At 43.1% G+C, this 1,153,433-nt stretch overlaps 3 protein-coding genes and 1 long non-coding RNA gene across 10 annotated transcripts; 2 read left to right on the top strand and 2 right to left on the bottom strand.

The window, feature by feature from the left end:
- Positions 1-11,281: 11,281 nt before the first annotated feature.
- Positions 11,282-224,953, bottom strand: AOAH (acyloxyacyl hydrolase). Its single transcript, XM_030204112.1, has 21 exons — positions 224,471-224,953; positions 207,879-207,974; positions 201,967-202,033; positions 198,381-198,480; positions 164,229-164,288; positions 156,554-156,624; positions 145,443-145,503; positions 144,337-144,407; positions 124,060-124,108; positions 105,460-105,508; positions 102,597-102,691; positions 83,797-83,888; positions 77,423-77,505; positions 68,863-68,899; positions 65,208-65,282; positions 39,671-39,843; positions 31,103-31,161; positions 30,949-31,008; positions 22,368-22,461; positions 15,483-15,559; positions 11,282-11,981 (listed from the first exon to the last, which is right to left on the bottom strand). Exons 1-21 carry the CDS (start codon positions 224,622-224,624, stop codon positions 11,853-11,855), a joined length of 1,752 nt encoding a protein of 583 aa, XP_030059972.1. The 5' UTR covers positions 224,625-224,953; the 3' UTR covers positions 11,282-11,852.
- Positions 224,954-289,111: 64,158 nt separating this feature from the next.
- On the bottom strand, positions 289,112-972,945 carry ELMO1 (engulfment and cell motility 1). 3 transcript variants are annotated; one of them, XM_030204026.1, is made up of 23 exons: positions 972,857-972,945; positions 845,822-845,922; positions 835,327-835,477; positions 814,619-814,659; positions 805,687-805,759; positions 752,310-752,360; positions 741,399-741,568; positions 738,913-738,948; positions 730,496-730,595; positions 726,150-726,301; positions 718,688-718,766; positions 701,731-701,781; positions 699,435-699,557; positions 694,783-694,914; positions 647,570-647,674; positions 601,604-601,712; positions 491,833-491,969; positions 360,570-360,733; positions 356,617-356,729; positions 334,451-334,558; positions 306,260-306,342; positions 293,607-293,684; positions 289,112-290,266 (listed from the first exon to the last, which is right to left on the bottom strand). In XM_030204026.1, the coding sequence occupies exons 3-23, from the start codon at positions 835,402-835,404 to the stop codon at positions 290,066-290,068; spliced, it is 2,184 nt and encodes a 727-aa protein (XP_030059886.1). In that variant the 5' UTR covers positions 835,405-835,477; positions 845,822-845,922; positions 972,857-972,945; the 3' UTR covers positions 289,112-290,065. The 3 variants fall into 3 exon arrangements, with proteins under 3 accessions (XP_030059886.1, XP_030059877.1, XP_030059895.1); XM_030204017.1 differs by lacking the exon at positions 972,857-972,945 and adding an exon at positions 910,278-910,418; XM_030204035.1 differs by lacking the exons at positions 694,783-694,914; positions 699,435-699,557; positions 701,731-701,781; ... (9 more) ...; positions 845,822-845,922; positions 972,857-972,945 and adding exons at positions 662,289-662,290; positions 665,285-665,291.
- Positions 799,346-810,131, top strand: LOC115470691. The gene is made up of 3 exons (XR_003942228.1): positions 799,346-799,356; positions 807,156-807,161; positions 810,056-810,131. It is a non-coding gene; the product is annotated as an uncharacterized LOC115470691 (long non-coding RNA).
- Positions 972,946-1,108,705: 135,760 nt separating the features above from the next.
- Positions 1,108,706-1,151,775, top strand: GPR141 (G protein-coupled receptor 141). Of its 5 annotated transcripts, XM_030204086.1 has the most exons (4): positions 1,108,706-1,108,792; positions 1,115,554-1,115,673; positions 1,124,360-1,124,440; positions 1,150,592-1,151,775. In XM_030204086.1, exon 4 carries the CDS (start codon positions 1,150,604-1,150,606, stop codon positions 1,151,513-1,151,515), a length of 912 nt encoding a protein of 303 aa, XP_030059946.1. In that variant the 5' UTR covers positions 1,108,706-1,108,792; positions 1,115,554-1,115,673; positions 1,124,360-1,124,440; positions 1,150,592-1,150,603; the 3' UTR covers positions 1,151,516-1,151,775. The 5 variants fall into 5 exon arrangements, with proteins under 5 accessions (XP_030059946.1, XP_030059909.1, XP_030059918.1 ...); XM_030204049.1 differs by lacking the exon at positions 1,124,360-1,124,440; XM_030204058.1 differs by lacking the exons at positions 1,108,706-1,108,792; positions 1,124,360-1,124,440 and adding an exon at positions 1,113,115-1,113,193.
- Positions 1,151,776-1,153,433: the final 1,658 nt, after the last annotated feature.

Here is a 1,153,433-nt window from a genome sequence, read left to right as displayed (position 1 = left end):
TGAGCTGCTGCATTCCTCTCCCCTCTGTTTTACGGGGCTGGATTGAGACTTAAAATTCTGCCGGCACTCCCTCCCGCTTCGTGCGGCTGTAGGGCAGCTTTGTACCCCTCCCGCGTCGGCGGTGTTAGGGTCAGTCAGCTCCTGTTGCGGTTGCAGGATAAGCCAGATCCCCCCGCATTGGCGGGTGTGGTGTCCCTCCCCCGCTCCACGGGGATGAGCTGGACGGATTCCCCTCCCCCACTTGTGTGGGGATGAGCTGGGTTAATTCCCCTCCCCCGTTTCGGCGGTGGTGAACTGGGCAGAGTGTCCCTTCGTGGGTGTAATTCTCTAAGTGCTGAGTCCTGCGGATGGAGCTTTGATATCGACATACTGAGGAGTTTCCGGCAGCACATGACCACATATAGGGAGGCAAAAGTTTGCTCTCTATCTCCACCTGCTGGTAGATGGACACAACCCACCAGTCTATGGATTGATCAGCTATGATTAATGGAAAGAAAATTATCAGGTATGATACATAATTTTACCTTTCTCTGGACGTAGCCAGCTCTGCAGTTGGAAGGGGGGGGGGGGGAGCAACACTTGTCTGTCTCTCTCTCCTCCCTCCCTTCGTGCAGGCACGCTAGGCATACCTTTGCTGGCAGCCAATAAATGGACTGCCACCGCTCCCAATGTCTTCCTCTGAGCAGCATACTGGAACTTCTCACACATGCTCCAGAAATCCTAGCCTGCTGCTCAGAGCTGGAAACAAGGAGCGGGGAGCAGCAGCAGTCTATTTACTTGGCTGGCAGGGCTCAGCATTCCTACCAGCAAAGTAAAAGAGAATTCAGCAGGAGGCCCAAGCCCACATTTTGGGAGCCAGTTGTTATAGTAGCCATGGAGGGCCCTACTTTAACAACCGGCTCCCAAAATTCTTAAAAACTTAACAACCGGCTCTTGAGAGCCTGCTCCAGCACACCACTGACCTGGAGTACCCCCTTGCAAGTCAGGTTTTCAGGATAGCCAACTGAATGTGCATGACCTTGATCTGTGTATAACCGAGGCAGTGTATATATTCATTTTGATGTCCTGAAAAGCTGACTGGCAAGGGAGTGCTCTAGGACTGATTTGGGAAACACTGGTCTACACTATGCATTTACATAATAAAGTACTACATGTGCATTTATACCTGCTATTGACATGACAAGTGGGTGCGCTTAAATGTTAGTGTGTAAATACCTAATTTGTATTTCTTCCTTTATAAATGGACTCGGATTACTGCAGATTTGTGGGTATTTAGTATAATCAAAAAAAGGCTTACTGGTTTGAGTTTCAGGTCTTGCCTCCACACATTGTTATGCAACATTTTATAACATCAAACCTTGAATCTCCCTCCATAATGTTTTCTCAGGTCCTGAGCTCTATTCTTCCTTAATGACGCTTAAGGTATACTTCCACATTAGACAAACCCAGTGGACCTTAGTTTCAGTGGAGTCAAGCCACTGAAGGACTTTAGGATACATATGTCAGATTTTGTCTTGGTGGCTGACCCATGCCAACTTGAATGGGCTGTTGGCATTGCTGTGCAGCAGTCACTGTAATGGCTTAGCAAACATTCTCACAATTAGTTCTGACAACATATTTTCATACATGGATGTGGTGCTCATAGTGGTGGGCTTCATATCTAAACCCCTTCTCCAGCCAGGAAAAAGACCACCTGCTATCAAACAAGTAGGTCCCTGTGTTATACCTGACTAAGCAGGGAGGAACTAGGTAATAATACTTTTGAGAAAGGAGTAAGAATCTGGTACTAACCTTTCCATGCAATGACTTTACAAGCTCCATACCGGACAAGCAAACAATATACTGGCAAATGCTATTCAGGTGGTCCCTGGACAAATTGGGTGAACATCTTCAAGTGGAGAACATTTGACTTTTTTTTATTTGCAGTTTCCTAATTCTGTTTCAAGTGAGATAGATGCTTTATCCAGCTTTTTTTGTATACATACCCTCAGATATTTCTGGTTGTAAAAATTTATCAAACCTAGAGATAAAAGGTGCATGATACTTATGGCCCCTCTAGCAGAGACAGGTATAGATTCTGATCATTAAGGGACTGTTAACTGAGAAACCACTGATTAGGGAATTCCCCTTAAATAATTTAGCATCAGGAGGTGTTTCATTGTCCCAACATTTGGCCCTTGCCCTCATTCCCTGGATACTGAGAAGAACTTTGATCCTTTGGAACAGCAACTTCCCCCCATCACAACCACCACAAAAAAAAAAAAAAGACTCAACCAGAGGAATTAGGGTAAATCTTGGAAAGTAGAGAAAAAAGGCATCTTTCTCTCGCCAAAAAAAAAAATCTCATATCAAGTTTCTCCTATTTGGAAATCTTTATGCAGAGCGAAGGTTCAGATACATGCTGATTCACATTTGTGTGTGTGTGTGTATATCATCATCAACCTAATATCACAATAAAATGCCATATCTGAAAGAAGCCATTTAAGATTATTTTGTGTTAAGACCATTTTTGATTCCACATATCCCAAGTGGGAACTGGAAACCTTGATTTTGTCAAACAGCTGCTTAGAGGAGCCTATGGTGGTTGAAAATAGAACAGCAAGTGCAATCTGAGAGGTTAGAAGGGTCAAAGTTTTTGTTCAGCTGAGGAATTGTCTTAACCTGACTAATTGAGGGCCTCACAAATCAATATTTTTGGGGTAGGGCACAAGGTTGTACTTAGGGTGCTTAATCTTGTACTGCCTTTACACAACTGATCTCTTCCCCTGATGCTTTACTACCTGCTCTCTGTTTATAATCTTTCACCAACTCCCAAACTGGCTATCTTGCTCATCATTATTGTATGGAACAGTGTGAAAAGCTTACTGTGAAAGCAAGATAGGCCACAGTTGCTGCATGCATCCTGGTCACCCTATCAAATAATATAGCTGTTTAGCAAGATATTTCCATTAGGGAACTGAATTTCCATGGCTTAAGTAATTCATTTATTTCCAAGCATTGCACTATGCTTTCCTTCACTAATCTTTCCAGTGTTTTGCCCACAACTCTTATTGGACCAACCAGATCTGTAGTTCTGTATTATCTTTCTCTTACATCTCTAGTCTTGAAGGCTTTCTTGCTTCCTGTGTAAGTCTGAACAGGGCTAGTTTTCACCTCAAATTTTTAATGTAAGAGCATAAGCTAAGCTGTTCTGAGTCAGACCAAGATCAATCAAAGCACAGCATCCTGTCACTGACAGTGGCTAGTCCAGGTCACAAGCACCTGGTAGATCCTAAAATGTAGATCTATGTCTTATAGCTCATTTTGAGGAACAAGCAATGACTTTCCCAAGTCTAGCTGTCTAATGTCAATTTACTTTTCCTCCAGAAACTTGTCCAAACCTCTTTAGAAACCTGCTATGATTTGTGGCTCTGCTCATGGCCTCTGGCAACAGTTTCACCATTTAATTGTGCCCTATGTGAAAAGAAATACCTTGGTTTGTTTTTAATCTGCTAGTGGAGTTTCATGGAGTACCTGAGTTTGTGTTTGAAAACCATTCCCTCTTTAACTATTCCATTCTACTCATGATTTTGAAACCTACCCGTTCTCTTTTACATCTCTTATGAAGAGCTCTAACTTAGAGATGTTAAATCTCCATCCATTAGGAGTGTTGGATGTACACAGGTAACAATCTTTTGGAGTGCTATTGGTGAACCTGACGCTTACTATAGATTACTAAAAGAATGGGACTCTTGCCATATTCCAGCATTAGACAATGTAGTGTCAGAAGCAAATGTTCCCTCTTGTTTCTAAATCTGAACCCACAATGCCCAAATAATAACAGAACTAACTCTGCAACCATGTGTTATAAAAAAATAAGGTACTTGTTTATTTTCAATAGCAGCCAAGATGATGTGCAAAAAAAGGCAAGAAGAAAGATACAGGAAGTCTTGTCATAGAAACAGCTCAGAGTAAATGCACATTATCCTAAACAGAGTTCTAATTCTGTCAACTAATCTAAATCCACAGCACTAGACGAGTACATGGCAAACATACAACCTGATGCTGATGTCCAGCAGCTGGCAGAGTGTTCCTCATGGTCAATCAGATGAAAAGCTGGGTGGCACCTGGGATGGAATGTCAACACAGCAGCCTTTTGTATTGCATATGAGCCCTCTTTTTATACAGTAATCATGAACTATAGCTGGGCTAATGCTGTACTTTCTGGCCTTGAGGGTGACACACATATAACTTTGTTTATCCCCAAATGTTGTGACATTGAGGTCCACAAGATTGTTTCACTGGCACCACACTGAAGGGGTCACCTTATCAAGGAGCTGAGCTTTCATAAACAATGTGCAATTTTGCCAGCCACAATGTCTTAGAAAAGGAATGGAAAACAAAAGTGAGGACATTATGATGCCTTTGTATTGGTCCATGGTGCGACCGCACCTCGAATATTGTATTCATTTCTGGTTGCCGCATCTCAAAAAAGGTATAGTGGAATTAGAAAAGGTACAGTGAAGGGTGACAAAAATTATAAATGGGATTGGACAACTTCCCTATGAGGAAAGGCTGAAGCATCTAGGGCTCTTCAGCTTGGAGAAAAGATGGCTGAGAGGAGATATGATAGAGGTCTATAAAATAATGATTGGAGTGGAACGGGTAGATGTGAATCGTTTGTTTACTCTTTCCAAAAATACTAGGACAAGGGGGCATGCGATAACACTACAAAGTAGTACATTTAATACGAATCGTAGAAAACTTTCTTCACTCAGCGTGTAATTAAACTCTGGAATTCATTGCTAGAGAATGTGGTAAAGGCCAGAAGCCTAAGAAATAAAATGGGAGAGTTAGAATATATTGCACTAGATTAAAAATTAGATATAATAGGCATCTCTGAGGCCTGGTGGAAGGAGGATAACCAGTGGGACACTGTCATACCGGGGTACAAATTATATCTTAATGACAGGGTGGATTGAATTGGTGGGGGGGGGGGGGGGTATTGTATAAGGAGGGCCTTGAATCAAATAGATTGAAAATTCTGCAGGAAATAAAACACATCTTGGAATCCCTATGGATTGAAATTCCATGTGTAAAGGGGAAAAGGATAGTGATAGGAGTGTACTACCGTCCGCCTGGCCAGGATGAACAGACAGATGTAGAAATGTTATCAGAAATTAGGGAGGCTAACAAACTGGGCAACACAATAATAATGGGTAATTTCAATTACCCGATATTGACTGAGTAAATGTAACATCAGGGCAAGCTAGGGAAGTAAAGTTCCTTGACGAAATCAAGGACTGCTTTATGGAGCAGCTGGTACAGGAGCCGACGAGGAGGAAAAATTCTAGACCTAGTCCCTAGTGGAGCGCATGATCTGGTGCGGGAGGTAATGGTGATGGGGCCACTTGATAACAGTGATCATAATATGATCAGATTTGATATTAGCTTTGGAGTAAGTACAAACATGAAATCCAATACATTAGCGTTTAACTTTCAAAAAGGAGACTATGATAAAATGAGAAGAAGGGTGAAAGAAAAAACTTAGAGGAGCGGCTGCAAGGGTCAAAAATACCATCCTGGAAGCCCAGGCCAAATTTATTCCGTGTATTAAAAAAGGAGGGAGGAAGACCAAACGACTGCTGGCATGGTTAAAAAGTGAGGTGAAGGAAGCTATTAGAGCTAAAAGAAAATCCTTCAGAAAATGGAAGAAGGAACCAACTGAAAATAATAAGAAACAGGATAAGGAATGTCAGGTCAAATGCAAAGCGCTGATAAGGAAGGCTAAGAGGGACTTCAAAAAAATATTGCGTTGGAGGCAAAAACACATAGTAAAAATTTTTTTAGGTATATTTAAAGCAAGAAGTCGGCAAAAGAATTGGTTGGACCACTAGAGGACCAAGGGATGAAAGGGGCGATCAGAAAAGACAAAGCCATAGTGGAGAGATTAAATTAATTCTTTGCTTCGGTCTTCACCGAGGAAGATTTGGGAGAGATACCAATGCCAGAAATGGTATTCAATGCTGACGAGTCGGACAAACTGAATGAAATCTCTATAAACCTAGAGGATGTAATGGGGCAATTTGACAAATTGAAGAGTAGCAAATCACCTGGATCGGATGGTATTCATCCCAGAGTACTGATAGAATTGAAAAATGAACTGGCGGAACTATTGTTAGTAATATGTAATTTATCTTTAAAATCAAATGGTGGTACTGGAAGATTGGAGGGCAGCCCATGTAGTGCAGATATTTAAAAAAGGTTACAGAATGGATCCAGGAAATTATAGACCGGTGAGCCTGATCTTGGTGCTGGGTAAAATGGTAGAGACTATTATAAAGAACAAAATTACAGAGCATATTCAAAAGCATGGATTAATGAGACAAAGCCAACATGGATTTAGTGAAGTGAAATGTTGCCTCACCAATCTATTACATTTCTTTGACGGGGTGAACAAACATGTGGATAAAGGTGAGCCGGTTGATATTGTGTATCTGGATTTTCAAAAGGTGTTTGACAATGTACTTCGTGAAAGACTCCAGAATAAATTGGAGAGTCATGGGATAGGAGGTAGTGTCCTATTGTGGATTAAAAACTGGTTAAAAGAAAACAGAGAGCGGGGTTAAATGTATTCTCAATGGAGAAGGGTTGATAGCGGGGTTCCCCAGGGGTCTGTGCAGGGACCGCTGCTTTTTAACATATTTATAAATGATCTAGAGATGGGAGTAACGAGTGAAGTAATTAAATTTGCTGATGACACAAAGTTATTCAAAGATATTAAATTACGAGAGGATTGTGAAAAATTACAAGAAGACCTTACGAGACTAGGAGACTGACCTTTAAATGGCAGATGATGTTTAATGTGAGCAAGTGCAAAGTGACCATTTGCAACTATTGCTACGTAATGCAAGGTACCACATTAGAAGTCACCGTCCAAGAATTGTATCTCGGCATCGTTGTTGATGATACGTTGAAACCCCCTTACCTGCTGCGGCAGGTAAGAAAGCAAATAGAATGTTAGGTGTTATTAGGAAAGGAATGGAAAACAAAAATGAGGATGTTATAATGCCTTTGTATCAGTCCATGGTGCGATTGCACCTCGAATATTGTGTTTAATTCTGGTCACCGCATCTAAAAAAAGATATAGTGGAATTAGAAAAGGTACAGAGAAAGGTGACAAAAATGATAAATGGGATGGGATGACTCCCTATGAGGAGAGGCTGAAGCATCTAGGCAGTGGTGTGCTGGTAAATGTTTAACAGCAGGCTCTCTCCCTGGTCCACCTCTGCACCCCCCCCCCCCCCCGTCAGCCTCTGCGCCCCTCATCCACCTCTGCGCCCTCCCCCCCCCCCCAAATTTCAGAGCTGGCTATAACCAGGGAGCGAGCCTGGGGGTGGGCAATGCATTACTCCAGGAAAAAAAATTAATGATCCCAGGTTCCAAACTAATTCATGTTTAATGTGGGATAAAATACCATAAATAAGTAAATAAATATCAACTTTTAATGTTGAGCACCTGATTCTCAAATTGGACATAATCCAAACACTATAATGAAAATAAAATTATTTTTTCTACCTTTGTTGTCTGGTGACTTTGTTTTTATGATCATGCTGGCCCAGTATCCGATTCTGCTGCTATCTGTCCTCTTAACTCCGTTTCCAGGGCTTCCTTTCCATTTATTTCTTTACTTTCCGCCTTTCTTCTTCATTTTTTGCCCTACATCCGTAAGTAAAAGCTGGGTCCTCCGTAGACTTGACTGTCCATTGGATCCAGCTTCTGCCTATTTTCTTCATCCATGTGCACTTTTTCTCCTCTCTTCCTTTTCCTTCATCTCATCTCCTTCCTCACTCTTCCCTCCATCCATGTCCAGCATTTCTTCTCTCTTCCTTCCCTCTCCTCCATCCATGTCCAGCAACTCTCCTCTCCCCTGCCCCCCTCCAGCCATCCATAGCCACCCAGGGATTCTCTCTTCTCCCCTGCTCCCCCTCCAGCCATCCATACCCACCCAGTGATTCTCTCATCTCCCCTGCCCCCCTCCAGCCATCCATACCCACCCAGCAATTCTCCTCACTCCCCTGCCCCCCCTCCAGCCATCCATACCCACCCAGCGATTCTCTTCGCTCCCCTGCCCCCCCCCCAGCCATCCATACCCACCCAACAATTCTCCTCGCTCCCCTGCCTCCGTCGCAGCAGCCGCAGTGAAAGCCCATCTCTAACCTTCACTTCATTCCCGTCAGTGTCCTGCCCTTGCGGAAAGAGGAAATGACGTCAGAATAAGGCAGGACACTGATGGGAATGAAGTGAAGGCTAGAGATGGGCTTTGACTGCGTCTGATGAGACGGAGCCTACGGAGGTAAATCAACAACCCCCCCCCCGGAGCGGCGGGGGATGAGGTAAGCATGGTTTGTGGAGCCCCCCTGCCATGCTTACCTCACTTACTGCTGGGTTGCGCTGCCCCTGGGAGCCGGCTCGCCTGCAACAACAACTGGCTTGCAAGAACTTTAAAAATTTAACAACCGGCTCTTGCGAGCCGGCTCCAGCACACCACTGCATCTAGGGCTCTTCAGCTTGGAGAAAAGATGCCTGAGGGGAGATATGATAGAGGTCTATAAAATAATGAGTGGAGTGGAACGGGTAAATGTGAATCGTTTGTTTACTCTTTCCAAAAATACTAGGACTAGGGGGCATACGATGAAGCTACAAAGTAGTACATTTAATATGAATCAGAGAAAATTTTTCTTCACTCAGCGTGTAATTAAACTCTGAAATTCATTGCTAGAGAATGTGGTAAAGGCAGTTAGCGTAGCAGAAAAGTCCATATACCATTATTAAATTGACTTTGGGAAAATCCACTACTTATTTCTGGGATAAACTACCAAAATATAAATAGGACAATATATCTTAGAGCACTTGTAAATTGCAACCGAGGTGGAGTCTCATATCACTTGGCACGGTTTCTCATATCACTCCCATGGTGAATCTATACTCGTGCATCAACCTTTAATCATTGACCAAAGCCACCTCCACCCTATTGTTGCAATTACAATTAATTTATCAACCTGTGCTGTCCACTTTATCACATAAAAATATATTCCAAAGACACTTAGCTTAAAGGGCCGATGTGTGAGACACACAATAACTAAATGGTGCGAGAATCCCCTTTGACGAAGCGTGGCGAAACAGTCACCTGTCGGGGTATACACACACACCAGTTTGGAATGCTGAGCACATCGGCCCTTTAAGCTAAGTGTATACTGGCAGGTAAATTAGTATATGCTGCAGAACTTTTGAGTATATATAAATGGCTAATCCTGCTGCACTGACTAGTTCTGTGCACATACCATATTCCATTCCCAGCCTTCAGTGGTCTCTACTTATTTTATGTTCCTTATATTTATGAAATTTTGAAATGATTGTAACTACTCGCAAAGATAAATACATCATGTAGGTGCCCTTTCACAAAGTTGCAATAAGCAGTAATGTGTGCTTACTGCAGCAAAAAATGAGTGACTGTGAGCTGTGCTGAGATGTCCTGCAGTAATTTGGGGATATGCGTGCGCTACCAAGGTGCTAAACAATAAAATGTATTTTTTAATGCTGGGGGGTGGAGAGTGGGCGTATTCTATGTTAATCAGTTAACACAGCCACATTTCCATGCACTAACCGATTAGCACATGCGCCCTTACTTCCCACATGAGTGGCAATAGAGGCCCACATGGTAATGGTAAAATTACCATGTGGCCATTAATTAGAAAATTCAGCCATTTTACTCCAGCAGTAAAAAATGGTCTCAGCACACAGGAAAGACCTGTGTAAGGGCATGCTAAGGCCACTTTACTGCTGTTTGGTAAAACGGCCCCTTAGTATGCAATGTGGCAGTTCTCAAAGTGAACGCGCACAAGTATGCTTATTTTACAACTTGCCATGGATTCATGCATGCATGGCCACTTGCACTTTTTCTAGGGTAGATTTTTACTGGAGTACAACTGGTGAGTGTTTGAAAATGCCATTTATATATGTATACTTTACCTGTTGTACACGTGCCCTTGAATGCCTCTTTTCCATATGGCTAAAAGTCCATGCCTTCTAGAACACTGTGTTCTTTTGGTCACTTACACTTTTCAGATTGCTGCTCAATGTGGTCAAAATACTTTGCCTAAATAGCTTTGAAAATTGTCTTTCCCTGGGCACATGAATACATTAATACTTCAATAGTGATAATAATCGAAACTTGAAACATCCATTTATTTATGAAAAACCCAGCTAATATTGCCATATAGAACTCAAATCAAACAAGAACAGGTGCATAACACCCCCAAAATAGATATGGGACCCAATTTATGGAGCCTATAGAAATCTGACACCTGTAAATTCACTTCTTGTTCTGTTGATTTTTGTTGTCTGTTTATTCCTCAGTTTAGCTACCTGTGATTGAGTCCATACATGCTCCTTCTCCCTTACCTGAATAAGGATGAAAGAGTGATGATGGCCGCCGAGAGTTGAAGTCTTGCGAGGCTGCTTCAACTCTCGGTGGCCATTTTGAAACGCCGAGAGCCGGACTCACCAGGACAGGAGGATGCAGGGCAGCTAGTAGCTCCGGGCAGGAAAGAGGGGGCTCTTTCCTGCCCCGAAGAGGTACCTCTAGACCACCAGGGATTGGGATAGCAGAGTAAGGGGAGGGGGGATAGTCGCGTTTCGCCGGGGGGGGGGGTCACATTGCACCCGGGGGGCGCTACACCCGGGGGGGGCGCATCGGCGATCCGCTCCGGGTGTCAGCCCCCCCTAGGAATGCCACTGCCTGTGCCTACATCAAAAGAAAAAAGATGGCATGTGGGAACTTGCTCCTTTTGCTTTGTGGAATGCAGTGGTATATTATAAAATGCACTTGCCTTTTTTTTTTAATTATTACTATTTCACAGAGAAGGTACTGATTAATGAGGGAAGGGTTTCCTTCATGCAGAATTGTCCAGAGTCAGTCTAAATGTGCCAACATTGCCCATTTCAGCACACTATTAGCATCCAAGTTCATACAAAGTTAATTATGTTCAATGGAAAATAAATCTGTTGGCTCAGGCTGCATGTTATGTGAATATTCAATCACTGTTTCATTATTGCTACCAAGTATTACATATTAAGGGGATTTGTTTTCATTCATTTCCTTACATGCACATGGTTTTGCTTTTTAAACCCAAAGGTTTCCTATGATAGCATTGTGAATATTTGAATTTGTTTTTGAGACAGCACTTTTCCAAGAACAGTACCGTATGCCTGCTGCACTACCCTTTAATGCAGTGGTTTTAACACTGATTTTTCCATCATTCATCTTTCTTCCTGCATTGGAAGTAAGGATTAGCACAGGAAAATGTAAGTGGATTCGCCAACATGATAATTATTGCTCAATAACACTCAGGCTCTGGAATTTGCCTTTATAAAATCAGAATACAGAACACTTCTCTCTTTCTTTCTTTTTTTAAAATCAACATCAAATGTTTATTTTATCTGGAAATAAGTTTGCAAATGTAACAGTGACGGACTTCTAAATGATCAGAGTAAAAACATGATATTGCCACACATGATCTTAGGTGTGCTACAAAGAATCTATACACGGATGTATTAAGTATCTGTAAACATGGCCTTCTAAAGTTGATATCCCAGATCACCGCACTTGTAAACTGCAGCTTACAGAAAGTGCTACAATGCTGCTTGCTCGTATTGGCTTCTTTTCTGTTAGATGACACCAGAAATGTCATCATCTTGTCACTTCGCTGCGTGTACACAGTGACCTTAATGGAATCTGCTGATTTTAAGCTCCTCTCATCCACATTTAGGCTATAGCACACACAGGCCTGTGAAGATGATCAGGGCTGAACTCAGTGTCCCCCTTGGTCTCCAAACACGCGCACAATATCCTTATTGAATGGATTCGGCTTTCCAAGTACATGAGGCCACTTCTGCAGTACTTCCTGCCAGACAAGTTTTGCACCAAGTGCTAAGGCATTCTGTAGAAAATAGAAATAGCACAGAAAATCCACATAAGTTCTTTCTCTCTCTCTCTCCTTTTTTTTTTTTACAGGACACATCTTCATTTTGTGTAAAATAAAATCCAGTTTCTCAATAAAAGGTTATAGTGAGTAGCAGTATATCTTTCTGTTCAGACTGAAGAATTAAGGGTATGCAATGACTGTTTAATGATAGAGATGCCAAGTTACCCAGTTCTAGGCTGCAGACTTTGCGAGCAGTCCTGGTTTTAAATGTATACCTCAGAGTAGCTTAGAATATCAGTAATCATATGTATAAAACATAATTTAAATTATGCATAACTTTTAAATAGTGATGACAAAAAGGCAAGATCATTGTTGGCAGTTCATTTCCTACTGACTTGATAGGACATTAGGATCCTCCGGTTACAATCAGAGCATGAAAATGTGGAAGTAGCTGCTAATACAAGTGAAAGTTTTAAAAAAATGTTAAGCTTTTTGTGAGTGATAAGTCCAGAAATATTTGTCCCTTAATGCCCTGTTCTGTGAAGGACTCAGACAGAAACTGCCATGTGAATGAGGCCCACAAACTGGTCTGGTTTTCAGCAGGGGCCTAGCCAGACACCCAATTTTGGGTGGGCCTGGGCCCAAGATGGGTGGGCAGAAGAACCCTGCCCTGTCCCACAGGTGATTTTGTCTCTCCTCTCACCTGCATGCCATACGGTCTCTCAAACATCCCCCCTCTCCCAAAAACCTTTTAAATAGCAGATTTTCATCAGCAGCAAGCAGCAACTAATACACACTGCTCATGTTGGCCTCACAGCCTTCCCACTTACGCAACTTCCTGTTTCTGCATAGGTGGGAACAGGTCAGAGGGAAGGCTGTGGGGCTGGTGCAAGTAATGTACATTAGTTGCTGCATGCACAGGTGAAGATCTGCTATTTACAAGGTATGCAGGAGGGGCAGTTGTTGGGAGTTTTCAGCTGGTGGGGCTTGGGAATCCCTGCCAGCCACATCATAGGTATGCTGCTACTGGGTGGGCCTGAAACCAAAGTGGGTGGGCCTGGGTCCACCCTTGGCTACACCACTGGTTTTCAGGATATCCACAATGAGTATTCATCAGATGTATTTTTTACAAATATATGGTCAAAGAACAAAGTTAGGGGTCCTTTTACTAAGGTGTGCTGAAAATTGGGCTGCGCTAGTGTAGGCTCGTGTTTTGGGTGTGCACAGATCCATTTTTAAAATTTTTGCTGAAAATGGACGTGCGGCAAAATAAAAATTGTCACGCGCCCATTTTGGGTCTGAGACCTTACCGCTAGCCATTGACCTAGCGGTAAGGTCTCTCGCGTTAACCGTGCTGTAATTGCCTAGGCACATCAAGACAGAGTTACCATCCAATTTTCGCTGCGCGCCAGAAAATAAAAATTATTTTCTGACTCGCATAGTGGAAACACATCAAAAATGAAATTACCGCAAGGGCCACGTGGTAGCTGGGTGGTAACTCCAAATTGATGCATGTTTGGTGCGTGTAGGCGCCTACGAGGCTTAGTAAAAGGTCCCCCTAATTAGGTCTGTTTTTCCGATATACTATCTGTGGGCCTTGAACACCTGGCATTTCCTCCATATCTTCTCACTCGGTTTAATTCCACAGCTTCCTTTCTCACTAACACACTAATTCCACATTAATGCTGATAAATCTTATATTTTTATGCTAATTCTTCCTTATTGCCTATGTACTATTCCTCATGATAACACAACGATCATCATTTCGTTCTAAGCAAACCAGGAGTGTAGCTATGTGGGGCCACGGGGGCATGGGTCCCCGTAAATTTGGCCCTGCCCCCCCGCCGCCAACCCCTTTGACCCCCCTTCCCCCGCCGCCATCAGGTACCTCTGCTGGCGGGGGTCCCCAACCCCCGCCAGCCAAAGTCCTCTTCTCCAGCACGGCCACGTTGCTGATCTGCAAGGGCAGGCTTCTGTTTCTGTGACTCTGACGTCCTGCACGTATGTGCAGGACGTCAGACTCACAGAAACAGAAGCCTGCCCTTGCAGATCAGCAATGCGGCTGTGCAGGCTTCTGTTTCTGTGAGTCTAAGGTACCCGGCAACGGGAAGAGGGGGGTCGAAAGGGTTTGCGCTGGGGGGGGTCAAAGGTGGTGGTGGCGGTGGGGAGGTCAAAAATGGCGGGGGGGGGGGGGGGGTCGGGGGCACCGGGGGGGGGGGGGTGCTAAAATGTGCCCCCTCACCTCGGGCTCTGGACCCCCTCCCGCCGAAGACTGGCTATTCCCCTGAAGCAAACAGAAGAATGCAAGCTGCATCAGAAATGAAATCTGCAGAGAGTATCTGTTCTGTTTAGTCCATGTATTCTGCAGCCTTCAAGCTCGGGGGGGGGGGGGGGGGGGGGGGTGTCCATACCCTTAACTGCCCATATCAGCTGCACTTCTAAACTTACTCTTCTTGCTTCATGCTGCGTCCCATTCCCTGCTGACTGTTTCAGCATTTTCTGTTGACCTGGTTCTAATATGCTGTGACCTGCTTTGAGCATCAGGGCCGGTGCTAGACATGATGGGGCCCAGGGTAGACGCTGGGAGGATTCCCCAAAGCTTGCTTGCAGGTTCTCTTTCAACTTTAGGCAGGTTTGGAGACCCTACTGACATGGGGGCCCAGGGCAACTGCCCTATTTGCCCACCCTAACACCAGCCCTGTTGAGCATGCTTATGGAAAAGTGGGCTGTAAACTAGACCTAATGCCCAATGTCCCTTGCTGGTGGGACAGAAAACAGTAGTGATTGCACCTGCTTAGCAGCTCAGGTGGACCCTGGAGGAGGAGTACAGCACATGTGCTTGCCTTCCTTTCTCCTATCCTTAATTAACCCACTGCAGCAGCCACCTGGATACTGGAGGAGGAGGAGGCAGGGGTTCTGTAGTTAACTTGTAGCTACAATCCATGCTACAGGTATGCTGCCAAGGGGATCCAATATTTGAAGGAGATTTTAAGCTCTGCCCAGCTGTGCCCCACTCCTCCCAACCATGCCCCCAGACCCACTCACTCCACCTCCTGAATCTAACCCCTGACAAACCACAGTCACAGCACCAACAAGCCAGGAGACATCTTAATAAAACATCTCCTACTGCCGCAGGACCAGTCTCACGATAAGAGCTGCGAGTTTGCAGTTATTACGAGACTGGTCCTGCAGCAGGATTAGGTGACATCTTATTAACACATTTCCTGTTGCTGATGGAAGGGCTCAATGGGACTGTGGGAGATGACCTGCAAAAGCGGGAGTCTCCTGCTGAATACGTGAGACTCGGCAGGTCTGAGTAAGTACAGCCATCTAATATGTAGCTCTTGGTCTTATAGAGTGTATTCTGCTGGTGGTACTATGGCATGTTATTAAAAGCTCATTATAATTAGCAGCTACCATAATGCAGCAGAACAGGAAATGTCAACAATACCTGAACACCAATACTCTGAGGGCAGAATTAAAGGAACAAGAGTGAGCCTCAGGTCAGCATTTTACCTGAGAAGGATGGAATCCATCCGTGGGCTCGATCAATTGCCATGGTTTCCCTCCCAATTTGTGCCACTCATCAGCAACTGTAAAATAAACCAGAGGACCACATGCAACCAGTGCTGGGATTAGTTATTTATAACTGAAACTGCTATATAGACGGTTTGTAACAATACACAACAGATTTATTTTCCCCAGTGCAGTATTTAAGCTGTTGATTTTATTGAAAATATTTATGTAGTGGAAGCTCTGTGTTCATAAACAAATATTGTAAACGACATGCCTGCCTTCCAGCAAAGAGAAAGGGATGAGCAGGTCACACTGTAAAATGCTAAATTCTGATTTAAGAGTAGCCATTTCTTGTGATGCATCTTTGGCACAGGTATTTGTGTGTGTAGTTTATATATATCTATATCTGTATCTATATATATCTATATATATGCTTTATTTGCTTTAAAGTGCCCATTCAGCTTTGCTTATTCTTAATGGAAGTACGAGAGTGATGTCTACAGTTACTGCAAATTTTAGAGTTCAGAAGATGAAAGACTGGCAACCTGGATGAAGGAGGTAGGTAATGGAAAAGTGGCCTGTTTGGGTGGTGGGGTGGTAGAGAGCTGGAAGGCCTAGTAGTCTGGAGTGGTAACAGCCTAAAGGGAATAGGGTACAGAAGTGAATGGCTATGGAGGTGTAAAGGCCTGGGGGAACATGTTTAAAAGAGCAGCAGCACTTTGGGGGAGTAAATTGAGGCTGATAAAGCAGTGGGGACATGGGATGGGGAGCAGAAGCTGGATGGTGTGTGCAGCAGATGTAAGCTGCAACAGTAGGGCAGAGTGAAGGAGAATGGCGACGTTTAGCCAGTGTATAGGAATGGAAAATCTGTAAAAAAAATGGCTTCAGTGAGGATGGCACCAGTGAGTGAAGGTGGATGGAAAGCCTAGTAGCCTTTTGAGACAGCAGTTATATTTATCTGTATATGTGTGAGTGTGTGTGTGTGTATGGATATATCTCCTTAAATTAAGAGGGAGGGACAGATATGTCAAGCCTAGTAGCGTGAAAGATTTTGCCTTTGGTACCCCCAACATGCTGTCATTTTTGCTTAGGGGCCCATCTTCAAAAGGGTATTAAGCTCTTAGGCCCCAATGCTCAGAAATGCAGGCGCTAGAGGCCATTAATGTCAGACTAACACCCGCACACTAACACCTGCACTTGCTAACGCAGGATGCTGACAGCCAGTGAGCGTCTGAAAGCTCGCATGCTCCCAGAGCAATAAGCAAGCAAATGCATACTAACAAGCTCATTCCCTAATGCTTAGAGGATGGCGTGCCAAACAAGTGCGCTCCTGCCACTGAAAACCCTACACCAGCTCGGCGCTGGCATTAGGGTTGTGCCAAGCCGTGAGGGTTAGGGGAGGCGGGAGGGGAGGCAGAAGAAAGAAGTCCCATCCGCTGGAAAAATACCCCCAGAATACCTTAACATTCTCGTAAGAAGTCACATTTCTGGTGGCAGAGGTGGATGTGTTAGATCAGAGACCATAGAGCGCAGAGTCAGCACGGAGTAGCTGGGCATTATTTAAGGTACAGTGCTTCATGCTAGCTCAGATTAAAGATACAAGGTACCTGGTAAAGGTGGTCTTCCCTGTTCGCGTGTCAAAATCGGCACTTCTTCTTCCTCCTCCCCGGGCATTCTGGGCATGTGCTCAAGAGCTGTGCTTAACACATAACTCTTCAGCATATGCGCCACTGTCCTCCCGCTGAATTCCCTAATGCTCGATGTTATGAGTGCACCTATATTTGCATCTCATTAGCATTGAGATCAGGGAGTTCTGTGTTGATTTGGTGGTATTTCTCTGGTGCTGTTCAGTACAGTGCCGGACTTTTGAGCATCTGGACGTCAATGCGCTGAAATAGGCTACTACGTGACTGTGTTAAGGGGTTTTGTGGTTGTCTTCTTATTTCCACATGTCAAACTATTTTCTGGCAGGGGTCGTGGCATGGGTGGAGAGTGGCCATGGACACATTAGCCAGCTACAGTGTTATATTTACTGCACACTAACTGGCTAATGCACAGTTAACGTGGGACCACTTACCTAGTTCTTCTGCGTTAACTGTGAGCAGGTACCATGTGCTAATCTGAATGTTAACACAATAAGAAAATAGTGGAAACTCTCCTTCTTGATGCAGCGTTTAAGTTTCGGGCTTGCTGTGCATTAAAATCTCATGTTACAGCGCGCTAAGCACAAATGTTTACACATTTTGATAGCCAATTTTCTTCACAATAGATAAAACGGTTTTGACATTTTTAAGTGTCATGTTTAGCAATAATAGAAGTTCCTGGGCCATGGACAGAAATGGTCTTTCTACAAAATGACTGGAAAACAGAATCTTCACCCTGACAAAATTACATCAGAGCACTAGAAAATATATTGGTCTTTAAAGTACTAAACTCTCTTGTTAAGTCACAGAGCACTAATTGTTCACATATTTAAAGGCTTGAAAATGTTCATAAATGTAAAACAAAACGCAAACTCCCTTCAACCTGAACTCTGCTGTTGTCCCCATCTTTGCTGCCCCTGGTGAAGTACATTGACTGTACATCCTAACTAACAAAACTGCAGGCTGGGGAACAGTCAGCTTTATTGCTCCTATCCAAGCAAGAAGTTGGTCAAGACAGAGCAATTTTGGCAAGCAGGAGCAGGTGGGTCTAACACGCAAGTGAAAACTGGGACCCCATTTTAAGTCGGTAAAAGCCATCATTTTCCTCTCTATTCATCCAGTGCAAGTCAACTGTCAGTTTACTTAATGTCTCTGTTAAGAGTTTTTAAACAGTGCCAAGTTTTGTACAAGCTGTCCAGTGCCACAAATTTGTTCATGATAACCATCTCTGCCATTCCCGAAATGAGGGCGGAGATGGGACAGTGTTAACTTAAGACAACCTGTTTCCTTACAGTTTGAATAATATGTTCTTATGGTTTTATGTGTGTAGATTTTTTATTCTTAGTTTTAGGAGGAAAAGGCTTCAGATGCTCAGCTGATTATTTACTTGTGCATATCGCATTTTTCCCCCAAATATGCCGGGCGGCCTTCCTTATCAGCCTCAAAAACCTCCAGAATGAACCCCTTTACAGGCTTTTTCTTTTTTTATACTATTTGCTTAGTCCTTTTTCCTTTTTTTGTATATTTCTACAATCAACTTTACAAAATCTTAGCAATAATTATCTTAAGGGCATCACAGGACACAGAAGATATTGTTGGGCACAGTTTGTCTCCTGAAGAAGGAATGAAACGAGGCGCTCTGTTGAGCAAACCTCTGCCAACAGCAGATATGAGAAGCTAAGTAGCTGTGATGCCCTTAAGAGAATTATTGATAAGATTTTGTAAAGTTGATTGTAGAAATATACAAAAAAAGAAAAAAGGACTAAGCAAATAGTATAAAAAAAGAAAAAGCCTGTAAAGGGGTTCATTCTGGAGGTTTTTGAGGCTGATGAGGAAGCCCACCCGGCATATTTGGGGAAAAAATGCGATATGCATAAGTAAATAATCAGCCGAGCAATCTGAAGCCTTTTCTTCCTAAAACTAAGAATAAAAAAATCTACACACATAAAACCATAAAAATGCAACTTATTCTTTATAGTTTTGAAAGTAGTTCATTAATAAGGTTGCAGCCATTTATAGAAACAAATTTGAATAATCGCCATTTTGTCCCAAATTGTGAATAGCAGATGTCAAATGTGCAAGATGTGGGCTCACTTCACTCCAATTTGGCAAACATAATGTATAGTTCTGCTGGCTTCTCCTGAGTCATCCCTACTACTTTGCAGACTTCTTGGAATAACCTGAATTTATCCCACACCAACTTCTAGAAGCTAAAATGAATTTGAGCTAATCCAGCCCTTAGATTGTAATCTTTGTTGAAAATAGGTGAATGGATGGGACCAATGAATGGACTCATGGTATCATGGCACTAATTTACATAGGTTCTTCTGACTGAGACTGAAGCACTGAAGAGGAGGAGAAGGAAGCTGCCAGGCTGTTAAAAAAAATGCTGCTTGGATGTTTGGAACATTAAGAACCATTTCTATTAAGGGGCCTTTTTACAAAGGCACTCTGAAAAATGGCCTGTGGTAGTGTAGACGTGTGTTTTGGGTGCGCAGAATCATTTTTCAGCGCACCTGTAAAAAATGCCTTTAAAAAATTTTTGCTGAAAATGGACGTGCAGCAAAATGAAAATTGCCAAATATCCATTTTGGGTCTGAGACCCTACCGCCAGCCACTGTCCTAGCGGTAAGGTCTCAACCGGTAACCGGGCGGTAATGGTCTACAAATGTAAAATTCCAATTACCGCCTGAGCCAGAAAATAAAAATATTTTCCGGTGCATGTAGCAGACACGCGTCAAAAATGAAATTACTGCAAGGGCCACATGGTAGCTGGGCGGTAACTCAAAATTGTTGCACATTGCTCGCACGTAGGCACCCACGCAGCTTAGTAAAAGGGCCTCTTAAGTATCTAAAACCTCTTCTGAATTTTTTTTTGGTTCATCTGTCAAGGACAATGCTTCCTGAGTTTCTCTGTCCAGGATAATGTATTACATTTCTGTGTGACAGATGACCAAGAGGTGTATTTTCAAAGCACTTAGACTTACAACATTACATAGGGGCTCATTTTCGAAAGAGAAAAATGTCCAAAAATTTAATAAACCACCATTTGGACGTTTTTGTTCTCAAAACATCCAAATCAATATTTTCAAAACCTATTTTTCAGAAGTTTTTCTATACTGTTTGTCTGCAGTGTGTCCAAATCTCAAGGGGGTGTGTTGGGGGCTAGTCAGGGGCGTGTTAAGGGCAGGATTTGGGTGTTCCTAAGACTTAGATGTTTTTCAGTCATAATGAAACAAAACAGAACTAAAACTAAGATGTCTTGAGCTAGACCTGTGAAATATTGCAGCTAGAAGGCCTTAGGAAATTGGAAGACTGGGCATCCAAATGGCAGATGAAATTTAATGTGGACAAATGCATGTGAACAAGACCAAAAATACTATAATGCCTTTATTGCTCCATGGTGTGACCGCACCTTGAGTACTGCGTTCAGTTCTGGTCGCCGTATCTCAAAAATGTTATAGTGGAATTAGAAAAGGTTCAAAGAAGAGCGACCAAAATGATAAAAGGGGATGGAACTCCTCTTGTATGAGGAAAGGCTAAAGAGGTTAAGGCTCTTCAGCTTGGAAAAGAGGCAGATGAGGGGAGATATGATAGAGGTCTACAAAATCCTGAGTGGTGTGGAACAAGTAGAGGTAAATCGATTTTTTACTTGTTCCAAAAGTACAAAGACTAGGGGACACTCAAGGAAGTAACATGGAAATACTTTTAAAACAAATAGGAGGAAATATTTTTTAGTCAACGAATAGTTAAGCTCTGGAACTCTTTGCCAGAGGATGTGATAACAGCGGTTAGTGTATCTGGGTTTTTAAAAGGTTTGAACAAGTTCCTGGAGGAAAAGTCCAACATCTGCTATTGAGACAGACATGGGAAAGCTACTGCTTTCCCTGGGATTGGTAGCATGGTATGTTACCACAATTTGGGTTTCTGCCAAGTACTTGTGACCTGGCTTAGCAACTGTTGGAAACAGGATACTGGGCTAGATGGACCATTGGTCTGACCCAGTATGGCTACTCTTATGTTCTTATGATGAATAAGGCGCAAAAAGATGCCCTAAATGACCACTGGAGGAAATCAGGGATGACCCCCAATACCACATACAGTGGTCACTGATCCCCTCCCACCCCCACCACAAGAATGTGATTGAAAATATGACTTACCAGCCTCTATGATAGACCTGGCTATAACATCTGAGGCTATCAGAGCAGCATGCAGGCCCCTGGAGTAGTGTAGTGGTCGGTGCAGTACATTATGGAGTGGCGGACTCAGGTCCCTATCTCCCTCTACCTGTCACACTTGTGGTAGAAACTGTGACCCCTCCCAAAGCAGTGGCATAGCCACAGGTGGACTGGGGTGGGCCAGGGCCCACCCACATAGGGCTCAGGCCCACCCAACAGTAGTACACATTTAGCAGTAGCTGGTGGGGATCCCAATCTCTGCTAGCTGAAGACTTCCCCTTGATGGTAATGAAAATGCTACTCTCCACGGTACCGGCACCTGCACATTCTCAGTTTTCAGCGCCTGCCTGCTACAGACTGCCAAGGTGGAAAAAAACATTTTTGCACCAGCTGAGATATATTTTTTTGGTGGGGTGGAGAACACTTGGTGCCCACCCACTTCTTGCCTAGGCCCACCCAAAATCTGCTGTTTGGCTACGCCCCTGTCCCAAAGTCACCAAAACCCTACTGTACCCACATATAGGTACCCCCTTCACCCATAAGGGCTATTGTAGTGGTGTACAGTGGTGGGCATTGGGTTTTGGAGCGCTCAGGGGACAAGATAAAGGAGCAAAGAAGTGCCCCATTTCTCTCCTGGGATGCTTGGAGACCAGTCTGCTAAAAATGCTGGCTCCTTCTACATCCCAACGGCTTGATTTTCTACGTTTTGTGCTTATTCAGGTTTTTTCCGAAAATGGACAAAATAACAAAACATCCAAAGCACAAAACCTTGTTCGAAACAGTATTAAAAAAAAAAAAGATAGACATCTTTTTTGAAAATGACCTTCTTTCCTGGTCGGATTTTGGACGTTTTGTGCAAAACGTCCAAAGTCGGACTTAGACGTCATATCGAAAAAGCCCCTCATAGTAACGTATGGAACTTTGTAAGTCTAAGTAATTTGAAAATGAGCCCCCAAATGGTTTTGTTAATATTTGCCCCCTGGCTAAACAGTATTGCAACTATAGAATGTGACCACAGTTCAATTATACTTGTGTAGATTTTGTTAACCATAATGTCAACTTACTTGCAGCTATTGAGAAATTCACATATAACATATCAAAACTTGAGAACTTCAGTGTTGCTATTTCTTCCAGGACACTTGAGAGTTGAAAAGCCCTCTATAGAATAAGAAAGAAAAGTATTTAAAATGTTTTAACATCAGACAATAAGATATCAATATTCTCCATTTGTTCAGCCAACAAGATACAATTCAGTGTCTGAAAAGAAAACTGCATATTAAGTGAAGCCTCATGGGCTATGAAACCCTTGGCACCTGCCACCAAAGCAGCAACTGCCAGGAAATGGCTTCCATGTCAATCAGTGATCCCGAAGAACCATCAGATAAACACAGATTTACAATGGGCTTGATTTTTTTTAGCAGTATGTGTTCTAGTGCTTACTTTCTATCAGTCAGATCACCATTAATCTGCTTGTTTAACCCTAGAACGCATGACGTTAAAAATATACATATTAACGTCATGGGGGCCTTTTAGGCCCCCATGCACATAATGTAGAAAAACACACTTAAATAACTTTCACAAGTTTATTTCAAAATTGCTCAATAAAATATGAATAGTGGACAACATTTTAATTATAATTTTTCACAGAAAACACCAAAAAATCTTTTTTTTTCCCAAATTTCACGCAAAGACATGAAAACACACAAAAATGCATAGAAATCTATAGCAAACTAGCTGCAGCTACATTTTTATTCTAACTTTCTTTTCTATTATATTAGTCTTCCAAACAATTCTGACATGTTATTTTTTCAGAAGAGTGTTCTTTGCAAACAGTTTCCTTACAAGTGGAACAATATCGCTCAGTTTTCCTCTCTATGTTTCTTGGACACATGAAACAACGCTTTTGTTTTCTTTCTCCTGGCTCTGGAGTAATCTGAAACTGTACGCCACACCGTTTCATTGCTTCTTTAGTTTTCTTTGGCAAGCATTTCAAGTCGCTTCGCTCTATCATGTGAGGTATTACAAGTTCATGACAAAGGTCCTTCAAGAATAAGCATCTCCTGTCCTTCCTCTGTGCATGAAATTCAGGATGAGTTTCTGTATAAATAATGAATGAATTTAGGGCTGCTACATCAAGCATATTTGAAAATAGTACTACAGGCCATCGTTTTGTTTGCCTCTTACACGAATATTCTCCCACCATCTCATCCATTTTATCTACACCTCCTTTTGTTGCATTGTAATGCAGGATGATTTCTGGTTTCAATTTTTGGTTATTGCTGTCAACACTGCAATCGTGATGCATGGTACTGAGTAAAATTACAGATTTCTCCTTCTTTGCCTTGTAAGATACCAAAGTCGCTTTGTTATTGAATCCAAAGACACTCTCATAAAGTGCTCGCTGACGATTGTGTTTGAGTGCTGCTGGAATTTCTCGTCTGTTTTGCTTTATAGTACCAACAAGTGTAATAGCTTTTGCAAGCAGAAAATTGCCTAGTTGAACATTGGTGAAATAATTGTCCATGGTGATGTTTCTACCTGAATTGAATATTGGAACAGCAAGAGTTTTGACTATTTCAGACCCCAGATCCTTCTGTACTGGTGCACCAACCTCTTTGCCACAGTAGATTACGCCATTTATGCCATAATAATTTGCAGAATCACACATCCAGAAGATTTTTATACCGTACTTGGCTGGCTTGATGGGCATGTATTGTATGAATTTGCAGCGTCCTCTGAACGGTACAAGTTGCTCATCTACAGTAACATTAGTACTAGGATTGTAAAGTTTTGTGCAATTTTTGATAAATATGTTCCAGATATAACTGATAGGGGCTAATTTGTCTGTTTCAAACCTCGCTGCACGAGTTCGCTTATCATCAAAGCAAATGATCCTTCTAATTTCCTCATATCTGCCCACTGACATTGTCGCCTTATAGTGTGGATCAGAAAGTGGGTCCAGAAATAATTCTCGTATTGGGACATCATACGATTTTTGACTCCCTGCCAGCAGGAAAAGTCCAATATATGCATAAAGTTCCTCTTTTGAGATATTTTCCAGGACTTATTTTTTGCTGAAGCGATACGTCTTCCTTCTAGGTTTGAACACAATAGGACCTCTTCTGCAATATTGTCAGAAAAATAAGTACAGAATACATCTTTAGGGGTAAAGTAACTGGGACTTCCCACAGCTCCTTGAGCCTGTCTCACAATATTGTGTATTGGAGTACGTCCGACTAATGTAGGATTACTGTCCCAAAAAACATTCGTTTTGGATGTTCTACTTATCACTTCTTGAGGATCCACTAGATTCACTTCTTCATCATCAGAAGAATCACTGGATGAGGATGTTTGATTAGCTGGTGGCAGATATTCTTCAACAGACAAAGATAGTTCACTTTCATCATCGCTTTGAAACATAATCGCTTCAATCTCTTGGTCAGTCAGACACTTGGAGGAAGACTGTGCCATTGCTGACTAGATGTTAGAAAATGAAACAGATTTCCTCTCAACAGCTTATCTTATCACAGGTCCTTCAGCAATTAGCTCTCAGTGTATACTGTCCTCAGTGTTCAGAGGACCTGAGGTGATGTCATGGCCTTATCACTCCCTCCAAAAATCACATGACATCCTCACATGTTATTATCCACACCCTGGCCCCTCCACCAGCATTACTGAGTACAAATAAAGTAACTTGAGACACAAACACTTCTGAGAACATGATAAAAACAGCGGGGGCCTAAAAGGCCCCCAATTCGTACAGATGTAGTTTTCACCAAACAAGCATTGTTACACCATAATGCCTATGAAAAATAATTATATGAACAACTGGATATTATCAACAATGACATACTTGAGTAATACCTTGAGTTTCAAAATTCTAACTAAAGTAATTTTGCAGATAATAGCAAAAATGTAAGCATGGGGGCCTAAAAGGCCCCCAAAATGCGTTCTAGGTTAATAAGGTATTTATATGTGTGGACTTCAGTCTGGGTGCTAGTGCGTTCAGTAAATTTCAAATGCCACTATAGCTTTCCCAATATTGTCACCGGTCCCTAATATGCTTTTTATTTGTTATTTATATTATCTTTCAAAAGTAATCTGTTGGAACAACGGTAATTTTAATGGTTTTAAATAAGTTACTTAGCTTATGTTTGGTAGAGTCAGCTGCAGAGGGTTCTTCGATCCAATATGTTTCGCCAACAAGTGGCTTTTTCAAGAATAGCCCTCTGCTATTTATTATCTGCTATACTGCTGATATTTAGATCGATACTAGTCGGCAAATATGGCTAAGTAACTTATTTAAAACCATTAAAATGATTGTTGTTCCAACTTAAAGTTAGGTGAATGATAACAGATGACTTGGTGAATGACAACACTCCCTTTTGAAATCTGACATGAAACCTCCTTTTGGAAATTCAAAACTGCCCTTAAAAACTGCTATTTTACACAGGCTTTCCCCTTACACTAACTCCCTAGGCTGGAAGTCATGGTGTTCTCAAGCAATCCCTCCTAATCATAGTCTTGTTCTATTTTCACCACCTTCTTCCTGTCTTGTATGTTAGATTAGTTGCACATAGGCGGTCGGTGGCCCAACTGTTTGGGGAGGCTAAAGGGGGCGGGGTTATGGGGTGGGGCCAGGGGTGGAGCTTAAATCCATAATTGTCTTATAACACACAGAAAAAAAAAAATAAAAGTCACTTTTTTACAATACAGTTTACCATATAGCTGAGGGGCCAAGAGCAGAAATATATAGATGGAGACAAGATGATTATAGTGATACTTCCAAGTCTCATTATCTGCGAAAGAAATTTGCCCTCTCCTGGAGGCTGTACAGCTTTGTCAACGGGCCTACCAAAACGTTCTTAAAATTTAGCAATGAACCATCCATCTCAGGGCTCTTCCCTGATTTTAATGATGTGGAGGGGCATAATCGAACGGAAACGCCTACCTCCATGGGTGTTTATCTCCGAGAATGGGTCTGTGAAGGGGCGGGCCGAACCGTATTTTCGAAAAAAATGGACGTTTTTGAGCTGGGCGTTTGTTTTTTTTTTTGCGATAATGGAAACTAAAAACGCCCAGCCAAAAACGTCCTAATCTGAGCCATTTGGTCGTGGGAGGGGCCACGATTCGTAGTACACTGGCCCCCCTGATATGCCAGGACACCAACTGGGCACCCTAGGTCAGTGCGGTAGACTTCAGAAAAAGCTCCCACATGCATAGCTCCCTTACCACGGGTGCTGAGCTCCCAACCCCCCTCCCCCAAAACCCACTACCCACAAATGTACAACACTACCATAGCTCTTAGGGGGTACCTACATGTGGGTACAGTGGGTTTTGGAGGCCTCCCATTTACCAGCACAAGTGTTACAGGTGGGGGGGGGGGGGGGGGGGAATGGGCCTGGGGCCACCTGGCTAAAGTGCACTGCGGTATCCACTAAAAGTGCTCCAGGGACCTGCATACACGCAGGCCTCTAGGACTTGTTGCTGCTGTATAACATTGGCACACCAGTTGACACCTGAAGACTAATATCTCCGAAAATGTCCTTTATTGGAATAACCGCGTTTACTCACAGTTAACTGCAGATCAGAGGTTGTGCCCCACTGGCAACGAGTCTCCCTGGTACTGAAATGAGCAGTAGGTCAGAGCTGGCAGAATGCTGTACAATGCCCTCTTTCAGCCACATTCAAGGGAAGAACTAAGTTCTGTAACGTGGCTAACACAGGAAAGGGAACTAAAACTGGATTACAAAAATGGCCACTACCGCATGGACTACAACAGGAAACACAACAGGGCACACTCTGACCCAGTAGGCAGGGGGAAAAGCACCATGGGAGAAGAGCCTACCAACTACCAACATCGTGAGACTGTAACACAAGTTAATGAAATCACGGAGCCCAATACCCTACACCCACCACAATGCAATGCTGATGTGACCCTGTAGTGCACCCGAGAGCCACATCTGACCCAGGGAAAGGCTGTGACAGGATCAAACACATTCTGCTGTCAAGGAGGTGGGTACGGCATTTGAGGCTGGCATGCAGGCTGGAAAAAAAGTTTTTAAAGTGGGTTTTTTTTGGTGGGAGCGGGTTAGTGACCACTGGGGGAGTCCGGGGAGGTCATCCCCGATTCCCTCCAGTGGTCATCTGGGCAGTTGGAGTACTTTTTTGGGACTTGTTCGTGAAAAAAAAGGGTCCAAAAAAAGTGACCCAAAATCGCGGTAAAAATGCCTTTTTTTTCCATTATCAGCTAAAGACGCCCATCTCTCCTCGGCTGATAACCACGCCCCAGTTCCGCCTCCACCACACCTCCGACACACCCCCGTCAACTTTATTCGTTTCCGCGATGGAGTGCAGTTGGACACGCCCACAATCGGCTTTCGATTATACCGATTTGGGCGCCTTTGCGAGATAAATGTCTATCTCCCGATTTAGGTCGCACTATAGGCGTTTTTCTCTTTCGAAAATAAGCAGGTTAATGGCCAGGAGTACTTTTCTCTAGGAGATAGGTTTATCTAAACATTCCTGGACCAAATGTGACTTCAAGGGTTCCTGCAATGGTGGGGGACTAAGCCAAATGTTGTTCCTTTTCTTCTAAATCTTTCATGTGTGGTTCACTTTATTCCCCTGCTCAAATTTGTCCTAGCGAGATTGTGAAATTATAGTAAATGTGTCATTCAGGCCAGCAGAGTCTATTTTTTAATCTACCTAAAAGAGATACAAATCCTTCGAGGATTTTTAAGAGCCTTTGCCAGGTAACCAATTCTTCCTAAAGATAAACAGAAACTTCTACTTTAACGGCTGATGATCTCACAAATGCCTTTAATAAAATATATTATCTTTTCAATCTTCCCTGCTTTCTCCAGTCTCACCATGCCATCACCCAACTCCTACTGGCATTAATTTTCTCTTTTTGTCCTTGTAGGCAGAGCAGCTTTTTTAGCTTTGCCAAACCACCTTGAACTGTCTAAAGTGTTATCGGAAGTGAGTTCCTCAGCTGTCCCAATGGATCTACTTACAACTTGTCCGTTGAAGCAATCTTGTGATCCACTACTCCCTTCTTTTTCTAGTTTGTACAAGCTTTGGAAGCAATGGAAAACTGCAGTCATATTTGAAAGACTGGGCAGACCCAGCGGATATAACCAATTATTCAGCCTATCTTTTTCCATTTCTCAACAAACACACTGAGAAGTTGGCAGCTCATCAACTTCACTCCTTCCTTGACAAAACAAATGCTCTATATCCTTGGAAGACTAGCTTTAGGCCTCATGAAAACAGGGCCACCGAGAGGGGCCCTGCCCCCAGGCCCAGCCTCCACCAAGGGGGGCCTGACACTGGCAAGGCTTCTGGAGGCAGGCAGAAGATTCTGCTCCCTCAATCGGTCTCTTTCCTGTTTCTGTGTATCGGGACCCGGGTGACTGTGTTAATACGATAACCCGGGTCCCAGCACAGAAAATGGAGAGTAACAGACCGAGGGAGGAGCAGATGGAGGAAGATAAGGGGGTGGGGGCAGCCCGCTGGGAGAGGCAGCGGTGGCTACTGCCTGAGTGTGTTTGTGTGTGTGGGGGGGAGGGGGGGTGCGGTCCTGCCCCAGGCCCGGCTGTGTCTCTTGGTGCCCCTGCATTCTTCTAGCTCTCACTGATTTTGTTTGAACTAGTCTTACAACTGACAGGAAACATTACTACTTTCCTTAGACCTTTCTGTGGCATTTCTGTGGATTTCAAAGGAACTGAGATGGGGAAATTTCTCAACAGTTAGCGGGATGGGAACAGCTGAAAGATGTAGAACAGCAATGGACAAGACTGAAAGGAGCTATATTAAAGGCAACTAACCTTTATGTTAGAAAATTACATAAAAGTAAGAGGAAAAGAAAGCCTCTCTGGTACTTGAATAAAGTAGCTGAAAAGATAAGGGGAAGGAGGCTAGCCTTTGCAAGTTACAAGACGTCTCAGAAAGATGAGGACAGGAGAGAATACCTAAATAAGTGAAGAGAAGCTGGAAAAGCTATCAGGAAAGTGAAGCGGCAAATGGAAGAAAAGATAGCTAATACGGTAAAATTGGGGGACAAGACCTTTTTCAGATAGGGAAGGGCCATAATAGCACTGTGAGGCTCAAAGCTGAGAGAGAGAAATATGTGGAAGATGATAAGGATAAAGCTGAACTGCTTAACGATTATTTCAGCTCTGTGTTCATGAATGAAAGACCGGGGGTAGGGCTGCAGAAAACAAAGGCTAAAGGCGATGGATCTATGGTAGACAAAGACCTATTTACGGAGGACTGCGTGAGGAGCTCGCCAAACTAAAAGTAGACAGAGCGATGGGGCCTGATGGGATACACCCGAGGGTGCTTAAGGAACTCGGAGAAATTCTGTCGGCTCCGGTGACGGACCTCTTCAATGCTTCCTTAGATACTGGAGTGGTCCCGGCAGACTGGAGAAGGGCGAATGTGGTTCCTCTGCACAAGATTGGAAGTAAGGAGGAGGTTGGGAATTACAGACCTGTCAGTCTGACCTCGGTGGTAAGTAAGCTAATGGAAACGCTTCTAAAGAGGAGGATTGTGAGCTTTCTTGAACTACATGGAATGCGGGACTCGAGGCAGCATGGCTTCACTAGTGGCAGGTCGTTTCAGACGAATCTGACTGTCTTCTTCGACTGGGTGACCAAACAGTTGGATGTGGGGGGGGGGGGGCTTGATGTGGTATACTTGGATTTCAGCAAAGCCTTTGACACGGGCACAGGTGACTGATTATTAAATTGAGTGCCCTTGGTATGGGACCTAGAGTAACGGATTGGGTTAAAAATTGGTTGACTGGTAGGAGACAGAGGGTAGTGGTAAATGGAGCTTGCGCTGAAGAAAAAGGAGTACCACAGGGATCGGTCCTAGGGCCGGCTCTTTTTAACGTCTTTGTGAGCGATATTGCGGAGGGGCTGTCTGGTAAGGTTTGTCTCTTTGCGGATGATACTAAACTCTGCAACAGGGTGGACACCCTGGAGGGTGTGAATGGTATGAGGAAGGACCTAGCGAAGCTAGAGGAATGGACCGATATTTGGCAACTAAGGTTTAATCCCCAAAAATGCAGGGTCAAGCACTTGGGTCACAAAAATCTGAGGGGATGGTACAGTATAGGGGGTGAAGTGCTTCAGTGTGCAAAGGAAGAGCGGGACTTGGGGGTGAGATGATAGAATCTTCACCCATCTAGCAGTCTAAGCACACATGTTTCTCATCTTAACCTGGCCTGGCTTGCGAGCCACTGCCCACTCCCCTAAAATGAGGAGGGTCTCCTCAGTAGACCTCACCAGCTGTTCTACTATATGGTCATAAAATACACCTGGGATGTGTCTGAGGCATAAAAGCGGGCTTCCATTTTGAACCCTCCCCTCACCCCCCAAGGAATTTTTATGTATACATTTGCATTTACAAACGTGTACATAGAGCGGTGCCCCATTCCCATGCGGGCCAATTTTTCAAAGGGAAATCTTACGTGGGTTTCCCTTCTGAAAATGTGCTTGCAGACCCATGGATATAATATACCTGCAGGCCTGTAAGCACTATAAACTATTTAAAAATTGCCTCCTAGTTCCAGCAGATGTCAATACAGGAAACTTGCTTAGCAACCAGAAAAAAAAATGGCTAACATAGTTTTACCTGTGAGGTGAGATTGCGAAGGGTTTCATTTAGAGACATCCACCCGTTGCAGGGATTGAACTGCAGCCAAAGAAAGCTGAATAAATATATTATGATAATTTAAAGAAACGGACTGAGGAAATCTAACACCTTCCACTGAAGTGCACACACTCACCTGGATACAACTTAAGAAAGTGTACAATTGTTCATAAGTGATGTCCTTGTTTAACTGACCTGCAAAATAGGATTACTAAGTTTATTTGCACTCCTTCTTAGTTAAAACCTTTTCTTAACTTTGTACTAGACAATAGTCAAATATATTCAGGTGCAAATATTTTTTTTTTTAATGAAATCATGTTTCATATAACTGGAAGAAAAAATACAAATCTGGAAAAAGAGAACTTGCGTGTCAAGAAAGCAAATGGGAAAAAAAATAACAAGAAAAAACAGTGTATTACAAATCAGGGGCATAGTCAGACCTGGAAGTGGGGGGTTGGCGGGGGAAGAGAGCCCAAAGTGTGTGTGGGGGGGTGCACCTTTTGGCCCACTCCCCTCTGCTTCCCCCCTGCCACAACACCACATACCTTGGCTGGAGGGGGTACCCAACCCCTGTCAGCTGAAGCATTTCTCCAGCATTGCTCTCCTTACATTGCCTGCCCTGCTTCCCCTCATGTTGCACATGCTCGATTTTAATGAAATTAAATAATAAATAATAATAATAATAAAATTATTGCATGCGACGAGAGGGAAGCAGGGCAGGCAATGTAAGAAGAGCGGAACTGGAGAAACGCTGCAGCTGGCGAGGGTTGGAGACCCCCTGCCAGCCAAACCAGGGGTCCTGGATCCATTTTGAGAGGGCCCAGGCCCCCGTGGCCCCCCGTAGCTATGCCACTGTTACAACCAGCCGTGCAACATTAAGGGCCCTCTTACTACAATGTGTTAGGAAATGAGTTTAGCGTGTTTTAATGTGGGACTTTTCTTGTGTGCTAACCCTGTTCCTAATGCAGAAATATCTGTATTATTCAGTTAGCACTAGCTGGATAACGCTTCATACCCATTCCCCACCCCACCCCCTCCTAATAACAGCCCCCTGAAGGCTTACCCTTAAAAGGTTCAAATCGTATTATTTTCTTGAATGCTATCATTCCACTTATCTATACCATTAGTTTAAAAAAACAAAAACAAACAAGCGCTGATCTTCCTACAGATTACAATATAGCAGGCTGTAAAAGCAAAAATTATTTATCACTATTTTGGTTATTAACACCTACTGCTTGGTTTGACGTTCCTAATCCACCAGACCTGCAGCTCGTGCTGTCCTGTAGTTTACTTGCATACTGGGGTCATTCAGATTGAAATAGGCCTGATCAGATTACAATAATTTAATATTACTGGGTTGGAAAGGGTCTGAAGAATCTCCGTCTCCCAGTGGCATAGCCATTTGGGGGTGGGTGGGGGGTGAGAGTCAAAGAGGTCTCCTGTGTGAGTCCCGCTTGTGCTGTCTTAGCAACATTTAAGTCAGCAGGTGCACGTCAGCTATTGATGCTGGCTCTCTCATGCATGCTCAATTCAGTGACTGAACAGAGCATGTGCAAGAGAGCTGGCATCGGCCACTGTAATGTGCTGCTGACTTGAGTGCTGCTCTGGCAACACAGGTGGTACTCACGCAGGAGACCTATTCGGCTGGAGAGGCTTGGCATCCACGCCAACATAGGTATGCCTTAATGTAGCGGCAGAAGCAGCAGCAGCGGGGAGGGATGGGGGAGGGGGAGAGAATACCTGGCCCCCTCAGTCCATCTTTGATCCCCCCCCTTATAACGGACTCCTCCTGGCTATGCCCCTGCTGTCACCAAAGCATATCAGGACTCTTAACTTCACTCCTCCCTTTCTTGTTTAATCCATAGCACTAACACCTGACCCTGCAGATGGGAGAGGGAAATTCATATAGAACAACACACTGCTTCTTTTTCTGGGGGCTGCGGTAACAAAATGGACTCAAGGAATGAAAAACAGTCATTTCTGAAGACAAAGTCTGTGTAGAAGAAAGAGAACATTAAGGTCTCCCCTCATGGCTACGAGAGAAATAACTTTAAGAACAGCCAGAACATTGCCCCTTATTGCGCTGCATCTTGCTCTGTCAATGTCTCTCATTATTTGAATCTGTCCCTCCTTGGCTCTTCTTTCCATCTGGTTAACTAATTGAAACTCATTCTTCTCTCTGTAGTGGTGGCTGATCTCATGCTTTTTCTCCTAATTTGCATGCATTAAGCTTTCAATTCTTGATCAGCTTTTCATCCATTATCTTCCTGTTAAAATCTGATCTAATTCAGGAATGATATAAAATTGGACCTCCCTCTCCTTTTTTTTGCATGCAATGAGGCCAATACACAGCTATGTAAATGAGCTCACAAACTGGATGACATGCACAAAAATGCTTAATAATGCATGTAATTTCATTTGGGGAAAAACGAGTGCTACGTGGTAATTTGTGTACATGCAGTTTTGTTTTGTGAACCTCATACTTTGAACCTGCCATATGGTGGGAAAGTGGGATACAAATGCAATAAATAAATAAATACAAAATCACTAGTGCACTGAGAAACAACACATATCAGCTCACATACATTAACTTTTACATGGAAAAATCACAGAAACTGCCGATTCCTACTATTATTAATCATTTCTATAGTGCTACTAGATATTCGCAGCCGGGGCTTGATTAACACTATATTGGACACTAGCAAACATATTATTTGTGCACCCCCACCGGGCACCCCACCCCCCACCATTATTTCACCTCTCCAGATGTACAGTAGCAGGGAAAGTGCAGAGCCTAGCTGTGGGTATGATAGCAGTAACAGTTTGTGAGTGAGCATGGGAACTATGGAAGCACATGCTTTGAACGAAGAGGCTTAATGGGTAGAGAAGGAGAGCTGCCAAGTTACCCAGTTTCAGGGGGGAAATTCTGAGCCAGTTCTGGATTTCTTCAACCCTATCCTGGTACATTATGGGACCTGAAGTGCTGATTTCAATTGATGATATCAGAGGCTACTAAAAGAACACTGACTTGGAACATAAGTTCAAAAACAGGACTGGCCAAAAAGTCTCCCTCCTGGACTGGGTAACCTGGCAACTCTGCAGCGGTGGGATCAGAACCAGGGAAGCTGGGCAAATCATTTTCACTCTCTGTTACCTCTGATACAAACCAGAGATTCCAAAGGTGGACTGCCCAAAAGAATGAGATTTAAGGGCAAGGGTCCAAGATACAAATTTACAAAGTTTTACATGTGAAAAAAGGTTCACAAATGGAAAAAGCAAAATAAAATATTTTAGTTTTTTTTTTTAATGCTTCTGAAAGAAAATAGTCAGAGTGGAGGCAGTATTAGATCAGTGTTCAAAGGAATTTGCCCGAGTAATTTAATAGTTAACAGGGTAAATTCCCTGGGCTGAAAACTTCCCTTCACTTAGTATATGCACAGGTACATTTGTACCAGTGATCTTCCTCACTCCGGCCCAGACTTTCAAAGGGAAGCATAATTTCTATGAGACAGTGGCGTAGCCAGAAGGCAATTTTTGGATTGGCCAACAGGTTGGATGGGTGGGCATTAAAGTTGCCAACTTTTTGAAAGAGAAATAAAACAGTGACCTAATGCACTCATGCTTTGTCCCTATCCCACCCCATACTCCACCCAGGGGCATAGCTATGTAGGGCCATGGGGGCATGGGCCCCCGTAGATTTGGCCCTGGCCCTCCTGCTGCCAACCCCTTCGACACCCCCTCCCGCCGCCAACCCTCCCCCTCCGTGCAGGACGTCAGACTCACAGAAACAGAAGCCTGCCCTTGCAGATCAGCAACACGGCCGCGCCGGAGAAGAGGACTTCAGCTGGCGGGGGTTGGGGACCCCTACCAGCAAAGGTACATGACGGCGGTGGTGGGGGAGGGTTGGCGGCGGCGGGAAAAGGGGTTTGAAAGGGTTGGCTCCGGGGGGGGGGGGGGGGTCAAAGGTGGTGGTGGCGGCAGGGGGGGTAACAAATGGCAGGGGGGGGGTTGGCGGCGCCGGGGGTGGCTAAAATGTGCCCCCTCACCTCAGGCTCTGGACCCCCCCCTCCTGCTGAAGCCTGGCTATGCCCCTGGCTCCACCTCTACCTCACTCCCAATTACTTCAATGAGGGTAGCAGTATAGGCTTCAGTGGCAAATTGAGAGCTAAGGGAAGTACAAGAGACTACACTCTTCAGCCCCCATTGAGCCACAGTCCTCCAACACACATATGGTTTGGAAGCCAAATACATTCCGCATCCAGAGAACCTTCTGGCCTTCCATCAACAATGGATGCAGAGCAGAACAAGGACATTTCCCCATAAAACTCACCATACAAAGAAATTTTAGTAATCTCATTAAGACATTTTTTTTTGTTACATTTGTACCCTGAGCTTTCCCACTCATGGCAGGATCAATGTGGCTTACATGGGGCAATAGAGGATTAAGTGACTTGCCCAGAGTCACAAGGCCTGTGCCTGAAGTGGGAATCAAACTCAGTTCCTCAGGACCAAAGTCCACCACCCTAACCACTAGGCCACTCCTCCAGTAAAGTAATTTAAAAAAATCTATAAACAAAAAGTCACTCAGAATTTAGAGCAAATCTATCATGCCAGCACTAACTTCCAAAACAAGGATCACACCTATGAAAAGGTAGTGCCCCAAATATTACAGTGGGGCCCTAAAATATCGATACATCTATCGAGAAAACTGAACAAGCCAAATTACTTCAGAATGCTACATAGAAACTTAATGATAACAGAATACTTCTGGGTCACACACATAGAACACAAACGCCAAATACAGAATAAGTGAACACAAACTCTATAAATATAAATTAAACTGAAACCTCAAGAAGCCAGACCCTTGCATCTAGTACAACACTAGAGAAACAAGAAAGAAAGGCATTTCCTCCTGTACAAAATATAAAGATAGCACATGCCAGGGATTATGTTTGGGGGGAGGGGGTGCAACTAGGGCAACTGTGCTTGGCTCTCTGGCCACAGAGAGCCCCAAGCCTGCCAGAAGCTGAAGAAGGCGCAGCCTGGTAATGGGCTTTGGGTTCCTCTCCCAGATTTCTTCCCTGGGCCCCAGTCATGTCTAACACCAGCTCTGGCAAGATGTACATGCCAAATCTGACATATTCTAATCATAAAATAGAAAATAAAAATAATTGTTTGTACCTTTTTGTTGTCTGGTCATTTTATTTTTCAAATCATATTGGTCCCAGTCTCTGGTTTCTGCTTCCCTCTGTCTTTCCTGTACATTTGACATGTCTTCTGTTTCTAAGTCCACCATCCATCGCCCATTTCTGCGTCCCTATATTTCCTTGTCTAGCATCTCCCCTATCCATCATCATTCCTTTGTGCACCCATGAACCCCATGCCTAGCATCTCCCTTCTGTGTTCCTATTTTCCCCCTTGTCTGGTATCTCCCCTCTGTGTCCATTGTATCTCTATTCCCATATCTCCCTCCCCCCTCCCGTGTCCATTGTATCTCTATTCCCATATCTCCTTCCCCACCCCCGTATCAGGCATTGCCCTTCTGTGCCCACATGCCATCCCAATACAGCATCTCACCTGTGTCCCTGTCCCCATGCTCCCACCCAGTGCCCATCATCTCCCTTCTGTTTCTATATACCTCTCTAAGTCACCTTTCTCCCTCCTCCACACCAATGTGTCCTTCTCCTCTCTGACCCCACCCCAACCATCTCCTCTCTTTCTCTCTTCTCTCCCCCTTACGTATCTGGTTCATTCTCCCACTGTGGGTTTAGCATTTGACCCCCTCTTCCTTTATCTCCTTGGTCCAACATCACTCTCCCTTCCCTCTAACCCTAACCCCTTCCATAGGTCCAGCCAGTGGCGTTCCTAGGGCGGCTGACATCTGGGGCGGATCGCCGATGTGCCCCCCCCCGGGTGCAGCGCCCCTCCCCCGGTGATACGACACCTCTCCCCCCCCCCCCCCGGCGAAACGACACCTCCCCCCGGTGAAACGACCCCCCCCCCCCCCGGCTGCATTTTTACCTGCTGGGGGGGGGGGGGGTGCCGCACACCTGTCGGCTTCGTTTGTTCCATGCTCCCTCTGCCCCGGAACAGGAAGTAAACTGTTCCAGGGCAGAGGGAGCATGGAACGAGAGGAGCAGACAGGCGCGCGGCACCCCCCCAGCGGCGTGCACCTGGGGCGGACCGCACCCACCTCCCCCCTAGGAACGCCACTGGGTCCAGCACCTCTCTTCCTTCGTTCCAACCCCCCTTGCAGGTCCACATCGCTCCCCGTTCCTTTGCTCTAGGCATGTGAGTTGGACGATACATGCTTCCACTTCTGCCTGTGTTTCTCGGGGCTATGCTGCTCTTGGTTCCCCTTGCTGAGATCTCTCACTGTCTTTTCTCTTCTGGTCACCACCAGTAAATATGTCAGCCCACTTAGCCATCTATCCCCCCTTCAATCTGTTCAGAACTCTGCTGCACGTCTCATATTCCGCCAGAACCGATATACTCATATCACCCCTCCCCTCAGGTCACTTCACTGGCTTCCGATCAGATACCGCATTCAATTCAAGCTTTTCCTTCTTACCTACAAATGCACTCAGTCTGCTGCCCCTCACTATCTTTCTACCCTCATCTCCCCTTACGTTCCCGCCCGTAACCTTCGTTCACAGGATAAATCCCTCCTCTCAGTACCCTTCTCCACCACCGCCAACTCCAGGCTCCGCTCATTCTGCCTCACCTCACCCTATGCTTGGAACAACCTTCCTGAACCCTTACGCCAAGCCCCCTCCCTGCCCGTCTTCAAGTCTTTGCTTAAAGCCCACCTCTTCAATGCTGCGTTTGGCACCTAACCCTTACCGTTCAGTGAATCCAGACTGCCCCAATTTGACTGCCCCTATCGGACCGACCGTTCACTTGTCTATTAGATTGTAAGCTCTTTGAGCAGGGACTGTCTCTCTTTGTTAAATTGTACAGCGCTGCGTAACCCTAGTAGCGCTCTAGAAATGTTAAGTAGTAGTAGTAGTAGTAGTAGTAGTAGTTTGTACTGGAATATTAATACCCATCTTGCTTGCCAGCCTTTTCCTCTCCAAGTTTAAATGCCGTTTGTTAACCCAGTACAGATGACACTTTACTGAAAAGATCTCCCAAAGAAGCAAAACACTATCATGTGTTTCCGCCACCAAGCTAGGATCTAAGCACTGGCTTCCCCAGTGGCGTACCAAGGGGGGGGGGCCGTCCGCCCCGGGTGCACGCCGCTGAGGGGGGTGCCGCGCGCCGGTCAGCGTCGTTCGTTTCCATGCTCCCTCTGCCCCGGAACAGGAAGTAACTCGGGTGGGGGGGTGTCCCTTCGCCAGGGGGAGGGGTTGCGCTGCCTGGGTGGGGGGGCTGCACCCAGGGGGGCGGGGCGCATCAGCGATCCACCCCGGGTGTCAGCGCCCCTAGGAACGCCACTGGGCTTCCCTAACCATCTTGCACCTGTTTACAGCATGGGTAATATTTCCATAACACTTGTCCTGGCATTCCTATTCTTGCCTGTGTGTCTGCTGAGTCACACAGTTACATGCAATGTCCTATCCCATAACCTTTCAGTGCTGTACAGTGGTGTGCTGGTAAAATTTTAACAACAGGCTCTCTCCCTGGGTATAGTCAGCCCTGCAATTTGGGGAGGGGGCACACAAAGGAGGGGGGAAGGAAATACATTATTCTCTCCAGGAAAAAAAAAGATTTTAAATGCTCCCAAGTTCCAATCTAATTCATGTTTGATGTGGGATAAAATGCCATAAATAAGTAAATAAATAGATAGATAGAAACTCTGAATGTTGAGCACCTGATTCTCATAACATGATGTCTGTTTTAGTGGTCCTTTACCAGGAGAAAAAAAAAAAACAATCTATGCATGAATATAACATGTGCTAGAGTGTCCCTATATAACCAGCCCCTCCAAATGACACACTGATTACAATTTATAACAAATTACTACTCTATTTATGAAATAGAATCCCTGGTGGTCTAGTGGATTCTTCGGGGCAGGAAAGATCTCCAGTCTTTCCTAACCGCTGCCGGTGCTGACCCTCTTGCTTCCACATCTTCTTTAAAATGGCTGCCGAGACTTACAACAGCGGCCTCGCAAGACTTCAGTGAAAGTCTCGCAAGGCTACCACTGGAAGTCTCGGCAGCCATTTTTAGAGTGATGTGGCTGCAGGAGGGTCAGCGCCGGCAGCGGGCAGGAGAGACTGGGGATCTTTCCTGCCCAGAGGAATCCACTAGACCACTAGGGTGGCTGCCTTTAGGTATGTGCCGGGACCCTGAGGCTTGCGGGAAGGAGAGCCCTGCCTGAACAACCGGCTCGCAAAATGTTAAAAAATTTAACAACCAGCTCTTGCGAGCCGGTGTGAGCCGGCTCCAATACACCACTGGCTGTATACCTAGCTGTCAAAATTCCCTAAAATCATCAGCATGTTTTATCTCTGTAATAACTCTGTCTATTCTAGCCGGTGCACTGCTTGCTATGACAGGTAAAAGTCACACTAAATAAGAGTAAACCCCAGTTCCAGGGGAAGTACAATATTTTTTTGGTTGAAGGGGTGAAATAAACCAATCCCCTCCCTCTCCTGCCAAGCTTTCTACTTGCTTATGCTGTGTTGGGCAAAAATTGCAGAGCCATGGCCCAAGTGGCCCCACCCTATTCCGCTGCCTATGCCCGGTTCCACAAACTTACCAAGGGGATGATATCTGTTGTGTAAGTGATCCCATAAAAAGCGCCCATCTGCCAAGCCCTGCAAAATCACATGGCTTCCGTCTGGAAGACGAGAGTTTAGATACTTGAGAACTTTCATGACGTCATCATGCAAATCCTTTGGTGAAGTCATGTGAGCCAGCGTGTCTGTATACCTACAATAAAAACAAAAGGAAGAAAGAAATAGGATGAGAAAAATATTCTCAAATAATTCTTTTCTGGGTTTGATAAATAACAGGACAGTTATTAATGAGGGCGAGGGAGTGATCTCTTAAACATATGTCTGTATCTTAAGATCAGCAAAAGTTCAGTTCTATGCTGTCTCTGGTAAGAAAACTGCACTGAAATTCAGAGTAAGGCTTGTTCGTGCATTACCCCCGCTTCACGAATCCTTCTTGCATTAATATATGCTTTGAAAGTCATTGTCTGGCCCTCAGATAACAAAGATCTGGCCCTTTACTCAAGCCTTTGAAAGTTACTTCTGTTTAAATTTTAGGCTTCTGATAACTGAGATACTCAACTGTGGCCTTTAGCTTTATTTTACAACAGAACTATGAGAATCTGCTTTTAGAGACTTTTGAAAATATGATTCCATGCATGTGAATAATATAACTTTTACAATTTTTAACCTTTTGGGGCATTGTTTTTATTACATATGAATTTTATAACTTGGGGGTATGAGGGAAGAGCAAAGCAATACAAAGTATAAAATGAAAATCCATATGAATTAAAAAGAAAATTTTAAAAAGCCCCAAAATTAATATGCAAATGTATTATCTGCCAGTTTTCTGTTTTATAAGTGTAACTTGTAAATGAAAAAATTTTTAAGAAAAAAAAAGCCCCAAATAGGCCCTAAGCAAAACAAAAAATACATTAAAAAATAGTTATGGGGGAGGGGGATGTTTTCATGACCCCTTAAAACCTTTTTCTGATTGGAGAAAAGATGGCTGAGGGGAGATATGATAGAGGTCTATAAAATAATGAGTGGAGTGGAACGGGTAGACATGAATCGCTTGTTTACTCTTTGCAAAAATACTAGGACTAGGGGCACACAATGAAGCTACAAAGTAGTAAATTTAAAACAAATCGGAGAAAATATTTCTTCACTCTGGAATTCGTTGCCAGAAAATGTGGCAGTTAGCTTAGTGGGTTTTAAAATAGGTTTGGAAAGAAAAGTCCATAAGCTATTATTAAGATGGACGTGGGAAAAATCCACTGCTTTTTTCTAGGCCCAATACATGACAGCAGAGGAGGGATGTGATTTATACTTAAAGTACAATACAATCTCAAATTTTCAAATTTGCCCAGAAAAATTGCAGAGGACTATGTGCTATTTCTTGCCTGGTCCATATGAAACAGTATTGCTAAGCTTGTAAAGGCCAGCCAAGGATACAACTTTGCCTGTCACATTAGGATTTGTATTCTTTTTACAGCTCAACACCAAGAGAAAGTTTTACACCGTATCCATTTCATACAGAACACTGAAGACTGAAGATAAACGATAATTGGATTAGACTGAGTTTAAAGCTTGCCATTAGCTGTTCTGAGTCTGAACAGTATGCTTAATCAAAGGTCAGATTTAACATTAAATGAGAGAATTACCGAAAGGCTCATGAAAACATTTTTCTGTTATGCATGTATGTTGCAAACTTTAACACTAATGTATTTAAGAAGGAACTCTAATCTTTCTGATGTAGTTTTATCATTTACTGGTGGTGGCAGCCCTCCCAGATAAAACCGAGGGACCATATTATCAGCTGTAGCTTGACACGGAGGTTCACCAAAAGGTTTTAACGAAGTCCTGATGGATTCTTGCAATAAAAAGACTGGAAAAGAACTGATTCATACCTGAAAATTATAGTAACAGTAAGAGGCATTGTCTTACTTGTTTTCTGTGCTATGCCTAAGTATTCACTGGTTGACTGACCCTGACTGGCTGAAATCAATTTGAGTCATGAACTATTTCATTATATTTCCTAGTCTTTTGTCTGTGCTGAATGCAGTTGTAGAAAGAAATCTCTGTTATGAGATTCTGTTGTAATCAGCTGGAATGATAAGCCCTGAATGTCTTTTTGCAGGTAGTAGAGAATTTTGTTTTGCTAATGTTGTTAGTGAAAGGAGATGCTTATTAGACTTATGTAAAGATGCTGCTTGATAGAAATATATGTGTGTCATGTACCCCAGGTAAATGAGATTCCAGAGAAATAGCCCTCCAGGAACAATGTATTTTGATGAGTTTTTAAATTATGAAGTGATTAAGATCTATTATGTGTACTTTACTGATTACTTGGTGCCCTAATATTATTTGTTTTGCAAGACATCTTTATGAATATCATTTCCTTTGTGTTAGGAATTTTAAAAAGGGCAAAATAGCCTTTGAATAGCAACAATGTAGATTAGTGGAATATTTCTGAGATAACAGATAGTTTTGCAAGGATTAAGTTGCTATACCTGAATGATATTTTACTAGATATTCCAAGTTTGTCACATTCAGAATTGGTGAACATTTTAATTGACATATCCCCCCCGGAATTTTAGGGTTCTCTTTTTTTAATGTTCCACTATAATGGAGTGTCAGGTAGATCAACTAAGCTGGGAAAATGATCTTATAGCAAATCGATGAGGGCATTCCATTTTTAGGTAAAGAAAGAGTAAAGTGTTCCTTTCACCCAACTGCTGTGGGAGGAAGGAAAAGAGAAGGGGATTCAGCCCTTCGATTGAAATATGTAATGGCACAACGTTAGACTCAACCTATAATTTGTTCAAAAACCTGTACTATTTATTACAAGTTAAGTCTTCCTTATGTGTGTAAGAGATGATATTTCTTCAACAAGGCCTACAAAGAGAACATATAGCCTCAATAATCCACATCACCAACCCACCCAGTTATGAAAGTCCACCTTCTACACTTACCAGATTCACTTCCTTCTTTCTACCCTTACTTAATCCCTGCACATTACTAATTGTATCTGATATCCTGAAATGATAATGTCATAACAAAACTATGTAAGCCACATTGAGCCTGCAAATAGGTGGGAAAATGTGGGATACAAATGCAATAAATAAATATTAACTTATTTATTTATTTATTGCATTTGCATCCCACATTCCCCCACCTATTTGCAGGCTCAATGTGGCTTACATAGATTTGTTAATATTGTCATTTAGGATATCAGATACAGTTAATAATGTGTAGCTATTAAAGAAGGGAAAAAGAAGAAGGAAGAGATTGGTTAGGGTAGATATAGGGGTTGGTTGTTAATAATTGAGTGGGTTGGCGAGGTGACTTAGTGAAGCTGTAAGTTCTCATTGTAGGCTTTGTTGAAGAGAAATGACTTCAGAGATCTTCGAAAGATAGTTGTTTCGTTGATTGCTCTCAGGTCTGTAGGTAATGCATTCCATAACTGCGTGCTCATGTAAGAGAAGGTAGTGGCATGCTATAGCTTGTATTTAAGTCCTTTGCAGCTGGGGTAGTGCAGGTTGAGAAATTTGCGGGATGATCTTGTGGCATTTCTGGGAGGTAGGTCTACGAGGTTTAGCATGTAGATTGGGGTGTCTACGTGAATGATTTTGTGTACAATCATGCAGATCTTGAAAGCAATGCTTTCCTTAAGTGGGAGCCAGTGCAGTTTCTCTCTTAGGGGTTTTGCACTTTCATATTTAGTTTTTCCAAAAATGAGTCTGGCAGCCCTATTCTGGGCAGTTTGGAGTTTTTTGATTGTCTGTTCTTTGCACCCGGCGTACAGTGCATTGCAGTAGTCCAGATGACTTATTACCATTGACTGTACTAGGGTACGGAAGATGTATCTCGGGAAGAAAGGTTTTACTCTTTTGAGTTTCCACATGGTGTAGAACATCTTTTTCGTCGTGTTTTTCACGTGGGTGTCAAGAGTAAGGTTTCGATCAATGGTGACTCCCAGAATTTTCAAGTTTTGTGAGACAGGAAGGGAACAGCATGGTGTGATTATGGTGGAGATGTTTTTTGTGATATGTTGTGAGGTGAGTACAAGGCATTGTGTTTTTTCTTTATTAAGTTTTAGTTGAAATGCATCTGCCCAAGTGTGCATTATTTGGAGGCTTTGGTTGATTTCGTTGGTGATTTCATTTTGATCATGTATGAATGGGATGTAAATTGTGACGTCATCTGCATAAATGTAGGGGTTGAGGTTTTGATTGGCTAGTAGTTTAGCTAGAGGTATCATCATTAGGTTGAATAATGTTGGTGAGAGTGGGGATCCCTGGGGGACTCCACACTCAGGTATCCATGGGGGTGATCTGTCCGCGTTCGTTGTTACTTGGTATGATCTTGTGGTCAGGAATCCTTTGAACCACTTGAGAACTGTGCCTCCTACTCCAAAGTATTCTAGTATATGTATTAGTATGTCATGATTAACCATGTCAAAGGCGCTGGACATGTCGAATTGCAGGAGGAGGATGTTGTTACCATTCGCAATTGTCTGTTTGAATGAGTTCATTGCGGACACTAGCACAGTTTCAGTGCTGTGACTCGACCGAAATCCTGATTGAGACTCGTGTAGAATTGAGTATTTGTTTAGATATTCAGTAAGTTGTTTCGTTATTATGCCTTCCATGAGTTTGGTCATGAGTGGTATAGATGCTACTGGTCTATAGTTGGTTAAGTCCATTGTGCTTTTTTTAGCATCTTTCGGTAGTGGAGTGAGTAGGATATTTCCTTTATTTGTGGGAAAGAGTCCATTTTGAAGCCTGTAGTTTATGTGTTTCGTGAGGTCTGTTTTGAATTGTTTGGGAGCGGATCTTATTAGACTGTTAGGGCAGATGTCTAGTTTGCATTGCGATTTAGCGTATTTTCCGAGCTGATATGAGATTTAATTTGATGAGAGCGTGTCAAAGTCGGTCCATGATCGATCTGCTGGGCATTCTCCAGGTTTTGGGTCTAGACATTCAAGGATATTTGTTTAGTCCGTTGTGTTGGTGGGTATCATGAGTCGGAGCTTTATGATTTTTTTCATTGAAGTAGTTTGCAAGGTTGGTTACTGATGGGGTGTCTGAGTTGTTGGAGGTGACCTTGGTGGTATTTAGAAGATTCTTTACGAGTGAGAAGAGTTTGTGTGTATCCTTGTAGTTTGGTCCTATTTTGGTTTTGTAGTAGGTCCTTTTAGTTTGTCTGATAGTGTATTTGTATTTTCTTTGTAGTTCTTTCCAGTCTTTGTGTGTGTTTTCGTCTTTTTTCTTGCTCCACGCTCTTTCTAATCTTCTGACCTGTGTTTTTAGTTCTTTCAATTCTTCGTTAAACCATGGTATTGAGTTTTTTCTATGTGAAGTTCTGGTTTGAATTGGTGCTATATTGTCTAGTATTGTTCTGCATCTGTTATCCCATTCTTGGAAACATTGGGGTGAGTCTGTAGGTATTGTCCATTCGTCAGTGTAGAATTCTTGCCAGAATGTTAGTGGGTCTATTTTGCCTCTCGTAGTGTATGATTGTTGTTTTTGTTGTGTCTTTTTTGTTCCCCAGTATTTTTCTTTTAATGTTGTTGTTCTATAACTGAAATGGTATTTTAAATTAACAGTTCAAGGTTGTAGTTTTAAGGTCACAGTTTGTAAATTGTTTTTTTCTGCTTTAGTGATAGGAATAAATAACAGGAGGTTGTTACACTGATATATACTGTAAAGTAAAATACAAAAGATTCTTGTTTAACTTATTCATGGTTTCAAAGATAATTACTAAAGGAGAAAGTAATAAGAAATGTGTTTTCTTAGGGCAAGTGGAGAATTTATAACGTGTTAAAATAGTTTGAAATGATGTAAAGAAAACAATTCATTAAAATTAGCACCATCTTTTAAATAATTTGCACTATTGAAACAGGATGTTCATGTGATTTTATTTTTCTCTTCTTTGTTTTTCCATAAATGAAATGTGCCTATCTAATGATTTTCTTAAGTACAGGCTTGCTTGTAGTAGACCCAGTTATCCAGAAAGCCACAATGATAAAGATTTAAAGTTCTGTTTTGAATTGTATGGAGTAAATGTTACAGAGATGTTCAAGTAAATGAAAAGGTATTTGAAATGAGACAATGTAAAGTTGTTACCTGCTACTGTGCCAGTTGTGTGAACTATTTAACAGTCAATATTTTGAATACCAAAAGACACCAAGAAAAAAAACAAATGACATCACCAACTACCGCCCAGTAGCATCTATCCCATTAGTAGTCAAACTTATGGAAGGACTGGTGACCAAACAACTCAACAATTACATAAACAAATTCACTATACTACATGATTCACAGTCAGGATTCCGACCCCAACATAGCACCGAAACAGTGCTACTCACTCTCCTATCCAAATTCAAGCAGGAGATAGCAATAGGCAAAAGCATTCTCCTCCTTCAATTTAACATGTCCAGTGCATTCGACATGGTTAACCATAACATATTGCTAAGACTCCTAGACTATTTTGGAATTGGTGGTAACACTCTCAACTGGATTAAGGGCTTTCTAACCACCAGAACATAACAAGTGAAATCAAACACCAACATATTGTCACCCTGGAAACCAGATTGCGGTGTACCACAAGGATCACCACTATCACTGATCCTTTTCAACCTCATGATGGTCCCACTAGCCAAAGCCTTATCCATACAAGGCCTTAATCCATTCATTTACGCTGATGACGTCATACTATACATCCCCTACAAGAATGATTTAGCAGAAATCACCAATAAAATCAAACTCAGCTTAAACATCATGAACTCATGGGCAAACGCATTCCAATTAAAACTCAACACAGAAAAAACACACTGTCTCATCATCTCATCCCAATACAACACATACAAACCCACAAACATTAACACCCCAGGATACACCCTCCCTATTTCAGACAGCCTGAAAATTCTCGAGTAACAATCGACCGAAACCTCCAACTAGAGCCCAAGCTAAACTCACCATAAAGAAAATGTTCCTCTCAATGTGGAAACTAAAACATGTGAAACCATTCTTCCCGAGGGAAATATTTCGAAACCTGGTACAGTCAATGGTACTAAGCCACTCAGACTATTGTAACGGAATCTATGCGGGATCCAAAGAACAAATCATAAAGAAACTTCAAACTGCCCAAAACACAGCAGCATGGCTTATACACGGAAAAACACGTTTTGACAGTGCCAAACCACTCCGAGAAAAATTGCACTGGCTTCCAATTAAGGAACGTATCACATTCAAAATCTGCACGACAGTTCACAAAATCATCTTCAGCGAAGCACCAGGATACATGATAGACCTCATCGACCTACCACTCAGAAACACCATAAAATCAGCACGATCATACCTAAACCTCCACTACCCAAACAGCAAAGGACTCAAATACAAATCCACCTACGCATCCAGCTTTTCCTACCTGAGCGCACAATTGTGGAACGCACTACCAAAAGCAATAAAAACCACACTCGACTGCATGAATTTCCGGAAAGCACTAAAAACAGAACTGTTCAGAAGGGCATACCCCATCGACCCAACATAAAAAACCTGGACATTTGCGACACAACGTAACCAAAGATCGTAACGGACATATCCTAACTCTTCCTTTCCCTCACTAAGTTCTCCCCAATTGTCTTTTATCATACATGTATCTCACTCTACCATAATATCACCTTGATATTATTCGCAACTTGTATTTGTTCACAACGGAATTGGTTAACGCCGATTACGGTACTATGTAAGCCACATTGAGCCTGCAAAGTGGGAAAATGTGGGATACAAATGCAACAAATAAATAATAATAATAATAATCACATGACTGCAGAAGGTGACTGCTATTCTAATAGGCAGAATGTATGGAAAGAAAACTGCAAGCATTTGAGTAGGGGTGTTTATGTGAATTGAAATATAACTTAAAACTGTGTAAAGTATAAAGATCTGAGAATAAAATCATTGAGCCAGTGGTGTAGCCAGAAGTCAATTTTTGGGTGGGCCAACAGGTTGGATGGGTGGGCACTAGACAGTGGTTTGCTGGTAAATGTTTAACAACAGGCTCTCTCCCCGGTCCACCTCTGCGCCCCCCCCCCCCCCCACCTCCCCTCAAAATTGCAGAGCTGGCTATAGCCGGGGAGAGAGCCTGGGGGGGGGGGGGGGGGGAGGCAATGCATTACTCTCGCCAGGAAAAATAAAATTAAATGATCCCAGGTTCCAATCTAATTCATGTTTAATGTGGGATAAAATCCCATAAATAAGTAAATAAATATAAACTTTTAATGTTGAGCACCTGATTCTCAAAGTGGACATATTCCAAACACTATAATGAAAATAAAATGATTTTTTCTACCTTTGTTGTCTGGTGACTTTGTTTTTCTTATCATGCTGGCCCAGTATCCGATTCTACTGCTATATGTCCTCTTAACTCCGATTCCCGGGCTTCCTTTCCATTTATTTCTTTACTGTCCTCCTTTCTTCTTCATTTCTTGCTCTACATCCGTAAGTAAAAGCTGGGTCCTCCGCAGACTTGACTGTCCAGTGGATCCAGCTTCTGCCTATTTTCTCCATCCATGTGCAGTTTTTCCTTTCTCTTCCTTTTCCCTCATATCATCTCCTTCCTCTCTCTTCCCTCCCCTCCATCCATGTCAGCATTTCTTCTCTCTCCCTTCCCCTCCATCCATGTGCATCTCCTTCCTCTGTCTTCCCTCCCCTCCATCCATGTCCAGAATTTCTTCTATCTCCTTCCTGTCTTCCCTTCCTTCACCTCCATCCATGTCCAACAATTCTCTCCCTGCCCTCCCCTCCATCCATGTGCATCTCCTTCCTGTCTTCCCTTCCTTCACCTCCATCCATGTCCAACAATTCTCTCCCTCCATCCACCCATGTCCAGCAACCCTCCTCTCTCCACTGCCCTCCCCTCCATGTCCAGCAACTCTCCTCTCCCCTCCATCCACCTATGTCCAGCAACTCTCCTCTCCCCTGCCTTCCCCTCTATCCACCCATGTCCAGCAACTCCCCTGCCCTCCCTCCATCCATCCATCTATCCATCCATATCCAGCAAATCTCCTCTCTCCCCTGCCCTCCCCTCCATGTCCAGCAATTTCTCTTCTCTCCCCCTTGACCATCTCCCTCTCATTCCCTCTCCAGCACTCCTATTCCCCCCTGTCTCTCCCTTACCCAGTCTCCTAAATTCCTCCCCCATCTTTCACCCACTTCATTAGTCCCCCATTCCCCATACTCTGTACTCACCACCCCTCCCAGACCCATCCTTCCCTCTGCTCACCAACGCTCCCAGTCCCATCCTTCCCTCTGCTTACCAACAAGCAAGAATGACAACGTGGATGCAGGCAGCAGCTCGGGTTGCTTGCTGTGTTTTGAGTGAACGGCGACGGCTGCACGGGGGAGTAGAAACAGAGATTTTCTAAATGGCTTCCTTCCTTCTCTACTCGCAGCGGCGAACTGGCGGGCGGCGGCAGTAAAAGCATAAAGCAGTCAGGCTCCTCCACTCCGTCCTTCGCTTCCCTGCTCTGCCCTCTCAGCGTCCCGCCCGCCCGAAAGGAAATGACATCAGAGGAAGGCGGGACGCTGAGAGGGCAGGGCAGGGAAGCGAAGGATGGAGTTGAGGAGCCTGGCTGCTTTATGCTTTTACTGCCGCCGCCGCCAGTTCGCCGCTGCGAGTCTGGAGAGATCATCATCAGCTGAGCCAGAGCGGATGCCGCTTCTGCCCTGGACCCGTGGTCGCTAGGCTGCTGCAGTGTGTGTGTGCTTGGGTGGGCGGGCGGGCCTGAGGTGAAACTGGGTGGGCCTGGGTGCCGTAGCTACGCCCCTGCATTGAGCTAATGGAATTTTTGTCAAGGAATTAGGCTGATATTAAATAGATTGTAAAGCTTGCTGGAACTATGCTGACACTACCTGACTTGGGGCCTAAACAAATATGAGGTCCAAATTGCAATGACTTATTTAACTGATTTATTGTTTTGAGCCATGTTGCAGGGTCAAAGAACTATCATTTAATATTAGTTGAAGCTTTCCAGAGGAAGAATGACTTCTCCCATGTGAAAGATTAACTGTGTGAAAAATGCCAGCACTAGTCTCTATTGCAACTGTGCTTGTAAAAAAACTTCTACATTTGCTACTAAATGGTGGAATTGCAATTTATCGATTGTTAACCATTGTGAAAGAATAAAAAAGGATTACCATATTTTTACACATATATATATATATTTATTTATTTATTACATTTGTATCCTGCACTTTCCCACTCAAGGAAGGCTCAATGTGGCTTACATAGTAAAAGGAATACAGAATATTGCTAGAGAGGGTAAAAGTTAAGTATACCATAATAATAGATGAGATGAGTAGGTAGAAATAGGCAATGGAAAGGGGAGTAAGGTGGGAGATGTAGTCTGGGTCAATGTCGTTATTATGGGGTATGTGTTAGGTAGATGGTTCATAAGATTAATCTGGATAGTTTGGATAGGCTTGCTTGAAGAAATGGGTTTTTAGTGCTTTCTGGAAGGGTAGGTAGTCACAGATTGATCGGATAGATCTGGGGAGAGCATTCCAGAGTTGGCTGCCCAGGAAGGAGAAGTTAGATCCATAGTAGGTCTTATACTTGATTCCTTTGCAGTTGGGGTAATGCAGGTTTAGGTAATTTCGCGAAGATTCAGACATGTTTCTGGTAGGGAGGTCAATCAGATTGAACATATAGTCCGGAGATTCACCGTGGATAATCTTGTGGATTAATGTGTGGACCTTGAAGTTGATTCGTTCTTTGATAGGGAGCCAGTAAAGTTTTGCACGAAGAGAGGTTACGCACTCAAAGCATGATTTGCCAAAAATGAGTCTCGTTGCTGTATTCTGAGCAGTCTGAAATTTTTTCAGGATATGGGCCCTGCAGCTAAGGAAAAGGCTATTACAGTAGTCGACATGGGTAATTACCATGGATTGTACTAAATTCCAGAAAATTTTCAGGGGAAGATAGGGTTTTACGTGTTTCAATATCCACATCATATTGAACATTTTTTTAATAGTGGATATAGCGTGATTTTCAAGTGAAAGGTGGCTGTCTAGGATCACTCCAAGAATTTTCAGATTGTCAGAAATGGGGATTGTGATGTCTGAAGTTTTAAGAATAGATGGGAGGGGCGCAGAGTGTTGAGATGAGAGGATTAGGCTTTGTGTTTTTTCTTTGTTCAATTTCATCCTAAAGGCGTTGGCCCAAGAGGTCAAGATGTTCAAGCCTGTGGATATTTTGTCGGAGATTTCAGTAAGATTAGATTTGAAGGGAATGAATATGATGACGTCATCAGCGTAAATGAAAGGGTTGAGACCATGTCTGAAAAGAGCTTTGGCAAGTGGGATCATCATAAGATTGAACAGTATCAGCGATAAAGGGGATCCTTGAGGTGCACCGCAATCTGGAATCCAGGAAGATGAGATGTTTGATGATGATTTAACTTGGTAAGATCTTGAGAAGATGAAGCCTTCTATCCAATTAATAATATTTCCACCAATTCCAAGTTTATCCACTAGTTTGGTTAGAATGTTATGATTTACCATATCAAATGCACTGGATAAGTCAAATTGTAGAAGGAGGATTCTGTCTCCAAATGAAATTTCTTGTTTGAATTTGGATATTAGAGTGAGTAGGACGGTTTATGTACTGTGGGCTGGGCGGAAACCCGATTGCGACTCATGTAGAATGGAGATTCTCTATATCACACCTAAAAAAGTGGCGCAGAAGCAAAATATGCCTAGGCATATTTTATAGAATAAGCCTAAATTTCAATGGGTTTTATAGAATAAGGCAAGCACCCATCCACGTGACTAAATTTAGTCTTGATGGGGATCATCAGAATCTTTAGCAGCAATCCCTTATGGGCACAATGTCCCTCCTCCTTAGGGTGCCGTATACCTCCTCATTGATCAACCCAATGTTCTTCATTTTTTTCTTTTTTTAATCTTTTTTTGTTTTTTTTGTCTTATCTTTTAAATTCCATAAAATTCTCTCTTAACAGTTAAATAAGTACTGAATCATCTCACTTTTACTTATAAGTAATATAGTACTTAACTTCCTTTTAGCAGCAACAATTTTTGCAAACAAGCCAAACCTCTGCCAACATGGCCAGTTATATGGGAATTAGATTCATATAATTTGTGTAAAAGTGAATGTTTGGGAAATTAGATTACTTTCACATATGGAATAATCCCCACATTTATAAAGTTAGGTCTTTTTAAAATTTAAATTTAGTCTTGGGCAGTTATGCCAAGTAAAACTTTGTGTAAATGCCGACACCTAAATTACGTGTGGATCGGATGTATTCTATAACAACGCATATAGATTTTAGAAATGCCCATGACCAGCCCATTCCATGCCATGGAATAGCAAATGGGCGCTGAGTGTCTAGCAGTGACGCAAGAAAAACAGAAAGCAGACACTGGAGGGCTAAACAGTTCCCTTATTCTTACAGACCCGACGTGGCCACGTTTCGCCAATTAAGGCTGCATCAGGGGTATTAATATAGAACAGCTATTAAAGAAATAAATACAGGATATAAAACCAAATATCAAAACCATAAAAAACTACATTTACATAAAAAAGCCAATTATAAGATATTCCAAAAACATATAAAAAACATCAATAAAGATCTTCAATAAATAAGATCTCAAATAACACATATAAAGCAAAACATCAAAATCTAAAATATTAGGCTCATTGAGCAAACAATAAAAGCCAAAACAAACATACCTAGCCAGGGACAAAAAAAGGCTTAGCTCGGATAGCACAACTGATCATCCAAGATGACTTACTACTACTACTACTACTTAACATTTCTAAAGCGCTACCAGGGTTACGCAGCGCTGTACAATTTAAACATAGAAGGACAGTCCCTGCTCAAGCAGCTTACAATCTAAAAGACAGGTGTACAATCTAGAGAAGTGTACAGTCAAAGACAAGTGTAGAGTCCGTCTGATAGGGCATACTATATTTCACGAAAGGTTAGGTGCCGAAAGCAGCATTGAAGAGGTGAGTTTTAAGCAGAGATTTGAAGATGGGTAGGGAGGGGGCTTGGCGTAGGGGTTGAGGAAGGTTGTTCCAGGCATAGGGCGAGGCAAGGCAGAATGAGCGGAGCCTCGAGTTGGCAGTGGTGGAGAAGGGAACTGAAAGGAGGGATTTGTCCTGGGAGCGGAGGTTACGGGCGGGAACATAGGGGGAGATGAGGGTAGAGAGGTAGTGAGGAGCCGCAGACCGGGTGCATTTGTAGGTAAGGAGGAGAATCTTGAATTGAATGCGGTATCTGATCGGAAGCCAGTGAAGTGACTTGAGGAGAGGGGTGATGTGAGTATATCGGTTCTGGCGTAATATAAGACGTGCGGCAGCGTTCTGGAAGGATTGAAGGGGGGATAGATGGCTAAGTGGGAGGCCGGTGAGGAGCAAGTTGCAGTAGTCAAGGCGAGAGGTAATGAGAGCGTGTTATGATTCTGCCGGTTTGGCTGAGGGGGAGGGGGGACATCTCTTCTGATTGGCTGCCTGGGGTTGTGCTGACGTCAGGGGATAGTACTTTAGCCTGCAGCTGAAGAGTTTCTCTGCTTTTGCGTTACTTACTTGGTGGTAACAGGAAAGCCTGATAGTTTTCTCTCAGAACGTGCTCTAGGTTCTGTCAGGGATCTGTGTTGTATTAGAGTATTCTTTTCCTTCCCTCTGGGTTAGCTGCTGCTGAGTGTGTGTGCGTAGCTCTGTAATCAGGGTCAGCTGCTCGTTTATTTAGTGGGGGCTGGGCATTGCTCAGCCTCCGGGGGCTCTGGGCTGAGTGAGAGCGTTCTCCTTTGTTTGTTTGTTTTAAGAATTTCTCTTCCCAGTGTCCCGGCCTGCTGGCTCAGTGAGTTTAACCCTTTGTGTACTGTGTGCATTGTATTCCTGCCTCTGCCAGTGTGTTTGTTGGATGGGCCCCGCTCCCTCTCGGGAGGGGAAGCGTTCTCTCTACCCTTTGTGTTCTGTGTGCCTCTGTCTACAGTGGGTTTTAGGCAAAGGCTTTCTGCCTTCCTTTTGTGTCTGGTTCCTCTGGCTTCTGCCTGGGGCTCCTACCCTGGTTGGGGGGGGGGTTTGCTGTGTTAGTTCCCCGTCCTGCGCTAGTCCCCTGGGTGGGCGTGGCCCGCTCTGGTCCTTTGTTTCCCCCTCTGCCCTATTGCTGGTGTTCAGCGCGTGTCTGGCATCTTGGGGCCCTCTGGTTTCTTTCACCCCTCCCTGTGTGTGATTGGGTTCCAGTTCAGCCGTGAGGCTCGCACGAGTGGCTCTGTGTGCGTGGGTTCTAGTTCAGCCACAAGGCCCGCCTGTATGCCTATTTCCCTTCTTCCTGAGGGACTGTGGGGAGGGGTAGCTTAGGGGGTATTGTGTAGCTGGGGTGTGCGGTGGTGGGTCGGTCTCCCCTTGGCCTGGGTCGGCACCCTGCTGGCCTCGGCCAGGGCCCAAGGGCTCACGACCAACCCAACGGATTACAGAACGCAAAAGCCATGAGCTCGACCGAACCATCCCCCATGCAGCTGCTCCAGCAATTGCATGCTCAGCTACAACAGGTATCGGGAGTCGTGAACGCACTGTCTCAACGGGTAGACACACTGACTGTCACGGGGGCTGCGGAGGGCCCGCCAGCTTCTACTCCGCCGGGTTCCCACACATGCGGCCGAGGGATTCGGGTGGCTACGTCCCTGAGGTACGAGGGCGACAGTAAGACCTGCGGGGGGTTCCTCAATCAATGCCAAATTGTCTTCGAGTTGCAGGCCCGGGATTTTCCTTCGGATCGGGCGAAGGTGGCTTATATTATCTCTCTACTGGCAGGCCCCACTCTGGCCTGGGCCTAGCCCTTATGGGAGAAGAAGGATCCCCTCCTGGATAATTTGGCAGAGTTCTTGAAACAATTTCGGCTCATCTTTGAGGAACCCGGGAAGCCCTCTTCGGCGGCGACTCAGCTGTTGAACCTACATCAGGGGCAACTCTCTCTGGGTGAGTACACCATCCAGTTTCGGACCTTGGCCGCGGAGCTAGGTTGGGATAACCCAAGCCTGACTGCGGTATTCTGGCATGGGGTCTCGGCCAACATTAAGGACGAATTCATAGGCCGGGAGCTGCCCTCAGATCTGAACGACCTCATCCGTCTCTGCACCCAGGTGGACATCCGGTTCAGGGAGCGGGCCTGTGAATGTCGCGCTGGTCAGCAGGTTGCAGGGGCTAACTCGAGGAGCTCGCACAAGAGCCCTGCTTCCCCGTCGCTGGGTGTGCCCGACGGGTCTGAACCTATGCAGGTTGACCGGGCGGCCCAGGAGAGACAGCGGAGATGCTCTAAGGGGCTGTGCCTGCATTGTGGAGTGAAGGGGCACTTTGTCCGTGAGTGCCCGAAGAGAAAGAAGTCGGGAAACCAGCAGCCCTGATACCGGCTAGGGAGACCGGGTCAGGGCCAAAGTCCGTCTCCCCTTGGATGCAGGTTTTGGTGCCAGTTCTACTGGCGATTAAGGATACCCCTTGTTTTGAGGCGCTAGTTGACTCAGGGGCGGGAGGCAACTTTATCAGCGCGGACCTGGTGCGGGTTCATCAAATTCCTACGACGGAGTTATCTCAGTCCATTACTGTCTCAGTGGCTTGGGGACTGGTTCGGTGAGTTCTCCGCTCCAGGACTGTGCCTATGACCATACGGGTAGGAGTCTTACACAAAGAAGTTATCTCCTTCTACGTCCTTCTGTCGGCCACTGAGGCCATAATCCTGGGATTACCCTGGCTTCGCCTGCATAACCCTTGCATTGATTGGGCCCAGGGTGAATTGACGGCCCGGGCTGCCAGAAGGTCTGTTTGGATAAGGTCTCGCCAGCCCCAGTGACGCTTCCTTTGGATCGAGCCAATGTTATGTTACCGGGGCCCTACAGATCCTTTGGAGATGTTTTTTCCAAACAGCAAGCAGAGATTCTGCCTCCTCATCGCTCCTATGACTGTGCCATAGAGCTACTACCTGGCACTGAACCTCCCCGTGGCCGCATATACCCCCTATCCCGGCCAGAGATGGAAGCCATGTCCCAGTATATTCGAGAGAACCTAGCTCGAGGCTTCATCCGGCCCTCTAAATCGCCAGCGGGGGCTGGATTCTTCTTTGTGGAGAAGAAGGATGGGGGATTGCGCCCCTGTATTGACTACAGGGGACTCAATGCCATCACGTGGAAGGACAAATACCCCCTTCCCTTGATTTCTGAGATGTTTGACCGCCTCCAGGGGACCCAGGTCTTCTCCAAGCTCAATCTCAGGGGGGGCCTACAACCTTGTGCGGATCAAGGAGGGGGATGAGTGGAAGACGGCGTTTAACACCCGCGACGGGCATTATGAATATCTGGTAATGCCGTTTGGACTTGCTAATGCTCCAGCCGTCTTCCAAGCCTTCATGAATGACATCTTCAGGGATCTCCTGTATAAGTTTGTGATGGTCTACTTGGACGACATTTTGATTTTTTCAAGGGCTGAGGAAGAGCACCAGGAGCACGTGAAGACCGTATTGCAGCGGTTGAGGGAGAACCACCTCTATGTGAAATATGTGAATTCCATCGCTCTGAAGTGCTCTTCCTGGGGTACATCATTTCTAACCACGGGTTGCGTATGGACCCCAGTAAGCTGACAGCCATCCTGCACTGGCAGCAACCTATGGGGCGTAAGGCTCTACAGCGCTTCTTAGGTTTTGCAAACTACTATAGGCAGTTTATTTGGAATTACTCGTCCCTGACTGCCCCTCTTACTGCCTTGACTAAGAAGAACGCTGACGCTCGCAACTGGTCGCCTGAGGCGTGTCAGGCCTTTGAGAATCTGAAACAGGCATTTGTTGGAGCTCCAGTGTTGCGCCATCCCAACCCGACAAATAAATTTTTCGTGGAAGTGGACGCATCATCGGTTGGCGTAGGAGCAGTGCTGTCCCAGGACCACCCCAGTGGGAAACTTCTCCCATGTGCATTCTTCTCTAAAAAGTATACCCCTGCCGAGAAGAATTATGCCATCGGGGATCAGGAGCTATTAGCCATTAAATTGGCCCTGGAAGAATGGCATCATCTGCTGGAAGGGGCGCAGGAGCCCTTCACAGTGTTCACGGACCATAAAAACCTGACTTATTTACGAGAAGCGAGAAGGCTGAATCCTCGCCAGGCCCGGTGGGCACTATTCTTCTCCCGCTTTGATTTCATTCTGACTTATCGTCCAGCGGAGAAGAACATCAAGGCAGATGCCCTCTTCAGGTCCATGGAGGCTGACCTGGAGGAAGAACCCCTGCAGTATGTAATTAAACCCGATGTCATTGTGCCCGCGATGACGCTAGCAGTACCTGCAGGTATGACCTTTGTGCCACCCCGACTGAGAGAGAAAAGACACTCCAATGGGGGCATGCCTCTCGAATGGCAGGACATCCCGGGATCCTGGGAACCAAGCATCTCCCAGCAGTATTGGTGGCCTTCACTTGATTGGGATGTGCAGGAGTTCGTGGCTGCGTGTCCTGAGTGCACCCAGCATAAAGCTGACCGTCGGAGACCCCAGGGGTTGCTGATGCCTTTACCGGTACCTGAGAGACCGTGGACCCACATTGCCATGGACTTTGTTACAGATCTGCCCAACTCTGAAGGGCACACAGTTGTCTTGGTAGTGGTGGACCGGTTTTCTAAAATGGCCCACTTCATACCCATGCCTACCCTTCCTTCGGCGGTGAAGCTGGCACAGTATTTCATCAGCGCTATTTTTCGTCTCCATGGTCTGCCAGAATCTATTACCTCTGATCGAGGAGTACAGTTTGTCTCAAAGTTCTGGAGAGCCCTGAATCGGGCCCTTGAATAAAGCTGAACTTTTCGTTGGGATATCACCTACAATCCAATGGCCAAACAGAACGAGTGAACCAATGCTTGAAGCAGTTCCTGCGGATGTATGTCAATGAGCACCACAATGACTGGAGTCAGCTGCTGCCTTGGGCAGAATTCGCTCATAACAACCGAGTGAGCTTGGCCACGGGCGCTTCGCCCTTTTACATCGTATATGGACGACATCCACGGATACCAGCCCCCTTGAAAACCAACTCGGATGTCCCGGCAGCGGCCGATGTGGTGACCTCGCTCCAAGCAATTTGGTCGTCAGTTCAGAAAGCGCTGCGAGTGACCTCCGCTCGTATGAAACGCCAAGCGGATCGGTCTTGCAGAGTGGAACCGCGCTTCCAGCCTGGCGACTTGGTGTGGTTGTCCACGCGTAATCTTCATCTGAAGATTCCCTCCTCCCGCTTTGCACCTCGATTTGTGGGCCCGTATCCCATTGTGAGGCAAGCTAAAGTTACCACCTACATTACGGGTACATAACACCTTTCATGTGTCCTTGCTGAAGCCTGTGATTCTGAGAAAAGGGGTGTTGCCCGCGTTGCCTGCTAGTCCAGCCATCTCAGCCTCCCCCGGGGACATCTCCAGTATCTCATTGCGTGGAAGGGATATGGACCGGCAGACAACTCCTGGGAGGACGCCACTCATGTCCACGCACCAGTCCTAGTCAGACGGTTCCATCGCCTTTTCCCTCACAAACCTAAACCTCGTGGACGGGGTAGGGGGGCCCTTGAAGGGGGGGTGATGCTATGATTCTGCCGATTTGGCTGAGGGGGAGGGGGGACGTCTCTTCTGATTGGCTGCCAGGGGTTGTGCTGACGTCAGGGGATAGTACTTTAGCCTGCAGCTGAAGAGTTTCTCTGCTTTTGCGTTACTTACTTGGTGGTAACAGGAAAGCCTGATAGTTTTCTCTCAGAACGTGCTCTAGGTTCTGTCAGGGATCTGTGTTGTATTAGAGTATTCTTTCCTTCCCTCTGGGTTAGCTGCTGCTGAGTGTGTGTGTGTAGCTCTGTAATCAGGGTCAGCTGCTCGTTTGTTTAGTGGGGGCTGGGCATTGCTCAGCCTCCGGGGGGGGGGGGGGGGGGGGGGCTCTGGGCTGAGTGAGAGCGTTCTCCTTTGTTTGTTTGTTTTAAGGATTTCTCTTCCCAGTGTCCCGGCCTGCTGGCTCAGTGAGTTTAACCCTTTGTGTACTTATTCGAAGTCACTCTACCTTTAAAAAGGCTGTGTGCACGATCTGACAAAAATCGTTTGTAAAAGACTGTAGCTAGAAAATGTGTCTCACTGGAATAATTGCAAACCAGCTTAACGTACGTTAATTATTCCAGTGAGATTGTGTGAACTGGGGCAAATGTGCGAGGAGGGTGTACTCCCCCCATATTCAGAGCTTAGCCGGGTGTATGGGCTTTCTCCATTGCAGGCATTCCAATATTATCAGGTACAAGATTTTATCAAACGCAAAGCAAGAGAGGAATTGGAACTTACTGAGACACAGAAAAGGGAATGACGGGTGGAGGAGGTAGAGGGGGTATTTCCCGAATATATAGAGCCCTCCTGTCCCGACATTCTCCAGTGGAACACTACACGCATAAATGGGAGCTGGCGATGGGGAATGCCTATGATCCTACAATTTGGGCAAGAGCCTTTAAATCATTGCTTAGGGTGTCAGTATCTAGTGCATTAATAGAAAATGGGCATAAAACTTTATATAGCTGGTACTACACCCCTAGCTGTTTAGCTAAGATGTTTGGAACGGGCTCTGCCCAATGCTGAAGGGAATGTGGAAATGAAGGCGACATGTGCCACATATGGTGGTCGTGTGAACATGCACACAGGTACTGGGAACATATTGTAGATTTTATATGTTCAGTGACTACTGTTAAATATCAGATGAAAATGGAATATTGTCTACTACATTTCAAGCCACAGGCAGTTAAGCAACATATACATCAATTTGCCACACAGGTAGGTGTTTGTGGCGGGAAAGCTGGTATTGGCAGCCTCCTGGAAAAAACCCCGGCTGCCGGACATTGCAGTAGTATTGGAAAAACAGGACTACATTAAGCTAATGTCCAAGCTTACAGCATTGAATAAAGGGCGTTTAGCTCAACATCAGAAAATATGGGACCTATATGATACTTGGTCTACATTTATTTATTTATTGTTTGCATTTGTATCCCACATTTTCCCACCTCTTTGCGGGCTCAGTGTGGCTTACAATAAGATAAGAATAATGAAAATACATTTGTTACAACTTGGTTATGGGTTATATTGTACAAGTTATGCGAGATAATTGAATTATCATTAGGAATATCACAATGGGACGTTAACATGAAGCTTAAGGGCAGTGTTAAGACACAAAGGCATGTGGTGTGCATATTTCTGTGAGTAAGTGTATGAGTAGTGTTGAATTATGGGGGATGGGAGATCATAAGTGGATGTATGATGCATTGATGAACAGTGAGTGTGGACTCTATGTGTTTTGGTTCTTTCCGTGAACTTATAAAACCATACGAACTGTATAGGCGAGGGGGGGTGTGAGGAGGGGGGAGGGAGGGGAGGGAGGGAGGGGGGTAGGTGGGGAAGCTTTAGTAGCAAACACTGGACTTCTCTAACAATATGTATTACTTATATAACTAGCCTACCAAGTGTTGGAATTGTGATCTTATCCTGGTTGTACAAGGTTATGGAAAATGCATAAATAAAAAGTTAAAAAAAAAAAAAAGGTATTGGGACATTCACACAGTAATGCTGGAGTAAAGGCAGAAAATAAAAGTAAAAACATTAAAACACCTAGGGATGTGAAAGAAATCCACTTTGTAAAAGACCAATTGTATATAAAAAAATTCTAATGATAAAAAGATATGTGTAAAATGTTTAGAGGAATCAGAATAAAAACATAAAAAAGTGCGTAAAAAATAATAAATGATACAATAAAAGCGTTTAAAAACACATTTGTGTGGTGTACATTACAACCCACTGAGCAGGACTATAACCATCTTTCCAGAGCACACTCCACCATGTCCAGGATCAATTATGTTCTCGTCACTAAAGACCTCTTTACAGAGGTAGAGTCCTTCATTATTGGGCCCACAGAGGCCTCGGATCACGTGTGGGTGGTGGTGACCTTGCGGCTCTCTGTGGGTTCTGGGCACCATTCACAATGACAATTTCCTGTTAAATTATATCATGATGCCCATTTCTTGGATTATTTGGTAACAAAGTGGAAATTATATGAAGAGAGTAGTCAGGAACATTTGAATGATTCTATTTTGTTTTGGGACGCAGCAATAGCTGTTTTGCGAGGAGAAATTTGACCTACTCTAGTTATCAGAAACACGCCTGTCAGCAAGAGTTTTGCATTTGGAACAGAGAGCCACCCATCTGAGGAAACTGTTCAGGCAGCTTCACACTTTGCAGTGCAAAACATTGCTTTTAGAAGCTCAGCAGCCCAGCGGTTAGACACTTATTATAAATAAATATAGTTAATACAAATATGGCAATAAAAGTGGCCGCCTTCTGGCCAATTTAGTGAAGCGGTCTAGGGGGCCTGCAAAGGTCTTGGCTCTGCGCGATGAACAGGGTGCGGCGGCTCATACTGAAGAGGGCATTGCTGTTCTTTTTTGATCTTTTTATGCCCGTTTATTGCAGCTTTATGGATCACCATATTGATAGTGATGTGTACCTGTCCAGTCTGGATCTCCTATGCATTTCCTCTGAGGCCTGGACAAGCTGAATGCTCGTCTTACAGAGGAGGAGGTGGATTGGGTCACCCAGCAAAGCCCTTTCCATAAAGCGCCCAGCCCTGATGGGTATCGTGGAGAATTTTATAAACTCCTTATGGATTATATTGCATCCATTTTAACATCCATTTTTAATACTTTCATTGACAGGGATTCTTTGCCAGACTCTTTATGTTTGGCACAGATCATTATCTTGTTGGAGCTGGGTCAAGATATGGAATATTTAGAATCTTATCTTCCTATCTCGATATTAAATTTTGAAGCGAAGCTGTTTGCTAAGATATTGGCCAATCGTTTGTCCCAAGTATTCCCGTCCTTAATAGCTGAACCCCAGGTGGGTTTTGTCTGTGGAAGGCTGGTCGAACCTCAGGTGGGTTTTGTCTGTGGAAGGCTGGTCTCCAAGGGTGGTCGCAGGGTATCGTGTTCTTGGGGATTCATTTGCGGAACTACAACATAAGTTTTTTTTCCCTTGGTGGACTATTTTGGGTGCCATCAGTTGGCTAGCTATTTTCGTAGTTTGCCTCCTAATACTATGACTCTTCAATTTGCATCAAGATTACATGAATTTCTTGAAGGGGATGCGGTTGGACAAGTGTCCATTTCATGGTTTCATAGGCTATTAACTAAACAACAGGCCTCTCCTTCCTACCTAGCTTTTCAAGAGGCTTGGTCTATAGATTTTGGTCACCTTTTGCGATGTCCCCTGGGTGTCCCACTGTTTAAACCCATCCCGCAGCTGGTGCATCAGGCTGAGTTTCAGGAATGTCATTGCCCAGCGATTCACCATGCATATTTTTTGTAGAGCAGAACTTATTGTGCAGGCTGCACAGATATCCCTTGTTGTACCAAGTGCCATGACCAGGACAACACCTTTTCTCATGACATTTGGGCATGTTGGTTTTTGGGTGGCTCTCGGATCTATTTGCAACGCATTCTTGGCCATTCCCTGCCATTTTCATTGGAGGGGAATGGCCAAGAATGTGTTGCAAACTTAGGGCACGAGCACTTACGCTTGCCAAAACTTGGTGTAAATGCTCACACCCAACTAATGGCAGTTAAGCATGTAAATTCAGCTATTGTATAACACAATGAGGAAATTTTGGGAATGCCTCTGACCTGCACATGCCCCTACTGTGGTCACACCCCCTTTACAGTTGCATGTTATAGGATAGGGCACAGGGCAGATCTGCATGTAACTCCTAATTACTGCCAGTTAAATGCTTGATTATTGATTAATGCCTAATTGATTAATTAGTTCATGTGCAGATCTGGAATCTGCACCCAAATTTGGGCAACAATCTGGGAGACTGTGTGTTGTGCACCTTAATCTGCCCTATATTTTATAGAGTTTCTGTTCTCAGCCTCTGACATATTTCTCCGTCATAAAATAAGCATAAAATATCCCCCATTTGTCACATGAGGAAGATGTTGAGTATCCTAAATTTCAAAACTTTCTTTCCTAGACAAATTCAAGATGCAGATCATTTTTTTGTTTGCATCAATGGAGCTTTTGCAGCATCAAACAAGCCTTAGATCTAGCTTAACCATCAGGCTCATTATAACTTACAACATATTTTTCCCATTTATCCACCATCTCTTGGGCTTTGTGCAAGTCTATGAAAGAATGCAGCAGGGATTATCCTGTCTTCTTGCATAGTGAAGACAGCAGTGTGTCAAATTTTAGGTTTAAACAATCTTGTTATGGTACAATGTAACCTGTATGTTGGATTTAGTTGCATTGAATTCACAGCCACTCTAAATTTACACAGAGTCTGACATACGAAGGGGTCGTATTACTAAGATACAGTAAAATCTGCAGCTATTGCAGAATAGTGTGTGACTTTACCATAAGGTAGCTGGAAATTTAATGTGGCAACCACTGGCAGTGCTCCCAACATTTATTTTGTTACATTTGTACCCCGCACTTTTCCCACTCATGGCAGGCTCAATGTGGCTTACATGGGGCAATGAAGAGTTAAGTGACTTGCCCAGAGTCACAAGGAGCTGCCTGTGCCTGAAGTGGGAATCAAACTCAGTTCCTCAGGACCAAAGTCCACCACCCTAACCACTAGGCCATTCCTTCACCACATTGGCCGTTACAGGTGCACATTAACTTTGCAGATACTGCAGGGTAACTGTACTTGAACTAGAATGGAAGTACTTAATGCTTCCTATTTTTATTTTATTTTATTCAAAACTTGATATACTGCTTTAACTGACAGACAGGGAAAAGCAGTTAAACAAATAATAATAGGAGTGTGAAAAAGGAACTACAAAATTTATAGCAGTGACCCATATACTCAAGAATACACGCAACTAGGACAATTGCTCTCATTCAGGAATTCATACTGCACTATGGCACCACATTTATTTATGCCGCCAGACTAATATTCAGATTGAACAGATATTCTAATGTATCATCTTACCTTACTCAAATACACTGGCTTCCCATATCAGGAAAAATAAGATTTAAAGCTGCCTGCTTAGTTTTTCAAATTAAATCAGAACTGCTAACAAGAGTTGCTTCACTATACCTGGTCCAGTCCAACAGACTAAGGGCCCTGTTTACTAAGGTGCGTGTTTTTAGCGTGCCTACACTTAGTGCGTGCGCTAACCACGTAGGCGCCTGTAGGAATATTGTAGGCAGGTACATGTTGAACGCGCATTAAAAACGTTAACGTGCCTATAACGCTGCTTAGTAAACAGGGCCCTAAGAGATCAAATGATGCTAGCGACACCGTTTCATAAGGCAATCTGATATCAGAAGATCTTCAGCTCTCTATTCCCTGTACTTGGAGTTAAAACATGGAACTCTCTACCTTTGGCCATCAGAATAGATAATAAAAGACTTAGCTTCCGTAAGAGGCTAAAGACCTTTCTTTTCCCAAAAACCGCTTCATAACAAACCATTATTATGTCTGCCTCCTCTTATTTCCGCCAGTCTTTCCGATTTAAGTTCTTTTGACTCATGTATACAATCTAACAGTTTTTAGCATTGTCAAACCCAGAACTGATTTGATTTTGCTTGCATGCCTGTTGGAATAGCCATAGGAGGTGGTAAGTGACCCCATACTAAATGCAGAAGTGCCGATTAGCAAGCATTATTCGCAGCACACTAATAATCACAAAACACCTTCCATGCCCATTCTTCACCCATGACACGCCCCCTAACCAGGGGCGTAGCCAGACTTCGGCGGGAGAGGGTCCAGAGCCCGAGGTGAGGGGGCACATTTTAGCCCCCCCCCTGCCATTTTTTACCTCCCCGCTGCCACCACCACCTTTGACCCCCCCCAGAGCCAAACCTTTTGACCCCCTCTTCCCCCCCCCCCCCCGCCATCGGGTACCTTTGCTGGCGGGGGTCCCCAACCCTCACCAGCCGAAGTCCTCTTCTCCAGTGCGGCCGCGTTGCTGATCTGCAAGGGCAGGCTTCTGTTTCTGTGAGTCTGACGTCCTGCACGACTCACAGAAACAGAAGCCTGCCCTTGCAGATCAGCAACATGGCCGCGCCGGAGAAGAGGACTTCAGCTGGCGGGGGTTGGGGACCCCCGCCAGCAAAGGTACCTGGCGGGGGCGGTGGGGGAGGGTTGGCGGCGGGAGGGGGTGTCGAAGGGGTTGGCGGGGGGGCAGGGCCAAATCTACAGGGGCCCATGCCCCCGTGGCCCCACATAGCTACGCCCTTGACCCTAACACAAAAAGCACTTAACATGCAGTTTACCATACAACCCCCTTAAATTGCGGTTGTGTGTTAGCACTAACACGTGGTAAACTGCCCATTAAGCACTTAACACAGTTTAGTAAAAGGAGTCCCCTAAGTTTTAAATCCTATACAATGGGAAAAAACTGAAGTCCAGCGTGTTAATCTATTTCTCGATTACCTGCCTTCAGGTACACATGCTATTTGTATGATATAAATCAAACTTTTACGTTCATTCTGAAGCATTTCCTTGTTAACTTACTCATTGCAGACATCATTGCCAACCATGGAATATATGACTATAGCTGGTTTATCCAATTTCTTCTTTCTAGCCAAACTAAAAAAAATAAAAATAAAAATGGATAATTAAATAAACAATTGCACTTTCTCTACTTCTGACAGATGTTACTACTCCATCTCCCACCACTTGCTGTCTTTTTTAGTAAGACTCATTGTTCATGTGGTTTTGATATGGTCATGGATTTGATATACTGTCTTCCTCTGGTATGTAAAGGGTCATGAATTTGATATAATGCTTTTCTATGGGTACAACCAAAGCAGTTCACATATATTATATGCAGGTTGCATTTTAAACTGTACATGTGTACAGAATCCATCATTATCCCTACTACTTCTACTACAACTACTTATCATTTCTATAGAGTACGTACAAGCCCTATAAGAACAATCAGGTTTCTGCTTACTAAAGATGGGAGCCTCCATCACCCAACTGTCATAGATTATTACGATTCAACAGATTATAATTTGACATAATTATATGGTAGGCCAAATAGTTAAGTATAATACGAAGAAGAAATTCCAAGAAGTCATATCTGAATATATCACTTATCAGCTGAATTATGAATCAATATGGATGCTGGATTCTTCAGAGGATCAAATAAATTGTGGGCTGGGTTGAATAACCACTGCAGCTCCTTGTGATCTTGGGCAAGTCACTTAGAGGCGTACTTTCCAAGCACGTAGACTTACAAAATTACATAGTAACCTGTGGAACTTTGTAAGTCCAGGCGCCTTGAAAATGAGCCCCATTATGCTCCATTGCTTCAGATACAAACTTAAACTGTGAGCCTTCCAGGAACAGGAAAGTATCCATTGTACCTGAATGTATTATGCTTTGATAGCTTTGGGGCTTGTAGTGGATATATGAAGAATGATAAATAAATAAGGGCTAGATTCTGCCAGGACTGCTGAGAGGGAAGGGCTGGAGTGGGGTGGGGGGGGGGGGGGGCAAGATTCCCCAGGCCCGGCCCAGTGCCAGGGTCTGTCTCTCTCCTGCTCCTGTGTGTCAGGACCTGGGTGATTAAATTAACACGATAACCCAGGTCCTGGCACACAGGAGTAGAGAGAATGACAGACTGAGTGAGGGGGAAGAGAAGATACAGGAAGGGTAAAGGGAGGCGGAGGCTGGCCGAATGGGGAGGGGGCAGGGGGACGACAGCAGACCGAGTGGTGGGGTGGGGCAGGGATCAGTGGCCCTGCTATGGGCCTGGCTCCGTCTTTTGGTGGCCCTAGATCCTGCAAACGGTGTCTAAAATATAGATGTGTCCAAAAAAGGTGCTTAGCACTATTCTATAAACCGTGCCTAAAATAGAATAGTGCATAGGGCCAGGGAATGTGTCTATATTTAGGCACAGCCACTTATGCCACTGAAAACCTGGTATAAATACCTGTCCCTAAATATAGACGCGTTCCTCCAAATTCTATAACAACGTGCATAAATTTGAGGAATGCCCATGACACACCCACACTCCTCCCACGGCCATGCCCCTTTTCAGCTACACATGTTCGAATTTACGTGCCCCTATTTTTAGAATATGCCTAAAAAGATGTGCGCGTAAATTCCAGTTATTGACAATTAGTGCTGATAATTGGTTATTGGCCAATTATCATCACTGATTGGTTCATTACTCAAGGCACATGCATAAATTGGGCGCATGCCCGATTTAGTGTGCATAACTTGCCACGTGTTCTATAGAATCCGAGGGAGTGTGTGTGCCATGGGAGTTAGAGAGCAGTTTTTAGATCACTGTATAAGAAGGATCATGAAGGAGGAGCTGATTTGGCTGCTTATTGTCCTATATACAATCTTCCTGCATTGAAGGAAATGATGGAAAAAATGGTTCTCAGTTAGCTGACTAATTTCCTTGAGAGGTTTAATTTCTCCACCTAGCACATTCTGGGTTCAGAACCAGCCATAGCAGAGAGATGGTTTTGTTAGAGATGGTGGACAGTGTCCAAGGGCATGCAGATTTAGGGTATGATATCTTACGGTGGCTTGGCCTGCTAAAGATTGGTGATAAGGAAAAGGTGTTGGCATGATAGATCATTGGTCCCAATGTCTGTCTTGGCAGGGTCAACTGTCAGGATTCTACCCTGTCTGGTGAAATCTGCCTCAGGGATAATTTGTATCCCTGTATCTATTTAACTTTAATTTGGCACCCTTAAGCCTGAATGCTTATTCAGTTCGACATAGATCTTTAATGCTATACTAATGATATCCAGCTGTTTGTGTACTTTAATGAAGAGGAGGAAGCCTGTATGGCCTATATGAACAGCTGTTTGAATATGGTGGTAGAATGGTTTCCAGAGGAAATGTTCTACATGAATATAAATGAATCTGCTGTGATGTGGATTTCAAGAGCAGGGAATCTATTGTTATATGTACTGTTCTCTAAGGGTCAGTGGCTAAAGAGGCAGGATTCATTGGTTAATTTGGGTGCACACCTTGATATGTTAATGCATATTAGAACTGCTGGGCTGTCATGTTTTTACCAACTTCAATTGATCTGTAAACTCAAAGTGTTTATAGAGTAACAACTTGTGCATGTTGGTTTTGGCTCTGGTAGGAGTAGGTTGGATTATTTCCACTCTTTGTTGCTGGGATGCCCACAGGTTAGTTTTGGAAGCTGATGGTTCAGTATATCAGAGCAAGGCTTCTTCTCAGTAGTACCAGGCAGAAGGCAGAAGTACATAACCCCCATTACTGCAGCAATTACAGTGGTTGCTGGTGTTCAGAGAACAGTTCAAGGTTGTATATATGGTTGATTGGGCTTTGTAGAGGGATCAGCCATCATCCTGCTGGCTGCTAGATTTAAGGTGAATTCTTTGAGACCCTTTCGTTCCCCCAAAGGGGAAGGGAAAGGGAAATGGGACTTGATATATAGCCTTTCTGTGGTATTTTGCAACTACATTCAAAGTGGTTTACATATATACAGGTACTTATTTTGTACCTGGGGCAATGAAGGGTTAAGTGACTCACCCACAGTCACAAGCTGCAGTGGGAATCGAACCCAGTTCCCCAGGATCAAAGTCCACTGCACTAACCACTAGGCTACTCCTACACTCCCTTTCTTCTCTCTATTGTGTACACTTGTCCTCTATTGGAGGGGTTCTTCCAGTTACATGGGTTCTCTGTAGTGGAACACTCTTCCCTGTGGACTTAAGAAGGGACTTATCTATCAGCAATTTTGTATGCATGGCTTTTTCATCTAGACATTTGGAAATGAGACCAGTTAGGGAGAGGTGTTCTGTTTGAACTATAACTTTTGCTGCTGTGGCACAGGGGGTAAGGGTTGCTGGGTTTTATGATAGGGAATATGTTTTTTTAAATTGTTGTACTATATATGTAATCTATTTTGATTGTAAACTGATTGATATCTTTTGATAGATTAATGGTATATCAAGTTAATACATCAAATCAAAAATATAACTTCTAAGAACTGGGGGATGGAGGATGTGTAAACTAGTATAAACTGATGGCTTGGAGGTGTCTGGCAGCTGATTACCAGATATTTCTAGCCTAGGCATTTAAAATGCACTTCTACAAAACAGATTCTTGTGTTGAGCCCCAAACCTACAGTGTTCAGTAAACATACTTAATTAGACAGATAGCATACCTTTCTATAAAACCCATTATATTCTTGGAGGAGCCACCTGGATAATTACACATAAGAAACAAACAAAAAACATGTAAACAGATGAAAATAATTTTCCAGAAATGTGAGAGGCCTATATTCCTTGGCCACCTGCAGCTAGGTATTTTTTTTTTTGCTACATTTGTACCCTGTGCTTTCCCACTCATGGCAGGCTCAATGTGGCTTATACATACAGATACTTATTTGTACCTGGGGCAATGGAGGGTTAAGTGACTTGCCCAGAGTCACAGGGAGCTGCCTGTGCCTGAAGTGGGAATTGAACTCAGTTCCCCATGACCAAAGTCCACCACCCTAACCACTAGGCCACTCCTCCACTCCACTAGTAAAGCTATTACCTTGGCTACAATTTTAAACTACAGTAATGAAAGAATGTGTTGGTCTGGTGGTCCTGATGCTTTTATTGCTCATCTCTTTGTCCGACACACAACAGTATATGTTCACCCAATAACATTTCATGTAAAAAAACAAACAACTTCCATTCACTAACAGCACAAGTAATAAAATATATCCATGTTATCCATGCCTGAACCATTTGTGTCTCAGCTGTTAAACCACAGTTCCATTTGTTTTTAACAAATAAGATTTTCATGCCCTGGAAGTCTGAATTCATTAAGTACCAGAAACACTGAAGCTGGACTTACATAGCGATCAGAAGGGCCAGCTGCCTAAAATGCAACCCTGAAAGTGCACAGGATATGGTAGGTAACCTAGAGCAGTGTCTCCAAAGTCCAGTCCTGGAGTACCCCTTGCCAGTCAGGTTTTCAGGATATCCACAATGAATAGGCATGAACTTGATTTGCATACACTGCCTCCATTATATGCAAATCTCTTTCATGCATATTCAATGTGGATATCCTGAAAACCTGACTGGCAAGGGGTACTCCAGGACCGGACTTGGGGAAACACTAGCCTAGAACAGTGCTTTTCAACGAAGCCTTCGGGGCATGCCCAGCTAGTCAGATTTACAGAATATCCACAATGAATATGCATGAGATAGATTTGCATACCAAGGGAGTACCTGCAAAATCTCTCATGTGTATTCATTGTAGATATCCTGAAAACCTGACTGGCTGGGTGTGGCACAAGGACTGGGTTAAGAAGCACTTAGCTAGTGGTTAGAGCAGCAGGCTGTGAACAAGAGATACCAGGATTCAAATCACATTAACGCTCCTTGTGGCCTGGGGCAAGTCACTTAACTCTCCATTGTCTCAGGTACAAACTTAGGAGTCCTTTTACTAAGGTGTGCTAATGAAGTAGTGGGTGTTAAATGTCATGCAGCCCATAGGAATACAGTGAGCTGTGTGGCATTTAGCACGCACTAACCTGTGCACTAAATCCGTTAGTGCACCTTTGTAAAAGGACCGCTTAGATTGTAAGTCTTCTGGGGACAGGAAAATACCTATTATACTTGAATGCAATTTGCCTTGACCTACCATTGTAAAGGTGTGAGCTAAATACAAAATAAAAAATATAACTATTAAGAAGAGTTGTAAATCAGAGTTTCTTTGCGCGCGTGCACGCACGCATGCACACACACACATACACACACACACTCTCTCTCTCTCTCTCTCTTTGTTGATGGGGCCTACAGGAAGAGCAATTCTATGTATGTTAGAACCTGGGTAGAACCAGTATGTGGTGAATTCAGAGCTCCATGTGTGTGCTGAGCCCTAAGGTTATGGAACAACAGTTTTGTTAAAATAGCTCTTTCACAAAAATCAATCTTTAAGTAGCAGAAGCTCAGACATTAAAGTTCTATCATTTCTCATTAACATGATTATTCCACAGTGTATACCATGAGATATATAGCAAAAAAAGGAAAGGAGGGAAAACTCCTATGAATATATACAACTCTAAAGAACAGGAGGGGGGCAATTATATTCCAGCCAACTACAGAGGTGAGTTACCATGCATAAAATTGTTTATTAGTAAACAAACAAAAAAAATTAATGATGGCAACATTTTTTGTAATCAATAAAATACATAAAAAGATTGCTTGATCCTATGATTGTTTGTTAACTCTTGAGGCGCTTGCTGATTGTTCTGCCCATTTTTGCTGAACACATGCCAATTTATTGAAAATATTTGCCTATACATGAGTCAGACACATTTCTTGGCTAGATTCTATGATTCCTAAGGCAGGCGTTTACCGCTGAAACAAATCTTTGTCGAGTCTGGCAGTATATTTGTGTGTACTGCAAACTCCTTTCTGCATTTAGAGTCTGGCAATATTTTCATGTGTATTGCAAACTCCTTTTTGTATGTAATAGAATCAGGCAATCTTTTTATGTATTTTATTGTTTTTAAAACATTTTACCATCATTGGGGTTTTTTTTGTCTACTAATACACACAATTTTATGCATAGCCATTTGATGGATGAGACAACAAAATCTCAAGTATCCCACACCTGTTTTATTATTATTTTTTTAAAATCTTTTACTCATCTCCCTCCCAACCTATATTTCTAGCTTGTCTTCTCTTTTGCCCTTCTTTGGATTACATCTTTCCTATCCTTTATATGGTGCTTTCTATAGGCTTTCAATGCCCTTTCTGGCATATAGATCTTCCACTTCCCTCCTTTCTGTACTTTTTGACACATCCTTACTACTTTACTGTTTGTATGGTATGCAGAAAAAATGTACTTTAAAAAGATAAACTAATACAAATATATAGCTACAGTAGCTTCTCTCTCTCTCTCTTTCTCTCTGTATATAGATATATGGCTTCTGTTCAAGTGGACACTTAACATCACAAAAACTGAGAAATATTTCACAGAAAAATGTGGGAACAAAACCAAAACCCCTGTGGAAACTAATTGTACTTATACTCAGCTATTCAATGTCTAAACTTCTCACTCTCATTCTTCCATGAATCAAAAAATAACAAAATGTGGAGGAAAATACCTCAGATACCCAAGCAGTCATTCATATGAACACAGTAAAATTGACTTGACTGCCTAAAAATGGGTTGCATACAATCACTGGTCACAAAAACGTCCATATACAGATGAACTTGAATGTCCTGCTTGTGAACATATAGGATCACTACCACCATAAGCTTGGAGAAGGTCCTTGATGCTGTGGCAAGACCTAGGGGCAGCACTCAAAACTGAAAATGCTTGTTCAGAATGCAGAACTGCTGGAAATGCTTGTGTTTAGCCCTGACTGCCATATGGAAGTAGGCCTCCACAAGGTCCAGAGATGTGAGGAGCTCTCTTGGCCTGACAAGATCACTGACCTCAGTGTCTCCATATGATAAGGTGGGACGTGAAGGAGCCAATGACTCCCTTTAAGTCCAGAATGGATTGAAAAGAGCACTCTTTCTTGGGCTCCACAAAATAAATGAAATAATGGGCTCTTCTTTGAACTTGCCTCAGCACAGGCTCTACCACTCTCAATGGAAGAAAATGCTGCACTATGCTCTCTACTAATCTGGTCTTGAGAGAGAAACCAAAGTGGGGCACAATAAAGGCATCTGAGACAAGTATTGCAAACTCTAGGGTTTACTCCTTTAGAACCACCTCCAACAACTGCTGGTTTGAGATGATAAGGGTCCATGCCTCGTGAAACAAAGAGAGATGACCTCCAACCTGCATCTATCTAGAGGGGCACACAGATTCTTAATCTCCTGGCTCCACGACAGGGCAATCTTTTCTGACCGTGAGCCACTGAAGAACTAGCTGAGGCTCTCTTTCTGGACAGAACACAGCCCAATCCTCAGCCATGACCCATGTGATATAGCCTTGCCTGCCATGTGGTAGCTGTTGTGGCCTAGAGTCACCTAAATCTTTAACAAGCTTCTCCAGGTCCTCTTCAATCTACCTTGAAAATTAAGCTTGTTCAACCAAGACATGAAGGCCGAATCTGCTGACCAGTGCTGGAACCAAAACCACCTACATGTGACCATCACAGAGGCCAGTGACCATGAAACATTGTGGACAAGGCATATAGAACATCAGCCAAAAAACCTGCTCCAGACTCCATACAAGCCACCTCCAGTGAAGTGGTCATCTGCTGCATTCATTGCAGGAAGGCCCTCACTACCTAACCATCACAGACTGAAACTTGAACCTTGAGTAAAGACAATCCTTAAGATTTGAGTCACATTCCACCAGAACAGTAGTCTTCTTTGACACTACCTTAGGGAGATGAAAAAACATCCAGATCTTCTCCAAGGGGCCACAGCCTCCTACTCTGAAAGAACCATTTGTGAGAGGGTCTGATGGAATGAAAAGAATTTGGCAGGCCCCCTCTAAGATGGGGCCTCCATCCGTAACCTCTTCCTGAACTGCTGTAGAAATACGAAGAGGCAGTGTCACCTGGTCAATCAATGAAGGCAGCTCTCTGCAAAACAACCTGACTATCAAAGAATCATCATCTTCCTAAGAGAGCTGTCTTTCATTCTGGGATGCACTCCTCAAGAAGGAGCCTTCCTCTGACAAGTCTGCCTCCCCCCAGATATTTTCTACTGAGGACAGATGTGGGATTAGGGCTTGTTTGGTAACCAAGTCCTCACTGAGCAACCTAGCCTACTGGCTTCCACGAGCCCTGGTCCACCAGAACCCATGATCTAGAGTAGTGATAGTTATGAGACTGCATTATAGCAGTGGTTCTCAAACCTGTCTTGGGGAACTACCAGCTAGTCATGTTTTCAGGATATCTCTAATGAATATGCACTGTGCCTCTGCCCCTGCCCCTGAACAAGGACCTAGCCATACAAATCCAACAACACTCTCCTCAAAATTGTCACTGAGGTCCTGATTCACTTGTGGTCCTATATCCACCAAGTGGCCCGCCATGGCTCCTCCCAGGCCCTCCTCTCCAGAGGACGGGGAGTATCACATCAGCAACCAGACCTATTCTCCCCTGCACCACTTGGGCTGCATGGGATTTTGGCACTGTTCCTACCAAAATTGGCTCCACCATGCCTGCTGCAATGGGAATAGAGGCTAGCTCCAAACCCAACTGACAGTGGTTTCCGGGACACCCTGAAGCCTTAAGGCGCTGAAACTACTGATGCCCCATTGCATACAGGACACTATGAGCTGGTAGCACTACTGATACACCGGCTCCTAGATGTCTTGCAGCAACTGCTCATAGGTATATCTTCCCCCTCCAATTATGCCAGAGATAACTGTGGGCCGTCTTTTATCAATAATTCAGAAAATTACCAACAAAGGCTTACAAGAAGGATTCATTACTATCAAAGATAAAAAGTTTTTGGACAAATATGATTCAACAACACCAGTAATGTACTTTCTACCCAAAATTCATAAAAATTTGCAAAAACCTCCCGGTAGACCAATTCTTTCCTCTAAGAATTCAATTTTGGAACCTCTTTCTATGTTCGTTGATCAATTTTTGAGACCTGAAGTATCTAAAAGTAAATCATATATTAAAGATACCACTCATTTTCTGAATAAATTGCAGGAGGTTGAATGGGATGTGAATTACATCATCTAGATGTAAATTCGCTTTATACATCCATCCCACAAGAAGGTGCAATTAATGTTATTAGTGAAACTTTGAACAGCAGACAGAGACTGCATTGTGTACCAACTGAGTTTTTAATTAAACTGGCAAGACTGGCCATTAAAGAGAATTTCTTTCTGTTTAATAATAAATACTACCTGCAAACGAGTGGAGTCGCCATGGGCTCCACATTTGCTCCATCGATTGCAAATCTTTATATGAATAATTTTGAAAAAACATGGATAGAGCACTCTCCATTTTTGAGTAAAATCCACAGATGGTGGAGGTACATAGACGATGTGTTTATGATATGGCATGGATCAGCTAATGATTTAAATATCTTTATTGCCTGGCTAAATAGTTGTGATGATAACATTCAATTTACCTATCAGCAATCAGCTAGGTCTATTCATTATTTAGACGTAGAGATTTTTTTAGAGCAACACACTATTTCAACACGAGTATACGAAAAATTGACAGATAGGAATACTTTTTTGCATAGTGAAAGCTGTCACCCGATCCAACTGAAGAACAGCCTGCCATTTTCGCAGATGTTAAGGATTAAACGTATCTGTTCTAATGATCAGGATTATAAACATCAAGCAAAGAAATTATCAAAGAAATTTGCTGAGAGAGGCTTCAGTAAGCGTGTCATCAAAAAAGCCTATAAAAGAGCCAAATTTAACAATAGAGATCTTTTATTGGCAGGTGCATGTCAAAAAGAGCATCGTGAAGATTTATGCACTATGGTTTTAAAGTACACAGCATCTAGTCCAACAGTTAGTAAGATCATTAGAAATCATTGGGAAACCGTACAGACGCATCCTATGTTTCAAGATGTTGGTTTGCGGATAGCGTTTGTCAGAGGTAGAAATCTTAAAGAGGAACTTTGTCCAGCAGATGTATGTGCTAATAAGAATAAACAGAAAGAAGGAATGATTGGCCATTATAAGTGTGGTACCTGTCAAGTCTGCAGAATCACCTTGGTGACAAAATTTTTTAAGGATGAAATAAATAATCAAACATTCCATTTGTCACAGTTCACTAATTGTAGATCAGAGTTTGTGGTATATGCCATCACATGCCCGTGCAAAAAGATCTATGTGGGCATGACGACAAGGATGTTTAAAGTACGGATGTTAGAACATAGAGCGAATTTAGTGAGACAAAGTATAAAGGAACCTATTGTAGAACACTGTTTACAATTACAACATAAGTTTGAAGATTTGCGCTGTTGCGTTCTTGAGAAAGTAGAAGGAAATCTAAGGGGAGGAAATAGAAAGCTCACGCTGCAACAAAAAGAAGCTAAATGGACATTTAAGCTTAAATCTTTAGAACCTGCGGGTCTTAATAATAATATAGACTGGCACGTATTCTATTGACTGATTTGAATATTGATCTGATTGGATGTTTTCCATGAATCAGCTGATCGAATTGTATTTAAAGGTTCTTCTTGGCGTGTGACGTCACAGCGCCATTTTGTTTCTGATGTGAGCAAACGGAATGTATGTGGACCGGTGTGAAGATCAATCGTTTGTGTTATTGTTATGAGTTTTACAACTGAACATTTTATTTTCACAGAAAACTGGAAAGCTCTATAAATATAATAAGCAAATGAGCACAGAAGTCCCTGAGGAAGCCACTTTATGGTGAAACGGTGGCGCCACTGGACACAAAAGCCAAGTGCTGTATTTATAGCTTCAATAGAGTATATAGATGTTGCTCACATTTGGCGCTTCCAGTATCACTACGGTGAAGAAGTAGTTTAAGTTGTAATTTTGAGGCATTTTATTTGCACATAAAAAAGAAAAGACAAAATTAGTGGAGAATAATTTATAACCCCCATGATAGAAACTATCAACGGCCATTTTTTGGCGTGTTGTAAACCTAGGACGCGTGGTCCGATAGGTTCTGAGGGGTTTTCTCCTATAACATCATTATGTGATTGACTATTTTGACTGGCGTGTTGCTTTTGTTTAGTATAGAATCCCTGTACCTTCCTTACATTTTTTAAAAACTGTACTCTGTAGGAGGGGGCTGGAGGATCAATTAAAAGTACAGGAATAACTCATCCCCGTTGGCGAGGTCCCACAGGATCCCTCCTATGTCTCCGTAAATCAGTCCTCAACTCTTAAAAATGGAAAAAAATTAGATGGTTCCCAAGGACCTATCTCCACACAAAGACTGATAAAATTAGGTCCATCCATTCCAAAGCAGAAATAACAGCACACACAGACATTTTTCCATCTTATAAGCCTCATTGTTCTATCAAACAAATCTAAAAATAGATAATTTGAGGTCAGTAGTCAAAATATTTACCTAGGGCATTACTTATATTTTATAATTTTGTCCTGCCAACTTGTTATCTGGACAATATTTATCTGGTTAAAGAGGAGATGATGTTGGAGGAATTACAGAGACACAGTTAGAGTTCATCCAGGCAGCTCTGATATTATTAAATGCTGGGCAGCTAAACCTAACTGCATAAGTCAAGGCACCATAATAATGGGCTTAAAGTTATCAGAATAACTTTATTTGGATTTAGCTCACATCTTTTCACCAGTAGCTCAAGGCCACCTACATTCACATACAGTAGGTGTTTCCCTGCCCCATGAGGGCTTAGAATCTAAGAGACTCATTTATTAACTTGCATTAACACAGTTTAATTTGAATCAAGTGGATTCAAAGATTCTAAGCAATAATGTTGTTTCTGTTGATTTATTGCGATAGCACAGAATGAAACACCCTTTTGAATGCAAAACTTAAGAGTCTACATACTATGGGGCATAGTTATCAATGTGGGTAATCGTTAAGACAGCTCATTGTACCACTAACTCATGCTATTTTACCAAAGGTCTCATTACTAATAACTAGGGATAATAGTAAAATAATCTGTTTTATTGGTAGCCCTCATTGATAAATGCCAAATATCTTCCCCCAAAAGCCGGTAGTTCCATTATCCCATACATTTGGCTAAAGTCTACAAGCAATGCATGTGATGAATCAAAATTTTATTTAAGTAAGAAATTGCAAAATGAATACATCATACCATTTTTGGAAATGCTCTGGTAGTCTCTGTGGTTGCAGCGGTTTCTGTCACGTAAGTGCAGGTAAATGGATTCTGTCCAGCCTCTGAAACAAGACCATAATACTCTTATCAGCAAAACTGATAACATGGGGTGGAATAAACTCAAGAACTATGGTTCTAGAATTATAAATCTGCTTCTTTTTTTTGTAATCAAAAGCACCCAATGTACAAAATCTAGATTGGTGGTATATTAAATAAAGGATTCGAATTCCGTGGATTCAAAACTGCTCGAGAGTAAAACCGATAGCAACAAAGTGATAGCAACGAGCAGTTTCGAATCCACGGACCCTGAAGAAGGACCTGAAACTCTGGCCACAGTTGGCTGTGGACTGTTGACAACTGCACTATTGCTCAGATAAGTTGAAATATGATATTCGACTCTGTATAGAACAGTTATATCTTTGGCAGCATTAACATTCAGGAGGTTTTTTTTTGCCTATGATGTGAGTGAGTACTCCGTGAACAATTGACAGCAGAGCTTGGAGATACATCACAATACTTAAGGCTTTTTCCTCCAAGAAAGAAAAAAAACATATAAGAACGTATGGTCTTGATCACAACCTTTAAATGCACAAAGGATTCCAACAAATTATTGTATCTTTCATAAAAATCAGTCATCAGTGAAAAAATGAAAAGCAATTCCCCAAATATCCAACATCCGTGCCAAACGTACAAGATAAGAATTAAAAACAATAGGCAAAAGAAGGGAACCCTGAGGCATCCCCCCCCCCCCCCCCCACGTGGACCTCTTTGTAGATGACTCAGAGTTTCCGCAGGCTGAGTGTGCTCCATCAGAAAAGTATGACCGAAACCACTGTAAAATAGTAGATGTCATCCCAATATCGCTAAGACGCTGTAATAGCTTTTGACGAGACACTGTGTTAAAGGCAGCTGTTAAATCCAATCACACCCAAAGGGTGTCAAAACCTTGATCAGCCTTTACAAGTATCTCTGATTATGTCAGAGAAAGCCTGAAAGGCAAGGTAATAAGTTAAGAAGTGGCTAAATGAATATCTTCAGTTCTGCTCTGGTAGCAGCAGGGGAAGACCACTTTGCCCAGATGCCTGGAGTGGTGGGGAAAAAAACTAGTTTCCATCCCCTCAGACCTATAGTATCAGGGAAGGATCATCCAGTCAATATTCAACCTAATGCTAATTCCTAGTGAGCTGGCCACCGGAGCTTAAGTGGGTCCTGTTTGATATTCAGCAGGGAGCTGCTTAAGGGATGCAGGTTCCTCTGCTCCTCCAACTCCCTTGCAATGCCAATCCGTCCTCCTTCCCACCACTGATGTCTCTACAAGATCTCTAATTGCTAAGAAAGCCAGAAATCAGCTGGGATCTATGGCATTGCACCAGAAATTAAACTGGGCACATTAGCCTTAACAGCCATTTACAGAGAGCATCATTATTTTATCAATCTAGAGAAGGGATTCTCAACCTAGTCTTCGGTACAAATCCAATCAGTCAGATTTTCAGGATACCCACAATGAATATGCATGACATACATTTGCATGCACTGCCTCCATTGTATACAAATCTGATTCATGCATATTCACTGTGGATATCTTGAAAACCAGGCCAGTTTGGTGAGTCCCAAGGACTGGGTTGAGAACCCCTGATCTAGAGAAATGACAACAAGAAGGGTGTATTATACCAGTGGTTCTCAAACATGTCCTAGGGGACCACCAGACAATCAGATTTTCAGGATATCCCTAATGAATATGCATATAATACAAATCTGTCTCATGCATATTCATTATAATCCCCCCATTAAGTAACTACACATTATTCTACTATAAATTCTTTATTAGTATCAAAACCTACTTATAAAACCAACAACTGGATTTTGCTAGGTCTTTCTAATCCTCTATCAGGCTTATTTTCATAAGAGAAGGGCGCCCATCTTTCGACACAAATCGGGAGATGGGCGTCCTTCTCCCAGGGCTGCCCAAATCGGCATAATTGAAAGCCGATTTTGGGCATCCCCAACTGCCTTCCGTCGTGGGGACGACCAAAGTTCACGGGGGCGTGTCAGAGGCGTAATGAAGGCGGGACTTGGGCATGCCTAACAGATGGGCATCCTCGACCCATAATGGAAAAAAGAAGGGCGTCCCTGACAAGCACTTGGCCGACTTTACTTGGTCCCTTTTTTCTTATGACCAAGCCTCAAAAAGGTGCCCGAACTGACCAGATGACCACCGGACGGAATCGGGGATGACCTCCCCTTACTCCCCCAATGGTCATTAACCCCCTCCCACCCTCAAAAAACAAATTTAAAAATATTTTGTGCCAGCCTCTATACCAGCCTCAAATGTCATACTCAGGTCCTTCGCAGCAGTATGCAGGTCCCTAGAGCAGTTTTAGTGGTTGCAGTGTACTTCAGGCAGGCGGACCCAGGCCCACCCCCTACCTGTTACACTTGTGGTGGTAAATGTGAGCCCTTCAAAACCCACCAGAAACCCATTGTACCCACATCTAGGTGCCCCCCTTCACCCCTAAGGGCTATGGTGGTGGTGTACAGTTGTGGGGAGTGGGTTTTGGGGGGTGTGTGTGGGGGCTCAGCACACAAGGTAAGGGAGCTACAGTGGTGGAAATAAGTATTTGATCCCTTGCTGATTTTGTAAGTTTGCCCACTGACAAAGACATGAGCAGCCCATAATTGAAGGGTAGGTTATTGGTAACAGTGAGAGATAGCACATCACAAATTAAATCCGGAAAATCACATTGTGGAAAGTATATGAATTTATTTGCATTCTGCAGAGGGAAATAAGTATTTAATCCCTCTGGCAAACAAGACCTAATACTTGGTGGCAAAACCCTTGTTGGCAAGCACAGCGGTCAGACGTCTTCTGTAGTTGATGATGAGGTTTGCACACATGTCAGGAGGAATTTTGGTCCACTCCTCTTTGCAGATCATCTCTAAATCATTAAGAGTTCTGGGCTGTCGCTTGGCAACTCGCAGCTTCAGCTCCCTCCATAAGTTTTCAATGGGATTAAGGTCTGGTGACTGGCTAGGCCACTCCATGACCCTAATGTGCTTCTTCCTGAGCCACTCCTTTGTTGCCTTGGCTGTATGTTTTGGGTCATTGTCGTGCTGGAAGACCCAGCCACGACCCATTTTTAAGGCCCTGGCGGAGGGAAGGAGGTTGTCACTCAGAATTGTACGGTACATGGCCCCATCCATTCTCCCATTGATGCGGTGAAGTAGTCCTGTGCCCTTAGCAGAGAAACACCCCCAAAACATAACATTTCCACCTTCATGCTTGACAGTGGGGACGGTGTTCTTTGGGTCATAGGCAGCATTTCTCTTCCTCCAAACACGGCGAGTTGAGTTCATGCCAAAGAGCTCAATTTTTGTCTCATCTGACCACAGCACCTTCTCCCAATCACTCTCGGCATCATCCAGGTGTTCACTGGCAAACTTCAGACGGGCCGTCACATGTGCCTTCCGGAGCAGGGGGACCTTGCGGGCACTGCAGGATTGCAATCCGTTATGTCGTAATGTGTTACCAATGGTTTTCGTGGTGACAGTGGTCCCAGCTGCCTTGAGATCATTGACAAGTTCCCCCCTTGTAGTTGTAGGCTGATTTCTAACCTTCCTCATGATCAAGGATACCCCACGAGGTGAGATTTTGCGTGGAGCCCCAGATCTTTGTCGATTGACAGTCATTTTGTACTTCTTCCATTTTCTTACTATGGCACCAACAGTTGTCTCCTTCTCGCCCAGCGTCTTACTGATGGTTTTGTAGCCCATTCCAGCCTTGTGCAGGTGTATGATCTTGTCCCTGACATCCTTAGACAGCTCCTTGCTCTTGGCCATTTTGTAGAGGTTAGAGTCTGACTGATTCACTGAGTCTGTGGACAGGTGTCTTTCATACAGGTGACCATTGCCGACAGCTGTCTGTCATGCAGGTAACGAGTTGATTTGGAGCATCTACCTGGTCTGTAGGGGCCAGATCTCTTACTGGTTGGTGGGGGATCAAATACTTATTTCCCTCTGCAGAATGCAAATAAATTCATATACTTTCCACAATGTGATTTTCCGGATTTAATTTGTGATGTGCTATCTCTCACTGTTACCAATAACCTACCCTTCAATTATGGGCTGCTCATGTCTTTGTCAGTGGGCAAACTTACAAAATCAGCAAGGGATCAAATACTTATTTCCACCACTGTATGTACCTGGGAGCTTTTTCTGAAGTCCACTGCAGTGCCCCCTAGGGTGCCTGGTTGGTGTCCTGGCATGTCAGAGGGACCAGTGCACTATGAATGCTGGCTCCTCCTACAACCAAAGGGCTTGCATTTGGTAATTTCTGAGATGGGCATCCTTAGTTTCCATTATCGCCGAAAATCAGAAACAACCAAGTCCAAGGACGACCATCTCTAGGGACGACCTAAATGTCAAGATTTGGGCGTCCCCGAAATGAAAGATGGACGCCCATCTTGTTTCGATAATATGGGTTTCCCTGCCCCTTTGCCGGGACATCCTACGAGGACGTCCTCAGGAAAACTTGGGTGCCTCTTTCGATTATGCCCCTCTTGATCCTATCCCTTCTAAATGGTTATGTGAATCCTCCCTAGGACTTATCCACCTTGTTCTCATGATCATCAATCAGAGCTTGACTTTGGGTGTCACACCAGATTCTCAGAAGCAAGGAGTTGTTTATTCCATCCTGAAAAAGTCTAATCATGATGCTTCGGTGGTCTCCAACCATGAACCTATTTCAAATTTGGCCTACTTGTCTAAGTTGACAGAGAGTGGTTTTCACTCAGTGGATCACACTGAACACTACTATTTTGTACCACTGTTAAGATTCAGTTGGGGCCATAATACTGAGACCAACTTGGCTGCCTTGCTCAGTAAAGTTCACAGTGTTCTAGACAGGGGCAGGGTGGCCTTGGCAATCTCCTGGATTGATAATTAGCTTTTAACTTACTTGCTGCTCACAAGACTCTCAGAAAGTGGACTGGCCAGGACTGTGCTTTAATGGTTTGCTTCCTTTCTATAAGGCTGCTCTTTGATCTTGCAGGTACCCGTTTCCTTTACTTTTAAAATCATTACATGGCTACTGTTATATTAGGGGTTGCTTTGGGGTTCTCTGCTTGGGTAGAGGGGTGCAGATTGGGAACACTGGATGTTATCCTTTCAAGGATGGCCTGGGGTCATAAGAGCCTAGATGCCGGGTCATCTCAGTGTATGTTAAGATATGGGCTAGAGTAGGGTTGGGGGGGAGGGGTGATCTTGTATACAACAGTTAATTTTGAACGGAAACTAGGGTAATGAGGGGGGAGGGTGCGGGAGTCCTCTCACTAAACAAAAATGGGATCATGTGTTATCCAGTTTTTTGCTGTTTTTGCCTATTCTTCTGTTATGTTTGATTGCTGTCATGTAATCGCTTGATGATTTCATCTAGATTTGTTGCTTGTTAGATGTGGGATTTGTTTGATCCTGAATAAATATCATTAAACCTTAAAATGATTACATGGCATTCCTCAGAGGTCTGTGCTTTCTCCCAGTGATCTTTAATATACTCCTTAGTATTTTAGGGGTCAATATTCAAAACAATTTCAATGGCCAGGAGAGGCTCCTGGCTGTTTAAATTGCTTGTGTGGTGCTATCTGGGGATATTCAGAGACACTTAACTGGATAGTGTCACTGAATATCCCATCTAACTGCCTATGCCGAAACCAGCTAGTTTGTGAGTGGTCCATGGGATAGAGTTAGAGTGGAGAGGAAATTTAGGGGCCCTTTCACTAAAGCTTAGTGCATAATGGACAAGTGCCAGGTGGCCGATAGGTATAAAATAGGATGTGCAGCATTTATTTATTTGGATTTTGCTCACACCTTTTTCAGCAGTAGCTCAAGGTGAGTTACATTCAAGCACTCTGGATATTTCTCTGTCCCAGGAGGGCTCACAATTTAAGTTTGTACCTGAGGCAATGGAGGGTTAAGTGACTTGCCCAAGATCACAAGGAGCAGCAGCAGGATTTGAACCAGGGCCACCTCTGGATTGCAAGACCAGTGCTCTAAACTAGGCCACTCCACTTAATACACACTAAGTTTTAATAAAAGGGCCCCTTAGTCAATTAGCAGCAATTTTCAGTCTGCTAACCGGCTAAGTAACCACATAAAGTTAGGGCAGCAAAACAGCTATCCTAACTTTACATGGTGAGTTAACCTGGCACCGGTCGATTCGTGCCTGGTTAGCTTGCAGGTTGACAGACATACCCGGATATGTCATACTGGAAGCTGCGCATGCCCTGGCATTGAATATCCAGGATTAGCTCAGCCTGCAGGAAGAAGTGGCTTACATTGTGTTATTTTTAGAAACTTACCCAATGGTGGAGTTCAGAAATCCAGTGTAACCTGAGAACTGAGGCCAGTCAAATTCATTGAAAATAGTCAGTGGGAGGTTTGAAAATGTTTTCTAAACAAGGCAAATTAGAAGAAAGAATGTAAAGATGTTCATTAATTAGTGCACATTTGGTTCATTAACATGATGCCTTAAATATTTTACTGGCCAAACTTTAAACACTGTGGCCAGCATCTTTTAAAAAATGCTGGCCACATCTAAATCATTCATGTATATTCAATGCCACTATACATATAGTTAACAATATTAAATATATGCTGAGCTATACATATGGCAGCAATATCCAGATGCTTATTTGTACAGCTAAACAATTTTGTTTCAAACAGTCTAACGGTTAGTGCAGCAGACTCAGATTCTGAGGAACTGGGTTCAAGTCCCACTACAACTCCTTGTGAGCCTGGGTAAGTCACTTAACCCTCCACTACCCAGGTACAAAACTTAGATTGTGAGTCCACTAGGGACAGAGAAAGTACCTACATATAATGTGTGCAGTGCTGACCATGTCTAGTAGTGCTACAGAAATGATTATTGGCAGTAGTAATAGTTTCCTGGCCTAAATTAAACCATTTAGCTATACAGTTAATGGCTGAATATCACTAGCTATCTGTATGGCTGGGCAGAGCATTCTCTGGATAGTGCCAAGCTAGCCTATAAGACTTTTTAGCAGGAGTATGGCAGATATGTCACTTATATATTTGGCAGTTAAACTAAACATATAACTGCATGTTAATATTGACCACCTGTATGAACAAAATCAATTTACTGTTAACCTATGAATTAATGCATACAAAAGTGATTTGAATGTTACAAAGCTTTAATGCAAATTTAAAACATGAATTAAAACAAAAGTGTGAAAAAATCCTAAAAGTGCCTGAAAATCAGGCAACCCCCCCTCCAAATAAACCAAAAAGGAACAGATAATTTTTTACCTGTGCACATCCCTATCAAAAACTACACTGGTCTTCATTTTCCCTCTAGTAGGGCTAATAACAAGGCAGCACACCTGTGCACAGACACAAGAAGTCAGAAAGAAACTTGAGATGCATCTATTTTCCTTAAGCTGTATGGCCCTGGTTTTAGCCTGAGTGACGCATGAATAATGCTGCTCCAATCAGCAGAGTAGCCAAACTGCCAGTTTAAAGCAAGATGGCAAAAAATGTTTTCTCCACCTCATCTCTGTCCCCATGGCACCCTCCCAAACTCAAAATATAAATACCTTAGTTGGTGTGGATCCCCCAAACCCTGCCAGCTGAAGACCTCCTCCTTTGGTGGCCAGAACTCCTATCACGCACAGCAGTCAGCGGCAGTGTCCCTGAGGATCTGCCTGCGCCGGCAGCCTGTGCACACCGAGTTTTTGTACATGCACAATTGCTATACTACTGGCTCCTGGCCAGTTAAATCACTTGTGTGAGGCTATCTGCTGATATTATCAGATCATATAGGAGACTTTAATGTGCTTCATTCTGTAGCGGTATATCTTCAGGAGGACAACTCCTAATATATATATCCTGAGGTACTTAGCTGACAGAACACTACTAAATAGCAATTATTCTGGACTCGTGTCTAGGGGAAGCGTATCTCTTTGGCCCTATGGCTAGCTAGCTAGCTGTGATGGAAAAAGGAACAATGCCACAGATGGAATATATATTATTTATTAGGTAAAGAAATCTATATATATAAATAGTTCTGAAGCAAAATGCAAAGCAAAATACGAAATAACTTGCTATAAAAATAGATTAGCACCAAAATATAGATAATGATATATGATTATCCTAATGGACTAACTAAATGAGTGATTACACGACCAATCACAATACTGATATCCTAATGATTACTATGAGAACTTACACACCACGACTTATGCAAAATACACAGTTAGCAGCTAAATTCACAGACCATAAGTCATGACATAAAACCAATCTGTTTCAGACAAAAGCCAAGGTCTTGCAAGGTTCCGCGTTAGGAGTTACGGATCAAGAAAGGGATCTGGGTGTCGTCGTCGATGATATGCTGAAACCTTCTGCTCAGTGTGCTGCTGCGGCTAGGAAAGCGAATAGAATGTTGGGTGTTATTAGGAAGGGTATGGAGTCCAGGTGTGCGGATGTTATAATGCCGTTGTATCGCTCCATGGTGCGACCGCACCTGGAGTATTGTGTTCAGTACTGGTCTCCGTATCTCAAAAAAGATATAGTAGAATTGGAAAAGGTACAGCGAAGGGCGACGAAAATGATAGTGGGGATGGGACGACTTTCCTATGAAGAGAGGCTGAGAAGGCTAGGGCTTTTCAGCTTGGAGAAGAGACGGCTGAGGGGAGATATGATAGAAGTGTATAAAATAATGAGTGGAATGGATCGGGTGGATGTGAAGCGACTGTTCACGCTATCCAAAAATACTAGGACTAGAGGGCATGAGTTGAAGCTACAGTGTGGTAAATTTAAAACGAATCGGAGAAAATTTTTCTTCACCCAACGTGTAATTAGACTCTGGAATTCGTTGCCGGAGAACGTGGTACGGGCGGTTAGCTTGACGGAGTTTAAAAAGGGGTTAGATAGATTCCTAAAGGACAAGTCCATAGACCGCTATTAAATGGACTTGGAAAAATTCCGCATTTTTAGGTATAACTTGTCTGGAATGTTTTTACGTTTGGGGAGCGTGCCAGGTGCCCTTGACCTGGATTGGCCACTGTCGGTGACAGGATGCTGGGCTAGATGGACCTTTGGTCTTTCCCAGTATGGCACTACTTATGTACTTATGTACTTATGACTAGTTATCCCCTAACTCAGGGGTAGGCAACTCCGGTCCTCGAGAGCCGCAGGCAGGTCAGGTTTTCAGGATATCCACAATGAATATGCAGGAGATAGATTTGCATACCATGGAGGCTGTGTATGCAAATCAAGTTCATGCATATTCATTGTGGATATCCTGAAAACCTAACCTGCCTGCGGCTCTCGAGGACTGGAGTTGCCTACCCCTGCCCTAACTAATAGGTAGCCAATCCTGTTATCTCACCCTGCAGTCTGTGGCAGACTTTCAATGGTAAAGAAGCGGATTCCTCCTCTGAGACTCAAGCTGAAGCTTCAGCAAGTCTCTCAGTCCAGGAATAAAGTCAGAGATCTGTATTCTGGATGCAGATGGCACATTCTTTAGGTAAGGCAGTATATTGTAGCTGAGCTAACCTTGTGAGTTTGTTACAAGGTATGCAGTTCACTGGTGTTTAGGAAATCAGTCTCTTGCTCTCTCCCTCAGAGCCTTCTATCCTCCTGCAAGTCTTCTGCTTCTTTTCTTCTTCTGTTTTCCTTCTTCAGTCCAACTTTTGGCATCCATGGGTCAGATGATACCTGTGGACCAATCACAGATGGTGTAATAATGTCCAGCCAGCTTCATGGTGATGAAGAGAGCCTTTGTTGTAGCAATGAAACTGTTATCAATGGAATGCAAACCTCCCTGTCGGATCCCATACTCCTGGAGCTAGCAGTGTCTCTCTCCTCCATTCTTCCCTGGAGATAACTGGGCTAGTTTGCAACAAAGAATATTCCCCTATGAGGAAAGGCTAAAGCGGCTAGGGCTCTTCAGCTTGAAGAAAAGGTGGCTGAGGGGAGATATGATAGAGGTCTATAAAATAATGAGTGGAGTTGAACGGGTAGATATGAAGCGTCTGTTTACGCTTTCCAAAAATACTAAAGACTTGGGGGCATGCGATGAAGCTACAATGTAGTAAATTTAAAACGAATCGGAGAAAGGTTTTCTTCACTCAACATGTAATTAAACTATGGAATTCATTTCCAGAGAATGTGGTAAAGGCGGTTAGCTTAGCGGAGTTTAAAAAATGTTTGGACCGCTTCCTAAAGGAAAAGTCCATAGACCATTATTAAATGGACTTGGGGAAAATCCACTATTTCTGGGATAGGCAGTATAAAATGTTTTGTACTTTTTTGGGATCTTGCCAGGTATTTGTGAATTGGATTGGCCACTGTTGGAAACAGGATGCTGGGCTTGATGGACCTTTGGTCTTTCCTAGTATGGCAATACTTATGGATGAAGTCATCATGGTATGCTCAGCAGTAATTTTCCTTTTGTAGCAAAGCTGGTTTCTGATGGTTACAGATGCATGCAGGCCACAGACAGAAGTATCCATATTGTTATAACAGAATGGTTTGGCTTGTATAGGCCAAGACCAGCAAAGGTAAGCTCGCAGGTAAATACTCCTACAGTTCCTACAGAATGGACTTAGACCAGAGGTGTCCAACCTCGGTCCTCAAAGGCCACAATCCAGTCAGGTTTTTGGGATTTCCCCAATGAATATGCATGAGATCTATTTACATGCACGGCCTCAACTGTATGCAAATAGATCTCATGTATATTCATAGTGGAAATCCTGAAAACGCGACCTGGTGAGGGCCAAGGTTGGACACCCCTGATTTAGACGGTCCCATAGCACAGAGTTATTGTTGATAGATTTAGCATCTGAAATAAAGAATGTACTCAGTAGGGGAGGCCACATGGAGCACTTACAGTTTGACATCTTGGCAGCCTTTGATACAGTTGACCATGATATTTTGATGAGTTAATTATCTGAATTAGGAATTGCCAATAATGTATTTCCTTTGTTTAATGATTTCTTGAGGAATAGGTGTTATCGGATGATTAAGAATAGTGACTTATTTTCTTCATGGCAACCACTCTACGGTGTTCCACAGGACTTTCTCACCTCTTTTATTTAACATCTATATGACCTCCTTAGGTTTGTTAGCTCTTGGGAAAGGTGAATTTTTGTTCTTTTCCCAGATTTGGAATACTCATATCTTAGGATAAAAACGTGTATTGATAGTATCAGAGATTGGTCTTTATCTTGTCTTTTAAAGCTAAATAAAGGTAAGACTAAAATCCTTTGGATTAGTTCTGATCTAAACAAAATTCCAAATATTATTGCAACAGGTAATGGATCATTTTTTTAGTTAAGAAAACCTCAAGAGTTCTGGGTGTGATATTAAAGTCCATCATGTCTATGGAACCTCAAGTCAATAACCTAGTAAAGAAATTTTTTTTTTTAACTTAGACAACTTAGATGGATTCACTCCTATTTCTACAAGAATCATTTTGCTCTGGTGGTACAATCGTCAATTTTGACTGAGATGTACTATCATAATTGATCCATCCATGAAAATTGATCATATATCCCCTTTATTATTCCAACCTCACTGGCTGCCCCTGGAAGCCCAAATTATTTATTTTTAAAGTATCTTGTTTAGTTTACAAAATACTATCTGGGCAATCTTCTAAAAGCTCTACTGTTACTTCCAGGATACTTCCAGTAGGTCAAGCGTGCTGTATAATGAATCGAGGTACAATCAAAATCCAGCACATACAACCATAAATAAACATTAAAATAACCTCCCCTCCTACTATCCACTCCACTACGTGAACCGACTGATCCCCAGGTATCATCAGGCAAGACGTCTTGTTTCTTACAATAATATATGTAAATAAATAAAATGTGGAAACCATACAGATTGGGTCTTGGGTCATGATAGGGAACTAGTTGGACAATGTTCAGTCAGTGATGGACAGCATTTTTGTTGCCCACCACTGGCGCTAAAATCTTAAATTCAGTGTGGGCTTCAGAATTAAATTTCCAGGGTTTTTTAAAGCCTGCTAGCAGATGACTGGTTAATATTCAGATGTAACCTGCCATGGGTTAGCGCATAAAAGAGTCCTTTTACCAAACTGCAGGAAAAGGGGCCCTGCGCTAGCGGCAGGGGCTGTTTTTCCCCCGCGTCAGGGCTGTTTTTTCCACAGCTGGTAAAAGCCAAAAAGAAAATGGCCACGCAGTGAGATAACTCTTACCGTGTGGCCATGTGGTGGGGAGCCCTTACCACAACCCACTGAGATGGCGATAAGGGCTCCCGCACTAACCCAGCAGTAACCGGGCAGCGTGCGGCGATGCCCGGTTACCGCTGGGTTATCGCTGCACAAGTCATTTCTGGGGTTTTTCTTTTCCCCCTTGAAATGGAGCATGCTTGGGGTGGGACTACTGCCGGCGGCCGAGTTGGTCCGGCGGTAGTCCTGGAATAGCGAGTGGTAAGCCCACGTTGAGCTTACCGCAGCTTTCTAAAAGGGCCCCAAAGATAGGACAGCTATTTATGCAATTCTATTTATGCGCTAAACCTGGCCAGTTAGATCTGAATATTGGGATCTAACTGGACTCTGCCCCTGACATAGCCAGCTTTAAGTTCAGCGCTAACTGGTTTCAGTGAGGATGACAGGTTAAGTGCAGCTGAAAATGACCAGATAGTTGCAACCATGTGAGTTAACTGGTTGGTGGCCGCAGCTGGTTAACTCCCTTTGAATATCAGCCGGCAGAAATTCAAGACACAAAATACCCATGGATATTGGCATGTATTTTTACCCTGTTGCTCCCAGATGGGACCAGGGCTAGGATCTGACGTTTTGATCCTTCATTCACAACATGGGGACTTTTTCCTTATTTTATATCTTCTCCCAACACACCTATGGGGCAATTCTGTAACTTGGCACTAAGACATAGATGCCATAATGGGGCATGCTTAGTGCCACTATTATAATGAATTCAGGGTGCGCCTAAGCCGTTATAGAACACAACTGCAAAACCATGCTGGCATGCTGAAATATAGGTGTGCCAACTTATGACAGCTTGGTGGCTAGATGTGTACCATGCAACGCATGTAACTGATAGTATTCTATAAGTTGCGTGCATCACTTGGTGATATGCCCATGGCCCAACCATGTATATGCCCTTGCAGGTATGCACTAAGGGGCCCTTTTGCTAAGCCATGGTAGGGCTACTGCATGGGTAGTACATGCCAACACCACATGGGTAGCCTACCGCTAGGGTAGTGTGGGCGCCCAGCAGTAATTCCAAAGTTTGCGTGTGCAGTTTCCTGCGGTAGAAAATAATTTTCTATTTTCTACCACAGGGGCGTTCCTGGCGGTAATCGGCAGCAGAGCCCCATTGCTGTGCACTGCCTGATTATCACACGAGTAGCGCATGAGCCACCAAAACAAGGCCCACAACACATCCCTTTGAAAAATGTACATTCCCTGGATTTATACATATAAATATTTATATGCTTTGGTCATTTAAACGTGTAAACACTGCTATGTAGATAAGTAAAAGTTGTGCAAGCCTTCTAAAATGACCTCCCTAGTCTAGTTATTACAGTGAAAGTCATGTGCCAGGGGCCATGCACCAGATTTCCTTCTGAAACTGCAATCATAGAATCTGAATCAGCCATCAGGTATCACCCTTAAACAAAAATCACAAAATATCTCCTCCCCTTCCCCCTCTGAACAGTTTCCTAATGCATTAAAAACCTGGAGAATTGATATTCCATCCCCCCACCAATCTGCAGAGCCTGGAAAATTCTTTCATGCAGAAAGATCTATTTTAAGTCAAAGTTGAACAACAAATCTCGATACACCAAAGAGAGCTTCAGCAATAAGATGCCACAGGCATGATGGCCTCTGGGCTCGGGTGCTTCTTCCCACTTAGCTGTCAGTGTTCCTAAGGAGTAGATGGATGCACAACATAGCCAAAGCACAACATCCTTGTCTCTTCTCTTTTATCTCTTAATTTTTATGATTATATCAAGATCCACCATACTATTCCTGCAATAAAGCCTCATAAAGCAAGCAAATGAGATAAATTAAACAGCTCCAGGATCTGTTTAACAGTTCAAATTCTGCCAAACTTCAAAGTCACAAAAAGCTATACCAAAATGTTCATCTGCTAATCTTTGAAAGGTCACATCATGAGACTGGAAATAACTATTTCACACATAAAAATAAGGAACAAGCACAAGAAGCAAACATCTTGGATGAAATTAAATCACAAACCATTCAATCTACTATGATACTGCCAAGTACTGTACCTTAAAGAATAATTTTTAGGTACCAAGTAAATTATTTATTTATTTGGATTTTGCTCACACCTTTTTCAGTAGTAGCTCAAAGTGAGCTACACTCAGGTACACTGGGTGTTTCCCTGTCCCCAGCGGGCTCACAATCAAAGTTTGTACCTAAGGCAATGGAGGGTTAAGTGACTTGCCCAAGATCACAAGGAGCAGCACTGGGATTTAAACCAGGCACCTCTGGATGTCAAGAGCAGTACTGCAACCATTAGGCCACTCCTCCACGCCTTTATGTGCATAAATGGCCCTTTATGTATATAAATGACCTCTTATAGAATGCCAGCTAGCAAAAGAGTGTGTACCATGATTTGATGGCGTGTAGTTGCTGATGGGCACGCATATGAGTACAGCACAGGCGAAGCATGCAAATACACATATAAATGATAACAGTACTATAATTAACATATAGGCATGGACATTTACAGCAGTTGTAGGGCTGGTGTTAAGTGACAGTGCCTTAAATGTAAGCACATTTCTTCAATTTGTACTAGTATTCTATATAGAAAAGTAGGTGATTACATTTTTGTATAGAATAACTTGAAATAGGTGCCTGCTTACCCTCTTATCCTAGGCACCTTGTTATAAAATTACCCTCAACATAATCCCTGTCTTTTCTGCACCATTGCCATGGCATGTACCTAATACTTGGGCGTTTTAAAGCCATAATGGAACAAAATGAAAATGTCTAGGGCTACAACTTCAACATTTTGGTCTAGACCTGTTTTTAGAATGAATAAGGCTCACAAATGTGCCGTAAATGACCACAGGAGGGAATCAGAGATGACCCCCCCATACTCCCCCAATGGTCACTGATCCCCTCCCATCCCCCAAAGATGTGAATAAAAACAGTACATATCAGCCTCTATGACAGTTTCAGATGTTATAGCCAGTTCTGTTAGAGCAGATGTTTCTGGAAGGAGACAGTGAGTAGTAGTAAATGGAGCTTGCTCTGAGGAAAGGGATGTTATCAATGGTGTACTGCAGGGGTCGGTCCTCGGGCCGGCTCTTTTTAACATCTTTGTGAGTGATATTGTGGAAAGGCTGTCTGGTAAGGTTTGTCTCTTTGCTGATGATACCAAACTCTGTAATATGGTGGACACTCTGGAGGGTGTGGATAGCATGAGGAGGATTCTAGCGAAGCTTGAAGAATGGTCCAATAATTGGCAACTAAGATTCAATGCTAAGAAATACAGGGTCAAGCACTTGGGCTACAAGAATCCAAGGGAATGGTATACTATAGGAGGTGAAGTGCTTCTGTGTGTGAAAGAAGAGCAGCACCTGGGGAAATTGTGTCTGATGACCTTAAGGCAGGGGCGTAGCTACGGGTGGGCCTGGGTGGGCCCAGGCCCACCCAATTCCAGCCCAGGCCCGCCCAGCGCCAGCTCCCATTGCCGCGGCGCGCGGCGCTACAAAAAGAAGAAGCGCTCAGCTGACTGAGCTGAGCGCCAACGCGTCGCTAAGAACAAGAAAAAATGTTTTAAAAAAAACGCGGCACCGCAGGCAGCCTCGAAGCATTGGCTGCTGGCTCTGTGCAGGCTCCTCCCGTCTCTTACATCACTGCCCCTGTAGCGAAGCAGGGGCAGTGACGTAAGAGACGGAAGGAGCCTGCAGAGCCAGCAGCCAATGCTTCGAGGCTGCCTGCAGTGCCGTGTTTTTTTTTAAACATTTTTTCTCTTCGGGTTAGTGACGCGTTGGCGCTCAGCTCAGTCAGCTGAGCGCTTCTTCTTTTTGTAGCGCCGGCCCTGCTGCTCATCAGGAAAAGCAGCAGTGGCCGGCAATGGGAGCTGGGGCTGGTGGGCCTGAATGGGAGAGGGAAAATGGATGGCAGGATGGGGGGAGAAAGAGGGAAAATGAAAGGATGGGGAGAGAAAGAGGGAAAACAGATGGGAGGATGGCAGAGAAAGAGGGAAAATGGAAGGATGGGGAGAGAAAGAGGGAAAACAGATGGCAGGATGGGGAGAAAGAGGGAAAATGGAAGGATGGGGAGAGAAAGAGGGAAAACAGATGGGAGGATGGCAGAGAAAGAGGGAAAATGGAAGGATGGGGAGAGAAAGGGAAAACAGATGGCAGGATGGGGAGAAAGAGGGAAAACAGATGGGAGGATGGCAGAGAAAGAGGGAAAACAGATGGGAGGATGGCAGAGAAAGAGGGAAAATGGAAGGATGGGGAGAGAAAGAGGGAAAACAGATGGGAGGATGGCAGAGAAAGAGGGAAAACAGATGGCAGGATGGGGAGAAAGAGGGAAAATGGAAGGATGGGGAGAGAAAGAGGGAAAACAGATGGGAGGATGGCAGAGAAAGAGGGAAAATGGAAGGATGGGGAGAGAAAGGGAAAACAGATGGCAGGATGGGGAGAAAGAGGGAAAACAGATGGGAGGATGGCAGAGAAAGAGGGAAAACAGATGGGAGGATGGCAGAGAAAGAGGGAAAATGGAAGGATGGGGAGAGAAAGAGGGAAAACAGATGGGAGGATGGCAGAGAAAGAGGGAAAACAGATGGCAGGATGGGGAGAAAGAGGGAAAATGGAAGGATGGGGAGAGAGAGGGAAAATGGAAGGATGGGGAGAGAAAGAGGGAAAACAGATGGGAGGATGGCAGAGAAAGAGGGAAAACAGATGGGAGGGTGGCAGAGAAAGAGGGAAAATGGAAGGATGGGGAGAGAAAGAGGGAAACAGATGGGAGGATGGCAGAGAAAGAGGGAAAATGGAAGGATGTGGAGAGAGAGGGAAAACAGATGGCAGGATGACAGAGAAAGAGGGAAAACGGAGGATGGGGAGAGAAAGAGGGAAAACATGGGAGGATGGCAGAGAAAGAGGGGAGATGGATGAAAGGATGCAGAGAAAAAGGGGAGAGTGGAAGGATGTGGAGAGAGAAGGGACACTGAACAGAAAAGGGTAGAGAGATAGACACTGGTTAGAAGGAGGGAGAGAGACATTAGATGGAAGGATCAGGAGAGAGGGTAGATGGGTGGAAGAATGGGGAGAGAAAGAGGGAAGACGCTGGATGGAAGGGTAGGGAGAAAGAGGTGACACTGGATGGAAGGATGCAGAAAGAAAGAGGGGAGACTACTGGAAGGATGGGGAGAGAGAGGGGAGACACTGGAAGGATGGGGAGAGAAAGAGGAGAGCTGCTGCGTGGAAAGGGGGAGTAGTGAAAGATTGGAGAATAAGAGGAAGGGGCATGGGGAGAACAAGGGTGAGAAAAAGATTAAAAGCCATAAGTAGATGAAGGAAATTAAAGAATGGATAGTAAGAATGAATTAAATCTGGACACCGAGAGAGGCAGAAAAATATTGAAGAAAGCAAAGAAAAAGGAGAGAAAAATGACAAATGGCCAGGAAACCCTGGCAGAAGAGTCAAGCGAAAACGAAGGAAAGCAGAATCTAGAGACTGGGAGCAACACAATGAGAAAAAGTAAATGGCCATACAACAAAGGTAAAGAAAATAATTTTATTTTTAATTTAGGATAAAGTAATATGGTGTTAATAAAGTTTCAGAGACCAATACTTCCTTCCTTAGGTCAGGAGAGGATACCGTAACAGCATTATACTGACCTGAGGCAGGAGGTTTTGGCCTCTGAAAGCTCACTGAAAAGGGTGTTAAGGCTATTAAATAAATTGTCTGAAATCTGATGCACTGAAAAGCAGCACTTTACCCTGTGTGACAAATGCATCTGAGTGTGACTACATTTTGCTGGGGGGGGGGGTGGGGGGGGGGTAGAGAGAAAATTTTGTGCCCACCCACTTTGGGTTCAGGCCCACCCAAAATTGGTAGTCTGGCTACGCCACTGCCTTAAGGTCTCCAAACAGGTAGAAAAAGTGACGGTTAAAGCCAAAAGGATGCTTGGGTGCATAAGGAAAGGGATGACCAGCAGGAAAAAAGAGGTGCTAGTGCCCTTGTATAAGTCTCATGTGAGGCCCCATGTAGAATACTGTCTGCGGTTCCGGAGACAGTACTTACAGAAAGATATAAACAGGATGGAGTCAGTCCAGAGGGCAGTTACAAAATTGGTAAGTGGTCTCAGTCATAAACCATATAGTGACAGGCTTATGAACCTCAACATGCATGCTGGAAGAGAGGTGGGGGAGAAGGGGATATGATAGAGACAATTAAATACCTCAGTGGTATTAATGCAAAGGAGGCGAGCCTTTTTCAAATGAAGGAAAACTCTGGAATGAGGGTGCATACGATGAAGTTAAGAGGAAACAGACTTAGGAGGAATATAAGAAAATACTCTTTCATGGAAAGGGTGGTGGATGCGTGGAATGGCTTCCCAGTTTAGGTTGTAGAGATGAGGACTGTGTCAGAATTTAAGAAAGCGTGGGACAAACATGTGGGATCTCTTAAGAAAAAGAATTAGTGGTTACTGAGGATGGGCAGACTTGATGGGCCATTTAGCCCTTATCTGCCATCATGTTTCTATGTTTCTAGCAGCAAGCAGGTCCCTGGAGTAGTGTAGTGGTGGGTGCAGTGCACTGTAAAGAGGAGGACTCAGGCCCATATCCCACTCTACCTGTTACACTTGTGGTGGAAAGTGTGAATCCTCCCACACTGACCAGAAACCTACTGCACCCACATAGAGTTGACCCCTTCACCAATAAGTGCTATTGTAGTGGTGTACAGTTGGGTGCAGTGGGTTTTGGAGGGCTCAGGAGACAAAATAAGGGAGCATCAGTGAGATGTGTACCTGGGAGCTTTTATATAACGTCCAGAACAGTGGCCCCTAGGGTGCCCCATTGCTCTCCTGGGATGTCTGTGTGGTCAGTCTCCTAAGAATACTGGCTCCTCCTACAGCCCAACAGCTTGATTTTGTGTATTTTCACTTTAAAAATTTTTTTTTTAAATTTGACCAAAAAGATAAATGCACAGAAAACAATGGTCTAAGGTTTGGCAATTAAAATTCAATGCGAAGAAATGCAAAGTGATGCACTTAGGGAGTAGAAACCCACGAGAGACTTATGTGTTAGGGGTGAGAGTCTGATATGTACTGAGGGGGAGAGGGATCTTGGGGTGATAGTATCCGAGGATCTGAAGGCGACGAAACAGTGTGACAAGGCGGTGGGCGTAGCCATCTCCGCATCTCCGGAAAAGGTTTCCGCCTGAACCAATATACTCATATCACCCTCTCCTCAGATCGCTTCACTGGCTTCTGATCAGATACCACATACAGTTCAAGCTTCTCCTTCTCACCTACAAATGCACTCAGTCTGCAGCCCCTCATTACCTCTCCATCCTCATCTCCCCCTACGTTCCCGCCCGGAACCTCCGCTCTCAGGACAAATCCCTCCTCTCAGTACCCTTCTCCACCACCACCAACTCCAGGCTCCGCCCATTCTGCCTCGCCTCACCCTATGCGTGGAATCAACTTCCTAAGCCCCTACGCCTAGCCCCCTCCCTACCCATCTTCAAATCCTTGCTCAAAGCCCACCTCTTCAATGTTGCCTTTGGCACCTAACCTTTATACCTTTCAGGAAATCTAGACTGCCCCAATTTGACTGCCCCTACTTGACTGACTGTACATTTGTCCATTAGATTGTAAGCTCTTTGAGCAGGGACTGTCCTTCTATGTTAACTTGTACAGCGCTGCGTAACCCTAGTAGCGCTTTAGAAATGTTAAATAGTAGTAGTAGTAGTAGTAGCGAAAAGATTGCTAGGCTGTATAGAGAGAGGTGTGACCAGCAGAAGAAAGGAAGTGTTGATGCCCCTGTATAAGTTGTTGGTGAGGCCCCACCTAGAGTATTGTGTTCAGTTTTGGAGGCCGTACCTTGCTAAGGATGTAAAAAAAATTGAAGCGGTGCAAAGAAAAGCTACGAGATTGGTATGGGATTTGCGTTCCAAGACGTATGAGGAGAGACTTGCTGACCTGAACATGTATACCCTGGAGGAAAGGAGGAACAGGGGTGATATGATACAGACGTTCAAATATTTGAAAGGTATTAATCCGCAAACGAACCTTTTCCGGAGATGCGAAGGCGGTAGAACGAGAGGACATGAAATAAGATTGAAGGGGGGCAGACTCAAAAAAGATGTCAGGAAGTATTTTTTCACAGAGAGAGTGGTGGATGCTTGGAATGCCCTCCCGCGGGAGGTGGTGGAGATGAAAACAGTAACGGAATTGAAACATGCGTGGGATATACATAAAGGAATCCTGTGCAGAAGGAATGGATCCTCAGGAGCTTAGCCAAAATTGGGTGGCGGAGCCGGTGGGGGGAAGAGGGGTTGGTGGTTGGGAGGCGAGGATAGTAGTGGGCAGACTTATACGGTCTGTGCCAGAGCCAGTGGTGGGAGGCGGGACTGGTGGTTGGGAGGCGGGGAATAGTGCTGGGCAGACTTATACGGTCTGTGCCAGAGCCGGTGGTGGGAGGCGGGGCTGGTGGTTGGGAGGAGGGGATAGTGCTGGGCAGACTTATACGGTCTGTGCCCTGAAAAAGACAGGTACAAATCAAGGTAAGGTATACACATGTGAGTTTATCTTGTTGGGCAGACTGGATGGACCGTGCAGGTCTTTTTCTGCTGTCATCTACTATGTTACTATGCTACTATGTATCTTGCATGTGGCCATTTTTGAACAAAAAAGATAGATGTTTTGCTGTTTCAAAAATGGCTATATTTCCTATTTGGAGCTGCTTAGAAGATTGAATATTAAAAATTTAGTGGAGGAGTGGCCTAGTGGTTAGGGTGGTGGACTTTGGTCCTGAGGAACTGAGTTCAATTCCCACTTCAGGCACAGGCAGCTCCTTGTGACTCTGGGCAAGTCACTTAACCCTCCATTGCCTCCCGCATTGAGCCTGCCATGAGTGGGAAAGTGCAGGGTACAAATGTAACAAAAATAAAATATTCATCTCTGAATACAGTACCTACTAGCCTGCCTTTACAAACATTAAAGGAAAAAAGCCTATCTCCTTATATGATGACAGAGCTTTTTTTTTTTGTTACATTTGTACCCCGCGCTTTCCCACTCATGGCAGGCTCAATGCAGCTTACATGGGGCAATGGAGGGTTAAGTGACTTGCCCAGAGTCACAAGGAGCTGCCTGTGCCAGGAATCAAACTCAGCTCCTCAGTTCCCCAGGATCAAAGTCCACCACCCTAACCACTAGGCCACTCCTATCCTTCTGCAGGATACCTTTCTATCTTTTCCTGAAATAAAAAGATAATTGAAAATTCCTACTTATGCTGTGGTAAAAAGTGGCCTTAGTGCACCTTATACGGGTTTTTCCTGTGCACTAAGGCCATTTTTACCTTAGCCAGAAAACGGACAATTTCCTACTTTTTCTATTAACAGCCATGCACTAATGTTGCCATTAGCGTACAGCCATTAAAAAGAATTACCACGGGAGCACTTATAACACCTATTCTGTAGGTGCTAAAGGCTCATGCGGTAATCTTGTACTAGCCAGTTAGCGCATGGTAATGTGGACGAACTAACTGATTAGCAAAGAATGTCTACTCTCTACCCCAGACACGCCCCCTCCAACAAAAATTTTAAAATATTTTTTTAGTATGCAGGTAAAGTGTGCAGATTTGGAACTTACCACAGGATGACTGAGCGCTTCCTGCAGTAAGCCATTTTAAACTGTGGTAAGCATCTGTTAATGCTTACCACAGCTTAGTTAAAGGACCCTTATGTTCTCTTCCAAACTTTTAAGCTATTTTAACAGTGCAGTGTTTTTTGTAGCTTGTGCTGACTACACTAATATCAACACAATTAAAACCTCAACCTTAAGACCTACCGTCCTCTAGAATGCTCCTCATTCAACCACTCACACAAACTGTTGGTGATCTTTCTTTTCTTTAAATAATATTTTGTTTTAAAGGAAAGAGCCTATACTTCCTGACAGTACTGCTTGGAGTTATTTTAGCCATAAGCATTTTAGGGGGTCTTTTGCAAAGGTGTGTTAGTGTTTTTAGCTTCTGCTAAAAATCGACTGGACCTAAACACTGAGGTGCCCTTAGGAATATAATGGGCATCTCAGCATTCAGTGCCAGATGATTTTTAGCACCTTAGTAAAAGACCGCCTTAACTTCTTACATCTTTTTTATAAGCTTGTCCTCCTTATAGGTTTCTTAGGGCCCCTTTTACCAAGCTGCGGTAAAAGGGGCCCTGCGGTAGTGTCGGTGCATGGACTTGCTACGTGCCAAGGCCCCTTTATCATAGTGGGTAAAAGGCAATGGCTATGTGGTAAGTGCACATTTGCCATGTAGCCATTTCTGTCTGGGGGGTGCCCTTACCATCACCTATTTAGGAGGCGGTAAGGGCTGCCATACTAATCCGGTGGTAACCAGGCAGTGCACGGCGCTGCCCAATCACCGCCCAGGTAGACCCTGGTGCTAAAAACAAAAATTATTTTGGAAATGGTATGCGCTGGGGGCGGCAGTACTGCTGGCTTGTGCGGTAGGCCAGCGGTTGTGCCGGAGTGGCGCACACCAATGCCGCACTAGCCCTACTGTGGCATTGTAAAAGGGCCCCTTAGTCTTCTGCAGTTCCTTAAAACTAACAGTAGCCTAATCAATAGGCAAATTTACCCATTTGAATTTTATTCTGTGACTGTCTCACACAGAACTATTTCTTATTCAGTACAACAGAACAGAAAAACTCTTTCAGACTTACGTCTCTCTTTCAATAAAATATTTCTGAATATTTTTATTTCCAAAGGTTTGCCCTAATATAATTAATCAGTGCAACGAGAAACAGCACCTGAGGTTGGGGGGTGGATTATCAGTATAGTTTACCATTAAGACAGGTTATTTTACCACAAGTTGAAGACTCTCACCACTACCATGTAGAGCCTGGTGGTCTAGGGCAGAGTGGGCAGGAGTGATCCCCAGTTGCTCCTGCCTGTGTCCGCTCTAGATTTGAAATGCAGCCCCATCCTCTATCAGCAGTGTCATTGTACTAATGGTTAGTGAAGCGGACTTTGATTCTGGTGACCTGGGTTTGGTTCCCACTGCAGCTCCTTGTGATCCTGGGTAAGTCACTTAACCCTCCATTGCCCCAGGTACAAGATTGTAAGCCCTCTAGGGACACAGAAAGTATCTGCATATAATGTGTACAGTGATGCATATGTCTAGTAGCACTAAAGAAATGATTAGTAGTGCTAAAGTAAGGCAAAATGTGTAGCTCTAATATTTATCTATGCTACTCATTTTCTACTGCTCTAGGGCTCTAACAATTAAATTGAAACTAAGGGAAAAGAATGTTAGACTATTTAAACAAGCTACTATCTTATGTTTGCTTTAATTAATGCAGTTAAAACAGATTTTTATTAATAATCCTACAAATTCTATTTTATCCCAAGCGTTATTACCAAATCTCCCAGCAAAGTATCATTCACTTATCCAGCAAGGCTTCCTCTTTTCACAGAACTTCCGCTGAAGCATCTACATGTGTAACTTGTACCATTTATATATGTAGATCACATACATATGCCTCTAACAATTTTTTAAAGATGGTATTTGAGTGCATATGACCTACCCAACCCACAAATTGAAAGGGGAGGGGTTGGAAAATGGCAGGCTGTGTTTTGGGCATGCCAAAAAACTAGACATAGCCTTCCCACTGGGAAGCCCATCTGGATTAAAAATATGCACATCACGTTATGCAACTATCCCAAGACATGCACAAAGGGCAGGTGGGAAAGCTGACAGAGCTCTCTCCCCCTCAGAGACCTCTGACACAAACACAGACCCCCTCCACCCCCACTGCCCCCTATGGACCTTACTGGGGGTTTCCCTGGTGGTCTATCGGGGAGCAAGAACAATCCCAAGTCACTCCTGCTCCTTCAAGCACTGGGGTGCAAAATGACACCAATGATCCCAACCAATAGTCTTGTGGTACTAACCAATCTCTAGCACTAGTATCACAAGACTACTGCAAGAGATCATAAGCCCCATTTTCTCCCCAGCACTTGACAGAGCAGGAGCAACTGAGGATCACATCTGATCCCCACTAAAACACCAGGAAAACCTCCAGTAAAGTCTTGGGGGTTGAGTCAGTAGTAGCCATTGTGTTAGAGAGGCATTGAGGGCTTATATTTGTGTCAAGGGGGGTGTCCAAGGGGGGCTTTGATTGTGTCAAGGGAAGTGAGAGGAGGACTTGATTCCCCTCCCCCCCCCCCCTTAACAGATAGCATCCCAGTTTAGGGCATAGCTGAAGCTAGCAACCAGCAATATTCTTAGCTGCAGCAATGGATAAATTGTGAAACTGGGACACCTTTTTTGTACTTGCACTCCTGCACTTCCTTCTATGTGTTTTACAAATGACTCTGGCTTTAACAAAGCCTTTTGTAAAATACTGTGGGGAATCAAGCACATCCCAGCCTTCTCTGTAAGATGGGGCTTCACATACTTCTAAATGATTTTCTTGGGATGTTAGAGAAAACAAAAGTCACACTATCATGTTATCTAACTTCAAAACCAAAGGTCTATCTTTTACCTTTTCTCTTCTGACTTGTCTCCTTCCATAATGTGGTCAAGAAAATATGAACCATATTTAGATGGGCAAAGCTGCTGCACAGGTAATATCAAAACCTCTTGCATTTTTGAAAGCAAAAATCTTTAGCGGCAACACAATCCTCTTCTACCTTAGGGGAGGGGTGAGGGAAGTCCTGTCTGCATAAATGCAATTCTAATTATCTAGATTGCTTTGGTGCTTGAGGTAAATTGTACACAGAAGAGTGACTACTGCATTAGAGTTCCCCTCTTTGACGTTTAGCTTTCAGAATCTCATAATAGCTAACATACAGGGTCTTCGCAACTTCCTTTAACATAGCTTTGACTTGGAGTACACAAGGGCAACCCAAAGTGAACGATCATCTTACCAGAGACATTGTTTCTGCTGTGAGCCATTCGGGGGGAATGTGAAAGTGAGCTCCAGCTGAATCCGCCAGCAGAATGACACCCTTGCTGTCAGTACCTCAAAATGAAAATATTTAGTTTTTCTAGTGAACAGCTATGGACAGAAGTAGACTTTAATACAAAATCTGTATGATAAACAATATTATAGAAGCCACTGATATAAAGTGTTATAATCCATGTCTACAGTGGATCTTATCCCCAAATATCTTACTACTCTTACCATGATATGCAAATCTCATCTAAAAAATGTGAAAGTGGTCTTAGTCCACACTCACACAAATGAAAAAGGTGTGAACTAAAGCCACATGAGGAGTGGCCTAGTGGTTAGAACACCGGTCTTGCAATCCAGAGGTGGCTGGTTCACATCCCACTGCTGCTCCTTGTGATCTTGGGCAAGTCACTTAACTTTCCATTGCCTCAGGTACAAACTTAGATTGTGAGCCCTCCTGGGACAGAGAAATATCCAGAGTACCTGAAAGTAACTCACCTTGAGCTACTACTGAAAAAGGTGTGAGCAAAATCTAAAGATAAGTAAAAAAAAATGCCAATAAAGAACATAAACATTGCCATTCTACGGCTGGGATAAGTGTGGGCAAATAACGGTAGGCATGTTGATACCAGGTTACACTAGTATTCCATAATCGAACCTAAGTGCCTTTGTTCTGTCATAGAATAGAGCAGTTTTAGAATCTCCTCATACTATTCTGACCTCAAAAGGAGATTTTGGCCTTAGAAAGCTAGTCAAAAAATGTATTTTTTTATTTGGATTTAGTTCACACCTTTTTCAGTAGCAGCTCAAGGTGAATTACATTCAGGTACACTATCCAGCTTATAATCGAACGAGAAAAACGCCCAAGTTCCGACCTAAATTGGGAGATGGGCGTTTATCTCACAAAAACGAATAACGCGGTATAATCAAAAGCCGAATTTGGGTCGCTTTCAACTGCACTCCATCGCGGATGCGGACAAAGTGGACGGGGGCGTGTCGAAGGCGTGTCGAAGGCGGAACTGGGGCGTGGTTATCACCCGAACAGAGATGGGCGCCCTTCGCCGATAATGGATGCGTTTGTAGCTAGAATTTAGGGCACTTTTCCTGGACCCTGTTTTTTCACGAATAAGGCCCCAAAAAGTGCCCTAAATGACCAGATTACCCCCAGAGGGAATTGGGGATGACCTCCCCTGACTCCCCCAGTGGTCACTAACCCCCTCCCACCACAAAAAAATGATGTTTCACAACTTTTTATTTTCACCCTCAAATGTCATACCCTCCTCCCAGGCAGCAGTATGCAGGTCCCTGGAGCAGTTGTTAGGGGGTGCAGTGGACGTCAGGCAGGTGGACCCAGGCCCATCCCCCCTACCTGTTACAATTGTGCTGCTTAATGCTTATTAGTCGTCCAACCCCCCCAAACCCACTGTACCCACATGTAGGTGCCCCCCTTCACCCCTTAGGGCTATAGTAATGGTGTAGACTTGTGGGCAGTGGGTTTTGAGGGGGATTTGGGGGGGCTCAACACACAATGGAAGGGTGCTATGCACCTGGGAGCTCTTTTACCTGTTTTTTTGTTTTTGTAAAAGTGCCCCCTAGGGTGCCCGGTTGGTGTCCTGGCATGTGAGGGGGACCAGTGCACTACGAATCCTGGCCCCTCCCACGAACAAATGCCTTGGAGTTATTCGTTTTTGAGCTGGGCGCTTTCATTCTCCGTTATCGCTGAAAAGCAAAAACGCCCAGCTCACACATTGGCGAATAAAACATGGGCGTCTATTTTTTTCGTAAATACAGTTTGGTCCGCCCCTTCACGGACCCGTTCTCGGAGATTAACGCCCATGGAGATAGGCGTTTCTGTTCCATTATGCCCCTCTATGGGGTTCTTTCACAAAGGTGTGCTGAAAAATGGCTTGCGGTAGTGTAGGCATGGGTTTTGGACACGTGCCGATCCATTTTTTAGAACGCCTGTTAAAAAGGCCCTTTTGTTTGCCGAAAATGGAAGTGCGGCAAAATAAAAATTGCCACGCCTCCATTTTGGGTCTGAGACCTTACCACCAGTCATTGACCTAGCGGTAAAGACTCACGCAGTAACCAGGCAGTAATGACCTGCGCGCGTCCGTTACGTGCGTCCTAAAATAAAAAATATTTTTCAGATGCGAATGTTGGATGCGCGCCAAAAATGAAATTACCGCAAGAGCCACACGGTAGTCGGGCGGTAACTCCATTTTGGCGCGTGTAGACACTTACACGGCTTAGTAAAAGGGGCCCTAGGTATTTCCATGTCCCTGGAGAGCTAATAATCTAATTTGTACCTGAGGCAATGGAGGGTTAAGGGACGTGCCCAAAATCACAAGGAGCAGTAGAGGGATATTAACCAGGTTCCCCTGGGTATATAAATCCTTGTGTGCTAACCACTAGGCTAATCCTACACTCCATATTTATTCCAATAAAATGTGTCTTCTGTTTTTTATTATTATTATTTATTAGCACAAAATGTGAAAACACTGCTAAACTTCAAATGTTAGGTAGGCTGGAATAAAGTTAATGAAGACTTAAGGGCAAGCTCAGTTAAAATTAAACATATTTTGCAAAACTTGCAGAATATTAGTTACTTAATTTCAACGTCAAATATAACTTTAGAAAAATGTGTTATGGGACAAGGCATGTAGCTTTCTCATCTTTCATTTTTCTAATAGGACCTATACATTATGTACCTAGAGTCTACTGGGAACTTGTTTTCTGTGCTAAGGTAAATTTGTAAGGTGAATCTGTGTCTATAAAAACATTTTTAAAACAGCATGAAAACACATGGAAATGGTTATTGGAAATCGAGAAAATACCTTCACAGAATTTCTTCTCATAAGGTATTCCATCTTCTGGATCTATACCCTTCAAAGGAAATAAACATAGCAGATGTCTGATGCAGCAGAAACAATACCACATATTATTTATATGCATTTATCACACAAAAGATCAATCAAGGTCTGAATAATCGGTATGGGCACACCAATTACTGTCCAGATGTTTGGGTGTTTTGTTGCTTAGTGGTATCCAACACCCACATCAGGAGGTGTGTGGCCTACTCAGGAAGAGACAGCCCAGTTGAGATTAACCAGTTCATATTGGGCTACCACTGAAAGGCTATTGATCAAAACATAAGATCTGACCAGAAATAAAGAATGTGACAGTAGATAAGGGCATAAAGCACATCTGCTCTGCCCAGTTTCTTTCCTGGTGCAGTGCCAATGGGCGAGATCAGACATACTGGACATTCAAAGTGTGGTTCATGCTCTGTCTGCAGACACTCAACTCTAACTCATTCCACACACTCGGTTACTAATAAGATTATCAGACTGAATCATTCTTCGGCCAGTTATCCATTTCAGGTTATATATGTCATAATTTGCCTTTGTAATATGCTCTACATAAGAAAAACAAAAAGGATGATTAAGACCAGAATGTTAAGACTGGTGTTAAGAAAGAAGGCAAGTATGTATTAACGCCATGTATTGCTAATGAGAAAATTGTAATGTCCATGGCTGTGAAAAAGAAAATAGCTCAAAAATAAAAATAAAGGCAGAACTTGAAATGGTTAAGTGGAAATGGTGCAATAGCGTGTGAAAAGGCTTGAAAAGCAATGATTTTTGTCTTATAACAAATATAATAATAATAATAATAATAATAGTAAAAAGTATGTATTTACTTGCCTTCTTTCTTCCTTGTTTTTCTGAGGATGTTTTTGGCTTTTTTAAAAAAGGGTTTCAAAATTTAAAGGTATGCAGTATTTTGGAGGGCCCTTTTACAAAGCGGCGATAAGCCCACTGCGGGCTTACCACGCGCCAATTTGGAGCCACTGCTGGCCCAACATGGGCACCAGCAGTAGTTCCAGTCCCAGCATGCACCATTTCTGGTGCTAGGGAAAACAGGTCCCTATTTTTTACTGCAGCAGGTTACCGCCGGGTTAGCGCAGAAGCCCTTACTGCAACCTCAATGGGTGGCAGTGCTTCCCCTCCTTCCGCATGCCATGTGGCGCCGCCATTATCAAGGTGGCACCGATGGAAGAGGAGGAAGGCCACCTCCCTCCTCAAACGAAGGTAGGGGGTGGGGAAGGGCCACTAGAACACCAGGTGGGGGGAATTGACCCGCAGCCCACTGGGCCACCAGGGATATCTGAGGGGATGCTGGGAGGGGATGGTTAGGGGGCTGGAGACCCACCGGACCTGCAGCCCCCCCTGCACATTTTGACTGGGCCCCAATCTGAGTTATTAGGCTGCCTAAACTAAGCATCCTAATGGAGTGGAGTAGCCTAGTGGTTAGTGCAGCAGACATTGATCCTGGGTAACTGGGTTTGATTCCCACTGCAACTCCTTGTGACTCTGGGCAAGTCACCTAACCCCCCACTGCCTCAGGTACAAGTAAGTACCTGTATATAATATATAATCCACTTTGAATGTAGTTACAAAAACCACAGAAAAACAGTATATCAAGTCCCATTCCCTTTATTAAAGAATCGTCTCCTATAGAATTTATAAGGTATCCATTTTAAGCTGGGGTGGTCCAGGGGCAAGACTAAAAGTAATTCACAGCCCCTTTTACCAAGCTGCGACAAAAAGGGGTCTGCACTGGCATAAAAGGAAGTCTCTCTTTCCTGCAGGAAATGGCCATGTGGCAAGTAAAGCACTTGCTGAATGGCCATTTCGGGGGGTGGGAGCCCTTACCGCCACCCATTGAGATGGTGGTAAGGGTTCCCATTGTATATGACAGTGCGCTAGGGGTGGGAAGTACTGCCGGGTTGCTGCGGTAGCCCGGCGGTACTTCCTGTTTAGCGAGTGGTAAGCCTGTGTTGGGCTTACTGACACTTATTAAAAGGGGCCTTCAATGAATCATTCAGCTACTCACCAGACAGCTTATCTTTCTTAGTCAGACCACACAAAGAGCAGGTGTAACTTTAAAAGGACAAGTTTTCCATTTATTTATTTATGATATTTATATCCCACATTATCCCAAACATTCTCAGGTTCAATGTGGCTAACAACAAAGAATTTGGACTCCAATATCGAAGGAGAGCATTACTACTTTACTACATGTGTGGAGGAATATATATTGTTGCCACACGTAGCTTCCAATATTTATGCTGAGTTAATCTGCACATTCTTCTTGCTACCATCGTGACCCGCAGGCGCAGTGCGCCGAAACACGGCCCGTGTTGGGTCTTTTTCGAAGACTGTTTTATAAAGGTGTACGATTAAAGAACTGTGTCCCCATTTTTAAGGCCCCTGGTGTTGTTTTTTTGCTGTTTTAACAACAAAGAATAACATACAGCATTAAAAAATAGGATATATATAGTGTAAGATATAGCGTAAGGTGGAATAATCATAATACAGTTACAGTAGATTCTACAAGTAGAGAACAGTTAAATGACCAGTATGATATAAGGAGGATCATTATATTACCGAATTAATACCAGAAATAATTAGTGAATTCATTTTCTGTTAGTTGAAATTTTGTAAAGAGGAAAGCTTTTAAAATTTTACGAAACTTCAAATAATTGTTTTGCCATTTATTATTATTATATTACATTTGTACCCCACATTATCCCACCTTTTTGCAGGCTCAATGTGGCTTACAGAGTAAGGTTATGATAAAGTCAGTACATGATTTAAATTCAGTTGATCATAAGTTGAGGTAAAAGAGGATTTAGATGGGCAGATGTTGGGTGGGTTGTGTGAGAAGTGTTTTAGGTGTGCTTGGGTGGTTTGGGGGATGATTTGTATCATTAAGGGTGACTTTTAGCACTCTGATAAGTGAAATCAGCCAAATGGACTGATTTATACACTGTATTCTTGCAATTTGGGAAGTGAAGTGTTAGGTAGTCCCACTCCCTACTCCCAGGGACAGTATTTTGTGAAGTTCGGAGATGTTGCATATATTCAGGGCTTAAACCCATACAAAATTTGGAAGATTTGAAGGTAACTCTGGCTTTAACTGGACGCCAATGTAATTTAAGTAATAAAAGGTAAAGCTCTTTAAAAATGAGGTACTCTAAAGATAAGTCAGGTTGCTGTGTTTTGGGCAGTTTGAAGTTTTTTTTATATATATGCTCCTTGCACCCTGCATAGATAGCATTACAATAGTCAAATTGTGTCAGAACAAGGGATTACACTAATAGTCTCAAGATCTTCAGTAAGAAGAAGGATCTTATACATTTAAGTTTCCAGACGGTTTTAAAGGATTTGATTGTAACAACTGAAGAATGCAGCTCAAAATGTATAAGTATATTCAGCAGTCTTGCTCAAATAGGATTATTGAATATCCACCCAAAGTTATCCATTTAACTATGAGGTCACTGACTCCAGAATGTACTTTTAACTCACCCTCAAGCCAGAACACCAACAAATCTCCTCCCACTTAACTTTGTTTATTGCAAAGGACAACTGCTGCCTCTTCCAGATATTCTGCAATGTACCCAAATAAAGACTGGTCGTCCTCCAGAGGACTCTGCCTTGGGACTTCTCTTGTAAGAATAGCCACAGGATTTTAGCAAAGGCATGAGTGCTGTACCTGTCTATATTTCTCGCACTTGCTGAGATGCTGCTTTCAGTGGTAGCAGTTATCTGCGTTAAATTACTTAATGGTGTTTTTTTTCCTAACAACTAAATGCCAAGATATATCATAAGCAATTTTTGTGTTGGGAGCAGCATAATGTTAACTTCTTATGATAAATTTGCTTTGTAACTGATTATTTTGGGCAATCAATAAATTCTGTGGTGCATTTGAGCCACAAACAACAACAACAACACATGAGGGATTTTCTTAATATATTTTGAGTAACCTAATATCTTTTCTCTGAAACTAGTTATTTTTATTATCTTGAAATCAATAGATTTTCATTTCTTCCAATTTCCAGATTAGGTGCTGCTTATAAATGAGAGCATTAGAAGAAATAAAGCTATTTTTCTTTTAACAAGCTACTGCACAGAGAACAAATTGATATTGGAAATCCAGACCTGCTCATTTGCAATAAATGGAAGAGGCAATTTCATATGGTCATGTGACCCCAAGCCCATTTTTCAAATTTTTTTTTTATTGATTTTGGTTTCAACGTTAAGACTGAGGCTTAATAAGAACTCAGCGCTTGGGTGCAGGAGACTTGTGTATAGCAGAATGGGCAGGAAGATGCCACAGGTATTGGACAAGAATGGTCCTGAGTGTTCTCTAGGACTAACATACATCGACAGCAATTGTTACTAAGTTGGAAATATACGTGTGGTTACCAATGGGGTGAATGATCTGGTCTGCATGCTCCTGGCAACTAGATTGCATGCACACTTCCAAAGAGGAGAGAGAAAATAGTAATGCTAATAAGAATTACGTAAACAGAAGCAAAGGGTCACAGTTAACGGCAAAGGCATCTCTTGAACATACTCCAAACACCCTAGCAGCGGCCATCAGATTCATGTATTTCACCTTTCACTCCCCAAGCTGCTTGTTCACCAAGATTTTAGGGAGGTACAGAAGCTGTGGAACTCTCCTCTCCTCCTGCAAGACAGTATGATTTCCCATTCTCATGGAGATTTGTGTTGGATTCAATTGGTATTGGGCCCAAAGATGCTGCTGACTCCTGCTCTAGACCATCATGTAGTCAATATACATTGAAATCATGTTTTTCGTATCAAACAAGTTTCATTGAGTTGCATGAAGAAATGATCACAACAACAGACAGACAGAGGTGGATCTCTAGAACCTCAACCCAGTTATTGGCACACACCTAGTCAGTCAGGTTTTCAGCATATCCACAATTAATATGCATGAGAGATTTGCATACAATAGTGGTAGTGCATGCAAATTTAGCTTATGCATATTCATTATAGATATCCTGAAAACCTGATTGGCTAGGTGTCTTAAGTTTTGGGTTGACAACCACTGGCCCAGAGCTTACAATCAAGTAGAGCGGGTTTTGGATCCCCTTATCAAGAGCACTAGTGCAGTCCGATCTTCACGGTAATCAAATATGGAAAGTAAATTGTTCTCAGATGGAATATATGGAAATGGATCTCATGACTATTCAGTTTGGATATCCAGAAAACCAAACCTGCATTTGCGCCAATATATAGGACCGTGCTTGGAGGTATGGAGGGGCATTATTGAAAGAACATCCAAGTCGGAATTGGGTCGTCCTGCTCATGACTTCCAAGAAAACTAAAACATCCATCTCACAGCAATTTTCAAACAGGAAAGATGTCTAGATTGCCTGTTTGAAAATACATGAGAAGGACATCCTTACACTGGAAATGTCCATCCTGAGCAACCATTTTACAAACAGAAACTTTTAAATTATAAACAGGGGAAAACAAGGAATGGGGACGTCTGTCTGGCAGCATTCTTAGTAAAATGGTGTTAGTCTGATCGTGAGCCCTTGAACCTAGGCCGAGGCCTAATATAGCTTTTAGGCCAAGGCCTAGGATAGACCGAACAGACACTACACACGACCCTAGCTACCAAGCCCTGCCCACAGACATGCAACCAACGTGCACTACCAGAAAGGGGAAGATAGGGCATTCAGCCGGGCCTCACGGCCTAACAGGAATCCACTTGCTCAGAATACAGTCATGCGGGCCTCACGGCCTATCAGGAACCGAGTCACACCCAGGGAAGGGAGAAAGGCAACACGAGGGGTCCCCACGGGGACTAGAGCACCAACACACATTAGGTGCTCCCTAAAACACAAGGGAAAGGGAACTAAGAGAGGTAACAATAGGAAACATGTCAGGCTGTACCCCACAGCGTACAAGGGAAAATGAGGGACTGTGGAAATATGGATAACGAAAGCAGAGACCCACAGAAAACAGGGGGAGGCAAGGCAGCAAAACTAGAGTGCAGGGCCTGACCCCGCTCAGAAAGAGCAGTACACAGCAAATAGAGAGGGAAGGGACAGCAAACAGAACTAAAACAGAACACAAGGGAAAAGACTGCTCTGAATACACTGCTGCCAGAAGAAGGAACACTGCAGACAAAGGGTTAACCAGGCTGAGGACTCACAGCTGCAGGAGGCAGTACACTGCAGTCAGGAATTAACATAAGCACAGGGAAAGAACAAACAAACAACCCCCAGGGAAGGGCTTTCTTTCAGTCTCTTCTGAAGTTGTTTAGCTCCTCTTTAGAGCAAGAAAGTGGCTTTACAGAAGGCAATTGGTCTATGATTTAAAGCTGTGCTTTTCTATCAAATCAATGGATTTCTTATATGTTTTTAAAAATGATATTTTATTTTAAGATGTAAACCGTTCTGTTTTGTGAATGCAATTAGAAACGGTATAGTAAATAAATAAATGATAAACAAACGATATATCTGTTGGCTTTATTTGCTCCTCTAACACAATCACCATACAAGACTAGCAAGTAACAGTTAATTTGCTGAAAATTTTTAAAAATACAAGGAGGAAAAAGGACTTCAGTGGCTAAGGTCACGTCTAAAGTATAAGTTGGACTAGTGACCCACCTTACTTCTTCAGCAGTCCTAAAAAACCTCCAAAATGTATTAAAATTATATTTTTCAAATTTTCCTAAATTTTTAAAACAATTTTTTATATTTTCATATGCTTTGTTCATACTTGAACCCTTCTAAGTTCCTTTTCAGATAAGTACCTAGAAGAGTTCAAGGTATGAATGAACCATATGAAAATAGAAGTTAAGGTGGGTCATTAGTCCAAGTTATACTGACCTTAGCCACTGAAGTCCTTTTTCCTCCTTGTATTTTTAAAATTTTTCGGCAAATTAACTGTTACTCACTAGTCCTGTATAGTGTCTGTGATTGAAAGGCAATTGTACAACTATGCCACAGAACACTGTAAGTTACATGTGATCTGTAGCTCTTAGGCCATTAACCTGGCTTAAGTGAGTGAACCTAATACTGTTGGCATTGTTTTGGGCTTAAGTCAATATTCTTTAACGGAATCTGCACAATGGTGCCCAATTAAAGAACTGCCCCCAGTTTCTTCTCAATAATTATTTGACTTTTAATTGTTTGCATTCTTCACAGCCCATACATTAGAATATCACATGAACCTGGCAGTTTGAAGAGTACTTTTTAAATTACGACATCTACAGCAGATAAAACATTACTTTTGCGAAGAGCATTTCAGATTGTTGATTCAGGCATTTGTAACTCAGATTATTATAGATTACTACTACTACTACTACTATTTAGCATTTCTATAGCGCTACAAAGCATACGCAGCGCTGCACAAACATAGAAGAAAGACAGTCCCTGCTCAAAGAGCTTACAATCTAATAGACAAAAAATAAATAGATCCTGTCAGGGCCCTTTTTACTAACCTGCACTAAAAGGTGGCCTGCGCTATGAGTAGCCAGTGGGTTTCCCGCATGTTATGGCCACTTTTAGCACGGATGCACAATAGCCATATTTTCTATTTTTGCAACAATGGCCATGTGCTAATTTTCCCATTAGTGCCTGGCCAATAGCGCATGAGCCCTTAATTACACCTAATTTCTAGGTGGTATGGGTTCAAGTGCTAATCATGTGCTCATCAACAGGGGTGGCCCGACCATTAGGCCACCTGAGGTGGGGGCCTCAGGCGGCACTCTTTCGGGAGTGGCACCTCCTCCTTGCTTCCTCCACCCTGTTCCCCAAGTGTTTACCTTCTTTCTTCATGTTCCAAAAGCTGACAGTGGCAGACATGATTCCCATACGCTGCCCTGCCACTGGCACCTGCCTCTTCTCCTTACTGCGGTCGCCTCTCTCATGTAACTTCCTGTTTCTTCAGAGGCGGATGCAGTAGAGAAGAGGTAGGTGCAGCTTTTTATGAATACATTTATTTATTTAACACATTTATACCCCACATTTTCCCACTTAGTTGCAGGCTCAATGTGGATTACATAATACTGTAGAGGCAGGCTCCGGTTCGGTAAAATACAAAAACACAAAATAGTAGTAAACCTATAAATAACATGAGTATAAGGCAACAAAGATATGATAAAAAGTCCAATATGGTCCATAGTTTTGCTGTAGAAAATTAAGTTGGGTCTGAGGGATAGGCCTTCTTAAACAAGGTGGTTTTCAGTGACTTCCTGAAGTTAAGATGGTTATGAATTGATTTCATGGTTTTAGGCAGTGCGTTCCACAGCTGTGTACTTATGTAAAAGAAGCTGGATACATAAGTTGATTTGTATCTAAGACCATTGCAGTCTGGATAATGTAAATTGAAGTAAGTTCGGAATAGACTGGTACTGTTTCTGGGTGGCAGATTTATTAGGTTCAACATGTATCCAGGAACTACGCCGTAAATAATCCTGTGGACCAGAGTGCAAACCTTGAAGGCAATGCGTTCTTTGATGGGAAGCCAATGCAATTTTTCACGAAGGGGTTTGGCACTTTCACATTTTGATTTTCCAAAGATCAGTCTAGCTGCTGTATTCTGAGCGGTCTGAAGTTTCTTAATTAGTTGATCTTTACAACCTGCATAGATTCCATTGCAGTAATCTAAATGGCTTAATATCATTAATTGTATTAAGTTGCGAAATACATCTCGCGGGAAGAAAGGTTTTATACTTTTAAGTTTCCACATTGAATGGAACATTTTCTTTGTGGTGGAATTTACTTGGCTTTCAAGTGTCAGGTTGCGATCAATTATGACGCCGAGTAGTTTTAGGCTATCTGAAATAGGGAGCGAGTGGTTTGGGATGTTTAAGGTTGTAGGTTTAAACTTATTGTGTTGAGATGAAAGGATGAGGCAATGAGTCTTTTCAGTGTTTAGTTTCAATTGGAATGAGTTTGCCCATGCGTCCATTGTGTTCAGACAGATCTTGATTGTATTGGTGATTTCTGTCAGGTCGTGTCTGAAAGGTATATAAATTGTAACATCATCAGCATAGATAAACGGGTTAAGGCCTAGATTGGATAAGGATTTAGCCAGAGGAATCATCATTATGTTGAAGAGTGTTGGTGATAGTAGTGAACCCTGAGGGACTCCGCAGACTGCTTTCCACAATGATGATATGTTTGAATTCGATTTTACTTGGTATGATCTAGATGATAAGAAACCTTTAATCCATCTAAGTATATTTCCACCAATCCCAAAGTGATCAAGAAGATTTAGTAGAATGTCATGGTTAACCATATCAAATGCGCTAGACATGTCGAATTGGAGGAGAAGTATACTTTTGCCTGCAGCTATTTCTTGCTTACATTTGGCCAGAAGAGTGACTAAGACAGTTTCAGTACTATAGAGGGAACGAAATCCAGATTGCGAATTGTGTAGTATAGAAAACTTGTCCAGGTAGTTCGTAAGTTGTTTAGTCACCATGCTTTCCATTAATTTGACTACCAGTGGGATGGAAGCAACTGGATGGTAGTTGGTAATATCATTGGTCTTTTTCTTGCTGTCCTTTGGTATTGGGGTGAGAAGGATGTTGCCATGATCCTCACGGAAGAAGCCTTGTTGAAGCATGAAATTTAAATGGGATGTGAGATCTAATATGTAGCGAGAAAGGGCGAATTTGAATAAATAGTTGGGGCAAGTGTCCAATTTGCAATAGGAATTGGAGAACCTAAGGACCACCTGGGTAACTGATTCAATGGTGAGAGGAGCAAAGTTTGACCAGATACGATCCACTGCATAGGCTCCAGAGGTGGGCTCAAGAACATTGAAGAAATGTTCAATTAATTCTGCTGGGGGAGTGAATTTCATAATTTTAATATTTTTTCATTGAAGTATTTAGCAAGATTATCAGCGGATGGAATGTCTGTGCTGGTTGTGGTAACTGAGTTAGTGTCAAGAAGTTTATTAACAACATGGAATAGTTTCTTCAGATCTGTGTAATCATGACCTATTTTAGATTTGTAATAAGACCTTCTGGCCTGTCTAATTGCGTATTTATATTTTCTTTGCGCTTGTTTCCATTCTTTGAGTGTGTGTTCGCTATTTCCTTTTTTCCATATACGTTCCAATTTCCTGGTTTGCGTCTTTAGGTTTTTTTTTTTAGTTCTTCGTTAAACCATGGTGTTGAGTTTACTCTTTTTGATGTTTTAGTTTTTATGGGTGCCAATACGTCTAGTACGCTACTGCATCTTGCGTCCCATTCTGAAAGGTAGTGAATAGAATCTGTACATGCTGACCATTCGTTGTCATAAATCTGTAACTAGAACTCCGTTGGATCTATTTGACCTCTTGAGCTAAAATTTGTATGTTCTTGAGTTTGGTGTGATCCCTTTCTCCGCCAGAGTATGGATAAGAAGGTAAACTCAGGGAACGGGGTGGAGGAAGGAAGGGGGAGATTCCAGAACTTGGCCTGGGGTGGGCGGCATCTCAGCTCAAGGGGGGGATCTCAGCCCTACCTCAGGTGGCATCTTGCCTTAGGCTGTCCCTGCTGATCAGTTAGTGTGAGGCGATGTATGCGCATGCCTACTGTCCGCCCCCAAACACTCCCCCAGTGCTTAAAAATAAAAAGTATTTTTTCACAAGCGCAGATGCTAAAACTACCACAGGATGCCTGAGTGCACCCTGCGATAGTGGATTTTAACCCGGGGTAAGCACGCGTTAGTGCTTACTGCAGCTTAGTAAAAGGGCCCCTTTATTGGGGAATTTCTGTTAACTTAAGAGACAAACTACAATTATTTCAAACTTCGGTCTCAATATTTATACTTTGGAAGAAAGGTGGTAAAGGGGAGATAAGATAGAGATATTTAAATATCTTTGTAGCATAAATGCATAGGAGACACAGCTCTTTCAATTAAAAAGACGCTCTGGAGAAGATGGCCGCCGCACATTGAGCTCCGCAAAGTCGCGATCGGGAGCTCCTACAAATCAGCTGTTTTCAACCCCCATCAAGGTCCAGCTTGAGGACGGGTAACGAGGAAGGAAGCGAGAAGGCGATCCGACCTCCTGGGAAGGAAAAAATATAAGCGGCAAACCGCAGCGGCGCGAACTGGCAGTAGCGAGTCCCCCTTCCCCCACACCACGCGGTGAGCGGCTGGCGCCAGAGAGACACCCGAACATAGACCGCCATATGATCGGAGAACAGGAGCAGACCGGGCAACGTTTTCATATGCCGACAAAGTGAGTCCTTACCGAAGCAGAGGGTGCAGGCAAAGGATGGTGGATCTGTGACTGGGAGGATGGACAACGAGAGAGCTGGAACTGCTCACACAGCAACGGAAGAGGGGGAAGGAGAGGGCCTAGCGCAATGTAAGTAGCACAGACTTTAAAAATCATATTCAGCAGAGATAATAGCTGGCACAGCTGCTTCAATGACTACAGTAAAATCAACAGAGGATGATGAAAGCAGGGTAAAGCAGAATTAAGAGAGCAGCCTGGAATTTAAAGAGACAGGAACACCCTTTCTCAACAGCTCTACTTTCAATCTTGGAAAGACTTGTAGGAGGTGAAAAACAACATCAGCTCTCATAGGGCGGCTGAAACAGTAGAGCAGAATTAGTTTTCTATCATACAGAGGACAAAGGAGTGCCTGGGAAGCTATTCGGATTTAAAGACAGAAATTTTAAAAGCACTCATTTATTACATCGTGCATGGCGACCCGAGGGTCCAAAAAAGAGCCGGAAAAATCTAAAGGAGGAGGCTCAAGGATGGCGGAGAAAAACTCCCCATCGTCGCCATCGGTGAGTTCTGCCTGGGCTGCGGAAATAGTGGCGGAAGTTAAACTAGCGGTGGAGGACACTCTAAATCACCAACTTCAACAAATAATAGACAAGTTGGATGGCATGAATCAACGGCTCACTACCTTCACAAAAGACTTCCAGGAGGTCCAGCAGAGACTGGGAGAAGTGGAAACATCAGCACAAGAATCCTCCACGGCTATAGAAGGACTTACAAAAAAGGTAGCAGCCCTGGAGGATAAAGTGGATGATCTGGAGAACCGCTCTCGACGGAATAACCTCAGACTGGTAGGAATACCAGAATCAATAAAAGAGGGGGATCTGAGAGAATATCTGGAATCCTGACTTGCTAAGATGTTGCACAATGAAAATACAACTGGACCCCTAAGAATAGAGCGGGCACATCGTTTAGGACCCAGGAAGATGACCAACGACCGGCCGAGAGTGGTTATCCTGCGTATGCTCCACTAGCAACAAAAAATGGCGTTACTCACTGCTCTTAGGAAAGGAGCAACACTCGAGCTTGAGGGCCATAAAATACTATGCTTTCAAGACTATTCTACTAAAGTCTCTCTTTTGCGCAAACAGTATTCGCAGGTCTGTGGAAGACTGCATAAACTACAAATCCGTTTTGGTCTATTATACCCAGCGAAACTACGCATTCAACATAATGATGTGGTGAAGTTTTATGAAACAGTGGAGGCAGCTCAAGCGTTTGTGGATCAGCTGGAGAAAAACAGACCGAGTTCTTCCACAAACGAGTAGACTTTGTTGGTGAGATGAAAACCTGAGTAATGGTGAACAGGGTGGTCAAAGAGTTGATAATCACTTCTGATGATATTGAGTTAAATTTCTTTGAAATGGTTAATGTTGTTAATGTTGTTATTGAAGTTACACTGCATACAAAGGGGGGGGGGGAGACTGGATACATACTTGCTAAAAGGGGTCCCCGATCGGAGACACGGAGGTTGAGCACCCTAGGTGCCCAGAAGAAGTAGGGGAGGACAGAGGTTGGGTGGGATAGGGGTGGGATTAGGGGAGGATTCTTTGAGGAGCCATAGCTTCATGGGCAGGTTGGAGAAGCAGGGGATAAGCAGTTGGTTAAGAGCCACATTGGGAACTTTACAACATAGAGTGACACAAAAAAGACAGCAAGGGGGGTATTGGCTGGGATGCCCCCATTGCTCAATACGTGCAGGTCTCCATTCGGTGTATAATCTGAACAATGAGTTCACGTAATGGCACTTAAGATGGTGACCTGGAACGTGGGTGGCATCTCCTCGCCGATTAAGAGACAAAAGATACTCCAAGCATTACATAAACAAAAAGTAGAAATAGCTTTTCTTCAAGAGACGCATTTGAATGCTAAAGAACATGAGAAATTACGTAGATGGTGGGTGGGAGATTACTACGAATCCCCGGCGCAAGCCAAAAAAGCAGGAGTTATCATATTAATCAAAAAAGGGATTCAAGTCCATACTCATAAGATTGTAGCAGATGCGGAGGGCAGATATGTACTTGTACACTTAACAATAGAACGACAACCTGTAGTGTTGTGCAATGTATATGCCCCCAATACGTACAATAAAACTTTTTACAAAAAACTCCTGCAACACCTAACAGGCTTCGATGGAATTCCCATGCTAGTAGGGGGAGACTTTAATGCAGTGGTTGATCCTAGGTTGGATAGATCACATGGGGAGACGAAGGGGTCGGGGTCAGATTCGAGAGGCATAAACATGTTAAGTGAGGTCCTAGACTTGGTGGATGTGTGGCGGACTCTGCACCCATTAGAGCGGTATTTTACCCATTTGTCCCGCGCACATGCCACCATGTCACGAATTGACTACATATTTCTTTCACGCAATTTATTTACAAGGCTGCGGGAGGCAGACATAGGTCCCATAAAAATTTCCGATCATGCGATGGTAACTGCAGTACTGGAGCCGCCCGGGCCCGCACCAGGACAATTTCAATGGAGATTCCCTACTCGTCTGTATACTGACAGAACATTTCTAAACTATATAACACAAAAGTATAAGTATTTTCAAGAAACTAACCAGGAGCATAGGGGTAACCCAATTTTATACTGGGATACAGCTAAAGCCGTACTACGGGGAGAGATTATAGCATACACGAGTCATCAAAAAAAGATACGGGAGAAGGAGTTGTTTAGATTAGAAAAAGAAGTAACAAGAGTGCGGAAAGCATATGGGCGACATCATAGTTTGCAGCTTAAAGCCCAACTTTTAGAATTGCAGCAGGCCCTAAATGAAGGGATTCATCAAAAGGCCCAAAAAAACTATGCTTATTACAGATACCAACTATATAAATATGCCAACAAAAATAGTAGGATGCTCGCAAGGTTGGCAAAATCTAGGCAAGGGCCCTCAAAAATAGACACCTTGTACTCTCCTAATGGGGTATTAGAGAATACGGATGTTCAAATCAATAAAATCCTGGTAGATTATTACACGCATTTATACTCGCCCCCTGACCCACCCCCGTTAGATAGCGAGATGTACTTCAGTAGACAAGACAACGTCCGAGTGGACCCGGAAGGTCTGGCTATGTTAAATGCCCCTATAACAACTGACGAAGTAGCGTGGGCAATACAGCAGGGTCCCTTGGGAAAGGCCCCAGGCCCAGATGGATATAGAGGGGAATTCTATAAAATGCTGAGGGAGGAGGTGGCGCCACCGCTCACAGCTATGTTTAATACCATAGTGCAGGATCAACAAATGCCTCCCTCCTTACGGCTAGCACAAATTATAGTAATACCGAAGCCGGGACGTGATACGAGGAAACCAGAATCCTATAGGCCGATTTCGCTCCTCAATTATGAGGCCAAATTATACGCCAAAGTCCTAGCCAACCGATTAGCCCGTATATTGCCGGATATTATTGAGGAGTCACAAGTGGGTTTTGTGCAGGGCAGAAGTATTACTAAGAATGTCAGGAAAATACTTACAACGTTGGAGGTAGTATCTAATCAGGCCATACCATCCGTGTTAGTCAGCTTTGATGCCGAAAAGGCATTTGACAGAGTGGTGTGGGATTTTTTGTTTGGGACGTTAGAAGCATATGGAATAAATGGGTTTTTTCAGGAGGCAATAAGGGCGTTATACTATCTTCCACAGGCCCAAATGTGGGTTAATGGAATACTATCTGCCCCCTTCTCGATATATCGGGGAACTAGACAAGGCTGTCCACTGTCACCTTTGCTGTTCGTATTAACATTAGATCCCTTGATCAGAGATATTCAAGGGACGCCTGACGTGAAGGGAGTGGCGGTGGGCGCAGAAACGTTCAAGATCGCAGCATTTGCAGATGACCTACTAGCTCATCTGACTAATCCAAGTACATCACTGACAGCTTTATTAGAATGTATGGCAGAATATGGGGATTTCTCAGGTTTTAAGTTAAATTTGGAGAAATCAGAAGCATTGCTGGGTGGGGAGAAGCGCGAGGAGAGTTGGCAAGGCCGTGTCCCATTGAGATGGGCAGATGGGTCCTTTCGTTATTTAGGAGTGCAGTTGTCCATGGATACCTCAAAGTTGTATCACCTGAATATAGAGAAACTGCTACAGGATACAAGACGCTCTCTTGAGCAGTGGAGCCATCTGCCCCTATCACTTACTGGGAGAATTAATATGTTTAAAATGTTCATCTTCCCTAGATGGCTCTACATCTTACAAGCCGTGCCAATACACTTATTAAGAAGAGATATACGAAAGTTAAATAGGATTTGTAGGAATTTCCTTTGGGACGGGAAGAAGTCCAAATTACGTTTAGAATATCTTTATGATAATTGGACACAAGGAGGCTTGGGTCTACCCAATATTCAAAGATATAACAAGGCCTGTTTACTGAGACATCTCAGAGACTGGATGCTAGGCACAAGTCAGTATACCCCTATTGGGTGGGAGAGAGCATTGTTTAGGCCTTGGCATATGAATTTTCTTCTGCAGGCTAAATCAACTAGTTTACCGCCTGTAGGTAAGAATAGTATTTTGTTACAACCTTTAAGACAGGTCTGGCGTTTCCTAATGTCAGCTTGGAATCATAATCCAAATGTCAGTGATCAGTTGCCTCTTCAAGGGAATGGGGACTTCCAACCTGGAATGGAAGCAGGGACCATTAAAAACTGGGCAGAAATGGGAATCACTTTAGTGGAACACTTAGTCAATGCGGATGGAAGGTTGTATACATTCCAAGATCTACAGCAGAGGCTATCCCTAACAAACAAGGATCACTACACTTATAGACAATTACACCACTACTGGTATAGCTTAGACCAAGAGGCTCTGGGTACAAAAATGGGTCAAAAGCTTAGAGAATTTTTACAAGGGGATGCGTATGATCAGGTTTCAATATCTAGTTTACACAAAGCACTTCTGTTGCTTTGCCCACCTCGCAATTATGAAGCACTCACTGCAGCCTGGAGTAAAGACTTGGGATATGAATTGAAGGGAGTAAATTTTACAAAATTGATCATAGATATCCCAAAACAGGTGGGAGGGGCGGAGCTGCAGGAGAGTCAATACAGAATAATACACAGGGGATACATGACACAAACACAAGTAGCGAGAGCGGGGTGGACACCCGATGCCCAATGTTCCAAATGCAACAGAGGAAGGAATACCTTTTTGCATGCATTTTGGAGGTGCGATAGAGTAAAAATATTTTGGAAGGCGGTGCATAAATACCTTGAGAGCATCATTGATCAAAAAATACTCCCATCCTGGAGAGGAGCACTTTTAAATAGAAGGACAGCCTACGGGATTTCGGATAGGAATTTGGAACAATTGATATGCAAGGCTTATGCCGTGGGGAAAAAATGTATACTTAGACACTGGATGCAGGTGGTACCACCCTCCTTCTGGCATTGGAGAAATAGGTTTCATGAATTGATGCTATGGGAGGCCAGGGAAGCCCAGGGCACATCCAAGAAAAGAAGGAAGTTTATCACCATCTGGACCAAGTACTTACAAAGTATATCCCATAAAGCGAGAAGTGCAATATTAAATAAATTTTCCACATAGGGGACCATAAAGGAGGGAGAGGATAATGGCAACTAGAGTTCAGTAACACAACATAAGGCAGAGCACCTTAACCAACACCGTAGCACAAGAGTGAATGGGAGATGTAACTGAATGGCTCATGAAGTGAATGTGGAATATTTCATGATAAAGGGGGGAGGGGGGAAGGGGATGAAAGGGAGGGAGATATTAGATAAGGGGTTAACCGCGATACAACTACAAGTTATTATTCTTGGAATGTGCAGATAGCGGGTAATGTTCATTGTTGTTTATTGTTCTATTCTGACACAAGGATTATGTTAAAGACAGTATTAAGGGGGGGGAAGGGGGGAATTGGGAAGGAAATTGTAAATCAAATTTGATGATAATGACCGCGGATGGGTGTACATATGACTGACAAAGTTTAAATTGTTATGTACTTAATCAAATGATTGTGATAATCTGTGGCATCATCAATAAAAACTTTGAAACATAAAAAAAAAAAAAAAGACGCTCTGGAATGAGGGGGCATAGAATGAAAGTGAAAGATAGGCTCAAGAGTAATGTGAGGAAATACTTCTTTACAGAATGCGTGGAACAGCCTCCTAGTGGAGGAGCTTCTGGTGGTCAGCATTTTTTAAAATACTGATCCCTGTAGGCACAATTAGCACTGGATATTCAATGCCAGGCCATGTGTTGGTCCCAGCTGAATATTGTCCTGGACCTGCATAAGGTTAACTGGCCAGGTCCCGATCCCCACTCTCACTACCACCACCCCCCCAAAAAAAACATCAAGAAAACCCTTTCTGATCTCTCCTCCCTCTCACTCTCCAGAACATCAAGAACCTCCCTTTATTTATGAGAAGACTCAGAATTCTTGAACCAAAATCTTCTTTAATGCAGTAATTAGGCCTATGGGGAACCTCAGGATCCCCCTAGGCCTTCCTGCCCAAACCTTGGTGGTCTTGTGGGGAACAGGCAGGAGCGATGCTCATTTGCTCCTGCCCTTTGCAGCTGCCCATCCTGTAGTGGCAGCCTTGCGGTATTACCTTGATGCTCCGGGGGTGGGAGGGAGGATGAGAGGGTTTCTTGATGTTCAGGGGCAGGAAGGAGAGAAAGAGATGGGAAGGGGTGTTTCTTGATGTTTGGGAGTGGGAGGGAGGGGTTTCTTGATGATGTGAGGGGTGGGAGGGAGAGAGGTACTGGAAAGGGGGATCTTGATGCTCTGGGGGGGGGGGGGGGGGAGGATTTTAAGGAGGTGATTTCTTGAAATTCTGGAAGAGGCAGGATCAACACACTTCAGGCCAGTACCTGGAAGTTATGGGGGTGCTGGACGATATTCAGTGCCAGCACCCGCATAGCTAAGTGGGCAAGTTTGGGACTGCTTTTTGTTGCAAACCTATATGCCCAATTAACTATTGGCACCAGCACTGATTACTGCCAATACCTGCATAACTGCCGGCTCCTCCCTGAATCCACCCCCGTGACACTCCTGAATGGCTCGATATCAAAATGGCCATTAGTGCCAATATTCAGGGGCACTGCTTGGTTAAGAACTGCTGAATATGGGCGGCCAGATCAAGCAGCGGGAACCTCTCCTGCCTGCTTAAATCATTTTGAATGTAGGTCCCAGGATCTCTAAGAGAGAGAAAGGGATAGTAGAAGGTATGGATGAGCAGACTGGTCTTTATCTGCCATCGTTTTCCCTGTTTTTAAGTTACTAAATCATGCAATACAAATTTCTTTTGGTTGATTCTGAACAAAAAACACCTCAAAGACTAATTACTTACCCAAATGCCATTACAGTTTGAATCGTGCTGAATATCCCAATTACGGGGGCTATAAAGAAACAATAAGGATAACATTATACAAGTCAAAAGAAATATTTATAATTTCAAAGAAATAATTGCTTTCTTTCTGAAGCAGAATAATGTTAGGTTTTCTCCTCCAATGCACTATGGAGGCGTTTCACCACTAAAACTGCTGAGACAAGGGTACCAGTCAAGAATAAGTTAATTAAGGATAATGACATGCTTAAAAGATTTAATCTGGTGGAGTGCTTTACAGATTATTTAAAGCAGCACTGAATCTCGGATGTTTGAGATACTCCGTTGTTCTCCGACCTAGATGTTAAAATGCATCCTCTACAGCAGAAAGCACAAAGGGGCCCTTTTACTAAGCCGTGTAGGTGCCTATGCGCACCCAACGTGTGTCAAATTGGAGTTACCGCCTGGCTATCGTGTGGCTCTTGCTGTAATTTCAATTTTGGCGCGCGTCCGCTACACGCATCTGAAAGATATTTTTTATTTTCTGATGCGCGGCAGCTACACGCATCAAGTGGAAATTGACACGCATAGACCATTACTGCCCGGTTACTGCGTGAGACCTTACCGCTATGTCAATGGCTTGCAGTAAGGTCTCAGACCCAAAATGGACACGTGGCAATTCGGCAAAATTTTTTTTAAAGGCATTTGTTTTGTAGGTGTGCTAAAAAATGATTCTGCGCGAGCCCAAAACACGCGTCTACACTACCGCAGGTCATTTTGCAGCGCACCTTAGTAAAAGGACCCCAGAGTCATTCTATAAAGGTATGTCCATATTCGACTGCAGTTCCCAATGGTTTGCACTTACTGAAGAGGTGGAACAGCTGCAGAATGAAAAGTGTCACTTATTTCTGCTCTTTCTGAACAGACACCTCCCATCACCTGTAAAGTAAGGTTTGGAAATGAGCCTTTAGGACCATAGGGAGAATCCCTTTAGTTTAGGGCAGAAAAGATTCCACTCACATGGACAGATTCAGAAGATGCTAATGTCTGAGGTTGTTTCTCTTGTCTTACAAGATCATGCACACTACTCCTTTCACTAGTAACTGAATGTAGGAGACACCTGAGCATTGACATACCTGAGTCCAAGGTCATGCACACTTGGACTCAGGTATGTCAATGCTCAGGTGTCTCCTACATTCAGTTACTAGTGAAAGGAGTAGTGTGATCAGCAGGGCTCTCCCGTGAGGAAACAGAAGGACAAGAAATATGATAAATATAACCTTTATTCTTCAGGACCCAACAAAGCACTGTGTTTCGGCGTGAAGCCTACATCAGGGGTCTATAAACAATGGACATACATTAAATATATTTAAATATAAATATATAAAAAATATCTATACAGTGCACTCCATTTAAGTGCACGTCGGATAAGCGCATGCACTGTTTAACTGCATGCCGTACTTCGGTCCCATTTTTGCCACCATCAATTTCTATGGGGACAAACTTCGGTTTAGCGCACCACTGATAAGTGTGAGATTCGCTTATATGCATGGTTCAAGACCGCTTCTCTGCAGGAAAGACTCCGCATAAGCGCGCGCACGGAATATGGAAGCTGATTGGCACGTGACAACCAACAAGATTTCAAATTCACCACCCCTTTAACTGCCACAGGCAGAATAAGCGAAAGAATGTTGTTAGAGCGTACACTGGGGTCGTCGTCGTCACAGCAGAACTTTAAGACTTTAACACTGGCTTAACGAATAGAAGTTCTTAAAAAATTAGAAAACAAAGTCAAGCATCTATTGCTAAAGAATATGGTGTCAATCCCAGTCAAATTTCACATGTCTTGAAGCAGAAAGACCAGTTTCTGGAAGACTGGCAAAACAATACAAATCCACAACGGAAACGAAAATGGGCGGGAAAAGCTGAGGAGGTAGAACATGTTCTTCTTCGGTGGTTTTCTCAAGTCAGGAGCAGACAGTTTCCTGTTAGTGGTCCACTGCTTATGGAGAAAGCTAACCAGCTAGTTGAAAGTCTTGGACTAACTGAATTCAAAGCCACTGTTGGATGGTTGGAAAGATGGAAGGAGAGGAACAGCATAAAATTCAAGAAATAAGACGCTGATGACTTTGGTGCTGAAAATTGGGTTGTTTCAGTTCTTCCTACCATCTTGAACGAGTTTGCACCTTGTGACATTTTCAATGCTGACGAAAATGGTCTCTACTGGCGAGCGATTCCTGAAGGAACACTTGCATTCAAACATGCCGAAACTACTGGAGGTAAAACGTCAAAGGACCGACTGACGATCCTCCTTTGCTGCAATATGGATGGAAGTGAGAAGTTGGAAACCCTCGTCATTGGAAAGAGCAAATAGCCCCATTGCTTCAAGAAAGTTAAGCGACCTCCTATGTCAAACGAGGCTAACGCAAATTAATGGATGACTGGGGAAATTTGGAAGCAGTGGCTAAAGAAGTTAGACACTAGAATGCGGGCACAAAAGTGTCAGATTTTACTGCTTTGTGATAATTGTGCTGCACACAGGGATGATGTCAGGCTGTCTAACATCAAGGTGGTCTTCCTGCCACCAAACACTCACTACCTCTCTGATCCAACCTATGGATCAGGGCATAATAGCCAATTTCAAACAACATTATCGGGCTCTTGTGCTACGTCGTCTGATGAGCGTTGTGGATGACCAGACTGGCAAGGACAAACGTGCTGTTGAACTGGCTTGTAATCTATCTCTGTTGGATTCCCTACATATGCAGAAAGAAGCCTGGAATCATGTTACACAGGCAACCATTGTGAACTGCTACAAGCGGGCAAGCTTTGTTAAGAATGTGGAGAGGGATGAAACAGATGCAGCTGTTGCAAACGTGTCAGATGAACAGGTTATTGACATCCCAGCCAGTGTTGCTGAAGAGGAGTTTCATCGCTACGTAGCTGTTGATTACGATCTACAAACAGCGGATGACAGCACTGATGCCGAGATATGCGCCTACACGAAAGCAACAATGGCTGATGATGAAACAGAGGATGAAATGAGCAGCGAGGCACATGCTGATGAAATTCAACAACCTCCTCCTGTCACTTTTGCAAGAGCGCTGGAGAGTCTCAACACCGTGTGGGCCTATATGGAGGCCACTGGATGTCAGTGCTATGACAGTTTTTACTGTTTGGCAGACGTAGTCTATGGAACTCACAGACCCAATAGTGTACAGAGGACTATAACTGATTACTTCAAGTAAGCCTAACGCCAGTTAACAGAGACTGTATACTGTATGTATAATAATAAACAGTACTGTACATATGTTTATTAGATGTCAAGCTTCTTTGGGTCACAACGGTTAAGTGCACGCTCTGGTTAACTGCATGCATTTCTTTGGTCCCAGACCCTTGCACTTAAGCGGATTGCACTGTGTGTGTGTGTGTGTGTGTGTATATATATATATAAGGGTGAATATAAATTTGTAACCAGCACTCTCCCACTATTGTTGTTTTATTGTCATTGCCATTTTTCTCCTTTTTTTCTCCTCCTACTTCCTCCTGCACGGTTTTGTTTACACTCAAGACACTGCATTTTTTAATATTTATTTTTGGTCGGCTTTTCGTGCTGTTTTATCCAATTTTCACCCATTGTCACTTCCTTTATCCGCACAGCGCTATTTGTTAGCTTGCTACGGACCTCGGTCCTTTCCCTATATGCACATGCTTTTCATACAGTTGTCCGTGTATTGGCCAATCTCCCCTGTTTCTTGCCGGTTTTCTCATGTGTCAGGTGGCCTCTCCTGCGGTCTGCCTTTTTTTTTCACAGTTTTAACCTACATACTGATTCACCTAGGTTCCTTTGGATATGGATTAGGCTTGATCCTTGAACAACGCTTTGAACATCGAGCACATTTCATTATCCCATTTATGCATTGCTTTCACTTTTCACTCACTCTTTGGCACCTTCCCAACATTTTGTGTTTCATGCTCCATATTCACTCTGTACCCTTTTGGACTCACTATTATAAAAAATAAATCAAAAATATCCACATGGAAAGGCACTGCGAATAAGAAGAAACATGCACAGTGAGGAGAACACAATGATGCATCCTCCCTGCTCTGCGAAAAAACAAAGACTGAGGACCCGCGATCATGCGTTGGGCGGGAAGGCACCAGTACATGCGTGGTGGGATGCTACTAGAAACTTCTACAAACTTCTCACTAGTCAGCATCCACACTGGGCTCCGTCAGATGCCATCATCCAGCTGTGAGAATAAACTGGCCTGCTTGTCCTCGGAGAATCACATTTATATGTTCATCTAGTGCTAGTTATACAGGAGCATCTCCTAGGGACAACACTCGTTATTTGTAACCCTTTTTTTTTTTTTTGATCAGTGTATGGCACCAAATATTTGTGCTGCTTTGGCAGTGCTATATATATATATTTTTGCAAAGGCTCTGTTTTCACCAAGCCTCTTCTAGGTTTTTTTTTTTTTTTTTGCAAACACATATCTAAATGTCTGCTTTCTGAACTACATGAGCCATACAATGTTATTATCCTCTAGGACAGTGCATCTCAACCCAGTCCTTGGGGCACACCAAGCCAGTCAGGTTTTCAGGATACCCACAATGAATATGCATGAGATAGACTTGCATGCAGTGCCTCCTTGATATGCAAATCCATCTCATGCATATTCATGTGTAGCTATCCTGAAAACTCCGGCTGGGTGTGCCTCGAGGACTGGGTTCAGAAGCACTGCTCTAGGTCTGTGCTTGTGTAACCCCGGTATTTGTCAACCATGTTTTATTCAAATAAAAAGTAACATCTACAACATTTTGGAAGTTGTTTCTCCAGCATACTAACCTTCACATATGAACAATACACTGGGAGGGAGAGCTTTGTGGTTTCTGTGACTGGAACGTTTCCTCTGTACTTAGAATAATTTGAACCTGGAGGTTTACATTAATGATGGGTCAACCATGAACACTTTGATGAATCTATATACATAGGATTTTTTTCAATTGTATATTTATAGGTTTAACAAATAATCATACAAGCATTAAACTTGAAAAGCAATTCAGAGAGTATCCTTAACAAAATAGGAAAAATACAAATACAAAAGATTTTTTAATGCAAAGTTTGCATATTGCCTTGATACATCTGTTGCTTTATAACTGAAAACTGGTCTTCTGCATCAGAAGAAAGAGGTCTTTACAAAAAGAAGAAAATCAGCATCTTAAATTTGCATTAAACTGATGTTTATTCTTTCAGTGTATGTGTACTTTGGATTATTTCTTCTGCGATTTCATAAACCTTCAGCTTTGTGCTCATCAGCTAACTCACACACCTAAGCAAACACAACCTGATAGAGTCACTAACTGTACAGAAGACTCTGCTCTTCTCATAGACTAGGTACACACAGCAGGAAGACATCATATGAGCTACTGCATCTCAGCTTTATTTCTTAAAGCAGAAACAAGCTGCCAAATCCCCAGAGCAGAATTCACAACATGGCAAATAGCTTAAAACAACCCCACGGAACCAGTTCAGACGTTCTTGGTGCATAACTGAATGGCATAAATGCAGGAGAAGGAAACTTTAATAAATTCAGTAGTACAGGAGCATTTGGATTCTTCTTTTTTCTTTTGTTTTGTGTTTTTCCTGTTTTCCTGTGGAGGGCTCCATGCAAGGATTTTTAAAAGCAACACTGTGGGGCTGATGCAGAAAGCTTCGCAGTAGAGCCGGCTCAGTGTACAGCTCTACTGCAAAACAATCGCTGGAAAGCATCCACCGAATCTATAAGCATAAGTACATAAAGTATTGCCATACTGGGACAGACCAAAGGTCCATCAAGCCCAGCATCCTGTTTCCAACAGTGGCTAATCCAGGTCACAAATACCTGGCAAGATCCCAAAGAAGTACCAATTGTTTTATACTGCTTATCCCAGAAATAGTTGATTTTCCCCAAGTCCAATTTAATAATGGTCAATGGACTTTTCCTTTAGGAAGCCATCCAACCCTTTTTAAAACTCTGCTAAGCTAACCGCCTTTACCACATACTCTGGCAATGAATTCCAGAGTTTAATTACATGTTGAGTGAAGAAATATTTTCTCCAGTTAATTTTAAATTTACTACTTTTTAGATTCATCGCATGTCCCCAAGTCCTAGTATTTTTGGAAAGAATAAACAGACGCTTCACGTCAACCCGTTCAACTCCACTCATTATTTTATAGACCTTTATCATATCTCCCATCAGCAGCCTTTTCTCCAAGCTGAAGAGCCCCAGCCGCTTCAGCCTTTCCTCATAGGGAAGTCGTCTCATCCCCTTTATCATTTTCGTCGCCTTTCTCTGCACCTTTTCTAATTCCACTACATCTTTTTTGAGATGCAGTGACCAGAATTGAACACAATATTCAAGATGCGGTTGCACCATGGAACGATACAAAGGCATTATAACGTCCTCATTTTTGTTTTCCATTCCTTTCCTAATAATACATAACATTCTATTTGCTTTCTTAGCCGCAGCAGCACACTGAGCAGAAGGTTTCAACGTATCATCAACAACGACACCTAGATCCCTTTCTTGGTCTCTGACTCCTAGCGTGGAACCTTGCATGATGCAGCTATAATTCAGGTTCCTCTTTCCCACATGCATCACTTTGCACTTGCTCACATTAAACATCATCTGCCATTTAGACGCCCAGTCTCATAAGGTCCTCTTGTGATTTTTCACAATCCTCCCGCGATTTAACCACTTTGAATAACTTTGTGTCATCAGCAAATTTAATTACCTCTCTAGTTACTCCCATCTCTAGGTCATTTATAAATATGTTAAAAAGCAGCGGTCCCAGCACAGACCCCTGGGGAACCCCACTAACTACCCTTCTCCATTGAGAATACTGACCATGTAACCCTACTCTCTGTTTTCTATCTTTTAACCAGTTTTTAATCCACAATTGGACACTACCTCCTATCCCATGACTCTCTAATTTCCTCTGGAGTCTTTCATGAGGTACTTTGTCAAACACCTTCTGAAAATCCAGATACACAATATCAACCATCTCACCTTTATCCACATTTGTTCACCCCTTCAAAGAAATGTAATAGATCGGTGAGGCAAGATTTCCCTTCAATAAGTCCATGTTGGCTTTGTCTCATTATCCATGCTTTCGAATATGCTCTGTAATTTTGTTCTTTATAATAGTCTCTACCATTTTGCCTGGCACCGACATCAGACTTACCGGTCTATAATTTCCCAGATCTTCTCTGGAACCTTTTTTAAAAATCAGCGATACACTGGCCACCCTCCAATCTTCCGGGACCACGCTCGATTTTAAGGATAAATTACATATTACTAACAATAGCTCCGCAAGTTCATTTTTCAGTTCTGTCAATACGCTGGGATAAATACCATCTGGTCCAGGAGATTTGCTACTCTTCAGTTTGTAGAGCTGCCCCATTACATCCTCCAGGTTTATAGAGAATTTGTTCAGTTTCTCTGACTCGTCAGCTTCGAACACCATTTCTGGCACCTGTATCTCTCCCAAATCTTCCTCGGTGAAGACTGAAGCAAAGAATTAATTTAATCTCTCCGCTATGGCTTTGTCTTCCCTGACTGCCCCTTTTAACCCTCGGTCATCTAGTGATCCAACCGATTCTTTTGCCGGCTTCCTGCCTTTAAAATACCTAAAAAAAAATTTTACTATGTGTTTTTGCCTCCAAAGCAATCTTTTTTTCGAAGTCTTTCTTAGCCTTCCTTATCAGCACTTTGCATTTGACTTGACATTCCTTATGCTGTTTCTTATTATTTTCAGTCGGTACCTTCTTCCATTTTCTGAAGGATTTTCTTTTAGCTCTAATAGCTTCCTTCAGCTCACTTTTTAACCATGCCGGCTGTGGTTTGGTCTTCCATCCTCCTTTTTTAATACGCGGAATATATTTGGCCTGGGCTTTCAGGATGGTATTTTTGAACAGCATCCATGCCTGATGTAAATTTTTGACCCTCGCAGCCGCTTCTCTAAGTTTTTTTTTCACCATTCTTCTCATTTTATCATAGTCTCCTTTTTTTAAAGTTAAACGCTAACATATTTGATTTCCTATGTATACTTACTTCAAAGCTAATATCAAATCCAATCATATTATGATCATTGTTATCAAGTGACCCGAACACCATTACCTCTTGCACCAGATCATGACCTCCACTAAGGATTAGGTGTAGAATATTTCCTTCTCTCGTCGGCTCCTGTACCAGTTGCTCCATAAAGCAGTCCTTGATTTCGTCAAGGAATTTTACCTCCCTAGCTTTATCTGATGTTACATTTACCCAGTCAATATCGGGGTAATTGAATTCACCCATTATTAATGTGTTTCCCAGCTTGTTTGCGTCCCTAATTTCCTTTAACATTTCTGCATCCGTCTGTTCATCCTGGCCAGGCGGACGGTAGTACACTCCTATCACTATCCTTTTCCCTTTTACACATGGAATGTAAATCATTAGTGATTCCAAGATGTGTTTTGTTTCCTACAGAATTTTCAATCTATTTGATTCAAGGCTCTCCTTAATATACAAAGCTACCCCTCCACCAATTCGATCCACCCTATCACAACGATATAATTTGTACCCCGGTATGACAGTGTCCCACTGGTTTTCCTCCTTCCACCAGGTCTCAGAGATGCCTATTATATCTAATTTTTCATTTAGTGCAATATATTCTAACTATCCTATCTTATTTCTTAGGCTCCTGGCATTCGCATATAGACATTTCAAACTATGTTTGTTGTTCCTATTTTCATCATGCTCAGTACTTGACAGTATTAATTTACAATCTTTTGCCTGATTTTTATTTAAGGACACCTGATCTACTATGTTCTCTTTTGCAACCTCACTATCGGGATGGCCTATCTTCCCTGTTTTGGTGATATCTTTGAAAGATACCTTATACCGAACCATGCACTTTTGAGCGACTGTCGGCCTTCCCCCAGTTTCTAGTTTAAAAGCTGCCTTATCTCATTTTTAAACACCGATGCCAGCAGCTTGGTCCCACCCTGGGCAAGGTAGAGCCCATCCTTTCGGAATAGGCTCCCCCTTCCCCAGAATGTTGCCCAGTTCCTAACAAATCTAAAACACTCCTCCCTGCACCATCATCTCATCCACGCATTGAGACTCCGGAGCTCTGCCTGTCTCTTGGGCTTTGCGCGTGGAACGGGTAGAACTTCAGAAAATGCTACCCTAGAGGTTCAGGATTTGAGCGTTCTACCTAAGAGCCTAAATTTGGCTTCCAGAACCTCTCTCCCACATTTTCCTATGTCATTGGTACCCACATGTACCAAGACAGCCGGCTCTTCCCCAGCACTATATAAAATCCTATCTAGGTGATGTGTGAGGTCTGCCACCTTCGCACCAGGCAGGCAAGTCACCAGGCGATCCCCATGTCCACCAGTCACCCAGCTATCTATATGCCTAATGATCTAATCACCAACTACATACAACAGCTGTCCTAACCCTTCCCTCCTGGACAGCACTTGGAGACATATCCTCTGTGCGAGAGGATAGTACATCCCCTGGTGGGCAGGTCCTGGCTACAGGAGTATTTCCTACTTTACCAAGGTGATGCTCACCTTCTAGGAGACCTCCCTCCTCCAAGGTAGCACAGGGGCTACCAGACTGGAGGTGGGACTTCTCTACAACATCCCTGTAGGTCTCCTCTATGTACCTCTCTGTCTCCCTCAGCTCCAACAAATCTGCTACTCTAGCCTCAAGAGAACGGACACGTTCTCTGAGAGCTAGAAGCTCTTTGCATCAGGCACACACATATAACTGCTCACCAACTGGGAGATAATCAAACATTTAGCACTCAATGCAAAAAATTGGATAGCACCCCTCTCACTGCTGGACTGCTGACACCATCTTAGTATTTTTGAGTTTTTCAATAATTTAAAACTTGCTAAAGTATTAAGGATATAAGCCTAATATAAAAATGTCTTTTAATTTATATGGTATATTGTGTGATTTATTTAGTGTTTCCTTCTTAGATGGTAATGAAATGTATTTAAAACTCTGTAAAAGCACTCCTTGCTTGTTACCCTAATTACAATAACTGATTATAAATGAAGAGTTGTCCTAGGGGTGGGCGGGTATTGGGGAGGATGGGTGGGAAGACTAAACTAGATCCTGCAGTGCCTTCTAGAGGCTATCTGTTAATGCTGTGGTACAAAGTTCAAGTTTTTTTTGGTTTTTTTTTATTTTTATTTTTTATTTATAGCCATTTAAATTTTTACAAGCGATAAAACATCTTGCTGGAAATACAGAGAAATGAGCCAGTGACATAAAAAAAAACTTTGCCAGCAGTCATCAGTTCTGATCTTCCTCACCTCTCGCCTGACCCGACTCCCATTCCCCGCAATATATTTTTTAAAAATCCTTGCCCCTCCCCACCAATAGTCTAGCGGCCCTCTCCCTCCCCTCACCTCCTAAAAATTCCCTGGTAGTCTAGTGGCCCCCCCCCCCCCCCCCCCGTTCCCTGATATTAAAAAAAACTTGCCCTGGCAATCTAGTAGCCCCTCCCTCCCTCCCTCCCCCCTCTTCCAAAAACATCCATGGTGTCTAGTGGCATCCACCCACCCCATCCTACAACCCCTTGCCAGGCCCCCAGACTCTTGTACCTTAACTAAGTCAGGCGAGATGCCCACTCGCTCCTGCCTCAGATGCCATCATCTTCAAAATGTCAGCACTCTGCCCCGTGAGGTGCATCCTGGGACGCACTGGGGCAAGGCCAGTCTACCATACAAGGGAGAAATTCCCTTATATGGCTGACTGGCTCTGCCTGGTCATCCCCAGGATGCACCATGCAAAGCAAGGTGCCACAATTTTTCAAGATGGCTGCGCCAGAAACAGGAAAGAATGGGTATCACTCCCGCCTCTCATGTTAAGGTATGGCAAGTGGGCTCAGGCAAGCTTTGGGGAGGGATCGGGGTGGGAGGGTGCCACTAGACTTCAGGGATTTAATTTTTTTTAATCAGGAAAAGGGGGATTTGGGTCAGGGGAGGCTACCAGATTACCAGGGGAAAAAAGTGGTGGATCCCTGGAATGCCCTCCTAGGGGACCTGGTGAAGACAAAAGCGGTGATGGAATTTAAGAATGCATGGGGGATAAACACAGAGGATCCCTATACAGAAAAATGATGTAATCAAAACAAAACTTAAATAATATCAAAACTGTAGAGAGATTTGATGGCAGCTCTAGAGGTTGGCAATTGGGGCCAATGCCAGCCAGATTTCTATGGCCTGGTTCCCATAAATAGTAAAGTCAGATCAGGATCATGGCTGGAGTGTGCTTTAATGGCAGAACCAGAGTTTGCCTGGCTCATGAAGAAGTGGAACCTTCACAGAATGCCAGATACAACTCTGGACACCTTGCTGGGCAGACTGAATGAACCGTACATTTCTTTATCTGCCAACATTTGCTATGTTACTATATAAGTATGGGGGGGGCACTAGAGTACCAGGGAAATATTCTGAGCTGTGAGTTGGGGAGGGGGGTCAGATTGTCAGGTTGGGTGGGTTAGGTCATCGGGGAGGGGGACTACTATACCACCAGAGAGGAGACCTTATGGAGTTTAAGGGGGGTTTGGACAGATTCCTGAAGGAAAAGTCCATTGAACATTATTAATTTTCTTTTGGGGGAGAGGTTGCCAGGTTCTTGAAACCTGGATTGGCCGCTGTCGGAGACAGGATGCTGGGCTTGATGGACCTTTGGTCTTTTCCCAGTATGGCGGTGCTTATGTGCTTATAATATCAGGTATGCAGGGAAGGGTAGTCAGGTTGTGGGGGGAGAGAGGGGTGCCAGTAGATACCCATTCCTCTCAACCAATTCTTCTACACTCCCCGGACTGAATGTCAAAATCTTTTTTTTTTTGCATACTTGGGGATAATAATAATAATAAAACTTTTATTTATAACCTGCTATATCTTTAAAAGTCTAAGCGGGGAATAGCAAAATCACTGCATTTCCATTCATTTCAATACGGTATGTGGTCAGGGTTTCCCTGTGAGTTAACACCCACGCTAAAACCCTTTCTGCATTGCTATCCTATGGTAATACAGTGTTAAACCTGTGGTAACCACATGGGAAGTTTTCTGCACAGGCCCATAGTTATTTCAGCAACTATGGCACAGTTTATATTCGCTTATAGATGGTGGCAGATTTGATCTGGGTCCCTGACAAAGATTGCCTCGAAACCCTGCAGTGTTGGACAATAGACGTCGGACAATAGACGGACTCTGCCAGTTCTTAACTATGTATCGGCATTGAAGAGAGAGTAATGGTGCCTGGACAAACTGTGTCTGTCGAGTGGAGTGCACATACCCGACAGCAGTGAGATAAGTGCGCCTTTATATACATGCATATTTTTCACATATATCCACAGTACTCACCCATGCTGACTACTGTAACAGCATCTTCATTGGTTGCAAAGCACAAATCCTGAAAAAACTCCAAACCACCCAAAACACAGCAGCCAGACTTATCTTTGGTAAATCACGATTTGAAAGTGCAACACCACTCCGTGTAAAACTCCACTGGCTCCCTATCAAAGAACTAATAAACTTCAAAGTCCACACACTGATCCACAGGATCCTCCAAGGAGAATCTCCAAGCTACATGACCAATCTGATCGACCTTCCAGCCAGGAACGGGACCAAATCTTCTCAAACATATCTCAATCTCCACCTTCCCAATTGCAAAGGTCTCAAATACAAAACCTACTACGCATCCAACTTCTCTGTTATAGGCAGCCAACTCTGGAACGCCATACCTAGATACATCCGACCAACCAACGAACACCTCCCCTTCTGAAAGCTGCTGAAAACTTACCTCTTCAAACAAGCATTTCCAAACAACCCAACTTAATACACAAACCTAATCCACACCACAAACATTACCCATACCTCAATCCTTCCCCCTGCATCTCTTCCTCCTGTCCTACTCTATACAACCGTGTTATCTCTGTGATACTTTGTTCCCTACTTTGTAAGCCGCACTGAACCTGCTATCAAGTGGGAAAGAGCGGGGTATAAATGACACAAATAAATAAATAATATTTTCTCTACAATATAAGTATAGGATAAAACTGATGTCAGATTTGTACAGTCATGCGAGTTATTGAGGTCATCGAAGTATTTGAAGCTAATGTGTTTAGTAATTACAGACAGCACTTGTATTTAGTGTTTGTACAAGAGTTAGCATTTAGCTATTAAATTCTTAAGATACAAATTTGATATATGTATGAGAGAATGAGTGAAGAGTATATGGGAGCGTGTATGCATGTATGTGTGAGCATATTTTATATATGAGGACATGGATAGATAGATAGATTCAGTTTGATAATAGAAAACTTGTTAGATATTGATATTTTAATCACCTTTTTGGATTGGGAACACTAAAGTTTGCTCATTTTTGTTTATATTGGCAAATGGGAGATTTTCAATGAAGAGAAACTTATCCACCCTCTAGGAATAGCCTCTAACCTTAGGGTGGCTTTCTGCTTGGGTGAGTCTTTACTCTGAGAATTTCTCCATTTCACATATAAATTGTTTATTAGTTTTCATTGAGTTTTATTGAAACTCTCTACCCATGACCTCTTAGATGGGTCTAGAACCCTGGTTTATGCTATCAATTGATATATTTATGTACCAGTGGTATAGTTGGGAATTATATTACTAATGTTTGGTTTACCACAAAATCCTTGACATTCTTCCTTATTTAAGATTGCAAACCACTTTGGCCGGTTTTTCAGTAATAGCGGTATATCAAGAACTACTAAACATAAACATAAGCACAACGTATGGTCTTATTGTTGTTTTGCTGTTACATTTATAGCCTAATTGGTCAGCGGGATGTTATTGCCTAATAAAGTCAATCCATTAGAAGGAAAAAAAAACATAATTTGCTGTAAGCCACACTCCTTCCCCGGATTTCCAGAGGCAAGCGTGCTTGTATAATGCTTTCACTTCCAGTGTGCAAAACTACCAGAACTGAAATCAAAATAAGTGCCCCACTGCAGTTTTGGTCGGCCTCTAATGTAGATTTGGATTTTCAAAACTACCAGCATCATTTTACCCAGTAAAAGTATCCTTATGAAAAGCAGTCATAAGAAACAACTCTGATCTGGGCAATAATCAAAGGTAAAATTATGTATAATCATACCTGATAATTTTCTTTCCATTAATCATAGCTGATCAATCCATAGACTGGTGGTGGGTTGTGTCCATCTACCAGCAGGTGGAGATAGAGAGCAAACTTTTGCCTCCCTATATGTGGTCATGTGCTGCCGGAAACTCCTCAGTATGTCGATATCAAAGCTCCATCCGCAGGACTCAGCACTTAGAGAATTACACCCACGAAGGGACACTCTGCCCAGCTCACCACCGCCGAAACGGGGGAGGGGAATTAACCCAGCTCATCCCCACACAAGTGGGGGAGGGGAATCCGTCCAGCTCATCCCCGCGGAGCGGGGGAGGGACACCACACCCGCCGATGCGGGGGGATCTGGCTTATCCTGCAACCGCAACCGCGGGAGGAGCTGACTGACCCTAACACCGCCGAAGCGGGAGGGGTACAAAGCTGCCCTACAGCCGCACGAAGCGGGAGGGAGTGCCGGCAGAATTTATGTCTCAATCCAGCCCCGTAAAACGGAGGGGAGAGGAATGCAGCAGCTCACTGTAACACAAAGTCGTCTCAACTCTTGAAGAATCCAAGTGAAAGAAGAACTTGAACACTAAGTCCTCCTGAAGTAACTGAAGGCTAAACTTGAACCTAAAATTCAACCAGAATATAAACAGTACAGATATCTGGGAGGGGCTATGGATTGATCAGCTATGATTAATGGAAAGAAAATTATCAGGTATGATTATACATAATTTTACCTTCCATATCATCAAGCTGATCAATCCATAGACTGGTGGGATGTACCGAAGCAGTACTCACCCAGGGCGGGACATAGAAATCCCTGACCTCAACACTGAAGCTCCAAACCGGGCCTCCGCCCGTGCAGCCACAGTCAAACGGTAATGCTTGGAGAATGTATGAGCCGAAGCCCACGTTGCCGCCTTGCATATCTCTTCCAAGGAGACGGATCCGGCCTCTGCCATCGAGGCCGCCTGAGCTCTCGTGGAGTGAGCCTTCAGCTGGATAGGCGGCACCTTCCCCGCGGCCACATAAGCCGCTGCAATGGCTTCCTGGACCCATCTTGCCACTGTAGGCTTAGCAGCCTGCAGACCCTTACGAGGACCTGCAAACAGGACAAACAGATGATCCGATTTCCGGAAATCATTGGTCACTTCCAAGTATCTGATGATGACTCGTCTCACATCCAGATATTCAAGAGCGGAGTACTCCTCTGGGTAGTCCTCCCTACGAAAGGAAGGGAGACAGAGCTGCTGATTCACATGGAAGCGAGAACCAATCTTGGGCAGGAAGGAAGGCACTGTGCGAATAGTCACTCCTGCCTCAGTGCACTGCAGAAAAGGCTCTCGACATGAGAGCGCCTGGAGCTCGGAAACTCTTCTGTCTGAAGTGATAGCCACCAAAAAGACTGCTTTCAACGTCAGGTCTTTCAGAGATGCCCTCGACAAGGGTTCCAAAGGCGGCTTCTGCAATGCTCTTAGCACCAGGTTGAGATTCCACGCAGGCACCACTGAGTGCAGAGGAGGGCGCAGGTGATTAACTCCCTTGAGAAAGCGCACCACATCTGGCTGCGAAGCCAGGGAAGCACCCTTCAGGCGGCCCCTGAAGCAAGCCAGAGCCGCTACCTGGACTTTAAGGGAACTGAGCGACAGGCCTTTCTCCAGACCTTCTTGCAGGAACGCCAACACTGAAGAAATTGGAGCAGTGAAGGGAGAAAGTGAGCCTGCTTCACACCATGCTGCAAAGATACGCCAAACCCTGGCGTAAGCAGTAGAAGTAGAGCGCTTCCTCGCTCTCAGCATAGTGGCGATGACCTTGTCTGAGAAGCCCTTCTTCCTCAGACGCTGCCGCTCAATAGCCAGGCCGTAAGACCAAAGGGAGAGGGATCCTCCATCACCACGGGACCCTGATGTAACAGGCCCTGCTCCACTGACAGCCGCAGAGGATCGTCGACTGAGAGCCTGAACAAGTCCGCATACCAGGGACGTCTGGGCCAATCCGGACCCACCAGGATTACCCTGCCGGGATGCTTTGCCACCCGGTCTAGCACCCTGCCCAACATGGGCCAGGGCGGGAACACATAGAGGAGCTCTTGTGTCGGCCACTGTTGGAGAAGAGCATCTACTCCCAGGGATCGAGGGTCCCGTCCTCTGCTGAAAAAGCGCGGCACTTGGCCATTGGCCGATGACGCCATCAGATCTAGGCTCGGCTGGCCCCAGCGCTTCGTGATGTCCAAGAACGCCTGAGCAGATAGTTGCCACTCTCCGGGCTCCAAGGTATGACGACTGAGAAAGTCCGCCTTGACATTCATGACTCCGGCAATGTGGGCCGCTGAAAGCTGCTCCAGGTTCGCTTCCGCCCACTGGCAAAGACTCATAGCCTCCTTGGCTAGAGGGGCGCTCTGGTACCTCCCTGGCGGTTGATATAGGCCACAGCCGTGGCATTGTCCGACAGGACCCGTACAGGCTTCAACACGAGTACCGGGATGAACTCCAATAACACCAAGCGAATGGCTCTGAGTTCCAGGAGGTTGATAGACCACTTGCCTCTGCAGGAGACTAGAGCCCCTGCGCTGTCCTTCCCAAGCAGTGGGCTCCCCAGCCCATCAAAGAGGCGTCTGTCGTGACGACAATCCACTCCGGGGTCACCAGAGGCAATCCTGCAGACAACTTGTCTGTCTGCGTCCACCAGCTCAGCGCCTTGCGCACTGCTGGGTCCACGGGAAGGCGCACAGCATAATCCTCCGACATCGGAGTCCAGCGCAGCAGCAGAGATAGCTGTGGTGGTCTCATATGAGCCCTGGCCCAGGGCACTACTTCCATCGTGGCCGTCATAGAGCCCAACAGCTGCACGTAGTCCCAAGCCCGAATAGGAGAGGCTACTAGGAACTAGTCCACCTGAGCCTGAAGCTTGACAATCCGATTGTCTGGCAGGAACACTCTGCCTACTTGGGTGTCGAATCGAACTCCCAGATACACCAGGGACTGAGTCGGGCGCAGCTGGCTCTTCTTCCAGTTGATGATCCATCCCAGGGAGCTCAAAAGAGCAACTACCCGGTCCATAGCTTTGCCGCACTCTGCATAAGAGGGGGCTCGGATCAACCAGTCGTCCAGATAAGGATGGACTTGTACTCCTTCCTTTAGCAGGAAGGCCGCTATGACCCCCATTACTTTGGAAAAGGTCCGCGGAGCAGTAGCCAACCCGGAAGGGAGGGCTCTGAACTGGAAGTGTCGTCTCAGGACTGTAAAACGCAGAAAGCGTTGGAGAGGAGGCCAGATGGGAATATGCAGGTACGCTTCCTTGATGTCCAAGGAAGCCAAGAACTCTCCTGCCTTCACTGCCGCTATAACAGAGCGGAGAGTCTCCATGCGAAAGTGCCTCACTTTCCAGGCCCGATTGACCCCTTTGAGGTCGAGGATAGGCCGGACAGAACCTCCTTTCTTTGGAACCACAAAGTAAATGGAGTAACGTCCCTTGCCAATCTGATTTTTTGGCACCGGAACGACCGCACCCAGGCGGATCAGGTTGTCCAAGGTCTGCTGCACTACCACAGCTTGACCGGAGACTTGCAGGGAGAGAGTACAAACCCGTCTCTTAAGGGTTGGCAGAACTCTAGCTTGTAGCCGTCTCTGATGACTTCCAGCACCCACGCGTCTGAAGTTATAGTGGTCCACTCGCCCAGAAACGAGGACAGCCGTCCTCCAATCTGCACTGGGGCGTGGACCAAGGCCCCGTCATTGGGTACGAGACCCTGGGGGAGGACCGGAGGGAGCACCTCCGGGACGGCGGTCTCTGCGAAAGGAATGCTGCTTGGGGGAGAAATTCCTCTTGAAGGAAGAGGGGGCAGAGGAACCCGACTTGCCCGGGCGGTATGGAGGTATCGGGACGAGTACTAACCCGAGCCCTGACCTCTGGTAATTTCTTGCCCTTAGACGTGCCGAGATCGGTCACGATTTTGTCCAGCTCGACCCCAAAGAGCAGCTTGCCTTTAAAAGGCAATCTAGCCAGGCGGGATTTAGAGGCGTGGTCAGCAGACCAATGTTTCAGCCAAAGCCACCGCCGCGCAGAGACTGTCTGAGCCATGCCTTTAGCTGAGGCTCTCCAGACATCATACAGCAAGTCTACCAAATAGGCTAAGCCCGATTCCAGGGCCGGCCAATCAGCCCTCAAGGAATGATCCGAGGGGGAAGCCCGCTGCACCATAGTCCGGCACGCCCTGGCCACATAGGAGCCGCAAACTGAGGCCTGCAAACTTAAAGCAGCTGCCTCCAAGGACGACCTTAAGGCCACCTCCAATCTTCTGTCTTGGGCGTCCTTTAGGGCCGTGCCACCTTCCACCGGCAACGCCGTTTTCTTAGTCACCGCAGTGATTAAAGAATCCACGGTAGGCCACAGATAGGCCTCACGTTCACTCACAGCCAAAGGATAGAGGCGGGACATAGCCCTAGCCACTTTAAGGCTCGTTTCCGGGACATCCCATTGAGCCGCAATTAAGGTGTGCATGGCATCATGCACGTGGAAGGTTCTAGGCGGGCGCTTCGTCCCCAGCATAATGGCAGAGCCAACAGGGGCTGAGGGAGAGACGTCCTCCGGAGAGGAAATCTTCAAAGTGTCCATGGCCTGTAACAACAGGTTGGGCAAATCCTCTGGGCTAAAAAGCCGCGCTGCAGAGGGGTCATCCGCTCCATCCGAGCGGGGATCTATCTCCTCCAAGGAATCCGCAAAGGATCGTTGGGAGACCTCAGACACGCTGCCCTCATCTACATCGGAGGAGACAAAAGTCCTCCAAGGCCTGGAAATCAACCCGAGGGCGTTTACCTCTGGGAACCTCAACCTCTTTATCAGAAGAGGGAGCAGGGGCAGCGTTTTGCATGAGGAAAGCCTGATGCAGCAGCAAAACAAACTCGGGGGAGAAACCCCCCAGACTGTGCACTTCCGCAGCCTGGGCAACAGCCCTAGACGCACTCTCAACCGGCGCTCGCAATAGCGGGGGAGAGACATGCTGCGCATCCAAAATGGCGTCCGGCGCGAAACTCCGTGAAGGAGCCGCGCGGGAAGAACGGCGCTTAACTTTAGCCGCTTTTGTGCCGTCGCCCAAATTAAGGGCGTTCATGGCATTAATGTCTCCAACCTCAAGGGCGGCCCCGAAGAAGCCGTCCGAGCCGCGTGGCCGGCCAAGATGGCGGAGGCGAGGAGCGGGGGATGGGCGTTTATGGCGGGAAAAAACCGCCACGCCGGAGGAACGACCGGGACATTCATCGGTCACTAAACTATCACCCATCAAGGGCGAATCAGGTTGTAAAACCCCCGCATCCCCTCTAGAAGCGCTCCAGCGATCCGGGGAGCGACCCTTTGCGCCCTCGCCCTCCGACGCCATTGCCACGAGGAGAAGAATCGGGGAACCCCCTGCCCGCTATAAAAGGTAAAATTACCTGCTTGCCGCTCCGAGCTGTAACGAACTGGTGTCCCAGTGAGTAGCTGCAATGAACGTTTAAAGAAACGTCGAATTAAACGCCTTTAAAGACGTTTAAAAATATTTTTTTTTTTTTTTTTTAAACGGAGCCAGCGGGAGGGGGGAGAAAAGGAGGGACCTGGCACCACCAGGTTTGCACTTGCTCAAAAGAGCCCTCAACCCCAGGCCTCAACAAAACCTAAGGATTAGGCTTGGAGGCCTAGCCAGAGCTGCTGCTGTGTGTGACCACCACCTGCTGAGATAGAGAACATACTGAGGAGTTTCCGGCAGCACATGACCACATATAGGGAGGCAAAAGTTTGCTCTCTATCTCCACCTGCTGGTAGATGGACACAACCCACCACCAGTCTATGGATTGATCAGCTTGATGATATGGAAGCACAACTGGGTACATAATTTCATTTTGCTTTATTAATGCAAATCCTGTACATAAAGAGTACCAATATAGGAATATTGTTCACCTCACTATATATGTACAGAAGTGGGGGTATGTGTATCTGTGTATATTTATAAATCCAAATAATTTTTTAAGGTATAGTCTGTATGATCATAAGCTCATGGACTATTATTTTTGACACCCTGAAGATAAGCTGTTCTCCTTTCCCTGTATTGTAAAACTAACAACAAAAATAGTGTACAGGGTACAGTACAATTACCTCCTTCCAGGGTATACAGTATCATTCAAGTCATTGCAGTCTTTTCCTCTCCAGTCATATCCTCTGAAATACTGAAAGCCAAGACAAGCACAGGTCAGGACACAGCTATTTTTATATCTTATCAGTTGTAAACACACAGGAGCTTAGCATTGTTAAGTGTATTCCCAGCTCTCTAAGGAATCTCTGAATGTGCTCCAATGGCAAAGAAAATCCAAGTTTGTCAGACAATTTCTCAGATCCCCTATAAGCTAATGGCAGAACAGTCTATCTCTGTGATCTACATGCATCTGATTCTTCAAAAAGGAGCTCACCACCCCCATCATATGCAACAGTCTGTAAGGCAGGAGTCTCATCCTTTTCTTTTGGCCCACAGACTCATTCCCCACAGAATGAAACTGTTGCTCCCCCCTCCCCCCAAAGCAGAACATTAAGGGCCAGAGTTCCTTTGGTTTCTCCTAATTTTAATTCCTGCATTAAGGGATAATCTTAAACAATATAATGTGTCAAACACAGCAATCCTGTGCACGCACCACAGACTAAGAATTTCAGACTATGTATTCTATGGGATTTACACAAGTGAACAATGCATGGTTAAAATTTGGGCTGCACATTTAACATGTTAATAATGTGATTGACATGTTACAATTTTAACGTGTGTTAATAATTTAATGTAATTAATGATCCTGGGTCTACAACACCCTTTTTTCTCTCTTCTCTACTCCCCAACCATCCAGCATTGCCCATCATCTCTCCTCCCCTCCCCACTAGCACCATCCTGTATTGCCCCATCTGTCTCCCTTTCCTCTTCCTCTTCTTCAGTCACTTGGTTGCTGAGCCTGCTGCTTTTCCCAGTCTGCACAACAGCAATGGCAACAATAGCAAACAGAAAGCAGGCGCAGGGACATTGGCCTGTGTGTGTTGCCATTGGCTCTGCTGGTCCCAGAAACAGGAAGTTACATCAGAACATGATGTAATTTCCTATTTCTGGGACCCAAAGACTGGGTTGAGCATACAAATTCTAATCCCTACCAAAAACAAATTACTGTACAATGTTTTTACAGCAAATGTGTCCCATGGATACCACAAAATAAAATGGATTTACTTACTGATAAATCACTGAAGTTATCTTGATCAAAGTCTTTAAGAGGCACCTTATAATCTATTGTGCTAGGGATTCACACAAAATAAAACATTGAACACAGTTCAATAATCGGTACATAAATTTTCAGCACAGAGTTTTCATTTCCTGTACAAATATCTCACAGTGCAGATAATAATATTACTGATCTTACAAATAAGTTTGCATTTGAACTAACAAAAATTAGGAGTAGCCTTTCATCGTTCCCATACTGCATTTCCCAATGCAATATTTAACAGTTAAATACATCCAGTCCAACATTCACAGAAGAAACTTGATCTCTTAGTTTCCAACTGTTTAATACAAGTAATGTACCACTTAACTGCATACAATGTTGAAATGAGAGCATAGCAGATAGAGTCTGATTATTTTTTTCTGATAACTACACTATCTCCATGGGCGTGAATGCAGGTTTATTCAGAGGTGATGAATATTGGACTGTTGGATGTAGGCCTGGTGAAAAGATAATAATTTTCCAGGGGGTAGGGATAGTGAGGGGAAGAGAATGCTCTTGTGATCAAGGAGGTTTGATGAACAGAAGACAGCGTGATGTCACAAAGCTGAAGCCAGTCCACCCAAGAAGATTTTAATTCTCCCCAGTACAGCCACTGCCATCTGGTACACCCAAAACAATGCAATTGATAGGGCAACAAAAAGGGGGGGGGGGGCTTCAGGCCAGATAGTGGGCCAAGCATGCTCCACAGTCTCCTGTTCGTCAAACCTCCTTGCTTGTGATCTTTCCTTAAGAACTGAGCCAAGATGGAGATTCCCCAGTAAGGGGAGGGTTGCAGAGGGCTACCTATGGGACTTGGGATTCTGGAATTGACCAATCGGTTCAAAGGTTACACCTGTCTGAGGTATGAGCAAAGAGAGAAGAAGTCATGTGCAACATTTAAATTATGAGTGTAAAGGTTACAGGACCAAGCAGGAAAAATCTTACATTAGCTATAGACTGTCGGTATAATACAAATATGCACACATGACAGTGGGAGCAAACCAAGCTAGTTTCACTATTTGATGAGTGGTGAAGGATTATTAGTGTATCAGACAGCTGCTGTAAATAATCCAAGCATGGTTTGATCCTTTTGGACTAAGGGACCCTTTCACTATGAAGCGGTAGGGCTAACGTATGGGTAGCAAGTACCATATCGGCACTACGGCTAGGGTAGCATGCGCCCGGTGGTAGTTCCGAATTTGGCGTTTGCTCTTTCGCATGGTAGAAAACAATTTTCTATCTTCTACTGTGGGGGATATTCCCAGCAGTAATCGGCAGTGTGACCACATTGGCGCTCTTTGCATGATTATCACACGAGTAGCACGAGTCCTTACCGCTAGGTCAACAGGTGGCAGTAAGGGCTCAGGCAGTAAACAGCCGTGTGCTACTTTTAATTTTACCACACGGCCATTTGCTGTCCCCTTAGAAAAATGCCTTTTATCCCAGCGGCGGTAAAAAATAGCCCAGCATGTGCCAATTTCACGTATCCACACTATTGCAGGCCACTTTTTACCACAGCTTAGTAAAAGGGTCCCTAAATTCAATAGTGCTCAAATTTGGGTGCCAAAAAAAATTGTGCTGAGCAGTATTCTATAAGTGGCATTTTTGAGTTGGACATTGATTATAGAACAGTGTGTAGCGCTGGGAGCCACGCCCAACTTTTAGGCACGAAGATTTACACCAACTGAACCCTGATGTAAATCCCTACGCCTAAATTAGCTGCAGGTCCCCCAAATTCTATAATAGTGCGCACATCTTTAGTGAACACCCCAACCTGCCCATGCCCTTCCAGGGCCACGCCCCCTTTTCAGTTGCACACTAAAGGATTTGCACGTGTAAATCCAAACCGTTGCCAATTAATGCCAATAATTGATTGTTAGTGCCCAATTATTGGTGCTAATAGGCTTATTACTCAATTAATTTGCATGCACAGTTTTAAGCACCATTTATAGAATTCTCCTGTTTATGTCCTAACATTAGATCATTGGTCTAAAGCACATATTTATGTGCTGTGCAATACAGCCTTTAAATACAGGAAGTATACCAGGCTATTGCACAGCATACTACAGATATGTTCAGTTTGGTTTTTGTTAATTTTTATTTATTATGACATTTGTATTCTGTATTATCCCAAACAGATTTCAGGTTCAATGTGGCTTCCAATTCATTTTTAAGCAGGCACAATCTCTGTTCCTAGAGGGCTCACACTCTTGGTTTTTGTACTCGAGACAATGGAGGGTTAAGTGGCTTGCCCAGGGTCACAAGGAGGTGCAGTGGGAATTGAACTCAGTATGCTGGGATCAGTCTGCTGCACTAACCATTAGGCCACTCCTCTATATATAGTAACATAGTAGATGACGGCAGAAAAAGACCTGTACTGTCCATCCAGTCTGCCCAAAAAGATAAACTCATATGTGCTACTTTTTGTGTATACCCTACTTTGAGATTTGTACCTGTCCTCTTCAGGGCACAGACCGTATAAGTCTGCCCAGCACTATCCCCACTGCCCAACCACCAGCCCCGCCTCCCACCCACCAGCACTATCCCCGCCTCCCAACCACCAGCCCCGCCTCCCACCACCGGCTCTGGCACAGACCGTATAAGTCTGCCCAGCACTATCCCCGCCTCCCAACCACCGGCTCTGGCACAGACCGTATAAGTCTGCTCAGCACTATCCCCGTCTCCCACCACCGGCTCCGCCACCCAATCTCGGCTAAGCTCCTGAGGATCCATTCCTTCTGAACAGGATTCATTTTTGTTTATCCCACGCATGTTTGAATTCCGTTACCGTTTTCATTTCCACCACTCCATTTAATTGTTTATTTCCATTAAAGTCAATGGGATAAGATGTTTTGTATAGTTGCCTTACCTAGGGGAAGATGCACTAAAAATCGTTAAAGCACTTCCCTTACCGATTCCCTTAGCGAATCGGTAAGGAACGGGCATGCATCAAGGAAAAGGAATGCAAATGAGCTGCTCATTTGCATTCTCTATTCCATCGGTAAACAGTCGGCCAGTTGGCCGGTGGAGCATGCGCAGAGCAGCCAAGCATTATGCCGGCTGCTCTGCGCATGCCAAGGACGTCCTTTATGGACGTCCTTCACTCAAAAAACAACAACAAAAAAAGGACGTCCCTGACGAGCAGGAAACTTGTCAGCAGCCTGAACCTCAGAAGAGAAACAGTGCTGAAAAGAGCCCCAGTTAATTTAAGTGCTACTGCTCTTCCCTTGTGTAACATTTCCATTGTTTACTGCTTTGCATGTTAAAGGCAGGCTTACATCAGGCAATTAGGAAGGACGTCTTCTGTGAAGAAAAAAAACATCCAAGTGCTCATTAGGGACCTCTAACACAGCTGGACGTCTTCCTGCAGCTTTTGTGATGGGCGTCCTTCTTGGACGTGTTTTTCCTACCTGCAATGTTTTCAGCTTGCGCCTCCCCCAAACACACACACAGGATCGGAACGTGCGAGGATGTCCAAATCAAAACTTTTTGGACGTCCCTCCCTCCAGGTCTCTCTCAGCCAATCCCAGTGCTGAACCTACCAGCGCTGAATATAGGATTGGCCGGTTAAATTTAAACCAGCCAAAAAATACCCAGATATTCAATTTAGGTCACTGGAAACAGCCCGGTATTGAATATTCGACCGCAGGATCTCTGCATGTAGCATGTCTAGGACCAGGCGCGTAAAGAACCACAGATCAATATGAGGCGTAAAAATGTGAGCTAACTTTACTCCACCTCTGACTCAGTAGGTAAGTTTCCAGGGTGAAAACAAAACCATGAGTTAAGCTGTGTTAAACAGCTAATGCAGAGATCTCCATTAACAAGCATGAAATGGGGGAGGACAGCACTTCCCAGTCAAGGCAGTGGTCAGTCATTGCTGCATGTTAATCGTTAATGCAACAGGTAACACAGAGCAGTTAACGCCACCTCAAGAGGTGTAGCAAACCGCATCCCATATTTTCTGCACATTTCTGAACTTGGCTCTGTATTAACTGCATAACAGCCCTCCCAAAAGTCCACAACCCCCTCCCCCCACCCCGACAGCTGCCGCAGAGGGTCTACACCTGATGCACCTTAAATTTTGCTGCTAACATGTTAGGTGCAAACTTTTAGCACACTTCAGTAAACACGGGTCTCAATGATTCAGATTTGAATCTCCTCACAGTATTACACATGTTGACAATGCATAGGGAAGATATAAAATGCAGTTCTCAAAGATGAAAAGAAACAGTACTTTTATAAAGAGCAAGTGTGTGTAGAGAACACTGCTTTACATGCATACGGGGGCTCTCACAAAATCGATCAGGGGCACACAGAGCCTACTTTTACGTGATATACCCATAAGCATTCCCAGGAACAGGAAGCAGGCAGAGCAGGGGCGGGACTGGCATGTATGGGTGTACTTTATAAATATTAAAAAAAAAAGACACATTCCCTATGAATAAAAAAAAAAGAAGTAGGGAAGTTCCAGTGGTCATCCACAAAAGGAGCCAAACCCAGAGATAACCACTGCTCCCTAAATGTTCTAGTGCATAACTGTGAAGGGTCTTTCACATGGGCAGGCTATAGGTGCATCCCCAAGTTATAAGTGCAACTTATAGAATACTGTCAGTTGCATGTGCAGGATGCCACATTTAGGCACATGCATTCATGCCTGCTATTGACATGGCGTTAGTGCGCTTACATGTCAGTGCACAACTGCCAGTTTATGGCAAATTTGCCGTTACTGAATACTAGCTTAGCGCTTAGATTTTTGGCACTAACTTTTAGTGCCCTTTACAGAACTGCATCCATAGGGGGTAATTCTATGAACAGTCCAGCCAATATTCAGCGCTATTTAACCAGCCAGGAACAGCTCCTGGTTGGTTAAATAGCCCTTAACTGGCTATCTGTGAATATTCAGCGGGGGACAGCCGGCTATCTCCCGCTGAATATTCGCAGTCAGCGCACAGCGGCTAACCGGCTATATTGTGCGATATAGCTGATTAGCTGCGAATATTCAAAAGCTGGCTAGCTAAGTTTTGTGGCCAAATGGAGCTGCATAAAAAGCAGGCCTATCTTTGGCCACTATGAACTTAGCTAGCCAGCACTGAATATTGACTTAACCAGCCAAGTTTATAGCGGCCAAAAATAAAACAGATATTCAAGGTCAGTCACCAGAAACAGCCCAGCGTTGAATATCCAGGTTCACTGCTGACCGCAGGATTTAGCCCAGCTGCCTCCCACAGGTCTGAATATCGGCCCCATTGTGCCTGCATGTGTGCTTAGGTATAAGAACTTATCCCAGCCATAGAGTTAGCATAAATGTTTGCACCTATGTTCCAGAGATACAGGTGTAACTGACAGTATTCTATAAGTTACACACATAACTTTTTGTCCCTGCCCCTACTCTGCAACAGACTCCGCCCAGTGTATACTCACCTGCAAACTGCAAGCTATTGGAGTTATGTGTATAGTTACAGAATAGCACATCACTGTCCCCTCTAAAATGAATAGGCATCCTCCACCTACAGTCCTGCCAATGGGGGGGTGGGGGTGCTGATTCACTATCACATTTTCAGTAGTGAAGGACAGGCACAAGGCCGCCGAGTGACAGAGCAAGGGCAGGGCCACCACAGCCCCCTGCTCCCCCCCCCCAATTGGGCAGCTGTCGCTCCGTGTCCCCTTAACTTCCTGCATCTGCTCCTCCCTCAGTCTGTCACTCTCCTGCTCCTGTGTGCCAGGCCCTGGGTTATTGTGTTAACCACAATCACCCAGGTCCTGATACACAGGAGCAGGAGAGAGAGCCAGACCAAATCGTTGGACCCCCCCCCCCCCCCCCCCCCCCGGAAGCTGGGCCCGGGGAACCTTGCCCCCCCTGCCCCCTCCCCTCTTGTTGGCCCTGGACAGGCAAGCTCATCAGGATTCCAGGAAACCTGCCTGTCCCTGGTGATTGAATACACAATATTGAAGCACCGCCCCCTACTGGCAGCAATACAGCTGGAGGACTCCCACTCAGCTTAGAGAGAACAGTGGTGCATAACTGGCCTGTATGAGTGTATGTGCACACATACGCGCATATTTGCTAGTATTCTAAATATTTATGCATTTAACTGGCTCATAACTGTTAGCGTGTACTTTACAGAATTAACCCAACAGTGAGAAAAGTGTGAAAACGCTGATCAATTACACTGCTGTGTTTGCGTCTAGCTAAGAATATGACCTTATGGAAAGGTCTGCCTTGGAAGAATTCTTCGTTCACTTAACAAAAGATTATGTTTATGTTTTTTTAACATTTGATATATTGTTTATCCTCAATAGGTCAAAGTGAGCTGATTATACTGAGGTGATTACAGGGCATAAAATGGCAATTAAGAATATTTCAAATGAAAAACATTAACCCCCCCCCCCCCCCCCCCCTTTTACAAAGCTGCATGGCAATGCCAACATAGCCCATTCAAACCTTACCGGCAGCCACTAGTGTGGCTTTGTAAAAGAACTGGGTAAGAACTGTGTGAAAACCTTTTTTTTAAAGAATTAAGCCACAGACTAGAAAAAGTGAAAAACTGCCAGAGGTAGAAGGAGACATTTTTTATATTAATAAGTTATACACATAAGGGTATTAATAAAAAGGCACTAAAAATAAACCACTTCTACACCTTCTGACTTTTATCATCTGCCTGCTCTTTTTAAAAATATTTAAGCATTAATTGATCTTTAATGTTTTCCTATGAAGAAATCCGGAATAATGTGCTTCAACAAAGTCAATGAAGCATAAGGATCTTTTATTACATCCTGTGTGTTATATATTTCATTTCCACTTCATGCACTGATTTGAGCATTTTGCATAAAATGAGCTGATTCATTTGCAGTTGAATTATTGCTGTTTGCACTTCGTTTTTAATGAGCATTGACTTGCTAAATGTTCTGTATTCTATCTAATCCAAGTTCAGCAGTGTTCCTGAGCTGCACAAATGGACGACCGTTTGGCCATATTTGTACTGCAGTATTGGTCAGAGGTACTTTTCCAAAGTGCCAAAAAAAAGTTTTAAAAATAGCATTTCACCACTCTTTTCTAGAGGAGTGTGGTAGCCGTGTTAGTCCACTTTTAAGGTTATCAACAGAAATCAAACAAAATAAAACATGGAAAAGAAAATAAGATGATACCTTTTTTATTGGACATAACTTAATACATTTCTTAATTAGCTTTCAAAGGTTGCCCTTCTTTGTCAGATTGGAAATAAGCAAATGTCCTAGCTGACAGTGTATATAAGTGAAAACATTCAAGCATTACTATGACAGTCTGACAGGGTGGGAGGATGGGGGTGGGTAGGAGAATCCTGAAAGGTAACTTTAAAACCATACAAGAACGTAAGACCTTTGAAGTCAGAATGATTGAATATCCTTCGGTGTGACTTATTTGGGGCTTTCTCAGTTGCAAGTCCTCTGCTGTGGAATAAACTGCCATTAGAGTTATGTGAGATAGGACAGAAGGTGAAATTGTGGAAAGCCTTGAAAACTTGCCTGTTTCCTGTAAGTGTGGGGAGGGGTTGAGTGAAATCCCAGATGTTTTTTTGGTGATGGTAGATATTAAAAGAGATGTTGATTGTCATAGTCTTTTGGGAATTGGTTAGTTAGTGGTTCTATTATATTGAGGATTCTAAAATTCTATTAACATTGATGGGTAGGATGATGGTTTTTTTTTCTGAATGACAGTTGTAAGGGCCGGTGAAGACAGCATGTTTGTTTTTATTGTATATTGCTTTTATAATTTTAAAAGGCTCATGAGCAGTTATTTCTTTACTTTCCTCCTTTCTTCTTCATTTCTTTCCCTACATCCATAAGTAAAAGCTGGGTCCTCTGCAGACTTCACTGGAGGAGGTATAGAGTGGATCCAGCTTTTGCCTATTTTCTCCATCCATGTGCAGTTTTTCTCCTTTCTTCCCTTTCTCTCATCTACATCCATGTGCATCTTCTTCGTTTCTTTCCCCTCTCCTCCATCTATGTCCAGAATTTCTTCTCTCTCCCATCCCTTGAATCCATATCCAGAATTTTCACCTGCCCTCCATCCATGTGCATCTCCTTCCTCTCTCTTCCCTCCCCTCCATTCCTGTCCAACATTTCTCCTCTTTCTCCTCCCCTCCCATCTATGTTCATCTTACTTCTTCTCTTTTTCCTCCCCTCTATCCATGTCCAGCAATTCTTCTCTTTCCCCTCCCCTCCATCCATGTGTATCTCCTTTGCTCTCTTGTCCCTCACCTCCATCCATGTCCAGCATTTCTCCATTCTCCCCTCCATCCATGTGCATCTCCTTCCTCTGTCTTCCCTCTCCTCCATCCATGTCCAGCATTTCTCCTCCCCTCCCCCTCCATCCAGTTCCAGCATTTCTCCTCTCTCCGCTGCTCTCCCCTCCATCCATGTCTAGCTGTTCTCCTTTCTCCTCTGCCCTCCCCTCCATCCATCCATATCTAGCAATTCTCCTCTCTTCCCTGCCCTCCCCTCCTTCCATGTCCAGCGAATCTCCTCTCTCCCCTGCCCTCCTCTCTATCCATCCATATCCAGGAATTCTCCTCTATCCCCTTGTCTCCTCTCCATCCACATCTAGCGATTCTCCTGTCTCCTCTGCCCTCCACTCCATCCACGTCCAGCGATTTTCCTCTCTCCCCTGCCCTTTCCCATCTACGTCCAGTGATTCTCCTCTCTCCCCTGCCCTCCCCTCTCATCCATCTCAAGCAAATCTCCTCTCTCCCCTGCCCTCCCCTCCCATCCATGTCCAGCGATTCTCCTCAGGAGAAGCTGAGTCCCTCTCTCCCCAGGTCCAGGATCGGGACACTCCCTCTTTCTCCCACTAACACTCTTCTCTGGTGCAATTCTGATCCTTTGCGCTGACACTGGAATGACCTTTTGCCAAGGCCCACCCTTGGGGAAGAAGAAAGTGCAATCAGAAGGGGGGCGGGCCATGATATATACGAGTTCTGGCATCAGTGCAGCAGATTGGGTATCAGGCAAGTAAGTGCACTGTGTGGCAGGGGCGTAGCTACATGGGACCATGGGGGCATGGGCCCCCACAGATTACGCCCTGGCAGGGGCAAAGCCACAGGTGGGCCTGGGTGGGCCCAGGCCCACCCATTTCCACACAAGACCCACCTAAAAATAGTCAATCGCAATCGGGCATCATGGTGGCTAAGTTGAAGTTTCTTTTCCCTCCCTCACCCCCACCGCAAAGCGTCTAGTTTCCCTTTGCAACGATCTGAGTGGTGGCCGAGGTGAATCATCTTTTCCCTCCTTCACCCGTGCCTCAAAGCACCTAGTCTAAATTAAGGGTGCCGGCAGCAATTCACAGAGAACCTCTCCGGAGCCTTCCCTCTGCAATGATCCACCCTCTCGGAAACAGGGAGTTGTGACAGAGAGAGCGGATCGCGGCAGAGGGAAGGCCCTGGAATGGGTCTCCGTCTGTGAATCGCTGATGGCTGGTGCCCTTAATTTAAACTAGAAGCAGTGCAGTGAGAATGAGGGAGGAAAACGGGCAGAGTAATGCTGACCTGCGGGGCGGGCTGGGAGTGAGTGGCTGTACCTGCAAGGAGAGGGGCGGGCTGGGAGACAGTGGCTGCACCTGGGGGTGGGCTGGGGGCCGAAGGGAAGGGAATGGAGAGAGGTTCAGGACCCGCAAGGGGGGGAGAAGGCTAACTGGCTGGAGGGAAGAAATAGGGTTTTGGACCTAGTGTGTGTGTGGGGGGGGGGGGGGGGGGGAAGGGGGTGTGTGGCTGGCTGGCTGGAGGGAGGGAAGGAAGAGAGGTTCGGGACCTGCAAAAGGGGGGAGTAGCTGACTGGAGGCAAAAGACAGAGGTGCTGGACTTATTGGGTGGGGGGGGGGGGCTGGAGGCAAGAGATAGAGGTGCTGGACCTGCAATAGTGGGAGGACGATGGAGGGAAGGAAGAGAGGTGTTGGACCTACAAAGGAGAGAGGCTGGGGGCTGGAGGAAAGGAAGGAAGTTGATGGACCTGCAAGGGGGGCAGGCTGGAAGGGAGAGAGGTGCATGTAGCCCTGTGCAGGACGTAAGGCGTCAGAAACAGATGATCACACAACGAAGGCGCCAGAGTCGACCGGCGCTGAAGAAGACTCTTCGACTGGCGGGGATTGGGGACCCCTACCAGCAAACAAGCTACCTGATGCGGCGGCGGGGCAGGAGGGCGGCGGGGGGGGGGGGGGTTGCGGTAGCGGCGGGGGGGGGGGTTGCAGTGACAGCGGTCGAAAGTGGCGGGGGGTGGTTGGCGGCGGGGGGAAGTGGCTAAGCAGTGCCCCCCACCTCGGGTTCTGGCCCCACCCTCCCGCCGAGGTCTGGCTACGCCCCTGCTGTGCGGACTTGGCTTCTTCTTCTTACAGAACTGCACCTGGTTAGCAAGAGAGAGAGGGGGCATCCTGGACCCGTGGAGTATGGAGGGGAGAGAAGGACCACATGGGAGAGGAATACTGAGCCACCCACTGCCTTGGGCACTGCCTGGTTGCCAGAACGGTCAGTCTGGCCCGAGAGGAAATGGGAAGTAAAAACAAGGTGCCGGTATGCTGTACAGTGTGTACCGGCACAAAAAAGCCCTGCACTTATATCTTACCAGAGGCTACTTATGCATGAATAATCCTTCAAAACATTAGCCCCTTAAAGCATAATTTGGCCAGCAATCAGCACAGGGATTCCCAGTGGTGGGATTTACACTTACATGCATATTTTTGAAATAATTCATGTAAATTATAATTTTAATGTCTTAATTGTGTATGTTATCATGCAATAGGCCTAGGATTAGGTGGAATAAAACTAGGCAAATAAATAAATAAATAAATAAAATTTGCACATGACAAAGAGCAGGTGTGAATCTAAATTGCTTTGCTGGGGTGATTTTGAAAACAGAAGCACTCCCGTTGAAATTTAGAAAACCTGTAATCAGAAAAATATGCTTGTATATGCAACAATAAAATTACCCTTTAATGATTCTGTTTGACATAAATGTTAATAAATTACAACCATTCCTCCCCATTAACACCTGCTTTAAGTACCAGAAAAAGGCAATATAGCAAATTCCTAATAAATAATAAACGATATACATACTGCTTAATCTTCTGACATATCTTGTCTAGAAACGGGAGTGAGCAAATACTGGGAAAGGCTGTGAGCTTTCTCTAGAAAAGTAAAGACAAGGTGATTTAGTTTACAAAGAATGGAGATCTGAAGAAGAGTTAGGAGGCACAGGCAGCAAAAATGATAATACACCCATCAAACAGTGCAAATTATCTACTCATTTCACTTATAAATACAGATAACATTTTTATAATATAGATTATACATATTTTACTGTGCAAATTATCTATCTAGATCAAATGAGCAGTTATAGGGCAGAAAACAATAGATATTTGATCAATATTATCCATCATATTAATTCCATGGAGAATTTACAATTCGCTATATTTATTTACAGGTTTAGAGTGATTTGGTTTGGAGATCATTTTCTAAATTGGGTCAAAGCTGTTTATAAAACTCCTTCACAGACAGATGATCAAAAGCCCTGCGCTGTTCCAAACAGCGCTCTAAAATAGCGTTGGAACAGCGTGGGGCTTTACCGCACCAATGATCAGAGATAATTGCATGCAAACTTAAGCACGCAATTATCGCTGATCATGGGGTAGAAGTGCGAGCGAATTGTGCCTGAGCTTGCGCTCAGCACAATCCTCCTGCACTTGTTTGACAGGTCTGGGCTGTCAAAAGCCCAAACTTGTCAAACACAGGGGCTGGAGGTCCATGGGACCACCAGGCCCCGACTACCCCTGCCCTGAGCAACTGGGGCTGGAGGTCCGGCAGACCTCCGGTCCCCGCGATGATCCTCCCCCCCCCAGGTTCAGGGAGGGCTGGAAATCCGGTGGTCTCCAGCCCCCCAACCCCCCCAGCAAATGGTCCCTGGTGGTCCAGTGGATGATGACCAACCCCCCCCCCCCCCCCAGCGACAGGGGTCTGGAGGTCAGCCGGACCGCCGGTCCCCCCCGATGATCCCCCCCCCCGCAGGTTCAGGGAGGGCTGGAGATCTGGTGGGTCTCCAGGCCCCCCCCCCAGCATTGGCTAGGGTCCCTGGTGGTCCAGTGTCAATCCGCCCCCCTCCCTACCCCCCTACCTTGGGTTGGAGGAAGGAGGTAGCCTGCCTCCCTCCTCTTCCTTTGATGATGCAAAATGGCGACGCCCAGCCCTGCCCAGCGCATCCCAGGATGCACTGGGCAGGGCTGGGCGCCGCCATTTTGCAGCGTCGAAGGAAGAGGAGGGAGGCAGGCTACTTCCCTTCTCCAACCCACAAGGTAGGAGGGTAGAGGGGTAGGGAGGGGGTGGATTGACACTTGACCACCAGGGACCCTAGCCAATGCTGGGGGGGGGGGGTTGGGAGGGCTGGAGACCCACCGGACCTCCAGCCCTCCCTGAACCGGGGGGGGGAATCATCGGGGGGGACCGGCGGTCCAGCGGACCTCCAGCCACCCTGTCGCTGGGGGGGGGGGGGGGTTGGGTCGGCACCCACTGGACCACCAGGGACCATTTGCTTGGGGTTTGGGGGGATGGAGATCTCCAGCCCTCCCTGAACCTGAGGGGGATCGTCGGGGGGGACCGGCAGTCCAGCAGACCCCCAGCCCCCCTGTCGCTGGCAGGTTTGCTTGTTGGGTGGAATGGGGTAATACCAGCATTCAAATGCATGCTGGACAGGGCTCACCATTCCTCCCCAATGATCTGCAAACCCTAATGCCAGCTCGGAGCTGGTGTAAGGTTTGCTGCAGCCAGGCTCTCTCCCCGGTCCACCTCTGCTTCCCCTCCCCCCGTCTACCTCTGCGTCCCCCACCCCCCAAAAAAAACTGCAGAGCTGGCTATAGCCAGGGAGAGAGCCTGGGGGGGGGGCAATGCATTACTCTTTCCAGGGAAAAAAAATTAAATGATCCCAGGTTCCAATCTAATTCATGTTTAATGTGGGATAAAATGCCATAAATAAGTAAATAAATATAAACTTTTAACGTTGAGCACCTGATTCTCAAAGTGGACATATTCCAAACACTATAATGAAAACAAAATGATTTTTTCTACCTTTGTTGTCTGATGACTTTGTGCAGGGTCGTGTATTTGGGCTGCAAAAACCTGAGGGAACAGTACAGTTTAGGGGGTGAAGAACTTTTTTGCACAAAAGAGGAGTGGGACTTCGGTGTGATCATATGTGATGATCTTAAGGTAGCAAAACAGGTAGAAAAGGTGACGGAGAAAGCTAGAAGGATTCTTGGGTGCATAGGAAGAGGAATGGCCAGTAGGAAAAGGAGGTGATAATGTCCCTGCATAAGACTCTGGTGAAATCTCATTTAGAATACTGTGTACAATTCTGGAGACTGCACCTTCAAAAAGATATAAACAGGATGGAGTCGGTCCAGAGGGCCGCTATTAAAATAGTCAGTAGTTTTCATCATTAAGTGTATGGGGCCAGACTTAAAGATCTCAATATTGATTAGAATTGGGATGTGTACTTTGGAAGAAAGATGGGAGAGGGGAAATATGATAGAGACATTTAAATACCTACGCAGCATAAATGCACAGAAGGCGAGTCTCTTTCAATTGAAAGGAAGCTCTAGAACAAGGGGGCATAGGATGAAGGTGAAAGGGGATAGACTCAGAAGTAACCTGAGGAAATACTTCTTCATGGAAAGGATGGTGAATTTATGGAATGGCCTCCAGGTGGAAGTGGTGGAGATGAAAACAGTTTCTGAATTCAAGAGAGCATGGGACAAGTACATAGGATTTCTGATGGAGTGACATGGAGAGTAGACTGCATGCATGGGCAGACTAGAAAGGCCATATGAATTTTATCTGGTTACATTTTTCTTTGTTTCTGTTTGAGAATGCTTCTGACGACGCCCTGTCTGCTATCTGCACTGACTTCCTTTCTCTTTCCTTTTGTAACTGGAGCATGTTTTCTGTTATCCTGTTTTATTAGAGATTTGTACACCACCTTAATTTGCTGTAAGGGCAGTGTATTAAATCTGAATAAACATACTTACTCAGATAGGAATGGCTCCTAATTTGCTCAATACTGGCCACTCTATTTTTGTTTTCTCAGCTACAAGATTGCGGAGGAGTTTTTTCCCTTAGTGTAAGGAGAATGTTTACTATTCTTACATCGCAAGGGAAGAAACCTCATATTAATTCTGCCACACTTTAACCCTCAGGGAAATGGGAGTGATAATGATTTATTACTGCAGGTCCTGTCCCATGTCTATAGATTACTGCTGTAGCTCCCATGTGGGTTCAATGGATACAAACTGAATCTCTGCTAGTCTGCCCACTGAGTTGTAAGACTATATATTTACAGATATTACAGTCATGTGACCACATTCATTTGTCCCATGTTAACTGAAATCTGGATGAGAAAATTTAAGCTTATGAAAATGTCATAAGGGTATGGGGGTTCATGTACAATACGGGTTTAAGAATATGGAAAGTGTTAGAGAATAATAAGCCCCTTCATTTTTCAAATTAAAAAAAAAAGAAAGATTTATTTCAGAGCAAGAGAAGACCTTGATACAGCTTGATAGAGCTGGCTGAGGTCCACCTGTGCAGTTCTGAGTTTCATGGATTGGTGTAATGCACAAGAAAAATATTGTTGGTGTATCACTATGCTCTGTGTCCTGAACTTGCCAGTTGCCAGTAGACTGACTCAAATATTAAACAGTAAAGGTGAAAGGACTGAATCCTATGGGACATCACAGGAGTGAACCAGTTATATTGAATGCTGAAAAATTACCCTAAAGGTTCAGTGATAAAAAAAAAAAAGATGAAAAGCAGTCCAAAACACAGCTAGCTATGGCAATGAAAGTCATTTGGTGATGAGAAGCTCATGATCAAAAGAAAGGTATAGCAAAACCAACAAAGTTGCCTTATCAGTGTCAAAGGTGCCTTGGAGTGATGTCAAAATAGTTTCCGTGCTTTAACACAGAACTGGCAGGTCCAATTGGGGCAAGAGTCTAATTCTTCCTGCAACTTTGCATCTCATACAGTGACCTTATCTAAAAATGATAAGGTATCAAAATCATCTGGGAACACAAATCCCAGAAGGGCTAGCATCAAAGAATCAATTCAGCCCAGACTTCTGGAATAAATGGGGAGAGACCAAGTTGAACTGGGTGGCTTGGAGACAAATAGGTTGAAATGATCCAACCAATAACTAGAGTCGAAAAGTTGGAAAGCTGAAAATCTGACTCTGATTCAGACAAGATCAAGTGTATGCCCAGCAGCATGAGCTGGGCCCAAGACAGATTGGTGCAGTGTCAAGTCATTGAGCAAAGAAAGAAAACATTTGTCTTGTGGTCTTTCAGAAAGGTCCACATAAAATTGAATTCATCCAAGCTTAGGCTGACAGAGAGAATTCCACTGAGTACTTCCTGTGCCTGTTTTAATGATGGAGGGCAAGCTTTTTCGGTTTGATAGCGATTGGGATTGAGTTTGCTGCTGGCGGGTTTCTATTTCTTTGGTATTGGAAAATTCTAGAGAAACCCTATTTTATATATATATATATATATATATATATATATATATATATACACCCAGTTTTTGTGTATTTAATAGGAACTTTTCAGCCACCTTAACTCTACATGTGCATTATTTCCCAGCTATTGGGGTGATATGATACAGACGTTCAAATATTTGAAAAGTATTAATCTGCAAACGAACCTTTTCCGGAGATGCGAAGGCGGTAGAACTAGAGGACATGAAATGAGATTGAAGGGGAGCAGAATCAAGAAAAATGTCAGGAAGTATTTTTTCACAGAGAGAGTGGTGGATACTTGGAATGCCCTCCCGTGGGAGGTGGTGGAGATGAAAACGGTAACAGAATTCAAGCACGCGTGGGATAAACATAAAGGAATCCTGTTCAGAAGGAATGGATCCTAAGGAGCTTAGCCGAGATTGGGTGGCAGAGCCGGTGGCGGGAGGCAGGGATAGTGCTGGGCAGACTTATACGGTCTGTGCCAGAACCGGTGGTGGGAAGCAGGGCTGATGGTTTGGAGGCGGGGATAGTGCTGGGCAAGACTTCTACGGTCTGTGCCCTAAAGAGGACAGGTACAAATCAAGGTAAGGTATACACAAAAAGTAGCACATATGAGTTTATCTTGTTGGGCAGACTGGATGGACTATGCAGGTCTTTTTCTGCCGTCATCTACTATGTTACTATGTTACTGACCAAGGATAGTGAAAAATAAAGTACCAACAGATGGAAAATGGGATCTAGGAGCGCTGGTTATGTGTGGCAGCAGTGTCCATTTTAGAACCATAAAAGTCTACCATATAAAGAGGGCCAAAAAGGGCACATAAAACATTTATGCCCTAAAATGTCAACATACAAATTTATGTGGCAAAAACATAAACACTTATTTTTCCTAAACTGTCAAAGAGTCTGATATCTCTTGCCACCTTTGGGAAACATTAACCACTGGGAGATTAGTGGGGCAACTTCTCCTAGTTTCTCTAGTGAAATGCAGCTTACTATGAGGTGTAAATCCCAACTTCAGTCTTTTTAGACATAGACCTACATTCTCCTTCTGGATTTGGGAATGCATATTTATTTTTTGAGCCTGCTCTAGCCCCACCCAAAATACATGCAGATCACACCCCTTGCCATTACACATTTTTTCAGGGTTAGATGTGTATATCCCAGCTTTGTAAAATCAGAATTTAGACATAAATTTGACTGAACTTCAAAGCTCCACTGGTTGCCCATTGAGGCCAGGGTGTTGTTTACATTTTTCTGTGTATTATATAAGATTTTAAATGGAGATTGTCTGGGATACCTGGTGGCCCATTGGGTTTTTACTACTCCTGGTAGATATAGAATGTTACATGACTATCAACCATTTTCATTATCATCCCCTAAGAGTGAAGAGATTTAGGCCCCCTTTTACAAAGCCGCACAGCAATGCCGACACGGCCCATTCAAAGTGAATGGGCTGTGTCGGCATTACCGCGACAGCCGCTAGCATGGCTTTGTAAAGGGGGGGGGGGGGAGATTAATCTTTTTGAAAGCTTGTTGACTTTCCAAGCTCCTTAAGTTTGGAAAAATGTACTGACAGGTTTGGATATGACGACAGATTATTTGCATTTTAGGAAACAACCTAAGACTGTACTTTTTAGAAAATTTGCTTTATTTTATTGCGACTAATGATTCTTATGTGATTTTATATGCCCATGTAATTCCTAAGAGCTATACCTTGGTTTCTTGATTTTGTAAACCACTTAGGACTTGTGGTTTTAAAGGTACAGAAGTATGATATAATAATAATAAATGTCTATTTGCCAGGTTATGCATGTCTAAAATTTATTTATTTATTTAGCACATTTATACCCCACTTTTTCCCACATTGTTGCAGGCTCAAAGTGGCAAACAGCACTTCAAAAGAAGCAGCATAACAAACGATGAAGCATTTTCCTGTTTGTATTTTTTTAATATTCTTTTCTTTATTCGTATTAAAATGTATGAGTTTTCTTATTATGACTAACTATGTTAGGGCCTCTTTTACTAAACCGTGCTAGCGATTCCCAGCATAGCAAATGAGAGGAAGCCCATAGGAATTGAATGGATTTCCTCTTATTCGCTGCACAGGATTCGCTAGTGTGGTTTAGTAAAAGAGATCCTTAGCTTTGATATTTTTTAATGATTTTGTGCTTTCCTTTTTGTGCCTTGTGCTTTACATGCAATCTAGAATGTGTCAAAATGAATTAATTTGCTGTATTGTTAGTTGCCTTCTTTAGGGGTCCTTTTACTAAGCTGCGGGATAAAGGGCCCTGCGGTAGCAGCAGGGTCCGTTTTTCCTGCGCGCCAAGGCTTTTTACCACAGTAAGTAAAAAGCTCCTAAAAAAAATAGCCGTGTGGTAAGATTACTGTTATCTTGTGGCCATGCGGGGTAGAGCACTTACCGCCAACCATTGAGGTGGCAGAAAGGGCTCCCATGGTAACCCAGCAGTAACAGGGCAGTGTGCGGCAATGCCCGATTACCGCCGGGTTAGTGCCACACCGGAAATGGCGCACACTCAAGGCAGAAATACTGCTAAAGGCCGCGTTGGGCCAGCGGTAGTTCCAGCTTAGTGTGTGGTAAGTCCGCATTGGGTTTACCAACGCTTTGTAAAAGGGTCCCTTAGTTAATAAAAATTTGCAAAAAAACAAAACCAAACCAAAAAAAACAACCACAATATACCAAATAAACCTGCTCTCTTTCCCCACAACCATACTCAGATATGCACAGAACTATAGCAGGGTTATCAGATGGCTTCAAGTCATAACAAACATGCTGAGGCAGTCCTGTTTTGACCTAGCAGAAATCTGGGAAATATTCTCAGAGAAAAGGTGGCACGTGGAAGCATGGTACAATCTGTATATGAAAGAACAGAAATAGGAGAAGAACAAAAACATTCTGCAGAAGACAGAACAGCAAAATGCGGAGATGGTCAAGAGGTCATCAATAAATTAGTAACCCAAGTGTGACTCCAGTAACGTCATTATCCCCTTGGCCATCTCTGCTTTTTAGTTGTTTTTTACTGCAATCTGTACATGAGACATGCAGTCTCCTGCAGTTATTTTAGACGACCCACCCAAGGCTATACTGATAGGCAACTTATGAGAGGGTCAGAGTGATATGACCTGTCATGGCTCAACATGCCACAGCAGACACTAAAAGACAGAAACTTGAAGTAGAAGACAATCTAATTGAAAGACCCAGTTGCTTACCAAGAGAACAGAACTCTTGACAATCCTTTGAGCTTTTTTGATTGACATCTCCAGCCCCTCCTACAACAGAGAACAATAAAAGAGAAGCCATTACCGTGTATTTTTCCTTGGAAAAGCGAACTGTACAAATGAATAGAAATAGAAGTGTTCAGGCAGTCTTCCTGAGATACAGTTAATACCTGCAAATTTTGCACTAGTGCAAATACCCTAAAATTACCCCTACTGACAGTAGACCGTTTTAATATGCATCATCTTTCCAGTCCTCTATTCCTCCCTCAGGAAAAGGAATGAAGGGTATAGCAGCAATCATGCCCTTATCTCTATCCAGGAACACAGATGCAAAATGTAATCCATTCTCTGAGCAACAGACTATATAGGGGGAGGCAGTATCCATTGCTCCGAAAGCCATTGTTCCCAATGTTTGTTTTAATGCCTACTTTTCTGTGTTTTATTGGTTTTATAAAATATATGTATATATATATATATATATTTTAATTTCATTATTTTTTAATTACATTTTTATTTTATTTTCCCAGAAATAATCAAAAGTATTTTTCAGCCACTGTCCACTGTTCCCAACACCTGTTGCTCTGGTGTCAATTGCTCCTAGGATGGAGTGGATAATGGCAGATAAAGGACCTTAAGGCTCATCCAGTCTCCCTAGTTTCCTTACATTTAACCTTGGTTTTCCCCTCACTTTTGCAAGTCCTGATCCTCTATGCTCATCCCATATTTTCTTAACTTCTTTTACCCTTTTTGTCTCTACCACTTCTGTATGGAGGCTGTTCCACGCATCCACCCTTCCTTTCTGTAAAGAAATGTTTTCTACTGTTGCCTGGAAGATCATGTAAGGAGGTCAAGGAGCTTGAAGGCACTATACTCTATTACTCAGAGAGAGAACATGGCTAGAAATTTTTATTGTATCTGTTATGCCAAATTCTAAAACCTCAGTAAGGAGCTTCCACTGGTATGATAAACTTCTGTGCTAGTTTTTTTTATTATTTTTGCTGAAGGTAGAAGCATCTACAAAAACTGAGCATGTATATGTATATTTCTGCACATACACACAAGCACATATGGCGACTGTAAAAAAAGGGAACTCCTAGATTTTGAAATTAACTGTGGTTGTATAGTGTAATGTAAGCAAATTTGGGTAATTTCTACCATATGAAACTACAAGTAACACTTTGCATAATTAACCACTACAACGCTCTGCTTACTTTTTCTACCATGCAAAAGTGGCATCAGTATGATGTCATAGTTTACACTAAAAGGGGAAGTTATCAACATAGGCTACCATTAAGACGTTATTTTACTGTTAATCCCAGTTATTAGTATCTAGGTCTTGTTGTATAAAATGGAACCTGTGTGAAAACAGCATGAGTTAGTGGTAAAATAATGTGTCTAAATGGTAACCCACATTGATAACTTCACCCCTAACTGTAGGGGTCTTTTACTAAAGGTTAGCTCAAGTTATCTGCGGCAGGTCACATTTTATTCCCGTGGGCCCTGCTGCACATAACTCGAGCCAATCTTTAGTAAAAGACCCCCTGTGAAAATAGTGTTTACTGAAGAAGATAATTATGAAGTTTTTGCGACAACATTATAATGCAAAATGTATAAAAACACTGCTGCAAAGAGACAAGACATAGAGGGGCATAATTGAACGAAAACGCCTATCTCCATGGGCGTTTATCTCCGAGAACGGGTCAGTGAAGGGGCGGACCGAACCGTATTTTCGAAAAAAATAGACGCCCATGTTTTATTCAACAATGTGTGAGCTGGGCGTTTTTGTTTTTCAGCGATAATAGAAAATGAAAGCGCCCAGCTCAAAAACGAATAAATCCAAGACATTTATTCGTGGGAGGGGCCAGGATTCGTAGTGCACTGGTCCCCCTCACATGCCAGGACATCAACCGGGCACCCTAGGGGGCACTTTTACAAAAACAAAAAAAAAGGTCAAAGAGCTCCCAGGTGCATAGCACCCTTCCCTTGTGTGTTGAGCCCCCCAAATCCCCCTCAAAACCCACTGCCCACAAGTCTACACCATTACTATAGCCCTAAGGGGTGAAGGGGGGCACCTACATGTGGGTACAGTGGGTTTGGGGGGGTTGGACGACTAATAAGCATTAAGCAGCACAATTGTAACAGGTAGGGGGGGATGGGCCTGGGTAGGGGGGGATGGGCCTGGGTCCACCTGCCTGAAGTCCACTGCACCCCCTAACAACTCCTCCAGTGACCTGCATACTGCTGCCAGGGAGCTGGGTATGACATTTGAGGGTGAAAATAAAAATGTATGAAACATCATTTTTTTGTGGTGGGAGGGGGTTAGGTACCACTGGGGGAGTCAGGGGAGGTCATCCCCGATTCCCTCCAGTGGTCATCTGGTCATTTAGGGCACTTTTTGGGGCCTTATTCGTGAAAAAACAGGGTCCAGGAAAAGTGTCCTAAATTCTAGCTAAAAACGCATACTTTCTTCCCATTATCGCTGAAATGCGCCCATCTTTGTTCGGCAGATAACCACGCCCCAGTTCCGCCTTCACCACACCTCTGACACGCCCCCATAAACTTTGTCCGCATCCGCGACGGAGTGCAGTTGAAAACGCCCAAAAATCGGCTTTCGATTATACCGCTTTATTCGTTTTTGTGAGATAAATGTCCATCTCCCGATTTAGGTCGGAACTTGGGCGTTTTTCTCGTTCGATTATAAGCTGGATAGACTCCTACAGACATAAATGCAGATGGACATTTTCCATCTGGTTCATTCTTTGCCTGAACCTTACACTCTATAGCAGCTGCTCTGTAGTATTCTTGGTAGTAAGCTTACTTAGATAAAATACCCTTTAACTCTACAAACCCTTCTAAATCTCTCTCATGCACACATCCTGGCCATAATTTCTTCCAGCTACAGTTCATCGTCCTGGATGTCACTCCCTGCCAAGCCTTATCTATGAGGCTGATGCAGTTGAGAATGTTGAAATTGTTTTTCTAGAACTCTCTTAAGGACAATTCTGTATCTGATGTCACCTCAAAGCACCTTTTTTTTATAATAATATTTTTATTGGCACATCATAATAAAGAACAAGTCATCAAAACCCCAAACCATTCACCAAAATGATTACAGGAACAGTATCCATTCCGCCAGAAAAGTAACAATCATAGTTTTCTCTTAATTTTATGTTCCCCCCTTCCCCCCCTCTACTACTCCCATACTAACCCACCCCACCAATACCCCCCTAAACTTCCCCCCCTCCCCTAACAGTTTAGAATTCTGCTTTTTGCTATAGAAGTGAGTGAGTTCCAAAACGGAGACCAAATCTTGCAAAAGTAATCCCCCCGGTTAGAATCTAAGTCATGAACTCTGTGCTTCTCCACCGAGCAACATTGCATCATGGCCCATCGCCAATGCGACATGCTTGGGGCCTTAAGGGTAAGCCACTGTTGCAAGATGGTTCTTTTCCCCATTAACACAGATCTCTTCAAGAAAGCTTTTAGACCCTCCGGCATAGGCCCCTGTACTGAAAAAACATCAAACAGTTGGCCTGGGGTGGGCTTCTATCGCACTTTCCACATGCCTGACACCCGCTTGCTCATGGCCAACCAAAATGAATGCACCACCGGACAGGTCCAAAACATGTGGCCCAGGGAGGCACCCTCCCCCGCGCACTTGGGGCAATCATCTGTCTCTCTCAAGGTTGCTCTAAAGGCTCTGTGGGGTGAGATGTGCAAGCGCAACAAAAATTTATAATTCAATTCCCACCATGCCGTGTTCTCAGTCACTTTGTGCAGCCATTTCAGACAGAGCTCTAGTTGCGGTGGCTCCAGACGCCAGTTCAGTTCTTGAGTCCACTGGGCACATATGGAGGTGGTGTCAAGGGGCGTTACAGATTCTCGTAGGCAACCATGGTAGTATTTCAGAGGAGTTCTCTGTTGCGCCTCCAGCCCCAACAGTTCGTCCTGGAGCTCCCACACCCCTCTGGACAGTGAACCAGCGGGTAATGATCGGACATTGTGTTTCAACTGTAAATATGCAAATGTATCACCCCTATCCAGACCAAATTCCTCACACAGTGCCTTAAACCGTTTCATAGACCCCTGCTCTGTTACCACTTGGAAAAGGAAGTGGACCCCCCAGGCAGACCACCGTTGCCACAGGGCTGATGACCCTCATTCCGGGAATGCAAAATTACCCCGAATTGGCAACAAGGGCAATATACCTGTCCCATTTGAAAGTTTTACTTAACCATTGCCACGTTTTTCGTAGGGGGCCCAGGATGAACTTGTAGGGACCTAGAGGGGTCAAGTGATCCGTGGGGGCCTGTAGCCAGTACGCAAAGTGAAGGGGTTCCATCAGAGCGGTCTCAATCCCAGTACACGAAAAGTATTCAGTGGATCGAAACCAGTCCGATAGATGTCGCATACAGCTGGCTATCGAGAACAATCTCAAGTCTAATAGTCCCAGGCCTCCCCTCCCCCGAGGCCGTATTAATGTTTTAATCCCGATTCGTGCTCTCTTCCCTTGCCATAAGAACCCATTAAGCTGTTTTTGGAGCCATGCATCCTCTTTATGCCCCAGGGTGAGTGGAAGCATCTGTAGGATATACGTCCTCTTTGGAAATACTATCATGTTGTATAAAACTATGCAGCCCTGCAGCGAAAGTGGTAACCCTCTCCACCCCCGTAATGTAGCTGAAAGGCTATCCCTCAATGGTCCCAGGTTTATCACAGACAATTGCGCCAGGTCAGATGGGATTAACACACCCAAAAAGTGGACTACCTCGTCGGCCCATTGGAAGGGGAAGTCTCCCACCTATTCCTCCCTCACTGCTGACTGGACCGGGAGCGCCACTGATTTTTGTAAGTTGAGAGTGAGTCCAGAAAAGAACCCAAACTCCTCTATGACCTCTAGTAGGTGGGGAACCAAGATGGAAGGCTGTGTAAGTGTCAGGAAAAGATCGTCTGCAAAGGCAAGCACCCGTGTTTCTCTCCCACGACTCGTTACTCCTTTTATGTCTGAATCTTTTAAGACAGTACGCAGGAGGGGTTCAAGGTACAATAAAAACAGTAATGGAGAAAGGGGACATCCCTGTCTGTTGCCCCTCGCCACTATGAAAGCGTCCGAGCGAACCCCATTTACCAACACCCTTGCCGTGGCACCCTGATAGAGAGTCTGTATGACATCCAAGAACCTTCCTCCCACCCCAATGTATTCAAGGAACTGAAATAAGTAGTCCCAGTTGACTTTGTCGAAGGCCTTGGCTGCATCAAGACTCACTAATAGCATAGGTTCTCCAGTGATCTGTCCATGAGCTGTGGCTAACAGTACCTTCCGCACATGGGTGACTGCATGCCGGCCCCGTACAAAACTCACCTGATGTTCCCCCACTAGGGTTGGGATATGGAGTGCCAATCTGTCCGCCATTACCCTAGCCAAAATTTTTATATCTACATTAAGGAGAGATATGGGCCTGTAAGATTCGAACTGGTCTGTTGGCTTGCCTGGTTTGGGAATTAGGGTAATAAGAGCTTCATTTTCTCCCCAAGAGAAAAAGCCCCGATCTATCACTTCATCATAATAAGCTACCAGTGAGCCACAGAGCTGGGGTGCCAAAATTTTAACGTATTCATTGGAAAACACATCTACCACGGGGGCTGAGCCCAACTTCAATTTTTTTATAACTTTTTGCACTTCAGTCCCCTGGATTGGGGCAGACAGAGAATGCTGTGCAGCGGCCCCCAGCTTAGGCATCCCCGCATTGTCTAGGTAATCCCACAGTGTGGGCCCATATTCTCGCTTTCTAGAAGCGTACATGTCCTGAAAAAAGTCCCAGAACCCATCTAAGATAGTTTGCGGGGTAGAAACCCTGGTCCCCTTTTGAGTAATGATCGTGGGAATGAATTGGCGCGGGGCGGACGATCGTGCTACCCTCGCCAATAGTCTACCCGTCTTGTTGCCAAAACACTGAAATTTTAGTCGACCTGCCAATAGGTGTTTCTGAGCCTGATCATGTAGGAGAGAGTTAAGCGCCACCAGGGAGGCATCCATCCTTTCTTTGTTTACTCTAGAGGGATGTGCAATGTACTTTTTCTTTGCACGTTTATACTCCCCTTCTAAGCAAAGCACCCCTGAGGCTAGTCTCTTGACCCTGGCACTTAAGTAAGCGATCACCTCCCCTCTCATGATGGCCTTAGAGGCCTCCCAAAATGTAATTGGTGAGGGGCACGAATCAGCATTGGTATCAACATAGAATTGCCACTTGGCTTTTAGATGTTCTAAGAATTGCATATCCTGGTACAAATATGCGGGAAATCTCCATGACCTTGCCCCATGAGTGCCCACGGCCAGATCTAGTACTACCCAAATCATTGCATGATCCGAGACTGCTATCGGACCCAGCTCAGCTTTCCGAACCTTAAAGAACCAAGCCTGGGAGATCAATATATAGTCAATTCTCAACCAGGTTTGGTGAACCTTAGATTGATGCTTATAATGTCTCGTGATAGGGTTTTGCACCCGCCAAGGGTCAACTAAATGGAGTTGGTGACAAAGCGCCAAGATGCCCTTCCCACTCCCTAGCCCCGGAAAAGCTCTAGGGGCAGATCTATCTAAGGCCGGGTTGAGAACTTGGTTGAAATCCCCCGTCCATATCCAGGGGGCATCTGCATATTGGAGCCCCAGTGTTGTGAGTGCATGAAAGAAACCTGGTCTATAGTCATTGGGGCCATATACCGCGCACAGGTAGAATTTTTGTCCATGGTGGTTCATTTGCAATAAACTATGCGACCCTCCGAGTCTTTATAAACTAATTTAGACTGGCAAGGGAGACCCTTTTTGATTAAAATAGCTACCTCACTTTTCTTCCCCCCTGAGGAGGAGTAAAAACATTCCCCCACCCATTGTTGCTTCAATTTCTGATGTTCTGCGCCTGTTAATTTGGTCTCTTGAAGGCATGCTATAGAGGCGCCCTTACGCCTTAACTGTGTCAGAATTTTATAGCGTTTCACCGGAGATGTAATCCCAGAAATGTTCCAAGAGAAAATTTTTATCTGAGACTGATTAGCCAGTCACTGGGATTACAGTGGTCAATATAGATAGAGTGCTGCATTGATCACCCCCGGGGGCCAGCCCCTCCCCCCGAGGGATCCATCTTCCATACAGAGTAGTGGTATTCCCTAATTCTCCCGGATCCACTAATGTTATCACCCACCTCTTATCCTTGCGCTCATTCACTCCCATTTCTCTGCCACCTTCCCTAAGGTCCCTCCCCCCAACTCTCCCCTCCCTCCCCCTTACCTTAGTCCCCATAACAACCCCCTTCCCATTCCCCCCTCCCTCTCTCCACACCTCTCTCCCTTCCCCTCCCCCCTCCTCCCTACCCCTTAAACCCTCACATATACTGCCCAGTATGATGGGTCCCAGGGGCTTTCCTTGTCTCCCTGTCCCCAACTCAGTAATTCAATTCAAAACAATATAAAAACCTGCAATACTGATAGTTAATCACACTTGCGCAGTCCCAAGTAAATATGCTCTATGCTTAAATGGGTCAAATCAGTCATTACCAGCAGCATCTCGATCCTTCAGCTCCAGTTGTTGCACATATTTCTGAGCTTCTTCAGGGGTTCCTAGAACTCTCCATTGACCATTCTCTTTCACTTTTAATACTGCTGGGTAAGCCAGCATAAATTGAGCATTCAGTTCATGCAGTCTTTTGCAAAGTGGGGTATACAACTTCCTCTTCTCTTGTAAAGCTGCTGAGTAGTCTTGGAATATGAGGATTTGATGTCCATCAAACTTAGTTTCATTTCGCTTCATCCGGTAGCCCCGCAGGATTTCTTCCTTGTGGACATAATTATGTACCTTCAGTATCACAGTTCTTGGATTGCGTCGGCCATCTTGTTGCCTTCCCACACGGTGAGCTCTCTCCAAGCATAAAGGCCCCGCATGATCAGATAAGGCGAATTCTTGTGACAGCCATTTTTCAAGAACCGAAGGCAGCACTGAGGCTCCCACTGATTCCGGTAAGCCCACGATCCTCAAATTTGCTCGACGAGACCTGTTCTCAAGCTCGTCTAATTTCTCTGATAGGGACTCCGTTTTGGCTCCTAGCACTTTTAGCTGTTGCGAGGTGGGAGTTAATGTTTCCTCCACTGCTGCTACCCGCTGCTTCAGTTCCCCAGTCCTCCTCGTCGTATCCATGATGAGTGCTTCCAACGCCTCTAATTGTGCAGATACTTTATCAAGCTTCGGTTCGATCACTGCTCCGACTGCCTCCGCCAATTGCCGTAGCTGTTCAGGTGAGAACACCGCCGGGTCATTTTGCGGGGGGCTATCCCCAGCGCCTCCCGCCACTTTCGGCTTCTCCTTGTCTTTTTTGGAGGTTTTGGGCGCCATTATCTTGTTCGGGGTATTTAGAAACTTTTCCATGCGATTCCCCTTTGCGATTCTAAGAGTTGTAACGGACTTCCTCCGTGGTTTGCAGGGTTTTTAATTTGAAAAATCGAGTCAGGGCTTGGAAGCACCATGTCTACCTTGCTCTAAAGTATCACGTGACCCCCTCCTCAAAGCACCTTTGAAACAATGCTTTTGTGTACAGTTTCTTGAAATTGGAAATGACATTCTGGTCCATGGGCTGGATTAGTGGTGTGGTATTAGGGGGCAAGAACTTCACAGTGATAAAACTGAACTGCTCCAACAATGCATCTTCCAAACCTGGAGGATGTGCAGGAGCATTGTCCATTAACAGGAGGTATTTTTTCGCACTCGGGCCAAACACTTCATTCATCCACTCAATGAAAATTGTCCTCATGACCCATGCTTTCTTGTTTGCCCTCCACATCACACACAATTTACTTTTGATTACATTGTTTCTGCTAAATACTCTAGGAGTTTCTGAATGGTACACCAGTAAGGGCTTCACTTTACAATCACCACTAGCATTACCACACAACAAAAGAGTTAGCCCATCTTTCATAGGCTTATGTCTTGGCAGTGCCTTTTCCTCCTGTGTAATGAACGTTCTCTTTGGCATTTTCTTCCAAAACAGGCCAGTTTCATCACAGTTGAAGACTTGTTGGGGGATGAATCCTTCAGCCTCTAGGTAATCTTTGAATTCAGACACAAAATTTTCGGCACCAGACTTGTCCGAACTCACAGCTTCTCCGTGCCTAGTAACACTGTGTATGCCAGTGCGCCTCTTGAATTTTTTGAACCAGCCTCTGCTGGCCTTAAAATCACTTAGAGGCATATTTTCAAAGCACTTTGGGAGGCTAAGTTCCATAGGTTTCTATGGAACTTTGGGAGGCTAAGTGCTTTGAAAACGAGCCTGTTAGTGAAGTAGCATTCGTCCCAGGCATTTTCTTAATGAGATCGGCATACAACAGTCTGGCCTTTTCACATATGATAGCCTCAGAAACAGAATCGCCATCTAACTGTTTTTGATTGATCCAAATTAATAATAACTGTTCCACATCTTCAATTGTTTGTGATCTCTGTTTTGTTAGTGCATTCACACCTCTTGCTACTTTTGCCTCCTTTATTGCTTCCTTTTTTGCCACGATTGAACTTATTGTGGATGGTGACTTCTCGTACATGCGGCCGATTTCAGCAATCTTAATGCCACTCTTGTATTTTTCAATGATTTCCTTCTTCAACTCAATCGTGTTCCTGTCCTTCTTCTTTGAAGGACTGCTGGCTATAGAAACTTTTTTTGGTCCCATGATGAGAGCAGGCAGTTATGCAGAGGGCTAAATGACAAAATTTTTCTCATTAAAGAGCTGGCAATTTTGTACAGGCACTGAACCAGAAGAAGCAGTGTGATCCCACAACTGGAAACAACGCCCCAGAAGAACGACACGTGAAAATGCAAAATTAGCAGCATGGGCACGCCGACAAAATCCGAGGCGACCGATGAAAACCGAGACAAAAATTTCGTAAAACAAATCAACAATAACCGAAAACGACGAAATCCAAAGTCAATGAAAACTGAGGTTTCACTGTATATTATTATTTTTATTTAAGAAATAGTTAGACCAAAACTATATTCAGATTCTTAAACTAAGAGATTTTAGGAACACATCCCAAGTGACAGGTTGCACAAACTTTTGGATAAGGAGGTAGTTTTCTCTCCAATTTGTTTTGGTTTTAGTAGCAGCCAGTAGGTTCTACTGCAGCTGATCATTCATCACCCTACGCTGAAGGAGAAAAAAAAGAGAAGAAGCAGGGCTCCACTGTTTCCACGCAAGAAGAAAATCCAAGGAAAGCTTGAACCACCAGATAAGTCTTCAGCAACTGCATCTACGACATCCAGAAACTAGATTTAATTTTCTATCCACATTCTCACTGAGACATAAAGAGACACTGACACTCGGCGGGTAATAATAGCAGGGAATAGAATATATTTTTCCTGGTTGATTCATAATCCTGAGAGGAGGTTTACGGGTACCAAAGTAAAATACCTTATTTCCTGCACAACCTCTGATCTGATATTGCAGCAGGGAAATGTATACAACAAAATGTTCTGAGATGTAAAAGGAGTTTCCACGTAGTTTATTGTTAAGTGGGAGGGACAAAAACATTTGAGTTGTAACTTTCCTTTGCATTTATCCCTGCATTTATACGTTGAGGTGTATAGTTTTCTGTCTTGCTCTGCACCCCTGTTGACCAAGATTCTATAGAACTTTTATAGTTTTACTAGTCCTTAAGTAAAACACTTCTTGTGGAATAAACATATTCTGCTAAACTTTCAGTTGGTCATCTTTTCATTATCCTGAATATAATTACTTATAACATTTTCCTTTGGAATGTAACACCTTTTCTTTAGATTTTCACTTATTATTCCTCTCAAGTTTTTTTGGAACTTGAGACAAGGTTAGCTTGTTAATGATGCTTTTTCCCTTGCCTTTACATAAGTACTCTGTCTGCAGTAACGTTGCAGCCCACTGGTGACAAACTTAAATCCTATTCAGGTATGAGTCAGCTCATGGGACTACGGGGCTTACATTAATTTATGCTTCTAGAGTTTGTGGTCACTTATTCTGTATTTGGCATTTGTGTTCTGTGTGTGTGACTGAGGTATTCTGTTAGCATGAATTTCTATGTAGTATTCTGTAGTAATTTGGCTTGTTCAGCTTTCCCAATAAATGAATTGGTATTTTAGGGCTCTACTATAATATTTAAGGCACTGCCTTTTCATAGGTAGGATCCTTGTTTTTGAAGTTAGTGCTGGCATGGTAGATTTGCTCTAGGTTCTGAGTGACTTTTGTTTTATAGATTTTTTAAAATTACTTTATAATATGCCTGTTATTGAGATTACACTAGAAACCAAAATTTCTTTGTATGGTGAGTTTTATGGAGAAATGTCCTTCCTTTGCTCTATATCCATTGTTGGTGGAGGGCCAGGAAGTTCTCTGGATACAGAATGTGTTGGCTTCAATACCATATGTGTGTTGGAGGATCATGGCTCAATGGGGCTGAAGAGTGCAGTCTCTTGTACTTCCATTAGCTCTCAATTGGCCTGCAGCCATTGAAGACTGCACTGCTACCCTCATTGAAGTTATTGGGAGTGAGGTAGAGCTTGAGCATGGAGTGGGGTACGGACAGAGCATGGGTGCATCAGGTTGCTGTTTTTTCTCTTTCAAAAAGTTGGTAACTCTAGTGCCCACCCTTTCAACATGTTGGCCCACCCAAAAATTGTTTTCTGGTTATGCCACTGTTTTGGAGATAGAACTGAGCCTTATGGACCACCACAGGGCAAGGGATGGATGAGGGGGGGAGTGGATATTGCAGTAATGAACTTATAAGAGCAGTAAGAAAGAAAGAAAGAAAGAAAGAAAGAAAGAAAGAAAGAAAGAAAGAAAGAAAGAAAGAAAGAAAGAAAGAAAGAAAGAAAGAAAGAAAGAAAGAAAGAAAGAAGGAGAACCAGGCAAGAACAGGGCCAGTCAGGCCAAGTGATGAGAGGTGAGATAGTAATAATGAATGATTGGACAGATCAAGGCTGCAGAAAGATCGAGTGAAACAGCGAGTACAATGTTATGCTTGTCAAGATGGGAATAAATCTCACTGAGAAGTGCTGCTAGAACTGTTTCATTACTAAAATGTGCTCTAAACCAGATTGTTTAGGGTGAAGAGCAAGTGTTTTTTCAATAAAAGAGGACATTTGGTTATCAACTACTTTTTCTAGAATCTTAGAAAGAAAACAGATTTGATACAGGGCTGGAATTTGAAGATCTAAAGAAGGTTTCTTTAGAATGGGGTGAAATATTGCGGATAGGAGTCAACAACATGAGACAATGTCTGTATTTCTTTACAACTGCACAGGTCGCTATTCACCATTCCCTATTATCTTGAAGTAGGATCTGAAGTGATCCTGTCCTGTGCAGAAGCAGTTGAGCAAGGACCATTGGCAAAGGGGAGATTAAACCCTGGTTGTCAAATAGTAGGGCCATCTACAAGGGTTAAATTGATCACATATGCTGGCTTCCATTCCTCTCTCCACCAAGCTGCCATATCAAAGTGTTCCGTATATATCCATTGTGAATGTTATGAGGTAAGATGGTGTGCTGGTGGCTGTGAGATGTCATGGGTAGAGAATCCACAAACGTGGAGAACTCAACGAAATCCCACGGATAGTCACAATACAACAAAGCAGTGGGCAAAAAACCAGGCGTTCCAGAGTAATAAAGTTTGGTTCATCTTCACTCTGGAACGCCTGGTTTTTTGCCCACTGCTTTGTTGTATTGTGAGATGTCATGGAATAGGCCTGAGTAAGAATGATCATATACCTTCTAAATAAGCCTCGCCATCACAGTCCTTCAATGCAATGCAAGAAGTTCAATGTTGGATACAACAGGAGGCCACTGTAACAGGGTCAGGTGAAAAGTACTAGCGATGAGTCACACCAGCTAAGTTAAAAAAACAAACAAAAACAGAGAGAAACTGATGGGAACCAAGAAGAGGAGGAGAGAGAAAAGAAAGAAAGAAAAATCACCCATCATATATACTTGTATATAAGTTAAGACATTTTGACTCCAAAATGCCTTCAAAAGCAGGATGGGTTAGAGGGAGCATGGTGGAGAAGGCCACCTAGGTGTATTGCTGTGCTGCCGCTGCTCTATAGAAGACAGGTTTGGGTCGAAATATGGGCGTCTTTCTCTTTCGAAAATAAGCTGGATGGTGTATCTGGATTTTCAGAAGGCGTTTGACAAAGTTCCTCATGAAAGACTCCAGAGGAAATTGGAAAGTCATGGGATAGGATGTAGTGTTCTATTGTGGATTAAAATTTGGTTAAAAGATAGAAAACAGAGAGTAGGGTTAAATGGTCAGTATTCTCAATGGAGAAGGGTAGTTAGTGGGGTTCCCCAGGGGTCTGTTCTGGGACCGCTGCTTTTTAACATATTTATAAATGACCTACAGATAGGAGTAACTAGTGAGGTAATTACATTTGCTGATGACACAAACTGGCTCATTTTCAAAGCACTTAGCCTCCCAAAGTTCCATAGAAACCTATGGAACTTAGCCTCCCAAAGTGCTTTGAAAATATGCCTCAAAGTTATTCAAAGTGGTTAAATCGCGGGAGGATTGTGAAAAATTACAAGAGGACCTTACGAGACTGGGAGACTGGGCATCTAAATGGCAGATGGCGTTTAATGTGAGCAAGTGCAAAGTGATGCATGTGGGAAAGAGGAACCCGAATTATAGCTACGTCATGCAAGGTTCCACGTTAGGAGTCACAGACCAAGAAAGGGATCTAGGTGTCGTTGTTGATGATACGTTGAAACCTTCTGCTCCGTGTGCTGCTGCGGCTAAGAAAGCAAATAGAATGTTAGGTATTATTAGGAAAGGAATGGAAAACAAAAATGAGGATGTTATAATGCCTTTGTATCGGTCCATGGTGCAACCGCACCTCGAATATTGTTTTCAATTCTGGTCGCCGCATCTCAAAAAAGATATACTGGAATTAGAAAAGGTGCAGAGAAGGGCGACGAAAATGATAAAGGGGATAGGATGACTTCCCTATGAGGAAAGGCTGAAGCGACTAGGGCTCTTCAGCTTGGAGAAAAGCGGCTGAGGGGAGATATGATACAGGTCTATAAAATAATAAGTGGAGTTGAATGGGTAGATGTGAAGCATGTGTTTATGCTTTCCAAAAATACTAGGACTAGGGGGCATGCGATGAAGCTACAAAGTAGTAAATTTAAAACGAATCAGAGAAAACCTTTCTTCACTCAACGTGTAATTAAACTCTGGAATTCGTTGCCGGAGAATGTGGTAAAGGCGGTTGGCTTAGCAGAGTTTTAAAAAGGTTTGGACGGCTTCCTAAAGGAAAAGTCCATAGACCATTATTAAATTGGACTTTGGGAAAATCAACTATTTCTGGGATAAGCAATATAAAATGTTTAGTACTTTTTGGGGATCTTGACAGGTATTTGTGACCTGGATTGGCCAGTGTTGGAAACAGGATGCTGGGCTTGATGGACCTTTGGTCTGTCCCAGTATGGCAATACGTATGTACTTATGGTTTACATATATATCTTACAGATAAAAGTATGCCCATTCAACAATGCGCAGTTTATTCACATGCCTACTGAAGAGGGGGTCCAGTGGACGGCAGGACCAGGGGAGATGCAAATGGCAAACAGGCCTCTGGGACAGATTTAAACAGAACATTTTTTAAAGAAGGAAAACCCAATGTCAAAGTTCTCAAAAAGCCCACAGTCCTCTCTGCAGATGGAAAAGTCAATAACTCAGTTAAACCCTCTGAATTCAAACTAAAGATTTTGACTTAAAAATCAAAGAACTTTAAAATCAATGTTTACTTATTGTTAGCCAATGAAAATCTCTGTAGATGAGAAAGACGCTATCAAAGTACCCAATCCCAATAATCAATCTAATAGCTGCATATTGCATCAACTGTAGGTATTTTAACTGCTTTACTGAAGCACAAGAATAAAGAATGTAAGTCTATGGCTGGCAAAAAATGGAGTTTATAACAGGCACACAATGAACAATTGTGAAATATAAAGTGACTAAGTGACAAACTGGTGACTTACTTCATTGTGTCACCCAGTCCTCCTTGCTGATTTTTAATTAAATAGATCTGTAGCAAATCTGTTTAACTTTTTTTTTAATGAATAATCCCAAAGCAAAGCTGTAGTTCTGAAGCAGAAAGGCCCCTGACAGGTTGAGGCAGGATGTGGGTGGCTCTCACTTGTCAAAAATAGAAAAATAATTTCCACATTGTACCATGCGTATGTCCCAGTGTTTTCCTGCATGCTAGGCTAGCAAGCTGAAAAGACTATAGATTCCTGAATATGTACCAACTTCTCGTTCTCAGATCACTAGAAAGAAATGCTAGCAAAATGTCTACAGATATTTTCAGAAAAGTCTTTAAGACAATATCCAGCTCATTTTCAAACCAGAAGGGCGCCCATCTTCCAACACAAATCGGGAGATGGGCGTCCTTCTCTCAGGGCCGCCCAAATCGGCATAATTGAAAGCCGATTTTGGGCAGCCCCAACTGCTTTCCGTCGCGGGGACGGCCAAAGTTCAAGGGGGCGTGTCGGCAGTGTACCGAAGGCGGGACGGGGGCATGCTTAAGACATGGCCGTCCTCGGCCGATAATGGAAAAAAGAAGGGCGTCCCGGACGAGCATTTGGCCGACTTTACTTGGTCCCTTTTTGTTCACGACAAGCCTCAAAAAGGTGCCCAAACTGACCAGATGACCACCGGAGGAAATCGGGGATGACCTCCCCTTACTCCCCCAGTGGTCACCAACCCCCTCCCACCCAAAAAAACAAATTAAAAAACATTTTTTTCCAGCCTCAAATGTCATACCCAGTTCCATGACAGCAGTATGCAGGTCCCTGGAGCAGTTTTTAGTGGGTACTGAAGGCACTTCAGGCAGGCGGACCCAGGCCCATCCCACCCCCACCCGTTACACTTGTGGTGGTAAATGGGAGCGCTCCAAAACCCACCTGAAACCCACTGTACCCACATCTAGGTGCCCTCCGTTACCCTTTAAGGGCTAAGGTAGTGTTGTACAGTTGGGGTAGTGGGTTTTGGGAGGCTCAACACCCAATAAGATAGCTATGCACCTGGGAGCAATTTGTGAAGTCCACTGCAGTGCCCCCTAGGGTGCCTGGTTGGTGTCCTGGCATGTGAGAGGGGACCAGTGCACTAGAAATGCTGCTCCTCCCATGACCAAATGGTTTGGATTTGGTCATTTTTGAGATGGCCGTCTTCAGTTTCCATTATAGGTGAAAACCAAGGTCGGCCATCTCTAAGGTCAGCGATCTCAACATTTTGGTCGACCTAAATGTTGAGATTTGGCCATTTCCGACCGTATTATCGAAACGAAAGATGGCCGCCCATCTTGTTTCGATAATACGGGATTCCCCGCCCCCTTCACCAGGGCGCCCTTAAAGATGAGCGCCCAGTTCGATTATGCCCCTCCACATTACCCAATCAAACACCAATATTATATGTCAACATTCAAGTACTGCAGAGAAGTGAGATGAAGGAAATTTAGAGTAGAATGATAGTAGAGCACATTTGTTCTGTCTATTGCTAGTACAGTGCCAAGCATTGTATTAAAATCCAGGAAACAGAGACCCACGCAGACCAAGAACCTGGTGTATGGGGGTGTGAGTACAGCAAAAAGCACCAAGAGCCTTCAGAAACTGGACACGGTTCTTTTTTATTATTCAGAAACAGGACACAGTTAAGTAAAATAAAAAAGAACTATGTCCCGTTTCTGAAGGCTCTTGGTGCTTTTTGCTGTACACTGGACTTTTTTCTGTACTTTGAACCCTCTCTGTGCTGTTGATATGGGGGTGTGAGGTCATATTGTTATCACTCCAAACGTAAAATGAACATTTCACACTTTGTTCCATATGATGAAACATAAAAGGTGATCCTAATAAATAAACACCAGAAGTGAAGATAGGAAGAGGGATGATCATGGACTGGAGGGGGTGAGAAACTGTGATGAGGGTGTGGAGAACATTGAGAGAGTGTCAGCAATGGTGATACAGGAGGGAAAGTGGAGTTGTGATGGGGTACTGGATTGTGTGATAGAAAGCCAGAACCATTTGATTGAATATTCCTGGGAAAATGATATGAGAGTAACTAAGAAAGAGGCAGTGAAGGGAAATAGTTGCTAACAAGCCTTTTTGAGAAATGCAGTAAGCAAATGAAGAAGAAGGAACTGAGCCAGAGAAGGAAGAGGGAGTCCACCAGAGTAATTCTGGATGGGGGGAGGGAGTGAGAATGTCATAACAGGAAGGCAGCGCTGACCTAAATCCAAATCTAAATCATGAAGCTAAGCAACTAGGAAGTGATGCATCAGTCTTTATGTGGTTTGAGCGAAAGCTACATACCTGTAGAAGGTATTCTCAGAGGACAGCAGGCTGATTGTTCTCACATGTGGGTGACGTCCAACAGCAGCCCCAGATCAGAGATCTTCCCTAGCAACAACGTTTGCTAGCCCTCACATGCGCATGCACAACGCGCATGCGCGACCGCCTTCCCGCCCGCAACGAGAGCATGCTCCTCAGTCCAGTAGAATAGCAAGACAAGGGAAGAGACAACTCCAAAGGGGAGGTGGGCGGGTTGGTGAGAACAATCAGCCTGCTGTTCTCGGAGAATACCTTCTACAGGTATGTAGCTTTCGCTTTCTCCGAGGACAAGCAGGCTGCTTGTTCTCACATGTGGGGTACCGGGATCGGAGACCTCACCACGGGTGAGGAGCCAGCCGCCGCCTCTCTCAATGGCACCGGCGGTGCAAGCACCCCCGGTACCGGAGCAGACGGGTGTAGCAGCTCTTCCAGGATCCCTGGAAGGATGGCATGGAGGCTCTCGTTCAAAGTGGCTGTCAAGGAAGGCAGTGGGACCGATACAGGCGATGAGCTGAGAATCTGCCTGGGGCGCGGAGGCGGTACCGGGCTGTCCGGAGCAGAGCGCATCGACACCTCTTGTATGGAGGGCGAGCGTGCCTCCCGGCATCGACACTTAGCGGGTGCCGAATCCTTCAGCGTCCCAGAGCTCTCGGTACCGTGACGGGAAGGCAACCGATGACGATGCTTCTTTGCCTTCGCTCGAAGCACGTCACCGGAAACCTCCCGGTACCGAAGAGGAGGACGTTGAATCCAAACGCCTCCTTGGGGCCGGGTCCGAAACAGGGGGGCCTGTACTGCAGGAGCCTTCGAGGCAGGCGGAGACCTACTCGAGGGCTCACCGCTACCAGCAGGGGAATGGACAGCCCTCACCTGCGCTCCTGATGACGATGCACCTTCTGACGACATCGATACCTCCGATGACCTCGGTACCGCAGGCATCGAAGTACCGGACGAGGCTCCGAACAAAAGGTTCCACTGAGTCAATCTCGCTGCCTGGGTCCTCTTCTTCAACAGAAGACAGAGAGTGCAGGCTTGGGGACGATGACCAGCCCCCAGACACTGAAGACACGAAACGTGCCTATCAGTGAGCGAAATCGTCCAGCCGCACTGCATGCACTTCTTGAAGCTGCTGGCAGGCTTCGATGACATGGGCGGAAAAATCACGCCTGCGAAATCAAAATTTACGATGATGCCAAAAAGAGAGCACCAAAACAGGGAAAAACCCGTACGGGCGGCCAAAAAGGCAGCTTCCAACGAACGAAAGAAAACTTAATGGGACAAAACTAAGAAATACAGGAAAAGCTGTTTTTTTTTAAAAACAAGAACACGATCGGACTACTCCGAACACTTTCCGAAAGGAAAAACAGCAAAAAACGCACGAGAGATCTCCTTGAAGCGCAGAACCACCGTAAACAGCCGCCCTGAGCCGTGGAAAAAAGAAGACTGAGGAGCACGCTCTTGTTGCAGGTGGGAAGGCGGTCGCGCATGCGCATCGTGCATGCGCACGCGAGGGCTAGCAAACGTTGTTGCTAGGGAAGATCTCCGATCTGGGGCTACCGTTGGACATCACCCCACATGTGAGAACAAGCAGCCTGCTTGTCCTCGGAGAAAGAACACTTCATTCAAGGTTCCTCAAACTCGCCAGTATTCTTCTTCCTCTCATAATCCATTCACTCTCCCTTACCTTAGTCACTCATGCCTTTCCAACAACCATACTCCAATCAGTTCCACAAAGTACACAAGAAAATGTCCACTTAACTCTCCTTGGGTCTTTCAGAACCAGATAGTTAACTTAGTCCAAGATGGTATCATGTAGCCGTGCTCGGTCCAGCCTGGTTGCTTGAGGGCGCCCGTTTCCGGCCTCCCTGGACTTTCTGCCACGTGGGCTGCGTGCTGTTAGAGGGGTCACGGCTACGGGTGACCCCTCCCATGCCTGTAAATCTGTACATCCCAGCTCTCTAAGAGCTTTCCACGCTCCTGCAACGGTGTGAACCTTCTTTGCTTGAGAGCCCATTGTAAATTGTAATCCAAAAGGAAATAGCCAGCGGTATCTAGAGCCCACTTTTTGCAGATAACCAGTTACCTCCTGCAGCTCTTTCCTTCTCTGTGTAAGCTCAGTAAAAGAAATTAATAAATACCTGGGGGTTCAGAACAGGAGCTGGCATAAGCTGTGAACAGCTGGACTGGCTGGCTGGCTGTGAGTGAGGGAGAATATATATTGTTTTTTTAGCATTTGGGGAATGAATGGGATAAATGCAGGTGAGCTTTGGGATCTGGCTGAAAGGGGAGTTGGTTTGAGGCTGGATTATAGAAAGGTGCAATTTCGAGGGGGCTGCACATCTTTGAGCAGCTGTTTTAATATTCTAAGAGTTATATTTGATAGAGGGAATTTAGGGGAACTTATTAAGTGATTAATGTGGAATTTTAGTAATGGTTTGGTTGTTGTTAAGCAGGAAAAGGTAGCATTTTCAGGGGGTGACGGATTTTTAAAATCTAAACTTGTGAAGAGGTCTTAAGAGGTGTGTTACAGGAGTGCAGCAAGTGGGGAAGAGGTATCATATTCGGGTGCTAATGTTGCCCTCTTCCCCTGCTCTGAAGGGATGTTTCTTTAGTAAATAAGTGATGACAACCCTCCTTTGTCCGTAGTCGTGCCAGGAGAGTGTTCATCAAGCTCCCGAGCAGGGGGAAGCAGGTCACAAAAAACTAACCTCGTCCCATCACTGAAACAGGGGCGGGAGGAAAAGAAACTAATTACAGGATTATGCTGATCAGGAAGAATCCAATCCAATCTTATAATACAAAGATTAGTTTATTTAAGAAATTAGAAATCAAGAAAAATATTATTATCAAGAATTTCAACAACATCTACTTTTACAGTTGTAATGTCTGGTTTTTACCTTAAATGAACATTTAACTAAATTAACTCTAGTTCTATTGATTTATTAACAGGTCGGACTTGCTCTAGTCAACACAGATAATTATCAGTTAAGTATTTCATGTGATACTTAAAGATCAGACGTTAGAACTTAAGTACTTAATAATTGTCAAGTAAAAGAATTTGATGCTTTGTGTCTATTTCCTCCTCTTTCAGGTTACTGCTCCCTTCCTCTCAAGCTGTCAAGGTAAGTATATTGTTTTTCTTTCTTTTCTCTATTTCCCCAGAATTATTCCTTTAGGGATTTCTGTCACTTAGCTGTTGGTTTGATGTTGAAAGTTGCAACACTTTCTTGCGTTGGGGCCCGGATCATTGAGGTATTTTCTCTTCTTCTTCCGTTCTTCTCCCTACACCTCTCTCTTAAAACTAAAATAACTGGAAGCAAGACCCTCTCTCCCTGAAAATTGCCAGCACCCTTCAAGAGATATTAAACAATGTTGCAATACTGTGGCCAACTTCTCTAATCCAAATAAAATTAAGTAGATATTCTCTTCTAACACCTAAGCTGTACTGCAATTCCCTATTCTGGGTGCTGCGGTGCTTAGCTGTCACTCACTCTGCTCAAGATTCTCTCTCTCTCTTCAATCAGTGAACATTCTTTTCACCTCTCCCTTAATGCTTAGTATGGAGGAAACTCCTACAGCCTCCTTCTTCTCTCCTTTGAAACTAACACTGGGTTTTAACTTTCATTCCCCCTTTATCTGTAGCAGTCCTCTCTTTTTTACTTACACACCCTTCCCCTTTTACTCTTTTCCAATCATTCAACAGCCACTTTACACCAGACAGACTTCCTGTGCACTCTTTCCCTATTACTCCCCTTTCTCTTTCCTCATTCCCACACTTTTACCTTAGCAAACCTACTTTCCCCTTACAAATGCCCTCTAACCCTCAACTCTCTCTCAGAGCTCACTCACAACACACCCTTCTTCAAAGCCACAGGCACCACACAACTGCCACAAACCCCCGTTTCCTAGGAAACCCCTCCTTAGCTTCCCATTCCAAACCCTTCTCAAAATTCCAAGCTACATTGCTGACCGGCGGAATGTTCGCCAGCACAAGTAAATCCCCATTTTACAACTTTGTTTTTTTCTTCTTTCCCTAACCCCATGTTACACTAACATATTGAAGAAAATATCTTATCCCATAAAGTCTATGGGAATTCACATAGGCGCCCCGTATAAGAGGCTTGGGGAGGCTAAGCCTCCACAGCCCAACCAACCGTGAAGTTTTTTCCCCTGCTGCCTCCACCCCGCCAGCTGCACGCTTGCCCGCTCCCCAGCCAGGTCGTCGACCATCTCTCCCATCTGCCCTCAGCTCCCCGATAGGCAGTCCTCGTTTCCTTCCTGCCCCAGCCCCCCCGCCCTACCTTTAAATATTGTATTTTTCCTGCGTGCAGCACCGGCATTGAAGTCAGCAGCAGGCTTATCTCGGCTCCAGAATCCAGCCTTCCTTCGCAAGTCGCATGATGGCTCCGCCCTCGCGGAAACAGGAAATACGTCAGAAGAGGGCGGAGCCATCATGCGACTTGCGAAGGAAGGCTGGATTCTGGAGCCAAGATAAGCCTGCTGCTGACTTCAATGCCGGCGCTGCCCGCAGGAAAAATACAATATTTAAAGGTAGGGCGGGGGGCCGGGGCAGGAAGGAAATGAGGGCTGCCTATTGGGGAGCTGAGGGCAGATGGGAGAGATGATCGATGACCTGGTGAATGGAAGGGGGGGGGGAGAGGAGAGGAGGGTTGCTGCACATGGTGGATGAAGGGGATAGGAGAGGGCAGGGTTGCTGGACATGGGTGGATGGAGGGGACGGGAGGGGAGAGGAGGGTTGCTGCACATGGTGGATGAAGGGGAGAGGAGAGGGCAGGGGAGAGGAGGGTTGCTGGACATGGGTGGATAGAGGGGAGGGGAAAGGAGGGTTGCTGGACATGGGAGAGGGGAAGGCAGGGGAGAGCAGAGTTGCTGGACATGGGTGGATGGAGGGGAGGAGAGAGGAGGGTTGCTGGACATGGGTGGATGGAGGAGAGCGGAGGGTTGCTGGACATGGTGGATGGAGGAGAGAAGAGGGTTGCTGGACATGGGAGAGGACAATTATGGATTTAAGCTCCACCCCTGGCCCCACCCCCTAACCCCGCCCCCTTTAGCCTCCCCAAACAGTTGGGCCACTGACCGCCTATGCATATATATATATTTGGGGGGGGGGGGGTCAATACATTTTTTTCTTCTCTGTTCCTTTGAAAGACATTGCTTTTGAACTACTTAAATAGTTAACTGAGAATGTTTTTTTTTGTAAGGAAAGACTGTGAAACAGAATCTTCTTAAGAATTCTTTTATGAAATTCCTTATCTAGAAGGAGGGTCCTGTAATTAAAAGAAAAGCAACTTTCTGAGAGAGAGGGAGAAATGAACTGTAACACGTGGAGGGGCATAATTGAACGAATTATGGGCGTTTATCTCCGAGAACGGGTCCGTGAAGGGGCGGACCGAACCGTATTTTCGAAAAAAATAGACGTCCATGTTTTATTCGACAATTTGTGAGCTGGGCGTTTTTGTTTTTCAGTGATAATGGAAAATGAAAGCGCCCAGCTCAAAAACGAATAAATACAAGGCATTTGTTCGTGGGAGGGGCCAGGATTCGTAGTGCACTGGTCCCCCTCATATGCCAGGACACCAACCGAGCACCCTAGGGGGCACTTTTACAAAAAAAAAAAAAAAAAGGTAAAGAGCTCCCAGGTGCATAGCACCCTTCCCTTGTGTGTTGAGCCCCCCAAATCCTCCTCAAAACCCACTGCCCACAAGTCTACACCATTACTATAGCCCTATGGGGTGAAGGGGGGCACCTACATGTGGGTACAGTGGGTTTGGGGGGGGGGGTTGGACGACTAAGCATTAAGCAGCACAATTGTAACAGGTAGGGGGGGATGGGCCTGGGTCCACCTGCCTGAAGTCCACTGCACCCCCTAACAACTGCTCCAGGGACCTGCATACTGCTGCCAGGGAGGTGGATATGACATTTGAGGGTGAAAATAAAAAGTTGTGAAACATCATTTTTTTGTGGTGGGAGGGGGTTAGTGACCACTGGGGGAGTCAGGGGAGGTCATCCCCGATTCCCTCTGGTGGTATTCTGGTCATTTAGGGCTCTTTTTGAGGCCTTATTCGTGAAAAAACAGGGTCCAGGAAAAGTGCCCTAAATTCTAGCTACAAACGCATACTTTTTTTCCATTATCGGCGAAAGGCGCCCATCTCTGTTCGGGTGATAACCATGCCCCAGTCCCGCCTTCACCATGCCTCCGACACGCCCCCGTCAACTTTGTACGCTTCCGCGATGGAGTGCAGTTGAAACGTCCAAGTTCGGCTTTCGATTATACCGCGTTATTCGTTTTGGGAGATAAACGCCTATCTCCCAATTTAGGTCGCAATATAGGCGTTTTTGTCTTTCGATTACAAGCTGGATAGTAACATAGTTTTTAGCAACTGAGTGATATAAACACTGTAATGTATTTTAAGGTTAATGTTACAATTGTAAAAAAATACTGCATTTAGAGAATATGATTTCATGAGAGGATATTAACAGGTATTCTAGGTAATTTTGAGAGCTTGACTCTACTTCTAAAGAAAAGCAGCTTCAGAAGTTTTTTCTTATGCCATGGGGCAATAAAGAAGTTTCTTTTAAACGAATATGTGTTTATTTTTCTTAAGGGTTATCATTTTTTCAGTGCTAACACTGTTTTTTTTGTTTTTTGTTTTTTTTTTTACTTCTGAAGCGGTTACGGGTGGATGTATGTCTAATCCAGGGGAGGCTTGCTTACCACCTTCCACTGTGACACTGGTAGCTTTGCTACAGTTGGATGAAGACAGTGCAGAAACTCAGAGGGCGCTACATCTAGAAGGTGGCCCTGGCCAGGTCTTGGTAGCTCTGGATTTTGCAGTTGTTCCACATTACGTCCCCATGGTTCTCGCTCGTCTCCACACCTCCACTTTCACCAAGTAATTATGAAAAACTATGATGTCTCTAGGCAAATTTCCCCTCTGGGGTCCCATACTCCTATGGGCCCTATCCAAGGACACAGGGGTTTGCGTCAGGTCTCCATTTTGAATCTCTCCAGTTTGTAGAACTAGGGCACAAATCTCTTTAACCAGTTTTGTACAGTCTTTATACTGCTCGCCCTCTGAGATGCCCTTAAAACAGAGGTTATTGCGCCAGGACCTATTCTCCAGGTCTTCCATTGCGTTCTGTAGTTCTTCCCCTGCATGGCTCTCTAATTTCAGTTCTTCTTGCAGCCTCAGTAGTTCCTCGGTTTGACTATCCAGTTTCTCTTCCATTTGCTCTATTCGGTGTCCTGGCTCCTGGACCTCTCTCCGCGTTTCTGACACTGCTGTTTGGATATCTCTCTGCCCCCCCAAATCCCCCCCCCCAAAACCCAATACCCACAACTCTACACCACTACCATAGCTCTAAGGGGTGAAGGGGGCACCTACATGTGGGTACAATGGGTTTTTTGGGGGGGTTTGGAGGGCTCACATTTACCACCACAAGTGTAACAGGTGGGGGGGGGGGGGGGGGCCTGGGTCCGCCTGCCTGAAGTGCACTGCACCCACAAAAAACTGCTCCAGGTACCTGCATACTGCTGTCATGGAGCTGGGTATGACATTTGAGGCTGGCATACAGGCTGGCAAAAAAATGTTCAAATATATATTTTTTGGGGGGTAGGAGGGGGTTGGTGACCACTGGGGGAGTAAGGGGAGGTCATCCCTGAATCCCTCCGCTGGTCATCTGGTCAGTTCGGGCACCTTTTTGAGGCTTGGTCGCAAGAAAAAATGGACCAAGTAAAGTTGGCCAAGTGTTCGTCAGGGACACCCTTCTTTTTCCATTATCAGCCGAGGATGCCCATGTGTTAAGCACGCCCCAGTCCCGCCTTCACTATACTTCCGACATGCTCCCGTGAGCTTTGGTCATTCCCGTGACGGAAAGCAGTTGAGGACGCCCAAAATCGGCTTTTGATTATGCCGATTTGGGCAACCCTGGGAGAAGGACGCCCATCTTGCGATTTGTGTCGAAAGGTGGGCACCCTTCTCTTTCGAAAATAAGTCTGTAAGTCAAATAAAAGAAAAAAGAACAAGCCCCAATACAAGCTACCCGCAAGTTCAGAAAAAACCCACAACATCAAAAAAATAAGCCAAATTCGCAGCAAATAAGCTAGGTTGGCAACAATGGAAGAAGGTAGTAGAGGAGGGTCTGAGCAATGAGATACCATAGTAGAGAGGGACAAAAAGAGAAGAACCAGTGAGACTGAAGCTGCACTGCTCATGGGGGGGGGGGGGGGGGGGGTGGAGAGGGGGGAGAAAGGAGCAGAATGGAGCTCAAGGGTGAAAAAAGTACCCTGCCCTGGGGGCCAGATCTGAACTGGGAGCAGAAAAAGAATGAAGAGCCACTGCTCCAAGGGATGCATCCAGTTCACAGGCATTAGTTTGGGGACTTCCAATGTAGAGTATATTTCATTTACCACCTTTCAAGAACTCTAGTTTTCTAAAGCTATGCCAGTATTATTCTTCCATCTTAAAAGTACATTCATCCATCAGAACTCCCTATTATATAAAGCGTTTCTAATAGGTAAAAAATGCATTCTAATCAACTGGGTTGCACAAGCAGCTCCTACACACTGGCAATGGCATAACAGGCTGCACGCGTTATTATTACTAGAATTAAGAGATGTTCATCTTATATTTAAGAGACAAAGAGAGTTCTACCTAATTTGGCAATACTATATATATGCCCTCGCACCACGTGCCCGTAGTACTATTCTTAATCAATTGGGTGACCCCCGTCTACACATAGGAGAGAGGCCGATACCAATGTAGGTGACCGTTGATTCCCTTTAATGAGGAGGAGTGACACTTATGGTGGGAGGGGGGAAAGGGGCGGGAGGTTAGGAAGGGGTGGGTAAGATAATTGAGGTTCTTGTTCTAGGTTTTAGATTAATAACAGCAGGGTATATTGGGGGCTCTAAGAGGGTAATGTTTGATGAAGCAGTGTTATCTCTTTAAACCCTAGTGGTTAGTTGCATAGATGAGAAAGGGGTACTTAATAAGGGAATAGGTATTTTCTGACATGCCAGCTATAAAACATTGTTGAAAGGTAATAGTGGTTGATGTTGAACAGTTTGCCCTTTTTATATGTTTATTAAGTTGAACCTGGTTTTTATTAAGGCTGTAAGCTGGGGGAGGGACCACAAGAACAAGGGTTCCTTCTCCGATGTATTAATTTATACTAAATTACCAGATGCAGCTGGAATGGTTGAGGTGCGGGGAGTCCAGGGGCTTAAACTTTCGAAAAAGGGCCTGTACACAATTATGACATAAAGGACCTCTGACACTATACTTCTCTGCTTTGAAAAATTGGGGGGAATAGTAAGGGTCGGGGGGAGGGCTAAGAAAGGGGGGAGGGGGACATATGAAAAATAGTTGATGGCACATGCTCTCATTTTGAATCTTTTTGTGTATTTATGAATACTAGAGTTTTCTACTACGCTGTACAGTATGGTTTTTGGATATGTATTGTGAGTTGAACCATCAATAAAAATTGTTGAAAAGTAAAAGTACATTCATCCCTCTTAGCTCATCAAGCATTGCCCACATATGTTATACAGACATGTGAAATCCAAGAAAGCCCAGTTTCACACAGGTTCCATTCTTGTGAATGGCTAAATCAACGAATCACAGCTCCATTATTCTTGAGCAACGCATGATACATGCATGAAAACTCTTGATATACTTCCTATACTGTATACCTAAATGCAATTCACATATGCATAAACACACATACATCACATACGAGACATTAATAAACTGGACTGACAGCCAGTTAACTCAAGTGGTTTAAAGCTGAATATACGCAGTTATTGTTGACAGATCAACCAGATATTTTTTCAACCAGACTAAAACTGGTTACCTTTATTTATTTATTTTATTTTTGTTACATTTGTACCCTGCGCTTTCCCACTCATGGCAGGCTCAATGCAGCTTACATATACAGGTACTTATTTGTACCTGGGGCAATGGAGGGTTAAGTGACTTGCCCAGAGTCACCAGGCGCTGCCTGTGCCTGAAGTGGGAATTGAACTCAGTTCCTCAGGACCAAAGTCCACCACCCTAACCACTAGGCCACTCCTACACTATAGAACTAATACCCAGACCTATTCAGTTAAAGAATAACTGTGCCCTTCCTCCCAGCAAGCCTCTCTTCCCTCCCTTCTGTAAGATGCATTCTCTGTGCACGCTGTGCAGAAGTATTCATGAAGCTCCATAGTAACTGCACTCATAAGAACATAAGCATTGCCATACTGGGACAGACTGAAGGTCCTTCAAGCCCAGTAGCCAATCCAGGTCACAAGCACCTGGCAATATTCCAAAAAAGAAAAACAGATTTTATGCTGCTTATCCTAAAAATAAGCTGTGCTAAATCCTACTGAAATAAACACTTGCTGTCCAATAATCAGCACTATTTAACTGGCCAGGAACAGCTTCTGGCCAGTTAAATTGCACTTAACGGCTATCCGCAAACATTCAGCAGGGGATAGCCAGCTGTCTCCCTCTGAATATTCATAGTTAATGCATAGCATCTATCCAGCTAGCCGTGAATATTTAGTACATCGCCACTAAGTTTGGCGCCCAAATTGGGCCACCCAAATAGCAGGCCTATGTTGGGCAGCTATAAAGTTAACTGTCCAGCGCTGAATACTACATAGCCAGTTAAGTTTAATCTGGCCAAAAAAGGCCCTTGGATATTCAATGGTGGTCACCGGAAATGGCCCAGCACTGAAAATCCAGGTTTAGCGCCAGTGTCGGGCGGACAGCGCACTGCCCGGTGCCAGCTGAATATCGGCCGGTTGAACTCTGATTTCATGTTGCTTCTTTTATTATTTGTTATGTTAAAGCTAAATGTCCATTATTCGTTGTCATGACTGATGGTAAGCCCTTGGGTCGCAGCAGGTTGACGCTACCTACCCAACCCTGATGACTGGCTAGGCACCAACTGGTGGTGGCGAGACACCTGGGCAAGGCTGGACTGGAGACAAGGCTGGTGCTTGTAGACAAGGGTTGTGCTGGAACTGGACCCAGGAGTAGAAGCAGGAACTGGACTGGAAGCTGAAGCAGTGCTTGGAACTGAAGCTTGTGCTGAGAGCTACAGCTATGCTGGAGCTGAAATTTGAGCTGTGAGCTTGAACCATGGCTGAAAACTGAAAGACAGGACTGGAGTTTGGAAGCAGAAGCAGGACTGGAGCTTGAAAGCAGAAGCAAAACACAGGTAGTAACAGAAGACAAACAGGAACAAGGCTGCAATACACATTAGAGAACTCTAGGAGACATGTTGCAAAGGCACTGGTTGGGAGGCAGGAACTTCCTTAAATACTACCAAACAGGAAGTAACGACATTAGCCAGCATCCTCTTGAAGAGTTATAAAGGAAGTAAAGGGTTTCCAGGAAGTAAACATTCTTCTTGGCATGAAATGCTGCTGGAGAGCATAGAGAACAAATGAGGGGCATTTGGTATTTGTATTTGGGTGAATAATATCTTTCATTATTTGTTTTCAGCTGAATAGTAAAATTTGTTATTCGGTACAGCTCTATTAAGGAATGTTATCACTCTTCAATGACTCATGCACAGCTGCTAATAGTTGCAGTAGTCCAGTAGTGCTCAGATTGTTCTGTGCTTCCCCTCCCTTTTCCCCATAGCCAGTTGGGTTTGCATGAGATATATCTGTGTGCATATTCATTATAAAAATTCTGAATGCCCAACTGGCAATACTACTTCCAGTAATACTGTGTGTAGGTTTCTACTTGTAATCTCTGATCCTTGCTTGGCCAACACTGAAAATGTCCAAAATGAATGGCCATTTTCCAAAGTGAAACATCCAACCTTTGAATGACAAAAAAAACAGGGATATATCTATCTGGCATAATTTTTTAAATATGGCCACAGAGACATCTCTGCAGAATAGAGGAGTAGCCTAGTGGCTAGTGAAGTGGAATTTAAACCAGGGGACACAGGTTTAAACCAAACTGTAACTATTTTTTTTTCTTTTTGTAAATGTGATCCCTCCAAGACCTGAAAAATACCTACTGTATCTGAATGTACACCACGTTAATAGCCTTCAGGCTTGCAGGTGTTTTAAGTATTTAGGTACAGTCAGTGCTTTTTTTTGTAGGAAAAAAGGTACCGGTACTCATTATGGGCGGGGTCACCATCTATGGTTCCACCCCTATGGTTGCCGCACCCCTCATACCAGCCATGACACATATAAACAGGCATCATTGAAAATACTATACTAGTATAGGAGAAAAAAAACACAATTTTTTTTCATTAGAAATAATTTCGGTAAGCTGTTACAGGTCCAGTGTACCCAGTGCAAAGCAAGACAGCAGAATGGCGCCTGAAGCAGTAATGCGTTTAGAGGCTCTTGAATTTTCGTCTGGAGGAGTTTGTCGCTAAGAGTTTTTCCCCTGTCTGAGGATGGGGAAAAGAAAGGGGAAAACTAAGACACTTACCTCCTCGAGTCTGGCTGGGGTCCCCCCTTCGTGCCAAACAATGGAGAATTTGGGGCTGAAAACGCTGGGAGAGCAGACACTTGCCTCGATGGGTTCCGCATCTTTTGATGTGGACCACAGCTTAGAAGGAGTGTCTCTGAGCCCTCCCTCAATCACAGCTTCTCCGTGACCTGGAAGCAGTACTGGGGTGGCTAGCTCACAACAAACGGGGATGCCCGGAATGGGTCAGCTCTCATTTGTAGAGAGAGGAGGTCCCGCTTGCCCTTCATTCCCGGGGAGAATATCAGCAGAGGAAATGCAGAAGGTTCAGCTTTCCTCTACTCCCGTTCAGGGCTCTGCAACCACGACCGAAGGTTTGATGAGACCAGCTGTGGTAACGGTGGAATCGATCTGGGATGCAATCCAAGGTTTGAACTTAACTCTTTCTACATTATCTTGCTCCCTTAAGGGAGAGATTACAGAACTTAAGCAATTGAATCAGAATCTGTCTGATAATGCTCATGATCAAAGAAAAAAACCTGAGGAATTAGAAAGAGAAGTGGTACAACTGAAAAGTGTTACCTCTACGCTTATTCCATTTTACGAGTCTCTCTCTTTTATATCAGGAAAATCAAGGACTGGAAATAATCTGAGATTTTTGAATTTTCCAAAATCACCTTTAACACCTTTATTAGATATGCTTAAGAAGTACTTTGGGGAAATATTGCGGATTCCAGCTGAGGGCTATCCGCCCATAGTTAGGACCCAATATATAACAGGGATTTCAAGACCTTCTAATGAACAACCACAGGATGATACGAATTTAACTGACTTTCTGGAAAGTTCCTTTGATGTTGTAACGGAAAGAACTACTCTCTTAGTGACTTTTGCCTTAGAGCCGGACAGAAATAGCATTTTGCATTCTTATTTTCGTCACATTAATGAGCTATTTTTGGGGCTAAAATTCGAATTTTTCCTATTTAGCAAGGGATACACAAAAAAGAAGGAGAGAATTCTTGGAATATAAACCAAGAGTCCTCAACTTAGGAGGTTTGTTTGAGTTAAAATTTCCTTGCAGGTGTCTTGTGTCTCTTGAAAATATTAATTATGTTTTCTTTAATCCCCCAAAATTGCTAGAATTTATTACCTCTAAAGAAAGGCAAAGGTTTCCTTGGAAGCATCAACTGGATAATTACGCTGTATTCGGTTGCGGGTTTTAGTCAGCTCCCTACCGCTTCAATGATAATATAAGATTTTTTTTCTTTTTTTCCTAGTACTTGGATCAATATATAGTGGACTAAATTAAGGGGAATTTTCTAGAATAATTTTGAATTATTTTCATGTAAAAGTTTTCATATATTTCTAACATTTATGTTATGATATAAATGTAAAAATTAAAAAAGAGATTAAACATAAGACAGCAGATGTAAATTCTCAAATTGGACATATTCCAAACACTAAAATGAAAATAAAATGATTTTTTCTACCTTTGTTGTCTGGTGACTTTGTTTTTCTGATCATGTTGGTCTCAGTCTCTGATTCTGCTGCTCTCTGTTCTCTTAACTTCGTTTCCAGGGCTTCCTTTCCATTTATTTCTTTACTTTCCTCCTTTCTTCTTTATTTCTTGCCCTACATCCATAAGTAAAAGCTGGGTCCTCCGTGGAATTGACTGGAGGAGGTATAACGTGGATTCAGCTTTTGCCTATTTTCTCCATCCATGTGCAGTTTTTCTCCTCTCTTCCCTGTCCCTCATTTCCATCCACGTGCATCTTCTTTTCTCTTTCCTACCCTCCATTCATGTCCACCAGCATTTGTCCTCTCTCACATCCCTTGTGTCCATGTCCAGCATTTCTCCTCTCTCCTGCCCTCCATCCATATCTAGCATTTCTCCTCTCTCTTCTCTCCCCTGTATCCATATCCAGCAATAATTCTCTCTCCCCCCTCTCCTCCATCCAAGTGTAGAATTTCTCCTCTCTCCCCTGTCAACCCCTCCATCCATCCATGTCCAGGAATTTCCCCTCTCTCCCCTGCTCTCCTTTTTATCCATGTCCAGCAATTCTCCTCTGCTCTCTGTCCTTCCCTCAATCCATGTCCAGTAATTCTCCTTCCCCTCATCCTCTCCTGCCATCCATGTCCAGTGATTCTGTCCTCTGCTATCCATGTCCAGTGATTCTCCTTTCTCCCCTGCCCGCCCCTCTCATCCATGTCCAGCGATTCTCCTCTTCTCCCTGTCCTCTCCTGCTATCCATGTCCAGCAATTCTCCTTCCCTCCCACCCATCCTCCTCCCACTGCCTGCCTGCTTGAGAGTCCAGGGCCCCCGGAATCAGCCAGTACAAGGCCCAGCACAAGAACTAACGAGCCTTCGCACCAATGCCACGAGCTCGGGAAGACCCTGTTAGTTCCACCCTCTCTGAACATCATGTTGCGTCAAAGGGGTGGTACAAACAGGGCCTCCACGAGTGGATAGGTTCGAAGGCTGAGTGTACTGATTGATCGGGGACCCGGACTCTCAAGCGAAGAAAACAGGAGCAGTGAGAGGGGGGACTTGGGAGGTTAAAAAAAGGTGTCGGTACACTGTACCGGCGCATACCGGCACAAACAAGCACTGGGTACAGTTGGTATTTTTCTGTTTCTAGAAGGCTCAGAATATTTAAAAGAATTGCAGAAGAGAGATTTGAACTTGGATTTCTTGGTTCATAATCCACTGTACTAACCACTAGGCTACTTCTTTGATCTGCTTATTACTTGGTTTGGAATGGTCATAATATCTGCAGCTGACATAGAGCCTGGTTCTTTCCAGCTTTGATTTTCAGGGGAAAGGAATGGGGTGGGGGGGGGGGGGGCGGTCAGCAACCACTGGGGATTAAGGAGGGGTCATGCTTTAATCCCTCAGTGGTCAGCTGCTCAATTATAGAAACCTTTTGAAATTTGGACGTGACTGAAGCAGGTCTAGAAGATAAAAACATCCATTTTTAGACATGGACATTTCTTCCCATTTGAAAATCCCTGTTGGATGCCCTACTTTTGGGCCCTCCCTAGTCTTGCCCCAAATACGCCCACAACACCCCCCCCCCCCTTGCTATTTGGACGAACTGCTACTACTACTACTACTATTTAGCATTTCTATAGCGCTACAAGGCGTACGCAGCGCTGCACAAACATAGAAGAAAGACAGTCCCTGCTCAAAGAGCTTACAATCTAATAGACAAAAAATAAATAAAGTAAGCAAATCAAATCAATTAATGTGAACGGGAAGGAAGAGAGGAGGGTAGGTGGAGGCGAGTGGTTACAAGTGGTTACTAGTCAAAAGCAATGTTAAAGAGGTGGGCTTTCAGTCTAGATTTAAAGGTGGCCCAGGATGGGGCAAGACGTAGGGGTTCAGGAAGTTTATTCCAGGCGTAGGGTGCAGCGAGACAGAAGGCGCGAAGTCTGGAGTTGGCAGTAGTGGAGAAGGGAACAGATAAGAAGGATTTATCCATGGAGCGGAGTGCACGGGAAGGGGTGTAGGGAAGGACGAGTGTGGAGAGATACTGGGGCAGCAGCAGAGTGAGTACATTTATAGGTTAGTAGAAGAAGTTTGAACAGGATGCGAAATGGATAGGGAGCCAGTGAAGGGTCTTGAGGAGAGGGGTAGTATGAGTAAAGGGACCCTGGCGGAAGATGAGGACGGGCAGCAGAGTTTTGAACCGACTGGAGAGGGGAGAGGTGACTAAGTGGGAGGCCAGCAAGAAGCAGATTGCAGTAGTCTAAACGAGAGGTGACAAGGGGTGGATGAGGGTTTTGGTAGAGTGCTCGGAAGGAAAGGGGCGGATTTTACGGATGTTGTAAAGAAAGAAACGACAGGTCTTGGCAATCTGCTGGATATGAGCAGAGAAGGAGAGAGAAGAGTCAAAGATGACCCCAAGGTTTCGAGCTGAGGAGACAGGGAGAATGAGAGAGCCATCAACAGAAACAGAAAACGGGGGGAGCGGGGAGGTGGGTTTTGGGGGGGAAATGAGAAGCTCGGTTTTGGTCATATTTAATTTCAGGTGGCGTTGAGAACTGCAGTGTGAAACCTCCAAAATCAGGATTTGGACGTTTTTAGCAGATGGATATTTTTAAAGACATTTTAAGACAGCCATCTGCTTTGAAAATGAGCACCATAGTGCACTACTCTGTTGTGTGCACAGCAGCTGCCTTGCCATTTTGCCTGTTGGGAAAATACATGAAAATTTCAGACATAAATATTTGAATCCAAGCCCTCTAACTATCTGCCAAGCCTACGGTATGATCTGATAAATGAAGGTGGAATCAAAGCTATCTAACCTTTGGAGGAGGATAGAGATGACAGTATGGCAAACCTGGCTGTTTTCTGCATAGGTTGAGAGCATGACACACCACATCTGCATTTGCTTTAGAGGTAAACCTGAGGGGAAACAAAATAATTGAATAAGAAAGTAAACAACCTGGCATAAATAGGAACATAGCAGTTGGCAGGCTCCTACATTCAGTCTCACTGTTTTCTCCTTAAGGTTATCATCGTTCATGTTAAGTCTGACTTTGACAAGATTAATCTAACATAGGTGTCCTTCACTGGGAAAAGGTGACTAAAGTCGCAGATCCAAAATGTTGAGAATGGCTGTTTTTTTAATGTCATGGGTCCATAAGCAGTCTGCAAAAGTTACATGTTTGAACTTCTGTAACTTTTTTAATTTTTTTCACATAAAAGGATGGGCTTTGGACTCTTGTGTTACAAATTGTTTGCTCTAACAGAATTCGTTAAACCTCATTTTTGTTTCTGTAGACTTTAGTCACCTTTTCCAAGAGATGGTCACATACGGTAGAATTTAAGGGGTCCTTTTTCAAAGCCGTGGTAAAAAAACGGCCTGTGGTAGTGTGAGCACGTCTTTTGGGCGCGTGCTGGGCCATTTTTTACTGCGATTGGGGAAAAGGCCATTTTTTAATGGGCCAGGAAATGGAAACTAGAATGCGCCTATTTACGGCCTGAGCCCTTACCACCAGCCACTGACCTAGCGATAATAGTTGACTTGCTACCCGCATGGTAACCATGCAGCGTGCGCCAATGTGGCGGTGCTGATTACCGCCGAGAACATCCCCATGGTAGAAAATAGAAAAATATTTTCTACCGCGGGATTCGGCGCGTGCCAAACTCGAATTACTGCTGGGCGCACGCACTACCCCGGCAGTAATACTGATTTGGTGCACGCTACTCACGCATTAGCCCTCCCGCAGCTTTGTAAAAGGGCGCCTAAGTTTGTTTAGATCACTGTGACCAATTCGCTCAGTTAAATGTAATCAACAAACAGCTGCCCTTTATGTTACCGTACATTTATACTGTAAATAGAAACCTTTATTCTATTTGATATCCTTCACTACATTTTTATATATAAAAAAATGTGACTGCACAGAATGAACTCAAATTGCCCAACATAAGGTAAAGCACTTTCATACTATCATAGCACCACGGGACCTCTGCTCAAACAGTTCTTATTCATTAGATGAGACCTGATAAATTACTCACTGGCTACAACTATAAAGCAAACATTGCAAGCATGGTAAGGATTGTGTATCTCCCCCAAGGGGCCCATTCACTAAGATGCGTAGACGCCTACGTGCGTCCAGCACGTGTCACTTCATAGTTACCGCCCGGCTGTGTGGCCTGGGCGGTAATTTAGATTTTTATGCGCATCTGCTACGTGTGTCGGAAAATAATTGTTATTAAGCGTCATTCTATGTACATAGACCATTACTGCCCAATTAACGCGTGAGACCTTACCGCTAAGTCAATGGGTGGCAGTAAGGTCTCATGCCCAAAATGGACACGTGTCAATTTTTATTTTGCCACATATCCATTTTAGCTCCCCCCCCCCCCCCCCAAAAAAAAAGGCTTTTGCAGGTGCACTGAATAATGGACCTGCATGCATCCAATACACGTCTACACCAGTGCAGGCAATTTTTCAGTGCACCTTAGTAAAAGGACCACTTTGCAGAAGGCAGCAACTCTTATTCCAGTACATCTCAACAGTAAGTCTTGTTTTTGATTAACTGCATTAAAAAAAGAATCAGATCAAGAGTTTGAGTCTATCTGGTGATGTTAAATACAAAGTTTAGCTGCAAGTCATAACACTGTAAGAAACTCAGTTGGTGATACTGACAGTGCTTTTGAGGGAAACAGGGAATTCCACAACGTGGACTGGATTTTGCAGCCTCTTCTGCTGCACAGAATCAACAGAGACCAACATCTATTCACCTCTCCAGTTTTGAAAAGTCTACACTGGTTGCCCGTTAAATGTAGACTTCAGTTTAATATCTTGACCTTTATCTTCAAAGCATTGCATAATGAGCCTCTTCCCTGCCAGCTTATCAACCTACACGCGTTTTGAGGTACGGAGAGAAAAAGTTGTTAGCTGTACCGCCACTCCACCAGGTTAGACAGAATGATTATAGATCTTCGATCATTTAGTTATTCTTTTAAGTATTTTGAAGTTTACTGCAGCTTTTTATGCTCATATTAGTTTCATTTTATTGTCTGTTATTCCCCACCTCTAAGCTTTGTCTTCAATAAGACAACCCATGTGAGTGGAGAGCTGCTGGGATGTCAAATGGTCTTAAATGGCTTCTTCCGTGAGCCTTCACTTGTGAGCTCTGAGAGATCTTTCCCCTTAAAAGCATCTCTTCTTCTTCCAGAGCACCATGAGGCTGGAGAATGGCAATGGATAAATCTGCAAGTGTGCCATTATCAGTGCTGCTGCAGCTGGTCCTCATTTTACAACATTTTATTTACTAGCCTTCCCCAAATCCAGCATCGCTCACTACCTTCCTTCCTGCAGGTCCAAGATCACTGCCACTTCCTTCTCTTTCCCCTGTTGCTGCTGCCGTGCTTGCAGCTTACGTTTTTGGGCCATCCATGATTCACACAGGCACTCCAGGGCCTTCCCAGTCTGCCATGTCCAGCCCTCTCTGATGCAGCTTCCTGTTGTGAGGGCCGGGCGCAGCAGAGGGAAGTCCCTGCAGCGCCTGTGTGAATAGCGGACAGTCTGAAAATGTAAGAAGGTCTGCGGTGGCGGCAGGAGAAGAAACAGGAAGCAGCAGATGCCGGACCTGCGGGAGGGGAAAGTAGGGAGCGATGCGCTATGGCACCCCTGAGAGTTTGGGAACCGCTGCTCTATTTATTACATTTATGTACTGCCTCCTTTCATAAAAACACCAACCTTAAGCTGTTTGAAACATAATTCAGCAAGTTTAAAAAAAAAAAAAAAAAAAGATCTTTAAGAAGCCAAATTATGGGACTCTACAAGGGAGTAACCAAACATAGGACAGACCAGAACATACATACATATATATATGATTACAAGCATGACTGCCCACCATATCTGTCAATCTGATTTCACTGCATTGTCACCTCCATAAGTTTCAACTGCACAGTCACTTAGGGGCCCTTTTATTTAAGGGCGTTAAGTCCTTAAGGTGTAGTAAACACACAGAAACTTGCAATAGTCTTCTGCGCATTACTGCATTTTTCAGATGGTTTCCCTGGCATGGCATAGGTGGAGAGGGGGCGTGGAAGTGATACCATCTAGTGTTTTACACTTACTGTGTGCTAACTGGCTAACACAGAGTTAACACAGGGGGTAAGGGTAAGTGGTCCCACATTGACTGTCAGCAGGTTCCATGCGCCAGTGGGAACATTAATGCACGAGCTGCAATAAAAAGAGTGGGTACACCTCCAAAAGGTGCCACATAAAATTTGCAGCTGCTGAGCAGTAAAATCCTGCACTAAGCCATGGTAACTGTACATTTTACTGCATTTTAGTAAAAAGCCCCTTGAAATGGGAGTAATTCTGCTATTTAAATATTAAGCCTTAGCGGAATTTACTGTTACAGTACTTACAATTTTATTAAATCAGGTCCAAAAAATTCAGCTGCTCCCTGGCAGATCATTTTTAAGTACAGATGTTCTACGTAATGAAAGAGAAAGAAATGATATTAATATTGATGCTAACTCAATGATTTGATTAAATACGAGTCATTTCTGTTTTATCTCTACAATATTTCTAGATCATAAGTTTTTTTTAACAATTTCATACCATGATCATATGGTCTATCAAATTATTGCACATGAGAAAAAAGTATCTACTTTGAAAAAAGAAACGAACAGGCCCAAACCTCTGCTTGTACTTCTTCCTGTGGCAATAACCAAAGCAAAACTGCAAACTCCTTGAGATACAAACCACCCACAGAGCTTGTACCAGTGCAATTATTCCCCCACACTTCTACTCATTTTCTTTACCCTATAGCCAATCACTGGAGCAAGACAGGCCATTTTCTCACATTGTTCATTATTCTTTTTATTTCCTTTGGATTTGTCATAAGGACCCTCATTTATACCTTCTAAAAATTCTCTCTCTATATAAAACGCACCACCAACGTTCTATGAGGCAAACTTACCCAGCATTCCAAGTTAAGTTGTCATGGTCCAGATCAGTTTTCCACTATGAGTGCTTGCCCCGCCCTCGCGTCACAACGTGATGACGTTCTGGGCGGGGCAATGACACTCAACAAATCCCCAGTTCCACCGCCCTCCAAGGCTCCACCCCCCCGACGCACACAGAAAAACAGCGACCTCCGCAGATCCTCCCCCCCCCCCACGGAGTGCCGTCCGAACAGCTGATCCGCCGCGATCAACACGGAGGGTAAGTCCAGCAACAAGGGGAGGGGGATGGTAAGGAAAGCGCCTTGCTAGCGCCCGTTTCATTGGCCTCAGAAATGGGCCTTTCTTACTAGTGATTAATAAGGGATTACTTCCTTTTGCAAAATCCAAGCTGGCTCTTCTTCATTAAGGCATATTTATTTACAGTCCCGCTAATTCTGTCCAAAACAAGTGTTTCTGTCATGTTGCCTGGCATTTGTAGTTTCCAAGACCACCCTAGAGCCCTTCTGTTAGTATTTGTAAAATAAAAATCACTTACGTATTATTATTTCTTCTTCCAGGAACTTATCAAAATCCTTTTGAAACCCAGCTATATTAGCTGCTGTTATTACATCTTCCAGCAACATATTCCAATGTTCAATTGTGCATTGGATGAAAAAAACACTTCCTCCAATTTGCTTTAAAAGTGCTACCTATTAGTTTCGTGCAGTGCCCCATAATCCTGGTACTGTTTGAAACAGTAAACAATATTTAACCATTCCCTATTCACCTGTTCCACCCCAGGAAGTTGCAGCAGCCATTTGACTGAGGATCGTTCCTGCCCTGAGGCCACTAGGGATTGTAAGGTAGGCCCGGGGGGGGGGGGGGGGGGGGAGGTGCTAAAGGTGGGGGCCTGGGAGTGGGGCTCACTTTTGTTCAGGGGAAGAGGAAGAATGGAGCCCACTTTTGGTCAGAGGGAGGGGAAGTTTCAGTTTCAGTTAAAAATACATCAGCATTTTCGACTGAAACAAGGTCGAATTCAAATTTTGGGCTGGTTTTGGCACCAAAACTGAAATTCAGTCAGCCTCTAGCACTGATACCAGGTTACATTAGTATCATATAATGAAATCTGGGCATGTAGGTGCTTGACCGAAACCGAAACAAGGTCGAATTTGAATTTTGGGCTGGTTTTGGCACCAAAACTGAAATTCAGTTGGCCTCTAGCATTGATTCCCTCCCAAAAAGGCAACATTTTACTCACCCCACTACCAAAAGACACCAAGAAAAAATCAAATGTCATCACCAACTACTGTCCAGTAGCATCTATTCCACTAATAGCCAAACCAATGGAAGGTTTAGTTACCAAACAACTTAATGACTACATTGACAAATTCACAATATTACACCAATCACAATCAGGATTCCACCCCCTACACAGTACCAAAACAGTATTGCTCACGCTCTTAGCCAAATTCAAACAGGAAATAGCAACAGGTAAAAGCATACTTCTCCTACAATTTGACATGTCCAGTGCATTTGACATGGTCAACCACAACATACTACTAAGACGCCTAGATTACTTTGGAATCAGCGGAAATACACTCAAATGGATCAAGGGTTTCCTAACCACAAGAACATATCAAGTGGAAGTTAGCACAAACATATCATCACCTTGGAAACCAGGCTGCGGAGTACCACAAGGATCACCACTATCACCAATCCTTTTCAACCTTATGATGGTCCCACTGGCCAAGTCCTTATCCACTCAAGGACTCAACCCATTCATATATGCAGATGACGTCACAATATACATCAAACATATAAACGGCGAGTGACCGTACTCACTCGCAAATGCGCAGTAGATACTTCCCTCTCTGCCCCGCCCCCGCTTCAATATGTGATGATGGGGGCGGGACAGAGAGGGAAGTCTCTACTGGCATGCTGCAGAAGTCAGAACCGCTCCCCCTCCCCCCGGAGTCGCCGCCGCCCCTCCATCTGGCCCGAGCACTGTGAACTTACATCACCACACAGCAGCAGGCACATCAGCAAAGCTGCCGTCGGGCTTCCTTCTCTGCCTTTGTCCCGCCCTCGCCGACGTTACATCACACGAGGGTGGGACATAGGCAGAGAAGGAAGCCCGCCCTGACGGCAGCTTTGCTGATGTGCCTGCTGCTGCGTGCTGATGTAAGTTTACAGTGCTGCTCGGGCCGGGTGGAGGGGCGGCGGCGACTCCGGGGGGAGCCATGCAGACTATTGCAACGGCATCTATGCAGGTTGCAAAGAACAAATCATATTAAAGAAGCTTCAGACCACCCAACACACAGCAGCCAGGCTTATTTGGAAAAACTCGTTTCGAAAGTGCCAAATCCCTTAGAGAAAAACTGCACTGGCTCCCAATCAAAGAACGTATTACCTTCAAAATCTGCACCCTGGTCCACAAAATTATCTACAGAGAAGCCCCGGGATACATGATAAACCTCATAGACCTGCCAACCAGAAACTCAACAAGATCATCACGAACATACTTGAATCTTCACTACCCAAGCATCAAAGGACTCAAATACAAATCAACGTATGCATCCAGCTTTCCCTATATAAGCGCACAACTATGGAACACACTGCCAAAATTAGTAAAAACAACATACGACCACCTGCACTTTCGGAAAGAACTAAAAACAAACCTGTTTAGGAAAGCATATCCTACAGACCCAACATAAAAACCTGAGCACCTGCAACACAACCAAAACAAAGATCGTAATGGACTCACCCCAACTTCTCCCTTCCTTCCTAAGTTCCCCTATATTTCTATCATACATGATCCTTATTATATCACAATAACACCTTGTATTTGTTCATACCGGAACTGGTGATCACCACTATGGTACTATGTAAGCCACACTGAGCCTGCAAATGGGTGGGAAAATGTGGGATACAAATGTAACAAATAATAATAATGCCTGGTTACATTAGTATCCTATAATGAAATCTGGGCATGTATGTGCTGTTACAGCATAGGTTCCCATCAAGCATTCTCAGGGAGCCTAAATGAAGAAGCCCAGTTTTAGAACTGCCCCCATAGTGGACTTGAGGGTGTATAAAAGAAAACCCCAGTCCTCCTAAATAACGTTCCCCACTGGGCCACCTTAACAAAGCCAAAGCAAGGAAACCTAAACAGCAGTATAAGGATAAATTTATGTGAAGGGGAGTTGAACTTCACTGCCCTCTGGATAACTTAGGCCCCGATTCTGCAACACCTCTAGCCCTCCTGATTTTCAATGGACACCAAGTTGTCTATTCAATATTGACATCCATCCAAAATTAGGATGGGCTAGGGGTATCTGTTCAGTGGCGTACCAAGCGGTCCGCCCCGGGTGCACGCCGCTGGGGGGTTGCCGCGTGCCGGTCAGCGTCGTTCGTTTCCATGCTCCCTCTGCCCCGGAACAGGAAGTAACCTGTTCTGGGGCAGAGGGAGCATGGAAACGAACGACACTGACTGGCGCGCGGCACCCCCCCCCCAGCGGCATGCACCCGGGGGGGTTCTTTCACTGGGATGGGGGGGTGTCCTTTCACCAGGGGTGTCAGCCCCTCTAGGAACGCCACTGTATCTGTTCAATATTCATCTGTTTTGTAGCCTGAGAAATTTAAAGAAAAGCATTTATGCAGTCAAAACCTGAAGCTGACTACATAAGTGCTTTTGAATATCAGTCTCCTTCCCCCAAATGTTTAAAGGCAACATGTGCGTTTATCTTGTATTTGAAGCAGTGGTGTAGCTACAGGGGGCCTTGGGGGGCCTGGGCCCCCAAAACTGGATCCAGGGCCCCTAGTTTGGCTGAAACCTTTCTCCAACGCTGTTCTCTGCGCATTGCCTGCCCAGCTTCTCCTCACATTGTGTGCATGCGGTGGGGCAGGTGTTGAGGCAGGGAGGTGGGCCAAACTGTGCCCCCCCACATTGGGCTCTGGACCCCTCCAAATGTTGAAGTCTAGCTACACCCCTGATTTGAAGATGATGGTAGTTTTGTGCATTGTTAAACGTATGCACCGTCCTCTGTGGTTACATGTAACAGTGAATATTGTGACACCTGAAGCTAATCCCCCCTCTCCCCTGCCCCCTGAACAAAGTGTAGTTCCCCCCCTCTCTCACCCCCGCCTAACTCTCCCCTCAAGTTGCAGCAAACCCTCTCGGGCCTACCTTTACATGCCTGGAGGTCTAGTGATCATCAAGGCAGGAGCAAATCCCATTCGCTCCTGCCCCTCATGGCTCCTGATTGAAAATGGTTGTTGCAACCTGTAGCAGTAGTCTCAATGGGGTGCACTCCTGCCCCGATGACCACCAGGCCTGTAAAGATAGGCCCTGGGAGTCTGCTGTGACTTGGAGGAAGGGCAGGCGAGAGGGTGGATCACACTTTGTTCAGGGCGATGGAAGGGGGGAAATGTGGACTTCTCTTATGCGGGTCCCAGATGACATTCAGTTGGAATTGACATAAGTTCCTTCAGCCAGGAGAAGTCCTGCCTGCTGCTTGGACGTGGCCCGGCATTGAATATACAGGTCTAATTTAGCTGACGGTTAGTGTTTAAAAAGCCTCTCACCGCTGCCGGCTGAATATTGACTGGCATGTATTTTAGAACAGGCTCTACATCGGGAAATCCTGTTCTAAAGTACAAGCAGAACCACTGATGTACCATCTTGGACGTCTGTATTCCAAGTTGGACATCCTTTCTAAAAGGCTGTTCCACGTACGTTAAGCAGGTATTTACCTTTATGTGTATAGTCTAACTATTTATGCACTAACCCCCAAATTCTAAATATGGTGCCTTAAGTTGTGCACACTAATTTGGTTGCATGACCAATTGCATGCACAACTTAATTGATTAATAAGCCAGTCAGTGCTGATAATTGGTACTTAACAAACAATTAGCGGCACTAATTGGCTTTAATTAGAATTTGCACGCACAACTTTTTAGATGTATTCTATAACGCAGCATGCGTAAATTCTCATGCGTGCAGTTGAAAAGGGGGCGTGGCCATGGGCATGGAATGGGCAGGTTGTGGGTGTTTCAAAAAACTATGAGCAGTATTATGGAATGCACCTGATCTGCGCCTAACTTAGTTGCAGGTATTTAGGCCTCATTTTAGTTAGACTTAATTGGGTGCGCGAGCATATTCTATAAACTACACGTAACTTTAGGCTTAGTTTATAGAATCACACTAACTGCCTAGTTTTTTTGGTGCTGATTTTTAAGTTGCCATTTGTAGAATTTGGTCCATAATGCACATGTAAATGTGAGCACCTAGGTTACAGAATTACCCTTAAAGAATGGGCAACATTGGTACTAAAGATGCCTTGATTTAAGAAAAACAAACATCACTAGCTGACCGTATCCTCTCTGTTTACCTGGCAGGTAGCTGCAGAGCCTCTCCATTGCTTTCTGAACTGTGGAATTGTGGACCTGAGCAAGCTGTTCAATCACTGACACCAAAAGCACACATCCTACAAGGAGACCAAAGAGACGTTGTTTATTTTACCTTTTCTTCCACGGTGCTGAAATTTCTTTAACTGCTTTTAGAAGTTCACAGTTTTAGTCAGATTTCCATCCAAAACAAAGTGAAAATGTGCTTTAAATTTATGGTACATATACGGATCCTTTGTGTTTCACCCATTATGGAGTGTAGAAACCTCTAGTGGTCCTACTAATTGTAACAGATGACCTTGTAATATTTATTTGGATTTTGCTCACACCTTTTTTCAGTAGTAGATCAAGATGAGTTACAGTCAGGTACACTGGGCATTTCTCTGTTGCTGGAGGGCTCCCAATCCAGTTTTCTACCTGAGGCAATGGAGGGTTAAATGACTTGCCCAAGAGCACAAGGAGCAGCAGTGGGGTTTGAACTAGCCACCTCTGGTTGTCAAGGCTGGTGCTCTAAACACTAGGCTACTCCTTCACTCCACATGTGCCAACCAGGGCTCTCCAGAATTGGGAGGGTTCTCCGTGCCAGCAAGGTAATGGCAGGAGGAGACCTCAAATTTGAGGAAAAGCTGAATAGTATAAATACAGGCCCAAAGGCAGCTTCCTGTGTTTGACTGGCTAAGACAATACTCTATTTCCTAGGTACCTTAAGGAGTCAGGAGCAAGAGGAGCCTTCCGAAAAAAGAATAAAAGGTTCTCACTGATCTTGGAAAGGAAGAGGAGAATTCAGAGGATAACTCCAGGAGCTGAGACAGGGTGGGCCAGGGTTTAAGAAAGAAAGTGTTCCCTGCCACATCTGACTCTGATTGGAGTGGAATCCAGGAGGGCCCAAATTCAAAGGAAGAAGCACCTGTGCCTGTGATCTGCCTCCAAAGAAGAAGTAAAGAGAGGTATAGGTGATAGCTGAATTCCCCTATGCACTGAGGGGAATCCTAGTAAGTGACAAAGAGGAGTGTTTTCCTAACCTATGAAATAGACATTGAGAGAGACAAGACGGCTTCTTACGGAGCTCTATCTTCGACTTGCGGCTGTAATTTTCTTACAGACACGCTGATTTATGAGGAACTTTCCCACTATCTGAGGCATTGGACCTATATATTTTACACACTGCAGTACAGAGACCTTGACCCCTGAAGCAGGTGCTCTTTGCACTGAAACACGGCCCGTGTCGGGTCACTTGTCAATAAATAATCACTATTGACTAAGTCTTGAAGGCCCAGTGTTACTTTTTCTGTTTTATACTCCTATGCACTGAGGGGAATCCTAGTAAGTGACAAAGAGGAGTGTTTTCCTAACCTATGGAAGACAAGAATGTAAATGACATTTACTCTTTGATACTCTGCAGTTTTAGGAATCCTTTAACTTGATCATTTAGGGGTCCTTTTACTAAGCTGTAGCAAAAGGGGGCCTGTGTGGCATCAGAGCATGTTTTTGGTGCGTGCTGAGGCCCCCTTTTACCGCAGCAGGTAAAAGGCTGGGTTTTTTTTAATGAAATGGCCGTGCGGCAAGTGAAGCATTGAGGTGGTGGTAAGGGCTCCCACACTAACCCAACATCAACCAGGCAGCATGCGGCACTGCCTGATTACCGCCGGGTAAACACTGGCACTACACAAATACAACTATTTTTGTAGTGTCGGAAATGGGGATGGGAACTACTGCCGGGCTGCTGCGGTGGTACTTCCAGTTTAGCAAGCGGTAAGCTTACCGCAGCTTCGTTAAAAAAAACCCTTAAAGACTTTCAGTAAGCTCCATCGGGTCAGAATAAAACCTGAACTGGACTCTGACTCTTTGGAGAAACAAGTGGTAGAGTGAATTATTCCAGGAGCCAATAGCTTCCCAATTCTAGGAAACTGTTGGACTACTGGGTTAAGACAATGTTTATATATTTTTATGAACTGTAATTTATAATTTACTAGTAAAAAAAGGCCCGTTTCTGGAGCCAATGAAACGGGCGCTAGCAAGGCTTTCCTGTGGCCCCCCCCCCCACCCGTCGTCGATGTGGGTGAATTGCTCCGCCTCCGCCCTCAACGTCATAACGTTTGACGCGAGGGCGGGGCCCAGAGACTGTGATTTTCGAGGCTTCAGAGCTTTGAACATACGAACCTTGGCTTCAGTGACGTCAGCAGCCAATAGAACGTTGAGGGTGAGTTTTATATATATAGATTATTGCTGTATTTTGTTTTGAAATATTTTATATTTTGTAATTTATTACTGTCTCATTGTCATGAGCCATGTTTTCATTCAGAGAAAAGAAGGGTACAAATCCAAGAGTAGAATAAAATAGAGGTCACAGAAAGCACAGGGCCAGGAACTGAGTTTTGGGAGATGCTAGTGCATAAAGAGAAGGACTGGATGTAGAATGAGCAAAATAGTCAGAATAAGAGGGTACAGTTCAGAGGAGAAATACCATGTCTGAAATATTGGTAAAGGATAATTTGAAAGAAGAGACAAATTTTCTAGCCATTCCTTCAACATACATTTGGTTATTATTTCCTCATGCCTTAAGACAATTCTGTTAGCATTACTGCGTAGTTCACCTATTTCTTTTTTGTGTCTCTGCCCCAACAGCTGTTTACAGTATATTTATCCAATAGTCTTAGGTCAAAGAGCAATGCCAAAGCAAGTGCATTGTGAATTGTATTTTTTTTATGTAACAGAAAGTGAAAATGTACAAGGTTGTGAACACTTTTATAAGCTACTGTAGATACAGTAGGTGAAGTCAACATGAACTTGTATCTTCTATTATGGAACAAATGTATTGAGCATTAATCCAGAAGCATTTCTCTGTCTATGTCCATAGGATTTATTTTCTCTAGAACTTTCCAAGGGTGAATTCCTCTCAGTCTAAGGGCCGTTTACTAAGCCGCGCTGTAGGTGCGCTAGCATTTTTAGCGTGTGCTAAACATTAGCGTGCACTAATGCTAGAGACCCCCATATATTTCCAAGGATGTCTTTAGCTTTAGCACGTACGAAAAACACTAGCGCACCTTAGTAAACAGGACCCTAAGGCAGTGTTACTTCCTTAAGGTTTCATTCTCTTACTATGTATGACGTTCCTGGCTTCTGACATTTTCGAATTTTTAAAGAACGTGTCAAAATATTATTTTAAAGCAGCTCTAGAGAAATAATACATTAATGATTCACTTCATTAGTTGACTTTATAACTGCTTAAATATCTCAAATAATGTTTTATAAATATTTTTCCCAGGAAAGTAAGGAAGTATATGACAGCAAGTAAAATGGGAGAAAACCAGTGGGAAAAATGACTCACCAATTTTAGGAGTTTATGTTGGTGGACAGGAGCTAGGGCAGTAATTACCATCTCTCTCACACCCTCCAGCACAGCACAGTTATCATTTCTCTCCCCCACTCCATCAATGGAAACATAATTGTTTTTTACCTCACTCACTCCCTCCCTCCCTCCCTCCCTCCCTCAGGTTCAATTTTTATCTCTCCCGCTTGGTGTAATCATCTTCTCCCTATCCCCAGAGTAATAATTTCTCTGTTCTCACCATGGCAGAAAACCACCTTCCTCCACCCCCGCCCAACCTTTTGGGCTGCTGGCACAAATTGCTGTTCTCTCCCCCCCCCCCCCCCCCCCCCAATTATTCCCAACTCATATGATACCCTTACCTCATAGCAAAACCCCTATCTGTGTGATTCCCTACAGTGAAAAAGAAGCACCTTCCTATTTTTACCTGCCTCCTCCTCCTCCTCTGAGGGCTTCCTCTGTAGTCGGAACCATGCAGGGCTGATAGCTCTTGTGATCATTTCTCAGTTATTTGTATTTACTGAGATTGCCTTTTTTACAACACAAATCAATGAGACTTACAACACAAAAATTATCAAGAAAGAAACTCCATTAAAATAAAGACAATTCATACATACAATAAGAACCAGCGTGTTTTTTCTAGCAAAAAAGGTGCTGGTACTCAAATGCCAGGCCACCCTTTAGGGGTGGGGTGATTACTGAGGGACCCACCCCACAATAGCCAGGCCTCCTGCAATCAGTCACAGAATCTATGGCAAGGCAGACTTGGTGTGTAGAGCCTGAACTCTTTCATTAAAACTTGGGGTCCATGGGTCAATTTTAGCAGACAATGGAAAAGGTACCCCCAAGTACCCCCTCAAGAAAAGCCCTGATAAGAACACTCAGGTATTATAGCATTGACTGCAGGTTTCCTCCAGTTACATTCTTGAAAGGACTGGATCATTAGGACCTTGCACCCTACAAACCATTAAAGGTCTGAGCAAAAAAAAAAAAAAAGAATATTGAATCCTAATTTTTACACAATTACTCCTGCCTCAGAGCAGATGTAAATATGTGTCTACAATGTGCAGGATGTCAGACTCAGAAATAGAACGAAGGAAGAAGAGGACCTCGGCTGGCGGGGGTTGGGGTCCCCCGCCAGCAAAGGTAGGTGACGGCGGGTTGACGGTGGGAGGGGGGGTCAAGAGGGTCATCGGCAGGGGGGTCCAGGGCCAAATCTACGGGGCCCAGGCCCCTGTAGCCCCACATAGCTACGCCCCTGGCTCACATATGTGACACACTGCATACATGACCCTCACAGACCTTTTGGCCTGACACAGTGTAGCAGTTCTTATAAGTTGGATGTAAGGGGCGATACAAGATGGCGGCGTAACAGTTTGCGCAGAGAGGCGTCTCGGAGTACCGACTTTGGGGAAAAAAAATTTTTCTTTACAAATGCCTCATACCAAACGGAAGGGGTCGACGCTTAGTGCCCCCACCTACCTCGACTCCTTCTTCGTCCCAAATCGGACTTGACCGCTTCTTCTCGCCAATTTCCCAGCTAAACAGAGATGCGGATCCCGTAGCGGGCCTCTCTGGAGAAGCAGAGGACCTGCCGGGAGAGGAAATATCTCTTTCTCCACCTAAGATTACAAGACCTCCCTGCTCAGCGTCGATGACGGGTCCTGGTGTAGAGCAGCGCCCTACCGGAAGTGTGTCGGGTGAGAGCCGCAGTGAGGGACGGGAGGCCTCAGGGAAGATGCTGAGCAATGTGGCAGGAGCCAGGAAGAGAACTACGGAGGTAAATCTAGAGATGATTTGGGCCAAGCTGAATGAGATGGATGTGACTTTACAACAAACGTCAGGTGAAGTCAGTAACTTTAATACAAAATTTCAAGAGCTGAACTCAAAAGTAGACCTGATAAAGGAAGAAGTAACTGGGAAAGTAACTGATATTCAAAAGAATGTAGATTCTCTCCAGGAATTTAAAGTAACTGTGATGAAAGATAATTTGGAAATTCGGAGAAGAATGGAACAAATTGAGAACTTCAATAGAAGGCTAAATTTACGTTTGTTAAACTTCCCCAAGCTCCCTGGGATTCCCCCATTAGATTTATTTAAAAGATATTTAAATGAAGTGTTGAAATTGCCTATGGAAGCTATTCCACCTATCAATAAGCTATATTATATTGCTATCCCTAGAGGAGAGATTGGGAGAAATCAAGAAGCCCAACAAAATAATTTGGATCTTGCAAATATTTCAGCTATACCTGAGCCAACGCTGGATGAGACAACAGAAAGGTCTACTTTGATTGTTTCCTTAATATTTGAGCAGGACTTGAACAATATAATGAAACTTTACTTAAAGAATTTAAGAACCTGTTTTGGTGGTATTAAAGTTCAGATTTTCCCTGATGTTACGAAACCGACTCAACAGAGAAGGAAAGCTCTCTGCTGAGATAGGAGGGACTTTTTCCCTTGCCTATCCATGCAAATGCCTTATTAGATTGGGTCAGGTTAAATATACCTTTTATTCACCTGATAGTCTCAAATCTTTCCTGGATTCTAAAGAACCGTAATAATGCAAATTGGGAATATTACACCTCTTGTTACTTTTTGATGAATTATATTAATATTCTTCTCATACTCTTTTTGCCCCCTCAATAATGGGGTCTAAGGAAGCAAAATATTATGTTTAAATGTATTAGGATTGAATGGTGAAGTAATTATTACCTTTAGAAATTATTTTTCTTAAGAAATATTGTTAATATCCATATATCCATATAAATGTATTATGGCTGTATTTCAAAACAAGTATATTCTTGTTGAATGTTAAAAGTAATAAACAAATTGAAATATAAGTTAGATGTAAACTTACTCTGCACCTACAAAAAACCTGCCTCCCCCCACCCCCAACAACAGGTGCAAATGAAAATTAAGTAATTTCTCCATGGAAGTCACTCAACAACAAAATATTCTGATTCTCATGTCATCTGAGCAATAGGAAAATCAATCTCTCCATTACTAGGCACATTATGAAATAATAGAAAATCTGATAAAAACTCAACATACATGTAGTAAACATGTCATACAACAGTAGCACTCATCTTAAAATTCAAATAGCAAAAACCCTACCTATGAATAGGCAGCACTACAAAGGCTTCATTAGGCCCTAAAACACAAATACACCTACTACAGGTAAAACAGAACAAGTGGGAATGGTAAGATGTCTACACAGAAATACCTTATCTTTGTCTCATGCAAAACAATGAACAAAGGATCACAAATTAGAAATACAAAGGCAAAAATTGAGCTGGGAGCTCCAAGAAGACAAACTCAGAATATACTGCAACAAAGGAGAAATAAAAACAGAAAAACATTTCCTCTTCTTCTGTACATAACATACAAAGACATCCTCAATGTCCATTTCCCAAAATAACATGTTCCAAAATCTAAATAATTCACTTTTTTAAAAACTTTATTGTCTGGATATTTTATTTATCTCCCTCCTCCCCCCAGTCCAACATTTCTCCCTCTCTGTTCCCTCCCTCCCATTGTCCATCATCTCTCCATCCCTCCTCTCTACCTTCCACCCCTGGGTCCAATACCTCTCCATCTCTTCCTACCCCCCCCCCCCAAGCCCATTATCTTTTTCCTTTCTCCACTTCTGGATCCAACTCCTCCCCTTCTCCCTTCCTGCAGGCATTGTCCACTGCCACAGGGTTGACACAGCTTGGGGGGGGGGGGGGAGAGTTCCAAAGAGGATTCTTCAGCTGACAGGGCTTGGGGATCACAACATGCTACACAGACGATGTGTGCTGCTGCTGGGTGGGCCTGAATTGAAAATGGGTGGGCCTCTGCCCAATCGGGCCCACCCGTGGCTACGTCAATATATACCCAAACACACAGAAATACAAAAATACATATGCTTAGACATGAAAACACAAATACTCAGTCACAGTCACAGAAACCCCCTAAAAAGAAATCCATCAGATCTGCCTAAGGATGCTTGGTTTCATTTTGTTGCTTCCAAACCTACCATTTGGGAACTACTCCGTTTACATTACCCCTCCCCCTCTTAGGTCAGGGATTCACACATACACACAGAGGCCATGTAGATATACCTACACACACAAAAGCAAAACAGAGGTGCCCACACATGCTTGTGCATGCACAGATACACAGACACACATATGCATGCAGAGGGGTTGGAAAGAATTTCATGAGCCATGTTCCAAATGTTTTCTCCACTTGTTTCAGTGGTTTTCTATCAGGGTGAAGACACTATGCAAGTGAATCAGTCTGTCTGGGGAGCGCAATAACTTCATAAGACTATAATCAACTTTAAACCTTGAGTGAATATCAACAAGCAACAAAGCCCGTTTCGTGAAAAATGAAACAGGCCCTAGGAAGGCTCTCATCTAAGCGATTTCTCCTCACTCCCCTGTCCTCCCCTCCATGTCCAGCGATTCTCCCCTCTCATCCATGTCCAGCGATTCTCCTCTGGCCTGCCCTCCCCTCCAAGTCCAGCGATTCTCCTCTGCCCTCCCCTCCCATCCATGTCCAGCGATTCTCCTCTGCCCTGCCCTCCCATCCATGTTCAGCGATTCTCCCATCCCATCCATGTCCAGCAATTCTCCTCTGCCCTGCCATCCCATCTATGTCCAGCGATTCTCTCCTCCCCTCCATGGCCAGTGACTCTCCCCTCCCCTCCCATCCATGTCCAGTGATTCTCCCCTCCTCCTTCCTGCCACCCTGCCTTTATGCCATTCATGTTACCTCAGGTTGCAGTGGCGGCAGGCTCGGCTCACGTTGCCTCCAGCCTTCCCTCTCAGTGTCCCGCCCTCCTCTGATGTCATTTCATCTTTCCGCGAGGGCGGGACACTGAGAAGGAAGAGAACGCTGGAGGCAAGCTGACTTCAGCTCATCTGTTACGAACCCAGCCAGCCAGCCATCCAGGGAAGCAGAGTGATTTACACTACTGCAGTGACAGCACAGAGGCAATGATACCAACATAATAAAATAAAATGTTGAAAAGGACCGAAATCCATGCGTATGATTGGTTTGCATTCTTACGTGTCTTGTCTTTTTCTCTCCTTATCCTGCTAGCCTCTTTATTCCCCTCCCTTTCTGTATCTCTTGTGTCTAGGAAGGGAGAAGCTTCATTAACTGTTGCTGTGATTCAAAAGGGCAGTGGATACTTCCCATGCCTTGGTGCCCAGGGCAGTCGCCCTGCTTATGAGCCCCTTGTGAAAGCCCTGAGACCTCATATCTGATAAATCCTACAGTGCTTATCCTTTCTCAAAGGATCATGGTCTCACTCATCTTTGAGCCTTTGACACTCTCTCAGTTTGAAAAGGATCTCTACCACAGATTTACATATGGGTTTGGAGATGGCCTAGGAGTTCCATCCAGCAACTACAATCCTGTTCAGAAGGAAGGGATTCTCAGAAGCTTAGCTGAGATTGGGTGGCAGAGCCGGTTGGGGGAGGCAGGGCTGGTGGTTGGGAAGCGAGGCTAGTGCTAGGCAGACTTCTACGGTCTGTGCCCTGACAATGGCAGATACAAATCAAGGTAAAGTATACACAAAAAGTAGCACATATGAGTTTATCTTGTTGGGCAGACTGGATGAACCATGCAGGTCTTTTTCTGCCGTCATCTACTATGTATGTTACAAATCTACCAGCATTTGCCATTTCCTCCTTCTTTCTCTTTGGTTTCAAGGACAAGGTGTTCCTAGAACAGGCTATATCATCTGATGGAGGAAGTGGCACCACTGAAGTCAGTTGTGACATCTACATCAGTTTCCTGTGATGAGCTTTTAATGTATCTTTGCAGTGTTTCCTTTGTTTAACTCTGTGTGAGATGAGAATGGAGGGCAAGCCATTGTCACTAGGGTTACCTTTTTCAGTAGTAGCTCATTGTGAGTTACATTCAGGTACTCTGGATATTTCTCTGTCCCAGGAGGGCTCACAATCTAATTTTGTAACTGAGGCAATGGAGGGTTAAGTGACTTGCCCAAGATCACAAAGAGCAGCAGCGGGATTTGAACCGGCCACCTCTGGATTGCAAGACTGGTGCTCTAACCACTAGGCCACTCCTCTGGGCTAGTAATAGTTAATACGTGTTAAGGTAGTTCATGCTAACTGCAAGCTGCAGGTGAATTAATATGTGGTAAGTGCCAAGCCAGTGCAATAGCTGTTAGCGCAGCGGTGTGTTAACAGTTACAGCGTACTAATTCATGTGCTAACGGGGTTATTTTATAATGAGGGTGCCAACATGCAGGCACTATGAATGCATGGAACTGATCAGAATATCAGCAGATACGTGCATAAGTGTACACATATGCAGTAAATGTCAATATTCCAGCTCCGGGCTATTCTAGAAAACGGCACTGAAAAGCAATAGTGCACAGTTTGAAGGTGAGCATGCATGTTTTATTTATTAGGATTTATTTACTGCCTTTTTGAAGGAATTCAAAATAAAGGCGATGTAAACTTAAGCAAGAGACAATTACAGCAATAAAAATATTTAAATAACAATAGAAGGAACAGCATAGTGTACTACTTACAATATCAACACAATATGTAATTAAACATTTTAATAGACAGCATAGGGTGTGAGCAAAGAGGAAACATATAGATAGATAAGATAGAATGCAGTCAGGCAAGCATGGGTGGGCACAAAATTACACACAATCTAGCTGTGAGAATTCACACCAGCTGCATGGATGGTGTACGTGGTTGCGCCTAAAATATACACAAAAGAGATATAAAGGAATTGGAGAAGGTGCAGAGAAGGGCGATGAAAATGATAAAAGGGATGGAACGACTTCCTTATGAGGAAAGGCTGAGAAGGTTAGGGCTCTTCAGCTTGGAGAAAAGGCAGCTGAGGGGTGATATGATAGAAGTCTACAAGATAATGAGCGGAGTAGAGCGGACAGATGTAAAGCGTCTGTTTACCCTTTCAAACCACAATAGAACCAGGGGACACAAGATAAAGCTAGAATATGGCAGATTTAAAACAAACAGGAGAAAGTTTTTCTTTACTCAGCGTGTAGTTGGACTCTGGAACTCATTGCCGGAAAATGTAGTGACAGCAGCTGGCCTTACAGAGTTTAAGGGGGGTTTGGACAGATTCCTGAGGGAAAAGTCCATTGAACATTATTAAAAATTATTTTTTTAATGGGTTTTGCCGGGTTCTTGAAGCCTGGATTGGCCACTGTCGGAGGCATGATGCTGGGCTTGATGGACCCTTGATCTTTTCCCAGTATGGCGGTGCTTATGTAGTTGCTATGCTGGGCTAGTTTTCTATAAAGAAATGCCTAAATTCCTTTACAGAACAGGCTCCAAATAGAACATAAGAGTAGCCATACTGGCTCAGACCAATGGTCCATCTAGCACAGTATCCTGTTTCCAACAGTGGTCAATCCAGGTCACAAGTGCCCTGTTGTTACAATCCCCCTCTATATGCTTAACTTAACACACTTTAGTAAAAGGTGCCTTGAAGTACAGGTGGCTTAGTGCACATCTCATACATTCACAGTGTCAAATAAAGATATTGAAATAACCCTGTAACCCCCCCGGTTACTTTTTCTGTGTAAAACAGCACTTACAGCTTTCAAAAGATAAAGCTACACATGTTGCAGCAATTCCTCCTCTAACTCCGCCCTTGGAAAGGCCTCCACTGAGTGTGGGTAAGAGCTTGCCTGTTGTTTCACAATGTACAGGAAGTACCTTGGACTTGTTTTTATGGACCTTGGGTCTCTTTGGACTTATTTTTTTGGGACCTCACTCCTTCTTCTCCGTGATGTTTCACAATGTATGCAACATTTCCACTCAGCAGTTTTGAGTTGCGTGGAAGTCTTCTGCCAGCACTACTGTCCGTCCCTCACAATTCCAAGCGCAATATCATTGCACCTCTCCCCACTGGCAGGAACACCAGAAAACTCCCGCATAGCTCAAAGCTGTTTAGCAAGAACTTTGAATGCATGTGCTTTTATCAGCACACAGGATTAACAATTTTCCAGTAGCTGTTGGCACAATTTTGAAAATCAATCTCCTGAGGAACTTTTACAAATAATGTATGCATCAGGCCTGGCACTGGGAAGTTCCCATACACAACAAGCACAGCAAAGGCGACGGAAAGAAGAGGGAACAATCGATGATATAAAAGCTTGCACTTTATTGAGCATCCAGGGGTTCCTGTTCTTCTGTTCACTGGGAACTTCCCACCAGGGGTGGACTGACAGTGACCTGGGCCCCCAGGCAGTAAAGGTCATTGGGCCCCCCTTGACCACTGCCCACTCACTGCCATCGCTACACTGCCGGAATCCCCCCCACCGCTGAACTGCCGCTGCCCCCTCCCACACACTACAGTCCCCCAAGCCTCAGTGGGCTCTTCTTGGTTCTGCCTTGAAGGGCCCTGGTGGTAAAGTGGATTCTTCAGGGGCAGGAAAAAACCCCACTCTTTCCTGCCCACTACCACTACTCTGCTGGCACCGCCGTGTTTCCAAAATGGGTGCCGAGACTTCCTGCAGTAATCTCATGGGTCTTGACAGTCTCACGAGACTTCCACAGGGAGTCTCAGCAGCCATTTTTAGAACACGGAGATGCCGGGCAGAATAAAGGCAGCGGAAATGAAAGAGTATTGTTCTTTCCTGCCCCCACAGAGGTTACTAATCCACCAGGGCTCTTCAAGGTGAGACCGTGGAGGGCTCACTGAGGCTTGGGGGGGCTGTAGTGTGCAGCAACAACGGTGGCAGCAGTGGGTTGGAGAGAGCCTCTGGGCCCTCGGGCACTGCCCGGCTGCCCAAATGATTCTGCCCTTGGTTCCCACTGTAAGATTCACCTAATGATGAAAAGAAGTTTAACATATCAGTGATCCAGCACTTGCCAAACCAGTCAAGATCTTAGAATATCTACACTGAATACTCATGAGAGAAATCTACATGAATTGGAAACCAAGTGCCCGCAAATTTTTGGCATGAATATCCTATATAATAAAAAGCACCTCCAACATTCTGAAGCTGACTCCGTGGCACTGTGACAGTGCAGAGTTCGTAAGTCTGTAGTTCAGCATTTCATTGGCTCTCACTGTCCCCGCCCTCACGTCAAGGAAACAAAATGCTGCATAGTTGCCAAGCAAACAAACGCGACGTCACAGGAACGAAGAACCAATCAGACAGAACGTAACTTGGAGGAGGGAAGTGGAGTGGATTGAATCTCTAACAAACAATCATATACAGGGAGGTACGAACATCAGTGGAGGCAAGTGCACAGAACGGAAGGGAAGACAAACATTTAATCACTTTGTCACTCACACACATCACACACACACACAGACATCACACACATACACACTCAATCACTCTGTGTATCTCTCTCTTACACTGTCTGTAAAACACACTGTCACTCTCAGTCTCTCACATGGGCAACTGTATGTTGCATTCTCACGAGTAAGGAGCTCTTCTGATGTGATTGTTAAACTGATTGAAGGGCCTGAACAAGGAAAACTTTTACCACATTGTAACACAGTTTACACAAAAAATATTGTATATAAAGAAATCTTACACATGAAAACAACAATTAGATTCAGAATACATCCGTGGAAACATTAATGGCAGGAACTCATTACATTGCCAGCGCCCGTTTCATTGCGTTAAGAAACGGGCCTTTTTTTACTAGTTAATTAGTAATAGGCAGGACAAAAAAGGTTCTAAATGAATAAATAAAATTGTTAATTAGCCTTTTTACTGTCCTAATTTTATCTGGGCAGTTACCTGGTTAGTGGACTAACTGGGTAAATGCCAGCTCCACCCTGGCTGCTCTCCCAGACCACCTCTGCGTTACCTCAATAGTGCTTAAGCAGTCTGTCCAGATTTTCTGTGGCATTTTCCAGATGTCACTGAAAATCCAGGTATGGATCCAGTGAGTGGGACTTATCCAGCTGAGAGCTGTTCCTACCTGGTTAAGTCCTGCTGAATATTGACCCCTCTCTACATTTTAAGTAAATACAATTTTAAGTTGGTTGAAAAACTTTGAAATGACTTTCAGCTAATGCCAATCCATAGCGGCTCACAATAGAACACTAGAAATATTATAAAAAATAAAAAAGACGTGGAGGGGCATAATCGAACGAAAACGTCTATCTCCATGGGCGTTTATCTCCGAGAACGGGTCCGTGAAGGGGTGGACCGAACCGTATTTTCGAAAAAAATAGACGTCCATGTTTTATTTGACAATTTGTGAGCTGGGCATTTTTGCTTTTCAGCGATAATGGAAAATGAAAGCGCCCAGCTCAAAAACGAATAAATCCAAGGCATTTGTTCGTGGGAGGGGACAGGATTCGTAGTGCACTGGTCCCCCTCACATGCCAGGACACCAACCGGGCACCCTAGGGGGCACTTTTACAAAAAAAAAAAAAAAAAAGGTAAAAGAGCTCCCAGGTGCATAGCACCCTTCCCTTGTGTGTTGAGCCCCCCAAATCCCCCTCAAAACCCACTGCCCACAAGTCTACACCATTACTATAGCCCTATGGGGTGAAGGGGGGCACCTACATGTGGGTACAGTGGGTTTGGGGGGGGGTTGGACGACTAAGCATTAAGCAGCACAATTGTAACAGGTAGGGGGGGATGGGCCTGGGTCCACCTGCCTGAAGTCCACTGCACCCCCTAACAACTGCTCCAGGGACCTGCATACCGCTGCCAGGGAGGTGGGTATGACATTTGAGGGTGAAAATAAAAAGTTGTGAAACATCATTTTTTTGTGGTGGGAGGGGGTTAGTGACCACTGGGGGAGTCAGGGGAGGTCATCCCCGATTCCCTCTGGTGGTAATCTGATCATTTAGGGCACTTTTTGGGGCCTTATTCGTGAAAAAACAGGGTCCAGGAAAAGTGCCCTAAATTCTAGCTACAAACGCATAGTTTTTTTCCATTATCGGCGAAAGGCGCCCATCTCTGTTCGGGTGATAACCATGCCCCAGTCCCGCCTTCACCACGCCTCCGACATGCCCCTGTCAACTTTGTACGCTTCTGCGATGGAGTGCAGTTGAAAACGTCCAAGTTTGGCTTTCAATTATACCGTGTTATTCGTTTTTGTGAGATAAACGTCCATCTCCCGATTTAGGTCGGAACTTGGGCGTTTTTCTCGTTCAGTTATAAGCAGGATAATATACTTTCTGATGGAAAGTACTTTGGTTTTGTTTTTTTTTTTAATCTATTGCTTTTATACTTTTAAATTATTATCTTTGTTTTGTATTGTGTTGTTTTTATTGTAATTATTATGTTTTTTTACTCCCCATCTTGAGCTGTGATAAGTACAGGTTATAAATGTTTTAAATTAATACAAATACAATAAACTAAGGGGCCCTTTTACTAAGCTATGCTAAAAGGTGGCCTGCGCTATGACCAGCACATGGGTCTCCTTGAGTGCTTGGGCCACTTTTAATGTGGCTGTAAAATGGCCACATTTCCATTTTTCCTATTAATGGCTATTAGTGCATGAGCCCATACGACACCTATTTAGTAGGCAGAAAGGGCTCACGTGCTAACCATGTGCTAATTGGTTGGTATGCAGCAAACCAAGTAGCGCTTAGCATGCCCCTAGCGCTAAAAAATATAAAGTGTAATCAGAGCACGCCCCGCGGTACTGCATTTTGGCATGCTAAAAATACATGTTAGTTTTTAACCGATGCCTATTAAAAGGATCCCTAAAATATAGCCCCAAATGCCTGCTGGAAAAAAAAATAAAACTACATTCACAGTTTTCCTACATTTCAAAAAGATACAAAATATTCATTATCTGCTCTACAGTGCCAAGCATCATGGGGAATATAACTTTGCCGGTCGCATGTCAATAACGAAGACTACTTTGAACTGCATTTCCCAGGATGCTACTGAAGGGACTCCATACTGCAAATGCCTATACAGTACAGTGACTAAGCAAAATATTCTGTAATAATCAACACAGATCAATTCCACTGCTTGCTAATCTTGATAGTCTCAAAAAAAACACACATGCAGTGAAGAGTGTCTATATATGTTAAAGAGAAAAAGTCTCATCAAACTGCGGTGTGAACACGTTTGTCAATTAAACACAGTGTAAAAAGTAATCATCAACCAAAAAAATACCCTTTCTTTCTTTTTTTGCAATTAAGTTTGAGTTTTTCCATCCAACAAGAACAAAAAAAGAACTTCTTAATCAAACGCCCTTACATGTCAATGTATCAACGTCCTTAAGTATCAGATGAAATTATTGGGACTTATCTTAGCTCCATGTCCAGTTGCATCTAGAATGGTAGGTTCCAGCTTGTATAGTAATTCAAGTGCGGTCCCATTTAGCACTGCTTCTTCAGGGAACCACACCGCAAGGCTTCAAAGTTTAAAGGCGTTCTAAGCGCTGGAGAGCAAGCTTCCTTTTACCAACTCCCACTCAGAAATATTCTGCACAAGTGTCATTCTCGCTCTAGTAACTGCCTTGTAAATATCCCACCTTCACCAGAGCATAAGGGTATTCCCCCAAATTCTATATAGAGTGCCTAGAGATCCTCACCAAAATCTAGGCATATTCCTTAACAACGCATGTACTGTAACTTAATTGGCTTAACAAGCTAATCAGCATTGATAACAACACTTAAGCAATAATGAACACTAATTGGCAATAATTAGAATTTAAGTGCACAACTTTCTAAGCATATGCTGTAATGAACTGCGCCTACATTCTAGTGTATGCAGTTCAAAAGGCGCATGGCAATGGGCAGGAAAATGGCATTTTGTAGGTGTTCCAAAATTTACACACGCAGTTATAGAATATGGCCCTGTGTGTGTGTAAATGTACCTGCAGGGATTTAGGCCATGTTTTCATTGGCCTAAATGGAGGCATGTAGTTTTAGGTGCTAGGATTGTAGCCTAAGCATATTCTATATACCATGTCATAGAATACGCTTAGGCGGAAATCTTTACCAAGCAGATTTTTTATTGCCTAATATAGAATGTGGCCCATTATGTATTATCAGGCAAACTTGGAGGCTGTAGATTCGGCTATTATCAGTCCAATTATGCGTTTTCCCAGAATCATTCTAGGACGGTAGTATTTTTTAGTCTAATTATCCACATCTCAATAGCTAGTTCTCCAGGAAACTGCCCATTGCTGCAGGAAGGGTTAAGCAGCCCACTGATGTGAACTTTTGGAGCTGAAAATGACAGGTGGGAGGGCGCACGTGCTCGCCGCGCGTTCCCGAAAGCGCCTCCTAGCACTGAGCTGTACCTACCCGTACAGGTAACGGCACTGGGCAGCCCTTCTCCCGTATCACCGGCTGCTTTCCGGGTGCCGGTCGTGCGGCCATTAGCGGGGAGGGCTGCAGAGGAGCTGCCTTGCAGGAGGAGCAGCAGCAGCAGCAAGTACCGGGGAGCGGTAGGCACCATCCCTGAGATCGGGGGAGGAGGATCGGAAGGGGGAGTCTGTCGCCGACCCTACCCGTGGTGCAGCCGGTGACTTGTGCGGGCATCTGCCTTTCGGTCTTGCTTTCTTTCTCTTTTACAGCGACGAAAAGCGAAGCTGCCGGAGGAAGTGTGTTTGGTCAGGTGGCTGCTGACTGTACACACAAGGCCGGCGCTGCACGCGGTGCTTTTTATTGTGCAGCGATCAAGCCCTCCCCCCGTCCCAAAATGCAAGGAATGGTGGTGGGGAGGAGGGATCATACAAAACAACCGGACTAATGGGTTATATACACTACTACAGATTCAGAATATATATATTACTTTGATGTTTCTCTTATATATACTATCTGCTAACGCATTTGCTTATTTCCGATGTGACGAAGAAGGACAACCTTCGAAAGCTAATCAAGAAATGTATTAAGTTATGTCCAATAAAAAAGGTATCATCTTATTTTCTTTTCCATGTTTTATTCTGTTTGATTTTATTTATTTATTTATTTATTTATTTTATAGCATTTGTATCCCACATTATCCCACCTTTTTGCAGGCTCAATGTGGCTTACAATTCACCGTGGATGCTGAACATAGAAAATAATTTACATTTGGTTTTACAACAGGTATTGGTGCATGGTGGAGAGATACATGGTAATGGAAGTAGAAAAGAATAGACATATGTGTTAGCAGAGGTTTTGTGTGTATGATGGTGAGATTTCTATTGATAACCTTTAAGAGTGGACTAACAGGGCTACCACACCTCAATACTTAAGTTGAGGGGGGGGGGCAATTTTGGTTGAAACGAATGTGAAAACTCAACTAAAGCCTTCAGCAAAGGGGTGGGGGAACCTCTCCAGTAACAATGTTAGCCTGGAGAGTTCAGCCTGGTTGTACAATGATCGAGCACATCCATAGTGCCTGATGTAAGTAAAACAATCCTCGCCCCCACAACCTCACTTGCACTAAGCCCATTTCCTTCCTCATCACCACCACACATTTTCTCCCCAGCACCTCTTTTAAAATGCACACTCTAGTGGGGAAAAAGTGTGTGTGGGGGGGGGGGGGGGGGGAATGTTATGATGGTTTAAACGTGTTGAACTTGATACCTGTTAATTGGCACATGTGTTGGTGTCCTGTTATGTACCATCAATAAAAATGATCGATATATAAAATGCACACTCTGCTCCAGCCTCATCCCAGCCAATCACTATGCCATTCCCATTATTCACCCTCCCTTATCCCCTCTCACCTGCATTCCCTTCAAACTATCTCTCTTCCAGAGCTGACTTATCTGGTAGGCAAGACTAGATGGTCACCTAGAATGCCTCAGGGGAGGAGGGGAAGTAAAATACAGCTGCATTCAATGCACAGTACAAGGTTCTCAAAGCAAAGACATGGCCAGAAGTCAATTTTTGGGGGCCTAAGGGTAGAGTATGGAGTCCATTCATTTTCTCTTTGCAGCCCCCCCCCCCCCCCATGTTAGAAATGCCTTGGCTTGTAGGGATCCCCAAAGGTCCTCCTGTTGAAGAAGTTCTCTGCAGAGCCCCAGGGCCATCAAAGCAGTGGGGAAGTTAGCGGTCCACTTCTAGCTGCTATCACTGGCACCCCTGAGCTCACTCAGTTCATGCAACATGATGCATACTGCTGCTCAGAAGGTCTGGGGAACTCCGCAGCGGAGGTCTTCAGCTGGTGGGGCTTGGGGATCCCTGGCATCAGTGCCAATGACATGCGCTGCTGCTGGGTCGGCCCTTTCTCTCCCAGGCCTACTCCTGGCTACGTCACAAAAACTCATAGAACCATCAGCCCATTTTTCGACTTACAGGGCCAGTGGGCAGGTTTCCAATAGCTAATGTACCTAGATAAATGACTTTTGGAAACTGCCTTCATTACACAGAAGTACAATCAAAGCAAAGTTTCTGATTTAAAAATGTGTATTTACAGGATTGTTGTGGGAGGGGTTGAGTTGTTGGGATGATCTTTATTGATTTACTGTTTACTCTTTCCAAAAATACTAGGACTAGGGGACAAGCGATGAAGCTACAAAGTAGTAAATTTAATACGAATCGGAGAAAGTTTTTCTTCACTCAATGTGTAATTAAACTCTGGAATTCATTGCCAGAGAATGTGGTAAAGGCGGGGTTTAAAAAAGGTCTGGATGGCTTCCTAAAGGAAAAGGCCATAGACCATTATTAAATTGACTTGGGGTAAATCCACTGCTTATTTCTGGGATAAGCAGCATAAAATGTATTGAACTTTTTTGGGATCTTGCCAGGTATTTGTGACCTGGATTGGCCACTTTTGGAAACAGGATGCTTGGCTTGATGGACCTTTGGTCTGTCCCAGTGTGGCAATACATTACTTATGTACTTACGATGAATTTAATTATCAGAATCTCAGGGGTTAGGAGTAGGGGCCTGTAAGTTAACTGAAGGGGGAGAGTTGGTGACATAAACCTGATGGTTCACCTAGAGAAATTTACACTGGTCCTGCTCTCTCACCATACTTTCTGCAGATATTTTCTGGCAGCACAAACTCTAGAGCAGCTATTTTATCTATTTTACCTCACAGCCAAACAAAGGAAGCACTGCAAAGATACACATAGTTTTTAGTAAGCTTAAACCACACCATTGCCTGAATAGTGTGGGACGTTTATGCAGCAAACAGCTCAAACCCACTCGAAGTTATGCAGGTAGAAAGCAAAATTATTATGGAGGCAGTACCAGCAGCAGATCTCTGGAGAAGGGGTGGGGTGGGGGTGGGGGTACAGTGCATAGGGAGAAGAATCGAGGAGTCATATTTAATATTGAAGGGAGCTCCGCTGAATCATGGGTCTTTACACTGTATAGTATTTATTTATTTATTGCATTTCTATCCCACATTTTCCCACCTCTTTGCGGGCTCAGTGTGGCTTACAATAAGATATGAATAATGGAAATACATTTGTTACAACTTGGTTATAGGTTACATTGTACAAGTTTTGTGAAACCATCAAAGTATCATTAAGAATATGACAATGGGACATCAACATTGAAACGTTGGAAAGAGACAATGGGAAGCTTAAAGGGCAGTGCTAAGACACAGAGATATATGGTGTACATATTCCTGTGAGCAGATGTATGAGTGATGTGGAATTACGGGGGATGAGGGTTAGGAGTGGATGTATGGAGCATTGATGATCAGTGAGTGTGGGCTCTATGTGTTTTGGCTCTTGCCATAAATTGTACTGCTCTGCTGTGCATTTCAGTGTCTGCAAAGCAAAGCAGTCAGTTCTGGATTTTATGTTTCAGCTTTTTTATTGATACTGAAATACTAATAATGCACAATAAAAATTGCAGTATAACAGAACATTTTGTAAAACGTGCGGTGCTTAAACCACCTAACAATTCAACAGCATCAAACTTTATTGTTTATCCCTCCTCCCCCCTCCCATCCATCCCTATTGTCTTTGCAAGTGCTGGAGCATGTTGAGTGTTTGCCAGATGGGCCGTGACTCTGGTCCAATCATATCTCTCCATGTGACTAGAAACCATTCGTCCACACGGCATCTCGACTCTGTCGGGAGGGACGCCTCATTAAACCAGAGATATCAAAACATATCCATCCATCCTTCATCTTTTCAGATCGGAATAAATAGAATTTTTAAGTCAGTTTATAGAAAGAAGGCACTCACAAGTCATACAAACTGAAAAGGGTGTTGCTTTTTTTTTTTTTTTTTTTTTTTGCTAACGCAGTTCTGTACTATGGTATGTGTTGTACTGTACAGTTTTCACACAATGAAATAGGGAAAGTCTGCACACCAGCCTCTCTTTTCACTGACAGGTTGTAGTCTATCTTCCTGGTGTCGACACCCCCCCCCCCCCCCCCCCACCCCCGGAAGCTGTGCAGGGCAGGATAAGACCATTGCCAAATTAAGTAACAGACTAAAAAATCCTTTTTGTAAAGTAAGTGATCAGTAATGTGCGATTGAGCTCTGACTGGCATTGATTGTATAACTGTAGTAGGCCTACTGTTTGAGGACTTACAGTGTGAGCACAGAGAGAACTCTGCAGTGGAGGCTTTTACTGCCAGTAAAAGGTGGTATGAAAGATTTATAAGACTTCATGGTTTTCACAACATCAACATGGGTGTTGAAAGAGTCAGTGTAAATATAGATGCTGAAGAAAGAGGGGAGGGGAAGGACATATCAAGGTCTCAGTGTTGATGAGGCAGTCCTGTCTTCCAAGCAAATGCCAGACAGCCATTTTACTGTGGGGAGAAAGTCTGTGTCAGGTTTTAAAGCTGCCAAAGACAGCTTGTCGCTTTTCCTGGGAGGTGGTGCTGCAAGCAATTTAAAAGTGAAGCATCATTCAAACTCCAAGGGCCACAAAGGCTGTGCAAGGTCACATTTACCAGTAACTTTTGAGATCAAACAGGAAAGCCTGGGCATTTATTTTCATTTTCCAGGAATGGGCTCAACATGTTTGTCTTGCAATGGAATGTTATTGTGCATTGAAAAATCTTGAGGGCAATCTATTGCTCCTGACAGACAATGCCCCATGCCACCCAGTTAACCTAGGGTATCTGAATGATAACGTGGGGGTCATGAACCTCCCCAAAAACACAACAGCCTTGATCCAACCCATGAATCAAGCAACAACATCCACATTCACTCCCAGATTCTAAATACCGTGCCCAGAGATCTATGCCGATCTGTAACAATGTGTGTAATTTAACAAGCAATAATGAGCACTAATTGGCACTGATTAGAATTTAGGCGCACAACTCACTAAGCGTATTCTGTAACGATGTGTGCCAAACTTCTAATGCACACAGGCAAAAAGGGTCATGGTTATAGGGGGCAAATGGGCATTTTGTGGGCGTTACAAAATTTATGTACCTAGTTATAGAATATGGCCCAGTGCACCTAAATCTATGTGTCGGGATTTATGCCATGTTTTCATTGGAATAAATGGATGCGAATAGATTTAGGTGCTGAAATATCAATTAAGCGTATTCTATAATTGGTGCCTAGATCTAGGCAAAAGTACAATCACTTAAAGTACTCCAAAGCTAAATAATATATGTTTTATTTATAGCATTTATTACAGATTTATATGCCCAAATTTCATGAATAACATAGTAGTTTCCTCGGAACTCACTTCTGCTCGCCAATCATGTACTCTCACTCAGGCAACCCACCCATACCATATACATTTGTCTTGCAATAACCATAATTATCGTTATACTCAAAGTCCAATCAGATGTGCTCACTTAGTTCAAATCTTGAGTAAAATACTCTCTGAAGGCTGTAAATCATGTCACACACTTGACGATACTGTTTTCATAGTGCCATATCCAATACTTCGAGTATCCCAAAAGCTGTTATCAAGTGTTGAATAGCACAACATTCAAAATTCACTTCACGGACTGTGTGGCTGTTTGCTTGCGAGGAATCAATGCAAGGCAAGGAAAAGGCTACCGAAGCAACCACCCAAATCAGTTCAGTTCAGCATTTTGCCTTTAAATTGTCCAGGACCTCAATGCAAGACTGCATTTTATAGTTTCCTTCATCAGGAGGAACCATGTAACAGAATCATTGAGACTGCTATCCAGGTCGAGGTTGCGGAACGACGCCCCCCAGGCACCTATTATAGAATACGCTTAGTCGGCACTGATGTCAGCACCGATTTTTTAGGCGCCATATATATAGAATTTCCCCCTCAATGCACATTATCTGTGGAAAACATTTTGCCAGCTTATAAAAGAAACTGCTGGAGAGGATAAGCCAACAATTAGGTGAGACTATAGTACAAGATCATTTATACTATTGACCATATCGCTGAGTCTGAGGAGGAGATCAAAATAACAACTCTGAATGGAATTTGGAAAAAGATCTGACCAGAGTGTGTTCACACTTTCCAGAGTTCATCAGAAATGTGAACCATTCCACAAATATAAGAACATAAGAATTGCTATTCTGGTTCAGATTGAAGGTTCGTCTAGCCCAGTGTCCTACTTCCAACAGTGTCCGATCCAGGCCATAAGAACATGGCATAATCCCAAAGAGTAGCAAGATTCCATGCTGCTTATCCCAGGAACAAGCAGTGTCTTAGTACAGTGGTGTAGCCAAGTGTGGGCCTGGGTGGGCCCAGACCAACCCACTTTGAGCTCAGACCCATCCAGTAGCAGCTCACCTATGATGTGGCTGGCAGGGATCCCCAAGCCACACCAGCCAAGAACTCCCAACAACTGTCCCTCCCTCCTGCATACCTTGTAAATAGCAGATCTTCAACTGCAGCGAGCAGCGACTGATACATACTATTTTGCACCGGCCCCACAGCCTTCCCTCTGATGTCTTCCCGCCTAAGTGGAAACAGGAAGTTGCATCAGAGGGAAGGCTGTGGGGCCAACATGAGCAATGTGTATTAGGTGCTGCTCACTGCCGGTGAAAATCTGCTATTTAAAAGGTATGCAGGCATGGGCGTAGTGAGGGGGGCATTGCCCCCCAAGCGCAGGGCCAGCGCAACGCTGCAGGCAGCTCTCCCGTCCTGCTTTCAGCTCCCCGACCGACAGCCTTCCTCTCCGTTCCTTCCCCCACCCCACGCATGCGTATTTAACCCTTTTATTTTCAATGGCAGTGACGGCAGTAAAGAAGAAAGCACTGTGGGCTTGCCTCCAGCTTCTCCCTTCCCTCAGACAGCGTCCTGCCCTCGCAGAAACAGGAAATACATAATCGCAGAAGGCTGGACACTGTGTGAGGGAAGGGAGAAGCTGGAGGCGAGTCTGCAGTGCTTTCTTCACTGCCATCGCTGCCACTGAAAATAAAAGGGTTAAACATGTGGGGGGGGGGGGTAGAAAGGAATGGAGAGGAGGGCTGTTGGGGAGCTGAGGGAGGGCAGGGAGAATCGCTGGACATGGATGGGAGGGCAGGGGAGAGAAGAGATCACTGGACATGGAGAAGAGGGCAGGGGAGAGAAGAGATAATGACATGGAGAGGAGGGGAGGGCAGGGGGACAGACGAGATCACTGGACATGGAGGGGTGGGTAGGGGGAGAGAAGAGATCACTGGACAGGAGGGGAGGCCAGGGGAGAGGAGAATTGCTGGACATGGCTGGAGGGGGTAGGGGAGAGAGGAAATTTGCTGGATATGGATGGAGGAGAGGGCAGGGAAGAATGGAGAGTTGCTGGACATGGATGGAGGGCAGGGGAGAGAGGAGAATTGCAGGACATGGATGGATGAATGGGGCTTCCTGTGCCATTCTTGCCTCCTCTGAGGTTAACTTCTGGGTCGGCACAGGAAGCAGTAGCGGCAGGCAGAGAGCCACGGTCAGATGCCTCTGCCATGTATGTTTATTAGCGTAGACCAAGCGGGAGAGATATTGTGCTGAAAGGTGGGTGGATTAAAGGGGGAGAAAGAGATGGGATAAGACAGGATAGGAGGGGCAGTGGGGTCCGGGAAAGATTGCAGTTGGGGCTGGGGAGGCTTAGCCTCCCCAAGCCTCTTATACAGGGCGCCTATGGAAAGGGTGAGAGGCAGAAGTCTCTAAAGGTATACAAGCCTGTGCCACAGGGCAAACAAGAATACAGGAAGCCCCAGAAAGAAACACTCTAGGCTTGAACCACACAGCACTCAAGGGAAAAAGGGAACCAACGATAGGACTACACTCTAGGCTAAACCATTCAGCACACAGGGAAAGGGGAAGCCACTCAAAGAATATTCTAAGATGTGCCATGAGGCACTCAAGGAAAAAGGAAACCAACTGTAGGAATCAGTGGCGTAGCCATGGGTGGGCTCAGGCCCACCCAGTAGCAGCACACCTATGAAGTGTCTGGCAGGTATTCCCAAGCCCACCAGCTGAAAATTCCTGTCCTTCCTGCATACCAGCCTTCCCTCTGATGTATTCCCACCTATGCGGAAACAGGAAGTTGCATCAGAGGGAAGGCTGTGGAACCAACATGAGCAGTGTGTATTATTTGCTGCTTGCTGCCAGTGAAAATCTGCTATTTAAAAGGTATGGGGGGAGGGGGATGTTTGAGAGACCATATGGCATGCAGGCGAGAGAGGGAGAGACCAAATCACTTGTGGGACAGGGCGGAGTTCTGCCCACCCACCTTGGGTCCAGGCCCACCCAAAATTGGATGTCTGGCTATGCCCCTGATAGGAATACTCTGTAGGCTGAACTATTCAGCACACAGGGAACTAGGCTATACTTACAGCATACAAAGATACAGGAAGCCCCACAAGGGAACACACTAGGCTGACTATACAGCACACAATGGGAAGAGAGAACTACCTAAGGAATGCACAAAGCTGGCCCCACAACACCCAAGGGAAAAAGGGAACTGCTAAAGGAATAAACAGAACAGTGCTACTCAGCAGACAGGGATAAAGGGGAGTGATGAGCAAACAGGGGAAGCTGCCTTGACACAGACAGACCAGAAAAGGCATTCTGCTCCTCAGAAACAGGAGACATACAGCAAACAAAGAGAACTAAAACAAACAAACAGGAGCAAAATACAAGGACAGGGGGAGGCAGAACCACAGGGAGCAGAGCAGAAGCTCAGCACAACAAAGGGAACAGAGAGAGAGAAAGCTAAACAAACAAACTGAAACGACTCACGGCACAAACTTACCCAAGACAGCACAACGTTAGAGCAGGAGAAAACCAAACCAGGTGTGGGGAAGTGAGGCAATCAGGCTCATGCTGAGAATACCCAGCACACACACACACACACAGAATAAACAAGTACGAGGAGAAAGGCTAAACTCCAATGTGAACACAAGTACCCAAGCGCAGGCTGGCTCCAGCTGAGCAAACAAACAAAGCAATCAATGCTAAAGTAATGATTGCAGGGGAAAGGCAGGCTTAAATGGATCAGGCTTCTGACGTCTGCTGGCTCAGCCCCTGACAAGCCAATCAGGAGTGAGTCCCAAACATTCCCCTGCCTATCCAGCAGAATCATAACAATTTCCTTTGGACTAAATGATACATTCCCATGTACTAAATAATATAGACTACTGTAATACACTGTACAAAGGCCTCAGATAGAAAGCTCTTCACTGCATTCAACTAACTCAAAACACTTCCATTCAGTGGCGTACCAAGGGGGGGGGGTGGTCCGCCCCAGCTGCACGCCGCTGGGGGGTGCCGCACACCGGTCAGCGTTCGTCTCCATGCTCCCTCTGCCCCGGAACAGGAAGTAACCTGTTCCGGGGCAGAGGGAGCATGGAAACGAACGACGCTGACCGGCGCGCGGCAAACCCCCAGCAGCGTGCACCTGGGGGGGGTTCTTTCGCTGGGGTGGGGGGGGTTGCACTGCACCCGGGGGCGGGGCACATCGGCGATCCGCCCCGGGTGTCAGCCCCTCTAGGAACACCACTGCTTCCATTAAATTGCTTAAAGGCTTAAGAAATTCTGACTACGTCACCCCCTTCCTTAAAAATGCACACTGGCTACCCTTCCCTCACAGTATTACTTATAAGATTCTCCTTTTAGTTTTCAAAATCAGGAACTCGGGTCTCTGTTTTCCTAGTGTATCTCCTAATACTGTATACCCCTTCTAGAGCCCCTCATTCATCAAAACAAAACCTTTTAGCTATTCCCTCTTTTCGATAGATAATATATGACTCCAGCTTTTCAGTTGTTGGCCCTACCCTTTGGAACGTGCTCCCCTCTTATCTCCATCACATCGGCTCTCTACAGAGCTTCAAATCCCAATTGAAAATATACCTGTTTGCAGATGCGTAAACTTAGATATGAGGAGTCCCTCCCCTAGGAGTCCTACCAAACACAGTTTCTGTCTCTCTCTCCTCCAGTCTCACTTTTCTTCTCTCTTCTTTTCCTACCATAGGTACTTTGTATGTCTAAGTGCTTTGAAAATAAGCTTCTTCATCTCCCCTCCCTTCTTTCTCTCCTTTTTTCTTCTCCATGTCTCTCTCCTCTATCTATTTATACATCCCCGTTTTAGCATTGTAAACCGCATAGGTGTTTTTCCCGATTTGTGGTATAGTAAGTTCTCAATAAACTTGTAAACCTGGCAGGAATGAGTAGGGTTTGTTCCTGCCCCCAAAAAGGCCACTAGACCACCAGGGCTTCCTAAGGTAGACCTGTTTTAATTCCATTATGCTCCCCACTACATGCAGAAACCGGTATCATTCAAAAGTGTATAAGTTATATAGAAAGATGGATGTCATATTTTACGCTAAAATTAAATACTGAAAAAAATATTTTTCTGTTTGTTACTAACCCTGACCCTAATTTGGCATCTTTTACAATCGACCATCATACATAAGCGCTATCATCTGAACTTAAAATTCTGGGAATACTTACTGATCAATCTTTAAAATTTGTTTCCCTGATTAATAGTTTGGCTAGGAAACCTTTCTGTTTAATAAGAGAACTTAGACAAATACATAAATTTTTTTACAACATATTAATTTACATAATTGGTTCAAGTACTTGTACTGTTGCAGATAGACTATTGTAACATTGTTTACTTGGGCTGTTCGAAGCAATTAAGGCCTCTTTTACCAAACCTCAGTAGCAATTCCTTCCCACTCAGCAATATCAATGAAGCCCATTCAAAGTGAATGGGATTTGTTGGCATGGCCGAGCCAGGATCACTAGCGCGGTTTAGTAAGTATAAGAACATAAGAATAGCCATATTAGGTCAGACTAAGGGTCCATCTAGCCTAGTATCCTATTTCCAACAGTGGCCAATCAAGGTCACAAGTATCCACCACTGAAACCCAATTAGCAACATTCTGTGCTACTAATCCCAGGGCAAGCAGAGGATTCCCCATGTCCATCTCAATAACAGAGTATGGATTTTTCCTCCAGGAACTTGTCCAAACCTTTTTTTAATCCTAGATATGCTAACCGCTGTTACTACATCCTCTGGCAAAGAGTTCCAGAGCTTAACTATTTGTTGAGTGAAAAAATATTTCCTCCTATTTGTTTTAAAAGTATTTCCATGCAACTTCCTTGAGTGTCCCCTAGTGTTTATACTTTTGGAATGAGTAAAAAATCAATTCACTTCTACTCGCTCTACACTACTCAGGATTTTGTAGACCTACTACTACTGCTGCTACTTATCATTTCTATAGCGCTACTAGACATACGCAGCGCAATACACTTGAACGTGAAGAGACAGTCCCTGCTCGACAGATCTTACAATGTAATTAGGACAAACAGGACAAATAAGGGATAAGGGAATTACTAAGGTAGGAATGATAAAACATAGGTACTGAACATGTGAGTGGGATTAGGAGTTAAAAACAGCATCAAAAAGGGGGGATTTTAGCCTAGATTTGAAGATGTCCAGAGGTGGAGCTTGATGTACTGGCTCAGGAAGTCTATTCCAAGCATATGGTCCAGCAAGATAAAAGGAACGGAGTCTGGAGTTAGCAGTGGAGGAGAAGGATGCAGGTAAGAGAGATTTACCCAATAAATGGAGTTCCCAGGGAGGAGTGTAGAGAGTGATAAGAGTGGAGAGGTACTGAGGAGCTGCAGAGTGAAAGCACTTGTCAGTCAATAAGAGGAGTTTAAACTGTATGCAGAAATGGATAGGGAGCCAATGAGGTGACTTGAGGAGAGGGCTAATATGAGCATAGCGACACTGGCAGAATATAAGTCGTGCAGCAGAACTTTGAACAGATTGAAGGGAAGAACGATGGCTTAGTGGGAGACTTGTGAGAAGCAAATTGCAATAGTCTAAGCAAGAGGTGGTAAGTGTGGATAAGGGTTCTGGTAGTGTGCTCAGAAAGGAAAGGATGAATTTTGGTGATATAATAGATAAAGAAATGACAGGTTTTAGCAGTCTGTTGAATATATGCAGAGATTTAGAGAGCTTACGAGCTGATGAGACAGGGAGGATGAGAGTGTTATCCACAGAGAGAAAGACTGGGCAAAGAGGAGAGATTGGTTTAGGGAGAAAGATAAGCTCAGTCTTGGTCATGTTTAGTTTCAGATGGCAGTGAGAAATCCAGTCAGCAATACCAGACAGGGAGGCTGATACTTGGGCCTGGATTCCTTCTGAAATTTCAGGTGTGGAGAATTTAGTCCATAATGCAGTATATATTTGCTGTATAACCTGAGGAGTGAGATTAGAACCTCTGTCTGGGATCCCATATCTACTTACAGATTCCTTCAACATTTAATAATAATAATAATAATAATAATATCTACTATAACACAGGGGTGAGCCTCAACCCACTTTGAGAAGAGGCCCCTCATGAACTGGCAAATATGTGCAAAATTTGTTTCCCTCCAAAAGTGAAAATATCTCAAAAACAGTCAAAACAACTATAATATTAAAAAAAAAAAACAGGAAGGAAAAGCCTCAAAGAGCTCCATGTCTAAATGAACTATGAGTGAGCAGCTTAATGTTTTAGTGCTGTGAAGAGAACCCCAGTTTTTTGGACCCTGATGCAGCAGTGAGAAACGCGATTATGTGAAACGCTGGCCAACATTGGTCCTGGGGGAATTGAGAAGCTGGCTTGCAAGATGTTATCTAAGATAAGTGTGCTTGCTATAAATAAATTACTGAACTTGTAGGGTGTTATTATTTTGGACATTGCATTAAATGGAAGTTTCTTGCCAATAATGAAGAGCAGATCATTAGGTTCGATACAGCTCTATAAGTCGTTTCCTTCCTGTTTTTTTTTTTAATGATATTATAGTTGTTTTGACTATTTTTGAGATATTTTCTCTTTTGAACTGGGATATGTTTTTTGTAGTTTTGGATATTTTATGTTTCCACACCCGTTTTGATTTTTGTACTTGATACAAAATTTGTTTCCCACATTGCATTCTTGACAAATGAGACAGTCGAAATAAGAATAAGGAATGGGGTGCAAAGGCGATGAAACTACAGTGTAGTAAATTTAAAACAAATCAGAGAAAAGTTTTCTTCACCCAACGCGTAATTAAACTCTGGAATTCGTTTCCGGAGAACGTGGTGAAGGCGGTTAGCTTGGCAGAGTTTAAAAAGGGGTTAGATGGTTTCCTAAAGGACAAGTCCATAAACCGCTACTAAATGGACTTGGGAAAAATCCACAATTCCGGGAATAACATGTATAGAATGTTTGTACGTTTGGGAAGCTTGCCAGGTGCCCTTGGCCTGGATTGGCCGCTGTCGTGGACATGATGCTGGGCTCGATGGACCCTTGGTCTTTCCCAGTGTGGCATTACTTATGTACTAACTTAGGTATTTATGAAAGGTCCCAGGGCAAGCTGAATAATAATTTTCCCCACAATTTACTGCACTGCAGATTTGATGACAGTGAATGTACAGCAAATAAATGCATTTCCTATAAACGTTTTCTGCTTAATAAGCATCAGTGGAAATGACATCATTTAACAGCATGAAAATCTCTTTGAACCAGATTTTTTTTTCTCATTGTCCAAATTTATAACCTTCATAAAGAATTTGCATGGCTTTAGTTTACTGCTGATTGCTCAGAAACACGGTTAATGAATAGCTTGGCTAAAAGACAAGAATCATCCTTAATATATCCACCCACTAAATCAAGCACAATGAAATTCCAACTTTTTTGTAGATTCCACTACAAGCAGATTAATTCTAAATATACACAGTGAATACATAATTATGCTGTTTACAAAATGCTAATGTACTCACGATAGACTGGAATTCAGCAGCTAATTGAAACAATTATTCATTTTCATCCCCAAGATGCAACTTGTGTACTGGAGATGGCTGCATGCCCAAAGTTTTTCATGTGAAACCATACGTTTGGGGCCCTTTTACTAAGCAGCAGTAATCTCACCATGGGCTTGCTGCTCGGCAATCCAGAATTACTGCCGGCCCAATGCAAGCACCGATGGTAGTTCCACCCCGGCGCGTGGCATTTCTGGTGCTAGCAGGAATATTTGAAAAATATTTCCACAGGGAGTTACCTGGCGGTAATCAGGCAGCACTGTGCACTGCCCAGTTACCGGCAGGTTAGTGCGGGAGCCCTTACCACCACCTCAATGGGTGGCAGACGGCAGTAAGTGTTTCCCCCGAAATGGCAAGTGTGAACTTGCCATACAGCCATTTCATTTTTAGCCATTTTTACCCACTGCGGTAAAAGGGACCCTAGCGCACAGCAAAAACGGCTGCCGCTGCTAGCACAGGGCCCCTTTTACCACAGCTTAGTACAAGGGCCCCTTTCAGGCTTATTTTCGAAAGAGAAGGACGCCCATCTTTCAACACAAATCGGAAGATGGGCGTCCTCACAGGGTCGCCCAAATCAGCATAATCGAAAGCTGATTTTGGGCGTCCCCAACTGCTTTCCGTCGCGGGGATGACCAAAGTTCCTGGGGGCGTGTCAGAGGCATAGCGAAGGCGGGACTTGGGCGTGCCTAACACATGGGCGTCCTCGACCCATAATAGAAAAAAAGGGCGTCCCTGACGAGCATTTGGACAACTTTACGTGGTCCAATTTTTCTTACGACTAAGGCACAAAAAGGTACCCAAACTGACCAGATGACCACCGGAGGGAATCGTGGATGACCTCCCTTTACTCCCCCAGAGATCACTAACCCCCCCCCTCCCACCCTCAAAAAAGAACTTTAAAAATATTTTGTGCCAGCCTCTATGCCAGCCTCAAATGCTCAGGTCCATCACAGCAGTATGCAGGTCCCTGGAGCAGTTTTAGTGGGTGCAGTGCATTTCAGGCAGGCGGACACAGGCCCATCCCCCCCCTACCTGTTACACTTGTGGTGGTAAATGTGAGCCCTCCAAAACCCACCCGAAACCCACTGTACCCACATCTTGGTGCCCCCCCTTTATCCATAAGGGCTATGGTAGTGGTATACAGTTGTGGGTAGTGGGTTTTGGGGGGCTCAGCACACAAGGTAAGGGAGCTATGTACCTGGGAACTTTTTCTGAAGTCCACTGCAGTGTCCCCTAGGGTGCCCGGTTGGTGTCCTGGCATGTGAGGGGGACCAGTGCACTATGAATGCTGGCTCCTCCCACGACCAAAGGGCTTGCATTTGGTTGTTTCTGAGATGGGTGTCCTTAGTTTCCATTATCACCGAAAATCAGAAACGACCAAGTCTAAGGACGACCATCTCTAGGGACAACCTAAATGCCAAGATTTGGGCGTCCCCGACCGTATTATCGAAACAAAAGATGGACGCTCATCTTGTTTCGATAATACGGGTTTCCCTGCCCCTTTGCCAGGATGTCCTGCGAAGACGTCCTCAGGAAAACCTGGGCGCCCCTTTCGATGATGCCCCTCTTTGTGTCCAGAGGTCTCGCACTCTGAATGTAATCTCTGGAGTTTTCAGGCTGAGGGCAGGAAGCACCATGTGCAGCTGTAGTCCTAGGGCTGTGAAGCCACTGACTGTTGAGCTTCCAAGACTGGTACATGCAAGTGGTAGAGCAGCCCATAGGGATTTTCTGAATGTGGAACTGCTGCTGTCAAGCAATCTGTGAGTTCCAGGAGAAGTTCTACAGGAGATGGGAAGACAGGAATAGTGTCAGGGAAGGGAACACAGATATTCTGGGACTCTAGGAAGGGGAATAAACAATTGAGATGAGAAATCTTCTGAGGAGAGGTGAGAGATAGGTGAGCCTAGTCTGCAGGAGAGGAGCATTGATTAGTGAGGGCTGAGGAGGAATCTTATAGGGAGAGGAACTATTAGGGGACAGAGCAGGTCAGGTCAGGAAGAATTATGGAGCACAGAATTTTAGGATGGATAGTACAGCTGATATGGAGGAAGTTAAACTATGCATAGGGAGTAAAAAGCCAGGGAAAAATCAGATAAGAAAGGAAAATGAGGAAAGAGATTAAGAGGAAAGGGGTTTGAGAAAGAAGTGAGTATGGTCTGGGAGAATAGAAAGTGTAGTGTGCAATTAAATAGGGAAGAAGGACTGACTGGGAGGGGGACATTGTGAGTGGTATGGGTGGGCCAATGGAGTATGGGGTAGATGGACTATAGGGGGCAGAAGAAGACTGAGGTGGGGGTAAACTGTGGTGTGAGGAGGAAGAGTGTCTACTAGGGTTTTCAGCGCTATTCTTTTGGCTATGTGTTCTCTCTGTGTGTGCACCACTTGCTGTGTTCTACATTTACATAAGTCCTGGCCAGTTGTGCCCATGACTCACCCTGCTTGGTTTTTCTTTTTACAGACATGGTAATGTAGACAGAGTAACACCCTCAATCATTTTCAAAAGTTGGCTCGTATGTTAAGGTGGTTAAACCGGTAGATATGGTGACAGTAAAAATCAGAAGATTGGGTGCATAGGGAGATGAATGGCCAGCAGGAAAAAAGAGGTGATAATGCCTCTGTATAAGTCTCTAGTGAGACCTCATTTGAAGTACTGTGTGCATTTCTGGAGACTGCACCTTCGACAGCTATAAACAGGATGGAATTGTTCTAGAGGGTGACTAGTAAAATGAAATGGTCCATGTTTTTGTCGTAAACATATGATCTAAATATGTATAATTCAGCTTAGGAGTGGCAGAGTGTCCCAGGAGTGTAATTTTCCCTCAGTAAAGTGAGTGGGACCAACAAGATGCATCCCATCTCTACCACTGAGAGACCCAGAGCTGATGCAGCCATCTTTACCTGCACTCCTGAAAGCTGCAGCATATCTACAAGCTGCTATTGCCCTCCTCGTGACCCACCAGTGCCAAAGAGACTGTTGACAAGTCCCTGAATTTATTGTTCCCTGCTTTTCTGGAGTGCCTCACTCTGCAAGGCCACTGGCCCCCCTCTGAGGTGCAGTCAGAGGAGGGAGTACAGGATTGTGGCAGCAGGAGATCGCACAAGCTATGTTTCTTGCCGTTCACATAAAAATGTGCACATAAGAAGTATCTGTGAGTGAAGTAATCTGGCATCCAGGTCCTGCTCTTAGGGATTTCCTGATCCTCCTTTTGCTAATTTTTCTGCTTATTTTCAGTCTGACTGCTCTGCACCCTCCCCCGCCCAGATGGAGGTAATCTGTGGGGTGACAGCCAAATTATGCAGCATGCAGCATGCCGTGACAATGTCATGCACTTTGAGGGACTGTGTAGGAGCTTCCCCAAAGATAACAAGCAAAAGGGCCTTTCAGCGACAGCAGTTATTTGATCGTTGGCTCTGCTGTAGCAGTCCTGAGCCTCATTCTGGGGTCCTACAATAGGGGATCATTAGACAGGTTCTCCCAGCAGCCTATCACCAGTACACTCAGAAACTCATCACCTGTATACCGAGGAGCCCACCATCTATGTCACAGCCACACACATAGAGACAGTCAGGCAGTCACACAAGCACAGAAAGTTACCCAGACACAGTGGCATAGCCAAGAGTGGGCCCAGGTGGGCCCAGGCCCACCCACTTTGGGCTCAGGCCCACCCAGTAGCAGCACACCTATGATGTGGCTGGCAGGGATTCTTCCCAAGTCCCACCAGCCGAAAACTCCCAACAACTGTCCCTCCTTCATACCTTGTAAATAGCAGATCTTCGCCTGCAGCAAGCAGTGACTGATACATGCTGTGGGGCCAACATGAGCAGTGTGTATTAGTTGCTGCTTGCTGCCGGTGAAAATCTGCTATTTAAAAGGTATGCGGGGGGGGGGGGGGGGATGTTTGAGAGACCATATGATATGCAGACGAGAGAGGGAAAGATCAAATCACTTGTGGGACAAGGCAGAGTTCTTCTGCCCACCCATCTTGGGCCCAGGCCCACCCAAAATTGGGTGTTTGGCTACGCCCCTGCCCAGACAAGCATACAGACTAACAGACCAACACAGAGCAGGAACTGGCAAATAAAGGGGGAAGTGGTAGAAGGAAGATGGAAAGAAGCAGAGAAATATGAGAGGGGAGAGTAGGAAGGGTCGACACTAGTAAAAGGTTAGAAAAATACAAGGGTACTATAGCAATAGAAAATCAGATATATAATCTTTTTTAGGAAGGATAGAGAGGGCCAAAGGGCTGGTGTAGTGGTGCTATATGTGAAAAACAATATTAAAGTGACTAAAATAAGGGAGCCTGAGGAAAGGAAGAAGCAATATGGATCATCATGGAAAGAGAAGATGGAACCTGTAGCTACACAGGTGTATATAAGAATAGTCATACTGGATCAAGCCAATGGTCCATCTAGCCCAGTATCCTGTTTCCAACAGTGGCCAATCTGGGTCACATGTACCTGGCAGAAACCCAATTAGTAGCAACATTCCATGCTACCAGTCCTGGGACAAGCAGTGGCTTCCCCCATGTCCATCTCAATAATAGACTATGCACTTTTCCTCCAGGAACTTGTCCAAACATTTTTTAAGCCCAGATATGCTAACCACTGTTACTACATCCTCCAGCAATGAGTTCCAGACATCTGACACAAATGGAGAAACTGGACACGTATCTGATTGAAGTTATCCATAAATTGGGAATGAAAGGGGAGGTACTATTGCTGGGGGATTTCAACTTGCTTGATGTGGACTAGAATGTCAAATTAGCAGAATCAGAAAGAAGCAGAGAGATTGTTTATGCCTGCCAAAGTGCTTTGCACAGACAAATAGTGATGGAACCCACGAGGTACAGGGTAGTTCTCACAAATGGAGCATTTCTAACATTTGGGTGGATGCCCACTTAGGCAATAGTGATCATCACATAATATGGTTTGATATAATGGCTGAAGTGGAGTGCAGATGCAGGAAAAAAGTACTGGATTGCAGACATGCTGATTTTAGTAGAATGGGAGAGTACCTGAAGAAAGAGCTGACAGGATGAGCAGACAAAGGAGAAGTTGTTCAAGCTGAAAGCAGCTCTAAAATATGGCAACATATTTTCATAAGGAAAGTAAGCAAAAACAAGAGAAATAGGAAACCAATATGGTTCTCCAAACAAGCGGCTGAAAAAGTAAAGACAAAATAGGCAGAGTTTAAGAAATACAAAAGAACACAACAAGAGAACCACATCAAAGATTATCAGATAAAACTGAAAAAAAGCAAAGAAGGAAATGTGGTTAGCAAATGCATAGATGGAAATAAAAATGGCTAAGGATGTAAAGAGAGGTGACAAAACCTTTTCCAGATATATTTATTTTATTACATTTGTACCCCATGCTTTCCCACTCATGGCAGACTCAATGCAGCAGGCAATGGAGGGTTAAGTGACTTGCCCAGAGTCACAAGGAGCTGCCTGTGCCGGGAATCAAACTCAGTTCCTTAGTTCCCCAGGACCAAAGTCCACCACCCTAACCACTAGGCCACTCCTAGGGGGAAGGCTAGAAATGGAATTGTAAGATTGAAAGATGCTGAGAACCACTGTGTGGCAGCTGATACGGAGAAGGCTTATGGTTAACTGCCAAGGGCTTATCTGGGAATGAAGTGGATATTGCACCATTCACGGAAGAAAAGTGTTTATAGACAACTTAAAAATCTGAAGGTGGATTATGGAACCAGATGGGATATATCCCAGAATACTGAGGGAGCTCAAAGAAATCCTGGCAGGATCTCTTATGGATTTAGTTAATAGATTGTTAGAGACAGAAGAGGTTCCATGGGTTTGGAGATGAGCAGATGTGGTCCCTCTTCAGAATAGCGGGAACAGCGAAGAAATGGAAAACTACAGGCTGGTAAGCCTCACATCGGTGATAGGAAAAATAATAGAGTCACTGCTGAAGGTAAGGATAGTGAACATACTAGAATGCAACAGGTTGCAAGGTCCAAGGCAACATGGTTTTACCAAAGGAAATTCTGCCAAATAAATCTTATTGATTTCTTTGTCTGGGTGACCAGAGAACTGGATAAAGGACATGTGCTAGATGTTTAGTAATCTACTTAGATTTCAGCAAAGCCTTTGATATGGATCCTCACAGGCAGTGCCTTTTTTCTAGTGAAAAAGGTGCCGGTACTCAAATGCCAGGCCACCCTTCAGTTGTGGGGTGATCACTGAGGGACCTACCTCACAATAGCCAGGCCCGCTGCAACCAGTCACAGAATCTATGACAAGGCAGAGTTGCTGTGCAGAGCCTGAGTTCATTAAAACTTGGGGACCAGGGGTCAATTTTAGCAGACAATAGAAAAGGTGCCGGTACTCAATACCCCCCAAGTACCCCCTCAAAAAAAGCTCTGCTCACAGGAGACTCATGAATAAGCTGAGCGGGCTGAATGTAGGACCCAAAGTAGTGAACTGGATTGGAAACTAGTTGACCAACATTTGACAGAAGGTGGTTCTAAATGGAATCCACTCAGTGGAAAGGAAGGTGAGTAGTGAAGTGCCTCAGGGATCAGTACTGGGGCCTATTATATTTAATATACTTGTGAGCAACATTGACACAAAGATCACCAACAGAGTGGACACCCCAGAGGGAGTAGAAAACGTGAGAAAAGATCTCCAAAAATTAGAAGAATGGTCAAAGGTCTGGAAGTTAAAATGTAATACAAAGAAGTGCAGAGGGATGCACTTGGGGTGCAGAAATCCAAAATTGATGTACGAGATAGGAGGCGAGGGATTGATAAGCACATTTCACCTTGGGGTGATGGTGTCTGAGGATCTCAAGGTGGCAAAACAATATGATAAAGCAGTGTCCATAGCCAGAAGGATGCTAGCCTGCATAGAGAAAGGTATAACCAGCAAAAGAAAGGAAGTATCGGTGCCCCTGTACAAGTCATCGCTAAGGCCCCACCTGGAATATTGTGTTCATTTTTGGAGGTTATATGTCGCTAAGGACATAAAAAGACTTGAAGTAGTTCAGAGAAAAGTGACAAAAATGGTATGTGGTTTGCACCACAAGACGTATGAGAAGAGACTTGATGACCTGATTATTTATACCCCAGAGGAAAGGAAGGATAGGGGTGATATGATACAGACATTTAGATATTTTAAAGGTATTAATATACAGACCTTTTCCAGAGACAGAGAAGTGGTAGAGGACATGAACTGAGATTGCAGAGGGTCAACTTAGGAGTAACATCAGGAAGTACATTTCATAGAGAGGGTGGTAGATTCCTGAAATGCTCTCCCATGAGAGGTGGTGAAGATGAAAATGGTAGAATTCAAATGGTAACAGAATTTTAAAATGTGTGGGATAAATACAAAGGATTTCTATATAGAATGAATATGGAATAAAAATAAACTTAGTCGTGCTTAGATGGCAAATCCATTAATTGAGAAATAAGGCCAGACTTATATGGTCTGTGCCCTCCATGTGGAAACTTAAAAGAGTAAAACCTTTCTTCCTGAGATCCATCTTCCGCAACTTGGTACAGTCAATGGTACTAAGTTACCTAGACTATTGCAACGCACTTTATGCCGGCTGTACAGAACAGAACGTCAAGAAACTCCAAACAGCCCAAAATACCGCAGCTAGACTAATATTTGGAAAAACAAAATATGAAAGTGCAAAACCTTTAAGAGAGAAACTACACTGGCTTCCACTTAAAGAACGGACCACATTCAAGATCTGCATGATTGTCCATAAAATCATCTACAGAGATGCCCCAACTTATATGTCAGACCTTGTTGACCTACCTTCCAGAAATGCTAAAAGATCTTCCTGCACACTTCTCAACCTTCACTACCCGAATTGCAAAGGATTAAAATACAGACTAACACACGTGACTAGCGTTTCCTACTTGAGCACGAAAATGTGGAATGCACTACCAACAAATTTGAAAACAATTAATGAAATCTCTAACTTTCGCAAATCTCTGAAAACCTATCTCTTCAACAAAGCCTATAGCGTCATCACAACACCTCACCACTCAACCTAAGCTGAAGACACCTTTCTATAACTGTTTGCTTATCTCTTCTATGTCATCCTTGATCTCATTGTATCACCAAATGTATCTTCTTCCCTGAAATGGCGATGCCATTACAGGTCTTTGTAAGCCACATTGAGCCTGCAAATAGGTGGGAAAATGTGGGATACAAGCGCAATAAATAAATAAATAAATAAATAAATTATGGCTAGACAGATCTGAATGGATTGGAGTGAGGCTCCAATGGCAACTCTGGTAATTGGGGACTAAGGCCAGTGCCAGGCAGACTTCTATGGACTGCGCCCCGATTATGGCCAGACAGATCTGGATGGACTGGAGTGGGCTTCATCAGCAACTCCACTAGTTGGGGAATAAGACCAGTGTTGGGCAGACCTCTATGGTCTATGCCCCAAAAATAGCAAGAACAGATCAAGATCAAGTATGTACCCCACAAGTCTCAAGGTCACAAAGGACAATAGCACATATAGATGCTGGCATTCAAAATTGGTTCCTTCCGAATCAGGGCTTGTAAAATATGTGCTACCCTTATACTCTGCAGAAACGCTCCAAGCCATCGACAATATGTCTCTTCTGTAGACGTATAAAAGCATGTTCTGCAGGCACTTCCATGTGTAAGTCATGCCAGTTTCAAAATTAGCACTAACACAAATAGGAGCATTTATGAATGTACACCTGCTGTCTACATGCTGAAATGCCACATAAGCTTTCTAACATCATCTCCAGAGGGATCAATAATAAATAAAACCCTGCAACTGATGCTGGGATTCAAAGACTCTCTCGATCATGGCATTTGGTAGCTTTTGAGCTGGTGTCAAGGTTCAGATGTGCCAGACGCTTCTACGGACTTAAAATAAAAAAGCACCTTTGGGAAATGTCTGAGTCTGGATGTGTAGGATAATCAGACAGTAGCCAGTTATTCAGTCAGTACTGCAGCCTGGGTCTGGCACTTATCTGATATTGCTACACCTCATTTTCCAGGCACTTAGCAATGTTAATTAATCTCTCACTTTGTGGAACATCATGAACTTTAATAGCTCAGTGTGCAGAAGAGTCTTGCATAAAGCAATAATTTCATATCCTTTTAGCAGAAGTCTCTCATGGATTGATATGTACCTACCGGAGTCTGACTCCTAATCACATGGGTCAGATAAAATGGTGAGAAACTCCGGCAGAGCTGATAATCTCGGCTTTTGTTCCTCATTCTGAATTTACGTTCCTGTCTCTACTTCAGTTCCTTCTTCTGAATATGTGCCCGGAATATTATAACTAGAAATACAGAATGATGTAAAAAATATGCTGCAATCAACTGATCTGGGAAATTCCCAACATGACGAAAGAGAACGGATAAGGAAACTTGTTTTATTGTTCATGTGTAGGCAAAGAAGCAAAGTTGTAAGCAAAACTGGAAAATCTAAGGGGCCCTTTCACAAAGCTGCGGTGAACCCTAGCGCATGCTTACCGCAGCAAAAAATGCCTTACTGCTCAGGGTGCGCTCAGGCGTCCTGCAGTAAGTTTGAGATCAGCACACATTACCCACGTGCTAAACAATAAAATTAATATTTTGGCACTGAGGTGGGTTTAGGGGTGGAAAGTGGGCATGATCCAGGAGTGGACTGACTATTTAGGCAACCGGGCAGTGCCTGAGGGCCTAGAGGCTCTAGGGGGCCCAGAGGCTCTGCCCACTTGCCTGCTGCCGCCACAGCACATTGCAGGTTCTACCTTGAGGGGTCTGGTGGTCAAGTGGCCTCTGTGGGGGCAGGAAAGATTTCCACTCTTTCCTGCCTGCTGCTGCTACTCTGCATGGCAGTGCCGGCGCTGGAGCTGCCATGTTTTAAAAATGGCTGCCGAGACTTCTGCGAGACTGCTGAGACCCACAAGACTACAGCAGTACATCTCGACAGCCATTTTGAAAAACACAGCGGCGGTGACGCCACCGCCATGTAGAGTAACAGCAGCAGGCAGGAAAGAGTGGGATTCTTTCCTGCCCCCAAAGAAGCCACTAGACCACCAGGCCCCTCAGGTTAAGGTTGGGGAGCGCAGTGGCAGTGCAAGAGGGGGGCGGCGGCAGGCTGTGGGCCCAGGGGCCCTCAATGACCTTCACTGCCCGGGGACCCCGATCACTGTCAGTCTGCCCCTGGCATGTTTTACGTCGCTAATCAGCAAATGGGCATCGCCGCACGCTAACTGATTAGTGCAGGTTTAGCATGAACCCCTACTGCCTACAAAATATGTGGCGTTAGGGGCTTACACACACTCCAGACTCCTTTCCTTTTATCTTGCTGCACCATATGCCTGGAATAGACTTCCTGAGCCGGTACGTCAAGCTCCATCTCTGGCCGTCTTCAAATCTAAGCTAAAAGCCCACCTTTTTGATGCTGCTTTTAACTCCTAACCCTTATTCACTTGTTCAGAACCCTTATTTTATCATCCTCAGTTTAATACTCCCTTATCTCTTGTTTGTCCTGTTTGTCTGTCCTAATTAGATTGTAAGCTCTGTTGAGCAGGGACTGTCTCTTCATGTTCAAGTGTACAGTGCTGCGTACATCTAGTAGTGCTATAGAAATGATAAGTAGTAGTAGTAGTAATAGTAATGGGAAAATTTGCACATGTCCACTAATAGGGAAAATAGAAAAATTAGTCATTTTACCCTGGTGGTAAAAATGGTCTTAGTGCTCGGGAATGACCCGCGTAAGGACATGCTTAGTCCACTTTTTACTGTGGTTTGCTAAAACGGTCCCTCAGAATATCATGCAACTTTCCAATTCAACTAGTACGTATTTGCATGTTTGAGGGCAGTTCCATTTTGCTTTCTTCAGGGGTAATTTTAAAAGCCATTATTGTGCATAAAGCAGAGATTTATGTGCAGAGCTAGCTTCTTTTAAAATGATTTGGTCTACAAAGAAAATTACAGGGATTTGAGATAAACAGGGTACGGAGATAGCAGCAGTTTTTTGATCCTTTTTTGACTAATTGTACATTAGAGATGACTCGAATCAGTTAGATAGTACAGCCTACCTAAATAGTATAGAAATACCCCAAACGAAATGAAATCATAACATAGACAAATGCCAGAATCATTGCAGATGACTCAGATTATCATTTTAGAGGAGCCCATGAAGGATCCAGAATAGCACAGACTGATATCATTGTTAAACTCCGCGAGGCAAAATTGTTTGCAAAAGTTTTAGCTAACTGCCTCTCTTTTGCCCTCCCTGAGATAACAGCTGACCCGCAGGTAGGCTTTGTTCCTTGGAAGTGATTGTTCAGTCTCATACGCCTTCTCTGGTCATAAGTTTCGATTTAGAGAAGGAGTTTGACAGAGTTTCTTTGGAGTTTTTGTTCAGGACTTTGGAGGCTTATGGCATACAAGGTCTTTTGCAAGATGCAGTGAGGGCCTTGTGTCATAACCCCAGGCCTGCATTGTGGATTAATTGAATTTTCACAGAACCTTTTGTCATAGGTTGGACTTCTCACTCTCACCTCTGCTTTTTGTGTTGAAAATGGACCCATTGATACAGGATATACAAACCAACCCAGAAATTAGTGGGGTGAGAGTGGGAAGGGATGAATCTGCCATAGCTGCATTTGTAGATAACCCCTTTTGGTTCACCTCACCAATCCCCATTTGGCTGCTCGTTTAGACAGTTTTCAGGAATATGGGGACTTCTCTGGTTTTAAACTACACCAAATTGGAGGCTGTGGCTACAGACCCAACAGTCCAGGCAGCCTGGTAAGGTATATTTACCTTGAACTGGGTGGGAGACTCCTTTAAATACTTAGGTGTAATTATCATCACCAACTAGAGAATGACACAGGGATAAAATTTGTCCCCGTCCCTGTGGGTTCTGTCTCCGTCCCGTGGGCTCTGTTCTCATCTGCAGAAGCCTCGAACACTTATATTTAAATCTTTTTATTAAAGTATAGAAAGGAACAATATGCTGTGTAACTGTTGTGTTTAAATTACAAATAGAAAAAATATTGTTGTCTGCATCAATCAAAAATAAATAACAGTCCAGTCCAGTAACATAAATAACAGTCCAATAACAGGCTTCAAAGTAGAAAGTGACATGGGGACAAAGTGTGTCCCCATCCTCACGGGTTCTGTCCCTATCCCCACCCCATCCCCATGGGATCTGTCCCCGCCCCGTGAGCTCAGTCCCTGTCCCCATCCCTGCAGTTACTGCGGGTCCCCGTCCCCGTGTCATTCTCTATCACCAACATTGGGTAGATATATAGGGTTAATATAGTTAAGCTCCTAGACAGGACTAAAACTCACCTGTCCTGCTAGGGCTTTCTGCCTCTATCATTAACAGGTAGGGTAAGCCTTTATCCAATGGTAATTTGTCCGCACTGGCTTTAAGTGTTTCAGATGCTTCCATTGCAATTTTTGAGGAAGGATTGGCTGCATCTGAAGCAGATGCTGACAAAGTTCTTATGGAATGAGAAGAAACCTAATCTACAGATCAAACTATTGTTGGGGCCATGCAGTGGTTATGGACTACCAGATTTGCTCCAACATCTGGGTGATTATATAAGGAGAAATGACTCCTATACCCTATCCACTTTGAACAAGCATTTTTTTGCCCCGTGGAATTTTTTTTTTTTTTTTTGGGGGGGGGGGGGTTGCTATATGCTGGTCCCGCCGGCTTCTTTCTGCCACATACCACTAGAGAGGAAACAGGAAGTGACACCAGCGAGGGCAGAATACGCAGAGAGAAGGTTGTTGGGTCGGTGCAGAGAGTGACTGTGCGTTGCTCCTGCCATCGGTAAAGGTGCTGAGGTAGAGTGAGGAGGAAGGCAAATGTGAGATCCAGGGGCGGAGGAGAGGGTGAGAGGGGAACAAAGTGGCCCACCCATAACTACCCCACTGCTTGCAATTCCGTTTCTATTTCTCTTGTTTGCTGTGTATACAGAGTCTAATTTATTGAGGTTCCAATTCAGCTTTTTTGCTGTCATATCTCTATTACTGATGTGAGGTCCCTTGTTTCATATTTCTTGAGGGTTTGTCTGTATTTTGTGCTTTTGATCAAGGTGCAGTATTCTGCTAGCATGTAGTTTCTTTGTAGAGATCTGTTGCACTCTTTATTTCTTTTTCTTCACTAGGTGGTCTATTGGAGTTCTAGGGCCTGATGTAATATTTACGGTGCTGTCTTTCATGGATAAGTTTGTTCCTCTTTGAGTCCTGGAAGTTAGTGCTGTTATGAGTGTGCTTTTCCACCAGTTTATGCATACTATTTTGCAATGGAGGGAATGTGTGTTGGTCTTACTGAGGGATTATATTATAATATCAGACAGGGTTTTAGAACATGCTGCAGGATCTGATATGTGTTGAGGTGGTTGTCATAGCAGACTTTTGTCTGATCAGATTTAAATGATAAGACACTGCCTCTTGAGGGTTCATTTTCTTTTTAAGTACAGTTGAATTGTGTGGTTTAGAGCTAGTAAGTGCTTGAAATAATTGTTTAAAATATGTAACACGCCATGATACAGAAATCCATTGTTAGGTTCATGTGACACATTACTTAAGTACATAAGTATTGCCACACTGGGACAGAATAAAGGTCCATCAAGCCTAGCATCCTGTTTCCAACAGTGACCAATCCAGGTCACAAGTACCTGGTAAGATCCCAAAAAAGTACAATACATTTTATGCTGCTTATCCTAGAAATAAGCAGTAGATTTTCCCCAAGTCCATTTTGATAATGGCTTACGGACTTTTTTTTAGGAAGCTATCAAACATTTTTTAAACCCCACTAAGCTAACTGTTTTTACTATATTGTCTGGTAATGAATTCCAGAGTTTAATTACACATTGAGTGAAGAAATATTTTCTATGATTCATTTTAAATTTACTACTTTGTAGCTTCATCGCATGCCCCATAGTCCTAGTAATTTTGGAAAGAGTAAACCATCGATTCATATCTACCCGTTCTATACCACTCATTATTTTATAGACCTCTATCATAGCTCCCCTCAGCTGTCTCTTCTCCAAGTTGAAGAGCCCTAGCCACTTTAGCCTTTCCTTATAAGGAAGTCGTCCCAACCCCTTTATCATTTTCGTCGCCTTTCTCTGTACCATTTCTAATTCCACTATATCTTTTTTAAGATGCGGTGACCAGAACTGCGCACAATATTCGAGGTGTGGTTGCACCATGGAGCGATACAAAGGCATTATAATGTCCTCATTGTTGTTTTCCCTTCCTTTCCTAATAATACCTAACATTCTATTTGCTTTCTTAGCTGCCATAGGACACTGAACAGAGGGTTTCAACATATCATCAACAGGGGCATAGCTGGACTCTGGCGGTAGGGGGGGGCAGAGCCAGAGGGAGGGGGCACATTTTAGCCCCCCCCCCCCATGACCCCCCTGCCACTAACGACTCTCTCCACCCCCTCCCGCCGCCAACCCTCCCCCGCTGCCGTTGCTTACCTTTGCTGGCGGGGGACCCCAACCCCCGCCAGCCGAGGTCCGCTTCCACCTGCCGCTGCCTTTAAAAATATTTCTTCAGCTGGCGGGGGACCCCAACTCCCGCCAGCCGACCCGAGGTCTTTAAAGTTCTTCTTCGTCCTCCGTGGCCGTGCTGCTGTTGAAAGCTGTTGAATCCAGTTCGGAGTCTGACATCGGAGGGGGGGTGGGGGGGAGCAACACTTGCCTCTCTCTCCTCCCTCCCTTCGTGCGGGCATGCTAGGCATACCTTTGTTGGCAGCCAATAAATGGACTGCCACCACTCCCAACATCTTGCTCTGAGCAGCATGCTGGAACTTCTCTCACATGCTCGAGAAGTCCTAGCCTGCTACCCAGAGCTGGAAACAAGGAGCGGGGAGCAGCAGTAGTCTATTTACTTGGCTGGCAGGGCTCAGCATTCCCACCAGCAAAGTAAAAGATAATTCAGCAGGGGGCCCAAGCCCACATTTTGGGAGCCAGTTGTTAAAGTAGCCATGGAGGGCCCTACTTTAACAACCAGCTCCCAAAATTCTTAAAAATGTAACAACCGGCTCTTGCGAGCCTGTGAGAGCCTGCTCCAGCACACTACTGGATACAAATCAAGGTAAGGTATACACAAAAAGTAGCACATATGAGTTTATCTTGTTGGGCAGACTGGATGGACCGTGCAGGTCTTTTTTTGCCATCATCTACTATGTTACTATCCTGCTTATAATCGAACGAGAAAAACGCCCAAGTTCCAACCTAAATCGGGAGATGGACGTTTATCTCACAAAAACGAATAACACGGTATAATTGAAAGCCAAACTTGGACGTTTTCAACTGCACTCCATCGCGGAAGCATACAAAGTTGATGGGGGCGTGTCAGAGGCGTGGTGAAGGCGGGACTGGGGCATGGTTATCACCCGAACAGAGATGGGCGCCTTTCGCCGATAATGGAAAAAAAGTATGCGTTTGTAGCTAGAATTTAGGGCACTTTTCCTGGACCCTGTTTTTTCACGAATAAGGCCCCAAAAAGTGCCCTAAGTGACCAGATTACCCCCAGAGGGAATTGGGGATGACCTCCCCTGACTCCCCCAGTGGTCACTAACCCCCTCCCACCACAAAAAATGATGTTTCACAACTTTTTATTTTCACCCTCAAATGTCATACCCACCTCCATGGCAGCAGTATGCAGGTCCCTGGAGCAGTTGTTAGGGGGTGCAGTGGACTTCAGGCAGGTGGACCCAGGCCCATCCCCCCCTACCTGTTACAATTGTGCTGCTTAATGCTTAGTCGTCCAACCCTCCCCCCAAACCCACTGTACCCACATGTAGGTGCCCCCCTTCACCCCTTAGGGCTATAGTAATGGTGTAGACTTGTGGGCAGTGGGTTTTGAGGGGGATTTGGGGGGCTCAACACACAAGGGAAGGGTGCTATGCACCTGGGAGCTCTTTTACCTTTTTTTTTGTTTTTGTAAAAGTGCTCCCTAGGGTGCCCGGTTGGTGTCCTGGCATGTGAGGGGGACCAGTGCACTACGAATCCTGGCCCCTCCCACGAACAAATGCCTTGGATTTATTCGTTTTTGAGCTGGGCGCTTTCATTTTCCATTATTGCTGAAAAACAAAAACGCCCAGCTCACAAATTGTAGAATAAAACATGGACGTCTATTTTTTTCGAAAATACGGTTCAGTCCGCCCCTTCACGGACCCGTTCTCGGAGATAAACGCCCATGGAGATAGACGTTTTCGTTCGATTATGCCCCTCCATGTTATTGATAATACTGACCATTTATCTCTCTGTTTTCTATCTTTTAACCAATTTTTAATCCACAGTAGTACACTACCTCTTATCCAATGACTCTCCAATTTCCTCTGAAGTCTTTCATGAGATACTTTGTCAAATGCCTTTTGAAAATTCAGATGCACAATATCAACCGGCTCACTTTTATCCACATGTTTGTTCACCCCTTCAAAGAAATGTAGTAGATTGGTGAGGCAAGATTTCCCTTCACTAAATCCATGTTGGCTTTGTCTCATTAATCCATGCTTTTGATTATGCTCTGTAATTTTGTTCTTTATAATTGTCTCTACGATTTTGCCCGGCACTGATGTCAGGCTCACTGGTCTATAATTTCCTGGATCACCTCTGGAACCTTTATTTAAAAATTGGCATTACATTGACCACCCTCCAATCTTCTGGTACCATGCTTGATTTTAAAGATAAATTACATATTGCTAACAATAGTTCCATAAGTTCATTTTTCAATTCTATCAGTGCTCCGGGATGAATACCATCTGGTCCAGGTGATTTGATACTCTTCAATTTGTCAAATTGCACCATTACATCTTCCAGATTTATAGAGATTTCATTTTCTCTGACTCGTCAACTTTGAGTATCTTTTCTGGCACTGGTATCTCTCCAAAATCTTCCTCGGTGAGGACCGAAGCAAAGAATTAATTTAATCTCTCTGCTATGGCTTTGTCTTCCCTGAGTACCAATTTTACCCCTCGTTCATCTAGCAGTCCAACTGATTCCTTTGCCGGATTCTTGCTTTTAAAATATCTAAACAAATTTTTACTATGTGTTTTTGCCTCCAACGCAATATTTTTCTCAAACTCCCTCTTTGCCTTTCTTATCAGCACTTTGTATTTAACTTTCCATTCCTTATACTGTTTCTTATTATTTTTAGTCAGATCCTTCTTCCATTTTCTGAATAATTTTCTATTAGCTCTAATAACTTCCTTCACCTCACTTTTTAACCATGCTAGCAGTCGTTTGGTCTTCCTTCATCCTTTTTTAATACACAGAAATATTTGGCCTGTTTGTCCAGGATGGTATTTTTGAACAGCATCCACACCTGATGTAAATTTTTGACCTTTGCAGCCGCTCTTTAAAGTTTTTTTTTCCACCGTTCTTCTCATTTTATCATAGTCTCCTTTTCCAAAGTTAAATGCTAACGTATTGGATTTCCTGTGTGTATTTACTCCAAAGCCGATATAAAATCTGATCATATTATGATCACTGTTATCAAGGGGCCCCATCACCATTACCACCTGCACCAGATCATGCGCTCCACTAAGGACTAGGTCTAGAATTTTTTCTCCTTTTGTTGGCTCCTGTACCAGCTGCTCCAGTTCTTGATTTTGTGATGGAATTTTACCTCCCTAGCATGCCCTGATGTTACATTTACCCAGTCAATATCGGAGTAATTGAAATCACCCATTATTATTGTATTCCCCAGTTTGGACAGATTCCTGAGGGAAAAGTCCATTGAACATTATTAATTTTGGGGGGGTGGGGGGTGGGATTGCCGGGTTCTTGAAGCCTGGATTGGCCACTGTCGGAGACAGGATGCTGGGCTTGATGGACCCTTGGTCTTTTCCCAGTATGGCGGTGCTTATGTACTTATGCTTATGTACTTATATAAATTTATACCCCAATACACTAGGAGAAAATTTCACTCGTTGGCCTTCGTTCTAACTCTTTGGGATGGACTACCCTTGGCATCTCTGTTCTGTGGTCCAGCCTCATTCCCCCTTGCCTTCTCCTGCTCCAGCTGCTCTCTACTCCCACCCCCCACCAAAGCAGTAATGGTGTGGAGTTGCTATCTAGGATACATGGCTAATGGCTCTGCCGGACTTGCCTTTTCTGATATGAACTTCCTATGTTTAAGGTGCAGAACTAACAGAGTCATTAGCGTGACCTAGACAGCAGCTCTGTGAATTTTATGCTGCATTTGTTTAAGTGGGAAGCAGTTTGGCTGGCAGAGGGCTAAGGAAAATGTGCTGATGGCTCTGGGGAGAGGGCATCTATAAAAGTTTGCCCAGGGCCCCATAGGTGCTTAAAGTGACCCAGATTGTGCATCACCTGACAACTCTGTGGGGATTCAGTACAGTGGACATTCAATTACACCCCAGTGTATACTGTGGAATTATTTCAGAAGAGCCCAGTAAAAAATTGATGTGTGCAGGGAAGAAGGTAGGCAATTATATAGATTCTCTCTCCACCCTCTCTGGACCCAATGAAAACATAAAATCTGTTTATGTAACTTCAGAATTCACCTTAATAAAAAAGGGGGGTTCGCTAGGAATTTCTAACTTTTATGTATGAATATATGTGTATGAATATATATTAAAAAGGGAAATGAGTAAAAATATTTCACCTAATAACACAGTTATATGGTATAGCACTAACTCTCTTGCCAGGATCTCTTTGCTCATTTGGTATTTCTTCTCTCTCCATGTCCACCATTCATCTTTATCTGCCCTGTTCAGTATTTCCTCTGCATCCCTGTTCTTGCCCTGTCCACCATCACCCTTCTGTGTCTGATGCAGGAATTACCACTATTGTTAGCAGAATCTGTGGTACTTCAGGAGTCAAACACCACACACCAGAATGAGAAAGAAGTCTTCTTTATTTGCCAGCAAACAAAGTAGGACATCAGTGCTAGCTCTCTCCTTCTCTTCAGCTCTCTGTGTCTTCTCTCTCTGTGTCCTGCGTCTCCTGTCTCTCTGTCGTCTCTCTGTGTCTTGGCTCTCCTGTCTCTAACGTAAGCTGCTTCTGTTCTCATTTATATATGGTCCTAAACCCCTCTAGCCCCCCTTTCTCACCAGATGGTAAAGAATAGATTGATTACCCTGTCTTGAACTAATTATCTCTACACATTTACTCAAAATATCAGTTACATAGGTTTCAGATATTTCCTAAACTGACCTACGACCTGGGGCCTCTCAAACTAGACAATACGGCACCTATCTCCTGCATTTTATTATTATTAAATTCTCAGATTCCCAGCTAACTTCATAACTTAAACTTCTCGGGGCATTCATTAAGGGGCTAATCTTGCTTAATGGCACACAAACATGGTTTGTTATTACTTTCAGGAGTCCAGTCCTACACTTAGTTATAATCAATCAAGGAGAAGAGTTGACTTTTTCTGACCTCTTTCACCTTTTAGCTTCATACACAGAACTAGCTAGGACTGTGGATAATTCAAACCAGATGATGACCTCTTAAACTGCAGGAAATCTCACTTGAAAAAGTCAAACAAAGATGTATTTTACAGGGAGAAAATAGAACTTATTAATTAAACAGAATAAAACATATTTTAAAATAAGCAGAAATCAGAATTACTTATAAGACAAAATCTAAATTATCAAGAATATTTAAATCTAAACTATCTCCTTCTAAACAGCATTCAGTCTAATCTTTTAAAACTGCCTGCTTGCTGATCCCCTCGAGACTGTCCAGTATGCCTTACTTAGAATGGCATCCAGATGTGGTTTATTTATTATGCCTATGAACTAGCATTAACAATCCATCACTCAAAAAGGGACAAAGAAAGTTTTATTTCTCTCTGACCTTTCTAACCTCTAGTCTAGCAAAAGCTAGACATTTGAGTAATTAAACCCAGATGGCATTCTACCACTTACAGGCCTGAACCAAAGTTAAACAGAATTAGCAAATTAATATGATTTCTCTGTCCAGGCTGCCTCATGTCCATATCCCCCCTCACGTGTCTAACATTGCTCCTCTATGTCCTTATCCCTCCCCATGTCCAGCATCTCTTCCTCTTTCTTCCCTCCTTCCTACCCCAGTCCTCAGGGTCCAGCATCTCTCCCATTCTCTTCCCTTCCTCCTCCTGCCCTTCTCCCTGGGAATTCAGCAAGTATCTCTCTCTCCTGTCCTCCCTCATTGGGTCTAGTATCTCTCCTTCTTCCTTCTTCCTCCTTCCCCCGCAGGTCCCGCCATAATTTCCTCTCATTTCCCCCATCTCTATTGGTCAAGTATCTCTCCCTCTTCCTCCTTCCACTGCAGGTCCCAGAATCATATGGCTTTCTTCCCCTCCCCCGCTGTTCCCAACAGCCCTTCTTGTTCATCACTCTCTGTTAGTCCTTTAAACTTGTTCTAGATCACCAGCGGCAGCAGCAGTACTGAAAACAGTTTGCCTTTCAGTTCTGCCCTGCCACAAGAAAAGGAGGTGGGACTGGCAGAAGGAAGGCCTTGCAGACTAGTCAAAGGTATCGGGGTTTTCAGTGCTGCTGGTGAGCTAGGGCAAGTTTAAAGGAGCCGGAGGGGGTAGAGGAAAGAAACAGAAATGCCATATCCTGAGGATGAGGATGGGACATGGAGCAAGAGCTAATGCTGGAGGGAAGGGTAGTTTGGCACATGAGCTGGAGAAGGGGATCAAATGCGTGTGACTCATATTACTGTGTGTGGCATATCCGAGATCACTGCTGGCCACTTTTCTTCACCTGTCGGTCTTTGGCAGGCAAGACTTAGAGATCCTGGCAAGTCTTGTTGTTTCCAAAGGCAGCCTGCTCCTCATTCTCTTCAGCTACCTGTGCTCCAATTTGCCTTGCTGCTCCAGCTCATTCACACTGCTTCTTCCTATCTCTGATGAGGCAGTCAAAAACAAAACTGTGAACACTTTTTGCATTTTCAAAACATATTAGGGATATAAAACAGCAATCATTTACAAAATCACAACACATTCCCTTTGAGCTCCTGTAGAAGGACAACAACCTCAGTGAGGGCAGTGAAGGGTAAAAACTTCCATCATACATGATCTGACCAATGATTTGCTCCATATCATTGAAACCTAGGCTTGCAACTGTGATGAGCTTTATTTTTCACACCACTCCTTCCCCTCCCCAGGACTTTTCCTTTATCCAGCAGCCAAGATCAGGCACATGGGCTGGGGAAGTTGCTACTATATTATATACTTGTCATATTATCACCGTATTTGACAACTACATAGCATATAAATAGCTCTCCAAAGTTAGGGATATTGTTAGTGTTGTTCTACCTTTGTCACCCATCCAGGGGCGTAGCCAGACTTCGGCGGGAGAGGGGTCCAGAGCCCAAAGTGAGGGGGCACATTTTATGCCCCCTCAGCGGGGGTCCCCAACCCCCACCAGCTGAAGTCCTCTTCAGCTCCGATCTCCGGCGCGGCCGCGTTGCTGATCTGTAGTGCAAGGATTCTGTTTCCGTGCAGGATGTTAGACTCACAGAAACAGAATTCTTGCGAATCCTTGCAGGACGTCAGACTCACAGAAACAGAATCCTTGCACTATAGATCAGCAATGCGGCCACGCCAGAGACTGGCGCTGAAGAGGACTTCGGCTTGCGGGGGTTGGGGACCCCCACCAGCAAAGGTACCCGATGATGGCGGCAGCGGGGGAGGGTTGGCGGTGGCGGGAGGGGGGGTCAAAGGGGTTGGTGGCAGGGGGGCAGGGCCAAATCTACAGGGGCCCATGCCCCCGTGGTCCCACATAGCTATGCCCCTGCACCCATCATACACTTGATCTGATTTCCACCCTAGTGGGTCAAATTGTGATTATTAGCGTGGCATTTCCCAAGAACCTAGGATATTCAGAGGTACTGATGAAGGTTGTCGGCAGTTCCAAGCAGTACAGTCTTCTGTATTTCTTATTATAAATAAAGATTTTTCAGTATCACTGGAAAATTCAAGCTTCACCCAGAAGTTAAAGAATTATCCAGGTTATCTTTGCAAAATACAGCTTGAACCCAGCAAAACTGTTTTTTTGTAAGTCCACTGTTGTCAAATCTGAAATGTCAAGGTTTTATAAATATTTGTCCAGCCTTGGTGTAACAGTAGGGATAGTGGGCTAGATTCTATATACGGCACCTGAAAAGTTCATGCGGAATAAATTTCTGTCTAAGTGTATTCTATAAGCAGCGCCTAGATTTAGGTGCAGTATATAGAATACACTCGGTTGATGTCCCAGCACCTAAAACTATGTGCATCCATTTACACCAAGGAAAACGTGGCATAAATACCAATGCGTAGATTTAGGTGCAGAGGGGCATATTCTATAATAATGCGCATAATTGTTGCAACGTCCATGAATTGCCCATATCCTCACCCATAACCACGCCCCTTTTTGGCTGCATGCATTAGAATTTAGGCACTGTGCATTGCAGAATACGCTTAGTGAGTTGCATGCGTAAATTCTATTTGCCAATTAGTGCTCATTATTGCTTGTTAAGTACATAAGTAATGCCACACTGGGAAAAGACCAAGGGTCCATCGAGCCCAGCATCCTGTCCACGACAGCAGCCAATCCAGGCCAAGGGCACCTGGCGAGGTTCCAAAACACTGATTGACTTGTTAAGCCTATTAAGTTATGCGTGTTGTTATAGAATACACATGGATATATAGAATCCGGCGGGAGATGTTTATTTGACCCAGCAGTTTCGTACTGTTCTTCCAGCTGAAGTAGAAGCAAGGCTGGGATCTGGCGCCATGAGTTTTCACCACTACTACCAGGGGATTTTTTTTTCAGTTCTATTCCAGCTCCCCCACCCTAACCCTTTCTCTCATAGGAGTCCTTTTAATAAGGTACGCTAACGATTAGTGCGTTCTAAATGCTAAGAAGCCCATGGGAATAAAATGGGCTTTTTAGCATTAGCACACTAAATCCATTAGCACACCTTAGTAAAAGTTGCTCTTAGTTTCTTTTGTGCATCTCTGCACAACAGTCAACAAGCTTTCTCCATGTGTCTCGATCATCCACAGTGGCTTCCAGGCTTCCAACTCTCCCCCACCAAACATAGGGGTCCTTTTACAAAGGTGCTCCGAGAAATGGCCTCCGCTGTTGTAGGCGCGTGTATTGGACGTATGCAAGTCCATTTTTCAGTGCACCTGCAAAAAAGGCCTGCTTTTTTGTCCAAAAATGGATGTGCGGCAAAATAAAAATTGGCACGCGTCCATTTTGGGCCTGAGACCTTACCGCCACCCACTGACTTAGCGGTAAGGTCTCATGCGTTAACCAGATGGTAATTGTCAGCATGCATACACCGCCGATTACCACCTGGTTAGCGCCACATGGTAGAAAATTTAAAAAATATTTTCTGCTGCACATATCGGACGCGTGTAAAAAATGGAATTACCACCCAGGGCATGCGGTACCTCCAAACTGATGTGCGTTCATACTTAAACTTACTTACCCACACTTAATTCTACTCACTTTAGTAACAGTCTTCAGGCTGGGATACATGGACCAGAACTTCTGCGTCAGACAGGCACTCACTGATATAAAAAGAATGGAGAGCACTCAACCACTGCTGTGGCTTTTGCACTGGTTGCCAATTCAAGAGAAAATTCATTTTCTGTTCTTGGTTTTAGTGTTCAAGGTGTTACAATTTAATAGTCCAACTCATTGAATTCAGAAATTGGAATGTTATGCTTGAGCTAGACTCATGAAATCTAGTTGTCCCTTTTTGATGAATAATTTGGAAAAAAATATTGGAGATCAAGGGTCTTTTCAGTCATAGTTCCTCAGTTATGGAACAGATTGTCTATACAGTTGAAACAGGAAACAAATCTGGCCTTTAGGAAGAAATTAAAAGCCCTGTTGGTTCCCTGGCACTGATTACGATACTGCATTATTACGGATGGATAGTGGTGGCAATTTGTTCACAGATGTACTGTTTATTTATTTATTTAGATTTTGCTCACACCTTTTTCAGTAGTAGCTCAAGGTGAGTTACATTCAGGTACACTGGATATTTCTCTGTCCCAGGAGGGCTCACAATCTAAGTTTACACCTGAGGCAATGGAGGGTTACCTGACTTGCCCAAGAACACAAGGATTTGAACCTGCCACCTCTGGAATCCAAGACGGGTGCTCTAACCACTAGGCCACTCCTCCACTCTATTACTTATTGATTGTAAGTGATTGTATGTATTCTTATTTGATTGCAAAATTTTCCACCTGCTTTGATAGATTTTTATTCAGAAAAATATAACAATTTTTACAAATAAATAAATAAACCCTGCAATTATGTGCCCTGAATCTGTCCACCAGGTGTCATTCTCGAGCAGCTTCATTTTGTAAGGGCTTCTTTTATAAAGCCATGCGAGTGATTCCTGTGTGGCAAATGAGAGGAAGCTCATAGGAATTGAATGGGCTTCCACTCATTTGCTGAACTGAGAATCAGTAGCACAGCTTTGTAAAAGAGGTCCTAAGTGTCTCCAGTGGAGGAGGGGAGTGAAAAACTAATTCAGGGATCAGACTGGAGACTCAGTGGGGAAAAGTTTGACTTGATCTTGAAACTGACCACTACTCTGTCTTGTTTAGATTAGAAGACTCAAAATCTGCAAAGGAAGAGTAAGCCTCATTTCAGTTGGTTTGTGCTAGATCCGACATGCATTCTTTTCCTAAGGCTTTGGGTGCTTTTACTCTAAATCCAAAAGGTTGCTCCACAGATACTTCAGTAGATATTTACAATGTATTTATTTATTTACTCACTTATTTATAGCATATTTCTAGATTTCTCTCTCTCAAGGTTCAAAGTAGCGTACAGAAAACATATGCATCATAAAACCACAAGACATGGACGATATAAAATAACAGACTTTCATACATTTCCCCACAACTATGAATAAAAAAAAATTGAACAAAATGACATAGCATTAAAATACGATACAATGCCTAAATAATAATACAAACAAAGCAATAGATTCTACTGCCCCCCTCCCCATGGGCAATTTAAGTCTGCTGCATGGTTCTCAGGGGAATTACACATCGCAAATTAATTAGGTCGTAAATGAGAGCGCTGCTGTGGAAATTCTGAGAGAATCCAATAGAGCTTTATGTAAACTGTTTTTGTAGCCTATAATACATTAAGATAATAAAAGCAGAATTATTTTTCTACTGTGATAACAGCTGCCAGTGTTGATTGAGGGAACTGTTTTGTGTTGTTAATTTTCTATTCTGTAAACCTTATTGGTGTGAGAGAGAGAGATTTCTTTAGTTTTCTGTTTTTCAAGTTCAGACTTCAGACTGAATATTCAAACTCATAGGTTCAGCAGGTACCGTAGTCTGTGCTGAACCTGATAAACTCCATCTTTATCTGTGCTGAAATTAATGGGACTTATCACTGTCACATCCGTCGCTCCCTCCGGCTGCTCCTCCGCGGGAAGCAGGAGCCGGTGTCCGCCACGACGAAGGCCGGCTTTCTTGAGGCCACGGCGGGGAGCCGGGGCTCGCCGTGGTGATGGCCGCCCAGTCCGGGGCCGAGGCCGGCGATCGCGGCTGCCGGACTCTCGATAGCCAGCTATGGGGGCTGTGTTTGCGCCAGTAGGGGAAATGGCGCCGAGGCGCGATGGCCGGCATCTCCTTCACTCTCGGGCGCGGGAACCCGAAGCTCCGCCTCAGAGGAGTTAGATTGGGAGGCCAGTACGGTAGTCCCGCCTGGGAGGTCGGACAGAGCCAATCAGAAGGGTTCTGTCGATAACCAGGTTCTGATTGGCTGGCTATGTCTACAGGGGCTGGGCGGTTGAATGCTGAACAGTATTTAAGGAGCGGGCCTGAGATAGGACATTGCTTCAGGTTCTGTTTCCCGAGGCCAGTCTCCGTTTGTTCCTGTGCTCAGTTGGTTCCCTGTGTTTCTGGTTTTGACTTTTTGGACTGTTCCTGGATTACTCTGCTAGCCGCCTGCCTTGACCTCTTGCCTGATTCTGACTACGCTGTTAGCTGCCTGCCCTGAACTGTTGCTTGTTTGGATGTCTCTATTTTCCATCTGCCCTCTTCTCTCCTGGTCCCAGTCCAGGTCAGTTCGTCAACCCCGCGGTTCCTGAAGTCCCGTTGACCGCCTGCAGCTGGGGGCTCAACCCTTGGTGAACGGCGGTCGCCGCGGGTGAAGACTTGGGATTGTACGGCTGTCCTTTGAGGTCCTTCGGGGCCTTGCGGGACCTAAGGGTTCACCTTCCTTGCGGACAAGACAATCACCTATCCTTTTGATCTACGTGCATCATGACTACTAAAATCCTCCTAGGAGGGCCTTGAAGAGTACTTCAAGCTACTAATCAATTTGTCATTAGCCAAAGATTTTGTGCTTGATTTATTGAAGAAAACTGTGGTTTGTTCTTTGCTTAAACATGCCAAAAATGATTCAAATATTTTAGAAAAACATAGGACTGTATCAAATATTACCCTTTTATTCTTTCCAACCCAATGAAAGATGGAAAGAAATATTCAAAACTAGTAAAAAAGGCCAGTTTCTCACACAAATGAAGGTTATCCTCCGAGTACCAGCTTGGCCCCTCTCTCCCCCCTCTCATCCGAGTTCCAGGCCCCCCTCCCTCTCCTCCCCCTCCCCCGAGTTCCTGGCCCCCCTCTCCTCCAAGTCCCAGGCCTCCCTCCCCCTGTCTCGTCTGAGTTCCAGGCCCCAGCCCTCCCTCTCCTCCGAGTTCCAGGCCCCCTCCCTCCCTCCCTCCCTCTCCGAGTGCTAGCCCAACTTGCGCTGGCCACCCTCTTCACCCAGTCCTCCACCTGCCCGTCGCCTTCCTGTGTGCCACCCATAATTTAAAAGTTCTTATCTCATGGTCCGGCAGCAGCAGTGAAAGGCGAGCAGGCTTGGCGCTTCAGCCTGCCTTCCCTTCTCTCTCAGCTCTGCCTCTGGTCCCGCCCTTGCGGAAACAGGAAATTAGGGCAGGACTAGAGGCAGAGCTGAGAGAGAAGGGAAGGCAGGCTGAAGCGCCATGCCTGCTTGCCTTTCACTGCTGCCGCCGGACCCCAAGGTAAGAACTTTTAAATTCTGGGTGGCAGCAGGAAGATGAGGAGCAGGCAAAGGACTGGGAGAAGAGGGCGGGCAGCGCAGGTCAGGCTAGCACTCGGAGGAGAGGGAGGGGGGGGGCCTGGAACTCGGAGGAGAGGGGGGCCTGGAACTCGGGGGGGAGGGCGATTCTCCCACTATTCTCTCCTTCCTTCGATTTGTACCTGAACGTTCTCTGGCTGGCTGGTGCTGGCTTCCCTTTCCTTCCCTCTCACTGTTCCGCCCTCTGATGTCATTACATTTTGATGTGAGGGTGGGGCAATGAGTGGTTATGGATGTTATGAACCCAGGCATCCAGACGTAGAACGTCAGAGGTGCAAATTATTATATAGGATGGGTTGAGAATGTTTGACCATCAGTCTACCTGGGGGCAAAATAACTCTCCAAAAGTTTGACAGAAAAAGAGAAAACTGGGCATGTCAGGAAAACTAGTAAAAAAGACACACCAAGTTTTTTTTTAATGTGCAAAATTGGACTAGGGATTCCAGAGAAATGATTCCCCCCTCCCACCAGAAAAAAAATTGCCCAATGCATTTTTATAGGAGGAGTTCCAACTTCTGTAGCACAGAAATGTATATACTGTGAGACACAACAATTAGAGAATTCCTCCTTTCAAAATGCCTCTTCTCCATTCTCTATGCTCCCAAATCCCAAACTATCTCCACAACAAAAATACCCCCCCTGCACAAACTGCCCTACCTCTAAAGTGCCCTCCACAACTACTGTACCACCTAATATTAACACCCCACAATTGTTCCACCCTTTCACAGACTGCCGCACCTCCAAAACCTTTACTACCCTGAAAGCTTCCCCATCTGCCTAAATTACCTCCCCATAACTGCCTCATCCACAAGAATTAACCCTTCCAATGCCTCGTGGCGCTATAGAAATGATAAGTAGTAGTAGTAGTAGCATCCTGCAAAATGCCCCGTGCCAAAGATACACTTCTGTAACTTCCCAACCACCCCCATAACTATTCCCACTAATGCCACATCACCCTGAAAACTGCCACATCCCCAAAATCTACCCCTCACAACTGCCCCACCACCCTGCTAACTGCCCCACACTCAAAAAATACCCCTCCAATTGCTGACCCACTCCACAAACTGCATCCACAAAAATTACCCTCTCAAAAACTGCCCCAACACCCCACAAAGTACTCCTACCCCAAAAAACTGCCTCCCTCTGGCCTATTATAGGGGATAAAGTCCCTGCCACAATATAACCTGTGTATCACAGAAATTAATTTGACCATATTTGTAGTGCTGTCTTATGTCACATGGATGCTCTTTGCTAAAAGACTTGTGCCCTGTCTTGCACCAGAAAAGGGCAATGACCCTGCTGCAAATGTTTATCTGGTTACTTATTTGCTGCATTCTGGAAGAATACAGATAACCTTGATAAGGATTATTGCTTATGCAGCCCCAGACTACTTGAAGTATTGGGGGATACTCAAAGATGGTGTAAAAGACATGCTTGTAGTTATGCCTAGCCACAACAAAAGGCTACAGGCCAATCACCTTTCATGATAATATCACGCTGTGAAGAACATTGCTGATAAGAAATAATATAAAGATGCATCTGCAAAGGCAGAGGGACATATGCACAACAACAACTTTGACAGATCAATCATAAGAGCATCACCAGCTCCTGCCATTCAGCTGTCACCATGAGGAGACAATTCTACCAAAATACTAAGGTTGTATGATTTAAGTTCTGTGATCACTAGTACAATTGGGTTTACAGGTGGCTTTTGACTCTAGGGAGTGTGTGTTGACATGATCTGACTGTTCATTTTATTATCTTAAGTGTTTGTACTAGCAGATAGAGTAATGGACTAACAGATCTGTCTTAGAGACATAAGAACATAAGAGTAGCCATACTGGGTCAGACCAATGGTCCATTTAGCCCAGTATCCTGTTTCCAACAGTGGCCAATCCAGGTCACAAGTACCTGCCAGAAACCCAAATTGTGGCAGCACGCCATGCTACAAATCCCATTCAATCTTAAGAACTTCTATTCCATGCAGCTTTCTAGTACACAGTTCCAACAGCAGCATAGCACATACCAGGATTCAATACAGGCTTCAGTCTGGGCTCTTTATCCAGTGCACAATAAACAGTAATTCAATTCAAACAGCTCTTTCAGTGCATCATCACAGTTCAGTCACCCAGCAGCATTTTCTACCTTCTATCCTCTTTACCTTCAGGAGAGTTCAATATTTTAGGGACTCCTTCTACCCAAGGGTTTTCCCCTGCATCAGCTTCACAATGAATTAAATACTTTTGGGACATCCTCTCGCCCAAGGAATCTCAGCCTGCTTCAGTACTTTAGGGACCTCCCTGCACAAGGATTTTCAGCCTGCAAATACTCCTCTCCTTCTCTCTCCTGGACTGAACTCCCCTGCCGCTCTCCTTCCCACCTGCCTAATCAATCCCTGGCTTCTGCCTTCACAACCAATCATTCTCCACTCATTAGCTTCTCTACACACCCATACCAGCTGAGTTGAGCATGAGCCTAATGAGGAGCTCCTGCACACAGGGTTTCCTAACTCTCTTTCCGCCTAGTGGCAGCCACTCTACACAACCTGCCAGCTTACACCCATGTCTTCCCTGATTGCAGCTAGGAGTCCAGTCCGGGTTCTTCATCTCCCCCCCTCTGGCTCCTTGCCTGCAATGCCTTCTGGGACTTGTATTTCAGACTGAAACTGCCTTAACCCAACTATCCTGGAGGTAACTTTATCACACTAGCATCCTATTTGCTTTTGTTGGTTGCCACCGCATACTGAGCAGAAGATTGCAGTGTATTGTCTACAATGACACCTAGATCTTTTTCTTGGGTGATGACTCCCAAGGTGGACCCTAGCATCAGGTAACTGTGATTTGGATCATTCTTCCCAATGTGCATCACTTTGCATTTGTCCACATTAAATTTCATCTGCCATTTGGATGCCCAGTCTTCCAGTTTCCTAAGGGATCGTTTTACAAAGGTGCACTAGTGTTTTTAGCGCACACTAAAAATACACATGCTAAACACTAGAGATGATCATATATTCCTATAGATGTCTCTAGCATTTAGTGTGCATTCAAAATGTTACCATGCCTTTGTAAAAGAGCTCCCTAAGGTCTTCCTGCAATTTTTCACAGTCCACTTTGAATAGTTTTGTATCATCTGCAAATTTAGTGGTCTTTTTACTAAGTTGCACTAACAGATTTAGTGCATGCTAAATGATAAGATGCCCATAAGAATATAACGGGCATCTTATCATTTATTTGACACTAATCATTGGCATGCACTAAATCCATTAGCGCACCTTAATAAAAGGACCCCTTAATCACCTCACTTGTCAATCCAATTTGCAGATCATTTAAGTTTAAATCATTTTTATTAAAGCAGCAAACAACATACAGCAGTGCTCTTCCATTTACATAGTAAGAAACAAGAAATAAAGAGAACCCAAAAACAACCCCCCATACAACCCCTCCCCCCTCCCCAGCTGGTGACTCCCTCTTCAAAGCACAAAATGCTTTCTATGGCAGAGTTTCCCAAGTCCAGTCCTGGAATACACTTTGCCACTCAGGTTGTCAGGATATCCTCAATGAATATGCATAAACTTGATTTGCATACATTGTGTCCATTATATGCAAATTTCTTTCATGCATATTCATTGTGGATATCCTGAAAACCTGACCGGCAAAGGGTACTTCAGGACCGGACTTGGGAAACACTATTCTATGGTACTCAAAAGTTCAATAAGTAAATGTAAGCTCTTGAAGAAAAAATTAGCCATAACAGGCTCCCAGGTCTCCTGAAAATGTCTGCCAGGGCGACTGTCAAGTGAAGAAACCCCCTGTCTCTCCAGCCCCATCTGAAACAGAAGGAGAGATCACCATCGTTGACTCCAGCCAGGACAATAGTATCACTTGAATGCCTTGCAGAGAATGCGCTTAAATCCAGGAGGAACAGGATCTGTGCAGATATAATATCCAAAAAGCATAAGGGGAAGGGAAATGGGACTTGATATACCACCTTTCTGTGGGTTTTGCAACTACATTCAAAGCAGTTTACATAGTATATACAGGTACTTATTTGTACTTGAGGCAATGGAGGGTTAAGTGACTTGACAGTCACAAGGAGCTGCAGTGGGAATCAAACCCAGCTGCACTAACCACTAGGCTACTTCTCCACTGGTCCACGGTCACTGTTCAATCCCAATAATCCTCTAAGGCAGCAAGAACCAAGCTCCAAAAGCAGAAAATCACAGAACAGTGCCAAAACATATGTCGCAGTGTCGCTAAAGGCCACTTACACTTAGGACAGGCATCACTGGCAGTTATAGTTGCTTGAAGTGCCTGATGCAGAGAAACATGCAGCAGTAGGGGTGAATTTGTAAAGCATCGCTCTCAGTATGATTGATTCAGACATTTTATGGACCCTCTGGACAAAGTGCTGCAATTGTTCAGCAGATAAAGTACAGCGAAGGTCCGCTGCCCGGAGGGCCGCTAGATTTGCATAATCAAAATCTGGAGTAGTGTAAGAGCCACTTTCTGCTGCGATCCAAGCGTATATGCTTCAGATAATGTTTCCTGAACACCCTTGGTAAGATCTGTCCAAGGTAACGAGGAGATGTAATGACTTAGCTGCAGGTAAGCAAAATAGTGTATGGGAGGCAGGTGGTAATCCTGTTGTAAAGAGGCGAAAGATTTCAACTGACCTTCTTCATTAACTAAATGTGCTAAATATTGGAGGCCTTGGCGTGCCCTTCGAGCAAAAACACTCAAGCCCTGCCCAGGAAGAAAACCTTGATTGTTGCAAAGTGATAAATATGATGTCACAGAAGCTGAAAACTGATGTCTCCTACAAATCCAACATCACACTGCCGTGGAGGTCCTAAGCAGGGAATACTGGGAGAATGTATGAGATGGCACTTTGTTTGAAGTCAGTAGAATGTGACTAAAATAAATCCCAGGAACCAAACTGGTCTCTACAGACGCGAGGGAAGAGTGTTCTGAACCCCTATACCAGTCTTTGATGTGCCACATCCTGTTTGCAGATAATTTATAAATAGGTTAAATAGCACCGGTCCCAGCACAGATCCCTGCAGCAATCCACTATTTGCCCTCCTCCACTGAGAAAATGGCCTTTTAACCCTACCTTCTGGTTTCTGTCCAACAACCAATTCTTAATCTACAACAGAACACTGCCTCCTATCCCATGACTCTTTAATTTTTTCAGGAGTCTCTCATGAGAAACTTTGTCAAAAGCGTTCTGAAAATCTAGATACACTACATCAACTAGCTCACCTTTATTCATGTTTATTCACACCTTCAAAAATGAAGTAGGACTTCCCTTGGCTGAATCCACACTGACTGTCTCATTAAACGATGTTTGTCTATGTGTTCCATAACGTTATTCTTTATAATAGTTTCTATTATTTTGCCCAGCACTGAAGTCAAGCTTACTGGTCTGTAATTTCCCAGATCACGTCCAGAGCCCTTTTTGAAAACCAACATTACATTGGTCACCCTCAAATCTTCAGGTACTACAAATGATTTTTAACGATAGGTTACAGATCACTAACAGCAGATCAGCAATTTCATGTTTGAAATCTTTCAATACCCTGGGGTGTATGCCAACTAGTCCAGGTGATTTGCTACTCTTTAATTTGTCAATTTGGCTCAGAAAATCTCCCAGGTTCATTGAGATTTCTTTCAGTTCCTCCACATCATCACCCTTGAAAGGTAGATCTCTTACATCTTCTTCCTTTGTGAATAAATTGAAGGAAATAATGTATTCAGTCTCTCTGCTATGGCCTTGTCCTCCCTGAATGCCCCTTTTGCTCCTTTATAATCTAACCATCTCATGGATTCCCTCACAGGCTTTCTGCTTCTGGTATACCTGAAAAAGTTGTTACTGTGAGTTTTTGCCTCTGCAGCAAGTTTCTCTTCATATTATCTTTTAGCCTTCTTTATCAATGCGTTGCATCTAACTTGCCAATGTTTATGCTGCTTTTTATTTTCTTCATCAGGTCCTTTTTCCAGTCTTTGAAAGCTGTTCTTTTGGCTCTAATAGCATCTTTCACTTTACCTTTTAACCATGCTAGTTGTTGCTTGCTCTTATTTCTACCTTTGTAAATACGTGGAATACATATGGTCTGGGTTTCCATGATGGTATTTTTAAACAATGCCCATGCCTGATTTAAAGTCCTAACTTTTTCAGTCAATCCTTTTAGCTTCTTTTTAAAACATTTTTCTCACTTTATCATAGTCGCCCTTTAGAAAATTAAATGCTACTATAGTAGATTTGTTTTGTGACTTCACTCCATAATAGCTCAGATTAGATCATGTTATGATCACTGTTTCCGAGCATACCACTCTAACTGTTACACTTGTGGTGGAAAGTGTTAGCCCTCCAAAACCCACCAAAAACCTACTGTATCCACATATAGGTGACACCTGAAGCAATAATAACTATTCTGGTGGTGTACAGTTGGGTACAGTAGGTTTTTGGTGGCTTTTGGAGGGCTCACTGTGCAATATAAGAGAGCAACGGTGAGATGTGTACCTGGGAGCTTTTAGATGAAGTCCACTGCAGTGCCCCTTAGGGTGCCCCTCTGATCTGCTAAGATGTCTGTGTGGCCAGTCTATTAAAAATATGGGCTCCTCCTACATCTCAATGTGTGTTTTTCACTTGGACATTTTTTTTCTGACAATGTACCAAAAAGATAAACACACAGAGCACAAAAACATATAGCAAGTGGCCATTTGGGGGGAAAAATACATTTTGCTGTTTCAAAAATGGCTATATTTGCTATTTGGATTCTGGATGTTTTGAGAAAAACATCCAAAGTCAGACTTAGACGTCACATCGAAAATGCCCCTCCACGTAACTTTGTAAGTCTATGTGCTTTGAAAATGAGCATGTTACTGTACATCCTTGGGATGTTAGTACGTAAGTACATAAGTAATGCCACACTGGGAAAAGAGCAAGGGTCCATCGAGTCCAGCATCCTGTCCATGACAGTGGCCAATCCAGGCCAAGGGCACCTGGCAAGCTTCCCAAACGTACAAACATTCTATACATGTTATTCCTGGAATTGTGGATTTTTCCCAAGGCAATTTAGTAGTGGTTTATGAATGTAGTTGCAAAAACCATAGAAAGGTGGTATATCAAGTCCCATTTCTGATATCAAGCTACACCTAATATGATACAGGTGATGTTTGAAATCTTGCTGCTTTCTTCCAAGAAACACTTTGTAAAATGCTTGGACTCTCAAGAATATCATGGACCATGCTCTGACTGCTTTCCCCATTTGTTAGGGAGAGCAACTGAGCATGTGATGACTGCATAATGCCAGAAATATTTGAAAAAGAATGACTGCGTAGACCGTAATCTGATTTTCATCCTAGTTTCAGGACTGAAACATCTTTAATGATGTTGTGTGAACTTTTCTGAGCAGTTGATAGGTGCAATGCAATTTATTTCTTTTAAATGTTACTACTTGTGTTGGTTTTGTTTCTTCATAGAGCAAAGAACTCAGATGGCTGTTTGAGGGGAAGTTTCTTCTCCATAGTTACTTATTTTTGAAGTGCCCAGGATTCTATTATGTTTCCTATATTATTAAGATTCATATGCTGCCTTTTAGTAAACATTTTTAAAAATGTGGAGTTCAGTACCACATGAAATATATGCTGATGGTCTACAACACTATATTTCAGTGGAAATAGGTTCAGTAGAGCTGACTCAAAACTAAACCAATGTTTAGATGGGGTGGGAAACTGGATGGAAATGATTGAAGCTTAATAATAATAATAATTCCATATTCTCATGGGTGGGGAAGTCTGTGCTCCAAGGCATAACCCTGAACGCTTTTTAAATGGCATGTTCCAGTTACCCTGACCACAATTTTAGTTCAGTATGGCTTGGGTAATTGGAAGGGAAGTGTGTGGGTGGCATACGTACATAGGGAGACCTACCCATATAAAGTTTTAGAAGGTCTGTGAAACAGTTGTAAAATGTTTTTATTATATTGATTCACCAAAATGCTGAACATATGAGCTATTCCAGTTCCTTTGTAGAGCACTGCTAGCTCCTAAGGAAGATCATAATGCTTTCTACTGCTGTTAGAAAGGCCATCTTTAAAGGTATTAAGTGAATACTATAAACTTTATTCTAGTGTTAAGAACATAAGAAAATCAGTACATCCCCAAAAGAAGATCCACATCTAAACTGCAAGTTAAGGACTTTGCAGGGATGCCTATTGACAGAGGCTTCTTTGAAGGAGATATGCTTAACTAGCAAAAAGCTGGAGGGCATTTTAAGTGCACATTTCTGACATTATAAAATAGGTTACCGTTGGAAGCCTGATTGTTGAAGATGACCCAGGTTTTAGGAAACTTTACTCCTTGACTGGATCTAAAGGCCCTCTATGAGTATCTACAAGAAAATTTTAGAAGGGATTCATCAGAGCTTTGATTGTCCCAGCAGGATTCCCCAGTCTTCTATGTGCTAAAGAAAGGTGATTACTGGGGCCTCTGTGCAGTCACTATCCATAATAGTTATCCCTGTCTCTTACTAATGAGCTTCTAGAGAGGCTCTAGTCCACTTCTGCTCATCTAACAGATTCATGAGATACCTCCATCATTGGAATCTCAGTTCATCTGACCTTTCTGCTCTATGCCCAGCTGCTTCATTTGTATTCCACAGAAATCTTGTTCTCCTGTTCATCCAAACCACTTTCCCTGTGAGTACCATATAGCATTGAAGGAAAGTTTCCTGACCTGAGCAAGTAGTTTTGGCTTTTAGTTGCCCTGACATTACTCTTCCTTCATTTTGTGATTGACTCGTCTATACAATACTGGATGTTGCTGACATCAGAATGATTATTCATGTTTGAAAAAGAATAGCAAGGCCTCCTGCATATAGTGTAGCTACATTTGGACAAATAATGCAATCCATGCTGCAAAGAGAGGACTGCCTAAAATCTAACATTATTAGGTCATTATCAGCCTATTAGCCACTATTTGGCTTTCTAAAAAGCCACTGCTCCAGCTCAGGATAGCACACAAGATATTTGACTTAGAGGCATATTTTCAAAGCACTTTGGGAGGCTAAGTTCCATAGGTTTCTATGGAACTTTGGGAGGCTAAGTGCTTTGAAAATATGCCTCCAAACCTCCTTAATAATTGTTGACTGTAGCATCCATGTTGTAATGCAATGATATACGGCTTTTATACTCTATCTACACCACAAAAGAAATGTTAAAGCGGATAACAAAAAGAAAAGCCAGAAAAAGAAAAAGATAATCCATAATGAACATTTTCTAAATAGATGTGTCTTCAAGTTTTTCTGGAATAAATAATAAGAGCCTATGAGGCTAATTTAAAAAACAAAAAAAACATCCCAAAATTGTCATGAGGTGGCAGGAAGACATTTCTCTCAAAAATGTCCAAGTTGTGATTTTTGACACCCCGATTTTAGATGTTTTGCTCCATAGTTCAAGGGGGGTAATGTTTCAGGTAGGACACAGGTGGCACCAAAAAATATACTTTTTTCACAATAACGGAACAAAATGAAAACATCTAGGGCCAAAATTATGATGCTTTTGGCTACACCTGTTTTAATCATGCCTAAGTGACCAAATGGCCACTGGATGGATTAAGGCATAAATCCCCTTACTTCCCCATGGTACAGATCCCCTCCCATCCCTCTAAGATATGACAATGACAGTACATACCAGGCTCTGAAAGCTTCAGATCTGAAGGCCATTCTTATTAGAGCAGCAAGCAGGTCCCAGGAGTAGACTAGTGGTCAGTTCAGTGGACTATAGAGAAGGGGACCCAGGTCCATATCTCACTCTAACTGGTACACTTGTGGTGAAATGTGTGAGCCCTCCAAGAAACACTAAATACCTACTGTATGTACATACAGGTGACACCTGCAAGCTCGAGAGCTATTGTAGTGGTGTATAGTGAGGTACTGTAGATATTTTTCTGCTCCTGAAGGGCTCACCATACAGAACACAAAACAGAGATACAGATAGAGAGGAGATACAATATAAGGAGGTTAGGTAAGATGTGTACCTGGGACTTTTATGTGAAGTCCATTGCAGTGCCCCCTAGGGTGCCCCACTGCTCTGCTAGGATGTCTGTGTGGCCAGTCTGTTAAGAATGATGACCCCCCCAGACATCCCAATAACTGGTTTTTGAGTGCTTTTCTCTTGGACATTTTATTTTCTATAATGGGCCCAAAAGAAAAAAGCAGTGAGCACAAAACATCTAGAAAAAGGTGAATTTTTTTAACCAAAATGATAGACATTTTATCAAATATTTCCCTCTCTATTTCTCAGATCCTTTGGCAGAGAATTCCAAAATTGTACTGCTTGGTAGCAAATTGACCTATCCAAAATGTTCTTGTATTGAACTCCTGAAAAAGATGGAAAATTAAAAAGATGTGGCCCTCCTGATTCTAGATCAAAAATTAGAAGGAAATGAAAAAGAGGCCAAACAAATACTCAGGACTGGAACCATCGAAAACTTGAAACTTTTCAGGAACAGAATTGATAGAATAGTCCAACCATAACAGTTTTGTTTTATCCTTAGTAAACTTAAACCCATATATTGAACTATAATGCTCAATCACTGAGGTACGTTAAGAATCTGGCTGAAGTAATCGATTGGCTATCACTTACTAAAGTAGCATGTTGCCTGTGTAAGACTAAAACTTCACATCCAAAGAAGAAAAAACACAATAAAAAAAAAAGACACATATACATTAAATAATATACGTAGGTGAGACTGGGAACCCTGCAGGATTGCACAAGGAAGGAACCAGCTATCCAACAATATCTCATTAATTTTATTGATATATCCCCTGATATTCAGCTGGTGGCAGTCAGCGCTTTGAGTGCCCGTCACTGATTTTCAATGTTGGGCCGTTTCTGGTGACCGGCATTTAACATCCAAGTTTTTCAACAACAGCTAGTGCATGACCAGTTTCAGACTTAACAAGCTTAGCAGGCAAAGATAGGCCTTCCTTTTATGCAGCCTTATTTGCCTGCTTAGCCTGGCTGGTTAAGTTCCAAATATCAGGACTTAACTAGTCAAGACCCCCGAAACACCCCTAGCATTGCTGGCTTTTTTTTTTTCACTGCTAACCAGTCATTTTTAGTGGCGATAACCGGTTAATACAGCTGCTAAAAATCACCAGTTATCCACCAGAATGAGAGTTAACAGGTTGGGCGGTCGTTCCGGGATACTTCACTCACTGTAATATTGACTGGATATTGTCTATGAAACAGAAATTCATTGAACCAGAACATTCTCCTTGCAGAGACAGTGCTGGGGCAGTTCCAGCTGTGGATTTCTTCAGCTGGCAGGGACTGGGCATCCCCGCCAGTTAGTCAAAGGGTACTCCAGTTGTGGAGGGAGCCAAAGCCAAAAGTGTGTGTGTGTGTGGGGGGGGGGGGGGGGGCTATGCCACTTCCATCCTTCTCTTCTTCCCTTAGTGCTTGCACCCTCCACCATGATCCTCTCTCTCAGAAATCTTTTCTCAGCCTATCATCCCCCTCCTCACTAAGGGGCCCTTTTACAAAGCAATGCTAAAATGTGGCCTCAACATTTCTCATGGGCTACTATTACTACTACTTATCATTTCTATAGTGCTACTAGATGTACACAGCACTATGTACTTGAACATGAAGAGACAGTCCCTGCTCAAAAGATCTTACAATCTAATCAGGACAGACAAATAAGGGATAAGGGAATTACTAAGGTGGGAATGATAAAACAGACATGGTTACTGTACAAGTGAATAGGGGTTAGGAGTTAAAAGCAGCATCAAAAAGGTGGGCTTTTACTACTACTACTTATCATTTCTATAGGGCTACTAGACGTACGTAGCGCTGTACACTTGAACATGAAGAGACAGTCCCTGCTCGACAGAGCTTACAATCTAATTAGGACAGACAAACAGGACAAACAAGAGATAAGGAAATATTAAAGTGAGGATGATAAAATAAGGGTTCTGAACAAGTGAATAAGGGTTAGGAGTTAAAAGCAGCATCAAAAAGGTGGGCTTTTAGCTTAGATTTGAAGAGATGGAGCTTGACGTACCGGCTCAGGAAGTCTATTCCAGGCATATGGTGCAGCAAGATAAAAGGAATGGAGTCTGGAGTTAGCAGTGGAGGAGAAGGGTACAGATAACAGAGATTTACCCAATGAATGGAGTTCCCAGGGAGGAGTGTAGGGAGAGATAAGAGATAAGGGGAGAGAGATTACTTAGTGTGAGTCCTGTGATAAGCAGTTGCAATAGTGTAAGTGAGAGGTGATAAGAGTGTGGATAAGGGTTTTGGTAGTGTGCTCAGAAAGAAAAGGACAAATTTTGGTAATACTATAGAGAGAGAAACAACAGGTTTTAGCAGTCTGTTGGATATGTGCAGAGAAAGAGAGAGAGGAGTCAAAGATAACCCCAAGGTTACAAGCTGATGAGGCAGGGAGGATGAGAGTGTTATCCACAGAGATAGACAATGGGGGAAGAGGAGAGGTGGGTTTATGGAGAAAGATAAGAAGTTCAGTCTTGGTCATGTTTAGTTTCAGATGGCAGTGAGACATCCAGGCGCAATGTCAGATTCCTGGGCCTGGGCCTGGATTCCTGCTGAAATTTCTGGTGTGGAGAGGTAGATCTGGGACTCATCAGCATAAAGCTGATACTGAAAATCATGGGATGAGATCAGAGCACTAAGGGAAGAAGTATAGATGGGCAAAAGAAGAGGTTCCAAGACAGCATCCTGAAGTACACCAGCTGATAGTGGGATAGAAGTGGAGGAGGATCCACCAGAGTATACACAAAGTATGATGGCAGAGATAAGAAGAAAACCTTGAAAGAACAGAGTCTTGAAATTCAAGTGAGGACAGCATATCAAAGAGTAGGCGGTGGTCAACAGTGTCAAAAGCAGCAGATAGATCGAGAAGGATGAAGTGAAGGCACATTGAGTTCAGTGTGGCAAAGCGACGTTGAGGGTTTGAGCCAAGAGAATTTGTCAACTGGATGTAATAGTCCTGTTTGGCAAGTAAAAGAGCAGACTGGAAGGAGGTCAGCAAGAATTTGAAATGTATGAAGTCAGCATGGGCACAAGATTTCAGCCAAAGGTGTTTGTCAGATTGGGCACAGAAATGCAGGTAGCAGATTCTACAGGTCAGTTAAGGCTGGGGTGTGGTACGCCTTACAGAATGGGGAATGGGATGAGCGAGAGTATCCAGAGCAGGGGCGTATCTGGACTCCGGCGGTAGGGGGGGCCAGAGCCAGAGGGAGGGGGCACATTTTAGCCCCCCCCCCGCCGCCGAGCCCCCACCGCCACCAATGACTCTCTCCCCCCCCCTCCCGCCGCCAACCCTCCCCCGCTGCCGTTGCTTACTTTTGCTGGCGGGGGACCCCAACCCCCGCCAGCCGAGGTCTGCTTCCACCTGCCGCTGCCGTAAAAACTTCTTCTTCAGCCGGCGGGGGACCCCAAACCCCCGCCAGCCACCCCGCGGTGTTTAAAATTCATCTTCGGCCTCCGTGGCCGTGCTGCTGTGATAGGCGCTGTTGAAATCCACTTCGGAGTCTGACGTCGTTGTACGTGCTGCGACGTCAGACTCCGAAGTGGATTTCAACAGCGCCTATCACAGCAGCACAGCCACGGAGGCCGAAGATGAATTTTAAACACTGCGGGGCGGCTGGCGGGGGTTTGGGGTCCCCCGCCGGCTGAAGAAGAAGTTTTTAAGGCAGCGGCAGGTGGAAGCAGACCTCGGCTGGCGGGGGTTGGGGTCCCCCGCCAGCAAAAGTAAGTAACGGCAGCGGGGGAGGGTTGATGGCGGTAGGGGGGTCCAGGGCAAAATCTGCGGGGGCCCAGGCCCCTGAGGCCCCACGCAGATACGCCCCTGATCCAGAGCAGAGAAGAGAATAGTATTATAGGAAGAGACAGCCTCATTGACAGACTTGGATAAAATACTGGTGATAAGAGGTTTGGAACACTGGAGGACAGAGTAGAAGAGTCAATAGCCTGAAGATTTCTAAATGTATTGGTGGAGATTGGATGGAACTGGGGGGGGGGGGGGTGCTTAAATGTGAAAGTTATCCGATGATGGTCAGAGAGGGGAAGAGCTGAGGCACAGAAACTGGAGAGTGAGCAGTTGGAGAAGAAGATAAGATCAAGACAATGGCCATTCTGGTGAGTAGGGATAGTGGAGCACAGTAGAAGACTGAAAGAGGATGTTAAAGTGAGAAACTGAGAAGCATGAGTCAGAGGGATCATTAGCATGAATGTTAAAATCCCCAAGAGTGAAGGAAGGAGATGAAGGTTCAAGAAAGAAGGAAAGCTAGGAGTCAAAGTCAGTGAGAAAGGAAGAAAGGAGTGGCCTAGTGGTTAGGGTGGTGGACTTTGGTCCTGGGGAACCGAGTTTGATTCCCGGCACAGGCAGCTCCTTGTGACTCTGGGCAAGTCACTTAACCCTCCATTGCCCCATGTAAGCCGCATTGAGCCTGCCATGAGTGGGAAAGCGCGGGGTACAAATGTAACAAAAAAAAAATCAGGGGGTCGATAAAGACTGCTACTCAGAGAGGTAGAGGAGTGAATGGACTTTGAAGGAAGAAAAGCAGTGAGACTGAGGTGGAAGAAGAGGCTGAATTCTACAAGAGGGTGAGAATAGTAGCCCAACATCACCTCTGTGGCCAACTGGGTGAGGAGTATGGGAGAAAAGGTAACCTCCATAACACAGAGTCGCAGCTGAAGCAGAGTCTTCAGGGCTAAGGCCATTTTTAGCACAGCAGTAAAATGGCTGATTTTAAAATTTTTGTATTAATGGCCATGCACTAAGGTTGCCATTAACAGATGGACATTAAAAAAGATTAGTGTGTGAGCCCTTACTGCCACCTATTTTGCAGCCAGTAACAGCTCACATGCTAATCATACACTAATCAGCACGTGGCAATGTAGCTGCACTAAGTGATTACTGCAGATATGCCCCCTCCAAGGTAGAAATAAAAATCATTTTTTAGTGTACTAACCTGGAACTTACCACAGGACGCCTGAGTGCACCCCATGGTAAGCCCTTTAAAGCTGTGGTAAACATGCACTAGTGCTTACTGCAACTTGGTAAAGGACCCCTAAGTCCAGCAAAATTCCTCTCTCAGTCCTCTTCATCTCTGATGGAGGAACCCATCTATAGAACTGCCCCCATAGCTTATAAATCTAAACAATGATATTCAGCTGCTAAATGTATTTATTATATGGCTAGGTAGCCTGCACAAATTACTGGAGGTAGAACTTGAATCTTTTAACTGACGGTTCAAGTCATATGTGGAAATGTGGCAGGTAGCATATGTATGATATGAAAATATCTAAATTGGACGTTTCAAATTATATGTTGACCCCATTGCTAAATATTGACTTCTGTAAGTTTAATTCTGTGCAGCTAAAGAGAGAATGTTTGCTGAGTGAAATTGGTAGCAAAAGGGTATGTATGGTTGTGCTCTGAAAAGGAGAGCTTTTCCTATCAGTCAGTAATCAGTAATGTTTGATTTTTACTATCCCTCCCCATCTTCCACTTAGCCCAGGTACATTCTTTGATTTATAGACCTTTTACACAATTAAGAGGTTAAGAGGAACATTTTTACATAACAAGAATCAATTAAGGATTTACATCCACAAGTGAGTAACCCTGACTTTAGAAATAGGCTAATAGTTTGTCAGTGACCTGCCAAAGGATACAAACAAAACACACCACATAAATTTAGGGGACTTTAACTCAACTCCCAAACAACCTTAAATAACTTTAATAACTGTAAAACAAGAAACAAAGAGCAGTTCTGAGATGGAGGTTATCCAGTCTTTTGTACTGTGTGCCTTAGGTATGATTATCTACCAGATGGTGAGAGATTGTACTATGTGCAGCTGATGCAAAGATCTCCCAGCCTTCTAGAAAGAGTTCAATCTCTGGGAGCTATAGTGGCAGACTTAGGGCCTGATGCTCAAAGCAAACTGGGCTTGCAACCCCTCAGGTACGGACAGGAAAGTCTGCCACCACAGCCCTTTACCCCCAACTTCAAGCTCTCACCCAACCTTAACAAAATCCCCAGTGGTCCGCAAGACCCACGACCTCCCCAAATTTGAAATCTTCCTGGGGGGGGGGGGGGTTCTGCTGGACCCCATGACCTCCCCCCCCCCCACAAAAATACCCCAGTGTTCTAGCAGGCCCACCGACCTCCCCTCCTAATTTAATACTAGCCCTAGTGGTCTAGTGTAATCTCACCCCCAACCCCCTCGTCATACCTTGTGTAGTCAGAGGAAGGAGAGAAATCTACTCCCTCCTGCCTCTGAGTCCACCTACTGCAAAATGGGATGCACTGGGAGGACCTAAGTACCATATAAGGAAAAAACTCCTTAAATGGTACTTTGGCCCTTCCTAGTGCATCCCAGAAAGCATCAGGCTGGGGCATGGTGTCACCATTTTGTAGTGGGTGGACCCAATGGCAGGAGGTAGTAGACCTCCCTCCTGCCTGTGACTGCACAAGGTATGATGAGAGGGTCGGGGGAAGGGTGTGGGATTATACTAGACCACCAGGGTCCAGTGTTAAATTAGGGAGGGCCCAGAGTATTTTTTTTTGGGGGGGGGGAGGTTAGGAGGGACCACTGGACCCCCGTGAAGTTTTCAAGTTTGGAGGGGGAGATCAGAAGGATCTTGAAGCTAAATTTTGGATTTAATGTAAGAAAATGAAATCCAGAACCTGTGGGGCACCATTCACAGAAATGGAGTCTCAATGCATGAATGAGACGATAGTGCAGAAAGGAAGGCTTTAGATTTGTGGATCTGGGTAACATTTTTGGGAAAGAGGGACTTTTTCCCAAAGAATGGGCGTTACTTTAACCAGGATGGAACCAGGTTGTTATTGGTAACATTTAAGAAGATAGGGCAGCTTTTAAACAGCTTCATGGGAACCTTAATCAGTTTCTCAGGAGAACACGATTCAGATTGAGGTACCTTCAGAGGTACTGTCAGAGGTTGTCCTAAAGGCTGAAATAGCTAAGGAGTATTTAATAAAAAGCAGAGAGAAAAAATTCCACTTTACCACAATCAGCTAGCTGCTAGACAGTTTGAAAAAACAGGCTTTAAATTGTCTGTATATGAATACAGAAGTCTGAATAATAAAAATGGAGACTCAAGACTTGAAACCTTGAGAGCTCTTGAATTTCCTGCACCATCATGCGGCTCAAGCTTACAGAGAGCTGAGTGCAGTGGGGACACAGGGAATGTAGTGTTTTTCTGAAGCACCACCATCACAACAAAAAAAATACTATTGAGGACTCTTCCATGGGCCTGGCCAGTGGGCCATATATTGCACAAGCCTGTTCTAGATCATGGGCTAAAATATGTTTCATCACAAAATTAAATTAAATGTTTTAAGGGAAAAAAAAGGAGGCACGGCAGAGCTAACCTGCATCAAGTGGCAGTTATAACTGTAAGTACCTTCCTGGGCAGACTGAATAGGCCATGTTGGTCTTTATCTACCACCATTTAGTACGTCGCTATGGGTCTTTTACTAAGCTGGGGCAAAAAGTGGCATTTAGCATGCCCTTATGCGAGTCTTTCCTGTATGCTAAGGTCATTTTTACAGCAGCTGGAAAATGGCTGATTTTTCCTATTTTTGAATTAATGGCCATGTGTTAATTTTGCCATTAACGTGTGGTCATTTAAAAAAAAATAGTGGGTGAGTATTCACCGACACAATTAGGATAAGCTCTGTGTCCAGGTTGTGCACCCATCTCATTTTGAGAGAGAGAAGCGTCACTTCCCTACCTTTACCACCCTCCCTTACCCATCTTATTTACCCACATCTAACTGACCACCTCTTTATACACAATATTATAATTGTTATCCATTCTATGTTACTTTGTAAACTTGTTATACTATGTAAGCCGCATTGAACCTGCTAATAAGTGGGGAAGCGCAGGGTATAAGTGTTACAAATAAATAAGTGTATGCATCTGAGAATAGACAACTTTTAAGCTCAGTTTTGAATTTTTGTAGAGCTCTCTGGAGCCTCAGATGTTGCGGGATCATATCCCAAAGTTCAGGTCCCTGTACAGAAAATATTGAGTTGCGTGCAGTGTCTAGGAGAATTATCTCAGAAGAATGGAACAATTCAGTTTTGTTGTGTGGATCTGAGTGCTCTTGAGGTAAAGACTTATGCGCTAATCAGCACGTGGTAATGTAGATACGCTGATTAGTGCAAAAATGCCCCCTCCCAGAAAAGTTTTAAAATATTTTTAGCACATGGTTTGTGTAAGCAGATCTAAAACTTACCATGGGATGCCTGAGCTTACCGCAGCATAGTAAAAGACCTGTATGTTACTATATGGCATGGACACCACCTTAGAAGCCCAGACAAAATTGCATCCCATCATTAAAATAGGTTGATGAAAGACCAAAACACTGCCAGCATGGTTAAATGGGGAGGAAAAAGAGGCTATTAAAGCCAAAAACAGATCCAAATACAGAAAATAGGAAAAAAAAATGTTTTCCCTGATATTTCTAGATGAGCATAGCTTAGGAGGAATACATTTCTTACATTTTGTCTATATGTGGAGGCTAAGGGTCAGTTATGTTTTCTTTGCAGGTGTATACTCTTTTTTTTTAATATTGAACTTATTGGGGTCATTTTCAAAAGAGGACGTCCATCTTTTGACATAAATCGGAAGATGGACACCCTTCTCCCAGGGACGTCCAAATCGGTATAATCGAAAGCCGATTTAGGACATCTCCAACTGCAGTCCATTGCAAGGATGTCCAAAGTTCAAGGGGGCGTGTTGGAGGCGTAGCGAAGGCGGGACTTGGGCGTGCCTAACACTTGGACGTCTTTGACTCATAATCGAAAAAAACAAGGACGTCTCTGACGAACACTTGGACGTGTTCACCTGGACATGTTTTTTTAATGAATAAGGCACAAAAAGGTACCCGAAATGATCAGATGACCACCGTAGAGAATCGGGGATAACCTCCCGTTACTCCCCCAGTGGTCACTAACCCCCTACCACCCTCAAAAAACATCTTCAAAAATGTCATGCCAGCCTCAGATGTCATACTTAGGTCCATGACAGCGCATGCAGGTCCCTGAAGCAGTTTTATTGGGTACTGCAGGGCACTTCAGACACTTGGACCCAGGCCCATATCCCCCCTACCTGTTACATTTGTGGAGGAAACTGCAAGCTCTCCTAAACCCACTGTACCCATATATAGGTGCCCCCTTTCACCCGTAAGGGCTATGGTAGTGGTGTACAGTTGGGGATAGTGGGTTTTGGGGGGGTCTGGGGGGCTCAGCACGCAAGTTAAGGGAGTTATGTTCCTGGGAGCAATTTATGAAGTCCACTGCAGTGCCCCCTAGGGTGCCCGGTTGGTGTCCTGGCATGTCAGGGGGACCAGTGCACTACAAATGCTGGCTCCTCCCACGCCCAAATGGCTTGCATTTGGATGTTTTTGACATGGATGTCTTTGGTTTCAAAAATTGCCGAAAGTCAGAAACATCCATGTCTAGGGACATCCAAATTTAAGGATTTTTTTTGTTACATTTGTACCCCGTGCTTTCCCACTCATGGCAGGCTCAATGCGGCTTACATGGAGCAATGGAGGGTTAAGTGACTTGCCCAGAGTCACAAGGAGCTGCCTGTGCCTGAAGTGGGAATCGAACTCAGTTCCTCAGTTCCCCAGGACCAAAGTCCACCACCCTAACCTCTAGGCCACTCCTCCACTGTCTCTGACAGTATTTTCGAAAAAAAAGATGGACGTCCATCTTGTTTCAAAAATACGGGTTTTCCCGCCCCTGGATTTCACCATTTTGCAAGGATGTCCAAATCGCAACTTGGACGTCCCTTTCGAAAATGCTCCTCTATGTGTATTATATAAGAACAACCATACTGGGTAAGACCAATGGTCAATCTAGCCCAGTATCCTGCTTCCAACAGTGGACAATCCAGGTCACAAGCATAGGCACCGACTCCATGGGTGCTGTGGGTGCTCGAGCACCCCCAATATTGCTGTTGGAAAGAAGTTCCGGTTTCAACCCCAGCCCGACCTGCCTGCCCTCTTCTCCCTCAACAGTCCTCCGTCCTCGCCTTTCTGCCGCCCCGAATTTAAAACTAATTTTACCTCAGGTCGCGGCAGCAGTGAAAGGCGAGCAATGCAGGCTCGCTTTCAACCTTCCCTTCCTTCTTCTCTCTCAGCTCTGGTCTTGTCCTTGCGGAAACAGGAAATGAGGGTGGGACCAGAACTGAGAGAGAAGGAAGGAAGGGAAGGCTGAAAGCGAGCCTGCAATGCTTGCCTTTCACTGTCGCCGCGACCAGAGGTAAAATTAGTTTTAAACTCTGGGCAGCAGGAAGGCGAGGATGGAGGACTGTTGTGGGAGAGGTCGGGCTGGGGTTGGAACTCAGGGGGGGGGGGGGCTGAAAAGGAGCAGGTGGTGTTTGGGGTGTTACTGGACATGGAGGGGAGACAGGAGATATCATTGGACGGGGAGGGGACGGGATGGGGGGAGGGGAGAGAGAATTGCTGTACATGGATGGATGGATGGAGGGGAGGGCAGGGGAGAGAGGAGATTTGCTGGACATGGATCGATGGAGGGGAGGATAGGGGAGAGAGAAGAAATCACTGGACAGGGAGGGGAGGGGATAGAGAAGAAATCGCTGGACATGGATCGATGGAGAGGAGGATAGGGGAGAGAGAAGAAATCACTGGACAGGGAGGGGAGGGGATAGAGAAGAAATCGCTGGACATGGAGTGGAGGGCAGGGGAGAGAGAATTGCTGGATATGGATGGAGGAGAGGACAGGGAGAGGAGAGTTGCTGGACATGGATGGAGGGGAGGGCAGGGGAGAGAGGAGAGTTGCTATACACAGATGGAGAGGAGGGCAGGAGAAATGCTGGACATGTATGGAGGAGAGGAAAAAACAGGAAGGAGATGTACATGGATGGAGGGAAGGAGATGCACATGGATGGAGGGCAGGGGAGAAAGGAGAGATGCTGGACTGGACATGGAGTGGAGGAAAGACAGAGGAAGTAGATGCACATGGAGGGGAGAGGAGAAATGCTTGACATGGATGGAGGGGAGGGAAGACAGAGGAGGAGAGGCACATGAATGGAGAGCAGAGAGGAGAAATGCTGGACATGGATGGAGGGGAGGGAAGACAGAGGAGGAGAGGCACATGAATGGAGAGCAGAGAGGAGAAATGCTGGACATGGATGGAGGGGAGGGAAGAGGGAGGAAGTGAGATGAACATGGATGGATTGGCGGAGAGAGAAGAGAAATGCTGGACATGGATGGAGGGGTAGAGGAAAAATGTTAGACATGGATGGAGGGGTAGAGGAAAAATGTTAGACATGGATGGAGGAGAGGGAAGAGAGAGTAAGGAGATGCATATGGATGGAGGGGAGGGAAGAAAGAGGAAGGAGATGCATACTGACTGAGATGAGGGAAAGGGAAAAGAGGAGAAAAACTACACATGAATGGAGAAAATAGACGCTGGATGGAAAGGGGGAAGAGAGGGGGCAGGTACTGGATGGAAAGGGGAGAGACAGGGGGTAGATGTTGGATGGAAAGGGGGGAGAGTTTACATAAAAGGGGGACCAAGGTGCTCAGCCTCCACCTCAGTCCAGAATTGATCAATAAGGTCCAGCTATTATTCAAATTAGTAGTAAAAGGACCACCCATCCCAAGTGAGTGTTTAAATTCTGTTCATCCATTTTCAAAACTTCTGTTGGAAACCCGCAACCCCCCCTCCCAGTAAGGATAAATCAAAATCCAAAAGCAACAACCCCCTACCCTTCCCATATTTTCAAAAGCACCCTCACACCACTTCCTGCTGTTTTTGCCGGTGAAAAGGGGAAAGATCCACAACTGTATGCTTGGGGTCCCACATCCCCCCACGATATGAAGACAACCTATGAGAAACAGCAGTTATACATAACAGAGATCTCCCCACCAGCACCATCAGCCACTAGTGCTGCTAGAGATATAACCATCAGGGCCTTGGTGTAAAAATAGAAAGGTTTAAATTGATTATGCATAGGTCATACAGAAATATAACAGGAACATTAACCCATATAAAGCATCAGCAGTATAAATTCCCCGCCAATATCATTTACTTCCATGCCTGACAATCACTGAGAATTAGCAAATTGAACAAAAAGGAAATATGCATTTTAATCAAAGCATAGTCAGTGATCAAGTATCCTGTGTCTGAGAGTCACACTGCTGCTCCAAACTTTGCTTTGCCGCTTCTGGGGACTCATAAGTGCGCCAAAGGCCATTAATGAAAACTTTGAGAGTGGCAGAATAAAGCAGCATGAAGCATTGTCCCTTTTCATGCAGACAGGTGTAAATTGCTTATGGTGTTCCTGCAAAGCCAAGAAGTAATCCTGATAAATATATACGCGCTCTCCATCTTCGGACAATGTTTCCTGCTTTTGGCGATAACCTCGAATTATCTCTATTTTATGGGAATAGTGATGCAATTTTATAATGACAGTTCGGGGACGCCTCGCACCATCTTGTGTGTGGCCTAGCTGGTGTGCTCTTTCAATGCTAAATTGCCCTGAGCTATCGGACAGGGCAAATTCTTTTGCCAGCCAAGTCTCTAGAATGAACAAAAGAGAGCGGTCAGCAACGTGTTCTGGGATTCCCACTAATCTCAGGTTACTGTGCCTCGAGCGGTTTTCTAAATCGTCAATTTGAACCTCTTGTCATTTTACCTGCTTTTCTAATGCTGCCACAGATTGCTTCATTGCAGGAGCTATGTCCTCTAAATCCGAAACCCAGCTCTCAAGCTTCCCTAAACAACTAGAGGTGTCAGTCATGAGAGACTCATGCTGACTCAGTTGTTCAGACATCTGTCCAAGTCATGGTTCCACCACCGTGGTAAGTTGATGCAGCTGTGTGTGTCGGTGAAAGCTAAGACATCCGCGGGAGGCACTGCCTTCTTGAAGTCAGCAATCCGGGGGGCGTCAGTCTTTTTGAACCCCCTTAGGAGACATATCTGCTCCCGACTTCTTGATAAATTTGTCCATAAGCTAAGTAGTTACGAGAGGAGTGTTGAATTCCTTACAAATGCATCACATGGTCTCCCATATTCAGCCCTTTAGTTTTGAGAAAGACACAGATTAGAGATTTTCAGATATAATTATACAAATTTAGTGTTCAGCAGTACTGCAGCCATACATTCCAAGGCTGACACTTTTTATTAGGCTTTATTTACTGCTTTTCTGAAAAAATTCACCCAAACATCTGCATCATAAAACTATAGAGTGGAGCAAAGGCTCCCCTGACAGGTGCCAGATTTGACATTTCCTTAGTTTATTTGTGATCCCAAAAGTGATGTTTGTTGTCAAGCAGAATACATAGCCATATGTACCTTAGATTTTCCACATATGCTGCAACACAATATGTCAAGAATCACACAGCTCACATATTCTCTGTTTGAGCATCCATCTGTGCTATTGCATATGGTAGAGTTTGTTGGCCTTGAGCCCTCTACACCTCAACCAGCAGACACAGCGAAAGTACACTATTAAATCACCCAAGTAGCTCAAAAGGAAAACCGACATTCAAGAAAATCAACACAACTCAAATTTTATTCAACAGCAAATGGAAGGAAATGTTATTTTTTCAGAGCAAATGTTCCAAATGAAAATAAAATATATATATATATATATTTTTTTAGAAAAGTACATACATTAAAGTTTTTCCTCCTTCATTAAATATATGTTTGGCAAAAAAAAAAAAAGTAAAACTTTTTTGTACAAAAAAGCGGAAAAAAAGACAAAACAAAATTCTTTTACATAAAATGTGTAATATTGTAACAGTTACAACAGTATAAACCTGGTTGGCTGGTTATTTTTAGGATCCTCACTAACAGGTAAAAAGTAGTAACCATGGCCTTTGGAAATCTACAACCAGGTTCATGGCTGTTATTAGGCTTAATAATTTTACAGAGAAACATAAGACAGACACTCGTTTCAAAGGCTATTCTTTCAGTCACTGTTCTGGAAGAAATTAAGACTTGGACGAGGAAGAGAGAGTACTTTAAGCAAACAATGAGCATTAGAGCCCTGTAGGTTAACTGAAACCAGCCTGTTCATTCTTCCACAGAACTAATGAGGAAAACAATGAATTGTTAATTTACAAAGCCAGAACTGAAAGAGGTACAATCTGAATTGGCCATGGGCCAGCGTTCTGCGGTTTGTTTGTTTTTTAGGTTGTTTCATCAGTGTTGGTGGTGGCAGCGGCAGCAAAAGCAGTAATGTTGCGTTTAGCTGCTCCTGTGATTACAGCTCTTTTCCAGTTAAAGCGGCAGTAGCAGCAGTATATGTCGTCTTCTCACAGGAATCACATCTAGGCAATTATGCCTTCACTGCATTTCCAGCATTAAAAAAGGTGGTTGAGGGACAGGGGAGGAACATTGTCCAAGTGCACACTGTCACATCTCTGTGCCAGGTCCTCGCTGTATTTGTGCCTGTGGCTAAAGCAATGCGGCTACTGACTGGAAGACATATGACAATTATCCTCAGGATGTGGGGGTGCACTTCAAATAATAATAAAACAACAATATCAACAACAATACCACTCAATTGTGTGGGTGTTTTGTGCAGTCGCCTCTGCAGTCATACAACATTCCAGTTTGCACATAGGTTGAACCCAGCAGCTTCAGTTACAGTCGTAAACAAAATCATAGTTGCTGGGTTCCTTGGGGATGGGTGGAGGGGCATCAGGGATCTGAATGTTTTCTAGGTCGAGCAGGCGGAGCTTGATCTCCATGCTGAGCAATGTGTCTAAGTCGTTCCGTGTCAGCTCAGTCATCATATCCTTACCCAGGAGGGCATTCAGCCCATCTGTCCAGATACAGTACTGTGGGAAGATAAAAGAGTTATTATTATAATGGCTAATGCAAACAAGCTATGTCTGAATTCCTGCAGTATCTATCAATCAAATACCACCCTAATGAGCTTCAAAATTAGATAAGTACAACCATCTCTGATGTGAATGGTCTGGGGAGTAACTAGATAACTTAAGTATGCTAGGCTAGAAATATCTTTCAAGAAAGCTTTAAATATTCACCATAGAAACAGCTATAAATTTATTTTCAAATAAGGCAAAGTATTAACACTATGAAAAGTGTATTGTTTCAGCTGATGTCCTAGTAAGCAAAAGAGTTGTGAAACTGAACATATACCATTGGTTATGTAAACAAGAAACAGGTGGCTTGGTTGAGATCTGGCTTGGTGTCATATGGCCTAAATATTCACTAATCCAAGCCACGCAGGCTTTGACTCAAAGTATACTACAATCATTTTTCATGCCCAGCCCAACAGATCAAACTCAAAATATTTCAAATGAAAACACTGTTTCATTAAGTAGGGTCACTGAAACTATTTGCTAGTATAGAACTACATAGGTTAGGAGGAGGAAAGCAGGCTTAAAAATGTCTATGGCATATTAGCAAAATACCAAGATCTAACTCAAGAGCTGCCAGCTTGCCTAGTTGTTGGAGGGACTTTTTGGCTGGTACTAGTTTAGAACTTCAATTTTGAGAGAGAAGGTACCTGTTAGTTCCAGAAGACCTAGAGACGTGGTATCTGGAAGGGATAATCTGCTGTGAGGTGCAATCTAAGGCTGACAAAGGAGGAGAGAGTTGTTGCAGGCTATCAGGTGGTGTAAGATCTGCTCACCTACTGAAGTCATTGACCTGTTCCAGCATCTTATATAAAAATCAAACCCCCTTAGTGGCGAATGGCCAAAAGGGCACAACTTGCTCCTTTGGTACCTTAGATTTTGATATGATCTCTGTTCTGGCTGAAGTATTCATAGAACTTTTTCAGGCTGCTTTTAACATAAGAATAGTCATAATGGATCAGTCTAATGGTCTATGTAGCCCAGTATCCTGTTTTCAACAGTGGCCAAAACAGGTCAGAAACCCAATTAGTAGCAACATTCCATGCTACCAATACCAGGGCAAGCAGTGGGTTCCCCATCAGGTGAATTTTCGAAAGAGAAGGGCACCCATCTTCCGACACAAATTGGGAGATGGGCGTCAGTCTCGCAAGGTCGCCCAAATCGGCATAACTGAAAGCTGATTTTGGGCGCTCTCAACTGCTTTCCGGTGTGGGGATGACCAAAGTTCAAGGGGGCGTGTCAGCGGGACTGGAGCGTGCTTAGGAGATGGGCGTCCTTGGCCGATAATGGAAAAAAGGAAGGCGTCACTGACGAACACTTGGCCGACTTTACTTGGTCCATTTTTTTTCACGACCAAGCATCAAAAAGGTGCCCGAACTGACCAGATGACCACCAGAGGGAATCGGGGATCACCTCCCCTTACTCCCCCAGTGGTCACTAACCCCTCCCACCCTCAAAAAATCTTTAAAAATACTTTTTGCCAGCCTCAAATGCCATACTCCAGTCCATTGCAGCAGTATGCAGGTACCTGGAGCAGTTGTAGTGGGGGCAGTGTACTTCAGGCAGGCGGACCCAGGCCCATCCCCCCTACCTGTTACGCTTGTGCTGGTAAATGTGAGCCCTCCAAAACCCACCAGAAACCCATAAGGGCTATGGTAGTGGTGTACAGTTGTGGGCTTTGGGGGCTCAGCACCCAAGGTAAGGGAGCTATGCACCTGGGACCTTTTTCTGAAGTCCACTGCAGTGCCCCCTAGGGTGCCCGGTTGGTGTCCTGGCATGTCAGGGGTACCAGTGCACTATGAATGCTGGCTCCTCCCATGATCAAATGGCGTGGGTTTGGTCGTTTTTGAGATGGGCGTCCTCGGTTTCCATTATCAACGAAAACCAGGGACGACCATCTCTAAGGTCGACCTGAATGTTGAGATTTGGGCATCCCCGACCATATTATTGAAACGAAAGATGGACACCCATCTTGTTTCGATAATAGCGGTTTCCCCGCCATTTGCCGGGACGTCCTTAGAGATGGGCGCCCTTAGAGATGGTCGTCCCCGTTCGATTATGCCTTCTGTATGTCCCAGTGTTCTAGACCCAAGCACTGAACATACCAGTTATGGGGGTCTGTGCCTAAAAGAGTCCTATTGCATTCAGCACACTTCTTAAAACCATATGGCACCCTCATTGACAGGGAGGGAAAAATGGCTGACGCAAGGTCAAAAGGCTCAATGGCCCGGGGAGCTTGAGTACTTGCATACTCCAAAATGGTCGATGCTTTCCATGAAAAGATGGGCTCAGAGGCCCCAAAGACCAGAAATTGAAAACATGACAAATAATTGAGAAAATGAATAAATTAAAATTGAAAAAAGAAGAATATGAAGAAAAAATATTCCAAAATAGGGAAGGCACCCAAAAGGGAAAAGTTTGATGCGCTTAATACAACCTCTCTGCTCTGTGGAAAATGGTAGAATGCTGGTTCCATGCTCGAGTGTCAGGTGGGAAGGCACCCTCACATGCGCGGTAGGGGAAAATGCACTTGGCAGTTGCTCCGTGAATGATGTGATTCATATATGAGAATATTATGCCTGCTTGTACTCAGAGAAACTGAGGATTTCTGGGGGAGAGGAAGGGAATGTACAGCTGAGCAGTTTGCGTGGATGGGCATACTGGACAGAGTGCATGTATGGTCTTTATCTGCCATTATGTTGCATGTTTTATATAACACTTGATTTTGAGCATGGAGAAGAAAGATGGAGTTTCACAGTACAGAGAAGGGCTAGGTAAATAAGCCTGGACTTTAGCCAAGCACCCTATGCAAACCAAACGCTCACTTTAACACACTGACGTGTAATCCGGGCAGGAGTCGATTCATGCAAAATTTAACCAACACTGAAAAAAACTACAAATGGTATTTCCTAGGGTTGAATGTTTAGCAAGCAAATGAACTGATATTCTATTTCCAAGCACCCTATAATAGTGATACATAAAATATAGGCTGTATTTTTCATTACTGTTATTAATTCTAAGTACAATAAATCTAAGAGAATTAGCTGCCATAAATCTATTTTTTTTTCAAAAGAATTTTTCTTTAATGTAAAGGAAACCAGAGAAAATCTGATAGAGTGCTCTGCTCACTCAAGAACTGGTTTACTTTACAAGAAAGCCATTTTCATAAAACTCTTTCCTTTTAACTTGCCAGTTGTTTATATTATAAAAGCTGCCTATTAATCATCAACGAAACTAAAGCTTTCCTTGGTGCTAATTTGAGACTGAGGGGGAGGTGGGGGAGGAAAGTACTTACTTCATGTTTGTCAGGAGCAATGAAATTCAACTGGCCATTGGAGTCATACAAGATAGAGAAAGCCAGCTCAAGCACCTCCTGGAACAATAAAATAAAACACGGATAAATAAAAACATCTTCATAAATCTTACCCCAAGTACTGTGTACTGAAGCAGCCTGAATTAATGGATTTTCAAGCAGCGTCCAATAAATTGTTGCTTAATAAGAATTCTATATCACCTCCAGCTGAAACAACCATGTCAGCACAGCACTTAGCCAGAGATGTGTGCACTGGCCCATGCAGAACTCTCTTTTCTAATACACTCATTTTACGGTTGTTATGGGTAGGAGGGTATCCTTCTTCCCTCAGACCGTTCCACGCGCATGCTAATTACATGCTATCTGTGCAGCAAACCTACCAACTGACAATATGTCCTTTCATAGGGTGCAAACAATATGTCAGGTTAAGTTGATCACTCTTTAGGAGAACTGATTACCCTTCAAATCAATGCATCTGATCTGCTTCTGTATGTTGCACCTGTTGTCACATGTAGCTGTTTGCTAGGAATTATTAGGAAAGGGATAGAAAATAAGACAAAGAATAATATAATGCCTTATATTGTTCCATGGTATGACCCTCACCTTGAGTACTGTGTGCAATTCTGGTCATCATATCTCATATAGCAGAATTAGAAAAGGTTCAAAGAAGGGTGATCAAAACGATTGAGGGGATGGAACTCCTCTCATATAAGGAAATGCTTAAGAGGTTAGGGCTCTTCAGCTTGGTAAAGAGACAGCTGAGAGGGGATATGATACAGGTGTACAAAATCCTGAGTGGTGTACAACAGGTAAATGTGAATCAATTTTTCACTCTTTCAAAAAGTACAAAGATAGGGGATACTCAATGAGGTTACGTGGTAATACTTTTAAAACAAATAGGTGGAAATATTTTTTCACTCAACCAATAGTTAAGTTATGGAACTCAATGCCAGAGGATGTGGTAACAGCAGTTAGCATATCTGAGTTAAAAAAAAAGGTTTGGACAAGTTTCTGGAGAAAGGTCCATAGTCTGCTATTGAGACTGACCTGAGGAAAGTCACTGCTTGTCCCTGAGATTGGTAGCATGGAATCTTGCTACTATTTGGGATTCTGCCAGGTACTTGTGACCTGGATTGGCCACCGTTGGTAGCAGAATACTGGGCTAGATGGACCCTCACCCTGACCCAGTATAGCTATTATTATGTCTTGGGTGGGGTATTTCATTACTAGTGTGAAATTATCTTTTCAATGTAGTCTACTTGACCTTGGGAAGAAGAGAGAACATGACAAACCCTCTCATTCTATAACTTGGCAAATACATTTAAGTGCCATTTGCATACTTAAATGTATAGATTACTAGCACTTACATGGATAAGTATACACTTGAGTGTAAGTGCTAACTGATTGCTCAGTGCTAAATGCAAGGGGGTGTTCGTAGGGGAGGAGGAGGACTGCTTTAAGTTACATGCAAAAGTGCTGCTACTGACACGGTGTAAGTGGGCATACCTAAATGTAGGCTAGCATTCTATACCACAATCTTGGCACCCAGATTCCATTATAGAATCAGAGCTCAGCTTACTGCACCTAGGGTACCTAAATTGTGGTGCTCAATTATAGAACTGTCCCCACAGTGCATGTGGCAACACTGCTATGGAAGATCTCTAGGTTTCCTTCCAAGAAAAGTAGCCATTTATGGCTACTAAGGTTTTCACAAACATGTTCCATTTTGAAGTAATGCCTGAAGCAAAACCTGCAAGTTAGGCTTGGGGTGAATTAAGTCTGACCTAGGGTTGCTGAGAATTTGTTGACTTCATGGATAACCAACTCAATGTCACTAATCTCCTGTTACTGTTTACCTATGCTTGGTCTTCACCTAATGTTCTTCATCAGATGGATTTGAAACTAGTTTAAAATGGCCTCCAAGTCCCCAACTTTCCATGAATGAAACATTTAATATCATATTCTCCTTTACTACTTGAACAGTTGTATCAGAGATATGAAGAGATCCATTTTCAGCAAGGAGACTTTTGGTCCATTCCAGTTTTAGAACTTGTATATCCTCATGGTGCTGTGTGGTTTGTAATTCTGCTTGTTCCTTGGAAATTGAAACTGTGATAGTAATTTTAGAACAGGGTGTATAGGCAGGGAAGGCACACAGGTGCATATGCTGCATATATTCAATAAAGGCAACATCAAAATTCTATAAAAGTTACTAAAAATTGCATACTCAAATTTGGGTGTGTGCAATGTAATTGAACAAGCCAATTAGAACCAATAAATTGGCGTAACAAGCAATTATTGGTGCTAACTGGATTTAAATAAAATTTATGTATGGGTTCAAAAAGGGGGCATGGCCATGGGAGGGTCATGTATGGATCGGGGGTGTTCCCACAATTTATGCGCATTGTTATAGAATAACAGGAATCTGCACCTACTTTAGGCATGGGGATTTACACCAAGGGTTCACTGGTGTACATGGTCACACCTAAAAGTAGTCACAGTTCCCGGTGCTAAGCACTATTCTATAAACAGTGCTCTTTCAAGCTATATGAGAAGACTGCAGATGCTATTTTGGAGCTCTACCCTGAAGAAGATTGCGAAACCTGGCCATGTTGGCAGAGGCTCCATTCCTTTTCTGAGCTAAGTATCTCTTGAATTTCTGATACAAATTTTTGATATAAAAAAAATTAAAGATAAAATGAGGGTCCAATGAAGAGTATGCAGTGCTACATTAAGAAAGTGATTGTTGATAGCACTTGCATTGTGATACCTGAGGATCCCCTTACTACAGTGTTTGCCAAACCTGGTCCTGGAGGCACCCCAGCCAGTCAGTCAGGTTTTCAGGATATCCACAATGAATATTCATTAGAGAGATTTGCATGCATTGCCTCCACTGCACGCAAATCTCTCTCATGAATATTGATTGTGGATATCCTGAAAACCTGACTGACTGGCTGGGGTGCCTCCAGGACCAGGTTTGGCAAACACCGCCTTACTAAAAAAATGTTTTAGTGTGAATATGAATACACTTGCAAGTTTGATGGTATTTAAAAATTGATAATTTAAGAATGTTTGCTGGGAAAATTGATTTTGTTATGTATTAAATACCCCCCCCCCCCCCCCATCTATACTTGGTCCTGTTTATTGGATACATCTAGGCATGGGCATTTATACCAGCTATAGGACTGTTGGTCACACCTATCCATGTGTTCTCTGCTACGTGCACTAGTATTCTGTAAAGAAATGTAGGTGCTTACTTATAGAACAGACACCATAACCAGTGCCTATAGTATACACCCTGTTATAAATTACCCTCATATTGCATAAAAGTAGGTGCTTACCTTTTCTGATTGCCTACTTCTATACATGTGTACACCAAAACAATTTTATGTCTACTTAAGCACCTAAACTACTGTTCTATATTCTCAACCCCTTTATAAAATTACCACTTGTATGCCTCAAAATGCATGTAGAGTGCCAAACCATACTTCCCTCCTAACCAACCAAAAAAGAGAGCCAGGACTAACCAAAGCAGCCTTATCACAATCTCTGCTGTACCTTTTACACAGTTATCAGGATTTCAGATATACATCCTAACCTGGTAGCAATTATAAATCCTAAGCCAGGATATTTGGAGTATTATCTCTTAAACATACTGCTGCTAATGCTTGCCATAGTACTTGCATTGTGCCAAAGAGAGGTTCCTTCTGCAGTTTATAAGATGTAACCTGTATGGTCATCTATACACACGTGCTTGGAAATTCTTTCTAATCAAGCCTGTGGTACCCAAGATGATGGGAAATATTTCTCTACCTTTTCCGTGGTGTCTTGAGTGCCTTCCTTAGTCTTGAGGATCTTGTCTTTCTCCACTTGATGGAGAGAATAATCATTTGGCACTTGCACCTCCTCTTATCAATGGTGTTCTCGTGTTTTTCTCCTTTACCATGATGTCCAGCTTTCTTGCACTGAACATTTTATTGATTGGGATGGGAATGTCCCAAGTGATTAGAATTTCTTTATGTTATGATACCAATGTTTTTCAGGTACATCTTCTCTTTTTAGGTAGACTCATGGAGCATAGTGCAGCTCACCAGCTTTTCAATTTGTTGAAGGACAGTAACTTTCTTGACTCCTGGCTTCTAAGCAGGTTTCAATGCAGAATCTTTACTTCTGGCACTGACCAATATTAATAATTGTGGATTAGATGGCTATCATGATTGTGCCTTGGTCCTTTATGATCTTTCTGTGTCTTACACACCAAGGACCATTCTGTTCTATTAGATAAGTTGCATTGTATAAGAAGTCAGAGTTGTATAGTAACTAAGTAAATGTAACTAGTTACTGTACTTAAAAGTAAAATTTTTGTTACTTTTACTTTTAAAGAAATACAGGATAATGTGCTATTTTTACTTTCACTGAAGCAATAATTTTGCCAGTTTTTACTAGTTTACTCAGTTACATCTGATGTTTGCAGTTAAAAGTAAAATGTAAAAATGGAAGGGAGATGTAAATGACAATTCCTCAGTAAACCAAATAAAACAGCAAAACTGGGAACAGGATTTTGCTATTATAAATCTTCTCACTCAAACAGTGGAGAACAGAAATTAGCATGATCAACACAACACTTCTAAAAAGCCAAGGAGATGAATAATTAAAAGTAGTTCTTCAATAAAGTATAAGACTCGACATGGTACTATGTTTCGGCAAACAACACCTGCCTCGGGAGTCTGTATGTTATCAATGCCGGTAAACAGAGCTGGAGAAAAACAAGCCAAATCAAGCCTTTAAAAAGACTGTTGATTGGTAAGTGTACAAGGCACATGGGTAAAGGGAGAACAAAACTGTGAGGAAAATCGAATATAGTAAGTGCCCAACAGGAAAATCGCTGTCAGCAAACAGTGGATCATCCCATCTTAAATATTGCTTTTCAGTGAATATAACCTATAAGAACAGTGGAGTTGCCTATATTTGTTGAACTGGTTACTATTCTCCAACCAAACAGAACAGTGATGAATTGGGTCACTTTAAAGTGGAGATGGAAATGAAGCTGAAGCTTGTAGCAATTCTTGGTGAACAGACGTATGTCTCTACCACAAAAGACTGCTCATCATCCCATGGGAAATTTTACATTGGGGTAACTGTCAAATGATTGATAAGAGTCTTTAGGGAGGAAGTCTGCTTGTCTGGTCTCAAGACTGAAGGGTTCCCACACATTTGACGTTCTTGCATTAATTTTCAAAAATATTTAAACAGAGCTTGCCATCTGATGGAAAATTATTTGAACAACAATGATTCCAACTTTGTGAAAGCCCCCCTTGTAATTGGACAGTATGACAATGATAATGATGTTAAAGATGAAGCTGCAAATGATGAAATAGACAGCATTACTTCTAATGTTGATGACAATGATGATGATAAAGTACTCTTTGCTATATGGAAGCCAAAAGTGTGGAGTCTTTTATAGAATAAAGCCTCCTGTTGGACCTACGCCGTCCTCCTGTTTTCTTTGGAAGTGTCGTGTTGGCTACACTACTTCTTTTGCTGGTTTTGTGCCTGTAGTGCTTCACGTTCCTCCACTTCTGTGGATTCCCCTTCAGAGATTCCTTTGATCATAATCTGCAGACCCAGTCAGAAGACATCAGTAATATTGCAACCTGGCCTGATTTGAAGGAACATTTTTTTTTTAATCAGACTGAACAACCACTTTCTGCTAGCGCAGTTGTTGAACCTTTTTAGCTGTGCTGGATTAATGACTCACAAGCACACTCGCATGCATGACAGTCATTTTCAAAAATTTGGTTTTAATAAAAGCAATGTGGATTGAAGTGTAGAACAATAAAGCTGGGATAAAAACATTAACAATAGTTGCACTCATTGTAGTTCCAGTACTTTTACTCAAAAATTATATTAGGCAATAACCTTTTAACTTAATTTTTTAATGTGTTCTTCACTGTACTTTTTATTTAAATATTAAAATGTTTATTTTTTTTACTTTTACTTAAGTACTTTGAACAACACTGTCAGGGTTACAGAACTACACTTTTTTCTTCTTCTTTAACAGTAGTCAGAAACTACAGTTTGAAAGCGTCTCCTCTTTCATCTAGAAATTGCAGTCTTTGCGTGTATGCGCTGGTAGTGATGGTGGATAGGTCACTCAAGTGTTGGTGATCTCTCTCATACTTTTCTTTTTTTTTTTTTATTAATGATAAAATCATACATCCATATACATAGACTTAGAAATAACAGAATTGACTTTAAAGGCAAAAAAGAAAAAACCAATACTTACAACCAGATGATTAAAGTATAACACACTAAATTTACATTTGTCCCCAATAATAGGATCAAGATACTAGGAAATATTTCAATCAACAAAAAAAAAAATTAATAATTAACGGAGGGGGCAGCTCGAATATCTACAGCCAACTTTAACAGCGCTTAAATTAGGGAGGCAAAGCTACAGGTGATCTGTTTCCTTAGATGATATGAATTGTAATAATTTTAAAGGGGAAAAGAATATATAATTGTTTGCTTCGTACGTTATGAAGCATTTACATGGAAACTTTAGCAGGAAAGTTGCACCCAAATTAATCACTCTAGTTTTATAGGATAGAAATTCCTTCCTCCTTTTTTGAGTGCTTCTTGCCAAATTTGGAAAAATTTGAATTTTTCCCCCCCAAAATACATCATTTAAATGACGAAAGTAAAGTCTTAAAATGTTATTTCTATCCAGTTCAAGAGCGAAGGAGACGATCAGCGTAGTTCTCTCTGTGACTATCTCCAGAGAGGTTTCCAGAAACTCAGTAAGATTTAAATCAGGAGGATTCTGTGGTTGATTTTCCCCTCAGTTCCTGAAATGTATTGAGTCCTCGTAATAGGAGGACAAGCCTCCATAGGTATCCCCAATATCTCATTAAAGTATTTTTTTAGGATATCAGTAGCTGAGATTAAGGGAGATTTAGGAAACCTCAAAAACCTGAGATTATTCCTCCTTCCGTTATTCTCCAAGTATTCTATCTTTCTCTCTTGAATTTCTTTATCTTTTATCATAGTCACTGTTAAGTCCTTCAATTGTTTAACTTCTTCTTCAATACCCCCAAGTTTTTGCTTATGTTCCTGAACTTCTGTGGACAAATTTTGGGAAGTCTGCTTTAATTCCTTAATTTCGCCAGTCATAGAAACATTCATCTGTAGTAACGTTTTGTTCACCTGCTGGATTGCGTCCCATAATACTTCCATTGTCACCCGGATTGGTCTTATCAAATCTCCACTCTCTCCAGGAGGTAGTCCTCGGGGAATAGGTACAGCGGCCTGAAACTGACCCTGCATAGTTGCTCCGTTCACCGGGATAGTAACGCTGAGAGATCCTCCATCCACAGGAGACACGCACTCGAGCTGCTGTGGTATCGCCAGCGTCAACTTACTTCCGGGCTGTGGAGGAGGGGTGAAATCAGGAGGACTCAACGTCGCTCCCTCAGCGCTGCGCTCAGGCCACTGCGGGGTCGAGCCCGCCGAAGTAGGAATCCGAGCACCCAGAGTGCTGATTCCGAAGCTCTCAAGAGGTGCCTGCCGCGAGACTGGGGTTGACGTCGAGGCCTTGGAGGTAGGAGCCTGAGTTTTCCCCTTTCTCTTCCCCATCTCTATTAAAAAGAGACGGAGTAAGAGCTTCTGTTGGTACCGCAACTCTCTTTGGACTCAGGAACTCAGCGCTCGCACGACCGTTAACGCCGCCATCTTGATCCCTAATGTGTGGTAGTGGTGGTGGATAGGTCACTCAAGTGTTGGTGATCTCTCTCGTACTTTTCAATGCGTACATGTGTCCATTAAGAAACTTGATTACAAAGTTCTGTATTAATTATTTTGCATATATCAATGATCTGCAGGTTTACGCTGCTTCTGGCTCTAAACTTCCATAGTTCCTGGATAATCAGTATACTTTTGATATACACCATACAAATCATGATAAATAATTTCAATGACTGTCAATGACTACAAACTGAATACAACCTGACAGGTTGAAGTTGAACATTGATAAAATGAAGGTATTTTGCTAAAATAGCCTTATTTCAAAACCTCAGCTCCAGGATTAGTTCTAGAAAATATAGTGCTTGGTGTTAAATGAAAGGTTCAAGTCATAGGAGTAATTTTAGACTCGAAACTTTGAGTGTGGTGATTCACTGTTCTTTTAGTCAACTGCATATTGCTCATTAACAGATAAGGGCTTGGTTACAGTCACAAGCTATTATTCTTTTTTCTTTTTTTAACTTTGAATTTTTATTGAAATAACATCTCAAACATAACAACGAGCCATTGGCTCCAGCACATGACAATGCAACAATTTAATTTTTATTTTAAAATTATGCTTATTTGTGGCCTTTAAAGCATCTAAAAAGGAGATATTTTTCTTTATTTTTGAGGAATTTCTGGGCAAATTAGTTTCTTTAGTTGCTTTTTTCCTGTCAAGTAAATTTACTTGTGATTTTGATTGAAATAACAATAAATAAAAAAAATAAAAAAAATTATGCTTATAACCCTTTTATCACCCCTATTCCCCCCACCCTTCCCCCTCACCCTCCCCCCACTAACCCCTCAACAACTGATTCCCCCAACAGCCCAAATCCCCCTAAACCCCCTCAATATCTGTTAGATGAATCCATTCAGGTGCCTCTGGATTATATCTCCCCTTACACTTATCAGTCAATTTTTCCAACTCTATAATGGTTTTAAATTTCTCAGCCCAATTTCCTATAGTTGGCCCAGCGGACTTTTTCCAATGCATTGCAATAGTGGTTTTTGCAGCGGCTAACCCCATTCTCTTGAATCTCTGTTGCCATCTCTTTCCCCTCTGGTTCCCCCACCCCAGGAGGCACCATTTAGGATCGCATGGAAAAGTACCTTCTAGAACTTTAGACAACCTATCCGTTATATCTTTCCAATAAGGTTGAATCAAACTGCACCCCCACCAAATATGAAAAAAAGTTCCCGTCTGTCTTCCACATCTCCAACAGCTATCAGAAGCCTCAGGGAACATTCTTTTAATTCTATCAGGTGTATAATACCATCTGCTCATCACTTTATACGCATTTTCTTTAATAAGCACACACACCGAGGCTTTCTTGACTTCCAAGCATACCCTCCTACAAGCTCTTATTCTTATCTTACCTTGGCTGAATTACTGTAACTGTTTTGGAGGATTTCAGTCACAGTCCCTTAAGGGCTGCAAACAGGTGAGGTTTTCAGGATATCCCTATCTCTGCTATATGCAACTCTCATACATGTTCATTATGGATAGCCTGAAAACCTGACCTGTTTGTGGCTCTCGAGGACCGAGAGTGAATGCCACTGCTTTATTCTCTGGATTAGTTGGACAATTAAGAAGTCAGTGGAGTAGGGTTGCTTATTATTACCTATGTTCTGTTTTTTATTGATTTAAGTTTCAAGGGTCATGGATTTGATATGCCACCTTTTTGTGGTACAACTGAAGTGGGTTTACATATATTATATACAGGTACTTTCTCTGTCCCTAGTGGGTTCACAATCTATGTTTTTGTACCTGAGGCAATGGAGACTCTGGAATAGTGGGAAGCTAAATAACGTAAAACATATTTAGATGGAATATACACTTCTGGTATAGCATATACAACTGTACTTTTGAGTTAAACCTCCCCCACTTCTCCCCCTATCCTCAAAGAATTCTCAACTGTTCCTGCATCTTAATTATGACTGCCAACATTGTTTCTCCACAGCAGCCATGGTGCGTGTATATATATATATATTTCTATCTATCTATCCATCTATACACATAAAATTCCTGCTTATCATAATAGACCAAAACCTTCCCTTCCCAAAAGTCCCACCATTCTCAAGTGCTAATTTTATAACGGCACAGTTAGGCGTGCCCACTTACAGCATGCCAACAGCTGGCAAGGGGCATGCATACATGTGTGTATAAATGTTTGACCCGCTCCTGCCCTTCCCATGTACACCCCTTACATTTATGCGCTAAGCGAGCTGTGCATTTAAAAGATAGAATACCACTTAGCACTCAGGGGACCTTTTACAAAGGCTTGTAAGGGCCTACGAGCGTCCAGCACTTACCCGGTGGTAAATGGCAATGGACGCACACTGCATGCCTACTGCCCGGGTAGCATGAGACCTTACCGCTGTCAATGGGTGGTGGTAAGGTCTCAGGCTGAAAAATGGACCCGTGCTGATTTTTATTTTGTCACACGTCCGTTTTCCGGCCTCATAAAAAAAAAAAAAAGTCCTTTTTCCAGGATGCAGTAAAAACTGGCCCTGCACGTGTGCAAAAGATGCACTCGCACTGCCGCAGACCACTTTTTACTGCGACTTAGTAAAAGGGCCCATCACTTAGGAGTGTCAGCGCTAGTATTCAGTAAATTTACACGCCAAGTTATAGAATGGGGTCTATGGATGGTGGTGATATTCAGCTGCTATCCAGAAAGCTAACAGCTAACCAGATAACCTCCAGCTCTACCCAAACTCTGACCATGGACCACTCTGATACTTTCCAGATGGCACTGAGGCAGTAGCAGCCCTATCCAATTATTGTTGGTGAATATTCCTTGGAGTCTGATCTGTGTAGGAGCTGTTCCCACTGAGATAAGTGTTCTTAAAATATATTTTAAAAAATATATTATTTATTCAACATGTTTTAAAAATATTTTAAGGTATTTTATAAGGGTGTTTATTGTGTCCCCATGTCTCTCTTGAACACATCTGTGGAAATCACATATGAAAAGCACTGGCAGTCCAAAGTATGAGATGCCTAAATTCAGATCTTCCATGCGGTATTAGCTAACCTTTCTACTGCAATAAAATCAATTTAACTTAAGCTCCACCCTGGGTATCTGTTGAGAAGGGTGAATAAATCAAGTTTTCATGAATAAACAATAAACTGAAAAGAGTACTTCTCTATATTTATTTTTACAGAAGCAAGGAATATATTAGAAAAAGAACTGACAAGCACCAAGGGGATAATTTAGATTTCCAATATTTCTTTAGTTTAGCTGGATTGTGAATAGTGCATTTTCAAATCAGCCAGGTAAATGGAACCTTGCAAGGAGGAAGCACTTTATGCTGACGGCCCATGCTGTGCGTTTATGCTTACATTAAACAGACATGCTGCGACTCATCGCCTTCTTTCATTTCTATTTTTAATATCAGGTCTTTATATTTGGATGTTACTTTGGAGGCCCTTTTCTCAACTCCTTTGCATTCCCCTCTCCAGTGGCCCTTTTGAAGCTAAATGTTGCATGAAACATGACAACATATGGATTAATATTTAAACATTGCGGTAAGCATTTCTTTTTAAAAACACTGGCTGTGGTGTTTAAATAATCTAGAATTTCCATGCCACTTTCTGGATAGGCGGCAGTGTGGAATATATGTCTAAAGTGTTCACTATGGCCACTAAATGGAAGGAGGAGTGGAACGGGCATGGAAAGGGTGGGGACTAAGACTAACAATTAATATGGAGGTAGTGACTACACGTTAACTATCAGTGCAACAGAGAACGGAGTAATTAATGCCACACTGCATTGCACTGTGCCTCTTTATTTTTTAAGTGCCAGAGTTTCAGAGAGCCTGAGAACACAAGCAGAGATCTGGTGGAGGAGTACCCTAATGGTTAGTGCAATGGGCTTGATCCTGGCAACATGGGTTCAATTCCCACTGCAGCTCCTTGTGACCTTCCGCAAGTCACTTAACCTTCCATTGCCCCAGGTACAAAAACTCAGATTGTGAGCCCTCTAGGGACAGAAAAAGTACCTGTATATAATGTGTTCAGCGCTGCATATGTCTAGTACCACTATAGAAATGATTAGTAGTAGTAACTTTAGCGTGTATGCAGGTATGTCTGACGCATGATGATGATGATGTGAGATTCTGGCTGCACTTGCAAAATCCCTGTCACTGGCAAACTATACCTGCCATAATGTTTATAGCTCTTAAATTTGGCCCCGACAACAATGCACTGTTTAATTGTTTACGGCTGAAGCCTTATTTGGCATTTATCATTACTATCAAAAACACACTTTAAGCCTGCATTGAACATATAATATGCATGAAGCTCACATGAATTGAACAAGAGATTCTGCCCCCCTTTCATGCAACATAAAAATTGGTGCCCCCTACCCTTCCAGATCTGTCACCACCACCCAACCTCTGCCTGAGTCAGGAAGAGGAGGAAATCAGAATTGCAAAGGGCCTTAAAGCACTGGCACATCCCCCCTCTGATGACATCCTTTCAGAAAGGGTGATGCAGCAAGGCTTGTGTGCCCCTCCAAACATTGGTGTACCCTGCCACTGTTACCTTGCTTATGGTGGTATCAACCCTGCAAGCTCAGTGCACAATTACACAAACGTATACAGTGATAGACAAATCTGGATTGTGAGCTTTATCAGATGTCATCAAATCACTGTAGAGTAATTTAACTGCTGGAGATGCAACACCCTTTAAAAACATTCTGTCTGCATGCAGATAATGGAGAGGAAGGGGGAAGGGGAAGGAGGACGGCTTTGGAATATAGGCGAAGGGAGAGAGGAGAACAAAATTTGCAAGGGTTATGGTCAATATGGTTGAAGCAAAAACAAGTAGAGTAACTGGAGAACCGAACCTTGTTCTGTTTCAGTGCTCCTTTCTCCTTCATGTGAGGGCAGTCCTTTCCTGTCAGGACTGCTTTTATGTCTGCCACAGGCACTGCAATCAAACACATGAGGTGTGTTAGAAAAACATAACGGATTGATTTTATAAAATGGGTAAGAAAATCTGTCATCACTCATCCGCCTCCACAATACACCGCTCCCTCATCATAATGCACACAGTTATAACGTGAATTTGGTTAGAAAGTGGCAGCGAATATATCTAGTATGACTCTTGGAATCTTTGTACCGTTCCAGCTCACATGGTTGTCATGTAGTCCCAGATCACATAGTTGACGCACCCTTCTCGTTGATTTGCAGTTAGGAAAAGGATTTTATTGGTCCTGTTCTGCATTCATTAAAATGATAAGAGCATACTGGGTCAGACCAATGGTCCATCTAGCCCAGTATCCTGTTTCCACCAGTGGACAATCCAGGTCACAAATACCTGGCAGAATCCCAAACAGTAGCAACATTCCATGCTACCAATCCCAGGGCAAGCAATGGCTTCCCCATGTCTGTCTCAATAGAAGACTATGGATTTTTCTTCCAGGAACTTGTCCAAACCTTTATAACATAACCTGACAAAAAGTCTTGAGGACTGCTAATACCTTGTAGTTCTAAGCGGTTAACAGAACAAGAGGAGCAAGCTCAAATTAAATTCAAAACAATGAATAATATAAACATAAAAGAAAAAAAATGTAATCATATTAGGAGTTGAAATTATACAAAGCCATTCAAAAAGACTAATTACTCAAAATACACGTCGTTACAGTAATCCATTTGGGATAACATCACAACCTGGACTAGAAGTCTAAATTGTTCAACTGAAAAATATTTACAAGTTTGGTGAAGTTTTTGCATCTTCAAAAAAGTCTTAGAAATAAGCTGGATTTGTGGATCAAGAGAAAGGGTACAGTCTATTTGAACACCCAAATTTGAATTTGCTATATCAGCACTCATTTGTGGAATACATTACCTAAATCTGTAAAAACAGTTCAAGATCATCTGACTTTCAGGAAGTCTCTCAAGACCTACTTATTTGGGCAAGCTTACCCTAAAGATCCCGTCCTGCCTCTGTGACTCCTGGACTCCAACTCCTCTAAAGATCTTGTGGACTTAACTACTTTCTCTTAACCCTGTACCTTTCCGTCCCTCAAATCACTTTCCATTTACTGTAATTTCCTGTTTGTTAACTAAATGTTGTAAGCCACATTGAGCCTGCCAGTGGTGGGAAATTGTAGGGTAGAAATGATATAAATAAAATAAATAATAAAAATTTATAATTCACTCTGGGCCCTGTTTACTAAGCTGCACTGTAGGCTTGTAAACTTTTTAATTAGTGTGTACTAACGATAGACACACCCATTGTATTCCTATGGGTGTCTCTAGCATTAGCATGCGCTAAAATATTTGCGTGACTCCAGCGTGTCTTAGAAAACAGGGCCCTGTATTAATAATGATAGAATCTGGAATAGAATGTTTGGATCAGTAAGTAAAAAAATTTGTTTTATCTGTATTTAGTTTTAATTTATACAACTCCGTCCAAAACTCTTAAAAAAAATTTTATATTTATACATTTTCAAAATACAAATCAAGAAAACTTGAGTAACAGAAAAAAAAAATTCCTTATTACAAAACTTCTCCATCACAGTTACAAAAGAAAATCAAACAATAACAAGGAAAAGAAAATCCAAAAATGGGAGGAGGGGATTTGAGAAAATACCAGTTAGCAGGAGATAAAAACTGATAAAGGAAATCAAGGAAATTTCTTACAGCGAGAGCCAGTCAAGGACTTTTCATTTGCCAAACTACTGAAAGGAGTAGAGGCCATAATAGGTCTAGGAGGTTTTTCTTGCATCAAGGACATTTTTAAACTGGTCTGGGTCAAAGAAAACATATGATTTGAATTCTATCAAATATTTACACAGAAATTGAAGGAAAAATGACCCTCCAAGAGACAACAATTCACATTTAAGACAAAAAAGCCTTCCTTTTGAGCTGAGTAGCTCTACAGAAATCAGGAAAACTTTATGTCTCAGAAAATCCTAATTTTTATGTTGAAAATACAATCTGGCTCTAAGGCAAAAGAAGCAATCAGAGTAGCCCTTGTCACTACAGAACAGGGCCCCTCTAGAAACTCAGAGAGGCCAAAACTGTCTGAGGCATCTTCTTTTCTTGTTTCTCTTTGGGTATCCCCTCTCCAATCAACATAGTAAAAACTGGGTAACAGGTGGTAATGACTCCTCAGGCACTTGCAAAGCCTCCATCATATATTTCTTTAACATATCCAATGTGATAAAACCAGAGATTTTGGAAAATTAATGAACCACAGATTTAACCACCGTTCATAATTTTCTAACATCTCTAGCTTCTGATGTGTAGCCATACGATCTTTAATCAAAGTACTCTGAACTTCTTTCATTACCACCAAATCTTTCACCAACCTCTTCAGCTCTTTCTCTACAGTCAAAGTTTTCTTCTCACTTTGAGATATAAATTCCTCAAGGCAGGTTACCTGAGTTTGAAGAGGGTCTCTCCCTTGCCGAATCTATTCTATCTTTTCCAGCAAAACTACTTCCACGCTTCTAACAGCATCCCACAACTCCTCCAGAATGATCTTTCCAGGTTTCTCCTTCTCATAGCACAGAATGCTACTGCTCCTACCTAAGGGTTCTCATCCGTCTCAGCCCACTCCTCCTCACTACCTCCACTCTCCGGAACACATCTGCCGAGACCCCATTTTCAGAGCTCACTCCATCTAGCAGCAACTCCAGCAGCTAATATAGGCTCCGGAGTCAGCGGTATGTTTTCTACTGCAGGTGGGGGAGGTGCCTCAGAGCATTCTGGCCTAAGAGTCACATCTAAGACGCTATGCTCCATTGTCTCCTTCCAGGGGCACCCCTGCACGTTCAAGAAGGCTGGCTGCAGGCACATAAGTACATAAGTATTGCCATACTGGTACAGACCGAAGGTCCATCAAGCCCAGCATCCCATCTTCAATACTGGCCAATCCAGGTCACAAAATTCTGGCAAGATCCCAAAAAAGCACAATAGAGTTTATGCTGCTTATCCCCAACAACATTTTAATAATTGTCTATGGATTTTTCCTTTAGGAAGTCATCTAAACCTTTTATAAACCCCACTAAGCTAACCGCCTTTATCACATTCTCTGGCAACGAATTCCAGAGTTTAATTAAATGTTGAGTGAAGAAACATTTTCTCTGATTCGTTTTACATTTACTACTTTGTAGCTTCATTGCGTGCCCCCTAGTCATAGTTTTTGGAAACAGTAAACAAGTGATTCACGTCTACCCGTTCCACTCCACTCATCATTTTATAGACCTTTATCATATCTCTCCTCAGCCATCTTTGCTGAAGAGCCCTAGCCACTTCAGCCTTTCCTCGTAGGGAAGTCATCTTGTCCCCTTTTCCATTTTCGTCACCCTTCTCTGTACCTTTTCTAATTCCACTATATCTTTTTTGAGATGTGGTGACCAGAATTGAACACAATATTGGAGGTGCAGTCGCACCATGGAACAATACAAAGGCATTATACCATCCTCATTTTTGTTTTCCATTCCTTTCCTAATAATACCTAACATTCTATTTGCTTTCTTAGCCACTGCGCCACACACTAAGCAGAGGGTTTCAACGTATCATCAACAACGATGCCTAGATCCCTTTCCTGGTCAGTGACTCCTAACATGGAACTTTGCATTACGCAGCTATAATTCAGGTTCCTCTTTTGCACAATGATCACTTTGCAGTTGCTCACATTAAACGGCATCTGCCATTTAGATGTCCAGTCCCCCACTTGTAAGGTCCTCTTGTAATTTTTCACAGTCCTATTGTGATTTAACAACTTTGAATAACTTTCTGTCATCAGCAAGCATCTGTAGTTACTTCCATCTCTAGATCATCTATAAATGCTAAAAGCTAGAAATCTTCTACTGCACTAGGACTAAAGAACCCCCGGACTCAGATGGGAAAATCCGGGTCTTCCCTTTGCGCTTCAGCATCGTTGACCCCGCAAGCTCCGGAGCAGAGAAAGAGAGCTTAGCAGAGCGCTGCCTCACTCGACCCCCATCTAGGCTCCTCCTCACCCTGTCCAAGATTCTACCAATTGAATACAGCTATGAATTCCAGGTTTTTCTTCATATAAAACAGAACCCAATGGGAACTTAAGTGCCGTCTATTATGAAAGAACATAACATAACATAGTAAATTAGTAACATAGTAAATGACAACAGATAAAGACCTGAACAGTCCATCCAGTCTGCCCAAATTCATTTTACATGGTAAGTACTATTTAAATGTAAACCCGAGTTTGATTTGTCCCTGCCTTTTTCAGGGCACAGACCTTAAAAGTCTGCCCAGTACTGTTCCTGTACTAAAAGTTCTGAAGCTAACGTCGAAGCCTCTTAAAATTTACACTCCAGTCCATCCATATCTATTCAGCCATGATCATGGCGCAGACCATAGAAGTTCGCTCAGCATTGGTTTTACTCTCCAATTACCGGTGTCACCACCCAATCTCCGCTTCCGTAGATCCATTCCTTCTATACAGGATTCCTTTGTGTTTATCCCACACAAAAAAAAAGGAACAAGTGAGACTTGAACCCCTGATCACCTGCCTTTCAGTAGGTGGATTCTATCTTTGAGCCAGCAGTAGCTCCTAAGAAAATCTTGATCTTCCAGTCAGGTACCTAATGAATGTAGAAATACATTGAAAAGTGTAGGCGATAATGGAGATCCTTGAGGGACATCACTTGGATGGTGCCAGCTGAAAGAGAACATCTCATCTTCTACCTGTAAGATCTAGTAGTTAGAAATCCTTTGAACCAGCATAGCACCTTTTCAGCAATTCCCACATTTTCCATGACCTGGATAAAAATGTTATGGCCCACCAGGTCAAAGGTAAAGGATAGATCAAATTGGAGAACCAAGGACCTCTTCTCTTCATCAAGAAATAATCTGATATGATCGAGTAATGAGTCTATAACTGATTCAGTATTAAATGTTGATCTGAAACCTGACTGGGAATGGTGTAAAATATGATTATCCAAATACTGTCCTAACTGTAATGTGACAAGACCTTCCATCAGTTTCACAAAAAATGGAATTGAAGCTATTGGTCGCTAATTTGATGTATTTAAACTGGATTCCTTCTGTCACAATGTCAGGAATAGCAAGTGAACCCTCGCGCTGGTCCGTGGGCCAGCAGTCAGAAAACACAATGCTTCACCCCCAACCACTGTTCCCCAGGGGATGAGCCCCTGTATTTGGGCGGCCAGCGGGACTTGAAAGAGGGACTGACAGGAGGAGTCAAGAGGCAGCCAGGAGTCGGCAGCAATCCAATAAAGGTCAGGTCCAAGTGGAGGTCAGGGCAGGTGGCGATCCAGCAGAGATCAGGTCCAAGCAGTAGTCAGAGCAGGTGGCAATCCAGCAGAGGTCAGGTCCAAGTAGTAGTCATTAAGGAAGAACAACGATGAGAAAAACACACCAGATACTAAGAAGATAGTAGCTGAGGCAATGAAGTAGGGAGAAGTTCCTGGTTTTAAAGTGAAGGTGTCTGACGTCAGAGTAGGCATGCTAAAGTGTAGGCGCGTCCAAAGTAGAAGTCAGAAGGGAAGTATTACGTTCGTTTGAGGGGAGAAGACTTGACGTTCCAGGTACATGACACCTTCTGATTATTCAATATAGGAGTAATCACAAATTCCCTGAGACTACTAGGAAACATGCACCAAGAAAAAAGAGAGTGAATCCAGAGATATAACTGCTTATGAAATTCTAACGATGAAAACTGTAGTATGTATGGAGGGAATGAATCCAGCATACAATAGGAGTTAATGTATTTTTTAAACAAGCAATTAAAATTGCTCCATTGAACAGGATGAAACAGCATAAGGTATGGTTAGTCAAATGCAAAGCGCTGATAAGGAAAGCAAAGAGGGAACTGGAAAAAAAGATTGCGTTGGAGGCAAACACACATAGTAAAAACATTTTTAGGTATAATAAAAGCAAGAAGCCAGTAAAAGAATCAGTTGGACGGCTAGATGACAGAGGGGTAAAATGGGGCACTCAGGGAAGACAAAGCCACAGTGGAGAGATTAAATGAATTCTTTGCTTCGTTCTTCACAGAGGAAGATTTGGAAGAGACACTGGTGCCAGAAATGGTATTCAAAGCAGATGAGTCAGAGAAACTGAATGAAATCTCTATAAACCTGGAAGATGTAGTGGCGCAATCTGACAAAATGAAGAGTAGCAAATCACCTGGACCGGTGAGCCTGCAAAAAGGTGGGATACAAATGTAATAATAATAATAATAATTTATCGCAGAGTACTGATAGAATTGAAAAATGAACTTGAAGAACTATTGTTGATAATATGTAATTCATCTTTAAAATTAAGAATGGTACTGGAAGATTGGAGGGTGGCCAATGTAATGTCGATTTTTAAAAAAGGTTCCAGAGGTGATCTAGGAAATTATAGACCGATGAGCCTGATGTTGGTGCCGGGCAAAATGGTAGACTATTATAAAGAGCAAAATTACAGATTATATTCAAAAGCATGGATTGATGAGATAAAGCCAACATGGATTTAGTGAAGGGAAATCTTGCCTCACCAATCTACTACATTTCTTTGAAGGGGTGAACAAACATGTGGATAAAGGTGAGCCGGTCAATATTGTGTATCTGGATTTTCAAAAGACATTTGGCAATACAAATGCAATAAATAAATAAATAAATAAATAAATAAATAAATAAATAAATAAATAAATAAATAAAGTACCTCATGAAAGACTCCAGAGAAAATTGGAGAGTTATGGGATAGGTAGTGTTCTATTGTGGATTAAAAACTGGTTAAAAGATAGAAAACAGAGAGTAGGGTTAAATAGTATTCTCAAAGAAGAAGGGTAGATAGTGGGGTTCCTCAGGGGTTTGTGCTGGGACCGCTGCTGTTTTCTATGAGGAAAGGCTAAAGTGGCTAGGGCTCTTTAGCTTGGAGATAAAAGGGCTGAGGGGAGATATGACAGAGGTCTATAAACTAATGAGTGGAGTGGAACAGGTAGACCTGAATCGCTTGTTTACTCTTGCCAAAGATATTAGGACTAGGGGACATGCAATGAAGCTACAAAGCAGTACATTTAAAACAAACTGGAGAAAATATTTCTTCACTCAATGTGCAATTAAACTCAAGTTCATTGCCAGAGAATGTGGTAAAAAGGTAGCTTAGCAGGGTTTTAGAAAGGTTTGGATAGCTTCCTAAAAGAAAACTCCATAAGCCATTATTAAGATGGACTTGGGAAAAATCTACTGCTTATTTCTAGGATAAGCAGCATAAAATGTATTGCACTGTTTTGGAATCTTGCCAGGTACCTGCAACCCAAATTGGACACTGTTGGAAACAGAATGCTGGGCTTGATGGACCTTCAGTCTGTCACAGTATGGCAACACTTATGTACTTATGATCCCAATACCTATCAGCTGGTATCTCCTTTTTTTGTGGTATCCATAACAGGTCCCAAATAGTCCTTGGGACATAGATCTTATAGAGCCAATTTTGTTCTGAAAATATGTTAGCTGTTCAGCCGATGCCATTTTACCTGTATCAGGCTGTAAAAGAGAAGGACTGGATGTTAATGCAGTGGTTCCCAAACCTGGTCCTGGAGGCACCCCAACCAGTCAATTTTTCAGTATACCCACAATAAGTATTCACGAGATAGATTTGCATACAATTGAGGCAGTGTATGCAGATCTCTCTCATGAATATTCATTGTGGATATCCTGAAAACCTGACTGGTTGGGGTGCCTTCAGGACCAGGTTTGGGAACCACTGTGTTAATGAATTCACAATTGAAAACAACTTGCTTACATCTATGTTGTCAGTACCAATCAAACCAGCGTAATACTTTTTCCTACTAATCTTTAAGGCCTGTTTGTACTTATAAATGCTTCCACCCAATACAAAATTACAGAATTACAATAGTATATGGGGAAAAGCCTCAAAGAGCTCCCAGATCCAATATCGATCTATCGGAGCTAAAACAGACCAACTGGTCTTCTCTTCATCATAGGCAAAAACCCCTTTCAAGCAGCCCTAGAGAAATTTCTTCTAGGACCGCAGTAAATTTTTTAGTATTTTGTTTTTTGAAGATAAGAATTTTTTAAAGCATATTATATTGCAATGCACTTAGCTTTTTATTGCTTGATGTTCAGTATTACTACTGCTTCATGCTGCATCTGAAACGCTGCGCAACGTGTTCTAATAATTACCCGAGACCTTGAAGAAGCAGCGAAACGCTGGCCAACGTCAGGGAACAGCGCAGCATGAAGCAGTAGTAATACTGAACATCAAGCAATAAAAAGCTAAGTGCATTGCAATATAATATGCTTTAAAAATTCTTATCTTCAAAAAACAAATACTAAAAAATTTACTGCGGTCCTAGAAGAAATTTCTCTAGGGCTGCTTGAAAGGGGTTTTTGCCTATGATGAAGAGAAGACCAGTTGGTCTGTTTTAGCTCCGATAGATCGATATTGGATCTGGGAGCTCTTTGAGGCTTTTCTCCATATACTATTGTAATTCTGTAATTTTGTATTGGGTGGAAGTTTTTGTATTTAGAATTTGTTCCTATCTCCACACCACCAAACATATTTGCTTAGTTGTACTTATAAATGGCCTTTCTCCAATTTAATTTCTTAAAAGTGGTATTATCCTTCTGCTATTTTCATTCTAATTTCCTACAATGACATTTTAACAAGTAATTCAGAGGTGAATCATTTACAGCTTGAACATAACTATCTCGTTTTTGTACTATAAGGAGCCAATTCATCTAGAATCTCCATACTAATTATTGTCCAGTTTTCTTCAAATTTATGAGGCTCAGTATCAGACCAATGTGACTTAAAAAGCAGTCAGAATTCTGCAGGATCAATCTTCCCCCCTGAAGTAAACCGAATACATTATTTCTGTTTCCTATAAACTGCCTCCAGTTTAAAGTGAATGCACACAGAAAATGATCTGACCATAAAGCGTTCTGCCAGAACACATCTGTAATTGCAATAGTATGCAAAAAGGGATCATTAGCACTATAATGGATTAAGTCTAACTGATGACCCTTAATATGAATAGCCTCAGATGGTGGAAAGTGATAATTGAGGTTAGAAAAAAAACAAAGAAATAATTCTGTGATTTTAAGATCGGAGAGATCTTCCAAGTAAAAGTTAATATCACCTAAAATTAAGTTGTCCTGAGAATGAGTAGAGTTCTTAAGAATGAATTCTAAAAAATGGTCCTTTGCTTGTGATCATTTAGTAAGAGGACAATAAAAAACAACCTGTAGATTAGTGTCTTTCAGCTGACAAGCAAATATTTCTAACTCTGTACTTTTAAAAGATTCCAACAGGCTAACAGAGAAAATAGTCTTATAAGCCAAAGCAAAATCACTTCACCTTTTTAAAAAAAAAAATAAGACTAAGGAGCTCATTTTCAAAGCACTTAGAATTACAAAGTTCCATAGGTTGAAACTGCTGGTGGGCAGCCACAGTGGTCTGATGCATGTGAAGGCTCTTCGCAGCTCCCCCCCCTCATAATAGTGATTTTTTACCCCACTGAGGTTATTTTTTTTCACCGCAGCACTGACCTGGTTGGCGGTGACTCAGATCACAGACCTGTGGGCATCAATGTCGAAACAACTGAAGTCATGTACAGGGCCCTAAATCAAAGAACTATATGCTACCAAGCCGACCCAGCTTTTCAAATATGGCGCAAAGGGAAGAAATACAAGTCCTACTGGGGCCGGCGCCTCATTGCCTCTGCCCAGCTCTACCATCCCAGCTATGCTGGATAAGGATTCTTTGTACAGGCAGCTTCTAAAAGAATTTCGGGAAGCGAAAACAGAGATAGCAGAACTGGTGATCTCTAGGCCTGAGGAGAAAATTTAGGCTATTTAAACCTAGCTTGAGACAGTGGAAACCAAAATCACTGATTCAGAGGAGGAATGGGCTTGGAACAGACAGGACAGATGGCACATCCTGCAGTGACTAGCGGAGCTTCATGACAAAATAGAGGATCAGGAACATAGGCAGCAGAGGTCCAACCTTCGTATACTTGGTTTGCCAGAAGGTTCGAAGTGGCCTAATGTGGTGGGGCCTTTGTTCAAAAGCTGTTGCACATTTGTTTTCTATCCACAGTGGCTAACCTGCCATATGAAATAGAATGGCTCACAGAGAGCTTAGGCCTTAACTGGATGATACTACACCTGAGCTGGTCCTAAAAAAGCCTCAGCAAGAGAAAACCTGTAAATATGGTAATGCAGAACTGCGTATTTTCCTGGACATGAGTCTAGCTACTGTGCGGAAGAGGAAGGAGCTGTGGCCATATGAAAAAGAACTCCCAGACAGAGGGCCTGTCTGTTGGTAACACAAGGGGTAAGAGAACCTTTCTTAATAACCTGAAAGAGGCCAAGGCATTTCTCAAGTCACTTGCTGGGCCTACTACTTTGGCATTGCCACCATGCGAATTGACACCCAGATACCAGAGGGTGGGCTCTGGAAAACAATAGCTGCTACGTTTAGTGCTTAAACATAAAGGGCAGACAAACATTGCGGCATGGGACAGCAAGGAAGCAGCAGCCAGAGGGCGACCTTGGAAGGCCCGGCTCTGAATCCACAGATACTAGTGATCTATCAGCGGAAGATGATGATCGCCCTGAGAGTGGTCAGGTGGCTGTTGGAGAGGACTCAGTGATCACTTAACTTTACCTGTTCTAAAGCTCTTTGGTTTCATGGCTGGTTGCTGAGTATAACTGTGGTAGGGAATAGATAAGAGGGAGGGTAAGACTCATATAACAAAACCTTGGACAATATTTCTGGATGTGCCCAGTATGGATGGATGCATGTGGGTGCAGGGTTCATGGTTTTTTATGTAATCAAAGGTATGTGCAGGTGGGGGAGGGAATGGGGGTTATAATGAACTAATTTTGATGTGGGTGGTTAATGGGAGGGTAGAGCGGAGGTGGGAGGGGGCAGGTTGGGAAGGAAGTGTGGTGAGCTATGGGTAGGATTGGGATTCGGGGTATTGGAAGTTGTCCTTTGTGCAGAGGCGAAGCAAGGATGGCTGCCACCCGGGGCGGTTCACCATTGCACCCCCCCCCCCCGGGTGCAGCACGACACCCCCCTCAGCGCATCAATGGCCCCCACTGACCCAGTGCCTACCCTCCTCAGCTCCCTCCAACCAGCTGAGCACCCTACCTTTAAAGAAATTTCGGAAGCCGTGGAGAGGCGAGGCGCAGCGCCTGCAAGTAAAAGAGGCGAGGATCGTCATCGGGCCTTCCCTCACGCTGTCTGTCCCGCCCTTGCGGAAATAGGAAGTTGCATCAGCGGAGGGCGGGACAGACAGCGTGAGGGAAGGCCCGATGACGATCCTCGCTTCTTTTACTTGCAGGCGCGAGGCGCTGCGCCTCGCCACGGCTTTCAATATTTCTTTAAAGGTAGGGTGCTCAGCTGGTTGGAGGGAGCTGAGGAGGGTAGGCACTGGGTCGGGGGGGGGGGGGTGTCATCGTGCTGCAACCGGGGGGGGGGGAGCTTGCAGGGAGCACCCCCCCTGAGCTGACACCTGAGGTGGACCGCCCCTCCCGCCCCCCTTGCTACGCTACTGCCTTTGGGGATTTGGTGGGATGGTGAGGTCCTGGTTACCTGCACTTGTTATAACAAGCATGGTAGGGGTTATCTGGGAGACAGACTATATTTACTGCAGCTGATGTTGTTGAGGAGGTGCTCATTCAGCCATCGGGATCAGTGGGGGTTGTCTAATTCAAGATTTTTAATTTTTAGGGATATTGGGGGGCAAGGGTCTTAGGGTAACTAACTACTACTACTACTATACTACTACTATAAATCACTTCTATAGCGCTACCTGGAATGTAAGAGGTATCAACAGTTCAATAAAACAAAAGAGGATATTGAAACAGCTACAAGAGATACATATTGGCAATGCCCTTTTGCAAGAAACAAAACTAACAGTGGCAGAAACTCGGAAATTAGTGCATTGCAGTTGGGGCTCCATGTACTGTTCCTTTGGGAGGGGGTTCAAGAGAGGTAGTTATTTTAATACACAAGTCGTTCCTCTTTGTGCTCTATGATAAGGGTAAAAATGAGGAAGGGAGATGGGCCCGGGTGACGGGCAGAATAAATGAGCAAGAGCTGACTATTTTAAACATGTATACACCCACTGGCCATAACATAAATTATTTTGACCCCATATTTGCTTCAGTCATACCTAAAATGGTAGGCACCTTGATTGTAGGAGGACTTGAACTGGAGCCTGGGGCCTTTAGACAGATCCAGTCTGCAGGAGATTTGATACCCTATGAATGTAAAGACTTGGGGGATTGTATGAGCAAATGGAATCTAATGGATTTATGGAGATGTTTTGAACCAGAGTTCAGAAACTATACTTGTTACTCCTTGCGTTTTTAGTCCTACTCTAGAATTGATTACTTGGTTTGAGCACCCAATCCACCGAATGGGTGGACCTCCAGATCTATTCGATCATTATTTCTGACCATGCTATGGTATCTGGAGTCTGCTCAACTACTAATGATGCAGAGCGGGGGAGGGGGTAGAAACACTGGAGGGCCAATAATGCTATGCTGCTCCACCCTGACTCTCAATCATGGCTTCATGACTTGTGGACCCATTTCCTTAATTTTATTGATACGGGGATACTTCTCCAGGATCACTACCAACAAGGTATGCTAAAACAGAAAGGGGCTCAAGAGAAGTCGTAAGACTCTTCTGCGGGAACAATTACTGAAAGACATTAAGATTTTATAAACCCTACATCTTCAATATAATAATGCTTCCACACAAATCAACTCTTAGAAATAAGCGAGAATTAGATTTGTTAGATACTCAAATGATAGAATATAATCTTCAATGCACCCAAGGCCTACTATACGGAGCATTGTAATCAAGAAGGCAAACTGCTGGCTTGACAGCTCAACAAAAAAATGGAGTGATAGGTGGGTAAAGACCTTAAAGGGACCAAAGGGGAGGATTTAGTGTCCTGCTTGGCTATAGCTGAAGAATTTTACAAAACATTTTATATGGCAGAAAGGGGGGGGGGGTCCTCAGAAGCAGAGATGGACAACTACTTGCTGTCTATGCAGCTTCCCTGCTTGACTGAGTTAGAGCAAGCTTGTATTAAGAGGGAAATGATGAACTTGGAGGTGATTGAGAACATTAAAAATAAGGTCTCTGTGAAGGCCCCACAAGAAGATGTTTCTCCTATGGAATTTTATAAGGCTTTCTGGCTCTGACAGCCCCCATTCTCAGAAGAGTACTCAGTGAGGTCCTGCAGGGATGGCCTTTCACAGATTCCATGTTCAAGTAGTAGTCTTACCTAAACTGGGCGAAACCTCCACCTCCTGTTTTAGCTATAGACCCATTGTTTTGCTCAGTGTCGATATGAAACTATTTGCTAAAATCTTAGCCACCAGACTGGAAGTTTTATTACTAAATTGATCCACGATGACCAAATGTGCTTTATCAAAAGATACCTGTTGGGAGATAATGTACGCAGGGCTATTGATATAATAGAGCACTTACAGGGCACCAAGACAGTGGCCATGGGGGTGGCATTGAACACAGAGAAGGCCTTGACCGGGTCAATTGGCCTTTTCTGTTTAAGACCTTGGAGAGGTGGGGCTAGGAGAACTTTGGGTACTGGGTATGGGCCTTATAGTTGAAACCTAGTAGTAGCATATTAATTAGTGTTATCCAACCTGAGCCTTTTACATTACAACCGGGGGGGGGGGGGGGGGGGGGGGGGTTGGCAGAGCTGTCCCATGTCCCCTCTTTTATTTGAATTGGCTATAGAACCCGTGGCAGTAGCAATGTCCATATTTGCCCAGTGCAGGTTGGGAAGGTTCTGTTGTATGCAGATGATGACCTGATTTTTATAGAAAACCCCAAAACATTTGTTCCACCTCTCTCGGAAACACTGGACAGGTTCTCACACAACTCTGGTTTTAAGATTAATGTGGAGAAACTTGCTTTTTAATACCACAAAAGCTTAACTAGGGGTGCCATTTCCTTTCCACTTGGCTTCCCAGGGGGTTCGTTATTTAGGTATTAGGCTCACAGAGTGGGTGGAGGACTTATATAAAAGCAACTATCTGCCCCTGTTGGATAATACTCAAAAGGATCTAGACAGCTGAAGTACTCTTATGCTGTCTTGGTGGGGTAGGGTGGCGGCACTGAAAATGATGGTACTACCTCAATTTCTGTTTTTGTTTGCACAGCTTCCCATTGCCACACCCAAAAATGTTTAGCTGCTGGGATCGTAAGATGATTTCCTTTCTCTGGGCAGGCAGGACAGCAAAACTAGTTGGCGCTGATTAGCGAAATCTAAGGCACAAGGAGGGGTAGGATTGCTTGATAGCAGGTGGTACTATAAAGCTGTTACACTAAATGCATTGAAGGAATTTAATGACAACCCTGAGCAAGCTCACTGGGGATGGATAGAGCATCAGCAACTCTGGCCTCGCTCAATTTCTGAAGCAGAGATGGGGAGTAGAAGCCACTCCACTTCTGTCTTGTCCTCTGAATGGAATGCCCATCTGTTTATTGACCCCTTGGTAGAGCTCTGGCAAAAGACTAGACAGGGGTTGGGTATTCGAGGTAGACTTCACCTACATAGTAAATTGGAGCATTATAGCCCGCAGTCTACCTCATATTTTAAGAGGTTAATACAACTTTTTCATGATGTTGGTCTGATCTATTGCTCAGATCTTTTTTCATGGAGCCATCTCCTCTCCTTGCAAGAGCAACAGGAGTTGACTGCTAATAGGATACCCTTTTACCAATATTTTCAAATAAGGGATTTATTGAAAGCCCAGACATAAAAGGTAACTTACACAGGAAACTATTACCCTTGGAGGGAATATTGTTTAAAGCGGGGGAGGGGGGGGCAATAGCAAGCTCCTATCCAGAGTATATGAGCCATTGGGAGACCCAGAGAAACTAAACCAAGGGGAACATGTTACAGCATGGGAAAATTGGCTGAGTGGCCCTATGGGGAAGAGTTCTGTCTGAGGGCTCATTAATATGCTCACAAATTCTTCCTGGTAGCAGCATACAGGCAGATGCAATATCAGCTTGTAAACTGCCTTTACTGGATGCCATCCAAGCAGGTATGACTGTGGGGGTGGGGTGGGCAGGGACAAGGCCATACTGTTGGTGAAACTGTGGAGCTGTGGGAGATTACAAACATATGTGGTGGATATGTAGCAATGTACAGGTTTTCTGGGATGCAGTCTGGGATCGAATTAATGGATGGACAGAGGTGGACTGGAGAAGCTCACCAGAGAAATGCTTGCTGGGCATATTAGATGCAGATGCCTGTATTACTGACGTGGACTCCTTGACATTGACCCTGTTGCAAAATGACCCTTGCTTGGCACCGGAGAGCCTCATAAGTTCCTGCAATTGGAATATGGACACAGATTTATGCTGAAGAGATATGACAAAATTTCATGTGATTTGAAAGGCAAAGGACAGTAACATGAGGTGGCTTGGGCAGTCATTCCATGGTTCTTTGAGTGGCTCCACAGGGATTATTTCTTTTCATTTCTCCTTATTTTCTCCCTTTACGATACTGTAATGGGATACTGTTTGTGTGTGTGTGTGTGTGTGTGTCTCTCTCTTTATATACAGTGGGGGAAATAAGTATTTGATCCCTTGCTGATTTTGTAAGTTTGCCCACTGACAAAGACATGAGCAGCCCATAATTGAAGGGTAGGTTATTGGTAACAGTGAGAGATAGCACATCACAAATTAAATCCGGAAAATCACATTGTGGAAAGTATATGAATTTATTTGCATTCTGCAGAGGGAAATAAGTATTTGATCCCCCACCAACCAGTAAGAGATCTGGCCCCTACAGACCAGGTAGATGCTCCAAATCAACTCGTTACCTGCATGACAGACAGCTGTCGGCAATGGTCACCTGTATGAAAGACACCTGTCCACAGACTCAGTGAATCAGTCAGACTCTAACCTCTACAAAATGGCCAAGAGCAAGGAGCTGTCTAAGGATGTCAGGGACAAGATCATACACCTGCACAAGGCTGGAATGGGCTACAAAACCATCAGTAAGACGCTGGGCGAGAAGGAGACAACTGTTGGTGCCATAGTAAGAAAATGGAAGAAGTACAAAATGACTGTCAATCGACAAAGATCTGGGGCTCCACGCAAAATCTCACCTCGTGGGGTATCCTTGATCATGAGGAAGGTTAGAAATCAGCCTACAACTACAAGGGGGGAACTTGTCAATGATCTCAAGGCAGCTGGGACCACTGTCACCACGAAAACCATTGGTAACACATTACGACATAACGGATTGCAATCCTGCAGTGCCCGCAAGGTCCCCCTGCTCCGGAAGGCACATGTGACGGCCCGTCTGAAGTTTGCCAGTGAACACCTGGATGATGCCGAGAGTGATTGGGAGAAGGTGCTGTGGTCAGATGAGACAAAAATTGAGCTCTTTGGCATGAACTCAACTCGCCGTGTTTGGAGGAAGAGAAATGCTGCCTATGACCCAAAGAACACCGTCCCCACTGTCAAGCATGGAGGTGGAAATGTTATGTTTTGGGGGTGTTTCTCTGCTAAGGGCACAGGACTACTTCACCGCATCAATGGGAGAATGGATGGGGCCATGTACCGTACAATTCTGAGTGACAACCTCCTTCCCTCCGCCAGGGCCTTAAAAATGGGTCGTGGCTGGGTCTTCCAGCACGACAATGACCCAAAACATACAGCCAAGGCAACAAAGGAGTGGCTCAGGAAGAAGCACATTAGGGTCATGGAGTGGCCTAGCCAGTCACCAGACCTTAATCCCATTGAAAACTTATGGAGGGAGCTGAAGCTGCGAGTTGCCAAGCGACAGCCCAGAACTCTTAATGATTTAGAGATGATCTGCAAAGAGGAGTGGACCAAAATTCCTCCTGACATGTGTGCAAACCTCATCATCAACTACAGAAGACGTCTGACCGCTGTGCTTGCCAACAAGGGTTTTGCCACCAAGTATTAGGTCTTGTTTGCCAGAGGGATTAAATACTTATTTCCCTCTGCAGAATGCAAATAAATTCATATACTTTCCACAATGTGATTTTCCGGATTTAATTTGTGATGTGCTATCTCTCACTGTTACCAATAACCTACCCTTCAATTATGGGCTGCTCATGTCTTTGTCAGTGGGCAAACTTACAAAATCAGCAAGGGATCAAATACTTATTTCCCCCACTGTATATCTACTAGCTGTTGAGCCCGTGTAAACGGGCTAGTTTTGGAATGGGGGGGGGGGGGGTCCGAGGCCCCCCCCTCGAGGTCGCCGCTGCCCCCCCCCCGGCCCGAGCACTGTCTGTTATTGAACTTACATCGCACCACGCAGACACAGCAGGCACATCAGCAAAGCTGCAATCGGGACGGGCTTCCTTCTCTGCCTGTGTCCCGCCCTCGTGTGACGTAACACGGCGAGAGCGGGACACAGGCAGAGAAGGAAGCCCGTCCTGACGGCAGCTTTGCTGATGTGCCTGCTGCGTCTGTGTGGTGCAATGTAAGTTCAATAAGAAAGACAGTGCTCGGGCCGGGTGGAGGGGCGGCGACTCCGGGTGGGGGGAGCGGTAGCAGTGACATCGGAGGGGGGGGAGGGCGGAGTGGTTGCGAGTACGTCTGTGGCATGCGCAGTAGAGACTTCCCGCTCTGTCCCGTCCCCCTCATCACGTATTGATGCAGGGGCGGGGCAGAGAGGGAAGTCTCTACTGCGCATTTGCGAGTGAGTACGACACTCGCCTTTTATATGTTTGATAGGTACAGTTTGCTTTTCTATTGCTATGGCAATGTGCCATGACACTCGAAGGCCGCACCAAGGTGGGAATCTTGAGGGGTTTGGGATGGGGGGGTATAATGTTTGACATGTTTAGCCTAGTTCATGGTGTGTTACTAGATTACATCTAACTATTGTGCTTGTTAAACAGAATTTTGTAAATCTCAATCATATCTCCCTTCAGGCATCTATTTTCCAAACTGACCCTAACCTCTTTAGCCTTTCCTCATATGAGAGGAGCTTCATCCTCTTTATCATTTTGGTCACTCTTCTTTGAACCTTTCCTAATTTCGATATACCTTTTTTTGAAATACAGCAACCAGAACTGAATGCAATACTCAAGGTCAGGTTGCACCATGGAGTGATACAGAGGAATTATAATCTTCTTGGCCTTATTTACCATCCCTTTCCTAATAATTCCTAGAATCATGTTTGCTTTTTTTGGCTGCTGCAGCACTCTAGGCAGAAGATTTCAGCATATTGTCTACAATGACACCTAGATATTTTTCTTGGGTGCTGATTCCCAAGGTGGACCCTAGCATCAGATAACTACGATTTGATTATTCTTCCCAATGTGCATCACTTAGCATTTGTCCACATTAAATTTCATCTGCTATTTGAATGCCCAGTCTTCCAATTTCCTAAGGCCTTCCTGCAATTTTTCAAAGTCCAAATGTGTTTTAACAACTTTAAATAGTTTTGTGACATCTGCAGATTTAATCACCTCACTTGTCACTCCGATTTGCAGATCATTTATAAATATGTTAAATAGCACTGGTCCCAGTACAGATCCATGTGGCACTCCACTATTTACCCTCTCTTTTCTGTTCAATAGCCAATTCCTAATCCACAACAGAGCACTGCTTCCTAGCAAAAGACTATTTTTTTTCAGGAAGCCCTCATGAGTAACTTTGACAAAAGCTTTCTGAAAATCTAGACACACTACATCAACTGGCTCACCTTTATCCACATGTTTATTCATGCCTTCAAAGAAATGAAGCAAATTGATGAGGCAAGACTTCTCTTGGCTAAATCCATGCTGACTCTGACCAATTAAACCATGTTTGTATATATGTGCTATCATTTTATTCTTTATAATAATTTCCATTATTTTGACTGGCATAGAAGTCAATTTCTCGGATCACCTCTGGAACCCATTTAAAAAATCAGCATTACCTTGGCCACCCTCCAATCTTCATGTACTACGGACGATTTTAACAGGCTACAGATCACTAACAGAAGATCAGCAATTTCATGATTGAGCTCTTTCAGCACCCTAGGGTACATGCCATCTGGTCCATGTGCCTTTCTGAAGAAATTCACCCAAAATGGTGTACAGCAAGTATAATTTGGACATAGGCAATAAACAATTACAACAGTAGACATATTCAAACAACAGTACACAATATGACATTGTATGCTACCATGTCAACACAACACATAATGAAACATCTTAATAGACAGCAAAGAGGGTCCCAAGAAAAAGCAAGGGAAACGATCCGCAAACTCCAAGATGGAAAACAGAAAATCAGATCAGTAGTAGATATAAATAAACTTCATTGGTGGTGTAAGAATATTGTCAGACACAGGCCATTTTTCGACCAGAAGGGCTGCGTCAGTGGCTATTGAATGAACTGTATTATAGGATGCCTGTGAAAAAGTTGTAATGTATTCCAACAATTGATGCTTACTTATAACACATGGCACGCCTGTACAAAAACATTATATTTTGGTACAGGCGTGCTGTTTGTTATAAGTAAGCATCAATTGTTGGAATACATTACAACTTTTTCACAAGCATCCTATAATACAGTTCATTCAATAGCCCCTGATGCAGCCCTTCTGGGGGAAACACGGCCTGTGCCGCGCAATATTCTTACACCACCAATAAAGTTTATTTATATCTACATAGACAGCAAAAAGGCAAGCAGAGGTGGAACATACAGACAAATAAACAAACAAAAAAAGTTGAGACAAATGGGAACTACACTCCTCCTCTTTCTGGATTCTGAAAGGGATAATCTCTTTTTGTCCTGTTACATGCATATTGTGAACTTCTCTTAAGTATATTAGGAATTTAAGACTAATGTCTGAATGTTAGCAGGGTTCCTTTCTTTTTCTTTCTGCTTCCTTACCCTTTTGCACACATTGAACCATGCATATTCTGTAGATCCAGTCTGACCTGCATGTATCTGAATCAACTGTGGACATCCAAGTCAGCTGACCAGTTTACAAAATGCAAAAATATACAGTGGGGGAAATAAGTATTTGATCCCTTGCTGATTTTGTAAGTTTGCCCACTGACAAAGACATGAGCAGCCCATAATTGAAGGGTAGGTTATTGGTAACAGTGAGAGATAGCACATCACAAATTAAATCCGGAAAATCACATTGTGGAAAGTATATGAATTTATTTGCATTCTGCAGAGGGAAATAAGTATTTAATCCCTCTGGCAAACAAGACCTAATACTTGGTGGCAAAACCCTTGTTGGCAAGCACAGCGGTCAGACGTCTTCTGTAGTTGATGATGAGGTTTGCACACATGTCAGGAGGAATTTTGGTCCACTCCTCTTTGCAGATCATCTCTAAATCATTAAGAGTTCTGGGCTGTCGCTTGGCAACTCGCAGCTTCAGCTCCCTCCATAAGTTTTCAATGGGATTAAGGTCTGGTGACTGGCTAGGCCACTCCATGACCCTAATGTGCTTCTTCCTGAGCCACTCCTTTGTTGCCTTGGCTGTATGTTTTGGGTCATTGTCGTGCTGGAAGACCCAGCCACGACCCATTTTTAAGGCCCTGGCGGAGGGAAGGAGGTTGTCACTCAGAATTGTACGGTACATGGCCCCATCCATTCTCCCATTGATGCGGTGAAGTAGTCCTGTGCCCTTAGCAGAGAAACACCCCCAAAACATAACATTTCCACCTCCATGCTTGACAGTGGGGACGGTGTTCTTTGGGTCATAGGCAGCATTTCTCTTCCTCCAAACACGGCGAGTTGAGTTCATGCCAAAGAGCTCAATTTTTGTCTCATCTGACCACAGCACCTTCTCCCAATCACTCTCGGCATCATCCAGGTGTTCACTGGCAAACTTCAGACGGGCCGTCACATGTGCCTTCCGGAGCAGGGGGACCTTGCGGGCACTGCAGGATTGCAATCCGTTATGTCGTAATGTGTTACCAATGGTTTTCGTGGTGACAGTGGTCCCAGCTGCCTTGAGATCATTGACAAGTTCCCCCCTTGTAGTTGTAGGCTGATTTCTAACCTTCCTCATGATCAAGGATACCCCACGAGGTGAGATTTTGCGTGGAGCCCCAGATCTTTGTCGATTGACAGTCATTTTGTACTTCTTCCATTTTCTTACTATGGCACCAACAGTTGTCTCCTTCTCGCCCAGCGTCTTACTGATGGTTTTGTAGCCCATTCCAGCCTTGTGCAGGTGTATGATCTTGTCCCTGACATCCTTAGACAGCTCCTTGCTCTTGGCCATTTTGTAGAGGTTAGAGTCTGACTGATTCACTGAGTCTGTGGACAGGTGTCTTTCATACAGGTGACCATTGCCGACAGCTGTCTGTCATGCAGGTAACGAGTTGATTTGGAGCATCTACCTGGTCTGTAGGGGCCAGATCTCTTACTGGTTGGTGGGGGATCAAATACTTATTTCCCTCTGCAGAATGCAAATAAATTCATATACTTTCCACAATGTGATTTTCCGGATTTAATTTGTGATGTGCTATCTCTCACTGTTACCAATAACCTACCCTTCAATTATGGGCTGCTCATGTCTTTGTCAGTGGGCAAACTTACAAAATCAGCAAGGGATCAAATACTTATTTCCCCCACTGTAGAGATGCAACTGAAATCTAAAAGAAAGGGACAAGTGGTTTTAAAATGAAGAATAAACAGAATGAAGTGGGAGATGGAAAGGAACTATATTCTTTGACAGGACAGGTAGGAAAAGGGCAAAAGGAGAGGAAGTTAAGATGCTGTGTTCTACAGGCCAGCCCCCATGAAGTCAAAAGAACATCCAGTTCCCTTGCAGGTCTCTCAGCTCTGCCATGGTAACCAGAGGACACAAAGCAGAGCGGTGGCAGCAGGTTGGGTGTGAAGGGATTTAGCTATGGGAAATCTCACAAGAGATTTTTCAATACTGCAAAAGTTTCATAGAGGTCTGAATTTCTGTTTTGGCAAAAGAATATTAAACATTGTATTGGCTTTCACAGATACATTTTGGATTCCTGATGCAGGCCATTAGGCTTACACAGCCCATATTGTGTCCTTTGTTATTTTAATGAAGAATGATCTTAAATGCTTTTATTGTGCACTTTACTGTGCGAGTGTTGTGACTGCTCTCTACTGTTGTTTTCTTAGACTGTTTTGTGGAGATTTAGTCTTCCTTTCTTTTTTGGGTTGCTCTGTTTTATTGAGACAAATGAAGCTCCATCCTGCATAGAAGCTGTAGGTGTGAAATAGGCTGTCCAGGTTGGGATGTTCACATTTCACCCAGTATTTTACAAAAAGCTCAGCTCAATGCAGAGCCTTTTGCAATCTCTGTATAAGAACGTGCACAAGTGTGTATTTACTTGCTGAACATTCATTTTTAGAAAATTAGTGGCATTGTTCAGGGGCTTTAAACATTTAACCATGGATATGTAGGCACCTATATGTAACTGTCAGTGCTTAAACATACATGTGCCACACTTTAAAAAAAAATCTGCATGTGGACAAGGAGCCAATTAAAGGGAAGAGAGAACTAATGCCTTCTTCTAATTTCTGAGATGGTGGTAGACACTGCACACTTGTCCCTTGAATCATTGATGGTGACCCCAGGTTCAAACAATCAGGTGGCTGGCACTTACATGTGCCATGGAGCAGGTGCAAAGGTTGAAATGGAAATCTATTATATATGCATTCCCAGGGCTTTTTTGCAGGGGGTTCTGAGTAGTGGCATCCTTTTCCATTGCCTGCTAAAATTGATCCATAGTCCTAAAGTATTAATGAAAGAACCCAGGCTCTGCATACCAGTGCTGCCTTTTCATAGATGGATCTCTCAGTGATTATCCCATCCCCAAAGGACAGCCTGGCATTTGAGCACCTGCACCATTTTTGCTAGAAACCCCCCCCCCCCCCCACACTGTGTATTCCTAGTGAAAAATGGAAAATACATGTGCACTTTTTTTGCACATCCACAACACACACCCTTAAAACCTCTACATCCTGACCATCTTTACATCTTCACAGCAGCTTTTTGAAATCACAATTTGCACATGTATGCATTTTACACACATATATGCATAACACATCCAGTTATTTTTATGCTGGCTAACACTAGATTTACACCTGTCTTTTAGATTGTACACTTGTCTCCAGATTGTACACCTGTCTTTTAGATTGTAAACTCCTTGAGCAGGGACTGTCCTTCCATGTTAAATTGTACAGCGCTACGTAACCCTAGTAGCGCTTTAGAAATGTTAAGTAGTAGTAGTAGTAGTAGTAGTTAAGCCGACATTCATCAGTTAAGAGGCCATGGGATACAGCATAAAGAGAGAACAGATTTATGTGATCTCATTTATGCGCTAACTCTGGCCACTGACTTCGCCCCCGGAATGCCCCAAGATAACTGGCTTTGTGTTTAGCACTAACTGTGATATTCAGCACACTTAGCCGGTTAATTGCCGCTTAATATTAGCAGCTTTTCCTGACCAAGCGATTTAACCAGTCAGCATCCGGCTAAATCATTTTGAACATCAGGCAGACAGGTTTATGGTTCTCCGAGTTTGTGTGGTTGTTGGATCTATTTTGCTTAGACTGCAGCTGTTCTATGCTGCCACCCTGGCAATTGCCTAGTTTGCCTAACGATTAAGCTGGCCTCGTCTGCCTCCACCAACACTCAGGGAGCATGTTTCATAACAGTGGTCCTATCACTGAAAAATCTGTAGCCCCCTCGCTCCTAGGGATCTGCAGACTTGATACAAGCAGTGAATTTGTTCCAGCCAATTTCAGCTGTCTTTCTGGGCTATAGCATTCCAACCTCTCCCAGATACTTGTGCTTCCCCTCTTGTACTGCTGGCAGTACATTTCAGAGACTGAGGTCATACTCCATATTCTATGGCTTAGGAGTGAGGTTCATTACCCCTAAAAGATCTGTAGCAGGTGAAATTCAAGATCTGCACTCTTGTTCTTAAGGTGGACTAGCTTCCAATGTAAGGCATCTAGCACCAGAGAGAGATGCAAGGTCCCCCTAGCCCCAGCAATTAATCGAGTTGTTGCATTCTGAACCTTCTGAAGAACTGTTTTGAGTAATCCTAAAGATAAGAGCAATAACAGTTTAGTGAGCCAGATGGAACAAAGCAAAAGATCAGAGGAAGCAGATACTGGACCTGATACAGTCCGTGTTTCGGCAAATGCCTGCGTCAGGGGTCTCCACATATAAAACATAAAAAACAGCATACCAGATGCAAATATATAAAAAAATGATATATTAAAAGGTTCCACATTATGAGTCACCGACCAGGAAAAGGATCTAGAAATCAGCGTTGATACTTTGAAACCCTCTGCTTAGTGTGCTGCAGCGGCAAAGAAAGTAAATAGAACATTAGGTATTATTAGGAAAGGAATGGAAAATAAAAATTAGGGTGCCATAATGCTTTTGTCTCACTCCATGGTGTGATTACACCTTGCATACTGTGTGCAATTCTGGTCACCACATGTCAAAAAAGATATAGTGGAATTAGAAAAGGTACAGAGAAGCGCGACAAAAATGATAAAGGGGATGTGATGACTTCCCTACGAGGAAAGACTGAAATGGCTAGGGCTCTTCAGCTTGGAGAAAAGATGGCTGAGGGGAGATATGATACAGTGGAGTGGAACGGGTAGACATGAGTCGCTTGTTTACTCTTTCCAAAAATACTAGGACAAGGGGCCACTCAATGAAGCTACAAAGTAGTAAATGTAAAACGAATCAGAGAAAATATTTCTCCACTCAATGTATAATTAAACTCTGGAATTCATTGCCAGAGAATGTGGTAAAAGCAGTTAGCTTAGCGGGGTTTTAAAAAAAGGTTTGGCTAGCTTCCTAAAAGAAAAGTGCATAAGTCATTAATAAAATGTACTTGGGAAAATCCACTATTTATTTCTAGGATAAGCAGCATAAAATATATTGTAATGTTTTGGGGTCTTGCCAGGTACTTGTGACCTCGATTGGCCACTGTTGGAAACAGGATAATGGGCTTGGTGGACCTTCGGTCTGTCCTAGTATGGCACCACTTATGTACTTATGCAACTTTATATTAATTGCATCTGGCTTCATCTGTGCATATGTGGCCTACTACACTGTTACAATCCTACAGATAAAGCATTACAATAATCTAGGCCCCCAACCATATATCACTATAGCATTAAGATTTTGTATTTCTCTCTACATTAAGCTTAGGAGGCATCTACAGCATTGTTCTTTTTTTAGGAGTGCAGTCATGCAGTTAATATAAAACAAAGTTAACTGTCTAATATATCTAAATGTAACTTTCTGTGAGTTACCAAGGAAAAGGTGTGAACGAAATATAAGTAAAGAAACATGAACAATGTTTTCTGTTTTTTTTTTTTTAATCCAGCAATTTTCTATTGCTCTTTTGTACTGCTAAGCTCAGTTGGGGCCACAACCTCTGAATCATAGCACAAAGACCCTCCACTTTGCTTTTACCAAGACACATTGTCTTATCTTCCATTCCCAATATACCTAAACACTGTTGTGCTAGCCTGTGATAAACACTGCCATGGATATTCTTTGCTCATTAGTATCCATAGCTTAATCTCATGGGAAAGTTTTTGTGTGTCCATGGCCATAGAACTAAATAAATAAATTTGGAGATTTAATGGGGTTGCTTGACTTGGAATTAGTTCTCTCACCCATATTTGAAAGCTATTCTTGCTGGTTCTCTCTCTCATCTGCCCCCATCCCCTCTGCAGGGCAAAAATGCCTTAGAAGTATTTCTGGTACTGGATTCCTATCTTTCCCCTAGAGATTATCCCATTGTTAGTTGTGTTCCTGATATGGCAGAAACAATGGCATTATTTTGGAGATGGGGGAATTTGGGGAGATAGGACTACTAGTGGGAGGGGGTCAGCGCTACTGGTACACTTAATGTACTTCCCCCTCCTGAGGGTGGGGGACCACCACGGATGCCTCTCAGGGGATGGGTGGGATTGTTCCAGGCCTATGGCCCTAATGTTTTATTCAGTTCATAAGGCTAGGTATACACTAACCAACAAACTGATATTTCTCAGGCCACAAAAACATAACTACACCTTCCTGTGATGTAGTTCTGTTCTATAGAAACAAACATTCATAGCCTTGTTCATGTGTCCATTTTTCATAGCTTTCAATACTAATGAGCTGCTTTGCATTATATCAAACCAGTGTGCATACTGAAAGTTCATTAGAAAGAATATTTTGCAGCTCCTAGTTTGGTCATTGTGGTTACTGTCCTGGGCCAAGGGCTCCTTCCAGTCCCCACAAGCCCTTCCAGAAACCAGCCACTAGATATCATTCCTTAAGCCTGTGGTTCCCAAACCTGTCTTAGGAGATCCCTAGTCAGTCAGGTTTTCTGGATATCCACACTGAATTTGCAAGTGAGAAATTAGCATTTAGTAGCAGTAGTGCATACCAATTTCATGAATATTCACTGTGCAGATATCCAGAAAACCTGACTGGCTGAGGTTGCCCAGGACAGGTTGGGAACCACTGCCTTAAGCATGGCCTTGACTCCTCCCCAGCCCCCCTCCCCCCCCCCCCGGGTGGTGAATGCTGCCTGTGTAGCACCCCCTGCCCCAGATTACCTGGGGGGGGGGGGGGGGGTGGATGAACTGACTCAGGGATCAAACTGGGGACCTGTTGCAATTGTTGGGCAGCAGTACTCTTGAGCTACTTGGCTGACCCAAAAATGATTGTTTTAATTGCTGACTGAATTATCATTATCTTTTCATTTACCGATTTCAATAAAACTACAGCTACAGCAGATGTCAGTGTGTGCTTCTCAGAAAATGAGCACCTGTTTTACATGGTGGCAGCGTTTGTTTATATAAAAAGCTTAATGTGAAGAGGGCAGCTGATGAGAAAACTGTGAAAAAAAATGGAATCTAGCCAGCACAGAAAAACAAGTTTAGGGTTGCTGAGTTTCAAGAGACTATTTTGCTCATGTAGTCCTTAAGAAAGTCACACTGCCACATCTTTTCTGAGAATGGAATACTTAACGATGTTCTCATGAAGCACTGACCCAAGCTCTCTTTGCAGAGGTACTGTGTGATTAAGGTAATGGCACATAATACCCACTGCATTTTCTTTTAGCAAAAAAAAGGTGCCGGTACTCAAATGCCAGGCCACCCTTCAGGAGTGGGATGATCACTGAGGGACCCACCCCACAATAGCCAGGCCCCCTGCAACCAGTCACAGAATCTATGACAAGGCAGAATTGGTGTGTAGAGCCTGAGCTCTTTCATTAAAACTTGGGGTCCATGGGTCAATTTTAGCAGACAATGGAAAAGGTGCCGATACTCAGTACCCCCCAAGTACCCCCTCGGAAAAAAGCCCTGGTAATACCAATCTAATATTCAGACAGCTGTCCTCCTCAAAGCAGAGATGTGCTTTCTCTTTCTTGCTGATGTTTAGAGTTCAGCACTAGCTTAGCAGTTTGTTTCTTTCTGGTCACATGATTCTGAAAACACATACTACAGAAGTATATGAAACATAAAAATATTAAAATAGCATACCACACACAAATATATAAAACATTAGCAATGAAATCCTTTTTAAACACACCAGTCTCGCACACACAGCCAGGCAGGGTGTGAGTATGCTGCTTACAGCTCTTATTTCAATACAGAGCTTTGTCACCCACTGTCCCTGTTACCACAAAGATCTCCAACAGCGTTTTAAGCTCTGCAGCCCTTGTGGGTATAAGGATTTATTTAGAGTAGGGGTTCTCAACTCTGTCCTCAAGATGCACCTAAGCCAGTCAGGTTTTCAGGATACCCACAATGAATATACATGGATAGATTTGCATGGAATGGGGGTAGTGCATGCAAATTTATTTTATGCTTATTCATTGTGATTATCCTGAAAACTTGACTGGTTAGGTGTGTCCGACGACTGGGTTGAGAACCCCTGATTTAGAGTAAATGAACTACAGAAGGTTTCCCTGTGAACTATGCAGATGCTAATGTTCTTTTATCAGCTCTCTCTCTATCCTCATGGTGAATAATCAATGTTTTAATGACTCACATTTATCCTGCAAAGAATCGTGGGGTACCTCTCCTTGGGGACTCTCCTCCAAGTCACCATAGTGCAAGACCTTGTGATTAGGTGACAGCCGACAATACCAAAATTTATCTAGCAGGATTAGAAAAAAAAAAATAGAATAAGAAAGGTTAAGACTCCATCCCTGAATCAGGTGACTATTAACCAAAGATGGTAGTGATATATATATATATATATATATATATAAAACTCACCTCTGGTGATTATACATACTACAGAAATATTCAGCCCCATTGGGGGAGATTCTGTATATGAAGTCTGGAAAAACCACGCAGAAATCATGTTCGCCAAGTGTATTCTATAAGATTTAGGTGCAGTATATAGAATACACTTAGTTGATACCCCAGTGCATAAAGTTACACGCATCCATTTACAACAATGAAAACGTGGCGTAAATTCCTGCACATAGATTAATGCCAACTGGATCATACTCTTTAACAACATGCCTAAATTTGGGAAAGCCCATGAAATGTCCACTGCCACGCCCCTTTTGAACTGTGTGCTTTAGAATTTAGGCACAGTTCATTATAGCATATGCTTAACGAGCTATGTGCATAAATTCTAATTATTGCCAATAGTGCTCATTATTGCTTGTTAAGTGCTGTTACCAATGCCGATTGGCTTGTTAAGGCAATTAAGATATGTGTATTGTTATACCACACGCTTAGATTTAGGCGTGGAACGTTAGGTGCAATATATAGAATCCAGCAGCATATGTATAGTTACGCAGTTGAATTTAATTTTCAGTCCTACAATAAACCACATAATTCTATAAACAGTGGCTATATATTGCCACTAAGTATAAACTGCACCAGCACTACGGAGGTAATTTTATAAGGAAAGTCCCTCCATTTAGGCACCAGATACACATTTATTTCATTAGAATAATGACATATATGCCAAATATGCACCTATGCACTATTCTATAAACGCACCAAAATAGTAAGTCCACCTTCTATCGCTATTTCTTATCAGCAAGTCACAATTTTAGATTTACTATTGGATCCATCAGATACGTATGCTTCAACCACAAGGCTAGTTTCTCTTGAGCATAACTGCCTATGACTAAATTTAACTGGGCAGACCAGTGCTTGGTGTATTCTATATACCGTGTGGAAATTTAGGCTTATTCTATGAAGTACGCCTAAATTAAGGCATACTTTATAGAATACACTTAGGCAAATTTCATTTTGGCGCTGATGTTTTAGGCATGATATATAGAACCTAGTCTCAAATGTCATCTGCCATTTTGGATGCCCAATCTCCCAGTCTCATAAAGTCTGCTTGCAATTTTTCACAAATGGAGTGGAGGAGTGACCTAGTGGTTAGAGCACTGGTCTTGCAATCCAGAGGTGTCCGGTTCAAATCCCGCTGCTGCTCCTTGTGATCTCGGGCAAGTCACTTAACCCTCCATTGCCTCAGGTACAGACTTAGATTGTGAGCCCTCCTGGGACAGAGAAATACCTAGTGTACCTGAATGTAACTCACCTTGAGCTACTACTGAAAAAGGTGTGAGCAAAATCTAAATAAATAATAAATAAATAAATCCTCTTGCAATTTAACAATTTTGAATAACTTTGTGTCATCAGCAAATTGAATTATCTTACACTGACCATTTAATCCTACCGTCTGTTTCCTACCTTTTAATCAGTTCTTAATCCACAATAGGACACTACTTCCTATCTCGTGACTTTCTTATTTCCTCAGGAGTTATTCATGAGGTACTTTGCCAAATGTCTTATGAATATCCAGATACACAATATCAACCGGGTCACCTTTAGCCACATATTTAATCACCCCTTCAAAAAATGTAGCAGATTGATGAGGCAAGAGTTCCCTTGATTAAATCATGTTCGCTTTTTGTCTCATTAATTCATGCCTATTCAATAATATCTATCCAGGCAATCACAATTAGCAATGATTACATTTTGTAATAACCAACCACTAATCATTGATTTCAAATTAAACTCTTAATTGAAATCTTTGTAAATGTTTTAGGGTTATTACATTTGAATAAAAATCATAACCTGCCTGTTCTATCCACTAATTGACTAAGATGTATCAATTATACAACATATCAACTTCACAATACATTTCACATATCTAGCAGCATTTCCTAAAATAGACAATATGATGCTAAACTAGAAGATAGATAGCTCTCAGTTCAAGTCTTTTTAATATTTAATGGCATTCTCCACAGCCTCATAAATTGGAAAATAATTTCATTTTTTTTACACTCATGCCTTTTTCACAGGTGATGTCGCTGCCTTGATAAACTAGAGATTCATTACTTCTTGGTCATATTAATATACCACAACATCCTCTTAATTCAGGTAGTTTTAAGTTTCAGGCATCTCCCACTTGGATCCCAGTTAGTCTCCTAGAGGCAGATGCACTAAAGCTAAATGAGCCTTTAATGACCCTCCAACGAGGAAAATTTGATCCGTTGCATGCATCAAAGGGCTTTTACCGAGGAAGCCAGCAGCTAACGAAAACGGAATGGAGATGAGCAATTAGTGTGAAAACCCCATTGAAACGACATGCACTAACCTTTTCCGATTGCCTTTACGCAGGAAAAAGGCAGGAAATCTAACGAGAGGTCTGGACCTCTCGTTAGGACAGCTCTGTGCCAGGAAAAATCATTAAGTGAAAAAATAAACAAACTTTGAGCCAATCCCAGCGCATTAGCAGAGCTAAAAGCGCTGTGATTGGTCCAAAGGACGTCAGAAAACACATCAAATAAAAAAAATAAAAAAAGGATCGGGAGGGGGCAAGGGCGCTCTTCAGGAGCGTCCTGTATGGACGGCCTTGCCCTCCCCCCCCCCCGCTGCTCCCCACTTTCCGCCGCTCCCCCCGTCAGAAGGAGGCGGGGCCTGGGCCAGGGAAGAAGAGACGTCATGGAGACTCTACAACCAACACAATAGATCTTCCTGCCTGTGCAGCGCTTCTGAAAGAGGTGAGAGGCGCTGCTCGGGTCGTTAATAGGGAGGGGGGTCTCGGTGGAGGGGGGGAGCGGCAGTCGACCTCAGGGGGGGCAGCGGGGGCGGGGCACGGGGCGAAAGAATGACGGGAGGTGGAGTTAGCTCTGCAGAACACAGGAACAGGAAGGGAGGGGGACCGGGGCAGCCAGCTAGCATTTTGCTTTTTCGGGGGGGGGGGGGGGGGGGGGCGGGGGAAAGGGGGGGGCAGCGGGGGGGGGGGGGGGCAAGGCCGTCCATACAGGACGCTCCTGATGAGCGCCCTTGCCCCCTCCCGATCCTTTGTTTTTGGATTTTGCTGACCGGGTAGCCACGTGTATGTGTTGTGGCTTTTTTTTTTTGTTTGTTTTTACGTTTGCAGTATGCGCAGAGCAGCCAGCAAAACGCTTGGCTGCTCTGCGCATGATTTAGGGGCCGATTACCGATGTGTATTGTGATTCTTTGATACATTGTACGTTTGAATACCGATCTGAGCATGTGTGACTTTTTTTTTTGGTGCATTCTTCGTTTTTTAAAAATCGTTAGGGACTTTAACGATTTTGATTTTTTTACGTTTGGTTGCTGCATCTGCCTCCTAGTCTCTAAATGACTGCATGTTTTCCCTTCAAATTGGCATCTTCAGGAGACTCAACTATAATAAAATATACCAAATCCCACTGAAATCACCTCATTGTTCCATATATCCTATACAAATTGAAATAATATATCAAAATGTACCCAACTAGAACATAAAACATCTCGCTCGGCTTACACTGGCTTCAGAAATTCTCCCGGCGGGATACTACTAAACTTGTGGGCACATCCCCTGGTGACTGTGTAACTCGGTGGAAATGACATCAAACTAATTTGTTGTAAGACTACATATCGCAAGTCGTCATAATTATGGTTTGCCATTTGCCAAGGGAGCTTCTTTCCTGTTAACCCAGAGATTAGTCAGATGCTGTGCTATTCTATATTTAATAGTAACGTCAAGCCTAACTCCTATATATATATATATTCCAGAAGTTCACTTTATAAACCAGTTACAGAAGTATTGTTGCATCAGATATGCATGGTTCAACCATTAGGCTATATTATTTGCGCCAAGCACATATATAGGGTGAGCATGTAATCTTCATCGATCCCTCAACTACACATTTCTTAAATCTCTTCTCAGAGGATAATTTGAAAAAAGTACTTATCTTTATTTCTTCTTAAACTTTTCATTTTGTAGTATAGATAAAATCATAATAGAAGACACATAAACTGACAAACTCACGCTTCGCTGATGGCTGTTTCAAGGCCAGCCTCCATATAGGTCCTCATTCGCTTCTATAACTTTTTTTATAAACAAACCTGAAAAAAATGGACAACCTAACCAGCTTTCGCAAATCTTTGAAGACACATCTCTTCAACAAAGCCTACTAAGGACATCCTCACTAACTATTCCCCAAACTACTCAGATGCATCTAAAACACCTCTCACAACACCTTACCTAGCACCTTGCATCTAAATTACCTACCTTAGCTTATTATCGACTGTATTTAAGACCATGTAATGACTGCATCATAACAACACTCTGTAAGCCACGTTGAGCCTGCAAAAAGGTGGGATAATCTGGGGTACAAATGCAATAAATAATAATAATAATAATAATATACATAGGAGTTAGGTTTGATGTTACTGTGAAATTCTTTCCCTCCTCCTTGATTGAAAAGTTGTTTGATGCTGTTAGGTGGATATTTACTTTTATGAACCAAACAATCTATGAGCATTATTCACTCTTTTGAAAGTTTTCTGGATTACTCAGGATGGATATCATCTATGAAGAAATCTTTCCCTCATTTCATTGGCTTGCTGTATTGTTCTGTGAGCAAAACCTTTTAATTCTAAGAAATTGACCTTTAATCTTCTAAGATGGAAACTCCTATAATGTAGCACAGTATTCCTATCTGTGCTTTTGCAATAACTTTATGTCACAAAGCCATCAGCCTCCAACCGAATTTTTATATCCAAAAAGCTACCTTGTGAGTGTCCCATATTCCAAGTGAAAGTTAGATTTGCATCACATTGATTTAGACACGGAAAGAACACTTCAGGAGATTTTCCATCCCTTATCCAAATTAAAATATATCATCTGTGAAGCATGTCCTCATTGCGACTTTAGGGACCCTTTTATAAAGGGTTGCCGGGCAGCAACCCAGAACACCATCAGCCCAACGCGGTCTCCGGCGGTAGTTCTGCCTTGAGCGAGCACCATTTCCAGCGCAATAAAAAATATTTTTGGAATTTTTACCAGCGCTACCACAGGGCCCTTTTTACCGCAGCTTGGTATACAGACTGATACACAAATTTACTCTTAAACTCGACCATACATAAACAAGTCACTGTTGGGGCTACAGTGGCCCCCATTGCCACTCCCTTTGTAAGTAGAATGCATATCTGTATTTTTTTTTGTTATATTTGTACCCCGCTCTTTCCCACTCATGGCAGGCTCAATGTGGCTTACATGGGGCAATGGAGAGTTAAGTGACTTGCCCAGAGTCACAAGGAGCTGCCTGTGGCTGAAGTGGGAATTGAACTCAGTTCCTCAGTTCCCCAGGACCAAAGTCCACCACCCTAACCACTAGGCCACTCCTCCACCATTTTCAGAAAGCTTTTGACAAAGTTCCTCATGAGCGACTCCTGAGAAAATCAAAAAGTCATGGGATAAGAGGCAATGTCCTTCTGTGGATTAGGGATTGGTTATTGGACAGAAAACAGAGGGTAGGATTAAATGGCCATTTTTCTCAATGGAGGAGGGTGAATAGTGGAGTGCTGCAGGGATCTGTACTGGGAACGGTCCTATTTAACATATGTATAAATGATCTGGACAATGGAACGAGTAAGGTGATTAAATCGGCATATGACACAAAACTAAAGTTGTCAAAACGAGAGGACATGAAATGAGATTGAAGGGGGGCAGACTCAAGAAAAATGTCAGGAAATATTTTTTCACTGAGAGAGTAGTGGATCCTTGGAATGCCCTCCCGCGGGAGGTGGTGGAAATGAAAACGGTAACGGAATTCAAACATGCGTGGGATAAGCATAAAGGAATCCTGTACAGAAGGAATGGATCCTCAGGAGCTTAGTCGAGATCGGGAGGCGGGGCTGGTTGTTGGGAGGCGGGGATAGTGCTGGGCAGACTTATATGGTCTGTGCCAGAGCCGGTGGTGGGAGGCGAGACTTGTGGTTGGGAGGCAGGAATAGTGCTGGGCAGACTTATACGGTCTGTGCCAGAGCCGGTGGTGGGAGGCAGGACTTGTGGTTGGGAGGCAGGGATAGTGCTGGGCAGACTTATACAGTCTGTGCCAGAGCCGGTGGTGAGAGGCAGGGATAGTGCTGGGCAGAAATACGGTTTGTGCCAGAGCCGGTGGTGGGAGGCAGGGATAGTGCTGGCCAGACTTATACGGTCTGTGCCCTGAAGAGCACAGGTACAAATCAAAGTAGGGTATACACAAAAAGTAGCACATATGAGTTGTCTTGCTGGGCAGACTGGATGGACTGTACAGGTCTTTTTCTGCCATTATCTACTATGTTACATGCGGATTTTGAAAAATTGCAGGAAGACCTTAGGAAACTGGAAGACTGGGCATCCAATGTGGACAAATGCAAAGTGATGTACATTAGGAAGAGTCAGCACTCAAGAAAAAGATCTAGGTGTCATTGTAGACAATATGCTGAAATTTTCTGCCCAGCGTGCAAAAAAAAATGCAAACAGGATTCTAGGAATTATTAGTAGAGGAGTGTGGTAGACGTGTTAGTCCACTCTTAAGGTTATCAATAGAAATCAAACAAAATAAAACATGGAAAAGAAAATAAGATGATACCTTTTTTATTGGACATAACTTAATACATTTCTTGATTAGCTTTCGAAGGTTGCCCTTCTTCCTCAGATCGGAAATAAGCAAATATGCTAGCTGACAGTGTATATAAGTGAAAACATTCAAGCATTACTATGACAGTCTGACAGGGTGGGAGGAGGGGGGTGGGTAGGAAGTATGCATGGGGACATCAAAGCATATCATTGATATTCTAACAGGATGGGTGTGGATAGGTGAGGGGAGGGTGATCAACAGAGACATACAGCTTTATGGTTTATAATGGGCTAGGAACCCCAGATCCTTGTTAAGTCCTTTCTGTTGGGTGTTAAAATATTCAATCATTCTGACTTCAAAGGTCTTACGTTCTTGTATGGTTTTAAAGTTACCTTTCAGGATTCTCACTGTGAAGTCACTGGTACAGTGTCCTGGTCCTGTAAAATGTTGACCAACAGGCGTGGGAACCCTGCTGGCACCAGTATTGTTCATATGATGTCTATGTAAATTGACAATCTTACCCAACCAGAAAGAGCGGCCATAAGAACCCTACAAACTAACGAACGCATTATCATCAAACCCGCAGACAAAGGAGGCGCAGTGGTAATTATGGACATACAAAAATACATTGAAGAGGGGCACAGACAGCTCTCAGACAATAAATACTACAGGAAACTAACTGAGGACCCCACACAGGATTACACAAAACAGCTGAAAGACCTTATCAAAACATTTCCTACACAAGCGCAACCTCACCTGAAGAAACTCATACCAAATCAACCTTCCGTGGGCACATTCTACATGCTACCCAAGATCCACAAACCGGGAAACCCTGGCAGACCAATCATATCAGGTATTGGCACACTCACGGAAGAAATATCTGGATTCATAGAGGGAATTCTGAAACCTCTCGTACACAAAACTAACAGCTTCATACAAGACACCACAGACTTTCTGAATAAATTGAAAAATATCAAGCAACTACCACCTAACACCCTTCTGGTTCCCACGCCTGTTGGTCAACATTTTACAGGACCAGGACACTGTACCAGTGACTTCACAGTGAGAATCCTCAAAGGTAACTTTAAAACCATACAAGAACGTAAGACCTTTGAAGTCAGAATGATTGAATATTTTAACACCCAACAGAAAGGACTTAACAAGGATCTGGGGTTCCTAGCCCATTATAAACCATAAAGCTGTATGTCTCTGTTGATCACCCTCCCCTCACCTATCCACACCCATCCTGTTAGAATATCAATGATATGCTTTGATGTCCCCATGCATACTTCCTACCCACCCCCCTCTTCCCACCCTGTCAGACTGTCATAGTAATGCATGAATGTTTTCACTTATATACACTCTCAGCTAGCACATTTGCTTATTTCCGATCTGAGGAAGAAGGGCAACCTTCGAAAGCTAATCAAGAAATGTATTAAGTTATGTCCAATAAAAAAGGTATCATCTTATTTTCTTTTCCATGTTTTATTTTGTTTGATTTCTATTGATAACCTTAAGAGTGGACTAACGCGGCTACCACACTCCTCTACTTAAGATGGAAGATACCGCATACAGCCGCATGAAAAAGCAAATGAACAAACTTTTGGAAAAAGAAACAAAAGTGAACAGTCATCTTTACTTTCTGACAATCTGCAAGAAGAATGACATCATTCCCAAAGGACTGAGGATCAAAAATCCTTTGGCTACTACTTACAATTCTGACTATGCAGAGAAACTCTGCAAACGCACTAGTCAGAAACTAAGAAATGAACTTATACATCAACTCTACAAGAAAAAAAGAATAATACAAACCCAAAGGGATGTAACCATGAGGAACATGGAGGAATTACATCCACACCTTGTGAACCAAATTAAAGAGGACCTACATAACATCCAAGGAGAAAAACAATACATTGATATCCGCAAAAAGGAAATAAAGCTATATTCTCTTCTTCAAAATCAAAGAGAGAGAAACTGCTTATCCTTGAATAGCTATAACTCTGCTGAACCAACATCCCCAGACACCTTGGAGACACTTGGATACACAGCTGAGGCATGTGAAAATCAGAGCCCAAACAAACCAGGGAATACTGATCACACCTTTACAGATGCAAACCAAATGGGGATAATAAACCTCTTGAACCATCAATTATCACAGCATGAGGTCTCGGTGCTATCCAAAGGGCTCTCATTCTGCCCGTCCAGGGAACTAGATGTAATCCAACTATACTCAGACCTAGAGTAATTCTTTAGAAAAATGCGCCTTAAAGCACATTTCTATAATAAAGGGACACCAAACAGACCGGAATACAGTCTTAAACAAAAGAACACTTATTTCACCACACAGGAGGGACAAAACTACAAGCTGGATAATTACATAGAAAGTTTCAGACATAGGGTGAAATCCCAACTTTCCAACAAACAAAAGAGAATCCTGTACAATCTTACCCCACCAGAAAGAGCGGCCATAAGAACCCTACAAACTAACGAACGCATTATCATCAAACCCGCAGACAAAGGAGGCGCAGTGGTAATTATGGACATACAAAAATACATTGAAGAGGGGCACAGACAGCTCTCAGACAATAAATACTACAGGAAACTAACTGAGGACCCCACGCAGGATTACACAAAACAGCTGAAAGACCTTATCAAAACATTTCCTACACAAGCGCAACCTCACCTGAAGAAACTCATACCAAATCAACCTTCCGTGGGCACATTCTACATGCTACCCAAGATCCACAAACCGGGAAACCCTGGCAGACCAATCATATCAGGTATTGGCACACTCACGGAAGAAATATCTGGATTCATAGAGGGAATTCTGAAACCTCTCGTACACAAACTAACAGCTTCATACAAGACACCACAGACTTTCTGAATAAATTGAAAAATATCAAGCAACTACCACCTAACACCCTTCTGGTCACGATGGATGTAGAATCACTATACAGCAACATTCCACATGCAGATGGCATAGCTGCATGTGGAAGACTCCTAAAAAAATCCACACTGGACCATCAATACTCACCAGAAACTATTACAAAATTAATCAAATTCATTTTAACTCACAACTACTTCCACTTTAACAATTATATCTATCTGCAAATAATGGCCACTGCGATGGGCACCAGGACAGCACCCCAATATGCCAACCTTTTTATGGCTGAGCTGGAAGAGACATTTCTGAATATACACCAGACCAAACCTCTAAAATACTACCGGTACATCGATGACATTTTTATGATTTGGATGGAGGGTGAAGAAACTCTGAAACAATTTTATTCTGCATTCAATACATACCATCCTACAATCAGATTCAAAATTGACTACTCCCCAGAAAAAGTCAATTTTTTGGACACCACGGTCTCAATCAGTGATGGCTGTATACAAACATCTATATACAAGAAACCCACAGACAGATGCAGCTACCTCCACAACTCCAGCTTCCATCCTTCACATACAAAAAGATCCATCATTTACAGCCAAGCCACAAGATACCACCGTATCTGCTCTGACCCAGGGGACAGAGACAGACACCTTAAAAGCCTGACTGAATCCTTCAAACAGAAAGGCTACAACCCCAAAATAATCTCCAAGAATATTGCCTCCTCCCTCAAAACACCCAGGGAGAATCTGCTACAGTACAAAAAGAAAAAATCCACAGACAGAATCCCGCTTGTAGTGACATACAATCCAGAGCTGGAAAAACTGAGGAAAATCATAAGAGATCTACAACCTATACTCCAGGAGGATGAATTACTGAAAGAGATATTCCCATCCCCACCAGTACTGGCCTTCCGACAGCCACCCAATTTAAAACACAAGCTAATCAGAAGTAAACTTCCATCACAGACTGAAAAGGAACAGAAGGGCACACTTCCCTGTAATTTATCCAGTTGCAAACTATGCCAAAATATTTCACAGGATCCCAAAGTCATCCACAAAGGAAAGATATTCAACATAAAGGGATCTTTCACTTGCTCATCTTCCAATGTGGTATATATCATTCAGTGTAAAAAATGTAACGAAGGATGCTATATTGGAGAAACAGGCCAGATGCTTAAGACAAGATTCAATTTACATAGACATCATATGAAGAATACTGGTGCCAGCAGGGTTCCCACGCCTGTTGGTCAACATTTTACAGGACCAGGACACTGTACCAGTGACTTCACAGTGAGAACCTGAAAGGTAACTTTAAAACCATACAAGAACGTAAGACCTTTGAAGTCAGAATGATTGAATATTTTAACACCCAACAGAAAGGTTTTAACAAGGATCTGGGGTTCCTAGCCCATTATAAACCATAAAGCTGTATGTCTCTGTTGATCACCCTCCCCTCACCTATCCACACCCATCCTGTCAGAATATCAATGATATGCTTTGATGTCCCCATGCATACTTCCTACCCACCCCCCTCCTCCCACCCTGTCAGACTGTCATAGTAATGCTTGAATGTTTTCACTTATATACACTCTCAGCTAGCACATTTGCTTATTTCCGATCTGAGGAAGAAGGGCAACCTTCGAAAGCTAATCAAGAAATGTATTAAGTTATGTCCAATAAAAAAGGTATCATCTTATTTTCTTTTCCATGTTTTATTTTGTTTGATTTCTATTGATAACCTTAGGAATTATTAGGAAAGGGATGCAAAATAAGACCAAGTTTATTATAATATCTCTGTATCGTTCACCTTCACCTTGAGTATAGCATTCAATTCTGGTTGCTGTATCTCAAAAAACATATAGCGGAATTAGAAAAGGTTTAAAGAAGAGCAACCAAAATGATAAAGGGGATGAACTCCTCCCATATGAGGAAAGGCTAAAGAAATTCTAATAAGATTTCGGTTGGGGTGGGAGGGACTGGCTAACCAACTCTAGCTTTGCCTGTATAAATTAGGTGCCAATTACAAAAAGGAGTTCTTAGTTTTCTTTTTTTTTTTCCTGTTTTATCTCTCTATTCTTTTCATATTTTTCTTATTGAATGGTAGTCCCCTCCTTTTAGAAACAGAAAAATGATGGCAGATAAAGGTCAAATGGCCCATCCATTCTGCCCATGTGCACCATCCACCACCTCCTATATCTAAGAAATCCCACTATTCTATATCTTCTACACTGCTTTAACAAAACTTCAAAGCGGTTCACAACATGAAGAAAATATCACAATCAGATATGATGTATACATTATACACTTAAAATGCCTACAATGAGAGAATTTACAAAGAGAACAAATATGCTTTTAAATATTTTCAAAAAAAGACTATGATCAGTTATTAATCTCAAAGTTACTGGTAGTCTATTTCAAATTCTTGGACCTTGAAATGCAAAAGTGTGTTCCCAAACAGACATTAACTTCATCTTCTTTATAGATGGAAGATCACTTAATCCTGGGTATGATATTAAATTTTCCCACCATAACAGTGTTCAAACCATAAATACTCTTATGCATTTGACATACTATCTTAAATTGAATACATATTTCCATTCTTAACCAGTGTAAATTACTCAATAACAGACTAACTTCACTAAGTTTTCCTAAACCAAATATCAGTCGAGCTGCAATATTTTCTATAAGTTGAAGACAACACATCTTTTGTTTAACGCTACAATATAATGAATTATAATAATCAAGTAATGGTAATAGTGTAGTTTGTGTAATTACTGAAATCCCTGAGGGCTTAAAGATGTTCTAATCAACAACAGTTTCCTCAAAAGAAAGAATTTTCTAACTAAAGCGTTAATCTGATCTTCATAAGTCTAGAGTCTAAAATTACTCTAAGCACTTTTGACTTGGAATCAAACTTTACAGAAATACCTGAACAAAGACTTATTACTTCTGTTGCAACTTTTTGATAATCTCCAAACCACACAATGTTGGTCTATTCATTGGGTATTAAGTTTAAGATAATTTGCTAATGCCCAGTCTTCCACTAGCTTTATATAATGTTTAAATAATAAAAAAGTGCTTTCCAAGGTTTCCTGAACTGGGCATAAAACAAATATATCATCAACATAGGATAACAAGAAAATATTTAAAGAATGTATTTAGCTTCCTAAACTACTCTTACAAATGTTGAAAAGCTGAAGAGACAGTGGAGGGACTCCATAACCTGGCAGATACAACTATTAACATAATTGTCAAGGCCGTGCCCCCGCATCCAAACTTGCTTTTTTTTCGGTGGTCAGGCTCCATAGCTTCTCTGGACTGCCTTTTCCCTGCATTGATGCCTCTGCTACAGCCAAGCTCTGTCCCTGGTTCCTGCTACAGCCAAGTTCTGTTCCTGGCAAGCCCTGTTCCTGGTTCCTGCTACAGCCAAGTTCTGTTCCTGGCAAGCCCTGTTCCTGCCTTGTCTTTAGCCTTGCTTCTGTTTGTTCCTGTTGCCCTGACTTGTTTCTGGCCTAGCTCCAGCCCTGCCTTGTGCCTTGTCTTGGTTTGCTCTTTGTCATGTCTGGGATACAGTTCTTGCCTTGCCTAGCTTTGCCTTGTCTGAACCCAGTTCTAGCTTTGTTTCCTTGTCTTGCATTGTTCCTGTCTGGGGCTCAGTTCTACCCCTGTTGCTTTACTCTCTTTGTCTTGTCTGGATCCAGGCTCCTGCCTGCTTTGTCCAGTTGTACCTAGCCTTGCCTTCTCCAGTCCTACCTGGATCCAGTTCTTGCCTTGCCCCTTGTCTTGCCTTTTCTGGACCCAATTTTAACCTAGTTGTGTTCCTTTCCTTCTCTGGACCCAATTTCAACTTAGTTCCGTGTCTTGCTTTGTTCTGCCTGGGTTCAGTTCTTGCCCTTGGCCTTGCTTTCCTTGCCTCATCTAGATCTGGTCCTTGTCTTGTTTGTTGTACCTTGTTATTTCTGTCCTGCCTAGTTTAGCCTTGTCTTGTCTTCACAGTCCTATCTTGGTTCTTGCTCTGACTCCTGCCCTGTGCCAGCCCAGAAGACTTGTCTACCGCAGCTCCAGCTGCATTCCAAGGGTTCACCTATCTTGAATCTGTGACAATAATAATAATAATGTAAAACATATATGACAAACAAATTCCCTACAAGAACTTAAAAAAAATCTAAAGATCAGCTTTGAAATCTATTTAAACTAACATAACTCCCTCCCCTCGCCCCCATCAACCCTTCCTATACTAACAACGTTTCTAAATGTTCCCAGACTGCACAAAATTAGAAATATATAAGAAGTGTAAATTGTTAGGAGAGAAATATTACCGTTAACTCAAGTCTTATTAAAATTTAGAATTTCCTATATAGTGGAAGAAAAGAGCCCAGTCTGAATCAAAAACATGTCACCCCTCTCTCACCTTTTGTGGACCAATAAGCATTAGCAATTGTTTGTGATATATATTTATTGTCATGTTTTTCCCTGTTTCAAGTACGTCTTTTGTTGCTGTGCTATTGTAAAAATGTTCTTGTTGAGAAATGGTAAATTCCACTATAAAAATAAATGATAAAAAAAAAAAAGAGACAGAGAGGCTTCCATCTCTGCTCAACATACAGTGGGGGAAATAAGTATTTGATCCCTTGCTGATTTTGTAAGTTTGCCCACTGACAAAGACATGAGCAGCCCATAATTGAAGGGTAGGTTATTGGTAACAGTGAGAGATAGCACATCACAAATTAAATCCGGAAAATCACATTGTGGAAAGTATATGAATTTATTTGCATTCTGCAGAGGGAAATAAGTATTTGATCCCCCACCAACCAGTAAGAGATCTGGCCCCTACAGACCAGGTAGATGCTCCAAATCAACTCGTTACCTGCATGACAGACAGCTGTCGGCAATGGTCACCTGTATGAAAGACACCTGTCCACAGACTCAGTGAATCAGTCAGACTCTAACCTCTACAAAATGGCCAAGAGCAAGGAGCTGTCTAAGGATGTCAGGGACAAGATCATACACCTGCACAAGGCTGGAATGGGCTACAAAACCATCAGTAAGACGCTGGGCGAGAAGGAGACAACTGTTGGTGCCATAGTAAGAAAATGGAAGAAGTACAAAATGACTGTCAATCGACAAAGATCTGGGGCTCCACGCAAAATCTCACCTCGTGGGGTATCCTTGATCATGAGGAAGGTTAGAAATCAGCCTACAACTACAAGGGGGGAACTTGTCAATGATCTCAAGGCAGCTGGGACCACTGTCACCACGAAAACCATTGGTAACACATTACGACATAACGGATTGCAATCCTGCAGTGCCCGCAAGGTCCCCCTGCTCCGGAAGGCACATGTGACGGCCCGTCTGAAGTTTGCCAGTGAACACCTGGATGATGCCGAGAGTGATTGGGAGAAGGTGCTGTGGTCAGATGAGACAAAAAATTGAGCTCTTTGGCATGAACTCAACTCGCCGTGTTTGGAGGAAGAGAAATGCTGCCTATGACCCAAAGAACACCGTCCCCACTGTCAAGCATGGAGGTGGAAATGTTATGTTTTGGGGGTGTTTCTCTGCTAAGGGCACAGGACTACTTCACCGCATCAATGGGAGAATGGATGGGGCCATGTACCGTACAATTCTGAGTGACAACCTCCTTCCCTCCGCCAGGGCCTTAAAAATGGGTCGTGGCTGGGTCTTCCAGCACGACAATGACCCAAAACATACAGCCAAGGCAACAAAGGAGTGGCTCAGGAAGAAGCACATTAGGGTCATGGAGTGGCCTAGCCAGTCACCAGACCTTAATCCCATTGAAAACTTATGGAGGGAGCTGAAGCTGCGAGTTGCCAAGCGACAGCCCAGAACTCTTAATGATTTAGAGATGATCTGCAAAGAGGAGTGGACCAAAATTCCTCCTGACATGTGTGCAAACCTCATCATCAACTACAGAAGACGTCTGACCGCTGTGCTTGCCAACAAGGGTTTTGCCACCAAGTATTAGGTCTTGTTTGCCAGAGGGATTAAATACTTATTTCCCTCTGCAGAATGCAAATAAATTCTATACTTTCCACAATGTGATTTTCCGGATTTAATTTGTGATGTGCTATCTCTCACTGTTACCAATAACCTACCCTTCAATTATGGGCTGCTCATGTCTTTGTCAGTGGGCAAACTTACAAAATCAGCAAGGGATCAAATACTTATTTCCCCCACTGTATATAACACAGTATATGACTGCATGGTCCATCTAGCCTGCCCAATAAAGATAGCCAGAGCTCCAGCTGCACCACTCTAGGCAGGTTATACTCTATCATGATCAAAATGACATACATTTTATTTAAACATTTTTACATGTTCCAGGTACAATCTGACAGGGAGCAGAGGCCACAGCAAAGCTGACAGCAGTACAGCCTAGGGGAGCAGCAGGGAAGCAAAAGGTTAATGAAGCATGAGATTAAAATGCACTGGATTGGAAAAGATCCCCTCCTGTGACCTTTTTATAATGCTTGTTTAAATTAGCTATGAGATATGGTGAATCAGGATCTCTATCTTTCCACTAGAAATGACATTTTTCTAGTAGGAAGATAACAACCTAATTCACTGTCTAAGGAAGGCAGCTTAGCAGCCTTGAAAGTTTGTGTCTTTAAACATTTATTATCCTTACAAAGGTATCATCTCTCCCCAATTATTTTGTTCATTTTCTTTTAACTAATTTTAATTCAGATGTACCAACACAGGGCACAATAGGTTCTATAACCTAGTCCACAAAATAAAAAACAACAACAAAAAAACCCCCTCAGTTTATAAAACAGCAAGTACAAAAAAGGGATGTGGAATAATTCATGTTTCACAAACATTAAGCACAAGTTTATTAAAGTGCAAATAAATCAAAAGGTGTCTCAAAGGTGCAAAACACACCAAAACAAGCCAGCCATCAATAACAACTGCATTCAATTTGTAACAATAACATAGCTATCTAAAAACAAACAGCAACAAGGAGCTGTACTTTGCTTCTACAGAGCTTCATCAGAATAATACTAAATTGGGGTTCCATGGCCCTTTATGCTTTCGATTCTGTAGTTTATAAAACAATGCCAAAAAATATATAAGGAACAGCAGGACACATTCTCTAGGGAAAGGGATTCTCAACATAGTCTTTGGGACACACCATGCCAATCTGGTTTTCAAGATATCAACAATGAACACGCATGAATAAATCTGTATGCAGTGTCTCTACTATACACAAATTTATCTCATACATATTCATTGCGGGTATTCTTAAAATCTGACTGGCTGGTTGTGTCCCGAGGACTGGGTTGAGATTAGAGTCCCTGTTCTAGTGAGATACTTGCACCTGTCAAATGACTAAAAGCAATCTCCTTTTATCCCTTGTTTCACACAGCAACCTGATCTATAATGTGCCATACTGTGCAACTGTAATGTATTTCAGCATTACTTAAATTATGCTATGATAAGGGATGACTGAATATGAATTAAACAAATGAAATGAAGGAATGGGTTAACTGAGATGGAGAGATAAAGGGCAAAGAAAGTGACACAAGAGAAATGGAGACGGGGTGAGAATAATGTGACAAGGAGAGGAAGAAAAAAACGGGAGAGAAAAACTGCAAAAACAGATTTGCTAGAGCCTGTTACAGTAAAGATTTAAGGCTCATTATAACTTGATTTTACAACATCACAGCTCTTTATATATGGTCAGCAAATATCTTCTAATCAAAGCAGCATACAGAATAGGGAGGGCAATTTCAGTTTCCTCATGGAGCTGGCAGGAACACGAGTACAAAAAAAAAATAATTTTCAAACAGAAAACCCATGTGGAGCTTTTTTTAAAAATACTATTGATTAGTGGAGACTGAGGATACGTAAGTACCTGCAGTGGTGTGAACAGTCTGCTCTGAAGGATACACACAGGGCCTTTATTGTCCATGTGTGTTTTGCTGGGTTGGGCCCAGCTCCTACTTCTTTTCACTGTGGGGGACAGCCCATGTACTTTTTCCCACACTGGGGTAAGATGGGGGAATTTTGAAAGGGTTTTCTTAACTGGTAAGAATCACTTATCCAGAGAAAATCCCTTTGAAAGATGCCCATTTCAATAATTTGCAACATAATCATGATGTTCATGCCATCTGTCTTCAAGTCCTAATTTTCTTTCATTACAAGGAAATGTGCATATTGCTCATCGTTTATAGTAAGATAGGAGATGACAGCAGAGGAGGACTAAAACACTCACCAGCCTTCCGATTAGTATTCCTCTTTGGTCCTCTACCAGTTTGGTGGATAACCGCCTATCACTACAATGAGAGTTCTTATACGACTCAATAGTGACGTCACTTGAACTTCCGGGCAGCCCGGAGGTTCGAGTGACGTCACTATTGAGTCGTATAAGAACGCTCATTGTAGTGATAGGCGGTTATCTTTGGAAGATCCGCCAAAAAGATATAGGAGACAACCTTGATACAGCGCTTGTCGCGAAACATGGAACCATGTCGGCTTTATTGTGTCTCCGCTGCTTGCAATACAGTAAAAGAGTAATTGGATTACATTAAAAAAGCTAAGTAGAAGCTATATACAAGCTGAATATTTAAGTTAAAATTTTGAAAAATATAGAAAAATAGAAAATAGGATTAGAAGATCGATGAGGATTATGTCACTACCTCCGAGACATGCTTGGCTCATTTTAGCCATAATAGAGGTAGATGTGCGGATCTGATGATCTAATTAAAGGGTCTTAATCTACCAGACTAATGAGATATGAAATTTAAGGGGTATATCTGAAGCTGAGCGTTATATGTTATCGATAATATACTTGGGCATAAAATATGCATTTTTTTCAGCCAGAACAATTAAAGAGTTTTCTTGGATTTAAATAAGATTGTCACTTGAAAGGTCCAATATGGATGGTATTGCATGATTTACATTAATAGGAGGGGGGTTTTGTTTTCATGTTAATGCCTTTTCTTTAGTTATTTTCTTTATTTTGAGGTCTAAGAAGGAATGACTGATTTTCCTGATGTTTTCTTATCCTATGTATATGGTTGTATGTTGTTTATTCAGGTATAACTTGCATGCTATTTTCTAAAATTGCAATTAAAAAAAAAGGAAATCTGTGGTCAGGTCTTCTTACTATCAGTTACAGGTGATTCAGCAGTTAAAGCCTCTCTTACGCAAATTTAACTCAGTAAAGGGTATACACGCTTTGATTACCAGTAGATTGGATTACTGTAATTCACTTTTTCAAGATTTAACTCAGGTTAGCCTGAGGAGACTACAGTTGGTTCAAAACACAGTGGCATGTTTAATATCTGGACATAAAAAGATTGATCACATTTCTCCTGTTTTAGCTGAATTAAACTGGTGCCTGTTACAGTGAGAATTACATTTAAAATATTGTGCCTCGAAAAAAAATGTTTGCGCGAATTCAAGATGGCCGCGCTCTTGAGACGCTAGCAGGCTGCATTCTCGCTCCCTGAAAGGAAAATATATCTAATTAAACATGCCGAAAAGACGAGGCCGTCCTGCCTCCAAAGCCCCGCAACGGCAAGTTCTTACCTCTCAAGACATCCGAACATTACTTCAGGCAGCAACTATTCCAACTATTTCGGCGATTCAGATGTCGGAAGGTAGCCCGCTGAGTAGCGCCGGTGCGAGTGGAGGCCCGGAAGCTTCTCCTGGGCTCGAGCTGACGCTCAGCCCCGACTCGAGGGAACCGCCCCCGCAACCTGCGGGGTACAGCACACCAACCGAGGCGTCTCTGGACTTGCTTTCCCGAAGTGGTACGAGTTTACAGGGCCGGGAGGAAATAGATCCGGTTGGAGCTGACTTGAGATCCTGGACACAAACATCTACTCCACTGAATGTGGAAGAAGCTGCTAGTTTGGAACAAATTCACGATAAAGAGGTAATACCCACACAATTCCCTTTTGACTTTAAAAAACCAGCAGAAGTAACGCTGGATTAGTTGTGGACTTTGATAATTACTTTAGGAAAGTCTCTTGTTCCGCAAGTAAATAAATTGAATCAGGATTTTCTGGCCCTTGAGCAAAAAACTAATATTTTGGATACTAAATTTGAAAAACTAGAGAAATTGCATGATGATAAGACTTTGGAGATTAAAAAATTTCAAACTCAACAAGAGATTATGATTAAAGATTTGACTTTCTTGCGGAAAAAAACTGAATTATTGGAAAATTCAGTTAGAAGTAATAATCTTCGTTTGTTAAATTTCCCAAGACAATTATCTAAATCTCCAATGGAAATGTTAAAGAAGTATTTAATGGAAATACTTGAAGTAAAAGAAGAGCTGATTCCACCTTTCTCTAGGATATATTACCTGCCAATACTAAATCAAGAAAATCAGAAACAAGATCTCAATATTTCTGCTATACTTGAATCCTCAGAAAATGATCCAGTCATCCCAACAACATTGATAGTGACTGTAGCATTACCACCAGATAAGGCATGGTTAATGAAATTGTACTTTAGAAATAAGGATAAAGTGTTCTTAGGCCAAAAGATCCAGATATTTCCAGATGTCTCTCGCGAGACACAAAAAAAGCGAAAACAATTTCTATTGATGAAGCCAGCAGTTTTACAGCTGGGAGCAATTTTCTTTCTCAGATTTCCCTGTAAATGTGTGGTAAAATACCAATCCCTTAAATATGTATTCTTTGAACCGTCTCAACTAACAGCTTTTTTAGTGTCCAGACAAACAAGGGATTCTGAAAATGTCATCACCCCCTTGATATGAATAAATGTAACACCGAATATGTAGCCTGTGAATTTCTCAAGTAAATATCTTTAGAAATGTATTCCTGTTAAAATAATTCCACTTTTTCTTTTCATCTTGAATCCCATTTTGTGGACTTGAGTGGGGATTTCAATTTAAAATATGTCTTTTCTCTTTCCTTTTGTATATGATGAAATATACCACTTTTCAAACAAGTTTAATACTTGATTTTATTTGTAAAATTGTTATAAATAAAAATAATAAAAAAAAAATATTGTGCCTCATGTACAAGGTTTTTCGTATGGACTCTCCTAAATATCTTTCAGATGTCATGCTTCAAAAAGTGTCCCAGCGCTCACTATGTTCATCTCAACGTCCTTTTCAACTTCTTCCATTAACTTTGGCTAAACTGACTTCAACTAGAAGATGAGCTTTTTGTTATGCAGGACCTCTCTTGTGAAACTCTACCATCAGAAATCAGTGTTTATATTTATTATAAAAACTTAGTATACCGCCTAGCTAACAAAGATCAAGGCAGTTAACATAACAATAAAATCATAAATTTAAATAGATTAGCTGGTTTTCATAAAGCCTTAAAACGGCTCTTTGTGAATACCTTTGGAAGTTCTTAAAATTATAAAGATTAAAAAAAAACAATTTAATTTTAATAATTGCTATGTTTGTCAGGGCCGTGCCAACACGGTAAGCGAGGTAACCATGGCAGGAGGGCGCCCCGCCGCGCCATGCTTACCTCGCCCTCCCGCGTCCCAACTGCCCGCCCTCTTCTCCCCCCAACAAGATCCCTTTGAAATTTACCTACGTCCGGCAGCGAAGGCGCGCCGCAGCGTCAGTGAAGGAGGCGGTGCTCCTGACGTCTCTACTAGTCTTCCCTTCGCTCAGTGTTCCGCCTTCTTCTGACGTCAAGGAAATGACGTCAGAAGAAGGCGGGACATTGAGCGAAGGGAAGATTAGCAGAGACGTCGGGAGCGCCGCCTCCTTCACTGACGCTGTGGCGCACCTTCGCTGCCGGACGGAAGTAAATTTAAAAGGGATCTTGGGGGGGAGAAGAGGGCAGGCAGTTGGGACATGGGAGCGGGAGGGCAGCGATCATTTTCACATGGGGAGGGGAGGGGGGCGTGCGCGCGCACCAACTGTTCGTCTGCGGGGGGCACCAACTGATCTCCTGCAGGGGGGCGCCACAGACCCTTGGCACGGCCCTGATGTTTGTTGTAAACCGCTTTAAAACTATGGTGAGTTAAGCAATATATCAAGTCAATAAACCAAGTCAAAAATAATAAATTGGTAGATCCAGTTTTGTTACCAGCAGGACTTTTTGTAAAAACATTTTCAGTGAACAAAATGAACAATACAGCAAGAGGATATGCATTTGGCTCTCATGCCTGGCCAACCAAACTGAATAATCGTTATTAAACTACTTCTACACTTTATATTGCTCCCTTATCTGTTTTACAACCAAAAATTAAGCAAAGGCCATGTTAACATCCTCCCTATCCTTCTACTCATCAACTAATTCTGAGCTGCCCCAAAATGCATTGCCAAGCAGACTGACAACTTAGTTTATGGCTCTAGGGTTTTTTTGTTATTTTTTTAGACAGTACAATGTGAAAAATATACAAGGGTGTGAAGATTTTTGGAAGGCACTGTACACAGGAAGTATCTGTAATTCTGCAGTACCTTGCCGTCGCCGGCTATTGAGTTTCCTAAAACAGGTTCCCTCAACAAGACGGTTAAGACGCTGTTGTTTAATCAACTCTAGGATTTCAGGCTGGATTTTCTCCTTTAGTTCCCTGAAGAAAAAGACAAAACAAACAAATAAAATCCTCTTTTAATATCATGAATTCATTTCAGTCACTGTGAGGACAATTTTTCATTGTAACATGCTCCCCAATCATACACACAAAAAAGATCTCCCTTCGATCTATTTTACAACATAGTATTTATACAGTGCTGTCAATGTGCAGAATATATGATAATATAAATCACAAGGTTATAAGGTCCCTGATTACATTCCAAATCTGAGCCACTTAAGTGAGAGTGAAAAGTGAGGTTTTTGCCTTTTCAGATTGTGTGACAAACAAGATTATTACTTTTCACACATCCATAGAAGTATAGTTTAATGGGTTGAAGAATTGTGACAGACAGTGGCAAAAACAGGATTAGAACAAACACAGCACTAATTCCTCCATACTGCTTTTTCCCCTACTCCCTGTTTATATTGCTTTCTTGTGGAAACAATTTAAACAACTGCTGTAGAGTCAGAGGAATTCAGTGCTGGTGCAAGAGCAAGCTCACTACCTCACTTTCACTGGTCAAGTATGAGACATTATTTATTTATTTGGATTTAGCCCACATCTTTTCATTTTGGATCTACCCAGATGCTCCTAGGAAGACACAATTTTTAATTTGAAAGAAAATACTATGAACAGGAAAAAAAATGCATCTTACATTTATTTTATCTTTCAAAACATCTTAGAGACAAATAAACCCAATTTGAAGCTGAAAGGAGTATATAAAAGGTCACAGACAACAAATCAAGACCAGGGGCATAGTTACCATTGAGTGAACCTGGCAAAATGCCCAGGGCTGTCCAACAGTAGGGGCTACCTGAAATTGGAGCCCCCTTCCCCTCTTGCACCCGTGTCTGGTATTCCACCCCATGTGGGTCCGGAATCTGCCTACCTCCATCCCTTCCCACAGTCCTCCAAACACTGGCAAATCGTGGCAGAGGTAGCGCTGAAGGCTGCTCTCTGTCTGCCAGGGCCTTTTCTCTGCTGCGTTCCACCTCTTTGATACAACTTCCTGTGGCTGGAATGTGGCAAAGCAAAGGCCCTTCAGATTGGAGATGAGATGTCTAAGGGGAGATATGCTAGAGCTCTTTAAAATAGCTCTAGCATATCTCCCCTTAGACGTAAGATGCCTGGTTCTAACGAGTTTGGATCCGAATTATTATAAGATCTATGTATAATGACATTGAGGCATTGGGGAGTGGTAGGAGACCTAATGTAGCCCACATAGTGCTTCTACCTCAACCAGGGAAAGATCTTAAGCAGATGGATTTGTATAGGCCCATTTCTCTTGCAAATCTAAATGCAAAGTTGTTAGCGGCCATATTATTGAGACGTCTGAACAGATGCCTGTTTAGCCTCATTCACCCAGATCAGGTGGGTTTTGTCCGTGGATTCTGTGCCTCATTGAATCTGATCAAAGCCTTGGTGGCTATACATGAGCATAAGGGGTGCGTGGGTACCTCTGCCATTGTAAGCTTGGACATAGAAAAGGTAGTCGATAGCATCTCTTGGGAGTACTTGTTCTGGGTGTTAGCGCATTATGGTTTGAAGGGGCAGTTCATGGCTTATGTGCGCACCTCATATATGAGCCCTCAGATCCAACTTCTTGTTAATAGCACCCTTAAGGATAGCTTTGACCTGCAATAAGGAACCTGCCAGTGGTGTCCGTTGTCCCCTTTGTTGTTTTTGCTGGCTATAGAGTCTTTAACGATTAAGATTAGACAGTGGCCAGCACTTCAGGGTATTAAGGTAGGCAGTTATGAATGTAAAATTAGTCTTTTCGTTGACGATATCCACTTTTTTTTGGGATCAGGCTCCTTGCCATTTGGGTATTGCTTTGCACTTGTTCCAGGACTTCAGACAGGTTACTGGGCTCAGGGTCAATTGTGATAAATCTGAGCTTTTACCAGTAGCAAGTTGTAAGATTGAGACTTGGCATGCCACTTTGCTTATTCCTCTAGTGAAAAAGCCCATGAGGCACTTAGGTATCTTTCTTAGTACGAACTCCAAGGTCATGTTGGATTCTCTGGAGAAAATTAAACAGCTCTGTCATATATGAAAAGAACTTTTCCTCTCCTTACTTAGCCATATGGCTTTGAATAAGATGGTTTTACAGTATTCCCTAAGATGCACGTTTGACAGAGCTGTTCAATTTTCTCCAGAGGATTCTGTAAGTTATATTTATACATGATCATGGAGATCATACTAAGAAAATATCCAAGTACCTCATGCGCTTTTTCACTGGAAGAATAAGCAAAGTGGCATGCCGAGGCTCAATCTTACTACTCGCCAGCGGTAAAAGCTCAGATTTATCAGACTATCTTGATATGTCTCGCTGTGAAAAGCGGGTTTTTCAGAGTGTCATTCGATCTTTCATAAGGCACAATAGGGTAGTGAGAATTGCTTTCTCAAAATTGGTACTGGATAAGCCTCAGGGAGGTTTGGAGCTCCCAGACATATGCCTTTATAATGCAGCAGTGCTGATGTGTCTGGCTTCGGAAAGCATCCAGGATCAGACTAAGTTTACACTAGGGGGGGGGGGGGTGGATGGAGAGTTGGAGCATGCCCCTCTCTTTTGTCAACCTCATGCATATGAAACCCTCCAATGGAGCCAGATATGTCTCACAACTGCAATTTCTTAGGCCAGTGAGACTTGCCTTAAATTGGTGGCGGACAAGCCAACAAATGATAGGAGACACCCCCCCCCTTTTGTTATGCCTTGAGGGTAATGTACACTTCCCAGCAGGGTTGGGTGTTTCGCCATTCAGGGAATGGTATCGACAGGATTGTGAGGATTTGGGCTGCCTATGGGATGGATCCTTCCTCTCTTGAGTGCAAGAAGAAGTGGAGCATATCCAATAGCCACTTGCTGCCCTGCTTAGGGACGAGTCACTACTGGCATGCTCTGTATGGGCAATATGGCCCCTCATGGCGGTAAGGTCACTTAGATCCTTTCTTGAAGAAAGTGCTCTTTGGTTTAAATAGACTCTCTACCTGGTACTGGTTACTAAAGACTGTTCTTCCAATGGAAGGTATTGGATCAGTTCTCCAAGAAGTAGAACCAAGATCTGGGGTTGGGTCATGACCGCTCATACTACCTAGATCTGTTTAAAACTCTTTTTTAAATGGTCAAAGCAGTATATCTGCAAGAGACTCAGTTTAAAATTCTTCATAGAGCCTATTTCACTAGAGATCAGGGAGTCTATTTTGGTCTCTGGGATAATACATGTCTATGATGTAAAGCCCACTCGGATACCCTGGTTCATTCCTTCCCAGAATGTCCTAGACTCAGAATCTGATGGCAGGCGCTGGTCACTCTGGGTGAGGTCACTTCCTGCTGGATTGACTGGGACTATGGAGCCTTATTGTTGGGGGGCACAGGATAATTTATTGAGTCAGGGTATTGACTTCCCATACCATAAATTTCTTTACATCTCTCTGCTTCTAATAAAAACGATACTACAATATTGGGCCTCTGAGGAGGCTCCCCCACTAGCTTGTTGGGAGTAAAAGATGCAGGAGGTGGCACATTTGGAGACTGCTACATATCAACACAGTTGTAAACCAGATTATAAACACTATGTAGCGCTATGGAGAACTTATCCTTTGGCAGAGGTCAGTGAGTCTCCATGAAGGGGTGTGGTGGGGGGAGTGGTTGTGACTAGGGTTTGACTGGATGTGATTTGGAATGATGAGTGGTGTATTTGTGAGTGATTACATAAAGGGGTTCCTTAATTTAAAAAAAAAAAAAAAGTGTTGGTTGATAAAGTAAAAAAACAAAACAAAACAACAACAACAACCCACTATTCATAAAAGTAAGGGCTTAATCAGAATACTTACAGAATTGGACGAGACTGAAAGTCTTCCTGGTTCATTCTCTCAGACTGACGGATCTTCAGGATTTCTGTGTAGCTTAGATTTTGAAGTTTACTTTTGAATTGGTCCAGTGAGCTAGGCTTGGTAGTCAATGCTCTCATTATTTGCTCTTTCACCACCTGCATTACCTGTAAATAGAAACAAGATTTACATTTTTAATATTTTTCTTTATATCGCTGTTTTTTTGGACCAGTAGCTTCTTCGATTTCCTTTTGGCTTCCATCTCAATTAGGCCTGGCCCCTACTGGGGCTCTCATGCCATAAGGCAGCAATTGTCCCTCAGGCAATACAACATGAAAAAGAATATTAGTTCTGACATGTGTAGCTTTAAAAATCTGATCCTAATTTCTTTTCATCTTGTAAATCATACTTTCCATATGCCTTCCAATGTGACCAATATCTTTTTGTTTTTCACTTTTCTATTATATTAATAGAGATGTTAAATTATAGATAGATAAAACACTATCATACAAAATGCTCCTAGGAAGAATAATTTTCAGAAGCATTTCTGAGGGTAAAACAGCACTCTACCCAGAAAAATATGGGGTTAAACTTATGCACATACCGCATGCATGCTAGTTTACCTGGACTGAGCAGAGGTGTTCCTGCATTTACATTAACCTAAAAAATCTGTGTATACGAACCCACATGATATTGAGCACATAATTTCAGAATCAGAAGTACATGTATGCATTTTACTTAGCAAATTCTGCAAAGCTCACAGACGATAATATGCATGTACTTTTTGGGAGTAACCTTATAAAGGATTTTTCAAAAGCAAACCCTGTTTTACATGCTTAAAAACCTCTTACAAAATTATCCTAGAGAGTATGAGTGCACAAGTACACTCTATGGTAAGAAAGCCTGTACTCACGTATTGATGTGCATGGAAGCACAGTTTGGGTAGACCATGGGTGGAGTCTTGATGTACACAAATACTTCATAATATAATATTTGCAACTACATGTGTACTTCAACTGCATGTAAACATATGCAGATTTTTAGTTGTGACTGTGCAGCTTTTGCGCTCATATTTTATACAGACACACAAGCACCTGTGTATCTTTATAAAATAGCTCCAAAATTCATGCCTAACTGGCCTCCCAACCTAGGCAATCTGTTATAAAGAGGGGCATAATCGAACGGCGCCGGCCAAATAGATGGCCAGCCATCGATTTTGGCGGTGCCGCAAAGAGCTGTCCGGAACCATATTATCGAAGAAGATGGCCGGCCATCTTTTGTTTCGATAATACGGTTGGGGCCGGCCAAATGCCATAGATTGCCGGGTTTGAGATGGCCGACTTTGTTTTTCAGCGATAATGGAAACTGGAACCGGCCATCTCAAACCTGGCCAAATCCAAGGCATTTAGCTGTGGGAGGGGCCAGCATTCGTAGTGCACTGGTACTTCTGGATATTTAGATCTTGCTGATCAGTTATGTTATGACTTACTTGTTTTGGAGTACTGTATTTTGTGATACTGTTTTGAGAAATGTTCAATAAAGACTTCATACAAATTTAAAAAAGTCCCTGCCGTGCATTTTCCCTTGATGGCCGTCCCTGACCTGCACTTCCCTTAATGGCCGTCGTTCTCTTGATGGCCGTCTTTCTTCCCGAACTTGGCCGTCTTTCTTCCCGAACGGGGAAAATCAAAACTGTTTTTGCTCATAGCTTTTTTAGTAGTAACAGTGGGATTTGAACCGGCCACCTCTGCATTACAAGACCAGTGATGTAACCACTTGGCCACAGCTCCATTTAGTTGGATGTCCCTCCCTTTTGATTATGCCCCTCCAGGTCTCTCTCAGCCACTTTTTGGAATGGGCTATATGTTCTTCTCTTTGTTTTCAGATGTTTTATAGGAAATTTAGAGTTAAATTTGAAAACTCCTCCGTCTCAGTAAACCTCAGCAATGCCTCGGCCTTTGTAGATAACCAAGTTTGGGGAAACTTTTCTGCAGTCTTGTGTCCCCCTCCTGTCCACCTCCTCTTGCCCTCCCCTGTGGGTTTTGACCCATTTCCAACTGCAGTTTCCCGATCTCTCAATTTACTACTCTATCCTGTCCTAGATTTTAGCAAAGCTTTTGACACGGTTCCCCACAGGAGGCTCTTAAATAAACTCGATGGACTGAAGATAGGTCCCGAAGTGGTGAACTGGATTAGGAACCGGTTGACGGACAAACGACAGAGGGTGGTGGTAAATGAAGTTCGCTCGGAGGAGGGAAAGGTGAGTAGTGGAGTGCCTCAGGGATCGGTGCTGGGGCCAATTCTGTTCAATATATTTGTGAGTGACGTTGCCGTAGGGTTAGAAGGTAAAGTTTGCCTATTTGCGGATGATACTAAGATTTGCAACAGAGTGGACACCCGGGAGGGAGTGGAAAGCTAGAAGAATGGTCTAAGGTTTGGCAATTAAAATTCAATGCGAAGATATGCAAAGTGATGCACTTAGGGAGTAGAAACCCAAGAGAGACTTATGTGTTAGGCGGTGAGAGTCTGATAGGTACTGAGGGGGAGAGGGATCTTGGTGTGATAGTATCCAAGGATCTAAAGGTGACGAAACAGCAGAAGAAGGAAGTGTTGATGCCCCTGTACAAGTCATTGGTGAGGCCCCACCTGGAGTATTGTGTTCAGTTTTGGAGAACGTGCCTTGCGAAGGATGTTAAAAAAATGGAAGCGGTGCAAAGAAAAGCTACGAGAATGGTACGGGATTTGCGTTCCAAGACGTATGAGGAGAGACTTGCGGACCTGAACATGTATACCCTGGAGGAAAGGAGGAACAGGGGTGATATGATACAGATGTTCAAATATTTGAAAGGTATTAATCCACAAACAAATCTTTTCTGGAGATGGGAAGGCGGTAGAACGAGAAGACATGAAATGAGATTGAAGGGGGACAGCCTCAGGAAAGATGTCAGGAAGTATTTTTTCACAGAGAGGGTGGTGGATGCTTGGAATGCTCTCCCGCGGGAGGTGGTGGAGATGAAAATGGTAACGGAATTCAAACATGCGTGGGATATACATAAAGGAATCCTTTGCAGAAGGAATGGATCCTCAGAAGCTTAGCCGAAATTGGGTGGCAGAGCAGGTGGGGGGAAGAGGGGTTGGTGGTTGGGAGGCGAGGATAGTGGAGGGCAGACTTATACGGTCTGTGCCAGAGCCGGTGATGGGAGGCGGGACTGGTGGTTGGGAGGCAGGAAGTACTGCTGCGCAGACTTGTACGGTCTGTGCCCTGAATAAAGCAGGTACAAATCACGGTAAGGTTTACACATATGTTTGTCTTGTTGGGCAGAATGGATGGACCGTGCAGGTCTTTTTCTGCCGTCATCTACTATGTTACTATGTCCTGTCATGATGATGCAGTACTTCAGTATAGAAGTCTGTAACTAGATAGAATACTGATTCTCAAGTTATATGTGATTAACAAATATGCATGAGACAGATTTGCATGCCCACTATCTCTACTGTACACAAATCAGTCTCATGCATATTCATTACAGATATCTTGAAAACTGTGCCCGTCTGCGGCCCTGAGGACTGAACTCAGACATGCCTAGTGTAACCAATCACCTCCATATTATTAACATATATACTTAAAGGCAATGAACAATCAAAACAAATTACTACACGAGTCAGAGCTACAGCCACTGATTATTCCACTAAGATTCAATCATTTAACTATTTCTTCATCCAGCTATCATTCATTCCCTTTTTTATTTTATGAAGCAGTTGCTGCCTAGGTAAAGTCTAAATAATGGCAAATGTTTTTTTGTGTGCACATTTTCCTTCCTTCTTCAAAGAAACTAACTAGGTTACTTTGTCAAGATCTGCTTTAATTTGCTTAGCTACATGATCAATAACCTATTTGTGTGAAACTGCAGGATATTTTTTTTCTGAAAGATGTTAAACACACTGCTCTGTGTTTATCAAGTTCAGATTTTATAAGTGGGTGCTGCGTTGGCGCTGGGACAACCTTTTGAAACCACACCTAATCTAATCAATTCTGTAAATACCAGAAATAATGATTTAACAATGATAGCCTTGAATTCCTAAAGCAACATAAGGTAAATTGCATCTGAACCTGGCATTTTGTTTGCATTGATTTTGTGCATGTTTCTTTACCTCTTCTTAAGTCTGACAAATCTCTTTTAAAATGCCAATGCAACACAGCTCCCTTTATTATTGAAAGTGATTTTTTTTTCAGTGAATACTGATGAAGAAACTCATTTTGGATCTTTTTTTTCTCCACAGCTCTTATGTCCATCCATTCCTCAAAAAGGGACTAACAGCATACCTACATACTATTTTGTTACAGTCCTTCTGATTAGTGTTTCTACCTTTTCTAATTCTTTCCACAAATTGTGCTTATTTGAAAATCCTCACTGTGATTGATGTGTGTTTTTTTTTTCTTTTAATCTGGCAGTTTCCTCCTGCCCTTTTGGGCCTCCAGTTCAGTCAGAACCAGTGCTGGGATTCTGATGCCATGTGCCTTCATTTACAACTATCTAGTTTTACAAGCCAATGCCACCACCCTTTCTATCAATCTGCTTAATTTTGGTCAGTTCAGCAATAGTCATCTACCGAAATCAAGCACCAGGGCTCTCGCTAGAACCTTGAAATTGTGGGTCCTGAATCCAGTCACTAGGTATCACTCTTAAAAGATGACTACATCTCCCTCCTTCCCTGGGGCTGTTAATGTATGTTGCATTCCGTGAACGTCCCCCCAAAAACCAACAAAGCAGGCAGACCACAAAATCCAATGCAAAGTACTGATAGCAGACTGATAAGGGTCAATCAGATGTTTATTGGAGTACACCACCACTTGAATTAGTAAAGAACAATGCTTGACGCAGCCATGTTCTGCCCAATGGGCTGCATGAGGGGCAAAAACAACTGTACAAATAAACAAAAACATGCTAGTAAAATAGTACTAAATAAAAAGCTTAAATAAATAAAAACATGCATATCAAATTTTTAAAATCAATCATCATAACTACAACTAAAAGGCACAAAACTACTTAAAAATAGAGACTGTGCTATGGCACGTGTTGCTCATATAAAATATACAAAATAAATAATAATGAACACTGATAATCATTAATAAAAGAATCCATTGGTATATATATTGTCACATAGAAGTGACATAACGAAAGAAGGGATACAAACCATAATACTATGTGGTTTATTACTACAAATAACATTGTGCAATGGTACAAATGGCATAGCTGTTTTGTGATTACTAATTTATTTACTAGTATATACCTCTGTAGCGAAGTCTCTCACACATACACTTGGTATGTATATTCTATGCAATTTGCACCAATGGCAAGAATTACTACTACTTATCATTTCTATAGCGCTACTAGGCATACGCAGCACTGTACACTGGACATGAAGAGACAGTTCCCGCTTGACAGAGCTTACAACCTAATTAGGACAAACAGGACAAATAAGGGATAAGGGAATTATTAAGGTGGGAATGATAAAACATGGGAACCAGGGGCGTATCTGGAATCCGGCGGTAGGGGGGGCCACAGCCAGAGAGGGGGGGCACATTTTTGCCTCCCTCCCCCCCCCCGCCGCCGCCGCCGCCGCCTCTCTCCACCCCCTCCCCGCCGTCAACCCTCCCCCGCTGCTTACTTTTGCTGGCGCCGAGGTCCGACCCGCAATCTCCGTTTTTCGTCTACCTCCGTGGCCATGCTTCCAGGAAGTAACGCTGCAGTGCTGATTCGTTGAATCCAGTTCGACGTCTGACGTCAGAACTGGATTCAACGAATCAGCACTGCAGCGTTACTTCCTGGAAGCATGGCCACGGAGGTAGACGAAAAACGGAGATTGCGGGTCGGACCTCGGCGCCAGCAAAAGTAAGCAGCGGGGGAGGGTTGACGGCGGGGAGGGGGGCCAGGGCGAAATCTGCGGGGGCCCAGGCCCCTGAGGCCCCACGCAGATACGCCCCTGATGGGAACAAGTGAGTGGGGTTAAGAGTTAAAAGCAGCATCAAAAAGGTGAGCTTTTAGCCTAGATTTGAAGATGGCCACAGAAGGAGATTGACGTGCTGATTCGGGAAGTCTATTCCAGGCAAATGGTGCAGCAAAATAAAAGGAAAGGAGTCTGGAGTTAGCAGTGGAGGAGAAGGGTGCAGATAACAGAGATTTACCCAGTGAATGAAGGTCCCGGAGAGGAGTGTAGGGAGAGAGAAGAGTGGAGAGGTACTGAGGAGCTGCAGAGTGAATGCACTTGTAAGTCAATATTGTCTTTTAGCACCCTCCCGTCCTACCAGGCTATATTTTAACTTAATTATTATTTAATTTTTTTATAAACCACTTGGAAACCTGAAAGCTATCAAAGTGGTGTACATTCAGGTACGTATTTTTTGGTTCTGAAAGAGGGCTCACAATCTATGTCATACATTTTGACACCATGGGAAAAGCTTTCCAGTTTGTGGTCCATTGACATGTTACTGTTTTAATACTAGCAGCAAAGGCATTTTCAACTTTGAGCATTTCTCTAGCTTCTTACAGGGAACGCATGATCTTGAGGGGGGCAGAAATGTAAGTGGTTGAAAGGATCTAAAATTTCCCAAATCAAGATTATTTTCTTTTCTTATACCTAATTCACAACAGGAACATTTCACAAGACATTAATGTACTGTACAAGCTAAACTTAAGTTTGGTGCCAAAAAGAAAAGAAGGATTTGTACAAATAGTGTACTGCAGTTAAAGAAGCACATAGCCTCTACTTTTGTTAAGTGTTGAATGGTTCACAACAGGGATTTTTCAAATCATGCTTTAGAAACACTGACTGGAAAAAGCAATGCATTTTTATTGTAACATTTCCTGTCTTAGAAGTGCTTCAGGGCAGAAAAGTTTTTTTTTTTTTTTTTTTTATTTCCAAATCATTCTACAATTCAACTTTGAGTTTAAGCAGAACAAAAATGTTGACATTTTTTCTGTGTAAGTGGCTCTGGCTGGAGAAAGTGCCTTTATAAATGAACATTGGGGAGAAATACATTTAGCATGCATTTGTATGCTACTTGCGCTCAGATTACATGATGGAATTTATCGATCTACCAATAAGAAATGTAACGAGAACAGCAAGAACCTACCTAACCCTTCACTACCCCAATTGCAAAGGTATAAAATACAAATCTTCACATGCTGCCAGCCTCTCGTTTATAGGCACACAACTTTGGAACTCACTACCCAAACACCTGAAACTCACAGAAGACTACCTACAATTCAGAAAAAAGCCTGAAAACACATCTTTTCAAGAAGTCTTTCCCCGCTGGATCTGCCTAATCCCACACCACCATACATCACGAAAAGTTCAGAAATGGAAAACAATAATGTTAACCTCTCTCACAATATGCTAATATATCAACCTAAGCGTTTATTGTACTTCTGTATTATGTAATAGACTTCTACAAATATAAATTTTGTAACCGCCTTTTTAGCAATGTGTAAGCCACATTGAACCTGCCATATGGTGGGAAAATGTGGGATACAAATACAATAAATAAAATAAATTTATAGCCATCAAACATGTTCCTGGCCAGTAGCATTTGATGAGAATAGCCTTTTCAAGTGTCACTGTCTGTTATTCATTCATATAATCATTTCTTTAAAAGGTTAAAGACAAGTATAACAATTCAGAACATACTATTATACTGTATTTGGGTTTGAGGCACAATGGGTTCAGAGAGAATTCTCCTCCATAAGCCGCTGACAGGGCCGTGCCTAAGGTCTCTGGTGCCCCCTGCAGACTATCAGTTTGCGCCCCCCCCCCCCCCCCCCTCCATCTAGCAGAGCAGGAACAGAAGGGAGCAGGCAAGTAAGCTGGACCTCAAGAAAAAATAGCACTGTATGTATCCCTCATTGATAAGTCTGACTCTAAAGTTTAGCAATTTCATTAAAGCAAAATGTATTTTCATAACACTTCAAAGATTTCCAACTCAAAATAGGAATGCTAATTCAAAATGTGAGCAAAGTCCTCTTAGTTTCCAAAGATTCTTTTTCTAATCTCCTTTGCACCAAAGGATATAATTCAGATCAAACATTTATCTCTGATCAACTATCTCAGATCAAATATTTATTTCAGATCAAATATTAAGGTTTCCTTGCTTATAGTCACTTAAATCTACCTAGCCTTTATATAGCTTATAGGATTTAAACACTCTTAAACTGAAATTCACCCTTTTCTATTCTTCACGTAATCCTGAAATATTCAGATCCTTTTCTCACTAGAGAAACTTCAATCTCCACCAACCTCTTTTCATTCATATTTTCTCATTTACCACATAATCAGGCACTCTTTTATAATTTCAGTCAACACACACAGGAACTCACAGCTGCATGTCTCTCTTGGCCAAACCGACGGTCAGTTGCTGTCTCACTCTGTTCCCTTCCCGGCAGATTTCTAACAGAAGCTGATCATCCAATCAGAGAGCTCTATTTGAATGCAGATTAACATACAGACACTCATGGGAATTTTTAGTGAAAAACACTAGATAAACCCTTTGTTTTTGGATCAAACTCCACACTTTTGATCACAGCCATGACCTAACATTAAGGCTGTAAACATTCCATCATTTTTTATCCATAAATATGCAAAAGAGAACCTCCCAAAAACGGACTAATTTGCATATGATTTAAACAAATCTGAGCATATGACAACCAAGTACAGACTCCCAGCACCTAAATTCTGCAATTAGATTTAATGCAAATACTTTTAAAACTTATTTTTAGCACTTTTAAAATTTCAGGTTCTCTTTAATTTGAATGCTGTTCAAGCTCTGAAGCTCACCCTGAGTGAGGAGTTATCCCCAAACCAAAGCATATATAGCAATCTGGTTGCCTTCTCTCAAATAACTTGAAGAGCCTGCCTGCCTCAGTGAATACTGTTGCATTGTTTTCACTTCTGGCTTGCTAAAAGATTTTGCAAGTGAGCGGAAGGCAGGGACGGCAGGGCAGCGGCGCCCCCCTGCCTTGCTTACTCCGCTTACTGCATTGGCACGGCCCTGGCCACTGATCTGAGAACAGTTTTAAGCACTGCAAATTAATCAATGGTACTTTTCATTTTCAACTGTCTCTGGTAAATTAAGCACACTTTTCTGAGATTGTACAAGTTCTTTTGGAGTAAGGTCTCCAAATGGGTTAGTGATGCACATCCTCAAAAAGCATGAAACATGCAGTTTGCTAACAAAATGGCTAACACAAACTATTTGTGAGGGGGAGGGGGGGGAGTGCCACAAACATCTCAACATTTAACAAAACAAGGGCTCAAAGCTCAGAGAGCATCGGTCTGACCAAATGTGTCAGTTTTCCCAAATGAATTCCCAGATATTATCACTGGCTATTTTTCTCCGGTTTTTTGGTGAGCATCGTTTTTCTCCATTTTTGGTTGCTTTCTTTTTTGTGGACCTTCATGATTTACTGAGGCCAATGATAATATCTGGGAATTCCTTTGTGAAAACTGACACACTTGGTCAGACCGGTGCTCTTTGAGCTCTGAAGCCTTGCTTATTTAAATTTTGAGATGTTTGTAGCCTCCCATAGTCTGCGTTAGCCATTTTGTTAGTGATATGCATGCCATGACAGGAATGAACCGTATTCCAATTTATTTATTTATGCAGAACATTTATACCCCGCTTTATACCACTGAAAGTGGCCTCAAAGCGGCTTACAATGAACTGATGAAACAATACAATGACAGTAGAGATGGTAGAAGGAACAGAGGAAGAAGGGAAGGGAAGGGAAAAGAGTCTAAAATGGATTGTGGAAATCCAGACGTTGAGATGTAACAGAGTGGCTGGAACAGCTCCCAACAAGGCACCGTAGTGAGACCCAGCGAGCGCATTCAAAGCGCTAAAGAAGCAGCATGCAGCCTGAAAAGTGGAGGTGGTCACCGGAGGCAGAAGACAGCAGCTGGAGGCGAACAATGCCGGCGGGTCCAATGCTAGTGTATGTTACAGATGCTCTCAAATTCATGGTCAATGCTCGAGTAAACACTAGCATTGCTTCAAAGACAGCTTCCTTTAAGAGTTCATAAGGAGCAATATGTGAGGGGAAGGGAACAGATCAACCTATGCTTGAAATTTTTTAATCAGGCTGGTGATGAAAATTTCTGTGACTATACACTTCATTTTCTTGATTTCCAACTGCAGGAAAACTGAGGTGATGTTGGTGGGGAGGGATGTACAGGTGTTGCCTCCATTGATTTGTAAGGTAGATGGGGCAGTGTTGAGTGTTAAACAGGTGAAATGTCTAGCTGTCATTTTGGATGCACGTTTATCATTGAAGGAGAAAATTGGACAGGTGATTAGGTCTTCCTTCTTTCAAAAGTGATTGCTTAGTACACTGAAACCTATATTAACACCCTATGATTTTCGCATTGCTGTGCAAGTATTGGTTCTAACAAAATTGGACTATTGTAATGCATTTGGGAATTTCCAAGGCATGTTATAAGGCTCTGCAGGTTGTACAAAACTCTACTACGCACATGATTTTGGGCTATGGAAAATTTGTGCATATTACGTTGGAGTTAAAGTGTTTACACCGGCTGTGTGTGGAATATAGGATTGCTTATAAAGTGTTGACGCTTGTATGTAAAAGCAATTTTGTTACCGGTACCTGTATATTTGGCACAGGTTGTTCAGCTTTATAGACCAGCCAGAGCATTGAGGTCAGATATGGGAAGGACTTTTGGTGAGTTCTACTCCTCCTTGTACTGAGATGACAGCCTACCTTTAGAAGAGATAAAGCAATTCTTGGTGGGCTTGCTGATACCGAAGTTGGACGAGCACCAGATAGCAGAACTCAACACACCCTTAGCAACAGAGGAAGTGCAGGGAGTTTTCAAGGGGGCAAGTGCCAGAGTACAATGAGTTTAATACAGTTTTACAAAATAATGTAAGATCTGATGGTTCTCCCCTGGGTAGTGATGTTCCAAGAGGCTGTGGACCAGGACTGGATGGTATACATCCCAGAGTACTGATAGAATTGAAAACTGAACTTGCAGAACTATTGTTAGTAATAAGCAATTTATCTTTAAAATCAAGCATGGTACTGGAAGATTGGAAGGTAGCCAATGTAACGCCGATTTTTAAAAAGGTTTCCAGTGGCGATCCGGGAAATTACAGACCAGTGAGCCCAACATTGATGCCGGGCAAAATGGTAGAGACTATTATAAAGAACAAAATTACAGAGAATATTCAAAAGCATGGATTAATGAGACAAAGCCAACATGGATTTAGTGAAGGGAAATCTTGCCTCACCAATCTATTACGTTTCTGTGAAGGGGTGAACAAACATGTGGATAAAGGTGAGCCGGTTGATATTGTGTATCTGGATTTTCAAAAGGCATTTGACAAAGTATCTCATGAAAGACTTCAGAGGAAATTGGAGAGTCATGGGATAGGAGGTACTGTTCTATTGTGGATTAAAAACTGGTTAAAAGATAGAAAACATACAGTAGGGTTAAATGGTCAGTATTCTCAATGGAGAAGGATAGACAGTTGGGTTCTCAAGGAGTCTGTGTTGGGACCGCTGCTTTTTAACATATTTATAAATGATCTAGAGATGGGAGTAACTAGTGAGATAATTATATTTGCCAATGACACAAAATTATTCAAAGTTGTTAAATCGCAAGAGGATTGTGAAAAATTGCAAGACAACCTTACGAGACTGGGCATCCAAATGGCAGATGATGTTTAATGTGTGCAAGTGCAAAGTGATGCACTTGGGAAAGAGAAACCTGAACTATATGTGATGCAAGGTTCCATGTTAGGAGTCGCTGACCAGGAAAAGGATCTAGAAGTCATCGTTGACGATATATTTGAAACACTCTGCTCAGTGTGCTGCTGCAGCAAAGAGAGCAAATAGAATGTTAGGTATTATTAGGAAAGGAATGGAAAATATAAACGAGGATGTTATAATGTCTTTGTATTGCTCCACGGTGCGACCACACCTTGAATACTGTGTGCAATTCTGGTCGCCGCATCTCAAAAAATATACAGTGGAATTAGAAAAGGTACAGAAAAGGGCGACAAAAATGATAAAGGGGATGGAGTGGAACGGGTAAGAAGTGAATTACTTGTTTACTCTTTCCAAAAATACTAGGACTAGAAGACACGCAATGAACTATAAAGTAGTAAATTTAAAATGAATTGGAGAAAATATTATGTTACTTTGGATTTAAAAACAATACCCATGAATTATATCAAACAGGTAGGGCACATCTGTTTTACCTGTGACAAATTTTGATGGATGATCATCCTACACTATTAATATATATTTAGGTCAATATTTAAACCCTGTGGCCACCGTATTTAATTAGTCTATATGCATTCAGCACTACTATCCAAGGAGGCGGTGGTACTGAATACACATAGACAGCCCCGACCACCACCACTATAAAGAGAGTGGCGACTCAGTCACTACCTGTACATGTAAGTGGTTTGTTAGCTCAGTTTTCTTGCTGCTGTATGTATAGTAAGGAGGTGACTGATGACAGAAGAAAGATGAAGAGCTGTGCTATATTTGAAAGGGTTAGTTAAAAGTAGATGATGGAAGATCCAAAATGGCATCTTAGGGAGAGGACATATTTGCAGTAGCTCCTGCACACAGACGCTGAGCTTAGTCATGTCCTTACCTGTCCGGCGATGGGTAAGAGGCAAGGAAAGGTGCAGAAATTCCCCCAGGCCCCACCTCTATCCCGATGATGAAGCGAGTGATATTGGAGTGGTTTTGGGCTTCTGCTGAACCAAAGTTTTCTTTCCCTTCAGCTGTGCCTATTGTTGAAGCATCAGGCAGCAGTTTGGAAAGGGCTTTGCTGAGCCCTGTGGAATGGGTGGTGCTCCCACATCTTGGAAGCAGCTCCAAAGCGGTTCAGTGCTTACATGATTTGCCCCAGGAGTTGGCAAGGGAGCAGACTGCGGTGAGTTCGGCTCTCATACCACAGGAAGATCTAATGTTGCAAGCTGCATCCAGGATCCTTCAGTAGCCATTGTGACACTAGAGTCACTGTGGGATGCTATACAGGGCATGCAAACTTCTGTGTTGTTTATGAATAAGGATATTAAAGTATTGTCCGAGGCTTTTCTTATTCAGGCTCAGGTCACTGACCAACAATCCTCAAAAGTTTAATCACTAAGACTGAAAGTTCAGGCTTTGGAGAATTTAAAACGTCTCTTTGAAAGACTAGAATTATACTCATCGATGTATGGAGTATCCGGAAAACCAGATTAGAAGACATAATTTGAGACTACTAAATTTCCCCAAATCACCTCTTCTCTGTTGTTGATATGTTTAAAAATTATTTGACTGAGGTTCTGAAAATGCCCGCGGATTCATTGTCCCCTATCACAAAAAACCCAATATATTTTGGGATCTTGAAGCAGATCATCAAGGCCAAAAGGAAGGGAATATGAATCTAATTTCATTTCTGGAATCATCTTTGGAATTTATTACACATAGAACTACACTGATGGTGTCTTTTGCACTTGAGTTGGGCTGCAACATTGCACTGAGACTTTCTTTTAGGCATTTAGAATAGTTGCCTTTGGGATCTAAAATAAGGATTCTTCCAGACTTGGCAAGAGAAAAACAGTTGAGGTGCAAAGAGCATTCCTGGCCCTTTGGTCCAGGGTTCAAGCTTTGGGTGCCAATTTTGTTTTGAGATTTCCTTGTGTATGCTTAATTATGTTTAGGGGTAAACAATTTCAGTTTTTCGATTCTAAACAACTGAAAGATTTTCTCAAGGCTAAGGAAGATGTAAATGTTGTATAATATACCCATATGTTTAGCTGAGGAGTGTGATTTGCGGAGTTTTCCCATTTAGGGTTATTTTATTTCCTATCATGTTGCCTAATTCTTGAATCTGATTTCCAGTGTTGTGGATGAAATTGATAGTATATATTTTCTCTATTTGTTTTTGTATTTTTTTTCATTATTTCCTTTATATCCAAGGTAGATAGTGATATGTTAAGTTTTTTTTTTTAATTCTAAATAAATAATTTTTTATAAACGCAAATGGTGGAGAGCTCTGGAATGAGGGGGCATATGACAAAGTTAAGAGGGAATAGGCTTAGGAGTAACCTAAGGAAGTATTATTTCACAGAAAGGGTGGTGGAGGCATGGAATGGCCTTCCCAGTGGAGGTGGTGGAGTCGAGGACTGTTCCAGAATTTAACAAGGCATGAGATAAGCATGTGGGATCCCTTGGGAACAAGAAGAATTAGGTGTTACAGAGAATGGGCAGACTGGATGGGTCATATGGCCTTTATTCTGCCGTCATGTTTCTATGTTTCTAGACCTACAATTTGTATGTTATACTGCTGCCCTTCAAATCTGACAAAGGCTGCTGGATCTGAAAAAGGCAGCTGGTGGTGGATTAAGAAAGACACTGATATGGATTGCAAATTCTTCTTTGAAGAAGAAAGTGTTACTAGCAACTTTGAAGAGAGCTATAGTAAAACTTGTATAAAAAAAATCAGTCATTGGATCCTGGAGTAGTGGGCAGTTATAGACCATAGTCTAACATTCCATTTTTGAGTGAACTGATTTAGAAAACAGTACAGATACAAATAGGGGATCTTTATGGATGATCAGACTGTGCTTAATGATTTTTGATTGGGTTTTCAAAGATTGTGCAGTATCGAAACTCTGTTGGCAATGTCCACTGAGTCCATGCTACCTTGAAGAGATGGTTGCACCTCTCTCCAATGAAAGAAGAGTTGTCACCAGGCAGAATGGATTCCTAAGCCCTTGGCTCCTTATTGGGTCGGGAAAATCTTTACTCATCCACCAGTTCAGTGACTGATTGCAGGTAGATTTCAAGCTCTCTGGAGGACATATGTATTACTTTACCAAAGATATGAACAGAAAGAAGCTGGCAGACCTACAAGATATTGCATATCAGGTTGGCAACTTATAACTTCGTGGAGCAGAGAACATGGCATCTTCCATTTTGATAGGAGGGCCTGACTTGTCTGCTGAGTCAGTGATACCTTAGGGTGCCAATGCCCTTTCTCCAATGGAAGAAATCAGAGGATGGCTACAGGAAATCAAAAGAGGTAGCTGCAACCTGAGCTGATTTGGCCACCCTCAGCTTTGATTTAAGGATAGACATGGCAGAATTGGGCCTTCATTTAGAGGAATCAGAGCATAAAGTCATGCAGCACTACTCAGATATTAAAGTAGCAGGGAAAATTCCTCCATAAAACTGATGACATTAAAAATAGAAGCAGGAAGAATAACCTGAAATTTCAAGGCCTCCTCGAAAGTCTAGATTTCCAGGACTGCAAAAGCGTAGTTGAAAAAATCTCTGCCCACATATTAGCTCAAGCTGGAGTTATATTCTCTCCAGAGGAGATTATGCGCTGTCTCAATTTTAAAGCAATGGGTAATTCAAAATCTAACCTGCCAAGAGTACTTGTGACCTAGCTTGGCCATTGTTTAGAAATGGGATACTGGGCTAGATGGACCATTGGTCTGACCCAGTATAGCTACTCTTATGTTCTTATGTTAAGAGATATCATTGCTTGTTATCATACGCTAGAAACCCAATCGAAAAATACAACAAGGAAAATGTTCCAATCAATGTGGAAACCAAAACGAATAAAACCTTTCTTCCCGAGGGCAATATTACGCAACTTGGTACAATCAATGGTACTAAGTCACCTAGACTATTGTAATGCAATCTAAGTGGGATGTAAAGAACAAATCATAAAGAAGCTCCAAACCGCTCAAAACACCGCAGCCAGGCTGATTTTTGGAAAAACAAAATACGAACGTGCCAAACCCCTACGCGAAAAACTACATTGGCTCCCGATCAAAGAACGGATTACCTTCAAAATCTGTACTCTCGTGCATAAAATCATCTATGGTGAGACCCCGGGATACATGACAGACTTCATCAACCTTCCAGCCAGAAACACCACAAGATCAACATGCACATACCTAAACCTACACCACCCAAGCTGCAAAAGAATTAAATACAAATCAACCTATGCATCCAGCTTCTCCTTTATAAGCACACAACTATGGAATGCACTACCTAACAAACTTTCGGAAATCAATAAAAACTTACTTATTCAAAAAGGCATACCCTGATGACCTAACTTAAATGCCTCGATCCCACAACACAACAAAACTAAGACTTAAACTGATCACAGCTCAACCCTTCCTCCTTATTCCCTGATGTGTGTATCCTACACGAACTTTCTACATTGTCACTCTGTATCTGCTATACCGGAACTGGCGATCGCAATCACGGTTACTATGTAAGCCACATTGAGCCTGCAAATAGGTGGGAAAAAGCAAATGATACATACCTGTAGCAGGTGTTCTCTGAGGACAGCAGGCTGATTGTTCTCACGACTGGGTTGACGTCCACGGCAGCCCCTCAAACCGGAAGAAAAAATCTTGCGGGAGGTCCCGCACGCGGGGCACGCCCACCGCGCATGCGCGGCCGTCTCCCAGCCCATGCGCAACTGTTCCCGCTCAGTTAAATGACAAGCAAAGAAATGAGGAAAAAAACACAACTCCAAAGGGGAGGAGGGAGGGTAGGTGAGAACAATCAGCCCGCTGTCCTTGGAGAACACCTGCTACAGGTATGTATTATTCGCTTTCTCCGAGGACAAGCAGGCTGCTTGTTCTCATGACTGGGGTATCCCTAGCTCCCAGGCTCACTCAAAACAATAAACATGGTCAATTGGACCTCGCAACGGCGAGGGCATAACAGAAATTGACCTACGAAGAACAACTAGCTGGGAGTACAGCCTGAACAGAATAAAACCGGGTCCAGGAGGGTGGAGTTGGATTCAAACCCCAAACAGATTCTGCAGCACCAACTGCCCGAACCGACTGTCGCGTCGGGTATCCTGCTGAAGGCAGTAATGAGATATGAATGTGTGGACAGATGACCACGTCGCAGCCTTGCAAATCTCTTCAATAGTGGCTGACTTCAAGTGGGCCACTGACGCTGCCATGGCTCTAACACTATGAGCCGTGACATGACCCTCAAGAGCAAGCCCAGCCTGGGCGTAAGTGAAGGAAATGCAATCTGCTAGCCAACTGGAGATGGTGCATTTCCCGACAGTGACCCCCTTCCTATTGGGGTCGAAAGAAACAAACAATTGGGCGGACTGTCTGTGGGGCTGTGTCTGCTCCAGATAGAAGGCAAACACTTGCTTGCAGTCCAATGTGTGCAACTGGTGTTCAGCAGGGTGGGTATGCGGTCTGGGAAAGAATGTTGGCAAGACGATTGACTGGTTAAGATGGAACTCAGACACCACCTTCGGCAGGAACTTAGGGTGAGTGCGGAGGACTACTCTGTTATTTTTTTTTATATCCTTTATTAATCATTTAACAATTCACACAACAATGTGATTATGCAATTCACATTCAAATAACAAGAAAATCTCTTTACATAAAAGTATGAGGAAACAATAAGAACTATTTTCCGTCCACTATAAAAAGAAAAGCGAATCCAAGGAAAGGAAAAAAGCAAAAATATTAAATTATTATTACACAATTGCTACCTCTAAGTTCAGACTCCAGCCTATGTAGGAGGGCATGTAACAGTCACTTCAACTCTAGCTTCTAGGAAATCTTTAAGCTGTTTAGGGTCTACAAATTGAAATTGTTTACCTTCAAGCAATACAGTACATAAACAAGGAAAACGTAACACAAAATTTGCTTTCAAGGCTTCTACTCTGGGACGCAGTTCCAAAAAGGCCCTACGTCTCGCTTGATTCAGCCTGGAAAGATCAGGAAAAATCCTAACCTTGGAGCCCATAAACAGTACATCTAAGTGCCTCAGGGAAAGTCTTAATACAGCGTTCCGATCTGGCTCCAGCACAAAAGTGACTAACATTGTAGTCCTGTGGGTAATCACTTGCAGCGAACTTTCCAGGAAGGAAGTAAGGTTCATTTCTTCACCCATTTCTTGTCTAGGGGAGTCTCCCAATGTCCCCCTAATATTCCGGATGTAATGGGCCCGAGTAATGGGAGGCAATGAACCTTTGTCCATTCCCAGAATATCAATCATATATTTTTTCACCATCTCAATTGGAGGGATTAAGGGAGATTTGGGGAAATTAAGGAACCGAAGGTTGAGTCTCCGAGACTGGTTTTCAAGGTATTCCAAATGTTTGTGCCCAAAGTTATTATCCTTAACCAAAATGGATTCCAAAGACTCCATTTCTTGAATTTTGGTATCCAGTTTTTCAATCTTAGAGGACTGCTGTGCTGTCACCTGTGCCTGTATCAGAACTGCTTCTGAGAGAGTTTTAATATCGTTAATATTTTCTTTTAACATACTTTGCATAGAGGAGTGAGTGTTATATACCATATCCCACAGTGACTCAAGTGTCACAATAGAGGGCTTGCTTATTCCACCAGATGGTAAAAGGAGGTGTGGTGGGGTCTCAGTACGAGACAGCACTGCTTTTGAAATGGCAAGTGAACAATTCTATACATAATATATTCTTTACTAGTAAAAAAGGCCCATTTCTGTTTTAAAGGAAATGGGCGCTAGCAATGTTTTCCTTGGAGTGTGTATGTTTGAGAGAGAGTGTGTGAAAGTGACTGTATGAGAGAGAGTGAATGTGCGAATGTGTGTGTGTGTGTGACAGAGAGAGAGTGAGATTGGGTGCGAGTGTGTGTGTGAGAATGAGAGTATGTGCCAGGGTCCCCCCTCCCTCCCAGTTGCAGGGGGGTCCCCCGTCCCTCCCTTCCTTCCTTCCTCCCTATTCCCCAATTGCAGGGTCCCCCTTCCCTCCCTCCCTTTTTCCCAGTTGCAGGGTCCCCCTCCTTCCCTCCCAGATGCAGGGTCTGTCTGTCTCCCCCCTCCTTTTGTCCTCCATGTTTTAAGGCACTGTCTATCCAGTTGAAATAGCTTTAGACTTGTTTCAGATGGAACAACAATTTAAAAATGACAATGTGGCCGTGCCAACACGGTAAGCGAGGTAAGCACGGCAGGAGGGCACTGTCCTCTGGGGGGCGCCCCACCATGCTTACCTCGCCCTCCTGCATCCCAACTGCCTGCCCTCTTCTCCCCCCACAACAAGATCCCTTTGAAATTTACCTCCATCCGGCAGCGAAGGCGCAGCGTCAGTGAAGGAGGCGGCGCTCCCGACGTCTCTACTAGTCTTCCCTTCGCTCAGTGTTCTGCCTTCTTCTGACGCCAAGGAAATGACGTCAGAAGAAGGCAGGACACTGAGCGAAGGGAAGACTAGTAGAGACGTCGGGAGCGCTGCCTCCTTCACTGACGCTGCGCCTTCGCTGCTGGACGGAGGTAAATTTAAATGGGATCTTGGGGGGGGGGGAGAAGAGGGCGGGCAGTTGGGACATGGGAGCGGGAGGGCAGGGGAGAGAGGAGCGTGGATGGGAGGGCAGCGATCATTTTCACGGGGGGGGGGGAGGGGGCACGCGCACCAACTGTTCGTCTGCGGGGGGGCGCCAACCGATCTCCTGCAGGGATCTCCTGCACGGCCCTGAGCAGCTCCTAGGTTTGCTTGTTTTTGAGTGTATACCAATGACGGCTGCATAGGGGAGTGGAAACAGAGATTAACCAATAGGCTTCCTTGCTTACCTAGACTTGCTTGGCTCACTTCCACTCCTGTCTATTAAATGTCCCGCAGCATCTCATAGGTTTGCTTGCTTTGTTTTGAGTGAACGGGGATGACGGCTGCGCTGGAGTCGGACCTGCTGCTCTTTCCCTCCCCCCTCTTCCGAGTCGCCACTGGACCCTGACCCCCGCCCTGAGCCCTCACCTCCCTCCTCCACATTGGACACTTGCTGCAGCCGCTCGCTCGCCACCCTCCCTCTTCGTCCCCTCCGACAGTCTGAATCCGGACTTGGAGAGGAGAGGGAGGGCGGCGGCGATTTTTTGAGGGCGGTTAGTGTGCGCGGGTGGTTCGGGAGGTTGGCAGCCAGTCTCGAGCGATTTCTAGGCAGGGAGAGGAGTAGGGAAACATGCGAAGCGTGTTTCCCTACTCCTCCCCCTTCCTGGGTCGCTGTTTGCTGCTGGCTGGGTCGCGGTTTGTTGCTGGGCGATGGGCTGGTGACTTCACCCGAGGCGCAGCCAATCAGTGGCACTTCACTGGATTCGATGAGCTGTGTGGGATTCATGTCGTCATTGTTATCTACCGCAGGAAGTAGACCACCTCCGAGGGAGCCACGGTCCCAGGCAGCGTCAGAACGTTGGAGTGAGAATTATTATATAGGATAATGTTTACTTGTAAGCTCTTAATGCGTGCCTTTCTGAGGTCACATCTGACCACACACTGTCCCTTTCAAATCCTCAGCATTACCTGCTAACAGTTCTGATACGTAATGGTATAGTTGACAGTAATGAAATCTATCCTGTATGCTTAGGTGACTGAGCCTTGCTTTATTTACTACGTTAGGACTTATTAACCACCTGTATGAAGTGATTCACCCAAGGCGATGATACTGTCATTGCTTTTGATGTTTATGTGGGCTTGAATGTGAGACAGGATTAGAAAGTTCGTTTCCATCCTTGCCATGCTCAGTGCTTGGTTTGGCAGAAACTATCTAAATGATTTGAGTATATGAGTTCCTTCAGGTTTCTTACTTCAGTAGGTCACTATAGGTTCATAGTTTTGTCACACTCAACATCCACAAATTACTCTGATAACATAAGAAAATATCCAGACTATAAAAAGCAGAACTGTAATAGGATATACCTTATCATGCAGAAAGACCTGCCCAGACTCTGAAACCTTGTCAATCTGAACAGCTCACAAACACTAACAGATGCAGGGGGATTTGCTTAAAGGTGCACACACCCCAAAGGGCACATTGGTTGTAGACTCAGGATAACAGAGAAAGAACTGTTAAGGTGCTTTGTAGTTTCTCTGGATTATTTATTTATTTTATTTATTGGGATTTATTAACCGCCTTTATGAAGAGATTCACCCAAGGCAGTGTACAGCAGGTACAGTTTTTAACCCTTTAGTGTCCAATGTTCCCTTCAATCTGTTCCCACATGGCTTATTACGGGAACATTGGGCACTAAAGGGTTTTAACATAAAACTTAGAATTTTGTTAACAGCATAACAATAGTAAAATAATCATGACTAAACTAAATACAATAAATGAGGTAAACTTGAAAACAGTAAATTGAAACCTGATAATAGAACCACCGTGAAAACAGCATTGGAATTCAAATACCAGAGACATAATACAATGCTAGCATAATACTAACGATATACCTAATAATCATGCATTAGAACATTCAACTAACATAGACATGATGCTAAAGATTTTCTACAATACGGCTTACCATATAGCTATCATTGCTCTAATCAAATTCAGGTTTGAATTAGTGTGTGCTTACTGCAGGGCATGCTAAGGCGTCCCGTGATAATTTCACAATCTGGGTACACAAACAGCGCACTAAAAATGATTTTTTTTAAACAGAGGGGGAGTAGAGTGTGGCGTTTCTGTGCTAATCAGCGCATCTGCATTACTGCACGTTAACCAATCCAAATAGCACGTAAGCCCATACTGCCTACAAAATAGGTGGCAGTAAGGGCTCACATGATAATTTTTGTTAATGGTCGTGCACGTTTGGCAATAAATAGGTGTCTTCTTGGAACCCCTCCCCCCCCTTGTAGAATTACCTCCTATATGTGTGCCTATTTGGAGGTGTAGTCTAATGGTTAATGCAGTGGCCTGACAACCTGGGGAACTGGGCTTGATTTGTGTGTTAAATGCATTTATTCTGTATTAACATATGAATTACTGTGTCTTAAAATTAACACATATTAAAAATTTCTAATGCACATTAAAATGTTTTAAAATAAATGTGGAAACAAACCAAAGAAAGTGTCCAAAAATCAGGAAAAAGACCTGAAAATGACCCTCAATGAAGAAAATGTTATGGTCTCAGTTTACAGACCTGAGTGTTAGTGCAGGCAATCTCTGGTTTTATGTTGATGTCATATGCTATTCTTATTCACTGTCTCAGGAGTGGGCCATTATGAAAATCCCAAGTCATCACTTTCCTAGCAATATAGGGTTCATCCTTGGTTACTAAAGGAAGGCCTGAAATGCCTTAGCCAATAAGCAATTTAACTGGCATTTATAAAAAGGACTGGTACTCAGCAATCCTACGTTTTGTACAAGTAATCAGTCTGCTTTGTAATCATGTACCAACAAATGTCTGAAAGACTTGCCAGGAAACCGCAAACATGCATAATAATAGTGTCTGGAAATTAAATACTCACAGAAATGTGAAATAGATGCCTCCCTCCTGTCCTACACCCCCCCCCCCCTTTATATCAAATGGGCTATTTGTAGAACAGCAAAGAAGAGAAAAGAAAAGGGGTGAAGAGCTCTTGACTATATAAATCAAACCCGCTATATTAACTATGGTTTTGCAGATTTTTCTTTAAGACCTTTTCTTTTGAAGCAAAACAAACATTACTTTTGTCTTGTTGGAATTATTCTTTTCTGTCAGCAGGTGGTAAAGCAATCACTTACAAGATCAATGCCAATACTCTCACAGCTGCCCACTGCACTCAGGATAATACATCAATTCTGCTATTTGTCTCAGCCAAATCACAGTCCTTCCACCCACACCCATTCCCCTTCTCTCTCTCACTTAAAATATTTCTTTTAGTGAAAAGACTATCACAAATCCTTCCTCTCCCTCCCCCCGACTTTGTTAATAAGAACTGTCAGCTTGGGCACAAAAATATATTTTATTAGGATGTGGGAGTCACGATATCCTCAGATACAGTCACTTGCCAAGCAATAAAACACGCATGAAGAAAGATGTAAAACCAGGGCTATATTCCCAGTCATGAACTAAAACAGTGATGAGTCTGCCCACGAGAACAGATTTGCAGTAAAAGAACAAAAGCTTACCAATATCTTTCCTCCAATGTGAATTTTTCAATGCCATGTTAAAATGCAAAAGATAAAGTCATATATTTAATCCTTTTTGCACATTCCAAAAACCTTTCACAAAACAATCATTGCTAAACTACAAGTATATGCAGTGGTGTGCTGGTAAATGTTTAACAGGCTCTCTCCCCCCTTCCCACAAAAAAAAAAGCAATATATATATATATATATATGTAACTTTATTATACATTTTATTGCTACAAAGGTACAATGTAGCAACTAATTTACAAATAATATTACAATATACAATATTCTTTATTGTAAATTCCATATGCAACCCCAAGAACCATTCTCCTCCCTTCCTATAAGCCCACCTGTTTCCACTCAACAAAATAACATAACAGATGTACAGATCAGAAGGACCCAAAGCAGTACAAAACAAGTGAAGTCATAAAACAACATACCAAATTGTTTAACCATCCTTAGATTTTGCCTTTGGGTTTAACAAGCAATACCATGTGCATGTAAGGTCTAGATAAATTAATTTAAACAATCTATGTTTAAGGCATATGCCCTAAATATGTAATACTTGGTAGGAATAATGAAAGAGTGATGGAATATTCACATAGCTGGCAGTCAACATATTTAATTTCCACTGAAAATAATTCACTTTGTATGAACATAAAAGTCTTTCAGTTCCAACTGTTCAACTGTTGCTTTCCCTTAGCCATCATTATTCCCAGGATTCATCTATATACAAACACACAGCTGGGAGACAAAGATTACGCCCCCCCCCCCAAAAAAAAAAAAAAAAAAACATGCCTTTTACAACCAGACTGGAAGAAATAAATTAATAAATATATACCACAGAACTGGAAAATATTGGCACATATAGACTGTCTCTGGACTTCTACATGAAGGTAGCTCTGCCCTCATTATTCAATCTCTCTCTCTCTTTTAAACAGTAGTAATAAACAATATTAAGTGCATTTCTATAATATACCACTGCATTCCAACAAAACAAAAGGAGCAAGTTCCCACAAACCATCTCTCTCAGGCACAGGAAAAAAAGGACTTTAAAAGCTCCCAGGGTCCAACCTAATTCACGTTTAATGGGATATGTCATAAATAAGTAAATAAATAAAATAGATACAAACTCTGAATGTTGAGCACCTGATTCTCATAACATGATGTCTGTTTTAGTGGCCTTTTAGCAGGAGAAAAAAAAAATCTCTGCACGAATATAACAGTGCTAGGCTGTCCCTATAACCAGCCCCTCCAAATGACATAACAAATTACTACTGTATCTATGAAAAGTTATTATACTTCCACTGTGTACATCTGTTTGCTGATCAAGCCAGCATATTTGAAAATATAAATGAGATTAAATAAAAACGCTACCAACAATAAAGAATGACAATTTGGATGCAGCAGCTTATAGGTTTGCTTGCTTTGTTTTGAGTTTATGGCGAAGACAGCTGTGCGGGGAAGGGGAAACAGAGATTAACCTAATCAGCTTCATTTTTTTGACTTCATGCCATCTCCTGTTCTCAATCAAACCTCCTTGCCTAGAGCTAACACAGCATCATCATCTCCCCTGCCCATCCAGCATACCTCTCTCAGATTCCCACCTCAGATGATCCATTCCCCTCACCGGCCATCCTTCAAACCTCACTACTCTTCCAGCAGCTCTAGCGATAACACACTGCCTGTCCAACACGGAGCCTTTTCTCTGCTGTGTCCTGCCCTGCTGATGCAACTTCCTGCTTACATGTGGGTGGGATCTGGAAGAAAAGGCTACGGGTTGGCCAGGCAGCATGTCACCACTAACACTGCTGGAAACGGAAGGATTACCGGTGAAGGGAATGGATCATCTGAGGTGGAAAGTTGAGACAGATATGCAGGACTTGCGAGTGGGCAGGTGGGGGATGAGGGAGAGAGGATGATGCTGTTAGCTAGGGGAGAAGAACTCCCCCCCTCCCCTAGATATTTATGTGCTGGCTGCCTGGCTCCATTCAACAACCAGCTTTCAAATTCAGCAAAATTTAACAACCGGCTCCAGAACACCACTGTGTATATGTGTGCTAATATGCTAAAAACAGAACTGCTTCAGATGTAGCAGACTATACTCAACATTAGAGCAGAATATTACTTTCCTATTTGTGTTGAAACTTTACTTCACCTCTGGTGGTGAAGTAAGTTTTTATGTTCCCACTGGGACATTAAACTATCAGAACCAGCTCAAGTTGGGGACCTATTAAGTTGAGGATCCCAAAATGAGAATTTACAAGGCCCAGAGCACCCCCATTTTCAAGACAGCAGCAAAGGCCAGTAAAAATGACTTTAGATACCAGGTAGACTGCTTTCAAATCTATATACAGTATGCTCTGGATCTGCTCCTTTGATTAAACAGAACTCTGCTCGGTTGCCCCAGAATGAAGCCTTTGTATAGCTGGTTAACTCTGTATGTCTCAATGGAAGGGTCTGAGGCAGACAGGCCTCCACACCATCAAAGGTATGTGCACTATTGCAGATTTTGGTATCATCCTTAAAGAGGCAAGCCCTACCAGACAGCCCTTTGGCAATATCGCTTACAAAAATGTTAAAAATACACAGCCCAAGACCCAAATCTTGCGGCACACCACTGGTAACATCCATTTCTACCACTACACTCTGTCACTTTCCACTTAACCAGTTCCTAACCCAGTCAATCACTTTAGGGCCCATACAGAGAGCACTCACTTTTTAAGTCGTCCATGTGGAACTGTTTCAAAGGCTTTGCTAAAATCTAAGTACAACACATCTAACTTTCTAGAAGGTTACCTAAGTATTATTCTGCAAATAGCTGCTTAATTTAAGAGGGGGTATCTGCAGGGGGGGGGGGGGTGCGTACAAATAGGTGGAGCTCCCACATATGCACGTAACTTATAGATACTGTGAGGTCGATTCTATAAACTGGTGCCTCATTTTGGGAACCACAAAGGGGTGTGATTAGCTCTAGTTCTATAGCAGCTTAAGGGTTGGCTTAAGCCATTATAGAACACTAGCACAATGCCACACGATGCACCAAAAGGTAGGTGCACTCACAACAGGTTTATAATTTCACAACTGACAGAATTCCATAAGTTGCGCATGTCATTTGGCAACAAACCCATGCTCTGCCCCCAGTTGTGCGTTAAGAGATTCAGGTGCACTGTGTATAGAATAGCACCTAGCACTTATGTACATAACTGAAAAATATCGGCGCCAGTCACACACACAGTCGCTACCATGCTAAAAACTAGGTGCATTATTGTCACCTATATTTAAGTACCAACTTACAGAATTGCCTTTCATAAGTTACACGAGTCCCTGATGCATTTAGGAACCTGCACTTATTCCAAAACACGCCCAAAAAACGGCAGCCAGGCTCATATTTGGAAAAACGCGATTCAAAAGTGCCAAACCCCTTCGAGAAAAACTGTACTGGCTCCCAATCAAAGAATGTATTGCTTTCAAAATCCGTACACTGGTTCATAAAATTATCTACGGCGAAGCCCCGGGGTATATGATAGACCTCATAGACCTGCCAACTAGAAACACAACAAAATCAGCACAAACATCCCTGAATCTCCACTACCCAAACTGCTAAGGACTCAAATACAAATCAACTTATGCATCCAGCTTCTCCTACATAAGCACACAACTATGGAACGCATTGCCCAAAGCTGTGAAAATAACGTATGACCACCTAAACTTCCAGAAATTACTAAAAACTAATCTGTTCAAAATGGCATACCCTACCGACCCAACCTAAATACCTAAACCCTGCAACACAAGCGAAACCAAAGAGCATATGGACAAAACATAACTCTCCCTCTCTACGATCCACTATTGTGTCTTGTACACTCGAAACTTTTATACCATCACTTTGTAACTGTTAGACCGGAACTAGCGATCGCCAATACGGTACTATGTAGGCCACATTGAGCCTGCAAATAGGTGGGAAAATGTGGGATACAAATGCAACAAATAAATAAATAAAATAAATTCCAGTTCTGGGGCAGGTATAACTGCAGGCACCTAAATGTTAGGTGTGCTGATATCAGGTTATGCTTGTAATCTATAGCAGAACCTAGGTTCCATTATAGAACAGGTACCTATTGCATGGCCTTGGGGTTCCTAGACTGGTATAACTACTCCCAAAATCTCTAACAGGCAACCAGTGGGCCCCTGTATTTCTACCAAGTAGTACTCAAACCTGTCCTTGAGGCAAATCTAAGCAGTACAATTTTCAGCAGAGATGTAATGAATAAAGATGAAACAAATTTGCATATACTGGAGACGCAGTGAGCATCACAGATGCCCTGAAAACCAGACTAGCTAAGTGTGCCTCCAAGACAAAGCAGAGAACCGCTGCTGTTATGTGTGTACTATCTTGCATTTATCGCTGCCACCAGTACAAGTGCAGAATTCCAGTAAGTCATTCTTGTCCTGGTGTGAACTGGATTAATTTGCAGGTTGTGGTTTTTTTTTTTTTTTTTTTACTGTACCAACACGACAACCATCAATAGCTGGCATGGAACATGAGTTCTGGAAATCATGCAAGTCCCTTCCTCAGATGTGAATTAAAACAAAGTAATAAAAATATAAGGCAAAATACAAGGTTGTTTGTCCTGTTTGTCTGTCCTAATTAGAATGTAAGCTCTATCGAGCAGGGACTGTCTCTTCATGTTCAAGTGTACAGCGCTGCGTACGTCTAGTAGCGCTATAGAAATGATAAGTAGAAGTAGTAGAGTCTGAAAAGCTTTAAAAATAATAATAAAAAAGGAATGCTGCAGGTCAAGCATTAGGCAGATCCACAAGAAACAAACTGGAGAGCAAATAGGTAAAGATAATTATAGAGAATGTATTGTCTTGAAGTAATATCCACTCTTTTGTGTTAGAACCATCGAAATGGTAAGAAGAACAGCTTTAAAGTGTTCTATATTTTACCACCTATCCACAATAAGAAAACAGGAGGCAGATAAACATGCCCTGAAACAATAAGATAATATCAACATCCATTTTATGTAGAAAGCTGCTGCTGTCTGTAAATATTTTGTCTAAAGAAATCTGTAATCTTTCTTTTTCTTCAAACTAGTATTAATAGAGGTCAAAAAATGTCCAGTGTCTGGGAGAATTTCAGAAACCAGACAACGCATACTGGAATGCTAGGTAACCATAAAGCCATCTGTGACTATGTACATAGTGCACAACGAGATTTTCAAATTTTATATTAAAGTAAACACACTCTGTGTTTTGTGTACGAGTTGTCCATGTCTGGCAGATGGAATACATATGGAAAATAATTTTACAAAGGGCACTGAAACTGGTATATAGGTTCATATACTGCACCTATTTCACAAAGGCAACTGGTAACAATAGCTCCCTCCCTACCCCCACAAAGTAGGTCCACAGACATTTACACCTGCTCTGAGGCAAGAACAAATGGTCTGCCTGTTTGTGTGGATGCACGCATATTTTAACTTGTGTACATACCTCACTGTTCCATTTCTCAGAAAAAACATATGATTGCTCTTTTTTATTTTTATTTATAAAGTTTAACACTACTTTCCAAGCAATTCCAATTGTACAGAAAAGTTATACAAAAAGAAATCAAATGAACTTTTTTTTTTCACAAAGGAAATTAAGCAACCACTGAAGTCCACAATATCAGTATCCAAGAGCTAACTAGAGGAAAAAATAAGAACACATTAAAGGCAATAAAATACTCCAGGTACACGGGCTAGATACTAATTAAATGAAGAGCTCATTTTAATCTCCTGTAGTTCTCTTAGTTGCTAGAAAGGCTGACAGGTGAGAGTGTTCAAAGAAAACATATTTAAGAGTTTTTATATCTAATAATACATTTTCATGGATACCTTAAAATAAAAAGGTTCCACCTATTTGAAGAACTCCAGGTTTCAACAACAGAAACTGCTTTTGTCTACGTCGAGTGTCTCTCGATACATCTGGAAAAATTTGAATCTTAAAGCCTAGAAACAATTTTTCTCTATTTTTAAAAAACGTTCTTAACAACCATTGTTTGTCAGGAGATAATGCCACCGAAGCCACCAATGTAGCTGCGTTGGCTACTTCTGAATCTGAGATATTCAATATGGCTGAAACATCTAAGGAAGCTTGTTGCTGCTCCTCTACTTTCCTCACTAGGTAAAGGACACTGTACCAGTGATTTCACAGTGAGAATCCTCAAAGGTAACTTTAAAACCATACAAGAACGTAAGACCTTTGAAGTCAGAATGATTGAATATTTTAACACCCAACAGAAAGGACTTAACAAGGATCTGGGGTTCCTAGCCCATTATAAACCATAAAGCTGTATGTCTCTGTTGATCACCCTCCCCTCACCTATCCACACCCACCCTGTTAGAATATCAATGATATGCTTTGATGTCCCCATGCATACTTCCTACCCACCCCCCTCCTCCCACCCTGTCAAACTGTCATAGTAATGCTTGAATGTTTTCACTTATATACACTGTCAGCTAGCACATTTGCTTATTTCCGATCTGACGAAGAAGGGCAACCTTCGAAAGCTAATCAAGAAATGTATTAAGTTATGTCCAATAAAAAAGGTATCATCTTATTTTCTTTTCCATGTTTTATTTTGTTTGATTTCTATTGATAACCTCACTAGGTAACAAACTTGTGAGAAAGGAGGAAATGTATCCTCCGGTATACCCAAAATTTCCTTCATGTAACGCTTTACTATTTCCAGGTGTGTAACTGTAAAAACCCTTGGAAAATTTAAGAAGCGAAGATTGTTGCTCCTGTTGGTGGAGGTGTACTTTGTACTTATGAAGGCCTAGACCAAGCAGTTTCAGTACTGCTAAATATCCAATATCTAAGAATTAATATACAGATGATGAGAAGTGGAAATTTTCTTTTTTTTCTGTAAATTAGAATGGTATTGAGCAGGCCAGGTGTGCAGCAAGTACCCCCTCCTCCTCCCCATCTTCCTCTGACCAAGCAATTGTAAGACAATGAGTCATTTGCCATTCACTGTTTATGATGAGCTGTTCAATTAGCCTTTGAGAGACTTTTAGGATGCAGAAGGAAGTTCCAGGTGACAAGAGGGCGGGGCTGACAGAGGAGAGGGACAGAAATCCTGCAGTCAGGATGGGATAGGAAAATGCTATTGCAGGAGGGGGGGGGGGGGGGGGTCGTGGGAACTGAGTCCGGAATCCTTTGAAGTGAGATACAGATTGCTTTTATTTGAGGATGTGCTGAAGTTGTAACTTTTAAGGAAATGCAATATACATTTTTATGTGGGCAACTGTAAGAAACATATGACATCCTGCATGACATATGATGTGTTCCTGAGAACCAATTCTTTGTACTTCAGCCTATATAACTGCCTGATCTGGAAGACAAAGGTGGTCGTGGAAACTCTTCCCCAGCCTCTATTAAGGCTCAGGAATATAGGACCATTTCCATGGCTTTTCCCTTTTGTCTATGCTCCCTCACTATCCTGTTTCTTATGTACTGCTCCTAATTTTATTATTTCTTATTTTTTTCCTGTTCTTGGATTAGAATAAAACTTTAATAATGTAAGAAGCTTCTTTGTTTATAGTTGTTTTTTTGGTACTTTCCCAGCCGGTGGTACTAAGAAAATCAGTTGGAGGAATTTGTATGGGAAGGTGTCGGGTTATTGGTTCTGACACCCAACACCCCCAGGCCCAAACACTCCTTGCAAAATTTTCAAGAGTCTCACATTTGTTTCTCAAATTAGATATATCTTTAGGAGCTCCTTATTAATTTGATCCACACGAGAAGACAAATCCTTTGCCTCTGTTTCAACTTTCTCTATTCTAATTCTACTTTGGACAGTTTCTGTGTAAGAACAGCAGTTTGTGAATAAAAAATCTTTCCCAGATCCGAAATCAAAAACCAAATGGAGTTCAATGTTACCTCAGTAGGCTTTTTTTGCAGGAAATCAGGTACAGACACTGTAAATGTAGACTCAAGAAATTTCCCTGTCAGTTCCCGTTCCACAACTCCTCGATCCCCTGTCTCATTCACCGCAAGGCTGTCTTCTTGAGAGGGACCCACCAAACCTTCTCCTCCAACTTCCCCTCGTTGTAATCAAGCCTCACTCGAACTGGTGCATGGTGTAACTCCAACCGACGGCATTATCAACTCAAGGAGTGGGGAGCTTTATCCCTGTGGCTGCGGGGGAGGAATTCTTTGGTCAGGGCTCAACGAGATCTTCAAGCCCAGGGGACGCCATCACTTCCTCTCTCTCTGGCGGCGTCTCCAGCGGGACCGCTCCCGGCGTTACTACTAGACCCAGACCTCTCAAATGTAGATCCATTGGACCAACGATGCGAGACTCCAGCGGCTGGGAGGCTCAGGCAGCTCCCTTACCTCATCGTTTAGGCATTACTTCGGAGGCAAATTCAAGGGGTCAACAGCGCCTCAGATACGTGCAGCCATCTTGGATGCAGCTGGACCATCAGTACTCATATGATTGTTCCACATTAAAAAAATACATGCTATGCATCACTACTATATAATTTTATGCACATATATCCCTGGGAAATCTTATGAGTGCTTACCCACAGAAAAGCGTTACACAATTACCCCTTCTCTCATTTCTCTCTGAACTTATAAAATGCCTATTTCAGCAGTTAAAATAGGCAAATATGAGAGCAGATTGTGAATAAATTCATAACAGAAATTGACAAATAGATCAAATAAAGATTCAGTTCCAAGCAATTCCAAATTGAAAAGCACTTTTCCAAAACTCACTTAGTCCATTTTTTTTGTCAATTTTGAGCTATGCAATTAATTTTGTTCATCAAGGCAAGATTCATTCACTGTAGCTTATTCCTGTGCCAAAACTCACTAAATCCATGAGTTCTGGCACAAGAGTAAGCTACAGTAAATTAATCTTATCTTGATGAATGAAATGAATAACATAGCTCAGAACTGACAAAAAAATGGGCTGAGTGATTTTAGAAAAATGCTTTTCAATTTATGATTCAAAATAGTTGTATTTCCTCAACTACTTTCAAAATACCAAAACAAAAGCTTAATTTTTGTCTAGGATGGCTATCTAAGCCAGAAAAGGGATGTCCAATTTGTAGTCTATTTTACATAAGGCTCACTGAACATGGAGCCTTTTGTAAAATACACAAGGCCATCGTAAAACGCATGTATTATGGCAGCATCTACAGAGAGAAAAAACATTTTGTAAAAACAACAAAAAAAAGAGTATCACCATGCAGGGCTTTGTACATGTTAAGTGTTAGTGCTTATACATGTTAAGCAGTAGATGTGTTAAGTACCAGATTTTGCAAAACCACATCAAAGAAGCAGTAGCGTACCGAGGGTGGGGTGATCCACCCTGCGTGCCGATCATGAAGGTGTGCTGCCATGGGCACCCATGCCCACTCAGACTGGTGCGGTATCATTCACTTTCCTCTCTCCACCTCCCCACCCACTTGCTACAGGCAGTGATATAAGCACTGCCTTCGACCTGCCCACGAAGCTTTCTTTGTACAATGTCCCACCTATGCGAGAACAGGAAGTGGTTGAGCAAAGAAGGTTTCCGGGGCAGGCCGAAGGCAGAACTTACACATCACTGCTTGTGTCAGTGGCCTGGAAGTCTTGGGGCCTGCTCCCGCCCCGGGACTCTGGCTGCTCACGACTCAACTCTCAGGGAGGGAGGCCAGGGCTGTGGGCCATTATATTGCCTCCCTCCTATGCTCAGCTGCGGGCTCTTCTTCATCCTCCTCTCCCCAGCTAAGCTCTGGTGGTAAGTGGCAGTGAGCCCCCCACCTTAGCCCAGGAACAAGGTAAAAAAATGGATTATATGGATTACAAGAGCCAGATGTGCTTAGGGAGGGGATTGAATGTTCGGCACATCTGACGCCTGGGCTTTTTCTTGGGTTTTACCTGGGCTAGATGTCAATGGAAAGGGATTTAGCTAGCTATTTCTACCTTTCTCTTGTGATGTTCAGTATATGAAGTATGTAAATGTGTGCCCGTGCCTATCTCTGTATGAAAATGTGTGACCATGTTTCTGGGTGTGTGTATGAGTTTGGGGCGGGGTCAATATCTCCAAATAGGTTTGTTCTATGCACATGGGGGCAGTAATGACCCTCACTCTTAAGCCAGGTATGTGTAGTATGATCTCAGTTTTCCAAATTTACTGTATGAATGTGTGTGAACATGTGTGCCTATCTGAGTGTCTATTAGTGTGTATCAGTGTGTGTATGTATGAGTCTGTGTGTGTGTATACATGTGTGCATATATATGAGTCTGTGTGTGTTTGTGTGTGCCTGTGACTATGAGTCTGTATCTGTGTATGTGTGCACACCTGTGTCGATGGCCATGTGTTTGGGGGGGGGGGGGGGGAGCAGTTTAATTTCTGTCTAAATATTTCTATTTTTAATTTGTGATTACTTATTCTATACTGGGTGAGGGTGTATCTGTGTTCTGTATTTGTGAAAAAGACATGGTTTTCAGTTGGCAGCATCATCTTTATTAATCTGGCTTGTTAATTTTACAATGGGTGTATTGATGTTCTAGTGCTCACTGCAAAGCGAAGATACTTACCTGTAGCAGGTATTCTCCGAGGACAGCAGGCTGATTGTTCTCACATGTGGTCAACGTTTGCATCAGCCCAGGAATCGGCATTTTGCAAGCAAAATATAAACAAAGTTATGCCAGAGTCTTCTGGTGCGCGTGCAGCGCGCATGAATGGACGACTTCCCACCCAATGCGTGAGCGTGCCTCGTGAACAGCTGGTAAGACTGAATTTTGGCGGCAAGCATAGTGGCCTGATACGTCTTCCTCCCAAAAGAATCAAGAGTTCTAGCTTCTCTGCCTGGGGTCGCCAAAGCAGTCTCTAGTACTCCTGGCTCTCTTGAGGGCATAGTCCACCACCATGTAATTGTGGGGTAACTGGGACCTCATCAATCCAGGTTCACCATGGATCCGATACTGGGATTCAGCTTTCTTCAGGATCGCAGGGCCAGGCAGCGGGGCGGACCAGTTTTGCATAAGGACTTCCTTCAGTACCTTATGCAAAGGAACTGTCACAGCCTTTTTAGGTGGAGAAGAATAATCCAGGACCTTGAGCATCTCAGCCCTGGGCTCATCCTCAACCTCCAGAGGGAAGGGAATAGCCGCAGCCATTTCCCGGCAAAAGAGGAAAAGGACTGAGTCTCCGGTGGAGATAGTCTCCTTTCTGGCGGAGTGGAAGGATCAGAGGGAATCCCAAAGGACTCATCAGAAGAAAAGTACCTGGGATCATCCTCTAACTCCCACTTGCAAAATAAGTAATGCAAGTATACTTTTAAAAGTCCGTCCAATGTATTTTGGGGCACAGATTGTAATGAGCTAATTACTAAAGTAGCAATCTTTTGCCTGTGATATCTTAGATTTTCATAGTTCTTGTATCTCTTTTCTCATTTTTCTCCTACTAACTTCCCTAAGCCACGGTGATTCTTTTAATTATTTTTCCGTAATATCCTTGTCTTATAACTGGTTCCTAATATATAATTTTGTTGGAAAAGTAATGATCTTTAAGAAAAAGTCCACCTAAACCATACCCAGAACAAGCCCCCTTGAAATGTGTGTCTGACACGGATATATCTGAAGTTGTGCCTTTTCTTTAAATTGTTTTACATGGATATGCCCACAATGGTTTGAAGCAGCTTTTTACATGTGTAAATGATGCCTAATCCTTCTAAAATAACCTCCCAAATCTACTTTAGATTCCCTCTGCTCTTCCCTCTTTTTGAAAGACACATCATTTATAAAATTCATTTCTAAGTGAGGGTTATACCACACATTTTAAATTTATTTGTTAAATTTGTATCCCACCTTTTCCCACTTATTAGTAGACTCAAAGTGGCTTACATAGTTCCGGAGAGGTAGTTACAGACTCCGGGTGTGAACAAATACAATATAGTGGTACTATTACAGTGACAAGTACAGTAAAGTATCGGTAAATAGGTTGGGGTGATTCAGACAAAATGTTAGGCTGTGATCATGCGTCGGGGTAGAAAACTGTCTGTTTCCTGATTAAAATGCCATATTTCATTATTCGGTGTTTATGTCAGATACTGTGGGGTATGCCTTCTTGAACAAGTGAGTTTTTAGGTTTTTTCGGAATTCTAGATGATTATTCGTACATTTTAGGCGTTTTGGTAAAGAATTCCAGAGCTGCGTGCATATGTAAGAGAAACTTGACACGTATGTTGATTTATACTTCAGGCTTTTACAACTTGGGAAGTGAAGAGTTAAGTTCGTTCTGGCTGATTCAATTGTGTTTCTAATTGGTAAGTCGATTAGTTCACACATATAGCTCGGAGCTAGACCATGTATTATTCTGTGAACAAAGGTACAAATTTCTTCTCTTCTAAGGTCATTCTCTAGCTGTTTACATTGACCTCATACTTGACATATGCCAAGGTGATGGCTTTGGCCTACCAGATCTAACCAGCTGTTCCTATCTACATATCCCAACAGTCCAATGTGCAAGCATCACCAGATATAGAATATCACTTCTTATTCAAGCTTCTCTCCTTGGTTCTCTATTATTCTATATAGAAGAGCTTATAACCTCCTTGCAGTTAAACCAATTCATAGTTCCCACATCATGTTTTTTTACCCTACCTTTAAACCTATGGTTTAACCACTGCTCTCAATACTTGTTCATCTGTCAGCTGGCATCTACCAATCTCTCAGTAAGAAGTATTTCCTCCCATCCTCAAACTTCGTATCATAAAACCTTTACCTTCAGTTTCTTTTTCTATAGAAAATTGAACTTCCATGATATCTTTCTCTCCCTCCCTCCCAGGAGAACATACTTTAGGCCTTGTATCATTTTAGTAGCACTTTCTTGGACTGTCTCCAATCCTTTCAAGTTAGGCCAGATGTACTACTATAAGCATTTTTCAAGAAGATACAACATAGGAAAATCACTTTAGTACATCAACTGCAATGGCCTGACTGAAGTTGTCTGGAAGCAATTCATATATTTGTTTGGATCCACTACACCTGGAAAGCTTCCTCGTTTCTAAGGAGAGATCTAGTATCCCCCTTACAAAGTTAGAGACAGGTTCTACGTAGTTGAGTTATATGATTTAATTCTTTCCTGCAGAATAATTGCTTTCTTAATTGTTATTTCATGTTAACTTCTGAACTTAGCTAGGCTGGTTGATTCCCCATGATGTGGATTTGTAAGCTTTAATGAGACTATGTTTTTTCTTGTGTATTTTTCCAGCATATTGCTTTGTAATTATTTAAAATTCTTATAAATAATAAAATAAAATTATTGTTGAATTGAGACTAGACTTCTCAGTGAGTTATGCTTTTTTTGACATGGAAAGGACATGTTGTATCCATCCTTCTCAAGGAGAGACCAGTAGTAATACAGAAGTGTTCATTGGCTGAACAGCCTAAAAGACCTTCCCCAGCAGTTGACAGACTGTTTATAGAATGCTTGACTAATGACCTGCAAGGGGGTGAAGAGAGCAGCCCCAGTGGACAGACAGACAGGCTTTCTGCCTTTCCTCTACCACGGATAGGGGGCCAGTTAGTGATAGTAAATGACAGCAGATAAAGACCTGCACAGTCCATCCAATATGCCCAAGTCATATTCATTATGAATTAATGATGAAATCAACAATCCAATAGTATTACTAACAGTATTTTACTCGCTAAGTTCAACTTTAAGATGTCTTCCACTCCCCCACTGAGATATACAGCACCTGCATACGATATGAATGTGGTATAAAAACAGCGGCCAAAAGAACAAGTATTTCATCCCACCCATCCCAGAAATAGTGGATTATTCCTACGTCCATTCAATAACATTCTATGTCCTTTTCCTCCAGGAAGCTGTCTAACCTTTTTTAAAACTCCACTAAGCCAACCTCCCCAACCACCTTATCCGGCAACAAATTCCAGAGTCTAACCACGTGTTGAGTGAAGAAAAACTTCCTCTGATTCATTTTAAATTTACTACACTGCAGCTTCATCGCATGCCCCCTTGTCCTAGTATTTTTGGAAAGCGTAAACAGATGCTCCACATCAACCCGTTCCATTCCACTCATTATCTTATAGACCTCTATCATATCTCCCCTCAGCCGCCTTTTCTCCAAGCTGAAGAGCCCCAGCCTCTTCAGCCTTTCCTCATAGGGAAGTCGTCCCATCCCCTGAATCATCTTTGTCGCCCTTCTCTGCACCTTTTCCCTACTTCTCAACTATTGGGGCTGCCGTCAAAGCCCACTCCAGCCCATCCTGATCTGTCTTGCCTTATATGGGAAACAGACTTTTAGAAGTCTGATATTGGCACTACTTCACACCACTGTTGGAAATGTCATCTAAGAACCAATCCTGCCTGTCATAAATGGGGTACTGGGAAAGGGAATGAAGAGCAGATAGTATGTCAGGGAAAGAAATGAACAGTTGAGACAGAGGCAGAAGACTTATAGGGCTGAAAGAGGGGTGGTGAGAACTGGTGACAGAGAAACCGATAAAGCGGCTAGGAGAAAAGAGAAGCCAACTATAAAGAGGGGTTCTGGCTGGGAAATGTAACATTACTGTGCAGGTATGTGAGAGGGGGAATCCTGGAATGGCTGTGGTAGGAAATGATACAGGCTGCAAGGATGAAAGAGGAAGTCATGGGTTGAGAAAGAAAAAAGGGACCAAGAGAAGCATTATTGCCTGACTGAGGAGGGAACTGCAAGAAGGGATACTAGCTGTGATAGAAGCAGTCACTGAGAGGACTGATGTTAGTTTCATATCTTATTTTTATTTTATTTGTATTATTTTATGTCTTGTTTATGTCAAATATATTTTATTGTCAACACAATCAAGATACAATTAACCAAATGATCACATTACAATTTGCATCAAAAAAATATAACCAGATATAAATAACAATGTTTTCCAAGAAATGTCTCCTCCTCCACCCCATCTTCCCTGCGATAAATCCAGATACTGTATAAATCCACAATGTAATGTCACATTGCATTAATTAAATGGTTAACATATTAAGGAGTGCAGAACGCACTCTAGATGGATAGGCCTGTAAGTATGTGGTCCAAATAATAACAAAACGTTTCTAGCTTTCAACACCACCCTCCTCCAAGCTTAGATGCTCCGTAGTAAGTAGTTCACGCACAAGATTTCAGAAGGCATTTGACAAAGTACCTCATGAAAGACTCCAGAGGAAATTGGAGAGTCGTGGAATAGGAGGTAGTGTTCCATTGTGGATTAAAAACTGGTTAAAAGATAGAAAACAGAGAGTAGGGTTAAATGGTCAGTATTCTCAATGGAGAAGGGTAGTTAGTGGGGTTCCCCAGGGCTCTATGCTGGGACCGCTGCTTTTTAACATATTTATAAATGACCTAGAGATGCGAGTAACTAGTGAGGTAATTAAATTTGCTGATGACACAAAGTTATTCAAAGTCATTAAATCGCGGGAGGATTGTGAAAAATTATAAGCGGACCTTACGAGACTGGGCGTCTAAATGGCAGATGATGTTTAATGTGAGCAAGTGCAAAGTGATGCATGTGGGAAAGAGGAACCCGAATTATAGCTATGTCATGCAAGGTTCCACGTTAGGAGTCACGGACCAAGAACGGGATCTAGATGTCGTCGTTGATGATACGTTGAAACCTTCTGCTCAGTGTGCTGCTGCGGCTAAGAAAGCAAATAGAATGTTAGGTATTATTAGGAAAGGAATGGAAAACAGAAATGAGGATGTTATAATGCCTTTGTATCGCTCCATGGTGCGACCGCACCTCAAATATTGTGTTCAATTCTGGTCACCATATCTAAAAAAGATATAGTGGAATTAGGTGCAGAGAAGGGCGACGAAAATGATAAAGGGGATGGGACGACTTCCTTATGAGGAAAGGCTAAAGCGGCTAGGGCTCTTCAGCTTGGAGAAAAGGCGGCTGAGGGGAGATATGATAGAGGTCTATAAAATAATGAGTGGAGTTGAATGGGAAGATGTGAAGCGTCTGTTCACACTTTCCAAAAATACTAGGACTAGGGGGCATGCGATGAAGCTACAACGTAGTAAATTTAAAACGAATCGGAGAAAATTGTTCTTCACTCAACACGTAATTAAACTCTGGAATTTGTTGCCAGAGAATGTGGTAAAGGCGGTTAGCTTAGCAGAGTTTAAAAAAGGTTTGGACGGCTTCCTAAAGGAAAAGTCCATAGACCGTTATTAAATGGACTTGGGGAAAATCCACTATTTCTGGGATAAGCAGTATAAAATGTTTTGTACATTTTTGGGATCTTGTCGGGTATTTGTGACCTGGATTGGCCACTGTTGGAAACAGGATGCTGGGCTCGATGGACCTTTGGTCTTTTCCCAGTATGACAATACTTCTGTACTTATGTAAGATTCTTCCATTGTATCAATGTAGGTGAAGTTGGATGGATCCACTGCAAAAAGATATAGAACTTAGCCATCAGGGCCTGCTTTATGCAGAAAAAGAACAATTTTATGCATGCTGTCAACACCACTAGTGATATCATCCAAAATACACATTTGTGGTGTAGCTTCACAAAATTGCCAATAATTTGTACTCAAATAGGTCCAGAGACTGGTCCAGAAGTCGTGGATAGATGGGCAATCCCACAAAACATGACGATAGGTGGCATCACAATGTCCACATTTCAAACAGGCTCCCGTCGTAGGCATACTCATGTTTTTGTGCCCTGGATGGGTGTATATGCATATGTAACAGAAACTTATAATGCAGTTCTTAAAGTTGTATACTTCCTGCCATAGGTTATATCTTGTTTAATGTGTTTGAAGAATAATGTGTTATTTGTAAAGATTTTATTATGTATGTAATTTGGAAACAGCCTAGAAGTGTAAGATAGTGCAGTCTATAAAATCTGGAATATCTAGAATTGTAAGATTGTGCGGCCTATAAATATTTTTAAATAAGTAAACAAATAAATATAGGCTGTGATAAAGAGGAAAAGTTGCTGTGAGACACAGGGCAAAGAAAATTAGAGAGAGAGAGAAAGAGAAAGAAAAGCAAAGATGACTCAGAGCAGTTGAGTGAAACAGAGAAGAGGGGGTTTCTAATGTGAGCTGTGTGAGGGTCTGTTCCACCACATCCTTGGGTCATTTAATTTGATATCAAAGGATCAACACTGTACAGTACAAAGTTTGATCATCATATTTGTGGCTAAGATTAAAATTAAGAATAGTTCTTCTTGGCATTCTGAGAGTGAGAACTTGCATAATAATGGGGAGGGGGGGGGGGCTATTAATACCCTACAACCTAACACTGATGATACAAAACTGACCAAATCAAGAGAATTAATCACCACCACCACCATTAAAAAAATGATGTTCAGGCATGCTTTTTGCATACCAATACAAAGGCTGCCTGTTATACAGTTGAATAGCGCTATTCTGATCACATCTCTATTAGCAATTTAATTGAACTGTCTTCAGATGTCACTTAGCAACCCCCCACATCTCCTCAGCAATTACTGAGCTGTGCTGTCTGGCAGTGGAGTAAAAAAAAAAACCTTCAAAATGTAACGGCTCAAACTTAGGGCCCTGTTTACTAAGCCACACTAGAGACGCATTAGTGTTTTTAGTGCACGCTAACCAATTAGCGCGCTGTGTAGGCACCCACAATATTCCTGTGGGCGCCTATACAATTAGTGCATGCTAATTTTGCACATGTGCTAAAAACACTAGCACACCTTTGTAAACAGGGCCCTTAATTTGTATTACATGTCTTAGCATGGGAAGTACCTGGTCAGAACACAAAGCTGAACACTTTAGGGATAATACGTATTAAAAGATTTCTCCCATTTTCTGCCTATGGGGAAAATGCTTAACTCATGTGGCTCTAAATGGTGACTCAGGAAAGTGATGCATGAGACACAGCTACGGGATGAGAAATAGAATACATTAGACATATTTTCAAAGCACTTTGGGAGGCTAAGTTCCATAGGTTTCTATGGAACTTTGGGAGGCTAAGTGCTTTGAAAATGAGCTTGATTGTTTTTCATATTATCAAATAAGCAATAAAGTTTTTATAGAATACATCAAGAAAATGCCTAACCTGTAATGAAGGTGAATGTAAAATAATAACAAACAAGGGAGTGGTCTAATGGCTAGAGCACCAGGCTAAAAACCAGGGTACTCAAAGAATACATTTTTTTCAAAATTAAAGAAGGAAAAAGACCTCATAATACTGTGACAAATCACTGAGTTCGATTCCCACTTCAGGCACAGGCAGCTCCTTGTGACTCTGGGCAAGTCACTTAACCCTCCATTGCCCCAGGTACAAATAAGTACCTGTATACAATATGTAAGCCGCATTGAGCCTGCCATGAGTAGGAAAGCGCAGGGTACAAATGTAACAAAAATAAAAAAATCGGCAGTTATATTTGCACACAGTAAAACATTGTTAATCATGGGTCAAAAAACCTCCTTGACAAAAAACATTAATGCCATACATTAAACAGTCCTCATAAGGAAGCACTTATCAATGGTACTGAAACTTATCTGTAAAGTGCAGTATCTGTACATTCCGTGGTTCAGTCTAGCGGGATAACAGTCAGCAGTGAGGTCTCGACGGACCCGTTTCGCATCAGCTTCCTCTGGAGACAACACTGTGCTTTAATTTCAAGCAAACTGGAAAATAATCACTTCCCTGCTGGAACCCTGAATATTTTATTAATGTATGGCATTAATGTTTTTTGTCAAGGAGGTTTTTTGACCCATGATTAACAATGTTTTACTGTGTGCAAATATAACTGCCGATTTTTTATGGTGATTTGTCACAGTATTATGGGGTCTTTTTCCTCCTTTATTTTTGCAAACAAATGTGAGTGCTTGTTCTAAGATTCACTTGCATGCTTTGAGTTGTGTCATATATTTTTTGGAGTGAAGAGGATCTGTGATTGATTTTGATAAAAACCAGGGAAGTCAGGGTTCAAATCCCACATCTGCTTCTGGTGACTTTGGACAAATCAATTAACTCTCCCTTACGTCTGGTATGAACTTAGATTGTAAGTCTTCTGGGGCCAGAGAAAATGCCTACTGTACTTGAAAGGTAATTTGCCATGAGCTAAATACTAACACAATAATGATAAGCTTAGATTTTCAATATTCTTTGTAGTGCATTTGACTGGAATCAGCATTTTCCTCTCTCCTTGTTAGTAGCAGGAGTAAGATGATATCTAACACAACAAAACGCCAATAACATGCAAAGTGATTATTGCCCATCAAGTGTAAACCAACATATGTTATTCACTTATGGTAACTCTACAACTGAAAACAGAAACCCTAGTACCACTAAGAGAACATCAGGTTCATTTATTTTCTTTATGCATGTGATTCCCATAGGATAAATTGCTGTACAACACAAACTAGGAAACCCCTTTGACACTTCCAGTAGCTGTATTGGGCCTGGAGAAAACATGGCAAATTTGGGATATAATTTAAAGAACCAACAACAAGATTTTTTAGTACATTAGCTTTTCAGACCAGGTTAAGCCCCTTTCTTCACCAAAAACTGGCTTCAGAATGTAATAAGCTTGAATAGTAAATGCACATCTCATAAGTGTACACCAAATATTAACAATTCATTCTTTTGGGCTATGATGATAAAGGCAATCACAACCAGAGTTAGGAAAAAAATCATGGTTTGTCTAAAGATTTTTAGATCAACATGTGGAAAATACCAAAGCCAACATTGGCAATAGCATAAATTTGTCTGCTGGAAATACAGCACAGCAAAGTGATCAAATAGGGATAGTACTCGACATTTCTCTTGTTGAGCTTGCATTTATGTGGTAAATATATTGCACTTGACAAAAACAATGAGGCTCTAGAGGTGATCTGGGAAACCAGCTTGGAGTCAGTACTGGACTATTCTAAAAAATAAAATTGCTGGTGATGTGCACTTCTAAGTGTGCCTTAAAAAACTTAGTGCACAATAAATCAATTAAATTTGTGTTAACATATGAATTAACATTTAAGTGGGATTAGAGATGTTAAGAGGTTTCAAAGCACATTAAAAAATCTAAATTAAAATGAATACGTGAAATGAACTGAAAAATATGCAAAACTTGTGAAAAAAAATCAAATGAACTGAACCTTAATAGACATGGCTCAATGAAATGAGTCAACCTGGATTTTGAGCAGGCAAATTTACCTTACCAATTAATTATTTTTTTGAAGGTATAATCAAGTGCATAAGAGTTAAGTCAATTGATACAATATATTTAGACTAGCCGTTAAGCCCGTTAAAAAACAGGCGAGATTTCCAGCTACCCTCCTCGCCGCCGCTCCCTCCCCCCTCCGTGCCGGGCCCCCTGCACTGACCTGACAGCACCTCTCATCTCCTTGTGAAAGCGCTGCAGGCAGCAGCAGATTGCTCTGCTGCTGCCTGCAGCGCTTCCACACAGAGGTGAGAGGCGCTGTCAGGTCAGTGCAGGGGGCCAGATATGGAAGGGGTGGGAGCGGCGGCGGGGATGGGGGGAGGGTGGAGGTTGGTGCGCGCGATGTTCGTTTCCAGGCTCCAGCGGCAGCGTCCGACTCCGTTTACCTCTCTGTTCCGCCCTCTGACGTCATCACGTCTTGACGCGAGGGCGGGACAGAGAGGGAAGTCTCTACTGCGCATTTGCAGGCAAGTCGGTCACTTGCCATTTATATGTTTGATTTTCAGAAGGCACTTGACAAAGTCCCTCCTGAGAGACTACTTAGGAAATTAAAAAGTCCTTCCCTATTATGGACTGGAAACTGGCTAAAAAAGCAGGAAACAGACTAAAACTGGTTGCAGAATGCCTGACCAATGGACTGCAGGGGTGGGGGGGGGGGGGGGGAGGGACAGAAGATGAACATCAGCAGTGTAGGACAGACAGGCTTTCTGCTTTTCCTCTGGCATGGAGAGGGGTCAGTTGGTGACAGAGGTACTGGGAAACAGAATGAAGAACTGATAGTATGAAAGAGGGTGGTAAGAACTGCTGACAGAGAAACTGAAAAAGGGACTGGGAGAGAAGGGAGACCAGCTGTAAAGGAGTATCTGGCTGGGAGATATAAACTTACTATATGGGTCTGTGAGAGGAACTGAAAGAAGAAATCCTGGCTGAGAGAAAGGAAGAGAAACTGGAAGAGGGTAAATAGTGGAATACCCAGTGCTTTTTTGTGCCGGTATGCACCGGTACGGTGTACCAGCACCTTTTTTGTGAGGTCCAGCTCACCTGCCCGCTCCCTTCCATTCGTGCACCCGTGCTCCCTGCTTTGAAGTTTTTAATTTACCCTAAATCACGGCGAAGCAGCAGTAAAAGCAGCAGGCAGGCACTGGCAGGCAGGCTCACCTCCTTGTCGCTTCCCTTCCCTCTCAGCGTGTCCCACCTTCCTCTGATGTAATTTCCTTTCTGCAAGGGCGGGACGTGCTGAGAGGGAAAGGAAGCAACGAGGAGGCGAGACTGCCTGCTAGTGCCTGCCTGCTGCTTTTACTGCCGGTTCGCTGCGACTTCGGGTAAACTAATAATTTCAAAGCAGGGAGCATGGGTGCACAAACGGAAAGTCATGGGCTGGGGGTTGAATGAATCACTGGACATGGAGGGGAGGGGAGGAGAACTGCTGGACATGGAGGGGAGGGCAGTGGAGAGAGGAGAATCGCTGGACATGGATTTGAGGGGAGGGCAGGGCAGAGGAGACAAGCTAGACATGGATGGGAGGGGAGGGCAGGGGACAGAGGAGAATACCTGGACATGGATGGGAGGGGAGGACAGGGGGAACAGGAGAATCGCAGGATGGGGGGAGGGCAGCGGAGAGAAGAATCGCTGGACATGGATGGCAGGGGAGGACAGGGGGCAGAGGAGAACAGCTGGACATGGATGGGAGGGAGGGCAGGGGAGAGGAGAATCGCTGGACATGGATGGCAGGGGAGGACAGGGGATAGAGGAGAATCACTGGACATGGGAGGGGAGGGCAGGGGAGAGAAGAGACATGCTGGACATGGATGGGAGGGGAGGGCAGGGCAGGGGAGAGAGGAGAAATGCTGGAAATGGATGGAGAGGAGAGCAGGAGATAGAGGAGAATTGCTGGACATGGATGGATGGAGGAGTTGGCGGGGAGAGAGGAGAAATGCTGGACTTGGATGGAAGAGAGGGGAGAGAGAAGTATTGCTTTATATGGATACAGGGGAGAGAAGAGAGAGGAGAAATGCTGGACATGGATGGAGAGGGGGAGAGAGGAGAAATGCTGGACATGGATGGAAGGGGAGGAGAGAGGAGTGCTGGACATGGATGGAGATGAGGAAAGAAAAAAAAAGAAGATGCACATGGATGGAGATCAGGGAAAGGGAAGAGAGGAGAAAAACTGCTCATGGATGGAGAAAATAGGCAAAAGCTGGATCCACGTTATACCTCCTCCAGTCAATTCCACAGAGGAGGACCCAGCTTTTACTTATGGATGTAGGGCAAGAAATGAAGAAAAAAGGAGGAAAGCAAAGAAATAAATGGAAAGGAAGCCCTGGAAACGGAGTTAAGAGAACAGATACAGAGCAGCAGAATCAGAGACTGGGACCAATATGGATAGAAAAACAAAATCACCAGACAACAAAGGTAGAAAAAATCATTTTATTTTCATTTTATTGTTTGGAATATGTCCAATTTGAGAATTTACATCTGCTGTCTTATTTTGCAGTGGGTATACTCGAGCTTACAGAAATTATTTATAATGAAAAAAAATCACGTTATTTTTTTCTCCTATACTAGTATAATATTTTCAATGATGTGTGTTTATATGCGCCATGGCTGGTATAAGGGGAGTGGCTAATGTGGGTGTGGCTATAATATGGGTGGAACAATATGTGGTGACCCCGCCCACAATGAGTACCGGCACCTTTTTTTTTTCTACAAAAAAAAGTACTGGGAATACCACAAAGGTCTGTAACTAGGGCCTGCACAGTTTAACATGTTCATAAAAGATTTGGAAAAGATGCAATAGATAGATCAAATCTGCAGAAGACACAAAATTATATAAAGATGTTAAAATGGCAGAGGAATGTGAGGAACTGAGGAAGGATTTTGTAAGACTACAAAACTGGGCATCTAAATAGCAGGTGCAAAGTGATACACAAAGGGAGAAATTACCCAACTACAGGAAAGAAAATGCTGGGCTGAGAAAAGGAGTCACCACCCATGGAAAAGGTTATGGTAGACAAGGGAATTATGGTGTGCCATGGCTGTAAAAAAGAAAAAAAAATGAAAACAGAATGATAGAGTTTATTTGCAAAAGAGATGAGAATAAAACTGGGAATACCATTATGCCTCTTTATACAACTCTGTTTTGATCACACCTTCAGTGCTGTGTGCAGTTCTGGTGGACCCATTTCAAAAAGGACATATTGGAATTAGAAAAGTTCCAGGTAAGGGATGGAACACCTCCCTTATGAAGAGAAGTTAAATAGGTTAGGACTCCAGCTTGCAAATGAGATGACTGAGAGGGGATCTAAGTTTATAAAATCATGAGTGAGGTGGAACAATTAAATAAGGTTAATGGAAAACCCAAAGGTCAAAACTCAAATACCCGACTTGGCCACATTTTGCCCTTAGGCTGTGTTGGGGTAATACTACAAAATAAAATTAAAACATACATAAAACAACATTATATATAAATCAATTACATATATAAGAACAAATAAAAATTCAAAACGTATCTAGACACTATACAATAAATGCTAAATCATACGATACTTAAACCATATTAAAAATTATTAAAATGATAATAGAATTCCATACAATTCAAACAAAATTTAATTAAAATATAAGAAATCATCATAATATAAACCTAATACAGTTATATAGATCAATAGAAAATATATAATTTAAAAATTAAAAAAATCAAAACATACATAAGGAGAGGTGGAGAGATGGATAAAGTATTGTTAAAAAAATATATATATGTAAGTCAAATGGTCTGGTGTGCAGTTATTCAAGCATGTTTAAATATATATATTTAAATAATATATACATACCCCCAAAAAAGGGGAAGTATTAAAAAAATACACCCCTTAAAAATGTATATTAAAACCTAAAAATGAAAAATACAAATAAAATAAGAATAAGAAATGACTCACATAAAATACTCAATAAAATGACAAAACACTTAACTGAAATAACAATACATGAACTATAAAAATCAAAATGAACTCCAAAAGATTATTGTATGTGTTCTCTTCTATATGTTTCTGTAATAACATGTACATAAAAACTGTTGCAGTTCAACTGTTAGACAATGTTAAAATACTAAATACAAAGTATTGTTAGTCCCACATTAACCTATAAAAATCTTACCACTCTCTGCCTGTTCAACAATTCAAAAACACACTGTGCCTTTATTCCCCACAACCAACATAAATACTCTACCGACTAGCTTGTCTACCTTTTATTACTTACTTCAAAGTCCGATTACATATGTTCATAGCCACAATCTAATATAAACTACATCTTTAGCTACACATCTAAACCAACTTAGACATTAAGCCTATTGAATAACTGACCTAATTATGTCACAGAAAATCCCAACGAGCATTGCCTGAAATAAATTGTAAACGAGTACTCACTGTGCTTATATAATAGCTCAGCATCCAACACTTCTTTTAGCTGTATCACAGCGTTACTGTTTGAATTCCGTTTCGTGCTTTTATGCCTCTCAGTTACGTCTTAGGTCACTAAACATCATTTCTTAAAACCATCATTTTTTAAAACTCTTGCTAAAATAAAAACCCACAGTGTAATTCAAAATATAATCTTATAAAGCTCTTATTCACTGAACATAAACTATAAAAATATCAACTAAAAAACCCAATTTATTAAAACACCAACCTTGTGACATCATGACGTTAATTAAAGCATTGACCAATGAACTTGTCATGTTCTGTTTCAATTAACAGTGACATTCTACCCTTGTTATCAAAGTTAAGAGAAATGGGAATCAGAGCTACCGGAACTGACCGTGATGGTCGAACTGGTATAGCACCACTGAAGGACAAGAAACAATTTACCAAATTGGAAAGAGGGTCATATGACTACACCAGTGATGGTGAAGTCTGCATAGTGAATTGAGCAGACAACAACATTGCTACATGTGCCAGCAATTTCAACACAGTGAATCCAGTCAAAAAGGTTATGAGACAATTAAAAGGTGTTCAGGAGAAAAGCATAGGTGTTACAACCTCTCATGACAGCCAATTATACCTCTGGAATGGGAGGAGTTGATCTCTTGGATCGTCTAATTTTGCCATATCGGCCAAGAATCAAGGGGAAGAAATGGTGGTGGAACCTCTTTGTCAATGCTTCAACATCACAGTAGTTGCTGCTTGGTGCCTGCATTGCCATGTTTCTGAACCATCAACAGCTCTAACACATCTGGAGTTTTGATGGAGAACTACCTAAAGGATAATAAGAAGTTCAGTCCGTGGTCATGTTGGGGGATCAAGTGCTCCCATCCCACCTTTTATTCATTATGAAGGTGTTGGTTGATTTATTTATTTATTGCATTTGTATTCCACATTTTCCCACCTATTTGCAGGCTCAATGTGGCTTACATAATAACCGTGATGGCGATCGCCAGTTCCGGTATAGCAGATACAGAGTGACAATGTAGAAGGTTCGCGTAGGATAGACACATCAGGGAATAAGGAGAAAGGAACGAGTTGTGATCAGTTCGAGCCTTAGTTTCATTGTGTTGCGGGATTGAGGCATTTAGGTCATCAGGGTATACCTTTTTGAATAAATATGTTTTTAGTGATTTCTGAAAGTTTGCTAGGTCGTGTGTTGTTTTCAAGGTGTTTGGTAGTGCGTTTCATAGTTGCGTGCTTATAAAGGAGAATCTGGATGCATAGGTTGATTTGTATTTAATTCTTTTGCAGCTTGGGTGGTGTAGGTTTAGGTATGTGCATGTCGATCTTCTGGTGTTTCTGGCTGGAAGGTCGATGAGGTCTGTCATGTATCCCGGGGTCTCACCATAGATGATTTTATGCACTAGAGTACAGATTTTGAAGGTAATCCGTTCTTTGATCGGGAGCCAATGTAGTTTTTCGCATAGGGGTTTGGCACTTTTGTATTTCGTTTTTCCAAAAATCAGTCTGGCTGCGGTGTTTTGAGCGGTTTGGAGTTTCTTTATGATTTGTTCTTTACATCCCGTGTAGATTGCATTACAATAGTCTAAGTAACTTAGTACCATTGATTGAACCAAGTTGCGGAATATTGCCCTCGGGAAGAAAGGTTTTATTCATTTGAGTTTCCATATTTATTGGAACATTTTCCTTGTTGTATTTTTTGATTGGGTTTCTAGATTACTACTTGCACTCCACAAGTCAAGGAAGATGTGTGTTTTGCTCTGTAACTACCACAAAAGAATGAAGAAATTGTCTGAAAAGAGTCCATATGAAATGCTTTCAAGCTTATCATACTCCAATTTAATCTTTTTAATAATGATTTAATCAAATATACAGTGGCGTTCCTAGGGCAGCTGGCACCCGGCGAAATGACACCTCCCCCCCTGGCGAAACGACACCCCCCCCGGGTGCATTTTTACCTGCTGGAGGGGGGGGGGGGTGCCACGCGCCTGTCGGCTTCGCTTGTTCCATGCTCCCTCTGCCCCAGAACAGGAAGTAACCTGTTCTGGGGCAGAGGGAGCTTGTAACGAGCGGCGCCGATAGGCACGTGGCACCCCCCAGCAGCATGCACCCGGGGCGGACCGCACCCACCGCCCCCCCCTAGGAACGCCACTGCAAATATATAATAAACTGGAAAGCTAATCAAGATGTTCATATTTACTTGTATTGACAATGAATGTTAATGAGAATATCCCAACGTTCCATTATTAGAACAGGCCTACATTTGAACTGGAACTTAAAATTTGACAAAAAATATGTGGCATATATGTCTAAATACATTCTAATTAATAATTAATATCATCTTAAAATTCAAACTCCATGGGAAAATAATATAAGAAAATGTCTTAATGACAAAAACTGAACTATATCTTGCATTAATGTTATCATTGCAAAAAGCTAACTTTAGCCTTAGCAGATTAACACAAAACTTAAATACATATCACAAAGACTATTAAAAGGAGCTATTTAACAGGTGTTAACAGCCGACGTTAACTCAGTTTAGTGCACTGCTTCTATATGTTTGCTGGAAATGACAGTTTTGCTATGCTCACCAATTATGAAATAGTGAAGCCCATCATGCTCACTCACTGCTCAAGACTGCATTAGATTAGTCTTTTTAGTTTGCAGTACACAATGCACTAGTGAAAAAATAATTTCAGGAATTTCTAAATGTAAAGTGTCATGGATATGATATACTGCCTCTCTGTGATACAACCAAAATGGTTTACATATATTACATGCAAGTAACAGTAATAACCACTCAAGTATTTTATTTTTTTAATTTTTTTAAATAGCAAGGTTTATTGGATAGGTTTTATTTCATTTTTATATATACCTGCTAATGTCACAATTGTACCATGCTCCGAGTGATGTGTTAGTCAGGTGTATAAGAAAAGTTAAGCATTAACATTATCTTTTGTGATCCAATTATATTACCTTCTAAGCTTCCAGCTGGAAAATGATTATTCTCTTTCCACCTGAAAAGAGCTTCGCTATGAAACAAATCAATACAGACTTGATGTCAAAGATTAATGGATTGACCTGAACAAATATGATTTTATCAAATGACTGCTGTATGGGTCCCACAGAGATGTAAATTACTTTGTAAAACTGATAATCTGGGGATATGTACAGCTGCTGTATGACCTCTATATCATGCTGTTCCTCTTTGCTACTGCCCCATATAGCTTTCATAGCTGAACGGGTAGCTTCAAGTAAATTATTTTTGAGTGCCACCGATTTCCTTGAAGGCTCAGACCTACAGTACATGGATATTCAGGTGCTATTTGGGCTGAAGAAATTGACAAGTTTGAACATATATAGGGAAAGTGCCATCAAATCCAGTGTGGAATGGAGGACACCTCCTTTATGTAAGGAACACAATTGTTTAGTGAACTATGAAAAACTGAAAATGGAAAATTAATCTTAGGACACACAGAATATGCTATTCTACATTGAGTGCTAAGGCCATTTTCAAACAACTATGAGCAAGTTACTCATGATGATCAGGGCCAGTGAAAGGGTAGGTATCCTAGGCTGTCAGGTTGTTAGCTAAGGAATACTTGAACACATAGAACTGGTTTAAAGTGTGTACGCTTAAGTGCAGCTGGGACACACACCTTACACTATTCTGTAAATTATGCGCATAACTGGGAGCCCCCCCTTTGTTCTGCCCATGTGCTGTTGCTGTTTATACCCCTCTTGCAAATCCACGCTATATAAGTGGGTATTTGAAGAGCAGCACTCAGGCACCATGCCAGTGTTTATGCATGTAGAAGCACACATATGTGCATAAATGTTATTATTCTAAACCGAGCGTGTCTTACCTTGGCTCTAACCAGTCAGATATTCAGGATTTCCACAATGAATATACATGAGTTCTATTTGCATGCAATGGAGGCAGTGCAAGCAAACAGATCTTCACTGTGGTAACCCTTACTGGGTTGCAGCCCTTGAGGACCAAGGTTGGACACCCTTGTTCTAAACAATCACATGTAACCCTAGTCCCGCTCAAACAGTCCTGGATGCTGGCCTAGCTCTTTGGGTTAGGCACCCGGGCCAGGGCATGCAAAAAGTAAGGTCTGATGAGCTGGGCGCAGGCCGGGGCCAAGCTAAATTCCAGTAGGCCAAGGGTTTTGCCACCATCTTTTTTTCAGGTTTTCAACAATTTCAAAAAGAATCCACTCAAACACTGGTGATGCTTTCAATAAACAATTAACTTTAATAACAGAACTCAAACAGGAACTTCCAGCAACAGGTCAGATTAACAGTCAGAACAATTCAAACCAAAATGGGGTAAAGCCCCTGGTACTGATCAGGCCGCAAATTCTCAGTCTCATTACATGGCTCTTCACTCTCGAGCCCATCCCACTCAGCAGGGCAACCCAGGGCTGCAGCTTGCTTGCTCCTTCACCAGACATGTGTCCTCGCTGGGCTTTTCCCAAGTTGCTGAACTAATTCCAGGAGCAGACCTCCCTATCTGTCCTTTCCCTCAGAGGTGCGGTTCCTCTCACCCACCTCTGCACTGAACAGGTCGTTCCCTGATCCTCACCGGGGGGGGGGGGGGGGGGAGAGGGGTAAGGAATATTCTCTCTCTCCCTGAAGCCTCCTCACTGCAACCTCTGCTCCTCAGCAGAAGGCAAATGGATAGCCCCTCAACTCCACGGGTCCTGGCAGGGGTTTGGGCAACCAAAGACCTTGTGCTTAGTATGGCAGGCAGTTTTATTACACACCAGCCCCACCCCCAATTACATCCCACTGTCAATCACTAAAGTATCACTCTCTTTCATATCATGATTACCCCACTAGCCAAATCCTTATCCAACCAAGGCCTTAACCCTTTCATCTATGCAGACGATGCCACAATATACATTCCTTACAAATGTGATCTGACAGAAATCACCAACGAAATCAAGCTCAGCTTGAATATCATGGACTCATGAGCAAACACATTTCAACTAAAACTCAACACAGAAAAAACACACTGTCTCATCCTCTCATCCCAATACAATACGAACAAACTCACGAACATAAACACCCCAGATTATACCCTCCCTATCTCAGAAAGCCTGAAAATTCTCGGCATTACAATCGACCGTAACCTCACACTAGAGAACCAAGTGAAATCTACAACAAAGAAAATGTTCCACAATGTGGAAACTCAAACGCGTGAAACCATTCTTCCCGAAACATTTCGCAACTTGATACAATCAATGATCCTAAGCCATGTAGACTACTGCAACGGAATTTATGCGGGATGCAAAGAACAAATTATAAAGAAACTTCAGACTGCTCAAAATACAGCAGCCAGGCTTATATTTGGAAAAACGCGATTCGAAAGCGCCAAACCCCTCCGAGAAAAACTGCACTGGCTCCCAATCAAAGAACATATTGCTTTCAAAATCTGCACCCTGGTTCATAAAATTATCTACGGCGAAGCCCTGGGATACATGACAGACCTCACAGACATACCAACCAGAAACACAACAGGATCAACACGAACATACCTAAATCTCCACTACCCAAGCTGCAAAGGACTCAAATACAAATCAACCTATGCATCCAGCTTTTCCTACATAAGCACACAACTATGGAACGCATTACCAAAAGCCGTGAAAATAACTTATGATCACCTAAACTTCTGGAAATCATTAAAAACTAACCTGTTCAAAAAGGCATATCCTACCGACCTTTGCCTGAAGCTCGGTGTTGAGACTCCTTGGCGCTGATGAGGACGACGTTGAATCCTCACGTCACTTCTTGTTCAGGTCAGACACTGGTCAGTCCCGGGGGCTGTGTCCAGCAGTCAGCATTGAGACAGGTGGAGACCCACCCGATGCACTACTGCTCCCAGTGTCTATGGGTCTTGAAGCAGCCATATGAGACCGATGCTCCTGATGAAGTTTTCAGCATCGGACCTGGCTACAAAAATCCTCTTATGTTGAGCCTCTCTGGCAACCTGAGTCGTCATCTTCATCCAAAGACAAAGGACACAGTTGGCAGGGTTATGGTCTGGCCCTAAACATTGAAGGCACCAAGAATGGGTATCTTTGCCAGAGATTGTCTGATTGCACCGGGAACAGCGCTTAAAGTCACTGGGAACTTTACTGGACATGGAATGGAAAAACTTCCAAAGCCAAAACAAAAGATGTGCTGGTGCCTGAAAAAAGGGGCAAGGCACCACAAAAAAAAATATCGGAGGCCTGCTTGTCTTTGGAGAAACTCAACAATCATGATCACCTCATTTCCATCCCTCCCAGAAAAACAGCTATCAGTTGAGTGTGGCATTATGGGAGGCATTCTGAGGGGAGGGCTACAAGATGAACTGATAACTAGCATTATCTGCTCATCTTTATGCATTTATGTTGGACTGTATAAATAGATGCTCTGACTTACAAAGATAAATTATCCATGTGACCATATAGCTGGCTCTCCCACTTGAAGAGACATGTTGGTAGAAAATCTATTTAAACATAATCTGATAACGTCTCTAGACATCTTTAAGCAATGATGGTCCCTACTGAACATAACCTCAATATAAATGTGTTTCAGAAATCAAGTCAAAATGACTGATCCTTTTTTTAATGAACAATGACAAAATACATCTGTTCAGTATTTCTGCTTTTTCATGTTTATTCTCCACGCATTTCTCCACAATAGCTCTCAAATTTATGGATCCCATCTTTGCACTTCCTCCTTTCACTAATGTACCTAGAGCCATCGAGCTTAAATGGTTCAGGTATTTTTCCCCTGTGTTTGTGACATGATGGCCAGTACTGATCATTTTGATCTAATAAGCCTGAAGTAAGCCGTCACAAACGTGACATAAGCAGTAATTCTCTTATTAACATGACTCTCACTAATGTCCACGAGAATAATGGAGGAGCTTCCAAAAGAATTCTCATAACGACTTAATTTTTCTATTTATGGTTGGTAATAAAAGGGATTTTCTTCGTTCAGGAAAACTACTAACAAAATCTGTGCTGCTTCTGATAAATTCAGCACTGACAAATGTTCCTCCCATTACCTTATTAGATAGAATCTTCCAATTATCATGATACCATTACAGCTGACATTTTTGTTACAGCTTTACAAGTTACTTCTTTTTTTTTTTTTTTTAATTCTGTACAGGATACTGAGAGTATTACTTTATTCTTCTATATAACAGCATGACACACAGATCAAATGAAATTTCAGAAGAGAACTCCATTGTGTCATGTTTTCCAATATAATGTTCAGCGCACATATCTGAATGAAGATTACCGTGGGAACATGATTTGCAGCTTTTGAGGCAGACATGTTGGGTAACCGCACATCATGAGAAGACTTAAAGGCCAGGACACAACAATTCTACACCCCCGTGCCAGGGATGGTTAACCTGCAGCCTGCCACTGAATTTTATGTGGCCCGCAAGACCATGGCAAATATACACAGAAAACAGCCCATACAAACACCACTAACCAGAGTTTTGTTGTCCGTGGAAACGTTGAAAGGTACAACAAAGGGACAAGACTTGTTTGATAGGACAGAAATATATGGTAATAGACCATTCTGGTAATAATTTATCATTCAGTCATCACAGAGATCTGTTGGCAGTGAATTATAAGTCACATTTATTAATTTTCTGTGTGCAGCATGCTAGGGATAGTATTAACATTCATACGGCCCTCTGTGTATAAAGACTGCCCAATCTTGCCCTATGCCAACCTGCAAATTTCTGTGGCACTCTTATAGTAATGGGTCAGTTCCATTCCTTTTGGAACTCCTAGCTGAGGCTCCGACTCATGATTCCTGGCCAGGGCTGGGAGTGCCAATGCTCAATACTTTGAAGAATGAGCTGCTCTGGTCAAGAATTGGATACAGAATGTCCTTTTGACATCCAACACTGGAAACAGCTCGGGCCACTCCATTTACTTGTTCACAGGTGGTTTTGGATGTCAGAAGACTTCAGAAATACTGGAATCTAGGTATAATGTCTTGCTAATCAGGAGTGAATGTCTAAAGACAGAGAGACCTCATGTGACAGGATTAGCAAAATATTATTTCATAAACTGGGTAGTACTCTCCATAAATGTTTTTCTTGATCTATGAGAGTTGAATGAAAAGTAATGCCACTACCACCATAACTTTTGTTTAAATACAGTAATGAATAAAAAATGTACATAGCTTTAGAATGTGATCAGCTGGTAGCATGACCAGAACATTAACAAAGTACTTAATACATGTTATATGTTTTTGCTAGCTGTCTCAGGCTGTTTTGACAAGATTATCAAAACAAACTTGATAATCTAACGTAATACATCTTTGCATTACCTTCTGAAGACAATACCTTTCTTCAGAGTAAATAAAAAATGTATCAAGTTAGTCCAGTAAAAAGGTATCTTATTTTCTTTTCTTTATTTCTATTTATTACCTTTAAAAGTGGACTAACACAGCTACACCACCACTTCATTCAGATTTGATTAAAATTGCAAAATTTTTGTAAAGGGCAAATTAAGGACTAGGTCTATGAAAGTGTACAACTGCATTAGCACATTCAATGGGACACATCTAATAACTTGTAGTAATGGCATTAGTGTATACTAACATAGCAACGTACTTTGGTTAATCTGTCCAGAAATGGATGTAATGCTTTTTCTCACGTGTGTGAACCCTGTGCTTCGAGCTCTGAGCAAGCTCTCAAGGGAGCATGTCCACCGTGCGATGTGTGAAGCAGTGTGCGACAGAAGCTGCAGTGAGTGAGTTGAGTGAAAGGTAGTGTATTCAGAGGAGAAATGGCTAGAAAAGACTGCCAATCATGTGAAGGCCTGAGCCCCTGGGAGGAGTATAGAACCTTGCCTGAGAGCACTTCTAGTCTCCAAGGGTAATTGGAATAGTAAGCAAAAGGAGACCTTCCTAACACACAAAGGAGAATTTAAGTGTCTCCTACAGTACAGTATATGGTACCTCAAATATGCACTGTATAGCACCTGTTGCATCCTAGGGAATTATATGTCACAAACTTCAAAACTATGCACTGAAAAAAAAATCTGAATTATGCAAAAATGAATACATTTATTCAGTGGCGTACCAAGGGGGGGGGGGGGGGGGGCGGTCTGCCCCAGGTGCACGCCGCTGGGGGGTGCTGCAGCGCGCGCCTGGCTCTGAGTTCGCTATCTTCGCTGCAGCTCCCTCTGCCCCGGAACAGGTTACTTCCTGTTCCGGGGCAGAGGGAGCTGCAGCGAACGAGTGAAGTTAGCGAGCTTTTTGGAGCCGACAGGCGCACGCCGCAGCACCCCCCCCAGCGGTGTGCACCTGGGGGGGTGTCATTTCACCAGGGGGGGGGCACGCGCTGCACCCAGGCGGGGGGGGGGGGGGGGGGGCGCATCGGCGATCCGTCCCAGGTGCCATCCTGGCTAGGAACGCCACTGCATTTATTTCTCATACAAATAGATTAAATAACGGCATGGAATTTGCTTAGATGTGGGTAAATTTGGAAATTATGAGATTATATTCCTGAACTCAGATGCCTCAGCCCATCTAATTGTGTGAATGCATGTGCAGAGTGATTGAGTGTACAGTGTGTTGAGATAGAAAGTGATGTGGTGTGTTTATAAAAGTGTGTGACTGTGTGGGTAGTGAAGGACTGATAGGTATGTTTGAGTTGTGCCCCGAGTGCTAAATTTGATATGTTGAGTGAATGAAATTAGTGGGTAGGGTACATTTAGAAGATATGTAACTGGGTTTTGAATGTATAAGTGGGCATGGTGTTACCATAGGGGCTTGTGTGTGCTTGTCCATGAATAAGTAGGAGCAGGTGCAATGCATGGGTGGAGGATAGGTTGCAGGTAGGGCTTGATGGCAGCCAGGTGGCATTTTCCTAAGAAACTGGCAGATAATTGTCAAAGGGGAAGTGAAATGGTAGAGAATAACAACTTGCTTCTTACTACTTGCCAAACCTTAGGCTGTATATGTCAGGAGCCCAAACAGTGAATCTCCAAATTGACGGAACACAATAATCAAAGTTGAAATAGGAGGAGGAAAAAGACGATATACTGCCGCTTTATTGAAAACTCCAGCTATTTCATTCACAGCTCACAGTCTCATTCATTGGTCAAAAAACCTCCTTGATAGCAAGAAGTGTCCATTCATGACTTTATTGTCCTTATTATGGTCTCTTCACAAAACAAAGTCATTAATGGACATTTCATGTTTTCAAGAAGGTTTTTTGACCAATGAATGAGATTGTGAGCTGTGGATGGAATAGCTGGAGTTTGGCAAGGAGTAAGACGTTATCATTCTCCACCATTTGTCTTTTTTGGTTCTTGTTCCATTTTGCATGGAGTTTTTCTTTTCTTCTCTAGTTTGTATTTACTAAAAGGGAAGTGACACCACAGCAGATCCTAAACTCAACTCTAACATGTTGTAAGCCATTCCCAGAGCACAATCAATAACTATTGTCCTAAGTATAAAAAGTGAACCCCAATCTTTCTGCGCAGAGCCCAGATTAGTGATTGTTGGCTAGTAAAGATTCTATTGTATATGCTAAGGTTCTAAAACTTTTTGCATGTAATGTGTGTGTAAATGTGAGAGCCTAGGTCCCACAACTGCTCCATTAAAGGGCAGTTTTGTAGCCACATTTACATATTCTTGTGAACATTAATTTACAGAATAACAACACTTATGCACGTAAGTGTACAAACCTCACCAGTAGAGCACTTAAGCACTATTCTGTTATGATATGCATAAATGACATGATGCGTAAATGCAAAGGGGGGGGGGGGGCTGTACATAATGCCAGAGCATGGGCAGGACCCCCACTTGTGCATGTGATTTGCAGAATACTGTCAGTTGTGTGCACCCAGGCCGCATTTATACCAGGTCTATGGCTGGTATAACTTCGGGTAACAAGTATGAGGCACACTGATACCAGGTTGAGCTGGTGTGCTATTCAGGAATCTGGCCACCCAGATGCTGTCATAAAATAGGCTCTCAGCACGGGACATCAGGGTGCCTAAATGGAGGCACCCGCTTATAGAATTGCCACTTTAGCGTCTGTGCTAGTCGATCCTTTCCTGTACAAATTGATCTGGAATGCTCCAAAACTGAAGTACCTTGGGGTGCTCCTTGATTTTTCTCTTTCTTTTTCAAATCATACAAGGGGTTTGGTGAGGCGAATTTTCTTTAAATTAAAACCTTTGAGTAGGTTGAGGGTTTTTCTTTCAGAAAACAACTTTAGGTCAGCAATTGTTGCCCTCATTACTCCGCTCTTTGACTACTGTAAGTCCTTTTTGCATCCTCTTCAGATGGCACAAAATCCCTTGGTGAGGATAGTGACTAGAACAGATAAATATGGCCACATCACTCCAGTCCTAATAAAACTACACTGGTTACTGATTAAGTGGCGCTCACAATTTAAGATTTTGCCATTGATATATAAATATCTAAACAATGATACTCCAATTACTTTGGCTACACTGTTGAGATTTTATTGTCCAACAAGGTCTCTCCTCTCAAATAATAAGTTACTGCTGGATATACCATCTGTGAAACATATACAGTCGGCTCTAATTTGGATTTGCACGTTGAGATGGCACTGCATAATTCTATAAAGATCTACTCCCAAATTCTCTTGCATGCAATCCCAACGGGGGCATGGACGGATCTAGAGCGTTCCGAAGAATTTGGGGGAGTGCTACAGAATTTGGGGGCTGTCTGCCCAAGTTGTGCACCAGGATTCATACCTGGTTATTCTTGCGCCCAAAGCTGGGTGCTGGAATACGTGCTAAGCACTAGTCTATAAAGAGAGCTCAGCTCGGACTACCCTTTATAGAACAGCACCGAGTGAAAATATTTCCTGGTGCCTATTTTTCAATGCCATTTACTGAATCTGGTGCCTACTTTCTGGCACCCATTTACAGAATTGCCATGCCAAACATCTAAATGAGATTATATATATATATATATATATATATATATATATATATCAGTGGTTCCCAAATCTGGTCCTGGAGGCATCCCAGCCAGTCAGGATATCCACAATGAATATTCATGTGAGAGATTTGCATACAGTGGAGGCAGTACATGTAAATTCATCGCATGAATATTCAATGTGGGTATCCTGAAAACCTGACTGGCTGGAGTGCCTCCAGGACGCTGGGAACCACTGATCTAGAGTATATGTGTGCGTGTGTGGAGGGGGGGCTGGAATTCAGGGGTCAGGGCTGCAAATACATACGGGGGCATTTCTGTAACTTGGCGTGAAGATGTAGGTACCACAATGGGGCACAGTGAACACCAATCACTATTGTTACAATTAAATTGATTTATAAACTGCTTCAAAGCACCAGTGATGTAGAAGTATATATCAAGTTTCTAGAAATAGTTACGCTGTGAACAAAATTGTAAGATTTATGTTAAACTGTACCTCCTGTACACCACCTTCGATGAATCTCTTCATAAAGGCAGTTAAATCCCAATAAATAAAGACACATTTGATACCCTCTCCCCTTTGATTTCCACATATCAGTGAACAGTAAGAGCACAATCAGCAAAGTTATATATGGCCACGAAAGTAGCCTAACATCAAAGCAGAATTCTGAAAACTGCACAAAAATTAGTTTTTGCTGTTTGTTTTTCTTGATGGGCCACACAACAGAAATATTTGTTCACTGTTAATGAAGCTACAGCCTAAGGCCATTCTATTAATTCTACGAGTGCATGCACTGTCTTTTTTTTTTTAATACAATCCTTTAAAAAATATTATTTCACTTTGCCTGCTTGCTAAGCTTTGTTAGGTTCCGAGGGATTGGAGAACGGCGGAGGTGGTCCCTCTTCACAAAAGTGGTGATAGGGAAGAAGCTGGAAACTACAGGCCGGTAAGCCTCACTTCGATTATTGGAAAAGTAATGGAAGCGATGCTGAAGGAAAGGATAGTGAATTTCCTGGAAGAAAATGAGTTGCAAGATTCGAGACAACATGGTTTTACCAAAGGGAAATCGTGCCAAACGAATCTCATTGAATTCTTTGATTGGGTGACCGGAGAATTGAACCGTGGACGTGCTATAGATGTAATCTACTTAGATTTCAGCAAGGCTTTTGACACGGTTCCCCACAGGAGGCTCTTAAATAAACTGGATGGGCTGATGATAGGACTCAAAGTGGTGAACTGGATTAGGAACTGGTTGACGGACAGGCGCCAGAGGGTGGTGGTGAATGGAGTTCGCTCGGAGGAGGGAAAGGTGAGTAGTGGAGTGCCTCAGGGATCGGTGCTGGGGCCGATTCTGTTCAATATATTTGTGAGTGACATTGCCGAAGGGTTAGAAGGTAAAGTTTGCCTATTTGCGGATGATACTAAGATTTGTAACAGTGGTCACCCCGGAGGGAGTGGAAAACATGAAAAAGGATCTGAAAAAGCTAGAAGAATGGTCTAAGGTTTGGCAATTAAAATTCAATGCGAAGAAATGCAAAGTGATGCACTTAGGGAGTAGAAATCCAAGAGAGGCATATGTGTTAGGCAGTGAGAGTCTGCTAGGTACGGATGGGGAGAGGGATCTTGGGGTGATAGTATCTGAGGATCTGAAGGCGATGAAACAGTGTGACAAGGCGGTGGCCATAGCTAGAAGGTTACTAGGCTGTATAGAGAGAGGTGTGACCAGCAGAAAAAAAGAGGTGTTGATGCCCCTGTACAAGTCGTTGGTGAGGCCCCACCTGGAGTATTGTGTTCAGTTTTGGAGGCCGTATCTTGCCAAGGATGTAAAAAGAATTGAAGCGGTGCAAAGAAAAGCTACGAGGATGGTATGGGATTTGTGTTACAAGACGTATGAGGAGAGACTTGCGGACCTGAACATGTATACCCTGGAGGAAAGGAGGAACAGGGGTGATATGATACAGACGTTCAAATATTTGAAAGGTATTAATCCGCAAACGAACCTTTTCCGGAGATGGGAAGGTGGTAGAACGAGAGGGCATGAAACGAGATTGAAGGGGGGCAGACTCAAGAAGAATGTCAGGAAGTATTTTTTCACGGAGAGGGTGGTGGATGCTTGGAATGCCCTCCCGCGGGAGGTGGTGGAGATGAAAACGGTAACGGAATTCAAACATGCGTGGGATAAACATAAAGGAATCCTCAGGAGCTTAGCCTAGAATGGGTGGCAGAGCTGGTGGTTGGGAGGCGGGGCTAGTGTGGGCAGACATATACGGTCTGTGCTGGGGCTGGTGGTTGGGAGGCGGGACTAGTGCTGGGCAGACTTATACGGTCTGTGCCGGGGCTGGTGGTTGGGCGGCGGGGATAGTGCTGGGCAGACTTATACGGTCTGTGCCAGAGCTGGTGGTTGGGAGGCGGGGTTGGTGGTTGGGAGGCGGGGATAGGGCTGGCCAGACTTATACGGTCTGTGCACTGAAGAGGACAGTACAAATAAAAAAAGTAGCACGTATGAATTTATCTTCTTGGGCAGACTGGATGGACCGTGCAGGTCTTTTTCTGCCGTCATCTACTATGTTACTATGTTAGACAATAAAGGGGTTAGCTATCAATTATGCGTGTTATTTGTCCTTTAACATATGTTAAAAGGCACTAATGCATGCTATATTAATGTAATGCACATTAGTTTAAGTTACTGAGGGTTATATAGTAATAAGATGCAAAACAGGTAAAATGCCTTTTGTCCTTATACAGCACCATCACCCCTGGTGGCAGGACCACAAGACTACCACTAAGGGCTAGATTCAATAAATGGCACCCAAAGTTAGAAACTGGGATGATCCATACTACACTAATATTCTTTAAAGGGTTCTCTGCATGGAGTGTTCTTTATAGCAGTGTTTCCCAAGTCCTGTCCTGGAGTACCCCTTGCCAGTCAGGTTTTCAGGATATCCACGACTATGCATGAACTTGATATGCATACAGTGCCTCCATTAGATGCAAATCTCTTTCATGCATAGTCACTGTGGATATCCTGAAAACCTGACCAGGACTGGACTTGGGAAACACTGCTTTATAGGATGCTAACTTAGCATGCATTTCACACCTAACTTTGGGCTTATGCCTGTCAAAAGCTGGTGTACATTCTGTTTGTCCTGCATTGTGGCTGTGCGTTCAGAGCTGTTTTGTGACAGACTGTATATCGTACATCCAATGCAGTCTGTTACCTTGAAGTGTTTATTCATACGATGCATCAGGTTCAAACGTCACCATATGAACATAGAGTGTTTCTTGAGACCCCTGAGGCAGGTGGCTGTGTCCGCCACAACACGGACCCGTGTCAGATCATTCTACTGGTGCTTTACAAATCAAGAACTTCCTAATCCTCCCAGGCTGGAAGTCAGTTTGTCACCCTCTGCTCCTGTGTTGTTTCTCTTTGACATCTCGTGGAGGGTGTGTCCCACTTCTACTTTCTTACACCTTGGTACATTCTAGTACTCAAGTAATGACAATCAGGAATGCCTAAATTCTGGGAATGCCCTCGACCTGACCATGCCCCCCCCCCCATGGTCATGCCCCTTTGGAGTTGCGTGCTATGAAATTCAGAAACGCATAGGGCCAGGGGTGGCCCAAGGCAAGATGCCACCTGGGGCAGGGCTGAGATGCCGCCCTCCCCTCCCCAAGTTCTGGCACCTCCCCCTTCCTTCCTCCACTCTATTCCCTGAGTTTATCTTCTTTCTTCAGGTTTCAAAAGCCAGCGGCAGCACTGATTCCCTTACGCTGCCCTGCCGCCAGCATCGACCTCTTCTCTACTGCGGCTGCCTCTGAGGAGTTATATCAGAGATGCGGCCGCAATAAAGAGAAGAGGCGGGTGCCGGCGGCAGGGCAGCGTATGGGAATTGTGCCTGCCGTCACTAGCTTTTGGAACATGAAGAAAGAAGGTAAACTTGGGGAATGGGGTGGAGAAAGGAAGGGGAGATGCAACTTCCGAAACAGTGCCACCTGAAGCCCCTGCCTCAGGTGGCTTAATGGTCAGGCCGCCCCTGTGTAGGGCAGATCCGCGCATAACTCCTAATTACTGCCAATTAAGTGGTTAACTTCAATAATTGTTAGTACCTAATTTACTAATTATTTACATGTGGCACCCAAATTTGGCCGACCTACACATAACCCAGGGATAAGCTTCACTGGCACCAATTTGAAACCAGTGCTGGAAGAGGCAGGACTGAGCAGAGGTCTCTCCTGCCTGAACCCACTAGACACCAGGGAAGAGGAAGCTAGTTTAGTGAGGACCTAAGGGAGGGGGTGTGTGTGTGTGTGTGTGGGGGGGGGGGCTGGCCTGCATTTGGGGAGGGCTGGTTCTTTGGGGAGGGGGGGAACAGGTGCTTTGACTGTACTCGTATGGATGGTTTCAAAATAGGGGAAAGTACTTGGGGAGTCTTCTGGATAGTGGCATCTGAACTTAAGTCATCATTTAAATAGAGTGGCCATTTTGTGTTAGGACAGAGAAAGCCTTCTTCATGTAGCTAAGTAATTTAATACTTTTTTGAAAGTGAGTTATATGAAGTTATTAGGAGTCTGTTGGTGCTGTAAATTTTGAGATATTATGTTACTTTATTTTAATAAAACCTGTTTTCCGGACTCTGAGGAAGTAAAGCAAAAAGATCCCCATCATTTGTCCAATTTGGAGATCCACGTTAAGATTTGAGCTCACACATATAGCAACCATTAAGGTAAGTACACATTTAGTAGTTTTGTTTGGCACACTTTGTTTTTTGTGCCTTTTTTTTTGATGGACACTACGTTTTGGATTTTGAAGGGTAAAGGTGGGGAGGGGTTTTTCGCCTATGATAAGAGTATGACTCTAAACGTTGAGGTCAATGTGAGCCAATAGCTCTATAGGGCTGTTTCCCTGGAGCTCTCTGACGTGTTTTCCTTCCTTTCCCTTCATATTTATTCTGGTACTGATATAATTTTGTAATCTGCATTGAACTGGAAAGATGACTGTAGAATATAAGTCTTGATAATTAATATAATTCCTAGCATCCTATTTGCTTTTTTGGCTGCCGCCACACACAAATCAGAAGATTTCAACATATTGTCTACAATGGAACCTAGATATTTTTCTTGGGTGAGAACTCCCAAGGTGGACCTTAGCATCAGGTCTATGATTCGGATTATTTTTCCCAATGTGCATCACTTTGCATTTGTTCACATTAAATTTCATCTTCCATTTGGATGACCTGTTTTCCAACTTCCTAAGGCCTCCCTGCAATTTTTTACAGTGTGCATGTACAATTTTGAATAGTTTTGTGTCATCTGCAAATTTAGAGGGGCATAACTGAACGGGGCGCCCACATTTTCATGAGGGCGTCCTCACAGGACGGCCCCGCGAAGGGGCGGGGAAACCTGTATTATCAAAACAAGATGGGTGTCCATCTTTCGTTTCGATAATACGGTCGTGGACACCCAAATCTCAACATTTAGGTCGACCTTAGAGATGGTCGTCCCCGGTTTTCAGCCATAATGAAAACCGAGGACGCCCATCTCAAAAATGACCAAATTCAAGCCATTTGGTCATGGAGGAGCCAGAATTCGAAGTGCAGTGGTCCCCCTCACATGCCAAGACACCAACCGGGCACCCTAGGGGGCACTGCAGTGGACTTCACAAATTGCTCCCAGGTGCATAGCTCCCTTACCTTCAGTGCTGAGCCCCCCCCCCCCAAAAACCCACTACCCACAACTGTACTCCACTACCATAGCCCCAAGGGGTGAAGGGGGGCACCTACATGTGGGTACAGTGGGTTTTGGAGGGCTCACATTTACCGTCACAAGCGTAACATATGGGGGGATGGGCCTGGGTCCGCCTGCCTGAAGTGCACTGCACCCACTAAAACTGCTCCAGGGACCTGCATACTGCTGTCATGGAGCTGGGTATGACATTTGAGGCTGGCATAGAGGCTGGCACAAAATATTTTTAAAGTTTTTTTTTTAGGATGAGAGGGGGTTGGTGACCACTGGGGAAGTAAGGGGAGGTCATCCCCGATTCCCTCCGGTGGTCATCTGGTCAGTTCGGGCACCTTTTTCAGGCTTGGTCGAAAGAAAAAATGGACCAAGTAAAGTCGGCCAAGTGCTCTTCAGGGACACCCTTCTTTTTTCCATTATCGGCCGAGGACGCCCATCTCTTAATCACGCCCCAGTCCCGCCTTCACTACTGTGCCGACACGCCCCCATGAAGTTTGGTCGTCCCCGTGACGGAAAGCAGTTGAGGACGCCCAAAATCGGCTTTCGATTATGCCAATTTGGGCCACCCTGTGAGAAGGACGCCCATCTTCCGATTTGGGTCGAAAGATGGATGTCCTTCTCTTTCGAAAATAAGCCTGTTAATCACCTAACTTGTCATTCCAATCTCCACCTCAGAACACACCTGTATGAAGTTTATATAGACATATGGGTCTTCTTGACACTGTACCTACTTTTACACGCTTAATGCACGAGGTAATTTCATTTAAGGCAATTTTTTGAATGAAAAAAATTTAGAGAATTATCCCCCGGGGGTGTACAGCTATACAGGGTCCTCTCAAAAATAGCCTGTCTGGCGAAGTTCTCAGGAATCCATTACCCACCACTCTTACTCTTGTTGTCATACTATGAAGGCTTTTCAGAAGTATGGTAAGGGCTGACTTTGTGCACAGGCTACTGTAATGAAAGATGAACTGCGTCCTTCAGGAAATGGTGTTTTCTAATGTTTTACCATATTCTGACTTGCCATACCAGCAGCTGTTCATGCCGGGTACCTTGATAAGCCTTTTCATGTACATGCCTTGCTTCTGTTTCTTTTTCCATTATATCCCACAGAGCCAGACCGAATAAAGTGTTCAACTGAGCACTTTAAAGAGGCAGTGACTCAAAACGTGGGCAAGCTTTTCTGGCTTCTTGCCCTTAGCACACACACAGATTCAATTTATTGAGCATGTTCTTTACACCTCCACTGCCCATTTTCACATACTGCTGGTAAACATAAAAGTTACTTCGCACGTAAAAAAAAAAGAGCTAATTATGTGTGTGCATATGTTAATAAGACAGATAATTCATTCTGTGGCTTGGTGCCAGGTCAGCCCCAAATGCCTCATTAACAGCTTATTCAGCACAATTCAAGCTCCTCAGAACAGAATTTCAACATAAGAGGGTATTTAAAATATTTGCTGGAGCCTCCTGAAACTGTGTGGATTGGCTCCTATGTGACTGCTGTGCCCCAGTCTGAAACTTTACGCTCTGAAAATGCTGAAAGGTCTGTTGATATGCTTCACTCCTTTCTAGAGAATTGTACTAGGCTGTCACTGTCACCGCAGTTTGCACTTGAAGACATGCTTATTTCTGTGGACATGGAGTGGGAAGTTATCATTGATTAATATCGTTTGGTGTTAACTTTGAAACATAAATCTGCTTTCATGTTGAACTTTAACATTATTATATAATGGTAGTCACAGTGGCAGTGCAATTTAATTGCATAGGGGTCCCACAATCGGGCAGAAAATGGAATAAATTTCTTGAAAAAATTAGCCTGCATGTTTCCTGTCTGTGTAACAAAACCCATCTTCATCATAATGCATCAATTCAGTTAATAATGTAGCACTATGCAGCTAACCAAGAAATATATTAGGTCTTCTGTTTTCCTGGTGTATGTATATAGCATTATTATATTTACCACTGTGTACCCTTTGCAGCTAAAAATTCTATTATTTTTGGATGTACCACACGCCCAATGTATTATCTCCCCTCCTTTCTAGTGTCTAACACTGACAAAACAATTGCTTGTGATGAAAAGGTCAATTTTATCTTCAAAAGATTTGCAAACATTACACAGTACCACAACACATCCACAGATAAACATTTTGGCTCCTTGTCCCCCCTCCCTCCTGTGTTTTTGTATGGTCCTGGGAGAATGCTGCATTACATTACATGTTTTCTGACCTAAGAAACTATAATTCCCTTTGTACTACAAAATAATTCTGCTATTCATCAATAAGCTATCTTCTCACACTAGAAAGGGGAGTTGGTAAGTCCCAGCTACTTTGCCAAAGCATTACAGAATCACATAAAACAAACTCGGTAAGGTTCCCTGGTGGTTTTTGTAGTTTGAAGTCAACTGCACTCATTGTGCTAAGATGTGATTCTTATTCACACAGCAAGGACTAATTACCTCAGAAGTAAAAGATCAACCAGGTATTGCATTAAACATTTAATCTCTGGTGGCTGATATGAGAAAAGCACCGACAAAACATACCCAATGAAGCACCTTTCCTTTTCTGCACAGACAGGAAGAGATGAGATAATTTATGTTTAAGAAGAGAGAAAACACTGAATTTAGAAAATACGTATCAGTGAAAATAATCACTGACTCTTTGCACAGGTGAGGAAGAATTTCATATGAATAACAACAGGAGGTGATATAAGCAGTCTGTTTTTCAGGTCTTCATTGGATGTACAGGATTATTAGTATTACATTTATCATTAAAGATGTGATTACTTTCCTCTCGTTGACAGCCATCAAGGCAGGGCACAACAGAATATCAATGAAAATACAGCTAATATGAATCCCCTTAATTTTCTCTTTACCCCCCCCCCCCCCCATAAACCAGCAAGATACAACCTCTAAACTCAGAACTCAAAAGGGCAGCTCAAACCACCATGGCTCTGACGTTCAAAGGCATTTATATTTTCACTGGTGGCTGATGAACATATAACTTTCTTATCCATGGATTTTCATGTGGAGGGTAATCCTGTAGAGGGGTGCCTGTTGCTAGACACCAAGTACACACCTATTTGGAGTCTACTCTGTATAGACAAATAAACACCTACTTTGATTTATGGAACACTAGCTTACTAGGTCAAAAACATTTTTATAGTTTAGGCACCATCGCTTAACAGCCATAGAGCTGGTGTAAATGCTCGTACCTAAATTGTTAACGACCACGCATACATTATAACATTTTATAACGCATGTGTGTAAACATGTGCCCTGCCCAAACTCTACTCATATAATTGATCACCTGCAAGGTATGCACCATTGAATACTGGTATGTACATACAGAATACTGTGCAGCTGGAAAAAGTGTGTGTGTGTTGACATACATGGGTACATGGCTTGTGTACTGGCATTTACGTGCATTGTTGCCACCTAAATCTAGGTGGGTCCTTACAGGATTACTACCTTAAAGGGCAATTCTATATTTCAGAAGCCGCATTTACAAACCATTTAGTAACATAGGAAATGACAGTAGATAAGGACCCGCAAGGTCCATCCAGTCTGCCCAGAGCTGCACCCGCCACTCCATGCAGATTGCAGTAAGTCACGATTAAACACTGGCTGGCAATTTATCATCACACCAACCACATGTAAGCAGTTAAATATGATATAGTCTTTTGAACTATAATATTAATACTGAAATTTAATGTTTAATTTTTCTGTGGTGCCAATGAGGAGGTTTGGTGCTATAATTCTCGTATTGCTTGAAGATTTTAGCTACGAGTTGCACCAATGAGGCATACACAATATAACTTTCACTGCTACAGAGGTTACTGTTATATACCTCTCCTAAACCTGCCATTTATGTACGTACGCTAACTTGGGCATATAAATAAGCATAAACCTTTTTGCTCTATGGCCTACTAGTTCTATACTTGATGCTACGCCTTCATATTTACTGAAGACTCCTAGTATGGGGCCTTCTTCTTGTGAAATTTCTTTGGTCTGAATTAGACTTACAACAGGCCAGACTCCAGCTTGTTGGAAAGAAGCCTGTCTTCATCCATTATTTAAGTTAAATTTAGATCTGAGCATACCTGCTTATTACCAACCTCTGTCTTATTTGCCTTTTATTTCTGGGTCAATTGCTAGATTTTTTTTTTTGAGTGCAATTAATGCTTTAGATCCAAAGCAGTCTGGATTTTGTGCTATGGGGTAGCCACCTAATGGTTAGAGCAGTGGGCTGAGATCCAGGGGAGCTCCATGTGATTTTGGGCAAGTCATTTAACCTTCTCTTGTCTCAGGTACAAACTCTGATTGTGAGCCTTCCAGAGACAGAGAAATACTATTGCACCTGAATATTTACCACTTCAATAGTTTTTGGGTTTGCAGGCAATATATTAAAAAATTAAGGTCAATTCTGGGAGGACTGCTATATTAGTTGTATTAGGTTTGAGCTCTGCATTTGATCTTGTGGATTTTTTTTATAGGGGTGGGCATTTACCCCCTAATTCTATAAAGCCGCTAAAAATTGTGTATGCAAATTTTGGACACGTGCCCAATTAGCAAGTACAATTTAATTGAACAAGCCAATTAGTGCCAATAATTGGCTTAACAAGCAATTATTGGTATTAACTAAATTGGACTTTAAGCATGATTGGAAAAAGGGGCATGGGCACAATGGAGGCGTTCCTAACATCTGCCTGCGTTTTTATAGAATAAGGGGGGATATGCACCTAATTTACCCCCGTTTACAAAGCCTCGCTAGTGGCTGCCGTGCGGCAATGCCGACAAAGCCCACACTTTGATCATGTAACCCCCTTGTTGATAAGCCAACACTGACTACCAGTAGAGTACTGGTGTAAGTTTAAAATGTAATTATTGACACATCATAGAGGTTTATTTTAGAAGCATTATTCACAATTTCCACATGGAAATTCTATATTTACAAGAGGAAATAATGTCCATGCGGAAATGGCAATTTAGAATGGGTTCAATTTCAATTTGGATGTCCATAATATGTAGAGATTTCAAGGGGCTCTGTATGGGCATGGCCTGGGTGGGTCAAAAATCTACACAAGTATTCCCCATTTCATATAGGATCTAAAGTTTTCACACAGTTTTACAGCTGCTCCCTGGTATATGTACATTTTTTTAAGTGCTTGTTTCGGCCAGCCCTCCTTAATCCCTTGCTGTTTATTCTCCCCTCCAGATTGAAAATAAATATTGTGGCCTCTGTATATAAGAAGCAGCATGCATGTGCACAGGTTTGCAAAATGGCTGACATACATGTGTAAGCATCAGTACTTGCAAGTTTGCCAGGTCTCCTCCACTGATTCTTCCCACTTATATATTTGTAAAATGGCTACTCCCACTGCACATGCTGGCAAACACACGTGCACTCCTGCAGGTTGGTATTTTAGAAGAGGCTCTACATTGACAGGTCCTTTTCAAAAATTTCACCAGAAATGAGCACATCCCAACTTTGATCGCTCAATTCCTATCTCTATATTTCTATGTCAAATGGGGCTTAGAGCCTCCCCTGAAGATCCCAAGAATATACTGTAAGCTGTGTTTCTTATAAAAAGCTCTACAAAGCATCATTGTTGAAGTATTGATCTAATAACTGTTATAGCAACTCTATAGCACAAACAGCATTTCTAGTTCTTATAAACAGAAATCAATAACTGGCATTTAAGGTTTTATAAATCACTAACCAAGCTGTTCTTTTTGTGTATGGTGTACAGCGCTGCGTATGCCTTGTAGCTCTATAGAAATGATAAGTAGTAGTATTCTCCATAAAGCAGAAGTTATTGTGAACCTTATCACCACCACTACAATAAAAATTACTAACAGAGATACCTGCATTGTCATTTCTTTTCATAAACCCTATAAAAAAAATTGGTGCAGTTCTAAAATATAAATTTTACACAGCTTCCAATACGGCCACTAGAATTCGGTTCTTCCTACAAGCTATGTGTACCAGGGGCGTAGCCAGACCTTATGGTGGGAGGAGGCCAGAGCCCGAGGTTGGGGAGCACATTTTGAGTGCTGCCCTGCCGCCACCCCCCACCACGCCTCACTTCGTCTCACCTCCCCCCCGCTGCCGCCTCTGTCTCGAGCCTTCTCACACCCCCCCCCTCACCTCGCAAATACCTTTGCTGGCGGGGGTCCCCAACCCTTGCCAGCTGAAGCCTTCCTTCAGCGTCATCTCTGGCGCAGCTGCATGCCTGTCCTGCTCTTCTTGCTCCTCCTGTCCTGTGCACGATGATGCTCCTTTTCAGTTTCACGTAAAGGAGTGTCAGCCAGCCAAATCCAGGGGCCCGGACATAATTTGCGGGGGCCCAGGCCCCCGTAGCTACGCCCCTGATGTGTACATGAATAGAACTAGGACATCTAGGTCTTTGTATAAGGTACTGGGGCTTCTGATTTTAGGTTTTAACTAATAAACACCAAGAAAATACTCCTGGTGCAAAAAAAGTGAAATTGTTTTTTTAGGATAAATACTATCAAAACACCACTTCACCTAGTACTCTTTCACTTCTCCCCTCTGCCGTTTTTTGTGCCTTTTCTACACTGATGACTCCTGAGCATTACAAATGTAATGTATGCATCTGATTCCACCAGAAAAGATATCCAGCAATGGCACCTGCGCCATGAAAACAACAATTAACACAGATTTTTTTTTGTACTCTGAATAGAGCCCTAATTAACTGGAAAATAAACCCCTAAACTTAAAATTGATAAACATGAAATATTAGAAGCCTTAGATATAATAAGGGTCACCAGATTCTAAGACATTCTTGCAGATCTCCCCTTCAGATGGGCACATCAGCTGGTCTGGCTGTGGAATTTAATCTCGATTTTTACACTACTACTCATTTGCTATAATTCTAATGTTTTGGAGAAAGCAGTGACTTAGCAGTTATTAGTTTGGATCCTTCCCACCCACCCCTTGCTCTCTCTTTTTAAGTAGATTGTTTGCAAGGTAAAGATTTAAGCAGCTATTTCATCAGATTGGCTAGGGCGGGCCTCATCTTCAGTTGAACACAACCCACTACACTAGCTCCGAGGCTCTTAAGAGGCCTTACTCTTTGCAAAGACGCTACCCCCACGTGACTTGTCTGTGATACTTGTCTGTCTCTATTAGACTGAAAGATTCAAGAAGCAGGGACTGCACACACTATGTGTGCTTGTGAGGTGCTGCATATACCTGGTATCACTATACAAATGATGATGATGATAATGATATTTAGGGTTACCATATAGCTCCAGAAAAAGGAGGACGGATTGAGCCAGCCGGGTTTTACTTCCATTGCTTTCAATGGAAGTAATTGAGCCAGCCGGGTTTTACTTCCATTGCTTTCAAAGCAATGGAAGTAAAACCCAGCTGGCTCAATCCGTCCTCCTTTATCTGGAGCCATATGGTAACCCTAATGATATTACTCTGGCAAATATTTATAAGGAATCTTTTTGTAACCCTGGGGGCTTAGTGAGCATTAAGGCTGGATACTATCAGAATTCTGGACTAGATTTTTAAAGGCCCTGGCCGAGACTAGCAAAATTAGGAGGCTGGCTGGTACTTTAATCCACACCCTCAGAACACTCTCTGCAGTCAACAAAGCAATCCACACATGGATTTCAGTTCTAGGCTATGAGGGATTAACTCAATTTGGATATTAGTTAACTGGGACAATGCATATGCCAGTAGATTTAAGCAATTTAAATAGTAACACATACAGTCCTCACTAATCCTCTATTTTTGGTTACTAGATTTAAGAGCAAAGCTGGTTCTCCCCAGAGGGATATCTGGTGTTGGGAGGCTTTTCCTTGTTTGACCTTCTGGTACTTTCCTTAGTCTCTGCTTTCTCCTTCTCTGGCTAGAATGTGTAACACCTCTTTTTTTTTGTTTTGTTTCCTTTTTCTGTTACACAATAGGCAATAATGGTAGACCATACCTTTGCTCCCTTGAAACAATCCAGCAGCTTTCCTGGCTCTGAGGCCGATTTCCACTCCTGGCACTTTAGTATGAGAAACCAGGCTAGTCAAAGACCATTTTCTTTTAATAGAAAAGTAGATGCTTCAAGTCAGGGAGGTTAATAGATAAATTCTGTCCCCTTGCATTGGTGTTAAGGTATTGGCCAGGGGCTTAGGGACAAAAACTTGGTCCCCTTGCATGAAAGTGCAATGGGGATCTGGAACCAAAGACAGGACCCCCCCCCCCCCCTTTTGGGCCTACCATGTCAGTCAGTCAGGAAGGAAGACACAGGCCCTGTTATAGAAATTGTGAAGTCAGAAAATGGCAGAGCAACTAAAGATCCTAGCACGCTCAACAGGCAGAACTCTAGCTGTCTCTATACTTATGACTCAGATTCTCGCAATATAAAAAATGTTGAAGTAACACAAGTGATATAATGTTTGACTGGTATAGTTTCTTTTCATTTTAGCAGTATCTCTAAATGCAGCTCAAAATCCCTGTATTCAATGGGCTTAATTCAAAAGCAACCTTCTCTTGTTCTCTGCTTAAGAAAAAAAAATCTTCATTGAATACGATCAAGTGTGTCTTTCCTAAGAAATGGCCCCTTTTGATGGTTAAATATACAGCAGGTGAAGTCATAGGCTCCTATTAGTATACCATCCTAGAATGCAACTGAGTTGAATGGCCTGTGCATTTCAGCCTTTGAGGACATTTTTAACCAAACTAATAGCTCAACTACAGCATCAAAACTATTGAAAAAAACCCAACAAAACAAAACAAAAAAATGCAAAATCATCAAAATAAAATTTACCTTAATGGGCCTCCACCTTTTCTTTTTCAAGGCAAAGGAAGACGTTTTTTGTAGGAGAACCATAATTTCAAATTATTTACACTAGTAGTACTAATGCCAACAAACAAATGATTGTGGAAGACAGAGTGGGAGTGCTTAGATACTACACAGAACTAGCGAATGTGTCTGGACCCTGCAAAATTCCCAGCTAGCACATTTCAAAAACTTCTTTCCCTTAGAAACCTACTGTACTGCTTTGATACTTTGGCACACCTCACACAAGCTAAATGAACCTTCTTGAATTTGCACCAAGGTACTTGAATTGTAACTTGTTAATCTCCGAAATAGGAGGCTAGTAATCACATCTAAAATTTAAATACAAATCCCCTGACTTCAAGACAACCTTCTCTTTGATGGGGAGTGAAAACTGCAGCATGTAAGCATTCCTTTGCTAAATAATTCTAAAAATAAATACCAATTGGTGTATTTAAATTGTAAATGTTTGGAAGATTGAGCTAACAAGAGCAGCACCTCTAGCCAGCTTTATAAGTGAGCATGGAGATTTTCCAAACCCTGGATAAAATGGCTGTCTGAAAACTACATTAAATTCTTCTTTTATATTCCACTTATTCCCTAAAGAGTTTGAAACAGAGTACTTCTCTAAGCAGAGAACTAGGTCATACACCTAGGATAAAACAAATTGCAAAAAATGTGTCATAACGAAAACTGCTAACATTCCTAACATAAAATCATTAAAATTAATACTGTGAGATCCAATATATTCACAAAAACAACAAGGTTTTTATACACCTTTGGAAAGAGACATAATTACTTTCAGAACTTATATTATGTGTAGTAAATTCCAGGCTTTAGCCACTTGATAGGGAAATGAAGAGGCGAGAGCTCTGATAGATTTAACATCTCTTGGGTCAAGGAATACAAGCTTCAACTGGTTTCATATGGAATATTTTTAGACAATATGAACCACTCAAAAAAAAGAAACGTATCTAAAAAAGGAAGGAAAAGCCTCAAAGAGCTCCAAATCCAAATATTTATAGAGCTAAATGTGATCACCAAGATCTACTCGTCATCATTGGCAAAAAGCTTCCATAAAACATTTTTCATATATTTTTTCAATTGTTTATCTTTCATTTTTCTTAAAACATCTGTGTGTACAACAGTGTTTAATTCACTTCATTCATATGTTCAGTAAAAGCAGTCCTCTACCAATCTACTATGTTCAATGTAAAAATAACTCTCGGCTTTACTGATACAAATATTCAATACACTTATCTTAGCCAATAACTACTGAGCCAGCTTCTTAAACTGTTCTCCAATCGCCTGGGATCAACGACGGCCAGCATTTCGTTTAACTTCTTCAGGATCTACACTAACGGGGATATCAGGACAGCATTTCCCCATTAGTGTGGACCCTGAAGCAGCTAAGTGAAACACTGGCCATTGCTGCTCCCGAGCGATTGGAGAACAGTTTAAGAAGTTGAGATCAAGTGCAGAACATTTGTGAATCCATTCTGATTGTTTGGGCTTATATTTTTTAGATGAACGTGTGAAATGAATCAAATCATACATATACAGCAGAGTTGCTCCCTGAATGATCTTAAAAACCACACAATAAAGTTTAAGTAAGATTCTAGCTTCAATAGACAACTAGTGCAGTTAACACACAAAGGAAGGGGATAGATTAGTCTTTTAGAAGTATTTTGTACTGTCTGTAATCTTTTTTGTAAATATTTTGACCAACTCACATAGATGATATTACAATAATAAATTCTGGCTATAACAAAGCCTGTACAATTAATCTAAATTTTTCTTGTGGCAAATATTTTCGGATCCACCTTAGTTTATGTAATATCCAGAAACAATGCTTTATCAACTAATTTACATGGGGTTCCAATGTTTGATTACAATTGAATGTTACTCCAATTATTTCCAAAGTAGTTTCTAGTTTATAATACCTTAGTAGATGATGGAAGATAAAGACCTGCATGGTCTATTCAGTCTGCCCAACAAGATAAACTCATGGCATATGGCACATGCATACTTATCTTGATCTGTACTTGGCATTTTTGAGGCATAGACTATAGAAGTCTGCCCGGCACTGGCCTTATTCTCCATTACTGGAGTTTTTTCTCCAACTATTGGGGTTCCCATTGAAGCCCAATCCAGTCCATTTTACATCTGTTTAGCCATAATCTGGGCACAGATCGTAGAAGTCTGCCCAGCATGGGCCTTGTTCCCCAACTACTTCAGCTGCCAATGAAGCCCCACTCCAGCCCATCCAGATCTGTCTAGTCATAATCAGGGCACAGATCATAGAACTCTGGCCTTAATTTCCAAATACAGGAATTACCATCTAAGCACCTCTAAGTTTGTTTTGCTTCCCACTTTTGCACAACCTTTCCTCATGACCAAAACTAAGTCTTGGAAGGCTCAGAGGCATGGTTACGCAGGGGAAGGCTGCCACACATGTTGTTTTACATGTTCAAATTTTTGTGTTATTTCTACTGAAAAAAATGCCCACAGAAAAAGCAGGAGAAAATCTCTGAATACTTTCTCCATAACTAGTGAAAACCCCTTAGGTAAAAAGTCACTTAACCCTCCATTGGCCCAAGTACAAATAACCTTAAATTGTGAACCTATTAGGGACAGAAAAGTACCTGTAAAAATAGTATATATAAACCTTTGACTGTATCTACAAAAGGTGGTATATTAAGTGTGGAATAAAAAAAACACACATACCTGTGGACTTTGCACCAATATGTTATGAAAAATGACCCAGTAATTAAAAAAAAATAATTAAGAAAAAAAATATATATATTGAGGGCAATATTCAGTGGGACAACAAATGAACAAATTGAACAAAGACAAAACTCAATGCTGAATCCTCTCCTCCCAATATTCCACATTCCATCCGACTACTCTCACCACTCCAGATATCACAATTCCTATATCCGACAATCTGAAAGTCCTTGGAGTTACATTGGACAAATACTTATCCCTTGAAGAGCACGCAACATCCATCACCAAGAAAATGTTCAACATGATGTGGATGTTGAAATGTGTGAAACCTTATCTCCCCTTGAATACCTTCTGCAATTTGGTACAATCCAGGGTGCTCACCCACGCTGATTACTGTAATAGTATCTTCGTTGGATGTAAGGCCCAAATCATGAAGAAACTTCAGACTGCCCAGAACACGGCAGCTAGACTTATTTATGGGAAGCCTAGATTTGAAAGTGCAACACCCCTCTGTATGAAACTTCATTGGCTCCCTATTAGAGAACGAGTCAACTTTAAGGCCATCACACTAATCCACAAGATCATCCATGGAGTATCACCAAATTACATGGTCAATCTATTAGATCTCCCATCCAGAAACAGGTCAACATCTTCAAGAACATACCTTAACCTGCACCTTCCCAATTGCAAAGGACTAAAGTATAAAACATATCATGCATCTAATTTCCCCTACCTGGGATCCCAACTCTGGAATGCTCTACTTAGATACATTTGATCAACTAATGAATACCTTCACTTTAGGAAACTATTGAAAACCCATCTATTCAAACAGATTTACCCGAACAACTTGAACTACCATAGGCAAACCTAAGCAACTGAAAATAATTTACTGGTTCATCTAATCATTAACAATAATGACTCAGAAAGTACCTCCTACCAATCGTCTTACCCTCCTTGCTCTTCCCCTACCTCTTCTTCATCGCTCCACTTCCTTACCTATCCCTATCCTTTCTCTCATACCTCTTTTATCCCATTTACCCCTTGTTCATTTGTCCTACCACATACCTCCAAACCTCCTTTGTTGATTCTGATATTATAGATTGTATTCTCTATTGTTACTATGTAAGACGCATTGAGCCTGCAATGAGCGGGAAAGCGCGGGGTACAAATGTAATAAATAAATAATATACTATACAGATATATCTTTAAGCCTATATTCAGAAAGGATATCTGTAAGCCTGATTGCCGAGTATGCTGTATTAATTCATGCGGTGCTAATTTCATAAAGGTTTTCCCCCATATAAAGCTGGTTTAACATTTGGAAAATTACTGTTGCTCATCTGTAATGGGTGTTTCCTGTAGATCTTAGGATTGATCAGGCACACACGTTGATGGAATGGAACAACTTTCCCAGAGCTCCTAAGTGTAAAGTTCTGAGCCTGAGTGGCCTTTCCCACGTCTAGTGGTCTCCTCAGATCCTCCGTTAGCTCTGTAGCACAAAGATTAATGCAACTTTCAGGTAGATGAGAAGGACTTGTGCCTGATCAATCCTGCTGTCTATGGAAAGCATCTGTTACAGGTGAGCAACAATGCTTATTCCACCACCCAGAAGGATTGGGTCAGGGACACAGGTGGTGACTCCCAAGTTCAGGGCTGCTCATCTACATATGTATTGCCTATTATTCAGGAGCAACCTGCATACTAAAAAAGTGAGAGAGTGTTGCAATATCACAGACATAATGGCCAGCACAGAGAGATTGATCCAAGCAGAAATGTGATGCAAATGTACAAAGCTATAATTATCTGCTTTGCAAATCACACCCCTATGAAGCAGACTTCAGAAGAGCTATAGTGGGAGGAATACCACTTTGATCATAATAGAATTGGATGCATGACACCAGCCAATTTGCTCAACTTCATTTTGCGATTGGAAAGCCAATTCTGTTGGGGGTCAAAGGAGACAAACAGCTGCATCCATTTTCTAATAGATTCTGTTCTTTTATAGCCCAGCCTGTTTATAGTCCACACTGTGAACATTATTTTAGTGAGGATTCTTAGGCAACTCCAGGCAGAAAAAGGGATGTACTATTTATTAATGTAGCAAGGCATTACCACTTTATGCAAAAACTTTGGGTGAGTTTGGAGCACTAACTTGTTATGATGAAACTGAATGTTAGGCAACTATAGCTTGAACCTCACTTAATCTCCTAGTTGAGGCAATTACCACTACAAAAAGGGTATTCCATATGAATACTTAAACAAGGCAGACTCCACGGGCTCAAACAGCAGCTTCATAAGGACATTATGGTCCCAAGGTACAGGATGCTTCTGTAGTGGTGGTTTGAGATGAAGAAGTGAGTGGATACTGGGAAGCCAGTTACCTGTCAATCCAAGTGTGATAGGCCAAAAATGCAATGAGATGCAATGAAGCTACAAAGTAGTAAATTTAAAATGTAATTAAACTCTGGAATTCATTGCCAGAAAATGTAGTAAAAGCAGTTAGTTACGCAGGGTTTAAAAAAGGTTTGGATGGTTCCTAAAGGAAAAGTCCATAGAACATTATTAAAATGGACTTGGGCAAAATCCACTGCTTATTTCTAGAAGCAGCAGCATAAAATGTATTGTACTGTTTTGGGATCTTGCCAGGTACTTGTGACCTGGATTGGCCACTGTCGGAAACAGGATGCTGAGCTTGATGGACCTTCGGTCTGTCCCAGTATGGCAATACTTATGTACTTATAGTGAACTTTCTACAGTCTAATGAATTAATATAATCCAAGGCAATGTGGCTTTACCAAAGGCAAATCATGTCAAACAGATCTGATTGATTACTTTGACTGTGAGACAAAGGAACAGGATTGAGGGCATGTACTGGATGTGATCTACTTTGATTTCAGCAAAGGCTTTCATACTGTTTCTCATAAGAGGCTCATAAATAAACTGAATGGTTTGAGAATGAACATGGTAAACTGGATCAAAAATTGGCTGACTGAGGCAGCAGAGGGTGGGAATTTGCTTGAAAGAAAGAAAGAAAAGTGAGAAGTGGATTGCCTTGGCTATATTTCCATGGGCCAATTCTGTTCAATATATTTGTGAGCAATATTGTCAAAGGGTTAGAAGGAAAAGTGTGCCTATTTATGGATGACATGAAGATTGGCAACCAAGTTGACACTCAAGAGGGAGTGGAATGCATGAGAAGTGATCTCCAAAAATTAGAAGCTTGAGAGGTTAATTACAGATTGAGTGAAGAAATACTTCTCCAGTTTATTTTTGTAAGCTCTGTCGAGCAGGGACGGTCTCATCATGTTCAAGTGTACAGCGCTGCGTACGTCTAGTAGCACTATAGAAATGCTAAGTAGTAGTTGTCAATGCTTGGCAGTTAAGCTTTCAATGTAAAGAAATGTAGGGTGATACATTTGGAGTGCAGAAATCCAAAGGAGCTGTATTTGATAGGAGGTGAGAGGCTGAAGTGCATGAACAAGGAAAGAGACCTTGGGGTGATAGTGTCGAAGGATCTCAAGGTGGTGAAACAATGTGACAAGGCGGTGGCCAAGGTCAGAAGGATGCCTGGCTGCACTGAGGAGCATAGACAGGAAAAAAAAAAAAAGGAGGTAATGCCGCCTCTGTACAGATTTTTAATGAGACCACATTTGGAATACTGTGCTCAGTTTTAGAGGCCATATCTTGGCAAGGATGAAAAGACTTGAAGCTATTCAGAGAAAAGAAACCAAACCATTATGGGGTCTATGATAGAAGATGTTTGAGACGATACAGGTAGACTTGAATATGGATACCCTGTAGGAAAGGAGGGAAGGGGAGATAATTTTCGATAAGTAAACAATACAATTTATCTAAAAATGGAAAGGTAATAAATAGGACATGAAATGAAGTTGCGAGGAGCAAAATTGAAAGGCATCATCAGGAAATATGGGTGGATATCTGGAATTCTCTTCCATAGAAGTGGTGGGGTCAAAAACAGTGATGAATTAAAAAAGGCATGGCATAAACACAGAGGTTCCCTATATAGCATGAAAATGGAATAAAAGTATTGAGCATTTACACTCACAATAAAACTTAACTTTCATTCTCTAAACAAAAAGAAAAGCAAAGACACAGAGCAGGGTGAGGTGTCAGTTACAACCCTAAAGACAAAGGCAGGGAGAGTTTACCACACGGAGTTGCAGGTACAACTCTGGCCACCCCTCTGGACTGACTGGATGGGCCATGTTGGTCTTTAACTGCCATCTTTTAATATATATGTTGAAGAAGCAGAATCTTCAAAAGGTAAGACTTCATTTCCCATGTGCTATGAAATACAGGAAAAGTTCCAGAGATCATATACCTTAAGTTTTAAAAAATGTAGGCTAGCTATATAAGAATGGTATTTTCAGCACGTTTAGCTATCTACAGATGGAGAGTCTAAGGTTTAAAAAAATTATCTTTCCAATTTCCAGTATGCTACACTTGAGACACAGAGAGGCTCATTTTCAAAGCACATAGACTTACACAGTTACATTGGTTACTATGGGGCTCATTTTCAAAAGAGAAAAACATCCAAAAAGTGGCATAAATCTGCATTTGGATGTTTTTTTTCACAAAAACGTACAAATTGGTATTTTTGAAACCAATTTTTAGATGTTTTTCCATCAAGTCCATCAGAAGTGTGTTGCAATCATAAGGGGACGTGTCAGGGGAGTGTTATGGGCAGGATTCTGGACATACCTAACACTTGGATATTTTTCTGCTATAATGGAAAAAACAAAAACATCCAGGACTATAAGTTGGAAGTTTTGTCTAGACCTATTTTATTAATGAATGAGCCACAAAAAAGTGCCCTAAATGACCAGATGACCACTGGATGACCTCTTACTCCCACAGTGGTCACTAACTCCCACCCATCCCCCTAAAATGTGATTAAAAACATTACTTACCAGCCTCTAGATGTTATACTCAGGTCCCTGGAGTAGTCTAGTGCTGGGTGTAATGCACTGCAGACAGGTGGACTCAGGCCCAAACCTCTCCCTACTTGTTACACTTGTGGTGGAAACTGTGATCCCTCCAAAACTCACCAGAAACACATTGTACCCACATGTATGTGCTCCCTTCACCCATAAGGGCTATTTTAGTGGTGTACAGTTAAGTGCATAAGTGTTGCCATACTGGGACAGACCAAAGGTCCATCAAGCTCAGTATCCTGTTTCCAACTGCAGCCAATCCAGGTCACAAGTACCTGGCAAGATCCCAAAACACTACAATACATTTTATGCTGCTTATCCTAGAAATAAGCAGTAGATTTTCCCACATCCATTTTAATAATGGCTTATGGACTTTATCCAAACCTTTTTTAAACCCCGCTAAGCTAACTGCTTTTACCACAGTCTCTAGCAATGAATTCCAGAGTTTAATTACACATTTAACTCCGATTTGTTTTAAATTTACAATTTTGTAGCTTCATTGCATGCAACGTAGTCCTAGTATTTTTGGAAAGAGTAAACAAGCGATTCATGTCTACCTGTTCCACTCCACTCATTATTTTATAGACCTCTATCATATCTTCCTTCAGCCATCTTTTATCCAAGTTAAACAGCCCTAGCCATTTGAGCCTATCATAGGGAAGTCATCCCATCCCTATTATCACTTTTGTCACCATTCTCTGTACTTTTTCTAATTCCACTATATCTTTTTTGAGTAGTGGGCTTTGTGGGGCTCAGCAGACAAGATAAGGGAGCAACGATGAGTGACTAGTCTACTAAGAATGCTGGCTCGTCGTACATCTCAATGGCTTCATTTTGTGTGTTTATTCACTTGGATTTTTTTTTTTTTTTTGCAAATGGACCAAAAAGAAACACACAGAGCATAAAAATATCTAGCAAACAGCCATTTTTGGATAGACATTTTTCTGTTTTGAAAATGGCTACATTCTCCACTTAAATTTTGGACATTTTTCGTAAAACATCCAGTTGGACTTAAGACGTTATATCAGAAATGTCCCTCCACGTAACTTTGTAAGTCTATGGGGCCCTTTTACTAAGGTGTGCTAAAAAATGGGCTGCGGTAGTGTAGGCGCGTGTTATGGACATGCACAGATCCATTTTTCAGTGCACCTGTAAAAAAGGCCTTTTTAAAATTTTTGCCAAAAATGGATGTGCGGCAAAATTAAAATTGGTGCGCGTCCATTTTGGGTCTGAGACCTTACCGCCAGCCATTGACTTAGCGGTAAGGTCTCGCATTAACTGTCCGGTAATCACCTACATGCATCAAGTCAGAGTTACCGCCCGATTTTTGCTGCGCGCCAGAAAATAAAATATATTTTCTGGCGTGTGTAACGGATGCGCATTAAAAATGAAATTACTGCATGGGCCACGCTGTAGCTGGGTGGCAACTCTGAATTGACATGCGATGGGCGTGCGTAGGTGCCTACATGGCTTAGTAAAAGGGCCCCTATGTGATTTAAAAATGAGCACCATAGTGCTATCTTTGTTTTACATTAGCCACTCATCTATTTATCCCAACTGACTCTGTACCACCTATCTTGTCCCCATCTATATATCTGCACTTGGCCCCTTGGCTACACGGTAAGCTATATTGTAGAAAATCATTAGCAACATATATCAGTGTTCTAATGCATGCATATTAGATGTTTCATTAATATTATACTGACATTGCATTATATCTCTGTTATTTGAATTTCGGTGCTGTTAAATGCATATATTTTTGATACTATTTCATGGTAGACCTATTTATAAGGTTTCAATTTGCTGTTCTCAAGTTTACCTCATTTATTGTATTTATGTTTATATTTGGACATTTTTAATATTGCTATGCTGTCAACAAAATTGTAAGTTTTATGTTAAACTACTTGCTGTATACCACCTTGGGTGAATCTCTTCATAAAGCCCCCAAAATAAAATAAAATAAAATATAAATGACTGAACCATTCAATAATCTTCTGGCTAAGGAATCCAGCCAATTTTTTCATGTCCATGTTTTTTTGGAATGTTAAAAAAAAAAAAAAGAGAAAGACTATGTTTATGTTATACCATGTCTATTCTGCCACTACCCTTACAGTTCAGGATAAATTCCATTAATAGAAAACTGGACCAGCATGTCCGGGAACCACAGCAATAATCAATAACAACACAGCCAAAATATAATGCCCTAAAAAATTACAACAGAAACAATATAAAGGATTCTGTTTACTAAGGCACGTTAGCATTTTTAACACGCCTACAATTAGGCGCGTACATAGTTAACGCACGTTGAAGACGCTAATGCACCTATGATGCGGCTTAGGAAACAGGGTCCTTAGTTTGCTTCACAGTTCAAAAGACCAAGAATGCTTTCAGATTTTTCCTAACACACAAGTAGCATCTACAAGATCGTAAAGAAAATGGTAGCGAGTTGCAGATTTCTACCATCTGGTATTGTACAGATAGAAATATTTAACTGATTTTAATTTAGACACTACTGGAAAACACAATAGAAACTGGTTTTGATTGTTGTGTCTTGAAGCAGCACCATGTAATAGTGTTATTAAATTCATTATATATAAAGGAGCATCCCCTGCCATCATTTTAAAATTCATAATACATAATTTAAATTGAACCCTTGCTATGATGGGCACCCAATGCAACCTAGAGTAAAAATGTTTAACTGATTCATACTTATGTAGGCCAAAACTCAGCCGAACTGCTGTATTTTAGATAATCTGCAGCCAGTTGATCAAAGCTTTAGAGCAACATACCAAGATAAGGTTACAGTAATTAAGCTGTGACAATAAAAGCAGCTGAACCAAAACCCTAAATGTGTCAGCAGAGAAATATATTTTTTATAGTCCTCAGCTTCTTAAGGGTAGGAAAAGATTTCTTCACTATCTAATGTACTTCTATTCTTAAATTTTTTGAATATAAATCCAATGAAGAAATGTTACCATCAATGTTAAAATCTTCAATAAACCTAAGATCATTACTGTTTCCCAACCATAAAAACTTTGTTAATTTTAAGACAATGAAACAGAATCTAATTCTCACACTCTCAAATATGTTCCAAAGATTCTGGCTAAGATGGAGAGAAAGGTAAAATAACAGTGATGTTATCTGCATAGATGACGTCTTCAGGACAAACTGGTCTAACAGAATACTAAGGGATTGTATAAGTAGATTGAAAACTACAGGTGAAGAGAGGAAGCCTTATGGGACTCCACAGAACACCTTCCACTTTTCAGAATAGGTTCTATCCTTTTTGATTGCATAACAGTGATTAGCAAAAAAGCCCTGGAACCAGTTCAGTACCTGACCATAAATACCAAACTGATAAAATATACCTGCCATTAGGTCCAAGCCAACCAGATCAAACGCACTGGAAAGATCAAACTGTAGTACTATCACATACTGGCCTTTACACAATAGTTATTTCCCATATGCCACTAGAGAACCTACTATGATTCTTTCTCAATCCTGATTGCATAGAATAAAGAAGATTATGATAAATCAGATAAATCTCCAACTGTTCTGTAACAAATCCCTCCATCACCTAAATAAAGAGGGGAATGGCGTCAACAGGATGATAATGGCTCACTTCTGATAAACTTATCTTTTAATTCTTTGGAATTGGGGTGAGAACAATTGCATCCCCAGAGACAGGAAATATACCTGTGTCCAATTAAATTAAACCAATCAGTTAAAAGTGCTAAAACTTTGGTGAAGCAGCTTTAGATAAATAACATGGATGTACATTTAAGCTGCAAAAGGTTTTTGCATATTTTAAAAACAGGCGTTTGGTATCCAATAAGCTTATCCTATCAAATTGATGCCAGAATATATCTGCTGTGATGTCAATGTATTGCATATCCCCACAAACTGGTAGATCAATCAATAAGTAAAAGTTGTTCTCTAATTATTTGCATTTTACCTTTAAAATACAAGGTCAAATCAGAAGCAGATGGTGAATTAAAATCTGCTATTTTAGTAAAATGATCCGGGTTAGTTAGTTAATCTAACAATGAATGAAAACAACCTTTTATCATCATGATGTTCATGTCCCACAATTTAAGAATAATATTCTTGTTTCTTGCTAGCCAACAATCATTTATAAGTATGAATTTTCTCATGCCAATTAGTTTTATTTTCAATAGAGAGATGATGCCTCCAGATTCTCTCCAACCTTCTACAAGCTTGCTTAAAAGTTAATAACTCCAGGTCAAACCATCTATCCGCTTTTCTCTGAATCCTGCCTTTAGTTTTGAGAGGAGATGATACCATATAAAAGATATCCTTACCAATCTGTTTCAATGTTGATATCAAAAGATAGAATATTGATCAACCTCTGTCCAAAACAGGGCAGGATCAATCCTATATCCCCATATTGACAGATGGTAGTACCAACTGACTTTTTCTTTATTTGTTCTTTCTAGGATAGAGAAAAATCTAACAAAAAATGATCCTACGAAGAGGTACTATAGTTACTATAGCAATTTTACTTTATAACAAGTTGCTTAGGTTGTATGTCAAAGTAGTTGACTAATTTGAGGCTATTTTATAAAGACAAAATAAAAGGGCCCCAGAAGGTGCCTAACAGGCTTATTTTCAAAAGAGAAGGACGCCCATCTTTCGACACAAATCGGAAGATGAGCGTCCTTCTCACAGGGTCGCCCAAATCGGCATAATCGAAAGCCGATTTTGGGCGGCCCCAACTGCTTTCCATCACGGGGACAACCAAAGTTCACGGGGGCATGTCGGAGGCGTAGCAAAGGCGGGACTTGGGCGTGCCTAACACATGGACGTCCTCGACCCATAATGGAAAAAAAAGGGCGTCCCTGACGAGCACTTGGGCGACTTTACCTGGTCCTGTTTTTCTTACGACTAAGCCACAAAAAGGAAACCGAACTGACCAGATGACCACCGGAGAGAATTGGGGATCACCTCCCCTTACTCCCCCAGTGGTCAACTAACCCCCTCCCACCCAGAAAAAAAATCTTTAAAAATATTTTTTGCCACCCTCTATGCCATCCTCAAATGTCATACTCAGGTCCATCACAGCAGTACGCAGGTCCCTGGAGCAGTTTTAGTGGGTGCAGTGCACTTCAGGCAGGCGGACCCAGGCCCATCCCCCCCTACCTGTTACACTTGTGGTGGTAAATGTGCACCCTCCAAACCCCACCACAAACCCACTGTACCCACATCTAGGTGCCCCCCTTCACCCGTAAGGGCTACGGTAGTGGTGTACAGTGGTAGGCAGTGGGTTTTGGGGGGCTCAGCACACAAGGGAGCTATGTTCCTGGGAGCAATTTCTGAAGTCCACTGCAGTGCCCCCTAGGGTGCCCGGTTGGTGTCCTGGCATGTCAGAGGGACCTGTGCACTATGAATGCTGGCTCCTCCAATGACCAAAGGGCTTGCATTTGGTCGTTTCTGAGATGGGCGTCCTTAGTTTCCATTATCGACGAAAATCAGAAACGACCAAGTCTAGGGATGACCATCTCTAAGGACGACCTAAATGTCAAGATTTGGGCGTCCCTGACTGTATTATCGAAACAAAAGATGGACGTCCATCTTGTTTCGATAATACAGGTTTCCCCGCCCCTCCACTGCGACGTATTGAGAGGACGTCCTCAGCAAAACTTGGGCATCCCTTTCGATTATGCCCCTCCATGTGCACTAAGCAGTTAGCATGTGAATTAGCATGTGGTAGCTGTTACTGCATGGTCACAGTGATCATTACCTTGCTGGCATGAGAGTCAGGGTGCACTAATTTATGTGCTATCTGCATACCATGTTATGGGAACAAAGAATGGGATGATTATGAGTGTGAACTGGACACTGCAGATAGTGCACAGTACTTAAAGCTGCACTGTCATTGGTGCAGATAGTGTGGGAGCACTTACCACCTCCAAAAAGGAAAGTGATAAGTGCATGTACACTGTCAATATAGATAATGCATAGTAAGAAAACATTTTTCTGTACAGTAACTGTATGGGAACATACTAGGAATGCCCCCAACAATTAACACACAGGCTTGTATCTACCATACACTAAGTGCAAAATTTTATAGAAGTTTAGTAGAAGGGCCCCTACATGTCTTTAAAAAATAGCATCACAAAATCTAGACTAAAATGTTGCCATTCATGTGCATACAACAGGGTTTACACACAAAAAATGCTTTTAAAATTACCCAGTTAGAGACTAGGTCACACTTGGTGATCTATGGAGTGTCAGTTCCTACTGACTAAATAGTAAGCAAGAAAAGTGTTTAGGTATACAGTGATACACATGTATGGAATAAGAGGGTAGAGGAAAGAGGAATGGGATGAAAAATGGCAGCCTGAGAGTACAATGGAACTGTGAAAGGAAATGTGTGTGTACCGTATATACTCAAATATAAACCCAGTAACATTTTTCACTTAAAAACAAAAAGAGGGGAAATGGCTAACTTGAAGATAAACCAAGGGTAGAAAGTTGAGTACTTAGGAGAAGTCAAACATACTCCCACATGGTGCCCATCAATTTTCTCCTTCCCTTTCAACCCCCTCCCTCCCTTGTGGTGTCCAGCATTTCTCTCCCACCCAGCATCTCTCTTGTCCCTTCTACCTCCCCCTCTCCTGGGTCAGTGACGCTGTGATCAACTAACACCAAAAGCATCGCTGTCAGCTGGTGCAGGGCCTTGAGCATCTGCGCATGCTCAAGGCTTGCCAACTCCCACACCATCTAAAACAGGAAATTTCAGGATGCGGGAGTCAGCAGGCCTTGAGCATGTGCAGATGTTCAAAGCCCGCACCAGATGACCATAATTCTTCTAGTGTTCTGCTGATCATATCATCGCCAACCCAAGAGAAAGAGGTAAGGAAGAAAAAAAACCTCACAGGGAAGACGGAAGGAGTAAGAAAGATGCTAGAGACCGTGGGGGAGGGGGGGAGGAGGAGACGGATGAGAAATGCTGAATACTATGGGGGTACAGTTGAGAGGAAGGGAAGGCTCAAGCATAAACCAACACTTGATTTTGGATGTAAATTTTTAAGAAAAAAATATTGGTTTATATTCAAATATATATATTACTGTGTGTATATCTATCTATACAAACACACACACACACACACACAAAGCGTGCACGTGTGTGTGTGTGTGTTATCTAACAAATATAGTAATTATTATCCAGGTGTCACAAAAATCACTTCAATCACTTTGTTGGATATATGTTACTCTGCAGGTGGAACTGCTGGTTAAAAAAACAATATATACACCTTTCTCAACCCCAGGTAATTTAACTTGTATTTTCTATGTTATGTTTACAAGACCAAACTGTTTTCAAAGAAATCAAATATCTTTTAGTGTGCTTTATTTCTTTTAGCTTCTTTACATTTGAAAAGAGGAGAGTGAACGGCATATTCAGGCACCTAATTGCTACTACTTAATGCACCATAACGCCATCAGTCAGTGTTAAAATCCTGCAAAATCCACTGCATAAAATGGGCTGTGCAGCATTTAGCACATAATAAATGCTGTTATTGCACACTATGCCTTAGTGAATAGGGGATCCAGTTGATTAAAACTGCTAAAAATTGCTTACACTTTGATACTCAACTCACCTCCTAACAGGAAAAATTTCTTGATCAAACATAAAACTGAGCATATATTTGCCTCAGAGTATTTTGTAGACCAGGAACAAAAAGTCACAAAAAGACATGATAATTAAACTCTAGAGTAATGGGCTCACGCAGAGAACAAAAATAAACAAAGGGAAAGAAAAACACTTGTCTATTCAATAACAAAAAGGGGAGTCTTACCTCAGACATTTTATGAAACACATGCTGGAAAATTTATTACAGCTTTTTTTTTTTAAAGGAAAGACCATGCAGATTCTACAGTATGCTTGCCAGTGTTTCTCTTATTTGCCCTGTAAACTACCGTGTGACAGATTGTTGCAGGAACATACCTGAAAAATCACACAAATAACGCATGCACACACCAAGACAACTCACGCTCTATCACTGTATGGACTCTCTTGACATTTTTTTAAAAACCAAATATAAACCCTTATATGTCAAGGCATGAATAGTTTGCAATATATAGGAAGAGAAACCATAGCACTCTCCTTTTCAAGAAAATCATGCATATGCTGCTGTGTGATACACTTTTACTGTAAACAAATGAATCAGATCACAATAGGGAAAAAAAGATTTTAACTGCACTTAACTGGGTATCATTCTGACTCATACCTGGATTTATAATCTAATATTCACATACTGTATCTCTAGGCAGGCAGACACAGCTACTTTTAACTCCAACTGAGATAGTGAGATCTACTTACAGAGATTCTGCCGGTCCATTCTTCTCAACTACAAAAATTCTGTCTCTGTGATAGAAGAGGATAATGACTTAATGGCTTCTGTGAGGTGAACAATACACTGAGATAGCAGATGGTCCTTGATGAAGCTCTTCAATTAAATCTTTTGCAGTTTATACATATGAAGCCAGACCTCCTTTGCACACCTTTGGGCTGGTGCACAATTCAAGTCCAAAGCAATAAGCATTGTATCCTCTCTTATGTTTATATGGCTGATGCCCAGTTGTATTCTGATTGGTAGGAGTCTCAAGCAGAACAGCCAATCACAGTGAGCCCTCACTTCAAGGGAACTCCCGTCTGTTTCTTAAGCATCCTTAGGATCGATTTCCCTAGGAAAGGCTTCTCTTTTCCAGGATCATAACTGAGCAACAATAGCTCCCTATCTGTTTCTATGCCATCTCACCCTTTTTTTTCTCCCTCTTTTTTATTTTTGGAAGCCACACAATTGACATGAGAAACTGAAATGGCTCAAAGGAGAACTCAGATCCATCTCTAGCTTTTACCTTTTAAGTAGAAGAGGAAAGGAGGGAGCTGGGCTTAATAATTACCCGTCCCATCACCATGGAAACAGACTGGAAGCAGTGGGCTAGGTTTGTATGGAGCATCTGCTGCCAGATTCATAATCAACTGCAATCTCATCCTTTCTGTTCCCTTCACTGCCTTTTTCTGATGGCAAGTTAGCTGTACTTCATCCTCTGTAATAACTATGTCTTCGGGTGAACACAAAGGGGCCCTATTTTCCAAAGGGATGAGTAAAGAAAAAAAAATCTGATAAAACTCTAGGCAACTTCTTTGAGATGCACTTTTTTTCCCACACAGCATACTATATGTGTTGATAAAATAAATGTCTTTAAATCATCAACTTCCCTATATTCCAGCTCAGTAGCATTTATTCAGATGTATTTCAAATCAGTTTCTCTAAAAATATTGTTCTATAGCATCATAAGTCTCTTTCAGTTGAAAGGAAGCTCCGGAATGGCATAGTATGAAGGTGAACGGGGATAGACTCAGAAGTAATATAAGGAAATATTTCTTTATGGAAACGATGATGAATTCATAGAATGACCTCCCGGTGGAGGGTGTGGAGACAAAAACTATCTGAATTCAAAAAAGGGGGAGGGGGAAGAATGGGTCTTGATATACCACCTTTCTGTGTTTTTTTGCAACTATATTCAAAGCAGTTTACATATTATATTCAGGTACTTATTTTGTAGCAGAGGCAATGGAGGTTTAGATGACTTGCCCAGAATCACAAGGAGTTGCAGTGGGAATTGAACCCAGTTCCCCAGGATCAAAGTCCACTGCACTAACTACTAGGCTACTCCTCCACTCCTAGAGACAAGTACATCGTATCTCTAAGGGAGTGAAAGGGCGAGTGGATGGCATGTATGGGCAGACTAGATATGCCATATGGTCTTTATCTGCGTTTATTTTTTCTGTTTCTATATTTCTAAAATATTTGATTATCCTCTGAGCTCATTATTCAAAAAAAATCTTTTTTAGAAGGAGTGGCGCTCAGGTGTTCTAATATGGTGGCAGCCATGTTGACAGAATGAACTACGGCTAATGTTATTTCTCTGAAGAAGCCACTGTGATTGGCAAAACAGATGATGAAAACAGTGAGAAAAGGAAAGATACAATTCAGGAGGTCTTTTACTAAAGCTTAGTTCGAGTTACCTGCAGCAGGGCCCATAGGAATAAAATGGGCTCTGCTGCAGATAACTCAAGCTAAGCATAGTACATGACCCCCTCAGTGACATATGGAAGAAAATGTGAACTGGTGAATTTTTAAGATGTGTTTTCTTAGTTGCTATTTGCATGTTACCTTATAAAAATCAATAAAGATTACTGGAACTGAAAAAAAGATAAATGTACGCTGTTTGGAACACTTACATTGAATGGTGTTCCTGTATTTGGTGGTTTGCAAATACAAGAAGGAGGGAGCATTGATAAAAACCTATATAGAATTTCTAAGCAGCAAGAGTTTTGACTCTTGATTGTGGTGTTTTAAATGAACTCTTCTCTTATAAAAAAATATTTTTTTTAAATATTGAACACAGAGGACCCCCTGTAGGCCACCCCTGGCCTACCTTAAGGATGACCTACTCTCTACATAGGAGCATATAAAAGGATCACCCTACTTAAGTACTATCTCACTAAAATCCTATTCCTAATCCGGATCTCTACATATTCGTGTCTACGTGATCTTCTCTGAGACGGAGGAAAAAGCCTCAACAGACTCCTTAATGTAGCTCTATGGCTCTTAATTATCCGGAGTTCTTGCTGTCATCATTGGCAAAAACCTTCCTCTCTACACACACAGTCTCTTTCTTTACGTACTACTGCCTTACTGTTAAATATTAAACCAGCACTTATCTTGCTGTTGTGTTCAATCTGCTGTCGCTCAGTTTCTCCTTGCCACGGCCGACAATGGCCAAGGTTTTGGTGCTTCCTTCACTTCCTGCCTAAGCTCACGTAGACACGAATATGTACAGATCCGGATTAGGAATAGGATTTTAGTGAGATACTACCTTACGGATGCTCTGATAATCTAGGGTAAGGTGGGCATGAGCAATCACCAGTTGCTCCTGCTTGTGCCAGCTCTGGGTTCAAAATGGCAGCTGCAAGCTCCAAAGTTAGTCTCGTGAGACAACCACTTGAGATGATGACTGCCATTTTGGAGCCAGCAAGGACAGGAGTGCCTGGAGATTGCTCTAGGTCACACTACCCTAGACTACCAAGGCATCCTTAAGATAGACCTGGAGGGGGCTACAGAGGGGTGGGAGTGCGGATTTGGGGGGTGGGGGCTTCAGGTGGGGAGTGAGCTCTTTGGGAGAGTCTTCTGGAAGGGGGAGGATGTCCAATTCAGCCTATGGCAGTCAGCAAACGCTGAATATAGGCCCAGGTAGTTAAAACTGTGTTAGTGGTAGTAATTTTAATCACCATTAAATTTTTCATGTTAATTGTGATAGCTAACTGTGATTATTCAATGGCATTAGTAGCAATGTAATACACCTGCATGACATACAGAATACCCTCTTTTCTTTTCAACCTCACAAACTGTCATTCCTCAGATTCTCAGTGCTTATAAAGTCTGTTCTATCCTCTTTATCATATGTTCCAAATGCTCAGCCTCTCTGGACTAGGCTGGAAGAATTTACAGCCAGAGCTTGATCCTACTTCTTATCTCTCATTTCTCTTGCATTTGCAGCACCACCACTCCTGGGCTCCAATTCTTTACAGACAACAAAAATATACAAAATGTAGTGTCAATATGTACAAAAACAAAAATAATGTAATTATATAACAGGGGAAGCTCTCATCATGAATATTTGAGTCATCTATGCAGTCTAATGTATGCTGTATTGGCCGCTTAGACTCTTATAATATATGTAATCACAGAACTGCCTCCTATAATCTTTCACCCACAGTGAATTTTGTATCAAATAGAATGAATGTGGTGAGAAGACTCTCCCAGAAATTGTACTTGCTGGATCTTGGTATGATGACAGTGGTTTCTCTCTTCCATTTGTTGGGTGGGTAGAGTGACTGAGCATCTTTCACAATAACTTTTTTAAAGTTTTCCTTGTTTGTTTAGAAGTTATAAAATAGGATTGTTCCCATCTGTAATATTTTGATACAGCTGTGGTGTAGCCATGGATGGGCACAGACCTACCCAGCAGCGGCACAGCTGTGATGTGGTTGGCGGGGATTTCCAAGCCCTGCTATATGAAGACTTCCCAGAATTTCTCCGTCCCCTCTTCCACAGGTGATTGGGTCTTTCAATTCCACTTCCCCCATACCCTTTAAAGCCTTCAGCATAGGAGAGACCAGGAGTTGCATCAGAGGGAAGGGTCAGGGTCAGGGTCATGGCCAGGGCGAGTAGCGGCTATGAGATGCTGCTCAATGCCAGTGAAGAACTGAAGACTTTAAAAAGGAGTGTGTGTGTGTGTATGTACTGTATGTGGGGGAGGGGGGGTTGGTGGAGTGGAATTGAGAGACACCCGATCGCCTGGGCGGAGGGGAAGGAAAGGGAGAGATACTGGGGGGGGGGGGGGGGGTTGTTGTGCCCACCCACTTTGGGCTCAGGCCCACAAAAAAAAAATGGGTATTTGGTTATGCCCCTGGTTTATCCAAGTTTGTCCCACTGAATGACCTGCTGCTTCTGACCACTTCCTGTGGACATTTCCCCCTGGAAATTTTATTTCATGAAGAACTATAATTTTAATTCTTAATTATACTGGCCATTCGGTTATGCCCCTGGTTTATCCAGGTTTGTCCCATTGAATGACCTGCTGCTTCTGACCACTTCTTGTTGACATTTCCCCATGGAAATTTTATTTTATGTAGAACTATAATTTTAATTCTTAATTATCTTTCTCCTGCTTCGGTGAGGGTCTTTACTGTCTTACAAGGATTATGGCATTCCTTCCTAATTTTTTATTTATTGCAACTTTTACAATAATCCACACAATACACACTTGAATTTAAAGCAAAAAAAAAAGAAGTAAAATAAAGACAATTTTTCAACACAAATAATATTAACAGCGTTAGACCACTAAATATATAAAGCTCAAGAAAAGGAAAAACACACAAAAATATCTGAGAAAACAATAATACATGATGAGACCATGAGGGAAACTACAATAGCCGGAGATGCACTGGTAGGAAACATTCTATACTTGAGCATTTAAGAACTTGTTTGGGATCAAATATAAAAGAGATTTATTCTCCATAATTATAAAACAGCAACAAGGAAATTTTAAAATAAAGGTCACACCTAGGGCCTAGGTTCTGGGTCTCAGAACTAGAAAATCATGTCTCTAGCCAGATCCCATAAACTGCTCTTGCATAAACCTAAAATATAATTCAAGTGCAGTATTCCAGTGTCTGGCTCCAACAAGAAAGTCATCAATAAAGTTGTTCTTCCTATAATTAGCTATAAAGAATTCTCCAGAAACTTAATCTTTATTGTTTATTGTAAAAACTCTTATAGCTCGCATATCTCATAAATCCTTTGTGGATAACAAAATTTACATACAAAATATTCAGCAACATACCAGAAACACAGACAAAATATAACAGATTCAAATTTCCAGCTTGTATATTTGTCTGGACCATCGCTAGGTCCCTGGTCCTCACCAGAAGAGATAGTCAAATATTTTCCTTTGGCTAATGGTGGCAAGTTATCAGCAAGCATTTTCTATAGTTCACAACTTATTTCCTTACCATCTCCAATGGTGAAACCAAAGGAGACGTAGGGAAATTCAGAAAAAGGAGATCATCCCTCCTATTAGTTCTCCAAAGATTCTAGCTTCCGATGGAAAAGTCCACTCTCCTTAACCAGAGACAATTTAAAGTTCTGTAGATCATTAACTTGAGCCTCAAGGCTAGCCAAGTGAGTATGCTGATGAATTACTATGAGTTTCTAGCCATGCAACAGTGAGGTAATAGCATCTAACTTTTGAGAAAATTGTTCTGTCACTTTAAAAGAAGAGTCTAAAGATTGGATTACTTCTCAAAGACTATTTATAGTCACTTTAGCAGGTTTTGATGACTCACCTTTCACTGCCCCAGAGGGGTAATTCAAACTTGTTACCACTCCAGATATTCCAATAGAAGAGATTCCCCCACGCATTTCTCCGCTGGGGAGGAAACAGCTAGCAGGAGCCCCACTGAGATCTAGGTAGTACCCTGAGTCTCTGGCACTCTTCCACCATTTCCATACCTGCTGGAAAATTCTCTTCTGGGAGGGGGGACACCTGCCTGAAGGTCAGGACTTAATGAAGCCTCATCTGTACTCTGCCCCAAGGAAGAAACCCTGGAGCAGCTCAAAGTGTCAGGCTCCACTGGATTTAGACGGATTCCACAGCTCTCCAAAGTAGTCTGGACCATCTAAAGAGGCACTACAGGAGCAGAGAGGAGGCCCTAGGATTTACCTTTCCTCTTCATCCCCACAATATACACAGGGAACACGCAGGGGCAGTAACGTAAGAGACGGGAGGAGCCTGCGAGCTAGCAGCCAATGCCTCAAGGCTGCCTAGACAGTGCCTGCCGGTGCCGCGCTTTTTTTTTTTTTTTTTTAACATTTTTCGACCTTAGCGCCATTAGCGCTTCTTCTTTTTGTAGCGCCGGCCCTGCTGCTCAACAGGAAAAGCAGCAGTGGCCGGCAATGGGGGCTGGCGCTGGCATGCAGGGCGGGCCTCGTCGAGGAAAAGAGGGAAAACATGGAAGGATGGGGAGAAAAAGATGGAAAACAGATGGAAGGATGGGGAGAAAAAAAGGGAAAACAGATGGAAGGATGGCAGAGAATGAGGGAAAACATGGAAGGATGGCAGAGAATGAGGGAAAAAACATGGAAGGATGGCAGAGAATGAGGGAAAACATGGAAGGATGGGGAGAAAAGAGGGAAAACAGATGGAAGGATGGCAGAGAATGAGAGAAAACATGGAAGGATGGCAGAGAATGAGGGAAAAAACATGGAAGGATGGCACAGAATGAGGGAAAACATGGAAGGATGGGGAGAAAAGAGGGAAAACAGATGGAAGGATGGCAGAGAAAGAGGGAAACAGATGGAAGGATGGCAGAGAAAGAGGGAAACAGATGGAAGGATGGCAGAGAAAGAGGGAAAACAGATGGAAGGATGGGGAGAAAGAGGGAAAACAGATGGAAGGATGGGGAGAAAAGATAGAAAACAGATGGAAGGATGGCAGAGAAAAGATAGAAAACAGATGGAAGGATGGCAGAGAAAGAGGGAAAACAGATGGAAGGATGGGGAGAGAAAGAGGGCAAACGGATGGATGGGGAGAGAGACTCTGGATTGAAGGATGGGGAGAGAAAGGGGAGAGACGAAGGATGCAGAGAGAAAGGGGAGAGACTGGAAGGATGTGGAGAGAGAAGGGACACTGAACAGAAAAGGGTAGAGTGATACAGAGACACTGGTTAGAAAGAGGGAGAGAGAGACATTAGATGGAAGGATCAGGAGAGAGGGTAGATGGATGGAAGGATGGGGAGAGAAAGAGGGAAGACGTTGGATGGAAGGGTAGGGAGAAAGAGGTGACACTGGACGGAAGGGTGCAGAAAGAAAGAGGGGAGACTACTGGAAGGATGGGGAGAGAGAGGGGAGACTGGAAGGATGGGGAGAGAAAGAAGAGAGTTGCTGGATGGAAAAGGAGAGTAGTGAAAGACTGGAGAATAAGAGGAAGAGGCATGGGGAGAATAAGGGTGAGAAAAAGATGAAAAGCCATAAGTAGATGAAGGAAATTAAAGAATGGATAGTAAGAATGAATTAAATCAGGACAGACAGAGAGAGAGAGAGAGAGAGAGAGAGAGAGAGAGGCAGAAAAATATTGAAGAAAGCAAAGAAAAAGGAGAGAAAAATGAGAAATGGCCAGGAAACCGTGGCAGAAGAGTTAAGCGAAAACGAAGGAAAGCAGAATCTAGAGACTGGGAGCGACACAATGAGAAAAAGTAAATGGCCATACAACAAAGGTAAAGAAAATAATTTTATTTTTAATTTAGGATAAAGTAATATGGTACCTGTGTTAATGAAGTTTCAGAGACCAATACTTCCTTCCTTAGGTCAGGCGAGGATACCGTAACAGCATTATACTGACCTGAGGCAGGAGGTTTTGGCCTCTGAAAGCTCACTGAAAAGGGTGTTAGGCTATTAAATACATTTTCTGAAATCTGATGCACTGAAAAGCAGCACTTTACCCTGTGTGACAAATGCATCTGATTAGTGTGACTAAATTTTGCTGGGGGAGGGGGGTAGAGAGAAAATTTTGTGCCCACCCACTTTGGGTTCAGGCCCATCCAAAATTGGCAGTCTGGCTACGCCACTGGTTGCAGCTCTTCATGATTATGTTTCAACTCTTAGTCCATATTGATTTTGCTAATGAACTTCTTCGTATCCATTCATTAGTTACTGGATTTTCATTTGTTACTGTCTCTAACTTTGAATCAAGTTTGCTGTATACAGTTTACATCATACTTTCACATACAGTGGGGGAAATAAGTATTTGATCCCTTGCTGATTTTGTAAGTTTGCCCACTGACAAAGACATGAGCAGCCCATAATTGAAGGGTAGGTTATTGGTAACAGTGAGAGATAGCACATCACAAATTAAATCCGGAAAATCACATTGTGGAAAGTATATGAATTTATTTGCATTCTGCAGAGGGAAATAAGTATTTGATCCCTCTGGCAAACAAGACCTAATACTTGGTGGCAAAACCCTTGTTGGCAAGCACAGCGGTCAGACGTCTTCTGTAGTTGATGATGAGGTTTGCACACATGTCAGGAGGAATTTTGGCCCACTCCTCTTTGCAGATCATCTCTAAATCATTAAGAGTTCTGGGCTGTCGCTTGGCAACTCGCAGCTTCAGCTCCCTCCATAAGTTTTCAATGGGATTAAGGTCTGGTGACTGGCTAGGCCACTCCATGACCCTAATGTGCTTCTTCCTGAGCCACTCCTTTGTTGCCTTGGCTGTATGTTTTGGGTCATTGTCGTGCTGGAAGACCCAGCCACGACCCATTTTTAAGGCCCTGGCGGAGGGAAGGAGGTTGTCACTCAGAATTGTACGGTACATGGCCCCATCCATTCTCCCATTGATGCGGTGAAGTAGTCCTGTGCCCTTAGCAGAGAAACACCCCCAAAACATAACATTTCCACCTCCATGCTTGACAGTGGGGACGGTGTTCTTTGGGTCATAGGCAGCATTTCTCTTCCTCCAAACACGGCGAGTTGAGTTCATGCCAAAGAGCTCAATTTTTGTCTCATCTGACCACAGCACCTTCTCCCAATCACTCTCGGCATCATCCAGGTGTTCACTGGCAAACTTCAGACGGGCCGTCACATGTGCCTTCCGGAGCAGGGGGACCTTGCGGGCACTGCAGGATTGCAATCCGTTATGTCGTAATGTGTTACCAATGGTTTTCGTGGTGACAGTGGTCCCAGCTGCCTTGAGATCATTGACAAGTTCCCCCCTTGTAGTTGTAGGCTGATTTCTAACCTTCCTCATGATCAAGGATACCCCACGAGGTGAGATTTTGCGTGGAGCCCCAGATCTTTGTCGATTGACAGTCATTTTGTACTTCTTCCATTTTCTTACTATGGCACCAACAGTTGTCTCCTTCTCGCCCAGCGTCTTACTGATGGTTTTGTAGCCCATTCCAGCCTTGTGCAGGTGTATGATCTTGTCCCTGACATCCTTAGACAGCTCCTTGCTCTTGGCCATTTTGTAGAGGTTAGAGTCTGACTGATTCACTGAGTCTGTGGACAGGTGTCTTTCATACAGGTGACCATTGCCGACAGCTGTCTGTCATGCAGGTAACGAGTTGATTTGGAGCATCTACCTGGTCTGTAGGGGCCAGATCTCTTACTGGTTGGTGGGGGATCAAATACTTATTTCCCTCTGCAGAATGCAAATAAATTCATATACTTTCCACAATGTGATTTTCCGGATTTAATTTGTGATGTGCTATCTCTCACTGTTACCAATAACCTACCCTTCAATTATGGGCTGCTCATGTCTTTGTCAGTGGGCACACTTACAAAATCAGCAAGGGATCAAATACTTATTTCCCCCACTGTATTCTATTTCTCTAATACTTAATCACTATTTTTTTGGTATTATCTCATCCGATGATCTATTTGTCAATTTTTGGATTAACCCTGTTGTATAATGATATCAAGAAAACAACAAGGCAGATGATCTGCAAACTTCAAGATGGAAAGACAACAGATCAGTAGAAGAAAACCATAAATTTATTGAACAAAAAAACAAATATTCAAATCAGCCCGACACAGGCCGTGTTTCACCCAGCAGGGCTGCGTCAGGGCCTACAAGATAAATGACATAACATATAAAACTTTAAATATGACAAACTAAAAATTAAAAAATGTATATAAATACATACATAATTAAAATCCAAAAGTCAGAAAATATATAAATGAAAATATATCATGTATATATACTTAATACAAAATCAGTTAAAAACTTTTTATACAAAAACATATATAGAAAAATAATTAAAAATGAATATGAAGCAATTATTATACGTAGAGACTACCAATACCAAAAGGTAAATAACCCACATTCATTAAAAATAGTTTAAAATATCAAATTAGTAAGTAATATTCCTCTGTTGTATAAAATAAATCATAAACATCTAGTGGTTAGGTCTAAACATAGACATCAATTGTAATCAAGAATTGATTAAATAATTAAAAAATGTTAAATAAAACACCCACCTACACAGTTTTCTTTTATTGTCAGGGTTAATGAGATATGTATACTGATATAAAAACTGAAAAACAATCATAGATCAAAAATATAGTTAAAAACATTATATATTGAATATGAATAAAAATATATATAAAACAATGAAAAATCAAAAAATGGACTCCAATGTAGAGGTCTTCTAAAATGTAATTATAAACAGCTAAATAATCAAAAAAGTGATGACCTAAATAAAAAATGTGGATGAAATTAATTTGTCAATTTAAACTGAATTACATAACCTGTATATAAATGTTATTAACTATAAAAACGCCGAGTTAAGCGGTAACTTTGAAAGAAATTAATAAGAGAACAGCAAATCGACTTGCGAGCAAATCCGTCAGATACACTAGCAACTCTGTAGGCTGAAAAAACCAGTCTTATTGACAAAGGAAGTTAAATACAGGAAGCTGAAGTTCAAATGTCAAAAAACAAATGAAGTTGAATATAGGAAGCTGAAGTTCAAAGGTCAAAAAACAAATGAAGTTATATACAGAAAGCTGAAGTTCAAAAGTCACTGAAGTTCAAAGGTCAAAAAAGGGAGGTTCAAAGGTCAAAGGCTGAAAAGCTTGCTCTTGCTGACAAAGGAAATTGAATACAGGAAGCTGAAGTACAAAGGTAAAAAAACAAATGAAGTTGAATACAGGAAGCTGAAGTACAAAGATAAAAAAACAAATGAAGTTGAATACAGGAAGCTGAAGTTCAAAGGTCAAAAAACAAATGAAGTTGAATACAGGAAGCTGAAGTACAAAGATAAAAAAACAAATGAAGTTGAATACAGGAAGCTGAAGTTCAAAGGTCAAAAAACAAATGAAGTTGAATACAAGAAGCTGAAGTTCAAAGGTCAAAAAATATTTTTTTTTAAGTTTTTTGATTTAAAACACATGCAACTCAGAATACAGACGAAAGATATACATATAGTCAATCGCGTCCAATCAAATTCTCTTTTGTCTGTAATATGTTATTTTAAAAGCCTTATAAAAGATAATGCACTTTGAGTACCAGTAAATGATAACAAAAATATTTTTATGTAAATGAAAAGTGCAAGGCACTCGTAGATATGAATAAAAAATCTAATATATAAATAGAACTAAAAACTATGATTATACCAATAGCACATCTCATCCAAAAACTGAGAAAATTTATAAAATCAAATATGAACAGAAGTCTGCAATCGGGAAACAATAAGAATATGAATATACATTGCTATAACAATCAAATAGAATACATCCGTGGCTGATGGGTATATGGAATTAGTTAACCAAATCTAAAAAGCAAAATAATTGAAAAATGAATTGAAGAATTAAATTTTGAAAAATGAATTTGAAAAAAATCAATTTGAAAAAATAAAAAATATTTTTTAAATATATGCAATATTATAATAATGAAGAATTAATCAAAAAAGGTCTATTTATGGAGTCTCAAAAATAATAATGAAAATTAATTTAAAAAAAATATAAAAATAAAAATGAACATTCCAAAAATTATTAAGATATTAATATGAAAAATATGTGATGAAACATTTTTTTAAAAAAACAATTTTTAAAGGTCAACTGGTTGTCTTCTATGTTTATATATACATATGAAAATGTGAAAATATAAAAATTGTTATTGTAACAAATGAAAAATATGGTTAAAAAACTTAGTACAGGTTGTATGTCCTATACGCTTCAATGAAAAACAGAAATGGCAGATGACGTTTAATGTGAGCAAGTACAAAGTGACGCACATGGGAAACAGGAACCTGAACTATAGCTACCTAATTCAAGGTTCCACGTTAGCAGTCACCGCCCAAGAAAGGGATCTTGGCGTTGTTGTTGATGATACGTTGAAACCCACTGCTCAGTGTGCTGCGGTGGCTAAGAAAGCAAATAGAATGTTAGGTATTATATAATGCCTTTGTATCGGTCCATGGTGCAACCGCACCTCAAATACTGTGTTCAATTCTGGTCGCCACATCTCAAAAAATATATAGTGGAATTAGAAAAGGTACAGAGAAGGGCAACGAAAATGACAGAGGGGATGGGACGACTTCCCTATGAGGTAAGGCTGAAGCATCTAGGGCTCTTCAGTTTTAAGAAAATACGGCTGAGGGGAGATCGGATAGAGCTCTATAAAATAATGAGTGGAGTGGAACGGGTAGACTTGAATCGTTTGTTTACTCTTTCCAAAAATACTAGGACTAGGGGGCATGCGATGAAGCTACAAAGTAGAAAATTTAATATGAATCAGAGAAAATTTTTCTTCACTCAATGTGTAATTAAACTTTGGAATTCATTGCCACAAAATGTGGTAAGGCGGTTAGGTAAGCGGGGTTTAAAAAGGTCTGGACAGCTTCCTAAAGGAAAAGTCCATAGACCATTATTAAATTGACTTGGGGAAAATCCACTGCTATTTCTGGGATAAGCAGCATAAAATGTATTTAACTTTTTCAGGATCTTGCCAGGTATTTGTGACCTGGATTGGCCACTGTTGGAAACAGGATGCTGGCCTTGATGGACCTTTGGTCTGTCCTAGTGTGGCAATACTTATGCACTTATGACTGCGTATTTAAAAGTATAGACACGTGTATGGAAATAACCGGTTATAGCTCTAGAAGGTCAAACTTAACTGGTAAGGAACTATGCCTGGTTAGACAAAAAAAAAAGCAGCTGGGCATGGGACCAGTGCTAGGGTTACCATATGTCCGGATTCCCCCGGACATGTCCTCTTTTTGAGGGCACCGTGGGAAGTCCGGGCGGGTTTCAAAGTTTCCTCGATTTGTCCGGGTTTCTCAGTTCGGGCCATCACATGACCTGTCCTGAGTCTGACCTATCATGAGTATGCGCGGGGCGCGGGCCGACGCCGGCAGGCAGACTGCAGCGTCTGTGCCTGCAGCCTGCCAGAAATCAGCTGATCTAAAAGTCATCGGGGGCAGGTGGTGGCAGGAGCAGTGAAGGCGTGCAGGCTCCCTCTGAGTCTCCCCCCATCTCCTTCGTCCTTCCCCTCCGAATTAAAAAAAGTTATCTCTCTTCTTACCTCGTCCGGGTTACGGCGGCGGCAGGCCGGCAGCAGCAGTGAAAAGTGCTGCATGCATGCTTCAGCTCTTCTTCCCTTCTCTGTCTCTCAGTTCTGGTCCCGCCCTCATTTCCTGTTTCCACAAGGGTGGGACCAGAGCTGAGAGACAGAGAAGGAAAGAAGAGCCGAAGTGTGTACGCAGCTCTTTTCACTGCTGCTGCCAGCCTGCCGCCGCCGTAACCCTGACGATGTAAGAAGAGAGGTGACAAAATTCGGAGGGGAAGGAGGGGGAACCCTGGAACTCGGAAGGACCCTGGAACTTGAAGGGAGGGAGGGAGGGCGAGGGAGGACCTGGAACTTGAAGGAAGGGAGGGAGGGGGCCTGGAACTGGAAGGAAGGAAGGAAGGAAGGGAGGGAGGGGGCCTGGAACTTGAAGGGAGGGAGGGGGCCTGGAACGCAGAGGGAGGGAGGGAGAGGGGGGGCCTGGAACTCAGAGGGAGGGAGAAAGGGAGGGCCAGACCGCTAGGGCAGTAGTAAGGTAAGGGGAGGGGGGTGACTGGGCGGGGGAGTGACAGGGGCAGAGTGAAGGCGTGAAAGGGGGCAGGGTGGGGAGTGAAAGGGGTGGGGCATGTGTCCTCCTTTTTGGGGGACAAAATATGGTAACCCTAACCAGTGCCATACTATAAATTAAAGTTAAGTCTATGATGGAACGAAGAAAATGCACTACAAACATCTCAAAGTAATATAAAAGGAAAAACTACTCACCAAAAGACACTGCATGAAAATGCCTTGGTATCAAAAAAGCCACTGCTATGATACAATGAAAGGAATGAAAGGAAATGAATCATCACAGGAATGTACTTAAATGTAGGCTCATGAATAAAATAAGAGATGGTGATGCGGAGCTGCAGAAGACTGGTCAGAAAAAAAAAAACTAACAAGATAACTGGTTATGACAAAAACCAGTTAAAAAAAATGAGAGAGAGAGAGACCAAAGGCAGAAAACATGTTTTCATAATAAAAGCAGAATATAGTGCACACCACAGATAAATACATAAAAGAGTGAAAAAGTATATAAGGTCTGAAACAGGAGGGCGTACAAAAACCTAAGAGATAATTATTGTATCTAAAGTATAATTAAAATGCATATTAAGAAAACATGTGCCTTAATGCCAATCTCTATTGATGAAATTCCTTAAAAATAAGGACACAATCTTGTAATGCTTAGAAGGAAATTAAGAATGTAAAAATTGATGCCTTAAAGGAGAGGTTTCTGATTCAAATCTGAGTTCAGCCACTGGGTGTTTGAGTCTTAAGATGATAAATAGTTCTCTGTTCTTTCAATAGCACCGTATCAATGTCACCACCTCATAAACGACACCACCTATTCATGAAGTCTTTAGAATCTTATAAACAAAAAAATGTAAATCATCAATGGAGTGGTTGAGCGAATATAAGTGGTCCAATAAGGGCACAGAGACAACATTCCAGCTGATGCAGCTTCTATGTTCAATTAACCGTGTTTTGACTTGGCATTTAGTTTTGCCAACAAAGTAAATCACATGGGTATTTGATCATGCATATCATTTGTGCAGTCTTGCAGTTATAAAAATGACAGATTATGCGCTTTTCCAGTCTGTGGATGAGCGAAAACGTTTTCTACAGTATGTGAACATACGCTGCATCTGCCACTCGCCTTTTCATAACCTCTCCTGTAGAACCTGTCCTTCATGATGATGGACTGACATTCAAAATCCTCTTGTTCTGAACATATTTTGTTAAGACTTGGAAACTGACAATATGGCAGATTCCATTATAATGACAGACTGTAGATTTTCAATATAGTGTAGTACTGAAATTATATTCTCTCTTGTGTATGAGTAGATCAAGAAAGCTGATTTCATGATGGTCGTATTGTAACTTAAAGGAGAGATGTGGATCACATTGATTAAGCCAGGTATAAAATGTTTCTAAGCTTCTGCTGTCACCTCACTAGAGTATAAAAATGTAATCTATATAGCGTTTATATAGGACTACATTGGATCTGAAAGGATGATCTTTTCTAGATGTGTCTTCTCGAAATGCGCCACATACAGATTTGCTATATCTGATGCCATAGTTGCTCCCATTGCTGTACCACAAATCTGAAATTAAAAACTATCTAAAAAATAGAAGTAAGTTTTGGTCAAGGCTATGGCTGCTAATGTCATGATGAACCCATTAGGAATGCGAAGATCTATGATACATTCTTGTAAAGTTGATTCAATAATATAGAGTGCTTCAAGTTGTGGAATGTTAGTATATAAACTATCAACGTCTAGAGTAACTAGAACAACATCAGAAAGATCGCCATCGAATGTGTCCAGTAAGGTTATTATGTGTCCTGAGTCTCTAATGTAGGATTCAATCATGGGCACAAATGAACTGAGAAAATGATCTACAAAACTGATAAAGGTTCAAGCACTGAGCTTTTACCTGATACAATCAGTCTTCTTGGTGGCTGCATGGTAGATTTGTGAATTTTGGGTAGTGTATATATGATTGGGATAACTGGATGTTTCACTACAAAAAATCATTTTCCTTGTAGTGAGAAAACACACAAGCTGAGTAACTTCTTCTATGTCTTTTCATAAGGCTGGGGTGGGGTCAGACACTAAAGGAACATAATACTGTTATTCAATTGCCCCTGGATTTCTGCAACATAGTCTCTCTTCTGTACAACAATACCTCCACCTTTATATGAGGGTTTGATGACTATGGAAAAACTATGGATGATAGTGATCTTACTGCTTCTGTTTTTGATAAATTATATCATCGTTTATTTTTCTTTTCAAGCAGAGCCACTTCTCAAAGGACACATTGATTGAAGGTGTGTATAACAGGTTTTATTGGACCAGGTGGAATCTACGAGGATGGTTTCTTAACCACTGAAGATTCAATGTGGGGTGTTTTACAAGTTTGCAGTGTCTGTAATTTCCTAGTGAATTTGAATAAGTCCACCCTTGAATGAAAAGCATTGCATTTGGTTGTGAGCACAAAGGACAGACCCTTGCGAAGAACATGAATCTGTGTATCTGTCAAGGTGACATCAGATAAATTGAAAACTGTGATATCTATCTCCAGCTGTCATTCCTCTGTGGGGGTGCAGGTAGTGCTGGAAAGACCTGTCTTGAGGGAACCTGTAATTGCCCCTCCCTCTAGACGTAAGTACATGTAGATGGAACTATCTCAAGGGTACCTACTCTCACCTCTGTTATGTGACTACTGCAGCCTTGTTCCAAATCTGGTCTAAAACAAGGGTTGGTCCTATTTGTGACGGAGAAACCAGACTAGTGAGGGGTGAAGTATATGATTCCCCTGAATCACTTCCAATTCATTTCATCCCTCTGTGGGTTGAAGTGGAATCTCCTGCATTGAAAGCAGGAGGTACTTGGGTAGAGGGAGGTGCTTTGTAAACTTTTTCTTGTGCGGCACTCACTTTCTTACTCTTTGTGTATAGTCTAGCTATACAATACAGATAAACTGAATCTTTTTTGTAATCTAACTCATCTCTTTTAAATTTATTGATCTTGATATCTCTAATATCATGTCTAAGAGTCTATGTGTCTATTGATGTCTAACACAATTGGATCATAGTGCTTACTGATGTCCTTTAAAATACGTAAGTTTCTCTTCCACTTGAGGTTTAAGCTCGTCATTTTCTTTAGTGTTTCTGCTAATACCACCATCAGGTCCAATGAACATTTATTTAAAATGACAGTCCATTGATTTAAAAATGCCTGGTTATCTAAAAACATAGTAGGAGCTTTACTAACTCTAAGACCTCTCAATATCATTTTTGCTCTGCAATAGTTAAGTACTATAAAGTGCTGATCATTGCTTACAATGTCCCTTTTTGTAGATATGATCTCAGACCACAGATCTACTAAGCTGTTGGTTATGTGTCAAAACTCTCCTCATCCTGCGGTACTTGAACCTCCAGATGCTATTGTTGTTCTGGTGGGATGCTGAATACGTTCTCCCACGGTTGGAAGCTCATGGTTGATTCTGGCATGAAACCAAAATCAGGAAGAAAACAGAAAATGGCCTCTACGTGAATCCAAAGCAAACTGAAGAGTAGAGGGTAACACACTTACTTATAGAGAGAGGAGTGCCAGCAGAAGAAAGGAGGTTTTAATGCCCCTGTATAAGACGTTGGTGAGGCCCCACCTGGAGTATTGTGTTCAGTTTTGGAGGCCGTATCTTGCGAAGGATGTTAAAAAAATGGAAGCGGTGCAAAGAAAAGCTATGAGGATGGTATGGGATTTATGTTCCAAGACGTATGAAGAGAGGCTTGCTGACCTGAACATGTACACCCTGGAGGAAAGGAGGAACAGGGGTGATATGATACAGACGTTCAAATATTTGAAAGGTATTAATCCGCAAACGAATCTTTTCCGGAGATGGGAAGGCGGTAGAACGAGAGGACATGAAATGAGATTGAAGGGGGGCAGACTCAGTAAAGATGTCAGGAAGTATTTTTTCACGGAGAGGGTGGTAGACGCTTGGAATGCCCTCCCGCGGGAGGTGGTGGAGATGAAAATGGTAACGGAGTTCAAACATGCGTGGGATATGCATAGAGGAATCCTGTGCAGAAGGAATGGATCCTCAGAAGCTTAGCTGAAATTGGGTGGCGGAGCAGGTGGGGGGAAGAGGGGGTGGTGGTTGGGAGGCGAGGATAAGGGAGGGCAGACTTATACGGTCTGTACCAGAGCCGGTGATGCGAGGCGGGACTGGTGGTTGGGAGGCGGGAAATACTGCTGGGCAGACTTATATGGTCTGTGCCCTGAAAAGGACAGGTACAAATTCAAGGTAAGGTATACACATATGAGTTTGTCTTGGGCAGACTGGATGGACCATGCAGGTCTTTTTCTGCCGTCATCTACTATGTTACTATATGTTACTATGTTACTATGTTACTTCTACGTGTGTAGTGTCCAAAAATAAATATTTATTGTGGCACAAACAAAAGACCCGACACGAGGCTGAAGAGTATCTCATTATACTGGCAAGGCAGGGATCTAGAAAGAATGTAGATTTAGCATAATTTCTCAACTTTTTTTTTACTGTACCAATAGTAGTACTTTCAAAATTACTCCAAATCCTATCCACTGTGATATCAAAAACTCTCCCTCAAGATCTGGAATATAACAGAACTACAAATTTGTATCCTTATGGATTCTTCCTGAGCCCCTACGTCTTGCCCCATCCTTGGCCACCTTTAAATCTAGACTGAAAGCCCACCTCTTTAACATTGCTTTTGACTCGTAACCACTTGTAACCACTCGCCTCCACCTACCCTCCTCTCTTCCTTCCCGTTCACATTAATTGATTTGATTTGCTTACTTTATTTATTTTTTGTCTATTAGATTGTAAGCTCTTTGAGCAGGGACTGTCTTTCTTCTATGTTTGTGCAGCGCTGCGTATGCCTTGTAGCGCTATAGAAATGCTAAATAGTAGTAGTAGTAATAGTAATTCTATTTTGTTTCTAAAAAACCGGGCCAAATCCCTCGAGGAAGGAAATGAGGAATTTTTAGACCTAATTAAATTATCTACATTCATTAATGAATTAATTTTAAAAGTTGTTTTCAGGTCCAATCTTTTCATTACCAATTAATTTAGAATAATTTTCTTTTTGATGAAATATTTTTATATTTATGAATTGTTCGTCTCCAACTCCTCTTGTTGATTTCTGTTTGTCACTTTCTCCAAACTCTTGATTTCCTAGTTTCATTTCAGTATCCTTAGCTCTTATCAAATTATTTAACTGATTTCCTTACTCTTACTCTCTTTAGTTTCCAAGGTGCTGTATCATCTACCACATTTTAACTAATCTCATCCCACCTTTGCATAAAATTCACTATATCTAAAATTACAGCAGAAATGAATCCATTAATTTTGTTACAAAAATCAATTTGATTTATCCTTCCCCTATCATTATACATTTGGTAGGAGGTACCATTGCACCTTTTTCCTTCCACGTAATAGTAAAATCAAATAAGAAATGGTCAGACTATCTTGCGACCTTTGAACTTAGGATAAGCAAAACCATACCACTCTAAAATTTAAAAAAAAAATTCTATGGTTTTAGAATCCAAATGCAAATTTATATCACCCAATAGTAAACTGGTATCACATTTCACCATATTTCTAGAACTAAAATCAATAAAACTATCTCTAGATTGAGACCATTTTCCTGGAGGGCAATAAACTAAAATACAACAAAACATACCTTTAAAAGCTTCATCCTTAACTTTACATGCTAACATTTCTAAATCTGTAGAGCTTATTGAATCTTGAAATGTTAAATCTAAAAAAGCTTTATACAGCACAAGTAGTCCACCTCCATATTTAAGCAATCACTACACCCAATTTTTGCTTGTCGATGTAGTAAGCAAATGATTTGCAAACTTGATGCACAGAGAATTTGTACCCTAACCAGGGAGGGCACACCGGATACATGCACACAAGGTATTGGGCTAAGGGCAGCTAGTACTGTGCCCATGTCCAATGAAAATCGGCACATATCTGCAGATGTGCAGGAAATGTTTTCTGAGAGCTGTGTGGAACGCTGCAGCCATTTTTTTCTGAGAAATTGTGGAGGCTGTGTGGAACGCCGCAGCCATTTTTTTCTGAGAAGCGATAGTAAATACGGATATGGTAAAGATTATAATGAATTATGTTAAGTTGGAAATTTGATGGACGTTTTAATTAAAGCACTGTTTTTCGTTACAGCTAGCCTCTTCCCTGAAGAAGTATAGCGAAACCTGGCCATGTTGGCAGAGGTTTGAGCTGGATGAAAAATCGTTGCTGCTAAACTCTTTAAACTAAGCTAAGTAATATTTATATTAAAAAGGTATTTTATAGAAAAAACATATATAAAAAATAAGAAAGAGGGAGAAAAAGTGATTCACGGGTTGATCAATGAGGATGTAAGAAACACTATTAACATTTTGGGACGTAGTTCCCACATGGTGGATACTTTTGAAAAATCTGAAGATCCCCGGACATTTGAAATAATACTTATGAGTCCATCATTAGTAACTATGTTGGAATAAGAGATTGATATATAAATATGAATAATGTGTTTGGGAGATTGATATTATTGGAAAGTAATCCTGAGCATAAAATCAGCATGAGAAGAATTCATGAGCAGACAATTTAATTTTCTGCTCAGACCTGTATGCAGAACTATCACCTCCTCCACTGTGTTTTTTTTAACCCATGCTCTTCATGAAGGCCCCAAAATGTTGCAAGTATCATTATGCTTGCAGCAAAAAAGAAAAAAAGAACTAGACATTAAATCCTCAGAAATACTACTGTAGAAGAATGAGCTAGCCCTGGTATTAATCCGCAAACGAACCTTTTCCGGAGATGCGAAGGCGGTAGAACGAGAGGGCATGAAATGAGATTGAAGGGGGCAGACTCAAGAAAAATGTCTGGGCAGACTTATACGCTCTGTGCCCTGAAGAGGACAGTTACAAATCAAAGTAGGGTATACACAAAAAGTAGCACATATGAGTTTATCTTGTTGGGCAGATTGGATGGACCGTGCAGGTCTTTTTCTGCCGTCATCTACTATGTTACTATGTTCTACACCTCCTCAGACTTGGCGTTCAAGTTCCTGCAGTGTGGAAGACTTTAAAGTCTTCTGCGTTGTTCTCTGCACTGGGATGGAATGCCTTATAGCCTCAGTACCATTGAGTTTAATATGCTGTGTGCCAGTTTCTATTGCAAAGTTTTACTGAAGGTTAGCTTCTGTGCAAAACTCTTTTCTGCATTATATACCCAGAAAATCGTGGGAAGACATCACAACCACCATGAGCTACTGTCTGTGCTAGCTTTCTGCATCAGACCCACAGAGAGAGGAAAGAACTATGGCTGCAAGACCTTTCTTTCCCTCCTCTATCACAGTGCTAATTCCATAGCACTGTGTTAGAGGAGGGAAAGAAAGGTCTTGCAATTACCCAGACTGAGCAAACAGCAGGAGGCATTACACAGCCTTTTTTTTTTAAATGGGAAGCCATAAAAATGTCATAGTGAGATGCATAATTCATCATAACAACCACATTCAAAATGAGATAGAATCTCTGCAACTGCTTTATCTCTTCTGTAATAAGTTTCACTGCGAAAAGGAGCTCTTAGACCAAATCCCCTGCACTTATAACAGGGTGATTCACCAAATGAGAATCTGGCATCATGCTCACTGACATTAACATCAGCAACTACTCAGGCAGCAAATAGTCTCATGCCATTCATTTCACATTTAACTGTGTTACAAAAGTGAAGATTAAGGAGGGGGAGGGGTAGAGGACAGGGAGATATGAAACTAACAACTGCAAAAAGATAGGAGATTCCCTGAACTACATTATCTTTGACTGGGTAAGCACGGAATTACAGAGGATGCATAGCTTGGGCTTTTATAATTGTTTCCAATTAATAACATAATGTGGATCAAACAATTACATTGAATAACCAAATCCAGCAACAAATATTTTACTCAATACACAAGTAGTAAATGTCCAACTTCCATCTGTATGTGTTTAGAATTAATATAAACAGTGTAAAGAAAAAAAAACTTTAAACCCTGTACGATGGTCAGTATTTTATCACAATTTATACAGAAAACATAATTAGATCCTAATCTAAACCTTAAGAAATGAGAAAGACAACCCACTGAATAAATAGCTAAGACAAAAAAAGGATATATTTTATTTATTTCACAAAAATATTCAAGAACTACTGTTCTTGTGTGAAGAAGTTTGTAAGCCCCCTTCATTCAGTAATGGGTGGCACCTCCTTGATCAACAACTTCAAACAAAATGTTTCCTGTTTATCTGCTGATCATAAATCCCTCCCATTGCCCTTCAGGATTTTTGGCCTATTCTACTAAAAAAAGAACTGGGAACTTCTTCCTTACAGAGATAGCTCACTTCAAGTCTTGTCACAACATTTCAGTAAGGTTTAGGCTGGGGACTTTATATAATTTAATGTAAAACATTTATATACCATTCCATCCACAGTTCAGGGTGTTTCACAACAATTCTTTTCATTGAATGATTATCCAGCAAAGTTTGACTAAGGCACACCTTTTCCGAAATACAATAACTAGTCACATTGTATTTCTTGGGATCTTCAACAATCTCTAGGAACATAATATATTGCCCATTAGACAATTTTTCCAATTAAACCACATCTATTCACCCAATTAATTTCATGCTATTTTATGGTGCTACATGAAATTATGATACACTATTAAAAAATTGTTCAAGCTAGCATCAGAATCTCATAATTTGCCAAAAACACAAGCAGACAATATTAATTCACAAATTACCAATAATATTCTATTTGCTCATCATCTTAGCTTTCTTATACCCCAGATTCCCACTAAGATAATCCTATTTCTTATTTTCAATCTATAAGATAAATGCTTGACAGAACAAGTACCCTTTCAAATTGCTTCCTAACCCCTCAAACCAACCAACCTTTGGGCTGATGATCAAAGGTAAATGCGGGCGCTAGAGGCCACTAGTGCCGGACTAGCACCCGATTTTATCAGCACAGTATGAATGGCAAAGAACAAGCGCACCAGGAAATAACGCAGGGAATAACAGTCCTCTGATTGTACAGGCGGAATAGCGCCTTAACTAATCTTCAGTTTGTAGACTGCACTAATCCCAGCAGGAGGTTTAAGGCAGCTAACAAAAGAGTAGCTCAGTGAGTATGAGGAATTACAGAAAACCAAGTCATATCAATGTACAATTAAAATTTACCAAACAGCTCAGAGCAGGCATTAGGGTTAAGGCTCTGCTCCCTGTTCCATCCCCCCCCCCCCCCCCCATCCAAGCCAGGCAACCTGGGCAGTCAATATCCGCCCAGGCTGCTACTGGACCTCCAGACCCCCAATACGTAGCTTAGCGACCCCTCAAGGTCCTGGACATCAACTCATGGGTGGGGGGTGGGGGGGGGGGCTGGAGGTCGAGTGCACTTCCAGCCCCCCAACCACCCAACACAAAAAAAAGGTTCGTGGTGGCCCAGTGGGCAACCCCACCTCCACCTGCCCTCCCAGTCCCACTCTAATGTTCTAGCACCCCCAGAACCCCCCATACCTTGAGAACTCCCTCCTCCATCCAGCGCTGCCTCCAAAATGGTGATGCCCTGTCCATTGCATCCCAGGATGCACTGAGTAGGGCATCGCCATTTTGGAGGCAGTGCTGGATGGAGGAGGGAGTGCTACTCCCTCCTCCTCCATCATCTCAAGGTATAGGTGGGAGGGTCCGGGGGGGGGGGGTCACCCTCTAGCCCTCTCTTCTGTTGGGGGGTTGGAGGGTTTTCTGTCCAGGAGGGATAAGGTCTGAGTTCAGGTCAGGGTTCAGGGGGCACTAGACCACCAGGACCGGGGGAGGGGGGTTGGGTGGGCTAGAGATCCTTCAGACCTCCAGCCCCTTGCATCTGTATGTTTGACATGTCCTGGCCTTTTTTTGACAGCCCAGACCTGTCAAACAATTCTGCAGGATTATTGTGCCTTGGGTGCATGTCAAAGCACAATCCTCCTGCAGAAGTAGCTCGATGATCAAAATTACTAACATGCATAAATTTGCATGCTATTAGTTTTGATCATCAGGGCATTGTGTTTTCCTGAGTTGGTTCAATTCTAATTTTACAGCGATGTTCGGAACAGCACAGGGAAACTGATTGGGACCCTTGTGTCAACTTGCTGCATTGTATGGGACTGGTTACTGAGAAACCTAGATAAAACAGTACCTAATTGATGGAAACCTCTAACAATGGAATATGCAACAACCATGCTCTCTCCTAATGTACCATGGTGTTTCCTCATCCAGGGACCAATAGATCCAAGGTGAATATCCTGAATTGTTTTTGCCATTTTGCAAGCATCTAAATGCAACTCAAGCACAGAGATGTGTTCATTTCATAAAATCTCTTGCTCATCTGCCATTCTTTGGTAGATTTTCTTGAATGTTTAGTTGTCTTGCTGCAAGACTTGCTTTCGGCTCAACTTTAGCTCAAAGACAGATGGACAGATATTCTCCTCTAGATCTTCCTGATATAAAGCAGAGCAAATGCAGCATAGTCCCATATTTTGATACCTTCACCACAGAATGAGGTTCTTACTTCAGAAGGCAATTTCTAGTTTTTGATCAACAAAACATGTTGTTGTTTCTCAGCAGTTCAATTTTTTATTCATCTGTATAGGTCCTATAAATGTTCCTTGGTGAACCTGAAGCAGAAAGCAATGAGCTTTTTAGAGAAGAGTGGTTTCCTTCTCATTATCCTCTTAGGAACACACTCACATTCAGTTTTTTTCCTGATTTTTGACACATGAACCCTCACATCAGCTGCAGCAAGAGAAGCCTGTAGATCTTTAGATGTTAGAGTGGGGTTCTTTATGACTTGGTAGAAGGTTTTCCAGTTTGCTCTTGAGGTAATCTTGGCAGGATGACTGCTTCTGTGTACAGTCATAGTCTTCAACGTTTTGCATTTGTAGATGATGGAAGTAATTTTATAAAGCATTTCATGAATGCAAATCATGTTTTATATGCACAAAATAGCTACGATAAAAATGTATGTGAGAACACACACAAACACGTCAGGAAAGAAAATGCATAATTTTAAGTGGTCCATGCATGAGTGCTTTGGAGAGGGAGGGCGAGGTACATGCACACTTTATAAATTACATGTACACACACATGGAAATAACTTTATAAAGTTATTTTCATGCATATTTGACAGCATACTCTCTGTTTTCTGTCCAATAACCAATTCCTAATCCACACCAGAACTTTGCCTCCTATCCCATTTAATTTTCTCAGGAATCCCTCATAAGGAACTTTATCAAAAGCTTTCTGAAAATGTAGATACACCAGATACAATGAAGTCACTCAGAGCAACCAAATGACTACTAATATGCTTGTAGTGAAACACTTTTCTCAGAGCTCAAAATAGCTCACAGTTGTGTTTTTATGCATTTCATTAGGGATTTATTTATTACATTTATAACCCGCCTATCCAGATATCTAGGCGAGGTACAATAAAACATTCATTAAACCCCCCCCCCCCCCCCACAAACAACACACAATCTTGCAAATTACAAACTCTAAAATCTCAGAACCCTCATCAGCCAAATGCCCTAGGAAGTAGCCAGGTTTTTAGCAATTCCTTGAACTGGGTAACAGATACCAACTGACGTATAACCAATGGTAACGAATTCCATAAACGAGGACCAGCAATAAAAATAAACCTCAACTACAAATTTCCTGTAAATGTACCAGATGAAAAGATGAACGACCAATAAATTCTGGTTTTGAGACCGTAAAACCTGAGAAGGACAATAAGATTACAAACTATGTACTAAGGCCTCAGGAGCAAAACTTTGACTTTTCAAGCAACTGGTTTTCAATAGCAGCACCAGTGAGCATGCAAGGTCCCTGAAGCAGACTCTGAAATGTGGAACCTCATCGATAACCACGCTAAGCTGATCACAAAGAAAATGTTTAATATGATGTGGATCCTGAAGCGAGTGAAATCCTATCTCCCATTCAACACTTTCCGGAACCTGGTTCAATCCACAGTCATCACTCAGGCTGATTATTGCAACAATGTTTTCCTTGGATGTAAATCCCAAGTCCTGAAAAGTCTCCAGACTGCCCAGAACACGGCAGCCAGACTTATATTTGGAAAGTCAAGATTTGAAAGCGTCTCACCCCTTCAAGAAAGGCTTCACTGGCTCCCAATCAAAGAGAGAATATACTTCAAGGTCCATACAATTATCCATAAGATCATATCAGGAGAATCCCCCAGTTATATGAACAACCTGATTGACCTCCCAATTAGAAATAGAACAATGTCATCGCGAACATACCTCAATCTACACCTCCCAAACTGCAAAGGTGTCAAGTACAAAACATACTATGCATCCAGTTTCTCCTTTCTGGGTAGTCAACTTTGGAATGCTCTCCCAAGACCCATCCGAGCTACTAATAACTATTTACCTTTCAGGAAAATGTTAAAGTCCCATTTTTTCAAGCAAGTTTACCCTAATGGACCAGCTTAATTCCACCAGATCACCTACGATACTCCTGCTAAGACGTCGACGCTTACTCTGACCCCAATGTTATACTCAATCCCTCACCTTCTTCCCTCCATCCTTTACCATTTCCCTCCCATTCTCCTTCCCTTTCACCTATCATATCCTTGTCTACCTTCCCTATCCTAGGTTCATTACGTTCTTTTCACATGTCCTTTGTAATGCCTTTCATAATGTAAGTAGTTATGATCATCACAATTTATAATACTGTTCCTACATTTTCTTGTTTTTACTGTATTCTTTACCATGTAAGATGCTTTCTTTTACTATGTAAGCCACACTGGACCTGCTGTATGTGGGAAAGAGCGGGGTACAAATGTAATAACTAAATTTTGAAATCACTTGTTACATTAGATAAGTGCTTAAAAACATTTTAAATTGTTGCAATTATACTTGATAAGGGCACATGTTTTAGGAACACTTCAGTTGGAAACTATAGTTGACATCATTGAGCACGAAGTATTGTTTTTGATTGGCGCTCGATGATGTAATGCTAAAAAGCGCAGCAGGGATCCATTTTGAAAGTATGCTAGTAGTCATTTGGTTGCTCTGAGTAACTTAGTCCCTTGAAGGTCTCCTTTCTTGTTTTGGTGCATTGTGTTGATAGATTAAGGTTAGCATTCCGTTAGTTTGAGATTTTTTATAGAGCAGAGTTTCTCTTGTTCAGTAATAGACTGGTACTGGGGTCTGTGAGCACACACTGGCACACAAGACCCTGCACTGACTGCTTTTGCAGTCTTCATGTTCTGGGTAAGTGGAGGAAGAAGGAAGTAGATGAGAGAGCGGAGATCTATTTTCTTTTTTGCATCATCTGGGGTCATGTGAACTTTTAAGTGTTAAAATGGGGCCATATTGGATAAAAGTTTGGAATGCACTGGTTTAGTGGGATATTCTCCTTGTGAAAACATGTGGTCAAGTCCTTCACTATCCTCTCCTTTAGCCTATTCATTACACTGACCATAATTTTCTGTTTCCTATTTCTATCATTGTGCAACAATACTCCTGGGAAAGGTCACTTCAAGAAAACAGCAATACACTATTACTGTAAAACCTGAGTCATGCAGTGGAAGCCCTGGGTTTATGCACAAGTAGCATAGGCACATGCCTAGGATGCCAAATTTTGACAGTGCTGAATGCCCAAGTTAAAAGAGAAGCCCGCTCTCAAACTTCTTTAGGGACTTATGCATGTACAAGATGTGTCACAGTGGCATACAGGCCTTCCTCTACTTCTCTTCTGGCTCTGCAGTCTCTGGGATTTCTAACACACCTCTCCTCTCAGCTCTAAGGAATATGCTGTCTGGTCTTGCCCACAGGCACTGAAATCTTAAATCCAGCCCTGCTTAGCGGGCTGCATTAACATCCATACTGAAATCAATGAGACACACATCCAGTGACGGTTTGGGATTAAAAAACAGCCTGTTAGCTTTTGAGATGCTTACTATGTATTTGCACCTGAATTCTATACTCTTGCATGTCAAATTTTGAATCCGATATATTTTTAGACTATTGATATAAATAGATAACCTATGCACAAACAGCATGAGATCCCGTTGAGCGAGAAAAGAAACACATTGGTTGGATTCTACATTGAGATGCTTCTCTTTACTGCTGTCAAGTACTCGTTAAGAGATGAAGTGTTACAGAGTTTTTTTCTTTCAACTCACAATGAGTATCTGCCAATAAAAGGAAACAAACATGTCTCAATGCTGATGGTCAAATGAGTTTCCTACTCTTCGGCACTGGTATTGATTGTTCTCTCTCTGTACATCTCTCTAGGCCAGGGGTTCTCAGCACAGTCCTCTGGATACATCCAGCCAGTCAGGTTTTCAGAATACTCACAATGAATACGAATTAGACAGCTATGCATACAATGAAAACAATGCAGGCAAATTTCTCTCATGCATATTCATTGTGGATATCTTGAAAACTAGACTAGCTCAGCGTGTCCAAAGGACTAGATTGAGAACCCCTGATCTAGGCTGAAGGAGTGCTGCTAGTATTCATACTGTACTACGTTCCTCCACTAGCAGAGATGATTGAAAAATAATTACTGCCCTCTATTCATTTTCTCTTGTCAAGAAAAACTTTAAAAATCCTAGAACACTTTGAAAATATCTAATTGCTAATTGATTGCAATCCCCTCTCTCCTTCCCCACAATGTTTTATTATACGCCTGTACAATTATTACAGAATTATAAACCTAAACTAGAACATGGGATTTCACAAAATCCACAGTGAATCTATACACAAGGGACGAAAGGTTTGGCTGCTTAATAACAATCCTCAACTATAAATTTCTATCCCGCCTTCAACAGCAGCTCTAGGTAAGGGCTGGTCAGGCTAGAGCTGGAGATTATGCGCTGCTTAGGTTCAGGAAAGGAGGGAGAGAAGGAAAAAAGATGTTGCTACTATGGTAGTCTGTGCAGCCCAAAAAGCAGTGCTATGGATGCAGTAAATGTATCATGTGCTGCTTGGGCACAGGAAGGAGGAAGGAAAAGGAGGGTCAGCAGAGGGGGAAAAACAACCAGAAAATTCTTTTTACCATTAGCTTTAATCTGCCCTGCTGAGCCTGTTTTTTTTTTTTTTTTTTAATATTCATTCATTCAACTTATTACAAGAAACATCTTGCTTAGGAAAGTATCCAATAATAAAGACAAATATATAATAATCAGAAAAAATAAGAAAATATACATTTTCAAAGATAACTAATACTCAAGTCCATAAATTCGGGATCCAAGATTTAGGACATCTACAGGAGTAAATAACAAAAAGGAAAGTATACAGGATAATGCAAACCTTGCTAAGAGGAGTTAACTTATTCTTTAATGCTTATCCACTTTTACTGAGGCTATGAGTGCCGATACGTGAGCAGGTTCTGTAAATACATATTTCTTCTCCCTAAGCTGAGCCTGTTTTATCATCATGAGTAGTAGAAAGAGAATTAATGCTTGCCTTTTGTCTGAAATTGTCTTCATGGTCCTTTAGAATTTAAAGTGTATATGCTGTTACTATTTTATAACATTTTCTTAAGGGAGAAGGAATAGTAAGGGCTTTAGGTTAGGATTCTGAAATGCTATTATCTATAATCATTTAATTCCAGATCTATTGTTCCATTTATACCAGAGGATAAATCTTTTTTGTTTTAATGAGTTTAATGAGGAAATATCAGAATAATCACTGAAATGTTAAACAAAACCTCTTCTATCAAGAGACTACACACTAGTATTCAAGAATCCTATTAGCAATAGTATGCAAAAAAATGTTTCATTTTAGAATTAGATAAGCATATTCGGTTTTAATAAGTATATCAAAGCCCTTTCAGTTCCTACTAAATCTAGCATTTCCATTCATAGTTTTAGGGATAAAGGTAATCAAATTCAACAGATCTAGTTCTTCAGTTGCAGTACCACATTTTCTGATGTCGATCAACTAAGCAGTTTCCAGTATGTCTAGCATCAGCATGAACAAAAACTCATAAATTTACATAAAACACAGGTAATTGGGATTTTAGATTCCATCAAAGAACCTACAGGTCAGAATTCAAACAGCAGTTATATGTTCAGTGCAGTGTTAAATATATACAGTGGGGGAAATAAGTATTTGATCCCTTGCTGATTTTGTAAGTGTGCCCACTGACAAAGACATGAGCAGCCCATAATTGAAGGGTAGGTTATTGGTAACAGTGAGAGATAGCACATCACAAATTAAATCCGGAAAATCACATTGTGGAAAGTATATGAATTTATTTGCATTCTGCAGAGGGAAATAAGTATTTGATCCCCCACCAACCAGTAAGAGATCTGGCCCCTACAGACCAGGTAGATGCTCCAAATCAACTCGTTACCTGCATGACAGACAGCTGTCGGCAATGGTCACCTGTATGAAAGACACCTGTCCACAGACTCAGTGAATCAGTCAGACTCTAACCTCTACAAAATGGCCAAGAGCAAGGAGCTGTCTAAGGATGTCAGGGACAAGATCATACACCTGCACAAGGCTGGAATGGGCTACAAAACCATCAGTAAGACGCTGGGCGAGAAGGAGACAACTGTTGGTGCCATAGTAAGAAAATGGAAGAAGTACAAAATGACTGTCAATTGACAAAGATCTGGGGCTCCACGCAAAATCTCACCTCGTGGGGTATCCTTGATCATGAGGAAGGTTAGAAATCAGCCTACAACTACAAGGGGGGAACTTGTCAATGATCTCAAGGCAGCTGGGACCACTGTCACCACGAAAACCATTGGTAACACATTACGACATAACGGATTGTAATCCTGCAGTGCCCGCAAGGTCCCCCTGCTCCGGAAGGCACATGTGACGGCCCGTCTGAAGTTTGCCAGTGAACACCTGGATGATGCCGAGAGTGATTGGGAGAAGGTGCTGTGGTCAGATGAGACAAAAATTGAGCTCTTTGGCATGAACTCAACTCGCCGTGTTTGGAGGAAGAGAAATGCTGCCTATGACCCAAAGAACACCGTCCCCACTGTCAAGCATGGAGGTGGAAATGTTATGTTTTGGGGGTGTTTCTCTGCTAAGGGCACAGGACTACTTCACCGCATCAATGGGAGAATGGATGGGGCCATGTACCGTACAATTCTGAGTGACAACCTCCTTCCCTCCGCCAGGGCCTTAAAAATGGGTCGTGGCTGGGTCTTCCAGCACGACAATGACCCAAAACATACAGCCAAGGCAACAAAGGAGTGGCTCAGGAAGAAGCACATTAGGGTCATGGAGTGGCCTAGCCAGTCACCAGACCTTAATCCCATTGAAAACTTATGGAGGGAGCTGAAGCTGCGAGTTGCCAAGCGACAGCCCAGAACTCTTAATGATTTAGAGATGATCTGCAAAGAGGAGTGGACCAAAATTCCTCCTGACATGTGTGCAAACCTCATCATCAACTACAGAAGACGTCTGACCGCTGTGCTTGCCAACAAGGGTTTTGCCACCAAGTATTAGGTCTTGTTTGCCAGAGGGATTAAATACTTATTTCCCTCTGCAGAATGCAAATAAATTCATATACTTTCCACAATGTGATTTTCCGGATTTAATTTGTGATGTGCTATCTCTCACTGTTACCAATAACCTACCCTTCAATTATGGGCTGCTCATGTCTTTGTCAGTGGGCACACTTACAAAATCAGCAAGGGATCAAATACTTATTTCCCCCACTGTAACTGCTTTTCTAAAATAAAATTCAGGGGCATTCTATATAAAGCAACAGAGTTTTCAGATATATGTATGGCGGTTATGTAGAGTGAGAATAAAGGGGTTGGGGAGTTCTGGGTACAAATTCATACAAATTATATGCCTGGGTGACAATATTCAGCCCCCATATATATAGGGCTCAAAACTCAAAGCAATTTAACCATCCAGAAACAGTTCCTGGCCATTTGCCTGTTCATGGCTAATCACTAATTTTCAGTGGCACTTAACTACAGAAAATAACCGGTTAATGCCAGGGCATTCTGGGGGGGGGCGGAGTCAGTATTGGCTGATAAGTGCCGATATTCATCGCTTAACTGGCCAGGTTAACCGTATAAAAGTCAGTCCTATCTTTATGCAGTAATCCATAGCCGGTTAAATGCTGAATATCGCACTTAACCAGTTATGCATTATCCGGCTCCAGAAACCTGGAAATTCAATGCCAGTGCCAGGTCATTGCACAGTGTAGAATTTCTGTGTTTAACATTAGCAGCAGTCAGCAAACATCATAGCCAGCTGAATATAGGGCCCTTAGATTATATGTTTGGCTCAGATGTAGCAAAGCCAGGTATAACTCAGGCTGTCTCAGAAGAACATATTAAGGGCAATTCTATAAACTGGCGTCTAATGTTAGGCACCAAATATGTGTGTAAGTTACAGAATATTAGCACCTACACACACCATTGGTGCCAGACCTGCTAGACCAGACAGTTCAAATAAACTAGTCCCTCCCCATTACCTCCTCTTCTTTCCTATCTAAATTGTAGTTCACTCTTCTTTCCTTTGTCGTGTTTTGTTTCCCCCCCCCCCCCCTATATTTTAGGCTTTAAGCCGCTCAGACATTTTTTTTAATGATGGGTGGGATAGTAAATCCCTAATAAACCTTGTATTTACAGTATGTACATCAAGTGCTAGGTGCTATTCTACAAGTACTGCTATGTGTCAAATTTGTTGAGTGCGTACCTGTAAGGGAAATGTCTATGGGAGTATAGTATGCGAGTGAAGCATGGGTGTGTCACCACACGATGCATGCAATTTGTAAGTAGTATACTATGCCATACTTTGTATTGTTATTTGAATATTTTTACAGCTGTAATTCTCTATTGCTCATGTTTGATTTATTCTTACTATACACCACCCTGAGTGAATTCCTTCAAAAAGGCAGTAAATAAATCCTAATAAATAAATAAAAATAAATGCAACTTACAGAATACTATTGCATGGCGCACTTAGGTGTGCTAATTTACACCAGCCCCTGACCTGCCATAAGAGGGTGCACTGAAGTTTTGGTGCATCAATGAGCCTTTAAATGGGAAACAGTTGCTCTGATTTACTTTAATTGAAGAGAAAATCTCTATTTTTGTATGATTATTCTTGTGTTATTTTTTTATCCTACTAGCTTGGGTTTCATACCAGTTCCAGGTTGGATACTTAAGGCATCAAGTTAGTTGCACAACTAATTAAAGGAAGATGTAATGGTATATGTAATATGCCTTGATAATGCATCTAATAAAAACTAAAGTGAAGGAAAATGACAGAACAGCTAGATCTTCGCCTGTTCCAGACTTAAGATAATCCTGGGCCAGAGCTCCTCACTCTATCTGTGAAATACTTGATCAAACTTGGGTTGGTGTTTTATGGACGCCTCTAGTAGGTTATATATATATATATATATATATATATATATATATATATATATATATATATTCAAATTTGGGAAAGTTCCTAATATTTCAGATATCCCATAGTATTAAAAAAATATCCTGCATTTTATAGGGGGTCTTGTTTTTCTTTCTACTATGGGATTCTGGTATCTAGGTTGGCATTCTTTTTCACCTTTTTTTTTTGGATGCTCTGTGCTGCAGGCATGGAATCTATACTGTGCAGGATTTTGCATTCAGGTTATTTACTGCACATTATAATAAATAAATATGTATGGCCTATATTTATTTATTTAGATTTTGCTCACACCTTTTTCAGTAGCAGCTCAAGGTGAGTTACATTCAGGTACTCTGGATATTTCTCTGTCCCAGGAAGGCTCACAATCTAAGTTTGTACCTGAGGCAATGGAGGCTTAAGTGACTTGCCCAAGATCACAAGGAGCAGCCGTGGGATTTGAACCAGCCACCTCTGGATTGCGAGACAAGTGCTCTAACCACTAAGCCACTCCTCCACTATGTACAATAGGTCATTATCCCTTGGATTCTGTATATGGTGCCATAATTTGCATGCCCAAGATGCACGTATAAGTTAATTAACAAGCCGTTAACTAGCACTAATTGGGTGCTAACAATTATTGCAGTTAATTGGCATTAATCGGGATTTGCATGTGCATGTGTCTGCGTTCTATTCTATAAGGCATGGTGCCTAAATCCCATGGTGCATTATCTGAAAAGGGGGAATGGTCAGGGGATGTCAGGGGCATTCCAAAAAGTTACATGTGCAATTATAGAATACTGCCTGCACCTAACTTGTGCACCAGCATTTACACCTAGTTTCAGCAGGCGTAAGCCTGGCGCCCAAAGTTAGGCGTGAGATTGGTGCTAAAATATGCATGTGCCTTGTATAGAATTGCTCTTAGCTCCGATCTTTTCCCATGCCTATTTTTTTGAGCATCATTTACTGAATCTAGCCTATATTTCTAAGTTCATGTTTGCTTATGGTTATTTAATATGCTACATGCCACCTTTAGTGATATTCTTTCAAAAAGGTCGGCAATAAACTGAACTAAATAAGCAAAGAAGCACAGATGATAAAGTCTGTGCCACATTTAATATTTTCCCTGTTCTTCAGATTTATTTTTCATGGTACTAATCCATTGATGCCCTATATATAATGTGGACGTACAGTGAAGACCAATAAGGAAGAGGTTCATATAAGTAGATTAAGCGCAGATGACCAGGATTAAAAAATATATATACATCAAAGAACACACATTGCCAACCACTACTTTGTAAAGTGGCATAGTCGTAATTAGAATGCTTTAAAGCAATAATTTTCATCATGACAATAAATCTGACAAATGGCAGGCAAGGATGAATATTTGTGGGAACTATAAAACTTGAATGCTGTCCAACATAGAAGTGACCGCTACTAATAGGACTGTTACTGTACATATGATTATACTATAATATTTAAATTTTTACACAAGATATTAGAAATGGTAAGCATGGAAGAAAACTACTTTTAATGTTTATACAATATCTATTAAAGGTTTTCATGACTCAAAATGTTAAAGTATATAGCTCTCTATATATGTAACCTGTACAGAATCTAGTATTATACCTTGGAGAACTTTTGATTTGAATATACAGACTAAAAATGATTACTTGCCATTCCAAATCTGTGATAAATACAGTAGGGTATTTTCCTGGAGTTTATGATCTAAGATTTGTACATAAGGGAATTTAAAGCCAAATTAAGGATGTGTTTTCCCCAGCCCATTATTCTGCTGTGATCTACTTTTCTCTGGGTTGGTATTGTCCCCCCCCCCCCCCCCCCCACTTCTCTATGGTTTCTATTGTTTATGACATCTTGCTGCCTCTGAGTTATTTTTATCTATGTGTACTGACTTTTCTAATCCTAAATTCACTATTCTAATGGGGGGGGGGGGGGGGGGAGGTTACGCTGGAAATGTCATCTGATGATAATATATTGCTATAACTCATTTATTACCATAAAACAGGAACTAGAACAGGAAGAAAGCATGTGTCACAATACCATCTACCTCTTCTTCCAGTCTGACCCTAGTGGCAGTGGTGTCTGAGGCTACCATTTTAACTGAGAGTGTTTGCTAGAGCAGGGACATCCAGAGATTGCTCCTGTCCTATCCTACCACCCACTGGGGAGATCCCCCTATGGAACAGAGGGTACAGGGTGCCTGAATGGGGGCGCTTATTGCAAAAATGATCAGGGGGTGAGGGGTGGGTTCTAGGGGGGGGGGGTCTCTTCTTGGAAAAGCGAGATGGTAGAGGATGAGTTTCAGGGGAGGGTTCTTATTGGAAAAGAGATCAATGATAGAGTAGAGGGTTCTGTGGGCTCTCTTATCGGAAAAGCAATCAGGTGGAGGGGGCTCTTATTGGAAAACAGGCTGTAGTATCTTTGTTTGTTTGTTTTTTTAATCCCTGGCCCTGTAAAAGAAGGCAGGCCTGAATTGGGATCCACTGTCTTTGCGTTGCAGCGATTTGTAATACAGTGGTGGAAATAAGTATTTGATCCCTTGCTGATTTTGTAAGTTTGCCCACTGACAAAGACATGAGCAGCCCATAATTGAAGGGTAGGTTATTGGTAACAGTGAGAGATAGCACATCACAAATTAAATCCGGAAAATCACATTGTGGAAAATATATGAATTTATTTGCATTCTGCAGAGGGAAATAAGTATTTGATCCCCCACCAACCAGTAAGAGATCTGGCCCCTACAGACCAGGTAGATGCTCCAAATCAACTCGTTACCTGCATGACAGACAGCTGTCGGCAATGGTCACCTGTATGAAAGACACCTGTCCACAGACTCAGTGAATCAGTCAGACTCTAACCTCTACAAAATGGCCAAGAGCAAGGAGCTGTCTAAGGATGTCAGGGACAAGATCATACACCTGCACAAGGCTGGAATGGGCTACAAAACCATCAGTAAGACGCTGGGCGAGAAGGAGACAACTGTTGGTGCCATAGTAAGAAAATGGAAGAAGTACAAAATGACTGTCAATCGACAAAGATCTGGGGCTCCACGCAAAATCTCACCTCGTGGGGTATCCTTGATCATGAGGAAGGTTAGAAATCAGCCTACCACTACAAGGGGGGAACTTGTCAATGATCTCAAGGCAGCTGGGACCACTGTCACCACGAAAACCATTGGTAACACATTACGCCATAACGGATTGCAATCCTGCAGTGCCCGCAAGGTCCCCCTGCTCCGGAAGGCACATGTGACGGCCCGTCTGAAGTTTGCCAGTGAACACCTGGATGATGCCGAGAGTGATTGGGAGAAGGTGCTGTGGTCAGATGAGACAAAAATTGAGCTCTTTGGCATGAACTCAACTCGCCGTGTTTGGAGGAAGAGAAATGCTGCCTATGACCCAAAGAACACCGTCCCCACTGTCAAGCATGGAGATGGAAATGTTATGTTTTGGGGGTGTTTCTCTGCTAAGGGCACAGGACTACTTCACCGCATCAATGGGAGAATGGATGGGGCCATGTACCGTACAATTCTGAATGACAACCTCCTTACCTCCGCCAGGGCCTTAAAAATGGGTCGTGGCTGGGTCTTCCAGCACGACAATGACCCAAAACATACAGCCAAGGCAACAAAGGAGTGGCTCAGGAAGAAGCACATTAGGGTCATGGAGTGGCCTAGCCAGTCACCAGACCTTAATCCCATTGAAAACTTATGGAGGGAGCTGAAGCTGCGAGTTGCCAAGCGACAGCCCAGAACTCTTAATGATTTAGAGATGATCTGCAAAGAGGAGTGGACCAAAATTCCTCCTGACATGTGTGCAAACCTCATCATCAACTACAGAAGACGTCTGACCGCTGTGCTTGCCAACAAGGGTTTTGCCACCAAGTATTAGGTCTTGTTTGCCAGAGGGATTAAATACTTATTTCCCTCTGCAGAATGCAAATAAATTCATATACTTTCCACAATGTGATTTTCCGGATTTAATTTGTGATGTGCTATCTCTCACTGTTACCAATAACCTACCCTTCAATTATGGGCTGCTCATGTCTTTGTCAGTGGGCAAACTTACAAAATCAGCAAGGGATCAAATACTTATTTCCACCACTGTATGTGATATTCTTGGTTGCAATAACTGAAAAGTATATTGCTGTAGTACTGCAGGTTAGTGAATTCTGCAGTCAATTTTCATAGTACAACAGTGTGGTTAGTAAATAGGAAACTTCATTTCTCTGCTATTATCTTATTTTCCTTGAGCACTTCTTTTACCCCAGGTTGTCTAGTGGTCCAACTGACTCCCTCATGAGCTTTCTCTTTCAAATGCACTTTTAAAAGTTCTAATATTAGTATTTATCTCTATCACCTACTTCTTTTCAAGTTCTTTCTTGGTCTACCTTATTACTGTTTTATACCTCATTTGACAGTGCTTATGCTCACCACTGTTTTCCTTTTCAGGGTCTGCTTTCATTTTGTGAAAAATGCCATTTTGGTTTTCCCTTCATCATTAAACCACACTGGCAGTCATAGGGCCTTCTTTCAAACTTTTTTTTAATGTATGGAACATAATTTGACTGGGCTTCCAAAATATTTTTTGCCCATGCTTCATGCAAACATTGATCCTAGCAATGGCCCCTTGAAGTTTTGTTTTCCTAACTTCCTTAATTAAATGCTACAGCAATGGTTATTTTTAGTGACATCCTTCCAGTGATGACAAATTTGATCATATTGTTATCGCTATAACCTGGCAGCCCCACAACATTTGCCCTTCACATCAGATCCTATGTACTAGTAAGGACTAGATCTAAAATAGTTTCCCCTCTTGTTGGTCCCAATCTAGCTTCAGGAATTCCCACGGTGGTCTCAATGTGTCATGTATTGTGAGACTAATAAAGGAGCTTCTATACTGCTTAGCTCAAACTTAAAGAGAGCCATGCAGTGCATATGATAGAAAACATCTACCTTTGGTGGCAGCAACTAAAAGGCTGGAAGGGCTGGAGTGTGGAATTTGGCTGGCTGACTGGCTAGCTTGCTAGCTAGGGATAGCAACTGTGCGGAGTGGCTGGCTAGCTGGAAGGGGTAACTAACTGAACTCCTGGGTAGTGAGGACTAGTTAGGGAGGAGACGGCTGGCTGTGTGTGGGAGGATGGTAAAGGTGGTTGGCTAGATGGGTCATTTGAAGAGGGAGATGGGAGGATGGGAGAAGACAAGCATAAGAGAGCAAGAGTGGGTGAGAACATTTCAAACTTGAGATTTACATCATCCTATCATCTTCCTGTTAAAATAGAAAACAGAGATGGCACAAAGGACACTTCTCCACGGGAAATGATCGTTCCTATGGATTTCTATTCCTCAATTTATCCTGCACTTCCTGTTGGTTGTAGGATTAGGTCCAGTGATGAAGCACACTGCATGTGTCTCTCAGAAAGCCAAAAAATAATCTGTTCCCTGATGCAGCTGCCATATCTGTGAGTGAATTAGGGTTACAGTAGAGGAGAAAGGATGTTTACAAGAGTGTATATGGAGCTAATTCAGAAATGGTAGGGGATTTACTTCTGTTTCCAAGAACACTGACACTTGATATTCCATTAGTAAAGAATGCATTTAAAGTCTATATGGGAAGGTTCATTTCCATTTCAGTTAGCTACAATATGGAATAGCCTTCCTGTGAAAATTTGCTCAACTATGCCTTTCAATTCTTTTCAGAAAGTTTTAAAAGCTTATCCTTTTTCTTTTTAGATTACTGATTTACAGCAATAAGTGTTGACAGTTTTTAATTGTATGGATTACTGAGTAATTAGTAAAACATGCTCGTTTCTCACACAAATGAAACGGGCGCTAGCAAAGTTATCCTCCGAGTTCCAGCTTGGCCCCCTCCCTCCCCCCCTCTCATCCGAGTTCCAGGCCCCCCTCCCCTCTGAGTTCCAAACTCCCCACTCCTCCGAGTTCTAGGCCTGCCTCCCTCCCTCTCCTCAGAGTTCCAGGCCTGCCTCCCTCACTCTCCTCCGAGTTCCAGGCCCCCCTCTCCTTCTCCCCTATCCCTCTCCTCCGAGTTCCAGGCCCCCCTCCTCCTCCCCCCTCTCCTCCGAATTCCAGGCCCCCCTCCCTTCCTCCGAATTCCAGGCCCCCCTCCCTCCCTCCGAGTTCCATGCCCCCCTCTCCTCCGAGTTCCAGACCCCCGCGCCTCCCTCCCTTTCTCTCTCCCCTCCGAGTGCAAGCCCAACCTGCGTTGCCTGCCCTCTTCTCCCAGTCCTCCGCCTTCCTGCGTGCTGCCCAGAATTTAGAAGTTCTTACCTCGGGGTCCGGCGGCAGCAGTGAAAGGCGAGCAGGCACGGCGCTTCATCCTGCCTTCCCGTTTCAGCTCTGCCTCTGGTCCCGCCCTCATTTCCTGTTTCCGGAAGGGTGGGACCAGAGGCAGAGCTGAGAGAGAAGAGAAGGCAGGCTGAAGTGCCGTACCTGCTCGCCTTTCACTGCTGCTGCCGGACCCCAGGGTAAGAACTTTTAAATTCTGGGCGACACACAGGAAGGCGAGGGGCAGGCGAGGACTGGGAGAAGAGGGCAGGCAACGCAGGTTGGGCTAGCACTCGGAGGAGAGGGAGGGGGCCTGGAACTGGGAGGACACGGGGGAGGGAGGGGGCAATTATCCCGCGATTCTATCCTCACCTCCAACGTTCTGTGGCTGGCTGGTGCTGGCTTCCATTCCCTCTCACTGATCCGCCTTCTGATGTCATCACGTTTAGACGCGAGGGCGGACCAATGGGAATTGTGTTACGAACCCAGGCATCCAGACGTAGAATGTTGGAGGTGCAAATTATTATATAGGATTGTATATTCTATCTGAATGAGATATTTGTTTAATTTTCTTATCTGCTTTGCATCTTGAGGTTAAAAGCAGAATACAAATCTTGAAATAGAATAGAATAGAATGTTGCACAACTGGTACAGTAATTAAAGCATCTGGATTTTGAAGCAAAATTGTATTTTACAGGGATTAAGATATTATGGGGAGATGGGAAATGTGGGAAATACATAAATAGTATGGTGCTCACATGCTAAAAATTGACCAGTAAAGTTGAAGATAGAGCACCTATTCATTTTTAACTCAGTTCCTAAAATAAGCTGAAAAACTAACCACCATCTCTCACATCCTTTAACTCCTTGAGCCACCTACTGGGAGTTGTTCTAATAAAAAATATTCATGTGTGAAGTTCTCACACTACATTTGGTCCATCATGTATTTTATTAAAAATACAGTTAACTAGAAATGTGAAAATGACATAAGAGAAAAGGAAACACAGGCCATCAAGTTGTTGGGTCTATGCAGCAAGCTAAGCACTCCGCAACTGCATTGCTGCCAGTAGGGGGTGGTGCTTCAAGTTTTCAATCTCTAGAGACAGGCAGGTTCCCTGGAGTCCTGCAGAGTTTGCTTGCCCCTCACTATTGAAAATGTGATAGTGAAACAGCACTGCCTGACGGCAGGATTGTAGGTGGAGGACTCCCGTTCAGCTTAGAGGAAACAGTGGTGGCAGATTAGTATTGGCAGGGTGCTGCCTATAAAGGCTTTGAGCATTTGGGAAAGAGTCAAACAATCTCCCACAATGCGGTGCTGACTCTTGGGGTTAGCTGGTCATATGTTCACACTTATGTCATTGCTTCACCACCTGGGTCATACACATAGAATAAAGGCATTAAGCGCCGAGAGTAGGATTTCGAATAATACTATACACAACTAAAAGTCAATTTTGCAGCTAGAACAATACTTGTACAAAATCCTTTGAATGCTCCTATCTATGGTTTCTAAATATTAGATCAGAGTTACGTAGGCTATTGCCTTTACTTCCTTACCTTGTTGAAATCTTCAGAGGTTGCCCTCATTTCCTTCCAAGTCTTGTTCAACAGCTGGATACAGATGCAGAAGAACTCCTCAAAGGATCTGTCATGAGTGAAGAACATTGGGTGGAAATCGTTGCAGGTTTCACTGGCTGCAAACAAGAGTTGGGAGGAGAACAAAGTATAAACACCAGATACAGACTTGAGCAATATGACACATGGGTCAGAAACGTAAATATTCAGAATACCAGTAATTCTATGCATAGGTGTTAGCAGGACACCTAAGCTCTATTCTGCCAACACCCACTTAACTTACACAGAGAAGGTATCTGCAAGGGGGCAGAATATGTTCAGGGGCAGAATATGTTCAGGACATAGTCATGGCTCTCTCTTATATGCATTACTGACAGAATACTGTAAGTTACATGCATGTCAGCCACATTTTGGCACCTGCAATTACACCAGCTCCATGGCTGGTCATTTCTGGCACCTCACATGTTAGGCACTCTGATACTGGGTTACACCTGCACTCAATAATGGAATCTATGTGCCTAGATTCCATTACAGAATAGACACCTACCATGTAGCCTCAGGGCACCTAAATAAAGGCACCATAAGGGGCAATTCTATATGTGGACACCTCCTTTTAGGTGTCCGGAAGTCAGGTGTTGACAGCCCATTCTATAATGGCACCAGGGCACTCAGATTCTCTTAAATACTAGCATGACCCAGTACTGGCATGCCTTACATTTAGCACTTGCAATAGTATCAGCCAGAGCTGGTGAAACTGTTGGCACCTAAATATGGCAAAAGTGCTCGTAATTTACAGCATTCAGTCAGCTGTACGTATAAGTGGCAGCTTCACCACATGCTTATACACAGTATGCACACCCTTTTCCAAACAGCACTCCGTCAAACTACAGCAACTTAACTGTGTAAGTGCCAATTTTGTGTACATTAATGTGTGCAAGTGGCACATAACTCTAAGTACCCTGTGTGAAGAAACAGCGTCTTTTAAGCCTGTAAAATGTATTGGATATTTTCCTGCCTAAATTTATTCTGAAGAGTATTTTACTTTGGCCAGCAGATGGTGCATGTTTATGACATCCTGTTAGACAATTTCTCCTCCATTTAGGTGCCAAGTAACACGGGCAGTGAGCCTACTCTTTAAAGAGACTTACATGTGTAGGTGTCCTTACAGAATGCTGGCAAAAGTTGGCATCGGCACTTCTAAATGTAGACTTGCATATTTACACCGGGTCTCTGGCTGGCATCAGTGGGCACACCTATGTGTAAATGTTGACCCCACCTATGTGTTAATGTTGGCCCCACCTATGCCCCTCCCCTGTGAATACCTCTTACAGTTTACACGTTCAGCCATTGTAGTGAGTACTTATAGAATAGCACTTAGATGTACAGCAGCCACATGTGTAAGTGTACATTTCTGGCAGAAATCTATAAGGAGACATTGACACATTTTGGAGGGGCATGAGTGCTTCAGGAATAAGGATCTAGTGATTGCCTATTTGAGGAATAGGAACTTTAAAGAAACACTAGTACCATCAGCATTACCATACCAGGTAGATGATCCAATTATGGATATTCTTCAGGGTCATAGGACTTGTGACAGATGTAGTGTATGTTCACATGCTATAGTAAGTAAAGAATTTAGCCTCCCCACACACACAAGAAATATAAGCTCAGACATCTATCTGACTGTAACACCAGGAATGTTATTTATATTATCATGTGCCCTTGTCCGATGCTTTATATAGGGAAGACCAAAAGAGCGATCAAGACTCGTATTATAGAACATAGAAGCTGTATTAGCTGACATGTTACCAGCGCTCCTTTAGTTGAACACTGGCATGATAAGAATCACAATAGTCTTGAGGGCATCATGGAGAAGAGGAAATCTTGATACAGATTTACTAAAAGAGGAACAAAGAATCATTTTTCTCTTAAATTCGTTATCTCCACATGGTCTGAATGCTTCTTTAGAATTGATACATTTTTTATGAGAAATAGGTTTTTATCTTGTTTGGCCAATAGTATCAGCATTCGCTCATTTGTTAATATTTTTATTCTGGTTTAATGATATATATATGTGTATATACAGTGGGGGAAATAAGTATTTGATCCCTTGCTGATTTTGTAAGTTTGCCCACTGACAAAGACATGAGCAGCCCATAATTGAAGGGTAGGTTATTGGTAACAGTGAGAGATAGCACATCACAAATTAAATCCGGAAAATCACATTGTGGAAAGTATATGAATTTATTTGCATTCTGCAGAGGGAAATAAGTATTTAATCCCTCTGGCAAACAAGACCTAATACTTGGTGGCAAAACCCTTGTTGGCAAGCACAGCGGTCAGACGTCTTCTGTAGTTGATGATGAGGTTTGCACACATGTCAGGAGGAATTTTGGTCCACTCCTCTTTGCAGATCATCTCTAAATCATTAAGAGTTCTGGGCTGTCGCTTGGCAACTCGCAGCTTCAGCTCCCTCCATAAGTTTTCAATGGGATTAAGGTCTGGTGACTGGCTAGGCCACTCCATGACCCTAATGTGCTTCTTCCTGAGCCACTCCTTTGTTGCCTTGGCTGTATGTTTTGGGTCATTGTCGTGCTGGAAGACCCAGCCACGACCCATTTTTAAGGCCCTGGCGGAGGGAAGGAGGTTGTCACTCAGAATTGTACGGTACATGGCCCCATCCATTCTCCCATTGATGCGGTGAAGTAGTCCTGTGCCCTTAGCAGAGAAACACCCCCAAAACATAACATTTCCACCTCCATGCTTGACAGTGGGGACGGTGTTCTTTGGGTCATAGGCAGCATTTCTCTTCCTCCAAACACGGCGAGTTGAGTTCATGCCAAAGAGCTCAATTTTTGTCTCATCTGACCACAGCACCTTCTCCCAATCACTCTCGGCATCATCCAGGTGTTCACTGGCAAACTTCAGACGGGCCGTCACATGTGCCTTCCGGAGCAGGGGGACCTTGCGGGCACTGCAGGATTGCAATCCGTTATGTCGTAATGTGTTACCAATGGTTTTCGTGGTGACAGTGGTCCCAGCTGCCTTGAGATCATTGACAAGTTCCCCCCTTGTAGTTGTAGGCTGATTTCTAACCTTCCTCATGATCAAGGATACCCCACGAGGTGAGATTTTGCGTGGAGCCCCAGATCTTTGTCGATTGACAGTCATTTTGTACTTCTTCCATTTTCTTACTATGGCACCAACAGTTGTCTCCTTCTCGCCCAGCGTCTTACTGATGGTTTTGTAGCCCATTCCAGCCTTGTGCAGGTGTATGATCTTGTCCCTGACATCCTTAGACAGCTCCTTGCTCTTGGCCATTTTGTAGAGGTTAGAGTCTGACTGATTCACTGAGTCTGTGGACAGGTGTCTTTCATACAGGTGACCATTGCCGACAGCTGTCTGTCATGCAGGTAACGAGTTGATTTGGAGCATCTACCTGGTCTGTAGGGGCCAGATCTCTTACTGGTTGGTGGGGGATCAAATACTTATTTCCCTCTGCAGAATGCAAATAAATTCATATACTTTCCACAATGTGATTTTCCGGATTTAATTTGTGATGTGCTATCTCTCACTGTTACCAATAACCTACCCTTCAATTATGGGCTGCTCATGTCTTTGTCAGTGGGCAAACTTACAAAATCAGCAAGGGATCAAATACTTATTTCCCCCACTGTATATGTGTGTGTATATATATATATATATATTTGTTTTGATATTTTTTGATAATTTTATATATATTCATCCAATATATTTAAAAAAAAATTTTTAGTCTTCATATTTTTGTATTAAGAACATTTAATGTTTATTATTATATATTTTTAATGGTTTGTTCTTATCCATTTTTTAAAGTTTAATTTTTTTGTGTGCCAACATAACTTTTAATGGTATACAACATTACTACTGTTTATTTATTTATTTTTTTGAGTGGACGATACTGGTTTCACTATCAGTGTAATGCCATCATTTGTTGTCTGCTTGAGCTTTGGTAGATAATTTACATACTTAACGAGAAGCTCATACATATGTATGACTTTCTAGTTTAAATAACTGCCATTTCCTGGCATTCTGTTTCTTGTCACATGGTGTTTGCTGATCGGTTGGCTGTTCTTTTGTTCTCTCTGGTAAGTTTTTTGTTTGTTCAGGATTGTTTTGTGGTCTTCATTTCTCTTATCTTTTTTGGAGTATTTATTTCTTGCTTCATTGTTTTTATTGAATGAAGTTATACTCAGAGTATGTTCTGTTTTTCAAGCATTTATTGGCCACACTTTTTGTCTTTTGGTGCAATGGGTCTGTTTGTATTTTTCCTCTGGATACCTATCCATTCGGTATGCTTGTGTATATACATTTTTTCTTTGTGGAAGGCATCTTATTTATACTATATAATTATTTCTTCAGTTATTTGATTTATAACTCTTTATATATTTTTTTGATGTGCTGTATAGCTCTCTCGTTCTCTTCACATCTTGATGGTAATGTGAGCTAGTGTCACTAGGTGACATATACTCTTTATCCCTCCATTTTGGAATGTTTCATGCAGCAATTTTAGGTATTACAGTGCACAACATTCCAATAGTTTACCTTAGGCATTTGCCTGTTTAGACATAAATACATGTTTTACACCTATGTTTTGTATAAAGATGATGATCTATATATATATATATAGAATGGCCCAGTTTAACTGATTTACATTTTTATGAAATAACAGGAATTTTATCCTTCTGTAGTTTTTTAAAAATGTTTTTATCCTTTTACAGTAGATTAACTTGCATACATAAAGAAATTATTCAAGCCTATCAGCTTCTTCTCAGAGGTTTGACATTATTTCATTGAATTATATTTATAATTAATATGTAAATATAATGTAGTTTCAAATGGTGTCGGATCATGATGTCTTGAAGTATTTTACTTGTTCAAGTTGTATGAATGTATTTTTTACCATTAGATCAGGATAAATATATATGTAGATATGTCGATGTTTCATCAGCCTGACCTATGCCTTTCATTTATCAGTCATTTATTTGACAGTTATCACTTTTCATTGTTTGGTGTTTCTCTGTCCACAATATCTGCTCACATAATTATAATATATTAACATTTTTTTCATATAATATATCTACAAATGTGCAATACTATTATGAATGTCTGTATATGGTTGGCTACATATTTTATTAAGGTGGATATATTTTATTTGTAATCTCTTAATATTATGTTTTTAATTTGTCCTGTTTTTTTGTAGAAAGTTGATTGTGACCTCTGAAGCAGGCGCTTTGGCGCCGAAACACGGACCGTGTCGGGTCCTTCATATGAATATTCTGAATAAACTTGTTTTTTATATCATCTCCCTATTGGTTTGCGCATTTGTCAGCCTCTACTTTTGCTGTTTTGCTTTGACTTTCCGTGGAGGCTCCTCCTGTCTTCTTGGATTTAAGTGTACATTTACACATGTGGATGGTGGTATTGTATAAAGTTAAGCACATATATGGGGCTAGATTCAGTAAATGGTGCTGAAAAATCAGAGATCAACGCTATTCTATAATGGGCATAGATGAACACCCAGTTTAGAATAGCATTGAGTGCCAAACTTAAATCTGCTGAATTCAGGTGTTATTCCCGGCGCATATCCCCGGTATTCTATATTATGATGCACAAATTTTAGGAACGCCCCTAATCCACCCATATACTTCTCATGGGCACACCCCTCTTTTGCGTTCCGTGCCATGGAATTTAGGTGCACATTGTTATAGAACACGTAGCAAGATGAGCATGCAAATCCAAATTGGTGCCAATTAGCACTGAATTATTGGCACTATTTGGCTTGTGAGGTAATTTAGTTGGGTGAGCATTTTGTATCAGTGCCCAATTTTGGGCGCCACATACAGAATCCAGGGGGACGGTGCTTAAATTTAGGCACACTGTTATAGAATTAGGGGGAACAAATGTGCATATGCATAAATTATACAATACTTTAATATATGAACGTACATTCACACAGCTAGGCAACAGCATTTACATGTAGGACTGGTGTAAATTGGTTGCACCTAGAAGTATGTTTGTTCTCTATCACTTATGCTTGTATTCTGTAAAAATAAAAATGTAGGTGCCTACTTTTCTTTATAGAATAGGCATAAGAGATACCATAACCAGTGCCTAGAGTGGGCACCCTGTTATAGAATTGCCCCCATAGTGGTCATATTCAGCTGCTATAAATGTAACTATATGGTTTATTTTAGGACTGGTAAAAAAAATACAGTCCCAAGTAAACTCATTCATTAGCTATAGGTATAGTGGCTAAGTACGCCCACTAAAGGGGCAATTTTACAAAAAAAATTGCTTACATTTAAGTGCCAACTCTGTGCATAAATGTACAGAATGACAACATTTAGGCATCTAAGTGCACATTTATCTGTAAAAATGTCATTTTGGCTCCTAAGTGGTACTTTACAAATAGGCACTCAAATGGGATAGCACATATTTATGGGGGGGGGGGGGGGGGGGCTTTCACCTGGGTGGGCCATAGGCGGAGCAGACATTTTGGCTGACAACCTACAAAATAGTGCAAGTTGCCTGCGTGCCTGCTACATTTAGGCACCCCCATTTACATCAGGTCTATGGCAGGTGTAAATGGGGGGGGGGGGTGACTCTAAACTGATAATGGGCACTCACATGTACACTAGTTTTAGTTTAGTTTGGGAACAACTGTCAAGCGGTTTGCATTTAAACAATTTAAGAGATAGTAGTGAGAGGGAGGAAGGGAAAAGAAAACTTAAGGCTTTATAGTACAAGTGAAAACACCCCCAGATAACTTATGCCGTTAAGCCTATGCTCTTAACACTGCCACAGATTCTGCAGTTTTGTTCCTCTTGTTATGATTAAGTGCCAAATGCATCCTGAAATAGGAATGCTTTCAGGTTTTTCCTGAAATGGGTAGGAGGGTTCTAACCTGAGCTAACTAGGTAAATAGTTCCAAAAGGCAGGGTCTACTACAGTAAAAAGACAGTCTCTTGTAGAGTCTAGAAAAATTTGTCGGAAAGAGGGTACAACAAATTCTGCTGGAGTGACTTTAGGATCTAGAAGGGGTATAAGGGAACAATATACCTGACAGTGATGAGAGCATGCCTGTCTAAAGGAGTTTGCATACTAAAGAGATGATTTTGAATGATATCATGTGAGAAATTAACAACAACAGTTTTCTACTTGCACACTTTGGCGCCCAGGTGTCCATACACAATAAGCTCTCACCAGGGCACCTAAATGGAGACAACAACTTAGAATTGTCCCCTATATGTATAGGCATTGGCAGGCAACACATTCTATATATGTACATATATTCAGTTCTGCCACCTATCCATGTGTGTGTGTATGTGTGTGTATATATATATATATATACACACACACACACACAAACAAACAGTGCACTCCATTTAAGTGCACGTCGGATAAGCGCATGCTCTGTTTAACTGCATGCCGTACTTCGGCCCCGTTTTTGGCGCCATCAATTTCTATGGGGCCAAACTTTGGTTTAGTGCACCACTGATAAGTGCAAAATTTGCTTATATGCATGGTTTAAGACCACTCCTCTGCAGGAAAGACTCCCATAAGCGCGCGCACGGAATATGGAAGCCGATTGGCGAGTGACAACCAACGAGATTTCAAATTTACAGCCCCTTTAACTGCCATAGGCAGAATAAGCGAAAGAATTTTGTTAGAATGTACACTGGAGTCGTCATCGTCGTCGTCATCGCACAACTGTAAGACTAACACTGACTGAACGAATAGAAGTTCTTAAAAAAATTAGAAAACAAAAAAAGTCAAGCATCTATTGCTAAAGAATATGGTGTCAATCCCAGTCAAATTTCACGTATCTTGAAGCAGAAAGACCAGCTTCTGGAAGACTGGCAAAACAATACAAATCCACAACGGAAACGAAAACGGGTGGGAAAAGCTAAAGAGGTAGAAGATGCTCTTCTTCGGTGGTTTTCTCAAGTCAGGAGCAGACAGTTTCCTGTCAGTGGTCTACTGCTTATGGAGAAAGCTAATCAGCTAGCTGAAAGTCTTGGACTAACTGAATTCAAAGCCACTGTTGGATGGTTGGAAAGATGAAAGTAGAGGAACAACATAAAATTCAAGAAACACCATGGTGAAAAACAAGACGCTGATGACTTTGGTGCTGAAAATTGGGTTGTTTCAGTTCATCCTACCATCTTGAACGAGTTTGCACTTCGTGACATTTTCAATGCTGACGAAAACGTTCTCTACTGGCGAGCGATTCCTGATGGAACACTTGCATTCAAACAAGCCGAAACTACAGGAGGTAAAACGTCGAAGGACCGACTGACGATCCTCCTTTGCTGCAATATGGATGGGAGTGAGAAGTTGGAACCACTCGTCATTGGAAAGAGCAAACAACCCCGTTGCTTCAAGAACGTTAAGCAACTTCCTGTGTCACACGAGGCTAACGCAAATTCATGGATGACTGGGGAAATTTGGAAGCAGTGGCTAAAGAAGTTAGACACTAGAATGCAGGCACAAAACCATCAGATTTTGTTGCTTTGTGATAATTGTGCTGCACACAGTGATGATGTCAGGCTGGCTAACGTCTAGGTGGTCTTCCTGCCACCAAACACTACCTCTCTGATCCAACCTATGGATCAGGGCATAATAGCCAATTTAAAAAAAAATTATCGGGCTCTTGTGCTACGCTGTCTGATGAGCATTATGGATGACCAGACTGGCAAGGATAAACATGCTGTTGAACTGGCTCGTAATCTATCACTGTTGGATTCCCTACATATGCAGAAAGAAGCCTGGAATCATGTTACACAGGCAACCATTGTGGACTGCTACAAGCGGGCAAGCTTTGTTAGGGATATGGAGAGGGACAAACAGATGCAGCTGTTGCAAACGTGTCAGACGAACAGGCTATTGACATCCCAGCCGGTGTTACTGAAGAGGAGATTCATCATTACGTAGCTGTTGATTACAATCTACAAACAGCTGACGACAGCACTGATGTCCAGATATGCGCCTACACGCAGGCAACGGCTGATGATAAAACAGATGATGAAATGAGCAGCGAGGCACATGCAGACGAAATTGAACCACCTCCTGTCACTTTTGCAAGAGCACTGGAGAGTCTCAACACCGTGTGGGTCTATCTGGAGGCCACTGGATGTCAGTGCTATGACAGTTTTTACCGTCTGGCAGACATAGTCTATGGAACTCACAGACACAAGAGTGTACAGAGGACTACAAGAGGGTACAGAGGACTATGACTGATTACTTCAAGTAAGCCTAATGTCAGTTAACGGACACTGTATACTGTACATATATAAACAGTACTGTACATGCTATTTATTACATTTGTAGTCCACATTTTCCCACCTATTTGCAGGCTCAATGTGGCTTACATAGTACTGTAAAGGCATTCGCCAAGTCCGGTAGAAGAACAAATACAAGGTGATGTTGTGGTCGAATAAGGTACGTGTGTTTCAGGCACAATGGGGGTCAAAGAGAGAGAAGGTTATTTAGTGTCCAATACGATCTTTGGTTTTGCTGTGTTGCAGCGTGTAGGAGTTTATGTTGGATTGGTAGGGTATGCCTTTTTGAACAGGTTGGTTTTTAGTGATTTCCTGAAGTTTAGATGGTCATAGATTGTTTTCACAGCTTTTGCCAGGGCGTTCCATAGTTGTGGGCTTATATAGGAAAAGCTGGAAGCATAGGTTGCTTTGTATTTGAGTCCTTTGCCGTTTGGGTAGTGGAGGTTTAAGTATGTTCGTGATGATCCTGTTCTGTTCCTGGTTGGTAGATCTATGAGGTCTGTCATTTATCCTGGGACTTCGCCGTAGATAATCTTGTGGACCAGGGTGCAGATTTTGAAGTTTTTCTCAGAGGGGTTTGGCACTTTCAAATCGTGTTTTACCGAATATCTGCCTGGCTGCTGTGTTTTGGGCGGTCTGGAGTTTCTTAGTGAATTGTTCTTTACAACCCGCATAGATTCCATTGCAGTAGTCTGCATGGCTTAGTACCATTGATTGTATTTGGTTATGAAATATTTCCCTTGGGAAGAAAGGTTTTATGCGTTTAAATTTCCAAATTGAGTGGAACATTTTCTTTGAGGTGGAGTTTACTTGGCTCTCAAGTGTAAGATTGCGGTCGATTGTAACACAGAGTATTTTTATGCTATCTGAGATAAGGAGGGTGTGGTCTGGGGTGTTTATGGTTGTGGGTTTGTACTTATTGTGTTGAGATGAGAGGATGAGGCAGTGTGTTTTCTCAGTGTCCAGTTTCAGTTGAAATGTATTTGCCCACGAGTCCATGGTGTTCATACCGAGCTTGATTTCATTGGTGATTTCTGTCAGATCGTGTCTGAAGGGAATGTAAATTGTGACACTGTCTGCATAGATGAACAGGTTGAGGCCTTGATTTGATAAGGACTTGGCCAGTGGGATCATCATTATGTTGAAGAGTATTGGTGATGATGATGATCCTTGAGGTTCTCCGCAGTCTGCTTTCCACGGTGGTGATATGTTTGAATTTGATTTTACTTGGTATGCTGTGGTGGTTAGAAAACCCTTGATCCAGCTAAGTATATTTGCACCAATCCCAAAGTGGTCTAGGAGTCTTAATAATATCTTGTGGTTTACCATGTCGAATGCGCTCGATATGTCGAATTGGAGGAGAAGTATGCTTTTACATGTAGCTATTTCATGCTTGAATTTGGCCAGGAGAGTGACTAGAATAGTTTCAGTACTACGGAGGGGGCAGAAACCTGATTGTGATTCATGTAGTATTGTAGTATCAAGCTTCTTTGGGTCACAACGGTTAAGTGCACGCTCCGGTTTACTGCATGCACTTCTTTGGTCCCAGACCCTTGCACTTAAGCGGATTGTACAGTGTGTGTATGTGTATATATATATATATATATATATATATATATATATATATATATATATATATATATATATATATAGATAGATAGATAGATAGATAGATAGATAGATAGATAGATAGATAGATAGATATAGATAGATATACATTCTTTTTTTGAAACACAGCAGTCGCTGCTGTTACAGACCTAATATATGTCAGTTAAAATCATAAGTGACACAGGATTCTAGTTCAGCAAAGGGCCTGGCACAGAAAAATAATCCTAAGCCAAATATCAATGTATTCATTACTCTCTCATGGAAGGTGAGAACACTTAAATCCTGATTTTGATACTATACGGATACCTTCATACAAAATGAGGTTAGTATTCAGTGACATAGCCACTGTTTACCTTCAAGGGGATAATTTTATGAAGTTTTTCCTGGGCATAATGTCATAGGTTCGCTATATTCATGTAGGTAGTAGTCAGATACATTTAAAAAATTGAATTAGGTTTGATTTATATTAAATATATTTTTGCAGTATGACATCAATTTATATATTTTTGCAGTGAAGTCAATGTGAAATATGTATCACTTATATTATTTGTTTCTGTATGTCCTATATGGTGGACAAGATTATTTGTTCTGTATATTTTATTAGTACTATGAGGCTCGTTTTCGAAAGAGAAAAACATCCAAATTGGTATTTTTGAAACCCATTTTGCAGATGTTTAAGCAATTTGTCTGCAGTGCATCCAAATCACAAGGGAGCATTTCGGGGGTAGGTTTAGGTTGTTCCTAACACTTGGACATTTTGTACCCACAATGGAACAAAACAAAAACGTCTAGGGCTAAAACTTCAATGTTTTGGTCTAGACCTGTTTTTAGAACGAATAAAGCAGAAAAAGGTGCCCTAAATGACCAGATGACCACTGAAGGGAATCAGGGATGACTACTCCTTACTTCCCCAGTGGTCACTGACTCCCTCCCACCCCCAAAGATGTGAATAAAAATAGTACTTACTAGCCTCTATGACACTTTCAGATGTTATAGCCAGTCCTATTAGAGTAGCAAGAAGGGCCCTGGAGTAGTCTAGTGGTCAGTGCAGTGCACTGTAGAGAAGGTGACCCAGGACCATATCCCATGCTACCTGTTACACTTGTGGTGGAAACTGCGAGCCCTCCAAAACTCACCAAAAACCTACTGTACCCACATATAGGTAAAGCACTTCACCCATAAGGGCTATTGTAGTGGTGTACAGTTGGGTACAGTAGGTTTTTGGTGGGTTTTGGAGAGCTCAGCAGACAAAATAAGGGTGTAATGGTGAGATGTGTACCTGGGAGCTTTTATTTAATGTCCACAGCAGTGTCCCCCTATGGTGCCCCATTGCTCTCCTGGGATGTCTGTGTGGCCAGTCCACTAAGATTGCTGGCTCCTCCTACATCCCAATGGCTGGATTTTGTACATTTTGCACTTGAACTTTTTATTCCCAAAAAATGGAACAAAAAGATAAATGCAGTCTCAACAAACTCACTATCATTAGCCAAAAACCTCCCTTAATTTCAGGTGCACCATAAACCATATATCGTTTTTATATGACTTTAAGATAAGTAGTGCTCATGAACACTTAACTTATAAAGTCTGACAAAGATACATGCTTTTGAAGAAATAAAAAATAGAAGATAGTTTTTAAAAAGCCACAAAAAATATATATGATTGATTGTGCACCTGAAATTAAGGGAGGTTTTTGGCCAATGATTGATAGTGAGTCTGTTGAGACTGCAATAAAAGATTGTTTTATGTACACAGATGTTCTCTTAGGTCTTTTCCTCCCTTTTGCACCTTTTCAGTTCATTCACTTATACTTTTGATAGAATACTAGCACAGAGGCAGGTCTGCTTTTGACAAGCCATATGTAAGTTCACCATGCAAAGTGTGCAAGTGATAGTGTTCTATAAGTTGAGCGTATCACACATGGCCTTCCCATGCTCTGCCACGTATACACCCCGCCTTGCTGTTTTGTGCTACAGCACTTAGGCGTTATCTTATAGAAAAGCACCTAATGCAGTTGTATATGCAAGTGCCAATTAAGATTCCACTTATTATGCATGCAAGGTGTGCGTAGCTGCACATGCCCAGTTATAGAACTGCCCTTCACATTTCTACCTCCATGAATCTGTAAAATGATCTGATCTTGAATTTTCAATGGGGATTAGTGATGATGAGGAGATGCAGGAACTATTTATTCTTCCCCATTCTACCCTCTCTCAGAGTAAATGTAAGTGGCTGTTAAGACATGTACAGTATCACCTTGATGACTTGAGTGTTTCTGACAGAAAATTGCTCTTGAAATTCCCATTACCCCCACCCCCGCTAAAATAAAAGACTCAGATAATGTATGTTCAAGAGCCTGTGTGACTTTAAAAGCTTGCTCTTGCAATCAGTTATCAAAGTATACTCTATTTCATAAACTTTTTCACATTTTCCTTTTGACTTGGCAGTTTCTTTCAGCTCATTCAGATATGGCCTCCAGAAGGCTTCATTTGAAAGTACACAGGAATTCCCCTTTCTGAATGAGAATTAGGGAGTAATTTTAGAAACCTTTCCCATGTGTAGCTGTATTCAGGGTGTTTTTTGGCTGGAGAATAAGGAGAACAAAGTTCATGTTTTTTTTGTTTTTTTATAAAATACGTGCACACCTTCTCCCAAACGGCTTCAATTTAGCTGTAATTTCTGCTGATGGAAGAGCAGCCTAATGGTTAGTTCAGCAGCCTGAGAACCCAGGGAGCCGGGTTCAATTCCCACTGCTGCTCCTTTTGATCTGGGCAAGTCACTTAACCCTCCATTGCCCCAGGTACAAAATAAGTACATTGATCGTAACCACACACAGCCAGTATAACAAATCTTATCCCCCTAGTATTTTATAAAGACATATAGACTAGAAATAAGTGTCGTCTTGCCCTCTCTACCTAGGTGAACTGTTATAAAATTTCTCCCCCCATAAAAAGGACAAAACTCTGGATGACACTCCAAGGTCCATAGTACCTACTAAGATTTGGAACCTGCTTTATAACAGAAAGATAGTGAGTCTAAGCAGGTACTAATTAAGCTAGAATCACTACTGTCCAGCTCATGGATATTCCCCTGGAGAGAGGAAAAAAAACAAACAAAAAAACCAAACTCTGTGACCATGTCTGGGGAAAGGTGCCTAAAGTCACCAAAAAAATAAATAAATTAGGTTTTAATGAATTCTATTACAGCAAACAATTTTATGTGAAAACGTTACATAAGTTCAAACGTAACTTTTGCAGACTGCTTATGGACCCATGACATGAAAATCCTCGCATTCTCAACATTTTGGATCTGCTAATTTAGTCACCTTTTCCCCAAAGAAGATTCAGTCTTTCACAGTTTCACAATCCATTTTTTAACACTCTTCTGAGTAGTAGCTTTAATTATTCAAGTCTGCACTCTGCAGGACAAAACTTCCAATTCAACACTGGCCAAAAGCCCATACATTGAATGAGCACTAAAAACCCCACAAACATTAAAAATCAAATCAAACCATGTCAGGCAGAGTTTTTCAGCTATGATAAGGGAGTCTTATTTAAATGGGACTTGAATTAATGGATTCCACTGGAGACAAGTGGCTTGCCAGGGAGTGCATACACATATTAGTAAAAAATCAAGAAAAGCACAATTTCAGGGGAAACCATCTGACCCCTATTGTAGGTACATTGACATTCAGTTTTTGTCTGTACAGAAAATCAATTTTGAAAATAAAGAGTTTCACTATGCTTGTTACACTGTACTGTATGTCCTTTTAAATACAATGCTCAAGCAGAATAATACATACTACACAATGTAAAGAGTACAATATACAACTCATATAGCACGCTCCACCAAAACACATAAATTACAGCTTTGCTACTCCTGGGGAGTACTTGAGAAATAAATCTTTCTCTACCTTTCCATTAAAAGCTGTAATATAAAATGATACACTACAAGACATAAAACACATAACAACTCAGTATGAGTTGCCAGTTGTCATGTAGATTCACCCCCTTCACTCCACATTTTTACAGAATCTGCCCACTTGAGTGATGGAAACAAGGCCATTGCTCCCTACGGGCTGGGAAAAGGAGGAAGAAGTGCTGTCTCAGATCTGGCCCCTGTCCTCCTCTTTCACCACATTCCATGCCTTGGCTTGGTGGCACCTACTACTAATGAGGGAAGTGCCTCTTCTTTCCATTGATATTTCAACTGTATAGAGTATGGATTAGAGCAAGAGTGGTCAACCTCAGTGCTCGAGGGCCGCAACCCAGTCGGGTTTTCAGGATTTCCACAATGAATATGCATGAGATCTATTTGTATTAATTGAGGCAGTGCATGCAAATAGATCTCATGCATATTCATTGGGGAAACCGAAAACCCGACACGGTTACCTTCTAGATCAAATATTCTTTTTCCCTACAAACACCTGTTTCTTGTACTATTTTGCTACATCCACTTATATCTGGAAAGTGGACCCAGAACCTCTCAACGTAAGCTTGTTCTGCTAGCTTTAATTCTGGCCAAAAAAGTAATTTTACAGCATTGGGCTGGGCAACTATCCCCCCCTCTGGAACAGTGGCACAGCAGTCTGAGGCAAATGGCTGAATGGGAAGATTGGAGGATATCTGCCTTGGCCCATTGGGCATCTCAAGAGTACGGAGATTTATGGAACAATGGTATGAGGTGCTTTGTCCAGTGTGCCCCAACTCTCTGTCTCTGATATTACCTCTGTCTCTGTTCTAGCTCGATAGCAGCTGGGTATGGGGTGGAGAAGGTTGGTTGGGGGGGAGGGGAGAGGGCATATCTGCTCGCAGATATTCATAAGTTGGGAAAGAAGAGAGAGGTGTTGTTGCTGTGAGATTTCATTCTGCCGGATGTAGATTGGAAGGTTCCATCTGCGGAACTGGAAATAAGTAGAGAGATTGTGGATGCTTTTCAAAGTGCTCAGCTCAGACAAATGGTGACGAAACCCAAGAGGGAGGGAGCGATGCTGGATCTGGTGCTCACAAATGGGGATAGTGTGTCAAATGTCCGAGTGGGTGCCCAACTGGGCAGCAGTGACCATCAAACAGTTTGGTTTGATATGACAGCTGAAGTGGACGGCGGCCACTCAGAACTCAAAGTCCTGGATTTCAAGCATGCTGACTTTAGTAAAATGGGGGAATACCTGAGGAAGGAGCTGATGGGATGGGAGGACGAACGAGAAGTGGAAGGTCAGTGGTCTAGGCTGAAAGAAGCTATAAATATGGCCACAAACCTTTATGTAAGGAGAGTAAATAAAAGCAAGAGAAAAAGGAAACCGATATGGTTCTCCAAGCAAGTGGCTGAGAAAATAAAGGCTAAAGAGTTGACGTTCCTGAAACACAGAAAACTAAAGAAGAGGAACACGGAGAGGAATACCGGATGAAACTGAAAGAAGCCAAGAGAGAGATACATCTGGCGCAAGCGCAAGCGGAAGAACAAATGGCTAGAAAGTTAAGTAGGGGTGACAAAAATTTCTTCAGGTATATTAATGAAAGGAGGAAGACTAAAAAGGGAATTGTGAGAATGAAAGATGCTGCCAACCGCTATGTAGATAATGATGAAGAAAAAGCAAATTTGCTAAATAGATACTTTTGTTCTGTTTTCACAGACCACGATTGACTGGCAAAAGTGCATATGAGAATGGAGTGGATATAGCACCGTTCATAGAAGATAGTGTGTATGAACAACTTAAAATCTAAAGGTGGAAAAAGCCATGGGACAGGAAAAAATCCACCCCAGGATATTGAGGGAGCTCAGAGAGGTTTTGGTGGGTCCTCTTAAAGAATTTGTTTAAAAAATCTTTGGAAACGGGAGAGGTTCCGTGGGATTGGAGAACAGCGGACGTGGTCCTTCTTCACAAAAGTGGCGATAGGGAAGAAGCTGGAAACTACAGGCCGGTAAGCCTCACTTTGGTTACTGGAAAAGTAATGGAAGCGATGCTGAAGGAAAGGATAGTGAATTTCCTGGAAGCCAATAAGTTGCAAGATCTGAGACAACATGGTTTTACCAAAGGTAAATCATGCCAAACAAATCATGGAAGTGCTATAGACGTAATCTACTTAGATTTCAGCAAAGCTTTTGACACGGTTCCCCACAGGAGGCTCTTGAATAAACTTGAAAGGCTGAAGATAGGACCCAACGTGGTGAACTGGATTAGGAACTGGTTGACGGACAGACGCCAGAGGGTGGTGGTTATTGGAATTCGCTTGGATGAGGGAAAGGTGAGTAGTGGAGTGCCTCAGGGATCGGTGCTGGGGCCGATTCTGTTCATTATATTTGTGAGTGGCATTGCTGAAGGGTTAGAAGGTAAAGTTTGCCTTTTTGAGGATGATACTAAGATTTGTAACAGAGTGGACACCCAGGAGGGAGTGGAAAACATGAAAAAGGATCTGCAGAAGCTAGAAGAATGGTCTAAGGTTTGGCAATTAAAATTCAATGCGAAGAAATGCAAAGTGATGCATTTAGGGAGTAGAAATCCACAGGAGATGTATGTGTTAGGCGGTGAGAGTCTGATATATACAGACGGGGAGAGGATCTGAAGGCGATGAAACAGTGTGACAAGGCGGTGGCCGTAGCTACAAGGTTGTTAGGCTGTATAGAGAGAGGTGTGACCAGCAGAAGAAAGGAGGTGTTGATGCCCCTGTATAAGTCGTTGGTGAGGCCCCACCTGGAGTATTGTGTTCAGTTTTGGAGGCCGTATCTCGCTAAGGATGTAAAAAGAACTGAAGCAGTGCAAAGAAAAGCTACAAATATGGTATGGGATTTGTGTTACAAGACGTATGAGAGACTTGCTGACCTGAACATGTATACCCTGGAGGAAAGGAGAAACAGGGGCGATATGATACAGACGTTCAAATATTTGAAAGGTATTAATCTGCAAATGAACCTTTTTCCTTAGATGGGAAGCCGGTAGAACTAGAGGACATGAAATGAGATTGAAGGGGGGCAGACTCAAGAAAAATGTCAGGAAGTATTTTTTCACAGAGAGAGTGGTGGATACTTGGAATGCCCTCCCGCAGGAGGTGGTGGAGATGAAAACGGTAACGGAATTCAAAAATGCATGGGATAAACATAAAGGAATCCTGTTCAGAAGGAATGGATCCTCAGAAGCTTAGCGGAGATTGGGTGGCAGTACCTGTGGTTGGGAGAAGGGGCTAGTGCTGGGCAGACTTCTACGGGCTGTGCCCTGAAAATGGTAGATACAAATCAAGGTCAGGTATACATATAAAGTAGCGCATATGAGTTTATCTTGTTGGGCAGACTGGATGGGCCGTACAGGTCTTTTTCTGCCGTCACCTATTATGTTATGTTATATATGTATATTCTTACACGTAAAACAATGAGTGGGTTCAGCAAGGCCTTGCTGTACTAGTCAGTTATGTAATTTGTGTGTAACTTTACCATGTTTATTCTTTACTCTGAAAATGTTAACTTGATTACACTTTTTTCTGTGCTAAACAAATTAAAAAAAAAAAAAGAACCTCTCAACACCATTCCAGAAAGCAGAACAGTTATTACACCAGGTATTTGTGACCTAGATTGGACACAGCTGGTGACAGGATTGGCTGACCTTTAGTCTGACCCAGTATGGCATTTCTTCTATGCTTATCTGCACACTGGCCATCTTCCCAGAGTAGGCAGTCACGGCTGAAACGGCAATGATGTTTAAGAGGACATGGGATAAACCCAGAGGATCCTCGGGTTCTGAAAGTGGAATGTGCAGAAAGCATAGCCAAGCAGCACATGTTTAAGTGGTCATAGGGCCACTCTTACCTAATTCAAAAGAGTTTTAGAGATGCCAGAATGTACGGCAAAGTGGTTAATATGAAATTTTAGAAATCCTTGTGGTAACACAGGCGACTGCATGGTCATGTTTTTTTTTTTTTTTGGCAGAGCGTGATGGCATTATTGACTAACAGCTGCAAATTCTCAAGTAATTATAAGTCCGGCTTGTGGAAATGTGGGCAGTCACATAGCCAAGTCTGTTTGGCAGGTTCTGCTGGGGATCTAGCATAAGTTTGGGTAAGGACTATAATAATAATAATAATGCAGACTATTGAAATTATTACAGAAGTTTGTGGTCAGGCATGAGAAAGACAGGTGCTACAGGGAATTGAATGTAGTTACTGTATGCCTAGGGCAGAGGTTTCAGAGGGGGTCCCAAAACCCGCTCGCAGGCTGTGCCTCCTCTAGCTCTAGATAGGCTTGGGGTCCCCTGTGGAATGGGGGCACATGACAATTTTCCAGACTGTATCCCTGTAACAACGACCCCGTCTACACAAGCAAGTGTAGTACAAAAGACGATGACAAAAATGACTGTCCTCGGTAAGAAAAATCTTGCAAGTCATCACTCTAAGTGACTGGCAGAAGGGATATGTCCTTAGCAGCACAGATAGAATAACTGTGCAGAATGGATTAGCCTGATGGACTTTTTCTAATGTCAATCACTAAAATACTAGAAAATCAACTTGACCAATGAGAGACAGATGTAATATAAGCTTCTGGCTGGCAAATGAAATGACATCAGTGGTAAACCACATGACTTATCTCCATGCTGGATATGCAAAATTTTGAACATCTGATTGCTGCTATCTTGGTACTACTTGTGGCCTGGCCACATATCTAAATACACTTTTGGTGAAATGAAGTTCCTAATAATAGCAATGTGTACAGATTTAAAAAAATAAATAAATAAAATGAGCAAGCCTTGAACTGGTCTGATGGCCCTGTGGCAGTGCTGTGCACTGCCTTGCTGGTGCAGCAAACCCAGGTTTAATTCATGACTTGGTTTTGCTGCTGGGCCAGTTGTGGATCTTGGCGTGTTGGCCATGCCTCAACAGCAAAACAAGCCAGCTGGCACATAGCACATTTGTACCAGACTTCAAAGGGAACCACAGATGGGCTGACTAGGAAAAAGTGAGTGGCATAATGGGAAAAATATTAGCGGTTCCAAACGGAAAGCCAGAGCCTAAACCCTACTGAAGAGCAGCAAAGAAGCTGATGAAAAGGAAAAATATTTTAAAAAAGGATCCAAAAAAGGAAAACTCTCATTAAAATCTTAGCCTTTTAAATGTTCTTTCTTACTGTAGACTCAGCATTTCAGAAAACCATAAGAACAAACTTTTAATGTTTCTTACTCCCTGCATACATCTGACTCTGATAATAAATTTAAACTGAACTAAGAGAACAAATAAAATCTACTCAGCCAAGCATATGAATCTTTGTAGGATCTGACACTTACTGCTCACCAGACGCAATGAAAACAGGGGAAATCAGCATGTGAAAACACCATTAAGACAGAAAACTGTCAGTTCACTGACTTTCCTACAGAACCTTTCTTGAGGAACAGCAGAATTGGGTAACATCAAATCTGAGAAAGGCAAGTTGACAAAGTCAATCAGGCTCACAAAGTGGAGGAGTGGCCTAGTAGTTAGAGCACCGGTCTTGCAATCCAGAGGTGGCCGGTTCAAATCCCGCTGCTGCTCCTTGTGATCTTGGGCAAGTCACTTAACCCTCCATTGCCTCAGGTACAAACTTAGATTGTGAGCCCTCCTGGGACACAGAAAAAACCAGTGTACCTGAATGTAACTCATCTTGAGCCAGGGGCGTAGCTATGTGGGGCCACGGGGGCATGGGCCCCCACAAATTACGTCCTGGCCCCTTCTACATTTGACCTCCCCGCCCCATCATCAGGTACCCAATCCCCGCCAGCCGAAGAGTCTTCTTCAGTGCCGGTCGACTCCGGCGCCTTCGTTGTGTGATCATATGTTTCTGACGCCTTACGTCCTGCACCGTGCATGTAGTCCCATGCAGGATGTAAGGCATCAGAAACAGATGATCACACAACGAAGGCGCCGGAGTCAACCGGCGCTGAAGAAGACTGTTCGGCGGGGATTGGGGACCCCCACCAGCAAACAAGGTACCTGATGCAGCAGTGGGGCAGGGGGTTGCAGCGGCCTTGAGCTACTAATGAAAAAGATGTGAGCAAAATCTAAATAAACAATAAATAATACCAATATAGAGGAGAAACAGAACCTGTTAAACGCCAGTTTTCACTTTACTGTGAGAATCTCCAGAAATGTACTAAATTGGAAAACTAAAAGCCTGCATATTTTTAGCTAAGTTTACAAATTGATACAGGATGAGGAAGGGAATTGTGGCAATGTATGATTTCTCTTTTTGTATTTGGTATCACTCTCCAGGTTGGTTTTCTAATTACTGCTAACAAATGCTTTGATACTCCTAAGCAAATCTCCCTGTCCTACTTGTACTTTAATTTCCTAAAGTATCCCTTATAAATCTGCTGCTGAAAATAACTGGTTAGCGTCAAACTCAAACCGGTTATTTTGGGGCATTCTGAGGCAGAGGCAACACCTGGCCGGTAAACTGCTGATATTCAGAACTTAACTAGCCAGGTTAACCGCATAAATAGGACCTTATAATCTGTATGTAGTAACCTATAGCCGGTTAAATGTTGACTATCACACTTAACTGGGTTATGTGTTAGCCGGCTCCACAAACCCTGAAATTCCATGCTCGTACCCAAATATGGCCAACCATTGACTTTTCGTATTTAACAGCAGCAGCAGTCGTCAAACCGCTGATCGCCACTGGCTGAATAGCAACCCCACTGTGTATGTCTTCAAATCTGTGTTTTCTTCTTCTACCTAGGAATGAGATTTTTATAGCACCTCAGTGTAAACAATGTTCCAGTCCCTCTTTCCAGATTAACCCACTGTGTCTCCTCTATATGTTGCAAGCTCCTTACCTTGCATGGAGATGTACATATACTTTTACTCTATATGAAAAATTCCAATTTTTATTCTCCACTACTAGCTTCTAGCATTTCTGTAATTGCTAGATTTCATTTGTTGGAGTTAGTACTAAGCTACTAACATTTGTTCAACACCAGTAAAACACAGGGCTGGTCATGGTCAGCTTAGTTTATTCAGTATATAGCCATGTCATTGATTGGTTTATATTATATACATATCTTTGAAAGGTTTTGTTCTAAATGATTTCCCAATCTAAGATAAAACACTGTTGGGAATGAAGAACAATCCCATCTCTTGAAACCGAGGCTAGAGTACTGTACTAATTACAACATCTAATACTGCAATCAATGGAAATCATGGTTGAAAGATACATGTTTAGGATATAAGGTTAAGTCCACCAATTTGATGGTTATTTTTTTCTTTTTAAAGGCAGGGAGGAAATCACTTCAACTGAAAAACAAAAAAGAATAGTAGAAAGTAATCTAGAAAATTAAATGAATCAGACAAGACTTCTCTCGCCCTCTCTTATGTTCTCTCAAATAATTTACTTCCTTTGAAATGAAAATTAATACACATAGAAATGTAGCCTCACTGGAGGCGTTAACAATACTGGGAAAAAGAAAAGAAATGTTTCACCGACAGACTAACTACATAATTTCAAAGTATGTCTAGGAATTCATTACAAAACATTTTCTGTTTGTGAAAAAAGGTAGGCATTTTTCTTCTTAGTCTTTAAATCAAATTTTAATTAAAAAGTAATGTTACAAACATAAAACCATATTTCTTGATCTAAGAGTAGCTTGCTGTTAGTGGGATAAACAAAGATAAAATTCTATGGCATTTTTTATATAAAATATGCCTACTTAAATTACGACATTACCAGGCGCTTTAGATCTACAGAAGCAGACATAACCCCTTTGTCATCAGGTGCTTTAGATATTCAGAAGCAGACATAACCCCTTTGTCATCAAAAATAAGGGGGTGTTTTACAAAGATGCACTAGCGTTTTAACACACATTAAAAATTTGCATGCGCTAACTACGTAGATACCCATAATATTCCTATGGGCATCTACACCTTTGTAAAAGGGGCCCTAGGTGAATGATAAAGCCAGACAGGTAAGAAGTTTACAAAGTATGGCGGAGATGCAATGGGTTAATCTGGAAAGAGGGAAGAGAATACTTGTTTACACTGGTGTGATTATACAGATCTTCTCAGGTAGAAGAAAACACATTTAAGAGTCCCCCCCTCCCAAATTGATTAATTAGGAAGTAAATTTAGGTTTAATAGTTTTTCATCCTAGAGAAGCATGAGGCCCTCAGTTGTAGCTTGTCTACTTTATATGTAAATCTGGCCCTGGATCCAGGCACAGTGACGTTCCAACTATGGCCATATCATCCTGGGTGTGCTTGAAATTGGCTGAATATTATGCCTGCTTCTCCTTGGAGAAGGCATGTAAGAAAGTTGGGATTTAAACAGTTGTAGTCTTCTTAGTAGTGGCTGTCTTTTCTTTACCAACTATAGGTCTGAGTGCATCACTTCAACTATAAAGTCGATTCCTAACAGTTGCCAAGATTCCTCAGACACGGTTCTCCTGAACTACAGAGTAATAGACGAGCCACCATCATTTTGATATACCTTATATCTGCACTGAGGATTTTACTTTCCCTCAATGAGTACAACCATGTATTGTGCATTTTCTGACAGTATCTACTCCCCTTTCAATCTCTTCTGTATTTGCAGTACTGGCAGAGCTTTGATACGGTTAACAGGAATTTTTTAAGGGAAGGCAGCAGACAAATCTGGTGAGGTCTGAGCTACTTGCTTATGAGGATATGAATCGGGACTGCCAGTTGAACTCTCATACTGAAAAATTATGTTTCTTACCTGATAATTTTCTTTCATTTAGTTGCAGCAGATTAATCAAGGTACTTGTGTCCATCTACCAGTAGGTGGAGATAGCACTGAATTGATCTGCCTTATGGGATGGAATTCTCCCTGGTCAATCAGTATTATAACATTTCTCCTCCCCCCACAGAACTGTAAAACAGATAAGGCTAAATCCAACACACCACCTAAAAATTAAATAAAGCCGCATGATGGAGAGAAGGAATAGAAGTCACCAAAAATTACAGTCGAAAAAAATAGGTTGAGGCCCTGGATTCATCTGCTGCAACTAAAGGAAAGAAAATTATCAGGTAAGAAACATAATTTTTCATTCCTTAGGGTCAGCAGCAGATGAATCCAGGTACTTGTGGGATGTAGCAAAGCAGTCTTTACATAGAGTGGGAACTTGAAGAACTCTTGGAAAACACTGATGCTTCCAAAGATGCAGTCGCTCATATGGAGACCCGGAACTGAAAGGACAGGAAAAGGAAAGATCATCAGAACACGCAGATGCCTAACATCTGTACTCCAGAGAAAACCGAGGAGTGTACGCCCAAGAAGGCATGATGCCACAGTTAGATGTTGTCTGGAAGACAGCCGGTGTGGAACACCCACTAGCAAAACGTGGACGCAATAGCCTTCCCAATCTAGTGAGGAAGCGTAGCTTGGAAGTAGATTTCCCGGCTAGAGGACTCCTAGATCACGCACAAGAAACAGCGCTTCGAAATGCAAAGGAAACTTCCAAAAGAAAAAAAAAACGTCAGGGTCATTGCCACTGAGAAAGCAGTGCCAGAGCTAACACAGAACAGACTATGCCAGCAACAGAATGCTAGACTTGCAACAAGCTGCTGAGGAAATCCACACTTGGAACGTTAGTATCATGGCATGGAGAGAGCTAATCCATCCATGCCAAGAACTACTTGCTAAGGTAAGCTGTATAGCAGAGTGAAGCAAAAAAAAAAAAAAAAACCACCCCAAGGAAAAGTGAGGAGTACCAGCTTCTAACCTGTGAGCTAGAACGTGATATCAGCTGCCTTCCAGAAAAAACTGTGGCATGTTTAAAAGCACTGAACCACCACCTTAAAGAGAAAAAACTCCAGCCTAGGAGAATTTTATAATTATTTATTATTTATTTACAACATGCAAGTACAAAGTCAAATTCGACAGGATAGTAAACTCCTGTGGAAGGAAGGGAACATGAGAACAACCTGGAAACCAGGAGAGAGGGTTCCTCTATCCCACAGTCCCCAAGAAGGGCAGGGAGAGTGGGGAAACATGCCTCAGGCATGAGAAAGCTGGCGGAAATACCAAAAGACCAATATTACATTAACCAGTGCAAAAGATATAGCTCACAGCACAACCAGTGCTAATACCCCAGTGAGGAGAAAAATTAAAGGAGTGGATACAACACAAGACAGGGAAGGATTCCTACGCTGCTCACTCTTGTATTGCTACCGGCAACCAGGAATTTGGGTAGCCTGCAGGGAACCGTCAGTGGCCACATTGCCAACCAGAGGTAGTGAAACCGAAAAAGTACTAAACCATTCAGCCCACCCCAGACAGCTGCAAAGTGTCAGCGCAGACCATGCTTACAGGAGAGCTAAACATAGTAACATAGTAGATGACGGCAGAACCCATCTACGGAAAAGGTTCTTTTGCAGATTAATACCTTTCAAATATTTGAATGTCTGTATCATGTCACCCCTGTTCCTCCTTTCCTCCAGGGTATACATGTTCAGGTCAGCACGTCTCTCCTCATACGTCTTGTAATGCAAATCCCATACCATTCTCGTAGCTTTTCTTTGCACAGCTTCAACTCTTTTTACATCCTTAGCAAGATACGGCCTCCAAAACTGAACACAATACTCCAGGTGGGGCCTCACCAACGACTTATACAAGGGCATTAAATCCTCTTTTCTTCTGCTGGTCACACCTCTCTCTATACAGCCTAGCAACCTTGTAGCTACGGCCACCACCTTGTCACACTGTTTCGTCACCTTCAGATCCTCAGATACTATCACCCCAAGATCCTTCTCCCCATCTGTACATATCAGACTCTCACTGCCTAACACATACGTCTTCCGTGGATTTCTACTCCCTAAGTGCATCACTTTGCATTTCTTCGCATTGAATTTTAATTGCCAAACCTTAGACCATTCTTCTAGCTTCCGCAGATCCTTTTTCATGTTTCCACCCAACAGGTGGTAAGCCTTCCGCTCTCCTCAGAGCACCCCTGTGGTTTAAAACATTGTAAGAAACTAACGGAGACTCAAATGTTCCTACCAAATGTGAAGAATACCCAGGGCCCCCAAAAGAGATTCCCTCCTAGGACCTTGGTCCCCAAAAGCACTGTGTGGAGGCTGCTCAAGGGTCATAAAAAATATGGGTGACCCCACTGTGAAAGCAGAAGGAAACCAAATGCTCTAAAGTCCCCTATGTCATTGGGATGGGAATCGCCTGGGGAGACTCCCTGAGTTAAAAGTAAACCCCGCACCCTTGCAGAGATTAGGCAACTGCCTAGTGCTCAGCATAGAAGGGCTTGAAAACTCAGTGAACCCCCTTATGAAGGGCTGGCAGAGGGAGGACCATTGGGTCCTCCGCTCATGGGCACTCTGTCCTCAAAGACCTTCTGACCCCAAAAGAACCGTCAGCCTACGGGACCCACTCCAAATAGGAAGAGAGAAAGGAAGCAGTACCGCTCAACAGAGTTGAACGGCCTCTCTTCTCTACACAGCAGAATGGGAGAAGAAAAAACCCCAAAAGGCAAGAGCGATACTGAAGACTGTTAAAAACAGGCAGTGTCTGAAGCACTTATAGAAGGGGCTCACTGCAAGCTTCGCTATTTTTTTTTTTACACTTAGAAAAAAAAGAAAGCCCTCTCCACCTCTGAGAAAAATTCCATAACATCAGACATTGTGGAGTGAAGCATCTGGTCAGGCAAGCGCTGAAAGAACCAGAGTATGCTCACAAAATGGCTGCCGATACCCAAGAGGAACACAAACTCGTGCTCCTTTTGCGCAGGAAAGAACAAGGCCCTCCCGGAACAGTGGTGTACACCTCAGACTAGCTCACAGAACTAGTAGCTGAAATAGCCAACAGCACTCACTGCGACCACCACGGGAGTAGCGCACAAACCCCATAGCAAAATAACTAAATGCCACAGCAGAAAGGAGGAAGAAAGGGAGAAGAAAAAAAACAACACTCATCCTAGGAGGCCAGTGGGCAGCCTGCTAGCCGTGATATGTAGTCTAAGGAAGCTGCTAACCTCTCCACCATCAGCCCTGATACTGGGAGCACCAGTATCCCTCCTGAAGCCATGGATAGCAGCACCTCTGCCTCCAAATCCATGCTTTAAGGGCTTCCCTTTTATTTTTTAACCATATGGAGGAAGGAGAGTGGAGACAGGGCAGGAGAGGGCAAAAGGGTGGGGGAGGGACCTGGGGTGACCAGGTGTACCCCCTAAAGGTGCCACCACTCAGCCGCACACCCCAAAGCTCTACTGAACTGAGAGAGCCAGAACAGGAGCTGGCAACAGATGAGACCAGGAGCTCATGACAGACCGTCCACCACCTGCTGGAGATAGAGAATACTGACAGACTAGGAAGCATTCCGTCCCATAAGGAAGTGCAATTCAGCGCTCTCTATCTCCACCTGCTGTTAGATGGACACAACCCACAAGTACCTGGATTCATCTGTTGCTGACACAAAGGAATGTTTTATGGATTTTAAGAATGAGGGATTTTGTACTTGAGTGGTCTTAAAATGTTGTAGATTGCCTTTAACAGCCACATGGCTGAAAAGGCAACATATAACACACAACAACAAAAAATCTCTCTCATAGCTGACGGCACTATAAGGCCTTAAAAAGCAAAAGCCCTTCTTATTCTGTGCCTACGGGTGAAAGCCTATGGTACATCAGATCCTGTTAATTTTCAGTGTTAATTTGCTTTCTAATTTAGCACAAATCATCAGCAGTGTAGTGGAATTCGTGGACCAGTTTTGGTTTAATTAGGGTCTATAGTTTTATAAAGGATAAAGGGTCATGGATTTGATATACTGCCTATGAGTGGTACTACCAAATTGGTATAAATTTATTATACACAGGTATTTTCTCTGTCCCTAGTGGCTCTCAATCTACGTTTTGCACCTGCGGCAATGGAGGGTTAAGTGACTTGCCCAGAGTTACAAGGAGCTACAGTGGGAATTGAATCTAGTTCTTCAGGCGTTTATATTTTATGCTTTTATTTTAAAACTCAAATTTCTATGGGGTCAATATTCAGCTGGCAGCAGCGAGCGTTTTGCTGACCAATGCCAGCATTATTCCCAGGTATTCAATGCTGGGCCATGTCCAGACTTCGGCACTGAATATCAGGTTTATGCGGCAACGGCTAAGTCGATATACAGAACTTAACCAGCCATGGGTTGCTGCATAAAGATAGGACTGTGGTTTATGCGGTTACCCTAGCCACGTAAGTGTTGAATATTGGCAATTAAGCGGCTAAATGCCGACTCCACCCCTGAATGCCCCAAAATAGCCAGCTTTCACTTAGGTGCTAACTAAAAATTGGTAGATAGCCCCGAACAAACAATTTAACTGGTCAGCAGCCATTTCTCGCTTGTTAAATCATTTTGAATATCAAATGGTATATTTTTAAAATTCACTTAAATGATCCGACTCAAAATTTTTAATTTTTTTTCCACATCAATTCAGGTGTTTTCTCTTGGGTCGATATTTTTCCACAAGACAAGTGCATTCTTGAAACCGAACATATTATTCCTGATAAAAAAACCACAAACACAACAAACCCCAAACAGCCTTTTATATACTGGAACCAGAGATGGACTAATAAAAATTGTAAGCCATGGTCACAATCTGTGAATCTCTTACATAGTAGCATAGTAATATAGTAGATGACGGCAGAAAAAGACCTGCATGGTCCATCCAGTCTGCCCAACAAGATAAACTCATATGTGTATACCTTACCTTGATTTGTACCTGCCTTTTTCAGGGCACAGACCGTACAAGTCTGCCCAGCAGTATTTCCCGCCTCCCAACCACCAGTCCCGCCTCCCATCTCCGGCTCTGGCACAGACCGTATAAGTCTGCCCTCCACTATCCTCGCCTCCCAACTACCAACCTCTCTCCCCCACCTGCTCCGCCACCCAATCTCTTGCCTATTAATACATGATTTCTTTGTGTGACTGTGATTATCCCAACAAATTCCACTCACACACCATCATTTATAAATCACTGTACTGGGATCCAGCAACGAGTTCACTATTTGGACAGTCTCTCCTCCAATAAAAGGTATTCACACTCAGGAAAATCCTCCCTCTCTCATCCTGCTCAAAATGGATTCTTCTAGGACTGCACACACTCCCTTCAAGGGAAATCTATCCACCTAAGAAGCGATAGAAATATCCTACACCACAGGAAATACAAATCAAAGCTCACTAGTGAGTCACAGTTCATCTCTGCTTCCATTCTCTGCATCTAGGTTTTATTAGAATTGTGTTTAAGCCTCTTTAATTTGAAAGAAAGAGTTAGATAGAGCCATGCACAGATGGCAAGAGATACCATGCTCTGTTTGATGCCTGTACCATATGTTATTTTTTTTAAATTTAATTTTTGGAGCTTATTCTTTTCAAAGTTGTAGTACTGTTCCCTATAAAGAATTTGGAGAAAACTATTTTGTATTAATAAAAACATGAAAAAAAACCCAATTTGGTGCATGCAAAGAAGTTTGAAGGCCATCACCCTGTTAAATCTCTCTTACTCATTTTCCTTACTGTGCAGTTCTTTTCATGAAAAAACTAAAGAGAGGGAAAAAAAAGATTTCTTAAGGTACACTTGTCATTTACTCTGCAAGCGATAATTCCTCACCTTTTTTTCCCCCTCATTTGTTCACGACCTGCTGGGAAAGACACCAAAACAATCAAAATTGAATCAGAAACTCAGCAACTTTTCTATAGCATCTGGCATGATAAAAGCCTCATCCCCACAGGGTTCCTTTATACAAACAACCGGAAACTCCTGTAATGAGCTATCAGTGTGTTCAGTGCTCAACAATGCACCACACTGTCAAAGACAAGGCAAAAGAAGAAGAGAGGTAAAGGATTGTGAGAAGTAGATTCATAAATAGCATAAAGACATTCTAGAATTAAGACCTAAGATTCTCAGCTTCTTAGTAAGACAAACACACAGAACAATATTTTACTCTACCTAGCTATGGTCTGACAATTACTGTTATGTAAATATGCTCTCATTTCTTCCACATTAATCTGATAGGCAGTACTGAGGTATATTATTTCTGGGATCCTCTGTAGGCAAGCTCTATCAGCTCCTGTTAATTACCAAAGCTCTGATTTAAAAAGGCAAATAATGAAGGGGGAAAAAAAGAAGACAGGGTTGTGCTACTGCCCATGGCAAGAAAAAATAGGAGGAGGGAAGGGATTGATACATAGATAGGAAGAGAAAGAGAGAAATGGGGAAAGGACAGAGCAAATATACAAACTGCTACCACGTCACAAATATCTCCATGATTTTTGAATCAGAGTATTTCAGGCTTGTCAAATATCATCCTTTTTTTTTTCTTTTATGCAAATAACCCCTCAGCTTAGCCTTTAATTGAATTTCAAGTTTTGTTCAAAATTATACCAGTATATTTCTATTCTGTGTAGGGGGATTTGCAAATTAAGTATCCACTGTATATTCCAGTCTCATCACCATCTGGCTTGAAGTCTGGTCAAATCTGTCTGAGGCAATCAGTATTCTAACCAAGTCAGGCTTCCTGTGCAACTGTGCATAATGTCAGCAATCTGGGAAGGAACCTTCTTCCATATAACTATCTTGTAAGTTATGTTTCAAACCAACGAGCTTATCACAGTGATGAATCAGAGCTACACCAGCCCTAGACCTGGTGTCAACTAAGGGCACCCAAATGTAGCAAAGATGTACATACCTTACTGTATTCTCAAAGTGGTACACCTAAGTGGCAGCCCCTCCTATGCGCCACCCATGTGAATATCCCCTTGCATTGACGAGTTATGGGGCTCATTTTCAAAGTACTTAGATTTACAAAGTTCCATAGGTTGCTATGTAACTTTTAAGTGCTTTGAAAATAGGCCACTATGCTGTAAAGAAAAGGTTTTTTTTGACTGAATTTATGAGAGCTCTTTTCCTTTATTAATTTTAACAAAGCAGGCAACAAACTAGTTGAATTGTTTTATTTTGGTTTCTGATTTTAAGTTTATTCTCAAACTTTTTTGAATATATAAAAGGTAAATGAAAATTGGTTTTATGAGTGGTTAGAGTTAAATTAAAAAACGTAAACGCGAAAAGGCTTTTTTTAAACAGCCTTTTATGATTTAGAGAACTTATAAGTACATGCACATAGTCATACCTACTCTGAGCAGATAGAAATTTATGCACTACTAAGTCACACCAGGAGATTATTTATAAAGGCAATCAGGTTCCAATATATTACTTTTGACATTTCATGCAGGCGCCCTGTTATAAATATACCATATAAGGAGGTAATTCCATTAACAAAGCACCAGGGCACAGAGATTCCTATGTCATGACTATTTATAAAGGCATATACTTGAACAATCACAATACCTTCTCAGATACAGATTTACGCATAGAGCCCTGTAGAAACCTCACCTCAAATTAATATACTTCAAAGAACAAAAGCAAAATTTTTTTGGACCCACAGAAAATCTGCAACCACACTAGAAAGAACATAAAACAATTATTAAATCACTGGTTCCATTTCAGTTACAGAAAAAAACATTAAGGGAGGAGGGAGGGGGAATTCATCAGGCAGGGTTAGGGCCTTAAGTTGTGTTATTTGGGCCTTAATGTGATTTAAAAGGTCCTAATGTTGCCTGACCTAAAATACTGTGGTGAAATATAAGTCCCTGTGGGTTAGGGTGTGAGAAACAAAACATGCAAATGTACATTTTGCACCTCATTTTTATGCAAATGTCCTAATGTGACTTGTGGTAATACAATGCAAGTCACGTTAGGGCCTCAGAAACACGATGGGGGGATATTTTACCATTTGGGAGCATCAGGCCACAAAGAGAAGGTCCCCCTAGTCCTCCCTGTACCCCATGACAACCGCCCTCCGCACAAGTCCTTCCACCCCACTCAGGGCTGAGAAATAGCATTATTAGTTAAGGAGGGCTCCAGAAGGTCCTCAGGGTTATCTGGGGGTCCTCTGGGCAGAAGCAAATCTCAGTCGCTCCTGCCCAGTCCAGCACCAAAGTCACAATGGTGTCCATAACAGCTAGGGGGATCAGATTCCCATATAAGAAAATATTTCTTTACATAGTGAGACTACTGCTAGGGGTACTGTTGTGACTGCAGAGCTGGACTAGGCAGGAGCAATTGGGAGTTAATCATGCCCAAAGACCCTCTGGTTGACCTAATCGCACTAAGGTGAACTCTTATGGAGTTGGTCTTGAGACCAGACTCTGACAAGTGTAGAAGGTATTCAAGCAAGGTCTGTGTAGGACAAGAAAGAGGATCTAGAGCATTGCTGTCACACTAGATGGCAAACCTCCTCCATTTGAAAGAGTAACACCTCTTCATGGAATCTTTTCTGGACGCAAGCAAGAGAGACACCCTCTGAAATACCCAAGGAGGCGAATTCTAAGCTCTCAATATCCAGGCCGTGAGAGCCAGAGACTGGAAGCTGGGATGTAGAACTGACCCCTCATTCTGAGTGATGAGGGCTGGAAAACATTCCCATCTCCATGGTTCTTTGGAGGCCAACTCCAGAAGAAGAGGGAACCAAATCTGACGCGTCCAGAAGGGAGTTACCAGAATCATGGTTCCGCAGTCTTGAGTTTCAGCAAAGTCTTCCCTATTAGAGGTATGGGAGGATACGCATACAGAAGGCCTGTTCCTCAATGAAGGAGAAAGGCAGTCTGTCATGGGACTGAAGTCTGGAACAGAACTGAGGGACCTTGTGATTGATCTGAGTGGCAAAAAGACCCACCGAGGGGGTGCCCCACGCTCGGAAGATCTTGCGGACTACACCCATGTTCAGTGACCACTCGTGAGTTTGCATTACCCTGCTCAGTCTGTTGGCCAGACTGTTGTTTATGCTTGCCAGATAAGTGGCTTGCAGAAACATGTCGTGATGGCACGCCCAAAGCCACATCTGGATGGCTTCCTGACAAAGAGGGCGAGATCCGGTGCCCCCCCCTGCTTGTTGGTATAATACATGGCAACCTGATTGTCTGTCTCAATCAATATGACTTGGTTGGACAGCCTGTCTCTGAAAGCCTTTAGAGCGTTCCAGATCGCTCGCAACTCCAGGAGATTGATCTGAAGACCTTTTTCCTGAAAGGACCAAGCTCCTTGAGTGTGAAGTCCATCTACATGATATCCCCACCCCAGCAGGGATGCATCCGTCATCAGCACTTTTTGTGGCTGAGGAATTTGGAATAGATGCCCCAAGGTCAAACTGGATCGAAGTGACCACCACTGAAGAGAATTCCGGAAGTCCTCTAGAGTTCCCGCAGCTTGATACCACTGGGAAGCTAGGGTCCATTGAGCTGATCTCATGTGTAGGCGTGCCATGGGAGTCACATTAACCAAGGAGGCCATTTGCCTCAAAAGTCTCAACATCTGCTGAGCCGTGATCTGTTGAGACGCTCGAACCATGGACACTAGGGATAGGAGATTGTCTGCCCTTGCCTCAGGAAGATAAGCATGAGCTGTCTTTGTGTTCAACAGTGCTCCAATGAATTCCAATTTTTGAACTGGGGTGAGATGGGACTTGGAGTAATTGATCATGAACCCCAGTAGTTCTAGCATCTGAACAGACATTCGCATGGACTATAGAGCACCTGCCTCCGAGGTGCTCTTCACCAGCCAATCATCGAGATAAGGGAACACATGCACTCCCACTCTGCGCAGCGACGCTGCGACTACCACTAGGCACTTTGTGAACACTCTGGGCGTAGACGTCAGACCAAAGGGCAGTACACAGTACTGAAAGTGCCAAGTTCCCAGCCAAAATCGAAGATACTTCCTGTGAGCTGGGAGTATCGAAATGTGTGTGTAAGCATCCTTTATGTCCAGAGAGCATAGCCAATCGTTCTCTTGAATCATGGGAAGAAAGGTGCCCAGGGAAAGCATCCTGAACTTTTATCGGATAAGAAATTTGTTCAGACCCCATAGGTCTAGGATGGGACGCATCCCCCCTGTTTTCTTTTGCACAAGGAAGTACCTGGAATAGAATCCCAGCCCTTCTTCCCCCCTGGTGGAAAGGGTTTGACCACACTGGCCTGTGCTGGGAGCTGTAAGAATGAGCTCCCGGTAGGCAATTTGGAGGTTTGGATTCCAGATTGAGGGTATATCCTAACCGGACTATTTGAAGAACCCACTGGTCGGAGGTTACGAGAGGCTACCTTTGGTGAAAAAACATCAACCTCACCCCTACCGGCAAGTCATCCAGTACGGACACTTTTATTGAGGCTATGCTGAACTGGAGCCAGTCAAAAGCCCGTCCCTTGCTTTTGCTGGGGACCAGAATGGGCCTTAGTCGCACGCTGTTGACAAGAACGAGTGCGCTGGGGTTGAGCCTGGACAGGCTGCCGAGAGGCAGGAGTGTACCTACGCTTACAGTAGGTATAGGGGGCACTCCTCCTCCCTCCAAAAAACCTCCTAGATGAGGAGGCAGTAGCAGAAGGCTCCCGGTGGGAGAGAGAATCCATAGCACCATTATGCTTCCTGATTTGATCCACTAGATCCTCTACTTTTTCTCCAAAAAGATTGTCCCCCCGGCAAGGAACATCCGCCACCCACTGCTGGACATAATGATCCAGGTCAGAGACACACAGCCATGAGAGTCTGCGCATCACTATATCTTGAGCAGCGATTCTGGATGTCACGTCAAAAGTACCCCTGGCCAGGAATTTGTGACACGCCTTCTGCTGCCTGACCACCTGGCGAAAAGGCTCGGCCAGCTCCCTAGGGAGTGTCTCAACCAAGCTGGACAGTTGACGTATTGAGTCCCACAAGTGTACACTCATGAACAGCTGGTATGACTGGATATTAGCAGTGAGCATAGCGGCCTGATATGTCTTCCTCCCAAAAGAGTCAAGAGTCCTAGCTTCTCTGCCTGGGGGCACCAAAGTATAGTCTCTAGTATTCCTAGCTCTCTTGAGAGTGGAATCCACCACCATGGAATTGTGGGGTAATTGGGACCTCATCAATCCAGGTTCACCGTGGATCCGGTATTGGGACTCAGCTTTCTTGGGAACCACAGGGCCAGACAGAGGGGCGGACCAGTTTCGCATAAGGACTTCCTTCAGTACCTTATGCAGAGGGACTGCCACAGCCTCTTTAGGTGGAGAAGAATAATCCAGGAACTCGAGCATCTCAGTCCTGGGCTCATCCTCAACCTCCATAGGGAAGGGAATAGCCGTAGCCAGTTCCCTGACAAAGAAGGAAAAAGACAGACTCTCTCTCGGGTGGAGATAGTCTTCTTTCCAGCGGAGGGGAAGGGTCAGAGGGAATCCCAAAGGACTCATCAGAAGAGAAGTACCTGGGATCTTCCTCTGATTCCCACGAGCGCTCCTGCTCAGTGTTGGATACAACCTGTGTGAAGGTACTCCGACACTGGACCTGCCTCGACACCGAGGAACGATGTCCTCTGTGGCGATGTCGAGAAGTCGACACCCAATTCGACTGCAACATACTACTCACCCCAATACCAAAAGACACTAAGAAAAAAAAACAAACTTACAAACTACCGCCCAGTAGCATCTATCCCACTGGCTGTCAAACTAATGGAAAGCATGGTAACCAAACAACTTAATGATTTACATAAACAAATTCTCAATTTTACACGAATCACAATCAGGATTTCGCCCCCTTCACAGTACCGAAACAGTACTAGTTACTCTCTTAGCCAAATTCAAGCAGGAAATAGCAACAGGTAAAAGCATACTTCTCCTCCAATTCGACAGGTCTAGTGCATTCGATATGGTAAACCACAATATACTACTACGACTCCTAGACTACTTCAGGATAGGTGGAAACATGCTCAGCTGGATCAAGGGTTTCCTAACCACCAGAACATACCAAGTAAAATAAAATTCAAAAATATCATCACCGTGGAAAGCAAACTGCAGAGTACCTCAAGGATCACCACTATCACCGATCCTCTTCAACCTAATGATGACCCCACTAGCCAAGTCCTTATCCAATCAAGGCCTCAACCCATTCGTCTACGCAGACGATGTCACAATATATATTCCTTACAAACATGACCTGACCAAAATCACCAACGAAATCAAACTCAGCATGAATATCATGAACTCATGGGCTAATGCATTTTAACTAAAACTCAATACAGAAATACACACTGACTTATCCTCTCATCCCAACACAATACATACAAACCCTCAAATACAAACACCCCGGATTACACACTTCCTATCTCAGATAGCCTGAAAATCCTCGGCGTTACAATCAACCGAAACCTTCCACTTGAGAGCCAAGTGAAATCTACAACTAAGAAAATGTTCCACTCAATGTGGAAACTTAACCGCGTGAAACCATTCTTCCCCAGGAAAACATTTCACAATTTGATACATCAATGGTACTAAGCCATGCTGACTACTGCAATGGAATCTATGCAGGATGCAAAGAACAACTCATAAAAAAAACTTCAGACTGCTCAAAACACGGCAGCCAGGCTCATATTTGGAAAAACGCGATTCGAAAGCGCCAAACCCCTCCGAGAAAAACTGCACTGGTTCCCAATAAAAGAACATATTGCTTTCAAAATCTGCACTCTGGTTCACAGAATTATCTACGGCGAAGCCCCGGGATACCTGACAGACCTTATAGACCTACCAACCAGAAATACAATCGGATCAACACAAGTATACCTAAATCTCCACTACCCAAACTGCAAAGGACTCAAATACAAATCAACATATGCATCCAGCTTCTCCTACATAAGCACACAATTGTGGAACGCACTACCAAAAGCAGTGAAAACATATAACTATCTAAACTTCCGAAAACTATTAAAAACCAACATGTTCAAAAAGGAATACCCTACCGACCCAACTTAAATGCCTGAACCCTGTAACACAACAAAACCAAAGCTCATAATGGTCATAAACTAACTCTTCTGTTCCTCTTCATGATTCCTTAATGTACCTGTACACATGAACCTTATTCGACCACAACACCTTATTGTATTTGTTTCTCTACCAGTGTTAGCGAACGTCTTCACGGTATTATGTAAGCCACATTGAACCTGCAAAAAGGTGGGAAAATGTGGGATACAAATGTAACAAATAAATAAATACACACACATATGTGTATATAGATATATATATATATAAACCCTCTAAACTTGTAGCATGCAGAGTGTTGAATGCTTTTTTTTTTTCCTGGCCGAGACTGAAAAAATAGAAAGCATTCACAGTTACAATATGAAATTGCTCAAACCAAAAACAAATCTCACCTGCAGTAACTACATTCATAGGAGAAAGGGAACAATAGCTTCTGGCTGCTTGTCCTCAGCACTGAATAGAAACTTTTTTGCTCTTAATTCAGGTGGTTCTTGCAATAGGTCAATTAACAATTAGCTATTTCAACATGACTATCATGTCTTCAGTACTGTTCGTAATATGATAGAGCCAACAAACACAAAACAAGCAATCTTGAATTCCCAAAAGAGGCAATTAGAGTAAAAGATGATTAAAAACAGCCAACAAATGCAAAATGAGCAATCTTGAATTCTCAAAAGGGACAATTAGAGATAAAGATGATTAAAAATCCCTACAGGAAATATTGAACCAATGCTATAACAACATGAATTACATCTTCTAAGGTCCTGTATGATTCAAGTAGAAACACTATTTTGATATTTTATTAAACTACACCACATTGTGACATACTTCTCTGGTTTTCATAAGGAATAAGATTATTTTCTCTTGCTGCTCGTGGTAAGTTTCTTGGAATACAATATTTATGGTTCGACTGCTGCTAGTTTTCAAATGATTGCTACACAAAATGTGAATAGTACTGCATGGAACTGGAATTTGAAATGCTATCTCTTGAAATGTGGAGCTGCAGAGATGTCAATGTGCTTACATTACATAATCAACAAACAGTAAAAGGAATATACCTCTGGCTACAGTATATTCACTTCTGCATACACTTCAAGCTTCTCTTATTAACCTCCAAACACATTAATTTTGCAGCTCTTTGCATCTCTGCTGGTGAGCTCCACTCATTGGGAAAATCACTGTCATTTATTCCCTTCTCCTAGACTGCCAACTCTCAATGCTGCACTTTTCACTTTATTTTAATACAGTTATGTATATACACATATACTCATTAAAAAGATTTAATGAAATACACAAAATACAACCATAAATCAATCAATAAAAACAAGATACATAAATCAATCTTATCTCAGACAAAAACAAAACAAAACCCAGTTTAGACAAAATGAGCTATTACTTGTATCAAAGGCCCAATGCCCACTCTCAAGTAAGTAACCTGTACCGTACCAAAAAGTCAATTGTATGCATTGTGCAATGTACTAGATTTATTACGTGCTACCTATGACCCCAGTGAAGAAAGAAGCCAAGTGTTTCTTAAACTGCTTGGTAGCAGATAGCAACCAGAGATGAAGCAATATCCTATTCCATTCCTGGGGACCAGTAAAGGGAAAAAGCACAGGCTTTGTTTCTGCAAAGCATACCTTTGACAAAACTGTAAAAGTTAATCACCTTTATCCTTTCCTAGTTGTTTTGGAGTTCTTTTTTTTGCTTACTTGATTTTAATTATTGTACACATCTTTGACAGTTCTTCCTTAAGCATTTAATCAAAATTAAACTGAACCATGAACCTTTAAGGGCACTGTTTACTAAGCTACATTATAGGCGCGTTAGTGTTTTTAACACGTGTTAACCGTGTACTTGCCTACAATATCCTTAAAGGCGCCTACACAGTTAGCGCGCACACTAATTGTAAGCACATTAAAAATGTTAACACACCTTAGTAAATAGGGCCCTTACTGATTCCATTCTGCTCTCCCCTGTCGGAGGCTACAGTACAAATCCAAGAATGTTTTAATGCTGTTGAAGATTGGGTGATAATTTGATTAAAGTTGAATATGGATAAGATCAAATTCCTTGTCTGTCATCCCCTAGTACAGGGATCATAATCAGAAATATGGAATTTGGGATTAGATGGCCTTTTTCGTGGGGGGGGGGGGGGGGGGTCATTTTATTTTGAAGTACCAAATAAGTTAGTTCAGGGTGGTTTTTTTTTTTTTTTTAAATAAAATAAAAAATGTGTACATGTGTTAAGAAATATTTTTGCCTGAATACCTTCAACCAATCTTATAGGTGACTGTACTATCTTCATTAGCTTATTGCAATCTCTTGCATGTGGGTTGCACAGATAAGTCATTTAGGGCTCCTTTTACTAAGCGGAAGTAAGCTCAGCGCAGGCTTCCCGCTCGCTATAATGGAAGTACCGCCAGGCTACCGCAGCATCCCGGTGGTACTTCCCAACCCTACCACACTGTCATTTCCTAAACTACAAAAATTTATTTATTTTTGTAGCACCGGACTGTACCCGGTGGTAATCAGGCAGTGCCACACGCTGCCCGGTTACTGCTGGGTTAGCACAGGAGCCCTTACTGCTTCAATGGATGGCGGTAAGGGCTCCTCCCTGAAATGGCCGCGTGGAAAGTGCTTTACTTGCCGCCTGGCCATTTCCTGCAGGAAAGCGAGGCCTTCCCTTTTTACCAGTTGAGGTAAGAGGGGGCCTTGGTGCGTGCGTAAAACATGCGCCGATGCCAGCGCCGGCCCCCTTTTGCTGCAGCTTGGTAAAAGGGGCCCTTACTCACATGTAACTACTTCAAAATACAGTAGCTAGATTTCCGTTCAATACTAGCTGTATGACAAGGGCTACTCCACTTTTGATCAAACTTTATTGGCTGCCTGTTTGTGCATGTTGGGTTTTTAAAATTTTTTTTATTTATAACCATTTAAATTTTTACAAGCGATAAAACAACTTGCTGGAAATGCAGAGAAAGTAATATGTAGGAATTATTTCAGTCAGGTAATTCTATTCTCTTCCTTAGACCACTAAATAGGGAGAGTGAAACAAGATAAGGAGATCAATTAAACAGTAAACAGAAAAAGAAAACCGTGGTATTAACCAGATTATCCCCAGATATTACTCGTCTAATTCATTATTCCACATTGATCATCTGGGTGGCTTCTTCAAGGCCAATATGGTGTATAGTCAAATCATTTCATTGAAAACATACTTATTGTCCAATATTAGTTAGAAATAATACATCTGATTACATTCTCTCTCTTTTAAAAACCAGAAGTTATTTAACAATACATATAGTGCATGTTGGTTTTTAAAGTCTGCATGATGACTTTCAGAATAATCCATGGATATATGTCCTGTTTCATTCCTCCTTTTCCTTGTAAGAGATGTGCTTATACTAGAATTGCTTACTTCTTCATTTTCTATCTAGTTATATATAAGAGGTATTTTGTTGCTTCTTTTTCATATCAGGCTGCTAAAAATTGGAATTCATTGCAAATTGACACAAAATCAGAATTCACTTACCTTAACTTTAGGACATTGTTAAGAATTTTATTCATTTAAGAAATTTTTGGTTAAATAAGCTGGGGTTTCCCTCTTATATTCTGTGGTATTTTGGATGATATTGTGATTAATAAGGATTAGGCAGTGATTTTTGTAAATTTTATCATAAGACATCCATTAGTGCTATTATTCAAGAGAATGGTTATACAATTCTCTCTCACTGGTATTACACATCAGAAAAACTCCATATTATAAATCAGACTTCTTCCCCCTATTGTTGGAGACTGTGTGGTAACGTGGGCTCTTTTATACATTTTGTGAACTTGTCCAAGTATTACACTTTCTTGGACTGAGATACTTCTTGGATCTTCACCATCACAGGACTGTAGCTACCATTAAATTGTGAGCTATATTCGAAGGTTTGAACATCAATCAACTCATCCTAAGTACACTAGAGGAATCCAGCTTATTGATCCATCTATTGGTAGGAGCTCATTTCACAATAGCAAGGTGTAGGAGACAGCCTACCAAATTGAAGCTTCAGGACTGTTTCAGAATGTCTGGAAGGTTATGAATTGGAAAAGCTATTTTATTTACTTTAAGGATAACTACCCATAAGTCAAAAATGTCAAGAAACCCTCTCTACAGGTTATGAGGAACCGTATATGATTCTGTCCTTCCTACCTATGACCTGGGCAATTTGGTTAGTCTTAAACCAGCATAACAGTAATGGTTATCTTAATTGTTCTTTATTTGATGGGAAAAGTAGAAGACTATTGATAGAGCCAACGTGTATTAGTTAATGTTAATTTTCCTCTTCCTGGTGAAAACTTTCCTTTTGTAATAGTTTTGGTATGGGCTGCATATTTATATTACATTTCTTAAAGAATGGGTATGAGCGATACCTAATACTAGGATAAAAGTTTGTTTTATTTTATATATCTTCTTTTAACAGAGGTCTTAGATTTATTAGTTTATTCAATTACTGTTGTGAGACTCTTAGTTTGGAAACTTCTTTTTGGATTGTAATCTCTTGCATTGTTTCTGTTATTTTATCTGTTGTGTGTTTTTCAACAAAATATATTAAAAACAAATGTTCTGTTTTGGATAATCCTTATTTGGTATTTATTACTGTTGATAGAATATTATGTGTCAGCGTCTTTTCTTATAATATTTTTAACAATTCTGAATTTCTCTGTTTAACCCCATAGGAATACAGAACTTTGTTCTAGGTGCATTTTGCATGAGGCGAGCGTGTCAACTACTGAGGCTAGATCTGTCTATGTTCATTTGTCCATCCATTTGCACATATGCAGATACACACAGAGTGACTCAGAAACCTTGAGGCTGGTAGGTAGGTCAGGCTCCGCAACCCTAAGAAATATTGTTAGCCTGGCACAGAGTGAAGCTGCTATGTGGTAAGGAGGCCAGGCCGTCACCTTTAAATATGGCAGTTTAGCAGCACTAGTGGCTAAAGATTTTTCTTTGCTACTTCTGGCTGGCAGGGACCTGAGAAGTGGCCCCTGAATCCCTCCCAGCAGCACTGACTTAGCTAGGCAATGATGCAGGAAACCGGAGGCAAAGGAGCAGTTGAGATGAACTAGGGTGAGGGGGAAGTGAGAGTGCAAGAAAAGGGATGAGAAGAGAAGGAGGAAAAGAGAAGACTGAAAGGAGAAGAGGGAGAAAGAGGAGGTGGGGAATGTAGGAGAGGAGAGGTATATGGACAGGGACAGTGCAAGAGAAGAGGAAAGGTGGGATACAGGGCAGAGAGGGAAGAATGTGCAGGAGGGAAGAGGACTGCCTTGCCACCTCTCATCTCACCTCTCTAAACATATCTAATACACACATAGCTCCTATGTGGCTATATAAAAATTGCACCCAGAAGCATGCAAATGCCAAACACACGTTTACACATGTTTCAATATTGGTGTAAATGTGTTTGTACTATACCCATGCACTTAACATGCATACATCGTAAGTCTGTCTCTGCAAGGTGCACATAGGTGCATGTGATCTTGTAGAATTCCAGAGTTTAATTACTCATTGAGTGAAGTAATATTTTCTCCGATTCATTTTAAATTTACTACCCAGTAGCTTCTTTACATGCCATGCCCCCTAGTCCTAGTATTTTTGGAAAGAGTAAACAAGCGATTTACATCTACCTGTTCCACTCCACTCAGTATTTTATAAACCTCTATTATATCTCCTCTCAGCCATCTCTTCAGGGCCGGTCTTAGGCAGAGGCGACCGAGGCGGCCGCATAGGGCCTCGCGCTTAAGGAGGCCCCGCGCGGCGCGCCTCAAGTCTGCCTCTGCCTTTCTCTGCTTCCTCCCCTCCCGCGCGAGTCTTGCACCTTCCCCCGCTGGCGCCCATCCACATCGTCGTTCATTTTTAAAGCCCTGCCTTCTCCCCTCCCGCGCAAGTCTTGCACCTTCCCCCGCTCACGCCCATCTGCGTCGTCGCTCGTTTTCAAAGCCCCAAGGCGTTCTCCCTCCGAGTCCGACATGCTGGCGATTCACACAACCTGCTTTCTGCCAGCGTCGTGGTGGGGCCTCTCCCTCAGACGCGCCCCATCTCTGCACAAGACAGGAAGTTGCACTGAGGAGGCGGGATGCGTCTGAGGAGAGGCTCCGATGCTGGCAGAAGGCAGGCTGTGTGAATTGCCAGTGTCAGAGGGAGAACGCCTCAGGACTTTAAAAACGACGACCACGCGGATGGGGCGAGAGCGGGCGGAAGAGACAGGACCCGGAGAGGAAGGGGATGAAAGCTGCCCAACTTGGTATGGATGGCTTGAGGGGGTGGGCAGGGGAGAAGAGAGTCACTGCTGGGTATGAATGGATGGTGGGACGGGCAGGGGGTAGAGGAGGGGTGCTGGACATGGGTGGATGAAGGGGAGGGAAGGGTTGCTGGACATGGGTGGATGAAGGAGAGGGTTGCTGGACATGGGTGGATGAAGGGGAGGACAGGGGAGGGGAGGGTTGCTGGACATGGGTGGATGAAGGGGAGTGGAGCGTTACTGGACATGGGTGGATGAAGGGGAGGGTTGCTGGACATGGGTGGATGAAGGGGAGGGCAGGAGAGGGGAGGAGAGGGGAGGAGAGGGTTGCTGGACATGAGGGGAGGGGAGGGTTGCTGGACATGGGTGGATGGAGGGGAGGGCAGGGGAGAGGAGGGTTGCTGGACATGGGCGGATGGAGGGGAGGGAAGACTGGAAGGAGATGCACATGGATGGAGGGGAGGGAAGAGAGGAGAAATCTGGACATAGATGGAGTGGAGGGCAGGGAAGAGAGGAGAAATGTTGGGCAGGAATGGAGGGAAGGAAAGATGAAGGAGATGCACATGGATGGAGGGAAAGGGAGAGAGGAGAAATGCTGGACATGGATTTAGGGGAGGGGAGGAAAGTAGATGCACATGGATGGAGGGGATGAGGAGAAATGCTGGATATGGATGGAGGGGAAATTGCTGAATTTAAGGGCTGGATCGGAACACTTTGAAGACAGATGCTGAAACTGGAGAAAGGATAGGGACAGGGCTACAGATGGTAAACAGGACACATAAGGACACAGGAGGATGGGGACGTGTTGAGAGAAAAAATATCAAATGGAAAGAAGACACTGCATAAAACAGAAGACACTGGGACCAAAGCGAATAGAAAAACTAAATGATCAGACAACAAAGGTAGAAAAAAGTATTTTATTCAGAATTTATTAATTGGAATATGTCAGCTTTTGGAAATGTGCACCTGTGATATTTTGCATGTAAGTTTCAATTTTTCTAGTATTGCTGCATGCAGAGTCTGACTTCTTGAGGTAACTTTCCACAGTTCAGTATTTTGCCTTCATATCTGTTGTATCATGTGTTTTTCATGTGTGATCAAGGTGTAGTATTCTGCTAGTGTGTAGTATTTGCAGCCCTTGTTTTTTTTCACTAGGTTGTGTACTGGTGTTTTAGAGCCTGGTGTAATTACAGTGCTGCCTTTCCACGCATAAGGTTGAAGCTCGTCCTGTCCTTGGAATTAGTTCTGTTATGGTTTGGTAAGGTTATAAGTGTGTTTTTGCACAAATTTGTGCAAATAGTGTTTTGCAGTTGAGCGATTGTGGTTAGTATATGCTTTGAGCAACCACTTTATTCTTTGTCACATGATACATATCTAATATCTAAATTTAATTAAAAGTCTATCTCTAATATAGCTGATTTATGGAAACATTTGGTACTGTAAATGTGTTGTGTTTTTTTATTTTAATGGGAACCTATGCACTTACATCTTTTTTGGCTACTTGGGGTTGGGGATCTCTGTGTTGCCTCTCTGGTTTGATGGGTTACAGAATAATAGGGGAATTTGAAAGTACTGAATCTTTTCGTAATATTTTTCCTTTATTCTCCTTTGTTATGAGAATTAGAACTACTAATTGTAGTGGACTTGAACTGAATAATTTCTGTGGAGGGGGGGTTTCATGATAGCATTGTGCTCATTATTTCAATCAGTTTTTATGTACAAGTTTAGCTTCATTTGTGTTTATTTGAAATTTCATAAATAAAAAGTTTCTAAAAATTGAATAATCTTATCAATGGGGTGGAGCTAGGGTGGGGGCAGGGCTAGGGGCGGGACTAGGATGGGGCCCCACCAACTTGGTCTGCACAGGGCCCCGCACTTGGTAAGACCGGCCCTGCATCTCTTCTCCAAGCTTTAGAGCCCTAGCTGCTTTAGCCTTTTCTCATAGGGAGGCCAACCCATCCCCTTTATCATTTTCGTCATCCTTCTCTACATTTTTTATTTCCACTATATCTTTTTTGAGATGTGGTGACCAGACCTGCACTGATTTCTGTGCCTACTTCAGGGTAATCTAAATTCCCCATGTTCTCACTGCTGACACTATCAACAACCTGTCAGTTATCCTAGTCTTTCATTTATTGTGCAATAACCAGTCAAATCATTCTCATCTCACACAAAGCAACATTAGTCAACACAAATCGATATCCTCAAACTGACAAATTAACCAAGAGAATGATAGCAGAATAGTAGAAACTGCAAGTTGTGAGAGCAGATTGAGGGAAGGGCAGTATAAAATCACAAATGAAAACCATAAACCAGGTAGTAACACTGTACTATGGAAAGCATACAGACAACTAAGGAGCAACCCTGATACAAAAATTGGAATGCTTGACCTAGCCTTAATGCACATCTAGGGCACAATCCTCCTAATATTCAAAAACATTTAACCAGTCAGTAATGGTACCTGGCCGGTTAAATGGTACTTAGACAGCTAAGCGCTAATATTCAGATAGCCAGCTATCTCTGCTGAATATTAAGCGCTTAGTGGCTAGCTGGATAACTGGCTATGTCATGTGACACAGCCAGTCAGCGCTGATAGTAAGCATCTGGTCGGCTATGTCTGGAGGCCAAATATGGCCACATCAATAGGTGGAATCTCTTTGGATGGTTCCAACTTAACCAGCCTTCGCTGAATATCGGCTTGGCCGATTAAGTTGAAACTGTCCAAAAATAAACTGGATATTCAATGCCATTCACCAGAAATGGCCCTGCATTGAATATATGGGCTCAGCGCCAACTGCGGGAGTTAGCTGGGCTAACCCCCATGGTCTGAATATCAGGCCCAATATACCCATTCTTGCTTGGATAGTACTAACAAATCCCCTCACATGTATAGTTGATGTAATCGAGGTACACGACAACGTCAGGTTCACCCTTCCAGAACAGGCTGCAAGAATACTACTGAAGGGCAGCATTTTATTTAATTTCATTGAACTTAATCACTTTTACAAAATCACAAAGTGATGTGCAAGAACTAAGCAATAAATAACACAACAGTAAAATAGAACATACAATTTAAACATAGAAGTAAAACAGGGTTTTAAGTAATCAAGGTTCAGGGAGATTTAAAAGCCTGTTTGAACTGCCAAACCGTAGCGGAAATCAGAGAAAACACAGCTTAATCTAAGAGCTTCAAGAAGGAAAACATAGGGCCAATGACTGAGGTAGCTCCTGGAAGGACTGAGGCAGGAATAAGAAAAATATAAAGATAATTTATCACACAAGTACTTTGGGCTCTCATCTAGGTTAATTTCGAACACACTCAGAAGCAGTTTGAATTGGCAGCAGTATTTAATAGGTTAGCCAATGTATGGAACAGAGAGTTGGGATAATATATTCTCTATTGGCCACCAATCTCACTGCTGAATTTCACACCCATTGGAGAGTCTTCAAGCTTTTAACAGACAGGACAACATAAAGCACATTACAGTAGACAACCTGGGATGCAGTAAAGCATGCATAAATATAGCTATTTGGTGAAATGGGTGGCACAGCTGTCGGAAGGATCTCAACTGCCAAAAATACTTCTTGATAATTACAGAAATTTGGGTTTCCCCTGGAAAGAAAGACATCCAAAAGGCCTCATAGATCCTTAATTGTAGGGTAGATAAGAAGCACTATAGATACAGTATATTTCACAGGCAGCAAATAACTTCCTAAACCCTGCCCACTGAGCTGCAGGTCATTTACAAATACATTAAACCTAAGCTTTTGCTTCCTTATAACGTCACACAATGATTTGTGACAGACATTAAGCAATAATAGTGAGAGGGCCAAGCCCTGGAGAACAAACAGGGTCTAAGGATCAGCAGCATACTGAACCAACAGCACCCTCTGCACTATGTTTTGGACAAAAGAGCTAAACTATACCAACACTATACCCCTTAAATTACCAAGATGAGTTAAGCCTAATACAATAGAGTGGTTTACCACATCAAATAATGCTGACATATTAAGAGACGGTCCAGAAGAACCTCTCTTACCAAGCTCATGATGAAAACCCACTGACAGAGTAACTAAGATTTTCTCAGTGCTCTTGTCAGGCTGGAAACCAGACTGAGGATCATCGAGAAAATTTATGTCATCTAAGAAACAGGTAATTTGACCATACACTGCTCTTTTATTATGTTGTAGATATAAAAAATTAGAAATGGGCTGATATTTTCTCAAGATTGGCATCCAGGGTCACTTCTTTAAAATAATATTTAATCAAAGCCTGCTTGAATGGGAAAGGAAAGAACCCCTCAACTTAGGGATGTATTAAATATTGACATAATATGAGGACAGGCGTCTGGACTCAGACATAACCATCCAAGAATGACAAGGATCACCAGGATTGTCACCAGGGCCAAATCTACGCTAATAAAACAAGTTCTAACACTGAGTTAGTCACTAGGTTGATAATTAAAACAAAACTGTGAAAATGTCAGTTGATCTAAGAACCTCAGAACAAGTTCAACAGGTTAAATCCTGCGAAGATAGACCAGGAGTCCCTGGGTCTGAAGCTTGAGAAGAGGATGTACAAAAGTAGAATCTTGTGTGTGTAAACGAATCACAAGTGATCTTTCCTCTAAAATGTCTTGCAAATTTATTACAAAGCAACTCAGAATGGGTTGAGACACAAGAGGTCAAGCTGCATCACAATTAGATTGGCAGCCTTCTTGCCCAGCAAATTCAAATTATTATAATATACAATAATATACAGAATACAATACAGACACAAGTGTGTACCCAAGCCTTTTTTCATCATCATTAGAAATATGTAAAAGAAAACACAATGATTATCAAGGACATGATGAGCATAAGAAAGCCTCAGCAAGGTTGGAGAAGGCTCTAAAAATTCAGTTAGAATAATGGTGAATATGCAAAGGCAAAAAAGAACAGGTATGTTTTTCAGCTAGAATTAGAAAAAGGAGAGAAGCATTTACCTGAGGCCAAACAAGGGAGGAATACCAAGAATTTATAATGCTTCTTAGTCACATCAGAGCCCTTTTACAAAGGTGCGTACAAATGCACGTCAAATTAGAATTACTGCCTGGCTACCACATGCCCTGGGTGGTAATTCTAATTTTAATGTAAGTCCAAAACGTGCGGCAGAAAATAATTTCTGTTTTCTACCGTGTGGCACTAACCGGGCAGTAATTGGCAATGTAGTGTGCTGACACCTACTGCCTGGTTAACGTGTAAGACCTTACAGCTAAGACAATGGGTGGCGGTAAGGTCTCAGACCCAAAATAGACGAGCACAAATGTTTATTTTGCTACACGTTCATTTTCGGCCAAGAAGGCCTTTTTTGCAGGCGTGCTGAAAAATGGACCTGCGTGCATCCAATACATGCGCCTACACCAGCTCAGGCCATTTTTCGGCACACTTTAGTAAAAGGGTCCCATTATTATTAGGAAAACAGCTACAGAGAGATGTAGCCCTATAGAGATCATCATGTATTTAAAACTAAAACAATCCTTGTATGGCATAATGCTTCCATTAAAATACTAAAATACATAAAAAGGGTGTTGCAAATATATAAATAATTTATAACATAACTTGTAATTCTGTTCTACAGTGCTTGTGCAGCTGAAACCTCAGGTGGTATAATGTTACCCCAATCTTCTGAAGTTCTAAAGTAAAAAAACAAATCACTTAATTTTGAAAATACAGCACCAATGATGTTATATGCGCCCCAACACCAGTGTTTCTTCAAGTAAATTGTGTGTTTCAAGGGATTTCCCAAATAACTCTTAATATTGTAAATGAAATGGCATGGACAAAAAATGGCTGCCACACTTCTAAAACATCATGCCACCTTATTTATGGAAATACTAACAGGAAATAAAAACTAAAGCTTTCTAAACCTTGTCATCCCCACCTATAAAACAAATTCTGAAACAGTACAGGAAAAGTCTTCCAAAGCACAAATGGTAGATCCAGCAACACTGTTAGAACTTAAACTTAAATTAAAAGAAAACAAACAAACAAAAAACTTGGCATCAATATTCAGCAATCTGGCAAACACATAAAGACATTTGGATAATTTATCAGCTTACCTTTATGTTGATTTTAAGCAAACGTATGTGATCGAGTCAGAAAGCTATAAATTCTGGCATAACTTTATAAGGATACTGTTTCTGTATAAAGTAATCCTGCTATTATGGAGAAAAAGGGTAAAAACAAAAAAGAAAAAAAAACCCTACATAAAGAGCACCTTCAGAATGAAGTAGGGGTGGACCAAATAACTTCCTGCAGTCAGACATAAGCAATCACTATTTTATTGACAAAGCACCCAAATTTTGGAAAGCCTTGACACTATTTATTATTTCCTGCATTTTACACTTACAGAGATAAATTCTACAAGTGGCGCTTAAAAATCAGTGCTGAAACTTTTACATGCTGAGTGCTATTCTGTAAAGGGAACAGATGTCCTTTACAGAATAGCGCTTAGGGCACAAACAGCACCTAACTTACAGCAATTACACCTACAGGTGTAAATGCCGGTGCCCAAATTAGGTACGGTTCGGCTGAATTCTGTGTTTACGCACATACATTTTTGGAAAGCCCCTACTGTCTGTCCTAATTAGATTGTAAGCTCTGTCGAGCAGAGACTGTCTCTTCCTGTTTTTGCATTCAGGCTTAAAACGTGTAGGTTATACAGATAGTGGATGAATATTGACAGCCGCCCCCACCCCTTTTACAAATGGATTCGTTTTGGCTATATAGCAACTTACAAGACTAAATGGCTAAGTGTCTGGGAAATTTTTTTTTGTTTGTTTCAATAATTTTTTATTGCTCAACAACAACTACAGTAAAAGACACCAAAGTTAGCGCAAATACCAAAATACATAAACCACAAAAACTTTTTCTCTCTGGGAAATTTTTTAAAATCACATATACAGTCAGCACTGACCACAAAAATAGTTTTCAGCATCACCCCTCCAAGATTAAACTGCTTTTGAAAAGAAAGTTACTTTTTCTTTACCTGCAATTCACAAGGAAGTTTATTCTATGTTTAAATCTGTTTATAGTCAATAAACAAAGAAACAACAAAACAATTCAAACAGCACTGGGAACAATGATACATCAATCAAGCAAAATCACAGAGGAGCTTTATGTCTGATAGGCCCCTGAAAGACAAAGAACATCTGTACCAAAACAAAGCTAACACCCCAACCCAACCATCCACCTCCTCTTACAAAAACAAACAAAAAAGCAAAAAGTAATAATAATTTTTTCATACAAACTTACAAAGTATTCAAAATCAGACTGCAGACACTGGGAAAAAAGGGAATGTATATAAGGACCCCAACACAGATAGTGGGAAAATGTGGGGTATAAATGTGTTAAATAAATAAATAAAATAAGAACTGCTTTTTAAGTTTTAAGAACACCCCCACTTTCTGCTTCTCCATCAACATAATATGCTGAAAAAAATTATGCCAATTCCAAAACAAAGGCGGGGTAGGAACAGTCCAAACCTTTAAAATAAACTTTTTACCCAAAATGGTTGCCATGCGGATGAACAGATGTCCAGCCCCACTCTGCAACAAACACACTTCATATTTACATAAGTAGATAAGTATTGTCATACTACGAAAGACCAAAGGTCCATCAAGCCCAGCATCGTGTTTCTAACATTGGCCAATCCAAGTCACAAATACCTGTCAAGATCCCAAAAAAGTACAAAACATTCTATAATGCTTATCCCAGAAATAGTGGATTTTCCCCAAGACCATTTAATAATGGTCTATGGACTTTTTATTCAGGAAGCTGTCCAAACCTTTTTTTTAAACTCCGCTAAGCTAACCAGCTTTACCACATTCTATGGCAACGAATTCCAGAGTTTAATTACACGTTGAGTGAAGGAACATTTTCTCCGATTCGTTTTAAATTTACTACTTTGTAGCTTCATCGCATGCCCCTAGTCCTAGTATTTTTGGAAAGCATAAACAGATGCTTCACATCTACCCGTTCAACTGCATTCATTATTTTATAGACCTCTATCATATCTCCCCTCAGCCGCCTTTTCTCCAAGCTGAAGAGCCCTAGCCACTTTAGCCTTTCCTCATAGGGAAGTCGTCCTATCCCCTTTATCATTTTTGTTGCCCTTCTCTGTACCTTTTCTAATTCCACTATATCTTTTTTGAGATGTGGTGACCAGAATTAAACACAATATTCGAGGTGCGGTCGCACCATGGAGCAATACAAAGGCATTATAACATCTTCATTTTTGTATTCCATTCCTTTCCTAATACCACCTAACATTCTATTTGCTTTCTTAGCCCCAGCAACACAATGAGCAGAAGGCTTCAAAGTATCATCAACGACGACACCTAGATCCCTTTCTTGGTCTGTGACTCCTAACGTGGAACCTTGCATGATGTAGCTATAATTTGGGTTCCTCTTTCCCACATGCATCACTTTACACTTGCTCACATTAAACATCATCTGCCATTTAGACGCCCAGTCTCGTAAGGTCCTCTTGTAATTTTTCACAATCCTCCCGCGATTTAACGACTTTGAATAACTTTGTGTCATCAGCAAATTTAATTACCTCACTAGTTATTCCCATCTCTAGGTCATTTATAAATATGTTAAAAAGCAACGGAAGTAACAAAAGACTACCTTGCAACCCAGATGGAAGCAAAGTTTGAGGCACTTGTAATAAGGAAGTAAAATGCCATGGTGCAAAGAGCTCCCGTACTATCTGGATGGAGGAGTGCTCCTCCATACCTAAAATCTAATCCCCCACATGACGAGCTAACAAGCTAGGTTATATTTATGTAAATCGGGGACCCCTAAACCTTCCACCCTCCAATTCCCCAGCAACATTTGTACGGGGCGGTTTGGCTTCTTACCACCCCAACAGAAACGAGAAAGGTGTCTATAGAAAATTATGAATGTCTTTTTTCTAAAGTTTAAGGGAAACCATTTGCAAGGTATATAACCATCTAGGAAATTCCACCATATTAAAAAGGGGTATCCTGCCATGCAACCCCAAGGGGAGACGCTGCCATCCCTGCAACGTGGCAGTCGTGAAATCAAATAATAACTCAGATGTTTTCATTGACAATTGAATCTCCAAGTAACGAAAAGAATAGGATGCCCATCTTAGCAGGAAATGACCCACCCAGCCCCATCAAAATCAACATAAGCAATATACAACCAGAAAAATCCCCATATTCCTCAAAAGATTCCATTAATGCCCCTAGTGATAAATGAGGATCTGTAATGTGAACTAACAAGTCATCTGTGAATGCATAAAATTTAAATTCAGACGTAATAAATTTTACTCCCAGAATGTCCGGATTAGCTAGAACATCTCTAATAAAGGGATCGAGAGGCAAAACAAATAACGAAGGAGATAAAGGCTGTCCTTCGCAGATGCACTGGCAAATCACATAAGGCACCGACAAGATCCCATTGACCCACATAACTACTCTAGGATCAGAACATAAAACTCGCACCACATCCAAAAAGAAACCCTCTATACCATAGGCTTTCAAAACACTATAAAGAAAATTCCAGAAGACCTGATCAAATGCCTTCTCAGCATCAAAGTTAATTAGAAGAGAAGGTAAGGCACACTGCTGCACTGTCTCCAAGGAGGCCAAAATCTTCCTATGTTCTTAACTGCAGTGCGACCTTGAACAAAGCCCACCTGAGAACATTCCACCACAGAAGGTAAAACCCAAGCCAGATGATTAGCTAAAAGTTTAACAAATAGCTTAGTTTCAAAATTCAACAAAGAAATGGGCCCATAAGAATTTGGAGAACAAGGTTCTTTATGTGGCTTTAATAATACTATCATCTGCGTGGTTTTCAAATGATCAGGCAAAATTGCATGATCCACCATGTAATTAAAAAGGTTCAACAAAGGCAGTCCAATTTGTTTGTGTAAACCTTTATAAAACTCTGCCCTGAACCCATCATGGCCTGGCGCACGATTAAGCCAAAAAAAACAACATTCAAAAATGTTCCCTGACTGGGGGAAATAAGAGGGAGAAAAAGAAACATTCTCCAAATATAAGGAACCATCCAAAGTATCCTCAGCTCGTGCGGCATAAAGATTTTCATAAAACTGTTTAAATATATGGTTAATTTCCTAATCCAATGTTGCCAGCCAGCCAGCCAGCCCCTACCATCTGCCAGCTGTAGGATCCTTGATGGGCCACGTTTAGTACGAAATCAAATGAGAGAACAATTTACCACACTTACTGCCATGAACAAAAAGTTGATACTTATAATTTTTTATTTTTTTTTAACGTAAGGATTTAGTAACCCATTGATGTAACAGCGTATTCAAAGCCGCTTGAGAAGCCAACAACTCTCTAGCTCTAACTGATCTTGGAACCCCCAAAATGATCTCGTCATGAATTACTTGTTTCTCAAGGCACAAAATTTCTCTCTCTCATTTTCTTCTTATGGGCTGTACATGGTATCATCTCACCACGAAGTATGGCCTTAGCCGCATCCCAAAAAAGAAGGGTTGAGTGGCGTGATCCGCATTGTGTAACCTATAATCAGATCACTTATCCAGGAAAAAGGAACGAAATGGTGGGTCCCAAAACAGGTCAACAGGAAATTTCCAACAAGATGGAGAACGATCCACAGGCGACAGTTCTAAGGAGATCCAAATTAAGGCATGATACGGAATTAACTAAATTTCGAAATAAGAAGTCAAACCAAAATATAACCAATCCCTGAGTGAGGTGAATGTCCACGAGAAAAATGGGTATAATCCTGCTCCCCCATATGAAACAGACGCCAAGAATCCACAAGAGCTAGGGTGCTGCAGAGCAGAGGTAAGCCCCTGGATAAATGAACCCGTAAATCACCCTTCAGATGGAACCTAATCTGGGCCAGGTCATATACTATATTAAAATCACCACCTAATATTCACATATGGAGCAAAACATTGTGCAATCTAGCAAAAAAAACAAACAAAAAAACCCCACTATCATAAGTGTTGGGCATGTACACATTATATAATATCTGAGAATGTTTATTAATAGATAGCTTGGTCAAGACAATGTGGCCTTCTGGATCCTGAGTCACTGAATGTTTTTGGACATTCAAAGACTTCCAAAACAAAATAAGGACTCTAGTACTCCTCCAAATGGCAGGAGACTCAAGAGAGCCCACCCACTATTTCTGGAACTTCTGATGTTCCAATAAGGAGAGATGTGTCTCTTGCAGCATAGTAATGTCCATCTGATTCCTATTCAACCACTGAAAAATCTTGACATTTAACAGAAGTACCCTTTCTATATTCCAAGTAGATAATTTAAGAGGACTCAAGAGTCAATCATCTGTATCCCGTAAAAAATCAAGAATAAACACAGAAGCTTAGAGAGCATGAGGGCCGTCCCAGCCAGTGGCCTCTCCATGCTCCCAAGCATGTGAAAAAAGAGCCAAGGTGCATCAACCAGACCCCCAGAGCCCCCATTAAAAGCATTACGAACAAAAAATCCACATATGAAACAACAAAATAACAGTGCAAACACTAGCCAAAAGAAAAAACCAACAAGAAACAAAAACCATCTTTCCCTCCCACTCCACCCACCCCCCCAAAAAAAGTACTAACCACCCTACCATTATGATGAAGGTCAATGTGAGAAACAAATTCTCCTGTTTCACATATCCTTAAAAAAAAAAAAAAAAAAAAAGAGTATGAACTCTTTAAACTGAGTCCCACCTAAAGAATAAAGCACAAACAACACAGTTCAGACTCATATGATAAAATAAGGGAGGCAAAGAGGAACAAGAAATCTACAAGCCTCTGATGTAAGCAAAATCTGAGAAATAAGCAAACCATGTGTATGTTGGGAGTCGTATGCAGGCAGCATCCCCCCCCCCCCCAAAAAAAAAGAAGAATCTCTGCTATGGAAGTAGGCCTCCATCAAAGGGGAGAAGACTCCAGAGACAGACTCCATTCAAACTATCCTGGAATTCCACAACAACATATAGAATAACCAAATATGCAGTTCAGGACCAGGGTCAGCAGCATCCAGTTGGTTCCAGGAGTTTTTCAGCAAATTGAAGGGCTTCAGCAGGCTGAGAGAAAAGGTGTGTATTACCTGCATGAAGCTTAGTGGGATACAACGTACAGGAATTTTTTTTCCTATGTAGAAGAGAACATGTTGGAACAAATTCTTCGTTACGGGTCGCCACAGAGGCGGAAAAATCCTGAAAACACAGTACTTTATTATTGGCATAATTTAAGGAGCCCAGCAATCGGATAGTCCGGATAATCTCGTTTGTGAACCTAGTTCAAAACTTTCAGAATAATCGTGCTTGGACTGTTGTCAGAGACGATTTAACAATGCCATGCCGATGCACCTGCTCAATCTTTAAGGGGCCCGCTGCAGTGGGCAGCTTCAGTTCCAGTGACAGCCAGTTCTTAAGGAACCCTCACAACTCCGAATCTTTAATGGACTTGGGGATCCTAATCAGCCGAAGAATACACCACCGAGAGTGGTTTTCCTTCAGTTTGTACAATTTAGATTGTAAGTGAAGTCAATGAGCTTTCTGCTGCTGAAGTTTGTCCTCGACATCAAAGGATGTTGATAGTGAGCAAAATCCAAATGTAATTGCTCTATTCGCCTGTCCACAGAACCAAGCTTTATGGAAATCACCCGAAACTGCGATTCAATAGGAGACAGCAAAGCTGCCTTGATTGCCGTTGCTATTTTGGTGACCCACGCAGAACTATTAGAGGCAGATCCAGCGGTCTCTTCATCGTCCCCAGTCCGTGTTCAATCCCGGTCCTTTTACGGGATTTTAGAAGCTATCTGCGCTGATAACTATCACAAAAGCACCCCAAGGAGGTCCAGAAAGCTTCCCAAAACTGTAAAGATACTTCAGGTGAGTAAATGACGATGAAGGAGATAGATGTTACCCTTGTGGCCTATGAGCTGTTCTCACCGACACCTGCTCTGTAACTTGGCATCAAGTGATGGAAGTAGTTTATTCTATACAGACAATAACACACAACCAAATGCCCAGCTACAAACTGATGGCATTATTAACAACAAGCTTCTCTGTGACCTTAAGGCTTTGATTGGGATATAAAGCTGCAAATGATTTTTAAGATAGGCCCAAGGCCATGCAAGGTCTTTTACAACCAAACACACTAATTTACAAAGTACCCACTTCCAAACCAGAAGCCAGTGTAGCTAATGCAGATATGACATTATTTGATCCTGAATACTAGATAAAACGAAAAACAAGTAGTTGCATTCTGGAGTGATTGCAAATGTCCTACCTCTTTGGACTTGATATACCATCTTTCTGTAGTATAACCAAAGCATTTTACATTTATTAGCAGGATCACAATCAGAGTTTTTGCACCTGGGTCAATGGAGGATTAAATGACTTGCCCAGGGTCACAAGGAGCAACAGTGGGAAATCAAACCCAGTTCTTAACACCCCTTTCATCAGAGCAGGAGTAGGAAACTTAGGTGACAGGATTACCATGTATTCCATCAGTCAAGAAGAAATAAAATATTTAACAGGCCCATGCATCTTCTCAAAAACTTGAAAGCTCAGTGCTGATATTCAATTTCTTAAAATAAAAAAAAAGATTGTGCTTATACCTCTTTCAGAAATGACTTGATTATCCCTAATTCCACTGACACATTTCCATTTTCAGTGACACATTCTGCTTGATGAAAAATTGTGCATGCAAAAGTCGAAGAAAAACTCCCTATTGTGTTTAACAGCATCAGCAGAGGCACTCCATCTCTACTTCAACAGGATCTGAATGTGTGATGCTTATGCATGCAAGAGGTATAATAAAAAGCATTAAATATGCATGGCACCTACCAGCACACATTTCTGTATCTTATTTCCAGTTTAACCAATTCACAGCATATAATGGGCCTTATTCCAAAGGCAATTTTTCTCATTTTGTACTTATAGAAAAGAAAGTCTTTACTAAGGACCAATAACCCTTAAAGCAAGGTTGCCCTTTCAAAATGTATACACAAATACAGAAGACGACTGACATGCACAGACAATGTTACAGTAGCCACAGGGATAAGTCATTTGGCTCTGTCTTGCATAGGACATATGATTTTAAAAACAAGAAATCTGGATTTTAAAAAGCCACAGGAAAAAGTATTAAAAAGACAAAGTGTGGGCAAGAGTGCACTCCTGTTTTTGTTGGATTCTTAACAGCATAGTTCTGGCAATAAGGGAGAGTTCAAGTCCTCTTAGTTCTTTATTAGATGGATAACATTGTCCATTCTGAAAGCATAACAGCTGGCAGGCTGCCTGGGAGAGAGAATCAGGATATGGCTGCTGCAGCATGGAAATCTGCTTTTTACCTATGGGATTAGTGAAGACCTGGATATTAAAGGCGGAGATGCCAAGAACCTTTTAACACAGTTCCCAATTTTCTGCAGCAGCTCAAGAGTACATTCTGCAACAAGAGCTGGAGCTTCTGTTGCAAAGTTTCTGAATTCCAATGGCACATTTTAATAAATTTATTATATATAGAAAACAAATTTGCTTCATGAAATCATTTTATGGCATTTTGTGTGTTCCCAGTTTCTTTGTTTTTTGTCTTCTCTGGGGGAGAAAAAAATCTTAGTAATTAGTGGGAGAGAGTGGAGGGGAATAGTGAATAATGGAAGGGAAGGAAGGGAGTGAAAAAGGGAGTGAAGAAGGGATCACAGGCAGGAAGAGCAAAGGAAGAAGGAGATAGAAGCAAAGAGGGAGGGGAAGATGGGAGAAATGAAGTAGAGGTGGGAAAGGGAATGAAGAAAATAAAAGGGATTAGATAAGGGAGGAGGAGAAGAGGGGATACTAGTTTGGAAATAGGGATTCAGGCCCCCCTCCTTTTAAACATAAGCACCACTCTCCAACCACCTTTAGGTCCTCCCCGAGTCTTCCTCAGAAACCCTGGTGGTCTAGTGACCTAGTCAGAGAAGCAGCGTTCCTCAGTCATTCCTGACCATCCCAGGTCTGCATTCAAAATGGCTGTCCCATCTTATTGTTGAGGCACCAGCTTTTGGAATGCTTTAATACAATATATCTTATCTTAGATATATGGTGAGAAAACCCTGAGCCCAACAAACAGCATATTCTCTAGGACAAGAGCAACATGTAGTGTTTTCATGCTATTAAAATAGGGCAATGATAATTTGTTAATTTTACAGTTCAGATACACATCACATAGAAGCTACAATTGTCATTCAGAGTGGAATGCATCAGCATTCATGCTGATATTAGCATAGAGCAGTGCAGCAATAAAACATAATAAGGCATGCTTTCCTTGGCCATTTCTGCATGATTCAGGTGCAATATATGAAGATGAAAGAATGAGTTACTCAAGAACTCAAGATACACTACAATATCCAGGACCTTCAAAAGCAAATCTGAAATTTCTGACAGGGACATGCTTTATTAATTTTATTTGATTTTAAAGATGTGTGGTCATATTGTTGCTTTTACCTGCACAATACAACATAGGTAACTTATCTCATACCAGACTTTTTTGCCAATCAAATTGTAAATTACATTTATTAGTTTCCAAGTCAATTGTAATAAAGGGTCGTTGCTCAGATCCCAAGTACTAGAAATCTATGAACAGAATGGATTTGATCTCTGACAGAGTAAAAGCACTATCTGATAGACAAAAAACACAAACACATCAACCAACATGTTAGGGCTCTTATCAACAGCTGCTGAGTGAAAAATACTGAAGCTGTATCCTACTTTCTGCGCACCAATCCAAATGCAAAATATACTCCTTTAAGACTGCTTAATTTATGACCAACAGCTCCAAAACATGAGGCTTGCAACACCACAGATGGGACAATAATGAAGTGACTGACTAGGTTAGGAAATGGTTCGAGCGGAAGACGACAGAGGGTAGAAGTAAATGGAGCTCATTCTGAGGAAAAGTATGCTACCAGTGGTGTGTCGCAAGGTTCGGTTCTTAGGCCAGTTCTTTTTAACATTTTTTGTAAGCGATATTGCTGAAGGGTTGTCTGGTAAGGTGTACTTCTTTGAAGATGATACCAAAATCTACAATCGGGTAGACATCCCCTGATGATGTGGATAACATGAGGAAGGACTTAGCAAAGCTAGAGGAATGGTCTGGCATTTGGCAGCTCAGATTTAATGTTAAAAAAATGCAGGCCATACATTTGGGCTGCAAAACCCTGAGGGATTGGTATAGTTTAGGAGGTGAAGAACTGTTTTGTGATGGAAGAGGAACATGACTTAGGTATGATCATATGTGATGATCTTAAAGTGGCCAAACAGGTAGAAAAGGTGATGGCAAAAGCTAGAAGAATGCTTGAGTTTATAGGGAGAAGAATGGCCAGTAGACAAGAGGTAATGATGCCCCTGTATAAGACTCTGGTGAGACCTCATTTATTATATTGTGTACAATTTTGGAGACTGCATCTTCAAAAAGATAGAAACAGGATGGAGTCAGTCCAGAGGGCAGGTACTAAAATGGTCAGTGGTCTTTGTCATAAAGCATATGGGGACAGACTTAATATGTATACTTTGGGAAAGGTAGGAGAGGGGAGATATGAGAGAGACATTTTAATACTTATGTGGGATAAATGCACAGGAGTTGAGACTCTTTCTATTAAAAGGAAGCTCTGGAACGAGGGGGGCATAGGATGAAGGTGAAAGCGGACAGACTCAGAAGTAACCTGAGGAAATACTTCTTCACAGAAAGGGTGATGAATTCGTGGAACGGCCGCCTGGTGGAAGAGGTGGAGATTAAAACAGTACCTGAATTCAAGACAGCTTGGGACAAGTACATAGGATCTCTAAGGGAGTGATAGAGAGAGTAGATGGTATGGATGGGCAGACTGGATAAGGCCATATGGTCTTTATCTGCCTACATTTTTCTCTGTTTCCATTAGAATGCAGGCAGCAGACTGAGAAATGCCATAGAATCCATCACTGAGATTTCAGAACCCTCAAAAGGATAATCTGAGAGAAATGATCAGCTAACACAATACAAAAGAAAAACCTATAACAGATTTATTAGATAACCAAACAGCAAGGGACATAGAAAGCATGATAATGCATCTTGTTAGGTTTTACACTGAAGTGCATACTCATCCTGTATGCCATACCATTACCTTCAATGGCTGTTGATTTATTGATCGTACATCCCTGAAGGTCACATTTAATAGGATTCCACTAAGACTGGTTAGAGAAAGACAGATGTTGGGAGAAAGATGAACGTATATCCAGAAATCAGCACAGACTACTTGCTATTCATGCTAACCAACTTGATTAATCTGAATTGGCAGCAAAGCTTTCTAACTAAACAGATTTATCAATGGCTTACAAAGCATCGTATATCATCCCTAACCATGACAGGATCTTTGCCCTGCTGAGCAGACACCTCTAGTCTAAACATAGCACCTATAATGAGATAAGACAGCCTTGTCCAAAATGATGCACTCAGATGCTGATATGGAGGGCAATTAATATCAAAGACCTGCAGCAATGCCTGTTTAGCAGAAAATATCAAGAGAAGAAGGTAGAAACATTTTGAAAGAACATTCTTGTGGTCATTTTATTTTTACAGTTGACCTGATTTATTAAAAAGTTTCATGAGTATACTGTGGAGTCACATGACAAGGTCTCTCTTCAAACAGTTTACTTAAGTGGAGAGAGAAACTGTTCCACACGGAACTAATCCTATCAACGTTTCTGAACTTGCAAATGTGTGGACTAGGGGACAAAAATCCCAACCCAGTGAGAATACTGATGTCACTATTTATATATCCTCAAAATTTTGATTCAACAGGACACAACACAGAAAAATTATTGGGAGAAGACACATGGCAAAATGTCATAAGCCTTCCCTCTATTTGGAAAGCAGTCTAAAAAGGAGAAGAGCAAGAGAGATGGTGATAGGAAGATTAAATATAATAACTAGTCTGTGATGTTCCAGAGCTGAAGGTGGAAAGATGCGAATTTTGGTTTCAAAGCTCTATACACTGACAATATTTATTATGTGATATAAAGAAGAGGAGAGATCATTCAAGCTTACTCAAGTAGCATTGTGTGCTTGAAAAAGCAGTGAAAATCAGGTCAACCAGCTCTATCAGAACTTATTTTCAAGTTATCATACTTTCTTTCCTTTACAAAACCAAAATCACTTCAGCAATATTATTTAATTAAAATTGTATTCTGGAAACTACTGGCGCCGAATTTCTTTTCAATAGCTGCTTCAGGAGCAGACACTGAAGTGCAACAGCCACAGAGCAGCAAGGTGCCTTAGTGCTTAAAACAATTTGATGCCAGGGACAGATGCCTACACTGCCTATTCCTGAATCCATTAAAGACCTTATTCATAACTGAAAGACCTGTGTGATCTTTAAAGTTCATGTGCAATGTTTTTGGATAATATATACATTAATCTAATAATGACTATGACAATCTGCAGAGAATTCAGTTTACTCCAGGAGCAATACAGCTGCTAGGTCACTATTACATATGCCACTCACTAAAAATGGAAACTAAGGTTATATATATAGATATTGATATGTATATACGTATAAGTCTCTCTCTAAATTAATAAATGTCAGCTTTCTCCTAAATACTTTTTCAAGGATTTTATTATTTATTTTACTGATTTTCTTTGGCCTATCCTTAATTTTGAATATGGACTGATTTCCATATCAATGCATCTTAATAATGGAAGATTAAAACTGCCCTACTTTTTGAAAAATAAAATCCTCATCAGAACATTCAAATATTGTTAACTTTGGACCTATATCTGTTACGTAACCTCTCTTCCTCAGTCAATCATACTCATAATTCTTCCATCCAAATAGGTACCTGTTGGGAAGACATTGACCAAAGCATATCATTGGAATATGAATTTCAGTTCTCTGTCTCCTCTACTCATCTCTCCTGTGTGGATCTGGCAAGAACTGAGCATGTGCAATCCCTACTATAAATCCTTGGGATAAGTCATACTCCAAATGCAAATGATCATGCATTTGCTGATCTTTCCCTTTCATTTCATGTTTTTCCATTTTTCTCTTCCTCTAACTCTCTCACATCATCATCACTTCACTTTCTCTATCCATTAACACCTGGATCTTATCCTTCTTCATATTTCTGACCCTTCCATTCTCCCTATTCAAGAACTTCACTTCCCCAGTTCTCCACTCCTTTGTCTCCCATCTCTCCGTCACAGGCTGATACTCAGAACTCCCACGGTAAAGCCAAACAACGAAGAACTCATACCGCCAGAACAGCATAGAAAACTAGCTCGCCAATGCTCAAAGGAAATGGTATTCAAATTATATGCAAACTGTAAAGATGAAAGCAGGGGGGGGGGAACATGCTTGGTGCATGTGCAAAAGAGTTGCACAGTAAGCTCAGCTCTTGTACATATGCACTAGGCAAACCTGAAAGTGAAGCACACATAAGAACATAAGAGTAGCCATACTGGGTCAGACCAATGGTCCATCTAGCCCAGTATCCCATTTCCAAACGGTGGCCAAGCCAGGTCACAAGTACCTGGTAGAAACTCAATTAGCAGCAACACTCCATGCTACCAATCCAGGGGCAAGCAGTTGCTTCCCATTGTCTGACTCAATAGCAGACTATGGACTTTTCCTCCAGGAATTTGTCCAAACCTTTTTTAAACCAGATATACTAACTGCTGTTACTACATCCTCCGGCAAAGAGTTCCACAGCTTAACTATTCGTTGAGTGTAAAAATATTTCCTCCTATTTGTTTTTAAACTATTTCCATGTAACTTCCTCCAGTGTCGCCTAGTCTTTGTACTTTTGGAACGAGTAAAAAATAGATTTACTTCTATTCGTTCTACACCACTCAGGAATTTGTATACCTCAATCATATTACTCCTCATCCATCTCTTTTCCAAGCTGAAGAGCCCTAACCTCTTTAGCCTTTCCTCAAACGAGACGAGTTCCATCCCCTTTATCATTTTGGTCACTCTTCTTTGAACCTTTTCTAATTCCGCTATATCTTTTTTTTTTATATTAGCATCTGTTTTCTGGGCCTTTAAATATAAGCTTTTCAAATTATTTTTTTTATTTGGAAGGCTTATATTTAATAGTAGGAAAGAGGCACCAATGTGTGCTTTGATTTTCAGGTTTGTTCGGACTTGTACGTATTTATTGCTTAGTACCAGCACTTACAGGTTTGCAGGGGCTTTCTTCCACTTAAAAAAAAAAATCAAATCAAAACTAGAAGATTTTAAAGAGAGAATCATGAGAAATCTTCTCTTCAAACACCCTAATGCCTGCTCCAAGCAGGCGTCAGGTTTTCTGAGCGTTGGGAGGGAATAGGAAATGACCTCATTAACACCCATTTGACCAGATTTGAATGATACTTGCACTAATCTTTGGCATGTACATTGTCTCCTGTGCTAGAGCCTCTGAGCATTCTGCGCTCACTAATGACAACGCTACTACTACAATAATCACCTCTAGTGCTAGAGATATGTTTTGAACCTCTATCTGGTTCCCTTTTCCCTCACCTGCCACCCCTTCCCTGTCTCTCTCACCATTACTCCATACTGATTGACTCACCCCTCAAACTTTTCCTTTCATTCATCTCATTTCAAGCTCTCATGTCCTCTCTTTTCAGACTCACTGATCCCTTATCTCACACCCTTGCCTCACACACACTTATCTCATCCCTATTCATCTCCTTGCATACTCTTCCCTCCTTAGCACCTTCTGGTTCCCTTTTATATAGCCTCCCGGCTCTCATGGATCTACCTATACCTCTCTCTCAAACCCTTTCACCTTTTAATCACTACTTCTAAATCTTTTTTACCCCCTCCACCTCCACTAAATCTCTGGTCCCTCCTCCCTCCAGCTCTCTTTCTCAGTACCTCTAGTTGTATTTTTACACTTCTCCCCCCTAGCCCTGACTCTGTCATATACTCATGTTGTCCTGACACCACTTATGGCTCAGTTGCACCCTCACACACCTTCAGTTCTTTGCAACAAAGCAGCGACCACTCTAGAGGGACAGTAATACAACCATTTTAATGCTACATTGTGGCTTGCATCACTTCATACCACCAACCAAGCAGACAAAGACTAACTGGCAAGAACATGCAGCTGGACATTTTAACAGTAAATTAACTATTCCTTGTTATTAGATTTATAAAAGCTACCAGCAAGAGTATTCTACTAATTTCATTTTTCTACTGGGAAAAAAAACATATAAATTATCTCAGTTCCAAACCAATTATAGAGGTATTTAAAATAATGAGTGGAGTGGAACAGGTGGATGTGAAGCGTCTGTTCACGCTTTCCAAAAATACTAGGACTAGGGGGCATGCGATGTAACTACAGTGTAGTAAATTTAAAACAAATCGGAGAAAAATTTTCTTCACCCAAAGCGTAATTAAACTCTGGAATTCGTTGCCGGAGAACGTGGTGAAGGCGGTTAGCTTGGCAGAGTTTAAAAAGGGGTTAGACGGTTTCCTAAAGGACAAGTCCATAAACCGCTACTAAATGGACTTGGAAAAAATCCACAATTCCAGGAATAACATGTATAGAATGTTTGTACGTTTGGGAAGCTTGCCAGGTGCCCTTGGCCTGGATTGGCCGCTGTCGTGGACAGGATGCTGGGCTCGATGGACCCTTGATCTTTTCCCAGTGTGGCATTACTTATGTACTTATTTGTAAGTAAGAAGACACAACAGTTAGGGATGTAAAATAACTCTGCATATCCATTGTTAAACTTATTTCCTAGAAAATAACTGACAGCAGGCTTTAGTGAAACTGCTGAACATTTAAGTCCCCTATCCATTAATTCTCAGCAACACTAAATTGAAGTGTCACTGAAAATTCTCCCAAACCACTCCATTACCATGCGAGGCACAGCAAGGGCATTTTGCTCAGCTATACAGATAGTGGCAATATTCAGCTACTATCCATATAGCTAAGCAGTTGAAGTTAAAAACAAATGTTGTTCTAACTTAAACTGTATAACTTTTATAGAGCTGAATATTACTTATGCCTGTAGCTAGTGACAGGAGCAATGTCTATATATAGCTAGCACTGCCAGTTATCCATCCAGCAGCAATGAATGCATGTATTTTTTTTTAATGGTACAGCCGGCATTAAAAAAAACAAACAAAAAAAAAAACATGCTCACTGCTACCACTGAATATTGATTCAGGTGAATTTAACACATCATATCTACAGAGCTGAGAGCTCTCTCAACTTCCATTGCAGAAAACATAACTTGTGAAGGTCAACAAAAGTCTGTATTTGAGCTCACCACTCTATGTTAAAAGCAATCAAGCACATTCCTTTTTCCCTGTCACTTTCTTGGCAGGGCTAACAGATGAGGTCATTAGGAACCGTACAAGCCATCACTACAGCACTTCAAGTGGAATTTGTCAATCAACTTCTTTACAAAAAAACACCCCAAAAACAAACCAAAAAAAGAACACTTCTACAGTCATCCCAACCACAAAGAGACTAAATAAGCGAGAAAGCACTACAGCTTTTTTTCCAGTGTTGTTGGCAGCTGGCCTTCCACAAGAGAGGAGTTGCCAATTTTTGTGGCCCCTTCAATGAGGCCTGTGCTTGCTTACTGTACGAACTTTGTTGGGCAGGGGTAAAGAGAGCAGGCTGTTTACTATTTTAAATAGTTATTGGGTGAACTTGCAGCTTGTTCAATGTGTTGAGAGAAATATTGATTTTTGGCTGTTAAGGCCTGGCGGTACATTGCAATGTGTTTCTTACAGTTGAGCCTAGATTCATGTAGGTGAGATCTGTGCCATTTTCTTTCAAGTTGGTGTCCTTGATGCTTAAGAACCCGTAGTTCTGGGGGAAACAATGGGGAACGTTTGTGTGCAGAGCATAGGACCTTCTTTAGAGGGCCATTTTTTCCAATGTCACTGCTAAGCATGGATTCTAGATATCAACCTGTTCTGACATAGTCATCATCTTTTCATTCACATGGGGGTAGGACAAGGCCTCTAGGAAGTTATCAGCAATCAAGATATTTCATGTCTCAAAATTTCTTCCAAACATTGGTTGGTGAGCCCCCTTGGAGCCCTGGTGGGTCCAGAGACTTTGGTATGCTGTTCTTGGACTATATTGTCCTCTCCAGATAATTTTACATCTATATATAGTGCCTGTAAGTTCTGGGGCAAGGAATTCCCCTAATCAACCTAGCGCCTCCCTTTTCCTTTCCTATAGAAGGTTTATACCAAGAAGGTTTTTCCCCCATGGTGGGTGGCCCTGATTTAAAGGTGCCAACTTCAGAATTTCTTAGAGGCCTTTTTAGCAAGCAGTGGTAAAAAGGTGGCTCACGATGGCGTCGGCATATGGGATTGCTGCACGCTGAGGGCCACCTTTCACCACAGTGGATAAAAGAGCATTTTCCAAATAGAGGCATTAAATGGTCATGCACCACTTAAAAATTTGGTACATGGCCATTTACTGCCGTAACCCTTACCACCTCCTATTTAGTTCAAAGCAGGTAACAAAGCAAGGCAAACCAGAGTAAACCTCTGGGATATTATTAAAAGGAATAACGAAATCTAATTAAACAAATTATTTTAAAAGAATACATTTCTGAAAAGGTCTTAATCTTTCTCCTAAACATCATACATGAATGGGAGGAGAATATCTCAACAAGTTCTTTCCAATACTGAGTGGCTTGGAATGCTAACCTGAATTCAAGCATCCTTAATCTTTTTTCCCTTGGGGGCAGAAAAAGAAAACAAATAGTTACATGTAGTCCTCCTGGATCTAGCAGACACTGCAAACTGAGGCCCAGATGCACAAAACTTTAACGACCCTTTAACGACCCTTGAACGAAGAAATTTTCAATCGTAGCATGCATTAAAGGCCATTTTCCGACGACGCTAGCAGCTAACGAAAACTGAATGCAAACGAGTCACTTCCAATTGAAATGTGAACAATTCGCAATGCACTAACCATACCGACGATCGCAACGAATCATTTACCGTGATATATTTAATGTGAAGTCAGACCTGTCGTTAAGGCCTGAGCTGTCACCGCTTCTCCCTGCAGCATAAAAATCCAAGCTGGAATGATTGAAAATAAAAAAACCCCACACAAGCACGTGGCTCCCCGCTTCCCCCTGCATAAAATTGAAAAAAAAAAAACCCAAAAGCAAAAAAGGATCAGGAGGGGGCAAAGGCGCTCGCCAGGAGCGTCCTGTATGGATGCCCTTGCCTCCCCCCCCCCCCCCCGCGGTCAACGCTGCTCCCCACTTCCCCCTGTATTAAATTAAAAAACAAAATCAAAAGAAAACTCCAAACTGTAGCAGCCCCGGTCCCCCTCCCTTCCTCTGTTTCCCCCAGCCGGGGGCGGGCCCAGGTCTCTCTGCTGAGCTAAAGGGGATTACAGTGAAAGAGGTCTTTTGTTAGAAAGGGGGGTTTATGAAGGACGTCCTTTTTGGAGTCTTGAGGAGGACGTCTTCAACTGCACTCTCCTGCTAGGATCACAGAGCTAAACGCTCGCACATCCCGATCCCCCCCCTCGCACGCCCCCGTCTGACGCAAGCAACCTACGTAGGTTTAATACGTAGGTTGCTTACATCAGACGGGGGTGTTTCCAGGTCAGGGAAGGAGAGACGTCCTGAAGACTCGCGTTGATCAGCTGTTCTTCTTGTCTGTGCACCGCCTTCACACAGAGGTGAGAGGCACTGCTCGGGCCCGGTAAGGTGGAGGGGGGGGGGGAGCGGCGGCGGCGATGACCTCAGGGGGGGTGGAGCTGTGGGAGAAACAGAGAGAGAGGAAGGGAGGGGTCCAGGGCTGCTACAGTTTTGATTTTTGTTTTAATTTTTTATTTAATACGGGGAGAAGCGGGGAGCAGCGGCGACCCCGGGCGGGGCGGGGGGCATGACAAGCGCCTTTGCCCCCTCCCGATCCTTTTTTGCTTTATGCAGGGGGAAGCGGGGAGCCACGTGTTTGTGGTTTTTTTTTGTTTGTTTTGACATTTGTGGCATGCGCAGAGCAGCCAGCATAACGCTTGGCTGCTCTGTGCATGCTTTAGGGGCCGATTACCGACGGGGATTAATGCATTGTACTTTACAATACCGCACCAAACATGTGCGACTTGTTTTTTTTTGGTGCATTCTTCGTTTTTAAAACTTCGTTAAGGACTTTTACATTTGGTTGATGCATCTGGGCCTGAAAGTAAAAATATAGGTAATTGGGAGCTAGACCACGCAGCAGTTTATAGAGAAAATAGGCCAATTTAAACAGAACTCTGGCCTCAAAAGGCAGCCAATCAAGTTAAATATAAGAAGGAACAAGATCATATTTGATTAAACCAAATATCAAATGTACAGCAGTGTTCCGGATGGTTTGAATTCTTTTTAATTGAGATTTATTTAGTACATCCCAAGTATACTAGATTACAATAGTCTAGACGTGAGAAAAGATGAGCCTGTATCAATAAATGAAATGAAACTATCTCAAAATAGCTACAAACACAACATAGTTTTCTGATAAGAAAGAAAGATTTTTCTCACTAAGGAGAAAACTTGTGTTTCCATTGAGGCAGCGCTATCTACCAATACATCCAAGATCTTAATTACACTCTAACAAGTTCAATGAGGACAAGCTAAACCAACAACATTTGTCAGATAAGTATTTTTTCTTCAAAATTAACCCTTCTGCATTTGTCTTTTACTCTTTTCTTTCTCCCTTTCCCTTTAAAGAACTGACTTTTTTGTGGTATTTTTAATAATCTTTCAGATTAACGCAGAACCCCTAAAAAGTGGATTCAGGTAAGTAGTGTCACCCCCTTCCCTTGGTAAAAGGCAAAGTCTCTGATTTGATGTGCAACGGTGGTGTGAAGATCACTTAACTGTAGGCCTTGCTTGAGCCAGGGCTTTGGTCTTTCTTGACGGTGGTGAACTTGCTGCTCCAGTGATGAAAGGTTCTTCTCAGCAGCTGAAGTACCTGGGCTTTAACTAAATAAAATTAAGTAAAAGCCCATACTCCCTCACATTGACACCAAGCTCACCACAGAGACATTAACATTTCCAAAAACTGTGGGCAGTTTAACTATTTGAAACAAAACAGATAATTATTTTACTTGTTGATCACTTAGCTGTACTGATGCCCTAAAGAGGCACACAAGGTTGGACCACTCACCATGCAGCATAAAATTTCTCCTACTTTCACCCTGACCCATTTAACTTCCAGCCAGGCAGTAACAGTGGCAGATCAAACTGAGAAGTAAATCTGCATTCAAACACTTTTTTTTTTTAACTCACACTGCAGTCTCATTTTCATTAACTTCTCTCACTTTTAGAATGGCAAGCAGCCTTAACAGTCACTCAGAATTTAATAATTAAACTAAATTCACGTTAAGAAATTGTTTTCTGCTCACACTTGCTTTCACCAGCACTCAATTCACTACAGTAACGTTAGAGATAAACTTTTCCTGAATTTTCAGATACAATTTACTTTTTTTTTTTCCACTCTCCCACTCTGAGACTCTAGAATACACAACCTTTACTCTCTCAATCTTCAGCTACTCTACTCTCTGTCCCCAAATCATTCCCTAGGCAAAAAAGATTCGGCTGCTATCACATGCTCCAGACCAACCAATCAACACCTAGTATGCAAAAATTGCAGTTAGAATCTAAAGCATGGAATACTAACTTTACTGTTCTAATCTACATCAACTCAATGATTGGCTAGAAGTGAGAAACTGGCTAGATAGATCCTTGTCAATCTGGATTCAGACCCAGTTATGGAACAGAAATGGTCCTCGCATCACTACTAGATGATCTTCACAGAAACCAAGAAAGGGGATTCGCCTTGGTGTTAGTACTGTTAGATTTCTCAGCAGTTTTTGACACTATGGATCATAGTATCATGCTAGCACAACTGAAAGAAACAAGTATTAATGGAACAGTACTTGGTTTAGATCCTATTTAGCAGACAGGCAACAATCCATAATGTTTGGCAGCACCTCATCGTTGCAGAAAGCGAGTGGGAACAGAATCAGGCTCTTCAAAACAGACCAAAGACACTCAATATGATTTACAAATTTTAACAGAGGATGACTCAACATGGTAACATGTTTCAGCATGGAAAGTGCCTTCTTCAGGCATCTTGGTGAACTTGTCTGACAATCTTTATTGTTATGCCTTCAAAAATGAAACACTGTGGTCTTTACATAGACCGTTGAGAGGTGCTGTGAGTGCTTCTGAACGCCACTGGTAGGCTACACCAGTAAGTTGCACGTTACAAGCTCCAGATAATAGAAATTTTTATGGATAATGGAATATGGTCCAAGGACTGCAAGGTTTTTTTTTTTTTTTTAAGTTATTGGGAGTTTTCAGATAACAGATATTTAAATACAAGCTGTTCCACTCTAGATTGTTAGGAACAATTAACTGTTTAGAATTCAATACCATTCAAAAAAAACCCAACTAATATGACTAACAACTCTACTGTACAGCATGCATTTAAGATAGCTCCTAAATTTATATTTAACAAAGTCACAGGTGTGTGAGATTTAACAAATTCTGGTTAGAGAGGTGCAAATTACCATCTGAAGTGCCCCATTATGCTTCTGAAAAATTCTGTATCTGAAAACAAAACAAGTGACTAATGCATTTCACCTGAAACTGAAACCTTGAAAACAACAATTACGAGATCATATTAAAATATTCATTTTCTCCTTTGTTGTGATTTAAATTGTTAATCAAGCTTTCATTTTACATTGTAAGAAAAACCATAAAGTAAAGCACCTTTTCTCTGTTATGGTTGAAACAAAGACCACTTCAGACAATGGACTTTTCCAGATAAAAAAGAAACTTGGACAAGTTAGTAAAATAAGTTAAATGGGAAGGGAAGCTAAAAATACTTCTCTCTAAAGACTAAGAGGCCAATACTCAAAGCCCAATGAAAGTGGTAAAAGGGGTTAGCGCCTGATTTCCATTCATGATAGTGTACGCAGCATGGCGGAAGGGCTGGAACGTGGATTTTAAGATGTGCACTAAACATTTACGCAACTTATTTTGAAATGCATAAATGGATGCAAATTAGGTCTGATGGCAGCACTGCAATGCGCAGAAGCAAATGAAGGCCTTCAGTGCTGAAAATGTACTGCCAGCTCAGGGGTAGAATTGAGATTGAAAAATGTCAGTCACATTAAACTGTGGGTTTTGTCCTCCACTGCAAGCAGAAGGAAGGTTGTACAGGTTTTAAACACTGAAAGTGAGAAACAAATATGCGTGCAATGCAAGTCCAAGCAAAACCAAAAGTGAAATCTGTGCCCACCTTTCTCCCAGACCAGCAAAACTATTCATGTTGGTGTGGGGTCTCTACCTGCAGCCATTGTCTCCTAGGGCAGGTAGTTCTGTGCTCAACAGGTTTGACACAGAACAGTAAGATCTCTATTCTGATGGGCTCCTGAGAGTGGGGTGGGGGGATTGGGACAGAAAATGAAGTAGGCCATATATACCATACAGTGTGTGTTGTACCATACAATGTGTGTTGAGGTATAAGACTCATAGTCCATGACGCAGGGTTGATTCTTCCTTTTATCTGGTTTTGTAGCACTGAATGTTTGGGGAGGGTGGGGTGGGCAGGGGGTGATGTTTGAAACGTTGGAGATTGTTGTAATATGTCAATAAAAAGATTTTCAAACAAATATGAGCTTTTCAAAATTTTAACTGCAAACATTTTTGAAAGGTTCATATTTAAAAGCACAGTAGAACAGCGTTGATGTGTGCTTGCAGTTCCATTTTTTTTCCTGGGTACGTGCACAAGAGCCGTGCTTACCGCAAAATCTTTGTGTGCATATGCCAGGCACATTACCCCCCTTCCTTTCAGTTTACTAGCACAAATAAAGCACACATATCATTTGCACACCAATTGCTTGAGCTATTATTGCTGTGGGCTTTGGCGCCCAGCTTTGAGAATTGGCCTCTAAGAGCTGCCTAGCATTCAGCTACAATCCACTAGAACCTAATCGTGGGGAAGGAGCAGCGAAATTATTAGCTCCAAATGACATTAGTATTCAAAAATAGAAACAACTAACCAGAGATTAAAAATGTGGAAGGAAAAAGCCTCAAAGATCTAGAACCAGTTTCAATGGAAATCCTGTGAACAACGATGGCCAGTGTTTTGCTCTGCTGAGTCAGGGTCAATCTTTCAGGGATTCTTCATCGCACTAGAATCTCCAGTTACTACCCGGTCATCTGCCATCATTGGTCATGGGATTTCTATTGAAACAGGCTCAAGATTGTTTTGAGATTTATATTACCAGGTAAGTGCTGTTTTACAGAGACTGTTCAAAGTTGGTTTAATGTGTGCACTGTTGGATATGATTAGACATTATTAAGAATAAAGAGATCAATTTCTGGGAAGGTTTTTTAATGCCAGTGATGAAGAGACTTAGCTCTGATGGTCTTGTACCTGGAGCTTTTTGAAGCTTTTTCCTTCCATATTTTTTCTCTTGTGAGTTGTTACTATGTTTGAATACTGTTATTTGGAGCTAGTACTATAGCATTCCGCTTGAGCAGGTGGAGGGTGTGAATTGCAATGAGTTAGCCAGTGGGTCAAGATGGTCAGTGAATGATGAATAGTCAGAGGTGTACTACTGCAGATATCCATAGCAGGACTGCTCCTACATTGTTGGTAATTAGAAAAGGCATTTCCAAAGCAATCACTTCAAAATCAGCAGCAGCAAATTCTGCCATCTTCTTGTGTTGCCTTTCTGTGCTTTTAAACCATCTCAGCTGTAGTATAATATGTCAAGGGAACCAGTTTGTGAGTTGGCATGGTATCACATGATATAAGTAAATGACTACACCACCACCACAGATTCACGCGAACAAGACGGCAATAGATTGCCAGGAAAGAAAAACTTACACTAAGGCACTGGACGTTTCTTCTAACACAGTAGATGTCCAAAGATTGTGTCATGTTTTCTGCAGAGTTGAGTTCTGACAGCATCCTTGACTCCTTGGTTCACAGACTGTAGAAGAGGTACAAATCGGGTCCCAAACTGGTAACTAAACAGTGGCTATATGGTTCAGATTCAGATTTGAGTTCAGCTCTGCAGAACAGATGAGATATACCTCTTCGCTCCTGGATTTTTCCCATTCTTGTATCCCACAATTAACCAAAACAAGTTTTGGTTCAATGTGCTTACATTTTTTTGTTTTTTTGACAATTTCTGGACTCATTGCAGGGCTTGATGTTCCAAATTATGTGCTCCATGTTCTTTGGACTCCTCTGGCCATATTCAAATCCAAGCTAAAAGCCCACTCATTTTGAGGCTGCTTTAACTCTTGACCCCTATTCACTTGTTCAGTACCTATGCCTGTCTGTTTTAATCATTCCCATGATAATGTCCCAATCACTTATTTGTCCTTTTTGTCTGTCTTGAATAGATTGTAAGCTCTGCTGAACAGGGACAGTCTCATACTTGGTTTATGTACAGCACTGCTTATGTCTAGTAGTGCTATAGAAATGATAAGCAGTAGTACTTTTTCACCAGATTCATGACTCACCAGTACCAGAAGCACTAGGAACAGAATAAGAACAATGTTGCTATCTACCATGCTGGTAATTGCTACAAACTACTAAGAGGCACTGGCTTACAACCACTGCACACATACTATTGGCAGTAAAAGTTTTTCTGAATTATGGATCACGGTCCAAGGACTGCAATTATTGCTGAATGATAGATATTTAGATGCACTACTATATCTATATGAAATCAAAATTTAAAAAAGTTCAAGAAAATTATCTAGATACTGGCCACATATGTTAAAGGAACTAAACAATAACCTCTATATACAACCCCCCCCCCCCCCCCATAGCCTCTTGGGGAAATGGGTTGACTTCTTGGTTGCAAGAATGCATGCAGTAAGATTGGTGAGTGGATGTTTGAGAATGGGATTGTTTTAAATTTGAGTACGACTGAATTTATGATTATTAGGAGGATTATGGAAGCTGTCTAGCCAGAGTTTATTTGGGTTAATGATGCTCAGCTTGCAGTTCAGGAGGAGATAACATTGTTAGATGTAGTGCTCGATTCCAAGCTTACCATGATGAATTCAAGTTGCTAAGGTAATTCAGTCCTCCTTTTTCCAGCTCTATCCATTGCATAAAGTGAGACCAATGTTGTTGGTATATGATTTTTAGAGTGTAGTACAGTTTTGAGAAATTTGGATTACTGCAGTACCTTATACCTTGGAATGCCAAGTTCCAGGTGTAAGGCATCGAAGATTGCTCAGCATGCTGCGGCCAGATTGGTTGCTGGAGTTCAAAAAACTGTTCATAAATCTCTAGTCCTAAAACAGCTTCGTTGGTTGCCAGTGTATCATAGGATTCAGTTTAAAGTGTTTTGATACACCAGGCTGTGGTACTCTCCTGCACCATTGGATTTTAAGGATGTTAATCAGTGTGTATTGTCCGAACAGAACATTAAGATCTGCACATTCTATGCGGTTGTCCTCTGATGTAGCTTCTACATTCTCAATGACAGGTGTTTTGTTATGGAATGCGCTTCCTGGCCAGATACGCCTTTATGGTAATGTGTTGCAGTTTTTAAAAGTATTGAAGATGCAATTTTTTGGTACAACATTTTTTGAATAATCAGATTGTAGGCTAGATTTGAAGATGGTGGAGCAGTATTGTTAAATGTTATTGTGAAGTACATTTCATTTGTCTTTATTGTGTATGAAGTTTTAGAAAACACCTAGGTTTTAGGCGCGGTATACATTTTTAAAAAATAAATATCTTTGTTCTCCTGTTGTGTTAAGGCACTGATGTGAGGATCTTGCCCCTCCTTTAACCTGTTTAGTGAAATGTCTCTCTGACCGACTACCAGACTCTCTCAAAATTGCAACCTTGGATCCTGAGATTTTGGCAAACTATTACCCCATTTTTTCTCTACTGGCTGTTCCTAGAGGCGGACAGTTGTGTTTCGGTGTCAAAACTGACCTGTAATCCAAATGCATTCTTATTTTGTCGGAAAATACATGTGTGTGTTTGGCTGAATCCAAAGAGTGCAGCCCCTGCTCGCTTGCTTGTACGTTTAGTAGCGCTATAGAATAATTAGTAGTAGTAGTTGCTCCCTCCCCCCAAACAGGAGCAGCTCTCCTCCAGGGCCCCCTGAACAAAAGCAGCTCCCTTCCAGACTCCCACCACCACCCGTAGGCCCCCTCCTAAAAGGGCTTACCTTAACAGAACTGGTGGTCTGGCAGTGAAGTAGCAATCCCCACTTGCTCCAGCTCCCTTGACAAAATGGTTGCTGTGATGTCGAGTGGCAGTCTCACAAAGCTGCATTCAGAGGTCGTGGCAGCCATTTTGAGTTTGGAGACAGCATGGGTAGGAATGAGACTACAGCCTGAAATCATGGCAGCCATTTTGACAAGGAAATCTGCAGGGGCAGGAGCACGTGGGGATTGCTCCTGTCCTAACTGCACTGCTGGAACACCAGTGCTTGTAAGGTAGGCCCCGGGAGGGGGGGGGCTCTATGGATGGTGGTGGGAGTCTAGAAGGGGGCTGCTTTTGGTGGGAGGGGGGCTCAGGAGGGGAATTGCTCCAGTTCAGGGAGAGGGAGGAGGGCACACAGCACTGAACAGAGGTGTCTGGTTTCACTTATGGTTTTCAGCAAAACCAAGCAACAAAATTCGGTCGCAAGTTTGGTTTTGGTCATCCTCTAGCTCCTGCTAAGGTGATTAAGAAGAGTAAGGACATCTTTTTTATAATGACCATGTTGCATGAGCTACACTGTTAAGATCCATAAGCTATATTGTTAGATCCATAATCAGTACAGCTTTCGTACAACACGTAACACAGAATCTCTTCTTTCTACTGTTGATACTATCAGGTGAGGTTTAGAACACTGTTCTTGTTTTCTGATGGTCTATTAGATATTTGCACGGGTTTTGATGCATTGAATCATTCACTTCTTCTTCAGTGTCTACAATTCTTTTGCCTGGTTGATTTGGTTCTCTTAGTTTTCTTCATTTCTTGATTATAAGTGCTCTGCCTTATACCCTCTATACACTGGAATTCTGCAAGGCTTTACCATGATCTGCTTGATTCTTTAATCTTTATTTGATGTCATTCTGTCAAAAGTTTCAAAATTTAAACGTTCACAATCAGTTTTGTTTTTTTTTCTGTTTGCTGCAACTTTTAATGATGCTGCTCTTAAACTGCACAGTTGCCTCCAAGAGTTTCACTTAGATGGGTACAAAGCATCTTTCTCTTGGAGTCAGAGATTACTGTGTTTGACCGCTTTCCATCTTCTGATGTCCCTATTCATTAGATATTTGGGGGAATGCATAAAAACCATTTCACAGCAAGTCCGTAGCTTGGAGGTGCTTCTAAAGTCGTCTCTTTCTATTGAATCCCAATCAAAGCAGTCATTCAGCCAGCTTTTTAGCACTTAAGATTTCTCAGCAGGCTAATATCTATGTTTAACTGTGTGGATTTCAGGATTGTATTGCAAAGCCTGGTTTTACAGTAAACTGGATTACTGTAACTCTTTGGGCATTTCAGAGGTGCAATTGAGAGCTTTACAACTGGTGCAAAATGCAGCTGAAATAATTTTAGCTAGCATACTGAGGCATCAACATATTTCTTCCTACTTTAGGGTGCCTCACTGGTTACCTGTGCAGTCTCACATTACTTTTAAGATCTTGTTAATTCATAAAGCGCTTAAAAACCATGTGCCAGCAGAAAAAAGGGTGATGATCTGAAACTAGGCATAATAGCAGAAAGACAAGCAAACCAGCAGTCTGGAAAGATGAGCAGCTTTATTAAAACAGTCACCCAGAGTGGCCAACATTTCGCCTGTAGGCTGTGTCAGGGGTAAAACTAATATACAGACAGTGAGTGGAGGAGTGGCTTAGTGGTTAGGGTGGTGGACTTTGGTCCTGAGGAACTGAGTTCGATTCCCGACACAGGCAGCTCCTTGTGACTCTGAGCAAGTCACTTAACCCTCCATTGCCTACCGCATTGAGCCTGCCATGAGTGGGAAAGCGCAGGGTACAAATGTAACAACAACAAAAAAAAAATTAAAATCTATACGAATCATAAAAATTAACTTCAAATATAAGAAATATAAAACAGACAATGGTGGCTACTGAACCAGAGAAATGGTGTGTGTGAAAAAAAAGTGTATCTGCCACATCCACAGTTCCTTTACAACAAAGACATTAACTCTTAACAAATGTACCATGTCATTTTAGAGCATAGCGTAAACTTTACCCACAATTGTGACAATAAGCCATACAGCTCATCAGACTAAAACACAGAAAGGACCTTTCCCTAATAGTCAACAGCAAATCTAACAACCTAAAGAATATGATAAACGTTTATCAAGACAATGATAACAGATAAATCTTCAGAGTTCTCACTATGAAAATGCATTTAACAAACAAAAAATAATAATATATATACAGTGCAATCCGCTTAAGTGCAAGGGTCTGGGAACAAAGAAATACATGCAGTTAACCAGAGCGTGATTGTAATCAACAGCTACATAGCGATGAAACTCCTCTTCAGTAACACCGGCTGGGATGTCAATAACCTGTTCATCTGATGCGTTTGCAACAGCTGCATCTGATTCATCCCTCTCCACATCCTTAACAAAGCTTGCCCGCTTGTAGCAGTCCACAATGGTTGCCTGTGTAACATGATTCCAGGCTCCTTTCTGCATATGCAGGGAATCCAACAGTGATAGATTACGAGCCAGTTCAACAGCACGTTTATCCTTGCCAGCCTGGTCATCCATAACGCTCATCAGACGATGTAGTACAAGAGCCCGATAATGTTGTTTGAAATTGGCTATTATGCCCTGATCCATAGGTTTGATCAGAGAGGTAGTGTTTGGTGGCAGGAAGACCACCTTGACGTTAGACAGCCTGACATCATCACTGTGTGCAGCACAATTATCACAAAGCAGCAAAATCTGACTCTTTTGTGCCCGCATTCTAGTGTCTAACTTCTTTAGCCACTGCTTTCAAATTTCCCGTCATCCATGAATTTGCATTAGCCTCGTATGACACAGGAAGTCGCTTAACATTTTTGAAGCAACGGGGCTGTTTGCTCTTTCCAATGACGAGTGGTTCCAACTTCTCACTCCTATCCATATTGCAGCAAAGGAGGATCGTCAGTCGGTCCTTCCACGTTTTACTTCCTGTAGTTTCGGCTTGTTTGAATGCAAGTGTTCCATCAGGAATTGCTCGCCAGTAGAGACCATTTTCGTCAGCATTCAAAAAGGTCACGAGGTGCACTTGTTCAAGTTGGCAGGAAGAACTGAAACAACCCAATTTTCAGCACCAAAGTCATCAGCGTCTTGTTTTTCACCATGCTGTAAGTTTGTCCCCATAGAAATTGATGGCGCCAAAAACATGACCGAAGTACGGCATGCAGTTAAAGAGAGCATGTGCTTATCTGACGTGCACTTAAATGGAGTGCACTGTGTGTGTGTGTGTATATATATATATATCAAACAAATCAAACAATTCACATGTGAGGTATTCACAGTGCAACACTTCCTTACTCAGAGCAGCAGAATTCCCACTATGTTAAACAGAGTGAATATGCTTCTTTCTGAATGAAGCTGTATAATATTTCTTGACAGGTGAAAGGTCAGCTGAACACTGGCATTTCACTAAGGGCCCTGTTTACTAAGGTGCGTTAGCGTTTTTAGAACAAACTAAAATTAACACGTGCTAAATGCTAGACACACCCATATATTCCTATGGGTGTCTCTAGCATTAGCACATGCTAAAAAATGCTAGCATTCCTATAGCTCGGCTTAGTAAACATGGTTCTAAAAAAAACATTAAAATCTTCAAAAAAACAAATCCCAAAGGGCTCAAAAAAAAAAGGGCTCAAAAACCTCGTAAATAAGGAAATCAATGTTACTGGATCCTTAAAGAAACATTTTAGAAAACACTAAAACCCGTGAAAAATATTTCTTAAATTCCATGATTTCCAGAGTCCTTGTTCATTGCAGATTACAACAAAGAAGCCAGTCATTTACTGGGAAACAGACATGGATAACACAAAGGGTAAGACTGAATTAGATTTCCAAAGTTTTAGAAAATACATTTTTTTTTTTTACAGATGAGCTTAGGCTTATCTCAGATATTTCAAACTTCAAGTGGCAACTTAAAACAATGCTAGTCACTCAGGCATTTGAAGGTTCCAACTAATTTAACTATCAAGTTCTATTGTAATCATTTTATATCTTTGATTTATAGGACATCAGTATTGCCATCTGTTCACAGCAGTAGCCATTGTCTTTTAGTGCTTTTGTTGTATATTATTGTTTTATAGTTTTAATTATGGATTTTTTAATGCAATCTGCCTAGATTACAGGAAAGAAAAAGCAAGAAAATAAGACAAATTATTATTTATCCTAAGGCTTCCCGAAACCTAACTGTTCTTGTTACGTCCAGCCAGTTAGGTTTTCAGTGTATCCACAGTGATTATGCATGTAATAAATTTAGATATACCGAATCTCCTGTATATTCACTGTGGATATTCCGAAACTCCAACCAGGATATGGGTTAATTTGGAGTAGCAATGCTCTAACTAGGCAAAATGACCAAGAGGAACCCTTATCAATTGATAAGAAAAATTCAAGCTCTGCAAACATATGAACTACCATCCTCACTGCATTCCACATTCACCTGCAAATTCAGCTATGTGGTATTTTTCATCCAGTGCAAGAAATGGCCTAACAGGTCATCCAAAAACAGAATAAACCACCATTGATGCTTTACTACTAGACTCAACATCATGTCAAGCAGCACTTCCATCAACCAGACACTCATTTCTTAGCTTACATAAGTACATAAGTATTGCCATACTGGGACAGACCAAAGGTCCATCAAGCCCAGTATCCTGTTTCCAACAGTGGCCAATCCAGGTCACAAATACCTGGCAAGATCCCAAAAAAGAACAAAACATTTTATACCGCTTATCTGTGTTATTTAGAAAATTTTCTATAATGCCAATTTTTTGAATTGATAATGAGTGTGATGTTGGGCAGACTGGACAAACTGTTCAGGTCTTTATCTGCTGTCACTTACTATGTTATTATGTCAGTGTTAGTCCTTAAAGGCAGCTTTAAAAGTATGCAGGAAAGAAATAGAACCAAAATGTACAGATTACAGATCTAATGGCCTGAAAGAAAAAAAATTAATTCATGCTGAATTATAGGAGCCTGGTGACTGATGAAACATTTAGTTGGCTGACACATATACACAGGAATCAGTGCAAAAGAGATGAAGGCTTATATGGATGGTACTGAAGCTCATCCCCCACCCCAATGGGAAACACTCAGTACAATTTTATGGATGCATAACTGGATTACCAGAATAGTGATTATCATTTTTGTATGCACTTTCATATTGCTAGCAACCTCAAATGATTTCTGTTCAACTGCCATAATAACATAGTAAATGACGGCAGATAAAGACCTGAACAGTCCACCCATTCTGCCCAACAGTCACACTCATTATCAATTCAAAAAATTGGCATTATAGAAGATTTTCTAAATAAATAAAAATAAATATCACTTAAAATCTTCAGTAACTAAACATCCGCTAATGGTTTCTAGTCGATACGAATACAATTTTACTGGAAACCTCTCAATGATCTTAACTGAGGACATTCCTGCCTCTCAGCATACCTTAGATGTGGCAGTATAATTCTTGAAGCCCTAAAGATGGGACCTGTAGTACTGAAAGCTCAGGCACATCATCTTTTCTTCTTGGTCCTTCATAAATATAGCAGAATCTACTAAGGGACTCTTTTACTAAAGTGTGGTAAACAGAGGCGTAGCCAGACACCCAACCAAGATGGGTGGGCAGAAGAACTCCGCCCTGTCCCACAAGTGATTTGGTCTCTCCCTCTCTCACCTTCATGCCATATGGTCTTTCAAACATCCCCCTCTCCCCATACCTTTTAAATAGCAGATTTTCATTGGCAGCAAGCAGCAAATAATGCACACTGCTCATGTTGGCTCTACAGCCTTCCCTCTGATGCAACTTCCTGTTTCCACATAGGCGGGAATACATCAGAGGGAAGGCTGGTATGCAGGAAGGACAGGAATTTTCGGCTGGTGGGTCTTGGGAATCCCTGCCAGACACTTCATAGGTGTGCTGCTACTGGGTGGGCCTGGGCCCACCCAGGCCCACCCTTGGCTACGCCACTGGTGGTAAAGTTTTGTATTTACCAGGTCAGATATAAAAATTAACATATGGTAAGTGCAAAGTCTGTATGCTAACTGTTGGACATGCTCTCAGTATGTCCCCATATATTATTGAACAAGAACATTCTTTACTGTCCACTAAGTGTGTTCACTGTTACCATAGATCTAGGAAGTGGTTAAGTGTATCCATGCTAACTGCAACAGTGGCAGCATGCTGTAGGGTAGATTCTGTGTGTGTTAGGTTAGGTTTATTATTTATATCCTGCCTATACCCAAGGCAGGGTACAATACAACAAATATAATTAAAACAAAAAACAAAACAAATATACAAATTAAGATACATATATACAAGCCAAGCAACCCAACAACAGATAGTCCGAATAAAATCATCAACAGTGCCTTTAGCCAAGTGCTGTCCCATATTTTGCCCTAAACAGATACATTCTAAAAGTTCTTTTAAATGCTGATGTATTTGCTCAGCAGCTGTAGGGTTCTAGGTAGCTGATTCCACTCCCTTGGTACAGCAATCAAAAAAGTGCTACCCCTAGTCTCTTTGAATGCTCTTTGAATGCAAAATATTGCAGGTCAGGTAACAGTAAGCAAACAAGCATTTACAGAGCGCAAAGAGAACAAAGGATGATAAACCTGTAGAACCGACTTCAAGTAATGAAAAGAGGAATGCTACACTGCCTGATGTCCATGTTCTAAAGATAAAGTTTTACAAAATAAAGGTGATTGTTTTATAAGCTATATAAGAAGAAAACTGTGATAACTAATTGTGCATTTTTTTATGATTGGGACTAATCGGACCCTCAGAACTTAGTGCATTTGTGAGCGATGAATCTCTGAGGTCTTTCTCCACTAAAATATGTTTTAACATCTCTTATACCTGTTTTTTGGACAGGACTTGGATAGTATACAATTATTGTGCTGTATTAGTTTGATTTTCTGTAAAATTAAGCACAATATGCTCCATATTATTATTTGTATGAATATTTTAGCAAGGAATGTGATTGTGGCATATCATATTTATAGTGAGGTCTCCTGATAAAGAAACTTGAAACACGGCCAGTGTTGAGACCCAGAGAGAGTCTATAACCCAGGAGGGTTAATTCTGAGCTAAAAGCACAGGAAGATAATTTTTTTCAAGAAGAGCAGGAAATGTTTGTTGGCAAGAGAGTGAGAACCAGCATTTTGCATAATTAACCTAGACACAGAGGAAAAGCCAAGCCACTTTATTGCTTCTATTGTTGAAAAGAGAAACTTCAGAGAGCTTCAAAGGTCAACAACATATAGGACTAACAAAATACAAGAGGAATGGTATAATTTGCATTTAGATGAGAGAACAAGTTGAAAACTGGGGTGGTTATACCAATTACCTTTTCTCAACATACACAATGATTTTGTTTTTGTTTGTGTAATGTAAGCAAGTGTGATAATTTTGATATGTGAATAAAGAATATTTAAGTACTTAGTCAAGATGTATTAGTAGTAATGTTAAAGAGGACTAATTATAGCACTGGGTGCCCTCGTAAGTAATCATATTATTATTTGTGGATATACAATGCCTGATGTACCAACATCATTTTAAATTTAACTCTGAAAGTAACTGGCAACCAATATAACTTTATAAGAGAGGGAGTGGTATATTAATCTCCATGGGCAATCCATGCCTGTTTCCCTCCCCATAACAGGCTATGCAGTTAGCGAGTGAATTAGTGAGTGAAAACTGACATGCCAATGCAGTAACAGTTACCATTTTCATGCACTAATAGAATACACTAACTCCCAAGCTAACTGCTTAGCACACTTTAGTAAAAGGGCTTGGAAACTCCTTAAATATTACATAGCAGACTATATCATACACTTTTCTTTTTTTAGCAGCTGTCTTACTCAATTGAAAGTAAAGCTCTTGAATTTTAATTTTTTCACATCTTTTCAATCATAGCAAAAGGCCTTAATTATTAAAGTAATAGCCTTAAGGGGCCATATTTCCTAACTTTCTATATAGGCAACAGATGTGCTGAAAATATCCAAAATTACAATTCAGGGTGTCTGCTGAGGATTACTATAAAAAACAAGCCTTATTTTTTCCCACATTTCAGTTTAGTAGCTTGTACTATGTAATTGTATATCCAGTTGTATGTACCACATTACCACTCACATCATCCCGAGTTCTCTCAAACTAAATACATAAGTATCATTTAAAACTCCTACAAACCTAACCCCTCTGTACAGTATCTTGTCTAGCTCCAGCATTACAAAGCACTATCCAAACTGGGCATGTAAATGTAGCATTTGTCTTTCTGTTTTTGCAGTATAACTTCAAATTGGGGGCAAATTTCAAAGCTTTCCCTACAAGAACAGCAGTTTGCCTGTCAACAAAAACTGCTGCCCCCACCCACAGTAAAAGTACTACTACTACTATTTAGCATTTCTATAGCGCTACAAGGCGTACACAGCGCTGCACAAACATAGAAGAAAGACAGTCCCTGCTCAAAGAGCTTACAATCTAATAGACAAAAAATAAAGTAAGCAAATCAAATCAATTAAAGTGTACGGGAAGGAAGAGAGGAGGGTAGGTGGAGGCGAGTGGTTACGAGTCAAAAGCAATGTTAAAGAGGTGGGCTTTCAGTCTAGATTTAAAGGTGGCCAAGGAGGGGCAAGACGTAGGGGCTCAGGAAGTTTATTCCAGGCGTAGGGTGCAGCGAGACAGAAGGCGCGAAGTCTGGAGTTGGCAGTAGTGGAGAAGGGAACAGATAAGAAGGATTTATCCATGGAGCGGAGTGCACGGGAAGGGGTGTAGGGAAGGACGAGTGTGGAGAGATACTGGGGAGCAGCAGAGTGAGTACATTTATAGGTTAGTAGAAGAAGTTTGAACAGGATGCGAAAAAGGACCTGCACTGCTCAACAAGATGGATCTTTACCAACACCCCAGAGGAGGATGGAGCCAGCCACCCATATGAGGAGATTTAAATTTTGAAATCCTCATGGCCAGTTTCAGCTGTGGACTTTTACCTTCACTGAAAGCAGGTGCAAACTCTGCAGCTACTAATATGTGCTCAGCCCTTCATTGTCAGACGGGAACCCCACATGGGTTTCCCCCTTGAAAATGAGCTTTTCAGCTCCCCTTCAGATGTTAAAATTGCCCCAATAAAATGAATGGTATGTTTTATTTACCTCATATATCAATGACACTCAACAACAAATAAAATAGAAATAAGACCAGAGGTTAACCTCATGTTGCTCCCTGATGTTTTAACATTTTTTTGAATTATAGTTTTATGAGATGAAGCATCTTGCAAAGCATACTATGTTGCATTAGGAAATGAGGTAAAATATGTGTCAGCTCATACAGCAGCAGTATCTATTCATATTTTTTCCCATTTTTGAACTATAAGAATTGTTGTCATCAGCACAATATTCTACCCTCCAGCTTTCCTTCTTATTGTCAGTTTCAAAGATAAGCCCAGGAGCCTTACACAAACTGCTTCCAAAATAAAAGGAGAGCCAAAGCATCTGAAAATCATTTGCAGTCACAGTGTAGTGTCTTTCAACAATGTGATCTTTTGAATTTCATCCAATTAAATAATTGGTAATAAAAAAAATTCCATTTTGATCTTCCGAGGGGGGGGGGGGGGAGGGCAAGGGGGGGGGGGTTCTCTTCTGCTTTGGTTGCATCTTTCCTTCTCCATCTGCTGAACACCTTGGCTTCTCCAGGGAAAACAGATGCAACTAGTAAAGGTAATATTCCAATTCCTGTCACATTTCAATTGCTTCTCTGTTTGCCAAGCTGCAAGTTGCTTTGAAAATAAGATTCAACAACTAGCAACACTGGGTGCCCAGTTAAAATATATTCAGAAGTCTGAAGGCAGTCAAGACGCTTACAGCGTAATACAAAAATACAGCACTGGTTGGTTAGTTGGATGGGGAAAAAGTGAGCTATAAAGGCTGTTCATGTGACATGTGCCCACTGGGTCAAATCCTTAGCAATGATGGCCAAGCATAAGGACTTCAGAGTTTAAAGGGCTGACACCAAGTTTTCAGACTACAAATCTGAAAGAATTATTATGTCTTTTTGAAATGCCTATTAAGATCGTGAGACAGAGATCTCTCTCAGAACTGGTTCTGTAAGAAGGTACTTTAAATGTGGGCATTGCCGGACATGTCACACAACCTTATAGATTAAGTAAATTGTGAATTCAACCTATGAAATCATTTATGGTTTAACTAATTTTACTAGATTAATAACTGCTTAATTTATTCCACTATTTGAAATTACAAAATACAGCTTTTAGAGTAAGAATAATGAACAAAAGAAGTACATGGAACCACTATTGCTTAAACAATGCCTTGAGAAACAGCATAATTTTGATGATCTATGGTGTTTTCTTGTTGACCATTTACTGACATAGGGGCACAGCAGATTTAACGTGGACCTACCACATACTAAAAGAGCAATACCGTGAGACGCACTGAAGCATCCTGCATACTTTTCCACTTAGTGCACGCTGATCCCACTCTGAAAAATATTTTTTAAATTTTTCAGCGTGGGAGGCATGCCCATGGGCAGACAGTAGGCATACCTGTGCTAATCAGGTAGTGTGGGCCACATTACCATGCACTTTACGATTAGCACGAAAGCCTTTACCTACTCCTAAATAGGTGGTAATAAGGGGTCCCACAGTAATGGCCATGAGTTAATGGAGAAATTAGCATGTGGCCATTACAAAATATTATGGCAAGGTGATCATTTTACTGCCACACTAAAGGTGGCCGCAGAGCACGGAAAACCCATGCACTGACACCATAGGCGTAGACTGGGGGGGGGGGGGCGAGGGGGGGCAGTGCCCCCCCAAACGACGCGAGGCGCTGCCGCGCCATTAGTTAAAAAAAAAAAAAGTTTAAAAAAAAAAAAAAAAAACACATGCAGGCACGCGCTCCTCTCCGTCCGATTGGCTTCCCTGCCCTCTCTATCTGCGTCCCGCCTTCCTCTGACGTCATTTCCTTTCGGGCGGGACGCAGACAGAGAGGGCAGGGAAGCCAAGCGGACGGAGAGGAGCGTCTCCGTCTACTCCTCTCTCTTCCTCCCTCCCTCCCTCCGGCGCAGGCAGCAGTCTTTTCCAGCGTTCCTGGCAGCGGTAGCGTTGTACACGCTGCCTTTGGCTCTGCCCCGAAGCCTTCTCTTCAAGTTCCTGTTCCCGCATAGGTGGGAACAGGAACTTGAAGAGAAGGCTTCCGGGGCAGACCGAAGGCAGCGTGTATATCGCTACAGCTGCCAGGAACGCTGGAAAAGACTGCTGCCTGCGCCGGAGGGAGGGAGGAAGAGAGGGGGTAAACGAGTCACCATCTTGGACCTCGCGCGGGGGGGAGGGGTGGGGAGCAGAGGGAAGATGGATAGTACTGGGAGGGGTGGGGAGCAGAGGGAAGGAGCAGGAGATGGATGGGACTGGGAGGGTGGGAAGCAGTGGGAAGGAGCAGGAGATGGATGGGACTGGGAGGGTGGGAAGCAGTGGGAAGGAGCAGGAGATGGATGGGACTGGGAGGGGTGGGAAGGAGCAAGAGATGGATGGGACTGGGAGGGGTGGGTGGGGAGCAGAGGGAAGGACCAGGAATTGGATTGGACTGGGAAAGGAGGTGAGCAGAGGGAAGGAGCAGGAGATGGATGGGACTGGGAGGGGTGGGGAGCAGCGGGAAGGAGCAAGAGATGGTTGGGACTGGGAGGGGTGGGGAGCAGAGGGAAGGAGCAAGAGATGGATGGGACTGCGAGGGGTGGGGAGCAGAGGGATGGACCAGGAGATGGATGGGATTTGGAGAGGTCAGGCACAGCAGAGGGAAGGAGCAAGAGATGGATGGGACGGAGGGATGGTGAGCAGAGGGAAGGAACAGAAGATGGATGGGACTGGGAGGGGTGGGGAGCAGAGGGAAGGAGCAAGAGATGGATGGGACTGGGAGGGTGGGGAGCAGAGGGAAGCCTACTGGAAAGAAGACACTGCATAAAACAGAAGACACTGGGATCAAAGCGAATAGAAAAACTACATGATCAGACAACAAAGGTAAATAAAAGTTTATTTTATTCATAATTTATTAATTGAAATGTCAGCTTTTTGAAATGTGCATCTGTGATATTTTGCCTGTAAATTTCATTTCCTTCCTCCATATTAGCATATTCATTTGCATATGTATATATGCAAATGATATGCTAATATGCTCCGCCCATTTTTTGCCCCCCCAAATGAAACAGTCAAACTACGCCTATGACTGACACCAGCGTCAGCCACTTTTTAGTACAGCTTGGTAAAAAGGACCTCATAATATGTAGTTGGTCACCAGAAATATTAGTTTACTTACAGGCAATAATGATGCATAACACTGGTTAAAAATAGTTGAACCATTTTTCCCCCTGAACTTTCAGATATGCACTGGAAAAATGATGAACAGTCAAGACGGTAATCACAATTTTTCTTTAGAAGCAAAATGTGAAAACTGATAGGATTTTATGAATGGATTCTATGTGATGAACGATGAGATGTTTGATTGGCTGAAGAAGTCATATAGAGGACAATGTTATAAAGTTGCACTAAGTAACGAGTTTTCTGATGCACCTATTTCATGTCTATTTTACACCTATTAAATGTGCATCTTCTTGACTTTATAAAGTAGTAGCATAGGTATAAAAGACTGCACATACATGTAAGCTGGCTAGTGCAGGGGTGGGCAGCCTTTCTACACTAAGAACCACATGAATGTCAGTACTATCTCTACCTAGGGGGACAGAACATTACATAATGTTAGAACTGGAAATGCAGAGTGCTCTACAGACCTCCTGTGATGAGTAAAAATTTAACTACAAATGATAAAAACAAACTGCTAGAGTGGCTATTCTGAAAATATTTGTAAAATACAGTATTTAAAATCACCAAACCTCTGGTTAATGACTTTTGTTGTGTATACTACCCATAGTCTGAGGGCCTGCGCATAAAATTCAATGGCCTGTGCTAGTCATTACACCAGCTCATAAATTTAATTTAAGAATTTTAACACTTAAATGCATAAGTATGGTCTATGTCTGCATTCTGCCCAAATTCTACCACTGTGCACACCAAGGAGGTTCCTCTTCAACTTCCATCCCGCTTTCAGTTGGTGTCCCCCAGGGTCCTGTCCATGGTCCCCTCCTTTTCTCCATCTATACCTCTTCTCTTGGTACCCTAATTTCATCCCATGGCTTTCAATATCATCTTTATGCAGATGACTCTCAGATCTACATCTCCACCCCTGAAATATCAACCATAATCCAGGACAAAATTTTATCCTGCTTGTCTGACATTGCTGCTTGGATGTCTCAACGCCATCTGAAGCTAAACATGACTAAAACTGAACTTCTCATTTTTCCCCCTAAACCCACCTCCCCTCTTCCCCCATTCTCTATCTCTGTTAATGGCTCTCACATCCTCCCTGTCTCCTCGGCTCGTAACCTTGGAGTCATCTTTGATTCCTCTCTCTTCTTCTCTGCGCATATTCAACAGACCACCAAAACCTGTCGTTTCTTTATCTACAACATTAGCAAAATTCGCCCCTTCCTTTCTGAATACGCTACCAGAACCCTTATCCAAACCCTTGTCACCTCTCGCTTGGATTATTGCAATTTGCTTCTCACTGGTCTTCCACTCAGCCATTTCTCTCCTCTTCAGTCTGTCCAAAATTCTGCAGCACGACTTATTTTCCGCCAAAATCGTTATACCCACACTAGCCCAGTCTTCAAGTCACTTCACTGGCTCCCTGTCCGCTTCCGCATACAGTTCAAACTTCTCTTACTGACCTTTAAATGCATCTATTCTGCAGCCCCCCATTACCTTTCCACTCTCATCTCTCCCTACATTCCTCCCTGTGAACTCCGCTCACTGGACAAATCTCTCGTCGTCCCCCTTCTCCTCCACTGCTAACTCCAGACTTCGTTCCTTTTCCCCTCGCGGCACCTTATGCCTGGAATAGACTTCCTAAGCCTGTGCGTCTAGCTCCATATCTACCTGTTTTCAAATCTATGCTGAAAACCCACCTTTTCACCACTGCTTTTGGCTCCTAGTCACTACTCAATTGCCCTCCCCTTGTTCCTTCTCACCCAGTACTTCCCTCGCCCTTAATTGTCTTGTCTGTCTGTATTTTTTAGATTGTAAGCTCTTTTGAGCAGGGACTATCTCTCTGTGTCAGGTGTTCAGCGCTGCGTGCGTCTGGTAGTGCTATACAAATGCTAATAAGGGCCAGGAGATAGTGGGAGAGTGCTCGGCCCATTATCTGGCCTGAAGCCAGTAGGCAGAGCTCGATGCCATATTGAGTCACCTAAAACAATAGCAAAACACTTATGAGAAATAAGGACTGTCTATAAGTGGCTTGGCAATGACCAATAGCTTGCTTTGGTTTCAGTGTATCAAGATAGAGGCTACTGCTTCAGCCTTGTCACGTGACACCATCTCCTGTCAATTATACCTCCTTGGTGCACACCTGCAGTGAATGTATATACCATGAAACACAAGTGATAATTCATGCTAGTCAGTATTTATAAGTGGTCATCATGCATAAGTAGCTAAAATTTTGGAAGCCAGTTTAACAACCAGCTCCCAAAATTCTTTAAAAATTGCCAGATCCAGCACACCACTGGGTGTAATGAGTTACACCAACTGAAACCAGGTATAAATTCCATCACACAAGTTGGGGATAGATCTGCACTAACACCGAGTCCCTGACCCACCCATGACCCTCCCATGGCCACACCCCTTTTGCATATCTGTGCACATTTAGGCGCTATCCTATAAATGTGCGCATATGTTTTCAAGCAGATCTGCCATTCCTGCCCCATTTCAGTGTCTTGCAGATTCTGTTATAGAATACAGTAGTATTCTATAACAGAATCTGGGTGCACAGATGCCATTATAAAATTAGCACTCAGCACATGGCATCGATATGCCCAAATTGTGGCACCCAGTTCTAGAATTACCCCTATGGCAGTGGTGTAGCAAGGTGGGGCGCCATGGGAGCGGCCGCTCCCCCAAATGGAGTTCTGCCGGCGCCTATCGTGTTGCACAGAAAATGTGCGCCGGTGCAAGTCCACTCTCACGCCGCCTTCGCTCCCTCCGCGCCATCAACCTGGCTCCGCTTCTGCCCTATGGCCTTAAAGGTTATGCGCCTGAATTTATGCTCAGATTGCTCTGTATGCATGTCCACATTATATACGTGCACTGGTTCTTTCAAGTTTTCTCTTTATGATGTCAGCTTTTTATTGTATTTGGTTCACAGCTAATTACATTTATGTTTAATATAGACCCCTGACATAGGCGCTGTGCACAAAACATGGCCCGTGTGGGGTCAATCTTACAAGATTGATGTACAAGATTTATGTTGTGCAATTAAAGGATTTGTCTCACTTGTGAAGGCTCCTAGTACGGTTTTGTTTCTTGGCCTAAATTTATGAGCATAATTTATGCTCCTAAATTACGAGCATACTCTACGCTCCAAAATAGATTATGCTCCTAATTTATGATCATAAATTTAAGAGCGTAAATTATGCTCAAACTAGGAGCATAACCTTTATAGAATAAGGCCCTATTTGTGTAATTTTATAATGGCATAAAGATGCATATGTTGCCTTTATAAAACATAACATCTAATTTATCCAAATAGATTCACTAAACCTTTATGGGAAAATGTTTTTGGTTCATCAAGTATTTCAACTTTAAAAGAATGCTTCAAGAGTATAATCATTGGTCTTGTACGGGATAATGAAAATCTTCCAAAGTGTGTGAACAAAATTTTTATTCAACTCAAAAGTTATTTTTAATTCAAAAATTATTTTCCAGCCAAGTGTATAACACTCAAATTGTAGTATCCCAAGTGGAATAAGATACTCTTCAAAATGGAAATAAAATCAACTTAGGTTGCTCAGCAGGCATTATTATCCTCAGCGTTTTCCACAACTAAAATTCATGAAGAAGAGCGAGACAGACCTTTGCTTCATGTTACTGCCCTGAAGCAGAGCACAGGATTGCTCAAAATGTGATCACATCAGTAATCTGTTTATGGACGTTTAAGCAGTGAACAACACTGAGGATAACAACTTCCACTGAGCAGCTTAAATTAAATCTCCTTTCTTTCCAAGTCAAAGGATATGTAATACTCTTGGGATGTTATGATTCTTTGGTGTATACACTGAGTTGAAAAATAAATCCTTGATATAAGTAGCTGCCTAGTGAAATAAAAAAAAGTTATTTGAAACCCAGAATGACTAAATCCACCTACACATGGATCCCACTGAAAATTTGCTAACAAAGCATGTTTAAATGAAACAATTATATACAATCAGTAGTGTTGAGTGAGCATACTTTTCCAGTGTATGTCCTTTCAGGCTTTAATCTCTCAGCCATTATCTCAATAGCTAAAATAACTGAGTAATCACATATGCTATCAGTTCTTTCTTCTTTTTCGATAACTAATATTTTATTGGTTCTTTCCTCTTAAGCTTGAACAATTTTATCTTTGTAATAGCTCTATATTACAGCTCTATTATCTTTCATCTGTACATCACTGCATTTCTAAAAGGGTTTAATGGAATCCACTTACAATAACTATACTTGTTTTATACCTCAGCCTATCATTGCATGGACTTCAATCTACTGGAATTATCAATTTTGGATAAGTGATGATAAAAAAAAACACCACCACCTAAGGTATCTAGTTACCATCTTCCTCAATCTACAGGCTTTCCTGAAAACAGATTGGAATCTCTTAGAAAAGAAACCGAGAAACAAAAAAGTGAATACAAACAAGTCAGGAAAGACTAATTTCACATTTGATAGAGGGAAAAAAAGCAAGAGAGTAATAGGTGAATGAGAAAGCCACCGTTTCAATAAGAAATGTGATAATATATTAATATACAACTTTAACAATGTCTTGGTTCATTTAGAGGTCTGAATCATTGTAGCACTAAGGTTCTGATTCAGTAAGACTTATTTACTTATGTACTGTCTTGTGATGAGCAAAACATTCAGAGCTGTTCATAACAAACAAAAAATAGTAAAACAGAAAACCATAAAAACTCTGTTTATTCCTTTTATCCATTACCACCAGGAAGAAGACTTAACAGGACAACCTCAACTAAGGTGCTTATTTAGAAGCCCCATGCATGTTTCACAGGTGCATAACCCAACATTTAGATATGTATACTGCAAATAACTTTAAAATGCTGGGAAATATACATCTAAATGAGGAAGTTATCAAATAAGTTTGGTTTTTTTTTATTGTTTTTTTCTTTTCTTTTTATTGTTAACCTGGATTTTTAATAACTAGGTTTTATTGCATCAAATGGGACCTATGCTAAAATAGCATGAGTTAGTTATAAAATAACCTGTTTTAATGGTAGCCCATGTTGATTACTTCCCCTTCTAAATCTCAAAAATGTGCATATAGCAAGGGGGCATGGTCTGGGTATATTTAAGGTTTAAAGAGGATGGGGCCAAAAAAAATAAATGTGCATTCCCTGTTTCAGAAGGGGAATGCACATCTCTGAATAAAAAGATAGACATCAGGATCTACATCTGCTCCCCAATACATCTAGATTTAAAAAAAAAATGCTTGCTTGGTGTAGCGCTCCCGTGGAGGAATATGGGGAGGCTGTCCCATTAATCTCCTAATGTTTCTAACCCCCCTGCCCCCCAAAGAGATTCCAGTCGAGGACAGTGTCAGAAATAGACATGAACGTTTCTAAAACGCTAGCATGCTGTGTATGTGCCGACACAAACAAGTATGTTTTGAAATACTAGCACAAATATTTATGTTGCCATGCTGTGCCACACGTAACCAGTGTATAAATGTCCATTTCACTGTCAGGCTCAATTTCAAAGCACTTAGCCTCCCAAAGTTCCATAGAAACCTATGGAACTTAGCCTCCCAAAGTGCTTTGAAAATACGCCTCTGTGTATCTTAGAACAGGCTCTAAGTGTGCAGCTCCTGTTCTAAAAAACTCGAGGAACCAGATGTCTCAACCAGCATGTCCTTCCTAAAATGCCATTCCACGTGACCTGAAATAGAATACTTTCTAAATGTCATTTTAGAGTCACTATTGAGAAAGCCTTTTCACAATCACAGGCCTTGTCAGCAATGCCAACAAATATACCTTTCAGCAGAGTGCAACAGTCCCCAAGGAATGTACCAGTCTGTAAAACATGCTGGATAATTAGTCATGAATCCTTAAAAGACCACAACTAAACTTTCATTATGTAAATGCCATGCCATAGAATACTAATGAAAATTACCCCCCCCCCCCCCCACCCCAAAAAAAAGAACATTCTCTCTTCTTTTATAATGCTATATTACATTGCAGCCCTATTTTGAATAACTGGCCTCTTTAAGATTTTTCCTGGAAGACCTTTATAAACAACATTAAAAACTTTATTACAATGCTCACAAAAGTCTGCATAACAGAGTAACAGACTATTCCGAGAATGGAGATAACCATTTTACCATTAAAGGGCTCTGTTTACTAAGGTGCATTAGGGTTTTTAGTGCACCTACCCTTAGCGCATGCGCTGTAACCATGTAGGCACCTATAGGGATATTATAAGCATGTACATGTTTTACACACGTTAAAAACATTAACACGCCTATAACGCTGCTTAGTAAACAGAGCCGTAAATGTTATGGGAATTATGCTGCATCGATGCTTTGATCCAAGAGACAATAAAGCATCAAAGTCCATAATTACTGACAGATTCCTTATAAAATCCTTCACTGGGATGGCTAACCACTCTATTTTAAGCCTAGTACTCAACTGAGAGCACTGCTACTCTCAAAACACAATGCTTCTGATTTCTGAGAATTAATGACCAGAAACCAGCCTTAACCCACTAGGCACCAGCAGACAAATAAGTTTCTGAATGGTCTTCTCAAACTTTCTCTCCAAAAGGGACCAATAATTGATCTGTATACATAAAAAGGACACAGCCCAAAAATAAATAAATAAATAAAAATATTCCACCAAACTTATGATAGCTGTCATCAACAGTTCCACCCTTGGGACTCTTCTAAACTTTCTTTTCTTTATGTAATGGTTAAAAAAAAAAAACGCACAAACCCTCTGTGAAATGGGCCCTTAATAAAAGATTATTATTTTTCATTCTAAAAGGCTATAATATCCTATTCTATATATTTCCACTAAATGAAGTGGCTCACACCTCAGCCAGTATAGACTAGACCAGGTAAACACAATGAGATTTCACATCTCAGGCAATGATATACCCTCTCTTATATCTTCACTTCCTTAAATATATCTCATCTAAAACCACCAAAAGTGGTTGTTCAAAACCTAAAAGATATACAAAACAGAGAAAATACACCACCACCCCAAGAAAGCAATTAGGGCCATAAAATAACACCCAATAAATTAAGACAAAAACAACAGAGACAAAGGAATACCATTTTGTTTAAAAGTAATATTCTTTGTCAAACAAGGCACAAAAAATACCTAAGACAGATTTGATTATCATGCTCCACAATTTGGGAGGTCTTGCCTTCATAAATGGATGCCGTAGTTGTGGGATTTCCATAAGAATATCAGACATGTCTGGTTATGCATGCCTGCCATTGTCCTAGCCCAGCTAAGTACTTGTCCGATATGTGGTACTCTGCTCTGTTCCAAAGGATTACTTCTGTTGCTTGGTGACATGCTATAAAGTACAAATCACTGGTCTGAGGCAACAATAAATAATGTCTTCCTTTGCCTACATGTGATGCCACTGATACATCAACTTCTCACTAATCAAGCAGAAAGCAATCACTTGACAAGAAGATGATGAAAGTAAATTACATCTCTTACCTAGAGTACACTGTCATTTTCTTAGTTAGAATCTTTTTGTATGAACACCGAGTACATCTTTGTCACAGAAAGAATTGCTACTCTGTCCATGCAAAAGTACAATAACCTACAGCTTGCTCAGAGACCAAAATAAAAAGGCTAAAATTTCAGGTCAATGACCTGATACTTTTTGTTGCAGATCTGTAATTTTTTTTTTTATTTGCTTCAATTTCCCCATTGCAGCTTCACTTAAAGACCCTAACCAGAAACCTCTGTTTTTTGCCCCCCCCCCCCCCCCCAAAGAGAAGAAGCACTGACAACCACTACCTTAAATGCTCATAAAACGGAGAAAGCTTGAGTTCATTTAAAACATGTCATACAAACTAAGGGCTAGTGTTAATATATGGCCTAGCTTTGGATCTACCACTGGAATAGTGAGGGCCAAGGCTATGAAGCCTAAAATAACTAAAGTACTGACTAGGCCAAATATCTGTAAAAAGCAGGTCTGAACCATGAGTTCTGACACAAACTGGTACAACTGTCACTTTAAATCAGATGAACAAAATGGAGTCTATTAGTTTTGTATAGAAGGCTACAAAGGTTATACAGAGTTCTTAAGATGGTGTGAAAAGTATGTGAAAACTATTGCAACAGGGAACAGGTGTCTCAGAAATGAGATGTGAAAAAAAAACTTGTTCCCAAAACATACTGATAAGCCCGCGTGGGAACGTATCATCTCAGAAATTGAGAGCTAGGTTTCCCACCATTGACTTCTATGGAGACTTTGTGTATAAAAGAGGGGACAATCTGCCATAGTTTTGGTATCCGCCCCAACGCTTATCTCAGACGGCGAAGCTCTGTCCGGTTGTACCCAGAATCTATCTGCTGAATGTACCTGATTAAAGTCTGATGCCTGTACTTGTACCAACTTGAAGACTTGTCTTTGGGTAAGAAATAAAATGTATCTATCTATTTAAACCTATCTCTGTCTTTATTCTATCTTCTCTTTACCTTACATTTAGCTTACAAGGCAGATCACATACACTAAGTTTCTGGAGAAACTTAGACAGATTTTTAATAAGCATTATCTGGGAACATAAATGGCCCAGAGTATACCTAGATCCAGGAAGACAGAAAGCAGTAGTTATGGGAATTAGATTTAGATTACAGCCCCTAATGCAAACCCAGAGCAGACCTCCTTGTGATTGGGTGACAATGGAGGTTGGAGAAACCATACAGAACCTGTTAGGTAAAATAGGTATCTTTAGTCCCCCGTGTGATCTGGAGTCAGAAAGAGGTCCAAGAGGGGGAAATTAAAACAGTGGTGACCAGCCGTACCCTGACCGTTCACTCTATCCTCCTTTCTCTTCTTTTGAACGCAAGAGGGGATACTTATATTGTGCGTTCAAATGTTCTATGTTATCTTTCTATCACCTTTTTCCTGTTTTTCTGCTGTTCTGCTGTTATCCCTATCATGGACACCCCTACTTTAACTACTCTTCTATTCTTCTGTCTTTTTACTTTCTTCCCTGATTTTCTCCATGCCCTGCGCTGCACTAACACACCTGCTTCTCTGCCCTTTTCTGTGCTGATCTCTTTCCCTAATTGTTAACCCAGTGGGGAGTTCAAACTCTCATTTCTGTTTTTCTATATTCTGTTCTGTTCTTTCTCACCCCCTTTTCTTTCTCCTATTCTGTCCATTTCTTTGATTTGCGCGATGTACGCAAGACTGTGCTTGTTGTGTGATTGGTGCATAACACCGAATCCAGGCGACTGCGATTTGGGGTTTGCTGTAAGTTTATTTCAATGTTCAAAATCTTTGGATTGGTCTTTATGCTAGCATTCTCGCTTAACAATCCTTAGAGATTGGGCATTCTCTGTTTCCCATCCCATCTTGTGTTCTGTCTTAATCCCCCCTTTTCAAATCCCTGTCCCCCTTTTCTTACTATGTATTCTGATCTTTCTTCTTCTGTCGCCCCCCCCAATCCCTTTCCCTGCTCTCCTGCATCCTAACTTCCTCTGCCTACCTCTTCCTATTAATCCCCTGGCTCTAATCCTGCTCCGTTCTTCTCTGTAGGCTCCCGTATCGGGGGAATTTTCTTTACTCTGGGAGAACAGCACGCTTTCAGATTGCTCCCTTCTAAAATCCTTCTGGTTTCTCTGTTCTTATTACCACTCTTCAAAACTGACAGCCCCCACCTTTCCACATCTGCTATTGCCTTCACTCTGTGTGTGCGACACATACTTTTGATCTTGTGCTGAAACAGTTATCCATGAGATTTTTTTTTAATGTCTCGGGACTGTTCCTTTTACTCTATGCCTCTAGGAGGGTATCTTCCTATTGGACTTCCTACAACTTTCTTTTCTTTTCAGCTGCAAACACTGCTTACCGCCGTCCAACTGCTGCTTTCCCCTTATCTCTCTAAGTCTTATCTGCGGTTGTTTTAAACTTCTCTGTCTCTCATGATAACTGCAAGAATTGTATATTCCTTCAGTTCTTTGCCATCCGTATCCACACCTTTGTGCACTACACTTCCCAGCATACCCTATTCTATTCTTTCAGTCCTCTGCACTATGCTTTCCCTCTAACAGCCCTTCTTCCTGTACTTTTCTCGGCTCTTTTTCATAGTGCAGCATCAGAACCTCTGATTTCCGTTTCTCCTTACACATATATAGTTTCTATCTTATGCTCCTGTGTTATCTTTTCAGCTGTTACACACATTTCCTGATCTTATCTTTCCTTTTTAATTTCTGTGACAGTATATGGCCGTCTTGTTGTCTGGGGGTGTGTCCGCTCCTTTTTCTTTTTCCTCCTTTTGCATCTTTGTGTGTGTGTTTCCGTACTCCGTCTGATTTGGATTTTTGTGGGCACTATACTGTGCCGTCTCTGCTTTTCTTAGTTCTTATCTCTGTATGCCGCTGTCATACAAGGCACTGGTTTCCACCTGTCTAAATCTGGCTTGGCTTTTTTCACTTTGAAGCGCATTTCCTGTCTTTTATTATCTACTGCGTAGTTCAACTGATTGCTCTTTTTCACTGCTGCTCAGTTCTGTGCTCTCACCCTACCCCCATAGCCACTTCTTTTTCCCTTATGTCCAATCTGAATTCCTTCCTCTACAACACTTTGTTCTGCTCCCACTTTCTCTGCCATAATAATCCTCCCTGCCCTCTTCTCTGATGCTCTACCGACTGTTCGTGTGGCCCGCACGGTACCATTTGGGGTAACTTAACTCTTTACATACACCTTTTTGGCTTCTCGTGCAAACTAGAAATCGTTTTTTATTCCCTATAAAACTATTCTTTCTTCTTCTCAGTCCCATGTGGTGTGAGTTTTAATTTTCTTTCTGAAACAAAATTTACTACATTACTAGTAATTGTCATATTTCATATATATTCCCTCTTGGGCTTCGAATCTGCCTTTATAAATCCATTTAAATTTGCCCGAAGAGCTGAAGTTCTAAACCTTTTTTTTTTCCCTCACATATTTCTGTAACTTTTAAGAGTTTTCCCTAACAAGCGCTGTGGTTCACTATCTCAAGGACATGAGAATCTGGGAAGCTTGCCCACTTTAGCTGCCTTATCAGTCAGTCCAGCACTGCTTTGGCAGAGGCTACAGTTCACTTTTAAAAGCTCAGAAAGTAATTTCTTTCCCCCTTCTCCGTCCGTTTTTTCTGTTCTATCCTGAAGTGGTACAAGTTAACCAGTCATTTACACAGGGATATTGTGAACCTTTTGCTGTCTATCCTCCGTCAATTGTATTGCTCCTAAATTTATCGAACTATATCTAATTTTCTGGTATATTTCCTCATGCTGCCAAGTCCGTTATACGCGCACTTCTGAGCATGTAAGAATGTACGGATGTATTCTTTTTCCTTCACTTTTAAGATTATGGCACTGCATCTTAGTCTTATTCTGCATTCTCCTTTTATTTGGACGTTGCCCCCCCACTCCCCAAAAATTTTATGCTCATACTGCTTTGACTTTTGGCCGTTGCCCTCTATTTCATTTCATCTCCCTTAAACAAATGCTTTCTCATTCTGTCTCTGAGCCGTGATTTCAACCCCAAGACAGGTTCCTTTATTTTTGTGCTGATACTGACAGCCTGATAGATTTCATTGTGCTACACTATATGCTTACAAAGTGTTAAAAAGGTATCTTTCTTTCAAACATACATAACTTACCCCTTTGGAAACCGGCTTTCTCCTTCTTTGTCCTAGTGTGGCTTCCGGTGATTACATTACAGTGTTTCTTTAATATGTTTTTGGTAGTATGCTGATTGTTCATTTACGTGGCCCCCCATGATTTATGCTCCATAATCCCGGTTTTTGCACTTTAAATGGTATTATTCAATTCCTACAGATATTACTTTCTTTTGCCCTGCATAGATATATGTCTTAATGTTCCACTATAATGTCACATTTACCTTGCTATGATTAATACGCATGTATTTCTTGCTGAATGCTTAACTGGTAGTGTTTTAGGAAGACTGCTGCATATTGTGGTTATATTGTTGAGAAGCAACTGTTTTTGTTACATTTAAATGCTATCATATTGTGCTTGTGCTCTATAATACAGGAATATAGCGTGATTTTCAGAGCATGCTAGCTACAGACTTTTTCTTGTAAAAATGTTTGTGCTCAAATTTTCATGACTTTTACTTCTATGATGGCACTGCTGGTCCGCTGCCCATCCATAATCTTTAACACTAAGCGACGTATGTCAAAACTGTCCTACACGGTTAAGCATTTCACAGTCTTTTTCAGCTTTGTTCGTCTTGCATGACTGAGTTTGTACCGCTTGCCCTAGTTTTTTTCTGTTCTGCTCTACCACCCTCAAGCTTTCCTTTCATAATTTGCGGTGTGGCAACCTTGGTATACACTGTAAACTAAGGTGCCTTACCCGAAGAGCTTACATGTTTTTCTCCCTTTAAAACAAAATTCTTTCTTGCTACCTTTCTAGTTGTGAACCACACTTCCTGCATTCTATTTAAAACTGCACAGCTACCTTTGTTTCCTCCTGTTATTATAGTTTTGTTCTGTGCACACCCCTGATAAGATTGTTGTTCGGAGTGTGTCCCTTTTTCCTCGTACCCGCTTGTATGTCTCCTTATTCTATTTGTTTATTTATAACTTTCTTTCACCGTTAGCTGGATGCACCGATTACGGCGTTCAGCTCTCTAGCCACTTTTGTTTTACTTCTCTCTAATAAAGGAAAGGTCTGTTTCCTCTCTACGGCTGTTTTCAAGTTCTCAGCTTTTTATGACTGAGACCTCTCGCCCTATACTTGCAGTCTCATTTCTCTGTATTTTTGCTTTCCCCATTTACAAGTGCATAGCTGTCTATTTTCCTCTTTTTCTGTGGCTGTTTTATAAATAACTTCCCCTCCATTCTCTGTCCTCTTTGTCTCTCGTATCTGTTAATCTCTAGCTTTGGAATGTATTATCCTGTTTCTAATAATCTCCGGTAATAACCTTTCGCCCTGTACGGCAACGGCACCCTTCTTTTCTCCTGACTATGCTTCCTGCTCTTACATATAGCCTGTCTGTTTGTAAGGTTACGTTCTCTTCTCTGCCACTTATTTAAATATATTCCTTTTTAATTTTGATAGTCTCTTGGCTACTATTTTCAGTTGTTTTATTAAATTTGTACTTGTTCTAGCAGTTGTTATCACACCCTTTTAATTTACAATTTATTTTGGGATAATGTTATACTCTTAATTAATGCTTAAGGTTTGTTATTTATTTTCCTATTTGAAATTTGCTTAGACGCTATATGGATTATATAACTGCACTTCCTCGCTTGCGTTGTGGTTTTCGTCCTCCGAGTGCAGTAATGACTTATATTCTAAATGTGTCCGGATGTATATTTCCACATCCTGAGAACGACAATCGCAGTTACATAGAAGTATTATGGACTATATAGCAGCATTTCTTTGTTTTTACCTTAATAGATATGCATATAAAATATGTTTTCCCTTTTCTGTTGAGAAGATGATGGCTGCGTACCATGAGAATACAGCATTGCTTTACTTCTTCAGTTAGTTCCTGTTGATTCCTTATAACCCAACCCACCTTTTCTTTCCTTCTAATGCTGCAGCTGTTCTGTTTGTCATCATTTAGACATATTATTTCAGTCACTGGTTAGTATGTATGTTTTATGCTGTATCATTGGAAGTTCTTAATGTAAGAATCACATGTTTTAATTTGTTCTTTTTCCCTTTTACCTGTTTAGTCACAAAAGCTTCCTGCCATCGCATTGGGGTTTATTTTGTTTATTATGGTCCTTTTCTGAGTGTATGGATATTAACTTGTCATATTTACACCACTGTGTCCCGTTTCACAATTTATTATAATATATGCTTCTCTTATATTTTCCTGTTTGGATGCGACTTCCAACCAAAAGCAATTAATATGTATTTAACTTTATTCCATTTATTCTAGGGATATAGCTCTACACTACACATGTTATAATGCCTTTCTTGCCTTTTGTTGAAATCGGTTTTTCCTTTCACTGGATTAGATTTCTGAGGTTCTTTCTAGGAACACGTCATATTTCTTATTTGCTTTTTCCTTTTTCTCTTTATTTCTTAATTTTTTATTTATTTAATTTCCTTCTACTAGTGTCATGCAATTAACTTTGATACTGATGTCTGGGACTCACATCCATCGAGGGTGCCCCTTCGATGGATGACAGTATCTCATTTATTAGATTTTGGGCAGACTTCCATTCCATTTTCGGAGTGGCCTGCAGTTTCGGCATTATTGCCCATATAGGGGTTACCTGTATAGATGATCGCTGTGGCAATATAGGGACGCCTAAGACATTAGTTGAGATTGTATACAGGCTGACTCGGGCATTCAATATTTTTGGATGGTTAGCTTTTACACGAGAAGTTTCCTAACTTTCCAATGTTGTAGTTTGGTTATTCGTATACGAGAAGTTCCCTAACCACAAATTTCTGTTGTACACGAGAAGTTCTCAAACTACAGGTCCTTTGGGGTGATTAGTCGCACACGAGAAGTTCAATCGTACACGAGAAGTTCTCTAATCAGCGGAAACTCATTGGACCGCTGCTCTTCGACTCATGACACCTTATCCGCTGGTTTCTTGAGTCCTTTTTGGGAGTGTTTGCAATGTCCCCTTTTGGGGGCTCTGCCATGTATACGGGATAGTTCCTGGTAGGCTAGGAAACCGGGTTTCCTTTACGCCTTTAAAAGCACACTCTGGGGAGTAGTATTTATTAATTTGGGATAGAGTAGTATAAATATATAATAGCTGACACTAATCATCTTTTACTCTATTTTCTTACACTTTTCATCTTTGTGACTTTCAATTGTCTGTATATTTAACCTGCGGCAAAAGCATAGGGCTTTCCGCCAATTGGTAATTTATGTTCTAGGTTCCGTTACTGGGACGCTCTTGAAGACACGTGAGTATAAAGGTATTTTCGATACGCATGATGCATGTTTTCCTTTGAATGATCTTCTTTTGCACCCTTTTTATTTATGTATATATATATTCATAGAGGTACCTATTATAATTCTTTGAACTAGGATCCAATTGGGAATTTAATTTGCCATTTTTACACTGCACACCTCCACCTATGTGGATTGTTTTCCCCCTACTCCTAAATCCATTATGTCCACTCAGTCCTCCACTAGCCCCCTGGAAAGAGTTCTCAACTTTTTCCCTGCTGATAAAAAAGAACTTTCCCGTTTATGTCAGACCTGGCACACCGTTTGGTCCGCTAAAGACCCAGGACTAGAATGGCCAACAAAGGGTTCATTTGATCAGGGTAAGCTCCAAGCTTTGATCTGCTACAATGAATCCAACAAAACCGGAAAATCTAGGGATAAGCATTTAGCTGCTATTAATAAATTCATACTTATTGCACAAAACCAGAATGACAGAGCCCTAGCGAGGTCTAATTGCGATCAAGCCCCTTGCCAAGAGGCAATAACACCTACGGCCCCTCCACCCTATGATGCTGCTGCCGCTGCAGGTACTACCAAACTCCTACCATGTGCAGTAGGATATACCCCGATACCCCCAGGATATTGTGATAAAATTCAGCTACAGATTTCTCAGGGATCTCAGACTCAGACCCCCTCATCTCAAGGATCACAGACAGTAATACCCTTGCTGCCTGCGGTACCTCCCGCTCCTATCAGATTTGACCCACCTACTACCGTGCATATTGCTGGTGTAGTTGATCTATCTCTTCCCTCATCACAAAAAGACCCAATTCCAATATCTCAGGGGTCAGTACAAACCCAGACGCCCTTAACCCCTTCAACAATCCCAGTAGCCACAACCACCGCCCAATTGCCCACTATTACTGCTGCTCCAACGATGCAAGGCACTACCCAGGCGCTAGCGCCACCCCCGCCTCATGTATATCGTACTATCGGAGGCCATGAGATTGAGATACCCCCACCCATTGTTGAACAATATCCTTGTGTCCCGAACCCATTGGTTCCGGTCACCGTCCAGCATCCTGCTATCAGTCAAATTGACGTAGCTGCCCAGACCTCCACCTACCCTAGTCTAAGATCAGGATTGACTTCGCACATGACCACCCAAACAACTACCTACCCACATATGGAGCACACAACCCAAACATTACCTCCACCACAACATTTTGACTCCCATGTCCAAACTGATTCCTTGCCAACTGAATCCCTACAGTACCCTATCCTGTCCCAATTACGACAGATGGGTCTCATTCCATGTAGTCCTGCTACACAAGCACGGGCTATTTGTCAGGAACTCCATGATCGGGGTTTCCTTAAAGCACCCCCTGTTCCAGTGACCTCTTCTATGCCTATTCTAGAACCTGAGTGTTCTACTCCTCCTAGCTGGGATCAATTAGGTGCACGCCCCAAGAGTAAAATTCCCCAATTAGCGGAGGATCTAGCTCTTCTCCGCCGTCCTCTCATACTTCCAGCTAAACCAGGTACTGGGGATCTACCAAAAGTGGTATCTTCCCCATTAGAAGAAGCATGGGAAGTTTTAAAACAACAACTTCCAATTAAAACTGATTTGATGGATATTCGAAATGAGCCTCCCCCAGTGCTAAGTTTCTCCTCCTTGATGGAAGGAGATTCATCTCACCTTGATTTACCCAAAGATCTGCCTAAGACCCTTCCCCTGGACACCCCGATTCCTTCAGGTGCAGGCTGTCCACCGCCACCTGGCCTCACACTGGCCAGTATGGGAGATGACCTCGCATTCGTTTCAGAAGGACTTCGTTCCCTACGTAAGTCCATGTCAACACTCCCTGACACTATTGCATCTGCTACTCCTTGCCTCACTGATCCTCCTGTTTTGTATTTTACAAGTGTTCCCACTCCTATTAGTAGCTCGGTCTATATTGTCCCCAATCGTACAAGTACTTTTGAGGATAATATTACCTTGTTTGATTTACGACCCACCCCTCCTCCTTATTCTTTGGTTCATACTACTGACACTCCTCCTCCCACGAATACTACTGTAGTTACGCCACACATCACCGTCCCAGTCACTCGTCCTCATAGACAGCTCAACACGCCTAACTGACCATCCATATATGTCCCAGATTTTTCCAGACACCCCGCCTTCTCCACCAGATTCTCCCCCACCGTCGCCTTTAAATTTAAGTGCACACTTGATCCCCGAACCCCCAGAATATCTAAGAGAATTACTTCATCCTCATTGGGACCCTGCTCCAGAAGACGATCCCAATTGGGACCCCTTCACCCGATACCACATACTGTGTGAGCCTTTGTTTGACAGTTGGACATTAGGTCCTAGCCGTACGGTTATACACACTCAGGTACTGTTTGGAGGCACCTTCGGCTTACACCTTGAACAAACAGACGACCTCCTAATAAGACCACAGACTGGTGACGTCGTAGATTTTTGGGTAATTACATACACCGTATTGGGCACTGCTGAGATTCCTATCCTGTTCATCAGAGAGGTTGGATTGGAACCCTTGGAAATATATGGTCTTTTCGAAATCCCAGATCCTACTGAAAGAGGGGCTATTAGAATTTACCCCCCATACTCATACATCTCTCGCTAAAACACTAGGGATGTCACCTACCAACATGAAGTGCTTAGCCCTCCTGTTATGTGTGCTCACCACACCCATGCTACCTGGAACACAGTACCTAGCAAATTCTCTACCCCAATTTACACCCACTTATGAAATAACATTACCCACTACTAAGGACACAACCACAATCACCCTTGATGTGTGTGCATACACAATGTGTGGGGAACAACCTGTGCAGCAATATTTGTCTGCTTATGAAGTATACCTGTGTCCCTTCCCCAATTGCGGAAGTTGGGCTCAGGTATGGTGGTACACAGGTTCATGGGTTCCCTACTCCGGTATTGAGAGCCCAGATCTCAAAAAGAGTATTTCCATCATGAAATTGCGAGTCACTGGCCTTTGCCATATGACCAAATGTAATCAAGTGGCTATCACTTTCAGAGGAGTAACGATTGTTACATACAGAACCTATTCCATAGGAATAGATGCCACAGGTAGAGACCCTATTGGAAAATTCAAAATTGTTCCCCCAGCCCAACCTACAGCGACCAATCCCTTGGTACCAACAAAGATCCCAGAAATAAAAATTCCTTACCAGATAGTACCAATTAATAATGCTAAAGATTTGGTGGCACTGGAAACAGGATTTGGAGAGACAAACTTATGGCTTGAATGGGCACATTATACTACAAAGAGTTTGAACGTCTCTAATTGTTATTTTTGTTCCCATGCCAGAGCAGAACCAACAGTAGTTCCTTTCCCTTTAGATCTCCACAATGATCCAGATGGATTTTGGTGTATGTTGCAGTTATTGCAGGTTAAAGACGACATAAATCAGTCTTGTCAACATCTTGACGAGCACCACCCCTACTTACCCCCACGGATGAGGGTTCCACCTGCATTCAGGGTTCCACATCCTGCTACCAAATATCATACATGTCTGGAGCGCCATGGGATTAAAAAGACACGGTTTTTAGGTAACTTAACCAATTGTAACACAACCTTAGGAAAGGGGACTCTGCATAACATGAACCTAACTCGGTTCTCACAAGCTAGAGCAGACATATGGTGGTACTGTGGAACTCGTACTATCCTCCATACACTTCCTAACAATTGGACAGGTAGATGTGCCCTAGTCAAATTGGTCATTCCAATTATTATAGCATCCTTGCTTCCCCCTCACAGCAGCTCTTCCTCACGAGTGAAGAGAAATGCAATGCCTGGATCTTTTGATGATCGGGTCTATATAGATGCTATTGGAGTTCCAAGAGGGGTTCCCGATGAGTTCAAAGCCAGAAACCAAATAGCCGCAGGATTTGAATCAGTTTTCTTTTGGTGGGCGACTATCAATAAGAATCTTGACTGGATCAACTATATATATTACAACCAGCAGAGATTTGTGAACTACACTAGGGATGCAGTTCGAGGCATTGCAACACAATTAGATGCCACTAGCCGGATGACGTTGGAAAATAGATTAGTTCTTGACCAACTTCTAGCAGCCGATGGAGGGGTGTGCCACAAGATAGGTACCCAGTGTTGCACCTTTATCCCCAACAATACCGCTCCGGATGGATCGATTACCAGAGCTTTGGAAGGCTTAACCTCACTGTCACAAGAATTGGCAGAAAACTCTGGTGTCGATACATCCTGGACAGGTTGGATGGACAGAGCTTTTGGTACATGGAAGACATTTATCATTTCAGCAGCCACGACTATACTCATAGTGGTAGCAATTTTTGTTTTAGTAGGATGTTGCATAATCCCTTGTGCTAGAGGTTTAGTAGAACGCTTAATTGAAACCGCAATAATGAAAAAAACAACAGCAGGACAATATGCCCTGTATGAGAATCTCCTTCCTAACACCACAGGAGCTAACAAATTGGACTATCTCCCTCTGAGAAGGACCAATCCCTATGCAATTGTTAGAGACACTGGAGAGATGTCTACAACTGTATAATCAGATAATAGCACATAGGGATATAGTATAACCATATAAAGCTTTATAAGTGATAAATTGTGCAAATGTATGCAAATGAATAATTAAGATACAATCAGTATATAACCAACGATTTTTGATTTATAGCAATGTATTTACAATCATATAGATAAGAATAAAATAGAACCTGCATATTAAAAGGTTGAAGAAAAAATATTGTAGTAGTAACTATAAGTTTTAGTAGGATTGGCATAATAGAAGTACTGCCAAGATGATAATTTCACACCGAAAACGAACCACATTGTGCCAGTTGACCTTAAGACTCAGATAATTTTATGGCCTCATAGAATACCTTCTGGAATGGATGGTACCACGGTATGTTAACCCTGGTGTCACCCTATGGGATAGGGTGAAGAGGGGAATGTTAATATATGGCCTAGCTTTGGATCTACCACTGGAATAGTGAGGGCCAAGGCTATGAAGCCTAAAATAACTAAAGTACTGACTAGGCCAAATATCTGTAAAAAGCAGGTCTGAACCATGAGTTCTGACACAAACTGGTACAACTGTCACTTTAAATCAGATGAACAAAATGGAGTCTATTAGTTTTGTATAGAAGGCTACAAAGGTTATACAGAGTTCTTAAGATGGTGTGAAAAGTATGTGAAAACTATTGCAACAGGGAACAGGTGTCTCAGAAATGAGATGTGAAAAAAAGAACTTGTTCCCAAAACATACTGATAAGCCCGCGTGGGAACGTATCATCTCAGAAATTGAGAGCTAGGTTTCCCACCATTGACTTCTATGGAGACTTTGTGTATAAAAGAGGGGACAATCTGCCATAGTTTTGGTATCCGCCCCAACGCTTATCTCAGACGGCGAAGCTCTGTCCGGTTGTACCCAGAATCTATCTGCTGAATGTACCTGATTAAAGTCTGATGCCTGTACTTGTACCAACTTGAAGACTTGTCTTTGGGTAAGAAATAAAATGTATCTATCTATTTAAACCTATCTCTGTCTTTATTCTATCTTCTCTTTACCTTACATTTAGCTTACAAGGCAGATCACATACACTAAGTTTCTGGAGAAACTTAGACAGATTTTTAATAAGCATTATCTGGGAACATAAATGGCCCAGAGTATACCTAGATCCAGGAAGACAGAAAGCAGTAGTTATGGGAATTAGATTTAGATTACAGCCCCTAATGCAAACCCAGAGCAGACCTCCTTGTGATTGGGTGACAATGGAGGTTGGAGAAACCATACAGAACCTGTTAGGTAAAATAGGTATCTTTAGTCCCCCGTGTGATCTGGAGTCAGAAAGAGGTCCAAGAGGGGGAAATTAAAACACTAGTTTTACCAATATTATTTCACTTTATAGCAAATTATTAGCAAATAAAAACAGGGTTTGTATTAAATTAGGGGTTCTCAATCCAGTTCTTGGGACACATCCAATCTAGTTTTTAGCACATCCACTATGAATACGCGTGAGAAATATTTGCATTTAATGAAGGTGGTGCATGCAAATCTCTCTCATGCATAATCATTATGGATATCCTGAAAACCTGACTTGCTGAGTATGTCCTGAGGAATGGGTTGTGAAAAGAGAGCTACAGGTCCGCGGGGATGTATCCAGGTCCTGTGGGGTTCCCGTGGAACCAAACAATTGAACTGACCTATGCTTTCCCTCCCCGCACATACCTGAAGTCACCCTTGTGGTCTAGTGTCTTCCTTCGGGGCAGGAAAGACCCCCACTCTTTCGTGCCCGCTGCTGCTGATCCGTCTCGCTGCCGCCTCTTGTTTAAAATGGCTGCCGAGACTTTGAGCGGTGGCCTCAAAAGACTACTTATTTGACAGCTTTTGAATTTATGTGAATGCTTCCCATATGTAAATATAAATATCATGAAATAAAAACTGAATTTCACTAAAACAGCTTAAAAAACTATTGCTGGTAGAAACGGAACTAATAAAGGCTGTGTTTTGTGCTCATTTTTCTACACTGTTCTGTACAATACAGTAATACATGGCCAAATTTCAGTGAGGATATCCTACTTACTGATGGGTTCATTTTAATCTGCCTTGAGAAGCATGGTGTTACAAAGATTGCAAGTAAAACTTAAACTCTCCTTTCATTGGGCCATATGGAATCACATCTTACCTCATCTCTTTTGAGCATGTTTCAGGGTCAAGTGGTTGTCATAAGTCAAAATAATAAAAATAAACATTTCATGCAGATTTCTTTCGTGGGGGGTGGGGGGGGAGCAAGGTGACTGTGGTGTGACAGGGGCTGGTATGGAGAAATGAGGATGGGTTAGATTCCGGCGGGGACAGGTTGGATTTCTGTCCCCATGCAACTCTCTAGTTGAGAATCCCTGTATTAAATGTATGTTAAAGTGCATATATGCCAATGTAAAATGCGCATGCTAGATAACTTTGAAAAGAAAAGAACTCAGACAACTGAAATGTGTATGATCTGATTAAAGTGACAGATTACATTTAAAAAAAAAATCATCGATTCTATTTAGAATACCCAACTTTAGGTAAAACAATCAAAAATATGAAACTTCATTTTTATTTACTCCATTTATCATTAGTTGGAAAGAAGAATACCAGAACCTGGATGTACAGCCTGCTGTGAACGACAGTTTTATAAAGAAACAAACAAAAAAAGATGAACTTACGTAGTTCTCCTACTTTCAAGATTTCACAAAGCATTTTTGTTAGCTCAATGCTGCTGCGACCAAAAGGACACTCATGTTTGTCTTCTCGGCTACTGTTTTCCAGAACAATCTGCATTGGAAAGTGAACATACAAGACAAATTAATCATTTACAAGGCGTGTATTCAGCATAAGATGAAGGGTTTTTAAAAAAAAAAATTTTTCCTTAGTCTTAATTACCCTTTTTATAAGATTAAAAAAATGAAATATATTAAGATAGACCAAGCTGTCACCATATATTTTGCCTGCATAATAACAAACATTTTGAACTTATCAGATTGATTTTAAAAAGATATGCCTTTGGTGTTGTATTATTAGGATTATTTTCTGGAGGAAAGTGAAGAGGACGCTCATGTATTTAATGACATTTCCCATACATGGAATGCTGAAATGGATGCATGTTGATAATTAACAAAACCTTCACATATTATTTTGAAACAAGTACATCGGCAAGAATAAATACACAACAGTAACAAATAGTTTAAAAGAAAGCTGTAGAAGCATCTGCTACCTGCCAAATATGTTCTCTGCATTGACCACCATTAACTATCAGCAGCTGATAATATAGCTGTAATGAGTAAAAACTGAAGTATAACCATATGTCAAAGAATAATGATTAAATGCATTGTGATGGAAAATATTAAGGATTGCTTTTCAGTCTTGCTTTAATCGATAATACATTTTTAAAAATCTTCTGTCTTTGATCAAAAGTGACTTTCCTTGTATATCTCAAAGAACAGGCTAGAATGTAAGGCATATCTCAAGAACAATGTATGAGATAAGGCATACTCAAGAACAATGTATAAGATAAAGCACATCTCAAGAACAGGTTGGAATGTCTCTGAAGCCAGCTTGCGCAGGAGGGAGGCGGGGTATGCTTGAGGTTCAGGAGATAAGCCACCTGGCCAGTGGTTTGTTTACCTGAACTGAGAGCATATGACTTAAATCTCACGTACATTCCTGGGTAAGTTTTAGCTTAATAAAAAGGGTGCTTTTTGCAGCAGAGCCTTGGGGCTCATTCTGTGGATGGATGCATCGTGCAGAAAAGACTTGTTCCTGGTCATATGGAGACTTTGGGTTTTCACTGCAACAGGCCCCCCAGCTGATGATAAGGGCCTGAAATTCCTGACCAGTGATGTTGTGTGTGTGTGTATCATTCATAGTCAATAGTTTTCTCCATTTATGTTTAACACATTGTAACGTAGTTTTCAATTGAGCTAAGGAGTGTGTACAAAGGAACAGAAACCAATCTCCTTACAAAATCAGTATGCAGAAGTTTAATGTCACTCCTTGGCCTGGAGTGGAGGAGTCGCCTAATGATAAATGCAATGGGCTGAGAACCTGGTTCAATTCCCACTGCAGCTCTGGTGACACCACCATGCAAGTCACTTAACTCTTCACTGCCACAGGCACATAACACTTAAGGGCTGACGCACAGAACTCTGGCACTACTTGGGACAGCGTCCAACCAATACTGCGAGAGCTCAACCGTACAAGATGCAAATGATATGCATGCTGTTTGACTCAAAGCAAGGGGGAGCAACATGCCTGGTGCATGCGAACAAGAGTTTTGCTATAAGCAAAGTTCTTGTACACATGTGTCAGGCAAACCCAGAAGCAAAGCACACATCGGTGTCATTCCGTGTCTTTAAATATAAGCTTTTCAAGTTTTTTTCACCTGAAAAGGAAAAGCTTATATTTAAGCACAGAAAACAGGCGCCAATGTGCGCTTTTAACTTTCGGGTTTGCTCCAATTCACAATGTTCTGTTGTGGATTAGAAATGGGTCATTGGACAGAAAACAGAAGGTAGGGTTAAATGGCTATTTTTCTCAATTGAGGAGGGTGAATAGCGGAGTGCAGCAGGGATCTGTACTGGGACCAGTGATATTTAGCATGTTTATAAATGATCTGCAAATCGGAACAAGTGAGGTACTTAAATCTGCAGATGACACAAAACTATTCAAAGTTGTCAAAACGCATGCAGGAAGACCTTAGGAAACTGGATGACTAGGCATCCAAATGGCAGATGAAATTTAATGTAGACAAATGAAAAGTGATACACATTGAGAAGAAATAATCCAAATCATAGTTATCTAATGCTAGGGTCCACTTTAGGAGTAAGCATTCTAGAAAAAGACCTAGGTGTCATTGTAGATAATACACTGAAATCTTCTGCCCAGTATGCAGCGGTGGCCAAAAAAACCAAACAGGATGCTAGGAATAATTAGGAGAGGGATGCAAAAATAAGGCCAAAAATATTAGAATGCCTCTGTATCGCTCCATGGTGCAACCTCAGCTCCCGTATTGTGTTCAATTCTGGTCACTATATCTCAAAAAATTTATAGCGGAATTAGAAACGATTCAAAAAAGAGTGACCAAAATGATAGACGGAATGGAACTGCTCCCATATGAGGAAAAGCTAAAGAAGTTAGGGCTCTTCAGCTTGGAAAAGATATGCCTAAGGGGAATATGATTGAGGTCTACAAAATCCTGAGTGGAATGGAACGGGTAGAAGTGAATCGGTTCTTCTCTCATTCAAAAAGTACAAAGACCAGGGGACACTCAATGAAACTGCATGGAAATACTTTTAAAACAAATAAGAGGAAATATTTTTTCACTCAAAGCTCTGGAACTCGTTGCCTGAAGATGTGGTAATGGCGGCTAGTGTAGGGTTACCATATATCCGGTTTTACCTGGACATGTCCTCTTTTTGAGGACACCAAAGGACGTCCGGAAAGGTTTTTCCTGCCTGCCTATTTGTCCAGGTTTGCGGGCAAATGGGCAGGCTGGCTGGCACTGCGGGCCTCAGGGTGCCTTCCCCTCCCCTACCGTGCCCTGGTGGCCTCTTCGGGGCAGGAAAGGACCCCTCTCTTTCCTGCACGGCGATGCTGCTGCCTGCTCGCTTTAAAATGGCTGCAGCAACCAAGTGGCGGCCTCGCAAAACTTCCGGGGATCAAGGTGACTGTGTGGAATGGGGGTGGCGTACGTGGCAGAGGGTGGTGGAGTGGGAAGGGGACGTGACAGGGGCAGGTTAGGTAGGGTTGTGCCTGGGTGGGGAGGAGGTGTGGCTATTGGTGTCCTCTTTTTTTTTTTTGTCAAGGCAAATATGGTAACCCTAGTTTAGTGTACCTGGGTTTAAAAAAATGTTTGGACAAGTTCCTGGAGGAAAAGTCCATAGCCTGTTATTGAGATGGACATGGGTGAAGCCACCGCTTGCCCTGGGATTGGTAGCATGGAATGGTGCTACTAACTGTTTCTGCCAGGTACTTATGACCTGGATTGGCCAGTGCTGGAAGCAGGATACTGGGCTGGATGGACCATTGGTCTGACCCAGTATGGCTGTTCTAATATACACACATTAGTTTCTTACTACCAGTGCTTATGGGTTTACATGGGCTTCCATTTGCTTCCGAATTAACCCCCCAACACCAGCTTCAAACTGGTGTTAGATTTTCAGCAGTAAGGGTGGCTTTATTTTATGTGCTGTTCTCTGAGCATTGGGAGAGAATAGGAAATGACTTTGTTAATACCTGTTTGACTAATTTTAAATACTATTTGCGCTAATCTTTGGTACGCACATTGTTTCCATGCTACAGCTCTCTGAACATTCTGCGTGGTGCTAGTCCGGCGCTAATAGTCTCTAGTGCCGGCATTAGGTTCTGAACACCTGCCCATTACATTGTGAGCCCACTAAGTATCTATAAACATAAACAAATATAACAATGGTTTGTTCACCAAAGCAAACTTTACATTTAAAGAACCCTTAGCTGAGGACAACTATGAACTGGAAGTCGTACAAACGTTCTATAAGATCCTGAATGGAATGGAGCAGGTAAACTCAAATCGATTGTTTATTCTTTCAAAAAGTACAAAGACTAGGTGCAGGGAAAGCAGGAAAGAAGTACAAAGACTAGGTGCGGGGGGGGGGGGAGCAGGAAAGAGGAAGTGGGATAACGCATTAATACTGGATGGCGGAAAAAGAGGGAGAGAATACAGTAATGCTGGATGGGAGAAGAAAAAGAGAGATGGGGCAAGCAGGATGGAGAAGAGAGAGACTAGGTAATGCTGAAGGGGGGAAATGTTTGAGATGGGGCAATGAAGATTGGCACAGAGGTGATGAAGGGGAGATTTGGAAGAGTAAATGAAAAGACTGAAGAATAACAGGAAGAGGAATGAAAGGGCCTGGGTAAAGGAAAAATAAGGAAAGCTATAGGTAGAAGCAGTGAAAAGGGGGAGATTGGATAGTAAGAATGAATGAAATCTAAATGGAGAGAGGCAGAAAAATAGAAGAAAGCTAAAAGAGAAGGATCAGTGTCAGAAATGTATGTAGTGGAGGAAGTGAAGAAAACAGGAGAGCGAAGAATAGCAAGCAAACAGGAAACCCTGGAAAGAGAACTAAGAGAAGACAGAAAGCAGTAACCAGATATTGGGACCCACAGGATTAGAAAAAAAAAATGGCCAAACACAGGTAGAGAAAAGAATTTTATTTTTAATTTAGGGTGAAATAGTGTTATAGTGATGTTAGTCCTCTTTAAAGATTAATAAATTAATGTGAAAAAAAAACTAAGGTGATAGTCCAAAATTGGACAAACTCAGTACATTTTTCACTAACTTGATACCTCCCATATCCAGCATTTTTCCTGCCCTCCCCTCCCCCCGAGGTCGCCGCTACCGGTCCCCCCCCCCCCCCCCAGAGTCGCCGCCGCTGCCCCCCTCTACCCAGCCCCTCTCTTTGCTACTGAATTTACATTGCCGAAAACGCAGCAGGGCAGATCAGCTTAGCTGCCGTCAGCCTTCCTTCTCTGCCTGTGTCCCGCCCTCGTGTGATGGAATGTCGGCGAGGGGGGGACACAGGCAGGGAAGGAAGGCCAACGAGAGCTCAGCTGATCTGCCATGCTGCGTTTTCGGCAATTTAAGTTCAATAGCGAAGAGAGGGCCCGGGCCGGGTGGAGGGGGGGCGGCGGAGGCAGCAACTCCGGGTGGGGGGAGCGGTAGCGGCAACCTCGGGGGGAGGGAGCAGTTCCCTCTCTCCCTCCCTCCCCTTCACACAGTTTCCCTCTCTGTCCCGGCGTCATCATCACGTATTGATATACCGCCAGCCTTCAGAATGGTTTACTTAATAAATAAAAGTTAAAATCAAGCGTGGAGAATAAAAAGAAATGTGTGTGGGAGGGGGGAGGAATAAGTAAGATAAAAGAAGAAAATGGAATCTGTGAAGATGAGGACAAGACAGGTATCTTAAATGTTTGATATTTACAGAAGAGGCAGCATTTATGTCACATATACATGTAAATACCAAGTTCAGGAAAGCTCTCACTGTATTTTCATGTGGAGACCATACCACACAGAAATTAAGGGGCATGGTCTGGGTGAAACTAAAATGTATATGCATTCCCCATTTTACAAAGGGTTTTATAGCAGGGAAAAGGTACACACTGATTACTCATTTTGGCCAGGATTTTACTTGAGGGAGTAAAAGTCAATCTCCATAATTCCATGTAGTTTATTCCCTCTTCCAAAATGAAACCATGTTAAAATTGTGGCCTCACTACTTATAAAATGGGAGTGTTAAATGTGGTGCCATATCCATGCTGAAGTGCCAACTCCTCCACATGGAAGCTACCAGGTCCATGCTGCTTGTTTTTTTTTTTTTGACATGTATGTTTTTTAAATTTATTTTATTTATTTGGACTTTGCTAACACCTGAGGCAATAGAGGGTTAAATGACTTGCCCAAGATCACAAGAAGCAGCCGTGGGATTTGAACGGGCCACCTCTGGATGTCAAGAAAGTGGTCTAACCTGTAGACTACTCCTCCACTACATATATTTGTAAAATGGCTGCTCCCACTGAACCTGCCAGCACATACACATGCACTCCTGCAGGTATTTTAGTTATCCAGATACTATCTGGTCCATTTCCAGGAATACCCAGACAGTGCCAGGCAGTATCCATATAGTGTCGGCTAGGAGAACTATCTGGGTAACAGCTGCTGATATTGAGAGAATTCCCTTTCACTATCAGCTCCTCTCTTACTATGTACAATTATGATATATGAAGCTTTCATGAATGCAGAGGTCATGAACAAAAGGCATTGGTTTCCAGAAATGCTTTCCTGTCTCCTCTGATTTATGGAGTATACAGTGATATTTACACAAATTTAATATTCTACCATGGTGAGGTGAAAGTTGTGTGAAAGGCAAGGCCCTTGTAAAGCCATGTAGTAATTCAATTAGTTAGAATGCATTCCATGTCCTGTCACTCAGAGCTACCTCATGGAAACTCATTTGTACGACTCTGGTGTTGCTGTATTTCATACCTCTCACAGATGATGTTCCCATCTTACAGCAAGAGAAATATGGAAAAATGTTAATATGTGGATAATTTGCTGTAATCGATGGTCATTTTTAAACAAGAAGACAAAAAGCACTGTCCCAATTACCTCATAAAGCCCACTTAGCTTCCTTAATATAAGCAGTAGACAATAAAACAGAACCACTGGGGACTGATGGTGGAGGACTAATGGATTAAATTTAAAATGAAATAAAAAAGCTTAATAGATATTTCTAACAGGTGACATACTTCTGGAACTGCTGTGCGCTAATCAGAAATTCAGGAACATTCTGCAATATAAACACCCCTTCATACAATCTTCCTGTCACTCAAGAGGCAACCATAATCAAATTTAACAGAAATAACACGCTAGCAATTCAAGAAACATTTGACAGGAAAATAACAGTTGGACAATAAGGAAAATTAGAATATAAACTAATTTTAGAGCACAAAACGTCTCGCCTGTACAATTCAGATTTTCTTTCAATTTCCACACTGTGGTGGAATTAGAAGCAGATACCAAGAACTGCTAGCATTTGACTCATAGAAAAAAGGTCAAAACTGCTTACATCAAAAACACCAAACCACAGAGATTGGGTAAAGCATTCTGGCTGCCCTAAGGCACAGAGAATATTCCATATTCAGATGAAACACCTATTTATTTTCCAATAGCAGACTAATATTCTCTAATAAAAATTATATAAAAAGTACGGAAAAGGGTGGATGTAATTCAGCTGAGAAAAACAAAAAGCCTTGCTTCAACACAGCTAACTCAAGTGAGGGAAGTATGCACATCATGGCTCATAGAATTCTTTCCAATTCCTCTGAATGTAAATCCATGTGTGTACTGTATGTGGGAGGGAGCACGTGTGTTTCTGTACATGTATGTTGGCATGCATGTGTGTACTTTCTGAGTCTCTGATCACAAGAGGAGATGAGGGAAAGGCAGTTTGAAAGGTTCAGTTCTTTAATCATTGTGTTACAGTGAATCAGTGCATATATACTGCAGCTGTTGGAATTTCTTCTTCTATTTTTGGAGCGGGTTCATTTACAGACATGCTAAGTCATATACACCTGGGCCCCTTCTTCAGCTCAGATGCTTGAGGGGCCCAGATCTCACACATTGGCTCTCTGCTCCTCGGTAACTTGGATCTCTTCATTTTCCTCCCTCTACTCACGTAGCTCGGCATCTCTCACTTTCTCCTCTGCTTGCCCCAATGGTCCTTCAACCTTGTTTGCAGCAGTAGCACTGCACAGAAGCAGATTCCAGTTGGCACAGTACCTTTCTTCTGATGTGTCCTGCCTCTTCTGATGCCACTTTTATATTTTGCTTTTACTAAAAGACAAGATTACTACAGGAGTTTTTAAACTCTACATCGTGGCTGTCCTTTGAGACAGGCGCGCTTGGTCTTAAAGATTTTACCCATCTTTCTTTGGAGATATTGGACAGGTACACATTACAAACCACTTACAACCTAACCCTGACCCCTGAGGCAGGCGTTGTTTCACGCCGAAACATGGCCCGTGTCGGGTCACTTATCAATAAATCACTCCTGTTGTCTCAGTCTTGAAAAGCCCAGTGTTGCTTTTTTTGTCTGGGGGTGCCACTACCGCCAGCTCCCATGGTGAGCCGGCAGTAGTGCCGGATTGGTGCGCGACAAAGCAGCGGTAGCTCTACCACTGCTTTGTAAAAGGGCTCCTTTATACAGTGGGGGAAATAAGTATTTGATCCCTTGCTGATTTTGAAAGTTTGCCCACTGACAAAGACATGAGCAGCCCATAATTGAAGGGTAGGTTATTGGTAACAGTGAGAGATAGCACATCACAAATTAAATCCGGAAAATCACATTGTGGAAAGTATATGAATTTATTTGCATTCTGCAGAGGGAAATAAGTATTTAATCCCTCTGGCAAACAAGACCTAATACTTGGTGGCAAAACCCTTGTTGGCAAGCACAGCGGTCAGACGTCTTCTGTAGTTGATGATGAGGTTTGCACACATGTCAGGAGGAATTTTGGTCCACTCCTCTTTGCAGATCATCTCTAAATCATTAAGAGTTCTGGGCTGTCGCTTGGCAACTCGCAGCTTCAGCTCCCTCCATAAGTTTTCAATGGGATTAAGGTCTGGTGACTGGCTAGGCCACTCCATGACCCTAATGTGCTTCTTCCTGAGCCACTCCTTTGTTGCCTTGGCTGTATGTTTTGGGTCATTGTCATGCTGGAAGACCCAGCCACGACCCATTTTTAAGGCCCTGGCGGAGGGAAGGAGGTTGTCACTCAGAATTGTACGGTACATGGCCCCATCCATTCTCCCATTGATGCGGTGAAGTAGTCCTGTGCCCTTAGCAGAGAAACACCCCCAAAACATAACATTTCCACCTCCATGCTTGACAGTGGGGACGGTGTTCTTTGGGTCATAGGCAGCATTTCTCTTCCTCCAAACACGGCGAGTTGAGTTCATGCCAAAGAGCTCAATTTTTGTCTCATCTGACCACAGCACCTTCTCCCAATCACTCTCGGCATCATCCAGGTGTTCACTGGCAAACTTCAGACGGGCCGTCACATGTGCCTTCCGGAGCAGGGGGACCTTGCGGGCACTGCAGGATTGCAATCCGTTATGTCGTAATGTGTTACCAATGGTTTTCGTGGTGACAGTGGTCCCAGCTGCCTTGAGATCATTGACAAGTTCCCCCCTTGTAGTTGTAGGCTGATTTCTAACCTTCCTCATGATCAAGGATACCCCACGAGGTGAGATTTTGCGTGGAGCCCCAGATCTTTGTCGATTGACAGTCATTTTGTACTTCTTCCATTTTCTTACTATGGCACCAACAGTTGTCTCCTTCTCGCCCAGCGTCTTACTGATGGTTTTGTAGCCCATTCCAGCCTTGTGCAGGTGTATGATCTTGTCCCTGACATCCTTAGACAGCTCCTTGCTCTTGGCCATTTTGTAGAGGTTAGAGTCTGACTGATTCACTGAGTCTGTGGACAGGTGTCTTTCATACAGGTGACCATTGCCGACAGCTGTCTGTCATGCAGGTAACGAGTTGATTTGGAGCATCTACCTGGTCTGTAGGGGCCAGATCTCTTACTGGTTGGTGGGGGATCAAATACTTATTTCCCTCTGCAGAATGCAAATAAATTCATATACTTTCCACAATGTGATTTTCCGGATTTAATTTGTGATGTGCTATCTCTCACTGTTACCAATAACCTACCCTTCAATTATGGGCTGCTCATGTCTTTGTCAGTGGGCAAACTTACAAAATCAGCAAGGGATCAAATACTTATTTCCCCCACTGTAAGTGAAAGTGAGAATCTTGAAATAAATACGAGAAACAATAGGTAATTGTAGTGTGGTAACTGCAAAGGATATTTTTAAAGACACGGGGGGTAAGTTTTTGGGGATGGAGCAGTTTCACAGGGTGGTTGGCAATTGTGGGGGAGTGGCGGGCTACTTTTTGGGATATGGAAGCAGTTTGGGGGAAGTTTTGGGGAGTTTGGAAGAGTAAGGAATTCTACCTTTTAAAATGCTTTACATTTTCTTTCACTGCTACACTGAATTCTATGCTACAAAAGCTGGAACGCCTTTCCTTACAGAAATGCATTGGGCTATATTTTGGAAGGCACATTTCTCTGGAATTCCTGGTCAAATTTGGCCCATATTTGAACTTAATGTGCCTTTAAAAAATAACTGTTTTCATACATGCCAGCTTTCATTTCATTCTGTTAATTTTTCTACTATACTACAGAACGTGGTGCTCCTTCCATAGAAATACACTAGCCCTTTTGGGGGGAGAGGGGGAACTTATTTCTCTGGATTCATCAGTCCATTTTTTAACTTAGTGGTTTGTTTGTTTTTTTAAATCAGCTTTTCCCTCATTCCAAGTTTCATCCCATTTTATTAAATTTTCAGGAAGTTATTTCCCCAAAGTGTTTTTTTTTTTAAATCAGACAAAACCAGGACTGATTGGCACTTTCACTGGGGTGCAGGGTCACCAAGGGGGGGCAGGGTCAAAATTCCCCAGGCCCAGAAATCCAAGGACGACCTGGTGCTGGGGTCTCTCGCCCTCTCCTGTTCCCAGGCCGCCGGCACCGCAGTCCCCAGTCTCCACCTACCTACCCTCAGCTCCCCTCTGTCTGCCATCCGACCACCTTCATTTAAAAAAACAAAAAAAATCTCTTGAAATCGGAAGAGCAACGCCTTCTATGTGAAAGTAGCAGATCACCTCAGGCGGGCCTTCCCTGTGTCCTGCCCTCCTCTTATGTAACTTCCTATTTCCATGAGGGCGGGACACAGTGAGGGAAGGCCCACCCGAGGCGATCTGCTGCTTTCACAGAGAAGGTGCTGCGCTTCCGATTTCGAGATTTTTTTTTTAAATGAAGGTGGTCAAATGGCAAACAGAAGGGAGCTGAGGGTAGGTAGGTGGAGACTGGGGACTCCGGTGCCAGCGGCCTGGGACCAGGAGAGGGAGGCGACAGAGGTAGCGATTGGGGGAGGGGAGGCAGGGGCAGGGCGGCAGCGATCCTTGGGGGGGGCTGGGGGCGGTCTTGTCCCAGGTCTGGCTCAGTCTCTCAGCGGCCCTGCTGGGGTGAGTGAAGACAGACATTGTATGAGGAGTGAGAGCGTTCACAGAGAACAGAGGGTCTTAATCCGTCCTCCCCCCCCCCCCCCCATCCTTAAAGAACATTTCTCCCTTCATTTAATATACTCTGGATGCAGACTTTTAAAAGTACCATAAAGGTCCTTGCACAAAGTTAATGTACCAGCCTTATCAGGATATTCAGCTGTACTTCAATATCTAGTTAACTTTAACCACATAAACTTTCAGTTATGCCATTTATATAGATGAAATTTCCTGCACAAATATAATACGCTAGACTGAATATTCGGCTAACACAAGGACAGGTAACCTTTATACACAGAGGGTCACATCAATGTCAGTACTATTTCTAGCAGGCCGTAATGTTATGCAGTGTTGAAACTGGAAATGCAAAGATCTCCACAGACTTTCTGTGATAAAATAAGTAAAGTTTTAACTAAAAATGATAGAAAACTGCTGAAAATATTTGCAGAATGCAGTATTTAAAATTGCCAACACACTGGTTAATGACGTTTTCTGCCAAATAAAATTGAATAGTGGGCCGCAGGATGCCCACCTCTGTGCTAAATAGGTCAGATTAGAAAAGTGAGCCCTAAGAACACTCCAGCCTTGTTCCTTTTTCATTGAATAAATCTGTCAGATTTATGTACTTGAAAGCCAATTTCAAATCACATAACTGGTCTGTCACGGAATGCTTAGCACCCGCCTGGTGTTAACCCTGCGGTCACCTGGAAGGTCTGTCCTCAGCACTGCTCAGGTCCTTCTGCACTAGAGAGTTGCACGGGGACAGAAATCTTACCCATCCCCGCCCGTCCTCGCTGGAATCTTACCCGTCCCCACCCATCCCCACTGGAATCTTACCCATCCCCACCCATCCCCGCAAAAATTTAAACCATCCCAACCCGTCCCCACCCGTCCCCGCAAGAATTTAACCCATCCCCGCCCATCCCCGTAAGAATTTAATAGTACATAAAAGAAAGTTCCAGTCAGCTCCCTCAGTCTCTCTCTGGATTTGAGCCACAGCACTGTAGGCAAGGAAGGAACGGAAGTTGGAACTTGGAACACTCTGGTGCGCACATGTAAGATTTGTCTCTGATTCACTGGCAGTGTGTGCTGAAAGGTCGCCACATGCACGCGCCAGTAGGTCAGGTGACATCTAATTCTCGTGCCTGTGTCAGAGCTGAGGTCTGTGCACCAGCCTGGGAGCAAAGAGGATTAATAGTAACATAGTAAGTGACAGCAAATAGACCTGAACGGTCCATCCACTCTGCCCAATAGTAACACTCATGATCAATTCATCATTAAATCAACGAGTGTGATATTATATACTTGATTATTGTCTTTCTTTCGTGTTTCTGGAACAAAGACCACAGAAGTCTATCTGGCCCCATCTTTATGTTCCAACTGCTGGAGTTGCCATCGAAGCCCATTCCAGCCTATTCATGTTCTCATTTGTGGGACACAGACCATAAAAGTCTGTCCAGCACTGTCCTCATGTTCCAGCCACTAAAGTTGCTGTCTAAGCCCTTTCCAGCCCATCCTACACCAGATTGCCATGTATGAGACACAGACCATACAAGTCTGCCAGGTATCAGCTCTAGTTCATCACAGCCAGAGTTGCCATCTAAGCGTCACTTGACACATCCACACACATGCAGCCATTTAAGGTTAGGTTTTTTATAACTTCCATTTTCTAATTAGAGATCCTCTGTGTTCATCCCATGCCTTTTTGAATTCCGTCATCATTTGTGACTCTACCACCTCCTTAATGGAAGACTTTCCACATTTATGCTGTTAAAGCAAGGAGGAAGAGGAGGAGGAGGAGGAGACAGCACTCAAAGAAATTGGCATTCGGTAGATGAGAGGCTGGTGCAGGTGGAGCTTACAATTCCACGGGAAGCCCACAGAACTGGTTCCATCCCCGCGGGAACCCCGCAGGAACTGACTCCGTCCCCGCGGGAACCCCGCAGAACAGCTTCCATCCCCGCGGGAACCCCGCAGGAACTGCCTCCGTCCCTGCGGGAATCCCGCGGGTTCCGCGGGATTCCCGCGGGTTCCGCGGGATTCCCGCGGGGACGGAAGCCGTGCAGCTCTCTATTCTGCACCTGCCGATTGTGCTCTAAACTAGCACCCTTCTCCTACCAACTGGGTCCCACTTGCCTCTCGACGAGTCTCCCACTCTCAGGTTATTCCCTGGTGATTTCTAGAACACTGGGGCCACACTCCCAGGGGTCCCACAGTTCCCAGAAAGCACCCACAGACCCAAAACACAAACCATCAGGATGCTTAGTCGGTCCAGGACAAAGAGCTAATAAATTCATTGATTATGTCATGAAAAATTTGAACAGTGAACGATATAAAACAGATGGAAAAGCAACAAGCAATAACAGGCAACTGAATAAGGATCAATATTAAAACCATCTAAACACTTGTTACTATCTGGGTAGTACCTGGGCAGTTTCAGGAAATTAACTGTTCACAAGTCTTGACCAGGGTCTCAGGAGAGAGATGCTTCTCCTCTGTACCCCTAAACTGAGACTAAAGAAAATCCAGTACCTCCTGGCTAGATTTGAACTCCAGGACCAATAAGAGCCCAGGTCACCAGCTTTGAAAGTATCTCGTCAATGGTATTGCAGATCGCCTTTCACCAAACTTAATCTAGAAAAGAAAAAGTCTTTTTCTGCAACAGCTTTAAAACACAAAACAAACACCATCTGCTGGCCAATTAGGAAAAATACACTTTATGAAACAATACAGTTCACAGGCTTAAAAATGCACTGTTCCGTCACTTTGGTTTCCTTTGGTTTTGAAGCTGTTAGACTGTTGCACATGATTGTTTTCTATGCTGATGTGTTTATCTGCACTTGCAACATTAAGCACATGCAGCAAAATTCTCACTGAAAGATGCACAGAAACAAGCTGTAAGATTATTCCTCCACTAACCTATAGCCATGCAATGCATGCAAGTTATTACTATGTGATGATGCATTTCTATCTTGAGGTACTACATATTATGTCAAGCCCAAGTTAAATTTAATATGGTGAGGGTAAGACAGCCTTTAATACCACAAACTACAGAAAAGTGCAACAACTCAGTTACTCTTCAGGGTTGATGCTGCTGTATTTTGAGTGGAGGAGTAGCCTAGTGGTTAGAGCACCAGTCTTGACATCCAGAGGTGGCTGGTTCAAATCCCACTGTGGCCCCCTTGTGATCTTGGGTAAGTCAATTACGGGGTCTTTTATAAAGCAGCAGTAAGCCCAATGCGGAACTACTGCCGGCCTACTGCAGCAGCCCGGAGGTAGCTTCCACTTCTGGTGCGCTGTCCGGTTACAGCCGGGTGAGCGCAGGAGCCCTTGCCCCCCCCCAAAAAAAACATTGCCGCCTGGTCATTTCTATTAAAAAACCAAAAGACAGCTTTTACTTGCTGTGGTAAAAGGGGGCCTCAGCACACATCAAAAACACCTTTTACACCACAGCTTGGTAAAAGTACCCCTGAATCCTCCACTGCCTCAGGTACAACCTTAGATTGTGAGCCCTCCAGGAGCAGAGAAATACCCAGTGTATCTGAATGTAACTCCCCTTGAGCTACTACTCAAAAAAGGTGTGAACAAATCCAAATAAATAAATTCAAGCCACTCATTTCTTGTACATGGTTATAAGACAGATCAGTGATAAGGACACATCATGGACAGAAGCAGACATCCCACTAAAGAAAACATTAGCATGTACTCTAGAGAAAAGCATGCCTGACATAGGTGATAAGAGCATTAAAAGCGAGACTTAAAAAGCTAGGTTTGCTTTTCTGAAGTAGGTTGTGAAAACTGTGAAGCTGTTTATAGCTATTCTGCATGCTGTTTTACATATGTAATTTTTCAACTTGTATTTCATATTTCTTAATTTTTTTTAGGACTGCATTGCAATAAAAATTTTAATCATAATTAATCACATAATTAAAAGGTATGTTATTTATTTTTGCTCCTGCTGCAGCTCCTTGCAACTGGGCAATGGAGGGTTAAGTCACTTGCCTACTGAGTCACAAAGAGCTCTAGTGGGGAAATAAATAACATACCTTTAATCATGAACATGTGATTAAAAATTTAAGCAAAATGCAGCCCTGGAAAAAAAAAAAACAATAAGCCACAAAAGCAATGACTCCTTCATGGATTCTATCACTATCTAGAAATATTCAATGCTCTCACTGTCAAAAAAATATAAATGTCGAAAGAATAAGCTATATTAAAAAAAACCTAGCTGATCATATCATATTTTTCAGTCCTACTGCCATTATCTGTTGATAATTTGAAGCTTACTGAAAGGATAACATTACTTAGAAAAAAAACTGAATTCATAAAGGAAATGGTTCTGCATTTAAAAAATGCATCTCTAACCCAGGAAAGTTATTACAAATTTACATGCGAAACCTCCATGAGATACTGGGTATATAATTGAAGTTATTTATTAACACTGTGGACCTCATGAACAGTCAAGCAAGATACTGCTCGGCAAATGAACAAAACATGATGTGGAAATTAATTTCTGTCGCTATTCCATAATTTATGACATTTGCATAGGTACCACTAAAAAACAGTATACGAGGTATGGAAAAGTTTATCTCAAAAAATATAACAAATTCTACACTTTCCTTGTTTTAGAATGATACAAAAAATCAGTATCTTGTGCTGAAATTATAATATGGAGGAAAAAGAGCCTCACAGAGCTCCTGGACAATATATCTGTCTATTGGAGCTAAAACGGATCTTAACTTGATCCTCTGTTCATCATTGGCTCTGAAAAAAAACCCCAAAATTAATGTTTCAACAGCAGTGACAAATATACTAGTTCCATTCTAATGTTACTTCACAAAAAAAATTGGAACTAAAAATATTAGAACAAAGTGTAAAATAAACACTTATCTATAACGCTAGAAGACATCAATCATTCTTCCTAAGGCGCTCCAAGCCAACGTGGCCAGCGTTTCGTAAAAAACTGCTTCAGGGCTTAGATAGCGCTCGTCTTATGAAAGCCGCTGTAGCGGTGGTCTCCTGCATTCAGCATTGCAGAATGCTGAATGCAGGAGACCACCGCTACAGCGGCTTTCATAAGACGAGCGCTATCTAAGCCCTGAAGCAGTTTTTTACGAAACGCTGGCCACGTTGGCTTGGAGCGCCTTAGGAAGAATGATTGATGTCTTCTAGCGTTATAGATAAGTGTTTATTTTACACTTTGTTCTAATATTTTTAGTTCCAATTTTTTTTGTGAAGTAACATTAGAATGGAACTAGTATATTTGTCACTGCTGTTGAAACATTAATTTTGGGGGGTTTTTTCAGAGCCAATGATGAACAGAGGATCAAGTTAAGATCCGTTTTAGCTCCAATAGACAGATATATTGTCCAGGAGCTCTGTGAGGCTCTTTTTCCTCCATATTATAATTTCAGCACAAGATACTGATTTGCATAGGTACTCCATCCTCTATCTAAATGTGAATGTGTTTAAAAATCAAGTTGGGAAATTATGCAGAAGTTTGGTTTTGGGAATGCTTTCCAATATAGATCTTTAAGAGCCTGGGGTAGTGGTGAGAGTATGTGTGTGCCGACAGCTACATGATGTAGTGGATATAGGTGGGGGATCTATGCATGGGTGGAGGGCGTGTATATGTTTGGAAGCTGGTATGCGATTCTCATGAGGAGATACACAGGAGTGGGTTTGTGTAATGTACAATAGGAATGAGTGGAACATAAGAAATTAAGCATTGCCCTACTGAGATGGACTAAACGTCTATCAAACCCAGTATCTTGTTTCCAAAATTGGCAATCCAGGTCACAAGTATCTGGACTAGGTGAAGGGGTAAGATTAGTTTTCTGGAAAACTGTAAAGGGTGTGTATATTGTATATGTAGTAGGGGGTGTTTCAGTGTGTGTGCGCGCTTGCATGTTATTATACTAATATGTGTGTGGTAAGTCTCTGAAAAATATGTGTGGAGGATGTTGGGTATGCGAGTCTGTATGGGAAGAAAGGAAGGGATAAGAAGACATGAAGTGGGCAGTGCCTGCTTTGGCTTGCCAGTTTGGTATTTTAGGGGGATAAAAACCATTGGGGAATTAAAAGGGCAACCCCTTCGATCAGTCCAATGGAGTGCTATTCAATAGCAGCTGTTTACCAAGTCTTAAACGTGTAGCACCTGACAGTGATTTTTTTTAGAACATTCTGAAATGGAGAATAATCGTCTATAAACTTTCCATGCCCTTGTCTCAACCCAAACTAGCCCAAACCATGTTCCCTTACTATTTGCATGTCCCAGCTTTATAAAATGGGGATTTAGATGTTCATGCAAAGTAAATGTTTGTGCCAGTTTATGCATACATCAAATGTGAACAGGGCTTGTAAAATGAGGACCATAGTGTATCTAGACTTTGTCAAATGCTTCTGAAAGTCCCTCATGAAAGACTCCTGAAAAAATTAAAAAGTCATAGGACAGGGAATAATATCCTCTTTTGTATTGGAAACTGGTTAAAAGGTAGAATACAGAGAGCAGAATTAACTGGTCAATTATATCAGTGGAAAAAGATGAACAGTTGTGTGCCTCAGTTGTGTGTATACATTATCCAGAAATAAGAGTGAGTGAGTTGAGCATATTTGCACATGACACTCCTCTGCTCAGCGTATGGCCAAAAAGGCAAACAATGTTAGGAATTATTAGGAAAGAAATGGAGTACAATAGAGAATCATAATGCCTCTGTATTGCTTCATGGTGCACCCAGAGTTTTTGTGTGCAAAACAACACGCTCTCATACATAATTCAGTTCAATAAATTCAGTAAATTCAATATACGAACAGGAAGAAAGTACTCAACTGAAGGGTTTCAAAAGGTGTGCAGCAAATTTTAAGGCGCCTTCAAACTCCCCAAAAAAAAAAAAAAAAAAAAGGAAAGTACTGGATTGCATATAGAAATTATCTTTTAACATGCAAGAGTCCACTCTCGACAAGGGGTGCTTGTTTCATCAATTATGGCTGCATGGAACTGAAGCCTGTTTGCAGCATGATTTTGAATGCCTTGCAGCAGCCATAATTGGAACCCATCTTGGGTGTTCTTTCAGTTGGAAAATACAAATATAAAATATAATTGAGCACAGCCATTTAAAATTTCCTCTTCTCTTTCTACATGTTATTTACAAAACCACCACTGCCTTTCTTCCACTGACATACCTGAAGAAAAAAGCCTTGCTACATTGCTGTACCTCTTTAGCTATCTTTTCTTTCATTCACACTTTACCACATCTTTCAGTTTTCCCAGATATTCTCTCCTATGTTCTTCTCTTGAGGTCCTTTGCACTTTTAGAATGCTAATCTTGTCCTTACTTTTAAAGCCATCTCTTTGGAAAGCATATACATTTCTTTTCTTATTAATCTCCTTTCCTGATATATAGATTGTTATTTTGTTTTCCATTTCATCCACCTTCTCATACTGGTAAAGTTGTAGAACTTCTCTGCCTTTGATTTTGAACCATACCATTTGGTGGTCCTTGGTACTCAGACAATTGTCTACCTAGACAGTAAAGACACACTCGTCACTATTTGTCTGACTGGGAAAACCCATTGAAATTTTGTATTTATTTATTTATTTGTAGCATTTGTATCCCACATTTTCCCACCAATTTGCAGGCTCAATGTGGCTTACATTTGCCGTAGTGGCGATTGCCATTTCCGGTCAGTAGAATTACAAATGGTATTTCGTTCAAGTGCGTACATACATGATAGAGGAATACATTAAGGTATTGCAAATAGATTCTTAAGTTATAGATTGGATTGTAACATATGTTTGTTCATCATTTATAGAAAGATCAGGGTAGAAGTGGTAGTGTTTGTACATTAGAAGCAGTGAGGCTAACCAGTCAAGTGATACGAGATCGGTTCTGTCTCGTTCATGATCAGTCTTATTTTTTAGTAATTAGGATGGTTGTTTGTGGTATGCCTTCTTGAATAGGTCAGTTTTCAGTATCCTTCGGAAGCTAGCTAGATCTTGCGTTGTTTTTATGGCCTTTGGTAATGCGTTCCATAGTTGCGTACAAATGTAGGAGAAGCTGATGGCGTATGTGGACTTGCATTTTAGTCCTTTATAGTTGGGGTAGTGGAGGTTAAGGAATGTGCGTGCTGATCTTCTAAAGAAATCTGCTGATAAGGTACCCCAGTCCACACCCAGAAGGTTGAAATTCACCATCACTACTAGCTCCCCTATTTTTCATATCATTTGGATGTCTGTCCAGGTCCTCCATCTGGGTCAGAGGTCTGTAATGCTATCTATCCCTTTCCAGTGCATCCCACAACACCTCTGCATTTACACCTCACTCCATGCATTTCTCTTGTTTTGATGCTGTGAGAAGTAGAGAGATTGAGAAGAGGTGAGAAATGCTGAGGAAGAAAATGGATAGATACCAGGAATGGTGTGTGAGTGGAAGAAGGTAATGTTGCTGGGTTCAGGACAAATATATTCCACGTATTAGAAAAAAGGAAAAAAGACTAAACGTCAGCCGGCGTGGCTAAACAGTAAGATAAAGGAAATCATTAGAGCCAAAAAACAATCCTTCAGAAAGTGGAGAAGAGAACCAACTGAAAGTAACAGGATAGATCATAAGGAATGCCAAGCCAAATGCAAAGCGGAGATAAGGAGGGCAAAAAAGGACTTTGAGAAGAAATTAGCGTTGGAAGCAAAAATACATAGTAAAAATTTTTTTTAGATACATTAAAAGCAGAAACCGGCCAAAGAGTCGGTTGGGCCGCTGGACGAAAATGGTGTTAAAGGGGCGATCAAGGAGGACAAAGCCGTAGCGGAGAAATTAAATGAATTCTTTGCTTCGGTCTTCACCGAGGAGGATTTGGGGGGGACACCGGTGCCGGAAAGAATATTTGAAGCGGGGGAGTCGGAGAAACTAAACAAATTCTCTGTAACCTTGGAGGATGTAATGGGTCAGTTCAGCAAGCTGAAGAGTAGTAAATCACCGGGACCTGATGGTATTCATCCCAGAGTATTAATAGAACTAAAAAATGAACTTGTGGAGCTACTGTTAGAAATATGCAATCTGTCCCTAAAATCGAGTGTAGTACCGGAAGACTGGAGGGTAGCCAATGTTACTCCGATTTTAAGAAGGGTTCCAGAGGAGATCCGGGAAATTATAGACCGGTGAGTCTGACGTCGGTGCCGGGCAAGATGGTGGAGGCTATTATTAAGAATAAAATTGCAGAGCATATACAAAAACATGGACTGATGAGACAAAGTCAGCACGGATTTAGTGAAGGGAAGTCTTGCCTCACCAATCTAATGCATTTTTTTGAGGGGGTAAGCAAACATGTGGACAATGGGGAGCCGGTTGATATTGTATATCTGGATTTTCAGAAGGCGTTTGACAAAGTGCCGCACGAAAGACTCCTGAAGAAATTGCAGAGCCATGGAATCGGAGGTAGGGTATTATTATGGATTAAGAACTGGTTGAAAGATAGGAAGCAGAGAGTAGGATTGCGTGGCCAGTATTCTCAGTGGAGGAGGGTAGTTAGTGGGGTCTCGCAGGGGTCTGTGCTGGGTCCGTTGCTTTTTAATGTATTTATAAATGACCTAGAGATGGAAATAACTAGTGAGGTAATTAAATTCGCCGATGACACAAAATTATTCAGGGTCGTCAAGTCGCAGGAGGAATGTGAACGATTACAGGAGGACCTTGCGAGACTGGGAGAATGGGCGTGCAAGTGGCAGATGAAGTTCAATGTTGACAAGTGCAAAGTGATGCATGTAGGTAAGAGGAACCCGAATTATAGCTACGTCTTGCAAGGTTCCGCGTTAGGAGTTACGGATCAAGAAAGGGATCTGGGTGTCGTCGTCGATGATACGCTGAAACCTTCTGCTCAGTGTGCTGCTGCGGCTAGGAAAGCGAATAGAATGTTGGGTGTTATTAGGAAGGGTATGGAGTCCAGGTGTGCGGATGTTATAATGCCGTTGTATCGCTCCATGGTGCGACCGCACCTGGAGTATTGTGTTTCAGTACTGGTCTCCGTATCTCAAAAAAGATATAGTAGAATTGGAAAAGGTACAGCGAAGGGCGACGAAAATGATAGTGGGGATGGGACGACTTTCCTATGAAGAGAGGCTGAGAAGGCTAGGGCTTTTCAGCTTGGAGAAGAGACGGCTGAGGGGAGATATGATAGAAGTGTATAAAATAATGAGTGGAATGGATCGGGTGGATGTGAAGCGACTGTTCACGCTATCCAAAAATACTAGACTAGAGGGCATGAGTTGAAGCTACAGTGTGGTAAATTTAAAACGAATCGGAGAAAGTTTTTCTTCACCCAACGTGTAATTAGACTCTGGAATTCGTTGCCAGAGAACGTGGTACGGGCGGTTAGCTTGACGGAGTTTAAAAAGGGGTTAGATAGATTCCTAAAGGACAAGTCCATAGACCGCTATTAAATGGACTTGGAAAAATTCCGCATTTTTAGGTATAACTTGTCTGGAATGTTTTTACGTTTGGGGAGCGTGCCAGGTGCCCTTGACCTGGATTGGCCACTGTCGGTGACAGGATGCTGGGCTAGATGGACCTTTGGTCTTTCCCAGTATAGCACTACTTAGATGGGGGAAAGGAAAGCAGAACTGAAGGACATTGCCTAGAGGTGCAGAGATGCTGTGATAAGATATGACTGAGAGAAACCAAGGGACTCAATATTTATGTGAAGCAGGTAGCAAATGTATTGATAATTACTTAGGGGGTCTTTTACTAAATATTAGCTTGAGCTATCTGCAGCAGGATGTATTTTATTCCCATGGGCCCTGCTGCAGAAAACTCAAGCTAATCTTTAGTAAAAGAACCCCTTAATACACTATTTCCAGTAGGATGCCAGATCTAGTTGAGGGACAGAATTTATAACTTCAATAATTCAAAAGTATTCTAAGGTTAGCTCCTTCAAGGATTTCAGCGCAACATTTGGGTCAAAGTCTACATAATACAGTAGACTGCTACCCTCAGTATGTGTACCACAATCACCTGTAAGTCCTCAGAACCCTCATCTCAAATACATTTTTTCACATTCTATTCCCTTATATTCAACAAGAGCAGTCCCTCTCTCTATTTTTAAATAATGACAAATCTTTCCCTCAAAGATTTATCCTTGCATCTTTCAATTCATCATGGAATGGTATATTTAAATATTTTAACTGTACTTATTCATCACTACCCTCCTGTTCTCTCTACCCCCTCCCCCCCCAAATGCCATCCTAACCCATCTTAAACCTGATGGGTAAGAGAAAAACTCATGGTGAGCAGATCTAACTGTACTAGCTGTTAAGAATATAAGGTACAGTGCAAAGGTCTTCCATGAATGACTGCATTGTCTGCCACACAAAGAACATATTTTTTCTCATTTATAAAATATGCATTATCTGAACATGATACAAATCTTTATTTCACTGATAAAAACAGTATGACTAGTTTAACATGGTAGCTCAGTGACAGTCCTGTGAACTGCCACATAACATGTGGAGTTTCCTCTGTTGTCACATCTTCAAGTATTTGGGTTGACCAGGACTTGGACTATAGTACAACAGTGACGGTGGCTAACATGACACAGGTCTTACAACTGCAGGATTACAGGGGGAGCCCTATCTCCAGTCAAACACTGCTCCTTCATAACTTAGCTAAGTCTGGCTTTTATTTGAGGGGGGGGGGGGGGGGGATACATCAACCAGAGGAAAAATCTTCAGATAGTTGCAAATGAAGGTGCTGTGATCATTGAAAGAACTGTTACACTCATAAAAAAGGAACATAAATATCCCTCTTTATCAAGCTTTACTGAGCAAATACTGTGCCTTCTTATACTATGAGACAAAGTAAACAGAGACCACTGTACTTTATTCTGGGTCTAGTTGTAGTTGCTCCCCCCCCCCCCCCAGGGTTAAACAAGTTTTCAGGATGTTTAAAGCAAGTATACTGTATTTGCAGCTAGCAATAAATAGTTAAAACCCAAATTATGTGACCTGACTTTTTAACCTACTGCTGAGGCAGATGACTGTCCAAAAGGAAAGCCAGGAAGCTCAATATTATCTGCACAGTGATAGTAAAAGAGTGTTTAAAAAAAACTACCTACATATGAAATAAATCTTAAGAGAAAATAGAGCTTGTTAATATTTTAAAGAATGTAGCTGCTGTGGTTTCTTTTTAAAATATGAAAATTTATTGCAAGTATCCTTATTGCCAGAAAGCAGGTAGAATACTGGTATTCTAATCAGTATTATACTAAGTATTTCAGACACAAAGCACTGTCATGCCTATTAGTGCATTTAAGAGAACACCTCCATATTTTTACAGTAGACCTCAGGCAGAGCAACAGAAAGAAAACAACAAATTGATTTGTAGGATAGCTGGCAGAGAAAAGGAAACTAATTAAAAAAAAAATAGAACAGGGAAAGTCGTTCAACACACAGTAAATTAAAAGTTAACAAACGCTGCATATTAACATCATTCAAAAGGATGATCCCTTTTGTGTGCTTAATTGGCAGCATGTAATTAAAAACAAAGAAAATTTTAATTAATGGCAATTGCAGCTCACGCTGATCAGGAAAAATAGAAAAATAAATTGACAATTTTAGGAATGTCTAAAACTGATCCATCACAAAGCTTTATTTCAATCACTGGCTTGATTGCTACCTTTAATTACAGACTACGAATTCATTCCCTTCCCCTAGTTTAAAAATAAAAAGCTCTTTAATTTCATTAAACGATTTAGTGCCACATGAAATGGCACCTCCATCAACGAGAAACTATTCTTCTGCTCCAGAGAGCTGAGCTAAGTGGATTGCAGTAGATTGATCAATCTCAGGTCTTATTTATGCATTTACCTAATAGAGAATCACCAAATAAGATTTACAGAACATTACACATATGCAAGCATCCGAATCAAAATTAAAAGTAAAAGCACTTCACAGCATCCATATTTCCTTAAATTAAAGAGTAATGGAAGCCATCTTATCAGACTGTGAGTCTATGCAAAAAACCTGTGCAAAAGAAAGTTTCAGCACAATCCTTTACACTTAAGTTCATTCTTGGAATCCATGAGGGTAGCAGCCCCATCTCCAAATCCAGAAACGGTTTTGACATCTACACCCTAATCTGTTTTGAAATGTTCTTGTGATTCTCCCTTCATGTCTCTAATTTTGAATTAGTGATTGAGATTATTTTCCTTTGAGATAAGTAGTAGTAGTATAGTGCCTTGTTCCCCCGCTGGAATTGTGGACTATGATAGGATGACTATACTTAATTTTCTTGCAATAATTTGTAAATTTGTAACTGCTCAAAACACAGCAGCCACACTCATTTTTGGAAAAACAAAATACGAAAGCGCCAAACCCCTAAGAGAAAAATTACACTGGCTCCCACTTAAAGAACGTATTATGTTCAAAATCTGCACCCTGGTACAAAAATATTATTCATGGCGAAGCTCCAATCTACATGACAGACCTCATAGACTTACCAACCAGGAACACAAAAGGTCAGCACGAACATTCCTGAACCTCCACTACCCTAGCTGCAAAGGACCTAAAATATAAATCAACAATTCATCCAGCTTCTCATACATAAGCACGCAATTACGGAATGCACTACCAAACGCCATAAAATCAATGCTGCATGACCTAACAAACTTCCGAAAATTACTAAAAACCAACCTGTTCAAAAAGGCATACCACAATTGATCCATCCTAAATACCAGACAAGAAACCGATACTAGATATAGACAAAATTAACTTTCAATACTTGGTCAATCCACATACACTGTCAACTACTGAACTTTAACGCAATACCACTTGATTTCTACCCCGGAAAAAATCGTTAACAATTGACTGCTTAACTTACTTTGTCATGTGCGAACTTTACTACAATACCACTATGTATTTCTTGATCTGGAATTGGCAATCGCCATTACGGTACAATGTAAGCCACATTGAGCCTGCAAATAGGTGGGAAAATGTGGGATACAAATGCAACAAATAAATAAATAAATGGAAAAAAACATATTGTGATTATATTCTTCCTTTTTTTTCTGTACAAGAATCTTAAAAAAAGGTTTCAGCACATAAAAAATAAATACAATGGTAAAACACTGCTTAATGGGTGATGTGATACCTATGTTTACCATACACACAAAAATTAGCTTCAGTAGCAGATGAACATTATCAGTGTGCAACTATGCACTAAAAAGACTGATGCCATAACAAACTAGGCATGCATAGTCCTTGCTTCTTCATGGCTCAGCCTCCTTGCTATAATCTGTAAGCAAGCCTGGAAAATGCAGTGGTTGTCATTGCTGAGGACAAAGGCAGCAAAGAAAGACCAGACAACTTCACCACCATGTACCCAAAACTCCAAATTAGAAGCAATGTCTACTCCAACCATAGGCGCCGACTCCGTGGGTGCTGTGGGTGCTCAAGCACCCCAATATTTTGAAACCTGCCCTCCTTGCTTTCCTGCAGTAACATAGTAAGTGACAGCAAATAGACCTGAACGGTCCCATCCACTCTGCCCAATAGTCACACTCATGATCAATTCATCATTAAATCAACGAGTGTGATATTATATACTTGATTATGGTCTTTCTTTCGTGTTTCTGGAACAAAGACCACAGGAGTCTATCTGGCCCCATCCTTACGTTCCAACTGCTGGAGTTGCCATCGAAGCCCACTCCAGCCTATTCATGTTCTCATTTGTGGGACACAGACCGTAAAAGTCTGTCCAGCACTGTCCTTATGTTCCAGCCACTGAAGTTGCTGTCTAAGCCCTTTCCAGCCCATCCTATACCAGATTGCCATGTATGAGACACAGACCATACAAGTCGGCCAGGTATCAGCTCTAGTTCATCACAGCCAGAGTCGCCATCTAAGTGTCACTTGACATATCCACACACATGCAGCCATTTAAGGTTAGCTTTTATATAACTTCCATTTTCTAATTAGAGATCCTCTGTGTTCATCACATGCCTTTTTGAATTCCGTCATCATTTGTGACTCTACCACCTCCTTAATGAAAGACTTTCCACATTTATGCTGTTAAAGCAAGGAGAAGAGGAGGAAGAGACAGCACTCAAATAATTGGTATTCGGTAGATGAGAGGCTGGTGCAGGTGCAGCTTACACTTCCACGGGAAGCCCACAGAACTGGTTCCATCCCCGCGGGAACCCCGCAGGAACTGCCTCCGTCCCCGCGGGAACCCCGCAGAACTGCTTCCATCCCCGCGGGAACCCCGCAGGAACTGCCTCCGTCCCGCAGGATTCCCGCGGGGACGGAAGCCGTGCAGCTCTCTATTTTACCTGAACACACAGCAGTGAAAGCAAAACAGGCTGGAGCTCAGCAGGCTGCCTCTCTGAGCGTCCCACCCTCATTTCCTGTTTACACAAGGGCGGGAGGCTGAGAGAGATAAGGAGAGAAGACAAGAGGTAGCCTGCTGTGCACTGCCCTTCAGTCAGGTAAATCAAAGCAATAGATTTTAAAACTAACAGGAGGTAGAAAAAAGTTTAATTTGTGTTGTCCTCTTATTTCATGAAAAAATGTGTCTTTGAAAGTGAGACTAAAGTGTCCTAAGGGCTCATGTTTAGGGTTATTTTTTTCTTTTCAGTTAATGGCCATGATTTGTCTTAATATTTATAATACATTTCTCCTGCCTACACCCCTCAAACAGACTGCAAGCACTGAGTCTTTCCCGATTAAATGGTGCTCTGTTTTATCTCTGGCTGCTGTTACAAATGTTTAAAAAGGTCAAATGTCATTTGAACCTTAAACTGCTGTGACACATACTGATGAGAAACCAAAAGGAGATTGTGCAATGGCAAGAAAAACATTTTTTGTTCTCTGTTTTAAAATTGTAATTGAAATGCTAAAGAAGGGTTTATGGTTCTTCTAGCCAGAGAATGTAGAAAAATCACTTTGCATTTTGAAAAGTAGCCTGTTCAGAAGTTTGGGCAGGGTTAGTGTCTTTGTGCTGCACTTTTAATATGAGTGGTATGTTAAGCCTTATTCGTTTACTATTGGAACCAGCTGCTCCTGAGCTTTGTGTAGTAGACTATACATTGTATTCTAGCATAATTTGAAGAATGGTGGTTGCACCAGGGAACTATCCATAAATAGTAAAATATGCACAGTGTTTCCTTTGAAATACAATCTCAAATGAGAATAGGATAAAATGTAGAATAAAAAGCACTGAATTTATTGATCCTCAAAGAGCCTGAGTGCTGCTTTATGTCTAGGAACATGGTATGTGGAGAAAGTGCCCTGCAAAATCAGACAGGGTTCTGTATAAATGTGTGGTATGGTTACTCTTTACCTGTGCCACACTGCAGTGAACAGAGAATGATGGATGCATCTAGTTCTAGATTGTAAGCGCTTTGAGCAGGGACTGTCTTTTTGTGTATGGTGTACAGCACTGCGTATGCCTTGTAGCGCTATAGAAATGATAAGTAGTAGTAGTAGTATGGATGGGAGGGCAGGGGAGAGAGGAGAATTACTGGATATGGATGGGGGGAGAGGGCAGGGGAGAGAGGAGAAAAACTACACATGGATGGAGAAAATAGACACTGGATGGAAAGAGGGAGAGAGAGGGGGCAGATGCTGGATGGAAAGGGGGAAGAGAGGGGGCAGATGGTGGAAGGAAAGGGGAAGAGAGAGGGGGTAGACGCTGGATGGAAAGGGGGGAAAGTTAAAGATCGAGGAAAGAAGAAACAAGAGACTGGGACCAACACAATTAGAAACAGTAAACGGCCCAGACCAGAAAGGTAGGAAAAATGAATTTTATTTTTAGTCTAGGATAAAGTAGTGTGGTAGCTGTGTTAATAAATACAGAAAATGGAAGTAAGGTGATACCTTTACTGGACTAATTTTAATACATTTTTGACTAATGTTTGGAGACCAAACGCTCCTTTCTTATGTCAGAACAGAATATCATAACAGCAGTATACTGTCCTGACCTGAGGAAAGAGGTTTTGGCCTTTGAAAGCTAATTGAAAATGTATTTAGTCCACTAAAATGATATTATCATATTTTCCATTTTTTGTTTTATTTGTTAACCTATAGCATAGTGATTGAAATATGTCAGTTTTTGAAATTTGCATCTCTTTATATTTGCACAGTACAGGGGGACTGAGGGGTGGGACTGTTCAGGGAAGAAGTCCTTGTGCAGGTTGCAGGCAGCCTATAAGTGATGCTGCTACTGCCCAGGTGAAGACTGCAGTAGACAGAATTTTAAGATGGTGGGGGGGGGGGGGAGGGGGGAGACGCACTGCCTGTAAAAAAGAAAAAAAAAATGTCAGCACCCCCAATCATTTTGAAAAGTTGGCTCCTATGACTCCAACCATGTCAGACAGGAGAGGCCAGCCACTTCAGAGTGTTCTGGACCAGAAATGGAAGGGCTAGAGAGGAGAGAGAAGAGACACAGGAGAACAAAAATGTTCTGCAGAAAATAGTTAAAAGTGAAGACAGTCAGGGGGGATAATGTCATCACTGGAGTTAGAATCAGGTTAATAATTTATTGATGATATGAAAGTGTTTGCAATTTTAGTGTTTTAGTGTTAAAATAATGTACATTAGGTAAATGCATATAAATTATTACAAAGAGCTAAAAACATATACATATGGAAAACATCATCATAAATACAAAGTAAGAAAAAAAAACCTTGAAAGCATACTTTCTACTTTGTTCTAGTTCCTTCTAGTAAAGACTTTTGTTTCAACACTGTTTTGAATGGTGTAGCAGTATCTTTGTTGGATCAACTGAATGTAAGCTTACATTTTCTTAACTAAGAGCTTCTTTATCAAAGCCATGCTAGTGATCCCTGTCCAGGAAATGAAAGGAAGCCCAGAGGAATTGAATGGGGTTCTTCTCATTTGCCACGCCGGGAATTGCTAGTGCAGTTTAGTAAATGAGGCCCGAAGACTTGCATTTCTAATTTTTTTGTTTTAATTACTTAAGACTAATTCGGTAAATGGCGCTCAAAGATTGGCACCAAAAAAATTGGTGCTCAATTCTGTTCTATAATGGGCACTAAAGATGACTGCCCATTATAGAATAGAATTGATTGCCAATTCCAGCACCCAATTTGGATGCCAGAACTTATGCCAGCTGAAACCAGGTTCAGGCGTACATCTCCGGTATTCTATAACACCATCTGCAGATTTAAGAATGCCCCCAACCTGCCCACGGCCTCACCCCCTTTTGGATTGCTGCTATGGGATTTGGGTGCACATTGCTACAGAATAGCATATAGTAAGATGTGTGCAAATCCAAATTGGTGCCAATTAGCTCCCAAATATTGGCACTAATTAGCTTATTAGCCAATTTAGTTGGGCACATATTTTAATCAGTGCCTAATTTACTGAAGATCCTATTTTACACAATGAAACCTAGTTAATTGTGCGTGTTAAAATAGCGCTAGCAAGCACTTTTACAGTCATAGTAGCAGCACACATTAAATACGTCAGGTGATAATCTCCTATGCTGCTGTTTTGGGAACAGACCTGAATGCCTGCTATGATCTTTGAACTAATGCATTAACAGCAGTAGTGGTTACCATTCCATATGTACTTGTGGAATTATTACAAACAATAAAACTCTTGTGCTATATACATTTTGCAGTGTTACTAATTTTAGTGAATCATCTTTCGGGCAGAAATTGCCTTCGACTTAAGATGCTATACATGTCTTAGCTGTTTTCAATATATGAAATTGAGAATTTTTGCCATACAAGATCACTTACACAGATACCATTGACTCCTGAGGCAGGCACTTGTGCGCCGAAATGCAGATCTGCATCGAGTCTTCCTCAATAAAACTGTTTATACCAGGTATTGATTTTTTTGTACACTATAAACAAAAAAACAAAAAAAAACCCCACTATAACAAAATATGTGCGAATGAAACAAGTTGCACATAAAGGAAGGAAGTACAGCCTCTGAAAAGAGGAGTGACATTCTCAGATTGCTGCTGCAAAAAGAACAAAAGCAGATTTTTTTTTGTTATACTCTTTGGAACGCGAAGAGTTAAATTCCCGTATTGAATGGTGTCATTTTTTCTAACTTGACACCCCATTGGTATCTGACGTCATATTAGTTAAAGCAGTTCGCCATTTCCTTGATGTGCTGGAGAGTCGTCGGATGGCTGTTTTGGGCTGAGATGCCGTCTTTAGTAAGAAAAGTAAAAAATATGTAAGGAGTATTTGCAAGATGACACTGATATGCTAATTTTTTTTCCTTTCTTGGTAGCCCCGATCTTCAAGCAGCATTGCATATATGAGCTTAAGCAAAACGCTGACCAACGTTGGTCTGGGGGCACTGCTCAAGGTTGAACTTCTAACTTCAGGAGAGACAACCTTCTGAGTTTTTGAAGCTAAGTAGTGACCCTGAAGTTTTCTGCACTTTGCACTGTGCTAATCTATGATATGAGTGTATATATCGACAATATATGCACTGTAAGTGTGTGCTTTTGTTTGATGTTTTGGATTGCTATTTTGGACATTTTGATGCTACTCACACAGCAAGTTGTACAATCATTTTTGTTAGACATTGGGAAGGTTTTTTAGCCTATGATGAGGGACAGATCATTGTGATCACCTTAGCTCTATAGATCCGTCGATCTGGAGCTCTTTGAGGCTTTTTTTCCCCCTTCCTTTATGACCAATTTGTTCCGTTCACACATATTTTTGTTTATTATAGAAGATTTTTTTTTTTATAGTGTTTTCAATTTGATAAGACTCCACATCCTCTTGGAGTATTTTTGTAACTGATATGTTTTTAACCGGGTGTTTGTTTTAGATTGGTTCTCTCCTATCTTTTTCTCCTTACAAAGGCAGGTAAGACAAAACAATCCTCCAAAATGTGGAATGTATTGTTTGCTGAGATGCAGAAGGAGGAAATCCTATGTGTGTGTATATATGTATGTATGTATGTATGTATATACATATATATATATATATATATACATACATACACACACATAGGATTTCCTCCTTCTGCACCTTCTTTTTTAAGCATTGCTTCTGCACTGGAAAATTTTACCAATCCTGTTTTCTGCAATGAATTGGGATATTCTGCTTTGATATCAAACAACTCATCTCCCTTCTTCGGCTTCTCTGTAGGGGTCTCTTGCTGGCAAGAAAGGGGAAGATTTCTTGAAAGAGGCTATGAGGAGTGGTAAGAAAAACACCAGCTGGTCTAAGCAATGGGAGATAAGAGAGTTTCTAATGTCCCGACACAACAGACCATAATTTGTTACTGAACAGCATCTTTGCTAAACCAAAATACACCTGATCAATACTAGGGCTTGATAAATGATGTTGCAATGAGATGAGTAACATGCTACAGTCTAATGGTTAGAGTGCAGAGCCATGAAACTCGGATATCCTGCTTCAATCCTCTCTGTCATACACTGTGTGAAAAGGAACAATTAACATGTGTCAGGGTAGATAAAATAGCAATTTGAAAATGCTGCAGAACGAGTACTATATAAAGAAAGGGAACGTGTGCAGCTGAGTGCTCATCTCCCAACTCCTGCTATACACGTCTATTCACGATATCTTCAGCAAACAGTCTTTATAGTGTTTCAGCTGCAAGGGGCAGGCATTCATAGCACTTTCCTAGATTGTATTGTGACAACCAAATGGTACAAATTTCTGGTATTTCAATATAATAATGATTGGGGGGGGGGGCATTTTATTTCAATTGGCCCAGATAAACCCTGGATAGAGCACCACTTAGTTTTCTGACTGCGGTAGCCACCCAATAGATCAGACTCATATCAGGGTAAGAATTGAAGGCTTCTGTACTAACTAATTTCTGAAAATTGTGAGCTTTCTTTTTAATTAACCTATCTCTGAACATTGCTACTATGTCATTTTTTCCATTCTTGTAAATAGCTTTTTACTCAATGTTAATTGTTAAATAATAATGTATTATTCTTTTTATAGTGGGATGCTTTCATAGTCCATCAACACATTGCCGAGGATGAGTTTAGATAATAAACACCATCAATACAGCTAAATGCATACCATTATACTACCTTATCCACAACTGTGGTAAATTCTGAGATACCCTCAGCCTTTATCTACAAGCACCCCCCCCCCCCCCCAAAGCGTCCCCTTTACCTACAAGCACCCCCCCAAAGCCTACCCAAGAGAATTCCTCTTTGAAGAGAGCCACCCTAAAGAATCCCCTCCTAATCCCGCGCATCCCTCTCCTAAAAAACTCCCCCTCCCAAAGAGCATCCAACCCCCAAGGCCCCCCAACTACATTCTGATACACTGGTGGTATAGGATATGATAGGCAGGAGTGATACCCAGTTGCTTCTGCTTTGTTGGCTCTGGGTCACGACCGCTACAAACTGCGGCTACCATCGTGAAGCTGGAGCTGGCATGGGCAGGAGAAAATAGGGATTGCTCTTGCACATCCTACCCTAGATCACCAGGGCATCAAGGAAGGTCCAATAAGACCTGGTGGGAGGGGAGGGAAGGGGAGGGAAGTAATGCAGAGACCACTCGCAACATTTATCAGGATTATTTAGACAGATCACTTCTATGCCACTTTTTTAAAATGAGCTTAAACGTTTCTGTTTCAAGACACTTTTTCCTAACTTTCTGGATGAGGCCACATACATTTTTCCTCCTCTCTTCTTTCCTATTATTACACTGTAGTTCTACCTTACTCCTTTGGTATCATGTCTGTTTTTGTTAGTACTTTCCACGCTTTTTCCTTTTTTAGATTGTATGCCACCCTGATAGTTGTTCTGTTGGGCAAAATAGAAAATTCTCAAACTTGAAATACATTTTCTGTTATAAATCCTAACTATATGTAACATCCCCAAAAAATGTTCATTCAGGTGGTTAATTACTATAGTGTGTTAAGGGAATAACACACATTAAAAATACTTAGAGCCCTTCACTTCATCCCACAAATTGCTTCCCCACGGACCAGTCCCAGAGAGACAACTTGAAAAAGACCAGGCCCAAATCCCATCAGAGAAATCTATCCAACCTACTCCCCATCTTACCTTGTCTGGCATCTCTCATTAGTCCATCGCAAACACCAGTCCCATGATTATATGCCAATATCACATCAGTCAGAAACAAACTACTACTGCTTCGTGATCTGATCAACTCAGGCGACTTCAGCTTTGATTTCCTAGCTGACACCTGGCTTAAAGAACAGAATAGCCATGAACTAGCCCACGTATGCCATCCCAGCTTCAGCATCCTTCAGTCCCCCCGACCCGAAAAACAAGGTGGCGGGCTGGCTATACTATACAAAAGCTTCTTTCACTTAACCGACTCTAACATCACCCCAACCTAGAATACATGATATGCAAATTCCAAGAGGACACCAATGAGCCCCTTAATACTACTGGAATCCTACTAATCTACAGACCCCTAGGCTCCTGGAAAGCTGCCCAGCCTAACTGAACTTCTATACCTCTGCCTTTCTCAATTGCCCAAAACACAGCAGCCAGACTCATTTTCGGCAAATCACGATTCGAAAGCAGAACACCGCTTCGTGAAAAACTTCACTGGTTCCCTATCAAGGGAAGAATAAACTTCAAAACCCACACAATGATCCACAAGATCCTCAATGTTGAATCTCCAAGCTACATGTCCAATTTGATCGATCTTCCAGCCAGGAACTGGTCCAAATCTTCTCGAACATATCTCAATCTTCATCTTCCCAACTGCAAAGGCCTCAAATACAAAACCTACTACACATCCAACTTCTCTGTTATAGGCAGCCAACTCTGGAACGCCTTACCTAGACATATCCGAAAAACCAATGAACACCTACCCTTCCGTAAGCTGCTGAAGACTTACCTCTTCAAACAAGCCTACCCAAACGACCGAATTTAATCCTTGAACCTAGACCACACCACCAGTACTACTCACACTCCAATCTTTTCCCCACATCTTTTACTGATGTCCCATTCTATATAACTATGTTTCTCTGTGATACATTGTAACATACTTTGCACTGTCTCTGTGATACCTTGTAACAAATTTTGTTTTGTATCCGTGATACTTTGTACCATACTCTGTAAGCCGCATTGACCTTGCTATCCAGCAGGAAAGAGCAGGGTATAAATGCTACAAATAAATAAATAAATAAATAAATAATCATCGGAGACCTGAACCTACCCCTTGAACTAGAAAATGATGCCAGAGTCTCCTCTTTCAACTCCCTTCTATGGTCCTTTAATCCCACCTTCGACCACAAAACCTCCACTCATAAGGGCCACACTCTTGACATGGTTGTCATCCTACCCTCCAACTCTCCTCTCAGACATCAACTGGTCAGCTATACCTTGGTCAGACCACCACCTAAGCCCACTTCACTCTTCAGATCAATATAACTCCAATCAATTCTAAATATGACAGACCATTCATAAAAACGAGAGGAAAAAAAATCAACCATACCAAGTTCTTGAACCTGTTCTATTGAATTAAGTTCAAATTGCTAAAGGTCATGTTTCAATTAACTTATACGGAAACATGAGTCTACTGCTAGGGGTCACCAGTACCATTTTGGATCAAGGCACCAATAGGGCAAGAGCGACTGAAGCTTGCTCCTGCCCGAACCACTAGACATCAGGGACTTTATTAAAGTAGGCTTAGGGGGCCTTCATGAGGGAAAGGGTGCCTAGAGAGTATCTTTAGATTTCGTGAGGACACTTCTGGGTGTCGGAGTTGGCCACTAGAGGGGACTCTCTGGTTTGGGAAGGGTCTGCATGGGGGCAGCACAATGGGGAAGGGGGGATCTGCTCAGTGCTATTACTGAAGGGTGCTGGCACTTTAACATGCAGCCCATGAGCACTGGGCCTTGGCTTCATGAAATGTGATACTGCAGGTTGACTCCCCCCATGGTAAACCAAAGTGCAGTAAAAGCCCAACTTTTACTGCACATTGATACATTCAAAAAACAAACTAAGGGGGAAAGTTATTTCCTCATTAATTTTAATAGATAATGTAAAGGAAAATGTAATAAACAAGGATAAGCAAGAAAAAAATTAAGGAAAAATGTAAATCATAATCAGGCTTATTTTCGAAAGAGAAGGGCGCCCATCTTCCAACACAAATCAGGAGATGGGTGTCCTCCTCTCAGTGTCGCCCAAATTGGCATAATCGAAAGCCGATTTTGGGCGTCCTCAACTGCTTTCCATCACGGGGACGACCAAAGTTCACGGGGGCGTCGGCAACATAGTGAAGGCGGGACTGGGGCATGCTTAAGAGATGGGCATCCTCGGCCGATAATGGAAAAAGGAAGGCACTTGGCCGACTTTACTTGGTCCATTTTTTCTTGCAACCAAGTTTCAAAAAGGTGCCCGAACTGACCAGATGACCAACGCAGGGAATCAGGGATGACCTCCCCTTACTCCCCCCGTGGACCTCCCACCCTAAAAAAAAAACATTTTTTTGCCAGCCTCTATGCCAGCCTCAAATGTCATACCCAGCTCCATGACAGCAGTATGCAGGTCCCTGGAGCAGTTTTAGTGGGTGCAGTACACTTCAGGCAGGCGGACCCAGGCCCATCCCCCCCTACCTGTTACACTTGTGGTGGTAAATGCGAGCCCTTCAAAACCCAATGTACCCACATGTAGGTGCCCCCTTCACCTCTTAGGGCTATAGTAGTAGTGTACAGTTGTGGGGAGTAGTTTTTTTTTTTTGGGGGGGGGGTTGGGGGGCTCAGCACACAAGGTAAGGGAGCTATGCACCCAGCAGCAATTTCTGAAGTCCACTGCAGTGCCTCCTAGGGTGCCCGGTTGGTGTCCTGGCATGTCAGGGGGACGAGTGCACTACGACTGCTGACTCCTCCCACGACCAAATGGCTTGGATTTGGTCGTTTCTGAGATGGGCGTACTCAGTTTCCATTATCGCCAAAAACCGGGGACGACCATCTCTAAGGTCAACCTAAATGTTGAGATTTGGGTGTCCCCGACCGTATTATCGCAACGAAAGATGGCTTCCAACCTTGTTTCAATAATACGGGTTTCCCCATTCCTTCACGGATCCGTCCTGCAAGGACGGCCCCAGGAAAACTTGGGCGCCCCGTTAGATATGCCCCTCATAGCATCATGGGATATATCACCATAATTACATCTCAGAAAAAAAGCAGGCAAAATTAAATCAAATTGACATCTCATAACCAAAGAAAACAATTAAGTAACCTTTTCTTGAAGAACAGGACTGTCTAATAGAAAGTCTCTAAATGAATGGGATCAACAAACACATATCTATTGTTTTCATAATTCACCAGGTACTTACAAGGAAATCTAAGAAAACAAATGTACCTCACACAGCCAAAATCTTGGACTTTAGTACAGCTTTCTAAGAAGCTGCATTTATCTGGCTACATCAGGAAACATATTTATCGACTGACCACAGAATAAAATCTACTTTTTAGAAAAATACAATTTCAGAATCAAATTCTCATTTTCAGAGTAAATCATCATTAACAAAGTGGCATGCTTAGTAGACAAGTCCTGAGAAGGCTCCAAAAATTGGGAGACATCAAGGTTATATGCAGATACTATCTGATCAAGCTCTCCCCTTTTTGGTCACCTTAGAAACCTCTTAATAAATAATATATACTCTCAACTGAGAAAGACTCAGCCTGAGGATACTGCAAGATTTCTTTTAACTACATTTTCAGAAGTTCTAATGAATCCAAATAATGAACCACTGGAAAATTCAGTATCCTTACATTTCTAGAATGAAATTGGTTTTCCATTAATTCCAACTGAGCATGTAATAAGGCACTATCTTTAACCATAGACACAGCTGCAGATTGTAATGTACCAAGAGATACATTTACTTTCTTTAAATTCCCTTCAATGTCCTCTAATCTCTTCTCAGCTTCAGAGAGTTTAATAGCTCCTTCCTGAGAAAATTTACATATTAAGGGAATTGTTCCTTGCATTGAATGGTCAATACACTTAACAACCTGCCATATGTCTTGCAGAGTAGCTTCTCTTGAGATTCAGTTCCATCTGTTGCACAATCAGATACCATCTGGACAGGTTGAGCTTGGATAGGAGCTCTTCCTAACCTCCCATCCTGAATCACTTTTCTAGATTGTTCACCCATAGCTGAAATTTGTGAAGGAGAACCCCCTATCTCTTCCTAAAGGAGAGGATTCTCCTACTAAAGTTACCATGTTGTGGAGGAGGAGTCTGCTCTAGAGAAGATAAGGACGCAGCGATTGGGGAGGATTCACTTACATGATTGGCATTAAAAGCTGATGGTTCCTGCTTCACATGCAAGTCTATTGCACTACTTACTACAGCAGTGATTATCTTTACTCTAACAGGACTCTTACTTTTCCTCTTCTTCTCCATTACAGTTAAAAATACTCCCTTGCTCCTTGAGGCTCCGAAGGGGCGTAGGCTGGGCTGTTTCATGGCAGGGGCTCACTAATAAAGGACTTTAGGACCTGATAAGGTCACCAATAGTAGCCCATGGCAATAACTACACTTCTGGTCAGAGTCAGCATGACGATATGTTCATCCCCTTTAGAATGTAAGTCCTCTAAGAAAAAAAGGAAATACACTAGTATACCTGAATGAAACTCACCCTGATCTACCAATGAAAGGTGTCAGCTAAATAAAAATGAAAATTAAATAATAGACTTGTTATTAAAAAAGAATATCATATGCAAGCATGGAAAACCCAATATGAAGTATCCATTTATGTACAAACTGGGAAAACAATAATCAGCTATAAAACTCATTTGATATTATAATTACCTATATAGTGTTATCAGATTATACATAGCATTTAACATAAACATACAGGGTTAATTTTATAACAGAATGCCTGTGTGAGAAGTACAAAAGAGCATCTATTTTAAAAGGTGACATAAGCATCTATGAGCCTTTATAAAATAGGTTTGACATGTGTAACCCGGGTTGAATCTGGATCTGCAGCACAGAGGAACACACTCATGCACACCCAACTTTCTCTTTCTTAGACAAACAGGATTGGGCACCGGTCCAGATAGTAGATGGGTCTTTGGGATAGACATTCCTTACAGTCTGGTTCCTTGAAGCTCCTCAGTCAAGAAACCACACAACACTCCAAGAGGTTTAAGAATAACTGGAACTTTATTGAACTGTAACAAAATACAAACTCTGTAACAATGATCTTCTTTAGCGCAGTCAGTAGAGAGATAGCTCATGTAACTCCAAATCAAATCTCAATCAGCAATGAGCACTTCCTTTCCACACCCAGTAGGAGTCTCAGAAAGCGGTTTCTCTTTCAAGACTATACACTTAGGCACAACCCTGTGATGCCTATCCCACAGTCAGATGAAACATCATGGCTAATTCCTTCTCCCAGCAGGCTCCTTACACAAGCTGGGTTGGGACCCTTTATGTGGCTATCTTCACCCGTGGGTATTACCATATGGTTACACCCGACTGTGGACAGAGCACAACATACCCTGAACCCCAGTTAAGGCCAGGCTTCCCAATCTACCTGAGGTTCTGGCTCCTGTACCAGCTTCTATGAACTCGACCACCACTGTTCCCCTCTTGGATCAGTTAAATGGAGTTGGCAGTTCAGGATCCCCCTTAATTTGCTAAGGGTCAATTGGCAGGGGGCTTGTAACAGCTTAGAATCTAGGCAACCAAGGACAATTTCCCTCCCCCCTCACACTTTTTCTCCCTATTTATTTGCCAAGCCTCTCCCCACTCTGGAGCTCTGCAAATCAGGGCACTCATTTATTGAAATGATTTCATAACTTTCTCTAGGCTGGGTTTCTTCCCATCCAGGGCCTCTACTAATGACTGGGACTGTGAGAAATTGAACGAAGACCATACAAGACTGCAAAACTGGGCATACAAATGACAGATACAATTTAATGTGGACAACTGCAAAGCAATGCACATTGGGAAGACTACTGAAAATTATAACCTCATGATGCTAGGCTCCACATTAGGATGAAAAGATCTAGGTGTCATCATGTTGTTGAAATCTTCTGCTCAAAATGTAGGAGTGACCCAAAAAACAATGTTAGGAAATATTAGAAAAGGAATAGAGAATAAAACAAAGAATATTATAATGTCTCTCTAGGTTCCATGATGCAATCTCACCTTGAGTAGTATGTGCAATTCTGGTCGCCACATCTTAAAAAGACAAATTAGACCAGGTATAAAAAAGGTGACCAAAATGATCAAGGGGATGAAAGGAGACTCATATGAGGAAAAGCTTAAGAGATTAGAGTTCTTCAGCTAAGAGAAGAGATGGTCAAGGGAGTACAAATCCTGAGTGGAGCGAAACAGGTAAATGAAATCACCTGTCTATTCTTTCAAGAAAACTATGCCATGAAGTTACACAGTAATACTTTTACAACAAATAGGATAAAATATTTCATCACTCAATGCACAGTGTGATGATCCCAGGACGTCCTGGTCTCAGACACTCAGTATCCGAGGGCCTAGCACCCTCTATATGCCAGTAAGACAACCCTGCCAAGGGCTTTATTAAGCAATGACTACTTTCAAGGGCCTCACATACAGCAGAGCCACACTAAAACTGTTCAAAATCAAATGTTTCTTAACAAAACAAAACTCATGTTATCTTCGTATCACTGACTTGAGATTCTTTTATTTCCCAGTTACAACTATACAGAGGTAATTCCTTATTTCTTCCTTTTACAATTCCTGTTTTACATGGCACTCCAGTTCAGATTTTCTGACACACCAAGCACACACACAGCAGTGCTTCAATACAAAGTCTATACGTTGAAACTGCAGTCTTCCTTTCCAGAACTGCCCAGCTTTAACAGATCTTCCTTATTATGCACCTCTGCTTCATACTGCAGGGCAACCTTTTATGAAGCAAACTCACAGGTATCTTCCTGCATACCTTTCTTCCTGGATTGGTTTTCACCCTTTCACCCATGGGCTTTTAAATACATCAAGCTCCTTATCAGCTGACATGGAAGCCTGTTGGAGGAAAACTTCTTCTCCTTCCTCAGACTTATAGCTACCCATTGTGGAGACCAAACTCCTCCCCAGACTCATCTGTCTGTACCTCGGAAAACAAGCAAGAAGAGAGAACCTAGCTACAGTGGCTAGAATGCCATTCTCTTGGGGAGATCCATCCTTCTTTTCCCCTATGTTATGTCATGTTGTGTGCCCTGGCTGTGTTCCATTCTAAAAGGCAAAACCTTCTTTTAAATTCCCCTCATACCATGAGACAGGTCAGTAATCAAGCACCTGGGAGCTTCCTAATTAGCCCTCCTCCCAGGTTCTTCAAGCACATGCTCTTTACCAATTCCAGCCCTAATGCCTGATGGGAAATGCAGTCAAAAACCCCTTTAAAAGGGGCCAAGCTTAAAAGCACATGAACTTGAATGGAGCACTTTCCCTGTTTTTTTTCCACTTTTGTGGCTGAATCCACAGTGACCTCCAGGCTACATACCATAATAGTTAAGCTCTGGAACTCACTGCGGGAGGATGTGGTAAAATCAGTCTGCGTAAGTGGGTTTAAAAAAGATTTGCACAAATTCCTGGAGACAACGTCTATAAAGTGCTATTGGCAGCACAATACTGGGCTATATGACCTTCAGGCTGATCCAATACGGCAATTCTTATGTTTTCATGTAATTAGTCTGATTTACACCTGCTCAGCAAAAGGTGTATATTATATATACACACACACACACACATACATCTATATACACACACACACACATACAGTATATATGTATACTGTGGATTTCATAAAATCCACATGTCACAATTCAACCTTATTTTGCTAATATACCATTTGGGAAAGAGCTGAAAGCATGGACATTTGAGATTTACACTATATTTACTTAAATATAGGGCAAATCTCAAATGTCCATGCTTTCAGCTCTTTCTTAAATGGTGTATTAGGAAAATAAGGTTGGATTCTGAGAGGTGTTATATATTTTGCTATCCATATTATTTTTGTTTGATAAAATACACATGTACATCGTCACTCAACATCCAGTCTTCCCAAACTACACCTCAAGAACTTCTACATTCTGAGTAAAAGTAGGTATACTATTTCCATGCCTATATTTCATGTGCATACTCTGCTTGTAAAACATGCTTTACACACAGAAAACGCTTTATAAAATTATCTTCATAATAGACAGTCCCTGCTTTTTGAAGTTCACAGTCTAAAGAGACAGAAAGAAGCACAGATAAAACAACTGGGACAGGGGTCTTTACAGTATGATAAAACGACAGGGCCAACCACAAGGAAAGAGGTCTACTGAGGGTCTATTTGAGAAAACAGGTGGTCATCTGCAAAATAAAGAGTCCATGTACTGAACAATAAGTTTCTTGAAGTGGCCTCAAAGAGGTCTGTTTTTAGGCTGGATTAAACATAGTAAACATAGTAGATGACGGCAGAAAAAGACCTGCACGGTCCATCCAGTCTAAGAAGATAAATTCATATGTGCTACTTTTTTATTTGTACTGTCCTCTTCAGTGCACAGACTGTATAAGTCTGGCCAGCCCTATCCCCGCCTCCCAACCACCAGCTCTGGCACAGACCCTATAAGTCTGCCCAGCACTATCCCCGCCTCCCAACTACCAGTCCCGCCTCCCACTACCAGCTCTGGCACAGACCGTATAAGTCTGCCCAGCACTATCCCCACCGCCCAACCACCAGCCCCAGCACAGACCGTATAAGTCTGCCCAGCACTAGTCCCGCCTCCCAACCACCAGCCCCAGCACAGACCGTATAAGTCTGCCCAGCACTAGCCCAGCCTCCCAACCACCAGCTACACCCCTCAAAATTCTGCCAGTGGCAGTGAGCATTTTGTTGCCCGCTGCCAGTGTTATTCCTGAATATTCAACAGTGGGCCCTGTCCAGGCTTCGGAATTGGATATCCGGTTGTTTTTTTTAGATAGCCGATCAAGTCAATATTCAGCCTTTGACTGCATAAGCCAAACTGCTTAAAGATAGAACTGATATTTATGTGGTTTACTTGTACAGTGAAGGGCTGAATATTGGCGCTTAACCCGACTCCGCTTCTGGAATGCCCACAAGTTAGCGGCTTTTGAATTCAGCGCTAACTGGTCATTTTCAGCAAAAATAACTGGTTAAGTGATGCTGAAAATGATTGGATAGCCACAAAAAAGCAATTTAACCAGTCTGCGGTCAATTCCGGCCAGTAAAATCATTTTGAATATCGGCCAGACTTCAATAGAAGTACTGGTGTGAGAAATAATGAGCTGAAAATCAGAGGGAAGACAAAAACAAAAATATTTTCAAAAAGGACTGATGCCGTTAACATCTGGCATTCTGCTTAATCCTTTGATTTGAAAATGTTGGGTCAGTAATCAAACGTTTGCACAGACCATCTCCATGTCAGGCCAAATGTTATCTACCTAAGTATAGAAGGGGCAAGGGACAGTCTGGGGACAGGCCAAAAATTTATCCAAATAGCATGGATAACTTAAGTATCACAGGTCCAGATATCTTTATGCAAAATGGTATTTTGCATATCTGCTGAATAGCCAGTTAAAGATATCTAGATATTTTCACATTGATACCTCTCCTCCCAACACACACACATTGAATATTTCCCTCAATGTGACTTTCGACACAGTGGACCAAAAAAAGGACAGACGCTGTTCATACTTAGTGTTTTTTCAGAGTTTTCAGCGATATATCTAGAGTTTTTTCTGGTAGAGTACAATCCATCAGTACTTCACCTTAGGACCCCTGAAGAAGGCAATGTTTTTGCCGAGACACTACAATGTTGGGTCATCTTTATAGTTTGAAGTACCAATTTACAGTACTTTTTATGCTTCTTTCGTTATTGTACATTATTTTGAAGATTACTGTACATTATTTTGAAGATTGGATTTTGTTCTAATAAATTCAGCCTGTTTATGACATCCTGACTTGTGGAGTTTGGCTACTTCCGTTCCTTTTCTTTGCTTTCAGCACAGTGGAAACATTAATTCAGTCCAGTGTAATCTTGGCAAAGATTGTTTTGTTTTTTTAATACATATAATTTTCAGATCAAAAGCTTTTAAGACCATCTATCAAGCAAACTGACTAAGTTCCAGCTCAGGGCGTGAATGTTTTTTTTTTGTTTTACGTACATTGTATCTGGCTGCATTTTTACATGATTTTTAAAAGCAAAGGGCCAGAAACTTCAATCTTTGCAATTATCATGACTAACAGTTTTTTCCTCTTTATGTTAATAAGCCATTATATTTATTCCTCTGCTGTACTGAAACAGAACATTGGTTTTGTAAAATGGCAAGAATCCTTCAAAAAAAAAAAAAAAAACATTGATTAGTCCAGGGCAGGGTTATGGCATAGGCAAACTACATAGGTATCTAGGCCCAAATATACAGATGTACTAATTCAATGGCATCCAAGTTAGATCTTTCCACTGGTAAGAAAGGAGAGGTGAAAGGCTGTTGTAATTTATGCCAGACATTGGATTAGAGGCTAACACACTGGTAAGGATTTAAAAATGGGGGAGGGGGGCATCATGCTAGTTTAGGGCCCACCTCAGTGTTAATCCTGTCCTAGATGGGCATTCCATCCGAAAGTATATTTTGAATACCTGAACAAATACAAGCAACTCAGTTTTCTGCTGTATGTTATTACATAGTGAGATTACCATGTGGACATGAAGAGAAGGCTAATGAAGTTACTTAAGAGGGGTTAAATAAGTGTAATGACACTGGCAGAAGATAAGTTGTGCAGCTGAATTTTGAATAGATTTAGGGGTGTAGTCATCGATGCAGGCTACCATTAAGATGTGTTATTTTATCACAGGTCCCATTTTATGCAATGAGACCTAGATACTAATAATTGGGGTTAACAGTAAAACATGTCTTAGCCAACATTCCCTCTAAGCTGTGTAGGAATCCTCCACCTACACTCCTGCCAGTGGGAGGTGCTGTTTCAGTATCAGATTTTCAATAGCAAGGGACAGGGAAGCTCTGCAAGACTCCAAGAAATCTGCTAATCCCAAGCAACTGAAAATGCGTTATTGAAGCCCCATTATTGAAGGAATGCAGTTGGAGAATTCCCACACAGCTTGAAGGGAATACTGGTCTTAACAGTACCCCATGTTGATACCCCTCCCCCTTCCAAATTGGAAAGAGACAGATTATTGGGAGACTTGTCAGGATCCGGTTGCAGTAGTCTGTGTAGGAAGTGATGAGAATGTGGGTGAGTAAGGAAGGAAGGAGTGGATTCTGGTGATGTTCTAGAGAAAAAAAATGTCAGGTTTTAGCAGTCTGTTGATATGTGCAGAGAAAGAGAGAGAAATGTAAAAGACGACCACAAGGCTATGGCCTAAGGGGACCAGAACTATGACAGTGTCATCCACGGAGGTAAAGGAGGAAGGGGGAAGATAAGTTTAGAGGGAAAGATAAGAAGTTCTGTCTTGGGGATATTAAGTTTTAGATGGCAGCAGATCATCCAGGCAACACCATGGAAACAAGCACAGAGAGTGTGAAGTCCCAAGACAGAGCCCTAATGTATACCAATTAATAGTGAGATAGCAAGGGAGAGATATATACATTAGAAGTGCGATGCGAGGGACCTGAAATCCAAAATAGGTATCAAGGAGTAGGTGGTGATCAAAAGTATCAAAAACAGTGGACAGAATAAGAAGAATGAGGATTAAATAAAGGTACTGAAATTGGCTAGGAATAGGTCACTGGAGACTTTGGCAAGAGCAGCCGCTGTAGAATGCGGAAAGTAAAACCCAGATTGGAGTAAATTAAGAATGCCTCAAGATGAAAAAGTCAAGACATCAGGGGTGAACAGCATGTTTGAGTAAATTAGCAAGGTAGGTAGAATCCAGTGAAGGTTTTTGACAAATGTTTGTGAGCAAAGAATTTTTTTTTCAAGGTAGCAGGAGCAGTTGTACAAAATGATAGCTTAAGGATCTGACAGACAGAAGGGATGACAGTAGGGAAGGTAGAGCTTCTGCAGGTTGAGGATCAGAGGAACAGGTAAGGAGTCTGGAGAAAAACAACAGATGTCCAGGTTCCTCCCCTGTGATTTACAAAAAAAAAAAGAAGAAATGGGTGGTGGAGGTCAAAGGAAGGATGTGGAAATCGAGAAAGGAAAATGGAGGCGACTAGATGGAGAGCTTAGTGGGGTTTAAAAAAGGTTTGGATAACATCCTAAAAGAAAAGTCCATAAGCCATTATTAAGGTGAACTTGGGGAAAATCTACCACTTATTTCTAGAATAAGCAGCATAAAATGTATTGTACTGTTTTGGGATCTTGCCAGGTACTTGTAACCTGGATTGGCCACTGATGCTGGGCTTGATGGACCATCAGTCTCTCCCAGTATGGCAACGCTTATGTTCTATGTTCCTAACTCAAGGTTAACCTTGTGAAACTTGTCATGGATGTAAGTCAGCCATAGTCTGAGCTGAAAAGGAAGGAAACATGGAGACATTCTGAGGAGGGAATTGGTTAAGGTACATAAAGATGGGTTCTGTGGGAAGATCTACAAGATATGTAGGATCATGTGCACTAAAAGCCAATGCAAAAGATGCATAGATTAAATGTGCATAGGCAGTATCACAAAAGTTTACGTGCACCTCTTCCTGGTGTAGTTAGGATTGGTGCATCATCTTCAAAACACTTTGCTTCCATTTCTTTTTTTGCTGCATGAAACTATATAAAACAGGTTACAAGCTGTTTTAAATAGTTTTGCTTCTTATTATCTTATTAGCATAGACTTCACATTAACACAATTGAAAGTCAGTTTAAGTGTATAAGCTATACTTCTAGCACCCACAAAACAGGCTATGCATGTTAACATACTTTAGTACAATGACACTTTACTGTTGCTTTGAAAAGTTTCTTAATGGCTATGCCTTACCTGTTAATTAGCACGTGTGTTCACCATCATGTGTTGCAAAAGAAATCAAACACCTAGCCAAGAGACATTTCTATTTCTCATTCAGTCCTTACCCGGATGTATGCGTCCTGGTGATGCTTGGCAAAGTACAGCATGTTGTCTAGGGCTAGCATTCCTGGTGGAGTCTGGGTAAAATCCATTGCTGGGTTCACATGATTCTGTAATTTATAAAGGAAATGCCACTATAAATCCCAGAGATATGCCATTAATGTCATTATAAGGACACATGCTGACTATATCATCATGTATATCGAATGTCTTTTGCCTCTTGTTTATGGAGATGGGGAGCACAGCTGGATGCAAACATCCTTTCCTAAAACTCTGAAATTCAGATGACTTATTTCTTGTGAGCAAGAGAAATGCAAAGCCATATTATGAATGAGTGAAGCACTCATTTCAACTAATGAAAACATTTAGCACTGCAGGAATAAATGAACCTTATTTATTTTCATTTACAGAACATAAAATATATTGCGATTTCACAGTACTATGTTCTGCTTGTGTTTACTGTCTGTAGCAGCTCAGCGGTCCATGTGCCATCTTGGGAGAATAACTGTCAGAAAAAAATTCACATGATATATATATATAGATAGATACAGATATATAGAAAAAAAAAGTAGAGTAATACAGTTTACGATGAAGTGGAAGCTTCACCTTGTAAGCGCCTGTCACACTAAATTGGCTAGTCTTTAAGGTGCCATCAGAATGTGGTGTCCAAGCAGAAAGTTTATACACACGTATGTACATTTGGATTTAAAATATCTCACCTTTTCAAACTCATGGCTCAGTAGGTACATCTCTGCCTCAGATGGCTTACAAACTAAGGGTGAGATGCTCAAAGCAAACCGGACTTGCAATGCTTCATTTAGACTGGCTTTAGCCAGTCTAAATGAAACGTTATTTTATGGCTATTGCACAAAGGCTTTAAGCCACTGCTTTACCTTGGCCAGAAGCAGTGATCGAAAGTCCTACGCTAATGAGCTCACTAGTATTAAAATTAGCTTGATAGCAATTCCTTCCAATGCTTAGCAAACCAGTTCGCAACCCCCCCCCCCCCCACCCCATGCCCTGACTAAAACCTAGGTCTACTGCCGATCACAATATCAGCCCTTTTGACCCATGTCTTCTCCTCGTGGGAGGGTGGCACCTGCTGGCTACCAGCTTTGTCCAGGGCCAGTTCCTGTCCTATGATGATCTTGCCCCTGTCTCTGCTTAAGAACCTAGCAAAGAAACAAGCCAACAGCCTTCAAGAGCAGTTCATCTAGTGGCAAAAGGCTGAGAACCAGGGAGTCAGATTCAAATGCCACCAATGTAGCCTTCAGGCCAGGTCCTAACCACTCATTCACTGGACATGCGCACAAGAGCTGTGCCTCCCACACAGCTCTAGTGGGCATGCACCAGGAAGGTTCCACCCCCTTTACTGATCAATCTTCAACACTGACAGTGTGCATATAATTTACATGCTGTTAGCGTTGATCATTGGTTGCTAAATCAAAATTGGTGTTCTAGCCAGTGTTTTCCAGTGCTGCTCTCTACAATGCCGGAGTTCTGTGCATCTCACCAATGGAGGGTGCAGTGACTTGTTCTGGGTCACAAGCAGTGACAGATGCAGGATTTGAATGCTAGTTTTCCGGCCCACTACTCTAAATACTAAGCAACAACCATTTTAAAATAATATTTTTAAAATTAACACAAAGCTGGATCTTCTGTCTTTCTCTGAAGGTGGAGAAGGGACAAATATTCAAACCACCTGGAGAAAGTTCCTTAAGAATCCAGCCATGGAGAAAGCTCTGTTTAACTTAGACATTCTGAACCTATAAACAAGGCCGGTGCAAGTAAATCAAGCAACCTAGGTGAATCTTCATTCTGCCACTCCCGCCCATCCCCTTCTCCCCGAGTTATACACCTACCTACTGGCAGCAGCAATACTGTCACAGGTGAAGTTCAACATATGACATACAAATGCTGATTTAATTAAAGAAAAATTGGAGAAATGTATTTGAAAAACTATTACCCCTATCAAAATTATTAAATACTACTGAAATTGTGGGAAATAAAATATTAAATCATTATCATCAACACAAAAAGTTTTTAACAAAACATATAGTGATGTGCTCAATAACTCAAAGTGCAACACATATCAATAAATTCAGAACGTAGCTGATTGAAACATCACAGCACAGAACAACGATAAGTACACAAATGCTGATGCCTCATTAGTAACAGCAACAAAAACTCTCCACTATCAGACACTTTGGAGATAACATAAAACCCAATCAAAAAGAAAATAACAGCTTCCCAAACATATATAAGCAAACCTACCATATCAAAAAAGCACTAATGCTCAGGCCTCAAACACCAAAAATCCTAATACACTAGAGCCTAGGACACCCATACACCCACGTCCTGCTGGATAATAGAGCAGGTCGTACTCTAATGATCCTTACATAAAAGCTAAAGTCTAGGAAACTACCTCACACTTCTGTCACACATGCAGAGCACAGACAACCTCTCATCTAATGGGAGAGCCAGCTGGCTCCAGATTTTCAGAACAGATTTACCCATGGTAGTTCTGAATACGCTACCACATTCCCTAGAAAAGGCAAGACTACAAGTTCATGCCTGCAAAGGAGTAAAATCCTGGAACAGATTATCATGAAAATCTGGAGCCAACTGGCTCTAAATATAAAGAAAAAAAAGAAAAGAAAAAGACACTACAAGTTAGAAGAGAACCCCATGCAAGTAGTGCCAATACTGGAGAAACAGAAATGTATTTCTTCTCATACTGTGCGAGATGAAAAGCCATTAGAGAAGCACTTTCCCCAAAGACATTAAAATAAAATATTGTTTCTACTTTTGTTGTCTTCTCATTCCATTTTTCTAATTGCATTAGTCTTGGTCTTTTTTTTTTTTTCTGTTTTCAGTACTTTCTTCACTTGCATTTTCTGTTACCCCTCTCTCTTCTGTTTGCTTAATTTTACCTCCTACTTCTCTGTAAACTCCTCTCCATTCATTTCCTTCTCTCTCTCTCTCGTGTCCCTCTGATTTTCACCATCTGGTCTCCCAATTCCACCCTTTGGAATCTACCTCTTCCCAATCATCATCTACTTTCTTTGCCTGTCATTCCATGAGATGGCCTCACACGGCAGAGAACGAAACTGATGTGCTATAGAATGCCATTACTTCTGCTGGCCATGTGGTTGGAAAGAAATGTATCACTAATATGGCCACAAACACCAGATGATGGGGAGAGAAGTAAGAAAGTACTGGCCAGTTCAGCACCCCTAAATTCAAAACTTCTTAAAAAACTCACATCTTTCTGCTAGCCTACCCTTCTGATACTTTTATATCTTTCTGTCTTTGAATGTATTCTATTATAAACCACTTTGAAACCATTTTTGGCTTGATGAAATTAGAGCCTTCGACTACACAGGCCTGCTTTGCAGAACTTTATCAAGTGTTGTAGTTGCACCATCCTATATAATAAAAAGCACCTCCAATGTTCTGAAGCTGACTCCTTGGCAGTGAAGGTTTGAAGGGTTCGTGCTGTCTGTAACACTGTATCCATCACCTGAACTGATGTCACGTACTTCCGGGTTCGTCACAAACAGCACTGACCAACCACAGGATAGCAGCACGAGGCACAACTTCAACGACTATAGCCTTCCCTTCGAGTTCGTTCCCTCAGAGTCCTGACCTCGCGGAAAGAGGAAATGACGTCAGCAGGCAGGACTCTGAGGGAACAAAGTCGAAGGGAAGGCTACAGACGGACAGGGCTTTCAAAGACACGGCCGCTTCAACGGATGTAAACAGGGGAGCGAGGAGAATCGATGGGTAGCTGGAGGGGGGGCAGGGGAGAGAGGACAATCGCAGGGTGCCTGGAGGGGGGGGCAGGGAAGAGAGGAGAATCTCTGGGTGGCTGGAGGGGGAGCAGGGGAGAGAGGACAATCACAGGGTGCCTGGAGGGGGGAGGCAGCGGAGAGAGGAGAATCGCAGGGTGGCTGGAGGGGGGCAGGGGAGACAGGAGAATCACTGGGTGGCTGGAGGGGGGCAGGGAAGAGAGGAAAATCGCTGGGTGGCTGGGGGGGGCAGGGGAGACAGAATAGCTGGCTGGCTGGAGGGGGGCCAGGGGACAGAGGAGACTCGCTGGGTGCCTGGAGGGGGAGCAGGAGACAGAGGAGACTCGCTGGGTGGCAGGCAGGGGACAGAGGAGACTCGCTGGGTGGCTGGAGGGGGAGCAGGGAAGAGAGGAGAATCGCTGGGTGGCTGGAGGGGGGGCAGGGGACAGAGGAGACACACTCACACCCAGCAGTCTCACTCTCTCTCTGTCACACACACACACACACACATTCACTCTCTCTCTCTCTCACACAGTCACTCACACACACACTCCGAGAAAAACCTTGCTAGCGCCCATTGCATTTGTGTCAGAAACGGGCCTGTTTTACTAGTAATACTATAATCATGCAGTCTTTCATTCTGTGGCTTAGAACTATTTTTCACCTGGTAGTATTTCCTGCTTTTTCAGGCTTTCAGAGATAATATAGATGCATACGTTCAGAGGCTGATGTACTAACCCATGCCATTTTTTGCTGGCTTGCAGTTCTCTTTGCGATATTTAGCAACATGACAGTAACATAGTAAATGATGACAAGATAAATCCCAGTAAGGTCCAACTAGTCCGTCCAATAACTAACTGCTACTACTATTTATTTCTATAGCGCTGACACTCCAAAAAGGTTACCCCCACCGGTATGTTTTTATTTAGGGTTTTACTTGCCTTTCCTTGCAGGTTATGCCCCTCTATGCCTTTATTTAGGGTTGTACCTGATGCTCCAAGAACAGCTCTTGCTATATAGGGATCCTCTGTGTTTATTCCATAGCTTTTTGAATTCCACCACTGTTTTTGTCCCCACCAACTTCACAGAGAAGGCATTCCAGGCATAAGAAGTCATACTGGGTCAGACCAATGGTTCGTCCAGCCCAGTATCCTGTTTCCAAGAATGGACAATCCAGGTCAAAAGTACCTGGGAGAAACCCAAATAGTAGCAGCATTCCATGCTACCAATCCCAGGGCAAGCAGTGGCTTCCCCATATCTATCTCATTAGCAGACAATGGACTTTTCCTCCAGGATCTTGTCCAAACTTTTTTTTAACCCAGATATGCTAACCACTGTTACCATATCCTCTGACGAGTTCCAGAGGTTAACTATTCATTCAGTGAAAAAATATTTCCTCCCATTTGTTTTAAAAGTATTTCCATGTAACCATTCAGTGTCCCCTAGTCTTTGTACTTTTTTTTTGTTACATTTGTACCCCTCGCTTTCCCACTCATGGCAGGCTCAATGCGGCTTACATGGGGCAATGGAGGGTTAAGTGACTTGCCCAGAGTTACAAGGAGCTGCCTGTGCCTGAAGTGGGAATTGAACTCAGTTCCTCAGTTCCCCAGGACCAAAGTCCACCACCCTAACCACTAGGCCACTCCTCCACAGTTTTGACAGAGTACAAAACTGATTCACTTTTACCCATTCTACACCACTCAGGATTTTGCAGACCTCAATTGTACCTCCTCTCAGCCATCTCCTTTCCAAGTGGAAGAGCCCTAACTTCTTTAGCCTCAAAAAGAAACACGCCTACCTATGAAAAGGCAGTATTACAAAACAAACCCTAGAACATCTCCTACTGGGGGAAAAATAAGCCACACTTCTATGGATTTTTACATAGAGCTACACACTGAAAGAACACACAACACAGAAACACCCGCCCCATATACAGAATACACTCCAGCCCTTGTTTGCGCTCCCTCAACGATCATAGACTCGTCTTACCAAACCTCAGACAGGCTTATTATAAAGTTACAAGAAAAAGCGCCTTTTACTTTATGGCTCTGTTTCTTTAAACAGCCTTCCTCTGTTCATTAGAGCTGAGCCTCTGTTGAAGAATTTTAAAGTAGTTTTAAAAACCTACTTTTTCTCTAAAATTTAGAGCATTTCTGTAATCACAGGCAGTTGTACCAAAAAAGTGTGTAGCAGTTATGTTTTAGTTGTGCTTTGGTGTGACTGGTTCCTTTCCTCTTTATTTTTGGCACCCCTTTCCTTTTATTCACATTTTTAACTATTTTTGTACATTGCTTTATTTGCTAAAAAAAAAAAAAAACCCAATTCATCAAGCATAAATAAACATAATACAGAAGTCATTTTAAAAGCATCTCCATATGTAATTCTCCTTCATCCCCCAGATTTTTATATTACAGCCTCACTAGTTAACTAGTGTACAGGTTTATAAAATGGCCCCATTAAGTCCTTTTTTGCATAAATGACACCTCATAAAACTACTACTTACTACTACTACTACTACTATTTAGCATTTCTATAGCGCTACAAGGCGTATGCAGCGCTGCACATAGAAAAAAGACAGTCCCTGCTCAAAGAGCTTACTACTTATCATTTCTATAGCGCTACTAGATGTACGCAGCGCTGTACACTTGAACATGAAGAGACAGTCCCTGCTCGACAGAGCTTACAATCTAATTAGGACAGACAAACAAGAGATATGGTTACATCATCTGCATAAATATATCCTGCTCCATAGCATGAGAAGAATTACACAAATTATATTTTGGCCATTGATCATTAAAAGTATACAAACTCGAGTGTCGTTTTTGCTCCACTGGCTATTTTTTATGCCTTTTATAAAATAAACACAATATTGTGCCTATGTATCTTGTACACTTTGGTGGACTGTTACAAAATTACCCTCTATGCATGTATACATGCTTCCAGGAGTATAATGTATACCATGTGTACCTTTGAGGCTCCTAAAATTGATGTACACTAGAATGTATACATGATTTTGTTTTCTTTTTAGTCCAATAAAATTTTACAGTTTCCAAATCAATGCAACCAGTATAAAAGTATGTACTTTGATATAATGGCGAGTACTTTGCCAGTAGGCATATATGGGGATATTTATTTTACTTATTTTTGTTACATTTGTACCCCGTGCTTTCCCACTCATGGCAGGCTCGATGCGGCTTACATGGGGCAATGGAGGGTTAAGTGACTTGCCCAGAGTCAGAAGGAGCTGCCTGTGCCTGAAGTGGGAATCGAACTCAGTTCCTCAGTTCCCCAGGACCAAAGTCCACCACCCTAACCACTAGGCCACTCCTCCACTCCGTCTATAAACGTCCAAATTGCAAATTCATGCATATAGCAAGGAGGCATGGTCTGGGTATGTTTAGGGTGGGACTTGGTTGGAAGACAGTGAAAGTCTGGTTATTTTCTCAGGCACAGGAGCCAACCTTTTGGGTGCCAGTGGGTGCTGAACACTCCCAATTCTGAGTAAGCTCCTTCTTTGTGTCCAGGGAGGGGTAAATGATATTTTTCTTGACGCTCCCAATCATTTTGAAATATTGGCACCTATGGTTGGCCGTTAGGGGACAGTGCTGTTAGGCTAAGTCTGCATGTATCACACCATGACCTTGTTAACTGTACATTTTTAAGAATGTTAATTATCCACTGACCTAATCACTTTTGGGTAGTGGGGGTTAACAAAACAATCTTAGAAAAATACATAAGTTTGAACGTAGCATGCTTTTATAGTTCCAACACCAGTTCCAATAAGACAGCATCCAGTTTCCCTCTGACTAATGCTGGGCCCTATTACGCAACAGTTTGAGTGTAAGGTACCTTGACTATTAGAGAGAGGGCTGATGAATAATAGCATAATTCCTGATTAACATTAATGCCAAAATTATAGATTTCATTTTAATCGGTTTAAATGATTAGCTAGCTAGCCTTCTTCGTGTGTTTAAAGAACAATCATGCTCTGCTTCATCCCTGCCTTCTGCTACACACTCCTCAGCAGTCAAACCATATTAGCAGTGATCCCAAGCTTGCCACAAGAAGGCTTTTGCAGCATCAGATGGGGAACCAGACAGCTGGTTCTTGCTGCAGGAAGATGCCATACCAACTTGGTGAGAAGAGGGTTAGTTAGATAGCAGCTGGACCTTTAGTCATGTGGAGACATCAAATACATATTACCAACTTGGTATTCATTAAAAGCTTAGCTTCCTTTATTTAAAATCATGTTAAAGGTGTACATCAATGCACTTTAATAAATAGACCCTAGTGTGTAGGTGATGCTTTCTAATTGGACTAAGATTTTGAGCATTATACTGATTTCATTAGATTAATGTAAAATGAGGTAAGGAAAATGAAATCTAAATATTCACTACTTATTTAAGTGGAACAACATTCCACTCATTTTTTAAAAATAAATCATTTTTGCAACAAGAAAATGCAATGTACATATTAAAATAAAATTAAATGGAGACTGGTGCTTTTAATCTTCTATGACTTTAATTTGATTTCAACAGATAAAAGCTCTTGAAATGTTAAATGGAACTGTAATATTAACACTGAATAAGCTTCCAGTGTTGTGATCTGTAAAAGAGAAGGGATTAAATGTCTGTTCCAAAAAAGGCAGCTCTTTGATAAATCAGATTGCAAAACTTCACTTAAGAATTTATCATCCATCTGGATTCAGCTGCTTCCTAGAAGATGCAAATGGAAGCTGTCAATTTATTTTTCTAGGGATGACCCTGGGGAAAATATGGGGCCAGGAGTAATTCAGCCAGAGTGAAAACATAGAAACAGAGAAAAATATATGCAGATAAAGACTATATGGCCTATCTAGTCTGCACATCCATGCCGTTACTCTCCCTATCATTCCCTTTAGACATCCTATGGACTTCTCCCAAGCTCTCTTCAATTCAAATACTGTTTTCATCTCCACCACTTCCACTGGCAGCAGGCTGTTCCACAGACTCACCACCGTTTCAGTGAAGTATTTCCTCAGATTATTTCTGAGTCTATCCCATTTCACCTTCATTCCCTCATTCCAGAGCTTCCTTTCAATTGAAAAACTCTTCTCCTGTGCATTTATTCTGCATAGGTATTTAAATGTCTATCATATCTCCCCTCTCCCATCTTTCTTCTAAAGTACATATATTGAGATCTTTAAGTCTGTCCCCGTATGCTTTATGACAAAGACCATTGTCCATTTTAGTAGTCACCCTTTGGACTGACTCCATCCTGTTTATATCTTTTTGAAGGTGTGATCTCCAGAATTATACACAATTTCATCAGAGTCTTATACGGGGCATCATCACCTGCTTTTTCCTACTGGCTATTCCTCTTCCCTATGCTCCCGAGCATCCTTCTATCTTTCACCGTCACCTTTTCTACCTGTTTCGTCACTTTAAGATCATCACATACAATCACACCCAAGTCCTGCTTTCATGCACAAAAGTTCTTCATCGCCTAACTGCACCGTTCCCTCGGGTTCTTGTAGCCCAAATACATGACCCTGCATTTTTTAGTATTAAATTTTAACTGCCAAATTCCAGACCATTCCGCTAGCTTTGCTAAGTCCTTCCTCATGTTATCCACATCATCGGGGCATCTACCCTGTTGCATATTTTGGTATCATCCGCAAAGATTCAAACCTTACCAGACAGCCCTTCGGCAACATCCCTTACAAAAATGTTAAAAAGAAGTGGCGTAAGAACTGAACCTTGCAGCTCAAACCCACCTACTAATATTGGGTTAAGGGCAGTGGCGTACCAAGGGGGGGGCAGTGGGGGCGGTCCGCCCCAGGTGCACGCCGCTGGGGGGTGCCGCGGCGCGCGTCTGCTCTTCCGCGTTGGCTAAACTTCGTTCGTTCGCTGCAGCTCCCTGTGCCCCGGAACAAGTTACTTCCTGTTCCGGGGCAAAGGGAGCTGCAGCAAACGAAATTTAGCGAACGTGGAGGAGCAGGCGCGCGCCGCGGCACCCCCCCCCCAGCAGCGTGCACCCGGGGGGGTGTCATTTCGCCAGGGGGGGAGAAGGTGTCATCTAGCGAGGGGGGGGTGGCGCATCGGCGCTCCGCCCCGGGCGCCATCCAGGCCAGGAACGCCACTTGTTAAGGGTCATTCCTTGAGACTGAGAAGCAGAGCAGAGATTTCCTGGTTCAGTACAGATATCAGCACTGTGCAGGCTATTCCAATTCATGACATGGCAGCTTTCGTGAGGAAATGATGCCAGATGTCAGAATGGAGCTACCGTGACAAAATGGGATCTGGGGCTTTTGCCCAGATTAGTATTTTCATCCCCCAAGACAACCTTATCTTTACAAAACCCAGGTCCCTTGGATGAAAAGTAATGTACCCTTAAGCCACACGGCATGCAGAAACTGTTTTAACCTATAGCAGAAATTAACTTGTATTATAAAAGATAACCAGAAAATTGTAAATAAGGATGAAGCAGATTGCCTCAGGCTGGACTGTTTATGGCGATAATATGCTACCCAAGCTACTCATCTCTGCTCTTTTTTTCATTCATTTCCATTCCGGCTACACTGCCTTTTGCAAATACAAAAAGCAGCTTACATCAGACTAAACAGACAACCGGCCTTGAAATCCAAATAAAAACCAATTTTAGGAAAGAAAGGTGGACAATCATGGACTGCTGCTCCCACCCCCCATCATACCTACTCCAGGCCAGATGCTAGTGAAAAAAATGGGCTTTAAGACCTTTCTTGAATCTAATGTGCAAACTTTCCAATACACTGTACAACAGGATTCCAAAGCAGAATACAATGGCAGGTAAGAGCTGTTAAGACCCCATCCAGTCCACATAATTTATTCCCTGGTAAAATGCTGCAGACCATAGCTCATTTATAACTTTCCCTTCAATTCTCTGCAAGAAGGAGATCATCTCTGCTTATCCTATGATCTCTTCAATTCTTTTTTTGCCTCATTGGAAGGCTATTCCTTGAAAAACAAACAAACACAAAAACATAGAAAATAGCACCAGATAAAGACCTATTGGTTTACCAAGTCTGCCTATCCATATTTTCTATTATCCCTTCCTTTCCCGTAGAGATCCTCTGTGCTTGTCCCATGGTTTCTTGAGTTCGGATACAGTCTTCCTCTCCACCACTACCATTTGGAGGCCATTCCAAGCATCTACACTCTTTCCGTAAAGAAGTATTTCCTTATATTACCCTCGAGTCTATTCTCTTTCGCTCTCATTCTATACTAGGGGGCACGCAATGAAGCTACAAAGTAGTAAGTTTAAAGCGAAACAGAGAAAATATTTCTTCACTCAGCATGTAATTAAACTCTGGAATTCATTGTCAGAAAAATGTGGCAAAAGCAGTGGATAGCTTCCTAAAAGAAAAGTCCATAAGCCAGTATTAAAATGGGCTTGGGAAAATCCACTGCTTATTTCTGGGATAAGCAGCATAAAATGTATTGTACTGTTTTGGGATCTTGTCAGGTACTTGTGACCTGGATTGCCCACTGTTAGAAACAGGATACTGGGCTTGATGGACCTTCGGTCTTTCCTAGAATGGCAACATTTATGTACCCCTATGTTCCAGATCTTCCTTTCAATTGAAAGAGATTCTCCTCCTGGTCATTTATTCTATGTAGGTTTCTAAATGCCTTAACATCTCTCCCCTCTCCTGACTTTCTTCCAAAGAATATATATTGTAGACTACTGACTATTTAGTAGCTGCCCTCTGAAATGACACCATGCTGTTTATATCTTTTTGAAAGTGCTCTAAATGAGGTCTCTCCATAACTTATAAAAAGGCATTATCACCTCCCTTTTTCCTGTTGGCCATTCCTCTTCCTAAGCACCCAAGCATTTTTCTGGCTTTTGCCATTGCCTTTTCTGTTTGGTCACCTTAAGATCGTCAGATATGATCATGCCCAAGTCCTGGTCTTCTTTCATTACCCTTAACTCTACGGACTTGGAGCCTATACCTGTAAAGTAGTGGTTCTGAAATCCGTCAGGTTTTCAGGATATCTGTAATGAATATGCAGGCGATAAATTTGCATGAACTGAGAGCAGCGAATACAAATCTCTCTCATATGTACTTATTTTTCATGAAAATCCTGAAATCATAATTGAATGTTCACCCAGAACAAATTTGAGAACTGCTGCTTTAACGTATTTGAATATTTCTATCAGAGCACACTCCTCTCTCTCTCTCTCTCATCTAAGGCAGTGTTCTCAACTCCATCTTCAGAATGCACTCAGACATTTGTGTTCTCAGGATCTTCACAATGACAATGCATAAAATCAATCTGTATACAATGGAAGCAGTGTATGCAACATACATATTCATATTTTTTTGACTACCTGTCCCAAAAGCTTTCTAAGCAGCAAACAAAAGTTGGACTGGTTGGGTTTGTCCAAAGGACTGGGCTGAGAACTACTGCTCTATGGTCATGCATCTGTGGACAGAGCAAAACCGATGCACAGTAGAACTACTACAATGGTATGGGGTCCTTTTAGAGAACTTCTAATGCCATACCATTTCAGTAGTACAGCTCTGCATCACTTTTGTTCTGTCCATATATTTTCAGAAGGACAGGCTTCAAAACTAGACATAATAATCAAGGTGAGATCTCACTGATGACATATTTTCTCACTGGTTATGTCTCTTCTTTTAAACCCTAGCATTTTTCTGGCTCTAGATTATGCCTTGTCACCCTGTTTTGTTACATTGATCACATTGCATGTACTGTCCTGCCTAGTACATCAGTATGGCCCTTCTCCCCCACCTTCCCCTGCCCCCCCTCCAAATGCATATTGCCTCCTCCGATTTCTGCACCCTAAACATATGCCTCCATGCTTTTTTTGCACTGAAAATTAGCTATCAAGAACCTGGACAGCTACTCAATCTGGCTACTCCTTCAGAGGTATGCATTCCATTATTTATTTAGGTCATTATACCCCACCTTTTGCCGCAATTTAGCAGCCCCAAAGCGGCTTACAATGAACCAATGAAATAATTACAATGAGAATTGAGAGGGTAGAAGGAACAAAGGAAGGAAGGGAAGGGAATATAAATACAATCGTAAAACAAATAAGCAAGTAGGCAGGAAAATGAAAGCAAAAAAGAAGAGGAAGGAAAGAAAAGTCCAAAATCAGGTCTTGACTCGCTGAGACTCATTAAGGCAGGCGAACAGGACAGCAAAGCCGAGAAGGTAGTGACAGATGCCTGAGACAAGCAGTGTAGGTGACGACCGTGGCCTGCAGGAGACTTTGGAAAAGCTGATGAATCGGGACACAAAGGCACCAGGGAAGTGCTGATTGAGCGGCGTCAAACATCCACCTTGCAGATTAGCATCGTGTTGAACCAGCAGTGAAGAGGATGAAGCTGAAGATGGAGAGCACCGGGCTGCGAGCTCCCCCAGCCGGGCCTGCAACTCTGGTATGCTCCAGCACACGTAGCCTGGCAGCTCCACTTTACCAACAGCCCCATCGCATGCCATGGCGCCCACTCAGCAATGACCGGCCTGCTGGATCGCTCTCCTCAGTCCCCAGCCACCGAAACTGCAGCAACAATCAGCTGACAGGAGGGAGGTTGCCGGCAAAGAACAGCTGACCTTTCTTACCTCAACATGAATGTTATTTCGCAATACTTTGTGTTCTAAATCAATTTCTAATCCAGTCAATGATCTAAAGGCCTGCTACCAAGCTGCTCAGTTAATATATTATACTCCTGCATGAGAATGTGCCAAAAACTGCTTAAATTCAAGTATATCACATCCAGTGCATGCCCGTGTTCAAATCTGTTCATTATCATTCAAAGCAATTCATCAGATTTGTCCAGGAAATCTATGTTGGTGTGTGTAGTGTTTGGTTGCTTTGCTCATATGGGTAAAAGAATAAGACAAGTTCGGCTTCTCCTGACTGAGAACGGACCCACCCCTCAGCTAATTCAAACTACCTTTCCTGTATAAAAATTCATCTTCTCAGGAATGACATGGGCAAGATGATGAGCTTAGCAGAGGAGCAGCTCAGTTGTATAACCTCCAAGTCTGGCAGAAGTGGTGGAGGCTTCCTCAGTGGCTAGAACAAGTACTGAATTGTGGATGGGAAGGCAGCTGCTGTTTCGCCAGGTTTCCTGTTTTACCTGTAGTATCCCTGAGGGATAACAAATCAGATGTGGGTAAGCTCATTTTTGTAAGCCTCCTGTAGTTACATAGATTTCTCTATGGTTTGCCATTGTGGAACCATATTTAGCTGATAAGATATATTCTGTCTTGTTGGTTACCACTAACTTGCCATACTTAAAGATGAAAGTAAGGTCCACGGTGAAGCCCTGACCTCTCTAGCACTTCCTCATAAGAGAGGAGTTCCAAACCTTTTATCATTTTTATTGCTCTTCTATGTACATTTTAAAAAAACTATATATCTTGGAGAATCAAAGAAGAAACATATGAACATCAAAATTGCCATACTGGGTTAGACCAAAGGTCCACCTAGCCCATTATCCTGTTTCTAACATCACTACCTGAAAAAATCCCCCCCCCCCCCCCCCCCCAATAGCAGGACTTCATGCTATTTACCCCCAGGGATAAACATTGGTGCTCTCTGTATCTAATGGTTTATACATTAACTGCTTTTACCTCATCTTCCAGCAATGAGTTTCAGAGCTTAACTATGCACGGAGTGAAAAAAATATTTTCTATTTATTTTAAATACATTATATAACTTAATGGTGTTTCCCTTAGTCTTTGTAATTTTTGAGAGAGACAATAATAGATTTGCATTTACATGTTCCACTCCACTCAGAATTTTGTAGATCTCTATCATATAATCTGTTAAACCCCTTTGAATCTATGTACTAATAACTGGGGTTAACAGTAAAATAGCATGTCTTAATGGCAGCCCACATTGATAACTTCCCTCCTTAGTTCATAAGAGTAACAACTTTACTCTGTGCTTAAAGTTTGTTGAGATGGGGTAATTTCTCTTAAAATTATTTTTTCAGTGCTTTTCCTTGAATCTACCCCAATTATTCTGGAGTAATTTACATGGGCTATTATGTTTCTTGGATTTTATTTTCCTTAATGTTAGGATTCCACAATACTGCTGTTTCAAGCATAATTTTTTAGTTTTTTTTTTAATTTCTTAATTGCATTTACAACATTTTTCCAAGTACAAACCTTGAAATTAGAATAGATGACTATAAGTCATTACAAAGCTTCAGGGAACTAATTATTACATTGTGTTTAAATCATGGCCATTTCTCATCTTTAGTCCACTATAAGGAGGCAATTCCTCAATACATAGGAAAAATAATTTTAATTTTTAACTAAGTTAAAGAAAAAGGTGGCAGAGAAGAAATTCGAGTGATCTCTCTATACTTATCACGGCGTTGAAGTTGTTATATTCCTTGGCTGTAGCATAGGTAACCCAGCAATCTTGGATTCCAGAAAAGAGTTCAATTGTTTAGAGTCAAAAAATATATATTTAACAGAGTTTAACTTTAGAAACTCTTGCCTTTTCTTCTGAGTAGTTTTAGAGACATCTGGGTACATTCTTACTTTACATTCAAGGAAATTGTGATTTCTATTTAGAAAAAATTGCTTAAGTATCCAGTCTCTATCAGGTTGCAGAATAAATAATTTTTTAGTTTTTAAAAGAAACTGAAGCATTTGCTACAAAAGTAATAACAGCCATGATTTTATTCTTCCAAGCAGCATTAAATCATTCTGCACCAGAGATTTATTTATTTATTTGGATTTTGCTCACACCTTTTTCAGTAGTAGCTCAATGTGAGTTACATTCAGGTACACTGGGTATTTCTCTGTCCCTGGAGGGCTCACAATCTAAGTTTGTACCTGAGGCAATGGAGGATTAAGTTATTTTTACAAGCAGCAGCAGTGGGATTTGAACCAGTCACCTCTGGATGTCAAGACTGGTGCTCTAACCACAATTTTGTCTGTGTACTTGTTACCACTGCATATTAAAAATATAAAGTTATAGTGTGTTACCACATTTAACTTCTCAGTACATACTGGACACAAGGCACCGCATATAAAATTCTAAACTAGTAATGTTCTGAAATGTTTCAACAGTAATCCTTCAATCCAGTTGGATGTATTGGATTTACTCACCCATTCCAAATCAATGATCAAGACATGCTAAGTTGGCATTTGGCAAACAGTAAGTAAACAGACTTGCCCAAGGTTATAAGAAGCATTGGTGGAAGACAGAGAATTTGAAACCTGGCTTCCCTTGTGTCTTTGCCTATTGTTCTAGCTCAGCAGAATGACACAGGTATATACTACTGTTTGTTGTATCCAGTCTATAAATTACTCAGCATGGCAAACATTCAACAACAGCTGTAGAAAACATCTGTCATGATACTACTGCCCTCTAGTGCCTCTAACCAAGAATCAGCTTTTTACAGCAGAATGACTTCCACTAAAATATATATCTAAAAAAAACAATACCTTAGCTAAAACGTTGCCTCAGTTTTATACTTTATACAAAATTCATAAGCATGAACCCTCACAGCTGATGTCCTGTCTCATGCAACATCCACCGTTTCCCTCTCACAAACACTATTCCTCCTCCTCTCTCATTCACATACGCCCATTCCTTTTACTGTGTATTAATTTGCTTCTAAAAATTAAGTACTGTTCAAAAAGGTGCATAAAAATAAATATAGCATAAAACATGAAAAAATGCACAACAACAACAAAGCATAAAATTTGATCCACATACTTTAGGCCTCATGCTGCACACATACTGTATTCTCTCCAATAACTTCACATCCTTCCTCAATATAAAGCTCACTGCAATAATCCTGTGAACTCATAACTAGGGCATGGGTCACTTTAACACATAGCTACTAGATCTAAAAAGGAGTCTACATTGTTTTACTAGCCACAGTTTACGATAGGTTCTACTGAAAACAGCAAAAACAAAACAAAAACAAAAAATATATCAAGGCTCTAAGGGGCCTCCACAATCTAATTTCATCTTTGAATTTCCAATGACATTTACAAAAGGGATCACCATAACCTCAGTCATGGGCATCCCTTGAACAGCTTGCCAATGCAACCCACCCCACATACAAAACATCAGATTTTTGATTAAGAATATCCTGAATAACCTTCAGTGAGACATACTGTTTAGCTGGTCTGCAATCTGATCTAAATTTTACCAAGGAGTACCACCATCTGAATATAAGATCCACACTGATGAAAAAAGCAAACCTGAAGGAGCAATTGTTACCCAACAGGCACAAGTAGATATTAAACAATAGAAAGTGAGGAACCCTGTGGGACCCCTAGACCATATCTCAAGCTATAAAAATGACATCATTTATATATAGATCCTCTTCCAGGGTTGTATAGTAACTAAGTAAATATAACTAGTTACTGTACTTAAGTAAAAGTTTTGTTATTTTTACTTGTAAAGAAATACAGGATAACAATTACTACTTTTACTGAAGTAATAATTTTGCCATTTTTTACTCAGTTACATCTGATGCTTGCTTGCAGTTAAAAGTAAAAACGGAAAGCAGATGTGGAGGAGTAACCTAGTGGTTAGTACAGTGGACTTTGATCCTGGGGAGCTGGGTTTGATTCCCACTGCAGCTCCTTGTGACTCTGGGCAAGTTACTTAACCCTCCATTGCCCCAGGTACAAATAAAGACCTGTATATACTATGTAAACCGCTTTGAATGTAGTTGCAAAAACCACAGAAAGACGGTATATCAAGTCCCATTCCCTTTCCCCTAAATAACGATTCCTCAGTAAACCAAATGAAACAGCAAAACTGGAAACAGGATTTTGCTACTGCAAACCTTGTCATGCAAACAGTGAATCATCTCATCTTAAATTTTGCTGTTCAGTGAGTATCTATATATATAAAACTCACCCTCAACGTTCTATTGGCTTCTGACGTCACTGAAGCCAAGGTTCATATGTTCGAAGCTCTGAAGCCTCGAAAATCACAGTGTCTGGGCCCCGCCCTCGCGTCAAACGTTATGACGTTGAGGGCAGAGGCGGAGCAATTCACCGCCCTCGCGTCAAACGTTATGACGTTGAGGGCGGAGGCGGAGCAATTCACCAACATCGACGATGGATTGGGGGGGGCCACAGGAAAGCCTTGCTAGCGCCCGTTTCATTGGCTCCAGAAACGGGCCTTTTTTTACTAGTAATCTATAAGAACTGTGGACTTGCCAGTGTTTGTTGAACTGGTTACTAGTCTCCTGCCAAACAGAACAGTGATAAATTGGGTCACTGTAAAGCAGAGATGAAGCTGAAGCTGGTAGCAATTCTAGCTCAACAGACATATGTCTCTACCACAACAAACTGCTCATCATCCCATGGGAAAGGAGAAATTAGATCTTACCTGCTAACTTGCTACATAGGGGTCCTTAGGAGGCCAGATATTTGGACAATGGCCACAATAGTATCATAGGCTATATAGATTACTGCAGAACTTTGGGGTTAGGAATGGAAAACATGGATGCTGGAGGAAACTATGTCCAGTTGTTTAATGATTTCTTCATCCATGACTGGTAAAAAAGGCCCGTTTCTGGAACGAATGAAACGGGCGCTAGCTAGGTTTTCCTGGGAGTGTGTATGTTTGAGAGAGAGAGAGAGCCAGAGTGAATGCGGGTGTGTGACAGAGTGAGACTGTCTGTGTGACAGTGTGTGTGTGAGAATGAGGGTGTGTGGCAGGGCCCCCTCCCCTGTCCCTAATGCCCCTCACCCCATCCCCTCCCCTCCTTTTCCTCCTCCTTCCCACACTTTGGGTTCCTTAAGGCTTTCAAAAGTCTATGTACCCCCGTGGCCCTAACGCCCAGTATCCGGATACCCCACCGCTTTCCTCCTCACCCCTCCCCCAAGATGTAACACTTTCAGGTCCTTCATTTTTTTTAAAGTGTCCTATCTACCCTGTGTCCAAATGGCCGGCATTCAGATTGTGTTCCTCTCATACATTTTCATTTCTTTCATTCATTCAGAACTTGCCCCCCCCCCCCCCCCCGAACACTTTCGGTTCCTTCAGTCTTTTAAAACTCTCCTATCTACCCTGTGTCCTAATGGCCAGCATTCAGATTGTTTTCCTTTCCCAAATGTTCATGTCTTTCAGTCGTTCAGAACTCCCCCTTCCCCCATTTAACACTTTCGGTTCCTTCAGTCTTTTAAAACTCTCCTATCAACCCTGTGTCCTAATGGCCTGCACTCAGATTGTTTTGCTTTGCCAAATTGTCTGTCACTGATGTCACTGAGGTCAGTGCGTGCCTGCCTAGCAGACCACTTCCGGCAGGCACGGTCCCAAGCACATCCTGTTGGAGATGAGAATTATTATATAGGATGGCATACAAAGGAGAAAGTTAAAAATAAAATTTTAAATGCCCTGTCCTGGATTTGAAAAAATCATGCAGGTGGTCATGCTCTGTGGCTGATAGCAGGAATGCATCCTTAGTGAGAACACAACTGAACAGACCAGATGGCTACAATAGTCTTTTTCTGACATCATATGTTGTTGCTTTGTTACTCTCTCACAACTCCTACTTCTGAGACGTGTACCCCTGCCACATACCAGAGACACTCTAACCCAGTGGTGTGCTGGTAAATGTTTAACAACAGGCTCTCTTCCTGGTCCCCCTCTGCGCCCCCCCCCCCCCCCAAATTGCAGAGACGGCTATAGCCGGGGAAGACAGCCTTGGGGGGTGGGGCAATGCATTACTCCAGGGGAAAAAAATTAAATGATCCCAGGTTCCAATCTAATTCATGTTTCATGTGCCATAAATAAGTAAATAAATAAATATAAACTTTTAATGTTGAGCACCTGATTCTCAAAGTGAACATATTCCAAACACTATAATGAAAATAAAATGATTTTTTTCTACCTTTGTTGTCTGGTGACTGTTTTTCTGATCATGCTGGCCCAGTATCCGATTCTGCTACTATCTGTCCTCTTAACTCCATTTCCAGGGCTTCCTTTCCATTTATTTCTTTCCTTTCCTCTTCATTTCTGGTCCTCCGCAGACTTGACTGTCCAGTGGATCCAGCTTCTGCCTATTTTCTTCATCCATGTGCAGTTTTTCTCCTCTCTTCCTTTTCCCTCATCTCATCTCCTTCCTCACTCTTCCCTCCCCTCCATCCATGTCCAGCATTTCTTCTCTCTCCCCTGCCCTCCCCTCCATCCACCCATGTCCAGCGACCCTCCTCTTCCCTGCTCTCCCCTCCATCCACCCATGTCCAGTGACCCTTCTCTCCCCCTGCCCTCCATCCACCCATACCCAGCAACTCTTCTCCCCCCTGCCCTCCATCCACCCATACCCAGCAACCCTTCTCTCCCCCTGCCCTGCCCTGCATCCAGCGACCCTCGTCTCCCCTGCCCTCCCCTCCATCCACCCACATCCAGCAACCCTCCTCTCTCCCCTGCCCCTCTCCAGCTACCCATGCCCAGTGACTCTCCTCTCCCCTGCCCCCTCCTCCAGCCACCCACACCCAGCGACTCCCTTCTCGCCCCTGCCCTCCTCCTCCAGCCACCCATGTCCAGCGACTCCCTTCTCTCCCCTGCCCCCCCCTACAGCCACCCATGTCCAGTGACTCCCTTCTCTCTCCCCTGCCCCACCTCCAGCCACCGAGGTTGTCCAGCGGATGCTTCGGGGCAGGCAGAAAAGGTCCCCAGTCTTTCCTGCCCGCTGCCAGTGCTGACTCTCCCCCGCTGCCGGATCGCTTTTCAAAATGGCCGCCGAGACTTACAAGGGCGGCCTCCAAGACTTCAGCAGAAGTCTCGGCGGCCATTTTTAAAGAGCGATCCGGAAGCGGGGAGGGGCAGCGCCGGCAGCGGACAGGCAAGACTGCCTCCCCCGAAGAATTCGCTGGACAAGGGAGGGGAGGGATGGATCCTGTAGGAGGGTGGGAGGAAGGAGAGCCAGCTCGCCCTCAGGAACAAGCAGCTCGCAAGTCGGTAAAAAATTTAACAACCGGCTCTTGCGAGCCAGCTCCAGCACACCACTGCTCTAACCCCTTCACTGTCTCCTCCCCCCAACTTTTTAGATCCAACACCGCAACTCTGCACTGTTTGGAGAGCAACAGCAGTTTCCTGGCTCAGCTCTTCTCCTCTGCTTCAGAGACCCAACTCATATTTTGAACCATATGAGGTATCATAATGCGGTGTGGTTTAGCAACTTAGGCCCCAAAGACAGAGAATTATGTGGCACAGACAACAGTCTCCCTCCTCCTGTCAGCCCAGGCCAGAAACAGAGAAAAATATAGGCAGAGAAAAAACCATATGGCCTATCCAGTATGCACATCTATGCCATCTACTCTCCCTATCATTCCTTTTGAGATCCTATGTACTTGTCCCAAACTCTTGAACTCAGATACTGTTTTCTTCTCCACCACTTTCACTGGCAGGCCGTTCCACGGATTCACCATCCTTTCAGTGAAGAAGTATTTCCTCAGGTTACTTCTGAGTCTATCTCATTTCACCTTCATCCTTTGCCCCCTCATTCCTGAAAAGGTGGAACTATTCCTTGGCTCTGAGTGCCAAGAAAATTTTTTTTTAGCTAAACTGTACATTACAAAAACCTAAACACAAGAAGTTTCAAGTTTAGTTTTATTCTTCCTATATATTTGTGAATTTAGGTTCACTCAACAGGTCAACTTCCTAAGTACAATTCTTTTTTAATTAAATAAAAATAGTGTGTTTCATAGTCTGTGCATCATGGTCTGACTTTCAACCTGCACAGATAACCAGTCTGTCACAAGAAACCTTCTTTAATAACTGTGACCCATTTCCCTTAGATTTCTCTTCTGTCAATAGATGACCAGGTTTCTTTGTGGAACAATACCCTTTGGACAGCTTTAAATAAATCAGCTCCACTATATAATTTTTTCCCCTTAGTGTCCCATATCTCAGCCCTGGTTTCACCACGGGCTCCACGTTCTTAGTCGTCAACTAGCTGAGCGCCTTTGGCGTAAATTATTTATTTATTTTTATTTTATTTATTTTATTTATTTTTTTGTTACATTTGTACCCTGCGCTTTCCCACTCATGGCAGGCTCAATGTGGCTTACATGGGGCAATGGAGGGTTAAGTGACTTGCCCAGAGTCACAAGGAGCTGCCTGTGCCGGGAATCGAACTCAGTTCCTCAGTTGCCCAAGACTAAAGTCCACCACCCTAACCACTAGGCCACTCCTCCACCCCTCTGCTACTACAGTTCAGATATTCCGAGATAGCTCTTGCCACTACTCTGTCTACTTACGGCAAACAAAAAGAGCTTGTGTGTCCAATCTGCTCAGTCAGGATGTGAATAAAACTCAACTCTATCACTTGCTCAACCATTTAACAAACTCATCAGCTACAGAGTCCTTGTCTATGTTGACAGCAGACAATTTTGCTACTGGTATATTTTGTGTGTTCACAGGATTCACTTTAGAAGACCCAGCAAATAATCAGGTAAGTGTACCAGCTTATCTTTCCTTTTTGCAGTTACTTAGCTGTAGCTGATATTATTCTCCCAATGAAGTCTGAAGTGCTGATTTCTTTCTTGCGTGGGGGCCCGAAGAATTTTCAAGTTGTGGTTCACTGTCTTCTCTTTCCTTTTCTTCCAAAGCTTCTTCCTAAACCTCTCTTACTCAAAATAAACTAGGGAAAGAAAACCCAACTTCCTGACACAGTTAATTTATTTCCAATAGGTGACATTAAATTATTCTTAAAATACTGTGGGCAAGTATTCTAATAAAATAAATTAATAAAATATTCCTTTATTTCCAGGCCTGCTGCTATATTTTTATTTCCCTAACCTAGGAAGAGCAAATGAAAGGGCACATGCTGTCACACTGGAATTCTGTCAGCACTTCATAAAACATTCTAACACACAAACACCATTTCATTCATACCTTAGTAATTCCCTCTGGTATTATAATAAAACTAAACCTCTTTTTCTCAGAAAATTTAAAAGAACTAGTTTTACTCACTTCTTTTAATTTATACTAGGCCTTTCCCCTTTTAAAATTAATCCAGAACTACTATTAAGCAACTGTGTTGATTCTATTTTATTAATTCACCTGTGACAATCCTGATCTCACCAAGCACATAGTGTCACACTCAGCACAGCGACCCAGTTTCACTTCCCATAATTAAAACTTCTTTTAAAGCTATTTAAAACAACCTTTACTTACCCTGCAATAGACAGCTCTCAATTGTGCACACTCACCAGAATTGTGTAAATATTCATACTTATCACAGTTTCCCTGCCTGACACTATAAATTCCCTTTAAATACTTTAAAACTGCTTCTTCTCTCTCTCTCTCTCTGCCACAAACACACTCAAAACACGTCCTCATTCCTCAGCTGCTTCTGCCCTTCTCAGCAACTAACAGACAAGCTGTTGCTAAGGCAATGGAGACTCAGCTTGAAAAAATGTCCATTTAGAATCCACTTTTTTTTTTTTTTTTACAGACACTTAGAAACCTGCCTAACCAATTCTCCATTTGATTAAAACTTTTCCATAGAGAATAATGGAAAAAGTACCATGTACCAAATATTAAAGTGAAATATATATGAAACTGCACCAAAATCACTAAAACAATCATGCATTACAATGCCCACAGAATTATGGTTTTACTTTTCAAAATTAACTATTTTTAACTAGTAAAAAAGGCCTGTTTTTGTATTAAATAAAACAAGCGCTAGCAAGGTTTTCCTCGGAGTGTGTATGTTTGAGAGTGTGTGTGAGAGAGAGAGAGTGAATGTGCGAGTGTGTGTGTGTGACAGAAAGAGAGTGAGACTGGGTGCGAGTGTGTCTGTGAGAGAGAGTGTGTGTGAGATTCTCCTCTCTCCCCTGTCCCCCCCTCCAGCCACCCAGCGATTCTCCTCTCCCCTGCCCCACCTCCAGCCACCCACCAATGCTCATCTCTCCCCTGCCCCCCTTCCTGCCACCCAGCAATTCTCTTCTCTCCCCTACCCCCCTCCAGCCACCCAGTGATTCTCCTCTCCTCTGCCCCCCCTCCAGCCACCCACCGATGCTCATCTCTCCCCTGCCCCCCTTCCTGCCACCCAGCGATTCTCCTCTGTACCCTACCCCCCTTCCTGCCACCCCACGATTCTCCTCTCTCCCCTGCCCCCCCTCCAGCCAGCCAGCGGTTAATCGCCTTCCCGTAATTACTGGATGGAATTTTAGTCAATCTTTCAAAGATGCCAAGACACGACGTATTCGGCTACCCTCACACTCATGCCTAGCACCCCTCCTCACACACATTTGGGAACCAGAGGATCGCTCTCCCCTCCCTGTGGTCCTACATCTCTCCCTCTCACTTTCGCTCTCCTCAGTCTGTCTTCCCCTCTCCTCCCTGTCCACGATCTTACACCTCTCCCACAAACACCCCCACCATCAAACTCATACCAGAGGTTTCCCGAACAACAAACCCGCAGTCCCGACTCCAGTTGATGTGCGGGAGGGGGTGTGTGCTCCTGCTCCTGATCGCCATGGACTAGCTTCTGCCGCCGGCCCTGCTGTTTCCCATCGCCATCCCCTGCGGCGACTTGATCCATGTCCACATCATGCGCCTCTCCCCCTCCCAGGTCAGCCCTGCCCCCCAGGGGTGTTTAAATCTATTACTGGAAGATGAAGAGGTGACTGTGAAGGAAAGTAGAAATGTTTTCCACGGGTAGAAAAGTGATCCCTGAAAACGATCTGCTTCCTCAACCACAAGTGGAAAAAAACCAGCAGTGCAGAGAATTAAGCCAGCAGTCGCCATGGAGGCAGTGAAAGTCTTCAACAGCGAGGTGCGTAGCGCGGCTTCCCGCTTTCTCCTCTCCCATTCCTCCATAGATTGATAATTTGCCGGTCGCGCAGTTCCCGTGTCTCTCACTGGGATCGTAACCACCTCCTGAAGTCAGGCAAGCAGTGTTCTAGTTCTGGCCAGTGACGTCAGTAGGTGGTTACGATCCCAGTGAGACACATTCGAAAGCTCAAGTACCAAATTATTATATTAGATGGACGTCCCACATTTTTCATTAATAAAACCTCTTTAAAAATCCCCCCAAAAAAACACCTCTCAAAAATTTAGTTAACCCTTCAAACACCTGCTCCGTCGAAAGTTTGTTTCCAAACTCTGGCGGAGACCCCTTTTAATCCCCCCTGTGAAAACCACTATTTAAAACCTTTTTTCCAAATATTAACCCCCCCCCCCCCAGTAAATGTCAAGAGGGTCTCAAAAACCCATAATTTTAAAAAAAAAAATCCAATTAACCCCTTAATTTCCATAAACAAAAGTCCCAAAACCCACAATTTAAAATAAAACCAAATAAAATTTTGGGCCACCAGACCCCTTACCTCACTCCCAAGAGTCTCCTGACATAGCGACCACCATTGGTTCCAGTCTCGAAGGTCCACATCAAAAATTGGGTCAAAAACAAAAAGACCCCAAAAAGCAGCAAAATCCCTGGAACTCCGGCTGGGCAACTCAAAAATTGAGCCCCAGGCTTCGGTGAGGCCTAACCAGTGCTCCAGGGATTGACTGAGCATGAGCAAACTCTGCACATGCTCAGTCCGCCCTCCTTCCGGCAGGCTAGGCCAAAAGCCGGCCATTTTCCTGCCGGGTCCCAGGCTGGTTCTCCTCACTCGCGTCCCAGCGTGCTTTCGTGGCTGGACGCATTTTGACAGCACTCCCGGCTCCAGAGCACCATGGAGACCCCTGGCCACCAATGTTCGCCGCAACCTGGCCCAAAGATGCCCGGACCGTCCGGGCAGCATCGGGACGGCCCCAGACTGGCCAGAACACCTCGGGCTGGCCAAATGAGCAGCCCTGGGCACCGAAGCGCCCCTGCCACTCAGAGACAACTAGAATGGCCCGAAGTGGCCACAACAAAGCCTGGGGAAGCCCAGGTGAGTTTATATATATATATATATATATATATATATATATATATATATATATATATTAACCCCTTTGGGTTACATTATGTTCAATATACATATGTGTGTTTTTCCATGGTTTCAAATACACCTGGACAAAACTAAAACGGAATATCCTTAAATACTAAATTGATTTGTATTTGTTATATGTAATTTCAGTCATTACTGCTGGAACATAGGCCTATACAGTAAGTCTGCCAGGAGTAGAGTGCCTTGTCCCACCTTCCCTCTGGCACCAATTACAAAGACAGATGCACTGATTTTCATTCCCTCAGTTGTTGGTCACAGACTATGCTTGGGAAAAGAAAAGCAGGAAAGAAAAGAGAAGAGAAATCACCTGAGGTAATGAATCTAGTTTTATTTCTGCTGTGAGAAAAGTTCAAAAAAAACAAAAGTCACTCTGCGGAAGGTTTTTGTCAACCTCCAGCACCATCTAACTAGAGATTTTCAGCAAGAGGACAACAGAATAGAAAAAAAAATAAGAACATTAACACCTGTCAGACTGAGATAAATGAAGGTCACAGAGTGACTCCTGAGCAGTAGGAAATGACAATGACAAATGGACAGCTGGAAAGGGGAGGACTAGCAATTGCTTTCTGTGACAATAAGAAATGGTGCCCTTCTAGCAGCACAGACTGTACAAGCGGGTGGACTTTGCAGTACTGAGAAGCATCAGGTGGGGGCACTCTGCAACTCATATAGGTCAAGACTAAAAAGACAAAGGAATTTTGCCTCTAACAAATTTTGTCTACATATATCTTTTACGAAGGCATTTTGTATTGCGAGGAATAATTTTTAAATCACTGATTTTATCAAATTAAAACCCTGTTAACTATCAGTAACTATTTTAACATCTAGCCGAAAAAGGCAAAGATTCAAATTTTTAAAACAAGTAGATAAAGCATACTGATTGTGTGTGTGTGTATGCATGTACAGTGATGTGAAACCCCCTCCTCCCCCTCTGATTTGCCCTATTATTGCAAATGTGCCACAATGAATGATTTCTGGTCGTTAAACAAAATGAAATATTAAACAAAAGGAATCCGAGTAAACACAGAACACTTTTTAAATTATTATTTAAGGAACAGTTAGCCAACATCCAAATCATCCATGTGAAAAAGTAACTGGACTCTTACTCAACCAACCAACAAATTAACTGATAATTAGATTTTGCTGACTGAACATAGCCAGTCTTGATTAAAACCAGACCTGTTGAAATTCCAAAAGAGATGAGAAAAAAAGTTGTTCAAATATATCAGTCTGGAAAGGGTTACAAAGCCATTTCTGAAATTTTGGGATGCTACTAAACTACAGTGAGAGGCATTTTTCTCAAAATGGAGAAGACTTGGAACAGCAGTGAATCTTCCCAGGAGTGCCCAGACTGCCAAGATTACTTCCATGGGCTTAGCAACAACTCATCCGGGAAGTCACAGAACATCCCAGAATATCTAAGGAAGTGCAGGCCTCTCTAGCCTCGGCTAAGGTTAGTGTTCAAGACTCCACAATAAAAAAAAGACTTGGCAATAATGGATCCATGGGAGAGTAGCAAGGTAGAAGCCACTGCTATCCAAGAGTAACATTAATGCTCTTGGATAGCATTAATGATACTCTTTGATGATCCATAAACATTTTGGAACTTTCTTTGGACAGACGAGTCAAAAGTGGAACTGTTTGAACAACATAGTCCATTTATAGCATAAAATCAAAGGTCTGGAATTAAGAAGATACAGCATTCCACAGTAAGAACATCACATGTCACTATTTACATCCCCTTTCGAGGTAGAATCCATGGAATTCTCAATAGAATTAAATCAAGCCTTGACTTAAAGGCTTCCTGGGCCTCTGAATTTAGACTTAAATTAAATCGGTAAAAGACTAAATTTTTGGTATTAACCAGTTCATTTGACCATGATCCCTACAGCAATTTTAGCACTGACTGCATTATTTATCCCTTGGAAACCACTCAAAATATTGGGGGTTGTTACTGATCGGCACTTATCCTTTGAATCTCAGGTGTCTTCTGTAGTCGCTAAGGAGCCCTTTTACCAAGCTGCGGGGAAAAAGGGCCCTGCGCTGGCAGCGGGGGGCATTTTTCCCATGCGTCAGGGCCCTTTTTACCGCAGCAGGTTAAAAAAATCCCCCAGCACACATGGCCATGCAGTAGGAGAACTATTACCACATGGTAATGCGACAGGGTGCCCTTACCGCCATCCACCATAGTGGCAATTAAGGCTTCCGCACTAACCCGGCATTAACTGAGCAGCATGCAGCGATGCCCGATTACCCCTGGGTTACCACTGCACACGCCACTTCTGGGGGGTTTCTTTCTCGCCCGGAAATGCACATGATCAGGGCGGGACTACCGTCGGTGGCTGCACTGGGCTGGCAGCAGTCCCAAAACAGCGAGCAGTAAGCCTGCGCTGGGCTTACTGCCACTCTATAAAAGGGCCTCTTAATCTTTTACGGTACTTTGGAAGCTGAAGCTTCTCTGGCCCTTTTTTTCAACAGATATTTTCAGGTTACTTGTCCACTCTTGGCCCAATTTGATATTTATTATAATTCTATCTATACTGATTGCAAAGACTGTTTTAAGGAAGCTTCAAACTGCCCAGAATACTGCGGCCAGGTTAGTCCTGCATGCGCCATGCTTTGGAAGAGCTACTCAATTGCTGATTCAATTGTACTGGCTTCCTATTAAGGCCAGGACTGTTTTTAAGCTCTGTGCTCTCATATTTCAGACTTTATATGGAACTGCCCCTGATATATTGCCCCTTGTCATTTTGACTTCTTGCATTGCTAGCTACGGTGCAGGAGACTACCTGTATCTTAATTTTCCTACCTGTAAGAAAGTAGTCTATAAGCCAATTTATTTTGCCACTTTTTCTTACTAAGGTAGCAAGTGATGGAATTCTTTCCTGAAATACATTAAATCCCAGCATGATTACTTAGTTTTTCACAAATTTTCGTAATCTTTCCTTAAAAAAAATGTCTCTTAATTGATCCTGATGCCTAGTTTTTTCTCCCCCTCCACCATTGCATATGTAGTTACAATTCTTTACTTTGTGATAATGAATAATCTTTACAATCTTAACTCTATAGTATTGATGCATATCATTACATTAATTTGAATTATATATTCATATTTTGCTAGCAAGCTTTCATGTTTACGATTTATGAAGATTGGCTTATGTATCATAAATATTAACTTTGTACTTTACGTACGTAGTTTCATATCAGACATTTCAACAGAAACTACTTTATTTTCCAGCGTATAGGATTCTCTTCTATATCATTGTGAGAGTTGGATACTTGACTATGAATACTGCTCCTATATTGTATTTGTATGTTTTGTTCTATTTTTAATAATGAAACTTTTCAATAAAAATAATTTGAACTTAATATTTTGTACTGTCTTCTTGTAGCCACATTGAATTTGTGAGGGAAAATATGGAGTATAAATGTTATAAATAAATAAATACCAACAGTCAAACATGGTGGTAGTAGTGTGATAATGCAGTGATGCTTTGCTGACTCAGGATCTGGATAACTTGCCATTATTGAAAGAACCATGAATTCTGTACTGCACCAGAAACTTAAGGAGAATGTTTAGTTATCGGTCTGTGAGCTGAAGCTAAAACATAATTGGGTTATGAAGCAAGACAATGATCCAAAATATAAAAACAAGTTTACATCTGAAAGGCTGAAGAGAAACAAAATTAAAGTTTTCAATGAGACTAGTCAAAGTCCTGATATGAATCCAACAGAGATGCTGTGGCAGGACCTGAAATGAGCAGTTCATGCACAAAATCCTATCAAATGTTTGTGAATTAAAGCAGCTCTACGAAGAAGAATGGGCTAAGATACCTCAACAGCGATGGAAAGACTGATTTTATTCTATCTATTGGCATTTTATATTCCACCTGTTTTCCAAAAAGGATTCACGGCAGTTTAAATAATCAAGATTCTAAAACAGAGAAGTAACAAAGCATTTGGTTGCGATAATTGCTGCTGAAGGTGATGCAACCAGTTATTGAGAGGGCAGTTACTTTTCACATGGGCGATATGGGTGTTGGATAATTTTGTTCCTTAAAGAAATGTTATAACTTACAAACTGTATTAATGTGTTTACTCAGGTTCCCTTTGTCTAAACTACATTTTATTTAAAGTTCGGAAACCACTGCACTGTGAGAGTTAGATACAAGGCCATGGGCTAGATGGACCTTTAGTCTGACCAAGCTTGGCAATTCTTAAGGTTCTTCTCATTCTTTAGGAGGTTTAGGACATCGAACTGATGTTGGAACAAGACTGAAGTCAGAACATTCTCTGCAAGCAATGCCACATTCTATAAGTAGGTCATACAAGAAACGTCTAGTTTTCAAGCACCCAAATATTCTCTGTGGGACTCCTAGCTAGTCCTATTTTCAGGCTATCCACAATGAATATGGATGAGATTACTTTCAAAACAAGATCACCAAGATTAAATGTTCTATCACCTCTCCTTTAAATTCTGCTAATCTTCATTTGAGTGAGTGACCCTTTATCCCAATAAAGACTTTTGGTAGCCCAACAGAGAGATTAAGGGAAGATTTTCTCTCACTATTGCCAAAAGATCTAACATCTCTTTTCTTCCTTCCATTGTGATTTAGATTGTTTCCCACAAATTTACTAAAACTCCCTCCTCCATCTTTTATATTTTAGTTTCATACTTGGATTAAAAAAAAACCCCACAATCATGTCAAGTTAATTTCCTTCCACTTAAGGAGATATTTTATTAATGCCCATACTTAAAAATCCAGCTTGGGGATCTTTTTAACTCTAGACCAATAGCAAGCATCCAAGTATTTGCAAAAGTGTTGGAAGCTTTAGAAGACGTTCAGCTAACAGATTTAGACCACTATAACATTTTACACCCTTCACAGTCCAGCTTTCTCAAGGGATTCAGTACCAAAACTCTTAGGCACACTTGTTAATGAAATTAGAATTTTATTTAGTAGAGGTCATCAAGCCATTGTGTTACAATTTGATTGTATCTGCATTTGATGTAACAGATCATACAATTTTATTATGCAACATATACATGACTTTATACAAATTCTTATTCCAACAGCAAAAGTAAACAAAATAAAGGTTTTGCCTGCAAATGCTTCTTCCACACAGATTCAAAGTATCACAAAGAAGGGCTATTTATAATTGGAAGTAAAATGACAAACTGTAATAACCTAAACAGAGGACAGAGAAAAACATTAAAATGTAAATACTACTATTAATGTCCCTTATTCAAATAAGACACCTAGTTGGTCTAATAAGAGATACCTTCTTTAGACCAATTTAGCCATAAGGACAAAATCATAAACAGATACAGAATGCAGATTCTAGTACTAGCAATCAAGCCACTAACAGTTTACAACCCCATGGGATAATTTTTATCACGTCAGCATGTGTACATGTGGAGGGGCATAATCGAAAGGGGTACCCAAGTTTTCCTGAGGACATCCTCGCGAAGGGGCGGTGAAACCCATATTATCAAAACAAGATGGGCATCCATCTTTCATTTTGAAAATATGGTCGAGGACCCCCAAATCTTGACATTTAGGTCGACCGTAGAGATGGTCATCCCCAATTTTCGCCGATAATGGAAACCGAGGACGCCCATCTCAGAAACGACTAAATCCAAGCCATTTGGTCGTGGGAGGAGCCAGCATTCATAGTGCACTGGTCCCCCTGACATGCCAGGACACCAACCGGGCACTCTAGGGGGCACTGCAGTGGACTTCACAAATTGCTCACAGGTGTATAGCTCCTTTACCTTGTGTGTTGAGTCCCCCCAAAAAACCCACTACCCACAACTGTACATCACTACCATAGCCCTAAGGGGTGAAGAGGGCACCTACATGTGGGTATAGTGAGTTTCTGGTAGGTTTTGAAGGGTTCACATTTACCACCACAAGTGTAACAGGTAGTGGGGGATGGGCCTGGGTCCGCCTGCCTGAAGTGCACTGCACCCACTAAAACTGCTCCAAGGACCTGCATACTGCTGTCATGGAGCTGGGTATGACATTTGAGGCTGGCAAAAAATATAAAAAAAGTTTTTTTTTTTTTAGTGTGGGAGGGAGTTGGTGACCACTGGGGGAGTAAGGAGAGGTCATCCCCAATTCCCTCCGGTGGTCATCTGGTCAGTTTGCGCACCTTTTTGACCCTTGGTCGTAACAAAAAAATGGACCAAGTAAAGTCACCCAAGTGCTCATCAGGGACAACCTTCTTTTTTCCATTATCGGTCGAGGGTGCCCACGTGTTAGCCATGCCCCAGTCCCGCCTTTGCTACGCTTCTGACATGCCCCCCTGAACTTTGGTCATCCCCGCGACAGAAAGCAGTTGAGGACGCCCAAAATTGGCTTTCGATTATGCCGGTTTGGGTGACCCTGGGAGCAGGACGCCCATCTCCCAATTTGTGTCGAAAGATGGGCGCCCTTCTCTTTCAAAAATAAGCCTGATAGTTGTCTATGAACATGTGTCCGCATGTGTATGCTGTTGTATATATGTCACAGCAAGGAGAAAAGTGGGACCAGAGGCCACGGGTTCCAGAGACTGGAGCTCACAATGTCTTGAGTTTAAAACAAGGTTTATTAAAAAAATCAAAAACAACTCAACACAACGTTGTGTTTTGGCCTGAAGGTTTACTTCAGGAGTCTTTGTGCAAGCTCAGAATAAAAACATCAAAAGGTGAAATCCTAAGTTCCACAGTAAAAAGGAGATGGTCTTTAAAAAATAATCATTGGTTATGTGCGCTAATAAAGAGTAAGACTAAATGTCTTACAGAAACTAGTGCTTGCACAAAGACTCCTGATGCAGGCCTTCAGGCCGAAACACGTTTGTGGAGAACTCTGAGTTGTACATATGTCAGCATCTGTCTGTAAATATCTGGGTGTACGCATATGCATGCATGTGTCTGTGCATTCATATATGCCTGTATATTTGTATCTGTGTGCATGTGTCTCTCTTTGTACATCTGTATGTGCATGGGTGTATGTATATCTGTGTTGGAATTGCCTGTGACTGGGCAAGGAAAGGAGAAGGGATGGGCAGTTTGAACGTAGCAACGCCCTAACAGCTCAGTTTCAATGTTTCTATGAGTAAGTGCTGGAATGCCCTCTCCCATAAAAGCACAAGAAATCTGGCCCAGTTCCATTGTTTTCCCCGAGCGTTATTTTGCAGACAGACAGACATTTTCATCCTCTTATATTTTCAACAGTTTACTGGGTTACAAAGAGCAAAAAGTCTTAGCAAGTCAGGCCCTTAATGCTATTTCTTCTTCATCCCCAAAAATGGAAAATAAAGACATAGGCAGGCTTATGGAAAGTAATTTATAACAGGGAGCCTAGCTTTGGAGGTAAACAATGTATCTATTTTAACCTATTTTATAAAGGCACATAACCAGCTACTTGTCTTTATAAAATGATGTACTAGCATAAATCCTGCAGAAATTGTGGCTACCCTAAGATTACACACATTTATGCCTGCTCAGGAACAGGTGTAAATGTAGTTTGTGTATATGTGTATATTTATAATATGTGTAGGTAAAATGCAATTCCATCCACGGTCTGCATAACTCCTCTCTGAATATGCCTACTCTAAAGTTGTGCACAAGTATGTGCCTAATTGCACCACATGTACTTTTATTCATGAGAGAATTTTTGTACTACATTCTTAGGTTACCTAAATGGTTAAATGTTGGAATATATGAAGCCTGCCTTATTTTTTATCTTGCTGCAAAAAAATAAATTGTATTGGATTCTGCTCTGAGGAATTTTGATTTTATGCCTTAGAGACATTCTTTTGCATAATTTTTCACACTTTTGCCAATCAAAGTTTGAAAAATAGAATACAATGGTTTTTTTTTGCCCCTTCGAATTAAGGACAGTAGCAATATATATCTGCAGATCCTTAAATCAAGTTCCAGGAAATACCTGGTGAAAACTGAACTGCACATTGTACAAACATGCTCCTTATAATTAACTTCCTTTGGCTTATCCCACTGGGCAGATTACAAAACAATTTTAACACACAACATAATGTGTTTCAGAACAACATAAAAACTTAGTGAATTGGATGCTGTGTTCTTCCAACTCTGTCATGCATTTGAAGTCCCTTAAGGAGCTTCAGACAAAGAGCTATTATACTGCTGCCTTTTCCTTATAAAGCATAGTTTAATCCATCATCATGAAAAATTGCAAGCAACAATCACAGACTCCTCTACATTTTAGAGGAGGTTGGTCCTGGCATTGAAGGGCAGCCAAAGCAATTCAATGAACATACTAGAGCCAAGAAGATATGTTCCATGGCTTTATACACTCTGCTAAATTGACTATATTCCAAAAAACAAAGACGGGAAACAAATCTTCACTTCTTGAAACCGAAGTCAAAATGGAAATCCTATGCAACTGGGCAGGTGACATTTTCATCTTGAACTTTTTATTTAATCCACTGCCACTGGCAAAATCAGAGTATTGTACTTAGTTGTGTTGCCTACTGCCTAAAGCAGGAGCCTAAAGCAGTTTGCCCTGCATGTTCACAAAGAGAAATAATCAGGAATCCCTGCTCCTACATTAACCCCCAGGGCACCATCACCTCTTTTTTCCTGCTGGCCATTTCTCTCCCTGTGTACCTGGGCATCCTTCTGGCTTTGACCGTCACCTTTTCTACCTGTTTGGCTACCTTATGATATCAGATACAATCACTCCCAAGTCTCGCTTTTCTTTTGTACACAGAAGTACTTCACCTTCTATATCATTCCCTTCTATTTTTGCAACCCTAGTGCATGACCCTGCATTTTTTAGCATTAAATCTTAGTTGCCAATTTCTGGACCATTCTTCAAGCTTCGCTAGATCCTTCCTCATGCTATTCAGACCCTCCAGGGTGCCTACCCTATTACAGAGTTTGGCATCATCCGCAAAGAGACACACCTTACCAGACAGTCCTTCCGCAATATCACTTACAAAGATGTTAAAACAGCCATCCCAAGGAGCAATCCCTGTGGTACACCACTGATGACATCCTTTTCCATACAGCAAACTCCATTTATCACTACCCTCCGTCTCCTTCTACTTAACCTTTGTACAAGTCTCTGGTGAGACCCCATTTAGAATACTATGTGCAATTCTGGAGACGGCACCTACAGAAAGACAAACAGGATGAGTCGGTCCATATAGCGGCTACAAAATTGGTCAGTGCTCTCTGTCAGAGCGTATCGGAACGGACTTATAGACCTCAATACGTATACACTGGAAGAAAGGTGGGAGAGGAGAAATATGATACAGACATTTAAATATCTCTGTGGCATTAATGTACAGGAGGTGAGCCTTTTTCAAATGAAGGAAAACTCTAGAATAAGAGGGCATAGGATGAAATTAAGAGGTTACAGGCTCAGGAGTAATGTAAGGAAATACTTTTTCACAGAAAAGGTGGACGTGTGGAATAGCCTCCGAGTGGAGGTGGAAGAGACAAAGACTGTCTGAATTTAAGAAAGCATGGGACAGGCATGTGGAGCTCTTAAGGAAAGGAGATAGTGGATGCTGAGGATGGACAGATTGGATAGGCCATTTAACCCCCATCATGTTTCTCTGTTTCTATAATGGGATGTAATGAAGGCTAGACAGGGCAGGAGGAAGTCCTCTCTCAAAATTATAGGGAACTATAACTTCTGAGAAGTTCCGAGAGAAGAGGACATTTCTCTGGTAAGTGAACGCTATTTTGCTTTGTGCTTTGGGAACTTAAAGATTGGGGTTTAAGGAGGAATTGTAGGTTAGTGTTAGGCAAAATAAAAATATAAAAAGCAAATTTTATCAACTAATCTCCATAGTCTTTTCCACTTAGTTTTAAAAACTTTGTACCACAGCATTAACAGATAGAATCTAGCAGGCACTGCAGGATCCAGTTTAGATCACTGGAATCTCTCATGTATAGAAAGTACTGGCCAATGGTGTTTGATGCTCTTAGCAATCTTCGGAGCCATTGCAGTATATTTTAAAACATATGCTATCATAGAAACCTGAGCAGTTGGACATGTAGACTGAAGTAATAAATCTGAAGTTATTAAACAGAGCCTACTTATAAGCATTCTTCACAACTTTTCTCTGTACCACGCATCTTGTCCCAATCTATAAATGTTCACTTGGCCCCTTGGCTACATGGTAAGCTGTACTGTAGAAAATCACTACCATCATATCTATGTTATTTAAATGTTCTAATGCATGCTTATTAGGTGTATCATTAGTATTATTCTAACATTGTATTATATGTCTGGTATTTGAATTTCAGTGCTGTTAAATGAATATATTTTGTATACTGTTTCATGGTAGTCCTATTAGGTTTCAATTTGCTGTTTTCAAGTATATCTCATTTATTGTATTTATGTTTATACTTGGTAATTTTACTATTGTTATGCTGTTAACAAAACTGTAAGTTTTTATGTTAAACTGTACCTGCTGTATACTGAAACAGGATACTGGGCTAGATGGATCATTAGTCTGACCCAGTATGGTTATTCTTATGTTCTAAAGGTGGTTAATAAATCCCAATCAATAAGTAAATAAATAAATATCAGCCAGGTTACTGTGTTCTGTAATTGACATCAGTCAGATACATGACCTCCAACATATAAAATGTTGCAATAGTCCAAATGTTACAGACATCACTATAGATCGCAAAAGCTAAATATAGACAACACTTGATCTACTTTTGCTGCAAGGGCTGTAGCGGGATACACTCCTTGTTAAGTACCTTTTAGATAACAGAAGCCTTAACTATCCCGAGGAAAATCATTGACATTTAAAACCTCTAAGGGGTTTACTATCACAGGTTTACACCAGACTGAAGCCACTGCTTGCCATGGGATTGGCAGCATGGAATGTTGCTACTAATTGGGTTTCTGCCAGGTACTTGTGACCTGGATTGGCCACTGCTGGAAGGAGGATACTGGGCTAGATGGACCATTGATCTGACCCAGTATAGCTATTCTTATGTTCTTAACAGCAGTGGAAAACAAGTCCCCCAGACGGGGAGAAAAAAAAATCAACGGTGCCAAAAATAAATATTAGTAAATGAAGCGTATGCTGCACTCAATCCAAAAGAAGTTATTGTTACTTAGTTCCAATGAACAGAGCCGACGCAGAAGGGAAAACTGTGGCACCACTTAGCTTGAACTGCTTGTCGCTCCAAAAAACCCCCACAGTGCAATGTTTCCAAATCTCGTGTTATGCTTCCATGCTCAAATCCAACAAAACCCTGACAAAGGGCCCCCTTGTTTCGTGTACCTGCTTCACACTATCAGAGCAACTGTTTCAAGATGGTGATGAGCCAACTTAAGAACACCGACATAAAATCTCTAATCAGATTTAGACCTTGGTTTAAAGGTACATAGCCCAAATTTAGATCAGTAGAACACATCCCACTCTATGGGTCCATTTAATCGTGCTGGACTAACTGACTGTAATATATAAATCCAGCGTTGTTCCCTTTGTTGCAGTAGTTTAGAAATATCTCCCCTGTGTTTTGCTCATCAAGACTTGATCTGAAAATTGATGATTATTTTCCACGCAATGCTTCACACCATAGGAGCTGTCATCTTTCGAGCGGTAATACAATGTTTATGTTCCACCAGTCTAATTTTCAAAGCATGTTTAGTCTGTCCAATATATAACAAGCTGCAAGGGTATCGAACCATGTATGATGCCCTTTGACTGACATATGGTAGGACGCACTTAAACTTTATATTTGCCAGCTGGCCACCAAAACTCCTGACCTTCATCCATAACAAATTGAACATTCACTGCATTTTTTTATGTCCTTCATGTTCATGTGTCAATTTTGTCCATAGAAGTAATAAATCTCGGTTATTAAACAGAGACCACTTATAAGCATTCTTCACAACTTTTCTGGGATAACCTCTTTCTATAAATTTCTGTTGTAACCCGTGTCTTCTCTTTGTAAGTAGAAACAGAGCAAGAAATTCACCAATACTGTAGAAGTTGGGACGCTGGCAAGTTATGTCTTACATGAACTAGATGCATACTATCAAACATCAACAAAGAATTGCGATCCATGAGTTTAGTATAAACAGAAGTTTTAAACGACCTTTGCTCCCAATCAGTTTTCACATCCAGAAAAGTGATGGTAGACCTGTGACTAGTATGCTCACATTTAATAGAAGAATGCATCAAATTCAATTCCTGTACAAAGTCCTCTAAAGCTTGTTGTGTTTCTTGCCAGATAACAATATCACCTATGAACCTCCACCAGCATATTACAGAAGAGAATTTGGATGAGGTGTATACTTTACGCTGCTCCAAAACCAGTCATGAATAAATTAATGACAGAGGGAGCAAACGAAGGTCCCATCTCTATACCCATGCATTGCAAATATATATCATCCTTAAAGATGATATTGTGAATTGCTATAGTTGCCAGTTGAATTAAAAACTCTGTTAGCACTGCCCATGGCAGAGGATGAATGTTCAAAGTATGCTCCAAAATCTCCAATGCCTCCTGCTGGGGTATCACTGTGTACAGTAACTGAACATCTAAAGTTGCAAATATAACAGATGCTGTGTCAATCTCCAGTTGGGATAATTTATTGAGAAAATGGGTAGTGTCCCTCAGATATGATGGTTTCATCTCCACCAAAGGAACTAAAATGTTGTCCACATATTTATATGCTCTTTCCAGCAATGAATGCCAGGCTGGTACTATTGGTCATCCTAGTGGATTATCAACCTCTTGTGAATTTTGGGCGCCAAATGGAAGATGGGGATGTGGGCTTGTAATTAATTGAGAAATCTAAACTCATTTTTGGAGAAAAATCCCTTTGTCAGACCCTCATTCATCATGGCATTTATCTGTTGAAGTAACTGCTCAGTAGGATCTTCTAATTTTTGATATACTGTATAATCAGCAAACTGCCCACAGACCTCCTGTAAATAATCCTCAATAGCCCATACCACTATGGCTCCCCTTTTGTCAGCCCTGTAGATTATTATATTTCAATTGTTTTTTCATCTCTCCAGAGCTGTCCATTCTTGATGGGACAATAAAACGCTTCTTGCTCTAACTAAGCCACCTTTTTAAAGGTGTCCAAAGTAGGGTCTATAGGTCCTGGGGGAGACCAGGAGCTCTTATCCCACACAACAGAGAGAATTAATTTCCCCACTGCAATCTCCAAAGTATAAACGTAACTGTAAAGGGATGATGTCTGCAAGAAGGAACGAAGGAAAAACCTTTAAATAACACCAAGTCATCCTTATCCATATGGTAAGGGGAAAGATTAACTACAGAGATTTGTCCCTCTGTCTTTGCCTTGTATTTCTGGTCTGTCCTCCCCCTGGCTCCTGCTCTCCCACAGTTCTTCTGCGTGCTCCTACCCCCGATTGTTCTCCACTTTCATCATCTCCAATAGAAAAGTCTGAGGAGAGACTAAATTCCACCTTCTTCGGCTTCATAGGTTCCTGATCATCTTGAACTTTCACCCTTTAATACACATATTCCTCAGAATAGTCTTTTCTATCCCACTGTAGTTTCTTATGTTTAGAAGCTTTCATTTCCTTCCAAAAGTTTTCTACCTTTTATGATAGTAAACCCCTTAGAGATTTTAAAAGTCAATTACTCTCCTTGGGGTAGTAGAGGCTTCTGTTATTTAAAAGGTATTTAACAAAGGAAGCTGACCCCGATGCTTAGGCAGGTCAGCTGCACAAACAGATGGCTGCCCAGGTATGGTGGGAAGATGGGGCTGGGGGGGGGGGGGCAGGGAGAGCACATAGGTAGGAAGAGGCGGGTTACACACAGTATCAAGAGATGAGCGGTAGTAAGGCAGAAGGGGAGTGACGGGGGCTGGCAATCAAAGAGGAGATCCGGAAGGCAGGAAAAGGGGTGGCTGCTGGAGGCAGTGAGAGGGGCGTTTGCAAGAGTGCGATAGCCATTTTGCCCTGCTTCCCCAGTGTTTCACCCACTCCACCTGTTCCAATTTTAGGAAGATAGGGTTTCGTTGCAGCATTCAATGGGTCCTAGCCTAATTGAGAACACAGTAGTATGTTTCAGACCAGTTCAAGCTGCAACAGTGGTCAAATACAAGTAGTTGGGTCACATGATAGCAGTGGCATGGGTGACAACACCAGGGGTGGTCCCTCTCTTACATAAGTAATGCCACACTGGGAAAAGACCAAGGGTCCATCAAGCCCAGCATACTGTCCACGACAGTGGCCAATCCAGGCCAAGGGCACCTGGCAAGCTTCCCAAACGTACAAACATTCTATACATGTTATTCCTGGAATTGTGGATGTTTCCTAAGTCCATTTAGTAGTGGTTTATGGACTTGTCCTTTAGGAAACCGTCCAACCCCTTTTTAAACTCTGCTAAGCTAACTGCCTTCACCACTTTCTCCGGCAACGAATTCCAGAGTTTAATTATACGTTGGGTGAAGAAACATTTTCTCTGATTTGTTTTAAATTTACTACACTGTAGTTTCATCGCATGCCCCCTAGTCCTAGTATTTTTGGAAAGCGTGAACAGACGCTTCACATCCACCTGTTCCACTCCACTCATTATTTTATATACCTCTATCATGTCTCGCCTCAGCCGTCTCTTCTCCAAGCTGAATAGCCCTAGCCTCCTTAATCTTTCTTCATAGGGAAGTCGTCCCATCCCCGCTATCATTTTAGTCGCCCTTCGCTGCACCTTTTCCAATTCTACTATATCTTTCTTGAGATGCGGCAACCAGAATTGAACACAATACTCAAGGTGCGGTCGCACCATGGAGCGATACAACGGCATTATAACATCCTCACACCTGTTTTCCATACCTTTCCTAATAATACCCAACATTCTATTCACTTTCCTAGTCGCAGCAGCACACTGAGCAGAAGGTTTCAGCGTATTATCGACGACGACACCCAGATCCCTTTCTTGTTCCATAACTCCTAACGTGGAACCTTGCATGACGTAGCTATAATTCGGGTTCTTTTTTCCCACATGCATCACCTTGCACTTGCTCACATTAAACGTAATCTGCCATTTAGCCGTCCAGTCTCCCAGTCTCGTAAGGTCCTCTTGTAATTTTTCACAATCCTGTTGCAATTTAACAACTTTGAATAACTTTGTGTCCTCAGCAAATTTAATTACCTCGCTAGTTACTCCCATCTCTAAATCATTTATAAATATATTAAAAAGCAGCGGTCCTAGCACAGACCCCTGAGGAACCCCACTAACTACCCTTCTCCATTGTGAATACTGACCATTTAACCCCACTCTGTTTCCTATCCTTCAACCAGTTTTTAATCCACAATAGGACATTTCCTCCTATCCCATGACCCTCCAATTTCCACTGTAGCCTTTCATGAGGTACCTTGTCAAACGCCTTTTACAGAAGGGGACCAGTGCCAGCATAACAGAAACTCAATCATGCCTACCTCAGAATTTAGGGGATGAGGAGACTGAAGGCATCAAGAATCAATGCTTAAAAGAGGATGTGCTTTTACGGCAACCCCTCAAAAATGTGATGGTAGTGCCTCATGTCGAGCGGAACAGGAAAGGTGCCTCATGAGTAAAGTGGAACTCAGTAGAGCTGTGTGACTCAGAAGATAAAGCACCCTGCTCTTCACAAACATACTTAAATCTCCACTACCCAAATTGTAAACGTCTGAAATATAAATCAATTTATGCATCCAGCTTCTCCTACATAAGTACACAATTGTGGAATGCACTACCAAAAGCTGTGAAAACAACGTATGACCATCTTAACTTCCGGAAATCACTAAAGACCCACCTGTTCGAAAAAGCATACCCCACCGACCCAACATAAGTGCCTAAAACCCCTGCAACACAACGTAACCAAACCTTGTAATGAACACTATATATCTCTCCTTCTCGACTATTCCCAATTGTGTCTGTAACTATGAAACTACTAGACTATAACATCACTCTGTATTTGATTCTCTACCGGAATTCGCGAACACCTTCACGGTGCTATGTAAGCCACAATGAGCCTGCAAATAGGTGGGAAAATGTGGGATACAAATGCAACAAATAAATAAAATAAATAAATAGATCTATACATATATTTTATTGCATGCACAAATATATTTGCAAAATACTGCAATTGTCTTCACATATGTAAGTAATAGAATGCTGCAGCCATAATAAATTCCACTCTTCTTCTTGGACAATTTGTCCAGTGTGAATATATGGACTATGTGGTGTGATGAAAGGAGGATGCCAAGGTGCCACCTAACCTGTAGCAAAAGTAGCTCAAGTGGGGTTTAATAGTCCGAATATGCCATTATTAATGTCTGTACTAAAAGATGAAATACTCAGGTTCAAAACAAACCCTAATATGTCTTAACTTACACAGTTTAAACACCTTTGTTGTTAACAGCTGTACATGGGATTCAAAATTTAAAAAGTTATCTAATGTCACAACCAAGATCTTAAATTGTGATTCCAGTTTGTATCTTACACCATCAAGTATAAAATCACTAATTGAACACATCTGACAAGGATGGCTCATAAGCAGAAATTTTGTCTCGTCAGTGTTCAACTTTCATTTAGATGTCATGGCCCATGACTCTAAACACTGTAGCCTTTGCCTAATTTTAGGTATAATATTTTGAACCTCACTGTCAAATGGAATACATATATGGTTGCATCATCTGCATAAATATATCCTTCTCCATAGCACGAGAAGAATTACACAAATTATATTTTGGCCATTGATCATTAAAAGTATACAAACTCGAGTGTCGTTTTTGCTCCACTGGCTATTTTTTATGGGGAAGAAAAGAGAGGTGCTGTTGTTGGGAGATTTCAATCTGCCGGATGTAGATTGGATGGTTCCGTCTGCGAAATCGGAAAGAAGCAGAGAGATCGTGGATGCTTTTCAAAGTGCTTTGCTCAGACAAATGGTGTCAGAACCCACGAGGGAGGGAGCGACGCTAGATCTGGTACTCACAAATGGGGATAATGTGTCAAATGTCCGAGTGGGTGCCCACCTGGGCAGCAGTGACCATCAAACGGTTTGGTTTGATATGACGGCTGAAGAGGAGGGTGGCCACTCAAAACTCAAAGTCCTGGATTTCAAACATGCTGACTTTAGTAAAATAGGGGAATACCTGAGGAAGGAGCTGATGGGATGGGAGGAAATACAAGAAGTGGAAGGGCAGTGGTCCAGACTGAAAGAAGCTATAAATAGGGCCACGAACCTTTATGTAAGGAAAGTAAATAAAAGCAAGAGAAAAAGGAAACCGATATGGTTCTCCAAGCAAGTGGCTGAGAAAATAAAGGCTAAAGAGTTGGCGTTCCAGAAATACAAAAAAACTCATGAAAAGGGACACGAGGAGGAATACCGGATGAAACTGAAAGAAGCCAAGAGAGAGATACGACTGGCGAAAGCGCAAACGGAAGAACAAATGGCTAGAAATGTGAGGAGGGGTGGCAAAATTTTCTTCAGGTATATTAGTGAAAGGAAAATGACTAAAAAGGGAATTGTGAGACTAAAAGATACTGCGAACCGCTATGTGGATAATGATGAAGAAAAAGCAAATTTGCTAAATAGATACTTCTGTTCTGTTTTCACAGAAGAAAATCCTGGAGAAGGACCGCGATGGACTACAAAAAGTACAAATGAGATTGAAGTGGATAGAGCACCGTTCACGGAAGAGAGTGTGTATGAACAACTTGAAAAGCTAAAGGTGGACAAAGCCATGAAGCCGGATGGGATCCACCCTAGGATATTGAGGGAGCTCAGAGAGGTTCTGGCGGGTCCTCAAAGATTTGTTTAATAAATCCTTGGAGACGGGAGAGGTTCCGAGGGATTGGAGATCGGCGGATGTGGTCCCACTTCACAAAAGTGGTGATAGGGAAGAAGCTGCAAACTACAGGCCGGTAAGCCTCACTTCAGTTATTGGAAAAGTAATGGAAGCGATGCTGAAGGAAAGGATAGTGAATTTCCTGGAAGCCAATAAATTGCAAGATCCAAGACAGCATGGATTTACCAAAGGGAAATCGTGCCAAACGAACCTCATTGAGTTCTTTGATTGGGTGACAGGAGAATTGAATCAGGGACGAGCTATGGACATAATCTACTTAGATTTCAGCAAAGCTTTCGACGCGGTTCCCCACAGGAGGCTCTTAAATAAACTGGAGGGGCTGAAGATAGGACCCGAAGTGGTGAACTGGATTAGGAACTGGTTGACAGACAGACGCCAGTGGTGAATGGAATTCGCTCAGAGGAGCGAAAGGTAAGTAGTGGAGTGCCTCAAGGATCGGTGCTGGGGCCGATTCTGTTCAATATATTTGTGAGTGACATTGCCGAAGGGTTAGAAGGTAAAGTTTGCCTATTTGCGGATGATACTAAGATCTGTAACAGAGTGGACACCCCGGAGGGAGTGGAAAACATGAAAAAGGACATACGGAAGCTAGAAGAATGGTCTAAGGTTTGGCAATTAAAATTCAATGCGAAGAAATGCAAAGTGATGCACTTAGGAAGTAGAAATCCACGGGAGACGTATGTGTTAGGCGGGGAGAGTCTGATAGGTACGGGCGGAGAGAGGGATCTTGAGGTGATAGTATCTGAGGATTTGAAGGCGACGAAACAGTGTGACAAGGCGGTGGCAGTAGCTAGAAGGTTGTTAGGCTGTATAAAGAGAGGTGTGACCAGCAGAAGAAAGGGGGTGTTGATGCCCCTGTATAAGTCGTTGGTGAGGCCCCACCTGGAGTATTGTGTTCAGTTTTGGAGGCCGTATCTTGTTAAGGATGTAAAAAGAATTGAAGCGGTGCAAAGAAAAGCTACGAGAATGGAATGGGATTTGCGTTACAAGACGTATGAGGAGAGACTTGCTGAACTAAACATGTATACTCTGGAGGAAAGGAGAAACAGGGGTGATATGATACAGACGTTCAAATATTTGAAAGGTATTAATCCGCAAACGAATCTTTTCCGGAGATGGGAAGGTAGTAGAACGAGAGGACATGAAATGAAATTGAAGGGGGGGAGACTCAAGAAAAATGTCAGGAAGTATTTTTTCACGGAGAGAGTAATGGATGCTTGGAATGCCCTCCCGCGGGAGGTGGTGGAAATGAAAACGGTAACGGAATTCAAACATGCGTGGGATAAGCATAAAGGAATCCTGTGCCGAAGGAATGGATCCTCAGGAGCTTAGTCAAGATCGGGAGGCGGGGCTGGTGGTTGGGAGGCGGGGATAGGGCTGGGCAGACTTATACGGTCTGTGCCAGAGCCGGTGGTGGGAAGCGGGACTGGTGGTTGGGAGGCGGGGATAGTGCTGGACAGACTTGTACGGTCTGTGCCAGAGCCGGGGTTGGGAGGCAGGGCTGGGGACGTGAGGATAGTGCTGGGCAGACTTATACGGTCTGTGCCTGTGCCAGAGCCGGTGGTTGGGAGGTGGGGCTGGTGGTTGGGAGGCGGGGATAGTGCGGGGCAGACTTATACGGTCTGTGCCCTGAAGAACATAGGTACAAATCAAAGTAGGGTATACACAAAAAGCAGCAAATATGAGTTATCTTGTTGGGCAGACTGGATGGACCGTGCAGGTCTTTCTCTACCGTCATCTACTATGTTACTATTGTGCCTATGTATCTTGTACACTTTGGTGGACTGTTACAAAATCACCCTCCATGCATGTATACATGCTTCCAGGAGTATGTATACTGTGTACCTTTGAGGCTCCTAAAATTGCTGTACAATAGAATGTATATACAATTGTTTTCTTTTTAGTCCAATAATATTTTACAGTTTCCAAATTAATGCATTTAATAAACATTTGCTAAACTGCCATATTGCAACTGATCTAGATGGTTTACCAAGCTAATTATACAAATTAAATAAAATAGAAAAGAACTCCAAAAAATACAGGAAAGACCTAACCGTTTATACCAAAAGAAGAAAAAAAAAAAAAAAAAAAAAAAAGAGATCAATTTCTGGCACTTTGAGACCAAAAAGACAAACTTCTTGTAAGAACAGTTGATAATTGTTTTCTTCTTTTTGCCTCTCAGACTGTGGACTTACTAGTATTTTCCTGATATATATATTTTTTTACCTTTTCCATTTGCCTTTGGCTATTTCATTAAATGTAAATAAGAAAATTATTCAAATAAAATGCACACAAAACGAGATTCTCATCTTTCTTCATTATCTACCAAAGCACATGAAGCCAGCACCCAACATAAACTATCTGTGCCTACATTTAAATACTTTGAAGGTTAACCTTTCTCCTCTTCCAATTTCTGTATTGTTTATCTGATAGTAATATTTACCAATAAAAAGCAATATCTTTACTCTGAAGTCAAATTATTGTTGCTATTGTCTTGCTAAATTCCTTAGTGGATGGCACCTTCTCTAACTTCACTTCTTCCATAAATGCATACATCCATATCTCAAAACTTGTATTAATGGACTGAAGTCAGTAAATAAAAATGTTTTGCAAAGAAAATAGAATACCAATATACAGATTATTATAGTAAGTACTGTTGGGGTTGAATACATCTGAATGCTATCCTGGCAGTGAGGTAAGGAACTAGGGCAGTGCTTACCAATCTTTTTGTAGCTGTCACCCCATGATCGCAACCAAATAAAACTGTGTGATGACCACCCGGGAGAGACAGAATAATGATGTACTTATGGAGACCTCACCCAGGTTACGACCCCAAACACAGGTTTTGTGACCCAATTTGGGAAGCTCTGATCTAGGGGAAACCTTCCTTTTTAGAGACTGCAACTACTGTAGAGTTCACAATTTAAGTGGTTTAGAAGAAAAAGGGATCCTTTTATTAAGCTGCATTAGGCGCTAACACATGCCTAACACAGACAAAAATGGAGTACCAAAAGACATGATCAGGCATCATGTGGTAACTCTAAAGTTTGTGTGCATTAGTCAAGTACTAAAAAAATCTTTCCAAACTTTTTAAGGGGGCATGTCTCAGGCGGAGAGTGGGCGTTCCTGAGCTAACCAGTTAGCGCATTTATGTTACCGCGCACTAGTGTAAGAATACTGTGTGGGCCCTTACATAAGTTTGCCATACTGGAACAGACCAAAGGTCCATCAAGCCCAGCATCCTGTTTCCAACAGTGGCCAATACTGGTCACAAATAGCTGGCAAGATCCCCCCAAAAAGTACAAAACATTTTATGCTACTTATACCGCCTACAAAATGGGTGGTGGTAAAGTGATCACTTGGTAAATTATTAAATGGCCATTAATACAAAAAAATAGAAAATTGGCCATTTTACAGCTGCGGTACAAATGGCCTTAGTGTAAAGGAAAGACCCAGGTAAGGGCGCACTAAGCCCACATTTGCCACAGCTTAGTAAAAGGATCCGTGATATCTGCTTAACCAACTCATTACTGTCATTATCACTGCAAAACTGAGCTGGAGAGTGATTCCACCTTAAAGAAGTAACAGTAAAAGATTCAAAACAAGATATGATTAAAGGGTAACCTTTTTTTTTCTATAAGTACTTACAATGAAGCCAAGTTTTTTATAGTCCCTGGTGTACATCGATTTGCGCTTCTCGATATTGCCACCGATGTTGTTAGGTTCAGATTCAACATCAAAAGCTATTCTTCTCAACTCAAATATGATGTCCCTTTGGGCCTGTGAGAAAAGTTGCACATTTCAGTAAAGGAAATCAGAATCTTGTTCTATAAAGGGTACAGCAGAAAAATAATGAGTGACTAACACTGCTCTTCCTTGTTTTCTGAAATCTGTCTGCCCTCTGGTGACAAGATGTGGAGTACAGATGAACTGAAATGAAGCACTGACTGATGCATTAAGCAGTGAATTTCAAGTATACACTTCCATGGTGATGTTAGGAACTGTTCTTGCTTGGAAGATGCATTTATCTTTAGCAAATACAGCCAATGCAAGAACATGGGTATACCACATGTGTAAGTTATCCAAATAAACATTAAAATCTCTGAATTATCAATCACAGAACTGTAAACATTGCCAACAATTTATAGTTTTAATAAAAATTAGAGATGACGATATGAGAATGTTGAGAAGGAATAATGATCTTATAGGAGGCATTTTCACATTTGTCAAGCAAAGAGCTACATGCAGCAGCATTTCAGCAGGGGATAGTAGGTGGGACCCTCTTCCTACAGTTTTGCAAACACACTCGTTAATAAATTTTGATATTCACTATTAAGGTTGTGGAAGTACCAAAAAATAAAAATGTATAATAAGCATAAAAAAAGACAGAGATATAAAAGATTTTTATGACAAATTACCCCCCCTCCCCGTATACTAAAGCTTAGCTCGAGTAATCTGCAGTGGGGCCTGTTTTATTCCTATGGGCCCTGCTGCAGATAACTTGAGCTAAGCTTTAGGAAACAATCCCTTAAATGTGGAGCCCTATTCAAGGTCTCTGTGAACACTGCTATGAGGAACCCTATTCATGGTCTGAGAGAACACTGTGGGTCTGGACTAGGGTCTGAGACTTTTCCTTCCCATTTAATGATTATTTTTAGAAGAAGGTGTAATGTATTCCAAATGATTCTATGGTTGATTCTCTATCACAGTCAGGTTTTTTTATTGCTTTATTTAATGTGAAACCGTAGTTTCTGTGTTTGATGTGAAGATAGTAGACAGTCCCCCCATGTTGAGTAAAGGTGTGAGAACAAGGCCAGTGCCATGCAGACTTCTATGGTCTGTGCCCTGAAAATGGTAAGGATAAATCAAGATAAAGTATACATATGTAGTATCACATCATACCTTATTGCTATGAGTTTGCCTTGTTGGGCAGACGGATGGACCGTGCAGGTCTATCTGCTATAATCTACTATGTTAGGGGGTGGGTAATCAGCAGTAATATCTAGGTAGCTGCCAAATGTACCACACTACATGCCTCCTACTCCAACATCAACATCTTTGGGAATGGCATGTTTGTGTATGGTGCGTTCTCTCCCATGGAACGTTGCTCCTACTTCACTTCCCTTCCCGTTTTCCTCTTACCCAGCTTTCTCATCCCTCCCCTCTCTCTTGCACCCCTTCACTTTCTGTCCCTTTCCTTTCGTTTTCCCCTCCCAAAACATCACAAATCTTTCTGTTCTGCTTATGGGCACCTTCACTTTCACTGCATCCATTTCTTGTGCTGCAGTCCATCACCTAACCTTTTGCTGGCAGGGGTTAGGAACCTATGCCAATTCTGTAGCCTCTACCGAAGTTCTGGCCCATCCCCTCCTTTTTAGCTGGCAGGGGTTGGAAACCCCATCAGCCTTGTGATACTTGTCCTGCCACTACTCCTTCTGCATATAAGCCAAAAAAAAAGATAAAACATTGCTTCCAGCTGACCCAGCAGCAGGCAGAAAAAGGTTTGTCAGGCCAACGGAATGTGCTCAACAGACAAATTTTGGCCTGCAGGCCATTGTTTGAGGATTCCAGTTCTACAGAGTATTGATTTTGCATTATAAGGGTATCAGCATATGTGCACTGACATAAAAATGATAATTGTAAGGCATGCTTATCTAAGCCAGATAACACGAGAAAAGTCTTAGTAAATCAGGAATGAATGGGGGTCACCATTTAGGAAGATGAGATTAAAGTCAGATACCAGAGGCCAGAGATACAGTGAGTCTGCACAATAGGGGAGTCACTGGAAATGGTGCTATAGATTACGTGCAGCTAATAATGGCATTATTTGTAAGTTTATAGTTGTTGGTGAATCTGAGATGGAGACCAAGTCCTGAATTGTAAAAACAGAAAAGACCCAGCTGGTATATTTGCAAAATGTAAAGGCTTCCAGAGAATTTGTGGGAAATGGAGCAAACATGTGGCATAGCAGTATTGCATGCACTATTAGTCAAAAATATTCTTTATATATAATAGTATCCTCACTGAAAAATTGAGGGAGAGGGCTTGAAACTGCAACAAAGTCCTAAGAACATAAGAATAGCCATACTGGGAAAGACCAATGGTCCATCTAGCCCAGTATCCTGCTTCCAGCAGTGGCCAATCTAGGTCACAAGTACCTGGCAGAAACCCAACTGGTAGCACTATTCCATACTACCAATCTACTACCAATCCCAGGATATCTCAGTCTCAAAGTTCAAGCTCTCCCAGTAATATAATCCAGAAATATATCAGGACTTAATTCACCAAAACACAGTAATTATCACTTATCACGTCTGATAACATCCATGAAGACAGGTATTTAAGGTGTACATAAGTATCACCGTACTGGAACAGACCAAAGGTCCATCAAGTCCAGTATCCTGTTCCCAACAGTGGTTAATTCAGGTCACAAGTACCTAGCAAGATCCAGTAAAAGTAAATAGATTTCATGGTGTTTATCTCAGAAATAAGCAGCAGATTTTCCCAAGTCTACCTTAATAATGGTTTACAATTTGTTTTTAGAACTTCTCCAAACCTTTTTTTAAACCCCATACAGTACCTGCATTTACCATTTCCTTGGCAAAGAAATTCCAGAACTTTATTATATGTGGAGTGAGAAATATTTCCTCCAATTTGTTTTAAATGTTCTACTTAGTAATTTCATTGGGTACCCCCTGGTCCTTGTACTTTTCAAAAAAGTAAAACAGGAAATTCACGTCTACCCATTCCATATTACTCATGATTTATAGATCTGACCTCCCTTCAGCCATCTTTTCTCTAAGCAGGAGTCCTTGCCTCCAGTGTCACACCAAGGGTGGAACAGTAGGAGAAGTCCCTACAGGGTGAAGACACTAAGAGGAAGCATTATCTGTAGAGAATTCAAGAATAATAAAATCAACTGAAAGTGGGTCTGCCTTTTATTATCACCGTGCACCAGCAATTTTGTTGTATAGAGGAGGCAGATGTTAAAAAAAAACATTCTTCTCCAGGTGTGAAATGCACTAGGTACGCCACTGCTAGCTAACCTCATTAGGCTTTCCTCATAGGGGAGTCATCCCATCCCATTTGTCAGTTTGGTTGCCCTTCTATGCCTTTACACCTTTCTTGAGATGCAGTGACACAATTTGCACACAAAATTCGAGATGTGGTTGCACCATGGAGTGCATTATAATAATGTGCTGGACTCTGATCTTTTCCTAATAATTTCTAAAATTCTATTTGCTTTCTTGGCTGCTGCTACACACTGAACAGAGGATTTGAACGTATTGATGATGACCCCTAGATTATTTTCCTGGGCAGTGACCCTTAATGTGGAACCTTGCATCATGTAGCTATAGCTTGGGTTCCTCTTCCCCACATGCATCACTTTGCACTTGTTCACATTACATGTTATCTTCCATTTGGAAGTCCACTGACCCAGTCTTTTAATGTCCTTTTGCATTTCTCAAAATCCTCTTGTAATTTAATAACTTTGAATAACCTTGTGTCATCAGCAAATTTGATCACCTCATTATTCCTCTTTCCAGATCATTTATAAATATATTAAAAAGCAGGGGGTCTTAGCAAAGATCCCTGGAGAACCCCACTATTTACCTTTCTCCTATATTCTCATAGGGTCTTTGAACTATAAAGTGTTACTGACAGTAGTACATAATATATCAATTCTGGAGTCTCCTTAGTAAGTGCCAGATAAACTCTCCATTATGAGACACTTCGGAATACAACAAACCTCAACAAAAATATATTCCAAACACAGGCAGCAAACCTGCCAGAACAAAATGGCATTATCTCCCAGCCCCCAAACACCTATTCAAGGCAGCACTACAAATTACACTAGGGCCTAGAACACCAATACTCCTCCAACTAGGAAAACAGAATAAGTTACACTACTACGGATCTTCACACAGCAACTAAACACAAGTGAAACACCTCATCTCTACCACATTTGTAGAACATAAGGGACCCTCACCTAGAATAAAGGATCACAAAGTAGTGTTACTGTTTCATCACCTCTGCCTATCCCCCGTAGTTATTATAACTTATACACACTAGGAGTCTCTCTCTAGCACGATACAGGTGTTCAGATGCACATTAGCAGTTAATTTGAGAAAATGTGATCAATATATCCTGTTACAGACATGAAGCTCTTTCCTACCACAGTATACAAAAATCTAGTCTATTTACAGATAATACCCTGAATGTACAGCACTTGGGACTAAGCTGGCCCTGAAACTGGACTTCTGATTTTAGCACAGGCATGAAGTTTGACAGTCACTTACTTGGTCCTGTGGATCCATTTTTGTCATCATCCTGTCTTCTAGGAGGTTAAAGGTGAGCACTTGCAGTACATAAAGCTGGTGAGCCATCTCATTATTGATGGCTCTCTGGGCTCGGATAACATGCTGTGAAAAGAAGTAGATCTGCTTAAGATGATGATTTTACTGAACCATCTTTCAGTGAGGATACACATTTGTTTGAGAACAGTGCACTACATACTGAACATCTAACATAGGTGGCAAGACAGGTGCTTTTCAAGTGTCTGATTATATATAAACAGTGTGGTTGTGAATGTGGCATTGAATCAGCATTATTGCAGGCTCATTTGGCTGCTGGAGAAGAATTTTCACTACAGGTTAGACTTAGTGTTTGGGGGTGAAAAAAGGAAGGTGGAGAAGGGATCCTTTGCTGCAAGAGATGCCCTAAGAAAGGAGTGCAGGTAAAAGAAGAGACAAGAGCAGGTATTTACATATAAAAGAACTTCAGTCCATGCTACTGATTTAATTATTCAAAAAGAGATAGCAGGGCACTGATGCGAGACAGCCAGGAATAAATGTTATGTCCTACCTCTACCAGATGGTATCACTCTAAATAAGGAAGAATTTAGGAGAAAATGAAAGGAGAATCTCATTCATCACAGTACATACACAAATACACATGACACGAGGAGTTTTCTGAAAGGACCTAAACACACATAAGCCAATATTCAAAACAAATTATACGTTTTCTGCCTGGCAGAAAGTGCGAAATGTGTTAATCTGTACATTTTTAAACTTAAACAAATTTAAATAACTAAAAATGGCCTGACTCTATCCATATAAATGTGAGCTGGATAAGAAGACAGTAGAAGTCATTATCAATTAAACAATGATAATGGTTAGTGCCAACAGTCATTAGCTAATACATACATTCAAGCACCACCATTTATACAGGGTTCTAGGTCAGTTCCCACCCACCAATTACCATGTGGACAATTCCCACCTAGGACAATTCCCACTGAACCAATTTCCACCCATAACCTCCCAAAAATGCAAAACACACTAGGACAATTAATCTCCATCCCTTTCCCCTTCTAGATCGTTTGGAGGAGGGGAAATGCCCTCGCAAACATTGCCTTTCATATGCCAATTGTTTGGGGACGGGTTAATGCCCCCCTCCCAAACATTTAGTATATGCCACACCAAACCAAAAATAATAATTTATAGCACTTCCCAACACTGTCCCAGTGAGATTTGCAGTTGTCAAAAAAAATAAAAATAAAACACACCAAAACAATTTGAAAAAATCCATTAAAAAATTCCAACCAGAAACCAACTTAACTAAATTTAAAAATGCACTAACTTTTTCCACTCCCCAACACACACCAAGTCCCACCAGAAACCAAACCTACAAAACAAGCTTTTGTAACACAACCCTTGCTACCTGTCAGCAATTCCAAGCATCACAACTGCCCAATCTTCCCAGCAGCAACTCAAAGAGCTTCATTTCCGTTCCTCTCGATGCCATGCGATACCATATCACATAACGCAATGCTACTTATGGGAGTTCAGATGGAGCAAAAAAAGCAAAAAAGAAAGAGACCCAATACTACAACACTAACAAAAAGAGAACTATATCCTGGTAAGAAAAAAAGCTTTCAGGGTGGGAAATAGCCAGGAGGGAATTGGTCAGAGAGGAATAGTCCTAGGTGGGAACTGTCCATGGGGGGAATTAGTGGATGGGAACTGTCCATGTGGGGAATTAGTGGGTGGGAACTGTCCCAGTGAGAACTTGCCAAATACCCTATACAGACAGCAGCACTCAATATACAAATTAAGTTGAGCATGGTGCTTAACAAATTCATAACCACACCAGCTGAAAACTGACACACAATCTTCACAAGCATGAGGCCAGCAATTGAGCCAGTAAAACTACAAGAGTTAAAGTAACTTCCACTGCAAGATGATGCTGTAATCTGTGCACTCCTCCAAGTGGTAAGAGTCACCAAAACATATTTTTAAATCACCATCTGGTCTGCAGACTAAAATTCAGTTCATCCACACTTTATATTATGAGAGCTAACCAAAATCCTCACTGATGTGGCTTTGCTTCTAGGTTAAGGTGGTGGTAAAAATGCAATGTATTCCACATTGGGAATTCGCTTTCACATCTTTTGTCTGCATTCTTCGCGCATCCAGCGGAATTAAATGCCATATGACCAATCACGTTATTAGGTCACAAAGACTGTTTATACAACGAAAATGGAGAAGGAATACACATATGTGATGGCCAGCCTCTGAAGTTTTTATCCTTACTTACCGTTAAGATGATGGAGCGAAGCTGCTTCTGTGTCAGAATGCTTGCCATTTCCTGTGTTGAGGCAAATTGGAAATTTAAGATTAACAGAGAATAACATTTAGACACATAGCAGTAAATATTCATTAGCGCAATGAGTAAAGATCAAATAATTTATGTGTGGCTTCCAGTGAACTAATCTGAGTAAGTTAGAAAATGCCAGCCTAACTGTACACAGCTAACTTATCCATATAAAGTTGGGCCTATTTGTGCAATCATGTTTTTACTGGTAACTACTATCCATATAACTTAAGGCCCTGCCCCTGAAACATCCTGGGCCTCTCCTCCTGCTATCCATATGTTGACTTACATGGCCAAAATGTATACAAACATAGGCCGGTATTTGAAAAAAAATTTATAACATGTATGAAGTCAGCACCCAATGCTAACCAAATAAGTGGTTTTCAATATTGCCCCATGACTTGCTGCAACATGGTTACTTTGCATGAAGGCCCATTTTAGCATAGGTGGTTGAGACTAGAATTGAGACATTCAGGTCGGGATGAGCGCAGCTCTTCCTGTGTTTTTTCAAAAGTCTCTGCATGTAAAGTATGCACAAGGACATGAAGGAGCACACGTGTTTGCCCGTGCATACAACAGAAGCAACTATTTTGGAAATATCTATGTGCACAAAAATAGCATCAACTCAGCAGTTGCAACATAGAAATGAAGTCAGTTCTGTGTATAATAAGGTCATTTTACAAACCTAGGGGTCCTTTTACTAAGGTGCACTGAAAAATGGCCTGCAGTAGTGTAGATGTGTGTTTTGGGCGTGCGCAGAATTATATTTTTTTTTTAGAGCGCCTACAAAAAAAAAGTTTTTTTTTTTGGGGGGGGGGGGGGGGGTGGTTGCCGAAAATGGACGTGCAGCAAAATGAAAATTGCTGCGCATCCATTTTAGGTCTGAAACCTTACCGCAAGCCACCAACCTAGTGGTAAGTTCTCACGCGGTAACTGGGTGGTAATGGTCTACACACACCAAATGCCACTTGACGCGCGTAGCTGCCGCACGCCAGAAAACAAAAAATATTTTTCAGATGCACGTAGTGGACACGTGCCAAAATTGAAATTATCAAAATGGCCACGAGGTAACTGGGCGGTAATTCCAATTTGGTGCACGTTGGCGCCTACGTGGCTTACGCCCTTAATGCCAAATAACTAGTGAAGCTGCAATTTTTTTTTAAAACTTGGAAGCAGACTAAAGAAAAATAGAGGGCTAAGGAGATTACGCCTTTAACCCCTTGTATAAAGCCTTTGTCAAAACAAGTACTTTAAGGTTTGTACTTGCCTCAGAGATGTTGCAAAATCCCATAATGAAGTTTGTATTCCCCATTCAAGATGGGGAATATAAATATAACTTTTTCCCTGCCTAAACCAGAACCCCTTGAACTCTCTGCATCCCATGGCTCTGTGTGTGTAAATAGGGGCCTCTTGAAATCACCATTTACAAGTGTATGTGATCAACATGTGTAAATGCCAATATTTCCACATGCAGATGCTTCTAGAATAACCTCTAATCTCTTTATGCAATGGACAATGCCTGACATGTTTGTCAGGACATTCTTTTGAAATAAAAATCATTAGTTCTTATGCAGAAGTCAGACACACACTATTTTAATCACAGAATTCCATTAAAGCAAAAACATGAAAAGAAAACACAAAATAAGTTGAAAGCGCACACTTATAGTGTGGAAACATGGTACGTTTCCTTTTTCTCCATTTGCAAAATCATGAATGTCTGTTGGAGACTGGGTGTGAAAAGACAAAGGAGCTGTTGTGTGTGTATGCATGTGTAGGTCTGTGTCTATGCATACAAACAGACGGATTGAACCTACCCAAAAGGCACTATTCCTTTGTTAAAACACACCTAAAACAAACAAACAAAAAAAAAACGAACAGAAAGGGGAAACAGGTGTTCAGATATCTAAAGAAATAAAAGAAATATCCACCTTAAAACTACAGGTAGACAGCAATAGCCAGAAAGGAAACAGCTTGGATTTGTAAGAAGGAAATAAATAGAAAGAAAAAAATTATACTTTTTTATTGGACTAAGCACATTTTTGATTAGCTTTCAAAAGCAAAGTGGTAAGGGTAAATTAATGTGTGTGTATGAATATGCCTGTGAGCGTACATGAAACACTTCACCTCTGCTACATATGTAGAACATAAACCTTCACCTAGAATAAAGGATCACAAATTAGATATCCTGGCAATTCTGGCTCTATGTTCAGTGAAAACACTGGCGAAAAACTAAAATATATTTGTATTTCTCACAGTAAGGAAGAAAATGTATCAAATGCATATTCCCAAAGCTGATATATTCCAGTTACTAAACTTAAATATATATATATATATATATTCTACTTTTTATTGTCGGGTCATTTTTTTTCTAATTATGCTAGTACTGTTTTGGTTGTTTTTCTGCCTTCGGTACTTTCCTCTTTTCCATTTTCTCCAAACTTCTTTTCTTTTTCTCCTCTGGTTTTCTTCCCTTCCCTATATCTGTCTCTGACTTTGATTTTTCCCTTTCACCTCATATCTCTGCCTCCCTAGTCACTCATAATTACATTTCATATCTCTTTCTCCCCTTCTAGTTTTCTGTGTCTTAAGCTTTTTATCATCCCTCCAATGCCCCTTCTCAGTACAGAGAAGGGTGACAAGAATGGTAAAGGAGACAGGATGACTTCCCTATGAGAGAAGGCTAAAGAGGCTAGGGATCGTCAGCTGAGGGGAGATATGATAGAGGTCTACAAAATACTGAGTGGACCAGAATAGGTAGATATAAATTGCCGATTTACTCTTTCCATAAAATACAAGGGACTAAGTGAGTATCAGGCACTGTGTTTTTTCCTTATTCAATTCCACCTTGAACAATGCTCCCAATGATTCCATTACGTTTATACAATCCACTATCCTAGTTGCGATTTCGTGCAGATTTTTTTTTGCAAGGGATATAGACTGATACGTCATCAGATTATATAAGAGGGTTAAAACCTTGTTTGGATAGTGTTCGGGCAAGAGGGGCCATCATCAAGTTGAATAGCATTGGTGAGAGTGGTGAGCTCTGGGGGACCCCACATTCTACTTTCCACGGAGGAGAGAGGGAGGAGTTTATTTTCACTTGGTAGGATCTATGGTCCGGAAGCCTAGGAACCATTTAAGCACTATCCCTCTAATTCCAATTTTGTCAAGTATTCTGTTGAGGATTTGATGGTCAACCATGTCAAGAGCACTTGACATGTCAAATTGTAGTAGAAGACTGTTTATTCCATTTGTGATTTCATTTTTGAAGTTAGCCAGTAGTGTAATGAACACTATTTCAGTGCTTTGTTGAGGTATGAAGCCTGACTATGATTCGTGTAGTATGGAGAATTTGTTTATATAGTCAGTTAGTTGGTTGGCCACTATCCCTTCCATGATGTTATGATTCTGCTAGATAGGCAGGGGAAGGTTTGGAACTCACTCCTGATTGGCTTGTCAGGGGCTGAGCCAGCAGACGTCAGAAACCTGATCCATTTAAGCCTGCCTCTTCCCTGCAATAATTGCTTTGGTGTTGATTGCTTTGCTGAAGCCAGCCTGTGTTTGAGCGCTTGTATTCACGTTGGAGTATTAGCCTTTCTCCTCGTGCTTGCTGATTCTGTGTGTGTGTGCTGGGTATTCCCAGCATGAGCCTGATTGCCTCACTTCCCCCACCTGGTTTGCTTCTCCTGCTCTAACACTGTGCTGTCTGGGGTAAGCTGTTGCCTTGAGTTGTTTCAATTTATTTATTTATTTAGCTTTCTCTCCCACAGTGTTCCCTTTGTTGTGCTGAGCTGCTGCTCTGCTCCCTGTGGCTCTGCCTTCCCCTGTTCTGGTCTGTGTGTGTCAAGGCAGCTTCCTCTGTTTATTCTTCCCTTATCCTTGTCTACCGAGTAGTTCTCCCCTGTTCTTTCCATTTAGCAGTTCCTTTTTCCCTTGGGGGTTGTGAGGCCAGTTTGTGTATTCCTTAGGTAGTTCTCCCTTTCCCTTTGTGTGCCGTAAGTACAGCCTTGTCCCCTTGTGTGCGGATTGGTTCAGCCTAGAGTATATTCCTATAGTTGGTTTCCTTTTTCCCTGAGTGCTGTGTTATTTCAGCCTAGAGTATATTCCTACAGTTGGTTTCCTTTCCCTGAGTGCTGTGCTGTTTAAGCCTAGAGTGTTTCTTTCTGGGGCTTCCTGTATTCTTGTTTGCCTGTGGCACAGCTTTGTTTTCCTGTAGAGGCTTCTGCCTCTCACCCTTTTCTCTGTGGCTTTACCCTGCACTGTGTGCACTGCAGTTCCATGTGGAACCCTCGTTGTTCTTTCCCACTTCCCGAGTGTGACTCGGTTCCCGGTTGGCCGTGAGGCCCGCTTGCTTGGTCTCTGAGTGAGTGGGTCCCCGATAGGCTGTGAGGCCCACCTGAATGCTCTATCTTCCCCTTTCTGGTGGTGCCTGTTGGTTATTGTGAGTGTGCGGGGTTTGGTGGCTGAGGTGGTGCATTGGGCCTGTTCAGTCTACCCTAGGCCTTGGCCTAAATTCTATACTAGGCCTCGGCCTAGGCTCAAGGGCTCACGTCCAGAACACCACATTATTATTGTCATTAGCGGTATGGATGCCACAGGTCTATAGTTCAAGGTGTCGCTGACATTTTTCTTGTCCTTCAGGCTGGGTGTGAGCAGAATATTACCTTTTTCATGTGGAAAACAGCCTTCCTGAAACATGTAATTTAGATGGGAGGTTAGTTGGTCTAGGAATCGGTCTAGGGCTACTTTTAGTAGGTGACTGGGGCAGGTGTCCAGCGTGCAGTGGGCGGAAGAGAATTTTCTTAGTGCTTGTGCCACTGTCTCATTTGTGGGTTGTGTGAAGGTAGTCCATGTCCTTTCTGCTGGGGCTTCTTCTGGAGAGTGATCGAATTCGTCTATGAGGGTTTCAAATTTGTGTCATCTTGTGTTATGCTCTTCCTGAGGTTCAGGATTCTCTCTTCAAAGAATCTGGTGAGATCATTTGCTGATGGATTGTCATTCGTTGTCGTCAAAGGTTTGGTGTTTATTAGGTTGTTTATGAGTTTATATAATTTCTTTGTGTCTTTTAAGTCTGAGCCTATATATTCTTTATAGAATTTTATTTTAGCCTAATTTTGGTCTTGTACATGTTTCATGCTTCCCTCCATGCAATTTTGTTTGTATTATTTTTGTTTTTCGTCCATGCTCATTCAAGTCTTCTGCAGTGGGTTTTAGCCATTTCTAGTTCTTCGTCATACCATGGTATTGCTTCGCTCCTCTGTCCATTTTTATGTATTCAAGAGGGCTACAGTGTTCAGTATGTTAATGCTTCTTTCGTCCCATTCTGATAGGAATTATTCCGTGTTAGTCATTGGTGACCAGTAATCTTAATTTCTAACCAACAAAAATTGGAAAGAATTATACAAAAGGGGTCAAGAAATGTCTGTCTGGGAGCAAAAGAATTCAAATTTAACTGAATTGGATGAAATTTAGCATAGGGGGAAAATCCATAAAAAGTGAGGCCGATGTTCAGACCAAGGGAAGCAGTCCAGTTAATTCCCCTAGTCAGCGATGAGACCAAATATTCAATGCCAGGCCATTTCTAGTAACAAGCATTGAATATCTGGTTTATTTTTGGCGGGTTTAAACTATCTGCCCAATCCATTCAGCACTGGCCAGTTAAGTTTATAGTGGCGAAAGAAAGGCCTGCTATTTCAGCAGCCTGATCTGGCCACCAAACTCAGCTGGCGATACACTGGATATTAAAGGATAGCGTGTTATTATTGTGTGATATAACCAGTTAGCTGCTAAGAGCTGACTGCAAATATACGGCAGGAGATAACCAGCCGTCTTCCGCTGAACATTTGCAGATAGATGGTTAAGCGCTCTTTAACCAGCTAGGAGCCATTCCTGGCTGGTTAAATAGCACTGAATATTGTGGAGGGGGGGGGGGGTGCATTTTGAAAATGATCCCAAACAGCCTTAAGCATTGCAGCTAGGAAATTCCTCCTTTCAAATTGCCTCTCCCTGTTCTCGACTCTCTCAAACACTCAAATTGCCCCCACACCCAAAATTACCCTCCTGCAACTAACTTTCCCAGCCCCGCCAAAATGCCCTCACATCCTCATAACTGGTCTACCACCCCACAAACTACCCCACGCAACAAAATTACCCCTACCCCACCATCCCCAGACTGCCCCAAAATTACTCCATCACAACTGTCCCATGGTCCTGCAAAATTCCCCTCAAAAACCACCCCCACACCCACCCCAAATTCCAAAACTACCCCCTACAACTGCTCACCACCCCTTAAACTGCAGACACTCCCAAAACTGCTTACAACTGCCCCATCCCTAAAAGTTACCTCCCACAACTCACCCATCACCCTGAAATCTGTCACAAATATCAAAAAATACCCTCTCCAACACCATCTGCCTCAATATATACACACACTTGTTAGATAGAAGTCCATGAGCCATGCTATGCATTCTTTCCCCATTTGTCTAACCTTGAATTTCTATTATGAAAGTCATACAAAACAAAGTAATATGGTTGCAAGAGTTCTTATGTCTTGAAACTGTGTATGCTGCTGGAATGTTCCTTTTGTGTATTTATGTGGTATGTACTAAGTTATGCTCTGGTATCATTTTAGATATAACTTACATATCAGATATGTACAATTTATAAAGCGACACTTAGATTTAGGTGCTTATTGGGATCCTGTTCTAAAAAGGAAAATGGACATCTACTTTGCTTTATAGAATACTAGCGTAACTGGGTAAATACATGGGTACATGGATAGGTGTAAGCACTTATGTCAGCCAGAGAGCTAGTGTAAATGCTTGCACTTTGATGCCGGACAGACATGTCCCGTTTACAGTCTTCTGTAAGTTACACATGTGAATCCTTCCCAAACTCTACCCATTTCTGCATCCACCTGCAAAGTACATACCATGTAAGATATGTGCATAGTTACAGAATAGTGCCTAGCCAGATTTTTGGCATTTACATGGGTATGTGCACATTTGGCATATAAATGTTAATGCATTACTTAAAGAGCTACCCCCATAGTGTGCTTTTTTCCTTCTTCCAACATAATTTAATTTAAGAGCTTCTAGCTACTCTCTGGAATTTACAGCTATGAAAAATGTTTGTATTTTTAAGTGAATATAAGAGAAAATAAAACAGAATGATGTGCTTTAAACAAACATCCAAACATATACTCAAAACATGCAGGCGGTGTCACAAAAAAAGCTTAACTTACAGTAAAAGTCTAGGATGTTGTTACTGTCCCCTAAGGGAGACTAATGGCATCAAAAAACAGAAAGCAAACATTAAAAAAAGGGTAAGAGATGCAATATTAAATCCACAGAATCCAAATGACAAAGCCAAACATGACCCATCCGATCAGTTTAGCACCCACCCTTGATGCCCTAATGCCCTTCTCCACTTTTCAAAAGTAAAAGAGGAGGAGAGAACCAACAATCAAAAACAAATCAATGGAAAAAAAAAAAAGAACACAGGAGTCAAGGAATGACAAACACAGTTTAATAAATGCCTAGTGTACCTGAATGTAACTCACCTTGAGTTACTACTGAAAAAGGTGTGAGCGGAAATCCAAATAAATAAATAAATAAAAACAGACCAAGAGGTCTGTGTAAACAATTCCCAAAACAGTTCTAGCTAAAAAAAAAAAAAAAGTCTTAGTTTTAATCCTGGACATTTTTGTTTTGTTCCATTATAGTTAAAAAAAAAAAAAAAAAAGAAAGAAATCCAGGTCTTAGGAATGCTCAAATCCTGACCTTAACATGCCCCTGACATGCCCCCTTGAGATTTGGGCACACTGCAATCGAACTGCATAGAAAAACGTCTGGAAAATGGGTTTCAAAAATACAGATTTGGATGTTTTGGTGAGAAAAATGTCCAAATGCTGCTTTATGCCACTTTTTAGATTTTTTTTTCTTTGAAAATAAGCCTCAATATAAACCACTGCAGTAATCTAATTTCAACAAAATCACTGCTTGAACCAGAACTAAAAAATGTTCTGTTTCAAAAAGGAAGTGAATTTTTTTAAGGCAATGTAATTTATAAAAAGTAGATTTAATAACTGTATCGATATGAAACTTTAAAGATAAAAGATGTATCCAAATAGACACCAAGGGACTCATTTTCAAAAAACTTGGACTTACTATGTAACTTTGTAAGTCTAAGTGCTTTGAAAATATGCCTCCAAGAATCTTAGAAGTGTTATCAACCTTTAAGTTACGTCCATCAGAAAGGAGACAGATCTGAAGATATATTTCACCCTACACGATCTAACCACAGCAATTTAGTCTTGTCTCTGTTAAGTTTGAAACCATGTGCTGAACTAAGTACCTCCAACTTTTCTATGCAGAATGAAATCTTCCCTAAAGGTGGTTGTAATACATCATGTACTGATATCAGCAAGAACATATCAGCATAAGAAAAGAATTTGACACCAGAAAAGGAAAAATAATGGCAAAAAGATGTCATATATATATGAAACGTTATCGGTGACAAAGGAGAACCCCGAGGCACTCCACAAGTTGGAGTCCAGTTACTGAGATCTGGATCTGCCATTTTTACACTATAATGTTTAGAAGTCAAAACATTACCTGAAATCCCTAATGGTCTTAGTTTAAACAGAAGGATATCAATCTACAGTGTCAAATGCTGCAGTTTGATCAAACTGCAAAATAATAGCAGAATTCCCATGTGCAAATAGCATCTTTATCGCAGAAACAATAGCTAATAATACCGATTCCGCTGAATGATATGGCCTAAATCCAAACTGAAATCAAATTTCATCAAAAGGTCTGACAGTAGTTCAGCTACACAAATCTCTGCTAATTTAGTAACTAATGGAACAATTGCTACTGGCCTATAGCTCAATTGGAGACTTAAACCAAGCGGGGCACCTTTAATAATACAATATTCACTGAAATGAGATTCAAGTGGTGAAACGCTCAAGAATGGAACACCTCATACAACACAATTTCATGCGAGTCCATATCCTCAGCTGCATGTGTGTTAGATTGAAATAAACACAGCAGCTTTTCCATAGGACTTGTACATCACAAGAGTAAGGATGCAAAAGTCCCATTTTAAAGACACGATCTGTTACCTTACATGTGACTCCATTATACAGGCTCCCTCTTGAACTAGCTGCAGTTCCCTCAATCTTGACACAATTTTCCCTCTAAACCTCCAGCTGGGCACCTCTCTGACATGAGCGTAAACATTAAACCTCATATGTAGGTGTTAAACTCAACAAGTTCTTAATTGTTAATTATGGATTTTAGTTGGGTTATTTTTGTGATCAACCACTTTGCAGAAAAAAAGCATCCCTAAAGAAGTATCTAGAAGTGATATAGGGCCAATAAAACCAAGCACGCAAACGGCAACAAAAATTGGATGGCATTAAGAATTTTTAAATTTGATCAACTCTTCAATTTGGAAATGTTGTTGCAACATAACTGAATAATATATATTAGATGACATGAACAATCTGTAAAAACAAATACTCTCCAAGCTTTTAGGCATCTTCTCATCCTCTTATCTTTTACCTCAGGGCCCATTTTACTTTACATTTATTGTACAGTTCACATGACCTGCTGCATAACCCAGCCACGAATTAAAAGGTTCTCATTTATTGTCTATGCTATCTTTTATCTAGCTGACATGGGCTAGATCTGTGGATGAGATGGGGAATCATTTCCCCCAAGTTCCTCCCTGCCTATTTCAATTACAGCAGAAAAGTCAGGAAGTAAACCAGGGTAGAGAAGAGAAGGCCCAAATTTGGTCAATAGCCATTTTGTACTGTTTGCACAAAGTTGCTAAGTGCTAGAAGCTATATTTTTGTTTTATTTTAGAATTGTTTATAATCAGCATCAACAAAACCACCTTTCAACTCCACTGTAAAGTGAGAAGCTATTGTTAGTTCAGAAAACACGTCAACAAGGCTCCTTCCTAAAACTAGAAGCTACAGTATAAGCTTTGTGACATTTTTGCAAGTTATCACACCAACCAACCCACTGTGGCTCCAATATATTCAATACAGTTATAAAGCTGCAGGACACTACAGACTGGCAAAAAAGCTTTAGAGATGGTACTACTACTACTAAACATTTCTAAAGCGCTACAAGGGTTACGCAGCGCTGTACAATTTAAACATAGAGGGACGGTCCCTGCTCAAAGAGCTTACAATCTAAGAGACAAGTGAACGGTCAGTCTGATAGGGGCGGTCAAATTGGGGCAGTCTGGATTTACTGAACGGTAAGAGTTAGGTGCCGAATGCAGCATTGAAGAGATGGGTTTTAAGCAAAGACTTGAAGATGGGCAGGGAGGGGGCTTGGAGTAAGGGCTCAGGAAGGTTGTTCCAAGCATAGGGTGAGGCGAGGCAGAATGAGCAGAGCCTGGAGTTGGCAGTGGTGGAGAAGGGTACAGAGAGGAGGGATTTGTCCTGTGAACGGAGGTTACGGGCGGGAACGTAAGGGGAGATGAGGGTAGAAAGGTAGTGAGGGGCAGCAGACTGAGTGCATTTGTAGGTAAGAAGGAGAAGCTTGAATTGAATGCGGTATCTGATTGGAAGCCAGTGAAGTGACCTGAGGAGAGGGGTGATATGAGTATATCGGTTCTGGCGGAATATGAGACGTGCAGCAGAGTTCTGAACAGATTACAGACTTTGAACTGCCCTAACAATCCATTGAATATTTAGGACTTGAACTAAAGGTTCACGTTGAATGAGAACTCTGTGCACAAAATTCAGGACAACTGACATCTAGCTTGCTAAAAATAAATACCCCTCTGGACAAAAAGTAATTAAGTTATATGCCTGGTGAGCTAATTTATATTTAAGCTGCTTCTTTATTGTTGCAGGGGGCATTCATTCTGAACATGTGGCAATAAAGCAGTCAGCGATGTCACAAACATTAATTCCAACCTAACGGATGACTTTATGACTTTATGACCATGAATGGCACTACCTTCCTAATATGTTCAAGTATAAGGTGTTTTTCATTCAGAGGTCTACACTTCCTTGCTTGGATGGACATCCTGAATTTCAGCAAGGAAATCTCCTTTATAGGGCACAATCTAAACTGTCAGTGTCATTCCTGCACTTACAAAGAGGACAGCCAGTGGCACTTCCAGGTATTTTAATGGAGAAGTACATACTAATAAATGATGATCAGATAATCAAATTGAAATTTTCCATTTGCTTTCTTCAGTACTGAGAAGTATAAATAAATGCAAAGAAAATCTGCAAAAACGTTTGATTCATTTTAGCGAGTGCATGTGGTGAGAATCTTAGACCAAAGAAAAACTCAGATTCACATCACGTTTCCAAGTGCTTGGAAACGTGATGTGAATCTGAGTGCTTTTGAATTCTCAGCAGGAACAGCTCAGATGGCTAGAATAATGCTTCTCACTGCCACATTTATTATGTAGCCTTATTTCATGTCTGTTCCCACTTTCTTTGCTAATCTGCCTCTTATCCACCAATCCATAGTAAAAAAAATATACTGTTTCTTTTATAACTGGGAAAGATCAACTCTGTGCCATGTCCAATTTTACTTAAATGCTGTGGGGACTCTGTTTTTAAAGCCAGTTGTTACTTAATTTCCTTGAGTAGAGAAAAGAAAACCAGAGGGTCCTAACTTCAGGGACACTTTACAATCATTTTGTGTCCACTGTAAAAAAGCAGACACTGAAAGCAGGGCCCCATGAATTTATAGCTCTAAAAAAAGATCTGTTTCTTTTGTTACCATAGCTGGAGGGGAAGGGAACAAAATAAGAAGCAGGGTTAGACCACAAGACTTTGGCAATGCAGTAATTGTACAACATCATAAGGAGTGGATACTCTGTCCTGACTACAATATGTGGTGTGTTCTTTTAAGGCATACAACAGGTTCCCTAGGCCTAAGGGATTGAAAACCAAAAATTACTTTAATTCATGTGTTTTAACAGAATGCTACTTTAAACGTAGTTATAAATTTAAATGGGACATGTTTTGAAGATGGCAAACTGATGCTTGCCAGGCGCACATGAAGAACCCCTGCATACATTTGGTTTTCCCAATTCAAAGTTTTATCTGGCAGGAAAAACTTCAGTATGATCTGGCTGGGGTCTTTAACACAATCTTAATCCACTCAAAACGATAAAAAGTGCTGAGAAGCCTGAAAGTGTATATATACATCTATATTAATGAGTCAAAATGAACTTTCAAATTCAATACTGAAAAAAAACACCTGCCTTTTAATTGTCTGTTTGCAAATGCTGGAAGTCTAACAAATTATGACTGGAGATTTAGAATGAATGTCACTAAATGAAAATATACACATAATAGACATTGTAGAGAACTGATAAAAGGAAGCCAACCTCTGTAATACCAGGGTACATAAGGCAAATCAATCAGTGGTGGACTGCCACTACAATTAAATACAGCATAGAGTCAAACAGTATAAATGTTCAGGAAACAAAATGTATTATGGAATCTTATCATATGAGGAAAAGCTTCAGCATGGAAAAGAGAAGGATGAGGGGAGACATGATTGAGGTCTACAAAAGTCATGAGTGGTGTAGAACGAGTAGAAGTGAATCAATTTTTTACTTGTTCCAAAAGTACAAAGACTATGGGACACTCAATGAAGTTCCACAGAAATACTTAATATTTTTTCACTCAACAAATAGTTAAGCTCTGAAACTCTCTGCTGGAGGATGTAGTAACAGTGGTTAACGTGTCTGGGTTTAAACTTAGCCGTTGTGACCCAAAGAAGCTTGACATCTGATAAACATATGTACTTTTTATTATTATACGTACAGTATACAGTCTCAGATAACTGACATTAGGCTGGCTTGAAGTAATCAGTTATAGTCCTCTGTACACTCTTGGGTCTGTGAGTTCCATAGACTACATCTGCCAGACATAGCACTGACATCCGGTGGCCTCCAGATAGACCCGCACGGTGTTGAGACTCTCCAGCGCTCTTGCAAAAGAGACAGGAGGAGGTTATTGAATTTCATCAGCATGTGCCTCGCTGCTCATTTCCTCATCTGTTCCATCTTCAGCCGTTGTTGCCTGCATGTAGCAGCATATTTATTTATTTATTGCATTTGTATCCCACATTTTCCCACCTATTTGCGGGCTCAGTGTGGCTTACAATACATTGTGAATAATGAAAATACAATTTGTAGCAGTACGATTATGGGTTACATTGTGAAGAGTTATGTGAAGACAAATTCAGAGTCAAAATATCATTAGGGGATAGAACAATGGAGTGTTAAAATGGGGAATTGATAGGGCGATAAAACAATAGCACAAGAACATTAGGGTATAACAATTTTATCTGTGGGTAGAGTTTTAAGTGTGGTGACATCAGTGCTTTCTTCAGCTGTTTGTAGATCGTAATCAACAGCTACGTAGCGATGGAACTCCTCTTCTGTAAAACCGGCTGGGATGTCAATAACCTCTTCATCTGACGCGTTTGCAACAGCTGCATCTGTTTCATCCCTCTCCACATCCTTAACAAAGCTTGCCCGCTTGTCGCAGTTCAAAATGGTTGCCTGTGTAACATGATTCCAGGCTTCTTTCTGCATATGTAGAGAATCCAACAGTGATAGATTACAAGCCAGTTCAACAGCACGTTTATCCTTCCCAGTCTGGTCATCCAAAACGCTCATCAGATGACATAGCACAAGAGCCCGATAATGTTGTTTGAAATTGGCTATTATGCCCTGATCCATAGGTTGGATCAGAGAGGTAGTGTTTGGTGGCAGGAAGACCACCTTGACGTTAGACAGTCTGACATCATCCCTGTGTGCAGCACAGTTATCACAAAGCAACAAAATCTGACGTTTTTGTGCCCGCATTCTAGTGTCTAACTTCTTCAGCTACTGCTTCCAAATTTCCACAGTCATCCACGAATTTGCGTTAGCCTCGTATGACACAGGAAGTCGCTTAACTTTCTTGAAGCAAGGGGGCTGTTTGCTCTTTCCAATGACGAGGGGTTCCAACTTCTCACTCCCATCCATATTGTAGCAAAGGAGGATTGTCAGTCGGTCCTTCAATGTTTTACCTCCAGTAGTTTCGGCATGTTTGAATGCAAGTGTTCCATCAGGAATCGCTCGCCAGTAGAGACCATTTTCGTCAGCACTGAAAATGTCACGAGGCGCAAACTCGTTCAAGATGGTAGGAAGAACTGAAACAACCCAATTTTCATCACCGAAGTCATCAGCGTCTTCTTTCTCACCATGCTGTTTCTTGAATTTTATGCTGTTCCTTTCCTTCCATCTTTCACATCATCCAACAGTGGCTTTGAATTCAGTCAGTCCAAGACTTTCTGCTACCTGGTTAGCTTTCTCCATAAGCAGTGGACCACTGACAGGAAACTGTCTGCTCCTGACTCGAGAAAACCACCAAAGAAGAGCACCTTCTACCTCCTCAGCTTTTCCTGACGTTTTCATTTCCATTGTGGATTTGTATTATTTTGCCAGTCTTCCAGAAGCTGGTCTTTCTGCTTCAAGACATGTGAAATTTGAGTGGGATTGACACCATATTCTTTAGCAATAGATGCTTGACTTTGTTTGTTTTCTAATTTTTTAAGAACTTCTATTCGTTCAGCCAGTGTTAAAGTCTTACAGTTTGGCCGCGACGACGACCCCGGTGCATTCTAACAACATTCTTTCCCCTAATCTGCCTGGGGCAGTTAAAGAGGCGGTAAATTTGAAATCTCGGTTGTCACGCGCAAATTAACTTCCATATTCCATGCACGCGCTTGTGCGGAGTCTTTCCTGCAGAGGAGCGGTCTTGAACCATGCATATAAGCGAATCTTGCACTTATCAGTGGTATGCTAAAACAAAGTTTGTCCCCATAGAAATTGATGGTGCCAAAAACGGGACCGAAGTAGGCCATGCAGTTAAACAGAGCATGCTCTTATCTGATGTGCACTTAAATGGAGTGCACTGTACTTTGATGCTAAGATACAAAGCAAAACATAATACTGATAAAATTAAATTTTTACTTTTTGGACTACAGACCAGATCCCATAGAAGATCATATTTTTGTAGGAGGTAATCAGTATCTATTACTAAAAACGCTAGTACAGCTTAGTAAAAGGCCCCGTGGAGGGGCATAATCGAACAGCGTTGGCCAGCTACATGGGCGGCCATCTATATGGCCAGCGCCGCAAAGAGCAGTCCCAAACCGTATTATCGAAAAATATGGCCAGCCATCTTTCCTTTCGATAATACGGTTGGGGCCGGCCAAATGTCAGAGATGGCCGGCATCAGTTTTCACCGATAATGGAAACCGATGCCGGCCAGCTCAAACCCGGCCAAATCCAAGGCATTTGGTCATGGGAGGGGCCAGCATTTGTAGTGCACTGGTCCCCCTCACATGCCAGGGGGCACTGCAGTGGACTTCAAAAATTGCTCCCAGTTGCATACCTCCCTTACCTTGTGTGCTGAGCCCCACCCCCCAAAACCCACTCACCACAACTGTACACCACTACCATAGCCCTTATGGGTGAAGGGGGGAACCTAGATGTGGGTACAGTGGGTTTTAGGGGGGGTGGAGGGCTCCCATTTACCACCACAAGTGTAATAGGTAGAGGGGGGATGGGGCCTGGGTCCACCTGCCTGAAGTGCACTGCACCCACTAAAAACTGCTCCAGGGACCTGCATACTGCTGTCATGGAGTTGGGTATGACATTTGAGGCTGGCATAGAGGCTGGCAAAAAAATGTTTTTGGGTGGGAGGGGGTTGGTGACCACTGGGGGAGAAAGGGGAGGTCATCCCCCATTCCCTCCAGTGGTCATCTGGTCAGTTGGGGCACCTTTTTGAGGCTAGGTCGTGAACAAAAAGGGACCAAGTAAAGTCGGCCAAATGCTCGTCAAGGCCGGCTTTCTTTTTTACATTATTGGGCGAAGCCGGCCATCTCTTAACCACACCCCTGTCCTGCCTTCTGTACCCTGCCAACACGCCCCCTTGAAGTTGGGAGAGCAATGCCGGCTCACCTGACGGTGGGCAGGCAGCATAGGCGCCCAGTATAAGAGGCTTGGGGAGGCTAAGCCTCCCCAGCCAGAAGTGCAGCAAGGGCGGGGCGGGTGCAGCTCGTTAACATCTCCCTCCTGGCTCCCCCCCCCCCCGACTGGTGCGCAACGGTCACGATCTTTACCCCCCTCCCCCCGTCCTCCCGACTAGTGCAGTGCCGCTCTCCCCCTCCGCTCCTGTCACGTCGTCTTTCAAGGAGGCTTCCTTCCTGTAGCATCAGCAATGATGTAAGCGCCGTTGCTTTCAGCCTGCCCCCTTTTTTCCCTTTTCCTTTCCCCTCTTTTGCTTTCCTTTCCCTACTTACTTTTTACTTTATTTTCAGATTGTATTATATTCCCCTCCTCCCTTCCCCTCTCCGTTCCTTTTCTCCTTGTAACCTATTTATTTTATGAGTTCATTGTAAGCCGATTTGGGGCTGCACAACTGCGGCAAAAGGTGGGGTATAAATGACCTTAAATAAATAAATAAAGCTACCCCTTTGTGCCCACACCACTGTTTCATCTATTTCTCAAAACAAAATGTGTCAAGTAACAGAAAAACTTTAGGTCAAGCAAAAGTCCTCTCACATTGCCAACAAAATTAAAGGAATAATATGGCCAACTTATTAGCTTCAATGTATGTTGAAAAACTAGGAAGATATAAACACAGCAGTTTATATTTCCAGAGAAAGAAAAACATGTTGGGAAAAGTACAGTGAGATTTGTGCTGATTGGCACTCTGACATATTACTGAAGGGCAAGGAATACAAGTGAAATAATAGAAGGATAAATAGTAATGAGCATTTGTGAAAACACCAATTATTTGGACTAATACAGTTAAAATCTCACAAACAAAAAGTCAATTACTTGCCTGTCTCTTGTCATCAGGGGCTTTCAGAAAAAGTGCATTTATTACTGCAATGGTGTATGTCTGTATCTCTTGATCCGTCCTGTGTGGAAAATGAAATTGGGTTTACTACTACCAAACAATGTGGAAAAGATTACTTTTAATTTTTCAGACAGAGAACAAGACCTCAACTAGAGCAAAATAAAGCATGCAAAAAAAAAAAAACAAGCTAAAACAAACTACTAAACAAAAACAGACTCCCAATTTAAGCCAATTTATAAAAGCAATATGAATATTTGTATTTCTTTATTTAAAAAAAAATCTCCCAGTACCACCTCCAATGCTGCACAAATAAAAATACATTTACACCTGCTCTAAAGTTGCTGTAACTATACGCATGTACTCTTTTCCAGCAGTACTCAACCCTGCCAGTCAGGTTTCTAGGATACCTACAATGAAAATGCAGAGGCAGTGCATGAAAATCTTCCTCATACATATTCATTGTGGTTATCATGAAAACCCAACAGGTTGGGTATAACCCAAGGACAGGGTTGAAACACACAGTGCTATGTGTGTACCCCATGTTTTGTAAAATAAGCATTCTCCTTCTAAACTACACCCCTGGGAACGTCTGCACACTGGTCAGGTAAAATCAGGTGCCTATTTTGCATGTGCGCTTTTCATGCACATATGTGGTTGAATACTAGAAAAGACCCTTTCTGCATGTGAAACAGGCTTCACATGTGGGGAAAAGTTTTATAAAATTATCCCTCACATGAACATTTTAATTTAGGTTTCACTTCAGTAAGAGCAACACAACTCTCCACTGCCAAGTACTCTGCTAAGTAATGCAAAACCCTGCAAAAAGCACACGCAGGGGTCTGATTTTATAGCAAGTCACCTATGATGGAAGTCCAAAAAGCAGATTTTATAAAGGCAACACAGGTTCCTGGATTCAGACCCAATAGTCCACAAATTCTGATGCACACACTTACTCCTCCTCCGAGACAAGTATAAATATGTGTGTGTGCACTCTAAGCTTATGCTCATGTATTTTATAAAATATGTGCACACACAGCAACTCCGGCCCTGCTCCACCCACACTATATCCTAACTGTGCCCATATGTCATCTTGGCACTGCATGCATTTATGTGCAAGAGAAAAAGAGGAAATCCTCTGTCAATAATGAACAAGTACTTAACAAACAGAGTTGGCCAAGGGAAGTGATAGAAAAACAATCTGGTTTCCATCAAAGCCTTTATTGTGGAAAGGACCCAACATGGCCTGCTGGACAATACTGCCTGCATCAGGGGTCACAGCTTCTCACAAAATCAAATAGGGATGAGGTTAGTATCACACAGGTAGATTCCAAATCACTTCCCTTGACCACCTCCATTTGTTCTGTACTTACAGTGCATGTATTTATACATATGTCTACCTCTGCAAATTTTATATAAAGCCTTTTCTGAAAGATAAAAAATGACCCTCTCAGAGCCTATAGCAAATTGGCCACTCTATAATACTGCTGACAGGACTCAAACAGCACCAACCCTATCTATGAAAAGGAAGCAATACAAACCTTACATTTGGCTCTAGTGCTATATCACCAGTATATTTCCTATTCGGAAAACAAAACACGCAGCAGTGCTACATCTCTCTACACAGAAGTTCCATGCTAGTAGAATTATTCACCTTGGTCACACATACAAAACAGACAAACCCTAACAACACAATAAGGAATCAGAAATTAGAAATAGAAATATACAAGCAAAGCTCAACTGAAAACTCCAAGAAGCCATATTCTGCATGCTGTTCAACACTAGAAAAACAAACTGCCTTTTGCTCAGTATGAGAGGAAATGCATTTCTAAGACATCAAAGAAGCACATGTCCCCAAAGTTAGCACATTCCAATTAAATTCAAAATAAAATGTTTGCTTTTTTCTACATTTGCTCTTTCTGGGAATTTTATTTTTTTCTAGTTACACGCATCACTAATTATTCTGCTCTTTTACTAAAATGCATAGGTGCCTATGCGCGTACAATGCACATCAAATTAAATACTAACCGGCTACCTCATGCCTCTAACAGTAATTCTATCTTCTACGTGCGTCCAATATGCGCGGCAGAAAATAATTTCTATTTTATACTATGTGGCGCTAACTGGGCAGTAATCGGCAGTGTACACATGCTGACGATTACCGCCCAGTTAACGCATGAGACCTTACCACTAAGTCAATGGTGGAGGTAAGGTCTCAGGCTCAAAATGGACGCACACTGATTTTTATTTTGATGCATGTCTATTTTCGGCAAAAATAAAAAGGTTTTTTTTAAGGTGCACTGAAAAATGGATCTGCATGCATCCAATACAAGCATCTACACCAGCACAGGCCATTTTTCTGCACACCTTAGTAAAAGGACCCTTATGTGACTTAACCCTTTTTTCTACTCTTCATGTCTCCAAGATTGATCTTTCTGTTTCAGCTCTTTCTTCCATTTCTTTCCTTTTGCCTTACTGTTCATTCAAGATTTCACCCCTCCTTCTCAATCTCCCTCTTTTTAGTACTCACCTACCATGTTCTACCCCTCCACCCAAGTCTACACTTTTTAACCCAACCACGGAGTCCTTCTTTTTCCCACTATTCTACTTGTCCTTATTCACTCCCCTAAGTCCATATCCTCTCACTGGTCCTTGCTTGCCAACCCTTCTTCCATCCCCACTCCCACTCTCCCATGCAGTCCTGAGTCCTTAGAGTTTCCCAGTCCTCGAGTCCCTCAATCCCCAACTCTCTGCTCTCCTTTCCACCCCAACTTCCTTTCTCAATTCCCGAGTCCTCACTTCTTGTTCTCCCTTTAATCCCTATCTCTCCCCCACCAAATCCCTGTTATCTTCTTAATCACTGCTCTCCTCTAACCAGTTTTAGCCACCGACTGCCTCATCCTTACTTTCGCTCCCTCGTATCCTGGCTGAAACAGTCTGTAGATCTGTACCTCTAGCCCAGCTGATGTTCTACTAGTTGGCATCTCTTCTCTTCTGCTTGTATAGTTCAGTGATTAGCTGTCTGAACCAAGTTTGGTAACATGAGTTTTGAATATACTTGTGGTGCCCATACTGAGTGAAGAAAGCAGGGGACAATAGCTGCGCTGGTGTGACCCTCTTTTGTCCAGGCAACTCTGTTGCTCTTCTTAGGTTCTGCACAGCAGCATCTTCCCAGTACTCCATGGCTCTAAACATCACCTATGAGCCTACGCCCTTCACTCCTTACAACTCTCTGCTGCTGCTACAGCCAGGGTTGCCAGGTGGAAAATTTTTTTCCCACCCAAACGAGCCCAAATCCAGCCCAAAACCCGCCCAAAGTCAAACCCCGCCCCTGACACCCCCACCCCCGAGGCATCACCCCCGCCCCGTCATCAGCCCCGCCTCCCCGTCATCGGCCCCGCCCAGAATGTCACTAACCCCGCCCCCAACACCACTAACCCCGCCCACGTCACAAACCCCGCCCCACGGCCGAAAAAAACGCTTAAAAAACCGCAACCCGCCGCAGGCAAAAATTTCCCGCGGCGGGTCGCGGAAAACCGCCCACCTGGCAACACTGGCTACAGCTACTCCTCAGCACTGCTGCATATGCACCTCTTGCTAGCAAAGTCAGGTGGCAGTTGCAGAAGCACCTTTAGGGTCACTTGCAGCTGCCCTTTCCCCAAACATCTGCTGCCTGAGGATAACAGAACCACCACTACTTCAAAAGACATTTTCTACGGTGAAGACTGAAGAACAAGGACTAGTATATTCTGTAGTTAATGTACTAATAAAGGGAAAGGGCATGGGATCTGATATACTGCCTTTCTGTGGTTACAATCAAAGCAGTTTACATATTATATACAGGTACTTATTTTGTACCTAGGACAATGGAGAGTTAAGTGATTTGCCCAGAGTCACAAGGAGCAGCAATGGGAATCAAACTGATACACAAGAATGATGTAAATGCTGATTATTACATCACCATACGTATACTACAATTTCAGCTATCTCTGCTACAAAGAACAGAAAAACACTTCAGAAGTACTTTGCCAACATTATTAACTTTAACGTAGTCATTAGGCCCATGAGATAGCATATGCAGCAATAATTTATGAAGACCAAAGAGAAATGATAAATGAAACTGTAGTGGTATCACAGTGCTATATAACAGCTGAGGTATGTTTTATTTATTTCCAACATTTTGATATACCGTCAATCGCTAAAAAGTTTGTCTTCGAGGCAGTTGACAAACGTGTACAAGTTATTCATACCGCATTGCTATTTTTGGAACACTTCTTGGTTTACTTTTGATTCCTATTTTGATGCATTTAAATGAACTGAGCAATCTTGAACATGCCAAATGTTCTGGAGAACAGACATTTAAAATTCCATGTACCTTCTAGCTGTGTTTCACTCAGAGTACACAATGTGCTGCTTACGCCAAGACAAAAAGTACAAAGGAAATCTTAATTCAAAGAGACTTATCATTTGGACCCTTCTTAAATGAACTGACTTCACAACTTTACAAGAACAAGTTAACATTGAACTCTTTTTGTTTACTTTAATCTCATTGACATTATTGAATGCTTTAATGATTTGAATATCTATTCATGTCTAACTTATATTATATTTTCTGTACTTTAAATGCATAATACTCTGTATTTTTCATTCTGGTAATGGCGATCGCCATTACTGCATAATGTAAGCCACATTGAGCCTGCAAAGAGGTGGGAAAATGTGGGATACAAATGCAGCAAATAAATAAAAATTCCTGCTTGCACTATTGCTTATGTAGTAAAGTTGTAGTGCATATGACTATTGCTGTTGGCCTTGCATAATTTTAGTACTCCTTGTTTGGATCATCTCCAGCCTGTCTATATCATTTGGTACAGGGATGATCTTAAGAAAAAAGATACAGAGTTGAGCGTCGTATTGGGTTAGCAGGGGGAGAAAGTAGAGAGGGGGGCCAGGGTACCTTCAGTGGTGGTACAGATCTGGAGGCGCAAAGCCTTTTTCTTACAAAGGCAACCTAGGTTTGGAGTTGGTGCAATCATTCAAAGTGGCTTCTTCTTTCTCCATGGAGCCTCCTTTGGTTTCCAGCAGGTGGGAGAGCAATGCAGGCTCAGATGACGGTGGGTGGGCAGGCAATGTATGCATTTGTATCACATCATAAATATTCAAAGCCCAACACTCGGCCTGACCCAGCACAAAAGCACAACTACTTTTGGAGGTACACAACATTATAGGTGAGGTCTTATCAATATACTATACTGAAACATTATCACTACTGCTCTCTGCTGGTTATACTTCTCCCTATCCCTTCTAGCATCCCTCTTGCTCTGGCCACCACCTTATCACACAATATCACTACCTTGAGATCATCAGACAGAAAGAAGGTCTGTCTAACTGGAGCACATCAATATCTCACCTCATCACATGCTGCCCCTTAGGACTTCTACATTCCAAATATAACATTCAGTGAAAAAGTGTAGAATGATAACAGTTAAACATTCAATCATTCCATCAGCTTTCTTAGTTTACTCTTTATTCTAACTACTTTCCTAGTAGCCTCAGTGTTGTAGATTAGATTTTAGTACTTGTAAAACAAAAAATTTCCCTTGTAACCTTGTGTAATAGTACTGCACAAAGCCGAAGGCTCAAAGCCAGACCTCTGCTAAATTCTAAATTGAAGCTTCTGACCACTTCAAGTCCTCTGCCTCAGAGATTTCACCAGATAATCCCAATAAAATATTACCGTATTTTTCGGACTATAAGACGCACCGGACCATAAGACGCACCTAGGTTTTAGAGGAGGGAAATAGGAAAAAAAAATTTCCTTTTTCCCTCCTCTAAAACCTAGGTGCTCCGGTGCGTCTTGTCCGAGTTTTGGATCGCCCTCCCCTACTTACGTGACGCGATGTTCCCTGGTGGTCTAGTGACGTCGGGGCAAGAAAGAGCCCCCTCTTTCCTGCCCAGCGCGCTGCTCTCCGTACTCCTGACTGCTTCCTGACGGTCTCGGCGAGATTCAAAATGGCTGCCGAGACTCGCTACCTTCGGACTATAAGACGCACCCCCCATTTTCCTCCCAAATTTTGGGGGGAAAAAGTGCGTCTTATAGTCCGAAAAATACGGTAATTAAGCAGGTTGTTACACTATCACTACCACAGTCATACATACACTCTGTACAAACTATATATCTCACCACTACTGCAAAAGCACGTCAGAATTGGCACAAACACAATATTGTCATAAATTAAAAAACAAAAGAAATAATTAAATTCTGTATAAAGTATATCCTATATAAAACAAAACAAAAAAAATCAAAAACATGAAATAATTAAATTCTGTATAAAGTATATCCTATATAAAACAAAACAAAAAAAATCAAAAACATGAAATAATTAAATTCTGTATGTAAAGTATATCCTATATAAAACAAAACACAAAAAACACACAAAAAAATGGACTTGTAAAAACAATTTAGAAAAATATTCAGAAAAGAATGCTAAAAAAAAAAATAGGCCAAATAAATAGCAGGCCTATCTTGAACCACTAAGCACTTAACCGGTTAGCGTTAATATAGGCTTAAACAGTTAAGTTGCTCTGGTCAAAAATTAAACCAGATGGGGTTTAGACCATACTATTACAAACTGTTTGCTCTACAGAATTCATTAAAACCTTATTTTTTTTGTTATTTTTCCAGAGATGGTCACATTCCTCCCACCTCCAGTATACAGGTGGCACAGGCAGCACATTTGATGTTCACCAGCAGCGTTAATCCAGATATTCAATGCTCGGCTATTTCCGGTGACTGGCAATGTTCTTGACTTCTAGTGGTGACTGTGACATCCTCTTCCTTCTCAGCCAGCACTGCGGCCGCTGCATGCTGATGACTGCATGTGAATTCCATCCCATGCGGCCATGCTGCGGCTGTGCGCGCTCAGCCTCATTCTCAGCTCATCACGCTAAAAAATAGCTGCAGGCGCTGGGACCACGCATCACTGTCTGCTCCTCTCCCTGGGCCCGGACCGCAGTGCCTCTTTCTCGGCTCATCAAGCTGCTGCCATGGTGCCGCCTGGGTGTGTAGTGGGTGCGGCTTCTATACACTGTACCTGCCTAAGTGCCTGGTGTCCTCACTGCTGCCCTGCTGACTGCATGTTTATTCCAGTGCCAACTGCTATGCAGAGTCTGCCTCTACCAAAAGGTAGGTGGGACTGGGAGGTCAGCTGAGCGGGCCACCACCACCGCGACGACAGTAGAAAGTGAAAGGCTTCAGTGTAGCTGCTGCTTTGCTGTGCGCTTTTCAACCGCTCTTAAAACTGGGTGGGTGGGCCTGAGCCAAGATTGGATGGGCCCGCCTGTAGCTATGCCCCCCCTGACATGAAGACCCTTATTATGCATTGTATCATAATAATCATAATTGTTGAGATAAATTCCCCTTTCCTTTCTTGTGTAACTTTAGACTTACCCTTGAAGGTGTGGGATTAATTGACCAATTGTGATCTCCTGTGCCACCTTCTGGTACAGATCATGACTATTTAGCACCATTGACTCAAGGATTGCTAATGATCGTTGCAGGACAGAGATACCCATTGATGATTTGTTTACATAGCTTGCTATCTGTAAAATAAAAACAAACAAACAAAACAAGAATTTAATCTAGTTCATAATATATTCAGCAGGAAGGCATGCATTAAATAGGTAAGTAGACAGTGAGAAATTCTAGACAATCAGCAACACCAATAAATACATCTATCCTCAGTTTAATATACTTAATTCCTACGATCTAGTCCTCTCCCCAACCCCCACTTGACCTAATCATCTGAAACCAAATGTATAACTTGAAACTATCTGAGCATGAAGAGTCAATTTTTTCTGCCCCCCCACCCCTTGGAAAATTCTGAAATGCTGCGGTTGCTGCAATAGCTTCAGGTCATGGAGGACAGGCTTAGGGTTGCCAACCAACCGGCATTTGGCTGGCCTGGATAGTCTTCATAAAGTGTAACCGGCTGCTGGCACGGCAGGAAACCAGCCAATCGAAGAGCCAGCTTTCTGCCACTGTACCATCGAAAAACACAATTTTAAAGTGCATTGCCAGAGGAGAGCGGAAGCAATTCTGGTTGGAGCCAGGCTCTCTCATGTCATATGACCTGGCCAAAGGGGGTGGGATGAGGAAGCCGGGTGCCTGTTGAAGTGCTGGCTGCTGCTGTCAGCTTTGTGTGGCCTCTGCTTGTGCAGGAGGATTCCTTATCTAGGTCCTGATGTGATGAGGTAAAGGCACTCAGTAGATTTGATCAATGGGAAGCAGACAAACAGGGAGAAGCTGCAGCCAAAGGGAGCAGGAAAGGAAGGGGGGGGGGGGAAGTAATGTTCCTGGAATGTGTGCATGAGAGGGGGGGGGGGGGAAGAGGACATGCTCCTGGGAGCTGAGAGGATGAAGGGCAGAGAGAGCAATACTTCCAGGGCTGGTGATGGCTAATGTTCCATTCAGAGAAATCTATGTTAGTAGCCAGAGGGTAGAAGAGAGAAAGGAAGATGCTGGCAGCTTTGGATGCCAGGGAGAAAGCAGAGTATTATGTTCCTTCAGCCTGCTGACGGTGGGGAAGGCTTTTACTATACTGGGAGACGGAGGCTGCAGGACATGGGGAGAGAGAGGCTCTGTTTTGTTGGATGTGATTTTATGTGTCTGCTATTTTCAAATATTTTTTTGTGTTTGGGATTTTAAATTGTTTTACAGTTGTTTTGATTGCTATTCAACAAATATTTTTTAGTATGGCTGTACTATTGATATTTTATGTTGAATTACACATACTGAATTGGTGATCCAGGATGTGGGGTATGAGGTGTGGTTAGGGGTCTAGTATGTGGCAGGTTTTTCTCTTTGAAAAAGTTGGCAACCCTAGACAGGCTAAGGAAATCCTGGTCTACTGAAGTTAAAGCCAGGGCTGTCCTCCATGACCTGGAACCATCTGAAAATCCTACATATAACTAAGCCACAACATATGTCTAGTAGCCCTACAGAAATGATAAGTAGTAGTAGTAATGTGCCTTATCCACCTGGTCAGTCTTGAATTCTATGATCATGTGATTGATTACCTTGTCATCACTACAAAGCAAATCCTTCATCAGAACCGCAAGTTCATACAACCATTTCTTCCTGATTCTTTGGGTTTCCAGCTCAATCAGCACCAGTCTCAATTGGCTATGCTACCATGAACCCTCACTCTTAGCTGCCTGGGGTTTTCTCCTATTTTATACTCACTCTGACCTCAGTCCAGGCACCACGGTGACAGTCTCTGACCAAGGCTGCAAGTTATGAATTCACCTGGAACTCAGCCAGCAAGAACTTTTAGTCTGGCAATTCTGGGGTAGATATTCAAAAGGATTTAATTGAGCAGGAGTGGCTCCAGCCCGGTTAAATCCCACTGAGCTAGCCGGCTGTTGATACTCAGTGGCACTTAACCAGGTAGGTCCACTGAGTACCACCACTAGCTAGCCATCCCTTAAATGGCTAGGTTAGAGGCAAGGCGGAGTTATGGCTAACCAGCTAAGTAAACACAAAGTTATGAAATAAAAACATCTGTCCTAACTTTATGCGCCCAAGTTAACTGGGTACCAGTCTGCATATTGGCCAGTGTCCAGTTAACTTCCCGGTCAGCAGACAGACCTGGACATTCAATGCCAGGAGCTGCGCATGCCCTGTCACTGAATACCCAGGGTTAGGTAAGTCTGAGGCAGGAAGCATCTTATAAACTGCTCATCCCTGCAAACTGAATATCAAACCCCTCTATGTCACCTTTGAGTATTCTACCACTATCATCACCTTCATCTGCAGCATGCCCAACCCATCAGACCAGGCAACAGCACATCCCAGAATTCGAAATATGTTCTCTAGCCACCATGGTGAGTTCCATTACTACACGTCTGGAAGATGATATCAACTTATTCATTTTAAGGGAGCAAAGCAATGATATAGAAAGGACAACATAAAAGTGAACAACCTCATAAATCAATAAGATTATTTTTCACCCACAATCTGCTATAGGACTAAGAATATTGTACATGATTGCCAGGACCATCTTACAGCACTAAAATTCAAGCTTTCTCATCTACATAGTGCAAACCTCCTGTCCTACTCATCAACTTCATCAGGTGGGCCCTCAAGTTTTTCCTGCACTAGGACCCCAAGAAATATTTAAGATGCCACTGCTAACTGGGTGCCAAGAACCTGAGTGTATCTCTGGACATGACTTTTTTCCAAACTTGTACTAATTTCTTAAGGAGAAATGGCTCTGTAGCATCACAAAAGCCCTCCAGATAGACATGTTTTCTTCCTTGACTGACTAATTTTCAGTATGGTAGCTGCAGGACTAACATGGTCCATCATCTGGGCACACACTTCAGAATTAACAGTGACAATCAGAAGAGGTACCCTGGAAGATCTGCCTGTCAATTCCTGTAAGCACTTTGCTAGTTTAATATTTGATATGAAATTTACAAAATTTGGGGGTGAGGATTATGTATAATTGATATATCCTACATGTACATAGTTACATTGATGGTCTATAACCAGAGCTAAAATTTTCCTTGACCCTTTTTGTACTAGAGCCAGTGGAAACAACTGAAAGTCTTCTATTAGAGGTGAGGGAATCAGGCTTGTAAGCCTGCCTAGTGCCAGCTCTAACTTTGCACAAAGCTGATCCTCCAACAGTACTGAAGAGATTGTGTAGTGTACCCTTTTGGCTGGCTTTTAATCCCCTGTAAGGGATCCTAAACCCAACAAGAATCCTTCCCATATCATGGCTGCCTCAGGTGCTCTAGGGTATCTTTTGAACTATTATCATCACAGAGTAAATAAACATTGTCTGGTGGGGGTTGGGGGACCCTTCTCACCCTCTCCTGGAACTGCACTGCTGGGTAATTATCTCCTGTATTTTCAGGAATTGTCCAGAGTTGAAATGTTGGCAGATGATTCTTAAGCATTCACACGTTGATAACGCAAGCCCTACCAGATGCATCTACCTACCAAAAGAGTTGTTTGTCACCATAAGTGTATTTGAGTAGGGGAAGGAGGAACTTATCAGAATCCCCACTCTTGTTCACAAAAGGATGAATTGTTAACATTGAATGGGGAATTATTTCATTTAGACACAGATCTATGTCCTCGAAACGTCTGCTGTCCAATATTTAATTTTTCTGTTAATATACCAGTGCCCACTTAGCTAACTGAGCATGCAGGACCACACAAAAGGCAGTCCTAATTCTACCCAGTAAGCTATGTGGGTACAGCATTGACTATCACTGAATCTCACTCTTTATGAGCATTTCATCATAGTTTAACTAAGCCCACTTCCCATGAAACCTATGATCTTGGATGATCATATCACCATACTTTTTCAAACCTAGCTTATTTATACCTACTATATTGGCCAAAATGTTAAGTCTAGAATCTCAACTGTGAATGGATTTCACTATATTTTCCTTTTTCACTTTAATATCAATATCCTGTTTTCCTTTGCCTTCGCTGACCTGCTCCAGCTCCCTGACAGCAGCTATCAATATATTTTGCCTTTCAGACTTCATCAGTTCGACGTATATGGATACCTAGAGAAGCTTCTGAGTAGTGATCATCAGCCTGTTCTTAGCCTGTTTGGGTCTAAAACTTGCTGTTCAGTAAGTTGGAGCTTTCTACCAGGCTGAGAAATAAACCTGAATATGGAGTTCTTTAGTACTATGAAACTACTGTATGGTTGGAGGGTAGGGACAAAAGAACTACAAATTTACTTGACAATTCATTATAATCAACAAATTTACCTTTTTAATGAATGCAACAGAGAACATATCCCATGACACAATCCCATGATCCATCAGTTCAACAAATGCAGTCAGTGTAAAGGACAACATCTCTCCAAAGCTGGAACACACATGATTCATAAGCATTACCGTCAGTAACAACACTGAGAAATAACCATGCAGAGAAGGGAGCAGCAAGTTTATTTTAGAAAGGGGAAACAAAGCCAGGCCAATATAAAGTAGAAGCAGCAGAAAAGGAGACCATGCAACAAATATACCCCAAAGAAGAACAAACACCAAGTGCCATCACCTGAAAGAAAAATGTTTTAGTAACGGTATGAATTTCTATTCACCATGGAAAGCATGAAAATATACAAAATCAATCCAATTATCAGCTAACAGAATGAAGCAAAGGGAATGAAGTTAAGCAAGAAAACGTTGAGAGGAGTAACAACCACCGATCTGATAAACTCTGCCAGTTCTATCTTGCTTGCCTGCTGTAATAGTCTGGCAACAAGGCTAATCTGTACCAAGTTAAACAGTTTTCTCCGAAGGGAATGTTATGCTACAATAAAGCACAGCAAAGTCTTGCAATAAGGTATATAAATGGCTTTTTTTTAAGCAGTACAGAATCAACTCATGCAGGTTACAGAACAGCTCATTCACATATCATTTATGGAACAGCAGTTACTGAAATCAAAGTCTGTATAGCCACTACTACAGCCTAAGCGACAAGCACTAGACTTCAACACTGCACTAGGAAGCTGCTTCAGAATGCAAACTAGGGGATCCACCACAAAATAAAATGACTAAAAATTAAGTCATAGTGTGGTGTTTCCGAAAGCTTTGTTTTAAATCATTCATACATTCTAGTCTTGTACATTTGATTTTCCTAATTGAGTGTTATCAGTCCCTTGCCTTCTCCTCCCTCTCCCGAATCTGGGGTTCATTGAACTTCTAATTTATCCTCTTTCCATTACTCTCCTTGATACTGCTACTTTCATGTATCATTCAGATGTCCATCCTAACTTGAGATGCTCATATATCATATCATAGGTGTCTTTTTCAGATTTAATAAAGCAACAGGCACCATCATCAATGATCACCATTTAAAAAAAAAAAAAAAGCAGCAGCTTACAGACTATAAGGAATGCAAAATCACTTAGGAAAACTATCCCCACAGTTTTTACGACTTTGTCCTTTATATATATCTCCTGAGATGTGGCAGATGTTTTGCCTTTTGGGGGGGGGGGGGGGGGTTAACACTAAAGTTTTCTACTGAAAATTATCAAGTAGGCAAGCCTACATCTGACTCATGTAAAAGTACCACGTTTTTGTTATTAAGCATACTAATAAGGGGGTAATTTTATAATTGACTTTTTACGTATGTAGGATGGAGAATCTGTGGAGTCAATACTCAGAAGGCTTTAACTAGATAAGCGAGGCTCCTGTACGGTCAAATTGCAATGAGTGGACCATCCCCAAACTGTCAGTGGAACTTACTGCCAAAGTGTTTATGTAAATGTTACTCCTATTTTTTAACCTGTTTAACTGAAAAATACACCAACGAATTGTATTTTTAGTCACAGATCGACTTGGACACATTTTGTGGAGTGCCTATTTAGTAAAAGAATGGATGCAGGCAGAGGGAAAAAGACAGTACCCCACAGTAGGGCCTTAAGAGTTCACCCTCTGCCCACCTAACCTGGCCTCAAGTGTCAGGAGCTTTACCCCTGCCCTGCACTGAACACCTGGTGCTGAGCTCCCCAGACACCCAGACCACCACAGAGCGGTTGGATGCTGAAATTGAGAAAAAGGACAGAAACTTGCTGATGATATCAACAAAGTCTTGACAGAAATCGCTGAGTTTACACCTGCGTCTTTAAATTATAATCATGCTATATACACAGAAGTATATTTTAATAGGTTGTCAGGAATGGATGCAAGCTAGATGCAATTTTCTTCATTAGTCTGTACTAGGGCTGCACATCGATTAAATTTAAGTGGCTGACCACTTAATTGACCTGGCTCAAATAACTATTTCCAAAGATATCCTTATTCAACATCCTACAGTATATTGTACTTTTCCCATTTAATATCACTTCAAGTTTTAGTTTTTAACTTAAAATGGCAGACTTTTCTTCTTGTTTCCTACAGAATTAGATTTAAACCTCAACTCCATCTATAAATCTATTCATATCACTGCTCCTACCGCCTTTAGTCTATTATTGCTCGCTATGTACCTCCTCACTGCCTCATCTGTGCGACTGTTACCCTAAAACAGTGGTTTTCAACCCTGTCCTCTAGGCACATCCATCCAGTCAGGTGTTCATGATAATAAATAGGCATGATATAAAATTTCCATGCATTGCCTTCCTTAGTATGCAAATTTATCTCATGCATATGCATTGTGGTATCCTAAAAATCTGACTGGTTAGGTGTGCCCCGACAAACTGGGCTGAGAAGCATTGCCCTAAATAACTGTGATACAACACAGTCTCCAATACAATGTCATTATCTCTGAAACAGAATCAATTATTACAGAAAAGCCACCTGGTCCCTGCAAAACCTTTATCAAAAGGTATCAACTAAAAAAATGATCAGTTGGTTTATCCATTAAAAGTCCTTGTCTATTTTTCTCTCTTTCTTGGCTTAGAAATCTCTCCAACTTTTCTCTTGTAAACTTTGCTGTTATTGTAATTTTAACAATAAAACAATTCAACAGGTATTTTGCTTACATATAGCAGAAGTATGTCACAAACACAACCTCTTTTGAGGCAGATATTGATAGACAACTTAGCAAGTATCTCCTGCAAGATGGTTTACATGTTGCCTTACCAGCTAATGAAGGAGTTTTCACAGCATACGTCTGCTCAGTGCAGGTGACCATCTATTAATATAGGCAAGCAAGTTAAATTACAGAGAGGTGGTGTGATTTCTATACTGTAAAGGATATTAGCCTGGTGCTACCGGAAACTGGGAAGGTGTGCCTACTACTCTATGTTTATCATATAACTAAGCGGAGTACAAAGTGCTGAGTTAAATGCATTGGAGGAAGAACAACAATGTAGACAAGGAGAAAAAATAATATCTGCTGTTCAGATAATATACTTTCCCAGCAGGTGTCACTATTTGGCTGTCTCTCAGAAGAAAGAATTAAAGCTAAAATAAACCAATTAAAAAAAGTTCATCATTTCTACATGGAAAGTACATTTCACAGAACAGAAAAAAGGGCCATATTCAAACGATTTGTCTTGGTAGCTTCAAGAGTTGTCAGACAAATCTAAGTTGTTTTTTTTTTTAAACAGAAGCTAGCAACCTGCTTAAAACGTTTCTCTGGTCACTTGGTTAGTCGGACAAAATTTGCTGGATAAAACTAGGAAGAGAGAAGTTAGCCAGGGATGTACTAACACCACTGAACAACACCAAATACCAACACTATCGAGAGAGATTCAAGATGGCTGCCGCGCAGGTTGATTGTTGAAACGCTCTCGTGTCTATGAGCAAAGAATTCTTGTTTTCTAAATAGAAAATGCCCCATTCTAAAAGAAAAGGAATTGTGAGATTGGTACCTCCACCCACCGCAACTTCTTCACCAGCTCAGACGTCCCTTGAGCGTTTCTTTCCCGGCGCTACCAGACTACAGCGAGGAGCGGATCCCATAGCGGGGAAAACCGGAGGAGCGGAATCCCCGCCGGGAGAGGAAGTCTCCTTATCACCACCGTCCACCTCGCTTATTCCTCCTAGCCCGGCGTCGAGAGCGACCCTGGCGGGAAACCCCATCGGCTCCGAAGATTCGTCGATAGGGGCGACAGTGGAGGACCCAGGCATGCAAACAGCGTTCCGGGGCTCTGTGGGTAGTTTGATTACCACGGAGCAGACCTCGGAGGTAACCCTACAGACCTTGAAGGTGATGTTGGACCAGATTCCCACCACGCTACAGAAAACGTCAGGTGATGTGGTCAATTTAAATACTAAATTTGAAGAATTACAAAGTACTGTAGATTCTGTTAAGAATGATTTATCGACGCAAGTTCAAGCCATAAAGAAAGAAGTTGAAACTTTAACCTCCTTTAAAAATGTGATAATAAAAGACTCTTTGGACACTAGAAATAAAATCGAACAACTTGAAAACTTTAACAGGCGCCTAAACCTCCGTTTACTTAATTTTCCAATAATAGCAGGGGAAACTCTAACTAACATTTTTCGGAAATACTTGATGGAAGTTCTGAATATTCCTTTAGAGGCTATACCTCCGCTAAACAAGATTTATTATATTCCTGTTAGAAATGAGGGTCAAGGTCCTGCTAAAGATAATCTTGATTTGCAAAATATTTCTGATATCTTAGAACAATCCTCGGAAATAATAGTGAACAGAGCTACAGTCATTGTATCATTCGTTTTTGAGCAAGATTACAACACTATCTTAAGACTTTATTTTAAAAACCTTAAGTCCCAATTTTATGGTGCTAAGGTTTGGGTATACCCTGACGTTACTAAGTCAACTCAGCAAAAAAGGAAGCAATTTCTTTCTTTAAAACAAAACACAATTGATATTGGAGCTTCCTTTTTTCTTGCATATCCGTGCAAATGCGTGGTCAAGCTGGCTCAAACAAAATATACATTCTTTTCACCGGAACAGCTATGCAAGCTTTTGAATTGTATGTGCCTGGATAAGAAATGGGTCTAGGCCTTTATCCACTGTTACAATAGCTTCTGTCTTGCCTTCCTCTCTCTAGGCAACACCACCTCACCAGTCCACTGTAGTGAATATTTAACATGTTGGTAGTGTAAATCACTACAAACAAAAACCAAACAAAGCAAACTCTGAAGAAAAAAAAACTCTCAAGAAGCAATAGCCATCTTGTGACTTTCCAGAAACCTTTGTAGATCTACTCATGTAAGCCGCTTTGAGCCTGCCATGAGTGGGAAAGCGCGGGGTACAAATGTAACAAAAATAAATACAGAAAATAAATTTTTGGGGGGTCAACACAAAATTAAATTGAGCCACCACATATCTATGGTAAGAGATAATAACTTGACCGTGATTCTCTAAGACTCAGCTGGTCTTTTCGCTAGCTCACTCGTGCTTGTGGGGAGTAATTTTATAACAAGTCATTTATTTAGGAAATGCGTGTATTTTGAGGCTATTTTATGAAGATGCATAGGACGCCTATAGGTCTTTATAAAATAGCCTCACAAAACCTGCAACAATTATAGATCAATGCACTCGAATTTGTACTACTTGGGAGTTTGTATAAATTTAAGTATGTATGTACATCACAACTCTACATGAACTCCACATAAACTCTGTCCCTCTTATAGGCCTACACTCAGATCATGCAAACATTCTTCACACTCAATTTATAACAGGGGTTCTCAGCCCAGTTCTCAGGACACCCCCAGGCAGTCAGGTTTTCAGAATATCCACAATGAATAAGCATGAGAAATTTGCATGCACACAAATGTATCTCATGCAGTATTTATCCTGAAAACTCATCTGGCTAGTATGTCCTCAGGATGGGGTTTGAGAGCCACTACTTTGTAGTCATGTAGTCCCTGGGCTAATTTTTATAGAAGCCCTTTCTGTTGGTAAAACTGTGCTTACCTGTGGGGAAAAAAAAAGTTTATAAAATCTATCCCCCCCATCAGAGTACTTTTATAAAATAGCAACTAAGGGACGGCTCATTTATGCACTGTTTTATAAAGGAAAGATGCACCTATGTGCCTTTATAAGACTGCTTATTCAATGGCTCCCACAGAAGTAATTGTGCATGTATGTGTGGTAGAAATTGAGACATGCGAGTATATTTTATAAATACAAGATTATATGCTAATCACATACTTGTTCCAACTATTTGCTGTCCCACTAACACCTATGTGAATATTAGGTGGGTATAAGGGCCCAGAAATAATCATAACTACCCCCTCACTCACTCCTCAAAACCAAGGTCCTAGCAAGCAGCAGTGTGTGTGATTAAGAGAATGTATAAAAACTCACAAAGAAACTTTTCAAAACTTATACGATTTCTCTTCTAAAACAGTACAAATACATACTTTAAAAGTCCACCCAAGTGAAGCCCGGAATGTTAAAGATCAAGCAATTAGTTGTTCTTCAATTAAAGACAGTTTTGTGATATAAGCAGTAAATGTTCCTGTTTGTTGGCTTCTGTCTGCTGAAATATTGTTTCCACAATACTTGACGATTTACTTCTCAATAAGGTTGATTCTATAATGCATGCTAATGAGGTTCTGGATGGAGTAGCTAATAGTGATTCCTTGGATTTAACTCATTTCCTTGAGACTACTCAAAAAAATATTTCCTCCCATACAACTCTTCTGGTGGCCTTAACAGGAGACAGTGGATTTGCTTAAAAGTATTTACATAAGAAAACTGAGCAGTTTTGTGGCCAGTCCATTCAGAATTTTCCAGATGTCTTTAGTTGACAACTGCAGCAGAAGGAATTTCGTAAAATGAAATTGAGAGTTCTTGAACTTGAAGCTACTTTTTTCTTGCTGTTCCCCCCACAAGTGCCTCATTACTCTTCCAGTACTACATCACGTTTACTTTGATTCTGTTCAACTATAGAATTTTCGAATAAATATAGAAGCTGCTCTGGATGAAGAAGTAGCAAAATAAAGGTCTGTATATTATGGCAGATTAAATGTGGATTATATATATTCTGTCTATTGATAAAAATTCTGCTATTTCTTCCTCCGTCCTCCTTTATATGGACTGTGTATACTCTAGTACACTTCTCCTCTGGAATACGTGATTTCAAAAAAGTCCACACACACCTCGTCCAGTACCCATCTCCTTATGATCTGTGCATGCTGATGATATACAAGTGTAAGCAACAGTTTTTCTAAAATTGCTACTTACGTATAGATGTGTAAACACTATCAAAACTCCTCTAAAACAATTTCCTCCATTTGCAAGCAAAACACTGGTTTGCCAGTGGAAAATTTTGCTGGAATACCAGACACTAAGATAAAGGAAACCAAGCACAGGAAAACTGTAAGTATGTCAGGAACCCTCTTAATCGCTGAATTTCCCTTACCCTTTTTTTTCCTTACATCAGACTTATCCTATATAATAATTCTCATCTCCAACATTCTGAGGCTACCTGGAACCGTGGATCATGTTGGAGTAGATAATAGTGATGTCACACAACCCACACCAGATTGGCCAGTAGAAGGGAGAGGGGCGGAGCCACGATACAGGGAGCAGCGAATCAGCACAACACGGGGAATGCACAGCAGCAGGAACAGAAGCCTCTCTCACACAGACACTCTCTCAAACATACACACTCAGAGGAAAACCTTGCTAGCGCCCGTTTCCTTTCAAACAGAAACGGGCCTTTTTTACTAGTTTTATATAAATCTCTACCATGTAACAGCTGAATTCAATTTCTTTTATGAGCCACCAGTTTGAGCTGGGAATATAAAAGGTACATCCACTGCAGTTGATTTTCTAAGACAATGATTGACTAGGTGCCTGTACCACCTATAAGTAACTGGAAAAAGGTCACAGAGGTAAATGCATGATGGCCTTCCCAGCTTTTCTGTCCCTTTCTCAAACTGCCATGGACCTCTCCTCTAGTGGTAAAACCCAGCTATATGGAAAAGTTGGTGACCAGTGGTCACTAGTGCTCCCCAAACAGCCTCATCAATCCTCTCAGTAAAGATCCTGGGGGCGGGAGGGAGGGGAATCTAAAACTAAATTCATCACAGCTTGGGCTCAGAGAACATAACTTTGGTAGGAATATTAAAATAACATCTCCAAGTGAATACTGCTCTACTAGAGCCTGTACCAATAAGAATTGCTACAGTTAACCGTTATTAAATTCCTGGATCAGAAGAAAAAAGTAAGATGTATATCCAGATATGGTGAGCTTAACTCTTATCTAGCACTTGCTTAAAAGATCAAATTTAACTTAACTCGAACGTAAGTCCTGGGGTTCAAGATCACAGGCCTCCACTGGGAAAACAGACAGGTTTGGGGAAAGAAGGGTAGGAATGGCTTTCATTGTCATTTTACATTCTTCTGTAGGTCGATCAACTTGCAAGATTGTCCGATAGGGCCTTTTACTATGCCATGGTAGCATTTTTGGCATGCGCTAAATGCTATAGATTCCCATATATTCCTATGGGTGTCTCTAGCATTTAACACACACTAATCATTAGTTTGTGCTAAAAACACTACTGTGGCTTAGTAAAAGACCCCCTGAGTTAGGTATTAACGCAACACACAAAGCCACAAGCAAGCAACGGACCCAGAGTAAACTTCCAAAAGTGGAAACCAAAATAGAGAGAAAACAAAATTTTGAGTGAGGTTTCTCTTCCCCCCTCTTAGGATAATTGGTTTGAGAAGCCGAATTTAGTCATGCAAAAACAAAGAGGAGGTGTGCAAGGCAATGAGCCAATCAAATCCTTACCAGGGCTTCATTATCTTCTGCAATTTCTGATATCGTCTGAAAAATTTAAAAACTTCCACGTGAGGATATGTACTTTATCACATTAACACCCAACTACACAAACTCAAACTGACCTTGGGCAAGCCTTAAGGTAAATCTATTTAAAATGAATGATTATATATCTGAAAGAACCAAAAAAATATATTTTGTTAATAAAATCCCGGCCCAATCTTGTAAAATTAACTTTTTTAAAAATCTGTTGTAGAAATAAGAGAACATGTTTAAAGTCACACTGAAACACAAAGTGATAATCTAGTCAATATATTCATGAGAAAATAAATGATAGAGATTTACAATGCACGAGTACAAGCTACAGAACAAAAAGGTATTATGGTTCATCCTCCCATACCACAAGAACGATGACAGCCTAGCCTAAAGGTAGCCAACAGGGGGAAAAAAATTTTGTCCTAACCATAAATGTAACAGAGCTGTATTCTTTCATTTGTTAAAATTCAGTATTACAACAGCATGGGCCGTTGGTAGCTTTCAATTCGTATTGATTTTAAAAAACTAATCTAATAAGAAATGTGCTTCCTAGTCCACTTGTGAAAAAAGCAAACTACCACCATATTTGTAAGCAAGCAGTGATAACACAATGGCATCTCAGCTCTTAAATATCTATCAACCTTTCAAGAGTTAGGTACTGAAAATGCCAAATTGAGAAACTAAATAGCAGACTTTAAAATGCAGATTGTCAGAGAAATAATGTCCATGTGATGTGACAGAGCTATTACAAAGGGGCAAGCTTTGCAGGTTCAAGAGTCGCACTAAGGAGTTTTTTCTGGGAGGAGATGACTCCAGAGCCACACAGAAACGTATGGTTCCCACATAGTCATTTTGATGGAGATGAGAGAGCAAAAGTAATTAGGAAATCATAACCACAACAAAAATAACTTACTACTACTACTATTTAGCATCAAAACCAGATCAAAACCAGATGACGATTTTTTTTTAAGATTTCAGTTTATTTAGAGCAAAGTTCAAGTTATATATTTTACTAATCAAGAACCTGACTGATAAACAGAAAATTAAGTTAATAAAAGAGTGAATTCCTAGGCATTTTAAACTGCTTAACTGTACAGCAAGAGGAAGACAAACTTCTTTTCAACTGGGTCCCACTCAAAGGCCTCAAAAGTTATAGTGACTTACCCAGGGTAACAAAAGAATTGGCAACTTACAGGAAGGGTAAGGGACAGGTTTAACAACATGTCTCAGGCCTTTCCGTAATCATGGTTCTAAGCTTTAAGCACTAGATCAGGGGTTCTTAAACAGTGGTACCCGCACTGTTAGCGACCTATGTAATTTAACAAAGGGGAGGAGTCCATATTTTGCTTTACTCCCTTGCAAGCAGAAGGTGGCTAACTGAAAACTATAAATAAATATAAAAAATTATAATCTGAGTTAACCATATTTTGCCATTTATTTGGGTTCAGTTGCTTGCTTAAAAATATTTGAAAAAGCCAAATTAGAGTTCAATAAGCAACATAATAATTTCTTTGTTTTTCAGCAGCTCTCAAAAGTTCTAGGAATGAGCACAGTGGAGTCACAGTAATAAGGCAATTTCAGCCAATGGCTTTTGAGTTTTAAAATACTACTAGGCTGCTTTTACAAAACCACGCTAGTGATTCCCATGCAGCAAATGAGAGAAAGCCCATAAGAATTTAATGGGCTTCCACTCGTTTGCCGCACCAAGAATCGGTAGCACAGCTTTGTAAAACAGACCCTATTGTTAGCAAATCCAATTCATTAGAAAAATCTGGATTGAGTGCTAATTGTTTTGGGTGATTTGGGGATTTGTTTTATTTAACTAGAGAAATGGTTATCATTATATCCTCTTGAAGTATGCAGGTCAAGAAAAAAGATTACTTCCTCTCAGTTCAGATTCGACATCTTTTACCATGTTGTATTAAAATCTAATTGACTTTATTACAGAGCACCTAGTTTCTTGACCTACATGCTGTGAGGACGCTAAATGGTGCACATAGGGAAGCATGCAGAAAGGAGTCACAGTAGACCTGTACTGTATTTTAGAAGCACTTGAGGTAAAAAAAATATGCCAGGCTCAATTTGCAAAAGGGGTTTCTCTCATTCTCTACATATGTGCAGGGGATGAGTAGATATCAGGAAGGGGATTCCTAGGATGGTTGTTTTAGAACTGGGATCACGGTATTGTCTTCTTTTAAAGATGGCCAGGTAATTTTATTCTTGACACAGAAACCGAGGATATATTTTCAAAGAACCTGGCACCTTCCAAATCTACTCAAGAGCCAGACAGGAGCTGACAATCTCCACTATAGTGCTCACACATTCAAACAGCTGAAACTTTCTTTCACCTGCTTTAAGCCCCTAAAGAATGGTAGGTGAAAAAAAATACAATGCATCACTTTCAAAGTTCTACTTTTCCATTTTTCCTTTCTGAAAATCCAAAAAAGCATGCAATCACTTACTCTGTGCCACTTTCAACCATCTGCGTGAGGAAGGAAATGCCATCTAGGTTGATGAATTCCTGAGCAAACGTAACATCACATGAGTGTTTCGCCAGGTCCTTCAGCGCTTCTAGCTTGGCATCCATACTGGAAGACTGGATCCTCTCATGAAGTTGCTGTGCATTTTGAGCCTCATCAAAAACAAAACAAAATCACAAAACAAAAAGGAGAGGTGTAGGGAGTCAGAGTTAGTAGAAGCAAAATAAAATCCATTTTAAGAATGACAAAAATAGTCTGACAAATTTCAATAGTGGCTGTTGTAAGAGGGAACCTGGAATTGAGGAAGAAATCCCCAGAGCTCCACCAGTTTTCCCTCTTATTTCAAGGCAGAAAAACAAAAGGGAGACATTCAATGTAATGAAGGACTTTCCCACTAGAGGGCACTGGGATGTACGTAAACTGAGAGAGGATGTAGATTACGGGAGGAAGAGGGGAAATATTGCAATGACCGGTTCAAAAGGGAGAGGATCCCAAGGGAGGAGCTAGACAGCATAAAATCTCCCAGCGAGTTAAGACTTAGAAGATCCCATGGAGGATTATCCCCTAACAGAGTAGAGGAGGGCAACCTTCGAAAGCTAATCAAGAAATGTATTAAGTTATGTCCAATAAAAAAGGTATCATCTTATTTTCTTTTCCATGTTTTATTTTGTTTGATTTCTATTGATAACCCCTAACAGAGGAAACCAGAACTTTTGATAAAGAGATGCCCAAGCCTGGAGATCCTGGGGAACAGATGGAGGTTCAGTACCTTTAACAAGTGGAGAAAGGTGGCAGTCAGCAGACTCTTTAAGCAAGAAGTAAATGATTAACCTATGAAGAAATAGGACACCTTTTCTTTTTCCTTCCTTATGTGAAATCCCTGTTACTGGCAGAAATGGGGTGAGTCACATTGCAGTCTAAGCCTCCTGTGGTGTGGAAAAGAGTTGGGTCTGCCAGTCATTGAGTCCTAGGCTTGGTGAGAAAGAGGGCTCAACTCAAAAGGGGGAGGGGAGGTATTTTGTTAAAGTGTTTTGTTTTGGTTCCTTAAAATGTGCAACTGTGATGAAGAAAGATAAACCATAGTAAGAGTTTTCTTTGCTGAGCGGCTGAAAGACTTCGCTAATACTGTTTGGAACCAGCTGTCATAAACTGGGACTAAGCTGGGGAGGAGACGGCAAGGAAGGGATATAAGTCATTGACTCATATGGAGCTAATCTGCATACAGCTTTACTTTCCTTTTTCATTAATGTTGAGCCAGTTGTTCTTCCTTCTAGAAGAATAAAAAGGAAAGAACCTATTAAATAAGTAACTGTCCTGTTATACCTGTTGAGAAAAGGAGTTCAAGGATTGACTGAGATCTGCTCACCATAAAAGAAAAGGGGACTGCTAAGCTACACTCTGTGAAGCTAAGGGCTTTTAATGGTGAACAAGTTCTCTACAGACTCCTTTTTCTGGAAGGAAGTTCTAACTGTATAGCAACACCAATTGGAAGGCAAAGGAGTACAATAATCCCCCTCTGCTGAAGGAGGAGGAGAAGCTTTTGGGGTGGAGGCTTTCTTTGGAGCTGTTGGCATTTTCAATGTATAATATGAAGGGGAATTAGAAAGTATTGCACCAGACCTGAGACAGATGTGTCTGGGCCTCTCCCACAGCTTGGGTTAAGTTTGTTCTTCCCCACAGGAATTACTGTGCAGCCAATTTCTCTCTCTGTACTCAACAACTAGCAAAAAATAAATTTCCTTCAGCATAATCCTTGTATGCACTGACTCTAGATTTAAAGTAATACATTATTAAGAAACTGAACTGCTGTTAGGGTTTGGCCCTGTCTCCCTTCTGACACGTGTTCCCACTCAGCACATTATTCAAAGCAATAAAGACAAGAAAGAAAAACTGTTGGGAAAATTCAGCACTACCAGTGCTTATGTCATCATTTACTTTTCAAACTCAATTACATTTTTTTAAGACAGTTGATGGAATTAGTTTAGCATTGCAGTGTTTCTAAAAAAAAAAAAAAAACAATTAGAACTTAGAAAACCAAGGAACATCATCAAATCCCAGGGGCAGTAACTGCTCAAAAGCTAGTCACAAATGTATGAAAGTGTGTCCACCAAAATGTATCACTTTTAGCTTAACTGTGGGAAGTATCATGTGGGCTCTTAGATCTTCCAATTAAATTTTATACATCTTGCCTATCAGAAAACCCTGCCACCCAGGAACCAAAGTATTAAGCTGATGGAGGAGTAGCCTAATGGTTAGTGCAGTGGGCTGAGAACTTGGGAAACTAGGTTCAATTCCCACTGTGGCTCCTTGTAACTCTGGGCAAGTCACTTAACCCTTCATTGCCCCATGTACTGAAACTTCGATTGTGAGCTCACTAGGGACAGAGAAAGTACCTGCATATAATAAATGTAAACCATTTTGATTGTACCACAGACCTCCTCTCAGTACCCTTCTCCACCACCGCCAACTCCAGGCTCCGCTCATTCTGCCTCGCCTCACCCTATGCTTGGAATAAACTTCCTGAGCCCTTACGCCAAGCCCCCTCCCTACCCATCTTGAAATCCTTGCTCAAAGCCCACCTCTTCAATGTTGCTTTCGGCACCTAACCTTTATACCTTTCAGAAAATCTAGACTGCCCCTATTTGACTGACTGTACATTTGTCCTTTAGATTGTAAGCTCCTTTGAGCAGGGACTGTCCTTCTATGTTGAAATTGTACAGCGCTGCGTAACTCTAATAGCGCTTTAGAAATGTCAAGTAGTAGTAGTTATCCAAAACACAAGCACAGGGGAGTACAGTGGTTAGAGAAAAGGGGTGTGGAAAGCCAGGGCTCAAATCTCTTCTTCTCCCACTGACACTCTTTTAGGCATGTTTACTGAAGTGTGGTCAAGTTTTGCACTTACCATACATTAAATGAAAAATTAACAAATGGTAAATGAAGATGGCAGGTTGATAAAAATAGCGATACACGAAAGAGTCAAAAGTTAAGAGGAAAACCAAAAAGATGTTGGCTAGATGATAAACAGGTGTGAACTGGACATCCAAAGTACAATATAAATGGCTCAGGATAGGACTGTAGGCAAGAAGGACAGTTCCCACCACTAACTCCAATGGTTCATAAGGACAATTGGGTGCGATGATGATAAAATGGCTGTACACTTACTACTGGGGTAATTCTCAGCACATTCCTATACAGTTACTGCAGGTTAAGCATATTCACAATTACTACAGATGAACACTGCCAATAACTGTACCTGCACTAACTGCACAAGTGAAACCAAACAGTAAATTATCATATGCAGTCCTAGCCCATTCCTCTCTTCATGCCATTCCATGTCATGCCAGCATAATGGATACTCCACCTGTGCACTAATTCACATGCTAATTGCTCGGTGCACTTCAGTAAACGAGCCCCGTTGCAAACGTAAGAGACATCATTTCTCTATCCACTGCCTCATGCACAACTAGCTTGTAAATAATTCATGCCCCTCAATACTTAAGTCACCATCAGCTTGGATTTAGAAAAGGCAAGCAATAAGTCTAAAACCCAAATTCCAATCCAAGGAAGAAAAAAAAAAAAAAAGAAGAGCTACACGATCAGTGGCAAAAGTATCCAACAAAACTAAAGAAAGGTTTACACTGTTTAATTCAACCATCTTGTAGTGTTAAGCCACTGCAGAAAACACATCCAACATTAGCAACCGTCCATCTCACATGCACCGGGGATGTGTCTCCAGGAGCTTGTACCCAAGAGGTAAGGGACAGGATGGCTGTTGTAGTTGGTGATTCAATTATTAGGCATGTAGACAGCTGGGTGGCTGATGGACGTGAAGATCACCTGGTCACTTGCCTGCCTGGTGCAAAGGTGGTGGACCTCACGCGTCACCTAGATAGGATTTTAGATAGTGCTGGGGAGGAGCTGGATGTCTTGGTACACATGGGTACCAATGACATAGAAAAAACGTGGAAGAGAGGTTCTAGAAGCCAAATTTAGGATCTTAGGTAGAAAGCTCAAATCCAGAACCTCTAGGGTAGCATTTTCTTAAGTGCTCCCCATTCCACACGCAGGACCCATGGGACAGACAGTGCTCCGGAGTCTCAATGCGTGGATGAAGCGATGGTGCAGGGTGGAGGGTTTTAGATTTGTAAAGAACTGGGCAACATTCTGAGGAAGGGGGAGCCTATTCCGAAAGGAGTGGGATCAGGCTGCTGGCATCGGCATTTAAAAAGGAGATAGAGCAGCTTTTAAAGCGGAACCTGGGGGAAGTCAAACAGTCATTCAAACATGCATGGTTCGGAACAAGGTGTCTTTCAACGATATCACCAAAACAGGGAAGATAGCTATCTAGCTAAGTTGCAATAGAGACACCCTTAAATAAAAAGCAGACAAAAGATTGCAAATTAACACTGTCAAGTACTGAGCATGATGATGTAAATAGGAACAAACATAGTTTGAAATGTCTATATGCGAATGCCAAAAGTCTAAGAAATAAGATGGGAGAGTTAGAATATATTGCACTAAATGAAAATTTAGAAATAATAGGCATCTCTGAGACCCAGTGGAAAGAGGATAACTAGTGGGACGCTGTCATACCAGGGTACAAATTAAATCATAGTGATAAGGTGGATCTAATTGGTGGAGGGGTAGCACTGTATGTTAAGGAGGGCCTTGAATCAAATAGAATGAAAATTCTGCAGGAAACAAAACACATCTTGGAATCCCTATGGATTGAAATTCCATGTGTAAAAGGGAAAAGGATAGCGATAGGAGTATATTACCACCCATCTGGCCAGGATGAACAGACAGATGTAGAAATGTTAAAGGAAATTAGGGATGTTAACAAACTGGGCAACACAACAATAATAATGGGTGATTTCAATTACCCCAATATTGACTGGGTAAATGTAACATCGGGGCACGCTAGGGAGGTAAAATTCCTTGACGAAATCAAGGACTGCTTTATGGAGCAGCTGGTACAGCAGCCAACAAGAGAAGAAAAAATTCTAGACCTAGTCCTTAGTGCAGCACATGAACTGGTGCTGGGGCCTCTTGATAACAGTGATCATAATATGATCAGATTTGATATTAGCTTTGGAGCAAGTATACGCAGGAAATCCAACACATTAGCGTTTAACTTTCAAAAAGGAGACTATGATAAAATGAGAAGAATGGTGAAAAAAAAACTGCGAGGGTCAAATATTTACATCAGGCGTGGATGCTCTTCAAAAATATCATCCTGGAAGCCCAGGCCAAATATATTCCGCATATTAAAAGGAGGAAGGAAGAAAACGACAGCTAGTATGGTTACAAAGTGAGGTGAAGAAAGCTATTAGAGCTAAAAGAAAATTCTTCAGAAAATGGAAGAAGGAACTGACTGAAAATAATAAGAAATAGCATAAGGAATGTCAAGTCAAATGCAAAGTGCTGATAAGGAAGGCAAAGAGAGACTTTGAAAAAAAGATTGCATTGGAGGCAAAAACACAGAGTAAAAATTTTTTAGGCATATTAAAAGCAAGAAGCCGTCAAAAGAATTGGTTGGACTGCTAGATGACTGAGGGATAAAAAGGGTAATCAGGGAAGACAAAGCCATAGAGGACAGATTAAATTAATTCTTTGCATCGGTCTTCACCGAGGAAAATTTGGGAGAGATACCAGTGCCAAAATGGTATTCAAACCTGTATGAGTCAGAGAAACTGAATGAAACCTCTATAACCCTGGAGGATGTAATGGGGCAATTTGACAAATTGAAGAGTAGCAAATCTCCTGGACCAGATGGTACCCATCCCAGAGTACTGATAGAATTGAAAAATGAACTGGCGGAACTATTGTTAGTAATATGTAATTTATCTTTCAAATTGAGCGTGGTACCAAAAGATTGGAGGGTGGCCAATGTAACGCCAATTTTTTAAAAAAAGTTCAAGAAGAGATCCGGGAAATTATAGACCAGTGAGCCTGATGTCGGTGCTGGGCAAAATGGTAGATACTATTATAAAGAACAAAATTACAGAGCATATTCAAAAGCATGGATTAATGGGGCAAAGCCAACATGGATTTAGTGAAGGGAAATCCCACCTCACCAATCTATTACATTTCTTTGAAGGGGTGAACAAACATGTGGATAAAGGTGAGCCGGCTGATATTGTGTACCTGGATTTTCAAAGGGCGTTTGACAAAGTACCCCATGAAAGGCTCCAGAGTAAATTGGAAAGTCATGGGATAGGAGGTAGTGTCCTATTCTGGATTAAAAACTTTTTTAAAGATAGAAAACAGAAAGTAGGGTTAAATGGTCAGTATTCTCAATGGAGAAGGGTAGTTAGTGGGGTCCCCCAGGGGTCTGTGCTGGGACCGATGCTGATTAACATATTTATAAATGACCTAGAGATAGGAGTAACTAGTGAGGTAATTAAATTTGCTGACGACACAAAGTTATTTGAAGTCGTTAAATCGTAAGAGGATTGTGAAAAATTACAAGAGGACCACACGAGACTGGGCGTCTAAACAGCAGATGATGTTTAATGTGAGCAAGTGCAAAGTGATGCATGTGGGAAAGAGGAACCTGAATTATAGCTACGTCATACAAGGTTCCACGTTAGGAGTCACCAACCAAGAAAGGGATCTAGGTGTCATCGTTGATAAGTGGAAACCTTCCGTACAGTGTGCTGCAGCAGTTAAGAAAGCAAATAGAATGTTAGGTATTATTAGGAAAGGAATGGAAAACAAAAATGAAGAAGTTATTATGCCTTTGTATCGCTCCATGGTGCGACCGCACCTTGAATAGTGTGTTCAATTCTGGTTGCCATATCTCAAAAAACATATAGTGGAATTAGAAAAGGTGCAGAGAAGGGCGACAAATGTCACGTAACCGTTTCCTTGTCTGTGCTCACCTCGCCCCCCTGGTGGCCAGAACCGGTGGCTGCTATAAACTGTCACCCGTTCCAGACTTCAGCCTAGTCTGCTCTGGATCTTCTGGGCTGCCAGACTTGCTTCTCTTGTTTGTGCCTGAACAGCACCCATAGCTGCCTTGTGATTCCTGCAGCTGAACTTCAGCAGCTGATGGACTTTATTAACCTGCTGGAAACTTCTGTGTTTGCCTTTGCAACATCTAAGGTCCCTGGTTTGTTGGTGCTTTGTTGCACTTCTGCCTAGTCTTGTTTGAATTTCTTGTCCAGTTCTAGTTAGTCTGTGTGTAGTTTAGCTTAGATTACTGCTTATTTCCCTAGTCTTGTTTCTGGTCTGTATTCCTGGTTTAGTTTTTGTTTGTTTGTGTCTCTCTCTTTGTGGCTGCTCTGCAGCTTTCAGTCCTGACTCTTGTCTGTCTGTGTTTTTCAGTGGCTGCTTTGCAGCTTTCAGTCCTGACTCTTGTCTGTCTGTGTTTTTCAGTGGCTGCTTTGCAGATTTCAGTTTTTGTCCTCTAGCTTGTCCATTTCCTGTCTTGTGTAGTATTGTCTGTCTGCGAGTCCTAGCCCAGTTTCCTACCTTGCTGCCCATGTACATTCCTTTCCCCTCTGAGCCTCAGTCCCTGATCAGCCTAGTTGGTATCAGTGGCGTAGCCAGACTGCCAATTTTGGATGGGCCTGAACCCAAAGTGGGTGGGCACAAAATTTTCTCTCTACCCCCCTCCCCCAGCAAAATTTAGTCACACTAATCAGATGCATTTGTCACACAGGGTAAAGTGCTGCTTTTCAGTGCATCAGATTTCAGAAAATTTATTTAATAGCCTAACACCCTTTTCAGTGAGCTTTCAGAGGCCAAAACCTCCTGCCTCAGGTCAGTATAATGCTGTTACGGTATCCTCGCCTGACCTAAGGAAGGAAGTATTGGTCTCTGAAACTTCATTAACACAGGTACCATATACTTTATCCTAAATTAAAAATAAAATTATTTTCTTTACCTTTCTTGTATGGCCATTTACTTTTTCTCATTGTATCGCTCCCAGTCTCTAGATTCTGCTTTCCTTCGTTTTCGCTTAACTCTTCTGCCACGGTTTCCTGGCCATTTCTCATTTTTCTCTCCTTTTTCTTTGCTTTCTTCAATATTTTTCTGCCTCTCTCTCTCTCTCTTTCTCTGCTGTCCTGATTTAATTCATTCTTACTATCCATTCTTTAATTTCCTTCATCTACTTATGGCTTTTCATCTTTTTCTCACCCTTATTCTCCCCATGCCCCTTCCTCTTATTCTCCAGTGTTTCACTACTCTCCTTTTCCATCCAGCAGCTCTCTTCTTTCTCTCCCCATCCTTCCAGTCTCCCCTCTCTCTCCCCATCCTTCCAGTAGTCTCCCCTCTTTCTTTCTGCATCCTTCCGTCCAGTGTCACCTCTTTCTCCCTACCCTTCCATCCAACGTCTTCCCTCTTTCTCTCCCCATCCTTCCATCCATCTACCCTCTCTCCTGATCCTTCCATCTAATGTCTCTCTCTCCCTCTTTCTAACCAGTGTCTCTGTATCACTCTACCCTTTTCTGTTCAGTGTCCCTTCTCTCTCCACATCCTTCCAGTCTCTCCCCTTTCTCTCTGCATCCTTCGTCTCTCCCTTTCTCTCCCCATCCTTCCATCCAGAGTCTCTCTCCCCATCCATCTGTTTGCCCTCTTTCTCTCCCCATCCTTCCATCTGTTTTCTATCTTTTCTCTGCCATCCTTCCATCTGTTTTCTATCTTTTCTCCCCATCCTTCCATGTTTTCCCTCTTTCTCCCCATCCTTCCATGTTTTCCCTCTTTCTCCCCATCCTTCCATGTTTTCCCTCATTCTCTGCCATCCTTCCATGTTTTCCCTCAGTCTCTGCCATCCTTCCATCTGTTTCCCTCTTTCTCTGACATCCTTCCATCTGTTTTCCCTCTTTTCTCCCCATCATTCCATGTTTTCCCTCATTCTCTGCCATCCTTCCATGTTTTTTTCCTCATTCTCTGCCATCCTTCCATGTTTTCCCTCATTCTCTGCCATCCTTCCATCTGTTTTCCCTCTTTTTCTCCCCATCCTTCCATCTGTTTTCCCTCTTTTTCTCCCCATCCTTCCATGTTTTCCCTCTTTCCTCGACGAGGCCCGCCCTGCATGCCAGCGCCAGCCCCCATTGCCGGCCACTACTGCTTTTCCTGTTGAGCAGCAGGGCCGGCGCTACAAAAAGAAGAAGCGCTAACGGCGCTAAGGTCGAAAAATGTTAAAAAAAAAAAAAAAAAGCGCGGCACCGGCAGGCACTGTCTAGGCAGCCTTGAGGCATTGGCTGCTGGCTTGCAGGCTCCTCCCGTCTCTTACGTTACTGCCCCTGCGTCGCTCCAGGGGCAGTGACGTAGGAGACGGGAGGAGCCTGCAAGCCAGCAGCCAATGCCTCAAGGCTGCCAAGACAGTGCCTGCCGGTGCCGCGCTTTTTTTTTTTTTTTTTAACATTTTTCGTTCTTAGCGCCGTTAGCGCTTCTTCTTTTTGTAGCGCCGGCCCTGCTGTTCAACAGGAAAAGCAGCAGTGGCCGGCAATGGGAGCTGGGGCTGGCGCTGGGCGGGCCTGGGTGAAATTGGGTGGGCCTGGGCCCAGCCAGGCCCACCCTTAGCTACGCCCCTGGTTGGTATCCAGCTCCTGCCCTGTCCGGTAAGTCCTGCCGGCTGCCTGCACCCAGGGGCTCAACTCCTGAGGAACGGCGGTCAAGTGCAGGTGAAGTCTAGCTATTCCTGTCAGAGTTCTGCCTTATCTCTGGTGTGGGGTGGTTTTGCCTGCCAATGCTGCTCCACGGCAGTGGCCCAAGGGCTCACAAACCCTAGTTTCTGCCTTGAAAAGTGACACAAAAATGATAAAGGGGTTGGGATGATTTCCCTATGAGAAAAGCCTAAAGTGGCTAGGGCACTTCAGCTTGGAGAAAAGACGACTGAGGTGAGATATGATAGAGGTCTATAAAATAATGAGTGGAGTGGAAAGGGTAAATGTGAATCATCTGTTTACTCTTTCCAAAAATACTAGGACTAGGGGGCATTCATTGAAGCTACAAAGTAGTCAATTTAAAACAAATCAGAGAAAAAAAGCTTTCTTCACTCAACGTGTAATTAAACTCTAGAATTCGTTGCCAGAGAATGTGGTAAAGGTGGTTAGCTTAGAGGGGCTTTAAAAAGTCTTGGACGACTTCCTAAAGGAAAAATCCATAGACCATTATTAAAATGGACTTGCGGAAAATCTACTGCTTATTTCTGGGATAAGCAGCATAAAATGTTTTGTACTTTTTTGGGATCTTGCCAGGTATTTGTGACCTGGCTTGGCCACTGTTGGAAACAGGATGCTGGGCTTGATGGACCTTTGGTCTGTCCCAGTATGGCAATACTTATGTACATACCCCTTAGTTCACTTTAACTGCACTGCAGATAACTAGGATGCACTTCATGCCACTCACTATCTGGAGTGTTCCCAAAATCTTGACATTAAGGAAGAGAACATTTCTTTATCGCATGTTAACTGCTCAGCACATACTACTATACAGCTAGCCTACATCTCAAGGTAGTGTAAACTGCGCCATTACCTTCCACATTGTCAGTTTATACACACAGTCATTATCTTCACACTAGCCATAAGACATTTTTCCCATCCCCTTAGGCATCAGCTTGTTAATGTGGAAATTATCATACACTGACTGTTACGGCATTTATGTTACCTGTTAGTGTGACCCTGCACTGTCCATGGTAGTAATTCCCATATTAAACTGCTAATGTACCTTAGTAAATAGACCCCTGTGTGGGTGTGTATAAATATATATATATGCACACACATATAATACATATATGCTAACATTTTACAGATACCACAAATTTATCTTTCTTAATATACTTTTTATTTTAGTGGTAGGGATGAATTTTAAATGTCATTTCCTCCCAACCATATAGGTGCTTAAAAATGATTATAAGTATTAAAAGAAATAGCAACTTACTGGTGATGTTGTTAGTCGAAGAATAGCACCATTTTTTATTTCATTACGATTCTGAAAAGAAAAAGGTTATATGGTTTCAGGATTATTATTACAAGTACCCTTCTTCACAGATTCTATATTCCCTTCTTCACTCCTGCTATCTCATTTTAAATATTTCAGTGACTAAAGAAACTCTTGAGTGTATGAAGAAATTATTTAGTTGGCTTTTACTTTAGAAGTAGGGCACCTCGTAATGTTTAACACTGTCCTGGCAAGGGCTCTGTGCCATTTGTTTTAAAATGCGTAATACAAAAGTTCAATTCTATAAACCAGGTCCATGTACACTGAAGAGCTCTAGTGAGCTTGGGATGCTGAAAATAACATTTTCAGATTCAAACAAATTGCAACACCAGAATCTCTTCCTCCTGCTTTGTTCCCACCTTCCCACCCTGCTCTGTTTCTCAGTGACTCAGAACTGGTGGAAAAAAAGGGTGGATTCTGAGCCTGGAATGACAGCAGCCCCAAACCTGCACAATTGTTCAGCTACCTCAAGGAACTTTTTTTTTTTATCTGATTTTATACCTCAACATTTTAAAACAAATGGTCTCTGGAGCACACCTCTCACTAAGGGAGTGAGGGCAGCCCCACAAATACTGCACAAAGGAGAGTTATATTTTATGATGCCTGTCTATAATACAGAAAAAGCGAATGCTACATACCTGTAGAAGGTATTCTTCGAGGACAGCAGGTTGATTGTTCTCACTGATGGGTGACGTCCACGGCAGCCCCTCCAATCGGAAACTTCTCTAGCAAAGTCCTTTGCTAGTCCTCGCGCGCACCGCGCATGCGCGGCCGTCTTCCCGCCCGAAACCGGCTCGAGCCGGCCAGTCCAGTATGTAGCAAGACAATACAATTCAAGGGAAGACACAACTCCAAAGGGGAGGCGGGCGGGTTTGTGAGAACAATCAGCCTGCTGTCCTCGGAGAATACCTTCTACAGGTATGTAGCATTCGCTTTCTCCGAGGACAAGCAGGCTGCTTGTTCTCACTGATGGGGTATCCCTAGCCCCCAGGCTCACTCAAACAACAAACATGGTCAATTGGGCCTCGCAACGGCGAGGACATAACTGAGATTGACCTAAAAAATTTACCAACTAACTGAGAGTGCAGCCTGGAACAGAACAAACAGGGCCCTCGGGGGGTGGAGTTGGATCCTAAAGCCCAAACAGGTTCTGAAGAACTGACTGCCCGAACCGACTGTCGCGTCGGGTATCCTGCTGCAGGCAGTAATGAGATGTGAATGTGTGGACAGATGACCACGTCGCAGCTTTGCAAATTTCTTCAATGGAGGCTGACTTCAAGTGGGCTACCGACGCAGCCATGGCTCTAACATTATGAGCCGTGACATGACCCTCAAGAGCCAGCCCCGCCTGGGCGTAAGTGAAGGAAATGCAATCTGCTAGCCAATTGGATATGGTGCGTTTCCCTACAGCCACTCCCCTCCTATTGGGATCAAAAGAAACAAACAATTGGGCGGACTGTCTGTGGGGCTGTGTCCGCTCCAGGTAGAAGGCCAATGCTCTCTTGCAGTCCAATGTGTGCAGCTGACGTTCAGCAGGGCAGGAATGAGGACGGGGAAAGAATGTTGGCAAGACAATTGACTGGTTCAGATGGAACTCCGACACGACCTTTGGCAAGAACTTAGGGTGAGTGCGGAGGACTACTCTGTTATGATGAAATTTGGTGTAAGGGGCCTGGGCTACCAGGGCCTGAAGCTCACTGACTCTACGAGCTGAAGTAACTGCCACCAAGAAAATGACCTTCCAGGTCAAGTACTTCAGATGGCAGGAATCCAGTGGCTCAAAAGGAGGTTTCATCAGCTGGGTGAGAACGACATTGAGATCCCATGACACTGTAGGAGGCTTGACAGGGGGCTTTGACAAAAGCAAACCTCTCATGAAGCGAACAACTAAAGGCTGTCCTGAGATCGGTTTACCTTCCACATGGTAATGGTATGCACTGATTGCACTAAGGTGAACCCTTACAGAGTTGGTCTTGAGACCAGACTCAGACAAGTGCAGAAGGTATTCAAGCAGGGTCTGTGTAGGACAAGAGCGAGGAGCTAGGGCCTTGCTGTCACACCAGACGGCAAACCTCCTCCACAGAAAGAAGTAACTCCTCTTAGTGGAATCTTTCCTGGAAGCAAGCAAGACGCGGGAGACACCCTCTGACAGACCCAAAGAGGCAAAGTCTACGCTCTCAACATCCAGGCCGTGAGAGCCAGGGACCGGAGGCTGGGATGCAGAAGAGCCCCTTCGTCCTGCGTGATGAGGGTCGGAAAACACTCCAATCTCCATGGTTCTTCGGAGGATAACTCCTGAAGAAGAGGGAACCAGATCTGACGCGGCCAAAAAGGAGCAATCAGAATCATGGTGCCTCGGTCTTGCTTGAGTTTCAACAAAGTCTTCCCCACCAGAGGAATGGGAGGATAAGCAAACAGCAGGCCCTCCCCCCAGTCCAGGAGGAAGGCATCCGATGCCAGTCTGCCGGGGGCCTGAAGCCTGGAACAGAACTGAGGGACTTTGTGGTTCGCTCGAGATGCGAAGAGATCCACCAAGGGGGTGCCCCACGCTTGGAAGATCTGGCGCACCACTCGGGAGTTGAGCGACCACTCGTGAGGTTGCATAATCCTGCTCAGTCTGTCGGCCAGACTGTTGTTTACGCCTGCCAGATATGTGGCTTGGAGCACCATGCCGAGACGGCGAGCCCAGAGCCACATGCTGACGGCTTCCTGACACAGGGGGCGAGATCCGGTGCCCCCCTGCTTGTTGACATAGTACATGGCAACCTGGTTGTCTGTCTGAATTTGGATAATTTGGTGGGACAGCCGATCTCTGAAAGCCTTCAGAGCGTTCCAGATCGCTCGCAACTCCAGGAGATTGATCTGTAGACCGCGTTCCTGGAGGGACCAGCTTCCTTGGGTGTGAAGCCCATCGACATGAGCTCCCCATCCCAGGAGAGACGCATCCGTGGTCAGCACTTTTTGTGGCTGAGGAATTTGGAAAGGACGTCCCAGAGTCAGATTGGACCAAATCGTCCACCAATACAGGGATTCGAGAAAACTCGTGGACAGGTGGATCACGTCTTCTAGATCCCCAGCAGCCTGAAACCACTGAGAAGCTAGGGTCCATTGAGCAGATCTCATGTGAAGGCGGGCCATGGGAGTCACATGAACTGTGGAGGCCATGTGGCCCAGCAATCTCAACATCTGCCGAGCTGTGATCTGCTGGGACGCTCGCACCCGCGAGACGAGGGACAACAAGTTGTTGGCTCTCGCCTCTGGGAGATAGGCGCGAGCCGTCCGAGAATCCAGCAGAGCTCCTATGAATTCGAGTCTCTGTGATGGGAGAAGATGGGACTTTGGGTAATTTATCACAAACCCCAGTAGCTCCAGGAGGCGAATAGTCATCTGCATGGACTGCAGGGCTCCTGCTTCGGACGTGTTCTTCACCAGCCAATCGTCGAGATATGGGAACACGTGTACCCCCAGCCTGCGAAGTGCCGCTGCTACTACAGCCAGGCACTTTGTGAACACCCTGGGCGCAGAGGCGAGCCCAAAGGGTAGCACACAGTACTGGAAGTGACGTGTGCCCAGCTGAAATCGCAGATACTGTCTGTGAGCTGGCAGTATCGGGATGTGTGTGTAGGCATCCTTCAAGTCCAGAGAGCATAGCCAATCGTTTTCCTGAATCATGGGAAGTAGGGTGCCCAGGGAAAGCATCCTGAACTTTTCTTTGACCAGATATTTGTTCAGGGCCCTTAGGTCTAGGATGGGACGCATCCCCCCTGTTTTCTTTTCCACAAGGAAGTACCTGGAATAGAATCCCAGCCCTTCTTGCCCGGATGGCACGGGCTCGACCGCATTGGCGCTGAGAAGGGCGGAGAGTTCCTCTGCAAGTACCTGCTTGTGCTGGAAGCTGTAAGATTGAGCTCCCGGCGGACAATTTGGAGGTTTTGAAGCCAAATTGAGGGTGTATCCTTGCCGGACTATTTGCAGAACCCACTGATCGGAGGTTATGAGAGGCCACCTTTGGTGAAAAGCTTTCAACCTCCCTCCGACCGGCAGGTCGCCCGGCACTGATACTTGGATGTCGGCTATGCTCTGCTGGAGCCAGTCAAAAGCTCGCCCCTTGCTTTTGCTGGGGAGCCGCGGGGCCTTGCTGAGGCGCACGCTGCTGACGAGAGCGAGCGCGCTGGGGCTTAGCCTGGGCCGCAGGCTGTCGAGAAGGGGGATTGTACCTACGCTTGCCAGAAGAGTAAGGAACAGTCCTCCTTCCCCCAAAAAATCTTCTACCTGTAGTAGAGGCTGAAGGCTGCCGGCGGGAGAACTTGTCGAATGCGGTATCCCGCTGGTGGAGATGCTCTACCACCTGCTCGACCTTCTCTCCAAAAATATTGTCCGCACGGCAAGGCGAGTCCGCAATCCGCTGCTGGAGTCTATTCTCCAGGTCGGAGGCACGCAGCCATGAGAGCCTGCGCATCACCACACCTTGAGCAGCGGCCCTGGACGCAACATCAAAGGTGTCATACACCCCTCTGGCCAGGAATTTTCTGCACGCCTTCAGCTGCCTGACCACCTCCTGAAAAGGCTTGGCTTGCTCAGGGGGAAGAGCATCAACCAAGCCCGCCAACTGCCGCACATTGTTCCGCATGTGTATGCTCGTGTAGAGCTGGTAAGACTGGATTTTGGCCACGAGCATAGAAGAATGGTAGGCCTTCCTCCCAAAGGAGTCTAAGGTTCTAGAGTCTTTGCCCGGGGGCGCCGAAGCATGCTCCCTAGAACTCTTAGCCTTTTTTAGGGCCAAATCCACAACTCCAGAGTCATGAGGCAACTGGGTGCGCATCAGCTCTGGGTCCCCATGGATCCGGTACTGGGACTCGATCTTCTTGGGAATGTGGGGATTACTTAGTGGCTTGGTCCAGTTCGCAAGCAATGTCTTTTTTAGGACATGGTGCAAGGGAACAGTGGACGCTTCCTTAGGTGGAGAAGGATAGTCCAGGGGCTCAAACATTTCAGCCCTGGGCTCGTCCTCCACAACCACCGGGAAGGGGATGGCCGTAGACATCTCCCGGACAAAGGAAGCGAAAGACAGACTCTCAGGAGGAGAAAGCTGTCTTTCAGGAGAGGGAGTGGGATCAGAAGGAAGACCCTCAGACTCCTCGTCAGAGAAATATCTGGGGTCTTCCTCTTCCTCCCACGAGGCCTCACCCTCGGTGTCAGACACAAGTTCACGAACCTGTGTCTGCAACCTCGCCCGGCTCGACTCGGTGGAGCCACGTCCATGATGGGGGCGTCGAGAGGTAGACTCCCTCGCCCGCATCGGCGAAGCTCCCTCCGCCGACGTAGTCGGGGAGCCTTCCTGGGAGGTGGCCGCAGTCGGCACCGCACGTGGTACCGACGTCGGGGACCTCACCCCGGGCGATGGGCCAGCCGGCGCCACGCTCGACGGTACCGGAGGCGCAAGCACCGCCGGTACCGGAGGGGTAGGGCGCAACAGCTCTCCCAGAATCTCTGGGAGAACGGCCCGGAGGCTCTCGTTCAGAGCGGCTGCAGAGAAAGGCAAAGAGGTCGATGCAGGCGTCGACGTCAGAACCTGTTCCGGGCGAGGAGGCTGTTCCGGGCTGTCCAGAGTGGAGCGCATCGACACCTCCTGAACAGAGGGTGAGCGGTCCTCTCGGTGCCGATGCCTGCTGGGTGCCAACTCCCTCGGCGACCCAGAGCTCTCGGTGCCGACGCGGGGAGGCGACCGGTGTCGATGCTTCTTCGACTTCTTCCGAAGCATGTCACCGGAGCTCCCCGGCACCGACGAGGAGGACGTAGAATCCAGCCGTCGCTTCCTCGGGGCCGAGGCCGAAGGAGGTCGGTCTCGGGGGGGCTGTACCGCAGGAGCCCTCAGGGTAGGAGGAGACCCACCCGAAGGCTCACCGCCACCAGCAGGGGAATGGACAGCCCTCACCTGCACTCCTGACGATGCACCACCATCCGACGACATCAGCAGACGAGGTCCCGGTACCACCGACGTCGATGCAGTCGCCCGATACCTTGGCGCCGATGCAGAGGCCCAATGCCTCGATGCACTCGATGCAGTGGCGGCCGAGGAAGATGGTCTGGACGCTGACGACGTAGATGCACTCGAAGATCCCGGTGCCGATGCCGACGAAGAGCCCGAGAACAACACGTTCCACTGGGCTAATCTCGCTACCTGAGTCCGCCTTTGAAGCAGGGAACACAGACTACAGTTCTGAGGGCGGTGCTCGGCCCCCAGACACTGACACGACGAGTGTCTATCAGTGAGCGAGATTATCCGGGCGCACTGGGTGCACTTCTTGAAGCCGCTGGAAGGCTTCGATGTCATGGGCGGAAAAATCACGCCGGCGAAGTCAAAATCCGAAATGACGGAAAAAGAGCACCAAAAATTTTTAAGGGAGAAAATCTCGACCGAGGCCGAAAAGAGGCCTACCCCGACGACGAAAGAAAACTTATCGGGGCAAAAAGCTGGAAGTACGGGAAGGGGAAGACACGAAACCCGGGGGGGTTTCCGGAGCACTTCCCGACACTTTAAAGACTTTTTCTAAGAAAAAACACGTCAAAAATTAAATTTGGACGCGCGAGGTCGACTTTCCGGGGCTCGACACGGCGAAAACACGACCGTACCGAGTGCGGACAAAAGAAGACTGGCCGGCTTGAGCCGGTTTCGGGCGGGAAGACGGCCGCGCGGGCGCGCGAGGACTAGCAAAGGACTTTGCTAGAGAAGTTTCCGATTGGAGGGGCTGCCGTGGACGTCACCCATCAGTGAGAACAATCAGCCTGCTTGTCCTCGGAGAATGTACCTTAACACTAAAGAACAGATAACCTAATCAATGATCCTGGTGGATAGAAGGAGACAAAGGTGAAGGCCTAAACTGGAATAAATTAAGAAAATGCCAGGCAAAAAGATTTATTTAGAGGTAAAAGAAATTATTAGTTGCCCCATATTATTTGACTTATATCCTGTACACTAAGTGGGCATTAGCAAAATGATCTCTTCTGTGTGAGGGGCATGGAAAAACAGATTTGCAAGATATCATGCCAAGCCACAATATTCCTTTTATCTATCTTTAGTAGAAAATAAGGAATTTTCAACAGGGTTACAGGGTATGGGTTTGCTGAGACAGCAGGACTAAGGCATTCAAAAAGATTGCAAGTGTTCAATGAAGACACAAGAAAGATCCAACCCTTTGCACTGCAGCAGAGGTATGGTCTTGGAGACAGATATGGTTATTTCCAGCTTAGACATTATGGGGGGAACTCTATATATGGTGCCTAAAAAAAATTGGCGCAGAAATCAATGCCAACTAAGTGCATTCTATAAGCAGCGCCTAGATTTAGGCACGGTATATAGAATATGCTTAGTTGATCTATCAGTGCCTACAACTACGTGCCTCCATTTACACCAATGAAAATGTGGTGTAAATCCTTGTGTGTAGATTGACGCGCACAGGGCCATATTCTGTAACTATGCCATAGCCATAGCCACACCCCTTTTTACCTGCACAAGAAATTAGGCACATTGCATTACAGAATAAGCTTAGCAAGTTGTGCATGTAAATTCTAATTATTGCCAATTATTGATCCTTATTACTTGTTTAGTGCTGTTATCAACACTAACTACCTTGTTAAACCAATTAAGTTAGCTGCATTTTGGCATGGATCTCTAGGCATGCTATATAGAATCCGGGGATATGTGGAGGATATTTTAAAATGCAATCCCACTACATTTGATGAAACAGGGTTTGAGCAAATGTGGCCTCAAATAGTCTAATAGGCTCTTATTATAGAAAGTATTCGTAGTGACTCATCACAGCGTCCTTTGAAGCCAAGACAGAAAATGGGCACAGGTCGACGAGGAATATGCAGCAGAAAATTTTCAGGAGGGACAGTGGGGGAAGGGAAGGGGCAATGCTGGTAGAAAATGCACAGCTTCAGGAAATGCAACATAAAGTTATGTATCAAATGTATATGCCTTCTCAGAAGGCATATTCAATTTCGCCACAAATCCCCCCCTAATTGTCCCAAATGTGGCAATGAAGGCTACACATTTTTGCATTGCTTTTGGAGACGTGATGAGATTCAGAAATACTGGAGTGAAATATGGATTTAATTGGAAAAAATGTTATGACGGCCAATTATCTAAAAATCTAGATTTGTGTATTTTGGATATTGTAGATGATTTAGAATTGCCATCCATTGCTTTAGGAACTGTGTTCTGAATGCCTGTCTTATTGCTAAAAATGTATACTACTCAATTGGATAAAGTACGAGGTGCCTACTCTTATTATATTGAGAAAACAAATGCATGCTTTATTAAGGATGGAGTGTATAACAGCTATGAAGTCAGGAGAGCAGGTGAGAACCACTCCTGAACTCTATTGGAATGAGTAACATACTCCTTAACATGCTGCGATTTTAATTGTGAATAGGGAGAGGAGGGGAGTTTAGAACAGTTTAATATTACAAAAGTAAGAAATTTGGACTGTATTATGCATACTGAATGGGAGGGGGATAACTGTGTATGTTGAGAATATGTCCTTTGTTCTGATGTTTGTTTTTGCATTTCTCAAAAAAATATTTAAAGATGTAAAGTTATTTTTAAGAAAACACCTTTATTAGTATCTTGGCTTGAAACTCCTTTTTGAGCTGGGCTCTCAAACAATTCCAGGTGAAATGCCAACATGAAACTCATAGGTTTTCCACTCTATGAGAACTTCACCATAATGTCCTTTAACTGCTTCTTGGTGGATTCCTCATAGGCCTGCAGCATATCACTTAATACTTCCGCATTCTTGGTGATTATTCTCCAGAACTCAGGGACACTGGACTAGCCCTCCTTCTTACTACTGACCACTCTGTATCCAGTGTGACCCCTCTGATATGTGTTGTCCACACTCTTGGTTCACCCTGGCATCTATTCTTCATTCCCAGGGTACTTTTGTGCTTGAGCCCCCTCAAGCTCTCAGCTGGCCATCTGTAAGGCATCGTCCAAACCCTTCACAATTCATGAATCCTCCTCGAGTTGCCTCTTTAAGACTTCCAATTGGAGAGACATCTCCCTGGGTCAGAACAGGAGCCCTCTCCATCTGCTGCTTTTCTTTTGTTCTCCTCCAGATGTCTCTCACTTGGTTCTCCAACCGAAACTGAGTAGTTTTCTTGAGCTGTATAGCCACATACTCCAACTCCTTCAAGGTCTCCCCTCTGAAAACTTCCATCTGGACCAACTCGCCTTGCAACGTCTGCACTCTGTTCTCCAGCACTGCCATCTTTTCTCGATGCTCCTGTGCACTGACATACTCTATGCACACCTTCTCTTGCATTTCTGACAGCTGTTGGGTCAATAACTCATCCACGTCTGCCAGCCTTGTACACTCCAGTTGGTTGCTTCCTCTTTCTTGCAGGCCCCCTCTACTACTACTACTACTACTACAAGCTCAACTCTTATTACTTCACCCTGGAGCTTGGCATTCAGGTCCTCCAGTACCTGTGTCCTTGCTTTCAGCTCCTCACAATTTTGCAAGATTTCAGTTAGCTGCACCTGCAGCCCAGTATACTGCCACCAAGGCACTGTTGCTGCCAAATCTTGCTGCAGCCGCTCTACTTCAGCTTCTGCAGCCTCTGCTTTGGTGTGATAGTCCTCAGTCTGGAATATCAACAGGCTAACTTAGTCCTTCAACTCCTGGACTGCTTCTTGCTGCTGTATAGACTCTCCATCCTTGGCTTCCAGTAGCTTAGCTTTCTTGGCTACCTCCTTGGTCAGGACTTTATTTATTTGCACTGGTCAGCTGGGACACTCCTCTCCAACTGTCCTTGTATTTCCTGCAATCTGCAGGTTACTTGCTCCTTTACTCTTGTACAACTGGCTTTCTCCTCTGCCAGTATCTTCCTTGCAGTGCAACTCTTCCACTTGAAGTTCCAGCTGCTGGCACTGCTCACATCACCAGGTAATTTTAGCCAAGGCATTCTACTGTTGCTCCTCTGCAACCCAGGTGAGCTTCTTTGCCTTCTCCACTTCAGCAAGCAGCCCCTTTGCCTGCTTTTGCAGCATCTCAGTAGAGGGACTTCATACAGGTTACCTAGAGGCATATTTTCAAAGCACTTTGGGAGGCTAAGTCCCATAGGTTTCTATGGAACTTTGGGAGGCTAAGTGCTTTGAAAATGAGCCTCCTAGTCTTGCAGCTAGGTAACCTCCTCTGTCTTTTGCTTCAGACAGCTTCTCCACTCTGATCACCTGTTCTCTGTTAGAATTTAGGGACAGGACTTCCTGGGTCTTAGCCCTCAGGTGGGCTCTCAACCATGCATTCTGGCTCTGTGACCACTCTATCTCCTCCTCCACCTGCTCCTTTCTGTAGCTTAAGGAGATTTCCAAGGCCTGAAGCTCCTCCATCCTTGCTTGTATTCCTGTCTCTGCTGAGTCCCTTCCCAGGGATTTGGCACTCAATTGCCGTATCTCTTCCACTTGCTGTTCAAGTGCTCTCCTGAGCTGTGCTTGCTCTACTTCCATAAGCTGCAACATGCCCTCTTATCCTCTGATTCCTTCACCTTGACTTTGCAACTGACCTGTAACCTCTACCAGTTGTTGTTGGAAGGTCTTCTTTTCCTCCCCTAATTGACCATCATACACAGCAGCATGCTGAAACTCTTCATCCAGTATTTTAACCCAGTGGTCAGCCTCCTCCAACTCGCTAGCTAGATCCTGAGGCAGGTACTGAACCTCTACTGGGTGATCTTCAAGGGGTTCTGTCTCCTCCCCTGGTTGAGGCACCGTGGCAGACAACCAAGCCAGGTCTTTAGTCACCTCTAGACTACAGTGGTTGACTTCCCCACCTCTTGGGCTTCACATAAGACAGGCACTTACCCTCTACCTGTTGTCCATGACAGGTCCCCTTTTCCTTCTTGGGCTTGGGCTGCAACTCGCTCCTTTCCCCAGGCATCACTTTCACTTGCTGTCCAACCACTTGTCTGGTTTCTAGCTTCCTGCCTTTGTCAAGGCACTTAACCTCCTTTAGCCCTTTGATGTCCGGCAGGTCACTTAACTTGCTCTATCTTGTAGATTCCTTCATCTTCTTTCCTCGTGGTACCTCTGTGTCTACCCCAGTAGGTTCTCTGCCAGTCATCCCTTGTGACTTTTCATGGCCCTGTTATTGGCCTTTCCTCAGCCACGCCCCACTCCCAGGGCTGGCAGTCCTCTGAATTTACAGGGCATTGTTGCATGGCTAACCAGATTTCCTACCACTCCTAGTCCCAAATGCCCAACCTGGAGTCTTACTTTTTCAATCCTTAAGGCACACTCACTGGTCCCCCAGCAGTATATTCTGGAGTGCTAGCTTGGAACTACTCCACTCCAGAATTTCCAACTACTCCAGTTGCAGCTTACAATGCAGCAGCTTCTATCTTCAGCCTACAGCTTGGAGTCTCTTACTTTCTCTGGTCTGCTGTGTATTCAGGAGCTGGCCTTGTTTCAGGACACCTAGCTCCAATTCTGGCTACAACTTCCACTCCAAATCGAGTTCCTGAACTGCCCCAGTTGCAGCTTCCTTCGCAGCAGTTCAGCTTCTCAATAGCAAAACAGCAGCTCCAGTTTCAGCAACACTCCCGGAGTTTGGATCAGCTGCCCTAGCTACTCCAGTACCAACTCCACTTTCACTTTCTTACAGAAGCTTTCCCATTTCAGACCAGCTTCTCTATTAATTGCACTGCCTCAAGTTGTGCTTTCCTCCAGGTGCACACTGTGCTTGATTAGGTAAGCTCCCCAGCTTGCATTTAATCACTCTGCCATTTGTACTTCACTCTGAATCTACAACACACTCTTCCACTGTCTCTCCGGTCAGAAACAGCTTACATAGTACTTGCTTTCACATTTTTAAACCCTTTTCTTTGTCTCTTCCACCTTGACAACTCTCCTGGCTAGGTGTTGTTTGTATAACAGCCCCAAACACACACTGCTGCCCTTCTGTCCCCTCCTGGCCAGTCTTCCTGTGCACTCCAAGCCAGAGCTTACTTGCTGCACTACACCACTGCAACACTTCTCAAACCCCACAGAAAATAAAATCCTACTTGTACAGCACTTGCTAACTCTTATTTTCCCCACGCTGTCTAAGGCAAAGCTAATCTCTTTAGCTTTTATACATACAACCCCCCCCCCCCCCAGCTATACTGAGGCCCCAATTCCTGAAGGTACATGAGCCATCTGTTCAGCAGAGACACAAAAGAAATCCCACCACTGGCATCTTATGTGAGTGTGTGACTGGCGGTTGGCTACAGGATTTCACAGACAAGGGCAGTTTGCAGTAGTGCTGTCCGATTCAGTCAAAAAGTTTTCGATTTGGTACAATTCGATTCTTTAAAAAAAAAAAAAAATTTTTTCAATTCAATTTGACTCGATTTAACTAGATTGAATTAGTGAGGCCCACGTGCTAATATTATAACACACAAGGTAAAAAAAAAAAAAAAACAGGCAGAAGCAATTGAACAAAGGCAAACTTTAGTGTGAGCACGCCATGAAGTGTTACACCATGTGAAAAATGAAGTTTGGTCAAGTCCTACATCTTCCAGTTTTTATTAAGAAAAATCATTTTGTCCACTTTGGCTGGTTTCAGACAACTGCATCTTGCAGCTATAATTTATCCAGCAGCAGAAAAAAATTCTTTCCGAGGGCACAGAAGTGGCTGGCATACACAGAAACTTCTGTGCAAGCTGGTTCAGTAGTGGCAATTTCATTTGACTTTGCTGACAGAAACAAAATACAACACCGCCAGTTTCCAAAGGATCTTCATCTTTATAGCAAGCAGGTTCTGCACTGTGCTTCTGTTGAGGCATACCCACATCCTGTGTTCCAAAATCTGGAACAGCTGGTAATGTCTGGGTGATCTCTATGGCTATGCTGCTGCCGACTGGCAATGATACGTCAGTGGTTTGAATTGTTACGATCTCTTGAGCTGCAACTGCAATGACATCTGGTATTTCACCATAGGCTAACTTGAATCTCGGATCCAGGAAGCTGCTTAATCTATATAAATTATCACATAATATATCTTGAAATCTGTGGAGTAAACTTTTCTTCAGCTCTTCTTTCAAGCGAGAGATAACTTTCAGGTTTGCTGATTATGTATCTTCATCATCGATAATAACTTCCTCTCCTGAATCTTCCTCGTATGTTGTATCGATTGAATTAATCAGGTGTTCAACCAGCGGACGAACAACAGACACAGTAACATACTGTTCTCCAGATGCAATTGTTGTGGCTTCCTCAAAAGCCTGCAAAACATCAACGAGTTTTGGGGCAAGATCATAGTCACGTTAGTACTGTTCCAATGTGTTTTCACACCATCAATCACTTTCTTCACTGGCATTCCCAGCATTTCTTGAGCAGTTTTCAAGCTTTCTGTAAGCATAGTACTGTGGCGGAAAGTGCTGACGATATCACGGAATTTATTGATGACAGATTGCTGGATAAGACCGCAGCCCATCTTCCACACATAACTGCAGTGTGTGTCCGAAGCAGCAACGGTGAGCGGTACAGATTCCTTCTCAAATAAGTTTCCCTACTGCTTTTTTCATTGATGCAGCATTATCAGTAAGAATTGCAAAAACTTTGCCTTCTAGCTGCCATTTCTTCACTGCACTTTCCACAGCATCTGCTATATTGTCACCTGTATGTCTCTCTAGCACGTACTGTGTATCCAGCACAATATTCATTGCATGAAAGTCATCATCTATGCCATGCGCAATAACTGTAATATAAGCCGCCATGGTTCTGCTGGTCCAGAGATCTGTGGTAATGCTTGCATATCTCAGACTTCAAAGCTGATTCAAAATGTAGATGGACATATCATATTTAGTGTGACGTGATGGCACGACATAATACCCATTGAGAGACTGAGAATAGGCCAAAAAGCCTTCATCTGTAACACTAAATGGTTGCAAATCTTCTTTAACAATAAAATACATGACAGTGTCAATTTTTTTCTTATCTGCTGGTGGAAGTGGCTTGTGGAAAAAGCAGGCTTTGTGGCCACAAAAGTGTCAACAGATTTCTTAGAAGTGTCTTCAGCTTGCAGATCAACAAATTTTGCTTTATGATGTCTTTTAACCCTAGAACGCATATTGGGGGCCTTTTAGGCCCCCATGCTTACATTTTTGCTATTATCTGCAAAATTACTTTAGTTAGAATTTTGAAACTCAAGGTATTACTCAAGTATGTCATTGTTGATAATATCCAGTTGTTCATATAATTTTTTTTCATAGGCATTATGGTGTAACAATGCTTGTTTGGTGAAAACTACATCTGTACGAATTGGGGGCCTTTTAGGCCCCCGCTGTTTTTATCATGTTCTCAGAAGTGTTTGTGTCTCAAGTTACTTTATTTGTACTCAGTAATTCTGGTGGAGGGGCCAGGGTGTGGATAATAACATGTGAGGATGTCATGTGATTTTTGGAGGGAGTGATAAGGCCATGACATCACCTCAGGTCCTCTGAACACTGAGGACAGTATACACTGTGAGCTAATTGCTGAAGGACCTGTGATAAGATAAGCTGTTGAGAGGAAATCTGTTTCATTTTCTAACATCTAGTCAGCAATGGCACAGTCTTCCTCCAAGTGTCTGACTGACCAAGAGATTGAAGCGATTATGTTTCAAAGCGATAATGAAAGTGAACTATCTTTGTCTGATGAAGAATATCTGCCACCAGCTAATCAAACATCCTCATCCAGTGATTCTTCTGATGATGAAGAAGTGAATCTAGTGGATCCTCAAGAAGTGATAAGTAGAACATCCAAAACGAATGTTTTTTGGGACAGTAATCCTACATTAGTCGGACGTACTCCAATACACAATATTGTGAGACAGGCTCAAGGAGCTGTGGGAAGTCCCAGTTACTTTACCCCTAAAGATGTATTCTGTACTTATTTTTCTGACAATATTGCAGAAGAGGTCCTATTGTGTTTAAACCTAGAAGGAAGACGTATCGCTTCAGCAAAAAATAAGTCCTGGAAAAATATCTCAAAAGAGGAACTTTATGCATATATTGGACTTTTCCTGCTGGCAGGGAGTCAAAAATCGTATGATGTCCCAATACGAGAATTATTTCTGGACCCACTTTCTGATCCACACTATAAGGCGACAATGTCAGTGGGCAGATATGAGGAAATTAGAAGGATCATGCGCTTTGATGATAAGCGAACTCGTGCAGCGAGGTTTGAAACAGACAAATTAGCCCCTATCAGTTATATCTGGAACATATTTATCAAAAATTGCACAAAACTTTACAATCCTAGTACTGATGTTACTGTAGATGAGCAACTTGTACTGTTCAGAGGATGCTGCAAATTCATACAATACATGCCCAGCAAGCCAGCCAAGTACGGTATAAAAATCTTCTGGATGTGTGATTCTGCAAATTATTATGGCATAAATGGCGTAATCTACTGTGGCAAAGAGGTTGGTGCACCAGTACAGAAGGATCTGGGGTCTGAAATAGTCAAAACTCTTGCTGTTCCAATATTCAATTCAGGTAGAAACATCACCATGGACAATTATTTCACCAATGTTGAACTAGGCAATTTTCTGCTTGCAAAAGCTATTACACTTGTTGGTACTATAAAGCAAAACAGACGAGAAATTCCAGCAGCACTCAAACACAATCGTCAGCGAGCACTTTATGAGAGTGTCTTTGGATTCAATAACAAAGCGACTTTGGTATCTTACAAGGCAAAGAAGGAGAAATCTGTAATTTTACTCAGTACCATGCATCACGATTGCAGTGTTGACAGCAATAACCAAAAATTGAAACCAGAAATCATCCTGCATTACAATGCAACAAAAGGAGGTGTAGATAAAATGGATGAGATGGTGGGAGAATATTCGTGTAAGAGGCAAACAAAACGATGGCCTGTAGTACTATTTTCAAATATGCTTGATGTAGCAGCCCTAAATTCATTCATTATTTATACAGAAACTCATCCTGAATTTCATGCACAGAGGAAGGACAGGAGACGCTTATTCTTGAAGGACCTTTGTCATGAACTTGTAATACCTCACATGATAGAGCGAAGCGACTTGAAATGCTTGCCAAAGAAAACTAAAGAAGCAATGAAACGGTGTGGCGTACAGTTTCAGATTACTCCAGAGCCAGGAGAAAGAAAACGAAAGCGTTGTTTCATGAGTCCAAGAAACATAGAGAGGAAAACTGAGCGATATTGTTCCACTTGTAAGGAAACTGTTTGCAAAGAACACTCTTCTGAAAAAATAACATGTCAGAATTGTTTGGAAGACTAATATAATAGAAAAGAAAGTTAGAATAAAAATGTAGCTGCAGCTAGTTTGCTATAGATTTCTATGCATTTTTGTGTGTTTTCATGTCTTTGCGTGAAATTTGGGAAAAAAAAGATTTTTTGGTGTTTTCTGTGAAAAATTATAATTAAAATGTTGTCCACTATTCATATTTTATTGAGCAATTTTGAAATAAACTTGTGAAAGTTATTTAAGTGTGTTTTTCTACATTATGTGCATGGGGGCCTAAAAGGCCCCCATGACGTTAATATGTATATTTTTAACGTCATGCGTTCTAGGGTTAACATGCTGCCAAAGATTAATGGTGCCACCACTATGTTTAACTTTAACTTTGCAAAGTGTACATTTCACAAATTCTCCACTCTGTATGGTTTCATTATCCAACTGTGCAAATACAGACCATATTACTGACCACTGGCCAACAGGGCATACTGATCTTGATTTATTCTCTTTCTCTGTCAAATCCATTGTCTGCTAAACTGCTGATCACCGCCACATCTAATGGCCACACACTAAGAGCTGAGTGCAATGTGTGTCTTTTAGGCTAGGGGAACAGGACTATGATCTGGCAAAAACAACTCATTGATTTTCAGGCTTTTGAAGAAGCAACTAAGAAGGAGGGGCATCGCAGGGGAAGGTGGCGGCATTGAGGGAGGCGGGTCACACATCCTGCATGAAGAAGATGGAACAACAATCTTCCCTGCTTCCCTCCAGCCCAGCAGTGTGTCTTTTAGACTTGGGGAATGGAAAGCCACTAGCTCTTAGGAGGGGCTCCATGGAAGAAGGTGTGAACATGGCGGCATGGAGGGGGGGCGGGACACGCATCCTGCGCGAAGAAGGCAGAAGACTCAGAGGAAGGCGGCTGGTGGCAGAGGAAGCAGCTAATACTGAGTTATTTTTAAAAAATCGATTCGCCGAAAATGAATCAATGAATCGATTTGAATCGCGACTTGAACAGCACTAGTTTGCAGTGCAAAATCAAAGGAAACTATTGGTAGAACATAATTAAAGCAATACAATCTGTTCTCCCCTGTCCTAGCCTCCTTCAAACCCTGGTCAGCAACCTTTTACCTGTGTAGTCTTCTGTTCCTTCTCATGCAAACCTCTGAGCTAGAGCCACTCCTTGCTTCCCTGGGACTCCCCACAGGTACTACAGCCCAGCCAACACTTTAAGGAGAATTCTTTAACTTGGAGCCTCCCTCCAGGAGGCTTCTGCTAGCGGGGATTGGGGACCCCTGCCAGGCAATCCAGGGGCCCTGGATCCAATTTGGGGGGCCAGCCCCCCCTTCTGTAGCTAAGCCACTGGGGCAGAGGTCAAATGAGCAGGTGGCTGGTCAAAGGCCTCAGGATTTTTGTCACTTTTGCAGGCAGAGAGGTATGGAAGCTAACTGGGAAGAGATATGGACTGTGGAGACTGTTTAAAATATTTACAGTCAGGAGGGAAGGGTGTTCAAACTGAGGGGGCTTTATTTTTACATGTGGAAGACTGAGAAGATGGCGTGAACAAAGCCATACAGAATTTCATTTAAAAATATATATGTGGACAGGAGCTCGTCAGAAACCAACTCTGGGGACTTTTTTGTTTAATTTGTTTATGGGGTGGAAGCAGGGCCGTGCCGATGCGGTAAGCGAGGTAAGCGCCGCAGGGGGGCGCCGCCACGGTGCTTACCCTCGCCCTCGCCGCCGAGGACTTTAAATCTTTTACGTCGGTCGCAGCAGCGTCAGTGAAAGTGCTGCCGACGTCTCCCTTCCCTTGCACTCATTGGTTCCCTCAGTGTCCCGCCTTCTTCTGACGTCAGAAGAAGGCGGACACTGAGGGAACCAAGAGCACGAAGGGAAGGGAGACGTTGGCAGCACTCCGCTTTCACTGACGCTGCTGCGACCGGAAGTAAAAGATTTAAAGGCCCCAGGGCGCGGAGGAAAGAGCAGAGAGGCATGGATGGGAGGGCAGAGAGACAGGCATGGATGGGAGGGCAGCAGCAGGGCCCAGGGAGAGGACAAATTGCTGAAAGGGGAGGCGAGAGAGGAGGATTGCTAGCTATGGAGGCAGCAGGGAAGGGCAGAGAGGGACAAGGATGGACATGGGGGCCTAGGGAGAGGACAATTTGCTGGAAATGGAGGGGAGGGGAGAGAGGAGGATTGCTGGCTATGGATGTAGGAGGGAAGGGCAGAGAGGGACAAGGATGGACATGGGGGCCCAGGGAGAGGACAAATTGCTGGAAATGGAGGGGAGGGGAGGAGGATTGCTGGCTATGGATGGAGGAGGGAAGGGCAGAGAGGGACAAGGATGGACATGGGGGCCCAGGGAGAGGACAATTTGCTGGAAATGGAGGGGAGGGGAGAGGAGGATTGCTGGCTATGGATGGAGGAGGGAAGGGCAGAGAAGGACAAGGATGGACATGGGGGCCCAGGGAGAGGACAAATTGCTGGAAATGGAGGGGAGGGGAGAGAGGAGGATTGCTGGCTATGGATGGAGGAGGGAAGGGCAGAGAGGGACAAGGATGGACGTGGATGGGAGGACAGGACCCAGGGAGAGAGAAGAAATTGCTGGAAATGGATATAGAGCAAGAAATGAAGAAGAAAGGAGGAAAGTAAAGAAATAAATGGAAAGGAAGCCCTGGAAATGGAGTTAAGAGGACAGATAGCAGCAGACTCAGATCCTGGGCCAGCATGATCGGAAAAAGAAAGTCATCAGACAACAAAGGTAGAAAAAAATCATTTTATTTTCATTTTAGCGTTTGGAATATGTCCACTTTGAGAATTTACATCTGCTATCTTATTTTGCAATGTATAGCAATTTGTTTCTAAGAATATTGCTGACAATTCCTGTCAGTGTGGCAAGTGGTGAGCGATCATTTTCACCGGGGGGGGGGGCGTGATCATTTTCACCAGGCGGGGCGTGATCATTTTCACAGGGGGGGGGGCGCCAACTGATAGTCTGCAGGGGGGCGCCAGAGACCCTAGGCACGGCCCTAGGTGGCAGGGATGATTGCACATTATTTTTTCTTCAGACATTACTGTGAGGAGAAAGCAGAGTTTCAGTGACTGGGAATTTTTTGTTTTGTTTTTAACAACTTAAGGGGAGGAGGTAGTTACAAAGATGTGGTAAAAATTGGTGTTTTACTGCACCTTAGTTTACCACAGAAGTCACTAACCTGTGGTATTCTCAGTACCGTGTGTTAATGGCTCCTGCAGGACATGAATAATGCAACTTGTGATCAACTTTGCAGTCTGTGTTATGCTTCCTCCCCAAAGCATCAGGCCATGAATACATGACCAGATGTTCCAGAGAGCATTCTTAAAGTAGCCAGTGGTAAGAAATCACACCCCTACCCACCCCCGCCATTTGATCTCCACCCCCCATAACCTGAAGTCAAGAGCCTTTCCCCCCCCCCCCCCCCCAAGCATTGGACCCCCAAGAGGGAGGGGGTTCCCTTGAGTCTATAGTAAGGAGGGAAACAATCCCTACTTGCTCCTGCCTACCCTAGACACTAGGAAAAAAACAGAGGGACATAAGTAAAGCCTTCGGAGTGGAGTCTGATGACTGGCAGGAGGGGCTTTTGCTTCCTGGGTATGGGGATATAATTAATTTTCCTCTCTGGAGCATTCTTAAAGGGGTCAATGGGAAGTAATGGCAGCTTTGAGCTGGCATTATTTTTAGGAATAGTGTAGCTTGCAGAGTTTACCACATGCTATGTTATTCAATAATAGTGAGATTGTTCTGTGTGCATTTGTGTACTTTGCACCCTATTATTATAAATGCTGCAGTAACAAACTAATATATGCCAATGGTAATATAATGCACTGTGAGCCAGTGCATGGGAAGATAGCTGTCCCCCTTAAGCACACTCCCTCACCATATTAAAAGACCTAGGCCTGAGAAACTTAGTCAGAAGGGAATGGTTCAGTTAGAGGAAATAAAAAACCTACCCCTGGGGAAAAACAGAGGCCCAGAGCAAGAAGAAGCAGACCTCCAGAGTACATTTGAAGGAGCAGAGAGGTAGCCATGAGATAAAGTTTTCACCTTGCAAACTCTGTGCACACTGATTCTTATATGGTCTGGTAGGAACCAGACCCTTTATCTAGTTCACAGTGAACTGCATGCTATTTTATAAACATTAATGAACTAACAGCCTGCTAGAGGCACAGGTTTCTGTATGTTTTTCCTTTAGAATCACACATTTTTTTTGTTCACTTCTAAAACTATGGACTGGCTATATTTGTGAAGATTCATCACACTGTCTACTCATGCTATGATATGCATGTTAAGCCATACATGCCTTAGTAAATATTCCCCCCGTAGGCGGGAAGGAGAAAGGTTGATCAGATTTAGCACTTCCACCCAATATTTGGGGACTAAAGTTAGGCTGGCAACACTGAAAATTATTTGCCTTCTCCAATGGCCTAATTTCACCCAGAATTTGATGTTTAACAGCTTACTGAAATTCAGTAGATTAAAGCTTAGCTGGTTAGCCCAGCTGGTTTTATGAGACACTTAAGCACCTATATAACTTTATAAAATACTAGTGCAAATCCAGTAGCAATAGAGCCTATATGTTCAAGTCACAGACATGCCTGCTTGAGAACAGGTTTAGATATTAGCATATACTTTATGCTTGTAAATTGTGTGTCTGCCCATGCTCTTTAAATTCTGCCTCTATGCATGTCTACTGTACAAGTATGCACTGGCTTACATCATGTATACTTTTTGGTGAGAATTTTATAACAATCTATATGTGCACATAAAACAGTATTGTACATGTGAAAATGGTTTTAAAAATTACCCCCCTAATAGTCCAGCTCACAGGAAGACCATGGGGCAGCAGGCAGACTCATACCATCAAGCCACTTCTGTGGCAGTTTTTACATTCAGAAAGGATGGACAAATTTCAAAAATGCCAATTTCCAAATTGAAATTCTTTCTTTATACATGGACAAGTCTTTAAAACCGTCCCCACAGAACTTTTAAGGACCACCGAGGGAAGAATAGAAGTCAATGGGCAGCGAGTACAAAAGAACATGAGAAATGTCATGTAGAGGTAGACTAATGGTCCACAATCACAGCATTTCATCTGACAATGCCCAATCAGGACTATTAGAAAGAAGCTAGCAGAACCTAATAGGAAACTTATTTGCTCATTCCCAGAATTATGAAGTGGAAACACCTGAAATATGTTCAGCCCTAGTTTAGCTACTAATCACATTCCCCAGCAACAAATCCCATAGCTCAACTGTTCAACGACTTCAAACACTTTTTATTGATTTAAATCTGCTACTTATTGGTTTCACGGAATTTACTCTAGCATTTAATATTGTTTGAGAACGTGAAAAAGTTCTGCACCACTTTCCATATTCTTTTTCAGTCTTTTCTTCAAGTTGAAAAGTCCTAAGATAATAAATCTTTCTTCAAGAGGGAGCCATTTCATCCACTTTATCATTTGTTTCTTTTCTCTTTCTTTAATATTATCTTCATATTTCCTGAGATGCAGTGACCACAAATGTTCCTCAAGAGGGAGCCGTTTCATCCACTTTATCATTTGTTTTCTTTTCTCTTTCTTGATTATTATCTTCATCTTTCTTGAGACGCAGTGACCACAAATGCACATAACACTTACTGGATCAATACAGGTGCATTATTATTTTATATTTGGTTCACACTAACATTTTTAACATTCTATTTAGGATGCTGTTGCATGCTGAGTTGTGGATTTCAATGTATTTCCTACAAGGACTACAAGATCCTTTGCTGAGTTATCCCTCCTAATATAGAACAGAATATTGTGTCCCTATAGTTATTTTCCCCTATTTATTGGGATTAACTGCCTTTATGAAAGGATTCAGCCAAGGAAGTGTACTGCAGGTACAGCTTCACATCAAATTTATAATTTTAACAGCATAAACAATAGTAAAGTGACCAAATATAAGCATGAATACAATCAATGAGGTAAACTTGAAAATGGCAAATTGAAACCTAGTAATAGGACTAATATGAAACCGTATCAGAAATATAAACATTCAGGTCTTTATCTGCCATCACTTACTATGTTACTATCAGGCTTATTTTTGAAAGAGAAGGGCGCCCATCTTTTGACACAAATTGGGAGATGGGCATCCTTCTCTCAGAGTCACCCAAATCGGCATAATCGAAAGCTGATTTTGGGTGTCCCCAACTGCTTCCCGTCACAAGGACGACCAAAGTTCCCAGGGGCTTGTCGGAGGCATAGCAAAGGCGGGACTGGGGCATGCCTAACTGATGGGCGTTGAGCGATAATGGAAAAAAGAAGGGCATCCCTGAGGAGCACTTGGGCGACTTTACTTGGTCCATTTTTTCTTAAGACCAAGCCTCAAAAGGTGCCTGAACTGACCAGATGATCACCGGAGGGAATCAGGGATGACCTCCCCTGACTCCCCCAGTGGTCACTAACCACCTCCCACCTGAAAAAAACTTTAAAAACTTTTTTTTACCAGCCTGAAATGTCATACTCAGGTCCATCACAGCAGTATTGCAGGTCCCTGGGGGGGGCGGAGGTATGTGTGTGTCAGCGGAAGCATAGCAAAGGCGTGGATGTCCTTCTTTCAAACATTTTGGACGTCCTGAACTGCCCCCCCTCCCACAGGAATGGCCAAATTTCAAGGAAGTGGAGTGGAGGAGTGGCCTAGTGGTTAGAGCACTGGTTTTGCAATCCAGAGGTGGCCGGTTCAAATCCCACTGCTGCTACTTGTGATCCAAAATCCAAATAAATAAAAGGGGTGTCAGAGGCATAGCAAAGGAATGGACGTCCTTCTCACAGAAACATCCACATTTTGGACGTCCTCAGCTGCCGTCGCAGGGATGGAGGCATACCAAAGGACGTCCTTCACCCATACTCTTTAAAAATTCTCAACAAATTCAAGTTAACTTAATTAAAGAAAATCTGTATCTTCAAAACAGAATTGAAATATTAGAAAATTACCAACGTTCCAATACCCTCAGATTGATAAATTTTCCTAAGCAGATTGCCATTTCACCATTGATAACCTTCAAACAATATTTAACTGAAGCTTTAAAGATTCCAGAAAAATCACATCTACCAATTTCAAAGATTTTCTACGTAGAACCATTTCGTAAGAAAGATTTATCGCAAAGAGATGAAATGAATGTTCAAACTTTGGATTTGACCCAAATTATTGAAGGAGACAATGAGGGCCTGACAACTGCGACACTTAAAGTGATTTTCATACTTCAACCAGATAGAGACTGGATACTTAAACAATTTTTCTTGAATAAAAGACCAGATTTCCTAAATTGTAAAATTAGAATGTATCCCGACGTCTCAAGATCCACCCAAAAGAAAAGACAAGAATTCCTCAAACTGAGAACCAAAGGTTTTGCAACTTGGGGCATTATTTTGGCTGAACTTCCCGTGCAAGTGTGTGATAACATTGAATTCAATCAAATATGTATTTTTTGAGGCGAAACAACTGAACTCCTTTTTGGAAGCTAAGCTGAGAGACCCACAGTCTCCATTATTAGGGACTCTAACAACTTCAACCCCATAAATAATATATATATTACCTGGCATGCCTATACTAACCGCCAAGTTAAATTTGGAAGTTGATTTCTAAATTTGATTTATATGATTTTCCTTGAAATTGTGATAATCCCCCGATATTGTGGACTATAGACAAGTATTGATTTCCTATCCTATATTTTTGATATTTTTACCTTTTCCTTTATTGATATTGTTATGGAAAAATTTGGAAACTAAATTGTCTTTTTCTGTATTTCAAGATGTAATGCTTGATATTTAAAAGAAAATTTATAAATAAATAAATAAAAAAAAAAAGACGTCCCTGACAAGCACTTGGACGTCTTCACCTGGACTTGTATTTTTCTAAGGTTGTACACAGCTATTATACACAAAGCTTGTCTGCATGTATGAAGCCGTCCTTGGCATGCGCAGAGCAGCCACGCATAATGCATGGATGCTCTGCACTGGCTTCCCCTCCTTAGGAATGAAATCGTGTGCAAATGAGCTAACAGTGAGCAGCTCATTTGCATACGATTTCCTTCATGCATGCCCGTTCCTTTCCGAATCACTAAGAGATCGGTAAGGGAAGGGCTTTTTCCATTCAGTTAGTGCATCAGTTAGTCCACTGCAGTGCCCCCTAGGGTGCCCGATTGGTGTCCTGGCATGTCAGGGGAACCAGTGCACTATGAATGCTGGCTCCTCCCACGACCAAAGGGCTTGCATTTGGTCATTTCTGAGATGTGCGTCCTCTGTTTCCATTATCACTGAAAATCAGAAATGACCAAGTCTAAGGACAACCATCTCTAGGGACGACCTAAATGTCAAGATTTGGGGGTCCCCGACCGTATTATCAAAACAAAGGATGGATGCCCACCTTGTTTTGATAAAATGGGTTTCCCCGCCCCTTTGCCAGGACATCCTGTGAGGACATCCTCAGGAAAACTTGGGCACCCCTTTCGATTATGCCCCTCCACGTTATTAAACAGGGCATCAGCACTGAATATCCGGGTTTATGCTGCAAGCTATCTCAAGCGACATTCTGCACTTAAACTGCCTAAGCAACACCAAACAAAGACAGGACTGACTTTTATGCGGACCAATATGGTCTTTTAACTTAGGCTGTTAAGTGCTGAATATCGGCACAACCATATAAGTGCCGACTCCGTCCCGGACCGTCCACAAAATAGCTGGCTTTCATTATAACAGTCTGTGGTGATGTTCAGTGGCACTAACTGGTTAAGTGCCACTGAATATCAGCAGATAGACACACACAAACTAATCAGCCAGGAGCCATTTCTAGCCAGTTAAACCACTTTGAATATCAACCCTGTGGTATTTACACTTAGTAGTAAAGATAGATGAGAAAGTGAGATAACATAGGTAGATGAGAGGGAAAGGAAGAGAAAGTTTGACTGGGGAAGAGCCTGAGAAAAAGTCAGCTTGAGAAAGGGAATAGAGGCATAGTTTTGGAAGAGACAGGCAAATGAAGAGATAGGAAAACACAGTAGAGAATAAAAGCATACAGATTGTATAAGAGAAAAAACACAAACATCCTCCTCCTCCAATTTGACATGGTAAACCATAACATATTAATAAGATTACTAGATAAGTTCGGAATTGGTGGAAACACACTTAGCTGAATCAAGGGTTTGCTAACCACAAGAACATATCAAGTAAAATCAAACTCAAACATATCATCACCATGGAAATCAGACTGCGGAGTACCACAAGGATCACCACTATCACTGATCCTCTTCAATCTAATGATGACCCCCACTAGCCAAGTCCTTATCCAACCATGGCATTAACCCCTTCATCTATGCAGACGATGTTACAATATACATTCCTTACAAATATATGTAGAGATCAATTATAAGGACTGGGGAGGGGAGAAAAAGGCTAAAAGAAGAAAAGGTAAAATAAACACAAAAACTGGAACCAGTTATATTGTGGGACATTGTACAATTGCAGAAGGCACATAATTGTGCCCCTCCTACAAATTCAAACAATACTTCACGACTGCTACAACTGGTCTCCCCTTAACTCCTCCCACATGAGCACTAGCCTCTTTCACACTAAGGCATACTTTTCTAATGCCACAGGACTGAAACGTGTAAATCTGATCCACAAAGTACTGGCAATCTCACTCATCATGTAGTCCCATGAAAGTGACAAAGACTGGGGGAACAAACAGGAAGAAAGCAGGCAGTGATAGGAAAGAGGCTGGGAGAACAGAATGGAGAATGGGATTAGTGGATCAGGAAACTGTAATGAAGGTGGCCTCTCTGAATTTTATTAAGACCCCAGATATTATTCCACAAACAGAACACTGGTATGCAAACTACTTAATGTGGGATATAAGATCAAAAGTTAACTCACTACAGAACTCATTAAGCAACAGAATTCAGAGCATCGTAGCGAAAGGAATCCACTCTAGTGAAGGTAAAATGACCAGTGTGGTATCTCAAAGTTCAGTGCTTAGTAACACTTAGAAAAATTTGCGAGAACAATGTGACTGCACAGATGAGGTAAATACCTGGTTGGTACATGGGGAGGAATGGAAAAAAACGAACGGTGGCTTAAAAGAATACACTTGGTCTAGTTGTGGCATCTAATGCAAAATAAAAATTTGATTATACAACCAATGTTTGAAATGAGCCATAACACTAGATTTACTATTGTATATATATTTTTATGATGTCTGCACTTAGGTATTTTCAGGGGGCAGTATCTGGGCAGAGTTGAAGAAGATGCAAGATATACATGTATTTTATAAAATACAGTATGTGTATACCCACACATATACTTGTGATCTAGTAACAGGGTATAACTTTTTACAGAGATTTCTGTGCACTATTGGGGATTTAAGAAGTGTATTTTATAAATATTTATTTTCCTTTTTCTAGATGGCTCCTTATAAGTTACAGTGTGCAGGTATAGTCTCTTCATCTCAAAAAAGATATAGTGGGGAAAAATGGTTCAGAGAAGGGCACCAAAATGTAGTTTAGTTTATTATTTTTATTCCACCTTTATTCAAGGCAGATTCCAGCAAAAATGTACATAATTAGAAAAACACAAATATGCATAAAAACAAATACTACAGCGACCCTGCTCAACTGCAAAAGTTTCTGGATGAGAGTGTCATGAGATAATATAGTTTGCATCAGGTGTTGCCACTGTATTTTCTTTCCGTTTGTGTTTCCTTTAAAATTAGGAATGTCATTATACAGGTTTGTTCTGTATTAATGGTATACAGTTATCGTTCTCATTTTCTTGTTAAGACTTAAGGGAAAATTTCCTTTGACAAATGCTTTTCAGTATATCATTTGCAAAGGCTTTTTCATGGTTCTTCATAACTTATTTTGCTACTATGTGTGCCAATATATTGTTTTTCTTGGCTGGCTCAGACTCTCTATCTGAGTCTACTCCGGTTGCACGTACCCCCCAATGCGCTTTTCTCCTTTTTCATCTACTGTGCAAACAGTCTTTTTATTTTATTCCTCCTTTTTCCTTTTTTTTTTTTTTAAAGATTAGATCCCTTTTTATTTATTTTTTTACTCATTTTGAGGATCTCAAGCTCCGCAGCTTTTTGCAGTCTTCTTCTCTTCACTGGCCCATCCACTTAAATACAGAATTTTGCAATATCAATGCTGAAGATATGAGTCTTATCCCTTAATCTTAAAGAGAATACCTGGCTGACCGAACCTGGTTAAACTTTGCCCTCCTTACCGTCGATACAGTTACACAGGCAATCAGCAGGTTCTCCAACATCCTGCCACAACTACCTAATGAAATCCGCCCCAGAGCGCTTCATAGCAGACCTCACATCCCACCTAAATTACATGCTACAGCAAGGTCTCTTCCCTAAGGAAAATGGCAATATCCTACTCACCCCAATACCAAAAGACACCAAGGAAAAAAAACAGTAGCATCCATCCCGTTGTCAGTCAAACTGATGGAAAGCACGGTAGCCAAACAACTTACAGATTATATAAACAAATTCTCAATATTACACGAATCACAGTCAGGTTTTCGCCCTCTCCACAACACAGAAACAGTACTACTCACTCTCCTAAGCAAATTCAAGCAGGAAATAGCAAGGTAAACCATAACATATTAATAAGATTACTAGATAAATTCGGAATTGGTGGAAACACACTTAGCTGAATCAAGGGTTTGCTAACCACAAGAACATATCAAGTAAAATCAAACTCAAACATATCATCACCATGGAAAGCAGACTGCGGAGTACCACAAGGATCACCACTATCACTGATCCTCTTCAATCTAATGATGACCCCCACTAGCCAAGTCCTTATCCAACCATGGCATTAACCTCTTCATCTATGCAGATGATGTTACAATATACATTCCTTACAAATCTAAACGGACAGAAATCACCAACGAAATCACTAGCTTGAACATCATGGACTCTCGGGCAAATGCATTTCAACTAAAACTCAACAAAGAAAAAACACACTGTCTCATCCTCTCATCACAACACAGCGCAGACAACCCCACAATCATCAACGCCCCAGATTACACCCTCCCTATCTCAGACAGCCTGAAAATCCTCGGCGTTACAATGGACCGCAACTTAATACTAGAGAGCCAAGTTACATCCACAACAAAGAAAATGTTCCACTCAATGTGGAAACTCAAATGCGTAAAACAATTCTTCCCGAGGGAAACATTTCACAACCTGATACAATCAATGGTACTAAGCCACATTGACTACTGCAATGGAATTTATGCGGGATGCAAAGAACAAACATTAAAGAAACTTCAGACCGCTCAAAACATGGCAGCTAGGCTTATCTTCAGAAAAATGCAATTTGAAAGCACAAAACCCCTCAGCAAAAAACTACACTGGCTCCCAATCAAACAACACATTGCCTTCAAAATCTGCACTCTGGTTCACAAAATTATCTACGGTGAAGCCCCGGGATACATGACAGACCTGATCGACCTACCAACTAGAAATACATCCGAATCAACACGAACGTACCTAAATCTGCACTACCCAAGCTGCAAATGACTCAAATATAAATCTACTTACACATCCATTTTCTCCTACATAAACACACGACTGTGGAACGCGTTACCAAAAGCCTTGAAAACCACGTACGACCACCTAAACTTCCGGAAATCACTAAACACTTACCTGTTTAAAAAGGCATACCCTACCAATCCAACATAAATGCCAATCTCTGCAATGCACCAAAACTAAAGTACGTAAAGGACATGACACAACTCTTCCACTGTACGATTCTCAAATGTGGATGTGCCACATGAACTTTATCTTACCACAACATCACTTTGTATTTGTTTACACCGGAGTCTGCAAACACAGCTCCAGTACTATGTAAGCCACATTGAGCCTACAAATAGGTGGGAAAATATGGGATACAAATATAATAAATAAATAAATAAATAAATAAAGGTATCTCTAACCCCATCAAATTAAAGAAACTTCTCTACTTGAAAAAGAAAATCTCTGGCGTTTGTTTTCTGCAAGAAACTCATTTAGATGCGCAAGAGGGTTTGACCAATGTTTCATTAGTCCAGCAAAAGGCCGGAAAAATGGTGTAATCACACTTTTAAGGAAATCCCTACCTTTTCAATTAACTTCTCATGTTACTGATAGTGACAGTAGGTGGTCTCGGCTGGAAGGCACTCTAGACAAACCCATAATATTAATTAATGTTTATGCTCCTAATACTGATGATCCTAATTTTTTCTACAAAATTAATCTCTGGAACAAATGCTCTTGCTTGTCATACCATAATTGGAGGTGACTTTAATTTTCCTATTGATCTTTATATGGATAGATCTTCAAACTGTAGACCTGCTAAACTCAAGGTTAGAAGCTCGCTCAACACTCTTATGAAATCCAATAGATGGTCTGATTTATGGAGACTAGTTTACCCAACTTCCAGAGAACACTCCTTTTTCTCCGCTCCACACCACACTTATTCAAGAATTGATTATCTTCTGGGTACCAAAGACTTGGTTCCTATGCTAATTGCTGCTCGGTTACATGAAATATCTATTTCTGACCATGCAGCAGTATCCTGCGATTTCAATTGGTCTCATGCAAAAACAAAACCTACTTTCTGGAGACTTAACACTTCAATGCTATCAGACTAAGCATTTCTACAGCACATCTCTCAGAAATTGTCTGAATTTTTTGCTAACAAGGGCTCTGTATCTTTGTATATAACATTATGGGAAGTCTTCAAGACTTGGCTGAGAGGTGAAATAATTAGTTATGCAGCTCATCTTTGTAAAACAAAAAAAAAACATTCGTATTACCAATCTTGAAGAGGAAATTCGTCATCTTGAAATGTCTTTATACACATCTTCATCTAGAGCTCTATTTCAAAAGCTTAGGCACCTCAAAATGCAGTATAACTCCATTTTATCAAGTATTACCGATGTCATTACATTTTGGCAAAATGCTATATACTATACAGAATCAAATAAGGCTGGCAAATTACTTGCGTCTTACCTTAAAGGCAAGAAAACTAAGCAACATATAACTTCAATTCTGTCACCCACAGGAGTGTCCCTGACCTCCTCTCCTCAAATTCTCAAAGCTTTTGAATCATTTTATTTGACATTGTATTTCTCAGAATGTGTGGTTCATGACTCTGAAATCTCTAATTTCCTCTCTTCGCTGAATCTTCTTCGCCTCTCTGAGCAACAAATAAGTCAACTTAATATCTACAGTTCAAGTATTGTCTTCATCTAAAGCACCAGGACCTGATGGGCTGCCAATGGAATTCTACAATTCATTCTTGGTTTCTATCTCATCGTGCTTGCTATCCTACTATCAAGAGCTTCTGACTTCGTCGTAAACAGGTCATTTTTTAGACGCTAGCATTGTAGTGCTTCCAAAGCCTAACAGAGACTGTACCCTTGTACAGAACTACAGACCTTTATCTCTGCTAAATGCAGACTATAAAATCTATGCGAAGATTTTAAGCTGTAGAATGGAGGTTATTCTTCATCACTCATACATAGAGATCAAGCTGGTTTTGTAACATAGGTATGGTGCTGATAACATCAGATTACTGTCATCTCATTCACTCCGCTCGGTCTCGGTTTTATCTGTTTCCTTGGATGCTGAGAAAGCCTTTGACCAGGTGGAGTGGAAGTATCTGTTTGGTGTGTTTAAGCATACTGGGTTTCCGGAATCCTTCCTGAGCATGATGTACCTTTTATACTCCCTATCGACTGCACGAATAGTACCCAACGGTGAGATTTCTGCCCCATTTGAATTGAATAGAGGTACCAGACAAGGCTGCCCTATTTCTCCCTTACTGTTTAACTTAGCGCTTGAGTCTCTTTTGGTAGCTATTCGGAATTCTGATGATATTGCTGGTGTATCTGTGGGTAGGGAGGAGTTCAAGCTCTCAGCGTATGCTGATGATATAATGTTATATCTTACCAACCCAAAGGTGTCTTTGAATGCACTTATTCAGTTAATTTCTCATTTTTCAAAACTGTCTGGTTATAAAATTAACTGGGACAAAACTGAGCTAATGTCTTTAAATGATATATGTACCCCTTTCACGATACCTGGCTACTCCCTTAAATGGGTAGTCTCCTCTATCAAGTATTTGGGAATTCTTTTTGATAGAGATATTCACACTACCATTAAAATTAACTCTAACAGAATTTTTGCCAAGGTTGAAAATTCCCTTTTGTTTTGGTCCCCACTCAATTTAACTTGGTGGGGTAGACTTGATTCTATTAAAATGATGGTAGTTCCCAAAATTACATATGCTTTAAGTATGATTCCTCTCCTATTTCCTGCTGCTTTTTACAGAAAGATGGAAAAGTTACTGTTTTTTTATAGAATTCAAAATCGACCAGAATTTCCTTAGGAAAGCTGAAACTATCTAAATTGCAGGGTGGAGTAAGATTCCCTGATCTCCTATCCTAGGTCTAGAATGGATTGCCCCCTTTAACGCAGGTCTCTCACCTAGATGAATGCTATTGGAGCAATCCGTTATAGATCCTTTAATACACTCTTATTTAGTGGGTATTCAGCTCCCCAAGCGTATTGCCTCTAATTCTATCATCAATACTACCCATAGATTACTGTCCTCTCTTGATAAGCTATTAAACATCCCATGGTCATCTACTTTATGTACACCCATATGGAACAACCCCAAGTTTACAATTGGCATAAAGCAAGTCTCCTGGTCTCACTAGCAACACATAGGTATATGGGATCTTAGCCATTCTGTTGATCTGAATAGTCATACTTGGAAACCATTTTCAGTTATGAAGGCTGAATTTTCCTTATTACTCAGTTCTATCAATGGCTACAACTCAGTTCCATGCTGAAAAAAGGCAAATTGCAAATTGATAAGATGCATCATTCCCGAGCTTATTGATTTAGTTAAAAGTCTTCAGTCTACAAGACATATTGCATCACATGTCTATACTTTCTTTTTAAGTAATTCACCCATTACATGTATGGGTCTGCGTAGGTGCTGGGAAGAGGATATACAGCAATCTATTTCAGATAAAAGTTGTGAGCAGTTATGGAGATTGCTGTTTAAATGTTCCAAGTCTGCTGCCATAACACAGTCCCCTCTATTTCTTTACACATAGATCCTTATGGACGCCCCTCAGGTCGCATACAATTAACCCTAGCATTTCCAACTTATGCTGGTCCTATCATGTCCAACAAGGTACTATCAAACATCTTATCTTTGAGTGTGTGTGTGTGTATTAAAGCATTCTGGAATGACATATGGCTCACTGTGACAGAAGTGTTTCATTTTACTGGTCCCATATTGTACAAATATGTATTGCTTAGAGACCAATGTTTTAGATCTAAGTTAAAATCTAATGAATGCATGCTTGTTAATACCACATTTACTTTAGCCTTGAAGGTAGTTTTTAAACACTGGAAAACTTTGAACCAAGCCACACATCAAGACTGGTGGAATCTAGTATTTCAAACTTATAAATAATAATCATCCTTGCTAAAAAAAAAAATCACCTTGTTTTATCTTGTATAAGGAGAAGTGGTCTTTGTTGCTGACTTACTTTATGTTTCAATATTTTTATTGGTGACAATTCCAGGTATATACATCCAAAGCTGTGCACTTACAGATAGATATTTATGACAATAAACACAGTAGAAATAATGTTACCTTCTGTCAACCGCTGTTTAACAAATATAACTCCCCCCTTCTCCCTCTAAGTATGTTGCTGACTTACTTTAAAGATGCATGATGAGAGGTGTTTTTTTTCTCCCTTCTCCCTCCCTTTTACGTTTTTTAAAGTATGCACATTATTACACTGGTTTGTATTATGTTGTTCTTCTGTAATTAAATCAATAAAAATACTAAGACAAAAAAAAAACCCAAATACATTAATCCCTCTTATGAAGGCAGGCTAAACAGGTTAAGGCTTATCAGATTGTAGAAAAGATAAGTGAGGTGAAATGGAATAGGGAATAGTTGTTTTAACCTCTCAATCAACACTAAAACAAGAGGACACACCATAAAACTAAACAGCAGATTGAAATCTAATCTTAGAAAGCATATTTTCATGCAATGCGTAATTAAACTGTGGAATCTATTGCTGGTGGATATGGCCAAGACAACTAACATAGCGGGATGCAAGAGTTTGGGGCAAGTTCTGGAGGAAACATCCACAAACTTTTAGCTGGATAGACTTGGGAGAGCCATTGTTTATGCCTGGAAATGAGCTATGAGAAATATCAACTTTTTGAATTAGCTGGACACTGTCAGAAACAGGATGCTAGAGTCAATGGACCTTGGTCTCAATCAGAACATAAAAAAAGCCACGATGGAGAGGGTTGGATTCAGCACTCCTCCTAACACAAGCCAACAACTGTCGACCTGCAAAAAAGGTTTTAAAAGTTGACCTCTCTAACAAACATACTTTTCAAAAATTGCCACTAACTCAATCACCTTAACCACTTAGCTGCCGTGCAGAATGGCAGAGAAATTCTAAAGTCAACTTTTAATGGATGGGCACTAAATGTTCAACTTTTCAAAACAGAACAAAAATTAAATCTTATCAAGCTTGATTTCTGACAGTGCTCCTTGGCAGCCTGGGTTACAGTCATTTTCTCTGTTCATCCAAAAAGTATAAATTGATTCCACTCACTTGCCAGTAATGTAAACATCACAATCTCCCGGAATACTCTGCAATTCACTGTACTAAAATGGCCCACTGGCTTTTCTTATTTAACTTCTATACAGATTCTTTTGTTTTGGGTGGGGTGGGGGAGTTTGAACTAAGGTGCAACACATTCAAGCTCATATAACATTTATTGCTAATGTGTTTGGAAGTCAACCTTTTCACAAACAAATGAGGTTACTTTGAAGAAAAATTACCAGAAAGTGGTTTATGAACACTGATTTAATCCAGATGGTTTAGAGAAAATAAAACAAGAAAACCAGTGAGACATGTCTGTGTGGTGAAGTCCAGGGGTGCCAAGATGTTTCAAATCATCCGTAAGTGCATCAAATATATATGATTACTCTGCTGCTACTATTTCTGCAGCATGGTTTAAGGGGGAAAACAGACAAGAAGGGGGCATTTTCGATATGACATTCAAACAGCGTAACAAAACGTTTACTGGAAAACATTTAAAAATGCAAATCCATAATAGAAGAAATAAACAAACGTGTTCTGATATTCAAAAATACACCAAAAAAATGTTTAGAAAAAGAGGACGCACTTCAAACATCTTGAGAAACATTTCCGCTAATTGAAAACATACTATGCAAAACATGCAATGGTAGTACTGGTCCCCCTGTCATGAAACCGTCCACAACAATAGCAGTACGTTCTCTCCATGTGCATATATACCTACTGCACGTGGAGAAACATTCCTCAGTGTGGATAGTCATGTCTCTTCCTAGAGAGCCTAACTTCAGTATGTCACAGATAGAGTCCCTAGTTCTCCTGTGTCTTAGGCAAAGGAGAAATATTTTAAGCACCTACATGTGGGTACAGTGGGTTTTGGAGGGCTCCCATTTACCACCACAAGTGGAACAGGTAGGTGGGGGGATGGGCCTGGGTCCTCCTGCCTGAAGTGCACTGCACCCACTACAAACTGCTCCAGGGACCTGCATACTGCTGTCAGGGAGCTGGGTATGACATTTGAGGCTGGCATACAGGCTGGCAAAAAAGTTTTTAAAGTTGTTGTTTTAAGGGTGGGAGGGGGTTAGTGACCACTGGGGGAGTCAAGGGAGGTCATCCCCGACTTCCTCCAGTGGTCATCTGGTCAGTTGGGGCACTTTTTTGGGACTTGGACCTGAAAAAAAAAGGGTGCAAATAAAGCGGACCAAATTCTCATGACTGCCAGCTTTCTTTTTTCCCATTATTGGGCGAAGCCAGCCATCTAAACACACGCCCCCGCCCCGCCCTCGGTACCATGCCGACACACCCCCTTTGAACTTTTGCCAGCCCCGCGATGGAAAGCAGTTGAAGCTGGCCAAAATCTGCTTTCGATTATGCCGATTTGGCCGATTTCAGGAGATTGACGCCCATCTCCCGATTTGTGTCGGAAGATGGGCGGCGATCTCTTTCGAAAATAAGCTGGATAGCACCTGTGCCTGTGTACTGCTACGTAAGGAGCACTGCACAACATGTTTTTAAAAATAATGCATGTGCCACCAAGAAGGCCCATCAGCTGAACCCTGTCTCCACCAACTTTTGTTTTGTAGATAATTCGGCATACACAGGAACCTTGATCGTAATGGCAGGAAGATCCAGGCCTCATCCAACACATGAGGAAGCACCTCAGGGCCCGACGTAGGTACCACTGACATTGCACCCCTATAACAGCTTTGTCCTGGATCAAAGCCCAAGTATGCAGCTACCCTCATTACAGTGTGTCCCAACTCCCATATCTACTACAATGGGTTGCAGCCAAACCCAAACCTATAAGATGACATGAAAAGGAAGGTGGAGAGAGGAAGGGATGTTGGACAGCACCCTCTTGTGACCCAAAGAAAAGTAGCCAGCATGTCACACATTGCACCAGCTATGGCAGGGTAAATAAAACTGTAACGAAGGCAAAAAAAACTAACCTCCACAGTTCTTAGCACACAGAAAAGGACACAGAGAAGATGGCCAAAAAACGATTACCACCAATCATGTATAGCAATCTTTATTACTTTCTGAGCCGACAACACAGGCTGTGTTTCGGCTATGTGGCCTGCACCAGGAGTCTGACCTAATCCACAATAATGTCATATAAAGCAACCATTGTATACTTCTGTATCTGATACAAGATAAACTACGTTATAGACGTTATATAGTCAATGAACAAATAGATAAGTTCGGAAGATACACTGCACTCTATTCTGTTGTGCCTATAAATATTATTATTATTTATTGCACTTGTATCCCACATTTTCCTACCTATTTGCAGGCTCAATGTGGCTTACAAAGACCTGTTATGGCAGCGCCATTCCAGGGTAAAAGATACAACTGGTGTTACAAAAAATTAAGGCTAACATAAAAGAACTAAGCAACACTTCCTCTGCTGCAGGATATCAAGCTCTAACCAGCCAATCTGATGTTTAGGTGGCACCACTATTTAGCTGTTAGTGGCAATATTCAGTCCACTAACTAGCTAAGTGTGGGACTCATTTGTTGATCTGATTCTCTTTTTAGCTCCCTCATCTTGTGGCCGTGGAAATATCGAATCTTATTTATGCATTTTTACTGTATGGGTATCTATTGAGCAATATAAAGGAGAGTTGATTAGATAGCTGCACTAAGTAAGCAGCTCAGTCAGGTTTCCAAAGAGCAGACAGGATTATTGCTGGACTCTATGCAATAGGACCACACCTTTACATCAGCGCAACTGCCTTTAAAATCAAGTCGCCCCACAGCATGCTGAGGAGAGCTGATTGGACAGCCAAGCTAAGTAGGGAGTTCAGCCAGGGCTCCACAGAGTATTAAATTCTTTGCCCCCCCCCCCCCCCCCAGTTACTGATGTCATCAACATGACTGTCTTTAAAATCAAGATTTCCTGTGATATGCAGCCAAGGTGCCTTCGGTGACAATATGGTGCCATTCGGTGCTGATTTGGTGAGCCTATAACACTATACTCCTCCTGAAGTGGATTTCTGTATTTGGAAAAAAGGAAAGCCAGGAACAAGTCAAGTTCCTTCAGGGACTCCTGAAACTCTGGTTGGTGTGATGGACAAACAGGAGAACTATAAAAAAATATGCCAAAAAAAAAAAAAAAACAGCGGAGACGAACAAGACAGATAGACAGACGGTCAAGGTGAAACACAGACCTTTTATTGGTTAGTAAATCAAGACAACACGAATTGTTTTTCGGCCACAAGGCCTTCATCAGGAGTCTTTACTGAAAGAACTTGAACTATCGGATATAAGCACCACCCGACTAAAGCAGCTAAATCACTAATAGCGCTGCATGCTCAAAACGCTGTTTTGAGCATGCAGCGTTGATATTAGTGATTTAGCTGTTTTAGTTCTGTGTCACACATTGACTTTGTCTATTTGTTGTTTGTCACCTTCACTGGGTTTTTTTTTTTTTTTTTGGTGCAATGGATAAATATGTTCTGCCAGTGCCAAGTTCTGCCTCAGCTGCCTCCTTGAGCCCAATAGAATGTACCTCTCCACTTCCTCTGCTACAGGATGTTCCTTCTTGCAGAAAGGTATGAAAGAGGAAACCATCTCCCCTCTAACATCTTCAAGTCCAGCTATGGTAAGAAGTGGTATAGGGACTGAGCAAGTACCTTTAATTGCTGTCCCTGTCCCCTCTGTGGTTTCCTTTTGATACGCTTTGGGTCTGGATGTTGGGAAAAAAGATTGACTTCACAAGATATTTTAGAATTAGTGACCCATAGTGATTCAATCCTTAGTGCCTTTGTTGATCATACAGGTATTTTCTCACAGGGGATTGTTGCTAAACGCATCAACCTGATGACAATATTTCAACTGGATGGTGATAGTGGATAATGTGATCATCTCTGGGAAAAGGTGACGAGAGGCTCCAGAAACAAAAAAAATGAGGTTTTCATGCTGTTAACATAGTAACATAGTAGATGACGGCAGAAAAAGACCTGCATGGTCCATCCAGTCTGCCCAACAAGATAAACTCATATGTGCTACTTTTTGTGTATACCTTACCTTGATTTGTACCTGTCCTTTTCAGGGCACAGACCGTGTAAGTCTGCCCAGCACTATCCCCGCCTCCCAACCCCCAGCCCCTCCTCCCACCACCGGCTCTGGCACAGACCGTATAAGTCTGCCCAGCACTTTCCCCGCCTCCCAACCACCAGCCCCTCCTCCCACCACCGGCTCTGGCACAGACCGTATAAGTCTGCCCAGCACTATCCCCGCCTCCTGCCACCGGCTCTGCCACCCAATCTCGGCTAAGCTCCTTAGGATCCATTCCTTCTGAACAGGATTCCTTTATGTTTGTCCCAAGCGTGTTTGAATTCTGTTACCGTTTTCATTTCCACCACCTGCCGCGGGAGGGCATTCCAAGCATCCACTACTCTCTCCGTGAAAAAATACTTCCTGACATTTTTCTTGAGCCTGCCCCCCTTCAATCTCATTTCATGTCCTCTCGTTCTACCTCCTTCGCACCTCCAGAAAAGGTTTGTTTGCGGATTAATACTTTTCAAACAAACCTTTGTAATATAATAGTCCAAACCCCATCCTTTTAAATGAAAAAAATAAAAGTTATAAGTTCAAATATGTAACTTTAATACTGCTTATAGACCCCATGTCATGAAAACTTGCCATCTCAACATTTTGGATCTGAGACTTGTCACCTTTCCCCAGAGATGGTAACGTGTGTTGAGGAATATGAATTTACATTTCTTTAATTCTCCTAAAATCATTTACTATCTCCTGGATAACTACTCAAGAAATAATTCACTGAAATTATGAAATTACCTAAGAATTCCAATATAGCTGTTTCCTGTTTGTAGTGTTTGCCTGTGAAGAAATGGAAGGTGGCTGACCAGAGGATAGACTCCATGAATTGACAGCTGAATGAAGTCCTGATAAGACTTTTTGGAGTCATCTTTGGATAATATCCCTAGTAGGGTTACCCTCTTGGTTACATTTCCTGAGTGAGTTGAATAGAACAAAGATTTTGAAATTGTATTTTTCTCAAAAATCAATTATTTTGTGGTCAGAAAATTCAAATTTTCCCTCATGTTTGCAGCGTCTCTCAGGTAAAATGATGCTCTTTTACTACAATTAAAAGATAGGGTTTTGGCCCTGAGTGCTATTTTCTTATGGATTCTTTTACTAAGGTGTGCTAATGGATTTAGCATGCACTAATGATTAGCGTATGCTAAATGATAAATGCTCATTATATTCCTATGGGTGTCTTATTTTACGTGCACTAAATCTATTAGTGCACCTTAGTAAAAGGATCCCTTAGTTTATTTTCTATGTAAATGTATTATTTCCTTACAAAGAAATAGGTATGTGTTCTTTGATGATTTACCATGGGAAGATTTTCTTAAGCAGAGAAGTAGACAGAATCTGATATGGATTAGTTGGTGTGAATGGAGATTTGATTGTACTAGCTCTCATTTTTTTTTTCTTTTTTTTATCTGAGATGACTAATTTTCTTTCTTCGCTGCTATTTACGTGATATGGACTTGATCTGGTATGATTGTTTCTTATTTTCTTGTATTTTTTTAATTGGTAAAATGATAATAAATCATCACTTGTGCTGACCAAAACTCACCTCATACCATGTGACTGCCATTAATTCCAGAAATTTAATTTTTACTAAACCACATGCAAAAAAACAACAAAGTATGTTTCTGAGGGAAACAAAAGAACTAGCATATTACTACTCATCTATTCCCACCTCCAACGTTCTGAAGCTCACTCCGTGCCACTGAAGCCCTGAAGCCTGCCCCTGAAGCCCCCCCCCCACCGTAGAGTTCGTAGGGTCTCAGCACCACTCATAGCCCCACCCACCTCCCACATAATTCACAACTCCAACGTTCTGAAGCTCACTCCATTCCACTGAAGCCCTAAAGCCGAAGCACTAGAATAGTAGTAGTAGTAGTGTTCAAACCTCACTCAGCACCACTCATACAGCCAACCACAGCCCCGCCCCTCGCACGATATGTCACTCGCTATGGATCCTACTACAGCCACTCACAGCACCCCTTTCTCTCCCGCTCCAGCCAGCCCACATCTTCTAAAAACCTCCATCTTCTGATTTGAACATCAACTGCCTGCAATGGAGACCTCCATCTTCTGATCATACAGCAGCCCTCAGCCCCCCCCACCCCCCCCGCACACTACGTCACTCCCGCTCCAGTACAGCCGCCCTCAGACCCGCCCCTCGCACAATATGTCACTCGCTACAGATCCTACTACAGCCACTCACAGCACCCCTCTCACTCCCGCTCCAGTCAACCCGCATCTTCTAAAAACCTTCATCTTCTGATTTGAAGAAGAACTGCCTGCAACGAAGACCTCCATCTTCTGATCATACAGCCGCCCTCAGCCCCGCCCCCCGCACACTACGTCACTCCTGCTCCAGTCCTCCAGCCAACCCACATCTTTTCCTGTGATCGATCAAAATGTCCCACTCTCTAATTACACTGTCACTGCCCCCCTCTCGGAGACCTCCATCTTCTGATTTGAAGAAGAACTGCCTGCAACGGATCCCTCCATCTTCTGATTAGAACAAAAACTGCTTGCATCGAGCCCACCTGATTATGCAGAAATACTGCCTACAACGAGCCCGCCTGATTACGGTACCAGTGCCCCGCACTCGGAGACCTCCCTCACCCCGTCACGCGACAAGTCCGCCACTCGCAGACTCCCTCACAAACGCCATCCCACACATAACTACCCCCTCTCCCAACGTCACCGGAACCGCAAACAACCTCCCTACCAGTCCCACGGACCACCCTCACTAAAAAAACTAAATGGCACCGCAGATTGCTCCTACAACTCCCACACTCCCAACCAAATCACAAACCAAGGCACCCTCCCCTCCTTCTGGTACAGGGCTAAGGAAAGGGAAGTTAATGGGAAGAAAGGCAATTTTCACCCCTCCAAACACTCACACACAAACGTCGCTACACTCTCCCCCCCCCCCCACCCCCAACAACATATAGAAACTCTGCCACCCTCACCCCCCCCCCCCCCCACCACCACCACATCATACACTAACTCTCCAATGAACAACATTCCTTCACACACACACACACACACCATCATACACACACTGTGCCATGGAGAAACAGCATCACTCTCTCTCACTCACACCCACACATTCCCCTCCCACCCCCACCCCCCTTAATACACAAACTCTAAAATGGAAAATCAACATCTCTCTCTCTCTCACTCGGACACACACACACTCCCCCCAACCACCCACACAACATCAAACACAAACTCTGCCATGGTGCATCTAGATCTCTGTCTCTCACTCACACCCACACTCACACCCACACACAGCCCCCCCAAATAAATACACAACATCTACCATGGAGAATCAGCATCTGTCACTCATACTCACACTCACAACCAAACTCCCCACCCCCCACACCAACATACACACATTCTGCCATGGAGAGACAGCATCTCTCTCTCTCTCTCTCTCTCTCTCACTCACACACACACCCCTTAATACACAAACTCTAACAAGGAAAATACTCATACTGTCCACTTCATTTGTTTTACAACAACACACACAAAGATAGCAAGCAGGGTCCTGCCAAACACGGAACGCAGAAGGAAAAGTACGTCACAGGTGACCGCACTGACAGTGTCATCCACAACAGACAGATTGCCTGGGTTTGCAGACTCTACTTCCAGGTATGGAACTTTATGGCGGGGATGGAAGGACAATCACACTCTCTCTCTCTCTCTGTCACAGACACTACACCCCCCCTTCCCCTCCATTGACTCTGTCTCTCAGTCATACACACACACAATTTATATCTCTGTATTCCACTCTCTGACACACACTCAGTCTGTCAACACTCTGATTCTCTCTCTCTCTCACACACATAATACACCCCCACCCCACCTCTTTAGTTGTGTCTCTCACTCACACACAGTCTTTCATACTCTCTGGGATAAGGTGATTACCTTGCTAGCGCCCGTTTCATTTCAATGAGAAACGGGCTTTTTTTTTTTTTTTCACTAGTTATTAATAATGCACATTAAAACATAGATTCCATCTGCCTTGTTCAGAATAGAAACTGCAAACCCAGTACCTGTTTAGCAAGCATTTCCTCCATGGTTTTTCTCTATGACTAGGCATTTCTGCAAACATATCTTGAGGTCATGGTTTTTGCAATACACACAATTTTAGTTTGACTGCATAGCATACCTAGCAATTTTGCTTCTATTAGTGCCTACCAATCTTCTGTTCTGATTTATTTCTCTTAATTATCTCCTACAAAGAAAAGCAGCAGGAATTAAGGAAGGTTTGCTCTAAATGTTGTTTATACAGCTAAGAGGAGAAACTGTGTGCCTTATACATTATAGAATCATTAAGAGATATCAATTTAAGGCATTTCTCAGAAAGGTTACCTAAATTTAATCTCTAACAAGGCCAACCCATTCCACAAAAACACCATCACAGATAAGGACAAACAAAATCCCATCTAGTCTGCTTAATTTCATTTCTGGTGCAATGCCATAGACTAGAGAATGACATGGGGACGGGGACCCTCAGTAACTACGGGGATGGGGACGGGGACAGATCACACGAGGATGGGGACAAACTTTGTCCCTGTGTCATTTTCTACTTTGAAGCCTGTTAATGAACTGGACTGTTATTTATGTTTGAGTGATGCACACAATAATATTTAGATTTTTGGAAAAACAAGCAAACATGCTGGCCAAAACTAGTAAAATTTGCATGTGGGATCCTGTACATCCTGCTACTAGCACATCTTCTAAGAAGACATCTTCTAATACAGGAGGAACTGTGGAAGACAAGAGAGCTAGACTGAATCCCGAGATTGTTGATGACTTCTTATTCATCCACAGATTTAAAAAATCATAACAGTGCTACATAGGGCATATTTCTCCCCTCTAGGGCATACAGAACGAGTTGTATTTTGTAAGCCTGGATATTTTAACAGGGTGGCTTAAGATTCCTTGGGGTAGTAGAAATCAGCTATTGTTGGGGTTGGAAGGGTAGAGGGTGGTGGTGAGGAGGGTTATTATAGCTGCTCACTGTTATTAATGTTTTCTATTTGTAATTTATACACAATAGTTGCACAGTATATTGTTCCTTTTTATACTTTAATAAAAAGATTTAAATTAAAATCATAATTGTTTGAGGCTTCTGCAAATGAGGACACAGCCCATGGGAATGGAGCAGGGACGGGGACAGAACCTGCGGGGATGGAGAAAGGGCCTGCAGGAATGGGACTGGGACAAACTTCTCTACTATAGACCCCATAGAACTGTTTCTTCCTCACTTCTTTACTACTAGGGATTCTCTGTACTTAGTCCATGCTTTCTTGAATGCTGTTAATTTGTGTCTCCCAAGCTATTTCATATACTATCTACCACCTTTTTCTGCAAATAAATTTTTTTAAACATGATCCTAAGTCTACGTTCCTGGAGTCTTACAGAGTGACCTTGTTCTAGATCATGTTTTCCTTGGAAAAAGGTTTACTACTTATGCAGTTTTTATATTTCAACATTTTTATTGATGACAAAGATAACTACATCCAATATCTGGCAGAAACTTAAATGCCACCAGCAAACTTTCAAAATAGAAATACAATGATAAAGTCCATCATCAATCTTTTTGACAGTTTCTCCCAACCCCCCTAACCCTCCCTCTTTCCCCTCTACTTGTCATTTTCAACCGTTTTTATTAATGACATCTCCAAAAGTACCAAACCACCTAAACATAACATTCTCAAAATAATTATACAAAACTCAGTGGAACAGCACTTCAACCATGCAACATTGTGTACAGCCATCCCCTTTTGAAATACAACATTTATCCCTCCCTCCCCCCAGACCCTATTCTATATTTACTTTTTATGTTTTAACTATTGTTATGAATGAAGATGCATTATTTGCAATTCTTTGTTATACAATAAAAGTTTGATAACAGATAATTCTATCTTAACCCATAAACTTCCATATTAAACTCCAATAATTGTGTCTCGTGATTGCTCTGTATTTTATTACCTCATTTAAGTGTCAACAATGTTTACCGACGAGACTGCTGAATGTTTTTCTTCAAACAAAACTTTTCCAAGCTATTATGGCATGTACTTATGCAGTTTTTATATAGTTGAGAGGTTTAATGTGTATCACATCCCCTACTCCCACTCCCATACCCCCTACCCCCTCTTCTCCTCTGCACCAAAATATAAACTCTCAACTCTTATTTAATATATTTTGGTGCTCATTTTCAAAGCACATAGACTTACAAAGTTACATAGAGGGGCATAATCGAACGCCCATCTCCATGGGCGCCTATCTCTGAGGACAGATACGCGAAGGGGTGGGACAGACCGTATTTTCGAAAAAGATGGGCATCATCTTTTGTTTTGATAATACGGTTGGTGCCGGGCAAATGCATCGGATTTGGGCGGATTTGAGCTGGGCGGAATCGGTTTTCAGCGATAATGGAAACCGAAGGTGCCCAGCTCAAAAACGAACAACTCCAAGGCATTTGGTTGTGGGAGGGGCCAGGATTCGTAGTGCACTGGTCCCCCTCACATGCCAGGACACCAACCGGGCACCCTAGGGGGCACTTGAAAAAAATTTTTAAAAATTAAAATACCTCCCAAGTCCATAGCTCCCTTACCTTGGGTGCTGAGCCCACCAAATCCCCCCCCATTACCATAGCAGTTATGGCTGAAGGGGGGCACCTCGATGTGGGTACAGTGGGTTTTGGGGGCGGTTTGGAGGGCCCCCATTTACCAGGACAAGTGTAACAGGTAGGGGGGGAATGGTCCTGGGTCTGCCTGCCTGAAGTCCACTGCACATACTAACAACTGCTCCAGGGACCTGCATACTGCTGTGATGGAGCTGGGTATGACATTTGAGGCTGGCATACAGGCTGGCAAAAAAATGTTTTTAAAGTTCTTTTTTTTTTGGTGGGAGGGGGTTAGTGACCACTGGGGGAGTCAGGGGAGGCCATCCCCAATTCCCTCCGATGGTCATCTGGGCAGTTGGAGCACTTTTTGGGGACTTGTTCATGAAAAAAGGGTCCAAAAAAAGCGGGCCAAATTCTCGCTTCTGCCGCCCTTCTTTTTTCCATTATCGGCTGAGCATGCCCATCTCTCCTTGGCTGATAAACACGCCCCAACCGCCTTCACCATGCCTCCAACACGCCCCCGTCAACTTTTTCGTTCCCACAACAGACTGCAGTTGGAGGCACCCAAAATCGGCTTTAGGTTATACCGATTTGGGCGCCCATCGGAGAAAGGCGCCCATCTCCCGATTTGGGTCGAAATATGGGCGTCTTTCTGTTTCGAAAATAAGCTGGATAGTAACCTATGTAACTTTGTAAGTATGTGCTTTAAAAATGAGCCTCTTTATATACCATCTTTCATTACAACATAAAGGCTTACCAAGTTACATAAACTACAAATAAATATCACCTTGTAAACAATTGAATACACTGAAGATACATTTCCACCCCATCAATAAAATCCAATAACTTCTCCCAGCAATATTAAATGCTGAAAATGTTAACAAATATATTAACTATTATTTGGATTTAGCTCGCATCTTTTTTCAGTAGTAGCTCAAAGTGAGTTACATTCAAGTACAGGAGGTATTTCTCTGTTCTGGGGAGCTTACTATCTAAATTTATACCTAAGGCAACAGAGGATTAAGTGGCTTGCCCAAGATCACAAGTAGCAGCAGCAGGATTTGAACATGGTTTCCCTCACTGTCAGCCCAATGCTCTAACTACTAAGCTACTCCTCCAATCCTAAATTACCCTCTTCAAATGTTAAAATTAGTGTAATAGAGGAATAGTCTATTGGTCAAAATAGTGGGCTGTGGAAGAGTAGCCCAATGCCATTGTTAAAGCAGCAAGCTGAGAACCAGGGAAGTTCAGTTCAAATCCAGCTGCTGCTCCTTGTGATCTTGGGCAGATCACTTAACCCTCCATTGCCTCATATACAAAAACTTAGGGGCCCTTGTACTAAAGATTAGCACGTACTAAGTACCATGTGGCCCCTAGGTATAAAATAGGACACGCAGCATTTGGTATATGCCAATGTCCATTATGTTTATTAAAACTTGATATAAACATATCGCCTTTACTCTTTGGAGACTAAAGCGATTTACAAATAAAATATAAGGTTATACATAAAATCTAAAGAACAGAATGCCATTTTATATAGGAAAGGCACAACTCAATCTGAGAATATCATTTATTTATTTAAATGTCCATTTGATCTTTTATATGTTGGGTGCACATCACGCAAATTTACGATGAGGGTCATAGAACATAGACACTGTGTCAGTAGATTGAGGCTCCTATGGTTAAGCATTGTCAATGCTTTGGTTATGTGTTTGACCACATGAAATGCACAGTCATCGATCAGATGTCTAAGGGCAAGGGGGGGATATCAAAAAGTTACTTTGGCGAAGGGAGCAACAGTGGCTTTTTGATTTAAATACTATGGAACCAAAAGGTTTGAACAGAAATGTTGAACGGAATGCATTTTTTGAATACTAAGCTCTTTCACTTTAAATTATTCCAGCTAGCTGATTGGGTACCACAAGTGTTGGCATCTTTTTAACTCCTGCGGCCATCTTGGTTCATGGTGTATAAAGTTCTGAGGATCTGCTTCCTCCTTGTGGAGGATTTACAATGGTGGAGAGCAGTGCAGTGCACTGCTTGTTTTCTGCACACCGGTTGACACAGCGTGTTCCTGAGAAGACAGATGGTTCTAGTGGCTGTGGAAGGTTTGTAAGTTGGGGTCATTTTTAGTGACCCAAAAGCATCGTGACTTTCTACTAAAGAGAAAAGTTCCAATTTGTTATATTTTTGGCATTCATGCTTAGCCACTTTGTGAGTTTTTTTTTTTTTAGTAGAACCTTTTCATGTTATAATAAAACTTATTCTCTTTTGGATTCCTGTAGAGAGACATATAGGAAGATTTTTTTGGAGCCAGTGTTTTTTTCTCTGATGTTAGGAGCTTTTAACCCTGGAAACCAATGATAGTAATAAGACTCCTAACGTGATAGTGGGTAAAAAAAATTGTTATATTCCCCTATAAGGAGATTTGATGTTTCATTTTTTTAATTGAATTTCAGGAACCATTAATGGATAAGGTTATTATTATTGGTTCAGCAAACTTCTCCTTGAGCCGAGTGGTTTTGAGTATTAGTTGTTACTGCAGTGTATTTATTGCTGATATCTAAATGACTCGTATTACATTTATGCTCATCTTTTCCTTTTTCTCAGTTCTCTTTTCTGGCCTCTGAAATCCCTGCAAAACCAGGGTACACAATGCCACCTCAAAGGTTTACCTGTCAGCTGTTCTAGAGAGTTAACACTCGCCAGTATATCTAAGTTGGCTTCTTGAAGGGAGTGCCTGAGCAGTTAATAGAAGAAAATAACCAAGCATGTCAAAAATTGAAAGGATCCACCCTTGTAAAAGAGGCTTGAGTTCTAAGAATATCCATGAACTTGACTGTATTTATCAGATGATCTGACCATGGAACAAATGTAATGGTCAGGTCAGACAAGTAGAAAAAACAAAAACTTTATATTAAGTTGGAAATATGGCCTTTGTTTTGTGTAGACTTAAACTACATGAGTGAACTTAAGGGTGCAGAATGGCAGAGGAACTCAGCAACAGGAAGGGATGACTGAAATTGATCAACCTGTTATTTAAAATCTCCAAGGATGATTAAATTTGACAAGGCTGCCTCAAGCACGACTATATATTCAATCACTTGATATAATCCTAACTCTCTAGATGACCCAGAGGATATTAAATAACACAGATAAGGTACATGAGCATAGTGATTTAACAAAATGTCAATATTTGTCTGAATGAGCAGAAAGGACCTGCACTATCTTTTGCCTCGCCACATGAAAAGTGAAAAAACAAACAAACTTTGATTCAACAGCACAGTGTCTGTGGGGCAGTAGCCAAAAATTGGCTACACAAATATCTAGATTTAGATCACTGCCAAAATGTACATTGTGTACAAAAAACATTGGTGCTAGTGGTATCAAAATAGATGATCTAATCATCCAAACAGGTGCAAATATATATGATTAAAATAAACTAGAAAGTTAATTGTAAATAGGGATTGAACATGGTATCCATATCTTCCATATACCTGAATTTAAGTAATTGAAAATGTATTTAGCAAGCACATTATCAAATAGCTGGGCAAGTCACCTTGAGGAGACAAGTGAAAACAAAAAATTTGAAACATGAATTGCACAACAGAGCAGTTGTTTAAGTAGGACACTGGATAGCATTGCCAAAAGAGGTAGATCTAATTTGTTCAGCTCACATGCACTTAAAAGGCTACAGTCCTTGAAGAGTATACATTGGTTTGTGTTAAAATAAAATAAAATTTTGTTTAAAAAAATGAAATCCACTTGGTTTAGTTATTGATCAGATTTCTTTTTTTTAGTTTTATATGTTTTATTAAAGTTTTTGTCATACAAATAATACAAAAGTGAACACTAAAGCAAACAGAAACCCCCCAAAAATAAACACAAATATGTTTAAAAAAAAGGTCAGCATAACATAATCAGAGGTCCATGGCAATACCTGGAAACAAACAGTATGGAGAGAAAGGAGGGAGTATCAAAAAGTTACTTTGGAGAAAGAGTTGAACAGAAATGTTGAATGGAATGCATTTTTTAAAATACTTTAAGCTCTTTCTCTTTAAATTATTCTAGCTAGGTGATTGGATACCACAAGTGTTGGTGTCTTTTTAACTCCTGTGGCCATCTAGGTTCATGGTATTGAAAGTTGAAAGTTCTGTGGACCTCTTCCTCCTGAAGCAGCAAGATTAAGCAGAACAAGGCACCACTGTTGAGGATTTACAATGGTGGGCTAAAACATTTCTTATATTCCCCTATAGAGGCCGGTCAAAACCGAATCTGTGGCCGAAATCCACAAGTCAGTTTCAGATGGAAACCAAAAACCGAAAACGAGACTCCCGTACTCGCCTCCCCCAAGACCCCCCCCCACTAGCCTGCCCACCACCTCCACCCACCCTCCCCCCTACATAGCTACTCCCTGGAACTACCTTTTAAAGGCCCCTATAGTCTAGTGGCTTCTTTAGGGCAGGAGCAACCTGCATTGCTCCAGCCACTGGTGGCTCCATGATGAAATTGCTCCTGCTTATGCTATTCCCAATTCCAAAATGGCAGCCGCAATCTGAGCTGCCATTTTGAATATGGAGCAACAGGGCAGGACACCGTGAAATACTCCTGCTACAAAGAAGCCGCTAGACCACTAGGTCCTTTAGAAGGTAGGCCCAGGGAGGCTGGAGAAATGTTTTCTCTTGGGGAGGAAGGGGGAGACTTATGGCAGCAATGGCAGCTGGGGCGGGCCATATTTTTGGTTCAGACTGAAAATGCTCAGGCATTTTCGGCCAAAACACGAACCCGACTTTCAGGTCCGACCAAAAAATGCTCAGGCATTTTCAGGTCATTTTCGGTACCAGATCAGAAACTGTAATTCAGCCGGCCTCTACTAGAAATGAAACCATATCAGAGTAACAGCCAGTGGCTTGAATTGTGCTCCCTTTTTAATTGAGAAGTTTATTATCTTACAAGGATTTCAGACGTGATTTGAAGACGTGATTGTTTCAAGAATTTTTCTTTAATTAGATTACTTATACTTTGCTAGACTGGATGTTTAATTTTATTTTTTTTTAACTTGATATAGGCACCTAGGATTGAGAATAATAGTAAAATTGTTTTGTTTTTTTATCTGTAATCTGCTTTGAACTACCTAACCTAAATACAATCCTGTTTTAATGTTTTAGGAACTATTCTAGAAACATCAGAAATTATTGATAACTATCATGTAAACAGAATTATCCTATCTATCTGATTCTTAAATATTCCAATACCTGTTAAGTTCAATTCTAGAATGTACAAAAATCATAATTCTACAATACTAAAGATGGAAAACTTAGGGGCCCTTTTACTAAGCCGCATAGGTGCTTACGCAATCCCAACACATGCCAATTTGGAGTTACCGCCTGACTACCATGTGGCCCGTGTGGTAATTTCATTTTTTATGCACATCCACTACGCATGCCAGAAAATATATTTTATTTTCTGATGCGCAGCAAAAATCGGGCAGTAACTCCGATTTGACGTGCATGGGCGATTACTGCACAGTTAATGCAAGAGACCTTACCGCTAAGTCAATAGCTGGCGGTAAGGTCGCAAACTCAAAATGGATGCGCACCAATTTTTATTTTGTCGCACATCCATTTTCAGCAAACTTTTTAAAAGGAATTTTTTACAGGCACGGTGAAAAATGGATTTGCACACGACCAAAACCCACAGGCAATTTTTCAGCACACCTTAATAAAAGGACCCCTTAATTTCCTAACAAATATTTTTCAAACAAATATGTCTTCACTAAATATGAATTGTTTCGGAAAGCTCCGAGTTGCCTGATCTGAGGCAGCAAGGAATTCCAAGTTTTGGCAGCTATATAGGCAAAACCGGAAGAGAAAGATTTAGTTGAACAAATTCCCTTAGGATATGGAAACTGTAATAACAAAGATTCACAGAATGTTTTTGACCTTGGAGAATGTTGAATTATTAAATCATGTATAAAGGAACAGTTCCATGAATAATATTGAATATGGGCCCACTGGATAAAGTAGTTGAACAAGTAAAGGAGTAACCCTATTTGATTTTTCTGCTGAAAAGATGAGCTTCCATATTCTGTATAGTCTGGAGGGATTTTTTTTTTTTACCACATACTTATGACAGCTAATATACATGGCATTACAGTGGTCAAGCAGAGATAGCAGAAGACTCTACTATCAATCTCAATGGTAATACATCTAAACAACTTCTGATTCTTCTCAATTTTTTCATTAGCAAAAAAATTTTACTAGTGCATTAATTTAGAAATCTGGAGAAACAGTACTAGAAATAAAAAAAAAAAAAAATCCCAACTTCAAATTTGCTTTAAATTGAAATTCTGAATTACCTTTAATATATTATCGTTCCAGATATTGTTAGCCTGTCCTAACAATAAAAAGGTTGTTTTTTTCTTTACTCTGGAATGCGCTACCACGCAACTTGAAAACGATCTATGAACTGACCAATTTCCGAAAACTATTAAAAACCTATCTCTTCGACAAGATATATCACAAAGATCAACATGCAAATGTATAATCTTCTGAACTTCTAACACTGTCTTATAATGTCTTTTGCTTTCTAGCACTGTCTTATAATGTCTTTTGCTTTAACACCATTATATAATTCACCACCATGTAACACAAATCTTCTGTAAACCTAATGTATATGCACTCCTATTTCCAGTACCCATGATGTATTGTAAGCCACATTGAGCCTGCAAAGAGGTGGGATAATGTGGGATACAAATGCAATAAATAAATAAATAAAATAAATACTCAGCTTCAAATAGTGATCTTGAATCTACTGTTGTAATAAGACAAGACATAAAATGATTTTACTACAGATCTCTTCTACAGTGCTTGTTCGTGGCTCAGCTGAAAGTAGGGTGCTTTATTTTCGATATCATGGCCGCACCTCCACCAGGTTGTCAATCCTGCCCGACTTTGGTGTTGAGTTGCTTGGTGCTCTGCAGCATGGCATCTGTAGCCTACTGGGGGCTTTGTATTCATAGACCGCAACCTACCGTGCAACGTGCCTCCGTACCGCTCAGTCTCAGCAATGGGCCTCTGTGCCGCTCAACCTCAGCGCTCCTGCTCACGGGGTTCTTCAAGGGGTTCCCCCATGAGACTGACTCACTAGTGAGATCCTTCCCGGTTTTGGCGCCAAGTCGCGTGGGGGCCCTGCCGCATGTCCACCGTAGCCTACCGGGGGTTTATCAACACAGACCATAGCCTATCATGCGACAGACCTCTGTACTGCTCTTCCTCTGCACACCCGCTCGTGGGTTTCAAGGGACCCCAGGAGATGTCTCACCGGGTGCAAGCCTGGATGGGTGGCTTTAGGGAGCTCCAATCTAGTGCAACTTGTCAGCTTGCAGCAATCTTTTTATGTCTTTCTATGCTGTTCTAGGTCTCTTTCTATGCTATGTTAGAAACCTTGCAATCACATTAGGATATTAAATAACGAAGTTAAGAGTGGGGACCCCTTTGGAACAGGTCTCCAACATTCTGATATATAATTCTGAAAAGTTACTGTATATGATCTTAAGGTACGTTTCCTGAGATCCCCTGTTCATAAATCTATGCTGGCGAAAACATGTAGAGTGCTGCAGCTTCTCTCAAAATGTTATGTTATATTACACTATTCTTCTATTCCGCAATGACCGTTAATAGTTCTATGCGGAACACATAGTCAAAGACAAATAGTATATAGTTGCATAATTATATTTTAAAATATTTTACAAATAAGTAAGTTTTAAGAGTCTTGCATAATATTATATAGTTTGATATAACTCGAATTGATAATGGTAATGAATTCCACACGTAAGCAGCTTGACAATACAAAGAAGAGTTAATTATAATACATTTTTAAACCTGTTTAGGTGATAGAAAAGAGTAGCATTTTATTACTAATCTTATTATGAACACCGTTAGAAAAAAGTGTCGCCCAATCAACTAAATATAATGGGGCCTCACCATACAAAATACAAAAAAACTAAGGTGCAAGGTTTGAATTGTACCCTAGCATGCACAGTTAGCCAGTGTAGCTTCTCAAGCAATGGGGAAACAGAGTCTGATCATTGAGCAGAATATATCAATCTGGCAGTTGCATTTTGTATCAACTGAAGTCGTCTTATTAGAGTTTTAGAACAGCTCATATAAACAACATTACAGTAATCCAATCTGGACAAAATCAAAGCCTGCACAACCTGACTAAATTTTTCCTGTCTCAAAATATTTGCAAATCACAACCTTTTTAGCATGTAAAAAGACTTGCTAAGAAACTTTACTTCATTAGAAAATGGCAGTGCAATCTACATCTATGCCCAAGATTTTGAACAGTGAAAGCATTAAAACCTATAGAAAAGTGTTGAGAAAGTTCTATAGGGTCTGATGGGCCCAACCACAGGAATTTAATTTTGAGGTTCAATTTTAGTTGATTACTCACAGTCCAATTTTCAATTGTTTGTACACAGGAAGTGATGTTATATAAGGTAGCTGACCAATCCCCCAAAATTTGAAACAGCATTGTGATATCATCTACATTTATGTAACATGGAACTTTGAATTTTTCCAAAATCACATCTAAAGGCAGTAGTAAAATATTAAATAGCGATCCAGGTATCCAAAATAGCAATTTAAATGATTACATACCTTTTCCGTGATATAAAACATTGAACTATCTGCATGTTGGAGGGCATAATTTTCATGATTTGGAAGAGACCACCTGAAAAAAATGAACATGCGCCCAATAGATATAGTTAATGCTTTATCATTTCACATTCAAGCTATAAAACATCAAGCACAAAAAAGGGCTCTTAAGGCATCATTGATAATCAATGCTGCTAGGTTAAAATAAACAGATTTTCTGTTGAATAATTAATAAAATACAAGTAAAGGTTTTGTCTTTTGCTTTCTTTCCCATTTTCTCTATTGCTTTCTCAGCAAGACAACTATGAAGGTTACCAAGGCCTCCTCTCCAGCCTTGTCAAGTAATAGATGGGGAGTCACCTCTAAAAACAATCACCTTAGCATCACTCTGATCATAAGGTTACTTCACACTTTATGGATGTATTCCTGGAGAACAATGCCAGATTAACTGATCTTTAACTGAAGACACTTTTGCCACTGAATGAGACGGATGCAGAACAGATTTCAGATGTCCAAATTTTCCCATTAGGTCCTGCTGATGCGCCCATTATAAACTGGTAAATAGAGTAAAACTGCAAGGGCAATATACATGATGTTTGCTAATTATGTTTATGCTGTCCAAATCTGGCCCCTTAATGAGGTCAGTAGCCCAGAGGAGCAAACCTACATACTACTACTAAATGAACACATCGTCCTTAAACAGGGGTTCTCAACCCAGTCCTCAGGACACACATAGCCAGTCAGGTTTTTCAAGATATCCAAAATGAATACTCATGAGCTATATTTGCATGCATTACCTCTATTGTATGCAGATCTGTCTCAACCATATTCATTGTGGGTATCCTAAAATCCTGACTGGAAGGGTATATCCTGAGGACTGTATTGAGAACCCCTGCCCTAGAGGTACACAGAGTCAATCACTGCTCATTGGAGCTTGTAATCTAAATAAGCCAAATATAAGACAAATAAGGAACTTCAAGAAAAGTAAAATGTATTTATTACAGAGAAGATGAGTAAATCAACAAGATGATGATCAAGGAGAGCTGGTGTTTAAGATTTCATTGTGCCTTAAGATGGGTTTCCTTGGGGTGCGAGAGGGCCAGCAAAACACATCGTAGCATAACCACATTGCTCCCCACTCCCTCCTCAAACTTATACTGTAAGGTAAGCATAACTTCACCTTGTTTGCTCACTCAAGACAAAGAACGAGCAGCTAAAAGTCCCAAGTCAGCGGCAATAAATGTGGGTACATGCTTGAATTATAGAATGATCATCGTCTTCTCCTTCTGGCACTCTCAGCGAGGGCCTATGATAGGTCAGTTGATTTTTGCTTCATGGAGCAGCAGTTGGCAGGATTGAGGCACTGCAAAAGTGGAAGGCTACCTACCAGTGGAGTCAGATCATGTCCAGGACCAGCAGGCACAGTATAGAGACAAGTGCTTGACTGCCAGCGTGTGGCTGATGGCGAGTAGCAGATAGTGACCTAAAGTTAGACCATATCCTAAGTATGGAGGCAATATCATCACTATTCAACAATCTTTCTTCAGCCCTCTGTGCACTATATTTATGCCCAACGCATTTGCTCATATCTCCTCCATTAAGTTTCATATTATGGTTTCATAACTAGATAAATCAAATCTGAGTCTGGGACTTTCTAGGCTATACAGTACACTTCCTATTATTACAAAACCCTTCCAGTATAGGCCTGTAGCAAATATGCCAAAATTCACTAAGATTTTAGAAGCAATAGTGGTAACGCAATTGGCAGATACTTAGAATACCATAACATCTTGCTTCCATCACAATTTGGTTTTATAAAGAGTCCCTGTACAGAATCTTTGCTTGGATTATTAACTCATGATATCAGAAAATTATGGAGTACCGGATAACAGGCTATTGTTCTACAGTTTGATCTTTCAGCAGTCTTTGATATTATAGACCATTCCCATCTTGTTGAATATGCTAAGTAAAATAGGTAGAGCTGGAAGAGTATTTGCTTGGCTAAAGGGGTTTTTTTTAGAAAACAGATCCTAGATAATATCAAAATCTATCTAATTAATAGAGGGCTAAGTGGGGTCCCACAGGGGTCCTCTTTGTTCCCAATTCTATTCAATGTTGTCATGAGCTCACTGGATAAATTTCTGGATAATCTGGAGGTAAACTACTATATATCTTCACAGATATTACTCTGCTCATACCCATAAAGGGTAAAACTAATTCCAAATAGTCTGTCCAGGCTTGTATGGATGCTGTTGAAAAACCTATCAAAGAACGGTCTGCAAAACATTTATGTAGGGACAAAACATCCCAATGTTGAAACAAGGGATATTACCAAATTCACATGTAGCATATAAGGAAACACTGCTACCAATTTAGAGTAATTTAAGAATTCAAAAGTGCTTTCCACGGAGCAAATTTAGTCCTATAGGATGCCTGTACGATTATGGATTTAGAATATCCTGAATCTTGAAAACGTCCATATAAATTTACAGCATGCTTTTCAAATTCTGAATCTGTAGAGCAAATTCTCCATATCCTGTGAAATTGACTTATGCTTTACTCAATAGTGGTGAAAACTATTATAATGGGGAAAGGTGTTGCATGCCACTTCTTTTCTTATAATGCTGTACCAATGTTCTTCCTATTTTTATATAACCAAACATCATGGAAATCCAAAGTGTTCTCATTAAGCTTTTATTGTGAACTGAAGATGGTGAGTTAAGTTGTTAATCCAAGACAGACACTCTTTCAGGATTTGCTCAAAAGCAGTCCATAAAAAAAATATATTGTCCAAAAATCTCCAGCAGATGGTATTTTTAAACCATAAGGAGGGATAAACGAATTTCTCTTCAAAGGAAGCTAAAAATAGTGTGAATACAGAGAGGGCCAAAGATGCCCCCATGGCCAAACCCTCCCGCTGTTCATAAAAATTACTCCGAAAACAAAAATAATTCTTTGTAATTTCATCAAAAAGAATATAGGAACATGTTGAATCCCAGTACGCTTTTCCAGTGCTAATCTCATAGTCTCCAGAGCCTCCCTCCTGGGGTATCTGGCTATATAATCATTTGACATCCAACAATGGAAATATATCAGTCGACTGATATGATATTTGAGAGGGATGAGAGGATATGTATACCTAAGACCGCTCCCCAAATGTAGGAGGAACACATCCGATGCTAGTCTGTCATATATCCAGACCCTGCAACAGTACTGAGAGACCTTGTGATTGAATGGCGTGGCAAAAAGATCCACTCCCGGAAGATCTCATGGTTAGCACTCGTGCTGAGTGACCACTCAGGCGGTTGCATGACCCTACTCAGTCTGTCGGCCAGTGTGTGATTTGCCAGTATTTGGTTCCGAGAACCATCCTATTCTGGAGGTCCACTGCCACATCCCTGCAGCCTCCTCACACAGAGAATAAGATCCAGTATCCCCCTGCTTATTGGTGCAGTACATTGCAACCCGATTGTCCATTTGAATGAGTACAATTTGATTGACTAGCCTATCTCTGAAAGCCTTTAAAGTGTCCCAGATCACCTGTAACTCCAGGAGGTTGATTTGAAGATCCGTTTCCTGCATTGATCAAGCACCCTGGGTGTGAAGCCCATCAAAATCAGATCCCCATCATCAGCACCCTCTAGGGCCAAGCATTTGGAATGGAAATGCCATGGTCAAATTGGATCGAATTGTCCACCAGAGAAGGGACTCAACCAACTCCGGTGTTAATTGAATGACATCCACTAAGTTCCCGGAGGCCCGACACCACTGGGAAGTTAAGAGCTCACTGGGGGATTCTTATGTGTAGACATGTCAAGTAAGTAACATGCACTGTGGAGTCCATGTGGCCTAACAACTTCCAACATCTGCTTAGCTGTGACCCGCTGGCTGGCTCCAATCCGAGTGGCGAAGATAACTAGAGCGTCAGCCCTCGACACAGGGAGAAAGGCTTGTGCCTGCTGTGTATCTAGCATGGCTCCAATGAACTCCAATTACTGAACAGGGAGCAGATAGGACTTGGGGTAGTTTAAAACGTACCCTAGTAGCTCCAGCACCTGAATAGTTCTCTGCATGGACTCCTGAGCACCGTCCTTTGATGTGCTCTTCACCAGCCAATCATCTGGGTAGGGGAAAACATGGACTCCCAGTCTGCCTAGAGACTACCATTAGACACTTGGTGAAAACCCTGGGAGCTGACGAAAGGCCAAATGGTAACACGCGATACTGGAAACGACATGTTCTCACCTGAAATCCAAGATACTTCCTGTATGTATACACATCCTTCAAGTACAGAGAGTATAGCTAATCTTAAGCCTCAATCATTGAGAGAAGGGTGCAAAGGAGAAACCATCCTGAAATTTTTGACCAGGAGTATCGTCAGGGCCCTCAGGTCTGGATGGAACGCATCCTGTTTTCTTTAGGACAAGGAAAAACCTGGAATAGAACCCTCTCTCTTCTTCCCTGTGCTGAGAGCTAAAGGAACATGCTCTCAGAGTATAATCTGGAGGTCTTTGATGGCAATGAAGTGTGTATCTGAGGTGGATAATTTGAAGAACCCACCAGTCAGAGGTTATAGCCTCCCCCCACCACCACCACAAAGAATACAACTGGCAGGGGTATGTTCTGGCCCCAGACACTGAAGACACCAAGAATGAATGTCTTTGCCAGAGATGGTCCCAATCACACTGCGCACAGTGCTTGAAGACACTGGGAACCTTCCATGACAAGGAAGGGAAAACAGCCGTGGCCAAATCAAACGACTCGATGGTGACGTCAAAAAGGGGCAAAGCCCTGACCAAAGCTCAAGACAACACAAAGCCCTCAAATTGTTCAGCAATAGTGTGATAGCATGGGCAAGGCAATGCTTGGAGCCTTCACAGCAGGTAAGGTAAACCAAATCAAAAGTCTTTATTACCAAACAAAATGTACCAAAGGTCTGTTGTTGTCATAGATCAGGTATTTAAACATAGGCAGCAGTCAAATGGAAGCTCAATTTCACACATGAGAACTACACTCTGTCAGGTTCCCCAAAGCTGTGGGCAGCTGCATTAATATGAATGGTACAGATCACCAATGGCATATTATGTGCTAACTCCAAGTTTCAGGAGGCAATCGAGATTATTAAGTAGCACACTGGGAGCAGCAATGGATATGCACATTGTACACAGTATGTCCACAGGGTTTGAATGAAGGAATGGAATGTTTCCCTTCCTATGATTGGCCAACATCATCAAGAATCATTTATGTCATGGGGGGGGGGTTACTTTGTATTTAAGACTGGTTGCCATTTTGTAAATTTTAGATTCAACTGAGTAAAAGCAATGTCGGACCACGGAATAGGTATGTCTGCATATAACTTTGAATTTTTGCTTCACAAGATTACTAACATGGAGCTTTTCTGCATTTTTAGTGAAATTGTCCTGATGCACAGCACTGGTTTGTTTGAAATAAGTATCAGCAAGCCGGCAAACTGTTCAATTAGTGCTGTATGTGGTATCCAGAAGATTGAGGGTTTAATGGCAGAGCCATGGACTATTAATACCAGGAGACCTGATTGGAAACACTATACTGGAATATAAGTGATTTTTTTTGGGGGGGGGAAGAGGGTTTCACTTAAGAGAAAAAGAAATTTTGGGTGGACATTTGGGGCACATAAAGAACAACTTTCACTAAATTTGTATTGACTGATGATTAAAATTCATGACGCCTCTTACTATACATCTTGAGGAGTGTTGGTCATAATGGTCCAAAAACACCTTTGTTCAGTGTCTGGTATTTGGGTTTTTTTGATGGCCTTTTATAATATCTGTACAATATATGTGTGTGTGCTCTCCCTGCCACCGTTATAAAATTTTCCTCTATTGTCATAATTTTACAAAGCCTATTTTACATGTAGAAAAAGGCCTTTAACATAACTGTGTGATAGTAGGTTCATGTAAGTACACAGAGGGGCATAATCGAAAGGGGTCGCCCATCTCTAAGGGCGCCCATCTCCGGGAACGGATACGAGAAGGGGCGGTCCCAACCGTATTATCGAAAAAGATGGGCGGCCATCTTTTCTTTCGATAATACGGTTAGGACCGGCCAAATACCTAGGATTTGGGCGGATTTGAGACGGGCAGCCTCGGTTTTCCACGATAATGGAAAACAAAGGCGGCCATCTCAAAAATGAACAAATCCAAGGCATTGGGTCGTGGGAGGGGCCAGGATTTGTAGTGCACTGGTCCCCCTCACATGCCAGGACACCAACCGGGCACCCTAGGGGGCACTTTTACAAATTAAAAAAAAACATTAAAATACCTCCCAGATGCATAGCTCCCTTCCCTTGGGTGCTGAGCCCCCCAAATCCCCCCAAAACCCACTCCCCACCACTCTACACCATTACCATAGCACTTATGGGTGAAGGGGGGCACCTAGATGTGGGTACAGTGGGTTTTGGGGGGGGGGTTGGAGGGCTCCCATTTACCACCACAAATGTAACAGGTAGGGGGGGGCTGGGCCTGGGTCCACCTGCCTGAAGTGCACTGCACCCACTAAAAACTGCTCCAGGGACCTGCATACTGCTGTGATGGAGCTGGGTATGACATTTGAGGCTGGCATACAGGCTGGAAAAAAAAGTTTTTAAAGTTGTTTTTTTTGGTGGGAGGGGGTTAGTGACCACTGGGGGAGTCAGGGGAGGTCATCCCCGATGCCTTCCGGTGGTCATCTGGGCAGTTAGGGCACTTTTTTGGGTCTTGTTTGTGAAAAAAACAGGTCCCAAAAAAGCGGACCAAATTTTCGCTACGCCCGCCCTTCTTTTTTCCATTATCAGCCAAGGGCACCCATCTCTTAAGCACTCCCCAGCACGCCCCTGTCCCGCCTTCGCTACTCTTCCGACATGCCCCGGGAACTTTGTTCGGCTCCGCGATAGAGTGCAGTTGAAAGCGCCCACAATCGACTTTCGATTATACCAATTTGGGCGCCCTCGGGAGATGGGCGCCCACCCTTCTCCTTTCGAAAATAAGCTGGATAGTAATATGACAGGGCATTTTTATATGTGCACACTACGTGCAGGCATTCGCATTGAAGTGATTTGGGTAGATCAGGCACAGAGTTGCAATGGTCATACTTATTTTATAAAATATGCAGTACATACCTAAGAGTACGCACACACACACACACACATTTGTGACCGTCTCTGGGATAGCATGACTAGAGTCACCAGAATTTAGTCCTATTTTCCCAGAGATGGTCACATTTACCCCACTTTTGGAGCAGATGTAAATGTGTGCTTCAGGACCTGCAAACTGCTGGGGCTAGTTCTGGGGGTGTTTATTTTATAAAGACAGATTTTGAGACCACATCTAGCCATTCTGACATAAAATAAGGACTATATGATCACAGCAGGCTGAAAAGTTTTGTAGTTCTTTTCTTGGTCACTTTTAAGATAGTAAAAAAAAAAAATTAGTACCAGCTTGTAATACACTGCACATTTGCCCTTCACAATTTTCTTCTACAAGTCCTCTCTTCCCCCCTCAGGTCACATATCAGCCATAGTTCATTTACATGGAACACCCAATGAAAGCACATAAAGGTTGCAAGACCTTGTTTATTTTTCTATTGCTCCCATATCACAGACCCTGCTTAACCCTCTGGCTTTATCCTTAGCACCTCACACAAAGGATCCTCTATGCTCCTTGAATAATAGTTTTTATCCCTCTTCTACTATTTTGTTCTGACAGGCTGTCCAATGTATCTGCCTACCTGTGAGAAAAAGACTCCTTATTTTTCTCCTGCATCTATTACCCCATTCCATTCTCAGCGATCACCCTACTCCCTAACTTTCCGCTGGGGGGAAAAGTTTCAATTATTCAATAGCCGGCATATTCCCCCACTCCTCTGCAAGCTACGTTTAGTTACTTAAGTTTTGCCTCTTAAGGTTTATGGTGCAGACATTGTACCATTTTTGAAAACCTCTACTGTCTCTACACTATTTGCCAAAGTTATTCCAGTCGAGGCAGACATTCACTGCAGGGTTTATAGTGCCATCAGAAAAAACGGGTGCAGCCTAAGACTTCAAAAACTTCCACACATGCTTCCTCATTTTTACTTCTAAATCACCAGTGCAATGATTTTCTGTGGCAGAGAGCAGTTTTGCAAAACCATCAAAACCGAGTTTTATTTGTACTGTTTATTCTTTGCCAGCTAGCAAGTAAATGCCCTTAAGAGTGATCACTATCTGTTTCTATAAGCCTTAAACCTGTGTCCTTCAGCACTCTGTCAAAATTATTAATGCAGTATCAGTCAACATTTTTGTTTTACTGCACTATAATTAAGGTGTGTTATTACAAACGCACAAGAAAAGGACAAACTGTGCTTTATCCCTTTGTCCAGTACCTGGATCCCGGTATATCCCAATCTTCATGTTCCAAGCATCGGTTCCTTGCTATGTACTGCATTTAGTATGGTAGTTTTATCATTTTTATTGTTTTAAAGAAAAGCTAACCATCTTTTCCGTTAAGACTAAATCAAATAGATAGATCTTGATACATTTTACCATCACAAAACATACTTAAAACTACCACAGGCATCAGTAGTTTGGAATTTAGTTTTAGGTTCCAGATTTCCCAAAGTTAAGGCATGAGAGAGCCACAGTATTAACAGAATTGATTTCAGCTGAGTGCAATGGATAAAATGAGATGAAGTGACTTATCTAAGTTCAGAGAGTCCGTGAAAACCAAGACCAAACTCTGAAGACCCCCAAACGCCTAGTCCAATGCTTTGTTTACATCTTTTCCACATGAGTAATTTTTTTAAGCATTGCTTTTCTAATTGGACAGAATGTTTACTAAGCACAATTACAAAAAGGGACATTGTGGCTCTTCCCCCGCATGTCTCGGCCTTGTATTACCGTACCAATAAGGACAATAACAATTGCCTTCTGTGTGGTACTCACCCGTCACAGACTTCTTTTATTATTGAAGACAATGGCTTTTTCTAGAACAGAAAAGACATGATTAGGCCACTGCAATTCCACTGTATCATGGGGTTACCACAAATCTAATCCAGCAGAAATGCTCAATAACAATTATGTGCTGAACAGTAACTAGCTGATATATAAAAAAAAAGTGTCTTGATGTTAGACCACAGTTATGACAAGTTTGTATATTTTAGTTCTGCAGTTTCACTGTCAAACTTAAGAAAACAAAGATTTTTCAACATCTTTATGGTACTAAACCACCTGTCAAAAGTAGCTAAATAAAAAAGTATCAGCATGTTTTCCCCCGTAGCTAGCAAACATTGACATTTCTGACAAGCATTTCAAACTCAGTTCATATATACTACTAAGAGGCATAACATTGTTCTTCCATTAAAAAAAAAAAAAGCAACTTTTCACCATCACTCTAAAGAGAAATTTGATTTTTGTATGGTTCCTTTACTGCTGAACAGAAAAAAAAAATTGTTACCACCCATTCTCTAAAATTTACCAAATAACCAACAAATAAAGGCAAAGGAGACAGTTCCTCCAGTAAGTACAGTGACATCAGTCGTTGCTATGGTATATGTCATTTTGTTGGAAGATATATGAGTAAGTGGTTATCATTAAATACTGGATGACTAATATATAGGGAAATTCTCTGTGGGGAAAATGTGTATTTTTACTCTGTTTATAATTTGTTTTAACTATATTATCACCCAATAACAACATAAAAAAACAGAAGATCTGAACACGCACTCAGAAATGCTCTAATCCTCCCAACACAATTACCATCTGTAATAACGGCCACCAGGAGCTCAGAATTCCCACTACAAAGCATTTTGTGCTGTCAGCTTATATTTGTAACTTGAATGACCATTTCAGCCATACTATCTCGGAGTCAGGAGACACACTTTAAATACTACACTTCCACAAAACATGAAGCTAACTTCTAAACCAAGTCTGGGGATTTGTTTTTGGGATCCCTGCAACTCAATGCTCATCAACCTTCCAAAGGAAGGGAATGTTCATTCATTTGCCATGGGTCAAGTCCTAAATCTAGTAGATGGATGTCTGGATGATGTCACTGAATTTTTTTTCAGCTTTCTGGACCATTAAATTATTTTCCAAAGGCTGATACATAAATGGGGTCCACTTACCAAAAAACAGTCATCTTCTACAGCAGACTAGCTATAAATATACTTTGAGCAGAGATCCTGGATGCCACATCAAAAGTGTCCTAAGTGTCACGGGCAAGAACTTTCGATACACCTTCTGCTGCTTGACCAACTGGCGAAAAGGCTCTGCATGCTCCAGAGGGAGTGTGTCAACTAAGTCAGACAGCTGTCATACCGAGTTTTACAAGCAGACGCTCATGAAGAGCTAGCAGGACTATATTCAGGAGATAAGCATTGAAGCCTAGTCAATCTTCCTCCAAAAAGAATCCAGGGTTCTACCTTCTGTGCCTGGGGGCACCAAGGCATAGTCCCAGGAACTCCTGGCTCTTTTGAGCGTGGATTCCACCACCATGGAATTGTGAGGCAACTGAGGTCTATCAAAACCAGGTGCCTGCACATTTTTCAACATAGAACAGACCACTGCCTGCAGCCCACAAATCAGACTATTTTACACATTCAAAAATAAGAAATCCACAAATAACTGTATAACAAAGATGAACTGAATTAAAGGAAGAATTGATGTTTCAAAACAGGAGTTTTACCTTGCCCTTATAACTGTCAGCAACTAAGGTGGTCATAAGCATTTCTGTAGTGGTCTTCCTAAAAAAGTGAAAAGACTTTCTAAAGCAATCACTACTTAGTAGAACGGGAAAGAAGGCTCTACCCGCTTTTGCTAGCCCTTCTTTAACCCTTACATTTCAAGGCCTAGGAACTGGAGCACACTAGGAAAAGTAAAAAGACATGAAACAAAATTGCTTCATAACCTTCAAAAATAGAACATCAAAGGAAAATTTCACATGCAACAGTAACTAATTATCACAGAAGAAATGCTGTCAAAGCCTGCACTAACAGCTGGTGGCAATATGTGCTAAGCATTTAAAAGGTTTTAATGGTACAAAACAGCACATAAAACACCTAACCTGAAACATAATGCATGGGATATAAAACATCTTTTACAGTAACTAAGGTTTTCTTTAAAAACAATAATAAATTGCATACTGTTCTACTGCGGCAATAAATTAAAATTATCTTGAGTGTTCTCAGACTTGAGGGACATTATGGAAACAACACTGTAGAATAAAGACACTAAATGAGAATAATCTGAACCATCGTGGCGTACTGCCTTTCATACAGTTATTTTAGGCTACAAAGAAAAACTATATTTTTCATCACAGGAAAGATTTGATAGCTTTATTAAAGGATTATTTCCAAATGTGGTCTGAAAGTGCAAGCTAATCTCCTGCAAACTCATCCCAAGTGCAATCATTTTCAAATCACACTGCAGAGTATTTTAGTTCCAGAAAGAAGGAAATGCAACTTGCCATTCGCTGTACTCCACTTCTGCCTAAATACAATTGACGAGCCACTGGGAAAGCCACATATAAAATCTTCCAAGAGCCCCCTTGGATTGAATTAAAGTTGCAAGGAGGTAAACTAAGAGTAGTATCAGGAAATACTTTTACACAGAAAAGGGTGGTGGATGCTTGGAATATGCTTCCAGTAGATGTGGTGGAGACAAAGACAGTGAGAGAATTCAACAATGTATGGCATAAACACAGGGGTTCCCTATATAGAAAGAGGATAAAATCAAAGTAAAACTTAAATGACCTTCACACTTTAAACAAGGCACAGAAGGGGGTAACCTGCACAGAGTAGCAGGTACAACCTCAATAGCACACTGCACCAAGTATATAAAGGATAAAGAGTCATGCATTTGATATACCACATTTCTGTAGTACAATCAAGGCAGTTTACATATATTATATGCAGGTACTTTCTCTGTACCTAGTGGGCTCACAATCTAAGTTTTGTACTTGGGGCAACGGAGGGATAAGTAACTAGCCCAGAGTCACAAGGAGCTGCAGTGGGAATTGAACCCAATTCCCCAGGTTCACAGGCCACTGCACTAACCATTAGGCTACTCCTCCACTCTAGACACCTTACTAGTCAGGCTAGATGGACCATACTGGTCGTTATCTGTTGTCATTTGCTATTTTACAATATATTACTTAAGACCAAAAGCATTGCCACACTGGGTCAGACCAAAGGTCCATCAAGCCCAACATTCTGTTTATAACAATGGCCAATGCTGGCCACAAGTACCTGGCAAGATCCCAGAAAAGTCAAAATAGATTTCATGCTGCCAATCCCAGGAACAAACAGCTGATTTTTCCAAGTCCATCTTAATAATGGTTTATAGACTTTTCTTGCAGGAACTTGACCAAACCTTTTCTAAACCCTGCTAAGTCAACTGCTTTCCCCACATTCCCTAGCAACAAATTCCAGAGTTCAATCAAATGCTAAATGAAGAAACATCTTCTCAGATTTGTTTTATATCTACTACCTAGTAGCTTCATTGCATGCCCCCCAGTCCAAGCATTTTTTGAAAGAGAAAACAAGGAACTCATGCCCACCCATTCCACTTCACTCAGCATCCCACAGACCTCTATCCTAGCTCTCCTCAGCCATCCTCTCCAAGGTGAAGAGCCACAGCCCTTTAGCCCCTCCTCACAGAGAAGTCATTCCATCCCCTTATCATGTTTATTACCCTTCATGGTATCTTTTATAATTCCGCTGTACCTTTGAGATGTGGTGGCCAAAATTGCACATAATACTAAAGATGCAGTTACACCATGGACCACAAAGGCATCATAACATTCTCAGTTTTCTTCCCCATTCCTTTGTAATAATTCCTAACACTCTATTTGCCTTTCTAACCACTACTGTACACTGAGCAGGTCTCAATGCATCATCGACGACGATGCCCAAATCCTTTTCCTGGGTGGTTACTTCCAGTGTGTAACCCTGCATTACACAGATAACAGTAAAAAGCCATACAATACTAGAAATAAAATCTGTTCAATTACCAAATTAAATAAAATTAAAATCAGTACAATTACAAATCCAAACACACTGCATTGCTTTCTAATAGCTTGCCCTCCAAAAATGTGATAGAATCATTTTAAACACGCCATACTGTCAGCCTTAACCACTTTCACTGGGATTTAGGGATATTTTTTTTTTGTTTCAGTTTATGAAATGGAGAATGTCATCATAGGTAATGTATCTATGCATAACACGGTCAGGAATATCCTACAAGATTCTCAGCCCAGAAACAGAGGAAAGAATATGAAAGCAAGTACTATGTAAGTAATGTATTCTTTCCCCCTCATCAGACAACAAATTCCTATCATAGCAATTCACCTCAGCTGCTTTGGTCTGCAATAAGTGAACACCAGCTGAACACTATATTTTCCTGAATATCTCCTGCTATCCAGACAGTTGTCGAATCCCACAAAAATTATTTGTAAAGTGCCAGATACAGATTTTTAAAGCAAACAAGATATATGTCCACCACTGCTGTCCACCGTCAGGTGCCACATGACTCTCTTTCCTGTCCACAATTAATCATTCATCCCCTAAAGGCACACCCCTGGACATTAAAAAAAAACTGATCGCCATGGGCTTAAACACCAACTGCTGAGGGCAAAAAAAAAAGTCAGAATATTGAGCAGCTGTATCCAGGTAGTGGCTGCTGCTCAGTATCCGGAATCAGCACTGATCAGTTTGAACTAGCCAGTTAAAGGTGATATTTAAAACATTTAATCCAATAGCTATCCAGAGGAAGTTAGGACAGTGCTTTTGCTGGATAGCTATCTGATTAGCAGTCTGAATATTGATGCTAACTGGACCAAATATTTATTACAATTGTTTTTCAAATGTTTTGGTCTATTAATGAGAAATCTGGGACTGATGAGTTGCATGCAGCATTTCCATATGGGATTGTATAGTAGACAAATTCATAATAGCTTCATAGTCAAGATACTGTTACTCATTTTTTAGCCTATACAGCTTTTCATTCAAAACAAATATTTTCAAGTTCTGGTATCACTTCAGTAACAGCAGCACAAATTCCCTCTACTGCCAGATACCGTGAACATAAAACTCCGCAAATACTCAAACTATGTAGCAAACAGAACATATGGACAACAGACTTGCAACATTTCTATTTGGGACTGATGGCAGCACGATAGTCAAGAAGCTGAAATATGAACCACTTATTTCAAGGGACACACGTCTCACCTCTTGGTGGCAATTGATTCTATTGGAGCATAAAAAGCGGGATCAACATTTCTGCAGCATTTAACCTATTACTAGTCTAACAATCAGTTGGCAGCAGGGTGGTCATTTGGCAGCAATAAAATCATCACAGTTAACAGGGATGAAACAGGATGGTACCAAGACCAATATGCATTTGAGGAACACCCAGTGATTCTAATAGTGCATTTGGGAGTAATTTTATATAACAGGATACCTACAAAAAGTTTCAAAATGTGCTCATTTTATAACGGTTTTGTTTTTCTGTGCTTTAAAGCTTTAGCATCAATGGAAAGGCAGCTCTTTTCTTCAGCCTTGTGGCGGATAAAATTTGGAATTGAATATCAAGTCAATTTTAATAGTACAGCACCAATTTGACAGCATTCCACAAGATTTTGTGACCCCTATGGCAGGCGAACTTTGCCAAAACACGGCTCCATGTTAGGTCTGTTCAATTGTAGTGCTTTATCAATAAAATTCTTGGTTTGAGCTGAGACACTCCCTTTTGACTTCTTGTGGACTTCCATTGTCCTACACTACTCTTTTTTTGCATTTTATAAAGGCAACAAAGGTGCATATGTGTCTCAAACTACAGCTTTGGGAATGACTATGTGTAGATCATGCAGGAGATATATGCACACTCTTGTATTTTTATCTGGGTATACACCCAGATAATTTTATAAGAACTATTTTCCACATATAGAAAATGCTTTGTAAAATTACCCCCCCCCCCCCAAGTCTTTTATAGACATTTCAGAGGATGCCCCACAGATTTAGAGGAGCTGAATGAGAGCGTGCCCAAGAAGACTAAGGCTCTTGGCTCTCACAGCAGTGAGAAATTGCAGGGATGTCTGGCCTTCTATACACTAAACACCCTTAAGGCTGTAAAATAGCACAAGACCCAGCAATAACAGCGTTCACAGTATATAGCCTTGTGATATTATTTTTAGAATAATCTTTGAAGACCTCATTTACCGGAGTCATGGGGCACGATATAGTTTAAGAATCCTCACTGGTCTCCGTAGCATATATGTTTTATTTTGGGATTTTTTTTTCTTTTTCAGTTTTAGTATTACTCCTATTGGTATTCTCTATAGATTTTTATGTTAATACTTTTATATTGATACTTATATTGAGTTTTATGCTATACAAGAACTTAACATCAGTAAGTCTGTTCTCTGGGGAATCTGTTGTCTGACACAACTTCGTGTTTAGCCATTATGGCTGTTTCAAGGATATCACCCCGTCTCGGTATTATGTCATTCTCTTACCGATGCAAGATCAAGTACAGTGATGGTAGACATTGGGGTGCATTTTGCAAGAAAGATTGCAGCACATGATGTCCAGTACCTTCCCAAATCACTACTGGTAATATTTGCCCTATAATAAGTATTTTATTTGCATTTAAGAGCATGCTGGGGTTTTCCTCAGTAAGCCCTAAGTAGCTGAGATAAACAACCATTTAAGAAAATCATTTAAGTCTGCATGTTGACGCGTGGTCAGACATTTATGGCTTTTAGCCCTTTCAACAGTGTTGACACCACAGCTCAAGAATAGTCTGTGTGGTTTGCAGGCCATTAATATAAGGGATGAGTATCACACCAAGTCCGCATGCTTAGCTCATGTACAGGGAAATGAGGAAGGTAATGTATCTTGCAGCCTGGAGTTAGACTTCTAGTCACTGCTATTTGGAATCCCACACAACTCACTATCCTTCAACAACTAATCACCTCAAGCTGCTTTCTAATACGAAAGTGGACAAACCAGTGGCGTAGCTACGTGGGGCCACGGGGGCCTGGGACCCTGTAGATTTGGCCCTGGACCCCCCTGCCGACGACCCTCTCGACTCCCCCCTCCCGCTGCCAACCCTCCCCCGCCGCCATGGGCTAACTTTGCTGGCGGAGGACCCCAACCCCCGCCAGCCGAGGTCCTCTTCTTCCAGCGCAAGGCTTCGTTCTGTTTCTGCGAGTCTGACAGCCGCTGGCTGATCTGCAAGGCTTCCTTCTGTTTCTATGTCAGACTCAGAAACAGAACGAAGCCTTGCGCCGGAAGAAGAGGACCTCGGCTGGCGGGGACTGGGGTCCCCCACCAGCAAAGGTAGGTGACGATGGCGGCGGCAGGGGAGGGTTGGCGGTGGGAGGGGGGGTCGAGAGGGTCATTGGCCGGGGGGGGTCAAAGTTGGTGGTGGTGGCGGCGAGGGGGGGCGGCGGCTCCGGGGGGGGGGGGGCTAAAATGTGCCCCCTCACCTCGGGCTCTGGACCCTCCTCCTGCCAAAGTCTGGCTACGCCCCTGGGACAAACTGAAGCTTATGAGCACGTATTTGTCTACTTCATTTCAATAATGGGTAGCCACATGGCAATTCAATGCTTCAGAATTGCTACACCAGATATCCAGTGTTGACCATAAAACAAAGATACTTACCTGTAGCAGGTATTCTCCAAGAACAGCAGGCTTCTTATTCTCACAAGTGGGTGACACCGATCCACGTCACCCGGTCCAGCAGTTTGCCAGCTAAAAATAGAGCTTTGTGGAGCATGAGCGCCTCTCCACCATGTATGTGCAAGTGCCTTGCCGAACATCACGCAAACATGATCTCCTCAGTTTAATACTAAAGCAAAAAATAAAGTAAATATAACCAAAGAGACAACTCAAAGGGGTGTAGGGAGGGATTGTGAGAATATGAAGTCTGCTGTCCTTGAAGAATATCTGCTACAGGTAAGTATCTTCACTTTCTCCAAGGACAAGCAGGCTTCAATCTCACAAGTGGGGAATCCCTAGCATCCAAGCTCACCAAAAACAACAAACTTTGGTCAATTGTGCCTCACAACAGTGAGGACATAACACAGATTAACCTGAAACTATATATAATCTGAATGAGGGTGTAGCCTGGAGCAGAATAAAATGGGCCTAGGAGTTTGTAGCCTGGAAAAAAATAAAACAGGCCTAGGAGGGTGGAATTGGATTCTAGACCACAAACAGATTCTGCAACATTGACTGACCAAACTGACTGTCGTGTTGGGTATCCTGCTCAAGGCAGTAGTGTGATGTGAATGTGTGGATTGAAGAACACGTCACAGATTGCAAATTTCTTCAATGGAGACTGACCTGAAGTGGGCTACCAACACAACCATGGCTCTGACATTATGAGCCATGACATGACCCTCCAAGGCCAGGTTGGGATATAGAAGTGACCCCTCGTTCTGTGTGATGAGGGTTGGAAAACACTCCAATCTCTCCAGAGGATAATTCCAGAAGAAGAGGGAACCATATCTTCCATGGCCACTATAGTGTGATCAGAATCATGGTTCTGCAGTCTTGCTTGAGGAGTTTCAACAAAGTTTTTCCCACTAGAAGTATGGGAGGATATGCATAAAGAAGACCTGTCCCCCCAATTGAGGAGGAAGGCATCTGATGCTAGTCTGCTGTGGGCCTAAAGCCTGGAACAGAACTCAAGGACTTTGTGGTTGATCTGAGTGGCAAAAAGATCCATCGAGGGGGTGACCCACGCTCAGAAGATCTTGAGGGCCATGTGGAGAGACCACTCATGAGGTTGCATTATCCTGCTCAGCCTGTCAGCCAGGGTGTTGTTTGCACCTGCCAGGTAAGTAGCTGGAAGGGAACATGCCGTGTTGGCAAGCCCAATGCCACATCCAGACGGCCTCCTGACACAGGAGACATGATCCAGTGCCCACCTGCTTGTTGATGTAATACACTGCAAACTAAGAATAATTTGAGGAGACAGCCTCTCTCTAAAAGCCTTTCAGAGCATTTCAGATCACTCGAAGCTCTAGGAGGTTGATCTGAAGATTCGTTTCCTGGGAGGACCAAGCTCCTTTAGTGTTAAACTCCCCATCCCAGGAGAGAAGCATCCGTTATCAGCACTTTTGTGGCTGAGGAATTTGGAAAGGAAGTCCCAGAGTCAAATTGGATCAAACTGTCCACCACTGAAGAGAGCATACAAGCTCTGGGGACACGAATACATCTTGCAGGCTTCCTGTGGCTTGACACCATTGAAAAGCCAGGGTCCATTGAGCTAATCTCATGTAAAGACATATCATGGGTGTAATGTACACTGTGGAAGCCATGTGGCCCAACAACCTCAACATCTGCTGAGCTGTGACCTGCTGAGAGGAACGAACCTTGGAAGCTAGGGGGACAAGATTGTCTAATCGTATCTCCGGGAGGTAGACTGGAATCCTGTGTATGTAGAGCAGGGCTCCTATGAACTCCAAGTGCTGAACATGGTGTATATGGGACTTGGGGTATTTAAAACAAACCCTAGTAGCTCTAGCACCCAAATAGTCATCCACATGGACTCCCGAGCACAGTCCTCTGAGGTGCCTTTCAGCAGCCAATCGTCATGACTCCCAGTCGGCATAGCAATGCTGCAACTACCGCTAGACATTTTGTGAAGACCCTGGGAGCTGACGTGAGGCCAAAGGGCAACACATGGTACTGAAAGTGATGCATTCCCAGCCAAAATCGAAGTACTTCCAGTGGGCTGGAAGTATTGGGATGCAAATATATGTGTCCTTTAAGTCCAGAGAGCATAGCCAATCATTTTCCAGAATTATTGGGAAAAGGGTACCTGAGGAAACCATCCTGAACCTTTCTTGGACTACAAATTTGTTCAAGGCCCTTAGGTCTAGGATGGGACACATCCCCCCATTTTCTTTTGCACAAGGAAGTACCTGGAATAGAATCCCCGCCCTTCTTCCCTTGGTGGAACGGGGTTGACTGCATGGGCCTTCAGAAGGGTGGAGAGTTCCTCTGCAAGTACCTGCCTGTGCAGAGAACTGAATGAATGAGCTTTCGGTAGGCAATTTGGAGAGTCAATTGTGGGCGTATCCAAGACGGACTACTTGAAGAAACCACCGGCCGGAGATTATATTGAAGAAACCACCGGTCGGAGGTTACAAGAGACTACCTTTGGTGGAAAAATGTTACCCTCCTCCCCTAATAGGTAAGTCGTTCGGGACAGACACTCTTACTGCAGTTATGCTTTGCTGGAGCCAGTCAAAAGCTCGCCCCTTGCTTTGACTGAGTGCATTAGGGCTGAGTAGGCTGACAACCTGAAGAAGTGTATCTACGCCTAAGAACAGTAGTAGGAACAGCTCCATGGCTTGCCAAAAACACCCCTAGAGGAGGAGGTGGATGCAGAAGGCCCCTGGGGGGACAGAGAAGAGATGTTATCAGTGTGTCTCTTGATTTGGTCACCGAACTCCTCAACCTTCTCTCTCCAAAAAGGTTATCCCTCCGGCAAGGGGCATCCGCCAACCTCTGCAGAACAGAATGTCCCAAATCAGAAATATGCAGCCATAAGAGTCTGCGCATTGCTATACTTTGAGCAGAGATCCTGGATGCCACATCAAAAGTGTCATAAGTGCTCCTGGCCAAGAACTTATGACACACCGTCTGCTGCTTGACCAACTGGCAAAAAGGCTCAGCCTGCTCTGAGGGGGGCACAACCTCCAAGTCTGACAGCTGTCACACTGAGTTTCGTAAGTAAATGCTCATGAAGATGTGTTAAGACTGTATATGGGAGATCAGCATCTTCCTCCCAAAAGAATCCAGGGTTCTAGCTTCTCTGCCTGGGGGCACCGAGGCATAGTCCCTAGTACTTCTGGCTCTTTTGAGAGCAGAATCCACCACCAAGGAATTGTGAGGCAACTGAGGCCTAACAAACCCAGGTTCACTGTGGATCTGATACTGGGTGTCAATCTTCTTGGGCATGACATGGTCCAACAGAAGGGATGTCCAGTTCCTGATGAGGACTTCCTTGAGTACCTCGTGGAGAGGTGCAGTCACAATCTCCTTAGGAGATGTGTAGTCCAGGACCTCGAGCATTTTGGCCCTGGGCTCATCCTTCACCTCTAAAGGAAATGAAATGGCAGCCATTTCCTTAACAAAAGAAAGGAATGAAAAGCTTTCCAGAGGAGATCGTTGTCTTTCAGGTGGTGGGGAGGGTTCAGAGGGAATCCCATAACACTCATCTGAGGAAAAGTATCTGGGATCTTCTTCTGAATCCCATGAGTGCTTCCCTCCTTGGTGTCGGACAGCATCTCCCTATGGGATCTCTGAGACTGAACCTGCCTCGATGCTGAGGAACCATGCCTTTGAGAGCGGCATCGAGAAGCCAGCTCCCATATCGACTTTGGTGAAGCTTCATCCACCAATGTTGAAGGGGTACCAACTTGGGCAGCAGTTGACACTGGGACCACAAGCAATGCCGGAGGCCGCACCACAGGGCTAGGCGGGGTCGAAGCAGGAGGTATGGCAGGCACAAGCACCCCCAATACCGACGCACACTGCTGCATAAGGCCATCCAGCAGTTCTGGGAGCATGACCCAGATGTGCTCATCGAGGGCAGACACCAGGAAAAGCTGGGGAGCTGGCTGAGGCACAGGTTGCAGAACCACTGGGGTCGATGCAGGAGCAGATGTCGGCTGCTTGGAGACAGGTGCATTGGCACCTCCTGTATGGAGGAAGAGTGATCCTCCTGGTGCCGATGCTTCTCAGGTGCTGAATCCTTTGATGCCCCGGAGCTCCCGGCACTATGTGTTGAGGGTGACCAATGACAATGCTTCTTGGCCATCACCCAAAGCATGTCACTAAGGCTCATCTGTGCTGATGAGGACATCATCGAATCCTTACATTGCCATGGGGTCAGTTCCGATGATGGGATGGTTCCGGGGGCCCTGCGCAGCAGGAGGCCTCAAGACAGGTGAAGACCCACTTGATGCCTCACTGCTCCTAGTGTCTAAGGGTCTCGAAGCACCCATGCTTATTCGATGCTCCCAATGCAATCCTCGACGTTGATGCTGATGCCGAGGAGTCGGACTTGGCTCAAAAATCTTCTCTCAATGAGCCTCTCGGGAAACCTGGGTCCTCCTCTTCATGTAAAGACAGAGAACACAATTAGCAGGGCTATGGTTGGGCCCAAGACACTGCAGACACCAAGAATGGGTGTCTGTTCACGAAATCATCCAATTAACTGGGTACAGCACTTGAAGCTACTGTGAGTCTTCGTGGACATGGACGGTAGAACCTCGTCAGCCAAATTAAATGACTCGATGGTGCCTAAAAAAGGGGCAAGGCACAGAAAAAAGAGGGGAAAAAAACCCGACTTAAATCAGGGCCTAAAAATGGCCCGATGATGACAAAAAAAAAAAACTTAAACCCAGGCAAAACAAAACTAAGAAAATAAAGGACAGGTTTTGAAAAAAGGGCCCAAAAAAAGAAAAGCCACAGAAACCTAGAATAATTAGCCAGAGGGCACTGAAAAGCTCTCAAGATCGGGTGAGTGAGGAGAGAGAAAAAAAGCACACCTTCTCCTCATGCAGAAAAAAGAGAACTGAGAAGACCGCGTTTGTGCAACAGGCGGGAAGGCAATCACGCTCCACAAAGCTCTATTTTTAGCTTTGGTAAAATGCAGGACCGGGCGACATGGATTGGAGTCACCCATTTGTGAGAAGATTGAAGTCTGTATGTCCTCAGAGAATAAATAATTTGATCCCAAATTATAATCTGATCCAACTGATAGGTAGACTAACTAATAACATCAACCATGGTGGAAGGGGGTAGGCGTGGTGTTGATCCACCAGTTTCCTCCTGGTCCTTTCTTCTAAAACACCTCCACCCCACACACACAAGTATATATACTGAGTAAACAACCAAGTCTTCAAATTATTATGAAAGTGGCCAAAATCTGCCTCTGTCCTCAAATGCCCCCGTAACTTGTTCCATAACTCTGAGGCCACCATAAGGAAAGTTTGCTCCTTCCACCTTGACAATCACAATGATTTCACAGAAGGAACTCCCAAAAATGAAAAATGCACCCTGGCTAGAATCTTGTGAAATAAGAAACCAATCTCTAAGACAGGTACAAAAGGCCTACCCCTATGCACAACCCAAAACATCAAACAACAAAAAGTTTATCCAGGCTATGACCAGTAACTAGTGAAGAATGTGCAAAAGAGAGCATGTAGACAACCAAGGACAAGATCTGATTATCAACCAAGCAAAAATATTCTGTGCTATCTGCAAATGGCAGCGCAAACTCCCCAGCAACCCAATATATAATGAATTGCAATAATCAAGTAGCAGCAACACTGAGAACTGCACCACCAACTAAAAAATAATCTATCTGCAAAAACGGGTGCTCCTGCCTCAACATCTTCAGTTTAACAAACAATGATTGAACAGTGTGGGCAACAAACTTCTCCCAAAAAACTCCCAATCTCAAAACCATCCTAAATTTTAAACCTCAAAAAATATTTGAAATTTCTCCCAATTTATCTTCACTCAAATCAGCTTAGGCCAATCAATGCCTCCAGTCAGTACAAAAAATTACACCTTCTGCATATTGAGGAACAAAGATTTCCAAAAGCAAGTTTTCAATCCTTAACAATCCCTTCAACTGTGATACAGCCTCTGTCAGATCACCAACACTTATTAGTTTAGATGAATCCAATCATACCCAAACTCAAAATCAATTCACCCAACAAGCACAAGAAAATATTAAAGTTGAAAAGGGAAGACCCTTGAGGGACCCCATTGTAGAACTTCAGAAAAGTATTCCCCCGACCATTCCCAATCACTTGTGTCTTATGGTCTTGAAGAAAGAACTAAATCCAAGACAAAGCCTTATCTCCTATCCTTAGCTGTTTACACCAGAGTAATCATGATCAACGAAGTTAAAGGCAGAAGTCAAATCCAACTGGAGCAAAATAGCTGGCACTCCCTTATCAAGGGAATGACAAATCATCGTGTCAAGTCACAAGCACTGTTTGGGTACTCTGAACCGCCTAGAATTTGAATATCAGTTAGATCCTTTCTCCTTTCCACATAATCTTGCAATTATAAAACCACCACATGCCGCAGTACTTTATACAAAAAGGAAGATTAGAAATAGGCCTACAATTCTTGCAGTCTTCAGCATCCAAATCTAGTTTCTTTAAAACAGGAGTAATCACAGTGTATCACAATATACTGGAAACAATCCCCTTCTCTACTGAACAATATATAATCTTCCTCATGGGTTCCAAAACCTTCTAAGGCTGTTCTACAATCTAAAGATTACTTCACAAACATGAATTATATAGCAAGGTGGCAAAGGGAAGCAACTGTAGAAAATCCTTAAGATGTACCACATAGCATAGTAACATGATGATGGCAGAGAAAGACCTGCACGGCCCATCCAGTCTCTCCAACAAGATAAACTCATATGTGCTACTTTTTGTGTATAACTGACCTTGATTTGTATCTGCCATTTTCAGGGCACAGACCGTAGAAGTCTGTCCAGCACTAGCCCCACCTCCCAACCACTAGCCCCGCCTCCCACCACAGGCTCTGCCACCCAATCTCCGCTAAGCTTCTGAGGATCCATTCCTTCTGAACAGGATTCCTTTATGTTTATCTCTCGCATTTTTTAATTCCGTTACCGTTTTCATCTCTACCACTTCCCTCGGGAGGGCATTCCAAGTATCCACCACTCTCTCTGTGAAAAAATACTTCCTGTAAGGAAATGCTTAGGGGGTCACTGCATGCATATGACAGGTTCTGTGGTCTGATAAGACCAATGTATAAATTACATGGGGTGTAAAACTAACATATCATCCTGCTACAGTAAAACATGGTGAAGCCAACATTATGTTGGAATACTCTAACAGCAGGCCAAGAAGGCTTATGAAGATCGAGGGAAAGGTGATACAGATTTTTGGAAGAAAACTTGTTCCTGTCAAAGATCTAAGACTGGGGAGAAGATTCAACTTTCAACAGAACAGTAATCTTAAGCATAAAGCACGAATACTCAACATAAAGTGAATGACTGAGTAACCCAGTCTTTGGGCTTTCAGTTCAATCAGAAAATCTGTGGCAAGACCTGAAGACTGCAGTCTACAGACGATACCCAGCCAACTTCAAAGAGCTTCAACTACTCTGCCAAAAACAACAGGCAAAAACTGCACCATCCCACTGTGCAAAGTTGGTAGATATTTATCATAAATAACTGATGTAAGTGATACAAAAGGGGCTTCCACAACATAAGTAGTCAAGGGTCTATTTATTTACCTATTCTTATTCAATTACCTGTCCTTTACAAAATTGACACAAGGTGGAAAACAGGTCAAAAACGTACACATACAGAGAATAAAAATGGTTATACAACTTCAAAACAGCTCCAAATTTTTACAAATGTCCTTGCCACCCTGTCCAGAAAAGCATTAACTACTATTTTTCATCAGTCATCTGAAATGTATTTTGCTAATAGAATGATAAACTTCCACTAAGGTTTTTTATGAAGATCAAATTCAAACTCTTTTGTACTTAATTAAACAGTACCGAACAGGGATTGGCTCCCTTCTCCGTCAGTGACTAAGGCCTATTTACTCTGTTCACATTCATTGCCTGCTGTACTACAGACATTATATAATCAAATGTCTATGAAGTTACAGAGTAATGACTAAGAAATAATATGGCCTCCATTTGCACAGCATAAACAAAGTGACAGACAACAACAAAATTGCCAGATTTGGAAATGTTTTGAAATAAAATGCTTAACCCTGCTGTGACGGGGGGAAGATAACAGTCCCTTCAAATAGCAGAATGTACAAAAGAAAAATTAAATAAAGTTAAATTACATATGTCCTTGTTTACTTGTCTCGTATTCATGTGCATACTTATTCAAACTTCTAGTTTCAATATATCCACCTTCTGCTGCTTATCCAGAAGTGGCCAGTGCTTTGCAAGTTCTACTGCTCTGTTGCACCATTACCCACATCTAAAACAATAGCTTTACACCATGCTTAACAACACACAAAAGCTGAAAAAAATATAACTGCAATATAAGTGGTTTTAGATTTTGCACATCTTTTCTTAGTAATGAATTGAGTATAGCAAAGAAGAGCTGCTATTGTTTAATACCTCCATATTTTACTATAACAACAACTTACTATTAACACTGAGTGAGCGCACATGTACTTAGCTTAACAGCTGACCCTATGGTTTGGTTGTAGTACTGAACAGCAAAAAATAAAAACAGCGGAGGTGACACAAAACACGATTTGTACACTAAAGGTGCCACAAAATCTTTTATTCAAGGTTGAACTAGACTCATCACAGGCTATGTTTCAGCCTATCTGCCTGAATCAAAAGTCTGGGAAAATGTGTCACGTTGTATATAAAATCTGATTAGTTCACACTCTGGGAGAATGGAACAACCAAGTTTGGCGTTCTGTTGAGGCAACATTTTACTTCATTATATGCTGAGAATCACTCATCACTATTGCAAATTCTTAACTTTGGAACAACCACCCAGTGGAGTTTATCTCCCAGAGTGTGAACCAATCAGATTTTATATACAACGTTGTGTCACCTCTGCTGTTTTTTTCTATTCTGACCTGCATTCTGAGGAGGATTGTTCTTCTGTTTCCTTCTGTCTTGATTGCAGTACTGAAAACAATGGTGTATGAGATTCAGGTTTGAGATGCCTGCCTGTGGGTGCTAAAGAATAATTTCACTTTACCTTGGTAAAAACTAACAAAAAAACCACCACTTTTCTAACATGAACATTTTCTTATCCTATATAATAATTCTCACCTCCAACGTTCTATCTTGCTGCCTGTGTCCGTGGCTTTCTTCAGAGTTGGTCTGCTAGGCTCCACAGATCAGGCTGACGTCACACGCAGCACTGACCAACCGCATGACAGCAGCATGAGGCCACGCCCCTGCCACACTCGCCACCACGCACCCCCAACCACGAGGTCGCCACCGCTCCCCCCTCCACCCCCCCTACCCCCCCGATGAACACCCCGACCCCATCTCCCCTTTTCTTCAACCTCCTTGGGCGGCGACGTGTGTGCTTGCATCATGCCCTGAACTGTACTGGGAGGGAGGGACCCTGAAAGTCAGAGGGAGGGTGGGGAGACCCTGAAAGTCAGAGGGAGGGAGGGAACGACCCTGAAAGTCGGAGGGGGGGGGACGACCCTAGAACTGGGAGGGAGGGAGGGAGGGGGGAAGGAAGGGGGGGCCCTGGCACGCACACTCACACTCAGTCTCACTCTCTCTCTCACAGACACACTCGCACCCAGTCTCTCTCACTCTCTGTCACACACACACACTCACACATTCACTCTCACACATACACATTCTGAGGAAAACCTTGCTAGAACCCGTTTCATTTGTGTCAGAAACGGGCCTTTTTTTTACTACTATTTTAATAATTCCTAACACAAACATTTTTATTCCAGAAAGCTTACCTCACTGCCAATACTAAGTCCTAACCTTCAGTGGCGTAGCAAGGGCGGGGCGGTGGGGCCGGTCCGCCCCAGGTGTCATCAGGTGGGGGGGTGCTCCGCTCCCGCTGCTCCGCCTTTAAAACTTTTTTTTTCGAAGCGCCGGAGAGTGGCAGGCAGCGCGCCTCGCGTCTGCCCTGCTAGTAAAGAAGATCTCGCTGACGTCGTCGCCCTTCCCACATTGAGTCCCGCCCCACTCTGAGACAACTTCCTATTACCGCGAGGGCGGGCGGGACTCAATGTGGGACTGGGAAGGACGACGACGTCAGCGAGATCTTCTTTACTAGCAGGGCAGAAGCGAGGCGCGCTGCCTGCCACTTTCCGGCGCTTCGAAAAAAACAGCTGTGGGGGGGGGGGACTCAGAGGGGAGAAGGGGATTGGGGAGGGATGGGGGCGCTCAGAGGGGTGCTTAAAGGGGATTAGGGAGGGTGGGAGAGCATCAAGGAGGGGAGAAGGGGATTGGGGAGGGGTGGGGACCTCAGAGGGGTGCTTAAAAGGGATTAGGGAGGGTGGGAGAGCATCAAGGAGGGGAGAAGGGGATTGGGGAGGGGTGGGGACCTCAGAGGGGTGCTTAAAGGGGATTAGGGAGGGTGGGGGAGCTCAGAGAGGGGAGAAGGGGATTGGGGAAGGGTGGGGGAGCTCAGAGGGGTGCTTAAAGGGGGTTAGGGAGGGTGGGGGAGCTCAGAGGGGTGCTTAAAGGGGATTAGGGAGGGTGGGGAGCTCAGAGAGGGGAGAAGGGGATTGGGGAAGGGTGGGGGAGCTCAGATGGGTGCGGGGGAGCTCAGAGAGGGGAGAAGGGGATTGGGGAAGGGTGGGGGAGCTCAGAAGGGTGCTTAAAGGGGATTAGGGAGGGTGGGGAGCTCAGAGAGGGGAGAAGGATTGGGGAGGGGTGGGGAAGCTCAGATGGGTGCGGGGGAGCTCAGAGGGGTGCTTAAAGGGGATTAGGGAGGGTGGGAGAGCATCAAGGAGGGGGAGAAGGGGATTGGGGAGGGGTGGGGGAGCTCAGATGGGTGCTCAGGGAGGGGAGAAGGGGATTGGGGAGGGTGGGGGTGCTCAGAGGGGGGAGGGTTCTGAAACTGGAACTGGGGTCTGACAAGGTGGCAGGAGGGAAAATGGGTCCATGCCTGGGGCAGGTGGGAGAATGGGTCTGGGGTTGAAAGGGGGGGATGCAAGGCATGTGGTGGATGAAGGGGACTGGAACTGGGGGCTGAAAAGAGGGGGCAGAGAGAGGGGACAGATCCTGGATGGAAGGGGGGCACGTGAGGGAGGGCAGACCCTGGACGGATGAGAGAGGGAGGGCAGACGGATTGAAGGGGCAGAGAGAAAGGGTAGATGGTGGGTGGAAGGGGAGAGAGAAAGAGGGCAGACTGGGGCAAATGGTGGATGGAAGGGGCAGAGATAGAGGGCAGATGTTGATGGAAGGGGGAGAGAGAGAGAGAGATGGCAGACTGGGGCAGATGGTGCATGGAAGGGGCAGAAGTGGATGGAAGGGAGAGAGGGCAGACAGTGGATGGAAGGGGCAGAGAGAGAGGGCAGACACTGGATGGCAGAGAGAGAGCGAAGACAGATGCTGGATAGAAGGAAGACAGTGAAAAGATGAGGAAAGCAGAAACCAGAGACAATGAACTGTAAATATATATTTTTATTTTTTTGCTTTAGGATAAAGTAGTATTGTAGCTGTGTTAATAAATGTTTATAATAGAACATGTAAATAAGGTAATCTTTTTTATTGGACTAAGTTTAATACATTTTGACTAACTTTCGGAGAACAAAACCCCCTTCCTCAGGTCAGGATAGGATACTGTAATAGCACTATACTGTACTGACCTGAGGAAGGAGATTTTGGCCTCTGGAAGCTAAATGTATTACTCCAATAAAATGGTATTTTATTTTCTGTATTTGTTTTATTTCTATTTGTTAATTTGTAAAGTGGTGATTGGTATTTGTTAGTTTTTTCAAATTTACATCTGCTGTCTTTATATTTTGCACAGTACTAGGGGACATTTTCTGTTTCTGTGGTGTTGCATTGTATGCAGAGTCTGGCATCGGGGGTTCAGTTTAATTTTTGCCAAAATAGAAAGTTTATGATTACTTATTCTATAGTGGATTAGGGTGTATCTGTATTTGTGAAAAAGACATGGCTTTCAGTTGGCATTGACTGTGCAGGATCGACGATCTGTACTAATCTGTCTGTTTTCGTTTTACAATAGGTGAATTGATGTTCTAGTGCTCACTGTAGTGTTTAAGATGCTTTCCTTTTCCTTGTGTGACTCGTACAAATTACTGCTTATGGTATGGTAGAATTGCTCTATAGGTCCTGAGTGTTTTGTATTCTCGGTATACCTAGTACTGGATTTCGGGGGGGGGGGGGGGTGTTAAAAAATGACCGGCCCCGGGTGTCAACTACCCTAGCTACGCCACTGCTAACCTTCCTCATATCGACTGAACCCGCCTGCCCGCCGATTTTGTACCAACCTTGTCATGCACCCTTGTCTTATCCTCATGTTCTTACCCTTCCCTTTGATTTCTTGAAACTGTACCCACCCTGAATTGTATCCTTTTGTAATATTGTAAGCCACATTGAGCCCGCTCTTGTGGGATAATATGGGGTATAAATGTACCAAAAATAAATAAATAAATAATACATGTTATAAAATAAAGAGAAGAGGAGATTAAAGAAGTAGCAATTAATTCCTCTCTACGATTCCCTGTGCCTGTACACACGAACCTTATTCTACCACAACATTACTGTATTTGCTCATACCAGAATTGGCAAACGCCTTTACAGTACTATGTAAGCCACACTGAGCCTGCAAATACGTGGGAAAATGTGGAATACAAATGTAACAAATAAATAAATAAAATTCTGTAAGCCTTACTCAGATAAGAAAGAAGAAAAAACACAAGGTGAATTAACTGAGAAATGTAAAAATGGCCTGAAGGTCTTGGCCTTCTTCCATTTCTGTTTACTGTCATGACCCTATTCACCAGGTGAATGCCACTTCAATAGCCTCCTTTGAGGGTTCAATCAAAAATAAACAGTGGCTAACATGTCAGAAGCTAACTGCAGGACAGCAAATCAAAAAAGGGTGCTAGGAAGTCTGGAGGACATACTCACCTGATCAATTTCCATCAACTTTGGGAAAGCTCCTGGCCATTCTATTGCCACCTTCACTATGTCCAAAGGCGGCGGCATTATGGCTGCCGATATGCTGCAAAGCCAGTGAAACCAAGCACTATGTTCCACAGAGAATCGCTCTCATTCAGACCTTAATAAATGAAGACATTTAAAAGAAAGGTCATTCTAAATGCAGTTCTACCATACCCATTTACTTTTTGACATCTTCATCAGCTCTCAAGAGCAGCAAAGTGCCTGGAAATGGATAACATGTGAAGTCCTCCCTTTTTGGAAGTACAGTCACATATCATCATTTTCTGAAAAGCTAGCCTTGGAAGGTGGCAGCACAGATGAAGAATAATAATTACAATGCACATCAGGAAAAAATAAAATAAAAAAACAATGTTAAACTGATAACCTGGCCTCCAGAAGGCACAGCAGGGTCTAGTTCAGTCCCCTTTCCTGTCCACCCATCCTAAGCACATCTCTTCATTTACAGTCTTAATTTATAGTCGACTATTCTAATTAGGATAACAAGGGAGATTTAATTACTGAGTTTTAATTACATTTCATTACTTGCTGAGAAGCAAACACTAAATAAATTGCACATTATACATTAAGGCTCTTTATATTAATCTAATACTCCTAGTACCTTAACACAATTTAATTAAACAACTCAATAATACTAAGATGCAGACAGCAGTCCAGCAGTGACAGGGGTGCTATCCAGTCTTTTGAACGGAGTGTCACATGTATGATTATCTCCTAGTTTCCTTGAGGCTAGAGTAGCAGACTTGCAGGATCTGAGAGAGACAGAGAGGTACATAAAGAAGACCTACAGGGATGATGTAGAGAAGACCCACTTCCAGTCTGGCAGCCCCTGCTCTATCTTGGGGAAGGGAGGTTTCCTAAAAAGAGAGCAACACCCTGGGTGAAGTAGAACGTAATCCTGCTGTAGCCAGGACCTGCCCACCAGGGGTTATCCAGGAAATTACAGACCGGTAAGCCCGACTTCAGTGCCAGACAAAATAGTAAAAAATAATATAAAGAATAAAATTACAGAACACACAGACAAACATGGTTTAATGGGACAGAGTCAGCATGGATTCAGCCAAGAGAAGGCTTGCCTCACCAATTTGCTTAAATTCTTTGAAGGCATGAATAGCCATATGGATAAAGATGAGCCGGCTGATCAAGTGTATCTTGATTTTCAGAAAGCTTTTGACAAAGTTCCTCATGACACACTCCTGAGAAAAATTAAAAAGTCATGGGATAGGAGGCAATGTTTTGTTGTGGATTAAGAATTGGTTATTGGACAGAAGACAGGAGGGTAGGATTAAATGGCCATTTTTCTCAATGGAGGAGGGTGAATAGTGGAGTGCCACAGGGATCTGTATTGGGACTGGTGTTATTTGACATTTATAAAATGATCTGCAAATCAAAAATAAGGAGCAAAGTGATATCTAAGATCCTGTAATGACTATATCATAACAACACTCTGTAAGCCACATTGAGCCTGCAAAAAGGTGTACAAATGCAATAAATAAATAAAAAATAACGTTTGCAGATGACACAAACTATTCAAAGTTGTTAAAACACATGTGGATTGTGAAAAATTACAGGAAGACTTTAGAATATTGGAATACTGGGAATCCAAATGGCAGATGAAATTTAATGTGGATAAATGAAAAGTGATGCATATTGGGAAGAACAATCCAAATCACTGTTACCTGATGCTAGAGCCCACTTTAGGAGTCAGCACCCAAAAAAAAGATCTAGGTGTCATTGTAGACAATACACTTAAATCTTCTGCCCAGTGTGCGGTGGCAGCCAAAAAGCAAATAGGATTCTAGGAATTTTTAGGAATGGGATGGTAAATAAGACTAAAAATATTATAATGCTTCTGTATTGCTCCATGGTGCAATCTCACCTCGAGTACTGCGTTCAATTCTGGTCACCGTATCTCAAAAAAAGATACAGCGGAATTAGAAAAGGTTTAAAAAAAAAAAAAAAAGGTGACCAAAGGGATTTTATTTCAGCACATTTGATATACCACTATGGCCCAACTTGGACATTAAGCGGTTCACAGTACACAAAGTAAAAACAGATTTAAAAATTAAAAGTTAAAGTGAAAATAGGAGGGGAAAAATGATCAGTGGATCAGAAGAAAGACTAAAAGATTATTAGGGATCTCAGGAGGTGGAAGGAAAAGTCATACAAAACAGATAGGAAGGGCCAGTTCTAGGGTTTCTGGTGTTTCTACAGCTTATTAGTCACTGCCTCCTACCCATCCAGCATCTCCTCTCTCTTTTTTCTCCTCCCAACCAACACCCCACCTCCCACTCCCATCTAGCACACTCTCTCTCCCCTGCCAAGGGCAGCAGAATGTATTCTCAGACTCCAGTTCCAGCCTCATTATTATTATTATTAGCATTTGTATCCCACATTTTCCCAACAATTTGCAGGCTCAATGTGGCTTACATTTGCCGTAATGGCGGTAGCCAATTCCGGGTAACAGAATTACAAATGGTAATGTGTTAAGTTGCATACATACATGGTAACATACATGTAACATAACATACGTGAACAGATCATGGTATAGATATCATCTGCATATATATGTTAAGGAAGAATAAATTATGGTAATACATGAATGTTCCTGAGTACGAAATTGGATTCTATCATTCTTTAGGTCATCGACTATGGAGAGACCATATTCGACATAGAGATTGAAGTGGTTATGCTTATTCATTAGTGGTAATGAGGTTGATCAGTCAAGTGATAAGATTTCAATTATGTCTATGTCGTCCCCAGTTTCATCTCCTAGTTTCAGACCCAGCACTTTTCTCCCACCAGTCTCCAGTTTCAGCCCGCAGTTCCAGCCCCCTCCATCCACCTGCCCTGCATTACAGCCCTCCTTTTCAGCCCCAGGCCCATTCTCCCACCTGCCACTGCCCCAGCCATAGCCCCATTCTCCCACCTGTCTCCTTCACAGCCCCCTTCTCCCATCTGAGCCCTCCCTTTTCAGCCACCTCCTCCCAAGTTGCAGTCCTAGTCTCATTTTAGCTATTAGTTAAAGCCCCAGCCACAGCCTCCAGTCCCCACCTGCCCACCCTCAGCTCTCTTGCCAGATCCTTCTCATTTCTGCTGCCCTGCATTTTTTTTTTAATTTTTGAAAATCAGCAGCACCAGCGTCTGAAGGAAGCAGGCTGCACTGGGCCTTCCCTCACTGTGTGCCGAATCGGCAGAACCAGCGTCTATGAAGGAAGCAGGTTGCCTCGGGCCTTCTCTCACTGTCCCACCTTCGCAGAAACAGGAAGTTACATCAGAGGAGAGTGGGAAACAGTAAGGGAAGGTCAACTTGCTTCCTTCCATTACAGGTACTGGTGCTGCTGATTCAGGACACAGTGACGGAAAGCCTGAGGCAGCCTGTTTCCTTCACAGATGCTGGTGATTCAAAGAGTTTAAAAAATGCAGGGCAGCAGAAATGAGAAGGGGGCTGGCGAGGGAGCTAAGGGTGGGCAGGTGGGGACTGGGGGCTGCATTTGGGGCCTGGGCTGGGAGCTGCCAGTAAGCATGGCTTGTGGCGCCCTCCTGCCAAGCTTACCACATTGCACCAGCCCTGCAGATGGTTTTCAGGGTTTGCTTGAATGCAGGAAGTGATGGCTGGTTTCTTATGGCGAGTGAGAGGTTGTTCATAGTTTAGGGCGAATGTCACTAAAGGCCAAGATGTGGGTGATGGTCAAGCGTTCTGAAAGGCAAGGGTCAGGAGATTATGGTCTGCAGAACAAAAAGTGTAACAGGGTACAAGAGATGAGAAGGTTCTGAAGACATGAAGCAGAGAAGAACTTGGACTTAAAAGACCAGTATAAGGATTTTGAACTGTATTCAAGCAGACAGTGGGAGCCAGTGTTCTAAATGGATTAGAGGTATAACATGATCAAATCTGTGGGCATTATGGATAAAGGGGATGGAACTCTCATTTGAGGAAAGGCTAAAAAGGTTAGGGCTCCTCAGCTTGGAAAAGACTGCTCAGGGAAGATACGACTGTGGTCTACAAAATCCTGCGCAGTGTAGATCTGGTAACTGAATCGATTTTTCACTCTTTCAAAAGTACAAAGACCAGGGAACACCCAATGAAATTACATGGAAATACTTTTAAAACAAATAGGAGGAAATATTCAAACATGCGTGGGATAAACACAAAGGAATTCTGTTTAGAAGGAATGGATCCACGGAATCTTAACGGAGATTGGGTGGCAACATCAGTAATTCGTAAGCAAAACCAGTGCTGGGCAGACTTCTATAGTCTACACTCTGATTGTGATTGGATATGGATGGGGTGGAGTGTAAATTTTAAGGGGCTTCGATGTTAGCTTCAGAACTTTTAGTACAAGAACAGTGCTGGGCAGACTTCTATCGTCTATGCCCTGAGAACGGCAAGGACAAATCAAACTTGGGTATACATATAAAGTATCCAATACCATGTAAAATAAGTTTATCTTGTTGGGCAGACTGGATGGACCATAAAGGTCTTCATCTGCCAACGTCATTTACTATGTTACTATGACTGGGCTGGCCCATGGGTATCAGATACCTTAGTCAAACCTTCAGTTCAAGACTCTATTACCCATCCACCCCATAGTTAAGCATTCTCCTTTCCTCTCCTATGCCCATCAGGGTGCCTGCATATCCCCTCCCCCACCCCCACTATGGCCAGCATCTCCTCTTTCCCCGTTTATCCCCTAGGTTTCCAGCATCTCCCTTCCCCTCTAACTACCCCCCAAATAACCAGTATCTCATCTCCCTTTCCCTACCCCCACACTGTGCCAATCATGTCACCCCCCCCCCCCTTCCCTCCCTGCTTATGGGCCACTGACAATGCACTCTATCATTTCCTGTACTGGCCCTGAACTTAAAGACTATGCACCATATGGGCCCTCTAAGTATAGGAAATCTGACAAGGCAGCACTTCCATTTGGGCCTGTCTTACGGGCCATGAAGCACTCTCTCTTCTTTAAACTTTGCGGACAGCACAGGAGGATCTAGGAGAGCGGGGTGAGGTGGGGTGGGACAACAGTGGCATTGGAAAGAATCTTGCATGCACCAGAGCCATCTCGTCACCACACTTCCCCACTACTACCACCACCAATGCTACCACCCTAGGCAAACGTCTAATCCAGTTAGTAGCAGGGTTGGCCTTGAGGATGGGGACCTACATACAGGCCTAGTATAAAGGGTAAACAAAACAAATTAATGTAGTTCTTTGATCAAATATACAGATCTCATGTACCCATCATAGATATCCTGAAAACTACACTTGTTTGCAGCCTTTGTAAATCAAAGCTGGCCATTACTGCTGTAATAAGCAAAAGCAAGTCAGCAAAAGCAACTTAAGTCTCATAGCAAGACATTCTTGCATCATGCAACATTAGGTACACGTGAGCAAGTTCACTGAAAGTCATGGTTCCTCTTAATCATGGTGATGCAACTTTCTATGTTTACAAAATTGATGTCAATGTGCAGCAATGTTCATGCCAACGAGAAGGCGGCTGAATGTTCTACAGTCTGCAAAAGGAGAACACTGCCTCAGCAATCACCAGTTCACATATGTAAAATGTAGAACAGGAAACCAGAGAAGCAAAGATTAAACATTTACTGTAAGAAATTATATATATATATATATATATATATATATATATATATATATATATATATATAAAACTGTTCAATCAAAGACAGAATGTGTCAGAGCTGGTATAAGAAAACATTTTGTGGTCAATACTAAGTTCCGGCTATCAGCAGTTTCTTAAAAACTGGCTGCCACGGGCTTTTTATAACTGGATATTCAGCACCAAGCCATACCCACTTACTATCACTGAATATCTGGCTGATATTGTGTATCTGGATTTTCAAAAGACATTTGACAAGGTACCTCATGAAAGGCTACAGAGGAAATTGGAGGGTCATGGGATAGGAGGTACTGTCCTATTGTGGATTAAAAACTGGTTGAGGGATAGGAAACAGAGAGTGGGGTTAAATGGGCAGTATTCACAATGGAGAAGGGTAGTTAGTGGGGTTCCTCAGGGGTCTGTGCTAGGACCGCTGCTTTTTAATATATTTATAAATGATTTAGAGATGGGAGTAACTAGCGAGGTAATTAAATTTGCTGATGACACAAAGTTACTCAAAGTCGTTAACTCGCGACAGGATTGTGAAAAATTACAGAAGGACCTTACGAGACTGGGAGACTGGGCGGCTAAATGGCAGATGATGTTTAATGTGAGCAAGTGCAAGGTGATGCATGTGGGAAAAAAGATCCCGAACTATAGCTACGTCATGCAAGGTTCCACATTAGGAGTCACGGACCAAGAAAGGGATCTGGGTGTCGCCGTCGATAATACACTGAAACCTTCTGCTCAGTGTGCTGCTGCGGCTAGGAAAGCGAATAGAATGTTGGGTATTATTAGGAAAGGTATGGAAAACAGATGTGAGGATGTTATATTGCCGTTATATCGCTCCATGGTGCGACCGCACCTTGAGTATTGTGTTCAATTCTGGTCGCCGCATCTCAAGAAAGATATAGTGGAATTGGAAAAGGTGCAGCGAAGGGCGACTAAAATGATAGTGGGGATGGGACGACTTCCCTATGAAGAAAGACTAAGGAGGCTAGGGCTTTTCAGCTTGGAGAAGAGACGGCTGAGAGGAGACATGATAGAGGTATATAAAATAATGAGTGGAATGGAACAGGTGGATGTGAAGCATCTGTTCACGCTTTCCAAAAATACTAGGACTAGGGGGCATGCGATGAAACTACAGTGTAGTAAATTTAAAACAAATCGGAGAAAATGTTTCTTCACGCAACGTGTAATTAAACTCTGGAATTCGTTGCCGGAGAACGTGGTGAAGGCGGTTAGCTTAGCAGAGTTTAAAAAGGAGTTAGACGGTTTCCTAAAGGACAAGTCCATAAACCACTACTAAATGGACTTGGGATAAATCCACAATTCCAGGAATAACATGTATAGAATGTTTGTACGTTTGGGAAGCTTACCAGGTGCCCTTGGCCTGGATTGGCCGCTGTCGTGGACAGGATGCTGGGCTCGATGGACCCTTGGTCTTTTCCCAGTGTGGCATTACTTATGTACTTATGGAATATTTTCTCACTAATCTCGCAGCTCTACTGCATGGATCTCTATATAAACCCTTAAGTTTGTACCTGAGGCAATGGAGGATTAAGAGACTTGCCCAAGATCACAATCAGCAGCAGCAGGATTTGAACTAAGATTTCCTGGTCGTCAGCCCAATGCTCTAACCACTAGACTACTCCCTCCACTTAAAAGGACACAGTAGTAAACAATATTGCAGAACTAGCAATAATTATTAAAATGAACCAGAGTAAATGTAAGGTATAACTGCTACAAAATAGTTACATTTTAGTACTGTCATAAGTTGGATTTAGCACTGCATAAAAATCAACAGAGCTCTTTTCTATTATCTTAACAGTGAGGAGAGAGGGATGTTAGCAAACTGTTACAAGCACTGTTACTCTGAAGCAATCACTCCGAGATAACAGATTTGGACAGTTGAAACAAAAAAGGGAAATGATTTTGTTTCATTTGACGAGTTAGTGTTTCAAATTTCTTAAAACTCCCCCTCTGATAGGTTTGGACAGATGCAAGTAGCTAATTAAGAGCTGGATTTTTATAAGGCTTAGCATAGGGGAACCCTGTGCAGCAACACACACCAAAAGAGCAGCCCAGGAAGAAAAAAGATTTTAAGACAGAGATTACAGCCAGAACAAAAAGATAAGCATTTAATTGTGTAAAAATGTAAGAAAGAAAATAGATTAACAAAAAGGAGGTCACGTGACGCCATCCTCAGGAGCGGCTGCTGAAAAACCCCACTCCTGCCATCCCACCACTAATCCCTCAATTCACCACGGATTCGACCTTTAAATTTGGTTGCTTTGGGCTTGCTTGGCGTTCGGAGGCCTACAGAGTGATTTGGCATAAGCATAAGTGATTTGGGAATTAGAGATGGATATACAGATTGAAGGAACAGTGGAACAATTACTGTTAGATCTACCGGGTGCCTTTAGGAACCAAAACAAGAATGAAGCACTGCTGGGTGTTACAGGAACATTCGGCTTATTGGCACTGGAGGAATCAGATACATCTGCTGGCGACCTGGGAGGCAAAAGAGACTCGGGCTTCGCCAAAGAGAAGGAAAAACTTTCTTGCCACCTGGGGGTCTGCATATACCAATTTTACACACCCCCGAGGTCATAGTCTGCTTCTTAACGAAGGGTGATATTGTTGCCAGCTCCCCCTTTTAAGGGGATCCTAGTTCCAAGAGGGGAGGGGGAAGGTAGGGTAGAGGTTAGAAGAATGGGTTAGTTTGGGAGGGGGTTAAGGGGGGGATAAAATATTTGGTTATCTTTTGCTTAGGCACTAATAGGGGACCCATCATAGTTATCAGGGTCTCATAGATATATTACCAGTTGACTTCTTTTCTTTCTTCTCATGTTTTCACATCCAGTGAGATGTCTAGTAACCTTGTGTAGTTTTTGCAACTAATGGATAGTAAGTAACAGTTAGTGGGAGGGGTAAGGAGATGGATGTTCCATTGTTTAAAAAGTTGATGATTGTGGACAGTGTTATATTGTTTCTTCAAGGATTGCAGCTGTTTGTATTGTGGTCTGTCTCATCAATAAAAATTATTGAAACACAAAAAGAAGAAATAGTGCATAAAAAGAGGATCAAATGGAACCAATAGATATAGAAATTGGTAGTTTGATGACTGTAGCAATCATTGCTCTTTTGAAGCAAGAGCTGTGACTTTAAGAGACTAATTTGAAACTCTCCCTCACATCAGAAAACTAGTTTCAAAATTCTCAAAAGACCATTTTAAAGTAATAAATCCATCGTCTCTCATTCTTCTAACCCAGAATGCTACCTAAAAAGCAGGCTTTTCAATTGCTTCCTGAACCAAGTATCCCTGCTTACCCTCCTCAAAATCCAAGTCAGTGAGTTCCAGGACTATGGCCCCATATAACAGAAAGTAGTGAGACACGCACATGACAGACAGATGCACAGCAGAAGGAGCTCGTGGAGGCATGAGGAGATGAAGAAATCATTTATACTTGACAGATATGTGAAACTTGATTTATGTTGGAGGTTGTTAAGTATCCTATGATCTGAACAAGGTAAGTTGCTACTTTATTATTAAAATTTGAGGGACCCGTTTACTAAGGTGTGCTAGCGATTTTAGCGCAGGCACAAAATTAGCGTGCGCTTTGTAGGTGCCTATAGGAATATTGTGGCTTAGTAAACAGGGCCCTGAATTTGTTAATCCGGCATATATTAAGCACAAGTATTGAAATATATTATTTAAGAAAAAGATGGACCAATGAAGGTACAGGTTGGGATCAAGAATCATTAGGCAAAATACTCTAGTGATTAAAGCCTGTTATGATTCAAAAATATTTTTATTTACTAAGCAGTGGCGTAGCCAAGGGGGGCCTGGGCCCCCCTCAACTTTGGGCTGACTCCCCTCAAAATTGTGGCACCGGATGCATAGCTGGCAGGGACACCCAAGCCCCACCAGCCAACTAGATTTCTGGAGCTGCACCCGTACTGGTGAAGCATCGAGGAAGCCAGCAGGGTGCTCCAGCTGCCAGCGCTGGCACTTCTGCGCATGCTCAGTTATGCATTGAACCAGTGTCAGACAGGAACGTCTCTGGAAAAGAATCTTTTCCACTAGCAAGGCTTGAACATCCCAGCCAGAAAAGGTATGATTCGGGGAGGGGGGAGATTTTTACAATCAATGGTCTATGACATACTTAATAAACTTTCATGCATAACAACTGATGCATGCCACTACTGTACTTTGTTAGCTTTCTTTCTCACATACACACTACCCATGCAAATTCGCTTTCAAGGGGAGACAACTCACAGCATGTGACACTTTGCTCTCAGACCTTCTACCAGCCTGTTTAATGTCAACAGGCCAAATGTGGGCTGTGTGCTACTCCAATAATCAGATCTCCATTTCGGGCACCATTACACCTGGAAATAAGAGGAAAACTCGACCAGTGGGCTTTGCTATGAACTTGTTTTATATAGGAATCCCACCAAGCCTGAGATTAACAGGTAAAGGTGTACATTGCTAATTCAGGGGTATGTTTACTAAGGTGCGTTAGCTTTTTTAATGCGCCTGTAAATTTAAGGCGCGTTAAACGGTAACGCACTTATACATTTCTATGGGCGCGTTAGCGTTTAACGTGCGTAAACCATTTACGCGTGTTAAAAACTTTAACGCTACCATAGCGCCGCTTAGAAAATACAGGCGTTAGACACATGTCCAAAACACTTCTATAAAAACTTTGTTGGAATCAATTAACTAGTATGCACTAATGTTATTGCACGTTATCTGCCATTAGTAAATAATCCCCATGTATGGAAAGAATTAAGCCAAGCAAGAAGAGAGCAGCTACCTGTGGCAGAGATGTTCCTGCAGCAAGATCTGTAGAAGGGCTACCTATATTCTGTTACAGCCACATCTGTGTTACAGAGATGCACTCATCCGTTGCCAAATCTGAAATAAAACACCAGATGAAAACACAGTTTTAAAAAAAGAACTAAAAGGCAAGTAAAGCTCCACTACATAGCATGTGCACAAGAGGAAAAGACTGCTGCGGTGCTCTATAACTAAACAATGAAGAGAATTACCAGCAGAAGTGCGGGTATCAAAGATACTGCTGCAATTGCACAGACAGGCCCAAGAGTATAAGAGCTGAGCATGGTCACTACTCAGAAGGCCAGGCATGAGGACAAATATACTGTTAACGGAGAATGCCAAAAGTACTACTGGAAAACAAGAGATCACTTAACAGCGAAATTGTTTTTTTTTCTTTCATCTCATTAAGTTAAAATATGGCTGCAAGGGAAGCTATTAACACCAGGAAATGCATGTCGATAACAATATTTCTACTATTATTAATACTGAATTTTCTATGCCTAGAATTTTAGAGTGGCAAATAAACATGGTATTCAAAAGGTGCATTAATTTGCTTCCGAAAGCCAGCCTTGCAGTTAAACACAAAACCCTCTATTACTTACAATAATAGTATATTAACAAGGATTATTAGCCACACACTATCAGTTTGAAAGAGTACTGTGAAATCTTGTACCCAAACACCAGAAATATGGCCCCTCAAGTCTCTACTGTGCAATGCCCAGTGATTCCCTTCCTCAGTGGATATGAACATTGTGTCCCCAGGCTAGGGCGCAGAAGTTGGCCTCTGGCCTTCAAGCCCAGTCTCAGTACCAAAGTGAACACGAAGTATAAGTGCATCAGAATGAAAAGATTTCTGCCTACAACTGCACCATTCTTAAGGTAGATCACAACATATCCTTACAAGGAGGTAATTTTATTAAACCTTTTCTGCATGTAAAATGCTAATTTATGGTCAGAAAAAAAACTATTATAAAGATAGATCACACCTAAAAGAATGTGCGCTGTAAGCCAGTATCTACTTGTACAGTAGGTCTGCTCAGGGGCAGAGTTTCAATAGAGTAAAAAAATCTACATGTATATTTTATAAAAGGTAAAGTGCATGTTGACATTTAGACCTGCTTGAGAACAGATGTAATGTCTGTGTTTGGAATCTATATCTGGTTTCTGTTAAATTTGGGCTAATGGATTTTTATACACTAAAATAAGCGAGAAGTAGGCACCCTCCTACCCAATTAAGCTAGGCACTCTTATGAAATTTCTCTCAAAAGGATTACATTTTCTTGTCACTACTACTCAACACTACAGGGTAATTTTATATAACGTTTTCCACATCTATATTTTATTTTAGACATAGAAAATGACTATTACAAAATTATGTGGCAGAATATACAAAGTACACATGCCAATAAGAGCAAATTTTTACATACACCACACATATGATGTCCCCAGGATTTGGGCAGAGCTGTGATGCATGTGTGTACTTTATAAAATGTGAACACACTCACACAAAAGCAATTCTGTAACTGAGTATGTGCAGTTACGTGCTGTGATGGACTGCTCCCCACCCCTCTCTGGGGCACTGGGTTAGTGCTAACCCTTCAAATGCTCCAGCTTGTAAAACCTCCAAACCATTCACCAGTCTTCACAACCAGGTTAGTGGGATAGCTGTTTAATAATTAAGGGATCCTTTTACAAAGGTGAGCTAGCATTTTTTAGTGCGCACTAAACGCTAGACACCCATTGAAATATATGGGAGTCTCTAACATTTAGCGCATACTTATTTTTAGCATGCGCTAAAAACACTACTGCACCTTTGAGCCCTTAACCATGCTTCCATTAACTTTTCCAATACAGCTGTATAACAAGGCAGCCTGGGATTGGAACCCAGGCTGGTGACCCTTTAACAACTGTCAGTCAGTCATTAGCTTTAGGGCTGAATCTGCTTCTCTCTCAAATGGCCACTCAATCAAAAGAACAAAATAATTTGTACAGACTCTTCAAACCAAATTGAACAGACTTCATCCCATGTAAAACAGTCCTCAATGTTTCCACCATACGTTCCCTAGTCTCTGCAACAACTTCACTCAGTCTTATGCACAGAGCTAAATCTATCTGGAACTTGCAAATGGGTCACTGGCTCAAGGACCCTCTGCCTCACCCGTTGTCACCGTTTCCTTTCTCAGCCTAGGGCTGTTCTTGTCAACAATTACAAACCTCAAGAGACTAAAGGAAATCTCTGCCGTCATTTACTATGTTACTTCTTCTTTATACCTGGGTAATTATGGGTTCCTTTCCATCTTTTCCAGTATTAGGGCCAAAAGGGGGAAAACACATTGAAGGATTAACCTCCCATACTTTCCTAACAGGTTTAAAACAACCAGAAACAGTCCTCCTGTACTCACAGTGCCTCCTAGCAGCTTCTGGATCAAAATATAGGAGCTCTCTCTACTTAGGCTATACTTTTGGGAAACAGCTAAGCCTGCTGTCTTGTGAGTGGAAGGGACTACCAGCTAGGCCAGTTCCTCTCTTCCCTTCTAGGGGCAACTAACTTCCTCTTCCTGCTTCTCTCCTCCTGTTCTGTTCTGAACCAAGGAGGTTTAATAAACAGGAGTGGAAGTGAGCCTATCTAGTCCATTGTAAGCAAGAAAGCCACTTAGGATAGTCTGAGTTTCCCCTTCCCAGCGCAGCCGTCATCCCTGTTCACTCAAAATAAAGCAAGCAAACCTATGTGCTGCTGCATCTACATTGTCGTTTTTTTATTGTTGGTCCATCTGTAACAAGTCTAAAGCTGTTTCAATTGGATAGGTAGTGCCCTAAAAGGTGGAAGACAAAAGTGTTTTTGTTTTACTTTTTGGACAGCTTTTTAATTTATTTGAAAGCTTCCCATATCCTATATAATAAAACGCATCTCCAACGTTCTAAAGCCGAGAAAGTGAAGCCTTCAAGCCTTGAAGCAGCATTCCTGCAACATTCCGGAACTACGTGTCTTCAATTGAGATGGAGCCTTACAGAGCGCAAGAATGCTTCAAGGCTTCACTCTCTCTCACACACACACACTCACTCTCTGTCTCTCACATACTCTCTCTCTCTCTCTCTGACACAAACACACACACACACACTCTGTCTGTCTGTCTCTCTCTCTCTCACTCATTCTCTCTCACATACACACTCCATCTCTCACCCACACACTCTCCCTCAAACATACACACTCCGAGGGAAGGGGGGCATGGAACTCGGAGGGGAGGAGAGGGAGGGAGGGAGGGAGAGAGGGGGCCTGCACCTTGGACGGAAGGGGGGCCTGGAACTCGGAGGGGAGGAGAGGGAGGGAGGGAGTCATGGAACTCAGAGCCCCACACATACACTGTCTCTCACACACTCTCTCTCACACACAAACACACACACACACACTCCGTCATTCTCTCTCTCACTCACACACCATCTCTCTCTCACACACACACACACACACTTTTACTCTCAAACATACACACTCCGAGGAAAACCTTGCTAGCGCCTATTTCATTTGTGTCAGAAACGGGCCTGTTTTACTAGTGTAGATATAAATATCGTGAAATAATTGAATATCACAAACAGCTTAAAAATTATTATAGCTGGTAGAAATAGCAATTTTAAACTCTGTATTTTGTGCTCACTTTTCTACACTAAAAAATAAATAAATACACTGTATACAATACAGATGGCCAAATTTCAGTGAGGATATCCTGTTTCCTGATGGGTTTATCTTAAATGTTGTTGTAATCTGCCTTGGGAAGCACAGTGTTATAAAGATGATAGAATACATTGAAATTAAATGGAAGCAGAATTAAGCTCTCCTTTCATTGGGGCACATGTAATCACATCTTCATCTGTTTTGTAGACCTTTACCTTTTAGATACACAAATGGATTATTCTGTTTGAGCATGTTTTAGGGACAAGTGGTTTATAAGTCAAAATAATAAAAATAATTTCTGTCAAACAGATCTCTCATTTGTAGAAACATAAATATAAGCACCTAATGCAGCCCATTGGTTTTCTTATATTTTGTTCTTGTGATGGCTTATACTGTGCCAAAATTGGAAATACAGTGAGACAGAATAATAGCATTTAGTAACATTCAAAACTTTATGTTTTAATCATCTTTATTAAAAGCTAAACATGTTGGTTGATAAGCTTCATACAGAACCAGAAAAAACAGTAAACCATTCAACACGGCACAATAAAAACTTTTACTCCAAGAACCCGTCCCCTCCCGTACTCCCCTCCCTCCCTATAAGCCCACCTGACTGTTTCCATCCACACTCAATGAAATTACATGGGAATACGTTTAAAACAAACAGGAGGAAATATTTTTTTCACTCAATGAATAGTTAAGCTCTGGTTTAAAAATGGTTTGGACAAGTTCCTGGAGGAAAAGTCCATAGTCTGACTTGAGGTGGGAAAGCTACTGCTTGCCCTAGGATTGGCAGCATGGAATGTTGCTACTATTTGGGTTTCTGTCAGGTACTTGTGACCTGGTTTGGCCACTGTTGGAAACAGGATACTGGGCTAAATGGACCGCTGGTCTGACCCAATATGGTTATTCATATGTTCTGTTCTACCTGCCACTGTGCATATAATTTTGTGTAAGAACATTTATGCTCTATGGGGAATACTGTAGTAACCTATTTTATAAAGGCACACAGGTGCCAATGTTACTTTTATCAAATAGGCATAACAGGCACAGTGTGTGACATTTTTACAGATGCCCTGTTACCAAATTATCCCCCTATAGGGCCACTGAGGCACAGAGCTGAAAACCAAGCAACCAAGATATAGTGTTCAGGAGGAGTTATACAGAGTTTACTAGGAAGGGTTTTATAGATTTTCTTTAAAACATCAAGTCAAACGTCATGCATAGTGTAGTCATAAATATTATATATCATATGTGAAATTGGTGAGCCCTGGGGAACACAATATGGAGGCACCCAAGGCTCAGAAAAAGCCCCATCTTTCAACACCATACAACATCTTGATTTCAAAAAGCCCCCAAACCACTTAAGCACAATTCTAGTCATCCAAAATTCTGACAACCAATACAATACAATGTCACGATTTACAGTGTCAAAGGCCGCAGACACATCAAATTGCAAAAGCAAGTCTATTGGATATGTGCAGAGAAACTACTACTAATAAAAATTATTTCTATAGTGCTACTAGACATACACAGCGCTGTACACGTTACAGGATATGTGGCGCCTGAAAAATCGGCGCCGAAAATATCTCTGCCTAGATAGGCACAGTTTATAGAATACGCCTAGCGATCATGCCTGCACAAAACTAGGTGCATCAATTTACGTTAAGTAAAACAGTATAAATACCAGGGCTTAATTTAGGCATGGAGCAGATATATCCTATAAACCTGCGCATAGATTTTTGGAATTCCCGTGGTCACGCCCCCTTTTTGGAAGCATACATTAAAATTTACACGCACTTTACAGAATATGCCTAGCAAGTTGTGCATGTAAATTCTAATTAATGCAGTTTAGTGTCAATAATTGCTTGTTAAGTAGCAATTATAGATTTGCACATAATGAATGTAGGGCATGCAAATTTCTCTCGTGTATATTCATTGTGGATATCCTGAAAAACTGACCTACTTGTGCCTGGACTCCTGCATCTCTAATCTAGACTTTTAGAAGACTTTCCATCATCACTCTGTCTGCAGTTTACTGCCCTGTTCGTCTCACTGCACCTTGCATCTTTCTTGTACTGAATGTTCTTCATGCCTTTATGTAAATGCATTTTGGTTTTTACATAATTCATCTCGTACTATATCCTAGGAAGGGCAGAATATCAAATATAAATACATGTAAAAAATGTGGGCTGCAGTCTCTTTTCAGCAGAGACAAGCAGCAGCAACCTGACACCACCCATCGCTGCTGTTGTTTCAGCACTTAAGATTTCTGATCCTGTCATTTTCTTTTAAGCAATGATTTTGCTGGATTTTCTTGCTTATTAAATACATTATCTGTAAAGCTAGTAACCACACATTTTCACAGAGGGAAATGATTTGTCTGGGTGAGAGACAGTCCAAGATATCAGGACTTTAAAAAGTCAGCTTTGTTCAATCCATCACCACCTGTTTGTTCCTTCTAGGGATGATAAAAGGTCAGAGCATCTTCAAGGGAAGTGTGACAGGCAGACAGAGCCCAGTGTGTGCCAAAACCAATTGAAGAGTTGCCAGAGAGGAAGGACACGGTTCCACTATGGACTTAAACGCTTTTCCCCCGCTCAGAAATCCCACAGAACTCTGAAAGGAAGTCAAGCCCATGACTAGATACCCATCAGATTCAGTATGTAGATTTTTACATTTAAAAAAAACAACCCTCAAACATTACTTTTAACAGGCATGATTGTCACCATAAACAAAAATCTGGCAGCCCTTTCTGGATTCCATAGAGAAAAATCACTGCTTTTATTTATGACAATTAGTTATCTGGGTCGAACCTCAGCAGGCATGGCGTTTTTTAAATGATGATCACAGCGTTTAATGACTACCACCAGTCCTATGCATAGTTGCAATATGCAGCAGCTGTGTAGCTAAGCAGTTTACACTAGGTTAACCTTTTTGCTAAAGATAGCTATATAACCTATACAGAGACAGGGAGGCAATTCTATGAGTGGGGACTCCCTTTTAGGCGCCCAGATTCCTACACAGATGCTACACAGTGAGAGCCCATTCTAACACGGCTCCCGGATACCCAGATTCTGTTATAGAATACTAGCACACCCCAGTATTGGCATACCTAACATTTACACACGCACAGTTACACCAGCCATAGACCTGTCATAATTGTGGTTGCATAAATGCAGCAGGGGCACACAACTTACAGAATTCTCTAGGTTGCAAACGCAAGTGGCAGCCTTTGTCCATGCCCCACCCATCTGAATGCCCCCTTGTTTTTATGCACGATGCCACTCACATGCACCCTCTGAAAACATCTGCTAGTGTGGTCAAGAATTTTCATTATCCACACAGTGCTGCTAAAAATGCATGGATGGGAGCTTTACACATTTACTGGCCATCACTAAACATATAGGGGATGGGATTTGATATGTTATACCACATTTCTGTGGTTACGATCAAAGTGGTTTTCATATTATATACAGGTACTTTTTTTGTACCTGTGGCAATTGACTTGCTCAAAGTCACAAGGAACTGCAGTGGGAACCAAACCCGGTTCCCCTGATTCTCAGTCCTCCACATTAACCATTAGGCTACTCCTCCACTCCATAAAAACCCTTTTGAAATTTCAGCCCATCATTGCTACAGTATTACTAAATGTACACAGTGTTGTGTACATAAGAGATAAACCCTGCTTAATAGATTACCATGTGTTAAAGACAAACAAGGCAAATCAAACATTAGTGAATTTCATTTATTATGGGGATTTATTAAAACAATATGGGTATAAATAGGAGAATAAGGGAGTTAAGGTTTAAAAGCAGTCTCAAAAATATGGGTTTTTAAAGCAGACTTCAATAGGAGCAGACTAGAAGCACGATGTTCTGATTCACAAAGCCTATTCCACAGGGGCGGACTGATCATAAGGGCAACTAGGCAGTGCCTGAGAGCCCAGGAGCTGTAAGGGACCTAATGTCTCTCTCCCACGTGATAAAGCATCTCCTCCTCCTCCTCCTGATCGGCTCCAGACTCTTCAGTGCTGCGGGGCCGGTATCTATTTGAGAAACATGCGTAAACAGCAACAGCCATGAACCGTAAATTTTTAATCATTTTATATACAAGTGTACACTTTACGTATATATACAGTATTGACTCTTTTTCTTCTGTATGTTCTAGAAGATATTGGTTTATTATATTATTATGTGTGTATTATACTATTGTCTTTTATTGATTTTTATTTTTTAATAATTTGTTTAGACTCCTGAGGCAGGCCTGTGCCCGAAACACAGTACTGTTTCGAGTCTGTGAATAAAGTGCTACCTTTTACACTGGTATCCCGTTTCTCTGGAGTCATTGGTCCACTTCCCACTTCCCGTTGCCATTTTGCATTTTCGTGGGAGTAAGTGTTCATCCACTTAGGTGGATTACCCCCTTCTAGGGTCTACAGACATAAAATAAAGTGTTAGAGGGCCAGCAGCTTTATGAAATAGTCTTTATGACATATCTACGAATATTAGTGGTCACTAAATGGACTTAACTGAAACAACTTATTCAGAGCAAAGTACAGAATGCTTATTAAATTTCTGGGTCACTGGAAAATAATTCCCAGAAACTAAATTCTTAGCATCACATTTTTTTTTCATGCTACAAATGCAGCTGCCAAAACTGCTGCACCGGAGTGAAATTACTTACGCTTTGAAGAGTAAAATACTATGCTGAAATTATAACTTTGCCTGGGAGAGATGATGGTTATGACGAAAGCTGCTGAACAACAATATCACTGACAACTTTTCTGGGTGGAATCTATCAGTAAAGGAAGAGTGCCCGGCGAAAGTAATGTATTATAGCCTGGAAAAAAATTGCTATATAATGCTTTGAAACCATAGTGTTCAAAGAAATGTTGCACTTGTTCTCTGCATGCCTAACAAAGAAAACGTTCACCAAAAAAAAAAGGACATTACACAGGTAGATTAGTTGCATTTGCATAAGTGAATGCCAGCCAAGAGAAAGAACACCAGTACTTTTACAACCCACATGCTTTTGGCCTCACACAAAAAAAAAAAGAGGCATGCAAACATTCAGTTGAGTCTTCACACTGAACAGATGCGTGCAAGATCGCTTCACATCCCCACAGTTGTATTCCCTCAGTTTTTTGTGCCGCTGCCACCTGACAGAGCTGGAAAAAGGCTGGAAGCGTAAGGCACTCTTGTGCGCTCTAGAATGCTATGGGTGCTTAAAATGAAGAGCACTCATACTACTAAAGAAATGTACATGAGCAAGGCCCTGAAGCATGGTGCTCTAGTTGAAAAGAGTCCCACCGAAAGTGCTTCCCTGGGGTATCGCAGCTCCCTCTGGCCCTGGTGGAGGGGAAAAAATTTAGAAGATGTGCTTGCACTTGTTCTTCATGAATTGAGATTGGTTAAAATAAAGGCTGCTGAGATCGGTTAAGATAGAGAATGCTGACTTAGTGATACAGACTGCTGACATGGGGATGACTAATTTTGACTCAAAGTTTATGCCTTTTTAACAGGTAATAAGGGTTCCTTTTTTTTCTGACTTGTTAAAAATTATTCAACAGAAAAGGAGAGTGGATGTTATTATTCAGAGGTTATGAATGTGACTTTGGGGAAACTAGACAAGTCAAAAAGAAGGGGTAGAGATGAGATTAGGGAGGAGAATCATTTAAAAAGATGCCTTCAATTATATGCTTTGGAGAATATTTGGAAAGCTCACAATCCAGAGGCATAGCCAGACTCAATATTTTGGATGGGCCCTTCCACACATCCCCCCACCAAATATCTTCCTGAAGATATTTTTTAAAGTACAGATTTTTTTTCACCTACCCCGCACCTCCCCTCCTCTTCTCTGCAGCATCCCGGCATCTGTGTTTCTGTCTCTGAACCTTGTCCTTCCCCAGTGTACCATACAGGCATCCTCAGCACCTGCGATTCATTCTCACTGCTTGCACTGGCCCTGCAGGCTTCCATATGCTGCATGCTCATGTCCCGCCCTCATTGATGTCATTGCCCATTTCCTGTCTGATGGGATGCGGCAGATGGAAGCCTGCGGTGCTGGTGCAAGTAGCAAGAATGAATTGCTGCAGGTGCCAAAGATGCCTGTATGGTACAGCGAGGAAGGATGGGGTTCAGAGAAAGAAGCGCAGCTGTTGGGATGCCACGAAGGAATGAGGGGAGAGAGCAGAATGGTGCTGCCGCTGGATGGGTCTGAGCCACAAATGGGTGGGCACAGCCAACTCATAGCTACGCCACTGTCACAATCCACTAGAGGAGCAATTCTGTAGGCCTGTGGTCCAACTTATGTATTCATCTGATTATATCTCAGATCGTGCTATTTTTACGAGAGAAGTGGGGGTAGGGAAGGGGAAAGTAAGAACAATATCGTTGAGGGCTAATACTCGATAATTAAGTAACCAGGTTATGATAGAAAAATGGAGAGAATATCTGATACTAAATGATAGAGATGAAGTCTCCTTGGGAGGAATATAGTATGTTGGGAAAGAAAACATGAGAGGTATATTAATTCAACTAATCTCCAGAACTCGAAAAGCACGAATGCAAAAAAGATAGGCCCTTGTAGAAAGTTTCATGAGAGACATCCTTCACAGCTGCTTATGAAACGATTAAAAACTCAAACACCAGATTGACGAACTTGATATTAGTCAGATAGAGGACCAAAATAAATTATTTAGAACATGGTAATAAATTGGGGAAATCATCAGCATGGAAGCTGAAAAAGCAACAAACCAATAAGTGGGTTAAAAGAATCATCATTAAGGGCTTCTTTAACAAAGCCATGCCAGCGATTCCTGCACGGCAAATGAAAGGAAGCCCACAAGAATTGAATGGGCTTCCTCTCATTTGCCCCACTGAGAATCGCTAGAATGGCTTTGTAAAAAAAAAAAAAAAGCCCTAAAATGGGGAAAGGTAAACTTCTCATGAAGATACTGCAAAAGAGTTCAGATGATTTTATGAACAATTATATACTTCAGAACTTGTCCCAGAGAAGAAATTAAAAATTATGTGAAAGGTTTGCATCTCCCCAAAATAGATGTTACAATGAATTTCCTCCTATTAGAGCAAGCAGTCGTCCAACTGATCCAGGATCTTACATTGGGCAAAGACCCAGGAGAAGACAGGTTCCCAATGGAATACTGTAACGTTATGAATCATGAAGTATCAGGGGTTCTTGTATTACTAGGTGTCCCCACTTCTGAGATCTATGTATAAGGCAAATGTAGTTGTCCTCCTGAAACAAGAAAAAGATCCATCTTCATGTGCAGCTACAGACCATTAGCTCTGTTAAACAATGATATGAACATTTTTTTTTTTTTTGCAAAGATCCTAGCAATAGATTGGAAAGAATTCTCCCCAGATTGATTCATCGTCAAACTGGGTTTATTCAAGGAAGGCAACCTGGAGATAATGTTAAAAAGAGCCATAAATTTAATTGATGATATTGCTAAAAGGCGTGACAAAGCCCTCTGTGATGCTATAGAAGCAAAACAAAAGCATTTGACAGGGTGGAATGGCCATTCTTATTTGAATAATAGCATCCAAGAAGGTTTCCTCCAACTATATACTTAAATAATATTTTTATGGAAAATCAGAAAGTGGGTGGTGATTAAGTGTGAGCCAGAACACCTTACCAACAGTGAAATCCTCATCAGTCTTTTTTTTTTTTTTTTTTTTTTTTTTTAAATATACTATGAAAACTCTTCAGTTGAAAGTACTAAATCTCTTAGGGGTATGTTTACTAAGGTGTGTTAGCGTTTTTAACGCACCTGTAAATTTCTATTGACGCATTGGTTTTTAATGCACATAAACCATTTATGCATGTTAAAAATGCTAACGCACCCATAGCACCTCTTAGTAAACATAGGTCTTAATCTTATTATATATCTTATTCTTCTTATACAGCTCACATATCTTATTGGAGAATAAAGGAAAATGTATTGTTTTTCAAAAATATGCACATATCTTAATATGGGTGAGTGACATCACTGCTTCTCACAGCTGGAGCTTCAATATACAACTTCCGTGAAATATTAGATAAGGTCACTCACTGGAAGCGATAACTGACTCCCATTTGACAATGCATGCTCAGATTTTGCAAGTTGTAAGGATGCTTTTTTTTTTTTCAATTGTCTTTTTTTAGTAAATTGAAACCTTTCCTATTGGGATGTAACTTGTTCAGAGCTTGGGTTTGTCAAGGGTTATTGCAAAATGCCATATACCTGGGGGTTTCCTAAAGGACAAGTCCATAAACCGCTACTAAACGGACTTGGAAAAATCCAAAATCCCAGGAATAACATTTATAGAATGTTTGTACGTTTGGGAAGCTTGCCAGGTGCCCTTGGCCTGGATTGGCCACTGTCGTGGACAAGATGCTGGGCTCGATGGACCCTTGGTCTTTTCCCAGTATGGCATTACTTATGTACTTATGGTTTCAACCTTAAGGTATAGGGTGCTGCAAGAGATTCAAAATGCAGCTGCTAGGAAGATTATGGAAGTTTAAAAATAGGTTTACATCACACCTGTATTGAAGCAACTGCACTGGTTGCCTGTTCAGTTTAGGGTGTAGTTTAAGGTATTATCCCTAAAAAAAAAAATTCAGACCTTGTACCTTTGGTATACGCAACAGGCCTGGGCACGTAACTTGCCAGGGCAACCATTGTGATCTGAGGCAGGTACACAAATGTCGATTCAGGAGCTATTTAGGGGCCACTATGCTAAAACCAGGGTTGCTGCTTTTTCTGTTGAGGGGCCAATTTTTGTGGAATGCACTACCAGGAGTATAGCATATTTTAAGAAGCTTTTGAAATTATTTGTGCAGGCATTTCATACTGTTTAGATATTTTTGTTTGGTTTAAATTAACAGTTTTTAGGAGGTTGAGGATTTGAGGGAGTATTGTGCATTCTGTTGCATTGTTTACTTTTATTGTGTATGGTTTTTCTTACTCTGCTTAGGTTATAAGCAGATTATAAGTTTTTAAAATAAATAAATGTGCTTCCTCCAAATGGAAAAATATGTAATTTTGTCAAAAGGTAAGTCCAAAAATGAAAAAAACATCTTAAAATTATACTGAATGTATAATCTCATTGGAACATTGTATGACGTATGTGAGGAAAATAATAGTAACATAGTAGATGACGGCAGAAAAAGACCTGCACGGTCCATCTAGTCTGCCCACGATAAACTCATATGTGTATACCTTACCTTGATTTGTACCTGTCTTTTTCAGGGCACAGACCGTATAAGTCTGTCCAGCAGTATTTCCCGCCTCCCAACCACCAGTCCCGCCTCCCATCACTGGCTCCGGCACAGACCCCGTATAAGTCTGCCCTTCCCCATCCTAGCCTCTCAACCACCAACCCCTCTTCCCCCCGCCACCCAATTTCAGCTAAGCTTCTGTGGATCCATTCCTTCTGCACAGGATTCCTTTATACCTGTCCCACGCATGTTTGAATTGCGTTACCGTTTTCATCTCCACCACCTCCCGTGGAGGTGAGGAAAATAATAAAGATGATTTGAACATTTTAAAAAATTATACTAAATACCCTGGTAAAGTGGGGTACTGCCACAAAAAAACAGATGCAATTATCTGCTGTTCAGGGTTTTTTGAGTTTATATCTTAAGCTGTTTTCTTAAGACTTCAGAAGGGAACTTCACAATGTTTGGCTAAAAAAAAAAAAAGCATACAAATTAGTCTCTGCCAGGCAGACTAGATGAAAAGATTGCACGTCTCAAAGATATTGCCCTGCTGAATACATTTTTTCATCTTTTTTCTCAATGTCTTTTCTCTTCTTCCCATCAACTCATTGATAAGTTTCATCTCTCCTTTTCTCCCTTAATCTCCCTCTTTTCACCTCTCACCTGTCTTCCAGCTTTCCACCGTCCTCTTGCAACCCTCCTATTCTCACCTCTTCTATCTAGCAGTCCGATGTTCAAAACTCCAGCACTATATATGGAACAGCGCCCAAGCAACACTGTGGGAGCAGTGCAAAAAAAAATAAAAAAGTTCCCTAGTGCTCAACAGTAAAAATATACAAATGATATGTACACTGTCTCACTAAAAGTAAAAGGGAAGAACATTCCTGGTGCATGCGCACAACAGATTCACACTAACCACAGCTCTTGTGCACATGCACCAGGCAAACTCAAATACAAGCAGTAAAGAGCTCAGGTAGCAGCAGTGACCCAGTTTCTTTTCTCCTTCTCCCTTTTGCCATGGTGCAGCTTGAAATTGTGTTATTTGGTTTCAAGATGTGCTTGCTCCCTCTAAGGAGGCAGGGGAAAGCTCCAATGCTGTTTCTCCAGTTGGATCGAGTGTTACTCCGGTGGGAGGACAGCATGCAGACATGGCTGAACGTTTCGTATGTCAAAAGGAATTCTTCTGCCTGCTACTTGCACCCAAAAAGCTTAAGAAACCCTCTCCAACCTCCTCAGCACCACCTTGAGGCTGGTGGTAGGTTTCCAGCATTAGAGCAGAGGATTTTTTTTTTTGTGCACTATTTCTCTGAGCAGTGGGAGGGAATACCTAATGCCCTAATTTACATAATTTTGACTACATCTAAACGCTCTATGTGGCCATGTTTCGTGCACATACTATTCCCTGTGCTAGTGACCTCTGAACATTTTGCGCACCCTTAACACCAAGCACTAGCCCCGTGCTAATCACCTCTAGCGCCTGTAATATTAGAGAATGACACAGGGACCCGCAGTAAATCCGCAGTAAAAAGATTTTTTGACGTTTAACCTTTTACCACCCTGCGGGAGCAGTAAAAGTACTTTGCTCCCGCATTAAAAATTAAAAACTGCGATTACCGTGCATCCAACGTCTCCTCTTTCCCTCCTTCCTTTGTTGTTCCCTCCCTTACCTTCCTCCCCATTGCAAAGCTAAGGAGATTCCCCATAGGCCTGTTTCAGAAGGAAGGAGCAGGCACAGAATATAGGCTCTTTTTTCCTCTTTCCAAAAGTCAAGAGTACTCCATTTGCAACGGAAGATGCCTTAGAAGAACGGAAGCAGAGTTTGGGTGAGAATAACAGGCTTAGCTGAGAGGAAGAACAATTGTGAGATTCTTTCTGATTACCATTTAGGGCATGTGGGCAATAGCACCCTCTGTAGAAGAGTAAATAATGTTGATTGTAGAGATCAAGCTGTAAAATTATGGTAATCAGTACTAAAACAGAAATCTATTTTCTTCATCACTTTCATGAAGTATTTGTTTTCGTTGTGAACATTACAAATACATCACATGGATCAAAAAAAAATCCCATTAAATCTACAACTTAATATAGTATTATTCACCATCTGTTCCCCTCCTGAACTCATTTTATTAAGGAACATCGTGCCATTTAATACTTTTAAAGTTACTTTGTCTATAAAACATGAAAATTTAATATGAACAGTTTGATATCATTAATAGCAGTACAGAAGTTTTCCTCTCTTTTTCAGTATCCTCCTTCCCTCTTCTCCAATGAAGAACTTCTTTAATGCATCATTCAACAATATTTATGAACCAGTCTTTAAGCCAGAGAGACTTCTAAGTCAGAAATATTGTGCAGTTGTACAGAATATTGTTTCTTTTTATACTTTAATAAAATGATTTAAATATAAAATCCTAACCGTTCAAGGCTTCTGCAGATGGGATCAGACAGAGTCCGTGGGGACAGGGACAAACTTTGTCCCCGCGTCATTCTCTAGCCAGGATTAGCTTTTCAGCATTGGCCTGTAGCTTGCTATTCCTCCTATTTCATCTGGTCCCCCAGTTACACCCTTTGTACTCTCCTCATCCCCCCCCCACCATCTACCTTCCCTCTGTTCTTTCCTCTTACCAGACCCAGCTCCTTTCCTATCACTCATCCCTGTCTTCTTATCCTGTACTCGGTTTCTCACTAACCCCTTTCACTTCTTTCCAAGCCCCCCCCCCCCCTCATACAGCCTCACTCCTTTCTTACACCTGGCCCGTTCTTCCCCTCTGCCTCTTAGTCTCTCCAAGTCCTTCACACATCTCTACCCCTCCCTATCATATAGCACCAATCTCTCACCCCCACCCATTTCACATATCCCTACTCATAACCCCCCTTTCAGTTACTTAGTCCTATATTCCATCCAGAGTTCCCATCCTCTTGCCCAATTCCTTATCATCGCTCCCATTCATCTTCCCTCCCTCCCTCCTTCTCACATCCTACCCTCTCATCTCACCCCTTTTTCTATCTCACCTCTCACATTCCATCCTCTCCACAATTCTGCCCCTTCCTCTACATTTCCCTTTTCTCCCTTCCTAGCACTCTCTTCCATTTCTTCCCCTCCTACATAACTTCTCTCCTTCATTCTCAACTTTTCCCCATCCAATCTTTCACCATTCTGTTTTCTGTCACTCCCTTTCTCCCTTTAAAAGTCATTGCCACATAGCCACCCCTTCTCCCCAGCTCCAGAGTGGGACAGTCAGTTTAACAGGCAAGAACAGCAATGTTTCATGCTGCCTGCTCTCCAGACCAGTTAACAGCATGGACCGTGAAAGCAATTACCACAGTATAAGAACTCAGCACATGTGCAATGCTGCAAGCCCCCACTGACCCTCTTCCATGACAAAAAAAAGGCACCACAGACACTGGCAGCATTGTGCCTGCTCTGAGTCCTTGCAAACTGCCAAGATATCTAGAGAGCAGACAGGACACAGTGCTGTTAATCCTTCCTGCCTACACTGGAGCCAGGACATTCGTTCAGATGGAAACCGTATTTGGGAGGTGGGGACCTTGCTATGCTTGGCTCCCCAGAGTGATGCCACTGCACATTCCCCTTCTTGCTCCATCCCTTCCTTTCTTCGATCTCTTCCTCACCCGCTTTATTAACTCTTCTTCCCTTAACCGCTTTCCACTCACTCTATTTTCAGGCAACTGTCTACAGAAGCAAATCTTAAAGAGAAGCAAACATTCCCCAAGGGACTCCACTGCTGTCAGCCTCCTCCTCTTCCTCCACCTAACCTATCTTCTCTTTCCCCCTCTTTGTCTCTGTGTGTTCGTGATACTTTCCTATCATATAGTGGAGGTCCTTTCCTTTTCCAAACGTAGACTGCACACTGCTCAGCTCCGTCAGAGCAGTTTAGCAAATACCAATAAACTATAAACTATTCAAATATGTTGAATTACAGGCCCTGGGCCATAATTCCAAGGTGAATGAGACAGGAATTTAGTGCAACAGGGACCATCAGTGTGTGCTCTCTCATAATCTTCCCAGTGATACACACATGCAGGACCACCCAGTGATGCAGAAGAGCAAAAAACATTGGGTAGCAACAGAGGAAGAAAGGAGCAAAGGAAGCAGAACTGAAAGAAATTACTAGGGCCAAATTATTACATACAACCCAGTTGTTTTCGCTACATAGGCACAAGGGTGGTCTGGGAGAAAGTGATGGCAAATTCTGAACTTGCCCAATGAGGATAGAAACCTTGCCCCACATCTCTCTCATCCTCCTCCCCTCCCAAACACAAGATGATTGCAGCTGCATAACTGAGGTCTCGATGATCAGTTTCCCCGCGCTGTTCAGAACAGCGCTGTAAAATTAGCACCAGAACGGGAAACACCACCCCAATGATCAAAAGTAATAGCATGCATATAGATGCACGCTATTAGTTTTGATCATCGAGCTACTTCTGTGGGAGAATTGTGCCTGGGCATGTGCCCAAAGCATTATTTTCCTGCAGAAGTTATTTGACAGGTCCAGGCTGTCAAGAAAATGCCTGGACCTGTCAAACATACATATGAGCTTGAGGTCTGGTGGACCTCCAGACCCCCTAACCCCCCCCCCGAACCCCGACCTGACCAATTCCTCTCCCTGACGGAAGATCTCTCATCCCCACCCAGAAGAAGACTCACCCCCCAAGACAGAAGGGCCCTGGTGGCCTAGTGCCCCCAACCCCCCCCCCCCCCCCGGGACAGAGGCCCTAGTGGGTCTAACACCCCCCAACAGAAGAGAGGGCTGGAGGTCCTCCATCTGGTGGTCTAGTACCCCCCCCCCCTAGTGGTCTAGTGGCCCCGACCCCCCAGTACCTTGAGATGACGGAGGAGAGTATAGCACTCCCTATGCCTTCCAGCGCCAACTCCAAAATGGCAGCATCCAGCCCTGCCCAGTACATCCCAAGGGCATAGCTAGACAACAGATTTTGGGTGGTCCTAGGCAAGAAGTGGGTGGGCACCAAGTGTTCTGTCCCCCCCCCCCCCCCCAAATGATCTCAGCTGGCAGAAAAATGCTTCTTTCCACTTTGGCAGTCTGCAGCAGGCATGCGCTGAAAACTGAGCATGCGCAGGTGCTGGTATAATGGACAGTAGCGTTTTCATTGCCATCAGGAGGAAGTCTTCAACTGGCAGAGCTTGGGATCCCCACCAGCTACAGCTAAACGTGTGGTACTGTTAGGTGGGCCTGAGCCCTAAGTGGGTGGGCCCCTGCCCACCCAGGCCCACCTGTGGTTATGTCACTGGTACATCCTCCAATCATCCTGGGCGGTAGTCAGCACTAATGGCCTCTAGCACCTGCATTTACCTTTGATCATCGGGCCTGAGAGGGCTGCTAGGGCTTCAGCAGGGACAGAGAGGAAAGGTTCTCGGTCTAGAGCTGCTGCTATTTCGTGTGACTAGCTGGCTCTGTATATTTGAATCAGCAACAGAAGACCCAAGAAGAGAACAAGCACAATTATGCAATTATGTCGGTGCTGTACCAGTACTTTGGCGAGACTTATTGCTGGAAATTTCCACATCTGCAGGAGGATCCCAAACTCCAAATCAAACTAGCTATGAAACTGAGCAAGTTGGTGAAGCAGCAGGGAACCCAAACTCAATTTAGGAGGGCACCTTGTTAAATTGGGGTTTGGGCCTCTTTATAGGGTCTAGTGCAGGGATTCTCAACTCAGTCCTGGAGAAACACGTAGCCAGTCAGGTTTTCAGAATACCCGCATAAGACAGATCTACATACATTGGAGGCAGTGCATGCAAATTTAGGGTTACCATACGTCCGGATTTACCCGGATATGACCTCTTTTTGAGGACATGTCCGTGCGTCCGGACATGTTTTGGCCAGCCTGCCCATTTGTCCGGATTTCTGGACAAATGGGCGGGCTGATGCTGATGTGCGTGCAGGCGGCAGACCTCCCCTCCCCTTACTCACAATCTTCCCTGGTGGTCTAGTGACTTCGGGGCAGGAAAAAGCCCCCTTTCTCCTGCCCGGCGCGCTGCTCTGCATCCTGTATGCTGCCTGTGACGGTCTCAGTGAGATTCAAAATGGCCACCGAGAACTGAAGTCTTGTGAGGCCGCTTCAATTCTCGGCGGCCATTTTGAATCACACCAAGACCGTCACAGGCAGCATACAGGATGCAGAGCAGCGCGCCGGGCAGGAAAGAGGGGGCTCTTTCCTGTCCCGAAGTCACTAGACCACCAGGGAAGATCGTGAGGGGAGAGGTGGTGACAGGGCCGGGGGGAGAAGAGGTGAGGTGAGGGGGTGACCAGGGGGAGGGGAAAATGCGACAGGGGGGGCAGGGCAAGGTGCGACATGGGGCGGGGTGAGGTGTGGAAAGGGGTGGGGTGAGGTATGGAAAGGGGCAGGGAGAGGTTGTGAAAGGGGTGGGGCGAGTGTGTGAAATGGGGCGGGGCACGTGTCCTCTTTTTTTAAGGACAAAAAATGGTAACCCTATGCAAATTCATCACACATATTCATTGTGGATATCTTGAAAACCTGACTGGCTTGGTATGTCCCAAAGACTGGGTTGAGAACCACTGATTTAGTGTCATCTTTCAAGATCAGAGCAATGGCATTAATCCCATATGCCCTCATTTTGTACAGCACAACTGTCTATAAAGAAACAGTAATTGTACACAAGGAGGCAGCTGAAAGGGGGGGGGGGACCCAGTGATCAGACTTACTACTACTACTACTACTATTTAACATTTCTAAAGCGCTACTAGGGTTACGCAGCGCTGTACAATTTGTGGTCATGCCACTGACACACCCCTGCCCCCTCCAAACAGAAATGCAAACAACAGGGGAACAGAAGGGCATGAGCTAGTTTCAAATATTCCACGGTCCCTGGCGCATTTCATTAGACTGTCTACCTTAAGATACTGCTAACATGCCATTGCACAAGCAGCTGGATGCTTAAGCCTTTGTGCTTTTCAAAACACTCTTGGTTTTTAATTGGATAAAAAGGGTGAATGTAAATTACCATTCCCTGCAGACTTTGTACAATAATATAATCAGGTTATAATTAATGTGTTTATCTTTTAGCAGAAGAACGTATTTAAGTGAAGCAGAATATCAAATTCAAGTAAGACCTCTAGGGATAAAGTGGGCGGTATATCAAATAAATAAATAAATAAATGGTGTTTATAAAACACACTGTGCATACTATTTCTGCAAACAGATATGAATAAAAGTGAACAGAGCAGAGGCTACTACAGTTGAAGCTTAGCAACCACAATTGCTAGAAATCTTTATAGCAAACACTTAAATATGACAACATTGTGTCCACTCTACGTGCCTTGGCATTCGTAAAAGTGAGGCTTAAAACAAGTTACAAAAGTGCATCCAGACTCAACAAAAATATATAAAGCAATATACTTATTTTAGTAAAATTGTTGCTCATTTGCTCCTGATTATAAATACCTTATAAAATATTTTCTATACCCAGCCACCAGTAGATTCCTCCAATATCAGATACAAAAGTGGTAGAAGTCACAAGAGGAAACAGGCAGATGGTAACACTAACAGGAAACCCATCAGCTTACACTCCCTGCTCTAGCATATACACAGGCTACCGATAAAGCTCAGAGATCGAAAGAAAATGAGTATCTCTCAAATCAAAAGTGTATTTGGAGAAATGTTTTCATCCTGGAGAAAGAGAAGGTGCTGGAGGCTACAAATCAGTGTACAGAAACCATGTAAAGGCCAGATTAAAAAAAAAAAGGTGACCCTGTTATAAGAAGATAAAACCATAACTTGGCCTATAAAAGATACTGTACCTGAAAACTCCCCCTTGAGCTACAACTGAAAAACGCATGATGAGCCAGATACAAATAAATAAATAAATAAATAAATGAGACCTATATCTCACTCACTCTCCAAGACACATGCTTCACAGAAAGCCCTTCTTCTACCAATCCATCTTCTATGGCCTAGCACTAAAGCTGTCAACAGTCCCTATTACTAGGGTTAGCCTGCATTTTGCTTTAATAAAGACAGTTGCCTATTTATTTGCATTCAACACAGAAACTGTCCCTTATTTTTCAATCACAAAGTTGGCAATTATACTTAACAGGTGTAGCCAGTGATAAACACTGGTTTGTTTTAGCCACCACTTCTCCCCCTCACTTCTGATGGGCAAATTATCTGAATGTCATCTGCATAGATAAATTGAATCAAGTCATGTTCCTGGAATAGAAAAAACTGAAAGCAAAACAAACAATAGTTCCAGTCAGTGGCGTTCCCAGCCTGGATGGCACCGGGGCGGATCGCTGATGCGCCCCCCCCCCCCCCTTGCATCACGTAACTGTGGTTTAGGTTCTTCTTTCCCACATGCGTCACTTTGCACTTGCTCACATTAAACGTCATCTACCATTTGGATGCCCAGTCTCCCAAGGTCCTCTTGCAATTTTTCACAATCCTCTTGCAATTTAACAACTTTGAATAACTTTGTGTCATCAGCAAATTGAATTACCTCACTAGTTAATCCCATCTCTAGGTCATTTATAAATATGTTAAAAAGCAGGGGTCCCAGCACAGACCCCTGGGAAACCCCACTAACTACCCTTCTCCATTGAGAATACTGACCATTTAACCCTACTCTCTGTTTTCTATCTTTTAACCAGTTTTTAATCCACAATAGAACACTACCTCCTATCCCAAGACTCTCCAATTTCCTCTGGAGTCTTTCATGAGGTACTTTGTCAAATGCCTTCTGAAAATCCAGATACACAATATCAACCAGCTCACCTTTATCCGCATGTTTGTTCACCCCTTCAAAGAAATGTAGTAGATTGGTGAGGCAAGATTTCTCTTCACTAAATCCATGTTGACTTTGTCTCATTAATCCATGCTTTTGAATATGCTCTGTAATTTTGTTCTTAATAGTAGTCTCTACCATTTTGCCCGGCACCGACGTCAGACTCACCGGTCTATAATTTCCCATATCTCCTCTGGAACCTTTTTTAAAAAATCGGCGTTACATTGGTCACCCTCCACTCTTCCGTTACCACGCTTGATTTAAGGATGAATTACATATTTCTAACAATAGCTCCGCAAGCTCATTTTTCAGTTCTATCAGTACTCTGGGATGAATACCATCCGGTCCAGGAGATTTGCTACTTTTCGGTTTGTAGAACTGCCCATCCTCCAGGTTTACAGAGAATTCATTAAGTTTCTCCGACTCATCAGCTTTGAATACCATTTCTGGCATCAGTATCCCACCCAAATCTTCCTCGGTGAACAACCAAGCAAAGAATTCATTTAATCTTTCCGCTACGGCTTTGTCTTCCCTGATCGCCCCTTTTACTCCTCGGTCATCTAGCGGTTCAACCAATTCTTTTGCCAGCTTCCTGCTTTAATATACCTAAAAAAAATTTACTATGTGTTTTTGCCTCCAATGCAATCTTTTTTTCCCGAAGTCCCTCTTAGCCTTCCTTATCAGCGCTTTGCATTTGACTTGACATTCCTTATGCTGTTTCTTATTATTTTCAGTTGGTTCCTTCTTCCATTTTCTGAAGGATTTCCTTTTAGCTCTAACAGCTTCCTTCACCTCACTTTTTAACCACACCGGCTGTCATTTGGTCTTCCGTCCGCCTTTTTTAATGCGCAGAATATATTTGGCCTGGGCTTCCAGGATGGTGTTTTTGAACAGCATCAACACCTGATGTAAATTTTTGACCCTCGCAGTCGCTCCTGTTGTAGGATTGTTGTAGGAGGTGGAAGGCCTCCAAATATTTAATATATAGAATTAATTTTCTCATATTGGACAGAGAGGAATGAAGGCTTCTCTCCTTCCAAATCATGAGAAACAGAGCTTGCTGGAATAGCAATTACACTTTACCTCCCCCCTCTTGCCAAGCCAGGTGAATTGTAAATCTGAATTGACCCCAATCTCACCCATTAAGTGTGACCGATCTCAGGGAAATTCAGGTGACAGAATTCTTTTCCCATGCCCCTTTTAGAATATGGGGAAATACTAAGATAAAAGATCATAGGTTCTGAGAAATATATCCTTGTGTGAGAAAAGCTGTAAAGATGGACAAACAGACCAAATGTTTTCCTCAAAACAGATGCTATGTATTTCTTTATTGACGGGAGATCCTGACTGACTGTGGGATACTAATTGAGGAGGTGAGGGAAGCCCTCCCCTCTCTCTTGTTCTTTTGTACTGTAAGGGAAAGAAAGTTCTATATATTATGTCTTTGTCAGATAAGAAGTTGGTCAGTGTCTAGTGCACTCTGCCCCATGCCAGGGGATGGAGAGCCTGATCTGATCATTTCCATTGTCCTTTCATGTTTTTTTCTCCTCTTTTCTATACTAGACTATACTTGAATATTTTCTTATTTTTTTATCCTAATCTCTGGATAATTAAATAAACCTGTGTTAACCCCAGGAAGCGCTTCCTTGGTCTCTTTTTGTCTTGGTTACAGTCTAAAATAGTGCTACCAGTTGTCTGGTTCTTTTAAGGTATCGGTTGAGAGGAATTGTATTTGTGTGAGTAGTGCCCAGCCGTGATTAGAGACTCTGGAGGCGGGGCACGAAAAGCACAAACACTCCTCTAAATTTTTTTTCACCATTCTTCTCATTTTATCATAGTCTCCTTTTTTAAAGTTAAATGCTAACGTATTTGATTTCCTATGTATACTTACTTCAAAGCCAATATCAAATCCGATATTATGATCACTGTTATCAAGTGGCCCCAGCACCATTACCTCCCCGCACCAGATCATGCGCTCCACTAAGGATTAGGTCTAAAAATTTTCCTTCTCTCGTCGGCTCCTGTACCAGCTGCTCCTTAAAGCTGTCCTTGATTTCATCAAGGAATTTTACCTCCCTAGCGTGCCCCGATGTTACATTTACCCAGTCAATATCGGGGTAATAGAAATCACCCATTATTATTGTGTTGTCCAGTTTGTTTGCACCCCTAATTTCCTTTAACATTTCTGCATCCGTCTGTTCATCCTGGCCAGGCGGACGGTAGTACACTCCTATCACTATCCTTTTCCCCTTTACACATGGAATTTCAATCCACAGTGATTCCAAGAAGTGTTTTGTTTCCTGCAGAATTTTCAATCTATTTGATTCAAGGCCCTCCTTAACATACAGTGCTACCCCTCCACCAATTCGATCCACCCTATCACTATGATATAATTTATACCCCGGTATGACAGTGTCTCACTGGTTATCCTCCTTCCACCAGGTCTCAGAGATGCCTATTATATCTAATTTTTCATTTAGTGCAATATATTCTAACTCTCCCATCTTATTTCTTAGGCTCCTGGCATTCACAAATAGACATTTCAAGCTATGTTTGTTGTTCCTATTTACATCATGCTTAATACTTGACAGTATTAATTTGCAATCTTTGGATGCTTTCGCACATCAACAGATATCTCACTATGTAGTAGGGATTCCCAAACAATTTCTTACTGTGGACGTGCCCAATAAAATAGATCAATTATATGAAATGCCTACTGGGGAGGCAGTATCAATCTCACTCCTTCACAAAAGGCTTTTACAACATAAGACACACCAAACTATGAGCCATCTTCTACTGAAATGGTCAGCAGACCTTGGAAGAGAGGTGACATTGCATATGTTGCTGAGTTGTTTACGACAGATCCCTAGACGAATAGATAGCGCAGAATTAAGAGAATGTCAAGGAAGGGTGATTTTTAGGGCCTATACATCCAAATCACGGCTTTTTAAAATGGGAGGGGTGGGAGAACCAACTTGTGGGAGATGTGGAAGTGCGCCCTGCACATATTACCATGCTTTGTGGGAGTGCCGGGAAGTCCAGCAGTTCTGGACTAAAATATTTAATTTTTTAGGATACTTGGAACATAAGAGCATTTCGCTGAAACCGGAACAAGCCCTATTGGGGATGGACGACATACTTGGGGCTGGTGCTGTCCACCATAATTTGTTGGTATATAAGGCCTGCTTAGTGGGAAAAAATGCATACTGGTCAACTGGGTTACACAGGAGCCTCTGACATACTGGCAATGGCGTAATAGATTTCATGCTTTATTGTTGATGGAGGTCCGAGCTGTCGCTTTGCGATTCAAAAGACAAAAAGAATTAGATCTTACTTGGAAAAATTATATACAGGCCCTTGCGCCCTACGCCCGTAGCAATATTATTAACAAGTTGGGGGACCCTCGCATTCCTACATGATAAACTCTGTAACATAAAAAGGTGGCCTTACATCCCTGTGACCAAGGAACTGATGCTTCAAGGGGGGAGGGGGGGGGAAAGGGGGGGGGGGAGGGAAAGCCTACAATAAGCTGAATGGGATTATGGCTGAGGAAGGGAGGGGAGGGGGGCATCTTAATTCATGATGAGACTCTCCAACTAATGTTCTGTAGAGTTGTTAAGGGATGTGATATGATGTTATATTGCATTGGGAACTAATGGATGCTGTTTTTGATAACTTTATTCTCAGATTGCATACAAAAAGTTGAAAAAATTGATGACGATGTTAGTCAAAATCAAACAAAAATTGTTCATATTATTTACATTGTTGGATTTGTATGTTTGGAAATGTCATCAATAAAAATTGTTTTAATTTGCAATCTTTTGTCTGATTTTTATTTAAGGACACCTGATCTACTACGGCCTCTTCTGCAACCTCATTATCAGGATACCCTATCTTTTTTTTTTTTTGTTGTTGTTACATTTGTTCCCCACGCTTTCCCACTCATGGCAGGCTCAATACGGCTTATATGGGGCAATGGAGGGTTAAGTGATTTGCCCAGAGTCACAAGGAGCTGCCTGTGCCTGAAGTGGGAATCGAACTCAGTTCCTCAGATCCCCAGGACCAAAGTCCACCACCCTAACCACTAGGCCACTCCCTGTTTTGGTGGTATCTTTGGAAGATACCTTATCCCGAAGCATGCGCTTTTGAGCGACTGTCGGCCTTCCCCCCGTTTCTAGTTTAAAAGCTGCTCTATCTCCTTTTTTTTTTTAATTGCCGATGCCAGCAGCTTGGTCCCATCCTGGTTAAGGTGGAGCCCATCCTTTCGGAATAGGCTCCCCCTTCCCCAGAATGCTACTTAGTTCCTAACAAATCTAAAACCCTCCTCTCTGCACCATCGTCTCATCCACGCATTGAGACTCCGAAGCTCTGCCTGTTTCTTGGGCCCTGCACGTGGAATGGGTGGCATTTCAGAAAACACTACCCTAGAGGTTCTGGATTTGAGCTTTCTACCTAAGAGCCTAAATTTGGCTTCCAGAACCTCTCACCCACATTTTCCTATGTCACTGATACCCACTATGGGAAAAGGGTTTGTACACTATGGCAACTCTCTTTTTATTCCCCCCTTAATACTAAACTAGGTTTTGCTTGCTTTTCCCCCTCTCTCTCTCTTTTTATTCCCTCTTAATACTAAACTAGATCCTGCAGTGCCTGCTAGATTCTATCTGTTGATGCTGTGGTACAAAGTTTTTAAATCTAAGTGAAAAAGACTATGGAGATTAGGTGATACAATTTGCTTTTTGTATTTTTATTGTGCCTAACACCAACCTACAATTCCTCCTTTAAACCCCAATCTTTAAGTTCCCAAAGCACAAAGCAAAATAGCGTTCACTTACCAGAGAAAGGTCCCCTTCTCTTGGAACTTCTCAGAAAGGCATCCACTGTATTAGTCACCGATATGTCAATAAAACTTGGTAGGCATATCAGTTAATTTGTCAGGAGTTAATTTAGCATCAGAACAAAATTGTTTACAAATTCTATTAACAAACCTTGAAACTAAGGACGAAGGCCAGACTGACCGACATTAGGGCAGTGCCCAAAGGCCCAAAGCTGTAGGGGGCCCATTCTGCCCTAGCCTCCATTTAGTTTTAATCACTTTTGAAAGGTGGTTAGAGGCCCATGACCCTTATTGCCTGGGGGCCCAGATCATTGTCAATACACCCCTACCAAGGACCATACAAATTCACCCCTACCACAGGGTGAATAGGAGACCTTGAAAACCATGATGCCCCTATAAGAAAACATATGTCCCTATGAAAACATAAGATAACACTTGGGGCTTCTTTTACAAGGCTCGGCTAGTGATTCCTGCGTGGCAAATGAGAAGTAGCCCACAGGAACTGAATGGGTTTCCTCATTTGCCGCAGTGAGGATCAGTAGCACGGTTTTGTAAATGAGGTCCTTAATGTACGATTGGCTTCATGAGTAGGGATATCAACAATTTGTGAGATATTCAAGTTACGCATCGTCTTGCATCCTCATAACACTAATGCCCCCTAAGATTATAAGCCTCATCGCTGATACTGTCAGATCACAAAATAATTTACCCAAAAGGGAACATGAATGGTCTCTAGGAGCACAATAAAGTAAGAGAAAGAAAATCTTATCAAACACAAATTTGCCATCTGCTTGCACTATTCACAGCTAACTAGCCACTGAGAGAGGATGGCTACTCCTCCTATTTGCACCACTAGTTTAGATTAAAAAATAAAAATCTGGGGGACAAGCTGGAGGAGTGGCCTAGTGGTTAGAGTGGTGGACTTTGGTCCTGGGGAACTGGGTTCGATTCCCACTACAAGCACAGGCAGCTCCTTGTGACTCTGGGCAAGTCACTTAACCCTCCATTGCCCCAGGTACAAATAAGTACCTGTATATAATATGTAAGCCGCATTGAACCTGCTATGAGTGGGAAAGCGCAGGTTACAAATGTAATAAAAAAATAAAAGGGGAGCTATTATTACTCATGCCTAAGCTTCACTAATATACAAGGTCAATCCCTTCAACCCTAATCATGTTATGCACAATTTCTAATTTAATGTCCATCAAAAAGTCTGAATTTTAAGTTCATTTTAAAGAGGAAGTCCAGTTCAGAAAATAATGGGATACTTAATAAACAATGATTATACATATCCTGAGCTGACTATACCATTACTACCTGAACAGCAAAGCTCCTCAAGCTTCCCACACATATCTTATTACATGCTAAATAAAGGCCTTGCACAGGCACATTTTCCTTATTTACCTGTTAAAATCCACAGACCCACTTTCTTCCTAGATATGCCATGGAGGCAACACTGGATACAGTGGAAGCACTGATTGCTTTTTCAAGGACCTGTACTGCCACAGGACTGGCAATAATGAAGAGCATTAGCAGGACAGACTTGTCTTCCCCTTCTCTACCTCTTCTATTTCTCATTTTTCGTCTGTCTCCCTGCTTTCCCTTCCTTCCTTTTTGTCTCCCCTCTCCAATCACTTCCCAGATGCTCGGCTGCTCCAGCATCTCCAGCTACAACCAATAAAGATGCCATGACTGTCCAAAAGCACCAATCCTACCAAAGACGGCAAATAATCACAGCTTCTGTACGTGGTCTGTGGCATCCCAGCCCATTGTCAATGACACTTGCCTGGAAAAGATGGTTCTGGGTTCTCACTCAGGCAAGTTGCTGCTGCTGAAAATCACCTGGCTTTTGCTCTTAAAGGCATGTTTCATAAATATGAGCCCTGGTGGACGCACACACTGCTGCTGCTTCGCCCAGGTCCTCTGCTACCATGCAGCCAACTTTCCAAAATTATTGGCAATTCAAATTTCAACATGATTCAGCACCTGCTTTTTCTGTAGCTAGATAACCCCCCCCCCCCCCACACACACACACACACACACACACACACACACACTCAAGACTGCATAATTTTGAAAATGCAGAACTATACACATTGTTGCAGTCCCCAAAGCCTCAATTCCATATAAGTAAAAGTATGCATGTTATAGATTATACTTACCTATACCTGAAAACAGAGGGAGCAATTTTAAGACCCCCAACATTTGAGTAAATGGTTTTGAAAATTTACCTCTCTAAACTAAGTCTGTCCAACTTTTTTTTTTTACAAGGGGCCATAGCAAAATATTTTCTTATTTATTGGAGAGATGAACATAATGCATATATTTTTAAACATTAAACCATATTACTCTTACAAAAAAGGAGTCATTTTCTAACCTTACCTTAATGTCTGTATAGTTTGAGTCATTATGGCAAACAGGAATTTCAAGTATCTGAAAAGGGAATAAATTTAAAGGATGCTGAGAGGAGGAGGAGAAACAGGAGCAGGGAAGGAAAGAAGGAAGGGAAATGAAAAATATTAAGGAAGAAGGGGGCAAATTCGAGGCTCCATGATTTTTTTTATTTTGGGGGGGGGGGGAGAGGGAGAGGAGGGAATGGGAAGGAGGTTCTCTAATGCATCATTCCAATTACTCATACAAAAAATATTTTATGGCGAATTGCTGCATTTCATTATCCATTGGCCCAATATAAATTTTAAGAAATTTCTGTGCTACTCCTTCAAGCACTGGTCTAGGAATGAAAAAGAAAAACATTCCTCACCACCACTTGACATCTTTTGCTCAGAAATTACCTAAACCACTCCAAAACTGTTCCATATACTCCTATATCCCCTAATCATCACAGAAGCACTTCATGACTTAAACAGAGCTAAGGTCCAATAAAATTGAGACTTTCTAACCCTTCCCTACACAGATAAGCCTCCATTTGAGAAGGTAAACTAGGAAGTCTCAGTCCCAAGCCATCAGTTTTGACTGTTGACCACTGAAGAAAAACAGTAGCCCCCCAGGATGAGAACCCACCTATCCATAGAGTTTTGTCAATTACTGAAATATTTCATTTTGATATTTTTAACACAATGCAATGAGGTATATTTCCAGTCATATAAATATATTGTTTTAACATTTAAGCGTATTCTACATTGGTGCACGTATGCATCCAGCAGCATGTGTATTTCTGATAGATGGTAACAAGACGCTCTTCAAATTAAATAGAGCTTACATGGGTTAACAGCAGCAAGACTGAGCTCTCTCTCCCCCGAGTGGATCTGTACCCAACTTTCAGACTACAGCTTGCAGGCACAGCATAGGCTTTACCATTCTCAGACATGCAGTGAAGAGAAAGATGTCTTCTACGGGGTGATGCATTCCTGCAGGGGAGAAAGTGGTGTGGAAGGCTGATTTTCTTCTATGACTTAAGAATTCACTGAGGAAGATATTGCTCCTTCAGTCTCCTCCTGAAGACTCGCACCGAACAGCAGCCCTCTAGTGGGCTTATACATAATAAAAGGATTTTATGAGCCGTTACATAGGGGTTAAAGAAATGCAGAACTTATCAGACATGTCTGACGATGTATAGAAGCAGCTGCTCATACCTCACAACATATAAATTACTAGAGGTTTATAAATCAATCTTTTTTTTTTTTTAAACATTTCATAACGAAAAATGAACACACTTACAAAAACAAGGAAAAACAGACCGACATGAACTGACTTCTCATACAATGTGCCACTTTAGAATAGATATTCTTTTATATATCACCATTGTTTAAATATAATTTTTATACATTACAAAGCAGAACAGCAGAGTATAATATTGTATATGGCTATATTGTTCCTCTAATGCAAAATATGTCTGATAAGTTCTGATGTTCGGTGCGAGTCTTCAGGAAGAGACTGAAGGAGCGATATCTTTCTCGGTGAATTCTTAAGTCAGAAGAAAAAGCGAAGATACATACCTGTAGCAGGTATTCTCCGAGGACAGCAGGCTGATTGTTCTCACATGTGGGTCGACATCCACATTGGCCCGGGAATCAGATGGCTATTTTGCAAGCAAAATATTTTTTTTAAAAAACCTTTACAGATTCTTCTGGCGACTGAGCAGTGCACACCGCGTATGCGCGGCCATCTTCCCGCCCGTCGCGTGAGAGTTCCCACTCAGTTTAACAAAAAGCAAACAAACAAACAACAACAAACAACAACTCCAAAGGGGAGGTGGGCGGGTTTGTGAGAACAATCAGCCTGCTGTCCTCGGAGAATACCTGCTACTGGTATGTATCTTCGCTTTCTCCGAGGACACGCAGGCTGCTTGTTCTCACATGTGGGGTATCCCTAGCAACCAGGCTCACTCAAAACAATGAACATCGGTCAATTGGGCCTCGCAACGGCGAGGACATAACAGAGATTGACCTGAAACCTGAACATCGGTCAATTGGGCCTCGCAACGGCGAGGACATAACAGAGATTGACCTGAAACCATAAACAACTGAGAGTGCAGCCTGGAACAGAACAAAAATGGGTCTACAGGGGAGAAGTTGGATTCTAAACCTCGAACAGATTCTGCAACACTGACTGCCCAAACCGACTGTCACATCGGGTATCCTGCTGGAGGCAGTAGTGAGATGTGAATGTGTGGACTGATGACCACGTTGCAGCCTTGCAAATCTCCTCAATGGAGGCTGACTTTAAATGAGCCACTGACGCAGCCATGGCTCTAACATTATGAGCCGTGACATGGCCTTCCAGGGTCAGCCCAGCTTGGGCATAAGTGAAGGATATGCAATCTGCCAGCCAATTGGAGATTGACCTTTTTCCCCGATGTAGACTCCCCTCCTACTGGGATCAAGAGAGGCAAACAACTGGGCGGACTGTTTAAAGGGCTTCTTCCGCTCCACGTAAAAGGCCAATGCTCTCTTGAAGTCCAAGATGTGCAAACTGCTTTTGCCAGGGCGGGTATGAGGAAGGGGAAAGAATGTTGGAAAGACAATTGACTGGCTCAGATGGAACTCCCACACCACTTTTGGCAGGAACTTAGGGTGTGTGCGGAGGACTACTCTGTTATGATGAAACTTGATATAAGATGCATGCACTACCAAGGCTTGAAGCTCACTGACTCTACGAGCTGAAGTAACAGCCACTAAGAAAATGACCTTCCAGGTCAAGTACTTCAGATGGCAGGTATTCAGTGGCTCAAAAGGAGTTTTCATCAGCTGGGTGAGAACGACGTTGAGATCCCATGACACTGGTGGAGGTTTGACAGGGGGCTTTGACAAAATCAAACCTCTCATGAAGTAAACAACTAAAGGATGTCCAGAGATAGGCTTACCCTCTACACGGCGATAAGCACTAATCGCACTAAAGTGAACTCTTACGGAGTTGGTCTTGAGACCAGACTCTGACAAGTGTAGAAGGTATTCAAGCAGGGTCTGTTTAGGACAAGAACAAGGATCTAGGGCCTTGCTGTCACACCAGATGGCAAACCTCCTCCATCTGAAAGAGTAACACCTCTTTGTGGAATCTTTCCTGGAAGCAAGCAAGACTCGGGAGACACCCTCTGAAAGACCCAAGGAGGCAAATTCTAAGCTCTCAACATCCAGGCCATGAGAGCCAGAGACTGGAGGTTGGGATGTAGAAGTGACCCCTCGTTCTGAGTGTTGGAAAACAGTCCAATCTCCATGGTTCTTCGGAGGACAACTCCAGAAGAGAAAATCAAATCTGACGTGGCCAGAAAGGTGCTATCAGGATCATGGTTCCGCAGTCTTGTTTGAGTTTCAGCAAAGTTTTCCCTACTAGAGGTATGGCAGGATACGCATACAGAAGGCCTGTCCCCCAATGCAGGAGAAAGGCATCTGAAGCTAGTCTGTCGTGGGCCTGAAGCCTGGAACAGAACTGAGGGACCTTGTGATTGATCTGAGTGGCAAAAAGATCCACCGAGGGGGTTCCACACACTCGGAAGATCTTGCGGACTACGCTCATGTTTAGAGACCACCTGTGAGGTTGCATTATCCTGCCAGATAAGTGCCTTGCAGAAACATGCCGTGCCATGGGAGTTACATGAACTGTAGAGGCCATGTGCCCCAGAAGTTTCAACATCTGCAGAGCTGTGACCTGCTGGGACGCACAGGGACAGAAGGTTGTCCACCCTTGCCTCGGGAAGGTAAGCTCGAGCTGTCTGAGTGTTCAATAGGGCTCCCAATGAATTCCAATTTTTGGACTGGGGTGAGATGGGACTTGGGATAACTTATGATGAACCCCAGTAGCTCTAGCACCTCCAGAGTGAGGACTATTTGAAGAACCCACCAATCGGAGGTTATAAGAGGCCACCTTTGGTGAAAAAATATCAACCTCCCCCCAACCAGCAAGTCATCCGGCACGGACACTTTTTCTGAGACTATGCTGAACTGGAGCCAGTCAAAAGCCCGTCCTTTGCTTTTGCTGGGGAGCCACAGTGGTCTTAGGCACATGCTGTTGACGAGAACGAGCGTGCTGCAACTGAGCCTGGACAGGCTGCCGAGAAGCAGGAGTGTACCTACGCCTAGCATAGGAATAGGGAGCACTCCTCTTCCCTCCAAAAAACCTCCTAGATGAGGAGGTAGTAGCAGAAGACATCTGGTGGGAGAGAGAATCCATTTCATCATTATGCTTTTTGAGCTGGACAACCAGATCCTCTACTTTCTCACCAAAAAGGTTATCCCCCCGGCAAGGAACATCCGCCATCCGCTGCTGGACCAAATGATCCAGGTCAGAGACATGCAACCATGAGAGTCTGCGCATCACTATACCTTGGGCAGTGATTCTGGATGCTTCATCAAAAGTGTCGAACGTACCCCTGGCCAGGAATTTTCGACACGCCTTCTGCTGCCTGACCACCTGGTGAAAAGGCTCGGCCTGCTCTGGAGGGAGTGCATCAACCAAGCTAGACAGTGCACCAAGTTCCGCAAGTGGATGCTCGTGAAGAGCTGGTATGTCTGGATTTTGGCAGCGAGCATAGCGGCCTGATACGCCTTCCTCCCAAAAGAGTCCAAGATTCTAGATTCTCTGCCTGGGGGTGCCGAGGCATTGTCCCTAGTACTCTTGGCCCTTTTGAGAGCAGAGTCCACCACCATGGAATTGTGAGGTAGCTGAGACTTCATCAATCCAGGTTCCCCATGGATCCGATATTGGGATTCAGTTCTCTTCATGATCATGGGGTTAGACAGAGGGACCGACCAGTTTCACATAAGGACTTCCTTCAGCACATTATGCAAAGGAGCCGTTGCAGCCTCTCTAGGTGGAGAAGGATAATCCAGGACCTCGAGCATCTTAGCCCTGGGCTCATCCTCAACCTCCATAGGGAAGGGAATAGCCGTAGCCATTTCCCAGACAAATGAGGTAAAGGATAGACACTCCGGTGGAGACCGTCTCCTTTCTGGTGGAGGCGAAGGTTCAGAAGGAATCCCAAAAGACTCGTCAGAAGGAAAGTACCTGGGATCCTCCTCTTCCTCCCATGAGCGCTCATCTTCAGTATCGGACAAGACATCTCTTAGGGCAGTCTGAAACTGAGCCTGTCTCAATGCCGAGGAACGACGTTCTCCATGGCAGTGCCGAGAAATCGACGCCCACCTGGACTCCGGTGAAGCTTCCTCCACCGACATCGGAGAGTCGACCTGGGTGGCAACCGACACTGATGTCGCAGGTGGCACCGAGGTCGGGGACCTCACCACAAGCGAAGGGCCAGAGACCGCTGTAGCCGACGGTATGGAGGACGCAAGCACCCCCAACACCAAAGCAGCCTGGCGCAGTAACCCTTCCAGAAACTCTGGAAGCAAGGCCCTGATGCGCTCGTTGAGAGATGCTGTCGGACAAGGCTGCGGGGTCCGTAAAGGAGCCGGTGGCAGAATGTGTTGAGGCTCGGGAGCAGGTACCAGGCTGCTACACCGACGCATCGGCACCTCCTGAATAGAGGGGGAGCGATCCTCTTGGCGCCGATGCCCTGGAGCTCCCGGGCACTGTGTGTTGAAGGAGAACGATGATGGTGCTTCTTCGCCTTCGCTCGATGTCCGTCATCGAGACTCCTCAGTACCGATGAGGAAGACGTGGAATCCTCACGTCTCCTCGGGGCCGGGTCCGACGAAGGTTGGTCCCGGGGTGGGGGGCTTGCATAACAGGAGGCCTCAAGACAGGTGGAGACCCACTCGATGCCTCATTGCTCCCAGCACAAGTTGGTCGTTCCGCAGCCATTACCTTAGCTCCCAACGTTGATGCATCCCTCGATGTCAATGTACCGGACTGAGCCCCAAAAAGCTTCTCTAGTTGGGCCTCTCGAGATGCTTGGGTCCATTGCTTCATGCGAAGACACAGACTACAAGCGGCTGGGCTGTGGTCGGGCCCAAGGCACTGGATACACCAAGAGTGGGTATCGGTACCCAAGATAGTCCGGCTGCCCAGAGTACAACATTTGAAGCCGCTAGGTGTCTTCGATGACATGGAATAAAAAACGGCTTCAATGAAATCAAAAGATGCAGATGTGCCTGTTAAAAGAAAAAAGGGCACGAAAAGAAGGGAGCAAGCCGGCTGCGTCGAAAAATAAAGGAAACTTAAAAAGGGGCAAAAAAAAGTAAAGAAAAACTACGGGAGTTTTTTTTTTTTAACTGTAAATTCTAATAACACGAAAGAAAAAAATGAGAAAAAGAGAAAAAGACAACCAGAAAACTCTTTCCCGGGCCTGAGAGCAGTGAAAACTCGACCGCACCTCACCGCGGAGAAAAAATAACTGAGCGGGAACACTCACGTGACGGGCGGGAAGACAGCCGCTCGCGCGCCAGACCAGAAGACTCTGGAAAGGTTTTTTATATTTTGCTTGCAAAATAGCCATCCGATTCCCGGGCCAACGCAGACATCGATCCACATGTAAGAAAAAGCAGCCTGCTTGTCCTCAGACAATCAGCTTTCTACAACATATATGAATATTAGCATATTTTGCATTAGAGGAACAATATAGCCATATCCTATATAATAAAACTCACCTCCAACATTCAAAACCTGGCTGCCTGTGTCCGTAACTTGGGTCTCCGAAGCCCTCTGACGTCACGACGCATTACGCAGAAAACCAATCAAGTTGGACTCTGTGCGCATGCGTCTGACATCAGACGCACAAGCACAAACTGAATGAGTCCAACTTCACTGCGTTTTCCTCCATCGCGCGCCGCCAGCACAGGTACGCCACAGTGACTGGGGCAGTTTGGCGGAGGGAACGGGGGCTCCAGACGCTCGCGACAGTGGAGTCCACAGGTCAGGAACTGCGAGGGAGGGGGGTCTAAAAATCGATGAGAGGAAGCCATGGAGGTGGGGTCTCGAACTCGGACAGTGGGAGGGAGGGGTCTGGAACACGGAGGGGGGTCTGGAATTCGGATTGAACGAGGGAGGGGGTCTGATGGGGGGGTCTGGAACTGGAGGGGGCACTGATGGAGGAGTCTGGAACTGGGGGGGGGGGGGGGAGGAAAACCTTGCTAGCACCAGTTTCCTTTGCCGGAAACGGGCCTTTTTTTTACTAGTACAATATAATAATCTGCTGTTCTGCTGTTTTGCTCTGTAATGTATAAAAATTATATTTAAACAATGGTGATATATAATTTTATTAAAGAATATCTATTCTAAAGTGGCACATTGTATGAGAAGTCAGTTCATGTCGGTCTGTTTTTCCTTGTTTTTGTGTGTTCATTTTTCCTTATGGAATGTTTTTTTAAAAAATGATTGATTTATAAACCTCTAGTAATTTATATGCTGTGAAGTATGTTGTTGAAATACTGTTACTCAGCACAGTATTTAGATGTGCAAGTATTACTGCTTTTTAATCTCACAATAAAATTCGGATTGGAATCAACAAAAAGCTTTTGTTGTCAGCAGAGAAGTTCAATATTGTGGTTGAGTTCTTATTTCTGTAACTTATATATGCTCATAAGTTATAAATTTAGGTTTCTATTTCCCAGCTAATTAGGTATTCTTTGAAAGTACAAAACATATATAAATATTAGTGCCACAGGTACTACAGGGTCGGTAACATTTTCAATGAACCCAAATATGTACATTTGTGTCATTTAGGCATACTCAGCACAGAAAAGACACAAAACTGTGTAGAGGATATGAGACAAGCCAAAAGGTGAGAGAACACTAGAGAAAGTGATGTTTTCCCAGTATTTAACACTTTTGTTTTTTGCAATGGGTTATTATAATAATGAATAACCTAAAATCAGAAGCCCAATATATACTTATTTTATTGTACTTGCTACTACTACTACTATTTAGCATTTCTATAGCGCTACAAGGCGTACGCAGCGCTGCACAAACATAGAAGAAAAGGTCCCTGCTCAAAGAGCTTACAATCTAATAGACAAAAAATAAATAAAGTAAGCAAATCAAATCAATTAATGTGAACGGGAAGGAAGAGAGGAGGGTAGGTGGAGGCGAGTGGTTACAGGTGATTACGAGTCAAAAGCAATGTTAAAGAGGTGGGCTTTCAGTCTAGATTTAAAGGTGGCCAAGGATGGGGCAAGACGTAGGGGCTCAGGAAGTTTATTCCAGGCGTAGGGTGCAGCGAGACAGAAGGCGCGAAGTCTGGAGTTGGCAGTAGTGGAGAAGGGAACAGATAAGAAGGATTTATCACAATATTATTAAAAGTGTTCTCCATAACAAAATTTAAAATAAAAGTAAACCAAATAACAAAATCAATAAGTCCATTATTGATAGAAAAGCCTACCTCATTCATACCAGAGATGTACATATTGCTTATTTATCCTAAACAATCTGTTGTGTTTCACAGTTTCCCTAGTCCTCTTATCCTTTAAATCTTCTCACATGCTTGTGTGAATAAAGTTTTCAATAAAATTTTTAATTTCTTTGAGCCTGCTTCATCATGAATTGTACTAGGGAGATTATTTTGTAAGTAAGATGCCAATCAAAGGAAAGCTCCTTTTCAGGTCCAGTCTCCTGATGCTCTACTTACTTGTAGCATGACCATTCTGTGGTCTTTAAGTGATACTAGTACTCTAGCTTGAGTATACAGAATAGCTAATGAGCATAAATAAAGTGGGCTGCTGCTTAGAACCACATCCTCTCCAAAGGACATCACACAATGTGAAACCCGCAAGCAAGCCTTCTCCAGAGTAGCACCCAAGCTCTGGAATGCACTCCCTGAAAGGCTTCGCTAAACACAAGACTATCTCTACTTCAGGAAACAGATGAAAGCTTGGCTCTTGAACAAGGCCTTTAACAGAAGAAGTAAATAACACCAGCTGCACATACTATAGCAGGACATGTTTATCCACTCCTACCCTAGCCAAGATAATTTTCAAGCAGCTTTCTGACCTCATTTCCAGCTCTAACTACTCCCTTATTTTCTTACTCCTGTTACTCCATCTTATCTATCTATATGTTCCATCTTTGCTTACACCCTAATGTTTTATTATGTATTCTGTTGGCATTGAAATATAGCATACTCTGCCATACTTTGTATTGTTGTTGGAATATTTTTTTTTACTGCTTATGTTTGACTTATTCTTACTGTACACCGCCTTGAGTGAATTCCTTCAAAACGGTGGTAAATAGATCCTAATAAATAAATAATGTGCTATTTTCAAGAGATTGAAATGGATTCTAAAGGGGACTAGAAGTCAATGACAATGTTTATATAGTGCTGTAACATGATTATATTTGCAGACATTACTGAGATTCTAGTTGATGTATTTTGTAATGTTTGCAATTTTAAATTAGAATGTGTCATCCCTGTGTAACTCATGTTGCCATAATCTAACACTGAAATCAAAAGTGCATGTATTAAATGTATGAAAAACAGTTTCATCAATAGAGTGCTTCAGTGATCTTAACTATCTAAGCGTACAGAAACCTAGGTTTTATGCTTGTGACTTCATACTACAAATTTTTCCCTTTTATTTCAAAGCTCATGGAGAGCATAGAATGGTGCTAACTTATTTACTTGCTAAGTTCGCATTTTCTGAATTCACCTACCCATGTGGGGCAGCTATTAACAATGAGGCCCTTTTACTAAGATGTAGTACACGCTAAAGTTTGCTAACCGTGGCTTAAAATGGCTTACCACGCGATAGACTCAGCATTCTGAAGTTCAAAATCAGCACGTTAACCGCATGCTAGAAAATATTTTAAAATTTTTGTTGGAGGGGGCACGTCACAGGAGCGGAGAGTGGGAATTTCTGCGCTAATCACATGGCAACATTATTGCTCGCAAACCGGTTAGCTTAGGATTACCGCACGAGCCCTTACAGTCTACAAAATAGGCGTCAGTAACTGCTCATGTGGATATTTATTTTTAATGGCCACATCCTAATGGTAACATTAGAGCATGATCAATAATTCAAAAAAATGAGGAAAAAAAATCAGCCATTTTACTACTGCAGTAAAAATGGCCTTAGCACACAGGAAAAACCTGCACAAGAGCAGACTAAGGCCACTTCTTACCACAGCATAGCAAAAGGACCCAAATATGATCTATTCTTCCTCTCCATGGGCAGGCTACACAAGCTCAGGGGTGCATCTGAATTAATGAACGTGAACAACTGGAAAACAGCATAAAAAGAACCATGCTTTAACTAGATTCCCAAAGACAATTAAAAGGTTTTAAAATGTTCAATTTCAATTTAATTAAACACTTGTTTGTTGCATTTCCTAGCTTCCAGAGCCCATTCATTACAGCTTACAATTTCATAAACTATAAGTACTGCATTACTGGATCAGACCACATGTCTATCTAGCCCAGTATTCTGCTTCCAAAACTGGCCAATCCAGGTCACAAGTAGCAGCAAAATTCCACAGTAATTAACACTAAAGCATAAGCAGTGACTTTTCCTGGTTCTCTCTTAGTAACAGTTTATGGACATCGCTTACATGAACTACCCAAACTTTTTCCAAACCCATACTGTGAGGAATATGAGAGTGAGAGGGAGAATGAAGGCACATGGAAGAACAAGGAGGCTCGAGAGGGAGGGAGACTGGGTAGAGAAAGGAAGGAGTCTTTTCCCCTGGGGGATTGGAGAAAAAGAAAAGACTACAATTCCCAGCAGCCCCTGAGTAGGTCCCATGGTAGAAACAGGGACTTCAATCCCCAGCAGCCCCCAGAGGAGGTCAGGAGAAGGGAGTTGGAAAAATCTGTCCCAGAAAGCCAGGATGAGGGAAGGAGTTTTGAACCTGCCCAATCAAGCAAATGGAGAGCAGCTAAGCAATGGGTGTGGGGAGGAACTACAGCAAGAGGAGCCCATGGAGACTACTGCTCTGACTAAACTGGAAGGAAAGGAGGTGAAACAGGAGAGAGCCTGGTAGAAGGGAAAAGGTGGCTATCCCACGAGGGGAGCTGAGAAAACAGGTTTACCATGGAAGGGTCATGCAAGAGCACACTTGCCATCTAAAGTATGTAGCACTGCTTCTCCAGGATAAGTGTGGCTTAAGGAAGAAGACAGGAAGTACAATGGACCAATTGAGGTGGAACTCTGATACTACTTTAGGAAGGAATTTGAGGGGGTTTCGAGGACAATCCTGTCATGGTAGAAAACTGGTGTAAGGTTGAGTCTGCCACTAGGACTTGGTTTGCTTCCTCTTCTGCAGAAGTAAGAGATATGAAGAATACTACCTTATACATGAGGAACCTGAATGAAGTGGTTCAAAAGGAAGTTTCATGAGAACTGCAAGGATGACATCCAGACCACAAACCACAGTGGTTTGATAGGTTTGGTATGAAATAAACCTTTCATGAATCTTACTGTTAAAGGATAAACAGAAACCGAATCATTATCAACCTTGAAGTGAAACACACTAATGGCACTCAAGCGTACTCTGAGCTAGTTTTGAAGCCAGAAGCTGATAGATGAAGGAGACACTCCATAAGGGTAGTCAGAAAGCTCCTACTAGGGTGGAGTGTTCTAGCTGCACACCAGATGGAAAACCTTTTCCACTTGAAATGGTAACATCTCTGTGTAGAAGGTTTCCTAGAGAATAGGATTATCCTAGATACTCCTTCAGGAAGGTTTAAGGAATTTAAACCTATGTTGTCAAGAACCAAGCCATCAGGGCTAGGGAGTGAGTGTCTCCAGAGACCCATTATTCTCTAAGGGTTGGAAATGGATCTAACCTCAATGGTTCCCTAGACAATAACTCTAGGAGAAGAGGGAACCAGGTGTAACACAGCCAGTAGAGAGGAATTAGAAACATGGTCTCTTGATCTTGACGCAGTTTGAGAAGCACTTTTTCCTATGAGAGGTAGTGGGGGAAAGGCATATAGAAGATCTGTTCCTGAATGGAGCAAGAAGACATCCAGGGCTGTACAGCTGGGATCATATATCCTGGAATAGAAGCAGGGAAGACTGTCATTCTGAGAAGAAGTGAAGAGGCCTATCACTGGGGTCCTCCACTACTGGAATATTCAACAAACTACAATGAAGCTGATGGACGTGATGTTGAAGGACTCTGATTTGTCTGCTACAACATTCTGTTTGCCAGCTAGTATAACAGCTTTAATAGACATGTTTCGAGAAGGCAACAAAGGTGGTAATAACCTGTTCCTCCTTGTTTGTTGAGGTAATACATCGCAACCTGGTTGTTTGTTACGGTAATACATCTCAACCTGGTTGTCTGTGCAAACAAGAATTACATGATTGAGGATGCGTCTTGGAAGGTTTTGAGAGCATTCCAGATCACTCGCAATTCCAAAAGGTTGATATGATGTTGTTTCCCCCATGGGGACCAAGAACCTTGTGTGTGTGCAGATTCTCAAGGGGAGCACTCCAACCTACCATAGAGGCATGTGTGGCAAGGACCTTATGATGCAAAGGGGGCTAAAATGGAAGATCCCAAGTGAGATTTTAGGACACCATCCACCACTGTAGAAAGCTATGTAGCTTTGGCGTGACTCAAATATAGGCAGAGAGTAATCCAGGCTTGGGACCAATGACAGAACAGTGCTCACTGAGAAGTGGAGTTGAGCCAATGGTGTTACATGGACTGATGAGGCCATATGACCAAGTAGGCGGAGCATCTGACAAGAAGATACTTGGGTGGGTTTGGACACCAGAGTGGAGAAATGTAGTTATGTTGTTTACTCTCAGTTGAGGAAGGCAGGCTCGGACCCGAGTAATATCGAGGAGGGCACCTATGAATTGTAAGGTCAATCAGTTGAAGATGTAATTTTGGATAATTGATCACAAACCCCAGGACTTCTAGGAGCCTGATGACGGATAAAAGAGGTGTGTGCTAACTCCTGGGAGACTGCTTTGTTTAACCATTCATCTAGGTAGGGGAAGATGTGTATGCCCCACTTGTGAAGTGTTGCAGCTACTACTATCAGGCACTTTGTGAAGACTCTAGATGTCAAAGCCAAACAAAATGGTAAGACCTTGTATTGATAATGCAGAGTCCCACAGCAGAAGTGGAGGAAGTTTCTGTGTGCAGAAAGAGCAAAGCCAGTTGTTGAGTTGTATCATGGAAAGTAGTAATCCCAGGGAAATCATGCAAAGTTTTTCTTTGAATAGAAACTTGTTTAAGTCTTGCAGATTGAGAATTGGTCATACTCTGTTTTTTGGTATGAGAAAATACTTGGAATAGAACCCTTAACACTTGTCCAAGGGAGGAACTGGTTCTACTGCATTCTGCCAGAGGAGGGCAGACAGATCCTCTCAAAGTACTGTCATTTAGAGGAAGTTGAAATGAGACTCTCGGTGGATAGTCAGGAGGTCTTTTTTCCCCAATGCAAAGCATAACCATGACTTATAGTGTGTAGCACCCAATGGTCGGAGGTTACAAGAGGCCACCTCTGTTGAAAGAGAACGAGTCTCGTCTCCCTCCAACCAGTAGGTCACTTGGCACAGACAACTGTACGGTGGCATTGCTATCTAGGAAGGAATGAAAAACTGGGCTGTTTAGACCAAGATGGTATCTGGAATTTTTGATCCTGCTGCTGTTGTAGTCCTTTGAGGCAGGAGTAGGAGTGTAACGATGCTTAGACATATAAGAATGAGTGCCAAAATCCTCCTGCAAACTTTCAAGAAGAGGTAACAGAAGTCTGTGGCTTAGGTATAGTTTTTATAGTACCTGTATGTTGTTTTTTTTGTTTTTTTAATTAGGTTGGCAACTTCTTTGACTTTTGTTACCAAAACAAGTTTTCTTCACAACAAGGGACACCCGCTAGATGCTCCTAGGCAGCAGATTTGAGGCTGGAGACCCTCAGCAAGGAAAGACGTCACATTGCTACCACTAAGGTGTAGCAATGCGGGAAGAGACATCACATGCATCAACAAAGGCTTGCCTTGCAAGATATTTAGGACAGTCCAGAAATTTCATGTGAAGCTTATGGAACTCATCAGCCTTCTCAGGGAGAAAGAATTGTACAAAGAAGAGAGTACTCTTAAGCAAACTGTGGAATAAATTTGATAATCTAGTATGCGATTGGTTAGCATAGAAGCCTGAAACGTTTTTCTACCAAAAAAGGGTCCAATGTTCTAGCTTCTCTTCCTGGAGGAACGAACAGAAGCATGAGATCCTGCACCTTTGTAAAAGGGCCTCTTGGTTTGTTAGCAGCCGTTACCCACCCCCTACCCCCAAAGAAGCTGCTACCCTAGGCTGTACTACAGCAAATATAACAAGCAGCACAAAAAATTGTAACAGAAGCTGAGCTAACCTGTGCACAAAGCCTAGCACAATTTACTGCATCAGCTCCTATACTAGTAATGCACTTTGCTACCAGTACACCCACTGACACTGGTGGGATATTTTTTTTTCCTTTTGGGAAGGCAGGGAAGAGTTATTAGTTTGTTTTTATTTTAGCTCATGCCTTTTCATCAAGAAAGGGAAAGAAGATAGGATTCAATATACTACCTTTCTGTGATTATAATCAAAGCAATTACATATTATATTGAGATATTTATTTTGTATCTGTGGCAATGGAGGGTTAAGTGACTTGCCTAGAATCACAAGGAGCTGCAGTGAGACTCAAACCCAGTTCCCATGGCTCTCAGGCCACTGCAGTAACAATTAGACTACCTCAGACTTGTTATATGCTGGTTGCTCTAGTACAGTAAGGAACTTTTGTGCTTTTTTAGTCATGAAGTCATTACTGCATCTGAGAAATGGGCACAGTACCACAGCTTTTTCAAACTGTTCACCATGGGTGGATTCCTTTCATATACTTTAAAGTTCCTGATTTTCTGAGACTGCGTGAAATAAAAACACAGTAAACCAGGTCTTCTCAAACCTAAGTTTTTAAGATAGCCAACATGAATTCATGTTAGATAAGTACATAAGTAGTGCCATACTGGGAAAGACCAAAGGTCCATCTAGCCCAGCATCCTGTCACCGACAGTGGCCAATCCAGGTCAAGGGCACCTGGCACGCTCCCCAAACGTAAAAACATTCCAGACAAGTTATACCTAAAAATGCGGAATTTTTCCAAGTCCATTTAATAGCGGTCTATGGACTTGTCCTTTAGGAATCTATCTAACCCCTTTTTAAACTCCGTCAAGCTAACCGCCCGTACCACGTTCTCCGGCAACGAATTCCAGAGTCTAATTACACGTTGGGTGAAGAAAAATTTTCTCCGATTCGTTTTAAATTTACCACACTGTAGCTTCAACTCATGCCCTCTAGTCCTATTATTTTTGGATAGCGTGAACAGTCGCTTCACATCCACCCGATCCATTCCACTCATTATTTTATACACTTCTATCATATCTCCCCTCAGCCGTCTCTTCTCCAAGCTGAAAAGCCCTAGCCTTCTCAGCCTCTCTTCATAGGAAAGTCGTCCCATCCCCACTATCATTTTCGTCGCCCTTCGCTGTACCTTTTCCAATTCTACTATATCTTTTTTGAGATACGGAGACCAGTACTGAACACAATACTCCAGGTGCGGTCGCACCATGGAGCGATACAACGGCATTATAACATCCGCACACCTGGACTCCATACCCTTCCTAATAACACCCAACATTCTATTTGCTTTCCTAGCCGCAGCAGCACACTGAGCAGAAGGTTTCAGCGTATCATCGACGACGACACCCAGATCCCTTTCTTGATCCGTAACTCCTAACGCGGAACCTTGCAAGACGTAGCTATAATTCGAGTTCCTCTTACCCACATGCATCACTTTGCACTTGTCAACATTGAACTTCATCTGCCACTTGCACGCCCATTCTCCCAGTCTCGCAAGGTCCTCCTGTAGATGATGAAGTTACACACAATGGGGGCACTGCATGCAGATCAATCTCATACATATTCACTACAGATATCATGAAAAGCCAACTGGCTCTGGGGACCCCAGGACAGGTTTGGCAAGCCCTGTGATAAGTGTCTCCTCCAGTACTAGGATCTGAATTTGGAAACAGAACCCCATATGATGCTATAAGAAACAAGTAGGGACACACATTTCTCTGTTTCATTTGTGTACCTATTTTGTTTGTGTCTGTTCGTGTTATGTACGTGTGCATGTTTGAATGTGTCACGACAAGTGGGAAACAGATTTATGCTATATATAGGAGACCTTTTGTATGCAAATCTATCCAGTGCATATCCATGATTGCAGGAATCCTGAAAAACAGACTGGCCAGTTGTGCCTTCAGGAAAGGGTTGAGAAGGGCAGATTTAGGGCTTCCTTTTCTGCTGCTTCCCAGTGTATTTGCAACGTTACTAATACACCAATTAGAATTTAAATTCCATGGTCCAAATAGAAAAGCATGGCTTCAAAACAGACAGATGACCAACAATCATAGTTTACTGGGTAACTATATTCATGGGGGGGGGGAGGAAGCCAAACATATTTTTCTTCAGAATTATGTTTCTACAATTCTGAGAAATAATTAGTTAAACTGTTGAACTACAGGGGTAAAAAATTAATCTCTCACTCAAATCCGACCAAAACAAATACAATACAATACTGTTTCAGTTCTAACCCACTTTGTTTTCATAACTGTTTCATTTCTTACACACTGGCACACACTTTTTCTTGCGTGCCAAAACCTTCTGTCTAAAATGAAGTGCAGGAGCTGAGCCTGGGTGACTTGCTGCTGTCTGAGAGCACTGGCTGACCTCAACGTGCCTGATTTATCGCCACGCTTTCTTTGCTCTCACCAGCTTTGCCCTCAATTCCCCTCTCTACAGCCAGAAAATGAACAGACAGTTCCCACAGACACCATGGAAGCCCTGCGTGCACAACATTTACGTAGTCACAAAGCTGCAAAGCATATCAAAAACTATAAAAACCACAGCTTCAAACTAAGAGGATACAGCCTTCCATTTTAATTCCTGGCAGCTAGATGCATAATTTAGTATTATTTAAAGACAAAACTGACATGGAATTCTTTGTAGTCAAAATGTTATAGAATTAAAAAGCTTTTTTATTGAGCCGACATGAAGTCAGTCATCAACATAAAAAACCACCGAGAGTCAGTGAAAAGATCGAGAAAGTTACTGGTGCATCTTGTGACTGAGAAAATCACTCTTAGCAATGCTGAAGTCTGTCATCACATGATCATAACGTTATTTCAGGAAAGCAAAAGCCCACACAAAACTGGCAAACTGAATGAGAAAATAAAGCCTCTTTGCTAGCATATCTGACAACAGGCTCCAACAGATACTTCCCCGGTCAGTAACAACTTAGAGCTCATTCTCCTCTCTCAAGTGCAGGTGGAAACCTGATGTGCAGGAGGGTAAGCTAACCATGTCCACCAACAGAAAAAGAGAAATACCCAAAATGATTAGAAAAACAGCAACACTGTAAAATGATGGCACAGAAAGAACACCATGTACCAGACCATCCAATCTGCACAAGACAGCCAGAGCTGCACCTGCCACAACAGCCATGCACTCCTGTGTCTTGATACAAGTGTGAAGGTCTCTTCAAGTTTGTTTTGGTTTCATCCTCTCTCATCCATTCAGTCATGAAGCTAAAGCTGTACCCACCTGAGCAGTCAGGTTACAGCCCTGTAAGACCTGATGAAAGTGTAAAGGTCATTTAGGTGTGCTTTTGATTCCAGCCTCATCTCTCTAGACAGGTAGCCCAAGCTGTACCCACCATACCAGCAAGGTACACCCCTGCAGGCTCTGATTAAAGAGCTTTGCATTGATTTCATCCTCTATTTAAAAGAGTTCTTACCCAGTCCTCAGGATATACCAAGCCAGTCTGGTTTTCGAGATATTGTCTACAATAGAGGCAGTGCATGCAAATTTATTTCATGCATATTCATTGTGGATATCCTGAAAACCTGACTAGCTGGGTTTGTCCCAAGGAATGGGTTGAGAACTCCTGTTATATAGGAATCTATGCCTTTTTTTTTAATCCCACCACCATTTTTGTCATTCCCCACCCCCCACACACCAGAATACCATTCCAGGCATTCACCACCCTTTCCATGAAAAAGGAGACTATAATATAAGGTTGGTTCCAAATGTCCCGCCTGACTCATTTGGCAGCTCTGTGGAATAGTGAGGTTTGTACTATAGAGCACAGGGTTACAAAACCATTCTGAACCCACACACATAAGAGTGAAATCCACATTTGGATAAATTTTTCAGAGTCAATTTCTATATGAAAATAACTGGCAGATCTGTAATCTGTTGCTTGTCTACTGAAATGAACAAGATAAAAGAGAAACATCTGACAGGAGACTACATTGTTCTGCAAATGATTAAGAACAGGTTCTTGATGGGGGTTTTTTTGTTTTGTTTTTTTACTTAAATCCTGCTTAAAGCTTGCAAATGTGAGAAGTAGGACTATATACATTAGACAAGAGTCAAAACAAAACCAATAGCCTTTCATGTGCCCCACAGAACAGATGCTAGTTTTTGAGGGGAAAAAGAACCCCCAGAATCATTAGACCAAAGAAAATCAGAAGCAGGAGAAAGGAAAGAAATGTCAACTGTCACTATCAGCTCTAAAATATCCTTTCCTGTAATTGTCACGGACCATGATTTTTCTTTCCCTCCTGGAAACAAATACTTGTTACTAGAGCAACAAAAAGCAAACGCCCTTCAAATGTTAACATGCAAACCATGCCGTAAGCCATTTCAGTGCTGCAAATTGTAAGGATTCTTCAGGGACCACAGAACTCCCAGAAGAGCATTCATTGGTGCAGATGCCTGAAAACTGCAGGACCACAAAAACCTAACCTCCAGGCTGCCAACATTTCTTCTATTTTAAGGGCTTCTGGTCTTAAAGGCATTTATTTTTTTTTACTGACTCAGGTTTTACAGCATTTATAATACATACCTCGCATCCTGAAATCTGGAGGCTAGGAGCATAAAGCTTAGAGCTGACACTAGATTTAAAGTAACAGCATCACATTATTGCACTTTTAATCTCTAACTGCTGTACTTGAGCAGTTAAACGGAAGTAGTCTTATTCCTATTCATTTCCAGTTTTGGTTTCACTCTTATGGAGAGAAGTACATTTCTGATGTCTTAGAATGTATTTCCTACCTATCCACAATTAAGAAACTAGGATTCTGATTCATAAAGTTAACTTTTGAAGTCAGCAGCACCTACTGGTAGTTTCTAAAACCAAGATCACAGGTTGCAGCCAGTGGTGCCCTCCAGCTGCAAAGGTCTATCAAACTCAGAATCCCATTTCCAACAGATCCAAGTCACAAATGCCTAGCAGGAATCCAAAAAATCAGCAAGATTCTATGCCATTTACCCCAGGCATAAGCAGGGTTTTTCCCAGGGCTATCTTAATAATGGTTTATAGCCATTTCCTACAGGAACTTGTCTAAATCTCTTTAAACCCACCTATGCTAATTGCTTTTACCACATCTTCCTGCAATAAATTCCACAGCTTCACTGAGTGAAAAAAAAAATCAAAGCTTTCAAAAAGGTTCTAGGTCAGTGACCTAGCAGCTAATTACCACTGATGGTATCTTATATTACAGAAGTATCATGGAGTACACACTTGAAAGAGGTTCAAGCAGGTAGAGTGAAGCAAATAGGTTCCAGCAGCCCAGCCTGGGCAAAGACAATCTTATAACAGATGGCCACTGACTGTACCTATAATTGTATTATTTAAAAAAAAAAAAAAAAAAAAAGATACCTATAAATGTTATAGGCTATAACATGGAGGAGTGGCCTAGTGGTTAGGGTGGAGGACTCTGGTCCTTGGGAACTGAGGAACTGACTTTGATTCCCACTTCAGGCACAGGCAGCTCCTTGTGACTCTGGGCAAGTCACTTAACCCTCCATTGCCCCAGGTACAAATAAGTACCTGTATATGTAAGCCGCATTGAGCCTGCCATGAGTGGGAAAGCACGGGGTACAAATATAACTAAAATAAATAAAACATCTAAAGCAAGGAAAATTTTTCTGTAGACTGCAGCAAAACAGTATATAGTTGCCATTGCATAAAGAGTGCTGGCATGGCACTGACAAAGGAATATGTTCAGTGGTGTCCCGGTAAATGTAATACATTTATTGACATTAAATCTGACATATGGTTTACTGTCAAGACTATTCCTCACCCTATACACCCACTACTGAGAAACTAGAAGAAGCTGGCCTGTTACAGATTCCTACTGGCACTGCATGCCAGCAGAATCCTTCACATCGGTCGCACATGCAGAACATGGACAGAAATTTAACTGATACAAAGTAGGGGCCACAAAAACAGACAAAAACTGGAGACCACCCCCCTCAAGAAAGCCAGATTCTATATACAGTGAAAATACTACTACTACTTATCATTTCTAAAGCGCTACTAGACGTACACAGTGCTGTACACTTGAACATGAAGAGACAGTCCCTGCTCGACAGAGCTTACAATCTAATTAGCACAGAAAAACAGGGCAAACAAGAGATAAGGGAATATTAAAGAGAGGATGATAAAATAAAGGTTCTGACCAAGTGAATAAGGGTTATGAGTTAAAAGCAGCATCAAAAAGGTGGGCTTTTAGCTTAGATTTGAAGATGGCCAGAGATGGAGCTTGACATACTGGCTCAGGACGTCTATTCCAGGCATATGGTGCAGCAAGATAAAAGGAACGGAGTCTGGAATTAACAGTTGAGGAGAAGGGTGCAGATAAGAGAGATTTACCCAGTGAACAGAGTACCCGGGGAGGAATGTAGGGAGAGATGAGAGTGGAGAGGTACTGAGGAGCTGCAGAGCGAATGCACTTATAGGTCAATAAGAGAAGTTTGAACCGTATGCGGAAATGGATAGGAGACCAGTGAAGTGACTTGAGGAGAGGGCTAATATGAGCATAACAACACTGGCAGAATATTAGTCTGTCAGCAGAATTTTGAACAGATTGAAGAGGAAAGAGATGGCTAAGTGGGAGACTTGTGAGAAGCAATTGCAAGAGTGTAAGCGAGAGGTGATAAGAGTGTGGATGAGGGTTCTGGTAGTGTGCTCAGAAAGGAAAGGACGAATTTTGCTGATAGTATAGAGAAAGAAACGACAGGTTTTAGCAGTCTGTTGAATATGTGCAGAGAAGGAGAGGGAGGAGTCGAAGATGACCCCAAGGTTACAAGCTGATGAGACAGGAAGGATGAGAGTGTTATCCACAGAAATAGAGAATGGGGAAGGAGGAGAGGTTGGGTTAGGGGGAAAGATGAGAAGCTCAGTCTTGGTCATGTTTAGTTTCAGATGGCGCTGAGACATCCAGGCAGCAATGTCAGACAGGCAGGCTGATACTTTGGCCTGGATTTCGGCTGAGATTTCTGGTGTGGAGAGGTAGATCTGGGAGTCATCAGTGTAAAGATGGGAGAGATAAGAAGAAAACCAGGAAAGAACAGAGCCCTGAAATCCAAGTGAGGACAGTGTATCAAGGAGTAGGCTGTGATCAACAGTGTCAAAAGCAGCAGATAAATCGAGAAGGATGAGGATAGAATAGAAACCTTTGGATCTGGCCAGGAACAGATCATTGGAGACTTTAGCAAGCACTGTTTCAGTTGAATGAAGGGGGCGAAAGCCAGATTGAAGTGGATCAAGAATAGCTTGAGATGAAAAAGTCAAGGCAACGGCGGTTAACAGCACGTTCAAGTATCTTGGATAGGAAAGGGAGGAGGGAGATGGGGCGATAGTTGGAAGGACAGGTAGGGTCCAATGAAGGTTTTTTAGGGAGTGGTGTGACTACGGCATGTTTGAAGGCATCAGGAACAGTCGCAATGGACAGTGAAAGATTGAGGATATAACAGATAAAAGGGATGACAGTAGGAGAGATAGTGTTAAGTAGATGGGTGGGAATAGGATCAGAGGAACAGGTAGTTAAGTTTTGAGGAGGAAAGAAGATGTGTAGTTTCCTCTTCAGTTATTTCAGAAAAGGAAGAAAAGGAGGCAGGGGTTGGAGGGTTGAGAGAATGGACTAAGGGATGGAGAAGTGGAGGTGACCTGGTTGAGAATTCAAGTTTAATCTTGTGAACCTTATCATGAAAGAATTCAGCCAGAGTCTGGGGGGAAAGTGAAGAGGGGGTTGGAGGTGAAGACACTTTGAGGAGAGAGTTCAGTGTGGCAAAGAGACGTTGAGGGTTTGAGCCAAGAGAATTTGTCAACTGGATGCAATAGTCCTGTTTGGCAAGTAAAAGAGCAGACTGGAAGGAGGTCTACAAGAATTTGAAATGTATGAAGCCAGCATGGGCACAGGATTTTAGCCAAAGGCGTTCGGCAGAGTGGGCACAGGAACGTAGGTAGCAGATTCTAGAAGCCAGCCAAGGCTGAGGTTTGGTACGTTTTACAGAACGGAAAATGGGAAGAGCGAGAGTATCCAGAGCAGAGAACAGTATTATAGGAAGAGACAGCCTCACTGACAGACTTGGATAACATAGTGGTAGAGAAGAGATTTGAAACATTGGAGGTCAGAGTAGAAGGGTCAATCGCCTGAACATTCCTAAATGTATTGGTTAAGATTGGACGGGACTGGGGAGGAGGGTGTTTAAGTGTGAAAGTTATCAGGTGATGGCCAGAGAGGGGAACAGTTGAGGCACAGAAACTGGAGAGTGCAGTTTGAGAAGGAGCAAGAGAGTGCGGAGAACAGTAGGAGAGGTACGATGACAGCGACAAAGGCGAGATGTACTCAGAAAGAAAGGAGATGGATGAATGGAAGGAAGGAAATGTTGAAGGTTGAGAGCTGAGAAAAAGGAAGAGGGAAAAAGAGATGGTAAGATGATGAATACAGAGGGTGGACAATGTGTTCCTGCAGTGTACAGTGGTTTAAGATGGAGAAACAAATTAGGAAGGGACAGTACCAAGAAGAAAAAGTGTACTGGAGCCATAAGTAGTAACTGGGAGAAAAATAAATGTAAAGAGAAAAACACGGCACCTAGAGCGGAGGCCCTGAGTGGATCGGAACCTGGGAGTCACCCCGGAGAAGGTTGTAAAGGATATGCAGAAGAGCTGCAAGTCCTCCACAGCACCTGAAAGGCAGCCAATGGTAGAGCTGGGGACCTCTCAGCTGAGGAAAGGCTTACCGGGGTTTAGGCTGAAGCCAGCATTCCTCCCCCCTGCGGGTAAAAGTAACAGAAAAGATATCAGTGAGAGATGGCTACACAAGTAGCAGCTCCGGGAGTGTTTAATAAGGAGATCCCACACGGGTAAAGAGCCAGGAAAAACACCTTGACATCAGTAAAGGCCAGAAATGGGGCCATGTTTTAGCAGGACCTAACTGCCTGCCTCAGGGGTCAAAGGAACACTGGTTGGTGATAAATCATGTTGTATACCTGTAGTCCTGGAGCAATGACATGTATGGGAAAAAACAAATTCGATGAGAATTAAAAGGGAATCGAAATAGGCAAAAAAAAATAGCGCATCATATGTGCGGCTATAGCAGCTCACTACCTAGTATGGCTTTGAGTCTTGGGACAGTCATGCACAGGGTTGCTCTTTCTGAAGACACAGTAGAGAACACCGTAAAAACCATTAAAGATCACTGCAATACCAACCACATACTCCAAGGATGGCCTGGAAATAAACCCCTCCTCTACATATCCCTACCAACACAAGGCTTATTCCAATGCAAACAATCAATGCACCAAACCTGAAATACCCAACATCAGCCTCTGCCAGCTTACAATACCACCTACCAACAAAGACCTCACACAAGGGACAGATGACAGCCCAAACAGACCTCTGACCGGTTGAGAAGACCAACCCAAGCTTTTCACTCACAAGCCCAGTCGCTCCCAGTGCGGAAAAGCCTCTCACACTTCCCATATGCCTGGACCCTGATCACCTCAGACAAGTGGGTACTGACCATCATCAAGACCAGATACTACATCAGGTTTCAGTCAAAATCCCAAAACAAGCCGTCCAATATCCAGAAGCCACCAATCCCCCTTCCACTCCAGGAGATTGACTCCCTTCTTGAGGCAAAGGTGAAATAACAGGTCCCTCCCAAGGAAATCAGTCAAGGCTTTACTCCCACTACTTCATCATTCCAAAGACAACACAGGGATTCCACCTCTGTTGGGAGGTACCACTACTGTATTTCCTCAGCTCTGAGAGTACTCACCAAATGCATCACAGCCACAGCTGTCCACCTACACAAGCAAGTGGTCTGTCTCTTCCCCTGCTTGGATGACTGGCTTATAGCAGGACCTTCCAGAAGGCCCAATCCATAATACAGAACACTATCACCCTCCTCCAGAGCCTGGGGTTCCCCATCAGTTACATGAAGTCCCAACTAGCTCCCTCCAAATCCATGTGGTTCATTGGAGCCATCATCAACACTGTGATTGCCAAGGCTTTCCTTCTGGCTATGAAAGCAGACTCTATTAGTGCCCTGACACACTCCAGCTTGACTTAGAAGACCTCTACAGAAAGGACTTTTCTCTACTTCCTGGGACATCTTGCAGCCACAGTTCATATGATCCCATTCAAAAAAAACTCTACATGCTCCCTCCCCAATGGCACCTACACAAACACTGGTATCAATACATATACATTAGACAAGAGTCAAAACAAAACCAATAGTCTTTCATGTGCCCCTGAGAACAGATGCTAAGGTTTTGAGGGGAAAAAGAGCCATTAGCATGCAAGATCCCTGCTGATGCACCAGCAACCAAAGCCATCGTGTGGTAAACTGACTGGGCATATCTCCACACCAACAGACTATTCCATCAGCCTCATCACCAACTGACACTAACAACGGATGCCTCCAAGAGTGGTTAGGGTACCTATCTCCTCCACCTGCAGACAGGCAGCACATGCTCCCTGCCCCCCAAAACCCATCAGCACATCAACTTCTTGGAACTGAAAGCAATAGGGAAGGCATGGAAGTCTTTCACAGCACACTCTTTGCAGGCAAGAACATCCTTTATCCAGACGGATGACCAGGTCACCGTGTTTTACATAAACAAGCATGGTGGCACTGGCTCCTGGATACTCTGCCAGGAAGCCTACAAGATCTGGTAGTTCACATTCTCCATCAGATGCCTTCTCCACACCACATACCTGCCAGGAGGAGCTCAACACCCTCAAAGACAAACTGAGCCAACAAGTGGACCTTCATAAATGGTTGTTTCACGACCAGATCACAAAGGACTTTCATCAGTGAAGAATTTCCCATAGGGAGCTATTTTCCACAGAGTCCAAACACAAAATGTGTCTTCATTTAATCCAAGTGCACCTCACCACTCAGAAATCACACTGGATGCCCTCAATATTCGATGGGGGAAACAATTACTGTATGCATTTCCCCCAACCCCTTGATATCCACGGCTGTACAGAAAATTCTCTTATATGGTGCTCAGGCCCCTCCCAGTGCATCTAAGGATGAACCGGGCAGGGGCTTAGCACTGCCATTTTGGAAGCAGGCGGGCCTGTGGCAGGAGGCTGTCCTTTTGCCTCCTACGTCAAGGTAGGAGGAAGGGTCTGGGTGGGGAGGGGAACTATGGAATCCTGCTAAACTACCAGGGCTATTAGTGGCCACCAGGGGGTCTAGCCTGGCCTGACCTAGGTCTTGCTGGGTTGGGTCGGGTTCAGAAGGGGGTCCACCGCACCACCAGGGATGTCATTAGGAGATGGGAGGAGGCTCAGCAGGTCCACCAGACCACCAGAAATGGACAGTTCTTCTGTTTATGCCCTGGCCAATGCACAAAGCTACAAGTCTGGCAATGAAACAATCCAGTTCTGTGTATGTGTTAGGCGCCCAAGTCGCAAATAGCGACCGAAGCACAAAGGGATTTCTGTGCATCTCATGGGCATGCCATCCTCTTTGTGCATGATTTGCTGTTTGTGACTCAGTAAGTTCTCCCGCGGCTGCCGTATTCAACTGCAAGCTTTGTGCATTGGCCCCTTAATCAGATAAGGTAACCAGACAAATCAGGCAGCACAAAAAACAAAGGCCTATCTTTGTCCGGTTTCACTTGTATGGTTAAGGGCTGAATACTGGCTATACGCACATATCCGGACATTCAATGATGATGCCTAAACATAGCCCAGGACTGAATATCTAGACATACAGCCAGCAGCAGCTAGAACATTTTTTTTTAATTATTTTTAAATTTCTCAACTCTATTTGATTATTTACCCCTCAATTTTAAAATGTACACCATACATTATCCCCAACTGCCACCCCCTGCACAAATAGTTGTCAACACATAAATGCCATGTATCTGGCACTTGCTTATTTCCACATAGAAACAATATGTGTAGTCTGCCTTCAAAAATGTGCTTTAAGCATATATGTTAAAAGATAGTTGCACAATTTGCCAAAGCGCATAAAGAATAAAGTCTTAACACAGACTACTAATGGAACAAAGTCAACATGGATTCAGCCAAGGGAAGTCTTTGCTTCGTTTCTTTGACTACGTAAACAAACATGTGGATAAAGGTGTATCTAGATTTATGGAAAAGCATTTGGCAAAGTCCCTTATGAGAGACTCCTGAAAAAAATTAAAAACCCATGGGATAGGAGGCAATGCTCTGTTGTGGATTAGGAACTGGTTGATAGAAAATAGAGGATAGGGTTAAATGGCCAATTCTCTCAGTGGAGAAGGAAAAATGAATAATGGACTGCACCAGGGATCTGTATTTAACATTTATTAATAATCTGGAAATGGAGATAACAAGTGAGGTGATTAAATTTGCAGACAACACCAAACTATTCAAAGCTGTTAAAATGAATGTGGACTGTGAAAAATTGCAGGAAGACTTTAGGAAGTTGGAAGACTGGGCATTCAAAAGGCAGATGAGATTTAATGTGGACGTGCAATGTGATGCACATTGGGAAGAATAATCCCAAACAGTTATTTGAAGCTAGGTTCCAACATAGAGGTCAGCACCCAAAAAAATATATCTAGGTTTAATCGTGGACAATATGCTGAAATTTTCTGCCCAGTGTGTGGCAGTGGCCAAAAAAGCATATGGAATGCTAGGAAATATTAGGAAATAAATAAAATAAAAAAAAAAAACAAAGAATATTATAATGCCTCTGTATCACTCCATGGTGCAACTACATCTTGCAATACTGTGTGCAATTCTGGTCACAGTATCTTAAAAAAGATATAGCAGAATTAGAAAGGGTTCAAAGAAGGGCAGCCAAAATGATTAAAGGGATAGAACTCCTCTCATATGAGGAAAAGCTTAAGAGGTTAGGACTCTCCAGCTTGAAAAAGAAATGGCTGAAGGGAGATATGATTCAGGTCTACAAATTCTGAGTGGTGTAGAATGGGTAAAAGTGAATCGATTTTTCACTCTTTCAAGTACAAAGACTAGGGGACTCTCAAGGAAATTACATGGTACTACTTTTAACACAAACAGAAGGAAACATTTTTTCACTCAATGAATAGTTCGTTAAGGTCTGGAACACGTTGCCAGAGGATGTGGCATCAGTGGTTAGTGTATCTAGGTTTTAAAAAGGTTTGGACAAGTTCCTGGAGGCAAAATGTCCATTCTCTGCTATTGAGATAGACGTGGGGGAAGCCACTGCTTGTCCCTGGGATCAGTAGCATGAATCTTGCTACTATTTGGGATTCTGTCAGGTACTTGTGGCCCCTGAATTGGCCACTGTTGGAAGCAGGATACTGGGCTAGATGGACCATTGGTCTGACTCAGTATGGTTATTATGTTCTTATACAAACTATGTGAAAATTATAACATCAGCAAATCTCACTTGAAAGCCAGGGTATGACGCCAGAGTATGCTGGACAGAATCTTAAAATTTACTGCAAGTGCTTGTCTCAATACTTGCATTGTATCAAAGAGTTCCTCCTGGAGTTCCTAGGGTGGAATTTGTACAGGAAATTCTTTTAATTGGGTCAGTGATGCCCAATATCAGCAAGATTATTTAAACTCTAATCACACTGCAGTGTTCCTGCTTGCTCTCCCCTGGACTAGTTCCATCCTTTACATCTTCACAATAGTGAATATAGTTGGAAGGCAACATCTTCAGCTCATGCAAAAAGCCTTCTGAACTCAGTAGCACTCTCTGGGGTCTGCATCTAGAAAATGTTTAGTTCAGCTGATCACCATCAATCCTCCATGACCATCAGTCAGAAATCTCAAAACTTACTTAAAGGATTGTCATATTTTTAGACCCAACCCAATTATATGTTTTACATCAAAAAAGAAAACCAAATGTTGGGATGAAAAATATAAAATAATAATTTTTTTCTAATACAATAATAAGTGAAATGTGCTCAGAACTAGGTGCTCTTAATTGGAAGAGCAGCCCACCAATCCATCATTGTACATAGTAATTTTTTTAAATGTCTTTTTTGTTAAACAATTCTATCAGCGCAATCTCAGTCCTCTTCAAAAACTCTCGAACAATCTACTTGAGCCTGGTGGGAGTACTCACCTTGGTGCAGTCGAACATATTTTATTTAAGACTGAATTTAAATTGAATGGAGTTTATTCATATTTCCCCCTGAAGAAGCATATGGAGTGGAGGAGTGGCCTAGTGGTTAGGGTGGTGGACTTTGGTCCTGGGGAACTGAAGAACTGAGTTCGATTCCCACTTCAGGCACAGCTTCTTGTGACTCTGGGGCAAGTCACTTAACCCTCCATTGCCCCATGTAAGCCGCATTGAGCCTGCCATGAGTGGGAAAGCGCGGGTTACAAATGTAACAAAAAAACATATTGTGAAACATTGGCCATGTTGGGAAGATTTTACACAGGTTCAAGAGAAACTGTACCTGGATTTATATCACGAGTCACAGAGGAGCCATTTACAGCTATACCAGCAAGGAAACCCATCAAGGAAGCATTGAACAACAAGATAAGTGATTTCATATACAGAGGACTACAGATCGTGTGAAAGTTTTCCAAGACGACTTGAGATTACACTGATAGAATTGTTTAATTGTTTAACGTCAAAGACATTTAAAAAAATTAATATATACAATGATGAGTTGGTAGGCTGTTTTAAGAGCACATTTCACTTAATTTATTATTAATCGTATTAGGGCATATATTTTTGTTTTTTTTTATATTTTCATCCCAACATTTGGTTTTAATCAGTCAGAAACGTCAGCATCACTTTTCACTCCTACCAAGGCCTTTGTTGTGAATCCTGCCAGAGTAAAAATCCATTCTTTAGTTGTAAATATCTTGTTAGAAAGTGTTACTAATGTACACCAATGCCCTTAACTCGCATTATTAGTAACAAGGTTCCATTCCACCACAAGGGACTCACAGTAAAAAAAAAAAAAAACACACACACACACATTAACATATACATATGCCAACTTCCTAGCATATGTTAGAAACGCTACATATTAATCTCCAAGCATGGTGACAAATGGAGGAGTGGCCTAGTGGTTAGGGTGGTGGACTTTGGTCCTGGGGAACTGAGGAACTGAGTTCGATTTCCAGCACAGGCAGCTCCTTGTGACTCTGGGCAAGTCACTTAACCCCTCCATTGCCTGCCGCATTGAGCCTGCCATGAGTGGGAAAGCTCGGGGTACAAATGTAACAAAAATAAATAAAATTACAAGAAAAGCACAACTGCAGCGTTGCTGAAGGGGTATTCAGTGAAATAAACAAACATCAACATGGGTGCTTAAGGATCCCTTCCAAATGAAAGGGTTTACAACACAGAGTAAGATCCACCATGACTGAAACATAATCTTTCTCATCATAAGAATTAATTACTGGTCTACTGAGAAGGTAACCACAAATACTAAAAAAGTACTTTAAGTTAACATATGCAACAAAAATTACCAGACTTAGGTAAGCCTTTACAGAAATGACTATTATGTGCCTTGGAGTGGATGAGTAATAACGAAATCAGCTAAAATGCCCTTTTTAAAACAGTTTTAAAGAGAGCAAGACTTGGGAGCTGTTCACTTAGCAGCAGAAAAAGCAGATGTCCAATGCCAGAAGCAAGGGTTAGGTGTGGCTATGATTGACAGCAGCCTGTGCCCTGCAGGCCTTTTAGCTACCACTCAGCAGGATTTTGGGGGTTTTTTTCTGAGGGGGTGGGGAGGTAAACATTTGTGGATTTCAGCTCAACTAAGAAGTATTGTTAAAGAGTACTCAATAACAACTACTATACCGGTTGCTTTTGGTGTCTCAGGTATGTTTTAGTGGCACCCTTGTAAAACAGCAGATTTTTATAGCCCCTGTTAGATCTCTCTGAATTTGCAAATTCCGATGCACATCTTTTATGCCATTTCAACCATGGGCCCCTTTCAGGACTGGCATTTTTCACAGTAAACAAGATCACTAGGAAATTGAACTATACTGCCTATGGAAAGCTTTTAAAATCTTCATGCTTCCATGTTTCCCGGTATGATTCAGATAAAAGATTGCTCTACAGCAGAGGTTCCCAAATCTGTCCCAAGGAATCCCTAAGTTGGTCAGGTTTTCAGGATATCTGCAATGAATATTCATGCATATTCACTATGGATATCTTGAAACCCCAACTGGCTAGAGACCCCCAAGACAGTTTTAGAAACTGCCGCTCTACAGCTTTGCAAAATAGTCGCCCTTTCAGCAACCAGGAGAAATGTGATGTCACCCACTTTCTGAAACATAGAATGTAGGCTGATAAAGACCATATGTCCTGCCCAGTCTGCCCATCCATACTATCTACCCTCCCTATCACTCCCTTATTGATCCTATGTATTTGTCACAAGCTGTCTTGAATTTAGATACTGTTTTTGTCTAAACCAATTCCACCAGGAGGCCATTCCACAAATTCACCACCCTTTCCATGAAAAAGTATTTCCTCAGGATACTTCTGAGTCCTTCATCTTATGCCCCCTTGTTCCTGAGCTTCCTTTCAATTGAAAGAGACTTGCCTCCTCTGTATTTATGCCACATAGGTATTTAAATGTCTATCATATCTCCTCTCTCCCACCTTTCTTCCAAAGAAAGATCTTTAAGTCTGTCCCCATACACTTTGATGAAGACCACTGACCATTTTAATAGGTGCCCTCTGGAATAACTCAATCATGTTTATATCTTTTTGAAAGTGCAGTCTCCAGAATTGTACACAATACTCTAAATGAGATCTCACCAGAGTCTTATACAGGGGTATCATCACCTCCTTGTATCCTACTTGCCATTCCTCTCCCTATGCACCCAAGCATCCTTCTAGCTTCCACAGTCAGCTTTTCTACCTGTTTGGGCCAAGTCTCTGGGTCAAATCTGTTTTTTCTAACTTTTCCCCCATATATTACAGCAACAATTCTGAACAACTCACTGAATTTAATTTTACAAATAGCCTTTGCATTAAGCTACCCAAAAATAAACAGCACTATACATACTCAGCCCACCTCGATCCTCGAGGCCTTGCTGTACACTTTTGAATCTCTAACCCCCACCCACTTTCTCAAAATGTATTTCTCCACTTTCACTAACATTGTAAGCTACATTGAACCAAACCTGTTTGGAAAATGTGGGATATAAATGCTGCTATAACTAAAATAAATACTAATCCTAACAGGATAGAACTACTAAATGAAACCCTAGATGATAGTATACAGTTAAGATGAGGTTTGGGTAAGTAGGTTAATGTGGGGGGGGGGGAGGGGAAGTTATCACCTTTCTATGTGTCTTGTAGCTCTTTTCTAACCTGCATGTATATAGACATATTTTTACTCCATATTGAAAACAATCAGTTTTCAAAAGAAAAAAAACGCATTTTGTTCCATTCTTAATTCGAGGCAGTGGAGTAAATGCAAATGAATCTCCTACTTGAGCAAACAGGAAGTTGGGTGAGGGATGATAACATGCACCCTTGACAGGCTGACACCTAGTGGTAGTACCACAGGACCACTAGGGGGGGTTGAACCTGCCAGTCAATAGGACAGAAGCAACTGGGATCACTCCTCTGCCCTAACCATCAAGCAGGTAGTTCTCCTGTTAGGTGTCAGAAGGGATGTCAGGGCAAGAAAGAATGTCATTAGACAATCTAGTGGGTGCCCAGAGTGTTTCAAGCTTCATTCAGTCTTTGATATACCGCCCTAGAGCGCACTATGGGGCCCTTTAACAAAGCGGTAGTAAGCCCACTGTGGGCTTACTGTGTGCTAATCTGGAGCTACTGCTGGCCCAACGCGGGTGCTGGCGGTAGATCCACACCCAGCGTACAGCATTTCTGGTGCTAGCGGAAATATTCAAAAAATATTTCCATAGGCGCTAACCCTGTGGTAAACCAGGTGGCACTGCAAGCTATCTGGTTACCACCAGATTAGCATGGCAGCCCTTACCACCACTTCATTGGGTGGCCTTTTTTTTTTTGGTTGGCCTTTTTACCTGCTGCATTAAAAGGGGCCTCAGTGCACAGCAAAAGCGGCCCCTGCCACTAGTGCAGGGCCCCTTTTACCGCAGCTTGGTAAAAGGACCCGTACCTGAGCTGCACAGACTGTGCTTTATTCTCTTAAAGCATTTGCCCATATAAATGGCTTTCAAAGCTGCCCTCTGCGGCATTGGCAGGAACAATTTATTTCATCTGCAATCAGTATAACAAACTATGCAAAGCATCTGGAGCAGGGAAGATAAAATCTGTGACTTAATAATCATAACTTCTAGTTATATTCTATGCACATGCCTGCCAACAGTAGTATATACATATGAAGGATAACAGCATTGAGCAGTCCTTGAAGGTCATGTAATCAATGCAGGATCCTTCAGGACTGTAGGAATCTGTTTTGCTTCTCACTTTTGGTTCACGTTTCATTCATCTGGCCTATCCTTTGTATTTATATCCAGACTCTTCTTATCTGGATTTACTTAATTCCACCCAACTCCTACATCCACTGACCTGTGTATTTGCACTCTTATGGGTCATTTTACTAAATTGTATCATATCTTACAATTTCTGCTGCTTATCACAGAAATTAACAAGTGGTAGCTGTAAATCTAACGTGGCAACTACTGCAGGTCATTAGTTAACATTTGTATAAGCATGCAATAATCAGGTTGCAATTAGCACAGAGGCACTTAGTGGAGGCGGTAAGCACTGCCAAGCATACGTTAAGAGCTGTACATTAGGGGGACCTTTTACTAAGATGCTGTAGGCCTAATGCAGGCCTAGTGCATGGTAAAAAAGCACTACCGCAGGACACGCTGAGACATCCCACAGTAGTCTGGCCATCAGCGCATGCTAGTCCTGTGGTAAAATTTATTTTCTATTTTTTGCTGCACAGGGGTTGAGAGTAGGCGTGCCTGCACTAATTGGATAGTGTAGGCACATTACCGCTCACGGAAGTAGCGCAGGGATCTCTCACCGCCTCCTAAATAGGTAATTGTAAGGGCTCCCAGCAGTAATGACCATGCGCTAATGGGGAAATTAGCACGTGGCCATTAAAAAAAAAATGAATGTAGCATTTTACTGATGCACTAGAAGTGGCCGCAGCACACGTGGGAAACCCATGAACTGACAGCAGCATCAGTCAAAGTGTGGCTTAGTAAAAGGAGCCCTAAGTGAGATTTGCTCTCCATGCCCAGATCTACCTCAACACAAAATTCACTTAATGTATGACTCACCCAGGGTTTCTTTTGAGGGGGTACTTGGGGGTACTGAGTACCAGCACCTTTACTATTGTCTGCTAACATTGACCCATGGTTCCCAAGTTTTAATGAAAGAGCTCAGGCTCTGCACACAAATTCTGCCTTGTCATGGATTCTGTGACTGGTTGCAAGGGGCCTGGCTATTGTGGGGTGGGACCCTCAGTGATCAACCAACCCCTGAAGGGTAAGCCTGGCATTTGAGTACCGGCACCTTTTTCGCTAGAAAAAAAATGCACTGGACTCAGCACACAGTAACCCTAAAAAGACCACAAAAGTGGTTAGTGCATTTCTGCGTTTGCAGTAACAGCATGCTCAACTGTGCATTAAAAGTCTAATGCATTTTACAAAAAAAAAAAAAAAAAAAAGACCCCTTACGGAGGGAGGTAGGGCTTAACTATGTGTGTGGATGCACACCATCTGCAAGAACTAATCAGATCTACCAAGGAAACTGTAATAAAAAGACATCTATCATGGCAGCAGGCTTGAGAGACCTCTTTGAGAATATTTAATGAAGCTCCTTGCACATAAGACATGTATGAAAATGTAAGCACTGCAACAAAGAAATGCAAGGCCTTATTGCTTGAATGAAGCAGCAGCAGCATTAAAATTGCAATTTTCAGGTTGGTAAATAGCCTCATGCCATGTTATGTTTCTTCTTAAGGACTGCCCTGGCCATAGTTTTTAGATAGGCTGCTACTTAAAGTAACACCTATATATTTTCTTCATTAGTGATTTAAGTTACGATGTAAATGGATTTTCATTTAAATCCAAATTCACCCTGATCAGCACAGTGCAGGAATGTCAAAAAACAGGACTGGTCTAAGGCCTTCCTTCAAAATCCAGTCATATCACATTATTATGGAATAAAAATTAGGTCATTGTTCTCACACAATAAAGTTAACATTAGACTTAAAACTAAGTTCAAAATTGAGGAATGTATTCTCTCTCTCAAAAAAAAAATTAAACTATGCACACAAAATTTATTCAGGTATTTGAGGGACAATGTTTGAGGGTTTTTATACATATTTTGTTTATTGATTTTGCTTATTAATATGAAGGGGTGTGCTGCATTGTGGTTTTATTTTCTATATTTTTTATGAATGTTTAAGATTTTGTTTAATGAACAGCTTAATGTCATGATTAATAGGACTCCACTCTAGGGAACAAGTACAAGGTCTCAGAAATGGTATATTATACAGAAGGAACATTGTATTCATCTCCTTCCCACCCCATCCTCTGCCTCTTATTTACTTCTCCAGATTCACTCCCCTCTACAGAATTTCAACTGCAACCCTCAATCAACATGAAGTCTTCATTGTAGCATCAGTGATTCCTGTCTGGAACCTTTTCAATCAGTTATTTTACTGTGTGCAGAATAAGCCCTTTTATCCTTAGTCACTGTAAGAAAATAATAACATGTAGCAATAGAAAGTCTAGAGATTATATATATATATATATATATATATATATATATATATATATATATATAGATAGATAGATAGATAGATAGATAGATAGATAGATAGATAGATAGATAGATAGATAGATAGATAGATAGAGAGAGAGAGAGAGAGAGAGAGAGAGAGAACCTTTTTTTTTTAAGTTTATATGGTAGCTTTAGCTGTGCCCTATTCTCACTCTCCTGTCTCTGCGCCATGTATAACCCTGTAATTCTTTTAAGTCCCTCAGTTCTATTACCACAACAGCAATTAACTTCCCTCCCTGCCATGTGGCGCCACTTTAAAAGAGCAATAAAAGGAGACTGCAATGCATGACCCCCCCCCCCCCCCCCAAGAACGAAGCCACACCCAATGAGTTTAACTGTGAAGACCAGTGTGTTTGAAAAATGAACCTTAAAAAGATAAAACAAAGCAAATGTGATCAGAGCTAATGTTCAGGAAGTCCTACCAGTGGATTGTACTACATAAGCTGCATGACAAACAGCCTCCACTGTAGATGCGCTAAATAGGTTAGAGGAAGCCAGGATGTTCTAACTTACGTTTGGGTGGGTTGTACAGTTCACCCTCAGCTCCCAGCCTCCTCCTGCACCAAGCAGAGATGGACAATAAAGACGATCTGAACAGAAGCAAGGTCTATAGCAAACACAAAAATGAAAAAAAAAAAAAGCCCAGAATCTTGTATTGCCTTCATGCACTTGAAAAAGGAAATGATCTTACAGTTTCCTTCCTGCTACTGTGATGAAAGTAAAACAAAAAATGGCAGAGAAAAAGAATCCGTAATCAGGGCACAGGGTGGCTGCTTAAGCTGGTGTTGACCACAAAATTTACTGTTGCCATGTTACTTGGGGAAAACAAATTTTGAGATCTTCCTGCAGAATTATACCCTTCTATCAGACCTAACATCTAAAATGTTCTCCTATTTTATGTGCTCAATGCCATTAACAAAAAAAAACAACTAAATAATGTCTTCATTCCTACACAGTTCTGACATTAAAGCTAACGTTAAACTGGAATGCTTCCAATATCAGAAGAAACCAGGCATGAGTTGGCTAAGGACCCCTCCAATCCTCAATCTTCCTCATTTCTAGCATCCTAAAATATTTTTTTAATGGTTTAGCATTATAAAATACAACAGCACATTTAGCACTTAAAGAAGTGAAGGTTACAGATAAAAAGAATAATGCCCAGTTAGAATACAACACATCCTGAAAGCACAATCCAGTCTCAAAAACACAGCAGCACAATTAGCACTTGTAAAGGAGAGAGAAAAAAAAAAAAGCACACAATGCAAAATACTCTCACCAACTTCCAGCCAAAGGTAAACTGCCAGGAGACAGAGGCCAATACTTGGTAAGTTTTCTAGTTACACCAGTAAATTTGGGTTCCTCTATATTTTATTAGAAGAAGCTGCAGTTCTGAATTTCACCAGGAGTGACTGTAGTTGAGATAAAATTGTGTCCTACCTAACTCTTTGCTGGTTTCAACCTGACATCTAAATCCATAGAACCAGAAAGATTACAGGGACTAGTTCAAAATGCCAGACTGAAGTTTGTTGAGGTGGTACTCTGTGCAGATGGGGTGGGGAGATGTCACCCCCCCCCCCCCCCCACCAAAGATTCAGGTTTACTGCATAGATTATTAGTAACCATAAACCATAATGGCACTTATCCCAAAACTCACAAAGGAAGGATCCTATCTATAAAAATGAAGAACTGCAAATATTCTAACAGACCCTAGAACACCACCAGTACACCACCTTTTGAGGCACAGAACAGGCCAGGTTGATGCAAGTCCCTATACAGAAGCTACATGCTTGCACAATATCTCAGTCACACAGAGAAGACAGGCAAGTACTCACCAATCTCACTAAATACAGAATGAATGAATGACTACATTGCCAAAATTAAAACTTCAAACCCCAAAATATCATGCTGAATTAACAGACAGAAATGCACTCTCTCCTGTACTGAGCCAAGAACAAAGATATGAGAAATAAACATCCCCAAAGTTGATATATTGTGAACACTATTTTGAAAATAAAATATTATTTCAGTCTTTGTAGTGTGGATACTTTTTCTAATCATGCTGGTCACACACACATACTTCTGGGGAACTGAGTTCAATTCCCAATGCAGCTCCATATGACTCTGGGCAAGTCACATAATCCTCCATTGCCTCTGGTACAAAATAAGTGCTTGAATATATGTAAACCGCTTTGAATTTAGATGAAAAAAAAAAAACCTTAGAAAGGTGGTATATCAAGTCCATTTCCCTTTCCCCTCTTTACTTCACTCACTTCCCTAAATCTCTCTAACATTGATATTCTCGCTCTCTTCTCTTCCTCTCTGATCAACCTCTTTTTCCCCTTTTGAAATCCTCTCTACCTTTTTTCACATCTCATCCACCTAACATCCAGCTTTCCATCACAGTCCATCTCCGTGCTCCTTCCCCAGCCATCCCATTCCCATCTTTTATTTCCCTTCCCTAACCCACTCCATATACCTCTGTATGTGCAGTCCTTATTTACTTTCCTTATCTCTTTATTACATTATATTACATCACATCAGACTTGTAGCCCGCTAACACCTCTAAGCGGGTTCCAATCAAAGAAGCCAGAACACACTTCTGGGTTGCAATATCAATACCAATTTTAAACACAAAATTTTCTGAAAAGATATGTTTTTAAACGCTTCCTAAATTATAAATAGGACAGTGATAGAGAAAATAACTGTTTCCTTCCATAAACATACTCCCTGAACTGCTAATAATCTATCAAAAAGGCCTAGCCTTTTTCTTCCTTTAACATAAGGAAGTATAAAAATAACTGTCAGACGAATGCCTCTAAACTCTGTTAACAGAAGCAATTTACAAATAAGCAGGAATTTCCCTGTGAAAGACTTTATAAAGAATACAAGCAATTGGTAACCAATGAAGTTTTAAATAAAAGGAAGTACAGAATCATACTTGGATAAGCCAAGCATCAGCCTAATTGCAGTATTCTCCACCGTCTGAAATTTTCTTAATAAACCCTTCGAACAGCCTTATCCCTTCACTAGCCCCAGTTCCTTCTGTTTCTCATCCCCTCCCTGATCTCCTTCCCCTTTTCTTTTCTTTTCTTTTCTTCTCTTACCCTCACCTAATCTCTCATCACCTCTCATCTGTTCCCAAATCTGATTTCCACCCCTTCTCATCCCATCACAGACCCAACTCTCTTTTCTTCCTCCCCCTCCACAAATTCCTTCCCATGTCTTTCTATTCCTTCTTAACCCCTCGCAGTCTTCTAAGCCCTACACACAATCTTACCTCCTCCTCCTCCTCCTGCTGTTATTCTACATTTAACACTCATCATATATATCCCAGAGTCAATTAATACCACTCACCAGTGGCATAGCTAGGGTAGTTGACACCCGGGGCCGGTCATTTTTTAACACCCCCTTCAAAATCCAGTACTAGGCATGCCAAGAATACAAAGCACTCAGGACCTATAGAGCAATTCTACCATACCATAAGCAGTCATTTCTACGAATCACACAAGAAAAAGGAAAGCATCTTAAACACTACAGTGAGCACTAGAACATCAATTCACCTATTGTAAAACGAAACCAGACAGAATAGTACAGATCATCGATCCTGCAAAGTCAATGCCAACTGAAAGCCATGTCTTTTTCACAAACACAGATACACCCTAATCCACTATAGAATAAGTAATCAAACTTTCTATTTAGACAGAACCCCCAAGATGCCAGCCTCTGCATACAATGCAACACCACAGAAACAGAAACTGTCCCCTAGTACTGTGCAAAATATAAAGACAGCAGATGTAAATTTGAAAAAACTAACAAGTACCAATCACCACTTTACAAATTAACAAATAGAAATAAAGCAAATACAGAAAATAAAATAATACAATTTTATTGGAGTAATACATTTAGCTTTCAGAAGCCAAACCCTCCTTCCTCAGGTCAATACAGTATAATGCTGTTACAGTATCTTATCCTATCCTGACCTGAGGAAGGGGGTTTTGTTCTCCGAAAGTTAGTCAAAATGTATTAAACTTAGTCCAATAAAAAAGATTACCTTATTTACATGTTCTATTATAAACATTTATTAACACAGCTACAATACTACTTTATCCTAAAGCAAAAAATAAAAATATATATTTTATTTACAGTTTGTTGTCTCTGGTTTCTGCTTTCCTCATCTTCTTTTCAATGTCTTCCTTCAATCCAGCATCTATTTTTGTTCTCTCTCTGCCATCTAGTGTCTGCCCTCTCTGCTGTCCCCTCTATCCAATGTCTGCCCTCTCTCCTTGCCCCTTCCACCCACCATCTGCCCCTGTCTGCCCTCTCTCTCTCCCCCTTCCATTCACTGTCTGCCCTTTCTCGCTGCCCCTTCAATCCACCATTTGCCCTCCCTCTCCCATCCATCCAGGGTCTGCCCTCCCTCTCGCTCCCCCTTCCATCCAGGATCTGTCCCCTCTCTCTGCCCCTTTTTTTCAGCCCCCAGTTCCAGCCCACTATCCCACCAGTCCCCAGTTTCAGCCCCAGCCCTAGCCCTTTTCTACTACTACTATTTAACATTTCTAGAGCGCTACAAAGTGTACGCAGCGCTGTTTCTCCCACCAGTCCCGAGCTTCAGCCCCCAGCCACTTCTCCCTGTCTCCTTTTCAGCTCCCAGTCCCCAGTTTCAGCCCCTGCCCCTTTTCAGCCCCAGTCCCAGTATTAGCCCCCCTTATCCCACCTACCCTCCTTTTCAGCCCCCTGTTCCAGCCCCCTTTATCCACATGCCTTGCATTAGGGCCCCCCCTTTTCAGCCCCAGACCCATTCTCCCACCTGACCCAGGCATGCCCCATTTTCCCACCAGCCCCAGGCATGGCCCCTTCTCAGACCCCAGTTCCAGCCCCCTTCTCCCATCTGAGAACCCCCTCCCCACCCCCAGTCCCCTTCTCCCATTTGAAAACCCCCGCCCCTCCCAAAACACCTTCTCCCATCTGAGAACCCCCTCCCCACCCCCCAGCTCCATCGACAGACAACAGCCCTCTTCTCCTGCCACTACCCTGCCTTTAAAAAAAAATTTGTGAAGCGGCGTGGCAGGCAACGCCTCACATCTGCCCTGCTTGTAAAAGAAGCAAATCTACTACTACTACTTATCACTTCTATAGCGCTACAAGGCATACGCAGCGCTGTACACCATACACAAAAGACAGTCCCTACTCAAAGAGCTTACAATCATCTCCTCCTCGTCATCGGGCCTTCCCTCACTGTGTGCCCCGCTCTCGCGGAAATAGGAAATTACCTCAGAGGAGGGCGGGACACAGTGAGGGAAGGCCCGACAACGACAAGGAAATTTGCTTCTTTTACAAGTAGGGCAGACGCGAGGCGCTGCCTGCCACGTCGCTTCACAAATTTTTTTTTAAAGGTAGGGTGGTGGCAGGAGAAGAGGGCTGTCGTCTGTCGACTGAGCTGGTAGGCAGGTGGGGACTGCAGCGCCAGCAGCCCTTTGGGTGGGAACAGCGGGAACGGAGCACCCCCCCCCACCCACCCACCTGCTGACACCACTGCCACTCACTTTCATTTTCCAAACCCCTTGAATCCCAATTCAGTCTCCAAATACCCTTCTCTTCACATACAACAAATCTCAGACTCTTTTCTATCCCACATATACTCAAGTCATCATTCTCTCAATTTCTGAGTCCCTATTCTCTTCCGAGCCCAGTATCAATAATTTATCTCTTTCCCAAACTCCTACAAGAGCTTCTAGTCTCTTTCCTCCCTCCTGCCCCTTTCCCCCTCTTTGCCTGGCATCTAGTAATTTCTACCATCGCTACTCTCCTTGTCATGGGCTGACCTGGCACTTTTCTCTTTCTTCTTCCTGGTGGCACAACATGCAATTTGCTGCTCATTAACTGCACAGGTCTAAAATACAAATTAATGCACGCATCAAACTTTACCTACTTAAGCACACAATTATGGAATGCACTGCCACGCAACTTAAAAACGATCTACGAACTAATGAACTTCCGCAAACTACTGAAGACCCATCTCTTTAACAAGGCTTACCACAAAGATCAACCAATGTGAATTTACACATAGACAGAACTGTCGTACAATTTCTGCTTGTTATACTACTATCATGTTTTTATCATTTTCATGTTGCACAAAATCCTTCTGTACACTAATTGTATATCTTCTAATATATTTCCACCACTCATGATGTATTGTAAGCCACATTGAGCCTGCAAAGAGGTGGGAAAATGTGGGATACAAATGCAATAAATAAATAAATAAATAAGCTGGTTTTAACTATGCAGTTCAGACAACTGATGATTGGTGAACCACACAGTCACTACCAGGAAGAAGAGAGGTGCCATGCCGATGTATGCCAAAAGGAGCAGCCAGAGTAGAAACTACTACAAGTGAAGCGACCAACAGGAGGTCAAAGATCTGCAGCCAAGCCTAGCAAAGCTCCTTGGAATGGAATGATTGGTAGCACACAACACACATCTTAAGTTGATGGTGTTTGCAGCATGGGCACTGACGCTGCATGTCTGTAGTCACCCTAAACAACTTAAGGATATTTGTTTCAATTAATCAGAATTTTAAAAGCAGCACAGAAATGAACTTAGAAAAACAACAAAAACCACCTAAGCACATTTTATAAAATTATGAGGGAAAAACGTTGTGCAAGAAGCTTGGAAGCCTACACGCTCTTTTTGTAACAAGGACCAGTATATATCCTTCATATACAAAAAGTACACACATTGAATCACGGGCACAAGTATGCACCAGAAAATACACCCAGTGATCTGAAAATGCAGTCATGGCATGTTTTTTCCTTCCTGACATAACCCTGCAAACTCTTCCCCCCAAGGATTAAAAAAAGTACACAAGGTAACAGTTACCACTACAAATAGAGCAAATGATCAAACTGCTTTGTTACCTACATAAAAACATTTCACTGTGCAACATGTACCATCCCCCACTTCCTGCAGCTACTCTGCCACATATTCTGCTGCTTTTATACAACATTAAAGAATTAAAGTCATTTTCTGACATCTTGTGTGTCTGGATAATTTATTTTCTTTTAGGTTTTTTTTTCTTTGTTTTCTGGGGTGGAAGACATGAGGCCTTGGCAGAGAGAGAAAGGGAAGGTAACTGACAAGGAGATGGGGAAAGAAAAGGGGAATTGAGATCACTGGGATAAGAGAAGGTGATGGGGAATCCAGAACTTTGAACTTTGGGGGAAGGGAGATTGTTCCCTCATCCATCCCCAAAGATCCACAACAAAAGTAACAATCCAGTGCTATTAAATGTGTATATTTTTGATACTGTTTCACAGTAGTTCTATTATTAGGTTTCAATCTACTTTTTTCAAATTACTCTAGTATATTTATGTTTATTCTTTATTTTACTATTGTTATGCTGTTAACATACTGAAAGGTGTGAGCAAATACAAATACATTTTTAAAAACAATTGTAAATTTTATGTTAAACTCTACCTGCTATACACCGCCTTGAATGAATCTCTTCATAAAGACAGTTAATAAATCCCAATCCTATATAATAATTCTCACCTCTAACATTCTAAAGTAGTTGCCTGTGTCCATGGCTCCTTGAGTTGCTGAGCTAGGCTCCGTAGCCAGGCTGACGTCACTCACAGCTGCTCCATGTGTTTCCCTACTCCTCCCCCTGCCTGGGAATCAGCTGTGAGTGTGCAGCTCAAACACCCCCTCGGCGCATCACCCAAGCCCCCCCCCCCCCTGGCACATCAAACACCCCATCCCCCCCTGAAGCACAACAACACCCCCCCCCCCCCCCCCCGAAGCACATCAACCCCCTCGCCTCCCGCAGCTGCCACTGGTAACGCTGTCTGGCCACTGCTGCTTCTCCTGTTGAGCAGCAGCGGCCGCTACGAAAAGAAAAAAAAACAATAAATGTTTTCAAACCTCAAACGCGGCACCAAAGACAGCCATCAGGCATTGGCTGTCAACTCTGCAGCCGCTCCTCCTCTCGCCTCCACATCACTGCCCCTGGAGTAAGACCCCGGAGGAGCGAAGCGACGTGAGAGGCAAGAGGAGGGAGGGGGAAGGTCGCTGGACATGGGTGGCTGGAGGGGGGGGGGGGTCGCTGGACATGGGTGGCTGGAGGGGGGGCAGGGGAGAGGGAGGTGGGGAGGGGGTCCTGAGACTAAAGAGGTGGGGGTGGGGAGGAGGGCACACACTGTCTCTCACATACACTCTCTCTGACACTGTCTGCACACACACAGACACTCTGTCTTTCACACTCTCTCTCTCACACAAACACACACACACTCTGTCTCTGTCTCTCTCTGACACACACTCCATCTCTCACACACACTCTCTCTCTCTCAAACATACACACTCCGAGGAAAACCTTGCTAGCGCCCCTTTCATTTCTGTCAGAAAGGGGCCTTTTTTACTAGTCAATAAAGAGAAGATTCTCACACCCTCTCCTGATGCTAATCTTCTTGCTCTCACACCACCCTACCTAGGGTTACCATAGGTCCAGATTTACACGGACATGTCCTCTTTTTATGAGGACGAAAAATGGTAACCCTAACCCTACCCACTATCTGCCCTCACAGTCACATGTCCCCTATCAATCCTCTTCTACAAAGTCTAACCCCCACCCTCCCCCCAATCATCTGGTAAAAAAAAAAAAAAAAAGACAGCAGTACAAAAAAGGCCTCATCTAACTCCTGTGGGCCAGATTTGCAATGTCATCAAAGCAAGACACTGTACAGGCACATGAGTCAGGGTCCATGCCCTATCGATCTCCTCATCTTGTTACCTTCTAATCAGGCCTGGGAAGAGGCAGTGCACACCAGCACATGTATTCAGCCAGCTGTGGCTTCCTAGACTCACCTCTGCTCTACAACAGTTCAAAACGGGCTACAAAATTCCACAAGAACCAAATTTTGTAGCTGTTGCAGCATCATCACAGGAGACCAGGCCCAGCATATAAATATTCTTAGCAATATATGTTACGATATATACTTTTGTATAAGCTATAGAAATATTTTTCCACAAAGGAGCCCCATTAGCTAAAGCTTGCAAGTCATTCTCATTGCTTATGAATGAGGGGTGGGTGAAGCCAAAGTCTAGCCACAAAAGAGGCAAAATTAATAAAGGGAAGGAGAAAGGGAAATGGGGCTTGATATAACGCCTTTCTGAGGTTTTTGCAACTACATTCAAATCGGTTTACATATATTCAGGTACTTATTTTGTACCAGGGGCAATGGAGGGTTGTGGCTTGCCCAGAGTCACAAGGAGCTGCAGTGGGAATCGAACTCAGCTCCCCAGGATCAAGTCCACTGCACTAACCACTAGGCTACTCCTGCTTGGCGCAGAGTATACCGGAAGTTCAGTGCATAGTTTCCTACATTATTATGGCTACCCCAGCGGCGTACCAAGGGCGGGGCGGTGAGGGCGGTGTGTCCCGGATGCACGCTGCTGGAGGGGTGCACAGAGCAGCCGCACGCCTGTCGGCTCTGCTGGTTCCCTGCTCCCTCTGCCCCGGAACAGGTTACTTCCTGTTCCAGGGCAGAGGGAGCAGGGAGCCAGCGGAGCCGAGAGCCGCGCAGCTGCTCCCAGCAGCTAAGAATGCACCCGGGGGAGGGGGGGTCGTGCTGCACTGGGGGGGGGGGTGTGCATTTACGATCCGGCCCGGGTGGCAGCCGACCTAGGATCATCACTGGGCTACCCTATATAGATAGCAGTTTACTGCACAAGAAAGCTGTGTGCAAGATCTCACCTAGACATCAGCAAATAATTCACTTAAACTCAAAGATAATGAAGGTATTAGCAGAAGTGTAAATTCTACCCTCAGCAGTGTCCACTTATAGATGTTCCTGTACCTTCTGCGGTTTTTCCAATACTTTTTTTGAAGGCTCTTAATGTGAACTTCTGCCACCGATGTATTAGCTATTAAATCAGGAGCCAAAGAAGTGTACAGAAAACCCAAAGGCTGAGTGCATGGTTCTCTAATGCTAGGACTTTATCACACAGTCCAAGGAGAAGTGAAAAGTAAGATCATTTTTCTGCTGTTAGCATTGCATCAGCCCCAGAGTGTCACTGCTGTGTGCTAGCTATGACTCTCTCATCCCAGAGAGAGACTGAATACCACTTCTTTTATGCAAGCAATTTTCTTGCTTTGTTGAAAGGGATGAGAGAATTGAAAAAATGCTGTGAGAGGAGGAGTTGACATGATCATAGCTATATATGCAGATAAAAGAAGGTGCCAAGGCTCTGAAATGAACAGTAAGACCCTCATCTGCATAAATTTAAGCAATTTCATACTAAGAATATTTTATTTAATTCATAACTTACAGTTGCTTCTGTCAAAAGGAAAAATATATTCAAAGTGAATTAAATATATTGACTCATATCAGTTACAAAATATTTAAAATTACCTTGTGTCTGCCCTGTAGGAGGATAACATTACAGTAGGTTTAGCTACACAGCTCCCAGACTCCAAGTTGACGCTCCACAGGCTATGTATCTCAGTACTGCATAAGGAATTATGCAAAAACTTTCAACCAAAAGATCATGCTCAGATCTTGGAATACAGAGCTGGATATTAGCTTAACAAAGAGTTTATACAGTTACTGAACCAGACACCATCTCTCACACGCTGTGCTAGTTTGCAAGAAAACAAAGATACTTATCTGTAGCAGGTATTCTCCAAGGACAGAAGCCATTAATTCTCTCATGTGGGTGATGTCACCCAAGGCACCCGGTACAAAATGCTATCCAGCGTAATGTATCTAAGAGCTCAAGGCAGTGCTCGCACCGCACATGTGCGAGCACTGGACCATCAGTACAGTAATATATCTATACAAGACAACTCCAAGGGGAGGTGGGAGGGTATGTGAGAATTAATGGCCTGCTTTCCTCAGAGAATACCTGCTAGAGGTAAGTATCTTCACTTTCTCCAAGAACAAGCAGGCCAATAGACTCTCACATGTGGGAATCCCTAGCTACCAGCCTCACCAAAAACAGTAGGAAAATATTGCAACGGCGAGTTCAAAATTGTATACAAACTGTGTGAGAGCGCAGCCTGGAACAGAATAAAATGGAGGAGGGTGGCATTGAATTCTAGACCTCCTAGTCTGCAGAACGTCTGTCCAAACCAACTGTCACATCAGGTGTCTTGCTCAAGGAAATAGTAGGATGTAAATGTGTGGACTGAAGACCATTTTGAAGCCTTGCAAATCTTTTCTATAAAAGCTGATCTCAAGTGGGCTACTGATGCTGCCATGGCTCTGACATTATCAGACTTGACATGACAGTCAAGCGTCAGCCTAGCTTGGGCATAAGTAGAAGAAATGCAATCTGTCAGCCAACTGGAGATTGTGTATTTCCTGATGTCAACCTCCATCCTGATGGGATCAAAAGAAACAAAAAGCTGGGTGGACTGTCTGTAGGGCCAAGACTGCTCCAGGATGAGCATGAGGTTTGGAAAAGAATGTTGAAAGAACAATAGACTGATTCAGATGGAACTCCAACACTACTTTACGCAGGAACTTAGGGTGCATACAGAGAACTACTCCATTATGATGAAATTTTGTGTAAGGTGGATCCGCTACTAGGTCCTGAAGCTCCCTGACCCTGTGAGCTGAAGTAACTGCCACCAAAAACAAGATCTTCCAGTTCAAGTACTTCACTGGACAGGAATCAAGTGACTTAAAAATATTTTTCATCAGCTGAGTGAGGACAACATTGAAGTCCCATGACACAGGCTTGATAGGGGCTTTGTCAAAAACAAACCTCTCATGAAGCAAACAACTAAAGGCTGTCCAGAGATGGGCGTACCTTCCAAACAATGATGGTAAGCACTGGCTGCACCGAGGTAAATCCTTACAGAGTTGGTCTTAAGATCAAACTCTGAGAGGTACAGAAGGTATTCAAGCAGGGTCTGTGTAGGGCAAGAAAGAGGATCTAGGGCCTTTCCCTCACACCAGACAGCAAACCTCCTCCATTTGAAATAATAAATACCTCTTAGTGGAATCTTTCCTGGAAGCCAGCAAAACCTAGGATATACCCTCTAGAAGATGAAAGGAAGCAAATTCTAAGATCTCAACAAGGCTGTGAGGGCCAGAGACTGGAGGTTGGGATGCAGAAGAGATCTCTTGTTCCGCGTTATGAGGGTCGGAAAACACTCCAATCTCAAAGGTTTTTTGGAGGATAGCTCCAGAAGAATCAGGAACCAGATCTATCTGGGCCAATATGGGGTTATGGCTCCCCAGTCTTCCTTGAGTTTCAGCAAAGTCTTCTCCATGAGAGGAAAGGAAGGAAGGATACTCAAACAGAAGAAGGCCGCTCCCCATGTGGAGGAGGAAGGCATCCAAAGCTAGTCTGTCATGTGCTCTGAGCCTGCAGCAGTACTGAGGGACTTTGTAATTGTGAGGAGTGGCAAAGAGATCCACTGAGAGGGTACCCCAAACTCAGAAAATCTTGGGGGCAACACCCATGCTGAGTGAACACGAATGCATGTCATACATGTCAGCCAGGCTGTTGGATTTACCCACCAGGTATACAGCTCTAAGAATTATCCTGTTCCTGACAGCCCACTGCCACATCCGGAAGGCCTCCTGACACAAAGTTAGTGTAATATATTGCAACCTGATCGTCTGTTTGAAAGAGTATTCATGCCTTCATATTCTACAAGTACAATTTGGTTGAACAGCCGATCTCTGAAAGCCTTTAGCACATTCCAAATTGCCCTAGCTCTAGAAGGTTGATGTGAAGATCTATCTCCTGAGCTGACCAAGCACCTTCAGTGTGAAGACCATCTAAGTGAGCTCCCTGCCCCAGGTGGGATGCATCCATCATCGGCACCTCTGGGGCTGAGGAATTTGTAAAGGAAGTCCCATGGTCAAATTGGATCAAATTGTCCACCAGAGGAGGAACTGACATCCACTAGGTTCCCAGAGGCTGGACATCACTGGATAGCTAGAGTCCACTGGACAGTTCTCATGTGGAGCGACATGCAGAGTGAAGACCATGTGGCCTAGTAACCTCAACATCTGCTGAGCTGTAAGCTGCTGGCAGGCTCAAACCCGAGTGGCAAGTGCGACTAGAGCGCCCGCCCTCAGCACAGGGAGAAAAAGCGCACTTGCTGCTGAGTGTCTAGCAGGGCTCCAATGAATTCCAATTGCTCAACCGAGAGCAGATGGAACTTGGAGTAGTTGAAAATGAACCCTAGGAACTCTAGCAAATAGTTCTCCACATGGACTCCTGCGTACTGTCCCTCAACAGGCTCGTCACCAGCCAATCATCAAGGTAGGGAAACACATGGACTCTCAGTCTACTCTCAGTCTGCATAGCAATGCTGCGACTACCGCTAAACATTTGGTGAAAATTCTGGAAGTTGACATGAAGCCAAACAGCCACACGTGGAACTAAAAGTGATGCATTCCCAGCTGAAATAAGAGATACTTCCTGTGGCCTGGAAGTGTCAGGATATGGGAAATGGGACTTGATATACCGCCTTTCTGAGGTTTTTGCAACTACATTCAAAGCGGTTTACATATATATTCAGGTACTTATTTTTGTACCAGAGGCAATGGAGGGTTAAGTGACTTGCCCAGAGTCACAAGGAGCTGCAGTGGGAATCGAACTCAGTTTCCCAGGATCAAAGTCCACTGCACTAACCACTAAGCATCCTTTAAGTCAAGAGAGCATAGCCAAATCATAAGCCATCATTAGGAGAAGGGTGTCCAGGGAAATCAACCTGAACTTTTCTTTGACTAGGAATTTGTTCAGGACCCTTAGGTCTAGGATGGGACGCATCCCCCATGTTTTCTTTGGCACAAGGAAGTACCTGGAATAGAATCTCTTCCCTTCTTCCCCTGGTGGAATGAGCTCGACCACATGGGCCTTCAGAAGGACAGAGAGTTCCTCTGCTCAAGTACCTCCTCACGATGGGAGCTGAAGTAAGATGCTCTTGGAGGGCAATTTGGTGGTCTATTAACACCTAGGTAACACTTTCTTGGAAAAAACAGCCTCCTCCCCTCCATCCCTGGGTAGGGCATCCGGGATGGTTACTTGTTTTGCAGCTCTGTTGGATCCAGTCAAAAACTTGCCTCTTGCTTTGACTGGGGAGCCAGCTGGATCTTATTCACACGCTGTTAACAAAAACCGGCATGCTGGGGCTGAGCTTGCTGAGGGGGGCGAGAAGTAGTGTACCTACACCTCTATGAGTAACAGTGACCCCTCTTCAACTTGCCCAAAAACCTCCTGGATGAGGAGAGTATCTGTGTGGTTTTTTTTTTTTAATGAGGTCAGATACCTCCTTCACCTTCTCTCCAAAAAGATCATCTCCATGGCATGTGATATCCACCAGGGTCCAAGTCAGAGACACAGCCATAGAGAGTCTGTGCATTGCTATACTTGAGCAGAAATCCTGGATGCCACATCAAAATTATCTTAAGCACCCATGGCTAAGAATTTTTGACATGCCTTCTGCTGTTTGGCCAGCTGGCAAAGAGATTCAGCCTGCAAGCAGAGGCTCATGTAGAGCTGGTATGCTTTCCTTAATGGACAATATGGTTAATGATATTTGGTCCTATAAACAGAAGCCATGCTGCAAATATACTCTTTCTACCCAAACACATGTATGCACTGTAATAAGCAATTTAAATTTAATCTCAATCTCAATCAATAGGGACACAGCTCTATTCCATTTTTTCAGCCCTTTTTATAATCTTAGCAGCTGTATTCTTAATTAACCGTGAACTGGCACAATTCTGCTTAGAGGCACCCAAAAATGGCAGATTGCAGTAGTCCATCTGAGTGATTATGACAAACTGAACCATTTACCTTATGTTCCTCCCATAGGTAAAGTATAATTTGTCTAATCAATAGTAAATTTACTAATGACTTTTTAAGCACAATATTTACCTGATTCTTGATAAACAAATCAGTCTCAAGTCCCAGACTATGAGCACAAGCATCTAAATGGACCATATTTCTTATTACCAGTCCTTGAGATTGACATTTGTCCTTACCATTCCTTACCCACAATATTTTTGTTTTCTTTAGACTAAGGACCAAACAAAATTGTCCACCATTCAAACAGAATAGCATTCCAGAAAAACATATGCACATAGGAGGAGTAAATTCTATAAAACAGCATCTAAAAACACTGGTGAAAAAAAAAGCATTTAGCACTATTCTATAAATGGCACTTTTCGGTGCCACTTACAGAATAGCACTTAGCACCATGTACCATAACTACATTTAGGCGTGACCATTTACACAGATGAAACATTGGTGTAAATCCCCATGCCAAAATTAAGCACAGGCCCCCTTTATTTTATTTTTAAAAACGCACATAAATTAAAGGAACGCCTCTGACCTGCCCATGATCCTCCCATGGCTGCACCCCTTTTTTGGAGCTGCAACTAAATTTAAGTGCATACATTTTTATGAAATCCAATTAGCACCAATAATTCCTTGTTAAAATTTCAATCAGCTCTAATTGGCTCGTTCAATTAAATTGTGCAGGCAAGTTAGGCGCTCATGCATTTGGCAACTTTTATAGATTTCAGGGGATATGTGCACACAGAGAACCATGACTAGCATATAGTTCAGGAAATTCAATATAGGAAAAAAAAGAAGGGGAGAGTGGCATTATCCTATATAATAAAACGCACCTCCAACATTCTGAAGCTGACTGCATGGCTGAGGCATTCCTGCTCTCTGTATCCATCTCCTGAATTAACATCACGTACTTCCGGGTTCGTCACAAGCAGAAGTGACCAACCACATGAGGTTTCTCGGCTTCAGAATGTTGGAGGTGCATTCTATTAAATAGGATTGGTCAGTTCCTTGAAGCACAGCCAGAGCTCAGCGTCCTGCACAGTAACGCTTAGACACCAGAGAGAGGGGGGGGCTGACACCAGAGGGGGGAAGGTATCTCTGTCACACACACACTCTCTCTCTCTCACAGTCAATGTCTTTCTCTCTCTCATTCTCACACACTGTCTCTCACACACTGTCTCACACTGTATCACATTCACTCTCTCTGTGTCACAAAGTCACTCACACACTCTCTTGGTCTCATACACTCAGTCTCACAGAGAGTCTGTGTCTCACACACACTCTCTCTCTCGCACACACTGTATCTGTGTGAAACACACTCTCTCTCACACTGTGTCTCACATACGCACTTGCACACACTCTCATTCTCACACACACACTCGCACCCAGACTCACTCTCTCTCACACACACACTCTCGCACATTCACTCTCTCTCTCTCTCTCACACACAGTCACTCTCACATACACTCTCTCAAACATACACACTCCAAGGAAAACCTTGCTAGCACCCGTCTCATTTGTGTCAGAAACGGGCCTTTTTCAGAGTTCCTTTGTCTGCAGTGTGGTTTTATAGGCTGTGGTAAGCATCCACCTCTCCTCTACCCTGGACCAATAATAGGTGCTGCATATGTGCTGGAGACGTGTAATTGGGACTTTCATATGTGCTGGAAGCTTGCAATTGGTGTCCTTGCCATTCCTCTTTTCAGTAAATTACTTTTGTAACAGGATATACCAGGTAGCTGAGTTGCCAGTTGCCTTAGCAACATTTTCACCATCAGAGCATGTGACCAGCCAGAAATTCCTGCATGTGGCTGATAGGAAAAGAGAGATGGGGGATGGGAAATAATGCAGTATACCTGAAGTAAAACTTTATAGCTTATAACTAAAAATTATAGACATAATAAACCAAAAACACAATATACACAACCTAGAGATGACTCAAAGTGGTCCTGCGTTTTGGCACTGCAGGCGCCTGCCTCAGAAGTCTAATATTTTCAAGGTGGATCAATATGCCATCTCAAATAGGTATCAAGATTACAGCAACGTATGAAACAATCACCATCAAGAACAAGTAGCGCTATCAGCTGACACAAAATGCGCCAAACATTAGAAGAACACTCTGTGACAAAAAGCCCTGCACATACCTCGGAAGATAATGAACCCTTCATCCAGAGAGATTGGCATCAGTCACCACCACTACCCACTGCGAAGAGGTCAAGGGCATCTCCTTCTGCAAGTTGGAGTCACAGAGCCACAGCTCATACTGCGCTTCACCCAGGGCAACCGCAAAAGCCTCCGCTGATACTCCTGAGAAACGGGCGACCACCGGCTCAGCAACACGTGCTGAAGAGGAGGCGTGTGAGCCCTCGCCCATTGAACAACCTCTAGAGTGACCACCATAGACCCCAGGAGCTGAATGTAATCCCAAGCTTGGGGACTCGATATCCCTAAGAGGAAGTGCACTTGCATCTGCAGTTTGAGCCACCTGCTGTCCGGCAAGAAGACTCTTCCCTACACCATGTTGAAAATGATCCCCCAGATATTGCCAGGCCTGGGATGGGACAAGATGATTCTTTGGAAAGTTGATCACCCAACCTAGGGACTACAACAGTGCAAGGACTGAGTCGGTTGCCTGCTAACTTTCCTGTTCTGACACTGCTCAGATCAGCCAGTTGTCAAGATAAGGATGCACTCTAATCCCTTCTCATCTCAGGAATGCTGCCACAACCACCACTATGATATTGGAAAAAGGTGCAAGGATCGGTGACCAGGACAAAGGGCAGAGCCTGAAATTGAAAATGTCAACACAGGACCACAAAATGAAGGTACTGCTGGTGCAGGGGCCAAATAGGAACATGCAAATATGGCTTTGGATCTCAAGGAGGCCTAAGGCCTAAGATCTCCATGCAAAATGTCTGACCTTCAGTAACTGATTGACTTTCCTGAGGTCCCAAGATGTGACAGTAGGAACATCTTTTCTGTGAATGAAAAAATAAATGGAATGCCTGCCCTGTCGCAACTCACAGGGAGGAACCGGCACCACCGCCCCCAGATCCACCAGGAATAGCAGCATGGCCCGAACCACCAATCTCTTGGGTACAGCAGCGTAGCGGGACTCAAAGAAGGAATCTCCGACAGGCGAGGAGAATTCAAGCCTTTAACAGTCTCTGATAATATCCAAAACCCACTGACCCATGGTTTGTTTGTGACATTTATATCCCACATTATCCCAAACAAGTTTGAGTTCAATGTTGCTTACAATAAACAGTATAGGATACATAGCAAAGAATAATGCATAAGAAAGTAATTTGTTGTAAAAATCCAATTTTATGATACAGTATCAAACATACTGGGATAGCTATGGATGTTTAATATTCAGAAAATCTATTATGAATGAGAAATTGTACATGAAGCAAAGAGAAAGTTAATGGTAAATAGAGTAATAACCAATTCAGGTAATAATTAATTGTTTGAAATATGGTTGTTCTTTGTGAGGGTTTGGTTGAATAGGAACGATTTGAGGATTTGGCAGAATCTAGTATGTTCTTATGGTGATCTTGGTCCACTCCTTGTAAAAAAGAGAGTCGGCCGACTCCCTAGGAGAGTACAGAAAAGTGGACCAGCGACCCCTCATTGAGCAGAGTGACCTGCAGCTCCTTGATAGGCCATGAAGAAAGAGGCCCACTTGTCATTCTGAAAGGAAGAACACCCCTGGAATCGGAGCTGTTGGAATGCAGAGGATGCATAGCACAGATTAGGTACCATCTTGCCTCCCGAAGGCTCGACCCACCAGACTACAAAGTGGACTTAGGCTTATCCTCCGGAGGTGCTGGGTCTTGGACTCACCCAAGTCCTTCACAAGCTTCTCCAAATCTTCCCCAAAAAGAAACTTGCCACAAAATGGCAGTTTAGACGCCATATCTGTCTCCCAAAGACACAGCCACAATAGTCACCGGGAAGTGACTGCAAAAGCCATTTCCTTGGCCAAGGCCCACACCAAATCATACAAGGAGGCCACCAAATATGCCAGACCTGACTCTATCCGAGGCATAGTATCAGCCAAGGCAGAAGGAGATTTGGTCGAGCTCCAGAGCCAGCTGCAACCAGCTAAGGCATGCCCGTGTAGCATAAGAACTACAAATAGAAGCTTGAAGGGCAAGAGCGGCTACCTTGAAAGATCGCTTCAAAGATCCAGGCGTTTATCCCACAAATCCTTCAACGCCACATCGTCTTCGACTAGGAGAGTGGTCTTCTTAGTGACCTCCACCACTACAGTGTCCACCTTAAGAAGGGAAAACTTATCCGCCTGGTCTGGACCAACAGGATACAGGCGAATAGCTTTTGCCACTCTGAGACCCTCCCAGTCAGAACCCATAGTGCAACACAGCCCACGAACATCCGCAGTGGTAAAGAAAGCATTCAGTGCATCCTGCCCAAACAGACTGCGCACCACTGCTGCGAGGCTCGTTTTTTTTTTCTGGTTATCCAGCTGCTCAATGCTTTTTTCTTTTTTTGTGTGTGTGTGAGGAACGCTATCAGCTAAAGGGGGGGGGAACCCCAGTATAGAGCATGCAGGAGGGAAGGGGGACACGGGGTGAAGCAGGGACCTGAAGAATCAGGTATGCCTCCAAGGATGTCACCACTGCCCAAACACTCCTTTGGCTCAAATGGTCAGACTTCATCCCAGGAGCACCCTTAATCCAGAAGAATCCAGAAGCTGGTGAGAAGCTGTTCACCGCCTACTAGAGATAGAGAAATACTGATTGAAGGGCTGGCCATCCAGTATCACTGTCTTCAGTACAGCCTTCTTTACTTCCACCTGCTGATAGCCTCTGCAGCAGATGAATCCAGAAACTGGTGGGTTATATCTAAGGATATATATTATAATTAGTTAGTTATGTATCTAAATCAATCTATACACACACACACATATAGGCCTTGACAAATTCTTTTTCTGATCTAAGGAGCGAGCCCAAAAACTTAGAGGTCTGAGACATCTCATTCCTCCTCCAATCCTCAGACCCAAGTTAAAGAGCAGGATCCTCTCAGAAGTTTGCTGCAACTCCTTTGGGGCCTAATTCATTAAGACCATTTTCCCAAGGAAAAATAATCTTAGTAAATTAGGCTCTTAATATGCAGCTGCACAGTGCTGGCAGAAGCCAGCAGTCCTTCTACCTCAAGTGTGCTCTCGGCAGCATGCCAGAGCCCTCTAATAGCTGTGCCAGAGATTAATTACTTCTTTAGTTCAGTTATTAGCTAAAGCACAAGATTTCTACCAGTGTCCCCTTCTCTTTCATTACTCTTGCCACCCTGCCCTTCCTCATCATCCCTCTCTCATATCCCCATCCCTTATCCTTTTATCCATCCCACCCTGTCTTCCAGCTGTCTCCTCCACCCCTCCATTCTCAATCCTCCTGTTTATTCCTCTCATTTCTTCTGTCCTTGCAGCAGTGTCCTAGTCTCATCTTTCCTAGCCCGCCCCCCCCCCCCCCCCCCCCAAGTAGGTAGTGTCCTGGTACAGGGCTTACTTGTCTTTTCATGTTTCCATACTGTGATTTTTATTTTTAAAATTTCGTTTTTCCCAATTGTTTTCCCCAGTTTCACAACTTTTATGGTTCACATTCTAATTGTTTTCTTTTCCAATCTGTTCATGTTCTCCCTTTCATTCTCCATTACCTTTTTTCTGTCCTCTTTTTTTCTCCCTTATTTTCTTTCTCACTCCTTTGTATAGAATAACTCCTCCTCCTTTGTTAACCCAATCAGAGGCAGATTGGCACAAAGCACCACACCAGGCAATTTTTCTTCACCAGCCCATCAGCTTGCCTTACTTCACCACTCGGTCATACGGATCCACCCTGAAGCAAAGTAATAAATAAAACACAGGACCTCTGAGCCAATGCCTTGTTGCATTTCCACCCCTTCTTTCAGCATTAACCTCTTTCATTAGTAACAAGGAAGTCCATGCTAAAAGATGGAGCAAAAGCATACCAAGGACTTGACTGCAGGAGCTCAGAGACCCCATGTTTTATTTATTTATTTTTCTTCCCATTAGGCAGCAGCATGACCGGTGCTTCCTGGTCCTAAGACTCCCAAGCAACATTCTGCCCTGTTCCTAATGCCCTCCTGCTTTGCCAATGTTAAGCAGGCCTTCCTTTGCAGCACGACTCTGCTGATGTTTGCGTCATGTGCTGCATGAACTCTGATGCTGGTCACATGGTTCTAAATCTCATGAGACTTGAGACAGTGAGCTATTTGGACTACATGACCAGCATCAGAGTTCCCGCAGCACACAATGCAAACTTCAGCTGAGTCGCATAGACCCATCTGATGGTGGTGATGTAGGAACACAAACCTGACAAGGGCACAAGATTCCAGGTGCCAGGGTATAATTTTTTTTTTTAGGTACAATGGTGATCTGGCATCTGGTATTTATCGAGCTATTATATATATATATATATATATATATATATATATATATATATATATATATATATATATACACACACACACACATATAACAGCCTTTACTAAAGCAACTTATTATCGGGAGACCAGCCCCAGATCACTGCAGGCTGTAAGGGAAAATTATGTCTTAGATAATTTTCTTTTCTTACAAGAGGATGGTGGGTCCATCGACCAGCAGATGGAGACACCGAGCAAGAAAGTAGTTCCATGTGCTTTTTCCTTAAAGGGGACTGTGCAGTCATAGAATTCAGTATTACAACTACCCAAGCAACGATGCTCTAGTCTAGAGAGTCATTTCATAATGAATAGTTAAAGAAAAAAATGGCACAGACTCTAGTGACATGCAGTACTTCTACCAAGTTGAGAGATGCATAATATATTATCACAGTACTATCCATGAGAAATGATGCCATCCATAGAACAGACAAAGGAAACAGCAAAAAAAAACAACTCAATTACCATAAGGGAGGGTCTCTGTACTGGTAGGACTAAAGGAAAGAAAATTATCAGGTAAGACAATTTTTCCTTCCTTACCATCCATACCAGACCAGTCCAGAATAAGTGGGCAAAGCAGATCCCAAAAGGGTGGGAGTAAAAGATAAGGTCCAGTCGGGAGTGCAAAGATCAAAAATGGTGAGACCTCGGCCAATCTGTTGAAGCCAGATTGGCCTGAGAAGGGCCACGGCATCTACCCCTGAGGTATAAAAGCTGAAATAAACAGCATAATAGGCAAAGCTGAAATTTAAGCAAGAATGAAGTGCAAAAATAACCTATGAAATAATGATCTGATCTAGCTGCAGGACATGATCTTTGATCAAAGTATCAAATATAGAAAGAAGAAAGGAGGGTAGTACCCAAGTTGACCCACTAGGAAAGAATTAAACTATAGACACAAACTTATAGTCAGCTAGCAGAAAAGTGTTGCCAGGTACAGCACAACATGAATAGGAGAAGAAGGAAGAATCTCTCTTGGGTTTGTTTGTTTTTTTTTACCTTTTTCAGCTTTAGTGTAAATAAGACCATGAGTATGTTGAAGGAAAGGACACCTTTGCTCCCCAATTCACTGTGATGCAGTAGGTACAGATACGATAGTAAATAAGAAAATGATCCAGAAGATCCTCATTGAAGGAGAAACTAGTAGTTATAAGAAAAGGGTGGAAGGACATAATAGTAGCATCCTTTACAGCCCCCCCCCCCCCCCAAAAGAGGCTGAAAGCCCAAAGACTAATAGCCTACTGAAGGAAAACATAAATGTCCAAAATGACAGAAAGGGAGTGTGCACACTAGAGAACTAGATGGTACAGCTATGCACTATAGTTGACCAAAGAAACCATGCACCAGAACCAGGCGGTGAAGCTATGCATGAGAGCTAAATGGCATGGCTGTGCACTAGAGTTAGCAGATATGGCAGACAGCCAGAGCTAGATGGTGTAGCAGAATATGGCAATAGTCTGATAGTGCACAATTGTACTACTCACTGGCTAAAGCAGTTCTGTAATATTGATGGCTGAAGCATTTGCGCAACAAGGCTGCAGTTGATAAGCATACCTCACCAGACCTGCAGCTGTCCAATTCAATTAAAAAGGTGCAAAAGTTCAATAGAAGCATTTAGAGACACTACACCATACAGCTGGTAGTACCACTTACATACAGCAGTGACTGGAGCTGGTATGCAATAGCTTTGGCCAGTGTAAGTGTGCAACACCAGAGAGCAGAGCTGCTGTAGAAAACCAACACAGCTAACCTTTAGCACTGCTGCATAGAGCTAGCTGTCCCTGCCATGCAATGAACTGCAGGTAATATGGAAGAGTGAAGTAAAATAAGCCCATTTTGAAATACAGCTGAATTCCATAGCTTTTAATACTATGCACAAGCCATCCTCAAAACTGTGACCTTCAGTATGGAAGACAGCCACCTTCCAGAAGGAGCTATTCTGCCTCTCAAAGCACTTTAACACTGCACTTGCAGAAAATTCCATGAAACCATGGCAGCATGAGGTCCCCACTCTTTCATGGTTACCATGGAGACCAGGAGAGCAATGGAAACAGTGCAAATAGCCTAACAAAATCTCAAGAAAAATAGTGGATAAAACTAATACAAACAGGAAGCCAATAGCACTAAGCTAGACTCCTTTGCAAAGGTACTGAAAGAAAGAATACCTGTGTTACCAATTTAAATAAGCGTTCTGGAAACAAAAATACATTTCCACAAATGAAATGAGAGAAACTTTCATGGGTTTCTTTTTTGTTTTATTTTTGTTAAATAAGTAATGCCCCTCCATCTAAAAACTGAAGGGATTTGAGTCCTCTAAATGAAAGGTATATAAGAATATGGGAACACTAAATATGCTCTTGACCACACTAAAACAAGAGAGAAACAGTAATTAATCAGAAAATCCAATAAGAACAGCCTCTTAAATTAATTGTATAAAACAAAGTTACATTTTGGATCAAGTGGATGATTTTTTTTTTTAACTGTTGTATTGTGGAGTTGAGTATTGATTCAGAGTTCTTTTTTCTCCACATTTTTTTAGTGTTTATAATTGTTATAGTCATGTCCTTTATAAATTCTTTTTACATGATAGATAGAAGGAACACTAAATATGCCCAATAATAAAAGACATAATAAAATGACAGACTGATCTCTTTGCCTCTTTCCTGCAAAAAAAAAAAAAATACATTGAAGTACTTTCCTCATGAATAACTGAAAGGAGAAATCATTCACAGGAAAAAGAGAAATGTCATAATATTAAGTACTGCACTGAAAATAACAGGGAAGAAATTTGCATTTGAAACCAGCACATCAGAGAGTATTCAAAGCTGGATGACTTGCTATCTGCAGAAATAAACCTCCAGAGATTGTCTTCATGGTGACAGCTTTTGGGGAGGAGGGAGGAGGGACTCAACTCTAGAATAAACCATCTCTGGTAAAGCACTTCCAATACTCAGGGCTTTTTTTGTGCCAGTATGCACCGGTACTGCGTACCAGCACCTTTTTTCCCCTGGCAAGTACTGCACCCTCTCACTTGGATCACTCCTCTACTTACTGTTTTTCTAGGACTCGGCAGCGCGAATGGTGCAGGCAGCAATTAAGGGAGGCTGCGTCAGAGCTTCCCTCTGCGAGTCCCGCCTATGCGGAAACAGGAAGTTGAAACAAAGTAGGCGGGACTCGCATAGGGAAGCTCAGACGCTGCCAGCCTCTCTCAATCGCTGCCTGCACCATTCGCGCTGCTGAGTCCGACGCTGGCAGCCTTTCTTTATTGCTTCGTAGCAGGCAGGCAGTGGAGGAGGACGGGCTGGGGAATGAAGAATCGATAGAAGGGGAGGGCAGGGGAGAGAGGAGAATTGCTGGACATGGATGGGAGGGAAGGGGAGGGCAGGGGAGAGAGGAGAATCGCTGGACATGGATGGAGATGCACATGGATGGGAGGGCAGGGCAGGGGAGACAGGAGAAATGCTGGAAATGGATGGAGAGGAGAGCAGGAGATAGAGGAGAACTGCTGGACATGGATGGATGGAGGGGTTTGGGGGTAGAGAGGAGAAATGCTGGACTTGGATGGAGGAGAGGGAAGACAGAATTATTGCTTTATATGAATACAGGGGAGGGAAGAGAGGAGAAATGCTGGACATGGATGGAAGGGAGGAGAGATGAGAAATGCTGGACATGGATGGAGGGGAGGAGAGAGGAGAAGTGCTGGACACAGTGGCATAGGAAGGGGGGGCGGGAGGGGCAGTCTGCCCCTGGTGCACGCCGCTGGGGGGGGGGGGGTCGGCTCCGCTGGTTCCCTGCTCCCTCTGCCCCGGAACAGGTTACTTCTTGTTCCGGGGCAGAGAGAGCAGGGAACCAGCGGAACCAACACAGCTCCCAGCAGATAAGTGCACTCCGGGGGGGGGGGGGGTCATGCTGCACCCGGGGGGGGGGGTGCACAGCGGCGAACCGCCCCAGGTGGCAGCTGCCCTTGCTATGGCACTGGCTGGACTGGACATGAATGGAGGAGAGGAAAGAAAAAAGAAGATGCACATGGATGGAGATGAAGGAAAGGGAAGAGAGGAGAAAAACTGTACATGGATGAAGAAAATAGGCAAAAGCTGGATCCACGTTATACCTCCTCCAGTCAATTCCACGGAGGAGGACACAGCTTTTACTTATGGATGTAGTGCAAGAAATGAAGAAGAAAGGAGGAAAGTAAAGAAATAAATGGAAAGGAAGCCCTGATAAAGGAAAAGTCCTCCAGCCATCCAGACTCTTTTTAGTGACTTCAAGCATCACAGGAACATTAAGTGCGTACAATTCCAGCACATCGATCGCCAACCATATACCCAGATACTTAAAAGAATTATCCGCCCATCTCAAGGGAAAGTCTTGTCCCCAGGCTGCTCGCAATCGCGCGGACGAAGCCAGCGCCTCCAATTTCGCCAGATTCAGGCGAAGACCCGCATAATCTCCATAATCCCGAAAACTTTCTAACAACTCCTGAAGAGAAGACTGCGGGCTAGTAAGATGTACCAGAAGGTCATCAGCATAGGCTGCAATTTTGAAATAACAAGGGCCTAATTGAACACCCCGAATCAATGGATTTTTCATAATGTCTCGCACAAGAGGGTCCAAAGTCAACACAAAAAGCAGCGGTGATAAAGGACAACCCTGCCTTGTTCCTCTCTGAATCAGAAAGCTTTCCGACTCCAATCCATTAACCCAAATCCTAGCTTTGGGATTACAATACAATGCTTTGACTGCGGACACAAATCGCCCCACCATCCCATATGCTTCCAGTGTAGCAAAAAGAAAATCCCAGTGAACCCGGTCAAAGGCTTTTTCCGCGTCGAAGCTAATCAGCAGCTGGCGCTGGTGACTACATTCTAAGGATGTCAAATTGCGCCTCAGATTTTTTGCCACTGATCTCCCACCAACAAAACCCACTTGGGCTTCATGTACTAAGATCTGGTAAATAACGCCCCAATCTGTTAGCCATTATCTTAGCCAACACCTTCGCCTCATAATTTAACAAAGATATGGGCCGGTAAGAAGCCAAATCCACCGGATCTTTCCCCGGTTTAGGCAAAACTATAATTTGCACTGACTCAAGAGTAGATGGCATTCGTTCTAAATCCACAATCGGGGCAATTATTTCTGCACCCATTAATTTATAGAATTCCGCTCGAATCCGTCAGGACCCGGAGTTTTTTGTAAAGGACACCTAGCTATAACCAACTCCACCTCTTCTTCCGTGATTGGGGCATTAAGACCTGCAATAGCCTCCCATGTGAGAGAAGGTAAGCTTAAATTCCCCAAATACATGTGGCTGGCAAGGCCCTCCTCCTGCGAAGCAGAATAAAGAGAATAATAATCCCTAAAGGCTTTACAGATCTCATCCAATCGTAACCGGCCTCCTTTACCATCCTGAAGTACAAGAACCTGACGCACTCCCCCTTTAGGGCAAATAAGCTTTGCCATTAAGCTCCCCACTTTGTTACCATAACAATGTAACTGGTAACGATAGTATAGCTGAGAATTCACTGCCTGTCTATGTAAAAGTTCATTTAAAGACGTAGCAGGTCTAGCATCCATTGTTTATGATCCTCCGCATGGGTAGCACCAAATTTCCTCCATGCTTGACACAACTGGCTCAATCTCAAAATGTCTCTCTCTCTAACTTTCTTAACGTGATGCGAGTAGCTAATAATTTCTTCCCGCAACACCACTTTCGCTGTTTCCCAAAACAGGATAGGGTCTCCCTCATGTTCCACATTCTGCACTGCATAACATTTCCAAGCTACTATTAGTTTTTCCCTAAATACCATGTCCTTATATAACTCCAAAGGAAACATCCAACGCCTAAAGCCCGCCTGCCTATTATTAAGCCTCCAGTCCATCCAGACCCAGGCATGATCTGAAATAACATATGGTCCAATTTCTACCTTAAAGAAATCATCAAACAATCCCCTCAAAATCAACAATCTATGCGCGACTGGGTCAAATGCGTTCTCTAGCAATGCGTATAATCTCTTTCCAAGGGGTGTAATATCCGCCAAACATCCACTAAGTCCAACAGCTGGCTCAAGTGAAGTAAACCCGCATTAAGATGATAGGACGTGGATTGTCTTGGGAGTGAGCGATCTAAGAACAGATCCCAGACCGCATTAAAATCTCCCCCCACTATCAACTCCATATGCTGAAATCGTAGCAGGAGATTAGACAACTTTTGAAAAAATTGTTTGTCATGCTGGTTAGGGGCGTATATATTGCATATAAGCACTTCCCAATGGTTAACAACTGCCTCTATCAGCACATACCTACCCTGCGGGTCCGCTTCCAGTAGTTTAATTGTACCTGCCAGTCCTTTTTTTTAACCAAAATAGCCACCCCTCCTTTCTTCTTCTGGGCCGGGGCTGCCACACAATACCCCACCCACCAGGTTTGAAGCTTAGCATGTTCCAAATTATTAAGATGAGTCTCCTGAAGTAAAGCAATGTCCATCCCATGCAACTGCCGAGTATCTTGGACTTTTTTTATTGGAGAATTTATCCCCCCTACATTCCATATAACCACTTTCACCATTACATCAAGTTACATCAAAAATCGCTATATGCACAGTCAATATCTGAATTCCAGAAGGGATGACCCAGCAAGCATCCCCCCCCCCAGTCCCCAAGGCCAACCACAGCCCCCAAACCTACTTTCCCGATCATACCACCAGCTATCCAGTTCTATTGTAGCCCTTAACCCAACACCCCCCCCCCCCCCGTCCCCACAATCCCAAACAACCTTGTCCCCCCCACCACCACCACCACCATGGGAACTAGCACTTTTAACGTCTTCCCTACGGAACCCACTAACAGCCTAACAGATACTAGCTCGTCAATCCCCACAGCCCACTACCACTCACAAAACAAAAATAGTAGCTATCTGAGCAAATAAACTAAAGTTAAACACCAATACAAAATTTCCCCCTCATTCTGATCTTTTTCCATCCCCTCCTTACCCTTCCTCTATCCTCCAAAGTCCAAGATGGCATATTCCAGTTACTCTCATTCAAAGGGGAGGAAGCCCCTTAAAGACCCGTACAACCACACCAATGCTCCACCTCCCTCCCTTCCAAGCTGACAGAGGCTATGCCCTTCCCTGAGTCCCCTCCCCTCAGGGGGGTCCAACTTAAGCCACTGATGTCTCTATGGAACATTAGTTAGACCCCTACGTCTATGGCTTCCTGGGTGTCCAGCAGATCATTTGGCAATACAATCCACCAGTCATTGCTACATCTGAGAAGATCAAGAATGCATACATGTATAGACACAGAGAGAAAAAAAATGCTGTCTCTGTAGTTCAATACTCCATTTAGTTCCCAGTGTCTATAGCATCCGGAACATCCATCAATACCATTAACTGTGCAAACCCCCATTATGGAGTCCAAAGTACACAAAGTAAATTAAAAAAAAAAAAAAAACAGCAGATTCTAAATCTACTATTTCCCACTCACATAAGTTTCCTCGTGGGCCATATACCATATCTCAGTTTCCAGATTTAAAACAAAATCCTTTCTGTACTTCCGATAGGTGAATCTTATAACCAGACCATCCTCACTTAGTAGCCTCCTTCGCCGTCCCTGGCATGTGCTCTCCCTCTATAGCCGCCAAAAACATCTGAGCTTCATCCATCGCTTCAAAGGTTCTGGTACAACCATTATGGGTAATCTTCAGGGTGGCAGGATAAAGCAGAGTGAACCGCACCTTAAGCGAATATAATGTAAAGAAAATAGTGGTAAATCTTTTCTGCTTTGCCGACAACCCTGCGGAGTAGTCCTGAAAGCACTTCACAGTACAAATTAAGTGCAGGATTTTACCCATTCTCAGCTCGTGCAAAATTGCCTGCTTATGGACATAGTTTAAAATGCGAATCATGACCACCCGCGGTCTCGCCTGCTCCTCTCTCCGGGGCCCCAACCGATGAGCTCTCTCAATCCTCAATGGCCCCAAGGATTCTGGGAGATGAAGTTCCTTTGTAAGCCAGCACTCTAAGCAACCAACGAGCTCATTTTCCTTAATAGATTCTAGTAATTCAACTAAGCAAAGATTATTTCGGCGGGACCTATTCTCTAGGTCCTCCACATGTGCTTCTAATGCCGTTATCTGCTTTTTAAGTGAGGTCTGAGTCTCCTCCACCACTGTCACCCTATCTTCCACTTCACTCGTGCGCGTCAAACAGACTGCATAATCCCGCACCAAATCTTCAAGCTGGGTATGTAACCTCTCCAACTTCGTATCCAGAGGCGCCAGTCTGCGCTCGAGCAGGTCCTCCATTACTGAAGACATCTCCGCGGTGATTTCCGCAATCCACGTGGATGACACTGTATGTCCTGCTGGGCTCGGAGGTGCCGCCATCTTGTCCTCAACGGGCCTGCCGCGAACTTTGTCTTTATCTTTATGCACACTTGTCGCCATAACATGCCACCGCTCATCTTATCTGATCCCAAACTGTTTAGCAATAGCTTTCCACTCTCCCAAGTAATTTTTGCGGGGATTAGGTTATTATTTAATGCCGGAGGGTCCGCAGGGAGCCGGAGCAGATCTCTTCTGCGAATGTCTCCGGACATGACGTCACGCGCCTCTGGGTTGTTGTTTTTTTTAATCAAAGCTTAATTTATCCAACTGCAGATGTGACAAAGAATTTGCTGAAGTGCATTTATAAGCCAGGAAGTAAAAATTGAGCAATGTCATCAGACAGGAGTGATCAAGTCAGAATCACGCAGACCAAGAATTCAGCCTCAGTGTTTGGTAAAGTCCCTGCTACTATATATGTTGGGTTAAATCAACCAGCTGCTAAGTAGCTTTCACAAAACAAGAAGCAGCTGTGCTACACACAATCCAAGATAAACTCATGCACAGAAAACCGAATATGGGGTAAAAAAAAATGCAAGCTTGTAAAAATATTAAAAATTCTTCAGAATAAAAATAAAAATTATAATGGACTTAAATGAGAAGTTGAAGTGACATCAATTAGGAAGCTACGGGGCAAAACATGCACAAGCACTGCAGGGATGTACAATTTGGCTCTGCATTAATAGCTGGCTATGATTCTGATACTCAGCTGGTTGGCTGCAGCTTTGTGCAGTACATTGGGGCTCTTGGTAGAAACATGCTCAGCTGTTTGGGAAACACAGTAAGCACAGTAGGTCTGAAGCTCAGCTGGCTTGCCATCTAAAGCACAAAAGCACTGAACACAGTTCTGTGTGTGGTTCTATGAGCTGTATTCAGCAAATACATAGGCATACTTTAATTGCACAAAGCCAACATGGATGTGGTGAAGCAAGATTTCCCGTGGCTAATCTACTATGGAAGATAAAGCAAAGAGGCAGATCTTCTAAAAAGAACACAATCTTTATTAGTAGATTAAAAACCTCCCAGATATTCAACATAAAATGCCCAACATGGTCATGTTTTACCAGTATATAAATGGCTGCATCAGGGGCAGTGAGACAATGTACATGTAAATAAAATCTGTCAGTATCTAAAAACAATGTACTAAAAAAGCATGATAATAAAAACAAACTTAAAAACATTAAAAGAACATACAGATTAACACCAAGTTAACATGAGTTTAACCACTTAGCTGATAAAACATACCCTTAAAACATTGTTAAAAAAAAAAAGCTTTAAGAACAAGAAAAGGAACCCCAAGCTAAAAAAAAAAAAAAAACTTCAAGTTTCTAAGTAACTAAATGATAAAACACCATTTAAAAGGTAAAATTATGTATAATCATACCTGATAATTTTCTTTCCATTAATCATAGCTGATCAATCCATAGACTGGTGGGTTGTGTCCATCTACCAGCAGGTGGAGATAGAGAGCAAACTTTTGCCTCCCTATATGTGGTCATGTGCTGCCGGAAACTCCTCAGTATGTCGATATCAAAGCTCCATCCGCAGGACTCAGCACTTAGAGAATTACACCCACGAAGGGACACTCTGCCCAGCTCACCACCGCCGAAACGGGGGAGGGGAATTAACCCAGCTCATCCCCACACAAGTGGGGGAGGGGAATCCGTCCAGCTCATCCCCGCGGAGCGGGGGAGGGACACCACACCCGCCGATGCGGGGGGATCTGGCTTATCCTGCAACCGCAACCGCGGGAGGAGCTGACTGACCCTAACACCGCCGAAGCGGGAGGGGTACAAAACTGCCCTACAGCCGCACGAAGCGGGAGGGAGTGCCGGCAGAATTTTAAGTCTCAATCCAGCCCCGTAAAACGGAGGGGAGAGGAATGCAGCAGCTCACTGTAACACAAACTCGTCTTAACTCTTGAAGAATCCAAGTGAAAAAACTTGAACACGAAGTCTTTCTGAAGTAACTGAAGACTGAACTTGAACCTGAAATGCAACCAGAATAAAACAGTACAGATATCTGGGAGGGGCTATGGATTGATCAGCTATGATTAATGGAAAGAAAATTATCAGGTATGATTATACATAATTTTACCTTCCATATCATCAAGCTGATCAATCCATAGACTGGTGGGATGTACCGAAGCAGTACTCACCCAGGGCGGGACATAGAAATCCCTGACCGCAACACTGAAGCTCCAAACCGGGCCTCCGCCCGAGCAGCCACAGTCAAGCGGTAATGCTTGGAGAATGTATGGGCCGAAGCCCAAGTTGCCGCCTTGCATATCTCTTCCAAGGAGACGGAACCGGCCTCTGCCATCGAGGCCGCCTGAGCTCTTGTGGAGTGAGCTTTCAGCTGGATAGGCGGCACCTTCCCTGCGGCCACATAAGCCGCTGCAATGGCTTCCTTGACCCATCTTGCCACTGTAGGCTTAGCAGCCTGCAGACCCCTACGAGGACCTGCAAACAGGACAAACAGATGATCCGATTTCCGGAAATCATTGGTCACTTCCAAGTATCTGATGATGACTCGTCTCACATCCAGATATTTAAGAGCAGAGTACTCCTCTGGGTAGTCCTCCCTACGAAAGGAAGGGAGACAGAGCTGCTGATTCACATGGAAGCGAGAAACAATCTTGGGCAGAAAGGAAGGCACTGTGCGAATAGTCACTCCTGCCTCAGTAAACTGCAGAAAAGGCTCTCGACATGAGAGCGCCTGGAGCTCGGAAACTCTTCTGGCTGAAGTGATAGCCACCAAAAAGACTGTTTTCAACGTCAGGTCTTTCAGAGATGCCCTCGACAAGGGTTCAAACGGCGGCTTCTGCAATGCTCTTAGCACCAGGTTGAGATTCCACGCAGGCACCACTGACTGCAGAGGAGGGCGCAGGTGATTAACTCCCTTGAGAAAGCGCACCACATCTGGCTGGGAAGCCAGGGAAGCACCCTTCAGGCGGCCCCTGAAGCAAGCCAGAGCCGCTACCTGGACCTTAAGGGAACTGAGCGACAGGCCTTTGTCCAGACCTTCTTGCAGGAACGCCAACACTGAAGAAATTGGAGCAGTGAAGGGAGAAAGTGAGCCTGCTTCACACCACGCTGCAAAGATACGCCAAACCCTGGCGTAAGCAGTAGAAGTAGAGCGTTTCCTCGCTCTCAGCATAGTGGCGATGACCTTGTCTGAGAAGCCCTTCTTCCTCAGACGCTGCCGCTCAATAGCCAGGCCGTAAGACCAAAGGGGGAGGGATCCTCCATCACCACGGGACCCTGATGTAACAGGCCCCGCTCCACTGGCAGCCGCAGAGGATCGTCGATTGAGAGCCTGATCAAGTCCGCATACCAGGGACGCCTGGGCCAATCCGGACCCACCAGGATTATCCTGCCGGGATGTCTTGCCACCCGGTCTAGGACCCTGCCCAACATGGGCCAGGGTGGGAACACATAGAGAAGCTCTTGTGTCGGCCATTGTTGGAGAAGAGCATCTACTCCCAGGGATCGAGGGTCCCGTCCTCTGCTGAAGAAGCGCGGCACTTGGCAATTGGCCGATGACGCCATCAGATCTAGGCTCGGCTGGCCCCAGCGCTTCGTGATGTCCAAGAACGCCTGAGCAGATAGCTGCCACTCTCCGGGCTCCAAAGTATGGCGACTGAGAAAGTCCGCCTTGACATTCATGACTCCGGCAATGTGGGCCGCTGACAGCTGTACCAGGTTCGCTTCCGCCCACTGGCATAGACTCATAGCCTCCTTGGCTAGAGGGGCGCTCTTGGTACCTCCCTGGCGGTTGACATAGGCCACAGCCGTGGCATTGTCCGACAGTACCCGTACAGGCTTCAGCACCAGTACCGGGATGAACTCCAAAAGCGCCAACCGAATGGCTCTGAGTTCCAGGAGGTTGATAGACCACTTCGCCTCTGCAGGAGACCAAAGCCCCTGCGCTGTCCTTCCCAAGCAGTGGGCTCCCCAGCCCGACAATGAGGCGTCCGTCGTGACGACAATCCACTCTGGGGTCACCAGAGGCATTCCCGCAGACAACTTGTCTGTCTGCATCCACCAGCTCAGCGCCTTGCGCACTGCTGGATCCAAGGGAAGACGCACCGCATAATCCTCCGACATCGGAGTCCAGCGCCGCAGCAGAGAGTGTTGTAGTGGTCTCATATGAGCCCTGGCCCAGGGCACTACTTCCATCGTGGCCGTCATAGAGCCCAACAGCTGCACATAGTCCCAAGCCCGAAGAGGAGAGGCTACCAGGAACTGGTCCACCTGAGCCTGAAGCTTGACAATCCGATTGTCTGGCAGGAACACTCTGCCCACTTGGGTGTCGAATCGAACTCCCAGATACTCCAGGGACTGAGTCGGGCGCAGCTGGCTCTTCTCCCAGTTGATGATCCATCCCAGGGAGCTCAAAAGAGCAACTACCCGGTCCACAGCTTTGCCGCACTCTGCATAAGAGGGGGCTCGGATCAACCAGTCGTCCAGATAAGGATGGACTTGTACTCCTTCCTTTTGCAGGAAGGCCGCTATGACCCCCATTACTTTGGAAAAGGTCCGCGGAGCAGTAGCCAACCCGAACGGGAGGGCTCTGAACTGGAAGTGTCGTCCCAGGACTGCAAAACGCAGAAAGCGTTGATGAGGAGGCCAGATGGGAATATGCAGGTACGCTTCCTTGATGTCCAAGGATGCCAGGTACTCCCCTGCCTTCACTGCCGCTATAACAGAGCGGAGAGTCTCCATGCGAAAGTGCCGCACTTTCAAGGCCCGATTGACCCCTTTGAGGTCGAGGATAGGCCGGACAGAACCTCCTTTCTTTGGTACCACAAAGTAAATGGAGTAACGCCCCTTGCCAAGCTGACTTTCTGGCACCGGAACGACCGCACCCAGGCGGATCAGATTGTCCAAAGTCTGTTGCACTGCCACAGCTTTGACCGGAGACTTGCAGGGAGAGAGTACAAACCCGTCTCTTAAGGGTCGGCAGAACTCTAGCTTGTAGCCGTCTCTGATGACTTCCAGCACCCAAGCGTCTGAAGTTATTGTGGTCCACTCGCCCAGAAACGAGGACAGCCGTCCTCCAATCTGCACTGGGGCGTGGACCAATACCCCGTCATTGGGTACGAGACCCTGGGGGAGGACCGGAGGGAGCACCTCCGGGACGGCGGTCTCTGCGAAAGGAACGCTGCTTGGGGGAGAAATTCCTCTTAAAGGAAGAGGGGGCAGAAGAACCCGACCTGCCCGGGCGGTACCGACGGGCTTCCTGAAACCGTCCTCTGGAGGTACCGGGACGAGCACTAGCCCGAGCCCTGACCTCCGGTAACTTCTTGCCCTTAGACGTGCCGAGATCGGTCACGATTTTGTCCAGCTCGACCCCAAAGAGCAGCTTGCCTTTAAAAGGCAATTTAGCCAGGCGGGATTTAGAGGCGTGGTCAGCAGACCAATGTTTCAGCCAAAGCCACCGCCGCGCAGAGACTGTCTGAGCCATGCCTTTAGCTGAGGCTCTCAAGACATCATACAGCAAGTCTGCCAAATAGGCTAAGCCCGATTCCAGGGCTGGCCAATCATCCCTCAAGGAATGATCCGAGGGGGAAGCCCGCTGCACCATAGTCAGGCACGCCCTGGCCACATAGGAGCCGCAAACTGAGGCCTGCAAACTTAAAGCAGCCGCCTCAAAGGACGACCTTAAGGCCGCCTCCAATCTCCTGTCTTGGGCGTCCTTTAGGGCCGTGCCACCTTCCACCGGCAATGCCGTTTTCTTAGTCACCGCAGTGATTAAAGAATCCACGGTAGGCCACAGATAGGCCTCACGTTCACTCACAGCCAAAGGATAGAGGCGGGACATAGCCCTAGCCACTTTAAGGCTCGCTTCTGGGACATCCCATTGAGCCGAAATTAAGGTGTGCATGGCATCATGCACGTGGAAGGTTCTAGGCGGGCACTTCGTCCCCAGCATAATGGCAGAGCCAACAGGGGCTGAGGGAGAGACGTCCTCCGGAGAGGAAATCTTCAAAGTGTCCATGGCCTGTAACAACAGGTTGGGCAAATCCTCTGGGCGAAAAAGCCGCGCTGCAGAGGGGTCATCCGCTCCATCCGAGCGGGGATCCGTCTCCTCCAAGGAATCCGCAAAGGACCGTTGGGAGACCTCAGACACGCTGCCCTCATCTACATCGGAGGAGACAAATTCCTCCAAGGCCTGGGAATCAACCCGAGGGCGTTTACCTCTGGGAACCTCAACCTCTTTACCAGACGAGGGAGCGGGGGCAGCGTTGTGCATGAGGAAGGCCTGATGCAGCAGCAAAACAAACTCGGGGGAGAAACCCCCCAGACTGTGTACTTCCGCAGCCTGGGCAACAGCCCTAGGCGCACTCTCAACCGGCGCTCGCAACAGCGGGGGAGAGGCCTGCTGCGCATCCAAAATGGCGTCCGGCGCGAAACTCCGCGAAGGAGCCGCGCGGGAAGAACGGCTCTTAACTTTAGCCGCTTCTGTGCCGTCGCCCAAATTAAGGGCGTTCATGGCATTAATGTCTCCAACCTCAAGGGCGGCCCAAGAAGAAGCCGTCCGAGCCGCGTGGCCGGCCAAAATGGCGGAGGCGAGGAGCGGGGGATGGGCGTTTATGGCGGGAAAAAACCGCCACGCCGGAGGAAGGACCGGGACATTCATCGGTCACGAAACTGCCACCCAACAAGGGCGAATCAGGCTTTAAGACCCCCGCATCCCCTCTAGAAGCGCTCAAGCGACCCGGGGAGCGACCCTTTGCGCCCTCGCCCTCCGACGCCATGTGCCACGAGGAGAAGAATCGGGGAACCCCCGCCCGCTATAAAAAGGTAAAATTACCTGCTGTCCGCTCCGAGTTGTAACGACCTGGTGTCCCAGTGAGTAGCTGCAATAGACGCTTAAATAAACGTCGAAATAAACGCCTTTAAAGACGTTTAAAATTTTTTTTTTTTTTTTTTTTTTTTTTTTTAACGGAGCCAGCGGGAGGGGGGAGAAAAGGAGGGACCTGGCACCACCAGGTTTGCACTTGCTCAAAAGAGCCCTCAACCCCAGGCACTCAACAAAACCTAAAAATTAGGCTTGGAGGCCTAGCCAGAGCTGCTGCTGCTGTGTGTGACCACCACCTGCTGAGATAGAGAACATACTGAGGAGTTTCCGGCAGCACATGACCACATATAGGGAGGCAAAAGTTTGCTCTCTATCTCCACCTGCTGGTAGATGGACACAACCCACCAGTCTATGGATTGATCAGCTTGATGATATGGAAGCATAATTTAAATATAAAAGATAGACTTAAAAACCCACAGAGACTCTTAACAGCAGCATCATGTGAAAACACTAGATGTCTAGGTACTAAAACCATGTGCAATGGTGAAACAGTAACACAAACAGAGGGGCTTCCCAGCTGATTACAACTTTCAAAAATGCTCAGGCTGGTATGGTTGTAAAACATAGAAGGTTCTAAAATAGAAACAAAAAAACATCACAGATGATAAAAGTTGTCTACCAGGGCTAAGAAATCCATTAAATCCATTAAAAAAAAAAAAGTCCTCAATGTACTTACAAATTCTGGGAACAGTATGTCATTGCAGTGAAAGCAAACTTACTGTATCAACCAAGCTTGTATGTATGCCGAGGTAATGCTTACAAAATTTGTATTGAAGAAAAACTTAAACAGTTCAAAAAGAGCCATCCTAACTTAAAAACTGGTGCCTGAGATACAGATTCACTAAAAACAACTAGCGAGTGCCCTTAAAACCAAAAAATAGCCACTGTTTGCATCAGTGGAAAGTCGCTAAAATGATTAAAAACAAAAACACAAAATAAGTGTCCTGGAACGCATAGAGTTTGATGGACCCTGTTTGGAATTGCTTATACTGCACCACTGCTTTTACAGTTTTGGACTTTTTAAACTGCAATTCTGTTGGTTTTCTCCAATGTTTAGCTGTTCTGATTCAATTCCAATAGTTTTTACACCTTTTTAGAAGCCTTTAAGATGTTCTACATGAGGTTTTAAGAATCTGTAACACTCTCAGGTTTCATCCAAGGTTGGAACGCATTGATGATGTAATTGGAACACATCGATATCATTGGCTCACATATTCTAGCTCTCTAAGCGTTGCACCATGATTTTTACCTTTTTTTTGTTTGTTTCTAAAGCTTTTTAAGGAGTTTTTTTGCAGCAATTTTTGTTAAGGATTCTAGAACATCAAGATATTTATTTTGTGTTTTTATTTGTAATCATTTTAGCGATTTTCCACGGATGCAAACAGTGGCTATTTTTTGGTTTAAGAGCACTCTCTAGCTGTTTTTAGTGGATCTGTATCTCAGGCACCAGTTTTTTTTAAGTTAGAATGGCTCTTTTTGAACTGTTTAAGTTTTTCTTCAATACTAATTTTGTATGCATGACCTCGGCAGCTTGGTTGATACAGCAAGTTTGCCTTCACTGCAAAAAGGAAGGACCATACCACGTGATTGAAAGCCTTCTCTGCATCAAAGCTAATTAACAGAAAAGGCATCCGAAGCCATTCTATCACCTCCAAAGAAGCCAAGATTGCTCTTATATTCCTAGTTGCGGATCTACCCTTTACAAATCCCACCTGTGGCGTAGAGATTAGATCCGGGAGCACCTGCGAAAGTCTACTGGCTAATATCTTAGAATACAATTTTACATCACAATTTAACAAAGAAATTGGCCTATATGACCCTGGATCCTCTTGATCCCTACCTGGTTTCAGAAGAACAATCATTTGAGCCATCTTAAAAGAGTCTGGTATAATATGTGATTGCGCCATTGTGTTAACCAAATTTAAAAGGGGAGTTTTCATTTGTTCATAAAACAACTTGTAGAATTCCAAACTGGTTTTTGATATTATCTCCCTATTGGTTTGCGCATCTGTCAGCCTCTACTTTTGCTGTTTTGCTTTGACTTTCCGTGGAGGCTCCTCCTGACTTCTTGGATTTGAATTCCAAAGTATACCCATCAGGGCCTGGTGTCTTATGGAGCTTACTCTGTTGTATCGCTAATAAGAGATCTCCTTCCACTATAGGAGCATTCAAGAAATCCTTCTGCGAGGAGGTGATCATTGGCATCGATATATTTTCCAAATAAAGATCACCATCGCCCAGCACATCCCTAGGCTCCTGATAAAGAGACTCAGAGAATTTCTGAAAATGGGTCAATATATCTCCACTCGACCTATACCACCCGCCTCCCGGATTCCACAATTGTATGATATGGGAAGATCCCCTACTGCCCTTCACCAAATGTGCCAGTAATCTGCTGACCTTGTTCCGTGTTGAAACAATTGACATTTCGTCACCCTTCTCTGTACCTTTTCTAATTCCACTATATCTTTTTTGAGATGCGGCGACCAGAATTAAACACAATATTCGAGGTGCGGTCGCACCATGAAGCGATACATAGGCATTATAACATCCTCATTTTTGTTTTCCATTCCTTTCCTAATAATACCTAACATTCTATTTGTTTTCTCAATGGTGAAGGGTAAATAGTGCTAGAACTAATGCTTTTTAATATTAATGACCTGGAAACAGGAATAACGAACAACTGATCAAAGGAAGTGATCAAATTTGCTGATGCCAAAGTTATTCAAAGCTCTTAAATCACAAAACTGGCTTCAGTTCAGCATAGCCTCAGTAAAAGTGTCTGTGCCGGACGACTTGCCAGTTGGAGGGAGGTTGATATTTTTTTCACCAAAGGTGGCCTCTCATAACCTTCTGGATGTTCTCACCCCCACTTCCCTCCCTGTTTGAATTCTCCACGAATGTGGACTCCCTTTGGACTTATAATAGTCTCTACCATTTTGCCCGGCACCGACGTCAGACTCACTGGTCTACAATTTCCCGGATCTCCTCTGCAATCTTTTTTAAAAATTGGCGTTACTTTGGCCACCCTCCAATCTTCCGGTACATTGCTTGATTTTAAGGATACGTTACATATTACTAATAGCTCCGCAAGCTCATTTTTCAGTTCTGTCAGTACTCTGGGATGAATACCATCTGGTCCAGGAGATTTGCTACTCTTCAGTTTGTAGAACTGCCCCATTATATCCTCCAGGTTTACAGAGAATTCATTAAGTTTCTCCGACTTGTCAGCTTTGAATACCACTTCTGGCACCGGTATCCCATCCAAATCTTCCTCAGTGAAGACCGAAGCAAGGAATTCATTTAATCTCTCCACTACTGCTTTGTCTTCCCTGATCGCCCCTTTTACTCCTCGGTCAGCTAGCGGTCCAACCAATTCTTTTGCCGGTTTCCTGCTTTTAATATACCTAAAAAAAAATTTTTACTATGTGTTTTTGCCTCCAACACAATCTTCTCTTCAAAGTCCCTCTTAGCCTTCCTTATCAGCGCTTTGCATTTGACTTGACATTCCTAATGCTGTGGGAGTTCTTTTGGATCAGGTGGGGAGGGGATGCAGTGGAAAGACACCACAGAGTAGGGAGTGAGGAAAGGAAGGGGGAAGGGTTGCGTATTGGACATCACAGGGGAGGGGGAGGGAAAGGAATGCTTGAATATAAACCCTTGGTTTATATTCCCCCCCCCCCCTCTTTGGTGGGAAAAGATTTTCTCAGCTTATATTCAAGTACATATGGTAAATATGGTAATTTATTAACTCTTCAAGGTGGAAGCAAAGCCTGTTCATCTCAACATTATTTAAATCTTTACTTTCTGAATCCGGTACAATATAATAACTTTCCTGGTGAAATATGCTACCAATAGAGTTTAGACAATCGTCTCATAAGTTGTCTCAAACATCATTAAAAACATGTTGAATACATGGGGTGTGGCCCCCCTTTGTACATCACTGTTCCTACCAAGTCTATCTTCTATTCCTACTGAATATCTGTCTGAGAGGTGTTGCTCCCCCCCCCAACCGTGTGTTTGCGAGTCAACAAAATAATTTGCTCTTTAATACTTTGCCTTCCTGGTTCCTGATGGTCAGATTTTAGGGGATTTATTGAGAGGCTGGGTTGAATTCACCTTAAATGACTAGAGGTGAAGAAATTTGTTGCTTTCTGCTCAATGCATCCTTTTCCTTCCTGTGTTTGTAATTTTGTTCTTTTCATGGAATTTTTGCAATGGAATCTCAATAAAGACCCCTAAAAATTTTTTAGACATATCACACTATTTTTATAGCCTGCAATACCTGACAGTTCAATGCAGGTTACACAAAAAGAAGCAGGACAAAGCCAACAGAAAGAATTATCTAAAACCAATACAAATCAATTCCTACTACACAAAGAAGCAGGGCAAAGCCAATCACACAATTAGATAAAACTAATACAAATCAATTTCTACCACATTTTTGAAACAAGTTGTTTTAAATGAACATCTAAAGTTTAAATAACCCAACGTTTATCAAATTAAGAAATGTCTTTACCTAACTTAGGGCCCTGTTTACTAAGGCGGGCTGTAGGCGTGCAAACATTTTACAGCGTGCTAACACCGCTAAAAAGTTAGCAGTCCCTTAGCTGCCTGATAAGAAAATAATCAATACATTTCTTCCTTACTTTACCCTTCATAGTTGGAAAAGAAAACAAATTTACAAGTCGAGGAGACCACGCTAAGTTAAACAAAACACTGCATCAAATAAAAAAGAAACCTTATACATTAAGACATGAAAATTTAACTAAATTTCTAGCAGATACTGGCAACCAATGAACTTTGGCATAATATGCCAAGAGCCGATCAGACTGTTTCGAAGAGAAGATCAGCTAGTGCTGTGTTCTGAACTTACATCCTCAACAAATTGGGAACAAATTTCCAAAATAAACAAGTTCTTAAATTTTATGTGAAATTAGACAGATGTTAATTCCTAGGTATTCCTAGTTCTCTTATTTATTAAACTGCATTGAACTTTAGATATACAGTATGTGGGATATAAAATGTAACATAATACAGTTCCTAATACTACCCAGAAATCACAATAAAGTCACCAAGGGGTCCTTTTAATAAGCCGTGACAAAAAGTGGTCTGCAGTAGTGTGGGTGCGTGTTTTTGACACACACCGGGCCACTTCTTACCACATCTGGGAAAAGGGGCTTTTTTTCAATTAGGCGAGGAAAAAGACCTGCAGTAAAACTGAAACCAGCGTGCACCTATTTATAGCCTGAGCCCTTAATGCCATCCATTGATCTAACGGTAAGGGCTCAAGCTCCACATGCATGGTGACCAGTTGGCACGCGCCAACTGCCGATTAATGCCGGAAACATGCAAAGGTAGCAAATTAAAGAAATAATCAGTCCCAGCAGTGTGGGTGCACACCAAATCCAAAATTACCACCAGGGGGTGCACTAGCCTGGCAGTACTCTCATTTTGGCGTGGACTATACACACTGCCTACCGCAACTTTGTAAAAGGGCCCCAAGATCCCAATCCATGCATTAAAAATAATATTAAAAACATCCACCATGAGGCCCATATTCAAAGGGTCCGTCTTGTGGTTTGTTTGGACAACTGCAAAATTTAGCGATAGCCAAACCTCACCCCCACCCCCACCCCACAATCAACAGATAAATGCTGTTGGTAATGAGTCATCTAGAAAAAATTTATTTAGATAAATACAGTGGAACTGGGGGGCACTCTTAGAGCAGTTTCACTTTGGCTAGCTAAAATTGCTCGTCTAAAAATTTAACTAGGCCACTCCAAATTCACTTAATATTAAATATTCAGCCTAAGCAAATTCAAGCTGGCTTTCCAAATAAAATTATCCAAATCTGTCTAACTATTCCAGATGTGATCAACCAGACGTGAGTCAGCCTTTTACACAAACAAAAGTGCATTCAGCTTCCCCTGGTTATGACACAATGGTAGAGTCCCTAAACTACCTATGTGAAACAGCATTACATAATACCCCTATTCCCAAAGTAACTAACAGTTTTATCTCTACTTATAAGCACCCTTAATTCAATAAAGAATATGAAGGAAAGGTCACAGCGATAGCAAAATAGCTGTTATAAAACTGCATGCGGGTACACACGAAATATCGCAAGATAGTGTCTATGTGAGGGACCAGATAGTACAAAATAGGGTTTCCTTAAGGACACTCTCCCACTGATGGGCCGATGATCCGAAGCAAACACAGGCGCTAGAAGCCAATAGCACCGTACTAGCACCTGCATTTGCTCCTGCCCAATGATCAGAACCGGAGAGCACTTGTAAGAACGCACTTGCTGGCTCTAAATGCTAATTGCATGCACACAAAGGTGTCCGAATTCCTCCCGCATGATCAAAAGGCAGTACGCCAAACAAGGGCGCTGCTCCCGTTACAAACCCTACGCCACCTTAGAGTTGGTATTAGGGTTTGCCAATGAGGGAGGAATGGGGGGTGACCCACTGAAAAGGTTTGACAAGTCCGGGATTTTCTCCCAGACCTGTCAAACCTAAGTCCGTCCCGCCAAACATAAGACCTGAAGGTCCAGTGGACCTCTAGGCCCCCCACCTTCAAAACACAAAAACCCTTGTGGTCCAAAAGGATCATTAGCTTCCCCCATCCCACCCCCACATCGCACACACCCTGGTGGTCCAGTGGGACCGCTATCTAGCTAGCCCACCCTCTCTCTCCTGGTGGCCTACCTCTCCGTAGTAGTAGCTGGAGGGAGAAACTAGCAGTTCCTCCCTCCCTCCTCTTTGGGTGCCTTCCCAAAATAGCGGCATCCTGCCCTGCTTGGCACATCCCAGGATGCACCGGGAAGGGCGGGACGCCGCTATTTTGAGAAGGCACCCAAAGAGGAAGGGAGTGCTAGTCCCTCCCTCCTCCAACTACTACTACGGAGAGGTAGGCCACCAGGAGACAGAGGGTGGGCTAGCTAGATAGCGGTCCCACTGGACCACCAGGGTATTATAGATCGATGTGGGAGGGTGGGAAGCTAGTGGTCCCACTGGACTACCAGGGTTTTTGTGCTTTGGGGGTGGATGGCCTAGAGGTCCACTGAACCTCCAGGTCTTGTGTTTTGGACCAGGAGCGTAGCCAGACCTCAAAGTGGGAGGGGGCCAGAGCCCACGGTGGAGGGGCACATTTTGGTCGCCGCCCAGGATGGGGGGGACATTTTGGTCGCTGCCTCGCTATTGCCCCTCTCCACCACTGCTGCCCCCTCTCCACCATCTCACTGCCCCCCCATGCCGCATCGCCACACTCCCCTCCCACTGCCACCTCTGTACATCTTGGCTGGCGGGGGTCCCCAACCCCCACCAGCTGAAGACTTCGTTCAGCGCTAGTCTCCAGCACCGCTGCATTTCCTGCCCTGCTCTCTCTTCCCCTCATGTCCGGCACGTGCTCGACATGAGGAGAAGAGACAGCATTGCGGGAAATTCAGCGGCACTGGAGACCAGCTCTGGATGAAGTCTTCAGCTGGTAGGGGTTGGGGACCCCCACCAACCAGGAGCCCAGAGCAAATTTGGGGGGGCCCAGGCCCCCATGGCCCCCCGTAGCTATGTCACTGTTTTGGACTATCAGGGGTTTTGTGTTTTGGGGGTGGGTGGCCTGGAGGTCTTGCGTTTTTTTTGGGGGGGTGCTTAAGTTTGACAGGTCCGGGAGACTATTTTTTTTATTCATCTTTATTAACGTCAGAACCGCACATGCCAACAGCATCAAAAACGTATACAGTATGCGACATTTTTGTTCTATACAACTGTTAAACTTCATCAAAAAGATATAGCCAATCCAGGACCTGTTACAGTGCCACCCCGCAGAAAGCACTGTCTCTGACCTTTTCTTTTTTCTCCCCCCCCCCCCCCCCCCCCCCGGGAGACCTTTTGACAGCCCGGACCTGTCAAAAATCTTCTGTGGGAGGATTGTGCCTTGGGACCATGCCCAGGCACAATCCTGCTGCAGAAGTACCCCTATGATCAGAGTTAATAGCGCGCTCAAATTTGAATGCTATTAGTTTTCAAAATAGGGGTGTTATAGCCCCGCACTGTTCCAGTGCTATTTTTTAGAGCGCTGTTTGAAACAGGATATGGCTTCTGATCATCTGCTCCTGAGGCTGGAATTGAGCTCTCTTAACCCAGCAATAGCTTAGCTAGCTCGAGGACCCTTTTACAAAGCGTCAGTAAGCTCAATGTGGGCTTACCACATGCTGACCCAACACAGCCAACAGCAGTAGTTCCGCCTTGAGCGTGGCGGAAATTTTTTTTTTTATAGTGCAGTGCTAACCCAGTGGTAGTCAGGCATCGCCGTGTGCTGCCCAATTACCACAGGAGCCCTTACTGCCACCTCAATGGGTGGTGGTAAATGCCCCCTCCCCCACATATGGCCATGCGGGAATCTTACCACATGGCCCAGTTACCGCAGGAGCCCTTACTTCCACCTCAATGGGTGGCGGTAAATGCTGCTCCCCCCCACACACACATGGCCATGCGGTAATCTTTTTTTAGTTGCTTTTTACTCGCTGCCATAAAAAGGGCCCTAGTGTGTGGGAAAAATGGCCCCTGTCGCTACCACAGGGCCCTTTTTCCTGCAGCTTAGTAAAAGGACCCCTTGCTGTGTCAGAAGGGTGGGGCTCAGAGAGAAAGGAAGTTAAAAGCCTTTGAGTGGAACAAAACAGGGAGGCCCAGAACCAAGGGATTAGATGTTCCAAGAGAAATTCCAAGCCTAAGCAGAATGAGAGGGTCCCCCAGGAAACTCCTAGGCTGTGTCTGCATTGTTGAAAGACGAGTCAAGGTGGGAAGATTTAAGCACAAGTGAAGTACTTGAAGTGAGCTAGGTTCCATAAAAGAGCATGGGTTTAAAAACAAAAAAAGTAAAAAGAAAAAGGGAGAGGTGTGCTGGAACAAAGAGCAAAGTGCTGGACTGTTGTATCTGCAGCCGGAGTGCCATATGCATACACCCATTGTGCGCTTCAATACTGGTACTGCAAATATTTTATACATAAAATAGCATTCCAGCACAAGTGCTGATGTATGCACATGCAACTCTGGACCTATGTGTAAGATACAGCAGCCACTAGAATTAGGGTTACCATTCGTCCGGATTTCCCCGGACATGTCCTCTTTTTGAGGGCATGTCCGGGGCGTCCGGCGGATTTTGCCTGCACCCACGTTTGTCCAGATTTCTGGACAAACGTCGGCGCGGGTGCGGGCAGGCGCTTGCGTGTGGGCAAGCGATCGGCGCCGTGGTAACCCTACTCCCGTCCCCTCCCCTTCCTTACCATGTTCCCTGGTGGTCTAGTGACGTCTTCGAGGCAGGAAAGAGCCCCCTCTTTCCTGCCTGGAGCGCTGCCTCCCCTGTCTATCATCCTCCTCGGTCTGGCTGGGGATTCAAAATGGCCGCCGAGAGTTGAACTCTCGCGAGGCCACTTCAACTCTCGGTGGCCATTTTGAATCTCCAGCCAGACCGAGGAGGATGCAGCAGGCAAGGACAGGCAGCGCTCCGGGCAGGAAAGAGGGGGCTCTTTCCTGCCCCGAAGAGAAGACCCTACTAGACCACCAGGGCTAGATAGTAAGTGAGGGGGGGAACCATGTGACGGGGAATAGAGGGGCGGAACGAGGACCCGAAGGGGGCGTGGCGGGGGCGGGGTATGAGGCGTGGCGGGGGCGGGGGCGTGACATGTGTCCTCTTTTTCAGAGGACACAAAATGGTAACCCTAACTAGAATAGATCTGTGTACACACAAATCAGTGTGTTCTCCCATGTTAGCATACACTTTTTGCACTCAGCTTATTTTGCTATTTGGTTACTGTTTGGGGAGTAACCATTTTGTTGCTCATGCAGTAACCTGCGTTAACAAACCATGTGTCCATTTGGGACAGAAAAGTACCTGCAAAAACAGTATTATGTAAACCACTTTGACTGTACTTACAGAAAGACAATATATCGTGTGGAATAAACAAACATAATGCACAGGTCTACTGCGGCCACTCCATGATGCTGTGGAGGCAAATTAACTGGGATAAACAGACCAGAGGCATGCCACAAAATAGTCAAGGGGTATATGCGGCCACTCCATGATGCTGTGGAGGCAAATTAACTGGGATAAACAGACCAGAGGCATGCCACAAAATAGTCAAGGGGTATAATCAGAGCGGCTGAGTTCCAAGAGGGAGATTTTACACCAGTTCCAAGAGGGAGATTTTACACCAGTCCTGCATTGAAGATGACCCCAATGGATTTCAATAGGGAGAATCTGGGACTAAATCCCACACCGTTTTGGATATTCAAAATCAAGACTGACCATAAAAAAAAAAGTCTCCCTTCTGGAACTGGGTAACTTGGCATCTCTGGTGTATCTTTAATGCAGTATTTTCTGAAATCTGGAGTGCTGCAAACTTGAAGGACAGACCAGGGGGAAACAGACAGTTCAAATGTCTAGTTTCTAATTCACATTCAATACCCCAGTGCTGGAAATAAGATGTTGGACAAAGTAGAATTTTGGTCTGATACTGTTCACAACGAAAACAAACGACATTTTTTTAATATGTATAGAAGATTAAAGATTGGAGCCCCAATATACACAAAGTTTTGAATTTATTGATAGTACCTTACCCCAATACACGCAGCAAAATCTGTACTGACACAGATTTGCAAGAATGAATAAATGTCAATGGCCTGGCACTTGAAGCAAAACAACTGCTTACATTAAGCCAAAAGATTCATTATCAGGAAAGACTTGTTACAAATGAGGGATTAAAATGTTGTTTTTGTTTCTCTATCCCCTTCCATCTGAACAAGCAAAAAAGGCTGCATGCTCCAACCCATGAGTTCTATTTCCCTTCACTTAATCTGCACACAGGCTGCTTTTAAATTACCACAAACAAAACTGCTAAGGTGAGCCAAAGAGCTTTGAGGTATATATGGTAACTAGAAAGACTGCTACTAGATAACTATTTAAAAAGGACTTGCATTTAGTTCAGTAATCTTACTGTTTTGTTCAGGGGTTTTTTTTTTTTTGTTTGTTTGTTTTTTTAAACCATGAAGGGAAAGGTAACAAGAAACAGCAGGTATTAGTAATTAATTCTCCAAGTAGCTACTATGTCCTTCATAATAAATGGTTTGCACTTCCTTGCCTGATGTGCATCTGGGGAATGTACATATGTAACCAACAGCAAACTGAATAACAGCATCTATATAACAACTAGTAAAAAAGGCCCGTTTCTGACACAAATGAAACGGGCGCTAGCAAGGTTTTCCTCGGAGTGTGTATGTTTGGGAGAGTGTATGTGAGAGTGACTGTGTGAGAGTCAGAGTGAAAGTGTGAGTGTGTGTGTGTGAGAGAGAGTGAGTCTGGGTGTGAGTGTGTGTGTGAGAATGAGAGTGTGTGTGTGAGAATGAGAGTGTGTGTAAGTGTGTATGTGAGACACAGTGTGAGAGTGTGTGTGTGTGTGTGTGTGCGAGAGAGAGAGTGTGTGTGAGACACAGATTCTCCGTGAGAGTGAGTGTATGAGACCAAGCGAGTGTGTGAGTGACTGTGTGGCACATAGAGAGTGAATGTGATACAGTGTGAGACAGAGTGTGTGAGAGTGAGAGTCAGAAAGACATTGTATATGAGAGAGAGTGTGAGCCTTGCCCTCCCAATCCATGCCCATCTGTCCCCTGCCCCCTCCATTCATCCTTTTCCAGCAATTCCCCTCTCTCCCTGAGCCCTGCCCTCCCAATCCATGCCCATCCATGCTCCTCTGTCACCTCCATTCATCCCTATCCAGCAATTCCCCTCTCTCCCTGAGCCCTGCCCTCCCAATCCATGCCCATCCATGCTCCTGTCACCTGCCCCCTCCATTCATCCCTATCCAGCAATTCCCCTCTCTCCCTGAGCCCTGTCCTGCAATCCATATCCATCCATGCCCATCTGTCCCCTCCATTCATCCCTATCCAGCAATTCCCCTCTCTCCCTGAGCCCTGCCCTGCCCTCCCAATCCATGCCCATCCATGCTCCTCTGTCCCCTGCCCCCTCCATTCATCCCTTTCCAGCAATTCCCCTCTCTCCCTGAGCCCTGCCATCCCAATCTATGCCCATCCATGCTCCTCTGTCCCCTGCCCCCTCCATTCATCCCTATCCAGCAATTCCCCTCTCTCCCTGAGCCCTGTCCTGCAATCCATATCCATCCATGCCCATCTGTCCCCTCCATTCATCCCTTTCCAGCAATTCCCCTCTCTCCCTGAGCCCTGCCATCCCAATCCATGCCCATCCGTCCCCTGCCCCCTCCATTCATCCCTATCCAGCAATTCCCCTCTCTCCCTGAGCCCTGTCTTGCAATCCATATCCATCCATGCCCATCTGTCCCCTCCATTCATCCCTATCCAGCAATTCCCCTCTCTCCCCGAGCCCTGCCCTCCCAATCCATGCCCATCCATGCTCCTCTGTCCCCTGCCCCCTCCATTCATCCCTTTCCAGCAATTCCCCTCTCTCCCTGAGCCCTGCCATCCCAATCCATGCCCATCCATGCTCCTCTGTCCCCTGCCCCCTCCATTCATCCCTATCCAGCAATTCCCCTCTCTCCCTGAGCCCTGCCCTGCCCTCCCAATCCATGCCCATCCATGCTCCTCTGTCCCCTGCTCCCTCCATTCTTCTTTTTCCAGCAATTCCCCTCTCTCCCTTCCATGACCCCCCCTCGCATCCATGCTCCTCTGTCTCCCATGTCCCAGCCTGGCCCGCCCTCTTCTCCCCCCCCCTTCGCATCCATGCTGTCGTTTCTCCCCTGCCCTCCCGCTCCCATTGTTCAACTTTACTGCCCACCCTCTTCTCTCCCCCCAACATCCCTTTTTTTTTTTTTCTTTTTAAATTTACCTCGGTGGCGGTTCTGGCAGCGCACCGTCAGGGAAGGAGGTGGCGCTCCCGACGTATAGCCTTCCTTTCTCTGTGTTCCGCCTTCTTCTTACGTCATCCTTGACGTCAGAAGAAGGCGGAACACAGCGAAGGGAAGGCTAGAGACGTCGGGAGCTCCGCCTCCTTCCCTGACGCTGCGCTTTGTTTGTTTTTTTTCCGCCCTCGACGTCATGACGTTTGCCCTCGACGTCATGACGTTTGACACGAGGGCGGGGCAGAGACGGCTGGCAGCCTGGCTGGCTTCACACCATGAATCCACGAACCCTACAGAGAGTGTTTGAGTGGCTTCAGAACGTTGTCTTCAGAACGTTCACGGTGCGTTTTATTATATTAAGATTGGTCACTCTGCTTCCCAGGATGGCTGGCTGGCTGGGTGGGTTTGTAACAGCATGCAAATGAGCTGACGTCAGCTTACCTCCAGTGTTCCCTTCCCTCTCAGTGTCCCACCCTCACGGAAAGACGAAATGACATATGAGGAGGGCGGGACACTGAAAGGGAAGGCTGGAGGCGACCTGAGTTAACATGAATGGCTTAAAGGCAGGGCAGCAGGAAAGACAAGAGGGCAGGAGAGAGAAGGGGAGGGGAGAATCGCTAGACATGGATGGGATGGGATGGGATGGGAGGGCAGGGCAGAGGAGAATCGCTGGACATGAATGGGATGAGATGGGAGGGGAGAATCGCGGAACACAAATGGGAGGGCAGGGGAGGGGAGAATTGCTGGACACGAACTGGATGGGAGGGGAGAAATCACTTAGATGAGAGCCTTCCTAGGGCCCATTTCATTTTTCATGAAACAGGCTTTGTTGCTTATTACATATACAATGCTACTATTTACATGTGCAGATGCCACACAACCCATAACCCCAGATTCTATATACGGTCTTTGAGCTGTGCGTGCAAATTTGGATGCACGTCCAGTTTGTGTGCGCAACTTAACTGAATGAGCCAATCGGTGCCGATAATTGGGCAACAAGCAATTATTGGCACCAGTTTGCAATAATCAGAATCTACATGTGCATCTTTTTAGGCACATTCTATAAAGAGGTATGCATAAATTAATTAGAGTGCTTGGATCCACAAAGGGGCACGGTCATAGGAGAAGCATGGGCGGGTCAGCGCATTCCTATAATTTATGTGTGTTATAGAATTAGGGGGATCCACACCTAATTTAGGTGTGGGGATTGGTGTAAATGGTCACCCCAAAATGTAGTCACAGTTCCCAGCGCTAAGTGCTATTCTATAAACAGTGCCTATGTGTGGTTTATAGGATAGCGCTAAGTGCAGTGGTGTGCTGGAGCCGACCGTCTTGCGAGCCGGTTGTTGTTCAGGGCGAGCCGGCTCTCCTCCCTCCTTCCCTCGAGCTACAGGGTCCCTTCCAGTGTATGGATTCTTCGGGGCAGGCAAGAAAGATCCCCAGTCTTGCCTGCCCGCTGCTGGATCGCTCTTTAAAAATGGCCGCCGAGACTTCTGCTGAAGTTTTGGAGGCCGCCCTCGTAAGTCTCTGCGGCCATTTTGAAGAGCGATGCAGTAGCACCGCAGGAGAGTCAGCGCCGGCAGCAGGCAGAAAAGACTGGAAATCTTTCCTGCCTGCCCCGTAGAATCCACTCAACAACTGACAATCGCTGGGTATGGGTGGCTGGAGGGAGGGGAGAGAAGGGTTACTGGACATGGGTGGATGGAGGGGAGGGAAGGGAGAGAAGAAATGCTGGACATGGATGGAGGGGAGGGAAGAGTGAGGAAGGAGATGAGATGAGGGAAAAGGAAGAGAGGAGAAAAACTGCACATGGATGAAGAAAGTAGGCAGAAGCTGGATCCACTTGACAATCAAGTCTGCGGAGGACCCAGCTTTTACTTACGAATGTAGGGCAAGAAACGAAGAAGAAAGGCGGAAAGTAAAGAAATAAATGGAAAGGAAGCCCTGGAAACGGAGTTAAGAGGACAGACAGCAGCAGAATCAGATACTGGGCCAGCATGATCAGAAAAACAAAGTCACCAGACAACAAAGGTAGAAAAAAAATCATTTTATTTTCATTATAGTGTTTGGAATATGTCCACTTTGAGAATCAGGTGCTCAACGTTAAAAGTTTATATTTACTTATTCATGGCATTTTATCCCACATTAAAGATGAATTAGATTGGAACCTGGGATGATTTAATTTAATTTTTCCTGGATTAATGCATTGCCCCCCCCCCCCCAGGCTCTCTCCCTGGCTATAGCCAGCTCTGCAATTTGGGGGGGGGGGGGCGCAGAGGTGGACCAGGGAGAGAGCCTGTTGTTAAACATTTACCAGCACACCACTGGCTAAGTGCTATTTTTTTTTAGCACCCATTTTTTAGGTGCCACTTACAGAATCTAGTCCTAAATGTATGAACAGAATAAATGAGGATAGCACTTTCACATGGCCCAGTCCTTAAACATTCCGCTCCAGATCTGGGCAAGAGTGAAGTAGGTACTAGACCAGAGTCTTAGCAATTATTACCGTTAAAAAGCTGGAGTTTCTTCTAAACTGCTAGAAAGTACAAAACTGGGGGAGCTCTGGACTTGCCTTGAGAACATGACTTTAAATTGCTTATCAAGGTGTTCAAAAGCCATTTACCCACTGCTCCTGAATATGTCTCCAAGTTGCTTGTTTCCACACTCACTTTCATGCTCCCTCCTTTCCTCACCAAAAAGGACTACTCTACCTTCCCCTTTCATCTGTCTTTCAGTTAGATACCAACTCATACTGCTTTCAGTTATGCAGGTCCACATCTCTAGAACTCACTTCCACTTGAAATTAGGCTTACCAACTTTCTCTAAATTAAAAAAAAAAAACTGACTATTCATTGAAACTTGTCCTCCCTTTAAAATGTTCTTTTTTTTTTTTTTTTTTTACATCTTGTTGTAAACCGCACATTTTACTGCATTGCCCCCCCCCCCCTTGACTGAATCCTATAGGCTAATTGAGTTTTTGTATTTTGTTTTAGCTTTGTTAAATTGGATTATTAGCTTTAAATAAGCATCTCAGCATGAAAGGAACAAAAAAAGCTGCAATGAGCGTATGCTTGAAAATGGGTTCTGTGGCTTAATGTTTGTTCAACTACAGTTTGTTGGCTGAACCGTAAACCTTATGCCACTTTTGTCTTCAGGATTTTGGTTGGGAAAGTGCTTTGTGTTTTTTCTCTTGATTAGTTCTATTTTAATTCATCTCTGTTAATTAGCTGACACCACTCCCAAAAATTGAGTGTTGAACTTTCCGTTTCTTGGGGGTGGGGGAAGGAAACAGAAAGATATATTAGTACATATAAGTAATTGGTTGATACCACAATATATTGAAATATGTTTTAAAATTTGAAGTGCTTGTCCCTATGCCAGAAAAATGCAGGTTGCTTTACAATTATGTTCAGTAAAAGATTGGGGGGAGGCGGGCAGCTTGATAGAGGTGACAAGACAGTAGAACATTACAGTTCCAAGTACAGCACAGACTTGATTTTCCAATGTAAATGGGACCGAGCTGTTGTTGGATAAGTGAAAAATCAGATAATATGGAAACAATGGTAACCCCTTATAAAATGCACAGAAAACATACTTTATGCACTTTATGATTAGCAGTATATTAAGCCTCTGAAATAAATAACTAAATATTGGTGTGACCTCTCCCTATAAAGCCCTATGAGCCTCGCTGGAGTTTTGGGAGCTCTAGACTTGCCTTGAGCATGACCGCAGTGCTCACAGGAGTGGCCACTGGAATATCTGGCTGGTTGCTGCAACAGGGGCTTCAGAACAGCAGACAAGGCACATTGTCAAAGGACATCTAGGCACCATCTTTCCCTATATACCCCTCTGAGCCTTGTAGCACACGACCACATAGTGTAGCCGAAGGGACATGCCCAAAGAGGAATGCCACATTCTTTTTGAGCCTCTTAGAAGCACCAAAAGAGCACTGAAGAAATTCTAGCATACTGAGAGATATTTCTGTTCGACCCGATTACATTATTTCTAAGGAATAAGGAAGGGAAAAAATCAACTGGCTCCTTCAAATTTACATATACCCCTAAAGCCCCATGGATAAGCGCATTGTTATCCCTTCAGGTATTGCCTCTTATGTAGCCGACCCTCCATCCAATGGCACTTAGTTAAGCTCTACTAAATAAAATACCTCCCTCCCCACAACCATCCATCCTAAATGTTCTACAATCAACCTTCCAATCTGGAGGAAGCGGAACCAGTTTATCTGGAAATAGTTTATTCTTTCCAAAAATACTAGGACTAGGGGGAATGCGATGCAGCTACAAAGTAGTAAATTTAATATGTATTGGAGAAATTTTTTCTTCACTCAACGTGTAATTAAACTCTGGAATTTGTTGCCAGAAAACGTGGTAAAGGTGCTTAGTTTAGCAGGGTTTAAAAAGGGTCTGGACGGCTTCCTAAAGGAAAAGTACATAGACCATTATTAAATTGACTTGGGAAAATCCACTGCTTATTTCTGGGATAAGCATCATAAAATGTATTGAGCTTTTCTGGGATCTTGCCAGGTATGTGTGACCTGGATAAGGCCACTGTTGGAAACAGGATACTGGGCTTGATAGACCTTTGGTCTGTCCCAGTGTTGCAATACTTATGTACATAAGTAGTCATTCTCCAGGAATTCCTAAGGAGGCGATATTTCCCTCTTTAAAGGTCCTATTTCTTCAGGTACTGCTGAAATTTCTTTAAAGGACAATTCGACTTTTGTAGATGTGAGAAATTCTTCTATATGGGGTAACAACTTCCGCTTTATGTACTTTAACATCTGAGACAGTTTTCAAGTTCAAATCTCTTGATTCAGTTATTTCCTCAATGGAATCTCAGGTGCATCTTCTGAAGACAAAAATTACCACTTTGAGGAATACATTTGTTTCTGCCATAAAAAATGGTTTTCCATCATAAGATTGATTTGTTAGAAAATTCTTTTAGAGGAAAAATATATTTTTATTTTTCCCATTACTATTTGTTTCCTGAAATACTCTCTTGAGGAAACACATTAAGGAGATTTTTTTATTTAGTTAATAGTGAACAATCATCTTTCGTAAAATGTTTCTATGCTCCTTCAAGGAAAGTTCAATCAAGCTCTCAGGAACTGGCCCTATCTGTTAGTGCAGACTTAACAGCATTTTTTGGAGGGGGGGGGGGGGGGTTCATTGGACAATATTCCTTCAAGATCATATTGTTTCTTTGAATTGAAAATATGTGATAGTTTTCTTTGTAACTGATTTATATTTACTATTGATTTTATTTGGATGCATGTGTAAAAATTCAAAAACCTGTAGAAAACAGATAAATCAAAAACATCAGTCACAGTCAAAAACAGGCCAGAATCCAAGGCCAATGAGTCATTTCAAGAAAGGTCAAAGTGAGGAAAGGCAGAAATCACACAGAAGCAAGCAGGAGTCAACAGCCAGAAATATAATGGGAAAAGCTGCAGCAAGCATAGTGAAGTCGTCTCATAGGCAAACCATCAGGGCAGGTTCAGTCAATCTGTTTCACAACAAGTTTCAAAGAAAAGAAGCATCTTCCCCAATCCCCAGTCAAGATGGCAGCACTGGTGGGATCAAACAAAAGAGGGCTTTTCAGAAACCTGCAAAATGTGAACATAACTGCAGACCCTGAGAATCAACTGATTCTTTTAATAGCCGATGACTGTACCATTTGTTTGCAGATTGGGCAACTCCAAGTAATTCTGCTCCTTGTGAACCCATTTCCCTTCCTTCTCTAGTGGTCAAGTTACCATCGCACGTAAGCATGTTCCCTGTTGAGCGGTAACCAAGCATAGCTAATGCAATAGTTATGTTGATACAGCCCCAGCCAGGGTCTTGAGTTTTGTTTATCATGCTTAAGCAGTGCCTAAGCTACTAGGGCAAGCCAAATCAGGGATCTCTCCTATTTTAAAGATCTTAATTTAGGGCTTCTACCCTTAGGCACGACTAGACTAACCAATAGGCAGAACTAGGCAATTACCTAGGACAGCATCTTGGTGGTGGTGGGGGCCGCAAACGAAATCAAAGCAAAATAGGTCCCGACAAACATACAAACTGTTAAAAAAAAAAAAAAAAAAACACAGGCAGTACTTTTACCAGCAGGGGGATGTGCAGTTTTCAGATAACACCACTTTCCTGGCTTGACTTGTATCCTCCACTTACTTTTTTGAGGGGGCTTTTGGCTTTTTTTTATACTGACAGCTGACACAAACATACATATTTGATTCAGCTGGAAAAAGGCACCCAGCAATGTACCATTGGTGCAAAAACAACAATAAAAAAAAAATGACTTTTTAATTTATTTTTTAGTCTTTAACCTATAATTAGCTGGAAAATAATCCCCTAAATTTTACAATTTATAAACACTAAGGACAGGGCTGCTACAAGGGTATTAAATGCCCTGGGAAAGCCATTAGCCTTGTGCCTGCTCCAGTTAACTTTTAGGTCCCTTGATCCCCTAACAATCATAATCATCCCAACACCACCTCTCTCAGAAGAGTCTGGATAAATAGGATATATTCCCTAGAATTCTTTCATTTTCCTTTGTTTATACAGTGAATTTTTTTTTTTTTGCATAAGGGTGCTTTATCATTATTAATTAATCTAATGCAGAACTTGTTTACCACACAAATCCCAACTGGTGGTTCTAGGTGGCTTACGACATAAAAAAAGACCCCAAGAAAACAACATTATGAGGAGTTACATCTATCACAGTACATTAGCTAAAGAAGAATATAATTGCTTCAAATTAATAAAACTCTCAGGCCTTATCAAAAAATCTTCAATTTCCTTCACAAATGAAGAAAATTAGATTCAGTTCAGATACATTGTGGTAAATCATTCCATATAGAGATTGCAGGGAAAGAAAACATTAGATCTAATTGACGTTTCTATCATAAACCTTTAACGATAGAGTACCTTAGTAAAAATGTATTAAATACCCAAGATGAAGGCAAAAAAAATGATTGAGACTAATGTTGGATTAAGAAATCCGGTGAATTAGTATATAATATTTTCCAAAATTGTATGTACTGTTTTTCCTAACACTCCAGATTTTAAAAAGGCATGCCAATGAAGCCTGAAAAATCAATCAAGCTGCTGTATTTTCTATTAACTGGACTTCAAGAGCACAGAATTTAATCCCATATACAACGAACTGCAATAATACAAATGGGACAAAACCAACATCTGGACCCATACAGCAAAATAATGCTCATGGAAGTATGATCGTAGACACAATTGTCTTAATTGAAAAATAGTTTTCTTCTGTAAGTTTGCAACTTGTGGTTGAAAAGTGAGAAAGGAATCCAAGCCAACACCAAGAACCTTTGAGCTGTCATTAACATGCAGTATTTTACCTTAGGATAGTGCAGTTTTAGAAGGGATTAAAATGGAAGGACTCCAAAACCAAAGAACTTTGGTCTTACTAGTATTTAATTTGAGTAAATTAGTATTTGCCTGACTCTGAATTTTATCCATACAACAAGAAACTTTATGAAAAGTATCCTCCAACGTAGCACATACTTGAACCAGCATTAATATGTCATCCACGTAAGAAAATTGTCTTTCAGCAGAATCATTCCTAGAGAACAAACTAAAACAATATAAGCAATAAGGAAGAGCCTTGAGAAATGCCACAGGATGGACAGCAGCTTTGAGAAAATGTACCATCTTTCAAAATAGCAGCAGTTAGGCAAAACATCTTTAAACCAAAGCAGAACCCAGCAACCCAATTTCACTCAATCTCTGCAATAAAAGATCATGATCAAACACAGTAGATATGTCATACAGTAATAATTGTTTACCCTGAGTTAAAAAGATTTCCTTATCTCTACAATCATTGTCAATAGAAAGGTTTCGGTGCTATGTCTAGCTCAAAAACAAATTGTGAATTATGTAAACATGAGAATCTATCTATCTATATATTCAGATGATTTGCCTACTTATGTTTCCAAAAGTTTAGTGAGTAATAGTACACATGCAACTGGTCTGAAATTAGAAGACAAATCTGAAACCTGGGACTTAGTTAAAGGAGTAAGTGCCATATTACCCATTTCTAATGGTAGCATTCCTAGCCCCAAGAGTTTATTAACAACCAGAACCAACTATGAAATAATTGAAACTGGAGAATTAGAAAATAAAATTTGAGGGACATTTATCCAATACATAACAAGAAGAAAGTTTCTGTACAAGGGAAGACACATCATTTGGAGTGACAGAGACAAACGTATCACCCAATTGATTTGCTCTAATTCATGAACTGGTTTCAACTGAGAATTAACTAGTTAAGGTGAGTGATGATTGATCTCTTACGATTATCACAAATAGCCTCAATCTTATTTTTAAAAAAAATAGCTAAATCCTGAGCAAATGGTTGAGAGCTTAGAGACAAAATTCCAGGGGTTTGTGAAGCTGTAATGTTTTCTACAAGCTGAAATAGTTTTTTTTTAGTTCTTTATAGGCTATTATCAATTTCATTGGAATAATATGGTTGGTTTGTTTTTTAGATTCTACAGCATTATATTTATAAACTTTAAATGCCTGTTTCCAAGCTAATTTAGTAGAAGGATTTGAACTTTTACACCAACTTCTTTCCAGCTGTCTACAATTTTGTTTCAGATCGCTTGAAGAATCAGTAAACCAAGGTGAAGGCTTATAAGATCACACTTTTCTTTCTTTTAAGGGAGATATAGGATCTAAGGTAGTACCAACAATATGGTCCCAATCTGATTCCATAGTAATTGGGGGGCCCTTTTACCAAGCTGCAGGAAAAAGGGCCCTCTGCTGGCGTCGAGGGTCATTTTTCCCCACACATCAGGCCCTTTATACTGCAGTGGGTAAAAAAGCCCCCAGCACACATGGCCATGCGGTAAGAGAACTCTTCCCGCTTGACAATGTGATGGGGAGCCCTTACTGCCACCCACTGAAGTGGCAATAAGGGCTCCCACACTAACCCTGCGGTAACCAGGCAGCGCAAGTCATTTCCAGGGGGAGGGGGTTCCCCCCCCTGGAAATGGTGCGCGCTCGGGGTGGGACTACCACCATCAGCTACATTGGGCCGACGGCAGTCCCGGAAGAGCGGTAAGCCCACGCTGGGCTTAGTGCCGCTCTGTAAAAGGACTCCTAGATCAGCTGGAGTCATAGTAACGTAATTAGAGACTCTAACCCAAAAAGAATCACCATCTATCTTTCCCCTAGAAGTGATCCTATATCTGGTTTGGGTTAAATCCTAAGATCAGAAGACCTGATCATATTTTAATGCTTATCGAACAGCAATATTCATGAAGGTCTGAAGGATTTTTTTTTTTTTTTTTTTTTAGTTCTTTCAGGTCCCATTAGTGCACCCTTCTCTTGGGTTGTAAGGATAATGTGGAAATGACCATCCTTATCTAAGCTACAGTTCAAAAAACTGACAGGAGGAACTAAATAATTTTTGTTCAGTCACAAAGTAACAGTGGAAGAACACATTTCAAAATTAGGGGCACTTTTACTAAGCTATGTAAGGTGCTAACGTGTGCCTAATGCAGCTTAAACTGGTGTGCCATGGGACACACTAAAGCATCCTGTGGTGTCAAATGTGCACATATTAACCAATGCTAAAAAATATTTTTAATTTTGATGGGGCACGTCTGTGCTCATCAGTGCAGCTACATTACCACGCACTAACTAGTTAGTGTAGGAATAGCATGCGAGTCTGTACTGCCTACAAAATAGATGGCGGTATTTATTTATTTTTTAATGGCTATGCAGAAATAACATTAGTGCATGGCCATATCACAAAACAAAAAAAAACAAAAAAACAGAAAATGGCCATTTTTACAGCTGCAGTAAAAATGGCCTTGGTGCACAGGAAAAACCTGCACAAGGGCATGCTAGTGCCACTTTTTATCACAGCTTAGTAAAAACATCCCCTAATGAGCCCCAGGAGCTAACAAACCACAATTACCCACACTTTATTTTCTTGGATTTATTTACCACCTTTTTGAAGGAATTCACTCAAGACGGTGTACAATAAAAATACATCAAACATGAGCAATAGACAATTACAACAGTAAAAACGCTGAAATAACAATACAAAACATGGCATAATATACTACTTACAATGCCACATGTAGAGCCTGATTTTGTAACAGCTTCCCTATACGAAGTCAGAATTTTATTTATTTTTTTTATAAAGGCAAAAGGTTCCCAGAATCAGCCCCGACAGTGCACAAATGCCAACACTCATACTTACACCTGCTCCAAAGGTTAGTACACATGGAGCAGCGGAGCAGTAGTTTATAACTATAAACTATAGTTATAAACTACTTGAGGGAATGGAGGGTTAAGTGACTTAACAAGAATCACAAAGAGCAGCGTGGGATTTGAATCTTAGCTTCCCTGGGAACCAAAGCGCTGCTCCTTGTGATTCTTGTCAAGTCACTTAACCCTCCATTGCCTCGGGTACAAACTTAGATGGTGAGCCCTCTGGGAACAGGGAAATACCTAGTGCACCTGAATATAAAACTCACTTTGAGCTCCTAATGAAAAAGGTGCGAGTTGAATAGTGTGTGTGTGCTCTAAATGTGTACTCGTGTATTATTATTTTTTTTTTTTACATTTAGATTTGTGCTTACACCTTTTCTAGTAGTAGCTCAAGGTGAGTTACATTCAGGTACTCTGGATATTTCTCTGTCCCAGGAGGGCTCACAATCTACGTTTGTACCTGAGGCTATGGAGGGTTAAGTGACTTGCCCAAGATCACAAGGAGAAGCAGGATTTGAACCGGCCACCTCTGGATTGCAAGACCGGTGCTCTAACCACTAGGCCATGTCAGGGCTCTGGGGGGCCACAGGGGCCTGGGCCCCTGCAAATTGCATCCGGGCCCCTGGTTTGGCTGGTGGGGGTCCCCAACCCCCGCCAGCCGAAGCCTTCTTCAGCGCAGCTGCGTTCACTGCCCTGCTCTTCTTTCTTCTCCTGTGCACGCTGATGCTCCTTCACGGAGCGTCAGCATGCACAGGAGGAGCAAGAAGAAAGAAGAGCAGGGCAGCGAACCCGGCTATGTCAGCGACCGGCACTGAAGAAGGCTTCGGCTGGCGGGGGTTGGGGACCCCCACCAGCAAAGGTATTTGTTTTTGCGGGGGGAGTGACGAGGCAGTGAGGGGAAGCAGCAAGGAGGCATGGCGGTGGGGGGGGGGGGGCGGCGGGGCGGCACTCAAAGTGTACCCCCAACCTCGGGCTATGGCCCCCTCCCACTGAGAGGTCTGGCTACACCCCTGGGCCATGTACATTGCAATTTAATCCTGTTGCTTCTGTCCTATCATTTTCTTGCTAATATTGAACCACCAAGCAATGACATGGTATACTAAAACCCTGATGCTCAGAAGCAAACGCAGGTGCTAGAGGCCATTAGTGCCAGACTAGTGCCTGCATTTGCCAGCACGCAATGATCAAGTGCCTTTGCTGTGGGAAACAAGGAGCTCTGGAACCATCAACGCTAATCTCATGTTAATGTGATGTAAGACGAGGTCATTTCCTATTCCCCCTCCCCCATAATTCAGAGAACAGTGCAGTGCACAAGGGCGCCCATACCATGGTAAACCCTACACCAGCTCGGAGCTGGCATTAGGGTGTCTGAAGATGGGAAGAAGCAGTGGTGCTGAAGTAGTCAAAGAGGTTTGGAGTTCAGCAGACCCACTGTAAACACTGCCGCCACACTGCATGCAAAGACAGCTGAAGTGAGTGAATCTGGGGGCTGCTGTGCTGCATACAGAGACTACGGAGCAGCAGGAGCCAAGGAATAAAGGAAGGACAGACAGACCGGAGAGGGGAAAGGGTGGTAGAGTTCCTGTGCGGACTGAGGGGAGCCCCAGAGAAGAGGCAGAAAGGCACCACAGATTAAGGGTCTGTACGGGGGAAGAAAGACAGGAGGCAAGCCCTTGCCTGCAATCACACAAGTACCTTCACCCATGAGGCAAAAAAAACAGCAACCAGCGAGAGAAAGGTCAGTTTGACTGGACACATGCACAAGAACTGTGCTTGACGCACAACTCTTCAAGCACGTACGCCAGGCACAATCCTTCCCTCTAAACTCCCTAATGCTCAACGCTAACAGCATGCCCGTAATTGCATGTCATTAGCATTGAACATTAGGCAGTTGTATTGCTGTACTGTCCTGGCGCTGTTCTGTACAAGCACCAGAGTTTTGAACATCGGGGCCTAAGAAATCCAAATACACATTCAGAAGCTAGTGCTGTCTAACAGTATCCTCCAAAATGCGGGTCATTATCACCTCTTTGAAATGTAGGACAGAAAATGGCTGAACCACCCAAATCCATCTGCAGCACAGAAGCTTGATAGAAAAACTGGAGTGAGAATACTGAATGATTCCCTCCTGCTTGAAGCAGATGTTGAAAGACTTAAAGGTAGTGCCTGATATCACAACAGAAGGGCAAAAACCTGTGAAAAAGATCCTATCACTAAGTCCACGCTGAAATATTGTTCTGATGTGACACCAAAATCAGGTATATAATAAGTAGACCCATGTGCTTCAAGATAAAATTCTATTGCTATTTTCATTCATTAGGGTGATGTTTCAGTGTAAAACAAGAGGAGCTAAACTACATGAGCCAAGAAGTAGTTAAACTGTGGACAGTGGCAAACCTTGCATCACAATTAAACAACAATGAAATATTAGGTGACAAAAAAAATCTGGACCCAAAACAACTGAAATTGCTGCCCCACCCCCTTTGTTATGCAACAAATACTGGATTTACTTTTCTCGGGCGTCACGCCGTAGTGAACCCCATCAACACACCGATCTCTCTCTTTTAATTTGGGGGTTTCACTCCACCAGCACAGAAGGCTTTACCTGGCTCTCTCCAGTAGCTGCAATGGTACAGACGAATTACATTCAAGGACCAGCAGATCCCTACATCCTCGGTCAAGACATTAAAGAAGAACGTGGCGCCTACACAGCATCTTCCCTTCCTTTAATATCGTTTTGTCACTTACACGTAGCTTTCACCCCCTAGGGAGCAGTTTCCTGGCTGGGGTGATCAGGCCCCATTTGTTTGCAGAGAGGGAGTTTGATGACGGGCAGTGCAACGATCGCGGGCAGCCAGCAACAACCTGTTGAATTCCATTCTTCCTCTCGACAGCGTCTGCCGGGCTCTTTTGCAGATGTAACACGTCGCCCAGCAGCGACTTTTCACGTGGCCCTGCCGCTGACAGATCAGCTCTCCCCCAACTCCATCCATCCTGTGACACACTAACTTCCCCACCGAAACAGAAACAACCAAAAAAAGCCTGTTGCCTTTCCAAACACCCACTTTTTTTGTTGTTTTTGTTTTAACCCAACCTAGCCTTACCTCTCTGCTGAATTTAATAATAACGGGTTTGGGAAGGCAGGGGCAGCAGTAGCGTCTCTTTGCCGGGACGCTCTGAACTTTCCACCCTGGCAACCCCACCCGCCGCTGCGAGGCCTATGGCGGACAGAGAGTAACAGCAGCATCTCCCCTCCGACCGGCCCGGGACCCAGCGCGGCTCTCACCCATCACCCCCCCCCCCCCCCCCCCTAAGCACCGGCGAAGGGGAGAAAGAAACCGAACAGCCCAGCCTGCGGGAACCCTGCCTATACCCAGCACCTTCCTGTACCCAGGGCAAAATGCCAGGAACACAACTGCGACCTACCTGCTGCAAGAGACTGACCGGCGCGAGACCGCTGCTCCCAGAAAAAGCGCCGCCGCTGCTGTTGCTGTTGAGAGAGACAGAGCGAGCGAGAGCTTGGAGAGAGAGAGGCGGGAGAAGGGGGAGGAGCCAGCGAGAACACGCGCACAACCAGGCTCACACCGAGGACACAGGGGCAGCGTCCACTTCAGCCCTTCACACTCTCAGGGACCCACACAGTGGACATAACACCACACACCTTCACATTCATTCCGAGGAGAACACTGAGTGCACCACACGCTTTCGCATTAGAGAGTTGCAGGGCAACAGAAATCTAGCCCAGCCCCACCACAAGAATTTTAATGGTACCTAAAAAACAAAATCCAGTCTGGTCTCTTGTCTGTCTCTGGGGGGTCCGATGTACAAAGCTTACAGTGCGTTTGCTTTAGACCAGGGCCACCGAGAGACAGAGCTGGGCCCCGGGTAAACAGTCTTTAGCCCACTAGTACCACCACTAGTAATTTTATTTATCAAACATGACCCAACCTCATTGTCTGCAGTGCTCCCCCTTGAACCAGTTGTCATTGTCCTGCGCTCCTTCTGTGTGCCGGTTGGGAGCGAGTTAACTCTGAGTCTTCTCTGCCACCGCAAATCCTTCCTGCCCGATGCCGGTGGTCACAGTCATGAGGTGGTGGGACGAGTGAGGCAGGAAGAAGGATCTGCGGTGGCAGAGAAGACAACTCATTAAAGCACTAATCCACAAGCAGGAGACCAAAGACTGCAGCCTTCTGCCTCCTCAGCTGCCTGCGCCAGCGCCACCGCTGGGAAGCCTTGTTGACGCGCCAGCAGCAGCACCAAGCCCCACTTGGGAGCAGATGATCAAAAGCCCTGCACTGTTCCAAACAGCGCTCTAAAAATAGCACTGGAACAGCGCGGGGCTTTACCGCACCGATGATCAGAGATAATGCATGCAAATTTAAGCAGCGCAATTATCGCTGACCATGGGGTAGAAGTGCGGGTGAATTGTGCTGAGCATGCGCTCAACACAATCCTCCCACACTTCTTTGACAAGTCTGGGCTGTCAAAAGCCCAAACCTGTCAAACACAGGGGCTGGAGGTCCATGGGACCACCAGGCCCTGACTACCCCTGCCCCGAGCAAGGCAAAACAGGGACTAGAGATCCGGCGGACCTCCAGTCCCCCCGACGAACCCCCCCCCCCCCCCCCCCCCCCCCCCAGGTTCAGGGAGGGCTGAAGATCCGGTTCTCCAGCCCCCCCCCCAAACCCCCCGAAAATGGTCCCTGCCTGGTGGTCCAGTGGCCGCCGCCCCCCCCAGCAACAGGGGGGCTGGCGTTCCGCTGGACCGCAGTCCCCCAACCCAATCCCCAGCATTGGCAAGGGTCCGCTCTGCCATCCGATCCGATGCCCACCCTCCCTCTCTGCCCGCCCCCCTACCTTGGTTGGAGGAGGGACAAAGCCTGCCTCCCTCCTCTTCTTTCGACGCCGCAAAATGTGGCCTAGTGGTTAGAGTGGTGGATTTTGGTCCTGGGAAACTGGGTTCAATTCCCACTGCAGGCACAGGCAGCTCCTTGTGACTCTGGGCAAGCTTGGAGGGTCATGGGACCAGGCTGCTCTTGCTGGAGTCATGCATTGCACAGCAGAAGGACAGGGCAAGATCCCTGGAGGCCCAATTTTGAACTAGAGCATCATTGTAAATTTCTAATGGATAAAATAGAAGACTAAGAGAATAGGGGAAGGAGGAACAACTTAAGGATTGTGGGCCTCCCAGGTGACATGTATATCACAGAGGCCACGGAAAGATGCAAACCCTCCATATTTCTAGTTTTTATTTTAATACAGCTATTTTGCTTTTCTTGAGCTGGGAGCAGACGTAAGAGTTGCAAGACAGCTATAAATGTGTTTTTTTTCTTAAAACTACCCTTCTAAGGCTGTGGTTTGACATTTGGCCTATGCTAATTTATGCTAACTTGTGATAAGTTGCTTGGCAGCAACTAAGAGCCAGAGACTCTTATGACTAAGGACACCTGCAGTATACAGATAAACAATCAAAAGGAGGAGCAAGTGGGGTTGGGTGAAATAGTGTCAGACTTGTGAGTTCTTGTACCAAGTAGAGCGCTGCTGAGCCCAGTACTCGGACCAGGTTCTGCTTGGCGGCCGGACAACCCCAGGTTTCACCTGCGCTGACCGCTGTTCCCCAGAGGTTGAGTCCCTAGGTGCAGGCGGCCTGCAGGACTTACGAGATGGAGCTGGAAGCGGGGTGGTGAACGTATTGGCCAGGCAGGCAGCAGGCAAGAGAGTGATCCAGGTACAGGCAAAGTCAATAGGCAGGCAGCAGGCAGGGGAGTAATCCAGGAACAGACAATGTCAACAGGCAAGCAGCAGGCAGAGGAGTAATCCAGGTACAGGCAATGTCAATAGGCAAACAACAGGCAAGAGAGTAATCCAGGCACAGGTAAAGTCAGTAGGCAGGCAGCAGGTCAAGAGGGTAATCCAGGTACAGGCAAAGTCAGTAGGCAGGCAGCAGGCAAGAGAGTGATCCAGGTACAGGCAAAGTCAGCAACGAGGGACAAATAGATAAGAAGCAAACTACTGAGCAAGTAACACCTACCAAAGTAGAAGCTGAAGCATGGAGTCCAGGAAGAGCTCAGCTGATAGTGCTGGCATCTAACATCAGCAGGAACCAGCAGAGAGAAGGAGCATAGCCATAGGACAAGAGCAGGGGAAGGAGGAACCGGAAGACCAATAGGAGAGAAGCAAGAGAAGCCAGGCAGAGGGAGAGCAGACCTAGGTGGGTGGAAGCAAAGCAATCAAGAAGCCTGGAAGCCAGGCAGAGAGAGAGAGCAGACATAGGTGAATGGAAGCAAAGCAATTAAGGAGCCTGCAACCATCGCTCTCTGAACAAACCCAGAAAGGAACTACACACACATGCTCAAGGCAGTGCCAGTCAACTATGCATGTCGACGGGACCCCGCACAGCCCGAGGACGCTGCTTGCGTTGAGGTAGGAGTCATGACAAATAGTACCTCCAGCAAGAGGGTGTGGACACTATTATGATGCCTCTAACCATTATCTAATGAAAACTTATGCTTTATATGACAGGCTTTAAACTGTCCATGTAAATAGGGAATAAATGATAGAAGTTGGAAGATGGTAGAAATTGCTGGAACAGGATTCACCATAAAAGGAAATAGAATGATCTGGAAAGATGCATATTCATTAGGTAGGAAGGGTAATTATAATTAAGATAATGAAGAACGGAAGAAAAAGTGTATTTAAGAGGAAACAGAACTGAGGATGGCGAGCCACAATGTGTCTACATTAGCAGGTGGACATATTGACATCTCCAAGGGAAAACTCTGTTTCTATTTGCTACATATTATACTCTATTGGGATTTTATTTGTTGATATTTCAATAATTACTGATTGACTTCTTTGACTATTTGAATAAATGTTTATTATGTCTGATACTTATTTAGTAGCCAGAGTTTTTCTTGCCTGGGGTTCTATCTGGGGGACAAGAGTCCACCCTCCAGGACACCTCCAGAAGGTTACTGCTGTCTCAGAGGCAAAGACAGTAGTACAGATGTTTCACTGCTGACCCTGCACAATGTGGTTTTTACCTTTTGAACAGGCAACGTTTCAATGCCGACCCTGCACAACGTGATTTTTTGAGTATTGAGTTCTACAAACGAGGGCTCTGTTTGAAAACAGATTGACAGACATAATTTGTTTCTACATTCCAAAAGAACAAAAAGACTCCTGAGGCAGGCCAGTTGGTCGAAACAGGGCCGTGCTGAGTCTCCTCGAGTTACAATATTGGTTTGGACTCATCAATTAAAGTGGACTTTTTACACATCGTCTAAGACCTTTTTCTTGTGTCATCTTAGCTGTGTTCCTTGTGGCCTCCCTGAGAACATCCAGACCAAAGAGCTGTGGGATTTTGTTGAATGCTGGCTCCCTACCAAAGTGAGCCTGGGGGAAGAAGACCTGCATGTCAAGGTGGAGTGGTTGCATTAGGTGAAGGGAACAAGGTGACTGTCCAAGACAAGTGCCGGCCTTGAACTTTACCAAGAAGGAACAGATCGTGTCAGCATACCAAAAGTATAAAGGTACCAGTATTATGCTCTTTAATGACTATTCACTGGAGTTACTACAAGCAGAAAGCCTCTGGCCCCCTGTTGCTCTGAACTGTACAACAGGGGCATTCAATTTGTGGTCCAGTATCCTGTGAAGGTATGGTTCACCGAAGGTACAACAACGAAAACTTACAACACAATTGAGGAACTTGTCATGTCCCCTACCTTAATGCAAGCTGCGTCCTCGGGCTGCACGGGGTCCCGTCAACACGCACACTTGACTGGCACTGCCTGAGCCATGTGTGTGTACTCCTCTCTGGGTTTGTTCAGAGAGCGATGGTTGCAGGCTCCTTAATTGCTTTGCTTCCATGCACCTGTTTCTGCTCTCTCTGTGCCTGGCTTCCAGGTTCCTTGATTGCTTTGCTTCCACCCACCTGGGTCTGCTCTTCCTCTGCCTGGCTTCCCTTGCTTCTCTCATATTGGTCTTCCAGTTCCTCCTTCCCCTGGTCTTGTCCTATGGCTGTGCCCCTTCTCCCTGCTGATGTCAGATGCCAGCATCTTATCAGCTAAGCTCTTCCTGGACTCCATGCTTCAGCTTCTACTTTGGTAGGTGTTTGTAACTCTGTAGTCTGCTTCTTATCTACTGGTCCCTTGTTGATTTTTGCCTGTACCTGGATTACCCTTCTGCCTGCCACCTGCCTACTGACTTTCGCCTGTACCTGGATTACTCTCTTGCCTGCTGCCTGCCTACTGACTTTTGCCTGTACCTGGGTTACTCTCTTGCCTGCCGCCTGCCTACTGACTGCCACTTGTACCTGGATTACTCTCTTGACCCAATGCCTGCCTGGCTGATACATTCATCACCCCGCTTCCAGCTCCGTCCCGTAAGTCCTGCATGCCACCAGCACCTAGGGGCTCAACCTCTGGGGAACAGCGGTCAGTGCAGGTGAAAACCGGGGTTGTCCGGCCGCCAAGCAGAACCTGGTCCGAGTACCAGGCTCAGCAGCGCTCTACTTGGTACAAGAACTCACAAGTCTGACAGAACTGAAGACTTTTATGGATAGTTTATCTTGACTGTTTGGCTTGGAGCCTGTTGTGTGAGAGCACTTCTGCTTGGGATTTCATTCAGGATTAATGCAACAGGGAGATTGGGCTTCCATCTGTTTCACCACTTGGGAGTACAACAATGTGCTGGTATCTGATAACTGGTTTGCTAAGGATTATGATTACTAAGAACACATGTGTTCAACTTGCTCATTCTGTTCTGTTTTTGATTGAGTCATCAGAGGCTGCTAAAGGACTCTAGAGTGCTTGGATCTTTGGAGGGAGATTATTTATACTTGCTTGATACCTGGATGCTTGGGCTCCTCAAGGAGATCCTGTCCCTGGGTCTGTGTACCAAAGCTACAAATCTCTTCGGCCTCCTTCTGTTTTGTTTCTTGAAGCTTTAGATGTTTTTCCTTGTTGTTTATGTTGGACACTAGTGAGTTGGGGAACTGGATTAGATTACTGCTGCTGCTTGATGGTCGGCACTAGGTTGAGATCCTGGGGAACCAGGTTCAATTCCCTTTGCAGCTCCATGTGACTCTGGGCAAGTCACTTAACCTTCCATTTCCCCAAGTGCAGACTGTGAACCCACTAAGGATAAACTCAGTACCTGTAAAATTAAACCTATAAACTGCTTAGGTCTAACCAGTATATAAATACATGAATAAATGAATGAATGAATGAATGTAACACTTTGGAGGTGTTGGGAGAAAGATCTCTGAGTTGTATGGAGGGGCATTTTCGATAGAACGTCTAAAACAGAATTTGGACGTTTTACAAAAACGTCCAAATTCTGAACAGGAAAGAAGGTAATTTTCGAAAAAGATAGACATCTATCTTTTGTGTTAAAGAAATACTCTTGTCTTTTGATGGATTGAAAATCTCCATATTTCCAGATCTCAACAAAACTACAGTGCAAAGAAGGAATACTTTCCTAACATTCCTGCCTGCCTGCCTGCCTGCCTGCCTGCTGCTTTTACTGCCAGTTCGCTACAACTTCGGGTAAACTAAAGATTTCAAGGCAGGGAGCACGGGTGCACGAATGGAAAATCGGGGAGCTGAGGGAGGGCGGAGGCGGGGGGCTGGGTTTGAACGAATCACTGGAAATGGAGGAGAGGGGAGGAGAATTGCTGGACATGGAGGGCAAGGGAGGGGAGGGCAGGGGAGAGAGAATTACTGGACATGGATGGGAGGGGAGGGCAGGGGAGAGAGAATTACTGGACATGGATGGGAGGGGAGGGCAGGGGAGAGGAGAGAGGAGAATCACTGAACATGGATTTGAGGGGAAGGCAGGGAAGAGAGAATTGCTGGACATGGATAGGAGGGGAGGGCAGGGGAGAGAGGAGAATCACTGGACATGGATGGGAGGGGAGGGCAGGGAAGAGAGAACTACTGGACATGGATGGGAGGGGAGGGCAGGGGAGAGAGGAGAATCACTGGACATGGATGGTAGGGGAGGGCAGGGGGAAGAGGAGAATTGCTGGACATGGATGGGAGGGGAGGGCAGGGGAGAAGATAATCACTGGACATGGATGGCAGGGGAGGACAGGGGGAAGAGGAGAATCGCTGGACATGGATGAGAGGGAAGGGGAGAGGAGAATCGCTGGACATGGATGGCAGCGGAGGACAGGGGCAGAGGAGAATCGCTGGACTTGGATGAGAGGGGAGTGCAGGAGAGAGAGATTCGCTGGACATGGATGGCAGGGGAGGACAGGGGGCAGAGGAGAATCGCTGGACATAGATGAGAGGGGAGGGAAGGGGAGAGAGGAGAATCACTGGACATGGGAGGAGAGGGCAGGGGAGAGAAGAGACATGCTGGACATGGATGGAGGGGCGGGAAGACAGGAAGGAGATGCACATGGATGGGAGGGAAGGGCAGGGGAGAGAGGAGAAATGCTAGAAAATGGATGGAGAGGAGAGCATGAGATAGAGGAGAATTGCTGGACATGGATGGATGGAGGAGTTGGCAGGGAGAGAGGAGAAATGCTGGACTTGGATGGAGGGAAGGAAAGAAAAAAAAAGAAGAAGATGCACATGGATGGAGATGAGGGAAAGGGAAGAGAGGAGAAAAACTGCACATGGATAGAGAAAATAGGCAAAAGCTGGATCCATGTTATACATCCTCCAGTCAATTCCACAGAGGAGGACCCAGCTTTTACTTATGGATGTAGGGCAAGAAATGAAGAAGAAAGGAGGAAAATAAAGAAATAAATGGAAAGGAAGCCCTGGAAACGGAGTTAAGAGAACAGATAGAGAGCAGCAGAATCAGAGACTGTGACCAATATGGATAGAAAAACAAAGTCACCAGACAACAAAGGTAGAAAAAATCATTTTATTTTCATTTTAGTGTTTGGAATATGTCCAATTTGAGAATTTACATCTGCTGTCTTATTTTGCACTGGGTATACTGGAGCTGTAACAGCTTATAGAAATGATTTATAATGAAAAAAAAATCACATTATTTTTTTCTCCTATACTAGTATAATATTTTCAATGATGTCTGTTTATATGCACCATGGCTGGTATAAGGGGTGTGTGGCTAATGTGGGTGTGGCTATAATAGGGGTGGAGCCATATATGGTGACCCCCGCCCATAATAAGTACCGGCACCTTTTTTACTACAAAAAAAAGCACTAGTGACTGTACACAACACAACTCGAAGTTTTGATGACCCGAAGCTTTTAAACACTTTTTTGGACTCCTTTAAGAAATAATTTCTTATGTATGTAAGATATTTACTATTATAAATATCATTACAAATCACTAACTGATGATAACTCACTGAATGCTTGTGAGTGGTTGATTGGGTTGCCATGCGTTCTGACCTCCATTTTCCCATGTACTATTGTTTTTCAACAGTTAATATTGTTGAATCAAAGAGTGCTTTGCACTTCTTGTTATGTTGTCAGTGGTTTCTATTCTCAGTTTAAGTTACATTACTCCTGGCTTTTTCTTACTTATTTACACTACGGTAATATTCTATTTGGTATTTTGTGATAAATATCTTGTGGTTACAATCTCTTATAATTCTCCCAATGAATATATTCTCCACTAATGTGCAGGGTTTACATAACCCTATAAAGCGTAAAAAAAATACTGCTATATTTCAGGAGATTACAAGCTGACATAATTTTAATTCAGGAGACTCATCTTAATAACCCAGATAATATCAGGCTACAGGATACATTTTATTCTGTTGCTGCTTTTTCTCCTGCATCTCATAAACGAAACGGGGTTGCCATTCTAATTCGCACATCTTTGCAGTTTTCCATTATAAAGCATTGCTCTGACAATGAAGGCAGATGGGTGATTGTTGATTTAATGTTGCAGAATTCAAATTTGCTAATATTCAATCTCTATGCACCAAATTCTGACTCTCCAATGTTTTTCCATAATATAAGTTCTGAGATTGTATCATTTGGCTCTAAAAATATTATAGTTGGAGGTGATTTTAATCAGGTGCAGGATCTTACTCTGGATAGAAAGTCCAAATGTCCCCCCAGAATGACTAAAGCTTTAGCTAAGATTCAGGACCTTAAGTTTACTTTAGGATTAGCAGACCCTTGGCGTATTTTTCATCCCAAGGAGCTAGATTTCACTTTCTTTTCTCCACCTCATGGTAGTTACTCTAGAATTGATTATTTTTTAATCTCCTCAGCATTATTACCTAATATAAGTAATAATGAAATACTTAGTAAAGCTATTTCTGATCATTCACCTATATCTCTTGCCTTAGATAACATAATCCATACCCAGCACAAGCCACCTTGGATATTTAACTCTATATTGCTACAGGATACAGTTTTAATTAAATTTATTAAATCAAAAATAATTGAATTTTTTTCAATTTAATCCTATAGAGGATAATAAAGCCCTTTTATGCTGGGATGCTTTTAAAGCTAATATTAGAGGGCACATTATTAGTTATACTGCTATGAAAAATTGTGAGCATTAAAAGGAAATGGCAGATAAACTCACTAAAATTAAAGTATTGGAAAACAAATTTCTGGTAAATAATGATCCTGCAACTCTCTTATGTTTGCAAAAATTGAAATATGATTTCAATACAGTTCTCTCTACGGAGGCTCTAGAACTAATTCATATTCAAAAATCTATTATATATGCAGAAAGCAACAAAGCACAATATCTTAAAGCAAACATTAATAGGACTAGAGTCTCAAATTATTGATTCTAATGATCTGGTGCATACCTCTGATGTTGCTATTTCTCAACAATTTCAAACATGTAACAAATTATACAATTCTGAAATTCAATTTTCTGTTGACTCTTTTAATAATTTTGTAAACCATCTTAAGTCCACTTGTTACTATATCTCAAAACACTACTCTAGATCAACCTTTCTCCACTAAGGAGATAATGGAGACTATTCAATCTCTTTCCAAAGGAAAATCACCAGGAAATGATGGATTTACGAATTTTATCAAACGTTTGCTGATATTTTGTCCCCTAAATTGAATATTATATATAACTCTCTATTATCCCATGAAGATCAAACTGGTTCTTTCTACCAATCCACAATTATTGTTGTACCAAAGTCAGAGACCCATCTAAAGTGGAAAATTATCGGACCATCTCTTTAATTAACATAGATAATAAAATATATGCAAAAATAGTAGCCTTGCATTTGCAAAATATCATTCAAGATATAATTCATAGAGATCAAAATGGAATTACCCTAAATAGGTTAGCTAATGATAATTCTAGAGTCTTTTGGAATATCCTTGCATATGTTGAAAATGTTCAAGATCCGTATGTTGCAGTGTCACTTGATGCTGAGAAGGCTTTTGATAGAATTGAATGGCCTTATCTCATTCAAGCTCTACGTTGGTTCAACTTCAGCCCTTTCTTTATTAAAATGCTAAAAGTTTTATATAATAATCCTTTAGCTTCAATTGCTGTAAACGGAATTAACTCTCAATTTTTCAATCTTAGAAGGGGCACTAAGCAAGACTGCCCATTATCTCCTCTCCTCTTTAACATCGTCTTAGAACCATTGGCCATAGCTATTAGAAATAATTCCAGTATTTCTGGAATTTCTTTAGGTGGTGAGGTGTTTAAACTTTCCATATATGCTGATGACATATTACTGTACACTACACCAAATTCTCTGAGTAATATGTTAGATGTAGTAGGCTCTTTTTCTTTATCTGATTACAAAATTAACTGGTCTAAGTCAGTTGTAATGCCTTTAAACTCATCTGTACATAAACATCTGATATCTCATTTTCCGTTTTCCTGGGAACCTAATAAAATCAAATACCTTGGTACATGGTATTCAAATTCAGTTGACAAGACTATTGGGCTCATTTTCGAAAGAGAAAGACGTCCATCTATCGACATAAATTGGAAGATGGACGTCCTTCTCCCAATGACGTCCAGATCGGTATAATCGAAACCTGATTTAGGACGTCCCCAACTGCACTCCGTCACAAGGATGGCCAAAGTTCAAGAGGGCGTGTCGTAGGCGTAGCAAAGGCGGGACTTGGGCATGCCTAACACTTGGACATCCTTGACCCATAATCGAAAAAAACAAGGACGTCCCTGACGAACACTTGGACGTTTCCACCCGGACCTATTTTTCTTACGACTAAGGCACAAAAAGGTGCCCAAAATTACCAGATGACCACCGAAGAGAATCGGGCATGACCTCCCGTTACTCTCCCAGTGGTCACTAACCCCCTCCCACCTTCAAAAAACATCTTTAAAAATATGTCGTGCCATCCTCTATGCCAGCCTCAGATGTCATACTCAGGTCCATGACAGCACATGCAGGTCCCTGGAGCAGTTTTAGTGGGTACTGCAGTGCACTTCAGACAGGCGGACCCAGGCCCATACCCCCCTACCTGTTACATTTGTGGAGGAAACAGCGAGCTCTCCAAAACCAACCACAAACCCACTGTACCCATATCTAGGTGCCCCCTTCACCCATAAGGGCTTTGGTAGTGGTGTACAGTTGGGGGTAGTGGGTTTTGGGGGGCTCAGTACACAATGTAAGGGACCTATGTACCTGGGAGCAATTTATGAAGTCCACTGCAGTGCCCCCTAGGGTGCCCGGTTGGTGTCCTGGCATGTCAGGGGGACCAGTGCACTACAAATACTGACTCCTTCCATGACCAAATGGCTTGCATTTGGTTGTTTGTGACATGGACGTCTTTGTTTTCAAAAATCGCCGAAAATCAAGAAATGACCAAGTTTAGGGGCATCAAAATCTAGGGATGGCGAAATTTAAGGATTTGGACGTCCCTGGTGGTATTTTAGAAACAAAAGATGGACGTCTATCTTGTTTTGAAAATACAGGTTTCCCCTCCCCTAGATTTAGCTGTTTTGCAAGGACATCTAAATCGCAACTTGGACGTCCCTTTCGAAAATGCACCTCCACGTCTCTCTTTAAGGATCAAGTTATATCCTTAACTTCTTCAATCCTAAATTCATGGTCCCCACTTTAGCTTACGTGGTGGGGAAGGATAGAAGCCATAAAGATGGTTTTAACTCCTAATAAATTACACTGTAAGTATGACTCCCCTCCCTTTCCAAAACTCACTATGTAAAAAGATAGACTCTCTATTAAATAAATTCCTTTGGAAACAGAAACCTCCTCGTATTGCTCTTTAAAAACTTAAATTACCTAAGGATAAAGGTGGTCTTAACATTCCTGATTTTAGAAAATATCATACGGCTTTTAGACTTGCACAGTCTCTAATGTGGTTTCAAAGAGATTTATCCCACCTCACGCCTAGATGGCACATATTTGAAACAGCATTGGTTCAACCCTGCCCTTTATATTTCCTCCCATATATGGATTCATATCCCTATGCAAAATATCTTAGATTACTGAAAGCCTTTACTATTTGTGAATTTAAATCTGGTCTTAATATCAGAAATGTGTCTTTGGAAGATATTTCTCTTTGGTATAATTCTAGATTTAACTCTTCTTTATTAAATTGTCAAGAAACTGAATGGAAAAAGAAAGGTATATGGTCGTTATCTCATATATATTTGTCTGGTAATCTATTATCTCCAGATGCTTTATCTTTATTGCATAATGAGGCATATTTTCAAAGCACTTAGCCTTCCAAAGTTCCATAGGTTTCTATGGAACTTTGGAAGGCTAAGTGCTTTGAAAATATGCCTCACAAATGTCTCCTTAATAGATTTGCATGCCTGGAAAGTCATTGCTAAATATATTTCTTCGTTTCAAATCTCCAATCCTCTCTTAGCATCTCCCTCTGAATTTATCTCCTTATGTCAAAGTATTGTCGCAGGTCGTAAGAAAGCATCTTTATTATACAAAAAACATCAAGAATTGTATATTGACACTGTAGTTCCAATAAAACTGTCATGGGAGCAAGATCTGTGCTTTGTCGCATCTGACTTTGATTGGTATACTTTCTGGACTAAATCCATACGTCCTACAAAATCAGCAGCAATATCTCAATCTTCTTACTTCACAATACATCGAGCCTACTGGACCCCTGCTTGTCTGGCAAAGGTTACCAAGAATGTCACCTCAATCTGTTGGTCTTGCCATGAAAACAATGGTACTCTAGCTAATATGATTTTCTATTGTAAAAATGTTAGAGCATATTGGCATCTAATTCGGTCTCGATTGTGTCTTCTTTTTCATCTCCCCGTGAACATAGCAATTTTGTATGAAACTGTAATTTTATGAGCATCTCATCCTGACATTGTTCTCTCTGACCCAGATAAGAAATTTTGTAGTATATTGTTAGCTGTTGCTTTGCATCTTATTGTCGCTAATTGGAAAAATAATTCAAATTTATGTTTTAATGAATGGTGGAGTTATATATGTGTAGTAAGGAAATATGAAACTCTCCTAGCCCAGAAACATCTCAATGTTAATTCAATTTTAAAAATCTGGGCTCGGTTAGATTCCTTTTGTCTAGATTTTTAAAGCAATAGCTAAATGTTTATATCCATAGTGCTTACTGAAAATGTTTAAAGAGTAATGACCTTCCTGCTTATTTTCGAACGAGAAGGCTGGCCATCTTCCGACACAAATCGGGAGATGGCCGGCCATCTCCTGAAGCCAGCCAAATCGGTATAATTGAAAGCCAGCCAAAGTTAAAGGGGTGCGTTTCGGCAGGGTATGGAAGGCGGGACGGGGGCATGGTTACGAGATGGCTGGCTTCGGCCGATAATGGAAAAAAGAAGGCTGGCTCTGATGAGCACTTGGCCGGCTTCACTTGGTCCATTTATTTTTAGGACCAAGCCTTCAAAAAGTGCCCCAATGACCAGATGACCACCGGAGGGAATCAGGGATGACCTCCCCTTACTCCCCCAGTGATCACAAACCCCCTCTCACCCCAAAAAAAATTAAAATTCATTTTTTCCCAGCCTCTATGCCAGCCTGAAATGTCATACCCAGCTCCATCACAGCAATATGCAGGTCCCTGGAGCAGTTTTTAGTGGGTGCAGTGCACTTCAGGCAGGTGGACCCAGGCCCATCCCCTCCCCACCTGTTACACTTGTGGTGGTAAATGGGAGCCCTCCAAAACCCACCAGAAACCAACTGTACCCACATGTAGGTGCCCCCCTTCACCCCTAAGGGCTATGGTAGTGATTTACAGTTGTGGGGAGTGGGGTTTGGGGGGCTCAGCACACAAGGTAATGGAGGTATGCACGTGGGAGCTATTTTTGAAGTCCACTGCAGTGCCCCCTAGGGTGCCCGGTTGGTGCCCTGGCATGTGAGGGGGACCAGTGCACTACAAATGCTGGCTCCTCCCATGACCAAATGCCTCGGATTTGGCCGGGTTTGAGATGGCTGCCATTAGTTTCCATTATCGCTGAAAACCAATGCCGGCCATCTCTAAAGCCGGCCTAAATGTTGAGATTTGGCCGGCTCCGACCGTATTATTGAAACAAAAGATGGCCGGCCATCTTGTTTAGATAATACGATCAGGACGCTGCTTTACGGGGCCGGCCTTGAAGATGACCGCCCATATAGATGGCTGGCCCCATTCGATTATGCCCCTCCTTATGTACCAATATTTCTAGTGAAGCCACTCTTAATTCATTTTACTTTTTATTTCTTTGTTTATTCTACTTGTATAATTAAAACTCTTTCAATAAAAAGAACAAAAAGAAAATACTATGGATGTCTTGTGATTTGGACTTGGGTTTTTTTTTTTTGTACCATTTTCGAACCAAAAATGTCCAAATGCAAAATGTCCAAACTAGAGGAGGAGTGGCTTAATGGTTAGTGCAGTGGGCTTTGATCCTGGCAACATGGGTTCAATTCCCACTGCTGCTCCTTTTGACTTTGGGCAAGTCAAATGCACAACGGGCATTTTTGGATATGACATCTAAGTCTGAATTTGGACATTTTGTAAAACGTCCAAAATCAGGTCATTTTCTACAAATAAAAGTCTATCTTTTCCTTTTGAAAATGCTGTTTGGAAAAACATTTTGTGCCGTGGACATTTTATTGTTTGGCCCATTTTCAAACAAAAACTTCCAAATGCAAAATGTACAAGAAAAGCTACAATAGAGTGAAAGCATGCACATGTTCTAAGTGTGGTAAAAGCTTTGGTTGTAATGTAAATCTCAAAGCGCATCAGAAAGACCACACGGGACAGAAACCATTTGCATGTATGGAGTCTGGTAAAAGCTTTGGTCAGAAGGTAAACCTCACAATGCACCAGAGAATACACACAAGAATGAAACCATTTACATGTCCTGAGTGTGGTAAAAGCTTTGGTTGGAAAGAAAGCCTCATACGGCATCAGAGAATCCACACAGGGATGAAACCATTTATATGCACTGAGGAGGTAAAAGCTTCAGTTGTATTGGGACAGGTAGTTAGGCAATGTACACTCTTGCTATGAAGTATGGAAAAATAGCACTCTGGTATTTAGATATATAATGGGACCTCCTTTTTATCTATAGATCTGAATTCAAAGCCCAAATCTACTGATAAACAATAGACACAAGGCTCAGATGTTATAAAAAAAAAAAAAAATAGAAAGCTTGGCATCTCACCATTGCTCCCTTACCTTATCTGCTGCCCCCCCCCAACCCACCCACCCCCAACTGTACACCACTACCATAGCCCTTACAGGTGAAGGGAGCACCAATATGTGGGTGCAGTGGGTTTTGGAGGACTTACAGGTTCCTCCACAAGTGTAACAGGTAAGGGGAGGTAGAAATCTGGGTCCACCTGTCTGCAGTGCACTGCACCACTACTAGACTACTCCAGAGACCTACATGCTATTCTAATGGACCTGAGTATAACATCAGAGTCTGGCAAGTAATATTTTTTTTAATCACATTTTTTGGGGGTGGGAGGGAGTTAGTGACTACTGGGGAAGTAAGGGCATCTTTTCATGTGGAGTGGAGGAGTAGCCTAGTGGTTAGTGTAGTGGACTTTTATTCTGCAGTAGTGGGTTCAATTCCCAGTGCAGCTATTTCTTATAAAAACAGGTCTAGCTCAAAATGTCTTAGTCCTGGACGTTTTTGTTTTGTTCCATTATTCTTAGGAATGCCCAAGTCCCGCCTTTAACATGCCCCTGGCACGCCCCCTTGAGATTTAGACAACCTTCTGATGGACTTCAGAGAAAAACATCTAAAAAGAGGTTTAAAAAATACTGATTTGCCCCTCCGAAGGGACATCACCTTGTAGATGTGGAGGGGCTTGTGTGTTTCAATGACTTAGAGGGCTATGCTGAAGGGTTACCCATATCAGACAGGCCTCTGAGGAGAAACCAGACAAAGAGTGTCCCAAACTGGGTGACCTGAAGTTCGTATGCCCAACGGCCCAGCTGCCCTCTGAAGTTTCGTCTTCTTTACATAAATTTCCTCTCTGCAATTGCAGTTACCTTAACTGAGAGGAAGGGGATAACCGGCGGTCAGCCGCCGATGGCCAGCATTTTATCCCCTGAGCAGCAAGTGCGGGACCGCTGTGCCCACAGATGAAAGGGTTGGCGAGTCCTTTGATTAGCGCCGGCGAAGGAGCGTCGACGCTCTTGGACCTAGAAAAAACAACTCCATCGCTCGCGAATTATTCATCCACCATGTCCAAAGGAGTGGAGGAGTGAGTTAGAGGTATATGCTGAAACGGAGGACGTTTACAGCAGAACCTGAATCGACGGAACCACTCCTAAACACCTATGAGAAATCAACTTGGAGTTTTTGGCTCCCGTGGAGGTTACATTGAATACCATCTGGAAGGCGCTTTGGGACCTAACGGTGGCAGTAAATAATTTTGTTTCAGATATAATTTTATTAGAGAGTTACATTGACAATTCAACTGAACCCTTTGAGAGTAAAAAAATTGATATAACAAATGATTCTACATGAGCAGAAATTTTGAATAATAAAATTAATATTATTATAGATGATTAATATCGAGATTATTGTTTTTCCCAGAGTTCTGGGTATGACTCCTAAAGTTTTCCTCAGAAATATTTCCTCAAATTATTACTTTAAAAGGAGTGAAGCCTGTGAAAACTGGGATTACTTTAATCAGTGGGATTTGAATTAGAGACTTAAGTATATGTATTGTTAAATAACTTCTGGTTTTTAAAAGAGAAAGAATGTAATCAGATGTATTATTTCTAACTAATATTGGACAATAAGTATGTTTTTCAATGAAATGATTTGACTATACACTGTATTGGCCTTGAAGAAGCCAACCAGATGATCAATGTGGAATAATGAATTAGACGAGTAATATCTGGGGATAATCAGGTTAATACCATGGTTTTTTTTTCTGTTTACTGTTTAATTGATCTCCTTATCTTGTTTCACTCTCCCTATTTAGTGGTCTAAGGAAGAGAATAGAATTACCTGACTGAAATAATTCCTACATATTACTTTCTCTGTATTTCCAGCAAGTTGTTTTATCGCTTGTAAAAATTTAAATGGTTATAAATAAAAAATAAAATAAAAAATACTGATTTGGACGTTTTTGAAAATGAGCCCCATAATGTCTTAAATGTGGAGTTTGGGGGTTGAGGGAGGGCCCAAATGGCATGTTCAGGTTAGTCTGTTGGTTAGGCTTTCTGTGGATGTGTGAATGGAAAAAGGCATGAGTGTCTGCAGAAAGGAGTGACTGTGATGTATGTGTGTGTGTGCAGGAGATGGGTTATGGGGGTTGGTTTAGGCATCTGTCTACTGAGGGTTTTAGTAGGGGGGAACCATGGGATGAAGGAAGGGTTGCTTTAAGGATGAGCAGGAGGGTATGCTCCGGTTTACAGTACAATATATTCCCTGATGGGTTTAGCTGGGAGCTCCCACAGGAAGCTCTTAATATAGTGATAGGCATGCGGTCTATGCACATTTGGAAACTGGGGATTGGCAGATCTGAAGACAGTATCCTTAACTGTTGCAGGGATTATTCCCCCCATTAAATGTACTAAAGTGTTAACTTTTTGAAGAGGGAGGGGGTTGATGTGCAGGGCCGGTCTTAGCAAGTGCGGGGCCCTATGCAGACCAATTTGGTGGGGCCCCATCCTAGCCCCGCCCACTGTAGCCCTGCCCCCACCCTAGCTCCGCCCCCACCCTAGCTCCACCCCATTGATAAGATTATTCCATTTTAGAACATTTTTAATTAAATTTCAAATAAAGACAAATGAAGCTAAACTTGTACAAAAAAACTGATTGAAATAATAAGCACAATGCTATCATGAAACCTCCCCAGAAATTATTCAGTTCAAGTCCACTACAATTAGTAGTTCCAATTCTCATAACAAAAGAGAATAAAGGAAAAATATTAAGAAAAGATTCAGTACTTTCAAATTCCCCTATTACTCTGTAACCCATATATGCAATAAAATAAAAATGAAATGAAAAGATATACAATAAAATTAAGTGATGTGTAAAATATAATGTACAATATAAAAAGATATAGACCACCAAGGTATTAAAATTGTTTTAAAATATATACCACAACTCTTTGACTCAAGAAGATTCTGACTCTGTCTGTCATCCATAATTGTCTGACAACACACAGAAAAAAAATAAGTAAAAATAAAATAGACACAATTAATACCTTATACACCAATATACCAGCCATACGGAAAATGCAGACCGTCAACAATATAAAGCTAGCAAGGAATCATAATACCAGAATTCTCATGTAGAGCCACAAAACACTCTTTTAGAGGTAGTGTGTCATGATTTAGGCTCTACACCCTTTCTGATGTTTGGTGCCACCTTTGTAAGGCCAACACACAATCTCTCCACTGCAAAACACTATACACAAACTTGTGCAAAAACACACTCATAACCTTAACAAACCATAAACAGCACTAATTCCAAGGACAGGACGAGCTACAACCTTATGTGTGGCGTGGAAAGGCAACTGTAATTACACCGGGCTCTAAAACACCAGTGCACAACCTAGTGAAAAAAAAAAAGGGCTGCAAACTATACGCTAGCAGAATACTGCACCTTCCTTGATCACACCTGAAAAACACATGAAGGCAAAATACTGAACTGGAAAGTTACCTCAAGAAGTCAGACTCAGCATGCAGCAATACTACAAAAATTAAAACTTACATGAAAAATATCATAGATGCACATTTCCAAAAACTATTCAAATTACAGGCCACCAGATAGAACAAATGTGGGGACTAAACTTCCATCCAATATCCTATTAGTGTCCCAAACATATATATTCACTGCAGGGTTTACAAATTTCTATAGTCATCCACGATTTACTCCAAATTATTTTCGGGGTTCATCAGATCTAACTGCCTCTCACATCCATCTGAACAGTTATGTTTTTTGCGTCACAAGCGCAATGGTGTGGTGCAAATCTTCATTGAATCCCCTTCTTATCATTCATATCACACTGTTTAATTTCCAAGTCGTATAATTTATGTAATCCAGCAAAACAGTTTTTAATAATAAAATATGCCCAACATATCTCAGTACATAAACTTATCTTTAAATGACGGCAGCTTGTAAACGCTAGGGAACCCCCACCATTTCCAAAAACTGACATATTCCAATTAATAAATCCTGAATAAAATAGTTTTTTCTACCTTTGTTGTCTGGTGACTTTGTTTTTCTGATCATGCTGGCTCAGTATCCGATTGTGCTGCTATCTGTCCTCTTAACTCCGTTTCCAGGGCTTCCTTTCCATTTATTTCTTTACTTTCCGCCTTTCTTCTTCATTTCTTGCCCTACATCCGTAAGTAAGAGCTGGGTCCTCTGCAGACTTGACTGTCCAGTGGATCCAGCTTCTGCCTGTTTTCTATATCCATGTGCACTTTTTCTCCTCTCTTCCTTTTCCCTCACCTCATTTCCTTCCTCACTCTTCCCTCGCCTCCATCCATGTCCAGCATTTCTTCTCTCTCCTCCATCCACCCATGTCCAGCGATCCTCCTGTTCCCACTGCCATCCATCTATGTCCAGCAACTCCCCCATCCCCTCTGCCATCCACCTATGTCCAGAAACCCCCTCCCCTGCCATCCACCAATGTCCAGCGACCCTCCTGTCCTCCCTGCCCGCCCCTGCCATCCACCTATGTCCAGAACCCCCCTTCCCCTGCCATCCACCCATGTCCAGTGACCCTCCTGTCCTCCCTGCCCGCCCCTGCCATCCACCTATGTCCAGAAACCCCCTCCCCTCCATCCACCCATGTCCAGCGACTCTCCTGTCCCCCCTGCCATCCATCTATGTCCAGCAACCCCCCCGTCCCCTCTGCCATCCACCTATGTCCAGAAACCCCCTCCCCTTCCATCCACCCATGTCCAGCGACTCTCCTGTCCCCCCTGCCATCCATCTATGTCCAGCAACCCCCCCGTCCCCTCTGCCATCCACCTATGTCCAGAAACCCCCCTCCCCTTCCATCCACCCATGTCCAGCGACCCTCCTGTCCCCCCCGCCCTCCCCTGCCAACTGCCATCCACCTATGTCCAAAACCCCCCTCCCCTGCCATCTACTCATGTCCAGTGACCCCCCGTCCCCCATGCCCTCCACCCATGTCCAGCACCCGATTCTCCGCGTTTCCCTGCTCCCCCTCCCTCCAGGCACATGAGCCCCCTCCCGTCTGAGCCCCCCCTCCCCGACCCGCCAAACGACCCTCTTCTGCTACCCGACCCGGCCTGCACCTCACCTGACCCAACATAAAAAAAAAAATCTCCAAGCGGCGATGCCTGCGTCTGACTAGAAGAAGAAAAACCGCTTCGCAGTTCATCCATTGGCTGGCCTTCCCTCATGTCCCGCCCTTGCGGAAGTTACATCAGAGGGCGGGACATGAGGGAAGGCCGGCCAATGGATGAACTGCAAAGCGGTTTTTCTTCTTCTAGTCAGACGCAGGCATCGCCGCTTGGAGATTTGTTTTAAATGTTGGGTCAGGTGAGGTGCAGGCCGGGTCGGGTAGCAGAAGAGGGTATTTTAGCGGGTTGGGGAGGGGGGCAGGGGAACGCGAAGAGTTGCGTCATTTGATGGGTGGAGGGTGGGCGAGCAGCGACGGTCCGGCGGCGAGGCAGAGCTGAGGCGCGCCGTGCGGGGCCCCCTTAGGCGCGGGGCCCTATGCAGCCGCCTCGGTTGCCTCTGCCTAAGACCGGCCCTGGAAGGGAGCCTAGTATATTCTTTGTACAATGATAGACAAAGAGGAGTGGCAATTCTTATAAAAAAAATAGTGTTGGACTACCCAGGACCCACAGAGCTGATACGTAATTCTAATGGGGCTACTGGAGGGCAAAAGGGTAGCACTGTGCAATGTATATGCTCTTAATACTGACACCCATGGATCCTTTTCTGACATTTTAGCAAGATTAACTGAGCTGGATGATTACCCCTTAGTTGTAGCAGAGGACTTTAACATCACCAGTGACCCTATGTTGGATTGCAAGCAAGCCCCTGAGACCAGGGAAGAAACAGGATTTGACCAGGGGGAGGGGGTAAATTTCTTACTAACAGAATTGGACTTGGCGGACAGGTCCTTCACCCTTCAGAGCAGGACTTCATGTTCTATTCCAATGTCTATCACTCCTTTTCCAGGATTGATTATTCTGTTACTAGAGGCTCCGGCAGGGTGCAGGATGTCCAGGTTCAGGAGGCTCCCTTCTTAGATCATGCAGCAGTTAAGGTCAGGTCACAATGGAATAGACGAAAGGTCAGGCAGATAAATTATGGAAAATTAACCCCACCCTTCATTTGGACAATGCCTTCCAGAATTACTTCCTAAAGGCATGGTAGGATTATATAAGGTAAGGTGTTGAAGATATGATATATTAGGAGGCAGAGAAAGCAATATTGTGATGTAAAATAATAGCCTACACTCTAGGGGAAAGGAAAAACTAACTCAATCTCTATTGCAAAAGAATGTCAATCCTATAGGTATCAGCATGTCCACTCAGAGAGTATTGAAGCCAGGAACAAGCATCTGGCCATTAGGAAGGAAACTGACAGACTGCTAAATGAAAGGGCCAAAGCAAATAAAAACCTGTACAAATATGAACTGTACCAATGGGGTAACAAGGCAGGCAAGCTGTTGGCTAACAGTCCATCCACACAGGAATCAGTTTACCATCACTAAGGGGACTAGGAGGGTTGTTGCTCACTAAAGAAAAAGATCTTCAAGAACAATTTGTGCATTTCTATAAAGAAGTCTATTTTAAAGGACCCTATGACACAGAGGAGCAGGATAGTTTTTTACAGGACTAGTTATCTAAAGAATCTGCAGAGCAGTTTAGAATCCTTAACGCATCAATATTTGCACCATTAAATGTTTGAAGCTGGCCAATTCACCTGGACCTAATGCTCGTGGGCTAGAGTTTTATAAAATATTGAAAGAACAGATTGGGTCCTCACTGGTAGCTATGTGTAGGGATGTTATGGAACAGCATACATGTGCACCCTCTCAGAATCATGCACATATTGCAGTACTCCTAAAACCTGGGAGGGATCCAGAATTGGTGCGATCCTTTTGAACCAAAACATGAAGACCATAGCTGCAATACTAGCAAACATTGAGTATCATCATACCATCCCTGATTCACGAGGACCAAGTAGAGTTTGTCACAGGGCAGTATGCCTCGGCAAACACCATCAAGGCACTTACAGCCCTTTCCTTTCGGAGCACATTACCAGAACCCTCATCTACTGTAAAGTGGATCCTCTTTTCTCCTGGGTTGCAGCTCTTCCAAGAAAAAGCCAAACAAAAAAAAAAACACACTCCTGTATGGCTCCCCTTTTTCTCTTTTACAAATATAATGAAGCTTTTTATTTAATAGGAGGAACGTCCCTCCTTCTCTCAATTGCTTCTCCAAAACAACAAATAATGCTACACCGGGCAGGCTTCAACCGCTGCTTTCTCTCCCGGTCCCCTGGAGAGTAGCAGGGAAAAAGAAAAAAAAAACCCAGGTGCAATTCAGCCCTGGTTTCCAAACACAGTTCAATTTTAGCCAAGCTTCAAAACACAGCTCAGTTCAGCTAGGCTTTCAAAAACACAGTTCAATTTTAGCCAAGCTTCAAAACACAGCTCAGTTCAGCTAGGCTTTCAAAACACAGTAATGGCTTTGCGCGGGCTCAAAGCCTAGGGTCCCACCCTCTTGGTCAGTCATACTCCTACCTGACCTCCTCCCGCTTGACCCGGCTTGGCCCCGCTACTTCCTGGGCTTTCGCTGAGCCAGAGCTGAAAAGTCCATCGGCTCCTCCAGGGTGTTCTCCGGTTCAGTCAACTCCATAGGGCAAGGCTCCCTCTCTTTCTCTCTCTCCTCAGGAGCCCAATCCATATTCTCCTCGCCCCGCCCTTCTCCCAGCTGCTCACCCTTTCTTTCATTAAAGCTCTTTGGTGGCTCTTCTTTCTCCACCCACCTGTTCCACCACCTCTTCCACCAGGTTGGAGAATCAGCCTTATTCCTTCCCCTGCGGCCCTCCTCTAGAGACCCCTGGGAATGCACATAGTTTCTCTTATCCCCGGTCTCCCTTGGGGCATGCTGGGAGTTGTAGTTCTTTATTTCTAGTTTTTTCCTGGGGAATGCCTGCCTATACCGGGGGTATTCTGGCCTAACCCAGGGTTCCTTTGGGGCCTTTCCTACATACTCTTTACATACCCCCCCCCTTAAACTTCCACCCCCGCATTCTTTTTCCTCCTCCTCCTCCACCCGGGACAGGGCATCAACATTTCCTAAACATCGCCCGGGACGATGCTCCACAGCATATTGGAAAGGCTGCAATGCTAAGTACCATCGCATTAGTCTCCCATTATTATTCTTCATTACATTCAACCATTTCAGGGGAGCATGGTCCGTTACCAACTTAAATTTTCTCCCTTCTAAATAGACACTACATTCCTGCACTGCCCATCGTATGGCTAAACACTCCTTTTCTATGGTGGAGTAATGTTCCTCATGAGGCAGGAGCTTCCGGCTTAAATAAAGCACCGGGTGTTCCTCCCCTTCATGCTCTTGGGACAGCACTGCGCCTAACCCCCTCCCTGAAGCATCTGTTTGCAGGATAAAGGGCTTTTCAAAATCAACTGCCTTCAGCACCGGTTCCTGGCACAGGGCCCTCTGCATCTGTTCAAAAGCCCTCAACACCTCCGCTCCCCACCTCAAGTGGTCCGGATTCTTCCCTCTCAGCATGTCAGTTAAGGGAGTGGCCATTGCGGAAAAATGAGGGATGAACCTGCGGTAATACCCTACCATCCCCAGGAATCTACGCAATTGTTTCTTGGTGTTTGGCCTGGGAAACTCTTGGATGCTTTTAACCTTATTCAATAAGGGCCGGACCTCTCCCCTTCCCACATTATACCCTAAATACTTCACCCGGTACTGCGCAAAATAACATTTTTTTGGGTTCAGGGTGAGACCTGCATCCCTAAAAGCTTGCAGCACTGCCTCTACCTGGTTTAAATGGGTGTTCCAGTCTCCACTATGTATTACCACATCATCCATATATGCTGCGGCATATGCCTGATGTGGTCGGAAAACCCTGTCCAGCAACCTCTGGCAGCTTGCAGCTGCTGAATTAAGGCCAAAGGGCAATCTTTTGAACTGGTATAGGCCTATGGGCGTACTAAAGGCGGTCTTAGCTTGCGCCCCTGACGTAAGGGGGATCTGCCAGTATCCTTTTGTCAAGTCCAGGGTGGTGAGATATTGTGCAGATCCTAGCCTATCCACCAGCTCCTCAATATAGGGCATAGGATATGCATCTGCTTGAGAGATATTATTAAGCTGGCGGAAATCTATGCAGAATCTCCACTCCCCTTCGGGTTTTGGTACTAACACCACTGGGCTTGACCAGGGGCTATTTGACACTTCGATCACCCCGAAGTCTAACATTTCCTGGACCTGTTTTATCACCTCCCTCCTTTTCATGGGGGACAGCCTATATGGCTTTTGCCGAACTACTTTACCCCTTTCCGTTATGATGTCATGCTCCACTAGGTGAGTATTTCCAGGGCAGGCCGTCAACACATCATCAAACCCTTTTAGGAGCCTTCCTATCTCTTTCTTTTGTACTTGTGTCAACCGGGGATTAACCCCTGGTTCACCGGGCTTGAAAATATCTCTTATTTGCGGTCCCAACTCCTCTCCCTCCTTTTCCTCTCCCCGGGTCTGAAAGCCTACCCTTGCTACCCAGGGTTTCATCAGGTTAACATGGAAGGTTTGGACCCGCCCCTTTTCATTCGCCACCTCATATGTAAGAGGCCCAAGTCTCCTCCTCACCACCCAGGGACCCTTCCACCTAGAGGCAAACTTATGAGGATCCTCCGAGATTAGGATAAGGACCCTATCTCCTATTACAAACTCCCTCTCACGAGTATCCTTATCATAATATTCCTTTTGACGATTTTGGCTCTGTTCAAGCCTATCCTGGGAATATTCCTGTAACTTATCTAATCTGGTCCTCAGATCCTGTAGGTATTCAACCACTGACTGATCGGAGGTGTCCGGGGGTACCCAGTGTTCCTGTAAAATATCTAAAATGCCCCTGGGCCTCCGTCCAAACATCAATTCATAAGGCGCAACTCCTAATGAGTCTTGCACCTTCTCCCTGTAGGCATATAGCACGAAGGGTAACAGTTGGTCCCAACCTGTCCTATCCTCGCCTAACGCTTTTTTTAACATACCCTTTAAAGTTCTATTAAAACGTTCCACCATCCCATTAGTTTGAGGATGGTAGGCCGCTGTACGGATATGTTGTATCCCAAAAGCCTCCCACACTTGCCTTAAGGTATGTGACATAAAGTTGGACCCCCTGTCGGTCAAAACTTCTTGGGGGAATCCCACCTCACAAAAGATTTTTATCAGTTCCCTGGCAATGACCTTCGCTGATATGCTTCTCAAAGGAATGGCCCAGGGGTACCTAGTGGCCATATCCATAACCACTAAAATGTAGAGGAAGCCTCTCTGAGATTTTGTTACTGGGCCAATAATATCCATGGCTATTCTCCTCCCCGGTTGTTCCACTCTAGCAAGGGGTTTTAACGGTGCCCTAGGTGGTAGCCGGTCTGTCACCTTCTGACAGTTGGGGCAGGACTTGCAATACCTCTCCACCTCCCCATAAACTCCTGGCCAATAAAACCGGCCCAATATCTGAGTCAGGGTCGCTTGGGAGCCCTTATGCCCCCCCAAAGGATGATCATGCGCGAGCCTTACTACTAGGGGACAGAAAGCTTGGGGGACTACTAGCTGTCTCCCCACTTCAGAGTTCTCCCAATTGGGCACCCGGCGATATAGAATGTCCTCCTCTATCATGAAACCCGGGGCTTCCCGGCCCTCCCCCTGTCATGCCCGTTCCCAGGCATATTCTAACGTGGGGTCCGTGGCCTGCTCCCTATGAAACTGGGGAAACTGCTCGCTCAATTCTTTCGGGGCCACTGGCAGATAACTTTCCTTTTTTGCCTGCTCCAATGCCTCCCGTCTGCCCCTCTGCTCCTTTTTTTTCAAAGCTTTCCCCTTTCTCTCTTTTCCCGGCTCCCCTAAGACCTCCCCTTGAAAAGGAAAAATACCTCCTATCCCCTCTTCCTCAGCCTCAGGGTCTCGCCGAGCCTGAGAGCGGGTAGTGACCATCACACTTTTTCCACTAATACACTCGGTAAAGGGGGGCCAGTCCCTTCCTAAAATCATCTCCTGGGGCAGCCTGGGCAGAACGGCCATGGCTATCTCTATCTCCCCTGTGGGCCCCTTCACGTGAACCCTATGGAGGGTATAACGAGTACTGGCCCCATGTATACATTGAATAGCCACTGCTCCCTCATAGGTATCCTTATATCCTGTCCTCCTCTTTCTTACTTGTTCCCATAACCTCCTAGAGATCATGGACTGGTCTGCCCCGGAGTCTAACATGGCTACCATCGGTAAACCCTCAACCTCCACCTTAGCCGTATACCGAGGCCTAAACCCTTGGGCAACCTGCGAGGTCCATCCCTCTCGACCTGGGCAATCCCTCCTGAAGTGCCCCGCCTTCCCACACTTATAACAGATTTTTCCTTTATACGAGGGGGCCTTCTTTTCAGGGCCTGAGGGCACTACGGGCTTTTTACCACCCCAGCCGTACTCGGGTTTCCCCCCCTTGGGATCAGGCTTAAAGAAGGAACTTTTGGAACCCCAGCCTCCCACAGGTCGGGGCCTACCACCCTCCAGGTCGGGTTCTCCCCAATGTTGGGCTTCCAAATAACACTCCAACCCGGCTGTCACAGCCTCCACCGTCTTACAGCCCCTTTGGACCAATCCTGCCCTAATCTCCCTGGGAAGGCCCTGCAGGAACTGCTCCACTACTAATTCTTGAAGAATCTCTCCCGTGGTGTGGCGATCAGGTTCCAACCATTTTTTTACCAAGTCCATCAGTCTAGTGGCCACCGCTTTAGGGGTTTCCCCCTTTTCCCATTTAGTGGACCGAAACTTACGCCTATAAGCCTGGGTACTTAGTCCATATCTGTCCTTAATGGCCTCTCTCAACCTCCCATAGTTGGCAGCGTCCCCAGGAGCCAAGTCTCTAAAGGCTCCTAGAGCCTCCCCAGATAAGGAAGGCACTAACCGCATGGCCCACTGCTCTTGTGGCCATCCTGCGGCCACTGCCACCCTCTCGAATGCGGTCAGGAAATCATCTACATTATCCTGCTCAGACAACTTTCCCCAAGTAAGTGAGTTCAGGGACAAAGGTCCTACCGCACCGCTTCCTCCTGGCCCCGGTCCAGTTGCTCCCGCTCCACCGCCCCTGGGAGCCTCGATCCCTCGCTGCAAAAAGTCCTGGAGCATATTCAGCACCGGTTGTTGCTGCTCTCGTGCCGCCGTCAAGGAGTCTTCCACCATCTTCCCCATCAGTTCTTGCTGTTTCTGGAACTGCATCGTCATCCAAGCGAAGATCTCCTTGGGGTCCATCCTTGCTCCGGAACCGCGACTCCTGGTGGGAAAAAAACACAGAGGACACCTCCAAGTGCGGTTTCACTACTTATGTTTCATCTTTTACTAGGATCCCTTTATTTCCCCCAATCTAGGCCCCGCTTACCGGAACCTCAGACGGGTCTGCGCCTTTCTCAGCGTTGGCCCCTCCGTCGGGCTTTTCTGTCTGGCTCGTATTGGCCTCCTCGAGCGACAGGTCCGCGAAGTGATCCCACTCCTGACACCAATTGTAAAGTGGATCCTCTTTTCTCCTGGGTTGCAGCTCTTCCAAGAAAAAGCCAAACCAAAAAAAAAAAACACACTCCTGTATGGCTCCCCTTTTTCTCTTTTACAAATATAATGAAGCTTTTTATTTAATAGGAGGAACGTCCCTCCTTCTCTCAATTGCTTCTCCAAAACAACAAATAATGCTACACCGGGCAGGCTTCAACCGCTGCTTTCTCTCCCGGTCCCCTGGAGAGTAGCAGGGAAAAAGAAAAAAAAACCCCAGGTGCAATTCAGCCCTGGTTTCCAAACACAGTTCAATTTTAGCCAAGCTTCAAAACACAGCTCAGTTCAGCTAGGCTTTCAAAACACAGTTCAATTTTAGCCAAGCTTCAAAACACAGCTCAGTTCAGCTAGGCTTTCAAAAACACAGTTCAATTTTAGCCAAGCTTCAAAACACAGCTCAGTTCAGCTAGGCTTTCAAAACACAGTAATGGCTTTGCGCGGGCTCAAAGCCTAGGGTCCCACCCTCTTGGTCAGTCATACTCCTACCTGACCTCCTCCCGCTTGATCCGGCTTGGCCCCGCTACTTCCTGGGCTTTCGCTGAGCCAGAGCTGAAAAGTCCATCGGCTCCTCTAGGGTGTTCTCCGGTTCAGTCAACTCCATAGGGCAAGGCTCCCTCTCTTCCTCTCTCTCCTCAGGAGCCCAATCCATATTCTCCTCGCCCCGCCCTTCTCCCAGCTGCTCACCCTTTCTTTCATTAAAGCTCTTTGGTGGCTCTTCTTTCTCCACCCACCTGTTCCACCACCTCTTCCACCAGGTTGGAGAATCAGCCTTATTCCTTCCCCTGCGGCCCTCCTCTGGAGACCCCTGGGAATGCACATAGTTTCTCTTATCCCCGGTCTCCCTTGGGGCATGCTGGGAGTTGTAGTTCTTTATTTCTAGTTTTTTCCTGGGGAATGCCTGCCTATACCGGGGGTATTCTGGCCTAACCCAGGGTTCCTTTGGGGCCTTTCCTACATACTCTTTACACTACACTCTTATCACCTCTCACTTAGACTATTGCAACTTGCTTCTCACAGGTCTCCCACTTAGCCATCTCCCTCCTCTTCAATCTGTTCAAAATTCTGCTGCATGACTAATATCCCGCCAGTGTTGTTATGCTCATATTAGCCCTCTCCTCAAGTCACTTCACTGGCTTCCTATCCGTTTCCGCATACAGTTCAAACTCCTCTTATTGACCTATAAGTGCATTCACTCTGCAGCTCCTCAGTACCTCTCCACTCTCATCTCTCCCTACATTCCTCCCTGGGAACTCCGTTCACTGGGTAAATCTCTCTTATCTGCACCCTTCTCCTCCGGTGCTAACTCCAGACTCCGTTCCTTTTATCTTGCTGCACCATATGCCTGGAATAGACTTCTTGAGCCAGTACGTCAAGCTCCATCTCTGGCCATCTTCAAATCTAAGCTACAAGCCCACCTTTTTGATTCTGCTTTTAACTCCTAACCCTTATTTACTTTTTTCAGAACCCTTATTTTATTTATTATTTATTTATTGCATTTGTATCCCACATTTTCCCACCTATTTGCAGGCTCAATGTGGCTTACATAGATCTGTTATGGCATTGCCATTCCAGGGAGTCCTCACTTTATCATCCTCACTTTAATATTCCCTTATCTCTTGTTTGTTCTGTCTGGCTGTCCTAATTAGATTGTAAGCTCTGTCGAGCAGGGACTGTCTCTTCATGTTCAAGTGTACAGCGCTGCGTACGTCTAGTAGCACTTTAGAAACGATAAGTAGTAGTAAGTAGTACTAAGGGTGATGTGATTTTGGCCAGCCTCAATGCCAAAAAATAATTCAACAAGGTAGCATGGGAGTATCTTTTTCAGGTGCTTGAGCGGTTTGGGGTAGAGACTCCATTTCATAATTGGGTTCAAATACTATAAAGCACATCCACTGCCCAGATTTGGTCAATAAAACATGCATTGAGCCCTTTTGATTGGAAAGGGGAACATGGCAAAGGTGTCCCTCTTGCTGCAAAAATCAGGCAAGCCAAGGGAATTATAGTGGGCACTCGGGAGTGCTGCATCAGCTTGTTTGCAGATGACATGATGCTGTGTATCAAGGAGGTTGGCCACACAATGTAATTTCTCATTGATCTGATCTAATAATTTGGTTGTTTTTTGGGTCTTTGTATACATTTTGGGAAATCTGAGGCCCTGGTAGTGTCCTCTCCCTATGCCTCTAGAATGATGGAGGATTTTCCTTGCTTCAAATATCTTGGGATTCATTTGAGTGTTTTGTCTGAGACGGTATACCAGACAAATATTATTGATAAACTTTTGGATATTCAGAAGTTGTCTTAAGTGGAAGGATCTCCTCATCATTATTTGGCCGGGTGGCTTTGATCAAAATGGTGGCACTGGCAAAAATACTTTACACTCTACAAATGTTGTTTATTTGGCTCAGAAAAAAAGGAGGAAGCTCTTTCTTAGAGCATCATTGCCACTTTTCTTTGGAGGGCAAAACAACCCAAGATTGCTTATAGGAAATTAATACATGTTAGGGGCAAGGGTGGACTACCCCTGCCAGATCTCTGATACTAAAATATAGCCATCCTAATGCATTGGGTCCATGAACCAAATTAAGTTTTCACCTGCAGGGGTTTTTCACACTTCGTCAAGCCCTTATGACCCTTATCCACTCATACAAAAGTTGGGAAGACCAGGGGACCGTGTAGTAATGGATGTACAGTTCCTTAATGCCCTGATGGATGTGGAGAGGGGTGTTAGGTGTCTGTTGTTATTGGGCTTTTGCTCTGCTGGTAAATAATCCAGAGTTTTTGCCCAGGAGAGGGCAACCAAAATTGCTGCAATGGAAGGGAGGACATTATTTGGGCAACTAGTTGCTTTAGGTGGGGGGGGGGGGGGGGGGGGGAAGAGGTTTTCCTCACATTCAAGCAAATAAAAATGGAACATCCCTAACTTCCATTTTTACTTGTATTTACAAGAAAGGCACTATGCCCAATATAGGTTGGACCCTCAAAGAGACACTCTGTCTTGGACAGATAACATATTTTTGATGGTTCCCCATGGGCTCAATAAAATATCAACCTGGTACAAACTGGGATGGGAGGAAAAAGGTGTAAACTACCTTAAATTTTCTCTCAGCTCTGGTCCCGCCCTTGCGGAAACAGGAAATGAGGGTGGGACCAGAGCTGAGAGAAGGGAAGGCTGAAGTGCTGAGCCTGCACGCTTTTCACTGCTGTCGCTGCCATCGTAACCCCGACGAGGTAAGATGACTTTTACAATTTGGAGGGAGGGACTTTTAAAATTCGGGACTGGCGAAGGGAACTTCAGTGGGTGAAATATTGGGGGTGCTCGAGCACCCACAGCACCCACGGAGTTGGCGCCTATGCTTCTGGTCCTTATACTGGCTAAGAAAGAGATTTTGAGACAGTGAATTGATGTGATGCCCCTCACCTTTAGTCAATGGCAGGTACAGTTCATAGAACTGGCTAGGTGGGAGCTCCAGAGAGAAAAGAATGGTAAACATAATAGTCCCCAGTCCTCTATTTGGGAGACAAACTTATCCAATTCTTCTGGGAAGTGGGCTGGGGGGAGGGTAATGATGGGTGGGTTGGGAAAAGGGGGTAATTCCAGCAGTCATGGTAAATAAACTGTTACCTGTAGGAGTTTGTGTGCCTATCCTTGGTATACAGATGTTACCTGTATGGATGGATACAGTACAATTTTTGGAAAGGTTGTCTTTTTTTTTTCTCACTTCCTTGAGGGCTTTCTATTCTTTTGTATCCAAGTTATTTGTATGTGAGTTTTGAAGCTCCTTTTTTATGTCTGCATGTGCATTAATTTGCTGTTTGGAGTTGTTTGATAAAGATTTTCAGAAGGCGTTTGACAAAGTGCCGCACGAAAGACTCCTGAAGAAATTGCAGAGTCATGGAATCGGAGGTAGGGTATTATTATGGATTAAGAACTGGTTGAAAGATAGGAAGCAGAGAGTAGGATTGCGTGGCCAGTATTCTCAGTGGAGGAGGGTAGTTAGTGGGGTCCCGCAGGGGTCTGTGCTGGGTCCGTTGCTTTTTAATGTATTTATAAATGACCTAGAGATGGGAATAACTAGTGAGGTAATTAAATTCGCCGATGACACAAAATTATTCAGGGTCGTCAAGTCGCAGGAGGAATGTGAACAATTACAGGAGGACCTTGCGAGACTGGGAGAATGGGCGTGCAAGTGGCAGATGAAGTTCAATGTTGACAAGTGCAAAGTGATGCATGTGGGTAAGAGGAACCCGAATTATAGCTACGTCTTGCAAGGTTCCGCGTTAGGAGTTACGGATCAAGAAAGGGATCTGGGTGTCGTCGTCGATGATACGCTGAAACCTTCTGCTCAGTGTGCTGCTGCGGCTAGGAAAGCGAATAGAATGTTGGGTGTTATTAGGAAGGGTATGGAGTCCAGGTGTGCGGATGTTATAATGCCGTTGTATCGCTCCATGGTGCGACCGCACCTGGAGTATTGTGTTCAGTACTGGTCTCCGTATCTCAAAAAAGATATAGTAGAATTGGAAAAGGTACAGCGAAGGGCGACGAAAATGATAGTGGGGATGGGACGACTTTCCTATGAAGAGAGGCTGAGAAGGCTAGGGCTTTTCAGCTTGGAGAAGAGACGGCTGAGGGGAGATATGATAGAAGTGTATAAAATAATGAGTGGAATGGATCGGGTGGATGTGAAGCGACTGTTCACGCTATCCAAAAATACTAGGACTAGAGGGCATGAGTTGAAGCTACAGTGTGGTAAATTTAAAACGAATCGGAGAAAATTTTTCTTCACCCAACGTGTAATTAGACTCTGGAATTCGTTGCCGGAGAACGTGGTACGGGCGGTTAGCTTGACGGAGTTTAAAAAGGGGTTAGATAGATTCCTAAAGGACAAGTCCATAGACCGCTATTAAATGGACTTGGAAAAATTCCGCATTTTTAGGTATAACTTGTCTGGAATGTTTTTACGTTTGGGGAGCGTGCCAGGTGCCCTTGACCTGGATTGGCCACTGTCGGTGACAGGATGCTGGGCTAGATGGACCTTTGGTCTTTCCCAGTATGGCACTACTTATGTACTTATAATAATAATAAAAAAGAAAATAAATGGTGTTATATCACATTTTTAAACTTGGCATTCACTCCCTACCTAATAACCCTAGCAATAGAAGAGTCCATGTATGACATGTGATGATCAGGGATTGGCTCTATTGAGAGCAATGCAAAGTTATATTTCAAAAGGAGTTTTGCTAAAATAAATAAATATTTTGTTTGTTTTTGTTTTATTAAGCGTGAACACAAAATCAAGAAGTACATTTTGGTTCTGATGCACACCCCAACATTTTGCATTTCTGTTTTCCATGTTTATGTTCAAACATACCCTTCTCCTTCTCAAGAGCACACACCCAATTTACTACCCAACACCTTTCTCCCAGTCCCCACCTCTAGGCCAGCCTCCAAGTTCTCCAAGTCCATTTCACACAAAGTCCTGGTGCCAGGTCAAAGTACTCCTGTGATTGTTTTCTGGTACTGGCTCAGGTTAGTGTGAGATGGAATTCCCTCCCAAATATTCTGATTAGAATATTCCTATATTGCTATTCATGTCACATTGAAAACTTATTTTTTGAAACTGCCTTTGCTGCTTCATAACCCTTAGTTTTAAAAAAGGAGAACATGGCAGTGCCTAGTGGTGAGTTCACAGTTTATGAATGGATGAATGTCTAAACCAGGCACAGCCAATTTCCTGGGAGATGCAGGGTGGGGAGCCCAAGGGAAAAACACCCAAACAGATTGTATGGGCAAGGAGAGGAGGGGAAGAGGATGGGAATGTGCACCCCTCTGGCAGGGGCAAAGTCTCACCCAGTGGACACTAAAAAGTGCAACTGGGGGCAGTGGAGCCATGCTCCATGCTCAACCAGGTCTGGTCCAGATCCAGGAACCTGGGAGTGGCTGTGTTAGGCTTAACCACACTGTGGCCTCAGCCAGCAGATAGGGGAGCTAGGCCAAGAACCAGGAGCACCAACCCGAATGACCTATCATCTGTCAGGGGTGAAGAAAATACTGGTGTTTTCCACTGAGCACCAGCAGGTTTATCAGTGAATTCACTGGGACCCCCCCCCCCCCCCCCCCCCCGAGTTTTTTTCTACCTCCATCTGCAGATAGGAGGGGATAACACTTTTTTCAGAATGATATGGCCAGACGACAAAGGAGTTATTTCCAGGTTGAAAAATCTGCATGAGGCATGGATGTTATTTAAAAAGCCTATTTTGTTAGCCAAGATAAAATATATTCCACCCATCAAAAAGGTTAAAAGAAGGACAAAGGTTGGCCAGCATGGTTTCATGGTGAGGTAGAACAGGTGGTGAAAGCCAAGAGCTTCTTTCAAAAAATGGAAAGCAGACCCTAATGAAGAAAACAGCAATGAGCACAAACATTGGCAAGCTAGATGTAAAAAGTTAATAAGGCAGTACAAGAGAGACTTTGAAAAGAAACTCGCTGAAGAGATCAGAACTAATATAAAAACATTTCAAGTACATCTGAAGCAAAAAATCCCTGAAGGAGTCAGTTGCACTATTGGATGACTAAGGGGTAAAAGGAGTGGTAAGGAAGGAAAAAGTAATTTATTTATTTATTTATTGCATTTGTATCCCACATTTATCCCACCTCTTTGCAGGCTCAATGTGGCTTACAATTCTTCAAGGGTGATGGAGGTAGAAGAGAACATACAATTGGTTTAACAGAGGGTTTTGGGTTACATGGTGGTGAAATACATGATGATTTTAGAGCAAAAGACATTAAAGAGCCTTTCTGGATATATTAGAGATAGTGCAGTTATACGTGCTGATCTTTATGATATATGTTGTCAAAGAGGTAAGTTTTCAGTAGTTTGCGGAAGTTGGTCAATTCATAATAGTTGAAAAAGTAACCCACCCCCCCCCCTTTTACAAACAGCTTCCGAGAGACTGAACCGGGCCCGGGGCAGGTCCACTGCTGCCCCCCCATAATCATCATCCGCTGCTGCCCCCCCCCCCTTCGATCACTGCCGCTGCCACCCCTGATCGCTGCCGCCCCCTCCATCACTGCCGCAACAGGATTGAATTGAAATACTTTGGCTGGCTGGGATCCTGAGACCCCGCCAGCAGAATACATCTTCCTCTAGCATTGACTGCCTGCCCCTGTGGCTGCTTTTCCTCTCAGAGCATACTCGGTTTCAAAACCGAGCATGCGCGCCTGAGAGGAAAATCAGCCGCTCAGCAATGGGCAGAAGAGCAACGCTGGAGAAGGCTCCGAGTCCTTCCCAGCCTCCAAGGGTGGCCCAGCACTGGAGTTTTCTTTCTCCTGCTCCTATCGGGATGTGATCACTCGGGTCCCATCAGGAGCAGGAGAGAGAGACCTCAGTGCCAGCTCCCCTTGGAGGCCCGGGCCTAGGGAATTTTGTCTTCCCACCTCCCTCCTCGGCGGCCCTATTTACAAAGCTGCGCTAGTGACTGCCGCGTTGCAAAGCTGACACAGTCCATTCAAAGTGAATGGGTTGTGTGTGTCAGCATTAGTGCACTGGCAGCTGCTAGCGTGGCTTTGTAAACAGGGGGAGTAAACGATTCTTTGCTTCAGTCTTTATTGAGGAAGATGTTGAGATCATATGAAAACCACAAACCTTCTTTAATGGTAATGATGCAGAAGAACTAAAGCACAGCACTGTAAGCCTAGAAAATGTAATAGAACAAATTGACAAACTCGAGAAACAAATTCCCCAAACTGGCCGGAATCCACCCCACAGTCCTGACAGAACTCAAATGTGAAATTGCTAACCTCTTACTAATAATCTCTAACTTGAAGATACCTAAGGATTAGAGGGTGGCCAATGAAACCCCAATTTTTAGAAAGGACTACTAGGGTGATCTGGGAAACTATAAACTAGTGAGCCTGTTGTTGGTGCCAGGCAAAATAGTTAAAGTTATACTGAAAAACAAAATTACTGACCATATAGATAGGGCCTTAATGAGAATCAGTCAGCAGGATTCAGCAAAGGCAAGTCTTGCTTTACCAACATATTAGTTTTTTTTTAAGGTGTAAATAAACAGGTGCTTGAGGATATTGATATTGTATATTTCACTTTTCAAAAGGCATTTTACAAAATCCATAATGAGAGAGGCTCCTTAGGAAATTAAAGAATCATGGCAGAGGCAATGCTCTTTTTTGGACTGCAGACTGACTAAAAGACATAGAACGAACAGAGAACTGGACTCTATGGTCAATTATCTACATAGAAAAGGGTCTCTAGTGAAGTGCCCCACGGATCTGTACTGGGACCTGTGCTGTTTAACATATTCATAAAAGATCTGGAGATGGGTATGATGAGTGAGGTGATCAGATTTGCGGATCAGACAGATTTATTCAAAGATATTAAAACAGTATTGGATTGTCAGGACTTGCAGAAGGATCTTATGAGACTAGGAGACTGGGCATCTAAATGGCAGATTAAATTTAACGTGGACAAGTGCAAAGTGATGCACATAGGGAGAAACAATTCCAACCACAAGTACAAAATGCTTGGTTCTGAGTTAAGAATCACCATCCAAGAAAAAACTATTGGAATCGCAGTAGATAATACATTGACATTTTCAGCCCAGTGTTTTGTAGCTGCTAAAAAAGAAAATAGAATGTTAAGTATTATTCTCCGAGGACAAGCAGGCCATTTTCACACATGTGGGTGATGTCATCCACGTTGCCTGATGCAGAACTTAAACAAGTTATTACAGCTTTAGGAGCACGCACATACACGAGTGCCTTCCTTCCTGCCTTTAGAGTGTTGGGCCATCAGTCTCTTCTCATCCACAGTGAGGAGAGAACGTGATTGTCCACACTCCTCACAGTGTCCGCTTCATGAGCAGTACTTTTTTCGATTTTATGCCTTCCCTTCAGAGTTTTTTTTTCTCTGCTTTTTTCATTTTCTATTCTTAGGAAAAATTCCTCTCCTTTCCTATATGGTTTAGCTTGACTTTCCCCACTTTTGTTTCCTTTATTGTTGCCTCACTCCATAGGCCCTCTTAGTTCTGAGCTCTGGTCAGGAATTTGTCCCTTGATTTTTTTCTGGAGCTTGCCCCTTTTTTTTAGGTACCATTGGGCCTTTTGATTTGGCCACAGTTGTTTTCCCTTCTATGTCATCAAAGGTTCGCAGTGGCTTTAAGCGCTGTAGCTGGCACAATGGGACCATCTCTGGCAAAGACACTCATTCTTGGTGTCTTCAGTGTTTGGTGACAGAACATACCCCCTTCCAGCTGTGTTCTTTGCTTTCGTATGAAGAAAAGAACCCAGCTGGCCAGAGAGGCTCAGAGGGAGAACATTTTTGGGGTCTGTATGTTGGGTAAATTCATCCTGCTTTGCTCCTAAGTTCTCAAATGGGTCCTGGTGGGTTGAATATTTTGTTGATGGGTGGGGGTGGGGAGGTAGATACTGAGACTTGGATGGGAAGGTAGGCTTGGTAGCTGGGGGCATATAGACACCTGTATGAATGGAAAAAGAATCTTTCAGTTTGAATACATACTTTTCTTGTTTGTTTTTTTTCATAGGAACTTTTGCTGGGTTTGCAATTACTGCTCTTGATTTTAGTATTCTTATATTAAATATTAAAGGACTGAATTCCTCTGGGAAAAAAAGGATGATTTTTCAGTGAGCTGGATCACCTGCATGTTCAAGTAGTCTATCTGCAGGAGACTCTCCTCATTAAGGAACACAAATATATATATTTTAACAATTGGCACTATCCTACTAAATTTTTTTGTTTCAGATACTAAGAAATGGGGTGTGGCAGTGTTATTTCAAGAGGTTTGCTACTACAAGGTCTGTATACCTTCCGATACATATTAAAATGAGTAACAGTGGTCCTTTCCCGGCTGTCTTATCCATCATTATATCATATTATATATCCTTTTTATTTTTCTGAGGTATTCTATTATTATCCTTTAGACTGCTTTACAGAATTTGATGTTCAGAGTTGCAAGCTACTTCATATTACCAACGACTTTGTGAGGTCAGTTTTTTTAGCGCCTTTCTAATATATAGTTGACTACATGTTTCGCCTGTTTATGTTAAATCATGATTAAATCATGATAAGCCTAAATATAGTTGTACTCCCTTTCTACATCAGATAGTACATAGTCTTTTGTCTTTGCATTCTATCTGAACACCATTTATAAGAGATCTGTTATATATGAATGTTTGTATCTTTTTTAACCATTACGTTTTCTTGTGTTTAATTGATTTGATAAATATTGTACACTTTTTATGTGTTTTTGTTTTATAGATGTGTTTTTATTTCTAGACTCCTGATGCAGGCACACTAGCTGAAACACAGTGCCGTGTCGAGTCCTTGTATGAAATAAACTTGTGTTTGACATATCATCATTGCCCACGTGTTTTCTCTGGAAGTGTCCTGTTGACTCCAACATTTATGCACCTAGTGAAGGCCAAAGAGAATTTTTTCAGAGGCTCAGCCACATTGTAGCAGGTATTTCGCATATGCTGAGGAAGGCCACAAGAGAGGCAGAGTACTTCACATTAGGTCTTTCCCTGTGGTACCAATTACCATGGATTCCTCTGGAGGTTCAACACAGTCATATCTTCATGGCTTCCAGGATATATTCTGGTGTCTTTCTATTTGAATACACAGTATGAATATCTCTTCTTAGGCAAGTTGGAAGATCCAATCATGCCAGTTTATTTTTAATAGAAGCTGCAAGGCTCCATCAGAAATGGGCACAGAGAGGGGCTCATTTTCAAAGCACTCAGACTTACAAAGTTCCATAGATTACTATGAAACTTTGGAAGTCTAAGTGCTTTGAAAATACGCCTCCACGTCACCTCACTCCAGTTGAGATTATTAGTCCAGTGCTGGAATTCTGTTGCATACTCAACACTCTGTCACTGTTGTTGGTCCTGGCGGAGGGTCATCATGTTATTCTCAGTCAGCTGGGCTTGGTCCAGTTCCCCAAATGCATGGGAAGGAGCAGTCAGAAAGTGTTCCAGATTATTCAGGACAGTGCTGTTTGGTTCCAGCATGGGAGTAGCCCATCCTAGGGATTTCTTTGTGAGTAAGCTAAGTATAAAGTTTGTTTTGAATAAGTCAGATGGGAACATGTATGGATGGAGTTGGAACCAAATTTTGCACTGATGAATTAACTCATACAGTTATCACCAGATATTTTTGATGGCATCCAGGAATGATAAATGTAGTTCCAGGGGTGGAACAGCCTATTGTCCTAATTCTTGACTAGAGAGCTGGAGAGCATCCACCTTCTGCTGAAGGGCCTTCAGCTGTCTCTTGCTGCAGCTTGCTGTAGCGTCCATTCTGTCCTAGCTCCTAGAGTTGGGATGGTTCACACTGTGAGTGTGGATGGAGAGGCTAGGCTCAGAGCAAGGTTGATGAAGGCAGAGACCAGGCTGGATCAGGAACCAACCAGGGAGCAGAAATTAGGCATGGAATAGAAACTAACTCTGGATCAGGAATCAAATGTGAGACAGGAACCAAATTTTGTAAAGCATGAACAAAATGTGGAGTAAGTACAAAAAAAAAAACTTGCATTGAAACAGGGCATTGCAGTGGACAAGAGAGGTTTACTTATACTGTTTAAATTCTTAATCAGGTTGGAAATTAAAAGTTGGATACAAAATATAAAATAAAATAATAGAAGACGTGCCATGTGAAACTGTAGTCCAGCTTTATCTCCACCACTGAGGAAGAGAAATTCTATATTCTAGGCTCCTCTGCTTCCAAAATTCAGATGCCAAATCCTGAGACTGTCACAAAAGGAAAATCCCTGTCTCCTCCTAAAAAAAACCCCTAAATACTGTACCTTTACTGTTAGAGACTGATTTCAGACCCAGATACCGGCCCCTTTCACTCAAAACCATTGTCTTCTTGACTCTGCTCCTGGGACTTTCTTTTGATGCCTCTAATTTCTATTCTGGAATCAGAAGAGTTCATTCCTACCCCCTTTTCTCCTGAGACCTCATATAGCCTCTAAATTGTTTTCTCTGACACTTGGTTGTCCAGTGATTTAGTCAGCTAAACACAAGATTATATCCTTGAGGATTGCACTGTTTAGAAGTTCAAACTTACCTCTCTTCCCTTTCAGTAAGATCTCTTTCTGCTCATGCTTTACTTGTGGTAAACACTCCATAACCCAAAATGTTGTCTGTTTTAGACAATATCAATTCCTTTACATCATAGAGCCACTAGAGGTTCTCTTCAATTAGATTTCCTGTTGGTCATCAAGATTATCATCAAGATCAGATCAATACTGTATCAGTGAATACCAATCTTCTACATTTCTTTGAAGGGGTGAACAAACATGTGGATAAAGATGAGCCAGTCGATTGGAAATTGAAAAGTCATAGGATAGGAAGTAATATTCTATTGTGGATTAAAGACTGGTTAAAAGATAGAAAACAGACTCTCTTTGTAACTTTCTAACAATGAATCATGTAAACCACATTAAATCTCTTAAGGTCTTTACCTAGATCAATAGTTCTGTGAGAGACCTCTACAGACTCTCGTTGTCTCTATCAAACTGTTAACCCCACTCGATACCTTGTAACTGCCCCCATTGTTCTATGTAAGCCACATTGAATCTACCAATAAGTGGGAAAGTGCGGGATACAAATGCAACAAATAAATAAATAAATAAATAAATAAATAAATAAATAAATAAAAATTATCATTATTCTCAAAGGAGAAGGGTAGATAGTGGGGTTCCCCAGGGATCTCTGCTGGGACCACTACTTTTTAACATTTATAAATGATCTAGATATGGGAATAACTAGTGAGGTAATCAAATTTGCTGATGACACAAAGTTATTCAAAGTTGTTAAATCTCAAGAGGATTGTAAAACATTACAAGAGGACCTTACGAGACTGGGAGACTGGGCATCCAAATGGCAGATGATGTTTAATGTGAGCAAGTGCAAAGTGATGCATGTGGGAAAGAGATATCCGAACTATAGCTACATGATGCAAGGTTCCACATTAGGAGTCACTGACCAGGAAAATGATCTAGGTGTCATCATTGGCGACACTAGAGCCGACTCTGTGGGTGCTTGAGCACCCCCAATATTGAGAAAATTCCTTGTATATGTCCAGGGAGGGGTTATTTCCATTGGGCTTAGCATCCCCAATAATTTTGAAAAGTTGGCTCCTATGATTGGCGATACGTTGAAACCCTCTGCTCAGTGTACAGCAGTGGTGAAGAAAGCAAATAGAAAGTTAGGTATTATTAGAAAAGGAATAGAAAACAAAAATTAGGATGTTATAATGCCTTTTAATCGCTTTATGGTGTGACCGCACCTTGAATACTGTGTGCAGTTCTGGTCATCGTGTCTCAAAAAAGATATAGTGGAAGAAAGAGCACAGAGAAGAGTGACGAAAATGATAAAGGGGATGGGATGACTTCCCTATGAGGAAAGGCTGAAGCAGCTAGGGCTCTTCAACTTGTAGAACAGATGGCTGAGGGGAGATATGCTAGAGGTATATAAAATAATGAGTGGCGTGGAACTGGTTGATGTGAATAGCTTGTTTACTCTTTCCAAAAATACTAGGACTAGGGGGCACACAATGAAGCTACAAATAGTAAATGTAAAGCAAATCAGAGAAAATATTTCTTCACTCAACATGTAATTAAACTCTGGAATTTGTTGACAGAGAATGTGGTAAAAGCAGTTAGCGGGGTTTAAAAAAGGTTTGAACATCTTCCTAAAAGAAAAGTCCATAAGCCATTATTAAGATGGACTTGGGAAAGTCCACTGTTTATTTCTAGGATAAGCAGTATAAAATGTATTATACTGTCTTGGGATCTTGCCAGGTACTTGTGGCCTGGATTGGCCGCTGGTGGAAACAGGATACTGCACTTGATGGACCTTTGGTCTGTCCCAGTATGGCAGTGCTTATCTTCTTATGTTCTTATCATTTTATACTTGTTTAAGATATGTGCTTCTGCAGCTTAGAATAAATAATTTCATGTTCCTTTTCATATTCATTTCAAAAAAATAATTCCTTTCTCTTTCATTTACTCCCAATAAATCTAGATAACAACATAGGTCTAAACTATATAATTGAGATGAAAGAGTTTTAACTGCCTGGGACAGTTTCATCACAGCTCTTAAATAAATTCAGATAATCATGCAGTATGCATCCTACAGAACAAGATGCTGTTGTTCATTTTGCTTCTCTTTCTCTCCCCCCCCCCCCCTGGAAGGAAGTATCTCTCTACGTACTTGACAGCAATGCTTTTGATGTCTATACCAAAAATGTATGTTACACAGTATATAATTATAACATTATATATAATGAGAATCAGACATCGGAATGTGCAGATTTTGCATCCTTCTGAAATATGGAGGCAGCATGTGCACTACAGGTGAGTTGTTTCAAAACATAAATATGCATTCCAGGTTGATCACTGGTTTTCAAGAAAATGAGACTCCTTGAGTGTTCTAAGTAAGTATTAAGTAATGCCCTTATTTCTTTGGTAGGAAAAGGAAGCAAGTAGGACTCTCAGCTGCTGTCATGAACTGGTCCCACTTGCTTAGCTCTCTGAGGGGCCCTTTTACTAAGACGTGATAGGGCCTATGCTTGTGTAGCTCATATCAAAATGAGACTACCGCCAGGCTAACATGCCCCTTGGCGGTAATTTTGGATTTGGCACGCGCTCATTCTGGCGGTAGAAATAAATTTTTTTATTTTCTACCACCCACGGCACTTCTGGCAGTATTCGGCCGTTGACATGCGCCAAATGGTTACTGTGTGTGTAGTGCGTGAGCCCTTATCACTAGATCAATGGGCGGCAGTAAAGGCTCAGGCCGTAAATAGGCACGTGCTAGTTTTAATTTTAGCGCATGTCCATTTCCTGGCCCATTCATAAAAATTCCCTTTTCCCAGATGTGGTAAAAAATGGCCCGGTGTGAGCCAAAAACATGCGCCCACACTACCACAGGCCACTTTTTACCGCAGCTTAATAAAAGGACCTCTGAGTTAGGAACTCAGCAATAACTCCTTTCTTGCAAGTGGTAACATAGAGGGGCATAATCTTTGCCCACCCCAAACAGCAGCTCTGGCCACACCACAGTAAAACAGATGAGAAATGCATGACTCTACAGTATTTGTAGAAAAAATGGAGAAATCTATGCCTAGATCTTAAAGGCATGTCCCTTCCCCTAGAGACAATCTGCTTTCTTGGAAAAGAGTATACATGTGTTGAGTGAAGGAGGGAGAGGACCAGGAGACACATAAATGTTCTGAGGACCCCAAGATCATGTACCCCTACCTCTAAAGGGTGTGAAAAGATAGGTGCCTAAAATCTAGGTGCTAAGCTAGTATTTTATAATGGCAAATTTGTGTGTCTAATCAATTAAAGAATACTAGCGTTAAATCAGCAATTATGTGCCTAAATTTAGGAAGGACTTGCTCTGCGGCAGGTGTAAATGGGCGCACTTAAATGCAGCAGTTAGGCATCTGACAGTATTCAATAAACCGCACACTTACATAATCAGAACGCCATGCCCCTCCTATGTGAACAACTGCTTTGCAGTTGCAGGGTAAAGGAGAGTTAAGTGAGTTGCCCAGAGACACAAGGCGCTGCAGTGGGAAAAAAGTAAATATATAATATACCTTCAATCGCAATTACAATTTTAATCAAAATGCAGCCCTAATTAATATTATAGGGGTCTTTTACTAAGGTGCGCTAGTGGTTTTAGCTCACTCTGAAAATCAGCTGGCGTTAAATACGGAGATGACCATAGGAATATAATGGACATCTCAGCATTTAGCGCCAGCTGATTTTTAGCATGAGCTAAAAACACTAGCGCAACTTAGTAAAAGCCCCCTCTATTTTTTAAAATAAGTTAAGGATAATTTAGCTTAAAAATATAGATTGCATAATATAGTTTTACAAAAATGTTTATAGATCAGTCCTGGAGGAACAAAACGTCAGCACTGAGGACATACACTACTGTTTCTTTTGACAGAGACCAAAAGCAAATTGAAATATGCAAATAATTTTTGTAGTGTCAAGCATTATTGTAACTTAATTTTTCTCCGAGGAGAAGCAGGTCAGATTAGTTACACAGGTGTGTTGTGCAGCTGCACTTGGTGTTGAACAGAATTTTCCAGAGCTCTCTGGAAAGGCAAAAGCCTTTCATTTCTCATGTGTGGCAGTTTCAAACTTCCCATGCTGCAGTAGCCTTTCCTTTCAGTTACTGTTTGTTTGCCAAGACCATTTTTCACTTTTCTGGTGTTGCATCCTCAGAGAACGTCTGGGGAGATTTTCTTCAATATTTTCCGGCTTTCTGCCAAACCTTTTCCAACTTTGCCCTACTTAGGTTTTTAGACTTTTACTATTTCCATAAACTTTTTTTTAACAGGTTTAATTGTGATTGTAAACTGCATCTGCAAACAATGTACACACATAACAAATTACATCCTATATTGCATGCTAACTATCAATACCTGTCAGATTAAAAAAAAACGAATATTTTCCCTTTGATCTGGCTGACTATTCAGCTGTAGCCACTTACTATTTAACATTGCTCAAGATTTTCCGAGATAGTTATCCAGCTTAAGCTAGTAGAGGATGGATACATTCTTTAAAAAAAAAATTAATTAAACATTTTATAACATTGCATCCAAATTGGAATATGTAATTGTCAGGAAACAATCACAAGGCAGACAGACAGAACAGTTTCATACAAAAGAATAGGATGGATAAATTCTTTCCATGCTGCAATGAATTTCTCAATGTCTATCTGTCTGCAGTAGAGCTGTTAATAATTCCATTTGCATCAGATCATACATAGTTCAGTACTGTAGCTTTCCAGTAGGCTGTTCTTTCTGTCCATTTCAATAATATCCACATCCTAGCTGTTAACAGTGGTCTGATATACATTTATTAAAGTTCAGTTTACCAGTGACCAAAGCCCCTCTTCACACTCAGTAATGTAATTGAATTCTCTCCAGGAATATTGGTGCTCATAATACTACTCAATCATTTAATACACTTTGCCAGAACAGATAAACCTTGGGGCACACAAAGAATGAGTTCAGTCCTGAAGATTTCTTGTGATTTGCTCAGTCCAGATGTTATTCTATAAGAAAACTTAGGAATACTAAAAAATATATATCAAACATGTAGGGCTCAATATTCAAAGTGATTTAAGTGGATAGGAGAGGCTACTGCCTGCTTAAATGGCACTCAGCAAGCGGCCACTGATACTGTCGCACTTAACCTGGAAGTGCTGCTGAATATTGGCACTAATTAGTCATCTGAAATCCGGGCAGGAGCAGGGCATTCTGGGGGCAGAGCCAGGAGTTATGTGGGTGCCAGCAGCTATACAGGCACTAATACCAAATACTACATAGGCAGGTAGGACGTACAAAACACAGTCCTAAATTTACTCACGTAGGGGTCCTTTTACTCAGGTGTGCTGAAAAATGGCCTGCGGTAGTGTAGGCGTGGGTCTTGGGCACGCACAGAATCATTTTTAGTGCACCTGTAAAAAAGGCTTTTTTTTATTTTTTCCAAAAATGGACGTGCGACAAAATGAAAATTGCTGCGCCTCCATTTTGAGTCTGAGACCTTACCGCCAGCCATTGACCTAGCAGTAAGGTCTCACGTGGTAACTGGGCGGTAATGACCTATGTGCACCAAATGCCACTTGGTGCGCGTCTGATATGAATGACAGAAAATAAAAATGATTTTTCAGCTGCGCATATAGGATGCACGCCAAAAATGAAATTACCACAAGAGCCACACGTTAGCCATGCGGTAACTCCATTTTGGCACATGTTGGGCGTGCATAGACACTTACGTGGCTTAGTGAAAGGGCCCCTTAGCTCTGTGGGTGCTGGCACTAAATAGATGGCACCCAAGTAGCTTCCAGGTAGTGGCCTGTAGTTGTCCATGTCTCCCCTCCTGGACCCCCCAACATGTCTGGGTCTCTCCTCCCAACAATAGAAGGCCCCCCAACATATCCTGGCCCCTCTCCTGGACCACTCTGGTCTACCTTAACTTACTGTTGTGGTCCAGTGGCTAAGTGGGGCAGGAGACCCCCCCCCCCCCCCGTTTCTACTAGAGAATGACACAGTAATCATTACTGTGCTAATACTGTGTTTACTGCGGTAATTACTGAGGTAATGGGGAATTTTTAAAAAAATTATGCGGTACTACAGAAGAATGGTAAGACATTATGAGGTAGTGCTGCAGGAGCGGGAACTGCCATTACTTTAGCCCTGCAGAAATGGGGATAAAGATCTGGCAGCCTTAACCCGCCCCTCCGAGCTTATCTCAACTCACCCTGGTGGTCTAGTGGCCTCTTCAGATCAAGAAAGAAGCCCACTCTTTCCTGCCTATTACCACTGCTCTGCCCGATATAGCTGCCTCTTCAAAATGGCCACCAAGACTTCAAGCGGAAGTCTTGCGAGGCCGCTGCTTGAAGTCTCGGCAGTCATTTTAAAGAAGCAGTATAGGGCAGAGCAGTGGCAGTGGGAAGGAAGGCGTGGGCTTCTTTCCTCACCTGAAGAGGCCACTAGACTACCAGGGAGGCACCAGGCAGAACAGCGGCAGCAGGTAGCAAGCCAGCCAGCCAGCCAGCCAGGCCAGCCCAGCCACCCAACTGTCTTTGCATATTGGAATACTGATCATGATGCAGATAATGAAATTTTTGGAAAAATGCGATCTCAAAAAACTACTAAATTAAAAAAGAGAACACATCTCATTTACGAAAAGTGAAGACCAAGCGATATATGACCTCATTATGAAAAGGTCAACATTGACAACGGATTTTATTATCATGTGATCTATGTGCAGTGTCGTGGTGTGTTGAAGTGAAAGTCGCAGGACAGCACAAGTGGTCTAAAAGCCACAGAAACATCTTCCAAACGTGTGTTCTCATTAGCTGGTCGTACAATTGAGGATTGTTGGAGCCAGTTAAACACAGAAACAGTCAATGATTTACTGTTCATGGATTTAAAAAATGAATTATATTATGATTCTTAATGTTTCATTATCATAAAATTGCATTAAATCTTCCTTTTAGCTTTGAGAGGGGAGATGCGGGGAAGAAAATTAAGACTGTGGACGGGGATGGAGAATGTGGGGACCATGAGGGGATGGAGTTACAAAGAGGGGCATTTTCGAAAGAAACGTCCAAGTTGCGATTTGGACGTCCTTGCAAAATGGCAAAATCCAGGGGCGGGGAAACCCGTATTTTTGAAACAAGATGGATGTCCATCTTTAATTTCGAAGATACCGTCAGAGATGTCCAAATTTAAGGATTTGGACATCCCTAGATTTGGACGTCCCTAGACATGGACGTTTCTGACTTTCGGTGGTTTTCGAAACCAAAGATGTCCATGTCAAAAACATCTAAATGCAAGCCATTTTGGGCATGGGAGAAATCAGCATTTGTAGTGCACTGGTCCCCCTAACATGCCAGGACACCAACCAAGCACCCTATGGGGCACTGCAGTGGACTTCATAAAATGCTTCCAGGAACATATCTCCCTTACCCCCCAAAACCCACTACCCACAACTGTACACCACTACCATAGCCCTTATGGGTGAAGGGGGCATCTATATATGGGTACAGTGGGTTTGCGGTGGGTTTTGGAGGGCTCACTGTTTCCTCCACCAATGTAACAGGTAGGGGGAGTATGGGTCTGGGTCCGCCTGTCTGAAGTACACTGCAGTACCCAATAAAACTGCTCCAGGGACCTGCATGCGCTGTCATGAACCTGAGTATGACATCTGAGGCTGGCATAGAGGCTGGCACAATATATTTTTCAAGATGTTATTTGAGGGTGGGAGGGGATTAGTGACCACTGGGGGAGTAACGGGATGTCATCCCCGATTCTCTCCAGTGGTCATGTGGTCATTTCGGGCACCTTTTAGTGCCTTATTTGTAGTAAAAAAACCACATCCGGGTCCAAGTGTTCGTCAGGGACGTCCTTGTTTTTTTTTATTATGCGTCAAAGACGTCCAAGTGTTAGGCACACCCAAGTCCCGCCTTCGCTATGCCTCCGACACGCCCCCTTGAAATTTGGCCGTCCTTGCGACGGACTACAGTTGGAGACATCCAAAATCGGGTTTCGATTATACCGATTTGGACGCTCTGGGAGAAGGATGTCCATCTTCCGATTTATGTCAAAAGATGGATGTCTTTCTCTTTCGAAAATGAGCCCTGAAAGTCTGCTTGACTGTGGGGATGGGAAACCACAATAATGATTTTTGGTTTCTGGGAAGGAATAGGGACACATTTTTGTCCCTCTGTTACTTTCTAGTTCCTACCCCTGGTGCTCTTGCTTAAAAATGGTGGCTGCGATTTATGCCCTCAAAGCTGCTGTTCTAAACAAACTGTTTTCTGAAAGTACTGTATTCTCTCTAATAATTGTGCCCCTCCCCCACACACCTTAGGGCCAGAAAACCCTTAATTTGAATCTAACATCTACATTTTTATTTCTCGAATAATCACCCATCCCCAGCCATAACCTTGAGAAGAGGTAAGAAATGTTCGGTCATTGTGGGCAGGTGGAGGGTGGAGGAGACAACAGCAATGGATTTTCCATTTAAATACGGTTACCCCTGGGGGTTTAAACGCAGAGATTGAGTGGATGTCTCTGGTTTAAAATAACCCTTTAAGTTTAGCCTTTCCTGTGATTGGTGGGATCCTTGTGAATTGATAGTATAAAATCATTGTGGTTAGAACGCCGCCGCCATCTTGTCTAAGGCATGAAGTCGGCAGGCTATGGTAATCTGATTAGCAGGTAAGAGTTTGCTTATTCTCTAAAATTATTGTTATTTTTAACATCAAAAGGGATAGTTTAATACTTTTGCCCTTATTTTTTAGGGGACCTCCTTGAAAAAGCTTGTTGCGAAACACGTGCCATGTCGGAGCACTGTACCCCATTGCCGACATATTTTGAAACTTCTATTATAAGATGAGTATACTGTTAATTAAAAGTCATAACATTGGAAGACTTAGGTCAGCTATAAGTATAATTTATGTTAAGGAGGGTTGAGGTGGTTGAGCCAATGACTATGAGAGCGCATAAGACACTGCTATATGTACGTAAGCAGTGAGGCGCAGCTGAGGATCATTACCTTATACTCAATAAACTTTAAAGAGAATGTACAGCTGTTTGATTGGAGCTGAGTGCGCCTGGAATTCAGATAAAGTATTTTTGGATTTTGATGCATGATTTTCTGTCATGTGACACATCCAAGATGGTGACGAGCAGTGTGAAACAGGAAGTAATGTTATGTGTCCTGTATTCACAGCCATCTTGGAAAAGGGGTGTGGCGATGTCAGCATCTCCACTCTCTGTCTTCCCTGCTCAGCATTCCCCCTTTCCCCATGTCAAGCATCTCCACTCTTTCCTTCTTCCTGCTCCATGTCTAGCACATGCTCTGTCTCTCTTTGCCTCTATCCCCTGGTCTCCAGCTTTCCCCCTCCATCTCCTTATGCCCCCTTTCTTGTGTTCAGCATCTTGCCTCTGTCTTCCTATACCATCACCCACGTTCAGCATCTCACTATTCCTCTTCTTACCACGATCCAGCATCTCCCTCCTTGCTTCCCCTCCCCTCAGCATCTGTATCACCCTTCTAACCTCCCTCATCCAGTATATTCTTTCCAAACCCCTTCCCCTGCCCTCCAGCCATACCAGTCATATTTTGCTAAAATAGTGGTGTGACATCACTAAACAAATGTAAGTGCAGGGCCTTTGACCCTCAACAACCCTGTCAGTCCTGCTTTCTCTGACAACTACCTTCCCTGTCAGAGGAGGGTGAGACTGAGCAGGACTTCACAGTACACATGGTTCTAAAGGCCTGCGCTTAGTGTCTTAGTGCTGTCAGAGATTCAGCAAGATGTTCAGCAGCATTAGTGGCAGCAGAAGGGAGGGAGAGAAGAAAAATGATGGGTGGGGTGGGGCGTGAGAAGAATGTAAGGGATACTTCTGAACTGGACTGTGGACAAGGGCAATGGGCAGGATAAAGGTTCACAGGGGTCATGAAGTGGCCCATGGGCTGTATGTTTGGCACCCCTGCTCTAAACTTTCCAGTACCATCCAGATAGTACTGGGGTGGTGTGAGGGCATTTTGCCTAGCTATACATACACCCCCAGATTCTATGTAGGTCGTCCAAAGTAAAGCCCCCAAATTTGAGTGTGGATCCCAGATGTGCATGTAAACTTATTAGTTAATTGGGTATTAATAATCAATTGGAATTAGAGATGATTGGCACTTAAATGGCTGTAATTAGGAGTTCCATCTCCCCTACACCCTATTCTATAACATGTGTGCCTAAGTTTCATAGCAGCAACTCAGAAGAGGGCATGGCCATGGGGTGGGGGTGTGGGGGGGTATGGGCCGGTCAGGGTCATTTTCAGAAATTAGGCACCATGTTATTGAATACTTGGACTTACATGCCCAACTGCCATCAGTTGGGCATGAGGATTTACTCCAGGTTTCAGCTGGTGTAAGTGCCGAGCACGGGAGTTCACAATAAGTTATATTCTATAAGTTGCTTAGAACTAAGCAATCTTTATAGAATTGGTGCTTAGCACAGATATTAACGGTGCCTAACTTTGGTTGCTGTCTACAGAATTTGGCTCATAGCAATTATATTTAGCTGTTATTGTAACAGGGGGTTAAATTTAAATTTTGAAATCACAGTTATGTAGGGAATTAGAGATTTAGTGTGTAGTGAAGTTTTGGGATAATTTGGTTAAAGTGTAATTGGGTTTTTATTTATTTATAAAATTTTTCCATTATCTTCTATGGGATTAAAATGGAGATTTAGCACTGCTGGCCAGAATTCCGCTGGTCAGCAGTGGAAATTGGAATGGTAAAAATGGGCAGGGATTGGCTGGAGGGATCTTGGAACGCAAGCTACGGCTGGGTAACCGAGGCAACGGGTGAGTGGACAGTTAGCAGAGTGAGTTGGGCAGCTGAAGAGAGCAGAAGCGTTGTGCTGAGTGTGAGAAAGAGAAAGGGTATTTAAGGTGAAGAGGTGGTTTGAAAGTGGGAGTTGGAGTTGATGAGTGAATTGTGATAGAAGTGGAGGAGAAATACTGTTAGGAGGGGTTTTGGGGGTAAAATGATCTGAGCAAGGGGGTTCATATTTGGAGTGGGCTCTAGAGTTAAGATATTAATTGAAGGGAAAATTGGGAGTTCTGGGGTAAAGTAGGGAAGGGTTACTATAGTAATAAAGTTTTCTTCAAATGAAAATAAAAGCTTGATTGAGGAGGTTTGAATGTACTGAGTTGAACAGCTGCTGCCTTTGGGGTGCTACCCAACACTCTGTTTAGCTTAGGGACAGTAATTAAAACTTAGGGTAGGCCCAAAGGAAAGGGAAACTTGGAATTATTTTGTTTTTAATTAGTGAAGTTGGCCACAGTAAACCATTTCCCCAGAGCCACAAGAAGTGATAAGGAGCAAAGGGTTTTGCCTTCTTTTATTTTTATTAAGAGTCAGGTTTAGGAAGAAGAGACTCAAGAACCGGTTGGTGATCGGCAAAGACTCCGGATGACATCAAGGGCCCCAGCGCAAGGAAGAAAACCCGCAACGGAACACGTATCAGCTAAGTGACTTGGGTGAAGGTTGGAAAGGAGACTGGGAAATCACAATAACAAAAGAACAGAGTAATAGGAAAGTAATAATAAGAAAAAACCCCAAATATATACTTACCTTGATCCTATGTGAGAGGTGGGACAAGTACCTGTAATAGAAGAGGAAAAGAAACACAAAGAGTCAAGTTCTTAAACACCAAGAAGGTAAAAATTGTTTATAAAATACTGAAATTTGTTAATGCTGGAAAAATACTTATCTGATAATTTACTTTTCTGGAGACCAGGTTCCTACAGTGGAAAAAAAAAACAAATTTTAAGAGTTATTTAAACAGGCAGTGTATCTATGATATGTAGTTAAAGGTTGTTTGATTGTTGTGAAATATTTAATTGTTGCCTTATCTGTTAAGAAGAAGAAAACTTGTTCCTTAATAAAAGAGTTAACTTGTTGCAAAGAAAATAAACTGTTTGGTTATATTGTTTCATATGAAATTTGGGAAGAAATTCTGAATTTAGTTTAATTTTCCTCTCCCGTCCTTTGAGAATGGGAGACGTAGTTAGTTATTCCTACATCATTCCCGGAGTTCTGCAGTGTATTTCCAAGACTGGCACGACTACAACCAACTGGCTTTGGAAAACATACTGTTTACATCAAGAATTCCGGGGGTGCATGTTAGATAATTAGTACAGCTAAGTAGATTAATTTAGGCCAGCAAAAAGGCCGTCTCAAATTATACCACTCAGCTATATGTATAGTGGCTGAATATTACCTCTTTCTACATAAATTCAGCACTGCCACTTGTCTATACAGTGGTGCCACAGATATATATCCTTTAAAATGCTGTAGATGGTTAAAAAAACAAAACAAAACAAAACACTGTCAGGTTTAAATAGTTACCGAAAGGTTAATAGAAGCACAGCCTTGATAAGATCCCATTTTTAACATTTTATATTTATAATATTTCAGTATAATTTACAAGACAACTCTTGTAAAGAGAAATTTGCAAAGAAAGCATAAGGAAGCAAAATACAACTAAGCAAAAAAAAAAAAAAAAATGCTTCTACGGGGGGGGGGGGGGGGGGGGGGGGGGTGCAAACAGATGGTAATAACAGGGATTTAACAAGTAACCATAATAACAACAATAAACCAACTGTAAGCAGGCATTCAATAACAGTTACACCAACCACAATCTTTCCAGTGTTCACAGAGGGTAGAGAGGCTGATCCTCTAGATGCAAATTTCTTAATAAGAAAAGATCTAAGCTGTTGAGGGATAAAGAAAATATACTGCACATTCTCATACTTCACCACACACTTACAAGGAAATTGTAACTGAAATACCACATCTAAAGATAATGGGGACGATATTTAAACCACGGGAGTTAGATCAGCTATCTCCTGCGGACGGTCCTAAGCTGAGATATTCAGTGCTGGGCTGTTTCCGGTGACCGGCATTGAATATCCGGTTTATTTTGGGCCAGTTATCTTTAAACCAGCCAAAGATATCTCACATTTTCACGTGGCCAAACAGTTTTTAAAACTGGTGGATAGCCGGTTACATGGGGCGATATAACCGGCTCTCTGCTATTCAGCGGGAGATAGCCAGTTGTCCTCTGCTGAATATCACTAGCTGGTTAAATCCTGAATATCCTGGCTGGTTAAATGATTTTGAATATTGGGGGGAATGTCTCTTGATGCATTGCTAAAAACAATTAAGATCCCATTTTGATTTGAGTTGAAAGCTCAACAGAACAGAAGGAAACTGCCAGCAAAAAAAAAAATACTTTTTTTCACTGAAGCATTACACTGTGCATCCTGAAAAAGCTGCAAAGTGGCACAAGAAAATGTACTTTCCAGTCTTTTGACTGATTGGGTTGGCAAAATTTAGGAGCATCAAGAATGTCAGCACTGTTCCCTCTAAGCTGAGCAGGAGTCCTCCACTTACAGTCCTGCCAGTGGGGGGTGCTGTTCCACTATCACATTTTCAATAGTGAGGGACAGGCAAGTTCTGCAGGACTCCAGGAAACCTGCTTGTCTATAGTAATTGAAAACCCAGTATTGAAGCCCCGCCCCTCCACTGGCAAAACATGCAGTTGAAGGACTCCCCACTCAGCTTCCACTAGAGGCACAGTGAATGTGGGAACACGGGTAGCAAGGATTCCTGCTGGCATCAGAAGAGCCTGTCTGTGGAAGGATTGGCGAGAACTTGGAGAGGAGAGGGAAGGAAAAGTGAAATGCTCCTTAAAAACAAAGGATATCAACAGAGTTCTGAGAAAAATGAAAAAGAGCCTAAAAGGCAAAAATACCCAGGAAACGGGTGAAACAGAAGAAACAGTGAAAACGGCTTCAGTGACTTGTTATTTACAGTAATTGCCAGTGAAGGGGTGGAGAGGAGGGGGAAGGGAACTTTGTGGCTAGGGGAGTTCCCGAATAGGGGAAGTCTGGCTGAGTAAAATTTAAGACCCTGTCTTTACACTTATAATTTCTCCAAAGAATGTTTTGCTGAACTAGTGCATGCTTCATGAAAAATAAATTTGATAACAATAAACTGTTCTCTGAATGTTATTTTGATTTGAAAAACTATTAGTTTTCCAACTATCTGTAAGAGTGCAATCCTACCAGCCAAAAGTGGTCTACTTTTTCTGCTTATCAAAGCAAAAGGACAAAAGGAGGAAGGAAAGGCGTAGTAGTGGTTTAGCACCATCAAGCTTTAGCTTGTTACAACACACACATTGGACTGTTTTCACAATATTTAAATCGCTCTCCCCATCCCCACCCCATGCTGGTGGATAGAGAAAAGGATGATAAGGGGGTCATATAGTTAGATTACATCATCCCCACAAACAGAAAAAGTACATAATAGCACAATCTGCACTGAAAAATATAAAAAACCAAGGAGATGTTTGAATATCTCCTGATGCCTAGCTTCCATTTTTTGTTTTGTTGTACACAGTTGTACAAATGTGTACAACTAGCAGCCAACCATATAGCAGCTTTAAAAATGCTTGATATCACAACGTACTGTGATCTTACTGCAATAACCATGCATGAGAACTATGCTATATGCTGAGCTGGAATAAAGATTCAGACTAGAGAATGCCATTTATTTTTTGTTACATTTGTACCCCGCGCTTTCCCACTCATGGCAGGTTCAATGCAGCTTACATGGGGCAATGGAGGGTTAAGTCACTTGCCCAGAGTCACAAGGAGCTGCCTGTGTCTGAAGTGGGAATCAAACTCAGTTCCCCAGGACCAAAGTCCACCACCCTAACCACTAGACCACTCCATGGGACAAAGATTGTCCTTGTCCCTTCGAGCTCTGTTCCTGTCCCTGCCAGTTCAGTCTGACCCCCATCTGCACAAGACTTGAATAGTTATGATTTTATATTTAAATCATTTCATTAAAGCATAAAAAGGAACAATATTCTGTACAACTGTGTTTTATAATAAATCACAAACAATAATACAGAACAAGGATCAACACCCCCCCCCCCCCCTCCCCAGTCTTCCCCTCCCCCTTCACAAACATCTTCTCCACTATCTGGAAAACTGAACAAGTCAAATTACTGCAGAATGCTACATAGAAAATTCTTGCTAACAGAATACCTCGGCCACACACATAAACCAAAATCCCAAGAAGCCACACCTTGCATGTAGTACAACACCAAAGAAATAAAGAGATATTTCACCTTTACTGTGCAAAATATAAAGATCACACATGCCAGGGATGGCGTTAGGGGAGTGCAACTACTACTACTACTTAACATTTCTAGAGCGCTACTAGGGTTACGCAGCAGTGCTGTACAATTTAACAAAGAAGGACGGTCCCTGCTCAGAGAAGCTTACAATCTAAAGGACAAAATGTCAAGTTGGTGTAGTCTAGATTTCTTGAGTAGAGGTGTGGTGGTTAGGTGCCGAAGGCGACATTGAAGAGGTGGGCTTTGAGCAGTGATTTGAAGATGGGCAGGGAGGGGACTTGGCGTATGGGCTCAGGGAGTTTGTTCCACGCATGAGGTGAGGCGAGGCAGAAAGGGCGGAGCCTGGAGTTGGCAGTGGTGGAGAAGGGTACTGTCGCATTCTCGAGGCCCTTGGAATGCTGTCAGGTCCTTGAGGCAGCACTGGGGATCGTGAGCCCATGGGCCCCTGCCGAGGAGCGGCAGAGGCAGGCAAGACCATCTTGGAACTGGACGTCCGGAAGGACCGGACTAGAACTCAGGACTGGAAGTAGGCCACTGGAACCGGCAGAACAGGAACCGCTTCACCTGTGCTTAGCCACCTTTCCATTGGAGTTGAGCTCCAGCGTGCGGGCGGCCGACAGGACTTGCTGGCCAAGGCCAGACTGGAGATCCAGAGGACCCACCGAGGATCAAGGAAACACGAGGAAACTGGACTAGGAACTAAACTCAGATGGAGTGCTGCTGCACAGCCACTAGCAAGAACCAGAAGGCAGACCAAGGAGACAAGACATAGGAACAAAGACTAGGCAACATGCCAGCAAGGCAGACTGGGGATCAGGGAATACCCAGCGGGTAAACCCACTAGCTAGGAAGCAGCAGGAAACAGGGACCACGCCCTGGCAATAAACACTAGCTAGACAGAGAGACAGGACTCAGGATATACACACAGGAAATACAAGCAGGGTAAGCACACAGACTAGGCAAGGCAGGATTCAGGATATACACTCAGGATATACAAGCAGGGTTCAAGATAGGCAACAGAACGAACAGAGTAAACCAGGAAGAACAGGCCAAGGGTCTTGGGCCGGCAGCAGAGCAAACAGAGATCAAACACGGACAGAGGCTTCACCCCCAAACACAGAGTAAGCCAGGGACAGAGGCAACACCCCAAACACAGAGTAAGCCAGGAACAGAGGCTTCATCCCAAACACAGAGTAAGCCAGGAACAGAGGCAACACCCCAAACACAGAATAAGCCAGGAACAGAGGCTTCACCCCAAACACAGAGTAAGCCAGGAACAGAGACAGGGAAACCCCCCACGGAAAGACAACAGACACAGAAAGAAGCTGGGCTGGAACCCAGAGAGAGGCTAAGCAGTAGTGCAGCAGACACCTACTAACCTGACCTGGCCTAAGAGCATAACACTTCATGCAAAGGCACTGACTGCCAGCCCAGCACTCCCTTATGAAGGCTCTCACTGATGAGTCACTACCAGCAGGACAGAAGCAGGAAGTTCCTTGCCTCCAAAGAGAGGCTTGACACAGAGAAAGAGAGCCCACAGGAAGGACAAGCAGGAGCCAACTTGGATACTGGCATAGAGGAGGCGGCAGCCATCTTGGAAGAGGCATAGCCCACACAGGTGAGGTCCAGTAAGGCAATCAGCACACAGAGCCAGAGAGAAACTAAGACAGAGACAGACACAGAGACAAGCAGAAGCCAGCATAGCCACTGACTCCCAGGAACAGGGTAAGTATGAGGGTGGTCACGGACACAGACGTGACAGGTACTGAAAGGAGGGATTTGTCTTGAGAGCGGAGGTTACGGGTAGGAACGTAAGGGGAGATGAGGGTAGAGAGGTAAGGAGAGGCTGCAGATCGAGTGCATTTGTAGGTTAGTGGGAGAACCTTGAACTGTATGTGGTACCTGATCGGAAGCCAGTGAAGTGACTTGAGGAGAGGGGTGATATGAGTATATCGGTCCAGGCGGAAGATAAGACGTGCAGCAGAGTTCTGAATGGACTGAAGGGGGGATAGATGGCTAAGTGGGAGGCCAGTGAGGAGTAGGTTGCAGTAGTCAAGGCGAGAGGAAATGAGAGAGTGGATGAGAGTATGGGTGGTGTGCTCAGAGAGGAAAGGGCGAATTTTGCTAATGTTATAAAGGAAGAAGCGACAGGTCTTGGCTATCTGCTGGATATGTGCAGAGAAGGAGAGGGAGGAGTCGAAGATGACACCGAGGTTGCGGGCAGATGAGATGGGGACGATGAGGGTGTTATCAACTGAGATAGAGAGTGGAGGGAGAGGAGAAGTGGGTTTGGGTGGGAAGACAAGAAGTTCGGTCTTGGCCATGTTCAGTTTCAGGTGGCGATTGGACATCCAGGCAGCAATGTCGGATAAGCAGGCCGATACTTAGGCTTGAGTTTCCGCAATGATGTCTGGTGTGGAGAGATAAAGCTGGGTGTCATCAGCATAAAGGTGGTAGTGGAAGCCATGAGATGAGATCAGGGAGCCCAGGGAAGAGGTGTAGATTGAAAAAAGGAGGGGTCCAAGGACAGATCCCTGGGGGACTCCGACAGAGAGCAGGTTAGGGGTGGAGGACGAACCATGAGAGTGTACTCTGAAGGTACGATGGGAGAGATACAGTAAGTGGAGAACCAGGAGAGGACAGAGCCCTGGAATCCAAAGGAGGACAGAGTGTCAAGAAGTAAGTTATGATTGACAGTGTCAAAGGCAGCGGATAGGTCGAGGAGGATGAGGATGGAGTAGTGACCTTTGGATTTGGCGAGGAGTAGGTCATTGCAGACTTTAGATAGTGCCGTTTCTGATGAGTGCAGGGGCGAAAGCCGGATTGAAGCGGATCGAGGATGGCATGAGAGGAGAGAAAATCGAGGCAACGGCTGTGAACGGCGCGTTCAAGTATCTTGGAGAGGAAAGGTAGGAGGGAAATGGGGCAGTAGTTGGAGGGACAGGTAGGGTCAAGTGATGGTTTTTTGAGGAGGGGTGTGCCTACGGCATGCTTGAAGGTGTCCGGGACAGTTGCAGTGGAAAGAGAGAGGTTGAGGATATGACAGATAGGGGGGGGGTGATAGTAGGAGAGATGGTGTTAAGTAAGTTGGTGGGGATGGGGTCTGAGGAACAGGTGGTGCCTTTCGAGGAGGAGAGGAGATGGGCGGTTTCCTCTTCGGTGATATCAGGAAAAGAGGAGAAGGAGGCCTGGGCTGGTTGGTTGAGGGAGTGGGTTATGGGATGAAGAGGAGGGGAAGGTTTGGTGGTGAATTCAAGGTTGATCTTCTGGACCTTGTCACGGAAGTAGTCAGCTAGTGATTGAGGAGAGAGTGAGGGGGGAGGGTGGGAGCGGAGGGCACTTTGAGGAGGGAATTGAGGGTGGCGAAGAGACGACGAGGGTTAGAGCTGAGGGAATTGGTCAATTGGGTGTAATAGTCCTGTTTGGCGAGGAATAGGGAGGACTGGAAGGAGGATAGCATGAATTTGTAGTGAATGAAATCAGTATGGGTGCGAGATTTCCTCCATAGGCATTCAGCCGATCGGGTGCAGGAGCGAAGGTATCGGGTGCCAGGGGTCAGCCAGGGCTGGGGATTAGTACGCCTTGTGGGGCGGGAGACAGATGGTGCAAGGGTGTCTAGAGCAGAGGAGAGAGTGGCATTGTAAGTGGAGACAGCCTTGTCGACAGACTCTGAGGACATTATTGGAAGGGAGGTGATCAGAGATAATAGAGGATAAGGTGGGGGGGGGGGGGGGTCAACAGCCAGGAGATTCCTGGAAGTGGTGGTTAGAGTTGGGCGGGACTGAGGGGGAGGGTGATGAAGTGTGAATGTGATCAGGTGATGGTCAGAGAGAGGAAGAACTGATGTACAGAAATTGGAGGGTGAGCAGGTAGAAGAGAGGACGAGATCAAGACAGTGACCAGATTGGTGAGTAGGGGTGGTGTTGGAGCTCACCTGGAGGTTGAAGGAGGAGGTTAGAGTGAGGAATTGAGACGTGTATGAGTTGAATGGGTTATCAGTGTGTATGTTGAAGTCACCAAGAATGAGGGATGGGGATGAGGGCTCAAGAAAAACGGAGAGCCAGGCATCGAAGTCGGTAAGGAAGGAAGGGAGGGACTTATCAGGGGGGCGGTAAATGACTGCAACTCTGAGTGGTAGCGGGTGGAATAGACAGATGGAGTGAACTTCAAAGGATGAGAAGAGTGAGACTGAGGTAGGTGGAGAGGTTGAAAACTGCAGGAGGGCGAAAGTAGTAGCCCGACACCGCCACCGCAGCCAACTGGGCGGGGCGAATGGGAGAAGAGATAACCTCCGTGGCATAGGGCAGCGATTGAGGCAGAGTCGTCAGGGGTGAGCCAGGTTTCAGTTAGGGTGAGCAGTTGAAGGGAATGGGAGATGAAGAGATCGTGGGTGAAGGGAAGTTTGTTGCAGACTGAGTGGGCGTTCCACAGGGCGCACGAGAAGGGGAGGGAGGAGGGGGGAGGAGGGGAATGGAGATGAGATTGGAGATATTGCAGGAACGTTTGCATAGATGAGACGAGGACAGGTGTGGGGGACCTGGGTTGGGATTGATGTCTCCCGCGGATAGCAGGAGAAGGAGCAAGAGAGAGCGGAGAAGGGTGGGGGAGGTAGGGCGACAAAGGCGACGAAGACGGGATACGCATAAGAGGAATGGGGAAGGGTTCATGGCGGGAAGGAAGTATTGAAGGTTGAGAGCTAGGAAGGAGGAGGAGGTCAGTAGGGATGGTGAGGTGGTGGGGGACAGGGGTAGGTAGGGTATTGCAGTGGTGAGGACGGGAGAGGACATGGCTGGGCAGTGAGTTCGTGTGGGGAAAAGATTAGGGAGGGATAGGGCAAGGAATAGAATGTGAGTGGGGGCCATAAGTGATAACTGAGGTGTTTACGGGGCAGGTAGCTGGACTGGGAGACAGGCAGGTTGAGGTGAGCAGTCGGGGAGGAGAGTGATGAACTGGCAGGAAGATGGACTGGGAGACAGGCAGGCAGGTGAGCAGTTGGGCAGGAGAGTGATGAGCTGGTAGGAAGATGGACAGGAGAGTGATGAGCTGGTAGGAAGATGGACTGGGGCAGGCAGGTACCAGGGTGGGCAGTCAGTCGGGAGGGTGAAGGGCTGGCAAAGTGGCAGGTTGTTGATGGGCAGGTGATTGGCTAGCATGCATGCAGGAACAGGTGATTGGGTAACAGGCAGGCAGGTCGATTGGCTAGCAGTTCGGTACAGTAGCAGGACTGGAACAATCTGGAGTGGTTTGGAGCAGAAGAGAGCAGAGCTGGATCAGGTGGACTGGAAGAAGCTGGATCAGGCGGGCTTGAACAAGCTGGAGCAGGCGGGCTGGATCAAGCAGGGAGAAGCCGGATCAGACAGACTGGGACAAGCTGGAGCAGAAGGACTGGAGCAAGCAGGGAGAAGCTGGATCAGGCGGGCTGGAACACGCTTGGTCAGGCGGACTGGAACAAGCTGGAGCAGATGGACTGGAACAAGCAGGGAGACGCTGGATCAGGTGGACTGGAGCAAGCCGGAGCAGATGGACTGGAACGAGCAGGGAGAAGCTGGATCAGGCAGACTGGAACAAGCTGGAGCAGATGGACTGGAGCAAGCAGGGAGAAGCTGGATCAGGCGGACTGGAGCATGCTGGAGCAAGCTGGAGCAGATGGACTTGAACGAGCGGGAGAGCTGGATCAGGCGGACTGGAACAAGCAGGAAGAAGCTGGCTCAGGTGGACTGGAACAGGCAGAGAGAAGCTGGATCAGGCGGACTGGAACAAGCTGGAGCAGGTGGCTGGAACAAGCAGGGAGAGGCTGGAACAGGCGGACTGGAACAAGCAGGAAGAGGCTGGATCAGGCGGGCTGGAACATGCTGGAGCAGATGGACTGGAACAAGCAGGGAGAAACTGGGTCAAGTGGACTGCCCCCTGGCCAGAGTCCCAAGTCTGCTGGAAGCTGATGAAGGCACGGCCTGGTAGTGGGCTTTAGGGTCCCCTGCCAAATTTCTACCTTGGGCCCCAGCCATGTCCAACACCAGCTCTGGCAGGACACACATTTCAAATCTGACATATTCTAATCACAAAATAAAAAATAAAATTATTTTCTCTACCTTTTGTTATATGATCATTTTATTTTTCAAATCATATTGGTCCCAGGCTGTAGTTCCTGTTTCTCTCTATCTTCTCTAAACTCACTCACCAGGGTCTCCTGTCTATTTGATATTTCTTCTTTCTTCATGCTTATCATCTATCTTCCATCTCTGTGTCCCTATCTTTCCCCGTGTTCAGCATCTTCCTTCTCTATGTCCCCTATACTTCACTGTCTAATATCTCCCTTGTCCATATCCCCTGCATCCATCATCACCTCTCTATGTCCCTATCCCCTCACCCTGTGTCCAGCATCTCCCTTCTCTGTTCCTGTTCTCCCCCATGTCTAGCATCTTCCCCCCATGTCCATATACCATCCCCAAGCAGTATCTCCATTTTGTGTTCCTGTCCCTATGCTCCCCTGCATGCCCATCATCTCCCCTCTTTCTGTAAACCTCCCTGTGTCCAGTTCCCCCTTTCTTCCTTCCCCACACCAATATGTCTATCTTCTCTCTTCTCTGAACCCATTCCATCCAGCATCTTTCCCTCTCTTTCCTCCCACCTCCAGCATCTGGCTCACCTGCCCTCCCTTTCTCCCTTCTGCTGTGTGTTCAGTATTTGACTCCCTCTTCCTTCATCCCCTTGGATTGGCATCTATTTCCCTTCCCTCCCCTCCCCCCCTGCATGTCCAGCACCTCTCTCCCTTCCCTCCAGCAGTTCCCCTCCCATGAGTCCAGCACCTCTGTGTCTACCCTCCAGCTCCTCTCCCCGTGGGTCCAGCACTTTGTCTTTTTCCCTCCCTCACTCCTGCTATGGTGCTTCTACCTCTAATGAGTCGCCTGACAGCAATTCCCATAGGCCTGCTCTGGGGCCTTCCCTCTGCTGGGTCCCACCTTCTGATGCAACTCCCTGTTTTTGCAAAACAGGAACTTGCATCAGAAGGCAGGACCAGCAGAGGGAAGGCCCATGAGCAGGCCTGTGGGAATCACTGTAGGGCAGCTTAGTGAGGTAGAGGTACAGCAGCAGGAGAGAGTGAGGAAGACACAGAGATATCGATCCATGGGAAGGGTAATTACATTTTTTGTAACCGTGGGAGAAAGTCTTTTTACCGTTCCTGCAGGACAGTAAAAAGTCTTGCTCCCGCATCCGTGGTAAATCCTCCAAAATGTTTTCTATTACCATGGATTTATCGTGGATCCTCGTCCCCATGTCATTCTCTATTTCAGATAAGGAAACTAAAAAAAAAAAAAAGCAAAAATGTAACAAAAAAAAAAAGCATGCTACAACAGAAGCAATTTGGATTTGTTCATTTTGCGTCTATTTTACAAGCCCTTTAGTGTAGTGGTTTTATGCTAAAACTCCTTCTACATTGGCAGTAAGATTAGCTGAGGAAAATAGGAACTAAACCACCTCACTAAAGGATAGCACAGCCTATGACATTGGCTGCCACTTCCGATTACCCTTCTTTTTTTCTTTTGAGAGTTGTGGTGTGCCCAGGGGCCAGTACAAACGGTTCCCTAGATACTACATAGCTTTACATAATCGGGTTCTCAACCAGGGATAATGTTAGTTCTCCCTGCAAAACTGGGGCTGTGTCCGCAACAGTGCACAACTCACTACAAGTCCAGAAATTCCTCTTGAGCCCTGACTAATCCCAAGAATGGGAAAAAGGGACAGAAACTCCTCCCATAAAAGCAGAGAGGCTACGTCACATGCATTAGGGAGGAGATGCAGAGAGGCTTGCGGTAGAGGTATACACGGATGTCTTGAGTGCATGGCTTCTACAACAAGTGTAATATCACAGCATGCAAGAAGCAAATTGCATGCAAATTTTATGTAAATGTGGAGGAAGTATGCCAGACACATGTGCACAAGATTTGGCAGCAAGAACGGCTACTTATGCGCCTGTCCAAACCAAAAATGAAAGTATCAGAACAATCAACACTTGTTGTTTCTGTGCCTAAATATAAGCCTTGCACAAATTGTTTCAATTTGAAATTTGAGAGGCTCATTTTTAGGCGCAGAAGTACAGGCACCGATATATACTTTCAGTTTTGTTCAGACCAAACCACGTGTTTTGTTACTTACCATCTGCCTTTAAAACAAACATGGTTTTTCCTTTCATTTGCATAACAAGACAAAACCAGCACTTTAATGTGAAAGACAAGAAATCCTCTCTGCAAAACCTCCTCTGCCATCTCAGACCCCTGGGGAAAAATTCTCATATTAAAAGTTGTTAGTGTACTCTCTGTATACCACAGAATAGCTGAATGACCTCATCAGCATACATTTTAATTCAATTTGTAGCTGTGTCTTCCCCATGAGTTAACACCCATGCACAAATCCTTTCTGCATTCTGTGGCATGTACAACTGGCGTTCAGCCATTGGAAACTCTGTGGTTAAGCCTGTGGTTGCTTTTGTCATAGGCCTCTAGGTGTGCAACACTTGCATTTGACTGCCCTCATACATTACACACTGAGCACCTCTCTTCATACTCATTCAGAGCATGCCTCCCCATGGACCAACTTCTGAGATATCATCTTCTCTCTTCCGCTCTCCTCCCACCCAGTCCACAGTCTGACATCTTTCCCTGCACTCTGCTCAGGGCCGGTCCTAGGTTCTCTGGCACCCTCTGCAGAGGATGAGTTGGCGCCCGCGCGCCCCCCTCCGGCACCCGCACGCACCCGCCCCCCCCAGCATCTCCTTTCTCTCTTCTCCCACCCTGCCCCTGTCCAGCGATTCTCCTTCGCCCGAATCGCCCCAACCCCCGCCGCCCTTGGTACTTTAAATCTTTAATTTACCTCCGTTCCAGCAGCCGCGTCATTTGAAAGCCTTGCCCCGTCTCTAGCCTTCCCTCCCTGCTCCCTTCGTGAGTTCGTTCTGCAGTCCTGCCCTCGAGAAAATGACATCAGAAGGCGGGACTGCGGAACGAACTCACGAAAGGGAGGGAAGGCTAGAGACGGGGCAGGGCTTTCAAATGATGCGGCTGCTGAAAGGAGGTAAATTAAAGATTTAAAGCACCAAGGGCGGCGCGGTATGGCAGCGCAGCACTGCAGCGACACCCTTGAAGGCAGGCGCCCCCCTGCGGCACTTACCCCGCTTACCGGGGTTGACCGGCCCTGACTCTGCGCCCCCCCTAACCACAGTCTCCATCTCTCTCAACCCCCCAAGGTCTACCTTAAATTATGTCTTTTGCTGGCATGTCAGTGATTTACGTGTGCTGCTCATGAGTCTCCCTCTGCCACATTTTCCCCCATCTGACTTAATTTCCTGTTTCCAAATGGGTGAGATGTGGCAAAGAGAAGACTCCAGGGCCAGTCACAGGCAGCCTATGTGGATTGCTGCAACTCCCAAAGAAAGACAAGTTTTAAGGTAGACACGGGGGGAGGGAGGATTTGAGAGAGAGGTGACATGCCAGAGTGAGGGAGGAGAGGAGGGGAGCAGAGGGAGAGATGCCAGACCTGAGGCAGAGAGAAGGGAGGGAAGGGAGAGGGAGAGATACTCTCGTGCCAGAGGAGAGGAAGGGAAGAAAGAGGGAGCGATGCTGAACAAGAGGAAGGAGGGATGAAACAGAGAGATGCTGAACCTGGGGAAAAAGGAAGGAGAGATGCTGGACAATGATGATGGAAGGGAGGAACGAGAAGGAGAGATATTGCACCATGGTGCATAGGGGAGGGAGAGAGAGATGCTGGACAATGGGAGGAAGATATCTTGGACCTGGGGGCCACAGGGGAAGGAGAAAAGGAAGAAAGGTAGACATATTGGACCTGGGGCCTGAGGGAGAGAGGGAGGGAAGAGATATTGAAAATGGGACAGGGAGGGAGGGAGATAAAGATGCTGAAGAATGGGAGGGAAGGACAGAGGAGAGAGAGGAAGGGAGGGAGAAACGTTGGACCCAGAGGTGAGATGGACGCAGAGGTGAGAGAGTCTCATACGTAATAAATCAAAAAATCAACAAAACTTATCTGTTCAGGATGCCCAGTGTTTTCCACTAGTTTTGTTGATTTTTTTTTAATGTATTATAAGTATGAGACTGAGTGTGGAGGTTTTTTGCCGATGGCAGCAAGAGCTCCTTGAATACACTGGCTGTGTGCCTAAAACAATGGAATCTATTGAGGCTTTTTCCTCCAATTTTTTGCCAGTTGATATTTATGAAGTATGCAGCTAAACTATAAGGATTTACATTGAATGAGGATTTACATTTGTGGGAGCCATGAGCCTCCCTCACCTCCCAGCTAAGCAGCTGACATGATGGATTTTTTCAGTGCCAGGTCTGTAATATGCTTTTTCACGCCAAAAGGCACATTTTGCGAAATAGTAAGGTTCCCTCTTTATCCTTTCTCTTTAAAAGTTGGTAGACACTTTTAATAAGTATGTGTGTGTCCAGATAGACAATCAATTGTCATTTTCAAAAGTTTCAGCTGTAGTCAAAACATGTTCTTGATTGGCCACTTTTTACTTTTGTTAAGTGTTTGAATTTACTGTGTTCACTGCTGTGATACAACTGCCATTAGCAGTATATCAAATTGAATAAACACACACACGAACGTAAATATTTGTAGTCACAGTACATTTTACTCAAAAAGTATTATCTTAGGCACTTACTTTTAACTTTTAGTTAAGTAAATTTTAAATGTGTTTTTCATTGTACTTTTTACTTAAGTATAAAAATATGCATTTATCTTTCCTTTTACTTAAGTACTTTGACCTAGTACTTTAAACAACACTGACAAGGAATGAGACAGAGAGGGCATGTGACAGATGTCTCACAATATTTATTTTTCCAGGGCATTACAAACATAGAAATGCCAATCTCACCCTCTGATCTGAACATACTGATCTTTCAACACATCGTAGCAGATAACAGAGACAATAGATAGTGTAGAAGCTGGAACAGTTGCCTTGTCATTCAGGGGTTGCGGGTTCCAGTATCATCTTGTCCAGAGTTGTAGAGTATTCTAACATTAAGAATGGCTTCTAGGCTTAAAGGCAGGGCCGCCGAGAGGGGGGGCAGGGGGGGACAAAATTCCCTGGGCCTGGGCCTCCAAGGGGGGCCCGGCGCCACAGTCCCGTCCCCTCCCCCCCTCCGTCCACCACCAGGCCAGGCCCCCCTGAATTCAAATCATAGCGCCTTACCTCGACCTCGCTCCATGTGAAAGAAGCACCTCACCTCGACCTCGTTCCATGTGAAAGAAGCACAGCAGCGGTTGTCTGCAGATCGCCTCCCTTCAGGCCTTCCCTCCCTGTGTCCCGCTCTTGTCTTACGTAACTTGTGTGAGAGCGGGACACAGGGAGAGAAGGCCCGAAGGGAGGCGATCTGCAGACTGCCGCTGCTGCGCTTCTTTCACATGGAGCGAGGTCGAGGTGAGGCGCTATGATTTGAATGCAGGGGGGCTCGGCCTGATGGTGGACAGAGGGGGGAGAGTGGAGGGAGGGTGGCGGCGACGATGATGACCTCGGGGGGGCGGGGGTGGGGGGGCGGGGCCCCAGGGGCGGCCTTGCCCCAGGCCCAGCTTCTCAGCGGCCCTGCTTAAAAGTGGTATAAGTTTTTTTGGGGGGGGGGGGAGTCTAGATCAGCGCTGAAGAACAACTGCAGTCCAGGTACTGGAAATGATGACACCCAATGTCATTGCTGAGCTCCACCGATGCTATAATCTTTAAAACTGAGTAGTTTATTTATTGACATGTGTCTATAGGGATGGAGGGGAGGTCAGTTAATAAACTACTCAGTTTTAAAGAGCAGTGGTAATCTTCCGAAGGGACACCACCTTGTAGTGGTGGAGGGGCTTCCGTGTTTCAATGACTCAGAGGGCTATGCTGAAGGGTTACCCATATCAGACAGGCCTATGAGGAGAAACCAGACAAAGAGGAGTGGCCTAGTGGTTAGAGTGGTGGACTTTGGTCCTGGGGAACTGGGTTTGATTCCCACTGCAAGCACAGGCAGCTCCTTGTGACTCTGGGCAAGTCACTTAACCCTCCATTGCCCCAGGTACAAATAAGTACCTAAACCGCATTGAGCCTGCCGTGAGTGGGAAAGCACGGGGTACAAAAAAAAAAAAAAGAATGTCCCAATTAGGGAGAGTAAAAAGATGGCAACCTGGAGCTCATACACTCAATGGCCCAGCTGACCACTGAAGTTTTGTCTTTGTTTACTTGAAATTTCCTCTCTGCAATTGCAGTTACCTTAACTGAGAGGAAGGGGACAATCGGGGGGGGGGGGGGTCAGCCGCTGATGGCCAGCGTTTTGTCCCCTGTGCAGCAAGTGTGGGACTGCTGCGTGATGAGCTGCCCACAGATGACTGGGTTGGTAAGTCCTTTGATTAGCGCCGGCGAAGGAGCGTCGACGCTCTTGGACCTGGAAACAACTTCATCGCTCCCGAATCATTTAACCACCATGTCCAAAGGAGTGGAGGAGTGAGTTAGGAGTGTATGCTGAAACGGAAGTCATTTACAGCTGAACTCGTGTCGGCGGTGCCACTCCTAAATCCGCAAGAGCTATCAGCTTGGAGTTTTAGGCTCCCGTGGAGGTTACATTGAATATCATCTGGAAGGCGCTCCAGGACCTAACTGTGGTAGTAAATAAGTTTGCTTCCGATATAATCTTATTAGTGAGCCACATGGATAATCTAATTTAATCCTGTTGAGAATGAAAAATTGATACGGCAAATTAAGTTCTACAGGAGTAGGAAATGGTTAAGATTTTGAAGATGATAATAGACCAGAAAAATTTGAACAAAATGAATATTATTACAGATGATTAATATCGAGATTGTTGTTTTCCCAGAGTTTCGGGTATGACTCCTAAAGTTTTTTCCTCTGAAATAATTCCTCTTATTATATTTATTCAAAAGGAGTGAAGCCTGTGAAACTGGGATTACCTTAATCAGTGGGAATTGGATTAAAAACTCAAGTGTTTGTATTGTTAAATAATTTTTGGTTTTAAAAGAGAAAAAATGAAATCAGTTGTATTATTTCCACTAATATTGGACAATAAGTATGTTTCCTACAAAATAAATTGACTATAGATAGATAGATAGATAGATAGATATAGTGCCCACCCATTTTAGCTCTGGGCCCACCCAAAATGTCAGGTCTGGCTACGCCACTGGTGTCCTATCCTCCACTCCCCTTACCTTACTGCCCTGGTGGTCTAGTGACCTCCTCAGGGAAGGAAACAGCCCCCTCTTTCCTGCTCGGAGCGCCTGCATACTGTTCCTTGCTGATGGTCCCAGCGCCGATTCAAAGTAGCCGCCGAGAGTTGACGTCTCGTGAGGCCACTTCAACTCTCAGTGGCCATTTTGAATCGGCCCTGGGACCGGAGTCAGCAAGGAACAGCATGCAGGTGCTCCAGGCAGAAAAGAGGGGCTCTTTCCTGCCCCGAAGAGGTCACTAGACCACCAGGGCAGTACAGTAAGGGGAGGGGAGGATAGGACACCCTTAGGGGTGTGTGATGGGGGGGGGTGAAAGGGGTGGGGCGGTATGTAACAGGGGGCAGGGTGGGTGTGAAAGTGGGTGGAGTGGGGCGTGGGGGTGGGTGGGGCATGTGTCCTCTTTTGGGGTGGGAGCAAATATGGTAACCCAAAGCTTTAGAAAAAGACCCCCTAAATATGCATTCCATTTCTTGGACACATGGACATGCTTTCCTGCTGACACTCCTAAATGCTGAACTTTTAAACAATCCTTACATCCACGTTTACCTTCTTTTATTTCAAGCCATTTGTACTGTTCTGTAAACATAAATAATTTCAGTCCAACAATCTGGAAATGCAAGGTTATTTATTTTTTCTTTTGATGAACCTGATGGGTTTTGTTCACTGGTTGTTCGACAGATTAAAAATTTGATTCTGCTGGCTTCTCTCTACAATGATTTTCATTTTCATCATTTTCTGCATCTGCGGGACAGGAAGGCTTGGTTCTGCTCCAGTCTGCAGAGGAGGGGATCGCGGTGGTGATGGTAGAGCAGTGGCCAGAGCAGTCCTGGAATGGCATTGGTATAGGGCGGGAGTGCTACGGTGATAAGATGCCCTGCTGCATGTGGGGGGGGGGAGAGAGAGAGTCTGTGCACTGGTATGTGTTCGCGGGTCTCCCGCAAGTGTGGCGGCTGAAGGGGCGAAGAGAGAACAGGTTGTTCTGGGCCTGCTTGTAGTGCTTCTATGCATGTGTGATTTTACCAGCGCATGCGTGGTGGCACTGAAGTTCAGGCCTGCACTGGAGCCGACCCGATTTGAAGTGCTGGACTGGTTCCAATGGGAATCTGTGGTGGTGGTTTATGCTGGGGAGAGTTGGGGAGTGATAAAAAAGAGTCTCTTGCAAATTTTGGAGCCGGATGCAATGCAGACCTGGATTAGACGGGCGCAAGCACGAGATTTGAAGGAGTGGTGCTATGGAAATGGTGTCGGGAGCCTGTTTGAGGGGGCTCCCATGGCTGCTGGCTCAAGCAGAGCCATGCAGCGGAAGATGTTGTGAGCACTGGAGATAAGGAGTGTGCTGCAGAGAAACATTTCTTTCTAAGGTAAAGAAACTGTTGCTTTATTATTTGCATTGGCTGGAAAATTTCTGAAATGGCTGTATTATTTTTATTTTTGTTACATTTGTACCCCGCGCTTTCCCACTCATGGCAGGCTCAATGCGGCGGGCAATGGAGGGTTGTGACTTGCCCAGAGTCACAAGGAGCTGCCTGTGCCGGGAATCGAACTCAGTTCCTCAGTTCCCCAGGACCAAAGTCCACCACCCTAACCACTAAAATGCAGCATGTGCCTGGAACTTTGACAGAGCTGCATGCAGGGTCCTGTCACAGTCCTGGGTAGAGTTCTAAACTGCTAGGGAAGGCAGTTGGTTGGGTATTCTTGTCAAAGTAGGCTGTATGATTGAATGCTGTGTGAGAGAACTGAATCTTAACTTAATTTTAAAGGAATTTTGATATTGTCATTCAAGAGTGCCTGAAGTAGTTAAGTTGTGAAGCCTGCGGTGACATTTGGCTTCAGGGATAGGAGCGATTGATGTTGAGTCTGATATAGAATTTTCTGAGAGTAAACTTTCCTTTATATTTGGGCCAAATTTGAGGAAAGAGCCATTTGAGAGGTCCCAGGTAGCAGTGAAAAATTTCCCTGAGAGATCTAGGGAGATCTTAACAGGGGCTGCATTAAAATTGTTTTTAGAAGAAGAAAAAAAAAGACCAGCACTGCGGTTCTAGTGTGGGTCTTAAAGCTGCTCATCATTAAAGAAAAGCCTGTGCTTTAAAGTACAGAAAAGAACACTGTCATTGGTTACAAAAAGCAGCAGCAGAAACGCTGTATGATACAGCTATGAATATACATGTGCATTTTAATTTAAATTTAATTTAAGAACAGAGAATTGGAATAAGTTAAAGGTGAAGGTGGAGAGTTGTTTTACCTTCATGCTATATATATTTGACAGCTCTAACTGGGACAGGAGAGAGAGAGAGAGAGAGAGAGAGAGAGAGTTGGCAAGTGCTATTCTCAAACTATACTGACCCTGGCATCAAAAGCTGTTATTTGGTTATTCAGAACTTAGTGGAAATTGTCAGTTTAGAGTGTTTGAGGTTCTGCTCTTGAGATGCTCCTGTTTATAATAAATTGATGAATAATGTGGCAGAGAATATACATGTGGAAAATATTACTTTGACTATCACAAGTATTTAACAAAAGCCTGATCTGAACTAATAGTCTGTAGCTGGTGCATTGCGAGTACATGACTATTATAAGAGGACATATTTGTGGGGAGGGTCAGAAGGGACTCTTGAATTAGCCATTTGTTTCCTTAGTTAGCATAGGGATATAATAAAGATGTCCTACGATAGTTCTAGTATAGCTTTAGGGTTTTACCTTGTTGCAGTGGCGTAGGAAGGGGGGGGCGGTCCACCCCGGGTGCACGCTGCTGGGGGGTGTCGGCTCCGCGCTGGTGCACTGTCCTCTCTGTCCCGGAACAAGTTACTTCCTGTTCTGGGACAGAGAGAGCAGTGAACCAGTGCGGAGCCGACACACCCCAGCAATGTGCAGTCGGGGCGGATCAGCCCTCCCGCCCGTCCCTCGCCACAGGTATGCACTCCCAGGGGGGGAGGTATGCGCTCCGTGGGGGGGGTGTGTGCTCCAGCGGGAGGAGGGTGCGCCGTGCTGCACCCGGGGGGGGGGGGGTGCGCAGTAGCGACCCGCCCCGGGTGTCAGCTCCCCTCGCTACGGCTCTGCCTTGTTGATTTGTTAAAGTTCAGCAGTAGGGTTCCTGAGTGGAGAAACCTGGGAAGAACATATAAGAGCTGCAATTAAAGAAAGGAGACAAAACGAAGAATAACAAGAATGACCCAAAAGAAGAAAGTGAGGTGACAGATGGACATTTAAATGTATGGAATAATAATTCAGACACAAAATAGTACTTACCTGCTAAACTAAGTTCCTGAAGTAATTCATTCTGAAAGACATCAAACAAAATAAAACATGGAAAAGAAAATAAGATGATACCTTTTTTATTGGACATAACTTAACACATTTCTTGATTAGCTTTCGAAGGTTGCCCTTCTTCGTCAGATCGGAAAAAGAAGGGCAACCTTCGAAAGCTAATCAAGAAATGTATTAAGTTATGTCCAATAAAAAAGGTATCATCTTATTTTCTTTTCCATGTTTTATTTTGATTTCTATTGATAACCTTAAGAGTGGACTAACACGGCTACCACACTCCTCTACATTCTGAAAGACAAAAAGGAAACACAAAGAATCATCTCTAGTTTAGATGATGGGTTGACAACAATACATTTTGATTAAAAGAGTGTTAGTGTAAAAACATTACTTATCTGATAAAGTTTTTTTTTCCTGTTTGTATATGCTTTCTCTTGTTTGCCGTTCCGTTTTGTAAACTTGATCCAGTCAGGGTACTAGAAGAAAAATATAAAAACATTTTATAACTTGGTGTTTTAAAGTTGTTTAAAAAAAAAAGAAATTACCCTATTCCTTCCCTGAACTTTCCTCATTCCCTAACCCATTCTCCTTCCTTAATTTCCCTGTAATTTATGTGGGACCATCTTCCAGAAGAAAGCCACACCTGAGGTAAAGAATAAAAAAAGAATAAGGTAAAGGTAAGTTGTGGTGGGCTCCTGAGAGGGCGGGGCTTACATTTAAGTACATGAAGCTGGGATCATCTCAAGGGAATGACCCCATTTTTGGAGCTAATGATCTAGACCTAAAATATATTTAAAAAATAAATAAAAGAATAAACTTTTCATGTGCATTTGAAAAAAAAAACCTATACAGAATTTCCAAAGTGAATAGGCTGTGTTGGCATTACCGCGTGGCTTTGTAAAAGGCGTGTGTGTATGTGTGTGTGTGGGGGGGGGTATATGTACTCAAGTTATTTTGGCATGATTGATGGCACATTTTACTTATTGAGAAAAAGTGCTCACTATACTGTAATATGCTCTACATTCCTGATTTGTGTAGCTCAAATTTTGCAAGAGATACTGAGAAAATGTAGCCAGATGGTAATCCTAGCAAGGAAAGGAAGGGCAACTGAATAGGAAAACTTCTGAGTTTATTGAAGCAAATATTTTGTGATTTATTAAAAGCCAATTATATGTTATGGAGTAATTGGTTGATATATGAGACTCATAAATATCTTATGGAACTTTAAGCTTCAGAGGCTCCATTGCATAAATCCAATCAAACACCAATATGTCATCATAATCGCCCTTAAGATAAATGACAAGATGATCACTTGGCAGCTGTAACAGGAAAATATTTGGACACTGGCACAACAACTACAAGACAATGGACATTTAATGGATTTTGTGACAACCAAATCAAAATTCCACCTTCCTGCCTGCAATACTTGGATACAGCTAGCACACTGCCTGAATCATCTTACTGGAGGTATTCAAAAACATCTCATAATGCCTCCATCACTGAATGTACCTTACTGTATGAAGTATAGTACTTAATTTTTACCTTTAACAAAATGCTCAGGTTAATTTACAACACCTAAAGGTAGAAATAAAACCTAAGAGTATGTATCAAACCCTTTTTTTTATTCTAAAACCATAAATCCCCTGCCCCCACCTCCTTATCACAATGAATGTATATAAAACTTCATATCCAGCAATATAGTCATAGCTCAGTATACCAACACATTTCTGGGGTGTTTTCCCATTTTTCAAAAATGAGATATTGGAAACTGCTATATAATTCTCCAAAGCCCCATTATCCAAAGCAGGCTTTTTCAATACAGGCTTGCTTAACCAATGCTGCTTTCAACATATTGAACCACACCAGAGAGAGAAGTTGACAATATCCAGTAATTTCCAAATCAAGACAGATGATAGATCCCACAGCTAGACCTATTCAAGGATCTAAACATAAGTAGTCTCTCTGTAACCAGTTCCAGCAGTGATCCAAACCAGAGACCCGTACCCTCTTCCAAGCTGAATTTGTGCACCAATCTTGACTCAAAACTTTTCCCTGTAATTTTGGGCCAACCCACAGGTGTCCTACATCATGTGTTCATCTCATTACACATTATCATAGATCTGCTCTTGGTACAGGATATTATGCAGTCAAACCATCCAGTCAAAACCTTAGACCATATGGATTGTGATTCTCGTGTTAGAGGGCACATCATGGTTGTGCCCTCTTATTTTTTCCAAAAATTATCCAAATATTGCAACCCACAGATATTCAGCACTAACCACACATGTCTTTAATAGCTTGCATTAGTGTATTGTACAAGTATTTGTTTGGTTATAGTATTGCACTGCAGAGCGTGTTTTCCTTGTTTTTCTCTTGCGATCCTGAGGAACACTGCACTGGATGTTTACTCCATGGTACAAATGTCATAAACCAAAACCAGATTTTTCAACCTAAGGAACGCCAACTGTCAATAAAATGGTATGCAGGCAGCTTTAAGAAAGCACTACATCCTGTCCTAAAGCAGCTGAAAAGTCCAGGACATAAAAATCATGCAGCCTCAGAGGGGTGCTTCAAGTATACAACAGAAAAAGGACAAACTCATGGATCATTTCAACTTATTTGATGTATTACAGTATTATCATGTATAGCACATTTTTTCTGAAGATGACACCTCAGAACTTCACACAATCACACATAGCACTTGAACACATGAAATGCAGAGCTTCAAAGCTAGAACTGCCCTTGAAATTATATCAAAGGTTTACCAAAGGATTTATCTCCTCTCTCCTCCACCCCATGATGGTCCAGCACTGTTTTTCTCTTCTTTCCCTCCCCCGCAATTGTCCAGCACCGTCTTTTTCTCTTCACCCCCCCTGCGATTCAGCTCCACCTTTTTCTCTCTCCTCCCCCCCCCCCTGCGATTCAGCTCCACCTTTTTCTCTCTACTCCCCCCCCCAGATGACCAGCATCATCTTCCTTTCCTCTCCCCCCCCCCCCCCCCCCCCCCCCCCCCCCGGGTGATGACCAGCACTGTGACTTTCTCCCCCGCCCCCACAGTAACTGTGATTCTTACCGGTATGGTATGTATAATGTAGCATCATTGTCGAGTCTGAAGCTACCACTGACACAGAAGGTAACTGCAAGCTGGGCCTGTGGTGAGGAGTCTTGAGCATCTGCATAGTTGTGTAAGGCCCCCTGCTGGCACATCTTGCAGTTACCTTAGTTCTGTGACAATGGTAGCTTCAAGTTCAGAGGCAGCTGCAAGCTGGTAAGGAGAATTGCAGTCACTGCAAGGGGCAGGGGTGGGGATAGGGGAGGAGAGAAAGACCAGAGATGTTGTGCATACTCGACTATAAACCAAGACCCAATTTTGGGGCTTTAAAAAAAAGTTATAGTAGAGTAAATATGGTAACAACCGGATTGCAAAATTACTCTGATGTTAATAACTGGCTTTGCAGAGCCAGTGTGAGCTGGCTCCAGAACTACACTGTATTTGGGGCACTATTCGGGGCTGAATCAAATATGAATATTTGGTACAACCCTAATTGTAATGTAGCATACTATGCCATATCTTGTATTGTAATTTGAATATTTTTACTGCTGTAATTGTCTATTGCTTATATTTGACTTATTCTTGCTGTACACCGCCTTGAGTGAATTCCTTCAAAAAGGTAGTAAATAAATCCTATAAATAAAATAATCAAATAAACAAGTGCATGTATCCTCTAGCTCTCTTTTCTAGTGCTGTCTTGCTGCTCATGTGCTTATTCAATTATTACCCTCCCCCCCCCCCAGTTATGCCCACGATCATGTGTAGTTCTTACCCTCAGCCTGCTAGAGACCCTCTCACTGCCCCCCTCTATTCTTCTAGGTTGTTTCATCAAGCTCCCGCTATTTGGAATTCTATTCCTAGACAAGTTAGAATTATACTCAACTACTTAATGCTTAGGGAGTTGCTGAAATCCTACTTGTTCAGGAAATATTTGACCGTTCACTTGTCTATTAGATTGTAAGCTCTTTGAGCAGGGACTGTCTCTCTTTGTTAAATTGTACAGCGCTGCGTAACCCTAGTAGCGCTCTAGAAATGTTAAGTAGTAGTAGTAGTATGTAACAGTTTGAATAATCTGTATACTGTGAGTCCTGTTGGTGTATATTCCCAGTGAAAATCTGGCTTTCTTAAATGTAATCCACATAGAACTTGTAAGGCGTTTGCATTCCACTACAACTATTCTTGTCTTCAATGTTTTCAACAATTCCCCTCCCCTCACTGGTTCCAAAGCCTCATGTAGGGCTCAGCATTCACAACCTCCCCCTACTCCAGCACTTACAGCTCAGCCCCACCTCCCTGTAACATACCAGCTTTCCTATTGGCTGGATCCCACCACAGATCCCACCACAGGAGGATGATCGGAGAGCTACAGAGTAGAGAATGACATGGGGATAAAATTTGTCCCTGTTCCATCCCCATGGATTCTGTCTCCGTCCCCACCCCATCCCTGCAGGCCCTGTCTCAGTCTCCGCCCCGTGGGCTCTGTTCTCATCTGCAGAAGCTTCAAACACTTATGATTTTATATTTAAATCTTTTTATTAAAATATAAAAAGCAACATTATGCTGTGCAACTGTTGTATATAAATTACAAATAGAAAACTATAATAACAATGAGCAACTATAATAAACCCTCCCACCACCACCACCTTCTACCCTTCCAACCCCAACAATAGCTGATTTCTACTACCCCAAGGAATCTTAATCTACCCTGTTAAAGTATCCAGGGGTACAAAATACAACCCGTTCTGTATGCCCTAGAGGGGAGAAATATGCCCTATGAAGCACTGTTATGATTTTTTAATCTGTGGATGAATAAGAAGTCATCAACATTCTCTGGATTCAGTCTAGCTCTCCTGCCCATCCTGCAACAGAATCTGTCTTCTTAGAAGAAGTTCTGGTAGCAAGATGTACAGGATCCCCCATGCAATTTTTGCTAGCTGTGGCCAGCATGTTTGCCTGTTTTTCCAAAAAATAAAAATACTGTTGTCCAAATCAATCAAACATAAATAACAGTCCAGTTGATTAACAGGCTTCAAATTAGAAAGTGACACGGGTCCTCATGGGCTCTGTTCCCACCCCACCCTGTCCCCATGGGATCTGTCCCCGCCCTGTCCCCATGGGCTCTGTTCCCATCCCCATCCCTGCGGTTACCGCTGGTCCCCATTCTCGTGTCATTCTCTACTACTGAGGGCTAAACTGTGAAACATATCCAGATATGTAGCTATTATTCTGGCCTCCACAGGTAAAGTACTTATTTTTAGAATCCTGAAAATATCCAGACAGTTGTCAGACCTAGGCTCCTGAATCCTGAGCATAGCTGAGAAGGGTGGGTCCCGCTAAACGTTTGGGCCAAAGCAGGGACAGACTGAGCATGCAGTTGTGGAACGCTCTACCTACAGACCTGAAAGCTACCGACGGGATAATTAACTTCCGCAAATCTCTGAAGACACATCTCTTCCAAAAGGCCTACAAAGAAAACACGTGGCCTACAAAACTACCTCAATAATCCACACAGCTACTACAGTTCACCTCTATACTACCTAACACCTCCCGTCTATCATCCCTTACCTAACCTTCAAACATCAATCATTGTACCTGTTACGATGAAATGATTCTGTAGATCTTCCCGTACCTAATCTTCTAACACTAAACACTGTACCTGTTATCTTGAATTGACTATGTCATAACCGCACTCTGTAAGCCACTGCATTTTATATATATTGTCAAGGGTACATGGACCACTGGCTGAGAGTCAATCCTTTTAACAGGCTTTCTCCTTCAGCTTCGTTCATCCTGGTTGGGGCTCTACAAACACGGCACCTTTTCCATTGTCTACTAAAATTGACCCATGGTCCCCAAGATTTAATGAAAGAGCTCAGGCTCTACACACCAATTCTGCTTTGTCTTAGATTCTGTGACTGGTTGCAGGGGTGGGTCCCTCAGTGATCACTCCACCCCTGAAGGGTGGCTTGGCGTTTGAGTACCAGCACCTTTTTTTTGCTAGAAAAAAACACGTTGTATATATATATAAAAGTTCAAATATTTTATTGAAACCTTTGCATTTAAATAGAAGCATAAGTAACAAACTGAAATACAAAGAAATATCCAGCTAAACGTAGGGAAGAGCATGAGTATAAGTATGTTATGCTTTTGTGGACTGTCATACACCACTCTGAGCAGCTTGGCTGACTATTACTAGTGGCATGTAATTTAATTAATCTGTGTTGATGTGACAGAGAGGTTGAACTTTTTTAAAAGCAATGATTTTGATTTCAGAGCTTTTACCAACTTTATGGATACTACTTTTATTTAATGACTTTGACATTTGAGCTATAGTATCAGGAAAACTGTCAATAGCTTTCCCTATTTTTCCGACCTGCCTTGTCTTAATCTTCACACTTGTCATGGATGTTGTTGAAAGAAGAATCTGCTTACTTTGATTTAATATATGTGCCACAGGTTCCTGTCATCTTGAGATGGGTGTAGTTAGAGGAGCAGGATCTGATGATTACCTGGAAACACTGAAAGGTAACGATCCAGTTCATGCAAAGATTACGCTGTAGCATCCAGCCTAGAAATCCTACTCATGACAATATTCAATCTGAATTCAATCCTGTTCATTAAAGAAGTCTCTATTCTGACTTCCGGTTGGGGAATGGAGTAGAGAGGCGGAAAGTGAAGCTACTCCGGGACACGAAGTGATCCGCACTCGTAAACAGCGTTCTAAACGAAAATAAAGCGCTTATCTGAAAGTGGGAAGGTGCCCTGCACAGGCGAGAGCCAAACAGTTGAAAACCGCGAGCCATGGCGGCGAAAATAGGGCGGAAAGAGCCTAAAGATCGAGCTCGCCCCGGAGAAAACAAAATGGCGGATAAAGGAGCGCCTGACTCGCCCTCGCCTAGTTCGCTTTGGGCCGCGGAGATCACTGAGGAAGTGAAGGCGGCAGTGGAGCAGACGATCGATCATAAAATGCAACTGATCATAGATAAGCTGGACGGCATGGAAGAGAGGCAAACCACGCTGATGACGGAGTTGCACGAGGTACAGCAGCGAGTGGGGCAGGCGGAGGAGGAGATCCGGAAAGTAGCAGAGGAGCACCCGAAAATGACCCGTAGGTTGGGAGAGCTAGGAGCGAAACTGGAGGATCTTGAGAACCGCTCAAGGAGGAACAATTTGAGACTAGTGGGACTCCCAGAGAGTTTGGGGGAAAAAAATCTGAGTGCTTTTCTTGAAAAATGGCTGCCGGGAGCGTTGGAACAACCAGGTCTGGAAGGCAAGCTGAGAATAGAGCGGGCACACCGGCTGGGACCCAGACGGGATAACGCAGAGAGGCCACGGGTGACCATATTAAAAGATCCTGAACTATGCTCACAAGATGGAGATTCTGCAGAGCCTGAGAGCAGGGCAGAAATTGGAATATCAAGGAAAAAAAATTTTATGTTTCCAAGACTATTCGCAAAAAGTATCTGCAGCCAGAAGGGACTTTGCCCCCATCTGCTCAGCTTTGTTTGATCTTAAGTATAAGTTTAGTCTCCTATACCCAGCAAGATTGAAGGTGATTCATAATGGCCAAGCAGTCTTCTTTGAATCAGTGAGGGAGGCTAAAGATTTTGTGAATAAGCTGAAAGGAGCAGACGGAGGAGCACCTGGAGAGAACATTAGTTGAAGTGAACACCGAATAGTAGACCACGATGAAAGGCCGACAGAGAGATGGGGATTAAAGACAGCAGAAACATGAAGGAGACTTTGAGTTGATTAACACACATGTTGATGGTGACTCGTCGTTGCGAGCCAAAAGGACTTCTGGTTGCAGTTATGCGCAGACTGTTCACTGGTCAAGGACACCAGAGGGTTGTAGCCCTCAGAACAATAAGAGAGTGTCCTAATCCTGGGGACACGGAAGCTCACTTGCCTTTGGGCATGTTGGGGGTAAAGTATACTGGGGGGGGAGAGGGGGGGGAAGGGTTCAAGGGGAAGAAGGGAGGGAGGAATAGGAAGCGAGGGGTAGGCCAAAGAAGGGTTAAGAAGAATGGACGAATGTGGGTGAATGTGATGTATGTAAGAAAGATGTGGCAGTTTGTTAATAATGGTGGGCGAAATGTAGACAAAGAACTGAACCCGGGAGGTGGAGGCTGGGACACCTCCGGGGTGTATAAAAAATGGAAAGCAGAATTGGAGTCACACATTAATATACAGGGATGACAACTTTAAAGATTGTGACTTGGAATGTGGGGGGCATTCACTCACCAATAAAGAGACAAAAAATCTTGAAGGTCCTTAATGACCAGAAAACGACAATAGCCCTCCTACAAGAAACGCACTTGACACATATAGAACATGAGAAGCTAAAGAGATGGTGGGTGGGTGAGGTCATAGATTCCCCGGCAGTAGGAGGGAAAGGAGGAGTGATAATTTTGATTCGTAAGGGGCTGCATGTGAAAATACGGAAAACTGTAAGGGACACTAGAGGGCGGTATGTTCTGGTGGCCCTGGAGATAGAGAGGCAACCAATGTTGATATGCAATATATATGCACCCAATACTTTTGAGAAGGTGTTTTATAAGACGCTCTTGCGCAGAATGCAGGACATGGGAGAAAGCCTTGTAGTGATGGGTGGTGATTTCAATGAAGTCAGAGACCCGCTACTAGACAGATCGAGGCCGACGGGGAGGGAGCTGTCCAGGGGCCAGAGGGGGTTGGGGTTACTAGAGGAGGCGTTGGATGTGATAGATGTCTGGAGAACCTTGCACCCATTGGAAAAAGATTACACGCACCTGTCCAGAGCCCACTCCACACTGTCCCGTATTGATTATATATTGATTGCAAGGGAACTGTTAACACAAGTGCATAGGGCTGAGATAGGACCAATAGTTGTTTCTGATCATGCCTGGGTATCGATGGAGATGCGACTGGATAACAGCGCGCAGAGGAATTTCTCTTGGCGCTTCCCGACATACCTCTATCGAGATAGGCAGTTTCAGTTACAATTAAAGGCTAGATGGGAACAGTATCAAGGGGAAAATGAGGCCCATAGGAATGATTCGGTGCTTTTTTGGGAAACCGCAAAAGCGGTTCTCCGAGGTGAGACATTAGCCTATAATAGTTTCCAAAAGAAGGTACGAAAGCGAGAAGTATTGAGATGGGAGAAGAGGGTAACAACCTTAAGGAGAGAATATGGCCACGCTCAGACACCAGAAGCGCGAACCCGCTTATTAGAGGCGCAGCAAACCTTAAATGAAATGCTGCAGCAGACAGCGCAAAAGTCTGCAATGTACTACAAATATCAATTGTATAAATTTGCTAACAAAGGTGGGAGATTTCTGGCTAGACTATTGAAAAGACAGGTGGGGTCCAGAAAAGTGCTATCACTAGCTAATAGTCAAAAAGAGTTGAAACACACGGATAGTGCGATAGCGGAGATCTTTAGGCACTTTTATGAGCAGCTGTATAAACGGCAAGCAGAGGTGGTGACCCCGAGTGCAGCATATCTTGGAAGTGTGGAGATACCAAAGTTGGAAACTGCAGACTTAAAGATTTTAAATGCAGAAATATCAGAGGATGAAGTAGACTGGGTAGTGCAGCAGAGTTCCCTGGGGAAGACACCTGGGCCGGATGGCCTTAGTAATGAATTTTATAAATTACTTAGACCAGGAATTGGACGACAACTAGCAGAAGTATTCAATGAAGTGGTTAGAAGGGGGCAGATGCCTGAACATATGAATAAGGCTAATATTACGGTAATACTGAAGCCACATAAGCAGGCACACTTACCGGAATCGTACCGACCTATTTCTTTGCTGAACTCGGAGACGAAATTTTTAGCTAAGATTCTGGCGAATAGACTGGCCCGGTTTTTGCTGACACTGTTGGAAAAATCACAGGTGGGTTTCGTGAAAGGTCGAAAAGTGGTTAGGAATCTGAGACGAATACTTGGGGCACTGGAGAGAGTGAGGGACGAAGGTTTGCAAGCCATGTTAATAAGCTTTGATGCCGAAAAGGCCTTTGATAGAGTGGACTGGGGCTTTCTGTTTGAGATCTTAACGGCCTATGGCATAAAAGGCTTTTTCGAAAAAGCTGTAAAGACGTTATATACGGATCCTAAGGCGCGAATTAGTGTCAATGGGTTATTCTCCGACTGGTTTGATATAAGGCGGGGCACCCGGCAGGGATGCCCGCTTTCGCCGCTGTTGTTTGTATTGACCCTGGACCCACTATTGCGGGAAATTAATAGCAATGTAGAAATTAAAGGCGTTCGGATCCTGGATCAGGAATTTAAAACCGCAGCATTTGCAGATGATTTACTGGCGTTGATAACGGAACCGAAGAAATCATTGCCCCGGTTGTTGGAAAGTATGGGGGAATACGGGGATTTTGCGGGCTTCAAACTGAATCTAGAGAAATCAGAAGCCCTAGTCAGTGCTGGGGTAGATCCAGAGATTTGGAGTAGGTCAAAGATTCGCCAGGCGCACATGGAATTTAAGTATTTGGGAGTGCAACTGTCGATGGATCCGGCACATTTATATAAAATTAATGTCCCTCGATTAATTGGGGAAACTAAAGCACAATTAACAGCTTGGGTTTCCTTGCCGCTGTCTTTTCTAGGTAGAATTCATTTATATCGCATGGTCATATTCCCAAAATGGCTGTACATGTTGCAGATCTTGCCTATCAAGCTGCTGGTCAGAGATCTGAAAATTCTGCAGAGGCACATAGCATGGTTTTGCTGGGCGGGGAAAAAATCGAAAATGAAGTGGAAGTATGTGTATGGGACTCAACGTGAAGGTGGATTAGGCATGCCTGATTTAAAAGATTATAACTGGGCTTGCATGGCTAGACACTTGCGAGATTGGGTCTTGCACTCGACAACATATACTGACATAGGTTGGGAACAAGCTTTGTTTCGACCATGGACTTTAAATTGCTTATTACACACCAGAAAAGTGAAGATACCAACTCCTTTTCAAGATAGTGTGCTTTTACAACCTCTACGATACGCCTGGAGGATGCTGTTGGGTCTCTGGGGGCAGGACCCAGAGGCCAGTGTGCTGTTAACGATAGTGGGGAATGTAGATTTCCCGGCGGGCAGGGAAAACCGGATCTTTAAAGACATGGAGCGACAGGGAGTGACATTACTGGAGAGTTTTCTTCAGGTGGATGGGTTGCTACTGCCCTATGGGGAGTTTGAAAGGAGGTGCGCAGGAGGCTCATTGGCGAGATTGGCCTATTTACAACTGGAACACTATTTCAGAAGCTTGCCCAAACCTGCACTCACATTGGATTTTGGGAAGAAGGTTAGGGATTTTTTGAAAGGGGATGCAATAGGGCAAACATCAATCTCCTGGTTTCACAAGGCGCTGAGGGACTTAAAACCCCCCAAAGATGTCAAGGAGGTAGTGGGGAGATGGGAACAAGAGCTGGGAAGTTCACTTGCTATGGAGAAGGTGATAATAGCACTAAAAGGGATGACAGGAGTAGTGCATAGTGCAGAACTGCAAGAATGTCATTTTAGAACAATACATAGAGCATACTTCTCGGGTAAGCAAGCATGGCATGTAGGGATAGTGGAGGCCGATAGATGCAGGAAGTGTGGAGTGGCCATGCCTTCTTTGGCACATGGGTTATGGCAGTGTCAGCGAATTCGGGGTTTCTGGACAGCTCTTGCCCGGTTTGTATCGAGGATTCTGGGGTGTAGAATACAGTTCACTTTTGAATGAATCATGTTTAGCTCGCCAAGAGTGTGGGCACGGGGAACAAAAGAAGAGAAGCTATTTCTGAGTAAGTCTTGCATTTTGGGGAAGAAATGCATACTGAATCATTGGTTAATGGACATACCGCCCTCCTACTGGTATTGGAGGAATAAACTGCATGCGCTTATGATGTGGGAGGCCAGAGTTGCGCGATTTACTCCCAAAAGAAGGAAAAATTTCATAAAAATTTGGACAGCATATCTGAATGTAGTAGCGCCCAGAGTTAGAAGTCAGGTATTGAATGAGTTGGAGTGAATGGGGATGATTGTGGAGATAAGAGTGAATGGTGAGGTAGGGAGAAGTATTGGGGGGGGGGGGGGGGAGAGGGAGGGGAGGAAGGGAAGAGGAGAGGGGACGATGCTGAGACATACACAGCCGACAACTGATCATATGGGTACTGTTTTAGCCTTTAAGGGTGTTGATGTGATCAATAAAGCTGTACGACTCATGTAAAAGGTAGAGATGCTAGACGAAGGGCTATAAGAAACAAGGCCCTAGGCAGCCGGTCGTGCTTTTAATCTACTGCCTCATGAGGAAGAGTTTTCTTACTCTCAATACCTTGAACGATATATCCTATGAAGGGTAGCACAGTTTGAAGCTGGTTTTGTTCATAGCCTGAGGGGAGAGGGGAGGGGGGAGAGGGGAGGGGAAGAGGAGGGGGGGGGGGAAGTAAAAAGTTAACAAGCTGATTTGAATTAGCACATTGATATTTGATTGGATACCTTTCATTGTATAACATGTACAATTGTTGTTGTTCTCAATAAAAAAGATTTAAACATAAAGAAGTCTCTATTCTTCATGTCTTCTGTAAGTATTTACTTGCTAGACACTTTGGGACAAGAACAATGTTTGCCTTACAATAGTTTCTTCTGATGCAGAAATCCTGATTGAGAGATGCTACAGTTTTTATAATTTAGTGAAGCCTATGTGGTTCTCAGAACCCCAGGACTTGCCTTTAGAGGTGTTTCTACATATGTGTGGGGAGGGGGGTAGAGATTGAGATGGAGGAGTGGTGAATAAAGTAGGAGGATGGAGAGCGAATACTGTCAACCCTGCAGTTTTCCCTGGTAATCTACCTCTTTCATCTAATGCAGGGGTCCTTATGCCAGTCCTTGAGACACATCTAGCCAGTTGAGTTTTCAGGACATCCCTAAATGCGTGAGTTGGATTTTCACGTACCTACAAGATGTGTACCGAGGACTGGATTGAGGACCCCTGATCTAGTGCTATGTAAACTTTTTGCCTCACTGTTTGTCTTCTGTCCCACCAATTGTCTTCTGAACAGGCCAGCAGAAGCCTGCTGTATTTAAGATGGTCCTGTGCTCCCGCATAGCATAACAACTTGAATTCTGCTTCCAAGTTTGGGTATCTAATTAGTTGCAGTCTCAGTTTGTTCCTGTTTTTTTCCCTGTATATTCCTGTTCTTGCACTCCTACTGTTGTGTTCCTGATTCCTGGCTTTGCAAAGTCCTTGAATTAGAATCTCCAATTTTATACTGGTTGACGACTTTATATCTGCCTTTTGCAACTGTTTGCATTTAAGATACTGCGTGCAGCTCAGCAATGAGCATATCGCACACAAACGTTTGTTAGGGACTTCATAGAATAATGTTCTTGCAACTTACAAATACTACAGCAATATCTACGTGTACATCTAGAATAAGATACTTGGCTGCCACCTAGTGTCCTGATCTAACACAGCATGTTAGGCTAAATATAACAGGTGCTACCTCTGTTTTCTTGTGATTGGTTACCATAAGGCTCCAGAAAAAAGGAGGACAGATTGAGCCAGTCTGGATTTGGACTGGCTGGCACAATCTGTCCTCCTTTTTCTGGAGCTATATGGTAACCCTTAAACCATATGCTAAGCTTCCATGCACACTGCTGTAAAGCACATGCTAAAAATACATTTTATGCCCAATACAGTAAAATAATGGCATGTAAATTACTGTCATTAGAAAGTGTGCTTTGGCTGAAAAAAAATGGTAATCTTCAGCTGTTTGTTCCACTGGGAATAAAATGTTTCCCATACTGTCAGTGTCTGAGCAGGGACTGGCTTATGCACTGACAGGAAAGGAGACATTAAAAAAAAAAAAAGAGTGGTCAGACCCCCCCACATCGCATATAACTTTTCTAGTGGCCCAGAGGGCTCAAGACCCTCTCCAACCCTTTGGCCACCCCTGACCCTCCCTCGACACCTCCAAACCCACTCTGGTCTCCTGTGACCCTCCCCCCCTGCCCCGCCCCGCAGTGCTATCTGGGTGGAGGTGTAGCCTAATGGTTATAATAAGCAGGTCAGCCAGATTCAAATCTTGCTGTTTCTGCTTGTGATTTTGGGATCACTCCAGACTAGAGTCACTCCTGAAACTGCTCCGACCTCTTTGTTCACTGCATGTGAGAACCTAACAGCCCTCATTCTCCTTTCCAAACCATGAACACACCTCTTCCCATCCAGCCACACATACTGTGAGTTTCTGTAGCACCTACAAGCAGGGCACGGAGTCCTAGAACATTCTCTTTGAAGATGCTGTGCAAGAATGTATACTTGGCTTAGTCTTTCCTCTTCTAAGATGTTAGCAGTAGGGGTCTGCATAGCAAAATTGTTTTGGCCATTTTGTTTGTTTTTGTTTCAGTTTGATTTATAGTTATGCTGACATTACATTATTCATATCAGTTATTTCACCACCAGTTGATATAACGGCTACTGTGCAGGATTTCTTCTCATTTTTTAAAAATGAAATAAAGAGTAAACTAACCTTCTGTGGTTGACAAACCCATAGAATGAAATATTAAATGGGTGTTTAAATATTTGAGGTATTCATTTCCATTTGAGGTTTCTTTAATGGCATTAGGAAAAATATTGTCTTGTACATTTAATTTTTCAGCCACAGAAGCTTAGTTTACTCTTTAGTTCATTTCTAAAATGGATCTTCAGATTGATGCTTTGATGCAAAGGACATTTTGGAAACTTAGGGGCCAATAGTCAGCCTTCGGCAATGAAAGGCTTATAAACCACTTCCAGCTGTGGGCTGACTTACGGGCCCTTTTACTAAGCCGCATAGGCACCTATGCGTGCCCAATGTGCATCAATTTGGAGTTACCGCTCGGCTACCGTGCGGCCCAGGCAGTACGATTACTGCACGGTTACTGCGTGAGACCTTACCACTAAGTCAATAGGTGGTGGTAAGGTCTCGGACCCAAAATGGACGCGCACCAGTTTTTACTTTGCCACACGTCCATTTTCAGCAAAAATTTTAAAAAGGCCTTTTTCACAGGCACGCTGAAAAATGGATCTGCGAGTGTCCAAAACACATGCCTACACTAGCGCAGCCAATTTTTCAGCACATCTTAGTAAATGGATGCCTTAACCTCTCCCACCCGTACCTGAACTGTTGGTGATGGCCTGGGCTTGCAGGAGCAGAAAGTGTGTCAATCTTTCCCTATGGGGCTCCCATTGTCCTCAGCCATCCTGGTGCCTCTGCTGCACCCTGGAAATCTGGCCACCTGATTGGCTGGGTAGATGATCTGCTGCTGTGCTCAGCACCCAGCAAAGAAGCATCTGCTGCCCCTGTGGGAAATGGCCTCATGGTTGTCCCTCTGGCCTAGGGTGCTCTGAGTCCCATCCTTGGGCACTTGGATGGCGGTTGCGGCTCGGCAGTTGAGGTGCTGCAAGAGCCAAAGAGTATAGGAACATAAGCATAGTCATACTGGGTCAGTCCAATGGTCCATCTAGCCTAGCTTCCAACAGTGGCCAATTCAGGTCACAAGTACCTGACAGAATCCCAAATAGTAGTAAGATTGATGTTACCAATGCCAGGGCAAGCAGTGGTTTCCTCATGTCTATTTCAACAGCAGACTACGGACTTTTCCTCTAGGAACTTGTCCAAACCTTTTTTAAACCCAGATACACTAACCGCTGATATCACATTCTTAACTATTTACTGAGTGAAAAAGTATTTCCTCCTGTTCATTTTAAAAGTAGTACCATGTATGGGAACAAGATGGCGTCTTAAATAGAACGCTGCAAGGCGGCTCATCACTTGATTTCCTCCATTATTGAATTGTTTACCTGTTTCTATGCCGAAACGGAGGGGAAAACATCGTGTTGGCCCCGCAACACCTGTGAGACCATCGGGACCGATGGACCACTTTGCAGTGCCTGGAAGTCTTTCAGGGTTTGGTTCCTCGCTGCTAGAGGGAGCGGTGGGAGGTGTCCCGCTTCCTCGGCTTGAGGCTGAGATCTCATTTAGCCCCGACGAGCGGAGGCCTCCGATGATGCCGGCAGTGGAGCTGCAACAGGGGCAGGAAACCCCTTGTGTTGATGACCAAGGAGTGCTTCCTCCTGCGGGGTCGGTTTGCAGCATGGATCTGCTGGATGTTACCATCGGAGAGAAGATATCAGAGAGAGTCAGTGTTTTGGCAGACTCCAGAGCAGTAGAGGAGAAGCAACCATCGGAGGAAAACTTAGTTGAATTTACTTCAATCTGTAAGTCTTTTCTGCCTATAAAACCACCCATTATTACCTTAGACTCAATATGAGAAGCTCTTAAGGGCTTGGAAACTTCTTTCTCACAGAAATTGTTACTGGTGACTCAAGCCTCAAAATTGCCATTGGAAAAAATTTCAATCTTGGAAGCAAGAACACTTAAAATTGAGAAAACAACAGAAATGAATAATGATAACATTAAATCTCTTCAACAGACACAGCTTAACTTGATTACGGAAAATGCTTTGTTACACTATAAAGCTGAGAATTTAGAAAATCAACTAAGGGCTAAAACTCTAAGGTTGATTAATTTTCCAAAGATTACATCGGTTGCTCCTTTAATAACTTTTAAGAAATATTTATCAGAAATACTGAAGATTCCTGAACAGGCTTACCCACCAGTTTCCAAGATATATTATTTACAAGGAGCAGAAGTTTCATTTGATATATTGAATCTCACACAAATAATTCAAGAGGATGAGAAGGGTATCATACCAGCAACTTTGGTTGTGACTTTTGTATTGGAACCGGATCGTGGTTGCATTTTGGGATGGTTTTTCCGTCATGGGGGTGAACTCTTTGTGGGTGGCAAGATTGGAGCATTTCCTGGTGTTGCAGGAGTTGCTCAAGGGAGAAGTTGATTGTTTCTGGGGCTCGGTCCCAGGGTTTTGCTGTTGGGAGGTTTGTTTTGGCTTGATTTTCCCTGCAGGTGTGTGTTGAAGGTTGATTCAGTTGAGTATATCTTTTATGACCCAACACACCTGAACTCTTTTTTTTAGAGTCGAGGGTTGCTGTTGCTCCCAATCTACAGCCAACTATATTATCAACATCTACTCCGTGATTATATATTGTTATGGCACTTAAAGTATCTCTTCTATTTCCTTGCTTTAATTATTGGAAACATATTTCATGGAATTGTACCTTGTTCTCTCTTTAAAGTGGTGGACTTGAGATTGGAGGGGGAAAATAATATATTGTTTGAATAATTGTTTATTTTGAAATTGTATTGCTTACACTCTTCAACCTTTCAAATCAAGTGTTTTTCTTGAATTATTGTGAATACTCATTAAAAAAAAAAAGTAGTACCATGTAACTTCCTTGAGTGTCAGCTAGTTTTTGTACTTTTTGAAAGAGTAAAAAATCGATTTACATTTACACGTTCTACACCACTAAGTATTTTGTAAGCCTTTATCATATCCCCCTCCCCCACCAGCTGTCTCTTTTCCAAACTGAAGAGTCCTAACCTCTTAACACTTTCCTCATATGAGAAGAGTTCCTTGATCATTTTGGTCACTCTTCTTTGAACCTTTTCTAATTCTGCTATATCTTTTTTTTTATGATAGTGACCAGAATTGCACAGAATACTCAAGGTGTGCTCGTACCAACGAGCGATATAGAGGCATTATAATATCCTTTGTCTTATTTTTTATCCCTTTCCTAATAATTCCTAGTATCCTGTTTGCTTTTTTGGCCACCACCACATACTAGGCAGAACATTTCAGCGTGTTATCTGCTATGACACCTAGATCTCTTTCTTGGGTGCTGACTCCTAAGGTGCATCTTAGCATCAAGTAACTATGATTTGGATTATTCTTCCCAATGTGCATCACTTTGCATTTGTCCACATTAAATTTCAGTTGCCATTTGGATACCCAGTCTTCCAGCTTCCTAAGATCTTCCTGCAATTTTTCACAATCTGCATGTGTTCTAACAACTCTGAATAGTTTTGCGTGGTCTGCAAATTAAATCACCTTGATCGTCGTTCCCACAAGCATCAGAATTCCAGCTTATTTTAATGTTATCTCTTTCCTACCCCTCAAGTTCAATAAGCCCTGAGGTAGGGCTCCTCACCCTCTACAGGGCCATCTGCAAACTCCACGTGGTGGTGGTGGTGGGTGGGGGGTGTCTACCAGTAACTGTTCCTGCTCTTCCTCCCCTGGTGCCTACACTATTCCCCTGTCCTCTGGCCTGCTGAACACTAGAGTAAACTCTAGTCTCTGCTATGGCCAAGCACACCTGCTGTTTACTAACTTACTGGTTGCTACTGTGAGAGAACAAACATGTGTATAACAGTTCCTTTCCCTCCTCATGTATATATCCCCCATAGTTGTATCTAGATTGTTTCCCTTCCCTTCCCTCCAATATCCACTGCTGCTGGATATATGTCACTATGTAGTGTGACAAGGTCGTAGCCAGGGCTTGTCACAAGAGTGGATAAAAAGTCTATTATGCGTTCTAAAAGGCATTGAGAGCACCAGCTCAAAACCCAGAGTGATGCTGTCTTAATGGAATACGAACCTGCACTTCTAAAGATTTCCTTTAGAGGGCAGGGATCCAGTGGAACGGCCCTTAGGAATAACACTCCCCACCAAGGAAAATGTAGATGGGGGAGGCCTAAGGACAAAACCATACTGAAGGCCTCCCCACTGAAGAGAGTGGGATAAGGCCATTCCCAGCCAGCTGAAAGCATGCTGAGCTGAGCAATGGGGAGAGCACCAGAGAGACCACACAGACAGAAAGACTAGCTAGGAGTAGACGGGCTACCCAACCTGGGGCAAGAAGGGACCCCAAAGTAAGGAGCTGTGCCAGGAGACTCTAAAAAGGAAGGTGGTTCGAGCACATGGAACCAGCAGAGACCGTTGAACTGGAATGAAGAGGAAACTCCCCTTTTTTATACTAACCCTGAAAGGCACCAAGATAAGTCCATAGATAATACTGGATTGTTTTGGGGTGGCAGCGCTTAGGGCTAGCCACAGTCTACTATTTTTCTCATGTGGTAGTTGTGGGTGCGCAGTGTCCGTGAAACACTGCAAGGGAGGTGGCTACCCCACCTCTGGTGGCAGAGATAGAAAAGCCTCGGAGCTAGATATTTTTCTGTTGCTAATTTTTGTTTGCAGAGTGGAAAGATAATGTGGGGACTTTAATAATGCTAAGGCATGTTTGTGTTAAATGCTGTTGGACTGTATAAACCCTTAAGAAGCCAGGTGGGAGATCTTTCAAGACCTGAGTACTGCAGGGTGAATCTGCTCCAGAAAGCTGTGCCTGTGTTTTTGTTGGAACATTAATACACTGCTGGGGTGATGAGAAGCTATAGGACTGTATTTGTGGAAGGCAGAGCTGGGAAAGGGGCCCACGTGGGCGAATTGTTGGAAGCCTCGGGTAGGATACTGCAGAGCTAACTTAGCGGTTCATGAGAAGAATGTGTTTTGTTACAAGACAGTGCAATAAAATTTATGTTGAGCACTGAAAAAAGTGACTTCTGCATACTTGTGCCAGGGGCGATCAGGTGGAGCAGTCCATTGGCCCAAGAGGCCCATCATAGTAGATATGAAGCAGCTGTTAGCACATCTTTGAAAGCTCTCAGCCCTGTTGGCAAGGAAGCATGCAGAACAGCAAGCAAAATATAGCCACTGCCTATGCACACCTCTGGTTAGTACCAGCTGGTTGGCTAGTGCATGACAACACACCTTTACTTTGTGGACTCTAAGCAGTCTGCCAAAAGGATGTGGAGTTGCAGGGTGAATGGGGTTTTAGGGCTGGTCTCCTGTTGCAAGCTGTCAGGAACAGACAGGGAAATGCTCAGAGTAGGGGAATTGTGGCCAGGAGTGCAAATATCTACCTAGGATCTTTGATAAGGGACACCTGTGATTGGAATTTAGTTCCAGCATGGAGCTGGACTGGGAGACCAGCATGCTAGGTTTGCAACAATGTGTCACAGACCATGTAGCCCTTTCAACTCTAGTTGGTCCCCCCGTTTTTTTGTTTGTGATGCGCATTGAACTGGTCAGGTAGTTGCGGACTAGAAATAATGTACAGTATAGTATAGCTTTCTCTTAGACCAGATATCTGTTGGCAGCATCAGTAAAGGATAATGGTCAGATTGTGAACCTCCATGGATAGATGGTTGTAGAGTACAACGGTGATGTAGGTGGGCAATCTGCCCCATACTGTGACCCATAATGCTGTTTCTATAACCTGCTTTGTAGGCTTATGTCTAGGTAACTGTAACTACATTAGGGGATAATCTCCTTTGTTCATTTCACCTTCAAAACTTTCCCCTAATCCCTTGAGGGGAACTGGCTGAGCTCATGGCCATAGGGCATCTGGAAGTGGGGCTCTTCCTGAGCTGAGTCCAGAAATTGCCCTGCCAGATCCTGGGGGAGGCTGACCCTTCAGTTGCTGAGGAGCTGGTCCAGAAATCTGTCAGACATGTGCATGCACCGTCCATATTGCCTACATATGTCTCTCAGTCATTTGTCTTGGCCATCTCCTCATCAAATGAGGGGCCAGCCTGACCCCAGGACCTGGCAGGGCAATATCGAGCCTCATAAGTCAGTTTTGGAATGACCCCATTCAGTGGTGTTCCTAGAGGGGCTGACACCTGGGGCGGATCACTGATGCGCCCCGCCCCCCGGGTGCAGCGTGCCCCCCCTGGCGAAAGGACACCCCCCTGCGAAAGAACCCCCCCGGGTGCCGCCGCTGGGAGGTACCGCGCGCGCCTGTCCTTCATTCGTTCCATGCTCCCTCTGCCCCGGAACAGGAACCTGTTCCGGGGCAGAGGGAGCATGGAACGAATGAAGGACAGGCGCACGCGGCATCCCCCCAGCGGCGTGCACCCGGGGCAGACCGCACCCACCGCCCCCCCCCTAGGAACGCCACTGGCCCCATTCCCAGCTGCCCTATAGCCATGATCAGGGAGTGGAAACTGGAAAGGGAGACTGCAGTCCTACATGATTCTCTGTCTCCCCCCCCCCCCCCCCCCCCCCTGCTCAGGGAACTAGGTAGCAGCTTGTATAGATCTTACACCTGTGTCAAGTGCTGTGGTGGGCAATCTTAGTTTCACTCAGCCATGCAAGTCTCTGTGCATGGCTGAGGCTTGCAGCAGGAGGTGGACTTGGGTGTCTGGGTGGGTGGGCACACCAGCAGGCCTGGCTAGAGTTACCATATGTCCTCTTTTAAGAGGACATTCCCTCTTTTTGAACATCTTCAGATATGTCCTCCAGGATTTTTAATTTTTATGGAAATGTCTTCTTTCTTTTATGTGCCTATGACCCACACATCTACCCACATAATGAGAGCAACCATCTCTGGACACATAGGTGTGCTAAAGAGAGAGAAAGGCATTGCTGATCTCATCTCTGTTTCCCTGCTGGTTGAATCTGTCAAAGAAATTTTGTTTGAGCAGCATAACTTTAAGCATTATGTCATGCAAAGACTTTCACACATATCTCAGAAGCCAACCAAAGTTGTTGAGAGATATCCACTCTTCTGATAAGTACGCTTGGACTCAGACTCAGTCAGACTAGCTCAAATCCAGTAGTTCTTGAAAAGTAGATTGTCTACTGCTGTACTGTAAGTCACTGTTTGATGAGTGTTCATTAACTACAATTAAATATTTCTTTAGCAAAGGTAGCAAACATTTTTATTTTTTCTGTCCTTTTTTTTGTCTCCACAAATATGATAACCCTAGGCTTGGCAGCCATTTCATGGAAGCCCTCAGCTCCTGTGTCTTCTAATAGGGCCAGTCTTAGCAATTGCAGGGCAGGGGCGTAGCCACGGGTGGGCCTGGGCCCACCCACTTTGGGCTCAGGCCCGCCCAGCAACGGTGCACCTCAAGCCCAAACCGCGACTTTTCCCTTGCTGCTGCTCACTGTCACTTCCGCTTTTCCTCCTTCCAGCCACCCACTGGCACGCCGCAGGTTTTGTTCCCTCCCTGCTCCCTCCCGTCATCCCCATCGTCGGGCAGCCGTGTGTTAGCTGCTTCAGCAGAGCCGTGCGGCGCCAGGACCATCCACATGCACACTGCTACAAAATATGCTTCTTCTGCCGCGGCGCTGGCCCCGCCTCCTCTTCAGAGAGTTTCGGACGGGAGAATGTGAAGCCGGCCAGAAGGAAGGAGTCACGTAGCAACTCGGCTCCGCTGCACTGCTGCAGACGTGCATACAGAGTTAGATCGCGGCGCCGCCCGATGGAGGTGGAAGGGGGAGTGAGGGGAAAGAAGGCCTGCAGCGCGCTGGCGGGTCACGGGTGGCTGGGAGGTCGGAGAGAGGAAAAACTGCAGCGGTTGGCTGGGGGGGGAGAGGGGAAAAATGTGCAGCATGTCAGCGGGTGGGAGGAGGGAGGGAGAGAAATAAACCTACAGCATGCTGGCAGGTTTTCTTGAGGGATCAAGGAGAGAGGGAGAGACCGCAGCACTGTTGGGATGAGGGTAGGGAGTGAGAGAGGGTAGTGCTAGATGGGGTGGAGGAATAATTGTTCGATGTGGGGGGAGAGATGGAGAGATGCTGCAAGGGGAAAGAGAGGGAGAATTGTTGGATAGGGGTAGGATGGAATGGGATGAGGAGAGGGAGGGAAAGGCTGCATAGGAGTGGTAAAGGACCAGAGAGAAAAAAAAAGTGTTGCACATGGAAGTGGAAGAAAAGGAAGGAGAGAAGAGAGGGGAAATGTTGAACATGGCATTGAGGTGAGGGGAAGGAAATATGGAGAGATGCTGTGTGGCGGGGGGGGGGGGGGGAGGGTTGTGAGATGTTAGACCAGGGGCTCAAGGCAGGGAGAGGGAGAAAGGTTGGACATGAAGGTGGAGGAGAGGAAAAGAGAGATGCACAAGTGGGGGAGGGGAGAAAGAGGGACGATGGATCCAGGGAGAGAAGATGGACAATGGATGGTAGGGAAGAGAAAGGGAAAAATGCTGAACAATGGAGGAGGAGAGGGGAGAGAGATGGGACAGGAAGATGCTGGTGGTAAAAGGGATAGGGAGATATCAGGCTATGAGGGTGAGGATGGGAGAAAGAGGGAACAGATGCTGGGCTGGAAGGGTGGAGGGAGGGAGACACTGGGAATGGTGGAAAGCATGGGGGAGAGGCCCAGAGAGTGGAGATGGCAAGGAAATAAATGAGAGAACAGTGATTACAGAGGTAGAAATATGGTAATGGTGCGTAGATTGAAGATGGAAAGGAATGATAGGCTGGGAAGGAGAGAGATGGAGAATGGGAGAGCTAGTGGGTGAAAGGAAATGGAAATGTGATAAATATCTGAAGGAAAAGATTTAGAAACGGGATGAAATTTGAGTGTACAGAAGCAGGAAAGAAAGAAAGAAAGAAAGAAAGAAAGAAAGAAAGAAAGAAAGAAAGAAAGAAAGATCAATATTTCAGAGGCAGGTGCAGTGAGGAAATGAAATGACAGGAGAAAAAAGACAAATGGACAGCCGCTTGAAGAATTAGCAGAAGACAGACAGGAAAGCGGGAAAGAGAAATTGGAAACAACATGATGGAAAAATAAAATGTCCAGACAATAAAAGTAGAAAAATCACTTTATTTTGAATGTTTTAAATGGAATATGTTAGCTTTGGGAAATGTGCATAGTGGATGTCTTTTTATTGTGTTAAGTAGAAAAGGAAATGCGCTTTTGTTTTGTTTTGTTTTTCTCCAGGTTTGCAGTGCATGCTGAGGTTCTCAGTTCACTTTTGTGTACATATTTTTATTTCTAATTTGTGATCCCTTGTTCTGTAATTTGTGAGGGTCTGTCAGTGTGACTGTAACGGCAGATGAAGAGATTGGAGAGGAGAGGGCATTGGGGGAGGGGCTTCTTTATTTTCTGCCCTAGTCACCAGCCTGGTTAACAGCAGCCCTGACCCTTGCTGTAGCTAGTGGGGATCCCCAAGCCCTACCAGCTGGGGATCTCTTCCGAAGCTGGCCAGAGCTGCCTTCCACCGAGCTTGGCAGATGGGGGCAGCATCCTGGAGCCACTGACAACTAAGTATGTATGGGGTGCTGGCATCAGTGGCTCGAGGAATTGCTGCTGCCTGCTGGGCTTGGCGGAGAGGAGTTCTGGCCATCTCTAGTGGAGGTCCCCAGCTGACAGACATTGGGGATCCTCATCAGCTAAAGTATTTATATTTTGAGTTGGGGAAGTGCTGGGGGAGAGAGGGGAGAGAGAAAATTTTGTGCCCACCCACTTTGTGCTCAGGTCCACCCAAAATTGGTTGTCTGGCTACGCCACTGTTGCAGGGCCTTGTGCAGTTCAGTGGGGGCCCCCTGGCCCCAAGCCTAGTCCCGCCTAGTCCCACCCAGCCCCAAGTCTAGCCCCGCCCCACCTAGTCCCACCCAGCCCCCACCTAATCCTGTCCCCTGATGACAAGAAGTTTATATACTTTTTAAAAAAATTGTATTTATGATCTCTGTTGAGTCAACAAAACAACAAAAAATGACTCGCTCACTGTCTCTCTGTCTCTAAGAAGCAAACACATTCACTTTCTCTGACCCTCTTAAGAAACACACACAAACTGTCTTTCTGAGTTACATTCCTGGCTCAGGTCTTTTATTCTCCAGGTTTATTTAAGAACCCAACCCAGTACAACACACATGATACAGGATACAACACTTACTACAGGACCGAGGTTGCTATGTCTAGGAATTGAGTGATGCTACACAATATTGATGTTATCAATATTGATATTAATACTGATAATATTATCTGAAACGATGTAGCTGTAGACAAGATAAAGCATCAGCAATCTCATTGCAAACACCGGGCACATGTCTAGCAGTTAACCATACATTCAATTGTAAACATTTTAGCACGATTAACCTCAACTGCTCCACTAACAATGGACAACGCGAAAATTGCTTATTGATCACCCATACAACTGACATATTATCCGAATAAAAGGCAATCCTCCTATTACTCAACCTCTTCTCCCATAAACACAAGGCCACCCATATCGGAAATAATTCCAACAAAGCAATATTCGCACACCAACCCATCTCCTTCCACCATTGAGGCCAAACCTCTGCACACCATGCCCCTCCAAAATAAATCCCAAATCCTATCTCCCCTGAGGCGTCAGTAAATAATTGCAAATCCATATTCGAAACTACTACCTCCTGCCATATACATATGCCACTAAACACTGACAAAAATTTCCTCCAAATCTGCTCGCACTGCCTGCGTTAAACGGACTCTATAAAATGCGTCCTCCGCAAACCCACTGACAACAATGCTAACCGTCTTGAAAATACTCTTCCCATTGGAATCACTCTCGTTGCAAAATTAAAATGACCCAGCAAGGACTGAATCTTCCTCAAGGTTACCTTACGCTTGTTGTACACCCTATCAATCTCTTCCCGCAAAGCAATAATCTTTTTTTCTGGGCAGACGTGACTCCATTCTCACAGAGTCTAACTCGATTCCCAAAAACACCAAATTAGTAACCAGTCCTTCACTTTTATCCACTGCCAAAGGAACACCCATCTCCTTTGCCTCCGTACTAAACATGGACATCAATGTAGCACACTGATCCGAATTCTCTGGAGCCACAAATCGAAAATCATCCAGGTAATGAACCATAGAATCCAAACCACTAACCTGTTCCACTACCCAGTGTAAAAATGTAGCAAATGCTTCAAAGTAATTCCAGGAAATCGAGCACCCCATAGGCAAACATTTGTCAAAATAAAAATTGCCTTCAAATTTAAACCCAAGTAACCTAAATGCTGTCGGATGAACCAGCAGCAAATGAAAAGCTGCCTCAATAACCGCTTTTCCCATCAAGGCACCCTTTCCCAGCTTCCTCAACAACTCCACTGCCTGCTCAAAACTCGCATATTGTACCGTACACAACTCTGGATCTATAAAGGTATTAACACCATAACCCTCTGGATATGATAAATTATGAATTAACCGGAAGGTACCCGGATCTTTTCTCGATATCACACTCAATGGGGATACCACCAAATTTTTAATTGATGGGTCAACAAACGGTCCTGCTATCCGACCGAGACTCAACTCCTTCAACAACTTTTTCTGAACCACCTCAGAATGCTGGACCACCGATACTGAATTTTTACATTTATGATCCAACAGTGGACCTTCAAACGGGATCGGAAAACCTTCTGAAAAAACAACCCACAGCAAATATGCATCCCCACAGCACGGATACCGAACCAACCATTTTTTCAAAGCAAACAATTTAATGGGAGAAGGGGCCTTGCCAGCCCAAACCAGGTCTGCTCGAAATTCCTCCTCGCCCAAACCTTCCCCGACCTGCAAATCCCCCTTTTGGAGAAGTCCCTGACAGACGCTACAACAATGCTTGAATCTGCAGGAAGGCCGACTACATCTTCCTGCATTAAATTGGAAACAAGCATTACTGGAGACGCTCCCTTTACCCCCAAATCCACTCGTCCCGATACCTCCTCATCCTGCCGGGCCGAAATTACCTGCTCGCAACACCCCAACTCCCCCGGTACTTGCCAATGAGCCACTCCCATACCCGGGAAATCTGACAGAGGCTCCCGAACGAAAGGGGAGATTAACTGAAGGTGTAAAATTAGCAATCCACAAATCCACATCACGCACACCCCAATTCTCAGATTTGTCCCTTGCCAAACTCCATCTAAACTGCTCATCATAATTGACCCAAGCCCAACCCCCATACATTTTGTATGCTCTTAAAATTAAATCACAATAACTCAATAAACCCGGATACAGAGCAGGTTTCCTTGCCCCGAGCACACTTGCAAATACATGAAAACTCATCAACCAATTCATAATTGTCTTTGGGACTCTCCCTTTCTTCTTTTTTCCTTCCTCCTTCCCCCCATCCTTCCCTGCATTACCATCCCTATCATGTGCCAGCAGGGCAAATAAATCTATATATTTTCCCCGTAAAATTCTCTGACGCCACTTTACCGTTATATAACAATCCAAAGGTGCAATATTGCATAATGTATGACCCATCCTTGAACCCGCACACACTCCTGCCAACTCATTATTCTCCATACCCGTTACCCCATTCCCCTTATCCCCTTCCTCGGAAGAAGAGGAAGTCAACCCAGATGAATCCCAAGAGTCCGACGACTCCCAAACCTGCATCGGGTCTCCTGTCACTCCCCTCCTCTGCCTTTTTTCACTATCCAATCTCCTTACTACATGACACAAGAATATTTTTTATTCTGCAACTTCTTCCTCAAACCCCTACCATTCACCCCTTTTGAACGACTACTCCTTTCCCGAACACCCTCCCGAATCTCCCCTCCTTCTCTCCCCACTCTATACACAGCTGCACATACATCCTCAAACTCACCATTGGCTCTCCCCGTAGAAGGCCCCTCTAATGGATCCTCACCGGCACCTTGACGCACCGGAACGTCACCTCGCATCAGCACACCACTTGTCCTTTCATGTACTGCAGGAGTGCCAACTTCCACCATTTCACCTCTCTCCTGCGCCATGTTCCATCCCGCTTGACATCTCGTGTCCACCTGCTGTCCCCCACTGGCCACTGCTACACCATCCACAGCCCGCACCAAACCCATTAAACCTCCCCCAGAGCCCGCTCTATCAGACACCTCTTGCTATTTTTTCTTTTCCCACTCACTTTACCCCCGCCTTTCACTACTTTCTTCGGAGCCATCCTCACACTCTCCTATAATGTATCCCAATCACTCCACCTCCCCTGTCCCCTAACACCTCACCCAATATCCCTGCACCCAACCCCCCCCCCAAATACTCTATTCTCCCGCAACACCTCCCTCCCTTCTTACCATAAACAGCCACACCGACCAACTCTCCCCCCTCCCGTTTAACCCCACATGCAAACACTCCTCACACCGCAATGCACCACCTTCCCTTCACACTCCCGATATCACCCTGCTTATTTACCCTGTCCCATTAATCCCCGTTGTACAACAAATAAAATTGCCACCCTCCCTCTCTCTCTCAACCGTCCCTAACCAATATCCCTTAGCGAAACTGCCCTTCAGCCTTGTGTCACGTCTGTGGTCGTGACCACCCTCAGACTTACCTTATTTCTGGGGGTCAGCATCTGTACTGGCTTCTGTCTGTTTCTGTGTTAGTTTTTGTCTCTGTCTCTGTGTGCTGATTGCTTCACTAGACCTCACCTGTGTGGGCCATGCCTCTCTGAGGAGCCAGCATCTAAGATGGCTCCTGCTGGTTCTGTTCCAGTTTCTAAAATGGCTCCTGCTTGTCCTTCCTGTGTGTTCACTTCCTATGTGTTCCAAGCATCTCCTTGGTGTGAGTGTGTTCCCTGCTCCTGTCCTGCAGTAGGTGACATCATCAGTGAGAGCCTTCATAAGGAAGTGCTGTGCTTGCATTCAGGGCCTTTGCATAGTAAGAGTGTTATGCCTAAAGGTCGTGAGGTTAGTGAGTGCACTGTTGCGCTGCTACTTAGCCTTTCTCTGGCGCTTTTGCCCATCTATTTGTGTCTGTGGACTGCCAGTCCGTCTGTGTGGGCGCTGCCCTTCTGTTTTGTGTCTGTGGACTGCTAGTTCTTCCTTTGCCTTGCTCTGTGTTTGGAGTCTGAAGCTTCAGCCATTTTCTGTCTGTCTGTGTTTAGCTTCAGCCCTGACTCTATTATCCCTGGTTTATTCCTCTGTCTGCTGCCTGCCCAAAGACTCTGTTTGCTCCTGGTTTATTCTTCTGTCTGATGCCTGCCCAAAGACTCTGTTAGCTCCTGGTTTATTCCTCTGTCTGCTGCCTGCCCAAAGACTCCGTTTGCTCCTGGTTTATTCTGTTGTCCACTGCCTGCCCAAAGACTCTGCTAGTTCCTGGTTGCTTCTTCTGTCTGCTTACATAGTAACATAGTAGATGACGGCAGATAAAGACCTGCATGGTCCATCCAGTCTGCCCATGACAAACTCATATGTGTATTACCTTACCTTGAAATTGTACCTGTCCTTTTCAGGGCACAGACCATATAAGTCTGCCCAGCAGTATTTCTCGCCTCCCAACCACCAGTCCGGCCTCCCATCACCGGCTACTACTACTACTACTATTTAGCATTTCTATAGCGCTACAAGGCATACGCAGCACTGCACAAACATAGAAGAAAGACAGTCCCTGCTCAAAGAGCTTACAATCTAATAGACAAAAAATAAATAAAGTAAGCAAATCAAATCAATTAATGTGAACGGGAAGGAAGAGAGGAGGGTAGGTGGAGGCGAGTGGTTACAAGTGGTTACGAGTCAAAAGCAATGTTAAGGAGGTGGGCTTTCAGTCTAGATTTAAAGGTGGCCAAGGATGGGGCAAGACGTAGGGGCTCAGGAAGTTTATTCCAGGCGTAGGGTGCAGCGAGACAGAAGGCGCGAAGTCTGGAGTTGGCAGTAGTGGAGAAGGCAACAGATAAGAAGGATTTATCCATGGAGCGGAGTGCACGGGAAGGGGTGTAGGGAAGGACGAGTGTGGAGAGATACTGGGGAGCAGCAGAGTGAATACATTTATAGGTTAGTAGAAGAAGTTTGAACAGGATGCGAAAACGGATAGGGAGCCAGTGAAGGGTCTTGAGGAGAGGGGTAGTATGAGTAAAGCGACCCTGGTACAGACCGTATAAGTCTGCCCTCCTCGCCTCCCAACCACCACCCCCTCTTCCCCCCAACTGCTCCGCCACCCAATTTCAGCTAAGCTTCTGAGGATCCATTCCTTCCAAGCTTGCTTGTTGTCAGCCCTTGACCCTCAGAAAGTGAGCCCCTGTGCCGAACGGAGTTAGGCAGCCAGACAATCCTGATCTTACCTGGAGAGTGAGGCAACAACTCCTCAGGAAGTCAGGGGAGTGTAGACACAGGTGAGACTTCCAGGGCAGATGAGAAGCAGGAACAAAGTCCAAGACCAGGCAAGCCTCAGAGCAGGGGACGAACAAGAGCACAGTCCAGGTCCAGGCAAACACAAGGCAGGTGGCAACAGAAGCAAAGTCCAGGTCCAGGCAAGTTTCAGGGCAGGCTGCAAACAAAAGCAAAGTCCAGGTCCAGGCAAGTTTCAAGGCAGGCTGCAAACAAAAGCAAAGTCCAGGTCCAGGCAAGTTTCAGGGCAGGCTGCAAACAAAAGCAAAGTCCAGGTCCAGGCAAGTTTCAGGGCAGGCTGCAAACAAAAGCAAAGTCCAGGTCCAGGCAAGTTTCAAGGCAGGCTGCAAACAAAAGCAAAGTCCAGGTCCAGGCAAGTTTCAAGGCAGGCTGCAAACAAAAGCAAAGTCCAGGTCCAGGCAAGTTTCAAGGCAGGAGCAGTTCGAGAAAAACCCAACGCCACAGAATCCACACAGGTAGAAGCCGAAGCAATGAGAGTTCTGCCTTGCTGCTCTTAAATAGCCCTCCCCATCAGGAGGACCGGTAACAGCTGAAAAGGGGGCGGAGCTCCCCACAACCGTGACTCAACAGCCCCGGATTGGCCAGCCAGAAGCAGGAGGCGGAGTCAGCCGCGATCGGCCAATCCGGGCGTTGTGGGGAGTGACATTGTTCCTCTGAGGCTCCGCGCCTGCAAGGGATCCCTTTCTCGGGGAACGCCGGCCCTGTCCACCTGGCCGGCGTCTCCCCGCCGCCACCGAAGCGGACCGGAGGGCCGGAGCAGCCCAGACCGCCGACAGCACTCCAGCGGTGCGACGCAGGAGCCCGGCGCCCGACCGCCTCTCCTGATCAACACTCCCTGCGGCACCCTGACAGCGTGGCCCTACCGACGGAGAAGCGGCACAGGTGAGGGACGCGACAGTACCCCCCCCCCCCGAAAGCCCCCCTCCTCCGTCTCGGCCTAGGTCTAGAAGGATAACGAGAGTGAAACTCTCGAACCAAGTCAGGTGCATGGACATTCTTCGCTGGTTCCCAAGAATTATCTTCAGGACCAAAATTCTTCCACGAAATCAAATAAAGAAGTCTTCCCCTTTGGAGCTTGGAATCCAGAATCTCCTGTACCTCAAACTCAGGATCCGGCTTAGAATCAGGAACAGTAATCCGCTTCGGTTCAGGATGCCACTGTGAGGTCCGGAAAGGTTTGAGTAACGAGACGTGGAAAGCATTGTGGATATGCAGGTTACTAGGTAAGTGAAGACGATAAACTACCGTCCCCACTCTGGTTCGAACAGCAAATGGACCAATAAATCGGGGAGCAAACTTCAAGGACGGCAGACGAAGCTTCAGATATTTGGTGCTGAGCCACACCCGTTGCCCAGGCTGGAAAACAGGAGCGGCCCGACGATGGCGATCAGCAAACCGTTTATACCGGACCGCCGCCCGCTGCAAGTGGCGTTGTACTGTTCTCCATGTGTCCTGGATAGTGGAGAGGGTAGGCTGAACTAGTGGAGGAGCGTGATCCAAAGGAAGCGGAGGAGGAAGACAAGGGTGACGTCCAAAAACAGCAAAAAAGGGTGAAGTCTGGGAGGCCGAGTGCACACTATTATTGTAGGCGAACTCAGCCCAAGGCAAAAGATCAGTCCAATTATCCTGACGGGCGTTAGTAAAAGCCCGGAGGAAAGCCTTAAGCGTCTGATTAGTCCGTTCAGCCATACCATTCGTCTGAGGATGATAGGCTGAAGAAAAAAGTGTGGCAACACCAAAAGCTGAGCACAAGGACCTCCAGAATCGAGACGTGAATTGCGAACCTCTATCACTGATGATCCGCTGCGGAAATCCATGTAATCGGAACACATGCTGGACAAAATGGGAGGCCAAAACAGCAGCAGACGGTAGGGTTCGCATAGGAACAAATGTGCCATGCGGGAAAAAACGATCCACCACCACCCAGATGACAGTGTTACCCTTGGAGGGAGGAAGATCCGTAATAAAGTCCATAGAAATGTCTTGCCACGGATGCTGAGGTATGGGCAAGGGCTGCAGAGGTCCATAGGACTTGCCCGGAGGAGACTTGGTACGAGCACAGGTGGGACAGGTAGAAACAAACTGTAGAATGTCCTGAGCCATATGAGGCCACCAAAAATAACGGGAGATGAGATGAAAAGTCTTCCGGAACCCAAAATGTCCCGAAAAAGCCGAAGAATGGCCCCACTGTAGTACCTTGCGTCTGGAGTGGGGAGGGACCGGGGTCCGCAGAGAAGCCGCAGCCACCACCGACGCAGGAAGACAAGCCGGATTTAGCATAGGAGAAACCTCATCGGGTTCTGCGGGCTCCTCAAAGGCTCGGGAGAGCGCATCAGCTTGGACGTTCTTCTCAGTAGGTCGGAAGATCAAGTGAAAGTCAAAACGGGCAAAAAAAAGAGACCATCTGGCTTGCCGTGGATTGAGACGCTTGGCATCCTGTAAATAAAGAAGGTTCTTATGATCAGTGATCACAGTAAAAGGATGTGCGGCCCCCTCAAGAAGATAACGCCATTCCTGAAAGGCAAGCTTCATGGCTAGCAATTCTCTGTCCCCCACCGTATAATTGCGCTCTGCTGGGGAAAACTTCTTAGAAAAGAAAAAACAAGGATGCCGTTTACCAGAATCAGCCACTTGTGATAAGACAGCTCCAGCTCCAAGAGCAGATGCATCCACTTCCACCACAAAAGGTTTCGCAATATCCGGAGTACGGAGTACTGGCGCCGACACAAAAGCAGTCTTTAAAGTAGAGAACGCCTCCAGAGCTGTGGGGGACCAATTCCGCACATCGGCCCCTTTTCTGGTCAAGGCTGTCAAAGGAGCCGTAAGCAAAGAATAATGTGGAATAAACTGTCTGTAATAATTGGCGAAGCCAAGGAATCTCTGCAAGGCCCGGAGTCCTTGAGGCAGGGGCCAATCTTGGATAGCCTGAAGCTTAGCAGGGTCCATCTGAAGGCCAGCGGCGGAGATAATATGTCCCAGAAAAGGAATAGTCGACTGGTGAAAAGCACATTTCTCCATCTTGGCAAACAGTCGATGAGCCCGAAGGCGTTGGAGCACCGTGCGCACGTGCCCTGGATGGTCCTGAGGAGAAGCAGAGAAGATAAGGATATCATCCAGATATACAATGACGGATGAATACAGTAAATCCCGGAAAATGAAATTAATAAAGTCCTGAAAAACAGCTGGAGCGTTACACAAGCCGAAAGGCATGACTCGGTATTCAAAGTGGCCTTTGTGAGTATTAAATGCTGTTTTCCACTCATCCCCCTCACGAATGCGGATCAAATTGTAAGCACCTCGGAGATCCAACTTGGTGAAGATAACCGCTCCCTGAAGACGATCAAATAACTCAGGGATCAGAGGAAGAGGATAGCGGTTCTTAATCGTGATAGTATTCAGTCCTCGATAGTCAATACAAGGTCTCAACGACCCGTCCTTTTTGGACACAAAAAAAAACCCCGCACCAGCCGGGGAGGAGGAGGGTCGAATAAATCCCTTGGTAAGATTCTCATGAATGTATATCCGCATAGCAGCCGACTCAGCTCTGGACAGAGTATATAATCGTCCCCTAGGCGGCATCTTGCCCGGCAATAATTCAATAGAACAGTCAAAGGGGCGATGGGGAGGGAGGGAGTCTGCCTCCCGTGCATCAAAAACATCTTGAAAATCACTATATTCCTCAGGAAGACAAGCTTCACAAGGTCGAAGAATTCCAGGTAAGGCGGCAATGCTCCTAGGAGGAGGTTCCACAGGAGTCAGGCAGACCTCAAAACATCGTTTGCTCCATTGACTGATCTCCCCAGCCGGCCAGTTGATGCTGGGTGCGTGACGACGTAACCAGGGTAAACCCAGAATAACAGGATGGATAGCATGGGGCAAAATAAAAAATTGGATCTCTTCATGGTGCAAGAGACCCACTTGCATCCTCAGAAGTGGGGTGAGCTGGGTAACAAGATGAGGCAGAGCCGAGCCATGAATGGACGTTACCTGCAGCGCAGGTCTGCAAGGCACTGAAGGTTCTCCCAGCTTCTTAAGAAGAGATGCATCAATAAAATTACCTCCCGCCCCAGAGTCCAACAGAGCTAAAGTGTTCACCCTGAAGTCCTGCCAAAGGAGAATTATAGGCACAGAAATCAAGTTATCTGGAAGGGTATTCGAGTGACCCAACGCCACCCCTTCCTCAGGGCTTGGGTCTAGGCATTTCCCGGCTTATTGGGACACTCCTTCACAAAGTGACCAGGTTTACCACAATAAAGGCAAAGTCTATTGTTACGTCTATGGGCCCTCTCCACAGCTGAAAGACGATGTCTGCCAATCACCATAGGTTCTTCAGACCCCTCTGCGGTCGATCCTGCAGCACCCTGAGGAGACATGGGCCGCCGCCTAGGAGGAGAAGTTCTCCGAGGCGGACGTGAAGTTCCCTGTTCTCGTGCTCGCTCCTGGAATCGAACATCAATCCGGACACATAGGGAAATAAGAGCATCCAACGTACTAGGAACCTCCCGGCCGGCCAACTCATCCTTGATACGCCCATTCAGGCCTTGCCAAAAGATCGCCGTGAGGGCCTCCTGATTCCACTTCAGCTCTGCCGCTAGAGTACGAAATTGGATAGCATAGGCTCCGACTGAACTGCTTCCTTGCTGAATCCGCAGCAATTCACTAGCTGCGGAAGAGGGGCGTCCCGGGACGTCAAACACCATGCGAAACCTTCGCAGGAACTCTCCCAGATCAGAAAGAAGAGGGTCTTGTTGTTCCCACAATGGCGAGGCCCATGCCAGGGCTGACCCGGACAGTAGCGAGATGATATATGTAATCTTGGATCTGTCTGTAGGAAACGAAGCAGATTGCATCTCAAAGAGCATTTGGCATTGGTTCAAAAACCCGCGGCAGGCGGCAGTTGTACCGTCAAACCGGGGAGGCTCAGGCAGGCGGAAAGCAAGCTGGGGAGGAGGTGCCCGGTTGGCTCCAGTAGGCGGACTCCGCTGGGTCGACATCTGAGAGCATACATCTTGAAGGACTCCTGAAAGTCTATTAAGCTGGGCCTGCTGTTGTTGAAGAGCTTGGGCCAGGTCGGTCAAATCAGGCTTATCCGGCGAGCTCATGGCTTCGGCTTACTGTCAGCCCTTGACCCTCAGAAAGTGAGCCCCTGTGCCGAACGGAGTTAGGCAGCCAGACAATCCTGATCTTACCTGGAGAGTGAGGCAACAACTCCTCAGGAAGTCAGGGGAGTGTAGACACAGGTGAGACTTCCAGGGCAGATGAGAAGCAGGAACAAAGTCCAAGACCAGGCAAGCCTCAGAGCAGGGGACGAACAAGAGCACAGTCCAGGTCCAGGCAAACACAAGGCAGGTGGCAACAGAAGCAAAGTCCAGGTCCAGGCAAGTTTCAGGGCAGGCTGCAAACAAAAGCAAAGTCCAGGTCCAGGCAAGTTTCAAGGCAGGCTGCAAACAAAAGCAAAGTCCAGGTCCAGGCAAGTTTCAGGGCAGGCTGCAAACAAAAGCAAAGTCCAGGTCCAGGCAAGTTTCAAGGCAGGCTGCAAACAAAAGCAAAGTCCAGGTCCAGGCAAGTTTCAAGGCAGGCTGCAAACAAAAGCAAAGTCCAGGTCCAGGCAAGTTTCAAGGCAGGAGCAGTCCGAGAAAAACCCAACGCCACAGAATCCACACAGGTAGAAGCCGAAGCAATGAGAGTTCTGCCTTGCTGCTCTTAAATAGCCCTCCCCATCAGGAGGACCGGTAACAACTGAAAAGGGGGCGGAGCTCCCCACAACCGTGACTCAACAGCCCCAGATTGGCCAGCCAGAAGCAGGAGGCGGAGTCAGCCGCGATCGGCCAATCCGGGCGTTGTGGGGAGTGACATTGTTCCTCTGAGGCTCCGCGCCTGCAAGGGATCCCTTTCTCGGGGAACGCCGGCCCTGTCCACCTGGCCGGCGTCTCCCCGCCGCCACCGAAGCAGACCGGAGGGCTGGAGCAGCCCAGACCGCCGACAGCACTCCAGCGGTGCGACGCAGGAGCCCGGCGCCCGACCGCCTCTCCTGATCAACACTCCCTGCGGCACCCTGACAGCGTGGCCCTACCGACGGAGAAGCGGCACAGGTGAGGGACGCGACACTTGTATATCCTGAGTTCTGTTTCTGCCAAGCTTGCTTGTGTTTCCTGAGTCCTGTTTCTGCCAAGTTTGCCTGTATATCCTGAGTCCTGTTTCTGCCAAGCTTGCTTGTATACCCTGAGTCCTGTTTCTGCCAAGCTTGCTTGTATATCCTGAGTCCTGCCTCTGCCTAGCCTTGTGTACATCTTGTCTCCTTAGTCTGTCTTGTGTTTCTGGCTTAGTGGCTGCGTGCAGCTTTTAGTCCTAGTCTAGTTCCGTGCCCAGCCTCCCTCATGTATCCCAGACCCAGGGTGGGTCCTCTGGATCTTCAGTTCCTGCCTTATCCTGCAAGTCCTGCCGGCCACCTGCACTCTGGAGCTCAACTCCGGAGGAACGGTGGTCAAGCGCAGGTGAAGTTGTTCCTGTTCTGCCTGTTCTAGTTGCCTGCCTCAGTACTACTCCAGTCCAGAGTTCCAGTCCTGCTCTTCTGTGTATCCAGTTTCATGGTGGTCTTGCCTGCCGCTGCCGCTCCTCGGCAGTGGCCCAAGGGCTCACGAATTCTGGTTCTGCCTCGAGAACCTGACACATTGCACTCCTCTTCCACAACTCCCAGCGTTCAGCACTCTCCGCTTCACACTACCGACAGCCCCGCCCCCCCCACTCATCTCTCCGACGTCAGCCCCCCCCCCCCCGCAACCCGACCATCACCCCTCACACCTTCATAGCCCCACAACAACGATACCTCAGGCTTTCACAATTTGACCTCCCGATTCCCCTCGCTTTCACTTCGCCTCGAAAGCGCAAAACCGGAAGTGCACTCGCCAACCGTTCAGCGTCTGAAAACTGCAAGGACACAACACTCTCCCGATTCCCAGGTACCAATTCTCTCTCCCCACACCAACTTCATCAAAACTCACCCCTATCCACCCTTACCCTCTCCTACCCACCTACCTAATACTTTTTAAGTGCCAGAACTCCTTATCCTATCTTATCCTTTCCCCCTTTCAACCAATCCCCATCACTTTTCCTTAGCCAATTCCTTTCCTTCCCCTTCTGTTGCTATCCTGCCTAACCTCATACTGCACATGCCCACCACCCTTCCCCCTCCCACCCTTTCTTCCCACACTCCCTTCTTTATCTATCTTTACTGCCTTTCTGCCTCAGTCAATGTTATTACCCCCACAGCTTAAACTGTGAGGGTTTCCTTATGCAATGTTAGCCTTGGAAAGATAATTATGAAATTTTGTGCAATGTGGAAATAGCGTCATGCTTAAACCAGCTTGAAAACTTTCATTTCCCTTTTGTAAAATGTAGTTGTGAAAACCTCTGGTAAGCACTGGATTCTTGACATTGCAGTAAGTAACCCTTACAAATTATCCTTTTCTGGGGCAGGTACACAGTGGTCCATTGACCTATTAACACTATGGGGCTCTTTTACTAAAGCCACAGTAGAATGTGCTGTTACTAAGGCTTAACGTGGAACTTTCCGTGTGGTAGCTATAAATTTAACGCAGCAGCCATTGGGGGTGTTCCTAGCATTTGCTGTTATAGTTGCCCCCATACATTTTCAGATACCACATGCTACTGTGTTTGGAGTTAACATGGAAGCAGTTAGTGTCTCCTATTTAAGAGGCAGTACGTGGTCCCATGCTAAGTGCAAAAGTGCCAATGAGCATGCATTATTTGCAGCGTGCTAACAGTAAAATGCCTTCCACTCTCACTCTGCCTATGACACACACCCTAACATAAAAAGCACTTAGTGGCCCTTTTACCAAGCTGTGGTAAAAAGGGCCCTGCGATAGTGGCAGTGTCTGTTTTTGTCGTGCGCTGAGGCTCTTTTAATCATAAGAGGTAAAAAGGCTGCCAAAATACATGGCCATGCGGTAAGATTGCTCTTTCTGTGTGGCCATATGGGGGTGGGGGGAGCACTTACCACCAGTGGTGTTCCTTGGTCGGCTGCCACCTGGGGTGAACGCCACTGCGCACCCCCTCCCTTTGTGCAGCGTCATCATCCCCCGGGTGCAGCGTCATCCCCCCTGGTGCATCACCTCGAACCCCCTCCCCCACGGGTGCATTGCTCTTACGTCCTGGGGTGCTGGGAGCAGCCGCACAGCTGTCGGCTCTGCCGGTTCCCTGCTCCCTCTGCCCTGGAACAGGAAGTAACATCAGAGGGAGTAGGGAACCAGCAGAGCCAACAGCCGCATGGCTGCTCCCTGCAACCCTCTGCAGCGTGCACCCAGAGCAGACCATCCTCACCACCCCACCCTCGGTATGCCGCTGCTTACCACCACCCATTGAGGTGGCAGTAGGGGCTCTCGAGTCCTATTTTCCCCAGTGCAGGAAATGGTGCATGCTGGGGCTGGAACTACTGCTGGCACCCACATTGGGCCGCATTGGGCATACTGCCGCTTTGTAAAAGGGCCCTTAATACATGGTTTACTGCATAGTAGCTACTAAAAATATCACAAAGCCCCTTACTGCAGTTGTGCGCTAGATGTTATTGTGGTGTAAACTGTGCATTAAGGGCTCCTAAAATTTAACCCATTATTGCGGTTGTGCGCTAGCAGCTATTGTGGAGTAAACCATGTGTTAAGGGCATTCTAGCAGTTGAAAATTCACATACCCCACATAGTGACCCAAAGCCTCTGTCTCTGCTCTCCTCCACATGCTAGTTAGTGTGTTGTTTTTAGTTTAGTTTACTTTTTTTTTTTTTTCAATATACTGCCCTTTGGTCCATTCATCAAATAGTGAGATATATGAACAGTGCAATTTTTCTAGCAAAAAAGGTGCCGGTACTCAAATGCCAGGCCACCTTCCAGGAGTGGGGTGATCACTGAGGGACTCACTCCACAATAGCCAGGCCCCCTGCAACCAGTCACAGAATCTATGACAAGGCAGAATTGGTGTCTTGAGCCTTTTAGGAGACACTGGAAAAGGTGCCGGTACTCAGTACCCCCGAGTACCCCCTCAAAAAAAGCCCTGCATACGAAGCATGTGTGTAAATGAGTGAGGGAGTTGTGAGTGAGGTGTAGTGGATGGCCTGTGTATGTGTGTAAGTAGGTAGGGGGAAGGGTCAGGTGAGTGAAAGTGGAGGAAGATGGAGTGGGGGGTAGGTGTGGAGGCGATATCTGGGGTGCTGTACTCTCTGCCTCTTTGTAGTCTCTGTTCCCCCTTGTTCTGTCTTTATTCTGATCTGCATCATAGTCCCCCTTCCCTTCTTTCTCTTTTTTTTCTCTTCCTAGCCCATATCTTTAATGTTGACCACTCCACCGGCTGACAAGGTGGTGGTGGTGGGGGGGGGGGGGGTTGTCTTGCTTCTGCTTTGCACCTTCTTGATGAATGCCTTATGCTTATGCTTCCAGTTTCCTTTCTGGTACTCACCTCAGGTTCTGGGTTTGGACAGTGAAGACCTGGCAGTTGCCAGAACCAGAGGGCTCGGCTCAACCCAAAAAGAAGATGGCTATTGGAGATAGGGCGGGGTCTTCTATCTTCTTCTGGACCAAGGGTGCCACATCCCAGAGAGAATTTATCCATAGATCTCACCCACTCACTGTTCCCGAGTCTTTCTAATTGATGAGAACAGTCACACAGGGTGGAGCTGGGAGTGCTTCTTATTATTTTTTCTTGCATACATTGCCTTTGCACCTGCAAAGTATGAAAGGTTAAAGATTCCCCATGGTATTAGATTGTTGGAGAATTTTTAAAGGAAAACTCCATGTTCAAAAATATCCCCCAGTGTGTTAAAGTGTGAACTGACAGACAAAAATTACAAAAACTGAAGATAAATATTTGCATGAAAAGTTTTTGGGTACATTTTGCCCAAGCGATAGTGGCTACTGGGGAGGCTGTTCATCTATATGCGTAGGCACAAAGACGAACACACACACATATATATACAGACATAGGAGGGAATTCAATAAATGGTGCCGAAACTTTTGAGCACTATTTTACAAAGGGAGGGTCCAAGAAAACAGCATGGCAAACGATCTGCAAACTCCAAGATGGAAGGACAAAAAAAGCAGATCAATCAAAGAAAATAGTTTATTGAATGACAACCAAATCGGGCTGATTTGTCTATTTGGTTGTCATTCAATAAACTATTTTCTTTGATTGATCTGCTTTTTTTTGTCCTTCTATTTTACAAAGGAGCACATCCTTTATAGAATAGCATTCGGTGCGGATCCGGAACCTAACTTTTGAGTGCTGTACTTATGCCTGCTAAAAGCAGGTATAAATGCCAAACCCAACTTAGGCTTGCTTCGGGTGAATTCTACAAATCTATGTGCAAATTTTTGGAATGCCTCTGCCACGCCCCTGGTTGTGCCTCCTTTTCAGATATGCATGATTGAAGTTAGATACCGTGATTTATAGGATAGTGCGCAGTGAGATGCACATGCAAATTTTTAAGACTGACAATTAACATCAATAGTTGGTTGTTAGCACCCATTGATGCTTCTGAGCTCATTAATCAATTTAGATGCACACACAACATTCGGCACAAACATTTAGGCATGATATATAGAATGCAGGGGATATTGTATACAAACACACATACACATGCATCATATACCCTGCCCTCCTAATGAAACACACTTTGCCATGTCTTTTCACACCCAGTCCCCAAATGGACATACATGAGTTTGCCCATGGAAAAAGGGGAGAGCTAGTCAACAGCAGCAGAGATGGAAGCGCTGTCTTGATATCCCCGATATTATGGACCCTGAAGCAGCTTTGCAAAACCCTGGCCATCATTGGTCTCGGGGGATCCTGTTTTTGTTTAAGAAGCTGGCTCACTACAAGATGTTTAAAATAAGTGCATTGATTGCTAAAAGTTTTGAATATTTGTACTATTTGAATTGAATACTTTATGGGTGATGTGTTTGCACATGAATGGAAGGTTTTTGCAAATGATGAAGAGTAGATCTTTTTTGATCACATATAGCTCCATAAATCGATAGATTTGGAGCTTTTTGAGGCTTTTCCTTTAATATTTATGTCTATGAGAAGTGGAACATATTATTTTGAAGTTATAATATGGGAAATGTGTCATTTTGTCACACTATAAGGGCATATAATTGCCATATCAAATACTAGTGTAAGTCCACAGTTATATGCAAAACTTTGGGTTCCTCTTACAAAGGTGCGCTAGCGTTTTTGCATGCACTAAATGTTAGAGTCGCCCATATGTTTCTATGGGTATCACTAGCATTTAGTGCGTGCTGATTGGCGCATCCTAAAACTGCTAGCGCACCTTTGTAAAAGGACCCTTTCAGGTGCAGGCACTTACACTAGCTCAGTGACTGGTATAAATGCTTGCACCTGATTGTTGGCAGTAAGGCATGTAACAGATAGTATTCTGTAACCTCTGACCTGCCCATGTCCCTCCCTGGTCCACACTCCCTTAATAGTTGCACACTTTGTATTTTGAGCATACAATTTGTAGAATACCGACTAAGGGCAGATATGCATGTAAGTGTAATTTAGTGCCAATTAACACTAATTATAGCCAATTATTGGTTGTTAATGCCAACTAGCAGGTAATTAAACAATTAAGTTATGTGCATAACTGACAGTATTCTATAACTTGGGTGTAAAAGATTATAGAATTAGGGGATAAGTGTGCACTTTTCAATTTATTACTTACTAGTAAAAAAGGCCCATTTCTGACACAAATGAAACGGGCGCTAGCAAGGTTTTCCTCGGAGTGTGTATGTTTGGGAGAGTGTATGTGAGAGTGACTGTTTGAGAGTCAGAGTGAAAGTGTGAGTGTGTGAGAGAGAGAGTGAGTGTGGGTGTGAGTGTGTTTGTGACAGAGTGTGTGTGTGAGAATGAGAGTGTGTGCAAGTGTGTATGTGAAACACAGTGTGAGAGAGAGTGTGTGTGTGTGGGCGAGAGAGAGAGTGTGTGTGAGACACAGATTCTCTGTGAGAGTGAGTGTATGAGACCACGCGAGTGTGTGGCACATAGAGAGTGAATGTGATACAGTGTGAGACAGAGTGTGTGAGAGTGAGAGTCAGAAAGACATTGTATATGAGAGAGAGAGTGTGAGCCCTGCCCTCCCAATCCATGCCCATCTGTGCCCTGCCCCCTCCATTCATCCTTTTCCAGCAATTCCCCTCTTTCCCTGAGCCCTGCCCTCCCAATCCATGCCCATCCATGTTCCTCTGTCACCTTCCCCCTCCATTCATCCCTATCCAGCAATTCCCATCTGTCCCTGAGGCCTGCCCTGCAATCCATATCCATCCATGCCCATCTGTGCCCTCCATTCATCCCTATCCAGCAATTCCCCTCTTCCTGAGTCCTGCCCTTCCAATCCATGCTCCTCTGTCACCTGGCCCCTCCATTCATCCCTATCCAGCAATTCCCCCTCTCTGCCTGAGGCCTGCCCTGCAATCCATATGCATCCATGCCCATCTGTGCCCTCCATTCATCCCTATCCAGCAATTCCCCTCTTCCTGAGTCCTGCCCTTCCAATCCATGCTCCTCTGTCACCTGGCCCCTCCATTCATCCCTATCCAGCAATTCCCCTCTCTGCCTGAGGCCTGCCCTGCAATCCATATGCATCCATGCCCATCTGTGCCCTCCATTCATCCCTATCCAGCAATTCCCCTCTTCCTGAGTCCTGCCCTTCCAATCCATGCTCCTCTGTCACCTGGCCCTCCATTCATCCCTATCCAGCAATTCCCCTCTCTGCCTGAGGCCTGCCCTGCAATCCATATGCATCCATGCCCATCTGTGCCCTCCATTCATCCCTATCCAGCAATTCCCCTCTTCCTGAGTCCTGCCCTTCCAATCCATGCTCCTCTGTCACCTGGCCCCTCCATTCATCCCTATCCAGCAATTCCCCTCTCTGCCTGAGGCCTGCCCTGCAATCCATATGCATCCATGCCCATCTGTGCCCTCCATTCATCCCTATCCAGCAATTCCCCTCTTCCTGAGTCCTGCCCTTCCAATCCATGCTCCTCTGTCACCTGGCCCCTCCATTCATCCCTATCCAGCATTTCCCCTCTCTGCCTGAGGCCTGCCCTGCAATCCATATCCATCCATGCCCATCTGTCCCCGCCATTCATCCCTATCCAGCAATTCCCCTCTCCCTGAGTCCTGCCCTTCCAATCCATGCCCATCCATGCTCCTTTGTCACCTGGCCCCTCCATTCATCCCTATCCAGCAATTCCCCTCTCTCCTTGAGGCCTGCCCTGCAATCCATATCCATCCATGCCCATCTGTCCCCTGCATTTATCCCTTTCTAGCAATTCCCCTCTCTCCCTGAGCCCTGCCCTCCTAATCCATGCCCATCCATGCTCCTCTGTCCCCTGCCCCCTCCATTCATCCCTTTCCAGCAATTCCCCTCTCTCCCTGAGCCCTCCCCTCCCAATCCATGGCCATCCATGCTCCTCTGTCCCCTGCCGCCTGCATTCATCCTTTTCCAGCAAGTCCCCTCTCTCCCTTCCATGACCCCCCCTCGCATCCATGCTCCTCTCTCTCCCATGTCCCAGCCTGGCCCGCCCTCTTCTCCCCCCACCCCCCCCCTTCGCATCCATGCTGTCGTTTCTCCCCTGCCCTCCCGCTCCCATTGTTGTACTTTAATGGCCACCCTCTTCTCTCCCCCCAACATGGTTGTTTTTTTTTTTTCTTGTTTTTAAATTTACCTCCGTGGCGGTTCCGGCAGCGAAGCGTCAGGGAAGGAGGCGGTGCTCCCGATGTCTAGGTTTTCCTTCGCTGTGTTCCGCCTTCTTTTGACGTCATCCTTGACGTCAGAAGAAGGCGGAACACAGCGAAGGGAAGGCTAGACGTCGAGAGCACCGCCTCCTTCCCTGATGCTTCGCTGCCGAGCGATGCGATTGGTTGAGTGTCATTGCTCCGCCCTCGATGTCATCACGTTTGACGCGTGGGCGGGGCAGACACAATGCGATCTCACCCCCTTCACTTAGAATGTTGGCTAACAGAGGCTTCAGAACGTTGGAGGTGCGTTTTATATAGAGAGAAGATGTGGAACAAAAAGTCTTAAGATTATATACCTATTTTATAGTAATTGTATAAACTATATAGCTTTACATTGAATAATTCTTCACAAGTTTGATCATAGGCCCTGAAATGTAGCCTTTATTATAAAAAAATATATAAATTCAAACAACACAATAATAAAAGCTTCAACACAGACATTTGCCTGTAGCAAGGGGGTGTATTAAAAAATATTGAGCTGATCGAAAATTCGGAGCGAAAACAATTGTATGAAAATGTTGTTCTCTTACCCTCATTTTTCTTGTTGATCAGTTCTTTTGATACATTTCTCTAAATGCATATTTTAAAATATACTTTAGAACTTTTGAGCACATTTGTGCACTAAATTTTTTTAAGATACACTAATGAATGCACTTCCCAGCAATGTGTAAACCACCCCTTGGCCAGATCTTCCCCACGGTCAGTGGTCCAATTCCAAAGTCTAGAGAAAGCAGTCTATGCAAAAGAAGTACCTCTTTTCTTAATGGATTGTTGAAATAAAAAGGATTAAAATACTATAAAACTAATAGTTTGATAATAAAAAAAACATATAATTTAAATGCAAGTAACAACAGTAAGAAAGTACATTTTACTAAAATGTTTGTTACAATAATGCATTCTTTTCCCAGGTCCTATCTCAACTGAACAAGTCTCCAAAAAATACCTCATACAGGATGGATCAACTCAGTAAATTCTAATATGCAATTTTCAAACTAGAAGGGCAATATTCAGTCCACCATGATTCGCTGGCTGATTTAGACCCAGATATTCAGTGCCGGTCCATATCTGGCTACAGGTACTGAATATCCAGCTCTTGGTGGCTGAAGGAAGTAATCTGGGTACCACCAATACTCTGAGCTGGTTCTTGGATAGCTATACGGGCACATTAGGGTTGCTATTTGTGTGGTCCTACTTGCTTAGATAGTTTTCTGGACACTGAATATTGGCAGAGACTGGATAACTTCTGAATCTGCCCCCAGACCACCCCAGCAGTAACTAGATAGTGCCACAGTGGTCAGATATGATATTCAGGTAGGTGCCACTGACTATCATGTTGGAACCATGTCAACCGGAATTAACTGGTCTAGAGACATTCCTGCCTGATTAACTCCCAATTAATATTGACCCCTTGGATTCTCTGTCTCAAACTTTTGTTTATTTTGTGCCTTTTAGATTCTATCTTCAAAGTTCAAAACTAACAGGTAAATATATATTCCTAGTTTTGGTGCACTCAGTTAAGTGTCTTTATAATCTTAAGGTGCACACAAAAACTTCTAAGCAGCTGTGTTAGTTTCTTACTGAGTATAATTTCTTGCATGGGGTGCCACTTTCTCCAAAGCTGTCCTGGTTCAGGTCCCAGTCAGAGGATCTTCAAAATAAGGCTTCTCTTTGAGTACCTACTACACTAACTTAAAACAAATCAACAAGATAAACCTACGTGCCCTTTAAAACTTTGTGTACTTTGTTCACATGTTACCTCTTGTGTTTCTTGTGTACAGAAATATAACTAACTCCCCACTCCCTCCTAAATCACTCTACCACCCTCTTGAGTAGCTTAATAACCTTCAGATTATTTCTGGCCTTAGATTCTGGATTTGCACCAGATTCCACCAGACATCGTCACTGGTTAAAAAGTGATAATAAAAGTTGCAGTTTTTCCTTCACACACAGTCTCTTCCACACTTAGGAGTCATTTCACTAAGGCATACTAACTGATTTAGCACAGGCGTCTTTAGTCAGTTAAATGTTGATGTCTAACTGGAGGTTTGGAGATCTTTCTCGCACAGCTGAAGAGTCTATTTTAATTTCTTGCCTCCTGAAGATGTATAATAGCGAAATGTGAACTCACGTCGACAGCAAGAGCAAGAGAGTGGTATTTTTGAGACTGAGTATATTGAACAAGCTTGTTTGCTTAGAGAAATGGCAGTGATTCATTTATACATTTGTATGAAACAATGAACAGGACTATGGTTCTCATTTTTGAAAGAGAAAAACGTCTTAAAAAGTGGCACAAAACAGCATTTGGATGTTTTTCTCACAGTAGAGTGCTTATTTATTTATAATAGCAACAAAGATAATGTGCAAAGAAGTCAAGAATAAAGACATGGGAAGTCTTATTGAGAAAAAGCTCAGAGTAAACTCACACAGATCCCTAACTAGACTTCTAAGTAAAACAGTCACACTGAACCCACAGCACTTATGCAAAAGGTACGTGACACACATACAACATGATGCAGACTTCTAGACTTCTAGTGTCGGTGCCAGGAGGACCGTTCTCCCTCCATACAGGTGGTGCTGATGCATGGGTCTCTGTGCAGCAAGGACCCAGCACCTGTTTTGACCCTGGCACTTCAGCAGCTTGGCTCTGATTCGACGCCCCAGGCCTTCCTAATGGCCTCCCTCGATGAGCTCATCTGGGTCATGCTCTATGAGCACTTGATGAGGATTTCACAACACAGTGCAGCAGCATCTGGGGTGCTTGCTCCTGCCATACCTCTTGCTGCTGCAGTGAGGTCTCCAACGCAGGTGCCACATGCAGACACCCCCTTGACTTTGGTGGAGGAAGCTTCTCCTGAGTTGATGGTGGAGCTGACACCTCGACACCCATCTCAAGGACATGGTTCCTCCATGTTGATGCAGGCTCAGTCTCAGCCTTCCCATGAGGAGTTCTTTGCCAACACTGATGAGGAGCAGTCATGGGAGTCTGATAAGGATCCATGGTACTTCTCATTGGAGGAATTGTATGGTATCCCATCTGACCCCTCTCCTCCTGAGGAAAGAAGAAAATCTCCACCTGAGATCCTTTCCTTTCCATCTTATGTCAGGGAAATGGCAGTTGCCATTCCAATTCATTTAGATATGGAGGATGAGCCCAGGACTGAGATGCTCTAGATCCTGAACTATGATTACCCTCCTAGAGAGGCTGTGATAGTCCCGCTTCACAAGATCCTACGGAACATTCAGGTGAAAAACTGGTTGGTCCCTGTCCTGCTCAAGAAGATAGACACAATGTACCAGATCCAGAGTTCCCCTGGGTTTGATAGTCTTCTGTTGCCTCATCACTCCTTGGTGGTGGAATCCACATTCAAAAGAGGCAGCAGTTCTAGGGATTATGCTTCAGCGGCCCCTGCCAGAGAAGCTAGAACCCTGGATTCTCTTGGGTGGAAGATGTATCAGGCCTCTATGATCATCTCTGTATTCAATCTTACCAGCTCTACATGAGCCTATACTTAAGGAACTTGATGTGCAGAACGCCCTCCTGTCAGTGTCTTTGCAACATCTTCCCAACGAGAGTGTTCCTGCCTTTTGGCTTCCATGTCTCCAGTCTTGCCTAGTGCTCCTGCCTTCTGCTTCTGTGTCTCCAGTCTTGCCTAGTGCTCCTGCCTTCTGCTTCTGTGTCTACAGTCTCCAGTCTTGTCAGCGTTCCTGTCTTCAGTGACTGTGTCTCTAGCCTCCAGTCCATTCAGATGTTCCAGTTCTTAGCTCCAGTGTTCCTGTTTTCAGTCTAGCCTTGCATTCCAGTCCTCAGCTCCTGTGTTTCTGTCTTCAGTCTAGCCTTACATTCCAGTCTTCAGCTTCCGTGTTTCTGACTTCAGGCCCGCTCAGCATCCTGCTTCCACCAGTGGCGTAGCCAAAAGGCAATGTTTGGGTGCGCCAACAAGTTGAATGGGTGGGCATTAGAGCTGCCAACTTTGTTTTTTCCAATTTTTATTTTACAAGAGAACTTGTACAGAAAGAAGTTTCATCTCCACATTTCAGGAAATATGTACATTCATATTTTCAATGAGAATTACTACTAAAGTCCACAATTAGGGCAAGGCACAATTCAAGGATTTATCTTCTGATACTTTTAGGAAAAATGAATAGAAAGTACTTTGAGTATATTTCTTTACGGAGTGGATATAATAGGAGTTGTCAACAAGGGAAGTGTAGTCAAGTCCTGTTTAGAGTCCAGGAAGGCTAACAAGTGTTCACTTTCAAACAAAAACATATTTAACAGATTGAAAGTTTACAACACATTTACAGGGAAAATTAAGCCAAAAGGTTCCACCTAATTGAAGCACCCGAGAACAAAGTTTCAGAAAGGCTTGTTGCCTCTTTTGTGTTTGCCTAGAAATGTCAGGAAAAACTTTAACTTTACAATTCAGAAAAGCTTCCTGTCGGTGTTTGAAGAAAGACTTTAAAATCCAATCTCAGTCAGGCTGAAGGACAAAGTCCACAATTAAGGTGGCAGGTTGTACACCTAATAAATCATCCTCTATAGTTTGTGAGAGATTTAAATTCAATTCCTCAAATGGAATTCCTATGTTTTGCAATATTTGTTCTGTTGATTTCTTAAGAAATGATGCTAAATAATATATTTTAGAAACAGGAGGATAAAGTTGTTCTGAAATTTTTAGCACTTCTGAAAGGTACTTCTTAAAAGTTATTAATGGAGCTGTAGGGATATTTCCCTGTCTATCTCACCTTGCTGGTCTTAGCCTGTATAATCCTAATACATCAAGATGGAGTCTGCAACCTATGACCTGCACATCAGTGAGACAGCAAATTCAGCTTTCTGCTTGTGGAAAATCAATGGCAGTCATATAACATCCAAGGACATGCTGTGGGCAACCAACCCCCCTGTATCTCCCTGAGAAGCTGAAAAGGGAGTGAGACATGGCTCTAGCAAGCCGGGTGAGAAACAGAAATGCATACCAAGAAGTAACCGTTTCAAGGTCATGAACAACAGCCGTTTCTTGCTCATGGAATGAGCTGGACAAGATCAGGATTGGTCCACGCTGGTCACCTGAGGAAAAGGGGCTAAGAAAGCGGGAAGAAGGAGAAGTTAGTTGGTCAGAATCCATGGAAGAAGTTGGAGCTGGCAAGAGGACGAGTGAGACCTGATGTGGTCCACACCCTTGTGAACTGCTTATCTGGAGAAAGTACTGTTTGGTTCAGCTGTACTAGCACGGAGTGACGGAGACCTGCTTGCTGTGGAGACCCTGCCCTATTTCTGAGACTAAGACTCGCTGGGGGAAGACAGCTCGAGTCTGAGAAGGAACCTGTGCCAACCTCATCCGAGAGACTGCCCGAGAGACAGCCTGGTGAGATAAACAGTGATTTACTTCCTATAGCCGGAAATTAGTGATTGGTGTTTACCTAAGCTTAGGCTGGTTAGAGTCATAACCCGTGGTCAGGAGATAAGCTGCTAACATTTGTACTACCTCAGAACATAGTTAATGTTACAAATCAGATTATCTCGTATTCCAGTAAGAATCAGAGAGTTTAGTTAGTGACAATCTAGTTTGTAGTTCTTTTATCAGCAAGTTATTTTTGTATTTAGCTAAGCTTTGCTACAGAGTGGTCTATTTTGTATATCTTATATATCTATAATAAATTCTAATATATATATATCAGCTGGCTTCAGTTTTGTTTCTCTCTATCGGAAGTATTGGCTTGGTGCTAACCAAGGTTCCCTCCTTCCCTAGACAGCGATCAGAGTATTTTGCTTGCAAATAATTCTGTATTGGGAATCTGGGCGCAAATTAGGTGGGAGGTGTTTTCCTATAGGTATCATTTGTGACTACCTACAGAGCCACTGCAGGCACTTTGGGAAAATTTATAAACCTTAAAGTTTTAATCCTCTGTTGATTTTCTAGGTTTTCTGTTTTCCTTTGAAGTAATATATTTTCTTTAATCATTGCTGCTTGGCCTTTCTTAATTTTATTAGTTTCACTCTTAATTTGTTTTTCAAAGGAATAAGTCTGTATCATTTGCGTTTCCAATTCTGCCACTTTAGCCAGGAGTGTTTGAGTAACAGTTAACATGGAAGTAATTTTCTGTGTAAAGAATTTTCAAGACTCACCAAGGCATCCCAAATATTTTCAAAGGTAATTCTTTCTGGTTTCTTCATCGTTAAAACTTTTGCTGAAATTTGATCCTCCTGGACTCCTCCACTGCTCAAAATTTTCACCTCCTTCATTCTGACTCCCAGATCTCCGACGATGTTTCTCTCAGTGCCTTCCTGCACTGCTCCACTCGGCAATCCACTGCCTTCGTCTGCCCCTGCTCCCAGACCAATCATCTCCTCATCGGGTCTGAGCATCCGACTGGCTGCATTGCCGGCATCGCTGGTGGACTCCACTCCTCTGGGCCCAGTGTGATGTCCCCTTCAAGCAGGGAGAGCGGTTCACCTTCCGTCGCTCCTACCTGCAACGAAGCATTTTGCCCAGCCAACTCTCCTCGGATAGCGAAACGATTAATTAGTCCCAGCTCCGGTCTCGCAGAGGGAGCAGGGTTAACCCTCTGTCTTCCCCTCCTCTTGGGCATTAGAAACTGTTATTTAGGCAATATCTCAGTGAGAACGAGGTGAGTCCGAGGAGCACTCTCACATACTTTCTGTTCGGACGCCATCTTGCCCCGAGCTGCCAACTTTTTGAACGAGAAAAAAAAAAGTAACCTAATATATATCACAAAGATCAACACTTGTAACTCTTTCATATATATAGGAATGTCTTATAATGTCTTTTTGTACAAGCTTTAATACAACCATGTATTATTTCACCACCATGTAACCCAAAACCCTCTGTAAAACCAAATGTATATTCTCTTCTATTTCCAGTATCCACGACGAATTGTAAGCCACATTGAGCCTGCAAAGAGGTGGGATAATGTGGGATACAAATGCAATAAATAATAATACACCCATGCTTTGCCCCTACCTCACCCCATGCTCCACCTCTACCTGGCTCCCAATTACTGCAATGAGGAAAGCAGTGCAGGCTTCAGTGGCCAATTGAGAGCTAAAGGTAGTACAAGAGACTGCACTCTTCTTCAGCCCCCATTGAGCCACGGTCCTCCCACACACATATGGTATTGAAAGCCAAATACATTCTGCAACCAGAGAACCTCCTGGCCTTCCATCAACAATGGATGCAGAGCAGAGCAAGGACATTTCCCCATAAAACTCACCATACAAAGAAATTTTGGTAATCTCAACAATAGACATATTGTAAAGTAATTAAAAAAAATCTATAAGCAAAACGTCACTCAGAATCTAGAGTAAATCTATCATGCCAGCACTAACTTCCAAAACAAGGATCCTACCTATGAAAAGGTAGTGTCCCAAATATTATAGTGGGGCCCTAAAATATGGATACATCTAAGAAAACTGAACAAGCCAAATTACTACAGAATGCTACATAGAAACTTCATGGTTACAGAATACCTCAGGGTCACACACAGAACACAAATGCCAAATACAGAATAAGTGACCACAAACTCTATAAATATAAATTAAACCGAAACCCCAAGAAACCAGACCTTTCATGTAATACAATACTAGAAAAACAAAAAAAGAAAGGCATTTCCTCCTGTGCAAAATATAAAGATATCACATGCCAGGGATGGTGGGTTTTTTTTTTTTTTTTTTTGGGGGGGGGTGCAAATAGGGCAATTGTACTTGGCTCTCTGGCCACAGAGAGCCCCAAGCCTGCCAGAAGCTGAAGAAGGTGCAGCCTGGTAATGGGCATTGGGGTCCTCTCCCAGATTTCTTTCCTGGGCCCCAGCCATGTCCGACATATGCCAAATCTGACATAGTCTAATCACAAAATAGAAATAAAAATAATTTGTGTACCTTTTTGTTGTCTGCTCATTTTATTTTTCATATTTTATTGGTCCCTGTGTCTTTCCTGTCCATTTGACATTTCTTCTGTCTCCATGTCCACCATCTATCTCCCATCTCTGTGTCCATATATTTCCTTATCCAGTATTTCCCCTGTGTTCATATCCCCACATCCATCATCCATTGTGCACCCATTGTGCACCTATGTACCCCATGCCCAGCATCTCCCTTCTGTGTTCCTATTTTCCCTCTTGTTTGGTATCTCCCCTCTGTGTCAATTGTATCTCTATTCCCATATCTCCCTCCCCACCCCCATGCCAGGCTTTGCCCCTCTGTGCCCATATGCTATCCCAATACAGCATCTCACCTGTGTCCCTATCCCCATGCTCCCATCCAATGCCCATCAGCTCCCTTCTGTTTCTCTATACCTCTCTATGTCCCCTTTCACCCTCCCCCACACCAATGTGTCCCTCTCTTGTCTGACCCCATCCCAACCAGCTCCTCACCTTCTCTATTCCCTCCCCCTTATGCATTTAGTTCATTCTCCACTGTGGGTTCAGCATTTGACCCCCTCTTCCTTTATCTCCTTGATCCAAAATCCCTCTCCCTTACCTCTAACCCTAAGCACTCCCCCTCTCACAGGTCCAGAAATTCTCTCCCCTTGTTCCAGCCCCCTTGCAGGTCCACATCTCTCCCCCTTCCCTCCAGCCCTCTCCTGCATATCCAGCACCTCTCCCACCTTCTCTTCCACTCATAAGAGTCTGGGATACATTGTATGAGTGGAAGAGAAGGTGGCACGTAAATAAATGAAGGACTCAAAGGGATTGATTGGATTCCTGTTTGAAATTTCTGGAACTGAGGAGGAGTGGCCAGAAATGCACAGTGATTAACTACGGAAACAAGGAGACAAAGAGAACTGAGCACAACCTTTTGGTTGAGTGCAGCATTTAAAGCTACATGGACTTTGCAATCAGTATTTTGTTGGGGTTCACAGGCATTTCGAACAGGCAGTTTGAATTTGTATTAGTGAGTCTGTTGTATTAGTATTTTAAGGTATGCACAGAAAGGGATATGAGTGCATATGACTGCACATGTGAAAGCAGGAAGATGTTAAACTAGTATGTTTTGTATGCAGTAAATGATAATAAATAATAAAAGATTTTGTAATGCAGCATAACTGATTATATGATTTATACTGCTAGTATAGTTAATACAGTTATTTAGTTAAATCTAGCCCAGTATAGTAAGGTTGCCCCTACCCAATGGTATCAAATGTGTAAATGCTAAGAAAACAAGATTTTGTTGATAATGTTGTAAATTAGTTCTACTGTGGGTGATATTCTTTATTAACATTTTTAAAATTAAATATATGAATTTTCCAACTATATATTGTGATAAGGAAGATATGGGCCCAGTGCCCCATTGCCCACTAGATTTGCACATAAGGAGTGCAGAATGGGTTTGGAGTTCAGGGGAAGGAGAAGACTCAGAGTGGAGCTCCCTGGATTGGGAGGAAATTTTCCCTGGCTGCAGCCATCCAGGGACTGGCAGGGTATGCTTAATGAGAAAGGGTTAGCCCATAGTAGGGTTACCATATGGCTCCAGAAAAAGGAGGACAGATTTAGCCAGTCTGGGTTTTGCTTCCATTGAAAGCAATGGAAGTAAAACCCAGACTGGCTCAATCTGTCCTCCTTTTTCTGGAGCCATATGGTTCATAAAATTATCTACGGCAAAGCCCCAGGATACATGACAGACCTCGTAGACCTGCCAACCAGAAACACAACAAGATCAGCATGAACATACCTAAATCTTCATTACCCAAGCAGCAAAGGACTCAAATACAAATCAACGTATGCATCCAGCTTTTCCTATTTAAGCGCACAACTATGGAACACACTCCCACAAATAGTAAAAACAATGTACGACCACCTAAAATTCCGGAAAGAACTAAAAACACACCTGTTCAGAAAGGCATATCCCACCGACCCAACATAAAAGCCTGAGTACCTGCAACACAATGAAACCAAAGATTGGAATGGACACACACCAACTTCCCTCGTCCTCCCTAAATTCCCATACCTATCTTACATAAACCCTATTCTACCACAATAACACCTTGTATTTGTTCGTGCCGGAACTGACAAACGGCACTACGGTACTATGTAAGCCACATTGAGCCTGCAAAGAGGTGGGAAAATGTGGGATACATATGTAACAAATAAATAAATAACCCTCATAGGAGCCAATAAGGTAAAGAGGGATGTCTCCTTAAAGCTGGGGAGGGAAGAAGGGGCATAAGTGAGGAAATAGTCCCCCCAAAATCCCCTCTAGGGAGCCAGTTCCCTGTAAGCCAACCCTTAGGTATGGGACTTCCTCATGTTAGAACTAAGGGAGCGAAGGAAGACCCGGGATGCCCTCAGAGAGAAGGGAATAGGATTAGGATTATTCCATCTGGGTTAGAGCCAAAGTTACCCCACCAGGGGGAGCCCCAGGGATGAAGCCCAGTTCCCTTGAGGAAAAAAACAATGTGATTTCTACTCTCTGGGGAAGCTAATGGGAAGGGGCCATGACCTGCCCCACTGAAAACAAGCAGAGTTGATCAAAAGGAGAAGGACCTGGATAGAGGGCAAGGAGCTCCTTACACGGAGACCATGGACTGCCTGGAAGCAGGACTCTCCAGCCCTGCAGCAGAAGATGGTGAGATGGAATGAACTGCTTGCTAATGAACAATTCAAGGTACTGAAAAGGCAGCTGTGAGAGGCCCCAAATCAAACAGCTGTGTGTGCAGTGGGAGCTGAGCTGCCAGCCACTCAGTAGTGATGGGCAGACTACTGAGAAAAGTTTGTTTAGAATATTAGAAGTGGAATTGGGCCACTTTTGTGGGAACAGCGCAAGGTTCAAAGACTCTGAATATTGAGTTCTGTTTGTTGGAATTGTGGATTTTTTGTTTCTTGTTTGCTGGATATGTTGGAATACTAGTTGGCTGAAATAAAAGAGGAAAACCTGGACTGGATTACTTTGTGGCCTTGGCCTGAACTGGTGAGGGAATTACAAGACTGGGAGCAGTGTACAGCAGCCCCGGTCCCAGGGTTATCACAATGTTCATACCAACTTCCTTTTTATCTACAAAAGTATTTTGTGTGTAGGAGTAAGTTCACTTCTGGTGCAGGCCCTGTCCCCAGTTCCACTTCCTTTTTGTCTACAAATTAAGCCTTGTACAAACCTATGGAAACAATTCAACTGTATTGAAAGATCCCTTATCTGGCTGGCAGTATCTCATAAGTTAAACCTAATCATACACATGTCTGCCATAATGACAACCACCTCAATACACAACAAATTCTGCAACATTTTCCAAAACCCTGTCTGTCTGATGTTATGACAACCTAAAATTAGTTTCAAGTTTTGACTTCACCTCAGTAAGACCAATGCAAAATCTCTCCACTATAAAACACTATGCACAAACTTGTGCAAAAACACATTCAGAACTTTACCATATATTGAGCACTAACTCCCAAGACTTGAAAAGTGACAACCTTATGCAATAAAAGGCAGCCCTGAAAATATTACACTGTGCCTTAAAACACCAATACACTACCTAGTGAAAAAAAAACACAAAATAAACATGACTGCAACAAGATCTCTACATAGGCACTGCATGCTAGCAGAACACCATACCTTAGTCTTATGACTACCATATTTTTTTTGTTACATTTGTACCCTGCACTTTCCCACTCATGGCAGGCTCAATGCAGCTTACAGGTACCTATTTGTACCTGGGGTAATGGAGGGTTAAGTGACTTGCCCAGAGTCACAAGGAGCTGCCTGTGCCTGAAGTGGGAATTGAACTCAGTTCTCAAGTTCTCCAGGACCAAAGTCCACCACCATAACCACTAGGCCACTCCTCCACTCTTGAAAAGTATTAATATACAAACCAACCTCTTCCAGAGACCTAGAGGCAGAAGAACTAAGGAACATTAATTGAGCTTGCAGGGAGGTAGACTTAGGAGTAACATCAGGAAATACTTTTTCACAGAGAGGGTAGTACATGCAGGAGAGGTGGTCAAGCCAAAAACAGTGAAGGAATTAAAAAAAAATATTGTGTTCTGTGGAACCCTGGGGATCCTCAAACTCTCTTCAGGGGTTCCTCAATAAATTAGATTGTAGAATCTGTTTGTGTGAACATATATATGTTTGCATAAGTTGAGGGGTCCTCAGTATATGAAAAAATATTTTAGGGATTGCAGCATAGTAAAAGGTTTAGGAATCACTGCCTTACTCACACACAAAAAACCAAGATAGACCCTCAAATAATATGAATCAAGGGACCACACATCAGTAATAGAGGTATAAAGGCAAGAAACTAAACTGAAAACCACAGGAAGTCTACACAGAACTACAATACATAAATAGAAATTGTAATGCCAATATACCACAGATGTGCATTTTCAAAAGCTGACACATACCAATTAATACATTCAGAATAAAATACTTTTTTTACCTTTGTTGCCTGAGTTTTATTTTTCTGTTCCAACTGGTCCTGGTGTCTCTCTTCTGTTCTTTTCTTTTCTCTTTTCCTGTCTTTGCAGGGTCTCTTGTACATTTGACTTTTCTTCTCTCTCCATATCCACCATCTATCTTCCCTCTGCATCCCTGTCTGTCCTGTCCAGCATTCCCCCTCTGTATCCCTGTCCCTGTCAGCATCTACCTTCTCTGTGACTGTATCCTCTCCTATTTTCAGCATCTCTCCTCTGTGTCCCTATCTTGACCTGTCCTGCATTTCCATCCTGACTCCATATCCTTCTCCTGTGATCAGAATCCCCCATGTCCAACATTGTTCCTGTGTGTGTCTATTTCATCTCTGTTCAACATTGCTGTTCTGTGTCCCTAGCCTTCCTCCATGCTCAGTATCTCTTCTCTGTCTCCCTGTCCCTTCTCTCTCTTTTCCCTTCCCTTCCCTCCACATCCCCTGGGGCCACTGGACTATTTTCTCTCCCTCTCCCCCAGCCCACTAAATCTCCCTCATGGGTCCAGTGTCTTTCCCCCTCTCTTCCTCTCCTCCACTCTCTCTCTCCCTTTATTCTACTCCCCCACCCCTGCTGGCCCAGCATCTCTCCCTCTAACTCCTGGGTCCAGCACCTCTTCAATATCAATACAAAATTTTTTATATACCACACAAATCCCCATACAGGGTCCAGAGTGGTTTACAACACATTAGATATACAGAAAAATCACAATAATCCATTATCATAGTATAATAATAAAAACAATTTCCTGACACAAACTTGACTATCCTGGAATACAATTAGATAAAAAGTAAAGTTTTAAGCTTCTTATGAAAGCACAAAAAGTTGATTTCTGTTCTAATAATAGTTGGAAGTGCATTCCAATAGGGAATCATAAAGGAGCTCTTTTACAAAGCAGTGGTAAGCCCAATGCGGCCTTACTGCTCACTCTTCTGGGACTACCGCTGGCCCAACGCTGCTGTCAGCAATAGTCCCGCCCTGAGTGCATGCCGTTTCCTGGGGAAAAAGAAAACCCCTAGAAATGGCTTGCGTGGCACAGAGCCGTAGCGAGGAGAGCTGACACCCGGGGCGGGTCGCCGCTGCGCACCCCCCCCCGGGTGCAGCATGGCACACCCTCCTCCCGCTGGAGCGCACCCCCCCGGAGCGCATACCTGCGGCGAGGGACGGGCGGGAGGGCCAATCCACCCTGACTGCACGTTGCTGGGGTGTGTCGGCTCCGCGCTGATTCACTGCTCTCTCTGTCCCGGAACAGGAAGTAACCTGTTCCGGAGCAGAGAGGGCAGTGCACTAGCGCAGAGCTAACACCCCCCAGCGGTGTGCACCCGGGGCGGACCGCCCCCCGCCCCCCTTCCTACACCACTGGCGTGGCAGTAACTCGGTGCCATTCGGGCATTGCCATGTACTGCCCGGTTACTGCCAGGTTATCGCAGGAGCCCTTATCACTACCTCAATCGGTGGTGGTAAGGCTCCCTGCTGCATGGCTATGCGGTAAGAGTTCTCTTACCACATGGCCATGTGTGTCTGGGGGCTTTTTTATCCACTGCAGTAAAAAGGGCCCTATAGGAAGAGATGTCAAATTTCCTAAGGTTGAATATCAATCTAATTGACATATTTTGTATAATTTCCAGTTCCCTAATAGCTTTGATGATAATCCCAAGTATAGCACATTATAGTAGTCCAGATATGGAAGGATCACCATCTGGACCAAAAGATTATAGGCAGATAGGTCAAAATAAGATCTTACAAGTCTTAGTTCTCTCAGTTTGTACATCGTCTTCTTCCAAATCTGGTTAATTTGTGGCTCGAGTAAGGGAGGAGTCCAATAACACTCCCAAAACTCTAGCTTTATCCTCAATCAAAAAGATTTTGTTTTATGACAGAGCAATCCTGTCTGTCCCTCCCTTCCTCCCCTCCACCCTTGTCCAGTAGAGTAGCACCTCCTTCATCTATTATTGGGTCCAGCACCTCTTTCCCCCTCCATCTTGCAGGTCCAGTGTCTGGTTTATAGTCACAACTTTTCTTTATTTGGTCTGCTGGTGATTAAGCACTTAGGGCTTCTTTTACAAAGCTGTGCTGCTGATTCTCGGTGCGGCAAATGAGAGGAAGCCCATTCAATTCCTATGGGCTTCCTCTTATTTGCCGCTCAGGAATCGCTAGCGTGGTTTTGTAAAGAAGCCCTTGAGGCTTTCACTATACATTTTGTTTCATAATTGGTTATATGTAGGTAATATACTGTTTTCTTTACATTTACACTGTGTTAGAAGCATATTTGCCATATAAATGTTATGGAGGGGAGCTGTCCTTTCCAGGGCTGGCAGTGGCAATTGGTTAGGGGGAAATTGACCTAGATGCCAATTATCCAGGGGGTAATTGGTGGGTGGGAACTGTCCGATGAGAATTATCCGGGTGAGAACTCGCCTAGAACTGATATGGTATGTATTTCCACGTACCTGAATTGCCTTAAGGAAAACAAAATAAAAAAGTAGGAAGAGATTTACAGGAGCAATATCATATCCCTACTTCAAAGCCTTGGAGAACATGGACAATAAAGGTACAGTAATATTGTGTTATTTCCACCAGTAAGGCCTGTGGTGGTCAGTGTTTTGTTTTTTTTGTTTTTAAAAAATATCTGGATATTCAACACCACTATCTGGATAGTGGCAGGCACGGAATATCTGGATAAAATGGCCATGCTAAAACTTATCTGGATAGTTGGGATATTTACTCTGCTATTCTGGTAACTTATCCAGATAACATAGTACAGCAAAAGGGCTGTCTTATCTGGTTCAGTTATCAGGTTGATGGACTGAATTTCCCCACCATCCAGATAAATTCTGGGGCTGCTCTAGCTTAACCCATGCTCTGCCCCAGCACAGTCCAGATAGTGCACCAGAATATCTTGGTCAGTGGCACTTATCCAGATAGCAGATGCTGCTATTCAAGTAAATGCTTTTGAATGTTAACCCATATGTTTCCCTGAACATCCCATCTCACGGCACCCTGAACCAAAAGGGTTACACTCACTTGGATTCTTCTACATGTAGTTTACCCTCCCTTTTTAGCTTATTTTTTTTTAAACATAAGAAACACATAAGTACATAAGTAATGCCACACTGGGAAAAGACCAAGGGTCCATCAAGCCTAGCATCCTGTCCACGACAGCGGCCAATCCAGGCCAAGGGCACCTGGCGAGCTTCCCAAACGTACAAACATTCTATACATGTTATTCCTGGAATTGTAGATTTTTCCCAAGTTCATTTAGTAGTGGTTTATGGACTTGTTCTTTAGGAAACCGTCTAACTCCTTTTTAAACTCTGCTAAGCTAACCGCCTTTACCACGTTCTCTGGTAACGAATTCCAGAGTTTAATTATGCGTTGGGTGAAGAAACATTTACTCCGATTTGTTTTAAATTTACTACACTGTAGTTTCATCGCATGCCCCCTAGTCCTAGTAGTTTTGGAACGCGTGAACAGACGCTTCACATCCACCTGTTCCACTCCACTCATTATTTTATATACCTCTATCATGTCTCCCCTCAGCCGTCTCTTCTCCAAGCTGAAAAGCCCTAGCCTCCTTAGTCTTTCTTCATAGGGAAGTCGTCCCATTCCCGCTATCATTTTAGTCGCCCTTCACTGCACCTTTTCCAATTCTACTATATCTTTCTTGAGATGCGGCAACCAGAATTGAACACAATACTCAAGGTGCGGTCGCACCATGGAGCGATATAACGGCATTATAACATCCTCACACCTGTTTTCCATACCTTTCCTAATAATACCCAACATTCTATTCGCTTTCCTAGCCGCAGCAGCACACTGAGCAGAAGGTTTCAGTGTATTATCGACGACGACACCCAGATCCCTTTCTTGGTCCGTAACTCCTAACGTGGAACCTTGCATGACGTAGCTATAATTTGGATTCTTTTTTCCCACATGCATCTCCTTGCACTTGCTCACATTAAACGTCATCTGCCATTTAGCCGCCCAGTCTTGTAAGGTCCTTCTGTAATTTTTCACAATACTGTCGCGAGTTAACAACTTTGAATAACTTTGTGTCATCAGCAAATTTAATTACCTCGCTAGTTACTCCCATCTCTAAATCATTTATAAATATATTAGAAAGCAGCGGTCCTAGCACAGACCCCTGAGGAACCCCACTAACTACCCTTCTCCATTGTGAATACTGCCCATTTAACCCCACTCTCTGTTTCCTATCCTTCAACCAGTTTTTAATCCACAATAGGACATTTCCTCCTATCCTATGACCCTCCAATTTCCTCTGTAGCCTTTCATGAGGTACCTTGTCAAACGCCTTTTGAAAATCCAGATACACGATATCAACCGGCTCCCCTTTGTCCACATGTTTGTTTACTCCTTCAAAGAATTGAAGTAAATTGGTCAGGCAAGGTTTCCCCACACAAAAGCAGTGCTGACTTGGTCTCAGTAATCCATGTCCTCGGATGTGCTCTGTAATTTTGTTTTTGATAATAGCCTCTACCATTTTCCCCGGCACCGACATCAGACTCACCGGTCTATAATTTCCCGGATCTCCCTTGGAACCTTTTTAAAAAATCGGCATTACATTGGCCACCCTCCAATCTTCCAGTACCACGCTCGATTTTAAGGATAAATTGCATATCACTAACAGTAGCTCCGCAAGCTCATTTTTCAGTTCTATCAGTACTCTAGGATGAATACCATCCGGTCCAGGAGATTTGCTACTCTTCAGTTTTGTCACGTCTGTGGTCATGACCCCTCTCAGACTTACCTTATTTATGGGGGTCAGCTTCTGGGCTGGCTTCCGTCTGTCCTTTCTGAGTTGGTTCTGTCTCTATGTGCTGGCTGCTTCCAGCATGGCTCTAGTTGCTCCACTGTGCTGCACCTATGTGTGTTGCCTGAGTTAGCTCTGCCTCTGTCTCTGTGTGCTGGCTGCTTCCAGCATGGCTCTAATTACTCCACTATACTGCACCTGTGTGTGTTGAGCCTCTCTATGCTTCAGTATGCTTTCTGCCTGCTTCTTGGTTTTTGCTCCCCTCGCCCTCTGGTGACCAGAACCGGTGGCTGCCATAGACTGTCTTGCTGTCCCTACCTGTTCCACGCTTCAGCCCAGTCCGGTCCGGATCTTCCAGGCTGCTAGACTTGTCTCTCTTGTTTGTGCCTGAACAGCACCCATAGTTGCCTTGAGATTGCTGCAGCTGAGCCTCAGGTGCTGATGGGCTTTATTAATCACCTAGAAACTTCTGTGTTTGCCTTTGCATCGTCTAAGGTCCCTGGTATGTTGGGGTGCGTTGTGCCCTTCTGCCTAGTCCAGTTCTAGTCTGAGTTTCTTGCTTGATTCTAGTTAGCTTGTGTGTAGCTTGATTCTAGTTAGTCTGTGTGTAGCTAGTTTTGGTTCTATTGTTTATTTCCTAGTCTTGCCTCTGGTCTGTATTCCTGGCTTGGGTTTCTTTCTTAGTGGCAGCTTGGCAGCTTTCAGTATTGCTCTGCTCCCTGCCTGTATTTCTAGCTACTGGAGCTTCAGCCATAGTCCTGTTCTCTGCTTGTATTTCTCAGCTACTGGAGCTCCAGCCATAACCCTGCTCCCTGCCGGTATTTCTAGCTACTGGAGCTTCAGCCCTAGTCCTGTTCTCTGCCTGTATTTTTCAGCTACTGGAGCTCCAGCCATAACCCTGCTCTCTGCCGGTATTTCTAGCTACAGGAGCTTCAGCCCTAGTACTGTTCTCTGCCTGTATTTCTCAGCTACTGGAGCTCCAGCCGTAGTCCTGCTTCCTGCCTGTATTTCTAGCTACTGGAGCTTCAGCCCTAGTCCTGTTCTCTGCCTGTATTTCTCAGCTACTGGAGCTCCAGCCGTAGTCCTGCTTCCTGCCTGTATTTCTAGCTACTGGAGCTTCAGCCATAGTCCTGTTCTCTGCCTGTATTTCTCAGCTACTGGAGCTCCAGCCGTAGCCCCGCACCCCTGTCTGCCTTGCTTTTGTCTAGGTGCCTGTGGGCACTTCTGATTCCTGGTGTTCCTGCCTGCTAGTTCCGGTACCAGTTTTCCTCCAAGCCCTGCCAGCTGCCTGTACCCGGGGGCTCAACCCCCCAGGGAACGGTGGCTAAGTGTAGGTGAAGCCTAGGTCCAGTCCTGTGTGTTCCTGTCCTGGGTTCCGGTCCAGTGTGTACCAGTCCGGTGCGTTCCAGTCCAGTGTGTTCCAGTCCAGTACTCCAGTCCGGGGTTCCAGTCCTGTTTTGCCTTGTCTCTGGTTTGGAGGTGATTTTGCCTGCCACTGCCGCTCCACGGCAGGGGTCCAAGGGCTCACAACCCAGTGTCTCCAGGAGAAGCCTGACAAGTTTGCTGAACTGCCCCATTATGTCCTCCAGGTTTACCGTGAAGTCAGTAAGTTTTTCCGACTCGTCCGCTTGAAATACCATTTCCGACACCGGTATCCCACCCAAATCTTCCTCGGTGAAGACCGAAACAAAGAATTCATTCAATCTCTCCGCTACGTGTTTATCTTCCTTGATCGCCCCTTTTACCCCTCTGTCATCCAGCGGCCCAACCAATTCTTTTGCCGGCTTCTGCTTTTAATATACCGAAAAAAGTTTTGCTATGTTTTTTTTGCCTCTAATGCTATCTTTTTTTCGTAATCCCTCTTTGCCTTCTTTATCTGCGCCTTGCATTTGCTTTGACACTCCTTATGCTGCTTCTTGTTATTTTCAGATGGTTCCTTCTTCCATAGGATGGTAGATAAGAACCGTTAAGGCCCATCTAGTCTGCTCATTTTAATTTCTGATGCATTGCCTTACACTCTAGTTTTTCCCTTCTGTGTAACTAAGGATCGTCCATGAGTCATACCTTGTTGAATTCTGTTGCTGTTTTTGTTTCTGCTTCCACCACTAAGAGGCTATCCATACATCCACCAACCTTTCTGTGAAGAAATATTTTCTAATGTTACTCCTGAATTCTGCCTCTATTGAACATCATACCATGAATTCTTGTTTTAAGAATTTTCTTTGGTAAGTGATAGTCAGATGCCTCTATTACTGATAACTGCTGCAGAATCTGGAAATTCAATGGGAGCTGTGCTATCTATTAGGGATGTATTGTTATTTCACTTCAGTTCTGAAACAAAAGATAAAATGAACAAAATGTCTTTTAATGTTCTCTTTAGTTTCATTTTTGCTGTCATTTTATTTCTGCCCCTAAGACTCCATCATTGCTGCCATGTTTAAATTGTTTAAAAAGCATCTCCCAAACCTCATTCAGGCCCCTACCTGCCCCCCCCCCCAAAAAAAAACCCCTTTCTCTTCAGGATCAAGATGGGGTTGGCTGACCTGAGGCTGGCAGCATGTTATGAATGAGAAGAGTATGCATGCACGATAAATTATCTCTCTTATTCACATTCATAGTAGGTATCTTGAGAACTAGACTGGCTGGGTGTGTCCTGAGGACTAGGTTAAGGACCCCTAGTATAGAGTCAGCCCTGATTGGAGCCTACAGAATTTTGGACAGAGCTGATCTTAGGAGTAGATAATGGATAGAGCACTGGACCGTTCAAATCCCACTGCTGCTCTTTGTGATCTTGAGGAAGTCACTTAACTGTTCATTGCCTCAGGTACAAAGTTGGGGGCCCTTTAGCTAAAGGGTTTTCGTGTGGCAACCCGGAACTACCGCCGGACCAACGCAGCCACTAGCGGTAGTTCCACTTCAAGCATGCGCCATTTCTGGCGCTACGGAAAATAATTCTGTAATTTCTGGTGCTGCCCAGTTACCTCTGGGTTATCGTGGGAGCCCTTATCGCCACTTCAATGGGTGTTGGTAAAAGCTCTCCCCTGCTTGGCCACGCAGTAAGAATAATCTTACCTCATGATCATGCCTTTTTTTAGGGGCTTTTTACCCGCTGTGGTAGAAAGGGCTCTGGTACGTAGCAAAAATGGCTCCTGCCACTACCGCAGGGCCCTTTTTACCACAGCTTGGTAAAAGGACCCCTTAAGTAGATTGTAAGCCCTTTGGGGACAGGGAAATACCTACTGTACCTGAGACCCTGAGCTACTACTAAGTAAAGGAATGATCTAAATCCAAATAAATAGCATTCTGTTTCTTTGAACTGGAATCAGATCTATTTATGTATTAATGCTTTTTTTTTTTAATGACGTGTGAATTCAAACTGAAAGGCACATTCTGCTTTCTCTATTTCCAGTCTGTGTGCGTGTGGGCATACATGTGTGTTTACTGTGGTTGTTAGTTAATTTTCAGGAAGTGTTTGTACAGCTGCAGCATCTGACTTGACTGTACAGTCTTGCAGGCAGTAATTGGTGGACCTTGTAATCTTTTTGCTACAGAATACGGAGAAGGTAAGCATTCAAAATATTCTCTGAAATATTTTATGAGTGTGGATGCTGAAGTAGCTAGAATACAAGACGACTTTCTGAAAGGAAAACCATAGTGGTGGTCTTAAAACTGTCAGGTCAGATAATATTCATTTCAAATCAGAAACAATTCTAAGAACAAAATCCCAGACTGGGTACCTTGTGCCATAAATATCAATAAAGTCAATATTCACTCTTCAGTTTCAATGGATGTGATGTAGGAAAGGCGATGCGTTGAAGGATGAAGCAACACTGGGCCTTCAAGGCTGGGACAACAGGAGTATTTTATTGAAAAATGACCCGACACGGGCCGTGTTTCGGCGTTAAGTATCGCCTGCCTCAGGGGTCAGAGTTTAGTTGTAAATTATACACGATGCATAAATGTCCAATGCCTCTGAGAATAAAATAAAAAAACTTCTGAGCCAAGCTGTCCTGTCGAGAAGGGAAGCCACGGTCAACTCCTGTGTTAGCCATTCCTTTGATTAGGCATTGGACATTTATACATCTTGTATAATTTACAACTAAATTCTGACCCCTGAGGCAGGCGTTACTTAACGCCGAAACACGGCCCGTGTCGGGTCATTTTTCAATAAAATACTCCCATTGTCCCAGCCTTGAAGGCCCAGTGTTGCTTTTTTTGTGTGTATACTTTCTATGTATGCTGTATACCCTCTCTGTGTGTTTTGATGGATGAAGCCCCATTTAACAACAACCAGAACAAATCAGCAGGGCAATAAAACACAAGAACCAGTCCATAAAAGCGTTTAATATTCAGTTCATCAATAAAATGTCTGTGGTACAAATGGAACACCTGAAAAGACTCAACATGGCCTTATCGAAAGTTTATTTAAGTGTTTGGTGACACGTTTAAATACTGCATGACTCCTGACACAGGCACTGATTGCCAAAACACAGCCATGTCTTTTAGTTGTTCATGTGCCACAGACATTCATTGATGAACTGAGATTAAATGGTTTTGATGCTTTTATTAGACTGGTTTTTGTGTTTTATTGTTCTGCTGTTTTGTTCTGGGTGTGATGTAGGAAAGTCATGCTTATTTATTTCACCATTTGTTATCATATCAGTGGAGATCTCATGGCGATTTACAAGAAATTTCGAAAGGCAAGCAGACACAGAAACAAAGAGAACTACGTAAACATTTAGAATGGTATAGCAAAAAAACAAAAGGTAAAGGGTGGGGTTATGTTAACAATATTTCGCAAGGTTGATTGTAGAGGTCGCAGCAACCATTTGGTAAAGCCAGCTGCTAGGGGCAGGAGCAAAGGAGGTTTGCTCCTGCCCCCATCACCCCACTGGACCATCAGGGACTTCAGGTGTAGGGGGGGTGAGGATGGGAGGGGAGTATGAACCTGCAGGTGAGTGGGGGGAATCTTGTCTCATCGAGGGGTGAGATCGAAGGCAAATGGGTCAATTTTTTTCATGCAGGTCCCGGCCAATATTCAGCCGGGACTCGCATAACAGTCTTATGTAAGTCCTGGTTGAATATCAGTCGGGGTCGGGACCCACATAAGCTCCGGCAGCCAGCCCCACTTAAATTAGCACCAGATGCCTGGACATGGCTCAGCACTGAATATCCAGGACGAATTTATCTGGCGACGGTCAGCATTTAAATAAAATATTGAACCTCACTGGCTGGATATTGGCCTGATTATGTCCGTTAACTGGATGACCTCCACAAGTTCTGCCCACAGACTGCCATGGCACTGTCTGAGGCAGTCAGAGGAAATATTCATCAGCTGTATCTGGTTAGTGTGGCTGTATATCCCTCTCTCTGTCACTTATGCCTGCTAACTGGATTACTGCCTTCAAATATTAACCCGCTGGAATGGAATTTGGATTCGTGCTTGTTCTCTCTTTTCATACTTTCTTGAACACTCTGTCCATTCTTTGTTTGTTCAGACTTTGTGTAAGTGTGATATTTGCATGTAGATCTGCCAACTGAATGATCTGTTTCAGATGATGTATCACTAACTGCAGTAGTACCTTATATCCGATTAACAGGAACTTTCTTACACCATCCCTGAAACCCCAAGATACGAGAAGAACATGTATACAGTTCAAAAATTTTTTGAATTAGTGTTTATTACATTTTTTTATATTATACAGTCCATACAGTACAGAGCAGAAGTATGAAAGAACAATGTAAACAGAACAGTAACCCACCGGGTTTGACATACATAGCATGTTAGGGTTGATAATGTACAAGACTGACAATTGAGTCAACTGACTCTTTGCAAAGACCCATATATATATCTCGATAGAACCTAATGGTTCACTTAGCTCACCCATATATATTGTGTACAGGCAAATTAACAATCCCCATACAAAACTCTTCCATCTCCACTGCATGGACCCCACCACCCCTATCCCTCCCCCCCATCAACCCCCCCCCCCCCCCCCCCAGCTTCATCCCCAATGAGCAGAGTAGGTGGAAGTAGTGGAAGAAAAAGGAAGATCAACCAAAGGTGCAGTAAACAATGGCCAAAATACAGCTTATATAATAAGGACTATGTAAAACTCTGTGAGGGTCATCATTCTCAAAAAGCCTAAACTTCAACCCTATGCCAGTTCTGATAGTGCTCATGCTCCTTCCCCTTCAAGGCCAAGGTGACCTTATCAAACAATTTAAGTTCCCTAAGGGCTAGTTTCTATGTCAACAGGCTCGGCCCCCCACTATCCCTCCAAGTACAGGCAATACCCATTTTAGCTGCCAAAATCAATAAGTGGGCTACACCTGTTGGAAGTCCCTCCTCTGTATTGGGAGTGGAGGAGTAGCCTAGTGGTTAGAGCACCAGTCTTGATATCCAGAGGTGGCCAGTTCAAATTCCACTGCTACTCCTTGTGATCTTGGGCTAGTCACTTAACCCTCTATTGCCTCGGGTACAAAATTAGATAGTGAGCCCTCCAGGAACAAAGAAATACCCAGTGTACCTGGATGTAACTCACCTTGAGCTACTACTAAAAAAGGTGTGAGCAAAATCCAAATAAATAATATATGCAGTATTAGTTCCAATACACAAGCCTGTTTATTGTTTGCCCAGTTTTCTCCAGTCCACTCCTGCACTTTAACCTAAACAGTGCACCAGTATGTTTGAACCACCGAGCACTCCCACCATAAATGTTCCAAAGACCCTCTCTGCCCACATGTCTCCAACAGTAACCTGCATTCTTCATCCCAATCTTCTCTGCTTTTTCTGGAGTTCTGTCTATGTTCTATATAGGATTTGGAATTGGAGATGATTATATTTGGTGATATCTGGACATTTATGTGCATACCAGTACATCATCCACCAGGCATCCGCACCCAGCAAAGTATCCACCCAGCTGTCCCATTTCTCCTCAGCCCCAACCCTGTTACAGGAATGCAATGGAGATAGTTCTGCATATAGGCCTGAAAGTAACCTTTTTCTGGGCCCAGCTTTAAAGAAAACCATCTCTATCCTTGCCAGATCTCTGTGTAAGTTACTTTTTGCATCTTGCCCCAAGAGAAAGTCCCTTTCCTGGAAATCCTGATAAAAGGGAATCCCATACCCCAGAAGGTCTTGCAACTGAGAAAAAAGATCTCTGCAGGAAGTAATCCCTACGTCCTCCAACTTCTAGTGCAGGGAAGAAAAAGAATTCGTAGCCCAGGGTTGATGATCCTTAAGAAAACTGTAGGGTTGGTGTACCTCTCCACGCCACACCTTCCCTTTACCTACCACCAGACATCTACTGGAGGGGCAAAGAATACATGTCTGGTGAGCTCCCTACTTAGATCAAAGACAGAGTAGGGTGATAACTCTAATTTTTCCAAGGGCACCCACCACACCAACTGAGACTCAAACTGTTGCTCCCGCAGAGCCTTCAAGACAGCAGCCTGGTAATATCGTTTCGGATTTGGCATGCCCACCCCACCTAGCTCCTTAGGGTACTGCTACTGCTAAATTTTCCAACCCTCGTTAGGCCTCTGATTCCCCCAAACAAAAGATCTTAGCATCTGTGAGCAGGATAGCAGAAGTACTACATTAGACAAGTGGAGGAGGAAGCAGGAGGAGAGTTTTCCTCCCAGGGAAAGGGACCACAAGTCCTAGATTCCCCCTGGAAGAAAAGATCACCCCCTGGTGGAAAGGAGCTCAGTAAGAAATCAATATAGGAGAGAGAACTGCAGTCCCCAGAAACCACCAGGGCAAGGTAAAACCCATGACTCACAGGAAGCAGAGGGGGGAGGGGAATGATTGGGAAATGAGTTCCGATCAAAGTGATGAGCAACAGCTGCATGAGGCAGGGGCGGAAGAAGCTATGGAGTGGGATGAGAATGAAGGGGATAGGCAGAAGGAGGAGGAGGTAGAGTTGATGGATGTCTCTGCTCTAGCCTCTAAAAGAAAGGTAAAAGCTTTATGGGGGAGGTTATTGCCAGACCTTTGTAAAAAGGGGGAAGAAGGGATAATAAAGTTTGGAAGGAGGTTGTGGAAGAGCTTTACTATCAAGCTATCTAAACAAACAGACTGTAAGGAGTACTGCTAGGAGATTGGACTGCAATAAGGGAACCAAGGGACAGGCTACAGGGGTTTGAATGTCAAGATTACTGTGGTGCCTGAAAACTCTGTGTGCAGCAGTATTGGGCGTTAACTGTTACTTTAAACCAGGAGAGGAGGAATGAAGCTGTGTTAGCACTACCAACGTGGAGCAGGGTTGTGTCAAGTGGTTTTCTGGAAATAAACTGATTAAAGAAAAATTTACTTGGAGAATCTGTCAGTGCCTTCTGGTTTTGTTACCGAACCCTGATAAAGACATGTATGTATGCACCTTAATGCAACGACGTTTGTACTCTGTTACTCGGAAATGGCAACCACCATTACGGCAAATGTAAGCCACATTGAGCCTGCAAATCGGTGGGAAAATGTGGGATACAAATGCTACAAAATAAATAAAAAAATAAATAAAGGACAGATGGCACGAAGAAAGGAAGGGAGCGGTAACCTCACTAGTTTCCTCTATTATTGTGGAGTAAGCAAGCTAAGAAGGCCTTCTGATCACAGCATAGGACTCTGGCTATTCCTCAGGGAAGCAAGCCAAGCAGGAGTCACCCGGGCCCCAACCAAAAAGGAGACCCGAGGATGGCACATCTTATCCCATTTTTTAAAATTGCTTATTCAGAAGCACCCCTAGAACTCCCCAGGGCAGGTCAAAATCCCAGGCTACAGTGGCACAAAATGAGGGAGTACAGTGAAGGAGTCATGGAGCGAAGTTAATCACACCTGCCCTGCACAGAGACTCTACTGGAAGTCAGTTCTAATTTTTCTTTTCTTTTCTTTTTTTTTGACACAGCAATTTCTTCCTGCTCCTTTGTACTTCATGCTCAGATTGGAGCCAGGCTGGGATCTGGCACCATGAGCCTCCATTCAAAATTACCTAGGATTGTTTCACCCTTATTTTATATTCCCCTCCCCATCCACCCCCTCAATATATCTGTTTCTGGTAATTGCAGAGACTATCCTGTGACTGGAACCCTGCAATCATGGTCCCTGAATCCTGCAACTAGGTATAATGCCTTTCTCCACAGGGGCTATGGATGGCCCTCTACAGCACCCCCTGCCCCAGTGGACTCAGATTGAACTGGAAACCTGTCACATACCAGTGTATAGTCACTGCTTTTTATTTGGCATTTATCATAGGAGCTATTGTGCTATTTAAGTTGGAATAAGTGCTACTGTTCTCCCTCTCCCCCAAGATCTTTTTATATAAAAGCTGATCCCTAAAGAAAGGGGAGCAGTGCAGTGAGGACTTCTGGTGTGCGTGCTCATTTAGGATTTGCAGAACTAGGTGCTATTGCTGGTGTACTTGAGTTCACTGCCACACAGTAAATTATAGGATGGGGAAATAGTGCAGTGCAATATCTGTTGTGCAGCAGCATTCAGGAAAGCTTTTTAGGAACTTCAGCCCTGCCTTGTTACAAAAGGAAATTGCCAAATTTAGTGTAATCCCTAGTTACTTTTCAGAACAGTATCATCTAGTCAACCATAATCAGAGTTTTAATGTTGCATGGTCTGGATGAATGGAGCTTGTTCAGATTACAAACCTTCGAAAGCTAATCAAGAAATGTATTAAGTTATGTCCAATAAAAAAGGTATCATCTTATTTTCTTTTCCATGTTTTATTTTGTTTGATTTCTATTGATAACCTTTAAGAGTGGACTAACATGGCTACCACACCTCTCTACTAAACGAGAGTGTGAAATTGGATGGAGAGCAGATGTGCAGAGGGACACCTGCCTGTATAAGTTTTAGAAAGTCTATGAGATGGATTAGAAACAGTTCCACTGAACTGTGTCACCAGAAAGCTAAATATTTGAGCTGTGCATTTCCTTAGTTGAGCACTGCTAACTCCTAAGGAGAACCATGCCATATACTAGTGGATTCTTGCTCCAGGAGAAGGAAAAATACAAAGCTTTATGTGAGTACTATGCACATAATAAGAATATTCAGAGATACTGCATATGAGGATAAGTGCCAATGAGAAAGAAGCATAGTTGTATAGATTCATAAGCAATAACTTTTCAGAATGAATGGGGATGGTAAACCCAACAAACACAAAACCTTTCTAGATATAGTGAAGGAGTTTGATCAGTCGTGGAGGTGTAAAAGCATCTATGAATGGATTTCATTATGCATTAACCTCAGTCTGTTTCTTCTGTGGCTGGCTGTGAGTTCATTTAATATTAAATAAGACTTTGGACCTCATTTCAGACCATGACATCTTTTGCTGAAGTACACACATACTGAAGCACAGTGAGATGGGAGACAACGTAGAGAGAACACCGAAGGTTTCAGAAACAAATCTTTGTAACTGGAGCAGCCGAACTCACAGTAAGCAGGAAACTATATTATACTACTATACTAGAGATGATAAAATGTGGGTTCAAGGAGCCCTCAGGAACCATTTATAGTAGTAGAACTGGTACATAGGTTTATCTGATAAAGGAAGATTATGATACAGTAGGCACGGAGACAACTTTGTTTCATAAACAGGAGTGGAGCAGTGGCCTAGTGGTTAGAGCACTGGTCTTGCAATCCAGAGGTGGCTGGTTCAAATCACACTGCTGCTCCTTGTGATCTTGGGCAAGTCACTTAACCCTCCATTGCCTCAGGTACAGACTTAGATTGTGAGCCCTCCTGGGACAGAGAACTATCCAATGTACCTGAATGTAACTCACCGTAATGTGAACAAAATCTAAATAAATAAATCACAGATGTTGTTCACATCCAGCTACTCTACATAATGACCCCCAATGGCTGCTTTTAGCATCACAATATGCTTGTGATGCTAAAAGCAGCCATTGGGGGCACTCAGAATTGGGCTTAAATTTGAAGATGAAGGCCCACCACAGCAATGATCCTGAAAGAGAATATAAGAAACGCCAAAGAGGAAAAAACAAATTCTGATAAGGAAATCCATAGTGTAGAACTGAGACATGGTCTCTGGGAAATGAAGGTTCAGTGTGTTCTGGGTGCCATAGTTTGCAGTGAGGAGCAAATGATTCATAGATTAACTGGAGAAATATGAAGGAAGTGTACACTGCATTTGATTGTGTACCTAGATGTAAATGATTTAATAATGGGCAAGATAGTCATTCAACAGCAGTTCAAGCAGTCAAAAAAAGGTTTAGGCAAGTAGCTATTTGCATACAACAGATATAGGCTGAATGGCACAGAGAAGGGGGTCTTGGGTATACTGGAGACTGGGAATGCATCTGGAAGAATAAAGATTTATACAGAATATGGATGTGCAGCTTTGTTTGAGGTGGATCCCCTCGGGCACTGGTTTCTGCAATTATGATTGTCCCCTGCTTGAAGATTTTCTGAGGCACCACCACTTTTGTACCTTTCCTGGGTTCTGGACCATCAAGTCAGGGTTTGGGTCAGCCTTCGTTCTCCATATTCATTCTTCAAGAAACATTCCTAATTTTTCTTTAACAAGGGATCTTCTTCCAGTGTCGGGCCAGTGGGGTGATTACATAAAGGTACCCGAGATATTTTCTCTTTATGAAAGCCCTTTTCTGTAGGCACCCATAGTTGTCTGAAATTTCAGTCTTCCTCCTAGTGAGATTATTGCCATAGTTTAGGTAATTGAGTTCATAGCTTCTCGAAGTCTAGGTAATCTCAACCCAGGATGACTGGATATGGGAAAGTAGGAAGCACTCCTATGTCCAGGTTGATTTGGTTGTCCCCTATTTACAACATGACCTGGGTTATCAGGTACTGCCATTGGTCCCCATGGACACACATGAAACATTAAATGCTCATAATGAGTCCCATGTGGAAATCCCTCTGAACACGAGTCCTGACATTTCCTGCATCTATGAGGGCTTAGGTAGGATACCCTCCCAACTCCATTCGAAGTATGAACTTCTAACCTTTTGAGCCTTGACCATACACAAAATTACAGGTAAGGGACAGTCCCCAATTATTTACTGGATACTCCCTTGCAAAACGGCCTTTGTCCCCACAATCAATGCAGTCCATGGCCCGAGATGGTTTGAGGCTGATAGGTAGACATAGGCCTTCCTCTAGAGAAAGATTCAAATTCTGATGTATCTGCTGCCACATAGAGTATTTAAGCTATTTAGGAACTGTTCAACAATATCATCTTGGCTGTCTGAAGGCTAGTCCAAGCTACTTGCTTCAACCTGTAGAACAAATTGCTGGAACTTTTCTGGTACTGCAGAGTTTTCCATTGAAACTGCTGCTGCTAAGCTTCTGGGCTACACTCTGATCACTCCAGAATTGTTATTTAAATCTCTGCATATGAGGTTCTTCCATCAGGGTTTGCAGCTTGAAAAGCAGTTTGGTTACTGCCAGTTAGTTGCCTAAATAGGAAGTCCATGTCTCTTCTGGCCAATCTACTAAATGGGCATTTCACTCAAACTTTACTAAAAAATAGTCTGTGGGTCACCTTGAGCTTAACTGGTGCCAGCTGGTTTAGCTGAGCACATAGCACTGCTTGAGATACCTGAACCCATGGAGCTCTAGAGCTTTTTGAAAGGCTTGCTGTTGCCTGCAATGTGTCTGCACAACCTTTTTCTGCTGCTGAATTAATCTCTCCATTCTGGCCTACTCCAGCCCTGAGCTCAAATAGATGCAGCATTGTCAATAACAGCCACATACACCTACCTGGGAGTGGAGGGAGAAGCCTAGTGGTTAGAAAACCAGTCTTAACATCCAGAGGTGGCTGGTTCAAATCCCATTGTTGCTACTTGTGATCTTGGGCAGGTCACTTAACCCTCCATTGCCTTAAGTACAAAATTAGATTGTGAACCCTCCAGCGACAGAGAAATACGCCATGTACCTGACTGTAACTCACCTTGAGCTACCACTGAAAAAGGTGTGAGCAAAATCTAAATAAATACAGAAACTTGTCTGTTTGGCTCTACTTTCACTTCTTCTGGTCCCTCTCTAGGCAAGGCTACTCCCTTTAGTCCTACTACACATCTTTGCACTGTAATGAGGCAGAAAGCCCTTGCCACAGTAGTGGGTCTGTGGCCTTTATTCAGGAGATGCAGATCCCATGGCTGACATCATATGTGATAGGAGGAGGTACGTTCCCATCTCTTCTTTGTGGGAAGGCAAGAGTTTATCTGTCCTGCTTCTGGACTGGACCAGCATTGGGATATTATTTGTGATATCCATGTTCTAGATTCCAACCAGCCAGCTTGCCATATTCCAGCTGGCCTGGGCCCTTGCTGTCTGTATTGTTCATGCTTTCCATGCTTCCTTGTCTATGCTCTGGATTCCAGATGGCACTGTTTCCTGCTTCCTTTGTCTGTGCTTCTGATTTCATGGTCCAGCTGGTTGTGTATTCCTATTATCACTGGTTTCCTTGTCTATGTTCCTGTTATCTCTAGATTTCTTGTTTAGTGTTTTATTTTTGGATTCAGGCCAAGGATGAGTGAAAGGAACCTGCCCATTATATCAAAGACTGATATAAAATAGCCAATGTACTGTTAAGGCTGAAGTGAAGAGTAAACTTGCTTTGACTTTGCTGTGGTATGTACTCTGTTCCTTGTATCTTTTTTCCTTTCAAAGGAATCAATAAAGGCAACTAATTGTAAATCATCTGCATAAAAATAACAACTGTTACTATAGTCTTGATTAGAGTTGCTAGAGGTATCAAAAAAAAATGTTAAATAAAGTGGAAGCTAGAATTGATCCCCAAGGTACCCCACTTCTAATGGGCATCACATTTGACAGGTATCCCTCCACTGAATTACAAATGATCTTTCAGAAATGATTTAAGTGAGCATGACATTTTGAATACCAGACTCAAAAAGCCTTTGGTCCAGAAGATCATGATTGATTATATCAAAGACTGTACTCATATACAAAGAAACTAAAATAGCCTCTCAACTTTGGTCATTTGTTAGGCCCAAAAAAAGTGTGTGGAGGAGTGGCCTAATGGTTAGTGCAGAGGACTGACAACCTAGGGAGCTGGGTTCAGTTCTCACTGCAAGCTCCTTGTAACTCTGGGCAAGTCACTTAACCCTCCATTGCCCCAGGTACAAAAAAAGGACCTCTATATGTAAACTGCTTTGATTCTAATCACAGAAAGGCAGTACATCTAATCCTTGTCCCTTACAGAGGAAGGTGTGCTCAAAGTTCATCCTACTGGTGGAGCAACATGGATTTTCATCTCTTAGGCTTGTCTCTCATGAAAGTAGAGATCAGGATTAATGCATCACAAGTGTGAGAAAGGGCTTAAAGAGTGTATTAGAGAAACTTCAGATGAGTGTGACTCTCTTTCCTTATGAGTGAGACTTGGCATCTCTGCCAGTGATCACCACATGGTGTGATTCAATATTAGATTCAGACCTGAATTGAACATATGCATTAGGCTGCTGGAATTTAGGATTGCTGCCTCCAAGATGATGAGTAACTGTGCATAGGAATTCTTATCAGACATATAGGGTACAGAAGGATAATAAAAGAGCTTATAGAAAGAACAATATACCTTTGTTTAATGCTGTCATAGAATGCCTAACCACTCACCTGGGGCTACCCCGCAGACACTTAGAGAGTGGAACCCCCGCACAGCTCAGGTTCATCTGCACCTGCCGTTTGTGCTCTACACTAGCACCCTCCTCCCACCGACTGGGTCCCAATTGCCTCTGGGCGAGTCTCCCACTCTCAAATTATCCTCATTGATTTCTAGGTTACTGGGGCCATACTCCCAGTGGACCCATAGTTCCTAGAAAGCACACACAGACCCAACACACAAACCACCAGGATTTTTAGTCAGTCCAGACAAGCAGAGGCAATAAACTAAAAATGTTTGTCATGATTAAATTAGAACAATGAACAGAAAAGGTGCAATCAGCAAACAGTAACAAGTAACTGAATATGGATCAATTATAAGACAATCTAAACGTTTATTCACTTCCTGAATAGTGTCTGGAGAATACAGGAAATATACCTGCTCACCATAGGCGCCTGGTATAAGAGGCTTGTGGAGGCTATGCCTCCCCAGCCACAGCAGGATGGATCAGCTGTTTCTATAGAAATGCTAAATAGTATTAGTAGTAGTTCTCCTGCGAGTCCTGCTGCTCTGGGGGGGGTTTAAATAGCAGCAGCTGTGTGAAAGCAGTCTCTAGCCTTGTGTATAACCAGTTGTAATTTGATTATCTTATTGCTGGGAGAGCAGAGCAGGGGGGTTGGCTGGAGGTGTCCTGGGTTGCCAGCAGTGGCGTAGCCAGAAGTCAATTTTTGGGTGGGCCAACATGTTGGATGGGTGGGCACTAGACAGTGGTTTGCTGGTAAATGTTAACAACAGGCTCTCTCCCCGGTCCACCTCTGCGCCCCCCCCCCCCCCCATCCACCTCCCCTCAAAATTGCAGAGCTGGCTATAGCCGGGGAGAGAGCCTGGGGGGGGGGGGGGGAGGCAATGCATTACTCTCTCCAGGAAAAAAAAATTAAATGATCCCAGGTTCCAATCTAATTCATGTTTAATGTGGGATAATATGCCATAAATAAGTAAATAAATAAATATAAACTTTTAATGTGAGCACCTGATTCTCAAAGTGGACATATTCCAAACACTATAATGAAAATAAAATTATCTTTTCTACCTTTGTTGTCTGGTGACTTTGTTTTTCTGATCATGCTGGCCCAGTATCTGATTCTGCTGCTATCTGTCCTCTTAACTCCGTTTCCAGGGCTTTCTTTCCATTTATTTATTTACTTTCCTCCTTTCTTCTTAATTTCTTGCTCTACATCCGTAAGTAAAAGCTGGGTCCTCCGCAGACTTGACTGTCCAGTGGATCCAGTTTCTGCCTACTTTCTCCATCCATGTGCAGTTTTTCTCCTTTCTTCCTTTTCCCTCATATCACCTCCTTCCTCTCTCTTCCCTCCCCTCCATCCATGTCAGCATTTCTTCTCTCTCCCTTCTCCTCCATCCATGTGCATCTCCTTCCTCTCTTCCCTTCCTTCCCCTCCATCCATGTCCAACAATTCTCTCCCTGCCCTCCCCTCCATCCACCCATGTCCAGCAACCATCCTCTCTCCACTGCCCTTCCCTCCATCCATGTCCAGCAACTCTCCTCTCCCCTGCCCTGCCCTCTATCCACCCATGTCCAGCAACTCCCCTGCCCTCCATCCATCTATCCATCCATATCCAGCAATTCTCCTCTCTCCCCTGCCTCCCTCCATCCATCCATATCCAGAAATTCTCCTCTCTCCCCTGCCCTCCCCTCCATGTCCAGCAATTTCTCCTCTCTCCCTGGTCCTTGTCCTCCAATCCATGTCCATTGATGCTCCCCTCTCCCCTTTGACCATCTCCCTCTCATTCCCTCTCCAGCACTCCCATTCCCCCCTCTGTCTCTCCCTTACCCAGTCTCCTAAATTCCTCCCCCATCTTTCACCCACTTCATTAGTCCCCCATTCCCCATACTCTGTACTTACCACCCCTCCCAGTCCCATCTATCTCCTGCTCCTTCCTTCTGCTCACCACCCCTCCCAGACCCATCCTTCCCTCTGCTCACCAACCCTCCCAGTCCCATCCATCTTCTGCTCCTTCTCTCAGCTCACCACCCCTCCCAGTCCCATCCTTCCCTCTGCTCATCACCCTCTGCTGAATAAAGAAGACAACGTGGATGCAGGCAGCACAGCAGCTCACTGGTTTGCTTGCTGTGTTTTAAGTGAATGGCGACGGCTGCGCAGGGGAGTAGAAACAGAGATTTTAAATGGCTTCCTTCTGTAGTCGCAGCTGCGAACTGGCGAGCTGCGGCACTAAAAGCATAAAGCAGCGAAGCTCTTCGATTCCGTCCTTTGCTTTCCGTTTCCTGCCCTCTCAGCGTCCCGCCCGCCCGAAAGGAAATGACATCAGAGGAAGGCGGGACGCTGAGAGGGCAGGAAACGGAAAGCGAAGGACGGAATCGAAGAGCTTGGCTGCTTTATGCTTTTAGTGCCACCGCTGCTGCGAGTCTAGAGAGATCAGCTGGGTGGGCGGGCCTGAGCTGAAATTGGGTGGGCCTGGGCCCACCCAGGCCCCCCCGTAGCTACACCCCTGGTTGCCAGGGAGATATTTAACTAGGATCATAGATTCCTGCACATGAGCAGTTCACACCAAAGAGACTTGCACTGACCCCTGAAATTTTAAAAGTGCTAAAATAAGTTTTAAAAGTATTTGCATTAAATCTAATTGCAGAATTTAGGTGCTAGGAAGTGGGATTGGTATGCTATGTACTCAAATTTGCTCAAGCCATATGCAAATTAGTCCGTTTTTGGGAGGTTCTCATTTGCATATTTATGGGTAAAATTGTTGGAAATGTTTACAGCCTTAATGCTAGGGCATGGCTCTGATCAAAAATGTGAACTTTGATCCAAAAACGAAGGGTTTAGCTAGTGTTTTTGACTAAAAATTCCCATTAGAGTGTCTGTATGTGAATCTGCATTCAAATAGAGTGCTCTGATTGGATGAGCAGCTCCTGTTAGAAAATCTGCCCGGGAACAGAGAGGAGAGGAGAGAATCAATGGGTGAGTGGGTGGGTGTGGATGGCTGGAGGGGGGCAGGGGAGAGGAGAGAATCAATGGGTGGGTATGGATGGCTGGAGGGGGGGGGGGCAGGGGAGCGAGGACAAGAAATGAAGAAGAAAGGCAGAAAGTAAAGAAATAAATGGAAAGGAAGCCCTGGAAACGGAGTTAAGAGGACAGATAGCAGCAGAATCAGATACTGGGCCAGCATGATCAGAAAAACAAAGTCACCAGACAACAAAGGTAGAAAAGATAATTTTATTTTCATTATAGTGTTTGGAATATGTCCACTTTGAGAATCAGGTGCTCAACATTAAATGTTTATATTTATTTATTTATGTATGGCATTTTATCCCAAATTAAACATGAATTAGGATGTATTGTGGCTCTACATGAGAATTGTGATATTATGATCCTTGTTTAATATTGTTGACGGTCTGCATTTTCTGTATGGGTGGTATATTGGTGTATTAGGTTCTGCCCAGTGTAATATTTATGGTACAGTAAGGTTCTAAGTGTGTTTTTGCACAAAGTTGTGCATAGTGTTTTGTAGTTGAGCGATTGTGGTTAGTATATGCTTTGAGCAACCACTTTATTCTTTGACATATGATACATATCTAATATCTAAATTTAATAAAAGGTATTAATTGTGACTTTAGCCTCCCCAAACAGTTGGGCCACCGACCGCCTATGCTGCTCACAGGTTATCAAATATAACTGTTTTCCCTCTTCCCTTCCCTTCATGTTCAGCTTGTCTCCCTCTTCCCTTCCCTTTATGCTCAGCCTGTCTCTCCTTTTCCCTTTCCTTTATGTGTAGCATGTTTCCCCTCTTCCCTTTCCTTTATGTGCAACATTTCACTCAGTTTTGTTTCTCCTCCTCCTTTCCCCACAGGTCCTGGCACCTCTCTCCTCCCACCCCAAGTCCAGCATCTCTTTCCCTCTCCATGCCCCCTCTCTTCCTCACCCATGTTATTGGATCTCTCTCTTCCCTAACTTACCTCCCTCCTTCCTTGCCTCCCCCGATGCAGCAATTCTCTCCCCCCTTGCCCCCTCACTGCAGCATCTCTTTCCCTCCTTCCCCCCCTGATGCAGCACCACTCTCCCTCCTTCCCCCCTGATGCAGCACCACTCTCCCTCCTTTCCCCATGCAGAATTGCTCTCCCTCTCATGCTTCCCCAGTCCAGGACCTCTCCCTCATTCTCACACTTCCCCAGCACCAATCCAGCACCTCTCCCTCATTCTTACACTCCCCCAGCTCCAGTCCAGTACCTCTCCCTCATTCTCACACTCCCCCAGCACCAGTCCAGTACCTCTCCCTCATTCTCACACTCCCCTAGCCCCAGTCCAACACCTCTCTCTCTCATTCTCACACCCCCCAGACCCCAGTCCAGCACCTCTCCCCCATTCTTGCACTCTCCATCCCCGTGTCCCACCTTCTAACTTGTCTCTGAGGTCGCCTATGACAGGCCTCGCATTTTCCCTTCTGCAGTGTCCTGCCCCCTTCTGACACAATGCCCTGTATATTTTCCAGTGAGGAGGGACCCAGTCAAGGGAGAGAAGTTGTGTCAGAGGGGATGGAGCATCAGAGAAGAAAAGCCACAGGGGACCTCAGGTATGAGTTTGAAGTTAGGATAGGGAGAGATTGTGGGGGAAGGTGCCAGATAGCGGATGGGGAGATATGTTGGACCAGGGAGAGTGGGAGAGATGGCAAACTGTGGGGAGGTGACTGGTCCCTGAATGCATGTGAAGAAAGGTGTTCGGCGTGTGAGGAAAGCTGGCTGCGTGCAACTTGGTATCTCTGTGTAGGGGATCACAGTGGCACACTGGTTGAAAAAAGCTGATTTATATGATCATATATCTATTGTTGTGAATAACTTGCAGCAACACACAATTTCAAATCTCTTGGGTACAAGTGACATATCTACATAAAAAATGTGATAATTCTCTCTGCTGTAGCCCATAGATCCTGTGCAAACCTACACAGGTGCCACCTATGAAAATGTATGCATTTTTGCCCACATCCTCTCCAACACAACAGACTAGAGTTGCTAAATTCAGAGAAGAAGGAAAACTTGATAAGTGCCATCTAATAATCTGTTCCTTTTCTGCAACAAATAGAAATACTGCATGTTTCTTACATATTCATTGCCAATTCTCTGGCCTCAAATCCAGCGGAAGTTCTTAGTTCCTTTTTAGGTAAAGAGACAGGAGAGCTAACTCCAACATCTCTTCTAATCATTTCCTGATGCAGCATTTTAGTTGTTTAACTGTATGTCTTGGATAGATAAGAAAATTATCAAAATGAATAGGTCTTGTCTAATAGTGAGTAGCGGTAGCAAGTGAAATTCTAGGGAGAACTCATACTTAAGATGAATATTCTGCCCAAATGTCGAATGAAGCTAATGGGTTGATATTCAGCGGTACTTACCCATGTAGGAGCAGCTCCTCCTGCCTGGTTTAGTGCTGCTCACTGAATCCATCCCCAGATTTTCAGTGGCATTATCTGTAAGTATGCACTCTGAAAATTGCCCACCCTGTATGTGAGTAACAGTGAGCATTACTCCACACTGTACGTAATTTTACCAGCATTTTCTTGGAGGCATTTCCGGAGTGGGGTTACACTGGTGGTGGGGGGGGGGGGGGGGGTGCAACAATGTGCTTAGTTTTTTATTTTCAAAACTGGAGTTCTTTTGCCCCCCCCCCCCAAGAAAAAAGTGTCTGCAGAAAAGGTAGGTTTAAATTTCTTGGGATATTTTCCTTGGAACAATTTTCATATGGAATATATGCACATACTTTCTTCTCTTAGGGGTCCTTTTGCGAAGGTGTGCCTTAGTAAAAAGACCCCTTATTTTGCATTTTATAAATTCAATCCAAGCAGCAGCTTAAAAAGAAAGGTACATTTCAGAAGTTTTTATTTTTTTGTAATAAAAATAACACACAGAAAGGAAAAAAAAAATCAGTGCTTTCCACAAGACAAAGGGGAACAAGGAAAGCCCTGAGAGCTGAACAAAATAAAAGGAGGGTTCTGTCCCCCAATCAATAACATTTTAATTAGAAACTCAACCTGGCCGCTGAATCCTTCCAAATCTCCTAGCAGTATCAGCTCTGACTTTGGCATATCTATGAGCATCCTTAACTGAGTGGATTCCAAAATGAAATATTTAACATCAAACAATGCTATTAAACATTTTAAAACGAAAAGACAAAAAAAAAAAAAAACATCTGCCTCCCCTCCAAAAAAAGAGCACCTCCTGATACATAATGAGAAATTGTTTCTCCTTTCCAGCATTAAGGGAAAATCTTTATTTTGAACCCAGTGATGAAAGATTGCCAATTTTGAAAATACAGGCATAGTAAATGGTCCCTATCTTATGGGAACTAAAGAGCTACATGGGAATGGGGATTGCGAGAATTCCACAGAACCTGCAAGACTCCCACAGGATTCCCGAGGAGATGGAAGAAGTTGCTATGGGATTCCTACAGAAGTGTAGTAAAAATCTCTGGTGAGTCCAGAATGAGGCTTGGAATGCCCAGAGAGGCAGCCAGAACATTAGACTGAGGTTTGGGAGACTCATTAGTTGAATAGTGAATACCTTCCCAAAAAAAAAAACACAGGAGCATAGGCAGTCAGTGGCCCAACTGTTTGGGGAGGCTGTTTGGGGACACTGTCAATCACAATTTACTTCTTGCTACACTGTCCTCATTTGGGTTCCAGGGCTCTGTCCTCTCCTGGTTCTCCTCTTATCTCTCCCACCGTACCTTCAGAATACACTCTCATGGTTCTTCCTCCACCCCCATCCCGCTTTCTTTTGGAGTTCCTCAGGGATCTGTCCTTGGACCAGTGGCGTAGCTAGGGTAGTTGACACCCGGGGCCAGTCATTTTTTAACACCCCCCCCCCCCCAAATCCAGTACTAGGCATACCGAGAATACAAAACACTCACGACCTATAGAGCAATTTTACCATACCATAAGCAGTCGTTTCTACGAGTCACACAAGGAAAAGGAAAGCATCTTAAGCACTACAGTGAGCACTAGAACATCAATTCACCTATTGTAAAACGAAACCAGACAGAATAGTACAGATCGTCGATCCTGCACAGTCAATGCCAACTGAAAGCCATGTCTTTTTCACATACACAGATACACCCTAATCCACTATAGAATAAGTAATCATAAACTTTCTATTTAGACAAAAATTAAACTGAACCCCCGATGCCAGACTCTGCATACAATGCAACACCACAGAAACAGAAAATGTCTCCTAGTACTGTGCAAAATATAAAGACAGCAGATGTAAATTTGAAAAAACTAACAAATACCAATCACCACTTTACAAATTAACAAATAGAAATAAAACAAATACAGAAAATAAATAATACCATTTTATTGGACTAATACATTTAGCTTCCAGAGGCCAAAATCTCCTTCCTCAGGTCAATACAGTATAGTGCTGTTACAGTATCCTATCCTGATCTGAGGAAGGGGGTTTTGTTCTCTGAAAGTTAAGTCAACATGTATTAAAATTAGTCCAATAAAAAGATTACCTTATTTACATGTTCTATTTATAAACATTTATTAACACAGCTAAAATACTATATCCTAAAGCAAAATAATAAAAATATATATTTACTGTTTGTTGTCTTTGGTTTCTGCTTTCCTCATCTTCTTTTCACCGTCTTCCTTCCATCCAGCATCTGTCTTCGCTCTCTCTCTGCTCTCAAGTGTCTGCCCTCTCTAATGTCCCTTCCATCCACATCTGCCCTCTATTTCTGCACCTTCCATCCACCATCTGCCCCAGTCTGCCATCTCTCTCTCCCCCCTTCCATCCACCATCTGCCCTCTCTCTCCTTTCCCTCTAGCATTTGCCCTCTATCTCTGCCCCCTTCCATCCACTGTCTGCTCTTTCACTCCCTTCTATCCACTGTCTGCCCTTCTCTCTGCTCCTTCGATTCACCATTTGCCCTCTCTCTTTCCCCCTCCCATCCATTCAGGGTCTGCCCTCCCTCTCACTCCCCATTCCATCCAGGATCTATCCCCCCTCTCTCACTGCCCCCTCTTTTCTGCTCCCAGTTCCCACCTGCGGCTGCCCCTAGTTCCAGATCCATTGATTCTCCCATCCACCCCTGCCCCAGGCATGTCCCCATTCTCCCTCCTGCTCACTTTTCAGACCCCAATTCCAGCTCCATGCCCCTTCTCCCATCTGTCTCCCACCCAGTCCCTTCTGCTATCCAAGTGCCCCCCACCCTCACCCCATCTGTCTCCCACCCAGTCCCTTCTGCTATCCAAGTGCCCCCCACCCTCACCCCATCTGTCTCCCACCCAGTCCCTTCTGCCCATCCGAGTCCCCCTCACCCCGTCTCCCACCCAGTCCCTTCTACTATCCAAGTGCCCCCCACCCTCACCCCATCTGGCTCCCACTCAGTCCCTTCTACTATCCAAGTGCCCCCCCACCCTCACCCCATCTGGCTCCCACCCAGTCCCTTCTACTATCCAAGTGCCCCCCACCCTCACCCCATCTGTCTCCCACCCAGTCCCTTCTGCCCATCCGAGTCCCCCTCACCCCATCTGTCTCCCACCCAGTCCCTTCTGCTATCCAAGTGCCCCCCACCCTCACCCCATCTGTCTCCCACCCAGTCCCTTCTGCCCATCCGAGTCCCCCTCACCCCATCTGGCTCCCACCCAGTTCCTTCTGCTATCCAAGTGCCCCCACCCTCACCCCATCTGTCTCCCACCCAGTACCTTCTGCCCATCCGAGTCCCCCTCACCCCATCTGTCTCCCACCCAGTCCCTTCTGCTATCCAAGTGCCCCCCCCCCTCACCCCATCTGTCTCCCACCCAGTCCCTTCTGCCCATCCGAGTCCCCCTCACCCCATCTGCCTCCCACCCAGTCCCTTCTGCTATCCAAGTGCCCCCACCCTCACCCCATCTGTCTCCCACCCAGTCCCTTCTGCTATCCGAGTCCCCCCACCTTCACCCCATCTGTCCCCCACCCTCACCCTGCCTGGTCTTCTCCCTGCCACCCGGTCTTTAAAAAGAAATTGCCGACGCGATAGCAAGCGCAGCACCTCGTGTGCAAGTAAAAGAAGCGGATCCGATCATCTCATTGGGCCTTTCTTCACTGTCCCACCCTAGAGGAAATAGGAAGTTGCATCAGAGGAGGGCAGGATAGTGAAGAAAGGCCCAATGAGATGATTGGATCCGCTTCTTTTACTTGCACACGAGGTGCTGCGCTCGCTATCGCGTTGGCAATTTATTTTTAAAGGGCTGGTGCGGGGGGGGGGTGCCAGGATGAAGAGCAGCGGGAGCGGCGGCACCCCCCTTTCTGGTGACACCCGGGGCGGACCGCCCCCACCGCCCCGCCCTTGCTATGCCTCTGCCTTGGACCCCTTCTTTTTTCAATCTACACCTCTTCCCTGGGCTCCCTGATCTCATCTCATGGTTTCCAATATCATCTTTATGCTGACAACACCCAGCTTTACCTCTCCACACCAGACATCACTGCCGAAGCCCAGGCCAAAGTATCGGCTTGCTTATCCGACATTGCTGCCTGGATGTCCAACCACCACCTGAAACTGAACATGGCCAAGACCGAGCTTATTGTCTTCCCACGCAAACCCACTTCCCCTCTCCCTCCACTCTCTATCTCAGTTGATAACACCCTCATCGTCCCCGTCTCATCTGCCCGCAACCTCGGAGTCATCTTCGACTCCTCCCTCTCCTTCTCTGCGCATATCCAGCAGATAGCCAAGACCTGTCGCTTCTTTCTCTATAACATTAGCAAAATTCGCCCTTTCCTCTCTGAGCACACCACCCGAACTCTCATCCACTCTCTCATTACCTCTCGCCTTGACTACTGCAACCTACTCCTCACTGGCCTCCCACTTAGCCATCTATCCCCCCTTCAGTCCGTTCAGAACTCGGCTGCACATCTCATCTTCCGCCTGGACCGATATACTCATATCACCCCTCTCCTCAAGTCACTTCACTGGCTTCCGATCAGGTACCGCATACAGTTCAAGCTTCTCATACTAACCTACAAATGCACTCGGTCTGCAACCCCTCCTTACCTCTCTACCCTCATCTCCCCTTACGTTCCTACCCGTAACCGTAATCCCTCCTCTCAGTACCCTTCTCCACCACGCCAACTCCAGGCTCCGCCCTTTCTGCCTCGCCTCACCCCATGCTTGGAATAAACTCCCTGAGCCCATACGCCAGGCCCCCTCCCTGCCCATCTTCATATCCTTGCTCAAAGCCCACCTCTTCAATGTCGCCTTTGGCACCTAACCACTTTACCTCTATTCAGGAAACCTTGACTGCCCCAACTTGACATTTCGTCCTTTAGATTGTAAGCTCCTTCAAGCAGAGACTGTCCTTCTTTGTTAAACTGTACAGCGCTGCTTAACCCTAGTAGCGCTCTAGAAATGTTTTAGTAGTAGTAGTAGGAGTAGGGCTTACATCCACAATTACCATATTTACTTGTGCATCACCATAAATCTACTCTAGGGGAGCGAAGGGTGTCCCATCCCAAATGTGAAAAGTTACAAGTACCACTCTAATTAGTGAGATTGAAGGTTAGCAAGTGAAAGTTTTCTTGCAGTGTATTCGGTATATAAATTTGTCATGGTGGAGGAGAGACTGAGTCCCAAGGAAGGGTTGCTGGTTATTGACAAGTAATGCTTCTATGTGCATGTAAAAATGGATTTATATATCATAAATGACATATCATATTTTAAACTCAATCATTTCAAGCACTTAACCAACACTAAACCACATACACATCTATGGAACAATTCAACACCAGATCCTCCAAAATATTCTAAAACCAAACCATGTCTGGTGTTATGACAAACTTATTGTCACCTCAATAAGGCCAACAATCCCTCAACTGCAAAACGCTATGCACAAACTTGTGCAAAAACACACTCAGAACCTTACTGTACCATAAATATTACACTAGGCAGACCCTAATACACCACCCATACGGACAACATCACAGACTGTCAACAATATGAAACAAAACATCCTTATTTTCAAATGTCAATTTTGGCACAGTATAAGTCATCACAAAATATAAGAAAACCAATGGACTGTACTAGGGGCTTATAGCCCATTTAGTTATGTTTAAACAAAAGAGATCTGCATGAAACAAAATATTTATTTTTTATTTTGACTTATAGTATAAAACCTGCCTCAGAGTCAGCATCTCTCCTGAAATCCAATGTGCGGTGTGCCACAATTTCCTTTTGAATTTGATAGTAGGTCTGGTCTGGGAACACTAGTATTCAAGCTCACTCAGACATAAAAAATTCTTCAATTTAAGGAAAGGTCACAGCAAATAACCTGGTTTTCTCAAAATAAATAACATATTTACTCACCTCTAACCTCCATGTTGTATCCAGGACACTTATAAACTGCAAACCTAGGCTTCAGATTTAGAATTTGATCGCAAGACATCTCAGAAATATCTTCCTAGTAATTTATAATGAACTGTAGTCTCACATTTTCTTATTTTTTGTGAAACCGAAAATCAAAGCATATGCAGTTGAGCACACCAGCAAAGAGCGATAAGAGGACTTACTTGTATTGACAGAACCAAAGCAAACAAGGAAACTAACGCTTCCGAGTGAGGACAGGCATACACACATCCGCACCCTTTTCAGTAGCAGGTTCAGGTACTAAGGGAATTCGCGCAAGAAGAGAGGCTGCTCAAGCGGTGTCGCACCCTCTCAAAGTTGCCTTTGCCCATAGGTCCCGCCCCCACGTGCACGCAGATTGTTTTGAGTTCATGGCGCCGATCGCTAACGCTACTGGTAGTGATTAAGGGAGCAGGAGGACTCGATGCCAGCCGCCCAGCCTGAAGTGAGTGTCGCGCAGGAAAGACAGAGAAACTGCTGATTGTGCTGTTAACTTGTGGCTAGGGAGGCTTAGCCTCCCCAAGCCTCTTATACCGGGCGCCTATGCACAGGAGGCTGTTCCTTTATTCTTGTAGATGTTATAGGACTCTTCTCAGTCGCCTTTTTCTCATTCAAGCCTGATCTTTTACTGCTTCTCTCCTTGTTCTCCTGTGAAGGCAGTGGTGGTTGTCTGGTCTCTGTCCGGGTACCTCCAGCAACTAGTCAGGAACTAGGGAAGCAGCTAGATGGCTTTGTTACCAGAAGCGTAGCCGGAACCAAATTGTTTTTATGGGGGGAGGGGACAAAAATTAATATAGTATTCACTAGGTAACTCATTTCCTCTAACTCCCTTTCTCTATTCTCTTCTCTCCTCTCTTCCTCCCCCTCCAAAAAAAAAAAAACCTTAGCTGGTGAAGATCTCTATGCAACATCAACTGAAGAAAACTGGAACCACCCCAAGACTGCTAAAATACAACAGGTAGTGACAGCACATTGACTCACTGATGCTGGCATTGCAAGCATGCTCTGTTCTTGTGCATGAATTGAGCATGCATGAAAATGAGCATGCTCACAGTGCTAGCATCAGCAACTCAACTTGCTGTTGCTCACTGTTGTCCTTTATAAGACTTGGGGCAGTTCCATGTTTCTTCAGCTGGCAGGGCTTGGGCATCCCTGCCAGTTAGACAATTGGTGACTCTAGGTGCTGGGTGTGTCTGAAGCAAAAGTGGATGGGCCCAGACCAGCCCACGTCTACCTGTAGCTACCCGCCTGGTTACTGTTTCCATGTTGCTTCTCTTCTTCTGTACACTGGCTGTGCTGGACAATCACAATTTCCTCATACATTAATGCTACAGTGGCCAGGGAGCAGTAGCCAAAGACGAGAAACTAGGCTTGGTATTTATTTACTCCAGCTTTCTGTCCAAGGGGTGACTTCTTGTACCACTGTCAGTTCAGGCAGAAGGACATCCCCTGTTCCAAAATATTTAGGGTAAGATAAAAGTTGACTATAGAATACCAGTAGAACCGCTAGAGGTCTCTGCAGTCCTAAGAAGGGCAGATATGACATACTGGTCAGGCCAAAGACCCATCAAGCCCAGCCTCCTGTCTCCAGCAGTGGCCAATCCAGGTTGCAGTAGGATCCCAAGGAATAGATCCATTCTATACTGTTCATACCAAGAACTATGTGGTGGCTTTTCCAAGCCTACATGACTAACAATGGTTTATGGGCTTTTTCTCCAACACAACTCCCCAACTCCGTCCACATGCTGACTCGTCCATATATGTAACTGTGCATGTAAGGACGTCCATCACGCATGGGCGTCCATATAAGGCGATGCACGTTTTCCAACGGTTATTCACTGAGAAACATGACTCTTAGACGCGAGCCCAACTTTAGTTTGGTGGAGAGTATGCTCCTGGTGCAGTTCTGCCTGAGGCACCGGTGCAGGCTGTTTATGCACCACCACTACCTTCCCCCCAGGACTGTGTCCATTAGAACATGGACACAGATATGACAAAGACTGGAAAGGTAAGTGTTTTTTTTCACCCCCCCCCCTCCACTGTTCCTGGGCTATCAGGTCCCCCTCCTGTAGCACCACATTTAAGAGCTCCCTCAGCAATGTAAGCACTAACTAGTCTGCATTCAAGGGTAATCAGTGATATGTGCACATGCACATTCATTAATAGAATCTATGTACTAGAAAGGAAAAACATTCCCACATCCTTACAATACTGCACACAAATGGTACTCTCTGTCCTCATGTCGACCTCAATGAAATCACCTGTACCAATGTAATGTCCACCCCCCCCCCCCCCCCCCCCCCCAAAATCACTGTTGTGTGTCTCTACAATTTGGCTGCCAAATGAATTTGTGTTGTGAAAGCAAGAAGGGCCATCCCCTGACTCCTGGTGTACAAACTTGTAGACATTTTGGAATTCGGAGGGACCTGGAGTCCCTGAAACGCCAGTTCCGGCGTATATGGCAGGACAGCCCCAATCTCGTTAGGAGCGTGCGAAGGCGCCTCAGGGCTCGACGTAAGTATTGTAACCAGGGCACCTGTACTCATTTGTAAATGTATTTATTTAATAATGCAAATGTCGTGTACAATATCATAACACCTCTGTCCCAGATCAAGGCCTGAGGTTGCTGCTACCCTCCCATGAGTGTGGCTGTAACTTCCAACTAACCTCCTCTGAGATGAATGAGATGACATGCCTCACTTCTGTATCCCCCTTTCTGGGGTGGATACTGTTTCATGATATTCTTGCCTGATGTCCTGCTCTTAGTGGATGTGATAGCACGATTTGAAAGTAATGTAAAGAAATAGTGCTTCCACCCCCCTCCTCTTCCCCCTCCCCCCCAAAAAATGGTCATCCTACCATAGTCACAACTCAGAATGCTAACCTGCTGCTGAGGAATGAGTGTTTCCTGCCAACACATCTTATAGTGTACTCCTTTTTCAGACCAGCTTCCAGGGTTCCCTGTCATGTCATCTCATGCATCTCACACCCCATGTGTCTAGCCCAGGGCTCACCACTGACCCCACCTTTCCCCATTCCTGCCTCATGCCAGCCAGCCAGCTCCTGCACTGTGCAAGCCATGTTGAATGTGTTGATCTCAAGGACAATCCTTTTACATACACAGGGCGCCAGCAGCAGGAGGAGGAGGCAAGACTGCCTGCTCTGGTGGTGGAGGAGGAGCAGGAGGAAGAGGCAGGACTGCCTGAATTGATGGTGAAGCAGGAGGAAGAGGAGGAGGAGGACCCCTGGTATGACATGCCTCCCCTTGAGGAGGAGGGCCCAACACTTCCAGCCCTCTCCACATCATCCCCAGCACCAGCCCCATCCCCAGCACTGCGCCTCCTGCAGCAACTGGTGAATAGCCAAAACCAGTTGCTGCAGGCAGTGAGGTACCGAGGGCGGGGCGATGGGGGCGGTCCGCCCCGGGTACACGCTGCTGGGAGGGGGGATTCAGAAAGCAACCGCACGGCTGTCAGCTCCACTGGTTCCCTGCTCCCTCTGCTCTGGAACAGGTTACTTCCTGTTCCGGGGCAGAGGGAGCAGGGGACCAGCGGAACTGACAGCTGCGCGTCTGCTCCCAGCAGGCAAGAATGCACACGGGGGGGGGGGGGGGGGGGGGGGGTGTCATGCGCAGCGGCGAACCACCCTGGGTGGCCGCCCACCAAGGATTGCTGCTGGCTGCCGGAAGTGTCAGCAATAAGGCTGGAGGTGTCGGTGATGCGGCAGGCAAACGAGCAGCACTTCAGGGCACAGAGGCTTCTCCTGGTGCTTCTCATTAGCCTGCTGCACAAGGCCATCGAGGAAGGGGGAAGTGGCCTCCCTTGAAAGACTTTGGGGGGGGGGGGGGGAATTTGTAAATAGTTATATTTTTTCGTTTAGTTAAATACATGATTTCATATTTTTCATATAACAGGGTTTGTGTCTCTACTTTGTGCACTACATATTATCAAATGCTGGGGTTGATATGAGAGGAGGCAGCAATCTGGGTTGTATGACAGGTGAACTGTGACAGAGAAACTTTGGTACATATGTGTCATAAATGTGGCCATACAGAAGGTCAGCTGTTCCTTCCAAACTGCATGGCTGTATGGTAAGGGGAAGAGGCTGGATGGGCATTTCTGTTCCTCAACAGAAATGCCCACCCAGCCTCCCCCCTTACCATAGAGCCCCACAGCACAGAGTTGTGTAAATAATAGGCATGTTGTCTAGCACTAGTGATCTGCCAAGTACAAACTTGCAGATAACCATAGGTAGAGCGCACAGACGATGTTTGTTCTCTGATCACAAAACACCCTTACCCACAACCAAACCACATTGGTGAGGGCCAGGAAGGAGCTACAATCAGCTGGGTCATCTTTTCACATTGAAGGTATCAATAATGGTATAAAGTGCTCAGGAGAAAAGGGAAAGCAAGGGTAAAAGCATTAGATGGATGTTTACTTCATCACAATTGCAATATAATACATCAGGTACAGAAGGGAACAGGCTAGGGGAATTATATAGTGTAACATAGAGAAAAAATATTTTTTTTTTATTACCTGGGAGATCTCTTGGGGCTCCGGGGCCGTTCTGGGGGTCGGGAGGCCTGCAAGGCGGTTTTGGGTCGGCTCTGGTGAGGGCGCTGGTTTTTTGGCGCCATTCTGAGGGTCGCTGGGTTTCTTAAGGGGAAAGCCTGGAGAGAGAGTGGCAATCTCGGAGCCAGAGGCTGCAGTCAGGAGAGTGGGCCTGCTGGAGGAAGTGCGGTGGAGGAAAGAGGAGCTGCATGAGGCAGTGCCGGGCGCAGCGGGGTGGATCAGGCGCTGCTGTGTCTCCGGGCCTGTTTCTTTTTTTGGGCCGATTCCATGGGGTGTGGGCGGCCTGAGGAGGCCGGAGGTGGCAAGATAGGACCGCAATTTTTGCAGCCATGTTTGGGGTAGTTGAGGGCGGCAACGGGGTTTGGAGGAGTTGCGAGCGTGAGGAATGCCGATTTGTGGCCAGTTCTCGGGCCAGTTTGGGGGGCTTGACTGGCTTTGCGGCTGTTTTTAGTGGCCAGCGTTTGAGGGGAAGGTGGTCAGATGGAGTCCGGGACGCTCCAGTGTTCCGGTGAAGGGAGGAGGCAGCATCCCGGCAGGGGAAGGCCTGCCCATGGCCTAACCTGCCGGGAGGAAGAGAGGAAGGAGTACGTCGAGGGGGGTGCGCGCTCCCATGGGACGTGCGCCTCATGAACGAATCAGGAGCGTACATCGATGGGTTTTGCTGGAGCTCCGGTGAGGCCTAGAAGCCTGGGCCTCGATTTTGGAACCGGATTTCCAGCGTTTGGCGGTTTTTGGGGCTGTTTCGTTTTTGGACTCCGTTTTTGCATCGGGGCAAGTGAGACCGGATCCGATGGTGGCCATCATGTGAGGGAGAAATTAGGATAAAGGTAAGGGGTCATTTGGCCCAAAATTTTAATTAGTTTATTTTAAAAATGTATAAATTGTTTTTTTAATTTTTTAAAATCAGGTGTTAAGGTTATTTTAATTGTTTTTGCAGATTTGGGATCGGGGAATTTTTGTGGATTTTTCTGGTAGGTTAGTTTTCGATTTTAAATATTTTTAGGGGGTGTTTTTGAGGGGTTAAATTTTTTTATTCGACGTGGTAGGTTAATTTTTGATATGAGTTTGATTAAATTTGGCATTTTAAAGGGGTTTTTAGGTGAAAAATTGTTGGGGCGGACATTTAAAATGTTTATTTTGAAAATTAAAATACAGTTTGGTTGCGAGTAAGGGGTTGAGTCGATGGGGTGAATTGGGGGTAATTTGGTTAGATTTTTAATGAGTTTTTGGTTAAATAAATTATTTTTCCATTGATTTCTATGGAAAAACAGTAGTTAAAATGGGGATTTAGTTGTGCTGGCCAACATTCCGTTGGTCAGCAATGAAATTTGGAATCTTGAGAGAGGCTTGGGATTGGCTGAGGGCTGCTCGGAATTGCAAGCCGAGGTTGAGCTTCCTAGGAAACGGGTGTTGGTGGCAGTTGAGAGAAGCCTGCAGCTTGATGGAGAAAGGTCATAGGCGCCCGGTATAAGAGGCTTGGGGAGGCTAAGCCTCCCCAGCCAGCAGGAAAGAGTTAGGCGTTGGGCGAGCAAGCGAGCGGCGCCGTGAATCTTCCCCTTTCCCTCCCCTTGTTTACTATCGGCCCCGCGTCATCTTTAATTTACCTGCGTTCCAGCATTGGCCCGCCGCGTCATTTCAAAGCCCGCCCTGCTGCCTGTCTCTATTCTTCCCTCCCTTCGCGATGTGTTCGTTCGGCAGAGTCCCGCCTTCTGACATCATTTCCTCGAGGGCGGGACTCTGCCGAACGAAGCACATCGCGAAGGGAGGGAAGAATAGAGACAGGCAGCAGGGCGGGCTTTGAAATGACGCGGCGGGCCGACGCTGGAACGCAGGTAAATTAAAATGGCGCGGGCCAGATAGTAAACAAGAGGAGGGAAAGGGGAGAGGAGAATCGCGCTGGCACTGCCGGGTAGGGATGGAGGGGGGGCAGGGGACAGAAGGGAATTCGCTGCATATGCATGGAGGGCAGGGGAGAGGAGGGTTTGCTGGAATGGGTGGATAGAGGGGATGGCAGAGGAGAGAGGAGGGTTGCTGGAATGGGTGGATAGAGGGGATGGCAGGGGAGAGAGGAGGGTTGCTGGAATGGTGGATAGAGGGGATGGCAGGGGAGAGAGGAGGGTTGCTGGACATGGGTGGAGGGGGGGTCAGGGGAGAGGAGATTTGCTGGATATGGGTGGGTGGCTAGAGGGGAGAGGAGGGTTGCTGGACATGGGTGGATGGAGGGGATGGCAGGGGAGAGAGGAAGGTTGCTGGACATGGGTGGAGGGGAGGTCAGGGGAGAGGAGATTTGCTGGACATGGTGGGTGGCTAGAGGGGAGAAGAGGGTTGCTGGACATGGATGGTGAGACGGGAAGACAGGAAGGAGATGCACATGAATGAAGGGGAGAAATTCTGGACATGCATGGAGGAGAGGGAAGACAGAGGAAGGAGATGAGATGAGGGAAAAGGGAGAAAACCTGCACATCGATGGAGAAAATAGGCAGAAGCTGGATCCACTGGACAGTCAAGTCTGCAGAGGACCCAGCTTTTACTTACGGATGTAAGGCAAGAAATGAAGAAGAAAGGCAGAAAGTAAAGAAATAAATGGAAAGGAAGCCCTGGAACCAGAGTTAAGAGGACAGATAGCAGCAGAATCGGATACTTGGCCAGCATGATCAGAAAAACAAAGTCACCAGACAACAAAGGTAGAAAAGATTATTTATTTTCATTATAGTGTTTGGAATATGTCCACTTTGAGAATCAGGTGCTCAACATTAAAAGTTTATATTTATTTACTTATTTATTGCATTTTATCCCACATTAAACATGAATTAGGGTGTTTTGTGGCTCTACATGAGAATTGTGATATTATGATCCCTTGTTTCATATTGTTGAGGGTCTGCATTTTCCGTATGGGTGGTATATTGGTGTATTAGGTTCTGCCCAGTGTAATATTTATGGTACAGTAAGGTTCTGAGTGTGTTTTTGCACAAAGTTGTGCATAGTGTTTTGCAGTTGAGCGATTGTGGTTAGTATATGCTTTGAGCAACCACTTTATTCTTTGACATATGATACATAGCTAATATCTAAATTTAATAAAAGGTATTAATTGTGACTTTTATTTTTATTTATTTTTTTTTTCTGTGTGTTATCAGACAATTATGGATTTAAGCTCCACCCCTGGCCCCACCCCCTTTAGCCTCCCCAAACAGTTGGGCCACCGACCGCCTATGAGAAAGGTGGTGTGTGATTGAGCTCTGAGTGATGGTAGGAAATTGAGGATCAATTGAGGTTAAAAATAGGATTTTTAGAGCTGGAGTCGTTGAATGAATGAGAATAACAAAGTTGAGGTGTTAGGGGAAGTTGCATGAAAAGTCTGTTTGACATAAAGTAAATGTAATTGATGAGTGGCAGGAGGTTAAAGCAAAAGGGTGATTAGGTTTGAGTGAGAAAAGGGGGGAATGAAGGAGTTTGGTGGGTAGGAAAAAAATAGATCCTTTGGTTTTCGTAAAAAGGGATTAAAAGGTCTAGAAAGTTTTTTTCCCCATTTAATGTACAAAGAGTGAGTAAGATAGAATGTTCACTGTCTGATTGGAAATAGAATGTTGGGTAGAGTGAGTGTCAATCAAAGCAGTGCAGAGCTTTAGATTAGGGAATCCCAGTGCAGAATAGGTTGCTAGAAAGGAATATTTAATTAATTTTATTTCAATTAGAGAAACTGGCCACCGTATTTAAAATCCTGATTACAAATCCCATTGAGGTTGCTGAGAACTTACAGGAAGATAAGGTTTTGCTTCCAGTTATTTTCTTTAAAGAGTGTGTGGTGTAGGGAGAAGACGAGCTGGGATCCGGACATCATCTGGAGAATCAACGGGCCCCCATGCAAGAAAGACAAGCATCCTTCTTGGTGCATCGTAAGAAAGACTGATCAACACTAAAAGTGGGGTGACTTTTGGGAGAAAGGAAGGGGGTAAAAGGGAAAAGTAAAATAAAAATACATTCTTACCTGAGTCCATCAGGAGTGCACAGGAAAATCCTGAAAGACAAAAATTTTGCCAAAGAATCAAATTCTTGGGAATTCTGGGAAAGAAAGAAAAAATAGATACTCTATATGCAGTTTGAGAAAATTATGAATTGAACTTTAATACTTATCTGATGGTTTTCTGTGATGAGTGAAGGGGTTGAACCTGTTAAGTATGACAACGAAGCACAAGTTAAATAAGTCATGTTATGTTAAATAATAGAAATAAGTTATTGTGGAGCTAAAAGAAAATTTCAGCTAAAGTTTACATAATCGATTCTATTTAATTAACTAATATTTGAATAAACACATTTTTATCTTTAAAATTTAAGTTTGGTTCTTTCTAACCGGAGTAAATCCAAAAATTAGTTTCTTTTCCTCCCATTCCTGCTTCAGGTTTGGGCTGAGGTTAGTGTAATGTGACCTGTCTTCCCCTGCTCCAAAGTTGGTGATAGTTCTCTTGGCCTGACTACCGACAGAGAGAGTTATACATCACCGATTGTCCAAAGAAAAACCTCTTCGGAACGGGGGGGGGGGGGGGGGGGGGGGGGGGGGGGGGGGGGGGGGGGGGGGGGGGGGGGTAACAATAGGCACCGGGCTGTAGCCATCTGCAGGTAATTTAGAATAGGAACTGTAACCAGAACCCCTATCCCTCACCATGACAAGGGCTCAAGGACGTGGTATAGAAATACTAAGTAGTAGTAGTAGTAGTAGTAGTAGTAGGCACGCATCTGTGGCCACCTTGAAAATGGTTTGCAGGATAGAATTTAGAAATGTTGTTCTTCCATAACTATGGAGTATTGTAGGACTGTGTTGAATAATGTGGAAAAGACATTGAGTGCATATATGCTTCCCCACCCCCAGCAACCTTGAGAATGTGTGGGCATATCATAAAAGGGGACTGGGGTTCACCACGTAAAGAAGGATGGAACCTAGTGGGGAGACACATGAGGTGCAAAGAGGGAAAAAACTACCAGCTGTGGATACCTGTGAACCTGGTGAAAATAGAGGTAAGATTTGAATGCAGAGAACATAGAGAGAATGGGGAGCCCTTGACCATGAGGGATGCACACATCCATTCTCAGGGCCTCTTCCCCTCCCCCACCACACAGGCAGCCACAACTGAGTGTATCCAATAGAGAACAAGACATCTGTATAATAAATTGGGTAGAAACAATCATGGCTCTCAGAGTCCAGTGTATTACAGTCCACTGCTGTCTCTTACAATCCTCTTGACCAGCTGTCCTGCAAGATGCAAGAAGTGTTTGTTTAGCACCTACATGGCAGAAAGGGAAGAGGTGGCTGAGAGGTATGAGCAGGTGGCGTACCAAGGGGGGGGGGGCAGTGGGGACGGTCTGCCCCGGGTGCACGCCACTGGGGGGGGTGCCGCGCGCCTGCCGGCTCTTCGTTTCCATGCTCCCTTTGCCCCAGAACAGGTTACTTCCTGTTCCGGGCAGAGGGAGCATGAAAACGAAGAGCCGGCAGGCGCGCGGCACCCCCCCCAGCGGCATGCACCCGGGGGGGTTCTTCACCGGGGAATTGGGGGGGGTTCGCCGGTGGGGGGGTGTTGCGCTGTTCCCGGGGGGCGGGGCGCATCGGCGATACCGCCCCGGGTGTCAGCCCCCCTAGGAACGCCACTGGGTATGAGCTTTTCTTGACTTGTGGTGCAAGAATGTGTTGGCTCCAAGGGACCAGAGGCTGCCTGCTTCAACAAGGAGAGAGAGAAGGGGGGGGGGGGGGGGGCAGTGAGGGAGCACATCACACACAGCAAGGAGCTCCTGGAGGGTAGGGAATGGAGAGTTGGTGAGATGTAGAAAAAATGCAGAGTATATGCTAAGCTACCAGCTAACAACACCCAGTCTGAAAACGTTTGGAAAGGAAAGGTACAAAGCCCAACACCAGTATCTTTCAAGAATTGGCAAAAAAGTCCCCCCCCCCAAAACAAACAGGTGTACAAAAGCATACAGTGGCAAAAACAAGGTTTACTATAACTGAAGCTAAAACGCTTTGACATACCACCCCATAATCTAAGAAAACCTCTAAAGTGCAAGCACAGAGAAAGCCCGTTTTAAAGAGGCGCCAATAAAGGGAATGCAAGCTTCCAAGTGGGAAGAGCAGCTGGGGACGTTTATCATTTCACCCATAATTGAAATGAGGATGCCCAAAACACACAGCAGCTGGGGATGACCATAGTTCCCCACCCATAATTGAAATGAGGAGTGCCAAATCGCCAGAGCAGCTGAGGACGTTTAGGGATTTTGTCAATAATTGAAATTAGGACGCCCATCTCAAGGACGCCCATCGCATTCTTAGATGGCCATCCCTGGGATAGTATTTAACACGCCCTTCTCTGTATTTTCCATTCTTTGCATCACATTGGTACAATGGCACTAAAGCAACCACTCACCCGCAAGAGTAATTTCAGCAATCCTGAAATTGAACTGCTGTTCAGAAATCCAGAGGAGGCACATGCATCCCTTTGCTCCCACGGGCCAGAGACTGGCTGCTACAATGAAGCAGAGAGAATGGGAGCCAGTAAGGGACCAGGTCAACGTGGTCTTCCCTATGGCAGGGATGTGAAGACTGCAAACGGAAGTGGCGCCGGCTGAAGCATGATGTCAGGAGGAAGTCTGGTGCCAACTCCCCAGCAGATGACACACCGCTAACTTGACCCCATCGAGCACATCATTCTTGGGCTCTTGCCCCAGGAGGGGATCCACGGCATTGGGTCCCTTGACACATCAGCACAGCCTGAGAGCTCAGGTAGGTTGACCATTAGGAAGCTGGGGTATCTGTTGTGCTGCACTACACTCTGTTTACACAAGTGGGAGACAATGTGGTGCTCCTCAGTAGGGGAAGAGGTGAGAACACCACATGCAATACAAATCACTATTCATTACAGACCATGACACGGGAGTGGGGGTGGGGGTGGGGAGGGTTTCCAGCAATGTGTGTGTAGGTTACCACTGTTTCACAGCTTTGGGGGCCTCCCCACTCCCTCCTCTTTTCCCCATCACCAAACTCTGCATATCTCCTTCCCACACCTCTGTGCTGTAGCCACTGTGTCCTCTGCACTCCTTTCACAGTTCTATGTGTACCCACCTGCCTGTATGGCTCTCTTGCACATCAGTCTCTGTAGTACACTGCACTCCTCATCTCCAGCTCTGTACCATGTACAATGACACCTGTGGCTTGCCTGCCAATCCCATTCCTCACCATCTCTTTGCTGGGTCTTTGTGGTGGGGCTATGTATATGAATGCTGAAAAACAAAGTGGGGTTAACACTCTTCCTCCTCTTTTGCTATGCAGGTGATGACAGCCAGTCAGAGGAAGAAGCTGGCCCTAGTGGCCACCAGCCCCAGCACACAGAGCAGCAAACCAGTGGGCCTGCACAAGAAGCACACAGGACCATGGGGTGGAACCACAGGACCTAGCAGCCAGCGCCACCTCTCCCTCCACCACCCGCAGCCTTGGCGATGTGGCACTGAAGAAGAAGAAGAAGATGCAGAAGGGGGAAACCTCCTCAGCAGAGGCCATCTAGCCAGAGGAGGCAGCTACTGCGCCTCACCACACAATTGCTGGGCCAGAATGTGCACATGGAAGATTACCGGTGCCAGAAATTGGAGCTGCAACGGGAAGCGCTCCAGGTGCAATAGGAAGTGGTACAGGCCCACGTGACGTGGTACAGCAACTCCAACGGCTGGAGCACAGCATCGAGGGCCTATGCCATGACCTGAAAGCACCTAGTACAGCCCTGAAGCAGCAACAAGTGGCATCTACTTTCACTGTGCAGAACCACCCGCTAAGAAGAGGAGCTTGAGATCCTCAGCCTCCCCAGCCACTGGTCCGCAGCCACCACACCAGCTCCCTTTCTGGGTCCTGTGCCCAGGCTGCAGGGCAAGCCACAGACTGCAAGGTGGCCGGACTTCCACAGGGCAGCTGAGGCAGCAGGCTGCCTTGTGGACACAGAGGAGAGTAGGAGCTCATCAGAGGAGACTCTCAACAGAGGTCCCCTGCAGCACCATCTGCAAAGGGACATGGTGGAAGGGATAGGAGGGGACTGGGACAGGGGAGGGGGCAGGGAAAGTGATGGGACATGCTGGGAGGGTGGGGGGTGAGGGTTGGAGGGAGAGGAAATATGCACAGAGTGGGTTATGGTGGTGGGAGGGGGGTGGTGGTGTGTAAATACTATGTGCTAGAAATAAATGTCAACTTACTCTACACAAAACTTGTCTCGATCAGTCTTTGCCTGGCTCTGGACCCCCAGCTGGTGTGCACTTTGCTCTGCTCTGTGGGCGGGAGGTGGAGGGGGCTCCTCATCCTGTTCATCTGGGCCCTGCTGCTGTGGTTGCTGTGGCTCTTCTGGAGGGCCTGTCCTCTGCGCATTGCCAAATTATGTAGGCATGCAGCAGGCCAGGAATATCTTTGCCACCTTTTGGAGGCTGCACTGGAGCTCCCCTCCAGAACGGTCCAGACATCGGAACCTGTTCTTAAGTTGTCTGAAGGTGCGCTAGATGATGCCACGGGTAGTCCGCTGTCTACTGTTGTAGTTCTCCTCTGACCCTGATATAGGCGTCATGGGTGGAACCTGGGTATCGGGCACACACTTCTAGAATATCACCCTGGGCGTCACACACAACTTGTATATTAAGTGAGTGGAATGCTTTCCTGTTCCTATAAGTGGCTTCTCGTGCCCGGGGGGATCTGAGTGCGACATGTGTGCAGTCAATAGCGCCTATGACCGAGGGGAAGCGAGCTATGACGTAGAAGTCAGCCATGTTGTTCTGCAGGGGCCTGGGGGTGGTGGGGAAGGTGATGTACTCAGAGGTGTGGTAAGGAAGGCATCAAGGAACTGGGTGAGGCAGTTAGAAATGGAAGCCTGGGTGAGACCCCGTGTTCACAGATAGGACAGACTGGCAAACTCCCAGTGACCAGAAAAGAATAGAGAAGCAGTGATCTTTAGGTGCACAGGGATGGGTTGTTCCTATGGATCCTGGGCTGCAGGAGGGGTTTGAGCTGGTCACAAAGGTGCTGAATGGCAGCTCTATCAAAGCGGTATCGAGTGAGACACTGCAGGTCAGTGAGGTCTAGGAAACTGCTACGGGGTCCGAAAAACTCTGGGGTGTGAGTACCCTCTTGCAGTGCCTCCCCTCTTCTTCCAATATGTAAGCTACCTGTGCATTTAGTGCCTCCATTTCCCCACACTACAGGTGCAATGCAGTGACACCAGTGCTCACCTCTCCCTACCAACTTGGTGAAACACAGCAGCAACAAACAGAAGCTGACACTCACTCTCCCACCACCGACAAACAATGCGGTCACACATAGCAGAGCGCACTACCAGGGCCGTGCCTAGGGTCTCTGGCGCCCCCCTGCAGACTATCAGTTGGCGCCCCCCACCCCCCCCCCGTGAAAATGATCACGCCCCCCCCCATGAAAATGATCGCTCACCACTTGCCACACTGAAAGGAATTGTCAGCAATATTCTTAGAAACTAATTGCTATACATTGCAAAATAAGATAGCAGATGTAAATTCTCAAAGTGGACATATTCCAAAACGCTAAAATGAAAATAAATAATTTTTTTCTACCTTTGTTGTCTGGTGACTTTCTTTTTTCAATCATGCTGGTCCAGTATCTGATTCTGCTGCTATATGTCCTCTTAACTCCATTTCCAGGGCTTCCTTTCCATTTATTTCTTTACTTTTCTCCTTTCTTCTTCATTTCTTGCTCATATATCCATTTCCAGCAATTTCTCCTCTCTCCCTGGGTCCTGCCCTCCCATCCATGTCCATTCTTGTCCCTCTCTGCCCTTCCCTCCTCCATCCATACCCAGCAATCCTCCTCTCTCCCCTCCCCCCCCTTCCCACAATTTGTCCTCTCCCTGGGCCCCCATGTCCATCCTTGTCCCTCTCTTGCCCTTCCCTCCTCCATCCATAGCCAGCAATCCTGCCTCCTCTATCCCCTCCCCTCCATTTCCAGCAATTTGTCCTCTCCCTGGGCCCCCATGTTCCATCCTTGTCCCTCTCTGCCCTTCCCTCCTCCATCCATAGCCAGCAATCCTCTCTCCCCTCCCCTTCCCTTCCAGCAATTTGTCCTCTCCCTGGGCCCTGCCCTCCCATCCATGCCTCTCTGCCCTTCCCTCCGCACCCTGGGGCCTTAAATCTTTTACTTCCGGTCGCAGCAGCGTCAGTGAAAGCGGAGCGCTGCCGACGTCTCCCTTCCCTTTGCGCTCTTGGTTCCCTCAGTGTCCGCCTTCTTCTGACGTCAGAAGAAGGCGGGACACTGAGGGAACCAACGAGTGCAAGGGAGGGAGACGTCGGCAGCAGTGGCGTAGCTAGGGTAGTTGACACCCGGGGCCGGTCATGTTTAACACCCCCCCCCCCCCCAATCCAGTACTAGGCATACCGAGAATACAAAACACTCACGACCTATAGAGCAATTTTACCATACCATAAGCAGTCATTTCTACGAGTTACACAAGGAAAAGGAAAGCATCTTAAACACTACAGTGAGCACTAGAACATCAATTCACCTATTGTAAAACGAACCAGACAGAATAGTACAGATCGTAGATCCTGCACAGTCAATGCCAACTGAAAGCCATGTCTTTTTCAAACACAGATACACCCTAATCCACTATAGGATAAGTAATCATAAACTTTCTATTTAGACAAAAATTAAACTGAACCCCCAATGCCAGACTCTGCATACAATGCAACACCACAGAAACAGAAAATGTCCCCTAGTACTGTGCAAAATATAAAGACAGCAGATGTAAATTTGAAAAAAACTAACAAATACCAATCACCACTTTACAATTAACAAATAGAAATAAAACAAATACAGAAATAAAATAATACCATTTTATTGGACTAATACATTTAGCTTCCAGAGGCCAAAATCTCCTTCCTCAGGTCAATACAGTATAGTGCTGTTACAGTATCCTATCCTGATCTGAGGAAGGGGGTTTTGTTCTCTGAAAGTTAAGTCAAAATGTATTAAAATTAGTCCAATAAAAAGATTACCTTATTTACATGTTCTATTTATAAACATTTATTAACACAGCTAAAATACTATATCCTAAAGCAAAATAATAAAATATATATTTACAGTTTGTTGTCTTTGGTTTCTGCTTTCCTTATCTTCTTTTCACCGTCTTCCTTCCATCCAGCATCTGTCTTCGCTCTCTCCTCTGCTCTCAAGTGTCTGCCCTCTCTAATGTCCCTTCCATCCACATCTGCCCTCTATTTCTGCACCTTCCATCCACCATCTGCCCCAGTCTGCCATCTCTCTCTCCCCCTTCCATCCACCATCTGCCCTCTCTCTCTCCTTGTCCCTCTAGCATTTGCCCTCTATCTCTGCCCCCTTCCATCCACTGTCTGCTCTTTCACTCCCTTCTATCCACTGTCTGCCCTTTCTCTCTGCTCCTTCGATTCACCATTTGCCCTCTCTCTTTCCCCCTCCCATCCATTCAGGGTCTGCCCTCTCCCTCTCACTCCCCATTCCATCCAGGATCTATCCCCCCTCTCTCACTGCCCCTCTTTTCGGCTCCCAGTTCCCACCTGCGGCTGCCCCTAGTTCCAGATCCATTGATTCTCCCATCCACCCCTGCCCCAGGCATGACCCCATTCTCCCTCCTGCTCACTTTTCAGACCCCAGTTCCAGCTCCATGCCCTTCTCCCATCTGTCTCCCACCCAGTCCCTTCTGCCCATCCGAGTCCCCTCACCCCATCTGTCTCCCACCCAGTCCTTCTGCTATCCAAGTGCCCCCACCCTCACCCCATCATCTGTCTCCCACCCAGTCCCTTCTGCCCATCCGAGTCCCCCTCACCCCATCTGTCTCCCACCCAGTCCCTTCTGCTATCCAAGTGCCCCCCACCCTCACCCCATCTGTCTCCCACCCAGTCCCTTCTGCCCATCCGAGTCCCCCTCACCCCATCTGTCTCCCACCCAGTCCCTTCTGCCCATCCGAGTCCCCCTCACCCCATCTGTCTCCCACCCAGTCCCTTCTGCTATCCAAGTGCCCCCCACCCTCACCCCATCTGTCTCCCACCCAGTCCCTTCTGCCCATCCGAGTCCCCCCTCACCCCATCTGTCTCCCACCCAGTCCCTTCTGCCCATCCGAGTCCCCCTCACCCCATCTGTCTCCCACCCAGTCCCTTCTGCTATCTAAGTGCCCCCACCCTCACCCCATCATCTGTCTCCCACCCAGTCCCTTCTGCTATCCAAGTGCCCCCCCCCTCACCCCTCATCTGTCTCCCACCCAGTCCCTTCTGCCCATCCGAGTCCCCCTCACCCCATCTGTCTCCCACCCAGTCCCTTCTGCCCATCCGAGTCCCCCTCACCCCATCTGTCTCCCACCCAGTCCCTTCTGCTATCCAAGTGCCCCCCACCCTCACCCCATCTGTCTCCCACCCAGTCCCTTCTGCCCATCCGAGTCCCGCTCACCCCATCTGTCTCCCACCCAGTCCCTTCTGCCCATCCGAGTCCCCCTCACCCCATCTGTCTCCCACCCAGTCCCTTCTGCTATCCAAGTGCCCCCCCACCCTCACCCCATCTGTCTCCCACCCAGTCCCTTCTGCCCATCCGAGTCCCCCTCACCCCATCTGTCTCCCACCCAGTCCCTTCTGCCCATCCGAGTCCCCCTCACCCCATCTGTCTCCCACCCAGTCCCTTCTGCTATCCGAGTCCTCCCCCACCTTCACGGTCACCCCATCTGTCCCCCACCCTCACCCTGCCTCGTCTTCTCCCTTCCTGCCACCCGTCTTTAAAAGAAATTGCCGACGCGATAGCGAGCGCAGCACCTCGTGTGGAAGTAAAAGAAGCGAATCCGATCATCTCATTGGGCCTTCCTTCACTGTCCCGCCCTAGAGGAAATAGGAAGTTGCGTCAGAGGAGGGCGGGACAGTGAGGGAAGGCCCAATGAGATGATCGGATCCGCTTCCTTTACTTCCACACGAGGTGCTGCGCTCGCTATCGCGTCGGCAAATAAATTTAAAGGGCTGGTGCGGGGGGGGGGGGGGGGGCCAGGATGAAGAGCAGCGGGAGCGGCGGCACCCCCCTTTCTGGTGACACCCGGGGCGACCAAAAGATTTAAAGGCCTCGGCGGGGCGAGGGTAAGCACCGCGGCGGCGCCCTCCAGAGGTGGGCGCCCCCCTGCGGCGCTTACCTCGCTTACCGCATCGGCACGGCCCTGCGCACTGCAAGCACTCTCTGACCCACCACAAACTCTCCTGCCACGCCCTCTAGCCACTCACTCTCCAAGCAGCAAATGATAGTCTTCACAAACACGCTGCAGCAGTACACAGGACAAAGAGACAAACAGAGACTACAAACAGGTAAGGGAATGAAATATGAACTTGGGGACAGTGAATGGAGAAGGATAGGGGGAGGGGATGGGGAGATAGAGGAAGGAGTAGTGGTGTCTGGGTTTGGGGGCTAGAAGGGTAGGGAAAGCTGAAAAGGTAAACACAAATGAGGCAGGTGAGGGTGAAAACGTTCCGACTATGGCACACAGACAAAGGTAACAGGTACTGAACAAACTCTCAGCTTTCTCTGCAAACGATTCAGCTTTCTCTCCCAACAACGCTCTCCCCACTCTCCAACTCCACAAAATCGCTAATGGGTCTAAAGACGACTTCCCCCAGGGTAACCTGGTCACTTTATTTCAGGTCTAACTAAGGACACCCATGTTCCCATCCATGCAAAAACCATTTGGCTAGCCATTATACGCTGAAGGCACCCATCTCGTAACGCCACCCATAACACGCCCCCTGTGGGATGACCATAGATGGCGTCCTTGCGCTGAGGACGTCCTTACGGCCCTGTATCGATTATTGGATTTGAGAGACCTTCTTTCACAGGGACGCCCATGTGCCTTTTATGTCACTTTTTGAACGCCCTTCTCTTTCAAAAATTAGCCTGTTTGTCACCTGCTGCAAGTGAGGGTGCTGCACAGATCAGGAGGGAGGGGAAGACATCTTGACTAGTAAGTTGAAGTTGAATACTGTCAGCAACACTTAAGAATGATATGTGGTTATAACCAAGACTCCATCATGTTTGGCTGCCTATACAGTTGGCATGGTGGAGACTTGACAACCATCATTTAAGCATGAGTGCAGACTGGATGGACTGTGTGGGTCTTTATCTGCCATCATTTACTGTGTTACTGTGCCCACGATGTTCAAATCCTGCACCAGGTTTTTTTGTCAGATGGCCAGCCTCTGGCCAAGTCAGCTTTCCACCCACTTTTGGTCAGTAAATGGGAATCCAGTCTTAGCCAGAGAAGGGGGAATGGATAAAGATGACTGCCAAGAAACTGTCAGGCAAGCGGCAGCCCTCGTAAGTCATTCTCAACTTGGTACATGTACAAGGGCCTACTTTACATTTGTACATATTTTTATCATTGCAGCAGCCTCATTAATGCAAATTGTAAATAAACTTTCGTTCAAAGTGAACTTTTCACAAAACATTTGGTACAGAAGAGTGTACTTTTGTAAAACAATTACACAAAAGGGCACTTTGCAGGAAAAATAGCTCAAAATGCCTTTTTTCCCCCCAGGTTTTGTACTTTTTTGGGATCTTGCCAGGTATTTGTGACCTGGATTGGCCACTGCTGGAAACAGGATGCTGGGCTTGATGGACCTTTGGTCTGTCCCAGTGTGGCAACAAATGTACTTATGTGGCGTGTGCTATTTTTCCACGAAGTGTACTTTTGTAAAATCAGTTTAGTCACTTTCTTTGTTACTGACATTTCTCTCTTCTGTTACAGGTTTTTGAAACCATGGCTGACAACATAACAAACGACACAAACTGTCTAGACGACAAAGTTATATCTCATGTCCTCACTGCAGCGTATTCATTCATTTTAATTGGAGGTGTGACTGGAATCACTATGATGTCTTATATTGTGTTCCAAAGCAACACACGCTCGGTGACCACAACAGCCGTCATAAACTTGATTGTGGTACATGGCATCTTCCTTCTGACTGTACCATTCCGTATCCTGTACTACATCAGGAATGAGTGGGTTTTGGGGGACGACTTTTGCAAGTTCGTCAGTGCCATGATCCATGTTCACATGTACCTCTCATTTATATTCTACGTGACAACCCTGGTGATCAGATATCTCATTTTCTTCAAACGAAAGGACAAACTAGAGTTCTACCGGAAGCTGCATGCTGTGGCTGCCAGCACAACAGTATGGGTTTTGATACTGGTCATTATTTTCCCGCTCTTCTTCATTCAGTATGGCAACAATGGAAAATATGACTCAAGCAAGTGTTTTCAGTTTCAGGGAGAATTCATGAAGCTGGAAGTAAAAGTAGTGAATTATATTGTCATAGGCACTGTGTTAGCTGTGGTGTGTGCCTTCCTGTGCATGCAAATCTACATTATTGTGGGCATTGTGAGAAAGCTGCAGGGCCCCGGCGCTTGCCCACCAAGAATTTTGGCCCAGATGAAGAGCTTATTCTTCATCTTGGTCATGGTGTTTTCCTTTATGCCATATCACATATTTCGGATCTATTACATACAGAATGCGAATGACTGCAGAATTGTGGAATATAATGAAATCTGTTTGAGTTTGACTGCCGCCAGCTGCTTTGATATGTGGTCATTCGTGATACAGAGCAATCTCTTCAAACAGAGTGCATGTACAGCACTGAAAAACAAACTTGGGTGTTGTTGTCTCTAATCAAAATTAAGAGTAATTCCGTACAGGTCACCTAATGTTAAGCACTGCGATGCTGCACACTAAACGCAAATTCTGTAAATCAGCAATTACACGTGTAATTGCCATTATGGAGTAATAGCGCGAGTCCACATTTATACGCCTAAATTTAGGTGCAACCACTTACAGCATGTCAAAGGCTGGTGTAAGTGTTGTAGTTAATACATGTAACTGATAGAATTCTATAACCTTAACCAGGGCTGCCCGGGGGGGGGGGGGGGGGGGCAAGGAGGCAAGATTCTTCTGGGTCCGTCCTTCAAGGGGGGCATGGCACTGGCAATAGAAAAGCCACTTTTTTTCAGGCTTCCAGTGGCTGAATTGGTCTCCAGCTCCTGTGCCAGTTTATTGCTTTATCGTGTTAACTCTGCTCTGCGAGCCACAGGTCCTTCTTCCTGCCAAATCCCATCTCCTATGTGAAGAAGTACTTCCTGTTTACGCATAGGTGGGAGGGGATGTGGCAGGAAGAAGGACCTGTGGCTGGCAGAGCAGAGTTAACATGATAACCTGGCACACAGGAACAGGAGACAGACTGAGAGAGCAGTAAGCTACAGCCAGGTGGGGGGAGGTGGGGGGGGGGGGGGTGGAAGGGACCCTTAAGATTGTTTGCTTCATGCCCAGCGTTGTCTCTTGGCAGCCTTGCCATAGCTCAGGGGTTCTCAACCCAGTCCTCGAGTCGGGACACACCGAGCCAGTCAGGTTTTCAGGATACTCACAATGAATATGCATGAGAAAGATTTGCATGCCCTACCTCCATTGTATGCAAATCTATCTCGTGCATATTCATTGTGGATATCCTTAAACCCTGACTGGCTAGGTGTGTCCTGAGGACTGGGTTCAGAACCTCTGCTTTAGCCCAAAGTGCTGAGCACATCTTTGACCTGCCTCCCCCCCCCCCCCCCCCCCCCCCAGTAGTTGCACACTATAGAGTTTGTGTGCTAAGGTTATAGAATACCAACTAAGTGCAAATCAGCACCAATTAACTCCAATTATAGTCAATTAGCATCTAATTTAATAATCAAGTAATGTACTTAACTGGCAGTCTTCTACAACCTGTGCATGCAATTATGTGTGATAGGTACAAAATGGACATGCAAGGTTATAGAATTATGTGGGAACAAAGCACTGCTTCCATATGAAAAGAACTGGATAGAAAAAACCTGTTATGAAATCTTTACAGAGTTAATTTTTGTAGCCACCTGATTCAAAACTGTAATTAAACACAGACGAATGTGAAGATTGTGATTCTTGACTGGGATGTTACATCACACAAATATCTGTTGTTGGTTGGGATTCATTAGTCCACAAAACTCCCTATATGGTGTGAAGCCCTGCCCACTGGGCAGGGCTGGGCACCGCCATTTTTGAGGCGGCGCCAATGGAAGAGGATGGAGGCTACCTCCTCCAACCAAGGTAGGGGGTGGGAAAGGGCCGCTAGACCACCAGGTGGGTGTGTGTGTGTGGGGGGGGGGATTGACTTGCGGCCCACTGGGCCTCCAGGGACATTTGAGGGGATGCTAGGGGGTTAGGGGGGCTGGAAACCCCCCGGATCTCCCGACCCTGTATCGGGGGGGGGGGGGGGGGGGGTCAGGAGGACCGGAGGTCTGCTGGACCTCCAGCCCCATTTCGCTTGGCTCAGGGTAGGGGTATTGGGGTCTGGTGGTCCCTTGAACCTTCAGCCCCTGTGTTTGATAGGTCTGGGCTTTTGACAGCCCAGACCTGTCAAAGAAGTGTGGGAGCACTCAGGCACAATCCTCCTGCACTACTACCTATGATCAGAGAGAATAGAGTGCTTAAATTTGCATGCTATTATCTCTGATCATAGGGGCGGTAAAGCCCCATGCTGTTCCAATGATATTTTTAGAGCGCTGTTTGGAACAGCACG

Source organism: Microcaecilia unicolor, chromosome 1 (assembly GCF_901765095.1).
Source record: "Microcaecilia unicolor chromosome 1, aMicUni1.1, whole genome shotgun sequence".
Taxonomy (NCBI): domain Eukaryota; kingdom Metazoa; phylum Chordata; class Amphibia; order Gymnophiona; family Siphonopidae; genus Microcaecilia; species Microcaecilia unicolor.
Note: the sequence above shows the minus strand (reverse complement) of the source record. Positions and strands in the feature narration are given on the sequence as shown.

Bases quoted from the DNA above. Each gene is read 5' to 3' on its own strand.
- ELMO1 (XM_030204026.1), bottom strand. From the start codon at position 835,404: ATGCCGCCGCCTTTGGACATAGTGAAGGTGGCAATAGAATGGCCAGGA. The intron at 752,361-805,686 runs GTATGTAATCAT...TTTTCTTTTCAG, and splicing joins TGTTTTATATCACGGAAAAG to AATCGTAATGAAATAAAAAA. The intron at 726,302-730,495 runs GTAAATTTGTTG...TTTATTTTACAG, and splicing joins CTGTTGCATTCATTAAAAAG to ATAGCAAGCTATGTAAACAA.
- GPR141 (XM_030204049.1), top strand. From the start codon at position 1,150,604: ATGGCTGACAACATAACAAACGACACAAACTGTCTAGACGACAAAGTT.
- AOAH (XM_030204112.1), bottom strand. From the start codon at position 224,624: ATGGTGCCTACCGCTCCCCGGTACTTGCTGCTGCTGCTGCTCCTCCTG. The intron at 22,462-30,948 runs GTAAAACTATGT...CTTATTCTATAG, and splicing joins TTCGCAATCTCACCTCACAG to AGGGCTTTTCAACTCTCAAG. The intron at 15,560-22,367 runs GTAAGTTGACAT...TTTATTTTACAG, and splicing joins GAATTTCTCAATAGCTGCAA to TTGCTGATGAGTGGCACAAA.